The sequence below is a fragment of the Podarcis pityusensis genome (assembly GCF_964106645.2).
Source record: "Podarcis pityusensis genome assembly, chromosome: 3".
Taxonomy (NCBI): Eukaryota; Metazoa; Chordata; class Lepidosauria; order Squamata; family Lacertidae; genus Podarcis; species Podarcis pityusensis.
Genome location: NC_138026.1, coordinates 34,033,102 through 35,186,534, shown reverse-complemented (window position 1 = coordinate 35,186,534; position 1,153,433 = coordinate 34,033,102). Strand labels below are relative to the sequence as shown.

At 41.9% G+C, this 1,153,433-nt stretch overlaps 7 protein-coding genes and 4 long non-coding RNA genes across 21 annotated transcripts in view; 5 read left to right on the top strand and 6 right to left on the bottom strand.

The window, feature by feature from the left end:
- The first annotated feature begins 273,534 nt into the window (after nucleotides 1-273,534).
- On the top strand, nucleotides 273,535-276,874 carry LOC308472867. Its single transcript, XR_013983790.1, has 3 exons — nucleotides 273,535-273,607; nucleotides 275,135-275,296; nucleotides 276,738-276,874. It is a non-coding gene; the product is annotated as an uncharacterized lncRNA (long non-coding RNA).
- A 238,853-nt stretch (nucleotides 276,875-515,727) lies between these two features.
- EYS (eyes shut homolog) lies at nucleotides 515,728-1,015,902 on the top strand. 3 transcript variants are annotated; one of them, XM_080997889.1, is made up of 36 exons: nucleotides 515,728-515,856; nucleotides 519,739-519,843; nucleotides 531,590-531,712; nucleotides 538,162-538,275; nucleotides 540,453-540,566; nucleotides 542,295-542,408; nucleotides 557,211-557,408; nucleotides 562,024-562,145; nucleotides 591,532-591,653; nucleotides 613,504-613,763; nucleotides 623,292-623,388; nucleotides 623,716-623,823; nucleotides 624,695-624,840; nucleotides 663,843-664,014; nucleotides 664,720-664,798; nucleotides 675,850-676,049; nucleotides 725,116-725,240; nucleotides 727,237-727,361; nucleotides 729,818-730,049; nucleotides 801,482-801,672; nucleotides 803,772-803,863; nucleotides 815,342-815,492; nucleotides 830,772-830,884; nucleotides 860,045-860,265; nucleotides 895,439-895,600; nucleotides 904,308-904,461; nucleotides 941,894-942,002; nucleotides 942,602-942,822; nucleotides 986,001-986,173; nucleotides 987,716-987,898; nucleotides 990,134-990,300; nucleotides 991,049-991,193; nucleotides 993,537-993,711; nucleotides 996,773-996,945; nucleotides 1,007,490-1,007,651; nucleotides 1,010,090-1,015,902. In XM_080997889.1, the coding sequence occupies exons 1-36, from the start codon at nucleotides 515,853-515,855 to the stop codon at nucleotides 1,011,280-1,011,282; spliced, it is 6,345 nt and encodes a 2,114-aa protein (XP_080854015.1). In that variant the 5' UTR covers nucleotides 515,728-515,852; the 3' UTR covers nucleotides 1,011,283-1,015,902. The 3 variants fall into 3 exon arrangements, with proteins under 3 accessions (XP_080854015.1, XP_080854013.1, XP_080854014.1); XM_080997887.1 differs by lacking the exons at nucleotides 515,728-515,856; nucleotides 519,739-519,843 and adding exons at nucleotides 523,605-524,238; nucleotides 526,608-526,707; XM_080997888.1 differs by lacking the exons at nucleotides 515,728-515,856; nucleotides 519,739-519,843 and adding an exon at nucleotides 523,605-523,804.
- On the top strand, nucleotides 649,086-653,594 carry LOC308472805 (integrase/recombinase xerD homolog). Its single transcript, XM_080998027.1, has 2 exons — nucleotides 649,086-649,446; nucleotides 651,826-653,594. The coding sequence occupies exons 1-2, from the start codon at nucleotides 649,098-649,100 to the stop codon at nucleotides 652,803-652,805; spliced, it is 1,329 nt and encodes a 442-aa protein (XP_080854153.1). The 5' UTR covers nucleotides 649,086-649,097; the 3' UTR covers nucleotides 652,806-653,594.
- Nucleotides 756,173-764,263, top strand: LOC308472863. Its single transcript, XR_013983787.1, has 2 exons — nucleotides 756,173-757,884; nucleotides 763,515-764,263. It is a non-coding gene; the product is annotated as an uncharacterized lncRNA (long non-coding RNA).
- Nucleotides 784,127-787,547, bottom strand: LOC308472836. 2 transcript variants are annotated; one of them, XR_013983755.1, is made up of 2 exons: nucleotides 787,428-787,547; nucleotides 784,127-784,563 (listed from the first exon to the last, which is right to left on the bottom strand). It is a non-coding gene; the product is annotated as an uncharacterized lncRNA (long non-coding RNA). The 2 variants fall into 2 exon arrangements; XR_013983756.1 differs by having other exon boundaries at nucleotides 784,127-784,551; nucleotides 787,428-787,540.
- On the bottom strand, nucleotides 956,547-960,827 carry LOC308472837. Its single transcript, XR_013983757.1, has 3 exons — nucleotides 960,550-960,827; nucleotides 958,018-958,131; nucleotides 956,547-956,756 (listed from the first exon to the last, which is right to left on the bottom strand). It is a non-coding gene; the product is annotated as an uncharacterized lncRNA (long non-coding RNA).
- Nucleotides 1,015,903-1,017,026: 1,124 nt separating the features above from the next.
- On the bottom strand, nucleotides 1,017,027-1,061,071 carry PHF3 (PHD finger protein 3). Of its 7 annotated transcripts, none has more exons than XM_080997882.1 (16): nucleotides 1,060,997-1,061,071; nucleotides 1,043,545-1,043,615; nucleotides 1,043,126-1,043,196; nucleotides 1,040,860-1,042,669; nucleotides 1,030,421-1,030,736; nucleotides 1,029,411-1,029,597; nucleotides 1,028,608-1,028,761; nucleotides 1,028,350-1,028,506; nucleotides 1,027,084-1,027,200; nucleotides 1,025,359-1,025,490; nucleotides 1,024,861-1,024,996; nucleotides 1,022,791-1,022,989; nucleotides 1,022,208-1,022,358; nucleotides 1,021,563-1,021,652; nucleotides 1,020,186-1,020,381; nucleotides 1,017,027-1,019,480 (listed from the first exon to the last, which is right to left on the bottom strand). In XM_080997882.1, exons 1-16 carry the CDS (start codon nucleotides 1,061,048-1,061,050, stop codon nucleotides 1,017,358-1,017,360), a joined length of 5,964 nt encoding a protein of 1,987 aa, XP_080854008.1. In that variant the 5' UTR covers nucleotides 1,061,051-1,061,071; the 3' UTR covers nucleotides 1,017,027-1,017,357. The 7 variants fall into 7 exon arrangements, with proteins under 7 accessions (XP_080854008.1, XP_080854009.1, XP_080854011.1 ...); XM_080997883.1 differs by lacking the exon at nucleotides 1,060,997-1,061,071 and adding an exon at nucleotides 1,054,124-1,054,219 and having other exon boundaries at nucleotides 1,043,126-1,043,281; XM_080997885.1 differs by lacking the exon at nucleotides 1,060,997-1,061,071 and adding an exon at nucleotides 1,054,124-1,054,219.
- A 6,390-nt stretch (nucleotides 1,061,072-1,067,461) lies between these two features.
- Nucleotides 1,067,462-1,071,744, bottom strand: PTP4A1 (protein tyrosine phosphatase 4A1). The gene is made up of 5 exons (XM_080998073.1): nucleotides 1,071,605-1,071,744; nucleotides 1,070,523-1,070,615; nucleotides 1,070,146-1,070,276; nucleotides 1,069,600-1,069,674; nucleotides 1,067,462-1,068,774 (listed from the first exon to the last, which is right to left on the bottom strand). The coding sequence occupies exons 1-5, from the start codon at nucleotides 1,071,707-1,071,709 to the stop codon at nucleotides 1,068,657-1,068,659; spliced, it is 522 nt and encodes a 173-aa protein (XP_080854199.1). The 5' UTR covers nucleotides 1,071,710-1,071,744; the 3' UTR covers nucleotides 1,067,462-1,068,656.
- A 146-nt stretch (nucleotides 1,071,745-1,071,890) lies between these two features.
- On the bottom strand, nucleotides 1,071,891-1,080,882 carry LOC308472833 (uncharacterized protein). Its single transcript, XM_080998096.1, has 2 exons — nucleotides 1,080,589-1,080,882; nucleotides 1,071,891-1,072,158 (listed from the first exon to the last, which is right to left on the bottom strand). The coding sequence occupies exons 1-2, from the start codon at nucleotides 1,080,625-1,080,627 to the stop codon at nucleotides 1,072,063-1,072,065; spliced, it is 135 nt and encodes a 44-aa protein (XP_080854222.1). The 5' UTR covers nucleotides 1,080,628-1,080,882; the 3' UTR covers nucleotides 1,071,891-1,072,062.
- A 15,010-nt stretch (nucleotides 1,080,883-1,095,892) lies between these two features.
- LOC308472828 (uncharacterized protein) overlaps nucleotides 1,095,893-1,153,433 on the bottom strand; it is a 126,024-nt gene continuing 68,483 nt past the window's right edge. Inside the window, exons 1-6 of one of the 2 annotated variants that reach the window (XM_080998094.1) lie at nucleotides 1,124,469-1,124,667; nucleotides 1,123,966-1,124,052; nucleotides 1,114,324-1,114,503; nucleotides 1,100,190-1,100,299; nucleotides 1,098,556-1,098,661; nucleotides 1,095,893-1,095,994 (exon numbers count right to left, since the gene is read on the bottom strand). In XM_080998094.1, the coding sequence (XP_080854220.1) occupies nucleotides 1,100,258-1,100,299; nucleotides 1,114,324-1,114,503; nucleotides 1,123,966-1,124,052; nucleotides 1,124,469-1,124,582 (423 nt within the window). In that variant the 5' untranslated portion in view covers nucleotides 1,124,583-1,124,667 and the 3' untranslated portion in view covers nucleotides 1,095,893-1,095,994; nucleotides 1,098,556-1,098,661; nucleotides 1,100,190-1,100,257. Of the gene's footprint in view, nucleotides 1,095,995-1,098,555; nucleotides 1,098,662-1,100,189; nucleotides 1,100,300-1,114,323; nucleotides 1,114,504-1,123,965; nucleotides 1,124,053-1,124,468; nucleotides 1,124,668-1,153,433 lie in introns of those variants that run through there. The other variant, XR_013983740.1, reaches the window with a different exon arrangement.
- On the top strand, nucleotides 1,133,837-1,145,232 carry LGSN (lengsin, lens protein with glutamine synthetase domain). Its single transcript, XM_080998248.1, has 4 exons — nucleotides 1,133,837-1,133,878; nucleotides 1,136,877-1,137,822; nucleotides 1,139,764-1,139,930; nucleotides 1,142,982-1,145,232. Exons 1-4 carry the CDS (start codon nucleotides 1,133,852-1,133,854, stop codon nucleotides 1,144,179-1,144,181), a joined length of 2,340 nt encoding a protein of 779 aa, XP_080854374.1. The 5' UTR covers nucleotides 1,133,837-1,133,851; the 3' UTR covers nucleotides 1,144,182-1,145,232.

Here is a 1,153,433-nt window from a genome sequence, read left to right as displayed (position 1 = left end):
TACCTATATGGCTAGATAATATATAATATTATATTATTGTTATTTAGGGTATAGATGATGCTTATTATCTAAAGTATAACTTTAATCTGCATGTGTAATATCTTTTACACAAGCCTTCAAATGAATGCTGCAGTGGCCATCCAGCTACCCAATCATTTTCTGTTCACGACAACGTCAGAAACAGAAAATAGTGGGAAAGTTGGTTGGTTGGCTGGTTATTCATTCATTCATTCATTCATTTACATTGCCAGTGAAGGTCCTTGTGTCTGTGAGAGCTTCAAGTCCCAATCAGAACATCCATGTAGAAGAAGCTTTTGGACAAATGACTATGATGAATTTCAAAATGTATCTCTTTGAGCACTTATAACTACTTGACTGTTTTCTTTCACCCACATTAAGGAGCTTTGACTGCGCCATAGCTGAAGCTTCAAACATACGATTGAAACCATTTCCCCCCATAGTACTTAAGAAGGTAATTTTAATAGGCATTTGTCATGGGACATATTTACGTCACCCCACAAAATAGATATACTTGATCATGTTCAGACGATTTATATCCATGTGAAACCATGAACTTTGGAAGGTGAGTTTATTTTCTGTTGGGGATGGAGATGAGTGAAACAATACCTCTCCGGGGGCCATCAGATTTGCTTGCAATATATGTTGAGGGTGATAAAGAAAGAGCATCATAAAAGCCAGCTAAGCACAGTTCATTTTAATTAGCTGGCACCTAGCAGTGGCGTGTGATAATGCATATGAAAAGATCAGTTACACCTACAAGCTTTCTTTCGCACTGATTGAGGGTGGGGGTTTTTTTGTTCTATCTACGTGACTCCCAGGGGGGTGTATAATAAGTCCCTAGGTGAAGTTGTGCTATTTCTAAGAACTTTCATGTCTGTCTTATATGACTGCAACTTTGCACCCTGCATAATTTCATCTCTCTTAGAATTCACCTGTCATCTCTCTCTCCTTGCCACTCAGTTCTCCTTGGAGACAGTGTCTTTTTTAGTATGAAAACTGATGCTCTTAGGAAACCTTTTTTTTACTGCAAGTTATTTTCTTCTTCCAGTCCAACCCAGCCCAGCCCTTTCTGCTTTTAAATGCTTATGTTTTTATACGCACCCTCGAGTCAGAAAAGTAAATATTTTAATCCCATCCATTTTTGTGTGTCCTAAGTAAAGTTTGAATTTCCCAGAGAGGACAAAAATGAATAGAAATAGTTGTTTACCTGCTGCAGGCATCTATATCTCCATATTTTTTTAATTCTGAATGTCTATAACTAGAAAAGTAAACATTTCCTCTGAAAATTGGGTATCCTGTTCATTGTGGCTCAAATAATGCTTTCAAATGTCAAAGAAAACTCTTTCATTTTGATAGATGGAAGGCTTTTACTTTCATCAACAATGAAATGGACTCCCTTGAAAGGTGGTAGAATCTTCTTCATTTGAGATTTTTAAGCAGATGTTGAATGGCCACCTGACATGGATGCTTTAGTTCAGATTCCTGCATTTCAGGGAGTTGAACTATATGACCATCAGGGTCGCTTCCAACACTACAATTCTGTTGTAGGATCTACAGCTTCAGCAAAAACCCCACAACAACCCAATATCATGGGGGAATATGAAACAGGATTCCTGGTAAACCTACTGCCAGTAAGGTGCTCTTTCAGGTGTTGCTGACTCCAACTCCTATAATCCTTTTCTGTTGGCTATGCCAGGAAGGATTGATGAGGGCTGTTGATCAAACATCTTGAGGGCACCAGTTGTCTACCCCAGGTGTGGCATATTGACTGGCCTGTGAAAGATACAGTCCCTGGCTCAAATCTAATCTCTGCCGTGAATACGCTAAAACTCAGCTCTCTTATCTGTAGCTTTGTGATAATAATATTGACCAGGGATCTTATGAGCATTTGAAGAGCAGCGTATGAGCAAATATATCTCTTCAGTGCCCATAAGCACCAGTGGGGCAAATATCTCTGCTTACAGTCTAGCAGGGCCATGTTTACCATGGTACTGTGTCTCACTGCCCATGTCTCCTCCGTCTCCTGATTGAAGGCAAATAAACTTAACTTTGGACCGGTGAAGGGAAAGTAAGATGTGGTAGCTGCAGCTTTCCTCACTGAGCACTGGCACTAAAACAACACATCCCAGCATCCCCAGCAGGAATGTGAAACTCTATGAACAAGGGAATCTTTTTCTTGATGGCAACAGTGCACACAACATCATTTGCCAGAGATGCAGAGATTTGTAATCCTAAAGCCAGCCATCAGCAGGGAAAGGCATTCTAATAAGGGAGAAGGAAGCCGAATTAATCATAACTACCCCTCCTGCCTTTAACTTCAACAATCTGTAGGTAAGTTTCTTCATCTTAAACAAGGTGTGTTTTTTCTCTTTTGAACCAGTAATCAATATTGTCTTAGAATATTTTCCACCTGTGTGTAGATCCTGAAAATAAAGTATATAAAGCATCTAGAAACTTGAACAGTTTTGCTAAATACAGGCTATCACCCATGTTGCTTTCCCAGCTACGTTTGAGAAATGACCTGTACAAAGCACAAAAACAGCATGGTTGTTCATACTTTTTAAGTGAACTTGCAAACCCTGCTATTGACCACTCATATTCCTTTTGTTATCATATGCCTGTCCTTTGCCATTCTTGATGTCTGGGCCATACATAAAAAGAATGCTGGTGACATTTGCAAGTAAGTTTCCCCCCCAGCGTGGCTGTCAGTTGACACACAGCACAAAAATTGCTCCTTCACTACTCCATTCAAGCAGTACCGAAAAGCAATGCACAGCTCATCTGTATGAGAAATATCTGGTGTAGAATCAACAATAAGAGAAAAGGACTTTGCCTCTTCAATCTCCTGAATGGTTTTCCTATGAACCAATTCGTAATATGTATCTGCGAGGAAATGTCTGAAACATAACTCTTCATTTCATTTCCATGATTTTTCAAGTGCTGCTCAAGAAAAGGATCAAAGTCAGCAATGACTTACAATAATCTAAGGTAATTGACATTATGGTGTGATCCCAACATCTGGCTGCCACCATATAATGGAAGTCCTATCCCCCCCCCCCCCAAAAAAAAAGATAATAGCGGCACCAAAACGCTTCAGCATTCCTTTACAATATTTTATTTCTTGATGCATCTGCCTTTCTCCACTGTGTTTGTTTTGTTCTTTCTTAAAATGCAGGTCATAATACATAATAGTGTGGAATGCTGTTTCCATGCTTCTTGATTTATATTTCACATATTCCCACAAATTTGATAAACCTCCTTCCACAAAGGCAGTTTTTATCCCTCTAGATGAGTGAAACAGTTTGCAGGCAAAACAGAAAAAATATTTCATCTTGAGCAGAATATAACAACCACTTCTGATATTGTTCCTCCCCATTTTTCTAATACTCACACTTTAATTTTGAATAAACTTGTGCAGAAGTTTGAAATTCATACCTTCTGCTTTCAGGAATTTTGAATTTCTTCAGTAATTTCTGAAAACCATTAAGCAGGATCCCTGTTCACATAAGGAAAGGTGAAAGGGATTAGATGTTCTGCGGGTATGTTAGACTCAGGAATACTGTCTACTCTGGTTTTGGAATTTGTGAGTTCTGGGCCACCATGCTATGACTGATTTTGAGAGGAGGAGGATCCCTAAGGAAATGCATGTCTTCTCCAAAGCCTCTTGGTATTCTTTCTGTGACAGGATGCAAGAAACAGATAGGTAGCCGTGTTGGTCTGCCATAGTCAAAATAAAAAAATCCTTCCAGTAGCACCTTTAAGACCAACTAAGTTAGTTCTTGGTATGAGCTTTCGTGTGCAAGCACACTTCTTCAGATACACATCTGAAGTGTGTATCTGAAGAAGTGTGCTTGCACACGAAAGCTCATACCAAGAACTAACTTAGTTGGTCTTAAAGGTGCTACAGGATGCAAGAAAGAAACAGAGACAGAAAGATAGTGTGTTAGAGTGTTTGGTGTTTTTTCATTGCTTCTTCTGTAAGCCTCTTTGCCTTTCTTTTAGCAGATCCACTTTCAAATTATCTTAAAGACATGGGACTCAGTGGTGCCACCAGACAAATTTTCCGAGGGTGGCACTGAAGGGGCAAAGTGCATTATGGGCAGGCAAGATCTGCCCCATGTTAAATTTCTGAAAGAGAAATAACAGAAAGTTTCATATAATTTTCCCATGTCCTACCCTAAATATATTTTATCTGAAATATACCCTACTAACTGTGATTAAGTAAGTTTAGATGATTTAATTAATAATAAGTATGAATTATCTCAGCACACATCTACAGAGGGGGTGAGTAGTTAAATTCTATGTATGTCTTTAAAACAGAAGCTCCTGCTTTGAATGATTTGCACAGTTGCTTGGAATTTTCCCTATTCTCTATACCTTTCAGGGGAAATCCAATTATGCTTATGTATCCCTAATAGTGACCTATTTTACAGTAGTGTTTTTCAACCTCTTAGGTCAGGGATAGTTCCCTTAGGCCCAGGGGCCAATCGCCTTCTCAATCCGAACTGTGGACGGTCCAGGAATCAGCATGTTTTTACACGAGTAGAATGTGTCCTTTTATTTAAAATGCATCTCTGGGTTATTTGTGGGGCATAGGAATTCATTCATTTCCCCCCAAAAAATATAGACTGGCCCACCACATGGTCTGAGGGATGGTGGACCGGTCAACGGCTGAAAAAGGTTGCTGGCCCCTGTCTTGGGTGGTGTTGAACTACAACTCTTGTCAAACCTGACCATTGACTAAACTACCGGGAATGCTGGGAATTGTAGTCCAGCAATATACGGGGATACAAGGTTGGGAAATAATGCCATAAAGGGTTAGGATGTATGTGGAATACTTGAGTACTATAAGGATTTTTTTCAAGAGTGAGTGTTATTATTACTACTGTCTTGGCCAAAGCCTATTTTATTTACTTATTTAAACAATTTATATATTGCTTAGCCGCAATTGTCACTAGGTGGTTGAATAAATATTGAAAATGGTATAGGAATATTGCCAAAGAAAGCCTGAATGAAATCAGAGGAAGGAAACTGGCCTCCTGAAAGATGGGGAGTCACATTTTCACTATTGACCTGACAATGTAATTAGTGTACAAGAAAAGAAGTATTAGATTATCGAAGTTTGCTGTAAAATAAATAAATAACTGCTTGCAACTTGCTTTTGCGCCTTGGCTCTAATTAACTGATAAATAACTCATGCACCCCTATTTATCAATTAGAATCTAATTGTTCTTTGCTACAGGGTGGGACTATTATTAGCTCAGCGTTCTGTGTGTGAATGAATAGCTCTCTTTTAGTCCACAGAGACGTTGGCCTCGTTTTGACTAAAGCTGATCTACGCAAGACCAAGGAACGAAGCAAAACAAAACATAAAGCTGGAACAAGTACAAAACCTGAAGTGCACTTAGCCGTCTTGGATGGAGCAGCCTATACTTAGCAAGGAGCTTGTGAACTTGCAGACAACTGCAAAACCTCCAGAACCTTTTGTACACCTTCCAAAGACCAACAGGCTCGTCTGGTGCTCTCTCTGGGGAGCGAGATGGCTGCTGTTCTCCTAAGTGCTTATTATTTGGAAACAAATATTCCCCGCTCGCTAACAGAACAATTTATTTGAACAATTGCCCCCATTAGCCTCTTCTCGGGTGATCCATTTTAAATATCTCGAAGGAATGATTGTATGTCAGGGAATCTGCAGGGAAATAGCCTTGGTGTGCATCCAAAATTATTCAAGAGAATCCACCTCCATACAAAGCACCACCTTGTATTTATTTAACTTTTATCTGATTCTTTGTTCCTCAGAGCAGATTGCACACACCTCGCCCGTGCAGCCTCCCTGAATGAGCCAAGAGACCTGATTAGCTTTAACAATGCAGCCGCAGTATAAGTCTCTCTCTGTGCACCCCAGAACAAAATCTCGATTATTTATTTAATGCATTTGTAGGTGTCCCACCCAATTTTCTTCAAGGAACCCAAGGGGAGCAAATGACTCACATTCAGGTACTTACTGAATCTGTTCAGTTCAGAGAAGCATTTACATTAGTCACCTTCCAGCCACCTTCTGGGGCCTAGAGGTTGCCCATTTGCTAATAGTATTGTTATAGGTTTTCTGGGAAGGGATGTAAGTCAGTGACAGAACATCTACTTTGCATGCACAAGGTCCCAGGATCAATCCCTGACATCTCCAGGTAATGTAGGGAGAGATCTGAAACCATGGAGTTCTATTGCTGATCAGTGCAGGGATAGTCAATTTTGGTTTCTCTGCCATTTTTGACTTCTCATTTTCTCCACATTGCCACATCAGTTTGTCAGCATTTCAGTGCCACTTTCTCCTAATAGAAACATCTCCTACTACTGTTTCCAACAGCAGTTATCCAGAAGCACTACTGCCTCCAGAGGATAGCCATCATGCTTAGTAGACGTCCATAGTCTTATTCTCCAGAAATTCTGTCCAACCCTCTTTTAAATCCATCCAAGTTGGTGGCCATCGCTGCTTCCTGTGGCAGTGATACCCACAGTTTACCTGTGCTCAATGTTCAAGCATTATGAGAGAGACAGAGAGAGAGAGAGAGAGAGAGAGCATCTTTTCTCTACACAGTTTCTATATGCCATTCATAATTTTATAAACTTTTATCATGTCACCTCTTACTTGCCTTTTTTCTGAACTAAAAAGTTTCAAATGTTGCAACTTTTCCTCATAAGGAAGTCCCTCCATTGCCCTTGGTCATTTTGATTGCTTTTTTCCAACTCTACAATATCTTTTTGAGGTGTGGTGACCAGAACTCTACACAGCATTTCAAATGCTGCCGTGCCATGGATTTGTACAATGGCTTTGATTTATATAACAGCATTGTTCACAGCGGGTGGCGCTGTGGGTTAAACCACAGAGCCTAGGACTTGTCGATCAGAAGGTCAGCGGTTCGAATCCCCACAACGAGGTGAGCTCCCGTTGCTCGGTCCCTGCTCCTGCCAACCTAGCAGTTCAAAAGCACGTCAAAGTGCAAGTAGATAAATAGGTGGGAAGGTAAACGGTGTTTCCATGCGCTGCTCCGGTTCGCCAGAAGTGGCTTAGTCATGCTGGCCACATGACCTGGAAGCTGTATGCCGGCTCCCTCGGCCAATAAAGCGAGATGAGTGCCGCAACCCCAGAGTCGGCCACGACTGGACCTAATGGTCAGGGGTCCCTTAATTGTTCACATAATGCTTAAATATGTTTTGTTGTTATATCTGAACCAACCCCTAGAAACTTACCTCATTTATCTTAGCCAAAGAGATGTCACCTAGAGTCCATTTCCTACCTCACACATTGCATGCTTTACAGCAATTTCTAAATATCTCGGTTTGAGAGTGGCAGGGATTGCAGTTATTCCTTACTTATCGTTTCCCTCCTATAATTGCTTGAGGTCATCCTTGTCATACATATGGAACGCATCAGCTTTTCCATTGCCTTTCCGCCCCTCCCTCACACGGTTATTTTCTTATTTATGCCCAGTTAAATTGTGTAATTAAATTCCTCCATTACTGAAAAAGGAGTTGGAGGGGGAAATCATTCATATTCATTTGAAGTGTAATTAAGATTACTTAATTATTATTAAGCAGGCTTTTGTTTTGAGGAAATGTTGCATTTCATTTGCTGCATGAAAATTTCATGTTTCCTAAGTAAAGCAGACTTTTGGGGTGCTTTTGATCTACATTTGTTTTCTTTGAGAGTTTTAATAGTTTTTTATAGTTATCTTTTACACACACAAACCCATAAAAGATAGCGCACACACACACACACACACACACACACACACACACATTATTAAATTTCTTCATGATATGCAAACTGCCTTGGGAACATTTGCAATCAAAGCTGATATGGAAATGCACTTGGAACAACTGTTTATATAAAGAAATTATATGGGGGGGAGGGAGGGAGAGAGAAAGAGAGAGGGGGGGGATATAATGCAAGGTAGGAACTATCTTCTAGGGAACCTGGACTTCTTGACTCAGATTAGGGTCTGATTTCCACAGAGCTTACCATGGAGAGTGAGTCCATGTGTGCATGGCCCAGAAAGAATGGGATACTACCCAAGTAAGATTAGGAGTCCCGAGTTTCTGTCTTGACTCGTACCCCACTTTACACCGATTTCTTCGCTTATTAACTTGGAAATGTGAAAATGCTATCGTTAATTAATATCTGGATTTCTAGCTAAGCAACGAACGGTGAGCTTCTTTTTCACATTTTGCTGAAAGGTTGACTGAAAGGTAGAAGCAGATGCCACAGATTAAGTGCGCACGGTGCTAAATCAACAATTCCCTTTGTTTTGACACCTTTTTCTTCCCTTTGTCCTCTCACTATGGCTTGTCAAAAGATCTGTGACACAAAGATTTCCACATGAATATATTTCCAAGGTTTCCTCTTCAGGCCAGTTATTTAAGATAATCCCCCCCCCCCCCTGCAACCAGGATCAACCCTGTCTCACATCCCAGTGCCTCCTCCCTGTCTCCTTTGCTAGGCCATGGATGTCTTCATTATTTATTACTTTTCTGCATGACTTTCAAGGCTTCTAAACTCCTTTGGAATGAGAGATGACTGCAGACAGTGGCAATTAAGATTCTCAGCACGTTCCCTTCCTTTGGCCTGTTTGATATAATGCCGTGCGTTCCCCCTCCCCTTTGCATTTCTCACGGAATTCCTCCTATATTTCAGTTCACTAATTGTCAGGGCATGCTAGCATTGCAGAGTTTCCCTTTGACAGAAGGATAATATTTGGCACAGAGAGAAGCAAGGTAGGCAGGGAAATGCTGGGTCCTGAATGCAGCAGGCATTGTCTACTTTGACGCTCTCTAAGGCCTGGTGCAAATCCAGGCCATTGTAAAGATTACCCATCTAGAAACAAGCTAGTGAGGAAACAAAATTTCATTTCTAGTTTCTTAGCTCTTTACACAAAAGGATGACATGCACTTTTGCAAGCATCTGCCTTTGCTTGGTTAGGTAGCTGTTAACTCTGTGGCTTTAACTAAGCCTCTTTGATCTGACGGCTTCATAATATTGATTATATTAAAAACACACCTGTGAGAATCATTCACGCTTTCATGTGAATGGAATCAAAGAGCGAAGCAAAACAGTGGCACTATTCATTAAACTGAAAGGCGAAACGAAATTAGTGGATGGCCTTTCGCTATTGATAGCTTCTCCGTCTAGCTTTCATATGAAGGGGACAGTTTCGCTTTAATATCTGTCCTCTGATGTTTGAATTTCAGATTCATCTGCATTGATTCAAAAGTACATTGTCATACTTGCATACTTGCCTAATAAGACACAGGCCTTTGACAGATTCAGTTCATCCTTATGGGTTATAGTTCCCTGCTTGACAAAGTCATTTAAACAAATTATTGATAGGTTGAGTAAACCCAAATGACCACCTTCTCTGATCATGGGGAAGTGTGATCATCTTTATGAGAATGCTGCTTTCATTCTTTGGGCTGACGTATGCCTAGAGAATATTGGCTCTTTCTCCACCTGTGTAAATATATATGTATATTTATAAAGATAAAGATAGATATCATGGTGGCAACATCCCTTCTATGTATCTAATATGTCTATCACAGTTATAGCCCAATGAGTTCAAGGCAGCAGACTTGGTCCCCCCCCCCCCTTTTATCTTCATAGCATTCCTGAAAAGTAGAGTAGGCTGATAGATGGTAACTAACCCAATGTCTCTTCACTGCCTTTCATGAATGATCACAGATTGAAACCTAAGCCTTTGCATTCCCTACCCACTATGGCACATTGAACCTCTAATTATATCCACTGAAAAATTCAAGCACTAGTTGCTGGTAGTGACATGTATACCTATATCAGGCTTTCTGGGGTCTCTGGGTCCACGCTGATCCTGATTAGGGCACACGAAGATTGGAATCATTTTGGGAACTTCAGTTGAGGAGGAAGATTCACAAGAGATGACCTCTCAGGTAGAAAGCCTGGTGAAAAATATATGGAAATCCTTTAGCTATAGAATTCGCTGTGAATGCATCTAACTGTAAAATAATCAGTAACCTATCCAATTGCAAACGGAGAGCTATGGCTTATAAACATTCTTTAATATTGCCTGTCTTAGAATGATTTCTGTGCCCCAGTCCCACCGTATAGTATTCAGTTTATATTCTATGTGCTTCCATATGCCAGTTTCTGTAAATCTAGATTGCTAAATCAGTATATTGTATAAGTGTGGCTTCAAGCAGATCTTATGTCTCAATTGTGTTACATTGTAGGCAGGCCACAGATGCTAGTAATAGTGTAATTTCATTAGGCTATCCCAGGGACTATTCATTGTCCAGTACCTAAGGCTGCATGGAATTTAAAGATAAGGAACTGCTAAGCAAAGGAGAAGTGAGTGCTATTTGTATCTCATATCTTGATATTATTGTGGTAAAAATAAAAAAACCTCTGCTGCTTATTCTCATGTACAATGTAGCCCAAAGATGTCTACAGAAAAGTAAACCCAATTAAGTTTAAGGAAGTGTATTTAGTAGCACAGCCCTTTTAAAAAATATTTCACACCTTGCATGATCTTGTACAGAATTTAAAGTAAGCATCATACCAGACTGCTATTGTTCACCAGTCACATCTACATGACATTGATAAGAGGGCTAAACCAAAAGCTGTGTGTGTAGAGGGGAATCCTGGAAGAGGATTTTCCAAATATTTTCATCAAATGCAAGATCAGACATTTCAGGAACTATTTTGCCCTCTTAAGAAGCAAAACATTTGCTCTGAAAATGTTTCTGGGCAAAAATTTAGTGCTGCCCTGGTTTTGAAAGAGGCAATGTGCACCCAACATACCTACAGGTCCTATTCTCTAGGTCTGTACCCAGAAGAAAAAAAACTGTCCCTTAATTTCCCCACAACACTGTAGAATCCAGGTAGGTCATGCTGTCCCTATGTCCCCTCAAGCCACTCCCACCCCTCACTCATTCAAAATGGTCCTCAGGGGAGACTCCAGGGAACTTGAAGTGCTACCAATGGGAGAAGGAGACATGAAAGTCATCTTCTGCCCACACACCCTGAACCCAAGCCTTTTAAGTTTAGCATTTCTTCCAATATTGTTTAATCTACTGCTTTAGGTGTCTCGAGGTTCTTTCCACTATTCTCGAACCACGTGCAAGTTTATCAGATGCAATATATCCAAAGTATCTGGTATTATCTGATGAAGTAAATTATTTTAACCTGAGCATAGCATTTGCTTCCCCCCTCTCCTCTACAAGTCCTTCAGTTCCCTGATATGAAGTTAATGCCCAGCATTCATGACAGGTAACTATGGTTTATGTTGCCAAAGCACCCTTGGTTTCTTATAAAACAGGGATGGGAAACCTCTGGCTCTCCAGCTGTTGCTGGACTCCAACTCCTATCATCCCTGACCATCAGTCATGTCACTTGGGGCTCATAGGTGTTGGAATAGGGCCACAGGTTCCCCTATAGAAGGATGCTGCTACTGAATAATAGCTTCCTTTGTGAAAGGATTTTTTTATTTTTTTATACCTTATGAAACCTTGCAAGCAAGCTTGTGTCATAGCCTGTTTATCCCCAGGGTGTTGCAACCCATACTCTTCATGTTTGGTAATGAATGGAATCAGATGTGGAGCCAAATTTAATGAGTTGCTAGAAAGTGCACATCTACATGGGCTTGCAGAGCATAAAGCGTCAAGATACTATAAGTGTTCATGCATATCTCTCATCTCTAACAAGGGAAATTGTTAACACGCTCTGCAGATTTTACTTTTAAATTGCCAAACAGTAGAGAGAAAGTAATTAACTTGGCCTGAAGCATACACTTACCTTGGGAACTAGACTGGCAGAAAAAGAAACATTAACAGTGCAGTCTGATACATGACATAGAATCATAGAATTGTACAGCTGGAAGGGACCTTGAAGGTCATCTAGTCCAACCCCCTGCAATGCAGGAATCTGCTAAAGCATCCATGACAGATGACCATCCAACCTCTCCTTAAAAACTCCCAGTGAAGGAGGGTCCACCACCTTCTGAGAGAGTCCACTCCACTGTCGGACTTCCGGGTTGGTGCCTCTGCTTCTTTCACGGAGTGAAGCCGCATTGCTGTTGCCGGAGAGCGCTGACTTTTTCCCGTGGACAATTGGATTTTAAACAACTGGCCGTGAGTAGAACAGAAAATTGGATTAAGAAACTTTTTAATTTGGCACTGAAGCAGGAAGGTCTAAACAGGAAGTCCGCCTTCCGCTTTTGTAGATAGATTGAAGCAAAGACACGGCAAGCTAGAGTTTAGAAAGTCATCTGTAAAGGATCAAATTTTCATCATTTAAAATTACTGAACCCCCCTTGGAAGCAGGAGAAGAGGGGGGAACCTTTTTTAGACTGTTTAAACCTGCAGAAGAGAGAGTAAAGGAAGGTAATTTTCCACCGTCTTGAACCTGGGAGCGGGGTGTCAGGACAGACGTTTTGGGGAACTTCATTGACTATGGACAAACGTTTTTGACAGATAGTCAAAAGAAGATAAACATATTGATTCCATTGTTCCCCTTCGCATTTAAAAGGAACAAAATATTGACAAAATATCCGAAAAAGGAAAACTTTGTTGCTAGATCTGTTTTTTTTTTTTTTAAAGGATGGATACAAATAGAAATTGTTTCCCCTAGAGGGAGCTTGTGAAACTGTTATTAAAGCTGAACTGGGAGCTTTGCAGCTGTAATAGATGAAGATCGTGGGACCAGACTTCGACCTTGAACAAGAATGTGCTCGGAGGCTCTGGTGTTTGCCTTTTGCAAGACAAGTGCTTTATTGGAACAGTTACATGAGAAGATGGATTTGATGACTGTTGCAATCGGAAATTTTGGACAGGCAGTGGGTACCTATATAGAACCCACTCAGGAATTAATCCAGGAATGTGTTTTGACAGATCAGATGAGGGAGGAGGTTGTTGCTGGACCTCGGGTGGCAGAGATGGAGGGAGCTGTGGCCCAGCAGGAACATGAGTTGTTGGATTTGACGAACAACCCTGGAAAAAGTCAGATTTGGAGAGATGGAGTCCAGCTTGGCTTGGAGATGGGGGGCTGGATAGACCCCCCTATGCAGGGATGTTTTGACCCTTCAAATCTGGCTTTGGGCCGGGGGAAGCTCGGAGTTGTCGGGGCCTTCAACTTTGGAGGGACCTTGAAACATGCCTTTAAATATCACATAGATTTCAGTGTTGACTATGGGCTGACTTGTCGAGAAGGGACAAAAATATTGTCAAGCTGGAGTCTCCCCGAGTGAAAGGAGTAGAAGACAAAGTAAAGTACAGGTAAAAACATGAAGAAGACCTGCGGAAGGGACATGGAAAAGACTTAAGAGCCTCGGATATAAGGTTACCAGGTTGATGGACTAGATGGATGGGATAGAAAGGACTGACAAAACCCGAGACCAGGAAGAAGAGACGATGGATGAAGATTGGAAGAAAGTTTTTAAAATTTATTTAGAAAAGTATTGTAAAATTAATGAGTATTAAAAAAATGTTGGAATGAAATTATTTGGCTTTAGCAGAAATGTTAAAAAGAATTATGTAAGAATATGTTATGGTTAAGAGAATTTGGTATAAATAAGATTTAAGTTTTAAGTTTTAGGTTTTTTTATGGTAAGATAAGGTTAAAATAGATTAAGGTAATTTAATGACAGAATATTGTGAAAGATGGAAAGGATTTGCTGAGATAATTAACAACTAGAATACAAAAAAAGGGAGGTGTGAGGAGGTCAATGAAATAAGTTAATGACAGTTAAGGATCTGGAAATATTGGATTTGTTTTTAAATTTTTTGTTTATTTTTGCTTTTTGATTTTGATGTATTGTGTGTTTTTCTTTTTCTTTTTGACTTTGGTTTTTACTGATTTGTATTGCTTAATCATTACTTTTATTTACTTTTTTCCTTTTTTCTCTTTTTCTCGTTTTTTCCCTCTTTTTTCTTGGTAATCTTAAAATTCTCAATAAATATCATTTTTTTAAAAAAAGAGAGAGTCCACTCCACTGTCAAACAGCTCTTACAGTCAGAAAGCTATTCCTGATGTTTAGTTGGAATCTCCCTCTTATAACTTGAAGCCATTGGTTTAGGTCCTACCCTCTGGAGCAGGAGAAAAAAGTTTGCTCCATTTTCCATGTGACATCCCTTTAGATATTTGAAGGTGGTTATCATATCTCCTATGTGGAGATGGGTATCTACAACTCCCATCAGCCACAGTCACCATGGCCATTTATTATAGATGATGAGTTTTATAGTCCAATATATCTGGAAGGAAGAAGGTTAGCGATGTCCAACTTCTCTTGCTGCTAATCACCAAGTCATCAAAACTTTTCTGTTGGGAGTCACATGTAGAATGAAGTGGGCTCCAGACTTCCCCTCCATCTCTGCACATTTGTTACAATGACTGAACAGAACTAACAAGGAGAACATTGGAAGCTTCCTTGGACTGTTGGTCCATCTAGTTCATCATTATTTATGGTGACTGTCCAGGGACATTCCCAGCCCTACTTGGAAAAGCCAGGAATAGGACCTCGGATCTTCTGCATGCAAAGTAGATGTTCTACCATTGAGCTTTGGCACTCCATCAACTTCTGCATGTATAGCTAAGCACACCTGTGCAGCTATATAAACCACCCTATGATATTTGGATGAAGGGCAGTATAGAAATTAATAATAATAATAATAATAATAATAATAATAATAATAATAATATACAGCCAAGGCTTCCAGTTACATGGATATAACCCAGCACATCTGTGTACAGATCTCTTTGTGTGCTTTAAATATGGGGGGGCATTGCCATCTCACCCCATCCATATGCCTTTATTTGATGCATGAGTCACATCTGAAAAAGGCTCAAGTAGTGAACATATGCACCTGTGAGATGTTTCCAAATGCTGATGTACATGCCAAATAAAATGGCTCTCACCTGCACCCTGAAGAAAGTTCAAACTCTTAATAACTCCCGATTGATGAACTGAAGCTTAGATATATTCCAGCAACTCTGACCCAATGAATGGTGTGAATACGGAACCAATTTCAATAAACTGCTGTGCAGCTTGTGAGTGTTTGAGTGCCTGCTCTATCTTTCTAACTGTGAGCATCATATAGGGGAGAAATTGTACTGGTTACTTAAGAAACTCTCTATTACTGAACCGGTGCAAAATGATTTCCAGTCAGATAGAGGCTTCCTGGGTCTTGCACTCAAAAGAAAAGGAAAATCTATGTGTAGCTGGACTGAAAAACAGAAACAATCAACTATTCGTAAATATTTATGAACTATTGTTTTCTATATTCACTTCTTTCTGAAATGGTATAAGACATAAAACACCCCATGTTCATGAAATGGTAGAGTTTTAAAACAGATGTTTTGGTGCTACAAAGTTTTAACTTATTGTAGTTTCTCTTTCCCAGTTATTCTTAATTTAATTTGTTCAGATATTTTTGGCCTTCTCTCACACCCTGCAGTTTAATTTGTTTATATGTCTGAGCATCACCCCTCACTAAATTCCTCAACCCCCAGAAATATTCACATGAATGCAGAGTGGACAGAAAAGTATTCACTGTTATTTATTCATACAACTCATCAGTAGATGTTTTTCAGCATCAGTATCAAATATTTCACAACACCTGCCATTAAGTATTTGCCAGATGTCAACTATGTCTTCTGCCATGCAATTCTATTTGTGTTCACTCAGAAGTAGGTTCCACAGTGTTAAATCAGACTGTGCATAGGATCACTGCCTTTAAGTGCATATCTGGGATTTTAAGCAGCTCAGAGGGATATTTGTTAACTTCATTGAACATAGGATATTTATAACAAGTTCAGATTTGTCCCATTCTACTTTTGGTTATGTATTTCAAACATCTATACCCTGCCTTTCCATTGAAACACTAGGGTGACTTACAGCTCTAGCTAAAACAGAAGCACCCAACATAAAAATAAAAATAATTGAGAGAAAGAGTAGCAGGAAGAAGACAAATCCTTAACTGGGAAGCTTAAAACATCAGCAGTTGGACAGGCCAAATACCAGCTGACAGATAAAAGTAATGGTTAGCTGGTAGAAGTAGGGATGGGTTTCTCATTCCCCCCCCCCCCCCAATCTTAAATGCAGTTCTGCACATTCCCACATCAGTTTGCATTTTTTAAAGTCCTTATGGCATTTTATTGTGAATTTAGCCTTATCTGCTCATTTTGCATGCAACTTTGTCTAGCATGCATATTTTTGCAAAACATATTTTCCCTAATATTACAATTTTTTTTTTTTTGTTATTCTCACCACCCTGTGCATTTTTTGCACTCATTACCTTCGTATATGCATTTTTCCACAAATTGCTTGCAAAATGTGGAGAAGTGAAGTGGCTGTGTTTTGCTTTGCATGGTTCAGAGTGGTTTAACAGTCAGTCCCTCTTCCCAGGGAGCCCAAGGAATTCTAAATTTGTTGGTCTGTGTGGAGGGAAATAGGGGTCTCCTAACAACTCTCAGCACTCTTTACAGACCACAGTCCCCAGGATTTTTTGGAGGAAGCCATGACTGTTCAAAGTAGTATGAAACTGCTTCAATTGTTTAGTGCAGATGGGCCCCTGACCTTCACCCATTCACCCATCCCTACCTAGAGCTAGCCACAAAACTCAAAACTGTTTAGACAGGGAGCAATGGTATCAGGATCATGGTGAAGCATGAGTTAGTACCCTTGAAATATGTACTGGACTTTGGTGCTTGACTATGTTCTTTAAATGTGTATACATCCAGGTGGGTCCTGGGACAGACTTATGAATGGTTCTGACATTTACAGTGCATGACACCACTAGACAGCTGTTGTGATGCTGTAAGAAATAAATCAAGACATGTAAAGGGTTGAATACTACTTAGTAGCACAGGCACAGCAGGTAACAGATTGTGAAGGGTAACAGATTGTGCACTAAACTCCACTCCAGCAGAGCTTCTTTTTGCAAGTTACAACTGCCTAGCACTGTTCCAAAACACTATGACACTGGCTTTCTCCCCAAGGTTCCCAGGTCAGGCTAGGAGACAACTGGGGGGAAAACTTTCTGATGACTCGACTGAGGCATGCTACAAATGTGAAATTTGCAAAGAGGAGTTCCACTCTGATTTTATGGGATTTTGCCGGTTAGATACAGAACAGCCTTAAAAAAATAAAAATCTTTGATGCATTTCACTGTGTTTTCTTTAAGAAGTGGGTTTCAGCAATCACTAAAAGCAAGGGTTTAATATAACTCATGCATATTTAACTACAAGAACAAGAAATCAAAGAATGGGAACAAGATTTGTAGGTGCAAAAAGCGGGCAGGAAGAAAACATTATTCAAATGTCTGTTTCATTTCAAAGATTACCAGTGTACCCTGACAATCAAAAGAAATTAAGAGCTTAAAATGCTACTTTGGCAACCATTCAAAGTTAGAAAGTCAAGAGGTATCCTAACTGTACCTTTAATTGCTAGCATTGTTGACTTTTAAACTATCCCACTGTGACAATATTATAAAGTTTAAATGCTCTGAGTTCCCCCACCTCTTTTCCTCTGATGTTCTTTCTACCCAGATTCCCTTCGGTGATGTATTATTGTTAAAGTAATCTTAGACAGTCTAGAATGTTAAACATTTTATAAAATGCTACTGAGCAAATAACTAACTTGCATTGCTTTTTGAGATCTGCTTAAGAAAGGAGGGGGAGCTGTAAAAGGTTCCCCGAAGGGGATTTTCTCTTTTATCTGTGGAAGAATTTGTAAAATTAGATGCACAGGAAAGCAAATGATAATACACCTTTCATGAGCCAGGTGGATAGATTTTGGGGGAAATACAGTATAGCCATGTAAAAGTCAATGTTACTATTTTGGGTAGGGTACAGAAAAGGAGACTCCAGAATGAGATCAGGCACTTGCAGAGAGCCTGGAGGCAGCAGCAGTGTTTGAACAAAACAATGGTTTGTAGAAAGAAGATTTGCAAGCAGTTCACTGCTTCATCATGGTATTTCATACAGGAACGCTAATCAGAAAGTCTGATGCTCCCTGTTGCTGGCAAACCTGGGTTTCTTGCAGTGTAATATTGTTGGGAAATGAACATATTTTTAGGTGCCAGGCAAAAGCATTTCTCTTCTCCCAGGCCTTTGACTAATTAAACAATCTATGGCCTTTTAAACTGTGTATGTGTGGAGGTATTGTTTCTGTTGTTACTATGCTATGTACTTTTGCATTTTTATATTGTTAACCTTCCTGTGATCATCGCATGAAAGCCAGTATAGAAACAACAACAACAACAATGTGCTCTTAATTTGAAAGCCTTAATTAGGAGACACCCTGATTTTCCACCCCACCCCAATATGCAGTGCTTATATACAACTCCTTGATGCATTGCCTCTGGTGAGTTAACAATTTCATTTGGAGGTAATCCACTGCTTTAAAACATGCTGATTTACAGTTCCTTGCACTGCTGATATGTTGGCCTTTTATATGTCATAATTTGAGGGCGGGTAGACACCTGTGGTAAAGGGTTTTCTGTTAAAGATAATAAGCTTAATGTGCATTAAATGTAATGTTTCTATGTACTGAAGTTTTTTAAAAAACTCACATAAATGTTTGAATTTGATGAGAGGTTTGCATTAGACAGGAAGTTAAACTCTAGGGAAATGCAACAAGGAGAGGCTGCAGATTTCAGTTTTCAATGTACATGCTAAGTGATGGTTCATCCCTCAGAAACCTAAGAACTCAGAATCTTAAGTCCTTGGAGCCAGCAACTCAGTTCAACATAGTTCAACAAGCAAATTGCTTGGGAGCTCTCCCTGGGACTGTATTAAGGACTTAAAGAAGACTGGACCACATTGCTAGTTTGTTTAAGAGCAGTGTGTTACTTGGTATTTTGCAAAGTTTATTTTGTAACTAGTTTAGGAATGTTTACAGTAACCTTTGGAACTCTTTTCTTGTGGCGAAGTCCTTTTCTACTCTGCACAAAGCCCAAATCAGGGATTCCATTCACAGCAACTCTAACACTTTCCTCTCTCCTTCTTTCTGGTTCCCCTCCCAAGGGTTGGCACATCCTATGAATTATGCTTAATGTGCTGGAATAATATAATAATAATAATAATAATAATTTATTATTTATACCCCGCCCATCTGGCTGGGTTTCCCCAGCCACTCTGGGCGGCTTCCAAAAGAATATTAAAATACTATGATACATCAAACATTAAAAGCTTCCCTAAACAGGGCTGCCTTCAGATGTCTTCTAAAAGTCTGGTAGTTGTTGTTCTCTTTGACATCTGGTGGGAGGGCGTTCCACAGGGAGGGCGCCACTACCGAGAAGGCCCTCTGCCTGGTTCCCTGTAACTTGGCTTCTCGCAGTGAGGGAACCGCCAGAAGGCCCTCGGTGCTGGACCTCAGTGTCCGGGTAGAACGATGGAGGTGGAGACGCTCCTTCAGGTATACTGGACCGAGGCCGTTTAGGGCTTTAAAGGTCAGCACCAACACTTTGAATTGTGCTCGGAAACGTACTGGGAGCCAATGTAGGTCTTTCAAGACCGGTGTTATATGGTCTCGGCGGCTGTTCCCAGTCACCAGTCTGGCTGCTGCATTCTGGATTAGTTGTAGTTTCCGGGTCACCTTCAAAGGTAGCCCCACGTAGAGCGCATTGCAGTAGTCCAAGCGGGAGATAACCAGAGCATGCACCACTCTGGCGAGGCAGTCCGCGGGCAGATAGGGTCTCAACCTACGTACCAGATGGAGCTGGTACACAGCTGCCCTGGACACGGATTTAACCTGTGCCTCCATGGACAGCTGTGAGTCCAAAATGACTCCCAGGCTGCGCACCTGGTCCTTCAGGGGCACGGTTACCCCATTCAGGACCAGGGAATCCCCCACACCTGCCCGCCTCCTGTCCCCCAGAAACAGTACTTCTGTCTTGTCAGGATTCAACCTCAATCTGTTTGCCGCCATCCATCCTCCAACCGCCTCCAGACACTCACACAGGACCTTCACCGCCTTCACTGGTTCTGATTTAAAGGAGAGGTAGAGCTGGGTGTCATCTGCATACTGATGAACACCCAGTCCAAACCCCCTGATGATCTCTCCCAGCGGCTTCATATAGATATTAAAAAGCATGGGGGAGAGGACAGAACCCTGAGGCACCCCACAAGTGAGAGCCCAAGGGTCTGAACACTCATCCCCCACCACCACTTTCTGAACACGGCCCAGGAGGAAGGAGCGGAACCACTGTATGACAGTGCCCCCAGCTCCCAGCCCCTCAAGACGGTCCAGAAGGATGTTATGGTCGATGGTATCAAACGCCGCTGAGAGATCCAGCAGAACTAGGAAACAGCTCTCACCTTTGTCCCTAGCCCGCCGGAGATCATCAACCAGTGCGACCAAGGCAGTTTCAGTCCCGTGATGAGGCCTGAATCCCGATTGGAAGGGATCCAAATGGTCCGCTTCTTCCAGGCGTGCCTGGAGTTGTTCAGCAGGAAGTGGCTGCAGTTGGGGAGGAACTGGCAAAATCAGGGAATTCCTGATTTTGGGAATTTGTAAAAGCAGAGAGCAGTCCCCAGACCGCATCAGAGAACTCACTATTGTAGCCAAGAACGTTTTGCCAACCCAAAATGCAAAAAGCATCAGGCTATATATGTCAAATCTGTATTTTATACACGTTGCAGTGTTCTAGTTGGCCATCAGCTCGCAGTCCTGATAGAAGATAATGGACTTTCAATAATTTGTGAGACTAAGAAGATTAGGGGATTTGAAGCACAAGCTTTTGATTCTGAGCAACTGGGGACTAGACTGGTGAAGAAAAAGTGATTTATATGTGCTGTATATGTGATATAACATTGTGCCACCAGAAGGCGATGTGGAGTCCTGTTTTTCTTTCCCTGTTTTCCCTGTTTATAATGCTTTAAAGTGAAACACTTGTTTGATGTGCCTAGATCCAGCCTGGGTTAACAGTCTTGCCCCAGGTCAAAAGAGAAAACAAGTTTGATCGTCTGCAATTATTCCATCAGAACTATTTATCACAATCAGAACATTCCCTCCTACTCTAATTCTTTTCTTCTATGCAAAGATCAGGTTTGGTTGTTGCATGTAGGCAAAGCCCCTATGGGAAGTTCCCTTTGGCTTGTCTGAAATGAATAAATGATGCCAAACACTGGGATTACACCCAGATGCACAACTCTGCCTTGCTGATGAATCAGATGCTGCAGATGACAGATCTGCCTTGATCCAGCACACATGTACATGCCTAAATAATCCATTGATTTCGATAAATTTAAGTCTGTGTTGGATTACAGCCCTGGCATGGTGGGTATTAAAGACTGCAGTCATAAAACTAGAAATGGCTTCATGCTGCTCTTTCTTTAAAATATAATTGTGCTGGAAGAGCGAGTGGAAGAATGATTGACATTGCAGAAGTTGAAAGCTTGATGAGAAGGCAAGCTGTTTTTTTCATTTTAACTATTTCATTTTTTTTTTAATCTTGCATTTTTATCATGTGAACTACCCTGAGATCTTTTTATGAAGTGCTGTATATAAATCTTAATAATAATAATAATAATAATAATAATAGATGCTGGGCCCCTTACTTATATCTTTGATTATATTTTAACTGTGTTCTGGTCTGGATCCCAAGGTTAATATATCTCAGTTCTGTGTATTGTGTAAATGCACTTTCATAAGAAAATAAAGGCTCACAATAAGTGGTGGAAGAAGAAGAAGAAGAAGTTGTTTAACCTGGTATCCTTCAGATGTTTTGGACTACAAGTCACAATTGTCCCTAATTATTGGCCCTTCTGACTTTGGCAGATGGAAGTTTTACTCCAAAACATTTGAAGAACACCAGGTTCAGAAAGATTGATATATTTTGGCTCATAATGTTGCTCTGGGGTTGGGGTGTGTGTGTGTGTGTGTGTGTGTGTGTGTGTAGAATATAGGATATGCTTCCTTAGAAATGAGCTTAGGACCAGGGTGTTTGAGCTGCTTCACAAAATAATGCTGTAAATAAATCATAATTTGTGTGAATACCAGAAACCCACATGAGTGGCATCTCATAATATTCCCACCCACCCCCATGGGGAAATCCACCAGTCCTTGAAGTACAATCCATTCTCCTCCTAATCTGATTTATGTCATTGGATATTTCTTAGAGATCACAAGGACATGGAGTTGTCATAGACAACTGGGGGCAAATAAAGATCTATGCGTAACTTGCCTCCTCACAATATTTGTGGGGGATATGTGACCATTGTTTGGCCTGCCCATTAGGGATGAAAGAAAGAGCAAAGGTGTAAAATCACAGGGCAGTATATTTAGGTTAAATGTTTGGAACAGCTTCTTCTTAGTGCTGTTCAACAATAGTTCAGGAGATCACAGGAAACTGTGAAATCTCATTCAGTACAGATTTTCAGAAAAAAAGCTGGAGAAGATCCTATCATGATGGTTTACTTGAGGTAATGGAATGAACTGTATAGTATCATAGAATCATAGAGCTGGAAGAGACCACAAGGGCCATCGAGTCCAACCCCCTGCCAAGCAGGAAACACCATCAGAGCACTCCTGACATATGGTTGTCAAGCCTCTGCTTAAAGACCTCCAAAGAAGGAGACTCCACCACACTCCTTGGCAGCAAATTCCACTGTCGAACAGCTCTTACTGTCAGGAAGTTCTTCCTAATGTTTAGGTGGAATCTTCTTTCTTGTAGTTTGGATCCATTGCTCCGTGTCCGCTTCTCTGGAGCAGCAGAAAACAACCTTTCTCCCTCCTCTATGTGACATCCTTTTATATCTTTGAACATGGCTATCATATCACCCCTTAACCTCCTCTTCTCCAGGCTAAACATGCCCAGCTCCCTTAGCCGTTCCTCATAAGGCATCATTTCCAGGCCTTTGACCATTTTGGTTGCCCTCCTCTGGACACGTTCCAGTTTGTCAGTGTCCTTCTTGAACTGTGGTGCCCAGAACTGGACACAGTACTCCAGGTGAGGTCTGACCAGAGCAGAATACAGTGGCACTATTACTTCCCTTGATCTAGATGCTATACTCCTATTGATGCAGCCCAGAATTGCATTGGCTTTTTTAGCTGCCGCGTCACACTGTTGGCTCATGTCAAGTCTGTGGTCAACCAAGACTCCTAGATCCTTTTCACATGTACTGCTCTCAAGCCAGGTGTCACCCATCTTGTATTTGTGCCTCTCATTTTTTTTGCCCAAGTGCAATACTTTACATTTCTCCCTGTTAAAATTCATCTTGTTTGTTTTTGCCCAGTTCTCTAATCTGTCAAGGTCGTTTTGAAGTGTGATCCTGTCCTCTGGGGTGTTAGCCACCCCTCCCAGTCTGGTGTCATCTGCAAATTTGATCAGGATGCCCTTGAGTCCATCATCCAAGTCGTTGAGAAGGATGTTGAATAAGACCGGGCCCAAGACAGAACCCTGTGGCACCCCACTAGTCACTCTTCTCCAGGATGAAGAGGAACCATTGATGAGCACCCTTTGGGTTCGGTCAGCCAGCCAGTTACAAATCCACTGAGTGGTAGCGTAGTCAAGACCGCATTTTACCAGCTTCTTTACAAGAATATCGTGGGGCACCTTGTCAAATGCCTTGCTGAAATCAAGGTAGGCTACATCCACTGCGTTCCCTTTATCTACCAGGCTTGTAATTCTGTCAAAAAACGAGATCAGGTTATATTTGGGCCCTTCAAAGATACTGATTTTGTTATTCTACCCATGGGTGCACAGTAGCATCTGATTTTTACCTCTTAGTTGCAGTGCTGTTTCTACTGTACCTTGGGGGAGGGGGCACATTTTAAGGCTTAGTCTTAACATTATCATTGTTGTATGATGATTTTGTAATGCTCATTTGATACGCTCTATTCGTAGAAACATGAAATACTAATTGAACCGATAAAATAAATAAATAAATGAGTCAGGTAGTGATTCTGTTCATTTCAATCGCAAGAGACAAAAGAGATCTTCACCACTTTTATAATGCGGGCAATGTAATTTCAGCAAATAATTCTTTATTACATCCAGTAGCTTCTTGTTGAGTCAGTCTGTAACCTTTAAAAAGAATGAGGTAGCTTTCCTATGAAGCTGTCAGCTTGCGTTCCACACTGCAAAATATTATGGTGGCGGAAAAGCAGACTTTGAAAGTCAACAAACTTGACTTGTGCCTCAGTAATGAGCAGTTTCCTCAACTGAAGTACTTCTTAAAGAACTGCTTCTGCAAACTTGAGCTGGTCACCTTCACGAATATCTACAGGGAAGTGTGTGTGTGGAGTGGGGGAAACTACATTTAAATCTGATGATAAAACCCCAGTGAAATCCTAACTCTTGCAAATCAGTTCCTGCTATTTAGGAATGCAATAAAGTTCATTTAGGTTTTTGAAGAGCAGCCATCCATCAAGGTACTAAGTAGTATGATATCATACTGTGAGGTAAAAAGCTTATTGTATTGATATGGAGCTTTAGTATACTCTGGTGTTGCCTCTGATTCACAAAGCAATTAGCCAATAATGTTTAAAAGTTATGGCTAATTTAACTAATGGTTAATAGAGCTTAGTAAAACTGTCAGAGTTGATGAGCCCTGTGAGATTTTGTGCAAGAACACACATTAAACTTAGGATCCTCATCTCATTTTGGCAGTTTAATCGGCATCCTGAATGATAGCCTGTCTCATGATATGGAAAAAAAAATATGCTTTTTGAAAAATTATCTTTAATATTTGATTGCACGCAGTTACACAAGGTTTGTCTTTAGATGTAATAATCGAGGTTGTATCTAGGAGACAGGTCCCATATTACCTGGGCCCACTTTCTGCTGTACTAGAATCATCTGTTCTTCTAAACCAGGGATGAAGAAGCTGTGGCCCTCCTGATATTTGTTGAACTACAGCTCTCACCATTCTTGATTGAAGCTGATGGGAGCTAGGACTGGGCGATATCTGGTTTTCAATATCTGGTTTTCCCCAGAGTGGCTGGGGAAACTCAAACAGATGGGCGGGGTATAAATAATTTATTATTATTATTATTATTATTATTATTATTATTATTACAACATTCTTTAAAAAGAAAACAAAAAAACCCACCATGTTGCAAAACATTTTGGCTTCATAACAGTGTACCTTTGCTTCAACAAGTGAATCCCTTCTGAGCATCCCATCCTCAAATCTTTATAACTGCCACTTTGGAAACAGCATCATTTCATTTTTATCTGAGCAGCTGATGAAGGCCGAAGCCCAGAATGTTTTGGCACATTAATAAAAAATACTCCGTCTTGTTAATAACAGAGAAGAGAGCACATTTTTTAAAGGCTGTGCATGCTCTCCAATCCAATCCAGAGCCCAATGCAGCACCTTGGAAAGCCTCCCACAACCTGACCCAGATCCAGTCTCTGAACCAAACTGAGGGTTGTGTGTGCATGGTTTAATTAGGGTTTAACATTTAAATACATAATCCTTGATAGAAAATTATCGCAGGCTGTGCACGTGATCAACCAAAGGAGGTCAAGCACTATCACCCCCAGACAGACAGTCAACATCACTTCTTTCTGTGAATTCCATTTAATCCATTTAACAACAGCTTCCATACTGGGGTTTTTGTTTTGTTTTATAAATAGACATATGACCTTAGTATTTCTTCCTTTTTGGCTTCTTCCATAGAATGTCTGGGGCAAGCTCACTGCCATTCGAGGGACAGAGGGGCAGGATAATTTCACATGGAAACTTATACTCACGCATATAATACAACTCAAGCAGCTAAGCAGCCCAACATGATGTGTAAATGTTTAGGGCCTCAAATCTATAGCTTGAAGCACAGTAGTGTGAAGAATAAAACTGAGCACTCACATTGCCCTCAGACCAAGTGCTATCGAAACAATTTATTATTATATTCCGGAGCTCCTGAAACCATTTTTCTGCAATTGATCTTGATGCATTGCATCAACAACTGCGGGAGGATTTATTTCATAAATCGTTGGGAGACATAAAAACTCTCAAATGATTAAACAAAAGGGAATTGTGGGGAGGTAATCTGAGCCACATTTTCCACACAAAAAGCAATAACACGACAACTATAGCGTATGAACGGCATTTTGGAAGCCCCTTGTCTGGAGGAAACGAGCCTTCTTGAATGGGCTTCATGTTTTATTCATGCCGCATAGTGCGCTTTTACAAGCTGTTATGCCTTCCACAAGACTCATGTGACAGAACAGATTCCCTTACCTTCAGAAATCTCAGCACCCCACTGTGTGAAGTTCACTAGCTTCCAAGCATACAAATACACAGAACGCACCAGATAACTCCGGTTGCAGGACGCAAAAGTTTTCCGGTGGAACAACAACAGCAAAAATTCAAAACTGCAGGCAGAAAATAATCACTGCAGAAAATGTCGTGATTAGATAGAATAGGGAACTTTCAGGGCACAGGGGTTGAGGAAGACGAGCAACCAAACTCACATCTTCCCCTACCTGCTGGGATCCAGGATTCAGCCACTCTGCACACTTTCTTGCATTAAACAGGAATGGCAAGCAACAGTTATCAAAGAGATATATTGTGATACAGTGTAGATTCCTCCTCCTTAAAAAAATCAGAATATTTCATGCTACCAGGGCCTGTCTAAGACATTTTGCTTTCTGGGGTGAAGGTGAATATGGTGCCTCCACCCTGTTCCATGTGCAGAAGATGATAAGACTGGAAATTGAAGCATATGTTAATACTGGCAACAGGAGAGCATCCCCACTGCATTGTAGAACAGCAGATTAGCTTAGGTGGTACAGGAAAGACTAGTTTAGGTGGAGGGGGGTAGGGAAACAGTGGTGGGATCCTTTCCCTGCAGGATCTGACACCTGAGTCAGCTGCTTCACTCTTCTTAATCATAGGGCTGGCTCTGCATTCTGCCTTTGACAGTGTCATGCTTCCAGTTATGATCGACCTAGCAACATAATTCAGTCCCCTTTCAGTCTCCCCAATACTCAATCACAGGTCCGTTCTATCTTATTTTGTCTGGATTTTTTTTTAAAAAAGACTGTGTTAAAAGTCTGCACTTAATTTGCACACATTTTCCAGCCACACTGTACATAAAAGAGCACTTTTCGATGCTTCCCACCCACTGCATTTTTCTGTAAAACATTTTGATGTTTTTGATTTATTATATTTCTATGCCGTGTTTCATTCAAATGAACCCCAAAGTGGTTTACAGACAATAAATAATAATAACTTGATAGAACAGAATAGAACATCTCAAATACAGCATAAATCATATAAAATAATTAACAAATCATTGGTGAAACAATTACAACCTATCAAACACTGTTAACAAAGCAACAGCTAAAAAATAAGCTAAATAACACAATTAAAGCAAACGTCATGTTATATGATTAACAAAACAACGTAGCATTTTCATAATCTATAGAACAATATTAACAACACTAACAAAATAGCAACCAGAACATAAACTAAGCACTGGTTTGTACACAAACCAGATATTTTGCACACCAGAAGTGCAGTGCAAAATCTGGAGAAACCTGCAATCTGACTAGGAGTTGTGTTGTGACTCACAAGCAAATTCAGGAGCATTGAGTTGGGTTGGCCTTATGCAAAAGGGGGGGGGCATAACTAAATCCTACCCATCCCAATGACCCAGTAGGGTTTATGGCAGTTGAATGTACTTTTAAGAGATTGTTTTGGAGAAAAAAGGAAAGAGAGAAAGAATAATTAGATGTGCCATTATTATGTCCTATTGTTAGGAGCCCTGAATGGAGCTCACACAAACTATTTTGTTATAAATTTTGACACACAGTGCCCTTCCTAATTTGTCTAGAAGCTCTAAGGTTTTCTGCCTAAACACCCATCTCTGAAATGAAAGAAAGCATACCATGAGCAGATGGTGCTTGCAAAATAAACACAATAGTAAATGATGATTATTTGAATCCGACTGAAACCAAATTGCTTCCGATGAAGGCTGTATGTCAGGCAATAGACTCATTTCTCATTTTGTATTTTTTATCTTTGAAAAAAGAGGTCAGCTTTATTTTCTCACAACAGGAATTTGGTGATGACATTGGGACTAGATTAGCAGGGCTTCTTATCTTGGTATGGTCTGTAATGAAGAATGATAGAGGGAAATAAGAAGCAGTGGAACATCGCTTCCAATCAGAGGGAAAGTCATAGAAAGCTGAAAAGGCTTTATTGCTTCCTTGAAGAAACGGCATTTTGCACACTGTTGGGGACACATCAGTGACAAATGAAACAGAAACAAGACATGGGGAATTCCACACTCTTTAGATCATTCAGCAATTACCAGAGAGAGAGATTAGTAGCACAATCCCACCCAAATATGTTCAGAGGAACTTGGAGGCAGGTAACTGGTAAATCTGTGCATGCTTACTCAAAAGTCAGTCTTGATGTGTTTAATGGAGCTTACTCCCTGGTGAAAGTACAGATGGTTGCAACCGTCAATGTAGATTTTCCTTCTTTTTATCATTACATTAATTCCATTTTAGCTACATCACCCTGTTTGACTCTTCAGCAAATGCCAAAAAGCAAAAATTGTATGTGTTAGGGATGATGTGGTTAGTATGCATAACAACTGACCCGTGTGCAAATTAACCAGGCCTCGTCTGTCCATGAAGAGGGGATGTTGCACATTTCCTGGTCAATAAACATAATTGACCACTGTTATTGGGCTGTTGGAGGGCATGTTGTGGGCCATGTAAGATTGGTCAGTGGACCAGAAACAACCCAGGAGGCACAGATTGCACATTTTTGAACTAAAGATAGAGAAAAGGGGTGTATTTCTTGGAGACTATGCATATTCACTGGAGAATATGCATATTGACAGCATTCAGTAACTCAATATGTTTGCCTGTCACAGCTATTGTGTTTATAAAATAATTATCACAACTAATTAAGGCTGTAGTCCTATGCACTGGAGTAAGTCCTATTCAACTCATTGTACTTACACCATGCCAAACATATATATGTGCTCAGCTTTGGCTTTATCTTAATTGTGCTATTGATTGTGTACTGCTCAATGTGTAAATGGTACTGAAATGAGCAGCATATCTGTGGTATATTCAAAATGGAAATGTTAAGTGTAGCATTTTGCATACACCATAGCAAGTTAGCTATGCTCAGCCACTTCCAGTAACTCTGACCTCCCCTTGGAGAAATACACTGAAGTGTTTGTTTTGCTTTGCTCTTAGAGCTTGTATTGTTTTATGTTGTTAAAACTCTGACATGCTATTTTAAGGGATGAAAGCTGCAGTTTTATAGCAGACATTTCATATAAACAGTTTCCAGAACACCACTGAGTTTATCAATGCGGCCATCCCACAAAGCAATGAGTTACCACAGAGAAACTCCTAACAAATAAACTCTTCATGTGCAAACCTAGGGTGTGTGTGTGTGTGTGTGTGTGTGTGGATGTATATATGGATGTATGCATGTATGTATGTATATCCTACTGTTTTCTCTGACAGGGACTCAAGGTGGCTTACAGATTAGATAAAATAAGAAATAAGTGTCTCAATTGTTGAAATTGATCCCTGAAAGCCACAGATCACTTAGGGCCAGCAAACTTAACTTGAGGAGATCTGTGGGTGGGTGTACCCAACTCATCCAAGTTCTCTCAAAGATGCCCAATTTGGTTCGGTCCTCGTCATAATCTAGTGCACAGACCTAAGCTTTGTGTGTATGCAGACTTTAACCTAGTGATTTGTACCCTGCAAAAACAGAGTACACAGATATACATAACCTATGTACACCTGGACAAACATTTGGGACCTGTGGTGCTTTGGGGTGGAAGCAGGTGGGCACATTTCCAAGCCCCCGCCAATGTCCTATCCATAGTGTACCCATTCAGAATATTGGCACATGGCTAATATTAATTGAGCTCCCGTTGCTCGGTCCCTGCTCCTGCCAACCTAGCAGTTCGAAAGAACGTCAAAGGGCAAGTAGATAAATAGGTACCACTCCGGTGGGAAGGTAAACAGCGTTTCTGTGTGCTGCTCTGGTTCGCCAGAAGCGGCTTGGTCATGCTGGCCACATGCCGGCTCCCTCGGCCAATAAAGTGAGATGAGCACTGCAACCCCAGAGTTGGCCACGACTGGTCCTAATGGTCAGGGGTCCCTTTACCCTTTACCTTTAATATTAATCAGAGAGAGAAATAATCCAGTTCAGAATTCTGCAGTATGTGGCTTCATGAAAACTGTAATGAGAACTGAAAGGATGTCAAATTTGAGATGAGATGATCCAAATAATTTGAAGGGAGGGGGCAGTATTTCACTCACAAACAAATAAAGATCTTTCACTACAAAATATTTGATTTGGGAAAGGACTGTGAAAACAGGAATGAACCTTCTTCTGCTACAGCCACAATGGGCTTCTAACTGAGCCAACAGCTTAGCCCGGCTTCTGCTAGTATAGGGCAGCAGGAGAGGCGAGAGAGAGAAAGAGAAAAGCAGGGGGGAGATCAAATTATACAGTGTAGAGTTTACTTTTTTCCTCTCATTAAACAAGAAATGGGCAAACACAAGGCACACACCCCTTTGTTTACAGAAATCAGTCGGTAACATTTGCAGTTTGTGCGCAACGTAAGATGAATTAATTTATCACATACCTTTCCTCCCTAAAAATATTGCATATGTTCATCTTGTTTCTCTTGAATAGCTTTCCTATTAAAACACACACACATGGCAATCCAGCAGCTTGTTTAACTAACTTCAATAGGAGGTCGGCTAGAAAGCTCATTTGTAAATGGCCCCTTAATGAAAGATTTGCATGCCAGCTTTTGGGATACTTTGCCAAGGGTTTAATATTGAAATGGGTGATTGAGGATGCAGCTTTGTACAGTCCCTAATCGCCAGTAATATGCTGACTAAAGATTTTTCTTTCATTCTCTTGCTGTCTGTGCAGCTGCCATTGAAATGAATGATTTTATTAATTTCAGTAGGAGTTTCGGAATATTAAGATGGGGCACATGCATGATAGTCATGTTCCCAGCTTAGAAAACTGTTTTCGGTCCCAGAAGAGGCTAGGTGAAATGAAATATAGTTAATTCACTTTTATTCTCTCACTTTTTATTCATTGTTCCCATCCCAAATTGTTCCCATCCCAAATTGATTGCCACAAAAACCCCGTGACACAGGATATGACAGGTTTGAGGTTGCCCAGTGAATTTCATAGCTGAGTTAGAGGTTCAAACCCTAATATTCCTGGTCTAAGTTCAATACTCTGTCTACCATGTATAACACTGGCTCAATCCACATGTTTCTCCACTTCCCTCATATTATCAGGATTCAAATCAGTTACTTTTAAGACCTGCACATTTGAAATGGTTACCTTTCTGGAGACAGCCAAGTTTGAGCTTTCTAAAATAACAGTATTTTTGAGTGCTGACTATCTCTCTCTCTCTAGTGATCGGATGTGGAGTTTGGCTGTGTGTTGGGGTAATTAAGGTACATGATCCTCTACCTCAGGGGTCGGCAAGGTTCACCTTGCCTGGGCTGGTTCACTCCAGTGGAGATTCCTCCATGGGCTGGATTGCGCACACCCACCCATGTTTTCCGGCATCTGCGTCTGTGCAGACACGATTTCCAGCACCGCGGAAGCGAGTCCCCATGCTGCACTGCGCCGGTTTAGCGCAGTGCACGGCGACTTGCTGTCATGGTCCGGTTCACGGGCAGTCGGAGTCCTGGCTGGGGATGTTGGGACCGGGGGCAAGATGGCAGGGTGGGAGCAGGAACGGGAGTCCAGAAGCCAGGAAGCCAAGTGTGCGAGGGTCAGAGAGCTGGGAGTCATGAAGTCAGGGGTCTGAGGGTTAGGAAGCAAGGAGTCACAAAGTCAGGGGTCCGAGGAGCAAGGAGTCGAGGAGCCAAACGAAGCAGGGCAGGGAACGTGTTGCTGTGGCAAAGAGCCGAAGGAAAATGCTGACCTTATATCCCTTCCCGGCTCTTGCCACCAGGTGCTGTGAGTTACCAGTCGGCCTCACCTGTGTGGCTGTGCCTTGCCTCTTCAGAACAAACTTAGGAAGGCCCCAGTCCTGCAAAGTCCTATTGGTCACAGGGCCTGGCTCCTACATGCACACCTGACAGTTCGGGGGCGGCTCGGGGGCCGGTTAATGAAATGATTTTAGAATGTTGTACTATTTTATTGATGTTAGCCGCCCTGAGCCCGGCTTCGGCTGGGGAGGGCGGGATATAAATAAAATTTATTTATTATTATTATTGTGGCCCATGGGCCTTAGGTTGCCTACTCCTGCTCTACATAATCTCAACATGCATATTTGTAAATAAATGTTACAAAATGCCATGTGGATATAGTAACTTCAAAGGAAACTGTTCCACCCTGGAAATTCTCACCCCGTGGAGAAATGGTGTGTGTGTTTTGAGCATAACAATATTAAGACACTCTCACCACCATCAAATCAGATTCCATCAGATTCTCCTGTTGCCATTCACACACCAAGCAGTAATTCCCCACTGTCTCACCCCTCCCTTTCTCAGGAACCTGCAGTGATGCTCGGCGTTGGGAAGCCAGGAGAGCAATGCCGCCCTGCCTGTGCCATCCTGCCAACTGCTACAAGGTATGACTCAGTATCAGTCAGTTTCACAATTAGGCTCCAGAGTTAAGTTCTGATCATTTCAGTGTAGCTGCAATCTATTCAGAACAGGTTGTACTGCTCCCACTAGGATATTATTGCTCTGCAATCTACTCAAATTGCTGAAATTCACTAGAGGGTTTACCCCCACCAAAGGTCCACTGAAGAAAACCCTGCAGCTTCACTATTATAGATCGTTTAATTCAATATTAGTTAGCCTAATTGTGGTTCTGGTAAAATCTGGTTTTGTTCTTTCAGCTTTTATTGCAGTGCTGTCTACCTTGCCTCCACACAAATAAATGTTTTTGGGAGCTCATGATTTCATACAGAATTTCTCCCAACCCCTGGCTCTACAGCATCTAGATATCTGTGTCTCCTCTGTGCTTCTGAGAACCATCTCATGTATCAAGAATATTGATGCTATAACATCAATAAACTTCTGCACTCGTTGATTGCCATCTATTGCCTTCTCAGTTTAGTATGCTGCTGGAGCTGGCATCATTACATGTTTTGCTTCAGCTGCTCAGCCCCAGGTTCCTTACAAGATGAGAGTAGAGTCCCATTATGGGGCTAAGCAATCATAGGAGTAACCAATCATGATTGTACCTGATGTTGATCAGTTAGCTGACCGAGAAGTGCTGCTGAGCTGCCATGAAGACATGCAGTTTGAGTGGTATGGGGCAAAGTAGCAGGAAAGGAATACTCACCATAATGCAGTTTTAGGGGCTAGATAGAAAAGTAGTTCCAGACATCAAAAGAAAAGTAATTTTTATTGAAACAATCCAGTAGCTACTGGGGGGGGATGCATCTGACTTATTGTTGACCACAACCTGAATATCTTTTTAAGCAGAATAGAAGCAAACACTAGGTGTGGTTTTTGTGTGTGTGTTTTTTTAAGATGCAAACAGGGATGTTAAGAAATTAGCATGTGTAAAGTGGTATCAATTAATACTGCTCCTGGGAAGGCCAGCCCAATACATTTTGCTGCCTGAGGCACAGTACAAGATGGCACCAGCTCATTATTCAATGTACAGAACCCAACTAGACTGGTCATTGAATCTTAATATCAGTACTAGGGATAGGAAAGCATTTTCTACAGCACTGACGCCTTGCAGCACAAATAACTTTGTCTTCCAAGAGCAGGGAATGGCCCCATGGCTTAGGAGGAGGAGCCCCAGACTGAGCCTCATCCAGGCTTGGTGCAATGCCAGGGCCTCCAACTCATCTTTGGCTGAGACGTGACAATTGTCTCCTGACTATGAGAGGTTCTATTTTGGGGTGGGATATCAAACAAATGATACCTTTGAAAGGAAAAACATTGCTGTTTTTGGGGGGAAAGTTTGTTACCAGTCCTTAAGATCTCTTCAAGTGTGTGTGGTTATTTTTCATAAGATGGGGAAATTAATGAGTTTTCCCCCTTTCTTTTTTTGTTGGGTGTGGTGAAGAATATCCAAAAAGATCTGGTTGGTTTCCATGTCTGATGCTGGCCTGAACTGTGCCCCCCCCCAAATGTAGGCCACGGAGAGGTGGTGAACAGATATTTATCTAAACAAGGAGGTTGGTTCCCGTTTTTTAAAGGTAATGAATAATTAGATTCACATAAACTCCTGAGGCATTTATCTCAACTGAAAGGAGGAAAAGGCCTCCTCTCCTACTGGTGAGTGTATTTGTTCACCTTTTAAGATCTATACTCTCCCAGAAGATAAGTAGTATAAACTGACTTGAGACTCTGAGGATGGATATGTTGGAACTGATCTATTATGCAAGTGCCCGGTTGTGAATGAGCAGTTTTAGTCATTAACTTCTTCATGCTCAAATAACTTCATTTAATACAATCAGAGCTGAAAGGGATCTCAAGAGGTCATCTTGCTCAAACCTCAAACTCCCACACTGAGGCAGGATTAATTCTAACTAAACTATCCCTGACAGATGTTTATCTGATCTATTTTTAAATACTTCCAGCGTTGGGTGATCCCTGTGGCAATTTGTTCCGTTACCCAATCACACTTGAAACCAGAGCTCTTCATAATGTGTGGTTTTAATCAATCATTCTGCAGCTTAACACCGTTAAAAAAAACAAAAAGCTCTATCACAGTGAACATCAACTTCCAACACAGAATTCTGATTCTTTTCTTTTTTTTGTTAATGCTGATCAGCTAATAATTTTCATTTTTTAAATTATGTGTTCGTAAAATAAAAAAGTTATTTGTTTTTAACTCTCATATTATTGCCGAGGGTCTCTTTGATTCTCCCCTTCTTCATTATCTTAAAATATATTCAGCAAGTAAGGAGAGGATATAATTTACAATGTGAGGTAGGATTTAGTGTATTTATTGCACTTGTTTGGACCATCTTTTTGAGGAGGTGCAGAATGAAACCCATCCATTAGACCTTAGTGTATTGGAAACGACATGGATTCCTTACATTTTTATTTTCACAACATATGTCTCCTCTGTCTCCCTCCTGGCTAGCCTATATTAATAGCAAGAACATTTTTATTTCCTTCCTTCCCAGCTCTTCCTCAGTAAGCACGCACTTCAGATTTGTCCTTTTTTATTACTGTTTCTTCAATATTGGAATGGATGTCTGACCCTCTTCCGTAGCAGTAGCAAATGTCAGGCTGCTTAGCTGTTTGTTGTATCCAATTTGCTGTTAAGCATTTGATGTGGTACATATTTTATGGACATTCCTCTCTGTCTTGGCCCTGAATATAATGCTACTGCTTCTTACACTGTTGTTGCCCTTGGCGGGAAGACGTAGTCCTTTGTTTCTGTAGATGCAGTGTTTCCAGTTCCATATTTATGGCAGAAACCCGTTTTGGTATCAATAGATGCCCCAAGGTAAGTAACAACATCAGGGCGGCTGTGAGAATGGGCATGCTAGTTCCACACTTTGTCACTATTCTGGTAGCCCCCCAAGAAGCAGGAGGGCAAATTACTGAGGGAGGACACCTCCTGTTCTCATGGCCATCTCTCGCCACACCACATTTTAGAACCCTGAGATTTTGAAGTCAGTTCACGTAAACCAGGCATGTCTAAAGTCCGTTTCAAGGGCCTAATGTGGCAGTTTATTTCCTGGGGTAAAATCCTAAAAAAAACCCTAAACAACTTTGATGTAAAATCATACAAAAAGCTCAACAACTTCAATCCTAAAAAAAGGATAAATAACAACTTTGGTCAGCCCTTTGGTCGGCCCTCATGGCCCTTCACTTCATCAAATCTGGCCCTCTTTGAAAAAAGTTTGGACACCACTGACATTGTAAACCTTCTCTCTCTGTTTTTATGTTTGTATCTCTATATATCACACTTCGAAGTTCTAAACATTAAGTAATTTAGAAATGTTTTCAAATAAATAAATAAAACAGGCTTTTCCTTGCAGACATCCATTTGTATGGATGGGGAAGGAGGAAGCTATGCAACCTTCGAGATAGGCCAAAAGCATAGCTTCAGTACCCTATTTTTCACATGGATGCATTTAATGCATACAGGAGGCAACAATACTGATGCCATTGCTGCTCTTGGATAAATCCTGACCCCAGTGCTATTTTTCTAGGAAAAAGTAGTGCTGGAACTCACCATGAATGCCTCCCTTCATCTCTTATCATGGCAATGGTGCTATGTGAGAGGTGCCGGAACAGAGTTCTGCTGAGTTCCTGCTGGAGAAAAAAAGCCCTGCCTGACCCCAACCTTCTTTGGTAGAATGAGCTAGATTCTGACCTCCAGATTGCTTTAAAATCCTGGAATTTTTTTGCAGAGTTTATAAAGTGGTTGGGATACCTATCTTTCCACTGTCCACTGGCAAGCCCTCCCTAAGCCAAAAGATTTGTCACCCTCAGGAAATTGCTCCATATACCTATTGTTAGCTACGTTCTAAACTCGTGACATTGAAATATTCACCCTTGTATCATTTAAGTTGTGCAGAGACAGTCAATATGCTTTGTCCTATTACTTTGTGTTCAGAGCTGTAGTACTTTGTTAAACCGCCTGCTAATTAAACCCCATTTTATTCAACAACCCAGTTGCTGATTCATTAAAGCTATCACCTGGAGTGTCCATCACACACACTGCCTCTCAGTAATTTTGCAGTCTCTGTCCTAGTTTCCCTGCATGATCTGTACTTTAAGGTCAAGAGGAAGGTGGTAGTTCTTCAGTTTTGATATTATCTACTTGACATTGATTTATATGAAAAGCTTCAGTCTAAAATTAGACCATGTCATGCTGTTGGGACTTCACATTAACAGGTAGCAATGGCATATTACTTGCTGCCAATTTCAGGAGGGTTGAATTAGTACTTTATCATCCCCTGTTTGGGGAAGAGTTATAATGAATCCTTTTTTATAATGAATACTGGAAGTTTCCCGTGCATATGACAGAGTGGTTCTCCGTTGAATATTTTCTCATAATTTAAGCCAACAGTACATGCATACTTTTAATTCATGATTATCATCAATCTAACATATTTCTAAGGCAGGGGTTTATACCAGAACCATGAGGTCCAATAGCCTCTGGTAGGGATGCTTGATGAATTTGATCTTAATGAATAGGCCTGATCCACCTCTCCTGGACTAATATGGAGACTGAAACATTTCTCTGAAATTTACAATGCAGTTCCTGGCTTTAATAAACATTCCAAAATGTGAATTAAAAATAATAATCATATTTTAGGATAAAATAAATTTAGAAATTTGTATTTTGAATTAAAATTTTGTGAGAAATGCATGGCTTGTAAGAGAATACATAAAAATATGTATTTAATGCAATTTTGTGTGGGGTTTTTTCAAGCAGTAGATTTGGATGGAACAGGACAGGATGAATTTAGAAATGAACTATGTAAATATATAAACATGTAGAGTAAAAAAAAGAGACTGAGCTATCCCTCCCTCTCCTCTGATCAGTAGGTTCATGGGTAAGGGAGCTAGGTGTAAAATGGTGGCGCAAGGATAGAGCCAATTATCTGCTGCACTCCAAGTGCCATAGTCTGGGTCAGCCTGCATATACAGGTACTAATCTACATATACATGACTAGGGACCAGAGATTCCCATAGCCTAATTCAAAAGGAAGCCTTGTTGCTATAGCTGATCCCAGAGATCTGCTGCAAATCATTCCACAATCTACCAGTAAATTGCAATCTGCTTTCTGCTCAGGACAGTGATTTATTTTGTATAGTATGTACTGAGGAGGGGAAACAATCAAGATTTATTAATTGCCTTACAGATATTAAAAAACCACTTAATCAAAATTTCTAAGCAATGTACATAAATGTTCAGAAAAATGATAGGAACAATTAAAATCCATCATCAAAACAGAAAACTACCTTAAAATGCCTTCTCAAATAAAGAAGTATTTGTCATGTACCCAAAGGGGGCCTGTCTAATCTCATTTGGGAGGGAATGCCAAAGGCTTGGACCTATGACACTGAATGGTTGGCTTCTGGTAGTTATGAGCTGGGCAACTGAGCCATGGGGGATGACCAATACAAACTCACTCCAAGATATCGGTGCCTGTTGTCTCAGCTACAAAATTCCATCTATCCATCCAGGTGTCTGGAAGGAGCATATGTGCTCACAACTGTGAGTCCCTGATTGTGAAGAAAGAGTTGACACATATGCAATCATATGGGCAAGCTATGTATGTACAGATTCTGAAGCAACATATGTTAGTCTGAAGCAGAAACATTGCATTTGATCCTAATTCCTCCCTCTAGTCCACAACATTCACTAAGCATCTGCACAAACCTGTATATTTCATGGCTGTCATCAATGTCATAATCTTTGCCATAAACACTACCACCATCAGCAACACCACTGTCTGTTGGAAATTACTAAAAAAAATGCTTGTTTCACGGTAAAAAGTGTCAGTTTTTGTTCTTTCAATTCTTTCTTTGAAGTATGTTTTTGCACTAATCAAGCTTCTAATTAGCCATGATATATTTTTGCTGATTGAAACATTCATCTGTTTGTTATTTCTCAAGTACAAAACACAGTTGCAACAGCTTTTTATTATTATTCAAAAACTTTCCAAAGTTTATACTACTTTTAGCGAAGTACCCTGAATATCATTTTTAGAAGGTAATGTTTTTAGGTTATGTATTACTGAAGGCTGCAGATTTGAAAAATAATATGTATGCCTCAGTTCAATGAATTAGTTGAATTTGCCCCAGTGATTAGTAATATATTAATTTAAATGTAAAACGGAACATATATTTAATTATAATTTAAATAATCTCAAACCCTGATGACCAACAGGCTTTCATGTCACCAATTAACTATCAGGGACACCAGTTATGAGGTTTTTTCATCAAACATTGTTTGTAGTCATTTACTCCACCCATGGAGTCGTCTAATACTTTTACACAGACAGAAACTCATCTATGATTTTGGCACTTCCAAAAGTACGTTCCTAGATCACATTATTTACCATGCCTAAGGATAATTCAAACATTAGGCCACTGATGCAAAGCTCTTAGATAGACTCCTTACTGTATTGTCAGCGCTGGCAATTGCGGCCTGGTATGGGCAAAGGGGAGCTGAGGGGGTGGGTATCATCATCAAACCTTTTTTGGCATCACATACAAACATTCAGAATAAATAGGCCAGTGCGATCTCATCGCCATTTCAACTGTACAGTCATTTGCCAAAGGGAAGAAGAGGCGAGCAATGTATTTCATCTCTGTGGGTCTTCAGCAAGGGCAGGATCCTGTAGCGTACTTTGGCAGCAAAAAAATCAAATAGAGGAACTTAGCTACTGTCTTGGTGAGCTCCTGGTCTCTCCCCTGTAATAAGAAGCGTATAACCTCTGTCTCTGGTTTCCATATTGGAATACATAGATGGTCTAAAAATTGTTGGCGGAGATCATCATACATTTTACATTTAAGGGCCATGTGAGCTAGAGTTTCCACCAGGTGGGCATCACATGGGCAGATCCTATCTCCTTCTGCCATACCCGCGAACCTACCCCAAAGGAGGTTAGAAGGATTAGAATTGAACCTAGCCGGCAAAAAAGCCCTTCTTTCTTGGGGGTTAAACAAAAATTGTAAATAATTAAGGTTAAATCCCTGCACCCAAGAGAGTTGAAAATAAAGAGGGGGACATGTTTTTTCCACAGCTGAGATTAGTTCCTGGCGATCTATGTCCCACAGCCTAGTTTTTAATATTGCCTTGGCGATTGGGAAAGCCACAGCACCCAGGAGATCCTCTGAAAGCCTGAGTTGCTGTATCTTTGGGCAAAACAGTTGTAGCCCTGGGGAAGGGAAGAAGTCTAACAGAACCTCGCTAAGTAAAGTATCTTTGTCTGCTGAAAAACAAATGGTGGGTATCCTCTCCTGCACAACCACCAGCAACATCATTTAGCGTCAGTCGAACGTGGGGTCTTCTGGATCTTTGCACTGGAATTTCAAATTCAAAACAGCCAATCATGACCAGCCTAGGGGTCTCACTTGTGGTGATGGACCTCAGAGAGCCTGTCTACACTGAGGTCCACCTCCATACCTTTTATATTCCAGCTGTGCTGGGAGTGGGCAGCAATGGACATTCCATTGTATGTCTTGGCCCTGGCCAAAGGTAAGCAGGGAGCACACATGTTTGACCTTGCTGTGGAATTAATCAGTCACCTATTCAGGGCCAGGGAGGAATTTGCCTACAGATTTATTGGGCTGGTCTGGAGGCTTTGCCTACTTCATAGCAACTGCCACAACTTTCTGGCAGAAAAGAAATGGTGTTGGATCTTTAATTTAAATTGGAACAAATGTAAAGGGGGTCCCTTGGGGGGAAATTGTCAAAGGCTCACAGGGGGCTAACAAGCCAAAACGCTTTCCAAGTGACAGCCTGGTGAGTTTGCCCCATTTGATCTGCATTGGGGGCGGGGGAAGAGAAATCCTTAACCCAGGATCAACACTAATGGAGCAATCAGCCAGCAATCAGACTAGGCTGATTTAGGAACATACCCAATGCCTATGCCAAAGCCTACTTACATCTGTAATTAATAAAGTTGTGGCCATTTCAATCCCGAGCTGTTGCCATGTCATTAATGGTAATTTCATGCCACCTGCTCCCAGTGAACCCAAGGTTACTGTGCCTGAGCTCGCAAACTTCTGTGTAGCTACACACTATGAAGAAACTGTGATGTTCGCTAAGGTTCACCATTGCCAGAGTTCTATAGCCATCAGTGCTGGGGTGGGGACATGCAATACAATCAAGGCTATCCCAGTGGATAATGCCGTTTTAGCTGGGCTGGCCAAAATGGAAATTGAGTGCATGCCCTGCTTTTTGTTATTGTTCCCTAGAAAATAATACACATGCATACACATAGGTCCACATGGGGAGCCACTAGCAAATATTGGAGTTTCTCCATGGATCATTTTTACAAAGAAACATCTCTGGCAGCCTTCATGTAGGTGGAACAATATTTGAATCAGCCTTGTGATCCATGAATGCCTGGCCAGTGCATTACTATGCTCACCTCGGGGATAACTCTCACAACCAAAGGAAGCAGCTGAATGAGAATATTTGAGATTATTCTGCTCCTAGGACTAGGACCATGTCACTGGATGCTCTTTTCCCACTGGAGAGTTGATCTTAAATATGATCCTGGACACAGACAACACCTGGCCAATATAATATTACTTGTGTGATATTAACATCAATGGCCCACACCTGTGGTCTCTCTCTTAACCCAGTCATGACCTCCCAAGTCCTTCCTTCCATCCTAACTCATTTACTAGCTACTGTCCAGATGCAGTATCTGTTATGTACTGAAGTTCTCACCCTGGGCCAGCAGGGGAATACTGTAGATAGTTTTCACTCAGGTCCACATATGTAAATAAGGAATTGAAAGTGACGTTTTAAACTTTAATAAAAAATTATTATAAAAAAAAGAAGAAAGTGACGTTCAGTGATTGGATAGTTACAGAAAGTGTTACAGTTGTGTTGTAGTGGAGCTCTATATAAGCAGGCTGGCTGAACCCTTCCGTTCTGTTCTGTTCTGGGTCTTTGAATAAACAAGAGCTGTTTGAAGAATCGCTGTGTGGTCTGATATGTTCACCCACAACTTAACAGTATCCATTTTCCAGCTCCTAATTCCCCCTCCCCTTTTTTCTTTTTCTTTGATCCTTTGGCGTTTCAGTCCTGATTTTCTAAACAAGCTCCTTTCCCTCACAATAATTCTAGTTGGTCTTTTGATAGAAAGTTGACTCCAGTCTTTCTAGTTTGCCATCGTAGTGTCATTTCCTTTCCTCTTTTTCACAGAAGCACGGTGGGTTTTTCATTTTGAGGGTTATTTTGTTCTTACTTTTACATACTAAATTATAGAAGTGGGGGGGACGGGGACCAAACATCATCAGTGATTGATGGCTGAAATGGAACTCAAGCTCTTGCCTACATTAAATGCTTGAACCCAGCACAGATAAATGAGTTTGCTTTTTTCTAATCTAATCTCAAATCTATTTACCTTCAATAAAGATAAATGATATATTATAGGGCACAGCAACAACACTTTGAAGGCACTGACCTATTTTAACATGTGGCAAATTCCTTCTTAATACTCAACCTAGTGTTCTGTAATCAGTTGGACTTTGGGCATGAGCATAATCTACCCACAAAATATCCCTGATGACTTAGGATAATAAAAAAAGGTGTTGACTCTCACTTCCCTTGCTATTTGATAGAGGGAAAGCAACATTTTGGAATTTGCAGTCACATCCAGATTTTTGCAACTTTGGCATGCACACCAATGGGTGCCCATAGGCCCATTTCCAGCACAACCTTATGCATGTCAGTTCAGACCTAAAGTCCCATTGCATTCAGTTGTAAGTGGCTGTAGAACAGCAGCCTTAATCCCCTCCCACACACACTTTAAATTCAACAATGCAATGTATTTACATATGATACAAACTCATATTAATTTTCTACTAATTTAAAAATCCTGTGAATTGCTGTTTGGTGATGGGAAAAACTCTTAACCCCTGCCCCCTCTCTACTTTCAACTATATTTGTTTTTATTTCTTCTTTTTTTACCCTTATGTTTTCCATACATAAATGACAATAGGTGTTTTTTTCCAAGAGGATCTGTGCTCAAACTCCCTTAAGCTTTCTTTTCAACTCTTTCTTATGACAGAGAACTGTCACCAACAGAGGTTATTTAGTGAAACGAAATATTTTATTTATTGCGCTTTGCAGAAATGCTTTAAAAAGGCAACCTGTCCTACCAATAGCTACAGCAAGCATATTTTTTAAAGATCTCCAATACAGAAATCCATCTAATGACAAACAACACAATTGCAATATAGCTAACACCCTGAGACCTGCCTTAGAAAAATCCCTCCTCCTCGCATTCTTGGTTAGCTCGAATCAGGGAAGAGAAACTATTGTGAAAAACTAACATTAGTCTTCACTATAGGAGAAAGTGCTCAAAGGCTGGAGGGCATTTGCAGAATAGGCACTTCTTTATACTAGTAGTAGGAGTGAAATTTGAATGCTTTTGCTTATCTCAGCTATGACATTGTGACGTGGAAATATGTATTGTATACTAAATTCCTTCCTCGATATACTTCTGCATTCTGAATGCTAAAAAAAACACCTCCTGGAAAGTTGCTAATGGAGCGAAAGCATTCCTTGTCTCTAGGCTGCCCCAGAGGTATTTGGCATGGCAATGAGACCAGGTATTCCATTCCTTAAGCAACTGGGGGTGGTGGGATTTCTGTGAACCACGGAGCACCTTTTTGTTTCACAACAGAAAGCTAGTGGTCTCAGGGCGCAGCTTGTTTCTCTTTCTCTCCCCCCACACCTGGCTTGGACATAGACTTTAGGCAGCTATATGCACATAAAATACTTTCCCAAATCTTTTCATTCATACCATTAGTTTTCTTACTTAAGAGAAGCTCTGAAGTAGTGAAAATTCAATGGGAGAAAGAGATAAAAATGTTTCTTAGGGCTGGTAACAGTACCTTTCTCTCTTAGTCTCCTTCTATCTCCTGTGTTTGGGAAAAGCATCTTGCAAATTCAGTATCAGAGTCGGGGTTTTTTGCTCATTTAGGGCCTGTCACAAAGAATGCCTTCTCTTAGGCGACTGCCCCCTACCACAAACTCTGAGACTGCTTTTGCTGATCTTAACATCTGAGAAGATCTACAGACTCTTTTAATTTGGGACACTTCACAATAGTTTCATCTCACATAGCACAAAAAACCATGAAAGAAACTAAACCACACTATAAATAGTAGATATTTAACTCTCAGCAGCAGAAAAAATGATCTGATTTTTGTGCATGGAAAGGAGAACGTGGTTAAGAGATATAAATTTATTTTCTGGTGTCTTCGAGGTTTAGTCTGCTTCTAAGGGCTTAACAGTTTAGGAAAATGTGTTTTCAGTAGGTCTTATATCTTACCTTTCTGAAAATGTTCAATGCAGAGGAGACACAGGAATCTTCACCAATGTGACTAACAATTATCTAGCAGAACTATATTTGAAACCTTCAACTATCTTCTGTCACTGTTACAATTAACCTGATAACCTCTAATTTATGGTTTTGATCACGCTGTATCTTTCCCATTTCCCCCAGAAAAGCAACTCATATTCCTTGCTACATATGTGTGTAGGAGAGCTGCCAAAGGAAGAACAAAAAGAATGCCTAATTTTGCATAGTCAATTAAAAAATATTTTTTTTTAAAGTTGTCAAAGGGCCAAACTAGGTGAGATTAAAGAGACATGGAGCCAGTTTCCCATTATTTCTATTTTTACTGAGCAGCAATCATGGAGAGGGCTGAGAATTTGATCAGAGCAGTGAACGGAGCATGTGTGTGTGTGTGTGTGTGTGTGTGTGTTTGGTGAATGATTAATGAAAGAAAGACCTTCATAGAAGAAGGCTACAAACACCCTGGGATTCTTTGCCCTGAGAAACTGACTTGGCTCCTCCACCTCAAGATATCAGCTAAAAAAACAGAATGTTCAGATATGTATTTAGTCAGAATGCATCTTAATAACACATCATTGCCTTTTTCTACCTACTATGCTGATGCATTGTTCTAGATTTCACACTGTTTTTATTGACATGTATTTAAAGAGTGTTAGAAGCCCTGTGGGTCCTGTTATTTATAGTGGGTGGTGTGGTGGATCTGAGGTGCTCGCCTGAATTGTCAGCAGGTGTGGCAAGGTTTGCTCACAGGGAGGAGGGAAGGCAAGGCAGTGTGGTAGGCGATGCAGTGCAAATGAACCAGCAGAGCCAATCTGGTGCGCCTGCTGGTGCGTTTGCACCTCACCACCCTCCCTGTCAGCTCTGCCCCACCATGCTGTCCACTACTACCTTTTATTGGTTATAAATGAAAGATACAAGCATTAAAACAAAGGCTTTTTGCCTTTTGTATTGTTTTCCCTATCAATGCCCAGTGTTCACCACTAGTAATTTCATACCCGTGGGAGGAAATGCGTCAGGGAAGGGCCATAGCTCATGGGTAGAGCATCTGAATTGTACTCAAAAGGTCCCAACGTCAGTTCTGAGGATGTCCTGGTAGAGGAAGACTTCTGTGTGAAACCTTCAAAAGGTACTCCCACCTTGTTTAGATGATATTGAGTTAGATGAACCTATGGTCTCACATAGCATAAATATAGGAAGGGCTGAACATAGATCATTAAGTATTTCTCTCTCTCTGTTGTTCCAGAGGATGTAGCTTGTTAAGGGTGCAGAGAGTTGTTAGGAGAGACCCATTCCCCTCAAAGAACTACAACACCCAGAGTTCCCTGGGAACAGGGATTGACTGTTAAACCACCCTGGGAATTGTAGGTCTCTGTGAGGTATCAGAACCCTTAACAAAATATAGTTCCCATGATTCTTTGGGGGAAGCCATGATTGTTTGAAATGGTGTGATACTGCTCTGAATATATAGTGCAGATGGAGCCACAATAGTAGGAAGAACTTATTTACAGCACAAGTTGTTCAACAGCGGGACACACTACTCAAAAGCTACTGCACTTTCCTTCATTAGAATTTTAAAAACAGATCATGAATAGCCACCTGTCAGGGTTGCGTTATTTCTGAGTTTCCTGCATGAAGTTGAACTGGATGACCCTTGAGGTTCCTTCATATTCATTGAGTCTACGATATGGCATACTTCTCCAAAGCAGTCAATATGAAACCAACTACTGCAGTGATGCCTTACTAAATCAATTGTACCTTGCTCAGTGAACAGCTTGTATAATAATTGATTTTGAACTATTTGGCCACTCTCTAACAAAGTTAAATGCACTGAAGACCATTGGAATCAATCGGATTAGGCACACTTAACACTCTCAGTCGTGTGGCTCTTTGCATTGCAAATTTCTTCTTGGCACTAGGGAAAATTTAACATTACTGGTTTTTGTGGGACTGCCCTTTTCATCCATCAGGAGCACCTAGAAAACTACATTTCTCAGCTGTACCGGTGTCTGGCTTAGAGCTGTAGTAGCCCTAAGCATCAGTTGCCAGGGAGATGGAGGGAGGGACCCCTCTCCCTCTCTTCTGTTCCTGGTGTAAGCAGAAAAGCAGTGAAGTAAAGCAGGTAGCAGATAGGAAGGGTGCTAGTTGGAAACTTGGAAATGAGAGAAAGGGGGGAGAGAAAGGAAGAGCCATAGCTCAATGGCATAACAACTGCCTTTCATGCAGAAGACCTCAGGTTCAACCCCTGATATCTCCAGGTAGGGCTGAAACCCCAGAGAGCTGCCGCGAGCCATTACGGGTGATACTGAACAAGATGGATCAATGGTCTGATTCAGAATAAGGCAGCTTCCTATGCTCCTATGAGACTGAAATCTAAGCTGGAGAAAAACTCAGGGGTTTAATGATCACCTCCATTTGAAGGGAGCATTAAGAGTCAGCAAAGTTCATATTCTGATCTAGATGTGTCTCATTAACATAGTCAAGGATAAAATCCAATCTGGTTTTCTCTCAGTTGTGCAGTTCCTACATAGTCACTGAGCACATGAATTCATTTGCCACTACTGTGAACTGCTCAAATAGCTATGTTCAAAACAAGCAGTTTATTTAATTTTCTCTTCTTGGGGGGAAAACACAAAGAAAAACTAACCCTCTTAATACAGTGAAGAAAAATGGCACTTGGAAGTGAACTTTCTTTCCCTGCAATTGTACCAAAATTAATAAATGACCACTTTTAGCAATATTCAGACAGAAAGGAGAAATTGATATTTCTGGACTGGAAAAAAACAATTATGTAGGCATGATGAATTAAAATCAATTGGTGCTGACAAAATAGAACTCTGCAGAAAAAGAACAGAAAAGAAAACTTAAGCATTTCATACTGGGCTGTTTCAATTTTTAAATGATTGGTTAAAACAAGGGGGGTAATGTGCTGTTGGTTTCAATAATATTTCATTCATTGACTTTAATGGGATTTTGGAGAGCACAGTGTGATCAGTACAAGTCACAGTGATGGTATTCACAGAGCCACTCCTAAAGTGTAATGAGAATTAGGGCAGGGATAAATAGATATTTGAAGGCCCCTCTTTCAGGAGACCCCTCTTCTGTAACCGTTTCAATTGATTTTAAACCAAATTCATTATAGGTGACTTTAACTTAACATTTCTGTTGTATCTCAAATGGAATGAAAGCAAGGGTGTGCTGGGTTTTAACTATCTTTTTCAAAAGAATGACCCACCTCTGTGGAGAGAGCAAGTGTGCATATTTTGAGATGAATGAACATCACGTTGCTCCTCCATCCCACTTAACAACATAAGCATACTCCTTTCCTGTATGAAGACACAGGGCTTGGGCAAAGTGCTCATCAGGTTTTTGTTTCTGCACCACCATCACCATCACCATCACCACCATCACCTGATCTCTGTATATGTGCATATGATTGAATGCCCAAGAATTATACTGGTCCATTATGGGGAATGGGGGGGGGGGGCTGTATGCCTCTCAGATTCTTACACATCTCTCTCCTTTCTGATTGTCCAAGATCCTAAAGCAATAGAGCTAAGCCAACTTGACCCACTGGTGTGGGAAAGGTGGGGGTGAAGACAAGAGGAATGCCCAAGCCAGCTTATCACAAAGTTGCAAAATTCAAAAGCAAGCAGAATCCTCCATGCAGACTTCCACACTTTTTGACACTGGAATCCCAATCTAGAACCCAGGGCGTAGATCAGTTGACAAGCAAATTACATCCTGTGTGCACACATTTTTCAATCACGATGAACTTCTTTCTTTTCAACCAATTCATTGTGAATTCAACCAAACCCACGTTCCTTACTGAAGGCTATGTGTGTAGCAAGGATGAACTTTAGAAAGAAAATCATTTTTTAATTATTCAAGAGCTTGAAAGGCTTTGCTCTTGATGCCACAGACACATGACTCAGTGGAACGCTAACAACTTTCCCACAAAATAATTACTGATGAGTTAAGTACAAGCTTGAGAAATGTCACCAAAAGGGTAATTTTGAGAAAGTTGTAAGTGCTGAGGAAACTGTGGAGCAGCATGAAATTGTCTTCTCAGTCATAGTTCCACCGTCACCATAGCAATGTTATAATTATGCTTTGATTGAATCCAAAATCACAATGAAACGGAACCCTTTTTTTACTCCCACATGATCATCATGGATTCATGTTAATGCACATACTAATTCTAGTTGTATATTTGGCAAGAATGGCAGAGTCGTTTGGAAAATGCTACATCCCCTAATAGGAAACCTAATTAACAAGTGGCGCTCCATCATCTGAAGCAAACGTGACTGATGATGTCCAAAGCATGTTTAATGTAAACACTCATTACTGACTCCTTGCAGCAAAGAAAAAAAATGAGTTGTTAAAAATGAATAATTTGTCCTGCAGTGATACAGGACATTGATTTTCATCTAACAGTATTAATTTTTTATTTTTTATTTTAAAAAAAGATTGTTACTGAGTCTGATTGGCTTCCATCTGTCTCAGGAGACAATGGAAGAGTGTGCTTTTTGGAGTGAAGTCAAACCATTGGAGAGTTGCAGTGCCTGCTATGGTTGTTGAGACTGATGTGGGATAAACATGTTTTATTGCAGCTGGGATAGATGAATGTGTCCGGTTGTTCTGATGCAGGTATATCATGGCGTTTCTTCTTTCTACACTCCTCCTGGTGGCCATTTCTCCTCTGGTCACTGCTGTGGATACAGGACTTGACTGTCTGTCTCCAGGCACTACGGCTGTCCAGCCTTCATGACACATTTACAGACGTCTTTGTAGTGCAGAGTTGGCCTGCCAATGGGTCTGGTACCTGAAGCCAGCTCCCCATAGAGAAATATCCTTGGAGATCCTGCCACCTTCCATTCTTCAGATATGACCAAGCCAGCGTAGATGTCACTGAGACACGAATGCAAACATGCTGGGAATGTGAGCTTGGGATAGTTCTATGCATATTCTTGTGGAAGGAACCAATCATCTTCTGGAGCTGAGGTGGGTATCCTATCTTACTGAGCAGTGTGAAGAGTCTTTTTCAGCTGACCAGGTCAAAGGCCTTCATCAGGTCTCTGAAAGAGATGTACAATGGACACTTCTGCTTCTGGCATTTCTCCTGCAGCTGATGCAGTAAAAAAACATAATGTCGAATCCTTGACTCTGAACTCTCAAACCTCACTGTGATTCGAGATAGACTGAAGAACCAGATCAAAAAACTTCCTAAAATGATTTTCATCTGTTTTAATGCTGACACGGATGAGGATCATTTTGCCATGGGACATTTTACAAGGATCAGTTCCATAAACATATGTGCTGAAGGTTGGAAACCTTCATTTGATCTTAGATCTGGATTTATTATGACAATTTATTATGGTGGGATGTTCATTAATAAAGCCAACACACTCCCATTATAAATGATACTTAACAGAACAGTTTTGCATATGGTTGAACATACACTTAATCATTGAAATTACGACATTAATTATTGTGACGTATGCCCCACATTGTTTCACACACACATTGTATATTGTATGTCCCCAAGGAGTTCTCATGAACCTTATCGTGGATGAGGGGGCTAGAGGTGAAATAACTGTGTTTATGAACCAAAGTATCTCACTCTTACATCTGATCAAGTCCAGCTCACCATCTGCCATAGTCTCACAGTGGTTCCTGAGGATTTTAATGTGTTGTTTGGCGTGTTTCATGATTTATAAGGTACATCTAACAGTTACTAGACTGTTGCAAATATTATAAGGCAAAACAGCCTGAAATGAACAAGATATAATAAGTATGAGTTTGGAGAACAAAGGTGCTGGGTAAAATAACCTTTGCATCAAGATCACCAGCTCACTGCAAAATCAGGATTCAATTAATACGTATCACTGGTGTAAGGAAAATGGCAACCCTCAAATTTGGAGGTAGCTTTTTTTTAAAGTATTTCTTTTTAACCTGGTGAAGTTACTTCAGACAAAATTCAAAGCGATAGACTTCAGTTGGTGTACCATGGGATACAATACTGATCAGGAAGAAATTCAGTTCAGTTTGCATGTAAAGGTGAACCTACCTAATTCACACTTTTTGGGACATTACACAAACTGATACACAGCATGCTTTGAAATGTGCACCTCTCCAAATTCTGCAGTGTAGTTCTCCAGCCAAGTAATGTGTTCCAAAATGCAAATATTAAGGTAAAGTATGCATAAAAATGCAGATGCTAGTGAAGATAGCAAACAAAAATGCAATATCTGAGGAGAAATTACTTTGCAAAAATTTATATATTAGTCAAAACTACACACAACAGCAATAAAAAATGCATGTTGAGAGAAATTTGCACTTAACTGTTAATCGATTTTCATGAAAACTTAAACTTTCTTTCTCTTTGCAAACTGATATGGAAATCTGGAGAACTGAATTTAAGATCGGAAAATGAGAAATTAAATTGACAGATTTGATCATCCTTAACTTCCATATACTCTCACTGTATTTCATCTAGGCCTATCTTCACAATGCTGCTTAGCAGTTCAGAAATGTAGAACGCTCTGTGTTTCCATTGGCAATGCTTGCCTTCTGAAGGCTGAGAAAAATATTAATGCCTGTTTGAACTCATCACTTTGTCAAATTGATCATTCTTCACACACACACCCCAACTTCAGCTTTACTTTTCCCTTCCACCCCCATATGTGCTTTGTTGTTTTGTTTCTGTTTTCATTTGTAAACCTGAGGGCAAGTCCTGTGACTCATTTTTAAATTGATGTGTGCCACTTTGGAAGACAATATTCATTTGGAAAGTGGGATAAAAATATTTTACATATATATGTAAAATTTACCTTCATCCTTGCAGAAACCATGAGATAACTTGCCAAAATGTTGAATGTGAATTACTCTCCATAAGCTGGGCATGTATTTCTGGTACCCTTTGAAGAACTGATGAACCAGTGGAATGACCAAACAGAAATTGCCTGCACGGTACCTTTGAGGTAACCATACAATTCATTGGAAATGTTCTTTGTAGCATTGACCTGTGCTTTGGCAACTGGTTGAGTGAATGCCAGTTGTTTTAAATGATCCCAATACTTAAAGAAAATTACTTCAGTCATACAATGGGCAGGAAGGTTATGTTGTGCACAATACTCATTGCTACAACGTATAGAGCTTTTGTGCTCAAAGGCAGATATGGAACTCTTTCATTCATGGGATCTGCATGAATTTCAATGAAGGCACCAAATCCATACATGTAAAAGAATGCATGTACAGAAGTGATGAATGGGAAATGATTGGAGTTCCCATGCTTTCAACAGATTGCAATAGATTGCTACTTAAGCATTAAGTAAATCAGTGCATTTTTAAAAATTATTTTCTATTATTTATTAAATTCCTATACTGCCCTGTGATCCTCAGATCTATCTATCATCTGTCTATCTATCATCTATCTATCTATCTATCTATCTATCTATCTATCTATCTATCATCTATCTATCTATCTATCATCTATCATCTATCATCTATCATCTATCTATCCACATAAGCCCCACCACAACAAACAAATTTTGTAGCAAACAAAAACATTTTATAACAAACAAAGTATTATTTCTGATTTTCTCCTCCCCTTTATCATTGCAATGATAAATTCTAACACGTTAAGCCCCTTTCTTTCAGAATTGTCATATAACAAACTTCAGTCGTCTGTCTGTTGAGCTGTTCTTTTGCAAAGCTGGTACAACATCATTAAATGCTGTAAAAAATACTTAACGTAGATTAATTAGTAATTGGTTGTTTTTTTTAACGATAAAAGGCAGTATTTAGCAAAGTGAAATATGCAATTAATGCACACAAGCTAGATCTTCTTAACAATGGTAAATCTTAATTATCTGGCAGTATGTCATTTATATTCAACTTGTAACATCCAATCTTGTCATCACTGTACAGATGTCATGGGTGAATTTGTCGTTTGCATTCTTAAAGCATAGTTAAGCAACCTACAAAAGAGGAAATAAAATGTTTCATAAGTCATTCTAAAGGCTCTGTAGATTAAATAAGAATGCAAGCTTTCAGCGTTATTGAAGGGCTCCAGCTCTTTGACCCTGTTGCAGAACTGCTGAATGCAGCATTTAAAATTTGGCACAATATGTGCATATTTATTTCAATACAAGTGTGTTGATTTCCCCTCCCCACAATCCAAATCAGAATCTTTAGATGTATCCAACTGGTTTCTGTTTGCTGATGGACAGAAACCATTGGTGGGGCAAGAAGGAAGGCAATTTCCAGTCGTTCTGTAGCCAACGCACCAAGAAATGTAGCCTTATTGGAGTTCACCGATTGGGTCTGCGTTGCTCCGGGACAGGAGGAAGGAAGTCAAATGACACTGAGGTTGGTTCAAAGAAAGAGTTTATTCTGCTCTCCGGATAGCAGAAGGCACTTGCATGGTGAGTCCACAGCAAGTCCGAAGAAATCAGAGATTACATGCAGTATATATATCCTCCAGGCACCCTCTTCCTCCTTCCCCAGGACTCCAACCATGTCAGCCTATGTACGCAGGTTGACATCACATATGTTCTTGCTCTGGTATTCTTAACCATAAAAGGGTATTCCTTCCTGTACTTCTGACCATAAAAGGATCTTCCTCTTCCTACTTTTATCTTAGAGGAAGAGGTCGTCATCTTCGAGAACGCACTCTGGCTTTGTTCCCGGACTTAGGTCTGTGCGTCAGGGTTGTGGTAAGATAAGACCTAGAGTGTCATCCCTGTTCCATTTTAGAGTGGACAAGGTCATACTTATCATCACAGACTGATAAAGGAGAGAGCCTTGTTTATGCAGCTGTGTTCTTGTTATGCATTTGCTCAACAGCTCAAGTTAGAGCATTTTAGAAATGCTAAGAAGAAAAAGGGGGTGGGGTTGAGTCAGTTTTAAACTGACTGCACAGGAACCCATTCCTTCATTTCCTTCTCCCAAATGCAACTCCCTACACCCCTAAGCCAATTATTTTGTGGCTTTTCACCACAACAGTTACTAAGTCTAGGTCTCAGTAAAGCAAGAGATCTATAGAGGCAATGCCAATTTCACAATAGAGCAACCAGTCTGCTAGGAGAAACTTATGTCCCTGCTATGGTGGTTTTCCATCTACTCTGCTGCCTACAGAAGTATTTGATGGTCATTTAAAAAGAACTCAATTCCAGAATCCTTGAGAAGAGGAATTGATCACTAAACCACTCTGGGAATTGTAGCTCTCTGTGAGGAGTAAGGGTCTCTTAACAACTCTTAGCACTTTCGACTACAGTTCACAGGATTCATGGGTGTTTAAAGTGGCATGATACTATTTTAAATGTACAGTGTGAATGGGGCCAAAGTTGTGTGTGTTTTCTCCTGAATGACAGCTCTGATCATGCCATAAAGGGGTAGGAAAAAGGCATTGGGGGTCACAAACAATCTGATCTCTGCATTGAAACACATGCTTTTTTGCTGGAGACAGTATTTCTTACGCTCCATAATCATACTGTGTTTCAAATGGGATATTTTACAGTCATATTTTCCGCTCAGTGTTTTCTTTTCTCTGTCTGACTAACAAGACTACTGCAAAGTGATAGTGAAACAATGTTGTTCCTTAAAGAAATAATCATCTGGATGTCAATATCTTAACCTACTCACTCGTAGTGCAAAAAAAGCAAAAAAATATTGAAAGAAGAAGAAAAAATCATCAGATGGCAGAAAATTATATAGCAGAAACAAGATCATTTCCCGAGAAACATTATTTTGATATAGTGATAAAAGAAAATATAATATAAAAAGTGCTAAAGTATCACTTTCAGGGTTTTAAAAAAAGTCTTTGACAAAACTTGTCATTAGAAAAGCTTGTGATGAAAATATTCTCAATATGAGAAAACTGTCAATGACAACTGCACTAGCAAGGTAGAAAATAGACTTTGACACAGCACATATTTAAACTGTGACATATGCCGAACGATGTCTTCGGCGTTCTAGGTGAAATCTCCATTTGATGGAAGTCATCGGCAAATTCCTGACTAATTAATTCTCACTCATTAAGGGAAGCTCGACTTTACTACCAGGTTTCTAATGGTGCATAGACTAATGATGGGCCAAAACACACCTCTGCTTGCCTCAGATGCTAGTCATTTTCTTCTTCTTTTCAGTTTTCCTAGATGTTATTTTAAAAAGGCTATGGCAGCAACCCTCAGATCCTTGTGAGATGTTTCGTCCCAAAAATGTTCGGTGGGAAAACCACACAAATGTGTGAAGCAGCTCCCTAACCCCACTCCACCCCAATTCACAGGCAAAACAAAAAAAACCTAGAGAAGACGGAAAAGATGTTAGCACGAGTGGGGAGGGATTCCTACAGGCAAGAGAGAGTAAACACATCATGGTAGGGAGTATAAGATCTGTAGATTTACTTAGACTGAATCAGGAGGCAGAGCAAAGTACAAATAGCAAAGTGGGGGTACATTGCATTGCCTGTACAGTGGTACCTCGGGTTAAGTACTTAATTCGTTCTGGAGGTCTGTTCTTAACATGAAACTGTACTTAACTTGAAGCACCACTTTAGCTAATGGGGCCTCCTGCTGCTGCTGCGCCGCCAGAGCACGATTTCTGTTCTCATCCTGAAGCAAAGTTCTTAACCTGAGGTACTATTTCTGGGTTAGCAGAGTCTGTAACCAGAAGCGGATGTAACCTGAAGTGTATGTAACGCGAGGTACTACTGTATAGCTGAGCATCTCTGCACGAAATCTCGCAAGCAGAAATGTGGTGTTGGTCTGTTGCAAGCTGGCTGTGTCTTCACCAAGTATTATTGGTGTTGCTGTCATCACCATCATCATCATACCATCACTAGGTTTACGAATCAGCTTTTATACGTGTGTCAAAGTGATTATCAGACATATAATAAAAAAACAGCTAAAGCAGTGTTAAAAGCAGTACCCAGAAATCCCCCAAACAACAATACAGAATGAACACCTGTGTCAAAGACCTTTTCATCATGCTGGAAAAACTCGTCAAAACAGAAATATCTGCTGTTGCTTCCAAAAAGTACAGAGAGTGAGCACCTGTTGCATCTCAACGGGGATGCTGTTCCACAGAACCAGGGCAGCCACACTGGAAGCTTTGAGGTACTGTGGAGCAGGTTTCTGATATTTTAGGGACTTGAAAGAGAAAGTGACCTACTGAGTAAAAACACACACACAAAAACACAGTGAGCCCAGCAAGATGATTCAGAAATCCAGGGCACCTCCAGATTGTCAGGATTTTGCAGGAGGAATTCATCAACATATGAGGAAATTTAGGTTTGTGCAATTAAAATGCTCTGTTGCCTCAGTATAACAGATATAACACGTTTAAAACAATATGGACTTTCTGTGGTTAGGAAAGTGATGGGGAAATGCATTGAAAGTGTGGAATGAACAAACAATTCCCAGGAAAATGTATATATGCTCCACAAGCAAATCAGGATGAATGCTCACTGTAATACAACATTCCTGCAAACAAATGAGAATGGATGCTCAGTAAAGACCAGATATAATCCACGTTGGCTCTGCTCAAGCAAACTGGGATGAATGCGCAATAAATATGTCATCTGGAGAAGCCTTTACACAATCCATTACATTCAGAGATCTGACACCTTATAAAATGCAAATTATTATTGTTGCTGTTTTTTAAAAAGCCGCACAAAGTTATAGGAGATATCTCAAGCCAATATATTTCGTATGCTACCTGCAGGAGTTGGTAGTAACACAAAACGCTCCACAAAGATTGTAAGTTTCCAAGCTGTTAAGGTGATTCTTGAGAAATTTTTATTTTTCCAACTGTTCATTGCTCACCAGCATCTCAAGACATTATGGAACATCATTCAGATATCTTTCTTTACTTTGTCAAGCTGCAGATAATCCAGAAACTCCAGGAGCAGATGCTGTTCTCACACTTGGAAATACCAACCACCAGGACTCCCTTTAACTATTGCTTGACAAACTCCATTAAGTTGTGGCTGAGCTAACAATAGACTACGGATGTTGTTCTTTTTAATTAGACTGTACAGATATACGCAAGCTGTTGCAATAAGGAAAGCATTCAAATGACTTTGGAGTGAAACTGCTTAAAATGCTATACTGTCATCTTTAAAATCTTATATTTATAAGAAGGTGACACTGCCTGCCACCTGGGTGTTCAGCCTCTGGTTGGAGCTACTTGCTATTCTGAAATCACTCAGTCTCAACTTTTGGCGCTACTTCCTCCTTCTCGCTTCAGTCCTGGATTTAGCTTTCTTACCCACCTAAACCTTCCGGCATCTCAGATCTCTTCTGGCCCTGTTTCTGATGTACTATGACAGTTTGCCTCTCCCTATTCCGTAAATCTTCATCTGCAGTTTGTGATGAATTAATATGGGTGTCCATGTGGAGATACAGTGTAGTGTGGCAGTTGAGAGTCTGAACCATGACACAGATTTCTTTTCTCTGCTCAGTGATGAACTCAACGAGTTGCCACATTCAACCAGCATGTGAAAGGGCTGATGGGGAACCTGGTTGGGCCGGGGACCTCCTGTGCAAGGATAGGGCTCCTTGACATGCCAGCCAAATGCATGGTCAGCAGGTGAGCATGGTCACTAATAATGTTGGGGCCTAGGTACAGGGCTGGCTCATGTGCAACCCCCACCACACATTCTTTCAGCATATCTGAACCTCACAGGGTTATAGAGAGCGGATACATTTAATCATGTAGTTTTGCAAAATGTGCTATATAAATGCTCTTTGGTTGTAGAAGCCATAGTACTGACCATCACTAAGCTAAACAAGCTGACAACCTGGACCATAACTGAGATTTGCTGATCAGACTATTCATGAAAAAGTTCTCCAGACTCTGCTCCAGGAAACAAGCGAGCTTATTATAATTTTCAAGGAGCACATTGGCTTACTAGTTCAAACAGTAACCTCCACCTTTTTGAATCATATATCACATCCTGTGTGTGTAAAGTCCTAATTAAGTTTGATGATATCTGCTCAGTGCTTAGGAGATAATTTATATCACAGATTCTCGACATCTAACGGTTTGGCACAGTTAGCTTCTTTTGATTAGCAAAGGCTCAGAACTGAGACAGCATAAACAGTGAATTGTATCTCGTCCCTTAAGAGGGAGCCCTTTATGTTCAAAGCTTGGAGCTACTTGATGCAGTGATACAAACCATTTTCACTTGGCCTCACTAGGAACTTTAGGAGAACCATCTAAGGTGACTTGCCGTGTTTGTACTTTCTAATATCTTCTTTGTAGAATTATGTTGATCAGCCTCTCACTTGGCTACATTGAAGCATGGTAGAAAAGCTCAATTTAATGGTATTCAGATTATTTCTAATCCCTGCTGGGGGTTCTCCTGCAGAAGGAAGATGAAAGGATGAAAGAGGAGCATTGTCCCTAGACACAAAGAAATAATCATGTGGAGATGGAAGGTTAAATGCTGCAGCCAAACCAAATCATTCTATTCCAGCATCTCAAATTCAGCACAGTTCTTGTTGTCTATTACTAGCCTCTATGGAACTCGGCCACTCATCGCTTCTCAGCAAGTCAACTGCGGCACATTTATGCTTGTCAATATGCTATTAGGATCTAGTTCACAAAGGAAGGCTTCTACAAAGGATTTGCTTAACAAAGAAAATTTCTGTACACACTGTGTTCAATAAGCAACGCCATGCGCATAGGCTTTCTTGGTAAGGAATGCACAAGTATGCCTCATGTTCACCCCAAAAGAGTGCTCATCAGCATCCTGTGAGTACCTGACAGGCGGGGAGAGAGAGATGTGGAGGCATTGGTTCACAGAGGAGTAGCAAACATAATCTTGCTCATCTTCTTTGTAGAAGATTGAGCACAGAACTATGTTTGCCCTGACCCTGACCTCATGCAAGTGATTTTCCATTGCTCTCCTGCTTTCAAAACTCACCTTTTCTTTAAGGCCTGCCATCACGAATTCTGTAACATGCAACCTGCTTTGCATATAATTTTGTAAAGGCAGAGGGTATTTTCTTAAAAATGCAACCATGAATGGGTTTTATTTATTCAGATAGGAGATTGGAGGATGGGGTTTATTCATGACTTGCCAGCATGTGTACATATAACCTGAAACCTTTGAGCCCAAGCAGGTGCATTATGTGACCCATGAGAGCAGCAAAATAACCAGACTATATAATGGTGATGGGATGAAATCAGGCTAAATCTTTATTGACAGCAGCAGGCAGGGCAAGGATTGGCATGGCATTGGGTCCCAGGACCAGTTCATCATTCCACAAGCCCCATGTAGATGGAATGGATTTGCCAGGTTTGGACCACTCCAAAGCTGTTCCATGGGAGTTGGCCAGTGTGGAACCCTGTGGTGCTGCAAGCCAAGCAAGCAAGGTCCCACTGGGGGACCAGGGTGCAGATTCCAACCAGGCAGATACTGAACCCAAGCTTGGGTTTGCCATGGTCAATCCTCCCCCCAGGCCCCTTACAACCCCCATAACTATGTTGATCCTGCCCAATGCCATTTCTGCCCTCATATAAACAACATTTTTTAGCCTAACAAAGTGGGGGGGGGGACCCAACCAAGTGCCAATCAGGTTGTGAGAAAATAATTCATTTTCGGCCCTGTCAACCAACGACCCAAAATTGCTCAGTGAAGGCTCTAACATAAGGGTGGGCAGGTGGGAAATTCTCAAAGCAAAATGGCTCTGAGCTCTAGGAGAATAATAATAATAATAATAATAATAATAATAATAATAATAATAATAATATCTTTATTGTCATTGCCCCCTTCGGGGACAACGAAATTACTTGACTGCTCCATAAAAACACTAATTAATCAATACAGTATAATACAGCAAGGGAGATTAGATGACTTTCAAAGTCTGGGCTTCCCATTCAGGGCCGAGATCGCTCTGGAGAAGAAGCTGTTCTTAAGACGGCTCGTTCTTGTCTTCATCGTCCTGTATCTCCGTCCCGATGGCAAGAGCTCGAAGAGACAGTGACCAGGATGCGGTGGATCTTTTACTATGTCCAGTGCCTTCCTATGGCACCTTGTGGCATAAATCTGCTCTAAGGTGGAGAGTGGGCAGCCAACAATGCTCTCTGCTGCCTTAACAACCCTGCACAACCCCATCCTGTCCTGGGTAGTACAGCTTCCGTACCACACACAGAAGACTTCTATAGGCTTGCCTGGTATATTGCTGCAATCTATGGGCCACAGCACCACCAGGCAAAGGCATCCCACACTTAGGGGGCATAGAATGGGGCAAATGAAGAAAAAATCAAGATATCCTATGTAGAATTTTATAGTCATAGAATCATAGAATTGTAGTCTGTCCATTAGCCCTTATAACAAATTACTTTTGGTTTGCAGACTGATACTTTGGTGCTGGAAGCCACCTTCCAGTGTGAGATGGCACCTTGAGCACATTTTAAAATGATAATACAAGGCAAGTCATTCTCACTAGCTTATGAATACTCAGTTCTCAGCCCAACTTGCTAGTTGGTTTGGCCCTTGCTGAGCACATTATTGTCTACATTATCAGGCTGCAGTGCATCTGTGAAATTCACAAGTTTCTTCACACTCCTCTTAAGAGCTTTGGTTTCTTGGAAATTTCAGCCAAGTTTCCATTCATATTCTCTCAAAGGCAGGTTGAGTAACACACACACACACACACAGAGAGAGAGAGAGAGAGAGAGAGAGAGAGAGAGAGAGAGAGAGAGAACAATCATTTCAACTTAAGAGCCTCCCCCAATCTGATGATGGTTGTACCCACATCATAGTCAAATAATAATTTAAATTAAGTGGCAATTCTTTTTTTGCTCAAACCATTGTTGTTTCCCAAAGCATTGCTATACAAACAAATATTCTGACTTCCACCCTGAGCCCAACCCACCCTTGATCTTCTATTTTTAGAAAATGGTTTTGTGATTCTCTCCCAAGTACTAACAAGACCCCCCCCCCCCATCTTGCCACCTACCTGCTCTCAGGCCAAAAAAAGTTCAATAAAACAGCAGGAAGGTGTTTGAATCACACAGTTCCTGCAGTGCTGCCTGTAATGAAGCACCCCCCCCCCATGTTCCTACTGTATTTTTTAAATTTAAAAGGGGGGACTTCTAAGAGAATAAAAATGAACTCCCCTGACAAACAAGAAAGTCTGTATGCCTGGGAAGATTTTAACTCTTCAGAAAGTTCGGAATAGAAGCTAAAATTATCAAATGCTTAAGGAATTTCCGTTCAATATTTCACTGAATACCTCAAGGTAAAGATGTTAGTGAGAGCATCTTCACATAATGACTGCTTAATCAGGCAGATGTTTCCTTTTCAGAAGAAAAAACAATTCTATACTTTTTTTCCTAGCAGAACATGTTTACTACCTTTGTAGCCTGTCCCTCAAAAGAGTTTGGGGTTGAATTCATGGGATCTTCTCCCCCACATTTTATTGTCACAAGAACCCCATGTGATAGGTTAGGCTGAGATATCAGTTGTTGGGTTTCAGGGCTGAACAAACCAGAACTCTCTTAACATAACTCAGGGAAAAGGCACAAGAATTCTATGCAGGAAGTCCCAGGTTTAATCCTCAGCATCTTCAGGTAGGGCTAGGAAAAGACCCCTGCCAGGAATGCCAAAGAGCTGTCAGATGGACCAATGGTCTGACTCTCAGCACAAGCATCTTACTAGGTTCCTGTACTTTATCTGCTGTGCCAAAGGGCTCATTAGCATCTTGCAGAAATATCTCCAAAGAAGTGTTTTGTTTTGTTTTTTTGTCAGCACTGAAAACTGACATGCACACACATCACATAGAACAATGCCACTTTAAGTGGGACGTTCCGGAATTACAGAAGCCATCCCAGTTTCTGACTGGATCCTGGGATGTTCCATTTTGGCTCCCACAAGATCATGCCCCCCCAAGATGTGTGTTTTGGGGAGACACGTTGAGACAGCCATGGTGGTGGTGGCGGTGGTCAGGGCCCCCCTGGGCACTTCTTTGACCTGCAGCCCTCTCCTCATTCCCTTAAAAAGCCATACTTCTGAGTGTGATGGTCATTATGAATTTGCATTGAGGATATTATAAGAGATCATATTTGCTTGAATCTTTCGTAGCTTTTTTTTTTTTTTTAAGAATCCTCAATTTTGTAGAGTTCTTTTCTCCATCTGGCTTGCATGCTACTATAATGATATGTGACTCTGTGAAGGCAACGGGGGGTGGGGGGGGTGGGTGAGGCAGGCCAAGGACTGGACTGAAGTTGTTTTGTCACCCTCAACAGCTGTTTCATTGAGAGCATTATCTGCCTGCCTAGTGTGGCAAGCTGAGCACCAGCTTGTAATGCCCGATCTGTTTCTATGATCCGAAGCACAGAGAGAAGAAATGCTATGGTACATCTGCAGCAGCACAGCCGGATGCCTTCATCTGCCCCAGCTGCAACAAAACTTGTCTCTCCCACATCGAGCTCTATCTGTAGCTACAGCATGTGCTGCAACAGCTTGACCTCATTCCCAAAGGCACACTCCTTCATTGTCTCCCGAGACAGATGGATGCCAAAAACAATAGGGTAGATTATGCAAAACATCTACTTCTGCTTCATTGACTACACAAAAGCCTTTGACTGTGTTGACCACAGCAAACTATGGCAAGTTCTTAAAGAAATGGGAGTGCCTGATCACCTCATCTGTCTCCTGAGAAATCTCTATGTGGGACAAGAAGCTAGAGTTAGAACAGGATATGGAACAACTGATTGGTTCAAAATTGGGAAAGGAGTACGACAAGGCTGCATATTGTCTCCCTGCTTATTTAACTTATATGCATAATTCATCATGCGAAAGGCTGGACTGGATGAATCCCAAGCCAGAATTAAGATTGCCAGAAGAAATATCAACAACCTCAGATATGCAGATGACACAACTTTGATGGCAGAAAGTGAGGAGGAATTAAAGAACCTCTTAATGAGAATGAAAGAGGAGAGCACAAAATATGGTCTGAAGCTCAACATCAAAAAAACTAAGATCATGGCCACTGGTCCCATCACCTTCTGGCCAATAGAAGGGGAAGAAATGGAAGCAGTGAGAGATTTTACTTTCTTGGGCTCCATGATCACTGTAGATGGTAACAGCAGTCACGAAATTAAAAGATGCCTGCTTCTTGGGAGAAAAGTGATGACAAACCTAGACAGCATCTTAAAAAGCAGAGACATCAGCTTGCCAACAAAGGTCCATATAGTTAAACCTATGGTTTTTCCAGTAGTGATGTATGGAAGTGAGAGCTGGACCATAAAGAAGGCTGATCACTGAAGAATTGATGCTTTTGAATTATGGTGCTGGAGGAGACTCTTGAGAGTCCCATGGACTGCGAGAAGATCAAACCTCTCCATTCTGAAGGAAATCAGCCCTGAGTGCTCACTGGAAGGACAGATCCTGAAGCTTAGGCTCCAATACTTTGGCCACCTCATGAGAAGAGAAGACTCCCTGGAAAAGACCCTGATGTTGGGAAAGATCCTTGATGCACAAGGAGAAGGGGACAACAGAGGACAAGATGGTTGGACAGTGTTCTTGAAGCTAATAACATGAGTTTGACCAAACTGCGGGAGGCAGTGGAAGACAGGAGTGCCTGGCGTGCTCTGGTCCATGGGGTCATGAAGAGTTGGACACGACTAAACGACTAAACAACAACCACAAGATTATGCAAGACAGTATTCTGAAATCTGAAGACTGTCACATTGCTCTAGAAATCCAGAGATCTGTACGAGTGGTAGAGACAACCTCAGATTGAAACAGAAAGAAGAAAGGGGATGCAAGAATCAGACAAAAATGATGGTCTGGCTTCCCAGAAGAAAATTAGTTCTTTAAGCTTGAAGGAGCTGGAAATACCCTGGGGTCTGTTTATTTCTGCAGCAGTATTTACAGATGCAGGTGAAAATGGAATTGCTAGAAGTGAAATGACACTTTTCCATTCCTACAATGCATTCCACTTATAAAGCAATACCCTGCACAGCTATGGGGTTTGGGTTTCTCAAGCACTAGCACCATTGCTTGCATTTATGCACCCCACCTAAATTACCACAGCCTTAAAAAAAAGAAAAAAAGCATTCAGGTGAACTCTATGAAACTTCACTGTTCCAAAACAATGAATGGAATGTTTTGTATTAGATACATGTTCGCTGCAAGAGCTGATTCATGAATAGGTTTTCCTTTTTTGTCACTGATGGGAAAACTATGGGTTCATCCAGTAAACACCAGAGTGTGCTCGGGGTAACCGTCATGGATGGACAAATTTTCACAATCTCATCACAGCTGCCAGGAGAGCAGTATGAGCACATGCACACACGCATACAGCAGCAGCAGCAGCAGCAGCAGCAGCAGCATATGGAATGTCGCAATCGGATGCTGTGTTTCCCTCAAGTGAATTGACAGAAACTGAGTGTGGATCACAAGTCTAATTGCTATGATGGTGCTTTAATGTTGAGGAACACCCGCCCACATGTATTCAGCAAACAACTCATCAAGCTTATTGGCTCCCTATAAGAGCTATAACATTCACAACTTAATTTACAGTTCTCCAAAACACATACAGGATCAAAAAACAGCCATAAATCCAACTGTAAGAATAACAGTGTTTACAAAAACAGCCAACTTGCTGCCATTATTATTACTGTTGTTGTTGTTGTTACCACTACCAATCAATAGATGGAAATGTTGACATCTCCACCGTATCCACAAGCAAGCAGTCTTTGTAGTCAATAATTCCAAAATAACACAATAGACAAGGTAGAAAGAATAAAGTGAAACACGTCTCCTATTATTCTGGGGGATATCTGAACCACAGTCTGGCAAGCTGCTTTTGTGAATACTAGGGATATTCAGAATTCTGAGGATTAACCTGTTCAAAGGAAAGTGTGATGGTCACTGAGCACTTAGGAGGGAATCAGTCGTGCCTGTAATGTGTGAAGTGGCCCTAAATGTATCAGCATCAGGATGAAGGGAATGTTTCCACCACCTTAGAGAATATATATATATGAAGAAGGCATGCAGGAAAAGTATCAGAGGGCTCTTCCACTTGACCTGTTTATTGAGCATTCCTCCTGATTTATTTCCACAAAATATGTGTGGCAGTTATATGGTATCTCTGGTAATTGAGCGTTCATTCTGATTTGTTTGGGTGGAGGTTATATGGCATTGCGTGTCTTCGTTGTTATCCCACACTTTGCGACGTGTTTCCCCATCAGCTTCCTTGTTGTGCAAGAGTGCCAAATCTACTTAAACGGCTCAAGTTTAATTTGCAGGTACACAAGTGAATCATACCCACAAAATAGAGACCGGAAAGAAATGCCCCGAGAATGGCTATTCCACTCCTTTAGACTGCAACCCTATGCTCATATAGTTGGGAGCAGTTCCCACTGAACTCAATGAGGATTATTTCTGGGAGACGGACGGACATGTATGGGGTTGCAATGTTAGGGTGTTTGTTATTGTTGCTCTGACTATTTATTAATGTTGTTTCACGGATGTCAATGGTGCATTCCAGAGGAACTTAGCAAAAACAAACAAATAAATTAAAATGAACATGCCCCTTTGCTAAGGAAGGGCCATGGCTCAGTGTTGGAGAATTTGATTTGCATGCAGAAGGTCCCAGGTTCAATACCTGGCATCTGAAGGTGAGGCTGGGAAAGATTCCTGTCTAAAATGCTTGAGAGCCACTGCCAGTCATTGTAACAATAACAATAACAATAACAATAACAATAACAATAACAATAACAATAACAATAACAATAACAATAACAATTTATTATTTATACCCCACCCATCTGGCTGGGCTTCCCCAGCCACTCTGGGTGGCTTCCAACAAAATATTAAAATACTGTAATACATCAAACATTAAAAGCTTCCCTAAACAGGGCTGCCTTCAGATGTCTTCCAAAAGTCTGGTAGTTGTTCTCTTTGGCATCTGGTGGGAGGGTGTTCCACAGGGCGGGTGCCACTACCAAGAAGGCCCTCTGCCTGGTTCCCTGTAACTTGGCTTCTCGCAGCAAGGGAACTGCCAGAAGGCCCTCGGAGCTGGACCTCAGTGTCCGGGTAGAACGATGGGGGTGGAGACGCTCCTTCAGATATACCAGACCAAGGCAAAGTATTGTCTTGCAGACAATACTGAGCTGGATGGACCAATGGCCTGAATTGGCATAAGGCAGCTCCCTACATTCCTACTAGAGATTCATTTTCCAGTACCAATTTGAGGATTTGCTCTTTTGCTTTTGCATTGTTTTGTTTTGTCCTGAAGTGTTTGGGCTGTTGCATGCTGAGCAGCGAAAATACTTAGACCTTCCATGCTCGTATATGTGCCTGGATCTCTGACTCTAAGGATCTGGGGATCTAAATGTAAACATGGAAGAGAGGAGTGATGCATGCAAACAAGGGTTGAAAATAAGCAAATGAAACTGTATATCTGGATTTCATTTGCAGGTTACATTTAAACAGTCATAGAAGAGATTGAGCATGGCTGTACTATAGTATAGTATAGTATAGTATAGTATAGTATAGTATAGTGTATTTTAAAATGGGGTTTCAGAGTTTTTAGGGGTTTTTGAATGTTTTATGTAGTTTTTCATTTTTTTTTAAAGCAATTTATTAAGTTTTACAATAAAAATAAACATGATAAACAATGTAACATTGATCTTAACATATTTTCACATTTTCTTTGGACTTCCTCACATCTCCCGCTCCCATTTTCATCGTTAAAACATTTTGTCAGCAATTTATCATCTTATTTAAATTCTTATATCCCTTCTATATTTCCTAATCTTATAATTCTCAGAAGAAGCTAAATTTCACAGTCTTACTTATTTTCTTAAAAACTTCTAAATTTAGTGGTGCTCAGTTATTTTGATCTAGCATCTTATTTAACATTCACTCAAATTGCAATACTTTTGTAAATAGTTCTTAAATTTCTTCCAGTCCTCCTCAATCCTCTCTTCTCCCAGGTCACGGATTCTGCCGGTCATTTCAGCCAGTTCCATGTAGTCTATCAGTTGTATCTGCCATTCTTCCAGTGTGGGTAGATCTTGAGTTTTCCAATGTTTTGCGAGAAGTATCCTTGCTGCTGTTGTTGCATACATAAAAAATGTCTGGTCCTTCTTTGCCACCCCTTGGCCGACAATACCCAAAAGGAAAGCCTCTGGTTTCTTAGTGAAGGTATATTTAAATACCTTTTTCAGTTCATTATAAATCATTTCCCAGAACGCCTTCACTTTAGGGCAAGTCCACCAGAGGTGGAAGAACGTTCCCTCGCACTCTTTGCATTTCCAACACTTATTATCAGACAGGTGGTAAATTTTAGCAAGTTTGACTGGGGTCATATACCATCTATAAATCATTTTCATTACATTTTCTTTCAGGGCGTTACATGCAGTAAATTTCAATCCATTACTCCACAACCTCTCCCAGTCCTCAAACATGATATTATGCCCAATGTCCTGTGCCCACCTTATCATAGCCGATTTAACCGTTTCGTCTTGTGTATTCCATTTCAACAGCAAGTTATACATCCTTGAAAGTACCTTAATCTTTGGTTCTAACAATTCTGTTTCTAATTTCGATTTCTCCACCTGGAACCCTAGTTTCTTATCATTTTTAAAAACTTCTTTAATCTGAGCGTAATGTAACCAATCTCGCACTTTGTCTTTCATTTTCTCCAGACTCTGCAATTTCCAATTGTCTCCATCCTTTTCTAGTATTTCCCAATATTTTGGCCATTTAGCCTCCATATTGGGTCTTTTTCGGGCCTTGGCTTCCAAAGGTGAAAGCCACCTTGGTGTTTTATTTTCCAGCAAGTCTTTATATTTTGTCCAGACATTAAACAATGATTTTCTGACAATATGGTTCTTAAAGGCCTTATTTGCTTTAACCTTGTCATACCATAAATATGCATGCCATCCAAAGGTATTGTTGAACCCTTCCAAATCTAACACATCAGTGTCTTCAAGAAGTAGCCAGTCTTTTAGCCAGCAGAACGCTGCGGCTTCATAATACAACTTTAAGTCTGGCAGGGCAAAGCCCCCTCTTTGTTTTGCATCGGTTAATATCTTAAACTTAATTCTGGGCTTTTTGCCCTGCCAGACAAACTTAGAAATGTCTCTCTGCCACTTCTGAAAGCACTCCGTTTTGTCCAAAACCTGAAGTGTTTGAAATAAGAACAACATCCTTGGCAATACATTCATCTTGATAGCAGCAATTCGGCCTAACAAAGAAAGTTTCAATTTTGACCAACTATCTAAGTCTCTCTTAATTTCTGTCCAACATTTTTCATAATTGTCCTTAAATAGACTTAGATTTTTTGCTGTTATGTTTACCCCTAGGTATTTTACTTTTTTAACCACATTAAGTTCCGTCTCATTCTGAAACCGTTCTGACTCTGTATTAGTCAAGTTTTTCCCCAAAACCTTAGTTTTCTGTTTATTTAATTTAAATCCAGCCACCCGACCAAAGTCATTAATCAATTGTAATACTCTTTTCGTACTGGGCTCTGGCTTCTGCAAGGTCAAAACCAGGTCATCTGCGAAAGCTTTTAATTTATATTGTTTCTGACCGACCTGAATTCCTTCCACCAACCGATCCCTTCTAATCATGTTCAATAGCACTTCCAGAACCGAAATAAATAACAAAGGGGAGATAGGGCAACCTTGTCGTGTCCCTTTTTCAATTTTAAACTCTTCTGTAACCACATTATTAACTATCAGTTTAGCTTTCTGTTCTGAATATATCGCCTCAATCCCATTCTCAAAGCCCCGTCCCACTCCCATCTCTTTCAAATTTCCCATCATAAATTTCCAGGAGATATTGTCAAAGGCCTTCTCCGCATCTATAAAAATTAAAACTGCTTTTGTATTTATGTCTGTTTGCAAAAGTTCCAAAATGTCAATAATGTTCCTTGTATTAGCAAACAGATGTCTTCCTGGGAGAAAGCCAGCCTGGTCCTTATGAATTACTTCATTTAAAACTTTCTTAAATCTATTTGCCAAAATGTCTGCAAATATTTTGTAATCCACATTTAAAAGAGAGATGGGACGGTAGTTCTTAAGTTGTGTCTTTTCAGCTTCCGACTTTGGTATTAATGTGATAAACGCTTCCTTCCACGACTCCGGTGCCCTCCTCCCCTCCATAATTTCATTGCTGACCTCCATCAAAGGTTGTATCAAATAGTCTTTCAATGTCTTATAGTACTTGGAGGTCAGCCCATCTGGTCCTGGAGATTTGCCAAGTTGCATGTTCTGGATAGCTTGTTCGATCTCCTGTCGTGTTATTTTAGAATTCAGGGTTGTCCTATTTTCTTGTGACAATTTAGATAGTCCGTTTTTTGCCAAAAATTGTTTAATCTCAACCTCATCTTGCGGCCCTTGGGTGTATAGTTTTTTGAAGTATCTCTGGAAACACTTTCTAATGTCCACTGGATTCTGGATGTTTTTTCCATCAACCTCTAAGTTTGTAACAGTATTTAATCTTTGTCTTCTCTTCAACTGCCAAGCTAGCAGTTTTCCACATTTATTCGCCGACTCAAACGTTTTTTGTTTCATTAATTTAACCTTCCATTCAATTTCCTGATTTATCAATTTAGAATATTGTGTTTGATAAAGTTTAATTTCTCTCAGAGTTGGCTGTGACTTCGGATTCACTCTTAATTTCTTCTCTAATTCTTTTATTTTATCCAAAATCTTATCTTTTTTCTCATTTTGTGTTCTTTTCTTCACTGCATTCTGTTGTATCAAGAATCCCCTCATTACAGCTTTGCTTGCGTCCCAGATTATTCTTTTTTCCACCATATTATTCATGTTTATCTCAAAATAGTCCTTCAAAACTTTTTGGGCCTTCTTGGTAATTTCCTGATCTCTAAACAAATTGTCATTCATCTTTCATCTGAAGGATCCAGTTGGTAATAGTGTCATATCCATCTTTACTGCATTATGGTCGGAGCAGGTCTTTGGGCAGATTTCCACTTTTCTGACCTTAGGTGCCAGGCCTCTAGAAATCCATATTTGGTCGATTCTTGTCCAGGTCAGTTGGGCTTCAGAAAAGAATGTTCCCTCTCTTCCTAGTGGGTTCTTTGTCCTCCAAATGTCAATCAAATCCATATTGTCAATCATTTCAAAAAAGGTTTTAGGTAGTCTGCCGTCTTTTGTAACATTTTGACTTTGTGACTTGTCCATGTTAGTTGATACGACCCCATTCATATCTCCCATCATTATGATGTTGTTGTAGTCTAGATAGTCCAGCATTGTCTCCTGCAGCTTCTTGTAAAATTCCGATTTCCCTTCATTAGGTGCATAAATTCCTAATATCAGCAGTTTCTCTCCTTGATATTGTATCTCAATAGCCAAAATTCTTCCATGTTCATCTTTAAACAGGAATTTAGGTGACAGGCTCTCTTTTGCATATATCACCACGCCTCTCTTCTTAACTTTGTCCGAAGATACGAATTCCTGGCCCAATCTTTTATTTATTAACACTTTTCTGTGGAGCCTCGTCACATGTGTTTCTTGTAAACAAATAATGTCCAATTGTTCTTTTTTTAATATATGAAATATTTTCTTCCTTTTTTCCGGAATGTTACAACCATTAATATTCCAGCTCAACAGTTGCAGAGACATCCTGAACTATCTGGTTATTTTTCAAGGGGTGGTATCTTCTCAGGGTCTTCAGGTTCCACAGATGCTGATGTTGGTACTGGCGTTGCCTCAGGCCCAGAAGGTAGTTCAATTCTTTTTTGAAGGTCCTCTCCGTATGTAGACAGAAATTTGTCTCTCTCTTCAAGTGTTCTCACTTTGACCTTTCTCCCTCTAAAGGTAAAAGATAATCCTTGGGGAAATTCCCACCTGAATGGAATTGCGTTGCTCCTTAGTAGTTTAACAAGTTCAGAATAGGCGGCTCTAAGATCAAGCAGTAGTCTTGGGATATCTTTATAAATTTCAATTCTTCTATCCAACACCTCCAGTGATTTTACAAAGTGTAGTCCCAAAATCTTATCCCTTTCCTCCTTTGATCTCAATGTTATCAAACAGTCTCTGGGCCTCTCCTTCTTTATAAATCTTCCAAGTCTGAAAGCTGACACAATTTTAAAGTCCTTTTCTTCCAAGTTCCAGAACTTGGAGAATTCTTTGGTCAAAAACTCAGTTAGATGTCCTTCTTCTGCCTCTTGTAGTGATCTAATCCTTAAGTTGTTCTCACGGTTTCGCAGTTCTATCATCGAGAGATAAATCTGGTGTTCCCCGACTTGTTTAGTGAGTGGTCTTACCTCTTGCTCTAAATTTTCAAATCTTTGTCTGGTGTCCTCAGTCAATTTCCGATTTTCTGCTGAGGCCTCCGTTAACTGTCCAATTGCTTGTGCATTCTGTACCACTTGTGTGGTTAATTTATTTAGACATTCTGTGTTTTTATCAATCTTTGCTGATTGGGCATCTGCTTTCTTGTCCAAAGCTTCCAATTTTTCAAAAATTTTGTCTAGTACAGAAACAGATGCTCCTGAGGCCATATCTTCCAGTTGTAACTGCTCTGCTTCGCCCTCTCCCTCCACTTCTGAGGGCAAAGTAGGCACAGATGATCTGCGTGTCTGTGAGGCTGAGGTTAGAGTTGTTAGAGTTGTTTGTTTAGCTCTCCCTCTTTTTCTTGTGCCACTCATTCCAACGTTATCTGTCAGTCAAGGTCACACTGAGTTGTTCCCATGGGAATGGAAAGGTCCAGAGCAAGCAAACAGCAAGGGAATCGAAAGTAAAAAGTGTATGTAAAATCACTGTTATAATCCAATCCTCTAGAGGGAGCTTAATCTGTCTTTCAGAGTCTAATTTAATGTCCAAGAACCTTCAAATACAAATGTTTAGCAGAGTTTATAAATGGTCACTTTGTTGCAGACAGTGCTTATTTATCTCCAAAAAGAATGTTTCAAATTTAAAAGGTCTCAATACCCTCAGATTGTTTCAAGTTCCAATATACAGTATCCAAATCTGCAGTACTGACAGCTCCCTTAGTACTCAGGCAGCTCCTGATTCTGGGTTTCACCTTCTAGTTTGTAATCCAATAAGAGGAGGAAAGTCAAGTGCAAATAGAAATCCCAAATCTTTAGCTTAAAGTCTTTACTTTAAGATGCAAGTTCAAATAGATGCTTAGATCTGTAAAACTTAGAGTCTCTTTCTTTCAGCCTCCACTCCTCCAGCTGATTGCTTTTTTTTCAAGTTCAATGGCTGCGGAAGACGGACTTCCTGCTTCCACGTCTCTCCGCTCTCAGCCAAGTTCAAGCCAATTTAAATTTCCCTTTTAAAGTCTCAAATTCAAGTGATTCAGTCTTTTACTCACAAGTTAGTTGCTTTTTCGTCCGGATCCGTAATTTAGCAGGAAAAGGGATCAGCGCTCACCGACAGTAGCAGCGCGGCTTCGCTCCTCAGGCTGTGAAACAGCTCACAGCGCCGCAACCCCCCTCCGTGCTCCGGAGCCCCTTACGGGGTTCCTTCTGCACTTGGAGGGTCGCTCTAGGCGCCCGCCGAGCCTCAAGACCCCAGGCTCTTGCCGCCTGGGGTTTTCCAGAGTGGGTCTCCGCTTCGCCGTAGCGGACGACCCGTTGCCTGGGGAGCCTCCTCTCCCGTTCAGAAGAGGACCGCCATTGCCGTTCGCGCCGCCCCCGTAGTTTTCAATTTCATTGTTCTGTATGGGACAATGACAATAAAGATTTCGTATCGTATCATATCGTATGCTGCGCTGAAAGAAGACTTGACCATCCATCTCTAGATCAGGGGTACGGAACCTGTGGTCTTCAATATATTGTTGGATTCCAACTCCCATCAGCTCCAGTCAGCATGGTCCATGGTCAAGGATGGTGGCATTTTAGTCCTGCAACATCTGGAGGACCACAAGTTCCCCATCTGCACTCTGCAAGCATACCAGCTATTTTCAAGTAGCTATAATAAATGCTTTAAAATTCCACGAGAAGCCTTGCTTCCCATGCCCAAGTTTGAAGTGTTAATATTTGCTTTTAATTAATGAAAGGGCACATGAACACACCATAAATTGCATTTAATTCTAAGTACAATAGAAGAGAGCGGGAGTGGTGCTGGGTGGCATACAAATAAATCACAGCAATTTTCAGTGCAGAAAGTTTCATCTTCAACAGCAAATATAGGTCAGCAAAGGAAATGAGTCTATCACGCAGATATATTTGATACTGCAATGCAATTATTTAAGGTCTGATGTTCTGAAGTACTAAAGCATCCAGGGAAAAGATGAGCAACTTTGAAATTCCTATTAGCTTCGCTGGGAATTGAGGATTCTTTTCACATCCCAGGAGTCACTTAAGATCTAACAGGACCCAGTCCCTTGTGTCAACATGTCAAAATCAATTTCAATTATTCCGAACCCTTACGGGATTATTTAAATAAATGTTTGCAAACAATCATGACTTTGTGTGTGAACTCAGAAGATATAGTGTGAAATATGAGAGGCATAAGGTAAGATTCTTGGGCAACATTTCATAATATTCCCTTTGGGGGCAGGGTATTTGAGAGAGGGCGTGCCCAAGAGTGACATTCAGTTACTCTTGAGTGAAACTGATTTTCTGGATCCATTTCCATCTTGTTTTAGGGCTGTTTTTGGCACAGAAAATGCTTGGTCTTCCTAACAGATGACATATGCCAGGAAAAAGCCAGAAGAGTATGATCCTGCACACTCTCCTAAGCCTCTCTGTGGCTTTTGGTACCCTGGTATTCTTCTGGAGTAATTTCTATGCATTGGGGGTACTATGGGTGGGATTCACCTAATCAGGCCCATCAGCGAAAGCCCTGTGCTAGGACTTCTGATTGTGCAATGGGGTTTCCCCACTGCCTCGTCATTCGTTCATAGGGGTCAGGAGAACCCCTCGGAACAGTTCATGGGAGGAGGAGGAGCTGCGTCATTCCATCTGGAGGCTGAAATGCTTGGTCAGAAAGGATCGTTGGAAGAGTGAAACACTGAATTCCACCATGTGTTCAGTGGTCTCACTCTTTCTTAGGATGGTCAGTTCCTAAGGAGGTGCTAGAAGATAACTGTCCAACACTAGTTTTCCTGTGGAACCCATACACACTGACAGTTTGTTCCTGCCTGTCAGGAGTGTGTGCAGGAGACAGGCCCTGTGACCGGTAGGGCTTCACAGGACTGGGGCTTTCCTAAGTTTGTTCTGAAGAGGCAAGGCACAGCCGCACAGGTGAGGCCAATTGATGACTCACAGCACCTGGTGGCAAGAGCCGGGAAGGGATATAAGGTCAGCATTTCCCTTTGGCTCTTTGCCACAGCAACACTGTGCTGGTCCTGGGGGGAGGATACTGTGGGGCAAGGTCCAGGACCTGGGTCGAGGGTCTGTAGACTGTCCTCCACGGGTGAGGCGGGGTCCGAAGCGAGGAGCCGGGCAAGGACGGGAACTCTGGAGGAACAGGTCTGGGTGCTGGCCGAAACAGCTCTTCAACGACGTTGCTCCTGCAACCTGGGACCGGGCTGACTGTTCTTTATCTTCTCTGAGGCCAGGGGTGGTCCTGGCCCCCAGGTGACCCGCCTCTTCTGGCCTTAAGGCGAGCACTCCTCCTGGGAGAAACCAGTTCCCTCCGCCTCTCTGCCCTGAGCCTCTGCAGCTCAGGAGAGGCTGGAGGGTTACTGGACCCAGGGGGAGACTCGCCTTCCCCTGACAGGGCTGGGAGAGGTGCACCTGTAGGCAATGTGTCCTCAATCCCCTCCGGAGCCAGAGTAGATTCACCTGGTGCCTGCTCCTGAGGATCCAGCACAGGTGCAGGTGCCTCAGAGTCAAGGCCCTGCCCCAGTTCAGCTGGCCCTGGAGGCGGGGACTCCTGTGCAGGCTGGAGTTCCTCCAATTCGGCTTCTGAATCGGATTCCCAGGCCATCACAAACACGCTTCCTGCCTTGCTGCATTTGGCTTCTTGACTCCTTGCTTCCTGATCCTCGGACCCTTGGCTTCTTGACTCCCAGCTCTCGGACCCTCAACTTCCGGACTCCTGGATTCTGGACTCCCGTTCCTGCTCCCACCCCGCCATCTTGCCCCCGGTCCCAGCATCCACAGCCGGGACTTCGACCGCCCGTAAACTGGACGGTGACGATGCCTTTGTCCCTCCTCCTTAGATTAATTTCTTCAATCCTCTGCCTGGAAAGAACCATAAGAGGCAATGGGTAAAAAAATGAAATGTTGCTCTTTTCCACTTCTTTCTTCTACTCTATGGAGTTGATTGGCACCCAAGCTGCCAATTGACAGCCTGGAAAAGCCCAGAGGAGAGGAAGGAAATGGAAGCAGTGTCTCTCAAGACTGGCATTGGACAACCAAGCTCAGCCTAAAAAAAGACTACAGAAGTGAACACAGAAATTGAGAAAATCTTGCCCTGCTCCACTCTTTCTCCACTCCATAGCCAGTTTTTTGTTTGTTTTGTTTTTGGTGGGGTGGAGATACATTCAAGGAGAGATCACACATCAAGTGCAACTGCCCCACAGGCTTCCTACATGTGTCCATAAGAATCATGTTTCCATTTTGTGCGTGCTTATAGGAACAGCACTAGTGATATACACCTAAGTTCTGACTGACACATGCTGCATTTCACTGGCTGTGGCTTGGTTGCCAGCTGACCCTTCCTGGACAGTGAGAGCCAGACCATAGCTATCCATGCCCTGGCAATATTTCAATAGGACTGGTACAATGTATTGTACGTGGAGTTGCTTTCGAAAACTCAGAAATTCAGTATGTTGGCTGGATCTAGATAAGAACAGGTTTAAAATTAGCAAACAGCTCCTTATGCCAAAGACAATCCTCTTTTGGAACAGTATGTAATATTGCATAAGAATCAACTGTCCACTTAAAAGGGGGGGGGGGAGAAAGTTAAATGTATTTGCTTTGATCCAGGGGGGAAACATATCTTTAGTTGGGTCTAAGTTTAAGAGCACTTGCTGTTGCAACATTGTCTTATTTCAGCTTGATACTGCTGTAAAAAAGAACTCTTGCTTGGGTAGAGGAGTCCCCTGGGCATGCCTAGGACCCTAACAGAGATTTTCACCACTGCCTAAGTGTAAAAGTTCAAGCAACAGTTCCTGAGCCTGAAGAGGAACATGCACTTGCAGTATCCAGTAATGGTGTTTTCTAGTCAAATCTAGTAATATCTAAGGCAGTCGAAAAGGCTGCTGAAGTACAGAGATAATAAAGATAAAAGCATCCAACTACTCTATATTACAGCTTCTGATGTGAAAGCATAACTGCAACTGAGAGAAAAGGCAAAAAAGCTGAACAAAAATGGATGAGGTGACAAACAATTCATTTTAAATATAGGGGTATGAATTGTCAAGGGGTGGGGAGGAGGAAGGGTTGATAATGGAAGAGTTCTTCAGAACTGAGCACTCCTCCCACCTCAATACACAGCATCCAAATACAAACATTCTTTGAGATCTAAAAATCATATTGTTATAGCACAACACACATTGGCAACACTGAACCCTCTTGCTTTGCTCAGCATGGCAGATCCATTCTTTGTCCATCATTTTATGTCAGTAGCTATCTTTGCATTCATTTCATCATATCAGTGAATAATGCACTGGTGGCTCTTCATAGAATAGTAACAATAAAAAGCCCCCCCCCCCAATTTATCACCTTTCTTTGAAATCTGTTGTCCTTAACTGATGAGGCCTTCCATCTGACAGTTCAAAGATCTTGTGCAGTACTGGGTGGCAGGCAGCACAGAAATATTTAAACCCTTTTGTAAAGCAATGACCTGCCTATATTGGCTTTTTGTACAGTAAGCCCACAACTTACACACATTTGCCACCCAGAGTGGCTGGAGCAACCCAGCCAGAGACTGGGATACAGTAGGAATCAGCTAGCATGCCAGAATGTTTTGTTGTGTTTTAATATTCTGTTGGAAGCTACCCAGCTGGAAACCCAGCCAGATGGGCAGGGTATAAATAAATTGTTGTTGTTGTTAATTATTATTATTGCTGCAGGGGTGCATTTGGTTTGGAGGACAGGCCTAGAATCCTAGCGTTGTGTCTTGGGGCCCAGAGCTTCAGCAGACCACATATGACACCTACCATAGGCTTTCTACACTGGACAGCTCTTTCCTTAGTGTCACTCCAGGGCATTGTGGGAAATTAAAATGGCAAATTCTATCTGCTGCCATGACTAGTTCCAGGTAAGCATGAGAGGATCCAACAGTGTAAGAGAGACCCAGATTTATGCACCTTGTCCAGGATCCTCTCAAACCTAGAGCCAGCCCAGTTGGTGGGTCCCATATTATGACATAGGCTGTGCAACTGTTCAGATCCAGAAAGGAGGATATAAGAGTTAGGCAAGAGTGATTGGAAATACCTGTTCCCCACAATGTGGCCGTAGTACAGGAGCGATCCCTTGTGATGAAATGTTGTATGGTTTTCCTTGAACTCAGTGGTATTACTGTGGAGCAATCGTTCAGCAATGACACTTGGTAAAATATTTATTTGGTATAATTCTGTCTGGCAATATAAATGATTACAAGTTCCAGGATAAAATAAAATGCCAGCTCCTTGACATGAATGTAAAATTTGGGCAAGTCAATTAATGACACTCAAATCCTAAAGTTATAAGTAGTCACTGCAGCATGTGAAGTGGTTTGTGCCAATCTTAAATCCTGCCTCACCTCTTAAATCACCTCTACTTTGCACACAGTTTATAATCACTATTCCTACTATTTTTGTTATTATTACAGTTTATTAGTCTGACCTTCAACTTCTGAGATGGGATAAAGCATACAGAGCATTAACAGTTAATACAGCAGCTCACATAAAACAATAAAAACACACTATCCAAACAAATTAAAGCACTTAAAATAAGAGAACGTGTTAATCAATTGCCAGCTTAAAAAAGATTACAATGCCTCATCATTAATGTTACTGGAATGTGGGTTACCATGACAACATTATCCCTGTCCAGGAAGGGTCATTCTAAACCAGCCAAACCTTGTCAAAGGCTTTCTGTGCCACTAAGACCACCTGGGCCTCTAATGGCAGTACTGCATGCAAGAAAACCCCCAGTAGTCTGCTCCTTCAATGGATGTGTGATCCCATCTAGAAAAGGGCTGCATACCCAGTTCCCAGGCACCACTTACCCACAGCGCATCCATCTTGTGAGGGTTCAACCTCAGTTCATTGGCCCTCGTCCACTCCAATACTAAATCAAGCACTGGCCTAGCATTTGCACAGCCACCTTCTAAGTATGAGCTTTGAATGATGTGAATACAGTGGTACCTCGCGTTAAGTACTTAATTCGTTCCGGAGGTCCATTCTTAACCTGAAACTGTTCTTAACCTGAGGTACCACTTTAGCTAATGGGGCCTCCCACTGCTGCCGCGCCGCCGGAGCACAATTTCTGTTCTCATCCTGAAGCAAAGTTCTTAACCTGAGGTACTATTTCTGGGTTAGCGGAGTCTGTAACCTGAAGCGTATGTAACCTGAAGCGTATGTAACCTGAGGTACCACTGTATGTGACATCTGATAATACTAACTCTGGGCAGTGGAGTGACACTGAAACATTCCATTATATTGGCATGAGTAAGGTTGCAATGTGAGTGCAATGACACCGATTATGGCAATGAGTTTACTGCTCTATCATCACTGCTTCATTTGTAGTATTCAGGACACTGCATAGGACCAAAGCATTAACCCCCTCTATTAACCTGTGCCAAGAAACTTAGGATTACTGAGTAAGTAGACTGTGAAACACTCTGTATTGAAGTACATGAATGTGATTTAAAAAAAAATAAAATTGCATTTATATTTTCCAAGGAGCTCAAGCTGGCATATTTGGTCCTTCCTCTCCTAATTTAATCCCAACAACAAGCCTTTGAACTAGGTTAGTCTGAGAATCAGTGACTGGCCCAAGGTGATTTTCATGACTGAGTGGGGATTTCAACCCTGGACTCCCAGGTCCTAGTCAAACGAATCACACTGGTTTTCATATGAAATGCTTCTATGTGTGCATCATTGTGCATGTGAAATCATTTATTACTTCAGTGTGAACACTGCCCATTTCCCAAAATACACAACTTTTCTTTTAAAAAAAAGCCAATTTGTGTCCAAAAAGCGTTTGGGGGAGTTTGGCCAGAGGGGGCTGCTGAGATCCCAGGTGTACATATGAGTTTCTTTTCAACCGTAGCCCATAAGTTTAAAATTCAGTTTTGCGTGGTTAAGGATACTGTATAATTGAGGTCTAGCTTTATTTCCCACTACAGGCTAATGTTTGTTTGTTTATCTCTTTTACACTGCTATTGGGCCATTTTTCAAAAACTAATATTTTGAATTAATGTGGGGCAATGCAAATTTGTTGGAAGACTCAAAGGGTGAAAATTGCAAGCCAACCAACCTCCGTGAGATTGTGTTGCAGCTGATAGATAAACCCAAATAAGATTTCAAATATGAATGCATTCATAATAGAAATAACTATGTTTAGGATCCAAATGGGAACACAGTCTATTTTTAATGGTAAGAATAAAATAATATGCAGTTTATGCTCCAATCCCTACTATTTATTAGAAGGCTGTTGATTTACAATCCACACCTCCCTCGTTTCTTCCAGAAGTGGGAGCAGGGCATTAATACTATGCACTAATTACTGCAGTTAAATCAAGCAGAACTCTTTCTTTTTACACACGTTGGTTTATAAAAGTGCCAATTAGCTGAAACTAAATAAGACAAAGATAATTTGATTTGAAATTGCTATCTGTAGAAATGTGAGATGTATGCTTACTTATAATCAACTTTAATGGTGGCTATAAATGTTAATTTTGCTAATTCAGCTTCAAGATTAAGCGTTGTGGCAACCTTCTTATTAATTTACTAAGGATTAGCAAACAGTTTGGAGCATACTTGAAAGGGAATTTAATGCAGCAAGAATAATACAGACCCAGATAAAACCAGATGTTCCTTGCAAAATGAGCCAGGTGTTCTTGCATGTGCAGTGTTTTCTTTGCAGTTTAGGTATCTACTCTGTGGGTGATGCTCAAAAACCTGAAATGATTTTAGAATCAGTTTTAAATTAATCAATTTAAAGCCCGATGACAACATTTCTTTCTGTCATGCATACAAATCTTAAGTGCCACTTTCTGAGCCATGTGCATGCCTCTCTCTGTGTGTGCTGGGAACAAATTAGATATTTCAGATGATAGAATTCTAAGAAGTGATAAATTGTAGTTCATAATCCTAGTTCAAGCGCTTTACTTCAAGACAGCAGTGGGGAATCTCCAGCCTGCAGTCTGCATTAAAGCGACGGTCATAATTTAGCCTATGTGACCATTTCCTCCCCAAGCAAAACTTACCTATATGATAACAGGTGTGTAGGCCAGGTAAATATGCATCTCTCTGCTGAAAGCTGAGCTTCCACCTGCAATGCCTGTGCCTTTGTCCTCATGGTTTGATTTCAAACTTTAAGGGCAAAGGAAGCAGGATTTGCAGGTACCCACTCAGGATCGGATGACTGTTTGCAAAGCCCTGTGCCTTTGCTAATAATGCAGTTATTTAAGGAATAACAGCCTATTAACAGAGAGCTTGTGATCGCCTACCATTTCTTTCCACATCGTCTAAATATAAAGCCTATTACACCTACACTTGCGAAGCGAAGCTGTTTCACCCACAGAGGAGATGCACTTCTTGTCTCCAAAGAACCACAGACAATAAACATTATTGATGTTCCATAGAAAGACTAAACACACACAACTCAAATTTACAAAGTGCAACAAAAGCCTAGACAGCTACGCAGTAGACACTTTCTTAAAAAATAGAACCCAGTTTCTCTTTCGGAGATTCCTATCGTTGCTAAGCAGCTTCTTCTGCTTTCCTTTTGACTCATTTTGTTACAGAAGGGTTTACTACGCATTAAGAGGAGACTATGCATCCCTTTACTATGCATCCTTAAGGAGACAGCACAATCTACCTCTGTTCCTTCCAATTAACCCAAAGTTGGGTCCATGTGTTGGATTCAGTGGCCCAGCTCTGCTGGTTAAATGGCCTCCTATCTATTGTCAGCAATGGAGTGATGGGAATTCCACCACTGTAGAGCTCCCTCTTCTGCTCTAATCTACAGGTGGGTGGAAGTGCTGCCAGAGGGATCCCTCCCCCCAGAAATTACTTGATCAGCAGCTGAGGTTTAGGTTGCCCCCAACATTATCTGTCTGAGTAGGGTTGCTGAAAATAAAAAAAAGAACCTCCCAATACATTGCAGTGTGTGGCCTGGAAATCACCCAAAACTTTCCTGCAGGTAGAAATGGGAAATATACTTTTCAGGAAATCTTACTGATCATTGCCAATATTCTCACTGAGGAACCCCTGGGTCCCAAAGTACCTTAAAACACAGTTTGAAAGGCATGGTCATACCCATTGAAAGGCAAGGGACTCATAACAGAACTGGTGACGATCAGCATTCAAAAGAGAGGCGGCGGGGGAATGGAGATTCCTATAAAACGTTATCTGTATGAAACACAATCTTTTCTTCATCTTGTGGAAAAATTGATCTTAGCTCTCCCAACCATGCAGTCATTTAGCCAAACTAAGATGAACGCTAGCATAGTGACTTCTTCCCAGGGAGAATCCGCTCTTGGCAGAAAATCAATGGAAGTTATTTGAAATGGAGGAGTTATGTAATTAAGTTTCACAAAACAATTGGTTTAATATTACCGCAATATTTACTGAAAAGTGAAACTTTCACATCACCACAACATGCTCCTAGCAAGCAGTGGATAATGGCTGTGGTGATTCTGAGGGTAACCTTCGTATAAAAACTTCTTCTTTTTGTAGTATAGTGTCACCATATATTTAACAAGCTCTTTCTTATCTGTCCCTGGTCCAGAGCTCCCACATATATAAACTTATTTGTACACTGTGTTGCAAGGAGTAGCTCTGCCTTTGAAAGAGAAAACTGTTAGATGCGTTCCAGCATGCAGGTTTTGCGAATATTTGTCTTCTCTGTGAAATACTTTCCTATATGTATATGCATTTTGCTACACAGTCTAGTGACGTCTACTCAGAAGTAGGGGTATGGTTCACTGTTCTGTACCTGTTTGTCTTTTGATCACATTATTGTTACTCAAAATTGGACTGTAGAAGTTACATTTTTTTTTTAAAAAAGTTGGGTGATCTTACCCTGTTACAGCAGTTTGTGAAAATAATATTTTTTGTTTGCAGTTTCCTGATGGTGAAGTGGTCACCTCTTACATAACAGGTATCATTATATTCTAGTATTATTCAATATTTATAGTACTGCCACTGTTAATGACTGTCCACTATCAGTAATTGTTTGTGGTCAATTATATATGTTTAGCACTTAATAATTGCATTCAGGGCCAGCCAAGGTATTTTACAGTCTGAGGCAATGGACAAAATGCCCCTCAACCAGAATTGGGATTTCCATGCCACCTTCACTGTAGCCAGTCATTAATTCATTCTGTCCCATTTTCTGTGGATTTTTTTTAATTCATGAAAAATCCACATTTAAATTGTATGCATTTTTATGTGTACCATCCCCTAAAGTACAATTTTTCTACAAATCTCTCCCTAAAACACACATTTTTGTACATATTTTTCCTTGTGAGATAATATTTGGAATGCATTTTTGAACTGAAACTGCAGCACAGAATTCGGAATTCGGTACACTATGTGGTCCGATTATTCACTGTTTCATGATCTGTGTATAAGTCCAGGAACTGTGAATTACATCAGTTCACTTTAAAATGTAGAATGAATTGAATTCTGCTTCACCCTTAATACCAGGGGTTGGAAGCTTCAGTCCATGATGAGCCAATCTTGGCCCACTTGGCTTCCCCTTTTAGCCCTTGAGGCTGTATTAGGCAAGCCCTGCCCTGCCCCACATCCAACAACCATACAGTTGCCAGGAGCCTCTGAAGCCTTGGTCGGGGAAACTCCCAGAACAGCATTTGGGGGAAACAATCTAGTGTGATGTTGAATTCACCACCTACTTAGGATGTAAACTGAGAAAACAAGGCATGATGGTGAATACAATAACCTATTGAAGGGTAAGTCCCTAAGTGAAGCAATAAATCTGAGCAGTAGATTCCAGAGAGGCAAGGTTTTCAAGCCTGCACCCTCCATCTTTCTGTGTTGCTAAAAAACTATTTTTAAAAAAGGTCATTATCATCATCTCCTCATATATTTTTTTAAAAGATATTTATTGAAATTTTCAAAATGTTACAAAAAATAAAAAAATAAAATAGAAGCCGAAGAAAGTACAAAAAATAAAAATAGTTGACAAAGTAGGAAAAGAAACAAACAAACAAACCCCTTCCCATCATATGAGAAAAAATTCAAAATAAGAAAAAATGACAGAAAAAAAGAAAAATACAAAAGTCACAAACCTTTAAAAACATTTAAAAACAAATTCATTATTTTCAAATCCTTAACTGTCATTGCCTTCTTTCTTAGACCTCCTCCTCCTCCCTTTTTTTGTATCCTAGTTATTAATTATCCCAGCAAATCCTTCCCATGTTTCATAAAATTCTGTCACTGCATTGCCCTAAACTATTTTGATCTTATCTTTCTATAATAAAATAAACCTTAAAACTTAAAACTTAAATCTTATTTTTACCAACTTCTCATAACCATAATATTCTTTCATAATTCTTTAAACATCTTTGCTAAAGCCAAGTAATTTCATTCCAACATTTTTCTATCATTCATCACTTTTATAAAACAGTTCTAATGGTAGAAAAAAGAGGTACAAACAGATCCACTCTTCATCCAGCGTCCCTTCCTCCTGGTTCCGGGTTTTGTCAGTCCTTATTCCCGTCAATCTAGCCCATTAACCTGGCAACCTTATATCCGAGGCCCTCAAGTCTCTTCCATGTCCCTTCCGCGGCTCTTCTTCATATTTGTAACTGTATTTTCCCTTGTCTCCTGCTCGTGGTAACTCCAGCTTGACAATGTTTTTAGCCCTTCTCGACAAATCAGCCCCTTTTCCATGTTCAACACTAAATTCCATGTAGTATTTAAAAACCTGTTTCAAAGACCCTCCAAAATTGAGAGCCCCCACAGTCCCAAACATCTCACGACCTGTTGCCATATTTGAAAAGTCCAAACGTCCCAGCATAGGGGGGTCAATCCAGCCCCCCATTTCCAAACCAAGCGAAACTTTTCCTTTCCAAATCTGGCTTTTTCCAAGTTCATTTGTCAAATCCGAAAAATCATATTCCTCTTGGGCCTGTTCTGTCAAAACACACTCCTGATTTAATTCCTGAGTGGGCTCCACATATTTTCCCACTGTCTGTTCAAAATTTCCCACTGCCTGTTCAAAATTTCTAGTCGAAGTCGCCATCCAATTCACCTTCTCGTGTAATTGTTCCAGTAGGGCATTTGTTTTATAGAGAGCACACAACAAGGCTTCTGAATACATTGTCCTGCAAGGTCAGATGCCTGTTCCCACAGTTGTAATCTGTAACCGCTGCCGGCTCCCTGGAGTTAGTTACAGTTTCACAGTTACAGTTTCACAGACTCGCCCTAGGGGGAAGACTTCTATTTGTTCTTGCAACGAAGTTTCCTTTTTTAAGATACTTTGTCCGTATATATTCCTTTAAAATGCCAAAGGGAACAGTGGAATCACTAGGTTTCTCTTCTTTTAGCTATCTGTCAACGACACTTGTCTTTGATCAATGAACTTCAAACGTCAGTCCTGACACCCCGCTCCAGGATCAGGACGGAGGAAAGTTACTTCACTTTAAAGTCACTTTAAACAGTCCAAAAAGATCCCCCCCTTCTCCTGCTGTCGGAGGGGGGTTCCACAATTTTAAATGGTGAAATCCAATCTTTTAAAAACGATTTTCTGAGCTCTAGTTTCAATTGTCTTTGCTTTATTCTGTTTACAAAAGAACGGAAGGCTGACTTCCTGTTTAGACCTTCCCGTTCCGTACCAAATTAGAGTAAATTTTTAAAGTCCAATTCTTTCCTGCTCGCAAGTCCTTATTTGATGTCCAATTGTTCAAAGTCTAAGTACTCACGGGTGCTTATTTTAAAGTCCAAATTGTCCCAGGAAAAAGGCAGCGCTCTCCGGCAACGGCTATGCGGCTTCACTCCATGGAAATAGCAGTTGACTCACAGCACCGCGCCACTTCCCCCTCTTCACTTCGGAGCCCGTTAGTGGGTTCCTTAGCGGGTTGGGGGGGCGCTAAAGGTGCCCGCCGAGTCCCATGGTCACAGGCTTCATCCGCCTGTGATTTTTAAGAGGGTCCCCGCTTCGCCGTAGCGGAGAAGACCCGTTTTCCGAGGAGCTAGTCCCCCAGTTCAGAGGGAGTACGCCATTGCCGATGGCGCCACCCCGGAAGTCCCCCATCATCTCCTCATATATCAAAGAGAGAGTCCAGGTGGTTTACCAAAAATTCTCTCTCTCCTCTCGCCCTATACACAATTAACCCCCCCCAAAAAACTAAACAGCTACATTACCTTTTTTTTTAATGATATTTATTGAAAAATTTTTAAAATTACAAAAGAGAACAAAGCAGAAAAAGAGAAAGAAAAAACAAGGAAAAAACAAACCACATCAAACAATACAAATTCAAAAAACAAAAATACACCACAAACATGTTGGGATACTGCCAGGGAGATAAAGTCCATCATGGCCCCCAAGCCGTCTGCCGGACGATCCATCGACCTCCCGTAGGCACGCAGCGACATGAGTTTCTAGAAAATATCTTGTACACATTCCGGAGCTCATGCACACTCTATCAGCAATTAGCACAGCCAAAAGTTGCACTCAGGAGAGCATTATTTACAAGTTTATTCAGCGTTGATCAGAACACAGAAAAACATGACTGACTGCTTTTAGTGTCTGCGACACAGAGAGAAAACGAAAGCAACAGAAAACATAAACATCCTGTGAACAGGAAATACGCAGACTCTGACTCACAAAGCCTGCTCCCTTTTAAGGTGGAACGGAAATATCCTAACATCCTCCCCCTTTCCGTGTAACCTGTAGTACCTGTGGTTCAACCCAATTGCAACCTTTGTACGTAAACCTTAAGTTGTTCTCTGTTAACAACCTTAGACAACAGATCAGCAGGAATTTCATTTCCTGGCATGTAGGACACCTGAATGAGTCCTTTCTGAATACACTCCCTTGCACGATGTAGCTTAATCTGCAAGTACTTGGTCCTTTGCTTGCAACTCTCTGAGTTCAGCAAAGCCAAACAGGATCTATTGCCTTGATACACTTGTACAGGACATTTCACAGAAACTCCGATGTCCTTAAACAGTTGCATCAACCATTCACAATCCATGAGTGAAAATGACAGAGCATTGAGTTCTGCTTCACAGGAACTTAGGCTCACTGTCGTCTGCTTTTTGCACAACCAGTCAAACAGGCAGTGGTTGTACATGTAGCATACTCCAGAAGTGCTTGTACCATCCGTGGTGTCACTTCCAAAACTTGCATCTGCAAAGATTTCAAGACCTCCAGCCTGTAGTGCAAAGTCCCTTTCAAATAGCGGGCTATGCGCTTCAGAGCTTTCCAATCCTGAACAGTAGGATTGTTAGCATGTCTGCTAAGCAGGTTAGTGCTTACAGCTATGTCAGGTCTTGAGCATCTAGCAATGAAATTCAACTTGCCTAGAATGCATCTGTACAGCGTTGTGTCAGAAAACGCTTCAGCAGTACTATCTACCTGGTAACCTGTTACCATCTGTGTGTCTGCTGGGTTTGCATCAACCAAATTCAACCTGGTTAATACATCAGCAATTTTCTGTGTTTGGTGTACCAGAAAATTACCTGCTTGGTCCCTCTCCACCTGCAGAGAAAGATAGTTGGATACCTCACCAAGATCCTTCATGTCAAAGTGCTCCTTCAGCTGAGCTAGGGTGCTTTGGTAGAAAGCCTGATTCTTCCAAAACATCAGAAGATCATCAACAAAACATAAACAATACAGTTTGTTTTGCCCCTCCTCCTTGACAAACACACATGGATCAGCTTTGCCCTGGTGAAAACCTAGAGAAAGCAACGTCTCAGTGAGTTTTGTGTTCCAACACCTGGCACTCTGCTTGAGACCATATAAGGATTTCCGCAGTTTACAGACCATTCCCTTCTGTATCTGCATTCCATCAGGTGGAAGCATAAACAGCTCCTCCCCCAAAACCCCGTACAAAAAAGCTGTATTAATGTCATGATGGGAAACATGCAGTTTCTCCTCCGCAGCGATCTTGAGCATCAGCCGAATGCTCTCATACTTGACTGTGGGAGAGTAGGTCTCGTGGTAATCCTGTCCTGGTACCTGTGAAAAACCTCTGGCAACCAATCTGGCTTTGTGTCTGACAACCTTGCCATTCTGGTCTGTCTTGGCCTTGAAGACCCATTTGCTGCCAACCAGTCTCATTCCTGGGACTACCGGTACCAGTTCCCAAGTTTGGTTCCTATTCAAGGAATCAACTTCAGCCTTCATGGCATTAAGCCAAGGCTCAGCATCTTTAGAGGTTAACTCCTGAACCTCTTTGAAGCTTGAAGGTTCCCACACCTTCTCTGAGCTACTAAGAACAGCAGTTGCTGTCTTAGCAAACTCATCAGCAAATCTCTTTGGAGGTCTGCCCTTTGTGGCTCTTTCAGATCTGCGTACTAGACGCAAGTCTTCTGGACTCATCTCCTCCTTCTTAGGAGAAAAGTGACCAATGGTGAACAGTGGTTCTTCCAGTTCATTGTCAGACGCATCAGATGGTCTGACTGAGGCCTTTGTGCTCTTGTAGTCTGCTGTGTCATCACTGTCACTGACACCAGCAGCAGCGCCGCCCACTGAACTGGAATCCGAACTCTGATCATCATCGTCATCATCATCCTCAGCAGCTTCCTCAGCCTTAGCTGCTTCTTTGACATCACCTTCATCCTCCTCTGGGTAACTCTGGAAAATTCCCACATTTCCCCCCCACTTAGGATTGTACTCAACACTCTTTGTGAACTTAATGGACTTAGAGTTGGTCATCCATACCCTGTATGAACCTTTTTCGTACCCCATGAACAAACCATGTGCCCCACGCTTCCCAAGCTTGTTGCTCTGTGGGGTGTGTACCCACATGTCAGAACCAAAGATTCTCATGTGCTTGATGTTGGGTTTCTTACCAAACATCTTCTCATAGGGGGTACAACCAATAGGTGATGACAATCTGCGATTATAAGTGTAAGCAAAATTCGACAGAGCCTCCCCCCAAAACTTATCAGGGAGATTGGCATCATGCAACAATGTTTTCATTCCTTGCAGCAACGTTTGATTTGCTCGCTCCGCAAGCCCATTCATCCATGGTGATCTAGGCGTTGACAAGTCATGCTGGATTCCCTTCTCAGTCAGGAAAGCTTCAAACTGCTGAGAAGTGAACTCCCCGCCTCGATCAGTAAACAGACAGCCAATAGGTTTACCGTGAACATTCTCCAACCAAGCACAGAATGCCTTGAACTTGGGAAACGCTTGCGATTTCTGCTCGAGCATAAACACATGAATGTACCTGGAAAAAGAATCAATTAGAACCATGAAGTACCTTGCTCCACCCAAAGAGGGCGCAAGTGGACCAACCAGGTCTGCGTGCACTAGCTGGTAGGGTTTGGAAGCCTGCCTGCTAGACTCCTTGCCTTTTGGAGCAACCTTCACCTTGTTCTCTGCACAAGATACACATTTCATGTGAAACTTACAGGGTTTGATGTTCAAACCCTCAACCATCTCTGGCATCTTGGCCAGTGCCTTCCAAGAGAGGTGGCAAAACCTTCTGTGTGCACCGTGAATGCATCCTGCATGAAGAACTTTGTTAGTTTGTGCAACACAACAAGAATCAACATTAGACACAACAGCAGCACTGTCGTCATAAGTTATACAGAACAAGCCATCTATAAACTTTGCATGCAAAATGTCCTCTTTGCCTTTTCTGATGACACAGATGCTCCTCTTGAAGGAAATCTCAAAACCACGCCCAGTCAGCTGTGGGACACTGAGCAAATTGTCTGCAGCACCTGGAACATACAGTACATCTTTGATGGTAGTGTGCAGACTTGCCAGTTTCACAGTCCCTTCTCCTGCAACTCGCAACGTCTTTCCATCAGCCAGGTGGATCTCACCTTCTTGAGGTTTGAAGGAGATAAAGAGATGGCGGTCTTTTGAGACATGGCGGGTACAGCCTGAATCAACAACAAACCTGGCTTTGGCCTTTGGAGCAGTCTTTCTGGCAAGCAAAACCTTGTTTTCCACCGGCGTGGGCTTTTGCAGCTTGCCCCCCTGCTCCTGGTGATCAGACTTGCCTTTAGCCTTTGGTGAATCTGTGCCAGCAAACAAAACCTTGTTTTCCTCTGGCGTGGGCTCTTCACCCTCCCTCTGCTTCTGGCCACCTGCAGGCGTCTGCCTCTGTTTACCTTTGCCCTTCCGGCCTCTGCAAAGGCGATGACCTTGGCTCCCACGAGAAACAGAGCTCTCAGCTGCCGACTCCTTGGCTCCCCCTGGAGGCTGGAATGCTGCCTGGGATGACGTGACAGTCAGCTCCCCTGCAGCTTGCAACCGGTGCCCTCGGCATCCCTGCATTCACTCGCATTCTGGGAAACAGCCAGGACCTCCGATGCAGTCAAACTCTGGGCTGGGATGACTGGCAGATGGGCTACTTTCAAAGCATGCCACATCTTACGTGCAGTCACATTGCCAGCAAGCGTCTTAATTTCCTCCAGAGAGACGGACAAGACTAGTATGTCTATCGCCCTTAAATTCTCGGCCTTCCATCTATCTGTCAGAGGAACTGGAGGGGCTTCACACACAGTATGCCACACTCCAAACTGACGCAGCAAGCTCTCACACCACACAGCCCAGGTCCCATAATTGTGCCGATTTAGCTTTGGGCACTCAGCAGCCTCAGAAGCTTGGAAAAACTCCATTCCAGGTTTCTACTTGAGCCGTGAGCCTTTATGCCTTCAAAAATGTCTTATCTCGGCAGCCCATAAATCACGAAGCCTTTGGCACGGCTCCCAGATCCATTAGTCTGCCGGAGTTCAAAGGCCCTTGCCTCGGCAAACAGAAAAGCCTTACTTTCGCTTTTCCTCCACATACCTTTCAGCAGTCTGTCGCAGTCTTACTCTCCTGTAAGTGCTGTGAATCTGGGCCCATAACCTGTTGTTGGGATACTGCCAGGGAGATAAAGTCCATCATGGCCCCCAAGCCGTCTGCCGGACGATCCATCGACCTCCCGTAGGCACGCAGCGACATGAGTTTCTAGAAAATATCTTGTACACATTCCGGAGCTCATGCACACTCTATCAGCAATTAGCACAGCCAAAAGTTGCACTCAGGAGAGCATTATTTACAAGTTTATTCAGCGTTGATCAGAACACAGAAAAACATGACTGACTGCTTTTAGTGTCTGCGACACAGTGAGAAAACGAAAGCAACAGAAAACATAAACATCCTGTGAACAGGAAATACGCAGACTCTGACTCACAAAGCCTGCTCCCTTTTAAGGTGGAACGGAAATATCCTAACAAAACACTCAAAAACAAATCCATCATTCTCAAATCCTCAACTGTCATTACCTTCTTTCTTTGACCTCCTCCTCCTCCCTTTTTTTGTATCCTGGTTGTTAATTGTCGCAGCAAATCCTTTCCATATTTCATAATATTCTGTCATTACATTACCTTAATCTATTTTAATCTTATCTTACTATAAAGAACCTTAAAGCTTAAAACTTAAATCTTATTTTTACCAACTTCTCATAACCATAATATTCTTACATAATTCTTTAAACATTTTTGCTAAAGCCAAGTAATTTCGTTCCAACATTTTTCTAACATTCATCAATTTTATAAGACAATCCTAGTAATAAAAATAAATAAATAAAAACAATCCAATCTTCATCCAGAGTCCCTTCCTCCTGGTCCCAGGTTTTGTCAGTCCTTTTTATCCCATCAATCTAGCGCATTAACCTGGTAATCTTGTATCCGAGGCCCTTAAGTCTCTTCCATGTCCCTTCCGCGGCTCTTCTTCATATTTATAGCTGTATTTTCCTTTGTCTCCTGCTCCTTTCACTCGTGGGAACTCCAACTTAACAATGTTTTTGACCCTTCTCAACAAATCAGCCCCTTTTCCATAGTCTACACTAAACTCCATGTGGTATTTAAGAACATGTTTCAAAGCCCCTCCAAAATTAAGAGCCCCCACAACCCCAAACATCTCACGGCCCATTGCCAGACTTGAAAAGTCCAAACATCCCTGCATAGGGGGGGGGGGTCTATCCAACCCCCCATTTCCTAACCAGACCAAACTTTATCTTTCCAAATCTGGCTTTTCCCAAGTTCATTTGTCAAATCCAAAAGCTCATGATCCTGCTGGTCCACAGCTCCCTCCATCTCTGGCGCCCAAGATTCAGCAACATCCTCTTCCCTCATCTATTCTGTCAGGGCACACTCCTGATTTAATTCCTGGGTGGGCTCCATATAATTTCCCACTGCCTGTTCAAAATTTCTGATCGCATCAGTCATCAAGTCCATCTTCTCATGTAGCTGTTCCAGTAGGGCATTTGTTTTACAGAGAGCACACAACAGAGCTTCTGAATACATTGTCCTGCAAGGTCAGAAGTCTATTCCCACGATTGTAATCAGTAACAGCTGCAAGCTCCCCGGAATTGGTTACAGTTTCACAGTCTCCCTCTAGGGGGAAAACTTCTATTTGTTCTTTCTTTTAAAGACAAGTCTAACAACAAAGTTTCCTTTTTCAGATATTTTGTCAATATTTGTTCCTTTAAAATGCGAAGGGGAACAATGGAATCACTATGTTTCTCTTCTTTTAGCTATCTGTCAAAGACGTTTGTCTCTGGTCAATGAGCTTCAAAAAACATCAGTCATGACACCCTGCTCCAGGATCAAGACGGTGGAAAGTTACTTTATTTTGCACTCACTTCTGCAGGTTTAAACAGTCCGAAAAAAATCCCCCCTCTTCTCCTGCTTCCGAAGGGGGTTCAACAATTTTAAATGATGAAAGTTAATCTTTTACAAGCGATTTTCTGAGCTCTAGTTTGCTATGTCTTTGCTTTAATCTATCTACAAAGAAATGGAAGGCTGACTTCCTGTTTAGACCTTCCCGTTTCAGTGCTAAATTGAAGTAAACTTTTAAGTCCAATTTTCCTTTCTGCTCGCAAGTCCTTATTTAAAGTCCAATTGTCCGAGATTTAAGTACTCACGGGTGATTATTTTAGAAGCCAAATTGTCCCAGGAAAAAGGCAGCACTCTCCGGCAACGGCTGTGCGGCTTTGCTCCACGGAAGAAGCAGTTGACTCTCAGCACCGCGCCACTTCCCCCTCTTCGCTCCGGAGCCCGTTAGTGGGTTCCTTTGTGGGTTGGGGGGGCGCTAAAGGTGCCCGCCGAGTCCCATGGTCACAGGCTTCATCCGCCTGTGATTTTTGAAAGGGTCCCCGCTTCGCTGTAGCGGAAAAGACCCGTTTCGCGTGGAGCTAGTCCCTCCAGATCAGAGGGAGTCCGCCATTGCCGATGGCGCCACCCCGGAAGTCCCCAGCTACATTACCAAATAAAACAATACAAAAGCAAAACATAGCAGGACATTTTTACAACCTCTTAAAAGTCAAGGATCTCTCCCCTCTTCATCTTTGCTCTTGCCAAGACACATCTAGAATGACAAGATGCAAAATTCACACACACAAACAAACATACATACACAACATGCAGAGAGGTTCCATGTACTTCCCTATGTCATAAACACAAATCATCCACTATCATTCATCCCCTTCTATTCCCACACTTCACACAAATCCACCAGCCCACCCAATCACTCCAAAATTTCCCTCTCTGTCATTATACCACAATCACCAATCACTTTATCCACTCCACTAAAAATGTACTGGAAAAACCACCAGGAGGGAATGTAACCCCTCATTGACAGAACCATATAAGAGGGATGTCATCTTGACATTTTGAATTCTGGGGAGGCGCCTCCGGTAATGGTGGAATTCCTCTGACCGGGAGGAATCTGCTTCGTGGAAATCTGTGTCTGGCCGCCACGGCGAAGGCGGAGACCCGTTAAAATCACAGGCGGGAGAAGCCTGTGAGTGTGGGATTCGGCGGGCACCTTTTGCGCCTCCCCCACTCACAGGGAACCCCAGTTTTTGGGGCTCCAGAGCAACGTGGGGTGAGCGGCGTGGTGCATCGAATCGTCTGCTTCTTCCACAGAGCGAAGCCGCATAGCTGTTGCCAGAGAGCGCTGACCTTTTCCTGTGGACAATTTGACTTTAAAATAATTACCTGTGAGTAAAGCTGAAACGGAAGAATTGGATTTCTAAATGTTTAATTTGGTACTGTAACGGGGAGGTTCAAAACAGGAAGTCCGCCTTCCCCTTTTGTAAATATACTGAGGCAATGAAGTTGCAAGCTGGAGTCCTGGAAGGTCTTTTGTAAAAGATTAAATTTCCAACGGTAAAGAACATTAAACCCCCTCTTGGAGGCGGGAGAAGAGAGGGGGAAGTTGCGGATTGAATATGCCTGCGGGAGAGAGCGAAGAGACTTAAAAACCCCCGCCGGTCTGACCCTGGAAATGTGCTGCTAGCAGGACTGATGTCTTTTGGAATGTTCATTGACAGCGCTTAGAACATTCATTGACAGCTAGTCAAATAAGACAAATACATTGTTTCTACTGTTTCCGGCTGCTTTAAAAAGGAGTAAAAGTAACTGAAAATTGAAACTAATTTGAAACTAATCTTGGATTGTTTAAAAGAGGATACTATTGACTATTACAAATAGAAACTGTTTCCCCCTAGTGGAAGCCTTTGAAACCGGTTGCTTTACAAGAGCTGGGCTAGGGGAATTTCCAGTTGCAAGTTAAAAACCGTGAGACTCTGGGACTGACCTTGAATCTTTTAAGTGTTATGGTAAATGGAAGAGGAAAAACAGACCAGTCAACTGTTGACAAAACATTAAGGTCTGGGAGGACTTGGTAACAATCCAGGAGAGGTCTATCATTAGGCCCTCCTGTTCTTTCTGTTGTTGTCTCTGTATTAATATATTTAAAACCAAGAGGAATGTCAACAGAAGAGGCTTTAGTGGCTGCATTATACAAGATAAATGACTCATTTGATCAGCTTCACAGGAAAATGGACATGATAAATGCGAAAGTGGATGTTTCAATTACTAAAACTAACTTAAATACAGAAAGTATAAATAATACCAATACAGAAACCACCCTGAAATTGATACAAGAACCTATTTTGAGATGGCAAACTGTGGAGGAAATTAGGGAAAAAGCAGTTGCTGCTGAAGGTAAAGTAACACAACTGGAGAGAAAGAGAAAGAGAGCCCCAGCCCTACAGAGGCAATTTGATGAACATAAGTTGACGCTTGCTACAACTGAGCTTAAAGAATAACAGACGAATTTGAGGATTAGAGTTCACCTTTGGTGGACATGCCCAAGGATTAAGACACTCTGGGAGATGATTCATAACGAAATGAAAAAGGTATTTAAATATACCCTTTTGAAGAAACCAGAGGCCTTTCTCCTGGGCATGGTCGGCCAATTGGTGTTAAAGAAGGATAGAATTTTGTTCATGTATGCAACAATAGCAGCAAGAATACTCATTGTGAAGTACTGGAAGACACAAGATTTATCCATTCAGGAAGAATGGCAGATGAAGTTGATGGACTATATGGAATTGGCGGAAACGACTGGCAGAAATCCGAGACCAGGGAGAAGAGTCGGTGGAAGAAGACTGGAAAAAGTTTAAGACTGTTTATAGAAATACTGTAAAACAATGAATGTTAGAAAAATGTTGGAATGAAGTTATATGGCTTTAGTAGAAATGTTATAAGGAATCGAGTATAAATAGATTATTAGTGTATTAAAGGGAAAATAAGGCTAGAATATGTTAAGATAATTATAGGATAGAAAACAGAGGAAGATGGAAAGGAATTGCTGAAATAATTAACAGAAGTGGAAAACAAAAAGGGAGGTGTGAGGAGGTCGTGGAAATAAGGGAATGAAAAATAAGACATTGAAATTGTTTTGTGTTTGAAATGGTTTGTGTCTTGCTTTGTTAGTTTTATGTTTTTCTTTTTTCTCTTTTTTGTTTTTTTTTTGTCTTTCTGTTTTGTTGTGTTTAAACGGTTGAAAATTAATAAATATTATTTTTTAAAAAAATCTTGACATTTTGCATCGTGTGTAAAATGTCTGAAAGCTGACATTGTCCTATTTGAAGGAAAATGAGATAGAGTAGTAGCTAGACAGCTGTCCTTTGGCATTCTCCTTGACCATCCGCCAGCTTATGAAGATGAATAAAGTAGGAATTCATTCTATTCAGGTTAAAGGGTAAAATGAATCCTTAATTAAACATCCACGTATTTAAATAAATATACCGGGTGATGTTTTTTAGATGGTCAGGCAGCAATTCCTTCACTGATTGTCTCTCCTGTTTACTTCATCAGTTGCCCTGCTATTTATTTAACAACTTGCAAATTCATGTTAGAGTGGCAAATCAGAATCAATTATATTGCAGAGAATCATAGAAAATGGAAATGAACCTAACTCTTGGGTCAGTGAATCAATGTGTGAGATTTTTGTTTGCTTTCTCTTTCAAGTGCTAATGGGAAGCTTTGTATCTGTAGAGGCGCGCGCGCATGCGCGCACGCACACACACAGTGCAATGCAAAACACTATGTACTTCCTTATGGACTTCAGCTCCAATATAATTTGCAGGTGTGGACTTTGAATGGGAAAGCACACAGAGAATGGTACATTATTATGAGAGGTGCAAGATTTACAGATGATACATGTCCACATACATGCCAGTTCCCTCTTTTTCTGGGAGAAAGTAATAAAGCCGAGGATACTGAAGAATTTAGTGGTGCTCAAGTCAATGGGAGATGAAGTTTAGTAGCCCAAATTAAATTGCTTGAGTCAGCCCCACTGAAAATTGCACTGGAAGGAACTTGCTCAGTAGCAATCAAACCATATATCGAAATCCTAAGCCAAACTGATACACTTAAATAAGGTATTTACAGCTGTTGTTTTGAACGTCTAGAAATCCAATATCTTACGCTTTCTCCAGGGCACTCTTTTATGATCTGGAATGTTTAATCTTATGAATACTTAGATGGCATTCATCTCACATCCTAAAAAAATGTAGCATAATATTACTCCTCGTTCCATATTTCTTGTAGAAAATTCCAAATATATCTTTTGGTTTGTTTGCTTCATTTACCTATTGAGGAATAAACTCTGCTTACCTTATAATGACTGGTCTAAAACCTTACAATGGTTTTAGGGAGAGTAGCATTCTCATGGCAAGTTTCCATTCTCCCCTTGAACCATTTGAGGGGTTTTTTCTCCGGTATATAATTTTTAATGCTCACTGGAAGGACAGATCCTGAAGCCGAGGCTCCAATACTTTGGCCACCTCATGAGAAGAGAAGACTCCCCAGAAAAGACCCTGATGTTGGGCAAGATGGAGGGCACAAGGAGAAAGGGACGACAGAGGACGGGATGGTTGGACAGTGTTCTCGAAGCTACCAGCATGAGTTTTACCAAACTGCGGGAGGCAGTGGAAGACAGGAGTGCCTGGCGTGCTCTGCTCCATGGGGTCATGAAGAGTTGGACACGACTAAACGACTAAACAACAACAACTTGCTATGTGAGTTGGGGTGATCATAGTCGTGGTTGCTGCCTACAATTCACATCACTTGTCAATAGGAATGGGGGAACTAATGATGTGCTGGAACCAATCCCATTTTATATCAGTGTCTCATATCTCAAGATTAAATCAAAACTGCATTTAGCAAACCAATCCTAACCCAGCTTAGCAACATCTACATCTAAAGCTCCGCTGGCTCCTGCCTGTCAAGGCAGAGAGTATGCAGAAATGTTTGGAAGGGAAGAGGGTGATACACCACCAGGCCTGTACAGCAGAGGGGCCTGGAAAAGGAAATGAGCCACCTTTGGCTCCAGTGCATCCCTGGCCAACCCAACTCTACCTCATCCCACCCCTAATGGGAGGGTCAATGAAGGCAGCCTACCATTTGCTCAGGTGAAGGTTAGGCCCCTGCAGCAGGGCATCTTCACCACCAACATATCCACCTCCAGCATCTCTGCTGGCTGAGACTGCTGGAAAGCGGCTGACAATGCATCCTAACCTTTCCCAACCATCAGAAATGTGTAAGATTGCTACTTCAATTACTTAATATATTTACTCATCAGTACCTTTGTCACTCTGGAATCTGGAGATTCCCATTTTGTTTCTGACCAATTTTAACTTTCCTCAAGATATGAGGATCTACTTTCATGGTCATTTGATATGAGAACCATAGGAAAGGGTAAAGCCATGATAGTTTCGAGTTGCCATAGCCTGTACTGAACTGGCCATATGTGTGCCGTGCTATCTGCTGGCTTTGGGGATGCTAATGAAATCAACTCTAAATGATGTCTACGGTACCATGCATGGTACATAGGCACTTGACAGGCTTCTATTAGGTTTTTCTTTGACCTTAACAGCCCTTTCCCATGGGTCTCAAGAAAAGAACCTCTGCCGAAAAGTCTTCGCAATATTCTACTTATGAGAGCGCAATAATTCGTTTAGCTATCAATCTCAAAGAAAGCTCATCATTTGGAAAGAAAAATTAAATCCTCACTTTCTGGCTCTTACGGTTTCTTTTATACTTTGAAATGCTAGCTTATACGCCCTCCCAATTCTATCTCGCCTGGACCTGAAACAAATTTCCCCACATTCATTATAGTGTTGCTAGCAAGATCTTAATGGCTTCTTCAAAGTCATTGACATGATAAACCATAATGATTCTAGTGAATCCTGTCGATGTGTACTTCGAAGACATTTATTCTTCACCATCGCCACCAGAAGTAACTGTGTGCACTAAACCCCAAATGAAATTTTTGATAAAATGTAATTACTATGCTGACACTGTAGCTTATTTTCTAAGTTAAATAGCTTTCATTTCAACTTAGAGATGGGAAGAAAGCAATTCTTTTTTACTTTATATATATCTTACAAATGTCCAAATGAGGCTTTACCAAAAGTTTTAAAATAAACAGATTGTCTGTCATGTTCATTCGAAGACTGAAGTTCTGCCAAGTTTCAGTGAGAACAAATTTGAGACATAAAGCTTGCAAAAAGGAATTTAAAGGACATGCTTAACATTTTTTTAAGCGTCTTAATTTCTGAAGTTACTTTAGTTGGTTAAAGCAAGTTCACTGATTGTATTGCTATAACTAGAAGCTCCTCCTCCAAAATAAGTATTAGACATGCCATGCTATCAAAGGGGAATTCTGATACACCACTCGGGCAAACAGTGTCCCAAGTTAGAAAAGAATCCTGTGTCTGTCTACTGTATTTGGAAATAAGTCCCATAATGTTAAATGGGGCTTACACCTTTATAAGAGTGTTTAGGTTTGTAGCCTCGGTGTCCTTAAATGAAAAATGACAGAGAATGTACACATTATGTAGCTTCAGTCTGGGGATATTTGCATTTCGAATTGTATTATGAATGCTACCCCTCTAGTCTTGTGGCCCTGGTGCTTTTTTGTGGGATACAGATCACACACTGCACTCTTGAATGAGCCAGGGTTGGCCAGTGCTTGTGAATTCCCTGAAGGGAATAAACCCAAGTGGAGCTCACATTTGCTCATATTGTTTTGGAAAATACAAAGTTGATCATTCAGCTTTAAATGAGAATGGACCAAAAAAGTATTCCCCCTCATCCCTACTGACCTGAGGCCATGCTGGCTAAGAGAGATGGGTGTCCAACAACATCTGGAGGGCACCACATTGGCCAACCATTGTTTAAAAAGATGAGGCAAAGGTGTAAGATGCCCAAATGAATGCAAAGAAAGAGAAAGGGCCAATGGATAAAGAAAGGGGAGGAATATCACGAAGGAAGTTGCATGTTGCTCAGTGGCAATTATACTGATAGGTTCTTAATCAGTGTTTAACATGACAGAATGCCTGTATTTCTGCAAACACGGCAGAAAAAGAAAGCTCAATAAGAAAGCTCAGTAAGTGTTCATTTCATAGCTAGGGATGAATTAAAATGCCATTTGAAGAATCTTTATCTTTCACAGACTTCTTTTACTAAAACAGCTAATCAAGCATATCCAAACTCTTCCAGAAAGTTATAATATCTTTTTAATGCCGTAATAAATAGGGGTCCATAAAAATTGTTATTGGCAACAAAATGTTACAACGTAATTAAATTTAATAAAAATGGCTACATAAACGAGGTGTTTTGTGAACTCCAGCAATTATTAATAAGCTTTTTATCTTTTAATGATACACTTACGAAAACATTCTGCAACTCTGTGAACTGAGAAATGAATTATGATGGTGTCCGTTTAAGTAGTGCATTGAGGGGAAATTCTTTTATGCCCTGATCCTATGTTGTGGTGGTGCTTCACTGCCCGAGCACATCCAAGCAACTTGAATAGGTTCCTCCTTGGCCCGTGTTTTGGCACATCAACAGGTGTAGCAGCAATACAGACTTCCTGTCATTGTGAAATAAAAATATTGTGCTGGTGTATCTGTAAGGTAAAGAAGGGAAGCAGTGTAGCATCATAAGGGAAATCTTATCTTTATGTAGAATAAAGTTCCCACTGTTCTATCATACTCCGATCTAACTAAGAAATGGAGCTTTAGCAAAAGAAAGAAAGAAACCACCCATAGCTTCTCAATGCACCACAAGCAGCACATCACTGGAGAGTGTTCCTTCTAGCAAAACCCATGGACACAGAGAAACTCAGGAACTACAGAGAAATAGTACACAGAAAAGTACAGAGGAACACAAGGCTTTGTTGGGGGCCTGCTCTGACCTGAGGCATGCTGTTGACATAGTGGTTCAACCATAGAGGGTTAATAATGCTCGGAATCACAGATTTGCAGCATTATTTGGCCCCAGCACTTAGTGGCTGCACACCCCTATCAAATGGAGACTCTCTATAAGCATGGCTGGTGGGGTGGGTCCTGCTTCATGTCTCCCTTCCTGCTGCCACCAGATGGACTGGCTGCTACTTGCTACCTTGAGGAGCAATGTTGATTCTGACTCTGAGGCAGGGAACAGGTTTAGGTCCTACTCTAATGTCCTTGAAGGCATGCCTTTATTCAGTATAAGTGAATTGTTGCCATTAGGTTTTGTGGAAGAAACAGTGTTGCACTTAGCAGGGGGGGGGGAGATGAAATCAGAGGGTTAGGGGCATGTCATTACTAAATCAGTACACATACATGTGATAATATGTCTGGTGACCTGTTATTCCTCAGCAGCTTTCTGGAAGTGCTGCATGAAATTTAGTTGCAACTACATAATCTCTAACACTTTCAGAGTAAGTTTGTGCTGAAGAACAGCAAGCTTGCCAGTGGCTTCTTAGCAGAACAGGTGAAAGTTGAAACATGATCCACTGTGGTACTGAGGCGCAGTATAAGACGTTGCATGTGGTGGTGCTTTACATGCATCAGCACCAAGGTCCACAGCTGTGTTTCTCTAAAGGCATAGATCCAGTTAAACTTCATTGGATTCATGGCAGGATATTGTACAATAGACAGAGTCTGCTTTTGTGGTTCTAAAATGACATTGCAGATACCCGCTGAGTGTGCTTCACAACACATTACTCTCATTCCAAAGTGGATTCAGCCCAGAGATTTACAAAAGGGTTGTGGCACAATCTTCCCAGGAATGTACAACTTAAGAGTTGCTTGCAATTCAGAGGTGCACACTCAAATACTACGACACATTTAAATTGTGGCCTAAATGTAAAACATTGCATGTCATGGGAACGGATTGTTTCACTGCTCCATGAAATGCTAGTTTTCCACCTGCACTGGTTTTTTGTTAATCTGTTTGTTTTTGTGTGAGCGTGCATGCAATGCCTAACCTCATTATCCAAATGGAGGTAACTATAAGTTGGATTGGGGATACCACAAAGTTCTTGAAGGGCAGGAGATGTTGCTTGTTATGGAGAGTCCAGCAGAGAGTGCTTGTGAAGAGTTAGGGGAGGTAAAATAGAGAGACCCTGACAAAGGAACTCTCTCACTTGTGCCTTCTGCTGTCACTGGTATTGTGGCCTTGCAAACCCAAGGGGACAATGAGGCCCAAAGCAGTGTATGTGTAAGAGAGACATACAAAATGAACATTTCACATACTGAGTTGAGCTAACTACAGACTTCTTTGCAAGCTTCTATTTTTGGTTGCTTTGGGGCTTGGATCCTTGAGCTGCTATGGGCTAAAAATAAAAAATAAAAATGAATGGCCAGCTGAAGATTAGCTCACTTGGATGAAATTTATGTGTGAAGATTCTTCTGAGTCAATAGATTCCAAAGGAAGAAAGGCAACCAAGTTACGATATTAATTCTGTGTTTTCTTCTTTGCAAGTAGTACTATGCTGAGAACGATTTGAACAAATAGTTTGAAAATCTTGAAACATTTGAAACAAGTACAATGCTGCAGCTTAACAGTCCTATTGATGTCCACATAATTAACATCCCCCCTCTGAATAAATCCCCCCCTCCTTTGAAGCCCTAAATCCTTTTCAAATCAAAACACTTTGTTTTGTTGTGAAATGTTTATTGAGGTACAACTGACTTCATATGAAAAGGCTAAATTGAATTCCAATTCCAATCAGCAGAACCTTATTTCAAAGAAAATACAAAATAATGGTTGACTTTAACTTGTCCTCAAAATAAACATTATGTAGAAACAGGGCTGGGGAACCCACGGCCTTCCAGAGGTTGTTGGACTTCAGTTCCCATCAGCCTCAGCCAGCTGATGGTCAATGTTCAGGGGGTGATGGTAGTTGAAGTGAAATAGCAAGAAAGGAAATTCCATCTGTCAGGGTGTTCTTTCGCAGTGCATTGCAGGGGATTGGACTAGAGGACCCTTAGGGTCCCTTCCAAGTCTAATTTTACGATTCCATGATCTGCCACTGAGTGATTTCCTGTACCATTTTCATTGAGATGTATGGGAACCAGGTTAACACGTGGTCATTCTTCCTGAACCCTGTTAGTGGGGTACATGGGCTGCAGGGGAAGCAGGAACTGGCAATCATCATCATCAAACCTTTATTGGCATCACTTACAAACATTCAGAATAAATAGGCCAGTGCAATCTTGTCGCCATTTCAACAATACAGTCATTTGCCAAAGGGAAGAAGAGGAGGCAAGCACTCTATTTCACCTCTGTGGGTCTCCAGCAAGGGGAGGGTCCTGTAGCATACTTCAGCGCAAAAAAATCAAATAGAAGAACTTAGCTATAGTCTTGGTAAGCTCCTGATCTCTCCCCTGTAATAAGAGGTGTATGACCTCTGACTCTGGTTTCCATATTGGGATACATAGATGGTCTAAAAATTGTTGGCGGAGATCAATTATCACCTCCCTCCAGCCTGCTCGCAGAAGCATCTCATGATCAGAGTTCACTCAGAGGAACTTGGAATCCAAATCTATGTCTATAAACTGCAGGCAGCTTCCTCATATATCCCAAGAGGAAAATCCCCCCCACGGCAAGTTGCCCAGGCAATCAAGCAATAGGTTGGGAAGGAAGGGTTTTTATTTAAACCATTATACAGCCACTTATGTACCCTGAATATTTGATATGCAATATCTTCTGCCTGCAATACAAACAATATTTGATTAAAGCTGTGCTTCCCTGCATGCTTCAATGAATAAGAACGAGAGTCTATTTTATAAGTAATGTGCTGATGCATCAGTCCATACCCAAGAAGGAGATGACAACTCAGTTTCCAATAAGCAAATTAAGGGAAGAAGAGGAGCAAATTATAGAGAAAGTGTTTTCATTATATTGTACTTTTTCACAAGCAGAACAGGCGATCTTCTCATCTTCATGAAGTATGCACACTGTAATGGCCTTATTACCGTAGGAAAATAAAAGTAAATTGAGTTGTAAGTGAAATTGCTGTTCTCTTCCACATATGATTGGAAAATGAAATACTTCTACACCAGGATGACATTAGATCCAAATCAGAAATTTGCCTTGTTAAATTAAATATTAACATAGAGGCATTTTTTTTTAAGTAAGACTCCGACCCACAAAATCCGTACCTAGACGGCACAGACTGCAGTCGATTTGAGGTGGAAGAAGTGCAATCGGGTCAATCGGGTGGTGTGAAAGATTGTGCTATTTATAAAAGACACAGGGCGGGGCAGGGGAGATGCAATGGAGACGAGGAATTTCTTGTACTGAGGTAGCAACTGTTCTGTTTGGACTGATGGTCTTAGGAATAAAGAGCCAAGGCAAAGCCAGGGTCTTGCCAAGGAACCCTGGACAGCTCCATGTGGGGCTTTGGCTAGAAACTCCATAAGAGCTGATCTTAGAGGGAGTGCCAAGAGTGGAGAGTGGGTAATTTTGCCAGGGGGTATAGGATTAGTCAGCAATGTTCCCTAATGAGAGCAGGTAGCTCCAGGGGTCAGGAGCATGTAATTTTGCCCCACCTTGTAGTGTGAGCTTAATTTAGGCAGACATCCACAGACATGAGAATCCTATAAATAAAAGCTTGTATATTTGGTGGATGAGTTTGGTTGTCTCCTCTGCATTTTTCATTTTCTAGTTGCCACTATGGCTCCTGTGTGTTGGTTAGTAGTTGTTTTAGTGGTATACAGGTGCCTCCTTTTTTTACACACACACACATCCCAAAGCACTGTCATAACATGACTTTGGGAGTAAATGTGATGTCTTTAGGAATGCAAAAATAAACCACCATCTTATCTATCAGGGCAGTGCTTGGCACCATGTGTATAGGAGGGTTGGTGGAGGGTGGTGTTTTGTTTTGTTTTTGGCAACTCCAGTGAAAAGATGGAAATGGTGCTTCCCAAGCCATTTAAGGGAAGGGAGGATGCTCATTGTGCTATTGACAAGAAAATGGAGGCTCCTTTTAGAGTCTGAAGCATGAAATTCAAATTGTGTTTTAAAGAAGCACAGGGGAGATCATTATTTACCTAAACATTGCTGGCTATTTGCCTTGTACTCAGGTGCCTGGAAACTAGACAGAGCATATGCACTAGGACTGCCAGGCACACTTTTACAGCACTAAGCACAAGTCCTGGCAATGAACCCTTTACCCAAAGCCACCATCAAACGGCTATGCCAACTCTGCACAGCTGGCCAAGAGAGTGCACGGGAGAATGTACGTGTTCCTTTTCTTCTACAGTGACTCTGAGGAAGTGTAAAGTTTTGGAAAATTGCAGCCTTTGAGTGTTTTTTCTTGTCTTCATGCTAAGGAAATGTGTGTAGGGAAGCGACTGCAAAAAGAAGAAGAAAAGGTGTGAGTCTTTGTAATGCAAGAAAGGTCAGACATGAACATAAGGCATTTGCCTGGCAGAGCTCATCATTCATGCACCTAATACTTGCATCTCAGAAACTGATATGAGAAAGCTGAAAGTCTTCATCCCTTTTCTGCCAAATTGCCTGCACTGGAAGGTCACTGATAACATCAGAGCCAGTGACCTACATGAACAGGCAATTTGGCAGAATATAAATAAGCATTTATTTGTGCATTAAATTTAGAAAATCCCTTTATCCATCTTAAATATCACCCTTCATAGATAAGGCCCTAGGGTGATATACAAATAGATAGATGGATGGATAGGTAGATATTATAAAAATATTTTCAAAATAATTAAATATAATTAAAAACAATATTTTCAAAATTAAAAAATATTTTTAAAAACCCAAAATAATTAAATATAATTTAAAGCAATACCCTAACTCCGAACCACAATAGGAAAAGATTGTATTAGCTTGTTCACCAATTCCATATGAATCAAACTGTGGAATATTAACTAACAATTATTTAGCTTTAGAAATAAATGTTTCTTAATTTGCTTCCCAAAATATATAATGAAGGGGTTAGATGCACCTCAGTGGATTGGGGATTCCACAGGCATGGAGCCACTGCTTAAAAGGCCCTTCACTAAACCTTCATGCTGTGTGAGCCGTACCAGGAGGTCCTCGTTTGCAGATTTCAAAGTATAGGCAGGTACGTATTACAGCATACATTATCCCGCCTTTCTATGGTAAAATCAAACTCAAAGTGGCTTTCAAATAAAAAATGTATTGCAAGCAGAGCAGAAAACAAACGTAACGATCAAAACATTCAACTAGCTGAAAACCAAAAACAAAACAACCACATGAGCCAGACTGAAATACGTAAACCAAAGATTCAGCTGCAAAATGTCACCTGGAATAAAACAGCCTTTTAAAAACATGGGGCCTGGTGGGCTTCTCTTTGTTGGCTATTCTGCAGCTGAGGAGCTATGAAAATGGCCTCCTTCTCATTCCCAGCCATCACTTGTTTGTTGCCAATGGGACACTAAGGAGGGTCTGAGAAATTATGGACAGATCTTAGGCAGGATCATATGGGAGGAAGCCATTACTGAAATACACTGATCCCAGGCTATTTCTGCTTCAAACTTCTGGCATGTAAATCCATACGCCAGCATTTCATGGAATGTAAATATGGCAGTGTGGAGTTGAAAAACATTGTGTTTTGAGTTCACACGAGGTGGTTGGAAAGTGGTGATGGCTCAATCATGACATATTTATGTGCTATATAGACAATGCTGCTTGGATGTTTAGAAATGGGTCCTAGATTCAGCCGAATGATGCTTTAGAAAAAAGGAACTTGATCCAATCAGATCTCTCTCACACACCAAAATCCGGTCTCATGGATCAAGCAAAACTTGAGATTCTATGCAAAGTTCCTGAGTTGTGGTAGCAGGGTTTGGTTCATCACACCTAGTACCTGCCATCCTAGAAGCAGGTTTCTTTCATCAAAGTTTCCTAGGCATTTAACATGCTGATTCTCAGCTAGAGACAGAGTTCAGATACCCTGTCTGGAAAACTGTGCCTATAGATGAAACATCAGAATTTGGCAACAATACCTGCAAATGTAATTTTAAAATGTTAATGGAAAATGGTATAAGGAAGAACCATTTGTAGAGGAAGACAGTTAAAATGATTTACTTAACCAAAGGTATATAAAAAGAATAGAGTGAGCATCTCTCACAGAACTTGGATAAATTCACATTGTATACTTAAAACTTTCACTTCCTTCAGATATTCATCTCTATAGTTCCTGGCTAATGCAACTGACAACGTTTAAAGTTTAGCATAATTAGCATCTATCAATCATACGGTGAAGTTTATGGTGTCTGACTAGCTTTTAAAAAAGAAAAGGGGGGGGGGGAGAAGTCCTCCATCAAGCCAAAATTGCTTTCTTTCTTATGGCCCTATAAACCCTGTGTGTGCATCTAGTAAAGGTCAGGCAATTCCTATGGAAGGGAAAGCTACAAGACAGACTGGTAGAACTGCTTCATTAAACGTGTTTAATGCAGCAGTGCTTTCTATTTTGCGAGTATCAAACACACCTGTTTTAGATCAAGCCTTTCTCTCATCTCTCCATGTGAATTCCAAAGGGGAAGATTGCGGTGAATATCTTAAAGACAGTATAAGTAGTGTAGCTGCTCTCCTTTTCTCCTTCTCTCTTTCTCTGTGGTGAATTCTTCCAAAAATCAAAAGTCGAAATAAAAAGCTACCTTATGAAAATATATTATTGGATCATGTAAGGGGGGATAGGACTAAGGCCCACCCCTTCCAGGTAGACCAGGGATTCAGTCCCATTGCCTTCTCTGCCAGAAAGTTGTGACAGTTGCCATGAGGTAGGCAAAAACCTCAGGCAGACCCAATTTGTTTGCAGGCAAATTCCTCCCTTGCCCCCAAATAGGGTGAATGAATGATTTCATAGCAAGGTCCTCGAAACACCTTGACTGTGGCAACCACAGAAAAAAAGTGATGGGTGAGTGGAGATTCCAAAAACTGACTGCACTGCTGAGAGCAGGCGCAGCCCACCTTTATGCTTGAGCAGCAAACTTGACTAGAGACAACCAAGAGTGCTCTCCAGTGAGGTCAGCCGCCCCAGAACTCGCCCCTGAGGCAGCCCATGATTGGATAATTTAAATTTGAAATTTTGGCAATCTGCCACCGCAGCAGCCACATGTTGGCTGCACGGGAAGGTATGACAGGGTGTCCCCCTCACTGGCCCTCAGTACCATTCTCACAAGGGGACACGGGTGGCGCTGTGGTCTAACCCACTGAGCCACTTGGGCTTGCCAATCTGAAGGTCGGTGGTTCGAATCCCTGCAATGGGGTGAGCTTCTGTTGCCCTGTCCCAGCTCCTGCCAACCTAGCAGTTTGAAAGCATACCAGCGCTAGTAGATAAATAGGTACCGCTGTGGCGGGAAGATAAATGGCATTTCCATGCACTCTGGCTTCCATCACAGTGTCCTGTTGTGCCAGAAGCAGTTTATTCATGCTGGCCACATGACCCAGAAAGTTGTCTGTGGACAAATGCTGGCTCCCTCGGCCTGAAAAGCGAGATGAGCACCACACCCCATAGTCGCCTTTGACTGGACTTAACCATCCAGGGGTCCTTTACCTTTGTTTACCTTTAGCATTCTCACTTTTTACAGTTGGAATACAAGAGGGGGTGTTTGTTTGGGGTTTTTTAATAAAAAAATGCTTCTGCTAATACATAAAAATATAACTATACTATACAAAGCAACAGCTCTGGAATTTAAAATATTTAGGTGCAATCCACTAAATGCCAAATGAAAATGAAACAAAAAGTGTTTGGAATAGTTTCAAGGCAGGCATTACCATTTTTATTTTATAGAGATATAGGTTTTGCTTTTGCTTTTTTTTTTACAAAAAGCATTTTCTATAATTTCAGCTGTTGTCTTAATTGCTATGTTAAATCTGCATTGCCAAACATTGTAGCTAGTTTCATGAGCCAATGGCAGACATTTTCTAGCTTTTCAAGCCATTCTGCCAGGTATTTCTTGGCAAAAAGGGGGCATTGCTTAACATATGCCGTAAGGATGTGTGAAGCCCCTCTGACAATGTTTTGCTAGTCTTGTGTAAATTTGTTTGGCACCCTTTGAAATTATTCATATGTTCACCCCAAGTCTGCAGATTTGCTAGGTCAGTTGTATGAAATATAGTCAAGATTGCATAAACTGGCTTTATAGCCTATCCATAAACGGAAATTGAGGTACAGCTGTCCTATGGCTGCTAGTAAAGAAAATATACGATTTATATGAAGGTCTAATCTACATGAAAGTTAATGTTGCAGCAGTGGCAGCAGCTACCAGCTAATGCTATTTTACACATGCCCTGCTTAGACTAAAGGCATTTTATTTTAAACACTTAGTTTTAACAAATCCTTCTCTCACCCTCTGATGCTCATTCTCTCCTTATCTGTCTGATCTTTTTACATGCGTGCTTCTTGCTGTTTCATTTCCTCCTCCTTTTCTATAATTCTACCCTTTCTTTGCAGAATCTAAAACATCAAAGGCCTCAAAAGCTTAGAGAATTTTCTGTGTTCTTTTGCTACCTAGCTTTCCATACAACTGTTTCTTTCAGCCCCATTTTAACAACCACACATATTGATGCAACAGTGGCAGTGATGTCAATGTAGTGCAAACATGCCAGCAGTCGCACTGGATTAGTTCTGCCAAAGCAGTTCTGCAACCCTAGACTCCCCCTCCCACAATAGTCGTTCACTGCTCCAAGAGAGAGACTGCTTTTGGAAGGCTAGGACTACCCCCACCTCACCAGCCACTGCTGAAACTAATGCAGTACAGAACTTAAGAATACCTTATAAATGAGATTCCAAACCACATGGCCAAAAGTAGGAGAATGGGCACTTCTGAAACAACATAAAATTGGTTTGATAATTGTATACTGTACAGGATGCAGGGGTGTTGCATCAGAAATTAATTTAATTCCTTTGAGTGAACCATTTCACCCAACAGGAGATTTCACAGAGGCAAAGTCTGAATTTAGCCCTACACCATGGGAATTAGCTCATAGCAATCAGCCTGAACCTTGGTTGCTGAAATCCGAAACCCAGGATTAAGGTTATTGTTCTCAATCTTGTCTCCATATCAGCTTATTAATATCATCAATGCTAGGCAATTAAGTGAAATAATTAAACATTCTCATTGATGAAAGGTGATTGCGAGGGAACCTGAATGAAATGCATGTAAATGATTAACACCCCATACAGTAAATTCTGAGCTGGCAGGCGCTTCTCATAAAAGATAAAAGCTCTGCAGAAAGAAAGAAAAATGAGTGCCAAAAATAATCTTAAAAAGCAGGACTTAAGTAAGCACATCGCTGGTAGCAGTGAATTAAAAAGTAAACAAAAGAAGGTAAAGGGTAGAGAATTTTCCCCATTTTCTGTCTGCCCAGGCAAGGACATGTGCCAGTAAAGGCAGCTCTGAATCTGAAGGGTTGGAGGCAGGTGTGAAAACAAGTCAGGGAAGAACCAAAAGCCAACATTGCAAAGGAGAAGAAAAGAGAGCAGGAGCTTCACAAGATAGACCCAAATGAACAGAGGCAGTTTTAGGGTAGCACAACCACTTTGGCCACAGGGGGTGCCAAAGCAATGCTGTAGAATGGAGATATCCAATTTTAGTCTCACACAGGGTGCCACTGAAATTTGAGAGCCCAAAGTCCGCCGCTGATAACAAGGCTAGTTCTCAGGCCTTGATGTGCTAGGATTGGTCCTCGGGGATCAGCTGACTGGTGGTATTGCTCTCTACCAGCAACCTTGAAGCCCATGTCTCAGTCTTCAAGCCTCCTAACTGTGGTGCAGAAGGTACACCTATAGGCCCTGGTTGCCAGAAGCTTAGACCTCCAGGCACTTTAGACTGCAATCCTCTTCACACTTACCTGGGACGGACTTCTTCCTAGGCATGCATAGGACTGTGCTGTTAGAGTGACTGACAGGGCAATCTTAGGATGTCAAAAGCAAGTCTCACTTATAAAACACACACACATTTACCTCTGGAAAATACATGGCTATTCTTGATTTTTCAAATCCAAATATATTTTAAATGATGTTAAGAATTCTATAAGCAAGCTACTGTTTGTGTTTCTGTGACCACCTCTATCTCAAGAAAAATATTCAAAATGCAAGCAAGCATTTTTCATGCACAGCCCAGCCGGCTCTTCATCTTTCTCCCTCTTTTGTTCCAAATGTGCCTTCATTGCCAAGGGAGATCATGTAAATGGAGCAGGTGCATGTTCTAGGGCGGCAGGAGCACAACTCAAATTCACTTACTATTTGATTTCACTTGCAGCAGAGCCAATGCCTTGTAATGTTCTCGAGAGCACCACAATATTGGGAGCTATTTTTAAGCATTCGCCTTAGAAGTCCTGGAGCTCAGCTTTCTTTTACAATTCCTTTCTTCTAAAATAATTACGTGCGGGAGCAGGGAGGGTGGTGTGAAATCAGCCTAACTTTTATAAATGACAGAGAAAGATTTGGCCTAAATGTGCCCTAAAGTGTACAAAAATAAAAAAGACAAGTAAAAAGGCTCAAAAGCTAATGGGCTTGCAAAAGAGAGAAAATGTGATGCAACACAGACATCAGATGTTCAGATTTGGATGTTTTGGTGGGGGTGGCCATTTGGCCTACTTTATAGAGGACCGTCTTGCATTTGAAGGCATCCTCCTTCTGAAGGTATGACTGGCCTAAGTCTGGGTTAAAGAATCATGAAAGTAGCAGGGACTTTGAGGTTGCCCATCAACTGTTAGCTCATCAACTGGGCAGCAGAATCAGCTGCCCAGGTCACCCAATCATACTCTTCCCCACTTGGGTGAGAGGTATTGTGTTTCTATTTTAATTGCAGTGGTTACTTCAACATTTGCATATATACCTATAAATTAGTAGATCCAAATCTGTATCCTCCTTTGGTGGTGAATTTCCTTTTTCTTTATGTGTGTAGCCTTGTAGAAGTGGCCTCCATATATATTGGAGGGTCTTTTACAACTCGCAGGGCAGTGTAAAACTAAATAATTTTGCTAGAGCAAGGATTGACAATAGAACAACACGACCTCCCCCCTCTCTTCTCCTGCCATGTGCTATACCCAAATCTGCTCTGGATAGGGTTTTGGGTTTTTTTTAGAGGGGGGGGGGGACCCAGAATAGATTTAGTAAGTATGCAGGTGGAGAAGAGAGGAAGAATGATTTGATCAGTGCTACAGTAAGATTGAGGGCACAAGGAGAAGGGGATGACAGAGGACGAGATGGTTGGATAGTGTTCTCGAAGCTACCAGCATGAGTTTGACCAAACTGCAGGAGGCAGTGGAAGACAGGAGTGCCTGGCGTGCTCTGGTCCATGGGGTCATGAAGAGTCGGACACGACTAAACGACTAAACAACAACAACAGTAAGTACGATCCATACACCTGTGCCTTGTGCCTAACTTCAAGAGACTTCATTTGAGGGCAGGGAGTTGTGTGTGGGAGAGAGAGAAACGTAACAGAGCTCTGTAGACACAGAAGCTATGATAATAGCTTAGGGTAGAAAGTACTTAAGCGGCATTGTGGCCACAATGCAAATCCTATGATTTAAATGATGGTTGCTGGTTTTCAGAGTGAAAAATTAAAGAACTTTTATTAACTGATAATAGCCACACATGTGAACCGTTGAGTAAATATCAACCTAAAGGGTGGAGTCTGTACTTGCAACTAGGGATGCAGGGCTCCCAATTTGCATGCAGATGGCATGGTGGGGTGGCAGTGCTCACCCCACTTCCTGACTGCTGAGTTGCTGCTGCTTGGCAGGAAGGAGAGGAGGAGGGGCAAGGTGGCGGGAAGATTGGTAGAATGCAAACACAGCAGCAAAGCCAATCCAGCACTGTGCTGGTGCATTTGCACTATGCCAACTGCCTTGTCCCTCCCAGCTGCCGGGAGGCTACTGAGTGCTCCTGCTCCACCACACGACCCACTACTGACATACAGACAGCTTGACATGCATAAAGACAATTCTCACCTTCTCTGGCATGGATCCAGCAGGAGCAATCCCGTTCCAGAACAGCTTCTAAGGCCAGCTCAAAGTAACCTTGGCAACAGAATCATTGCTCAAAATGCCACACCGATTCTGTCGAGCCACATGTTGCTGCTTTAAAATTTGCAAGAAATGATTGGGCTCTTCAGCCTATTCATTATGTTGTTTCTTCAAACATCAGCAATATACTTCTATCAGGAGCCAGTGGAGCTATTGCAGAAAATATTATATAACTGTAAGAGGGACAACGCCAGCCTGGCAGGTGAGTAATGAGATTGGCGTAGACTACACTGTGGGATGCGGGCGGCGCTGTGGGTTAAAGCACAGAGCCTAGGACTTGCCGATCAGAAGGTCGGTGGTTCGAATCCCCACGATGGGGTGAGCTTCTGTTGCTCGGTCCCAGCTCCTGCCAACCTAGCAGTTCAAAAGCATGTCAAAGTGCAAGTAGATAAATAGGTACCGCTTCAGCGGGAAGGTAAATGGCGTTTCCGTGTGCTGCTCTGGTTCTCCACATGACCCGGTTGCTGGCCACATGACCCGGAAGCTGTACGCTGGCTCCCTCGGTCAATAAAGCGAGATGAGCGCCGCAACCCCAGAGCTGGCCACGACTGGAACTGATGGTCAGGGGTCCCTTTACCTTAGACTACACTGTAGAGGAAGCACAGCTAAGGTGACCTAGGACAATGATGACAAGCGAAAATGCAATTCAGCTTATGCTGTGGACTAGGCAAAGTTGTGATTTTCACTACATAAGCTCACAATCCAAGACCAATGCAAGCATGTTTAAGAACTTTGGTATCAATGGACTCAACAAAACTTTTGTTGTGTTAGATTGTGGACCCTGACTTTAGCTATTTCTTATATGGTTAATAGAAGGTGTTTAAATGCATCCTTGACTTCATCCCTGTATTCTTCAATGCTACTTTTTAAATAAAAAATAAAAATCAGTTACCTATACAGAATTTTTCAATAGGTCTGCAAGCTGTCGCACAGCAAAACATTTAAATGAAAACTTGTCTTCATAGAGATAATGGTTTTAAAAATCAAAAGTTAAGCTGAACAAAAAATTAAATGAAGAGGAAGTCCATTCGCCCACCCTTCTGGATATAGCCTGTTGCTAGTGAAGCAATAATAACCAATATGCATGTGTTTTATGAGGGATTAAAAATTGATTAGACAAAATGAAACAATGTTTCGTAACTGCAATGATTCCTGTTAAGACTGGAGCTCCTGGAAGCCGGGGGCTGATCAGGGCTGGGTATTGCAGAACTCTTTTAAAGCCTTGTTTCGAGCAAAAATAGCTGTGGTATAATCTGATCCAAATCCCTGCTCCTCTTCCAACTTTGCAACCAGGTGGCCTCTGGATTCTTTACAGAGCTGAGGACCTAACTGACAGAGGCAGCAGAATCTGAAAGAGTGTTAAGGCAGCTTGTGAAACAGAGAAAAATGGTGACAAATATGGATGGCATCAGCAGGAGGGCTGCAAAAGTATCAAGGAAAAAATCCTACAGGATTGAAAGCTGCTGCAAAATGTCTGTGTCCTTTGGCAGAGGAGGATTATTGATAAGACATAGATTCAAATGGGGAACATTTTTCTGAGAGTATTTCATGTCATTCTTTAGCATCATCTCCAGCCCTTTCCATTTGGAGAACCTAAATGTTTGAGTGACCCTGCCATTGACAAGAGAAGATAGAAATTAATCTGTAGAGCAGAGGTGGGGAACCTTCACCCTGTGGGCCAAATTAGACCCACTAGCCTGGCCTGCATAGTCCTTTTTGGCCAGCCATGTCCACCCATCATTTGCCTGATGTCGTAGATTGTCAGGTGCAGAACAGGGAAAAGCCACAGCTGCCAAGAAACTATCAAGAGTGCTTGAGATCCTTTGCAGTGGGGTTTGTATTTAGTAGTGTTTAAATTAAGCTCTGCTGGGATGTGTTCCACTTGAGAGGTTCTGATCAGAGCCAATCCCTCCTGAATGCAAACCTCAATGGAGGGTCTGTTCCACTCAGGAACTCCTGATTGGAGCTCTTAAACTGTGCCAATACCTGCTGCAATTGAAAACTCCCAAATGGAACCAATCCCAGTGGGGCTTGCATTCATGACCAAAGCAAAACAGCTTAGAGTGCACTCCCAGTTCTTCCCTGCTTCAGTGCTGGATGCAAGCCCACTGCTTTCAAATGGGCACAGATCCACCTGATGTCCTTTGACATCAAGCAACTGGCAGGTTGGTGAACTCAACCACCTGTCGAAAATGGCCTAGAGAGTGGACCCCACTTTCTTATTTAGCCTGCCAGACCAAAGCAGTTCTCCTCCCCTGTTCAGGAGTAACATTTTCCCCCAGGAATTAGCAGGATAGAGAAGAAATGGTGAGACTAAAGCCAAGTCTTGGTCATATCCAACATAACTAGAAATGCGAACAAGCCTTAAGTTTCATAGATGGACAACGAAAATGTCCCATTTATACTTCACAGGCTTGCAATCCATAAGCCATTTATCCTGCAGGGATCCTATTGTATTTAGCAGGTATGTCTTTCTGTGAGTTGTTCATTACTTTGGACTAGTTACTACTTGTCTGTTTGTCACAGAAGTTTCTGACACCACATTTCAAGGCCTCGTGTATCATGCAAGGTGCATCAGCTGACATATGTGACTAAACATGCTGACAACATTCTTTGAGCTCAGGCTTTGGAAATGAACTTTGGGGGCTCTTGAATCCTGTCTCGAAATGAGTGGCAAGCTTTAACAAGCCGTAAAATTCTTCTCTGGCTTAGATTAATATATGAGCCAGAGTAAAATTCCTGGTTTCCCACTCAAATCCCTGCTGCCATCTTGCATCCACAAAAGTCATCCCCATTGTTTCCCTTGAAACTAGGTGGAAGCAAGAACAGCTATGGGGAAAAGAGGAGAAACAGGAGGTAGGTTTCTTTCTTTCCTTACATACTTCTCTGTGTTGCTCTGTTGTGCTAGCCAATAGCATGTCAAGGAGGCTGTGAGCCAATCTGTTTTTCTAAGGGCATTTAATGACAGGGGAATGAAATAAAACACCTTTTCTTGCTTTCCCCCACACTCAACTGCCTACTCTTAAAGGTAAAGGGGGTAAAGGGACCCCTGACCATTAGGTCCAGTCGTGGCCGACTCTGGGGTTGCAGTGCTCATCTCACTTTATTGGCCAAGGGAGTCGGCGTACAGCTTCCAGGTCATGTGGCCAGCATGACTAAGCCGCTTCTGGCGAACCAGAGCAGCACACGGAAATGCCGTTTACCTTCCCGCCAGAGCGGTACCTATTTATCTACTTGCACTTTGATGTGCTTTTGAACTGCTAGGTTGGCAGGAGCAGGGACCGATCAACGGGAGCTCACCCCGTCGTGGGAATTTGAACCGCCAACCTTCTGATCAGCAAGCCCTAGGCTCTGTGGTTTAACCCACAGCGCCACCCGCGTCCCTTCTGCCTACTCTTACAGCTGCCCAAATTCAAGGGTAAAGAGATGAGAAAGGGGTGAGGGTTGGCTTTTTGCTGGTGGGCTGCCAGGCTTCTAACACTTCAATTGGCTCAAGGGTTCTGAGTTTTCTGGTTCCGTCCCCCCTGTGAAAGTCAGAATTTTTTGAAGTCAGGCCAAAGAGAATTTCAGATACCTTGCCCATTTCTATCTGTAAACTTACACATGAAGCATAGAATAGCCATGGAGATTGTGCACCAGAAGTGGCCCACTGAGTAGGATGTAACCATTGTGCTAGCTTCTCAGCAGGTGGGTTGCTGTTGCTTATAGGGGATGGTACAATGGTGGTGAGATCAGTGGGGTGCAAACAAACTGGCACTGAAAGGCTGAGTAGTGGTTCCTTCCACCGCTACCTCACATACCCCCAGCCGATTGCTTCTGATGAGGACTGAGTGCCAACTATTTTCTACACCCATGATTTGGCAGTTGCATCTCCCCCTACCCTCCAACTCTTGAGAAGCATGCCTCTCTAGCAGCCCTGGCCATGGTAGGAGAGTCTTCCCAGTTCTAATGAAGAGCTTGGCAGGGAGTTCCTTTTGAACTTCAAGGAGTTTAAAGAACAGTTGAGGGTGTCTTCTATAGGATAAGCTTCAAAGAACTGAAGTTCATGAGAAAGTAAGTAAAATAACACCAAACAATAAGAAGAAAGTAAAAAAAAAAAAAAAAACACCAAACACACATTGGCTCAGTTCAGATGTAATAAGATGGTTTCTGGTTACAAGAGCAAGACACAGGGAGTTTCAGGCTTGTGCAGTCCCCTCTTTTCTCTTGGCCCTCTGAGGAGAACCTTTCAATTCTGAGCCAATCACAGTTCCCTGAGATGTCTCAGGATGGCCTGTCAGGGGACACACATGCTGCTGGGGACTGAAGATGTAAAGCCAGGGATGTTTGACTCAGCTTAGTGTGCTGCCTGTGCTTTCTTTTCATTGGTGAGTTTCGTTCAAGCTGACAGGACTGACAATGCTGCTACTCGCAACTGGTTCTACAAATTAATGTCTGTTCTTCCCTCACGGTGAAAGCCAAAGTTTTGAAAAGAACTGCTCACAGCAGTAAGTCATTCCAAAGAGTGAAGTCACTTTCTGTGCATCTGTCCTTGGTTTTGGAAATGTTTCAGCAGTTGTGAGTTCTGGCAGTTCCATGCTGTTGCCAACAGTTTTGTACTTGGCCTTAAGTTCATCCCTGCTTTGCTGCTCTACGAAATCGCATTGAATGTTCTGTGCGGCATTGAGTGGCTAAACACCAAATGCCATTGTTGGGGGGATGCTCAGTTCAATTTCCTTCCATTTTAGGCCTTGAGCTTGAGAACTCTTTAAAGAAATTCTGGCTCTCCTGAGCATCTTCCGCTCTTGACTCTGGTTAACTGTCCCTGAAGTGTTAGGAAATGCTCCAGGTCACTAGTTTCTAGTTCCACTTGCCACATTTCCCTCAAATGCTCTTTTGGGGCCCGTACACTTGGAGGTTGAGTTCTGACTAATGTCAGTCACTAATGCCAGATCACATACACATTTGCGGTTTCTCAGCTCTGAAATCGGGTTTTTCCTTGATCTCTGTGGAAAGCTGCATTTCATCTCTCCCTTCATGAAAATGCCCCAGCGTAGTCCCTTAGCGCAGCCAGCCCACCTTAAAATAGAATCTCTTCTTCCCTGCTTCCCCATCTCTCCATCTGCTATAGACTGGAGGGATAGCTGCTGCTTCTCTGGTTCTTGCTAATCATAGTTTAAGCAATCCCACAAGTACAGATGTAATGGGGAAATGTGGTTAGTATATAGTGGAAGATATGTGTCTAGGGGCACAAAAGAGTAGAGGGAGAGGGAGTGTGTAAGTACCAAGGTCAATGCAACCCATTCTAAGAATGGGAAACCAAGGTTTCCTGTTACCTCTGAATCGAGTCTTTATATTACTTCCATTTGAAACTGATAAGAAATGCCAATTTGAAATATTTCAATAAGGACCCTTTCCATGTTGTTTTCCATTCTAAAACCTCTCTCCTTTTTATTAAATAACTCTAAGGGTAACAAGTTTCAACAGTGGTTAGTTAAAACCAGATGACAAATGCAACTAATATCCCTGACACCATTTCCTTTGCTTTCACTTGTAAGATGCTAGAATTGTTTCCGATTATTAGCATTATTCACGCTGTGTCGGGCTATAAGCTGGCTTCCTTCAGCTTCTTCTTGGTAGCTGAAATGCCATATACATAATCTCTATTCCTGACATCGCAGACACTCCAAGATAACAGACTGCAAGATCATAAACAAAGAATTATGACCCCTTAATGTGATAAAACAGCAGGAGGAGAAAGAGGATGAGGACAAAAGCATCTCTAATATGACATCTTTAAAAATTAGCAGTTTAGGGTGGAGGGGGTATGATAAAACAAGCTAATTGATGTGAGCATTTTCACAACCCATTTTAAAAGAATATTTACACTTCCTCTAAATCATCCTCAGCTCCTCAGGTTTTAACAGAGGCTACCACTATTTATGTGTTTGTGAGAGAGAAAGGCAGGGTATGATCCAGGCAAGATAAGCATTTAGTTGAGTACCTCACATCAAGCTCCCAATACCACCCACACCGAAGACTTGAGTCAAAGTATTGAGGGAAGGGTTGCATTTATTAAATATAACAACTTGGAGGAACTGCAAACCAAATTAACCAAATTCAAAAAGTCTAAGCAAGTAAGGAATTTACCTAAATTTGGTAGCGAAGCATCCATCCAGATCTCTGAGCATGTGTTGCAGCCACAGGAAGGGACTCCAAGGAGCAGATGGCAGCAGAGAGGATTCAACAGCAACAAGGGCATGTTGTAATAGGAAACTCCAGCAGTGGCAGCAGAGAGCTCTGTTCCAAGCCAATTGTGTTGTTGTTTAATCATGTCCGACTCTTCATGACCCCATGGACCAGAGCACACCAGGCACTATTGTCTTCCACTGTCTCCTGCAGTTTCGTCAAACTCATTTTGGTAGCTTCGAGAACACTGTCCAACCATCTCATCCTCTGTCGTCCCCTTCTCCTTGTGCCCTCCATCTTTCCCAACATCAGGGTCTTTTCCAGGGAGTCTTCTCTTCTCATGAGGTGGCCAAAGTATTGGAGCCTCAGCTTCAGGATCTGTCCTTCCAGTGAGCACTCAGGGCTGATTTCCTTCAGAACGGATAGGTTTGATCTTCTAGCAGTCCATGGGGCTCTCAAGAGTCTCCTCCAGCACCATAATTCAAAAGCATCAATTCTTCAGCGATCAGCCTTCTTTATGGTCCAGCTCTCACTGCCATACATCACTACTGGGGAAACCATAGCTTTAACTATATGGACCTTTGTCGGTAAGGTGATGTCTCTGCTTTTTAAGATGCTGTCTAGGTTTGTCATCGCTTTTCTCCCAAGAAGCAGGCATCTTTTAATTTCATGACTGCTGTCACCATCTGCAGTGATCATGGAGCCCAAGAAAGTGAAATCTCTCACTGCCAAGCCAATAGGAATTGCAAAGTCAGGTGTTGGGTAGCTTCCACTCTAGGTGGATTTCAGCAATTGTGATTCTAACCCATCGTGATTCAGCCACTAAAAATTATCAATCCCATAATAGAAGTATTCTGCAGGAGACCAGGTCAGCCCTTCCGTCTTCCCTCTTTCACAAAGAGAAAGTTATCTTCTCCCTAAGGAGCTCTGTGACTGCTGCTCTCCAGAGGTGACTAATGTTTGGGGTGAACAAGCATCTATACTCTTAACTGAGGGTAGCTAGCTGACAAGGAGGAGCAAGTGGCCTTTGCACCCTTCTGTTCATTAACTTATTGCAACAGTTACAAATAAATCACAGAGTGCAACACTATCCAACATGCAAGGCATCCTGGCTTTGGACACTACCCAGGGCATTTTCTGCTTCTACTGCTCAGGAGAATGTCTTCTTCTCTCTACAGTTGCAAATTTTGCTATTGGTTCCTGAGGTTTGGGGGACCCTTCACAACAGGATAGGATATGATGTGGAGGACTGTGGACAAGGGAAGTGGTGAAAACTGGGTGCTTTGACTTCCACAAGAAGTGCTTTCCGCTAAGGCAAAGCCATCATTGGATACAGTGAATTGTTTCCTTTCATTGGGGGCGGGGTTAGGAAGACTGTCAAAAACAGAGCTAGAGGGCAACTGCAGGAAAGTCAGAAAGAGAGAGAAAAGGAGAGAAGAGTGCAAAAACATGGGCCTTAGGACTGAAGGAGTTGAAAACTACTGCTTTACACAGCACCCACAAACATACACACAGCTGTGATAAAGTGGTGACTCTTCCAGTTTTCGAGAAATGAAATACAATGAAAGAAACTACCAAGCTGGTCAGACATCCTTCTTGCCCATCGTCTCAGCTTCACTTTCTTAGACTGGGGTTTTTTTTATTAAAAAATAATTAATATTCTATGTCACTTTCAAACAGATCATCAACCTGCCTTTTCTCTTCTTTGCATACTTGACATCTGACTTGTGCAGAGGCTTTTGTAATCCAGGGGAAAAAATCAGCATGAATAGGCTTATTCTCCTTCCAGAAACCTTAACAGGAATTGCCAATATCAGAGAGAGCTAGCAAGAGCTGCCTTGAGGTTACAACGGTAAACTTGTCCAGATTTAAACTTGTTTCAGATTCAGCTAGGCTTCTCAAAGCCCTGGTTATACATTCACTTAAGTCTGGTGTTGCGCTGTAATAATGTGATAGAACAGTGTGAATACTCTCTCTCTCACACACACCGCCACCACCACAACAACAAAATTATGGCCTAACATGCAGTGGGCGAGTTCCTTTCTTTCCTTCCCCTGCTTTTTTAGAGAGGTAATACTGTGAACTGGGACTCCAGGTAACTGGGCACTCACATAGCAAAAATGTCTTCACAGCAGGTTGTGTGATACTTGTGATGCATCACCAAGCTTTTGCAGTGCAGCCACAGAGTGAGTGTATGATCGAGGGCTCTAAGGGCACTTCCAGGCAGTTGCTATTTTTGTGTAGGATTCAATCACACACCAACAAACGCAAGTTTCACAATTAAAGCTGATTTGGCGTTCTTGCACAACAAACCTGCTCCCCCTGCCCTTTTTAAATGACTTTTTGCAATGAAGAAAGTGTTGGGGAAATGCGGGGTAACAATTGCTCAATGCAACTTTGTATAACTCCCCCACCAACAAATTTGAATGAACGCTCAATAAACAGCCGGCATTGTCCAACCTCCCTACAAACTGAATCCAGACAAATCAGAAAGCATACCTAGTCAACAGGTCATCTGCAAGTAACCCACATGTGATATTCTCATGGCAAAATAAAATAGAAGCTGGGAAATATTAGGCTAGAGGATTTACAGGCTTGATTGAATGTAGAAGGCATGTAGAATCAACACCACTTGGTAGGTGGCTTAATAAAATGTATACAGTAAAATCAGTATAAAACAGCAGGATCAAAGTAATAGTGATCCTCCATCATACATTGCTATGCAAATTACATTTCTTGCAGAGTAATGGCTTCCATATATCTCTGAATTAAAAGAGAAAGGGAAAGTGGCAAGAAGTTATGTGGCCACAATGCATTTTACTTACAAGTAACAGATAGTCAATGTTCCATAGTGCAATTCAAAGAAAGAAGGAAAAATTAACATTGAATCATTTGCAGCAGAACTGCTTACATTCGAACAATGGTTTAAAGTGTTTCTAACAGGAAATATACAATTCTATTTAGCCTGGGTCCTCAGAACCTTCCCCTCCTGCATAGTTTTATAGAGATTTATAGATTATAAGAGGCTTCCCCTAGAATGCACTGATTCCCCCCCCCACACACACACAGTGAGAGAGAGAGAGAGAGAGAGAGAGAGAGAGAACATGTTTAGGCATAGTAGAAAATCATTCATGCTCATGAAACATTTCCTTTCCACAAGAGAACACATAAATAAAAACCTAGGACAGATTTTTTTTTTTAAAAAAAGTTTCTGATAAACCAAAAATGCTCTAGAGAGCACTAGGTCACCTGTAATAAAGGATAGTCAAGTGCCCACTTCTTTAAAAAGGCACAGGTCATACACCTGCACCAGTCACAAAACTGAGCCCATATCCTAACTTGCTCAAAAGGAGTTTCTGCCACTTTGATTTATTAAGCATCTAAATATTCATAAAATCAATCATTTCTTAGAGGGTGTAGAAATTAGCTTCTTATTGATTATGCCTAGTTATCTGTTATGTTTGTGACAACATGAAAATGAGCACAAGCTCACTGCCATTGATTTGCTGTCCTATAAATAATTCCTGGTCATTCATTATTGATGGCAGAACTTCCATAATCATTTCACTTTCTCCCTCTTTACGTTGTCAGTGTCCACTTCGGAGTGAGAACAATTTGCCAATTGAATTTTCCCAGGTCATGTGATGTAGGCAGGATTCAGGAACGGAATAACACACTTTTGTATGGAAAGGTGTAGCCAAAACATCTCTTACCTTGAAAAAAGTTAGAGATGGGCTTAGGAACCTGCCTTATACTAAGTCAGAGCATTGGTCCATCTCACTCACTGCTATCTATTCTGACTGGTAGTGGCTTCCTAGGTTTCTGGCAGGGATATTTCACAGTCCTACCTGGAGATGTGCTGGGGGATTGAATCTAGAACCTTCTGTGTGAAAAGCAAATGCTCTATCACTGAGCTAAAAATGGAAATAATAATAATAATAATAATAATAATAATAATAATAATAATAATAATTTATACCCCACTCATCTGGCTGGGTTTCCCCAGCCACTCTGGGTGGCTTCCAACAAAATATTAAAATACAATAGTCCTTCATATATTAAAAGCTTCCCCAAACAGGGCTGCCTTCAGATGTCTCCTAAAAGTCTGGTACAGTGGTACCTCGGGTTAAGTACTTAATTCGTTCCGGAGGTCCGTTCTTAACCTGAAACTGTTCTTAACCTGAAGCTGTGGTGCTGCTGTTGCACCACCAGAGCACAATTTCTGTTCTTATCCTGAAGCAAAGTTATTAACCTGAAGCACTATTTCTGGGTTAGCGGAGTCTGTAAACTGAAGCGTCCGTAACCTGAAGTGTATGTAACCTGAGGTACCACTGTAGTTGTTTTTTCCTTAGACATCTGGTGGGAGGGTGTTCCACAAGGGTGGGCGCCACTACCACTAACTTGTAGAATGCACAAAAAAGTATACATTTCCTACAAAAGAGACACAAAACCTTTGCTTCCTGAGTATGCTAAAGCTATCCAATATTAGAAGCACCAGAGAAGGCAACAGTATTTTTTTTATCACAGGTTCCCCCCCCCCCCCAAAAAAATGTGACAGCTGTATTTACTCCCCGTTATTTAGCATGGTGCAATTTCAAGCAGATCTCCAAAAGGAGCTTTCTGAACTGAGGTGGTAGGAAAAGAGCATATCTAAGGTTCTAATCATACATTCACTTACCTGAGAGTAAGTCCCACTGAAATCAATGGAACTTCCTTTTGAGTAGCACTGCAAATGATGAAGTGTCACTGCTGGACCATTTTGTTGCCTGAAGCAGAGTCCAAAAGGCATTTTTAAAAGTCCTGTTACATCATTCAGATATCAATTCCTGCTTTCATCTGTTCCCCCTTACTGGTGATTCATGCTGTTTTAGATTGCTGCTAGTGCTCAGCCAAACTTGTTCTGTGTAAGTGTAAAGGGATGCACATTTGGAGAAGAAGAAGGAAAAACAAAACAAAAACAATCACACTGGCACCTTCAAATAAGACAGAGGTCTGCCCTGGCTTTTGCAGTGATTACTCAAGTAATACATCATGGTCATACTGGAGAGCTGAAAATTTCAGTTCAATGTAGTGCAGCAGTAAAACATATACGTAGCAAAATAAATTATTAGGAAAGGGATTGTTTTGAAAGAACAAGTAGGAAAAAGCCATTGCATGAAACTAGGTGCAGCCACATTCAGACAATGGTATATATTTCTTCTATCTCAAAATGCTTAATCCATCAGGACCTGAATGTACTGTGCAACGTCTAACAAAGTGAATGGTAATTCAAATCAAAACTTTATTGCAGTCCAAAGACCCACAAAATAATTTCAAAACTAGATACAGTTAAAACAACCAGACAGATGGAAGAAACCAAGGCAGTCATTTTGTTTTATCTAGGGCATAATGATCTTTGTTTCTTAAAGTCTCTGAAAGAAACTTTGCCACGGCCAGTGTAATATCATTTGACCTGTCTTCCAAAAGATATTTAATATGGGAGGGGATGGTAATTCATTTTATTTATTAAATTTGTATAATGCTCTTCAACTGTAGATCTCAGGGTGATTCACAACGTAAAAATACAATATAAAAGCACAATAAAACATAATAAAAGCAAGAACAAAAAACCCCTCTCCAATAAAAAAAACCCTTCCACCAGTCCAGTTTAGAATGCAGTTTGAGTAAAATAATTTCCAGAATAAATCTATTTACTCTGGAATAAATAGCAGTTTAGCTTGTGCCCGAACTTAATATTAATTTTGGCTTATGTTCATTCAAAAAATCTAGGCCCTATCACACTTCCAATGTGCTAAGAGGGAGCCTAATGTGACCTAAAGGACTCTACATGTCCAACCCCTTCTGTGAACCCCCTGCTGCCCACCAACTACTCATGCCCAAGATCACCTGATGGAGCAGGAGAGAGAACTCATGACAAGGCCTCGTAAGTCTTAGATGCTGCCACGGTCATACACAGCAGTGCATTTGAGCCTTCCTCTTTTTCATTGGAGGTTTGGAGACAGGGAGAAAAGTGAGGATTGCTTATAGTTCACAGTCATTTCCAGTAGGAGCCAAGTGGGCTTGGGCTCAGAAAAGTCTGGGCTATATTTGCTGCATGGTTCCCCCTCAGTGTTGCTCACCACAATTCCTAAGAGCCACAACCCAGCAAGAATATCTCCTGCGCACTCATAGAAGTGCATGGCAAAATGTTTCTTGTCATCGAGTCCCATGTAAATAGCAGGGGCATCCCTTGTCAATACAGGAGTTTTCAGTTCCATTTGGACACCATCGTAGTCTTAGCAAAATTTCTCACATCACATAGGCACAACTCTGTGCAAAGGAACATCGCTGCAGAACTGGGTCTATTGTGTAAGTAGTCAAAGTACATATATAAACAAAACCTGACTGAATCCCAGCAAGCAAATGAAGCCTAGGCGAGAATTTGCTTTGAGTAATTACCCTACAGTTCAGTAACAATGAGTAACTCCCATTCCAATTCCCACTGCCATATGGTACCAAACGTATTCTTATACCAGAAGCAAAAACAAACAAACTGTAGAGCAACGTTTAAAAATAACACTTTCGTAATTTGAAAAATATTATTACCATGAAATATCCTCTAATAAGTAACATCATAATTAAAAAGGAAGATTCAGAGTTCATTTTTCATTAGCACAACTACTGCAGCTTGCAGGGAATAAAGACAAAATATCTCCAGTTATGGTTAGAAGGAGAATGTTTTATCATGATTGTATAAAAGTTTTCATGGCAAGAGACACGACTGACTATTGGGAAGGAAAGGGAATTTTTGACCATTTTGTTTTTTGGTTTGGAGTATACTAAAGGTGGAGCCATTCCCAGTTCAACAGGGAATTATTCAATCTGTCAATCAGAAACGGTTGTAAAGTATACAGAGCATGAGAAAAGCAGGGTTCTAATCTACATTACTTGAATGGGACTTTGAAAGTGTGCCTGGATATAATCATTAGATTTCGTTGCCACCAGTAGATCTTATTGCAGAAAAGTGAAAAGTATAAATTAGCCCATAGCTTAATTTCACTTTTTGGTGCAAAGCTTATCTTCAAAGCAACAAATAAAGGATTCTCAGTGACTCCAAGGCAAATACAGCCTGTTAATAAGAAGGCTGCTACCACTGTGCAAGAAGCAATGAGGCAGACAGCACAGTTTGGATTCAAATTAAAGGACAGAACAGACACTAGTTCTTGAAAGCAGCCCAACACTGAATGCCTTCAAAACTGGCAGGATCACACAGCACTATTAAAGTCAAAAAGGAGATGAATGGATGCCTAGGAACTGGAAGAAATCAGAATAAATGTCAGGACAGCTGCATGACAATCTTAGAAAGCAAAAAATAAAATAAAAAATAGTGGCCCAGCTACAGCCAACAAAAAAACTTCAAATGCATAACAAATGCCAAAATGAGACAAGATTGCTGACAGGGAAATTTGATGAAGAATGGAAGATTCAACCAGATGGCCAAAGAAGAACTCCAGACAGTGAAAGTTAAGGGAAAACAAGGAGAGATGGTGAGAATCCATTGGGCTGTGTCTGCATGTCAATACAGCTGGCTGTACTGCTTCTTCTGTATACCAGATACAGAGCCCTCCCCAATGTGAGGGCCAAAGCAGATGAAAAAGTAGCACAGCCTGAGGAGCTGTGCCAAATTCCTATACAGTGGTACCTCGGGTTAGAGACGCTTCAGGTTACAGACTCCGCTAACCCAGAAATACTACCTCGGGTTAAGAACTTTGCTTCAGGATGAGAACAGAAATCGTGCGGCAGCAGCAGTGGGTTAACTCCCCCTACTGGTGGTTAGCCCTTGCTGGTCTTCTAGCAATCAGGCTGAAGCCGGTTAGTCAATAGGACCAATGCCTAAGCCAATACTGCTCGATTCCTGTAATCAATAAAGTTGTGGCCTAATTTTGCCCATAAACCTAAAATACTGGTGTCCTGTGTCTTTATTTCCTTGGGGGAGGCGGGAACTCACCACGCAATAAAGGTGTGGATGAAAGGATGAACTATCTTTAAGATAAGCTTGTCCATCATTACTGATCTTCTCATTGAATAACCCCTAAAATGCTGACAGGAGGTTGCCTGGGACAGAATTTGGAAATCACAGGTGTTGTCTAAGCTTTGCCGAAAGCCAATGCTGAGCAACAGTGCTTCATATAACATAAGCATTGTCAAGCAGTTATTGTACTGGAATATCTGTTAGAACTACCGCATGCCTGCTATGGAGATGGGTGATGGTAGTGGAGTCTCCTTTTTCCTCGTTCCACATTAGCCATTGGTGAATTTCCCATTAATTTCATTCATATGTATGCGAATGAATGAAAAAAGTGACAAATGATACGCACCATCCTACCAGTTAAAACTATTCATTCCAAAAAGAAGAGAGTCAAGTTACAGAAAGGAAGAGAGTTCACCTTTCCCTCCCCCACTTCTCTTGCCAACAATTGTCTGAAATTCCTATGGGTGACTATAGGCTGATTGCAGCTAACTCTTTCTGACAAGTCTGTCTCATTAGATTCCACCCTGAATAAACAAGAGGTATGAATTATATTCCATTCTTGTTCTAAAACTGTGGCGCCTGAGCAACCTTTTGGGAGAAGGAATTAGATCAGCAGTGAAGCATAAAAAGGCTAGGATTATTTCTCTTTAAAGTGAAAGTTTAAAGTACAACAGGATTAAAAAAATGATGTTCTGGAATTATCTGTGTTTTATTCAAACCGGGTAGTACAATGCCGACAACTCGCTATTGTTAAAGTCTAAACAATGGAAAGGAAACAAGCAGGACTGATGGTCTACCAGCTTAGTTGCATTAAAAGTAAAATCACTCTGTTTTCTACACAAGTGTTTCCTTCTTGTGATATATTTATGAATGTACAGCCTGATGGTCTCCTGCCATCAGCAACTAGACACATTTAAGTTCAAAAAAGACCCGTTCTTCTCCTATGTCAATGGTCAAAAGAAATATAAAGCTGTGTAAACAGTAGGGTGACGATTAGTCCACACAGATTTTCTTTTTCAGGAGGGAGAAATAATAATAATAATAATAATAATAATAATAATAATAATAATAATTTATTACTTATATCCCACCATCTGGCCAGGCCTCCCCAGCCCCTCTGGGTGGCTCCCAAAAGAATATTAAAAGCACAAGAAAACATCAAACACTGAATGTGGGAGAATTTGCTGGAATCAATTGCAGGTCCAAAAACTCATTTAGATCGTTGTGCCCCACTAGGACTGAATACATTTTAGTGACACCATTGACCCCCATTTGGTGAAGCTGTTCTACCCCAAAGTACCCTTAACACTTCTGCAATCCCCATACAGAAAGGAATGGCTTGTTGCATGCCACCCCTATCTCTCAGCAGTATGAGATTCCAGGGGTTCCAAGCACTTACCCGGGGTTCAGTTTCCATGGAATGAGGGACAACTCCATCTGTCAGCGCTGCCCCATGCTGCTTCCTTGAGTAGTTTCTAAAGTTGACACCTGACTCAGCACATGAGCAGATTGCTGCCGTTTCCAATGAATGCCTATAATTTCCCTGAAAAGTTTACCTACTTGCACAAGCCTTTAAAAAATAATAATACTGCACATACAGGATCCTTGATAAACAGTGCATAAATGTGCTTAAGCACATTGATAACTAGTGACGGTGGGAGGAGATACATGCTTATGTGCAGTGGTCTCAGAAATAAAAAGAGGAAGAATCTGAAATCACTGGAGCACTGGCAGTGCTCTGCCAGTAATTCAGATGTCCCAAAATCCAGCGAGAATTTTGTACCTTTAGTAAGCTGCGTTAGTAAGACTTTAGTAAGCTGCATTTAAGATATGATTAAATCTAATTATGTCTCTTGAACTTTTCACAGAAGCAGCTGAAAATACAATTAGTCAAGGGGGCAAAAATTGTTTACTTGATAGCACAGCATTTATACAGCTCTTGTGATCCACCACTACTTAATACTTCATATCTCAGTGCACTCATCAATAGTCACTTTTGCTTTGTATTGGAAAAGCTGGGCATCTGCAAATTGTTGAACGGCAAATCAGTGTAGGGGGAGGCGGTTAGACAATTTGCAAAGCTGTACTCTGATCTTCACTGTGGTCATAAGCACCTGCTACCAGGATGTCAGTTAATCCTATGCACACTTGATACTATAGAATATAAGCTGACAGTAGTAAGCTCCTTTGGCGATTTATTTTTAAAACATATTTTAGTCAGCAGGAAGTGGGGGAGCAAACACTGCTCATCACTTGAAAAACACACACCCAATTCTCAAAAGGTGAAGAATGCGTAAGTGCTTGGGACTGGGTATCAAAAAGGCCCAGCCTGAGGCCTCCTGTTCTTGTACACTTATGGAGTCAAGCCTTCTCCAGTGAGCAAAGGTATCTGGTTGTTTACAAAAGGTAAATCTTCAAGTAGCTTCAAGTTCTCCCTATCCCATCAGACAAAACAACAGTCATTATATTCCTCTTCTCTTCTAAACTTGCCATGATGCCATAAGCAAGATAACTAGGGAATTTATCAAACAAATGCATGGTAAAACATTTCTGCCTACCAAATCATTTTCAAATTTGAGAAATAAAAGCAGCCTTGGGAGATAAATACAGAGAATTGGAAAAAGAAATGCAAAAAAAATTCCCGAATAGCCCCCCACACAGCCCAAAGCAAGATGTAAATTAAGAAGCAATACACTCTAAGTGTAATGGAGCATGTACTTATAAGTTCATGGTTCCATTCATCTTATATAAACAGCTCATACTCTGTACCTCACAGGAATAATCACAGATAAAACTACAGTCTGACATTATAAATATGAAGACAGAAAAAAATATTTCTGTTAAGAAAGAAAGAAATTAATAAGCCTGGTAGAGCCTAAAAGAGGCTCGGTCTTAATTGCTATATTGCTTTCTAATTCCACTCGTACTAAAAGATGGAAAGTCAAAAGAATTGAAAAGGCTCTCAACTGAATGTAAAATGTTAACTAACCAGTTGGCATGGCAGCCGTTATCCATGCTGCTAAGCAAGCTGTTAGTATTCGGGACAGAGCAGAGGGCTCCTAGCATTTGAAATGTGCAGGACTCTATGAATTATACAAGGGGCATTTGATCTTCGTAGAGAACTAATGCAGACAAATAGACAAGTACAGCTCCAGCTACTACTTGCACCAAAAAACTGCCCCAACTGGCCTAATCTTCTCCTAAAAGCAAGGGGGAGGAAGGAAACATTAAGCTTGTTTTTTATGTATGAACAAATCAGGGCATATTGCAGTATATTCTGTTAGTTCAGGAAAGGGCTCTAGCAGAACGTCAGAGAATCCACTTGCATGCAGAAAGTCCCAGGTCTAATTCCTAGCATCTCCAAGTAGTGCTGGAAATAATCCAGTGATCCAGTGGCATCATGGTTCCGGGTTGCAGGAGCATCTCTACAAGGTCTCTTCTTCCAGTGTCCTAGTGCTGCTCCGTCAGCATGAAGGGTAGCTTTCTAGCACAGAAAATACATGTTCCATTTCAGGAGAATGGTGTGCAAGTTCTGTTATGTACAGTGGAATTTCACTGGAAACACAATTGAAATCATGCCTAGAGAGGATCTCGGAGCACTCCAAGTCATTTGCTCATGTATGTACACAGGTAACAGTAAGGTAAAGGGACCCCTGACCATTAGGTCCAGTCATGACCGACTCTGGGGTTGCGGCACTCATCTTGCTTTACTGGCCAAGGGAGCCGGCGTACAGCTTCCGGGTCATGTGGCCAGCATGACGAAGCCACTTCTGGAGAACCAGAGCAGCACACGGAAACACCGTTTACCTTCCCGCCGGAGCGGTACCTATTTATCTACTTGCACTCTGACGTGCTTTCGAAATGCTAGGTTGGCAGGAGCAGGGATCGAGCAACGGGAGCTCACCCCGTCGTGGGGATTCAAACAGCCGACCTTCTGATTGGCAAGTCCTAGGCTCTGTGGCTTAACCCATAGCACCACCCACATCCCTACAGGTAACAGTAGATCTAGCTAAAAGAGAACGTACTGAAATATGCACTGCTTGTTGCAATGCAACCCTAATCATGTTTATTATTATATAATTATGAAATTACTGCATACTCCACCCTGAGACCTATTATTGACTTAAGCTTAAATTGATTAATCTAGCAACTGAACCAGGTGAAGCTTACTGTGCTAGTATTAACTCTTTCTAAGGTTTATGCACCCACTCCCAAAAAAGGCATCAAGTTTGGAGTAATGAGCAGGTGCCCATTTGCGTTATAAATACTGAATGGGGGAAATATCCCTAACTCGACAATGCTTTCTGCTTGTTTTCGGTGAGCTGAGTCTCACTTAAATGATGACAATTCATTTCATGCTTGGATTTGGAGCGAAGTATTGACAATTATCAAACCACTCCCTTTGAGTTTTCTGGTGGAATTACACCTCTCTGAAGTCGACAGACATCCTTTTCTATCGATTAAGTTAATGACCAATTCTGCAGTTGAACCAACTTGAAAATTCTAACAGCTATTATATCTTGGGGAATACTACTTTCAAATTCAAACTAAAAAGTCATCCAACTCCCTTGTTATTATTATTTTCCCTGCTAGGCAAAACAAACAAACAAACAAACCTGCAAACTATTTTTATGATTATATGTTACATTAGAATAGATGGGCAAATTACAAAGCACAAACAACCATCTGTTATACTCTTTCCTTGAACTTTAACAGCTTACTCAGATGGAAACTTGCAATGTGTCTATTTGTCCAAGATACAGGGTTTCTATCCTTAAAAAAAAAAAATCTAATATGAGTTCAAGCTTCTTTTAAAAATGAACCATTTAAATCTTATATTGAAAATATTGATCTGCCAGATTCTATATAATCTCTCTGTACTCCTGCACCAAGTTTGCCTCTGCAGGCTCCGGGCACTCCAGCAGAAGGGTTCCATTGTATGGCTAGCTAATATGTGTCATTACACTGGATGGCAAAGGGCAAGGAGGTTATATAGATAAAGTAGTGGGTTCATTATTATAGTGGGGAAAATTACTGGTGTTTTGCAGGCTTCTGAAAGTATATCATTAGCACTGGAAATGAGTTTCAGAAATATCTGAAGCCAATGTATTATAGATTAATGCCTTAGATAAGTTTCAGAGGGGTGCCCATGTTAGGCTGAGGTAGCAAAAGCAGCAAGCAACACAGAGTCCTACCTTAGCTTATTAACAATTTTATTGAGGCATAAGCTTTTACGGGTTAGGACAGTCGCACTTTATCATACTCATGAAGTGTTATAACATATTGTATCTGTATCAGGAATGTTACCCCTGATGATATCATAGCACATCTGGCCATGGAGCTTTATCACTTTGTCCACATCCAAAATTAGCTCTCTGCTGATAGTCACAGAACATGCAGAGACCATGATCGTTACCCACACAGTGTAGCAGACTACAGCAGTTGGGGTGAAAATTCTGAATCAGCTGAAATATTTCACATGTACGCAGAGGCAGCCCAAATATAGCCGTATTTATATGTCCCCGATGCATTCTGAATCAACTGGCAGCACCTGTGCTTTGGAACTTCCTGCCAATTGACATTAGGCAAGCAGCCTCATTAAATTGTTTTAGACACCTGCTGAAATCCTTCCTGTTTCAGCAAGCCTATCCAGATACATTATTTAGTTCCTGTATTTGGGGTGTATCCAGTGAAGTCAGCCCATTGGTGCAAAGACTTCCACTCATACAATGGGAATTCCTTCCTCTCTCTCTCTCTCTCTCTCTCTCTCTCTCTCTCTCTCTCTCTCTCTCCCCCCACACCCAGCAAACGTTCTGGGATTCCCCCGACCCTTCAGAGCAGATGGGGCAGGGAGTGCCCATGGAGAAGAGAGGAAGAGGAATTTCTGTTGTGCAGGCAGACATCCTTGTGCTAATGGGACAATTTCATTTGTTTCTAAAGTTTTATTGATTTCAGTTTTGTTTTTCATGACAATGTTATAATACCACTGTATCATAAAAATATATCACAGCGGTTTACAGCGATATAATCACATAAAACTAGAGAATAAAATCATAAAAAGTTAAAAGCAAAAATAAATTAAAAACAAACCTCAGTAGATCATGATGGGGGGCCTGGCGAAATAGAAATGTTTTCAACAGGCATTAAGAATTTGGCACAGAAGGCAACTGATGAATCTGTGTTGGCTGGATGTTGCACAGGACTGGGCCAATGACACAAAGGGCTTGGTTTCTAAGCAGCATCCTTCATTGTCAAGAAACCTGGACTGTGAATTGTGACCAGTTTCCAGACATTTACCATCTTCTACATCCCAAAATGGCAGCGTGTGTCATTATTTTTTCTCTCTTCTTGTATCCCCAGAGGTAACTTATTAGACCATTATTGTTACTTCTCTGCCTCCAACAATGCATTATGGCCTCCATTAAAAGCAACTTAGAGATTGCCATACTCCATAAATAAGAGTAACCAAGACCTTATTTCACGAAAAAAATATTTTTTGATTATAAATAAGCGTATATCTTGCCTGTCAAGAGACTGGGGTGCAAAGACTGATTTCTTTCATAGGTATTCATTCACTTTCTACATCCCTTCATTCAGAGAATTGTCTATTTATTCCTGCTCTCTGTTTCCTGCTACTTAACCAAATCCTGATCCCGCGAATTTCGACCAGTACGAAATCTAGACAGATCCTTCAGTAAGCTACCCATGGGAATGGTTGCTTCTCATCAATGCAATGGTTCTAAAGGGCAAGAGAAGTGGGAAGTTGTCAAATAACTGGACATTTACAACAGTACAGTGGTACCTCGGGTTGCAGACGCTTCAGGTTACAGACGCTTCAGGTTACAGACTCCACTAACCCAGAAATTGTATCTCAGATTAAGAACTTTGCTTCAGGATGGGAACAGAAATTGTGCAGCGGCGGCAGTGGGAGGCCCCATTAGCTAAAGTGCTACCTCAGGTTAAGAACAGTTTCAGGTTAAGAACGGACCTCCGGAATGAATAAAGTTCTTAACCCAAGGTACCACTGTAGTCCTCTTCAACCAAAAATATATGTTCCCAAAAATCTTCATTTGAAGAAAAACAGCCCATGAAGTTTGAAAAACTATGGCCCAACATTAACATTAGATTCCAGGTTGTACATGCAGCAGTCTGCTTGTTCCAGTGCACTCATCTTGAGAAGTGCAATTCACTTGGAGTGATATCAATGGTATCCTAGGAAAAACTTCACATAACACAATAGTTATGCATAAACTGCGCCATCATTTATCATTATAAACAGGCAGCCTCATGGGCAAAAGTTCATATCCAACATACCCAAAATGCATCCTAACAATTTTTCCATCATGCTTTAATTAGTATTTATTAGTATTTATTTAATGTTTTCTGACCTTCATTGGCTCCCAGTACGTTTCCAAGCACAATTCAAAGTGTTGGTGCTGACCTTTAAAGCCCTAGACGGTGCCGGTCACGTATACCTGAAGGAGCGTCTCCACCCCCATCCTTCTACCCTGACACTGAGGTCCAGCGCCGAGGGACTCCTGGCGGTTCCCTCACTGTGAGAAGCCAACTTACAGGGAACCAGGCAGAGGGCCTTCTCGGTAGTGGCACCCGCCCTGTGGAACACTCTCCTGTTAGGTTGTGGGCGAACATATCAGACGACACAGCGATTCTTCCAAAGCAGCTCTTTATTTGTAAGCTGGAACAGAACTGAACTGAGGAGCTCAGTCAGCCTGCCTATATAGAGCTCCACTAGAATGCAACAGTAATCATTTTCTGTAACTAGCCAATCACTGAACGTCACTTTCGATCCTTCATTTGCATACAAACTATCCAAACACTGAATGTCACTTTCGATCCTTCATTTGCATAACTATCTACAGTATCCCCCTGCTGGCCCAGGGTGAGAACTTCAGTACATAACACCTCCCACCAGATGTCAAAGAGAACAACAACTACCAGACTTTTAGAAGACATCTGACGGCAGCCCTGTTTAGGGAAGATTTTAATGTTTGATGGATTACTGTATTTTAATGTTTTGTTGGAAGCCGCCCAGAGGGCTGGAGAAGTCCAGCCAGATGGGTGGGGTATAAATAATAAATCATTTGTAGTAGTAGTAGTAGTAGGCATTTTTCAACAGTTAAGTTTTGGGGAAGCAGAGCTCTTGATCGTCTCCTTTACAATACTAAAATAAGGTAGTAGAGTGTGCTAAAGAAGCCCTCAGTTAATTCTGCAATTTGTTTTTATAGTTTCGCTATTCATATGTCTCTACTTTCCATTTTCAGCATCTAATTAAAACCAAATAGGAATTATAGGAATTGTCACCAAGCGCTTCAAATTTCACACAGTGACATGTTTTTAAACACTGTGCACTTTAGTTTGGCACCAAGCAAAAAAAAATACCAGATTTTTCACTCAGCACTTTTATCTTTGTAAATAATCTGAAAATTAGATTGTTGCCTCTCTTTTCCATTTACACTTTTTTTAAAAAAATGTGCACACAAAGCATTCAATTACTAAATATCTCAATCAGGTTTTCGCTCTGGCTCGGCCACTTTTTAGTGTTAGCTAAGTAAAGGTTTCATGATTACATGATACAGCCTGTGTTTAGCAAGCTCCTCAATATGGGTTCCTGCAGCAGGGATATCTGACCAACTGTGATAAAGCAGAGGTTTTAAAACACATCTGAAAATATTATGTGTTAGAATATATGGTGCACAGCCAGGCTTGATGATGATAGCAATAATGCAACTGCCCTCCTCGCTTACCCTGTGCATTACCCCCTACGAAGTTTACCAGTCCCAGCTGCACAAGTTAGGGGAGATACATTACATCCATATATAGCCTATGCATATAAAATCGAAAGCACATGGGTCAAAAGTGCATAGTCAATCCCTCAAGGGAAGGAGAACCCCATTGTTAACTTATTGATTGTGTTTGGACATTGTGTTCCATCATGGGCACCTAGAGATTGCAGAGCTTGGTGGAGAATGCAGGCACACACTTGTACCCTCACTGGGCCTGACTGGGCATGCAGCATCATCCTGTTAAAATGTATGTGTCTGAACCCACATGTGTCTTCAGCACTCATGTGTATTCATACACACACTACCAAGAGGTTAAGGATACAGTGGTACCTTGGTTCTCAAACTTAATCCGTTCTGGAAGTCCGTTCCAAAACCAAAGCGTTCCGAAACCAAGGCATGCTTTCCCATAGAAAGTAATGCAAAATAGATTAATCCGTTCCAGATTTTTAAAAACAACCCCTAAAACAGCAATTTAACTCTCAAAACGGAAGTGTGGCACTCAAAATGGAAGAGTAACATTCAAAACAGAGCATGTTTGGCTTCCGAAAAAGGTTCGCAAACTGGAACACTTACTTCTGGGTTTACAGTATTTGGGTTCCAGGTTGTTTGAGTACCGAGGCGTTTGAGAACCAAGGTACCACTGTATTTTGCTAGAATTATGACGTGTGCTCGTTATGAATACGTGTTTATTCTTAACCATACCATGCACAAAATAACTAGAATCCACACACACCCCATTTTAAAGATTGCAGAGAAAATATGACTTATATTTTTATTTTTACCAAAAGAAATCCACCACCACCACCGTTTGATTTTGGGATTTGCCTTTATTTTCCCCCTCCCCTGTGGATTCCTTTGAATTTAACTATGATAGACTTCATATACATATGAAGCACAGATCCACTTCCTTTGTTCCCTTAGTAGCCCATTACCTAGGCTATCACTTCACCAGAAAGCTAGCCTGGCTTATATTTTAACACTCGCTGGATCCTGGCTTAAAAAGGGTCTCAGCATATGGTATACCAACACACACACCTACCTGCCATAACACTATCATCATGGAACTACCATGGAACACTGTGGCTTAGTTGGATTTTAGTTTTAAATGTATTATAATTTGAAGGAGGTGTTTTTCCAAATGAAATAAATATGTTAATCACTTCAAGGTGTCTTAACAATTGTTATTATAGTTGAGCATCTAAAATCATTTGTAAGAATGAATAACTTGTGGTGTACAGTGAGCAGGTATGCCCTTAAAACACCCACTAAAGTGGAAAAAGACCATAATCTTACCCCCGTTCTCCTTTCTGCCATTTATGAAAAGATATACTATATATACTCTGAAGCAAATTATTAAACATTGAAATCAGAAACCTTGCCCTGCCACTAATCAAAACTGACTCAAATTCTACATGCCGCATGGTTTATCACATACCAATTTGCAATATGATAAAGAAATTACTTTTGAAACTGCTCCACAGGACATATTTCTGCTTAGCTATTAGTTTCCAGATTTACTGCCTCATAACACCCTTTGTTGGAAGAGGTGCATGGAAATTCAATATATTTCTTGGAATTATTGGGGGGAAATGTGCCTCTGTTATGAATATTTGGCATGATTGGGAACCTGGAGCAAACCTTAATGTCACTGAAAAGATCTCATTGAGGCTACAATTCTATATACCTGAGAGTAAGCCCACGGCTACCTGTGAATATCATTAACAGAAGAGACAATTAGGTGGGATTTAATTAGGGTCATATTTTATTCTATACTGATTTCAGCAGAATCATTTGTGAGAGCAACCAAACTCAACAGAAACTGGGCAAGGCACCTTGTTCAGGGCAAAGGAACGACCTGATCATAACCACATACCCACGACCCACTCTTAAGGTAAGTAGGAAGTCTTCCAAGGTCACAAAATTCTTGAAGGGTGAGACTGGGCAGCTCCAAAGGCATTCCTATGCACTTCCTCGTCTCACATGGGCCTCTTCAAAAATGCTGCTCACCTTCAAAGACTCCTAAGGGTGCTCACCTGCTCAACTTAGCTAGTCTTCCATATCTCACACCTAACCTACTGGCCACAATAAGTGACAAATACATTATCATATTGCATGCTAGTTTAGTAGATCATGTGTTCAAAAGTTCCTGTGCAAGTCCTAATCCAATGACAAGGGTTCCACCACCACCACACTGTGTGCAGAAATAGGTTTCCTTGTTTTTAATAGTGCTTCTACTACACCCAGACTCTTGCCAACCAGACCCCCCATCTTCTGTGGAGGCCTAGGTCTTCAATCAAAGCTATCATCTATCTATCATCTATCTATTTATCATCTATCTATCTATATCATCTATCTTTATTTATTTAACAACAAATGTATATACTGCATAGCTACAATAGTCTCTAAGTAGTTTACAGAGATACAATCAAACAATTAATAAACTCTTGCAGATAGTTTACATGACAGAAGTGCTGTGCCAGTTCTCTCTGAGCACAAAAAAATGGAATTATATTTCGTTGTGCCCTGTAATGTGCAAAAAGGTCACCAATGATTCATCACAATTACTATGTAAAAGGTTGTAAATGAATCATCTACAAGCACACCTTTAAAGACAATTTTCACTAAGCAAATGATTCATGATATGAAATACGGTGTGTGTGTTTTAAGAAAGGCAGTTCTCAACTCACCGTAAATGAGATCCTTTGTTTAGTTGCTCGTTAAAATAGGAATGTCAAAAGGAAAATAAGCAAAGGGTGTTTGTTTGGAGATTGTTCTGGATCTCATTCCTATTTTCTCCCTGCTGTCCTGCTTAAATAGCATTAGTTTATAAATTCCACTGCTACGTCACAGAACATACAATCATATTCTGGTTTTTGGAGATTTTTTTAAAGCTTATTTCTAAATTAGAAATAAAGGCATCTAAAAGCCGCAGGTAGGTATGGTTTTAAAGTTCCATCAGTTTAGCTATTACTTGTTAATCCCAATATGTGTGATATTAGAGATATTTTGGTTATTGGTAGGCTCATCAGCTTGTTAATACAGAGCATGAAAATTAAGGAAATTGGATTTAAAAGTAAATGTCAACTGTCTAGTATAGAATTTTAAAACAGCCTTTTCAGTAATGCTGGAGAAGATGTTGGCTCTACATGGGTCTAAAAGCATGGCCTTACTAAACCAGACATGTGTAAGTACCTGATCATTGGGACAATGGTAATTTTCATGATCAAGTCTGCTAACCCTGTTTCAGTCCATATTTTTACTTTCCACAAAGCCATGTTAGTCCATCTTTCACTGTCTTCTTTCCTATTCAATGCCCCCCTGACAGCACAAAACATAGAAATGTCAGGAGAAGCAGAGACTTGTCATTTTCTCTTCCTCCTAAGGGATTTTTCTTTAAGGGAAATATTAAATCGTTATTAAAATTGGCCAAAGGAAGATTTCAGAAAAGAACCCTTCTCACATTTGCAGATGACCTGGATTGATTGACATATCCACAGGTTTGGTCATTTTATAACATCTCTGTTATGCATTGGATGAGTGGGAACATACCTATTTGAATCCCTCTAATATTTGCTAATAGCCCACCAGTTATTTAACTAAACAGAGAGGAAGGATATTTTGAAAACGTCAAGCCGTTTCGGCAGTAGAGCTGCATTTTCTCATATTTCATCCCAACCACATCTTTCTGCTATAATATGTACATACAGAGAATGGTACCATTCAGGGAGAACTTTATGAAGAGGACATTTCCTCTTCACGCCACCCAAAGGATTCTTCAGGCATAGTATATGGCTGTTCCTTAGGAGCATTGATATCTCTGGCAAGTTCTACAGCACTGTGTTCAGACAATTAGCTGCCATCAGATCAAGCCACCATTACTATGCTCGCTTAGGACACATCTCTATAAATCAGGGTGAGGAAACCGCTTCAGGTTAAGGACCATATTCCCTCATAAGCAACCACCTGGGGTCCACATGCCAGAGGCCAAAGTTGTTAGGGTAATGAAATATAGTAGGCTACATTCCATCCAAACAAAAATCAGAGGTTGCTTCACACACATCCATCCTCCATCCAGGTAGGCATTGTTACAGGTTATGGGCACATTCCAGCTAAGAGAAAACACTGGGGCAGGGGGAGTGGAGGAAGGGTCATGAGGGATATGGCTGGATGAGAGGGATCATGGTCAAGGTTGGGAGTAAAGCTCCAGGAGAATTCCATGGGCCAGATAGAGAGGACAAGAGAACTTCTCCTGATATTCTCCACCCCTGCATTACATGTTTAGGGGATAAATCTTTTCAGAACATAGAATCATAGAATCATAGAGCTGGAAGAGACCACAAGGGCCATCGAGTCCAACCCCCTGCCAAGCAGGAAACATAAATAACTGTAAAAGAAAGAAAAAATGCCAGTTCTGGTTGAACTTCTTTCTGCAGCCCCTGCTGTATTCTAATGAGCACATTTACCAAAATACACTGTAAACAACTAAAGTAGTGGAGTGCCCTTGTAAAGTACCCAGGAGAGAGTAACAGAGACAGTGACAGATCATTTTCAAAGAAGGGAGGCTCTATGGAAAATGTAAAAGAAAAGGCAAATTGTGAGATGAGCTACTGAAGACTAGCCTAGGAAAGAAGGGGGAGGCAGAGGACGGCAATCTGAAGAGAGGGAGAAAGAAGAGGCAACAAAAAGTGGAGAGCAGATGTGTAGTATTTTAAGGAATGCAGCTAAGGGGTTAATTCTCCATGAGTCAGCAGAGATTGCTCATTCCTCCACAATGCACACGCAGGCATCCTGTGTCCGTTACTGGGCATATTGTGTATAGAGGGGCTCAGGTTACATTATACTGTGTGGGTTGTGGTAGGTTATTGCAGTAATTGTTGAAGGGTATCTGTTGGAACTGTGGATTTGAGTGAATACTTTTTGAAGAGATCATCTAAGTTTAGAAGTTGGGAAATTGCCGAACTTCAGAACTTAGGCAAGTCCATCACGTGCAGGACTTTGCCAGCAATTGAACTAAAGACTTGGGTGTAGACTTTAACACAGCAAAGATTTTGAAGCAAATAACCCTCTCTGTGCTCAAAGAGAGACTACTTTTTGTAACATCTGCAAAAATAATCTGGATGATGATAATGATGATGATGGCAGGAAGAGCAGACATTCCTAGGGCTCTGCAAGGCTTTCTGAACAATGATTGCTGACTAATGGACTGGAAGATGGTCCATCAAAGCTGGAGGTTCCAAGAATATGTCTGTATGTAAACAAGATTGCTCTCCTAACATCATAGTGAATTCAAATGCCCAATGTGGTGGATCGGGCAGCAGAACGGGGTGCTTGTTTTTATAATTTTGAAGCAGGGTGATGCTTGACTCTAGGTGGGTGTATTTTAGTACTAATTGGATGATCATACAAGATGCAGTGCTTGAAATAGCTACCGTATATACTCGAGTATAAGCCGACCCGAATATAAGCCGAGGCACCTAATTTTCCCACAAAAAACTGGAAAAACTTATTGACTCGAGTATAAGCCTAGGGTGGGGAATGCTGACAGCGGCAAAGGTGGAGGAGGAGAAAGGAGCAGCCCGAAAGGGCTGCTTTCAGGCTGCTCGTTCCTCCGCCGCCGCCAACAGCCTCTGCCGCTCGCAAGGGCAGGCACAGGAGCCGCGCTTGGCAGAGCGATGGCAGCCCAAGAGGCAGCAGCAAACAGCAAGTGGGACCCTCACTTGAGTATAAGCCGAGGGGGGCTTTTTCAGCATAAAAAAAATGTGCTGAAAAAGTCGGCTTATACACGAGTGTATACAGTAAGTGATTTGGTGTGTCTTTATAGAATTAGGAACCAGATGAGATTTAACTTCAGCACTTTAAAAAGTTTCAAGGCCAGCAGAGAGAAGCTTTGGATACTTTATTTTCCATGTCTGTGTCAGATATTGATGGACTTTGCAAATGCACCCTGTCCTAATTTGTTAGCTATTTCTAGCTATCATTTCTGGAGAAAATGGAGACTTGGAGCCAAGGAAAGACACACACAAAAAATGGAAGCAGTAGGGTGCTCTCTAGTGACGTCATGTTTTCTGGGTGTCATTAAAGTACACTTTGCCATGAACCTGGAATGAAAGTTTGTTTGTTTGTTTTAAATCCTTTCTTGGTATGCAGGTGAAGGGAAGGGGAAAGCCTGTGAGCACAAGGATCGTTAAATGCTAAAACATGGAACTTTTTCTTAAATAAGCAATTAAATGGGATTATATGTGCTTTTAAAGGGTGCAGTATGATCTCAAAGTGGAAAGAGCTGTAACGTGTGAAACATTCATTGCAATTCTGGCAAGTCTGAGAAAACTCTTTATTTGAAGAGAAAGAATCCATTGACATGGACTTCAATATAGTGCTGAATCACAGACTCAGATACATTTAGAAGAAACAACAACTTTTCATGAAATTTTCACCACCCCCTTTCCATTTAAGATCTTGATTTCTTTTTTTCCTCCTTCCTTTTGGAAGGGAAAAAAAGCAACTTCACAAAAGCCAGTAAAAAGCATTTCACTCTTTTATTACTTGCAAACTGCCAGAACAGTTTCAGAGAAATAGCAATCATTGTTAAAGAGAATAGGAGATATATACAGATAAGGCTTTAGAAATGGCCCCATTACTCTTCCTCTTTCCATAGCACAGCTGAATGCATATTTGATAATGCAGGGACTGACGGTGGATAAACCACCAGGACCGTGGGCTGACTTTTTAAAAGCTATACCAGCAGGAACATATAGATTATGGAAACCAAGCCTTCCCTCTCCCCATCTGCAAAGGCGAAGAATGCTGCTTTCAAAACAGGCCATTTTGTTGTGCACATGCAGCAATTACTCCTGCTGTTCATAGAAGTAAAATTTACCACTACATAAAAAGTTGAGGACTTTTATCTCTCTCTCTTTTTTTGAAAAATGCAACATAGCTTGCATTTTCGTTCAATTCCATCATCAAAAGAAGGGGGGGGGAATCTCTGATCCCAAACAGAACCAAAGACACTTAAAGCCCTACTATGCTGCTTTTTACTCATTGGGAATTAATAAAGCACACAATCCTGAATGGGAGAAGCTAATAAATCATTACCCTTGCAACACCGTACAGTATGAGATGTAAAGATAAATGTGAGTATATGTTTAAGGGCAGAAAGCAGATTTAGGGTAGCACAACCGGTTCAGCCACACTGGGCGCTGAGCTGCAGGGACCCCACAAGGCGTTGCAACTCTGATGTAATGAATTGAGCAGAACAAAAGGCAAGAGGCAAGGGGGCTGAATTTAGGCCTCGCACAGGGAGCAGCTGAAATTTAAAAGACCAAAGACTACCTCTGAGGGCATCTCTTCAGGAGGTCAGAAAGCAGGGCTGCGGGCAAAGTGGGACAATAGCTAAAGGAGAGAAGACCCTTTGTGCATAGTTCTGTAATAACCTATTTATTGTTCAACTCCTCTGACCTGCTCATCATTTAAACAGAGAACAAGACAGCAAAGAGAATCCTTATTTACTCCAGTTGAAACATCAGAGGCATTCTTGGAGCCTACAATAAAATACACAGTAGATAATCCTAAACTCCATGACTTCAGTTTATCAGCTGTATATATGTGTTGTTGTTGTTTAGTCGTTTAGTCATGTCCGACTCTTCGTGACCCCATGGACCACAGCACGCCAGGCACTCCTGTCTTCCACTGCCTCCCACAGTTTGGTCAAACTCATGCTGGTAGCTTCGAGAACACTATCCAACCATCTCGTCCTCTGTCGTCCCCTTCTCCTTGTGCCCTCCATCTTTCCCAACATCAGGGTCTTTTCCAGGGAGTCTTCTCTTCTCATGAGGTGGCCAAAGTATTGGAGCCTCAGCTTTACGATCTGTCCTTCCAGTGAGCACTCAGGGCTGATTTCCTTAAGAATGGGTAGGTGTGCACAATTAGTGCTGACAAACAAATTCATCATTTTCCATTTATTGATTTTCTGCATTTTTTTAAAAAAAGATTAAATTTAAGTAAATGGCTGTATTAATCTAACATACTGAAAGAAGTCATAAGTCAAAGCTACCACCCTTTCCTTATTTTCTTTTATATCTCTTAGGATAGTAACATAACAATACCAAAAAAGCACACACACCCCACAGCCTATTATGGTTTTAACTCTCAGTCCTACAAGTTTAAGTTTGTTATAAGCTATGAACCAGCTCAGCACTGAGCATGGTGGAACCCAGGTAGACAAAATTGTCTAGCACCTCAAGTGCGGGGTCACCAGTGCTGATGCTTGGGGTACTGGCGATGTCCTGACCCAGGATGTTAGTCTTCTTCAGTCTGATAGTAAAGCCACACTCCCTGCAGGCTTGGGCAAAATGGTTGATGAGTCTCTGTAGAGCTTCCGCAGAGTGCACTGTCAAGTCTGCATCAAGGCTTCCGCAGAGTGCGCTGTCAAGGCTGATTAATCTACCAATTAAATTGAGGATAGCTTGTAGTTCTAGTTTTAGCATCTAGTTAACCAAGAGGCCTATATAAACACATAAAACCTTAACGTTTTTAGGAATTGCAGCAGCTGTTTGCCACCCTATGATTGTATTGTGACTGAATCTTACAAGCTCAGAATCCATATTGGGCAAGCATCCAGACTTCTAAGGAATGGTTCAGTGTCAAAACAAGTTCTCTAGCGTTAGAGACACCATAGGAGACATTGTTCTCTGAGCCAGCCCAGAACTAATGCCCCAACAGGGACTGTTGTAATTAAAGGAACAGCATTCTACATTTACTCTGAAACAGAGAGGAAAAAGGAGGTTGGCGGGAGTTCAATAGGTGAGCATTGGCCACTATAGATGCAGGCTAGATTTTTAAAACTGTCCTTTTTTAATAAATAAATAAATAAATCTTTCAGACGTGTGTTTTTTTAAAGGAAACACAGCTGAGATTACAAAAATTGTAACTATGCTGGAATAACAGAGCGTATCTCTCAGTGCTTTTGGCCACACATACATCCTTTATTTCCCTTATACCATATTTTGTGACCATCAGATGCAATATTTTAAAAGGGCTGTGGGTGACGCCGTGGTCTAAACCACTGAGCCTCTTGGGCTTGCTGATCGGAAGGTCAGCAGTTTGATTCACGTGACAGTGGTGAGCTCCCATTGCTCTGTCCCAGCTTCTGCCAACCTATCAGTTCGAAATCACACCAGTGCAAGTAGATAAATAGGTACTGCTGCAGCAGGAAGGTAGATTGTATTTCCATGCGCTCTGGCACTTGTCACGGTGTCCCATTGCACCATAAGAGATTTAGTGATGCTGGTCACATGACCCGGAAAGCTGTTTGTGGACAAACGCTGGTTCCCTCCACCTGAAAAGTGACACAAGCGCCACACCCCATAGTTGCCTTTGACTGGACTTAACCATCCAGGTCTCCTTTACATCATCATCATCATCATCATCATCATCATTATTATTATTATTTTAAAGAGCCAAATGTGGAGTTGAATGATCTCTTTTAAACTCAGGAATGAGAGAATTCTGATTTATCCTATATGCTAATAGTGATACTGAGGACAGAATTGCCTGGCGTGCTCTGGTCCATGGGGTCACGAAGAGTCGGACACAACTAAATGACTAAACAACAACAAAAAATAGTGATCTTCAATTCTCTGAGTGCAAATCCTTGTGTAGACAAAATGGCACAATTCATACAGACACAGGAGGTTCAGCTTCAGGTTTGGGACAACCCCGAGATTTGAAGACGTGCCACTTTATTGAGAAAAATCCTAAAGGGGTTAAGGCATCTCAAAACAGCTCAGTGAGGATCAAGCATCCTCAGAGAGCATGGGGTGCTGATGGGTGGTTGTAGGAGGGGAAAACTGATAATTAGATGTGAAGGAGGGGTCCTTGAAGGGGACATGGCTCACTGGCTGGACCCCTGAAAAACACGTTCACACTTCAGCACATTGGCACAAATCCCATTTGTAATGGTTTTATCATCTTTTGAGATTTAATATGTTGCTGATTATCAATAACTAGAGTTAAAACAAAACACTAGGCTCCACTAACTCTTTGCTTTCTTTTTGTCTTGTTGCATTTGACAGGTATCCCAAAAAGCTGAGAAAGAGAGAAAATCAATTGCTTCCTTAGGTGCTTGCTGCGTTAAGAACACTATATTTTTAATTGAGATGGCCATTTGCTAGGAGATAAGCTGCATCGCCCCACTGCCTATTCAAATGGTTGGCTCTGCTTTAGTAGGTTTTTTGGGGTTTTTTGAAGATGTAATCCTAGCAAATCTAACGGCTTCCTTTGGCACTTCCTCCTGCCACTTTCCATGTCACTAGGATTGCACATGGCCCACAGCAGCCAGGAAGGCCTTGGCTGATTGAAAAATATTGGGCGAGAGACTGCCAAGGCAGAGTGGACTAGGCGCAGGCGGTGATCTCTAGGATTTCCAGCATGTCTCGTGCAGATCTCCCATTCACTAATAGCTGCGTAGGGAACAGACACAGTGGTATCATTAGCATATGCTTTGGATTTGTACGAAGGGGAGCCTGCGTGTCATGAAGAAATATAGAAAGGCAGCCAAGGCTTTGGAAGGATCAGAACAAATCGGACCAAGCCAAGGAACTTCTGCTGCCAAGGGAAGTAAACAGGCTTGACATTTGAGTGCTGTTGACCGAGAGTGAGACTTTTGCTGTGGCAGTAATGTACCGTATTTAGGTCCCTGGACTGAAGTTTTGCAATAAATATCAAGGGTATGTAGGAAACAGATATTTCAGAAGCCAGCTGCTTCATTGCGTTTTCTATTCAGAAATGGTTCTACAGTTGCAGAGGCTGTTGCATAAGAAAAGGAGAGGGGAAAGACTAGCGGTTTCCAAAGGTCACATTCGCATCACACAATTAAGGCACGATACCACTTTAAAAGTCATGGCTTCTCCCAAAGAATTCTGGGAGATGTAGTCTGTTAAGAGTGCTGAAAGTTGTTAGGAGACCCCTATTCCCGTCACAGAGCTACAATTCTAAAAGTGGGGGAGAGGAATGTGCAGAATCTCACGTCACTTGTTCTCTTCTTTTTCAACTACAGTTTTCCATTCAGTTTAACACCATATTATGAAAGGACAGATATTATGAAGCACAGATTCGTTTTTGCAGTTAAAGATCCAACCCGGAAGCATGGACATGCTGGCAGATTGAGAAGATTTGCTATTGCAGTTTCCCATCTCCTTCTGTCCGTGTGCATCCATGCAAGAATAAAACTATCCATTTAAATCAGTTACAGGTAGGTAGCCGTGTTGGTCTGCTGTAGTCAAAACAAAATAAAAAAATTCCTTCCAGTAGCACCTTAGAGACCAGCTAAGTTAGTTATTGGTATGATAACTAACTTATGATATTGGTATTGGTATGATACATACCAATAACTAACTTAGTTGGTCTCTAAGGTGCTACTGGAAGGATTTTGTTAATTTTGTTTCATTTAAATCAGTGAGAGGCAGGCATAATTGGGACCAATACAGAGCAGGCCAGGAAGTAGACCAGAGACATAGCTAAGAGTTTGAATCTGTAGGAATCCACTGGTGCTCCTGTGCCTAGAATGTTGCTACCTGCAAAAAGAAGCAGCTTATCGGTGAGTTCAGGAGTGGGAGTTTGTTACAACGAACAGATGGAAGGTTGATTTCCATCTGCCATATGACTTCACACAAGGTGCACCCTAACCTACAGAGTGGGCACAGAGAATCTAGTGTTGTGTGGTTGCTGCAATGTATCCCCTAAAATGTGCAGAAGTAATCTGAATAAAATTCCAAATCTGTACAAAGCTCACCGACCTTCCCATGCTCTGCAGACAGGCAGGAAGAAAAGACAACGATGGAATATTTTTGCACTGATTCTGTGAAGAGACTTGCCCTCTTTGAAGCACAGCCATGGGTTGCATTTTGCCTGCATGCTGCATGGATGTAAAATATATGCCTTAAAATATATGTTGCCAGAGGAGAAGACAATGCAAACTGGAACGATGGAAACAGGCCTCCCAGTACTCTCCTCATTCCTGCTTGGCCCGATTCAGTTTGTGAAGAGGAGGTTGAGCAATTGCTATCATTTGGGCTGGAACCGCTCCAGGCTCTGGCACATTAAACTACAACAGAAGATGGAAGCAGGACTCTTGGAATCAATTTATAATCATTTCAGGCACTGTACTTCACGTGCAGAGCAGGAGCCAAGTTGGCTTGAGAAACTCTGCCACACACAGGCACCACATCTTTTCCCCTGACAATGCTCCTCCCCACACACATTTACAGTTGTGTTCTGAAGCAGAATTCAGTAGCCTGGGAGGTTTCTAGCGCAGACACAGAATCATTGTTTAGAATGCAGAGTGTATACATGGCACTCTTAGGGCCTATTAGGAGCTGTGGGGAGCTGCACTGGGACAAAAATGGTGGCTTATTATGACTTCTTCCTATGAAACTGTATTAGCGTGGTCACTACCTGACAACTGGTGATGAACCAGACGTCTCTTGGCAAACAAGAAATAACTAAAACCAGACAAAAGAAATTGTCAGGGGTGGGTGGGTGTGAAAGAGATAAAGATAAAGACAGAGAAAGAGAGACAGACTTAATTGCAATTAACAATAGACTTCAGAGAAGCAGGAAAACAAATATGTTTTTACTGAATTCCAATTGGGAGAAGTTCAGGTCAATTTTTTTAAACTACTGGGAAATAGCAGAATCACTAAATGTACAGTGTTGGTCACTTACTGAATGTGTTTTTGTGTATGTGATGTATTGGTTCATTCTTTTATCCTTATGTCTGTAAGTCTGGAACATGCAAGTCCTTTTTCCACACAGTCACTGAAACTCTGATTTACACATGCGTAGTCGTCTTCATGTATTCAAAAGATGGGTATAATGTGTGAAGGGAGAACAGGCGATTATATGGGTGCCTGATCTCACAAGGAGGCTTTTAAGGACATTCAACCATGCCCTGCACATATAGATGCACTAGGAGCAGGGCCAGTCCATGCAAACCCACTCTCCCTAAGCATTTTAAAAACTACACACTTCTTTTCGTTTTGATGGCATGCAGACCACTAATGATCACAGCTTCAAGAGGTGACTTGCATGTGTGATTGAATCTTCATAGGTCAAATCTCACAGACAGGATTTTCATATCTCCTCACATCTCCTCAAACAAAAAGAGTTTGAATGGAGCCAGTTCACACATTCAGATGCAAACCAACAAGGGTTGAGTAACTAAGAGGTGCACATTGTTGTGATGGCAATAACCCAAAATGGCTGTTAAAGGGATCAAATGGAGATCTGTCAATAAACAGTAACACAAATCACCATGAGTACAGCCTCAAATGTCTTCTGTACCTCTGATTACCAGATATTAGGATTCATACTTGTGTGAATAGAAGTCTTTTGCCATTGTTTGTGGACATCTCTAAGACTTCTGGGTTTGGGATTTTTTGGTTGTATTGGTTATATTTGTGGAGATGGTTTTGTAATTGCATGCTGCTTTATTTCATCTCTTGTAACCTGCTTGCAAAGTCACAGAGAAGGACAGGAATGCAAATAAAATAAAATTGCCTCATAAAGACAATTCAGCAACAGAGCACAGAATTCCAAACATCATCACCAGCATCTCCAATTAAAAGGATTTCAGATAACATGCCTGTGAAAATCCCTGTGGCTTTGAAGGGCTCCTGTCAGAATAAAGAATGTTGGGTCAGATGAATCAATAGCCTAACAGTATTTCATATGATGGACACGTTCCTGATCCAGCATCCAGATTCTTATGTAATGAAGCATCCAGATTCTTATGCAACTATGTCCATTGGCTATTGAGTGTATCAATATGATATATTGTGCAAATGGAGTTTAAGGTAGGGTTTTACTGTTTTTATAGCTCAGACACTGTTTAAGTACTCTGTCCTCTCATCTCTCTCTCTCTCTCTCTCTCTCGCTCTCTCTCTCTCTCTCTCTCTCTCTCTCTCATTTTTTCTTTGATTTTCAAGAATATATACATATAACAAAATCAATTCCGAATCCAAATATCGAGATGGCTCTGAATCTCTTGACTTCCCCCCATCCCTTACATGGGTCCTATAGATAGTATTTTCCACTGCATATCAATACTTCTCCAATTTTTTGTCTTTCTAAATTATCTGTACATTCTGTTACAATGCAGGTGTGTTTAAAATCCTGCCAATGTCTTATCCTGCTTACAATGATCTTGTATATAAATTATAAACTCTTCCCATTCTTTTTTAAAGTTCTTGTCTTCTTGGTTCCTGAGCTTCCGAATTAATTTCACCATTTCGGCAAAGCCCATCAGCTTGATTTGCCATTCTTCTCTGGCCTCTCTTCCTTCCATCTCTCCCTCATCTGTATATTAAATGTATTGCTGCATGCTTAAGATGTGTCTTGAGTGCTTGAAGGCCAAACCTTATCCAAATATTTCAAAAAAACATAATTGACTCATCAACATCTCTTCCATCAGTTATTTTTCAAGTGGAGAATTGTTAAATGCAGATGAGATTCCTCAGGGAAACCTTAAAACAGTTTGTTCTTGAGAATGCAAGAAGTTTGCTTATCCCCACCAATACAATGAAGCCAGTTTATTTCAACAGCACTTATCCTGGATAATGAAGAGAACATTTCCCCCCAACATTGGCCTCCAAGAAACTAATAAAGAATTGCTATTCTATTGTAAAGTTGTTGGAAATATTTTTTTCCCTTTCACAGAAAAGCCATCAAAGTATTCTGAGGGCAATATTGTGGCATTATGTTTATGGAAAAGCCAATAAACATATCCCAAAGTCAACAATTTTAGTGTTTAGGACTTATTTCCTTACTCAGACTGGATGGTATTTTATATTCATTCATGCTTTGATGAGTCCCATCACATAGCTACTTTATTAAAATTGCAGGTGAGCGAAATCATAAATTCCAACACGCTTCTGTTCTGAACAATCTATGGAGCACAAGATTGGAAGCATAAAATAAAGTAAGGAAAACCATGTTGCATTCCACTGGGAAACATATTTTATCCTTCAGAGGAATATTAGAAACACATGTTTTAGAAATTGAGGTGAGGCGCATTGGACCATCTTCCCAAGGGATATTTCTTTGCCTCCGGCACACTTTTTTCTTGTCAGTTATGTCACAGAAGCAGAAGTTCAATGCTTTAATCTGTGTAGCTTTTGCATAGCATTTTTCTTAATTCCAAAACATTTCCAATATACTAACAGGATTTCTTTTCGCAAACATTTTTAACACGTCGTGAAGATTTGCTACTCTCTTTCCCCAGGGGTTGCTTGAACTGCTGGGGTATTTTTCTTTCCACATCTGTTCACAGAGACACTCTCATTTGCTGTAACTTATGTCCAAGATGATAATTTCACTTTGCTATGCACTCAGTTTCTATCAAACGTGCTCACAACACAGTATGCGAAACGGTGGAAACACCTGTCATCGATGCAAATGACTCATGGTCCAGCCCTAAGATTCACTAAATTTGTATATTAGAGCTTAGAATGAGGCTTACCAACTGCTGAGCCTGCTAAGTGTCACAAGCAATGACAGTGTCCTTTATGAGAAGAGCTTGCTCATATTATGGGGAAATTTATTCTAAAAAGGAAAAAAAAATCAGCAAGTGATGAGATATGGAATAGAGATGTCACAGGAAATCCCTTGAGGCAGCTCTCATTTTTACATCAGGTAACTAAGCCCCATACTCTGTGAGATGTATATTGGCTTTAATTATGCAGAAATTGAAAACAAAAGCCCACAACCATTTTAAGCCGTTAATGCTCTGCTCTTCTTAGCTCCTAAACGTAAGCTGTAAAACAATGGCTGATTACATAATGAATCTTCAGCAAGAAGATGTAAATATTAAATGAGTTTTGAACTTAAATTATTAACCTGATTGTTAATGTAAGGGTTTTGATTTTCAAAGGAACTGCATATAGCAAGGGGTAGATTAAAGACTTTTATATAGATAAGGGCTGAGATGGGGGGGGATGGGTGCTTTTTGCATACATCTTAAGCATCATTTAAAAATATAAAAAAATCACCCCCACTCTGTTCAGGTACTGCATTTAAAGGGGGTGGTTGAAAGTTAGAATTAGACCAAGTGATAACCCAATTATCTGGGATCACTTATGTGACTGATACACTTCCAGTATGTACCATAGCCATATCTGCTTAGCTACCTAGTATAGCTATGGATGTCATCTCACTTACTAAATGATCTTTGACAACCCTTTGACACTCTCAGGGTATGAAAGTTGCAGAAGCTAGAAGCCTCTCCCCTCCTTCCCTTATTTAAGAGTTTCTTTCTGTGCATTCTTCCGGCATGATTCAGCTTTTGTTATCTGCTCTTTCCATTTTTCAGCTCTCCTTTCTTGTGCTGAGAAAGTGGGGGGAGAAGGGGCCAGAAGAGGACTGTCCTGCAACGTGGAAAATGCAGCCTCTACTCTCTCCCTATCAGGGTCTGTGTCCACACTGTGCCTTTCGCCCTCACCCCCACTCTCTGGCTCCAAGACTTCCCTGATGGTTCCCTCTCTTGAGTGCTCATCCCTGTCTCACCAGTCTGAATCAGGCTCAAAATCTCCCTCTTCCCCAGGGTCATTCTCTGGTGCTTCCTGGGCAACTGGCAGCTACCACTCCTCTCCATCTAGCCAGACCCTGACACGACACCATCATGTGTGAGTCTACATTTCTTTTGTAGATCCATGATGCCACCTAGCTCCTAGCTGCTCCTCACTGTGATTGGTCGAGCTACAGGGTGGAGCCAATTCATATTTCATTTTCTTCAGTCCATCTCCCATGTAGCTGTCCTAGCCATCTGCCTGAATCTAAGAGAATGAGGGAAGCACAGGAGCATTTATTTGACCTGCACCAGAACCAGGGGCAACCCCCAAACGAGCTAACTACAGCTTAACATAGCTCTTAGCACCTCTGCAGGCAGTGAACTTCTAGCTTCTAGCACCTCTGCAGGCGCTGTTGTCAAATTGGCATCTGTTCAGGGCTGCCCCAGGTCGCCCCATGACTTACTGTAAGAACTTCATGATGAGTTCTGGCTTCTCTTTTTCTTGAAAAAAAGCACTGATTTGAAGGATTTTTATAGTATGAAATCTATTCTGGTATGCTTATTGATATGTATTCTTTAAATCCAACTTTTTCACAGTCTTTGGTTTCACTTCCTTGAGGAGGATCGTTGACCTCCCACTCACATTTAATAATAATTGCAGTCTCACCAGAGCCTGTAGGAGCTTTGCCTTTAAGTTTCATTGGAGCATGATCTAACTCTTCCTAATTAATTGTGTGTGCATAGAAAAAGTCAAATTAAAAATTCCACAGGTAGTTTATTAAAAAATTAAAAGCAGCAGCTCCTTTGTTCACGAGAGTTGATTAACCTTTGTAGGTGGATGGCACAATTATAATGTTGTTTAATTACTAAATGACACTATAGATCACCAGCTTTATTAATCATCTGGACAACAATAACTTTCACACGGTTTTGTGAGCTACAAAATGAATATGCAGCTTCTGTGGGGAAGTTTGTTTTGTTTTTTCGAAATCAGTGTGCAGCCTGAACATAAATATACGTTGAAACCAGCCAAACAGAATATATACAATAAACACAAGATAATTGACCATATAAAACAAACAACAACTAGGGTACAACATCTGTTTATTTTTACATGCATACATTGACATGTAACAGTGATGGATGTGAGACTAATAGTGACTGGCAGAGCAAGCCACGCCCCTTTTACACTGAGATGGAGAGAACTGGATTGGTCAGAGGTGTCCCTTCACCAAGCCTGCTGATATCCATTCACATCCTGCTGGCTACTGCTCATGGAATAGTGCCTGCATCACTTTCCTAGACTGGAACTGACTAGCTGGTTAGAATCGCTACCGGTGGGTTCCCTACCACCAGCTGCTAGCAGAAAGCCCCGTTGTTCCTTAGCATTCATCAGCTCTGACATCTAATTTCAGACTTGTTCTATGAACCATTGAGAAATGGTGGGCTGCAATGATTAAATGCTGCAGGAAGGTGCAAACAATGTTGGAGGTTTGTAGGGCCTGAATAGTTAGATTGTATATACATCGTATATAATTGTATATAAACTTTGAATTCTTTTATTCTTTTAATTTTAGGGTTGTACTATTGTCACCCAGTGGCATGATGTGGGGGGGGGGTGCACAGAGGGGTTGCCCCAGGTGCAAAATTGTTAGGGGCACAAATTGTTAGGTGCTGCATCAATACAGCTGCATGCTGGGCTCTGTTGAAAATGGCTTCTCCATGCAAACCAGGAAGTGACCTCTCCAGACAATGGAACAACTCTTTCTTTCTTATCTCTGCAGCTGCAATCTCCTGGGCGATGTGGTCGCCGTTAGGCAGTTGAGTGCATATGTGTACTCTGTTTCCCTCGCTTCCCCCCTCCATGCAGCCCTGGAACGCTGGCAACCCACGCTACACCACTGTTGTAACCTACCCTGAGACCGTACAGTGAGTGATGGCTAAGAAACTCTATACATAAATAAATGCAATTTGAGGCCAAGGAAGGATTTCCAAACAGTAGAGAGCAAAGTTGAAGGGTTCTTAAGGGCCAAAAAGCCAAAAGAAGGAATCAAATCAAATCTTTATTTATTATTTATTTTTATTTATTGAATTTGTATACTGTCGTATACCCGCAGGTCTCAGGGCGATTCACAGGATTACAGTCGGACTGAGATTTGTGTAACATGCTCATACCATCTTGCTCCGAGGAACAAACTGGCCTCTGAATTCTGCAATAGCTGAAGTTTCCGAACCATCTTCAGAGGAAGCCCTACATATAACACATTGCAGTAATCTAACCTTGAGATTACCAAAGCATAGACAAACAGTAGTTAGGCTATCCCTGTCCAGATAGGAGAATAGCTGGGCCATCTGCCGAAGCTGATGGAAGGCACTCCATGCCACTGAGGCTACCTGAGCCTCAAGTGACAGCAAAGGATCCAGGAGTACCCCCAAGCTATGAACCTGCACCTTCAGAGGAAGTGTAACCCCATCAAGAATAGGCAGGAACAGGGGAATCTTATGTACATGGGGATGCAGCTGTAGAGCAGGGGTTGGGAACCTTGGGGTCCTCCAGTACAGCAGTTTAATCAAGTGTGTGTGTGTGTGTGTGTGTGTGTGTGTGTGTGTGTTAATGTTGTGATCTGTTGTGGAAGAACCCATTGCTGGTTGTGAAGGGGCTCCCATAACAGTTCAAGCTTCAAGGCCCCAAAATGTAGGTCCGCCACTGGTCATAGGCAATGCAGTATGGGATACTGGAGAAGGCATGAATGATTGTTGTGAAAGTAACTGAGTGACTACAAATTGAAGAGATTGAAGAACTGGGATCAAGCAAGGCTCTGAGATTGCCAGAGGTTGGAGCTGACTGGATGGAACAGCCTTGATTTTCTCCCTGATTTTTTTTTATTCTCAATAGTTGAATACAGTGGATTATTTATGAGCACAGAGGTAGCTCTTTAACCAAGCTTGCCAAAGGGGTAAACAACTGTCTACAGCTCTGATCTAACCCTTTATTTCATTTAGCAAGAAAATGCTGTGATGTTCCCACCTCCTGGGTTATTAATTTTAAACTCTATGTTTTAAACAAAGATTGGGCATTGGAATGGAACACAATAGACAGGAAGATGAGAGAAATCCAGCGATGCAGTGTGTGGCCATCAGGCAGCAATTTACTTGCAGCTTGAGTGGGGGCAAATTTGCCATACACACCCTCCTTCAGAAGCCTTGAATGGCTTCTCCCAATGGTACAGATAGTAAAGGCACATAGATTGTGGGAGAGGAATAGGTGCCTGGCTCTTTAAGCCAGAACTGCCCCTTGACTCCTCCTTTGGTTGTTCCGGTATAGCGTGACTGGGCGAGGCTTCCCCAAAATGGCCCAAATGGGGAGACCTGGTGGGCCAGCTTTGACCTACGGGCTGCAGGTGCCCCATCCCTGTTCTAAAGCTTATCAGCAAATAATATGATTCCAAAGAAAATGAAACATGCCACCGAAAAGTGTTCCAGTGGTTATTGTGTAATAATAACAATAAATTTATTATTTATACCCCACCCATCAGGCTGGGTTGCTCTGGCCACTCTGGGCAGCTTCTAACACTTATAAAAACACAATAAAACACCAAACATTAAAAACCTCCCAATACAAAACTGCTTTCAGATGCCTTCTGAAGGTGGGATAGTTCTTTATCTTCTTGACATCATAGGGGAAGGCATTTCGCAAGAAGGTTGCTACTGCCGAGAAGGCCCTCTGCCTGGCTCCCTGTAATTTCACTTCTTGCAGAGAGGGAACCACCAGAAGGCCCTCAGAGCTGGACCTCAGTGTATGGGCTGAATGATGGGGGTAGAGATGTTCCTTCAGGTATACTGGGCTGAGGCTGTTTGGGGCTTTAAAGGTCAGCACCAACACTTTGAATTGTGCTCTGAAACATACTGGGAGCCAATGTAGGTCTTTCAGGACCAGTGTTATGAGCATAGTTTTGACAAACTTAATTTTTGAATAGGCTGCATGTCTTGGTACACAGCACCTTCTTCTCAAGCTTCTAGTTACAGAGCACATGCATGGATAGTTTTCATTCATTCATTCATTCATTCATTCATTCGTTTTAACATATATAGCCCATCTTTCCTCCAAGGAGCTCAAGGTCTCCTCCTCCTCATTTTACCTTCACAACAATTCCATGAGGTAAGTTAGGCTGAGAGTGAGTGATGTCCAAAAGCCAGAGAAAGTAGCCAGATGATTGTTGAGTGCATTCCAGTCCTGGCACCCAAAGCATTGCCAGAACCCTGAATCATTAATAAAATAACTGCTTGAATATGTTGCCGTTCATAGGTTTTAACCTCAGCGTACCCAGGTAGCTAAACTGATTATGGAAGCTAACTCTGAAATTAATTCTGATGTAATCTCAATCCTTGTTAGGTGTTTTCTCATTGCAGCAGAGGAAAGGTGCTCTGTACTGAATCAAACCCATGGGCTCTCCATGGTTTCAGCCAGGGAACATCCCCAGCCCCACACAGAGATGTCCTCAGGGACTGAACAAACGACCTTTTTACATGCAAGGCAGCTGCTCTGTCACGGAGCTATTGCCCTCCTGTCACTTTAGCTTGCTATGTCAGATACATTCTCTAATGTCCTCTGAAATAGTCTGAACGCTCAGAACCCTTTGCTTTTAAGGAGGCCGCATGGGAGACATTTGCTGTATTTGCATGGGGCAAATTTAAGAAAATAAGTCATTAACTTTCTTTATCTGGGTTATTAATTAGGGGATGTGAATGGTGGCATTTATAACGATTAAAGAATTCAGAGGAGTGTTGTGACAATTAATTACTGCTTTCCGAGTGTTTCATAGATGTAAAGTCTTATATTACTATTAATAACATCAAGATTACGAAGCTTTAAGGGCATCAGATGTTGACCTCTCTTGTTTTACTACAGGGACCTCATTAATCCTGTTCCAGTTTATCACAGTGATGAATAAATAAAATTGCAGCCTTTTATATGCTTTTGGTGAAATGGCAATTTACCACATAACGTGCCCCACAAGGGACAGAGATATGCTATGAAGTAAACAGGAGTTGGAAAGCAGAGATTGTGAAACATAAAAGTGAACAATGGCTCAGGGAAAATAGTTATATGTGAAGAAGTTTACCAGCTTTTTATTATTTTTATTATTATTTTTACTTCTGTTCCTTTATAACGTTTGTGTAGCAGGAATGAATGTCATCTGTGTGTCCAACAAAGGCACATCTGCTATATTTCTTTTTTCCGTAGAGCTCTTTAAAAGCACAGGTGTCTTCCAGAAACAAGTTGGCTCCTCAGTTGCTGAAATTTCATATGAAATGACTCTCAGTGGCACCCTAGTAGATCCCGTGAAGTCACTTTACAAATATGTTTTATATGATTTAGTCAGATTTCCAACTTACCAGCCAGCCCTGTAGCAGGCTGAACCTTAATCGGCAACTTTCATCAACACCCGTCAACAGGTGATAAGATTTATCACCATGCAGTAAGATCTTCACCTTTTAATTCCTAAGTATCAAGCTGTTGACTGTTAAAGGTGCAGCTATGGGGGCCAATTGATCAGGTTTACCAGCTTTTCAAGCTCCTCACATTTGTTGTGAATTTTGCTCTCAGCCAAACTGAGTAGCAGTTCCATTGTCTTCTGCTTTTCCAGCTTGTGTGTTTGTGTGTGTGTGTGATGCTAAACTAAGATTCAGCACATTTGGTTTAGATCTGTGGTGCCTGCATATTTGGTCCTAATCTGAAATTTGTAAGGGAAAAATCCCATTCCTACCCTTGCTATGAAGGAAGTATGGGGACTGTGTTGTGTTCAGCCCTACATGAGGTGGAGATTACACGGGTTGCTGTTGTCGCAGCTGCAGCTGCTCCTGCTGCAGCAGCAACAACAACTATTATTAATTTGTTTTTTTAAGAAATCCAGAAATAGTGGAAAACATTATCCCAAGCAGTGATTTCAGTGCTGGCAGGAACAGAATGGCCACTGAAAACCTCTTTCACCAAATGTAATTAAGGATGTACCAGTATAGCCTAAATCTCTGGGTTGCAATCTGACATTCCAGATACTGTATTACATATAAAAAGGTTTTCATCATCAGTTTTCATTACCGTTAATTCTCTCATTGCCCTGGAATTTGTTGTATACCTTGTTCACGTATATCTGCAGAGGGAAAGTACATTTGAAGATTTGCACTTCTGGAATATCTGTTCCGATGCCTGTTTCCCCAATAAAAAGAATTCAGAAGCAATTCTTCGGTAAGGATTCTTATATGAAGAACTCCTGAGAAATCAAGAAGGGTACTAAACACAATGTCTACGTAAATATATGTAACAACATAAGAAGTGCCTTTTAAAATCACAGAATCCATGTTCCTCAAACTCCGCACTCTTCTTCTGACACTTCTCTTTTAATGCATGAAGCAAATTTGGCACACTGTCCATGCTCTGTTGACACTGTCGTTGTAAAAATTTCAATTTCCTGCTTGGTCAGTAGTGTGATTTTGAAGTGCTGGGATATTTTCAACTTGTCCATCATGAGCTCAACTGGGGGATTTTTAGGTTTTCAGCACAAATGATTTAAAGGAGGCATGACTTGAGAGGATTGTCCATCAGTTGTCTAATGATCAAGAATGTGACTGAAATCCAACGGGCTGGCACCAGTGGGAATTATCACAATGTGAAAAGTTAGCTACGTGTCTCTATATTTTCCATATTAGGTTCTAACCTGTGACTTCCATTTGACACTAGGTATTCTGAGCTGGTACTGAATTTATTGGGAAATGGACTAATGGTATTTATTTTTGTGCAGATAACATTTTGTGTGTGTGTGTGTGTGTGTGTGTGTGTGTGTGCATGTGCACACTCTGCTTTAGCAATGGTTTAAAACAAAGATATAGTGACAAAGGGAGATTTGTAACCCTTAGGTCAGAACCAACCATTGGGTCTGGGGTCTTTTCCTCTGTTCTGGCTTGAGCACTTTCCTCCCACAAACATACCAGAGATGTGGTCAGTCAACTATTTTTAGCCAGAACTAATAAAGAAAGGAACAGCATAAAGAAAACAATATATCCAACAAGTCAAAAAACTCTTCACTCCACCTTAAGTCTAGACATGCTGTGGAAGTCTATGTTGTTTTGTCAAACACATGGGAAATCTGGCGGTACAGTTATTTTACCTTTAAATAATTAAAGTTTGTGTGTGTGACCCTTATGGACTAAGTCTACCCTTGATGGTGATGAAAATATAAATATATAAAAATAGAATGCAATGATAGTTTTCTGTATACTTGGGTTTTTTAAAAAAAGCTTCAGGGTTTGCAGGTTGTAACACTGAATGATTATAAAGATTACAAAGAAAGGATGTATTCTTTTCTCACATAAGTATGTTACTTGACTGGTGCCTACCACATTTTTCCTGGTTCTTTTCAGAAGAGGTTCACCAAAAACTGCAGTAAAAGATAAAAAAGGTAAAGGACCCCTGGACCATTAAGTCCAGTCAAAGGCAACTATGGCGTGTGGCACTCATCTTGCTTTCAGGCCGAGGGACCTAGTGTTTGTCCACAGACAGCTTTCTGGGTCTTGTGGCCAGCATGACTAAACCGCTTCTGGTGCAACGGAACACTGTGACGGAAACCAGAGTGCACAGAAACACTGTTTACCGTCCCATCGCAGCGGTACCTATTTATCCACTTGTACTGGTGTGCTTTCAAACTGCTAGGTTGTCAGAAGCTGGGACAGAGCAATGGGAACTCACCCCGTCGCAAGGATTCGAACCGCTGACCTTCTAATCGGCAAGCCCAAGAGGCTCGGTGGTTTAGAGCACAGCGCCACCCTAACAATATTCTTTTTAGTCAAATATTTCCTGTGGTGGGAAAACCACATAACCCTAGAACCTGACATCTAAATGTCTCAAAACAGCTGCATGTGATCATGGCTCGGAGCATCTTACCCTTAATTGCTTGCTATTTTCTATTAACTATCGGAGCAGAATTCTAATACGTTATCATGTCCTTTATTCAAGTTCTAAGTTTCCAAATTTGGCAGGTGGGGAGGCAGAAGGAAGTTGCCTCTTTCGGGGTCACACAATTGGTCCATATATCTTAGTATTATCTACCCTACCTGGCCGCAGTTCTGCAGGATTTCTGCAGATGGCATCAGGGACTGAACCAGGGACCTTCTGCATACAAAGGAGATGGCTGAACTGTAGCCCTTCCCTGATCAAAAATATGTTTTAAAATGCAATCTGATCCTTTATAAGTCAATAGATCTTACTTTCGAGTAAGCTAGCATATGACTGCCACCTTAAGGAATTTTCTCTCTTTTATGCAACTGCAAAGCTTATCTAACAGAAAATTAGACATATTTTTATTTTAATGGAAATGTCACTGTGTTTAGCTGCATCAATCTGACATTGAGAGAGGGATAAAGCATGCTGCAATTTTCTGGATTCTAAAACATCCTTTCCCCTTATATTCTGTAGTTGATTACCTGGTATAAAATGGACGTATGGCCTGCATTGCAAAGAAAGTTATCCACTATACTTCAGGGACAGGAAACCTAATTCAGCAGGCATAGAAACTGGCCATATTTCCATATCTGTGGCTGATCAAACTGCCTTATATCCTCCTTTAAGAATTATGACTAGACCAAACAGAGAGAAGGGGAAACATCACTAAGATTTTATATTCTAGATTTTCCTTCCACCAGCTAAAAGCAGACTGTCCAAAAATCCACATAATGTAAAAATTACTTCTGGAGAGTTGAATGAGTTACTGTTTGGAGATGATGGCTTTATTGGGATCATTACGGAGAAGATACATGATGTTATTCTCAGTTTTTCAGTCCTGCAAAAAGCATTCAAATATCAGAGCAAAACAAGTAAATCACATCTCTTTTTTTCTAACTAGAGAATACTTAGTTACTAAAAAAATGGAGAGGCAAGGGATGTATGAGACTTCCTGGAGGCATTTTGCTAGTCTTAGGAAAATCCTTTGGATAGCACTCCAATTTTGTGAGTGGAACCCCCTGAATTCACTTTACGTTTAGCTTTTGGTGCTTGGCAGGGAATGTAGTTTGGTTGCAGAATACTGTACATTATTTGCCTGCAGAATGTACTGTTAAAACCATGACTGCTCAGTGCAGAAAGGGCTGCTGTAGAAGGTCTGACTCTGTCCTCATATAGGCATGGATAAATTCTTGCTTGCAGTCCAATTTAGGCCATCCAGGGATCCCAATTTGGGCCCCAAGGCCATTTACCCTCAGCCATGGCATCATCTGAAAGGTAGGGCAGTTAGATTAAATGAAGAACACCAACATAAAGTACAAGACAAGTAAACGACGCTGTCCTTTCTAAGATGGCTCCACATCAGAGTGGCTCTATTTAGGAGACAATGTGTATTTTAAGGCCCACTTTAAAATCTGTGGTATTGAGGCCATAAACACCTCAGAGGGGGAGTAATTCCAAAATTGGGGGGGGGGAGGCAACCATGGAATATGTTGTATCCCCAGTGCTGCCTGCTTCTTTCCCCTTATGTTCTCTACCAAGTGACATTTCTGGAACTTATTCACATAACACCTAGTACGTAAACATTGGTTTTCTTATAAGAAAAATAAGTTCCCCCAGAAAATCATGAAAGTGGGGAAACTCAAAGCACACTCGACGTCAGAACTATGTACAATTTCCAGTACCAGAGGCAGTATGCTGTGGATCAAAGCCATGAGCTATTGTGTATATCTTGCTTGTGGGCTTCCCGCAGGCACCTGGTTGGTCAACTATGGCTGATCCAGCCGTGTTCCTACATTCATATTTTGCCATGCATTAAGGTCAAGATACAAGGGACGCGGGTGGCGCTGTGGGTAAAAGCCTCAGCGCCTAGGGCTTGCCGATTGAAAGGTTGGCGGTTCGAATCCCCGTGGCGGGGTGCGCTCCCATTGCTCAGTCCCAGCGCCTGCCAACCTAGCAGTTCGAAAGCACCCTCGGGTGCAAGTAGATAAATAGGGACCACTTACTGGTGGGAAGGTAAACGGCATTTCCGTGTGCTGCGCTGGCTCGCCAGATGCAGCTTTGTCACACTGGCCACGTGACCCGGAAGTGTCTCCGGACAGCGCTGGCCCCTGGCCTCTTAAGTGAGATGGGCGCACAACCCTAGAGTCTGTCAAGACTGGCCCATACGGGCAGGGGTACCTTTACCTTTACTAAGGTCAAGATAAAGACTGTTCTTTTCAGTGGCAGCCATAGTTCTCTTAAAACTGTTTGTTCTGCCCACAGAACCCAATTGGATCTCTTCATGTTGCTTATGGTACTCTATAAGCTTGTTATTTTGATTGATTTCCTCCCTCCCTCTTGTAATAGCTGGCATTGCTGTTAGACTGATGGAGTAACTTCCAGAATGTGGCATAGTAGGGCATAGTAGTGCAGTGAAACAGTCTAAGTAAGAATGCTGTTCCATTGATGAAGACATTATGTTCAGAGAACAGCTGTTAAAAACCTTCATTGACTTAGGCATTACACTGAAAGAACCATCAACTTGTTGCTTCTCAACCATTTATTTTATGCATTTGTGTTGTCACTGGGACTATATTCGAGGTTACATCCTATAATCAATGACAAAATTCATTGACTTGGCCTAGGAAAAGATTGCTTAGAAGCCTAAATCTGAAAATCAAAATCCCAGGGACACATTAAGAGATGATTCACACAGCCTTTATGCAATTGACTGGGTTCCGTTTTTCAGCCTGGTTTAATCTGGGTTAATTTGTGCACATGCAAAGCTCTCTCTGCAGAAATTAGCATCCATGTATTTGATTCAAAGCATCAAAGGGGGGGGGGTAGAGAGAAATGGGGTCCTATGCATTGTCCCAGACTCCCATTTCACTGTTCCTACTGGTTCCACTTCTAGACCTTTTTGTATCAAGTGGAAAATCTGAAGGAGAAACCTATATATACCCAACTCAATGCATGTACTGTAGGCTCCTCCTTCCAATTTGAGCACCCAATCATGTAGAGTTCTCAAGCACATGTATACATTAATGGGTGCACATAGGTCACCCCTTTGAACCTTCCACCCAATGCATGAAGATATTGGGGTATGTTGTCTGGATGTGGGGAAGCTAAATCCCTGAAGTTGCCTAAGGTGGGGTCATTTTCTGAATTCACATCATGAGCATGAACTACGATTTTGCCTCTCAGCATGAACCTTTTTAAAGTAGATTAAATTAGTGATGTGAAAAGAGTCAACAGTGAGATTTATCCTCAGAATGAATTATTCAGACAACTCACTTGCCGTGTTTGGGATGCAATCTGTACTGAAAACTAAAAGGGCCAGTCATGTAACCTGACCCTAAAAATGTTACAAGAGAACTGTGTGCTGAAAGTGCATTGGTTGACAGATGCCCTTAAGATGCCCTAGAAGTGGTTTCTGGGAAAAGCCTTGACCCCCCTGAGAACACTATTATTATTAACCCCTCGTGGATGAGAGTCCCCAGCAAATCATTCTACGATTAGATAGCTGTTGTAATAGAAAGTCAGAGGTGTTTCCTGGCTTCCTGTAAGAACAGGCACAGCCACTTACTGCAAGAACTTAATCATTTATTTTAATATAAAGCACAATTGAGGCCTAGAGACTGAGGGCCAGAGAGCCTGCCATCACATACAACCACCAGAGGCTCTTCTTCCCATGTAGCCTCTGGAAGGCAGGTGGCCTCTCCTATAGTTATTAAATTTCACTTTCCACAGGAGTTTCCACAAATCCTTTTGCTGTTCTTCTGTTTGTGTGCACATGTACATGGATTCCCCTCGATCAATGGACAGCACAATGCAGCATGATGGCTATAACTTGAGCAACTGATGCCTTGGGGTGCAATCTCAAACCTAATGCCCTGCAAGGTTTAACATAGTGGTAGAACCACTGTAAATCCGCAGCCCTGCTGAGCATGATGGCCAAGGCAGAAGGTTGCAGCCTGGACTGAGGCCATGTGATGGCTGTAGCTTGGGATCCAACAGACCTTGGGTCGGCTCAGCCCAACTCACTCTTGGAACACCATATTTGGGGGGTTTCTGCTGGCTGCTGCTGGCAGGGATCACTCCAGCAGCACTTCCACTCAATCATTTGGTAGATGGAAAGGGAAGTTCCATGCTGGCAGAGTGATGCTGACACCACTAGACAGGCAGAAACCAGCAAAGGTCAACAGGGCTGTGTGAAAGGACACATTCACCCAATTAAGCCCACCCTACTCTGTCCAGTGCAAGGTGCTTTGCATTTCTACTAAAATCTGATCTAAATTAAGCCTGTTAGTTACAGACCATCTGACTCTAACTGTAGGAAACCTTCAATGATAAATAAGAAAATATTACGTCTGACACAAACGTCAGAAGTAGCACTTCTACTGCATCCTCCTTTTGACCATCAACACAAGCATCATCAGTAGTAGGAACAGTAGCAAATGTTTCATCCAATACCTGTGATCAGGGGTGCCAACTTGAATAAAATATGGGGGGGCAAGTAAGCCCTGCCTCCACATAATCAAGCACAAGGCGCTCCCCCCACAGAATTTGAATTAAAATGCCTATCAACTTGGGGAGGGGGGCTCTCAAATATTTGGGGGGGCGTAATGGACCTCAGCACCTAGGAGTTGGCTCCTATGCCTGTGATTGCATTCTTTATGTATTCAGGCACCTGATTCAGTCAGGATTCAAGGCTCTGATTCAGCCCTCTAAGAGTTTCAGTAACCTAAGCATTGCTGAATTATGAGAGAAACCCCACTGATGTGGGAGATTAGCCCAGGGAGTACAAAGTTGAAAGAAAGCAGCAATAAGGAACCCTAGACTCTAGAGCAAGAACAAGTATATTGGTCCTTAGGCTGGAGGTCCACAAAACAGATGCATGCTGTGGATATTACAAATAAATATTGTTCCTGGGATTCTGGCATCAATGGCTCTGGTAGTAATAGCTAAAACTCAGGAAGAATTGCAGTAAGAAATAAAATAAAATAGAAAGTAACAAGGGTCAAAGAAGCAAGGGTTTGTGTTTCATAATTCAGAGAGGGATGTTAGTGCACAGAGATGTGGTGAATGTGAAAAGAGAGAGGCCTCTTCGGATGCTCATTGATTTACTGAGAGCATTTGTAACCTGCTTTTCAGCCTTGAAGCTTCTCAGAGTGAATACAACCCTTGCTTACAGGCTTACAATCTAAATGACAAACTGAAAGTTGGGTGGGGAGGAAGTGAAAGGGGAAGCAAATTCGGACACCAGTTATTAAAGTTAAAAAGAAGTTCTCATAGGGACCAGCTGGAGTGGAAACTCTGGAAAACCAGGGTTCTAAAATTCACAGAAGGACTCCATGGGACACAAATGGCTCCCTGTTGGAGATATTCACCTTACACAATTTGGAATATGACAGGAAGGCTTGTTCTTGCTGCTCCACCTTACATATTTAATTAACAGTTGAGTATAATGCCAGGAGAGGGCACAAAGTTCCTGACCCATCCTTTTAGATTATTAAAATTGGAAGGTGCAATGTGCAAAGGTTATATCTTAAATCCATACATGAGCTAGTATAAAACAATCAACTCGCAGAACAATGCTTAGGGAATGTAAATAAGAAGCAAGCTTGCCGAGGGAAAAGTGAAAGCAATTCTGTACATAGTCCAGTGTTGACAGGGATGCTTTTTATTATTAATATAACGTAATTTACATATTAACAAGAAAATTCTTGCACTCCTCAGAAACAAATTAATGACAGGGACTCCAGATATTCAACTCATGGCCCCAGCCAGATTCTTTCAGCATCTGTGTATCTTTCAGAAACACAGAATCTTATTTCACAGAGAATAGCTAGTACTCATCAAGAGCAAACTTCTATGTCCAGGATATTTCTGGTTTTTTCCTACCAGAAATTTGTGTGTTTTCTCACACAGTCAATTCACCACCTCTGTGTAGGATGAACTCTTTTTCAGAAGTTCTGTGCTACTCTCCTGATAACAAGCAGTATCACAAGACAAAAAGTCGACTTGGGTGATAAGAAATAGCAATGAGGTTTCATCCATTTCTGGTGCTTTTCGATATGGAAAATGTTTCATTAGTTTTCCTGATAATAACTTTTTGCACTTCTGTCTCATTTTCTTATGCTCCTTCCACACTGCAGTACCTGTTGTGCTATGGAACTGTGGCTTTTTGACTGATGAGACTGCTAAATTTCATTCACACCAGTGGGAACAGTGCGACCTCACAACTAACGTCATTGAACAACTGTGCTGCTCCTCCACCTGAACTGCACATGCTTACTTCTGTTTCTCCAGGATCCAGCCATGAAAATGGCAGGAAACAATGGCATGCCAGTCTACCAGCTCAATTTTCATCACTTTGCTCCTATGATTTTCTGGGTTAATGGAGTTGCAAACAGATTTTTTTTTTCTGGAGCCAATTCACATGGAAATCAGCGCTAAGCTTCCCCTATATTCCAGTAGATTTCTGGTTGTTGCTTTTACATGTGAGAGCTCAAATCTAATGCAGAAATTAGCATGTGAATGCAACCCCCATTCAAGAAAGCTCCAGGTTTCATCTTCTCCTCAGTCTTTCCTGATGGGCTTTGGCTGGGTTTCGGCCAGGATGTGGGGCATTTAAATCAAATGGTCACAGGCCTTTTATATCAAATGTGGATATGAATCCATAACCACAGACAGCACATGGTTCTCAGCAGTCTTATCTGTAGCTCTGCTAGGAATGGTAGCAGAAACATTTTTATGCAGTTTCAGGGTTCTTGGCCATCTTTAGCTATCTGTCCTTGCTATCAACAGATGCTTAATAATACATGCTTATAAATATTCTATGCTGCAGATACCCCGCTAAACCTGCAGAAAGAATGCTAAATCTTGGAAACCAGTTAGTAAATTAATTCTGTTGAACAGGGACAGGGATATGATCTTCATATTTCTGGCTAATATATGTTGTGCACTGGCAAAGCAATGGCTGATTATTATGATTTTTTAAATAAGAAGGTGTAACAACATATTTAGATGCACACAGGTCTGTAAGCTGTGCTGGTTGGCTGTAGCTGCGCAGAGAGAGCATCCAAAAATAAAGTCCTGAGGGGAGGGGGAGGGATCAGTTATAAACACTCTTTAGCTGGATTCCGTAATAACTGCATTGCAGAGGGTTGGACTAGATGACCCCTGGTATTCCTTCCTGCTCTGCAAATCTATGATTCACTCATGACGCAGATGAAAACGCAATATTGCAAACCTAATCTGAATAGTCAGTAAAGGCTGAGGCAGTACGAATTCATGTTTTGAAGCTTTGTTTATGCACATTTCAGTGCTATGCAGTAACATTACAAACCACAGAATAAAATGTCAAGCAGAAAACAAGATATTAACTCGGGAGACCTCAGACCTGAGGTTTCGTTATGCCACAGCCTGTAATGAAATAGCAGAAGGAGAGCCATAATAGAAGACAGAAAGGGATGAGGGAAAGCCCAGAGTAAGAAATCTATACTAGCTACATTAACAAATGCCTAATTGCTTTATTTAACAGGAGCTTCAGAGTCTGCTTGTCGTACTGGAACTTGCTCCAGACATTGCCAGGTTCCTAGAGTGATGTGGGCAATACTTTGAATATCCCACCCAGTCGAAAACCTAAGCCTAAGCTCCGAGTCTAGTTGGAGGCTTTTCCTTCTGTAGCAGAATGAGAATTGGATTGAACACAGATTGTTCATATTTCTGAAATCCCATTTGACCTGAGCATCCTGTTCTGTAAACTCTTTAGAAGAAATAAATAAACAAATAAAACAGAAGCCTATTTTGGCATTAAATGGCATATAGATAACATAAATATGGTATCTTCGCTTTTACTGCATGAGGCAGAGAGGAACAGACCTTTGAAATGCTAACTGGTGAGACATCAAGCATCTGTTGACTCACTAAGAACACGGCATCTTATTATTGTGCCTTTATGAATATAGGCTTGAAACTGCTGTATGTCTGAGATGCTTACAAAAGCAACTGCAGGCAATCCTTGCTTCGCATGGGGGTTTCGTTCCGGATCCCCACGCGCACCAATGGAGTATATTTAAGCCTGCTCTGCCCCCACTCTATCCCTGCTCCACCCCTTCTACCTCTGACCCATTTTGTCCCTTTTCATGACGTATTTATGGCATTTGGGGGCTACTTTCAGGTTCAGTACCATCACTGGGATGCGCCTAAATGGGGAGTTGCCTGTATGCAGCTTCCACTCTGGAAACAGCAACTCATAAGCATAGCTTTGTGGAACACCTAACCTAGCCAAGGTGATGTTCACATCATACACTTACAGAGCTATGATAACACTTTAAAACAAGCAATATCTCTTCAATGTGAACTCTGTAGCTCTGTGAGAGGAATACTGGTCTCCTAACAATTCTCAGTACCCTTAGCAAACTACAGCTCCCAAGACAGACAAACATTTTACTTTTCTAAAAATATATATCAACAGTTGTCTTTATCAACATGAGCCTTGATAGATCAGAGATAGACCTTCCACAGAGATTCCTCAAAACAGCATGCCTCTCCTTCTTGATCAGTGTAGTCACACATTGCAGAAAGCATTATGAAAACCATCTTGTTGATTCCAGGTATGCTCCACAGAAGTCACAAGCTGCTTCACAATGCAGCGTGCAATGTGGAAAAAAGGGGATGTCAAAACAAGAGGTTTCCACCAATGTTCTGTCAAACTCCCTTTCCTCCTTTCTGTACATCTCTGTACAAGACAATATGGCTTGAGTGCTGCCTGCCTGGATCATACCATCACTGACATATTTTTTTAAAACACACACACACACACACACACACACACACACACACATTATTTTAAGGAAATGGAAAATAGATTAAGCTATGGGTGATATGACAAAGTGGTGCCATAAATGGACTGTTTCAGTTCATGTAAACATGCGAAACTTCCTGGCACGTGTAGGGGAAGGCATTGCAAACCTTTTCTAGCTGTATATTATGTGCGATGCATGAAGACTGATTGTGGACTGGATTGGGTGATGTTCCACCATTGTTGATTTGTGCCTTCCGAACATGGGTAATATGTTGCTCAAAGCAAATAATGCTGGATGTCTTATAGCAGAGCTTCCATGGATGCTATAGGAAGTGGTACTATGTTAGCTGCTGTGCTGTTGTTGCTGCTGTCGATGTTATCAGTACTAGCCTTAGTGTAGCTGCCACCAGATCTGAGAGAACCAGAGGACCATTCTACCCATAAATGACTTTCCCTTTGCTTTTGCCTCCACCCTCATATCTATCAGGAAAGGCTGAATGTTAGCATTGAGCAGCTGTGGGCAGAAGTGGAGTTAACCTCAAGTTAACTTACCCTTGTGTTACCTTTGCTGTAAAAATTAGCAAAAGCATTGCTTTGAGTTCCATTGAAGTATCTAGTGCTTAAATGTATGAGTATTACATTTGTCGGGAAGCTATAAATTCCTCAGATTGCACTGGAAAGTCATTGCCCAACTAACAGTTAATATTGCTGATTTGTCAGGCATCCTAGGTACCTACCTCATTATACCTCATTTTAAAAATCCATTTCCTTTAAAACCCTGGATATAAAAAGCTATGCTAATTGAAAGCCTGACTTAGTATTGTTTGTAGGTTAATGTGGGACCATTCATAATGTTTGCCACACTTCTGAAGGCCTTTTGATTCTCCTCTATCTTCCTTTTGTCACAGTTTGCTGTATTTGAAGCAGCTATTCTCTCCCTTGTCACAGCTTTGCTACTCCGAGCCCCCTTGATGTGTGACATCCTTAATGGATTGCCCCTGTATGAATTTTTGCTTACCATCTAATGTTCAGAGGCACCTTCAGAACTCCATTATCTCTTTTAATTCCAGTCTTCCTTGTCAGTGAAAACATAAAGATGCATATATATGAGAGGCCACCATGTAGGCAATGAGTATTTTAATTAAATTGACTCCTTGGGTCACTCTTACTTAGGTCTACATGGTGTTAGGGAAGAATAAATCATAGCACCCCTTTAGAAAATATTATCAAGTCAGAACCTACGTGTAAGGTTATCTTGAGAAAGCATGTAGTAGTAAGTGAAAGATTGTGAACCTGAAATAAAATCCTGCTCAAGGGCACACACACCATTGCTTCTAACGACAAAACAGACATTTCAGATAGTGATGGGTGAACATCAGAATGGACTCACTTCAAATGATTTTTAGGCCCAATTCAAATCAGTCGCCAAAATTATTTAAGTTCAGTCACAGTCCTAGCTAAGGTTCCACCAAACACTCAGTGATGTTATTGGGAGTGCACAGGGGGCTCCAACTCTCACTGTCACTCCCCTTTCCTTTTACCTTTAGTGACGTTCCTGGATGTTCCTGATGTTCATGGAAACTACATTTCCCATAGTTCCTGGCAGACTTGGATGCTGATGTTGCAGTTTCCAGCATATAACAGAAATTTCAAAACAAGCCTTTCTAATTGCCAGATAAGCAGCACCAATAGCAAGGAGGACTTGCAGTGGGGTGAGCACATTATAAACCAATTCTTAAGCCAAAAGCTGTCTGGACCCAATAATGGGCTAGCGAGGTGGAGGCAGGGGGACAAATTCAGCACTGTCTGCAGATTGTCGTAGATCCTCATGGCACAAGGTGTCCATGCCCTCTGCTGAAGCTCCTTTCCTGCTCCATCAGGCTGAAGGGACATAGCCTGAGTAAGCTGCTATTACATGCCCTCGAGTTATGCCAGGAAATGGGAGCTTGCCCCCAAGATTTCTTCAGTGGTGCAAGGTTCTTCCAGACAAGCTCCCATTTCCAGAAGGAAGGGGTGTTTCATGTGAGCAAAAGAGTGACTCTTCCACATTCCTTTTAGTCTCATCAGTGCAAAGCAATCCAAAGAACTTCTGGTGTTGATTTAACTTTATCTTCAGATGCTTCTGACTTCATAAACTATTCAGACTTGAAATATGAGGATGAAGGCATGCCATTAAAGGATGCCAGGGAGGGTGACACTGGAATGCAGGATAAGGAATTTCCCAAGGATTCATATCCGAATCTGGTTATGTTCATAACTTTGCTAAGGAACTAGATTTTAAACACATTTCTAGAACCCTGCATCATGTTGACCTTCATGAATAACACAAAAGAATTCTTGCAACCAATTAATAAACCTGCCTCCTGGTAGTATATGTGCTCTTGTGGTATTGTGAAAAATGCAACCTGAATTCTTAGCGGACTTTCCTCATTAGAATTTATGGACAGGCTTCTTCTTTTTTTACAGTTGGTTCAATCCATTCCACATAGGCTTATTCAGTGAAACATAATTCTATGTATGTTTGCGCAGAGGTAAATCCTACTACATTTAGTTGGACGCCTATAAAAAAAAACTACGTAAGATTGCAGCCTTAAACTGCTGAAAAGGTCCTCTTCTTGGTTCCCTGTAGTTTCACTTCTCGCAGTGAGGGAACTGCCAGAAGGCCCTCGGCAGTGGAGCTCAGTGTATTTGTATAATACACATGCACAATATATTTTGCAGTTCTTTAATAATACTGCTTTAAGCCAGAATATCTCTCTCTCTCTCTCTCTCTCTCTCTCTCTCTCTCTCTCTCCTTTACTGGTTGAGTACCAGTGATTTAAATCAATGAGGCTTATTTTACCTAGAACTTTGTGTTTGCACTTAACAGCAGCCATAAATAAACCGCAAACAACGCTCTTCATGGTTATGCATTTCTTTAACTACGATTGCTTAACATACCATTATTTGGGTAAGGTAAAACCATGGGGCGACACATCCTGTAGTATTTCAGCTTTTTAGTATAAATCACATTATGTCACCTTGAATCATAGAACCAACAGGAGGCTGAAAATGGGGAGGTGGACATTCCTATGGAGTAGGTTATTCATGGCTTTACCCCATTTTGCATTACAGGGCTTGGATTGGGACGTATATTTAAGATCTTTCAGAATCGTAAAATATAATGGATCAGTGTTTTAGGTACTCTTCATTAATTTCCAGAGGAGCTCTCCGGTGAATTTTTCTGCCAAGAAAATAAAAATATGCTGAGAAATGTAATTTCTCTTTCTGTATAATCATACTTGATGAAATGGACCTGTAACTATTAGATAAGAGTCATATAGAAAATCCTGTACTTGACTGATTCATGACTGCTGTTTTTGACCCTTTCTCTGCTCCAGATGGTATTGGACTTCTTTTTTAAAAAGAGAAAGTTTCTGTAGATAAGGCTGCCATCAGGCCACTATTTTGTACATCTGTTTGTTCAAAATATTTCATTGCTTTATAGCAGGCTTCTGTTGGACGAATGACTTTTCAGGAGGACTGAACACTGGTGATAAGATGCATGCTCTACCACACTTAGGGGTAGTAAGCTAGCTTTAGGGGGCTCCAATGAAAATAGGGACCTTCTAGTCAGTTGTTGTTGTTGTACCCTGCCCATCTGACTGGGTTGCCTCAGCCACTCTGGGCAGCTTCCAACAGATATAAAAAAAAATTAAAAAAAACATGAAACATTAAAAAAATCCCTATACAGGGCTGCCTACAGATGTCTTCTAAAGGTTGTATAGTCAATTATCTCCTTGGCCCAGGGGCCACATAACTCCATACCCTCCAACATTTCTCTGATGAAAAGAGGGACGTCATAAGCGAAAATGGGAAATTCCAGGATCAAATCAGGAACCAGAATGACTGCTATACACCCAGGACTGTCCCTGGAAAATAGGGACCCTTGGTGGGTCTTTGTGTGACATGCATAGACCTACTCTCCAGCACCTCACTGCCAATCCCTGAGTCACTTTGCCCAATGGTAGAGGTGAGTGTGAAGTCCAACAAATGATTCATGAACAAACATAGCCATGTGGTCAGCGAGACTATTGCATTCTACACGTTCTTAAGTGCATTTGCTAAACTGGGCCTGAAATCAATAGCTTTCTTCAACTTGTTCTTTAAAGGAGCTCGGAGCATATTTCAGAAAACTTTGAGAACCTCCGAGTTACAAAACCAGCACCTGATCAATACATCGTGAACTGCTTAATGAGAGTGGCTGAAGTCGGGGCCAGAAGATGAAGTTACTGAACAATAACTAATTAATCAACAGTGCAACCACTGGGGACAAAAATGCTAATTGAAGCAGAACCGAGACAAAGTTGTGATGAAATCACCCCGAAGTTAGACAGATCAACCACTGTGACAAAATCAGTTTAAATAGAATCTGTCTCTCGTGTACCTGGGCATGATTCTTGTTATTAATTATGTATTGAACAATCCCTTCTCTCAGAAGTTGTCTGCCCAGCCACCACGGCGGAGAGTACAACTTCTGGAGAGCTAACATCTGCTCATTCACAATTCAAAGCACTTCATCAAATACTTATAGCAACAGCACCATGATGAAAGAGGAACATGGGAAGACTACTGAGGGAGCCTGTGGAACTTCATATGCATAGATCCCACCAGTAATGTTGATCAGTTCAGCATCTCAGGATATAGAACAGTACAGATTTTTTTATATATTAAAAAAATCATACTCACAGCTGAACAAAAGCATTGCAAACCAGAGCTTGGCAAAAATGCTGTTTAGTATATTAAGTCACACGCTGTTTAACATTTTTTATTATTATTTCATAACACTGATGCGAAGTTTGATTGCAAAACAAAAACCTCACGCCAGTTTACAAAAAATAATAAAACAATAACATGATCAGTAAAAATGTAAAAACAACAATTTAAAAATAATTAAAGTGATTTAATTCTTAAAATGCACATCAACATTCTACATATCTAGGTATGCTCATCTAAACAAAAAATGTACTAAAAGAGTACAGTGGAGACACCAGCCTGGTGTCAATAGTGTTATAATCAGAAATCATGCAAACAAAAAGCAGAGTTAGGATCAGATATTGTGGCTCTGGTAATTGTGACAGATAAATGAATTTGTACATAGAATGTGGTGATTCTAACCTGATTTGAGCTTTGTGCCTCTTATATCAAATACTCACTTACAGAATCATAGAATTGTAGAGTTGGAAGGGACCTTGAGAGTCATCTAGTGTAACACCCAGAAATGCAAGAATTTCAGCTAAAGTGAACAGTTTGAGCTGCTTGTGCAGCTGGGTGTGTGTGTGTGTGTGTTTAAGGTTGGCTAATTAAATGCAAAATTATGTATATGTACAATATATAAAAAGAGTCAAGATGTATTTTTAAAAAAATAATTTTTATTAACAGGCCAATCAAATCACATTAATTCCAAATCACATTAGTTCCAAATTATACAGCCAAATTTTTAAAATTTTGTTGGGGGTACCCATACTTCGAGCTCCGAAAGGGATCCAAACATCACTCTTGCTGCTGCTTTAATTACACAGTTCTGTCCAGTTCTGTCCAGATAGTCTCTTTGTTATTTTCCTCATCTTCTTGTTGTTATCATATATTCCTTTCTTTGTGATCTCTGATAATCTTCACAAGGTGGTTGAAAACAAACATATCCTGTGTGGATTTTACACTCTCCAAGAGCCATATCACATAAAGGACAGGTGCCATTTCCATACCTCCGTAAATAACATTCCCACAGTCTGTCCGTTGATTTCCACAGGCCTGCTAATCTGTGTCTCAGGGGGCCCTGCCAGGTCAAATTCACATTCCGATAACCATACATTCACATTCCGATGACCATGGTCCTCCTCCCCCTCGTCCTCCTGTTGGCAGGCCTGTCTTAACGAATCTCCATTTGTAACTGTGTCACAAAGCTTTCTTTCCATTCCCAATGATTCCCACCAGTCCTCTCTTTGATCAGTAATTCATTTCCACACAGTTCTTAATCTCCTGCTTGTGATTAGTAATTTGCAGCAATTCTTTCTCTCTGGGGGGAGGGTTATTGGGTACTCACATAAGACAAAAAAAGAAAAGATTTTTCCTCCCCCCCTTTCCGTTTTGCTCCGACATACCGATCTTTTAATGATGAGTCTTCACTTAATTTATTGTCCAGCCCGTCGCTCCACATCACAGAGATCCCATTAATCAGCAGTCTTTACTCCCGATCTTCACTTGAAGTATGTGCATTTGCTTCTTTTTCCAATTATATATTTTGAGCTGATGCAAACCAGCGCGCGATCAGAGACAGCGTCCGGGAGAGCCAACCCCACCCGAGGGCTTCGTGCCTAGTGCTCTCACCCCCTTCTTTTGAATCTGGGGGTGAATTATGGGCACAACAGGCAAGGCAGTGCCCCCATTCCCTTGGGGGGCAAGGGAGGCTGCATACTCCCATATCAGCCTCTTAATTACCTCGTGTGGGTCAGAGAGATGTTATTGTCGGCCATCTTCCAATGCGCCCCCTGGTGGCCCCCCAAAAGAGTCAAGATGTATGCCGTAATATGAGTTGTATCCAACAAAACTGTCCCATTTGCACAAGGACATCTATGTGTGCAGCAAAAAAATCCCTCCTCCCCTTCCCTTCCCTTCCCTTCCCTCCCCTCCCCTCCCCTCGCCCCATTGCCCTGTTCTTGGGTTTTCCTCAGTCCACTGGAGCAGATCTGGGGAAGATACAAGGGGCGTGCAGGGAGGGGAGGAGAGGGGAGGGGAGCTCTGCTGCTCAGGTGGAAGTCCGCTTTTTCAACATTTCTGCATATTTTATATTTTTTAATGTTTTATTTGATTTTACATGTTCATTTGCAGAAATGATATTCTTGCAAATATTAAAATTTTACACAAGATTCTTTCAAATCCTAGGACTTCCCTCCTCCCCTCCGTGGGTTCTTTCGGTAACTTTTTCAACTGCATCTTATAAGTCCATCTAGTTTACAGTCCTCCATTATATCCAAAGTCTATGTATCATTGCAAGAGTTATTTAAAGCCTGCCAAAGAGTTCAAGGGTTTACAGTGGTCTTTTAAATACAATCTGTATTTGTCCCATTCTCTGTTGAAGTTTTGATCCTCCTGATTTCCGATTTTCTCAGTTAATCTTGCCATCTCTGCATAGTCCAATAATTTCATCTGCCAGTCTGCCCTTGTAGGTATCTTATCATCTTTCCAGCTCTGGGCAAGCAGCACGCTTGCAGCCGTTGTAGAGTACATTTTCTGCATATTTTTAAAATACTTTGCACATAGTATTTTAATTTTTTTTAAAAATGAACTCTCTCTCCTGTAATCTTATGGAATTCCCTGCATTGGGTTTTACATAATTCCAGTTTTCCAACTTTTGATCCACACTTCATTCCCGTCTGCTTTAGAGCAGCATAATGGAAGTCTCTCAAGCAGCTGCAGACTACCAGCGGGCCAGACTTGGACTGACTCCTTTTGATCCATATCGCCCTCTCAACTCCACTCCCCAAAGCTTCCTTTGCTGCATGTCTGTGAACCAGACTGGTCCGAAGTAATTGCGGGACATGGTTGCACTTTTTGAACCTTGAAAGATTCTTCTGTGGGCAAGGGAGTTTAGTGCAGAATAAAAAGAAAATAGGATGTACTAAGTTCATAACAGCACAATTGTCTGTTGATAACCTGAGGTGATCTGAGAACAAAGGAGGTGGTCTGGGTTGGCAGCTTTGATTCAATTACAAATCGCCTGGTTGCAACACAACATTGATGGCTCGTGTCTCAAAATACAAAGGCTGAAATGAAATGACACTAGAAAACACAACAGCACTTGGATATTTGCTTCTCAGCTGAGGCCCACAGAACACTTGTAAGTCACAGGAAAGGAAGAAAAGGAATTGTAGCAGAGTGCAGGTTCTTTGAAATCTATCTGGCACCAGTGAAATGTGGCAACATACTGGTATATTTTCTCCTAGCAGAAATGGGGAAGGAGTGCACCCTTCCACAGGGTTTTCTTCACACAGGAACCAACCATTCTCTGGTCAAATAAGTACACACCAGTCATAGCAATCTCACTAAAGAAATTAGCAGATCAGTATGTTAGTGGTTCAAGACCTATATGCATAGAGGTGGATACAAAGATGTCCTTTGTATACCTGAAGGAGCATCTCCACCCCCATTGTTCAGCCTGGTCACTGAGGTCCAGCTCTGAGGGCCTTCTGGCATTTCCTTTCCTGCGAGAAGTGAGGTTACAGGGAACCAGGCAGAGGGCCTTCTCAGTAGTGGCGCCTGCCCTGTGGAATGCCCTCCCGTCAGATGTCAAGGAAATAAACAGCTATCTGACTTTTAGAAGACTACTGAAGGCAGCCCTGTTAAGGGAAGCTTTTAATGTTTGATGTTTTATCATGTTTTAATATTCTGTTGGGAGCCACCCAGAGTGGCTGGGGAAACCCTGCCAGATGAGCAGGGTTTAAATAAATTATTATTATTATTATTATTATTTTAAACACTCTCTATATATTTTTGGATTCCCTACCAGGACAGACTTTGCTCATGTACCCAAGACATCGATTGTATAAAACATATTTTGCTGCACTGTGTGAAATACGAGCAAGCCAGGGCTGAACTGATATTACCCTTGCTGGTACCTTTCCCGGGAAAATCAGAGGCTCACTATGTCAGGTTCCTATTGTAAGACCAGACAAATGCTAGAACATTAGCACTGGCGAAGTTTTTATGAGTGGTTGCAAGAACCAATGATCCCTAACTTTAAGTCTGAACAAAATGCTTGTTTAACCTGGAGGTAAAGGTAAAAGGACCCCTGACCATTAGGTCTAGTCGTGGCCGACTCTGGGGTTGCTGCACTCATCTTGCTTTATTGGCCGAGGGAGCCGGCGTACAGCTTCCGGGTCATGTGGCCAGCAGGACTAAGCCGCTTCTGGCAAACCAGAGCAGCGCACAGAAACGCCGTTTACCTTCCCGCCGGAGCGGTACCTATTTATCTACTTGCACTTTGACATGCTTTCGAACTGCTAGGTTGGCAGGAGCTGGGACCGAGCAACAGGAGCCCACCTTGTTGTGGGGATTCGAACCGCCGACCTTCTGATTGGCAAGTCCTAAGCTCTGTGGTTTAACCCACAGCGCCACCCGAGTCTCATAACCTGGAGGTAGGCTGTCTGAATTGTGCATTGCTTTGTAACTATTTGTTGGGTAATCATAATAAAGATTGATTGATATATTTTTGGAAGGGCTCCTCTAATGAATGGAAGAGGTATGGAACTGGCAAATACCTTTGCAAATGGAAATGGGGTTGGGGGTTGGAAGCAATCCCCTCTGCAGCACCCCATGCTACTTTCCACAGTATTCTAGAGATTAAGGGTCCCCAGTCCTCCAGATCATATTTTCTGAGGATGTAGGGGAACATAGGAAACTGTTTTAGAATGAGGTACACCATTGGTTCATCTAACTCAGTACTTACTACACTAACTGGCAGTGTCTATCTAGGGTTTCAAAGAGGAAATTTCCAGCCCTACATGGTTGAACCAGGCACCTACTGCTGTTGAAACAGATACTCAATACCTAAAACCCTCTTCTGACTGATACAAAAATGAGCCCTGCCCCATTCATGGAACTCTGCATTCAACCCAAAGGGTAGGCATAAAATTAATAGTCACATTTCATGAATCTATGATAATTCTTCAGAAACATGCTACTATTTTGGAGGTACTTTCCCCACAATATTTATTTGCTACCCTTCATCAAAATGGTGTAGAACATACGTAAAAACATAACACAAAACAATAGCCCATATATCATAAAATAACAAACAACATTAAACAAGTCCTAGCATGATACATTTTGAAATACCATAAAAGCTGTGGCATATTGTCAGGGAACTGGCATCGGAAGGAAGGGAGGTGGAAGGGCTCACACAGGTTGGGAGAGACTCAGCAGCTGAAGAGGGAACCAGTAGGGGGAGAAGAGCTGAGCTGAGGGAAAGTGAGCAGGAGGGATGGCTCCGAGACACTTCCAGCGAAAACAGTGGGGAGGTTTCAGGACCTCCTGTAGGGACACCCACTCCTCGCCGGAAACTGTCACGCAGAGAGTCCAGAAGACGTGTTTCCGTTAAGGAGCTTTTATGTTGGAAGCGATTCCGAAAGCAACCACTGTCGGAATCTGCAAGCGACTGACAGAGCCATGTTTAAGGGGCTCCGTTACAGACAGAGGTTTGGAAACATGACCAAACTCTGAGGGACTTGGATTTTATGCACAAGCAGCTCATCGTCCCATCACAGCATTCCGACAGTCTCTGTGAGCTGTTTGTGCAGGAGAAGGCATCATGAGCAACCCAGCCGGAACCGGAGAAGCAGGAGCTGGAGCGGGTCCAAGCCTGGAGGAAAGGTACAGGGCGTTGGAGGTCCAGCTAGCGCTGCAGACGGCGAGGCTCGAGGAGAGGAGGGCTCAAGATGCAGAGAAGGGGAAAACCACCCCGCTCGCCAGAAAGTTGCCAGGATTGGTGCAGAAGTTTGGGGGGGAGGCCAAGGACTATCATGCCTTTAGGACAGAGATGCAATATGCCCTTAATCTGCAGTTTGATGACTTTCCCGACGAGGAATCGCGGGTGGCTTTTGTGATTGGGCACCTCGAAAAGGGGGCGAAAGACTGGGTGAGGCCCCTGATGGCAACAAACAATGACATCCTGAAGGATACAAGGAAGTTTTTTCGTGCAATGGATTTGATGTTTTCCAGCGATATTGAGCAGGGAGTGGTACGCAGACAGTTAATGGCGTGCAAACAGGGGAGCCGATCTGTGCGTGAGTACTGGACTGAGTTTACCATGTTGATCCATAAATTGGGGTGGGATCTATCGGCGGAACCCATTCAAATGCTCTTTGAAGAAGGGCTTTCTTCGGCTGTGAAAGACGAACTTTCCCGGGCGCCCAGGGCGGAGTCTATGGACCAGCTGACCAAATCAGCGCTGACCATAGGAGCGCGCCAAGAGGCGAGAGCCTTGGAGAGGCGGGAAGGGAAGGGGGAACGTTGGAGGGAGCTTCGCATTCCAGAGATTCCAGAGCCACCGTTCCCGCCGGGAGAGCCGATGGAAATTGGAACAGCGCGCGCGCGCGCAGTTTCAAAGCCCAGTGAAGAGCGGAAGAAGGAGGGAAAGGGCGCCAAGAAATGTTATCTCTGCCAACAGCCAGGTCATTTTGCCAGAGTCTGCCCCCAAAGAAAGGAATGGCAAGGAATGGCGGGAGCCGTTGGGGAGAGGGAGGAAAAGGTACCGGAGCAAGTAAAAGCCAACGCCTGGCTGCCACCGTCGGGGCACAGCAGCCAGGCCAAAGAGCAGTGAAAGTGCCCACGCCGGAACCTCCTAAACCCGCCCTAGTGATAGAGGTGTTACTAGAGCTGCCTAACGGACACCCACTAAAGATAAAGGCGCTATTGGACTCAGGCAGCTCCTGCAATTTCATGAGTAAGGAGTTTGCTGCTGAGCACCAGATACAGACTATCCCTTTAAGTAACCCTTTGCAGGTGACCACGATCGATGGAAGGGAGCTGCTGGGAGGAGAAGTCAGCCAGCAGACCGTCCCAATGATAATGAGGGTAGCAAGACACACTGAGCTAATAGCGTTTAATGTGGCTACCTTGGGAGGAGCTCCCATTATTTTGGGGATGAGCTGGCTAGCGTTACATGATCCGCTAGTGGGCTGGCATCAGAGAGTGGTCTCCTTTGGGTCAGCACATTGTCTAGAACACTGCAAAGAGCGGGAGGCTCAAGGAGGGGCCAGAGCCACTCTAGCAGGGACGGAAGTAACGGAGAAGGGGAAGGTTCCCCAACAATACGCCGACCTGAGCAACGTCTTCAGCGAGAGGGAGGCAGACAAACTACCCCCACATAGGCCCTTTGACTGTCAAATCAATTTACTCCCTGGGGCACAGCTCCCTGTAGGCAAGCTGTACGCCATGTCAGACAAAGAGATGCAGGAGCTAAGAGAGTTCATTGACAAGAACCTGAAGAGAGGGTTCATCAGAGAGTCCAGGGCGGTGGGGGGCAGCCCAGTGTTTTTTGTGGACAAAAAAAACACGGACAAACCCAGGCTTGTAGTGGACTTCAGGTCCTTAAATGCAGTGTCAGAACCAGTGACTTTCCCGATGCCCAGAATTGATGACATTTTGACAAGGGTCAGGAAGGGAAAGATTTTTACTAAACTGGACCTGAGGGGGGCGTACAACCTGATACGAATAAGGAAGGGGGATGAATGGAAAACCACCATGTTCACCCCTTTGGGGGCATTTGAATATTTAGTTATGCCCTTCGGCCTACAAGGAGGCTCCGCATGCTTTCAATCGTTTATGAACCACGTCCTGGGGCCTTTGCTTTACAAGAATTGTGTGGCCTTCTTAGATGACGTGTTAGTATATTCAGAGACTGAGGAGCAGCATGTAAAAGACGTCAGGGAAGTGTTGGGCAGACTGCAAGCCAATCAGCTGTGGGTGAAGCTAGAGAAGTGTCAGTTTCATGCCAAGGAGGTGGAATTCCTGGGGTACCGCTTGTCGGACAAGGGATTGGCCATGGATCCTGGCAAGGTCCAAGCGGTACTGGAATGGAAAACACCGAAAACAAGGAAGGATGTGCAAAGATTCCTTGGATTTGGAAACTTCTATCGGAAGTTCATCAGAAATTTTGCCCACTTGACGGCTCCCATTACGGACTGTCTCAGCAGTAAGAGGAAATTCGTTTGGACGGCGGAGGCAGAGCGAGCTTTTGAGGAGCTGAAAAGGGCGTTCGCTTCGGAAGAACAGCTCCTGCATGTGGATTTACAAAAACCGATGCGAGTGGAGACGGACGCATCAGACCGGGCTGTGGGGGCGGTGCTTCTGCAGCCTGGGAAGGAGGAGTCAGAGTGGAGACCGTGTGCCTTTTTTTCGCGAAAGCTGAACAAATCTGAGAGGAACTACACGGTGTATGACTGAGAACTACTTGCCATTCATGAAGCATTCAGGAGATGGAGGCATTTATTAATTGGGGCACAACATAAGGTGCAAGTGTGCACGGACCACAAGAACTTAGAGTATTGGAGAACGGCACGAGTGCTCAACCAACGGCAAGTGCGATGGGCCCAGGAGTTCTCCAAATTTCACTTTGAAATTTGTTATGTGCCAGGTCCAGAAAATGTTAGGGCGGACGCTCTCTCACGCAAACCTGAATATTTGGAAGGGGAGGGGGAACCCGAAGAGAGACATGTCATCCCAGAGGACCGCTGGGTGTGTGGGGCGGCATTGGTGGGGCAAAGAGAACTGGTAGAGGAAACAGAGAATGATGAATATGCCCAGAATAAGCTCAGAGGTCTTAGGGGTGAGGGAGAGGAACCAGGGGGTTTTGAGGAAAGAAATGGAGTGTTGTATTACAAAGGGGCACTGTATATCCCCGAAGGAGACTTAAGGGGGAGGGTACTCAAGCAGTTGCACGACAGCCCCACGGCGGGGCATTTTGGGCAACACAAAACCATGTGGTTGGTCACCAGGGAATTTTGGTGGCCTAAGGTGAGGGAAGATGTACGGGAGTATGTAAGAGGGTGTGAGCAATGCCAGCGAGCCAAAGGGGAGAGGCGGGCGCCGGCGGGGCTCTTAGAACCCTTACCAACCCCAGAACGACCTTGGGAGGCAGTGTCGATAGATTTTATGACTGATCTGCTGAAGTCCAAGGGGAAAACAGCCATCATGGTGGTGGTAGACCTACTAACAAAGATGTGCCACTTTGTAGCCTGTTCGCATGCAGTCACGGCGGAAGAGACAGCGAAGTTATTTGTAGAACACATTTTTAGGTTGCACGGGGTGCCATTGAGGGTGGTCTCAGACCGAGGAAAACAATTTACTTCCAGGTTCTGGAGGAAGCTCATGAGCTTACTGCAGGTGGAGGTCAACTTTTCGACTGCCCGGCACCCTGAAACCAACGGGCAGGCGGAAAGAGCAAACGGTGTCCTCCAGCAATACCTGAGGTGTTATGTCAATGACAGAGAGAATGACTGGGTAGAGAGGTTGGCGCTGGCGGAATTTGCCTACAACAATGCAGAGAATGTGTCCACAGGGATGAGCCCCTTCTTGGCTAATTATGGGTGTCATCCCAGGGCATTCCCAGGGGGAGGAGGGGAGAGATGGAGCGTCCCGGCAGCCGAGCATTTTGTAGAAGAAATGGAAGCAATCCATCGTCAGCTCCAACTCAACTTAGAAAGGGTAAAGGAAGAATACAAGAGGCAGGCAGACAAGAACCGAAGGGAAGGTGAAACCATAAGGGTGGGAGATCGGGTGTGGCTGTCAACCCAAGGGTTGCCGTTCAAAGGAGGTTGTAAGAAATTAAGACCCAGGAGGTTGGGTCCCTTTGAGGTCATTCAACAAGTCAACCCAGTGGCTTTCAGGCTCCGGTTACCCAACCACATGAAACTGCACCCAGTATTTCACAGGTCGTTACTGTCACCGTATGAGGGGGGACGAGAAGGGATGTCCACTCGGGGACCGATCATAGAAGAAAGGGAATGCAGCAGCCATGTGGCAGAAATCCTCGACGCCAGGTGGAAGGGGGATCAGGTGGAGTATTTGGTAGCGTGGGAAGGAGAACCGGAGTCAGAAAACACTTGGGTAATGGCAGAAGATATCAATGACGAGGTATTGATAGAAACGTTCCATCAAAGGTTCCCAAGGAAACCTCAGCCTGTGGAGAGGTTCCGGAGGGAATACTTTGGGACCACCGATGAGGAGGAGGAGTTGGAAGGATTCACGGATTCGGAAGGGGAAGGGGAGATGGACTCTGAGGAGGAGGAGTACTTCGAGACCAGGAACCGCGACAGGTGGAGAGAAGTGTTCGAGACATCGGAAGGTGAAGGAAGTTCCTTCCAGGGTTTTGCCTCCTCACCGCCCATAGAGGAGGGGGCGGGAGGGGGTGAAGGGGGCCCTGGAGGGGAGGTGGATGTCAGGGAACTGGCATCGGAAGGAAGGGAGGTGGAAGGGCTCACACAGGTTGGGAGAGACTCAGCAGCTGAAGAGGGAACCAGTAGGGAGAGAAGAGCTGAGCTGAGGGAAAGTGAGCAGGAGGGATGGCTCCGAGACACTTCCAGCGAAAACAGTGGGGAGGTTTCAGGACCTCCTGTAGGGACACCCACTCCTCGCCGGAAACTGTCACGCAGAGAGTCCAGAAGACATGTTTCCGTTAAGGAGCTTTTATGTTGGAAGCGATTCCGAAAGCAACCACTGTCGGAATCTGCAAGCGACTGACAGAGCCATGTTTAAGGGGCTCCGTTACAGACAGAGGTTTGGAAACATGACCAAACTCTGAGGGACTTGGATTTTACGCACAAGCAGCTCATCGTCCCATCACACATATACAATAAAATATTCAGTTAAAATCCATGGAAAATAGACATTTAAAAAAAAAAAATTAAAACAAATGTTTTAAAAATGTTTCTTTAAAACCTGATTTTATGGAGTCAGTTGTATATCTTTTTGAAGAGAATTCCCCAGACTAGGAGCCACCACCAAGAAGACTCTGACAAAAGGTTGGCTGCACACTTGGTGGATTCCTCGTTTAGGACTACATTATGCCTGGATAGAGTATAGAAAATAAAATGAGTGTTAACCTTATGCAGAAGATGAACCAATCTATATGACTTACATTAGACAGGCTGGAGGCAGAGAAGCGTCAGCTGGCTGATTCTGCAATGTAAACATGGCCAAAATGATGATAAGCAAAAATTATCTTTATAACAGTAGTATGACTAGCAATCAGTGGTCCATTATGCTGTTTGTCAAGGCTACAGATTGCATTTTGTTGTTTTTGTTGTCACAGATATGCTAATGCCTCATTAATATGTTGCCTTTCCTTTTTTCCAAAGTGAAAACACATATGCTAAGCCCTCAAATAAATGACTCAGTTTCTGAAATGCTGCCCAATACAAAGGCTGCCTTCTCCATCTCCAAGTGGAATGTTTATTGTATTCAGATGAAGCGTACACACAAACATCTGTGATTTCACATTATCCTAATCAAAAACAAATATTGGGATTACAAGAAATGTGCTAATAGGAATTGAGCAAAAATCTGGCAAAGTGCTTCCGCAGCATGTCTGCCATTTGTCACAATAATAGGCTGCTTGTGGTTGAAATATGGAGAAGATGTGTCATCCAGTTAAGCCAAGCAATCCTCTGGTCTCCACAAATCAGTGGCCAGTTTATGCTGGCATAAGACCAGTGTCACGTAGTCAAGACTCTTCTGAAAAGATGAGAAACAAACAGAAGCAGTCAAAAACACAGGCATGGCAACTCTGCTATCCACTACCTCAGCAGTGGCACAAACCAATCAGAGAGCAACGTGTTGATGATGCCCCCAACACTAGCCATGAATAAGGGGAGCCAATATATACCCCCAACGAAGCCTACACACACACACACACACACACACACACACACACACAAACACCCAGTACATTCATAGTACATTCCAGAGCAGCAGCCATTGTGGGAAAAGAGCAAGAGACAGGAAACTGAAAGGCTGCAATTATCTTCGAACAACAAGCTTGGATACCACTTGCACAGAATCCCCATGGACTCAAACCACTCTTTCAACTTGTGAGCAAGGCTGCACCTGACCTGAACTTCCTTTGACATCACATGTGCCCTGGCATCTGCGCATACAGTGCAAACATCCTCAGAAAGGCAGCCTTTGTGCATTTTGCTGTTCACATGAAGGTTCCCTCCCTGAAATAAAATAAAATAAAAATGACTAATGGATGCCAAGGGATGGTACTAGTTGCTTTGCATGGTGCTGGAGTGGGGCTAGTCAGGACTGCCTTGCTCCCAGCTCACAAACAGGCAGCACATGTGAGCTGTTCAAGCAAATAGGGATAGCGCAATTGCTGTAATAATAACTCTTTTGAATCACCAACACCAGGCATCCCCAAACTCGGCCCTCCAGATGTTTTGGGACTACAATTCCCATCATTCCTGACCACTGGTCCTGTTAGCTAGGGATGATGGGAGTTGTAGTCCATTTTGCACCTGAGACAACCCCACACTAAGGTACTGTGCCTTTGGCAGGAATCATATTGAGCCTAGATGGTCTCTGGAGACTTGTCAATGAACAAAGGAATAACAACAACAATAAAGGGGCAAATAAATAAACAATAAATAAATAAACAATAAAGGGGCCAATAAACAACAACAATAAAGGGGCAACAATAAAGGGGCAAGAGAGCCAGTGTGGTGTAGTGGTTAAGAGCGGTAGTCTCGTAGTCTGGGGAACTGGGTTCACGTCTCCGCTCCTCCACATGCAGCTGCTGGGTGACCTTGGGCTAGTCACACTTCTTTGAAGTCTCTCAGCCCCACTCACCTCACAGAGTGTTTGTTGTGGGGAAGGAAGGGAAAGGAGAATGTTAGCCGCTTTGAGACTCCTTCGGGTAGTGATAAAGCGGGATATCAAATCCAAAATATTAATATATGTTGTGGCAAAAGAGAAGCCAAAGAGAGAGAAGGAGGGCAAGAAGAAAGGAAATGACATTTTCTTTATGGCTTCTTCAATGTATGTGAAATTCATTTTCATGTCTGGCATAAATGATGAAACTACTTTGCAACCCTATTTGATTGTACACTAGCAGTCAGAGCCATGTATAGTTTCCTGTATACCAATAGACACATTATGAATAGTGAATAATGGTGGAAATGATGGTGCAGCCTGAAAGATGGTGACTTTCTAACACAAGGAATCAACATTTTCATGACTTAAAATAGTTTAGCTCCACGTATACTCCACATGAATGCTAAGCCAAAATAAATCAATTTATTTTCTTTTTCGGTAAAGGTGTGTTTACAGACGCACTCACGTGGGATTGAGTAACAACACACAAATCCTTTATTAAACAGAAATAGCAGCAATAGACAAATAGGCTTCTATCAAAATGATACATTTAATGGAAATTAACAACTCAGTGAATATGAATCAATAGTTTTTTGAAGTACCACTTGAAAATTATGAACCTTTCCTTTGGCAGCATTTAACTCCAGCCAACCATCCTATGAGTAAATTGGGCAAATAGTCTCTTTTTCTCTGTTTTTCAAAAGGCAACAGGAAGCTTTTAAATCTGGCTTTTTGTTTTTCTCACTAACCTCTGTCAGTTCTTCTCTCATGACTCACTTTCTTCAGCCACTCTTTGCAACAAATTCCTTCATCTTCCAGATGGGTAGAGATCACACAGGTAACTTTGTGGGAAGGACTCAGTCACTGTGACACCAAAGGAAGAGGGAGCTCTTCTTGACCCTACAACCTTTCCCCTCACTGTACATTCAGAAATAGATAGTCAAGAAGCCCTTAACATGCATGAGAATCACCACAGCTCAGCAGTAGAGAATCTGCCTTGCATCCAGAAGGTCCCAGGTTCAATCCCTGTCATCTCCAGGTAGGGCTGAGAGAGAGACTCTCTGACTGAAACCCTTGGGCACTGCTGCCAGTCCATGTACACAGTATTGAGGTAGCTGAACCAATAGTCCAACACAGTATAAGGCAGCTTCCTATGTTAACAGATGTAGGTCTGAGGGGGGTACAGTTTCTTCCTCCCAACATAAAGATTTTTTGTTGAAACAAGTACAAACTACCACCACCCCCGAACTTGAAACAGGCTTCCCGGTTCTTCCCAGGGAGCTCAGTTAAACAATCGGCTGGCATGAGCCAACTGCTTAAAAGTGAACTTTCAAAGCATCCCACTTCAAACTAACTTTCCGTAACAGCTGGGCAGCCGTTTTGAAGTAAAACACCTGAATTACCCGGAGGGCAAGATGAAATCATCTACTGCCAGAGATACTCTGCTTCTGCTGTCCTTAAAGAAGTGGTTTTGAAGACGTATGCTATGGGATCACTGAGGAGCCATTTTTGAAGACAGCAGCACAAGAATTGCAGCCCCTGCTGCTGAATTTCTGTCACAATCTTTTTCAGTTTCTACAGGAGAAGAAGAAGAAGAAGCCTGCTGAAACTCACATATTCCTCACATAGCTACAAGAAAATTTAGGCAAGCTCATATGCCCCTTGCTGAACAAGACAGTGTTATCCGTGGCACCAGATTATCAGATAGTCTAATCAGAGCTGTCCCAAAATGTATTTATGCCTGAGAAAGAGCAGAAAATGGTGCCAGTCAAGGTGCAGAGTACCCAAGGCCAGCCACACTATTTTGGCACCTGAGACAGAAAATCTCATAGGCACCTCCTGTATCTTGCCCTGGCAGTAAAAAAACAGTTGGTGGGAAGGGTCTACTTACCTGACTCCCATCACTTTGCTGTCCAAGGAGGGCAAGGTGGTCCGTGCGATGCAAACACACTGGTGGAGCCAATCTGCCACTCCTGCCTATGTGCCCAAACCATGCCAATTTCTTGTTCCTCCCCTCACTGTCCCAGTAGGAATGGCAGTGGTGGGAGGTTAGGGAAACAGTTCTGCCCTTCCAGCTGCTGGTGGTAAAAATTCAGTGGGTTGGATCCAGAGGAACAAGCACACAATGTTGTCCTTTCCTGCCTCTTCCAGGCCACCAATCGTGAAGCCTCCTGAAAAGGTTCCCACAAAGACCAGGGATCCCACCTGAATGGGGAAGAGTGTGATAGAGGTGGGCAGAGAGGGAAGGGAATGTGATCCTAGAAAATCAGACAGTGTCAACTTTTTGATGAGTTCTATTTGTGATATACAGTCAGGGTGCTCTTTCTCATCTTTTTTTAAAAGTTATTAATATTTTTAAAATGTACTGATGCACAGGTACTGTTTTTATATAAACTCAAGGTTTCCATTATATTTATGGGTACGTTTTAAAATAAGTAGATAAATATATAATGACAGGATAATACAGCTGTTTCAGTTGAAACTGTTCTAAAAGCAGTTACAATTAAAAACATTCTTTCATCTAGTGATCTCAGGGTTGCCAGGGTCACTATTTTGCAACCATGAATGCTGGGGAAAACATCAATGCTTTCAAATTCATCCTGAAAGTTAATAATTGACATTAAGACCCCATGAAACCTTTGTACCACTATAAAATAAGAGCAAAATCACATTGTAAAGAAAGAAAACATTGGGAAAGTCATGCTTTTGTTTGCTAATTATAATATTAAAAGAAAGATATGTTGAAATTGTTGGAGACTCTTCTTCTGCCTCATTAATTTTATACCATATGCCATTCCCCAAGGAAGTGCATATAAAATGCTCAAATGTAGGAGCAATTTGTTGTCCATCAATTTAACTTGTTCATCTGTCCAGTTCCACAGGTAATGGCTGTGCGCTTAAGTGTATTTATTCATGAAAAGTGTTATTGATTTCAGCGGTACTCACTCATTACCAAATGTGTTTAGGAATTAAGCTGATAGCTTCCATGTATTATGAAAATCCTATTATTGTGAGAAATGTAAAAGAAACAACCCATACCAAATGAAGGTTTTACAGAGCTGGAAAGGAGCAAGATAATATTTAAGTCACCAACTAGTCTTGAGAAAACAATAAATTGGTAAGTTTGCTTTCTTAAAAGTCAGGATTAAAACCTGAAATTGAAAGTTGCCACCAAGCTCAACTCAGTTTTCAAAGAAATCAGGGCTGGTGAGGGGCATTATCTGACAAGCTACACAAACTGTCCCATAAAGGATGACTGGTTATTCTAGGTCCTTCTGCTCACATACTCATGGACTCCAGTTTCCCTTCAGCCCCAGCCCCTTTGGTCAGAGGTTGTGGATGATAGAAATGATTCATGGTAACTAATGGGTAAAACATTTTTAATGTTGAAATGTCTGCTTTCAAATCACCTGTCCTCCCTCTGCACTATCCGTGCATAGGACGACCCCAAATGCTTAACATTATTTTATAAGAAGAAAACATTGTCTTATACATGGAAAAGTACGGTATATATTCCCATTTTCACATGTTCTTCTCTTGATAACGCTAGTTATATATTTTAAATCTTTTATTATTTCACTCTGTGACAAAGTAATATCTTCACTGACACTTTTGGCTTTAACCAGCTTTTCAGGCTCTACCTTATTATCCTCTTTAATCCTCTTTGTATTTTTTTGTTTCTCTCTCTCTCTCTCTATATATATATATAAATTCTTTTTTCTTCTCTTTTCATAGATCTTTTAATCACCTAAGTCAAATGTTATTTCTAAGCCGCCATACAATTAATTCTGGAACCTGAAATCTCCACCACCCCTTCTCTTTCCAGAGACAGAAAACTGACAGGCCTGAAGGCTGATATCTTCCATCTGCTTGAGAGAGATGACATGGAAATTGACAGTGTGAACTGCCCCACAACCAGATATAAACCACTTCAAATTAATAACTAGGGCTGTGTTCTAGATTTGGCCAGGTCCCAAGCCAAATCAGGCATATTTGGAGAGACATGGACATCAGATGAGTTGGGTACAGGCAGCCATGGATTGTTATATCCCAGAGCAATCGATGGCTGTCAGGGGAGATGGCATCAGACAGGAAGGAGAGGCAGGCGGGGAAATCCTGCAAAAAGAAAAAAAGCTGATACCTACTCTGGCGAGCGGCTGCAGACTAACCACCTGCAAGGGAGCACCACACAGGGTTGATGGTGCCACACCACAGCTGTTGTGTTGAGGAGGCAGCAATCTGGATTGGTGCAGGGTTCTTGTATGCAAGCGGCTTGTCTGCTTAATTAGGTAGGGCTTAATTGAACATTTGCCCTACCCCCTAACTAATTTGGGACCAGATCCAGGGCTGGTTGGTTTGTCCCCAGGTTGGTCCAGGTCAGGCTGACCTGATTTGGAGCCTGGATTAGGGCCACAGGGCAGATAGGGGGCTTGTGAATCACCCAACTTTCGAACTCTAATTTCAGAGCAGGGGTCATGCATCTTCCTCAGCCTCAGGGCCACATTCTTTCTTGAGGATATTCCTGGGCCAGTTGCCATTGGTGGGTAGGGCCAGAGTTAGATGTGGACAAAGGAATGAATGTTAATTTTATGTTTGTATGATAGGCTAGTTTATCCACACACTCACATACTTCTATCATTCATCCTTGTCTGTTTTTGGCCCCGGTTCATCCCTTTTGTATAACTTTCTGGGTTGTGTAAATAGAATCTTCTGCTGGAGAAACAGCATAACAGACCCTCCAAGTGTCCCTATTTTCCAGGGAGAGTCCTGGATTTACAAAGCTGTCCTGGTTTCTTATTTGATCCTGGAACGTCCCGCTTTTCCCTAGGATGTCCCTATTTTCATAGGAGAAATGTTGGAAGGTATGGGGTTATCTAACCCCTGAGCCATCTGACGGCAGCCCTGCATAGGGAAGTTTTTTAATGTTTAATACAATGAAATTATCATTATCATTATCATTATCATTATCATTATCATTATCATCATTATAGAATAGAACGTCTCTATTTTCATCAGAGAAATGCTGGAGGGTATGACATAGCCATAAGTCACACAAGCTAGCAGGTAGAGTCAAACTGTGTGTATACACAATTTGTTTCCTTTGCAACATTTCCTATGATTGAAACTGCTTCTCTCCCTACTCCACCCCACAGCCAACTACATCAGACTGAGCTGATGTTCTCAAAGTGTTTTCTGTTGTAAGGCCAGCATCTCTTTCCTGGGTGATAATCACAGTCAATGTGGGCCCTATTAGTGTGTTTTCCCAACATGCATCCCTTTTCTCACTTACTTAAATTGAGTCTCATCTGCTGTTCTTCCACTCAATTTTGAGCAGTCCTTGTGGAGTGCCTCATAATTTGACTGGGATTTCACCATCCTCAGTAATTGGGTGTCATCTACAAATTTGGCTGCTTGACGGTTCACTTCTGACTGGAATGGGAGTGCAATCAAATGGAGGCCGAATTCACATCTGCTGACAGACTGTCTGCAAAAATACCTTGGCCATGAAACCAGAATTAGAAATAGCATCCTTTGGGCCGTATAACAGTTTCCAAGTGGGCAGCCGTATTAGACTGCTGCAGCAAAAACAACAAAGTGTGGCATTTAAAGGGTCTTTGTTTAGTGGTTCCCAATGGCTGAGATGCATGGCTTACTTCAGCCAGAAGCCATGCATTTTGTAGCCCTGATTCTATAGACTTCTCTTTCAGCTGGGATTAGACAGGCTCCCTCCCTGTTGAACTTCAGGCATTTGATAAAGACCTGTCTATTTCAGCCAGCATTTCAAGGGAGTTTTCTGTTAACTGATCTTATCCACTGTGTGCTGTTTTTATTATTATTATGTACACAGCTTAGAAACTCTGGTAATTAAGTGGTTATGTAAATAGTGTAAATGAATGAATGCATAAAAGATTAGCAAATTCATGGACTGGAGCCCACTTCTTCAGGAATCATCCCCTCTATGCACATTCACTCTTCCACCTTCTGAGTGGGCATGGCCTGTGCTTTTTCTCCCTACAATATGAACATCGAATCTAGAGATCTATGGAGCCCCTCTAAGAAATGTCACCAACCTTATCAAAGCCCCTTTTCTTATGGTTGTTGCTTTCCTTACAGTTCCTCATTATCCTAAGAGCTGCCATGCTTTGTTCTGCTTGAATACTTCAAAATCCCTCAGCTGTTTTATCAAGCAGAACAGTCTCAATAGCCTTGGCATTTCCCTTTGGGTGACATTTGGTAACAACTCTGTCAGGGAAAGTGTTGGATGCTCTGAAGAAGACCCAAGGCTACTGCACAGGAGCACAATGTCAATAGTAGCAGCAGTAGCAACATGATCTAAAAAACCAAACACAACACAGAACCTCATACTTATTTCAGTGGGGTTTCCAATATGATTAATATCCTCTTCCAAAACTCTTTTCTATCAAGTTAATCATATGTAAAACACCCCCATGGCCTTTTATGAAAAGCCTTCCATTCCCTGCTAGTCATGAAAGCCATGTCCGTATGCTGCAAGACTACCATATCGATATGTGACTCTTACTTTCAGAATGCCCATTTGCTGAATCTGTTTTATTGTGATATCCCCAAAGCATCTGTTTATTTTATTCTAACTCCAATAATATGCTGTGCACAGTCATAGTTTTTTTGTTTTTTTTGTTTGTCTTGTTTGTACGTTGTTGTTTTTGAAACCTTAATGTATACACATATTTTTATAATAATAAAAAAAACTGTAGTGAGAAGAGCAAAGATTGCTGTCTTGCTGGTATGTGTGATAAGACTGAGAATACTCTATTTGTGCAACAGAACTTATTTTCTTTTTAAAAGACCCCAATAACTCAAAGCTTGAGAATCTAGATAAAGTCTGTATTTATGTAGTTGTTTTTGGCCCCTTTAAGAGATGTGATTTGAATCTTCCACGAGCAGGGGGAAAGAAAATAACCCAGCCTGTGATTCTAAAGAAAGAAATCCAGATATAATGTAAACCTTTGTGAGCCAGTCATCCTTCTTACGTGTGCTATATTGCATCCCAATGTACAAGCGGTGCTGGGGGAAGTTTGAATTTTAGGGGCCATTGAGCAATGGATTTTCCCCAATGCATCTCAATTATAGAAACACAAGTGCTAAATAACTTTGCACGGAGGTACTGTGAAAACACAAAGTGTTCAATAGCCCTCAAAATTTCTATTTGTTACCTGCAGTGTGTGAACTAATGGCTGTACATTGAGTGAGAATACAAAGGGATAAAGCATGTAAGGACATTTGTTCGAGACCTCTTAAAAGGTTTCCTTTTACTGCCTACTGTAGATAGCGCTGCTCTAGCATTAATGGGCAGTTCTCTATTGTGTAGCATCTCTCAAAGGGGAAAAAGATATCCATGTTTAAATTCTGCTTGCTTTAAACAATAATATAATTGACACAGGCTGGCCAAATCGAAGCACCTTCCGTTCCTTCTGTTAGGAAGCTGCCTCATACCAGCTCATAGTATTTGTTCATCCAGCCCAGTATCATCTACTCTGATTGGCAGTGGTTATTCCAGGTCTGAGAAAGAAGCCTTGCACATCACTTGATCCTGTATCTTTTAACTGGAGGTGCTAGGGGTTGCACCTTAGATCTTCTACATTCAAGACATACACACTGGCCTGAGCATCCTTCTTTGCTAGAGCATTGAAATCCATTGGACCCTGTTCAGTTTCATGTGAAGGGTGTACAGCTAAGCAATGTGTCCTATGCCACTACTCCATTTCATTTGAAATAGGATTGTTGTTCCATTCCAAAAGAGGGAAAGGGTCAAGCTGTCCCCACATCAGGACTCATGAAAGCTGAAACAGTAACAAGAAGAAGTTTGAAGGACTCTGTGTTTTGGAGAGCTTAGGTCTGTGTATAAAATCTTACATTTTCCCCAGGATCTGAGGAGAATCAAATGGCTTATCAGGAGTTTTTCTGGTTTTCTTTCATGCATGGTAAATACAGTTTCATATCCTTAAAAATTATCAAGATCTACTTTGCTGCCAACTTGAATCAAATATTTTATTGGGGGGCAGGTAAGCCCTGCTTGCATAATGCACACCATTTGAATGGCATTGCTTATCAACTTTTCAGGGGGAGCCTCCTCAAATATTTGATTAGGTCCCTTCAGCCCCTAGGAGTTGGCTCCTATGCTGCCTACCTATCCAAATCTGAAAGAAGATACCAAGTATTTCCCCTGATCTAGTATATGCTTCCCCCTTACCAACAAAGGCTGTAGTTTTCAACACTTGCAGTTTGGATACATAAGCACTCCCATGATGTATTAAAGGAAAATGATGGATCTTCTCAGATATGTGAAAGGAATCATGCCCTCTTTATAGATTGCATCTTATTATGTGGTATAAAAGGTAAAGGTAAAGGTAAATGACCCCTGGACGGTTGAGTCCAGTCAAAGGGGACTACGAGGTGCGGTGCTCATCTCGCTTCAGGCAAGGGAGCAGACGTTTGTCCACAGACAGCTTTTGAGGTCATTTGGCCAGCAGGACTAAACCGCTTCTGGTGCAATGGAACACCATGACGGAAGCCAGAGTGCACGGAAACGCCGTTTACCTTCCCACCACAACAGTACCTATTTATCTACTTGCACTAGTATGCTTTAGAACTGCTAGGTTGGCAGAAGCTGGGACAGAGCAATGGGAGTTCCATCACAGGGATTCAAACTGCTGACCTTCTGATCAGCAAGCCCAAGAAGCTCAGTGGTTTATACCACAGCACAACCCACGTCCTTTTACCATTATATGGTATATCCATGGAAGAATTGGACAAAACACTTACCTCTGCCTGAAATCCAATCTATGTCAGGATTCAAATTAAATAAGCAAAAATGTAATTTCCACTAACATTATCACAAGATTTCTGAGGGAACACATGACCAGTGTGGGACCATGACCAGTGGCCAGGGATTTTGGGAACTGTAGGGCAACAATGTCTAAAGGAGAACACATTGGCTATCCTGATGTATTCTATCACAAAGCACACATTTAAATATGTATTTTATCTCAATGTATTCATTTCCAACCCATTTTATAATAAAAAGGCAATTTTCCTGCATGTTAGTTTTTGTTAAATCATAAGCTGTAACACAAAATTTAGGGAAGTGCAAAACCTGATGGATAATTATGTTGCCATCTGTATATTAGTCAGGGAGGTGCAAATTAGGTTAGCTCGTTTAAGAACGCAAACCATGGAAAAGTCTTCCGCATCCCTGAAGAAAAATACACAAACATACCTTGATCTGTAGTTCTGAAGATTAATCCTTATTTACAGCCAAGAAATAAATTAACAGTCACCAGGTCAAGTACTTCTGTTTCTGAAGTAAACTATTAAAACAGCAGGTAAATGGCTCCTCTCTCTCTCTCTCTCTCTCTCTCTCACACACACACACACACACACACACACAGAGTGAGACTGAGACTGAGAGTGAGAGTGAGAGAGGACACATTTGTCAGGTGCTATTGCATTCCTTCTTAGGCCTCTATGAATTTCTTTGCAAGAAAAAAACCCACATGAATATCCTCAGATTTTGTTCATACCACTAAAGCAGAGATTGCAAAAACCAGCAGTATGAAGCCTCTGAGGTGACTGAGTCATGGAAGATTGGTAGGATTAAGAATGTGGCATCAAGGAGCGAAGTGTGGCTACATTCATTCTTAAGACACCAAAAATTGCTTTGCTTAGGAATCAGAGCACAAAATAGGATCAAATCCTATTCACTTTCAGCCATGTTCTAAAAGGTAAACTAGTTAGGTCCTATATAATATTGAGGGCTGAGGCACCTCAAAGGAGACATTGGGGTGGACTAATCAGTCTATTTTCAATCTGTGTTCCTTTTGCATTATTCATTCAAAAGCCCATTAAATTTGCTCAAAAATGTGCATTTAAATATATATTTTAAGAGTGCAAGCTATCTATTCAAATGTAAGCCCCAATGAGTGCAATGAGCCTTACTCCAAGGTAATTGAGTTTAGGATTGAAGCTTAAAAGTATTTGTTTTCAAAACACATGTTGTAAAATGCATTTCCCTTTGAGATATGCATTTAAAAAATAGTTTCTCTAAAAATACACATTTATGAAAGCCTGTTGATGTGCTTAGTCAGGTGAAAACTACAATGGAATATTCACGAGGTGCAAAAGCTAACTAAATTGCAATGCACAGGTTTATCCTGGAGGTGCAGATCAGGTCAATTTGAACTGAAGTTTGCAAAAACCATATTCCTCAGGCCTTAAAAAAAACAAAACCATAATGTGCCATCCATTTACAATACCATTCTCACCATTGGTGTTGTATGCAGTGTGAATACCATATATTCTAAACATTTCTCAATGTTGGGTCAGTGTCTTTTTTAGTACTGAACAGAGCCGAGATGAAAAGAATAATGGAAAAACGGTTTTACACACATATACATACAGCAGCAGTGGTTATCAGCCATGATATAACCTAGCGATATCTAATTTTAATCACCTATTAAATTTTTCATTAATCAAGAGCACAGGTGTAAACGTAGCTGTTGCCAAACCGCAGATTCAATGATGCTGAAAAAATGCTCACAAAAAACCTATAAATTATGGTGTTTGGGGGGGGGGGGGATGCAATATTTCTGCAATACAAGCCTACATTCAGCAGGTGCAACCAATTTAAACAAAGTAAGTCCAGGCCATGGTGCCTTGAGTCATCCAGCAGCCTAAGTGGGCTCTGTTGCTCAGTATCAGGGCTGGGGAATCTTTGTTGTTGCTAGACTCCAATTCCCATCAGACCCAGCTGGCACACCCAATGGGTAGGGATGATGGAAGCTGTAGTCCAACAACATCTGGAGAGCCGAAGGTTCCCCAGCTCCGCTCCATATTTTAATTTGGTTTAGTGTTTTAAAACTGTAATCCACCTGGGAAGCATCAGCAGAAAGTTGAGATATAAGTGGAATCAATCATTCAACCATGTTTGTACATAAGGTGCTCCTTAGGCAGCATAGCCACCTTCCTGTGCTGTCATGCGTGTTCATCTGTCTATGATTTTATATGGAGCATTTCCACTCTCCGCTTCACTGTAAATTGAAATCATGCTAATCTCTAACACAGCATATTTCCAGTAGGTTCAGAAGTGGGTGGTGGTAAACATCGCTGCTCCAGGCAAGGTGACAGGGATAATTACTTGCTATAATTCACACTTAATACCTGAACACCAGAGAGAAATCATATTACGTTCTTGATCCAAAATTCTCAGCTGTGTTACATCAACTTTCGTCAGGTCTTTTTGAATTGCCAGACTTTGTCCATGCCAAATAAAGCCACCCACAAAACATTTGCAAAATATACCCTTTTTTGCAGGTTCTTTACACTCTTGTAAAACCTTCTTTGTCAGGCAGAAGGTCTGTAGCAGAGAATTTATTTATCTCTTTGCTTGTCGAAGCAATTGGCATCTGAGGTTGGAGTTCTTGGCTTAGGCAATGGGACGAAGCATCTTCATGCTTTCAGTTTTATAATCTGGTTTACCCTTGAAGAGGATTTGTACTCGCGGCAGTTTATAAATGCTTAGGAGGCTATTCACCCACCATTTTAAAACAGGTTCAATCCTGCTGCAACGAGCAAGATAAATGAGTCACACCTGAAAACACATGAAGATACACATGAAAAATTGTGAAAGGCTCTTGTGGGCCGGGAAAAGATGTGATTTGTGAATGGGAAAAACAACAACTGGTGGCACTAAGTTATCATTTTCCAACAGTAACACTCAGCGTCTTGTCTCATATACCATAGATCAGCCTTCAGCAGCCTGGTGCCCTCTGGATGTGTCAAGCCACACTGAGTTATTTGTGGGATTGTCATATTATCTCTCAAAATGATTTAGTATTTGATTGTTATTGTAATGACATATTGATTTGCATTTTTGTTGCTGGGTTGTGAGCTGCTGCATGGAAAGGGGGCATATGTATGGGAATAATAAGTAAATAAATACATATGCCATCAATCCCGGCCGGCATGATCAATGGTTGGCAGTTACAGTTGGATGTCTGGAGAGCACCAGTGTCAGGAGCCGGAGTCAGGAGTAGATCAGCAATAAAAAAACACTGGTGTCAGTGAAGTTAACTCTTCGTTCAAAGAAACTAAAACAGTGCTATGATCACAGCAACTCTTTGCAGTAGGACTTGTCCCAGTTGCGAGGACTGAAGGTCCCCAGCTTCCCACATCTCTCTAAGGCTCCTCCCCCAGTTCTTTCACCAGTACCTAAGGCCTCATCCTCTTGCCTCTCATTGCTCTGCCCTCTTCATTTCTATGTGTGTTCTGGGAGACCAGGGGGAGCTGGTCACAGCAGGAGGGGGAGACTCCCTGGATTCTTCAGCAACCTGCCTCATCACTGTCTCCTGGCACACCTCCTCTCTTGCCTCTGAGTCTGGACTGCCCTCTGCCACAGCCTCTACCCGCTCACTAAGCCCTGATACCTCTTCAGCTTCCAATGCCTCCTCCTCCCAGTCTTCTCCTCCTTCTCTCTCTGACCACTCATTGTCATCCCACCACCAATCCCCAGGCTCTGAGCCTTCTTCCTTTGGGGGGGGGGTCTTCAGCTGGTGCCTCCCACCACTCCTCTGCATCCAGCCAGTCCATGATAACCAGGTGCTGAAAGGGTGTCCACTTCAACAGGGCAGGTGAAAAAAGTATTAGAACAGCAAATCTCACTCATTTATTTACATCATTTCTAAACTGTTTCCCCTTGCCAAAGGAATCTCAAGCAGAACGTTGCAATCTATCCAATGCTACAAACAAAAATCAGGTACAAATACAATAATGATTGACATTTAAAGCAACGTCATTAACAGAAAAGCAATATGCTGTTAAACATTTTAAAAGGAAAACATTGCACATAAAAATCAAATGCAATAAAGACAATAAAAGTTACTTATATAAAGATTATTAATGACTGGACAAAATAAATGAAATAGAAGTCACATACACACAGTTCTTCTCCACAAAAAGTCTCTGGTAGCATTAAGCATAATTTACACCTCCATCTAGTCACTCTACAGCAGGCATTCCCAAACTCGGTCCTCCAGATGTTTTGGGACTACAACTCCCATCATCCCTAGCTAACAGAACCAGTGGTCAGGGATGATGGGAATTGTAGTCCCAAAATAGCTGGAGGGCCAAGTTTGGGGGTGCCTGCTCTACAGCAACATAACCACTCCCTCCCTATCAACTTTCCAGGTAGGCTCTTTATACTGTCTCAGTCTCTCACAGCAAATGGTGTTAATCAACTTTAGAACACTCAAAAATGTTGCTACCCAGATTTTCATTCTGGGCAGCAAAAAGCAAACATGCCACATTTGAATGACTACCTAATAAGGCACCACTTGTTTCATCCAACCTGATAATAAGGTTAACAAAAACTAAACTAAAAGGGGTGGTGTCTTCTCCATCCACCACTATGTTCACACACACACTACTACTACCATGTAAGGGAAAGGGAAAGGTTTTTGGGGTGCTTATTATGAGGATTTGGGGGATGAGACAGAAACCAGTAATTCATTTCTAGCTCAGATTATGATCCAGATTGGATAAGAAGCTGGGGACATTCAAATATGTCCTCTCCTTTGAAGCATGTATTTCATAGTTATCTGAGCCTGAGCTTGGAGATATTTGCTGACATACAGTTCTGGAGAAGCCAAATCATAATGCTGGGTCCTGGATTGGTCTCCAACACCTCTGCCTCTGGTGCCAGTGGTCTGACAGAGCTGGCCAGCTCTCTTCTCATTGAAGTCTGGACTCAGGTTGCTGCTTATGTATCCTAACAAACATGCACACACGCACCACCTTGGATCATGAAATACTTTCTCTGTTGTCACTGAAGACAACAGAAAAGATGTTTTGCCTTAACAATTGACACGTTTATTTAAAAAGTGCAGATCTTTAGCTGCATCATTATGTCAATCAAAAACACCCAAAAAAAGAACAAAGAACTCCAAGATGATTCACTTTCTCAGATGAAAGATGGCTATGATTATTCACCGCTTCCTTACCTTGAGATGAAGCGTTCCCCTGCTCTGCACATAAAAATTAAAAGGGGATAATTAGAGGAGACCATAAGATAAAGCACATAGAAGACCTTTATAATTAAACATCCATTTTAGTGCATTAATCATCGTGTAATTGGTTATTTAATAGCAGCTGTCCAAAACTTTGGCAGGATATCTTTATGGGCCAATATTGTTCTTGTCATTTTCCAGGGTTTGTTTATTTTTAATTCTGTATATCAACATGCTTTAGATTCATTGGCCAGAGTCCAGCACAGTTATGTGCCCTTGAGCAACATTGAGCTTAAGTATTGTATTTGAAGGTTTAACTTACTGTGAGGTTGTTGTTTTCTCAAGTTAAATTTTATTTTCTTGCAAACCACTCTGAGCAAGGCACATGACTTTTTCATAAATACATAAATAAGTAGACTGCCAAGAGCTTAGGAGCAGCAAAATGTACCTTTGATTGTGGCCATTTTCCTGTACATTTCTATCATATGTATAGAAAAAAACTTTTAGCGCTCCTGGGAAATACACCCAATCAATCAAGCAGGCACCATGTGTATATATGTTGCTTTTCCTCACATGGCACACACTTGCACTGTTTGCCACAACATTGCATTAGAGCAGAGGTTTTCAACTTTTTTGGGTCTATGGCTCCCTTAACCAACTACATTCTTTCTGCGGCATCCCCTGTGGGGCTCAGGAGCCCAGTTATGTCACCCCTTGCCAACAGAGCCAGCAGTCCCTCACCCTTTTTCAAACACTCGTCCCTTGTGGAAAATTCCCTCAGCCTCCTCTCTCTCCCCCCCCCCTTTTCTTGGGAGTCCTCTGGGCAGCCGCTGCTGCCCCTGGAGTCTGAGACACAAGAAGGCGTCAAAGGGGCGAGGGAAGGAAAGAGGGACAGAGGCCAGTGTTGCCCGCAGGGTGCCACAGCACACTGGTTGAAAACCACTGCATTTGAGGATAGTGTTTTGTGTGATGCACAGCCTGGCCAGTGCTTTCTAAGCTAGCCTGCTGCCCTCAGATCCAGGTGGTGGCATTTAGGGGAGCACATATTCAGTCAGTGTCAGTTTCTCATGTGACCAACAGATAGCCAGTTCTGTCCTATTTCACACACTTGAGTGGAAATATTACATTTGACAAGGTGGTCAGAGGGGTTTCATTCATTCCAACATCTTTTACAGGTTAGAGCCATATGAGGCAGCTAGAAAGTGCAGGAGCGACTTGGAAAATCCTGCCAAATATGCCCCTTGGAGCAAAAGTACATATTGATGTGCTGGACCTTCCAGAGACATTGCAAGTGGTAGGCAGTGAGGAGAGATGGGGGCAGCTATTGCTTTCCTTACATGTGTGGGCTTTCCATGTCTTCCCTAACCACTCCATGCAGCTTTAACCCATATAAGAAAGGAGGAAAAGGTACAAATGCAGATCTCAATCCACCTTGTAGAATCTGCATGAGGTGAAGGTTCTGATGTATGCCACTTCTGATCCACAAATCGATTCAGGGCCTGTATATCGGAGGAGTTCACTTTGGAATGTGGGCTCCTCAAAGTCTGCAGTCATTTGCAAGGATCATGTTGCATTGCCTGTAATGAAATAATATCCAGCTGCCAGTCATTTGGCTTCTGTATGTGAAATGGGAGGGGAGGGCACCAAGTTGTCCTTTTGCCTCAGGTGAGATGTCATCACCTGGGTCAGTGGCGGTGCTTCATGCTCCAGCACCAGGGGGCAGAGAGCAGGCGGGGGCGGGGCTGGCACCCCACCGGGATCATGCTGCTGGGGGCGGTGTGCTACCCCCACACTCCTCTTCCTCCGCCAGTGACCTGGGTTCCTCTCACATGGAGTAGCAAAGGACTGAAACACATATCTCTACTGCAACCACTGTATCCCAAGAACTCAATGTTATTTGTTTTTAATGGCATCTTAAGAACTTTCTACCAATGTCTGAATCTCAGACAAATTGAAGACTGTGACAGGTTTCCCGCCCCCCCCCCCCCATTCTGTGTCTCTTAAATTAAGACACATTATCTCTCAAAGGGCTCTTTGTAATGATATGCTGGTATCTGATGTATGAAGCATCACTCCACAGTCCTTGATATTGTTGCTTGAGAAGTTTAAGAATGCTGGCATCAAGATTTTAAAATATTTATCAGCTTAAACCCTGTCGGTTTTCTCTGGAGACTGTCACCTAGAGAAGTGATGTGGATGTAATGGCTTTTATTGGTATTGTTCCTATTAAATCAATTGTAGCTGACAGGGCTTACTCTGAAAGCTATTGTGCCATTGGTATTCTGTGTGGAGAAGAATGACAATAATTATTGTTTTTGATGGGACCATTGGTTTCCAGTGGAATGTAACCAACAGCTCTAGGCTGGATGTTGCTTTTCTGCAAAACATTTCCCTTGAATACTTTTGCTTTAAAGAAAGTGCAGTCTCTTTTTTCTGTGAAGTTTTTCCAGATCACTCTTCAACTATTGTTTTATTGGGCTTCATTTCTGTCATTTCTGCTTGCTTCTTTGTTATGGTTTAGGTTCCAGAATAACAAAACTGATTTCCCTGCAGGAAACATGGTAAATTCTCAGTCAGATGCGTATTAATTTTGCTGTCCATGTTTTCCCTTGTTAACTAATCTTTAAATCTGCAGTTCACTTTCATTGTCAGATGTGTTCTTTCTTATTTGTTAAATGTGATATTTTTAAAAAGCAATATTGATATTCAGCAATAATATTTAACAGCAAAAAGTTGGTTCCAGTTTACATGAACAGCTTCTCAAACACAAGGGGATGATCAAAGAAGACATTAAAAACAAGTGCAATCTTACTTACCATGTTTACTCAGACGCTACCCTGAGTTCTATAGGACTACTTCCCGGGGCAGTATAGATAGGATTGCAGGCAAAGTACAGGGTGATTCAGAATAAATAGAAACTGTATACTTCATTCTGAATCACCCTGTATATGGATTTACATTAACAAGAAGTATTGCATTCACAACAAATTGCATTCAGGCAAAAGTATTGCATTCACCTTCCGCTAAACATTGCAAATTTCATTTTTAGGCACATTCCTAATTGCTACTTATCTATGAATCAAATATTTGTATATTCTGTGTCTGTTCATAAATATAAAAAAGCCCTGCTGGATCAGACCAAGGCCCATCTAAGTCTAGAATCCTGTTCTGACAGTGGCCAACAAGATGCCTATGGGAAGCCCACAAGCGGGAACTGAATGCAATAGCACTATCCTCTCCTGTGTTTTCCAGTAGCTGGTGTGGCTGGGGCTGATGGGTAGTCCACTCTTTCCCCCCGGGCATGGACTGATTGCACACCCAAAATTGAACTCCTCAAATATAGGCCCACACTAGAAGTTTATCCTTCTGTCATTCAGGTGATTATAGGTGAAAGTGCTCTTTGTCTTTTTTATCAGTAAATAATAAGTCTGATGGTTTGAGAAAGAGTCTTATCTGACATATTTACTTATGGTCCTATTCATTTCAGTTGACTCATTGTATCATAACAGCGCTTTCTAGTATTTCCCCATCAATTTATAATGTTTTTCCTATGACTCCTGCCACAGGTTCATTGTTATCCTGTCAAACACCACTCTATGTAAGCATTCTTTGTAAGAAAAGACTTGTTCTGTTTATCGATGCTGCTATCATTCACACCATCATCATTCTAAGAAGCCTCAGTCACATGCGTCTTACTTTAGCAGGCTTAGAATTCAAGCTTATGGTAGATGGGTAAGAATAATAATAATAATAATAAATTTTATTTATATCCCGCCCTCCCCAGCCGAAGCCGGGCTCAGGGCGGCTAACAACAATCAAATAATCAAAAAATCAAATAATCACACAATCTAAAAATATTTCATTATAAAAATTAATTAAATCAAATTGATGGCAACCAATTAAGCAAAGTTCTGTGCAGGTTGCCAGAGGAGGGAGTCAGGCTGCGCCCTGATCAAAGGCCTGGCGGAACAACTCTGTCTTGCAGGCCCTGCGGAAAGATGTCAAGTCCCGCAGGGCCCCAGTCTCTTGTGACAGAGCATTCCACCAGGTTGGAGCCGCAGCCGAAAAGGCCCTGGCTCTAGTTGAGGCCAGCCTAACCTCTCTGAGGCCTGGGACCTTGAGGATGTTATTATTTGCAGACCGTAGGTTTCTCTGTGGGGCATACCAGGAGAGGCGGTCCCATAGGTACGAGGGTCCTAGGCCGTATAGGGCTTTAAAGGTTAAAACCAGCACCTTAAACCTGATCCTGTACTCCACCGGGAGCCAGTGCAGCTGGTATAGTACCGGATGAATGTGATCTCGCAGCGAAGACCCCATAAGGAGTCTCGCCACGGCATTCTGCACCCGCTGGAGTTTCTGGGTCAGTCTCAAGGGCAGCCCCACGTAGAGCGAGTTACAATAATCCAGTCTGGAGGTGACCGTCGCATGGATCACAGTGGCTAGGTCAGGGCGAGAGAGATAAGGGGCCAACTGCTTAGCTTGGCGGAGATGAAAAAATGCCACCTTTGTTATAGCTGTAATCTGCGCCTCCATAGAAAGGGAGGTATCGAAGATTACACCCAAACTCTTAACGGACGGTGCTGGCACTAATTGCACCCCCGCAAGAGATGGGAGTTGCCCCCTCAATCCCATATCGTCCCGCCCCAGCCAGAGGACCTCTGTCTTCGAAGGATTTAACTTCAACCGGCTCCCACGTAACCATCCAGCCACAGCTTCCAGACATCTGGTCAGTGTGTCTGGGGCCGAGTCAGGATGGCCATCCATCAACAGATAGAGTTGGGTGTCATCAGCATACTGATGGCAACCCAGCCCAAAACTCCGGACAAGCTGGGCGAGGGGGCGCATAAAGATGTTAAAAAGCATCGGGGAGAGAATCGCACCCTGAGGCACTCCACACACCAAGGAGTGGCGCGATGACAATTCCCCCCCAAGCGCCACCCTCTGTCCCCGACCAGAGAGAAACGAGCACAGCCATTGAAGGACTGTGCCCTGGATCCCCACGTCGGCAAGGCGGTGGTCCAGGAGTTCGTGATCGACCATGTCAAAGGCTGCTGACAGGTCTAGAAGAATCAGCAGCCCCGACCCACCTCGATCCAGCTGCCTGCGGAGATCATCTGTTAGGGCGACCAGAGCCGTCTCGGTCCCATGACCAGCGCGGGAAAAGGTGCGGGAAGAGTCTCACAAAAAATCAGCTGCAACTTTGCAAAGCATAGTCCCCTGCAGCAACACAGCTCTTTGGGGAACTTGATCTGCTGGGGACAAAATTCTTCAGTCCCCTATGGCAGCTCCCAAGGGCCGCCAAAGGCCTGTGAGCCTGGTATCCTGCAAGAGGGTCACACAATGATATGATATCTCATCCCATCTAAAATTCCATACATTTCAGAGAGACAAATGCTGTGATGAAGTAAATGATGTGCCTGAATTGGGCCAATTTGTGGGGATCTGGAGTTGTGGGGAGACAGGTCAAGATAGCCACAGATTACTCTAGGATGGGCCAGGCCACCTCGAACAATCCAAGGCTGTCAGAGAAGGAAGTATTGGGTGCAAAAGTTGCAGGGGTCCAATTCGCTTGTGTGTTTCCTACAGAAAACATGCTGGAGAACCATACTTCAGCAAGATTGAATCTTCTGCTCACCAGCTGGAGAGTGGATGATTCAATCCTGTGGGCTGCAGAGTGCTCCTTCATAAGCACCTTCTCAGCTGGTGAGTGAGGCACTCGCAAGACACTTGCAAAGCAGCACCCAGCAGGATTGAACCCTCCTGATCTCATTTAGGAGGGGAGGAAGAAGAGGCACCATCTCTTTCTTCCACAACTCTATGTTTATGTTGGTGTTTCAGTAACCCTCATTAAACATTACCACCACACCCAGCCAAGACTGGGTGCTCCCCAGATTGGTCTGGCTGAGGTATACAGCCCTAGTGCTTAAGAATCAAATCAAATAAGCCACATAAACCTTCCAGAAACTGTCCACAACTCTGTGAGCTGGAAAAAAGCTTTGGTATTATAGAATTAGTGTCTGTCCTTCTGCTGGTGCAAGAGATGGGGTCAGGTTGCAGCCTGTTTGCTAATGGAGGAGCTGTCCATTGTGCTGACACTAAGAATTAGCTCATAGAACCAGTCATGAGAGCCTGAATATCTCTTTCTTTATTGCCCATAAGACTAGGGAGCACTTGAAGGAATAACAGAAAGATAGATGGTTATTCTTCCCTTAACTTTCATATAGATTGTGGAAGATGTTTTCCACTAAGACTCCAAGATTAATTCCAGTGCCAGATATTGAATATCTTTAGTATTTTGTTCAGTGCCCTAAAAGAAAGCATAATGATTGATGAAAAAGTTTGGAGATATGACAAAAATAAATAGAGAGGTAAATTATGATTGATGAGTGCAAGGCAGTTATATAAAATAATCTAGATGGTTTTCTTAGCCTGCACCCTATCTGAATTTTCTTTTCTAAAGTTAAGGGTCCTATCTCCCAAAGTGGAACCAGAAAAGGCCATAAAATGGAATCATTAAGGGCTATGGCACAGTGTGACAGCCAAAAATGACCTCTTCATGGTGAGCAATTTCCACCAAGGTCATAATGCTTACAATAGGCCTATGAAACATGTTTCCTACCCAGCCTAACACATCTCATCAGTCATATATGGCACCCTTCAGTGTCTTGATAAACTTTCTCATTTTAACAGCCAGAATGTGACTGGGAGAAAAGGAAAAAATGTGGGTTTGCCAAGCACCTAGCAGACCACAATATATTATGATTGGACTCTGTTAGGCTTAGCGGCTTACAATGTTACAAGCCTAATTGAGAATCACTTCTTGTGCTGAGTTGAATTACACAGTGTAGACATTCATGCTTCTTGAAAGCATGATGCATGGGTGTGGATATCTCACACAGGTAAGATCCACACCAAGCTCTCATAGCACATATAAGTAGCAAATTCCTGCTTCCTGTAATTGTTGCTTTTCTTTATTTTGAATGCCAGTCCTGAGATTGCTAGCTTGGTTTTTCAAGGGGCATGCAACCCTGTCCAGAATAGGCTGTTATGGTGATTGTTGATATTTTTATTAATAATTATTAATAAATAAAGTATTGTTAATATTTTTATTACTAATGTTCTCAGCAACTTGCTTCTAGACCACAGAGAAGCAGATCTTGTAAATCTTTGAAAGCAAATGTGATACCGATTTCATTATGTCTGAGTTCTTCTCTTCAGTGCATCCCACATTGCTCAAATGTTCACCTGTCAACCTCGTCCCTCTCCTGAGTAGAATAGATTACGTTTAGTGAACACTTATTTCAGTGGTAAAGCTGATATACTTTCACTGTATTGTGTACAGTGTAAATAATGGTGGACTTGTCTTTTTCCTGCAGCAGAGATGTTTTCTGAAAACAAAGAAGATTTGCCACATCCACAGCAGAAGAAAGAACAAAGTAGTTAGTGTTCTTAATGTGCACAGATAGACATACATAAGCATGAAGGAGATTAAGAGACAAGATGTAGAAATTTGAAGGAAGACTCTCAATTGCAAACAGCCTGGACTTCAAGTGAGACCTCATTAGAGCCCATTGCTAGTTGCAGCTGCTCATTCAGGAAAACGTTATTTGGAATCTGAAGCAGAAATATCTCCAGTGGCAGCAGAAAAATCCCACTGTAGACTGACTTTTCCTCCCTCCCTCCCTCTATATATATCCTGCATGCATAGATATCCACATATCCACACATTTTTCCATTTTAGCTTGTGAAGGTAAGCAAATAACATGGGAACTTTCTGCCACTGATGAAAATTCATTGAGGATATGGTCTGTCAACAACTGTGCTAACAACTCTGAGGCACATACATTAATCTAAATAGCTGGCTGAGGGCAGAGGGACGCAAGGCACTTACAAGACCGCAATTTTCCAACCCCTTTAGGTCTTTGGGAACTGAAGCTCGAATTGAGTTAGGAATAGGAAGCAATTAAGAGTACAGAGCTGACATGTTACCACATGTGATTTTAAATAGTATCTTGGGGAATAAATATTTTCTGATTTCCTTGTCACCAGTGATAGGTTTTTAATGACCCATTTATGAATAGTCTAAGAAGTTAGGTCGGTATATATGCTCCAGGGAGCCTTCACCACAGAAGACAGTGTCTAACAAGAGAAGGTATCACAGACCAGCCAGTGTATGGTCTTGAGGCCTAGTTACTCTGAGTTTTGCTTCATCCATTGTTAACTGCTTTTTGTTGAGTGGGTTTAGATAAACTTGTATTTCTCAACCCTCCACATTTCCTATCCCTTGGGGGGGGGGGGAATCTCGATACTACTTTGACTTTGCTAGTACTTTTTGGGTTGTGTGGAATAAAACAAGGCATTTTTCAAGACTAGTTATGAATAGAAACTGAATGTCGTTTTATGAAGAAAAGCCTCAAAAATATGTTTACTGTGCTAGCCGTGATCTTTGAGACATCCCTGGAAGCTGATATGTGACCTGCTTGCTCACCCACACAACATTTGTTAGTTTAGTTTGCTGTATTAGCTTTGTTAATTGCTTCTCAGTGGAAGTCCTGGAGCAATTTACAAAACAAAAAAGTAAAAAAAAAAAAAAACAAAAAATACAGACGATACACTATAAATTCAAAAATACATTTAATCAATGGAAATAATACAAATAGACTACTGTGTTTGTCCCAAAAGCTGTCCAAAAGCATAAACAACATTCCCCTCTGAAATATAAAGACAAATCAGAATATCTAGTTGAATGATACTTTGGGAATACAGCCTGGGACCAGAGGGAAAATTCTACCTTGATCCTTGGTAATGTGATCTGAAAAGCAGCAGAGAAGACAGACAGAGACTGTTTAAACCACACTGGCCTTAAATGGATGGTGACAACTTTAATTTTATGTTGCATTTGCTGAAGGACATGGCATGTAGCCTTTCCCTTGAAGATTGATATGGCATTTTTGCTTTATCTGTGAATATTTTTTGTTCAGTACATCTTTTTTTGGGGGGGGTGTCCCACACCATTTCTATTCAGAAGAAACAATGTCAAACAGGCACCAAAAGACAGGGCACTATGCTAATGTCGCCGCCTTGCACCAGAAAGATGTTAAAGTTGGTCCAGGAGAGAACATTTCACAACTGGAGGGGGCTACCACAGAAAAGGCCACTCACCCAAGCATCTTTCAGCAAGGGCACACAAAGAAGGTCCTTAGATGTTGATCTCAGGGTCCAGGTAGGTTTATATAGGGAAAGGGATGCATTTTAATTCTTTAATTAAAATCTGGATAACTCATATCCTATCATCTTCTTTCTCTCTCATTCTTCTCTTCTCAGTTTCTGCATATCTCCAAGTTACTTGAGCTGAAAATAGAAGGCCACATCAATAGCATCCTCCACATAGTGGTTTATGTTCATATCCTATAACCTTAGAAGAATGAGATCCCATATTGTATCTAGAAATGTACTGACCAAACAACAATTGCTTAGCTTTATATTTGTGTATTTGCCTCTATTTCGTTAATTTAACTGCAGAATTTTCATTTGTTTTTTTTTAAAAAAATATTTTAAAACTTCATTTAAAAACTTCAACCTTGGGTCCTTGATGTTGGTTTCCCCTTCTATGCTGTCCAGCGGTACCCATAAGGACAGACAGAATGGAAAAATGTCCAGCAATGGAAGTCAGTTTCTGCACATTATGCCACACTTGCCAGCACAGAACTTTGTGTTTATCACTATGCACCCTAAATTAAAACAAACTTCACAGGAAAAGCTGCATTTGTATTTGCAGAACCTTTTTAATGCTCTGAATGTGTATATATTAATGTGGAAGAAGAGGAAATTAATTTGACATAAATCAGATAACAAAACAAACAGCGATTTACCAAGTTCACAAGAAATCACATTATAATGATCTTTCAGTAAGCAAATTCTCACTTGGAAGTAATTACATGCAATCCTTATGTAGAATATTTAAATATATTAGTCAAACTTGAAATTAATCAGCTATATTTAATAGACACCATAGCTCTCTCCCTCCCCTCCTTTTTTTTTTACCGGCAAAGAACAGCATTAATTTTGCAGCTAATTATGATGCATCGTAACTCTAAAGCCTTACACTGAATTTTACTTTCCTTTTTACTAATTTTAATTAAGTAAGCAGCTTAGAATAGATCACAACTTTGTCGAAAGGGAACTTTAAAAGGTCTATGAAAAACTGCATCATGTGACATGATTAGCAAGGAAACCAGAATGCCTTTTGCCATGATGCATAAATACATCCTCTCTGCAGCCTAAATAAAGGTAAAGGTACCCCTGAGCATTAGGTCTAGTCGTGGACGACTCTGGGGTTGCAGCGTTCATCTCGCTCTATAGGCCGAGGGAGCCGACATTTGTCCGCAGACAGCTTTTGGGTCATGTGGCCAGCATGACTAAGCCGCTTCTGGCGAAACCAGAGCAGTGCATGGAAACACCGTTTACCTTCCCACCGGAGCGATACCTACATTTATCTACTTGTTACTTGACATGCTTTTGAACTGCTAGGTGAGCAGGAGCTGGGACCAAAACAACAGGCGCTCACCCGATCGTGGGAATTTGAACCGCCAACCTTCTGATCGACAAGCCCTAGGCTCTGTGGTTAAATACCTTGTGGTAAATATTCAGTAGATATGAGGAAAGGGTATGATGTAAAAATGAGGAGATCTATGCTAGATGGGAAAAGATATAAAATAGTATTTCTAAAATATTCGTTAAATATTCTTGGAATGAAATGTTTATCCTGGCCCAAATCCACAGTTGCTGGCGTTCTGAGTAGCCTTTGTAACACTCTAGCACAGCAATGCAGTAATAGAGGCAAATACACAAATATAAACCTATCTAATTGTTGTTTGGTCAGTACGTTTCTAGATACAATATGGGATCTCCTTGTTCTTCTAAGGTTATAGGATATGAACAGACATCATTATGTGGAGGATGCTGTTGACGTGGCCTTCTGTTTTCAACTCAAGTAACTTGGAGATGTGCAGAAATTGAAAAGAGAAGAATGAGAGAGAAAGAAGACGGTAGGAGAGGAGTTATCCAGATTTTAATTAAAGAATTAAAGTGTGGATCACTTTAGCACAGCAATGCAGAACCTGCCATCCTGCAGATGTTGTTGGACTCCATCTCTCATCAGTCTCAGCCAACATGGTCAATGGTCTTGATAATGGGTGGCCACAGGCTCTCCACCCCTGCTTTAGGAGCACAGAGAACCTCCATTTTGCATAATGGATGAGTACATCCTAGTATTTTGGCCCTGGAAGGGTCACTGGGAAAGCCATCTCTTGCCCTGCACTGCAAAAAGAGGAAGGTGGAGCATTCTGGTAGGAGAAACGTAATGTACGGGCTGTGATCTGTTAATAAAAAAGAGCTTGTGCAATTTGTCTCTCAAACTGGAAAGAGAACTTCTTAGGATTTAGGGTCAGTGTTCTCATATGCGGCACTTCTACTATGGCAGAATCAGAGGCACCAACTTGAGCAGGAGATTGGAGGGAGGCTGATGACGTGCACCTGATGTGCTCACGACACTGGGACACTGCAGGATGGAGCCAAAGGCGGCGGCAGCATGGCTTCAATGGCTGGTGGCTCCCCCTCTCCGGCACTTGGCCTTCTCCTCCTCCTACTGCCACCACTAGCCAGGGGCTGCTTCAGGCCTCCTTTCCCTTCACGGCAGGAGGAGGAGCCATGAAGGAGGAGCCACACCACAATCAGCTCCATGATCGGCCTCCTCTGTGGCTTGACTGTTGTCAACATTTGGGGACACCCCTCCACAAATATTTTAATGGGGAGATGAAGAAGCCTGGGCCCCTAAAGGTTGGTGCCTATGTGCAGAATAATCTGTTCTATAGCCAGGTGTGGTTTTTCTCCTGGAAGGAGAGCAACAATGCTGTCCAGGGTTGTAAAGACTGCGGAGAGAATAATTGGGTGCACTCTTCCCACCTTGGATCAAATCTATGCTTCCAGGTGTCATAAGAAAGCTGCAGAGATAGCGCAGGATAGTATGCACCCCGGAAATGATCTCTTTCAGCTTCTGCCTTCTGGAAGAAGATACAGGGTTATAAAGACTAGGACTAGCCGCCTGAGAAACAGTTTTTATCCAAATGTGATTTTGGTTTTAAACACAGTGTAAGGTAGTCTCTATGGGAATATATTGTATTTAATTATGGGGTATCAGAGTTTTTAGGGGGTTTTTAGGGGGTTAACCAGGCTGGGATAGCTGGGATAGCAGGCTTGTTGGTTTTTGAATGTCTGATGTATATTTTTTTCAATTTCATTGTTCTGTATGGGACAATGACAATAAAGATTATCGTATCAAATTGTTGGATCCAAGCACTACCACTTTTGTTTGTGTGTCTCTGTGAGCAGGTGACCTTTCCTGAACCTTTTTAGAAAGTTTCTGCAAACTCTCATATGCAGGTGAGTCCAAGAATCTTTCATGTCCTCTCTGTAACCCCCACAGCCTTCAGAGCATGTGTATCGTACGCTGAATTGCTTCGAGATTGTCAAGTCAGTCCTTTCCCTAATGAAGCTTACCTACGTTTCCAATTTGGAAATGGCTGATTTTTGCAAGTAGGCAGAAGTGCCATCAGCTGCAAATAAAATGTCTGTTCTTCTTGAAATGGTAGGCTTGGAATATATAAATATATATGAATTCTTCCTTCTCGTTCCCTCTCTTACATAGAGATATGATGAGAAAATAGCCTAGTCAGAAATAACACCAGCAGAAATATGACATGGGCTGAGGGGGGTAGCTTGGCATGTAAAATATCTAAAATGTGACTATTCCAAATCTGAATTCCACAAGACATCATTATACTCCTCATTTTATAGCTATCAAAGGACAAGTTAAGGGCAACGAGTTCAGCGGTTTTATTTTAGTCCATCTGTGCAGCTCTACCCAAAGGGATCTTTAAACTTTTCTTTAAAAGCTGTATTAAATCAGCCCCTGCAAGCATACCTGTAGGTAAGCATTAACCTGAATTTGCATACATTCTTTACAAAATAATCTGGGCATGATTAAACAGATGATAGAATTACTAGCTACTGACCAGAATTCAACTTGCAATGCCTGAATCTAAGTCAATGGCTTCCAATCCACATCTGTTACTCTCTTGAAAGCATTGTGCATGTGCAGCCTGGCATACCCAAATTGTGCTCAGGATTGCAACGATGTCTCCTGTGTGAGCAGCCCAAGTCACTGCAAAGCCCTGATGTGTGTAGAGATTTCTCCATGCACAAGAAGCTGAATTCACATCCTCATACTCTGCAATCTCGGAGTAATTTTGGCCCCCTTGATATCATGACTCGCATTAAAAGCCACACCTTGAATGATGCTACCTTTTGTAGAAGTGCTCTGTCTTGTGCGATGTTATTTGACATTATTTATACTGTCTTACTTCAAGTCATTCAAAGGACAGACAAGTTATCTCCTTGGCACTGTCTTGTCATCGTATACCACCATTTATAGCACTGTATAAGTGATTCATTACAGTTGTTAAACTATGAATTAAGAAAGCAATCACATACAAAAAGGTGTTCCATGTGTCAGTCAGCCTGCAATATTTCAGGAATAAATCTTGATTTCACAGGAAGATATGTGGCAGACACAAATTTCGGCTTCAGTGGAAATCTGGAGACCCACATTTTCCATTATGTTGTTGCCTCCTCCTCCTCCTGGTTTCTCGAAAGCTTCTTTTCTTGCACCTGAGATGCTTGTTCTTATTGTAGAACACAGAACTCTGAAATAAACTATTTACAACTGTGCATAAAAACAGGGGGAAGAGATCAACTCTGAGCTTTAAAAGTTGACTTGCCTGACACCAAAGAAGTGAGGCCTCCATTTTCACATTGGCTACTTTTCACAAACTTTGCTTTTTTGCCTACAAGGGTTTTACAAACTAAATTTATGATCCTGGCAAATGAATAAATCAGGTGTTACTTAGCCATACTAGGGGGGAAATGTAACATCTGTCCTGTGAAATAGAGAGATGAAAGCCTTTGGGAGTGATAACATGAAGTCAGAATTCTGCAGCTTAAAAGGAACATGCAATCCAGGCTCTAGTTTATGCTCTCAGGGAGAATGAAGGTGCACTTCTTACCACTGAGGAGATAGGTGAACTTTTCACTGAGTTCAAGCACATGAGTGTTCTCATTGTTCTATCAAAGCATTCCCACTAAAATGGGTAGCAGTCTGTTTTCCTGTGTCAAATGAAATGACCATTGAGGATCTGTAGAGGAAATTCCTGTTTGCTAGCACCTTAGATTAGATCCAGATAATTCAAGGGGTTGATGTCCTTTATGGATCATTTCCTGACAAAATATGTGGGTATAAGTAATTGTGTCAAGCAGGGATGCTGGCAGGTGGTGCATACACAAATACCTGATTAGATGTCTAAAAAATTAAATGAGGTGTGTATGCATGTCTGTCTGTGTGTGAGTGAGTGAGTGTGTAGGGACAATGCTGCAAACAGTGCACCATAGGAAATGATTCTGTGAACGCTTTAATTGTTTATGAAAGTCACCCTGCTTATGATTTCCCCCCCTTAGAGGTGTTGGAAACGATTCTTTCAGAGATGCTTTGTGACATGTGAGAAAAGCAATGAAATGTTTCCCCTGTCCAGGAAGCATTCTCTTGAAGGTGTATATTATTCCCCCATCACATCAATCCACTACAGGTTTGTTGATTGGCCAGCACCCCAAGCTGACTTCTCCCAGAAATGTTGAGCTCATTCCAATATGGCTTCACTTACCTTCCGTTGTGACATAGCCAAATCTGATTGGCTGAATTGCATTGATGTTACACTATGACGCCTAAGAAGATGGAAACACTACGAGATTGACAAAAAAAATCCTGAACAATGAGAAGGTGCAGAATCAGATAGAGCGAACAGGCCCGGAGATTGAATTTAGGCCTCCATTGCCTCTCTATATGACCCTTAAGCCTCTCCCCAGGCCATATGAGAGATACCCTATCTATAAAGACCACACCTTGCCCCCCTCCCTGCTCTGCACCCTGCTTGAGTGTGTTTGTATACCTAGAATGTGTCCTTGAAATATGGCAAGACCTACATGGAGGATAGAGTGTGAGTACAGAGGTAATGTTTACATGTGTTACTGCATGCGTATTTGCCTCTGGCCCTGCCAACCCTGTCATGTGACTCCCAGAAGCAAATATGGCCTCGGGCTGGAAAAGGTTTCTCCAGGCTAGATATAGAGAATAATACCGAGGAGAAAGTGAAGATTTAGGAGAGGAAATGACTCTTATCTTAAAGCACTATGATTAGCCTGATAAATGAATACAAATCATTGTGGACATTCTGGGCATCACTACTTGCAATTATTTGTCGCCATCCGTCTGTCTCAAGAGACAATGGAGTGTGCTTCCAGGGGTGAAGTCAAACCGCTGTGTTAACAGCACCAAAGTGACCTTCCTGGGGCACAAGCCTGGCCAAATCCGGTACACAGCCCTAGCAATCAATGCATTTCACCCCAATGGTTGGCTGCAATTTGGATTTCTTTTGGTATTTGCAGTATTCCATTGTATTAAAATGTTTTTAAAATTGAAATTGACTTAATTTTTAAATAATTTCATGGTGCACCAATTGTTCTGAACAATAATGTGGTACTAAAAAACAAACAAACCAAACCACACACCCATGGTGGAAGTAAACAACAGAAGAAAGCTTTATATATTTCTCTCACGACAGGAAATTCTAATTGCTTTCATGAGACACTAATTAAAAATGAACTCCCCCCGCCACCCCCCCGTATCAGATATGTGCTTGTAGTCTGCATGCTGGTAACACTGTAATGGATTACTGTTTGCTTCTAACTGTCCCCCCTTCACCTGACATTTAAAGCAGAAGCAATTTCCATTTATGCCAATTACCACTGTCAACCATGTGGGGATAAATTAGAAATCCTGTTATTATGGTGCAGATAGACTATGTTTGTGTTAATACTTCTGATCTGTGGTGCATTAGACTGCTGGCCTCTGCAAAGGCAGAGAGCAAGCTGGAGCCAGACTGACTGGGCAGGATCTTGGGGTGGAAGAAGTCAACGAGCAAGCATGTGTTTGATTCTATCTGTTAATGGCAACTGCATCCATATTCTGAAGAAAGACACAAGACTAGGATGGTTGGATAACTAGGGCCATGACTTTGTTTACATGTTCAAGCAAGGAGATCTGCAATACTCTTAGCTGTGCAGAAATGATGGCTGAGATGGGAGTCTAGCTCCCACTCTAATGTTAATCTGGACGGTTGAGTCCATCCTCCCTGGACTGCAGTGACTTTAGATGATGAGGGAGGCCCTTCCAACACACTAACTCCCCACTGCCAGCCCCACAGTTTTAGGTGCTTGAGTTAGCTATGTCTTGGAGGGGGTCCTTTCCCCAATTCCAGTCTCCATAGCCCTAAGGAGCTGGTCTTGTGTGGAAATGTAAAAGGAAAGAGAGTACTTTTTATCATATGTGGTGGTCATGTGGGGTGGTAAAAGCTGGGAAATGATATATAATGACCTGAAAAAAAATGTTTAAGATAACTTTTGTTAAAAAAAACAACAGAGGCCTTTTTGTTAGGTATTATAGGTGCGGAACTACCAAAATAAAATAAAAGACTGTGTATTTATGCAACAACAGCAGCAAGGATGCTTCTTGCCCAGAGATGGAAGAAAGAAGAAGTACAGTACTGACCAGAGAAGAGTGGCAGACCAAGCTGATGGAATATGCAGAAATGGCAAGACTGCTGGGAAAGATCAGAAACCAGGAAGACCAAGTATTCTTAAAAGACTGGAATAACTTTCTAATATATATGAGAGACCACTGTCAACAGTTGAAATCATTGGCAGTAATACACTGACACTTGTAGAGTAAAATGAATTTTGGATACTATGATTACAGTAAAAGATGCAGGAATAAAATTTAGAAATGGAACCCATGGAGGGAAGGAAGGAAGTCTGAAGTTTGACTGTTATGTTTGTTATGTACAGTGGTGCCTCGCAAGACGAAATTAATCCGTTCCGTGAGAGTCTTCGTCTAGCGGTTTTTTCGTCTTGCGAAGCAACCCTATTAGCGGCTTAACAGATTAGCGCTATTAGCGGTTTAGCGGCTATTAAAGGCTTAAAGGCTTAGGGGATTAGCTGCTAAAAGGCTATTAAAGGCTATTAAAGGCTTAGCAGATTAGATAAAGGGGGGGGGAAGCGAAAAAAAAATCTCAAGACTCGCAAGACATTTTCGTCTTGCGAAGCAAGCCCATAGGGGAATTCGTCCTGCGAAGCAACTCCAAAACGGAAAACCCTTTCGTCTAGCGGTTTTTCCGTCTCGCGAGGCATTCGTCTTGCGGGGCACCACTGTACAACTTTTATGTAAAAGAAAGGAAGGAAGGAAGGAAGGAAGGAAGGAAGGAAGGAAGGAAGGAGCTGGTCTTGTGAATCCCTCATCATTTTTGAAAAAAATCTATTTCTATTGCATTTGTTTTGTGGTGAATAATGAATGAAAGGAATGGCTACCATCCCATAATTTCATTTGAAACAAATGGACATGGCCACTCCAATGGGATCTCACTCTCCGATGTCAAATAGAACATCTGTCCTGTCCTTCCTGGGACAACTTTGGATGGAGCTCATATTTCACAGCAAGGAATCCATAGCAATTGAAGGAGGACCAAAATATCAGGAAGGGATGTGGATTAAATACCACACAATACCATATAAACAAACACTCTCAAATGCAAATCCAAGGAGAGAGATTATATAAACAAATACATTTATCATCAAGTTATTTTTGCAGGTTCAGAATGAACCTAGAAACTTACAGAAAGCATCTATTATATTACTATATTATAATGCCCTTCGGCAAAGCTTCCAGGACAGTTTACAAAAACAAGAAATAAAACATTTTAAAAATACCACAATACCAAGGAGTCCTGAGAGGGCATATAAATGAGCAGGAAGCTGGATAGCTTGAAGTGGAAAAACTGAAATCTATTCCCTTTCCTGTATTTCATTTTTCATTTCTTCAATTTGCGTAGACTAATTTGTTAAATCATTTGTGGGTCTGCTCATTATGTTTATTAATTGGGTATCTTAGAGAGATTGGTTTTGATTGTGGTTCTGTGAACAGAGTCTGCCAGCCATGGATCACAGCAAAGCCTCTCAACTACCCCCCCTTTTTTTCTTACACAAGATTCATTGAAATGAACAGCTAATATCTGAAATACTTTAATCAATTCAGCTCCAGAGTACACAAGAGAAGAAAACATTTCTCTCCTCGCAGCTCCTACTGGCTGTAGAGTGAGTCTCCTCCCAATTTCTGCCTGTAGAGAAATTTGATCCCATCGTGGTTGTTCTTCCATGTACCTCTCAAGCATTTTGATGAAGGCCAAACATTTTTTAAAGGCTAACAACATTTTTACCACACACCCAAGTCATCACTGCCTGTTACCTGTTTTGTCACATCACAGCTCTACTTGCACATAACAGTAGGCAACTGAATTAACCATTATTATTTTTGGGGCAAATATTACTGAGATGGTGTTATGAACAGGCTCTAAAGTTTCTGCCCCATTTGCAAGGTAAGACTGCTGGGAGATGCTCCATGTTAATTTTATGCATGAGTAATGCTGCCACCACCTGTATTTTAGCACCATATTCTGAACACAGGGAAGTTCAGAGCTGGGGTATATTAAAGGCGAGAGGGACAGGCTAATGTCAGCTATCCTCCTTGCAGTCAAGTAGATTTAGGAAGACTGCCCATAAAGGCACATTACTCAACTACAGCTTTTTCTTGTGTGTGTGCGTAAAATCAATGGGAAAAATACCGTATTGGCCCGAATATAAGCCGCACCGGAATATAAGCCGCATCTTTAAAATTTAAGGAGAAAAAAGAAGAAAAAGTCAATACCTGAATATAAGCCATTCCCTTCAAATTCTGCAGGCACTCACACCCATTCCATTTTACTGTATGTCTTTTTCAGCAGCGATATTGTAAAAGCCTATTTTGGAAGGTCACAAATTTAAGCCGCATTTTAACTTTTCATGGTTGGAATTTGGGGGGAAAGTGAGGCTTATATTCAGGCCAACATGGTTGTAGTTTCAGCAGTATTTTCAAACTAGGTCTTATTTTAGATCCTAAAATCAGTTTCAGGCAAGGGCATAGGATTCATTTGCATGCCAGTGACATGGGTTCTGTTCTGTCAGGAAACAGGCAAAGAACACCAATCGAACCTTCAAAACTAGCTATTGTGTTCCAGGAATGGGAAGAAGGCAAGGGAACAATTAGCTAGCGCCCTGGGCTTCCTCAATTTTTAGAATGCAGGAATCCCAGACTTAAAAGACATTGCTAAGCCATAGAAATAGCTTTCAGGAGGTGTAAAGGAAAGCTACTCCATCCTGGATTACTGTCAGTTGGGTTGAAATTAAAGGGGGAAATATATTTTTGTGCATAAGCCATGGGACACACATGCCAGAGGAAGATTTAGGGTACTGTGACTTTTTCAGCTGCACTGGGCACAAAGCTTTGGGGGCACCACAGGTGGTGCTGAAACTATGAGGAAGAATGGAAGATGAGAGGCGGGTGGGGGCACCAAATTGTGGCATTGTACAGGGTACTGCTGAAATTTGAGACCCCAAAATCTGCCACTGCACATGCTTCCCTTCCTCCAGTTATACCTGATGAAAGAGATTTTGACAGGAAACAGAAAGTTGGGTCTTTGCTGTGTGTGTGTGAAATTCTCCAGTAGCTCCCCCCCCCCTCAGAAAATTCTCTTCTGAGAAATTGGGGCTCACTCCCTAGTGAATAGAACTCTACTCTTAGTTCATACTAGGAGTGGTTGAGGAAGTAAGCAATGGGTTAAAATAATAGGACAGAGAAGAAAAGGAGTAAACCCATAGCTTCATTCTTCAGTACTGAAACTTCTGGTACCAGGACTCAAGCAGGTGTGAGAGGTGGCATTGAACAACCACTCCTTCCTGCACTTCAACCAAACACACACCGTAATGACATTCCTAGACAAATTGATTGGCCAGGAGCCCAGGTCTTGTTTTGTAAATGCGTTCCCATTTGAAGGTTCAGATCAATTCCTGCAATCAAGGATGGATTCATTCAATAGTGATAGACTAAAGTAATCAACTTCTCAGCATATGCTACTAGCTTTGGATGCCTGGTCTGATGAATGCTGACCACACAGGTGCAAACATGTTTCTAATATATCTCCATTTTAATTATGAATGAAGTTAAGACTTTCAAGCCAAGGAAGGATGATTTGCAGAACAGTACTGAATGGTGTGATTTCCCCTGCCAAAGTCTCTCCTGAGGCTCACGGGATGTTTCTGCCAATTGGTCTAAAATTCAGACTCAGAGGAGTGCATATGCTATTTCCCCTATTATCAAACATTGATGTGGCGCCAGTCTACTCCCCTTTCCCAGCTGAGTCAAAGGCAAGTTAACCAGGATGGTTAGTGAGTGTGCATGTCTGGGTGTGCAACCAATTTGTATGCTAAAGGAAGAGAGCATATTAAAGAAATGAACTGACAAATGCAAAGGATGTGTGTAGGGAAAAGAGTGTTCCTCCACCTCAGACTTAAATGGCATGGAAGATATGTTCACCACATTCCCTACACAATTAAACCAATGTTGCTGGCTGTTCCTTTTAGATTGGCCCTTTTTCCCCCACCCACCCACTCAACCCTCCCAAATTGTTCACCCTCATCATGCTCACACTGAGATGAATCACTGCTGTACACATAACAGGTTGAAATGAAGCAAACAGCTGTTTAATGAAGTTTGCTTTGCAGCATCTGTCACAGAAGCCTCAAAGTAAATGGCAAAATTGGCCTAATGGTTTTGTTTATCACCCATTTTTCAACTGTTTATACCTGTCTTGAAGATAATGAACTAACAACCAGCAACTGGGACTAGGTGGAATGGGAATCCAGCTACAAATGCATTAATTGTGGGGCTAAAACACTGACAGAATATGCCTTACATCCTTGGACAAAATGAGACAGCTCCACACAGTTTTACAGGGACTCGGTCACTTGTACAAACAAAAAAACACCCTCCTTTTTTGTTTTTTAAAAAAACAATTCTCCGTTGCATTTTTAAATTATAAATGTCAACTTTGGTTTCAGTTAAAGTTCAGGGGAAGACATGAGATGTTTTCTCCTATGGGGCATTTCTCTCACAGGGTATTTTCAGATCACTGTGGTGCCAGACCAGTGCCTGGGTGTGATGATAAGTTGTATGTGGGCCATTAAACTGAAGCTGAATCCCAAGAAGATGAAGGTTATTATGCATTTTGAGTTCTCAGTGCTGAGAGATGTTATTGGGAGGGCCATAACCTCATGAAAGGGACAGGTCTACAGTTGAAGGTACTCCTAGCAGCGGCATAGCTAGCCGCTCAGGTGCCTGGTGCGGGGACATGTCCATGGGGGCAGGACGATCCGCCCATGGGGCTGGGGCAAGCCTCTTCAATGCTTGGAGCCTCTCCATCGCCTCCCCCTCAGATGTAGGGCAGCTGAGGGAGAGGCAGTAGGCAGATGTAAGTCCTGCAGGCACCTAAGCCACCACGTCATTCCTAAAAGGTTTCGTGAGCCCAATTTTTAAAAAAACCATTTTGTCACACACATACACACCCTCAGTGAAGGCACCTGGGGCAAACATCACCCCTCTTCCTCCGCTACTGACTTCTGGATCCAACACTGTAGCTGAAGGCTCAGGTGGTTTCAGTGGCTAGGAGTGCCTCTTTCTAGCTATGACTGTTTTGCCAGCGACTGCCACTTTTGGATAGAGATGACTTGGCCACTGTACTCTACACTCTGGTGAATTATTGCAACCCATTCTATATGGGGCTGTGGGGAGAAGAGAGGGCATGAGTAAGGAGTTCATTCATTTAACACTAAATCATGGCTTGGTGTTTCATCTGAACTGACCAAGTCAAGGATAACTGACAAGTGGAAACAGGAGTGGAAAGAAGAACTTCTGCCACTATTATTATTATGATTTATTGTTATTTTTATTTTAATTTATATACCACCCTTTATTAAAAGATCCCAGGGCAGTGAACAACATTAGGAACACATTTTACAGGGTACAGTAATAAAATAACATAATAGAAAGCATAATGATAGACAGCATAATATTTAAATATTCATAATAACAGCCAGCCCACCCACCCACTGCGCTTTAACAGGACATAGATTATTTAATGGCCAAAGGCCTGGTTAAAGAGGAATGTTTTTGCAGGGAATACTGTGAATGCTAAATTACTTGGAGAAAGTTTTCAGTGCTATTGATTCCTGGTGTTCCTGCTACACCTGCATTTTCTTACAAGTGCTCTGACAGTAAGGAATATTATTCTGCACTGAGCCCAATTATGGGCTGCAGGAAAAACCTGCTTATAAAGAGCTTACCATGGGTACTTCAAAATCAGATTGTATTTAAAAAATTACTATGCAAACACTGGAGGGTGGGAAAGTCAATTATTTTCTTCCGAGGACTTGTTTTCTCTGCATTATGCAAAATCCTAATAAATTCTGTTGTAAAGAAGATTTAACCATACATTGAATGGATTGCCAGCTGATGGCCTTTAGGGTTAGGCAGAAGAAGTGTGATATTCTTGAGTTCCATCAGGGAAAAAGGCAGGGTATAAATAAATATCATCATCATCACAAGGTATTTTTATTCATCAATAGTTCTGAATAAAATATATACCCTTTAAGATCTAACTGGATCCTATTAAGACACTGAAGAATTAGATATATTATTATAAATACTAACGTTATCACATTTCTCCATTTTCATCATATTACTTTAGTCAAATAGTTCATAATTTCTATGCCCCATTTCCTACTTCTATTGTCTATTCCTCATTCGTTTCACTGGATCCCTTCCATCTGCTGCTCTTAGATTTAAGGGTCCTCCAAATCATCCTTGATTGCTTCACATTAAGTGCTTTGGGAATGAGCTCAGGCCATCCCTGGCACCCAGCAGGGCTGAGAACCGGTACAACCTACATGTGTCTCCTCTACATAGGACCATTCGGCAGACCTTTTTTTTGAGCCACCGTCTCCATGCAGATCACACACACACACAAATGGTGATTGGCTTGGGTGTGTGTGTGTGTGTGGCGGTTCCAGCTAATGCTCTCCTGCCCATATTCCTTCCTCACATGATGCTTTACCTGACTAGGCCTAGTATGTTATTCATTAATTTGGAATGTTGTTTATTATTCTTAATACACATGCAAAGGATATAATATTGTCGTTATATGATACTCATCCCCACTCTGCCCCACACAATTCTAATTGCAGAGTGGGGATGGAAGTAGAATGTCAGAAGAGGAACACCATAATTATTAAACCTCACTACTTTAGAGGTATATAGGGTTTTAGGGGAGGAGTAGTACTTCATGTAGGGGACATGCCATGCTCCTGGGGTAGTCTGTCCACCTTTGGTCCCTACCATACACTCAGCTCTCACCTGTAGCTCCTAGAAACTGTCAGCATGTGGCAGTGGCCACACCCTGGGAGCAGCTTTGACTAGCCAGCTAAACAAGGTGAGCGTAGCTAATGGGTCTCAAAGCATCTGTGAGTTAAGGACTTCCCCTGCACATGAAGACAAGTTCTGGCGGACTGAGTGAATGGGTCCAACTGTCAAGATGCTGTAAAGGGAAGTGGTTGGGCCTCGCACATGTTCACTTCATCAAATCATGCCTCAGCTCTCATGCTACCTGCTGCTGCTGCTGCTGCTGCTGCTGCTGCTGCATGTTGTAGTCTCCATCATTTGGGGCAAGAGGTTGACAAAGGCTGCTGTAGAGTCTCAGAAGTTGAAGCAGCCAAGGAAAGGAGATGCCAATAATAATGGAGAGCTTGTTCTTTGAAATTTGACCACAGTCACTGTTCTCTTCTGTCTCCTCAACACCTAAGTGTAAATGTAAGTTCAACCCAACAATTTCTGTGGGGAGCAATCCTAAAAAAATATCTCAACAACTTCTTCTTTTTTAAAAAAAGAAAGATTTTTTATTAGGATTTTCAATATAACAATTTATCAAAAATACCTCATCCTCATTCCCCCCCATTTTTCCCCTGCCCCCTCCCCACAAAGCAAATAACCTACCCACCCACCTCCCAGACTTTCCTCAGCTCCTCTCTCTGGTTTTTCAACACATGTTATTCTCTGCATGTTATAAAATTGTAAATATCCTTAATTTTTCTGTCTATATATTGCCAATACAAGATTTGTGAATGTTTATTCAAAGCCTGCCAAGGAGTCCAATTCAGTTTGTTGTTTCTTTAAGTACTTTGTAAAGGGTTCCCATTCTTCTTTAAAGTCACAGTTGTCCTTATCTCTTAATTTGTGTGTCAATTTCCACATAGTTCTACATAGTCCATAAATTTCTCTTGCCACAGTTCTTTAGTTGGGGTTTCTTCATTCTTCCATCCTTGTGCTATTAAGACTCTTGCCGCCGTCGCATACATGAAAACATTTTTCAGTTTCCTTGGCAGGTCTTTTCCTACAATCCCTAACAAAAATGTTTCAGGGTTTTTTTTTACAAATGTTAAATGGAACATTTTCTTCAACTGATTATGTATCATTTCCCCCCCTTTTTAATTTTGCTACAATCCCACCACATATGGTAAAAAGTCCCTTCTTTTTCCTTACATTTCCAACACATATTTGAACCAGTTTTATACATTCTTCGTATCTGCACTGGTGTTATATACCATCTGTACATCATTTTCATATAATTTTCTTTCAGTAGAGAACAATCTGTAAATGTTAAATCAATTTTCCACAATCTTTCCCAGTCTTCAAACATTATGTTATGGCCTATATCTTGTGCCCATTTAATCATAACTGATTTTACCTCTTCGTCTTTTGTTTCCCATTCTAGCAGAATACTATATGCACCTTTCAGCAGCTTCACCTTCCCTTCTACGACTTCTTTTTAGAATCTAGATGTTGTGTAACTAAACCCTTTCTTCTTATCATCTTTGTATATTTCATGTAATTGCTGATAGTGTAACCAACTCTGAAAATGGTATTTTATTTCCTCATAATCTCTTCCGTGGGCAACAATCCTAAAAAAAAGCTCAACACCTCAACAACTTTGGCCAACCCTCACGCATGTTCACTTCATCAAATCTGGCCCTCTTTGAAAAAAGTTTGGACACCGCTGCTGTAACCGCATGGAAGGGCTGGAGGGAGCCTCACAACCTCAGGGGTGCATGGCTAAACACCCTTCTGGAATCCATGTTGCAATGACTGTCAAATATCCAACAAATCCTTTGAACTGTCTGTTCAAAAAGCTGAACACTGCAAAGGGAAGCAGGTTTTTCCTCTCTAAGTAACAAGACAGCATCCATTGTGATTATCTCATATTTAGCACGCAGTTAAAGGTGGATAGAGATATCCCATCTAATGTCTTGTTAGCCAGGGAGAACAGAAACTGAGATAAGCAAATCACTGATCATGTAAATGGTAGCTGGCTCCTTTAGTTTCTCTGCCTCATGCTGTGGCGGTCACCTGTCATCTCATTTACTGCAATCATCTTGCCTCTGGCCATTCCTTATCACACCTCAGTACCCTCACCTCTGTCTGAAACTCAACTGCCAAATTAAATTACTAACTTTTGCCTCTGATATTCCATGTCTAGCTTCTCGTCAGTTACCTACACTAATTCCCCTGTCTCCTTCTACATCCTTGTTGTTACTTTAAAGGAATCTGTGACATTATCTTGCTCCTGTTATGATTCTTCTAATGTACCTACGTACAATTATTGGTCTTGCAACTCATCTTTTTCCCTCCTTCATTATTGCCCCTTGTGCCTCGAATTTTGTCTCAGAAAAATGAATGTCTGTCACTCCTTTCTTATCTTTTAAATCCCTTATCACAGTCTGCTTCTCTCACAGCCTCTCTTTGAATCTCTTCTCTCTACAACTCTGCTTAAATGCATAAGTATGATCTGCAATCAGAAATGCCCCCATAATCTTAACGTGTAGTCTTTGTTACTCATCTCCTTAGAGATATGCTTTACATATTATGAGGCAACCACAATACCAAAGTACTCTGCCAGTGTTTGTAAGTGTGTGAACAATGAAAGCCGGAATGTGGAGCTCCTAAGATACAATTCAGCCATTTTAAACTGATCATATGCTATTTCATTGTTTTATATCTGTTTTCATTGACTTGTGAGCCATGTTAGAAGCAGTAATACTGAAGTGTGGTGTACAAATATGCTAAATAAATACATAAATAAATGTCAGTGTGCTGCAGCTAGCTGCCACTACCTGGAGTATGCCTCTGAGGTTTGGAAGAAATGCAGGTCCCATCTACAGGTGGTTGTTGTTGTCGTTTTGCAATATTTATTGGTCATCCTAGAATACTTTAAGAGGTGTAAAAATAAAGAAGTAATATAAAAAAGCTTGAAAAGCAGAGACTAGGTATATTTCATAGGGCAAGACAAAGATGGGGGACCTGGGCTAAACTACGACTCCCATCATCCCAACCATTGGCCGTGCTGTCTGGAAGGTACTCACCCCAGGATAAGATTAAGGGTTTGCAGTTTGTGGCTCTCAGAAATGACTGGATTACAGCTGCCATCAGCCCTGACCATTGGCCATGAGAACTGGGGAGGACAGGAGTTGGAATCCATCAATATTGGAGGGCCACAGGTTCCCCATCCTTGCCTTAATGAAGATGTTTAATTTTTGAAAACCTGTACATGTTTATACTATAGTTAACATGGCATGATGCCATCATATAAATGGAAACCTTTAGCACGCAGCTGGAAAAAGAGCAGATAGCTCTCTCACTCAATTCTTGATAGTCCCACTGCCCACGACTAAGTTGAGGTCAGATTACTTCCCCCACCTCCCGCCGTTTGTTAAATTGATCATTGTGTCCAAGGGAAGACTTTTAAGTGCAGGAAATAATTGAATTTTACTCTCTGTAGATGCATTTAGCTCAAAGGCTACTTTGCTTATAGAAGATTTTACAAAAATAGCAGCTAGTGACAGGGCATATGACAATGTCTGAAGTATAACCTTCTAGTCAGACTAGCTGTCACTGTGTTCTTTTGTTCCCTTTCTTGCTGACATTTCAATGCATGCTGAACACCACCTACATCCAGTACTTTCTTTAAAGTCACAGAGGGGCAAAGTCTGCCTTTCCGCACACAATAAAACTCACAATGGCTTCAATGATGATTGCGTGGTGGGCTCATAGAGCAAAATGTAGCCATATGCCTTCATGCGGGGAATTCAACAATATTTTGTCGTTGACGGAAAACATCATTTCACTATAAAAAAAAATTAACACATTTTTTTCATTGAGTTCGTGCAGTTCAAATACGGTAATTAAGCATCTCTCACGCAAGAAAAAAAAATTGTCTAGAAAGCTAACAAAGCTATAAATATAAGGCCTGAACTAACCTGGCTATCACTTAACACACAAGTGGGGAATCTAAGTCCTGATGGCTGAATGTTTCTGTATCTAGCCCTCAGGACTCTCCCCTGGTTATCAACAAGCCACAGATTTCTTCCCAGGCTACAGCCCTCACCACCTTGTCCCACTTAGTTTGCACCATACACTTCTGCCATGCCTCATCTTCCTCTCCTTTCTCCAAAAGCTCCAAATGTAAGTCACAGAGAAGTTGCTGCATCTCCTCAGTTACTTCGGTTGCCCTTTTCTGGAAATTTTCCATCTCTACAATATCCTTTCTGAGATGAGTCTTCCCAGTTTTAGCCAAAGCATGCCTTCCCCCTGTAGGTTTCTAAAGATGGTGGGGGTAAAAGTAGAGTGTAGTGTTGTTCCATCACTATGAAGAAGGCACATAACTCTGTGGCCTCTGATTTCTCACTTCTGTTTGAGACAAGACCGGGAAATGCCTTCACCGCAGATATGACAGACCAGCATGGTGCTCCCTAAATTACATAGGTGCCAAGAACACAAGCACCTTGAACTGTGTCTGGAATATAATAGGAAGCCAATGCAGCCAAACAGGAAGGGGCAGAGAACCATCAATGAAGTTGATTCCAATCAGTGGGTGAAGTGCAGTATTATGTGGTGGGTGAAGCTTCTGAGCCATCTTCACAAAGACAAGCCTTATAGTTAACATGAGCATTGATCTGAGTACCACAAGAAAGATAGTTCACAACTCAGCTATTATTTATTAATATTATTATTATATTTCTGTACTGCCCTTCATCTGAGGATCATGGGGCAGTTCACTATATTACAAGGTGTGACGCACCTTGTTTACTTGAAAGCCAAATAGGCATGACGTTTCTCCCAATTTTCTGAGGGGAAGAGTTCTGCAAATTTTATACCTCCAAGTCTCTTACTGGAGCTTCCATGTTACATGAGCCATGCAAGCAGAGGGGGAGTTGGATCTGCAGAACCCCCTCTAAACATGTGGATTGAGATGCTGTCTTCTTCTACAGAGTGCCTGCTTCTCTCCTGATAGATCATAAAACTTCTTTGCGACGTATTGTGCCTAGCACAGTGCTGGTGCTAAACAGCAGGACTAGTGTGGGTGCAATTAGGCACCCAAATTGCTGTAGTTTGTTTAACTAGTTATGTTTTACAACCATTGGCTGGCTTCATACATCTCTTCCTCTGTTCCCATGAATGGATTTGGTACTTATGTTTAAAAATATAGTTGAAGAAGAAGAGAGACATGAGCAGCTGGTAGGGGAAATTATTCTAATCTACATGAATTTCCACTTTAATTTAAAACACACCACTGAAAATCAAATTGAATACATATTGCTTGTATATATATATTTTCCTGCCGAGAAACTAACTGTGTTCTTGAAAAAAATATTTATTGGTGCATTTCTCTTTATAAGCCCATTGTATAACATGATATTGTAACCCTGAGAATACTTTTTCAGAGGAAAGTGTGAAATATCCATACAGTTTCACGCTGTATATCATGAATGTAATTAACTTGGCCAAATCTGTTATTGTGTAGTTTAAATGAATTACAGTTAATAAATGCAGTGTAATCAGAATATCAATAATCTTCACCATTAAAAGCAAAGTGCAAAAATCTATACTGTTTTAGTCTGTAGCATTTGCTTTTGTTTGTATTCCAGGAAAGTGAAATGGAAAGTGCTTGCATGACAGCATAAAAGGGTGGAAAATGAATTCACTGGTGGCAGTAGTAAAGACTTCAGGCTTTCTGGCTCGCAGGAATATTGATGCACAGAAGACTGTTCAAGTGTTCTCTGTGTGTATTATTTTTTTTATAAAAATGGCTCCTAGCTAATTTAAGGGGTACAGCAGCAGGGACTTCATCCTGGCCTCCTCAGCCATCATGACAGCTCAATATTATTCTGTCCTTGCAAATTCAGTTGACATCTCAAAAGCCTTGGAGGCTATTCACGTCTTTCAATAGATGATACCACCAAACAAAGCTGATGTCAAATACTGTGTGTGTTTAGGAACTGCTACTATGAGTAAGTCAGAAAATTCAAACACCCGTTAGACGACTTTAAAAAAACCCACAGGTTTAAGGGTGGAAATGCAAATACTGAAACAACAGTGAAATGCATTGTAAATGGCTATCTGTTTATATTCTTAACACTACTATAAGCTTTGAGGCTAGAAATATGAGGGCTGGCAAATAACATCCCATGGGCTGTCATTTCCACGAAAAGCCACCAGTTAGATTCATAGGAATTGAAGGGAGTGAGGTGATGCTACCATACATTCCAGCGTCCCTAATTTCATGGCACTGCTCTCATTTGCCAGTTTCTCACAGGTAAATAATTGCCTCCATAATGTCCCCCTTTTGTGAGCAACAGTGCAAGTGAATCAGTCCCCATATAGTTTAGGTGTAATCCTCAACTTTGGCCAGCAGGGCTATTAAGTTGTGGGTGAACATATCAGACGACACACCGATTCTTCAAACAGCTCTTGTTTATTCACAGGCCAGAAGAGAACTGAACTGAAGGGTTCAGCCAGCCTGCTTATATAGAGCTCCACTACAACGCAACAGTAACCACTTTCTGTAACTATCCAATCACGTTACTTTCAATCCCTTATTTGCATATGTGAACCTGAGTGAAAACTATCTACGGTATCCCCCTGCTGGCCCAAGGTGAAAACTTCAGTACATAACAAGGGCCATGCAGGTGGGGCTGCATTGCTCACCTGTCTTTCAAACACTGTGCGTGACTGCCGGTTACCAAGAGGGAGAGGAAAAGGGGCAAGGCAGCTGGAAGGTTGGCAAGGCGTAGGCACAGCATTGGATTGGTTCCACTGCTGTGGCCACACAGTGCTAAGCTCCCACTGCCTTGCCTCTCTGCTCTCTGTGATTGGCAATGACGGGCAGCATCTGGAAGATGGGGGAACAATGCAGCCCCACCCACTGGCCACTACTAGTAGTACTGCGATTTCACAAAGCGAGGAGGAGGAGGATCCTGATAAAGGGTGTAGCCGGGACTGACACACACCAGGGAAAGCAGGGATGGGGGAGGAAGTACTCACAGAGTGACTGAGAATGGTGGAGGAGATAGGGACCAATGCACAGGAACCAGATCAGATCTCCCTGAATACAGTGGGCGTTGAGGTGTAGGGGCAGTGGGAGGAGACTGAGGCTGGCAAGGACCCACAGCCCAGCTTCCTAGCTAAGCTGACCAGGTGGGGCTTGTTAGCCTTGCAAGAAGGTGTGTGATTCCTCAGCTGGATCAGGCTTGAAACAGGTGAGGGTGACATGCCTCATTGAGCCCAGGTGCTGCCATCAGCATGCAAGGTAGAGAGGGGCAGCAGAGCTGAGGTGCGGTGTCTGCTTAGCTGCCCATGCTGATGGACCTTGACTGCTCCTGCACCTCTATGGGACTATGCTTCAGGCTTGACTGTCTCCTGACTGCTGGACTTCAGACTTAGTTACCTGCATTGACCCTGGACTGTATTTCCTGACCTTTGGATTTTGGACTTTGCTTGTGTGGATTGGCCCTGGGACTTTGAACTTTGGATCTGGCATACTGACTTGCTGCAAAGGTAGTGCCCAGTTTAAAATACTTTTCTTTATCTCCTATCTGTCCGTCCCACTTAAAACTGTTGTTGTCCTCTTCTACCCATAGTCTGACTGAAGGCTGTTCTACCTGGGAATGGATTTCAACCTTAGTTAAGAGGAAGTTATGGCAGTACTAGGCCAGAAATTTATTCTGCATTTTTTTTAGCCATTCTGTGTTAATTGGAAAAGGAATTGCATTTGAAAATTAGGGGAGAAAAAGAGTCAATGAAATTCTCATGGGTGAGACGCAATGTTTTTGTTGTGCTTATGTGACTTTTGAGATTTGCAAGTGTCCTTCCAGGCATTTTGCAATCATCCTCTCTAGCGGTTTGCAGTATGCATCCCTCCCAGGTGTCTGTACTTCCTAAAAAGCCCATGGCCTCCTCAGTGATGCTTTATAAGTGCAGAAAGTCAGGGAAGTTGTCTATAATACACCTAGCAGATGTTCATTGTTATTGTTAAAATATATTTTTCTTTAAAAGGTTTTTGTTTTTTTAAAATAATGTCTTCGGCTCCAAATAAAATTAATGAGTGCATTGTCTCAGGTGCTTGGTAGCCAGTCTCACCAGCGTTCTGGCCCTAGGGAAGTCATCATGAGAACTCGTTTCCTGGGGCTTTTTTAGATCAGGAAGTGTGGGCAGCTTGGGAGGCTGCAGAGCACTAGAGAAATATGCAATGGAAAGGGAAAACACACACACACACCCACACACACACCACTCCTGGCCACCTTGCAATGATAAACTCAATCTCACACAACCGAATTTACAAAAATAAAATAAAATCTAAAGCCTATTAGAAATAAAGCAGAAAAAAAGAAGCCTATTCTGTTGAGGAAGAAAACTTTCCAGAAATTGGAGGACACCGTTTCAGCACAGAACTAAAAAGAAACTGTTATTTAATTATTAAGCAAAATGGCTTTCAATGGCAGACATTCACCTTCAGCTAAAATTAACGTTATTTTGACACATAAGAACTTAAGCAACAGGGATGCGTCCCCAGGGTTTTCATTCAGTAGAAAAGCCAGGGCTGCAGGAGCTTGCCATATGGCAAGCCTGAATATACAAATTCTAAAACATTACAAAATACAGCTATTTCCTCAGGAAAAAAGGGAGATGCATATGTGGTCCCTAAATCCCCACATCAATTATCCTGTTTGTTCATTGCCATTAGCAAGTATTGCATATTGTGTAATTTCCATTTTAATCTATGTGCTGTAGGTTAGTTACTGCAGCATATATGAAAGATTGATAACGAGAAGCTTGCTAATGCAGATATTACTGTTAATGTTATCTTCCGTTTTGAGTCTTTTTTTCAATCAATTTGCAACATGCAATGCAAACAAAATTTCATGCAAATTCAGATACCTAATTTAAAAATTCAACTTAAGCAATGCTACTGTTTGCAGGAACCTTTTGCTACTCTGGCCTAAAACGTGCCATCAGTATTAAATCTAATACATATTGAATTTCAAATACATGCCGTTTGCAGAATAAGGCCACACAGTCTTGGCCAAAGCATCTTAAGTAAAAATTAGAACCTTTTGCACAAGAGGTGATCAGTATCTGAATTTAATTGCAAATGTTAAAAATGTATTTATTCTGAAAAGATATGGCCTATTAGACCAACAAACATATTTCAGATGATGGACTAAAGATGAAAGCTGCATATCCCTTCTGCATATAAAAGAAAGGCAGTATACATAGATCTTACTTTTTTGAAGCCCCCCCCCCTCCAAAAAGAAAGCCTGCTCCAGCCATAGTAAAGTCTTTTTGAAATTGTGTAGCATTTAGTCTTGGTGGGTTTTTATTTCAGTTTGTACTTTTAAGGAGACCTTGACAAATCCTATTTGCAAATGTCTGCTTTTTGTCAGCTGTGGAAGTTCCTTAGGCTGCTAGGATGGCTGCTACTTGATACTTTCAGGGGTTGATGATGAAACTGCAACTGGTAAGCTGCAAGTCCTTGTGGAGGGAATAATTGTCTTGCTTCTGAAAGGAGATTATTATCAGAAGCATGAATAAGTCTCTGTTTTCACAGCAGCTTGTTATTCAGGAAGCCTGCTTTGCTTAGACTCTGCCCATGTCGCTGCTTGCATTATTTAGAGTTATTCAGAATCATTGGTGCAGGTGTGCTGTTATATCGAGAAGAATAAATAAAAATGGGGTGAAATTCCTTGACTGGCCCCTGCTCCCCTCTGAAAAATTCATAGCACAATGAGAAGATTCTCAGTTGAAGAAGCTTCTTTTGCCCCAGAGGTTCTATTTCTTCTGCCTCATTACTTTGGGAGAATTCCTTCAAGAAGCAAGTTGGGGACATTGTAGCGGAAGCAGGAGTCAATCCTGCATATTCAAAGATTTAATATATCAAGGGAATTCTGAAGGGTTCTTCACTGGCAGATTGGATTTTCAGTTGTGATGATTTTTCATATTATGAAGGTGACCTCTCTAAACAATATTTCATTGCCAGGGGCTCCTTCAGAAGTGGACTATTTCATTTTGGGGATTCTGTCAAAGAGCCTTCAGACCAAATAAAGCAATATGTTTTTTCCCCCTCTGAAGAATTACTGATTGTTGGGATGGTATTCCATTAAGAAAGGCAGGTTTTTGTGGGACTTGTGCTCATGATCCCTCAAAACACCCATATATTTGCTGCTTTATCGAATGATTCTATGATACACCAGTCATTTTGGATTGGGGGGGGGGAGTGGGGGGCTGAGATTTGGAACCCTCTTATTTAACAGACATTCCAACTCCATTGTTAATATAATAATTATTGCAATAATTATTTGTAATCAACTGATGATCTTTGAGTATTTGATTTCTGTAAATTCCTGAGTAGGATTTTGCAGATCAGGTTTCATTTTCTTCAGCTTCGGAATGCAGGTGATTGTGGTGTTGCTGTTGTTGCTATGTGGTAGAACATCAGTCCAGATGTAGGGGGACCTGAATTGTTCTTTGCCAGTTCAGTTTAGAATCAGGTAGTCAACATTTTCCTGCAATTCACCATCCTGGGCTACAGGGAAGAGGTGGTGGAATGTTCCCCTCTGAACTTGGCACTATAAATGAACTTAGCATTTCCCTCTGATATGTTAATTATCTACATGCAAGGATTTTCCTTAGGTTTCAGTGGTGTCACCAATTCTGCCCGTTCCCTTTCTTCCATATAAATTAATGGGGTACCATTCAGTCCTATGTAGGAAAGGAAAGCAACAGAAAGAGAGGAAGCACATTTTCATTGTGCCTCATGATTTCCATAAAGGCACAAAACTACAGTGCCAGACACCGCAGCACACAAAGTAAACAGAAGAAACCCAGATGCTCTTGAGTACCTGCAAGTTGTATCTAAATATACATGAAATACACTCGGAGTTGAGAGTGGATTTCATGCTCTTTATTCAGCTCATAGTGGTGAGGAGGAATGGAGGTTCCCCCAGAATGTCTGCTTTATATACATTATTTACACAATGGGCCCCACTTGATTGGCTAATTCCGGGATTCACCTGTAGGCCAATCAGGTTGTGGATTAACTTCCACCTGGAGCTGGATTGGGTGGCTCCTGTGGACCAATCAAACTGCTGCATTCTGGACCCTATTGTTCTACGACCAATCAGACTGCTGCATTCTGAATCCTATTGTTCTAGGACCAATCAGACTGCTGCATTCTAAATCCTATTGTTCTAGGACCAATCAGACTGCTGCCTTTTGGATCCTATTCAACTCAGTACATAACAGTACATAATGACTGCAGCCAAGCAGGCACTAACTGCTAAAATCAGCCAGCTAGAATGTTTCTGCTTTTCTGTGCTCTCATTCTGACAACCATAAATTTCTAGCTGGATTTTAAAAATTCTAGTTGGGTAGCAACTGACTTCCATTGTCAGTCTTGTTGTGGGATGAAGTTCGTCACTCACTCAGAGTCCTTGCCATAAAGAGACAATATTCCACAAGTAAACAAAAGTCCAACTCACACTACTAGTAAAGTATTTTGCAGGAACTGTTCACCAGATGAGGAAGAGTCAGTATTTTAGCTTCCAGGCTTGTTGCTGCTTACCAGAAGGGAGAGGGGGTGAGGTGGCAAGGAGCATAACATGACGCAAACACCAGCAGGAGTCAGTCTGGTGCCTTCTGGTCATGTGGTTGTGCCTATGTGGTTAGCCGACCAGCACGTTTATTGTTTTCTCAATGAAACCCAGTGTAGCCCAGTTTATTGTATGCACATGGCGGGAGTCAGATCCATTGGACAAAAGCTGGAGAATCAATAGCCTGTTACTTTAAGAATCAAGCACATTTGGTAGAATGGCCTAGCTTCTCCATTACACAGGAAAGTTATTGCCATGCTTCAAGCATCCTCTATTCACAAAGACTGAAATTTTTCCCTGATGGAAGATTGAATATCTCACCCATCTCTCACATTTCACTTCCACCATCCTGAGATGTTAAAAGGTGCTAATGGCCCATCTCTCCAGGTGCTCCCTTACATATATGTTTGACATGCTATGTCCCAAATGTCAAAACTTTGCTTCTGGAGATGTGCCCAAGCCCTTGCAACCATATCTCATCTGCCTTCCCATCACCCCCTCCAGCCAATTTTACAAATGTCTAGAACTACATGGAATCCTGATCACTCATGCGTGCATCCTCCCCGCCCACACAACCCAGAGAATGGAAGTGGGAAGATTGTGACATAATATGCACTTGGAATAGATGGTTATTAAATAATTCAACTTGCAATATCCTTTGCAAATCATGGCATGTAAGGTAAGCACTTAAAGACAGGTAGATTTTAAAGATACTTTTCTATTTAATCAACCCTTTCACTTTCCACGAACTTCTATATACCTGAGAAAAATAAAAAGACCCTTTTATTATATACTACCTAGCTTTATTGCAACATATTCTAGCTAGATTTTTCCCTTTTGTGATGGGAAGGTTTTTGAATGAAGTGTCATTAACATATCTTGCTTTTTATTCCTCAAGGAGCGAACAGAAGCTGTACAAAATAAAATAAAAAAGCTTTTTTTCCCCATTCATAAGCTGCAATGGTATTTCATTATCCACACTGTGTAGACTTCAGGTTCCGTTAAATATATTTTGAAGGCAGCTTAAAAGGGGGGTGGGGTGTCATTGAAGTGAAAATTTACAATGTCCTATTGTCATTGTAACACTGTGCTTCTAGGAAGCTACAGAAATGTTAACGTACATTTTAATAAGATGATTAGCAAGTCTTTTGGGGCTTTCTCTTAATAGGAGGCCTTTTGTCTAAAGTGTGTGACAAAAGCAAGTTTAAAAATAGAGGTCCTAAATGTGAAATTTTAATATAAATGTGGAGGTGTGAGCACATGGTTGAATAACCCTTGGTTGAATCAGCAGGGGGTTGTTTTAGAAGGCATCTGTGAGAAAAATAATTGAATCTTTTTCTTCAGATCTGAGGAGAGGAAAAGTGAATATTTTAATAAACACTATGAAACATTTAACACAACCAAACCACAAAGCCAAAGTTATACTTAGCTTAGTCAAGGTTGGCCTAGTTATCAGAATATAGTTCTCTTCCCAGACCCTGCATCTAAATGTAATCTGAAACATGTGGATATATGGAAAGGGAGAAAGACTAACATTGAAATCAATGGCAGTATATTCATCCCTGATCATTTTATTAATCAATCTCCTTTATGGAACTTACTTTTTGAAATAAAAGGTGAGACTTTTTCAGCATAGAACACATCTGTTCAGAAATCTTTACTGGCTGAGAATTTCTTACCAGGCTAAGTTCAACATACTACTATTAGAATATAAGGTCCTTAACAGCTTTAAAAATCACCTTACTGAATATAGCCCAACTCAACTATTCCGATATGTGGAATTGGCACACTTGCAAATAACACATAATTTCTGTTCCACGTTTGTGTGGCAGCTCCTGCAGAACTCCCTGCCCATTGACATTAAGCCAGCACCTTCCATTTATTATTTTTGAAGCATGCTAAAAACCTTTCTGTATAGGTAAGTTTACCCAGATATGCAAAGCTGATACACATAGATTTTAATCTGTAATGCTAGTTTCTAAAATATATATTTTAACTGTTTTTATTCTTATATATTTTTCAACTAAAAACTTGTTTTTAACTTTGTTTTTGACAATTTTATTGCATATTTTATATTTTTTGGAAAGCAGGTTTTAGTTAAACCACAGAGCCTAGGACTTGCCGATCAGAAGGTCGGCGGTTTGAATCCCCACGACGGGGTGAGCTCCAGTTGCTTGGTCCCTGCTCCTGCCAACCTAGCAGTTTGAAAGCACGTCAAAGTGCAAGTAGATAAACAGGTACCTTTCTGTATAGGTAAGTTTACCCAGATATGCAAAGCTGATACACACAGATTTTAATCTGTAATGCTAGTTTCTAAAATACATATTTTAACTGTTTTTATTCTTATATATTTTTCTGGCAGGAAGGTAAACAGCGTTTCCGTGTGCTGCTCTGGTTCGCCAGAAACGGCTTAGTCATGCTGGCCACATGACCTGGAAGCTGTACGCCGGCTCCCTCAGCCAATAAAGCCAGATGAGCGCTGCAACCCCAGAGTTGGCCTCGACTGGACCTAATGGTCAGGGGTCCCTTTACCCTTTACCTTAAGCAGTAGATACATTCTGTAAAATACAGTAATGTGCCAAGCAAAAGATATGGGGTCCCACCTATAGAATTACCTTCCACCAGGAGGGAGGGTTCTTAGTATTTCTTTGTTTTATTTAAGCTATTTATAGACTTGATAAATTTCTCAGCAGTATAGATAAAGAGTTAAAAATAAACAACACCACACAACGGATATAATCAATTAAAATTAATCCTAATAGCAGAAAGTACATGAGAAAGACCTACACAGGTGTCCCACACCCAATATACTTAGTTCATTTATCTATTTGATAAATGTTGGGACCCTCTGCAGAGCAGCTCCCATTTGGTATTTAAAGAGCACCTTTGAAAATCCATTGATCCCCTTTCCTTGGATTATGTATATCCATTGACACATTGACAAATAAAGCAGCACACATCACTCGGTATTCCGCTCCACATTCATATTTTATATTCACCATGTTTGCCCACCAAGCAGATCTAAGCTTCTTTGGATAAAGGAAGCTAACCTTTGCAGGTGCATTTAAAAAAGAAAAGAAAAAGCAATGCTTTGCTCATCAGGTTATACGGTTCTTGATCTTTTCGTTTCCAAGCCTCAAAGCACTCCATTTAGAGTGTTGCTTGTTCATTTCTAATAGGGCATATACCAGAAGAGCATTCGCATTCTGAAAATTGGGCTGATCTCTCATCTTCTCATCACATGAATTAGGATCTTCTTCTTTTTCAAAAGTGCTGCTTTGGGGCCATGGGATTTTCCCTGTGCGTGTGAATTTCTATTGTAGCCACACATCTTAAAACCCACCTAACTTGTTTTGAGGATGAGAAGTCCTCTCGGCAATCAAACAGAGAGACAGATCCGTAGCAGTTCAGAGATAAAACATCCTAGGGCTAATCTTAGGTTGAGGTAAGACGGTTAGTTATTAGCAGAAAAGTCCTATGGGAGAAAAAAATATATCAGAAATGAATTACTCTGAACGAGTTCTATCTGCACACCCAGCAGCAGCAAGAATGGGGTCTGGAGAAGAGCAAAGCTGCTTTGCTCGGCCTCTTGGATTGTAGACAGTTTGGCATCTTGGATCGTAACTTCAGACTGAATGGAGGAATGAAGAGGAAAGATAATGACTTTCTTAAGGCCACCTAGAGAGATCAGAATTATGAAACACCAGGAGATAAGTCCAGCATGCTAGACGGCAGAAATAATTTAAACCCCAGAGTCTATGGTTAAAGGTCAGCCATGATTTTATCTCGGGCGTTAGGCCTGGAATACTCAGATAATGTGCTGCCCTTTTTATTCTTCTTCTAGCAGCTTTCTGCATATATACAACGCTGCAGAATGTGGGGATGGGGAAAGGGCTGTACTTCATAATGAATGTGATAAGTTTTGCCCAGTAATAGCCACTGCAATGTCTGCCTTGAGTTATGAAGAAGAAAACATTGCTACAATATATATATTTCACCAGTGGCTCCACACCCAAGGCTGCACACATTGCTCCTCTTCATTTTCAATTGCTTCCCAAGGTCTATTTTGTATCGTGTCTCTTATCTCGCATTTCGCTTCTCCACTGAGACTATAAATCCTTCAGGACAGATAAATGTTGAAGAGTTGCCACTGCTGGACAGGGGCATCGTTCAACACTTTGCCGTAGGAGGCTTGTACATCTTCTTTGGGGTGATAGAGAGAAAACACTCAAAAAGCTGCTTTCCCAAAAAGATCAGTGCAGCAGACAGAGTGAGCGGTTCATACAGAGAAGGAAGACACACAAGTGCCCAACAAACGTGCTGTTCAAACACTTCTCTGCCAGTCAGCCACATTCTGGATGTGAGTAGGAAGAAGAGGAAGACGTGGTCCTGCTGAGCTCTACATGTCAAGGGATCTGTGGTGGAACACAGACCTAGAGATTACAACACTGTGGTTTTGGATTTTCTTCCTGACAGAGCATCTCTGTTTGCACTGCCAGATGCTTAAGAGCTCAGGTCTTTGGAGCCTGCTCAACCATAACTCCAGCCAAGGGATTCCCCCCCCCCCCTTTGAACTATGAAATGTAACTCTACAAGAGGCCAGAAATGAAGCCATGGTTTCTCATTTTAGGGGCAATTTTATTGAGGAAGTCACACCAAGAAGGTGAAACGTATTTTCAGCAACATCTATCTATCAGTGTGGCTTTTCATTAGCGCCAACATCTAGCTTGTCAAAGCTGGTTGGGTCTACACATGAGAGAGAGACAATTAGACAGCATCACAAGGCCCTCCCATGCCATTTTCCTCATGTGTCTTTTTTTAATATATAGATTGTGAGTCTGAGAGCAGAGATCATTATGGAATCATAAAATTGGAAGGGATGCATATATTCACAATCATGGCTATATATTGAATACATGCTTTCTTAAAAGTTCATATGCTAAGATCTCTCACAATTAGAAATTGCAAATATGTTCTGTGAGCTCAGAAAACCTCTTTTCTGTCTGCTCTAATTAAATGCTTTGTTCAGCTCAAGCCTGGGGCAAACGTGCCTCACATGAACGAAAAAATGCCTTCGAGTAAAACCTTAAAGAGATAAAAACCGCCCCACAGCATGCTGGTGAGGGAACGATTATGAAATGAAGAAAGGAGAGGGGGAAAATAGCCTGTCAAAACTTTCTCTTTAATATTTGCTATATAATTTGAGGAACCAGCTATATAATCATGCCAGAAAACATTAGCAAAAATTCCAAAGGCAATGAGTGGAAAGTATGACTTTTATATACTGTCAACTTCAATACTTAGGCTCTCAATTTATTAAATTAGAAGTGTGATATATAATTTCACTTTCAGTTATACTGGTATCAAACCAGAACATGCTACTGAAATAAATGCTGTTTTCCTGACTTCACACTGATTTAATTTAGGGCCGTTCTCACATATCTCTGCTGTGTCATTTGTCCTTGATGATGCAAGGGCTGTGGGTCTTTGAGATGTGCTTTAAATGCTGTTCGCAAAGCAAGACAAAGTCAGTGGGGCTCCTAATTCAATTAAGCCAGTGCCAAAACTGCCCTGGATGCAACTGACTCTGATTTTCTCAGGTTAGCTGCCATTCTGATCTGCCAAGTATGCTCTTTGACATGTTACTATTAAATATTAATGGAAACATTAGCAAAATTTATTTATTCGTCCTTCAACAGTGTCACGTGATGAAAGTAAATAACATTTTCCACAGGGAATGTAACCACATTGCTTGATGACAATTCCCTGAAACCAGCACCAATCCTTTGTTGGTCCTTTATTGACATTGATAAATGTGTATAGCATTCAGCCTAAGCGGGAATGGACATAGTCCCATTGTGCTAACTGGGGCTTACTTTCAAGTAACCATGCAAATCCTGGGATGTTTCCTCTATTTGGGGCAGGGGAGGATAGCTTTGCCACTTAACAGCAATACTGTAATGTCAAGGAAGCATACTGCACAGTTAATAAGGTGCTAAGTCTGCAGTATATATAATGCACTATGTCTGCTTTCAATTATGTTTATACCTTAAACATGGATGCTACTTGCAAATGCGGCTGACCAGAGAGGAGGGACTGAGGAGGAATGGTGTGTCAAATGCAAGCGCACTGGGGGCCAGGTCCAATCTGGGTCAGCATGTGGTAAGTTTAGCATAGAAAGAGGGGAACTTTGGAAGCTGCTTAGAAGGGGATATTTTACAGGTCTAATAGCCTATATTTCCACACTCTACTTTGCTGCCTATATTATGATTCTTAATCTCTGCTGGGGTTTCGTTAACCAAACCAAAAACCAACAAGTATACATTAAAGCGTTTTCAACTTCATGTCAACCTAATGCACAATCTGTTAATGAAAGGCAGGGGTCAGCAAACTTTTTCAGCAGGGGCAGGTCCATAGCTGTCAAGTGTCCCTCATTTGAAGGGACAGTCCCTTATTCCAGCGCCATGTCCCGCTGCTGTCCCTTATTGATGGATGTCCCTTAAATGTCCCTTAAATTTCAAAGGAAGCTGCTCCTCTCCCTCCCTCCCTGGCGGCCAGGGAGGAGGGAGGTTCCAACTGTGTTGATTGGCTGTGTTGCTCACCCAATAAGAAGTCTAAGAACGACTGGGGGGTGGAGCTTGCATGCCTTGTGTGTGGCTAGTTAATGCAAGCTGGGGGGGGGGGGTTGAAGGCTGGACGCCATTTTGTTGCATGTGCTGCTGCAAACTTTGCAGTGCAGAGCCAGGCCGGGGAGACATCTTAAGTTGAGGCTGCATAGGCCTTGTGGTGCATGTGATTCAGATTCTATTCAGTTGAACCTATGGTTACAAAGTTGGTTGGACAGTGTTCTCAAAGCTACCAGCATGAGTTTGACCAGACTGCAGGAGGACAGGAAGACTGGAGTGCCTGGAACAGGTGAGGCTGCAGGTCCCTTATTTTGGCTGCTGGTCCCTTATTTTCAAGGCTGCTGGTCCCCTATTTTCAAATCTGTAAGTTGACAGCTATGGGCAGGTCACTGTCCCTCAGACCTTGTGGGGGGCTGGACTATTTTTTTTTGGGGGGGGGGAATAATGAACGATTTTTGCCCGCCTGGAAAGAGGCCTGACAATGCTTCACTTTACCTGTCCCAGTTGTTGTTCCAATAGCTGAAGTTGGGCTTCTCCAGCCAGCCAGGTGCCATGGCGGGGTAGGAGGCTGCGTTGGCCGGCGAAAACAGAAGCAGCAGCCCCAGTGGAGGAGCTGCAGATGGAGGTAGGGGAACCACCTGCTGCTGCTTCCCGAGAGGCACCGCAGAGAACAGAGCCGCCCACAAGCAGCGGCCGCGGCCACTGCAACAAACCACCTGAATGCCCTGGCGGAATGAAGGAGGCAGACAGGCAGTGAGGAAGAAAGCGCGCAAGGAAGTGGCGCAGAAAAGGGCCGTGGAGAAAGAAGGAAGGGCAGACTGAGGGAGAGGGAGGAGGAGCAGGAGGAATACTCAGCAGCAGCCAGCGTCACATGCCCCCTTCACAGCGCTGCCCTGATGAGCCGCCGTCGATGGCGACCAGTGTGGGACAAGATTGCTCCATCCCTGAGGAGAAAATTGCCGGCGTGTGAGGGAGAGGGAAAGGGAAAGACACACACACTGGTGATCCACTCGGCGATTCCCGGACTGTCCATGGGCCGGATCTAGAAGGTAATTGGGCCTGATCCATCCCGCGACCCTTAGTTTGCTGACCCATGATGAAAGGGATGTGCGTTATTATTGTGATAGTGTTACATAGTGTGTTTGTATGTGTAGAAGTCCGCAACAGAATCAGGATAGCAGTGTTAAGTTTCTGTTTATTGCCACTGTGCAGTGCTTGGAGTCACAAGACTCTGTTTACATTCCAGAGATTCCAGACTGTTGGAAGTCTCACGGGAGATGGGAGACGGATGTTGATATTACTGGTTTCCTGTTCCTTTGTTCCAGTTGCCTCTCTGCTTTCACAGAGAGAGGATATATATTGCTTTTCTGTCTGCGTAGTTAGAAATAAAACTCTTAGCCATGTAGCTCATTTTTCTCATCCTTTGCTGCTGCTTGAATACTCTGCGTAATGAGGGAACGTGTCTGGAGCCTCATCAAAGGCTCAGGTCGTTAATCAACGTCGGAGGGCTCAACCAGAGGAACAGCTTGGCCGAACGCAAGTTCTGACAAGCAGTTGGGAGACAACCTTTTATTTTCCCTCCCCGGTCATTGTTTTCTTTTTTTCTGACTATTTTCCCTCTGAGTGGCACTAATAAGAGAGAAAGTACCTCCTTCAACTCCAGCATGATGGCCCAATTCATCCAGGAGACTGGAATGAGGCAACCTTAGATCTGGTAGACCCAGGGCTGCCCTTCAATGTCTTGAATGTCTCGTGGATGTTTCAAGTCCTATTTCTGCTGATGACACATCTAGCAGCAAATCTAGCTGTGAGGTTTAGGATTTCTCTGTGATGTTACAAACTCTGAACATCAGCATTTTGAAATACATATGGAAAATGCATGCAAATTGTGTACAGTGGCATGCAGCTGCATGGAATGGCATAGAACAGACCTAATGCCAGGGAGCCCTAAATGGGATGGGGTTAGCTGCTTGGCCAGTCCCTAATGCTTAGCAATATGTTTTATTTTCAGAGAATCCTGTAACCATCAATCTTCGTTTTTTCTCATGCCTTCCCTATCCGAATGTAGGCTTCTTCACATGATTACAATTTGTAGGCATAATTGTGACTTCAAAGCCTCCAACTGGAATTGTAAAGGGCATTTCCATCCTTCTGCATGTAGCAAAATAACTAGCAATTATGATGAAATAAAGCCCTTTGTGGAGTTCTGCTGTCATTAACAGCCTACATTTGCTGGCTTTAACAGGGGGAAATGGTAAGTACTGCTTAGTGTAGCATCCCTACCCGCCCCCCCCCCCAAAAGAAACTCCCGGTTTTCATAGCACATGTGATTGTTTTGAAAATGGCAAACATACAAGTCAACCAAATGTATATTTGTTTTCTTAACATTTTGTGTGCTGTTCAGATAACACATCAAGGGCATATTTTTGTTTATGTTCTGTTTGGAAAAGTCTTCCACAAAAGGCTTGGAGACTACACAGCATAATGTCCCTATGACTGTTAAAACACTCAAACATTTGATGTGAGTTTGCTCAGCATTCTTCTATTGCCCCAACCTCAAAGAAAATAAGATGATCTGCCAGGTGCCCAGGTGAAGGGCTCTGCCATCTGCCCTGTTAAGTATATTTAGAGGAAAGTCTTACTTATTCTGCTGTGGATTTTCTTGAGCTCAGGTGCAGAAGATTAGAGGCACAAAATTGGCTTGCACAAACATGCCACTGCCCCTCTTCGCTGTTTAGGGAAGCTTTTAATGTTTGATGAATTACTGTATTTTAATATTTTGTTGGAAGCCACCCAGAGTGTCTGGGGAAGTCCAGCCAGAGGGGTGGGGTATAATTAATAAATTATTATTATTATTATTATTATTATTAGGCTGCCATTAGGTTCCTCCACTCCCAGAACTGCCTCCTTCAGTGACAACCATTTCAGCTGTTGCATTTGAGCCCCATTTATGGGCTTTTGAGAATCATATGGTTGGTCTCTGAGGGAAGCTAGGTGCTGCACAAGACTGACATTCAGTGTGACCCCAGTCAGGGCGCTCTCTCTGTGTGTGTGAAATTAAAACAAATACAAATAAAACACACAGGTGAAAAACATATAAAATGGCAGGTTATTTCCTTTTTAACTATATCTATAAAGCAATATATAAAAATGCAGGTGCCAGGGTGGGGGCAGTACCATACACTGAAAGAACCCTTTCTTTAAAAGCAGCCAGCTCCCAAAAACTTGCCAGAATAAAACAATCTTCCCCTGTTGGCAGAAAGGAGAGAGCCAGTCTAGATTCTCTTAAGAAGGGCTTTCCCAAACCTGGGAACTGCCACCCAGAAGCCCCTGTCCAGCATTCCCATCAAACATGAACGTGGCAGGACAGAGAAAAGGGCCTTCCCCCAAAGATATCAGAGTCTGACCAGGTTCATATGGTCAGATAGCCTGAACCTAAGCCATATAGGGCTTTATAGGTGATAAGCAGCTTTTTGAATTGAGCCTGGAAGCAGACCAGTAACCAGTGGAGCTGTTGCAGCAAGGGAACCATGTTCTTCCTATAACCTGTAACTCAGATACAGCCACTGAAATATGAAACGTGAGCGTATGTGTGTGTGAGAGAGACCAATACAGGTAAGAGACTTGTAAACCAGTCTCAATTTAGGGGAAGGGCAAGATTATCTTTTTTTATTTTGGAGGTATATCAGAACACTATTAATAAGGCGTTCAGTAAATGCAAACTTTTTTTCCACTGAAGCAAAGAGGTAATTTTTTAAAATGTGTGGAAGCTAAATTTAATTTTATTTTGAACCATTTATCTGAAGTATGTATACTGGGGGGAGCACTCCAAATGATAAATTTGTCCTGCTGCTAAAATAAACAAGCCAATAATTATTTTTTAAGAACTGCTTTGATCTGCCAGCTGACTTTGTTTCCCATTATTATAAGATATTTATCTGTTACTATTTTCAAATACACATTTTATCGGGGAAATAAAATGTACTTTATAAAACTATGCTTGGGGTGAATAATTCACCTGTTCTGTTAATATGCAGGGGACAAATAAAATAAAATACTACAAAAATGATCTAAGCCAGAGATAGGAAACCTGTGGCCCTCCAGATGTTGTTAGACTAAAATTCACATCATTCTTGACCACTGGCCATGATGGCTGAATCTGATGGAAGTCCAACAATATCCGGAGGGCCACAGGTTCATCATCCCTAGTCTAAGCATACAAATAGTAATTAAACCAATGCAGCTTCTATTGTACCTTACTCTTACTTATGGATGTGTGTGGTGCTGTGGTCTAAACCACTGAGCTTCTTGGGCTTGCCAATTGAAAGGTCGGCAGTTCAAATCCATGTGACAAGCATGAGCTCCCATTGCCCTGTCTCAGCTTCTTTCTTTTCTTGTGCGTGTAAATGGTTTTTATTAACTTTTACATCTTTTTTAACAAAATCACAATTAACAATATAAACACAAAATGAATTCTCAGTTACGACTCCCACCAACTTTCCTTCCTGGTTTCTTACACATTCATTTCTCTTGCTTATTTTATCCTCATTTTTCTATTTTCACTATTTATTTTGCTAATTGTAAGTGGTTAGTCAAACCCTGCAAGTGAATTCATTTCTTTACATTGTTTCTGTAAATATAACAAAAGGTTCCCAGTCTTTTTAAAAGTCTCTGTTGTCTTTATCTTTGAGTCTTCCAGTTAACTTCTCCATTTCAGCATACTCCATCAGTTTTTCTTGCCATTGTTCTTTCATCGCTTTTCCATCTTTGGGCTAGCAGAATTCTAGCTGCAGTTGTAGCATACATAGTTGTCTGATCTTTTGGGAGGTCTTCACCTGAAATGCCTAATAAGAAAGCTTCTGGTTTCTTACCAAAAGTTAACTTAAACATTTAGTTTTCATTTCATTATAAATCATTTCCCAATAATTTTTAATTATTTTACAATTCCAGCACATATGCCCTGTCTCAGCTTCTGTCAGCCTAGCAGTTCGAAAGCATACCAGCGCTAGTAGATAAATAGGTACCGCTGTGGCGGGAAGGTAAACAATGTTTCCATGTGCTCTGGTTTCCAACACGGTGTTCCGTTGAGCCAGAAGCAGTTTAGTCATGCTGGCCACATGACCCAGAAAGCTTTCTGTGGGCAAACGCCAGCTCCCTTGGCCTGAAAGCGAGATGAGTACCACACCCCATAGTCGCCTTTGACCGGACCTAACCAGCCAGGGATCCTTTACTCTTACTTAAGTTTATTATTCTTTCACTGGAGTTGCAGTCGTTTCCTATTTCCTTCATAATAATCCCTATTGTGATGGCCTGGGATTCCGATTCAGAGGATGAACCGGAGGAATCCCAGCCTGCACAGGAGTCCCCGCCTCCAGGGCCGGCTGAACTGGGGCAGGGCCTTGATTCTGAGGCGCCTACACCTGTGCCGGATCCTCAGGAGCAGGCACCAGGTGAATCCATTCTGGCTCCAGAGGTGGTTGAGGACTCAGTGCCTACAGGTGAGTCTCCCCCTGGGCCCAGTAACCCTTCAGCCTCTCCTGAACTGCAGAGGCTCAGGGCAGAGAGGCGAAGGGAACTGGTTTCTCCCAGGAGGAGTGCTCGCCTTAAGGCCAGGAGAGGCGGGTCTCCTGGGGGCCGGGACTGCCCCTGGCCTCAGAGAAGATAAAGGCCAGTCAGCCCGGTCCCAGGTTGCGGGAGCAACGTCGTCGTTGAGTACCTGCTCCTACCCGGACCCAGACCTGACCTTCCAGTGTTCCTGTCCCCGCCCGGCTTCCTGCTTCTGACCTTCCAGTGTTCCTGTCCCCGCCCGGCTTCCTGCTTCGGACCTAGCCTCGCTCCTTGTGAACTGTTTCCAGGCTAGTGACTCAGGACTGGACTTTGACTACGACAACGGTAACCTTCCCCCCGGCACTAGCACACCTATGTTCACTTAAACCCATTCCTGACAACCTAGCTTTAGAAACATCAGTACCCTCCTCCAGTCTTGTCAATAGGCACAAATGAATGCAGAACCAACCAATTCATCATTCCTCGATCTTAAGCAGTCTTCAAGTGCAAACTTAATATAAAATTATTACAGGGCAAACACTTTGGTTTTGTTCTCAGACTATGTGTCAATTACAAATCTCTTTTGGTTTTATGCTACTAGAGTTATTAATTTAACACTAACCATAAAAAATTTTCTGCAGCTGACAGCAAAGTGGGTGGGTGGGAGGGAGGAAGCAGACGGACAAGGACAATGGGTATGGGAAATGGTGAGTTTTTCCTACCATTAAACCATACAGCCTTTGCTCTGGGGAACTGCTGATTGGACTGATACCACTTCAGGCCAGGGGCGTACAAAGTGGGGGGCGGAGGGGGCGGTCCGCCCTGGGTGCCACTCTGGAGGGTGGTGACAAGATGGCCCCTGTTTCCTCCAGCTGTAGAGCGGCTGAGGGCGTACGCACTCTGTATGGATGTGGCGCGTGTGTCACCGGGAGGTTCGCCCCACCCCTCGGTGTCCCACGCCGGGTGTCGGAGAGGGTTCCTCCACCACTGCTTCAGTCCAGGACTTGCAGGAATATTACACCTACTTAAATCCATCCCTGCACCTGAACAATGTCCAAGTCTGGATGCTGCACCAGCAGTCTCTGTGTGGTGTATGGGGAGCAATTAGAAGATGTGAGCATATAGACTTGATGTGATGATCCCTTGTTCACTTCCATTAAGTATGCTCAGTAAAGGTGGCTACACGTCTACTTATTCCATTCCTCCTAACGTAATTCATTAATCATCCTGAAGTAGTAGTAACTGTTCCTGGAACAAAATATCCTAGCCAGATGAATTATCTTGCCTGCCACTTATAAGCTTCCCTTAGTGTTGTTACTTTTCTTTCTGTTGAATGCTTGAACATTTTTGTATTTTTCAAAAGGCTTGGGGGGGGGGTTGGCAGGGGGAGGAGAGGAAGTTGCTCAGGAACATTACTAGTAGCCTATAAATCTCTTTAATGTCAAAGATACTCGTGATCAAGTTCTAATTTGACAGGGAAATAGCCTTGTTAGAAAAAGAACTGTATCAAAGCCCTCATTTTCACCTTTAAGCATTACTGCGAAAAGTTGCTTTGATTTGATCATATCATAACCGTTTCAAAACTGTCCTCTCTGAATTTGAAATGCATTCTGAATATCTTTCCAAGTCAGTTGGAAACTAAGATATTAAGGAATCATAGTATTTTCAGGTAAAGTACCAAGGAAAATTATTAACCCATTCTGTTCAGCTAACATGTATTGAAGACTTAAAATAATGGTTTTACCACAGGGGTAGTCAACATGGTGCCCTTCAGGTGTTGGTGAACTACAACTTCCATGATCCCTGATTTTTGGCCCTGCTAGCTGCCTCTGATGAAAGTTAATCCACCACAGCTAGCAGGGTCAATGATCAGGGATGGTGGAAGTTTTAATCCAACAACACCTGGAGGTCCACGGGTCCCCCATTTTTGCTATAGTCCTGTGATCTCCCTGTTATACCACACTAGCCAGGAGTTCTAATCTTTCCAAGTAATGCATTTTACAATTTTCAGGGGGAAGCTGGCTCTTTTAAGATTAGATTTTCTGGTCAACATCTAACCATAGCTTTTCTAGGAAAACTGCTAATCCCTAAAACCTGATATTATGATTTTTCAAAAAAACCCAGTTACCCAAATCAACATTATTATATAGCACTCTGAAAAAGTTGAAAAACATGCCCATCCAAGGTCCATAAGGTAAGGCATTAAATTATTATTATTATTATTATTATTATTAGGTTCGAAAAATTCAACTATTACTCCTGAAGTTCTTCCCTCTTGTATGAAAGTCACAATACTTTTGATGGACCAGCTGTATTTGTCCCATCCTGATGTTTTCTGATGCTACTCACAATCTTCTCACAATATAGCCTAATGTCATTATACAAATCTTTGGTGCAATACCATTGAGAAGACTGTTCTGGTTCCCTCATCTCAAAAATGTTACTGTAGAGTAAGCAAAAGTTATGACATTTTCACATTTTCTGGAAAGTCCCTTTTCACTAAGTTATCTTGAGCAGTCTCACTGAATTCCAGTTTCACATTGATCAACTAACACGTACACAACGTTGATTCAGTGTTTCCAATAGGGATGGATGAGAGCTTAGTTCAGTCTGTATTTTTAAAAGAACTGACCCTAATTCACAGTCCCTGTGACTAATGCACAGATTGGAACTATGCACTATTATACTATGTTAATCAGTCTTTGCACCAACCCTGCAATGTACCAAAAGGATTCCTGGTAAGAGTATGGCAGCCTTTTCAGATGATCCAAATTTCAAATGTGTGTGTTTGACAACTTTTTTTCTGTATATAATTTTCCTCGGAGCCCCTTGTAGACAAGGACATGATACATGGATAATTTGCACATCTGTTTGGTCCACAGAGCTGGTTAAGCTGTCAATTAGATCTGAATTATCCAGAAAATTAAGCCATCTTGCCAGTTTGTGAGGGTTTTTTGGGTCATATTTTGAAACCCATCCTGTGGTGTGTTGTTGTTGTTTGACAAATCTCCATAGACATTCACTGAAACGTTCAATAACTTTTGTTATGGCGGTTTAGTAAAAATGCCTCCCCCCCCCCCCACTAACCATGGGGTGGAGATTAAAAAGAAAGGTAAAAATCAATTTGGCAAACTCAACTTTCATAGTATAAGCTGCTTCAGGTAGTTTCGTGGTACAGTCAACATCGGCATACTAGAAATTTATTTACTAGTGCAGTGTATATTAGGATTTAATATAGGAATCTGAGCCATGACACACTAACTCCGAAAGGATCCTATTAAAGTCAGCAGGGATGCTTCAAAAATAAATAGGATATAAACTACAACCGTAGTAGGTCACTTTTGTCTCTTCCTCCTGTTCTTGTGTTTGTCTCTCTTGGCTTAATAGAGGCAGTTGGTTCAGGATGTGAACACAATGACCCTTATAGGAAGTGAAAGCACACTTCATTATGAGCATTATAGGACCATCACTAAAATCCATCAGGCAGAGCCACATGCAAGAAATAGCATGTGAGCCAGTATGACCACCCGGAAATCATTCCTCACTACCCAGGCAGATGAAAACTTTGCTGCAATGATTGCATCTGTCAAAGTGGCTTCCCACCAGCTCATCTATTACTTCCCCCATGTAGTTCTGCTCTTCATGGAACATTTCAGAGCATATGAACTGGCCCATTATCTTGGTAGCTATCGGACTACATTTTGAGATAAATCTTACATACTTTTAAAAAGCAAGACAAGGATTAATCTGTGATCCTTTGTGATTATTATTTTTAATGAATGCATTTTTTTATTAAGTGTTTGAAAATGTGAGCAGGAAATAATTTTGTGAATCATCCATTATTAAATTCCTCTGTGCAGGGATTTAACATTATTACACTGTGTCCTATTAATCTCAGTCAGGAAGATGTGACCACAGGTCACATTGTTAAGTACTCCTTATTTCTGTGCGGACTGTTCTATACGACATTCATATTTAACATTTAGACAGTGTTTTTCGCTGCCAAAGTACTGTGCAAACATTAACTAATGAATCACAACTGCACAAAAACTGGTTTTCTTAATAGTGGCTGATATGCAACATATTCAAAATAATTTATTGCAAATTAGCATTGCTAGTCTTGGGGAAGAGAGAGGTAAAATTGGTGGCTATGCCTGCTTCCCCTTTGTGGCTATTTCTTTGGAATCCCCAGAAGTCTGTGAGGACAGTGTGCTAAAGGTGTTTGGTGACAGTGGGCACAGTTCGGTCCCCTAATCTGGCTATTGGGAAGGAATAGAAGGAATCCATTACAGGTACTAGACACACAGATCAGGAACAGAAGCAGTAAAATGCCTTTATGCTCTGCTGTTGGACTTCTGAGAGACAACAGGTTGGCCACTGGGAAACCAGTGGATACACTGCTTTTGGTGTATTATAGAAGGACCCCATATTGCTTTGTATGGGTTTTCCGCAACTTGATCTGCATTGATAGATAAGCTTAATATATTCAATAGAGATTGCTTCACACATTCCAGAAAGGCAATCAGTTAAGTCCTCATAAAAAATCATCAGTAGTTTAGTGTGATTTTCCCCTAATTTTGCCTAATAGACACATTTTTGGCAAAGCAGTTTTCATGGTTTTCTCTAATATGTTGTTTTCACTATTTTCATCTAGATTTAAAGCACCCTCTTGAAGGATGAGCTTGATTAATTCTCTTTTGAGAGAAACTACATTTTTGTGCTACAAATGGGTTAGTGTAGCACACAGTCTGTTGTAGGTGCTAAAGAACATCAGAGGTGTTGCTTATCAAAGACATGGGAATGCTGAGATCAAGAATTGTGCCTATTAGTTCACTTTTGGGGGTGGGATGGGGGAGGTCATTATAGTCATTTTTTCCGCTTTACCAGCATGAACTTTGGTTATAAAGATAATGTTTCAGAAAGACATGATAAAAATGCATTTCCCTGCCATCATTGTTATATATGAGAGAAAGCAGGCACAGATAAACAGATCACACTTGATTTAATTTTAAAGAAGGAAGAAGTTGAGATGCCATTAGGAACATAATTCATGTTGTGAAACAGATACATGCACAGAAATTATATACACTGCATAACAAAACACATTTGTTACAAAATGAAATGCATATATTTTAGAAGGAAACTATGGACAAAATGAAATATGTTCTCTAAAGCACACTTATTTAGAAGCATATCAGAGTGGAACAGGCCTGCAATCTGAGCTAGGCGTGCGAGTTCTAAATAAAATATGTGACTAAGTATGAAACTAGTATCTTCTTAAAACAAATAATATAATTCATTAAAACATAAATACACAAAAAACATGCTCTCTGCAGAACACACACACATGCACACAAAAATCTATCACCCAAAATCAGCCCATAATTGATATTGCCCTTGTCTGCAACACTTCTTTTCATGAGGGTGAAATGGAACTCTAAGCTGCTATATGTATTATTTCATAACTGTCTAGCAACACAGCCTCCCCTACTCCTATTCAGACTGCATAATCCATTCTACATAATGGCACCACAGAAGCTAGGTGCGCCATACTGAAATGAACATGGTAAGATGGAAAAAAACAAGTAGTTCCAGATGACTTAATAGAGCCAAGCCAGAAGCTGTAGGGGAAAGTGTTGGCAAAGTCACAAGGGGAGTACATGTTTATAGCATCAATTTAAGTAAATGAAGTGCTAGTACTTAACAAAACCAAAACAAATTCAGATTATACTGCAAGTTAAATGACAATGCACATCTGAAAGTTTTATATTACTTTGTTATTAATATTCAATCAGGGCAATTGAATATAACTTTATAACAAGACCCTGGAGTTTGATAGTAGAGAGCCTACTCTGTTCTCATAACATTTTCTGAAACAAACTTAAAGGAACATGTACTTCTCTCTCTCTCTCTCTCTCTCTCTCTCTCTCTCTCTCTCTCTCTCTCCAAAGACTGAAATTAAAATCTGTAGCCATTTGTAATGGTGCATGAAACTGATTTTCTGGTTTTTATAGATGTAATGTGTCTTGTATTTGTGACACTTTATTACGATACTTTACTGTCTTTAAAGTTTAAATGAAAGCTGGCAGAATAAAGAAAAGGAGGCTGTATGTACCACAGTGTTATGAAAAATAATTCCATAAGGCCTTCCCAGATAGCTCTGTTGGTAGAGCATGAGACTCTTAATCTCAGGGTCGTGGGTTCGGGCCACAAGTTGGCCCAAAAGATTCCTGCATTGCAGGGAGTTAGACTAGATGCAGTCTCTTCCATGGTCTCTTCCAACTCTACAGATCTATGATTTTATGAAATTTATTTTTTAACCAAAGGCATTGAGCAAGTCTCAAAAATAAAACCTTTCTCTGTTACTGACATTCATGTCTTGCTTGTGGGCTTACCAAAGGGATCTGGTTGACCACTATGAAAACAGAATGTTGGACTTGGAATTGTAGAGTTGGAAGGGACCCTGAGGCTAATATAGTCTAACCCCCTGCAATGCAGGAATACACAGCTGTCCCATATGGGAATCAAACCTGCAACCTTGGCGTTATCAGCACTATGGTCTACCCAGCTGAGCTATCTAGGCTCTTTAGTGTATACCCCATGCTAAAACCAGAACACAACGTGCTCGCTCTCTGAATTTTTTAAGAAGGTAAGTGGCACTCCCTGCCTCTACAAGATTTGGCTAGTAGTAACCAGTAACTTCCATCCTTATCAATCAAACTAACTGCTTTCCTACTTGAGTGCCTAAGTATTTATGCTATCCTAAAATTACACTGCATGTTACACAGAAACAGGGAAAGCAGAAATGCAGACTGCTGCTATAAAAGTGAATGATCTTTCCAAAATATTTAAATTACTCACATTTAACCAGTAGATTAATCAGTTAATATCATATTCCAACACTTCCACCAATGCATAATAAATATGCTGGAATAAATCATATCTCAACTAGAACTGCTTCTCAAGGTTGTTATGAGCATAAGGATGTTAAAACACCACTATTTTTGCCTATGAAAGTTTCTCCTTGGTGCCATGACTGAGCTGAATTGAGTGAGGATCTAGCATAAGTCCCCCATGCCCAGTCCTATCCTCATCACTCTACTGGAATGCCCTATTGGGAAGGCGTCCAACAGCATAAGATCCGCTGGTCTTGGCTCAGCCACTGGGTTCTGGCTGAGCCGGGATGAGGGAGTTATGTCAGTGTATGACCGACTAAGTAGGGATTTGGGGCTTAACGCTTGTGTAGCCTGGCAGTGCTGAGATTCAGCAGAGTGATCCAAGCTCACATGTCCTGGTGGATCTTGAGTTTGGATTGCTCTCTTAGTTCCACAGATCCCATTAAAATTGATGGGACTCAAGTAAATATCAATGGGACCTGCGAGTTTTATCATAGCCTGAATCCAACACATGGATTTATTTCATCCTTTTGTGAATATCAATGTTTGTGCTGAGGAGTGGGGGGCGGTATATTAATGAAAAATTATGCTCTTCTGATGCAGAAAATCCTGATAAAGGTCAGAAGTGACAAACCATTTATATAAATAAATGGTGAGTTGCCAGACAATTCTTCATTAGGAAATGGACTGAGATCTTATCTGTTACTCATGCTTAGCAGTAATCTCATTAATTTCCCTGGCAGTCCTGTTGAGCAGGATGTTATTCAACATGTGCAACACAGTGAGGTATGGCAACACCTTTTTTTATTATTAACAGTACTACAATGAATGTGAAAGTGACTGAAAGGTTAAAAACAACAACACATCATTCATAGAAGGAATGCATAAGTTATTGCACTGTATTTTTAGACATATTTCACTGACAAATGAGTTCAATGGAAAGCTCGAATGTCATTGCCTGACAAATTCTTACACTCACGCACACACCACTTCTGAAAGAAAAAGATTCTACAAAGTGGATTTTTGCTGCATGGTATGAAACAAGTGCTAGTAATGAGTAGAATTTCTTCAGCTCCATTCAGAATCAGTTTGGCAACTGAAAGCTTACTCAGGCAGCATTCCAGCAGGAGCAGCTTATTTGCCTCAGAGGATTTTCCCGTTCTCTAACAATGTTGGTTCCTACATGTAATATCTGGTGCCATTGTTCATCATATCACCTTCTAGGACTTGTAGTTTTCAGCACAAGCCATGCCTAAGAGCTGCTTGGAAATTCAGCCCTCCCCACCACACAAAAACCCAAGCCACATCAAGAAACAAGTGAGATAACTGACACAAATATAGAACTAAAATGAGGGTGCTTTCATGTGCCAATGTTAAAAATGCCATGAAAATCCTTTTAAAAATGGCCGATTTGTTCAAAGTGTTCAATTCACAGCGTTGGAACTAGAATGTTTCAAACTGGGGCTTGTTTCCTCCACAGATTTTATTTCCATAATTCTGTTTATTGTCCAGTTACCTGCGTTACTGGTGTTATTAAAGAATGGAATGGAAGTTTAGGAGAGAATACTGTGAATAAAATTACCGCACAGAACACTGATAAGTGTTCTATAACAGGGATAGCTCAAGAAGGATTAGCTTCTTGGCGCACTGAGCGACCACATTTCTATCACCTAGGTTATGCTGATATAAATGTATGTTAAATATGACTATATTCCCAATAAGAATGGGGACAGTATGGAACCTGCACCTATTCTGTTTCCCAAAAGGGCTTGGGTACACTCATTGGAAAACACTATTTGTTTGCCTTCCTCACCTGCACGCTCTTTCTCCATCCTCTTATATGCTTGCCAGCCTCCTCAGTCAGGGCACGGCCATCTGATAGTGTCACTAAACCCTTGGTGTCAGGTTTCCTTAGTGACCAGTGAGGCGCTCTCTCTCCCTGCGTAAACTGGCTGCATCTGAAATTCAGAATGAGAACAGTTAATTTGTCACCATCCCTGGGAAGACAAGACGACATGCTCTGCCTAGGAAATAAAATGGTAAGTTGCAACTGAAGTTTGAAATGATTAAATTATATGGCTGTATTTTACTTATGGTGAACACGAGGACCAGATGGTGGCCTGTCGTATTCATCCCTAGATTAGATGGATAAAGTCTCGGCCTTATGCTAGCCTGCACCTGTTCTTGTGTTTATTTACTGGCAAAGAGTAACAGGTGATATAATTTGGGCTGTTACAGGTTTGCTTTTAACTATATCTTAGATTTGACAGTAATGCTATCAGGACTGGTTTCCACAAGCTATTGCCGCTATAGCCAACAAATAATACTAAACACCGTCTCACAAACCATGTTTTAACTGAATATTCAGAGTAATAATAATAATCATTGTCCAGTTTGTATTAATAAAAGCAGCTGACCTTTGTAAAAGGAACAGAAAAATACAAAGCAAATTTTCCATAGCAGTTCTTTTTATTTCAGGTAATGACAATATTGTGTGCTGGGCTTTATATTGAAATCATGTAAGTTCATCCTATATATTTAGGAAAGCAAGTTCTTTTCTAAAACAATCTTATAAATAAATACCAGCTAAAATAGAATTTAAACTTCACTTGCTTTCTTAAAATAGAAAAAAGTGAAGGACATAATTTAAGAGACCATGTTTACCTGTTTTCCATAAATGAAAACAAAGTTCATATGTGCTTAAACTGAAATGAATAGCTAGAATTATTGTAATTTATTTTCTGACTTCCAAGCATGGTAGAAAATGCAGCCACACACCCTCCTATTCTTTTATTTCATACTGCTTTCTTAAGAAGTATCATGGACACCATTGTTATTCACCACATACGTTTCTCATATATTTTAGTAGGAAACTTATTTTCAAAAGGAGAGCTGGTGATGCTTGAAACTTTAGCGAAACACATTAATCAGGTTGCAGTCTCCATAACTTTTTTCCTTTTGTACATTCCCTCGTGATGATAGCTTTAGAGATTTCAGTTGTACACAGCCATTTCTCAGCAGATATTATATATGCTGCGTATCTTCCTTGCATTCAATTAACAGTGCAACCAGTAATTAGTCATAATTTCTAATTATATTTTTGAGTGATTTGTTTGTTGCTATTGTTAATTAGGATGAAGTTCTCAAGGATCTCGATACAGTCAGTATGTCCATTTAATTATAGGTTAAGACCCCATTCTAAAGTAATCAGTGTGAATTATCATAACTGTTGCTGTGGGGAATTCTACGAGTCATCGTCTGCTGACGACTTCTGGTGAAATGGTAACATGGCAAAGTTATAAATTGTGTCGTATAGTTTCCCATAGTTTAAAAGAAGCCCCCCCCCCCAAAAAATGTTGTGATACTGTTGAAAAGAGTCACTGCTTTGCTTGTTCATGTATTAGATTTTCACCCCACCCAAGAGGTTTTCTTCTTTCAAGAAACTCAGGACAACATACATTTCTCTCCTACCTATTTTACCCTGGGAACATCTCTGTGTACTCTGTTGATGGTGAATAAAAGGTTTAACTTGCTTTATGGAGCAGGGATTTGAATCCTTGTGCCTAAGTCTAATACGTGTGCACTACACTGCATTACATCTCCAAAATAATGCCACTTGCTCACCTTTATACACCTTTACCTACTGTAAATGATTTTCAGCTTTGTTTTGACTTGTGTCCCTCTATCCTTGCTCTTGCATCCCCCCCTTATATGTAATTCAAAAACTCCAAGTCTTTTTTTGAGTGCTCACCAAAAAGAAAGAAAGAAAAGTAAGTGATCTCCATAAACCCCATCCTCATAAACCAGGCAGTATGTACAGCAGTTAGGTCTCTCTCTTTCCATTTGCGCATCAAGGTCCCCAAGCCACTCCAATAACTCACACCACACACATCAATTTTTGTTTAAGGTTTTTGGCATGAATTTGGCCACAACTTTATTTAAATACACACACGTGAGTGGTTGCTTAGGCATTGGTTACGACTATCTGTCCTTGCCCCAGGGACAGAACTGACTTCCGGATTCCAGTGGAAGCCAGTCAGGGAAAACAATATTGGGGAGAAAAGAAGCTGGGCATCAGTCCCTCATTTCTCACCCTCATGCCCCCAGGGGCTTGCACGACCCATGTCCGATGCCAGGGACTAGGACGAAAGGATGGCAAGCCCTTGGATTCCTTTAACGAAATTCCCTATGCAGCACCACCATTGGAGGGGTAGGCTCCACCAACCAATTTTAACCAATGCCTAACCGCCAACCTTACAAGTCGTGACGATTTGCTACGCAGTAGGCAAAAAACCAAATGGCAACAGCCAATCAGCCAAATGGACAAAATTCCTACCAGGCCCCTGCCCCAAAAGCAGATGACCCCATGGCAGGCATAGCAAGGTTAGAGAGCAATGAACCCCCCCCCCCTTTTCAGGTGATCCGGTGCACGCAGCCCAAGAGAAAGCCCCAAGCTGTGTGCCCTGTATTTTACCCTCTGACCCCTCCCACCAATTTGCAACATAACAAACTCCCCAGCACTTTTGCCCAATCACAGCTTATGGCCTTTAACCAAACAACAGTGGGGTGGCTGCAGGCCCCCACCGCAACACGTGCTCTCTGTTATGGAGAACACGCTTTCCCCATCCCTCTCTCATTCTGCCTGGGTACCTGGAAGAAAAGTGCAGCAGCAGTGTCCCAAGCACAAAGAGCTTCCAAGTACAATGTTTCTGATGGGGCCTGGAACTCCTGGAATGGAAGGAGGAGAGAAAGAAAGAGGGATAGAGACTTTCATGCAACATTGCTTCCAGGTGATTTTGGAAGAGAATTCATGAAGGTGGAGAAGAAATGCCAGAAGGGCTAATGAATAGGCAGTGGTGGTGTGGTGGTGGTGGTGAACAGCAAACCCAATGCAGATAAAATGAAGCACAAGTCCAGACCTCAAAGGGTCTGAGCTCATACCCAGTGACAGTAAAACAATTCAAGCTGGATAAGTTTGTATTTCCATCTCTTTGAGTTGAAATTTATCCCATCACTCTTTATCATTGCGTTAACTTAAACTCAACAGTGTTAACATTCAATAAGATAATTTACCATTTTAAATTAAAAGCACTATCTGTTCCACTTTCTTTACTAGGAACAAAACACAATCTATATGTGGATGCGTCCTCATTAGCAGTGAATTGCAGGACTCATCTCTATTGGCACCTGGACTGTTTGGATGGATGTTGGTGCAGCAGAAGTTGAAAACAACACCCTTTGCAGATTCATGTAGACCTGTCTGGTACCAAAGGAAGAGAGACAGGACAGTGCCAGATTTAGGGTTGCTGAGCCAAAGGGGCAGTGCACTTGAGAGCATGTGCAGAATGAAAGGCAAGGGGGTGAAGGCACCAAATTTTGTCCTCATCCAGGGCGCCATATTACTGTACCAAAATCAAGACCTGGGTAGAATTGAGTCTGGAAGGTGGTTCTGGTGCTCAAGAAGCCAGCTGACAGTTAATCTTTGTGCATACTTAACCTTAGACTGATTAATGTATATCCTATTTGTAAAATATTCAATGCCATCACTGAGTGAAGCCTGCCACAGGAGCTAAGAAGGAAGTTTGCTACTTCTTTCCAGCCATGAACCTTGATTTGTAGATTCTGGAAACACTGTTTTCTAACATAACAATTGCCAGTCGGAAGAAATTTATTACATGGTATATATGCCATCATACACTCATTGTGACTTCAAGAGGCAAAGACATGATGATTTCATTTCTGCCATGATATATAGGGGTTGCTGCCTGTCGCAGATTTACTGCTCATGGTTCAATCTTCTTTTTCCATTCAGATTAGCTGTGTTAGGCCTCAGATGGTGGTAGTGTCCAGTTTGGCTTTGGCTCCAGAGAATGCAAAACAAGTACAACAACTGAAGAGTCTCTCTCTCTTTGGCTTTATCAATCCTAAACATTCAATAGGTTTGGGGGGGGGGCACTTATGACCAAAAAAAAGTAAAACACGTAATGACATTGTATATTACATTGTGAGCCTTCAGTCATTTTGTATAAAATCACTATTATAAGCTTAACAAATCAAATGGACAGATGATCAATGTCAGACCTATTGAGAAACTGCCTGTGCAAACGGAATACCAGATTAGCTTCAAAGTCTATCACTCAAGGCATTGATGTCCGTGTGTATATTAATGCATCACTTGGATATGGCTTGTTAAAGTCACCTTGATCTTAAGATGTATTTAACATGAATTTCACATTAAAGTGTGAAAGATATTTAAGGTTAATAAAAATTTCCTAGTACATGATGAAGAAGCTGTTAATAGCTATAAATACACCTTGAACATTGACTTTCTGTATTAGTCCAATTATTGCAGCAATTATAAATCATAATAATTATTTGTTAAATGTAAATTTGCTGGAAAAGGGAAGGACTCACTTTTCTGGTGGTTATGCTCATCAATGCAGACTTTGTGTTGTCAGAATAACCTATGTTGTGAATGTTCTGAACTCCAGATCCCATTAGCCCAAACCATAATGGTCAACGGTCAGGTCCCCACCCCTGCGTTCAGCTTGGCAGTTGCTCTTAAGCATGACTTATCTTCCCCCATCCCTTTTTTGGTGAGTGCTTTCTGATGGCGCTCCCTACACACATTGAAACTCCAATTTTATAAACATAACTTCTTGAAGAAGCTCCTTCAGGAATACAGGGCCAAAGCTGTTAAGGGCTTTAAATGGCAACACCAACACTTTGAATTGTGTTCAGAAATGTACTGGGAGCAAATGTAATTCTTTTAGGACAGGTGTTGTGTGGTTCAGATTTTGCATCTGAAGTAGGTCATTGACACTCCAGGGTTGAATGTATTTATTGCTGTGAAGATACTGCACAGTAGATGCTGTCATTATGATACTGCAAATGGCACAGCCATTAAAGAATCACATCTGCTTTTTTTCCAGTCCTACATCACATGGGTGGAACATAGTCAATGAGTACTTGATCAGGAAGGTCAAGTATCTTTTCTTTCTTTCTTACCTAATTAGTCCTTGATCTATAACTGAGCAAATGTAACCCTCTCCATTGAACTATCAGTTTTTCCCCAATGTTGTTTTGATGTCCTTACCAGTACTGATAATGCCTCTCAGCTTAATGTCCTCAGCCAATTTCATCCCTCACTCATAATTGCATCATCAAAGTAGGTCATCAAAATTCGATACCATGGTGGGCTCTTGAAGAGCATCACTCCTGGTATGCCCCACAGAGAAACTTATGGTCTTCAAATAAAAACATCTTGAAGGTCCCAGGCCACAGAGAAGTTAGGCTGGCCTCAACTAGAGCCAGGGCTTTTTCGGCCGTGGCTCCGATCTGGTGGAACACTCTGTCACAAGAGACCAGGGCCCTGCGGGACTTCACATCTTTCCGCAGGGCCTGCAAGACAGAGCTGTTCCACCAGGCCTTTGGCCAGGGCACAGCCTGACTCCCTCCCCCGGCAATCTTCGCGGAGCTCTGGCCCAATGGTTGCCAGTGGCTTGAATTAATTAATTTTATAATGAATGATTTTAGAGTGTTGTTTGTGCTGTACTTTTGTACTGTTTTATTGTTGTTAGCCGCCCTGAGCCCGGCTTCGGCTGGGGAGGGCGGGATATAAATAAAATTTATTATTATCATTATTATCATTATTATTATTATTATTTACCCAATCTACAACTTGAAATTTAAAAACAAAAGGCAAGGCATTGCTTTTCTTATGCTAGCTTAAATTCCTTGTTTGGGACCTCCTATTGTCTGGGGTGAATACAGCAACATTTATTTGCCTGACTGGAAAGTCAGCATGCAATATTTATTTTTTGTCATCTTCCCATAGCTAGTTCCTTTTCCATATTTCAAGATGAGGTCAGGGATATGAAGTGTGTGACATCGCCACTGTAGAGATCTTTGTAGTCTATCGTGCTATTTAGAGAAATGGTGAGTGGAACTCTTGAAGAAAAGTCAATTAAGAGAGTGGGGAGAATTGTCAAAGACACAGATTGCTATGATGTACTCTACTACCATATGTGCCTTTGAAAATATCCCTTTTGAGGGAACTTCAGAAGCACAGCTTGCACTAATCCATTGTGCTGAGTTCTTCTGAACAGCTGGCCAAAATGACACAATGGGAGCAGCTATGTACAATTGAAAAATCTTATCGTTGTTTTGGTACCTGCATGGGAACAGTTTTTTCTAGAAAGTTAGGAAGCATACTGTTTAGAAGAGAATGCATTAGCTTTTTCTCTGTTTTTGTTAAGAGAACTTTAGGTTTGACTGACTATCGTTATCAGACATGATTCAATTTATTTATTTTACTTCATCAGAATGCACTGCCATTAAGGATGGAATCTTCTGGAAATGTCAAGCTTATCTGCACAGATCCACCCCACCCCCAAATTCCCATTTCACTTCTTAATCTCATTAAGAAGAAAGTTTCGCTCCTTCCAGTTCTGCTAAAAATATAGACAATTATCATTCATGTTATTATACAAATTGTTATACACATACCGTTATATGGATATTACATGCATATACACTCTGGGTCTCCTAAAGTAACTAACACCAGAATATGTATTCAACAATGAATGCAACTGTATATAAATACATATGGATCAATATGCTTTCACAAAAAAGCATAGGGCTTGACTTTTACACATATTATACATATACAATCTCTCCCAATACATAGGCATTGGGTTTTCAGGAAATGTCACAACCAGACACACAGACAAATGTCCAAAATGTTTTGTTTTTTTAATAGCAAAAAGGAATTATTATTTAAAAAAAAAAAATCACAACCTTTCACAGCAAAAGCTTGCAAAGTAGGAAAACAGAGAACTCCACTGATCGAGGACTACACCCTGTCCAAATTTCAGGAGCACAGGATTTGCCTTGATTGTCCAAGGGATGGTATACCAAACAAAAGACTGAGTCCTACCTTGATATCTTCTTATCTCTCTTCCTATGAATGTTAATTTTAATTCTAGAAAATATTAAAATCTCCAGCACTATATCCTGTTTCCAATTACTCTGCACAAGCACAAAACCTATAACCTCTCTGACATATTTTCTTTACCACAGAACATTTTTTCAAGTATGATTTGAACTTGTTGTTAACCACATCAATTATCTATGTAATTGTTTTAACAACGGAATGTGCTGCTAGCTCGCCTGTCACAGGAAATTGACACTTATGATCATATTTTGTTTAAGATTTTATTTAAGAGTAATGTGTCATTTCCACTCAGGTCAAGTGTCCTGAACCAAAGTGGCCCCGAACATAAACTGATCTTATATGTATCTTACATGCCTACCAGATCTAATAAGGTTATATATAGGTATATTATCTTGGCCTAAAATTAATAAATTAACAAATCCTAACACCTTCACATCTGATGATATATACTTATTGGGGTTGGACTGTCAGTACTCTTGAATACAATAATATACTGGCAACAAACATACTCTCTCTTTTCCTGAGTACGTTTAGGAGAAATAATGTATGAAATAGCTCTGCATTACAGTGGTACCTCAGGTTAAGTACTTACCGGTAATTCGTTCCGGAGGTCCGTACTTAACCTGAAACTGTTCTTAACCTGAAGCACCACTTTAGCTAATGGGCCTCCTGCTTCCGCCGCGCCGCCAGAGCACGATTTCTGTTCTCATCCTGAAGCAAAGTTCTTAACCTGAAGCACTATTTCTGGGTTAGCGGAGTCTGTAACCTGAAGCGTATGTAACCTGAAGTGTATGTAATCTGAGGTACCACGTTATACCAATTATCAAGGGACACGGGTGGCGCTGTGGGTTAAACCACAGAGCCTAGGACTTGCCGATCAGAAGGTCGGTTCGAATCCCCATGACGGGGTGAGCTCCTGTTGCTCGGTCCCTGCTCCTGCCCACCTAGCAGTTCGAAAGCACGTCAAAGTGCAAGTAGATAAATAGGTACCGCTCCAGCGGGAAGGTAAACGGCGTTTCCGTGCGCTGCTCTGGTTTGCCAGAAGCGGCTTAGTCATGCTGGCCACATGACCCGGAAGCTGTACGCCGGCTCCCTCAGCCAATAAAGCGAGATGAGCGCCGCAACCCCAGAGTCGGTCATGACTGGACCTAATGGTCAGGGGTCCCTTTACCTTTATACCCATTATCGGGACAAGTTAACCTTTCTGGGAAAAAGTGCACATCAGTATTTCTTTTCTCTGCACGACAACATAGCAGCAGAAGACTAGCCTGCTGGATCAGGCCAATGACCCATCTAGTTCAGCAACCTGTTCTCACAGTGACCAACCAGACCCCCATGGGAAGCTTGCAAGCGGAATCTGTGAGTGCAACAGAACTCTGCCTACCTGCAATTCCCAGCTACTGGTTTTCAGAGGTATACTGCCTCTGGCAATGAAAGTAGAACATAGCCATCATAGCTAATAGCTGTTGACAGCCATCTCCTTCATGAATTTGACTAATCCTCTTTTTAACCCATCCAGGTTGGGGCCATCACTGTCTCCTGTGGGAGTGAGTTCCATAATTTAACTATGTGCTGCATGATAAATTGTTCTCTTTTATCTGTCCTTGATCTTCCAGCAGTACAATTTTTAACTTCCATGCTACATTTTGGCTTTTTATGTTGCATAAGCCCAGCAATTAATATTTCTGATTCTATATATCAGCAAGCTTCATCTTTCCCACTCTTTCTATATGCTGGTTATTTGTACTGTACTTCATGTAAAGAAAGGGACATTCTGGGCATCTCATCATTAAAATGTATATGTCCTTATCACTGTAAAACCACATGCATGAATCACTATTTTTCTTGACAGTATGCCCATACATTTCACGCCTGTGCCCTAGAAATAATTTATTTTTATTCAGATAGTCACATTTTGTATCTATGAGGATTGGATCAGTGCATTGAAAAGCACAGGCTGATTTATGACATGGAGGGTAGAAAAAGAAAGGGGTGTTGTGACCTTGGCCTAAATTAAATGAAGATTTGAAGGATTGGTCTGCAAGAGAAATCTACTTTTCCTTCTAAAGGCAGAAGAGTTAAGTCACGTGTCAGAACATTACAATATAAACATATTTTAAAATATATTCACACTCAACACCAAATCATTATTATTTCATTTTTAACAAACTGGAAAATTCTCCTAAACACTTTCCTAGCTCAACATTAGTTGTTTTTCTTCAGGCTGGCTCAGTGTACTGTTTTCATAATTCCAACACTGTATTTACTGATTGATTAGATGATTGATAGAAGGGAATTAGTATAGTGTTTGATAATGATAGTTGGTAATACTCCAGGGTTGAGTCAGATAAACTAGGCTTAAAATGGTTAAATTCATACCTTCAGTTACCAAGTTAAATTAGGAAAGGTTGTTATTATAACCTGTAATTATGAATAACCTCCTCCTAATTAATGTGTGTTTATAATCTGCATTTAGGTAATGTGATTTCATTGAAGTCAACTCATAATGCGCTGAAATTACATTAGTGCTATTTGTGACTGGACCCAGGGTTAAAGAGGTGAGATGCAAGTAATGGGTTGAACTGGGGCCATATTTTATCTAAAATATATCTGCAACAGAAATTACTTATTTCACAAAATGTATATACCACTTGATTGTAGAAAAAACTCTCAAAGCACTTTACAAATTAGAACAGCGGAAACCTAACTTAACTTCAACCGTTCAGCAAGCCAACCCCTAAATGACAAGGCATATCCCCAAAGTTTAGGTCCTACACTGTGGTCAGTAGAGAAGCCTTCCTGCCCCATCTCTCCAGGGCCACACAGTGCCAGGCAGCTGGGGCACGTGAGCCTCAAGAACACTCCAAATGTAGGCTTAAGGACCTCAGATCCCAGAACAGTGGCTTCCAGAAATGCCCTTCACCTTTCAAGGTGCCTAAGGGTGCTCTGCTATTTCCTTATCTAACCTTAACCTTTCCTGCCAACAACCTTTCCTGCCAACAACATGCCCAACTTAACCATGTAACCAAATTAGCCGAATAAACCTATTTAACAACACCAGCCCCTAAACACCAATACTTGTACATTGGTGAACCCTGCTTGCCCAATGTACATGCAAGCAAAAAATTCCAACTCAGCCTGAAGCAACTGGTGAACCTGTACTAAAATGGAGGGAGGGTAGTGTGAGAAACAGCCCCCAAAGACAAGGAAACATACAGACTACAGACGTTTTCCCCTCTTGATAAAGAAATGAGGATTTGCACCAAAAGTGTCATTGTCACCAATATATGCTTCTCATCTCCACTCCTACTTGATGGTTGGCTAAATTAAACAGCTTGATTTCTGTCCCCCTCCCCTTCTTACTCATGAATTAATTTACATAAGTAGCAGCCTTTATCACTTATAGTACAATCTCTATGTATGATAATTCACCAAGCTGAAGCGTAGATCCTCTGTGATTGATAAGAAATGTCCAAGCAGTCACTTCCCTTATGGCGGTTGAAGAGGACAGTGGATGACAATATCAAGATTATTAGGAGAGTAGGTTTAATTTTGTTCCCTGTCAAAGCCCTTGCTGTAATCTTCATCACAAGAAAGATTCATGTTGTACAATTTCCTTTTCTCATTATAGTCATTGTCATGAGAACGAGACTCAGAATTTAATTGGCTAGAGTAGTTTATGCAGTAGAACTGGGTAGTAAACGACCGTTACTTTATCAGCATTTTAGTCATCTTGTGAATATTTTAATCCTGACAATTCATCACTATATTGGAGAAGAAGCCAAAAATAACCAACCAGTAAAAAGACTGATGAGTTAAAAGATAATGGTTTTTCTGCAGTCAACTTTTAACACATTATGCATCGTTCGCAAGCGTGTGTGTGAATTTTTTGCCAGTTACAAATATTCTTTGAGCAAGACAAGGTTTGCATTTTCAAGGCCAATTAGCATTGACAACTGTTTGCAAGCCATTTTTGATGGAAGCCAGAAGTCTCTAAACTCTCCAGATGTTGGTGAACTACAACTCCCATCACCACTGTCTGGTTGGTGGTGGTGTTTGGGAGACCCAAACACCTTGCTGTTGGGGCAAGAAAAAACCAGTTTTTGCCCTCTTCTATATGACACCTTTTCAGGTAACTGATGAGTACATGATGTCCCCTTCCCCACTCTATCCTTCATGTTGAACATACCCAACTTTTTCTACCTTTTCCTCTTGGGCCTTGTGTTCCATACCAGTGACCATCTCTGTTTGTCTCCTGCGAATTTGTTCCACATTTGCCCACTTCTTTCTTAAATTGTGGTGCCCAGAAGCAGATACTGTAAGAAAAACACTGGGACCTAATTGGATTAGTAGAATGTCTGGCATCTGGTGGGTGGGTCTTTTGTGTTGTACTCTGGAATCAGCCCCTCCCCCCACAACAGATACTGAACTCCATGACTAGCCCCAACTCCATATATGCCTCCAGTTTGATGAGGAACCACAAGCATTCCTGCTAGGCCCATGAAAATGCTTAGGATCACCACTTAAGGCTGCAATCTGATGCACACTTACCTAGAAGTAAATCAATCATTGAATTCAATGGGACTTCCTTTGAGAACACAGGCATAGGATTGCCCTCTTAGTGAAGCAAGGAAAAAAATAGGGGGCGCGCGTAAGAATATATTTTTATTAAATTTAGTTTGGGTTTCTTGTGTATTTTTCCGACTTTTTACGTGCTAATATATGAATCAGCAATGCTATTGTTGTTATGAAATTCTGCTTTTGTGAAAACATATCACAACTGTGAGTTAATATAAAATATAATAATGATTTTGTATATTTTATCAACTTTTAAATATTTTTGCTTTCATTCATGTTTCCTTACCTGGCTAGAAAAGTAGCTCAAAAATTTTATAAATGCAGCAGAATTGATTTCCTGCACAGAAATGATCAGATAAGAGTGAGGATGGAAAACGGCACCATATTGTAGAGGCAGAGCAACTATATTGCGGCAGAAATTAGGATATATTGAACCTGTTTGGTTCACCCTTTGGGGAAATACAACTGAAATAGAACAAGAAACTTCAGAAGGAAAAGAAAGGTGGCTGAGGTTTGACTACTACGTAGCCTCAACTTTTAATATATTTGTTTGGATTCTGAGTTGCTCTTCTGTGAATAGAAGGGTGCCATCAAGGAAGGACCATCAATCAAGCACATGTTACTGAACATGTGGTTCCAAAGGGTCTCCCAAGCAGATTTTGGAGGCACAGGAGGCTTTGAGTGGAAGGCAAAATCAATGGAATTTTTCTGCCACTATTCAAACAGAAGCATCCTGTGTGTGAGTTCTGCTCATTGGAACTGAGGATCCAAACCATTGTTTAATCCCAGATGATTCCAGACAAATGGAAATCTCAGAGGAGAATGCCATGATGCAATGTCTTCCATGTGGCTTTCCAGAGAGTGCAAGAAGCCCAAGTTAAAATAATATGCATGTAAATATGGATTTGTGTTACTCTTCTGACAAATATATATGCTTCACATATCTATAATTAATCAAGTTAATATCTCTTCAGCAGCACTGTACAAGTCAGATATAGATATGCAATTGCTTTTTTAGTTGCCAATGGTTTTTCTAAATGCCTAAATAAGTATAATCCACTGACTGACTTTATAGTTCATTGGCTTCCTGCTATGAAAAGGAGCATGTCAATAAACAGCTTTATTCAGATACCACGGTCTGCCAGAAAGTACCAGGAGTTCAGCAACAGTATGTGCGTTTAAAATTAGCCTGTGGGCTAAGGGAGTACAAATAAAACTTAACTGTGTTTGCTCAAACAAGTAGGAATGGCTTTGACTAATTAATTAAATTCCACTACAAGAGGCTACTGCATGAGATGGTTCCGGTTCAGATCAAGTGGGAACGGTGGTTCTGTGGAGAAAACCTAAGCAATCGGCCCCCAACTATGTGAATGCAGGACTTTAGATGTCGCAGCAGTGCTTAGGATGAACCTTTTGAATAACAGCTGAGTTCTATGGATAGGTCCAGAATCAGATTCCTTGGCACACTTCTGCGTCCTCAGAATGACACCTTCTTTGGGGCCACTTTAAGCTATGCTCTGATTCAGTGAACGCTGGATTGCTAGGACTGGGATCCTTCGTTTTAATTTCCCACAGTGCCCTAGATGTATTGTCACTGACAATACATCTTTAAAATGGCAACTCCTCTCTGTGCATAGGGATGTTAGAGCTGCCATTCTTATTTCCAAAACTATATTACAGCCCCACTTAATAGGTACCAAAATAGGTAAAAGCCATCACGGGGTGGGTGTGGATTCCTCTGGACTCAAGTTCCAAAGTGGACGTGTCATCTGTAATGGTTGTGTATCAGAACATGGCTCTGCTTCCAAATATGCAGCCCAGTGGATTCCTTATGTGGTAGCCCAGGGGGTATTCCATTGCTTCTTCCAGGGTTCCACCCAAAATGTGGGGGTGGCGTATTTGTGCATGTGATGTCACAAGGTGAGAACCGGCCCAGTGCGCCCTCTGAAAGGCCCGGCAGGACCTAGTCAAAGCCGCAGGAGGGCCTGACGGAGCCCACTGCTACTACAGGAGGGCCCACCGGAGCCCAGGACAGCTGTGGTGGGGCCCAAAGAGGCTCACCTGGCTGTGGAATATTGAGGGGGTTCGGCCCCCTAATTGTATTGGGGGGGGCTCAGCCCCCATGCATAGATGGCATGCCTGGCTTCGTCTCTGTCAGTCTCGGGACAGTCCTGGCCCCCTTTCCTGAGAGCTACAGCCCATTACCCAGTCCTGTCCCTGCCAGGGGAACTAATGTTTAGATAAATATCCCCTCAAATATCTACAATGCTGTATATTGATTGCTGTTCCTTCACAGTTCCAGTTTGCACTGGCTTATCCTCGTGGACATTGAACATGGCCCTTTAAGCATACCCACATTATATTAGATGCCTGGATTGGACATCCACCCTCTCATTTGTTCTAACAAGAGAGATGTAAAGAGCAGCGTTGGCTGATGCAAGTATTTTTTTTTCACAATGATGGGGAGAAAGAAACAGATGCCCACACAATTTTCAGGTATTGTCTTTTTCCTGCTCTTTTGATTTAATGTATTTCTATACTGCTTTTCATTCAGATGAATCTCAAAGTGGCTTACAAACAAGAAATAACAGTAACATAACAAAACATAAGAGAACATCACAAATACAGCATAAATAATATAAAATCATTAACAAATCATCAGTAAAGCAATCACGATCTATAAAGAGCTATCAACAAAATGGCAATTACAAACAAGCTAAACATCACAACTGCAGCAAAAGTTATTGCTAACAAATCAATAAAGCATTTATAATCTATAAAACAGTATTCACATTAACAAATAGCAACTAAGAAAATAAGCTAAGCACTGTTAAATTCACACACACACTCCCTGCCCCCATGACTTCATTCTATTCAGTTCCTTAAAGTACACATAAAATACAGCTTTTATATGTGGCAGCCATTTTGTGTTGTGAAACACTCATTGTGTTATGCCATGTCCCCACAGCAGCCATTTTGTGGTTCCCACAGCACTTTCTCAAGATTCCACACATATGCCCGAGCCCCAATGTCTACCCAATAATAATTTAACAAAAACTATAAACTATCGTCCAAAAAAAATGGCAATAGCTCTAGTGTTGTTTCATTACCAGTGTCCCCTCAGTAACAATATGCTTCCTTCCAGGCACAGAAGTGCCAGTGAAGTGTGGACACCTTGTGTCCTGATGGAGAATTTATACTTTCCAGTCCTATTTGCATTTAGTAATTAACAACACAACAGGAAGGGCCAGCTTCACAGCTAATTTCAGCACTGGCTGGTCCAAAATTTAAAAGTGAGCATATAACCCAGACCTGACTGACAGAAAGGCCCAAAGAAAAATTCTACCTCAAAATTCTACCTCCCCCCCCCCCCCTCAGGATGAGGGCAGTCAGAAATCAACCACCTTGAGGGAGGAAAGCTATCTGGGATTGTTCTTATCAAGGTGATGAAAGCATGCTGATTTTAAAGCCTTGCAGCTTTCCACATCTTAAAGCTTAGCAAACTAAGATCAATGCAGAGTAGGGAAGAAATGTTTTTTCTTAGTTTTCTTTTGAATTTGCCTGTTGAAAGTTTTATATCTCTGTCAATTAAAAACAATACTTTGGGGGGGAGTTCTAAACTGCTTTGAACTGGAGTGGTTCTGAACTGAAGCATGTTCAATAATCCATGTGCCTAAACACTTGAACAACCTTATGTAGAATAGGTATTGAGATTGGAAACAGCTGCACATGGAGCAATGGGCTTGTGTTTCGCAGAAGAAGTAGGTGCTTCTAAGCAATTGATATAAAGGTGACCTAATGGGAGGAGAAAGCAATAGTTGAGAGGTGGAGGCTAGGTCCTGCATGTAGAACATTAAATCCCTGGCATCTCCATTTTAAAAAGGAGCAGAAAAGAACTGCTGGTTATCAAGCAAGACTCGACTAGATGGACAAATAGTTTGGCTTCTATAATGGTTTGGGAAGGATCATAGGTCAGTTGCAGAGTTGCATGTAGAAGGTTGCCAGAATCTAGGTAGGGCTAAGAGGGTCCTCAACATGAAACCCTGGAGCACTAGACAGAAAAGGTTTGACTTGGCATAAGGCAGCTTTTTATGCTCCTAATGCAGTTTCCTTTCCTATCGCTCTTTCTTTGGAAGAGAATTGCCAAACAGAGATCTGATGGCAGCAGATTTACTCAATGATAAAAGTAGCTGTGTTTGTTTATAGGGTTGGAATTAAATGAGCTGAACTGTGGCTCGCAGAAACTGAACTAAGATGTTCAACATACAACTAATATTTGCATCTTTCCTGACAGTCTAGCTAATGTTTTAACAACTGAACAAGCACCAGCTGACAATATCTAAACAAGCCATGATCAGCCCATCATTGAATGTTGATACATTGGTAAACTAACTTATAGTGTGGTCCTAGAAGAATTCTAGTGTCCAAGGTCACTTCCAATTCTATTTTTCTACATTTCCTGTTCATTCGCTTATTATACCCGTGGAGGGACTGCAGGGCAGTGAGCACCACCTTTGCCCCTGACCTTTCAGTGTTACATGGGAAGGGAAGGTCTAATGTGGTGTGTTTGATTGAATGAAATTACAGTCCTCCCCACAATCAGAACCATCAATGTATGCCTGGATGGAGAGAGCAGGAGTGGTTCCCTGTACAGACAGAATTAGTGAATGTCTGAATAAGGCTTATGATCACTCAGGAGCTTTGTTTACGTTTACTCAAGAACCTGGAAGGAGAATAGTAGTTACAGCCTGATTCCATGCCTGCTGAGTGGGAGTAGGGATGGGGCATGGGGGCAGAAATTCAATTCAGTTCACGTTCGAAGCCAAATCTATCAAAGTCACACTTGCCTAAACATTATGTGAACTGAAACACAGTGATCCTCTGAAGTTCTCTGAATATAATGTAATATGTGTATATGGAAGTAATATAATATGTGTATATTGGGGAAATGGAGAGATTTGTGAAATTAACATACAAAAGAAATGTTATTGGGGAAAGTGCTTGCAAGAATTTGTACATTAGTCAAACCTGCAGATAATGTGTTCATTAGGAGAATTTTCATGGAAATGCTGATGAAATTTCATAAGGGTTATATATATATATATATATATATATATGAATGAAAGAATGAATTTATTGGACTTAGCAGAACATTAGCTACCATGCAATGGATCTAAATGTATAAATCTGGTCACAATCTGAATAAAAGTTTGCAATGAATGCAGAGGTGTGAAATGCAGAACTCCGGGATTAAAAATGCAGAAATTAGAAGGGAAGACCTTGTCCCCAGAATCCCACACCTCAGTCAAGCCTGAAATTGCCCTTCGCATGTAACTCTTCATTAGAAATGAAGAACTTTAAAGGGAGGAAAAAATCCCCATATTACAAATGATCAAACACTTTAATTGGCATGGTTTGGGATAGAGCCAAAATGAATGTGCACTGGGGGAAAAATGCAGTAAATGATGCTGATAGCAGAGGAGGTGACCTTAGAAAAAATGTAGTGGCAATTTTGTTAATACTACCCAATTAATAGCAACATTGAAGATAACCTTGAATGACTAAACCAGAATAGTTCCTTGTCCATAATGAGATGAATAGCAAAATTAAATGACATCATTCTTCTGAAAAAGACTCCATGTACAAAAATCAGGAGCCATATGCCAGTTTGAATCGTTATTGTACAGGTGCACCAACAATTCTATTCATTTTTATTCAGAAGTAAAGCTGCAGTTCTAAACCCCAATCCATGGTGCTGAAGACAGTCAAAATTTAGTGCAGTCTTTGTCCAATAGTCTCTGCTGGCCTTGGCTAGTTGGTCGGTTGAGTTCTGCCACTGCAGAGAGCCTTGCTTCAGCTGCAAAAATGGGGCACAGGACATGCTATGGAAAATGCAACAGAAGAAATGAAACTTTGCAAGTCCAAAGAAGGACTAGCTATGGATCCATTGGAGCTTAGGCCAATTAGGAATGGGGGTGGAATTTGCAGGATATTGATCCAATCTGATGCTTCCAAACTTGCTAGAGGATTGGAACACAACTCCCAGATAGATTATGCATTTATCCAGATTTTGCAATGGATTTTCAGTGTGCGGGAAGTGCACACAAAACAGCATACTTAGTATATACAAGACATGCGCAAAACACATTTTTTTATGGATAAATGCCTGAAAAGCATTGGAAGGAAATGTGTATTTTATGGAAATTTTACTTTAAGAAGTATGAAAAAAAAGCAATGGGATGGAACAGCACACAGTGGTACATAATGGTACACAACAGGGTGGAACAGACGCATGATTGGACCTATGGTTGGGTCTGAAGGCCCAAGGTACCACCTTGCTGAAACTAAGCAGCTCTGCAGTAAGCAGGTCTGCAGTTGTTCAGTGTCTGGATGGGTGTCCACCTGGGAACCACATGTGGGTGAATTTGGATTCCATGATGGAAGAAAGGTGGGATATCAATGCAAGGAGATAAATAAATAAATAAAAATTTATGGCATTACTCACTCAGCTCATCCCTAAGGCCAATCCACTTTTTGGGAAAGCCTGGAACTGGTATAGTAGAAAAGAAAAGACTCCTTCCACCTTAACCAGCAGGAGCTTGTAGGATCTGCTGCTCTGCTCCTCACGTCTCCTGCCCCTCTTAGGATTGCTCTGCTGTTCACTCTTTGTTTACTAAAGGTAAAGGTAAAGGGACCCCTGACCATTAGGTCCAGTCGTGACCGACTCAGGTTGTGGCACTCATCTCGCTTTATTGGCTGAGGGAGCCAGCGTACAGTTTCCAGGTCATGTGGCCAGCATGACTAAGGTGCTTCTGGCGAACCAGAGCAGCGCACGGAAACGCCGTTTACCTTCCTGCCAGAGTGGTACCTATTTATCTACTTGCACTTTGACGTGCTTTCGAACTGCTAGGTTGGCAGGAGCAGGGATCAAGCAACGGGAGCTCACCCCGTCACGGGGATTTGAACTGCCGACCTTCTGATCAGCAAGTCCTAGGCTCTGTGGTTTAACCCACAGAGCCACCTGTGTCCCTTTGTTTACTAGGTCTCACCTAACTGTGAATAAGATTGCAGCCTAGTAGCAGAACCACTGGGAGTCAACTGCAATAAGCTCAATGGAACTTTCTTCTCAGGGTGAGGGGTAGGATTGCATTGCTAATCTCAGTCTGCAGGTATTTCTGGTTCTTTTCATTGCTTATCCTTTTGCAGATAATTCAAAAGCTACAAGTACTGTGATTCTGCACACTTATGCTTAGGGAAAATACACCCTTCTCAGCACTGTACCAATTTATAATAGCCAGCTCTGGCCTCAAGTGGTAGAGTGAAATTTTCAAAAGGATAAATGTTGTTTTTCAGGACAAAGTGTGTATTCAGTGTATGTTATGTGTTTATATAGCCTGCTAATTGGAAAGCTTTCAAATATTAAAAATAATTGTTAACAGCTCTAATAGCCTTTCATTTAGAGAAATGAGGGAGTTTTCGAAAAAATTAAATAAATCTCCAGTTGCCTACCTCAGTACTGTTGACATTAGCCATATTCTTTGTTTTAGTTTTTACCTCCTTAGACATATCCGGTTAATAGCTTTGTGGCACAAACACTTAGGACTTTGGGGATATTAATTAATAGCAAGCAAACCAAAGAATAAAATCAATTTATTCTCTCGATATATTAACATTCTTAAACGTTCCTCCATATTCTGCAGGTTGATCTATAACAAGCACATTTTCCTTGGCAATTGGAAAGTTTATAGAAAACACGTGTGTGGTTTTTCCTGTAACCAGTGGAGGCTGACCCATAAGGAGAATGGGGCCCTGCCCCATCACCCTCAACTAGCACGTACCTGGCAGACGGCACTGGCTTTCAACTTCCTACTCCTTGGTGTCAGTGTCACCCTTGCAGAACCCAGCAGGGAGAAAGAGGTACAAAACTACAATCAGTTGGTTCTGCCTATACTAACTGAATCTAGTGTCACCTACTGCAGCCTTCTGCCCTACCAGCCCCAATGAGCACCAGCCTATTTTTAAAAAGCCTAAGCAAATTAAAATGTAGCCACAGAAGACGTATTCTGAAGAATGAAGTGGGGTGAGAGGCTTCTGTCTCTACCCTCTCTTATTCAACAATTAAATGTAATCTATATAAACAATTATATCAGTAGTGACATGTGCTATGGCACAGAGATGTTGAGCCACCTTCCTGACACCAGTATTACTGCTGTTGACCCAGATGGGGCAGAACAGGGGGGCAGTGAGGCTGGGGAGCACAGGCACACTGGCATGGACCTCATCAACAAGGTAGTGCTCCCAGCGGTGCACCCAAATGTCATGGTCCTAGTGTATGGTGTGAGGACACATGAAGCCACCACCTTGCTAAAGTTAAGCAAGTCTGGCCAAGTTCACTGCTTGGATGGCTGACCACCAGAGAACCATATGGATGCTACCTTGGCTTTTCTGCAGAGTCTTACCATTGGAGGAGTGGAAATTTGTACTGTGCCCTGAAATATTAAATCTTAAGCATCTTAGCTCTTTCTAAGGAAAAACTCCGCTCCCCATGAATTGTAAATGGCAAAAAAAGAAGCTTCTTACTGTAGAAAGAGTGCACAACATGTTTACATAATTGTACTACGGTTCCTATTTTAATCATAGAAACATGACCATAAGTAGCCATTGTATTTCTTATAGAATGTGTTTTGTCGTTTCAGCCTTGGAAATGAGCTGAAAGTACACTGTTGCCAGCATTTATTTGGAACATTTATATTTTATATTCCCCTTTCTTCCATGATGGAATGAAAGTTCGCATGGGGTTGCCAAAGAGTCTCCAAACCAAATGCTAACAAGACCACAGACAGCTTAACTTCAACAAGGTAGCTTATTGCATGGCCTCAGACAATGACCTGGGACCTCTGTAGAGGTTGAGAAGCAAGGAACTCACAAAAGCATTCAGGGAGAAAATGAAAAATTCATGAATCATAATGCTATCAGTGGGAAGCGGGTGGCGCTGTGGGTTAAACCACAGAGCCTAGGACTTGCCGATCAGAAGGTTGGCAGTTCAAATCCCCGCGACGGAGTGAGCTCCCGTTGCTCAGTCCCAGCTCCTGCCAACCTAGCAGTTCGAAAGCACGTCAAAGTGCAAGTAGATAAATAGGTACCGCTCTGGCGGGAAGGTAAACGGCGTTTCCGTGCGCTGCTCTGGTTCGCCAGAAGCACCTTAGTCATGCTAGCCACATGACCCGGAAACTGTACGCTGGCTCCCTTGGCCAATAAAGCGAGATGAGTGCCACAACCCCAGAGTCGATCACGACTGGACCTAATGGTCAGGGGTCCCTTTACCTTTACCTTAACTCTATCAGTGTCTACTAGTCATAATGCCTATGCTGTGTCTCCATGGTCAGAAGCCATTGTATGCTTCCAGTTGATAGAAACCACATGGCAGGGGGAGTGTTCTTGTATTTAGCTCCTGCTTGTGGGTTTCCCACAGGGATCTGATTGGCCAGTATGAAAACCAGATGTTGGACTAGATGGGCTATAGCAGGCTTCCTCAACCTCGACCCTCCAGATGTTTTGAGACTACAGTTCCCATCATTCCTGACCACTGTTCCTGCTAGCTAGGGATCATGGGAGTTGTAGGCCAGAAACATCTGGAGGGCCGAGGTTGAGGAAGCCTGGGCTATAGGTTCTCCTTATGTTCTCCTTATGTTCTTAACTAACCTATAACTATTTAGTTTACACATGTCTAACTCCCTGTTGCTGCCATGCACAAAGGATTGCTCCAAGAATGTTTACAGTGTACTATGTACATTTCACTCTCTCTAGTGGAATATTTCCAGTTATCTTTATGTCACCTTTCTAGTACAAGTATTTGAAATTTCATGGAAAGGTTAAAATAACTAACATTTCACTTTTTAAGTACTCCGAATTTTTCTATCACATGGCAGAGTTTTGCAAATGGAAGATAAATGGCCATTTATTCTTCTAACGCACATAGTTCAGCACATCTTACTAAAAATGAAAAGAACTATTTTATTGCTGAGACTACACAATTCTCCTCTGTATTGTGGAAGCAATTTTCCAATGTTTTATCACTTGATCACATTGAAAACTCAAATTATTATTCATTTCTGCTCATGCAACTAAACCACAAATAGTATAGTTGGCCATTCATAGCCTAGGGAAGAAGAAAATATGATAAATCTTCAATTTATTTGTCATTATTTTTTTCTGGATCCTTTTCCCTATTTCAGCATAGATTATAGCAGCCACTGGGGACAAAACACTAACCAAATTGCACCATTATTTCTTGTGTAGGTCCTTGGATATTGTTTTCAAAAAGAGACCACTAAATTTATCTGGACTAGAGAGCTTGCTACATAAGATTGATCAGACTGAGAATGTGTTATCTGTACAGTGAAGCCTCCCACAAAATTCAGTACCTATTGTTTGAAGACAAGGGTGCTAAAAAGAGCTTGTGGTTTTTTAGAGATACACCAGCTACCAGCAAGTACTAGCAAATTATTCATGTGAGTACTGCTGATATCAGTTACAAGCCCTGGAATGCATGTCAGTAAATGTGTTGTGAGTAGAACAGGCATGTCCAAAGTCCGTTTGGGGGGCTTAATCTGACCAACAAGTCGGTTTAATCCAGCCCCCACAAGCAGTTCCTTCCCGTGGTTCTAAAAAAAGGTCAACCACTTTGGGGCAAAATCCTAAAAAAAGCTTAGCAACTTGAATCCTAAAAAAAAAAAGCTTTGAGGTCAAGTTGTAAAATTATTAGATTTATATACCATCCATCATCAAAAGATCCCAGAGTAATTCACAAGATAAAAACACAAGATAACACAAGATAAAAGCACAAATAAATAGTTAGGCAGGCAGACTGACATGAAAGCTAGGGAAGAATCCAAATTAGCACCGAGTTAAAGAAAGGGACGCAGGTGGCGCTGTGGGTTAAATCACAGAGCCTAGGACTTGCCGATCAGAAGGTCGGCAGTTTGAATCCCCGTGACGAGGTGAGCTCCCATTGCTCAGTCCCAGCTCCTGCCAACCTAGCAGTTTGAAAGCACATCAAAGTGCAAGTAGATAAATAGGTACCGCTCTGGCAGGAAGGTAAACGGCATTTCCGTGCGCTGCTCTGGTTCGCCACAAGCGGCTTAGTCATGCTGGCCACATGACCCGGAAACTGTAAGCCGGCTCCCTCAGCCAGTAAAGCGAGATGAGCGCCGCAACCCCAGAGTCGGTCACGGCTGGACCTAATGGTCAGGGGTCCCTTTACCTTCAAAGTCCCTTAGAAGTGTAATAGTTACACTAGTGGAATGGCTTGCACAAGAGAAGGTGCAGGAAGCCAGTGTGTTTCTCATGACTGGTTGCACCACAGATTGTTGAAGGCCCAATACTTCACATTGCGCAGCCTGCTGCACAACTGGTTGCACAACAAGCTTCCTCTGGATTTCATACTGGGCATCACTCTTATTCTCACTCTTACGCTGGTGCAACAACCCTTGCGCTGGAGGTCAGGGAACATTGAACCCCAGCCATATGCCATAGTGCCACATCTGATTGTTGGGATAAATGAGGCAGTCATGAACATACAAAGCATAAATAAAGGGAACTACATAACATCAATCAGGCTTCCATTTTCCCCAAACAAACAAGGCTTTTGATGGGGCCAGCAGAGAGCAAAGTGGGCTATGTTACAAGCTTTTACCAGGTACAGAGAAATAATTCTTGGGCACTGAAGACTTATGAAGAAATGTACCCATACTTTGGGAGCGCACATATACAGCTATAACCCCTGTTCCTTTGCAAAGATGCCTTTAAAACTGGTAGCTCAATGTTAAATATTCACAAGGTGAGTGACACCAGATCCATTATAATTAAATCATATTAGAATCACTGAACTGAATCATTTTATAGCTTTACAATTATCTTGCAGACAATGTACTCAGTAATTTTTGCTAAATGCTTAAGTATCCAATTTGACCTGAAGGGTGCTGTTTTCGACTTGCATGATGGCTAAATATATTAATGTCCCAGAAAACGTTTCATACTCCATTTATTGTAAAATATACCATTTTTAATAGGTGGCATTGTAAAACTTAATGCTAAGATGTATTCTGTTCTAATAGCATTTACAAAAGTTCAGGCAGTGGCTCCATCCAAAGTTTCATTCATATTTCTAATATTTCTAAAACTACATGTCCATTGAATTTCTTATGTACATGGATTTATTTTAAGCTATCAAACTTTTAGAGAGACAATAATTATTTTGATATCCGGTTATTATAGTTTCTTGCAAATACAATAGTATGGCTTTCGCAGAAGCTCATAGCACCATACCTCCTATACACTTAAGAAAAATAACTCTGTGATTTATCTAAGCACTTTAAATTTGATTATTATTGAGGGGGGTTCCAGAATGTTAAATAATAAAAAATAGAAGAAGAAAAAACAATTGTCACTGAGGGTTTTTTATTTATTATTTAAAGGGTTTCCTTATTTCAACAAGGGAGTGGCTGAGTTCTTCTCAGTGGTGTGGGCTAAGCTACTTCTGATTGAAAGTAGAAACACATTATAGAAGGCTATGATTATAGAAATATCCTTAATTAAGTTTTAATTGTTTTTATTACTTCAATCCATCTCAAATCATTATTATTTTAAGATTTTGGTTTTATTTCATTTTTATGTGTATTGTGATTTAGTATATATTATTTATAGTTTAATTCATTTAATATTATTTTATGATTTTGCATGGTATATTTGCCCAATACCAAATCAGTTATTCTGTATATTGTTGTTGTTTAGTTGTTTAGTCGTGTCCGACTCTTCGTGACCCCATGGAGCAGAGCACGCCAGGTACTCCTGTCTTCCACTGCCTCCCGCAGTTTGGTCAAACTCATGCTGGTAGCTTCGAGAACACTGTCCAACCATCTCGTCCTCTGTCGTCCCCTTCTCCTTGTGCCCTCAATCTTTCCCAACATCAGGGTCTTTTCCAGGGAGTCTTCTCTTCTCATGAGGTGGCCAAAGTACTGGAGTCTCAGCTTCAGGATCTGTCCTTCCAGTGAGCACTCGGGGCTGATTTCCTTCAGAATGGATAGGTTTGGTCTTCTTGCAGTCCACGGGACTCTCAAGAGTCTCCTCCAGCACCATAATTCTAAAGCATCAATTCTTCAGCTCTCACTTCCTTACATCACTACTGGGAAAACCATAGCTTTAATTATACGGACCTTTGTTGGCAAGGTGATGTCTCTGCTTTTTAAGATGATGTCTAGGTTTGTCATTGCATTCTGTATATTACTGCTATGGAAATTCTTGTTTTGGCATTTTACAACTTCTGTTTAGAAATACAATGTTTGCTGTTCCTGTTAATTAAAAAAGTAAAAATAGAAGTCCCCTTCATCTATCTATCTCTGAGTTTACTGTGCTAAGTAAAAGGTAGCATTTCTCCAGACCACCACTTCAGTGTTGGAGTAAGCTAGGCGAAAGTGCTGCCTTTTACTCTTAAAAGCACGCAGAGCCTTTTATTTCGGTTCTTGCCACTGCAGTGCTTAACATGAAGATTGGAGATAAAGATCTATCTGGCTGCTCTTTAGAGATCCAGCACTGGTGTGAAGAAACACTTTGTTTCACTCTTAAAGAGCAAGCAGAGTGCCTTATCTGAGATCTTTGTGCTACAGTGCTAAACAATGACCTGCAGGTTGGCAGGCTGGATCTGTGCCATGGTTTTGCCACCCCTTTCCTTATGTAGACATCTTGCTGTTAGTAAGTACAGTACAAGTGAATTCTTGCAAATGATTCACACTGCAAGAGGGGATAGGTGTGGAGTAGGGCAGAGGGAGAGAGATTTCCCTCCTCTCTTTCCCTGTTTGCACATTGACACAGTTGTGCATTCTCCTTCCTGTTATTTCTCGCATCCATTCATACTTGCATTGCTTCACATGCAAATGAATCCTCACTTTTTGCACATGTTCCATCATATGCACACAACCCTGAGATTAAGAGTTGCATGTTCTGCCATCCAAATACATTTTCTCTCCCATCCATATCTATACATACATTTTACCCACATGCCTATCTACACACATGTATGTTTTCTCTGACACACCTACACATGCACATAGCATGAACCCTTCTTCCCATCCCACTTCTATCTTCCTGCATCTTCTGCTCCGACATCTCTTCCTCCCTGCATCCACTTACTGGTATATATGGCAGTGGCAACTGCAGCTGCAACAGTGCCTACTCTGCCATCCTCAAAGCTTGGTATGGATAGATGTGCTGCATCAGATATCTAGATCTCAAGTTATTGTAGTGGAAATGCGGAAGAAAATTGTATTTCGAGGAGTTAGGTGGCATGTCCCTTTCCCTTTAACATCCCCAGTTTGAGGTCTGCTGGACTCTTGTGTTTCTTGGGTTCTTCTGTGTTGCAAGTGCTGGCTGGATGCTGGCTGCAGGTAGTGGGAGACTCTCAGCCGCTCTGTATTAATTCCATCTCAGGGTCCTGGTCTAAGGTAAAGGTAAAGGGACCCCTGACCATTAGGTTCAGTCGTGGCCAACTCTGGGGTTGCGGTGCTCATCTCGCTTTATTGGCCGAGGGAGCCAGCATACAGCTTCTGGGTCATGTGGCCAGCATGACTAAGCTGCTTCTGGCGAACCAGAGCAGTGCACGGAAACGCCGTTTACCTTCCCACTGGAGCGGTACCTATTTATCTACTTGCACTTTGACATGATTTCGAACTGCTAGGTTGGCAGGAGCAGGGACCGAGCAACGGGAGCTCACCCCAATGCGGGGATTCGAACCGCCAACCTTCTGATCGGCAAGTCCTAGGCTCTGTGGTTTAACCCACAGTGCCACCCGTGTCCCGGGTCCTGGGCTAATCATGAGTAATTCCAGGTGCACTTGATTACATCAAGGCAGGCTATAAAAGCCATAGGTGGGAGGGGCCCAGGAGAGCTTCTACCCAGATCAAAGGACCTGATACTGGGAGACTGATGGTCAGGGTCTTTCTCCTGCTGCTCTACCTGGGGCTCCGGGCAGCTGAAGGGGAGATTGGGTAGCCCCTGTCGGTTATGTTTTATTTTATGCTTTGCATGCCTGCTGTTTATTTGTTAATAAAACTGTTTTGGTTCCCCATCCACCTCCTCATTCCTTTTGTCCTGATATCTTTGGAAAGAACTGCTGTATTTGGCAGCACAGTTATTCAAGGCTTTTTGCATCAACACTTTAAATTGGGAATGGATAGGTAGCTGCTGCAGACCAAGCAAGCTAGGTGTTACATTGGAAGCTTGGGTTTCTGTTCCATATGATAGCAAGTTAAAAGGTGCATTTGGGTACAACTTTGGAGTGGGGACCAAACCTGTGCCCAGGAGCAGCTGGCACAGTGGGGCAGGGAATAGCTGCCTCTTACCAGGATTGGGCTGAGGCCGGTCAAGATGGCTGCACTGATTGGATAGCATTGTGTGGAAGTGTCCAATTGGCTGTCCTGGTGCCCTGACTTAATGTTGAGCTTGCCTGCCCTGCCCCCATCCCAGTAAGCAGCCACCGTTTCAATGCTGGGATGGCAGCTCTGTGCTCACCCCATGCCAGCCCGTCCTGCCTACTTCCTGCCCTTAGTGATGGCAACCATTGAGGGAAAAAAGTCTCTCACAATCATTATATAGCCTCATAATAGATCCAGGCTTCTGTTTCTTAGACATGTTATTGTTTAGTGTTTGGAACAGGGGTGTGTGTGTGTGTGTGTGTGTGTGTGGGTGGTTTCACTAGTTGTCTCACATTTTGATCTACACAATGGCTAGAGCTGCAAAACGGGGGTGAGAAGGCAGAGGGAATAAGGAACAAGACAGAAATATTTCTCAGACAATTGGTTTAATGACCATTCTTCTTGTCTTTTTGAAATGCCTTAATTGTTTTACATAACAAAGATAAGAATGCTTGCTAACGTGGCCATGTTTGAAGCAACATAGCAAGACATAAAGGGGGGGTGGGAATCTGTGATGAGTAACACAAAAGAATAGCAAGCACAGGATTTCAACCAACAGTTTATTATTATTAGAATAAGAAAACCAAAGCAATAGATAAGAAATACCTGTTACAAGCAGGCGCCAGGATAAAGAGGTAGAAGAAATGAGTTCTTGATTGTAAATTGCTAGCAACTCTGCTAATACAAGATTTGTTATAGAAAATTAAATGCACTGTTTCTATCCAATGCCCATTTCCCCAGCCAGGTAATTAACTGTCCACTTGGATGAGTTGGTACAACTTGCTAGTAATCAGTCTCCTCCCACTTAATTTGAAAATCTGGGTAACCCCACCCTAGCATTTTACAGCCTATACACGGCTCAAGATTGTTCCATTAATCATTCTGTTTTAGTTGCTCTCATCTGTTGTGTGGAATGGAATTTGTTGTGCAGCATTCTTTTAATCTGAGTTTTTTATGGTGCTGTTTTATCCTGTCCTGAAATCATTTGTTACAAAGAGTAGACTAGAAATATGTTGAATATTGAGTCACTGAGTCACCACTCCCCCAACCTTGGTGGGAGGGATGGGCAAGCAGCCTCCAGTTAGAGCCTTGGGCCACATCAGAGGGTGAATCTGTTCACTATTATCCCATAAGACTTTGCACTCTTGTACCAGAATTCTTATCCTTGCATCTCATGCTCTCCTGGACCCTGTAAAACTCTTGATATGTAAGCAGCTAAGCTTATTATTGTTTGTCCATCTCTTGTAATCATATGAAAAAGATGGGATAGCTTTTCATCTTTGCTTGATTCAGTCTCTGCCCTTTTTGACTTCATCTTTAGCTAAGCAGTCTTTCCATCAGTGTCAGAACATTTGCTCACACGCACCTATAGATCATTCTTAAACTCAGGGAAGAAACAGAATATGGTTCAGATACAAAATTCAGAAGAAATATGAATGATTGGCCAGTAAAGATAAATATGGTTAATATTTCTGCTGGTGAGATCTTTACCAACCATAATTTGTATTGGAATTGTTTTAAAGACTTTTAAAAATTATTTTAGCACTTGTTTTTTGCAGCCCTGGGTGCCTTTGGGAAGAAAAGTGGGATATAAATTTAATTAATAAATATATCTGTATATGCTTTTCAAATTTTAAGCAAATACCTAAATGAGAGTGACAGTGATAATCTCTGCATGATATCTGGCAGTGAGATCTGCAGTCTACTAAATCGTGTCCTCCAAATCATGGAGAGCCACGTGTTGCGGTGACATCACCCAACTGCCTTCTTGTTGCTGGGGTGGGCCCATTTGGATGACCTCCACACCTCATTGGTTGCCCCTTTGTTGCTGGGGAAAATTTTCTGTCAGTTGGGGTTTGATTGGCAACTAAGGGGCTACGTACAGTCATACCTCGGGTTGAAGTAGCTTCGGGATGAATATTTTCGGGTTGCGCTCCGCGGTGACCCGGAAGTAACGGAGCACATTACTTCCAGGTTTCGCCACTCGTGCATGCGCAGACACTCAAAATGACATGTGCATGCACGGAAGCGGCGAAATGCGACTTGCGCACGTGCAGACGCCTCTTACATTTACCTCAGGATGCGAATGGGGCTCCCGAATGGATCCCGTTCATATCCAGAGGTACCACTTTATTTAAGGGGCTGCACAAGGCGAAGTACTTTCTCTTTCACATCGTGCAGCGGATCTCCCTCCCTATAATTTAAGGTTGTGTTTTTGACCTTGCTATGCCTGTCTAGGGGTCGTCTGTTTTTGGAAATGGAAAGTCACGATTACTTTGGAATCATATGCAGGGCCCTTTTTATTTTCTTCTTGTTCTCTTTTCTTGTAAGGCACACAGATAGTAGCTGATGCACTAATTTGAACAATTGATTGTTTGTACCACAGTGATGAATAAGGGTTAATCATCTTACAGCTGTTGCATTGAAAGACACATAATTTATGAGTGTGGCTTGCCCTATGGTTTGTTCATTTTGTCAATTCAAAAGCCTACTGCTAAATGGTGTATTATACTACAGTACAATTAATTGAACAAGCATGTTTGAACATATATTGCTCCATAGGTACTATAAATCAGACTAATCTTAGTTTGCTAAGAGCGATTTTACTGCCTTAGATGTAGTTTTAATGAGTTTTTCAAATTCGCTAGATCAATTACTTTGAACTGCTTTGAACTGCAAACAAAATAAATCTGTATTTTCTTAAGTCTATTTTTCTTCTCTTTTTAGCATTTGTATTAGGGTTATGCATTATATCTAGTATCTCTCTCTCTCTCTCTCTATATATATATATATAAGGAAAAGAAAAGCATTCCTGTTAGAATTCCTGGCATGCCTAATACTCATTTACAAAGAATTAATGAAAGAATTTTGATGGCCAGTAACTGCTACACACCATTATGGCAATGTTGAATCGAAAATGCTTTGTGATGATGTATAATCTGAGCGCGTCTTATTTCCTTTGAGCAGCACCAATGAGTTCTGAATTACGACACTAGCCCAGGTTTTCCTATGTTAACCTACTTAGCCCTGGCCATGATTCAATGATATGCCATATATGTCAAATGGAATCTTTGTGTCTATTTTCTGTTCTGTGGCTTTAAACAAAAATTCAAGAGGGTAGATCACCCTGCATTTTGTAATGTTCAAAATCCAACTGCTAGCAAAACCTGTTTCTGCTCATTCTTTAATGACATAAGAAGCACCTTGCTGAGCCAGGCCAAAGAGCCATCTAGCCCAGCATACTTTTCTCACTGTGGCCAAGAAGATGGCTTTGGGGCAGTAGTGGGGCTAGTGGGGCTGTGTGGGTGCTGCTGCCTTGCTCTCCTGTCTTCTCAATGCAGCATGTTGCTGCTGCTTACAGAGAAGCGGAGGAGGAAGCTCAGTGTGGTGCAAGCACAACATGGATGCAGCGTCAGATTGGCTCTGCCACAGCATCCACAATGTGCCAGGCTCCCTCTCGCTTGCCCCTCCCCCTCTCAATAAGTGGCAGTGATGTGCCACATTTGGAAGACAGGAGAGCAACATCCCTGCCTGCACAGCACCATTTTGATGCCCATTCACCCAGTCTGGAGACAACCTCTTGGAGTTTCTCGCAAACTCTTCTCATTTTCACCACACCAGACAACCTGGTGTCAAAAACAAGCTTGATCACCTCACTGCTCACCCCTAAATCTGGGCCGTTTGTGAACAAGTTAAAATACAGAGGTTCCAACATCAAACCTTAGAAGAACCTACTTCTTTGTTTTCCCCCCATTTATTTCTGCTCTCTGCTTGCTTTTCTTTAAGCAGTTACTGTTCCATAAGAAACCAGTCCCCTTATCCCATGACTACAAAGCTTACTCAGTGCCTATTGGATCAACCCTATCTTACCATGCTTATTGACATTCTGAAAGAACCTTAAAAGGTTAATTAGATGGGGCTTTCCTTTGAGGAAGCCATGATGGTCCTTTAACTAAACCTGTATGATCAGTAGTGGGTGGTATTGGTTGGGAGGAGGCGCTTACCTGAATGCCCAGCAGTTGAGTTACTGCTGTTTTCTGGGAGGGAGAGCAGGGGCAAGGTGGTGTGGAGGAAAGTATGGTGCAAGTGCACCAGTTTGTTATTGATTTATTGGAAAGTGTGAACTAGGTGAGTTTGCCTCTTAATTGCTGCCCCATCCCTATATACCACATTTGATTTCTATTATCATTTTCCCAGGGCAAACGTAGAAGACATGAGGCTTGAAGCCAGGTATCTTTCATCCAGTTCAAACAATATATTCACTAGACCACACCTCCCCATTGTTTCTTGTAAGGGTTAAGGTTTTAAGAAACTGGCTCTTCACGGTAATGCTGAGGGAGACTATAGCTTTTCTGTTAAATGTAGCATGTAATGGAATTTCAGTGTCCATTTTAACTTGGCTTCTTAGTGAAGTAATGCTGATTTAACTTGGCAAATCGTTTGCACAGTAGATATTTGTGGTGTGTTCAGTGCCCACTAAACACTGCAGGAATGATCCAGCCAAACCTAAGCACTTTTAAGTCCCATTGTTTTCAATGTGAGTTAAGCATGTGCTTGTTTAACTCACCTACAGAATCCAGTGGAAATCAAAACTGCTTAACTGCTTTAGCTAGATTGTGATACATATACTGTTGAACTAACATACTGACTTAAGGATAGTGTTGCTACATCTTCTTGGTTAATATGTAAAACATCTCCACAATATGCCTATCCTATTCAAGTACTGAGGGCTTGGCAACTATAATCATGACCTTTCTTCCAGCGGCAGCCCAAGTCAGTGACTACATCCCCTCTAGAAGTAATAATGAGCCACCAAATACACAGAGACTTAAAACAAACTGAAAATATGAGCTATTTTACATGCTTTTAATTCAACTGCCACTGCCACCGCCCCCATTCACTTCTGCTATCAGGTTTACATTAATTTGCTCTCTAAGCTCACATTCCTTATCTGGTTAATTAAGGACCTTGCATTTTTCATTCCATTGCATTTTATATACCTTATGACAACTCTAACCTCTCAAATGCAGGTCTTCTCATGCCTTCTCCTCCCTTTTCTTCTGGTTCCTATTTCTAAATTCATTGGCTCCTCTGGACTTTGCTGTCCTCACCTTGATTATGATCACCCTGCTCCTCAACTTCCCTACATCCTTGTAGAGTCCTCAGCAATAAAATGTGCAACGCTTTTGGAGGACATGTAGCAATCTTAGAAGCTGAGATGTGAATAATCCTGGAAAACAGATAAGCTTTTAAAAAGAAAACATATGTATTCTGTGTCCAGGGCAGCTGTCTACCAGCTAGCTCCATCTGGTACGCGGCTGAGACCCTACTTGCCCACAGACTGTCTTGCCAGAGTGATGCATGCTCAGGTTATCTCCCACTTGGACTACCACAATGCACTCTGTGTGGGGCTACCTTTGAAGGTGACTTGGAAAGTACAACTAATACAGAATGTGGCAGCTAGACTGGTGACTGGGAGTGGCTGCTGGGACCATACAACACCGATCCTAAAGGATCTTCACTGGCTCGCAGTACATTTCTGGGTACAATTCAAATTACTGGTGCTGACTTTTAAAGCCTTAAACAGCCTTGGACCAGTATACCTGAAGGAGCATCTCCACTCTAATTATTCAGCCCGAACACTGAGGTCTTCCTCAGAGGGTCTTCTGGTGGCTCCCTCACTGTGAGAAGTGAAGTTACAAGGAACCAAGCAGAGGCCTTCTCAGCAGTGGTGCCCACCCTATGGGGTGTCCTCCCTTTGGAACGCCCTCCCTTCAGATGTCAAGTAGATAAAGAACTACACAACTTTTAGGAGACCTCTGAAGGCAGCCCTGTATTGGGAAGTTTTTAATGTTTGATGTTTTATTATGTTTTTATATATGCTGTAAGCCATCCAGAGTAGCTGGGGAAACCAATACAGATGGGCAGGGCATAAATAATAAAAGTATTATTATTATTAAGAAAACTCCTAATTTAAAAGCTGCTTCTGAATTAAAATGAAAGGGGATCACCCATCATTATTTCCAACCATATGTGTAAGTGATGAGATGTTATTGAAGGGTGATTGTGTGATCCCAATTCAGCCTGTGTTAACTTTCAGTATGCCACAGGGCACATGCCCCAACTGTACCAAATGCTGAGGAGAGCTAAAATATTTATCACATGCTCAGGGCTGTGCCTAAGATGAGGCAATATCTAAGTGATATTGTGATGTATACACATGCTGTCATCTTAGTAACTGTTTCACGCAGCATATCACATCGAGTTCATGAAAACAATATGCGCCTTAATGCTTTTCAGACTTTTTTTAAAAAAAATACATCAGCTTTTACTAATCTTGCTTTTTAGGCCTATATTACCTGTATAGATGAATCTCCCAAATATGTTTCCCGTATAACAACTTTCACTCATCAGTCTATCCATGTAATAATTGATTTGATAAATAATGCTCCCCAAGGCAGAGTGTAATTTGGAAGACATTATTTGTAGCAAGAGGTTTAACATGCCTTGCTTTTGTAATTAAAACAGGCTACTCTTTCACTTCAAAAATCCTTTAACCATTCCCGAGGAGGATAGGAAAGCTCTGTGATTTAGGAAATCAATATAGAGTTTTAACAGAGAAAACACAAATTGATACCGAGACAACTGGTTCCTTAGTGGTTTGGTGACCAAAGCTTGTGGCAATAAGGTTAATTTTTAATCTTGTATAAATTCTCTACTCCTGAACCTAAAGTACTGTATTAAAGGATTTGTGCTTGTGCAGATTTAATGACTCTTCTAAGCTGAAAGAATTGCTAATCAGCACCATTTAGTTTGCTCGGACTTGTTAAATCACTAATAGAATAGAACTGCACTTTTTAAAAGTGCTAAGAGATTATTAATATTGCTTATTTAACTGCTCAAGAGGTAAGAAAAGACTAGACCATAGTTGCAAAGCATATCTTAACCAAACATGCTATAAAAACAGACAAGTCACCCAACAAAATGTTCACTTTACGATGCCTTTTCACCTGAGATTCACTCCCATACTTTAGGTTCTGAGTGCGGTGGCTGAAAGTTGAATTCTCATTGCTTCCTCTGCAAAGCCATAAGTAAATAGTTGCCTTCCCATCCCTTTCCCCAGACAATGCCTCCCTGGATATTCCATTACACCACCACCATGAAATGATGTACAAAGATAGTTAAAGTATTTTGGTGGCAAATGTCGTTATCAAAGAATGGGTTAAAATGCCTAATAAATAATAACCTCATTAGAAAGCAACATCATGTAATTAGAAAGCAACATCATCTAATGAGGATACCTATTTACAACAACAAGTTTACAATAAATATGCAATTATTTGTTGTAAGGAAGGTTATCTCTGAAGCTGGTCAACAGAGATGTCTCTGCTCTTAAAATGAAGACCTAACTAAGCTTGACAGAAAATTAAATATAATCTGCTGCTCTGTCATAGTGAAAGAGCATATCTAAAGTACGCCAGACTTTCTTTTCTTCCTTTGCTCACAGCCATTTAATTGTCTCCAGCATGACTGGCCTTTCTCCTGGAGCTCAGACCTAATTAAGCTAGAGCTAGACACAAGGCCTGGAGCAACGATCTTCAGCTGCCTGGACCAGTGTTCTAAAAACATCCAGGGAGATAATGAAAATGCCTTTGGTTACCGAGATGCAGTTGAAGAAAATGTCCTTTTAAGACCACCTTTGTTCTAGCTTCCTCTAGCCATTATAGCTATGAACTTGATGTTTTTGAAATGCACTCCTTCGGGCTTATCATAGTAGCTGTAAACACAGTATCTGAACTGGTAATCTCATCTCTTTATTGCTGAAAATATCTGAGTGAGAGTGAGTGAGCAAGCAGGAGAAGTTGCCCTCTTCATTTAAATAGGGTTTGGAGAATTTGCATAAACAGCAATACTGGAGTTGAGGTTGCAGGTCAATTATCTGCAAGTGCAAAATGTTCCAACTCCTCTTGTTGTCTATCATCATTGGTAACAACTAGTCCCAATTCTGCAAAGAACTGGGTTTCCAGGCACAGGGCAGGGGACTTCCAGTGGTATAAATTTCAGCATGTATGACTGCTTCCTGAGGCCTGTCTGGTGGCTTCTGGCTCAGGTTAAGATTGCTTCCTAAATGTTTTAGATAAGTACTATAACATTCATCAACACATCTCAGTACTTTGCTGCACCTATTCCCCTGAAGTCTATGAGATCCAAATGCATGCTAAATAAATAAATTAAAATGAAACATTAGCATGATTTCCCCCTGCCTGGAAGTATGAGTTTTCATTGATTTGTTCATTGTTTTTATGCTTCTTAAAAATGAGGACAGAAAGAAGAGAACAATGCATGTTGTTGACAAAAAAACTGTGCTACTAGACTTATCAGCATCATCACTTTTCTTCTGTCGAATTGAAATTTAAGATAGGCCAGACAGGTGATTGGTATGTGATGCCTTGGTGGCATATGATTCACCGTCTATTATGCCTGCGATGACTTCCTTAACAAATTTAGCTTAACCTTTGGTATTACCAGATAACTAGATAATCTACACTAAAATCTACCAATGTTTGCATGCATACTCATCCCACCAACCAACAGAAGGCCTGCTATCCACATACAGAATCCAAAGACAGGCACAGTTCCTTTGAAACTAACAAGAGCCACTTCAATGCCGTTGATTTCATTTAGGGTCTGTTCTCACGTTACCCATTTTTACATTAGTGGAACAGTGCAGCCTCTGTGGCTTAATCCCAGTACTGCAGAAATCATAGGAATGGGCAAATGATACGGATTTTACCCAATCCACTGCCTGATCTTCAAGTGTAGTGCTAGCATAACAAAATGACATAGGCAGCTATTGGCCCACCCCATGAAATTTCCTCTATAACAACCATATCAGAATGGCACATATGAGATCCACAGGGAAGTAGCAAGATAGCCAATCCAGTACCTTAAGAAAAAAAATCACTGCAAATGCTTAACATTCCCAAGATGGCACATTATAACCTTTTTCATGCCATGATGACTTGACAGCTAGGCACTTCCCAATCAATGCTTGAAAGTTGTGATGCCATCTGTGTAGGCTATGTAGTGCTCTGTCAAAAGTGGGAAGGTAGCAAAAGAAAAAAGCAGAAATCTAGTGCCTGTGTCATTTTGACATGATAAAAGTGCCTTAACGGTGCTGTCACAGGAAGAGGAAGGATTAAATTCTTTTTGAATTCTGTCAACCTATCACACTTCAAGATTCCCTGCCAAAGAGTCACTCCATTGGTTTGCCCAAATATCATATAAGAATCAGATGAAAGTTTGTTTATTTTTGTCCTTCTGTGCTTCAGAACTAATGAAGAGCTTTAGTTTGCTATTGTGCTATAAACTTCAGTGCATCCTCCTTCCTTTTGTCTGTGGTAGGCATGGGGAACTTTGTTCCTCCAGATGTTGCTGAACTACAAGTCCCATCAGTCCATGTTTAGAGTCAAATTTACCTATTTCACACTTAGATAAACAATTCAGGAAATAAAACACAGTCATCCTATGAAATTTGCACTTCTCTGAATTTTGCAATGCAGTTCTTTGGACAAGTAATGGGTACAAAAATGCATACAGGGTACAAAGCTAAACCCTGCACAAAGATGCATATATTTTTGAAAATAATACGCCGATTGCATTATATAAGGGGAAAATGCTTTGCAAAAAATGTGTATATAAGGACAAATTTGCTAAAATGCTAGTTTTGATAAGGACTTTGTTTTATCACAAATTTATGTGGAAATTAAAATTTTGGGGGGGGGATGAGAAACTGAGAGAAACTGAAATGGACATATTTGCCTGTCCCTCCTGGGCAGACTAAGTGTTTTGTATGAAGAAAGTCCAAGGTTTAATCCATGGAATCTCTAGTGAAAAGAAGCTTTGGTAACAGGACCTAAGAATCTGCAGAAGTGTTGTCACTTCAGGTAGACAGTTCTAGGCTAGGTGAATCAATGGTTTCATTCAATATTAGAAGTCAGTTTCATATTCCATCACTTTAGTCTACTTGGCTGCATTTACTGCTATTCACCATGGCCCAATTCAGATAATGCTCTCATTTACCTTTTTTTAAAAAGAGCAGTGCAAAAGCGAGATTGAACATTTCTGCACAGCAGCTTGAGACACCTTGTCATGCCTCGGACAGCCCTAGATGATTTGTGAGTGTGTTTGATGTATGCAGTCATACCGCATAGCAATTTTACCCCCTTCTGTGTGTGTTCACCTTATGCCAATGTTATCCCCAAATGTTAACATCTGAGGGTGTCAGAGGCAGAACAAAAACACCTAGTGGCACCAAAGTATATGGAGAAAATATAGCAGTTTATCATCTCAGCTGAGCTGTTGATGCTGTACCTCCTAAAACCTTGGATGAATTTTTCATGGTCTTCTTGGCCTAATGACAGATCAGCTCTCAGCCAAGCCTAGCAACAATACAGATTTTCCACCTTTTGACCTTGTCTTGTCCTTCACTGCTACAGCTGAGTGCTTCAAGGGATACACAAACCTTTTAACTCATAGGGGCAATGCTAGATTTTTCTGTACTGTACTGAAAGCACACAGTGCCAAGTCTGCTGGGATGAAAAAGAGAAAGGTTTAGTGACATGGGATGAAAAACTATTTCACTTGGCTCTAGATTGGATCCTCGGTCATTTCCTTCTGTTTTACACTGTCTATTTTAGCCTTTGGGGTGTCATTTTTCTCCTGGAACCCATTTTAAGATTGCAGATCCGTTTTACACTGAACAGACCTTCCAAACTCACTAACATCTTAGCTTGGGTAGAAATCTTAACACCAGCTCCACGTTTGTTTCAAACAGAAGTACTCATAGAGGAGCTAGATTTGTTTTTTAAAGGACAATAATTGTTGCAATACAAAAGCAACACTGCAAAACGATAATATCCCAAATCACCAAGAAGAGAAGTGTTAGGATAGAAAAATGGGCAAATTCTAGGATGTGGAACCATAATGGCTGTTGTTTTCCTGTCTAAGCCCTTTATTGCTTTGTTAATTTGATAAATATTTCCCCGTGGAAATGAGAGGTCTATAAGTAAGGAAATCCAATAAGAGGAGAGACAATAAAAGTTTGCAGGAAGGTAACAGTAAACTGTGCACAAAATGTCAACAGTGTCTTACAAGCCAGGCAAGCCAATTCTCTTTTATACATTTTGTGCCTTAAATCTTTCATCATCTTTTTTTAAAGAAGTTCTCACTAAGTATCTAACAGTGACAACCCAATTTTCAGCAGAATAAAACCTTCCTCTTCGCATAGATATTCATTTAACAACAACAATAAATCTAATGCATTATTATGCTCTATCTAAAACATTCCTCTTCATGCATCCCTGCAACACAAGTTTGGCAAGTCTGTCCCCAGATTATTTTAGGTAATTGCAGCAGTGAGAGGTGTAGAAAATTAATAAGTCAAACTTAAGTCATTTGCCGGGTGGGTGGGGGTTGTGGCAGGCAGGGTTGAGAATATTTGAACAAACACCAAACAAGACCTTTACTAAATATAGATGATAAAGAAGAGGTAAAAACAGAGGTGTTTCATAAAAGCCTATGTGTGGAATGATGCATTCCTATAAAAGTAAAATATTGCAATAGCTTCCAACTGTTCAATAGGAAGAAAATTGAACAGCATATATAAGTTTTAAATTGGTCACTCTAGTGTGTTCTAGGGGTGTGCATCAGGTTCAGCTGAATGCTAAGGTGAAACTGAATGCCTCACAGGTATTTGGGGCTTGTTAGAAGCAAAGCAGGACCTCTGTGGGGCGGCATTAATTGAAGTGGGGGCCCTTGAAGCACTTTGTGGTACCCTGGTGATTCAGACATTTTAAAAAAAATTGCAGACAAATTATCTACTGGAATTAATGTCTCTAAGCTTGTCATCATGCCATAACTGCAGGGTAGGGTGATGGGGTCAGGAAGAGGGAGAACAGACACCAGGGTGGGGATGATGATGATAATAATAATAATAATAATAATAATAATAATAATAATAATAAAATAAATAAATTTGTACCCCGTCCATCTGGCTGGGTTTCCCCAGCCACTCTGGGTGGCTTCCAACAAAGATTTGGAACACATGTGAGAATGTGCATTGAGAGTAACGCTAATTCATATCTAAATACAAATTGCAGACAAAAAAAATTTATCATGTTCAGATTTTTATTTTGATGAGCATCCTTTTCTCAATGCACAAGTGTTTGAACATCCACATGCCAATTATTTCCCACTGCTTTCAGTAGGAATTAAGGCAGGCAGAACCATCCACACCAGCAGAACAATGCCCATATTGGAGGGTTGAGCAAGCCTGCCTATATGGATCCTTATTTGGGGGGCTTAATTCAGGGTTTATTTCCGTTTAGGAAGGAGGCAGAAATGTGATAGTGATTAACCACTGGAACAGATTGTCCCAGAAAATGGTAAATCAAGAACAGATTCCTTTCTATAATATGAGCCAAGTGATTTGATAAAGTTAACTTCAACAGCTTGTATTCTACAGAGAGCCTTTGCTTTTAGGATATTACAGTACTCAGGAATGAATGTGCGTCTTTGTTTTCACAGCCTTCAGGTCACATTGCCTCCTTCTGAGGAGTGGGTAAGTGACACGAATCCTTCAGCATTATGACTCAGATATCTCTGACTTGCAATATGTCCACAAAGCTATTAACTGAGGTTTCAAGAAATGGTTATGCAGGGGCAGGCTAATAACATAGGGATATTAGCTGGATTTCCAGCCCACTGTTTACTAAAGTGCTTCATAATATATCGCCATGACTCATGTTTGTAGGTAGCAGAGCAGAACAGGGCATGGTGAATCCCACTTCTAAAGCAGATTTGATTGACTAGACCTTTGCAGATATATTTATTTTTGCAGCCCTCAACTGGTTTAATTGCACTGTTCCTCCATCTCTCCGATGGAGGTGTGCTTGCTCCACCCCTGTTTAGGAGCAAGCCTCATGAGTGGTGCAGCAATAAAACTGCTAGAACATTGGCAAAACTAAGCAGGGTCCAGTATGGATTCAAACTGGAATGGGAGACCACTTGCTGAGATTCCTGCATTGTAGGAGGCTGGGCTAGATGACCCATGGGGTTCCATCCAACTCTACAACTCTGTGAGTCTATGTGTCATGAACTGGCAGGACAACATGGAAGAAGATCCTGGCGAGGGGTGTAGCTGGGACTGAGACACATCGGGGCAAGTAGGGGATGGGGAAGGAAGTACTCGCAGGGTGACGGAGGATGGCAAGGGGATGGGGGTTAATGCACAGGAACCAAAGCAGCAGGACCCATCACCAGAGTCAGAGGCCCTCTCTCCATGAACATGGTAGGCTCTGAGGTATAGGGAGCAGTGGGAAAAGCTGGGCTCCTCTCTTAGCTGGCCAGATGGAGCTCACTAGTTCTAAGAGAAAGTGCATGATTCCTCAGCTGGAGTAGGCTTGGAACAGGTAAGGGTCACATGCTTCATCAAGCCCAACATGCAAAGTACAAAAGGGTGGCAGAGCTGAGGTGCTGGGTCTGCTCAACTGCCCATGTTGATGGGCCTTGTCTTGGCTGCTCCTGCACCTCTCCAAGCCTGTGCTTTGGGCTTGACTCTGGACTGTATCCTGACTGCTGGAGTTAAGACTTGGCTACTTGGATTGACCCTGGACTGTGTTTCCTGACCTTTGGGTTTTGAACTTGTGTGGATTGACCGCTGCTCTTTGAACATTGGGCTTGGCATACTGGCTTGCGGCCAGGTAGGCCAGGGGTTCAGGACACTCTGAAAAAGAGAGGTGAGGGAATTTGGCAAGGTGGACACGTGGCTAATCAGAGGATCTGGGTGCTTGACCTGTTTATTAATCATTCATTGCAATTTGTTTGCACAGTGGTTCAGCTATATTTGGTCTTTGTCGAGCACTTATTCTGAGATTTTTGTTGGGCAGTTATATGCTAATGAACAGTCATCCTGATAGGCTTGACCATAGTTTGACCTGTACCTTGGTGTGCTTCTGTCACACCACCCGCTATAAGCTACGTAGGCAGAAAGTCTGTATTCCACATTAGTCTTCCTGTTTGTGTGCTCATCCTTGTTCTCTTCTCCTGCCTTCAATGTGACTTCAGGTTCTCCAAAGAACAACTAAATTCTCTCATGTATTTTCCCTTCCATTTTCCCCCCTTTCATGATTGGGAGCTCAAGATCCTCAAGAAGGACAACCACATTGTCAGGAAGGAATTTAAGCCCTTGTTTTAATTATGCTATGATGCCATACGTGTTTACCAAACAACCACCAAACAATTAACACCCTACTCTCATTCTCACTGTAGATGACATTGCTGGGAAATGCTGTAATATGTGGTGCTAGGTTCTGATTAGCTCTCACAAGTCACCAGCCAAGAGAGTCGCATTTGAACTGCCAAAGCTATAACAAGAACCAGAGAGATGTGGTTCATCTTTCTTGGGATTCATCTATGAGCTGGAGCTGCTTAATTAACTATCACAGCTTCTTAAGGCGTGACATTTTCTCTGGATGAGACAGGCATCCAACTAACTTAGGAGCTCAAGCACAGCTTGAACTAATATCCAAAACGTTGGAGAGATACTGTCAATTTGCATTACAATATATTTTATTTAAAAAGTAGCTCAGTTGCCTAATGGAATGCTTTGTTATTCTCCTTTATAGTAGGGACGGTGCTGATGTGAGAAATCATATGATGAACATAAATAGAAAATACTTCAAAGAAAACAATAAAAGAAGAAAGAAAGCAAAATAAAAGAAAGCAAAAGGGGTCACGATCTAGTCGAAGGAAAGTACTTTTAAATGCTCCCCAACAAGACAGTTAAGCATGAAATCTCTCCCACATAACTCAGTAAAATGCTTATTCTTAGCTCGGTTGTACCTGTGATATTTGTCCAAGTCCCAGAATCCAAAGGTTGATTAAAGGAAGTGTTGAAAAATCAAAAGATGTATATTGAAGAGGTGCACAGCAGCTCAGGGTGGAGGCCAAATTTTGAAAATCGGCATGATTCAGGCCCCCTCCAAGTTGAAGCATTGTGTAGGATGAGGGCTCTCTCTCACAAAGCAAGAGAGTGCCTGGTTGCCCTGTTTTTATGAATAGCTATATGATATTGTATATCTTCCTGTGCCCCCTACACACACTGAGGACAGCAGCACAAGAACAGGCCTTTTCAACAGTGGCTCCCCTTTTGTGGGATGCTCTCCTCTCCCTAGGGAGGCTCGCCTGGCACCTTCATTACATATCTTTAAGCGCCAGGAGGAACTTTCCTCTATAACCAGGCTTTTGACTGATTAAATATTCTTTGGCCTTCAAAATGTTTTTTTGGGGGGTATTTTTTTGTTTTAATTTTATTATGTGTTTGTGTTCTCAGTTTGTATTTTTATGTTGTGAACTGCTGTGCAGTATACAAATTTAATGAATAATAATATATCCCTAGATCCATGAGCTATGCAAGAAGTAGGTGCTATCCAAAATGTTGCCTGTAGAGCACTGAAGAGAGATGGCTATTCCTGTTGTTGTTCTTCTTGTTCTTCTTCTTCTTGTTGAAATGGGTGTGGTGCTAAAGCTGATGGGCAGTGGGGATTTGCCTTGTTCCAAGAGCTGGAAGTGGTTTTCACTGAAGCCACTTCTAAAATAGAAGCTAAGTGGCAAGGGTGCACCATGCTCCAACCAAATAAACCATTGGGAAATGACGAAAATTGGTTTTATTTCACCTGGGTCAAAGACCCAGTTTGGCACCCCCCACACACACATACATTTGTGTACACACACACTGGGGGGGGGGGGCTGGGAGCCTCAATGGTGGCCCTGTGGAGGCTTCACTCAGAGCAGAAAACCTGGCTAGCTCCCTGCCCCCTCCGACTATGGCACTGAATTGGGAGCTCACTTTCAGGTCCTTTGAAACTGCGTCTTTGCCTGGCTCACACCTGACATCAGGTGTGGGCTGGATCGGCATATTGGAAGCCCTGGTGAGCCAAGTTTTATTTCCCTCACAAATCCCCTGAACGCATTTGTCTGCAATTTGGCAGGCTTAATTCACTCTGCAGGGGCTCGTGTGACTGCCAATTTCATCATCTTTGGGCAAAATAGGAAACGTTATATCTGTTTTTAGATTACCCATATAGTGAATGTGGAAGCACAGAGCTTCCTTTTATTCAAAGTGATGCAGGAGCCAAATTAGAAGGGCAAAGTAGGAAGTAGAAAGTTCACAGAGAGACTCAGAAACAGATCAAATTTTTTAAAATGCTATTTTTAGATGCTATCCACACCCCTAATATTGCTATGTGTGAACTAGGCCAAGATTTAGATCCAATCCCAAGTACACTTACCAACTAATGCCTTGTAGTCAGGTACGCTTGGAATTTTAATCTACACCCTTACATCAAAGCACAAACTATTCCATTATATATCCTTGTGGTGAAGGATGGTATATAAATCTAATAAATAAAACCCTTGTTCCTGTGAAGTCTACTCTCTATATTAAGTATCTCTCTTGAAACATCCTATCACACATAATTCAGCTTCTACTTGGAAGCAAATTCTGTTGAAATAACTAGAACTTTCTTCTGAGAAAATACAATAGGATCAGCTTGTTAATTGTGTAATACAATCGTGTCCATCACAAAATCCATCTCACAGATTACACAATCATAATACCACCATCCCAGCTCCAAACAAATACAGGTACCAACAGCTTTAAATATGCACATCTGTCTTGATAAAGAAACATTTATTTATTTATTTTTGCAAAAAATGTGTGTTTATTTTCTCTCCTGTTTTAATTAACATTTTGGTACTTATTTACATTCTCAATTTAATTGATGATTATGCACTCTACATAAACATTTTAGAATGCCTTCTCTTGCGTTATTCAGTCTCCTATCTTACATTACTTCACTTGTTCTTCTGCAGAATTGTTACACACATTCAGGAGAATCAATGGAGCAGTTCCTTAATTCCTAAGCTCTTTTATGCTCTCATGCATGCAAATAAGTGAGGTTGTTTGTTTTGTTCTGGATACACTTTTAGAAATAATTGCATTTTGTCAGTGATGAATACATTAAAAGTAATTGCTCTAAAAGAGCTGTAGGTCTGGATAAGGTGGAAGATGATAGAATATAAATGATTTCTGTTCATCCATTCATGATTTCCCCCCTGTTGTGTTGTCTGTTATTCTAACAATCAGCTTAATTCTGTTGCTATTTAAACATATTCTAGAAAAATAGCCACATATGGAGGTGTATGTATATATACACACATAATCTACATAATATTTTAAAATGTTTTCTAAGCAGTTTCTTATTTATGAGGAAAGGAAGTAACAATCTTAAGGTGACAGGATATCATTTCCCTTCAAGTCTTATCAAAAAGATTGTTGTGAGAATATTTGTCTTTAATTTAAGTTAAATCGAATGGAGTCAAGTCAGGGCCAAAAGATAGGGAAAGTGGTAGAATACTTGACTACAAATATTTATTTTAAAAAAATTCCTTAAAACATTAGATATGTTTGTTGAATATGCATGGGACTGTGTTTGCTGGCTGTAAATCTTTTTTTGTGGGTGTTTTTTGTGTGTGTTTTTTGCATGTATATGAAAAGGGTCTTATGCTCATTTAGCTGCATGTCGATAAGGGTTCCCCTGCAATAAAGTATATTAATTGTGCAGGGTTCTTGTTCCCTTGGGAAACTCTACACATGTATAAGCTGTATGCACATAGGAGTCTTTTCATGGGTTCAGCTGAATGAATTCTCTGACTTCCTGTGTCACAAATTTGAAAGCCTCTTATCACCTTATTCACTTGTCAGAGGAAGGAAGGTTCTTCTGTTACCTTGGAAGTCCAGGAGGTGACTTCATCTCTCCTGTTCTTAAGCAAGTCCGGAGCTGGGCTCCCTTTGTTCTGCCTCCACAACACTACTAGCAGCCAGTGATAGGCCTATTCTTGCCTTCAAGCCATTGTCACTGCGTGAAAGGAGGGAAACAGCCCCACATCCACTGTGTCCACCCTAACTGTATTCATGTGGCAGACAGCAGTCCAGAGAGAGAAAACAAAGGAGCCTCAGGATGCTTGAGAAGGATCTAGGGGAGAAGGAGACTTAGGGGAACTGTGGAAACTTCAGCCCTCACAACTCAGCCCTCATTGGGGCATTTGGGAAGAGTTGCCATGTTCACTCGACCTGAGCTGTTTTTTGTTTCTTTGAACAAAGAGTTAAATTCACCGACACCTTGTGAGTTATTGCTGACCTGACCCCAACCCTCACCCTATGGTCGATAATGGATCACAAAGCGATGGTCGTTTTTGTGTAGGTTCAGGCCAGCTCAAATGCAAATTCAGTTTCTGGGAATATTTTAATAGATAAATCATGAAAGAGAGAATATAATTGGTATGCAATAGATTAGTTCTGCATTCCAAAGTTTGCAGGACCTTAGCAAACTGCACAGCTCTGGGTGTGCTAGAGGTGGATTTATATGAAGATTGTGTTCCTTGCATCTGCGATAGCTGCCACATGCCTTAAATTCAGTTCCGGTACAAGAATACAACACTATTGCATTTTATTTTAGGTAGATACCCAGTCAAATCCAGGCTGTCACTTTCATTCTCTGTGTCTCATTCTCCAAACCAATTATGTAGAAGCATATTGTATTTTAATGATAAGGACATACAGCAGCTAAGATGAGCTCAACAAATATGATTTCATTTGTGAACTAATGAGAATTTGAACTTGAGTCTCCAGAGGCAAGAGGCAATGATACTTGCCCCCTTGCTAATTTCTGCGTGAACAGTAGCATTCCCTAAAGCATTAGACAAAGATGTGTATAACAGTCATCTTTCCTCCATTCTCCATCCTTTTCAAAGTGGTTTTTTTAATGCTGAAAAAGAGGTATGAAATAAATCTCCCAGGTGGGTTTTATGGGGGGGTGGGAACCCAGCAATTTAACTTCTCATCAGTTCTCTGAAGTACAGTGGATCTTGGAAGTAGATCGTAAAGATCTTGTCCCTAGCTAGGAGCCAATGACTGTATATTTTTAGTTCTAGTGCTTTTGCAGAAGGTGACCTGGTGCTTCCCACACTACACCACTGCTTTGCAATAACCACCAAATTGATTGCCAAGTGCACTTTTCTCCAATAACACAAACACAAACATTTGGAAAATGGAGTTGGAAAAACTTAAACTATCCTCTGTCTAACACTCTAATCTTGATCCAATTCTGCTTCCGTATATCCCCAAAAGCAGAGATGGGGAGTATTTTGCTTCATGCCACAATTTGGCATAAACCTCCCATGCCTGCCTTCGACAGATCATACTTGATTAGAATGCAGGCATGTGGATTTGTCTTTCTAAACATGGTTCATTTCTGCTCATATTTTGCTTTTATGAGGTGGTCTAAGGGCTCTCTGGGACGCGGGTGGCGCTGTGGGTTAAACCACAGAGCCTAGGACTTGCCGATCAGAAGGTTGGCGGTTCGAATCCCCGCGATGGGGTGAGCTCCTGTTGCTGGGTCCCTGCTCCTGCCAACCTAGCAGTTCGAAAGCACATCAAAGTGCAAGTAGATAAATAGGTACCGCTCTGGTGGGAAGGTAAACAGCGTTTCCGTGCGCTGCTCTGGTTCTCCAGAAGCAGCTTAGTCATGCTGGCCACATGACCCAGAAGCTGTACACCGGCTCCCTCAGCCAATAAAGCGAGATGAGCGCCGCAACCCCAGAGTCGGTCACGATTGGACCTAATGGTCAGGGCTCTCTAGCTCAAAAACAAAACTAAACACCCCACATCTAGTGGCCTGGAGCAGCTAAAAAAAGTGCAGCGCTTGTCAGAGTTGCTGAAACAGTTTTGGCAAAAAGCCCTTATAAACAGCAATATGTTCTGGCATGCCACCACTTACTGGATAATTGTACAGCAAAAAAGATGACTGCCCCTATGTACCTATGATGGCAGCATATCTCTCTCTCCACCCCCACCCCACCCAGTCCAATGCCCTTGGTAGCTGCCATGACACCAGGGATGCAGCATTTGCCTGCAAATTGGCCTTAAAATCCACATGGGCATTTGACAGAATTGACTTACTGATCTGCTAGTGAGCAAGGGTCAGGAACTGGATTAAGACTATTCCGTTCATCTTGAATGACAAGTGGCTACTGACAGTGACACAGCCTTACCTGAAGATGCTGGAGATTGAAACATGATGCAAAGCATGTTCTAATGGCTCATGGGCTTTGCCTTAACAAGTTCACAAGTACTTTGTTGAAAATAGTGTTTCCTGTTACTAGAAATAGGAATTGGACCATTACTAGAAAAAGCCCACCCTGGACCCATTGGTGTATGACAACTACTGCCTGGTCAAAATACACACTTTGGGGGAAATATGGCCAAGAGGATTGTGGTGCAACACTTGAAAGTATTCTTGGATGAAACAGGTTACCTTGACTCATTTTAATCTTAGTTCAGGTTATGGGATTGAACCGGCCTTGGTCACCCTGATGGATGGCCTTTATTGGGAGAAGGACAGGGGGGGCATGTGATGCTACTATTCTTACTTTATCTCTCAGCCACTTTTGATACCATTGGCCATGGTATCCTTCTGAGCCAACTTAGTGGGATGGGTGTTGGAGACATTGTCCAGTCTCCAGGGTTGCTTTCAAATAATAGCTTTGGGTGATTGTCTCCTCTCCCCTAGCAGTTGTGCTGTGGGGAGCTTTTCCCCAGTGCTGTTTAATATCTATATGAAACCACTGGGAGCAGCTGACAACGGGAAAGCAATTGTCTGAAGCCCAAGAAAACTGCTAATCTTTGATATTACGTGTTCTGTTCATTCAGCCATACAATTTCACTGACCCCAAACATTGTCAGCTGTGGCTGCATTACACTTAGATTGTAGTGCAACTGGTTCTTGGGAGAAATTTTTAATCGTTAGAGCACTTTGACAACAGAATGTCCTCAGATCGGGACTATAGTATGTTATTTACAGCTGACACCACCTGACACACTGGCTGTTTCAATCACGCCATTATTCTTTGTCCCATCCTTTAGGCATTCTCAGAGGTTGCCATTTGCTGATCAATAGTTGCAGAGCTTTATCTGAGAAGTAATTCTGGTAACAAAATGGAAAACTTTTCCCCAGAGCTTGTAGGAGACTTTGAGGCTCTATGGGTACATATTTTGCAACTAGCCAATTTAATTACATTCTTCCCCACTTCATACAAGCAGTCATGCTACTTAACAATGAAGTACAGCTTTCAATAGCCTGTCTACAAAATAATAACCCAACGTTGTGTGATTCCTTGTAGCATGCTTCCTATTTTGTGCCATTTGCTCTTCAGTAGGGTTTCTGCTTTAATTTGGACAAGGAAAGAGGGTACAATATGTTCATGTAGAGATGTTAGAGAATTGCATAGTAAAAAAGAATAATAAGATGAATTGCGTTGGGTTTGATTTGAAGATGTTGAATCTGTCAGTTTATCTCCAGTTTATAAAAAAATTTGAACCATAGGAAGTAGGAAGTAGTATAATTCCAAATTATTGCTCCTACAGGCTTTCCATGTGACTTAGCACGCATTCTGATGTGAGGAATATTGTGTTCGTTTTCCTAATTATAGTGCTATATTCTGAACTGTTTTCCAATGTTCCTTTCACACTGCAGGATCTGTTGTGTTATGGAACTTTGGTTTTTTACCCACATACCGGCATGTCATGCTAATTTTCACTCACACCACTGGGCGTCTTGTGACACAACAGTGAATATAACTGGACAGCATCACTAGATCCCCATTCTTTCTGTACATGTGTTCCCCCATGAAAACAGCAGAAAAGCAGTACATGCCAGTATGCTGCCACAAATTTAGTCACTTTAGATGATTTTCTCAGCTAAGGGGGCTGCAAGCAGATTTTTCTTGAAGCAAATTACAGCGATACCTCTGGTTACGTACTTAATTCGTTCCGGAGGTCCGTTCTTAACCTGAAACTGTTCTTAACCTGAAGCACCACTTTAGCTAATGGGGCCTCCAGCTGCTGCAGCACAATTTCTGTTCTCATCCTGAAGCAAAGTTCTTAACCCAAGGTACTATTTCTGGGTTAGCGGAGTCTGTAACCTGAAGCATATGTAACCTGAAGCGTATGTAACTCGAGGTACCACTGTACATAGAAGTGAAAACTAAGCATGCACTGTATTCCACCAGTTTTCAGGAAGTGCTCTTTACTTCATGTGAATGCTGAAATATAATGTGGAAATTAACAGTTAGGGAAATGTAGGGAAATGGAATAAACAGCTATATGAATGCAGCCATGGTCACATTTGTGAGCACTCCTCCTCAAATGTTCATTAGTAGGTTCAGGGGGAGCAGATCCCTCTTCACAGCTGTTCCTTGGAAGAATGGTGCATGCAGTATCACTTTCCCTTTGCAGATTCTGGGACTGGTATGTTGGAATTCTGCCTGGGTCAGAGGAATGTGCCACAAGCGTAGGCACCGGCAGATATTCCTGTCGACCTCCCCGCGTCTCCCAACCTCTGCTGATAAGCAGGCGAGGTCCGGCGATTCTTCTCAGATGTATGAGAGGAACACACCGTTCTTCCTCTCTCCCCTTTGGTGTCCCCAGGGAGGGGAAAGAAGCAGACAGAAAACTATTTACATCATTTATTTCTGCCTCTTACATCAGTACAGAGAAACATGTCTGCACTCAACAACAGCAAGAAGAAAACTTCTCCCAAGTACATCCAGTACGGGTCATATGACACACACACACTGAGCTAACATCCGGTGCTCAGTACAGAATGGACTGCCCCTTTGTTCCCATGGCAACAGTCACAAACATCCTGTCTGGCTTTCCAGCCACAAGCAGCTGGCTGAGCTGCTGGAGCCTTTGCTTGCTGCAGCATTGGTGCTTTATGGTAACATACTCCCCCTAAAGTATCAATGTGTGCTGCGAGCAAAGCGTCATCCAGAGAAGAAAACAAACAGTTGTTATATTTATAACATTCCCCTGTTGTTTCAGTTCCACCCTTGGAACTACCCGCCACTGGTTTAACCAATGTACCTCTCTGGTTGTGTGACTTCGCATTACCTCGGTTAACAACTCTCTGTTGTGCCTTTGTCTCTGACTCAGACACAGCTTCAATCTGTCCTTGGTCGTTTACAATAGCAACATATGCAAGGTTAGCAAACTCCTTTGAATACCTCTTGGGTGGTACACCCTTCGTTGCTCTCTCAGACCTACGTAAAAGTTGCTGCTCTTCTCTGCTTTCTGGTTCAGCCTCTGAACTCTCTGAAGAACCAGTACTAAGCTTAATCAATGGTTCATCCTCCTCTTCTGAGGGTCTAGTCATTATGTGAGATTTCCTCTCAATGACTGTGACAACTGAGCTGTCTGAGCTATCGCTGTCATCATCAGTACTACTGAACTCAATAAGATCAAACTCATCATCATCATCATCATCTGAATCGTTTCCTGTGGGAAATGTGTGTTCTACAACCCGCTCTTGCTCTGGAGCACTCTCTAGGAACTTTGTGAGAATCACCTGACCAGATTCAGACAAAATTACTCTGTAGAGACCTTTTTCATAACCCACAAAAATGCCTCTGGCATTCTTTACTCCACCTGGAGCTTCTGTTCTCACATGAGACCCGAAAACCTTAAAGTAGGCAACAGAAGGTTTTCTATTGAACAGCTTCTCAAAAGGAGAACATCCCAACTCTGTTGAGACTTTTCTCAGCCACACATGAAGATAGGACGCTAGCGATTCGGCCCAATATTCATGTGACAAATGTGAACTCAGCAATTGCGCATTCATCCCCTTTTGCAATTCTTTGTTCACTTTTACACAGACCCCTCTGTTCCACGCTTCTTGCGAAACTGCCACTTTGTGGTCTATCCTTTTTCCATCCAGGAACTTCTGAAACTTCTGTAACAGAAAAATTTGCTTCTCATCTGTGAAAAGACAATCAATGTTAGCATCATGCATACTTTTAACCTTGTCACAAAACTCCTGAAACTTTTCTAAAGTTTCTTGCGGTTTCTCCATCATATAAACCCAAGAATAATTAGTGAAACAATCCACACACAAAAGGTAAAATCGTGCACCGCCTCTAGATGGTTCTAGAGGACCAATCACATCAGCATACACCCGCTGAAAAGCTCTGTCGACCTTGTTCGTCACCTTCCTGGTGCTCACACTGGTCATACCTGTAAGAGAGATTTCGTTATAATCAGAAGAATTACATTTCATGTAATCACTTTGATCAAAAGTCAACAAATACAGTCCATCTTTCTCTTTGGCAGTAAGAAACAGTTCTCCATCTTTGTAGATCTTGCAGCTTTTAGCATCATAGGACAGTTTCAGTCCTTTCTTTGCAATCTGCGACACGCTCAGCAGATTAAATCTCAGTTCTGGAACCAGGTAAACATCATTTATAGTCAAGTTCAGACTCTCAAGATACACAGTCCCAATTCCAGTTGCTTCCAGCTCTTGACCGTTGGCCTGTTTCACAGTGAAGCTTTGCTTCTTCAACGTCGAAAACAGTCCTCTGTGCGGGCACATGTGAACCGTTGCGCCCGTGTCAATTATGAACGAGTTCCCAACATCTGGCGTGGTTCCTTTCGCCATCATAGCCTTTGCAGGTTTCACCTGGCACTTGGTACGGCTTTTGCCTGACGCCTCAGGCTTCGTAGAGCTGCTCTTTGCTCCTCTTGACTGGCGCGGCTTCTTACAGTTTCGCTGTAGATGCCCAGTCTGTCCACAATTGTAGCATCGGACAGCACTCAATGCTACACCATGCTCTCCAGTAGCATCAGCAGTGGGGGAATTAGAACTCTGTTCTTCCCTCCCCCTGTCCTTTTCTTCCAGTGCAGCAAGTCTGTCGTGTTCATTCAGGACCACAGCACAAACTCTCTCCGCGGTCAGTTGCGCGGCCGGTAGGGAACCAAGCTGACTGGCAACAACCTTGTAGGTGCGGCTAAGGCTGTTTATCATCATGAAGCAAAACACTTCCTCCTGAAGACGGAAATTGCGTTCCACCATCTGTTGACGCAGAAACTTCATTTCTGTCAGGTGCGCTTGAACATCTCCATCAGGCGCAAGTCTCAGATTGGTCAATTTCTCAAAATACAGCAACGCTGAAGAACCAGCATCTCTCTGATGCGTTGTACGCAGCGTGTCCCATACCTCTTTCGCATTTTCTAAATGCTGAACATGCACCAACTGATCATCTGAGACACACAGAATTATAGCAGTCCTGGCCCTTACATTTTGTGATTCCCAACCTCCGGTTGGTGCTGCAGGGATGGGGTTTTCAATTACATCAAAAAGCCTCTGATTCTGCAGCAGGGCCTTCATCTTTACAGACCAAGATGAATAATTGTCATTGGTTAAGCAAGGAGGGCAAGGCAAAGCTCCTTTCTTGGCATCCATCTTGAAGCCAAGCCTCCAGCTCACTCTGTCAAACAAACTGTAAAATCCAACAGTTGTTTTTTCCTTTCTCACGCAGCAAAACTGCAAGTTGTTTGTGCTTTTTGCACCTGGCAGCTAAACTCAGGCTGCTATTGAAAAGTCCCTTCCAAGAGCTCGTAAACCTCGTAGCCAAAACATTCTCTGGTTTTGTTTCGCTTTCCCAGGCTTACACGCAGAGTCCAGCCCCTTTGCCAGTAACTTTCCAGGACCGTTGCCTAGCAACAATGCATTTCAGTAGGACTTCTTATCAACCACAAAAATTTGTGGAATGCAGGCATCAGCCTTCAAGCTGCAGGCCTCTTCCTCCGGAGCTTTTGTTTTCTTTGAAACGCAGCTCCGTGAACCAGGGAATTAATCTTCCTGCGTTCACACATTTAGCCCGAAATGCAGCATACCTTGAGCTCCGTTGCTTGGAAAACACCTCTTCTTTCCACCAGCTGTCTGTGGAGCCTCTGGCTTCTTTCAGACGCTTGCCTTCCTCCTTGGAGCAGAGGAGGACAATCCACCAGCCTCTCATGCAGATGTCCGATGAATCGCAACCATCCTCTGCTACCACTGTTGGAATTCTGCCTGGGTCAGAGGAATGTGCCACAAGCGTAGGCACCGGCAGATATTCCTGTCGACCTCCCCGCGTCTCCCAACCTCTGCTGATAAGCAGGCGAGGTCCGGCGATTCTTCTCAGATGTATGAGAGGAACACACCGTTCTTCCTCTCTCCCCTTTGGTGTCCCCAGGGAGGGGAAAGAAGCAGACAGAAAACTATTTACATCATTTATTTCTGCCTCTTACATCAGTACAGAGAAACATGTCTGCACTCAACAACAGCAAGAAGAAAACTTCTCCCAAGTACATCCAGTACGGGTCATATGACACACACACACTGAGCTAACATCCGGTGCTCAGTACAGAATGGACTGCCCCTTTGTTCCCATGGCAACAGTCACAAACATCCTGTCTGGCTTTCCAGCCACAAGCAGCTGGCTGAGCTGCTGGAGCCTTTGCTTGCTGCAGCATTGGTGCTTTATGGTAACATGGTAGTCCTAATGCCAGTGCCCAGTAGCAAAAGATGCTCAGGTTATACCACCTCTGCCACTGGCTGCCAACTCCAGATGAACACCCTTCCCCCACCCATCTCTCACTCAAGCAATCCTACCAATCACATCCATCCTCAACTTTTCTAGTCTGTCACACTGGAGAGAGCACACAATGACCTCTAGCTAGAGGGTCCTTCCACAAGCCATCCAAATGGCAGTGGGCACCCTCACCCTTTGGGAGACCTGGAGGTCCTGGAACTCTGCACTTCATTGGTTGTCACTGAAGCTGATAGCAGTTTCGTTCAACCTGCATTTTTGTTGTAAAGAATGGCAAATCTGTCTCCTTTCAGCTTATGCCACCTCTGCATGTTCCATCCATAATTCCATTCGGTTTCCACTTTAAATGGTAACTTTTAAAGACATCTGCCAAAATACGTCTGTTTTGAGACGTTTAAGCAGCAGACTATCGTCACAGTATTTAGAGAGATGCAAAATTCAGTGCATAGCCAGGTTCAAATTCTTGGCATGAGGCTGAGAAGTGTGGATCAGGTAATGTTGTGTAGAAACTCACAAAGATCGAACTCCTCCAGCTTCCCTATTCTTCACTTCAGTTAGAAGTAGAGGAAAGACTGTCACAACAAGAGAAAGGAGCATTTGTTTGAGTTATATCCAATATTCCATTAATGAGCTGCTTCTTTTTCTTAAAAAAAAAAATCAATTACCTAATTGCTGCATATTGTTATCTAACTCAGCAGGAGCTTGGCATGCTACGTCTTTCTTGTTAGTTGCATTTTTTAAAATTTCTGTTCTTACTTACTATACTATTCTGAGTGTTCAGCTGGTGAAAATTTGCAGCAGCTCCCTCAAACCAAAAAATGCTGTATTTCTTCTTTCTTCTAAAATGTGATGGCTCAGTACCTGTGAGATTACAACTTTTTTTAAAAAAAAAAGAAGAAGAAATAATCCACACTGGATCCATAAACCATACCACACTTAACAAAATGCAACCCTAAAAGCTTACACTCTCCATAGTTGTCACCCTATGACAACTTCGCCTTGCTAAGTTATGTGAATTGGGTTAAGATTTCCATATTTTTCCCAATGAGACTGTGGCTGCAACCTGCTTTGAAATGTGTAGTGGCTTTGATGAAGCTTGCTTCTGAATACATATGCTTATAACTGGGTGGTGTGTAGAAAGAGGGTTTGCTTTTGTTTATTGAGAAGAGTAGGAACTCACAGAAAACTAGAGTTGGGAGAATCTCAATTGTTGGTTCTCCTGGTTTCTAGTTTTTCAAACTTTTCTAGTTCTCCACATTTCTTCATCAGTTTTTGACTTTTAAAAAATGTTGTCAGGTGTGTGGTAGGAGTATGTGGTTTGGGTAAAACAGCCTCACAGGCCAAATTGGGAGCCATGTTGGGAAGCCAGGAGGGGACCCCTGCTTCATTGGGGCCAACCAAAATTGTGGCCAAAACATGACAAAAGTCTTGCAAGTTTTCATAAGCCTGCCATACTTTGGTGACATTTTGGTTGGTCCAAGTAAAGGTCTTGCCCAGCTGTGGATTGTGGAGTTTCTTTTCCTGTAGACTAAAATGGATACCTTTGCTTTTTATACACCGTAAGGTAAAACCATGAAAAAAGACCCATCCAATATCTTTGCCCTATTGCTAAGAAAGATCCTCATGTTCTCCATGTTAAATATGATTTAGCACTCATCCTTTGAAAATATGATGGCAAATGTGAAGCAATAATTCACACAGAAACTGACTTGATCCTCTAGTAATACATTTTCCTCCAACACCCAGGCCATTAGGCGACAGTTTAATGCACACTTGTTGAAATATTAATATCTTAATGTATGAGCAATAGTTCACAGTAACTTGTGTGACAAACAGGCCTAATAATTTTCAATAAGGTGTGCATAGTGTGTGACAACTTTTTTTAACCGACATAATTTGCTCTCTGGGCCTCCCTTTCAAGTTCTTATTTCACTCTCCCCCCCCCCCCCAACTATAACTTGATCTTGCCATAAAAAGGCATCAACACAATCTCTCTTGAGTGCCTTTCTAATGCTGCAGAGCTCAGGTGGCTCCCTGGAAGAGTAGTTCCATGAGGCAACTCAGGTGGTTGGAACTCAGGTGACATAACTGCAAAGACACCTTGGCATGTGCTAGAACCCCTGGTTGGGCCCATCGTGTAGTGGTGAAGGCAGCAAACAAAGGTTTTGTGCTCGCATCACATACTCAAGCAGCTGTCCAAATAAATTGTTTCATGTGGTTGGGGGGCTGATGACATTGACCCCGGCATCTGGGATGCTGGAACACCTCAGGCACCTGCTATGACAATTTAACTAGGTGTGTTAAGGATAAAATCACTCTTACGTGTGCTGACCTGGATGCCACAGTTGTAGCAAATCCTAATTAGGTGTCCAGTTTTGTGGCATCAGAATTAACTCTGAAGCATAAGGATGTGGACAAGATACTTGCAACTGGGCAACCCACTACATGCTCTCTTGAATCTTGGCTTTCATGGCTATTTTGAAGAAGCTGAATGGAACTGATTGAATAGATCTAGTGTGTGAATAGTGCATCTTTCCTTGTGTGAGGAGTGGGTCTATGGTGTCTTTAAGGGGACAGTTGTGCACACACTCAAGAAACCCACATGGGTCCAGGCTTGATTATGAGACAAAATTAGCCTTGTTCACCATGATGGGTGGCTTTTATCAGGAAAGAGATGGAGGGACTAACTTTTCCTCAGAGTACATTAATTGAAATTAATGGCTCTGAATAAGCCATCTCCAGTCCTTCATCTTTGACATACGTGTATGTGCAGTGTGATCAAATGCCAAGAACTTCTAGAGCTCTGTCTGACTTGCACATAAGTATAGTTTATAAGAAGGGGATATTTATTGAAAACCTCAGCATATACTGGGCCTTTGTTTTTTCCTATCATTGCTGCCTGGTCCCTTTAACTGGAGTTGCCAAGGTTTAGACCAGGGAACTTCTGAATACAAAGCATGTATATGACCAGTGAGCTGTGGTTCCTCCTCTTTTCATATTTGAAATGAAATACAGTGTTTGAGTTCAGATATTTTATGTAATCAGTCCTCAGTGAACCTATTCGTGCCTCATAATTTTGTTTTGTATATTCCATCATCTGAGGTCCCTCAGCATGTCCACCTCCAGAAGGCTATTTGTGCTAAGAGAATGAAACTTGACACTGAGTGCCTCCAGGTTTTGTTAAGCTAATGCATTACCTTACCTATCATTACCTTCATTAGTTTTATCCCTAGGACTTTTAGCCTAATTTGCCTCATTTTTTATTTTATTTTTACTAGAGCCTATAGGCTAGGGAGGGCTTATCAATCTTGGATTAGCACTGAATATATTGACTGGTCAAGTGGGGAAGAAAATACCCAGTGAAGATTCAAGTTAATCTTTTTTTCACTTCAGGCTATCTGAAAGAAGAGACCGCAATGGGATTTTGTCTACACTGTAAAGCGGTTAGGGTGGGGAGAATCTTGCACACTATTGCCAGTGCTTTTTATTCAGATACCTTTTTGAGCTGCTTCTTGCTGGAGTTTAAATTAACTCTTCCTGACCTGAATGGCATAGCGATCAAACCTGACAGTATTTTATTTAGTTTGGGATTAGAATTGGAGTCATGGAGAGCAAAGACTTTCCCAACGCAATTGTATTGTCTGTGATTTGGTCTGGACTTTGCAACCATCCCGTATTGATTTAATTCCTCACAATAAGTTGTGAAATCACTTATTAAACCTTTCCCAATGAAAAAGGGGGGGTTGGGGGGAGTGGATATATGGTGTAGCATACCCATGCGTGAAAAAGTAGTGACTTTTGTAGTATGAGGTGCAGCTCTGTTGTGAGGCAAACACACTTGCCAAACAGTGGTACCTCGGGTTACAGACGCTTCAGGTTACAGACGCTTCAGGTTACAGAGTCCGCTAACCCAGAAATAGTACCTCGGGTTAAGAACTTTTCTTCAGGATGAGAACAGAAATCGTCCTCCAGCGGCGCGGCAGCAGCAGGAGGCCCCATTAGCTAAAGTGGTACCTCGGGTTACGAACAGTTTCAGGTTAAGAACGGACCTCCAGAACGAATTAAGTACTTAACCCGAGGTACTACTGTACTCCCCAAAATATGTGCTGTGGATAATACCAGTCTGCCCCATCACTGTCTAACAAAAGAAAGGAAATCCTGCAGCTCTGTTGGATTTCAACTTCCATCACCTCCAGCCAGCATGACCAATGGGTGGTGAGAGTTGTAGCCAACCATTTGAATGGCCATAGTTCCCTTGGCACTTGTCAGGGATTGGACTCAAGAGGGCGAGATGGAGGAAGAGGAATGGTGGAGACTAATTACAGCAGGGCTTTGAGGCATTTGAGAGAAGTCACAGCTCAGAGATAGACGAACAGAAGAGTTGGGCAGTGTTAGAAGAAGGAGGAAAACTGCCACAGGGCACGCTGTCACTGGAGAATATTTCTGATCCCCCTTCTCCCAGAATGTGCTGTTTGTTAAGAGTGCAGGAACAAAGGAATCAGAGTGGCCACCGTAAGGGAGGGATGCTGTTGTTAGGGAAGGGGGAGGAGGAGCCCAGTTTGGAGCAACACCATTGTTAAGGCTGGCTATGTTCTTTTGTCTCTCGCTATTATGATTGAATATTATGATTGTTTGTTGTTAGCCGCCCTGAGCCTGGCTTTGGCTGGGGAGGGCGGGATATAAATAAAATTTATTATTATTATTATTATTATTATTATTATTATTATTATTAAACTTATTAAAAAGGACTCTACTTTGTTTTCTCTGCTCTTGCTGCCACTGGGGAAGGAATAGCTTCCGAAGCCTTGACAACACTGGTGTTACCAATCCCTCCCTCCCAGATGTATATTTAAAACCAAACAATACAAAATAGACAGGTCTGGCAGAGACCCGTCTATCCAGCTAGGAGGCCCTTTAGAACAAAAATGTATTCAATTGTTTCTGGAAAGTACAGAGAGTGGGCACATGCTCTATCTTAACTGGACTGCTATTCCAGAGAACAGGGACAGCCACATTAGAAGGCTTCTGGTCTATTTAGAACTTGCAGGAAAAGCTTTCCCATAGATTGCAGTGGTCTACTGGGTGTATAAGGGATAACACAGTATCTCAAGTCATGAGCTGTACAGGGCCTTATATGTTAGTACTAACACCTTGAAAATTGAGAAATAGAATGGAGAATAGCACAAATGAGTGCTGATTACTGTGTCATTTGCTTCCGGGGGAGGGGGGGAACTGTTTGCAAATGAGTGCTAAACTTGCGCTATATTCTGCTGTTTCTGGAAGTGGCTTTTACATTGTGTGAAAGCATAAATATAATGTGCAAATTAATAATTAGGGAAACATCAGGGATGCATTATGAACTGCTATGTGAATGTGGTCAAGGTCTGACAGCCATTTAGAGAGTGGAACTGTAATACAGAAATTATAAATAGTCCAAGAGAATTTGAGCAGGTCACTGAAAAATAAACTCTGTCTTTTGGACTATAGCCATAATTTGAAGAAAATCTATATTTATTTTTCATTCCAAGTAACCTTTGGAGAGAACACATTTGGGCTTTGTGGGAATTAAGTCTATTTCCCCAGGCATGTTACTGTTTCCTTTACCAGTAGAGCTGTAAATAGTGATCCCCTTGAGATCTTAGAAGTTCAGCTAAAGTGAGATGTATTATAGCATTCTTGTTCCAACATGATGCTTCTCAGTTCTCAGACTCTGGTGTCACATCTAATCAGTCTCAAACTATGAGAAGCATTTGATGCCTGCAGCTTTGATTTTATTTTCTTTGGACTATATCTTTAAGTAAAACATGGCAGCTTACTGTAGGGTAAAGTTGATGGGTACTTCAAGGACCCAACAGAAATTTCACTGGATGCATTCCAGACATTAAGCACGTGAGAGCTGTGTTTTCCTCTGTGACAACCATGGGTTTTAAATCCCTCTGAAATCAATGGGTCTTATAAGTGCATAACTTTGGCTCTATCAAGCCCATAATTAATACACTGTAATTCTGTATTAAGTATATGTTTTTTTAAACAGGCCATTGATCCTTAAAACATAACATAGTAGGCCAGGATGATCAGCAGATGCTTTCTATCATGGTTTGTTCACAAAATGTTAAATTGCATGATTACTGAATCTGAAAATGCCTAAGTCATGAAGTTATCAGGCATGACTACTTAAGTTCTGTCAAAGGCTAGCAAATTCTCTTACAATTATATCAATAGCTAAATAAAGGTCTGATCATTAAAGTACCATTTAGCATTATACTTCTCTCTGCTCACAGTTTGGATCCTACAAACTTCACAGCCTAGATTATGCTGGCAGCTAAGTTCTTGCTGTGAACCCAACCTTTGTGGGCACCTCTCTACACAGAGAATTGCTTAATTGAGTTAGACAGCCCCGTTGTCTGGTTGGTTTCAGCTAGTGCTGTGCCAAAATCTGTCATCTAGGTTCTCAAGCTTTCATTCTATTTAAAATAGTTTGGCATTTATCTGCCTCATTCTTGGGGCACTTGAGAATTTCAGATTTTGGTGGCTGTTGAGTCTTGAGCTTACATTATTATTGTGAAATTGCCAGATGGTGCATGTGCTTATCTCCAGCACTCTGCAGCCCCACTAACTGCCCATGCTTCCTAATCTAAAAAAGTCCCATGGGAGAAGTTACCTCATGATGCCTTCTCCTGGGCTTTAACTGAACCATGAGCACTCAGAAAGGCTACAGAGTGCAGGGGTCAGCAAACTTTTTTAGCAGGGGGCCGGTCCACTGTCCCTCAGACCTTGTGGGGAGCTGGACTATATTTTGAAAAAATAAAATAAAAATGAACGAATTCCTATGCCTCACAAATAACCCAGAGATGCATTTTAAATAAAAGCACACATTCTGCTCATGTAAAAACATGCTGATTCCTGGACCGTCTGCGGGCTGGATTTAGAAGGTGATTGGGCCGGATCCGCCCCCTGGGCCTTGATTTGCCTACCCATGGAGTATAGGCCTCTGGTGAGATGAATTTTTTGAATGAGAGAAAGGACAATCACAAACACCATAAGCTAAAAATGACCAATTTCACTGAACCTTTATCTTAAGGTTGCAACACTGTATCAACCTGAAATGAAAGATGGAAAGCACAAAGATTGTGAGCTGTACTTATTAAAACCCCTCCCACACAAGATTTCATTGACACTTCCTACTTTGAAGAAGCTTACACTGGAACAGGGGGAGGACCTGATGAAAATTGGGTTTTTGAAGCCGAAGTCAAAGTTGCTTCCTCCAGCTTGGCCACCAGGCATCTACCACCAACCTCTTCCCTGAGGCTGACAACATCAGATCTCTACTCTGTCCTCATTCTTCTGAGAACAGGATTGGATAAAGAGATCGGCTTCCCCTTTACATCTTCTCTGGGTGATGGCTCAGCTTGTAGGGAAATCAAGAAAGGAATATTCAGAGAAGGGTGCTTCATCACCCTTCCAATCTCTCTTCATATACCTGCATGAACCAAAAAATTGTTGTGAAACAGACTGAATATAACCACACTGGTCACCTAACGTTCTCTGTTGTAGCATGGAAAGAGCTCTGCCTGGACAAAGAATTAATAAGAAGATGGTGTGAACATCTTAATTATGCATTTTGCTGCTCCTTTGAATCTACTCTTGATCTTCCCAGTAAAGCAGGTCTTGCTTTAAAAAGCATGAAGCACACAAACTTCCCTGTTGAAATGAACTGTAAGGACATTTGTAAGAATCAATGTTAGTGCTCCAATTCAATTTCACACACTAGAACCAGACCTAAAACTTCTAAGAGATGTTGATTTTACTCCAGTTATAATCGCCTCTCAAGAAGATGAAAGAGTAATCAGGTTAGCAAACAAAGGTTTCCACCATGTAACATACCTGTCAGATTTTTAAAAGCCAAATATTGAGGTAGGAAAATTCAATTTCCAGTAGATAAGAAAAAGGGTTTTAGAACTGACCTGTCTAAAGAATTCATGATTCACAATAGGCTCAGGAACTTTAGAACGAAGAGAAATGCCGAATATAATCCTGCCACAAGTAAAGTTTGAGGCACTCAGGTCAGTCGAATATATGCATGAATTATGAGAATAGGAGTGCAAGTACACTAGAACAACCGTGAAGCAATGTCTCTTCACTCTTGCATTGAGTTACACTGAGGTATTAATTTTCTCTATTTTCTCGCCTTTTTAAAATAAACTTTTAAAACTATTATTGCTACACTATTTTTTCTTCTTTAAAGGAAGCCTTGAATTTGCTACATAATGACTCTGAACAATCACAGCTACCTGTAAATAGAAAAGAACCCTGAAAACATAGGGAGCAGGAAATATATTTAGATAGGTTGCAAATACCCTTTACCACACACACACACACACACACACACACACACACAGCAGAACCACAATAATAAAACCATCATTTTTTTGACTCTAGAAAGCATAAATCCAAAAACCAGACCGACAGAACTAAATTAGTTTGCCAGAAAGCTACTACTTCTATCCTATCCATTTTAATCTTTTTTTTTTAAAAAAAATGACCAAATGGAATGGCATATTTATCTGTACAAATGATTCAGGGTCTGGAGAGATCAAAAGGCCTTTGTTTACAACACTTTCATCCTTTTTCCAGTGCAAGGCAACACCACCAATAAAGCTGCACTTTTTGTTGATGTATGAAAGTAGGAAGCAATGCTTACTATTTGCCCCCTCCATCAATTATAAAGGCTTTTCAGGGCCATTTTATGTCACATTCATACAGAGTAATTTTCTCCCTCTAAAATATAAGAGGAAGCTACTCTGTATTGAGAGTTTTTGAATAGTTGCCCCCGATCTCCCAAGTCAAGGGATCTAAGCTCCCAGCGTAAGACCATAATAAACATTAACCTTATTAGACCATACTAAGATTGTACTTGTTTGTACTCACAAAGATAAATTTAGAAGCATGAACCTCAGTGTTCCATTTAGCTCTGATAGGCAACTGTTGTTGATAAAAGATTTCCTCATTCCTATCTCATTTTTCATTTGTCTGGTGACTATACAAATTTATCACTGCTTATAGGGCAAAAAAATTGACCTAAAATGAAATTTTGAAGCAAAATTTGGAGCTCTGGCTGAGGCAAAATATTTGAAAAATTTGGAAGACCGGGGAGTGGGGAGCTTAGCCCCATCCCTTAAAAATGTTAATTCCTACTAAAGAAAATAGCAGAAAACAGTTTCCCCAGTAGGTACTTTTAAGAAGTGTCTATAGCAAATACTGCCTAAAATTGGAAAAAAAACTGGATGTGTTTTGAACTGAAGCTCCTATTCCAAGTAAAGTGTTCGTTTTTTCTTCTTAACATTAAATGCCAAGTAATAAATTTCATATAAATGAGAGTTTGATAATGAAGCATGCAATTTTGGCTTCACTCTTTGAATGACAGTAGCAAATAGCATTCAAGACTCCTTTAAGAAGTCTCCAAATGGAATGTATATGCTCCTGTGTATTGTATGAAATGTCAGCAGCAGAAGAAGAAGAGTTTGGATTTGATATCCCGCCTTTCACTCCCCTTCAGGAGTCTCAAAGCGGCTAACATTCTCCTTTCCCTTCCTCCCCCACAACAAACACTCTGTGAGGTGAGTGGGGCTGAGAAACTTCAAAGAAGTGACTGGCCCAAGGTCACCCAGCAGCTGCATGTGGAGGAGCGGAGACGCGAACCCGGTTCCCCAGATTATGAGACTACCGCTCTTAACCACTACACCACACTGGCTCTCAGCAGTATATATATATCTACAAGTTTATTATTTAACACATTGCAAAGCACCATTTAGTATATCTGCGTGCAGAACATTGAAATAGCTTTTCTGTGTGGGTGGGTTCACTCAAGAATCCACTCAGGCTAAAAGTGGTAGGATTTTATTATGTTTGATGGGGCATCATTGATGTGCATCATCTTAAAGCCACCCACTGCTGCTTTAATTGCTTTGGCAGTCTTACTGAGCCAATTAACATCAAGTCTCTCCAAGATTCAAGCCTTCTGAATGCACTTCATGTAGTGCATTCTTGTAAACACATCACGATTTAGGCTTTATTGTTACCATTGGAAAACCTTGAAAATTCTCTGAAGATTATGGATCACATTTACATATTTTGTTCTTCTAGTGTTCGTCTTGTCATTTAATCCAGGAAGCTAATTAATCATAGCAATTTTTTTCTTAATTATTCATTTAAAAATATTATTTTTGCTGTACTTTGTTAGTGAGGAGAGTTTGGAAATCCACAGCACAATGCACTTCCTTACATGAATGAAATGGTTCTATCAGGCATGCTAGAGTAGGATGGCAAATTGTTCAGTCTGCAATTTGGGAGGCATTGCTTCAACTGCCCATAAACTCAAAGGCTGTTCCTGGCAAATTGTGATGGCTTCACCATTTGTCTCCATACCTTACTTTCCTTGGATGGAAAAACAGGCTCCATCTTCTTCCATGAGGTAACTTCATACCACATGCCCCATGGTTGTACAGGGTTGGCTTTCAACTACCTGCATTATATTGAGTCCTTCCCATTCTTACTTTGCAGTAGAGACAGGGATGTGGGATTTAATTTTATTATCCTGCCATCTACGTTAACTTTTAGTATGCCACACAAAGTACTCTTTTTATACAGAATAGGAGAGGAACTCAGAAAGAACAATCAGTGTTAGACCTTGAATTTATTACAATTATACTCCATCTAGGAGCTCAAAATGGTAAATAATAATAATAATAATAATAATAATAATAATAATAATAATATTTTCATTTGTACCACGCCCATCTGGCTGGGTTTCCCCACCCACTCTGGGCGGCTTCCAACAAAGATTAAAAATACATTAAAATATCACACATTAAAAATTTCCCTAAACAGGGCTGCCTTCAGATGTCTTCTAAATGTCAGGTCGTTGTTTATCTCTTTGACATCTGATAGGAGGGCATTCCACAGGGTGGGCGTCACTACTGAGAAGGCCCTCTGCCCGGTTCCCTGTAGCTTTGCTTCTTGCAGTGAGGGAACTGCCAGAAGGCCCTCGGCGCTGGACCTCAGTGTCCGGGCAGAATGATGGGGGTGGAGATGCTCCTTCAGGTATACTGAGCCGAGGCCGTTTAGGGCTTTAAAGGTCAGCACCAAAACTTTGAATTGTGCTCGGAAACGTATTGGGAGCCAATGTAGGTCTTTCAGGACCGGTGTTATACGGTCTCGACGGCTGCTCCCAGTCATCAGTCTAGCTGCCGCATTCTGGATTAGCTGTAGTTTCCAGGTCACCTTCAAAGGTAGCCCCACGTAGAGCACATTGCAGTAGTCCTAGCGAGACTTGGCTCTTTCCTCCCTTTGTATATTCACAACCCCTGTGAGATCGGTAAGACTGAGAGATTGGTGATTGGGTCATCTGCTGAGTTTCACAGCTGATTGGTTATTGGAACCTGGGTCTCCCCTGTCCTAACCCAACACTCTAACCCAGTGTTTCTCAAACTTGGGTCTCCAGCATTTTTGGACTACAACTCCTATCATCCCTAACCACTGGTCCTGCTAGTTAGAAATGATGGGAGTTATAGTCCAACAACCGCTGGAGACCCAAGTTTGAGAAACACTGCTTTAACCACTACACCATGTTGTCTCTCCTTTTCATTTAAAAAGCCAAGGCAGAACTGTGATGATAGCAGAGAAGGCACTGGGAAGCTGTTATGTACCGAGTTGAATAGGATTCAGAATGCAGCAGTCTGATTGGTCCTAGAACAATAGGATCCAGAATGCAGTAGTCTGATTGGTCCACAAGAGCCACCCAATCCAGCTCCAGGTGGAAGTGAATCCACAACCTGATTGGCCTACAAGTGAATCCTGGAATTAGCCAATCACATGGGGCCCATTGTGTAAATAATGTATATAAAGTAGACATTCTGGGGGAACTTCCATTCCTCCTCACCACTATGAGCTGAATAATGAGCATGAAATCCACTCTTGACTCCATGTATATTTCATTTTTTTTTTTTAAAGCAATTTATTAAATTTTACAATAAAAATAGACATAATAAACAATGTAACATCGGTCTTAACATATTTTCACATTTTCTTTGGACTTCCTCACACCTCCCGCTCCCATTTTCATCGTTAAAACATTTTGTCAGCAATTTATCATCTTGTTTAAATTCTTATATCCCTTCTATATTTCATAATCATATAATTCTCAAAAGGAGCTAATTTTTCACAGTCTTACTTATTTTCTTAAAAAAGCTTCTAAATTTAGTGGTGCTCAGTTGTTTTAGTCTAGCATCTTATTTAGCATTCACTCAAATTACAATACTTTTGTAAATAGTTCTTAAATTTCTTCCAGTCCTCCTCAATCCTCTCTTCTCCCAGGTCACGGATTCTGCCGGTCATTTCAGCCAGTTCCATGTAATCTATCAGTTGTATCTGCCATTCTTCCAGTGTGGGTAGATCTTGGGTTTTCCAATGTTTTGCGAGAAGTATCCTTGCTGCTGTTGTTGCATACATAAAGAATGTCTGGTCCTTCTTTGCCACCCCTTGGCCGACAATACCCAAAAGGAAAGCCTCTGGTTTCTTAGTGAAGGTATATTTAAATACCTTTTTCAGTTCATTATAGATCATTTCCCAGAACGCCTTCACTTTAGGGCAAGTCCACCAGAGGTGGAAGAACGTTCCCTCGCACTCTTTGCATTTCCAACACTTATTATCAGACAGGTGGTAAATTTTAGCAAGTTTGACTGGGGTCATGTACCATCTATAAATCATTTTCATTACATTTTCTTTCAGGGCGTTACATGCAGTAAATTTCAGTCCATTATTCCACAACCTCTCCCAGTCCTCAAACATGATATTATGCCCAATGTCCTGTGCCCACCTTATCATAGCCGATTTAACCGTTTCGTCTTGTGTATTCCATTTCAACAGCAAGTTGTACATCCTTGAAAGTACCTTAATCTTTGGTTCTAACAATTCTGTTTCTAGTTTCGATTTCTCCACCTGGAACCCTAATTTCTTATCATTTTTAAAAACTTCTTTGATCTGAGCGTAATGTAACCAGTCTCGCACTTTGTCTTTCATTTTCTCTAGACTCTGCAATTTCCATTTGTCTCCATCCTTTTCTAGTATTTCCCAATATTTTGGCCATTTAGCCTCCATATTGGGTCTTTTTCGGGCCTTGGCTTCCAAAGGTGAAAGCCACCTTGGTGTTTTATTTTCCAGCAAGTCTTTATATTTTGACCAGACATTAAACAATGATTTTCTGACAATATGGTTCTTAAAGGCCTTATTTGCTTTAACCTTGTCATACCATAAATATGCATGCCATCCAAAGGTATTGTTAAACCCCTCCAAATCCAACACATCAGTGTCTTCAAGAAGTAGCCAGTCTTTTAGCCAGCAGAACGCTGCGGCTTCGTAATACAACTTTAAGTCTGGCAGGGCAAAGCCCCCTCTTTGTTTTGCATCGGTTAATATCTTAAACTTAATTCTGGGCTTTTTGCCCTGCCAGACAAACTTGGAAATGTCTCTCTGCCACTTCTGAAAGCACTCCGTTTTGTCCAAAACCTGAAGTGTTTGAAATAAAAACAACATCCTTGGCAATACATTCATCTTAATAGCAGCAATTCGGCCTAACAAAGAAAGTTTCAATTTTGTCCAACTATCTAGGTCTCTCTTAATTTCTGTCCAACATTTTTCATAATTGTCCTTAAATAGACCTAGATTTTTTGCTGTTATGTTTACCCCTAGGTATTTCACTTTTTTCACCACATTAAGTTCCATCTCGTTCTGAAACCGTTCTGACTCTGTGTTAGTCAAATTTTTCCCCAAAACCTTAGTTTTCTGTTTATTTAATTTAAATCCAGCCACCCGACCAAAGTCATTAATCAGTTGTACTACTCTTTTCGTACTGGGCTCTGGCTTCTGCAAAGTCAAAACCAGGTCATCTGCAAAAGCTTTTAATTTATATTGTTTCTGACCGACCTGAATTCCTTCCACCAACTGATCCCTTCTAATCATGTTCAATAGCACTTCCAGAACCGAAATAAATAGCAAAGGGGAAATAGGGCAACCTTGTCGTGTCCCTTTTTCAATTTTAAACTCTTCCGTAACCACATTATTAACTATCAGTTTAGCTTTCTGTTCTGAATATATCGCCTCAATCCCATTTTCAAAACCCCGTCCCACTCCCATCTCTTTTAAATTTCCCATCATAAATTTCCAGGAAATATTGTCAAAGGCCTTCTCCGCATCTATAAAAATTAAAACTGCTTTTGTATTTATATCTGTTTGCAGAAGTTCCAAGATGTCAATAATGTTCCTTGTATTAGCAAACAGATGTCTTCCTGGGAGAAAGCCAGCCTGGTCCTTATGAATTACTTCATTTAAAACTTTTTTAAATCTATTTGCCAAAATGTCTGCAAATATTTTATAATCCACATTTAAGAGAGAGATGGGACGGTAGTTCTTAAGTTGTGTCTTTTCAGCTTCCGACTTTGGTATTAATGTGATAAATGCTTCCTTCCACGACTCCGGTGCCCTCCTCCCCTCCATAATTTCATTGCTGACCTCCATCAAAGGTTGTATCAAATAGTCTTTCAATGTCTTATAGTACTTGGAGGTCAGCCCATCTGGTCCTGGAGATTTGCCAAGTTGCATGTTCTGGATAGCTTGTTCGATCTCCTGTCGTGTTATTTTAGAATTCAGGATTGTCCTATTTTCTTGTGACAATTTAGATAATCCGTTTTTTGCCAAAAATTGTTTAATCTCAACATCATCTTGCGGCCCTTGGGTGTATAGTTTTTTGAAGTATCTCTGGAAACACTTTCTAATGTCCACCGGATTCTGGATGTTTTTTCCATCAACCTCCAAGTTTGTAACAGTATTTAATCTTTGTCTTCTCTTCAACTGCCAAGCTAGCAGTTTTCCACATTTATTCGCCGACTCAAACGTTTTTTGTTTCATTAATTTAACCTTCCATTCAATTTCCTGATTTATCAACTTGGAATATTGTGTTTGATAAAGTTTAATTTCTCTCAGAGTTGGCTGTGACTTCGGATTCACTCTTAATTTCTTCTCTAATTCTTTTATTTTATCCAAGATCTTATCTTTTTTCTCATTATATGTTCTTTTCTTCACTGCATTCTGTTGTATCAAGAATCCCCTCATTACAGCTTTGCTTGCGTCCCAGATTATTCTTTTTTCCACCATATTATTCATGTTTATCTCAAAATAGTCCTTCAAAACTTTTTGGGCCTTCTTGGTAATTTCCTGATCTCTAAACAAATTGTCATTCATCTTCCATCTAAAGGATCCAGTTGGTAATAGTGTCATATCCATCTTTACTGCATTGTGGTCAGAGCAGGTCTTTGGGCAGATTTCCACTTTTCTAACCTTAGGTGCCAGGCCTCTAGAAATCCATATTTGGTCGATTCTTGTCCAGGTCAGTTGGGCTTCAGAAAAGAATGTTCCCTCTCTTCCTAGTGGGTTCTTTGTCCTCCAAATGTCAATCAAGTCCATATTGTCAGTCATTTCAAAAAAAGTTTTAGGTAGTCTGCCGTCTTTTGTAACATTTTGACTTTGTGACTTGTCCATGTTAGTTGATACGACCCCGTTCATATCTCCCATCATTATGATGTTGTTGTAGTCTAGATAATCCAGCATTGTCTCCTGCAACTTCTTGTAAAATTCCGATTTCCCTTCATTAGGTGCATAAATTCCTAATATCAGCAGTTTCTCTCCTTGATATTGTATCTCAATGGCCAAAATTCTTCCATGTTCATCTTTAAATAGGAATTTAGGTGACAGGCTCTCTTTTGCATATATCACTACGCCTCTCTTCTTAACTTTGTCCGAAGATACAAATTCCTGGCCCAATCTTTTATTTATTAACACTTTTCTGTGGAGCCTCGTCACATGTGTTTCTTGTAAACAAATAATGTCCAATTGTTCTTTTTTTAATATATGAAATATTTTCTTCCTTTTTTCCGGAATGTTACAACCATTAATATTCCAGCTCAACAGTTGCAGAGACATCCTGAATTATCTGGTTATTTTTCAAGGGGTGGTATCTTCTCAGGGACTTCAGGTTCCACAGGTGCTGATGTTGGTGTTGGCGTTGCCTCAGGCCCAGCAGGTAGTTCAATTCTTTTTTGAAGGTCCTCTCCGTGTGTAGACAGGAATTTGTCTCTCTCTTCCAGTGTTCTAACTTTAACCTTTCTCCCTCTAAAGGTAAAAGATAATCCTTGAGGAAATTCCCACCTAAATGGAATTGCATTACTCCTTAGTAGTTTAACAAGTTCAGAATAGGCGGTTCTAAGGTCAAGCAGTAGTCTTGGGATATCTTTATAAATTTCAATTCTTCTATCCAACACCTCCAGTGATTTTACAAAGTGTAGTCCCAGAATCTTATCCCTTTCCTCCTTTGATCTCAATGTTATCAAACAGTCTCTGGGCCTCTCCTTCTTTATGAATCTTCCAAGTCTGAAAGCTGACACAATTTTAAAGTCCTTTTCTTCCAAGTTCCAGAACTTGGAGAATTCTTTAGTCAAAAACTCAGTTAGATTTCCTTCTTCTGCCTCTTGTAGTGATCTAATCCTTAAGTTATTCTCACGGTTTCGCAGTTCTATCATCGAGAGATAAATCTGGTGTTCCCCAACTTGTTTAGTGAGTGGTCTTACCTCTTGCTCTAAATTTTCAAATCTTTGTCTAGTGTCCTCAGTCAATTTCCGATTTTCTGCTGAGGCCTCAGTTAGCTGTCCAATTGCTTGTGCATTCTGTGTCACTTGTGTGGTTAATTTATTTAAACATTCTGTATTTTTATCAATCTTTGCTGATTGGGCATCTGCTTTCTTGTCCAAAGCTTCCAATTTTTCAAAGATTTTATCTAGTATAGAGGCAGATGCTCCTGAGGCCATATCTTCCAGTTATAACTGCTCTGCTTCGCCCTCACCCTCCACTTCTGAGGGCAAAGCAGGCACAGATGATCTGCGTGTCTGTAAGGCTGAGGTTAGAGTTGTTAGAGTTGTTTGTTTAGCTCTCCCTCTTTTTCTTGTGCCACTCATTCCAACGTTATCTATCAGTCAAGGTCACACTGAGTTGTTCCCATGGGAATGGAAAGGTCCAGAGCAAGCAAACAGCAAGGGAATCGAAAGTAAAAAGTGTATGTAAAATCACTGTTATAATCCAATCCTCTAGAGGGAGCTTGATCTATCTTTCAGAGTCTAAATTAATGTCCAAGAACCTTCAGATACAAATACTTAGCAGAGTTTATAGATGATTACCTTGTTGCAGACAGTGCTTATTTATTTCCAAAAAGAATGTTTCAAATTTAAAAGGTATCAATACCCTCAGATTGTTTCCAGTTCCAATATGCTGTATCCAAATCTGCAGTACTGACAGCTCCCTTAGTACTCAGGCAGCTCCTGACTCTGGGTTTCACCTTTAAATTTGTAATCCAATAAGAGGAGGAAAGTCAAGTACAAATAGAAATCCCAAATCTTTAACTTGAAGTCTTTACTTTAAAATGCAAGTTCAAATAGATGCTTAGATCTGTAAGACTTAGAGTCTCTTTCTTTCAGCCTCCACTCCTCCAGCTGATTGCTTTTTTTCAAGTTCAATGGCTGCGGAAGACGGACTTCCTGCTTCCACGTCTCTCCGCTCACAGCCAAGTTCAAGCCAATTTAAATTTCCCTTTTAAAAGTCTCAAATTTCGAGTGATTCAGTCTTTTACTCACAAATTAGTTGCTTTTTCGTCCGGATCCGTAATTTGGCAGGAAAAGGGATCAGCGCTCACCGACAGCAGCAGCGCGGCTTCGCTCCTCAGGCTGCGAAACAGCTCACAGCGCCGCAACCCCCCTCCGTGCTCCGGAGCCCCTTACGGGGTTCCTTCTGCACTTGGAGGGTCGCTCTAGGCGCCCACCGAGCCTCAAGACCCCAGGCTCTTGCCGCCTGGGGTTTTCCGATGTGGGTCTCCGCTTCGCCGTAGCGGACGACCCGTTGCCTGCGGAGCCTCCTCTCCCGTTCAGAAGAGGACCGCCATTGCCGTTCGCGCCGCCCCCGGAAGTGACTCCATGTATATTTCAGAAGCTGTGGTCAACATTGTCTGTTGTCCAAGCAAAGATCCAGGTCTGACTCAGGCCGAGGTAAAGCAATGGTGACACCTGGATGGATGGAGCTAAACTGGAATCTGGGAAGATAAAAGAACTCTGTCTTCTTCACCTTTGGGTAGATCACAAGTAGAGGTGATGGAGGACAGATCAAATGGCCCTTAGTTCTAGCCTTGGCTGCTACTGACACTTTGCTTCTGATTTACACTAAAGTTTCTCAAAAATGCTGAGGCAGGACTTTCTGGTGGAGCACTGAAGTCAGTGGGCCGGATTCAGCTAATTAGTCCCACTAACAGAAGCTTGCACAAGGACTTCTACTAATGCAAAGGGGCTTCTCCCCTGTGCACTCCCTGCACCCCCACAATTGGCTTGGGTTGTGCATGGAAGAAAACCCCGAACTATAGGGGAGGGGAGAACATTCAGTCAGTGCTTGTGCTGACAGAACTTTTGCTATCGGGTGATGTTGAATGTCTCTCAGAATCTTGAAAAGTGCAGCTTCTGGCCTCTACATCACCCTAGCACAATGGGGAAACATTGCTTCTAATAATTTCCATAAACTTGTCCTGCCGGTCATTAGTACTACAGTGACAATGCCTTTTTAAACATTACAATAAGCATGTAGCCTTTGTATTTCCTTTAACTGCCACAGACTTTGTTCTAAGTCCTTGGAGATAATATTTTCTCCATAAAGACTGAGGCATGAAAAAGCTTGCTCTTGCGTTATGAAAGTATAATATGTGGTGTTAAGCTGCCTTGTGACCCACTAACCCTTATTATTACTTTGGTTTGTTATTAAAATAAGTTTGTTATTAAAATAAGGGTAGGTTTTAAACAACCCGATCAGCACCTGCCAATTAAATTTCTTTGTTACTGTAAAACAAGTCAAAATGTGGCTACGTTGTGAGGTAAGGCACTCTTTTTCTACCTGGTACCTTCCAGCTGCTTTGGAGAAATCCCCACCAGGCCCACAATGGTTGGGGTAATGGGTGGTGCTCCAAAACACCTGAAGGGCACCAGGTTGAGGAAGGTTGGTGGAAATAATTGAGGGGCTTAGCCATCAGAATAGTGATTCGCAGTATTGTAGAGTTGGAAGGTACCCTCAAGCGTAATCTAGTCCAACCCCCTGCAATGCAGGAATCACAACTAAAGCATACCTGACAGATGACCATCCAACCTCTGTTTAAAAACCTCCAAGGAAGAAGAGTCCATCATCTTCTGAGGGAGTCTGTTCCACTGCTGAACAGCTTTTACTGTTCAGCTTTTACTTTTACAGTTCTTCCTAATGTTTAGTCAGAATCGCCTTTCCTGTAACTTGAATCCATTGCTTAAATGCCCTTCCAGTGTCTAGGTTTAATTTCATATGCATTGTGAAATACTGTTTCTGTAAAGTCCTCCCCCCCCCAACACAAAAAAAGACTGATCCTTTGTATAAGTGTTCCAGTTGGGAAATGCTAACATGCTAGCAAGGGCTTTGCGTGCTTGGCATTGGAATATCCAGAAAACATTTCCTTCCATCCCTCCATGTGTCCCAAGCACCTTCCCATCAAAGCCCACCTTGTGCCATGGGGAAGGCAGAGACTGTGGAAGTGGCCCATTCCTTGGAAGAGCGTTGAGTCCCACTGATGAGAAGGGCCCTGTGGGCCTCTTTCTCAATGGAAAACACTTTCCTGTGGTACTAAAGCACCCTCAGAACAATGGCTGCAACTCTCTGTGTGATTCCTGCTAAGGCAAATGCCCTGCAATATTTTACTGCACACTGATTACTTTGAGTGATCACAGAAAGGGCATTTTAGTTTTTTCTGTACCCCGCTGGAGGGGGTCGGTAGGTGGGGAGATGCAGTTTGATTAGGGTGGCTTTTCAAACCTTGAAAGGCAGGCCAAGTTTTATTGCTGTGTCTTAATATTGAAGATATTGATGCTTTTGAATTATGGTGTTGGAGGAGACTCTTGAGAGTCCCATGGACTGCAAGAAGATCAAACGCATCCATTCTTAAGGAAATTAGCCCTGAGTGCTCACTGGAAGGACAGATCCTGAAGCTGAGGCTCCAATACTTTGGCCACCTCATGAGAAGAGAAGACTCCCTGGAAAAGACCCTGATGTTGGGAAAGATTGAGGGCACAAGAAGAAGGGGACGACAGAGGACAAGATGGTTGGATAGTGTCATCGAAGCTACAAACATGAATCTGACCAAACTGCGGGAGGCAGTGGAAGACAGGAGTGCCTGGCGTGCTCTGGTCCATGGGGTCACGAAGAGTCGGACACGACTAAACGACTAAACAACTAAACAACAACAATATTGAAGAGGAGATATCCAATGAAGACCACATACATGAGCTTAATGGGGAGCTTCGCTTTTAGGGAATAAAATGAAGTCCACATAGTAATATGGATTTTCACATGACCATAACCACTTTCTTCCCGCTGGTTTTAAGAAGACTGCACAGAAGCTCACTGCTCTCTTGTTCACTTATTCTCATTTTTATGCACAGAAAATGTCAAGTAAGTTGAGGGTTGCTCTGTGAGTGGCAACTTTGTCAGAACGGTATCTTGTATTCAGGAGTGAAAGGGAAATGCACTGTCATGGATTGCCCACGAGGCAGCCCTGACATGAAGCTTCCTGCCTGAAGCAGATGCTTCAAGTTTTCCCAAGGAACAGAACTTGGAGACACAAAGGGAATATGCAGGTGCTGCCGCTACAGCACTACACATCGTCATTGCGCTATGCCTTCCCTCTCAATAAAACAAAACAGGGTTTAAGACACTGAAAGTTATTATTCATCCAATTACTTCTTTAGAGCTTTCCCCTGCACTTTTATGATGTGATTGGAATTAATCTAGCCATGAGACGACATAATCTGGTTAGTTTCCCTCTAAGGATTTTGAAATGCAAAGCTTTTGCTCATTAGTTCATAAACGAGAAAAGGAAAATACTCTGCACTGTCTCTTTTAAAAAGGACATAGTTTACTGGGAGCATTATTATTTAAGTTCACACAGGAGCGGTGTCGATTTCATCCATCCCTCATGTTTAGCTGAAATGAGAAATAAACTGACTTGAGGCAGATATTCAAAACATGAAAGTAAATAAACATACACACACACATATTAGTGAAGATGAGTACAATCCAGTCAAAGTTAGAAACCTAGGAATCTGCCTTGTACAGAGTTAGACCATTGGTCCATCTGGCACAATATAGTTCATAATGATTGGCAAGTTTCAGACAGGGGGTTTTCTTCCCAGTCCTACGATCCTCTGTATGGCTTTGAGGACCATGTGCAGACCATGTGCTCTGCCATTTAGCTACAACACTCCCTCACACTTTGGCTTTCCGCTGAATTAAATGGGAGAGTAAAGCACATCCCTAATTGTCCAGGTGTGTTCAGTAGAAATTTAAAGTGCATAAAAAAACCAGAAAAAATATTCTAAGAAAGGTTATTATTGGCCCCCTCTACACTGTACATTTAAAGCAGCATCACAGCACTTTAAACAGTCATGACTTTGAATCATAGAATTGTAAAATTGGAAGGGACCCCAAGGGTCATCTAGTCCAACCCCCTGCAATGCAGAAATCTTAGCTAAAGCATCCATGACAGATGGCCATCCAACCTGTGCTTAAAAACCTCCAAGGAAGTAGAGTCCACAACCTCCTGAGAGAGATTGTTCCACTGTCAAACAACTCTCACTGTCAGAAAGGTCCCCCCCCCCCGATGTTTAGTTGGAATCTCCTTTCTTGAAGTCATTTATTCAAGTCCTATCCTCCGGAGCAGGAGAAAACAAGCTTGCTGCATCTTCCACGTAACAGCCCCTTAGATATTTGAAGATGGCTATCATATCTCCTCTCAGTCTCCTCTTTTCCTGGCTAAGTACATCCAGCTCCTTCAAGCATTCCTCATAAGGCTTGCTTTCCAGAGCCTTGATCATCTTTGGCTTCTCCCAAAGAATCATGGGAACTGTAGTTTGTTAAGGGTGCTGAGAGTTATTAGGAGACTTCCTATTTGCTGCACTGAACTACAGTTCTCAGAGTCAATCTCTCTTACCAGGGAACTCTGGGCATTGTTGCTCACAACCATTAGCACCCTTAACAAAGAACATTTCAAGTTTTCTTTGATGGAAGCCATGACTGTTTAAAGTGGCATGATCCTGTTTTAACTGTTTTATGCAGATTGACCATTAAAAGAGGGGCAAAAATGATAGCTTTGCAGGATTATAGTATCTCATGATTTGTCTGGGTTCCACCAATACAGTATAAACTTTTTTTAAAAAAAGGAAGAAAAATAATTTTCCAATGAATTTTTGTTTTTATTAAATTTCTTTTCCTGAAGCTTCTCATTGCATTGCATCCTCAAATATTCTTGAAGTGGTAAGATAAAATATAGAGTAGACAAGAGTCTTCATGTTGATTATTTTCAACCACCTGATATTCTTCCTTCCTTTATAGACAGGGCAGCAGGCTCCCTATGGTGCCCCTGTGCTGCAACCGGACTCTTTTATCATGTTACACTAGGTTTTATTATTTAGAATTTAAAAAATGAGCCTCGGGCTCTGTAAGAGCACTGCTTCCATTTAATGGTTGAGCTGCAGGTACTCAGACACCATGCTGGGCAAAGTTCAGCATTAAAACTGTCCTCTGGTAAGTTAGATGTGTTGGGACGCCGTGGAAAAAGATTTACTGGGTGTATATATTCAATTTTGCTTCTCTTCAAAAGTAGGAGGGTTGTATCTTCTTATAGATATACAGGTCTAATCTCTTTTGTCAGGTGAGGAGTGCTAAATTTGCCTTCTAAATCGAAGCATCCAAGAATGTTGCTTACAGGGCTACCCAATGAACTTGAATACTGGAAGATTCAGGAAAGGCAAAATTATTCACTCAGCACTCAGTGTAACTGTGACATTTGCCACCATGGTCCATAGAAATGGCCACTGACTTGGGCAGCTTTAAAAAGGGGGTTAGAAAAATTCATGGAGTAATGGAATTGGCCAGTAATGGAATTGTCTTCTTCAGCAACTAGGCTACCTATGGATGCCAGTTGCTAAGCAACACAAGTGGGGCACGTGCCACTGAGCTCATGTCCTGTTTGTGTGCTTCCCATAAGTATCTGGTTGGTCACTGTGAAAACAGAAAGCTGGACTAGATGAGTCTTTGGTCTGTTGCATCAGGGCTCTTTTTATGTTTGTATGAGCTTCTAGATAGCATAAATAGAGGCTTTGGTCTAGAAATGTCTTGTGTGAGAAGAAGAGCCCTTCCACAAGACAGCTTCACTGAATTCTTCTGATTTCACTGTGCCATTCCACGCTTTTCAATATGGTCCATTGGTATCTGTGAAATGGAAAACCCCACTGATGTTCTGCTTTATCTTATGTGGGTTTAACCCAGCACATTTTTGTGAGAACATCTTGTAGGAGATGCCTACCACATAATTTACAAACAGGGTAAAATAACAGCATTCATTAGGTAATAGGTCCCCGTCACACCTAGGCAATGCAGGGGAAATGTTTGGATGTTTACATTTTGTCAAGTAAATATAAAGGTAAAGGACTGGTTAAGTCCAGTCAAATTTGACTATGGGGTGCAGCGCTCATCTCTGCTTTCAAGCTGAGGGAGCTGGTGTTTGCCTGCAAGCAACTTTTCTGGGTGATGTGGCCAGCATGACTAAACTGCTGTGGCACAACGAAACACCGTGACGGAAGCCAAAGCACACAGAAACATCATTTACCTTCCCACCACAGCAGTACCCATTTATCTACTTGCACTGGTGTGCTTTCGTACTGCTAGGTTGGCAGAAGCTGTGACAGAGCAACAAGAGCCCACTCCATCGCATGGATTTGAACAAGCCCAAGAGGCTCAGTGGTTTAGACCACAGCGCCACCCACATCCCTTTTTGTCAGGTGTACTACACAGAAATACCTTCTTGAACGGGAGAGCTACAGTGACTTTGCATAAATTAATTCCAACCTATGGGGGGGCAAGCAGAAAAGGGTAATGATTTAAAGTGAATGATTTTGAAATAGTGCTAGCTAAGTTCAGTTAGGCACAGAGAATTATTAAGGCTCTGGTGTTTTAATTCAAGATCAAATATCCTAACAAGCAAAAATGTTGTGCTTAAAATTGGATTTCACAGATGGAAAAATAGCTGTATTGCTACTGTGAGATGGAAGAATATAAAAGATCATTCATCCAAAAAGAAGTAATTGTGACTGTCTTAAGCTCATGTTTAAACTCCATAGAGGATTCTGCATATTGCTGTATATGATGCAAGGCAGCTGATGAAATGTGTTAAACAAAACCAGTCCATGAATAAAAAACCTGTACAAAAATATTTTAGTATATACATCTAGTGTTCCTACATAGAGGTGCAATGCAAAATTAGATTACGTGAAGTGATATCTTCAAACTTAGGAAATATTTCAATTTGATTCAAGGCCTGCCTTAGGGTTGTCATAGCAATGAACAAAAGACAGATGGGACTTACTTCCGAGTAGACGTTCATAGGATTTCTCTTAAAGAATATAATTCACCATTGAAATTGATGTATATTCACACTGATCCTGATCATTTCATGGGGACATTGGCATGATAAATTCATACACCCAAAGATTTTTAATATCTTGGTGCCATAGAAATCATAATCCATTAGCATCCTCTGCACCCTTTGCTAGTGACATAAAGTAAGGGAGGTAAGGAAGTGAAGCCAAGTCCTTAACTCATTCCAGAAACAATTCCTCCATCTGTATCCAACAAGTCCAATGAGGTGAAAGGGATTGTCACAGAAGATCTCAAGGAATAATGATTGACAGTGGGGGAAACTGAAATGACAATGGGGAAAACTGATTTCTGGGCAGAGGGAATGACTAGTAGAAAGTGTCAGAAAAATGGCAAAAGAAAGAATATAGGTTGAGAGATATATATCAGTATATAATAAAAGGAGTTAGGAAATCAGCTGGGGACACATTTGGCCACATTTGGATAAAGTATTGAAACTCTGATATATATATTCCAATTGTTTAATAATTAATTAAATATATGTTGCATTTAATGATCCATGCTCTGGTCTGAGTGGTTTCGAAAGCAAATATATCTCACCTGGTATGGAAAGGTCTCAGTGGTATATCATGATCAAGTAGCAGACATCAAATTCTGGTTCTTGCTCCACCGGTGATGGATGTTTTGTTTTGTGAGAATGTGATTATTGGTGCATTTGTTGTGTTGCATAAATGTCATTTGCCACTTTGAGAACTTTAGTTGAAAATCACAACATACATCTATTTTTTAAAAAAGAGAGAGGGAGGGAGGGAGGGGAGGGAGGGAGAGAGTCCTACGGCTCCCTCCAAATCTGTAGGTGGGAGTAGCCAGTATTTAAGTAAAGTCCAGACCCAGTAGCTGTAAGGGTCTACCACGATGGGCAACCTGGGAGCAGGCCTTCATCATTATTTAAAGAACAAGGGGCAACTCTCCACTCCTATCCCTCATTATGGGGGGAAATGAATCCCTTTTACTTTCCCCATGAAAATAAAAGGCCCCTGAAACCTGTTTATCGGCAATCTGATAAGTTTAATTCACTCTGGAGGGACTTCTGGGCCTGTAAATTCAACCCAATTTGGCCAAAAAGGAGGCAAAGTTATAGTTTTAGATTCTTAATTTGCTTCATTATAGTAAATGAAACACAGAACTTTATATGGAGAAGCTTGGAATCTGAAATGCAGACAGAAGCAGAGTGACCAGAGAACAACTCAGAAGAAGATAGGGTTTATTTTTTAAAAAACCAAACATGTCACAGATACAGATACAAGGTGAATCTTGGTTGGCTGTTTACATGACTGTCATATATGGATCTGCAGTCAGTGCCATGCAAAATTTATCTGGTTCTTATACAATTATGTAATACAGCCCCCGCCCGCCCTTCCTCCATGAATGGACTCTTGTAGCTTCTGTAGATCACCTTGTTTAAAGCAATTTTGTGCATTTATTCATGTTCAGGCAAAAATAAGTTTCTGTAAGCATTTCTAAGCCTGAGGTATAACATCTTTAAGTGGGATATATAATGTATACCTTTTGGATTTTTGTGATTATGCAGCCTATAAATGCAGTGAGCTTGCTGCCCAATCCTGGAGGTGGGGGAGGGGGAAAGTATAAGAAACAAACCCAAAAGTTTTTTATATAAAAGCAAGAGCAGCCCATCATTAAAACAAGTTTCCCCAAACAACACAAGACTAAGAGTCACATTAAATTAATTTAACTTATCAGCAGAGGCTTAAAGAAGAACTTCTAGCTTGTCATTTTACAGCATGTTGACTTGCTCCCAACCTAACAGGCTGATATAAGCTATAGCAGATTTCAGGTCAGCTGCCTGATGGGAACATGGGGATTTGGCTGAATTCTCTGTGGTGGGTATATCTTTCAGGTAAAACTACATGCAGCTGCCATATCCAGATTTCAAAGCGATGTGACCCGTGATTTGCATATTACGTTCATGTTTGCAAGTCACCATGCTTAAATTTGCATCACATCCAGTTTCTACATAGCGGGAATCAGTGCTTTCAAAGAGTTCTTTGGCTCATGATCAACCCAGCCTTTTCCCCAGACAAAATAAGTGAAATATTCACTGAAAGGAAGTTACTATATTATTCTGTTACAGTTCCTGTCTTGACAGACAAAAAATGTGGCTGCCTGATGTCTAGTGCCCCAAATTCAAACTTACAACGAAAAGCTGTTCTTTGTACTCCTGTAATGTAGGTGATAGGTGGGGAAATACAGACGCAGATCCTTTTTCTTAGGCATATGAAAGGAGCAATATCTTATTCCGAAATCACAGTGTATTTGCATTGAGTACGGCAAGCACTGTCCTGGAATTCTTAGATGTTCCAGCTTGAAAGCAAAGGCAACAGAAGCAGCAGAAGGCAAATCTAATGTGCATTGCTAAGTATTGTTTAATAATATAATGTGTTTCTGAATGGAATAATGAAATCAGCAAAACAAGTGATAACATTTGGACCACAGAGGAAAATATATTATCATAGAAATTGCTCAGAAGCAGTCACCACAGTGCCAGCACAGCAGCAGACCCAGCAGTTGGTTATAAGAACTGCACATGGAAGTTTCTGGGTCCCGTGTAGGCAACTCAGGATAGTGTGTGATAAGCAATTAATGTAAATAGCCTCTTTTTCCTGGGTTTCCCATTTACGTTGAGAATCCCTGTGTATTTTTTAATGCCCACATTATTTGAACGGCATGCATATATGGTTCTTCCAAGTGTGTTTACAATTAAATATAGACTCAAGAATTCTGCGCTGAATAGGTTGGCACAAGTGACTAAGTCTCAGGGAACAGTAAACAGCAATTATTCATTTGTTCTTTCCTCTGATCATAAATATGATTTCCTACCAAGAAACTCCCTGTTTGAAGAGATCCAGCCCATGATGCTTTCTTGAATACAGTTGTCCTTTGTCATAATCAGTATCCATCTGTGTCGGCTACCAGTGTGTGTTTCCAAACATGCTGTTATCAATAGCCTTTACAAAGGCAGTAAAGCACAAGGAAGCTTGGAAACACCAGAGATGCTTGAGGAATTAAGTGTTTGCAGATTGTGAAATGAACTGATTTATTCACACCTCGCAGATTTATGCGTGGATTGGGATTTCATTATGCACCAGCACTTGCCTCTCCCAAATGTTCTGATCCAGTTCTTGGCTCAAGGAACAGACTACCAAAAAAAGTATTTGAAAAAAGACACATCTGGAAATGCATACGTTAACAGTATATGCAGTTAGAAATAAGTATATTGAGAGAAAGGAAATGTTTTAAAAATGTACTTAAATGCATATTTAACAGCACATTCTGTGCAGCTTTAAGTAAATAAATGCATAGACACATGAACATAATCTAGCCAAGAAGTAAATTGGTTAGCCCATCCATGAAAATGAAGATGGATTGTGGTTTGTTTGGGCTAGTTCTGACAACATACTAGGTGGGTATGTTTATCTCTGAGGCCAACAGATTTGGTGTCTGGTTTCACCAATACACATTTGATATCCAACTCCATCATTTCTTCCTATCTAGAGACAGAGAAGATCTTGATATTCTGAGACTAGAAAACTGCCTTATATGGATTATTTTTTATTTAGAAGGCAGGTCTTACTACAACTTGCACACATCTTGGTTACACCCAGCTTAAATCATGTTTAGATGCTCTGTGTGGGACTGCCTTTGAAGTTGCCTCTTGAACCATCAGTTGGTACAGAATTCATTAACTAGGTTGCTTGTGGGAGCCTGCATTAATGATCACATGCAGAGGTGGGTTTAGGGCAAAGCAACCGGTTCTGCCGCACTGAGCCTAGGAGGTGCTGCAGGGCGTTGCAACTATGATGTAGTGAATTGAGTAGAACGGAAGGTGAGAGGTGGAGGGTGCCAAAATTTGGCCTTGCACAGGGTGCCACTGAAATTTGAAAAACACCAATATTATACTATCTCTCCAATTGAAAATTGTGGCTTTAACCTTTAAATGGCCTAAACTGTTTGGGTCTAGAGTAAACTGCATGCATTCAAACTGTAATTACTGGGGAAAGCCTTGTGCCATGTCTCATCTTCAACAGAGGCAAGTCGAGAGCACAGTTGAAGGCACTCTCATTGCATTTCTTCTTGTCTTCTACAGGGAAATGGAAGCATGGCATTTCAGAGGAGCTTTTGAGACTGCTTTAGCTTGGTTGCCACTGGATGTTTCTGTTGCTGTCCGAGTTTTCTTGCTGATGCTTATATTTTGTTGTATATAATAGCTGTGCAGGTGGAAGGGAGTCTGAACAACTGGGCATACTCTTCCGTGCTTTGTTGATGATGATGTTTGATCTTAGCACTGTGGTCTCAGTGCCAATATTTTACCCAAAGATATCACATTGTTCATGCATGCATATCTTTATCATTTCACAGATGATAGTGGAACATAAATGAAAGGGCTCCAACCGTGCAGCATTTGAAAGGATCACTCCTGTCTTCAAGAAGCACAGTTGTAATGAGGTGCGCCCATCTTTTCTCCTAATGAACAATGAAACTAAAGTCAATCATTGTTGTGATGGTTCATGTCTTTCAAGGTTGCATTGTTGATGGGCAGACTTCCTGCAAAAGGTCTTCAACTTCAGAATGGAAACTGCAGCCGACAGTACATATTGTGAAGTGGTCCCTGACCCAAAACATCTGTTCCAACTTCTACGCAGATTGCTGGAATACTGATGTGAATGCTGTAGAACATTCAGCTTTGAGTCACCCCCAGCTTTGTCCTCTACAGCTTCAGTTGGGAGATGCACTATTTGTTTCCTCCGAGCCCTCTTTTCAGTCGCATGGCATGAACTTGGCAAATGTTTCCTTGGAGGAATTCATCAGGTGTCCTCAACAAACTGATATCCCTCAGCTGCAGATGATTTTTGGTTGCAGGTTAAGTGGAATGCATCAGATAGACCCGCAATGGCTTGGAGTTGGAACGCATTATTTCACTGAAGTCCCGAGCCGTGGACCACCTTTATGTAATTTAGGGCTGAGGCTGAATGTGACAGTGAAACCACATCTTTGCCAGCAGTCTCGCAGTGCACCCTTTTGCTCTGGACGGGGCATATGTTTAAGTCACATCTGGGAGGAAGCCTACAATTGCCACTGTAACCAGCTGTATTCAGGACAATTCTGCCAAGAATTTGATGTGTGCTCCAGTAAGCCCTGCTACAACAACGCCTCCTGCATTAGAAAGGGAGTGAAAGGAGAACTTGATGCAGAGTCCTATGAATGTATATGCCCCCCAATGTTTGCAGGTAAGAACTAATGTGTTTCAGGACTTAACTAGACATGATATTTGTCATGTGACTTGGTCTAGCATGAAAAATTTATTTTTTTTCTTTTTAAATAGCTCACATAAATTGAGATCCTGGTGCAAGGGAAGAGGGCTGTAACTTTTTGTTCTTGTCATTGTCCTAATCAGAATTCCCCTCCTGGCTCTTTAGAATAGAAAAAATCCTCCCATAGAACAAAGAGAGACTTCCTTTCATTGTGAACAACAACCATAGGGGTGGGGGAATTCTGACCAAGACTCGAGTGGGCACAAAGGGTTAAGAATCCCTTCCCTCATGGTATGTTTCCAATCCACTTTGCAATCTATGCTTCATCTATCATCCATCTATCTCTCTATCTCTCTATCTATCTATCTATCTAATCTATCATCTATCAACTATCATACACATAAAATCAAACTATGTGAGAAGCGTAGTTGTTTTGGAAATAAACAATAAAAAGAATGTATTAAAATATACTATAGCAATGGATTAATGAACAATAGAAATGTGATACACCAGGGGTGTGAGTGGCTACTTTTAGCAAAAATAAACAAAATAAGAGGAATGTAGACACAATGGGCTTGTTCAAGTATAATGCCAGACCATGCTTTGACCATTTATGAGCACATTCATGAGCACAAGGCTCCAACCATGGTTTGGTCTTTACTTCTGGACCATTCTAAATTGTAAAAATAAGTAAAATATCTTCATGGTAACATATGAAAGTGTCCTGAAATCTACATGAAGATTATTAACAGCAGCAACAACAAAAAGAACCTGAGATAATTTCTCCTGTCACTAATCCCAAACACTCAAAGGTGGAAATAATTTTAGTTGCTATCTTGAGGATAATAAAGCATCCTTTATAAATAATTGTAGTATAATTAGAATGAAAGGCAATCTCCTCAGAAAAGTGACACAGGATTTCTTTTAGAATGAATTGAAAACATGTAGGCAGGCACAGTATGGATTCTTTCAGTGGCTGTTCCAAATGAACTCAATCTAAAAATTGAGCTTGACCCAGCTTCATTTAAAAGCCCAAAGAAGGATTCTCAATCACTTCAGTAAGAGCAGTACTGAAAATTTTAGGAACCAGCTGAGTCAGGCACAATGAGAGCTATTTAATAGACTGTAGTAGCATTATAGGCAAAACCTGAACAACCTTCGTGGGAAGAAAAGAAGGCAGTGAGATTAAAACATTTGATTTTGGGTTGTAGCTCACAGGTGTGAGCAAGAGAACAATGGTTCTCATACTTTTATTTTTTTGTTTTTCAAAAAAATCAATAATTGCTCAAGTGTGAATAACAGTATAGCAACAATTCAAATGACAAGCATAATTATACGGTATTTAGTCCCATATGCTGTAAAAGCACAAGCAATTTATGATCGGTAATTTCCAGTAAGCAGCATGTTTAAGCAGAATTCATCCTAAAACTGTCTGTATTTCCAGTCAGCTGTTAAATCATGCTGAAAAATAAATATTAGAAGATGTCTTATATTTAAATATTTGAAGGTTGTTTCCTGCTAAATTTAGAGCATTTACCTTATAAGCATCTTGTAAACAAGGATGAGGAACCTATGGCCCACTGAATATTGTTGGACCCTTGGTCATGCTATCTGGGACTGATGAGAGTTAGAGTCCAACAACATATGAAAGGCACCATGTTAGCTACTCCTAACAAGCATGCTGACTTGGGATTGCCCTATTGAATTTAGTGAGTCTGAGTAGACATGTTTTGGCTTGAACTGTTTGCTATAAAAATCTAAGAACTGACTTCCAGAATCTACCCGCTTTCTGTTTCCAAAAGTAGTCTTTGGAAGTATCCTATATGCCTATGAGCTGTTCACAAACATGGCATAATGGTAGTGGAAACCTTTTCCTATTGATCACTTCCAAGCATGTGGTAACAGAAAGTTCAATTTTATGTGTGGTGTTTCACTGCAAAACCTTTCTTCAGATTTATTTGGATTTGATTATGTTATGTACTGAAGTTCTCACCCTGGGCCAGCAGGGGGATACTGTAGATAGTTTTCACTCAGGTCCACATATGCAAATAAGGAATTGAAAGTGACGTTCAGTGATTGGATAGTTACAGAAAGTTGTTACTGTTGCGTTGTAGTGGAGCTCTATATAAGCAGGCTGGCTGAACCCTTCAGTTCAGTTCTGTTCTGTTCTGGCCTGTGAATAAATAAGAGCTGTCTGAAGAATTGCTGTGTCATCTGATATGTTCACCCACAATTTAACGGATTATTTGTATCTTTTCTGGAGCAGTGGCATGGCTGCAACTTCTTTTCCATGGCCAGGCCCACAGTGTTCTGATAGCATCTACATCTAATGCAAGATGGTTAGGGCAGATCATGTACAATGATGAAGCCTGGTTCTTTTGGAGGTGCATAACTGGTATGGTGTGCCAACAACTTGAGATCAGGATACCTGAAGAAACACGTTTCTGCCCTGCACAACCATTACGATCAACTATTGAGGCCCTCTTGGTAATGCCACAGCTTATGGAAGTATGGTTAGCGGCCACTGGAGGAAAGGACTTTTATGCTGAGGCACCCACACAATGGAATCATCTTCCCCATGTGTTTAAGCAAGCACTCACATTATTGATGTTTAGGCAATTTGTTCTCCCAGGCCTTTGCTGGTACTTGATCTCAGGACATTATGATGTTAACTCTGCCTTAGTATTCCCATTCTTTCTGTATTTTAATACTTTGATATGTATTGTAATATTCTTCTACACCACCTCGAGATTTGATTTAGGAGATGGCATAAACATGCTGTTAAGCAGTGATGATCAGGATATACTTAATTTATATATGGGAAGAACAGTATGGAAACAACCATGGAGGGCTCAGAAACCATGCTGCTTTTGGTAATGTTTAGTTGAAGGATTACTAATTATTCTCTGGATGAAGCATCTTTTTGGGGAAGGCGCGTCTTCTATTCATTTCTCTTCCCCCCCCCCTTTGTTTTCATAAGGAAAGAACTGCTCGGAAATCATTGGTGAGTGCCAGCCACATAGTTGCTACAGTGGCAGTTGCCACAGGGTTTCTTCAAATACTTACAGATGCCAGTGCAATAAATATGCTGCAGGTAAGGAACAGATTTACAGGTTTACACAAAAAGTTACATGTTTAGCCATTAGCCATTACAGGTTAGCCATTCAAAGTCAAACGGGACAAAGTCAAGCGGATTTCTACATTTTGTTACTCTTCATGTTTCCTGATCCATGACTTGGATCATGACTTGGGTCAGATCATGAGTCTGTTTTAGGCTGCTTTGAAATACGCAGTCCTGCTGATTGCAAGATGGTCTGAGGATGCCAATGCTGTATCTGTTGTTCTACATTTGTATTTCTGCATGGATTTTAAAGGAATGGAGATGCAATGGATGGACTTAGTCCTATCCTGATACAGAAAAGGGAACAGGGAATAACCTTACATAATGGGTTCATCCATCCCTAGCTGCTTAGCACAGGAGCATCAGCATAAAGATGGTTTATTTTAAATACAACCCAAGTATTTAATAAAAAGAGGAAAAACACAGGTAAATATTTTTTTACATCCCCCACCCCTTGGAAAAGAGGCTGCGACAGGGAAGCAAGAAAAGAAGAATTTCCTCAAATTGGTAAGGGGATTTCAGCACACTGCTAGACTCAAAATAACTTTATGTGGATTTTTTTTCTTTTTGACCTTAATTTAAACAAAACTTTTTGTGGCATAAACTGTACATTTTGTCAACACATTAAGTGTTCTGCTCAAGCTTCGTGTTAATTTCTGATGAGGTGCAGCAAGGATATACGGCTGCATTGCTCATCTGGGCTCTTTCACACTAAGGAAAATTGATCTACTGTTTGTGATTTGCCTCAGGCTTCAGTAGGATTCAATAACCGATTTACAGACTGCCAATCCAATACTTTACCCAGCTGATTAAAGCGTATCTCTAGTGGTTTGAGAGTCAGAGAATTGCCCCCATTTGTGACATCTTGCATTTAAAATTTAAGAGAAAAGCCTCGAAAGCTAGCAGGTTCCCTTCTAGGCATGAAAAAATATTCACCACATTGAATTGATTAAAAATAAGTCGTGCTAAATTGGCCATATCAAAAAGAAAGTTGTGATTGTGGCCAAGGGTTGGAATAAATACACAGAAACATGCAGTTGGGATGAACTAAGGACTACTTTTTATGTTATGACATTAAAACATACTAAAGAGAAGTGTTGGTGTGGGAACTAATAAATACAAGGCAAGTGCTAAGTGCTCTATGGTGGCCAGCCCATGCCAGGAAAAATAAAGCCCCACACTCACTCTGAAGGTGAGGAGGAAGGCTGTCCCACATCACAACCATCCAGGCTCCCCAAACTCTGGGTGGATGAGGTATATTGGACCCAAAGGCAGATCATATCCTGCTTTCAGGCCCTGAAACCCAGGCCTGCAGGCCTCAGGACTTGCCCCCCCAAAGGTGCCTAAGAGGTCACCAAGCTGACCTACTGTTTCCATTTCCACACCTTCATGCCAAAGTGACCAATTAAACCAGTTAAGCTATTTAACAACTGCTGTATCACCTAACACGGTAAGAAGTAGGTGGAAAGCCCAGCCTGAATGACTAGCTAACCAGCTGGCCAACTTTTCCTGTTTTCCCTCAAAGCAGCACCTTAGTCCCAGTATGGAAAAAGGGAGGGTGGGCAAGTGCAATGACAGAAAGAAGGAGCAGGCAGGAGCAGTCTACATATGTATGCTTGGCTGACTGTGTAGGCTTGGCCACTCTACCTAACATATTGCCATGCACAGCTGTGTGTGAGGACACCCGTTTACCACCGAGAAAGATTGTGGCTGGAGCTCCAGCATTAAAAGTGTGTTGTTTGTCAGTCAAATTTAAATCAATGCAACCCAAATGCTTATGTGCAAACAAATCGATTTCTAAATGCTGCTGCTGAACTCCACCTTGTGACAAAGAATGTTTTAAACTGATCAGCTACAAGGTACAGTAGTCATTTATTCTAACATTGAGAAATATTTCTGTTCTGCTGTATACAGTTATTGAATCGCCAGAGTAGACAGTAGACCTTGCTGGTTAGATCCAAAGAACTGTGAGAGGAATGAAAATAATCACCAGCACTGTATTGCAAATCCCTGTAAAAGAGTTCATGCAAACCTTGAATAGTAGTTCCTTTAATAGATCCATATGCAAACCTTTAATAGATCTATAGCAGTTCTTATCCATCCGTGTTCTAGGAATGAGTGGTCCGTCCTGTTTCACCACCTGAGGTGAAACGGAAAGGTGCCATCCCTGCCCCACCTCCCCGCCAAAGCCCCCTGCTTACTGGGATCAGCTCCGGAGAAGTAAAGAGAAGTGGTGACAGTGGTGAAATCTTGTGAGAACTCTCCAGAAGTCGCTGCCACCACTGGTCCACAACAAATTTGTTGTCTGCTTTTTTTCAGTTGATTTAGGATGAATCTGATGTGCTGAATCCAAAAATCACATTGGTTTTGCTCAATCAGGTCAAGTTTTTGAGCTATGGCCACATGTCATTTTTTTACGTTTTTGTTCACATGTACGCTTGTGTGGAGCATTTTAGAAGAAGTTGGTGGGGGTAAAATGCCATGTCGAATAATTGTTTTGATTGGAAATGATTATTTTAATGACAAGAAGTATTCAGGTCCTATAGTTCTGGGTGATTATGTCGAAAAGGGATCAGTTTGAAGTCATAAAACCTCGAAATCTTCCATAAATTGGTGCGGCAAAGCATAAAGTTGGGGGATCAAAACTAAGTAAATCCTGATCTTCAATCAGCACGTCGTCCTGTAGCTCATTGTGATGAAATTCCCGTGCCTATCTTCGGAGAACTTCCTGACATTAGTGACAAAAATGCCTCCAGTGTTGAAGGACATGAAGAAGAAGAAGTGGTTCTTGAAGATGATGCTCCACATCCATTTTCCCAAAAGGAGTTGAATGATCTAGTTCGCGACCTCAGCTTGTCAAAGGACTCTGCCGAACTGTTGGCATCCAGATTGAAGGAAAAAAACCTCCTCTCTGACAGTGCTCGCATCAGCTTCTTCCACAACAGGCATCAAGAGTACCTCCGTTTTTTCTCGGAAGCTTATTCTCCAGTGGTGGCAGAGGTGGGGCGCCTACAGAGCTGCCAACCCTTGGGATTCTGCCACCCAAGGTAGCTGTCTCAGTCTGCCTCATGGGTGGGCCAGCCCTGGTTCTAGTGCAGAGGTGGGGAACATTTTTCAGCCCAAGGGCCACATTTCCCTCTGCGACACCTTCTGAAGACCACATGCAAGTGCTGGGAAGGGCCAGAGTACATATTTTGATTTAGTTTCACTTTTCTAGTACAATGTGTAAAGCAGCCATGATGTGAACAGAAAGTCCCTTTTGCCTGCAAGAGGACACCTTTGGATCCAGGCTTACGGAATTTTACTTTGAAGTAAGGAAAGGGTCAATGTGAGGTATGGATCACAGATGACTAGACCTATTATAAGCCGAGCCTGACCTTTAAAAGAGTTTGCTCTTGGCTTATAATAATTTCAGAGTCACCACATTGGGATAATTTGCTTGATGTGATCACGTCCTAGTTTCATACTTTTCAAATAACCCCTACATACAAGTATTGCCCATTTTCTTATGCTACAATTACTATATGGTAGATCTGACTATGATATGCGGGGGGGGGGGGGGTTGGCAGAAAAAGGAATAGGGTATATTACTACAACAAGACATGTACAGATGTACAGATTAGAAGATTACCTGGATCTACATAGGATAAGGTTGCCCCAGTCGTTACATTCACTTCACAATTTCTTTTAAAATAAGGAAATTGGATACCTGACCATTATGATGCCTGTATATTAACGGTTGTGGATATCAGGTAATTTAGCTGCATATTTCCATTTTTATATTTTTTTTCCCTTGGAAATGATCTAATCCGCTTTGATCCTTCAAGTATAGAGCAAGTTGTAAATATAAATAATTAGCCCAGTTCTAAATGTTGTAGGTTACTACAGGGACCTTTTTAAGAAGCTGGTAGTCTCAGAAGAAAGAACATAAACATAATATTGTGCTTGCATTCCCATTTATACTTACACTGTAGTGGCAAGATGAAGGAAATGAAAAAGGAAGTAAATTACAGCTTGATGTAATAGTAGCAGAATATATATTACCAGAATATATATTACTAGAACTGCAACAAGCTGAAATTTCACATCAAACTAATTTTACCGTACAGTGATTTATTTTTCCGTACCTCCTACCTCTTTGATTGCCAAGACATTTGTGTGCAAATAAAAGCTTTCTTCCTCACAATCAGTGTTTTTCCTCAGTTCGAGGTTGTTTTGAATGCCAGTTATGTGTGGTGGGAGGCGGGGGGGGGGGAGATCACAATTGCAGAACCTTATTGCAGGAGCACTCTGATTGGTTTTTTAGGACTTGATTATAGCATCGTGATAGAAAAGCGATTAAAATGGCAAAAGTTTACATTCACATTTTTATAGGGCCGGCACTAATGCCTGTGAAGTGTAAATGAAAAGCATGCTTCTGATTGATCGCCGTGACTGTGCTGAGTCAATTTATAGATTATTGTGATAAGGAATTATTCCCTTTACGCCTCCTCAGTCCCCAAAGCAACATGCCATGCTGGCAGCAAATTACCGAAACTCAGCTTAGTTCACAAATGATTTGCACACGACGTTCTCTTCCTCACTACGAGGTGAGATCACCAATCTAACAGCTCCACTTTTTGCAGAACTGCGAAAGTGGCAAACAATGCTTATTCTCTCTTCATTCTGCATTTCTCTTTTTTTATAGTGGCTTTCTGCACATTCTTTGTTTCAACATTCTTCTTCAGAAATGTCGATTTGCGTAAAGAGAGAGAATGACCATAGCCAGTTGTTTGAAAACTTTACCTCTCCCAAGGCCAAGGCAGAAATAAAAGAGAGAAAATGGATCAGGCTGATGTCCATCTCTATTTTGGTGCTGAGGGAGATGCACTTAACAATTAACAAGCAAGGTGTTTGCCCTCAGGATTTGGCATTCAGGGGTATATTGCTTCTGAACTTGGAAGTTCAATTTATCTATTGTGGATAATAGCTGCTCACAGATTAATGGAGAATGTTGTTGTTGTTGTTTAGTCATCTAGTCGTGTCTGACTCTTCGTGACCCATGGACCAGAGCACGCCAGGCACTCCTGTCTTCCACTGCTTCCCGCAGTTTGGTCAAACTCATGCTGGTAGCTTCGAGAACACTATCCAGCCATCTCGTCCTCTGCCGTCCCCTTCTCCTTGTGCCCTCCATCTTTCCCAACATCAGGGTCTTTTCCAGGGAGTCCTCTCTTCTCATGAGGTGGCCAAAGTACTGGAGCCTCAGCTTCATGATCTGTCCTTCCAGTGAGCACTCAGGGCTGATTTCTTTCAGAATGGATCGGTTTAATCTTCTTGCAGTTCATGGGACTCTCAAGAGTCTCCTCCAGCACCATAATTCAAAAGCATCAATTCTTCAGCGATCAGCCAAATAGAAATGACTATTCTTTCAACTAATCCCCCTTTAAAGCAATCCAAACCCAAAACCATCAGCGTAGCTTAGAGGTTCTCCTGGGTCCTTATAGCCCAGCCAAATCACCAAGATAATCCAGATGAGCACTGGTATTTGTGTTCCCATGTTACAGAGGCCTGACTAGCCTCAACTAGAAGTCAGACATTTAGTGTCGCCGGCATCATGCTGTGGAACACTCTTCCAGTGGAGATTTGGCATGCATTCTTTTTTTTTTTTTTTTACTCTTAATGCTGACAGGACTATAGAATTGCTTACATTTTTCTTGAGTTGTCCGCCACTGTAATTATGGTTCAGTACTGCTTTTAATGGCTGTTTGTGTTTTTTATATTGCTATACTCTGTCCTTACATTTTATGAGAGGGTGGTATATAAATAAATTTCATAAATAAACACACACACCTGTGGCAGTGAATGTCATAAGTTAATTACACATTGCATCGAGCTACTCTTCTCTTTGGTTTTCTAAACACAAGGCCAGTCAATTGCAAATCAACATAGTATTGTGTTTATGGTACTGAAAAACATTGATTGGCTGATCCGGTGTGGTGACTCAGAATGCCTAGTTGCCCAGGGAAGAAATCAGTTTGTAGTGTGAGGGATGGGACAGTTGTCTATTTAGCTAATGTTACAACTTCACACAGACGCGGGTGGTGCTGTGGGTTAAACCACAGAGCCTAGAACTTGCCAATCAGAAGGTCAGCAGTTCGAATCCCCGCGACGGGGTGAGCTCCCATTGCTCGGTCCCAGCTCCTGCCAACCTAGCAGTTCGAAAGCACGTCAATGTGCAAGTAGATAAATAGGTACCGCTACGGTGGGAAGTTAAACAGCATTTCCGTGCTTCTCTGGTTCGCCAGAAGCGGCTTAGTCATGCTGGCCACATGACCTGGAAGCCGTACGTCAGCTCCCTCGGCCAATAAAGCGAGATGAGCACCGCAACCCCAGAGTCAGTCACAACTGGACCTAATGGTCAGGGGTCCCTTTACCCTTTACAATTTCACACAGGAGAGACTGAGGAATGGGCTGAAGACACAGGGTGTAGAGAAGATAAGGGGCAATCCAAAGGCAAGGCAGCTGAGGGAAGGGTGCAAAGTAAGGCTACAATCACATGACAATTTACTCCATTTTCATGACATCCCCGAACTGTTAATTTCCACATTATATTTGAACTTCCACACAACATAATAGCCGTTTCCAGTGGAACATACTGCAAGTTTAGCACTCATTTCCATATTGTTTTCACAGGTTAATTCTGGAAGCAAATAACACAGAAGTAAGCACTAAACTTGCACTATAGTTCGAGAAATGGCCTTTATATAACGTGAATGCTTAGATTGTGGAACTTAACAGTTAGGGAAAAGTAGAATAAACTACCATGTGAAGGCAGCCTAAGATGGCGCTGTCACTGCTGTCTGTAGAAGCCCTGTGTTAGCACAACTGCAGCTAAACTTTGGGGGTGGACAGTGAGTTAATACCACTCAAGTGACTACTTTTGTCCCATTTCATGGCTTGTTGCACATGAGTAAATAAATGCCTTCCTGAAGGCTCAGGTTGCAGTTCATTCTATGCTCAAGCATGACTTGGCAGCACTGGCAGAGAATCATCCTTGCTTATAAGGGGCTCACTTTCCAGTGGGAAGTCTGATTTGTAGTGGAAGATTGTTGTATTGCTTTGCAGGCTGAAAAAGAGCTCAAAGAGTGTATTTCTAATAAAATCGTAAGAGTGGTGGCATCAGGCTTCAGGGAACTTTGCTATGTGCCTTATGACAGGGTATTCTGGACTTACAATTAAATAGGCAAAAGACTGCAGCCTTAATACAATCTCACTTTGGCTGGATCTCTTGTGCCCAAGAAACTCATAATTGTGTGTGATGGTACAAGTCTGTACACTTAATAAAAACAACTCTGAGCCTGAGCCAGTCTTCACTCTAGTCAAAATATTTCCAATTATGCTGGCTGAGGTGAAATTGTAAACCACAGCCCCTTTCCCTGAATCTGTTTAGAAAAACAGAAAAACAAAGTAATGGAGTATTAGCTGATGTCTTTCCAGTCTGGTGCCTTAGCTTGTGAATGGATGTGAATCAGATGTAGTCAAGTGTAAAAACTATTTTCTTTTACAAAGAGGTGGGAAAGGATTTAATATACTTAATAAGGTCAGACACATTCATCATTTTGTGCTTTGAATAATCAAAAAGACTCATGCTTCTGGAATTTTTTCCCCTTTTGCTCTACTTTACCATCTTTCTATTATCTCTTTCCCTTTCCTTTTCTCACAAAGGCACATTAAAAATGCTGAAAGGGTTGTTTTGTTTGAAATGGATTATGTGCTTGCAGGATGAACTGCATATTTATAGCTTGGTTTTGAGGGTGGGGGCAGGAACCCCCACCCCACAATAATAGTAGTCCTGTTCATGTGGCTGCTGGTATCGAGGGCAGGATTTATCTCTAGCAACCAGTTCAGATGTTACAGAGAAGCTGACTAAGCATATGGGTTTGATTGGCAAGCTCCATTTTGTGCATTATCAAGGAAAGCGCAATTGGTTCACACTTCTGCTTTCCTGACTTGCTGTAGTTTCTGCAATTTTTGTAGTTTCACTCATGAACGGGAGGAACACACGATGCTGCCTTCTGCCAAGCCAGACCATTGGCCAGCTTAGTAGATACACTAACCGGCAGCTGCTCTCCAGAGCCTCGGGAAGAGGGGGCTCTCTCAGCCCTACTGGGTGATGCCAGGAATTGAACCTGTGACCTTCCGCATGCAAAGCAGATTCTCTACCACTGAGCTGCAGCCCTTTCCAATGGCATCTGTAGGAAATGTACTTTTGTCATCCAGATCCTTCCTGGTGCATGCATTTGTACAGGCATTACCTGGATCTCATATCAGAGCAGCAGCTACAGCACTTCCTCAGCCATGAAGCTCGGGGAAAGGCTTTGGATTTACCAGTAGTGGTCGTCACGACCTCAATGAAAGAAGCTTGATAGTCTGTAGGGCTCCAGCACATGTCACGCCAGCATTGGTAAACAAGCTTGTCCCATCAGGTTTGGCATTTCCATTGGATATTGGACCCCTTCAAGCAACTTAATCTACAAGATTCTCACCACATACTCAAAAGTGAATGCATATTTGCAGGGGCAGAGGATGCTTGAGATTATTCATTGAGTTGGTATGCTGGCTAAAACGTTTCATACTGCTCCAGGTATGTGTGTGAACAAAGTGCCCATCTGGTCATGAATTTTCGCCTGTTTCAAAGGGAGACACTGGTGCAGGTGTTGCCTTGCTAATTTGCATAGACCAGATATAGGAAACCATTGCTGGACACAATGGTTATTTACAAGGACCACAAAATTAATTTGTTCCTGTAAAATCTTACCTGGGAGGAAGCACCATTGTACTCAATGCACCTTCAGAGTAGATATGCATAGGACTGAGCTGTACAGGGTGACTAATCAGTAGGTTAATCTGAAAAGTGCCTAATCGGCAGTATTAGAACGGTTCATATGCATTTCATTAGTTTTGTTAAAAGCAGGGAATTAATCAACTAAATAATCCATTGGTTGACAGCCCTATTTGCTCCTGTGTTGCGTGATGTGGAAGTGTCCAAGCAAGCAAGTGACATGGAGTGGGGAGGGCAGGATCCCGCTGGATATAGCCTTTCTGAGCTGATTCAGATGTTCAAGGGAAGCCAAGATTTCCTAAACACTCAATTAATGCATTAACCTCCACCATGTCATCTCTAGGGAAGAGAGCCATGGAGTGGCATGAGTATAAACTTTCCATAATTAGGAGAAGAGCCAAGGTCACATTTACACTGGTCTCTTTTTCATCCTGTAGAACTTTATTCCAAAATTCTTAGTGTAAGGCCAGGGCATGCAGTGCATGAAGATAAACCAGATAAGTGGCAGGTTGTATAGACAGCGGCCTGAATTTATTGCTACTTAGCAGCACCACTCACTCTGCATTTGTGTAAGCAAGGTCTCCTTTACAAGAAATGATGGATTGAATATTGACAGGGACAGGGATATGACAGTCTCATCAAAACAAAAAGGCAGAGAGAAGCCTGCCTATATAAAGCTTCCTCTGAAAATTTGTTTACACTATCGGCCCATTTGTAGAAAGGCATACAGTTATTGTGTTCTTTTGAGAACTGACGTATAATAAATATGAAAGAGGGGGTGGAGAGAAATACAGAGTGACAAGAAAATGGAATGCAGAGGTGACTTACGGAAAGGTGACAGAACAAATGTGAAGAATTATAGGGATTCTGTAAAGAATACAAATATTGTAAGCAAGCTATAGTAAAACTGACACAGAAAATAAAGACACTCTCATAATGAATAACAGGCAACATAAAATTATAAGCATAAAAGCAGAGACCTGTTTTTAAAGAGCACTTGGGTGAACTATAAACCCACATTTTGCTCTATAGGAAAGACAAGGCAAATGGTCTTTGAGAGATGCTCCTGTAAACAGGTCATCTCAGTTTGTTTTCTGTTTGATATATTTTAAAAGCAAACAAACCTAGAATCAGAACTTACTACTTTGGTTGCCTTGAGCCAGTTCCTGGAAGCTAGAATTGCTCAATCTTTGTGATTTCATGTGCAAAATTATCTGCACCTCACAGACTAATGTCTTACAATCATAACCCCTTGCACACACAAATGGGAAACATCCAATGGAAATGGCAAAAAGGAGAACCATTCTCAAGATACTGAAGAAAGAGTACTGCTCATTCTTTTAATGCCTGACATGTTTTGGCAAGAAACAACAAAAAATGAAAACACCATAGGCAAAATTCATATGAGTAAGGCCTATTCTGGCCAAAACACATTGGTTACTAATAAAAAAAACACACTTCTTTCTTCAGCCAGCACAATGCTTATTTATTTCAATAAATGTCCAGTTTGGCCTTCAAGGATCATGTCCAGATTTTCTTGCCATCTAGCAGCTGGACGATGGTAAACACTACAAGGGCATTCTGACATCATGGATGCCACAGAAATACACTTTCAATAAAAGAGAGAGAGAGAGAAAAGTTAAGCAAAGCATACGGGGTATTGTAGCATACCTTGTAACCACCTGTTTTTACAAATGAGCACACACACACCCCACACAAGCACAAAGAAAAGGAATGACTTCCAGCTGTTCCTATCTTTTAAAGCTAATTTTGTTGCAGCTTGTACAAAAGAAGGAATGTCTGTTGCCATCTTTTTTCTTAATATTGCAACAGATGGGCAATAGCAGTAGCAACCGAGAACACATTAATGTGTAGATATTGAGAGCATAGAAGGCTGCTGTCAGGTATCGAGGATGCATATGAAAAGGCCAGCTAAAACTATGCCCAGGTTATGGTTATGAGAAGACTAATAACTATGACACAGTAACCAGTGTAGCTATTTGCATATGCACTCGCTCTCAGCCTTGTAACTAAACACCTGCACTCTTACATTCATCTTTTAATGAAGTCTCTCCTGGACATATTTGTATTGCAAAGCAGAAACAGATGCACATCCACATTTCAGCACTGTCAGTGACCTTGCAGTGATAGGGCATGCATTTTAGGAAATTCTAAAGTGCCCTATCCTATGAATGATGATGAAAAACAGAAGCTTCTCTTCACAGGAGAAGAAAATGTATAAGAAATTGGAGGGCAGATTTTGACAGAGCGCTTGTTGCAACAGTCAGCAGAATGCACTTGATAGACATGTCTCATCCTCAGCTAGTGTGACAATAAACCCTCAAGGATGTTGGCAGAAATATAGGCTCTAATCTAGCAGAGGATCCCGCAAGGGGAAGGGGAGGAGGCAATTTTTACCTGATTACCCCTGAAGTCTCCAATGCCTTTCAGAAAATATGTTCTGAAGGATTGGAGGCTCTCTGGAGGTGGTGCTGTGGGCTGTGGGGATGGCTGTGGTGGCAAAAATTGACTTTCCCCGCTTCCACTGACAGGAGTCTCCACTTGTTCAGAGCAATAATTCAGAATATTAGTAGTGAAACAAAGTTGGAAAGGAGCCTTACATTTAGATTGCAGAAATGGCTTATCAATCTTCGCCATGACTGCACTTACGGACATTCCATATACTTTACTATTACCAGTGGCCTTTAAAGCCAGTGGTTGCTCTGTGCAAAGATCTTTAATAGCATGTTGACAAGCGAGAAGTGATTCACCTACTTCCGAAAATGCCTTTTCTTTCCTGTGCACTAATAATGAAACAAATGTCAGAGCACTCCCTGAAAGCAGCTTTGCTTATGAAAGAGAGGGAGAGGGAGAAAAAGCTATTAATTTCACTCAGCTAAACTCCCAGTTTCAAATTTGGAAGTAGAGCATTAAAGGAATTTTGAACAAAGCGGGGTTCATCGCAATTAGAATTTATCATTTATAGAAGCACCTAATATGTACTAGGCACCATACAAAACTAGAAAAGCACAAGTCCCTGTCTTCAGGAACACCTTTTAAGAAAGATGGGACTAAAACTAAAAAGGAGTTGGTGGGAAAGGAGGAAACTTTGTGCTAGCTGGGAGACAGAGCACAGGCAAAAAAAAAAGGGGGAGGTGAAGAATTAACCTTGGAGTAGGAATGGATTCTGAATGCCAGTCAGAAAAAGAAGAGGGCAATGATTGAATGAAATGATGTGGGTGTTCTTTAATCGTTTCTTAAAGTGAGACAAATAGGAGGCAAGCTGAATATTTAGAAGGAGAGTCCCCTACAGGAGGAATATTAAAAAGCCATAGAGATGAGCAGTAGAGTAAGGAAGTGGAGTGTTTGTATTCAACAAAGTGGCCCTGCTCAGCTAAGGACTTCCAGTTGTACAATAAAATGTCCTCTTCCTGCCCCCCGCACCTATACTGGGTTTCCCCCCAACCCTCCAGAGCAGGTGGGGTGAGTTGGGGTGCACAAAAAAGAGGAAAGGGGAGTTTCTGTTGCACATGCAAAAGTTCTTTTGCAAACAGGATTACTTCATTGTATACAGCTGCATGTTATGCAGGCAGATTACTCTCTGGAACTGGAGGCACCAAGAGAGAGAACAGAGAGAAAGCAGTGAAGCTTGGTAAGAAAGGGCAAGACTAAAAAGAGGAAAAGTTTGTTTTAAAATATACAAAATAACAGCGCATGTCAGAAACAGGAAACACGTAGGCTTGTATCCAACTAAGTTAGACTTCAAGTGGACCCACTGATTTCAATGAATCTGTTCTGAGTGAAACTAACATTGGATTCAACCTATTAAGCATGACGATAGGAAAGTTAGGTGGGCAGCAATAGGGCTGAAAACCTAGAAACAGGGCGGCAAATAAGAGACATGTCAGAGAATCAGGGTTGGAATAAGGGGTTCTGTAAGAAGGAAAATGCTGTGAGTTGGAACATAAATAAGGGGAAGATAAATAAGTACAGAAGGGACACGGGTGGCGCTGTGGGTTAAACCACTGAGTCTAGGACTTGCCAATCAGAAGGTCGGTGGTTTGAATCCCCGTGACGGGGTGAGCTCCCGTTGCTCGGTCCCTGCTCCTGGCAACCTAGCAGTTCAAAAGCACGTCAAAGTGCAAGTAGATAAACAGGTACCACTCTGGCGGGAAGGTAAACGGCGTTTCCGTGTGCTGCTCTGGTTCTCCAGAAGCGGCTTAGTCATGCTGGCCACATGACCCGGAAGCTGTACGCCGGCTCCCTCGGCCAATAAAGTGAGATGAGCACCGCAATCCCAGAGTCGGCCACGACTGGACCTAATGGTCAGGGGTCCCTTTACCTTTACCTTAAATAAGTACAGAAAGGAACAATCATCTCGAATATGATTCCAGAAATTTCAACCAAGGCATCCTAAACAATTAAGAAGAGGAAGCTAATGAAGCAATTTTGTAATTTTATGGGGAGGGGTTGTGTCCAGCATCATTATATATTTAATGAGATGGTGATTTATAAATCCCATTTTGAAACAGAACTGCATAGCGCAGTTGCTTAGAGCATGGTGCTGATAACACCAAGGTTGCAGGTTCTATCCCCATATGGGACAGGTGCAGAGGCTGGACTAGGACTAGGTAATCCCCAGGGTCCCTTCCAATTCTATGATACTATGCATCTAAAACAAAACACAGGAGAGCAGACATCTCTGTATAGACAGTGGAACAAAGCAACTGTTGCAGGCACTGTGGGGATGTTTCTGGACACCATTATTATCACGGGGCCACTGGAATTTTCCCAATCAAATCAATAAGTGGTTTCAAGCAAAGTGCAGCAGCTAAATGATTACAATGGAAAGACTTTGTTCTATAGAAAATTCTGTCACCTTTGAAACTGTGGGAAGGAACCTAATGTGTTTAATTTCGTGGTAAAGTTTAGTAGCATTGGTGGAAATAGTTGTGAAATTTGTCGCTTTGCACATCACAGCTATGCCTAAAAATGCATTCATTGTTAAGCTTGCTAATACGCAGCGAACAAGCGTTAATAAGTATGAAAGGCTCAAAGCAAGGCGGGGGGGGGGGAAGATTAAAGAGGGAAGGAGGAAGAGATACTTATGAAACTTAAGGAGTGACGGTGATAAAGCCAGGTTGGAAAGAGATAATGAAAGCACGCAGACAAATTCTCAAGGTGCTGAAAAGAACTTGTATGTACTTGGAACGGGAAAGACCATCAAATTCTGAAACCAAGCACACAGGACAACCTGGGGAGGAGAGGGTGAATAAGCCTGAATTTCAATAGTCCTCAGCTGTTTTAGTGGGATTTTAATAACCTTTTACTTTCGTCTAAATATATTGGCAGAATTCTAATAGCTTGCAATTAAACTCCAAATAGAAACATCAGGGTTGAAGATGCACCTGCCGCTCTAGTTTGTTGGCACCACAATTCACTATAGCACATGCAAGTTTAATGAACTACTTTTTTTAAAAAAATCTTATCACAATCAGACAGTTGCTGACCTCAGGCTCTGTTAACATATGGAGCAAAATATACAGTAAGGATGGCAGGCCTTACCAAAGGCTAAAACACACGCATGTGCCGCTCAGAGTATTTGTTTAACAAATCTTGAAGGATAGAAACCAGCCACAGAATCAAGAAAGCTTCCTCTTCACTTTCCTCCTTCGCTTTAGGTGTGCAACTTAGGACCCACTGCATTTTACATTTTAAAAAGTATATTGTAGTTCTGTGTTGTTGGGTCTGGTTTCAAACCCTGAACTATCTTTGTAACAGAGAGCCAATGAATTGCAAGGACAGGGAGGATCCATGAATAGATCTTTATTTTACCTAAGTACATGTACAGAATGACCGCTCCCCGCTTAAAACGGGGGGGCGCCCTTTGCGTGGACGCGCGCAGACCCTAGATCTGGAGCGGCTCCAACAGCATAGGCTTGGTTTGCCTTCCCTCAGGTGGGATACCTGGAGGTCTCCGCCTACCTCAGTCAGTTGTCCAATCCCACCTGGGGGAAGCGTTGCCAAGGAGACCAGGCCAGGTAGGGGAGGGATTACCTGCCCACACAATAGAGGGAGGATCTTACCTGGGAATCCTCACTTGGCTCCAGAGCTTCTCCCACCCTACCCACCCTCAGTTAATGTCTTATTTGCAGGTTAACTTTTCTTCACAGGTATGCGGGCACTGCTACGTTAAGGTCGCTGTTAAAGGGCCGGAAAGGAATTTCCCTGCATTGGCAGGTTTCGCCTTTCCCATAGCAAAACGTCACAACTTTGGCGGTATCAGGCCTTGGGCGGAATCCTTTAGTCCATCTTCCTCTTTGTGGCGGCGATACCAGGGTTCCCCGTTAAAGGGGTTTCTGAAGGGAGGCTTTGACCGTACGCCGAAAGGTCGTCATTGCTCTCCCCTGCGGTGGCGGCGTAACGGGGGCGGCTATCTCTGCTTGAACATATGTTCTCCAGAGCCGGCCCACCCCCACACACACACTGGATAACCCTGATGCTCCCTAGGTCCCCGGCTGGGGGCTGGGGAGGGAGAACGCCCAATGCCTGAGCCAAGGTCTACCCACATTTGAAATTTAATAAAGTTGTGGCCAATTTAATCCCATAGCACGTTGTCATGAGTCATTATTCCACATGACGGGGGGGACCGCGCGGGATCTGGGGACTCCGCCTGTCCACGCAAAGAACAACCAGTCCCGGAGGACTCTTGGTAACACAGTGTCACCTAACAAAGTTCAGCACCCTTAATAAACTACAGTTCCAAGAATTCAATGGAGAAAACTGTTTAAAGTGGTTTGATACAGCTTTAAATGTATAGTGCAGATGGGGACTTCATCAAAAACTTGTTCTTTTGAACCGATTGCACACTGCCTAGGAGAGAATGAATTGGGTCCCTAATTTCCTGATTTGCACTGGTAAAGATCAGGGATAGCACCACACTGACTTTTTCTTAAGGACATCTGTCTTATGCACTTAGATGCAGAAAACAGAGCAGGATCAACTGGTTTGCCTTTCAGTGATTTGCAACAGATTCTTGCAAAAAACAACAGCATCAGTGAAATTAATTTTTCTCACCTGCTGAAATGAAGAAAGCTAACCAGTAGTGGACTTGACCTGGAAAGCCTAAAGCAGGCTTCCTCAACCTCGGCCCTCCAGATGTTTTGGGCCTACAACTCCCATGATCCCAAGCTAGCAGGACCAGCGGTCAGGGATGCTGGGACTTGTAGTCTCAAAACATCTGGAGGGCCGAGGTTGAGGAAGCCTGGCCTAAAGCCTGCCTGTATCTGATTCAGAATTCCCCATGCAAAGTTGGAGGGGTTTGCAACTGAAAATACGTAGATCAGTAGATATACTAGTCACATAATGTCCTAAGTGAAGGTGATCTAAGGAGGAAGCACTTTGTTCTAAAGGAGGGGGGATTTGTGTAGTGGTAATGTGTGTTATATGTATCATTTGAAGCAAACATTCAGATTTAAACTCTTCAGCTTTTAGTAACCAAGGTGGACTTCTTTTTCCGAAGTGGAAATTTATATTAGTTGCTCACTTCTAAAAATAAATCCAGCCTTCTTTATGAGCGTTATGGGTCACATAGTTCTTTAAGACACACTATAACCAATGTTTTCTGAGAAACCACAAAAGCTAAAAAGGTACCGTTAAAAAAACTTAAGCCCTCATTCTTGTTATTTTATCATATCACAGGATGTCAGATTTCTGGAAACCCTAAAAGTGGTGGAATTGGCAATTAAATCACAAAGGTTGGCACTGCTGACTGCTGTTGAATCTCTACCACTGCTTTTGCAAAGCTCTCAGTAGACGTGACATGAAACAAAAACACAAGAAAATGAATTTAGTTTAACGGCAATGGAAAGTGTGAAGGAAGCACAGTAAAATTCATAGAGCAATTTGTTAAAAAGAGAGAGCGAGTGAGTGAGCAAGAGAAGTTAGATGTGCTAAACTCCTGTACAGATTTCTGACAGGTAACAAGTCCCTGTTCTACAAATGACAGCAAAGGCAGGTGAAATAAACATATGTAAAAAGTCGATGGTTGCCTGTTTATTAGGTCTTATTATGCATTCACACTAAGGTAGGTGACATTTTTCATTTGTTAACATGTGCTTGATTTCTCTTTGTGTTCTAATATTAAGTGTCCTGAACACTGCATATCAGGGGTGCTAACTTGAATAAAATATGGGGAGGGGGGCAGATAAGCTCTGCCACACATAATTGATCACAAGACTTGGCACACAAACACTATTTGAATTGCAATGCCCATCAACTTTGGGGAGCCCGATAGGACCTCGGCCTCTAGAAGTTGGCTCCTATGCTGGATATACCTCTTGTTTTAGTTCCAGAGTGCTTAGGATTGAGTGTGGGGGTCTCAGTGTTGACCTTCTAGTCAGTGACAGTGGAAATGTCTTTCTTTCTTTCTTTCTTTCTTTCTTTCTTTCTTTCTTTCTTTCTTTCTTTCTTGTAAAACTGTTAGCACTTGAAGATGGGGCTTAAAAATGGCCAAAATGATTGTGGTTTTGTCCCCCCCCCCCCGTTGCTGGGGCAACACTTCCTGACTTCCCGAGTACAGCATGATTGCCTTGGCAAACAAAGCTCCGTCTTCAGTCAGGGGACTGTGTTTGGTGTTGGGGAGAATGGGTACCTGGCTCTGCCAGGGGCATTTTTGTCCCCTCAGTCATACCACAACAGACCAGGCTCCACTTCAAAGCAGTCACTGCTGCCAGATTCCTTTGGGGACTGGAGCAGGCCAAATGGTAAACTTTGGCCCTCTGGAGAAATGCATGCATTTGAATCATTTTTACCCATCAGCTGACAAGTTTCCCAGTGTATGTAAAATAATTAGTTATAAGACAGGCCCTCCACTTAGGCTTGCAACCTAGAAGGTATGACATAAAAAGAAGGGAAGGAGACAATCTCAGGCACCTGTTCTAAGCTGTGATGATCTTATTACGGGCAGCTGGAGTAGAAAGAGTTCAAAGGAAAAAAAGATCCACAAACTGCAGAACTTTCAGTTGAGTCAGTGGAAGGATCCTGCTTCTCGTCTCTCCCTCTTTTGTGGCTTGGTGGGATGGCTGCTCTTAGGTAGGAATGGACAAATCTGTCTTAATATCCAGTTCTCATTTTCCCCATTTTAAGTTGAGTTTGTCACTTTTGTGCATCAGCCAGCATTCTTTTAAAAAAGTTCTGAAAATTCATTTGATTTTCATGCAAATTTTTCCTTATATACATATCTTTGCAAAGCAATTGTACATAATATATGTATGGTATCTTCCCTAATATTTGCATTTTTATGCACACTTTCCTCTTATACCGACACACACACACACACACACACACACACACATTCTGTTACAAAATATAGAAACTTTGGGAAAGTGTGAATTTTGAAAAAAAGTTGTGGTTTGGTTTACCGAGTCAGTAAAATGCAAACCAAATTTAATTTCTCCCCTGCCCTTATTGCCAGGTAACAGCAGAGGGAGGGAGGAGCTTGATGGCAAAGTGACACTACTTTGATAATATTTCCACTGTGATTTCAATTATTGTAGTTGTTGCAAAAAGGGGCTTGCCTTGGGGATTGCCTTGGGGATTGCCTTTGCATGTATGAACCCAGTTCATTGTCCCCTTGTGAATCAGTTGCTTAGTCCAGATTCTTTAACTGAATTGTGGAGTACAGTTTTTATTTACTTTTGTAAATGTGTAGTTAAAGGTTCCTTGCTAGGAGACTTTGGTTCAAACTGCATTTTAAAATGAACTGACCAAATTTACAGTTTCTGGGTTTATACACAGATCAGAACATGGGCAAATTGCACACTTCTCTGAAATTCCAAATGTGTTACATATTTTAGGGGGAAGTGCTTGGAAAAGTGTGTATAATTTAAATGAGTGGGTGTATGTTTTAAATATCTGCAGAAAATAGGACAGAAAGACATTATGACTAAACATGAGTGAAACTGAGACAGAACAGAAAATAAGCTGATCCGTACATCTGTATTCTCTGCAGACAGTGATTTCACATTAGTTTGTTGTAGGTATCTATTATTTCTCTAGTTTAAGGCCAAAATGCATATATTCCCGTGTGTTGAAAAGACCTGACATATCAGGCAATAAAACATGCAACAAGTAACGTGACATTCATTTGACAACTAAACAGGAGTTCAAGATCATATCAAGCAGATGCAATCGAGGAGTACATTGCATTCTGGTCTCCTTTTGTTACTTCCCTCTGGCTTTTTCAGTTTTCTCCTGAGTTAATGGGTTCTCAACTCTGATACCTGATATCTTGTCTTGCCATTAATCACTCTGAAGTTAACAGCTAGTACACCTTTCAGCAAGATCTTGACTTTAACTCCATCCAAAAAGCAATGAATCAAAGTCATGGAAATATAGGGTAGTACCACTTGAAATAAAAACTACTTCCTCAACACCCGCCACTTCATAGGATTCGGTCTCACTAAAACAAAAACATACTCAATAGAATAGTGCATTTTTTAAAAAATCCTGACAATTGGACAACCTGTTTGTAAAAGCTAATGAGTGTTTTAAAGGAGAGGGAAAATACACAGTGTCCTTTTAGGTTGTGCATAACAAAAGAAAATATCATTCTGATACATACATTTTTACAGTTTTGGATTTCTGTGAAATTATTGAAAACCTGATTTCAAAAAGGCAACAAGAAAACTAAAAGGAAAACAAGACATGAGGAGGAAAGGATGGGAGTGAGCTTTTGTTTGTCAGCTAAGGAAATGGTTGAATTATGCTAGCTTCCTGGCAAGTATGTTGCTCTTGCTTACTGGTAGGAAGGGGTGAGGTAGAGAGGCTAATGCAATTAAAATGTATGTGCAGGAGTGCCAGATTGTTTGGTGTGTTTGCACCGCACCAGCCTCACAACTATCTCCCCGCTCTTCACTCCACTAAGCAACAGTGAACCACCTGCAGAGAAGCTAGCATAGCAGCTCTAGCCTACCTGGTGAGCCAGTTCTGATTATGAGGCCACATGTCATAGCAACTGGTGGTTTGAGGCATTGTTTTTGTAACTGTAGCACTTCAAAAAAGCATCCTATATTATTCCTTTGTCCTTCTGTCATTCTCTGCCTATTCTGTTTCTGCTACCCAGTCATCAGTGTCAGGTGGACAGCATAATTTTCAAGTGCAGAACAACTACTACTTAGCAGCTAGAAAGCACATTAAAACTCTGTCCACTGCATTTTGAACCATTTGAAGTTTCCAAACTATCTTTCATGCTAGCCCCCTGTCTAGCATTGCAGTTTCCCAATTTGGATGTTACACTAGACATTACAAGGTGGAAGAGGGCAAAGTGGATGTTTACCATTTTTGGAGCTAGGGGTTGTTTAAAATAACTTCAATTTTGGGTCCTCAGAACTATTTTGAGGTGCTTTTGAACTGCCCATCCTCAAGAAAAATTGCAAGATTGTGTTTTGAGAATGGAGAAAGAGGATATTGGTTTGGGTTTCGATGCTATGCATGCAATTTCGTTTAATAGTACTTATGCATTGTTTTATTTTCCACCATTTTCTATGCTTTTCTTACACTGTGTGTTGTTGTTTTTTGCATTCCTCTATTTACACCAACTGCACACTCCCATTTTCCTTGTGCTTCCTACCATCTTCCCCCTGGTCTTCTATCTTTATGATTTTATGACCCACATTTCTTACTTTTCCTTCTGGATGATGTGAGGGAAGTACTTTATGGTGAAGCAATCTGTAATAGATCAACAAGCTTCTTGTAAATGGTGGAGGGAAAATAGAAAAGCGATCTAATGCTCTGAGCTCAAATAAGCATTTTAGAGTTCCTATGATTTGGTATAAACTTTGTAGTCACCAAGCCTTATACAGAGAATATACACAAGCTTGTTGTCTTCCAAGCTCTATAGTATTCATAGAACAAATTTAATAAAAATTTCATGTTTGGCAGTGATCATGGGTTGAAGCATGGAATATAGCCTCCAATCCAGAATACTGTACTGCGCACATTTCCAGTGTTCACAATGGCAAACAACTTGAAACTATGCTTGCTGGAAGTCAGAAACTAGAGGATGTCTAGACAGGGGTGGCATAAAGCTGAGATCACATAGAGACAGTTAATTATTCTTTTACAGTGGTACCTCGGGTTAAGGACTTAATTCATTCTGGAAGTCTGTTCTTAACCTGAAACTGTTCTTAACCTGAAGCACCACTTTAGCTAAAGGGGCCTCCCACTGCCGCCGGGCCGCCAGAGCATGATTTCTGTTCTCATCCTGAAACAAAGTTCTTAACCTGAGGTACTATTTCTTGGTTAGCGGAGTCTGTAACCTGAAGCATCTGTAAACTGAAGTGTATGTAACCCAAGGTACCACTGTATTTTTATCCTGTCCTTTCTCTAAAGGGATTAGTGCAATGTGCAAGCTCCCTACTTTTAATGCTCAAAACAGCCCTGTGAGGGAGGTTATATTAAGAGAGAATGATTGCCCCAAGGTCACCTAGTGACCTCCATGGCTCAGCATGGATTTAAATTAGTCTCTTTTGTTCCCAGCCCCCATTGCTAGTCCAATGCTACACCACACAGGCTCCAATTCTCCATTACATCTCATTCCTTTTCTTCTACCCTGACATCTTTGCTCCTTTTCCCTGGATACCTGTTCCCCAGTAAATTTAAAATAAAATAAAAAGTATAACAAAAGTTTACATTCCCCATAGCAGCTGCAAATTAAGCAATCCAAATCTGGATTTTCTGCTCGTGGAATTTCTGATTGCTCAACAAAAAAATGTCACCTGCCTTGTCAATACTAGTATGAACTACATGTGATTCACATATAGCATGCTAAGATCAGGAATGGCTTTTTGAATTCTGATCTTTATTTGGGCTTAGAAGAAATAATGGACAAGCATCCATCTTTGTATTTATAACAGATTAAAAGGTCAGTGCTCCCAATGACAGACGCTGTGATTCTATTCAATCATGGTCAGAGATGGAGACATTGCTTTTTGAAAAATGAAAAGGATCTACTGTGTCAATGAAGGTCAAGTAGCATTATAGAGTCACTTCTAGTGCTCAGCTATTCAGTAAAAAGACAACAGCTGGGAAGCAAAGCTAGACAAATCTCTGTGACAAGGCTGCATTTTTAAATAAAACATATTAGCTAGCAGAATTTAGAAGATAAGGAATTTGAGATGTCATATTACTCAAGGCTCTGGGCTCTGCTAAAAATAGTTATGTTGAAATATAGCTACTTATTATTCCTGCAGTGCTTCCGTAACAATCTTAGTAAACTAGCTCAATTTAGGTGCATTTTCTTGTATTTATACCCCGATGCAACTTACTGGAATCTGCAGTGTTTATCTTAAGCAAGCAAAAAAAATCTTGTTTGAACAAATGTAATTTTGAAAATGACAATGGAATCTGGGAGGGTGGCCAGTTTTACCAGACAGAACGGTTAGATAAACTAACTTCTTTTCCTGTATACTATCTGACAGCAAGAGATGATGCTTTAGCTTTCTTCTGGCAGTAACCAATTTAGATTTCTCATGGTGTACAACCTGTAATAGAAAACACCGCAAATATTGTACACAAGCAGTGCAATCCTATGCATATTTACTTGGAAAGTAAGCCTGGCTGTGTTCAGCATGACTTACGCCATAGTAAGTGTATTTCAGATCACAGCCTAGAAGAGCCTGCTGCATGAGGCCAGTGACCCATCTAGTCCAGCATCCCGTTCTCACAGTGGCCAATCAGAACCTTCTCCAACTCTATAGTATGCATTTTGAGGTGAGCTTTGCTTAATGTTCCACTTGGCTGGAGCATGACAAAAGAAGCAGACTTTCAAGTATCAGGGAACATTTGGGGGAAACACCTGTCTGACATGTGTATCGCTAATGCTGGAAATGTGCCTTGCTGGAAATACGTTAAGTTCAGGGTGGTTTCGCTGCTGTTTCCAGTTGTTGAATTCTGCTAATAAAAGGAGCCTCGCCAGAGCTAGCCAGCAGCTTGCTTGGAGCTTGCTTGCTCCTGCACAGCTCACATGCATTCAACTCCTGTGCCGTCCTCTGTTATTTCTACATGAGGCGGCTGCCTCAGGCAGTGGAAGCCCTAAGGTGACACCCCCATGGGTGCCATGCCTGCTCTGCTGCCTCTGCCAGTGGCAGAGAAGTGGCGCTGGCATGAGCACCGATTTGGAGTGAGATCTCAGCAACTTCAGCCAAGATCTCACAGAGATCTCACCCACTGGTGCTGATGCCAGTGCTACTTCTCCACAAGTCGTGGAGGCGGCAGGATGGGTAGTGCAGGCAGTGGCGGCAGGTCAAGCGGTGCAGGTGGCAGTGGCAGGAGCAGGTATGATGGCATTAGTGCTGGTGGCGGCAGCGGCAGCAGCAGTAGGGCAGGGCGACACTTCCCATTTTGCCTCAAGCAGCAAAGTGGAATGCACCACCCCTGATTGCCCCATTTCAAAAAGGTGAAACTGTAGATATTATTTTGCTCTAGTAAAGAAACGAAACGAAACCAGGGACATTCCTGATCCTTGCTCCTGAAAACTGTGAGGTGGCAGGGAAGTCTGAGGTGACATATTGTCTTCTTGATCATGCAAAGTGAGACAGGGCAACACAATCTGCTTACCCCCAGGAGAGGAGCACGATAGTAAAAGTTCACCGGTTCACACTGTGCCCAGACAATATTTGTCAAGCTGTTTGCTGGACATGTATCTATGATTCTGACCTTGACCAGTGTGCTGCAGGAACTGTTCAGGGTGCCTGTGGCAATTAGTCTATCAGCATTACCAGCATCTATGCAAGACAGAAGGCTTCTACCTTGTCAGCAGGAAATAAAACGTTTGCTGTCAGACAGGGATTTCACAAGCTAGCTGCAGTTCTCTCTCTCTCTCTCTCTCTCTCTCTCTCTCTCTCTCTCTCTTTTGTCACTGATTGATTCACTTTTCTCAGGTCTGTTCTTGTCAGAAGGGAAATCTTGCCTGAACACAAACAGATATGGTTGCACAGTTGTATAAAATAATCAGATCCCTCTGTTTTCATAGGGCCCCTATTCATGGAAGGCAATAGTCATTCTATCTGTGTCAGATAAAGAAGCTCAGTGAGTTCTACTGCTCCCCAGTAAATCAGTTGTGGAATTGCTTTGGTTACATAGCTGGTAAATAGCTAAACGTGACATACGTGACTTTTTTGGGATCAGAAGCTCATGATACTCCTGGTGCACAGAAATAAGTTTGTGAAAGTCAGTCGGAATAGAGGATACAAATCCACATGCCTATGCCATTGTATATCTTGAAGACTCAGAGGAAGTAAAATTAATAATGCACCTATACATATGCCTTGAATTTATTTAATACTAGAAAATGTCATAAGATGAAATAGAGATAATTTTAATGTGAAGCTGGATGTGCATTCTCCCCACCATACAGAATAACCAGGGAAACGTTGTTAGAATACCTCTGCCAAAAGATTGACATTCACAGAAATGTGTAATATTGTACAAAGAAGCTCTACTGCTAAATTGAGGTGGATTTTATTAAATAAAATAATTAAAAGCGGTGAAAGAAAACTCTGCATCATTTTCATTCAGACTTCCAAGGCAAATTTCCTCTAGATTTTATCCTACAAGCTCATCAGTCATGAGAATCAAGAAACCTGGAGAAAACAGAACTGTTGAAATGCAACCTTTCTTTTCAAAGCGGGATACTGCATTTGGGTCTCATGCTGTATCACGTGAGCTATGTTACATTCCATTAATTTTCCAGAAGTGCCTTTGAAGTTGTGTGAAGATTCAGATATAATGCACAAAACAACAGTTAGGGAAACATCAGGAATGAACTGCCATGTGGATGCAGCCACACTCTAGCAGAGCCTCATTAGCATGGTATTTTATAGAATTAAGGGTGATTTGAAGAGCTCTAGACATTCATCACAAGGTCAGTATTAAGGGCTATCAGAAAAGCAGGGCTGCACCGCTGCACCCCCCCCCCCGGTGCTGCACATTTGCCCTCAAATCCGCACATTGAACATGAATGCCTGAGGAGGGGCAGTTTATATGCAAGGTCCTCTTGAAGTGGACTCAAGTGAATCTCAAATGGGCAACTGGAGCTCAAGAACTATGCAGACCATGATGCGCTTCCCCTCTAGGAAAGAGAAGGGATGGATCATACTATGGTACAGATTATCATCCTTCAGTTGTTCCTGACAACAGTTTATGGGAGGCAACCTGCATTGTCCGTGTATCAAGTATGTGAAGCACAGTTGATCCCTATCCTCCCCAGATGGGTGGGTTCCACTAAGCATAGGGATCCCCCCCTCCTTCCTGAAAATGATCATTCAAATAGGGGTGGGACTTTCATGAGGGATAAGCTGTTTTGCAAAAGGAGGCTCCCATTTCAGCCAATTCCCCAAACGCGTGCATTAAATGAAGTTCCAATATGTTTGTGAAATGTGCTTTTGTGGTGATTCTGGGGCTCATTTAATTTGTAGGTAATTAAAGGGCATACAGTGGTACCTCAGGTTACATACGCTTCAGGTTACATACGCTTCAGGTTAAACACTCCGCTAACCCAGAGATAGTGCTTCGGGTTAAGAACTTTGCTTCAGGATGAGAACAGAAATTGGGCTCTGGCGGCGCAGCAGCAGCAGGAGGCCCCATTAGCTAAAGTGATGCTTCAGGTTAAGAACAGTTTCAGGTTAAGTATGGACCTCCGGAACGAATTAAGTACTTAACCTGAGGCACCACTGTAGTTGCAAAACTGCTAAGCACAACTGGAATATTATTTGACTGGTGACACTGAGCATTCAATAGGTCAGAAGAACCTGCTTTCTCTAATAAATTAAATCTGCATTTGATTGCTTATTATTAAGCTTTGGACGATTTTAATCAAATAGAGAGCTGCAATATCAATTGCTTTGGAGAAGTCAGTTTTACAGTGTCATTGATATTTATTAATTAATGTAGCTATATAGACTTTATAAGCATTTAATGGTACTTAGTAACTTTAAAGGGAACTTCAGTATAGCTAAGAGTTTAGAAAGGCAGAACATTTAAAAAAAAAAATGAAACACAATTCTGACTGGGGAGAAGAAATATGAAAAATATTCTGTTCATGTGTCCATGCAGTCTGTGAATTGGGATGTATATATCTATATAGAAAATGTTACATTGCTTGTCCCCATCAATCCGCCCACCCACCCACCCCAAGAAATATGGCCTCTCTTGATGGTCTTATTATGAGGAATAGATGGAGAGACTGATTTGTATTCATATGGTAAATCTAAACCTATACATGATCATTTCGATCTATACAGTGCATTTAATATGTGGATACAAGTTTCCTCATGCAAACAAGCTGCACCAATCATTTACAGGAGGGCTGAGTTCTGTGTCCTTTGTTGCTGAACTCCAATTTATATCATCCTTGAACACTGGCTAAGTTGGCTGATGGGAGTTGGAGTTCAACAACATCCAGGGCACCACATAATAAAATTGTTTCTGGTTTCAATGGCATCATAGCTACATGTCATTTACTAACACCCAATTACTTCCCATGTCTTACCTGCACCACTTCAAATGGCCAGTTTGAATAAAACAAAATGTTGTAAGTTTTGTTCTCAGCAAGCACAGCCCCGTCAGACTCTTACTGTCTAGCAAAGTTACAATATGCTTTGGGCTTAACTTTCACTGCAATGATGAACTTGCCTCTGAGCAACATACTGTTTCAGACTTCAGGTGGGAACTCACTTGACATAATTCTTCTACATACAAAAACAAACCTTTTTGCATAGAAAGGGTGTTTTAATCTGTCACAGAACCAGCAAATGAACTTAAATGTAATAAGTTTATGATTATCTTCCTCACCTTGCAAATGTGAGGCTTGTCTAGTCATGAGGAAGCTCCTCTCCCACACCACCATCAGAATTTGCCAGGTTTGCTCCTCCCGTCCCACCACAACCAGGGCTCTTTTGTCAGTGGAAATCTCTCCAAAAGAAGATACATCAAATTGTTCCTATAAATGACCCATCATAAAAAAAACCATAAGAATATTTTTAATATCAATGCAACTTCAACACCTAGGCTGCTAGGATTTTCAGACTGGGGTGGGGAAGTACCGTATTTTTCACTCTATAACATGCACCCGACCATAACACGCACATAGTTTTTAGAGGAAAACAAGAAAAAAAATATTCTAAACGAAACAGTGGATGTATGATTTTTGTGGTTCATGCTGTGGCCACAGACATGTGATCTGACGGTGAGTTTGGGGTAGCCCAATGCAAAAATCCTGAGGATCCATGTGGATCCATGCTTTGTAACCACGTTTTTGCACCACTGCGGCCCCAGGCAACAGTGGGTGCGTGATTTTTTTGGTGCAAGCTGTAGCCATGGACATGCTATGTGATCTGATGGTGAATTTGGGGTGACCCAGTGCAAAAATCCTGAGGATCCATGTGGATCCGTGCTTTATAACCAGGCTCTCTGTCCCTCTCTTCTCCCCACTAAGCAGCTCTTCTCCCACTTTGTTGTTTCAAAGCAAGCAAAGCGAGCCACGGAGGAGGGAAGGAAGGGGAACCATGGATCCTCTGCTCATGACTGCAGCAGACCCCCCCCCCCGCCATCCGTAGGCATTCGCTCCATAACACGCACAGGCATTTCCCCTTACTTTCTAGGAGGAAAAAAATGAGTGTTATGGAGCAAAAAATACGGTAGTTTTGTTTACCGTATTTCCTAGTTAGTCTATTGTTTGTGATGGGACTTCATCCTTGCTTGCATCCTCTACAATTCTCTCATCCCCCGATCAGCTCCGGAGGGCTCCCCAACCTGCAGAAGCAAATTTTGGGAGAAATAGGGAGTTGCAGGAAGAGGAAAGGAATACTAGGACCTGTCTGAGCAAGCAGGAGTCCATTTCACAAGTAGTACATGACAATTGGATATTATCCAACATCCTATCCTTCTTGCTGTAAATATCCCTTTGTAAGTCTTAGATAATACTGGTGTCATTATGTTTCCCCCAGAAAGTTTAGAGATGTTGTAAAATCCTGCCCCCAACAATTAAAATGTATATTTATAATTGCAAAAAGCATTGTAAAAAGTATAGTATTTCACTGTTGCATCTAATCAAATTTATAATGTTTGATTTATTATGTTGATCAGTATTTTCCTGTATGTTTAAACCCCCCCTTTATAGTCAAATAAGACTCACTTATTTCAGAGTTAGTCCTATTGACCTTACTTCTGCATAAACATACATATGATTAGGTATCCTGTGATTGAGAGAAGGCTATTGCATTAGAGAAGTTTTGAAATATAAAAAACAGAAAGCATAATAAAGAAATGGAAGGTTATCTTAAGTCACCATAACCTTTAGAAATGTATTAGCTGGCATATGCTGCTGTGAGATTTTGAAGGTATAGAAATATATCATCATATTTGAATTATGTTTTCTTCTAAGGATCAGGACATCATTTGATTAGTTTTTTCCTTAACGGTAATAAGTCATTACAGAAATGTAGTCTATCTCCTCAGCTATAAAAGCAACCCACTGAAAAGGGTTATTTTTATCAATTAGTTTTCAAAGCCTGCTACAAAATGAATTTCTTTGCAGATAAATCCTGGGTAATATTATATTCTCATATTAGTTTGCTTCTATTTTCCTTGCTAACAAATATTCAGTTACTCTCCAGAAATATGTATCATGTATACAAGGCAATTGAAAGTTCTGCTTCAGTGGCCAGAATATATGTTAATATGAGAATATCAGTTATTCTACTTGAAAGCAGAGTATATAGTGAGAGTTAGAGTAAATGTGTACATATGAACATTTATTGAATTGTGTGTCGTGAGCCAGATTTCTGAAATGCTATCAGTATGCAGCATGTTGACTGCTGGAAGCAAATACACTCCTATACAAGCACTCTTTTTCCCAGTCTTAAATTTCATGGACTGATATGCATCCGGAAGAATTAAGGTGATAGGATAGGAAGCCTAACAAGGCTAGCCTACATTTTAGAGTCTTCATGTAGAGCAGGTGGCGGAAGGACCTCCAGAAGTTTTGGGACTCCCATCTCATATCAGCCCCAGTCAGTGTGACCAGTGATTGAGGATGATGAGAGTTGTAGTCCAACACCATGTGAAAGGCTACCCACTAGTGTATACAGTGCTTCAGCATTCAAATAAATGATGCATAGCAGTATTGTGACTCTCCATTGTATGGCTGTTCCATAGAATATCCACTACATAGTACACACTGTGGCAGGGCACGTTACACACTGACATAAATATAGTCTGCAAGCAGGTAGTGCAAATCTTGTGCCAATGAAAGCTGCATTCTGTGTCCTTAAAAAATATACCGGTATATGCAACATAAGTCAGTTTGCATTATTTCTCTTCCTTGCATAATTTAATCTTGTTTGCTTTGTTGGTGCAATTGGTGAGTGTAGGTGAAATTGCACTAACCTCTTGGTCTGTGTCTCAAGTTGCCCATCTCCCATGGGTAAGATGGCAGCTGCAGTTGATTGTTAGAGACAGCTGAAGTTTAGAGGCTGCTGGCATTACTCACCCACCCTTCCTTTTTTCTAAGGAATGTATGTATGTGCATTGGTGGGTATAAAGCCAAGGCCGCAGTCAGTGGTGGTTAGAGGCCCAGAACCTACTTGTATTACTATTACTGTTACTGAGCTGTACTGTATGCAGAACTGTAGATAGGACTGGGTTGAATATCTCTGTATTTTTGGATCTCTATCTCTAAGACCAGAGAACTGTAGTAAGTAGAATAGTTCAGGGTACACCAGCATCTTTTAAGTTTATGTAGATAGTGTGTCGGACTTGTCTTGTGTTTTGAGATAATAAACACTTTTGCATGGAACTGTGGGGGCAAGAAGTTTTTTTCAACTGCCAGCGTTGGTGTGAGTTGGAACAGAAATCTAGAATAGCCTGCTACGAACACAGAACTCATTTTCTTATGTTTTCAATGTTTTCTCTCTCACACACTATCCCTCTCCACTGTTTGTCATTTCATGCAGTCTATCCAAGCACTCCCAGCACCAACTGCAAATGCTGAAGTACACCACAGGAGATTTTTGTCCCATTGTCCATGACCCCGCCCCCTGCACCCTTGCTTATCCCCTGACAATTTTCAATGATATGGGGTGTGAGGGGTGAAATAAAATGTTGGCAATACCACTGGTATGTTGTTGTTTGCGGCATCCGTCTGTCTTGGGAGGCAATGAAAGAGTGTGTCTTCAGGGGTAAAGTCAACCAGTTGGAGTAAAAAAGTCAAACCACTGGTATGGCTCTCTCTAGAACAGGGTGTGAGCCACTGGCAGGTCGTGACCCTCGTGTGCTAGAAGATAAGACATTTCCCCCTATCTTTAGCGCAAATGTTGCTAAGCTGTTTTTGGGAGATGTCAGCTATATGATTTAGACTTTTACAGAGAAGTGCATCTGATATCAGTCCACAGATTGCATTGGGAAGATTAACATCTCCCATTTAATTAAGAGCTCTGTTTTCAGGTCAAATTGTGTCTTGCATCACAGGCCCATTCCCTCTAGATGTGCAGTTGAACGCTTACTGGATCTCACTAGAGAGCTGTTTATTTGGAAGGAATACAGTTTTATTTGCGTGTTTTATGTTTCCTTAGCAGAGCTTTCCATCTTAAAGGCTTCATTTTTGTCTTCTCCTTTATGGCTTAAAGTATTCACCTCCCCTCACCCTTCTATAAGCACATTGATCCTTTTTAAAAATAGTTTCTAATGTATACATGCATGGGAAATTCTCAGACTTCACCAGTATAAGTGGGTTCAAATAGCTAAAGTGCTTCCGCAATAATGGCTTGGCTTTGATGGATGTCACAGCATAGCTTGCCCCATAAAGAAATCAAAAGGGTGCAGAAGTTGGAAATAATGGAGTGGAGACATTTCTACAGCATGGAATGGAAAATGGTACAAATGGGAGATCATGATCAGACAAGGTGACTGCTGTAAAGAAAGCACTATCTCTTTAATAACTACAGAGTATGTGAGAATGTTAACCCTGAAAAAGTGTGAGACTGCATGGCAGTCAATGTGTAGGGCTGACTTTCATAGGAGAGGCAGAAAAAAAGAAAAACACCCCATAGCCAATGTCTGGGAAGGCTCACTAGAGACAGGAGATGGTTTAATTGGAAATTACAAATGAGAATCATGGGACTTGAACTTCCTTCTCTCACACATTTCAATTTAGCAGGCAGGGTAAACTACAAATCTCATGCTCCCTGGTAGGAAACGGTCTTCCTGAGCATGCTTAGAGCACATTTCCTAATTAAGGAGAGGGTTGGATGGTCTCTCCACTCTCTAACAAGTGTCTACATTTCTCAGTGTGGTCTACCCCCCTCCCTCCAGCACCGATGATGATGGCATGACATCTATTGTCCATGAGATAAAGTTCATGTTTGAAAGGAAAAGTTTCAGAAAAGACTCTCTCCATACTTTTGGCTGTTTCAGCAGTGTTTCTTACATTTATAGGATTTCCTTTAGACTGCAGTTTCCTTTCACGCTTCCCCAGAGAAATCAGCGCCATTTTACTGGTGCCCTAGTTAAGAAAATCTATTCTACCTGTTTTTGTATCAGCCTAAATTAGTGATTAGGAGACTATACTGCAAAGTATATCAGCTTATTACAGGAAAAGGTTAAGAGGCATTTGGCCTATGCTCTAGAGAGAGATCAAATTATCCTAATTTCCGAGAAAAAGCAACATTTCTTCACTTTAAGCTCAAAATGGGTTCTAAAGCTGTAATATTATGCTCAGGTCACAGCCATATGTAATAGACCTACAGCTGTCTTTGTTTTATTTTTGCATGAGAACAAATTTCTAAAGCTTTCCTGCTGCTAGGCGAGAAAACAAGACAAATAAAGGAACAGGAAATGCACAATATCACACTCTCAGAAGGATTTTTTTATTACTGAAACTAGGATGTAATTTTATGTTAATAGAACAAAATAGTATGGCAATGCTGATAGGGGCTTCTGGCTTTTTGTTCATGAGGAACAGGTATGCTGGGTTTGCTCCTGCCCTGTGTGTGTGTGTGTGTGTGTGTGTGTGTGTTGATATTTGTTTCATTGGCTAGCTAGGTGCTTTTTCCTATGCTTTTTACAACCTGTTTACAGTGTCTGTTGACCATTTGAGGGATGCAAGCATAGAAAGCTGACTTATGCAAGATCAGTTTGTCTATTGCATCCTGTATTAGCTACTCTGATAGGCACCAGCTCTCTGCAATCTTAAGCAGAGGTTCTTCACGTCACCTGCTACCTGCAGTGGCTTCCTGTGTGATATCAAAATTCAGTGCCCCTCCACCTCTCACACTCCATTGTAAATCATAGTTACATTCCTGAGGTTCTGCGCTCAGTGCAACTGAATCGGTTGTGCTACCCTAAATCTGTCTCTGCTACATGTCCTAGCTCCTGCCCCAAAGCCCAATACGGAGGCCCTTATGTGTGAGTAGGAAGAAATCTTAATTCAAGGCTAGCAATTGTATCGGTTAGGTGAATGCCAAAAGTGTGGCTAGAGAGTTCGATAACAATTTTAAGAGTCCGAGCCCGGATAAAAGCCACGAAGATTCAAACAGGTACACCCCTCCTCCTTGGTGAGGCCCAGCTTGCTCACTCACAAGACTCTACCTGTGAAACTGGTCCACCTGGAGGTTCAGACTTACCCAAGGGGCATGGGTCTGTTCCCAGTAGCAGAGGTGCTGCCACATTCTTGCAAAGGGACAGAGTTCAGCTCTGCAGGTTTCTCCTTCTCCAGCTGTCCAGCCCCACTTCATGGCTGGTCAACACTGTCGCCCATTGCTTGGGGACCTCTCTGCTCCATGGATGGGACTGGACAGGGAGCCAGTGTGACTGCCTCCCCAGCCTCTTTGACTGCTCCCGGTTGAGGGTGTCGTCTTTTTCCTGCCCTGACAGCTCGTCTGACAGCAACTGCCACCCTAGCCCTGAGACAGCTGAGATAGTGGGGTTTTTAACTGGAGACTCCAGGGATTAAATGTGGGACCTAATGCAAGTGACACATCCTACCACCTAGCGAAAACCCCTCACTTCGCTGACAGTTCCATGGATAACTGTTTTTGGCCAACTATTATCATCTAAGTCAGGCTTCTTCAACCTCGGCCCTCCAGATGTTTTGAGACTACAATTCCCATCATTCCTGACCACAGGTCCTGCTAGCTAGGGATCATGGGAGTTGTAGGCCAAAAACATCTGGAGGGCTGAGGTTGAGGAGGCCTGATCTAAGTGTAGAATCCTGAATGGGGTGGAATAAAAAGTGGCAGACCAACCACCAGCCTACGAGATATGCATGTGTCTGTGGATGGGTGTTCATTTTTGTGTGTGTTTAATTTCCCACTCATTGGTCCTTATCACCAGATCACGCCCTCCCACCAGATGTCAAAGAGAACAACAACTACCAGACTTTTAGAAGACATCTGAAGGCAGCCCTGTTTAGGGAAGCTTTTAATGTTTGATGTATCATAGTATTTTAATATTCTTTTGGAAGCCGCCCAGAGTGGCTGGGGAAACCCAGCCAGATGGGCGGGGTATAAATAATAAATTATTATTATTATTATTATCAGTGACAGTTAGTTATGACAGTTCCAGGCTAGCATAGAAAGAGCCCAATCTTGGATGGATGGACCTTGCATCAAGTGGATCTATGACTCACTCTATCCTGACTCTGCTCCAACCCCATAATACCCCATTTTGGGGCCTAATGCAAGCTACCATTGAGAAAAGAACTGTCAGCAGTAGGCCTGCATACATGGAGCCATCCCCTGTGTATATTGTTATGTATGGAAATCATGAACTGGTGTATTTCAACATGTTTACGAACACTGGGCTTTCCAATACATGTAGTTAGGAAGATGGATATGGGGGTTTGGCACGTGCTGCCACATGTGATTTTCTGTATATCTGTGGAGGGAAAACGTCATGGTAGAAACAGCCTGTATTTAAAGGAGTTTTAAAATCAGTTGCATAGTCCTCTTTCAATATATTAATGCAATACAGTGCAACAAGTATTTTTTCAAATGTGTATTAGCAAAAAAAAAAAAATCTCAAGAAGTTTTTTATGGGGGGGCTGCCACAGATCCACATTTAATGTTTAATGTAAATGTTCTCATTTACGTCAGCCCTGTACAATAGACATCAAGTATACTGCGCATGAATCCTTAAGATGCACGCAAACATCTATAATAAAGCCATAAAGCACATAAGGTCCCCTGTAAGTGGCTCCCTATGGAGACTGTCATCACTTGATAATCCATTATTCTGCTGTAAGAGTAAAAGCATTTTCTCAATGCTACTGCTGACCTAAAAAAATAAAGATTTGTACTGTGACAAGAGGAAAAGTCTTACAATTCTTATGACATTGCATATGAAGGCTGAGCACAGAGAAACCTTCCACAGGATGCCTTAATGTAAGAATGAGGACACTGTGGCCACCCAAATGTTAAGAGGCCACAGCCCCCATCAATCCCAGCCAGATGGGTCAAGTATGTGGGAAACATGTCCACCAATATCTGGAGGGTTCCTTGTTCTTCATCTCTGCTCTAAAATGTCATCAAGGCGATGGTCGACAGTGGGGACTAAAAGGTAAATTTGGCGATTAGATTTTGCTATAACTTTCCCTAGTAATTGGTGCTGAAGGAAGTTCTAAAGAATGCTGGCTATGAAGTCTGGAAATCTTGAACACAAAATATTTATCCTAGATAATTGGGGAAGCAGACATGAAAATAGAAACACGATGGTGTGTGCATGGAGATTAGAGTAACTTTGTTGATTTGTTGACTGAGCAATGCAGAAAGGGATTAGTGTGATTTCAAAAGCACATTTTACATAACTCACTGAGGCTACATCATTTACGGTATGCAGGAACCTTGGAATTATGTTTCATTTAAAAAAGCTAAGAAATAACAATGTACTGCTATTCACTGCTGATGAAGCGACTTATGATTTATCTTTTCAGCAGCAACTTCAGGTTCAGATCTGAATATGAAAATGAATAGAATGCCCTTATCCTCTGACTTTGTCTTGTTTGTTGCTTGCTGTGTATCATTCCTTCCTGAGCCCAGCTCCTAGCAACCAGCTAATGCAGTAAAATTAAGAGTAAATCAGTGTCCTACTTGATCATGCCTTGTGATGCTCACCCTTCAGCACAGTTCCTTTGTCCTTTTAATCATGTAGATTAAAGAAATTCATATGGATGTAACATATGCAGTGTCCTGAAGCACATTCCTTTATGCACAACTGCCTCAGAAATCTTAAAATTTCATTAGAGGCTGACAAAATAAATTTACTCAAGCGGTATTAAGACACAGTGGTTCAGATATGATCTCCATATTTTCTCATTTTTATGGAAAGATGTATCGGTACTAATGCAGAAGTGTGTTGTGGCTCAGTGTTCACTGCGCTTTCCAGGTCAGTCGCACAAAAATAGTTCTGTTTGTCTTCGCTACGCTGAGATACTTAAGAAAGTGTGAAAGATGTGACCTTACCTTGGTCTCTGCTAATGAGCCTAAGAATGTGTGTGTTACATGCAGTCTCCAGTATGAATGGGCAATCATTAACATCAAAGAGTGTATGGACAGTGGACTCAAAGCCTAATATTTATGTATGCTATAACAAGAAGAAACTGACCAGAATGGGAATGGGAGGAAAGAGACAACATGTTTTAATTTCTTTATTATAAGAGTCATTCCCTACGTCTTCTATACCCAATACAATTAGCAGTCTGCCATGTTGTAAAGCAGCAATAAAATAGAAACAGCAGCGGTGAGATAATAAGCAGCAGCCGGTATATCAAAAGCAGGCGGACATTTCATAAAACACACACTTCAACAAAATGGTCTAAAGCTGTATATGGAAATAAAATATCCCACAGTCCTCTGCATAATGACCTGAGGGACGAGACTAAGCCCCAGTCACCTCTCTCCTTTGTTATTGTGCATGAAGGAGTAAAGCATGTAGAAAGGGGAGACTTACAGCTCACCCTCAATGATGAGTGGTTCCCAACTTTACTATTATGGACTTCCCTGGGATCCTGGAGCCCTGGTTTTACATGTTTCCAAGATCCAGGGAAATCTATGCATGAAGACTTTTCTGCATCACACATCCATAATTATGCATAAGTGGTGGGGCTAGGAGGAGTTCATACACCTTCGAGGTGGGTCCAAAGGCATGGTGCTGTAGGTCCTTCCTATCCACGAAAAGGCCTATTGACAACAGTGGGATTCCTTCTGTCTCCTACATTCTTAAGGAAAAGTGTCAAAGTGGATTTGGAGGTTCCTGCTCAGATGAAGCATCCAAACCATTTCAAGAGAAGCAGAAGTGTTGGAGATCGGGGAAGGAGTCCTATTTGCATTAAATTGGGGAAACATACTAGAATTGTCCCTCTCCCAGTATCTTAATATCCTAATGTTCAGTATTTGGGTGCTTTTGGACAGAAGCTTGTTTTGAAAACTCAGCAGTGAGAAATCACAAATGGGTCATTTTGGCAAAAGTGTTTTGTTTTGCCTTGTTTACAAAGAGTAAATTCAGATTCAATTGAGAAAAAAGTACAGTATGGCTGTGAATGACTTTCGTGCAAAAGAAACACCAGTCCCACATAAACACCTGTCTAGAAGCACCCTGTGCTTTCACACACTGGTTCATGCATGTCTAAAAGGGAGAGTGACTGGGCAGTTGCCCTATTTTGGTAGGAAACTAGACAACCCCTTTCAGTATTTGACCTTGCCTCACTACAAAAAAATCCATGTGGAAGGCAGGCTAAAATGTAACCATGGATTTGTGTGTGTGTTTTTCCTAACAGACAGATTCCTATTTTTGTTTTCTGCATTCATTTCTTTTAAGGCCCATTTTGTGAAGAGCGTTTGGAACCATGTAGCTCCCAGCCATGTCAGAACAAAGCTGTATGTCACAATCGTCCTTCTGGCTATGTTTGCAACTGTCCTGCTGGATTCACAGGCTACGACTGTGAAACTGATATCAACGAATGCTTCTCAGATCCGTGTCAAAATGGAGCCACATGCACAGATTTGCCAAATGTAAGTGTAACTGCTATGTTGTAGTGAATTGCCTCTCCTGGCCTGCCATACCGGGAGGTGCCTGGGACAGCTTCCAGGCACGCGGCTTTTTGTTCTGGTACTGTAATCCAAGCAAAATCTGCTGTACAGCTTTCTTTGTAAGCCTGTTGTTAACATTCTAGTAGACAGCCTCTTTGTTGCCTCTTCTTCTTGAGATGATAGATAGATGATAGATAGATAGGTAGGTAGATAGGTAGATAGGTAGGTAGATAGGTAGATAGGTAGGTAGATAGGTAGATAGATAGATAGATAGATAGATAGATAGATAGATAGAATGCAAACTGGGTAGGTCAGGATATTTTTATCAGCAGCAAGGCATTTTTGCAATTGTACATTCATATACTAAAACCAATTTCCATAGTGCTCTCTGCATGTGACATTTATGTTGTTTGTAGTTTTGAGGATGACAATACAGGTGTTCTAGGCCTTGGGCAGAACCCTTTAGTCCATTTTCTGACCTCGAGGGTGAAGTGGTGACACACCCCCTTCCTGCAGTGGTGTTAACAGGGTACCCCATTAAACCAGTCTTGAGGGAAATCCATAGAGCTTCCATCAGCATTTGGGGTTGGGCCATCTGTGTAAACCTGTGTTTTGTGAGGGTCTCTTCCTCTCCGATGAGACCCTGTCATGCCACACATCCCCCGCCACGCAATGCTATCTTCATGTGACATTTATGTTGTTTACAGTTTTGATGATAACAATACAGGTGTTCTTTTCTTATTATTGTCTTGATTTGATCTCCAAGAAAAGAATGTTAGTGAATGTTAGAAATTAATGAAGGCAAGAATTTAGCTGATTTTTGGGAAGTGCTGAAGTTGCTAGGCCAGTGGAAAAACACAGACCAGGGTCTCACCTGGGGTTGAAGCAGCTAAGCATGACAAACGTTCCATTGCAGGAAAATCCTTGGGTCTGTGCCAATGGACGTTGCCAAGGTTATGCTGAGCGATGACATGGGTTACAGGAAAATTGTCACCTTTTAAAGCTAGGCCTGGAATAGTAGGGAGAAGTGGACAAGCATTGAAAAGGAGGGGGTGCTTGGCAAGGGGTTTTCTGGGAAGGAGAGGCAGGAGATAGGGAAAATCTAGATTTTAAATGTGTGCTAATAAACTATGGGACGCGGGTGGCACTGTGGGTTAAACCACAGAGCCTAGGACTTGCCGATCAGAAGGTCGGCAGTTCGAATCCCCGCAATGGGGTGAGTGCCCATTGCTCAGTCCCAGCTCCTGCCAACCTAGCAGTTCGAAAGCACAAAATGCAAGTAAATAAATAGGTACCGCTCTGGTGGGAAGGTAAACGGCGTTTCCGTGTGCTGCTCTGGTTCGCCAGAAGCGGCTTAGTCATGCTGGCCACATGACCCGGAAGCTGTACGCCGGCTCCCTCAGCCAATAAATTGAGATGAGCGCCGCAACCCCAGAGTCGGTCACGACTGGACCTAACAGTCAGGGGTCCCTTTACCTTTACCTTTAATAAACTATCATTTTTAAAGACACAACAGTCTCTGCCGCATCTTGATTCCCAAAGGAAACACGACCCTGACTAAGCACCTGGAGCCCCCTGGAATCTTGCTACTGCTCAGCAGAGATTGAAGGTGGAGTGCAACCTTTGTAACAATATATTATTTGGTTATTCCCCCCCCCCCCCATCACCTCTTAAAGGGGAAAAAAAGAGAGTCTTCTCAAAACACAATGCTTTTTTTACATCCCTCTTTATTAGTTATTGATTTCCTCCCGTTGTTGCTTTTGTTGTTGCTTAAACTAAAGTGCAAATTGAGGGGGACAGAGAAAAAATCTGATAGCAGAGTGATATCTTGAAAAGTATTCTCTCCTTCATCTTTCGTGTAATTTAAAAGGTTTAAATAACAAAGGAGTAAATACCTTAAAAGATAAACCCAGCTAATCATTGCCTCAAAGCACCAGAAGGAAGACATGAGATTTAAAAGGGAATTTAATTGGGTCACAACTTTATTCAGGATCCAGAAGGATAGGGACTGCAGTCAGCAATATCATTACAGACCTAACAAAACTGGTATGTAGAAAGTTCACGTTTTGTGTGGTCCCCTTCCCACCCACCCCCAATCACCATCCTCATTGCTTATTTGTATGCCACCTATCCATAAACCATGATCAAGACAGCTTATGACACAAAAAGATTTACTTAATTCCAAAAACAGTCATAAGCCATAAATAAAAGCATCTCAATAAATATGCAAGAAACATCAAATAGTCCCTACACAAGCCGTAATAAGGTCTAACAATAAAAATACAACACATTAACACCAATAATAGCAAAAATTAAGCATCTTCAGAATTAAAACTTGACCCCTACCAAAAAAACCAAACAAAGAAGATACTGAAATGAGATATCATCGCCACCTTCAAATATGTATCTCAAGGACTGCCACATGGAGGATGAAGCAAGCTTGTTTTCTCCTGTTCCAGAAGCTTGGATCTGAACTAATGGATTCAGTTACAAGAAAGGTGGTTCTGAGTAAACATCAGGAAGAACTTTCTGACAGTAAAAGCTGTTCAACAGTGGAATGGTCTCCCTTGGGAGTTGGTGGCGTCTCCTTCCTTGGAAGTTTTTAAGCAGAGGTTAGATGGACATTGTCATGTATGCTTTAGTTGAGATTCCTGCAGCATTGGACTATATTACCTTTAGTGTCCCTTCCAATTCTACAATTATATGATGCTATGATTCTATTACTTTGAGAGAGAAAAAACTTAGTAGGGTTATACCCAAATGGATCAGCCTCCAAGGTCTTACACAGATTTTATTTTTACAATCAATAAGACTAAGGAATAAACCATCTTTACTGGGAAGTTGGTCCCACTAAATCCAGTGAAACTTACAGTGTATATTACAGCCTTTACAATACAATTCTATACATATTTACTCAGAAGAAAGTCCCATTGTGCTCCCACAGATAAGGGTGCATTGCGTTACTGCCCTCATTTCTTAATGCTTACTTGATGGTATTTATCCACCAAAAGTTTCCATTGAAATGTTCAAGGCAACATATATTCCAAAATGTTCTAACAATATTCTGTGAACTGCCCTGAGTATAGGGCGGTATATAAATTCAATGAATTATTCCCCTCAGAAGTGTTAAATGGCAGGCTGAGAGGTATCAAAACAGGATCTGTGTATGCTCTCAGGACGTCGATTGCATGAGGCATATTTTATTGCATTGTGGACAATGTGATCAAGCTAGGGAACTATTGATTAAACCACTATTGGCAAATTGGCCGGGTCAGTCTGAAGCCTACTATACCAAATATCTTCTGGACAACAAGTCCAATGATATCACAGTGGCCATGGCAAAGTTTCTTTCAGTAGTCATACGAATCAAAGATAGACATACCCATGACTAAACAAATAACGCTTCAGTCTCCCTTCCCTGGGGGGTTGTCTGTATGAATCTGTATTTTATTCTGAATCCATGTTATGGGTCGTTGGACTGCAATAAAGATTATTATTATTATAAAGTCAATTAACAACAACAATTAAGGATAAAAAATTACTATTACAACAGATACAAAACAATAAAAATGGGTTTTTTTAATGATCATTATTAAAACATTACAGGCATGGCAAAGAAATAAAATATTGGTACAACCAGACCTTAAAGGGAGCATATGGTTCCTTAGATGCAACCACAGTGCATAACTTGAAAATGCAGTGTTTTTAAAAATGCTTACATTACAGATCAGTTACTTACTGCTACCACAATTCAGAAATAATCAAAGCAAACAGTAAAACAAGAAGGTTATTCTGAGTGCAATCCCTGAAACATTTTGCAATCCTCTGAGAAAAAAAAAGACACAATTGCTGAAGGCAGCTGCTTAAAAGATACAAATCACTTTTTCCTGTGGGCCAGTTTATTGGATTTACAAAAGGAGATTAAAATTACATCCTTAAAATTGAATAAAGGTAGAGCATATCCTACAAGCTACCTTCACTTGTAAGTTCTTAAATGAAAGGGGAAGGGAAACACTGTATTCATGGAAATGGCTGTTCTGTTAGTAGATGAATTAAGGAGACTTCCCTGCTTGAAGAAGACTGGCCCTGTCTGGTTGCGGATCACAGCTGGGAGTTCCTCCTCTATTAATGGAGGTTAAGATTATCAATGGCTGCTCGCCACAATGGGCGTGTTCTGCATTCACTCTTGGAGATTATGAGGGGAAATTAAAGACTGGTGTGAGGTAGGAACTTGGAAGAGAAGACAGGAGACTTTCAAAGGCTTTTACAAGCCTCCCCCTGCTTCCCTTTTATGATAGGAGGGAAAGGAATTTTGACAGATGGGTGGCCACATTTTCCTGTCAATTCTGGGGTGTCATAATGTCATGTGATGGGGGTGGCCTCGCCCACCTGTCAAATTTGGCCCACATGGCAGATTCAGTTTGGTGAAACTGCTGTCTAATAATAATAATTAATTTTCTACTATTTTTTAAATTATACCCCACCTTTGTGACTGTGTTGTCCCAGCCTCTCTGGACGGCTTCCAACAGAATATGAAACATCAAACACTAAAAACTTCCCAATACAGTGGTACCTCGGGTTAAGAATTTAATTCATTCTGGAGGTCTGTTCTTAACCTGAAACTATTCTTAACCTGAGGTACTACTTTAGCTAATGGGGCCTCCTGCTGCCGCCATGCCACCGCCACACAATTTCTGTTCTCATCCTGAAGCAAAGTTCTTAACCTGAGGTACTTTTTCTGGGTTAGCGGAGTTTGTAACCTGAAGCATCTGTAACCCAAGGTACCACTATACAGGGCTGCTTTCAGATGCCTAGGATCTTATAGGGCAAAACATTAAAGCAGGCCAACCAACCTATTCTCCTATACTTAAATTTAGCTATACCATATATTTGGTAGAGGCAGACCAAGTCAGGCCCAGTTACCATAGTTTACGAGGCCCATTAGCTAATGCATGCGACTCCTAGACATCCACATATTTTATTCTTTGTTTGCCTTGTACTAGATCCGATGACAGCAGATGAGACAAACCAGGAAACACCTTTCACTGTTAATTCACTTTTCCATTTAGGCACGCACAAAAAAGTCAAGCGCTTTTTCCTCAAGTTAACTATGATTTTGCCAAAACAGGAGTGACCTGAAAGAGGGGTGGCACCATCGCCCTAGCCTCCCAGCACTGAGTACTGGGACACCATAGGGATGGGACAGGGTGGCAAGGTTGAGGCTGAGAAGGCATGCCAGCGAGAATGCCAAATTGTCTCTGCCAATGAGCACATACCACCCCAAGCTCATCACTATCCTGCTCCACCCGCTCACTCTTCCAGTGTGTGACTGTGACATTCCTCTGGGTCACTCCTAAGCCAAGGTTAAATTCACATCATTTGCTCCCTAAAATGCTTAGTGTCAGAAGGGAAAATAAAATGAGCAGATGGTCTAACATAGAGGATACCTTTCTTAAGTTTATCAGTTCACCTAATAATAATAATAATAATAGAACATTTATAAGGAAATAGTAGCCAACTCTTCACATGGATGTGGCATAATAAAATTTGAATTCTTAGAGCCCAACATACATTTGAATTTACAATCCAAAGCATGCCCCCCTGAAACTTCCATTGGTACATGCCAAGCAAATTGGCAGAGAAGTAAATTAAATGCCTATATGAATTTTTTTGTCCACTGGTAACACATTTTCAGGATCTCTAAAGGTCAATGGAGTGTGTGTGCTGACAGTGGTAATTTCTGAATTTTAGCAAATAGATTTTAAGAAGTCTCTCTCTTTTGCAGGATGTGGCATGTAGTTGCTTGCCAATGTTTATAGGCAAGTTCTGTGAAAAGTTGGTGACAATCTGTGAGCCACCCCCCTGCCTGAATAATGGTTCTTGCGTAGCTGAAGTGGAAAGTTATCATTGCAGGTGAGTTGGTTTGAAAACTTCTTTGAATGTTCATGAAATATTATGAAATTGGATGTTAGAGGCAGGGATGAGGCAACTCTTTCATTTTTAACAAGGCCTGCCCATTTAGCAGTGATGTGGTATGTGAAACTGGCCTTTGTTTTAGGTGGTGGGGGAGATGAAAGACTAAAAGCTAAAGCCTGGAAGAAGCTTTTCATTGTTTCATCATGAATTTTGTAAGATAAAGCATATTGTTCTGACTCCAGATTCTAGCAGAAGGAGGTAGAATGCCAGGCATCCTGTTCCATGTGTGTATGAAAACAACTTTGAAAAGTGGATGTGGGGCTTTTTTTTCAGTGGGAACTCACCGGAACTGAGTTCCAGCACCTCTCAGGTGGGTGTCATTGTCATTATAGGAGGACAAGGGCAATGTTCATGGTGAGTTCCCTCTTCTTCTAGAAAATGAGCACTGGAAAGATGTAGGTACATATTCTTAATTCACAGGCCTATAAAAATAATTTACCATCTAATTCATCAAGCACCATGTTAAAAATAGTCCTGTGCATATATATACATACATATCTGAAGGAAACCAGGTATATGGTTAACTAATTCCATTTTTGTACAGATTTATAGGCTATTTCCTCACACCATTAAGAAGTACAATTTGTACTCTTCACACTTACTTGACTTTTATTTGGCTCCCTTAAAGTGGGTTCTGTGGTGCATTTTTCAACTGCAGTAAACAAACACCTTTTTAAGAGAATTAATGAAAGCAAAATATTAGGAATCTGTGGTTCTGAAAAGGATGGCAACACATATGAAGCCCAGGTGTTTGATGGATGTGGTTGTGTTGGATACAGCCCATAGTATGAACAGAATCCCAATGTGAAATGTTCATAATGCACATGGAGAAATAGCAAAGAGGATAAAAGCAACCTCAATCTCAAAGACCTCAATCTCAAAGAGTTTCCAGGTGTTCTTGCTGAACTGCTAACTCAGGGCAAAACTACACATTACCACGAAATTTTTTGTGTATCCAAAGTCGCGTTTAGGTATATAGGTAATGGAAGTATACTAAATCAGGTCTTTGTTTCATCTATCGTCAACCATGATGGACAGTAACCCTCCAGGGGTTCAGGCAGAAAAGCACTCTGAAAAGTATGGCTTTTAAAAAAAATGAAAAAATGTGTTAATATTATAATGTTTATGTTTGTAAATACACTGTAAGAAAAGAAAGCAAGGACACTTGATGCCTGATCTGAAAAAAAGGAGTCTAAAGCTGCAATTCAATGGAATTCTATTTTCCCTCCATTGATCATTGCCAGATTCAGATATTTTACCTTAACTTGTTTGGATAATTGTTTCATCCATGGATTTGGACATTAATTTGCAGCAGGCTATAATTATTATTTTCCCCCACCCAGAGTGTGCAGGGCCTGCCTATTGCTGAAAAAGCTTGTTGACATGCCGTTGGTTCTGCTTCAGGCATTCTTACAGCTTGTTTTTAACAGCCAGGAAGTTGCCTCAATGACATTTATTATTGCTTAAATATTCATTGCCAGAGTCATAATTCCTCTTCACAGCACATTTCTTTGTGATTGAACTTTAAATAGTTTTGGATTTAAAACAATTCACTGAAGAATTATAACAACTCAATAATGTTGGTGGTTGTCCTCCCCCCCAATAAATAAATAAATTGTTGCTCTCTCTTACACACACTTTTTTAAAAAAAAGTATTTATTACAGCTTGACTGCAAGTAGGGATATTTATGAAAATCTCCCTATTTGACTTTTGCCACAGTTGTTGGAGTTCTAAGTTCCCCTCATAATTACACCTTAAAATGAGGAACACTATTTTACTGGTTCCCATTTCACAGTGGTAACAAAGCAGCAACTCATTGCAGATCTCAGCTCTAGTTTATAGCTGCATTCTGGAATAAAAATCAAAAAAAAAAAAAAAAAAAGGAAGAAGTAGACCACAAGGATGTGCTGAACTAATAGCTGACCATTGAATCCTTCAACTTTACAGGTAATTGCAGCTGTCCAAGTGTAACCATGTTCAGAATTGGGCTGTTGAGGAAAAGCATATTGTTAACTGCCCTGTGATCTTCATCCTGTGATCTTCAGATGAAAGGCAGTATAAAAATTTAATAAATACTACTAATAATAGTGCCCAGTCAGATAGCCATCAGTAGCAGCAAACAGGCTGTTGAGAGTTGGCAGGGGATTGAATCCAGACTTCTGTTCACTCCTCCTACCCCTGGATTTGATGATTTGGCTGCTTGGTTCATGCATACTCAGCAGCTTACAGAAGGATATGTTTAGGACAGGCTTCCTCAAACTCGGCTCTCCAGATGTTTTGAGACTACAATTCCCATCATCCCTGACCACTGGTCCTGCTAGCTGGGGATCATGGGAGTGGTAGGCTAAAAACATCTGGAGGGCCAGGGATGAGGAAGCCTGGTTTAGGAACTTTGTGAGACACACCCTTGCTGCTCTATGTGTGCAAGCCCTAAGCAAGTTCAGGGAGAAAGTGTATACAAAGCCCAAAGAACAGTGTTACCTGCCTTACTGCCATTCCATATCAAGGGCACCATTTTCCATCTCTGTATACAGCGCATTCAAGGAGCCCTAAATCATAAAAGATTGCTCACATTTGCTTGGCATTGCTAAATGTGACACTGCAGTGTTTTGCATCATGCTTCTTTTCTTCTTCAAAACCCTACAAATTATAGCCTCGTTCATTTTGTTCCAGCTGTCTGGTTTTAGCAATAGCTGATCACTTACCAGTGCTCATTCTGAAGATATTTTGCTACCTATATCCATCACCCTATTGAGTTGCTATCAGCCTACTCTTGCTTGTCATTTGGAAACAGTCGTTTCCTATTCTAAACATAGAACCAAACAGATTCAATTTAATTTTCCCCACTTCAGCTGTGATGTATGACTAGTTTGTATCCAAATTTCATATTTTTGGTCTTTATATCATGTGCAGGCTTGAATTTAATATAGCATCCACCCTCCTGAATGCCAATGTTTTAGCGGGCGATGCAAACAGTTATGGGACTCAGCTAGAATGGTAAAGAAAAAGCAATTGATATGTGTTGTATATGTGATATAACCTATATGTGATATAGGTTATTAGACCTTTAAATATCCAATTTTGGATGCTTACAATGCACTCTGTTGCTCCCCTGTCTCTAACCGCTTCACAATGAATAGACTACAAACTTTAGTAAGTTTAAATACTTTCCTTACATAATCTGAGGTCTCATTCATGCTTTAGCCAATGCTACAGCAAAGTTAACACAGGTAAAAGCTTACTGAGTACAAAATACAAAGTTAATCTCTAAATGTGGAGTCTGGACTCGGAGCAAAGCCCAGGTATATTTGTCTGCTCACATGGCATGAAAGAGAGAGAAAGCAGGAAGAGAAAGCTTTACTTCCTGTCTCTCACTGACCCTACTCTAGCAATTTAGAACTCTGTGGACCTTAACTCCTTCACATACTAGCTAGCATTGTTGGGTTTGACTGCAAATCCTTCACAATAATGTCTGAAACCAGCAGGACAATTGAGAGAGGGAGGCATTACCTTCCTAACAGTGGGTATTGGCCACACCACAATGCCACAGATAAAAACAGCTGAATCATTTTCATAAATTGGACCTCATGAGCAACCAGAGAGCAAAATGTTATTTTCTTCTTAATAGAAAATATATCGCTATAATTAAGCAAATAAAACAATGGGTATGCCTTTATCCATTGCTGAAGCTTGCACTATTGTTTCCTCAAGTTATTGTGAGTCATTATTGACCACTGTTAGCATATCCATTGTTTAATGATCATTAGCTAACTGTTCTAAACCTCATTTGTCATTATTTCTCAGTAACAGAACCATCTGTTATAATAGCTTCTTAAAGCTGCTGTGCAGAGTTTGCTGTTGAATATCTGTGTAGCTCAAGGTTGATTTTATTCTTGAGCTTCCAGAAGGACTTCAATGGATAAAAAGACAAAACCCATCATTATTTACCAAAATGAAGCTAAACTGGCTAAGTGACTGCCGGTAGGTGGCATGAATGTGTTGTCATTTTTATTACATTTTGCACAAAAAATAGGAAACGTATTCTTGCTGGAAGGGCATTGTTTGGTGGATCTCTAGAAGCTAATTAAATGGAATTAGCAATTTGAAATTCTAGTCTTCTGAAATCTTCTGGTGTATTTACAGCTGCATGCCAGGATATACTGGAAGGAACTGTGAGGAAGTAATTGACTACTGCAGTCTGCTCAGCATCATCTGTCTGAATGAAGGATTGTGTCTCAATATAATTGGAGGATTCAGTGTAAGTAATTAAATATGGTAAATGAATTCAAAAATATAAAAACCTCAGCCAACCAGAGCCTTAGAAATATGTATTTCATCCCCTGAGAGTCAAGTGAGAGCAACACATTTATGTACTTTCTATATACTCGAGTCAATAATGCAAGAAGTATTAACTCTAGTAATATGGATTTTTTATTGCTTCCTTTCTGGGATTCTATTTTAAACTGTATCAAATAACTGGACAACAGTTTTTAGCCTTGCTAGAAGATATGGCTAATTTGTGGACCAATGCCAAATGCCCACTTAGATAGAAATCACATTTGTATCATAATATTCATTCCACTAAATACATTTGAATGGATTGTAGCATTATTACCGAAGAAAAGTCAGCAACTTTGTCAATCACTTAATCAAACAAATTGTAAGGAATTAAGCAGATTGCACAACAGCTTGACAATAAGTCTTTTTGGAACTTTTCTTTCCTGATGTGTGCTCAACTTTTAGAAATTAAAGAGTGGCAAAAACACAGGATAGGGATGGAATAAAACGGAGTGATTTTGGATCAGGTCTGTATTCTGGGTGATGGTGGTATCTGGGTCCTATCCAATGGTTTTGGCAGGAGATAAACCATTTGGATAGGACCTGGTGGGGGTCTGAGTCCCATTTTCAATTGTTGCCCCAATCCAGTTCTTCCTCTTTTCTTAAGAAAAAAATGGTGCCGGTACTCACCATGAAGTTGTTACAGTAAGTGTCACACTTTTAACATTTTTTTAAAAGGTGCCAGTACTGTGTACCCTTGAGTACCCCCAGAAAAGCACTCCCCCCAATCCCTGATTTCAAGTACAGACTGTGCCCATCCATCAACTTGGAACTGATGTTTCACTGTGACTTCTGAATCTGGAAGCTGAGCAGGCAGGCTATCCCATTGTATCTGCTTTTGCACTGCAAGAACACTGATGATTCAGAACCAACAATGTGATTGATTGAGAAACAGCGCTGTCATCCCCACTATTTTCTTCCAAGTGTTTTATTTTCACTCTCTTTCCGTCTGGTGAGCTTTTTAGGCCAGGGAAATCATCCAGTAGGTCCCGATGAAATGTGGCATCTGAAAAAAATCACTAAAAGTGAGATGCAAAATGATGCACATCTCAAAGCACTTTTAATGGAACACTCCCGTATTCAGACTTGGCTCTATCAGGGATCCAGGGTGGAGGGAACACAATTGAGTGGCAGAGCAGTTGTTTTGCACAAAGAAGGTTCCATGGCATCTCAAGTTAAAAGGAGCAGAGAGTATGTGATTGGAAAGACCACTTTCTGAGACCCTAGAAAACCACTGCCAGTCGAGACTAGACTAGATGGAGAAAAAACTGGGTGTGGTATAAGGCTGCAGTGTCCTATGTTCTCCTGTTCTTGGGATAAATCATGGCACGTCACAGGTTGGGATGGGCAAATATGTCAGTTTGTATTTCACTCACTTTCTTTTTTTCCCAATCTTCCATTCATGTATCCAGATTTCCACATCAATCTGTGAATTTTTGTTAAAGTCATCTTTTTTAAAAAAAATTAAAAAGTCCAGCATTTTAAGGTGAAGTTCTCATAATATACCCATTTCTGTGTAATTCAGCCAAATATATACACTTTGATCTTAAAATTAATATTTTTAGCTTGTTTGCTCTCACTTAGTGGAAAATGCTGAGAGGACAAATCTGGTGGTTTTGCCCATCTCCCCCCAGCCCTTTTCCATTTCTATTTCCTTTTCCTTTCTGATTATATTTTATCCTGTAGGGATGTTGTAACAATAGCAGCAAAACAGAGGCATATATTTTATCCCCCGCTTTCCTCAGTTGTTTATGTCCCAAGCCCTTTTGCATCAGACAATAAAATTAATTATGGTATGAGATATAGAAGGTATAAGTGGCTTAAATCATCTAGGTGAATGCCTGTCATCCAGCATGGTGCAAGAAGCATGCTGTTATCAGCATGCAAGTTAAGCACGCCCCAAGAAAGGCGAGAATGAAAATCACAACGGAAGCTTCTAACAAAAAGAAAGCAAAACATGTCCCAGAACTGAAGGCAAAACTCTTTTTAAAAAATGTGATGACCCTAGGCAATAAGGTTGCACGATGGGCGTTATCACTTTAAAAATAAAAACAGCCTCCAAAAGCATGCTCCTCAATTAGGACGTGAAAGATGTCGGCATAGAAACTTTCTGAAGAGATGCAGCTAAACATGCTGGCACAGAGAAGGCTGAGAGTTTCTTTGCCTGAGAGAATAGACTAGTGGGATACAATATATGCTTGGAAGCCAACATGACAGGCCTTTGGGGACTGACAAATAATGCCGGTCAGACAAAGTAGGAGAAGCATGAAGAAGAGGATTAAAGGACTTGGCACGAATTATCGGTGTTTTTGTTGAGGATGAATATTGTGCTGAAACACAGAGCACAAGGAGACACAAACAACCCAGGATTAAACTATCCCTGGTTCTTTTTTCTCTGTGACAGTCCCTGATGTGGCATCTTTATCTGGGGCTGTAGGCAGCTGCACTTGCCTTAATCCACCAACTTTAAGGATGTCTTTCTATGCCATTTATAAACGCTGCCCAGCTACCCTTTTCTTATTTCCTTTAGGTCCCCCCTTTGTTTTTAATCTCATTTCTTTTTTTCATCTGGAGGGTGCCTGGCTGCATATTTACATATAGCCCATGCACTGTGTGTTATAAAATGCATTCATGCAAGTGAAATAATTTCAGTGAATTGAAGGGTCGTGCTCACAGGCATACGTTTTAGTATACCTTGAAAAACATTTGCTCTCATTTTTACTGTTCTGATGTTAATTTTGTGAGTGCTGCCGTTTATGAAACCAAAATGGCACTACCCATACATGAGTGAGGTTTCAGCAGGCTCAGGGAAACCCCAAGGTTTGCAGAAGTACCAAAATAGAGCTGGACCATAAAGAAGGCTGATCGCCGAAGAACTGATGCTTTTGCATTATGGTGCTGGAGAAGACTCTTGAGAGCCCCATGGACTGCAAAAAGATCAAACCTCTCCATTCTGAAGGAAATCAGCCCTGAGTGCTCACTGGAAGGACAGATCGTGAAGCTGAGGCTCTAATACTTTGGCCACCTCATGAGAAAAAAAGACTCCATGGAAAAGACCCTGATGAAAGATTGAGGGCACAAGGAGAAGGGGATGACAGAGGACGAGATGGTTGGACAGTGTTCTCGAAGCTACCAGCATGAGTTTGACCAAACTGCGGGAGGCAGTGGAAGACAGGAGTGCCTGGTGTGCTCTGGTCATGAAGAGTCAGACACAACTAAATGACTAAACAACAACAATAGGAAGAAACATTAAGGAGGAGGGACTCAACAAGGGCTGAGCCTACTCTGTGGCCATGGAATGGAACTTTGAAGGTCAGCATGTTCACAACTAACAAACGCATGTACTTTGCCCTTAAGGCTTTTCTATGGACTGAAAAGTGGACAATATAACACCACCTTTTAAGAAGAGGTCCACAGATAGGAAATTATAGGTTAGTTACCTTAACATTTTTTTAATGGGAAACCCTGTGGAAAGCCTTATTCAGGACAGATCTACCAAGTATAGAAGAAAAGCGAGTACAGTGGTACCTCGGGTTAAGTTTCGGAGGTCTGTTCTTAACCTGAAACTGTTCTTAACCTGAGGCACCACTTTAGCTAATGGGGCCTCCTGCTGCCGCTGGGCCGCTGGAGCACGATTTCTGTTCTCATCCTGAAGCAAAGTTCTTAACCTGAAGCACTATTTCTGGGTTAGCAGAGTGTGTAACCTGAAGCGTATGTAACCCAAGGTACCACTGTATTGCTGAAGAATAATGGTGGCATATGGGGGTTGGGTGGAGAAGTAGTGGCACCCTCTGTGGGGCTGTCTTATTGGGTGGGGATTGGAGCAAGGTTAGGGGAGCTCCGTGGCTGTGGTGGCTTTTGCCGTACTATTGTCAAGAGATTGTTACTGCCTTCATTGCTTTATTCACCACTGCCAACCAGCATGGCTTCCTCAAAGGGAGGTCCTGTCTAATCCTCCTTTTATAGTTCTTTGAGAATGCTGATAGGCATATGGATAGATGAGTTGAAGCAGACATTGTGTATTTAGGCTTTCAAAAATATTTTGATAAAATCCATCACCAAAGATGGATAAAGAGTAAGCTTAACAGTTACAGGGTAAGAAGAAAGGTCCATTCATGTTAAGGAACAGACAACACAACACTGGAATAAATAGACAGTTCTTCCAGTGAAGGGACATAGAAAGTGGACCCCACAAGAATTGGTCTTGGAACCTATGCTTTTCACATGTTTGTGAACCTTAAGATGGAGATAGCAGTGGACAGTGAAGTTACCAAGTTTGCTGATTGCATCACATTATTCAAGTGGGGGGCAGGGATTGTGAAGAACTTGAAAATGATCTCTTCAAATTGGGTGAACAAGCATGAAAATGCTACAGCACGCAATACCTCTGTTACAACATCTGCAATGGCTGCCCATATGCAACCTGGTCAGATTTAAATATTAATGTACAAAGACCTGAACAGTTTGGGTCCAGGATATTTTAAAGATTACCCAAACCCTTATAACCCAGTTTGATCAAAAAGATCATCTAGATGAGTGCTGTTAGTTGCCCCCTATGTTTCAGAAGCCCAACTAATTTCAGCTAGAAGTCAGGCATTTGGTGTTGCTAGTCCCACGCTATGGGATGTTCTTCCAGTAGAGATTTGGCAGGCACACTTACTACTAACTTTCAGACGTCCCTTAAAGACCTTTTTATGCTGATAGACATATTCTGTTGTTCAAATTTTCTAAAGATGAGCCAGTTATTTTGCATTGTTCCTGTACACCAATGTTATATTTTATATGAATGGGTGGTTTATACATAAACAAAATAAAAGGAATTCAATTGATACAAATGTAAACTGGTGGTCTTCTTCTGGCAGTGGGACTGCCAGAAGAAGACCAAGTTGAAAGAAAGTTTGCTTGTGGTTTTGCTTAAGGAGTGAGGAGTTAAAACCTTAAATTGGCTGCTGCTTGGAAAATTAGATGTCCATTTGTTTTAACTAATCCTTGTTTTGAGAAACCGTGGGGGAAACACAGTCTTGATTGGACAGATGAACTACTTGATAAACAGAAGATAAAGCTAAAAGATCTTTCAGTTTCATGAAATCCTACTGTGTTAACTTCTACCAGTTGATATTGATTTACCAATTATTGCCAGAGAGCATGCTATCGATGAACTTCAGTATGCTTCTCAACAGCTGTAAAACTGGAAGTGCCTTGGCCTGTTGAGGATAATCACTGCTGAAATCCAAAAGGATGCTTAATCTTGTTTTACTTGCTTATCTCTTAAGTATATTTTGTGAGAAATACAGCTGTTGCTACCATGCCATGGGAAATTACACGTTACAAGAGAAAAGGCTTTCCTATTCCCTCCCAAGGGAAGTCTGTCTGTCCTTTTCTTTACCTTATAGTCTTCCAGTGGGAATTTAAAAATGGAGTATAATCACAGGCTCTGACTAAATTGCTTTCCACTGATACAGTTTTGTTTCATTTTTACTGATAATGGCTGTATGGGACTTTCCACGACAAGGCCTCTGAGTGTTCTCACTCCCCTCATACATTTGGAGACAGAGCACAGAGCTTTTCCTGGTCTCTGGCCTTGAACCTAGGGGCCCCATCTTACCACAGGGAGCGGTTGAAAACTCCTTTTTCTCTCACTGTTTCACGTTTCCCAGGTCAAGTTTATTTTTAATCTTAAATTCTGCCATTTAAGAAGTCTTCACAAGTTCATCAGTATTTTAGTGTGCAATTTTCCTGATGTACACATATTTGGTATGCAATATTTGGTTGGAGAACTGCATTGCAAAATTCAGAAAACTGCAGATTTTAAAGGACAGCTGCATTTCAGTTTACGTATTGTTTTAGGGGGATGCAGATTAAGCAGGTTTGCATTAAAATGGTGGACTCTTTGAAGGCTTAGGGTAATACATAAATGAACCTTTGGGGAAATTGCTTGCAAACTTAAGACTTTAGCTTGTTGTGTGTCGAGGTCCCCAGGGCCACCCCAAATACTCACACATCACACAGAAATTTTAAGGGTTTTGGCATAATTTTGGCCACAACTTTATTAAAATACAAAAATGTGAGTGGTTGCTTAGGCATTGGTTGCGACTATCTGCCCCCACCATGGGGGACAGACTGACATTCCACACGATGCGAAAGTCAGAAAAGGGGAATACACTTGGGGGCAGCGACGGAGCAGGGAACCTGCCCTCAGCCCTCCCCAAATGGAACCAGGGGCTCTTGCGTGGCCCTAGCCCCTTGAGAGGGTTGGACGAAAGCAATAGTGAGCCCCTGTATTCCTTTAACGGAATCCCTTGCAGCAGCAGCAGCATTAGAGGGGCAGGCACAGCCAATCCATGCCCCTCAACCAACCAAACCATAGAACCAGTGCCTAACCGCAACCTTACAAGTTGTGATGATTTGCTACGCAGTAGGCAAAAACCAAATGGCCCCAGCCAATCAGCCAGATGGACAAAATTCCTACCGGGCCCCTGCCCCAAAAGCAGATGACCACGACAGGCATAGCAAGGTCAAAGCAAACAACCCTAAATATAGGGAGGGGGGACAGGCAATCCGATGCACGGGGCGAAAAGAGGAAGCTCTACGCCTTGTGCAGGGAGTTTTAGCATTTCTGGCTGTCAATCAACAAATGGCAACATTAACTTCTTCCCAACAACAAGGGAAGCCCAATCGCATCAATGGCCAACAATCAATTAGCCTGCCCCACAACTTTGGAGTGTCCTGTCGGCCCCCACTGCAACACGTGCTCTCCATGAAGGAGAACACGCTTTCCCAGATCATTGTTCCCTCCACTTCTACAATAGATAGCAACCATCTAATAGGGTAGAGCTGGAGAAGTTATCTCCCCCAATGTCTGCAGGCAAAGTCTGACAGGTGGGTGGAGTCACCCACCTGCCAGTCACAGTGATGTTAGGTAGCTCTTTTTCCTTTGTCTGCACAGTTTGAAATCCAACTGAGCCACATCTTTATTTGCCCCACACTAGATATCATATATGATGTCAGGTGTGATGTGAATGACCATGGCTTGACCAAAAGCGCCTCACAGACCCCACTGCTGCAATGAAGCATAAGCCATGTCTGCATGACCTGAAAATCATGAAAACCTAATAAATAGGACTTTGTAAAAACTTGGAAAGTGGTTAATTGCCCTTTATTCCCAGAAATCTGGCTGAAACCATTGAGATAAAGCATTTCAATATAGTGGGTGGAAATCAGCTAATGAGTCCTATTAGTGGAAGCTGCCTCCAATGAGTTCTTCTTGTGCAATGGGTCTTCCTTCCCTTCCTTTCTGCAGTGTGCCCTGTGCCCCCAAAATTGGCTTTCAGTTCTGCTCCCAATGCTTTGAGGAACCTCTAGACAAGATTTAAGGGGCTGGCATTGGGAAGAGAGGTGGATAAATTTCCATTGCACAAGGAGAATTCCTTCCACTGACTGAACATTCACTGTAGCTGTACATTGCATACAACAGTGTGTGATTCTAAGGAGCTGTGGGTGCTGAGAAAACAGTAAATATCTTGCTGAGAAATCTATAACAAAACAAAAAAATCACATTCAAAGGAAACATCATCTGGCCTTAACAAAAGTTTCCTCTTTAAATGGCAGCAAATAAGGTGCTAGAATATTTGAATGCCATCTGTGCTTCTTCAGTCAAAATTTGTTTTCTAAGTATTAAAATAAACCCCAAATGAACAAATAATTGCTATATTTGGCATAATGCATCTTAAAGCAGTTGGCTAGAGTGAGAAAATTGTTATGAATATTTACAAACATCTCTACCAGCTAAGCAAGAAGCTCAACAATATTTTAGTGGTAGTGCTGGGCAAATCTGCTACTCTCAGTTGCCATTTTCATGTTGCTGGTTTCAAATACACAATTGAATTTATTTACTTTCAAAGCAGTTTTACAGTTCCTCCTGTTGCTATGTGCTTACTGACGGCACCAACAGTATGTATCTCTGAGGCCAGTTTGACACTGCCATTAATTTTGCCTGCTGCATTTATTTGAATTTGCTGATAGGATGAACTGGGGTGACAGTGAAAGCTCAAAGTCACTGCCAGTTTCGTTACCTGACATTAATTAGTCCCTTTTCTGTGACAAAATGTGGCTAACTGGCTCTGCAAGAATCGTTTAAACATTCTACAATTGTCTGTGCAACTTACCTCATCATCAGCTATTGTAGGAGTGGAGAACTGAATCTGGACAGCTGCCAAGATCCTTGTCTCTCTTACTGCTAGCGGGCCAAATAGGACAGGTTGCATAGGGCTAGCAAAGACCTATGCATGGTGCTTTGGAGTGCTGCCAGTCAGCTGATTACTTCAAAGTGCTGTGGAGGGCTTTGTGCAAGGAGCCATCCCTGGGGAACTTCATAGTGCAGCAGCACCCACCGAACTTGAATTTAGCACCTATCAGTAGATAGGTGCAGTCTTCACATTCCACCTTCTGCCAGGATTGGCTGTATTGTGGAGTTCCCTTTGATGAGCTCAATAGGATATCAGATCCCAGCAGACTCGCTGTCATCACCAATCAGCTGATTGCCGATGACAGCAAGCCTCCCTTGACAAAGCCCAATCAGGTGCCTTAAAGCTGCCTGGGATGTCAGGTGTAGGGCAGATGGGCGTGGTTTAAGGGAAACTGTCTTGTGGGCAAAATGAAACCTGGGCTGAGTCAAGTTATAAATATAGGAAGTGAACTGTTTCAAGTATGCAGTCTCTTCCTATGTGGAAATTGTTTCCAAATCTATTTGGTGACATGGGAAGGTTAAATTAATAGGAAGAATAGCTGGGTTGATTAAAATATTAGCAAGATTCCACCTCCCCACCCCCCATTGCTTTATCTGAAATTATCTGAAACCAGGATCAATACTCTTAACTTCTCTTTGAAACCTTCTATTATTACTTCTCATCCTCAGTGGGGCTTACTATATACCTTGAGTAGATAATAACAGGATGCAATTCATAGGTTGTTAAATCCTGCTTCCAGATAATTAAGAAAGATGATCATCAATATAGGAGCTGACATAAAGAGGATAAGATAAATAATTGATACACAAAGTTCCCAGAACCATCATGCTGATAATCATGGAGAGAAATCAATAGCAAGCCACACATTGCGAGTTCCTTTCATCTGCAGAGGAGAAAGATAAGGACACAGGACAGCTAGTTGAGAAGCCAGAAGAAAGGAGATTTGAAGCAAAACTTACAGAGCACAGCACCAAACAAAATAGTTGGGGAGACTAGAAGTGTGATTCACAGCTTATTTTTTCTTACCCACCCTTCTCTCTCACACACAATTTGCTGTGGACCAAGAATCAGTTGATAGGCAAGGGAAAGAATTTCAACTGGTATGCCTTCCTCATAACAAGCAATGTGTTGTCTTGTTGTTCACTAGAATTTGTTCTTATGTTGCTGCGTTTTGTCATAACACAACTGGCTCTGTCTCTTGTGCATCTGGCAAACATCCCAGTCAGAAGGTAAACACAGACAGAATGCTAAGGTGGCTCAGATGTATGAGCTCAAGGGCCAGCCCATCTACATGTTTGACTGGTGGAAGCTGGCAGAAGGGGCCATCAGTAGTACTGGTTCTTCTAAACTAGAGTTCCTCTCCAGAATGGCCTGCCTCATCCAACTGAATGGGCTGCCATTAATATTGGGGTCTCCACTCATTCGATACCAAATTCTCTGGGAACTATCAGCTATAAAAACTGTGGGCTGTTAACCCTGTCCATCCTCTTTCTACCCCCCTTTCCCAGCTGTGGGACACAAAGCTACACTATGTGGAACACTTTGTGGCAGTGATGTGTAGCAGGTAGCTATAGAACACTCCATGGGACTTATGGAGAGGTGTCAAAATATAGGAGTATGGCTGTTGTGAAACGTTCACAACGTCCAAAACGTTCAGGTGATCTGATGTTTGGCAAAGTCCTGCTTGTTTTCCAAATTTTGAGGAAGAGGGGGTGAGACCTTGTAGCATCAATATGAGGAAACTTTCCTATCTAAAAACACTGAGAATCTATTAAGTTGAAATCCGTGGTTTCACTGAGAGTGGATCTTTGAACTGTGCAAAAATCCGGTGAAGAAGATTATAGTAATTTCTTTTGCACTTCTTGTTGTGTTCCATGTTTTCTGGGGGGTTTTGTGTGTTGTTGTTTTTTGAGCAGGTGAATGGGCCACAGAATTCGTAGCATGCAGGTTTATATACCGTGGCACAACAATGCATTTTTTCATTTAGGTTTTCCATTGAAATGCTTCCCTTACATTGCCACCCTAATCATATTTACTTAGAAGTAAGTCCTATTGAATCCAGCGGGGCTTATTCCAAGGTAAGAAGCATTAGCATTGCAGCCTCAGTCATTTTGCAATGCACTCTTTTTTCTCGATTCCATTTGCTAACGAACTGATTTGGGCATTATGTAAAATCAATCAGCAAATTTTCTGTGTAATATGTTTGGACTCATGCAAAGTTTATTAATTGACTATAGACACCATAAATCAATTCATCTGTGCCTCTACTTTGCATGATAATGTCATATGCAATATTAGTCAAGCTTCCCTTCTTCTTTCTAGTGCCTCTGTGCTCCTGGATGGACAGGAGAATTTTGTCAATTTGTGGAAAATTCCTGCTTAATTTACCCAGACAATTGCTATGCTGGGGCTACTTGCGTTGATGTAAGCCAGACAAAGTTGCAGCCACAAATTAGGTGTGTGTGCCCACATGGCTTCACAGGTAAGAAAAAAAATGTCATTCATCTGGTGTGTGTTTTTAATGTACCCTGCTTTTTGAAGAATAGTGCTGTGCAGAGGTTGCCACAGTCCGGTGCTGTTCTGGGCCTCCTTCCCTTTGGGGCAACTATGCAAGCAGGATGCTGTCCCAGAGGAGCCACTGGCCTGATCCAGCTGCAGAGGTCCTCTGTTGCTCTGAACCTTTGGCATTCCTCAGAAAGACCTGTCCTGCCTCTTCCTGCCCTGTCTCCTGGATCTTTGCTCCTTCCAAATCTCCACTCCACAACTTTGATAGCAAAAACAGCTTTGAGGCTGCTTGTATAGGGAAGTTTTCAATGTGTGATGTTTGGTTATGCTTTTATATTTGTTGTAAGCTGCCCAGAGTGGCTGGGGATAAATAAAATAATGATAATAACAATTATAATGATGATGATGATGATGATGATGATGTCCCCAAAGCAGCTTAGAATCTTCAGTTTAAAAAAATCTCCAGCAGACAATAAAATATAAGAAATCCAAAATTTATTGTAAAAAGAAACCAACTTTAAAAGTGGAGTACACAAACAGAATATAAAACGTAATCCAGATCATAAAAGCAGTTTTAAGACATTAAAAAGACACTCCAACAGGAATGAATAACTGCATAAGTAAGATAAAATTGGGAAAACTTTGGAGACAAGTAACATTTTTCAACAAACATCAGCTGTAACGACGTCGGAGCAGCCTTCCTTTTAAGAGAAGAAAAATCCAGAACACTGGTGTGGTAATGCTAAAACGCAAGCGGTTGGGTCAAAGCATGGTTTGTCACAGGGGCATGTAAAACTACCTTTATCTATGTGAACAAGGTGGGATGTAGAGGGAGAGGCAGCTGTTCAGATACCCTGGTCCAGAACCGCATCAGGCTTTGTACTTAGTAGTAAAACTTTGAATCTAGTGCTGTAGATTCATATAACAGGAAAAGGTTTAGTCCCTTGCAAAACTAGCACTCTTAAAAATCAGAAAGAGGTCTGAGGTGCAGAAAATTCCCCCATTTTATATACGTATGCTGCTTTAATGCTCCAACTGGTTTGCATGAATTTTAGCATGTGTTGATTTGTGGCTGAAAGCTTATAACCCATTTTAGTATAAAAACCTAATGGTATATAGTTGGGTGGTAGTGTGTGTGTGTGTGTGTGTGTGTGTGTGTGTGTGTGTGTGTCAGGTCTCATTCATGACAGATAATAACATTCCACATTATGTGTGACCTCTTCAAGGTCACCCATTCCATATGTGTCTTGTACATTAATGATAGCAATTCCAATTTGGTTGGTTAAGTGCAGGATCAAAAATCCTATAATTATAGGGGTCTTTAAAAGGTGATCTATTCCATCTGCTTGCTCTTGGGCAAAGATAATTGTACCTAATTTTGTCCCTTGGATGTCATTTGCAATTTGTGTGTGTGGGAAAACAAACCTCAAGAGAAACCGAGTGCTATTTTCTCTTTGCTTATTTACTTCGCCACACTGCAAATCTCTTTCTCTCTCACACTGAGCACCTTTGATAAGAAGAAAATGCACTTTTATATTTTTTTTAGCCATGCTGCTGCATTCAGAAGGAATAATCCTGCCTATATAAATGTGCAGAAGCATGATCTGTTACTTGTGCTTGTAAAGATTATTGCATAAAACAAAATAGGCTGTTTTAGATTTTTTTTTGAGGAATACTTGACCAACTGCATTAAATATATATATATTTGAAGAAATTAATTAAATTGTTTTTAAATTTAAAAACAATGGTTTTGGAGTTCATAGGACACAAATGTCAAATGTGCTTTATAAACTGGGTCATGCATTAGAAGTTGCATCAGTCATAGACAGATCAACAGAAAGATGCCACTTAATAAAAGTCTGCATGTATTTGAATGCCATTGATGCCATTGGGACTTGCAGTGCAGTCCTATACATGAGTTTCCTCTCAGGCAAGAGGCTATATGATTGCAGCCTTTGGCCTATTTCTGAATACACATGACTAGGACTTCACTGCAAAGCTGTACCTGTACCAGTTCTCCATCTCACGTTTCTTGGGTTACTTTGCCCTTCTTTGAGGCAGGGTCAGCTTTTGAAATGGGATGATTTCCTGAGACTAATGTTTAACTTGTCTGATGCTGAAACTAGCAGTCAGAGTAAGTAGAAGAAGAGACTGCATAATTTGCTCCTCAAAGCCTTCCTTGAAAAATCACCCCCAGCCTATTTGGCTATGAGCATAAGGAATGCAAGTTTATTCAGATTTCAACAGGATTGATGAATGGTTTGGGGGCAGCTATCCAGTGGGGTGCTTTAAGGATCAATGCTAGTCCCAATGCTATTTAGCACCTTTATTGATGAATTGGAAGCATGGTTAAATAACACATAAATCACGTTCAGTTATTAACACCAAATTGGGAGTGTACTGGAAATACTTCTAACAAATATAGTGTTCAAAGATATGATAAATACTACACAGTTTTGTTTTGTTTTGGGGGGAAAATAAGATGTACGGTTTGTGTGACATATCTGAAATATGAAAACTTAATTTAAATGGCCATTAATAGCTGGCAGTAATTTCAAAAGTGAGCACTTTTCCCCTTAAGAAGCAAGCAGTGAATTCTATTGTGCAATCTAGATTTTTCAGTGATATCCAAGGACTCAGTAGCTTGAGGCATTCTGACTTCTGTGTTCTGGGCTGTGTGTGTATATGAGAGGAAACTTCAGTTTAAGTGTGTGATATATTTTAAAGAAGTAATGGTAAGCTTCAGAATACATCATAGAATCATAGTATTGGAGGAGACCACAAGATTCATCTAGTCTAACCCCTGCAATGCAGAAATCTTTTGCCCAATGAGGGGCTTGAACCCACAACCTTGCGATTAAGAGTCTCATGCTCTGCAGACTCATCTATTTGTATAGCTGTTCCTTGATCCTCCATGGCTTAATTGTGCATAGTGCGGAATGCTTTTCGGCACCATGAGGCCTGATCATGCAGCCTCAGGGGTATTCTTGGCAGCTGCCTGCTGCATCTTGTATCATTCTGAGGAGGCAACCAATACTATGACAGCTGTGAAGAGGCAGGCAAAATTAGTTCTGCTGCTGCCATCGCTGCAAACCCTTATAAAAACCTGTTCAAGAAAGAAACAACCAATGGGAGCAACAACATGAATTCAGTGATAAAAAAAGCCAGGTTAAAGCTCTCTCATATTGGCTCGAGCTCCACAAAGCCAGCAAACTAGAAGCTAAGGCTAATGCCTTAACATCTGTTAATGCCTTAACAAATGTGTCCCGTGATGAGGATTAATAGACCTGCAGTTTCGTTGAGCAATGTCGCAAATTGTGCTTGCTTACAACTTATCCTCTGTGTAAAAGATAAAGTACATTTTTTAAAAAGCACTTGAGGCTTTGTATTGTAGCCTCCTCATTTCCTTGTTCTCTCTGGCCCAAATCCAGATTGAAGGCCTGGGACTGGCAAAGGTGCTCTACATTGTCCTGGTCCTGTACAGTGGTACCTCAGGTTAAATACTTAATTCATTCCAGAGGTCTGTTCTTAACCTGAAACTGTTCATAACCTGAAGCACCACTTTAGCTAATGGGGCCTCCCGCTGCCACTGCGCCGCCAGAGCATGATTTCTGTTCTCATTCTGAAGCAAAGTTCTTAACCCAAGGTACTATTTCTGGGTTAGCAGAGTCTGTAACCTGAAGCGTATGTAACCTGAAGCATATGTAACCCGAGGTACCACTGTATTGCCCTAGGCAGCATTTGAGACTAACTGCTAGAGGAATTCCCTATTCCGTAGGTGGGGAATCTCCCACCCAAAGTCCAAATGCAACCCTACAGTCCTCTCTATCTGGCCTTGGGGACTCTCCTGAGGCCAGATTCCCTCACTGACCCTGCTCTGCATGTCCCTGAGCATATATGCCTCCCATATATCATTGGGGACTAATTCTGGCCTACATTACAGAGTTGTTGTTTGGATTGCTATGGCAATGCATGCAAAGCTGATTAAACACTCGGGAAACACACTATGTGGTGTGATTAGCATTATTTATTTATTTTTAAATGATATTTATTAAGGTTTCCAATAAAAAGAACACATCGATAAAAAAATTACGTAAAAATAAAAAAAAGAAATACACAATTCAAAAGTACACAATACATAATCCAGAAAAAAACAAAAAAACAAAAGACAAAAAAGAAAACAGTTAAAAACAATACCACCTTTTCATCTCCATTTTTAAATTTACTTATTTTCTGGACCTCCTCATACCTCCCTCTTTTGTATTCCAGTTCAAATTGTTTGTCCAGCAATTTCTTTCCCTCTTTTTTAATCCCAATCTTTAATCTTAATATAATATAACATTAAATTTTACCTCTTAAAAACCAAATTTCCATTTCCTTTAACTTTTTTAATCCTAATCCTTAATCTTGATCTATATATAGCTTTAAATCCTGTACAGCTGGAAGCCACTTATTTTCAATCCAACATCACTCTAACATTCTTTAATTTTGCAATATTTCTGCAGATAGTCTTTGAATTTCTTCCAATCTTCCTCCACCGACTCTTCTCCCTGGTCACGGATTCTGCCAGTCATTTCCGCCAGTTCCATATAGTCCATCAGTTTCATCTGCCATTCCTCCAGTGTGGGAAGCTCTTGTGTCTTCCAATACTTTGCGATGAGTATTCTTGCTGCTGTTGTTGCGTACATAAAGAAAGTTCTATCCTTTATTCTATCCATTATTATCACATTTCATTTTATCAGTTTGTAATATTTCCCACAGACTTTATTACTGAATACAAGATATACGACTTGTATTTAATACGGCCACAAGGATCGCACCACATTATTTATTTGTAACTGAAGAGCCAAGGAAATATATCGTAAATTTTGTCTGATACTGAGTTGTGAATCAGCCTTATTTTGTTTTGAGTTAATTCCAACTTTTGCATTGTTCCAACCAGGACAAATGTATTTTGCTGTATTACTATTGTTATTAAATGTAGCTCTGTTAGACACATTGACTATAGGGTTGTTATTATTATTGTGTGTCACAGCCTTTGCTTTATATGCAGGCAACATGCAGACCGAGTCTGAACTAGACCCCCCATGCACACAGCAAGACTCCCGTTCTCAAAGGGTTCTGTGGCTTCAAAACACCTCTGTGAACTAAAGCCTTTAGGGCAGAGCTCCTAGTAGAACAGAGGACTTTGTGAGTGGAATGGCTTCGTTAATTACCTGGTGCAAAGATATAAGTACCGCTACTAGCTAGTACAGAAAAACAGTCTGTGTCTGTACATGGACACAGATGTTATTGCTTGAAGGGCAGGAAAACTATCTGGGGGCTGTGGCCATGTTCTTTGTCACCTATTTGGCTGTTAAGCAGCTTTGGTGATGGTTCACATTAGGCATGTACTGTATAATCACCTGATTGCTCCATAATGTCTTGTAGCTGGTATTATAAAGTGATTAATGGTTACCAGTTAATGGGCATGTGTAAGTTGGTGCATATGTAACAGTCACATATTTGCAAAAAACATAGTTCAAAAAGCAACATGATCCTGGACCATACAGACTGGCTGCAGTTCTTTGTTGTGCCTTACTTGTGAATGTCTCAGCTATGCCTTTGTGTAATGTATGAAGTCACCCTAAGAATGCATGAAGATCAATATGGCTTTGTCAGAAGGTCATGCTGCAAAATGGACTTTTCACTTCTTTCCATTTCCAGTACTCTGTCATCCTACCAAATCTCTTTTTTTCCTCATCTTCATACTATTCTCCTTTCATGCCATTGCCTTTCCTTTAAACAACCTCACCCTGCTCCAGTTAAACTGCTGCTAGTTAAACTGCTGCTACAAGACAGAAATTAATTGTCATCAACCATAAATAACTTGCAACCTCCAGCATGGTCTGCTGATCCTTGTATATGAATTTTGGATGAAACTGCTTTCCTGTTTATACAGATGATATATGTAAACACACAAAGACCTCAGACTACAAAGAATTTTCGAATTTTATATAGCAGATAGGTCTTCTTTCTTTCTTTCTTTCTTTCTTTCTTTCTTTCTTTCTTTCTTTCTTTCTTTCTTTCTGCTATCCATGGGGAGGGGAGGAGCATTTATAGACAAATAATCCTGTCACCGCATTGGAGTACTCATTTACTCTGAAGTATGTTGTGGTAATTTGTTGCAGCATTTACTCTAGGAAAAGATCCAAAGACCTGAAGAGCATTCATTTGTTTTGTTTTGTGTGTATTTAAAACAACAACAACCCCCACCTGGGCTTGATTTCATTGAGTTTCTCTGACATTACAAGGTTGTGGTTCTTTATTCTGAGCAAAAATACCATTGAACCGGAACTCTGAATTCAAACTGATGAATTCTTACAGGGTGCAGTACATTTTAACATCAATTATATTATTTAAATTAACAGAATTTTCCACCTTTAAATCAAGTGTCTAATACACCCAATCAATTTCTGCCAATATGATCTCTCTGCATACAATGAAAGATAGTAATTAATTAAAAGAAATCTCTTCAAGGGCAATTGGTCAACTATGTAGTATGTGAGAAAGAGCTGACAGCGACTGTTCCCCCTCCCCTGTCCTCAATATCATAAAATAGTCGTCATCTTCTTTGGCGATCGCTCATGGCTGAGTAAGGTTGTCTTCCATGAACACAATCTTAATGATGTGTCCGTAGGTGACTGTGGAGGCCATTTCTGGATACATAAAATAGTATGTATAAAGTAACTCACAAGGCAGATGAGGAAAGGACATAGTTTCAAATAAAATATGTGTTCTAGAAAACTATATGTGCCACTGATATTTACTTTTTAAGCATGTGAATACTGATATATAATATAACCAAGATGCCAAATTGCTAGAGCACCTAGAAGGAAAAAAAGCAGAGAAGTGTCTTAGATAGAAAAGAACACAATATTGTTGACACAGCAGGCATTTGGGAAGGCTCCCAATGCCCCATCATACACAATTCTTACTATCAAATATGTGGCGGAAGGTAGTACAGTGTATGGATCAAATGCTGGACTTAGTCCAGTAGGAATAGGGTTCACATCTCTGCCCAGCTGTGAAACCCGTTTCCTCTTCATTTCCTATACAGTGGAACCTCGGGTTGCGAACGTGATCCGTGTGGGAGGCACGTTCGCAACCCACAGCGTTCGCAACCTGCAGCGCCGCGTCTGTGCACGTGCAGGTTGCAATTCAGTGTTTCTGCGCATGCACGAGCACTGAAACCCAGAAGTAACCCATTTCGGTACTTCTGGGTTCGGCATGGTGCGCAACCCGAAAACACGTAACCTGAAGCTTCTGTAACCCGAGGTACCACTGTACACAATGTCTTTGTACTATAAAATAGGAAAACCCCATCAAAGCCAGCCTGAATATTTTCCCCCCATCAATGTGAAAAACAAAACAAAACATATTTATTTTGCTAGTTGGTCCTTAAATGCTGCCAGGCTCAACAACTTGTCACCCAGAGTTCGCCAAGTTATGTGCAGCAGCAAATTCCACTTCATGCCATTCTTCTTGCTCCCCAAGCTGCACAACAATGGTGGTAACTTTTTCTCCAAGTTAATCTCTCAACATGTTTATGCTTAAATCAATACCCACAGAAATTGCAGTTGGGCTTAACCAGGAGATCAGTTTTTTGAGCAGAGATGATTCTTATGTGCTGTTATAGCAGAGGTGGTGATGTTATCTCCTCTGAGATATGGAGGATAGAGGATTGCGTTCTGACCAGATTCATGGCTTCTCTCCCACCCTCCTCCCCACTCACAACAAATCACTGCAAATCTAGGAGCAGTGATTTGTGGACAGTAAATTATGTTGAAACATTCCTGAAGTCAATTCACATTCAAAGACCATGAGAAGGCAGGTGGAACAGTGGACAAAATTTGATTTCAAGCTCTCTAATGGTCTACTGTGTGGTTCTAAAGAGGCACTTTCTTGCTCCTACCTTCCAGCATCAGGCAATAATAGCAGAAGGAGCTGGGCCACATAGTGCAGAAAGAATAAGCAAAAAGGACAGAGATATTAAAGGGGAGGGGTGAAAACAAGGGTATGTGATCTGGAGTAGGGTGAAACAGAGTTCAAGAACATTTCATGTTCCTAGTTTGGCAGTTGATCGCATATCATAATCTGTTGTTTTCCCTGCAACCATGGTTTGACTTCGCAAGCCATTGTTTGGTATAGGTGTAAGTTGCCCCACTGTTTGTCCCATGGTCTGAAATTTCAAATACGTTTATTAGTATCTCTAGGCTGCAATCCTAAGCATAGGGTTGGGAAGTGTGCCCATTGAACTTTCATAATTTTCTATTAGGATTGTTCATGTAGGAATATTTATTGTATGCAGATTCTAAGCAAGCTGAAGAGCGTGTTAAATTATAAGTATATTTTGAAACAAAACACTAACTATGTGTTGGAAGCATATCAGCCATTTAACAATATTTGTTTTCTGCTACTAACTTTTTAAAAAGTGTGGTCTTTATTTAGTTTTGAAAAAGTAAGCATCCCAATGCATTTTAAATTTGTTCAGTGTCAGATCCCATTTAAGTGTTGCCTAAATTTTGGTGCAGCTGTATTGTTTATAATTTATAAACACTCTGCCATTAAAAGCAATTAGATATTAAACTTTAATAACCCATGTTGTTGTGGATGTTCTATAAATCAGGTTGAGAGTGTTCAAGCTACAATTTACACTGCTTTTGTTTCTGAACTTCTTTGTAGTGTGAAGTAAATGTCAAAGCAAATTGGGTATCAGGGAAGCGAAAACCACCCAAATTTGGAAAGCATAGATAGTAATCTAGTGATTTGTGCCCATTTTTTTGCATTGTCTACAGAGGGAAGGAAGGAAGAGGGGAGGGACAGAAGAGGAAAGCAAATTGGAAAAGGCTGCTTTGCATTTATTTATTTATTTAGGTGTTGTTTTTTAAAAAAATAACAACCCCAAATCTGTCATCTAGAAAGCAGTGGAATTTAGGTAAAGTGTGTTCTCCATCACGGAGAGCACGTGTTGCGGTTGGGGATTCCAAGACACCTTGCTGTTTCTGGGCAGATGGTTTGGCCAACTCGTAAGCAGGGGCGGGCTGTTACTGGGGAAATTTAGATGTTGCCATTTAGTGATTGACAGCCCTATTTGTTAAATACAAGGCACGCAGCAACGGACATCCTCTTTCGCTGCGTGCTTCGGATCACCCGCCTTCCCTTCCCTAATGTTAGGCTGTTTGCTTGACCTTGCTATTGCCTGTCATGGGGTCGTCTGCTTTGGGGCAGGGGCCCGGTAGGAATTTTGCCATTTGGCTGATTAGTGTGTGCCACTTGGTTTTCGCCTACCACGTAGCAAATCGTCACAACTTGTAAGGTTTGCGGTTAGGCATTGGTCTGGAATTGGTTGCTGGAGGGGTATGGATTCGGCTGTGCCTGCCCCCCAAAATGCTGCTGCTGGTGGAGGGGTATGGATTCCAAAATGCTGCTGCTGCTGAAGGGTTTTACCATTAAAGGAACCCAGGGGCTCCCCCATGCTTTTGTCCGAAACCCCCTGGCAAGGGGCTAGGGCCACGCAAGCCTCTGGGAGCATGCTGGGGAGAGGTGAGGCATGGTTCCCAGTCCCGTCTCTCTCCCCAGGTGACTTACCCTTCCTGACTTCGCGGGGGGTGCGAATGTCAGAGCTGTCCCCGTGCGGGGGCAGTTAGTGCTACCAATGCCTAAGCAACCACTCACATTGCTGTATTTGAATAAAGTTGTGGCCAAAATTATGCCAAAAAAATTAAACAAAAATTAAGTGTCAATTGTGTTTTCCTTTGGGGTGTATTGGGGACCTCGACATGCAAACAACATTGCCATACACTCTGATTTCCGTCATGGTGTCCTGTTGTGCCAGAAGTGGTTTAGTCAAGCTGGCCACATGACCCAGAAAGCTGTCTGTGGACAAATGTCGGCTCCCTTGGCCTGAAAGCGAGTTGAGCGCTGCAATCCCATAGTCGCCTTTGACTGAACTTAACCATCCAGGGTCCTTTACCTTTGCCATCTCTCATTCCTGCCCTCTAAACATCTGGTCATAACTCTTGCTGTGCTCAATGAGGTTGTAACAGCACTATGAAGGAGATCTAGGTTAGTCATGGTTTATTGGTGAACAAGTGCCTCCACTAACTTGCCTAGCATGTTCATGTATATGAGCTCCAAGTAAGCTTCCTTAGAAGACTTGGGTAATCTGCAAAGGGTGGTCCATCCTGTATCCAAAATGCTACCCTCCTTTGTTGCTTTTCTACTACCTGAATTTACCTGGGATTAGGTGTTCTTAATACCCGAAAACACACTAGGCCATGTATGCTAACTTAATTTGTTTTACCAAGCACCCACTGTCTTGGGATACAGTTTCTTGATTCAAGGTATACAATGCTAAAAACAAAACAAAAGAAGATTAGCTGTGTATAGCCACGGACACTTAATTCAGTAAATAAAAAAGTAAAGCCATTTCAACCTATTTATTTTCTTCACAATCTGTCTCCCTTATGCTCAATCTACCTGTTAGAGCAAAATCACTCGCAGAAAGATGTCTTCTTTAATTGCATACATAAACATCCTATTTAAGTGTTTTTATTGTTGCCGTCCTCAATTATCCACCCCTCACTCAAGAACAAAGTGATAATTAGACATCAAAAGCCAAGCGGATTACTGTCAAGATCTCTCTTGACATCCATTTAACACTTAATCAGATCTTAATGCTATAAATTATGTGTTTCCAATCTGTATTAAAGGCTAAATAAAAGGTGTAAGAGTTCAGCATTAACTTGACTTCATCATAGGCAGAAAAGTTATAAATTTTTATTAGAAGAATCACCTAAAGTACAATTATTTTTGTTATTTTATATGTAATGCCTTTCATTTACTATGGCGGTTCACAAACAAAACAAAACAGCAAAATAGTGAGTATAAAACAATTATAAAAATATAGCTTCCCATAACTAAAATGCATAGTAAAATAACTTCATCAAACATTAGCTCATGCATAATGAATTTATTTATTTTTTTGCAAATCGTAATTTAGACTGTATATTTCTCCACCTTTACTAAACCCCACCCTAATACTATACCATTGTCATACCTCAGCTATATATTCTATGTGGGTTGCTTAGGAACATTTCTTTCTGACCATGTTCAATATGATTTTTCATTTTCTGAGGTTAACTTAGTTAAATGTATGTACATTTTATAAAGTAATTTACTTTAGATTACAACAGCTATTTATATGTGACATGATTCCTCCTGGGCAACAATAGCCTTGTGGATTTGGCACGCCTTGCTTGCCAGTAATATTCTTCTCTTCCTTAGGTAGACTTGGTTATAGATTACTCTCTGAGCTGATCTCAAGAGACCATTTTCATTGACTAGAAAGGTTAATAACTATCAAAATGGTACTCACAGTCACTTTGGAGGTTGCCAACATTTTGTGCTTAAGAACTATATACTGTGTTGAAATACACATGTAAAATACTGTCACTGGAACCAGGGCATAATCTAGCCCATCACTGGCATTAAAATGGAATCTCCTTTGAATATACTGTTACATGCCATTCCAATCTCCAAGTAGCATGAGAGTACAGGGTTACCAGGGTCTGTGCTTCCTTTTCGAACAAAGAGGCACTGCAGAGACTGTGATGGTATATGGTTTATTTACACATCTATACACCTGAATCCAATGGAGGGCTCTCCAGCATTACATTGCAAGAGGTTCTGGCCTCTCCTATAGCCACAGCATTGGATTCAAAGCAGACATCCTGCTCTTTTTTAATCTCTCTCCAGCCTACTGCTTAGTAACTCTGTTCCTTAACTCCTAACTGCTATTTTAAACTCTGTTGTTGTTTAGTCATTTAGTCGTGTCCGACTCTTCGTGACCCCATGGACCAGAGCACGCCAGGCACTCCTGTCTTCCACTGCCTCCCGCAGTTTGGTCAAACTCATGCTGGTAGCTTTGAGAACACTGTCCAACCATCTCATCCTCTGTTGTCACCTTCTCCTTGTGCCCTCCATCTTTCCCAACATCAGGGTCTTTTCCAGGGAGTCTTCTCTTCTCATGAGGTGGCCAAAGTTTTGGAGCCTCAGCTTCAGGATCTGTCCTTCCAGTGAGCACTCGGGGCTGATTTCCTTCAGAACGGATAAGTTTGATCTTCTTGCAGTCTATGGGACTCTCAAGAGTCTCCTCCAGCACCATAATTCAAAAGCATCAATTCTTCGGCGATCAGCCTTCTTTATGGTCCAGTTCTCACTTCCATACATCACTACTGGGAAAATTCTAAACTCTAACTCCCCCTAAAACAGTGGAATTGTCTTTCAAATTAAATACTCAACTGAGGGAGGGAGGAAACTCGAACATTTGCAAATGAGATTTGCCTTTTCATCCTTTGTGTTGCCTAAATGGCTCATCTCCAGGCTAGCACCTCAAAAGGAAATTACCTGAGTTAATTAGCTGTTACACTTGGATTAAGTATAGCACATGGCTTCAATACATGCTTGGTCTGACTTTCTGACTTAATACACATGAATGTGACACAAATCTTAAAACAAGCAAGTCTGAGATCCCATCTTAACATACATGTTCTAATTAAATCTCAACAATACTAAGACCAGGCATTTAGCCCAGATAGATCTATAACAATACTATTGCAGTCAAGTGTGCTACCAAAGGTATTTACTTTCAAATGCTTATTTGCAAGGATCCTAGCATGTTGGCAGATCCTCTGTAAGACAGTGATCACTCTTGGACCTTTAGGAATCAAAGAGCATCTAACCAGATTGTGTATGTGTGTGTGTTCTAATATGTATTTTATTACCTGTGACTTATATTTTACATATGGCATAGATTCTGAGTTAAAATGCTGAGCAATAGACTACTCAACACAAAGTATTATGATGATAAGCCTAGTATCTAACAATGAATAGAATTCTCTCTCTCATTTTTTTTGAAGGGGCATTTTGTGAGACAGATATCAATGAATGTGACTGCAATCCATGCAAAAATGGAGGTTCATGCAATGACTACATAGGCCATTTTAAGTGTCACTGCCCAGTGGGTAAGTTCTCCTAGATATCAGGTAATGCTGCATTCTATAACCTTGGGGATTAGGGTGGATACATCTGTCAATTTCAGTTTCTCTTTTTCCCCATCTTGAGTTTGTACATTTCTCCTAATATACACTTGATTACAGTTTTGCTTAACGTGCACATTTTGCAAGCAATTTCCCCAATACAGTGCATTTTATGTTACCTTCAGTGATATATGATTTTTTCCTGCACATTTCTGCCCAATATTTTGTTGCAGAAATTAATATTGTGCAGTTTTAAGTGACTGGATGCATAGAAACTGAGTCCTTTTGAAAATAAGGCCCATAAGACCCATAAGATTAATTAAAAATTTTACTGGCAGAACTTTCTTCAAAACTGAACATAAACATCAAACATACATCCAAATAATTCCATGCAATGTCTTGTGCTGTCCAGCAGAGGCTCAGCATCTTATAAGAATAACTTTAAACAGGATTGAGATCAAAACTCTGTCTCTCCCGCATCCCAGCCTCCATTCTAGCCTCAGGCTGTGTTCTCCTACAGAGCTTCATTTCCATCCTTACTCACACAGTGCTATTTTTCTAGAAAAAGAGGTGCCAGAACTCACCATGAATGCCTCCTTCTCTTATAATGTCAATTGTGCCCACCTGAGAGGTGCCAGAACTGAGTTCCGGTGAGTTCCGGCTGCATAAAAGCCCTGCTGTTACAGAGTCTGAAAACAAAGATCTCCAGCTACCACCCTTCCAAGATGGCGAATTTGCAATTCAATACCTCTCATGTGATAGAAGATTAAAACATCACATCAGAGCTAGCAGAAAACAACAATTGTTCATTATCAGCTCAGTTAAAGCTCAGAGTCCCTTAGAATACTGCAGTGAAATTTTCCAGTGTTGAACCCTTTCATCAATACATGCAGACATTCCCATTTCAGAGTGAATTAAACCAATTATACCTAACATAGATTCTGGTTTTTTGGTATACATTTTTGGGGTTGGAAACTGCATTGCAAATTTTTGTAGGCTAGCTGTATTAAGGTATTGCTTCTAGAAGTGTGTAGGTAGAATTTTATTAGAATGCAAAGTGAACCAGATTTTGCCACACAAACCAAACTCTGCAAGAATAAGCAAATTCTATATTATATCCTAACCATGGGCAAGTCTTCTATTGCACCTTGATTGAAAGTGTGTAGAACTATCAGGGGCTAGCTAAGATTGCTTCAGGGACCAGTTCCCACCATCAGGATATTTTCTTTCATGAATTTTAATTAAGCTAAGCAAGAAAAAAACCCATTGCAGGCAGCACAGTTAGGCAGACCCTCTTGGGGAAAGTCCCATTGAAATTAGTGAAATTTACTTCCAAGTAAAAGTTCATAGGTTCTGCCTGCGCACTGAACAATTCCATGTTCAAATATTGCTAAATGTTCCTTTGAAAGCCTCATCTTGATATATGTGATGTCCACAAGAGGTGCACGCTGCTAAATGACTGAGACTGTTGATGCTGCCAGGTTCAGTCTGCAGGCTTTTAATATTTTAATAGAATTTGGATTAACGCTGTTTTGTTTTTTGAAAAATCTCTGTGGCATAGGATTTGAAGGTCACCAGTGTGAAGTGGATATTGATGCCTGCTTATTTCACAATGTAAGCTGCAACCGTGGAACCCAGTGTGTGGACAAACCTTATGAACTTGCTTATATGTGTGGAACAGCATGCCAGGAAAACACAGAGGTAAGATTAGATAAATGCCTGAAGTGGCTCTAATAACTTTTTGAGAAATAAAATAAGGGCATAATCAGAACCTTCCAACCATAACAGCATGGCTTCACTGAGCGGTGGGGCTACTATCACATCCACAGCCCTGTTACTCAAGGTGACAAAGATGGAAGGTGGAAAGGGGCAGAATGATCGCCGTGCTGGCCTGGAGTTGCCACAGTGGTCAGGCACAATGTCATTGAGTGATTGCAGTGAAACTGGTTTGGGATCAAATGGACCCAGGGCCTCCATCCTCTCCCTGATTCCAGAATGCCCCATTTGAAGGCCTTAAGCTGCCTACTGCTGGTGGGGATCTCAATGAAGGCACTCCTGCCCACACATTAAGCAGGTAGAAGGTGGTGAGGAGCTGCACCGATTGAGAGACATTTGAGTCACTCTGTTGACAGTAGCTAGGAGGCTAGCTTAGTGGGCAAAGCTGGGCAGAAGGACCGTTTTGCACAATCTGAACCATGGGTTGGCAAACTAAGGCCCGGGGGCCGGATCCAGCCCAATCGCCTTCTAAATATGGCCTGCAGACGGTCTGGGAATCAGCGTGTGTCCTTTTATTTAAAATGTATCTCTGGGTTATTTGTGGGGCCTGCCTGGTGTTTTTACATGAGCAGAATGTGTGCTTTTGCATCTCTCTGTTATTTGTGGGGCATAGGAATTCATTGATTCCCCCCCCCAAAAAAAAATATAGCCCGGCCCCCCACAAGATCTGAGGGACAGTGGACCAGCCCCCTGCTGAAAAAGTTTGCTGACCCCTGATCTAAACCCTTCGCAGCACAGCATAATGGTTATTTATGTAATGTTCTGTCAGTCGGACTCTATTCCTAAATATGCTCTTACCTGTATTGTGGGAAACTTTAGACTTTTGTGCACAGTGGAGGAAAACTGCTCTTCCCTAAATCCCAGATTGAAAACCCTTGTTTGGCTATAACGTTCTTGTCCTCAAACCAGACACTAGGCAATAGGAGCTTGCAGGAGATTTAGATGAATCGTGAATCCCAAGCTACATCTGCCCAGAGAGGTTCTGGCTTTCTAGTGTGAATTAGGATGTGTAAGAGGCATCTTACACTGAAGTAGGGACTCCTGAATTGCTTTGTGGCACTTTGGCAATTTGGATGCCGAAAAGGATGCTGCCGACAATTTCTCTGCTAAAAGTAAAATATCTGTTCTCCTCTGCCATTAAAAGATGCCTTCAAAAACTTTTCTGTGAATGCAGGGGCACCAATTGGACACCCACCCAAAAAAGTTTATTATATATTAAAATCCAGTTGCAACCACATTTGAAACTGAATACAAAATGAACCCCCACACCATTTCAAATTTTAAAATGCAAATTGTCTTCTGTGTGTGGAAATTTTATTTCATTCTTCTTTTTTATTGCATAAATATCTGTTACACATGGCAACTCTGAAATGGTGCAATAATCATTATGGCCATTTAGGCTGTAAAGTGCTGATGTACTGAAGATTCTGATGGGAGCAACTAAAGCATTTTGGTGTAATATTTGTTAAAAGCTCTCAGACATGTTTAATTTATTCATACAATCACTATACAGATTATAATATTTCTGCTACTTGTACTCATATGTAGGTTTCTGGGCATTTAATCAGGTAAATTAGTTTGTTTTCCGAAGTAAATGAAAATAGAGGTTAATAGTACTTATGAGATATATTGGTCTTCTGATTTTCTATGGCACAAGGTTCAATAAATTAATAACATTTGCTTAATTAAATGAATAATTGCTAAAAATAACTCAGAATAGTGGTTGGCACCGTTTTGAATGCATTATGCTGCTGAAAGTTCTTGTAAGCACAATAAACCTCTTGCAGATTTCTGGTTATTTCTGTAGGTCCACCGCCGCATTGGGCTTTCTTAGACCTTTGAACTGGGGCAGGATTTCAGATTGGTCCAGCAGTTGACCTCCTTATGCCCCTAACCCACTGTGAAAAGCTGGGAGTCTGCTGTTGCCCTTCCTAATGTTCTGGCCTTTATTGCGTTATGGTACAACTTTAAACTTATTACTCATGCATGAAGTAAACATTTAAAATATGAAAACAAGTAGGTTGGTTCTGGCATTTTGAATATTTCCTGCATATTTTACGATGCGCCAATAGCATTCAGTGATCAAATGCTAGGCAAGAGAACGAGAAAGGATGACGCAGGAGAGGCAGAGACATAAGTGTAGGTTTTCACAAAGTGCAGAGAGGGCTTTCGCCTTCAAACAACAACACGCTTAAACTCCTTCAGTGGGGTTGAAGAAGCTCCCTCTGCCATTTTCTGCAGGTACAATCCAGGGGGAAAGTCACCCACTGGGTGATGTCCCATTGAATTCTTGTGTTCAACTGTAGTTGATCTCATGGGCACAGACTCCAAGGTTAAGTTATAGTTTTAAGACATTAGTACAGCAGGAAAAGAGCCAAAGAGACGTTTTGCTGCAGAATAGTGTGGAGCAATCCGAATGATTAATATACTGATAGAACTTAGGAGTTTTAGAAATAATAAGGTGCAGATATGGTTCAAAGGGCAAAAGACTTTGAGAATAGCAAAAAGGCACCTCCAGGGGTTTGTCTCATGAGGCAATTTACTAATAAAATTACACAAAATAAGTATAATAAACAAATAAATGTAGTGAGGAAGAGCCAAACAATGCGGGAAATTCAGTATGTCATCATATGTTTGTATAGATAAGAAGCAGTATGGGTAGTTTCAGTCAAGCTCAGGATCACCTGATTTGTTTAACCCTTTCCCTCCCCCTCCCCAAGTGCTACAAACAGTCCCCCAAACTAGGGCAGATAAGAGCTTCTGATGAGTTTTCTTTTTTGCCGGGACCACAGTGCAGGGGGGAAGATTGAGCTCCCTTTCATTCATGCCAGAGTCCAGTTCCCCTCAATCTCACCCACTGCCACTGCTATGTTAAAGAAAAGCTAGTGAGTCAAAACTGTCTGCTATAACATATTGTTCTGGACAAAATTTGCATAATGAATATTGTCGGGAAATGTCATATGTCTTTTCACATGCACGTTTACTTTTGTGCTGCATCATGCTGAGGCAGGTTATATGATACAGCCCAAGAGTTAGGGAAAGCGTGTTCTCCAATAAATGAGAGCACGTGTTGCGGTGTGGGCCGCCGGGCCAGGCCTCTTGTTGCCAGGCAGGTTAAGAGTTGTTGCCTGGCATTATGATTGGGTAACCGGGTTGCTGGGGCAAATTGTATGTTGCAAATTGGGTGGGTGGGACCATAGTCTTTAAATATTGGTGCACTCTGGTTTCTCTTTCTCTTTGCAGAGTGCAAAGAGTGCCCACCCGCCCTCTTTTCCGGTTGACCTTGCTTTGCCTGTCATGGGGTCGTCTGCTTTGGAGCAGGGGCCTAGTAGGAATTTTGCCATTTGGTGATTGGCTGTGCCATTTGGTTTTTGCCTACTACTCAGCAATTCGTCACAACTTGTAAGGTTGCGGTTAGGCATTGGTTATAATATGCTGGTGGTGGAGGGGTCAGGATAGGCTGTGCCTGCCCCTCCTATTGCGCTGAAGGGAATTCCATTAAAGGAATCCTGGGGCTTGCCACGATTTCGTCCAATCCCTGTCATGGGACCAGGGCCGCCCAATCCCTGTCATGGGAATCCCTGTCATGGGACCAGGGCCGGCAAGCTTTCGGGGAGCTGCTGGGGTGAGCGGCGTGGGTCCGACGCTTAGCTCAAATGACCCCCAAGTTTGACTTTCCCTTCTACTGGCTACCGATTGGACCTTGGGATGTCAGTTCTGTCCCAGGCGGGGGGACAGATAGTCATAACCAATGTCTAAACAACCACTCACTGATTTTGTATTTTAATAAAGTTGTGGCCAAAATAGTGCCCAAAAACCAAAACTAAAATTACGTGTTATGTGTGAAGTTATTTGAGGGGTGGCCTGGGGACCTACACAAGCAAATCCACACCCAGGGCTGGCCCTACCATCAGGCAGACTGAGGCAATTGCTTCAGGCAACTGATTTTGCATGTCTTGAAAATGGATTGTTATATTATTTATTAGACTTGTTCATTACTTATTACCCAAACAATGTTAAACATACAAATACAGCTATAACCACTTAAAGTCTTATTGAAGTATTATTATTCCCAGAGAGCAGTGCTTGTGAGATTTTCTGCCTCAGGTGCCAAAATATGTAACCTGACAGCCTTGGGGCCTATGTGTCTAGATGGGGGAGGGGAGGGTGACCATGATTCCTTGCTGTCTCTCAGGTAGCAAAATGTCTAGGGTCAGCATTGATGTTTCCCTCCATATCTGGGTGATTCCTTGGTGGGGGGGCAATAGGGGGAGCCCGTTAGATGCTTTGTTACCCTCAGTGTGCACTGACATATTATAGTTATCTCTGGAAAGGTCCATGAGTTGAGATCTTCTCCATTTTTATCCCTTCGCTTGGCTGCGTATAACAGATTTTCACAAGTACCCACTTTTCAGGACTGTGCAGACTAAAGAGCTCGCCACGAAACCCTTCAGTTACAGATGTATTTCTGTTCAATTTTATATATAAAGATTGTGTTGCTTTAGTCATACTAGTTTCCATAATTCTGTTATTATTATTTGTAGATTATTTAATTATTTTTTTAAAAAACAATTTATTGGGTTTTACAATAAAAATGAACATAATAGACAATGTAACATTTGTCTTAACATAATTTCACATTTTCTTTGGACTTCCTCACATCTCCCGCTCCCACTTTCATCGTTATAACATTTTGTCAGCAATTTATTATTAAGCGGACCATTTGGATCCCTTCCAATCGGGATTCAGGCCTCATCACGGGACTGAAACTGCCTTGGTCGCACTGGTTGATGATCTCCGGCGGGCTAGGGACAAAGGTGAGAGCTGTTTCCTAGTTCTGCTGGATCTCTCAGCGGCGTTTGATACCATCGACCATAACATCCTTCTGGACCGTCTTGAGGGGCTGGGAGCTGGGGGCACTGTCATACAGTGGTTCCGCTCCTTCCTCCTGGGCCGTGTTCAGAAAGTGGTGGTGGGGGATGAGTGTTCAGACCCCTGGGCTCTCACTTGTGGGGTGCCTCAGGGTTCTGTCCTCTCCCCCATGCTTTTCAACATCTACATGCAGCCGCTGGGAGAGATCATCAGGGGGTTTGGGCTGGGTGTTCATCAGTATGCGGATGATACCCAGCTCTACCTCTCTTTCAAATCAGAACCAGTGAAGGCGGTGACGGTCCTGTGTGAGTGTCTGGAGGCGGTTGGAGGATGGATGGCGGCAAACAGATTGAGATTGAATCCTGACAAGACAGAAGTACTGTTTCTGGGGGACAGGAGGCGGGCAGGTGTGGGGGATTCCCTGGTCCTGAATGGGGTAACCGTGCCCCTGAAGGACCAGGTGCGCAGCCTGGGAGTAATTTTGGACTCACAGCTGTCCATGGAGGCACAGGTTAAATCCGTGTCCAGGGCAGCTGTGTACCAGCTCCATCTGGTACGTAGGCTGAGACCCTATCTGCCCGCGGACTGCCTTGCCAGAGTGGTGCATGCTCTGGTTATCTCCCGCTTGGACTACTGCAATGCACTCTACGTGGGGCTACCTTTGAAGGTGACCCGGAAACTACAACTAATCCAGAATGCAGCAGCCAGACTGGTGACTGGGAACGGCCGCCGAGACCATATAACACCGGTCTTGAAAGACCTACATTGGCTCCCAGTACGTTTCCGAGCACAATTCAAAGTGTTGGTGCTGACCTTTAAAGCCCTAAACGGCCTCGGTCCAGTATACCTGAAGGAGCGTCTCCACCTCCATCGTTCTACCCGGACACTGAGGTCCAGCACCGAGGGCCTTCTGGCGGTTCCCTCACTACGAGAAGCCAAGTTACAGGGAACCAGGCAGAGGGCCTTCTCGGTAGTGGCGCCCTCCCTGTGGAACGCCCTCCCACCAGATGTCAAAGAGAACAACAACTACCAGACTTTTAGAAGACATCTGAAGGCAGCCCTGTTTAGGGAAGCTTTTAATGTTTGATGTATCATTGTATTTTAATATTCTTTTGGAAGCCGCCCAGAGTGGCTGGGGAAACCCAGCCAGATGGGCGGGGTATAAATAATAAATTATTATTATTATTATTATTATTATTATTTACATTCTTATATCCCTTCTATGTTTCATAATCTTCTAGTTCTCAAAAGGAGTTATATTTTCACAATCTTACTTATTTTCTTAAAATCCTCTAAATTTAGTGGTGCTCAGTTATTTTGATCTAGCATCCTGTTTAGCATTCACTCAAATTACAATATTTTTGTAAATAATTCTTAAATTTCTTCCAATCCTCCTCAATCCTCTCTTCTCCCAGGTCGCGAATTCTGCCGGTCATCTCAGCCAGTTCCATGTAGTCTATCAGTTGCATCTGCCATTCTTCCAGTGTGGGTAGATCTTGAGTTTTCCAGTGTTTTGCGAGAAGTATCCTTGCTGCTGTTGTTGCATACATAAAAAATGTCTGGTCCTTCTTTACCACCCCTTGGCCGACAATACCCAAAAGGAAAGCCTCTGGTTTCTTAGTGAAGGTATATTTAAATACCTTTTTCAATTCATTATAAATCATTTCCCAGAACGCCTTTGATAACATTGAGATCAAAGGAGGAAAGGGACAAGATTTTGGGCCTACACTACGGAAAGTCACTGGAGGTTTTGGACAGAAGAATTGAAATTTACAAAGATATTCCAAGACAACTGTTGGATCTTAGAGCCGCCTACTCTGAACTTGCCAAACTACTAAGGAGCAACGCAATTCCATTTAGGTGGGAATTTCCCCAAGGAATATCTTTTACCTTTAGAGGGAGAAAGGTCAAAATTAGAACATTGGAAGAGAGAGACAAATTTTTGTCTACACACGGAGAGGACCTTCAAAAAGGAATTGAACTACCTTCTGGGCCTGGGGCAACGCCAGCACCAACACCAGCACCTGGGGAACCTGAAGATCCAGAGAAGATACCACCCCTGGAGAAATAACCAGATCAATTCAGGATGTCTCTGCAATTGTTGAGTTGGAATATTAATGGTTGTAACATTCCGGAAAAAAGGAAGAAAATATTTCATATACTAAAAAAAGAACAATTGGACATTATTTGTTTACAAGAAACACATGTGACGAGGCTCCACAGAAAAGTGTTAATAAATAAAAGATTGGGCCAGGAATTTGTATTGTCGGATAAAGTTAAGAAGAGAGGCGTGGTGATATATGCAAAAGAGAGCCTGTCACCCAAATTCTTATTTAAAGATGAACATGGAAGAATTTTGGCTATTGAGATACAATATCAAGGAGAGAAACTGTTGATATTAGGAATCTATGCACCTAATGAAGGGAAATCGGAATTTTACAAGAAGCTGCAGGAGACAATGCTGGATTATCTGGACTACAACAACATCATAATGATGGGAGATATGAATGGGGTCGTATCAACTAACATGGACAAGTCACAAAGTCAAAATGTTACAAAAGACGGCAGACTACCTAAAACCTTTTTTGAAATGACAGACAATATGGATTTGATTGATGTTTGGAGGACAAAGAACCCACTAGGAAGAGAGGGAACATTCTTTTCTGAAGCCCAACTGACCTGGACAAGAATCGACCAAATATGGATTTCTAGAGGCCTGGCACCTAAGGTCAGAAAAGTGGAAATCTGCCCAAAGACCTGTTCCGACCATAATGCAGTAAAGATGGATATGACACTACTACCAACTGGATCCTTTAGATGGAAGATGAATGACAATTTGTTCAGAGATCAGGAAATTACTAAGAAGGCCCAAAAAGTTTTGAAGGATTATTTTGAGATAAATATGAATACTACGGTGGAAAAAAGAATCGTCTGGGACGCAAGTAAAGCTGTAATGAGGGGATTCTTGATACAACAGAATACAGTAAAGAAAAGAACACAAAATGAGAAAAAAGATAAGATTTTGGATAAAATAAAAGAATTAGAGAAGAAATTAAGAGTGAACCCGAAGTCACAGCCAACTCTGAGAGAAATTAAACTTTATCAAACACAATATTCTAAACTGATAAATCAGGAAATCGAATGGAAGGTTAAACTAATGAAACAAAAAACGTTTGAGTCGGCGAATAAATGTGGAAAACTGTAGATTATTTAATTTTATGTGGCAGTCCCTCTTGCCCCGTGAGTTTATGCTCCTGAGGGTGTAGGTGTTGTTTGTGTGTGTTCAAGGTTGCCTCCAGAAGGCAGAATCTGAAAAGCTCCTCTACAACTTCATAATACTTTGGATCTAAATCAAGCTCTCCATTGCTACTACTGGCTGAACTGTCCTTTAGAGACCTATCAGGAAAGTGACTGGTAATTAAAATTAAAATATGGAAAGGCTTTGGCCATCTTCCCCTCTGCAAGAAGGTTTCATTTTAACCCCTCTATTTTTTATCATTTTTTTCTTTTTTTAAACAGCCTGTTTTACCTGCTTTTAGATTGGAAACAATAATTTTAAAAATTGGCAGAGGAAGAATACTGCTATAGTTGCAAATAAGGGATTAATTTTTGCCAGCTTCGCTCAAGCTGACTAGTGGCTTTTTTTATGAGAAATGGCCCCAAGCATAATTTCAGAATTTAGCACTAATGACATAGCAAAAAGATCCAATTTTAAGGTCAATTTAAAACTTAATCAAAGACAAATTAAGATTGCAAATTTCTGCCAAGAGTTGTTGTTATTACACATCTCAGTAGCATTTTAAATAGGTTTAGTCTCAATCAAATTGAGGAAGTGGAAAGCTGGATGGCTGATTATCTCTCCCTGATTCACTCTTTTCTTCAATGCACATCTCATTGATTAGGGGAAACACACATTGTTTTTACATATAGAAATATCATGCATTGCTGGGATTTTTGTGGTCTCTGAAAAGCTAGAGAACAATATTTGCACTGGCCCTGCAAATTGGTTTTTATTTGTAGTGGATGAGTTTCATATCTAGCAGATCACACATAGCTGATGCCATTATTGTCAGGAAGATTTGGAGAAAATATCCAACTGGCTATGTACACACACAAAAAAAAAAACATTCAAAACCCTATTTTATTGTTGCTGTTGTCCTTCATATTTCCACTGTCCTATATTCCAAAGCTAATTGCTCTTTTCCTCTCTTCTCCTAGTTATTTGCTTTCTTAGGGCCTTTCCTCATGTCACAATCCCCTCTACTCTTCTACAAAACAGAAGCTAGAAAATGGCAAAGTAGGCACTTTGGAAATACTAAGTTACTTTAATGTGAGATGTGACTCTGAGTAATGCGCTCAGGGGATCAGCTACTGTATAAGATGATTTGCAGAGCATTTCAAACTCACGTCTGTCTACTTGACTGTTACAAAGGTGCCCATCTTCACCATTTCCCCTTCATACCTCCTAAGAATGAGGGGGTAAGGTGGGATTTATAGAGGCTTAGCTGCACAGTGGAGAGAGCACTGATAGAAATTATTCTCTCTCTTTTCAAACATTCTAACACTTAGAATGTACTATAGATGCTAACAGAATCCATCAGTACCATATCCCTCTCCAGATTTTGTGTTTATGTTTTCCAAATACATTTATTCTAGGAGAAGTCAAAAGCTTTGAATTCAGAATTCCAGTTCTTCTGGAGCTGCACTGCCAGAATTTTGCATGACATTACTACTAAGAAAGAATGGTTTTGTTGTTGTTGTTTTTAAAAAAGGAGGGTTAAATTATTGTTACAGTGCAAGGGCACATGCATATCTCTACCTGCAATTTCTATCAAAATAAAATGGAGCAATTCCTGCACTGCTGGGTTTGTGCTAGGTGACCTTTGGGTCCCGTCCAACTCTAAGATTCTATTATTCTAATTTGAGAACCTGCACCAAAATGCTGCATGCATCCTCATCTTTCCACCTAACAGGAGTGCTATTGTTGTGGATTCCAGCCAGTCATGTGCTCCAGGATACTCCTTTCCATTTCCCTTACCCAGATTTCTATTCCAACTGATTACTACTTTGCATGGCTACTAATATTCCTAGTCATCACTGGACTGCTGCTTATATTTTTGTCTTCTTAAAATTTACCTCCCGGACATCAGGGTTCACCCACAAGCAATATCATATCCCTATTTTCTTCTCAGTGGCCCCATCTTTGCTCCGGTCCTATTAGCACTCATCACATCAGTTTGGTATCAGAGGGAGTGATGGAAATCAACTGCAGTGTCAGAATAATAGGGGGAAGCAGAACCGAGGGGATCTGATCAGAACTTATGTACAGTAGGTTCAGGACCATCTGCTTATAGAATTAGTTGGCACAGTATGTAGTGATGATCAGTAGCTCACATGCCAGTTGTGAAACAAATTCTTCTAAGAAATACCTCTCAACAGCTGTATTTATACTTCTGCAGGCAACACACCTATGATTGCCAGATGCTAAGAGCAAAGAGTAGAATAGCTTGCGCTTTATAAGGGCATCTGGATGGCCACAGATGGAAACAGAGTGCAAAGCTAGGTGAACCTATGGCCTCAATCGGCAAGGCAATTCTCATGTCCTAAAAGCCAAAGTGTATTTGGAATCCATAGCAACAAAGCACACTGTTAGCAGTGAACCCTGTTGGACCATTACGTTCAGCAATAATTTTCCATATTGATTTTATCTTTCCATGAGAATGACTTTATTTGGCTACACCATCAATCCATTGCCTGCCAAGCATCTTTGGCCAGTTCTTTCGCTCCTTGCATTGAAATATATTAGCACAGGAACCTTGAAAGTGTGTCTCAAATTTGCATCAGTCATATTTGCATTTAGCTGTCTAATCTTTAGGGACACAGTGGAGAATAAACCCTGTCACAATTTACTGCCACATGTGTGCCTTCCTTGGAGATTATTATTAGAGTGTCAATGTAATGCAGAAGTTAGAATGAATGGCACATTGCCATTTGCTCTGGTTCTAATGTGCTCCCACCACTATTTTTTATGTTGCGTATGATGCAGAGCTCTTCTTCTTGTGAAATGCTGAGGATTATTGTGCCCCCCCCAAGCCAGCTTTGTTATGATTTGAAAATGTAAGCTATTGTTATGATTATGATTATTATCCATTTCATTTCTATACTGCTTTATATTTTAAGAAAAGAAAAATCTCAAAGCGGCTTGCAACCTACATTGAAACATCAAATGAAACAACCCATAATAAAACATTACTGACTACGTTCAAAGCAACATAATTAATAGGAAACTAAAATATTGTCTTAAATATTTCAAAATAAAACACTACAAAGGAAGTCAACTACAAAATGCATATTTAAAACAGCACAATTAGCAAGAGAATAAAATATTATCTTGAGCACTGAACATATAGTTTGCTGTTGCTGCCAATCCTGCCAATGGTGGTCCATGGCAGGAGGTAGCTGTGGAAGCTGATGCTTGATGACCTGGGTCTGCACTAGCATACAGCCAAGGTGATCTCTGTGCTCCTCAGCAGCCTCAGTTTTTGTAGCTGGAGTCAGTCAGGGCCCTGCCCTCTCAGGCCAGATGAGAAAAGGCTTGCAAGGCAGGGAGCTGGTCTTTCAGGACTCACAGCCAAGTTGGCTATTGGAAGACATCCACACCCCTTGCCCACCCATCGGTGTGGATAGACAGAAGGCAATGTGGAAACACATTGAAGTGTTCTAATGTGTACAGCCATGGGCAAATGTGAGTTGAAAGACTGTGGGGTGAGGGGAGAGCTCAGTATTGGCTGAGTATTAAGCCATTAATGTGTACATAACCTCAGGCTAGCATTTGGGCAACCAGGGTTCTAATCTCCACCCAGCCATGAGTTTAATGATGTGCCCTTGTGCCTGTCAACACCTCTCATCCTAACTAACCTCAAAGTGTCATTGTGAAGATAAAATGGGGTGGAGGAAAACCTGAACTGCTTGAGGAAAAGGTGGTATATAAAGGTAATAAAGAAACAAATAAAAGGTATCACTACTATTAATGATGTTCCTGTGATGAATGGTATTACCAATGAATTCTCAAATCCCAAGGAACTTTCTCTCCTCCGCTATCACTTGTTTTATAAATCTGTTTAACCCCAGGATATTGCAGAGGTGGAAATCTTTCCTTATATCTGAGTGTGTAATTCTCACTTCTAGTTGTGTGCAAATGGAGGACGGTGCTTCCACGATGAAGACAACCAGGGCTATCAATGCGTCTGTGTTCCTGGATGGACGGGACCGACATGCCTGGAAAATATTAATGACTGTGAAGTGAGCTGGTGCCAGAATGGAGGCACTTGTGAAGATGGAATCAATGAATACAGGTACTAACATGCCTCTCTTATGGCAGCTTTCTCCATAAACCTTTGGGACATTACAAGAGACGATTGAAATATTGCTTCTCTCCCGCTGCTTTCAACTGCTGTTAAAATGCCATTGCTGTTGCATTTATCGTCTTCACATTCTAGAATGTTATGGGCAGTCATTTGCAATAAACATGGCTTCTTAAGTAAACGGATTGATCACCTAAGTCATATTTCACAGAATAATAATAATAATAATAATAATAATAATAATAATGTATTGCTGCTAGAAGAAAGCGAGGAAACTGAGGTACAATCTAACAAATATACTGTCTTCTACTACAAAGTAAATGAAATTCACTTTAGGAACAAGAAGGGGTAAAATAGCAGGAGCTCTTCATATAAAGTATATATGAGAAAAATATCTGTAGGGATAATATCATGCTAACTTTAGCAGACGTTTAGTCAAAGTTGGTTAAATGATACTTACTTATTTTTTGTACGCTACAGCTCTCTGTATTCAATTCAGAACAGTAGGGTAGTCTAGAGGAGGGATAAACAACCTTTTTGCTCCTGAGGGCTACATGAGGCAGCGGGTACTCAGGAAGTGGAATGTCACTTGGCATGGTCATATGTGAGTATGGTCAGTGGGCAAAGTCATTGATGCACTCATACACACTCAGCAAGAGGGATGGGCAAATCTGACCATTTCAGTTTCTCATTTTTCCAAACTTAAATTCAGTTCTGTGTGTTTCTACATTGGTTCTTTATTTTGCGTGTTCAGACCCAGAGATCTCCTCCCTAAATAAAGAAACATTTGACTGAAAATTTAGTTTTGGTTTTTGTCAGAATTTAGGCCACAACTTTTTTGATTACAGAAAGTGAGTGGTTGCATAGGCTCTGGTTCAGCTAGCTCCCTACACCCTTGCAGGTAGCACTGACCCAGGGCTCCAGCATAGGTCAGCCAAGGGTGAACACCTGGGTAGGTGAAAAGCCAGGAACAGACTATGTTCACCCCCAGATGTCCCTCTGGACTCCGGCACGGACACAACCCCCTCCCAGGGGTTGACCAAACCAGTTGAGTCCCTGGATTCCTTTAACGGAATACCCTTCACATAGGGATGGCAAGACCATTCTCCCATCCCTGCCATCTCAACCAGTGTCTACCCGCCACACGAGCACCCACACTCACTGCCAACCACTCACATTCACTCCCCAAACCGGGAGCGCTCAGGGGCTAAAAGCCCCGTGGGGCCGAAGCCCGTCCAAAGGAAAAGGGAGGGGAAGGAGAAGGGATAAACTTAAAATGGGAACAGAGAAATTAAGGAAATGAATTAGTAAACAAAAGTAAGGGGATAATGGAATGATATCACCAAGACGATCGTTGAATCAAGTCTCTCAGCCGCACAGAAGACACGCTGTTAGCTGTTCCAAATGCACGAGCCAAAAGAGGAAGCTCTAGGTCACGTGCATGGGTATATATAGGTCCCTCTATCTGTTTGGACTGCACCCGTTGGCCGGATTAAACCCAACATCAAGGGACCTACCAATCGGGTGTTTTGGCTATCCAATCTTACCCACCCACAACACAGGAGGTCGGTCTCCAGGTCTCACCGCAACATGCCCTCTTTTAGTGAGGAGATTATTTATTACAGTACTTTATTTATACTCCACCTTTCAACCATTTCCGATGCATGGCTGAGTGGTGTTTGAGCCTTGATCTCCCAGGTCTTGGTCCAACACCCTAATCACTGCACCATGGGTTTGGTTTGGTTTGGTTTGGTTTTGCTGAGTTTTCAAAAAGGTCGTCCTGAAAATTCATCAGCATTTTACTGTGATTTTCTCTCATTATACATATATTTGTATACAATTTTGCCGAACGTACACAAGATGCCAATGGCACAGCAAGAGTGAAAAACTCAAAATGTGACAACCCTGTGTCACAAATTGAGTGCATCTGTCTATGAAAGGAAACCTACCATTAGAAAGCAGCCAGGGTATGGATAAGGTAATGCTTACCCTGGCATTAAACTGAAAGAAATTATGACGGAGGCAAGATGTATAAGAATACTGCTCTGTTATATACCTGATGATCCTCATTTCAAGGATTTTTAAATCTGTGTTTTATACTGGGTAAAGTAAAGTTAAAGGGACCCCTGACCATTACGTCCAGTTGTGACCCACTCTGGGGTTGCGGCGCTCATCTCGCTTTATTGGCCGAGGCAGCCTGCGTACAGCTTCTGGGTCATGTGGCCAGCATGACTAAGCCGCTTCTGGTGAACCACAGCAGCACACGGAAACGCCGTTTACCTTCCCGCTGGATTGGTATCTATGTATCTACTTGCACTTTGACGTGCTTTCAAACTGCTAGGTTGGCAGGAGCAGGGACCGAGCAACAGGAGCTCACCCCATCACGGGAATTCGAACCGCTGACCTTCTGATTGGCAAGTCCTAGGCTCTGTGGTTTAACCCACAGCGCCACCCACGTCCCTTTATACTAGGTAGCCTACAGCTAATGAAAGTGCTGCACTGACCCAAGCTCCATTTATAAAGTGAAAGGTGCTGTAATATATGTACCAATACTTAACATTCCTACTGATGCAGCATGTACCCAGGCCAAACACAGGGCGTTCAATGAATCAGTTCAAACTAAATTCAAGAAGAGTCCTACTAGAGCAGACCAGAGACCTGTCCAGTCCAGCATCTGATTTCTCCCAATGGCCAACCAGATGCCTATGAATGTCTACATACAGGATCTGAAGGCAACGGCCCTCTCCTACCAAGTGTCAGCAATTGGTATTCAGAGACATGCTGCTTCTAATCCTGCATGTAGTATATAGCCTTCATTGTGCAAGAGCAATACCATGTATGCACATGATATCAAGCTGTGATGCTGCATTGGTCGAGTAGAGGAATTCTCACAAAATGAAATATTGACAGATTGCAGCTAAAACAATTGGGAAAGAATCTGAACTCATTCTACTGCTTCAAACCCACCAAGCTCTTTTTTCAGCTGCCTTTCAGTGGAAGCAAGAATAGTGCTAATTTGTTTCGGATATACTGCATGTCAGCCACTTTTAAGAAAACCTGTTTGTGTACAATGGCTATTAATTACCCCATGGGAATCCCATGCAGGACCTGAGCTCAATAGCTCTTTCCTTCTTATGTTTCTCACCAATTGGTATTCAGAGTCATACTTGGCCTCTGACACAGGAGGTAATATATAGCTGTAATAACTATTGATAGCCTTACCCACAATTAATTGGTATAATCCTCTTTTAAGGCCATCAAAGTTGGTGGCCACCAACACTCCATAGTTTTTGTTATTAATATTAATATTAGTATTAATATTAATATTCTGCCTTATCGCCAGACTGGGACCCAGGGCAGCTTACAGATAAAAATGCAAAACACAGATAAAATAGAAAAAGCTCAAAGCATGAAAAGGTACAGCAATTAAGTACGAATATAATTAAAACAATATATTTTTTAAAATCTATTAAAATACACATAATAACAACAATAACAATAATAAATATTCGCTTTGTGGAGAAGTATTTCCTATTGTTTGTCCTGAATCTCCCACCATTCAGCTTCATTAGATAAACCAGATTTCTAGTACGGCAAGTGTGAGAGGAAAATGTATTGTTTTCTGCTCTTTTCACACCATGTCCCATCTTACATAACCTTTCCCCTCCACCTTAACTAAAAGATGTGGTGATCAGAACTGTTTACAGCATTCTAAGTGTTGTCACACCATAAATTTGTATAAAGGCTTTGTGAAACTAGCAGCCTTCATTTTAATTCTTGAGATCTTAGCAGAACTCTAACAGAAGCCATGGGCCTTTTTGCTAATTAAGATTGAACCACAATAACGTTTGGGCAGATCCCACTATTTATTAAGCTAACAGCCGATACAGAGAGAAGAGCTATTCTGTGGTGGCCCCTAGGATGAGGAATCCATTGCCATTGGAAGTTTGCTAGATTCAGGAACTCAGGCTTTGTAAATGGCACCAAACATTGTTTTGCAGAGGTGTCCTGTGACTTATGTGCTTCCACATAATTCTGTTGACTCCTGAACATTTCATTTGTTGCATCTGCTAGAGTGGTTTTATTGGCATTTCATTTCATTTCAATTATATTTTAACCCTTGTATCATTCAGAGTTTTAATTGCTGTTCCTCGTTTTGAGAATCTCTAATTGAAAGCCATGTTGTTAATTATCTAAATAAATAAAAACACCTGATAGAAATACTTAATTTGTGCAAGCAGCCAGCATTCCCCACCCAGCGGTTAACATGAAAAATCAGCTACATGCAGGAGACAAATTCTATGTGCCAGTCTAAATAGCTTGTGATGTTCTGTTCTATCACTTGCTAGCACAACGCACAAAAGTGAGCTGTCGGTCCTTCAGGTATTCTAAACTGTTTTGAGAGACTAGATGACTTCAGGTATAATTAGCTGGTAACACCACAAAAACCTACCAAGGCTCCTGTGCATTCCACTGGGGCTTGTATAGGACAAATTCTTGGTGGATTGTGCCTCAAAGCCTTTGACAACAAGATGATTAGAAACTAATTACTTCTGGTTCAGTCTTTAGAAGATGAAGATTGCTGCTCACTTAGTTTGTTTGGAAATGAATGCCCACATCACAGATAAAGCCCTGCATCCTCCATCTGTCAACTTTGGCTGATCCAAGAGCACTGTTCTTTTGAAGACAACCTAAACCATGAAGTTATATGTAGATTTTTCATGTTGACGAGTATCTATTCTACAGAGAGGGGGTCTGTATATGTGCCTAGGAAGCTTTAATATAACTGGTTGAAAATGAAAAAAAACTCTCCCAAAGGTGAATACATTTCCTATTAAATGTGTGAAATAATTGTCTGTACCCATCTACTCATAAATAAGGCCTGTTGAGTTCGGTGAGATTTATTCCCCACTAAAGTGATACAAGACTGAAGTCTAGGGCTTTGTTTAATTTCTCCCTTTGTTGCCGAGTCTAATTTCCCTCTTTGTCCTATTTTTGTCCTTGTCAGAAAAAGTTGCCCTAGACAGAATCAGGCATATCTGCTTGTATAAGTCATAATGAGCAATCCAAGAGCGTAAGCATATCCTGAGCATAAGTTCCACTGACTTCAATTGGATTTGTTCCCCAGTGCATGTCTATAGGAACTGCATAAAATCACAGTGCTTTCTGTTTTCTCTTTGGGTCAATCCACAAAGTACATATGAGTTGGGGCAGGATTAGCAAAGCTCTGACAAAAGTGGAGTTGGTCATTAGTTAAAACAGGAAAGAATGTGAGAAGGACATTGTGTGTGAAAAGCCCAAATCGAGGGGACCTCCTCTGTTTGTACACAAGCTTATTCTCAATACTTTTTTGTGGCTTATTTGGTACAAACCATGTTTTCCCCATTCACTGTTCTTTGTACTGCAACATAATCCTTGATGCATCACCACTGTCATGAACACATCTGCCCCAAGTAGAGAAACACAGCATGAGTCAGTAAGCAGTCCTCCTCCCCACCTATCTGGAACAGAATGGAATGATGATAAGGAGTCAGCAGAGAGTGGGAGGGTGAGAAGTCAGCTTGCGCAAAGCAGATGTAGAAAGCAGGCAAAGTAGCATTTCCTCACCGGAAGAGGAGGCAATTAATCATCTGAGCCCAAGGAGTCGTCGTATGGGAAAGGTATTAGGCAGCAAGCAAACCCAGAAACGTAAGGGTCATAGGTTCAGGATATTCTGCAGAACCAGGAAGCACTCCTCAGAAGGGTCAACTGACTCATAAGGCACGGACGCTTGGTTAGACATCCAAGGCTAATTGTTTGTATTGCAATAAATCTTCAAGCTAATTACGACTTGCCTGCTGTGTTATCAAGACAGCAGCCTGGGCTTCTGACAACCATGTTGCACTGCAGGGATAGGCACCATGTTGTAGACACCAGATGTTGTTGGACGACAACTCCCTTCATTGTTGTAGACACCAGATATTGTTGGATGACAACTCCCTTCATTTCTGACCATCAACCATGCTGCCAGGGGATGGCGGGAGCTGGAATCCAACAACATCTGAAAGGCACCACATTAGGTACTCCTGCTAGAAATCTTCTGCAAGAGTTCATGGCACATCACTAATGCATTTTCTCCTCCCACCCTTGTTCTTTGGGTCCAAGCCTATTATTCTATAGCTTGCAATGGTAGAGCAATTTTGAAAGTGTCACCATACTTTTTGTTTAAAAAACAAACTCTTATATCGTAGGTTTGTTAAAATTATTTTACGCTTCGTATAATTCCAGTGGGTATATGTTGAAACTCACACACTCGTTATCATTATTTTGCAATGGGAGTTGAACTATTACTCCTGTTACCTCATGTGCTAGTGTTATAGTAACACTTGTGCTTTACAATTATTACAGCTAAATTAAAATGATAGGCTTAAACACTGAAAATACTCATTCTGGAGTTGGAAAGAGGTCTCAGCTCAGCAGCAGAGCACATGCCTTATAGGCAGGAAGTCTCGACACTCTCTGAAACCCTGAAGAGCTGCTGTCCATCTGTGTAAACAATAGGGAGATCAACCATTGTTCCAACTTGGTAAGAAGCAGCTCCCTAAGTTGGGTTTCGAGGTATGTTCTCAGAAAGTAGTACAGGAAAGTTTTTCTCACTGAGGAAGATGGATTCTGTTTCTAACAAAGCGTGAATGTCCTACTCATTTCTCAGCTGGCTTGGCCTTTTCGATCGAACTTCTTATTCAGTATGTATAATTTAATTTCATCAGCAACCTGGAAAAAAAGAACATTCAATTATGTTAACACAGTTCTTAAAGTTACATATTTTGCTGTTTTAATGGGAAGAGGGATGCAAACAAAAACTCCAAACAATACATTTTTGCTACTATGGATAACCTTTCAGATTTTGCACCTTCCTGATTATATTTTTGACCTTGATAAGTACACCCTATTTCATTGTCACTTGATTAACTGAATGCCTGATTACTAAAATTGATTGCTCTGTCCAAAGTGTTAGGTGCTTTCCGCAGTCAGTGTTGCATGTTTCTGGAATGGCCCCACTCACAGTGCAATGAGCCAAACATAGAGCTTACCAGGATTTTGATCCTGCACAACTTATCAGCTCTGCTAAAACCACTGGCTTAGCTATATATGATCAGAGGAACCCCCAAAGCTCCCAAGTGTCCCAATCTTCCCATTTCTGGGCACAGATGTGACTTGGTGCTGCTACAGAGTTAATGGTTGTAGCATCACTGCTGTGCCTTGTATTTTGTTCATGTATCCATTGATTTATTATTTAGTTATTGCTTTTGATGTCCCTCTCTTCAACCCAGAACATTTTAAAATTACATTATATCCAACAATAGAGCCCGCTGCATCTTGATATTAAACTGGAATTAAAACTGACAGATCAAAAAGGCTTCGACAAATGTAAGGGACTTGGTACTGGAAAAGGTCAGACTCATTGCCAAGTAAGACTTGCTGGGGAGAAAATGCCAAAGCCAGGGTGCCATAGCCAAGAAGGCTCTTTCTCCTGTTGCCACCCTCTTCACTTCTTATGGTGAAAGGACTCTGAAAAGGGCTCTGAGGATTATCTTAATGCTTGGTCCAGGTTCCTGACATTCCAGGTTTGTGCAAAGCTTGCTAGCGTTTTGCTGCCTGTGCATCTGTTGGCATATGAGAGTGCATTAGAGCAGTGCAGCAGTGTTGTATATGGTACGCCTCCTGTTTCATTGCACATTCTTTCAGCAGCAGCAGTAATAGGAATAGGATTCTGCTGTGGGAGGGGGAAATCAACACATTTTTCTATGGATTTGGCAATTCACAGACATGTGATGCAATTTCTTGGATTTCTACTGCTAGTGAAAGAAGCAGATATTACCCCCTTATGTTATACTTTGAAGCCCTCTGCTGTTTTCAGGTACTGAGCCTTCTTGATGTGAACATCTTTTGTTGCCTTGCATTGTCAGCTGAAACACTATAATTTCACCCTTCTTAAATCTGGCCCAGATTTCCTTTGTGCACCGTTGCCAAGCTCTGTTTTTGTGCTGGGTCTACAAGTGAGATTTCCATTGCCATCCCATTAAGATGAGATAAATGTGTGCAGTAAGGCGTCAGTGCACAGAAGCCCTTAAATGCCAAAGCAAGGTCAAGCAGGATATGTTCCTGTTCTGATCCCCATTAACCTCCCATGGTAACAAAACAGGAGAAATCAAAACTGGCAAAGTTCCCCGAGACCACACTATCACTCTATGTTATAGATGAAGATGTTGACCTGGCCAGTGCTTTCTCAGTGTTTCAAACAATGGCTGTATTTTCTGTTGTCAGGCTCAGTGTACACAGTTTCTCAACAAAGCCTCTTGGTGGTCTTTGAGATAAAAAAAGCAAACTATATATATTTAGTTGGGTTGGAGTGCTATTTGTTTATTTGTTTGCTAAAGTCACAGATAGAAGTAAAAGAGTCGCATTTATCCATCTTGAATATTCAAATCAATGCCTGTGACAACCCAGTATTACTTTCATGATAGAAGACTTGGGGAAAACAGCATTATAGACTAGCTGGGTAAATGCAATCTATCATCGCTGGATGCAAGTATGTGAAATTGGAAAGGGGGGGGGGGAGTTTGGCATGCAACTTTCAAAAGCGACATTTTCATAATGTATAAGTAAATGAGTAAATAAAGTTCAGTTGGAAGAAAACATAAAGACCATGCTACAAATGTCAAGAGATTCCTCCTGCCCACCTAGTCCAGGACAGGTTTAGGAATGTAAACCGCTATCCAAGCAGAGATGGAAGGAGGTGGTTGGCATAAGATACAAACACAAGGAGCCACCAGTTGGACTCGCCCCCAGATTTGTTTGCCAGGTAAAGCCATGCTTTCTTTTCCCCCAGCAAAGAGATCAGTGATGAAAATCACACAATATCTATGAAACCCATTAAGTGTGAAAAATAGGGCGTATTTTTAGTGCATTCGAGGAACAATGGCTACACTTTAGGATGAGCTATTTGATGTGCTTCTATTCTTGCACAGGCAGTGCATAAACCAGACCGTGGGCATAGCCATAAGGTGTGTTTTATATATCCTTCTGGTGATCCATATTTAAAATAAAGCAGCTTGCCTTCTGACACATAAACATCAGCTAACACAAATGTTCACACAAACGACTGCCAAATGTGTTAGCAATGTAATCCAAGCTGTGATTTTGACCCAATTACCGATGCATGCCAGGAAAGGTGCAATGCAGTAATGAATGTGTTGTAATTCTCCCCCACACCTCTCTCTGCCACTTACATATTCCTCCACTGAAAACACCTTGCATGACAAAAATCTCAGGACTGTAAAGTATTTTTTCTATTCTTTCTCTTATTTTCTGTCCCATTTTTCATGCCAAATGAGGGCTATAGACAAGCATAATGTGTTAGGAAGTATCTGGTTGCCCTAGAAGTGACATTATTCATGGTGGCTTTGTGTAGTGGTTAGGTTTTTATTTATTATATATGTGTTAGGATTTGGATCAGGAGGAGTCTCCTTTGAGGCTTGTGGGAGCGTTGAGGGCTGGACACTTCAATGTTTTAGAAAAAGATAACTTCTCGAATCTTTTGTTGCTATTTTGAGGGGAAATTGGATAGAATCCTCTGAGGGCACAAGGCCTGACGAATTTCATATCAATAGCCACCCTAGTTTTTCCGCAAGGAGTTTTGAGATCTGCTTGGTTACCTCACCTTCACCGGTGAAATATTTTTAAAATGGCAGTTACTTCCCCTTTGACAGAAGTGAATAACATTTGCAGCTGGGGCCACCCCTTCTGAGGGCATGAACCCTGCCAAGTGATTTTTCTTGCAAGTGTTGTCATCACAATTTGGAGTGTGTAAAAAAAGTGGAGGGAGGGAAATTGCTGAATCTCCCATAGCATTTTGTGGATAATTGGTCTGAAAATTACAGACTTGAGAGCAGTATCCCTGAGTAACGAACCTTCCCAAATGCAGACGAATAGGACTTTCACGCTATGCACCTTTAAATTTGAAGTGAGTTATCCTATTCTGTTGCTGACTTAAATGATTGGCGGTGCCAACTTGAATAAAATATTGGGGGTGAGGGCAGGTAAGCCTCACCCCACATAGCTGATCACCTGGCATGGTGCACACACACACTATTTGAATGGCAATGTCCATCAATTTTGGGGGAGCACAGTCCCCTCAAATATTTTATGGGGGGCAGGAGTTGGCTCGTATGTAAATGCTGGATGTTAACTGCATTTATTTGTACTCTGATCCTCATTTGTATTTCATTTATTTTGATTTTATAATTTCTATAAACTGCTCAGGGATTTTTGCCAAAAAATATTAAGCAAAATGCTTCCCCCCAACTATTATTTTGCTAATTTGTTTGAATTAATCCCTCCTCCAAACAACTGATACAGCAATCTTCCCCTCAAAATGAAAGGAAGCTGCCCAGTCCCAAAGGACCTCCCTCGTTCCCTTTTTTCCACATGCTTCTCTTGTATATTGTAAATTTCATTTCTGAAAAGTGCCACCATTCTCTCACACTGCTCTGTGATGAGGGAGTGAGAAATTATTTTTTTTCTGGTATGGCACAGTATCATATATACTTCATGCAGATATTTTGTTGCTGTTGTTATGAAGTGCCTTGTAGCAGTCTGTATGGTTCCTGAGCCACCTTGTCACACCTTGTGGGAGCTTTGCTTCACTTTCGATGCACAGATTCTCCCCCATATCACCCCTGCTTCTGCTGCTGATTCAGGGTTCCTGCCCCATATTAGATATATGGCATTGTTCAAAAGAAAGAGGGAAAAGGGAGCTGCATTCAGATAGTAAAAGTAAAGGTAGAGGGACCCCTGACCATTAGGTCCAGTCGTGACCGACTCTGGGGTTGCGGCGCTCATCTCGCTTTATTGGCCAAGGGAGCTGGAGTACAGCTTCCGGGTCATGTGGCCAGCATGACTAAGCTGCTTCTGGCAAACCAGAGCAGTGCACGGAAACGCCATTTACCTTCCCGCAGGAGCAGTATCTATTTATCTACTTTCACTTTGACATGCTTTCGAACTGCTAGGTTGGCAGGAGCAGGGACCGAGCAATGGGAGTTCACCCCATCGTGGGGATTCGAACTGCTGATCTTCTGATAGGCAAGTCCTAGGCTCTGTGGTTTAACCCACAGCGCCACCTGTGTCCCTTGTATTCAGATAGTACTTTATGTCATTTATGATGTTTCCTACCTGATAATTTCTGTGTTTCATGTGCACCCAATGTAAGGGCCACTTCTGGAAATACAGTGGGACCTACTAGAAGTGGAGCACACATTTATGTGTCAATTGATTTTTTTGGGGGGGGGGGCGGGAGGAACCCACCTGTTTGTGACCCTGTTAACCCAGAATATCATGGAAGGTTTGTGCTGTAATTTTCCCACAAGATGATGCCACTGCGACCCATATGATTAAATCTGGGGTGATATTCTGGCATATGGTTATTTACCACTGTTTTCATGGGTGAATCAAGAGGGAGTGGATACATAAAGGGTCCTGACATGGCCTGTGATGTCCACTGTTGTGTCTTACCACACCACACCGGGACAGAAGCACTAGCATTGTAACCAGGAAAACTAACACAATAATCTCCATCTCTGAATGTACCCAAGGTATTAAAAAAGCATTATATATGTTTCAAGTGCCCTCAGTTTCTGTAGTGCCCCACCTTTCATTTCTTTACAGGCCTTGAGGTGGGCACTAAAGATGTATTTATTTCAGGTTCCGTTTTCAAAGTAAATGCTGTGGTCCTATAGATTTTTTACTAATGCCCTGGGTATCTAAATGGTAGTTTTAATTGGTTTTATGGCTTAGCTGGTCTTAAACGATATGATGATGCTTGATTCTTATGGTTGTATATTGAGGACAACATGCTGTTTTCTCAAAATGAGGGGAGGACTAGGATTGGGTGAAGAAGCCAGCCAAATTAACATGCCATAAATTGTGTTCGGAATTAGCTGTCTTGCCTTTCAAATGTACAAACACTTGGACCCCAATTTTAATGGACTAGGGGGCTGGTGGAGAAGGAGAAATCATAAAAGACTACCCTCCCACATAAATGTCAATCTGCAGGAGCCGCCTATGAATAGGCTTCCACACACCAGAACTTTGGTTCTAAGTCATTGGGACTGGGTGTACAGTACTTGTTAATCTGGAGTCCTATTTAAGATAATTGCAACAGGTCCATTGAAAAAAATAGGAGTGGGATTTGGGTTAACACTTTGAGGTTGCAAGAGATATACCTAAGGTCTATTTTTTGCCACATTGTTCCCCATTATTATCAAAGTTCATTTGCTGGCAAAGAGTTACTAGATCTTTAAACATGATGGCAGGGCATTTTTGAAAAGGGTTAAAACCTGATGAATATGCAGACTTCAAAAGTTGGATTTTGACAATTTCGCCTCAAGAAGTGACAATCAAGTTTTAGAATGAAAAGTGGATATCAAAGTCTATTCCCCCACCCCACCCCATCCCAAAATCTGAATTTGACAGATATTGAAATGTTGGGGAATTCTGTTTCTGCTCCAGAAGGCTTGTTGCACGTACATAACACTGTAACTCATAAGTATTGGATGGGTTAAAGTTGCCACGTAGAGAAACAAAACTGGGTAACTCGCATCCAAAATCTCTAAATCCATCTAAAGGGCAGGTGAACTATATCACTCTTGCTGAGAAATTCTACAATGGTATAATGATTTACTTAAATGAGTGAGCAAAATCAATATAACATTTACTAAACACTGTTGCAAGTCTGCTGCCAAATTCCAGATGCAACTGCATGTCAGCTGTCAGATAGTCAGATACTGTTTGCTGCACATCTGATACTGTCAACTGAGGACACCTGCCACTTGTCAGCTGTCAATGATTGTCAAATATTCACTGCTGTACGCCTGATACTGTCAGAAATGGATAGCTGCTGAATGCCAGCTGTATGGTACCATCAAATGTTGACAGGTACATGTTGGATAATGATGACTACTGCAAATGAGCTGTCAAATGTTGCTGGCTAGGTGTCAGCTAATGATAGCTATTACTACGTGTCAGCTGTCAGATACTGTCAGATATTGGTTGCTTCTGCGAAGTCTCCAGATGTCAAATGCCAATGCTGAATATGGAGTATTCCAAGAATATTAGCATATCCAGAGAATATTCATCATCAATATTTGCAAAGGAGATTCTTTTTGAAAAAGGCAAGTTCATCTCCTCTATAAAATCTTCCCCAAAAGCTTATTACTATGTGGAATGCCAGAATCATAGACCTGATAACAGAATGCTGTCTCTCTGGATATAGTACAGGGATATTTATTTAACAAAATGATAAATCCCTCCCCTCCTCCAGGAAGATATTATTCTAAAGAACCCTTTGAGGCAGATCCCTCTAAGAGATAATGGCTGGCCCAAAGTCATCTGGTTAATTATTTGCCTGAGTGGGACTTTAAGCCCATGTCTCTTCAGCCTAAGCACCAAACTCCGTTCATTAAAGCACACTGCTACTCTGGCTATTGTTAGGTAAAGCACAGCTATCCTATAACTAGCACTTCTAGAGAAAGCTTTATTTATTTTTTTATTTAAAAAGCCACAATTTATTTATTTTTAAACTCCTACTGGTGTTACTAAAATCTGTGAGAAGAGCTGTTTTTAGTTTAACCTTGCAGCAAAGTTGAATAGCAAATTAACCTGTGTCTCAAAGCTTTTAATAGTGCATTTAGTGTACTGCTGCTAGAAAGATTTAGGACATTAATGCAAGGTCATGTTCATTAGAGACCAACATGATTATTTCCCCTAGAAGAGCAGGCGTCTAATCACTTGATAGATATACATCTTTTACATAGAGTTAAAAATTGCTCAGCATCCTTCAAAGCAGTATTTAATAGAGGAATACTATTCAGGACTCAGGAAATAGCACAGTCAGAGCCAAGATTATTACCAGGGGTCCCTATTCCAGTTTGCTAAATGGAAATGAGGCCCCAGCTCAGAAGAGCCTGATTAATATGTTTGCCTCCCCAAGGGTCCCCTCCAATGGTGGTTACATACGTGTAGCTAGCTAAATAAGGTGGGTCAACACACTTGAGAGGCCATTCCAGGAGATGGGACACTGCTTAGGCAAATACAGTCAGATTGCAAGCAATATTGTGTTACTTATTATTGCGTATTTATCTTTATTATAAATGCATTCTGTATCACAACAGTAAAGACAAAGAGGCTAGCTAGCTAGAAAGGGAACATAACACTGAAGATAAGTCACAGTTAGATGCCTCAGTTACCTGGATAGAACTATAGATAATAACAAAAAGAACTTTGAAAATGTTGAATGTAGAACAATTTTTGAAAATCGTATATAGTCCCGACAGATACAAACTAAACCTTGGTTAAGATGAGAGTGAGTTGAAGACTTAGAAGATGAGCATTATGGTCCTGTTGTGAAGGGAGGTGAGCCCAGGGCACTTTGAGTAAGGATCTTGTTTATCCCAAAAGTTTTAGCTGAACGTAGGAAAGACTTGCTTGAGGGTCTACTTTGAGGGGGAAAAAAGGTTTCGGAGCAGGCAGCTTAGGCTTTCAAACATGGGTGGTCACTCCTCGAGGTCATGTCTCATTTTCCAGGTCTTGGGCGAAGAGAAGTGCCATTTGGGAATGGGTTGGAAAATTCACCAAAGATGTTGCATGAAAGCTGGCCCCAGGTTACGTGAGCCACAGGCTTGAATGCTATACTCAAGGCTATCCTTGAAAACTGAAAGTTTCAACTTGTGGAGAATTAAGAAACCCACTTCATCAATTCCCTGCTACTTCATGCTGACCACCTCCCCTCCCCCGATGATGTTTTCCCCCTTGGCGACAGGGACAGGGTAACAAGCAGTCGAGGGAACTGGGCCTTTCAAGCATTTTTTAACACACAAACACTTGCATTTTTCTATCTCTCTCTGTATCTGTGCATTTGAATTGAACACTTGAATGACCCAGTTCACTTTGAGGCGGCTCACTCAGCCGTATCCAAATCAGTATTCTAGGACATTGGTTTTCAACCTTTTCTTCGGTTCAGGGACACCTGGAATATCCTGCACTATTCCAACCCCCTCTATTTTTCCTACTACCTGTCTCGGTCTTCACCACCACTACAACATACAAAGTTATTTTTAAAGAAAAAAAAGAAAAAACGGCACTAAGTAGTTGAACTGGCAATAAGGAATGTGCTTAAGAATTAACAGAACGGTGTGGGAGATGCTCACAGAACCTTGAATGAAAACCGCTGATGAAGCAGTTTCCTATCTTCCTATCGGAGGCAAATTTGGAGGAGCATGACAGGTTTGGTCACACTGGGCACCAAGCCTTGTGGGTGCTGCAGCTATGATTGTGAAAGGCAGTGGACACTGAATTTTTCATAGCACAGGACTCTGCTGAAATTTGAGATCCCAAGGTCCACTAAGGTAAAGGGACCCCTGACCATTAGGTCCAGTCATGGGCGACTCTGGGGTTGTGGTGCTCATCTCGCTTTATTGGCTGAGGGAGATGGCGTACAGCTTCCGGGTCATGTGACCAGCATGACTAAGCAGCTTCTGGCGAACCAGAGCAGCGTACGGAAATGCTGTTTACCTTCCCACCGGAGCGGTACCTATTTATCTACTTGCACTGGCATGCTTTTGAACTGCTAGGTTGGCAGGAGCAGGGACCGAACAACGGGAGCTCACCCCATCACGGGGATTCGAACCATCGACCATCTGATCACCAAGTCCTAGGCTCTGTGGTTTAACCCACAGCGCCACCTGCGTCCACTAGTGTTCCTATAAAGCTTTAAATGAATTTGGGTGATTATATCTGCTCCTTCCTTTTGCTGGATGGTGGTCTTGGTACTCACTCAGCTTGCCTTCTTAAAGATCCCATCCATGAATCCAGTCATCAAGTAGACAAAGATAGGCGGCCTCAGTGGCTGCTCCCAAATTATGACATGTCTCTTATAGACATTTGAGTAAATATTATCCTTTCAGACATGAGATTAAGGCAGCAATCCTTTCCCCACTTACCTAGGAGTAAGCCACATTAAACCAAATTGGCCTTACATTAGAGTCAAAATGCATAGGACTCATCTGGGGAAATGGCTGGTAAATCTTAGTGTACAAAATGAAATTCTATTCTGTTTTGCTGATTTGTTGGCTTGTTATGGGAAAGAGCAAGCTGATTCTGTGGGATGGGGAAAGCTGTAAGTGCAAAGAAGCAAAAATTGGCTTTGGGTGCTTTTTGAGGATTGATGTAACTATAACAGGCCAAGGATATGCTCTATTGCCTTTCATATAGTTAGAAAAATAAATATTTGATTAGTCCATAAAACGGAATATATTCAGTTGAGGTAGGTTTGGCTCTGGAGAATTTTGCTCTGTTGTTGACAGGTGAAATACACAGAGAATAGATTTCATTATCAGGATAGTATTGTAGCATGAATTCATTAGCTGCAGATGCATGTCACTTAAAAGAAAATAAACATCCTTTTCCATCAGTGGGATTAAAAATTCCACTGTTTGCATTACTGTATGTGTGGATCAAGTACTCATTGAACAAAGACTGTTTCAGTACTATTAGATTGCAGATTATACACAGTAAATGTTAATTACAAGAGGGAACACATATATCAGCGATTTTCAGTCACATGTGGTACAGAGAACCTACTGTTTATAATGCTTTCTCCTAATCATGTTTTACATACAGGAAATAATTAGTAGCTAGTGCATATTTGACAAAGCAGTCATCTACATTTAACAGATTGGCTAAGCAAATGTTCAACAATCAAGGGGGATGAACAAGGCTCTTTCTTTCAAACCAATATTGTAAAATGGAGGGACTAACTGAGCTAAATGAAAGGAGGGCAGTAGACCTTCTGTAGTAAGCTGAAAGGTTTCCAATTATTATGATAACTCTGGGGAGAGCAAAGGCATCCATTTCTGATAGCAGCTTGACTTTCCTCCAGATTTCTGCAAGCACTCGTGAATTTAGAAATATGATACTTATAACAGGATTGATGTTTTTTTCTTTACTTTTGCAACCGGGGAGCACAAACCAAATGTCAAAAAACATTGTGGTCTTTAAACAAACTCTCCCAGGGATTATAAGGGCATAATTAAGAACTGCTGGCAATTAATTAAAAAAATCAAATCCTTAGGCAATCAAAAACAGTAGAATACATTAAGGGTATCAGGAAAAAAACTTGTTTGTCTGTGCTCTCCTTCGGGAATGAGCTTGACATGAGGAGGGACTGAGGGGTGGGATTTTCAACAAGAAAAACAAATGCCTATTCTTTGTCTGCTCCTCTTGCTGGAAGAGGTCCATGATTCAATAGAACTCCAAAACGTGCTGTTTGGCTACTTTCAAAAGGGCCATGTATTGTAGCATAACCACCATTTGTTTGCTCACTTTTTTATGGGTTATCTGCATGAAGCTATAAACAAAACATGTTAGTCCTTTTCAGACTCCATCCCTGCCCCCCCCCCCCCATCTTAGAAAACACTGGATTTTTCTACATTCAGTGATACAGCTGTTGGCCATTCGTCTGTCTTGGGAGACAATGGAAGAATGTGCCTTCAGGCGTGAAGTCAAACCATTGGTTTGCTGTGAGTGTGGAGACCAGTACGGGAGAGACATGTTTTGTTGCAGCTAGGTCAGATGAAGGTGCCCAGTTCCGTTGATGCAGGTCACCATGGTGTTTCTTCTTTCTGCATTCCTCCCAGCAGTCATTCCTCCTCTGGTCACTGCTATGGATACACAACCTAACTGACTGTTTCTATGCACTGTGGTGGCTGAGTAGATTGCTCTAGACATTTTCTAAGCTCTAGACTGGGTTGGAAGGGAATGGGGATCTTAGGCTGCTCATAGGTTTGTGGTGCTTGCGTTGAACATATTTCTCTATCCCTACTCTGGGCATTTTCTTCTATTTTGTCTTTTTCTCACTTCAAACCTTCCACTTTCAAATAGCATCGCCTTTGTATTTGTTCCTTGGCTCTCCTCCCCCAATTATTATGGTGGTGGCATCCAGAGATGGGGTGCGAACATTTAATCTTTTCCCACCACACACACACAACCCATGGTCTCAATGAAAATTGCCTTCTCTTCAATATTTTGTTCTGGTGAAAGGTAAACTGCCCACTTGGCAGCAGTTCCTTCTCTGGCAGGAATTGCTCTGTACACTATACCTTCCACTGCCACCTTGGTGTGTTCTGAGGTCTGCAACCTCTGGCTGAGAATCAGTATCCAAGGTGATCACCTGGAACCAATTTTGTAGCTCCAGAGACACAGCAGACTCCTGAGAATCCTGCTTTTCTATGTCACGTTTCCTCCAGGGATTCTCCTCCTCCATTGATAAGCAAGTTTATGTAATTCAGAAATACCACTACAAAGAAGTCAAGCGCTTGCAGCTGTAAGAGCCGACAAATCCACAGAGGGAAGATGCTGACATAAAAAGTCAGCCCCATACAAAGCCATTTCCCCTCATAAATTCTAGATGGTGCTGGTCCGATGTTCTCACTGTCTCTGGGTGTTTTAAATTAACGCGGGTGCCGCTGTGGGTTAAACCACAGAGCCTAGGACTTGCTGATCAGAAGGTCAGCAGTTCGAATCCCCACGACGGGATGAGCTCCCGTTGCTCGGTCCCTGCTCCTGCCAACCTAGCAGTTTGAAAGCACATCAAAGTGCAAGTAGGTAAATAGGTACCGCTCCGGCGGGAAGGTAAACGGGGTTTCCGTGCGCTGCTCTGGTTCACCAGAAGCGGTTTAGTCATGCTGGCTGTTAGGTGGTGGGTTGACATAGCAGCCGGCACAGCGATTTCTTCAAGTAGCTCTTTATTATGGTAAGCTGGAATAGAACTAACTGCGAACAGCTCAGCCGGCCTGTATTTATAGGCAGCCGGCTGTCAACATTGTAACCACAACAGCCCAGAGTTCCCGCCTAAAATAACTGCCGCGGACCTGAGTGAAAACTATCTACAGACCTGAGTGAAAACTATATACAGTATCCCCCTGTTGGCCCAGGGTGAAACTACACTACATAACACCCCTCCCCACCGAGATAAGGCGTTAGTTACAATCGTAATGGTTTCCTTATATACAGCACTACGCGTAATGGTTCAATTAAGCACAAAAGCATATCGGTTACATTTCCCATACTTAGACCAACAGTGATACCTGTCCAACAACATAGTCCTTTAAATAAGTTGGGCGCTTGGAAACTCTGCCAGACCGCCGGGGACTGGTAGCCAAGTCCGGAGGGCCACACAGTTCTCGCTGAGGCTGTGGTGCGACCCTAGGTGGCGTTGGAACCAACTCCCCTGGATCCGCTGCTGTGGGTGGAGCCTCCGCAAGTGGAGTGGTCTGAGTCTGTTCTGAAACGGCTTGGTTCGGCTCCACGCTGGCAGTTTGTGAGGGAGGTGTAGGTGGGGCCTCGCCATCTGTACGTGTCTCTTCTGGAGCCGCAAGCGCAGTTGGGGGCACCTCGGTAGTGTCCAAGTCCCCAACCCTGCGCCTAAGCTGGTCTATGTGCCGTCGCCACAAGCGTCCGTCTTCGAGTGCCACCTGGTACGAGCGAGGTCCAGTGACTCCCACTACTGTGGCTGGCACCCAAGGGATGTCCCCCACATAGTTCCGGGAAAAGACCTGGTTTCCTGGGACAAATGACCGTGGTGCGTTGGCACAGCCTGGGGGTTCAGCCACGGCAAAGTCTGGGTGTAGCCGGTCGAGCGGTGACCTGAGGCGGCGGCCCATAAGCAGTTCAGCAGGACTCCTCCCTGTGGCCGCATGAGGGGTGATGTGTTGCACGAACAAGTATTCGGCGACCCGCTCATGCCAGTCTCCCCGGTCCAGGCGCGCCAGTGCCTCTTTTGTCGAGCGCACCATTCTTTCCGCTTGCCCGTTGCTGGATGGATGAAAAGGTGCCGTTAGGGCATGGCGGATGCCCAGTCCCAAAAGATACCGCTCAAACGTGCCTGACGTGAACTGCGGTCCGTTGTCAGAGACAAGGACATCAGGACACCCATGCGTTGCAAACAGGCCTCGCAGCACCCGGATGACAGCTTCGGTAGTGGTGGAGGGCATCAGGGCGACCTCCAGCCATTTGGAATAGGCGTCCACCACTACCATAAAGGTCCGGCCGTGAAAGGGGCCAGCCAGATCGATGTGCACCCTCGACCAGGGTGTCTTTGGCGTCTCCCAGGTGTGTCCCTTAGCTGCCGGTGGTGCAGGCCTCGACTCCTGGCACGCTTGACAGGCGGACACCCAGGCAGTGATGGCATCGTCCATATTAGGCCACCAGACGTAACACCGAGCCAACGCCTTCATTTTGACAATTCCCGGGTGGCCAACGTGCAGAGCCTCCAGGACGCGCTGACGGAGTCCCTGGGGAATCACGACGCGGTCTCCCCACAGCAGGCAGCCACGATGAGCTGAGAGTTCATGTTGTCTGGTTGCGAAGGGCTGGAACTCCGATGCAAAAGGCCCTTGTGGCCACCCCCTCCACACCCAGTTGAGCACCCGGCTGATGGTGCGATCCTGGGCAGATGCGGAGGCCACAGTGGCAGCCGATACAGGCGCTGCCGGAAGATCCTCAATCAGAAGGAGCGATGAAGCTGGAGCCGGGTCTTCCACAAATGCTGGAAGAGGGCAACGGCTGAGGGCGTCGGCATGGCCCATCGATTTCCCCGGGCGATGGATGAGCCGGTAGTGGTAGGCAGCCAGGAAAACAGTCCATCGCAGCATGCGTGGTGAGAGGACCGGTGGAGTTGGACGATCACCGGCGAGGAGGCCCAGGAGTGGCTTGTGGTCAGTGATGAGGTCAAAAGTCCTGCCATAGAGGTATTCATGGAACCTCTTCACTCCAGCCACAAGTGCCAATGCCTCCTTGTCGAGCTGGCTGTAATTCCGTTCCGTCGGAGATAGTGTCCTGGAAAAGTAGGCGAGCGGTGCTTCTCTTCCATCTGGAAAACGGTGACTAAGGACAGCACCGATGCCAAAAGGTGAGGCGTCGCAGGCAAGGACCAGCGGCCTGGATTCACTGTACTGTACCAGCACACTGTCTGAAGAAAGGAGAGCCTTGACCGCGTTGAAGGCCGCCGTCTCCCGATGACCCCAGGCCCAAGGCGTCTTAGTGCTAAGGAGTCGGTGAAGAGGCTCAGCCACTGTGGCTTTGTGGGGCAGGAACATGTTATAAAAGTTCAGCAGCCCCAGGAATGCCTGCAACTCCGTTTTGTTCTTTGGGGTGGGGGCCTGCTGGATAGCGCGGATCTTGGATGTGGTTGGATGAAGACCGGAGGCATCGATAAGATAGCCCAGGAACTCTACCTGTGGAACGGCGATCTGGCACTTCTCCCTCTTTACCTTGAGCCCGGCCTCCTGGAACCTGGTCAGCACGGCACGGAGGCGCTCGAACAGCTGCTGGTGTGAGTCTGCAGACACCAAGACGTCATCAAAATATGGTACCACGCCCGGAAGCCCTTGCAGGAGACGCTCCATAAGGCTTTGGAAGATGCCAGGAGCCACACTCACCCCGAACTGCAACCGGCGGCAACGGAAAGCCCCCCGGTGGGTGACGATCGTCTGGGCTTCAGCAGTGGCATCATCGACTGGCAGTTGTTGATAGGCTTGGGCAAGGTCCAGCTTAGCGAAGACCTTACCCTCACCCAGGGAATGCAGCAGGTGTTGGACAACAGGAACCGGATAAGCGTGCTGCTGAAGTGCCTTGTTGATCGTGCACTTGTAGTCAGCGCAGATTCTCACCGACCCATCTGGCTTGACAGGCGTGACGATGGGGGTTTCCCACTTTGCGTGGTCAACCGGCTCCAAAACTCCTTGGGCGATCAGTTTGTCCAGTTGTTCATCCACCTTAGCCTTGAGAGCAAAGGGAACCCGGCGTGGCTTTAGCTTGATGGGGGCGACTTGTGGATCAAGGCTAAAGGAGATGGGCGTACCTGTATATTGGCCCAAGGTGCCGTCAAAAACCTCGGCAAAGTCTTTGACCAGACCCTCAGTCTCTGCGTTAGAGATGCAGTTGATGCCGGTGACTTCCAGGCCGAGGGCATCAAACCAGTCTAGCCCTAGGAGGCTTGGCCGCTGACCTTCGACCACCACCAACCGGAGCAGGCCCGAAAAATCCTTGAAGGCGATCCGGAACCGGCCAACGCCTACCACGGGAATGTCGTTTCCCTGGTAGTCTCTCAGGTGTACGCGGTGAGAGTCGAGTTGCCTTTTGGACACTCTGGGTACCAGTCTTTTGATGGTGCTCCATGACACGATGGACAGGGCAGACCCGGTGTCGATCTCCATGTCACATGGAGCTCCTTCAATGAGCACCGTGACGTTCAGCTTGCGTCGCGTAGGCGAGTCGGTTTGGCCAATCGTGGTTCCAGACGGGCAGCGGCAGTTGGTGAGAGCGAAACAACTTTCCTTGGCAGACTGGAGTGAAGACTTGGACTTGCGAATCGATGAAGGGGGGGTGTCAGACGGAGCCGATCGGCAGACCTTAGCGATGTGGCCCCTTCTGGAACACTTCCTACAGATGGCGTCTCTGAATCGACACTTGGCACGGGAATGGTTGCCTCCGCAGCCAGCACATTCCGGTTGGCCCTTGGACTTCTGTTGGAACTTCCTGCGCTCCCGCTTTGTCTGGTGCACGTCATCGTCTTCACTGGAGGATGCCTCCTCACTGCTGGCCTTTTCATGATGCACCGGAACTGGCTCCCTAGCAAGACGCGGGCTGCTGGACTTGCGGATCTCCTGGGCGGAGCGTTCAGCAGCTTCTGAGGCCACAGCCTCCTCAATGGCTTTCTGTAGCGTGAGGTCTGGCTTGGCTAGGAGGCGCCGTTGCAGATGGATGTCCCGGACCCCGCAGACGATTCGATCCATCAGGGCATCGTCTAAGTCTCGGAACTCACAGTGCATTGCAGCCTGTCGCAGGGCGGTGGTGTAGTTGTTGATTGACTCCCCCTCTGCCTGGTTCCGGTGGTAGAACGCATGGCGGGCAGCAATCTTGGACGGCTTTGGTGCGTAGTGGTTGCGGAGCTTCTCTTGGATCGTGTCCCATGGTGTTGCCTGGACTGCTTCAGGCGCAACCAACGCTCGGGCCGTCTCAAACACCTCAGGCCCACAGAGGCTGAGGAATAGGCCCCGCTTCCGCTCCTGTGATACTTCTGTCAGCTCGTTGGCTTGGAGGTAGCAGTCGAACCGAGCGAGGTAGGAGTCCCATGATTCAGAGGCTGGCGCAAACGGCGGTAGAGGCACAAGTGAAGCCATGATTCCGATGCCGGCGTGAAGGGCGATGGATGGAACACAGTGCTCTAGCCAGAACAGTCAGCTCTGAATTGGTTCTGCCCAGTGATTTCGCTCAGTGATTTCGCTCTGTGATTCAGCTCAGTGATTCAGCTCAGTTCAGAGGCTGGCCGCATCTGGCTGTGCTCTGATGTCCATCAATCCCATCCTCGTCGCCAGTGTTAGGTGGTGGGTTGACATAGCAGCCGGCACAGCGATTTCTTCAAGTAGCTCTTTATTATGGTAAGCTGGAATAGAACTAACTGCGAACAGCTCAGCCGGCCTGTATTTATAGGCAGCCGGCTGTCAACATTGTAACCACAACAGCCCAGAGTTCCCGCCTAAAATAACTGCCGCGGACCTGAGTGAAAACTATCTACAGACCTGAGTGAAAACTATATACAGTATCCCCCTGTTGGCCCAGGGTGAAACTACACTACATAACACTGGCCACATGACCCGGAAGCTGTACGCCGGCTCCCTTGGCCAGTAAAGCAAGATGAGCGCCGCAACCCCAGAGTCGGTCACGACTGGACCTAATGGTCAGGGGTCCCTTTACCTTTACCTTTAGCTGGAGAGCAGATGCTTATTAGAGATGGATCTGAAAAGTTAGCCTCTATGTTGCGTAGACCTGGAAGATACACTCGGCACACGTCTGAGCAGACATGCTCTACTTTCTCGATTCCATTCTGGCAGAAAGTTGTGACTGGTAGCATTGCTTTGGGGAACAGCCTGGATCAAACATTTATGGTTCCTATGTGGAATTAGGTGGATTGATGACTCTTTTTCTCTTTTTGTGTCTTTTCAGATGTGTGTGTCCTCCAGGTTATTCTGGGACATTTTGTGAACTCGGCTTAGACCCCTGCATTCAGAACCGCTGCTCAGACTATGGCTTTTGTCTGGCCAATTTGAATAATTACACCTGCCACTGCATGCTTGGCTATGAAGGACCATTCTGTGAAGTGAAGGCTAATGAATGCTCAAGTTCACCCTGCAAAAATGGGGCCACCTGTTTAGATTTAATTGGCCACTTCTCATGTCAGTGTGCCGCAGGCTTCAAAGGCAAGTTTCAATGTTCACCTTTTATTTGGCACATTTCATAGTCCATTTCTTCTTCACTTAAGCTCAGATTGTCATTATTTTTAATTAGGCATTTTTCTTAATTTGCCTCCGTGTGAGCTTTTCAATACCTATGAAAATGTAATGTTCACTCTAATGTCTTGTATATTTTTTCCTACCACCACAATTTTTTATTTTGGGTCTGCTTTAAGAAGTAAGATGAGGACTGGATTTTCAGGTACTGGGAAATATGCACAATAACAACAGAGGTGAACCTGCAGACACTGTTTTAAATGCCAGCATAAGAAGAGGTGAATCAGGCTAATAAATTGGTACAATATCTCAGACAAGTTACCATTCCCTCCTTTCTTTCCATTATCCAAAATAAATATCCTAAAACCTATTACCAGAGAACACATTTCTGCCACTGTGAACATGGTTTTGCTTTGTTTTCTTCAGGGAATGAATATCATAGAGTCTAGCTGCATTCCATTTTATGAGGTGAATTCATGCCTATCCAAACTTGTGTTAGGACATACCCACCTTAAGTGAAGCACATTTAAGTATATCTGCTTCATTCTATCCTCATGAAATAAATGGAATTTATGAGTGTTTAACTTCCTCTGAAATACAGGGCCTCACAAGATTCTTCATCATTTTTTGTTGCAAGTGAGGAAGACGGCCATCCTTTTGGTATTGATTCATACTGCTTAAAAACAGTAGTTCTAGAAATTGTTTTCTAAGGTGAGCAAAATATGCAGATTTTAACTAATTTCCCACTGTGTGGCTGCCTCTGATGCAAAGTACGTAGTTCCTGAATAGCAGTTATCAACCTGAGTACAGGATCTCACCTGGACTGAAGACTTCGCAGAGCTTGTCCAGTAAAGGAGAAAAACAACAACCCAACATTAATCCACAGGGCTTAAGCAAAATGTCATGTTTCACAACTCGCAGAGCTTAGCCAATTTCGCCTAAAATTTAGAAGTAGCTGTTAAGTGGCTGAGCAAAACCAAAGAGGGAAAATAATACCTCAGATATATGGCAAACAAACAGTACCAACATAATACATTTTCATTACACAGTTGGAACTTAAAACAATACATGATTTGATACACTTGGCTGCAATGTGATGGGATTTTATAGAGATGCTATATAAGTGCATGTGTGTGTTGTGGGGGTATCTTTACTACCCAGCAAGCACTGCATTGAAGCACAAAGTTCCCATGAAACAAATTGAAAGATACAAATAAATTGCATTGAGTTACCAGTGCTGCTTTTGTTATTATAATGTCAGATAATGTACAAAATATTGTGTTTCAGAGGAGTAACATTCTTATTGAAAGATTTTAATTAGTGCCTCGGTGGCAAAAGTAATTTGGTTTTGGTACAGCCCCCTGTGTGGCTTGTGATTCTGGGATATTTTCCAATGACTAGGCTTCTGAAGTTCAATTATATCTGTCTTTTTATGACCACAGGAGGAAAAAACAACAACCCCAAAATACCTTGAATCAAATGGTAGAATTTTTTTCTCTCTCCCCCCACCCTTTTCTTAGTTCAACATGACTAGTCTGTATGGAGTTTTTGAAAAGCAAATTTGCCCTTTCTTTTAGAGAAGGCAAGCTCATTCCTGCTTTTCTGGTGGCTCAGAAAAGGTAGAAGAAATAGAGTGTTGCCCACCGTTGTTAGATTGATTAACCTGTGCTATTTGAACATATTGAGCACTCATTGGGTCTCTTAGCAGTGATGGTACCTGCCTGACCTTCTAAGTCCCAGACATAAGACTAAAATTTCAGAGGCCCTTACACCATTAATGTTGTTCTAGTGTTTTCCATCTTTTGATGTTTTAAATATTTTATGCTTCATTCCCTGTCCCTCAAGCCACTTTGAAATATATAGTGAAAAGTCAGGTATAAATTCCTTAAATGAATAAAATGATGAATAAAAAAGGAGTTGTGAGGGTGAAAGGCCATAATTTGAAAATCTAGCTAGCTCTATACAGTGATAGCTCTAGTTACGAACTTAATTCGTTCTGGAGGTCCATTCTTAACCTGAAACTGTTCTTAACTAGAGGCGGGTTTTCGCTAATGGGGCCTCTTGCTGCTGCTGTGCTGCCGGCACACAATTTCCATTCTCATCCTGGGGCAAAGTTCTCAACTCGAGGCAACTCTTCCAGGTTAGCTGAGTTTGTAACCTGAAGCGTTTGTAACCTGAAGTGTTTGTAACTCGAGGTACCACTGTATTATTATTAGTTGGCATCCATCTGGAGATGATGGAGGAGTGCACTTTTGGGGGTCAAGTCAAACTATTATTAAAACATACCCTCTATCATTTCTCTAATGAAAATAGGTACATCCTATTCTATTATTATTATTATTATTTAACCCTAACCCCCACCCATCTGATTGGATTGCCCACTCTGGGTTTCCAACATATATAAAAACATAATAAAAATAAACATTGAACAGATTTCCTATACAAATGTTTACTAAAAATTGTATATTTACTTATCTCCTTGGCTTGGGGGTTGCATCACTCCATACCCTCCAACATTTCTCCAATGAAAACAGGGATGTTCTGAGGAAAAGTGGGACATTCCAGGATCAACTCAGAAACCGGGACGGCTTCTGTAAATCTGGGACTGTCCCTGGAAAACAGGGACACTGGAGGGTCTGCTGTTGTTGTTTTATGGTGGGGGTAGGGAAATGCAGCAGGCTGGATCTTTAGTGTGACCCAGATACAACTTCTTCATTCCAATGGCAATAAAGTAGTGAGTGCTCTTAAGCTAAATTTGACCTTAGTTAAGACCTTGCTCCCCTGTACTTGAGGATTATAACCTACATTTGTCTTCTTTTCTTTCTTTTGGGCGGACATGCTAGATTGAACTTACATTGCCGTCTTCAAATTATAGAACCTAACTGGTCATTAAGAAATCAAGTGGGCTCTTTGTCTCTAGTCCAGACCAGTGTGATTCTCTTTTCCCAAACTAGAATTGTTGGTAAATTTCAGTCACCCTGAAGGAAAACATTCCCTGCACATATGCAACTAAAGAAAATGGCTAGAATGCTAAATTGCTCCTCTGACCACATACAGGAGAGTGTTTTCTGCCAACTCCACACTTCATTTGAAGCCCACTTAGAAACATATTCCACACCACTTCAAAGATTTCCCAGACCTGGTTCTCAGATTTCACTGATGCATTGGGTAAGGGGAGGCATAAGTTTCATGAACTTATTCTTTGGTCTTTTCAGTTCACAGAAAGAAAGCTGGGATCCAAGTTAGTATCAGCAGATAATGTGCAGATATAATGTGAAAAGTCATTTAAAAAGGAAAAACGGACAGGACTGGAACTTGGCACATGTTATAAATATAAATAGAATGTAGCTCTTGATGCAATCTTGGCTGAAGTCAAAGGAAAATCTATTCTGAGCTATGCATGTGGACAGCTACGCTTTAGACTGAATTTAATTTTTTTTGCTATCTGCTACCTGCTTGCCCTAATGTTGTGATTATGTGATAATGCCAAGCATGAGTAGGATGTAATTTTCCATGTTACTTTTTCTCTTGTAAGAAGGGAATTATGTGCATCCCTTTATAAAGTAAAATAAAAAACACACTGCTTGGTTCCAAACATAGAAGTGCTGCATCCAGAGTTTTACTGGAAAAGTTGAAATCTACTTGTTCTCTGGCTGATGTTTTTATTTTGAAACTTCATTACTTTTTGCCAGTTGCTCTCACGAATAATCGAATGCTTTTTAAAACAGTGGTTTCAGTCATTTTTGCTACTTTTCAGTGGAAAAGAACAGCCTGTAGTTGCTATCATTTACTAACTCTACTAACATACAGGCAGAACAACAGTCAAAAGTGAATATGAATGCAGTTTAAAATTATGAAAGGGCTCCATATTTGTCAAACATTAGCTGCTTTTATTACTAGCTTTGGAAGTTGCATATCTGATGCATCTAAATAGATTATGAATACCAAAGATGAAACCTCACCTAGCTTCCCTTGACTCATTCAAAAGAATTGGCCAGGTCCTCACTGCATGGAGCCTCATGTTTAAGTTGATGATTCCACCACTTACTAGAGATGGTAGATTGGGTCGTTTATCTAGTTTTGGCTCATACATTACACTGGCTGCTATGTGGAAATCCATGTACTTACACAACTCAACATTGCACTCCTATGTGTGTTTCCTTGGAATTAAGTCCCACCGTGTTCAACGGGACTTGCAAGGAAGTGTGCATCAGTTTGCAATGTCAGTGGGTTTTTTTTTTTAATATAATTGCTTTCTTCTTTACTCTGCCCTGAGTGGTACGTGGAGCTAAACCACAACTGGAAGCAGAAAAGCTTCTGAATATAATTTGCTGGAACCACAGGAGGGGAGTGTGCCCTTGTCCTTGAATCTTACTTGCAGGTTTCCCACAGGCCACTGGTTGGCCACTGTAAGAACAGGATGCTGAACTAGATGGGTCAATGGCCTGATCCAGCAGGCTCTTCTTACGTTCTTATGAGCAAGAATGCAAAGCCATATAGCAATTTTGAAAAGAATCTGAGGTTTTTAATGCACTGTGTAAACAACATATTGATTCCTTCAAAATAACCAATATTATTTTCTTCATATTGTTCATAATTTCAGTGTGATGCCTCAAGGCTAGCTTTTTTAACCACCCAAGTAGTGGTTTTGTAATGCAAACATTGTTCTTTAACTTAAAAAAAAACAAAAAAAACACCACCATTCAATATGATGAATATTCCTTTCTGTACCTATATATTCAGGAGAAACATGCTCCATGGCTGTGGAAAGATGTACAGACAAGCCCTGCAAGAATGGAGGAACTTGTGAAGACGCTATGAGTGGCTTCATATGCAACTGTCCATCTGGTAAAGATTGCTACATTTTCATTATATCTTCTTATGCTGCTGTGGGATATGCTCTGGTCAGCAAGAATGATGTTTTTTATGTGCAAATAAGCAATGACAGAACATTTTCATATTACCAAATGTCACATCAACCTCAGACCTCCAGTCTCCTTCTACAACATTCCTGGGGTTGATCTAATCTATCCTTGGGCCCTGGGATGCCTTCAAAGGAACCAAAGGATTGCACCCCTAAATTGGTCATATTGATAACATATTATTCATCTTCCCTTCTTACTTTGCTTTGTACAATTAGAATTGAAACTGTCTGAAGCAAAAGTGCCTTGCCGCAGTGGCATAATGTGTGGGAGGGGGCAGGGGTGTGGTTGCCCCCGGCACAAAATTGTTAGGCACCAAATTTCAACACCGGGTGGTGCCTGAATACAGCTACACACTTCCGTCACTGGGCTCCATTGAAAACAGTTTTTCCATACAAATCAGGAAGTGACCCCTCCAGACAACAGAATGGCTCTTCTTTTCCATTCTCTGTGGCTGCAGTCTTCAGAGTGGTGTAGATGCTATTAGGCAGTTGAATGTGCATGCGAACTCCATCCATTTTCTTTTCTCCCATCAACCCCTCCATGCAGCCCTGGACACTGGCAACCCACGCTATGCCACTGCCTTGCCATATTTTGCCTAAAGTGAAGATACCTTGATATTACTCTTGTAGCACTTGTATAACACCAATACTATAAATCAGTCCTAATACCTTGCCATAGTATCAGTAACAGTGTATACAGTCTTAAGACAGCATGCTGAGTAAGTTGTCTTTCATTGACATTTTTAAAACATCCCTTGCTCCCCACCCACCCCAAATCCACATTCAAGATGTGATGAAGTATGATCAGCAAAGCAACAGCAGTCACATTATTGTTTGGTTCAGTCAACTTTTTCTGTCTTCCCAAAATAAACCCCCTGGATGAATGCACACATAGAGAAGAAACATTGAAGAAAACATTCTCATTTAGACACCAAGCAAAATGTCTTTTCATGTTTATGTTTGGGGAACTGCATCTTGAGTGATTCAGTTTAGTACAAATTGCATTGACATGAAATAGTTTAAATATCAAATTACAAAGCACAATTTGAGTCTCTGCATAATTAGTGGTATCTCTGCCTTGTCAAGCATGCATGAGATAAATTAAAATGGCTTCAAGGTGCATTTTTTTGTGGTTGAGAGGTTTGATGGCTTGTGTAAAGAAGAGAGAAATGTGTTGTTGTTTTTTACTTCTCCTTTTAAGTGCAGAATTGGTGTTCCAAAGCCTTCTGTTATCTTGTGAATTTCAGGTGATACTTTTTTTGGGGGGGGGGGGGACCTAGACCCTAGTCCTCATGTTTGTGGCCCAAAGCTGAGTTTTCTATGTGACTTAGGCTGCAATCATATATATACTTACTTGGTAGTAACTCTGATTGAACTCAGTGACAAGAGATGTATAGTATGTACTGACAAGCAGCTGGGAGGGAGAGTGTAATGTCTAGACAGGGTCCTTTCTTTAGGTATCTGGAATGGGGAGAGTGTTTGACCTATTAGATACTGTAATGTATCCTTCTGCTTGTCTGGCTTATTATTAAAGCAGCATTAGAAGGAGGGTTAGATACATGGCGGAAATGGGGAACCTGTGGCCCTCCGGGTGTTACTGAAATACAACTCACATCAGTCCTAATCACTGCCCATGTTGGAGGGCTTAAAATGCATGTTCATGGGAATATGATGGAAGGGTAGGGGGAGGACAACTTCCTTAGCTTTTGAATTATTAATATGTGATGCCCCTTCCTAAGATAGCTCATTCTTTGGGAATCCTTTTATATCAGATGATGGTGGAAGCATTAATCTGCCTTACGTTGTGTTTCAATCTGCATTTCTTTTGGGATGTGTTGCAATTTCATATATATATATCCACTTGAAGTCTTCTGTTTGAAAGCTTCATTTACTTTTCACACCCCTCTGATTTTCTGCACATGCTATTACATCTCAAATCGTTTCTCTTGGCCATCTATCTTTCATTGAATGTGTGATACACTTCATAGAAGATAAGGAGTCCTATTAATATTAATTTTCTCATCTTCCTTAGCGTAAGAGCAGGAAAAAGCAGGTGGAAATGGGATTCTGGCATATAGCTTTCATAGATTCTAGCACATAATGTTCATACTTTGCATATCAGGATCACTGTAATCCTATAGTGCTGGCCCAAGACATTTTGGCACCTGAGGTGAACCACAAAACGGTGCTCCCCTCCCTGCCAGGAGTTAGTGAAGTTCTACATCAAGAATAAGTGAGGAATAGAGATCTACACTGGGTTCTGGTACCCCTATGGATCCTGCCACACGAGGCAGTTGCCTCATCTTGCCTTGGGTGGGTGGCCGTGCCTATTACAAGACGCAGAGGGTAGAGCTGTAAGGATGGGGAAATCTGTCAATTTCCATTTGTCTCAGATTTCACTTTATATACTCCTTTCAGTTCACCACCTTTCCATATCAGTTTGTATAAAAAAAGTCTTAATGACAATTCAGCACAGATTTCTTCTAACACACGTGTTTTTATGCAGTTCTGCAAAGCAATTTCCCCATTTTGTACTGCATTTCCACCAACATATATAGAGAGATTTCTATGCACACTTCATTCTGATATATGCTGCTTCTTTTTTTAACACACATTACTTGGCCTGAGAAGTGCACTGCAAAATTTGGGGTGAATTGTGAACGGATGGCTGTTTGGGAAAGTGTGTATATGGTATAGCGTGTTCTCCTTCATGGAGAGCACGTGTTGCGGTGGGGTCTGACAGGCCACCCCCTCAGTTGCTGGGCGGGATCGTTTAGATAGCCATTGGCAGTGATTGGGCTGTTTGGGTTACTGGGCTAATTTTGATGTTGCCAATTTGTAGGATGGACCAAAGGTTTTATATGCAGGGCACGCAGCAATGAGCATTCTCTTGCTGCGTGCACCGGATCACCCGCCCACCCACCGTAATTTAGGGCTCTTGCATTTGACCTTGCTATGTCTGTCATGGGGTCGTCTGCTTTTGGGGCAATTTGTCTGCTTTTGTCCGTTTGGCTGATTGGCTGGGGCCATTTGGTTTTTGCCTACTGCAAAGCAAATCGTCACAACTTGTAAGGTTGTGGTTAGGCATTGGTTAATTTTTGGTTGGTGGAGGGGCATGTATTGGCTGTGCCTGCCCCTCCAATGCTGCCGCTGCAAGGGAATTCCATTAAAGGAATCCAGGGGCTCGCCATGCTTTCGTCCGAATCCCTGGTCTGGGACTTGGGCCGCGCAAGCCCCTGGAAGCATGCGGAGAGGGGTGAGGGTCTGGTGCCTGGCTCCATTTTCTCCCCAATATTGTTTTCCCTTACTGGCTTTCGCCTTAATTCGGAAGTCAGTTCTGTCCCTGGACGGGGACAGATAGTCGGAACCAGTGCCTAAGCAACCACTCACATTTATGTATTTTAATAAAGTTGTGGCCAAAATTATGCCAAAAACCTTAAACAAAAATTCTGTGTGATGTGTGAGTTATTTGGGGGTGGCTTGGGAACCTCGACACACAATTTGCATATTAATGTGAACTGAGCCAAATCTCTCCACCATCCCAAGCTTAAGCAAAGTGTTACCTTCAACTTTTAGGGAAAACTCTTCGCATTGACTTGTTTGGACTGCAACCCACAAGCATCTCCCACTGAACCTCTGAGCCCAGTGCCTTGGCCTCATTGTAAACTCATGTCCATTGCTGTGTGCTGATCAGATAACTTCCCTTGGTACTGTGCCTCCAAACTACAAACAAAGCCAAGTGGACAGCTTGATGAGTGTGGGGTAGCTTTACATCCTGCATTTGACCTCTCACCTCACAGCATCCTCAAATAGATCTTTCCTCCACACATAGAAACTGTTGGCTGCTGGGATTTTCCATTAAGTGAGTCACACTGAAGCCAGCTCTTACTTGCTCCCATTTATTCATTCACTCCTGCACACACACACATTGAGCCACACTGTGATTTGTCTGTAGCACTAGCAAGCTAGAGTTTCATGGAGGCATTCTGGTTCAGTTCAACATCTATAATCACTACTCATCTCAGGTCAGGGAACGGACCTCAGTAGTTGCTTCTCTCTAGCTTACCCAGAATTGGGCAGAGCATCTTTTATTCCAGTGTGGCGCTGCATTGCCTGTTTCCTCCAGGGTGCATGATGGATGCCATATTGTACTCCAGCTTTCCCCCAGGTCCGCTGTGTTCTGCAGATAGATGTAAGGCAGGAGAAGTTTACGGGCTGAATTTGTGTGTTTACAAAGGGAAGTGCCTTTCTCTGCTACAGTTTCTAGAGAGGGGGGGTGTTTATTCCCTAAATAAAATCTTATTTGCTTCCTCTCTCTTACAGCTTTCCTATGGTGCCTGCCTCTCTCTCTCTCTCTCTCTCTCTCTCTCTCTCTCTCTCTCTCTCTCTCAGAGCGGATCAGGAGGAGATGGCAGGCATACAGACTTTCAGACATCCCAGCCATTCTTATACAAGATTATGAATATTGGGGAATCCTTCCCCTTTCTCCTGACATTTCCTTTTCAATCCCTTTGTTTCTGAGGGTGCCTGTCAGAGCGTTTGTGCTGTTCTTGACACTTCAGACTGAACGCACTACTCCATGGAAGATTACTCGCAGGAAACCTTAGCTCATAGATGCCACTGGTTTGTCACTCTCCAGTGCATTTTGCTACTTATCTGCAGTCTGATCTGGAGCTCTGCTGCTGAGTTCTTGGGTGTTTATAACTTTCTTCACTATTGCATTGCTTACCGACGGGCATTTTCCCTTTACATGGCCAGCCCTTCCTTCCTTTCTGTTCACTTTCTTGCTTTGTCTATTACTGTAAGCCATTAGCTGAAGATGTAACTGGCATGGTTGCCCTTTCTATGCTGCTCCCATTGGTAGAAGAAAGTATCCTGTATTTCCCTCCCACCCCGCCAGAACACACACAAGTGATGGATCAGGAAAATATTATTTGTAAGGGAACTTGCTTGCCGTTGCTAATGCCACCCTGCCTATTCGTTCCACCCACCTACCCCCTGCTGTCTGACCTCATATCAGATATATAGCTTGATATGATTAGCCTTCAGCAGTTACATATAATGTAGGTTTATCTTTTAAAGCCAACTTGACGTGGTATTTGTAGCTGTTCTTTCCCACTGACCTTTTAAATTCTTCTGCATCCTGCAGGTGGAATGAATACATGCTGTATCTCCATTTCTTTTCATTCATTCTCATTGCAGATATGTGAATATAGATATTGGGAGAATGTAGAGTAAGAGCCCCTGTGGTGTGTGTGTGTGTGTGTGTGTGTGTGTGTGTGTGTGTTCCTTCGCTTCTTCAAGGCTGCTGCTGTTTTTTGTACATTTGCCCATGGAAAAATATGTTATTTATTTAGAACATGAACCCACAAGATTCTGAACGGACTATCTCAGTTTGAAGGCATGAAATGAAAATGCAATCTAGGAAAGGTTTTAGGGACGATTAATTTATTAAATCAGAAAAGCCTAGCAACATTATATATATATATTGCATAGGATGTTTCCATAGCAACTTTTCCTCCTTATTTTTAAAAATCACATCTTTTCATTTTCTTTAGTCTATGTTTGTACATAATTAACATTCATCATACACAATAGATGGTGCCTCCTTGATATTTACAGTTATCCTCAAAGTACCTAATAAGAAGGTGCATTAGGCATGGTTGTATATAGAGAGGAATAGATATAGCATAGAAGTGAAGGTAGAGCAGATCGAATGTTGTGAAAAGGTGTAAATTTGAGTCTTGTGGTTGTGTTCCTTAAAGATTAGGCAATGAATGTGAGTTACATGAGTCCACAGACAAAGTTCACATCAGACTTGGGATTGTAGTGTGTCTCCTGATTTTCCACTGCGCTAGCTTTAACCAGGATGTAGAGATGTCAGCTTTATCAACTTGTTGATAGGGGGTTACCATGTTCATGCCAGATGTGCTTGCTACTTCATACTAGGGATAGGGGAGAAATTTGCACCTTTCCAAAACAATGTGCAGAGCAAAACAGTCATCCATTGAAATCTGTACTTTTCTGGATATTGCAAGACAGTTTTCCTGCCAATTAATGGGTGCAAAATTGCATATGAATTGAAATGCTTTTATAGGTGGAAGTGGCATGCTAACATCCATTACTGTGAGGGAAACTGCTTTACACAATTAAATAGGCAAATTTCCATACCAAAAAACGTGTATGTTGTGAGAAATTCATGCTAAAATACTGATAAATTTTAATGAGGACTTAAAAAATAAAAATCACCAAATGATGTGGAAATATGGAGAATTGAACTTAAATGTGGAAAACTGAGGAACTGAGAGAAACCAAAATTGATGACCAATCCACTTTTGATAGTTTTCTGTTTATGTTGAGCTATGACCTGAGCTTGTGATGAAGCCAGCTTATAACTATTAGTGTTGCCACCTCACTATTTGCAACTGGAACATTATTTCCACAGAACCATCATAGCTCTGCCTTGACAGGATTTGACTTCAGTTTATTGGAATATTGAGCCTTTGTGTTCCAGCATACTTTCCTGACCAACTGAGGAGGTTTCAGCGTTAACAGAGCAATCCAGCTCACCCACCCCATGGGCTGGGCTGGAGTGGTGGTGGATTGGGTGGACCTCTGCCAGCTAAGCTGTTATTCTCAGCAGTCACTATAGGAGTAACATATCCAATTGTGCAGATATGCGAAAGTGCCACCTATGGGATGGCCTCCAGTGGCAGCTAGCTGAAGATCTGGGAATAGCTCAGGCTGTCATTGGTTTCTGAGCCACATGCTGTTACGTAATCACATTGGATGCTTGAGTTCTATCGCTGGTGCAGCAATTTTCACCCCCTACTTCTGCCCTGGCTGCTGAGTGCACACCATACATGGTATGTATGCAGTCCAAGGATCTACAGTTGCATTACTTCATTGCTTGCAGTGGCAATGGAAGAGGCAAAACAGATAATGTAATGAAGTAGGAGAAGCTCATGATGTAATCTCATTTAGAAAGAAACAGAAATAAGTTGGGGAGCAGTGTCTGGCAACAAATACTGAGAGCTTGGGTGGCAAGCACTGAAAACACAAAAACAACAGAATCTGCATCAAGCCGGGTGCAGCAAAACTGGAGAAGCCCCCCCCCCCGCCCCCCAAAAAATAGACTTTAGCTTTCTATCAACAATGGGTTCATTCAGACGTCCTTTTGTGCCACAACCTCCAGGAACAGATCTTATTTTGAAAGCTCTGTGTCCAACCATTGTCGTTGGCACTTTCCCTGGGAAAACCCACATTTTACCACTGAATTGGAATAAATGACAATCTGCAGAAAACCCCATTGTTGTTTGCTCTGATTCACTGGTAAAGCATGGGTTTTCCAAAACCCACTCAGAGATGCAACTTTCAAACCCAGACCTGTGCCTAGAAATGCAGCGCAAAGGAAGACGGAATGAGCCCTAGGTTTCCTTCTAGCAAAGCCAATGAAGTCAGGCTCAATCCTTACATGAAATGCACATTCAAAAATGAAAATGATGGCAACAAAAAAGCACTAAACAGCTATACAGCTATACAAATGGCAGAAGGGAAAATAAGGAATTCACGTCATTACATCAAGAAATAAAATCTCGTGGGAAGGACAGAGAGAAAATGGAGCTATAATCCCTGAGAAAATAGCTACAATTGGGGTTTTTTATAGACTTGCTTTAAAGGTTCGGTAACAGAAGCTAACACAAAGGCAGCTATACAGTTTTGGACATTTGAACAAGATTACCTGTCTATTCTTCAGAAGGATCTGGAACTAGAATAGCAGGACTATTCCTGGTTGTGACAGAGGTTACTTAGCAAATTTATTTTGGAGACGGCTTCACGGTCCTAGTATTCACTGTGCATTTCACTTGTCTGGAAAATAAAAAAAAAAGTTTTCCAGTCTATAGTATAGTGTTCTATTTTTTTAAAAAAATGGATTCACTTGGCTCCTCTTCTCAAAAAAAGAGTATCTGTACTTTTCACAGATTAGAACTCCAACGGAGTTTATTTGCTTTGATTCTTCAGTACTCCCATTCCTTCTTCCCTTCTCTGCTCATTCTACTGGGTAATATATTGGTGATAAACAAATTGTTTTCCTGCTTGCTTGCCTAAAAACCAAGCACCAGAATGAATTGCTTTCTCAAGGTTCAGGCAAATACTTTTTTAGGTTTCTGACAGGATGATGATAGATCAACAATTTGTCAAGACCCCTTTTGCCCCTTTGCTTTTGTGGGAGAATGACAGGGCTTGAATGCCTTTCATCTCCAAACACAGATCCATTTGAGTTACTTAGTGGTTTCTTGTAGCATCACATTGCATTTTCCCTCTCTGTCATTTTGTCTTAGAAGTTTGGCATGAACATAAAGCCATCTGGGAGTTCCAGCTGACTTGAACTGTTTAAAACCAGCTTTGTATGCATTTGAAATTAACTAAAAAAGGGAATTTGGGCAACTGTGTCTACCATAGTGGGTATTATTTGTGGGGAAAGAGGGATGAATTTTAAATATAAATATGCATTCTGGTGAATATTTGAGTGTAAATAATGTGTGAGTCAGTTGCATATTTGGTTAGCTACCCAAATGGCACTTGCTGATTGAAAACACACAGTTCCCACTTGCAATCCTATACAGTGGTACCTTGGGTTAAGAACTTAATTCGTTCTGGAGGTCCGTTCTTAACCTGAAACTGTTCTTAACCTGAGGTACCACTTTAGCTAATGGGGCCTCCCGCGCCGCCACCACGCGATTTCTGTTTTCATCCTGAAACAAAGTTCTTAACCCGAGGTACTACTTGCGGGTTAGCGGAGTCTATAACCTGAAGCATCTGTAACCCGAGGTACCACTGTACTCACTTCAGAGTAAGTGCCTTTGAATACAGGGGTTTTCATTCTAAGTACACACATAGGGTTTTACTGTACAATCAATCATGGAATGCACAGATGAGAATGACAATATTCAGCATTCTCTTAGAAAATCAGTTAGATTTTTTGTTTTATTTTGTGATATGTAGGAGAAAAAGGAGAGGAACAGGTCTCCGGCTTCAGTTTCTGTGGATGTGGAATAATTTTGAAATCCTGGAATCACATTGTTCTTTGTTGTGAACTGAACTTGGGGAGTGATACTTATGCTGGCATGATTTTTAAAATGGTCTTCGAAATGATATATGGCTTGCAGCGGGTGGGTAGTAGTACTTCATATTGGTCTGGTTGTAGGGGAAAAAAGGGAAATATGTTTAACACATATAAGATTGTTTAGATCTACTACAAAATAACAGGAGCTTTTCCTTGCAAGTTTCAATATATGTCTACTTAAGCATTTCTTACTCTTGAGGGAGAAAGCTCATGTTGATTATAGCCCCACAGTTGCAAGAGATGAAGAAGGAACTCATTAACTGGAAGAATAAGGGAGCCCTCTGGTGTTCAAAATAATAATGTTTTCAATTATATGTGAGAGTACATATCACAAAACCTAGTTAATAATCTGTATATTATACTTCAGTGAATTCAAATGCTATTAATATTTTACCCTAATAACACAGTTTGCAATTTATCTAAATGTGCGTGAACATTCAACAAAATGTGGTCTAATGGGATGAAGTCTTTCGATGATAGAGCAGCTCTTCTTGAAAAATCTGATTTTTAGAACCTAATCAATTCAAGCATTAAACACGCACATGCTTTCTTTGGTTTGGTTTTCTGCGCTTGTATATTTCCCTGTGTTTTTGTTCCTCACACAATTTTCCAACAAAGGTATAGATTTCTGTTTTCACAATTCAAGAACTGCACAAAAATATGAGGAAGAAAACTGACTTTGTATCTGCATATGCAGCATGGACTCCAGAAGTAATGAGGCAGGGCACTTTGAATCCACACAAGTAAAATTGTTGGTGAAGTTTGGAGAGAAGTATGGGGTAAAATTAAACATCATGCTATGATTAATGTTCCATCTATGAAAGCATTTCAGTTAGCCAGGTGGAATGATCCTTCTCCCCCCCCCCCCATGTTGTTTGTGGGTTTGCCCAACTCAAGCCAATTTTGGGGTGCAGGGGTGGGAAGCCCCATTGCACAAGCAGAAGTCTTTGTGCAGGGCTTCCACCGAACTGAATCCCACCCACTGTCTGCAGCCATCCACACCCCAGCCTTCTTTAACCCTGACTGCTTACCACACCATCTCCTACCTGTAACCACAAAAATATGAGCACCATTCCTTCCCTCTTCATCCTTACCAAGACACAGGCTGATTCACAATATACAGCACTCACTCCCACTAATACATGCATACCTCATGACAGTTATAATAATAATAATAATTTATTATTTATACCCCGCCCATCTGGCTGAGTTTCCCCAGCCACTCTGGGCGGCTCCCAATCGAGTGTTAAAAACAATACAGCATTAAATATTAAAAACTTCCCTAAACAGGGCTGCCTTCAGATGCCTTTTAAAGATAAGATAGCTACTTATTTCCTTCACATCTGAAGGGAGGGTGTTCGAAAAGGCCCTCAGTCTGGTTTCCTGTAACCTCACTTCTCGCAATGAGGGAACCGCCAGAAGGCCCTGGGCGCTGGATCTCAGTGTCCGGACTGAACGATGGGGGTGGAGATGCTCCTTCAGGTATACAGGACCGAGGCCATTTAGGGATCTAAATGGTAATACCAACACTTTGAATTGTGCTCGGAAACGTACTGGGAGCCAATGCAGATCTCTCAGGACCGGTGTTATGTGGTCTCGGTGGCCACTCCCAGTCACCAGTCTAGCTGCTGCGTTCTGGATTAATTGCAGTTTCCGGGTCACCTTCAAAGGTAGCCCCGCATAGAGCGCATTGCAGTAGTCCAAGCAGTTAAACCGCTGAGTCTTTTTCTACAGTGACTGAAATCCGCTCCCAAGATTTTCAGTCATGATCCCACTGCAGATGTCAGGAACTGAAGCTAAGATCTTGTGCATGCCTAACATGCCGATATAACCCTTTCCCTGCACATTAACACCAAAGGCAGACCTGAAATCAGGGTAAACAGTACTCCTAGCTGCTTCCTCTTTGCTTCTCAATGAAGCCAACCATCAGCTTCATGAATCAGCTTTAATGAATCAGTTGTTCTCCACCCCCATCCACTCATTAGCACTACTGCTGCCTCTTCTTCCTCCAACTGCACAAACTTAACCAACGTGCTTCACAAATGGGTGCCTGATAAAAGACAAAGCTGTACCATTTTTGTTTCAGGGAGCCAACTGTGGGGACACTAACTCTATCCAGGAGTAGTGATGGTGGAGGAAGGGAAGAAGCAGCAACAGCAAGGGGAAGTGTGACTGATGGCTTGAGCCAAATTTCAGTTTGGTAGGATGTTCATTTGTTCTCTTGTGAAAGCAAGCTTGCCGAGGAGATGAATAATATGCTGGGAGCCTCCTTGCTGTATCATGTTTGCATTCACCCTTGATTAAATTGAAATCTGTATTTCAAATGGGCTTCATAATCATATTTCTAAAATTTAATCAGATTTTTTTTTTTAAGAAAGGGTTGTTTGCTTTGGGTTATGGACACTGCAGTTTGCACAATCGACACTTTACAGGAAACCCCCCACCCTTTCCCCCTACCCACAATCCAAGAAATGAATCTACCCCAAACAAAACCAGCAATAGGAAAACTCAGCAGGCTTGAAAGCATAATCTTCTGTGCTTATATGATAAATTTCTCTCCTTATGCAGAAATTGGAAGCAAAAATAATGACCTGCAGAACTACAGGGACTATGAAAATGTCAGTAAAACATGGCTGTATGTTAAAATACAAAGTCCCAGAACACTAAACATTCTGTTGGCTAGAAGGTAAAATTTTAAGGGCTGGGATTTTGCATGCGGTAATGAGACATGTCATTTAAATAGATTTTATTGGTATTTGGAGCCACAAGCAATCTTGCATGAGGGGGCAGTTTTTTAAACTTAATAAAAGGAAGGTCTTTTAGCACTTACATGCTCAGCATTATATAAGGGATGCTGGTTCTCAGGAGAGATGCAATGGTGGCCTTTAAGAATATTTATACTATTGTCTCTTATGAAGTGTTGTTTATGCAGCATGTTCAGTGGTGTGGTGGGGACATCAAAAAAGTCAAGCTGGGTAGGCCAAAGGCCCATCTAGTCTAGCATCTCCTTCTCACAATAGCCAATCGGATGCCTGTGAGAAGCCCTCACGTGAGAACAGAGTGCAACAGAGTTCTTTCCCTTTATGATTCCAGTACTGTGTCAAGGTACATCTCCCTACAGTGCTTCCCTGAATAGTCAATTATGTGTAACCGGGGTAAGGAATTTCACAATGTAATGGCATCACAACAAAGGTTGGTCTTCGTAAAAGATTAGAGGGAGAGGGAGAGGTGTGTTCCAGTTCACTCTTCCATGTTGCTTTTCCTTGTTGAACCTGCAGTTGAAACCCCAGGAGGAAGTAGCTGGAAGGGAGGGAGCAATTGGATGCTGTGAATCAGGGGGCAGGAAATTTTCTTGGTATGTCGGTTTTCTTGGTATGTTGACTGCACAGCCCTTGGAAACACTTCACGGAAGTGGCTCATCTCTGCATCTTTCTGCACTGTAACATGTTGAAATGTTGGGGTAGAGAGAGAAATTCATCCGAGGTGAGAAGCTAAACAAGCCTGCAACTGTAGAAGGATAGCATACGTGCATACATAAAAAAGAAAACACAAACCCTCTATCTGTGATTGCTTATCAGGGGGCAGGAAAAGCGTTGAATGCTTGCTACCCCATTTCTCCCACTCCCAAGTCAACCCCTTGTAGAGTTGCTTCTTCTTTAAAAACAGAAAATGTGCAGTGCTGGAAGTTTGTTACACACATCTGCTTGTAAGAAGTAATTTCGTCCTTAGAAGGAGAGGAGTGGATTAATTATGCAGAGGCATATTGCATGTGTTCATATAACGGGCGGAGTTCAGCATCACGCTTCGCCACTTGTTTCGTTTGCGCAAATGTTCCTGCTTGCCAGATGGAACAATCTCCCCTCTTCCCTCCCCCTGCATGATGCTCCAGCGGTTCCCCAGCGCACCCCCTCCCACAATCAAATTTGAGGGATGAGGGGGAGGAAATCCCTTTTGCAGAAGTGGTTAGGGCACTGAGCCAATTTACATTATAATACCTGTTGTCTTCAGTGAAACTTACTACCATATAAGTGTTCATGGGATTGCACTCTTGCAATGGAGGAGAGAGAGAGAGAGAGAGAGAGAGAGAGAGATGTTAAACCATTTCCCTTCCTTTTTCCAACTATCTGGCCACTTCCTCTCCTCCCTGCAACCGTACAACACTTTCATCAACCTTGAGAATATTTCCACCTAAACAAGAGCGTTCAAAGCTGTGTGTGCCTGTTGTATTGTGTTGAAGGTGGTGAGGGGGGGACACACACCTACGGCAGGAAATGCAACAGGAATAGTCATTGCTCACATGGAATGAATGCAAGTCAAAAGGCATATTCTGCTAGCTAGAGAGCAGCACAGCACCTTGTGACTTTTCAGCGCACTTGGTTTTCTTTACCTCTTTTTGAAAAGAGCTATTGATATTTCTCTCGCCTGTGTCTATTGTTCCCATGGACTTGCTTCGCGTTTCATCAGCCCCTGAACTCTGTCCCCTCGGCTAGACCTACAGAAACAAATGTGGCCTCTTATCACAATATCCTCCTGCTGTTTTCTTGCTTCCATCTCTACTTGCCCCAAGAAATTCTTTCTCTGCCATCTCCTGCCTCCATCACAGTCATTCCGCTTTTTACAGATCTCCTTTGGTTTTAATCTCTCGTCTCAAATCTCTGAATCAAATGTGCTGGCTAAAGTCATGTTGTGTGCTACCCAAATATGCTGTACCATCAGCATTGAACTGTGCTCGTGAAATGGGCATTAGCTGCCCGTATAGATCTTCCATGCAAGTGAACTGTCAGTTGATCTATTTGTGCTTTAATAAGCAAAACAAATAATTTGAAATTAGAGGAAGTATTCTCCAAACAACAAGTGGTGCATACTTTGGAGTCTCGACTTGTACAAGTGACTAGTTTGCAAGTTTTAATCACATTGAATAAGAAAAGTATGTTGCAATGAAGACGGTGTTCTAAATTAGTGGGATTTATTTTAAATTCAACCCTAACTCCCAAATCCTGATGCTCACACCAACCAGAGGGGGGGCGGGCAGGATGTTTGACCATTATGCTGTCCTGACATTGCTTTGAGACTGGGGGTAGAGTGATGTTGGCTCCTTTTGGCTAGGAACTTGCCAGTATGCTTTTTTGGGGGGGAGGGGGTTCAGCTGAGTGAGGAGGGTTGGCTAGAGTGACACCTAATCCACACTCACACAGCACTCACTTCGCCCAGCCAGCCTGAATAAGGGGGTTTGAATTGTTATCTTGTTGTATTTTATTGTTTGTATTGTTGAGGTAGTCTGTCAAGTGCTTTGGGAAGAATTTTGTTTATGAAAATGTGCTATAAACATTAATTGAATGAATAAACTGAAGGAACATATAAATCAGAACCCTAGAAATCAGGAGTATATCATCCACATTATTCTGGGGCTACTTCTACATTTTTATAAATCGAGAAGACTGCATCATTATGATAAGAGTGGAAGATAATCCGTGTTATGATTTTATTGCAGTGTTTTGCTTTTCTCTGTTAACCTCCCTGTTCTCTCTGCACTTCCTAATCATACTTCTTTAATCTGAATATATAACAAGTCAGTAGCATGCAAAAAAAGAAAAGAAAAAGTCTGCATTCTGCCGCAAAGCTGAGTATTGCCCCAGTGGCATGAGATAGTTATGTAGATGTTAAAATAATTATTTTGGAATTTGGGGGTTGGGGGGATAAGGTTGGCTGAATCGAGTCTTGAGTGGATATGTAATTTCCATTATAGATATTACTAATTGCTATTTGGTTTCAGTGGAGAATATTGCTATCTCTTCTGACATCTGACACGCTACATCTTTTCAAATGTATTAAGTCACATTGAATAACTCTCTGTCATGCATATAACGTGATATGACATGAGTTAATAAAATGTTTCTGGAATTAATAACATAAGTGGGATTATTTTTTTGGTGGGTGGAGGGGGGTCAAGTCACAATGGAAACTGAAAGAATGCAAATTTCACCAAAATGTTCTGGTAATTAGTACATAATTCATTGGTTATGGCCTGAATATTTCACATTTTTTAATAGCTGGCTTTTTTTCTGTAGCACTATTAGCTTGGAATTTTCCAACAGGAATTGAATACTCCTTAGAATTATTGCTTTAAATCTGTTTCTTCTCTAACAGCAGTCCCATCTATTATTCATGACCAGCCCTGTAGTCTAAGTACTTTCTGAATCCCCTATGAGAAGTGTCTCCTGTAGAAGTGGACTGAGACTGGCAATACAGCTTCCTTTAATGTTTTCAGAAAGAAAACTTTACCTGGATAAAATGTCTTCTGCCAAATTAAGTCTGTCAGTTGAGGACTGGACACATAGGCCTGCCAAGTGAGGTGAAGAACTATGGCAGACATATGGGCTTGTTTTTCCATATCCAAAGCTGGAAGAAAGTCTTTAATAATGGAGATTCTGTGGTGACAACTTTTTGCAATGGATCATAAAAGTACGAGGGGGGGGGACCCTACCTAAGGAGGCTCAGGAAATTTCCATAGAATGCACAAATTATTCAAAGACACCCATATGTTATTGGCCTTGATTGAGCTAGGAGGCAGAATGCCATTTCTCCTCAACAGTGTACAGGAAACTGTTTATAACTAGGGGTGAACTGATTGAGTTTGTCTCAATTTATTTTCATTTTTTCAATCTTAAGTTCTGTTCTGCACATATCTGCATCTGTTTGCTATTTTTTTAATGGAAATATATTAGCATTGTAGTTCAAATTTATCCTTATATACATTTCTGCATGATATTTTGCCTGATGTACACATTTTTTACAAGCAATTTCCCCCTAATATAATGCATTTTAGATGCTATTTTCACTAAGGTAGGCATTTTATGCACACATTCTCCTAATATGTGCATTTTTGTGCACATTATTTCATTGGAGAATTGCATTATAAAATTTGAAGTATGAATTTCGAAGTACAGATAGGTTTTGGTACAGAATGTGTGATTTGGGTAGATCTGCATTATGATTTATCCCCATCCCTATCTATAACAGGAGCTGCTGGGGCCAGAACCAGTAGTCAACTTGGAGTGGGTAGTCAAAACAGGGGGGGAAACACTATAAATAATTCATAAATTTGATTGTTATAACAAAAGAAGAAAGGCCCTATGGAAAACTGTGTTTAAATATTTCCTACTCTCTGGCACCGTCTGGTCTTGCATGTTTATAGTGTATTCAAATCGTTGTTTCTTCACTAATGTATATGTGTCCCTGAAATGGGGGCAAACTAATTCTAGTTTGCTAGATTGTATAGACCCGTTTCATATGAGTACTTTTATAATGGCTCAGTTTACACATGGTGCTAAACCAAACTACAGTTTAGCATGAACAACCAAGCAACCACTTTTCTACTTCCCTGGACCTGCTGCCATCACAGTACCAAGAGCTAAGCTATGGTATGGCTTAAAGTCATGTGCAAATCCAGGCTCATGGCTTATCTTGCTCCAAACAAACCATGATCTACAACTAAGGTTTGCTCTTGATTTACTGTTCAGCCTGAGCTTCCATTAAATGTTAAGCCAAACGATGGCTTAGCTCTGGGTAATGCAGTAACAGTAAGACCAGGGCAGGAGTGAAGCAGCCACAATTTTGTAAATGGGCACTAGAGGTACATTTGCTTGTTCACACAAAATCATAGCTTGGCTACATGCAAACTAGGCCAATATATTATTTCTGCTCACTTGCCTAATACAGCAGAGAAAAGAAGAAGAAGAGTTTGGATGAGTTTGGATTTGATATCCCACTCTGTGAGGTGAGTGAGGCTGAGAGACTTCAGAAAAGTGTGACTAGCCCAAGGTCACCCAGCAGCTGCATGTGGAGGAGCAGGGAATCAAACCTGGTTCACCAGATTACGAGTCCACTGTTCTTAACCACTACACCACACTGGCTCTCGGTAAACATTATTTATTATATATCTCACCTATGCATTAATACAGCCTTGCCACAGTGAGGACACCTTTATCACTAAAGGTTTTCTGTGTAGGTATTAAGAGGACCTTTCAAAACCATGCAAGCCAACAGTAGGAATGGAAAAGATATGTGTTTAGTCTGCATTTTAAAGTCATCTGATCTAATTTGCTGGACCCAGATTTACTGCTGGATTAGAACACAGACTTCTTGACATTGTGCAATGCAGTTTCAGTTTGTTTTTTTTAATGCATATTTTATGGGGGATATTTGCATTTGAGAGGAAATGCATGGAAAAGCTTACAAAACTTAATATTTTAAGGGAAGCACACGTATAAAATGTGCACAGGTTAGATGCAAATTTTCTCTTTTTGTGTGTGTCTTAATCTACAAAACACAGGATGACATGAATCTTATGTTTGAACTGACACCGAACAGAAACAGTTTGATCTGTCAATCCCTTCCTGACACAATTCATGTTTATATGGAAGGAGACCCTCTTGTGTGTCATGGGGGCTTACTCCCAGATTAGGATGTGTAGGGCTGCAGCTTTGAGCATTGAGGGAGGAGGGAGGAAAGGGAGGAAATGCATGCTATGGATTCACTGATGTTTTCAGAATATTATGACCATCTAAAAAAATTGCTTGCTTGTGTATCACTAGGTGGTCCCACATAGATATCTTCTCTCTGTTTTCATCACTCTACTGTTCTGTATTTACAGGATGCCGGTGGGAACTGCCTCCCCCTCCCCCCAAATGTGAGATTTCATCTCATAATAGGGATAATGAAAGTCTCATTCCAGCTGTTCAGTTTTTCTTCCCTCTGAGAGAAATCACTTTGTTTACTAAAGATAAAAAGGTAGTGGAGATATTTTTAGAAACCAGCCATTGAAAATCATCTTTTAACTTAAAGCATTCATACCTTTTAGAGGAAAACTCTAAAGAGTGTGTTCAGCCCAGCGGTTGAAAAAATCAAAGGGTGGTTCTCCTCTCCCTATGAATAAAGATAGCCTATTTGAAATCCATTGTTTTATTTGAAGTATTCATTGATTCCCCCTCTTCTGGGAGACTATGTCAAATATGCAGGAGATTAGAATATGATACAATATATTAGATATTAGAAATATGAAGGAAACAGAGGAAGAGGTGTAAAGCCTGTCAAACATAGTATAGACTCTTTTTTTTTTTGAGCAGCCAATTAAAATGCATTATTTCTTTTTAAAACGATACATAGTGGGGTGCAAGCTGCCCTAGAATCTGTTCCCCTACTGCCCAAACAGGGCTGCCCAAACAGGGCTGGTACCAGATCATTGGGAAGGTTGCAGATGCTCATCTGATTTATGGATGTTATTAAAGGAAGCAACATTTTGATTGTTGAAGTTCATGAGTGTCCAACCTGTGGCATAAGCAGCAGAGATTTGTAGTACCCCTGGACAGGTGCCGAAAGGTACATTTTTAACCGTGAATTCCTATTTCCTTCTGTTGTACTTGGTAGAAAAGACTAGTGAAAATCTACAAGGGGCTGCATATATACGGTAGCCCAATGGTGAGGAACGTTTTTCAGCCTGAGAACTGCATTCTCTTCTTGACAACCTTCTGGTGGCCACATGTATTGCTTCAGGAAGTGTGAATTAGAAAGGTTCACACTGAAATGTTTTCCCTATCGCAAGGCTGGCTTTGACTAAGTCTCCTTTCCCAAGAGAGCGCTCTGTGGTATGGCGGTCACCATTGAGAAGCCAATGGGGCAGCACAACTATGCTGAATAAAACTAGTATCTATAGAATGTGATGTATTGAAAAATACGGACACCTGCAGATTCAGTCCTATGTTGTGATTCTCTCCCTCTCACTTGCTCTCTCTCACACCCTAGTCTTATGTATAGTTATTAACAGTAAATATTTCTACATTTTTATTATTTCAAATTCATAAGCAATCAGAAGCCAGACTATGAAATTCCAGTTATCTATGCAGAGTACAATCCTGGTCATATTCTGCTGTTTTAAAAACATTCAGGCATTATTGATACATCTAGGTTTAAATAGACCTAAATGTATTTATTATTTTTGCTAAGAGGCCACATGCAAGCTTATCAGTAGCCACATTTAACTTTCATTGATATCAGTGGGACTGCGCTACCCATAACTGAGCACTAGATTGTGGTGAAATAACACGTGGGCAAGTTCTGTATCTAGACAGTTGTTCTTATGGCTATCTCAATGATTAAGGATTGTCTCCGGCGTTATGCAAGTGGAATTCTGCTCACTCAGTGGGACTTGTGTTTCCTTCTGCACCCCTCCCCCCAAAAACCAATCTGCTTCAGAGTCCTCCAATCCTCTGGAGCTGATTTTGAAGGGCTGGTGTGGTCAAGAGAGGAGGAGCAAATTCCATTGTGCATACAGAAGTCTGTTGTGTGAGTGCAACTGCAATATTGAATGCAGCCCAAAGACCTTGAAGATATGGGTTATAGAGATCTGTGAATGTCTGCTCATGGGATATCCCCCCTGATGGGAGGTTGACTTTTGCTGATGCCCCCCTTCCCCTGGATAACTTAGCACCCCCTAAAAATCTGCTTCCAATGGTTGGGAGATCCTTTGGAACAGCACAGGCAGTGGCACAATGCAGGAATTTGTGGAAATTGTATCTGCTTCTACCGGAAAATAGGCCAATATATTTTGAGAATATATAGACTTTTGAGTTATTATCTTATTGGCAGCTTTTATCCTGATTGAGAAAGCATTCCAGGTAACTTGGAAGTTCACATACTATTGCAGTATGTTGGTTCAAAAAAGGCATCACCTTACCTATGATAGAGGGAAGGCTGATAGCATGAAACTAGAGATGTAACATTTCGGAAATTTTGAAGCCATTAGAAAAAAAATGTTTTTTCTCCTGTTTTTTTCTGGAAAAAATGAAAATTTTGGAAAAATTGAAAAAAAGTTCATTGTGGAGTAGTTTTACAAATTGTGTGAAATGCAGTGTATATAAAAGCATTATGTTTGCAATAAAAGAAGTAACCACCCCCCTTTCCCTCAAAAGCAACAAAAAAAGCAAGAAACCAACATCATAAAAAACAATCAGATTTGCCCCTTCACACCAACAGCAAATAAAGTTAAGGTCCACGTCAATATTTAAGCTCCATAGAAGGTCTACCCTTTGATTAGTGCTTAAACAACAACAACAAAAACCAGAAGACACAACATATATATGCAGTTGATTCTATCTCATTTTCTGAACTACTGCTATCATTTTCCATTTCTTCTTCCTCTTTGTCTTTTTTCTCATGGACTTCTAAAAAATGGCTTTGGAAAGAAACAGGGGAAAACCTGTCCCCCCCCCCCCAATTTTTCCGGGTTTTTTCCAGGCCTTCCCATCTCTACTTGAGGACAGCCAGGGCAAAGCATAAGGCAATTTTTTGCATGCCAGGCCCAGAAGTAACCAACATCCAGTTACTGAATAGTATGTTGCACTAAGGCTCAAACTCTGATTGAAAGGAAAAGGAGTGTGTGTGTTTTTTAAATTGAATTTGTTATTATATATTATAAACTGCATGATGGTAAGAGAGCTTTCTAAACAGTTTACAAAAATATACAACAGAACATTAAAATGATTGATAAAACACAGTTAAAAGCAGGTAGTTCAGAGTATTCAAAAGATAATTAAAGTCAACAGTGGTTAAAAGGAAGTAAATCGCATGCAGCTTCTCCGTGTTCAGATGAGCTGGCCATAACAAAAATGTTTTGAGCAGTTGCTGGAAAAAGTACAGTGAGAGCACCTGCCTGGTGTCAGTCAGCAGGGAGCTCCCAAATGTGGGTGCTGGAAGGCCTGGAAAAAAATGGAAAAATTTGGGGAGGAAACAGTTTTTCCAAAGCCATTATTTTCAGGGAAAATGGGGGCGGGGGATAGTGTGTGGAATATTCAAACTATATCAAACTTTTTTTCCCCTTTTTTTTCCCCGGGGAAAAAATGGCTTTGGAAAAAAACGGGGGGAAACCTAGTCCCCCCCCCCCATTTTTTCTGGTTTTTCCCCAGGCCTTCCCATCTCTACATGAAACTAAATTACTACGCTAGAAGTGCCAGAATAAAATCAGACTGCCTGAAGAGACAGATGCAAATGGCATTATTGCCTGCATATTGTTGTGTGTTTGTTTTGTAATCAGCTGGTTCAGAAATGTTAACAGCAGTATCTATGGGAAATTGTATGTGTTCAGTGATTAGAGCATCTTTCCTTGGCAACATACAACAAATTTCACACTGAGAATTGATCTTTTCATTTACTTAGGCAATCTGAAACACAAAACCATTATTATTATTATTATTATTATTATTATTATTATTATTATTATTATTTTCTTTAAAAACACATCCCTCTTTTATTAGACCCATAGATTATATCTAATCAGTCTGACCCTCAAAATGTGCAATTAAGAAATCCATTGATCCCACCCACTAAAATTATTGGTCCACTCTCATTATGTCCTGCATTGTCTACGTAATACTGTTTTATTTGTCTTTCCTGCCCCTTCTCTCAGACCTCTTAAGGATAGGTCTGTGCCTTACAACCTAACATTCAGCACAGGACAAACAACAGAGGAAGGAGCAGCTCAGTGGAGGCAGGCACAAACAGGGAAGCAATATGAGGTTGTTTTTAGCTGCCCATGCTTAGGTTAAGTTACAATAGGACATTTCATCATCTTTAATTCTTCAGGTTGCTTGATCAATTCCACTTGTCACTACAATAAAGTTATTGCTTTCTACATTGGCTCCCTTGCCACATACAATAAATTTCTATTAACTTTTAATTGTCTTTATCAGTAATTCTTACTAAGACGACTCGGAAACTTCAGCTGATCCAAAATGCAGCATCCAGATTGCTTTAGAACTTATATAACCCCTGTTTTAAAACAGCTGCATTGGTTGCCAGTTTGTTTCTGGCCCCAATTCCAGGAGATTGTGGACTCTGCTTCACTGGAGGTTTTTAGGCAGAGGTTGGATGTCTGCCATGGATGTTTTTCTTGCGATTCCTGCATTTCATGGGTTTGGACTAGACGACTCACAGGATGACTTTTGAGGGGCCTCCCAACCCTACAATTCTTTGATTCTATGCGAGTTCTCCAGAAGCAAGAGAACTTAGCAAATTAAAGAACACATCACACAACATTTTCCTTCATCCGTTTCTGTACATAAGGTTTTGTCATGACAGAATTTAGCTGTTACAGTGTAATCTTAATTATAAAGCTGCATCTCATCCCAGTCATGTTCAAGTTTCATTCTCATATCCTGTATCACATTGCACAAGAATAAGCAGTCACAATAAGCTGTTCAATCTTTCTGCATAAATGAGCACATAATATTCTGTTGTGGAGATTGACAAAGTGCACCACCAATAAAATGACAGTTAGTATATACATAGCCATTTCTTACTTTCATGTACAGTGGTACCTCGGGTTAAGTACTTAATTCGTTCCGGAGGTCCGTTCTTAACCTGAAACTGTTCTTAACCTGAAGCACCACTTTAGCTAATGGGGCCTCCTGCTGCCGCTGCACCACCGGAGCGCAATTTGTGTTCTCATCCTGAAGCAAAGTTCTTAACCTGGAGCACTATTTCTGGGTTGGCGGAGTCTGTAACCTGAAGCGTATGTAACCAGAGCTACCACTGTACATTAAACAAAATAATTGGAGCTTTGAGGGTTGTCGGTTTTCTTGGTATGTTGACTGCACAGCCCTTGGAAACACTTTATGGAAGTGGCTCACCTCTGCGTCTTTCTGCTCTGTAACATGTTGAAATGTTGGGGTAGAGAGAGAAATTCATCCGAGGTGAGAAGCTAAACCAGCCTGCCTCTGTTGAAGGACAGCTTACTTGCATACATAAAAAAGAAAACACAAACCCTCTATCTGTGATTGCTTATCTGTGGTGGTCATTTTCACAGCCAAACAATGCCATGTGACAAACGCAGCAATGTAATGCAGTCTGACTCTGTCAAGCAGCAAACTATTTTAAACAGACTCACTTCTGAAACCTGTTATGGAAAATCAAAGCTTTTAGAGCTACAAACGCCTGCCAACAGGAAAGCAGTTGACCATTGTCAGTCCTCCTATCTACTGGCCTTTAGTGTGACTTTTCACCTTTTTCTTGTATTCCCCCTTCTATGTTTCCAAAGCTAAATCTCCTGGATTGCAAATGAGCTGTTTCAAATCTGCATTTGTTTAAACAAATTAGTGTATGCTAATGCACAGTGGTCAGCTTTTCTTTTCTTTTGGGAAGGATCAGCCCTCCTAATCTTATTATGTTGCTTTTTCATTTCATTTTTCTCATAGTCCAATATTTGTTAATGAACCCACAAAAAAAGAAACAATTGCCACCTTACAGAATTTAGTCACACTCGGAAGAATAATTGGGCTGATTACAAAATCCCCTAATCCAAACTGCTAAATGCAAATTGGCTTAATAATATGGGGCCTCATAATCTAGAGGAAAAGCCATTGTGCTGCTGAAGAACACAGACATACAAACAGAAGGCAGTTTAATAGACCCTTTGAGACATTATACACTCTGCAAAAGTGAAACGGGGGGGAAAAAAGATCTCTTTAGATTCTGCATAAACTCCCAGTTCAGAGCTGCATATCTTTCATCATTAACCCAGCTCCCCACATAACTTGTTATGCGAACCCTACATAGCTTTTTACGCTGCTGGACTGAATGCTCTGGGGATCTTCAAGGCAGCGTGGCTGGTGCTCCTGTCAAGGCCCTAGTTTCACTAAGAAGTGATGAGGTGCTGAGGACCATCTAGCCAGAGTGTCTGGGAGGCTGCTTGGTTTTCTGAGGAACGCCGGACAATGAAGTAGGCCAGGCAGTGGCTCCAAATCTCTCCAAACAGAGGTATGAGTATACAGCAGTGTTGCTCATATGGCAGTTGCAGCAGCAAAGAGATCATACCTCTCAATCTGTATTGCGTCCTCACTCAGTAAATCACTTTCCAGAGCTGTACAGGGTGTTAAATCAGCCAGTGCAGACCAATGTTGTATCATTAAAAACCAGCCATACTGTAGCCTGCTGTGAGATATCTGTGAAGTACTTTGATGCCAAAATTCCTTGGATTTGTGCAAAACAAATGGTACAGACCCACTGAAGGTCCCTGGGGCACCATCAAGTTGCAGTGTGTGGCAGTTGGTGTGGTTGTAGCCTCCTGAAGCTATGGAAAGGATACTTGAGACTGACCACATGCCCTCTTGGTCCCTGCCCACCATGGCTGGAAAAATCTAGGAGGAGGGGATTGACTGGATGGGCCCAGGGAGTAGTTAATGCCTCTCTATGGATGGACTTATTCCCACTTCTTGAAAGAAGCAGTGGTGTGTGGCCCCTCTTGAAGATTCTCCCACCGGTGCTGCTGCCACAGAGCTCAGGGAGGAGGGTGAGCTAGTGCTTGTCCTGAGCTGAGGAAGTTGTGGTTGCAAGGGAGCCTCCAGTTGCCTCTACATGGCTGCTGTCACTAGCTTCCTGCCTGGGGCAGCTCATAGCGGCTATGATTCTGGAATGACTTGGATGTGGATGGAGACTCTTTGCAGGCACTCCACCCTCCCCATGTAGGCTTAGTTCTGAACGACGAATGAAAAGTATGGGTGCATGGAGGGTAAGTTGTAAGCAAGAACAAGTTATGCTTTTGCACAATACCTCGGCCAATCAGTAGGAACATCTCTTAAGGCATGAGCCATATCTGTCAGTTTCCCAATTTTTTGGAGCTTGAGCCCATATAAATCTTAACTCTGGGCGTGAACTGGCAATTGTTATTTAATCTTTGAATTCATGCAGTGTGTGAAGTGTTTTCCTTCCTTGGTCTTCAACCTACTATAAATTGATTTGTGTGAACCCCAAATTCTGGGATTAAAAGAGGGAGAGAGAAAAACTCTTATTTATCTCAAGCTTCTCTTTTGATCTAAATAAAATTCTTAGGATTCTGAATCCTGGCCAGTTTCTGCAGTTGCCCCCCTCTTTACCCACAATTCACTTACAGTTTATCGGTGTTTCAGCAATCAAAAGGTCAAAGAAATAAATTGGCTTCTAGTAATTTTGACTTACGCTGGCATGAGGCAACGCAACACAGAAAGTGGACTTTGATAATCAGGAGAGCTATGTAATTAATGGGAATTGTGTGCTATTTAAAAATCAAGCAACTGCACAGTGAAATAAGCAGAAATTTGTATTCTGCTTGATAACTAACCAGGAACTAGGACAAACCTCTGGACAGTTTTCATCAGCATCTTGGCAATCTTCTTTAATTTCAAATTACAAAGAGAGGAGAGACAGAGAAGTATCTTGCTGGATTGTCGGGAGAGTTAATATTTTTAGTCAAACATAACAGCAAGGATATCCATAAATAATGGGAGGACAAAAATATTCTGCATCTGTATGTGCCATGATAAGAAGTCATGGCTGCTTGATGGGTTTTAATTAAGACACAGTGTAGGTAATAGAAACTGAAGACAAAGAAACAGATAAATGGCTGTTCTTTTAACACAATATGCAGCACAGGAATGACACAAATGCCTTAGATTAAGGAGGAGGAGTCTGCCTCCAGTGTAATAAAGGCTTCCTGGCTGCAATGTGACATACACAAAAGCGGTACGTGAAGAACAAAGATGAAGAGTGGTTAAAAACAACAGGTGTTGCCAGCCTGAGAAGAGGGTTAGGTCTGCAGAGTGATGTGAAAGGAATTGCTGAATTGTGTTCAATTCGGGGCAAGGGGAAGGAACCATGATTAAAAATAATCTTTTAATTATTATGTGGTATTGTATATTTCATAAAGACTCAGCTGGTGCAAGAAAAGAGAAGCATTAGAGCAGGTTGTGCAAGTCTACCGATTAGTCAGTTTGATGTTGATACCAGGAAAGGTCCTTGGACAGATAATTAAACAATGGATCTCTGAGTGCTTAGAAGGTGACTAAGACCCAGCATGGGTTTCTCTTTTTTTAAAAAAATGATATTTATTAAGTTTCACATGAAAAGAAATACATCAATAATAATAAAAAAATTAAAAAAAATTAAAAAAATAAAAGAAAAAATACACAATACAAAATACAAAAAGAAAAAAGAAAAAACAGTTAAAAACAATTCCATCTTTTCATCACTGCTTTAAAATTTACTTATTTCCTGGACCTCCTCATACCTCCCTCTTTTGTATTCCAATTCAGTTTGTTTGTCCAGCAATTCCTTTCCCTCCTTTTTAATCCCAATCCTTAATCTTAATATAATATAACATTAAATTTTTACCTATTTAAAGCCAATTTTCCATTCTTTTAACCTTTTTAATCCTAATCCTTAATCTTGATCTATATATAACTTTAAAGCCTGTACAGCTAGAAGCCACTTAATTTCAATCCATCATCACTCTAACATTCTTTAATTTTGCAATATTTCTGTAAATAATCTTTAAATTTCTTCCAATCTTCTTCCACCGACTCTTCTCCCTGGTCACGGATTCTGCCAGTCATTTCCGCCAATTCCATATAGTCCATCAATTTCATCTGCCATTCTTCCAGTGTGGATAGCTCTTGTGTCTTCCAATACTTTGCGATGAGTATTCTTGCTGCTGTTGTTGCATACATAAAAACAAATCATGCTAGACAAATCTCATTTCTTTTTTCCTTTCGATAGAGCTACAAGCTTGGTGGATCAGGGAGATGCTGTGGACGTAGTGTAGTTTGATTTCAGTAAGGCTTTTGACAAAAGTCCCCCATTATATTTTTGTGAAGAAGCTGGCAAAATGTGGGCTGGAGGAGGTAACCGTTAGGTGGATTTGTAGCTGGTTGACTGACCAAACCAAAATCGTTCTCACTAATGGTTCCTCGTCATCCTGGGAAAAGTGGCAAGTGGGGTGCGTCAGGGTTTTGCCTGTTGTTCAATGGCTTTATAGATGGCTTTACATTACAAGAAATGAAATCCTGACTAAACAGCAGAAAGAACTTTATGACGGTAGGAGCTGTCAGAAATTCCTTGGAGGGTGGTGGACTCTCTTTCCTTGCAGATTTTTAAGCCAAGGTTGGGTGGCCATCTGCCATGGATGCTTTAGTGGAGATTCCTGCATTGCAGGGGGTTGGACTAGATGACCCACAGTGTCCCTTCCAATGCTACAATTCTGTGATTCTAAGCCTCTGGGTGGCAAACATTTCTTTATTAGAATTATTCTCAAACTCCTGCCAGGTACCTGTCTAGGTTCCTAGTTCCTTTCCCTGATACACCTTCTTGTTCTGTTTTTGCAGTGGATCCCAATGTCATGACAAGGACTCAGAAGGGTTTCTTCCTTTGGTTTGACCTCTGGTTATCTCAAGTGTAAGGAGAATAAATATACATATCGCCCTTTCAAAATTTGGTACCTGAAAGTAGAAAGCATGATCACCCAGTGAAAGTTCTCCATAAGGAGAACTGCCCTGAAGAATAGGAGAATATGCATACACTGCAGGGAGCACTTTGTGAACAAAAGTCTGAGTCCCCAGAGATCCAGGTATATGAGAAATCTGTTGCCTTAAAGGGCCAATTTTAAGTGTGGCTGCACAGAAACCATTGAGGTCTGCTGAAGCGAAGCAAAAGCAGCAGATGTAATAGATGCAATAGGTCAACTGGTATGTGAGGAATGTTCAAAAGAATGGGAGAACGGTTGAAATTCTGCCTGCCACACAACTGCTAAGGCACAATGACCCTGCTGTCCCAACAAGCAAAACCATGCAAAGAAGTTAGGTTTCATGAGTTGCAAACCAATAGGGTTAGTTTCTCATCAATTGAGCCTAAGTGGGCAACACATTCAGGCTGCATTCACACAGCAGTTTATTCTGTTTCTCCAACATTTATCTAACTGTTAATCTTCACGTTCTATTTGAACCACTTCCAGAAAGGCTTCCAAGAAAAAAAATCTGGTTGCAAATAAAACAGAAATCAGTGATAAACTTTATTTGTGTGCCTCCTCCTCAAGAGGTTTGGAGGGTGACAACATGAGAATGGGCCTTTAATGCAGTGGCTCCCCATTTCTGGAATGATCTCCCCAGATGCCCTTTTAAAATGTATTGGGGGTGGGTTATTAGGTTATTTTGTTTTTATTTTGATTGTGTATTTTGTGTTTTTATGTTGTGATTAATCCTGTGAAATTCAATAAATAATAGTAATAATAACAATAACAGCAACAATCATCATCATCTTGCACTATATTTCCTTATATTTTTTAAAAAATGGCTTTTACATTGCATGAAAGCTCAAAAATATAATGTAGGAGTTAATAGGAAAACATCATGAAAAAGGAATAAACTGCCTGAATGCATAAAAAAAAGTTTGAAGTACTTTTGAGTTCCATTCATTCCAGTGAGATGGTCCACATATATCCCTCTTATATTAAATGGTTTTAGGAGTGCTTAAATTTTGCTCAATCATACCTGACCATATATTTCTTATATATTGAAAAAGCAAAGATGAAACAAAAGGTTCCGACTTATTCCAACAAGGCCAGAGCTCAAGCGAAATTGTATGCAGCACAATTTCTCTCTGGATCTAAGGACTAAAATTATAACCAGGATAAGGATGTGGAGATGAAGATGTCACAGAGACAAAAAAATTATTCAAGCATTGATAAAAAATACTAATGACTAGAATTGAGAGAATGAAAAGTAACATTCTGAGTCATTCTTGAAATGTATTGAAATGTTCACCAGTATTCAATTTGCAAACATATAGTTTGTTACACTAAATGAATTTTGTTAGATTTCTGGATCTCTTCATATATTACTTATAAATATATATGAAGTGATCTAAATTTATAAATAGCCACATTTTTCTGATGCAAAGCATAGAAGCATTTTCATGGTGTCAAAAGCTGCACGTTGATTTTGCCAACAAACCATGATCTTTTCTGTACAAATGCTGTAATATGCTGTGCAGATGAACTTTAAAGTCGTCGTTCTAATATCCTGGTTTGTGCAAAGTATACCTGAAGGCACTCTGGCACTCTTCCTCACCCTAAATATCAGCACAGTGGGTAGAAGCAAGCTGTAGCAAGTTGACATTAAGGATAGCAAAAATGTGTCAGTAGAATGACACGTTTAGGTTGATTGGACTTTGCATGCAGTCAGTATAGGAAATTATGCATCTAATTATCTTTTTCAGGATGGTTTGTTTTGCAGCTTGTAATACTCAGTGTAGCTTGAAATAATGTCCCTTCCACTGTAGCCTGGGTGGATGATTTGCTGGCTGATGTTGCTCAAAGCTGGCCTCTGTGCTTGGTAATTTTTTATTCCAACCTTTAAGCCTGCAGGTATTCACACTGTGTGATTTATAATTTCAAGGTCTGTTTATGTACAGAGTTAAAACGCCTTTCTATAGAAGACAGTAATTTCTGTGCAGTGTTTAAAGCGATTGCATCTATATAGCTGTGTATGCATGAAGAGCCAACGCAGACGTATTTTGCTCAGCTGTGGACTTAGAGCACATGCCGTTTATCAGTGCATCAGAAAACACTAAAATATCCGCTCCTGTGGGCAATTGCAGTATAAGTGCAATGGGATTAGTGTTCAATCCATCTCTCCTTCATTCTCTCTCCTTTTCCTGTAAGTATGTACTGTGAATTTCATGTGGCTTTATTGATACCTCGTGCTCAGAGAAGCGTAACTCACCCACAAGTGTCCAGAGAACGATTCAAATAAGCTAGGTTCTTAATATAAAGTAGCAACTCTTCTAGGAATTATGTTTTTATGAACTTAGCACCATGTATTGAGTGTAGACTTGTTAGCAAAGACTGAATTTCAACATATAAATATACAAGCAATGCGTTTGATCAAACCATAATAACAGTGCAGTAACTGTTATCAATTCCTGAACACCATCCTATACATACATATCTACTCAGCCCTGCAGAGCTCAGGGGGATTTACTCCCAGGTAGGAGAATATAAAGCTGCAGTTTAAATCCTTATTAGGATTACCAGCATGTTTTTGTAACACCTAGATGTCTTTCCTTCCACCAACTCAAGATGAAACATCAAAATATTGTGGCAAAAGTGCCCACTTAGTGCCAACATACATAGCTGCAAATGTCAACATTATGCTTTACATGTTGAAACTTATCTGTACACACTTGCTAATGATCAAATTTTCTTTGGGACATGGATAATAAATGAACTAATTTTTATACACATGAATAAGCTGGGGAGAAGTGAAGCAACTAAGAATGAGGAAGTCTGTCACTTGGTTTTCCCCAGTTTCCAATTTTTCCACTCATAAGTTTGCGTCTCCACATTTTCACATCAGTTTGCATTTTTGTTAGTCCTCATGGAAATTTATTGGCAATTTAGTCTGAATTTCTCGTATTAGTGTGTATAGCTGGGGTTGTGAAATTTTGTTTTTGTTGAGGTCTGCATTCCCTTGGGAGTACTCATGTCAGAAAAGGGCCGGCCCACCCATGAGGTGGACTAAGGCAGACACCTTGGGCGGCAGAATCCAAGGGATTCCAATGTGGCTTCCGGCAGCTTCCGCCTTCTAGTGAGATATTGCAAGGGCCCTGTGCAATCTCACAGGGATCTCATGCTGGAAGCTGTTGCTGCAGATGTACAACTCTGGTAAGTGAGTTTTTGCCAGGGGTGGGGAGGCCTCAGGCAATGTTGAGTGGCTGTGTCTAGCCATCCTTTTAATTTCCCACAATGCCCCAGAGCTGACCCTAGGTCAGAGTCCTTGTGGAAAAATAAAATGGTGGCCACTTGGTGCTGATCAAAGTGCCATGTCAGGTAAAAAACACACACAAAGGTGGGCTCAAAGCAGGCATTGAAGCCCTGTCAGGGCATTAGAGCCCAGGCAGCTGAATAGAGAACCCTGGCAACAGAACTAGGGGATTCTTAAATTTATCAGTAGGCAACAGACACAGCATTTTGTTCTTTTTTTAGGGAGAATATAGATCAACTTTACAGGGCAGGCCTTTGCACATATGAGTAGCTAAATTAGCATAGTGTGCTCTAGGTATGGCAATGAAAAAAAGGAACTGTCAGAGTAAATCAGCCATGAAAGTATTTTGTTTTCAACGGTGGCATGTGAAGCAGTATAAAGATTCTCCTTATACGTTGCATAAATATTAAGTGCTGCTTTCCGTAACACCGCATGGTGAAAAAGACAGGAAATTCAGCTCTGGAACCTTGTCTTTAATGTGCAGCATTTTGAGGAAGAAAACATTTTATTTATCTTATTGAAAGTATTTGCTATTTAAAGATAAATAAAGCAAAAAGTCTTAAGGCGAGAACCAAAGTAGCATGTTTCTTTGGAGCAGATTTTGGGACGTTGTGAGAGCCTGGAGGGAGGAGAAGAAACACCAGAAGTCCTGTTGCACAAATGGATTTCTGTTGTACAAGCAGGTGTACGTCACTGGAGGATGTGCTTAGTAAAGTGTATAATATATAGAAACAGCTTTGATCTGCATTGAGGACTAAGAGACAAGCCAAACTCAGGAACAGCTGTGATGACTCAGACCAAGGGTTCTTCAAAACCTTCAGCATTCTAATTCCAGTTCAGTCTACTGATGGTTTGGAATAGGTATGCAGACCTTGGCAACCTGAGTGCAAGCTACCTGTCCACATTCTGATCTCCCTTGGGCTTGGTGAATCACAAGCTGTGAGGCCTGGTGTAGGACAGAGAACAAACTATTTTCTAACTAGGCATCCTTTTCCAGTTGTGAAGTTTCAGGCATCAATTTTTACAAATGTATATGATCCTCAAGGTCTAGTTTTCCCTGAGGTGGTAAGCTGTGTCTGTGAAAGTACCGGTTTAGCACGCAGGTGAGGATTCACATGAATGAATGCTCCTTTGTGCCAGGTTCTCTTGAAATGAAGAATGAAATCAAAGAGGCATCCAAAAGAGGACATGAGGTAGGAAAAGTTTACCTCAATTACCCTCTCACAGATTGGGGAAATGTGTTCTCGAGTCAAAACAAAAAGGCAAAATTTCAAGATAGCCTAAATCAGAGATTCTCAACCTTTTTGAGTCCACAGCTACATTCTTTCTGCGGCACCCCTGTGGGGCTCAGGAGCCCAGTTATGTCACCCCCTGCCTACAGAGCTGGCAGCCCCTCAGCCCTATTTCAAACACCCTGCATTGTGGAGTGTTCTCTCAGCTTCCTCCCTTCTCCTTGGGAGTCCTCTGGGCAGCTGCTGCTGCTGCCGCCGCCGCCCCTGATCTCTGAGCTGACACCACCCCGCTCCAAAGAGAGATGCTTCTTCACACTGTCCCACAGGGTTGTGGGACTTGTCTGTCCATTCCCAACAGCAAGGGCTGGCTGGCTGGGCTCCCTCGCCTGCTTGCTTGCTTGCCCCAGCTCCTGGCAACCAGGCACCATTCTCTTGGGGAGCTTGTAGCCAGGGTTGCTTCAACAAACAGCTGTGCAAGCCTTTGGGAGGCAGAGACATAAGAGGTCATCAGAGGAGGGAGGGAAGGAAGAGGGACAGAGGCCAGTGTTGCCCGCAGCACCCCTGACCATCATTCAAGGCACTCCAGGGTGCCACAGCACACTGGTTGAAAACCACTGGCATAAATGTTGGGCCCTAGACTAGTTAGCCATGGAACCAACCAGAGGGGTGGTAACCTTGGACTTATTCCTAAGTGACACCCAGGACCTGAGGTGAGATGTAAATGTTGATGACCCCATTGGGAACAGTGACTACGATGCTATAAAATTCAACATAGAATCATAGAATTGTAGAGTTGGCAGGGACCCTGAGCACCATCTAGTACAACCCCTTGCAATGCAGAAATACACAGCTGTCCCATACAGGGATCAAACCTGCAACCTTGGTGTTATCAGAACCACCCTCTAACCAACGGATCTATATGTAAGTGGGCAATTGCCAAGGAAGTTCAGCACAGCCACATTTAACTTGTGAGTGAGCACCCTGCAAGCTGCAGGATCACTGCCTCTGCCACCGGCTGTTGAGTGAAGGCATTGATCCTACAGGGTGCAGTGTTCTATAATGGTGTTTTATGTTTTATTGTATACATCTTGTTGTACGCCACATTGCTAAGATGGAGGCACATAAGATGGGGCCACTTTTAGAAATAGTGCTTTCCAAATGCACAACTGAATGCAAGACAGACAAAGACTCAGTACATAAGAAGAGCTTTTAGTTCTGTCTCAGCAAACAATATTGTGGAAAGGGAAGAGAGCAGTTTTAAAGAATAGTACTCTTCAGGGCATACCATCTGAGTGCTGTCATTTCAGTGTATAAAAGTTGTGAAAGTTACAGATGTAAAATGACAACCATTTTGTATTACGGAACTTATTTGAAATGATTAGAAAGCTTTTAATGAGCTGTCAGCAAATTGATTTTACAATGTTGCAGGGAGAGAAGGAGGAGCGGGGGAACGGGTCTTTCTTCATTATATCAATTGTCCCTTTTCAAGTCGGAGCTCCTCCAGAGATTTTTGTCCTCGTACTATCAGTGGTCCCACCTTGACAGCGGCAGAATACCCTGTGATAGTGAATTTATAGATTGGTTACACAGCAATTAAAACGAATATATTTCGTTGTGATTAACGACAGTAATTGCGTAGAAGGCTGAGTTCTGCTAATGTTAACTCGGGCTAAACTCAAAATTCAGTGTGGGCAATCACTAAACATGTGGCTTTTTTCATTTCTCTAGCTCACAGTTCCCCAGATTTTGTATAGTAAACAATTTTTTTGCTTTCCAAATCACTGCAGTTCTCACTTGAGACCAGTCTTTCACTGCAGAAATGAAGTTCCCAGACTCGGAGCCCATCCACACTTTCTTTGTCGAATGATTTCTAGTATTTTGTATCTTTATCATCACATGTCTGAGGGGTGCTTTTTTTCTCCTGCCGCTTTTCCCAGGAAAAGCCACTGTTTACTCCTGAAATACCCATGCATGGAATACCTGAAGAAAATTTTGTACCTCTTCTGAACTGGTCCTAAAATGACTCCTGAACAGGATTTCACATGCTTTCCTGGGAGCTCTGTTGGGGGGGGGGGTCTGCCCCCATCTCCTTTCTTTCTTTCCCCGCCTATCCCTGCAGGATAATTTACCCAGTTGTGTCTCCAGCTTCAAGCAGTGCACTTCTGGTTTTCTCAGCATTCTTAAATTTATTTATTTTACTTTTCCCTGTTTGGCGTTCATATAAGACATGTGGTCAAACAATTTATGTACAAAACTTGTGTGTGTTCTCAGTTGTTTGTTTTCAGTGGTTGTGATAATTCCAATCACAGCTTTATTTTCTGTCTTTAATAACAAGTAATACTTAATATGTATTGGAAGAGTCCCAGTTCCTTTTGTATATGTTGGATGATTCTCTCAGTTTCTGATTTATACAATTTTCTGATTACCTGGGTTTGTGATTCTCTGGGTAGCTAATTCTCTGGCTCTCTGCCATGAGGAGATGAAGGTGGAGACAACACAAAAAGCGAGCTACTGATTATAGGAAGAGTGTATGGGAAAACACATGGTTTCAGAGGTCTGAAGTAAAATCTGAGGCAAAAATCCTGGTAACCCAATCCTGGGAAAAAATTAAAATGGGGCAAAGAGGCACAAACTTAAGGGAAAGTGTGGCTGGGTCCTCACTTCTCCATGAGCTTCACTCCTACAGACATCCAAGAACCATTCAGTTGGTTTTAAGGAAATGGTAGGGATTTCATTCCTTTGCTGGGAGAGGGCAAAGAAATTGACATCTGGCACTTTCTTCCATGTTTTCTCAAGGACAACTCACTGGCATGCTGAGAACCACCCAAACTTTTGCACTGCACATATTAGATTTGCCATTATTGCTCTCTTTGACTGATTAGAATCGTACGCATTAGGAAAATGTAGTGTCTTTTTTTTCTTAGCAGAATGTTGTTTTGTTTGTTTCTCTTATTAACAGACCCAATCACTGCATCTTGGTGTTTTACTCTTATGTCACGCTGGGCTGATATTGTTATTGTGCTTCCATGACTCCTCCTAATTGCAGACTTTCATTTACTCATCTATGAAACTTGTATAATAATGTACTTATCTCCTTCACAGGAGCATTGTGAAACTTAATGAATTAATTCTGGAGAGTACTTGAGATCTCCAGATTATAGGTGTGCTGTCAGTGGAAGCAATTAATTTTTACTTTTATTCCGATTTTTGTGAAGATCCTGCACTCTGAGTCAGTCATTGTACTGAACACTGTGTTTGCTTTAGTTTTTCACCAAGAGATATTTGCATTTCAGCATGTGTGTACAGGAATTTTTTTGGGGGGGTGGGGGAGGGTTCTGAGTAGGACATTGTAGGTTGCCACTCTATAATTTAAATAGAAACACAGGCTATCTCACCATGCTGGAGAAGACTACAGGTGACCTTTTGGCTGTGCAGTCTGCTGACCTGATTTTGCTAAATTCTGGTGGGCAACTTCAAGGCTCTCGTGCTCTTGCCATTGTGATTTGAGGGGAAACTCATTTTCGACCCTCCAGACATGGCAAAATTCAATCGGCATCTAAAAAAATGTTTATAATTATGTATTTTGTGGTATGTGTTTTTTAAAATATATATATAGTGGTTTTCTGCGAACTGCCCTGAGATATAGGGTATAGGGCAGTATACGGGTATAGGGCAGTATACAAATTTAATAAATAAAATAATGAAATAAATAAACAAGAGAGCCTGGGCTTCAAGAGAGGCAAAACTGTTACTCTTTCCCCACCTTGCACATAATCTCTGTTAGAATTCCTGCTCCATGATTGCAGTCATGGGATATTTGTCTATCACATGACAGTGTATGTTTTCACTCCACAAAGTAGGAAGTGATGGAGACAGGATGTTTTTGTTACTGTGTTCCATGAAGTGGGACTATTGTCCTTTGTTTTTTCTCTTTGCTCTCTGATGCTAGAGAGAGAGGGAGCCATGTTGCAGTGCTCCGTGTGTGTTTATATGTAAATAAAGTAGATTAGCCCAAATGCTGAGTTGCTGAGGTCTGTCACGCAAGCTGCGAAGACTCTGCGGATCCCTAAGTGTGCCAGTGTCTGGTGGCATCAGTCGCTGTGATGTTCGGGCTGAAGAAAGCTTTTGAAGTTCCCAAACAATCGACCAGGAGGGAGAGAACATGCCAGTAGGGCATGTGTCTCTGCCAGGGTCCTACTCAAGTGTAGGACAAGCTCCTGACAACCTCAACTCACAAATTCTGGCGACTTCTATCAGATGTTGATGTGGTTGGGTTTGTAATGTCTTGTAACTACATTTCTTTTTTGATTTTCTCTTTAAAACACACACACACACACACACACACGTGTATGTGTGACATGTGGCGCTATCTACATGTCAGGCTCTACTATTAATTTATGCCCTGCTCTTCACCCCAAGGTCCCAAGGCGGGTTACAGCACTATGTAATATAATCAGTAGTAGCATATGTGGAGAGGCTGTAGCCTTATTGGAGTTCACCGATTGGGTCTGCGTTGCTCCCGGACAGGAGGAAGGAGGTCAAATGACACCAAGGGTTGGTTCAGAGAAAGAGTTCTTTATTTCTGCTCTCCGGAACAGCAGAAAGGCACCTGCGTGGTATGTCCACAGCAAGTCCAAAGAAATGAGAAATTTCATGCAGTATATATATCCTCCAGGAACCTTCTCCTCCCCTTCCCCAGGAATCCAGCCACGTCAGCTTGTTCACGCAGGTTGACATCACAGATGTTCCTGCTCCGGTACTCTTAACCATAAAAGGGCTTTCCTTCTTGTATTCCTGACCATAAAAGGGTATTCCTGTTCCTATATTCTTATCTTGGAACAAGAGGTCACCAACTCCAAGAACATACTCTGGCGCTGTTCCCAGACTAGGTCTGTGCATCAGAGTGTGGTCTTTGTGGTCAGGATGTAAGATAAGACCCAGACGCGTCATCCCTGCTCTACTGGAACTTGGCAAGGTCACTCATTGCCGTCATGGACTGATAAGGGAGAGAGCTTTGAGCACTTGTTTATACAGCTGGGTTTTGGCTCAAGAGCTCAAGTTAGAGCGTTTTAGAAATGCTCCCTTGGAGGAGGAAAAATGGGGATTTTGGGTCAGTTTCAAACTGATTGCACAGAAACCCATTCCTTCCCCCTTCAAGGCAAGGTTGCAGACTCACCTTTTCCACACGGCCATTGCTGGGGCTAGGCAGCAATGACATTGGGGTCACCTGGGTGCTTAGTGCATCTGCCTTCATTTACCTCACAGCCCGTCCAGCCCTGTCCAGGCAAGCAGCACTCACAGTGTTGTTGGGAGGGTGCCCCCACCCCACCTCAGGCATCATGACCGATTAATGTTGCTTTATAATTTGTGGTGTCTACAAAGTTTCTGATCCTCACACCTTGGAACTACAAATTCTAGTTTTATGCATCAATGTCCCGCGCCTCACTGTGGCTGTGTGCACATTACTGGCTTAAAATGCAGCTAGGTCATTCTTTTTCTCTATTCAGATCGAAGACGATTTAGGGGGGGGAGGCAACAAAACGTAGTATTTCATAGGAAAGGGCGGGCGAGATATAGACAGCGGCTAACATTGTGTGTACACCGCTTCCCCCACCAGCAGCAGGAGTGTGCACACAGCCAGAAAAAAACACACAGCAGCATAAAACAGTAGTTTCTTCACTCAATGCATCATCGTGGCTTAAAGGTCAAGGATTCTCTCATTTGTCTACAAGAGAATTCTCAGCGCCATGGTCAAATATTTCAAATGGGAGAAAGATAATTATTATTATTTTAAGATAATGAAAGCTGATAGGTACTTAATCGTTCTATTGTGATGATCTTTTTAATCACTCTTTCTGTTTGCTTCAAGGCCCCCACAAAAAACACCCGTAAGTTACCATTACTGATCATTATTCGGCATTTTGATCATTCAAGTGTGGAAATCTGCTTTACATAATATTATAAACTTTTTGATAAGTAACAAATCAATGATCTTGTGATACAAGTTCTATTAAGGGCGACACATTACAAAAATTAGAAAGGACACTAATTAGATTTAGGTTTATTACCTGCTGAGATGTTTTGAAACGAAATTTATTCTGTGCTATTTAGCATTCTTTATGCTAATGAAAGAGTTGTTGCTGCGTAGACCTTGAACTAATTCAGAAGATACTAGCTTATTACTGCAGAAACTGTTTTCACTTAACATATGTCCAAATGATGGATTTTCATTGATTTTCTATGTAAATGAAAGCAAAGTCTGATCAAATATGCCCATATTTCAAGGACAACAAAAATATATGGATAATTTCAAATGAAATACTTTTTTGAGTACTTTATTTAAATAGTGAAGGTTTTGTTGTTGTTGTTTCTAAAACTCTCACCCTCTCTTTTAAAGGGAACATTCTGTTTGCTCTCCAAAATTTTGGTGCTTGTTATGATTAGAAGGTAGGGATTGCAAGTGTATATATATTTCACATCCTCTCTACCTGAAAAATACTTTATAAGACAATATGAAGGAAAACAACAGGGGACTTTCACCAGTAGCCCAAATTCAAAGAGGAAAAACCCACAACTGATGTATCTATTTAACATAGATATGTCATTTAATATAATAATGATCTCTTATTGCTTTTAATAAAAGCAGTAAGAATATTCAGTATTTTCCCCCCTAAAAAACCATGTAATCTTTCTCTGTCTCTCTCATCTTTCAACAAGTGAGGAAGGAAGCCTTACTGCAGCAGTAACCGTAAAGTAACTTAGTTTTGTGATCTTCTTCATCACTGATTAAAATCTGAATTGAAGAAGAATTCAGAAAAAAATAAAGCTCACCTTCATATTGAAGGTGACATTTCAAGTTGGCAGGGTTTATATTCCAAACCAGAAATTACACTTTGGTAGCATCATTCGACTTTCCCCTGTGTGTCAAGCAGAAACATGCAAATGAGAATCCATTCTAATTTATGCTTCCTCTTACGTTTTAAACTTCCTCATCTCACCTCCCCATCTCTTTCCAGGTATTAACACACACACCCCTCCACACACACAAAACTCCCATCACCCTTTCATGTATATTGAGCAGAAGTCAGGAGAACGAAGAGCAACCATATGCTGGTGTTGTGGTTTGTTAATTTAATGCAAAACCATGCCTACAAAGCACATACGATACAGATCATCTCCTATCACTGAATAAATGCTTGAATGCAATGAGATAATTCTAAAAGACAATAAAAAGGGATGACATAAGCAGCAGAACTGATGAGTTTTTCTAGCCCTTTTTGGTTGTTGCTTTATTATTATTATTATTTTCATAGAATCATAGAATCATAGAGTTGGAAGAGACCACAAGGGCCATCGAGTCCAACCCCCTGCCAAGCAGGAAACACCATCAGAGCACTCCTGACATATGGTTGTCAAGCCTCTGCTTAAACACCTCCAAAGAAGGAGACTCCACCACACTCCTTGGCAGCAAATTCCACTGTCGAACAGCTCTTACTGTCAGGAAGTTCTTCCTAATGTTTAGGTGGAATCTTCTTTCTTGTAGTTTGGATCCATTGCTCCGTGTCCGCTTCTCTGGAGCAGCAGAAAACAACCTTTCTCCCTCCTCTATGTGACATCCTTTTATATATTTGAACATGGCTATCATATCACCCCTTAACCTCCTCTTCTCCAGGCTAAACATGCCCAGCTCCCTTAGCCGTTCCTCATAAGGCATCGTTTCCAGGCCTTTGACCATTTTGGTTGCCCTCCTCTGGACACGTTCCAGTTTGTCAGTGTCCTTCCTGAACTGTGGTGCCCAGAACTGGACACAGTACTCCAGGTGAGGTCTGACCAGAGCAGAATACAGTGGCACTATTACTTCCCTTGATCTAGATACTATACTCCTATTGATGCAGCCCAGAATTGCATTGGCTTTTTTAGCTGCCGCGTCACACTGTTGGCTCATGTCAAGTTTGTGGTCAACCAAGACTCCTATATCCTTTTCACATGTATTGCTCTCAAGCCAGGTGTCACCCATCTTGTATTTGTTCCTCTCATTTTTTTTGCCCAAGTGCAATACTTTACATTTCTCCCTGTTAAAATTCATCTTGTTTGTTTTTGCCTAGTTCTCTAATCTGTCAAGGTCGTTTTGAAGTGTAATCCTGTCCTCTGGGGTGTTAGCCACCCCTCCCAGTTTGGTGTCATCTGCAAATTTGATCAGGATGCCCTTGAGTCCATCATCCAAGTCGTTGATAAAGATGTTGAATAAGACCGGGCCCAAGACAGACCCCTGTGGCACCCCACTAGTCACTCTTCTCCAGGATGAAGAGGAACCATTGATGAGCACCCTTTGGGTTCGGTCAGCCAGCCAGTTACAAATCCACTGAGTGGTAGCATAGTCAAGACCGCATTTTACCAGCTTCTTTACAAGAATATCATGGGGCACCTTGCCAAATGCCTTGCTGAAATCAAGGTAGGCTACATCCACTGCGTTCCCTTCATCTACCAGGCTTGTAATTCTGTCAAAAAACGAGATCAGGTTAGTCTGACATGACTTATTTTTCAGAAATCCATGCTGACTATTGGTGATCACAGCATTCCTTTCTAGGTGCTCACAGACTGTTTGCTTAATGATCTGCTCCAGAATCTTCCCTGGTATTGATGTCAGACTGACTGGGCGGTAATTATTTGGGTCCTCTCTTTTCCCCTTTTTGAAAATAGGGACAACATTTGCCCTCCTCCAGTCTGCCGGGACTTCGCCTGTTCTCCAGGAATTCTCGAAGATAAAAAACCCTTTCTTTAAGGAGATGCATTACATTGCATTAACTTTTTTTCCCCCACACTGTGCATACATAAAGTTGGCCCTGATACTATATTGATTAAACAGCTCCTTCTCTTACTATTAAGGGCTTGAAAGTTTGCTACCTAATTTGCTAAATAATTGCAGCAGACATGCCATTAATCATCCTGTTGGCGTAATTAACATTATCAGCACACATTTTAAAAATGAATAATAAAAGCATTTAGAATATCGTGATTTCTAATTTGCTCATGGATCTTTAGCAGATCCTGCTTTAAATAGATTTATTATTTGGTCTTGTACAGTTTTCCAATTGTAGGGCTGCTAATCTGCATTAGGCATTTTGCCTTTCACCAACTCAAAAAACCCACAGGATGTGCCTGTTCATTAAAGGTTCCATTATAGAAGCAGGGGAATCTTAAGTTTTGCTTCTGCATATATTTTGATATGTTGCTGGCTGAAGCTTAGCAGGTATGGGACTGTTTGGTGCCTGACTTCCACAAAGCGCTTGGGTCCCATGGTAAAATAAAGGGTATAAATGTAGGAAGGTAAATAATAATTTTGCATGCCTTTTAGTTAGCAGAGTTTCCTTAACAGATTTCTAATATGCAGAAGAGGAAAACTATGGTCACCCTGATGGAGAGGTTTTCAGGCACTATACTGGGGGAACCCAGCAGGATAGTTAGTAGTGCATTGCCAAAAAGGAGGGTTTTGAAAACCAAAAAAGACTTAGACTGGGCAGCCCTCAAATAGAGGACACCTTCACACCCTCTTGATGGCCCATCTAAACAGAGGATTGGATAAAGTAGGGCACGTGGCCAATCTACAGCTCATCTGTTTCTTGGAAACTTCCCAGAGGTTCCAAAATGAGAACATTAGTCATGGTGGCCAGGTTCCTTGCCAGACCCTACCATGCCTAACACACCCAATATGTTTCTGACAGTGGACAGCTCCAACCAGCACACTCAGCTAACAGAAGGCAGTAGGCCTGAAATGATTGTGTGCCCTAGAACATGCCTCAGTGTCATTAAAAAGTGATTCCTCAGCAGACAAATATATGTGGAAATGGCTTTCTGAAGGCAGAAAATATGAAAACCACAGTTTGAAAATCCTTGGGTCAAACTTGACATCATACCATTAATTCTTAACCTTCCAAACAACAGAAGGTGATATAATCTGATAACCACACACACACACACACACACACACACAGAGATAGATACATGTTGTGATCAAATGAATATGTTAAGAACAATTTGAAGGAATTGAGATTAGTTAAATTACTTAAAGTCCTCTATTCTGAGCAAAACTTCTCACTGTTCAAAGTTTAGTCAGGTTCTCACATGGTTTTAATGAGTGATGCCTAGGGCACTTTTCCCCAGAAGTAGCTGAAGGCAGGATTCCCTTTGTTGAACTCTGGTCTCTGGACCTGTTTGGGGAACTTCTTAAATCAATGGAGAAGATCTCAGTTACTTCAAAGAGATTTGAATCAGGTACTCAGGAGTGTAGGCTTTATATAATAAATAGCAAATTTACCTAAAGCCATTCAGTATTTCTCAGAGTTTGGCAAGTCTGTTAAACCTTTTTCCTGCAGGACTGGCTAAGCCTAATCAAGACAACTGACACTATCTAAAGCTCACTGAATATGCCCCCTAGCAGGCTTTTAAAGAGCTGCGCTACCTAAATAGGAATGAGAAAGATTGATGTCAAAGCAAGCTAAAACCTCTGGGTTGGTAGTCCCTCAAGGTTAGGTACTAGTTATAATTTTGTCAAAATGAGAATATAATGCTTCTGTTTCTGTGACATCATATTGGCATCTTGGGGAGGAAAGGCAGGATACAAATTCAATAATAAATAAATCATAACATTTCTGTGTTTTCACACACAGGGGCATCCATGGGTCTATGGAGCACAACTAGAACAAAGAGAAAACTGTGAGCCTGATCTTACATGTCTCCAGAGCCCTCGTACATCCTTGCACAACCTTCCCAGACCTTGGAGAGCAAGAAGAGAGATGGGTGGGTTTAAAAGCTCTTTCCGTGCTGGGTTTTCCTGACACAGAAAGAGTTTTTAAGTCCACCATCTTGCTTACTAGCCTCTAGAAAGGTTATACGAGGGCTCTGGAAGATCCTGCAAGGCTTCCATAATCTTGCCCATTTAGCATACTGGTGTCAGACAGGTAGGGATGGTTGAGCAGGGAAGGTTGTGGTTCTGAGGGTCTTCTTGACTTTGCATGATTTTGCTTTTGCATGCAGACCCCCAAAATGTGACCCCCTCACAAGTTTCAGGTCTACTGTATAAGTTGCACAGTCATAGGCTCTGTATGGAGGTCCAGCTGATTGTGTAGCAGTCAGTAGCTGCCAGGATCCCACTCCCTTCTTTTTGCATTCAGTGTATCTGCTTTGCTGTGATGACATTCAGTTCTATTTTTCCATAGCTTTTGGATCAGGTCTGGCTGTGCAAGAGGTGTTATCACATTGCAGCCAGGCAAATACATTCGAAGAAAGCACAGAGCAGGGCTAGAGAGGCCTAGAGGGCTGTACTTGGCTCATGGGCCAGGGGTTCCACACCCTTTTCCTGAGCCTTAAATTTACCCAGGAAAATGACTGTTGAAAGCAGTGCTGCTTCACACAGATGCCTTATGCATTACATGCATTTTGCAAAGAAGGCTACCACCGAGATTTTAAGACTGACATCTTATCTTCCCAAAGCACACAAGCTACTGAAGGCAGAGGATGCAATTTACCTTCTACTGAGACTATTTATGTGCTTTTTAATTGGCTCAAAGTAGTTTTGTACAAGCAACCATTAAATCATTGTTGAAGAGAATGAGCATACTTGATGGGCAAGAACATCTGTGTTGGTAATTTCTAAATAAATAAATCACATCTACTTAACTGCTTGAAACACAATATGAAAGCACCATGTATGAATAGGCCAGTGACTGTATTAACGATCTCCAATTGTTTATAATCCTGATGATTAAGTAAGCATAGTTTTGGAGAGAGATTTAAAGAGACTTCTTATATTCTAGTCACCTCATGAAAAGTGCAGGCAACTTCCCTGCATATTGGGTGCTAATCTTGATGAAGCATTCCACGGAGACCAATTTCCAGCATAGATCTAAAATACCATTGGGAACATTTGATGCAGCTTGTGCCCAATTCAGACACTGAAAAATCATCCGTATTGATAATTTCCATGAGTACATCTTGGTGAGTAAAAATGGGAAGCTCATTATCATGCATCTGATAGGGGCTGTACCCACAGATCAGGCAAGATGATTTTATTATTCTAAGACCTCTGTGCTGGATTGGGGCCCTGCTGTTTCAATACAAGTACTGGCCGTCCATCTGTCTGCTTAGATAGCAAAATCCTGAAAATTCGAGAATGCCAGCTTTATAATTACACTAGCCTGAAACAAAAGACACAACCAATGTGTTACAATGCTATTCTGTCCTGGTATAACTCACAGCTTTTGTCATCTACATTAGCATATGTTGAAATTGGGGTGCTGTTTCTTAATGTTGATTTAGATCCAAAGAAATGTGTGTCTACTTCTGGCTTTTGTGTTTCTCGAAGTGCATCATCTCATGCATGCCACACAGCAATTTGCTTTGGAAACTGAGGAAATATTCTGATTCTGACATATCGGTTAAAAGAAAAAGTCAGACACCCTGCCCAAACCCTTGAACCAGCTCTTTCTATCGCAGCTTGCTTGCTTTTAAACAGCAGTTCAGAATGAAAGCTGTGAATGTGAAAGAATTGTCAACAGTGCATTTCCACACACGCATCTGATAGCAAGCCCCATTGGAATTAGTGGGACTATCTTCTGAGTAGACAGGTCCAGGATCATGCTATAAGGCTGCAATCCTTTGCACACTTACCTGGGAGTAAGCATCTTTGAACTAGTGGGACTTAAGTTAACTAGACATGTATAGGATTGCACATTGGTTTCAGTGTGTTTACGTGTAGTTAACTCTGTTGGATAGTGGCATTTTATGCAATCAAATATTATGCAATGTTTAAAAAATAAATGTGAAATCATTCTTAAATATTGTGTGGCATTGTAAAATACTCCAAAACAAAGAAATAGGAAAATTTGCAAAGGCTGTATATAATGTAGAGATGTAATGCTTAACTCGGCTATCACAACCATAAACCACCTCAGGCAGATATTTCTTTTTCACATGGGTACATACCATTATTTGAGTGCCTGTATTGATTTGGTCCCATTTTTCAAAAAGTTTGGCTGTCTTCTTTTATTGCTTTTTGCAAACATCTTCCATCTCAACAAGCTCTCACGTGCTACTGAATTCAGCTTTATTCAATATGCCCCTAATTTGAGCACCACTGTTCCAGTTTTTGGAATATTAGGTTGTACATTCATTGCCAAAGTCATATATTTCTGATTTATACCACCAGTCTATAGGGAATGGTTAAAAGTCTTCTTTAAAAATGTGTGGGGTTTTTTAGTCTATAGGGAAAGCTAAAATATATACAGTTATTCATATGACATAATTTATGAGGGACTTTTATCAACCAATAAGGGCCGGAATGAATACTGAGGCATCACTTTATGTCCTATATTTTTAGTAGTGTGGCATTCAAATTTAAGTTTAGGCTGCAGATTTCTGCATTTTATGCCAACGCTTCCAATTTCTGAGAAAGAAATCATGTCCTGGATACTTTGCTTATCGGGGCAGCTAATTTAAACAGGCTTGTAACTTCCTTTGAATCAAGGGAGATGTGGAATGTTAATTTTCTGTTGAATTATTTATAATAAATTAACAATAATTTATTTCCTCTGCGATGCGCATCTGCAGAACTGGCATTCTTGCTGTGTCCCTGCTAGGGGTGCAAGTGTACCAAAAGGAAATGCTCAAGAGTTTTAGCACATCAAGAGAAAATGATCTTTCCGACTCTACAATTTCAGTCTGGTGCTTCATAGGCTCATTTGTCAAGGCTGAATGTATGGGAATTTATTGCCTTTTAAAATGGATTGGATACATTCCGCTCTGTTGTACACTTGAACACTAAATACAGCAAAGTTATCAAATGATTCTGACAAGTTCTTTGAGAAGTGTAAGATTTTGTACTATCCAAGCAATTTTTGGATCATTGCTCAAAAGCCAAACTCAGGATGGCTGAGTCAGTAAAGCACAAGACTTTTAATCTCAGGGTTGTGAGTTCAAACCCCACAGTGGGCAAAAGATTCCTGCATTGCATGGGGTTGGACTAGATGACCCTCAGGACCACTTCCAACTCTACAATTCTATGTTTCTTTATAAACATAATCACTATGATCCAGTAGATCCTTCAGCAAGCAGGGTATCCTGTGTGCAAACAGAGCCATCATGTTTCATTAAATTACTTCTTAATTCATATAATTTAGTTCAGAATCATGTTAAAGTTTCTGAGCTACCTGTCATGGATGGGCTGGCCGAAGAGGAATGGTGGGAGGCACCAGCCGGGGAACCCCCAAGGGAGGAAGGCTCAGAGCCAGGGGATTGGTGTGGAACACTGAGGAGAGATCAGAGGCATAATATTATGATGGCTGACTGGGAACAGTTATGGACCACAGGTATGAAGTTTACGGCATGTAATGCCTTAAGAGAGAATATAATGAAAATGATCTACAGGTGGTACATGACACCAGTCAAGCTTGCAAAAATATATCACTTGCCCGATAATAAATGTTGGAAATGTAAAGAGACTGAAGGTACATTTTTTCACCTTTGGTGGACGTGCCCAAGGATTAAGACATTCTGGGAGATGATTTATAATGAAATGAAAAAGGTATTTAAATATACCTTCCTGAAGAAACCAGAGGCCTTTCTCCTGGGCATGGTTGGCCAATTGGTGCCAAAAAAGGATAGAACTCTCTTTATGTATGCCACAACAGCAGCAAGAATACTCATCGCGAAGTATTGGAAGACACAAGATCTACCCACCCGGGAAGAATGGCAGATGAAGGTGATGGACTACATGGAACTGGCGGAAATGACTGGCAGAATCCGAGACCAGGGAGAAGAGTCGGCGGAAGAAGATTGGAAGAAATTTAAAGTTTATTTACAGAAACATTGTAAAATTAAAGAATGTTAGAAGGATGTTGGAATGAAGTAATGTGGTTTTAGCAGAAATGCTATAAAGGATTAAGAAAAAACAGATTGTTAAATGGTGAAAGGAGGGAAAGTAAAGTTACATTATATTAAGATAAAATAGAGGACAAAAATTGGAAAGGATGGAAAGGACTTGCTGAAATAGCTAACTGAACTAGAATACAAAAAAGGGAGGTGTGAGTGAGGAGGTCAAGGAAACAAGCAAATGAAAGATAAGTTATGGGAAGATTCATTGTATTTTTTATTTTTTTATTTTTTATTTTTTCTTCTTTTTTCTTCTTTTCCTTATTGTGATGTGATGTTCTGCTTTTGCTTAATATGCTGTTTTCTATTTTTTCTTTTTGTAACCTTTCAAATCTTAATAAATATTATTTTTTTTAAAGAAAAAGAGATCAGAGGGAGAAGATTGGGAGGAGGTGCCGGATGCTGACGAGGCTACAAGTCTTAGTGAGCAGGAAGAGCCTGTGATATGGAGCAGTTGAGACTCTGAGGCTGAAGCAGAGGGGGGGGGTCAAGAGACTGCTGGAAGGGTCAAGAGGGGGGTCAAGAGACGGAATCCAGGGAGTCTCCTTCTCCTGCTGTGACAAGCTTCCCTTCTGCCTGATCTCCCAGACCTGGCAGAGTAATGAGAAGAGCAGAACAGAGGTCAGAGGTGCGCAGACACAGTTTGAGACCACTTGGGAAATATCTGGGAGATGAGAAGCCTTAAAAAGGGTGGAAGGCAGGGAGCTTCAGCCCTGGCAACTGCTCCATAGAGGCAAGATCTTCTGGGGAGTGTTGCTAAGGCCACTAGGCCGAGTTGGATGTTCGTTTCCTTGAATAAACAGTTAACACTGGCAATGGAGTTCTGCTTTCTTTATTGCTGACCTGCATCTGACTCTAGCCCTGACACTACCTTCTTCTTCTTTTTTACATTTTTGACCTTTCCGAATTTCCATAAACACATATTTTATGTCCTTCCATAAAAACAGACTAATTGGATCTTTTTAAACAATCTGTAGTTCTGACACATTTATGTTGATGTAAAATTATTATGTGCTAGTTGATCCCAATCATTTGTTTAAATATATTTACATTTTAACAATCAAGACTAAAATTATTCTGTTCCCAAAGGCAAATTGTTCCTTTCCAGATTGTCCTCATCCTAAGGACTCATCCCTGCAGTTTAATTGGCTAACAGTCAAAATCATGCAACAGTTTGCCTGAAGTTGGTGACCTTAACTGAGCACCTGAGGTAATGAAAATAAACGGTATGTCCTCTATTGTTCTGGCTGCTGTGCTTTCTCTTGACCAAGAACACTGGGGACATTTGAATGGCAGATCTCCAAGACTTACTTAGAAGTGTGGTTCATTTGATACTGTTGTGTTCTTCTCAGTGAAAAACAGCTCAAACATTTTCTGTTCTTGCCTTCTCCCTTCTGCAACCATTGTGTTAAATGTTGGGGAGGAAGGACAACATACACACGAGAGGGGGGAGGACTGCAGATGATGGATGAAAGAAAAATGTTTGCTTTGAGGCAAAGAACTTGGATGATTTCTAAGTACAAAGTTCCAAGTTGTATTTTCCGTTACCCTCTCATGAATACTGAGGAACAGTGAACTTGATAGGTAATAAATTTCCCCAAACTATCCAGTAAACTTCATCGACAGGAAGATTTGTTTCTGGGTTTTCCATGGTAAAAGACATAGTGGTAGGACTTTACCGAAGAACTATATATGACTGCAAGATAGTCTCATGGGAGTACAGGGCACTAACCAAATTTACAAATAAACAGATTTATACCATGGGATATGCCTATTCTGCTTCCTTAGAATTCTCCAAATCTTAAACAATGTTGGCTGTTTCTTTGTTGCATGCTTTAGTGTTCGTCTGTGCCTGCTAGTTAGATGGATTCTGTAGTCATTTCCATGTGTTCTTTGAAAGGGGTGGGCATATGTCTCTCTATGTGTAATTCAGACACTATAATCCCATGGAATGAGCCCTATATACATATAGTTTTATGTGTGTTCTTGGGTTCCGACTGCCCTGAGATCTTTGGATGAAGGGCGGTATACAAATTTAATGATGATGATGATGATGATGATGTAACCATGAGGAGATTGACGTGGGGACAGAATTGGTTGTTCCTTCAGATAGCTCAGTTGGTACAGCATGAGACTCTTAATCTTAGGGTCATGCGTTTGAGCCCCATGTTGGGTGAAAGATTCCTGCATTGCAAGGAATTGGACTAGATGATCCTTGTGGTCCCTTCCAAGTCTACAATGCTATGACTTTATGACATATTCAAAGAATGTCTGGGGTGGGGGAGAGACTTGTGTTACCATAGCTGCCTAAATGCCTGTGGGAAACACTCAAGCAAAACCGCTTCCTGTGATTTCAAGCAAAGTTCTATCGAGAAGCATTACTCTCTCCAACTGTGGAGGCAGAGCATAGCCATCATTGCTATTAGCCACTGATTGTCTCATCTGCCATGATTTTGTCTAATCCTCTTTGAGAGCCATCCAAGTTGTTGGGCATTGCAGCCTCCTATGGGGGCGACTTCCATAGTTTAGCAGCATGTTCATTGTGGTTCATGTTCACTACGGTCCATGTTCAGTCTCAAAGTTTGCTTTGTGCTCCTGAAGTTGTTGCTGCTTTTTACCTCTCACAAATAGTGGTCCTTTTGGGTTGCATTGTTTGTGCTGCACAGCAGGTAGGATTTTGAGTAATCTTGGCATTCTTGTGGATTTGAATGGCATTCTCGTAGATTTGAAATTAAAATTTGGAATTGAAAACAGAATTGAAATTTAAGCCTTGTACGATTGCCCCTCTTTGATCTGACTTGTATAATGAGGTTTATTAATAGGTTGGCGTAAGACTCTTAATCTCAGGAATATGGGTTCAAACCCCACGTTGGGCAAAAGATTCCTGCATTTGCAAAGGGTTGGATCTGATGAAGAAGAAGAGTTTGGATTTGATATCCCGCTTTATCACTACCCGAAAGTGTCTCAAAGCGGCTAACAATCTCCTTTTCCCTTCTTCTCCCACAACAAACACTCTGTGAGGTGAGTGAGGCTGAGAGACTTCAGAGAAGTGTGACTAGCCCTAGGTCACCCAGCAGCTGCATGTGAAGGAGCGGGGAATCAAACCCGGTTCACCAGATTACGAGTCCACTGCTCTTAACCACTACACCACACTGGCTCTTTGTGGCCCCTTCCAACTTTATAGTTCTGTGAATCTGTGAAATAATTGTGCTCCTCAAGTGGGCCTAAGACTTACATTCCACAAACTTGTTCCTCCAGTCTCCTAAACTGGTGCTGTATTACTTACTTCCAAAGCTTGGTGTGGCAGGGGAGGAAGGAGCAAAGCCTGCTAATCACAGAAAGGGACAATCCAGCCTAAGTTAAACACTTTGAAGGCCCATTGATTTTAAATGGGGATGATTTAAGCACTCTGCCACTGGAATCAATGAGACATAAATGTAGTTAAATTCTACCGCTTTATGCCGTGTATTCCCTTTGGCTAGAGGTGTCCCTGACCAGTTCAGCACTCCGAAAGAACATGCCAAATCACTATACACTGACATTAACTTTGGGGTTGTTTGTTTTTTTCTAGAGGGATTAATCTATATAATCCAACACTGGAGCTACCTGAGTGTGAGCTAACACCACACAATAAACCACTGAGCTCCTTCAAATTTATGTAAGTTAAACTATTTAACTTAAAACACAGATAGTGCATAGTGCAATTAAGCATTCCATTTTTAAGAATAGTCTTAAACTTATTCATTGATAAGAAATGAATTATTCTCTTTGCTCAATCCTATCCCATTAATACAGCAGTGGTTCCAAATTATACTTTAATGCTTTTAACAAATATTTTCTCTCACCCTTGTGTTGCTCAAACTGGTTGAGTGGAGGTTTGAAAACGATTTATGCGCATTCAAACATCATTAGTTGTATGCACAGCTTTTTATATTTATAGTTTAATACCCACAATCAGTTTTGTTGCTGAATTCTTGCTGCAATAAAAGCAGACCATTAATGCTTTTAAACATTAAATAGTGAGGATGCTGCATTTATTGAAATAAAGGAAATTATATTGCCTTGGTTTCTCTGCCTTCCTTTAAGATGAAGCATAAAGAGATCCCTGCTTTGCTTTGCTTTGCTTTAAACTTATGCTCTTCCACTACATTTAAGCTGCAATTTGATTTTGGAGCAGGAGGTGTCATTTGGCCGCATACAAATCAACCACGGATAAACACAATCAAGGAACATAGTGTTTATACAGACCGGGAATTGTCTACTTTTAGAGCATCACATTAAGATAAATACAAATTACTTTGCATTTAAATAGGGTTTTTTGTTGTTTTTTTAGCTTGAAGGGTAAATTCTCTTAAAGTTGTAGTGGGGAAAAAGAAATCTCCAAACTATATTATTTCCTGTTGAATTTTCTAAAGTGGAGGGAGAGGCAGTTAGCAGAAAGGGTGCAGTTTGAACTGGCTGAGCCTCTGAGTGTCAGTCTGCTTTCAAGAGTGAATAATGTTCTGTGTGCTGAATGTTGACATTGGTGGCATCACCATTACACATCAGCAGACTATGGAACCAGTGCACTGGTAAGAGAAGTGGCCGTGCATGTACCCAATGCCTGGTAGCAGATAATGGTGGGTGTGCACCATTCACTTGGCCCTCCTCTGCCCAAGTCACTGTTGCATACTGTTATGAGTTTGTGAGTGCTAGACATCCTAAATCCCTGAGTCCAGTAGGTGTTAGAATTTAATTAAGGCTTGAGGTGTTAAAACCAAGAAATAGCCCTGGAGGTGAGGTGAGGTGACCCTGCGTGTTTGGCTGTGTACTAGACTCTTCTAAATCCCCTGGAATCAGCTAATTAAGTCAGGCTAGCCTCCGGTGTGAAATGATAACCTGGGGAATTGCACCAATAGGACAACAGAGGATCAAACAAACTCTGTGTGAGATGGCAAAGGAGTGAGGCCTCTTTCACTCTGCAGATAAAGCCAAAGGTTAGAGAAGTGTGCGGGAAGCAATGTGAGCCAGAAGCTCAGAGTTGGAGCTTTGTGACCATGAGATGCAAAGTGGCAGGCAAGGCATGATCCCTGATGTCTGTTCGGATCCAGGGCTGAGCCTATGGACAAAGCAGGATGCTGGGAACCCCTCCATCATAGGCTCAGGCTGTATATATGTATAAATAAACCATATACCATGAAGACACGACAGTCTCCGCTGTGCCTCCTTTCCAAAAGGAAACAGAGTGCCTGGAACCCCCTGGAATCTCGCACCACTCAGATACTGGGGGTGGCATGCAACAATACCATGAAGGAAAGGGGGAGGAACAAGGCAGCAGCAAAGCTGGCACAGTGCAGACATGCCAGGGAAGCTGATCCAGTGGTTCTGCCCATGTGTTTGCACCACACTAACCTTGCTGCCATCTCCCCCTGCTCCTATCCATCATAGTATGCAGCAGTGGCCCAGCCAAAGGTAGACTGGGTAAGTACTGCAGCCCCACTGTGCCGTCTGCTACTGCAATTACCACACGGGAGAAAATGAGCCTGCTGCAGATATAGCCATGGTATGCCTGTAGAAGCCTTCAAGACTATCAGAAAGTGCATATTCCTATGCAGGGTTTGGTAGGCTTCAGATGACATGTGTTGGGTCTCTTCTTGCCAGTGCAGCTTCAATAACATGTACAGGCTCGCATCACTTATGAACCACCAAGCCAAATGCAGCTCACCATCCCTGCAGCTTTGCTCCGACGGCATCCCTGCTTTTGTGGTACCAGCCAGAAAGCAAAAGCGGGGAACTCTATCAAGTACCCTGGTGGGATGCCATAAATTGCTGGTGACATCAGGGGACCACCAGTTGTACGGATCTAGTATTAACTGATCCTAGAATAGACACATTCAATATATAATACTGTTTAACAAGGGTGGTTTCAAACAACCGTTTTTAAAATGGTGGGCACTAAAAAGAATAATAATAGCAAATATAGTGAAGTGGTAACTGCAATTGTGTGCTGGAATGGTTCTTTAAACCCTCTGGCTAATAGTTACATATGTAGTCAGACGACAATTGCCACATTTTCCTGCTTTCCCACCATGTACTGTCTTGTAGAGTTATACCCATGACATTCATATCCATCTCTTAGTTTCAGAAAAAGCATTAGTAAAAGGAAGAATTTCTATATCTGAAAAGTCCTGATGCCCGGATTTCTTTTTAACTATATAGCTTCTTTCACTTAGAACAGAAGATAATGGATCTTTTTCTTACCACCTTGAAGAAAGGGAAAGTGTAGGTCACCAGTCTTTTCTATAAATCCATGTTCTGACGGAAGGTGAATCACTTCTTTTCTCTGTTCTACTTCTGATGGCAACCTTTTGGGTTGGACTAGATTAACAGTCATGTGAAGTATGCTGTAGACTGAAGGCTTTTTATGCAGTACATTTATCTGAGAATTTGGGGTTTATAACATTGGTGCTGCACACCAAGTAGGACTTTGAACAATTTTCACATTCTCATTTCTTTGAATGGGAATCTGCTCTACATATTTCTCCAATTAAATTTTTGCTATATTAAACTGGGATTGAATTTTAAACCCATGTGACTGCCCCTCGTTAATTTGAAGTGTGTAATGAGGGTGGAAAAAAACGTGCTCATCAAGATATTAATTAATAATGTCCCATCTTTGAGAAACATGGCACACCACAAGTTAATCTTCCTTTTTTTCTCTCCTCATCTCTAAAAAGAGATCTTATAAAGTACTTGGTAAAGTGCTACAGAGTATATCCAACTAAGGCACACTCATCCTACTGAAATCAATGTACTTAAAACCAATAATCTAAGTATGACTAAAGTTAGATAACATCCTACGAAGAAAACATATTCCTCCCCCCCAAAAAAACAGGAGGGTCGGAAGCTCTATTCATCAGCCATATGACTCAGATGGGATTTATCTAGACAGCCACTCAATCAGATAATCAACCACAGTTGTGCAATGCAATCAGACACACAGATAAGAAACCTTAATATGATATTTGTGCTGTTAGAGAAGCCTGTTAGAAAACATGATCTCATTCTCATTTTGAGAACAAACTAGTCTCTGGGTTTTACAGCATCGGCTGGATCAGCTCGAAGAATTTATGTGACCAAACTGTAGCTCTTGACATAAAATGTGCATAGCACAAAGTGTTTGAGAATATTGGAATCCTAAATTGCCTATTTTGGGCAATACCTGTAAAAGACAAATAGTGGATCCATTAACTTTGTACTGTATCCATGCAAATATGTTACAGAAGCTATTTACATTATTATTATTAACAAGAAGAAGAAGAGGAAAAAGAAGAATTTATTATTTATACCCCACCCATCTGGCTGGGTTTCCCCAGCCACTGGGCGGCTCCCAACCAAATTTTAAAACACAATACAGCATTAAACATTAAAAACTTTCCTAAACAGAGGGATAAGTGAGCCAGGCCTGATTCTTGTGTTTGCATGGAAAAGAAGTTAATTTTCCCTGATCCAAATTTCCCTTAGATAATCGGAACTAGCCAGGGAAAAGGAGCTGGTAAGACACAACATAGCCCTGACTCTCCCAGTGTTCCATGAACTGGTCAGTAAATGTGTAAGGGTGCAAGTGTACAGTGTAAGGGTACTTGCTTGTGCCTGGATAAAAGTTTCAGGGGATCTCAGCACTCATCTTAAACAGGCAAATATTGCAAGTCCCAAATTCTTCTCCGTCCTGAATTAAAATCTGAGCTGATGAAGAATTCCTGGCTTCCCACTCTTTTCACTAGGCCTTAAACCCCAGGAATGACACCATGTGCAGCCCAGAGAATCCCTGCTAAGCCATGCAGAGCTTTAAGCTTCAATTCTCACAAGCTTCAAGCTAACCCAGTGGTGGTTGTTGATGATGATGCTTTCCTTACATTTATAAAGTTATAATAATTAAGCCAGCCATTGTTAGTTGGTTGTGTTCTGATAAAGCAAGAATTCCTTTCTCTCTCTGCCAATATCTAGCATCATCCCAAGGATGTAGCACACACCAGAGATTCCTTGGTGCAGCCCTCACTATAACTGACATTTGTAAAATATTCCTAGAAACAGCAGCCGTGCTTAATAACCCCTTGTCCTTGAGCCCTGACTGGGCAATGAGAGGTGGGTGGGAACACAGGACTCCCCCATGCTTGCAAGAAATATGCCTTCTCAGTTGTTCAGTGAGCTGTTAAAAAAATAAATACTATTAAGTCACATAAGAGTAAAGTATACCTCTAAAAGAAATCTGAGTGTGAGGACTATGCCCAGAATACGAGGATTTGGAGAACTACTGAGCTAATGCAGTTTTGTTTTTTTTACAAGATATGTGTCATCACCAGCTTCATAAAACATAGTTCTGTAGTTCATCTTGGGAGTCGTGCATTTTCGCAACAGCAAAATGTAGTTGTTGGCATTAACACAATATCTTGCCCTGTCTACTCCTGTCAATGATTTTTGATAGTTGAAAATAAGTAAAGTATGAGTGATAGTTGAAAATATGTAAAGTTAAGAACTATGTAAGTTTAAATGGGAGGAAAAAATCCAATGTTTTTAAATATATTTTTCTGCAGGTTTTTCAGGGCTTTTCTGTGAAAAGGAAGCCAAGCCATGTGACTCAGGGCCTTGCTTGAATGGTGCTGTCTGCGTGGATGATGTTGACGGGTATGGCTGTTTTTGCCCCGAAGGTAAGTTGTTTGACACAATGCATCTTTATTATAAGTGACAATTTGCCAAGATCGCCCGAAGATTGCAAGGTTGTCTTCGCGACGATCTTCAAAGCATTCAAAACATCCTTCCTATCAAAATAAGTTGTTCAGTCCTGAAGTTTCATTTGCATCTATGTCCATCAAGGCAGCCTATTCGTATGAAGGTTGCAAATAGTTATATCTAAAAGTGTGAATGTATGTCTGACACGCTGCCTGTGATTCTTAACTATGTTACAACAACAGTAGTAAAAAAAAAAAAATATCCACAAAAAACAACTCAAAGGCCAGTGAACTGGTCTGCCTGTTTCCTAAAAATATGTCCCCATAGGGTATAACAACCTGAGTAAAACAAATAGTAAACTAAGATTTAGGAAGCGGTGATACATTTTCAGCACAGCACGAAGCACAAAGCATTTCCTTTTTACTCAAGAGTATATTATTTCTTTATTTTTCCTATTGGTTATAAAATTAGGGACACACACTGTAGCTGATTTGTCACTGTGCCTTTAGTCAATTAATGCCTGTTTTAATTAAGCATGAGCATGTCTTATCACTGGAGCTGAGAGTTAAGGGCACAGTTTCGTTTTTGGAAACTGCAGTGTTACTGCAATGTGAAGCTTGGGGTGGAGAAGCAATATTAAATATCTTAATTTCTTGGAACAATGAAGAAGCTGTCGAACCACTTCCACCCTCCTTACCTTTGAAGGTAAACAATTTATCCAGACCCACCCCAGCCTCACTTTACTCTCCAACTGTCCTGTTCCATCTCCACCATACACTGCCAATCCTTAACCACATGCAACATCCTGGGATATTTCATACTATCATTTTAAAATGTATGGAATATGAATCTCTTCCCTACACTGGCACAGCACCCACACATAGAAAGAACCCTATAGGGCATAGTGGAGTCCACTTCCCTTCCTCAAGGGCATGACCAATTCTTCTTCTTTAGCCAAGAGCACATATCCACCCACCCTGTCCCTTCTGAAAGACCAGGAAATGGAATGGAAAGAGGCTCCATTGAGCCCTGTGGAGATTCTCTCTGAGGTAGTGACTGAGGGCAGCACTTATGGATGGGAATGGCCGGGACACATCCTCATCCAGTCCTCCACCATCTGCTCAGTCCAAGTGTGTGGGTGCTGAGCTCACTTTGCCTCCCGGTGCACCATAGGGCAGACTCCACTCTGCCCTATAGGGTTCTTTCTATGTGTGAATGCTGTGTCACTGTGGGGAAGGCAGTCGTGCTCCACATATGCAGGATTTTAAATCAAAAAACAAAAACAAAAAAACCTCAGGAAGTTGCATTGCAAAATATGATTTCCACTTATTGTCGTATAAAATTACAGTCATAGCTCAGGTTACAGACGCTTCAGGTTGCGTTTTTTCGGGTTACGGACACACCGAAACCCGGAAGTACCAGAATGGGTTTTGGCAGTCGCACATGCACAGAAGCGCCGATTTGCAACCCACGCATGTGCAGACGCAGCGCTGTGGGTTGCGAATGTGCCACCCACACGGATTACATTCGCAACCCGAGCGTCCATTGTATATCTGATCATTTCACCAGACTTCGTTTCGATTTGTGTCCAAAAATGGAAGCGTGTGATCTGAGGATGAAGTTCAGACAGGATAATGCAAGTGGGTTGCTCTCTTCCATCGCTGGACTCTGGGGGAAATAAAACTTGGTATTCACGGCGATAATTTTTGTGGATTGGTTGTTATCAGGAACAGAGACATGGGTCTGATTAAAGTCTGTATGTGAGTGAGATCTGTTACTGTATACATTATTAATGAACTCAGGGTAATTGTAAAGTTTTATGACTTAGGGATCAGTAGAAATTGGTTCCACGGTCATTTTGAGAAATTATGAGAATATGCCTTGCACTGTGGGCGCTGATAGCTTAGCATTAGTCATGGTCTTCCCGCAGCCATGGCCTGTGACAGCACTTAATGATAGTCATTTTGTAGCGTGACCATGCATTAGAATAGATTTACAAGAGCATAAAATGTCACATACCAAAGTGGAGAGTTCTTTGTCAGCTCTTAGAGCAAGACAAAAACCCTACACACCTGGGAGTGACGATTGTCTGCAACACGGGTGCAAGGCAAGCATTCAGCTGAAAGCAAGCCATAGAAAAATAAGAAAACCCGAGCGTGAAACTTTGTTGGCAGATTAGGCAGCAGAACTTATACAGGCTCTCTTGGTAGTTCTGCCACCATTCAAAAGTGTGAGGAATGGTTGCCTGGGGGTTGGGCTTTTCCTGTCGTGGCCCCTAAATTGCAGAACTCCCTCCCCCTCAGAGGTGCATCTAGCACCGTCATTGTACAATATTTTCCACATTCATTATTTATACATTTCCACCGACAGAAAGGATTCGTAGATGCTTCTGCCCGTCTCCTCTGGCTTAGCCAATCAAAATAATCCCTACTAGTGGGCCTCACCACTGTCTGCAGCAACTGTTTCCCCCCAGAAATGGCTTTGATGGGGCAGTGGATTCTTTTGTCCTTTCCCCTCCCCTTTCTCGTTAGCTGTACAAGAAACTGTGTGGGTGTGTCATGCAACCTGTCAATAAGCCCACCTTAAGCCAATCCAAACCATGCGTTCTTTTTGTGAGGGTGTTCACAAGCAAGTCAGAACCATACATTCTTTTGGAATCTGCAGAGAGGAATTTCCTTCCCAGAACACTCTGTGGAAGAAACAAACAAGCTAGCCAGCCATTCTTACTAATACTGTAATAGGTTAAGATCTGGTGAAGGACAATAACAACCTTGTAAAATACAGTGGTACCTCGGGTTACATACGCTTCAAGTTACAGACTCCGCTAACCCAGAAATAATACCTCGGGTTAAGAACTTTGCTTCAGGATGAGAACAGAAATCGTGCGGCGGCAGCGGGAGGCCCCATTAGCTAAAGTGGTGCTTCAGGTTAAGAACAGTTTCAGGTTAAGAACGGACCTCCGGAACGAATTAAGTACGTAACCAGAGCTACCACTGTATACAGTTTTGGGTGTGTCACCACCACCCCTTTGTTTTCCCTTCTGCATGGGTTTTGTTTCTCTTTGTCTCTTTCTCTTTTTTGTTTGTGTCTCACCATGTTTGGTGCACATACAGTTATGTACTTTTTGAACTTTCAATAAAGATGTTACTAGGTGGGAAAGCTAGCCAGCCTTGAAAAAGTAGCAGGCTTTTAAGCTTATTTTAGAGAGAGAGAGAGAGAGAGAGAAGGCAAGAAGAGAAGTGTGTGCTTTTGCTTTTACCTTGGTTTGCTGCTTCTTAGTGTCTGTATATTCCTCAAAAAAACAATAACCTGAAGTATACATTTAATGTTTTAAAATGTGTATTAATTGTGTTTTGATTTTAATTTACTGTTTTAACTGTTTTGTTATGCTTTGGGAGACTCTAGGATAACTCCTCTGTTTTAGGAGATGGTATAAATGCAGCTAATAGATTAGGTCCACTTAACTAGGAGTGAACGCTATTGAATGCAATATGTAGACACAGGGTGGCAGCCCAGGGTAGCCCCCAGACCCAATAGACTGATTTGTTCATGTGCTGCCTTCCCATGACCATCTATTTTGTGTTGAGTCAATTAAAAGAAGTGAGCCTGGTTTTCTTTCTTTTATCCTCACAACCCTTGGACATGCTGTTAAGTCATTACTATGCCTCTTTAGGGCTGTACCTGTATTTCTCTCCCTGTCACACTGGAACAGAAGGACTAGAATAGAAGTTAATGGTTATTGAGGTCTTTCTTAAACTAAAGCAACACTTCATGTCCTGAGCATGTTCCAAGACTCGGCTTCTTTTTTTGTACAGTAGACGCTTTAGCAACCTAGGTCGCTGAATAGTTGTAAAAATGAAAAAATCTAAGCAAGAAATATGCTATAGAAATGATAACCATATGGGTGATTGTTTTGCATACAGGGCTTGCCTGGTGTCATGTTCATGAAAACCCATTTGCGTAAAGGACTTCCTAAGTATTTACAAGTTGTGCTGCTCTGACACAGCTTTATGCTTGCTGCCCTTGTTCCTTTAAATGTGATCCTTCTTTAAGGACAAAGGGGGATAATTTACTAATGACAGATGAGGAGCAAGGCAGCTTTTAGAAGCGTTCACTGTGAGCCATAAAAAGAGAATTATTTCTGTTTTACAGAGTAATTTGATAAGGATTGATTTATTATTTACAAAAGAGAGGACTGAGAAAGGAGACACAGGTGTAGATAAAGAATATACTGCCCCCCTCTCTCTTTCTCCTCAACCAAGGATTTGAAGGCCTGAACTGTGAAATCAACTTTGATGACTGCTCCTACGGCTTCTGTAAAAACAATTCAACGTGCTTAGACCTGGTTGCAGACTACGCTTGTGTTTGTCCTCCAGGCTTCATGGGTAAGGTATAACCCAAGCCTTTAAATGAAACAATAAATATTTAAAGACTCCATTATATCTTGCAAAATTAAAAGTAAATAAGTGCCCATAATGACATTTTATACACTGCCACACTGCTAATAAAAACAGAATAAGTAACACATTGCAATAACTCCCGTCAATTATATTCCTTAATCCTCTGATCATAAGATGAAAGTTGGAAATGCTGATGTTAAAGTTTCCGAGTTAATTAACAGGGATGTTAAAGCATACTCATGATTTTTTCATCACTAACTCACCTGGTAGGGGGAAAAATAGTAACTAGTTCAAGTACACATTACACTCAGACAAGTAATGGACACTCCACACATTAAAAAGCAGTGTTTTTTTGCGATGGTGGTACTCTCTGGTACAGAGTACCACCACCTCTTATTTGTACTGCCCATGTCAACCGTTTTGTGCTGGCACCCATGGCACTTTTATCAAGATATGACTACTGGCACCTCATTTTTACCTCCTGCTCCAAAGAACTTTGAATATAATTATTAGCTTCCATGCCCCACTCAGGATTGGGGTACAAAAAATGTGTTGATAATTGTTTCTAAGAAGAGTTTTCTGTTTTCTTCATGGATACATACATACATACTGTATACATCAGCTGATTAGGAATTGCTGATTGGTAATGTAGAAGTCCAAACAGCATCTACACAATATCCTGGAAATCTGAAGGCAGAATCTATTAAAAATGCACAAATGAGGACTTCCAACTTAAGGCCCTGTGTTTCAAGGACCTTCGAGAGGCGTCATATACTAAACTAAACAGTTAATTTCTCTATAAAGGATAAAGAGTTGAGCTACCAGTGAGTTGCATAAAATTAAAGGGAAAATCAATTATGGTTCAACAGCACAATTTTCTCTCCCTGTTAGAAATTAACCAAAGTGCCTTGTTTACATGAAATCAGAGGCATAATTTGCTGAAAGTTTCTCATCTGCAAATAATTAGCATGATTTCTTTAATTAGAACCAAAGCTTAAGAGTTGAAATCATCTGGAGAAAATGTGTTCATTCATCAACTAAGAATAAAATGAGATGAAATGAGACTTGTTCTTCCTTTTTGTGGTTGGTGTTTAGGGAATGCTACCAAGCTTTCTTATTTTCACATTTCAGTTCATGTCCTTTATTTTGGAAACAAGAAAATGAAAACAATGTTTCCACTTGAGACATAGTTATAATTTAATGCATTAAGGATTTCTTTAATGTCTTTTCTGATCATGATTGAGATAGAGAAAGGTAATAATAACAACCACTGCTACAATCACAAATTTTGTCCTCAACTGAACAACAACAAAAACCCAGCCAAGTATTCTGGTTTTATGATTAAAACACAGGCTTAAAAGTCATTAAAACAGACTCATTTGGATTCATTCCTACTCTGGAGGGATCTATGAAGTCTATATTCACAAGTTAATCACATTCAGTTTCAATTCCCTCTATTTACTCACTCTGTAAAATGGGAATAATAGTGATTAGGCATTCAGGTCTTTTGCATATACATATAAGACTAAAGCATTTAAAACACCATAATTGTGTGATTTAGCCACTGTTATATGTCTTTTTTTTAAAAGACCTGTATAGTTGGTCTGTTACTCCCATTTTACAGATTAAAATTAAGATTGACTGCTAGTGACTTGCAAATAGTTGCTAGATCCATAGCTGAGGAGATTCTAGGACCCAAGAAACTAAGCCTGCCACATTTCAAGCAGGTTTGTTTAAGAGTTTTATACCATTAAGTTTCTTGTTTTAAAAGCAATGAAAAAAAAGTATTTTATGCCAGAACTAGATGCAATTTATAGGCATGGCGGTCCATTCTGAAGGGATGAAGGCTGCCAGCTTTCAGAATGATAGGTACAGTGATTCTCCCACAAGCAGTGTCAGATTTACGTATAAGCTAAACAAGCTATAGCTTAGGGCCCCACTTTCTTGGTGCCCCCCCCAAAAAAGGAAAAAAACCCTGGATGTACATTTCCAGTTGTATTTCAGTTCAACAATTACTTTGATAAAATACATATTTTGTTATGTGCAAATGGCTTTAGATACCTATTAGGTCCATAAATTACCATATAGCATATATTCAACACAAAAAACAGCAACAATTTGTTGTTGACAAAGGACAGCTGGACATATAAATGGCGCCATTAAATCCGGCCCTGCCCACAAGGGCAATATTTTGGGGTGGGTAAAATAAAGAACCACTTAACCTCTCTTAATAATTTGCTGGCAGTCAGTCTGAAAACTAGTGACATGAGGGAGGTGCCACTCAGTAAGTAGGTTGGCAATGAGTAGCACAACTGGCAGCTCCGTAACTTAAGGGGCAAGTAGGCTTAGTTGAGTGGGGAAGAAAATACCAGTCATAAAGGGGGTAATGAGTGACAGCTACCCTAAAATCTAAAAGAATATGGTAATGCTTTGAACAAGCAGACTAAAACCTAGAGGAGGAAAAAAAGCAAACAAATAGAATTGAATAATAACTGAAACACACATACAGCAGAAGCAGCAGGAGGGTGAACTCAAGAGAAGTTTGCACAGGGCTAAAGAAAAATAAGAGAAAACAAACAGGATGACTAAATAACTAAAATAGGAATTTGTTTATTGGAAAACAGAAAGTGATTGGAATAAAAAGGGACAAGTACATCATACATGAGATAATCCACAGCTGAAATGAGCGTGGCGGGTTTTGACCCCATACTAAGCTCTCTTCAAAGTTTGCAAACTGACGTGAGCTTGGGAGGGAGGAGAAAGAAAACCTGGCAGACTGAAAACAAATTGATTTAAGATTTTGCTTTTAACTGTATGTAATTGGTAAGGATGCCAGTAATCCAGCATTCTTCTAAATGCCCTGCTTTCCGTCAACATCCCTCCCACAAATCACTGTGATCGGAATGTCCTGGGGAAAGAATTCACTGTGATAACCTAGACCTGACCATCAAAACAAAACATTCCCCCTCTCCACCTCCCAAACTCACTGTTTTTGTAAACTTTGTCCTATGGAAAGACCTTAACCACAATTCCAGGTCTGGATGACATGGTAAGCCACACCTTACCTTGCCATGATGTATTGTGCCAAAAGGACTTGGGAGAAGCAAAGCAGGTATGAGCTCCTTCCCAGGAGTCAGAACATTTGTGTGGTCCTTGCTTGGCCATAGTTTGGCTCACCGTGATGTGCAAACCAGGCCAGTGTGGTTACTGTTACCTATCTCTGCAATGTAATTTGAAATCTTACGACTTTAATGTGGCTTCACTCATGCATTCTGGAGGGTAGGGTGGAGTTGTTAATGGGAAATGCTGAGATTAATGGCAAGCCGTAAACTGGCTATGGAGGCTGTAAGAATGGTTGTACCTGTGTTTTGAATTTTAGTACTTCAGGTTTGCTATTGAGCTGCTGCTGAGCAAGGCTAGGATACCACTTTCTACTTGGAGATGGTGCAGCTAGTGGCCCAGTGTCCGCCATTTTGATATGCCAATAAGATCAGGCTGTTACTTGGTCTTCACTGGGGTCCTTCATTGCTTGCCAATGTGTTTAAGTCCATAGAGACACGATACTAACTATAATTATATTGCAGCTAAAGGGATGTTATAATAACCACACAAAATATATTAGTAAATACTTTATTTGCTTCGTATAATCCTGCCTATAAAGATCTAATTTATTTAACTGCTGTCTGTGATCTATAAAAAAACCAAAAACCTCTTTCCTTTAAAGCTGTCAGGCAGACATAAAATACAATGTTCCCAACCAGGAAAAGTTAAATTATGTAGTTGTCACTTGGATTATGAAGTAGCCTTTTTGCTATCCCAAACCCTACATGATTTATAGTTTTAACGTTTCATTTTCTTTTCTGTCAGACAAAAACTGCTCAATGGACATTGATGAATGTCCCTTCAAGCCCTGCAAAAATGGAGCCAGTTGCCATAATTTGATTGGCGAATTTTACTGTAACTGCTTGCCAGGTAGGTGCTCAGGTGTTACGTGGGTGAAGAGTTAAGACAAATGTTTGGGACAGAAATAGAACTAATTTCTTCAGATGCATTATTTTAGATTCAAATTTGCTTTGTACATGCCCCCGCCACCCCCGCCCCCATCACCCACGCACAGAAGCTATACAAATGTTCCTGCAATGCACAGCACATTTATTATTAGGACAGCATCCTCTATTTTTATGAATTTGGTTGCAGACCATGTCGCTTGAATACCTATCTGAAAATGAGGTGTTGCATACTAATGAGGAGAGGTTATTTTATATGAAAATATCAACTGCATTCATAATAGATCCTGCAGGGTGTTCCAATTCTAAAACCTTTAAATATGATAATACACTGATTTGCAGGACACAATTGTAGAAGAATTCTGTTGTTGTGCATAGGCTGTGCTGAAAAAAACAACCATCCATGCCCCTTAGCCTTGCGGGGCTTAGAAGGTTTAGTATGATGAATAGTGTTTTCATTTCTGTAGCTTCTTGCTTTATTTATTTTTTTAATGCCAGAAATTTGGTACTTCAGATTGCTTTAACTTGTTAATCACAATACCCACGGCCTTCTCTCTCCTCCTTTCCTTCCTTTTTCATACATTGATAAAAGTTAATACCATGTTTTGTTTGGTCATGCTGTGTTTTTTATTAACTCCCAATATATGGCACAAACTGGAAACTAAGGCCCCAGTCCTAATTCTGCCATTGTGCAAGCGAATCAGGATGAATGCTCAGTAAATAGGTCATCTGGAACCCCCAGGTTTGCAGTGGTAAGTGGTAACAGATTCAGCACACCAAGCAAATTGCAAGCACATTTGCAAAGCTAGGCAGGGTCCAGTATGGTTTCAAACTGGATGGGAAACAGCTTGTTGAGATTCCTGCATTGCAGTGGGTTGGACTAGATGACCCTCACGGTCCCTTCCAATTCTATGATTCTATTCAGTTGGCAACTCAAGGTATCCAATCTGGGTCTGCTGCCAAATGTCTGATTCAAGCCTACTTTAAATCGCATCATACCATGAAATAAGGATACCAAAGATTTTTATACCTTGCCTATAACATACCCCTCAACTGTCCTTATTTGGCCAGGATGGCCAGAAAGAATTCATTAAGCTCCCACTGTGCCTGCCTTCATCCTGGGGCGTCCTGATTCTCCCTGCAGCGGCCTTGGGAAGGAAGCATGAGAGCTCCTTCCCAAAGCCTAGTTAGCGATTACTAGGCTTTGGAAAGAAGATGGGTGGACTCTGGGACACTGTCAGAGCCCTCAAGCCTATTGCCCAAAGCAAGACAAGCCCCTCCTCTTGCTGCTTTCTTCGGGTGAAGGAGAAGGGACTTGCCCAGCCGTCACAGCACCCCTCACCTGAGTATTTTAGAATTTTGTGTTGGACAAAATGCTTTTCGCTTGCAACTGTATGCGGTAGATGGGCAGTGGAGCTTTACTTAGATCTTTCAGGAAATTGATTGGAAGTCTTCTTGATTTTTCCAATTCTAACAGGAAAACATAATAGGAACTTCATAAAGTTTTATTTGTCCAGGATTTTTCCATTTCACTCCTTTACTGCCTCATTTGGGTTCCCTTCTCCTTTGGATATCCAGGACCATTAACTTTAAAACTCCTGAAAGAAAGTAGCGCTCTCATTCTTCTGCCACCAGCCTGGGCAGTTCCCAAGCTGCACAAGTTCTGTGCATTTCTCAAGCCTTGGGGCCGTTGCTTCAATAATGCGTGCTGCAGTGCAGGGTCATTCTAGAGGTGAACTCCTGCCCTGGAAAGACAACCTTCCTCCCCTCCCGCTGCATCCACTATGCAAGCAGGAAGCAGGTGTCTGCAAAAAAGTGCAAATTGCTCAGTGGACTCAAGCAAGTGAGCTACACCATAAATGTCCCCATTTCCATCTGAAAAAATGTTGGAAGGTATGCTATAAATGCCTTCAACATTCCAGGTTTATATTTTTTTTAAAGAACACCCATGTAAAGTATAATGTGAGATTATTATTTTTTAAAAGTTTCGCAACCAGTAAATAAGGAAAAAAAACTATGAAGTTATCTCCCACGAATCAGTTAATGTGTATATTCATGATCTAGACAAGGCAGCAAGCAGTGAAGTAGGATTTGCATATCCAACACAGCTCTTATAGGTTGTTTTGGCCTACAGAGGACTGACTGGTTTTCAGAAGTAAACAATGCTAGTGGAATGGGCAAATTGATTTCAAAGCTGACTAATGCAAAGTAACGCACATTGGGGAATTATCGCCCATCCCATAGTCAACAGTGCTTCAGTGACTTTCTCTTCTTTCTTTTTTTTCTTTTTGCTTCAAAACCAGAGTATTGTATTGCAAAGAACAAGGCTTGCACTATCCTCTAAGGTCTATCTTGCTGTTTCTCATTATCACTCTTCTCCAAGACTGCAATCCTGCACACAGTCCTGTACACTGACCTCATCGTGATATAAGAAGCCGAGCTGTGTGCAGAATTCCAAGCCGAGAGGCACAAAGCATTTATAACCTCAATACACATTTTGATACTGCTCAGCATTTCTTCTGCTTCTCCAAGCATTTCTCTGAACACCTTGGGCAGGATTCACCTAATGTCAGCAAAAGCCTTATTGCAAGGACTTGTGCGTGCAAAATGGGGATTTCCCCCACTCTCCTCCACCTGTGTGCCCACCTCCCGGGGTTGTCTGGAAAACATTAAGGGGGGAGGAAAGGGATGAATGTTCCATCTGGTGAGTTCCAATGTTTTGCACTGGCTTCACTTGGTTTAGCTATGTTCTACCTCAGGGATGAGGGACCTTTTGTACCTCCAGAGCCTCAATCATTCCTTTCTGAATATTCTTCCAAGGTCCACATGCCAGCCGTGGCTGGGGCTAGGAGCAAAAGTGGGTGGAACAATGAATTTACATGCTGCCTTTGTACAGTAGGAGGGACATGGGTGGCGCTGTGGTCTAAACCACAGAGCCTAGCGCTTGCCAATCAGAAGGTCGGCGGTTCGAATCCCCACAACAGGGTGAGCTCCCATTGCTCGGTCCCTGCTCCTGCCAACTTAGTAGTTTGAAAGCACATCAAAGTGTAAGTAGTTAAATAGGTACCACTCCGGCGGGAAGGTAAACATCATTTCCGTGCACTGCTCTGGTTCACCAGAAGTGGCTTAGTCATGCTGGCCACATGACCCAAAAGCTGTGCCAGCTCCCTCGGCCAGTAAAGCGAGATGAGCACCGCAACCCCAGAGTTGTCCGCGACTGGACCTAACGGTCAAGGGTCCCCTTTACCTTTTTGTACAGTAGGCAAGTTTCTGCAAACACTCGCACGCCTCTCCTTATCCTCCATTGAGGCAAACAAGGAATTGCCAGAGTTCAAGGACACATTCTAGCAAAGGCATGCAAGGAGGGTATAAAGCAGAGCGTGTGAGGAGGGTGGCTTTGGATGGTGTGTGGCCTGAGGTTCCACAACTCTGTTGTACACATTTCTCAATATAATTTTGGCTTTTAAAATTGGTATAAATTGCTTACACACATCATGGCAATAAATTACCAGCCACCAAAAGCTGGGCTTAAAAAGTCTTCATCAAATGTCTTAGAAAGTGTGCCCAAAATGGTACCATTCGAGTCTAGAGTAAACTATGCAATGCCTCATGTGCATTGAAATGAAGTTTCCTATCATCACTCAGCAGGACACATCACAGTGTAGGAGAGGCAAGTGTACCAGACTCTGACGACCATTTGGGGACCTGTGGAGCTTGTTGATGACCCATGATTGGAGATCAAGTTTGTTGTGGTGGTTAGAGAGTGAGATTAGGGACTTGGAGACTAGGATTCAAATTCACACTTGGCCATGAAGCTCACTAGGTGATATTGGGCCAGCCACTGTCTTTTAGCCTAACCTACTTCCTACAGTTGCTGTGAGGATTAAATAAGAATAATCATATGCCACCATGAGCTTGGAGGAAAGGTGGGATGTGAATGTAGTAATCAAAATAAAAATGATTATAGTGTATGGCCTTTGAACAGGGTGACCACAATCCAACATAGTTAAGTCGTCAGAAGTCAATGTTCTGCTAGCAGGGAGTAATTCTAAATGGCAGCCAACATCCAAATGTCAACAAAGATCACACCCTCCTCAGGGACCCTTGTGCCAAGTTTGGTAATACTTTGATACAAGTGGCATATAAACTTTATGAAACAAACAGACAGACATCTATAGACTGTATGCTTCCAGGACTGTATGCAGTCCTTCTCAGGAATCCTACATGTTTGCATAGAAACAAGTCCCATTGAGTTCAGAGAAGTTTATTCTTCATTAAGTGGGCATGAGATTGCAGCCCGAATGAATTTATTCACAGCTATTCCTTTCTTCAGCACACAGCACTTGTAGCAATTTTCCAGGTGTTCTGAAAATCAGTTGATAATGTTGTCTCAGCTCTTTTTATCCTTCAAAGTCATTTTTTTTGTACGAAACCTCATAATGTTTGTTTTCAGTGCCATTCTCCCAGAAAATGTGTAGTGTGGAATGGTTCATAAATCTAATTCATGGCACATTTTCAAAATGCATACAGCCCTATAAAAGCAGTTAAAATAGCAATAGTCTAGAAACAGGGGAATAGTATATGCTTGGTATTAGAGACCTGGATGTTCTAATGAAAATCTCTGTTAGTCACTCATGCAGTCATTTTATTGTTCAGAGTGGTTGGCAGACCTATTCCTATGCATCATCACAGCTGCCCCGTGAGACAAATCATTGCCCCCTTTACAGATAGGGAATGGAAGCTGAAAGTTCTTCAAGACCATCCTTTTTGTTTGTGGCTGAAATAGGGTATTGAGGGCAGTTCCCTCAGGGCAGATTTTCTTGCCAATGGAGTATCTTTCCTCCCACTTCTTCATATTTTATTAGACCATATGTGTCACACTGAATGAGGGACAGAGATTAAATAAATGTTTTAAATGTGTGCACATCAATAAAATAAACTAGTGATTGCCAACATTTTGGGGTCTGGGGCACATCTGGAAATTTGAAAATGGCTGCTGTCAGGAGTGTGGCCTGCCACAAAATGGCCGCCGCTTCCAAAAGAGCAGGAAAAGGAAAAGAGATGGGAACATAAAATAGTTCAAATATTGGCGGCGGCGGCGGCGGGGGGGGGGTCTATTCAATTTTGTTTGTTTGTTTGTTAACAAAAGATATTATTAAAATGTTCTACTTTTCCAGATTCTGTTAAGTCTTGGTTGTTATGCCACTGTTGCGGCTTTGCTGCTGTAGAATATATATATATATGAATGAATCCAGGAATCCAACTGAGACATGTCTTAAACAGGAAGGAAATCAAAACAGAACAGCAACCGGAGGATTCCTGCATTGCGTCCCTCACCTCCACGTTTTTTTCCAAAAAGTTTATCAAGCTGCCTATCAACTGTTCCATGCGGCTAGCTGGCAGCAAAACAAATGATTCCTGTGCTTCTTTTCCTACTGCAAAACACACATTTTTAAAAAAGCCTCTCAAGCAGCTGCCTGCTGGCTATACTATGTGGCTGGCAGGTAGCAAAACAAAACAAAAAAAGTAGCAAGTGGGTGGAGCTGAGGACTATTAAACAAAACAAAAGCAGGAAAAGTACAGTCTAGAGAAGCGAAAAACAGCAGCTCTTTAGGACCCCAGGGGCACCTACTGCCTGGCGTCTAAACAATCACAGCTTTGGCTTCACTCCTTGACTAGAAACACTGATAGGTGGGAGCAGCCAGGCTGGTTCTCCGTAACTTTTTTTTCGCCTAGGAGGGATAGATAAGTAGAAGAAAAATTCCTGAAAACAAGGTACAGGGATCAATCAGAGCTGCACAAAAAAAGTATGAGGAAAACTCAGTACATAGAAACCTAACCCATTGTAAAATTATTACCAAGTGGGAAAAAATGAAATCTTAAAGCAGGGTTTTCTTCTTTCTGTTTGGGTTCTGGAGAAGTTACAGCACAAAAAAGCACCGGAGCAGGAGCAATGAGAAGGTGGGGATGGGACTGCTTGTGTGAAACAGAGATGAAGCTAAGGTGGAGGCTACATTCATATGTAGTTTATTCCATTTCCCCCAGCCTTTCCCTAATTGTTAATTCCCACATTATACTTGAGCTTTCACATGACGTGAAAGCAACTTCCAGAAACATAGCAGAATATAATGCAAGTTCAGAGCTCATTTCCATATTACTGGCAAATTGATTTTCACACACACACACCCAAACACACACACCTGGCCAGATGACTGAACAATCTCTGAGATTTCTTTTTTAGCTAAGATATGCCTCTAGCTAGCCTAACAACTAAAGCCAGATTTTTTTTTTACTCACCTACTGGCAATTGCATTTTCTTTCCCTCTGATTCTTATTGGTTTTAGGCAAGAGGCAAAAGAATATTTTGTGTCCAGATAACTCACAGAACTAAATAATTGGAGAAGATCAACTTGGAAATGCCAGCTTTTAATATATAAGGTTTTCCAACGGAATGAAATTCCCGGTGAAGAAGAGCATCTGTATTGCATATTCTTTTAGTTGCATAAGGTTTGATACAAGACATGGAAATAGCACAGACAGAAAGCCTAGATGTAATGAGCTGGAGGATCTGGGGCAGGAGAAATGGTTTTACCAGTTTCAAGTCCTCTAGGCAAATATGCCATGTTGCATTGCTCTTATATCTGATGCAATGCAACATAAAATAATACAGTAAAAACAAAGCAGTTGTTTATTCCACTGCTATTCAACAATATATATTTATATTTGCAGTTAATGTACAGTTATCCTGTGTATTAAATACCCTGAATGAATTATCACAGAAATTAAAACTGCAAGTACTGTGTGACAAATTCACCCATTTTCGAACAAGGTAATCGCTCCCTCTTCCAGTGCATTCCACGATGACCTTTTCAAGAAGTAGTTATGAGCATCACTTTATGTGCCTACTGATAAGATAATAATTGATAGCTAGCATTAGGCTTTAGGGGCTCCAATCTTGGAGGTGTGACCCAGCATTAAAGCCTGTAAACCTGGATCAGTTCATAAATGACAATGAAAAGACAAGACATACTACAAGGAAACAAACACCTTTGGGATAAAGACGCATTTGGGTAGCCATTTATACTAGCTCAAGGTTATCAGGGGAAACCGTGTCTCTTTGGTTGTCTTCTATGCAGCCATAATTCAAAGATATCATATAATAACAATGTACTACTTTCTTTTGTTTTAGCAGATGCAGGCTTATTCCTTAATGCAAGGTTTCTCAAAGTGGTTGACACTGAGCCCCTGGAGTTTATGGGATTTTGCAGTGGGTGAATAAAAATGTAGGGGCAAAAAGGGGATCAAAAAGGACCGGTGGAGGAAAAGAAGTTTACAAATTATAGTGTGCAAAAAGTAATTAGGAACTATGAGCCTCAGAAATAAGAGAGGTACCACAACAGACCATGGTGCTTTATTGCTAAATATAGGTGAAGATTTTCACCTGTTAAATGTTAAATATATAGTGAAATTGGTTCAATTTACATTCCTTAGAACTTGGGTTGAGGTCAGTGTCAACTTTAGAAGCTCATTAAGGGGTCAATAAACTCAAAAGTTTGGGAAACCCTGGCTTAATGTGACACCTAACTACCAATTCTAGTTCCCTTTCAAATTAGGAGTGGGCTTCCACTGCTCTTAAATGGGAGCTAGATGGTTACTGGGCTAGATATGCTGCAATGGCAATAGCTTTTCAGTATTCATTAAATAAGTATAATTGACCCCTTTTGCTTGAAGTACTAGCAAGTGAAAGAGCGAAACATTGATTTCTGTGTGGCTATTACTACCATGCCAAGTTTAGTGTTCTTGCATTCATTTACAGAGCCCTAAACAACCTAGGTCCAGAGTACCTTAGGGATTGCCTTGACCCTTATATCCCAGCTCAGTCACTGAGACTCTCTGTAGGAGTGTCATTGGTGAGGCTCAGGCGACAACAAGAAATGAGCCTTTATTGTTATTCACTTACTGTTATGGAATACCCTGCCAACGGGTGCCATATACATAAAATATATGTGCAGGTCAGTAGTGAGGTTAGGGTGCCCCAGTGAGATCACCAGATTGACTCTTCCAGTGTGCCTGAACCACCCCAAATTCACTTTTGCACAGCCCTGCATCACTCCTGGCACCGTCCTGGGATACAGAAGAAGAAGAGTTTGGATTTGATATCCCGCCTTTCACTCCCCTTCAGGAGTCTCAAAGCGGCTAACATTCTCCTTTCCCTCCCTCCCCCACAACAAACACTCTGTGAGGTGAGTGGGGCTGAGAGACTTCAAAGAAGTGTGACTGGCCCAAGGTCACCCAGCAGCTGCATGTGGAGGAGCGGAGATGCGAACCCGGTTCCCCAGATTACGAGACTACCGCTCTTAACCACTACACCACACTGGCTCTACAGCAGGGTGCCACTGCTGGGAAGCCATGTTCACAGCACTGCCACTCCTCCTTGGTTGCTCCTGCCAAATAGTACTTAAGGAATTTCAACCATGCCAAACAGACAACATGACATCCTTCTAGGATGCTTCATGAAAGTCGGTTGTTGCTCCACAGATACGCCACTTGAAGGCATGTGTGACATCTGTCTCATGGGAACCTCCACTAGACTCCAGGGTTTTCTTTCATCTCTCCTTGTCCCTGGTGCTAGGAACGCCACTGTTAAAAGAATCACTTCTTTTCTTATAGGTTGCTGAATAATTAAATTCTTAATAATGCCATTTTAACCTTACAAGTAGGGCTTGCACTCTTGCTATTATAGATGTGAGCACAGTGTAATCAACAGGAAGCATTTGCCCATGTTGTAGAAAAATTCTTATCCTGAGGGTTTTGCTTATGCTTCAGAATGACCCCTTTGGGAATTCGTCAAATACTCTTATCCTGCTGAAAATGTTCCTGGGAGATTTTCTGAAAACCAAACCAAAGTTGAACCCTTCCTTCCCACTGATTATCAAGGGAATATTTAACTGTGACTTGCGCCAAGGAAACCACAAAATTTTCACAATGCCTGTGAAAGCTTTCTTTTTTGTGATGCGCAGTCAATTAAAAAAAATAAAAAAGGGAGTGGGTAGATGAATGCAGATCAAAATGGTTTGGTTTGGTTTGGTTTGGTTTTGGAGGGGAAAGCCTTTACTGTGATGGAGGCTTGTTGTTTAGTCGTGTCTGACTCTTCGTGACCCCATGGACCAGAGCACGCCAGGCACTCCTGTCTTCCACTGCCTCCCGCAGTTTGGTCAAACTCATGCTGGTAGCTTCGAGAACACTGTCCAACCATCTCGCCCTCTGTTGTCCCCTTCTCCTTGTGCCCTCAATATTTCCCAACATCAGGGTCTTTCCCAGGGAGTCTTCTCTTCTCATGAGGTGGCCAATGTATTGGAGTCTCAGCTTCAGGATCTGTCCTTCCAGTGGGCACTCAGGTCTGATTTCCTTCAGAATGGATAGGTTTGATCTTCTTGCAGTCCATGGGACTCTCAAGAGTCTCCTCCAGCACCATAATTCAAAAGCATCAATTCTTCGGCAATCAGCCTTTTTTATAGGGAATAGCGTTCTGTAATTCCAAAAAGTCATTGTGAAATTCTTCCATGGTTCAGTGTCTGTTTCTGTCTAGTACGAATTGCTACCCCATTAAAGATTGCCCCAGCTGTTGCATGAAGGACAAGTCACACCTCCCTGGAGTGGGGGGATGATTGGGGAAGGCTGATCTTTGCAAATTCATTGGTAGCCACTACATCCTCCCCTGGATTCTGAACAGGCAACTTGAAATCACCAATGGCTCATTGCACCAAAAATCAAAAGAAATTGCAGTACTGCCCTTTGGTCTTTCTCTGTGCTTCACAAGAATTTAGATTCTCAAAAGAAAAAGTTTATGCTACAGAGGACTCTGAGCATCTGCAGAATGCATTTCCCTCTCTGTTCTGTAAATACCACCACCTCTAATACATTAAGAATCTGGACCACTGATTTTCTTTAGGGATGAAGCCAAGTAGTTGTGGCCACAGTGAACTGCATTCTACAGACTTCCAGGCATAGGGGAGTTCTGCATTCCCCAATTTACAGTTTCTTGAATGTCTACTGCAAAGTAATTCTTGCTAGTTCAGTAGGACCTACTCCTAGGGAAGTGTGTATAGGATTGCAACCTTAATCAGGGAAGAAGGCGCAAAAAACCGTTTTGATGAATCTCCCCAGTCTTTCTGGAACCTGCAACATACAAGCTCGCCTCTCTTAATGAAAGGCATTTCTCTAGCATGTTCTTAATTTGTGTATCAAGAGTTCTTGCTTCAGCTGACTGTTTTAACTTACCACGTTAGCAAATGTGATAACAGCAGTTTGAGAACTGTTGGAGATAGTTAATAGAAAAATAAAATTGTCCCATTGCTAGAAAATAGCCAGCTTTACTATAATGCTAATTACTCACTTTTGATGTCATTCATATTGCACAAGCATTAAGCGGTTACTGGGCTGCCTTTAAAAGAAAGGTTGCTAGCATTATTAAATTATGACGTGTTGAGTTTAAAGGACACATGTCCACATACGGACACTTAAGGAACACAACAGAAATGGCTGCAGAGAAGTTCTTTCAACCAAGCTCATTGAATTGGTGCTGATAGGCACCTCTAATAGTCTCCCCTGGCATACTGATCACAACGTTTTGCTTTCACTCTCAATCTTGTTATTTGTGTTACTTGTATTGTTTAAAAATAAAGCGAAGAACAGAAATGACATTCAAGAGCAAGTATAAAATCACTGTTTTTGCTTGTGCTTACAGAATTGTAATGGACACTTATTTTCAAAGCTTTCGCATTCTTGTTCTGCTTACATCAACATTTCCTTCTTAAAACAGTAGCCCTGTAAATAAGATTCTTTACAGAAGTTGAAACGCTAATAAACTCCACTGCTGACAGTGGTGATGGTGTTGAGATTTTCCGGAATTCAAGGAATTGCATGCCTTTTGGCATCTAATGTTAGATTTCTTAACCCCGCTCCTCCCTCAGAAAACTATTCTGATGTGCCAGAATTGCTCAATAAGTTGTCGGCACATTTGCTTTGAAAATAATTAAAGCAAAATGTCAATGTTATGTTCACTTACCTGTGAATAAGTACCATAAAACTTGGTAGGGCTTACTTCTGAGTAGACACATACAGAACTGCACTGTTGGAAGTGTACATTTCAGATCTTTTATAAGGCTGTGCTAACTTGTCACATCGCTTCGGGATCTAGAGAAGGCACTGGTTCCCTCTCTGCAGTCCCTTGTTCTTCAAGGATTCTTGATTTAAATTGTGGAGCTTATTCGGTCCATTTGAACAAGCTACTTTTCTAACAATTGCTTTCTAGTAAATTAAAAAAAAAAGTCATCAAGCACCATAATACATGTTTTTATATCAAACAAAAAATGAAGATGTCAAGAATCCTTCTGCTGCCATCCCACTTACCTGGAAGTAACCCTCATTGAACTCAGAGGGGTTCGCTTCTAATTAGACATGTAGAAAATGGCAACATTAGTCACTAATATTGGGAGGGGGGCAGAAAAATGATGGGTATTACTTTGACATTTATTTTTCTTGAGTACCAACTTTGAAATGCTGTTAAAGTATTGCAACTAAAAACTTTGAGAAATAATGTTGATAGGTTTTTTTATTTACCTTGTGGAAAAGTTATATGTATACATATATAGTTACAAGACTTTTCTGCAGTAATCTTTGCTTATTCACTTTATTTCTCTGTTCAACAGGTTTTACTGGTAAGCTGTGTGAAACACCTATTGGTGGCTGTTTGTCACGACCTTGTGGCGCTTTCAGTCTCTGTGAAGATGGATTTGATGGTTATCGTTGTTTCTGTGCACCTGGTTTTATAGGTAGGTTTGGATCTAAAGATACTTTAAATTCATTAAGCAGACCCCTTCCCCCAAACTGCTGCATAGCAGCTAGTATTTTGTCTTTTTTATTTTTTTAAATGATATTTATTACTTTCCAACAATTTGAACATACATCGAAAAAGAAAATAAACAATACAATACAATACAAAAACAATACCTAACAATACCTGTTAGGTATTGCAGCTAGTATTTTGTCAGTTTGTTGTCTATCAGTCCTTTGTGGCTCACTTTATACGCCTGTGGTTCCTGCACGATCATTTATGGGAAGATGCGAGAATCTGCTGTTGGATTCCTAAACCAGCAGGGATTATGTGAAGGTGCTAACTGCATAAACACATATGTAGTGGGACTTAAATAAATATATAGTCACTACAATTTGTATGAGAAGGCCCTTTATGAAAGGGCCATATGAATTTCAAAAATAAAAATGGTGGCATCCCTTGGCTCATAGAGTTGGTTGGATGGATTGTAAGTGTTGCTCAGTCCAGCAGCCTTTTGGTTGAGAACTTGCTCGGCGTCTGAATTATATCCCTGTTACAGAGCTGGAATTTGTTCTCTAGTACCAAACCGCACATAGCACATCATGAGAGATTGGCTAAAATTATATGAGAATTTTAAAATAACCCATGGGATCTTAATGTGAACTGTCTATTCATCTATGCACTGATTAAGAGGGGTAGGTCGGACCATAGGAGGATAAGCTCAAACCAGCAGTTAATCAGGGCTTTGCTTGACCTGGATATTAGGAAGAGGAGACACAACAATATCTGCAGCAGAATTCTCCTTGTCTCCATTCTCCATCACTCTGCCTTCAGGATTATTTTTCGCAATTCCCTTGTAACTGGAAATGCATAATACTCATTCGTTTTCCTGTGTCAGTTTGCTATCCTGTCAATCAGAAGTCAAGGAGGAGGACCACATGACCTAGTATCCCTGGCCACTGGAGTTTTCTTTACACTGTCTACTTGTGCTTCAATATAATTGATTACTTCAAACTGTAAAGTGCTGCTGTGAAACCTAACATGCTTGCTGGATGTAGCTACTTGGAAATCAAAACTACTAGGGTGATTTTAACAGGACTCTGGTACCTCGGGTTAAGAACTTAGTTTTTTCTGGAGGTCCATTCTTAACCTGAAACTGTTCTTAACCTGAGGTACCACTTTAGCTAATGGGGCCTCCCGTTGCCACTGCACCTCCACCACACGATTTCTGTTCTCATCCTGAAGCAAAGTTCTTAATCCGAGGTACTATTTCTGGGTTAGCAGAGTCTGTAACCTGAAGCGTATGTAACCCGAGGTACCACTGTAGTTCGTGTTGAAAATTCAATATCGGAATTTTGGCAGAAAACCAATTATCCTGGCTTTTTTTAGATGTGGGGTCATTGTTCACCACTTCCAAATGAAATCATAATGACACCCAAAAGTGTACATTTAAAGTAGACAGCCAATGTGATTTTTTAATATATATTTATAGATTTTCTCTCTCTCTCACACACACACATATATATTTGTAGAAATAGTCACACAGGTCAGTTGGTTAAGCATCTGTGTTGTAACTGTAGTTGATGGTTTTGTTTTGCTTTTTAAGGCATTATTTATGGTAGTCTCAGTAACTTGTATTATTCAACACCAGATTTTGATGTTGTAAATCATGCTTCTACAGAAAAAGTCATCCCTTGGGAGGAAAAGGGTTTATCGTGCTCTACTAAAATAAATACTTGCTGAAACTCTAACACAACTTACCTGGGAGTAAGCCCCTATTGAATTCAGTAGTACTTTATTCTAAGTAAATATATATTAATACATTTATTAAATTTGTATCCCACCCTTCATCCAGAGATCTCAGGGCAGTTTGCAGCATAAAAATACAATATAAAAACACAAAATACATAATAAAAATAAGAATAATCCTCCCTTCCAGACACATTTAAAAGGGTATCAGGTGTTAATCAGGCACAGGCTGATTTTCTCCTGGGGTCTAAATGAATGAAGGCACCATCTGAACTTCCTAGGGGGAAAGCACTGCAGAAAAGGGCCATACTCATGTTGCCACCCTCTGGACCTCTCGTGGAGGGAGCACACAAAGAAGATTCATCTGATCTCAGGGTCTGGGTAGGTTCATATGGAGGGGTGAGTCCTTGAGGTATTGCAGTCCTGAAGTGTTAGAGTTATATAGTTAGACTACAGCAGGATTTACTCCCGAGTAAGTACATATTGAATGACATTGTTAGTCTTAAGCCTAATTTGAAAGTTAAGCACATGCTTCATTCTCTCTCATTAAAATTAGGGTTTAAAAGGCTTGACAATTGCTGAGCCATTCCCTTTGATTGCAGAGAAGTAAGCAGTCATGCCCACCATGATTACAACTCTTAGAGCTGACCTTAAATATCGTTTCAGATTGCTAAGGGGTGATTACTCCTTTTATCATTGACCAACATCTTTCTTTTAGAATATTAATTTCAGTGGGAAAGCTTTTATATTTTCAAATTCTAGGTTCTAAAAGAATTTCATTCTAAATAACTCTAATGGGTCTGCGTTTCCCCTTGAAAGAAACTGCTGAAAGCAAATGTTTTCTTGGCTCAATAAATCACTATGAACACCTCAAGAAACATACATCATTCCTCTGCTTTATTAAGGGGAACTTGAAAGGGGAAAAAAATGTGAAACAAAATAGACACAGTTAAGCTTCAGCACCACTCAGTCTAAACAGTATTATATCTAAATTATTTGTTTAATATATTTATATTTCACCTTCCTTCCATGTTGGGATTCAAGGCAGCTTACAACATAATAATAATAATAATAATAATAATAATAATATAATTTATTATTTGTACCCCACCCATCTGGCTGGGTTTCCCCACCCACTCTGGGCGGCTTCCAACAAAGATGAAAAATACACTAAAATGTCACATATTAAAAACTTCCCTGAACAGGGCTGCCTTCAGATGTCTTCTGAATGTCAGGTAGTTGTTTATCGCTTTGACTTCTGATGGGAGGGTGTTCCACAGGGCGGGCGCCACTACCGAGAAGGCCCTCTGCCTGGTTCCCTGTAACTTGGCCTCTTGCAGTGAGGGAACCGCCAGAAGGTCCTCGGAGCTGGACCTCAGTGTCCGGGCAGAACGATGGGGGTGGAGACGCTCCTTCAGATATACTGGACCGAGGCCGTTTAGGGCTTTAAAGGTCAGCACAAACACTTTGAATTGTGCTCGGAAACATACTGGGAGCCAATGTAGGCCTTTCAAGACCGGTGTTATATGGTCTCGGCGGCCGCTCCCAGTCACCAGTCTAGCTGCCGCATTCTGGATTAGTTGTAGTTTCCAGGTCACCTTCAAAGGTAGCCCCACGTAGAGCGCATTGCAGTAGTCCAAGCGGGAGATAACCAGAGCATGCACCACTCTGGCGAGACAGTCTGCAGACAGATAGGGTCTCAGCCTACGTACCAGATGGAGCTGGTAAACAGCTGCCCTGGATACAGATTTGACCTGTGCCTCCATGGACAGCTGTGAGTCCAAAATGACTCCCAGGCTGTGCACCTGGTCCTTCAGGGGCACAGTTACCCCATTCAGGACCAGGGAATCCTCCACACCTGCCCGCCTCCTGACCCCCCAAAATAGTACTTCTGTCTTGTCAGGATTCAACCTCAATCTGTTAGCCGTCATCCATCCTCCAATCGCCTCCAGACACTCACACAGGACCTTCACCTCCTTCACTGGTTCTGATTTAAAAGAGAGGTAGAGCTGGGTATCATCCGCATACTGATGAACACCCAGCCCAAACCTCCTGATGATCTCTCCCAGTGGCTGCATGTAAATGTTGAAAAGCATGGGGGAGAGGACAGAACCCTGAGGCACCCCACAAGTGAGAGCCCAGGGGTCTGAACACTCATCCCCCACCACCACTTTCTGAACACGACTCAGGAGGAAGGAGCGGATCCACTGTATGACAGTGCCCCCAGCTCCCAGCCCCTCAAGACGGTCCAGAAGGATGTTATGGTCAATGGTATCAAACGCCGCTGAGAGATCCAGCAGAACTGGGAAACAGCTCTCACCTTTGTCCCTAGCCCACCGGAGATCATCAACCAGTGCGACCAAGGCAGTTTCAGTCCCATGATGAGGCCTGAATCCCGACTGGAAGGGATCCAAATGGTCCGCTTCTTCCAGGTGTGCCTGGAGTTGTTCAGCAACCACCCGCTCATTTACCTTGCCCAAGAATGGAAGATTTGAGACTGGGCGATAATTGGCCATCGTGGCCGCATCTAAAGATGGTTTTTTAAGAAGCGATTTAATAACCGCCTCTTTCAGCGGGTCTGGGAAGGCTCCCTCACGGAGGGAAGCATTCACCACCCCACGAAGCCCATCGCCCAGTCCTTCCCAGCTAGCTTTGATAAGCCAGGATGGGCAAGGATCCAGGAGACAGGTGGTTGGCTTCACTCGTCCAAGCAGCCTGTCCACATCCTCGGAGGTAACAGGTTGGAATTGATCCCACACAACTTGACTAGACAGGACTCTAGCACTCTCCCGCCCTGGCCCTGCTCCCACGGTGGAGTCTACTTCCCGAATCTGAGCGATTTTATCTGCAAAAAAGGCATCCCCTACCACTCTCTGGAAACCATTTGGATCCATTAAGTGGCGGGGGCGGACCATCCGAATTGGTCCCACCTCCCTGCAGAGGGGATGGGTCGCAGAGAAGTCCAGTTGCACCAGGAAGTGATCTGACCATGGCACTTCTTTCGTTTCGCTTTTACTTAGTGTCAGATCACCAACATCCATAGAGGTAAACACCAGGTCCAAGGCATGTCCGCGGCTATGGGTTGGGCCAGACTTATTCAGGGACAGCCTCATGGAGGCCATGCTTTCCACGAATTCCCGAGCGGCCCCTTGTAAGGTCGTGTCGGCATGGATGTTAAAATCCCCTAGGACGACCAAGCTAGGTGTCTCCAGGAGAACATCCGCCACGACCTGAAGCAGCTCGGGCAGGGAATCCTTGGTGCAGCGGGGAGGTCGGTACACCAAAAGGAATCCTGTACTGCTCTTATTGCCCAACTTCCAGAACATGCACTCGGAAAACTGGGTCTTCCCAATAGGACGCCTGGTGCAAACTAATGACTTCCTAAAAATCACTGCAACCCCCCCCCTCCCCGCCCACATGACCTGGGTTGCTGTGCGTAAGAGAAACCTGGTGGACAAGCAGCGGCAAGGACAGGCCCATCTGCTTCATCCAACCAAGTCTCTGTTACACATGCCAGGTCAAGTCCTCCATCCATGATCAAGTCATGGATGGCAGTGGTCTTATGAATCATTGACCTGGCATTGCACAGCAGCACCTTCAGGTCATGTGGGTATCCCTTGCTGATTCTAGTATCCATCCGGTCAGGACCAGACCTGGAGGCAGGGATAGTCCTCAGACAACAACTAAACCTGCCTCCTCTGTAATGACTTGGTCTTAGCGTAACACCTCCTCCTACCCATGATCACTGAGATCGGTTGTCCCAGTGCATCACCCCCTGTGGAACATGCCCCAGCCATTTTGTTGGCTGGGACCCACTCCTCGGCAGCCCTGACCCCTCCCCTTAAGAACAAAATAACACCTTAAAAAAAAAACCCCAATAAAACAATACAAACAAAAAACAGTAAAAATTACAAAAACATAAAATCAAACAAATTTCCAGGCCCAATAAACATCCATCCGAACCCCACCCCACCCCCACTTACAAAAAATTCAAAAGAATTTTTTTAAAAACATTTTAAAAGCACTCTGCACCCTTCCAGCAGTAACAGCAAATGTCCTAGTGAGGCCCATCAGGCCCTGCCCTGGGCCAGGTGGTAAGTGGCAGGGAGGAACATTTAAAATTATAATTATATAATGCAGAGTAATAAAAGCAAACTAGTTAAAAACAGCAATTAAAATACTTAAGAACAGAATTAAAACTAGCAATCAAAACAGTAACACAATCTAGCCTTGTTCACCTTTGCAGCTTTGCTCTATGGACTTTTATCCGATAGGTGTAAAGAGCATTGCAGGTAAGAATGCACATGAGCTCTGTGTGAGAGTGAAGTATATGCTTAACTTTGGGTGGCTAAAGACTGGAACTTCAGCCTAATGTTAGATCAAGTTGATCGACCGGGGACTTCGACATACTGTTGGATCATTGTGGCAAACGCCCTTAGGGATGGCCAACTTCCTCAAATTGCCCTCAGGGAACTGAATACCAAAAGGAGTTGGAAATTTATAGCAATTTGTATGGAAAATGTGAGTGTCGTGTCTCCATGAGATAATGTTGCCTGATGTTGGTTACCTTTACATCAAAGGTAGGATCCTCTACATGGAAATTAAGACCCGTATTCACTTATACGTTTGATTTTGTTGTTTCCATTTGCGCTGCTGTATGAAGAATTTCTCAAAAATGTCCTCTTCACTTATTTCAAGGGAATAACTGTGAGACAGAAATGGATGAATGCCTAAGTGGCCCCTGCCGCAATGGTGCTACGTGTGTCGAACAGCTTAATGCCTTCAGCTGCCAGTGTTCTGATGGATTTCAAGGTAACCAGAAAATTATCAGCCTTTAAAATGCAGTGGATACAAATAATCATATCCAGGAGATTTATGCACATCCCAGTGCATGTTTAATTCAGAAGTAAATCCCTTTGTGTTTGCTCAAGTAAGTGGGAATAGGATTGTGCCATTAACTTCATCCAAAGCTAGAAATGTAGAATCGTTTCATCTATCTCAAATCCTAAAAATAACTGTATTCACAAATCATAACATATTACTGTAAAAATTAACAATAGCGGCTCTTTCAGTTACCTGGTTACTTCAGTTGAGTGCTTGGTTATCTCCTGCTGATAAATATGTGAAACAAATGCTAGCTTTATTTAAATATGGAAGGGTGTAGCTATTGGGCATGATCCCATTGCTTGCCTCGGGTCATGAGATGTATGAACACCTCTGTTCTTATGTCCCAGGACATAAGAGCACCAGGTTGATGGATTAGATAGACGAGAAAGGACTGACAAAACCCGAGACCAGGAAGAAGAGACGATGGATGAAGATTGGAAGAAAGTTTCAAAATTTATTTAGAAAAGTATTGTAAAATTAATGAGTATTAGAAAAATGTTGGAATGAAATTATTTGGCTTTAGCAGAAATGTCAAAAAGAATTATGAAAGAATATGTTATGGTTAAAAGAATTTGGTATATATAAGTTTTAAGTTTTAGGGTCTTTTAGGTAAGATAAGGTTAAAATAGATTAAGGTAATTTAAATGACAGAATATTGTGAAAGATGGAAAGGATTTGCTGAGATAATTAACAACTAGAATACAAAAAAGTGAGGTGTGAGGAGGTCGTTGAAATAAGTTAATGAAAGTTAAGGATTTGGGAATATTAGACTTGTTTTTTAATTGTTTGTTTATTTTTGTTTTTTGATCTAGATGTATTGTGTGTTTTGTTATTTATTTATTTTTTCTTTTTTGACTTTGGTTTTTATTGATCTGTATTGTTTAATTGTTATGTTTATCTACTTCTTTCTCTCTTTTTCTCCCTCTCTTGTCTTTTCTTTCTTCTTTCTTTGTAACTTTAAAATTCTCAATAAACATCATTAAAAAAAAAAAATGAACACCTCTGTTGTCACCCGTTTTCCTGTAGTGAGCTTGAGAATGAAGGAGAAGATATAGCAAAGGAATCAACAAATGATACTAATTGAAGGAAGAAATGCTACAGGGCCAGTGGAGGTGTCTATAGCACTGTCTCTTCCACCTATACTGAGTCAGTTTAGACTATGGCAGCCTGAGGAGACGGAGAATCTGTTTGAAGAAGTGTGGTCACCCGTCTGCCTCCTTGACCCTTGCCCATCCTGGCTTCTTAGAACTAGCCATTGGTGGGTTGACTGGATGGGACGAGAGAGTGATTGATGCTTCATTGGAGAGGAAGGAGGTACCAGAGGTTGAGAAGTGTTGAGGTGTATATTTTTAGAACTCACCTGCTTTTTGTAATTGTCAGTTTTTTTAAAAAAATGTTGTTAATATTGCATTGTATAATTTCATACAATGCAATAATAATAATAATAATAATAATAATAATAATAATAATGAGTTCTGTGTCCTAAAACGCACATCCAAAACAAGGCTGGGGGCTTTGGCCTGCCAGATGTTGCGGAACTACATCTTCTATCATCCCTGGTCATCAGCTGTGCTTTCTGGGGCTGCTGGGAGTTGTAGTCCAGCAACATTGGGAGGGCAAAATATTCCCCACCCATGCCTCAGCATATAATACCACAAACTCTCTCAGGTTCTTAACTAGTATAATGTGTTTTTCACGTTTGAAATTTCTCCTTTTACTTTGGCGAGCATTCATTCACTAGCTTATCAAGAACAGAAGGAAGATTTCCCTTCATGTCACGGCAAACGCAGTCTATTATATTTGTGTCATTTCTTTTCTCTTCCCTTTATATTGATACAAATTGATAAGGAAATTGCCTGCCATGAGTCTTGAGAATCAATTCAGTGTCAGTGAAGACTTTGTTCTTTGTGTGCCTTCTTAGTAAACCAGTGAAATATCTCGAATAATGCTTTAGAGCGACAGGTTGAAAGTATAATAACGTTACTGACAGAAAGTTCTGAGGAGTAAGTGGCTTTCCATAGAAATGCAAAACAAAATCGTAGTCATGATTAAACGTCTGGATGCTGCAAAATATTGTCTTCTTTCCTTCCACTACTTTATAGGCACACTTTGTGAAATCAACATAAATGAATGTCACTCAAACCCCTGTCTCCATAATGCAACTTGTACAGACCTTATTGGCGGATATGACTGTGTCTGCCTTTCCGGCTTCACAGGTGAGTGGCATCCATAATGGATCCTGTTTTCTATGGAAGAGTAGCCTTCAAGATATTCATTAAGACTAATTTGCTGCTGCTTCCTTCTTGTTTCTCTTTAACTTCTCCAACTTGCATTCATTTGCATTCCAGACGAACTGGATTGCCAGCCACATCTGTGAACTTTTCCAAAATAAAATGAGCAGGGCCATGCCTAGAATGGACCGTGACTACATCTATGCAAAGGGATGATAAATATGTGCTTGATAATTGTTGCCAGAGAGCACTAATCTGTCTCCTTTCTGTGTGTTTGTTCATGAGCACCTTGGCTCAAAAGGCTTCATTTTGACTGGAAAGGAAGGCTGGAAAGTTCTAGATAGCTAGGATAAAATCCACTTGAAGTTTCCCATAGAAGCTGTCTATTGAAAAGGACAAAGAAGTCTCTTCAGCCTCCATACTTCTTTGGGGCCTCCTGAGATAATTAACACACTGGATCCTGATAGAATAAAAGGAACACCATAGCCCTCTTTGGGCATTTTTAAGTTGTTTATTAGAATAATATTAAATGATTTAGTAAATGAATGGAGGGGGCTAAGGGGCCAAGGCATTGACTTCCACAAGTTTCCTGAGTTTCTCTAAAGCTCTCTGAGTCTTCCTCAACCTACCTGGACCTTCTAAGTCTCATTTGTTAGCAGACATGCCCTTCCAGATGGGTGCCAGTTCTTTACAGTATAGCCGCAAGTGATTCCAAAAGAAGATTCTTGCTATCATAGGCTCATCCTGCATCCAACTAAGTTTTAAGCAAAGTGTACCCATGAAAATTAATGGACCTAAATTTGCCATGCTTATTAATACCCATGGGCCTACTCTGAATAAGACTAACATTGGATCCAACCCTTAGTCTGGAATGCTGGCTTCAAAAACTGAAACAATCACACCATGTAACCTCTGTGGCCTGCAGCCATCTCACTCCATATCTCCCCTCCTTCCATTTATGGGACAGTTAGCCATCAAAATGCTATTTTTTATACTTTCAAAATTTAATAATAATAATAATCTTTTTATGAAAACCTCTCATCTTCATCTCTATTGCTCCCTGAGTACCTTACAAGGGCACTTTGCAACCTAGACTGAAATGAAACAAAGTTTTGCATGCTGTGCTCTTTATGTTTTTTTCCCCATAAGCATACATGGTTTGGGCCAGGCATAGGCAAACTCGGCCCTCCAGATGTTTTTGGCCTACAACTCCCATGATCCCTAGATAGCAGGACCAGTGGTCAGGGGTTATAGGAATTGTAGTCTCAAAACATCTGGAGGGCCGAGTTTGCCTGTGCCTGGTTTGGGCCATACTTAATGGCCAGACAGTGGTTTGTTCTCTGGCAGAATAGAGCCAGGGTTCACTATAAGAAGCAGCTTCACTACACATTTGAGCTAAATCCTCCCCATTCACAAGTCAAATGTGTTGCAGAAGGGCTTATTCCCAGAATACTGAGAAGTAATTTGCAGAGCTGTATAGAGGCACATGTCACCAAAAAGTAACATAATTCAAGGGGAGAATGTTAAGTCGTGAGAGTGTGAAGTAAATAGATTCTGACAATAATATACTGTGTGTAAGGTTCTTATTTGTTTGACTTCAAGGAGATTCTCAGCATGGAATGGATCTGGAATCTTGAGGTACAAATTGAACAATTATCAATTGACACCTGCCTGTCTTAGTAAATTGCTGCATCTTCAATTATCTTTTCAAAGGTATGCACTGTGAAACTGATATAGATGAATGTGCTTCGTTTCCTTGCAAGCATGGAGGCACCTGCATTGACCAACCTGGTAATTACTACTGCCAATGTGTGAGTCCATTTAAAGGTAATGAACACCGAGGGAGAAGGGAAAGTAAACATAATTAACTTTAGAAAGCATTTCTGTCACTTGTCTGAACTCATTTCACTCTTCCGAGCAGCATTATTAGGCCTTTATTTTCTCAGAGCGAGCTTCAAAAGTGACCAGCCAATTATCTCTGAGGCTGTGACTAATGTGAAATAAACTTTGTTTATTCATCTGCTGAAAGAGTTCAGTTATTTATTAGAAGAGATGCTAACAAACATAACAAACATAGGAGAGGATCTCGGTAGCACATGGCCTCTTGGAAGGAAGAAAGGTATGGGCCATTTAACTTACTGATGCGGTGCTCAGGAAAAGCACAGGAGAGGCTGGAGCAAAGCTGCTATCAGCCTCCCCTCTCAGGCTGCTTGCTTGGATTGAGTTAAGCAATCCTGTTTGTTGCAGTTCCTTATGTGTTGAAGTTAATAAAGTTGCGACTAGCATATTTTTGGCCTTGTGCCTTTCTGGAGTGTGGGGACACAACACCCGTTCTATAATAGCACCAGTTTCATCAATGTTATGCATAACAAAGACTAACCAACAAACTCCCGGTACTTTTAAAATACAATTAAAACTATGACATTAAATCAATTTAAAGTATCATATAAAATCAGCAGGCAGTAAAATAAACACAAGACGCTTACTTAAGGAGGTGACAAATGTCAACACCCTTCCGGATATTTACTCATGAGTAGGATGTTGCCCTGGCCATCAATCTGAACATGTGGAAATTCAGCCTTAAAGGGGAAAACATAGAACCATATCAGCTGGACCAAGTTGGATGGCTTTAAAAAAATCATTAGGCAAATTTGTGGAGGATAAAGCTATCAATGGCTACTAGCTTAAATTTAAACAGTCCTCAAAGAATTCTGGGAGTTGCAGTTTATTAAGGGTTAGGGGAGTTTTTAGGAGACACTTATTCCTCCCTCCAGAGTTCCCTGTGAAGAGGGATTGACTCTGGAAATTGTAGCTCTGTGGGGGGGGGGTAGGGACTTCTTAACAACTCTCAGCACCCTTCACAAACTACAGCTCCCAGAATTCTTTGGGAGGAAGTCATGACTGTTCAAAGTGCTTTAAATGTGTGATGTGAGTGTAGCCAATGCTGCATGCCCCATAACCTACTTGTACAACTGAGCTTTCCTTTCCCTCCTTTCCACTGCACTCATCTGTACCAACCAAACTCTCTTTAGGTTTTTTTTTGGGGGGGGCACTAAGGAAAGGCCTGGAATGGGACACCGAGGTTGGAGCAGGGGAAATCATTGGGGGATACCTTGCACAAATGAAAGTGCCTTTACAAGTTTCTTTGGGTGCAACACATAGCCCCTGTTGAGAGTTGGAGAACAAAGAACACCTAACCATAGATCAGGAGGTTGTACCCAGTGCTGTTTTTCTAGGAAAACAGGTGCTGGAACTCACCACAAACACTTCCCTTGTTCTCTTATAGTGGCAATGACTGAGTTCTGGCCGAAAAAAAGCCCTGGCTGTACCTATTTTTAGGGTCATACGTTGTACTATATAAAAGATCTTAACGTTCACCCATCTAAGCAGAATGCCATGGTTTGTAAATTTTAGAATCTTCATTGTCTAATTTTGTCTGGGCACTGCCATGCTTTCCCCTTCCTAAAGGAGATCTGTATAAACATAGTTTATCGTTTCTGTAGAAAGGACTAAGAAGATGTCCTTGAAAATGATGGGGTTATAAACCTGTCACCTTCTTTGGTCTTCTGAACAACAAGAAGAAAAGGAATAAGTACATTTTTTCCTACGCAATGGCTACCTAATTGAGCTGTGCACATTTTTCAGAACCTCCTTTGGGGGCAATTAGCCTCTCTCACTCTGGATATAAGCCACTCACCCTTGCTTCTACTTCTTTTTCTTCTCCTTCACGTTTGTTGCTTCTTTCTTTAAGGATATCTTGATGATATTTCCAGAGACCTTATTTTATAAATCTTCCATTATCTCAGTTTTCTTGTCTATGCATTGGTTTTCTGTCTGTCCACCTTCCCCCCAAACTCAAAATTGCTTCACTTTTTCTCCATTAGACAGAGCTCTCTTGATAACTAGCCTTTTCAAGTTGCACAGCACCAGTGTGTGCATAGTCCCCAGCATGTAATTTTTATATGTAGTGGGGCTCAGGAGTGAGCACTGAGCTCACTGCTCCACTCCATTGCATATTCAGCTTGAATTGGGGCCTACACAAACAAACCCCTCCAATGTCAGCCTAACTCGTGCAATCACGAGTTCGTATGCAAAACACGAATGCATTCAGGAGTATCTTAGTCCTAATGGCACAGAGATGTAAACACAATGCACCTTTTATCTCCAGAACACCTGGTGATCTTCAGCTAGTAATAGTGATAGGTTTTGAAGTCCTGAGCAACTAAAATGTGTCAAATGGCCAGGCTGTTCCTTTAAGGAAAAAAATAAGTATGAAAGGTGAATTCCTGGATGCCAAGATCCAGATTTGGGGCAAGTACTGTTTGGTGAGAGAACCCCCCACAGAGATTTAAAAACCACAAAATATGCAGCAAATAAAGTGTGGAAATATAGGCTTTTAAAGTTGCCCTTGTGAATTTCAAAACTTCCCTCTTCCCCCAGCATAAGAAAAGACCACACGTTTGGTAAGTTAAAAAATGGTTTACCTAAAAACTGTTCAAAGGTCAGGTTCATGCACTTTGCCATACACCCGTCAGAAAAGTTGTGCAGGCAGTAAAATTTGGCTTAGCTGTAAATTGGTGAAAGTGCTTAAATTATTTGTATAGAAACTCAAGACAGGCTTGTTAGAGCCATGCAGCTAAGCCTGAGCAACCAGCTTACCTCTTCACATGTTGAGCTTTTCAAGCAGACTGGGCGAGAACAATAGGCCTGATTACCTAGTTTCTCCAAAGGTGAGGGGAAGGAGGCATAGCTAAGCCTGGCAGGACAGCTTACTCTGTGGCACTATATGAGGCTGGCTATCCCACACAGGTATGGCAGCAAATGGCTACAAAGCCACAGTTGGGTTTAAGAAGAAGAATACAGCATCAAGTATGAAATGAAAAGTACATGACTAATGTATCAGCAAATCCAGTGTATCTGGGGTATGGTAAAATTGAGTAAAAATTGGTTTAAAAAATGGTTAAAAAAAAGTATAAATTTGCTCTATGTAAGGCACCTGGAACAATTTTTCTGTTCTATTAGCCATTTTGGTTGCTGAAAGGAGACAAAGATTCATAGCATGTTCATGTCTGAATACAGCCTAGTACAGTATTCTTTAACATTCAACAAGTGCAGAATGCTTGAGTGATTTGAGGTAATATTCTTTTAATTATTTCCATGATGTCAGACAAAGAAAACTGTTCTTTGATCCAAAATGTTTCATGACTCAGACATTTATTTATTTATTGCTGTGCTTCAATTAAAAGACAATGTGTTCCTGTTTGTTGCAGCCCCAATGGCATGTCCCCAAATATATACCAAATAAGATTAAAGCTGAAATTGTAATTGACCATTAAACATTTTGTAAAAAAAGGTAAGTCAACAAGAGCAGCTCAGAGGGGAAAATGGAGAATAACTAGAATAATAATAAGAGTTTTCAGTATAGGAGACTATTATGGGTGGTGGTAATTAGAAATTGGATTATAAGTAAAAGGTTTTTAAGTGCTCGTGACAGAGGCGAGACAGGAGAGTAAAGATAATGGACCAAATGAACAATTAGTTTTCAGTGATCACAGACTACACATTTTGTGATATGGCTCAATGGAGAGTTGCAGCTTTCATAACACAAATATCTCTCAGATCTGAGACTCTCCTGAAATATGAAAGCAATATCTCCCAATTTAAAACACTTTATCTCTGGTTGCTGCAGGTCTTGGTGCAGCATCACCAAATGATTCTGTTAAATCCATTTGGATGTTGAATAGCAGGCATAGGCAAACTCGGCCCTCCAGAGGTTTTTGGCCTACAACTCCCATCATCCCTAGGTAACAGGACCAGTGGTCAGGGATGATGGGAATTGTAGTCCCAAAACATCTGGAGGGCCGAGTTTGTCTATGTCTGTTGAATAGCCTTCAGGTCCTAAGCATGACCGCACTGCTGAAATTTGCCATGACCCAGGCCTGATTTGTCAGGAACAGACATGCCAAAATCTGTTCATGGGCATTTTGATTTCTTATTTGCCATCTTCGTAACCTTTGGGCTCTCACAAAGTACTTCAGCCAAGGTTGAAAGCGTGTAAAATTAGGGTGGTCATAAGGCTGAAGGACAACAGGGACCATGAGTTACAAGGAGGATCAAATATCCACACAGGGACTCCACTCCAATATTTTTATATAAAATTGGTCCATGCATGTTAATGTGAAATAAACCCTGGTTTTTAAGAAAAGTTAAGCTAAGATTCCCAGGTGGCTATATCCGCCTTGCCCTTCATACAGGATTTGTCGTCCATGAAGGTGGCTCTGATGTACCTTCAGTCAAAAAAAGATAGGAAAACATCAGCTGGTTATATCATTTAATTAACAAATGGCAGGCACAGAGAAGCCCTCCAGGTGTTGTTGGAGTACAGTTCCCATCAGTCCTAGTCAGTACTGCTGGGGATAGTGGCAGTTGTAGTCCAAAAACATCTGAAGGGCCACATACCCCCCCCCCATTTCTGGGAAAATGTGGCATAGTAATGATAATGAATTCAGTCCTCTCTCTCACCTTGATCACCAAGATGCTGTTCCATTAATCCAGCTAATGTTTCCTGAATGTATTGGGTTCCCTAGTTGATATTTGAGAGAATAGCAGTCAAACACCCCTACTGGGAGCTCCAAATTAATTCTAATAATGGCCAACATTTTTAAGGACCGACCTTTCAGGGCAGCGTAGCATAGTGAAACTATTAGGGCAAGTTAACAAGTGATGTAATAAGCTTATGGTGGGCCCAATATCATTTTATGATACTGGTGAAACAACAACAAAATGCCCGCTTTGGATGTTTCCAGAGGGGGGCTTAATATTTTAAATCGGTTGCAAACAGGTCATTGACAATAGTTTTTTAAAATAATAATAATAATAATCATCTAATTTTTGTTTCATCAGTTCAAGAATTTCTGCTTACACAGCATAACTCCCCCCTCCATATCTTGTGCATTCCCTGAAACCTATTATGGGTCTCCCTCCAACCCACTGGAGAATATTTATGGAGAGAATGGGGTGTGCCTGAAGAAAGGAGGGACACAAGTTCTGTTGTGCAAGTGAAGTTCCAGAACAAATCAGTTGCCAACCAGCCATAGGACTTTTCTTGGATTAAATTGGGAGATGGGGAGAATACAGACTGGCATTTTGATGAAAGCAACATTAAGTGAATTTTGCAAAGTGTGAATTATGCAAAGTGTTTGCATACATGAGAAGCGCCCACAGGGGAGAACCCTGTGATATCTTAACTATTAACAATATAATAATTATTAACAATATAGGCTGTTATCATAAGGTAGACTTCAGTGTAGATGTAGTTCTGAGGCATTTGCTCATCCAGTTTCTTAAAAGAAACTCCATGTTACAACAAATTGGATTACAAACCGGTACGTGTGTGAATACATATCAGTGCCATTTCTGCATTGATTCTAAATTCAAGCCATTATATATTTTAATGGCATCCTCAGAATAAACACACAATGTATTATATATATATCACAGCAACTCTTGAGATTTCTGCTTTCCTAATGAATTTATATGTGCATCTTCCAAATATTCATCAGTAAAGTCCAGTTCACAGTTTGATTGGGAGAAATGGCTATCCTGGATTAGTGACCATGGATTTTACAGGATGTGGGGCCTTGTAAGTTTATTCTTAATGATGGATGGTATCTGACCAAATCGTGCTCAGAGCGGACTCAGAGAACTCACCTGACATGACTAGCTTAAGTCCGTCTCTAAATATGTACGCTGTACTCTCAATTTGACCCAAACACTCTCATACTGTAAACTGTCTCTTAAAGAAACACTATGAAACATGAAATAATAAGCAAGTGGAGCAAACTTGCTTCATTATACAGAGAGAGAGAGAGGGTTTTTCTTCAGACATGTTTGTTTCTTGGAATAATCTGGTATTTCGCATCTGTTTTTCCCCCTCCCCCCCCCCCCAGAACTTTACGCAGGTATGGCATACAATTTCTGTTCTTTTTGCATGGTGTCAAAGAGTGTGTCCTGTTTGTATTTGGCATGACTGCATGGCCTTGTTAATGTTATTGATTTGTGACTCTCCAGGGTCTGTGCTGAAGGTGCTAAGAGCTGCTTTTTCCAACCACAGTTTTTTTGAGGGGAGAGAGGAAGGGAGCTCATGTTCCTCACTCATCTTGTGGAGGAAAACAATTCGCATAATTTGATATCCACCATGAAACATGGCAAAAATGCCCTTTCCATGGAATATTTTAGGGCTTCCCTGATTCCAAACATATTTTTATGGTGACTGGATATGCTTTGAAAAATTAATTACAAGGAGCCGTTTTTTGATCCAAAGCTCCTTCTGCTTACTTGAAGGAATGTGCACTCAACAATGGGCCCTGAATTAGGGGGTGACTGTTTACATTATAACATTACCCTCCTGTGCTGAGGAAACAGGAGTGAGGGTGTCCTAGTAGTGAGTGAATCTTTGGATAACTTGGTTTGTGATGTGCATGCAGACTGCCTTCCTGGTGCAATGATTGCAGATGTCACAAATAGTCTAGGCAGCCTGGTAGATAGCGCTGGAGAACAGTCTGTAGTTGAGGTGCATGCTGGCACCACTAACATGGGAACATATTGTCGTGTGGTTTGGGAAGTAAAATTTAAGTTACTAGTTAGGAGGTTGAAAACCATGAAAGGAAGATTTTTCTGAAATATTGTCTGTTTCAGGCAGGGCTGGCTAGACAGTCACAGCTGAGTGAATGAGAGGAGGAGGAGGAGGGGTTTGGGTTTGTTAGACACTGAGGAAATTTTGGTATAAGCGAGGCCTGTACAAAAAGGATAGGCTCCACCTGAACCAGGATGGAAACAGACTGTTGGCACTTAAAATAAAAAGGTGGCACAGCTGCTTTTAAACTGATTTGGGGGAGGAAAGCTGACAACAGTATCCAGACTAAATCACACCCACCCACCAAGGATGGGGGGAAGCGTTTATGATCATCCAAATCAAGGAGGGGAGAAATTAGGCACTAGAAGTGCAGGGGCACGTGATAAGAAAAGGCACGAAAGAAAACATTAAAGAAATTAGAGAATGGTTTTGGCACAGCACTAATAGAACAAATCATCCAATGGATGCAACTGATAGCAAGTTTAAAGCTGAATTTAGCCTTTGTCAAAGTCATCAGAAATCATTTTACAATATTCAGCCAAAGTTATAAAAAGCAAATCATAAGGGCTTTTTTCTAGTATTTAGTTTGAAAATTTCACATCAAAAGCAAATAAAATTCTACCTTACATGTTTGACTCTTATTTCCTAGAGTTCTCATGGGCATAGTATTAGTGATGCATTCCAGAAAACCCATTATTTAAAGCTACTAGGCTGAAATGGAGATTGATTAGAAATTATGATGTAGATTTCTTATATGCGGACAAATAGAAATAATTGTGGTCATTTGCTTTAGAGGTGCTAATAGCCCATCATTGGGAAAGTCAATGCTTTTCCTCACAAATCACAGCCCTGTCTTCAAGTAGTTACAAGTCTCAGCTGTGTGTGACATTAGTCAACATCTTTCAGTAGCATTGTAATAGGCAGAAAAAAATCCCACGCAATAATTTTCATTAGATTTCCCCCCCATAAAACCTTGAGGTGATTCACAGTAACCTTGAAAAACCTTTTAGCTTTGTTATTAGAAATGCAGTGACAGGAACAGAAAATGGGAGGTGTGGGGACACAACTATTGTGGTACCAGACATGATGGAGTGCAAACACGGAGAACATTTGGGAAATGGGGGAGGGGGAATGTTCCTTTGCTGAAGTTTGCTGCTATTTTTAAATTGTACAAAAATATGATTTATATTCCCTGCCACCCCACCCCAACCTTGGCCACTGGAGAAAATATAAATGGAAAGTGACTTTAAATGCCACTCTCCCTGAAGAAAAACTAAAAGAGCTTTTATGACAGTTAACACTTAAAAATAAAAAAGGCAACACTTCTGTTCAGTGACAGTTTTGCATAGCTTACTCTGTCATGCAAGCGGGAGTGTATCTGAAGTTGTGAAATTTCACACACATATTTGGTCAATGTATTCTGTTCCAGAAACGTTTCTTTTTATGACTGTCCTTGGACACCAAATTTCCTGATTTCTCATGAAGAGAAATGCCACATTGTGTGTGCTGGGACATACTTACAGATGCGTTTATGTATTTGTGTGTATGTGTGCTTGACATGTACACATAAAGGAGGGGGGGAAGTATTTAATTGAATCTGTGAAGTATTCCCAGTGTTATCTAGTGAAAATTCCCAGGGATAGCCAGTCCTTGTGCCATGTGTTAGTGCTGCTGGATTGATAAAGATAGTGCTTTAAAAACAAACAGTTGCAGGAGAAATTATAGCACTTGATGCAAGCAGAGTAAAGAGGGAAGTGACAGTGTCTGTCATTTTGGGTGCACTGCGGAAATTCCCTACAGAGACATAGTTCAGGGAGCGTCATATTTTTTAAAAGAAGCTCTGTGAAGCTGACTCATACAGGGTCACTGCACAGCAGGAAAGAGATCAGCTGTTTACCCTTCGCTCTTGATTGCTTTGGTGCTCAGATCTCTTTGGAAACAGCTGACACAGGGCCTTCCCAGCCCCACAAGACCCCCTGCCAAGGATTATGATTCCCACCCCCCTTGGCTCCATTTCAGAGAGCCAAAACCACACGCAGGAAGCTTTGCACTGACTACTGTGTTTGAAGCTCCAAAAAAGAAGAAGGAAGTTTTTCTGGGACTAGAAACCTGACACAACCCCAAGCAGTTCTCCAGCAGAGCACAAGCTAGAAGAAAAGGTGGACAGGTTATCACTGGCTGCCCAACTTCCTTTCCACTTTTACTCAATCGGGCCAGTACAGGAACGGCTGCTGGGCAGAGCTGAATGGCAACATCTTTTAGAAGGGGGAAAATTTAAAAAAGAACCAGCACTTGCATTCCCTTTTTGTATATTGGAGGTATGTATGCAGGATCTCAAGCCATGCTGAATGTTCCTGCATACAAGAAATATCCCTGTGCACAAAAACCAGTGTATCAGGAGAAACAGTCTAGAATGTTTCTCCCTAATACAGTGGTACCTCGGGTTACATATGCTTCAGGTTACATACGCTTCAGGTTACAGACTCCGCTAACCCAGAAATAGTACCTCGGGTTAAGAACTTTGCTTCAGGATGAGAACAGAAATCGTGCTCCGGTGGCACGGCCGCAGCGGGAGGCCCCATTAGCTAAAGTGGTGCTACAGGTTAAGAACAGTTTCAGGGTAAGAATGAACCTCTGGAACGAATTAAGTACTTAACCTGAGGTACCACTGTAAACTCATTTTTAAAGGCATATAGCGATGATGGGGCTGTATAGGGGAGCATCCCTTCATGTGACCCCCACCTAAAATCTAAAGTTGTACAGTGGTACCTCGGGTTACAAACACCTCAGGTTACAAACACCTCAGGTTACAGACTCTACTACACTGGAAGTAGTACCTCAGGTTAAGAACTTTACCTCAGGATGAGAACAGAAATCGCTCGGAGGCTCCATTAGCTAAAGTGGTACCTCAAGTTAAGAACGGTTTCAGGTTAAGAACAGACCTCCGGAATGAATTAAGTTTGTAACCAGAGGTACCACTGTATAGCCCAGGCAAAGGTTTACCATTTCAGTGAAAACTAAGCATTTATTATTGCTGTTTGTGGCAAATGTCATCTGGTTTCCTTAGAACAAGCATCTGCTTCCAGTTAAGACTGTACAGCAGCGGTTGATAGCAATTTGAGTCCTGCTGTTTTTGATACTTCACTAATTCAATCACCTAATAGCATCGGGGGTTTTCTCGTTCCCCAATACTATCACAGAACAGTCATTTGACCCCTGGATAATCTCTTACTCATATACATTACAAATAAAACAAAGTAGGTGTAATTAGGAACTGTGCGATGTATAATATTATTACACACAATAGAGGCAAAATCTGTTATTCTACTTTTTTGAAGAAGAAGAAGAAAGTTCTTAAGCTACCATTATTAACATAGCTCTATGCTACTTCATATTTCCCTCCCCTGAGGAGAATGAAATAAGCATGAAGGTCAGGGGGGAAATATAAATTACTATATGTGAGCCTTCAGAATAGTATGCGGTCTTCAGCTGTTGATTTTAAAAAGCTTAAGAGTTTGACAGTCTGATAAGACTGAAGATTAAAGGAGGCCAAGCAGCTTGTCAAAATCATAAGGCAAGGAACTGTGGGTGTGGGGAAATTGCAGTGCTGAACAAGCTTTGATTAAGTGGGGGAAAGGGGCAAAAACATTTAGATAGGCATATTAACTGCAAGCCTATAATGTAGAAAGCTGCAAGAGGATTTTAGAGGTTGGTCATAGCTGCACATGTTGGTCTCCATTCTGTTCCTTGAAGGCTATAATTTTTTTGGCTTATGTTATATGAGCATGAAGGTCTTGTTTTTTTCTATACAGGTAAAGTAGGATTATTCGGCTTCTACCACCAGGCCAGCACTGCCTCCTATACCCCATGTTGATTTTTTAAAGTCCTTCTGGACACTACAGTCCTATACACCAACAGTGGGGAACATCTTTGACCCTCCAGATGTTTTTGGACTCCCATCAGCTGCAGCCATCATGACCACAGTTGATAAGCACTATAGTTGAGGAACAGCTGGAGGGCCACATAGGTTCCCTACCTCTGCTGCATGAATTTACTAGGAAGTAGGTCTCATTGTCCTCAATGGGACTTACTTATGTTGTTGGCATGTATAGGGTTGTGGGGTTAATCTCTTAGTTCTGGAAGCTAATTGGATCCATCTATTTCCTTGGATGCAGGGGCACGGATGGCGCTGTGGGTTAAACCACAGAGCCTAGGGCTTGCCGATCAGAAGGTCGGCAGTTCGAATCCCCGCGACTGGGTGAGCTCCCATTGCTCGGTCCCAGTTCCTGCCAACCTAGCAGTTCGAAAGCACGTCAAAGTGCAAGTAGATAAATAGGTACTGCTCCGGCAGGAAGGTAAATGGCGTTTCCGTGCGCCGCTCTTGTTCACCAGAAGCGACTTAGTCATGCTGGCCACATGACCTGGAAGCTGTACGCCGGCTCCCTCGGCCAATAAAGCGAGATGAGCGCCGCAACCCCAGAGTCAGTCATGACTGGACCTAATGGTCAGGGGTCCCTTTATCTTTTTATTTCCTTGGATGGACAACATAATTGGTTTGTTGCCCCGCTGCCGTAACTGAGATGCAAGAAGCAGATCTTTCAGCCAGGTAATTATATATATCTATGGGATTTATATCTTGCACAAATGATCAGCAGGGCGGGTCACCAGTGCATAAAGTACAATAAAACGATAAAATTCAGTTAGAAATATATTGGCACATCCAGATACCATATAACGCCCAACATATTGAGAAGGCTTGTCTAAAGGCCTGGAGTCGTGGAAGGAGGGAACTGTGTGCTCCACAAGTGGGATGCCTTTGCAAAGAAAGCTCTTCAGCCTTCAACTCATAACAAATATAAACTCTCGACCTCTAATCTATAAGCAGGATACTGCATTCGGGGGAGGGGAGACCTATGTTATGTGAGAATGGTATATTTTCTTCAAAATATAGGGTTCAACAGTGGTATTTGTAGTGTTTTGGGAAGTGATTCCCTAGGGGAGGGGAGGAGAACACAGGTGACACTGGACTACAACTCCCATCATCCCTGTCCATTAGCCATACTTGTAGGGGCTGAATTCAACAGGTTCTCTACCTTTTCCCTGTAGCATGGATCTGCTAGGAACTTTAAAAGGTGTATGTATCATGAACCCCACCCTAAAAATCCTAAACATTGTATTTCTGTCGGGAGACATGAGGCTGCTAACAAGGAATCTAAGAAGTGCCATCATAAAACTACACGTCCCAGACTTCCTTGAGGGAAACCCGTGGCAATAATGCTAAAACACATTTAGTTTACAGTACAGATGGAGCCTTAAAAGTGATAAAAGGTAATAAAACAAGGGGGAAATGTCTCACAGAAGCATCATATGAGATAATATTGAACATGAAGATAATAGTATTCCGGTAATAAGTAGTACCTAGAGATTTGGCAGCATTAACTTTTTTCCCTATTAAAATTATTTTGCTAAATAATAACAGAGTTCACCAGGGAGTGTGTCAGCTTCTTTTTAATTAGGTTTTTATCCACCAGGAGTGCTTTGATTCTTCATTTTTTTTCTATTGCATTATGCCTTCTGACTAAAGTGAAAATCTAATTTACTTATTTCATGTAACTCATAAATCACAGAGATGCTGAGGATTCTTTTTTTAAAGATAGAAGTACAATAAAAAAGCTGCGGGAAAACTGAAGTTTTGAGACATATCTCATTAGAGCTTTTACTTTCATTTCCCTTGAAATATCAATCTTTATTGTAGTTCATGTCCTAGTGGGTACAACCATGTATCTCTAAATTCCTTTGTCTTGTGAGGCACGATGTTTCCATCTAACACTGAACTTGAGTGGCCTCAATTGTTTAAGTTTGGAACACAGAGGGGATATACAAAAATAATTCAATTGTGTCTGCATACTCAGGGGGACTCCACAGGTAGGCAGAACTATGTAGGTTTGTATATTAAAATATATTCAATATTGTCTGACTTACATAGTCACTAAAATCTGCATATTGCATCCTCAGGAAACTAGCTCATACACAATGTGGTGGCTAGGTTATTGACTGGTGACAGTGTCTGAGGACATAAAACACCATTGTTTAAAGGCAATGCTACTCTAAACAACTTGGGGCCAGATTATCTGAAGGAAAACCTTCTAAACAGATCTATGCAGTCAATAAGGTCATTAATGTAGGCCCTCCTGGTTGTGCCACACCTGGTTGTGCCCATCTGGTGATGTCCAGGAAAGGGGCCTTTTTTGTGGTAGCACCGACTCTCTAGAGTAGCCTTCCCCCAGAAATAAGGCATGTACCAAGATCAGTACAATTTCAGAAAAATGATGAAAACATTTCTATTCACGGTGGCTATTGGCATCTAACGCTATAAAAGATCAATACTTTTTTGACTACTTGGTAGTATTTGATTATTTTAATTGTATATTGTATTATAACTACCTTGAGATGCACTTGTTAAAGAAAAATGGTCCAGCTAAAAGGAAGGGTGAACATAGCTCTAGGAGAGGGTAAAATGAATTACAATGAATCTCTACAGATACGAAAATAGGCATTATAGGTGAATTAGCACTGAATGAAAGACATCTTGTTCATGATTATTCCATTGCGTGTTCAGACCCAGAGATCTCCCCCCTAAATAAAAACACATTTGACTCTAATTTTAGTTTTGGTTTTTTGCAGAATTTAGGCCACAACTTTATTGATTACAGAAAGTGAGTGGTTGCATAGGCTCTGGTTTGACTAGCTCCCTACACCCTTGCAGGTAGCGCTGACCCAGAGCTCCATCATAGGTCAGCCAAGGGTGAACACCTGAGGCAGGTGAAAAGCCTGGGAACAGACTCTGTTCACTCCCCAGATGCTCCCCTGGACTCAGGTACAGGCACAACCCCCTCTCGGGGGTTGACCAAACCAAGTTGAGTCCCTGGATTCCTTTAATGGAATACCTTTCACATAGGGATGGTGAGACCGTTCTCTCAATATTGTTGATAACCATAATATTTTAAGACACAGGCAAATACATGTTTCAGCAGGAAATTAATTTCAAGTACATAAACTCTATTTCAAGTACATAAACTCTACTCATAGGAAAACGTTGGAATTTGGCAAAGTATCTTTCTGAGCCAATCAGATTATTGGGTCCAAAAGCCACACACACAACCAATGGAGAAGGACGTACATCATTCCTGAGTTACAGACACTGCTCAGGCTATGTGACATATAGTGGTACCTTGGTTCTCAAATACCTTGCTAGTCAAAAGCCTTGGTTCTCAAATGCTGAAAACCCAGAAGTAAGTGTTCTGGTTTTTGAATGTTTTTCGGAAGTCAAACATCTGATACGGCTGTCGGCTATTGTTTCTGGGGCGCCTGCACCAATCAGAAGTCGTGCCTTGGTTTTCAAACATTTTGGAACGGGTTAAGTTCGAGAACCAAGGTACCACTGTATTTGGTGCTTTTGTTTTTGCATTTTTCTTTTTGAGGCTTTTTTGGTTAATTTGTTTTTGTGACTACAAACACTGTCTTATTTATTTTATAGTACATTACATTGATTATTGCTGTCATTTTATGGATCAATGGTCTTGTTAGATAGTAAAATTCATGTTAAATTGCTGTTTTAAGGGTTGTTTTTAAAAGTCTGGAACAAATTAATCTGTTTTGCATTACTTTCTATGGGAATGTGCGCCTTGGTTTGTGACACTGTTTAAATGTTTGTTTATCAGATTTAAAAAACAACAACCCGTACATCTTAGTTTTATATGCGTAGGCTACAGAGAAAAGAATTACTTTCTTGTTTCTAAAACTGAAGAGCAAAGAAATTTCTGGATTTGTATTTTATTTTATTTTTTGCATGAGGAGGGGGAGATAAAAGGATTAGAAAAGATTTTGTGCCAAGTGTCTTTAATTAGTTAACTTAGGATACAATACGGCACAGGATAGGTAACAACCAGTTTATTAGTTAAATGGTGCCAACTTTTGTTTTCTTTTCCTTCCAGGTTTTAATTGTGAATTCAGGCCCTGTGAGGGAGGGAATCCCTGTGAGAACGGAGCTGTGTGTCTGAAAGAGACGGACTTGGCTGCCTTTCCCCTTGGATTCCGGTGCCAGTGTCTGAAGGGCTTTGAAGGCCCACGCTGTGAGATCAACGTCAACGAGTGCAGCTCTAACCCTTGCTTCAATGGGTATTGCTACGATGGTGAGTTTGGCATTTGTTTCTCCTTTTTGTGCAACCCTCGCAGCTGCATTTGAGACATTTCAGGGAGATCAGCAGATAACGCTCTCCAGTACGTGTGCCCTGGAAACAACTTTGCATCCTATTTCTGAAAGAAGGGGACTTTGCCAAGATGTCTCATTTCCTGGCACAGAGGTTTATCTTTCCAGAGGTCACCATTGAAGCTAATGAGAAATTCTAATGAGATGATTTTTTTTTTTAAGTTGTCTCATCCGATGCTTCAATTAGCCCAAATGCCTTTTGTGCAATATATTTGATGTTGGGTAATTTTCAGGTGCTCAGAAACAGCTCCTCTGTGCAAGGAGGCACTGTTTGCAGTGAGTTTAACAAATAGGTTTGACTATTGCATTAAAATGAGATCAGGGCTGATGAAAAGCAGGGTGCTTGTCCAGTGGGGTGGGATATAGAGAGAAAAAGCCCTGTACCATGTTTACCAGAGTTTAAATCCCCGTGTGCATTTCAGCTCTCACGTTTTTTAAAGAAATGGAAGGATTATAAATATTACCATTAAATCTTTATTATGGGAACAAGCAAGGGAAAGCCAAATATGAAGGGCAGTATACTTTGTATATTTCACTTCATGAACCAATTGGAAATGGAAAAAAGTGTTCTGTTGAATAGAGTTTTACAATGCCCTGAAACACTTGCAACAGTAAGACACAAGTTCCCATTAGGTCTAAGTAGTAGAATTTTAGGATAATTTAGTGCCATCAAAATCAACAGAATTAAGGCAGTTTATTATACTGTAGTTGTTCAGCCAGAGGCAGACAGTGGACTAAGATGTTAGGTTACTGTTTAGAATTGCTTACTTTAAGGGGGAACAGCATGTCTGTATGTCCCCAGAATCTTCCAAAACCTTATCCCAAATAAATTATATTATAAGCAGTAATGTTGTCAGAAGCATCAGTCACTGCTCTGTAAACTCTAACCATAGATTCAAAGGTATCCATACTTTACATTCCCTGGGCTCCATAAATCTGCCCTTGGTCAGTAACTTAGCCATTGTTTCTCTTCCTCTATGGGTTTTAAATACTGTAGATGGAGTGCCAATTCTGTTGCAAATTCTGTGGGAAAAGAGTAAAGAGAACCACAGAAAAATTTGTAATGGTTAAACTCATGGCTGAGTCATCTGCCCATTTCTGACATGGTACAAACTGGGGTTGTCAGTGAACTAGGCCCGGAAAGCAATTCACAGGCACCAATCAAAGGGGATGTGAACTTCTAAATTCCCCAACTGCTTCTCTTGTTTGGATGGAAGAATTGTTGTCCCCCTTGCCTGATAAAGGCTTTGCCTTTGATGGTGGTGAAGTCCCCCCATCTGTAGAATTGGTCACTTCACTCCTCCATGACTGAATGTGTCTTAATTTTTTGGTGAAGAAGCTTTGCTAGTAGTATGATGTCATACCATCATTGTAGCAGAGCCACAACTGCTAATGGTCTTGTGGTTATAGGTTTAGAGTTTTTCTTTTGTAATTTCGCAATAGATGAGAAGAGTATTCAAGTTACTCAGTATCAAAGAAGGAGGGCCATAGCCCAGTGGTTAGAGCTTCTTGACTGAAGAGTTCCTTCTATTCCACTTCTCTCTGGGATTCTCACCTTCACCAAGCATACTGATTTGCCCCCAGTGTTGGGCTCAGTAACACCTTCTTACTTTTTTCTGAAATAAAATGCCCCAAATCTTACAACCTTCCCTCGTGAGAGAGTTGCTCCAGTTACTTGATCACTTTGACTTCCCCTTTCTGTCTGTCCAGGTGGATATTTGTCTGACATGGTCCATTTTCAAGTTATATATATTGAACCATTTTATTTAACTAGGAACATAGGAAACTGCCGTGTACTGCGTCAGACTAGTGTTCCATCTAGCTCCCTGTTGTCTACACCAGGGGTTGTCAACCTGGTCCCTACCACCCACTAGTGGGCATTTCAGGATTCTAGGTGGGCAGTAGGGGGTTGTACGGCACAAGCTGAATCTTCCTTCCATCAAGCACTGGTGGGCGGTAAGGAAATTTAACCATCAAGAAAGATGCATTATTGGGCGGTAGGTATAAAAAGGTTGACTACAGCGGGTCTACATTGACTGGCAGTAGCTTCTCCAAGGTTCTCTTCCGGCCCTACCTGGGCATGCTGGGGATGGAACCTGGAGTCTTTGCATGCAAAACAGCTGCTCAACCATTGAGCCCTTCCTCAAAAGCAGATTATTTATTTATCTAACAAAATGTATATACTGCTTGATTGTAAGAAAACCTCTAAGTGGTTTACAAATTAAACAAATTCATGGAGGATAAGAATGGAGCATAAGGGACGCGGGTGGCGCTGTGGGTTAAACCACAGAGCCTAGGACTTGCCGATCAGAAGGTTGGCGGTTCGAATCCCCGTGACGGGGTGAGCTCCCATTGCTCGGTCCCTGCTCCTGCCAACCTAGCAGTTCGAAAGCACGTCAAAGTGCAAGTAGATAAATAGGTACCGCTCCAGCGGGAAGGTAAATGGCATTTCTGTACGCTGCTCTGGTTCGCCAGAAGCGGCTTAGTCATGCTGGCCACATGACCCGGAAGCTGTCTGCGGACAAACGCCGGCTCCCTCGGCCCATAGAGCAAGATGAGCGCCGCAACCCCAGAGTCAGCCACGACTGGACCTAATGGTCAGGGGTACCTTTACCTTTACCTTTTTAAGAATAACAATGGTTACTAGCTGTGCAAAAAAGAAAAGAAGTTTAAATTTCCATAGAAGTGGATATTCAGCAAATATTTTTTTAAAAAAAAAATTACTTGAAAGCTTACCCTTCAGGTTCAGATCTGAGTATCCATGGAAGTAAATAACTATTGAGATTTGATAGACAAGTTAAAAAGGAGGTGAAGTGCTTTGCTTTAGCTCCATCTTAAAACTGTGAATTAAGAAAAATCCAAGCGTCTTGAAAAAAAAAAGTAGTATTGGAACAAAGGGCTCCAAGCATTTAATGAGAGTAATAGCAGTTACATGTGCTGAGACTGAGTGACAGCCTAGATTACATGGTAAATCTTAGAGATAATGAAGAACCCAGGGACCTGTGTGAGGCTATAATAAATCTATGCCTGTAAGAACTGCAATCATTGCTGTCACTGGGTCCCTTGTATAGATGTAACTCTCCAAAGATACTTTTCTCTTTACATCACTAATGATGAAAAAGAGGAAGGACTGATTGTTAGCTTGGGAGGGGGCAAGAATGAAACATGGAAACTCATGAGAGTAGCTGATCAAGGCTGTCAAACCTCAGCTCTTGAGCAGTTTCTTTTAAATAAAGTGGCACAGTGTGAAAATGGCACCTCCAGATAATAAATGTTTCTTTCCCTGTCTATTTCTTTTAAAAATAACAGATGCAAAATATCAAGGGCACAAGTTTTTTCTTTTCCCCAATAGAAGAAATGCACCTTGGGGGTGGGATTTTTAGTGTGTGTGGAGGGGAATACCTGGAAGGGAAAGATGGACACCTGCCATCTAGGAAAACATCCAGCAACTGAACATCATGCGCTGTAAAGCAGTTTGTATTAGCTTTATATTAGCACTGTGTTGAAATCTGCCCTGTTGTTAAGTCAGGTGGGGCCATGTAGGCACTGGCTACTGTGTTGGGTTCAGAACATCACGGTAGATGCACTCTGCTGTACTCTGTGATGTCCCAGTCAAAATACTAGATTCAGATAGATAGCTGTGTTGGTATGACGCAGTCAAAATAAAAAAATAAAATAAAAAGGGTGGGATTTCTATCAGAAGGGTAGTAGGAGATGGGTGATTGACTCAATGAGTATGGTAAACCTGTTGATGACTGCAATTAGTCCTACAGGGAAAAGCAAGAGAAAGTATGCTGATGACAGTCGTTAACATTTGTCTACAGGTTTATCATACCCATTGAGCCAATCACCCATCTCCTACTACCCTTCTGAGAAAAAACCCACCCCACCCTCCCACTATATATAAGGGTCTGGTGACTTCTGTTTCAATGTATCTGAAAAAGTGTGCATGCACACGAAATCTTATACCTAGAACAAACTTAGTTGGTCTCCAAGGTGCTACTGGACAATTTTTATTTTTTTTAATTTATCCAGTAAAGATAGTTTGGGATGGGGATCGCACCCAGTTTTCTTCGTAGGAATGGATAAGAGCAGTTAATTCATAAGGAGGGGGTGAGTAAAAGCAGAGAGCATTTGGGAACATAGCGGTGTGGAGCTAAATTGCTTTTATACCTGATGACATCAGCAGCCATTCATGACAATGAAGTAACCTACCTAATTTGTCATGAATGGCTGCTGATGTCATTCTCTCCTGTATCAGAAATCCAGTTTCCCCATGGTTACATTTCCTGCCTGTGTATGACACACCTTCTTTTCATTTCAGTGACGATTACACAATACTGTTTCATTTCCTTCCCCCTGCCTCTTGCTTGTTCTCTCTTTCCATTTCAATTGCCCTTTATATTTCTGGAGAAAATAGGACTACATCTCTAGGATTTATGTGCTATCTTTATTTAAGTGTTTTGCAGTTCCAGTTAAAATCTAACTTTGTACAAAATGTGATTGACCTGCTCCCCCCCCCCCTTCACACACTGCAGTTGTTGACGGCTTCTACTGCTTGTGCAACCCTGGGTACGCAGGACAAAAATGTGACCAAGATATTGATGACTGCCTCGTTAACGCATGCAAACACAATTCTACCTGTGTGGATCTCCATTTGGTTAGTACGCAGTAAGCATTTCATTTTTGCTTTTGGCGGAGGGGGGAGGAGTGTGCTATGGTGACCTGTTGTATGTGCATGTACTTAAAAACTAGACTTCCTTACTGCATAGCCTTTCAAGAGGACAGGAAACAAAACACTTTTCATTCTTGTACTTCGGGGTAGAGAACTTGTTTTCAGTGCGGTGGCCACATTCACTTCTGGGCAACTTTCTGGAGACAGGGATGAGGGGCACATTTCATTGGTGAGTGGGGTGAGTGGAGCAATTAATTTGGATTTTACCAATGTACAGTAGGTAAGTTTCTACACAAGCTCTCACACCCCTATTTTACATCCAAGAAAGACATACTCCAGCCAGGTTAAAACAGTCAAGAATGATGCGAAGCAGGTCTAGTGTGGTTGTGGATGGGGAGAGGGTGTAGCAGTTCGAAAGCACATCAAAGTGCAAGTAGATAAATAGGTACCACCCCAGCAGGAAGGTAAACGGCATTTCCGTGCGCTGCTCTGGTTTCACCAGAAGCGGATTAGTTATGCTGGCCACATGACCTGGAAAAACTGTCTGCGGACAAACGTCGGCTCCCTCAGCCAGTAAAGTGAGATGAGCACTGCAACCCCATAGTCGTCTGCGACTGGACTTAACTGCCAGGGATCCTTTACCTTTACCTTTTTACCACTTCCTTAATGCATCACCAAATGATGCTTACATGATTTATCTTTCTCCTCTCTTGGGAACAGTATCCCGGTGAGAATCTACAAAAAAACAAGAACAGGGGGGAATTACTTGCATGAATGGTGCTTACTTCTCCCTGTGCTTACAATCTCTGTTTTCTTCTACAGCTAAATCTTGCCATAAAAAGCCTAATTCACTTCCATTTACAGCATCATATCTTAGATTTGTTTTCTTCGTGTGTCCCGAGAGGCTTTTTGTTGTTGTTTTCTTACCATCACTCAAGTCTATCCATTCTCCTTCTACAGTAATATGTCATATTCCTCTGTCAAAAACATATACCATTTTGTTTTAAATGGACTGTGACATAGTTAGAAGATCAATAAAATCCCCACTGGGTCATCATTCCCGAGAAAGCTGGGCCAGAGGGGGGAGAGAGACATAAGAACACCCTCCCCTCAGAGCATTTTTTCAATATAGAAATAGAAACACACACACACAGGGTTCAGCTTTATTTGGAGTGTGCCATTTATGATGCTTTTGGTTGGCTTTTCACCTAATAATGCTGTTGTTTTTTCTTGTAGCAGAACATCATTGTGCACTATAATCACTTTAAAAATAACTGTTATGGACAAAGAACATTTAATTGTTTTCTTTTTGTCAGATATATCCTTTGTGGGGTATATGACTTTCCTAGATGTGCAATTCAATAATAATTATAAATGCAAATAAATATCAAGACAAAAGCCTTCTCCCAAATCTGGCATTTATAGTGCAATCCTATACATGTCTCCTGAGAAGTAAGTCCCTTTGAGTTCAGTGTTGTTTCCTTCTAAGTAAGTATAAGATCACATGCTTAAACACTAGAATGAATTGCATTGCTCATATTTGCTACCACTGCATACACCATAAAATCAGTAATGAACTAATGGAAGGTGAAAGGTTGTGATAAAAGGCAACCTTTCAATCTCTTCTTAGGGATTTTTTTGTAGGCTTGGTTTTGTTCAGTATTTTCTTTGGTGACCTTAGAGAAGGGTGGAAGAATGTGATAAAGAGAATAAATCTGAGAATGACAGACACTGCTAAGAGCATTAATAATGAGCAAGCCAACTAGGAAGCCATGCAGGATTAACAGCTTGACCTTACGAACTAAAGTAACAGATCTTAAATTCAAGAGTTCACAATATAAGGTCCTGGGCCTGGGGACCAATAATGGTCATTTTCACTGTTAGCCAGGCAACCTGACTGAAGGGAAATGGGGTGTCTTGGTACTGCTTAATCAATAATAAGCAGCCACCAATATGATGTTTCTGCCTTGAGGGCAAAAGGAACTATTGATTGTGTTATGTAAGGCATTTCTTGTTGGCATAGGGAAGTATATTCATACTTTTGTACAGGAGAAGGATGGGACCTCACCTGAAATGATATCACCCCACTGAGTGATTGGGAGTGAAGGCGACAATATTCTTCCTTTCTCATAACAGAAGAACTCAAGGTCTCTCAATAAAATTGATTGGTAATAAATTCAGGGCAGATAAAAGAAAGCTCTTCACACAGAGCATCATTAACTTATGAAATTTGCTGCCATAGATGTGGTGATAACTGCTGCCTTATATAGCTTTGAAAGTGGTTTAGGCAAGTTTTGCTGATCCATCAGGGTTCACATCCCAGTGTTGGAAACCCAATGTGCAAATAGGGCAGCACTCTTCACTGAGCACATATTAGCTGGGGAGTGCATCTGGTACACATAGCATTGCCAAGAGCACAAAACTTACACATGTTTTGTGGGAAACAAATTGATGTGGCATACAAATTGAAACAATCCTCTGGATTGAGCAACAGAGTGCTGGCGTGTTGTCTTGCAGTGAGGGGCTGTGCTTAATGCCTTTTGGCACAGTCCAGGTTTGTGATTGTAACAGTGGTGGTCCTCGGCTAACAAGATTTATCTGCTGCCATCTGCTATTTATAATACATAAGAGATAAAACAGAATGTGATGTTGGGGGAGTCCAGTAGTGCACTCTGCTGAGAAAGGGATGAGTTAATGCTCAGTTTATTTGTTTTGTATGCATAGGTTCCTTCCATGGGGGGGGGGGGAGAGGAAATATTTTGGAAATGCTCTCCTTGCCTTTCTCCTGTACATTGACATAAATGTAAAAAAATTTCAACAGATATGAAAATAAAAATTGTTTTCCAGCAACCAAATCCTTTGTACATTTACTCAAAGTAAGACAGGCTGTTCAACTAGTCTTGCTTCTAAAAGAGGGTTGTAGGATTATAGCTGAACCATTGTACTGGAATCATTCATCAAGGATATACATGGCCCATTGTCTTTATGCTCTGTAGGGATACTAAAACCTGACTGGAAGGAAGAAGATCGATGCCACCGAGATCAGTCTGCCCACCTGTGTTTCCTATAAAGGGGACAATGGTGAACCAGTGCAGTGGTGTTATTTTTGCAGCAGTAAGAACCATTTGTCTAATGCCTTTTAAAACAATTTATGGCATCTTGTATGTATGTGAAGTGCATGGTGTTCACTTGTACTGTCAATGTGATGGATTAAGGCAATGCCATAGCTGAAGTATGAGAGCAGATTAAAGGGATGTGGTACTTTCATCTGGAAAATAGAGGAGTGGTCACCAAAGCAAGCTACTACATCATCCTGTGACAAAACACTATATGACACAGGCTGACTTTGCTATGTTTATTAATATTCTCACTGAAAAAAGGATAGTAAGAAATTGCTGAGAGAGAAAATCCTGACTAGGTGAAGCAAAACCAAAAGGAGATAAGATGACCAAGTCAAGAGACCAGTTGATGGGGGAGAGCCAGTTTTCCTCCATCTTGTGGAGGGCAATAGGGATGAAAGAGTTTAGCCCCTCCCTACTTGCATGTTGATTTTACACATGGGTAGAATCCTTGAAGAGTCCTCATGTTAACTCCCTGTGGTGACCCATCCTTCTTGACCATCATTTCTTGCCAAAAGTAGGACAGAACATGACCAGGCTCTCAACTCCCTGCTCCTATACAGAGCTATGGGGAGAACTACCAAAGCCTCTGTTTGGCACACTGGTGGGAGAGACTTAAAGAGCCCTTTGCTCATGTATCAGCCTGCAGTACTGCTGCTTATGTGACATAATGACTGAACTATGCTCAGTCACTAATAGTGCTGTTTATTTATGGGAGTGAGATGGAAGGAGAATCCTTCTGGTGGTACAGATTCCTGTTGGTTTTTGAAAGAAGGCACATTGACTGAGATTGGGTAATCTTTACTCCTTCTCTAATAGGTCATCCTTAGCCAGCACTGAGATGACACCCTTTTTTCTGCCACATAAGTATCATGGTTTCAGTCCATGCTAGGACTTTGCAAAAGCAAAGTGGCTGGTCATGTGGCCAATAGAAACAAGGGATAATCATGCTTGGAAATAGCCACAGATTAGGATGTCTCACCTCCTAGTTGGCATCCTTCTTTTTGTTGTTGTTCTTTAGTCATTTAGTTGTGTCCAACTCTTCGCGACCCCATGGAGCAGAGCATGCCAGGCACTCCTGTCTTCCACTGCCTCCCGCAGTTTGGTCAAACTCATGTTAGTAGCTTCGAGAACACTGTCCAACCATCTCGTCCTCTGTCGTCCCCTTCTCCTTGTGCCCTCCATCTTTCCCAGCATCAGGGTCTTTTCCAGGGAGTCTTTTCTTTTCATGAGGTGGCCAAAGTATTGGAGTCTCAGCTTCAGGATCTGTCCTTCCAGTGAGCACTCAGGGCTGATTTCCTTAAGAATGGAGAGGTTTGATCTTCTTGCAGTCCATGGGACTCTCAAGAGTCTCCTCCAGCACCATAATTCAAATTCCTTCTTTTTAGTAAGAGTTAAAATTTTTGAAATAAGCAAGGTCAGTGGTACTGCCTCCATTCTGACTTCCACAGGCTGATACACAAGCAAAGGGCTCTTTCATTCTCCCTCACCAAAGACTTTGGTAGAGTTTTCCACTTATCTCTGTTGTGGAGTACAGAGTTGAAGAACCTTTTGCCTTGGTTTGTATGAGACTAAGTGACTGAAATGCTGAAACACTGTGCCAGACTGAGTGTCCAGCCTACCATTTACCTCACCCTAGTGTGAGCCACTGTGGGGTGGGATTATTGCTTAGACTGAGTATATATGTGATGGAAGCTCTTAAGTGACTGTTTTGTCATTGTAGCAAGGTCACAATATTTTTCTTCATTATTCCACTGAAATCACTTAGTGCTAAAAAAACACCAGTTACCAAGTTCCTAATTCCTAGCCTGCACTGCTTGCATCTGACATATTACATATATATGCTGCAAATGTTTTTTTTAAAAAAATGGTGTTCTGTTTCAGCCACGTGACTCCCAGAAATCCCTGAGAAATTGCACAGCTCTTTGAAATTTATCTCATGTAGTTCATTTTTGTAGCAAGAGCTGTTTTTGAAGACTTGGTGCTGGTGAGTTGTTGAATAGTAATGCCTCAAGGTGCCTTTATCTTACTCAGTACTATGGATTTATTTCACCCATCTAAACTGAAGCAAAAGGATCCATAGGCTCTTAAGACTAACATTGGAACACATTTTCTGTGACATCCAAAATAGTGTTTTTCTGATTTATTAGTTATAGTGATGATATTTTATTCTATAGCAAACTGTGCGATAAATGGAAAAAGAAATTGCATAAAATGCACATAGAAATCTAATAGATGACAGAATAACAGGGAAAATAAGAGGAAAATCAGATGGGAGCCTTGAAACTTTACCCTCTTCTCAAACTGCAGCATCCCATACATCAAATTGGTCATAAATAATAGAAGAGAAAATTCTACTCTCTTGGTGGTTTAGTCCAAGTTACTATCTCTGTTAAAACAGTCATACCTATTCAGCAATGTGGCATATTCTGGTGGACTGAAATATGTTTCCAGGGCAAAACGTAAACATGGACTGATGTGTTGTGAGGCTTCCTCTGCTGTGTGTCCTACAAGTCCTCAGAAACCCAACCTCTCTCAACACCAGAGCTAGTGAACTCTTCAGATTCTCCTGCTGGAATTTTTTCTCATCATTTTTGAGGGAAATGTTCTAGTAAAAGTTCTTTCTCATCATTGGACCTCTTGTCTATCACGTGGCTCTCCTTGTTTAGTCTATGGCCTGTCACGGGTGTAATGAACACTAGAGAGCCTTCAAACTCCTGCCTTTCTTTGTTCCTTTCACTGAGGAAGTCCAGGCCAACTAAAGCTTTGTTGCATAATGTTCTCTCCCTTCTGCTCCTTTCTTTGCCCAGCTTCTAACTCTCCTCTTTCTGTACCATCACCCAAACTCCCACTTTCTTAATAGAGTTCAGCCGGTAGGCCTGCATCTCTAACTTCCAGCCTTACTGGTCATTTCTGCCAGTGGCCCCTTACCCTCTTGCACATGCTTCTTAACTTCCTAGTTCTCAGTGCTTCAAAGCCCATACTGTGGCTGGGTCTGTGGTCTTTACCGCTTGTTACTTTCACTTTCCTCCAGCGTATCTCTCTCTCTCCTTCGCTATGAATTTGGAACCACCACTGCTGTCCTGCCTGTGGTTATTTTATCCTTACATGGCATGTCAATGAGCTGAAAGTTGTTTCCTTAACACTCAGCTTCCCAGCTGTGCTTCTCCTTTCCTAGGTCAATTAGCAGCATGCAATGGCAGCTTCTCTGTTACCGCCACTCCCACTCCTCACACAGGCAATGGGTGTGCTGGGCAAATATGAGGTTAGGTTGTTTTTTATTTATGTATTTATTTTTATCCTCAGTTGAAGCACCAGTATGCATTGTTCTAGGTTGAATACAAATTAGTTTGACTGAGAGCACAATAAAAACAAGTGTGAGAGAAGTAATTCTTTCATATATGGTGGCTGTGGCCTAAATTACAGAGATTTCAGAAGGATAGTTTAGATTTTTATTTTTGCTAACTCAACTAGATGTTGCAGTGTTTTAATAACATATACAAAATTGCATATACTAGGAGAGAGTGCACAAAAATGTATATATGAATAAAATAACAAAGAAAAATGCATTATATTGGTCAAGACTGCATTATAAAATGTCTACATTACAGGGGGGGGATGCAATGAAGTGTTGACAGATATACATGAGGGGAAAGTTCACAAACTGATGCAGACAGATGGAGAACTGGTAGGGTGGTGTGGGTGAGAATCCAAAACTGCTAGATTTCCCTATCCCCCATTGGAAGGACATTGTTCAGAACATTCTATGGCCGATGTGATTTTCCACTGACTTATCAGCAAGGAAAAATATCTGTTGCCAGCTTTCAGTCCAGAATAAAAAGCCATTTGCCTTCTCCTCATCATTTTCTAGTCCAAAGCTTTTATTCTGGTGAAACAACAGTGTGCATGTAAGCAAAAGGCTTTCACAGCCTGGTTCTGGCTTCACAACCTGCTCTGCAGGAGTCTCAAAGCCACATTCTTACTGCACCAATAAGGATTAACACATTGACAATACATCTGTTATGTACTGAGTTGAATAGGATCCAAAATGCAGCAGTCTGATTGGTCCTAGAACAATAGGATTCAGAATGTAGCAGTCTGATTGGTCCTAGAACCACCCAATCATGCTCCAGATAGAAGTGAATCCACAACCTGATTGGCTTACAGTAGAATTCCGGAATTAGCCAATCATGTGCAGCCCATTGTGTAAATAATGTATATAAAGCAGATACTTTGAGGGGACTTTCATTCATTCCTCCTCACTACTATGAGCTGAATAAAGAGCATGAAATCACTTTGCGACTCTGAGTATATTTCAACATCCTAACCAGATTTCTTTATAGGCTGGGGCGGGGGGGGGGGGCAACATTAAACTCATGTACCAGTTTTGACACTCGTGAAGCCACATGGCAATACTCCCAAAGCTTGCTTCCCCACCCCATCATCTCTCTCTGTCTCTCTCTCTTTGTCAAAATATGTTTGAATTCCAGATGTGTTATCTCTCCATGCAAGGAAAGACTGCAGAGAGGACTCACAAGGGATAGATTGTGAGCAGGAATCAATTTATGTGCGCTTTCTTTTTCTTACCTGGCAGAGGCACCCCAGTCCCCCTGAAGAACTAATTTGTAGAGAGTTTCATTTATTCTCAATTTCTTCCTCAGGAAGCAGCAAGCAGACAATGTGGTGTTGTCAAGCAGCCAATGTTTTGTTAAGCATCTCCCAGTCACTTGGCATCTTTTTCTCTGATTCTGTTAAATGGGCCAGTGATTTTTCAGTAGGCACCAACCCAGCTGAACATATGGAGAAAATTCTAGACCACTGGTATACCACCACAAAATCTGAACATCGAGACTGATTAATGAGGGAGGGAATTACAGCCAGCATATTCCACACTGGAGTAGGAATCATTCTTATCCATCCTGCGGGTTTTGGCCAGGATAACTAAAACAAAATAACAATTCTAAATCTAATTGGTCTATAGGCCATGGCCCTGTTTACATTTTAGAAAATGAAAATCTTAAGAGCTTGATGGATTTTTAAAATTATTTTCTTACCTACCAACCTACCAAATTTCCCTTGATTTTTGGAGAATGAAGTACTGTCAAATAGGACACACAGTTTGCACTGTGAGGTCTTGGTGTTTTTACTGAATTAACTTGTAATGATTACATCATCTGGTACCACCTGCCATATCTACTACAGCCAGCTGCATCTTTCCTGAGTGCCTGTTACATTGACCAAATAGGCATCTGTCTAGATGGTACTTATGATCCAAGTTCAATCATAAAGATCCAGAGCGAGAATAGATATCTAACATGATCTATCTAGTATCTGCACTTCTTAGACTTGTTCCATTCTGTCTCAGACACAGCTCTAACCAGAGGGGGTTCCCTGCCACCTCAACATGTTCTAGGTGGGTAGTGCACTAACCCTTTCCTTATCTTAACTCCCTGTTCTTGGCTTAGCACTCCCACCCCCCTGCCAGTTGCTTTCCCTTCTTTAAGGTTTCAGGTGTGTTGTTTGCAGACCGATCCTCTGCTTGTTGAGTCATAATAAACAATTGCTATTCCCTGAGCATATTAACCAAGTTTGCCTGTCTAGGTCATTTTTCTTTGCCCAAATTGCTCCCTGCTGCAGGGTTCCAGTTAGGCTGTTTGAACAGGTGAGCATGCACCTGGAACGTTGCTGGGAGTAGAGATTTGGGCGTAGAAAATGAATATTGACAGACCTCTGCTAATAGGCTCAGGGACTAACTATGGATCCACAGACAGAGGCATGTCCTATGAGGCAACATCAGAACCATCCTGCGCACAGCAAGCAAACCAGAATTGCTTTGCATCAGTGATAAAGCAACATCAATTTCTTTGGCATCATTCTCTGGAGTATCAAGTGAAGGTAACATTTCAGAGACTTCTTTCACACCCTTCGTCCAAATGGCAAAGAAAGCAACATGGGAGAGAGACCAGATTATATAACTGCTGACCTGATTGTCTCCAGAGAATTTCCTGTGGGAGCAAGCAAGTCCACTGGTGGGCTTGCAACCCAGACAGAATCAGCCAGTTGTTGAACTGGAACCTCCCTGTGGGAGAACGTGCATGCAGTGGTCAGAATTTCCACAAGATCCGCAAACCCCAAAAAGAGATGCCCCACCATTCATGCATTGATTCATCTCGCACCTGGAGGTGCTACCAGCTTACTGAACACAATCTTGGCTTTTTCATGACTCCACCTGCAAGCACACAAGAAAGGCTAAGTGTATAAGCCAGTATTGACCCATTTCAGTAAATTATTTTAGGCTGGAATGCCTCACGCTTGCTAAGGAGTAGCCTCCACTGAACAGTGGAACTTGTTTCCAAGTGGGCATGCATGGAACCGTGCTCTAGTGGTATCAGACAGCCATATTTGCTGACTATTAGCTCTATTCTGGAGTTGGCTACAATAATTTTATTGTTGTTGTTCTTTAGTCATTTAGTTGTGTCCAACTCTTCGTGACCCCATGGACCAGAGCAGGCCAGGCACTCCTGTCTTCCACTGCCTCCCGCAGTTTGGTCAAACTCCTGTTGGTAGCTTCGAGAACACTGTCCAACCATCTCGCCCTCTGTTGTCCCCTTCTCCTTGTGCCCTCCATCTTTCCCAACATCAGGGTCTTTTCCAGGGAGTCTTCTCTTCTCATGAGGTGGCCAAAGTATTGGAGTCTCAGCTTCAGGATCTGTCCTTCCAGTGGGCACTCAGGTCTGATTTCCTTCAGAATGGATAGGTTTGATCTTCTTGCAGTCCATGGGACTCTCAAGAGTCTCCTCCAGACCATAATTCAAAAGCATCAATTCTTCGGCGATCAGCCTTCTTTATGGTCCAGCTCTCACTTCCATACATCACTACTGGGAAAACCATAGCTTTAACTATACAGACAATAGGGCAAATTTACCTGGACAGCATTTTAGGTTTATGGCTCTATTACAGAATTCTGTTTCTTTTCTTGCTTTATTCAGTATGAAGAATGGGTTGTTTTTCTGTTAGTTTTGATAAAGGAATGCAATACTGGATACTTTTATTTTTGCTTAGAACTGAACTTTAGGCCACCTTTGACATTAGCATTGCTCCGGCAAAAATAAATAAATCACAACGTCAACAAAGTATCACTCCACCTAATACATCCACAAAGGATCTAAAGTGCAACCAACTGTGTACTAGCTTACATACACAGTTCACTACAAGGAGGGTAATACCGCAGCAGCTGGTTTTTTGTTTTTTTTAAGCAGTCACATCCTTATGTGGACAATAGAACTTTCCTAATGTCAAAACTTTGGATTTTGTACTCAATATATTTATATACATGAAACCACAAAGATGACCATTTGAGTTAGCGTTCAAACCAGCTTCATGGCAAGACCTGTTATATGCCGCCCAGAGTGGCTGAAGCAGCCCAGAGTGGCTGGGGAAGCCCAGCCAGATGGGCGGGTATAAATAATAAATTATTATTATTATTATTATTATGCTGGAAAAAATGGTTAATCTTAATTCTTTCTGAACTATTAAGCCTTATAGCCATTTAAGCCATTTTGAAAACATTAAGGGCATGGACAGAGCAATCTTAACCTCTGATCTGCACTGCTGGTGAAGATTAGTATTTGAAGGAATTGTCCCTCTGCTAGCGGCGTGGCTAGTGGGGGCCTCCCCTGCACCCATCAAATGAGACTCAGGGTGCATGCTACCACTGGTGACAGCTAACATGTGTTTGTTTAGTTGTTTAGTCATGTCCGACTCTTCGTGACCCCCTGGACCAGAGCACGCCAGGCACTCCTGTCTTCCACTGCCTCCCGCAGTTTGGTCAGACTCATGTTTGTAGCTTCGAGAACACTGTCCAACCATCTCGTCCTCTGTTGTCCCCTTCTCCTTGTGCCCTCCATCTTTCCCAACATCAGGGTCTTTTCCAGGGAGTCTTCTCTTCTCATGAGGTGGCCAAAGTATTGGAGCCTCAGCTTCACGATCTGTCCTTCCAGTGAGCACTCAGGGCTGATTTCCTTAAGAATGGAGAGGTTTGATTTTCTTGCAGTCCATGGGACTCTCAAGAGTCTCCTCCAGCACCATAATTCAAAAGCATCAATTCTTCGGCGATCAGCCTTCTTTATGGTCCAGCTCTCACTTCCATACATCACTACTGGGAAGACCATGGCTTTAACTATACAGACCTTTGTTGGTAAGGTAATGTCTCTGCTTTTTAAGATGCTGTCTAGGTTTGCCATTGCCTTTCTCCCAAGGAGCAGGCGTCTTTTAATTTCGTGACTGCTGTCACCATCTGCAGTGATCATGGAGCCCAAGAAGGTAAAATCTCTCATTGCCTCCATTTCTTCCCCTTCTATTTGCCAGGAGGTGATGGGACCAGTGGCCATGATCTTTGTTTTTTTGATGTTGAGCTTCAGACCATATTTTGCGCTCTCCTCTTTCACCCTCATTAAAAGGTTCTTTAATTCCTCCTCACTTTCTACCATCAAGGTTGCGTCATCTGCATATCTGAGGTTGTTGATATTTCTTCCGGCGATCTTAATTCCGGCTTCGGATTCATCCAGCCCAGCCTTTTGCATGATGAATTCTGCATATAAGTTAAATAAGCAGGGGGACAATATACAGCCTTGCCGTACTCCTTTCCCAATTTTGAACCAATCAGTTGTTCCATATCCAGTTCTAACTGTAGCTTCTTGTCCCACATAGAGATTTCTCAGGAGACAGATGAGGTGATCAGGCACTCCCATTTCTTTAAGAACTTGCCATAGTTTGCTGTGGTCGACACAGTCAAAGGCTTTTGCATAGTCAATGAAGCAGAAGTAGATGTCTTTCTGGAACTCTCTAGCTTTCTCCATAATCCAGCGCATGTTTGCAATTTGGTCCCTGGTTCCTCTGCCTCTTCTAAATCCAGCTTGCACTATTGGGAGTTCTCGGTCCACATACTGCTTAAGCCTGCCTTGTAGAATGTTAAGTATAACCTTGCTAGCGTGTGAAATGAGTGCAATTGTGCGGTAGTTGGAGCATTCTTTGGCACTGCCCTTCTTTGGCAGTGGGATGTAGACTGATCTTCTCCAATCCTCTGGCCACTGCTGAGTTTTCCAAATTTTCTGGCATATTGAGTGTAGCACCTTAACAGCATCATCTTTTAAAATTTTAAATAGTTCAGCTGGAATATCATCACTTCCACTGGCCTTGTTATTAGCAATGCTTTCTAAGGCCCATTTGACTTCACTCGCCAGGATGTCTGGCTGAAGGTCAGCAACCACACTACCTGGGGTATACGAGACATCCATTTCTTTTTGGTATAGTTCCTCTGTGTGTTCCTGCCACCTCTTCTTGATGTCTTCTGCTTCTGTTAGGTCCTTTCCACTTTTGTCTTTTATTATGGAAATCTTTGTACAAAATGTTCCTTTCATATCTTGAACAGATCTCTGGTTTTTCCCATTCTATTTTTTTCCTAACAATAGCTAACATAAGCTCACAAAATGGGGCACTTGGGAAGCAAAGCAGGGATAGGGATGGATCTGCTGAATCCTAAGTCAGTCAAGTTCCTGAAGAGTACTGTGGCAGCCTGGAGCTGGCACAACAACATAGGTAAAACAAAGCAACACACATTCTACCTTGGCAGGCAGGAGTGATCAGGGCTCTGAGCACAGTGTGGGAAAAATCTGGTCTGCCCCCCACCTCACCTCAATTAGGATTGTTTTCTAAGTGAATTACAACCAGTCACTAATCCTCTCTCCCCACTGCACCTCCCCCACCAATACTCCCAGAATATCCATTCCTGAGGATTTGATGTTCCTCTGGAACAGCATGGCATATGGCAGAGAGGGCTGCAGTAAGTAGGGGAAATCCACAAAGGACAGGAGCAGAGGCAAATTTAGGGGAGTGCATCTGATTCGGTTGCACTGGGTGTTGCGCCGCAGGGGGTGCCACAACTATGATGTAGAATGGAAGGCGAAAGGCAAGGGGCACTGAATTTTGACATCGCTACTGTCAGGAGCCTTGTCTTGTGTGAGCAGAAGCACTTTCCACTAGTGCAGAGGTCAGCAAACTTTTTCAGCAAGGACTGGTCCACTGTCCCTCAGACCTTGTGGAGGGCCAAACTATATTTTTGGGGGGAAATGAACAAATTCCCACAAATAACCCAGAGATGCATTTTAAATAAAAGCACACATTCTACTCATGTAAAAACACCAGGCAGGCCCCACAAATAACCCAGAGATACACTTTAAATAAAAAGGACACATTCAACTCATGTAAAAACACGCTGATTTCCAGACCATCTGTGGGCTGGATTTAGAAGGCGATTGGGCTGGATCTGGCCCCCGGGTCTTAGTTTGCCTACCCATGCACCAGTGCAAAGCCACCATGAGATGAAATCATTTACTAATAACTTCCATTATTCTTAATGCCTCTGTTCATATTCTTGCTTCTCTCTCTCTCTCTCTCTCTCTCATTCTCCACTCCCCCCCCCCCGTGTGTGTGTGTGTGTGTGTGTGTGTGTGTGTGTGTGTGGAGTGGGAAAGAACAATTAACAGATTATTGAATTTGGGTCTGGTTCATTTCCCTGAAATATCACTGTCATCTACTGGGCTTTATTTATTAATAAACCCAATAGATGATGGAAATCAGGAGCAATCCTGGCTTCACCATTCCCTGTTCTTATCTGCAAACAAATGGTCTCTCTTTGTGTGTTTAATAAAATATCAAAACAGCAAGATGCTTCAGTGCGCTCCATTATCTCATGACTTCTCTGCGTACAATATGCTGAAGAGTTTCTTCCTGTGTATTAGCTTTTTAAGAGACTGTACACACATTATGTATATTATGAGGTAAAGAGCGAGTACAGTACTTGAAAGCATTTTGTGCTATATAGGAAAAAATTGCTTCTTTTGAGCCTCGGCATACACTGCTCAGCAGCATTCCATTGATCAAAGGAAATATTATGCAGTCACAATAGCGCCTGTATAGTTGAAGTGGACCAACCTTCATTGTACCATTGTAAAGCATGAATGCTGCAAAACTTAACAGAATGGAGATGATTTCTCCAACTTCCCAAAATTTGGCATATAGTAGCTACACGTTGAGCATTATAAGCAACCAAATTTGAGACGGATCCATTAAGAAATAGCTCAATTTACCTTTTAGGACACAGAATGTACTTGCCATTTCCCCCTTGTTCATTTAGGACTCATCCAGACTTCCTTTTGTGCTGCATTTCTGGGCACAACTCTGGGCTTTAAAGCTGTATGTCCAAGCAGTTTGCTTTGTTTTGTTTTGTTTATTTTTACCACTGAATAGGAGCGAACGGCAACCAGGTTTTCTGCGGATTGCCATATGTTCCAATTTAGCACTAAAGAGCAGGCTTTTCAGGGGGAGGTGGTAGGGCAAAGGCAAAACCACTTGGACCCATGATTTCTAGGCACAGGACAAGCAGAAGGGTGAACAAGCTGTTAGTTATAGTCCTAGTGATATTAAATAAGAAGGGGAAATATTGCCACTCCTAAGTGCCCAGCTTCCCACTGCTGAAATGGGGAGGAGGCTTGTCACTGCTGTAGTGACCCTTTACCTTCCCTATTTACTTCCATACACTAACCACCAGATATCAATATACAGTATAACATCTGGGATGGGGAAGCAATGGAGCTCTATATGCATGCATATGTAGCTTACCTGCAAAGTCTTGAAATAAATGGCATGTATTAACCTCTGCAGAGGTGAGTTTCTTCAAAGTGAAGAATTCCTTGTAAGTGTAAGACATCTGGCAGTTCTTTGGAGAAGTTATTTTCAGCTCTGAAGAGGCATTAGTTTGTCAGAGCTCCTTTCATGCCAATCCTGCAGGTGTTTCAGTTAGCGCAGTATGGACTAATTTAGCTTGTATTTAAGCAAGGACATATGTTTTGCTACTGAATGAATTTGTTACCCAGGAACACTCTCTTGCTTGACAAACATCTCACTTTGCAGTGAAGGTTGATTTCCTTCCTCAGGTAATATCTTTGTTAGGAAGGGAGGGGAATTGATGTTTTATGTGTAATGCAGATACCTAGTAGTTATGCTTGAATTATATACAGTAACCAGGAACCAAGGAATTGTGAAACCAGTTACATGAGCCAAAGAGCACAGGGAAGTAAGTGTAAGCAGTTCTCCTACTTCACAGGAAAGGTCGGTTTACATCAGTTTGGATTGGCCCTAAGTTACTCAGTAAACTTCGTGAGGATTTGAGCAGATCAAGTTTGTAAGCCCTTGGACCTATGCAGTGGCGTAGCGTGGGGATGCAGGGGGGGCTGGCCGCACCGGGCACAACATCTGGGGAGGCGCGCTCGCACTCGCAGCTCTCTGCCCCTACCTGGCTCACTCACTCTCTCTCACTGCAGTGCTGGCTGTGCGAATCCGATCCGAGCCGCTGGGTCGCCGCCCACTGTGGAGGGGGTGGGTGCCAGGCGTGCGGTGCGGAGAGAGAGCGAGGGACTATCTGGGGGAGGGACAGTGCAGCGGCCGCCCAGCGCAGCACTGAGCGCGGGAGAGAACCACACCAGACCAGACCAGGCAGCAGCAAGAAGCTGGCAGCGGCGGCAGGTTAGGGGTTAGGGGGCGCAAATTACTTGCCTTGCCCCGGGTTAGGGGGCGCAAATTACTTGCCTTGCCCTGGGTGCTGACAACCCACGCTATGCCGCTGGACCTATGCATCTGAAATTTGGCAGGTTTCTTAGGCAGGCTCACCTTTCTTGGTATGTAGTTTTCATTCCGATGACCCACAAAAAACCAAGGGCAGGGGAGGGAAGTATTCCTATTTTACTCAGTCCAAAACTTCAGAGTCTGCCTTTTGCAGAAAAACTTCTGCAGCAAGTATGAAGAACTTCAACAATCCTCATCCCTCAGAAGTTGACCACGCTGGGAAATTTCATGCAATTAAGCAACATTTTAAAAAGATAACATTTTAGACGTGTCCAGAAAAAAAGGTCCCTGACATATTTAATTTGGCAGGCTTTATCTGCTCTGGAGGGCCTAGTATGCTTACAAATTTCATCCACTTCTGTCTAACATAAACATTAATAGCCTTTTTATTATTATTATTTCCCAATAGTGAATGGGAAAGCAGGGAAATGAAGCAGACTCAACACATGAGTTAAATTAGGCAATCTATGAAGCTCCTCAGACTGAGGCAGTCTCCTTTAGAATAGAGGCGGAGCTAGCTGCTCCGGCACCCAGAGTGGTGTATATACTGTGCACCCAGGGGCGGAGCTAGCTGCCCATGGGGGCGGGGCTAGCTGCCTGCAGGGTCGCCACCCATGGGGCGAGGGTCCCAGGGGGGTGCCGCCCGCGGCAAGAGTCCCAGGAGGGCAGGGCAGCGATGTCACACCCCCCCAGGGATGACACCCAGGATGGACTGCACCTACCGCACCCCCTTTCTCCGCCAGTGCTTTAGAAAGCACCAAATCAACTTTGAAACAGGATCACCCCTAGCCAACACACCAAGCTGGTTACCCCAGTACACTGCCTTGGTTGTCTGTGCCATATAGAATGTTGCTTTGGAAAGAGGGGAGACTCAAAAGCAGTTTGTGGAATTTACTCTGAAACCTTTCCAATGAAGATGACAGCTTTGGGGATTAGTATACCTCGTTGTTAAGCACAGCGATAATCTGCCTCCATAGAAAGGAGAAAGTTACGACCTTGAGCTGGGTGGGAAAGAAGGAGATGGGAAAGAGGGAGAGATCTATAAAATTCTGGCTTTCTAATTTGTGAACAAAGCTATCCCATGTAACTGCCTAAAAGGGCAGTGGGAAGAGAAAGTGAAAAAGTAACGATGCACATAATATTCGTGCCCAGAGAAAATGACAAGTTTAACGCTTGGACCATTTAGGAGTAGTTTATTGGTAGATGACCCGTCTTGTCAATTTCCTGCTGATGTTTCTGACATTTATTGGTGTGATTATGGTAGTTTAGAAGATGCATGGAACATCAGTGCAACGTAGTTGGTTTTTTTAAAAAAGAAAAGCACAGCCCATCTGACAAAGGAAGCGCAAACCGTATTTCAGAAACGGTAGGTATAACAGAAATAAATCAAAGAGGTTTGTGTACATGCCTGAAGCCAAGTTAAATGTGGTGAAGCAGCCGGATTTTTCCATTTAGCAGTCTGAGATTTCTTTCTTCAAACTTAATTGCAAAATAAGGGCCAAGTAGCTAGAAGGTTAAAGAGAGACATTGCAAATTTGAGAAAAGACCCCGGATAGCAGCAGTTATTTTTTGTGGGTATCATTGAGACCAAAAAATACAGTTCAAATTTAAACATATCCAATTACCAGAAAAGTCATTAAATTGCCTTCATTTGAGAAAGAGTGGGAAACCAAAGCAACCATTTTGGATAAAATAGTAAAACACATTAACTCCTGTAGTCCTGGAAGAAGAAAAAATACAGTCTATTTTCTTTTCTTTTTTAAAAAATTGTATCAATTACAATAAAACTGAATATGTATGTGTCTGGCTAGGGGACTTCACATTTTCATTTAATATATTATATCAGAGAAGATTAGATGGGTTTGGACATCTATTTATGGTCCTATTTCTAGTTAAGAAACATAATGCATTCCAGTATATGATTCGTTGCATTTTCTTTCATACTGGATGCCATGCCATTTATATGTTTGTGTATCACATTCTTCTAGCCATGTATAGGTTGATAGAAAACATCTTCTGCTCTAATTGTCCTGTCAGCTAAAATTACTGTTTCCTCCAAACATGAAAGTTTTCGCTGAAGTTTAAGAGTTCAGTCTTAGGGAATGGATCGTAGACAGGATTTCATCCTGTTTAAGTCTTGCTGGTGGTGCTCATCACAGGCCAATTCTGTTTCCTAATAGAATACACAAATCCATCATTAAATCGTACACATTCTGTAACATAACATCAAATATACACTTTTTGATGCACTGATCCATAAAACACACAGTTTGTGTGCATCTTTTACATAGAAGACACATTTCAGAGCACGTTTTGTGCACTGGAGCTGCATTGCAGAATCTGGAAAAGTGTGTGCCAAGCTGACTGGGGATTGTGATTCGATAAGCAAAGAAATTCAGGAGTGTCAGATTAGGCCGGAATAATTCCTCTTCCCTCCGTCCCTATTCACTCTACTTTAACCCCTTATGGAATGGACTCGAGACTGTCCGTACATGGTTCAGTCCATAGGATTACCTAGCTTCTGACATAGAGAGATGAAGCCTTCTGTCCGTCCGTCCCACCCCCCCCCCCCAAAAAAAAAAAATAGGTAGACTGCTGTTGCACCAAATCCATTCATTTCACAATTTTGGGGTGTATTTTGGAGTGCCAGAGTAACAAGTTAATGCCAGTATCAGCTGGTGCTGTGGAATAGGCTTGGGCTACCTGGCTGCCAAATATGGAAGTCACTGCCAATAACTGAGACTGGGAGAGTTGAGGTTAGTGCAGTGCAGGAGCAGGAGTAGGAATATCGGTTAGCTACAACGTTGCATCCGCACAATGCCTACCTCCCTGTTCACCTGTCCCTTGTAGTTACCAGCAGTCAACTCTGCTTTGGAAAGCTGGATAAGCAATGCTGCCCCACCCTATTCAGCCCCAGTGGTTAATACCTAATTTTAACCACCCATCCAGGGAGCCATGCTTCAGGGATCTACGGGTTTGAAGGTTTATCGCCATTGTTCTCAGAGTTCCGGCACTCCTTTTTATAGAAAAATAGTGCTGATTGTTCTGTATATTCTGAACTGTCATGGTATACTTCTAAATCTTTCTAGATTTAGAGTGATAAATGAATGGAAACTTAAGATTTGGTTTTAGATAGCTGCAAACAAGTTTAGAAGTTTCTCACAATTATTTGAAACGTGAATCCGATTGAAACACGTTCTGTAGGAAATGCTTGTTATTAAGATACAGCACATTCTCTTACATCTCCAGCCATGTTGATTTGTGTCTGATGTTTGAGGACTTGATATTAGTGTGTCCTGTAGATTGTTGTATGCAAAGGTTACCTGTAGGGGATATAGATATGTCTTCATGTTATAGATCTAATGGTTTCTATACCAGACATAAGAGTACTAAAGGAAAGGGACAAATGGAATGTGCCGTCAAACAAAAGAGCTTTTCTGGAACACTGCTTTCCTTTTAAATCACTGCCAGGGTCATAGATGTGGGAGCAAATTGAAAGGTTTGGGTGTCCTTGTACGGAGAAATGAATTCTTCTGCATTTGTGTTCAGCTGCTTATTTGTGTAGCTTATGACCTTTCACTATTCACTGAGCAATCGAGGTAAATGTCATATCAGATACACTGATCAAAGCCTCGATATTCTAAAGGTCCCTCAGAATCTGGATTGGTTATTTGGTTTATTTGAACAAATAGCTTGAGGTTATTGTTTTTATTTTGGTTTCTTTTGCTATGCAGGACCTGCCACCTTGAAGCCAACCTTCTTGACATGCTTGCTTTGCCCATCACTGAATGTGCAAAGGGACAAAAGTAAATAAATAAATAAATACTGAAACTCAAAAAACTTCCGTAAAACAATGCCTCAGCTGTAATATTTATGATCTGGAAATATGCTTCAAACTGTATTCAATTAATTAGTATACGTCAGACACCATTTTTAACATTTATTTTCTCAGAATAGGCCCCCAGCCTACCTATTGATCCTAAGAATGGTCCCTTTAAGAGAAATTGCTTTCCTAAAGAGCAAGCTTTAAATGGTCTCATTTCCTCAACAGTTATTTTTTATTATTGTTCTTAATTGTTTCCTGTGGTGTTTTTAATGCTTCTATTTGTCACAAGCTTAAAATGTTTATTACTGTAAACCTATTATGCCTTCTGAATGTCCTTACTTTAAGCTATCCCCCCCTTTAATTACTATTTTATTAATCCTATCTAAACGCAATGAAACTTAGCATATTCTACCTCTGCAGAAATGAAATCTGTAAATCTCTCCCTAAAGTCTTGTGTGGGTTGAATGTTTTATGTGAATTCTTTTCAGTATTTTTTTTAAGCCATATAGCTCTTCTTTCCAAATGAAATACATTTAAACATGGATTCTCTCCTCCCCAAACAAGGAAAATATTGTTAAAAAAAGAATATAATTGTTTCTTTCATCTTCTTTTATTAAATTCTTTCAATATACAACAACATTTATACAGATAAATAATGAAATATCACACCCTTACCTAGAAGCTGTTATTTAGACAATACATACATAATGGCCAAATACCACCAGTTCTTATCCCAAACTACTATTTGGACAATGCAATAATCAATTTAAGTTAACCAAAATGTTCTGTAATGTGAGAGAAGTCCTCCATTTTTGTTATTAGCCATTAAATTACAAAAGAGTCTTTGTGTTTCAGGCCTTGTGCCAATTTCATTTTATTATTTAATTTTTCCACAAGTGCTTTTTGCCATACTTTGCTGTGCCAATTTGTCAGAGAGGCACCTCCTAAATTATTCCAGTATCTCATTATTATGAGCTTGGCTGCTAGTAGAAAAGAACTTACTGGAGGTTTAAACTGCAGCTTAACATTGTCTCCCATGAAAAGATTTAGGTGAGCCCTCCCTGCACGTTTAGAGACATTTTGTCCAGTGATTGCTTTTATTTGGACAAATATTACCATTCACCCAAGAACCGAAGAATTCTGAAGCTCAGAGATAAATAATATTCAGTTTTGTAACCCAGAAATAATGTCCATTCAGTTCATAACATGCGTGTTCTTCCACCTATATAATATCCTTGATAAATTCCAGGAATCGTGTGACTCTTTCTCAAGGATAATTGAAATAATTTAGAAAGCTCTGTTCATCCCTTCAACTTCAACATGTATGAGTGTCATCTTGTGAAGATGGGTGCACTTCTGCATTGTACCTGATACATTAAGGGATCACGTGGGTGGACCAGAACTGTTTCCTATCTATGGGCAATCTTGATAGCTACAGCTATCTATTCTTAGCAGATTGTAATGCCTGAAAGGATCTGGATGTGATTGCATGTGGGTTCAGGACAAAGGCCCTTCACTTCACTGTAAATAATTTGCTGGCTCCTTGTCCAATCCAGATCTTATAATTAACAGTTCACCGCAACTAGCCGGTGCACTAAAGCACTCAAGCTGAATTATTTCGCCCTCTCTGTAAATGGATGATTGACAGATGATTGTAGAAACAGAATTACCATACATTTTGACGTACACACAACCACCAGTGTAGTTGTTGTTTTTTCTGTTCTCTACAAAACACATAGCACCCTTGGCAATACGTAATGTCAAGGTCACCATAACCCAAAGTGTTACTCCAAAATAAGGAAAAACAGAACATTTCTAGTAGACTCTTAAAATGAAAGCCCGGAGGCTCCTCATGAGGCCAGAGGAACATCGCATGGCTATAGTTTTATTGTTTTAATATGCTGTAAACTGCTTTGAGATTTTTATTAAAAATATAAAGCGGTATAGAAATTAAAGAAATAAATAAAATGTAGGGAGACATAGGTTTCAATTACAGTGCTCACAAACAACACCAGCCTCTACATTTGAGTCTTAATCCTGCCCATCTCTTATTTCTTCTATTCCAGTGCTTCCTTCTTGTGCTGCTGATTCTCCTTAATCTTCTTGATTGTCCTTCTTGCCTTGAACTCCCTTCTTAGGTGTAAATTGTGCTGCAAATTCTTATCTAAAGAAGTGTCGATTTGTCTAAGCTCAAATATATTCCGTGTCACACCTTTGTCATACTTGCATCCATATTTAAAACGTATTACTTCCACAAACTCTTCCCTTTCCTTCTGTTTCCTTCTGCAAATGGACGTTCAGACTGTGGTGTGCAAATGGTACGTGCTGTGTGGCACTCTTCGTGTGTCTCAATATAAACACGCATTGAGGCCATACGTTGGGGGGAGGGGTTTTTTTAAGTCTGTTTTCACCCTTTCTAATTGTTACGAACCCTACATAAAGTTTAGAACGCATTTGAAGGAGGAAACAAATAGGAAGAAAGACACTCTTCAGGTGATGCCAAATGGGGCTTCTGCAGGAGGTGTCAGAGGCCACATAAGATGTGGCAATGTAGACCGTTAGCCTGCCTGTTCAGTAGAGACTAGCATTTATTTCATCATTTCTGCCTCATCATGTTACAGCAAGTGTTCCAAATGCAGGGATATCCGTCAGCTAGGAATTGGTTTTAGATCATTGCGCCAAGGCTATATGGCAGGGTGCATTTTTCATTGCATAATATCTTGGAAAGGTAGGAGAGAATATTACAACTACCCAGTCATGTGAATTATCCAATTCTACTACTCAGTCCTGTGTGAATTATCCTGCCCCACTCACATAAGACTTTCAGCATGCAACATTCATCAATATGCAGTTCTACAGCATTCAGCAGCAAACTGATTACATGTGAAATTCAATGTATTTGGAAGTTCAGTGGTCTAAATGTGTAATGTCAGCCGAATAAAATGACTACACATTGTTCCACCTATGCCCCCATTTCTATTTAAGTGCATACATTTTATCCCTATAACTTTTGAGTGCCCATGAGACTGATGCGATAAATAAGTGTGTACGATTTTGGTGTGCTGACTGATGTTCTGGTGCTGTTTTTGGAAAGCATTACATCCTTCGGACAGTGTAGAATTGATGAGATAAACTGGAGATAAGAATGTTGGCCCAATCTGTGCTGCAATGTTCAGTTCCTTGAATTTTTAAGGCATCCTTAGATATGATCAATTAGCCTTTACGTGAACCAAAAATGAAACAAAAGAGCTTGTGTTCATGGAGCAGTCATCTTAAATAATGCATGCCATGGAAATAAGAGGAAAGTGTATTGACTGAAGCTTCATATTCTGACAGTGAAGGTGAAGAATATTCATCTGTACAGTAGAAGCCTACAGCCAAATAAGTTGCTGGTTTGTTCAAACCATTGTGTGAAATTTCGGGCATTCCACTGTTTCTTGGCTGCCTTTACCCCCTTAGCTTTGCCCAAACACCATGCCACAGTGTTAAAAGAAGAGCACAAGTTACTGAAAAAAATACAAACTTTATTTTCAAAATAGCCCTATGCATTTCAGCAAGTACGTATTTAAAGGCTATCCTTGGGGGTCGTAAAAGCAAAGGCAATACATTTACATGAGTCATAGATAAAGGTAAAGGTACCCCTGCCCGTACAGGCCAGTCTTGTCAGACTCTAGGGTTGTGCGCTCATCTCACTCTAGAGGCCAGGAGCTGGCGCCGTCCGCAGACACTTCCGGGTCACGTGGCCAGTGTGACATCGCTGCTCTGGCGAACCTGCACCAGCGCAGCACACGGAACGCCGTTTACCTTCCCGCTATAAAGCGGTACCTATTTATCTACTTGCACTTAAGGGTGATTTCGAACTGCTAGGTGGGCAGGAGCTGGGACCGAAAGACAGGAGCTCACCCCGCCGTGGGGATTCGAACCGCCGACCATACGATCGGCAAGTCCTAGGCACTGTGGTTTTACCCATAGTGCCACCCGCGTCCCATAGTCATAGATACACAGCATTTAAAAACAAACTAAATTGGTTGCATACACTTGGTGTGAGCAGAAGCCAGCCAACCACGACTATCAGAATTCCCTTCCTTTGCAACTCTTCATGGGTTTAGACTTCCAGCATTAACAAGCTGTCTGTCCCTGACATCCGTAGCTCCTTCCCAGTCCTCAGACAACCCCACAAAATGATGCTGTTAGGACCTGTGTAAGGTTTTAATCCTAGCTAAACTGACAGCTTTCACATCCCCAACTGAAGTGGCCTAAACTGCAGATCTGATGACACCTTCTTTTTTTGTGATGGCCAGTAGTTTCTGGCAAATATATTTGACTGACTTGCTGATGACACCTTTGTTGCCTGACAGTTGGAATGACTATGAACATTCTGTGCTGTCACTTAAGCTCAGTCAGTACCAGAGGCATTACTAGGTCTTTAAAAGACTTGGGGTGTAGGCCTGTGGCACAAATTGCTATATAAATTTGCATATGCTACTTTATGTTTAGAGGTGCAAATTTGGGTGCCAATTTTCAGAGGGAAAGCCACCAGGAAAGCAAAATATGTGGGTTTGTCTTTAGTTTTTTAAAAAAGAGAAAGGGCAGGAGATATGGGATCCTGTGCAAAAGAGCCAAGACTCAGGTCTCTGTGCCTTACCGCATCCATGGTCAGTAGATGCCTGAGGCTTCACTGCCACAGCTGCAATGCAATATAGACTAAGCTGTAAGCTTTCACTCTTCCTTGGCAGAAACCACCAGTCCCAAGCCAAGCCTTTCAAATTTTCAAGATATCTGGGGATGCCTCCTACAAGAAACTTTTTTAAGGTTCTCTAATGTCAATCACTTCAATTGTCATTCCAAACTGTTTTTGTTAGGTATGCAGTGGTTAAAATAAGAATAATAGTTGCATAACTCACTACTAATATGTATTATTCTGTATATCACGTTTTTGACAGTGTGAATTTCTGAACGAAGCTTCTTGTTACGACTTTGAAATGGAAATGATGAGGCCTCCTGGTATTTTAACTCATTTCAGAATGTATTGATTTCAGTGTCAGCTGTCTTAAGTGATGGAAATAATGGGGTTTGAACGTGACCTTTTCAATCACTTTATCAAGTTCGAGGCTTTGAATATTGCTGAAAGCAATGTGCAACTTAGGCACACCCATTGGAATTATGACACACCACAAATTGGCCAATGTTGCAAACTGAGTATGATGCTGAGTATTTAATATGATATATATAACACTCTTACATACACACACAGAGGGAGAGAGAGAGGTATAGCTATAATCTGCCTGGATCCAAGGGATCCTAGATGTGTGAAATAAGGTTGTGCGCAGCCCTACATCTGTCTCACAGTCCCAATCTATAGGTCCCTAATAAGGTCAACCTGCCCTGGGCCAATGTGGGGACCATCCACCCTACCTGGGATCTGATCCTGAATTAGTTGAGGGCAGAGCTAATGTTCAAATAGGTTGTTTTTTTTAAAAAAAACCACCTAATTAAACATACAGCTGGGAGGGGAAAGGGGAAGGTGACATTGTTAGGATATTTCCGTTCCACCTTAAAAGGGAGCAGGCTGTGAGTCACAGAGTCTGCGTATTTCCTGTTCACAGGATGTTTATGTTTTCTGTTGCTTTCGTTTTCTCTCTCTGTATCGTAGACACTAAAGCAGGCAGTCATGTTTTTCTGTGTTCTGATCAACGCTGAATAAACTTGTAAATAATGCTCTCCTGAGTGCAACTTTTGGCTGTGCATTATCTGCTGATAGAGTGTGCATGAGCTCTGGAATGTGGCAAGATATTTTCTAGAAACTCATGTCGCTAATTGTTGATACTGCGTGACTACGGGAGATTGATGGATCGTCCGGCAGCCGGCTTGGGGGCCATGATGGACTTTGTCTCCCTGGCAGTATCCCAACAGACATTGCATCTCTTTCTCTCCCACTCCCAACTGAGAGCAGGTGGGGTCAATTCTGTGGGGTGCTCCTTTGCTAATGTCTTCTCTTATGGAGCCATTGATGCTGCATGGTGCTGTTTCAAAGATGAGTCTCAGGCAGGCAGCATAGTCAGGCAGCGGGCTGCTACCTACTTCCAGGAAAACACAGCTGGTGGTCAGGATAACTGTTTGCCTCTTCTCAGGGTTTTCCTGCCAAGTGCCCACCTCAGATGCCCCACCCTCTGATCACTCTGAGCCATCAAACCCATCCAGGAGCAATCTGTGGCATTGGTCCAATGCCTGAGTCCCTCCAAATATGCCTCATTTGTCCTAATAGTTGGGCCTTGGCTGAATCCGGTGCATGGTCCTAGTTCAAAAGCATTGCCGTGTACCTGCCTAAAGAACACTTCAGAGCCTGCATTGAGGCACAGCCTGATGCTTTTCCTTCTTGCTTGCAGCTCCCTGTGCTTCATTGGCTATTATTCTGCAGGTCCTTCCCATACTTGCTTCTTCAAGAAGGCTCAGAAAAGACCAGCAGTAGTAATAGGGAACCTGAACATGCCTCATGTGTTCACAGCACTTTGGATCACAGAACGGTGTTCAATTTATTTTAAGGATCACCACCTGGGTTCTGCACAAGTCCTCCTAGTTTATATAATGCTGGATATATCATGTAGAACTGAAGCCCTTAGTAGTTTAGTGCTAAAGCCACGCTCCAGCCACACTTGCAAAGGATTAATCAGAAGATTTTGCATAATTGGGATGCAGACCACTTGTTGCCTGTGATGGATGCTTCGTACATTGCTCTGTTTGTTTGCCAGATGTTCCACAGCTATTCTCCAGTAGCATAACATAGTCTGAGACTTCAGAAATGATGAATCTTATGTCTGCAATGTGGTAAGAGTAAGAGGGATGCAAGTGCTTGGAAAATAAAGCTTTCCTAAATGCTCAAGCACTTAATTAGATGAAGATACACAGGTGTCCCTATGCCATCATATCTCTCTCTCTCCCTCTCTCTCTCTCTCTCTCTCGCTATCTCTCTCGGTGTGTGTGTCTGTGTGCCCACACCTCTTCAAATTGCTCTCAGTTTGACCTTTTCTACTGCAGATTAACACTTTTTCTTCAATATGAAGTAAAGAACTGCTGTTCTTATAATTGCAAAATTACTGCACCGGGCATCTTGCTCAGTAAAGGCTATATACTTGGCAAAATAACTTAGCTTTATTTTCTCCCCACCTGCTGCTCACAGCAATTATCTTGTTCCTTTAAGAATATTAAAAAATGCTGATTTGTTGGACCACATATCGTTATAAGTGTATTGAAGTTTGCAGTGAGTAGTAGGGCATTATTATCTTCCTTTGTTTATTTGCTCACAGTTTCAAAACAGAAAGCACATTCAATAATTCTATTTGGCCTGGATGCATGACTTCAGAGGCACTTTTTCCCAACTGTTTGCATGCTAGGTAACAGTGAGAACCGGGGTCAGTGTGACTCTTCTGCATGTCTGCAGCAGTTGTAAATACTGGATGCTTTTACAGGTACAACTCCCATCATCCCAGCTAGCAAGACCAGTGGCCAGGGATGACAGTACCTGTATTCCAAAAATACTGGTCCAAAGTGTCACATCCTGTGAGGTTGTCTTTGAGTCTTTGCTTCACTGCAAAGACCCAGGTTTCTCCCTCTGTGTCTCTCAGCACAATGAGGACAGACATGTCTTGCTCTGTTCTTTGGAGCAGAGGCAGACATTCTCTGGACTTTCCCCCCCATTTTGCTGCTCCTGCAAAAGAAAGTCAGGCTTCTAGAATGGAACGTGCAGTGGTGCATCTCTTTACATAAGTGATGAAAAGGTGTTGGAATTCCTGTGACAGGCATGTCTGTGTGTATAGTATGTATGCCAGGACATACAAGTGCTTAAGGGTTTGGGGAGGAGAGCGGTGGTCCTGTTAGGAGTCAAAGGTTGTGGTGAGGATGCACAAGGTTCAGTGTTTTGCAAGTTTCTGTTGTGATAGGTATGGCGTTGTGAAATGTGAGAAGATGAGTTTGTAAACCTTGTAAACCTTGACACATTTGTGATTTCTTGAGGGATTTGACATTTCTATTCCATAAGGACTAAGGATGAATAAGATTCAGACACACATGCCAGTTTATTACTCCCACATGCCAATATTGAATGAGGACTTGCTTGTGTGAAAACACCATTACATATTATATGCCATAGATGATATTTAGCTCCTAATGTTAGCATAGATACAAGCAAAATCTAGCTTCAGTTACTCTAGGCACTAGTTCTCACTAAATAAGACAGGCCTGTACCCCTTCATTGGAATTCATGTCCCCTCCATACAAAAATAAACATGCACATACAATCGTAATCTTGGAAATCTAGATTTCAGGGCCATAACCCTTCCCTATAACATGCGTTTTTTTATATGGAGGGATTTTTTTATATGGAGAAATCGTGATTTAGTAAAAACCAGAGAAAATTCAAAATGTGCAAGTCTATATAAGTACATCTAGCTTGTCCTATTGACCTCCTTGTTTATGAATCAATACTAACAAAAAGCATTGCTTTATTTCCCCTATACGACAGAGAGCAGAAAGCTGTTAAAAACATATACTACCTCTTTACAAAGACCTTCACAGTTCTTAATAAAGGATGAGCACAAGATCTCTAAAATCAATCTCTTTAGATACGTCTGTGAGTCTGAATGTTCTATCTTTATTTCAGAGTTTTACAGCAATTGCCTCTACTTGATTAACTGGTCCATACCATTTAACAATCTCATACAGAGTTGGAGTTCTTTCCTCTATAATCAGGACTTGCACATTTTGTTCTTTTCCATTTAAAAGGGCTGTTCAACATGACAGATACAAAGCATGATAGATTATTGCTACATAAAAGATCTTTTATTCCAAGAAGTAGAGTTTTGAGAAAGTTCAATTCTAGCCCACTGCCTATTTTGAGAGCAGTAATTCAGATGCTTTTAACCAAAACTCAAATTGGCAAACAATTTAAAGCAGAATTATTTGGCTACATTTTCTAGTGGGCAGTCATATTTCACCCCAACTTTTCTTCTTGCTGAAAGTGTTAGAATTAGAGCAAAAGGGAAATAGCTCAGCTCCATTTTTATACAGGAGAAGACAGGTCGTCTCTAACGGTTTTGGAGTTACTTCTGTTACTGGTACAGACTACATCTCTCTCCTTACATTTTTCATAAAGTGGTTTTGGATATTTCAGCAAAGACTGCAACAGCAACTCATAGTTCTGCATTTTTGTGCTTCTGATGTGATACCATGAATGGGACTAATTGTATAGGACCTTCAGCCATGGGGTGAGAAAGACACAATTGTCCTTTCCATGTGGTATCAGCCTTTCATACATTACTAGGGATGGAAGAAGCATCTCATTTAAATATATTTATACATGGAATTTGGTGGTTCCAGTTGAGGGGGGGGGACCTTGCTTTTTGTTGAGATCAAGGAATGAGATTGGATTGGGTCTGGGCAGAATCTGTGCAGATAAGCTCAACACCAAAACTATTAGAAAATCCCAGCCTTAAACATTGCTGTCATGATTCCTGTGCCACTGTGGCAGCTCATGAATAGGTCCTGTGCTGTTATTTGGTCAAATATTCTTAATAATCATATAATTTTTCCAGTTTTGCATCAGTCCAAGTGGATACTGGGGTTCAACATTTTCCAATGATTAATGGAACTAAAAAGCAATAAGGTCCCCCAAAGTTATATTGTTAATGCAGTCAACACTGAGATATTGACAAGGAGTTAATTAATGTGTCCCCCCCCTACTTCCTTTCAGGGCTACCAGTGTGTCTGCCTCCTTGGCTGGGAAGGACCATTTTGTGAATCTGAATCCAATGAGTGTGACTCTGCACCTTGTAAGAATAATGGCACTTGCATTGATCTCTTCAATGACTTCCGGTAAGGAGCATCTTCTCTACCATTAAATGATTTGGATGTTCCAGTGGTGACATTTTATTTGTACATTTGCTGGATTTCAAAATTGCTGCATAGCAAACAGCTTTTGATATAAACTGGAGCAGTGGCATTGTGAGGGTGGGGGTTAGGGAGATCCATGTTTTTCCAGGGCACATTTGTTGAAGAAGATCAAGAGACAGTGTGTTGCAGGTAAGTGTGCAAGTCTGGACATTTCTCCCAATTGTCAAGACACTAAGTGGCATGCAGGCTTCAGCATGCATATCTAGCTGAATGGGGGAACTGCATTCACAGTTATGAGCAGAATACGGAGTTGTTCTCTCCAGTTGAGGAAACAGAGATGTGTTAATGGATAGAGATAGGGAAGAAATGGTTTGAAAAAGTGTTTCTAATAAGCAAGCTTGCATACAAAAGCATATTTATTATCAGAAATGTGTATTGATATGTTGGCAGACGTTAATAAGCACTTTTTTAAAAAAAAGATTGCAGACGTTAATAAGCACTTTAAAAATAAAAAACATTGCAAACTGAATTTAAGATTGGAAAAGCGAGAAACCAAAATTGACGGATGAATTCTTTCCTATTCATGTAGTTATTTTTAAAAAGCTAAACCTCTGACCACTGGTTCTTTGGCAGGAGAAGAAACTGAATTCTATCTCCCTCTGCCCACTTTTTAGCTTAGCAATGTTTGGTAGGATTTTAGTATGTGCAACAAAACCCGCTCTCCACATCCTCAAAATGTGGGATCAGCACAACCAGTTCAAAAAGCCAGTCTTGGAGTGCTTGAATTACAGCTGGAATAGGTGTGTGCGTATGTCTTAATGAAACATCTTCCTAACTCAGTATTAAGCAAATCATCCCCCCACCCTCATGATAATGTAAAATAACACTACTTTAGACAACTAATAACCTCCTGAGCATTCATCATTGTTGCCATCAGTTTCACTGTTTTCTTTCCTTAAATATACTATTATCACACAAATGGTGTTACTTAAATGTATTCTGACCAAACTGCGGGAGGCAGTGGAAGACAGGAGTGCCTGGCGTGCTCTGGTCCATGGGGCACGAAGAGTCGGACACGACTAAACAACTAAACAACAACAAATGTATTCTATTACTTGGTGCCACTGAGCACAATAACAAAACAGATTTAAGTGCAATTTTTCTGAGTTCATGCATACTTAACTCTGGAGTGGGTTTGTGGTTGTTACGTTCAGTGATCACACAACTCATCAGATGTGTTGATATATTTTGCTGCCTGAAATGAAGATGCCAGTCAGGTGGGAAATGCTCACCTGGTTGCGATCCTTGTGCATTTCCCAAAGTTTACGCTATGGGAGGTAACTCTTGCAGTGCTGTAAGGGAGAAAGCAGTGCAGCTGTGTTAAAGAGTTCTCCTAATGATTTAATACCATCATCTTTTTTTCTTTTTCTTTTTGCTCCTAAGGACAAACAAAAAGGCCATTTATTGTACCATCTCTGAATGCTTTCTACTAATCAATACAAATGAGGTGTTTTGGTATCCTTGCTCTTTCAGTTTCCTTTCATTCGGTTTCTTCTCTAAGAAGGGGGATGCAACTGGATTCCTCTGTCCATTCCAAGGTTTTAAAAGCAATGCTTTTGGCTTCATCTTTGTGGTGTTGCAGATGATCACACCAACCCACAGTCCTAAAAGCTTCTGTATTTGTTTACAGCTCTTTGATAAGCAGTTGTAGGTCTTTTTGTGCCAAGCTTTTCAGTGTCAGAACGAAAGGATTCAAAAGCATTCCAAGAGCGAATCTTTCATTCCTCTCATTCTGTCGGTGCTGACATGAAATGATCCTGCTGGCAGGGAAAGGTCATCACGGACTACTTGACTGCACATTTTGGAGTAAGGCTGAATGCAAAAGCTTTGTAAGATTTAATAAGCTAACTCGAATCATCCTTATTTATTTAATTGCCCATCTATCACAAGTTGTTTGGTTTGCTGATGAAAAGTCTTCCCCCCCCCCTTTCCCATTTGAGTGTGTGGCCGGCTTTAAATGCATAAGATTTATTATTCCCTCTACAAGATTGGTTTATCTGATATGAAATAAATCTCATCATGAGTCCAATAGTGAGTTCAAGGATTATTTCAATGCCAATTACAGAAATTGACTCCGCCTCCTAGGAATGTCAATGGGTTTTATTACATTAGAGCTTAAAAGGTGTGCGACTGTGCATACAACTATGAAATGGCTTGTTTTCATGGAGGCAACAGAACCACTTCCTCAGTGCGGGCTTGAAGAAAAGCTAAGGTTTTTAACCTTTTCCAGGCATTTAGTTGTAAATGCTACTGGCAGAGTCTGGTCTGGAGCAGTGTTTCCTAGACTTGGGTCTCCAGCTGTTTTTGGACTACAACTCCCATCATCCTTAGCTAGCAAGACAAGTGGTCAAGGATGATGGGAATTGTAGTCCAAAGGCAAACTTGGAGACCCAAGTCTGCGAAACACCGGTCTGCAGGAATGCCTGAGCATAAGGCACATTCTGGAAATTTCCAGGGGCCTCCATATAGAAAGAGGGGAGAAGATTAGTGTATCTCTCCCATGATGTATTGGGAACAGGGTAGCAAGAACAGATTCCAGTACATTGTGACATGTCTTTTTAGGTCAGGGGGTGGGGAACTGGATCCAGCTGGTGGACTGGATCCTGAGTGCCCCCCAACTTCATCAGGCTACTTGGGTAAGGGGGCAGAGACCTAATCACCTGTCACTTGAAACAGGTATTGCATTAGCTGGCTGTTTCTTTTTACCTTTCTAGCATAGCAATCACTAAAAAAGAGAACCCAAGCCAATTCAGACTTCAAGTTGCTGCCTATCATTTGTTAGGCAACTGACTCCACACCTGCTTTCTGCAGAGAGCCTCTGCACAGGGTTTGGTCATGCAACTTAGCAGTCATAGCAAGCCTCCCTTGCCAAGCAGAAGTCCACTTTGAGGCTCCTCATTGCGTATTGGCAGCTGTGTCTCTACCTGTGCCACACCTGACATCCCATATGATGGCAGGTGTGGGCAGGTGGGCATGGCTTGTGGAAAACAGGCTAGCAGGCCAAATTGGGACTCATTATCGGCTAGTTAGGCCTGAAGGAAAGAGGTTCCACACACCTGTTTTTGATTATAACCCTGCAGGAAGGAACTGTCCTGTTTGATTTACTTGTATGCAAGCCACTCTGGGACCCTTTTCAGATAAAGAGTAGGTTCAAAATGCCCAGCTATTGTTTAAATAGAGTTGTTGTTTGTTTGTTTGTTTGTTTGTTTGTTTGTTTGTTTTTTAAAAAAACCCTATTTAAACCCCAAATTTAGATATACAGTGAGGAAGGAGGAGGCACCCCTTTTTCTCACACCCCATCTGGAAGCAAGAGGGTTCAGTTCCGCAGGGTACTGCTCATTTACAAGTATCTTCCCTTCAAGGAAGTCCCTCACAAAGAAGCAGAAACCTACGCTGTGCAGGATCAAATTCTCTGTTTACCAGTGTAGTGCTGCTTTAGGAGGCAGAGGAGAGGTTGGACGGGTAGGAAAGGTCAAGTGGGAAAGCCCACACTCCACATCCAAAGGCACTCCACCCATCCAGCTTCCCCCAGAAAGACACAGCTGGTAAGGTAGGTCTCTTTTTTGCATATTTTTTTCTTTTTCCTGTTTGATGCTTGGCTCTCCTTCATGCCTGACTCCCTGTCCCCTGACAACCTCAGATTGCTCTGGACCTCGCAGCCTAATGGGCAGCAGTCTGAGACTGTTTCAACCCAACACAAGTGATATCCAGTTCCCCACAACTGGTCCTGTTCAGTTTGGGCCTCCGTGCACAGCCCTATCTAATAGAAAAATAATTTTGCTATTGCATCTAATCCATTCAGAGGGTGACTTAAGTCCGTTGTTTTTAATTGTGAGTCTACTCTGAGTATGGCTATCATGGGATGTCACCCACAGGAAATAAGTGAAGAATACAATAATATATTGCACACTGGGAAATGGTGTCAAAAAATATTGTGTGTGTTCAGATTCTGCTGGATTTTGGCGGCTGTGCATAATGTAAGGAAAACTAATTTTCTAATTATTCTGAAAGGGAGTGATTGTTCAGATGATGATATAAGCTGCATTATTTGCATCTGTACTTTTGTAGCTTTGTATTATTGAGTTCTCAACCACCTGCATCCAATAGGGACCTATAGGTAACTTACGAGAGGCAGCTATACAAATATTTAAATGTGCTTTTCCAATTCTGGCAGCAAATATGCTCAACCTCTGCTCACCACAGCGACCATTTCCTTGACTCCTCCACCTGATGGGGAATAAAATAGGGCCTTTTTAACATTACTAGTTCTTCATGCAAGATACTAGGGGTACCTATTCTGCTTTATTGGCAGATATAAACGGAAACATTGGCTTGAATAATGTTTACCATGTTTTGATAGCAGGTTTTTCTGAGTTTTATGTTTCACTAGGGTTTTTCACTAGGGTACCTCTGTTCTGAGAAACAAGTGAAGAATGAACAAAAGTCTTCTCTCTGGGCAAGCAGCAATATAGCAGTTATTTAATAGGTCTCATTTTGCTTGGATGGGGAAGCCACAGTCTTTGTTCAGAGCAGGCAAAACCAGAGAGCTGAAGCATGTTACGAGGTATGCAAAATGCAGTGTGCAGTATTTGCAAGTTGTGCTGAATTTGTACAAGGACGCAACAGTCCATTACAAATTGAAAATGAAAAGTGAGTTGGACATACTGCACTTTTTATTTGGTCGAATGTTGGTGAAATTTTTGAATGATTTTAGGATGGTGGTTTGTGGGGTGGAAGGGATCTTTTGAAATGCGTGGAAGTTTGCCCAGCCACCCAGCCTGTGTGAAGTCATATATTAAACAATTAACTTATGATACAATCAGCATCAAATTCAAACTGTTCTCTTGCCATTAAAATGGTGACTCGTTTGCCCCTCTCTGAAGAGAAATAATACTGAGGGGTAGGGGGGCTACTTGATGTTTCCAGAGACAGATTGGTGTGTTCCACCGTTATTTGTTAATGCACTCCACATCCCACACTGCAGGGATAGAGTCACACCATGGCATCAACTGTGGACTGGGCTGGGTCGGACCTGAAGGAGAACTGCAATGCTTAACTCCGCCTCTGAGCCATTTATGAAGAAATAGGTCTGAATCTGCAGTTTGGTCATACAGTGATCTTTGTGCATCCTTATCTGTGGATCCACCTGCCCTTGATTTCATGTTTGTAATGCCACAGGTAAAAAATAAAATAAAATTGCTTTGATGAGGCAGTAAAGGAAAATGTCAGTTACTTGATGTAGTATTTCTACTGATACATGCTCACTGTTTTAACTAAATTATTTCCACTGCAGAGAGTGTAAGCTTTCTGATGTTTTAGGAACAGGGACTCAAGCATAAACAAGATATGTGATGAAGCACCCTCCCCAAATTTCAAGATGAACAGATAAAGGCAAGCAGCAGGGTCCTGGAACCCTCCACTTATCATTGTATTCTTCTGTGTTTGGCCTACTAACAGCCGTGCCCAGCTCCCTGCCTACAATATGGATGTTCTCATTATCTTGCTACCGATATAATGAAGTTTCAGCCTCATCCCTCCCTCCACCTTCCATTTCCACCATGGGCGTAACTTAAGGCCAGGCAGAAGTTTAACAGCCAAACTATAAAATGGTCTGAGAAGCAGCTCAGCACAAAACCCGAGGAAGAGCTGGACATGAAGTGCTGATAGATTGCCAGGGAAACAGCCAGATGCTGCTAGCAAGAAGTGTTCCAGAGCCTGGCATCTGGGACCAGTAAGCACTATACAGATTCTCCATCTGTGGCTGAAGCTGTTGACTGCTGCTGGGGAAGGTGCAGTCGAAAGCAGTAAGGCAACAGCAGTTTATAGCCTTGCCAGAAGTAGCAGAAGGCAAGCTGAACTCAGCATCTAAATTAACATTTATATTCCAATTTGCTTTTTCCAGCTCCATACCAATGTGGAAAAAAATCCAGTCATTTACAGAGATGCATGGTTTAGGCACACTAATTTGCAAGGGAGATGACCAACTCAAGGCATTACGTATGCAAAGCTGCAGCCATGCTTAACTTGCGCTTCTCTCAAGCCAGCCCTTTAACCGTAACTTGGGCGTAGTGGCAGTTGGAGTGACAAACACAAGCAAGAGACCACTTAACCATAAAAAAAGCATATTAAATCACTAAGATGGATGAAACAGAAATCTATGGCTTTCAATCTATGGCTTACAAGGTGGGATCAACTTATCTGCTTGCACTCACAGAAGGAGAATGTGCACTCATGGGAAAGGGTGCCATCCATTCATGGATGACTATGATGACCTGTTTATTCAGCATTCATCCTGGTTGGTTTGCATGGAGAATAGATGATCCTGGCTACTTAATGAGCATTCATTCTATTTGTTTACAGGGAGGTCAGATGCTATTCCACACTTTCCAGTGCATTCCCCTATCACAGGCATTCCCAAACTCTGCTCTCCAGATGTTTTGGGACTACAGTTCCCATCATCCCTGACCACTGGTCCTGTTAGCTAGGGATGATGGGAGTTGTAGTCCCAAAACATCTGGAGGGCCGAGTTTGGGGATGCCTGGCATGCCTGCCCCTATCACTTTCCACCTGATCTTTTCAGGAAGCAGATTTGTTGCTCAAGACACACCATTCAACTGAAATTCCACAATATAAATTTGCTGGCATGTGATTTGACTCCCAGTCAAAAGTAGTGACAGTCTAGAAGCATCCACAGTCATTTAGGAAAAAAATAAGTTGTTTAACAGTAAGTAAGGAACCAGATCCTACCAACAGTCTTTAGCAACAGCAGTATAAGTTGTTATTTGTGTTACTCCAGCTAAAGTCAAAGTCTGTAGGCTAACATAGGTTGAACTGGCTACAAGACCAGACCAAAATCCGTAGATATGTAAGATAGTGAGTAGAAGAACCTAGAATGAATATGACAAACACCCTGGTCACCTGTGCAAGCTATTGACATAGTGGTAACAGCAACAGGCTAAATTCTCTGTGAAAGAAAAATCAGACATGCTTGCTACCTATGGGAAATAGAATGAATCTCATTAAACAGCCACAAGGAAATTTTGATTCAGTAATGAAGAAAATATCATGTAACCTTTTATTATAAGAAGAACTATTTTTTTTTTAGACTTTCTTAGTCTGGCGGCAGGACACTTTGGCATAGTGACTGATATTACAGTGCTGGGATAACATTGAGTTGAAGTATGGTTATTTCCCTGTATGGGTGCTGGATGAATTAGATTTTAGTGAATTCCCACCGGATCCAGATGAATGCATTCCAGCATCAATTGCCCAGTGTGGAGGGACAGTGGTGTGGGAAGTATTCATGTGATCCAGCCTCCATTTTTCAAATTTTACTGGAGTCACAAAGGCAGGTTGCAGCTACACAATGTTAGGAAGACATGCATTGGGTCTGAGATACCCTCCATTGCAGAGGGCATGGTGGGGTTGTGCCATTTACCTAACTTTTGTCCGGCTGAGCCACTATAGCATACCAAAACCAAGAGGGGCAGGGATGCCAGATTGGCTCCACTAGTGCATTTGCACAATGCCAACCTCACCACTACCATGCCCTTCCCTGTCTCCATCCCTGTATGCTGCAGCAACTCAGTTGGACTGCAGTCAGGTTAGTAGCACAGCCCCACCATGCCACTTGTGGCTGAGAAAAGTTTAAATTGCAGGACGTATAAACAGAGAAAACTAAGAGAAGGTGCAAAAAAAAAAAAAAAAGAAACTTAGTGACCTCATTATTTCTAATCTAAACCCTTTGTAATACATGTCTGCTGCAGATGAGTCATAACAAAATCAATTTTGTTTGTTCTTTTGCCCTTGATTCAATGGTTTTCTGAAAGCACAGTGACATCTTTAGAGAAATCCTAGAAAAAATGAAGTTTAAACAAACAAATATAAAATGGTGCAGGCACTTTACAATGGCTCATTAGAAATGAAAGGAAAACCCATCCATCAGTGTTTGGTACAGATGAGATATTTCATGCATGGCCAATGTCTATGACATACACAAAGAAGCAAAATTTTGAAAGTATTATGGGAATTGCCACTAGCATTAAATCCCATTGAACCATGGAGAATGAGTAATAAGCAATTTCACATAAATGTACAATATGTAGAACCGCTGTAAAAGTCATACTTACTGTTTCACACAAAAAAATTAATAAAAACTTAAGGTTGTGTTTCTGGAAAAGGGTATGTTGTTTCTCAGGAGGGGTTGGCCACCAGTTTCCTGGGGCTTCTGCCCCCCCCCAAACAATTAGTTTTGGTCTCAGAGTGAAGGCACAATCCTAATGGGATCTGTTTAAGTTCCCTTGCACCCTAGTACCCAACATAAGCCTTTCCTGTTCTGCATTTCCCCAAACTTTCCAAAGTAGTGTATACACCTGTACAGTATATACCATATTGGCCTGAATAGGAGCCTCACTTTTTTTCCAAAGTCCAACCATAAAAAGTTAAAGTGCAGCTTAAATTCGCAACGTTACAAAAATTGGCTTTTGCGTGTTCAGACCCAATGACCTCCCCCCTAAATAAACACACATTTGACTCAAATTTTAGTTTTGGTTTTTGGAAGAATTTAGGCCACAACTTTATTGATTACAGAAAAGTGAGTGGTTGCATAGGCTCTGGTTCGACTAGCTCCCTGCACCCTTGCAGGTAGCACTGACCCAGGGCACCAGCATTGGTCAGCCAAGGGTGAACACCAAAGGTAGGTGAAAAGCCCGGGAACAGACTATGTTCACTCCCCAGATGCTCCCCTGGACTCAGGCACGGGCACAACCCCCTCTCGGGGGTTGACCAAACCAAGTTGAGTCCCTGGATTCCTTTAATGGAATACCTTTCACGTAGGGATGGCGAGACCGTTCTCCCATCCCTATCACTTGAACCAGAGCCTATCCGCAACCTTACAAGTTGTGACGATTTGCTACACAGTAGGCGAAAACCAAATGGCAACAGCCAATCAGCCAAGTGGGGGAAATTCCTGCCTTGCCCCTGTCCCAATGACACACAACGGCATAGCAAGGTCAATCGCAAAATGCCTTACATATAGGGAGAGGTGGGTGGGTTTTCTGATGCATGCGCCAAAAGAGGAAACTCGGTCACGTGCATAGGTATAAATAGGTCCCTCGACCCATTTAGACTGCACCCCATTGGCCAGATTCAACCTAGCAACGAGGGACCTACCAATTGGGTGTTGTTGCTGTCCAATATACCCACCCACAACCAAGAGGTCAGTCTCCAGGCCTCACCGCAACACATGCCCTCTTTTAGGGAGGACACAATTTACGATATTGCTGCTGAAACAGACATACGGTAAAACACAATGGGTGTGAGTGCCTGTGGAATTTTAAGGGAGTGGCTTATATTTGGGTATTGTCCCCCCCCCCTTGAATTTTAAAGGTGTGGCTTATATTCAGATGCGGCTTATATTCGGGCCAATACAGTATGCATGCCTGGAGATGTCTTACTTTGGTGACTCTGAGCATGCAGAAAAATGTCCAGAAACTATGAGGAACTATTTTTCCTATGCAGGCAACGCCCCATTTACGCGGGGGTTGCATTCTGGGTCATCGTGCATGTAAGCCTGCCTTTCTGTGTTCCACATTCTTTCAGTTCCACCAATGGCAATGGTAGTCTTAGGCAATTGTTTCCAGTTACTATGTCTGCTCAACATCAACAGCAATAGAGGGTGGACTTAAATGTTGCAGTAATGGGATTTTTCCACCAGCACAAGCATTTTTGCTTGCCAGATGGAAGAATCTTATCTCTCCCCTCCCTGCCCAGCCCACATGTGCACAGCTCTGGGGCTTCTCCCAATTCTCCAGGACCAATTTGGGGAAACATGGGGGGGGGGCATGGGGACAGGAGAGTAGGAAAAGCCCCATTGCACTAGCAGGAATAATTGCGCTGGCTGCTGCTAGCACAACTATTTCGTTGAATCCGGCCCATAATTAATAACAAAAGCTGCAATAATATAATATAATGTCACCTTTGACACCCTCCTCAGAAATATAAATAACAGATGTTATCAAAAGTAAGCTGATATGTCTTATTGCTTTGTGTCCAGCATATTCACCCACACTGATGTTTTATTTCACTAGCTAAAAGTCTACCATTAAAGTACCCTATTCAAAAATTATTTTGGCAGAGAAGAAAAACCGTGCATTTAGGAAATGACACATAACAATTGTATATCTTACTTTACTTTGGAAATTGCTTTTTTTTTAGGGGAACATGTTACTAATGTGAAATTCTTTCAGTATAAGTGATTTTTGAAAAATTCAGCATCCTTCCCCCCGCTTTCCCAGTTTTTACAGATAATTGAATTTTATTTTATAGCCATCTTGTTTCTGTGTGCAATTTAAATTCTTCTATTATGTTAGATCAATAAGTATTATAGAGAACGACTACTGCAAACAATGTCCTAGTACAGCTTTTTTATGAAAAAGAAGAGGCTCCTTTTTTACTAGGACAAAAGCGGGCACATTCAGAACACGTAATTATCACATTGGCCTCCATTAAATGCCTCTTTGGCTATGTAAAGAAGGTAATAAAAGTTTTTAAAAGGAGGACTTTATCTCCAAAGCTCATGAAGCAGAGAGAAAAATTTCACATGTAAAAAATGTACATCTGCATAAGAGTCATGGATGCCTCCCTCCCTCTCTACTTTAATATTTGGAAGGGACAGCAATAAAATATTTAGGGGATAGTTCTTCAGAAATTAGTCATAAAGTAAGCCCAAGTTTTAAAAAATGGGTCATTTCTATTGTGACAGGTAACAAAAAACAAAAAAAGGCTTAAGCTATAACTTGCACACGGAGAGTGACTGGATATGACAGTAAATGTTTTTCTTAGGTATTGTTCCTGCAAAAATAAAATAGCAATCAGCCTGGTGGAGGGGGGAATGTCGTCCTTCTCCCCCTTAGGCCACATCCACACTGTCAGATGGCAATGGTGGTTGCTCGTGAGTAACCCGTCAGGGCTCAGACCTGTCTTTTACAGGTTTTTATTTTGGTGCAAAACTATTTATAGTGCAGTACCACAAGTTCATGTCTGCCTCAATCGCTAGCAGAATCCAGGAGTGGTCGTTTCCGGGTCCTCCCCCAACATAATAGCTTAGTCACCCCCAGCCTTTTACTTCCTTCTTTGCGTTTTACACCTCTGCGCAGAGTGGGCGATGGCTCCTGACCGGCTTGGCTAGGAGCGGTGCTGAGGCTCCCAGCAGCATCCTTTGGTTCCTTCTTCTCTTCCCCACTGGAGGTGTGGCTTTCCCCACCACAGGAAGAGGAACTGCTTTGCAAGATTTTCGGAGGTTCCCTGTAACCCAACTGCCCCTCAGCTTCCCTTCCCTGTTCTGATGGCAGTCCCCTGACACACACCATATATTTAAAGAACTTTTAAATCACCTGGTTGTGACTTCCCGCAATGAATCCTGTAAACTGTAGTTTACCCCCTTACAGAGCTAGAATTTCCATCACCCTTAAACTATAGTTCCCAAGTTTCTTTGGAGGAAGCCATGACAGAGTGCTTTAAACATATAGTGTGGCTATGACTTTATTCTTTACCCTTGGGGTTGCAGGAATGCTGCCCCACCCAGGGGAAACAGTTTAATTTGAGTCTTCACAGTAACAAACTTTGTGAAATCTGCCTCATAACAGATGGGCTTATTAAAAAATATAAGCATTGCTCCCAGTTTTGAATTTCAGTATTGTTAACACTGTGCCACATATTACACAACACTAATGTGATTAAAAAAATAAAAGTGTTCATACTTATATCTTTTACCTACTGTTTTATATGACCTGCAGCAATATAGCTTTCCTTTTCGAACACTTCAGTTTGCTCAAATGGCAAATTTGCTCTTAAAATTTTAAGAATCTACGCAGGCTCGAAAAGCTTAATTAAATATGAAGTTTTGTAAATCTTGTTAATGGTTGAGCATAATCTTTACTGCACAGTGTGGAGAAAGATGTATTTTGACTTGAGCTTTTTAAAACGGGTTTGTTTGTTGCATCCACCTAAGTGATATTCAGAGAAGACCCATTGAAATCGATAGTTTATATTTAGTATCACTAATTTAAATATATTGATTTTAATTGATCTACTTGGAGTTGGGCTGCATTGCATACAGCCCTCTTTCTTTTAAGTGGTATCTTCAAAAGTTTAATAAGGTCTTTCTTGATAGACACTGCGGCAGATGCAACCTGTGCATCTTCCTAGTCTTCTCTCCCAGGATGTCTATCTTTGGCAAAAACCAAATGGCCCCAGCCAATCAGCCAGATGGACAAAATTCCTACCAGGCCCCCGCTCCAAAGCAGACGACCCCATGACAGGCATAGCAAGGTCAAAGCGAACAACCCTATTCTAGGGAGGGAGGGACGGGCAATCTGATGCACGGGCGAAAAGAGGAAGCCCTAGCCTCGTGCAAGGAGTTTTACTATTTCTGGCTGTCAATCAATAAATGGCAACATTAACTTCTTCCCAACAACAAGGGAAGCCCCAATCGCATCAGTGGCCAACGATCAATTAGCCCGCCCCCCAACTTTGGAGTGTCCTGGCGGCCCCCACCGCAACACGTGCTCTCCATGAAGGAGAACACGCTTTGTCTTACAACACCTGCATGTCAATTCTCACCCTTTCCGTTTGCAGTGCATGTTACGTCTACACACACATACACACAAAAATCTAGAACCTTTTCAGTGCCATTGAAACATGGAGCATAATGCTTTCAGTGTTAATATTCAATGTGCAGTGCTTTGTGAGATAAGATTAGGCTAAAGAGAGACGCTAGACAAGAAGAGAGAATGTGATATGCCTATATAGGATTTGGTGAGTTACTGTTTCTCTCTGTAGACAAGCAAAAGGAACAACTGTAATAATTTGAATGCCTGTAAAATAACCTCTGAGGGATCACAATCTATTTATTTGTGTATTTGAGACAATTCACCCATCCAAGATGGTATCTACTTCATTTTTAATGTTCTTCCCAATTCCCTGCTTTTCTGAGAACTATAAAACAGGCACAATATGCAATGTAATCATATATTGGCCTTTAAAACATTGTTAAAACTAACATTTCAGTAAAATATGTGACGTTTTTATCGCTGGGATTTATATTTAGTATGCAATTAAATGGAAGGGCAGTTGTTTCATGTCTAATTAATGTGGGCCTTTATGAGCTAGAGGCTGACCATTTCAGTTTCATTGTTATATTTGGATCCCTTTAAAGCCATTCAGCATGATGCAGTAGGGAGAGAGAGAATGCCCTAGATCAGCCTTCGCCAAACCAGTGCCCACCAGATGTTTCGGACTACAAATCCCATCATCCCTCACCATGGGCCATTCTGGCAGGGGCTGATGGGAGCTGCAGAACGTCCTATTTCCTTTCACTTACGTTTTCAAACAGCACTTTGACAGGGTTTTCTTACTTGATAACAAAGGGGAAATTGACCATGCATGCACTGCTGGATTTTGTTGGATTCACACAAGATTCCAGAAATCAAATTCTTATTCCACTGTCATTCTTTCATTGATCCAGGATGTATGTGTGTATGTTGGCTGGAATACAACCATATTAAATTGAAATCACAACAGTAATTTAGGAGCTGGGGGTGTCCCCTTTCCTTCATATGCCATTTCTTCCATAATATCTGGGGTGGGTGGGTGTCTTTCTTATCCTAAAACAATAAAGATGTGATTTTTTTAAATATTCCAGCTTCACAGTGGCTTTTTCTGGTGACTTTGTTTGCAACCTCCGATAGGATTTACTGGCATCCTGATACGCCTTAAATTGTAAGGCTGTGTAGACGTGTAATTCTGAAGAACTCTGAGGATTTGTTTTGCTTTTTTTTTTTTTTGTTAAAGCAGGGTAATGTAGAATTTCTTTTTAAAAATAACTTAAATGGAGGTTTTAACTTTTTTTATTTAAAAAAATCCTCCACCGCTGTGTTTAAACAAACGACAAATCAGATGTTTTGAGTGTTCCACAGACAACATTTTGGAAAGTCCATGGAGCTAGAGAAACATAGAGGTAGTATATACTAAAATCCACAGCAGTATTGACACAGTAAAGTAGAGGAACAGAACACTCTGTCAGGACCCTGATCCAGGAAGATTATTGACATTTCAGTTCATTTCCCATCACTTTCCTAACTGCAAAAAGTCCCTTTAAAAGGATTTGTTGCACTAGGATAACAGAACACTTTGACCACTTTAATTGAGCCAGTATGAGCCCAAATTCCTGCCACAAAATACCGTCAGTTTAGAGGCACCTTTAGATTGATTGATAAAATTCAGTAGATATGTGTGTGAAAGTGGCAATTCTAATAAATTTTAGTGAATATATTTTATTGACAGACTAACACGGGAGTGGCCTTCTAGATATTAACTGCACAATGTACAGCTTCTATGTATTTACTCCAGAGTTGTCCTTTAATACAGGAACTGGCTTGACTTGAAAATAAAAGTCTTTAAGCATCTTAGGCCAACATATTTATTGTTCCTCTCTTCGTCTTTAAGGTGCGGTAACACGCTTTATTATGTTTACTGCACCAAACCAATATGACTACCCTTCTAGAATTCATCTCTCTTTAAATGAGACTAATTAAGGATAAGTAGTTAGGAGATTCAAAGCTTAGGATGTGAACCAAAGCAAAGGGACACAGTACTTAAATCCATTCCTCAAACTATTCGTGACTAGCGTTTAAATTGAGATTTTTAATTCTGATCTTTCAAATATGATCACGCGTGCTCATCAGTTTAAAGGGTGATGAGGGAAAGGTAACATGCACATGAAGTGAAATAGAAATGCATAATAATCAATGTGCCTCTGTCTCAGATATTTTGTTCTTTGTGTGCTACGTCACTTGATACACAATGTATTAAAAATATGCTATTTTACTGCTATTATAAAAGAGATTATGAGTGGGGAGACTGTGATAAGAAATGCATAGAAATGGGGAAATGAATCATAGGAAATTAGAAAAGGAATGAGGCAAAAAGGGCTGAACCAATTAAATGGAAGGAATCAATTAGAATGGAAGGAACAATATATATATATAACTACATAAGCCCTCTAAGGTTTCCCTGTATAAGACTGCACATGCAAAGGCATATTCTTTCACTGTTATGATAATAATAGTCCCCTTCCTTTATCTCTCCCGCCAGCTTTCTCCTATCAAATGCCTTTCTTCCCCATATAGGGTCAATATCCTCTTTTATCTTCAGCTTTGCAAAGAAAGTGAAATGCTAGGGATACCTGTGTTTGGAGGAGTCTTCTTAAAAAAATAATTCTAAGGATTTTTGAGTGGACTTCAAAAGGGTTAATCCTTGAGAATTTTGGAACTTGAAGAAGGATAAGGGAGGTTTGAAAGGCTAGAAAGGAAATGTGAATATGCCCTTTTACCTTTAGTATGTGGCAAAGGTCCATTTTCAATATACAGGCATCAATTTTTGAAACTGTAGAATGAGTATCAAACCTATTCCAAGGGATACTCCAAACACAAAAGTACATTATAAAATATAAGCAACAGATAAATAATTTATACTGGGGCAAAGGCAGAAATAATTAATATTAGGCCAAAAGCACAGTCTAAGACTGGCGGTATAATGTTGGAAATGCCTTGTTGGGGCATAAAATGTGGGCATGTCCAGATTCTTTTTTGGTCTTAAATAGTCCATATCAATTTTGTACTATCAAAATATTTGATATTACAAGATGCCCATCCACTTTTGAATTAAGGGGATTAATGGCAGGACAATAAATGTGGATTTTGTGAGCTGTCAAAATCCTTATATTTTGACCACGGAAGAATAAACACCCACTTTCTACTACATAATGGTTTGAGGACCTCACCATCCTTCCTGTAATGTGTGAATTTTGAACTAAATATCTGGCACAGAACTATAGAACCCAGGAAGCCATCTCCTGGAGAGCTGGCTCAGTTGTGTGGCCTGACTAGAGAAGTTACTACTCTGGAGAGGCTCTGGCCTCATCAAGATTACATATTAATCTACCATTAACTTAGCTCACTGTAGTGTTTTCATACAAAAACAACAGAAGGCAGGAAACTTGATTCATTCGAACACATTTCTCTTTAATATTTTTCTTTGCTGAAGAAACAAACAAACAAATTAAATAAATAAATAAAAAACTGGGCCAAAAAGGTCTTACCCAGCTTGCAGGAGGGGGAATCAATGGCAGGGTGGTGGATAATGATGGGGCTGTTACAAATAAGATAGATTTGCTTATTTTTAGAACGTTTTTTTACCTAGCAGAACATGTGTGCCTTTATTTCAAATAGTGCTTGTTAGATTATTTAAGCAGGCTTCAGCCGCGTATAGTTCCGATAGCCGGCATCCTGGATTTGCCCAAAATGGTGGCTTGCAATGAAACTTGATAGCATGCGCAGGAAAGGAAATATACAGTGAATGGTTGTTGAATGAGCCCTTGACACAATTACTTTCAGCAGCTTTGTTGTCCCATGGAGGTGGTGAATGAATGGGTTGTTTTTCCTCATCTTCCCAATGCAGGCTTTTTGAAGTGCAGATTATGGAAGGATGAGGTGGTTGCAATTATAGGAGAACATTTTAGTGTATTCAACTTGGAGAGAGAAGTTTAACCCAGGTACCTACTTTCTGCACTTGGAATGTTTAAGAGCAGGCAGATTGGAGGTTGCATTCTAGCATTGCAGCCTTGAACAGTTTGTATTGTGGAAGGGCCTGTAGCTACGGCAAAAACAAGTGCTTTGATTGATCCTTCAGCAAGCCAACATGAGCCAACAGTGTGACGCGGCAGCTAAAAAAGCCAATGCAATTCTGGGCTGCATCAATAGGAGTATAGCATCTAGATCAAGGGAAGTAATAGTGCCACTGTATTCTGCTCTGGTCAGACCTCACCTGGAGTACTGTGTCCAGTTCTGGGCACCACAGTTCAAGAAGGACACTGACAAACTGGAACGTGTCCAGAGGAGGGCAACCAAAATGGTCAAAGGCCTGGAAACGATGCCTTATGAGGAACGGCTAAGGGAGCTGGGCATGTTTAGCCTGGAGAAGAGGAGGTTAAGGGGTGATATGATAGCCATGTTCAAATATATAAAAGGATGTCACATAGAGGAGGGAGAAAGGTTGTTTTCTGCTGCTCCAGAGAAGCGGACACGGAGCAATGGATCCAAACTACAAGAAAGAAGATTCCACCTAAACATTAGGAAGAACTTCCTGACAGTAAGAGCTGTTCGACAGTGGAATTTGCTGCCAAGGAGTGTGGTGGAGTCTCCTTCTTTGGAGGTGTTTAAGCAGAGGCTTGACAACCATATGTCAGGAGTGCTCTGATGGTGTTTCCTGCTTGGCAGGGGGTTGGACTCGATGGCCCTTGTGGTCTCTTCCAACTCTATGATTCTATGATTCTATGATTCTAAGCTTGGAAGAAACATCAAACTCGAAAAAGCCCATTAGCTTTTGTTTATCTCCCATCAGACAATGGGATGCAAGTCACTTTTGCAGAAGGACTTGGTACGGTCAGCTCTGCTGGCTACGCAAGGGCATTTTGTCAAAATCTGGCAACTTCTTTCTAATGTAAAACATCTTCTGTCGTTACCTGCAGCAGATTTTGTTTGGCAGGCAATTAACTGCATTTGCTTTTCAATCTGGGATTTATAAAAAAAAAGTGCTGAAAATTTCCAAGGTAATAAACACCTCGCAGCTCTTTGTCTCAGCAAATAGAAATATGACATTATTGCAAACAACAAGCCAATGATTCATTAAGCAGTTCCAGCAGCTCTGTGTAACGGTAAATTGTAGCCCCAGTGATCGAAAAGGGGAGAGACTGGCGTTACTTAGGAATAGGGAGGCGTGCAAAATGAAGTCACATGGGGATTCTGTTAGGAAGGAGATCAGGGCTGAAGGCATGCAACTAGCCTAACTAGCCCCTGCTCGTTTTCTTTCAGTCCCCAAACGATGCTGTGTATACGGCTGGTTTATTCATTTGTTAGAGCAGGTCCAGTGTTCTGTTTTGTATCCACGTTTTCAAGTCGTGCATTCAGATTGCAGCTGAAGATAGGAGTCTTCATTATGTCGCAGCTAGAAAAAGCAGTGGAGTGTTTCTTGTTGGCGCCCAGGGCAGGTGTGCTGGGGGGGGGGTGCACCACCAGAGCGACCCCCGCTCACTGGAGCCAGAAGGAGATCAGGTAAAGGGTGCAGACCCACTACACCATCCACTGCCGCTTATGATTTGTGTTTATTTGGGGGCATCCTACCCCCACAAGTTGATGGTGGCATTTATGGAGAAATAGTCCTTGCCAACTACTTAAATTGATGAACACATTTGGACTGTTCTGCTCACATGCACAGGCACCTAGGAGTTGAAAAGCAGTAACAACAGCAGCAGCAGCTTTTTAAAAACCATGCAGGGTGCACCCTAGGTCTCAGGCCTGTCTCATGCTTCACTTTGTGGCATCATTTGTGATGCTTCACATTGGCTGTGGGACAAAAGGGCAGCGTATAACTCCAACAGCATTGAGATAGGGAGAAGAAAGATGCTGTTTACTTCTTCCAATATGGGTGACACACATGACATTTTTAGTTGAGGGAAGTACAGAACAAAGAAAAAGGTCCTTTCCTTCCAAAAGGCATACATCAATATGTTTATTTTATTTTGGCACACCACACCGGCAACAAATGCTTCCAGATAGTTAGTGTTGATTAAAATTAAAAGAAGCCAAGTAGGGAAGTGCCATTATAAGCAGGGCCATGAGGGTTATTTGGAGAGGAAACACAGGTGCATCTCATTATCGTCATCTGCATCATTAACTGCAAGGCATCTTAGAGAAGGGCAGGCTTGGCAAAGCAAGTCCCCTCATTCCATGCTGAAAATGTAGATATTCTGTACTGTAACTTGGCCTTCCACACTCCTCCTTTTCCCTCCCAGTGCTCAAATGTGGAGAAACAGCAGCCTTCTAATATGTAGGAGTTTCTGATGTGTCAAGTTTCCATTCAAAATGCGCTGGAAATGTCAATGCATGTGGCGGCTGTCTAAAGTGCTGTGGCTGTCATCAGGACACTTAGAGAGCAGAAGTAATAAAGGTGTACACTGCACATTTGTGTCAATTAAATTAGGGCATTCAGTCTCACCAATGTTGCCTTTCACAGAACTTATTGTTGTTGTTTAGTCGTTTAGTCGTGTCCGACTCTTCGTGACCCCATGGACCAGAGCACGCCAGGCACTTCTGTCTTCCACTGCCTCCCACAGTTTAGTCAAACTCATGCTGGTAGCTTCAAGAACACTGTCCAACCATCTCGTCCTCTGTCATCCCCTTCTCCTTGTGCCCTCCATCTTTCCTAACATCAGGGTCTTTTCCAGGGAGTCTTCTCTTCTCATGAGGTGGCCAAAGTATTGGAGCCTCAGCTTCAGGATCTGTCCTTCCAGTGAGCACTCAGGGCTGATTTCCTTCAGAATGGAGAGGTTTGATCTTCTTGCAGTCCACGGGACTCTCAAGAGTCTCCTCCAGCACCATAATTCAAAAGTATCAATTCTTCGGCAATCAGCCTCCATAGAACTTAGGGAAACTTATAGTTCAGAAACCAGGCTACGTATACTCTGCTCTAGACGCTCACATGCAGGGGTAGGTGTGTTTGAGAGTGAAAGAGAGATTGAAGGGGCTGGGGAACCTCTCAGGGCCATATCCAGTGCTGCAGCTCTGCTGGCACAAGGGACTTCCATTTGTGCAATGCAGTTTCCTTTTCCTCTCCTGTCCCTTATGGCCCATCGGGCACCAGCCAAATCAGCTATTGGGGGGGGGGGAACCATCTAGAGCAGACTCTGAGGGGCATGTGGGGGGCAGAAGAGGAAACTGAAGTCCCATTGCACTAATAGAATCCTTTTGGCACAGCATTGGGTACAACTCACAGGGGATGCTAGGTCTGCTCACAGCCGGCTCATTGAAATGAATGGACGTGACTAAGGACTCAACTAGACTTCCACTTTTTCCTCTGCTTTCCCCCAGGGAAACGTGATCTTTACCGCTGAATTGGAGTAAACGTCAAACAGGTTTCCCGCAGATTGTTGTTGGATCTGATTCAGCGCTAAATAGCAGATTTTGCCAAGGAAAGTGTCAGGGCAAAAGGAAAACCGCTTGGACAAGTGTGAGTGTAGATGAGCCGTAACTTAGGTTCATTCATTTCAGTGGGTAGCAGTCAACGTTGCACTATGATGAATGCTCTGTATCCGCAAGCATTTCAGCTTAGCAGACAGAACAGTCTCCCTCCTTGTGCTGTTATTCTCCTGACCCCCAACAGAACCAATTGTTGGGGGGTTGGGGAGGGAAGTGTGGGGTAAAGCCCCATTGTGCAAGTGGAAGTCCTTGCATAGGGCTTCCGCCGATGGAGCTTGTTAGGTGAATCCCACCCAGCTGGTCAGTTCTTAGTTGGATACATCTAACGATGAGAGAAAATGCAAACAGAAGGGTTTTTTTTGGGGGGGGGTCACACACTCAGATTTAGGGCCATACCCTTTGGCTCAATCTTTCCCATCACTTACTCTGGCAGTCCTGTCACCTTCCTATCTTCCAAGATTTGGGGTAAACGTCTGTACAGAAAAGCCTCTGTGTACAAACAGACCCTCCTTATAACTGGGAACCCTGCACAATCAGGGTTCCCATTAGCAGACAGAGCCTGTGCACATTGGATTCCCCTTTACAGGTGTTTGCCCCTATGTGTGGCTGGCAGAGAACAACAAGGCAGGCTCAGTAGGTGCAAGTTTTCTGCTTTTTGTGTGAGTGCCTGAAAACAACTCGCATCTTCCCTGAATTAGGCTCAAGTGGAAAAATAGCTGAACTTGGTAAAATCTGTGTTCAAATCCCACCTTTCTCTCAGACCACCTTTACAATCTAATCTCAGCACCATGAGGATGTGCAAGAAATATACATTGGCTTCCTAGGTAGCTTCTTGCGAAATTAATGAAACTACACAAATACTTTTCTTTCTTTCTTTCAAAATAAAAAAATCAGGAGGCTACAATTCCCAGAATTCTCTGAGATGGATTGATTGTTAATCAACTCAAAGAATTGTAGCTATGTGAGGGGAATAGGACTCTCCTAATAACTTTTAGCAATCTCTTAGCAAACTTCAGTTCCAAGGATTCGTTTAAAGTGGTATGATACCGTTGTGCAGATATGGCCTATGATGGAACGTTCTCTCCAAGCACATTTGCCTTGCACCATCATTGCTATATTTCATCTGACATGCTAAGCCTAATGGCCTTTAATGGCAGAAAATATTCATATACCGGTACTCTTAGCTACTGCCTATTTATTTTCTTTAAGACTGTGCTGCTATAATTAATTTCTTGTTCTATTTGACTGATTATTGGTATTTTTATACTGTTCTAAATTGCATTTGCAACTGTGAGTCATTGTGGGGTCCTAAATGATGGGAAAGCAAACTATGCACATTTTACATACTTATATATTTGTGTGGCCATTTCTGCATGTGGAAGTCAGTTAACACTAAGCGTGATGATGGGGCAGCTATTTTATTTATATGTCACATTGTTCCCTGTACTTTTAAGCACTTTCTCCTTCTCTTTCTCAGATATGAATTCCTTTGTTCTATGTAGCAGGGTTTATTTTTACTTGTTGAGGAAAAAGACCCTGGGGAAACTGTAATTCAGTACTGAAAACACAGATCAAAGCAATGGGGCAGATATAGGAGGCTGTTGCAAGTGTTTATATTTTTTGTTGTTTAAAAAGATTGCTTTCACCTCTTTTCATTATCCTCTCTCTTCCCCCTTTAGTTGTTTGTGTGCAGCAGGCTGGACAGGGCAGCAATGCAGTGAAGATATAAATGAATGCGATTCTGAACCATGCCTGAATGGAGCCACCTGCCACGAGTCCACTGTATATGGGCAATTTCTATGTGTTTGTCCTCCATTTTATATTGGAAGGACTTGCCAGTATCGCTACAACCCATGTGATGCCCCCTACAACCCATGTATCAACAACTCTACTTGTTTGGCGCAAGTCAATGGGAAGCCATTGTGCATCTGTCAAAAAGGTAAAGGGCACTACTTATCAAACGGTTGCATGCAAGTCACACTGTGGAATGCTGTCGATTTTGTAGCCTTCTGAATTACTGTTTTAAACAGTGTAAGCATAAAATTTGGCGCAAGACATTTCCCAGTCCTACCAACACTTGGTGGTGTGTACTTTAGGCAGGCAGTGCCAAATGAGCTGCATTCTATTCTGAGCCTTCATCCGGCATCCAAAATAGTCAATGATCAATCAGGATAATAGTGGGGACTGGCCAGAGGCTTCAGACTGGTAAGGGGGAAGCTGCTAACCCAGGGATCAGCAAACCTTTTCAGCAGGGGGCCGGTCCACTGTCCCTCAGACCTTGTGGAGGGCCGGACTATATTGGGGGGGGGGGAATGAACAAATTCCTATGCCCCACAAATAACCCAGAGATGCATTTTAAATAAAAGGACACATTCTACTCATGTAAAAACACGCTGATTCCCAGACCGTCCGCAGGCCAGATTTAGAAGGCGATTGGGCCGGATCTGGCCCCCGGGTCTTAGTTCACCTACCCATGTGCTAACCTGAGTGACAAGAACAGCATGGTTTGATTGCTGTGTGCTTTCATTGCATGTGACTACATGGCTAGAAGATTCTGTGGTTCCATTGCAAATGTCCCCCCTCCCCAGGCTTTGGCAGTAATATGGAGCACAGGGATCATGGTGTAATGATTATAAAGGCCTTTTTGAATATAGCAGCTTGCTCCTCTGAGGAGTCCTGATCCGGCCAGGTAGAGCATTTCAGCCATGGCAGAAGGGGAGCTGAGCATGACCTCCAGGGAAGCCGGCAGTCCAAGTGAAGACCACCAGCAAGAAAAGGGACAGAGAGAGGGTGTGTCTGAGGAGTGAGAAGGAGGCTGATGGTGCTATTGGGTGGGTGGGTGAAACAGAACATCACCTTAATGTGCCATTCTGGGTCAGAAAATGGAGCAGCAGCAGTTTTGAAGGGGGAGATGGAGGCAGTGTCAGCTTAGGCTTTCTTCTGCGCATGTGGACAAGTTCTTCTGCGCCATCTGCAATGAAGGCAATTGGATGCAAACCAGAAGGGAATGCTGCTACTGCTGTGAGACAAAAAATGGCCCTGCCTGGAAGCCAAAGCAGCTTCAGTCACATCTTTGAAATTCTAGACTTGCTGCAAGTGGCAAAAAGAAAAGGTGTAAAGAGAAGAGCAGAACAAAGTAGGGCATGCCAAGGCGCTACTGTCTGACACTTTTCTTCAAAAAATACTATGAGCACAAGGAAATGAAAGGAAGGAGCCTATGAGCATGTGCAGGTAGCATTAGCCATGCTAAGGGTTGCCAGGTCAGATGGCATGAATTCCAGGGAGCCTCATTTGAATGCTATGAGATGTTTGGAAAGCAGCCTTCCCCCAATGTGGCAACCTCTGTTGTTGGACTACAATTCCCATCATCCCTGACCATTGGGCATGCTGGATGGGGTGATGGGAATTGTAGTCCAACAACATATGGAGGGGGGACTTCCGGGGTGGCGCCATCGATAATGGCGGACTCCCTCTGATCCGGAGGGACTAGCTCTATGGAAATCGGGTCTGTTCCGCTACGGCGAAGCGGGGACCCTTTAAAAAATCACAGGTCTGTGAAGTCTGTGACCGTGGGACTCGGCGGGCACCTTTCGCGCGCCCCCCCCAATTTGTAAAAGAACCCAATTACGGGCTCTGGAGTGAAGCGGGGCAAGCGGTGCGGTGCTGAGAGTCAACTGCTTCTTCCGTGGAGCGAAGCCACACAGCCGTTACCGGAGAGCACTACCTTTTTCCTGTGACAATCTGGCTACAAAAATAACTACCCGTGAGTAGGTTAAATTTGGACAATTGGACTCTAAACAACGACCCGTGAGTAGAACGGAAAATTGGACTAAGAAATTCCTTTTAATTTGGTACTGAAGCGGGAAGGTCTAAACAGGAAGTCAGCCTTCCGCTTTTTGTAGAAAGATTAAAGCAAAGACATGGCAAGCTAGAGTTTAGAAAATCATTTGTAAAGGATCAACTTTCATCACTTAAAATTACTGAACCCCCTTTGGAAGCAGGAGGAGAGGGGGGATTTTTTCTGGACTGTTTAAACTTGCAGAAGAGAGTCTAAAGAAAAGCAATTTTCCACCGTCCTGAACCTGGAAGCGGGGTGTCAGGACAGACGTTTTCGGGAAGTTCATTGACTATAGACAAACGTTTTTGACAGATAGTTAAAAGAAGAGAAACATAGTGATTCCATTGTTCTCCTTCGCAGCTAAAAGGAACAAAATATTGACAAAATATCTGAAAAAGGAAACTTTGTTGTTAGATCTGCTAAAAAAAAAAGAGAGAAAGAGAGATGGATACAAATAGAAGTTCTTCCCCTAGAGGGAGCTTGTGAAACTGTTATTAATCTGAACTGGGGAGCTTTGCAGCTGCAATAGATTAAGATCGTGGGATTAGACTTTGACCTTGCACAACAATGTACTCGGAGGCTCTGGTGCGTGCTTTCTGCAAAACAAGTGCTTTATTGGAACAGTTACATGAGAAGATGGATTTGATGACTGATGCGATCAGAAATTTTGGACAGGTAGTGGGTATCTATATTCCCACTCAGGAATTAATTCAGGAGTGTGCTCTGACAGATCAGATGAGGGAGGAGGTTGTGGCTGGACCTCGGGAGGCAGAGATGGAGGGAACTGTGGCCCAGCAGGAACATGAGTTGTTGGATCTGATGAATGAACCTGGAAAAAGCCAGATTTGGAGAGATAGAGTCTTGTTCGGCTTGGAGATGGGGGGCTGGATAGACCCCCCCTATGCAAGGATGTTTTGAATTTTCAAATCTGGCGTTGGGCCGGGAGGAGTTTGGACTTGTGGGGGTCCTCAACCTTGGAGGGACTTTGAAACATGCTTTTAAATACCACATGGAGCTCAGTGTGGACTATGGAAAAGGGGCTGATCTGTCGAGAAGGGACAAAAATATTGTCAAGCTGGAGTCTCCACGAGTGAAAGGAGCAGAAGACAAAGTAAAGTACAGGTATAAATATGAAGAAGATCTGCGGAAGGGACATGGAAGAGACTTAAGGGCCTCGGACATAAGGTTACCAGGTTAATGAACTAGATGGATGGGATAGAAAGGACTGACAAAACCCGAGACCAGGAGGAAGAGACGCTGGATGAAAATTGGAAGAAAGTTTTTAAAATTCTATTTAGGAATGTTTTGTAAAAGTAATGAGTATTAGAAAAATGTTGGAACGAAATTATTTGTCTTTAGCAGAAATGTTAAAAAGAACTATGTAAGAATATGCTATGGTAATGAGAAATTGGTATAAATAAGATTTAAGTTTTAAGTTCTAGAGTTTTTTATGGTAAGATAAGGCTAAAATAGATTAAGGTAATTTAATGACAGAATATTATGAAAAATGGAAAGGATTTGCTGAGACAATTAACAACTAGAATACAAAAAAGGGAGGCGTGAGGAGGTCGATGAAATAAGGTAATGACAGTTAAGGATTTGAGAATACTGGATCTGCTTTTAATTTTTTGTTTTGTTTAATTCTGCTTTTTGATTTTGATGTATTATGTGTTTTGCCTTTGCTTTTTGATTTTGACTTTTATCAACTGGAAAGGGGCCCTCGTAATTTGAAAATGGCAGCTATCCTTTGCTGCTAGTCATCATGGTAATAAATTACTGCCAGTATCCAAGGTAGTATGCCCTTGAACACCAGTTAATGGGAAGCACGAGCAGGAGAGTCCAGTGGGACAGATCTCTTGTGGGCTTCTCACACACATCTTGCTGACTAACAAGACTCTGGGCCTTTGGTTCAGCAGAACTCAACTTGGGTCCTTTGGCAATTGATTAATACTGCATTGCTGTAAAAGGAAGGCATCAAGATTGATTTGCAGTGCTCCTGGTGGGGAATATCCCATTTTAACATCAGGAATAAAACTCTAGGTACTTCAAGAGGTATTTGGGGCTTTTCTCTGAGAAATGCAGTATGCGATAACATGAGTCGTATTTTGTCTTCTGCCAATGCTTTGCAAGCAGTAACCTGCTATTTATTGTTTGCTATTGATTAGGTAAATATTTACATGCAGCGGTTCACAAGGTTGGTGTAAATTCAGTAGGCAGTTCCTGTTTACTCACAGAAAAGGCTGCAAGGTCAAACCATCAGAAACGCCAGACTGAAAATATCCCAGAGTTTCCTCTGAGCGATATGCGACTTTGCTGGGAAATGTGAAAAAGCCACCTTGTGTAAATAAATAAAAAAAGAAGTGTTGTTCTCCAGGGCTGTATCAGATCATTTCCATGCACTATTGATTTATAATTTGTATCCCTAGCTAGACTGATTTGCATGACCACCAGCAGCAAGCAGTTGCATTTAAATGTGCCTATTATTCTAGTACACATGCTACTAAATATCATTACCATAGCAATACATTAGCACTAAATGTATATTTGTTAGGTGCCCAATTAATATGCCAATTTACAAAACAGCTTGCTGAAAAATAAAAATCATTCTGTTTTATAACTTAAATGAGTGAACTTTCTTTCTAGCCCAATACATGAACGAGCGTTTACATTATGATGCTTTTTGAAGATTTACTTTGTGCAAATACTTTGAAAGCTGCAAATTGATTGCAGTTGATGATGTTAATTTGTAATAATGTTGCTAACATTTTAAAAATGTGTTAAACGGCTTTAAGTAGCAGATAGAGACTTTTTTGAAAAGAGAGAAAATGCCCAGTCAGTTCTCATTTCTTTTTGCTAGATCACATTAAATTAACCTGAAACTTGGCTCTAGCTGGCTGGCCTCTTCCTAATTTCTGTATTCACCCAAGCGATCAGTAGTATTTTCCTTTAGGAATCTAAGGTCGCTTCCAGATTACCTGTTTATGAAGCGTTCATCTTGATTTGTTTGCTCAAAGTTTACAGGGAATGTTGATGACTGTTGAACATTCATTCTGATATGTTTTGAGGAGGTTATATGATGTTGCATCAAGCAGTTGTTACTGTACATTTGCCAGTGCATTTTCCTGTCACTTTCCTTGTTGCAAAAAGTCCAATTTTGGAAGGAAGTGGGGTTTGTTGCCCAGAAGTGCCAAATCAACTTTAGTTGTATAATCTAAACTTGCCAGCAGGACAGTGAATCCCACCTGGAAAGAGTGATAGTCTGGAAGTGTCGTAAGGGTCTTTTTTGATGTTGTGTTGAACCCATACAGGTACTTCTATGATTCTGTGAACTAGGCCACAGTCAGTGGCATGGGTCATCTCACAGTTTATTTACTTGAACCCATCATGGGGATCTTCCAGAATATGGGTCAAATCCGTCCCTGGCACTCTCTACAGACCCCTCTCCTTAGACCACTGTAGAAATAACAGAGGATGGCACAGGAGTTGAATGCATGCGAACTGTGCAGGAGCAAGCAAGCAAGCATGCTCCAAGCAAGCTGCCGGCTAGCTCTGCCGAGGCTCCTTTTATTAGCAGAAGTCAACAATTGGAAACAGCAGTGGAACTACCCTGAACTTAACGTATTTCCAGCAAGGCAAATTTGCAGCATTAGCAAATACACATGGCAGACAGGTGTTTCCCCCAAATGTTCCCCTGATACCCAAAAGTCTGCGTCATTTGACATGCTCCAGCCAAGTGGAACATTAAGCAAAGCTTTCTGCGAGAGAGGCAAAGGTCAGAGAGTGGCCATGGCAGCTAGACCCGCTCTGGCGTGTCTTATGCTGAGGTGGAGGTGTGCCCCCACGCTGCATCCGCATCCCCGCAGTCCACACCCTATTTCACCTCGCTGGCTCATTGCTGTCATTCCACTCCTTCCACAGTTGGCCCAGCCACCATGGTCACTTGCCCCTGACTACTTTTCCCAGAGCAAATCCAGCCCTTGCTGGAGGGGCAAGCACTCCCCAACCTTGTTCTCATTCATCCAGAAATCTGAGGAGGGACAATCACTGTCTTTTCCAGCACTGAGAACTGGATGCTGTGGATTAAAGGAAACACTCTTAGAGAACAGTTCATTGTAAGTGTCCTCAGGGTAGCTTGGCGTGACTCAGTCTCTCTATGGTACAATGATACTGGAAAGTGGGGCTGCATTCCCTTAAGCCTTTTCATATTTGTTTGTTTTCTTCTTTTTCTTTCTAAAAAAACCTCATTGAAGTAAATAGGAAAATAACATACCATTGAGATTTGCATCCTGATTTCTGATGCCTGAGTTCAAGTCTTCATTCTGTGGGGCCCAGAGATGGAGCAGTAAATGTAACAAGTGCCTTTGTCTAAAGAGGAATGTGTGCCATGGGTTGCTGATAAAATAGCAAGAAGTAAATCTGCCATATTTTCCAAAGTTGCGGAGAACGAAATCTATTAGATAATATATATTGCTTTTCTCTGTGTGTGTTTGTATCAGAGATTGCATGCCTCCATGATAAGAATGGCATTACTTAGTTTTATATTGTTCAGAAATAGATTTTAGAAGGCCCACTTTAGATGAAAAGAACCTGAAGGAATGTCATTTCATGCTGAAGTACTGACTTAGTACTGGAGATTATCTCCCTATGTTTGCTACTTAGTAACAATAAAGCACACTACCCTGAACTTTGAATGCTCTTTTGTCAATATGTTTTAGCTTCTCTTGCCCAGTCTCAGCTCTTTTTTTAGTTAGACCAGCATCTTCCAAGATAAATTATTAGATCTCCAGCAGCTTTTTATGCTGCTGGAACTGATTCAGATAACTCTGAAAATGGCAGAGTAGCAGCAAGAATGTGATTGCATGGAATGGGTATCACAGGACTTCACTAGTTGTTAGAGCAGTGATGGGGAACCTCTGACCCTCCAGATGTTGTTGCACCCGACTACAGCGATGGGAACTGTAGTTCAACAACATCTGGAGGCCACAAGTTCCTCCTGCCTGGTCTAGAGCTGTTTTAATGAATGAGGTATCCAACATTAATGTCAAGTTTAATTAACTGCTGGACTTACTATTTGGCACCTTATCAAACCACTAGTGTGGCAAAAGAAATTGCAGGATCTTCTTTTAAAAATGCAAGAGCCACTGCATAAATGCAATTAATATCACAGCAAAAGGGCTCCACTTGGTGTTGTATTATTGATGAATCACATGGTCAGGTGACAGAACTCAGTATCCTCAGTACATATTGTAAAAGCCATGCTTTACATTTCCTTTAAATAATCAAAGTGAGATCTAATGAAACTCTTTTAGCTTGCTCCCAGATAAGTCCGAATGACTGATTACTACTACAGCATAGCTAGGTCCCATGTTTTCCCCCCAGTAATGTCAATAATAATAATAATAATAAATAATAATAATAATTTATTATTTGTACCCCACCCATGTGGCCGGGTTTCCCCAGCCACTCTGGGTGTCTTCCAACAAAATATTAAAATAACATACTGCATCAAACATTAAAAGCTTTCATAAACAGGGCTGCCTTCAGATGTCTTCTAAAAGTCTGGTAGTTGTTGTTCTCTTTGACATCTGGTGGGAGGGCATTCCACAGGGTGGGTGCCACTAGCAAGAAGGCCCTCTGCCTGGTTCCCTGTAACTTGGCTTCTCACAGTGAGGGAACCGCCAGAAGGCCCTCTGAGGTGGACCTCAGTGTCCTGGTAGAGCGATGGGGGTGGAGACGCTCCTTCAGATATACTGGACCGAGGCCGTTTAGGGCTTTAAAGGTCTAGAAAGAAGAACCTTGCGGTTCCTTCTCATCCCAGTTTTCTGGGGCTAGCGAAACTGGCAGTGGAAGCATTTCCCCAGCCCAAGCCATGATTACTCTTTGCAGATGTTGCTGGAGTGGCATAGGATCCAGGAATCGAAAACAGGTCCCCCACTTCTCCAGTAATGTGTAGTGGTAGAGAGAATATGTGATGGGACTTGTCACATAGCAGCACCTAAACAGAGCAGAAGTTGTAAGAAAAACATTCCTCTAGAGTGGATGCAGCAAAGCCCAACAGTGTATATAGGCTGAAGCCCTTCTCCAAGTTGCAACAATGGAGAGAGCTTTCTGGGTGGTTGTGGAATGCCCTCTCTAAAGTGGTGTGTGTGGTTCAAACATTCCATTTCCCCACACATTGTAATTTATTTGGTGCCTTAGCCTAGTGTATGTTTTTATTTGTTGTCTTATATTACTGCTAGCTGTTGGCATCCATCTGTCTCAAAGAGATGATGGAGTGTGCCTGCGGGAGTGAATTCAAACTGCTGTGTTAGCAGCACCAAAGTGACCTCAGCAAGGTGCAAGCCTGGGCTGTGTGTATGGAGGTCTTGGGCTGCCCAGCCAACAAGACCTCCCTGCTGGCCTTGCAATATGTTTGGCACCAGCTTGGCTACAGGAGTTGCTAGAAGTATGGCATATAAAGTGCCATCCTACCGTCTTGGGGACTTCACTTCAGATTTGTGTCGGGTTTGCTCCCTGTGTAGGCTTTGCTCCTTAGCCCTATGTTCTCCTGAAGATATCCTGCAAGGCAGTGGAGGTTTAAGATCAGATTTTTCCTTCTTCTAGATGGACTACCCTCCCAGGTTGACAAGCCCCATTTCCCCCTCACTTCCTTCTACAGCACACGCAGAAACCAACACCTTGACTGTTGGACCCAATACTGGTCTTGTCTGCTCTATCCGCCAGAGCCTGTCTTCACATGCAAGGGAAGTCCTTAAGTCACTGAGGGTTTGAGACCCATCATCTATCCTCACCTGGTTTAGCTGGTCAGTCAAGGCTGTTTACTGGGATGTGGCTGCTGCCGCATGCTGACAGCTTTTAGGAACCACAGGTGAGAGCTAAGTGCAGTGTGGGGACCAAAGGTTGACAAGCTACCCCAGAAGGAGCACAACATGTCCCCCCACCAGAGGTGCTACTCCTCCCCTAACACCCCATACACCCAATTATTGCTAATATTATGGTTTTATTGTGTATCTTAATATTTCATGATATGTATTTATTATTTATACTTAACACCTACTCTGGAATTATATTGTATGAGGGGTGGTATACCAATGTTCTGAATATATAAATGTTTTGACTAGGTAAATATAAATCCCGAGCCTTCTGAAGATGAATGTGTCATCTATTAAAAGCTTATGGCATCCATTTCAAGCCACTGTCCCTTCTGATGTTTAAGAGGAAATGGGTTATGGAGCGGAGAAAGAGAAATTTTGTTTGGTCACTACTGAAATGATAGATTAAAACTTGTCATGCAGTGGATTTGCCTTGCATTTTGAGATAGTATAGCATCCCTCTTTTTGATGAAGCATTTCCAAGCTTTTAAACCAGGCTCAATTCCCCAGTAGAGTTAACCAGATGCTCATTTCTTGCATTCAGTCCTATTTGTGCCTCTGTGCTCAAGCATTATTAGATGTGCCGGTATTCTTCGAGGGGAAGCATTGCCCATTAGGTTTGAAGGATAAAAAATGCTTCGAGTGTTTTCAAGTTCCATTTGGAAGGCATTCACCTGGGCCTTTGTTATCACTGATCCTGACATTCAAACTGACTAGCCGAAATCACTGATCCATACCTGTTTCATCTATCTTTCAGGATTTGAAGGTGCTTACTGTGAAATTGACAACAATGAATGCATCTCCAGCCCGTGTAAGAATCAAGGTCACTGTGTGGATGGGGTTAACGGTTACAGGTGAGGAAAAACAGCCCAAGGGAATGACGTTGCTAGATTTGACTTGGGAACGCTTTCAGACAGAGACAATGGATTGTAGCTCATGTGATTTTAGGTGATTTGTGGATAATGTTGTTGCCGCTGAATTATCCAGTGCATGACTGTGATCATTATAATCAAGTGTTCTGCCACAAGACCTTCCCAACTTGTCTATTTTCTAAAATAGTGCGCCAACCATGGAAATGTGAACAAATATTACGCTTCCCCACACACACCCATTTCATTCTCTTTCTTTATTTGGATGTTAAAGATTCTTTGTAGCTCACTAGATGTCATTCTTCTCTCCAGGTGCTTCTGCAGAGATGGCTTTTCTGGGACATTGTGTGAAGTGGAGATTAATGAGTGTGCCTCAAATCCCTGTGCAAACAGTGGAACATGCATAGATCTTATAAACAGGTTTGTGAGTGAATCAAGTTTTTTAAAAATAGAATAAAAATTGTCCTGCTTTTCAATTGACTGTTGATGTAGAACTGCATGAACAAAAATAGGTAGGAAGCTAGATTCACCTTTCACTACATACTTAAACTCTGGCTTTATAAAGGGATTGTAGTAAGAGGTGTACAATCTCTGGTGCTAGGCAGCCCTTAAATTTCCAAAGTGCTCTGCAAGTAAGAATGGAAGGAGAATCAGGTTTAAATGGATTTATTCATGGAATTGGGCAGGTCCAATCCAAGAGATCTTTTCCCACATTGGAATATCTGAGCTGCCTGTGAATGATGGAAATTTATATTGAAAAGTATGTATATCATATGTATAATATGCATAAGAGTCAAGCTCTCTGTGTTACTTATTTAAATTATATTCTGTATGTAGCATAATTTTATAAGTATTAATACAAAATTAATACCAAAGTTGTAGACATCTTTTTATGTTGTTACTTTAGGACATCTAGAATCTATATTCCTATAATATGCATGCTATATTAATCACATAATGGTGCATATAATACTAGTAAGAACTGTTACAATCAGCCCAGGACAGAACAGCACAGATACTTCATGCATTCCTTTTCAGGACCATACTCACTACCTAGCAATGTGTTATCTAAATATTATAGCTCCTATGAATATTGGGTGTGGAGTGTTTTTAGAAATGAATTCTGTGGTGGTGGTGGGGAATCAAAAATGGGGGCGGGATATCATTGTGATTATTTTGATGTGGATGTGGTACGCATGACACTTAGATATAATGGGCAGCTTGATCTAGTCTAAAAGTGATATTGTTCATTGCTCTCCACTGAAGTTATTTCTCATCCGCATCATAATAGGTTCCTTTGCCACTGCCCAACTGGTTACTATGGGTCGCTTTGTGAGCTGGATGTGGATGAATGTGAAATTATTCCTTGCTTGCATGGAGGAAGCTGCTTCAACAAGCCTGGCGGCTATCAATGTCTCTGTGCTCCTGGTTTCACAGGTATAGTGCATTTGGAGAACGCTGTGGAAGCAAAGCAAAACCGCACTGTAACATCTTGAGAGTTGTATTGGCGTAAACAAGGTTTGCCACTACATCAAGGATGAGCAAAAGAGGTCACAAGCATATTGGAATACAAATCAATGTTTACCCTAGTGATTGTTGGATCTGCATCTTCTTAAGTACCTCTGGACCTTATTTACGTCATTTCTGATTTATTGGTTCCTTACCAATCCAGATATTTAGCTGAATTACATTAAAAGAGAGGTTAGACAGAGCAGAGCAAAAATCAATATTGTGTGAATTCAGCCAAGAAAAAATAATTATTAGTATAGCTACTGAATAAGTTTTGCAAATACATATATCACAGCCTCCTTTTCAGTTGTGTCGGTTTTTATCACAGTCCCAGTTCAGATACCTAGTGAATCAACATAAAGCCTGGCATATGTAAAATAAATAATTCAGAATCTAGCATTTAAAAACAACAATATTCCTTTACATTGGAATTGCTAATTACTGAACATTTGACTTCCTTAAAATGGACTATTGAAAATTTTGATTGGATAGTGATGAGAGCCAGTGTGGTGTAGTGGTTAAGAGCGGTAGTCTCATAATCTGGGGAACCGGGTTTGAGTCTCCACTCCTCCACATGCAGCTGCTGGGTGACCTTGGGCCAGTCACACTTCTTTGAAGTCTCTCAGCCCCACTCACCTCACAGAGTGTTTGTTGTGGGGGAGGAAGGGAAAGGAGAATGTTAGCCACTTTGAGACTCCTTAAAGGGAGTGAAAGGCGGGATATCAAATCCAAACTCTTCTTCTTCTTCTTTAAATTTACACCCAGAATTAATGAATTATTTACTGAGATTCACAAATGCATCATAGTCATAACTTAAGTGTTCATATATAATGGATCGTATATAATTGATGGTTTAGAAATAATTACTACAAATGCATATAAAATAGTGCAGTTAATATACAAGGAAAATAGTACAAGTTAAATCTTGCCTCTACCATTAACTCACCACAAGGCCTTCAACAAGCTACTTAGATCTTCCACCTCTTGTCTGAGTCCCAAGGGGTTCTTCCCATGTTGACCAGAGCTTTACAAACACTGTGCCTGGGCTTGACTCCAGTGAAGCTCCGACTTCAGACTCAAGTCTCTTCTCACAGGTCTGAAGTCATAATGAACGCGCTTGGAGAGAGAGCAGACCAAGGGCTGCTCACCCTCAGGAGCAAAGGGGAGGATGTCCTTTCTACACCCAGCCAGTGCAGACTATGTGCTGGTCTTCATCAGTGCCCTCTTCACTTTAATATTCTCAATGTTACCTGCATTGCATGGAGGCTGGCAAACGGCACAGGGGGAATTGTGAGGAAACTGGTGCAGAGATAGTATTTGCATTCAAAAGGCCCCAGTTCAATATTTGACATTTCCAGGTAGGCCTTGGAAATACTTCCTACCTGAAACCCCTGAGAGCTGCTGCTAGTCTGTGTAGACAATGCTGAGTTAGATGGGCCAATGGTTTGGCTCAGTACTGTCAGGGAGAGGCAAACGGGGAAAGATGAAAGGACAGAAACCAGCAGTTATAGAGAGCCTAAAGAGATTATCAGCAGCTTCTCGTCTGACAGTGGGTCTGACGTAGAGGGGGAGGAGGATGAGCCTGGAACAAGTCATTCTGTACACAGAGAAAGTAAGGGGAGGAGTTTTCGCAGACTTGCATGCTGGGTGCGGAAAAGGAAGAAGAAAGATTAGAGGCAGCAACTGCGCACAAGGGGAAGGACGCTAATTGAAACGCTGGAGATGTACGTTTGAACTTTGTCAATAAATCAAATGGTTTAGAACTGGCTGGGAGCCCGGAGTCTTATCTCTGCCAGCTGGACAGCTTTAAGCCTCTGACAAATACTGTGTGATGCAGCTTCCTATGTTCCCCTGTGTGGAGAATTGTTGTTGTTGTTGTTGTCGTCATCGTCGTCGTCGTTGTCATGGTGAATGGAACTGGAGAGCCAAAGTAGGTTAGGCAAGGCTGGTTGGGACCAAAGAAAGCAGACTGAGCTAGGTTCAGAATTTGACCACGTGGGTTCAGGTCAGGATCTAGGCCTTAGTTTTCATGCTTGCACCAGGACATAGTATTGAGGGAGTGTTCTAACTCTCTCAATTGAAAATACACATTTCTGTTACACGTACAGAATTTACCAAGCTGTACATCCATTGATCCACACACAGCCCACCCGCCATTGTGCAGCCTTAATCAGCACAAAGGCAATTATTATTATCATCATTATCATCATTATCGCATCCATCTGACAGGGTTGCTCCAGCCACTCTGGGTGGCTTCCAACATATATAAAAATATAATAAAATGCAACACATTAAAAAATGTCCCTATATCAGATGTCAAGGAGCTAAGTAATTATGCAACATTTAGATGTCTCCTTGACATCTGATGGGAGGGCATTCCACAGGGCGGGTGCCACTACCAAGAAGGCCCTCTGCCTGGTTCCCTGTAACTTACTTTTTGTCATGAGGGAACTGCCAGAAGGTCCTCAGTGCTTGATCTCAGTTTCTGGGCTGAATGACGGGGGTGGAGACGCTGCTTCAGGTATCGTACCTCCTATTGGGTTTGGTATATGGCAGTTAGTATATAAGTTAAAGAATGTGGTATTCAGCTTAGTGGGTCTATTCAGAACTGTTCTAATTGCATGTGTACTAACTATTAATCATAAGACAGAGGCATATGTGATTTCTTTGTGTTTGAATTCATTTTTGGTTCTGTTAACCATATTGTTTTGATAAGGTTTCTAGCCAGTTCCCTTTTTGATTGCCGCTGTAAGTATTCGTTCCTAAACAGCAGTTGATGTTGTTATTGAGTTCTAGTTTTTATTGCTTGTAACAAATTATGTAAAGCTTGTTATACCCAGAATGCAAAATGTTCTCATTTGCCTGCCTGAAAAAAAGAAAAGAAAAACTATTTGAAGTAAGTTATAAGCTATCAGCCTGCGAGCAGAGGTGAGTTCACAATTCCCATCATGCAGCAGGCTGACGTTTGGCATTGGATACAATTTATCGACCGCTTGAAAATTTGAGAAACATGTATTTTTAGAAATGTACTATATAGCTATGATGATACATGACTACTTTCTGTGTTTTATTGGCTTTATGTCACCTAATTCATAGGAAACGAAAACATATTGTTTGCGAGAGTGCCAACCTTCTCCGTTTTGGATAATGAAAAAGACAATTTAAAAAGTCAATATGTCAGCAGTTTAAAGGCACTGAATTTATGGGGATATAACCAGGCAATATATTTAGCTGATTAAAAAGCAAATACATTTCCAACTGCCTTGTCCCATATAGTGTGTGTGTGTGTGTGTGTGTGTGTGTGTGTGTGAAGTGTTACATGTTGCCATAAAACCATAAACAATTCAGGACAGTCGTTTCTACCCTTGCTTTGCATGCCTGTTGGCTAGCATGCCTCATTCAACGTGCGTGCAAAGCCCTGAATCTTCCTCGATGCAGGAGCATTGGGGGCGGGCCTGATGGGGGTGGGCCTGCTCCCCTCTACGCACACTCATTCCTCATTTCCTGAAGGAGTCTCTGGATACATTCCTTGTGGCCAGTTCTTTTGCTGCATAGAGTCATGGGGGAAAGACAGCACACCCTCTTTGAATTCTGTGGTTTTTACATATGAAGACATAATAACAATCATCTGTTCCTTAGCAGGTCTTAAAATAAGGTAAATACAACCTCAGATGAACAGTAACACATGATATATTACACTGTGTCATGATTTATTTAGCAGAAATAAAGCCAAAATGGAAAAACCATGTGTGAAAAACTAAGTACACCTTCTGATCCAATAGCTTGTAGAACCAGCTTTAGCAGCAATAGCATGAAGCAATTGTTTCCTGTAGGACTTTATCCATCTCTCACATCGTTGTAGATGAATTTGAGCCCACTCTTTTTTGTAACGTTGCTTCAGTTCATTGAGATTTGCTGGCATTTGTTTATGCACAGCTCTCTTAAGGTCCCGCACAGCATTTCAATTGGGTTGAGGTCTGGATTTTGACTGGGCCATTGCAACACCTTGATTTTGTTTTTTGTCGTCTGCCCCAGCCATTCTGTTGTAGATTTGCTGGTGTGCTTGGGATCCTTGTCCTGTTGCATGACCCAATTTTAGTCAAGCTTCAGCTGTTGGGCAGATGACCACACATTTGACTGATTGGTCACATTGGCACACATTTGATTGGTATACAGAGGAGTCCGTGGTTGAATCAATGACCACCAGGTCCCCAGGTCCTGTGGCTGCAAAACAAGCCCAAATCATCACCCTTCCACCACTGTACTTGACAGCTGGTATGAGGTGCTTGTGCTGATATGCTGTGTTTGGTTTTTGCGAAACGTGGCGCTGTGCATTATGGCCAAACATTTCCACTTTGGTCTCATCTGTCCAAAGGACACTGTTCCAGAAGTCTCGTGGTTTGTTCAGGTGCAACTTTGCAAACCAAAGCCATGCTGCCATGTTCTTTTTAGAGAGACAAGGCTTTCTCCTGGAATCCCTTCCAAACAAACCATATTTGTTCAGTCTTTTTTCTAATTGTACTGTCATGAACTTTAACATTTAACATGTTAACTGAGGCCTGTAGAGCCTGAAGTGTAACCCTTGGGGTTTTGTTGCAGTTTCTCTGAGCATTGCATGGTCTGACCTTGGGGTGAATTTTCTGGGACATCTACTCCTGAGAAGATTGGCAACTGTCTTGAATGTTTTCCATTTTTAAATCATCTTTCTCACTGTAGAATGATGGACTTAAAATTGGTTGGAGATAGCCTTAGAACCCAGTTTCATGGGCAGCAGCACTTGCTTCTCTAAAAGCACTGTCGTCTTTCCTCCTTGGCATTGTGTTAAAACACACCTGAATTCTCCAGTCCAGCAAACTGCTAAAACTCAGCTTTTATAGAGGTGGGCACACTTGCTGATTATCAGTTAAGCAAGGGCATTTGATTAGCAGCCCCTGTCTGTTACTTACCCTCTTAATTTCTATGGAACAACTAAGGGTGTAGTTAGTTTTTCACATATGACTTCTCCATCCTGGCTTTATTTCTGTTAAATAAATCATGACATGGTGTAATATGTCATGTGGTGGTGTTCATTTACCTAATTTTAAGGCCTGCTAAGGAACAAATGATTACTATTATGTCCTGATATGTAAAACCACAGAATTCAAACAGGGTGCATTTTATTTTTGTCATGAATGTACATTGCTAAAGTTGATGGTGCAAAAGTTGCAATTAGTAAATTAGTTGCAATTAGTAAATTAGTTGCAATTAGTAAAGATGCACCTTGTTAGTAAAGATGACAACTAGACTGCCTTTCTTTAAATGTTACTATCTGTAAAAGCTTTAAAGCAAGAAAAGTGCATATCTATGCCCTTTCAGAAGGGAAAGGGCATATTGTTTACTATCCATACCCATAATTAAGACAGTCATCTATGATTGTTTTGTCAAGTGTGCTTTGGTTACCTGCCAAGACTAATCAAATACATTGAAAGTGATTAAGACTCTAACTTAAATCCACAAACCCACATAAAGTTTTGTGATGGAGATTAATCCTACAGTGCATAGTCACAGTGGGGAGTCATTCTTGATGTGAAAAAGTTTCTTCCCGGTGCACGTAGGTATCCAAAGTATAATCCTTATCTGCATTTTTCCATATTTCTGGAGCTCAAAAGAGACACAGTGTCTTTAAGTGTGCATTGCAGAGCTTATTTCCCTTATCAACTCATCATAATGATTTCACAGTGGTTATATGCTAATGGTTTTCTCCAGCTTATTGTGGGCTGTTATATTCCAGGACAGGAAAACTATTTGACAAAGGAGGGAAGTGACAACAAGAATGAGCAGAAGTTTCAGAGAAAAGTCAGATTTAGAGTAATGAGTCAAAAATTGGAAGTACAATTTAGACAAAGTCATTTCCTTCATTGCTGGATATCAGTGCACATGTGGGTCTAGCTCTTTTAAATGAGGATGTGTTCCATGAAAAACTACTTAACAGTCTCGGTAACCAAGACTGGAGTGCCTGGCGTGCTCTGGTCCATGGGGTCACAACGAGTCGGACATGACTAAATGACTAAACAACAACAAATCAAGCTTTCACATACTACAATAATACGAACATAGTATTAGAAGAGCTTTACTGGGGCTGAGCAAAGTCTGTCTAACAGTCCAGCCTACCTCCAGGGTTGGCCAAGCAGATGCATCTGGGTCACCTTCAAGTAGGACAGGGATGGGGAGCCTGTAGCCTTCCAGTTGCTGATGGACTATAGCTCCCACCATTCCTTACTATGAGCCATGCTGGCTGGGGCTGATGGGAGTTGGAGTTCAACAGGATGACAGGCTTCCCATAGCAGAAGTAGAACAGAAAGGCAACAGGACTCCCCTGTTCTTTGTCCCCAGCACCTAGAGCACAAACTGGACATAAAGACTGTGCTCTTGCAATGCGGTTCTGCATATGCAAGTGGATTCCTTATTGTCAGCCACAGAGAAGACAATACTGTTGCATTCTAATGCTATTATTCCATCTATTGTGCCTATACTGTATCCATGTGGCTCAGGATAGTTTTCATGGAGTATAATGAAATATGACTGAAAGGCAAAAGTCATGCCAGGAACAGGGGATAAACTGTTTTTAAGTGGTGTTTTAGTATAAGCAAAATGTTAATGATATACCCAAAGACCATTTTGTTAATTGAAGTTGCTGTTTCTTAGGGTTATATCTCAGCTTGTTTTTTGTCTTTCTCAAGGAAAGTTACTTTTTCTTACTGGCTCGTTATCAGTCTATATACTAATTGATATAAATTCATATTCAGTGTGGTCAGGTAGAATAAGTTGCTCTTGTGCTGTCTGGCAAATACAGGGGGATGAATGTCATGTTAATAATATGCTGTTCTATTCCATTCAAAAACGTAGGACCAAATTTATTCAGAAACTGATACACACAAAATTTTATTATGTATTTGTACTGCACTGCACTGGATTTGTTCATTATTGATGCAGTTTTAACACTCAGGGAAGTGAACACAGGAACTTGGCGGAATTGCTTCTGAGCCTACATTGGACATCAAGAATTGGGCTGCTGTAATGCAATCAGGCAAAGGAGGCCACACACCTGATCACCAGTATTGTAATATCATGTTTCACAGGACACTGATGACTTCTGACAACCTAGGAATAATGTAAACCTTAAGAGAGCATGCATTGTTTCTTTGGAATGCTGCTGTTTTAGGAGGATATTATGAAGAATAGATGAACAGTTTTAGCAGGGCATGTACTGCTGACGTGACGTTGGGTACCTATTGACCACTTTGCCAGTTGGCCTATGTAATGTTCTGCTACTGTCCAAAGAAATAGACCCTGAGGTCTGTCCCAGGAAAGTGTTATTGCAGAATGATGAAATTCCTTTTAGATATTAATCATACCTGCAGTGTAATATCTTTCATTCCATAGATCACAGTAATTTCTATTCCCTGTCATGGATCAAACCTGATTCTATTTTGTCTTTGTCACTGAACAAGAGATTGAATTGCAGTCTTTATTTTCCCATTTCTTCTGTCCATAAACCACCCTCTTGGCTTATTACTCCATCATGATCTCTGAATTTTTAGAAACCTTGCACGACTGTCTCCAGAATTTGACTCAACTGTCGCAGGAGCTGTCTCTAAATCAACTCGCTGGAAGGTGTTAAACTGCAGTGGCATCACAAATAATGCCTTGGTGTGCTTGGATGTGCTTCTAGTAACTGCACTAAATTTGCCTTCATTTGCCACCTGTGGGGCCCTGAAGCCTCCAAACTAGCTCAAAAGAAGAAGGCTTTTCAGTTGCATTTATCTGGGTCCTGACATACCGTATATCTGTTTTCATACGTTGACAAAATGGAGATGGGGTTGCTGAAATTCACTTCAGCAAATCAATGTCGACCGTATTTTGGACATTTAGTATAACCTATATAAATCCCTTTATTTAAAATGGGTCACTATTCTGTAACTTACGTTCTTAAAGTACAGTAATTATTGCCATTCAGCCTTGAACACATCCAGTCTGGGTATTGCTTTTTCCAAATGAAATTTCTTTGCCATTCTTTGTTTTCCCCTGTGAATGTTGCTCCTAGACTACTCACTCACCCTCATGTCACTGTGCTAATCATTCACGACATCTTCTGCTTTAGGCTCACCTGCTTTCCTTTCAGTCAGCTGGAGCTAAATCTCTTCCCCAACCCGATTTAGCACACAAAAGACGACAACGAGGCTTTTATTATGGCAGTTGCATCTCACTCCTGGCTGTACGTGAGGGTTCCGGTTACGCTATGGAAAGCACGCAGACATAAGACTAGTCATTGTGAAACGGATAACACCGTCAAATCTCAGTGCCTGGTATCTGTAAGCAGAAGTGTGCTTCTCTTCTGAATTTCTAATTGTGAGGCTTGCTTCTTGGGGCTTGACAAGGTTATTTTTGACACTCTGGTGATTCACCATTTCCAGCAGACTGAGTAACCACCACTAGAAGTGTGGGCCTGGTTATACATTGTGACTAACAAGAAAGGCATGAATTCATGTAACACCAAATTAGACATGAAATACTGTAATGCTGACAACCTGTAACCTTTACAGAGTGCCAGCTGTCATGCCGTTTAGAGCATGGCTTGTTCAGAAGGAACATCTCGCCCCTCTTGTCAAATTTTATCCTCTTTCCCCCACCCCTCTTAATATTTAAGAGGGTGGGCATAACTAGCTCACAGTGTTTCTCATTATATGTGGCATTTTCACTGAGGGAAGGAATGTATGCTACAGTGCTGATACCAATGTGTGGCTATTGTTTTTAACACTTGATTGGAAGCCGCCCAGAGTGGCTGGGGAAACTCAGGCAGATGGGTGGGGTATAAATAATAAATTATTATTATTATCATTATAATGTGGGTTTGCAGTTTGCTGCAATCCATCCATAATGGCATGCCTAATCAGTGCCCTAGCGGGAAATGTGGACCCGCCCAGCCACCCATCATGCAAGGCAACTGCGTCGCTCTTATCACAACAAATGAGCCCTTGTTTCCCTTTTTTGCACCAAGCTCAGTGACAAAATGTTCTGTTGACAAATTCTTCTGGCATTTCTGAAGTTTGGTCTCCTGCTATCAGTGGGCTATTGTCAGGAGTGCGTGCAGGAGCCAGGCCCTGTGACCGGTAGGGCTTCACAGGACTGGGGTTTTCCTAAGTTTGTTCTGAAGAGGCAAGGCGAGGCCGCACAGGTGAGGCCAATTGGTAACTCACAGCACCTGGTGGCAAGAGCTGGGAAGGGATATAAGGTCAGCATTTCCCTTTGGCTCTTTGCCACCACAACACATTTCCTGCCTTCCTGCATTTGGCTTCTTGACTCCTGGTTTTCTGACCCTCGGACCCTTTGCTTCCTGACTCCTGGCTTCCAGACTCTCGTTCCTGCTTGCACCCTGCCGTCTTGCCCCCGGTCCTGATGTCCTCTGCCAGGACTTTGACCTCCTGTAAACCAGACCATGACAGCTATATATATAGTAACAAAGTTTGGACACTCCTGATACCATATTCTTATGTTAGCTTCATTGTCACATCCTCCCATCTGCAATAATCTCTTTACTTGCAAAATGCCTGTCATAATGACAGTGGGAGAAAGGCCCGTGATATGCCACGTAAAGCACATTGCAGTAATCCAGTCTAGATGTTACAGGAGCATGGAGTGTATTGGTGAAGCAGTTTGTGTCCAAAAAGGGCCATGGGTGGCAAACCTGTTGGAGGTGGGAAAAGACGCTCCTAGCCACCAAATCTACCTGAGGGTCCAGTGACAAGGTTGGATTCAGAGGTTACCCTCCCCTGCCATGCTGTGGACCTGCTCCTTCCAGGGGAATGTATTGTCCATGACAGGTCATATCCCTACCTTCTGGGCCTGAGAATTCAGAACACTTGGCACCTCTGTTTTTTCTGCATTCAGCCTCAATTTATTGCCCTACATCCAGTTCATCAACACCTCCAAGCATTGGTCTAACACCTCAAGCACCTCTCCCGATTTTGATGGGACAGAGCAATAGAACTTTATGACATCCACATATCAAGGGCATTTCCCTCCCAATCTGGTGACAGCTTACAGAGGCTTCATATAGATGTTAAATAGTACAGGGGACAAAATGGAACCCTGTGGGATACCAAAGTGGTGCCCCATAGCTATTTTCAGGAAATGACCTTGGAATTAGGACTGGAACCACTGGAACACAATGCCCCCAACCTCCACCTCCTTGAAGATGCTCCAGAAGGATACCATGGTCAAGAGTATTAAAAGCCACTGAGAAAGCAAGGAAGATAAGCAGGGCCACACGGTCCTTCTCTTTCTCCTGATAAATATAATCCACTAGGGTGACTAAGGTAGTTTTAGTGCTGTGGCCAGACCTGAAGGCAAACTGGAATGGATCTATTTAATGAGCTTCTTCCAAGCATGCCTGAAGCTGGACAGCCACAAGCTTCTTGAACACCATGTCCCACTAGACTACCCTGTCCCACCCCCCTGGTCACCCAGGCATAGGTATACCATTCAAATATACACATAAAACTCATTGCTCATTGAATAGACCCAATGGCATAATGGCACTGTGATCCAAACCCTAGCCAGCAAAATGAAAGGCTTAAGAGAGAATTTGCAGCCCTGACACTCATGCAAGGTGAGGAGGAAGGGAGGAGCTGGAAAACTTCTGACCCAGCCTAGGTCTAGTGCAGCGCCGGTTGTGGTCTCATCAAGTGGTAGCAATGGAGTCAGCTCAGGGCTTCTTGCCGACTGCCTTGAAGGGGTAGGGAGAGGATCACACCTGCAGGTGAAATAATGTTCTGTACTAGACTCCACAGGTGGATGCTGGGCTGGGTGGAGGAATGACTACAGCCTAGCATGAAGGGGAGTTGGCTAGCAGCCTCAGTTTTCAGATTTTGAGAGGAAATTGAATTGGCACAGATTTTGTGCCAATTGAATTTATCATATAGCCATTGTGGATTGTCTAGGGGTGCAACAGGCACATTCAGTAGTTGGAGCAGGAAGATGTCATCTTACTTCCACCCTGATATGTAGGAAGAAGTTAGAGGAGAGTATTGCCTAAACCACTAGGTGGACAAGTTCAGTAGCTCTCGTTAGTTGATTATAACAGTTTATTTAAAAAATGGTTCAGCTGCTTTCTTTAGCATAGCAGTGCCTCTAAACCTCCAGAACTTCCATGCAAAAGTTGCTAAAAGAGAATCTTCCTATAGTTCTTCTGTAACATCCTATTACAAAATAGGTAAACAACACTGAGATGTATTTTTATTTTGCTGCAAAATGAGCATATTCTAGCGAATAAGTAAATTGGATGTAATTTAGTATAATGATCAGTTTTCTGAAGATCATTTCCCTGATTGCTGAGTTAATCATGTCCCTTTTCATAATCTTAGTAAACTGGGGTGGCGAGATTTTGGTGAAAACACCTGGGCATCTCTCACTTAAAATGTATGTATTCCTATGGGGGAAAAACTCCTATAGCAAGAACAATGTATATTGATGATGTATAAAGGGGGGGGGGGGGACACACACTCAGCTATTCCTGTCATCGTCATTGTCATCATTTATTAGAAAAGAAAAGTTTTTAAAAGTGATTTGACAAGATAAAAACAGAGCGAACAAAAACATTTTTAAACCAGTTTTTTTTTATAAAAATGATCATTTCAAAATACACAAAATGCTCATCCTGTGGCATTTCCAATTAGGAAATGTCTAAAAAGGGTAAAGGGACCCCTACAGTAAAGTTCAGTTGCAGACGACTCTGGCGTTGCGATGCTCATCTCGCTTTACAGGCCGAGGGAGCCAGCATTTGTCTGCAGTTTTTCCAGGTCATGTGGCCAGCATGACTAAGCCACTTCTGGTGCAATGGAACACCGAAACCAGAGCAGTGCACGGAAACGCCATTTTCCTTCCCGCTGGAGTGGTACCAATTTATCTACTTTTTGTCTCCCACCCCCTTAAAGATGAGCACCACAGTGGGAGGCAACTTGATTACCAAAGCCCGAGTAGACTAAAAGGTCTTAGCCTGGCACTTAAAGATTGACAATGGCACCAAGAACATCTCCCTTGAGAGACCACTTCACAGACAAGGAGCAACCACTGAAGAGACCCGTTCTTGTGTGGTCAACCTCCACACCTCCCTCGGGTGGGGCACATTATATGATTCAGGTGGATTTGTTGAACACTGTTGTTGTTTTCCTGTTTTCGTTACTTAGCAAGTATGAGAGCACATCTACATGCTGCTGCATCAGCAAAAGAGCACACAGAACACATGTGGCAGCAAGAAATATTAGGAAAGCAAATGTTGAGGCAGGAGAAGAACAAAGGTGAAGGCAGGTTTCCTGCTAATGACGGAAAGTAATCATCTTACATGATTGCCAAAGGAATGCTGTGCTTTCATTTGTATAACAGACCTCCAATGGAACTCCCCCTCTTCCTCTCCTGCCACCTGATGGCCCCCTGTGCAAATAGCCTCGAAATTTGTTCCAACAGGGTTAGGAAACCCTCCGGAGCAGATTTTGGGGCATGCATGGGCTAAGGGGAAGGGGGAGTCCAATCAAATGAGTGGAAATCTGCTTGTGCAATGTTGGTTACAGTCCTGTGTCTTTTAGTGTGCGGCTTTAACTAAAAAGATTTTTAAAAATTGACAAACCTACTTAATTTTGCCCACTTTTGCAATGGACCTTTTCAACCAAAAGTGACTTTGAAATAAATGCACCCCCCCCCAAAAAAAAGTGCATAAAAGGCATATACTAGTGAATATAGTATTTTTAAAGCATGTATTATGGTTTTTTAGCTGTGGTAAAATGTACTGCCAAGTAAATGTGCTTAGAGTTGTGCTGTGCTTTTTAAATAATAATAATAATAATAATAATAATAATAATAATAATGCATGATTCCCCCAACATATGGCTTGTGCATATGATATCTAATAAATTAGATAAAGTTGATGAAAAACAAGCAATGAACATGCCGTATAATTGCTATAGTATAAATTGTAAGGTCAAGTTCTGGCTCCCTCAGATTAAGTAAAGGTAAAGGTAAAGGGACCCCTGACCATTAGGTCCAGTCGTGGCCGACTCTGGGGTTGCGGCACTCATCTCGCTTTATTGGCCAAGGGACAGCTTCCGGGTCATGTGACCAGCATGACTAAGCTGCTTCTGGCGAACCAGAGCAGTGCACGGAAATACCGTTTACCTTCCCACCAGAGCAGTACCTATTTATCTACTTGCACTTTGACATGCTTTCGAACTGCTAGGTTGGCAGGAGCAGGGACCGAGCAACAGGAGCTCACCCCGTCGCGGGGATTTGAACCGCCGACCTTCTGATCGGCAAGTCCTTGGCTCTGTGGTTTAACCCACAGCGCCACCCGCATCCCCTCTCAGATTAAGTAAGTGACATCAAATCTAAAACTCACTGGCTTAAACTCTTAAAGAGGCCAAGTGTTTAATTCATTAGCCAATTAGTAAAGGCCAGGGAAAAGTCAAGTATTTGTACATCAAATATGTGTATTCTGCACCGTAGGCAACCAACAGACATCTCAAACAACTAATCAGGAGTGTACCTTTCAGCTCCCCCTGCTGAAGTGGAGTGATTACATTTTCTGCCAAATTAGGCCTCTGATGTGTCTTCAGATGACACTAAGTATGCTTATGAACTTGTATGCTGAAGTAGTTACCAGCGCATAGGGAACCCAAATCTGTTGCTCAGTCCATTGCTTCTGCTCTGGATATTAAAGAAAAGACTACCTTTAATGCTAAAGCAGATTGCAGCAGCTGAGCATGAAGTTATATCAGTAAATTCTCATGAAAACGTAATGCACATTGTTCTGGATGCACAGCTATTAGGAGACAAGGAACAAAATGAGCATTGATTGTATGCCACCACGAAAGTCCTCTGTTTATCATCCATACACTTCCCACTGCTTAGGAAATTATTCTGAAAATGTCAATCTGTGTAGTCAAGGTTACCACCTAAAGGCTAAAGCATAATGCTATGCATGTGCAGGAAATAAAAGGAGGCTAATTGTTTCCAAGGGCCTCTAAACACAACAGAGCACATAAGTCGGTTAGGCCTATTCTGTCTCTGGGAGATTGTCAGCACTCCGTGGTTAAGTGATTATATGCTAGTGGTCAAGCAACTGACCCTTAAAAGCAGATCAAAGAAGAAATGAGCAAGCCCATTCACTATCATTTCAGGACAACGACTTACATTAAAGACAAAACAAACCATGTTGCATTTTTTGTGGGAGGTTATCCTTGAATCTGGGGCAGGCACGCGGGTGGCGCTGTGGGTTAAACCACAGAGCCTAGGACTTGCCAATCAGAAGGTCGGCGGTTCGAATCCCTGCGACGGGGTGAGCTCCCATTGCTCGGTCCCTGCTCCTGCCAACCTAGCAGTTCGAAAGCACGTCAAAGTGCAAGTAGATAAATAGGTACTACTCCGGCGGGAAGGTAAATGGCGTTTCCGTGCACTGCTCTGGTTCACCAGAAGCGGCTTAGTCATGCTGGCCACATGACCCGGAAGCTGTCTGTGGACAAACGCCGGCTCCCTCGGCCTATAGAGCGAGATGAGCGCCGCAACCCCAGAGTCGGTCACGACTGGACCTAATGGTCAGGGATCCCTTTACCTTTTTATCCTTGAATCTGAGAGCTGTGCACAAATGTAGCATGTTCAGTATGTTGCTCTGCTTGTTACTGTATAGTTTTCAAAAGAAAAAAACCCACATGCAGACAAGCAATTCTATCAGTATTGTTAATTTCTTGGTCTTCTTCGCTTAGTGAGCCCAACAATGTTGCCTGAGGCTTACTAGATGCATTTAAGACATATGCCTGGTTCAGCAAATGGCATTGCCATGTGTTCTGGCACTCGTTGCAGTGTCCCGTTGCACCAGAAGCAGTTTCATCATTCTGGCCACATGACTCAGAAAGCTTTCTATGGACAAACGGCTGGCTCCCTCAGCCTGAAGTGAGATGAGCGTTGCACCTCATAGTCACCTTTGACTGGACGTAACCATTCAGGGGTCCTTTATCTTTACCTAAAAATTACAGTTGCTGTGGCCAGGCATGCCAACTCTAGTGAGCTGATGTGTCTCCAACCCCCGCAGTCTTTGTTGGAAAGGGGCTAGGCCCCCTCAATGTTGAGGGGGCCCAGCCCACATATGCAACATCACGCGTGGTGAGTGTTGCATGTGCAGCTGGCTCCTCCAGAGCGCTCAGCCTTCTCCGGACAACACAATGTCATTTGTGTGACATCACACATGCCACACGCTGGGTCCCCTCAATCTGGCACCTCTGACTGAAGCTCTAGGCAATGTCTATCAAGGTGGGCTGTGTTGTTTAAGTTTTTTACTGTCAGTAGCTCCATACAAACCTTGCCAGGTCACAAACTTCCTGACAGCCTGCATACACTCGTAATGCAATTTTACGGAGGCTACAGAGTGATTGATGAACTGAACCTCTATGCTCCATTATCACCCAAGACATGGTGATATTAAAAGCCCAACATCTATGTTGCCATATGTCCAAGGGGATATTGAGTCACCGGTGAAGAATTTCAGATGTGAGGCTTAGCAGTTATATGACAGACCAGTATTTTGTTTTTGAGAATATGCTGAGAGAGATATTACTGAGCTCTTGTCTGTTGAATCAACAAACAAACAAAAAAAGGGCTTTGGGAAGTATACTTATCGTCATCCTTGTGAGCCTTTAATTGTGCAGACTTTATGATAATACTAACAAATGCCACTTTGTACAAGATGACATTTCATACAGAGAAGTAATTTCTTTGTTGGTGTTTGCATAAATCTGGCATGTAAAATCTTGTGTAACAAATGCACAAAAGTCTATTTCGCAATTTGCGGGATAACCTCACTCTCCTGGTATTTTAAGCACAGGTGCAAATATAATCCAACCATAATTCAGTACCTTCTTACTTTGTAAGTCCTGGTGAATTTCAGTGGAACATTTACAGTGGAAGAGTTTGGAGCACATCTGTGGGAGTTTGCTGATCTTTGTCTGGGTTGTGCCATTTCGTAGTTTCCACTCAGCCTTGTGTAAAAAGAGGTGAGGGACAACCAAAGAACTTGACTAATAGTTCTTACCCACCAAATACAAATATCTAGATAATCTTGACATATTAGAGATATCCTCTTTTATTTTAATGCTGCACACCATGGGTGCTGGAAATAAAAGTTTGCAAGAGAATACATCAAAAAGTTTCTTGAAGTGATAAGGATCACATTGTTCATACCACCACTTTTCAGATTAAAGGACAAATCTAGCCCTAAGATGCTCCATAGGCAGTATTTGACATTTAACTTAAATCAATGTTTAAAAAATTATCACCCTACGTGAACCGAACTGTGTTGAATGCAAATATTTCTAGACTTTTTGTCCCCATTTCTAGCAAAGTTAGTCACTTTTTCATCTTGTTGCTGCAAGGCAAAGTTGTGACCTGTGAAGTATTGTGCTGTGTAAAAACAGGGCAAATATATTTACCTCCAAGCTGACCTCGCACTTCAAATTTCACCCCTCCATACAGCGGCCATTTAATTTGATTTAATATCACTAAGCTAAAATAATTCCTTGCAATAAATTTGTAAATGACCCCAAAATACAAATTCAAAGCCTTTAGAGTTGGCCATTAACCTGTAATAAATCTTTCAAAGATGAAATCAATAGCATATTAGGTTCAACAACCTTATCAGCCGGGTTTTATTCAACACGTATATGAGAAAGGAAGTTAAAAACTTGCTGCCACTAATATAGTGAGGCACATGGCGATGGAGTGCTGGAGCTGGAATAAAAGGTACACTAGTTTTAAAGGGAAATCTACCCTCCCTGTTAAGAGGGAGGGAACAGACACCTAGAAGAGGCTGCGCAAGGAGCTAGTCCCAACCCTTTGGGGTGTCGTGGAGTCTTTGTGCCTGTAAATATGACCACTTTTAAGCTTCAGATGAGTTGGATTGGTTGGTATGAATGAATTTAAATTAGGACAGTCAGACAGGATCTGAATGGTCTGGCACCTACAGAGGGTCCAGGAAGGGGGGGAACATACACAAGTTCCCTGGACCCATTTCTTCTCCTCTTGGTCGAAACCATCTTATTCACCCTCTCATTTTCTCCCAGAAAATGGTGGTGGTGATAAGGAGAAGTGCTAGATGCAGCTGCCCAATTGCTTATCGGCTCTGTGCATCACAAACAACCAGGCTGTTGCACTGAAGAACTGGGAAAAGGAGCAGCTGGTGATAATGGCAGTGAGGACAGGTCACAGAATCCCTGAAGGAAAGAGAGAGTGTTGACCGAGGGCCTTCCACACCTGCAGCTGGTATTGAACTCAGTGCTCCCCTTCAGTCAGGAAGTGGGGATTGACCACCCCTTCGTTTTTCACAGAGAGCAAAAACTAGGGATTTTATCATGTTTGGCTTGGTGGATCACAACTTGTGTACACCTAAATGAGATCAACATTCTGGTTGCTGCTTAAGGTTAAGTGCATGATGCAATGAATTAACTGATTATTGTTTAGTCATTTAGTCGTGTCCGACTCTTCGTGACCCCATGAACCAGAGCACGCCAGGCGCTCCTGTCTTCCACTGCCTCCCACAGTTTGTGAGGAGATTTCACCCCTCCCATACACAAGAATCTCCTGATCATCTCCTGATGGTCTCTGCTGACTCTCCAGAGAGAAGGAGGCGTGTCCTGCCTATCTACTTATTCTGCCCAGCAACATATCTGTGTGTGTGTGAGAGAGAGAGTCAGTCAGTCAGTGTATCGGAGAGAGTGAGAGTGTGAGAGATCCTAGAGATAAGATTGCTGCTAAGAGCAGCTGCAGACTCTCAGTGTAGCATTGATTTATGCTTAGAATATTCAGCTCTGTATATAGCTTTGTATCATAGTTGTAGTTATAGAATAATAGGAAGATATTTTACAGAGCTGCTCTCCGAGTGGTTTATACTCTGCAAGACTCTGCAAAACTCTGCTGCGCAACGACTGTATTATTGAGACAGTGAATCCGGTGCTCTCAGCTCTAAGCTGTGAGTCCACAGCACTGTGACCTGTTCCTGTGGGAAAAGGAGGTCTCTGGCGGTGCTACCCAGCTCGCCTAGCCCAGTCGGGGTTGAGGTGCATGAGTCCAGTTGGCGCACTGGCTCTAGGGCGATGCTGACATCGGTTATGGGCCCAGTCGTTGTTCCAGTCGTCTGACCTGGCGTTGTTCCAGTCATCCCAGGCGTCCCAGTCGCCAGAGGTTTCTGTTGCTGATTGCCGGACGGTGGAACGGACGCTACATGCTGGACTGATTTGCGGTGCCCAGAAGCAGAGCTGTTTTGGAGCAGAGTGTTCAAGCTGCCGCTGTTGCTCTTGCTGCTGCTTGATTTATGGAGGTATGTTGCTGACTGCCAAAGGAAGAAGATAGCATCCCTGTTTGCCTGTTAATTGCGCTCTGAGTGGGAGAGAGAGTGGCTGAAGGAGTCAAGGCTTTATCTGTGTTGCACGAGGGAAGTGTCTTGCTCTAAGTAATAGCAGACATGGCCTGTGCACATTCTGGCCAGATGGCTCTGTCCTTTCCTCTCCTCACGCCTGAAACCTATGCAGTTTGGCAAGTAAAGATGAAAGCGCTTTTACAGAGGGAAAAGCTATTTCACACGATAGAAGATGACCCTCCAGATAAGGATGATGATGATTGGGCTGAGTGGCATGCTGCAGATATGAAAGCCCGAGGGACAATTATTTTGAGTGTTTCAGACCACTTGCTGGTGAACTTAGAGGGTCAAGAGACTGCACAAGCTGTTTGGCATAAGTTGAGAGATATGCATCTTAGACAAAATGCTGGTTCCAGTGTGATTTTCTTTAAGAAGCTGTGCAGGCTGCAGTTGGAGAAAGGTGGTGATTTGCCTAGCCATCTATCTCTATTAAAGCGTCTCAGACAGGACCTTGTTCAGCGAGACCTGGCTATTTCAGAGGCTGTGTTTGCAATGCTGATGATCAATAGCCTAGATGAGTCTTATGATGGAGTGGCTGCCCAGATTTCCACAATGCCTTCTGACCGGCTAACAGAAGATTATGTGTCTAGCGTGCTCTTGAATGAGTGGGATCGCAGACAGGCTGTTAAAGAAAGCCGGGACTGTGCTGTTAAAAATATGCTTGAAAATGTGCCTGAGTCTTCAGCAGGGGAAAGTGAAAGTGAAACTGCTGCTGTTAAAGCTTTGAAATTGAAGCGGTGCTTTTCGTGTGGAGCACAAGGCCATTTGAGTTTCCAGTGTAAGAAGTCTTCAAAGAAGAAGGGAAACTTCAGAGGCAGAGGGGGAGGAGGACGAAATCCCCATGCACCTGCTACTTCAAAGGCCTTGATCTCTCGCTGTTCCAGTCAACGTGGGCGGAGTTTCTTCGTGGTCGACTCTGGCTGTTCAAACCACGTGGCCAAAGATAAGAATCTCTTTGTTCAGCTTGAGAAGCAAGAGAAAGAAATTCATCAAGCAGATGGGACAGTTCTCACGAGTGTGGCTCAGGGAACTGTGTTCTTAAAGAGCCTGAATGCAACTATTAAGAACGTCCTGTATGCGCCTGATATTCAGGACAATTTGTTGAGTGTTTCCCAGCTTGATCGTCAAGGGTTTAAGGTGGTGTTTGCTAAATCTCGCTGTGAAATTCTTAGAGATGGCAAGCTCATTCTGTATGCAAAATGTGTAAATGGATTGTACCAATTGCCTTTTGTTTCAGGTACAGGCACTGCAGAAGCTACTGAGAAAAAGTGTTGCAATTTAACTGTAGATAAGAATGAGAAGTTGCATGACCAATGTATTCATTATTACCATCGCGTTTATGGTCATTTGAATTTCCAGGCTGTGGCAAAAATGCCTGATATGGTTCAGGGTATGAAGTTGAAAGAATGTCCCTACCACATGAAATGTGTTTCTTGTGCAGAGAGTAAGGCAAGGCAAGCTCCCAAAGGTACAGAGTCTGGGAGAGAGGCCAAGAAACCATATGAAGTCATTCATGCAGACTTAGTGGGGCCTCTAGCGCTCTCTAGAGGCAATTCAAGGTTTTTCATGGTTCTGATAGACTCCTATTCGAAATATGTTTGGGTCTATATGCTGCAGAAAAAGTCTGAAGCCTTTACCAAGTTTCGCCAGTTTTGTAAATGGCTCAGAAATGTACATAATGAGAATGTACGTTGTCTTTTCACAGACAGGGGTGGAGAGTTTTGTTCAGAAGAGTTTGAGAGTTTTCTTTCTGAACAGGGCATTGAGCATAGGACGGCCACGCCCAGATCACCCTGGCAGAATGGTTTATGTGAGAGAGTAAACCAGACCCTGCAGCAAGGAATCAGAACACTGTTACATGATTCGGGGTTACCCAATCCCTATTGGGCTGAAGCTCTTTCATTTTTCTGTCATGTGTATAACAGGAGGTACCAGTCTAGTGTAAATTGCACCCCATATGAGATGCTTCACGGAAGAAAGCCATGTGTAAAGCATTTTAAAATTTTTGGTTCGGAGGTTTGGGTGCACACCTCGCAGGGTGACAAACTGAGCAAGCGTGGAGAACATGGTGTTTTCCTAGGATATGAGAAAGGGTCTTATCGTGTTCTGATCACAGACACGAAAACCATAAGGCTGACCAGGAGTATTGATGACAATCCACAATGGGACAGAGTTGGCGTTTTTCAGTGCCATCCCATTTGTGATGATGGTGCAAAAGGGGCAAAGAAAGTTAAGAGGGAGGCAAGTGTTGTTGGTGATGATAATCCTGATGCCAATGTAGTTCCAGATGATGGCACAGATTATCAGAGCCCAAAAGCCTCAGGTGAGTCTGACCCTGACTCAGACTTAGCAGCTTCATATACTTTAGCTCCCCATTCTCCCAAAGAGGAGGAAGCACCAGAACAAGAGGATCAAAGAGTTCTGCACAGGTCCGAGAGAACAACCAAGGGTGTACCACCGAAAAGGTTTTCTGAAGAGTTTGCAAAGACTGCGGTCACGAGCAACTCTGGTGGGGTTTTCAAACCTAGCATGAAGTGTGCTGAGAGTAGTAGCACAAAACGCTTTATTTATTTCCTTACCTGATATTTGAAGGAAAGCGTGTATTTGAGTTCTGAAAAATGGTTTGTTCAAATCTGCCTAATTAGAAATGTCAATTTGTATCTGAGAGGAAGAAATGTGTGTGAAGATTTTTCCAGAAGCTGCTTATTCATTTGTATTGTAAAAGTGTTATATGCCGGGAAAAGAGATACCTGCAGATATGTTAACCAAGGTTGTAAGCAGAGAACAACTTTTGGAGTGTATGTGCAAATTGCAGTTATGTTAAAGATTCTTGAAATGGTCGGATGAAATGGGGGAGGATGAGGAGATTTCACCCCTCCCATACACAAGAATCTCCTGATCATCTCCTGATGGTCTCTGCTGACTCTCCAGAGAGAAGGAGGCGTGTCCTGCCTATCTACTTATTCTGCCCAGCAACATATCTGTGTGTGTGTGTGAGAGAGAGTCAGTCAGTCAGTGTATCGGAGAGAGTGAGAGTGTGAGAGATCCTAGAGATAAGATTGCTGCTAAGAGCAGCTGCAGACTCTCAGTGTAGCATTGATTTATGCTTAGAATATTCAGCTCTGTATATAGCTTTGTATCATAGTTGTAGTTATAGAATAAAAGGAAGATATTTTACAGAGCTGCTCTCCGAGTGGTTTATACTCTGCAAGACTCTGCAAGACTCTGCAAAACTCTGCTGCGCAACGACTGTATTCTTGAGACAGTGAATCCGGTGCTCTCAGCTCTAAGCTGTGAGTCCACAGCACTGTGACCTGTTCCTGTGGGAAAAGGAGGTCTCTGGCGGTGCTACCCAGCTCGCCTAGCTCAGTCGGGGTTGAGGTGCATGAGTCCAGTTGGCGCACTGGCTCTAGGGCGATGCTGACAGTTTGGTCAGACTCATGCTGGTAGCTTCGAGAACACTATCCAACCATCTCGTCCTCTGTCGTCCCCTTCTCCTTGTGCCCTCCATCTTTCCCAACATCAGGGTCTTTTCCAGGGAGTCTTCTCTTCTCATGAGGTGGCCAGAGTATTAGAGTCTCAGCTTCAGGATCTGTCCTTCCAGTGAGCACTCAGGGCTGATTTCCTTCAGAATGGAGAGGTTTGATCTTCTTGCAGTCCATGGGACTCTCAAGAGTCTCCTCCAGCACCATAATTCAAAAGCATCAATTCTTCGGCGATAACTGATTACAATCCAGTTACTGACAAATCCCCTTTTGCCAGCCCTTCAGAGGATGGAGCTTTCCTTGCGCTGATGATGCCCCTTTCCCGTCAGAATTCTCTATGAATCTCATGGAGTGCCAGGGAGAAGGAGGCACCTGTCTGATCACACAGTATGCCAGTCCATATGCACCCTCGCTGTGTTTTATAGGCAAATATACATGGCTAGCAAGGTCCAAGCACACAACAAGCTCATTTGTATGGTAATTCTCTTGTCTTGAGGACATTTTTGAGACTTGGCTGATAAAGCGTGTTCTCATTAAGGGAGAGCACGTGTTGCGGCTGGGGCCAGGCAAAGCACCCTTTAGTTGCCAGGCAGAATTGAAGGACCAGGATTGGTTGTTGGTGTTGCTGGGGAAAATTGTATGTTGCCAATTTGGGGGTGGAGATCAGAGAATATTTAAGCAAGGCCCACGGAAAGTTGCTTTCTCTTTCGCTGTGGGCATCGGATCGAACACAGTGAAGGACTGGTTGTATAAAAAACTTTGACTCTCTTCCTATTTTCTTCTTTTATTTCTTGATCTCTTGTAGTTAGGACTCTCTACCCCCCCTCCTTTTATTTCTTTCTTCGTTCTTTGTTTGTTTATTTCATTTGTACCCCCTTTTATTTCATTGTTTGATTTGTCCGTAAATTTAATTTATACCTCTGTCACAGCTTCCCTGGGGCTTTAGGCCCTGTGGGTCGCTGGGGGTGGCCGCGGGGGGTGGGCAGCGGACCCCAGGCTTACGGCCCGGTTCACGGCCGAAGCACAGCGGAGGGGTCGGTGCTTTGGGCCTGGCTACTGCCGGCTGGCACCAAATTTAATTGCGGGCCATCGGGGGCCAGGCTCCCCCCCCCACTTTGTTTTCTTTACTTACCGGTGAGCGCGGGAGCCTGGGGAGAGGGTGCCGGTGTCCGCGGTCTTTCCCTTCGCTCCCCCGGCGGCGGCCTTTTCGCGCGCTCCGGCGCGCCCTACACGGCTGAGGCAGGCCGAGTTGGGAGGAGGCGCCGCGCAGGCGCCCCTGCGAGCTGCCGATTCGCGTCTGCACTCTCGGCAGCCTTAGGCCTGTTAGGCCAGTTTGGGAGAGGCCTGGTTTCCTCCCTCTTCCCTTGCTGGTGGCCCGGAGCGGCCGGGGAGCCGGCGGTGGGTCGCGGGGCGGCTTATTTTGGGCCGTAGGAGCCTCCGCGGCCCCCCCTTTTTTCGCACCCGCCGTTGGTGTTCTGGCGCGCTACTGCGCGCGCAGCGGGCCAAAGTAGGGCCATTTTAGGCCGGGGCTGCCTAGCGCGCCCAGCAGTTTGGCCCAATTTTAGGCCTGCATCCGGCCTAATTCAGGCCTTTGGGGTGGGCCGACTAGCTGAAGGCTGTAAGAGCCTCCATTTTGGAGTCTGGCGGGAGCGCCATTTTCTCCTGCCTTCCTTTCTTGTGTGCTGGCCTCTAGTGGCTGTTCATAGCAAGTGCGGCCTATAATTGGCCTTGACGACCGCTGGCGCCACCTGCTGGTGAGCTCTATAACTGCAACTGCCGGGAATAAAAGCAGAATTCTTTGCTGTTTGGGATAATTTTATTGTTGAGTAGGCTACATTGATAATTTTGATTGCATCTAATTATAAATTTGTATTCTCCTGGTAGCAGGTATGGCTCCAAAGAAGAAGGTGGCGCAGAGGCCTGGACTCGCGTCCTCAGCGAAGCGGCCCATAAAAGGCCCGTCCCAGGCTCTGCGTTCTCCTGAGCCAAGCCAATCGCTGAGACGCCTCCAATCTATGGTCACAGGTCTGGCTGGTGACCCGGTGGCATTGGCACATGTTGAGGCTGAGGTGGATGGCTTGCTTCAGCGCTGCTCGACTCCGACGACCTCTGCTGCACCCCCAGCTCCGCCTGTTGGCGCACCTCCTTCGGTGTCATCTTCTTTTGAAGATGAGGGAGAGGATTTGTCAGCCGGGGGTCTTTTGCATACTATGCGATCGTCCCAGTCTCCGGTCTTACCTGCCTCCCAGGCTGCAGTGCCAAGGGTACGGGGCGGCCCCAGGGGGGCATCCAGGCGGAGGGCATCCGCCCGGATTCGGGCGGCTCGGGGTGCAGCTGTGCAGTCCTCATCAGCGGTGAGGTCTGTTCCTGGTTATTCACCTGTAGTCTCTTTTCAGTCAGTTTCAGGTGAGGTGCTGCAAGGCGATGGATCTGAGTCTTCTGTGGAGGACAGCCTCCCTCCACCTCCAAAGTCTTCTTCCGGTGGGCTTCGTCGCCGAAAGAAGAGTTCTAAGAGGCGTGCCAAGAGGAGACGGAGAGACACTTCATCCTCTTCTGCAGGTACTTCGTCTCAAACCTCCAGTAGCGATGAGGAATCTTCGCTTAAGCTGTACTGGGGCTTTGGGGAGACCTCGGGCCTCCCAAAATGGGCTTGGGAGCGGAGGGCGAACTCTCACAGGGCAAAGTATGGGGCGGTGCAGGACTGTCTGGAAGGGGTCCTCATGCCTGACGTGAAGGTCTCTACTAATTCAGCTAGGGACATTATACCCGGTGCCCACTTGCCTACTAAACTGCGATCCAGGATTCTGGACGGCCGTTACATTGATATTTTTAGCTTGGCACCCCCTCAGGAGAGTCAGGACTCGCAGGATAGGGGTTTGGCAGCCACAAAAAGAAGGGTGGTCTTGCCGAAAGTGGAAAGGACCTTCGATAGATGGTTGGATAGTTTCCAAGTGTTCGCTGGAGTGGTGGCAGCGGCTTACCCACGGAGGTCCATGCACCTATGGGTTTATTTGTCCATAGTCCGTTCAGCATTTACGATGGCTGGACCGTCTGCTGCAATTTCTTATGATGAGAATTTTAGACGCAGGGCTGCCAAGATCCCCACTGCCCGCTGGGATCGTAAGGATTTAGATGTCTGGACCACTTATGTGGCTCCACATATCAACAATAAGGTCCCTGAATCGCAGAAACCTAAGAATGTGCCAGCTAAGACAGGTCGCAAGTTCTTTTGTTGGGATTTTAACAAGGGTACCTGTCAGCGCCAGTTCTGCAGATATTCTCATAGTTGTGAGAGGTGTTCAGGGAACCATCCAGCATCTACTTGTGCAGGGGTTCGACGGCCCTTTCGGAAAGGGGGGGCTCTCAGCAGCCCCCAAAGGCCGCTCCCCAGGCTACAGTCGCCGGAGCAGGGAAATAGTGTGCTTTCCGCTTTAGCTTATACTCCGGTTAAGCTACAGCCGTTGTTGTCATTGTTACAGTTATACCCTCTTCAGGAGGCAGCGTCTTATTAGCGTGACGGCTTTTCTTTGGGTTTTAGAATCCCAGTGGCGTCAACTCCAGTAGCCAGGAACCCTTCAAACCAGAAGTCTGTGAGGGATATGCCTGAGGTCGCGCGTAAGAAAATTGGGAAAGAACTGGCTTTACGACGTATGGCCGGCCCTTTTGCTGTTCCCCCCTTTCCCAATCTACATGTTTCACCATTAGGTATAGTTCCTAAGAAGGCTCCGGGGGAATTTCGCCTAATTCACAACCTTTCTCACCCCAGGGGCACATCAGTAAATGATGTTATTCCCCCGGAGCTTTGTTCCGTGAAGTATGCCTCGCTTGATCAAGCGATCAAAATGATAAGGAAATTTGGGCAGGGTGCCCTGCTGGCCAAATGCGACATTGAGTCGGCATTTCGGCTGCTTCCAATTCATCCCGATGACTTCTGGCTGCTGGGATTTCAGTTTGATGGGGAATTTTACTTTGACAAGGCCATGCCCATGGGCTGCTCAGTAGCCTGTGCGGCTTTTGAGTGTTTTAGTTCCTTTTTGGACTGGGCTCTGCGCAAAAGAACTGGTTTGGGCGGAGTCACTCATTATCTCGATGATTTTTTTAGTGGCCTCAGCTAGTGATACGGGAAACTGCGTGGTGTTGTTGCAGGCCTTCGCGGCCTTGACTGAGGAGCTGGGGGTGCCATTAGCCGCGGAGAAGACTGAGGGTCCTTCTACGCAGCTGACTTACCTGGGTATTTTGTTGGATACGGTGGCACAAACTTCCAGTTTGCCGGCGGATAAGATTCTCACCTTAAAAGGCGTCATTTCTGACCTCATTCCCTTGAGAAAGGCTACTCTGCGACAACTGCAGTCGTTGCTAGGCCACCTAAATTTTGCTTGTAGGGTGATCGCTCCGGGGCGGCCTTTCTGTTCCTGCTTGGCCAGACTTATGTCTGGTCTGAGGTCCCCGAGGCATAGAGTGCGCTTGTCAGCCCAGGTGCGTGCTGATCTTCGTATTTGGTTGGAATTCCTGGAGGAATACAACGGGGTGTCACTTTGGCAGGACACCTTAAACCTTTGTAATGATTTTCAGGTGCACTCAGATGCTGCAGGATCATTGGGTTTTGGTTTGTATTGGGATGGCAGGTGGTGTGCTGAGCGTTGGCCTCTGGCTTGGCGTGGGGAAGCTATAACTCGGGACCTAACTTTTCTTGAGTTTTTTCCCATTGTAGTGGCCGTCCATTTGTGGGTCGAGCAATTCAGGGACCGGCGTGTATGTTTTTGGACAGATAACCTGGCGGTGGTGAACGTGCTTGCCAAGCAGTCTTCACGTTCACCTAGGGTATCAGCCCTGCTAAGGGTTTTTGTTTTACATTGCTTGCGTTTTAACATCATATTTTCTGCTCGTTTTGTTCCTGGAGTGTCTAACGAGATCGCTGATGCTCTGTCCCGTTTTCAGATGCGGCGGTTCAGGTCCCTGGCGCCAGTGGCTCGAGACCGTCCGGAATTTTTCCCGGATCATCTCTGGAACCTTGGCAGCACTTAGTTTTACAGGGAGTAGCTGCATCTATTGCCCCCTCCACGTTGCGGTCCTACAAGAAGGCTTGGACTGATTTTTTGTATTTTACTGGGCGGTCAGTGGTAGGGGGAATGGGCACACCTCATTCTACCGCACAGGTGCTCCGATATTTGGCCCATCTGTTTCAGATGCGGCGGGCAGCCAGGACCCTGAGATTGCATTCAGCTGCAATTTCCTTCTTTAGCAAGGTTTATTTTAATAAGGATCCTTGTGGGAAGTTCGTGGTGCGCAAGGCACTGGAGGGATGGGGACGTCTCTGCCCGTCCAGACCTGCTACGAGGAGGCCTATAACGTTTGAATTGCTGACCGAGATGCGAAGTAAATTGAAGGGCATCTGTTGGTCTAGGTTTGAGGCTCGGTTATTTTCCGCAGCCTATTCGTTAACCTTTTTTGGGGCCCTGAGAGTTGGGGAGGTGGTGTTTGAACCTAAGCAGGATGGAGGTTCTAGAGGTTTGTTGCTGCAGGACGTGAGCCTGTCTCAGTCGGAACTGCAGGTCCATGTCAGGAGTTCCAAAACTGATCAGCTGGGTAGGGGAGCAGTTATTCGGCTCCCAGCAACTGGGCTCGGGGGCCCTTGCCCAGTTAAGGATCTCCAAAAATATATGGCTTTGCGGCCTACGGGAGAGGGGCCCCTGTTCATTCATGAAGATGGGCGCCCATTGGCGCGTCATCAGTTCACCGGTGTCTTGCGCAAAGTCATTGCTGCTTGTGGCCATGTAGCCTCTGAATTTGCTCCGCATTCCTTCAGGATTGGGGCTGCAACGACAGCTGCTCATTGGGGCTTGTCGGTTAAGAGGATTAAAGACCTGGGCCGTTGGAAGTCGGGCGCATACAGGGGTTATGTGCGGAAACGATGTTGATTTCATGTACTCACATCTGTTGTTTTACCCTAGGTCTACCCACTATCCGGGTCTGGATAGTGGGGCACAGTATTGTGCATTGGGCTGCTTGCAGAGCTCGGCAATCCGAATTGGGAGCTGGCCTTGGCTTTCCTCAGCACGTGCAGGTGTCCTGGATCGCCAGAAGGGGGATGCTGTGGAAGGAATTCTTACCGCTCATGCAGAGGCGTGTTCTGCTGGAGGGCCCCCCCACGGCGATTGTGGTGCAGCTCGGGGAAAATGATATGGTTTCCTCCTCTTGTTATGTTTTACGTGCTATTATTTTGCAGGATTTGAGGGACTTGGCGGCCTTGGTGCCCGCTACTAAGATAATTTGGTCCCAGTTGCTTCAGCGTTGCATCTGGAGGGGTAGTCCCTGCCCTGCGGCCACCGAAAGGGTGCGAAAGCGTATCAATTCGGCTGCGAGCAAGCTGGTGTCTGATCTGGGTGGGCTTGTGATTCCCCACCCAGATATTAATGTTAAAGCCACTGATTGCTACAGGTTGGATGGGGTTCATCTCACCTCAGTTGGGAATGATGTATGGTTGAGGTCAGTGGTGGCTAAGTTGAGGGTGTGTTTAAGTTTGTGAGTGGTTGGCGGCGAGCGTAAGGGCTCGGGTGGCGGTTAGGCATTGGTTTAAATTGGTTGGTGGAGGGGTATGGATTGGCTGTGCCTGCCCCTCAGGTGATGCTGCTGCACGGGAATTCCGTTAAAGGAATTCAGGGGCTTACCATCCTTTCGTCCAAACCCCTGGAATCGGGTTTGGGCCGCGTAAGCCTCTAGGAGCATGTGGGGAGAAGCTGAGGGTCTGTGTCGCAGCTCCAGTTATCCCGGAACTTGTTCCTCCACACTGGCTTCCGCTGGAATCCGGAAGGCAGTGCTGTCCCCAAGGCGGGGGGACAGATAGTCTTAACCAATGCCTAAGCAACCACTCACAATTATGTATGATAATAAAGTTGTGGCCAAAAAATTATGCCAAAAACCTTAAACAAAAATTACGTGTGAAGTGTGAGTTATTTGGGGTAGGGTGTTTTGGGGGACCTCAGCACGCAAAGCGTGTTCTCATTAAGGGAGAGCACGTGTTGCGGCTGGGGCCAGGCAAAGCACCCTTTAGTTGCCAGGCAGAATTGAAGGACCAGGATTGGTTGTTGGTGTTGCTGGGGAAAATTGTATGTTGCCAATTTGGGGGTGGAGATCAGAGAATATTTAAGCAAGGCCCACGGAAAGTTGCTTTCTCTTTCGCTGTGGGCATCGGATCACCCGCCCGCCCTCCCTTGTTTGGGCTTCCGCTTTGACCTTGCTATGCCTGTCATGGGGTCGTTCGCATTGATGCGGGGGCCTGGTAGGAATTTTGCCATCTGGCTGATTAGTGCGTGCCATTTGGTTTTTTGCCTACTGCGTAGCAAATCGTCACAACTTGTAAGGTTGGCGGTTAGGCATTGGTTTAAATTGGTTGGTGGAGGGGTATGGATTGGCTGTGCCTGCCCCTCAGGTGATGCTGCTGCACGGGAATTCCGTTAAAGGAATTCAGGGGCTTACCATCCTTTCGTCCAAACCCCTGGAATCGGGTTTGGGCCGCGTAAGCCTCTAGGAGCATGTGGGGAGAAGCTGAGGGTCTGTGTCGCAGCTCCAGTTATCCCGGAACTTGTTCCTCCACACTGGCTTCCGCTGGAATCCGGAAGGCAGTGCTGTCCCCAAGGCGGGGGGACAGATAGTCTTAACCAATGCCTAAGCAACCACTCACAATTATGTATGATAATAAAGTTGTGGCCAAAAAATTATGCCAAAAACCTTAAACAAAAATTACGTGTGAAGTGTGAGTTATTTGGGGTAGGGTGTTTTGGGGGACCTCAGCACGCAAAATGAACACAGCAAGACAGCTCCCTTCAGGCACGACTTCTATTAACTATTGTTTAACTGTTTCCTGGGGGTTTAGTCTGTTGCAGCAAAAAGAACAAAGTGCCTTGTGGCGCCTTGAAAGACTCAAGACCTCAGCCCCATAATACATTTAAAGCACTATTATACCACTATAATAGGCATGGTTTCCCCCCAAAGAATCCTGTGAACTGTGGTTCGTTAAGGGTGCTGAGAGTTGTTAGAAGACATCCCCATTCCCCTCACTAAGCTACAATCCCCAGAGTTCCCTGAGAAGAGGGATTGTTAAGCGACCCTGCTTCCATTTGGGCACCAGGTTAAAACCTGGTTATTAGTGTTTAATGATAGCCTCACTTTGTAATGACTGCAGCTTGTGCTTTAAAAATATTTATTGCCCACCCCCATCCCCCACTACTGAACTGTAGTTGGATTTGTACCCAGCCCTGAAAATCTTTGGCTAGGGGGTGGGATATATAGTATAAACAAATACATATGCATGCCACCCAGTAATATTGCATTCTTTCTGATTATTGATTTAAAGGGCTGTCTTTCATTCATTTTCTAACTTTTCTTTGTTGTCCTTGCTGCACTGAGGTGATTTTCTGTCCTCTCTCATTTGCCGGCTCACTTTGATGCTAAATGTTTGCTGTTTCTTGAAGAAGTTTCTGTGGAATGAAAGAATTCCAATTAAATGTCTTTTGGAGCATTTTCCTCTCCATCCCAATCACCCACCCTGATGCTTGCGCTATTTCTTCCAGCTCTAACTTTAATGAACATAGTGGACCTAATGGCGTTGTAATCAGTTGATGCTACTACTTAACTCAGTTTGAAGCCCTGAAATGGTGAAAGGGGGAAAAACATGTTTGTTTTCTTTGCAGGGTTTGCAATAAGGTAGTTGTCTACTCGGAGACTTGCAGGAGGTGTGGTTGTAGTATAATGCAATAAAATAAAACCAACTTTGTTCTTATAAGACCCGTCTATAAATTTTAAGTAATTGCACTATTAATATAGTAACTTTCCCTCCTTAAGTTTCTTATACCCATGAAGAGCAGAAAGTATTTTATGATTATTATTGATCTGTAGGAATTAAGATGGTTCATTAGGATGTTTTCATAATTTTTCAGTGCACATTACTACGTTATGTACAAGTTTATTGCAAATTTATTTGCAGCAATATTTTGACATTTTTGGAAAAATAAATGTACAAAGGGAACAGATGACATAAGAGGGAGAGCTTGGTGGCAGAGCTGATTTGATACTCCTGCCACTATGCAGCGCACTGAGCTCCCTACACTCCCCCCTCACCTTCTCGGTAAGCAGCAGCAACTTGCTGTGTTAGGAAGCCAGGAGAGCAATGGAGCCCACCAGCATTACCTCACCAGCCCCTACTGGTGGCACTTCTGCTGATAAGGTCCTGCGGTGCATGTTGTGCATGATTTAACTATAGGCTCTTTCACACATTACGTGGAACAGAGGCGCAATCTGCTTCTACACATGTGCAAGTGTTTGTGCAAAAGACGGTTTACAGACTGCACACCTGTTGAATGTAACATGTGAACTATATGTAGGCTTGTTCACATTTTGAACACAGGTGCAAGCTCTCTCTTCACATGCATAAATGTTTCTGTGAAAGAGTGTATACTTGTTCATTCGGTTATTTGATGCCTAGGTACACAGACTGCACTTATTTACCATTATATGTGAATTACTGTACATGTGTATATCTCAACTATTTGTGTAAACAGGTACATATACACTTGCTGAATGTAACATGTGGACATTTCTTAATACCATAGAGTGATTTGATCTCAGAAATAATGTATGGGCAGGTCCTGCTCTCCGAAAATTCCCTGATCCAAAAATAAGGACTTATACCAAAACTACACTACAAACATGGCTGATTCTGATATCTGAACAGCTGGAGTTTCCTCACTTTCGTACTTGTTTCTGCTTTGCTGGTCAATGGCCACCATTTTTGGACAGAGACCATGGAGAGAGGGAGGTGTGAGAAAGACTGGACAAACCAGAGAGCAGGGGAGATCAGACAAATCAGTTTTTTCCTTTGTCTCTGTTTTGCTGGTTTGCTGCAGCCATTTTAGGAAGAAATCATGACAGGGGGTGGGATCATGAACTGGAAATGTTCCCATAGGAAGTAATGCAAATTGTCAGCTCATTATGTGAATGCTCACCTAATAAACAATTTCCTGGGAACACACTGTGTTTGGTAAGCAGGATCTGCAAGTGAATATCCTTTTTGGATAGCCTTTTCTTCATGGGAAGGCAGGCTGCTCCATTCTGCAGTGCTTAAAGTCCCTATATTTTTCTTTCATTTACTCTCACAACATCAGTGAGAGCCTAGCTGCTATCGATGCACATTTCGCAAAGCCTGGCATGTTACCCCACATAAGTGATTTTAGTTTTCTGATGTGCTAGATTGAATAGAAGGCAATTCTTGTTAGTCTAGGTACTTCAGAGTTCAGGATTAATAGCAACTCTGTAAATTCAGAGTTTCTCAAATGACCAGAGGCCAAATGTGTTAGATCAGGATCTTTAACTATATTGTCAGAGTGTTTTTCCCTTCCCATCAACACCACTTCAGGTCCCCCCTGCTTTTCTTAAAGCTGGCTGCTCTCTCTCAAATACAAATTTACTTCAGGCATTGTGACAACTTAGTGACAGTATTGATTGTGGCTTCCAAAACTCCCCTAGGAGGTTTCTTCCAGACATTGAAGAATAAGGACCTTATAAGTGAGGGAATTGAAAGACCAAAGGCAGCTCTGAACCAAAATAGTTGCAGCGCTGCTGCTGTGTCTTGCTCTGTCTGTGCTTTGAAAGCATGTAAGCAGCAGTGCTTTCATCAAATGTGGCGTGATTTATACCAGGATGGGGAGCTTAATCCTGACATCCCAGTCATATTCTCAGCTCTTGCTATCAGCCAGCCAGCCAAGGGTGCTGGAAGTGAGGCTCTGGCACCTTAAATGGCCAAAGAGTGTGGCCTCTTTGCATGCATGGTTATGGGTACTGGTCATATCACTGGCATATTCAGGTAGGTCTGCAGTGACCCCTCCTCCCAGTTCTGAAACCTGGAGAACCACAACCAACCAGTGTTGACAGTACTGAGCTAGATGGACCAATGGTATGACTCGGTATAAGAACAGCTTCCTATGTTCATATGTACTAATGTCATTGGAAGCACAGAGAGGAGGGCAAGGCGTGCTGCCAAACTGGATAGATTTAAAGTAGCAACAGCTCATTTGCAAGGGCTAGTAGTAACAAGCCTTGACTTGGACAATCTCACCCATGCTGATGACAGTTCTGCCCAGTGCAGCTGAGCTAGTAGGAGGGCTGGTGTAGGCCTCTCTCTCTTTCCTCTTTAATATATAGTATGAGTTTTCATGTCTTCAAACTAAGGTATTAAAACACGGATGATGGCAGTACTACCTGTGTGTACACCAAAAGGCATCTCTTAGCGATCGCACCTCACAAGGGATACAGATGTTGGAGAGCCTGTTTGCAACACACATCAACAGTAATGCAGTGCCACTGGGCAATACCGCTGTCAGGACAAAACGCTGGAAGGGATTTCAGAAGCTGGAATGGCTTCTGCAATTCATCGTCAGCCTACACCAAGAAACTTAACTTGGCTCTGCATAACTGCAGAAAGCTCCCTGATCCAGTGAGAGAAAAGTGTTTCCACTGTTGGTTGGGTTAGGTGCTTTCTCAACTTTGCAGAGAGTTTTACATGACCTACACTCTAATCTTTCCTTGTTGCCTTGCTAAAACTTTGAGTAAAATCCTACTTTGTTACTTAGGGCTTGCTTGTTTGGTTTGGTTTTTTTGGCAGGGTGGCATTGGAATTGGTCTAAGGTCTTGTTATTCACTCCATGCCTAAGGGTCATACCAATATACCTACCATAGACAGCAGATTGAGACAATTTAAAGTCCAAAGCTTTAGGAACAGTGCTTTTGTTCCAGGGGGTACTCAAAGGTATGCAGTTACCAGCACCTCTTTTTTGTTACAGATAGGTAGCCGTGTTGGTCTGCCATAGTCAAAATAAAAAAAAAATCCTTCCAGTAGCACCTTTAAGACCAACTAAGTTAGTTCTTGGTATGAGCTTTCGTGTGCAAGCACACTTCTTCAGATACACTGAAACAGAAGTTGCCAGATCCTTCTATATAGTGAGAAGGTGGGGAGGGGTATTACTCAGAAGGGTGGTGGGAATGGGAGATTGGCAGATAGCTGAGATGAGCCTGCTGACGACTCTTAACGACTGTAATAGGTCTTACAGGAAAAGGCAAGGGGTGAGAAGGTGAGAAATGGCTTAGTCATGTATAATGGGATAAGAATCCAATGTCTTTGTTCAAACCAGGTCTCTCCATGGTTTTAAGTTTGGTAATGAGTTGCAATTCAGCAGCTTCTCTTTCCAGTCTATTTCTGAAATTCCTTTGTAGTAAAACAGCTACTTTGAGATCTTGTATAGAATGTCCTGGGAGATTGAAGTGTTCTCCTACTGGTTTCTCTGTTTTGTGAATCTAATCAAGGAATTTCAGAAATAGACTGGAAAGAGAAGCTGCTGAATTGCAACTCATTACCAAACTTAAAACCATGGAGAGTCCTGGTTTGAACAAAGACATTGGATTCTTATCCCATTATACATGACTAAGCCATTTCTCACCTTCTCACCCCTTGCCTTTTCCTGTAAGACCTATTACAGTCGTTAAGAGTCGTCAGCAGGCTCATCTCAGCTATCTGCCAATCTCCCATTCCCACCACCCTTCTGAGTAATACCCCTCCCCACCTTCTCACTATATAGAAGGATCTGGCAACTTCTCTTTTTTGTTGTTGTTGTTTAAAAGTGTGGCACTTACTGTAACAACTTCATGGTGAGTACTGGCACCTATTTTTCTAGAGAAAAAGCACTGGTTGAGGCAGCTAAGGGAGGAATCCACTTGGTGGTTGTGGTGATAACAAAGTGAAAGAGTTGATTGCTTTGTTTTCCTCTCTTCTCCCTCAATGGTACAGATTATAGCCCATGCCATCACAGGTGGTCAAAGCATTTATTTATTTGAATAGTATGGCTTTCCTGTTGCTCCTTACAAGTGACTAGGGCTATGCCAGCGAATTCCTCCAACGAAGCTTGTAAACGCGGTAGAAAAAATGCTTTGCTGATTATGTTTGTTTGTTTTGTGCCAGGGCTGACTTTCAGCTCCCATTCCCAATGTGTAAACACCGTGTACCTGGCTGGCTATACTGTTGCCAACCTGTTTAGGTGGAATGTTGCCTGCTCACAAGCGAGCCGGATATATGGCCTGGAGCTTGATTGCCAGAGAAGAATGAAGCAAAAAGGCAGCCGAGCTATGAAAGTATAACAACAGTTTGTGTCAGATTTGTGACTGCTGCCCCACCTCAACAGAGACAGTTTTATTTCTTAAGTAAGGTATGACCAGTGCTCTTTTCTAGACCAAAAGGTGCTGGGACGCTCCTCCCTCAGAAGAACTACTCCAGAGCCCAAAGAGGATATCTTTGGGCTTGGGGGGGAGGTGTCTCCTCATGAGTCAGAGGCAACCTGTGTCAGGTTCTGTTCGCACGGCTGCCACATGGGCGGGCAGGAAGTAGGCAGGCTACTCCTTCTCCCAGGAGGAAGAGGCAGTCTGTGTGCGCCCCCTGCTTATGCAGAGGCAGCTGAGGCATGGGTGGACGGCTTCTTTATACTGCTTCACTGAGGGGCATACGGTTGTCTGCTGGTGGCAGGGGGAGTAAGGAACAATGGCAGTTTCACTCACGATATACCAACAGGTGACGCCGCCATTATGCTGTGGCCCTCATACTGGGGATGTATCGCCCAGGCCAATTGCTGAGAGTGCTCAGCTGAGGCAAAGAGGGGCTTCTGCACCTCAGCTGAGCAGCTTAACAAGCTCCCACCCACCCACCCATCTCTCCTGCTCACCAGAGCAGCAGCAGCTGGGAGCTTGCTCAGCTGAGGCGCAGCTTTCCCACACATCAGCTGTTAGCTGGGAGACTGAAGAGCCTCAGCAAAGCACCGCTGCTGCCTGAATAACCTTCCTCCCTCCAATTCAAATGAATTGTTGTGTTTCAGGATTATAATTGGTATGGGCAACAATTAACTTACTTCCATGTTAAATGCAAATCCCACAGGGGTTGATAAGAATTTAGCAACCCAACTCTGCATAGTTTCTGTTTTGGTCTTTCCTTCATTTGCAAATTATTTGTCATTTCCAAATAACCATGTTAATATATGATATATTGACTGTATCTTGATATATGTATAAATGTGTACACACACCCACACCCACACACCCCACAATTAGGAACATAAAGTTTAGAAGTGACTCCCATCCAGGATGACAAGAACTTGTTTTAAGGCGAGATGTTGCAGAGGCCAGTTATTCCTTTTAAAAATTAAGCTGTGAATAGTAATGCTACCCAAGTTTTTGGGAAAGTAATTTTCAACATTTTTTTTTTCATTTTGTTATATTCTTTTATCTTTTTACATGTCCACCACATATGAAAAAAAGTTCCCTTCATTTCTTTACATTTCCAACACAAGTCTGATTCTACTTTATACATCTTTACTAACCTACTCGGAGTTAAATACCATCTATGAATCATTTTCAAATAGCTCTCTTTCAGTGAATAACACACAGTAAATTTTAGGTCATTTTCCCAGAGTTTCTCCCATTGGTTTAGATCTTTAACTAGCTCATCTTTTGTTTCCCATTCTAATAAAAAGTTATACATTTTAGACAAAAGTTTATCCTTATTCTGTAATAATTCCTTTTCCAATTGTGAGCTTTGGTCCAAGAATGCATTTTCTTTAAAAAATCTAACTTAAACCTGCCATATGAGTGGTGGTATTGTAACTAATCTGTGACTTGACTCCTTAAGTCTTCCAATCAAGTGCAATTCATATTGTGTAGTGGCCTCTAAAAGATCAGTTATGAGCTCACAATTTTTTTGCTAAAAAAAAATTCAGGGTAATTTAAAGTAGCAGGTTAGTGCAAGCCCAGCACTGAGCATGATAATGATTAATGATACTACAAAAATTATGCTTAACAAGAGTAAATTAGTAGATTTGAACTCACCACCCCCAATTCTCAATACACAGACCTCCACCTTGTACACGAGATGCTCCATTAGCTGGGCTAATGTGAAAGGAAGAAATTGTGTCTCTGCAAGACTCTATAGTAAGGGAACTTTATTTTTTTTCCCCATGATAGATCTAATCAGATATATTCATGATTTCCTTAATTATGGCAGTTTATTCCAATTCATTTAGTGTTTTTTGTAAGGGCTGCACTTGTTGAATTGCAGAGAGAGAAAGTTGTAGCATGTGAGAGATCATGTACACAATTCCTAAAACAATTCTTAATTAATATTAGCACTGCAACTAATTATAAACTATGAGATATATATGCAAGTGTGACAAATCAAAAGTCCAATTAAAAAGAATATATATATGGGAAGAGAGTGCCATTATGACCTCATCAAAGCACAAGAAGTAGGAGGAAAATTGTTTGCCTTAGGTTTGGAGCGTATATGCAGTGGGATAGCCAAAGACCAGAGAGATAGAGTAACTGTTCTTTTGAAGTCCCATCCTCTGCAAGCTTGACACTATAGAAGGATTTTCAACCCTCTGATGTACAGAAGTGAATGACTTCAAAAGAAAGTATTTGGAGTTTATGCAGGTGAAGCAGATGCTCAAAGGGAGAGTATTGTGGAGCTCGACTTCTTTGTCTGTATCCTAACAACATTTTATCACCTCTTCTTTACAACAGCAGATCAAGAAAACCTCCTACTGGAATTTGATTTATATATGTAGAATATCTTCCTATTGCTGGCCTGTGGGGGAGAAAGTAGCTAGTTTGGCACACAAGAGAGCATACAGATATGTTTTCTATACAGTAAGCCCACAATTTATGCCCAGTTAACTTGTGCACATTCAGCTTTACATGTGTGGCAAATCAATAAATAAATATAAAGGGGTGGAAAGTGGGCAGAGTTCCAGGAAAAATGGTTTGGTAATCCCACCCACCATTGAACCCAATGGGTTTTGACTATACACAATTTTTGCTTTAGGTGCAATCCCTGGCATGTAACCCCCACCTGAGTTATAGGCTTACTGTACATCATACATAAGGTGTTTTTTCCCTCTGTTGTGTGGGATGCTATATGAAGCACATTGTGTTCATACATACAGAAATATGTATAAAATCAACAACACTGGGTTTATTTACATGTTGTCTGATAGGATTTAGCAATGTGTTAATGAGATAACTTGAAGAATTTTCCCAGTGAATAATACCGGGAAGGAAGAAATCTGCTTACCAGCAACTCAGTAAAATACATGGAAATTTTTGGAATCCTGCTGATTCTGTACATCTAGTTTACTGTCATGTGTCATGGAATCATAGGGCAGGATTCAATTCATGAGTGCTGTTAGCAGTGGTAGTGCTATAAGGATGGTATTTTGCTTCAGCCAGGCTCTACTACATGGTCCAAATTCAGGGTGTGCTTTTGGATGGTAGGAGTTAAGTTAGAGATGAGAAAATTATCTGCATGTTTGGGGTTCTGCTGTCATTATGCAAAGTGAATGTGGCATGTGAGCAAAGGATACACATCACACAAACTAAAATTGTCTTTTTCTGTGTGTTTAAGTCCTTGCTTAGCACGCTGCCCAGGAAATGTGGGAGTTAATACTGGAGTTAAAGCACTTGCAGGGATGCTGAAAAGACAAGTGAGGCTGAACTCCATGGTGACAACAGGGCCCAATTCATATATTCCCAGATTAGTGTACTATGGCTTCCCAGTGTCTGGATCCCACACTGCTCTAGAAATTATCTCTGAAGTTAGGTGTCTTAAATTGCTACAGGGGGAACATTAGAATATGAGTAGTTTGCATCACTGCAGCCTTCTCATATTCTAGTGTTGCTTCCATGGTATTTTTGCACTTAAGAAACTCTGCTATGCTGCTGTAGCTTAATTATATACATCTAGGCTAGAGCTGCAGGCTTAAATGCATACAATGTCTGCCCCCACCATATATAAATAAATAAATGGATATATTTTTAAGTACATAGTGTTTTGATTGTACTGTTGTCTTTATGTGTGTCCCCCGCCCCAGGCAACCAGTGCGAAGTAGATATAGATGAATGCGTTTCAACACCTTGTCTCAACAATGGAAGCTGCGTCGATGGCATCAGCTACTATAAGTGCTACTGCCGAAGTGGTTTTATTGGAATAAACTGTGAAACAAATGCTGATGAATGTTTGTCAGCGCCTTGTCTTCATGGAAGGTGGCTATTTTCATCTTTTACTATTATTACCCATAAGAAAAGAAGGGGAAGGGGAAGAAGAACTAGCAACATTTAAGATTTAATGTCAGGGAAGGTTGCTGAAGATACTTCTAATTATGCTGTTCCATAAAGTAAAAGTACAGCCACAGTTAAAGGATGACAGATGTTGCCAGTTTAAGCTAATGCAATATAGTGGGTACATTATCTCATTTCTTCTTTCATTCGAGTGCAATAACATAAAGTAATTTTCAATAACTGTGCATTAATTAGACTTTAATATACTTGCAAGGAGTTCTTCAGCCTTTGCATGCGAGCAGGTTGAAAGAGGATTCTTCTTTGGAGTGCAAGCATATGTGTGGAGGTTTAAAATACTTAGGAACAAAGAACATAAGAAGCTTCATTTTTCCAAGTTGGACTATTTGTCTAGCCAACTCAGTATTTTCTGCAAGGACTGGCAATGGTACTCCAGGGTTCCAGCCGTACCTGCAGATACCAGGGATTGAACCTGAGATCTTTTGCATGCAAAGCAGATGCTGTACTAAAGGGTCTTTGGTCATGACACAATACAGTTATAGGGGCAACTTCTATTACGTCGAGTGGAGTACGTACAGGATTAGCCTGAGATTTGTGTATGAATACAACGGATTAATGTGAATGGTGCTGTGTTGTGCAAGTGTGGCAAGTGACCTTGATGTTCTTTTTCAGATGCATTGACCTCATTGATGGGTATCGGTGCAACTGCGAAGCGGGGTGGACCAGTTCAAGATGTGAAATTGACGTTAACGTAAGTCTTCTCATTAAAGCAGAGGCCATTTGCACACACGAACCCATAAAATAGCAAAGCTTTTTACAAAAGAAGTACTCCCTGGGTTCTCAACACCGAGGAGGTGGCAAGGGTACAAAAGTTTCAGTAGTCTGGTCATCAGAGGCAACCATATTATTAGAGCCAGTGCCTCAAGGGGAGAAAGGCTGCAGTGTTTTCCCTCCATTCACTACAAAGTGCAGGAAAAGCATTAATACTCAAAGGACTGATGTGCAGTGATGGTGCCTAAAGGGAACAAACTGCATGTTCCAGGTCCTTTCACAGTAGCTGCCTTCAGCATAAGGGTCACATCCACACAATGCATTTAAAGTTCACGACCAAAGAATCCTAGTTCACCCCTCACTGAGCACCCTTAAGGCTGAGCTCCCATGATTCTTGGGGGGGGGGGGGGGAGCCATGTGCTTTCAATGTAAGGTGTGGTTGTGACCAGAATGTGTCACTGAATACAAGTTGCTGTTCACTAGCAGTGGATGAGGACTGCTGATTTCAAGTCCTTCTTTTGAGCTTCTTTGAGCCGCATGGTTAGCCACAATAGGAAACAGGATCCTGGCTTAATGGATTGTTTCTGTTTCCTGTTTAAAGCATTAATTGACTCAATATGTAGCACATTTGTGCTAGAAAACCTTTTGTTATAATTGTTCGTAGGGATATCGTAGTGCTTGCTATATGAAACCATTCAGTAATTTGATAGGTCACTGGGGATTTACATTCATACTCTATTTACTACCTGCAGTCAGAGCTCTGTATTCTTTTGAACTTTTCCTATTGCTTTGGATGTTCAGTAAGCATGTCAGTGAGTCGACCATGTCACCAGAGCATAATATGAACTAATTAGCTGTTTTAATTCATCATATTCCTGATGTCATGCGTGTTGTAGCATACCACAAGTTCAACATTTAGATCTTGAAAACAAACATTGTTCCTAGACTCTTTTTGAGATGCTATTAGCAAAGTGAAACATATCAGTAGTGGCTGGTTGTAACTGGGGCTGGTGGCACACAGGGCAAGGCAGCTTACTAGTAAACAGAACCAGGATAAACCATAGGCAATAATGAACACTGCATTGCTGCTATCCTACTGTGTGTCTTCTTGCACTTGTGGTCTGAACACAGTAGCTTGACCAGGTTTGACAGGTAAAATCAAGTTTCTTTTCTCCATGACAGCTCCTAATAATGAATTTAAGAAGTGCTCCCTTTTCTTTGTTATTGTTGTGGCTTTTAGTTTACTGTGCCCCACCCCCAGATTTACATTTTAATTGTTTATATTCTTTTTTTTTTGTAAACTTCCCTGGGAATATCACTGAAGAGTGGTATAAAAATGCATGTTAAATATTCATACTGGCCCAAGTGGTTTCACCGCATTCCGTCTCAGAAGGTAGCAAGTTATATGAGGGAGGATGGAAGGACTCAGGAATCTTTAAGTGGTGTGACTCATCCCGGAAATGACAGTCATCTGCACAAGTTCTTCCACCTTGGCTTTTTTGTTACTCTTCAGAAATGTGTCCCTGTGTAATTATCTCCGGTTAATGTTTGTGACTTTTCTTTAGGGAGCCTGACTTATTTGATTTTCCATTCTCATTTGTTCCAAAAGAGGCATTAAATTTTCTGCAGACCTTGTAACTTAATTCATTAAGGAACAGATGCTGATTCCTTCTGTAGTACTAGCAGAACTGCTTTATGTTTGTGTTGTTTCCCAAATTAATGGTGCTACATTTGGGGAGCAGGGAGAAGATATTTAGATTTTCAAAAGAAAAGAGAATTTTCAAATGCAGTCTATGTTGCCTTTGAGCACAAGTTTTTTTCTAAAATTGCCAGTGCAGGAAACCTGATCCAGATCGCAATCCAGACTTGGTGGAATAGAAGAGCTTCCAGCCCTTTGCTCCAGCTGTAGTAGTCTAGAATGGGCTAGAAGAATCAGGAGTAGCTGAACTGGGAGAACCTAGGCTGGAGGAGGACCTCCCCTTTCCACCCCAACTTCAGTCACTTTGGAAAGGCAGCAGGGATAGTGGATCTTTCTTCCAATCTTCCTGCAGACCTGGAAGCCCCAGCAGAGGCTGTGGAGGGCTTTGATCAGACATGGGAGGAATCTAGGTGAATCTAGTTACTGAACAGGAGTCTAAGCAGGAGAGTGCAGTCTTGTTGCTTATAACTTGACACAACCTTCACAGATGGAAGGAGACCCACCCATCCCAACAGGAGTATATGCTTCCAAATATGATATTCCCACAAGGCAAAAGCTTGGCAGGAGGGGTGGGGAATTTGTTGGGACGTCTTTATTGCGTCTGTCAAGTTCTGAACTTCTTGCCATGCTCCTGAACTCCAGGATTGGGGCTCCTGAACTCCAGGATTTGGACTCCTGAGTACTACATCCACTCCTGAGCCTTACTTGACTAAGTAAAGATCTCTCTCTTACTTCCAAGTAAGGGCCTTTGTCTGTGAGTGTTGGGTGGAAGCAGCTGCCCACACTTCCTGATGTGAAAAAGCCCCATGGGAAGAGTTATCTCATGATACCTTTCCACAGGGCTTTAATTAAAGTGCATGAAGTCTAGCTACCAAGTGCCTGAAATTGGTGCGCTTGCAGATTTTGTTCTTAAAGGAAGTTCTTCCTTTTAACTCCTGTTCCCCTTTCCTCCCAAAAAGTATTTCTGCACTGGTTTCTTTAAAAGCAAAAATGGCTACACTTAAAACAACCACAATTAACAGCTGCTAGAAGCTTCTGTCGAAAGCCCAGCAAAGTGTGTCATAGGGTCTTCAGGAATTGCTGACATCTGAAAAGGCTGCAGGGTACAGACCAGTAGAACGGTTATTTGTACAAGGAAGGAAAGGACACTCACAAACACCCCTTGTCCACCAAAAGCTCATCAAAAGCTCCACATCTCACATATGAGAATTTGGCTTGCATTTTCCTTGCTTTTTGATAATTTTCAAATACATTTTCTCTTTTTGTGAATTAACGGGGAATAGGTTTTTTAAAAAAACAAAACCATGGAAGAAATGTTGGGCACAACCCTAATAAAATTTTCAATAATTTGACGTTTGATAAGAAAACAGCACCTTGTGCCTGTTTTTATTCTCAGCTTCTTTTTCAAGTTTGATACTTCCTGATGATTTTTATGCTTTCTCCAATGAACTATTATTTTAGGTTGATTTGTTCTCCATAAATTTTGTAAAGAGCATATAAGAGAACAAAGCTGAAGGAACAGTTTGAAATGCTAACAAGCTACAGGGAATGCATGGACAGAAATAAAAAGCAGTCCTCTATTTTTGGCTAGCAAGCACAGAACACCTCTTAATTTCAAACAGCAGACTGTTCTTTTCTTTTCTTTTTAATGACTTTGAGTTTCCCATTAAGTATTTTCATTAATTTAGTGAAAGACTAATGTTCAAACTATAGGTTCAAATTCTTTGGCAGTATACAAAGTTTCCCATCCTTCCTATGGGATGTATAATTCAATTACTTTATGTAATGCTTTCTAATAAATCATCCTATACATCCCAGCTGGTTTGCTGATAGGAAAAGCATGTTGTTTTCACACCAGTGCCCTTGGGTTCAGGTATTTGCATTTAGGTAAAAGTAATGAGTATATCGGAAAAGGAAATCTACTTATCCTTGCTCTTGGTAAGCTGAAAAGTGTTCACTAGTTTGGAGAAGTTAGCAATAACCCTCCGCCCTACCCCTTCAAAAATGAAGAACTGTACTTTCAGGTGACTTGTGTTGATTATCTCAAAAGCCTGGATGACAGCAATTAACAAACCTTATTGAAGATGAATGCATTCGTCAATCGGGGAGTGGAGGAATTCTGATTCATTTTGGCAATTACACTAATTGTGCTTTCCTGTAGTTTTGACGCAGTAAAAGTTAATTTGCCACAAGGTTATGTTATGTAAATGTGACAAGGTTTTCCATTGGATTAGGACAAAGTATTTGTCACTATATTTATGTTATTATTTGAATAAGGATCAGTACGTTTGCTCTTACACGTTTTTTTAAACTTTAACTTTTCAAAGCAATTGTAAAGAATTGCCCTCATCCAGTTTTCCATGTGAGGGGAGATCCATGTGAGGGGAGCACTGCATGCTCACACAGCCCAGTTGCTTCTAGCGTTATTCATTAAATGCATATCCTACCTTCTCTCCCAGGAGCTGAAGGCAGCATACAACATTCTTCTCCCTCCTCCATGTAAGGTAGGTTAGAGAAGGGGGAGCCCAGTGTCACCCAGTGAGCTTCACAGCTGAGTGAGGATTTTAACTTTTGTGGTTGTTGTTTAGTCGTTTAGTCGTGTCCAACTCTTCGTGACCCCATGGACCAGAGCACGCCAGGCTGTCTTCCACTGCCTCCCGCAGTTTGGTCAGACTCATGTTTGTAGCTTCGAGAACACTATCCAACCATCTCGTCCTCTGTCGTCCCCTTCTCCTTGTGCCTTCCATCTTTCCCAACATCAGGGTCTTTTCCAGGGACTCTTCTCTTCTCATGAGGTGGCCAAAGTATTGGAGCCTCAGCTTCAGGATCTGTCCTTCCAGTGAGCACTCAGGGCTGATTTCCTTCAGAATGGAGAGGTTTGATCTTCTTGCAGTCCATGGGACTCTCAAGAGTCTCCTCCAGCACCATAATTTAAAAGCATCAGTTCTTCGGCGATCAGCCTTCTTTATGGTCCAGCTCTCACTTCCATACATCACTACTGAGAAAACCATGGCTTTAACTATACGGACCTTTGTTGGCAAGGTGATGTCTCTGCTTTTTAAGATGCTGTCTAGGTTTGCCATCGCCTTTCTCCCAAGGAGCAGGCGTCTTTTAATTTTGTGACTGCTGTCACCATCTGCAGTGATCGTGGAGCCCAAGAAAGTAAAATCTCTCACTGCCTCCATTTCTTCCCCTTCTATTTCCCAGGAGGTGATGGGCCAGGTGGCCATGATCTTCGTTTTTTTGATGTTGAGCTTCAGACCATATTTTGTGCTCTCCTCTTTCACCCTCATTAAAAGGTTCTTTAATTCCACCTCACTTTCTGCCATCAAGGTTGTGTCATCTGCATATCTGAGGTTGTTGATATTTCTTCCAGCAATCTTAATTCCGGCTAGGGATTCATCCAGCCCAGCCTTTTGCATGATGAATTCTGCATATAAGTTAAATAAGCAGGGAGACAATATACAGCCTTGCCGTATTCCTTTCCCAATTTTGAACCAATCAGTTGTTCCATATCCAGTTCTAACTGTAGCTTCTTGTCCCACATAGAGATTTCTCAGGAGACAGATGAGGTGATCAGGCACTCCCATTTCTTTAAGAACTTGCCATAGTTTGCCGTGGTCGACACAGTCAAAGGCTTTTGCATAGTCAATGAAGCAGAAGTAGATGTCTTTCTGGAACTCTCTAGCTTTCTCCATAATCCAGCGCATGTTTGCAATTTGGTCTCTGGTTCCTCTGCCCCTTCGAAATTCAGCTTGCACTTCTGGGAGTTCTCAGTCCACATACTGCTTAAGCCTGCCTTGTAGAATTTTAAGCATAACCTTGCTAGCGTGTGAAATGAGTGCAATTGTGCAGTAGTTGGAGCATTCTTTGGCACTGCCCTTCTTTGGGATTGGGATGTAGACTGATCTTCTCCAATCCTCTGGCCACTGCTGAGTTTTCCAAATTTGCTGGCATATTGAGTGTAGCACCTTGACAGCATCATCGTTTAAAATTTTAAATAGTTCAGCTGGAATATCATCACTTCCACTGGCCTTGTTATTAGCAGTGCTTTCTAAGGCCCTTTTGACTTCACTCTCCAGGATGTCTGGCTCAAGGTCGGCAACCACACTACCTGGTGTGTACGAGCCATCCATATCTTTCTTGTATAGTTCCTCTGTGTATTCTTGCCACCTCTTCTTGATGTCTTCTGCTTCTGTTAGGTCCTTTCCACTTTTGTCTTTTATTATGGTAATCTTTGTACAAAATGTTCCTTTCATATCTCCAATTTTCTTGAACAGATCTCTGGTTCTTCCCATTCTATTGTTTTCCTCTATTTCTTTGCATTGCTCGTTTAAGAAGGCCTTCTTGTCTCTCCTTGCTATTTTTTTGAAATCTGCATTCAATTTCCTGTATCTTTCACTATCTCCCTCGCATTTTGCTTGCCTTCTCTCCCCCGCTATTTGTAAGGCCTCGTTGGACAGCCACTTTGCTTTCTTGCATTTCCTTTTCTTTGGGATGGTTTTAATTGCTGCCTCCTGTATAATGTTACGAGCCTCCATCCATAGTTCTTCAGGCACTCTGTCCACCAAATCTAAATCCTTAAACCTGTTCCTCACTTCCACTGTGTATTCATAAGGGATTTGACTTAGATTGTATCTTACCGGCCCAGTGGTTTTTCCTACTTTCTTCAGTTTAAGCTTGAATTTTGCTATAAGAAGCTGATGATCTGAGCCACAGTCAGCTCCAGGTCTTGTTTTTGCTGACTGTATAGAGCTTCTCCATCTTTGGCTGCAGAGAATATAATCAATCTGATTTCGATGCTGCCCATCTGGTGATGTCCATGTGTAGAGTCATCTCTTGTGTTGTTGGAAAAGAGTGTTTGTGATGACCAGCTTGTTCTCTTGGCAGAACTCTATTAGCCTTTGCCCTGCTTCGTTTTGAATTCCAAGGCCAAACTTGCCAGTTGTTCCTTTTATCTCTTGACTCCCTACTTTAGCATTCCAATCCCCTATAATGAGAAGAACATCCTTCTTTGGTGTCATTTCTATAAGGTGTTGTAAGTCTTCATAGAATTGGTCAATTTCAGTTTCTTCAGCACCAGTGGTTGGTGCATAAACTTGGATTACTGTGATGTTAAAAGGTCTGCCTTGGATTCGTATCGAGATCATTCTATCATTTTTGAGATTGCATCCCAGTACAGCTCTTTTGTTGACTATGATGGCCACTCCATTTCTTTTGTGGGTTTCTTGCCCACAGTAGTAGATATGATGGTCATCCGAACTGAATTCGCCCATTCCCGTCCATTTTAGTTCACTGATGCCCAGGATGTCAATATTTATTCTTGCCATCTCACTTTTGACCACATCCAACTTACCCAGGTTCATGGTTCTTACATTCCAGGTTCCTATGCAATATTTTTCTTTACAGCATTGGACTTTCCTTTCGCTTCCAGGCATATCCACAACTGAGCGTCCTTTCGGCTTTGGCCCAGCCGCTTTATCAGCTCTGGATCTACTTGTACTTGTCCTCCGCTCTTCCCCAGTAGCATGTTGGACGCCTTCCGACCTGAGGGGCTCATCTTCCAGCGTCATAACTTTTATATGCCTGTTGTCTTTGTCCATGGAGTTTTCTTGGCAGGGATACTGGAGTGGCTTGCCGGTTCCTGCTCCAGGTGGATCACGTTTGGTCAAAACTCTCCACTATGACCTGTCCATCTTGGGTGGCCCTGCATGGCATAGCTCATAGCTTCTCTGAGTTATTCAAGCCCCTTCGCCACGGCAAGGCAGTGATCCATGAAGGATTTTAACTAGAATCTTCAAAGTCCTCATCTGGCACTCTAACCACTATACAACACAGCCTTTCAGTGGGAGAGCACTTGCGAAGTTGATGTTGCTTTGGTGCCCCCACCATGCATCTTCTGAGTGAGACTGTAGGTGCTGGCTGCCTTCTTCTCCTTCCCCAGAGGCTATTAAGAGGACAGGAGGAAGTCCCTCAGAGTGCTGCAGCAGACACTGACCTCTTTATAGTTTCCTGGGCTCTGTTGCTACAAACTTTCTTGGACTAGGTCCAATGGGCTGGATCATGCTAAAGGAAGCTCCCGTAAGGACTTTTGCTGCAGCAAAGGGGCTTTCCCACTTTTCCTCCATTCATACTCCCAGAATTGTTTGATGGAATGTTTATTATGTCACAATGTTGAATTCTTTCCAATTTTTTATATGTATACAGTCATACCCTAGAAGTCAAATAGAATCTGTTCCAGAAGTCCGTTCAACTTCCAAAACGTTCAGAACCCAAGGTGCAACTTCTGATTGGCTGCAGGAAGCTCCTGCAACCAATCGGAAGCTGCATCGGACATTCGGGTTCCAAAGAACATTTGCAAACCAGAACACTCACTTCTGGGTTTGCAGCATTCAGGAGCTAAAATGTTCAACTCGCAAGACATACCGTATTTTTCGCCCCATAGGACACACTTTTTCCCCTCCAAAAATGAAGGGGAAATGTGTGTGCATCCTATGGGGTGAATGTAGGTTTTCGCTGAAGCCTGGAGAGCAAGAGGCATCAGTGCGCACCGACCCCTCTCACACTCCAGGCTTCAGGAAGCTATCCGCAAGCCTTGCAAGCCCTGCGGGAGTTCCCGCGGGCTCACAAGGCTTGCGGGTAGCAGCCTGCAGCCCGAAGCACAGGGAGCCCTCCGGAGGGCTCCCCGTGCTTCGGGCGAGTGTCCGCAAGGACTTGGGGCGGCAGCCGCGGCTGGGGGGGGAATAAATATTTTTTATTCATTTCCCCCCCCCCCAAAAAAACAAGGTGCGTCCTATGGGCCGGTGCGCCCTATAGGATGAAAAATACGGTACCTCAACTTCCGAGGTATGACCGTGTGTGCATGTGTGTTTGTACCAAGATGTGACAATCAAGAAATAGCTAAACATGTCATATACTCTTGCACTATTGACCATTGCTTCTGCTGCCTTGCCTTTTTCTTCAAACACTCCTAGTTCTCAGATACTGCACATTTAAATATTGTAGTAGATAATAATTTTATTGAGCAGCTTGACTAATATTCTTAGGAAAATGCAACAAAAATTCTTTTTGGGTTTTTGTTGTTGTTGTTGTTTTGCCACCATTGATCAGTGGGTATTGGCTACTAATGCAGAAACTATTTTTTTATTCGCCATTAAATATTCTAGTGTGATATATGAAATATTAAAATGTGTAGCATTTGTTACACAGTTGTTTTCAACTTTGTTAAAATTTCTCTCATCCGATCTCAGCATTATACCCCACAGTATCCTCTGTACTATGTAACAATAACCCCGCCACAAGCTGTAAAATAGTAGCATATAATTAACAGCATATAATTAACACTGCATTTATGAAGTGAGTAAGAGATCACATATAAAGACATAAATGATGCATGCGGAACTTTAGTCTCCCTACCCCCAAAATGCTATTTGGAACAGACTGACAGTCCCCACTGGGCATGCATAAGCCATTCTGCATGCCATACAGAGCTCTTTGGATTGTGTCTGCTGAATGAATAAATGAGTAAATATAAGCTCAAGGGAAGAAAAATCTATACGGCTCCTCAGATGGGACGTTAATTTTGAAATCTTACCATATCTAGGTGATTAGAGTTGCTGATACCCTTTTAATCTCTGTTGTTTTGTTAACTCTTGCCCTGATTTAGCAAAGGAGATCTGTTTGTGGTGTGGTTTCGGTCTTCCACAGCGAAATCTGCTGCCGAGACTGGAAAATGGCAATCACAGCTAGCCTGAGGCATTTTGCTCCCCAGGTGAAGGGCAGGATGGAACCCCCCCCCCCCCATTCCATGCACAGAAGCTGACTGGGGTGGCAGTTGACTCTTAAACTCTTGTAATAGGCCACCACAATTCTACACTATGTCTGTAGGATGGAAGGAGAAGAAATGGAAAGTCCCATTGTACTAACAGAACTAGATGCTTGGAGCATTACAGTTAAACTTCACCATGTTACCATTGCTTTGAATAAGAACACTTACACTATGATTACCATCACTTGGAATGGCATAGCCAATACAATACATGGTTTCTGTTACTTTAATAGTATAGTTATCTGGATTTCAGCTCCTCTCCCTATTGAAGCCTAAAGCCAGTTTTCCTGTAGCACATCCATCCATTTAACACTCAACTAGGCACTGAAGACTAGACTTGCAGTTTTCCTCCTCTCTCCAGATTCAGGCTTCACTCAGGACTTCTGCAGCAGTCTTTCCTCTGGTCCAGCAACCACTGTTGCCTCAGGTTCTTGACAATCCTGCCGGTGCTCAGCTGAAGAACTTGGCTGAGGGCTGCTTCTAGAGTCACAACTCTTCCTTGCACCTTCTCAGCTCTAGCCAGTAATGCCAGCTCTCGGTCACTCTCAGGCTTCCTGAGCCTCTCTGAACCACTTATTAAGTCTGCTGTCTGACTCCAGTGTCCAGCTTTTCCTTCAGCTTAACCAATAGCCTCTCTCAGCAATTCCCTCCCCTTGACCAGAGACTAAGCTCTTTGTTCTCTCTAGCTGGCCAGTCAGCCACTGCCATCTTCGCTAGCCAGTCATTTCAGCTTGGGTAGGATTCTGCCCCCTCATCGGCATATAACTGACCCATTTGGATGAGGTAAAATGTCCACCAACTGAACAATCGGATCTCACCAGTTTCTGATGCTGTATAAAATGACAAAAAGAGGGTATATGACATAGTTTTACATCCAACTATGTAGAAATCTTTTATACTTTTTTTTAAAGTTGCCTCTGAAACAAGATGGATTTTCACAATGCCGCTCCTCACACCCTCCTCACATCTGTGGCTTAAGATGGCTGCCTCACTGTGCCTAATTGTAAGGTGCTGGCATGAGAATCCTTTGCCTAATTTTTGTTCTCAGCAACTGGGGCTGCATTTAACACCCAGCACATGTGAAATTTGAATGCTCATATGGCATTCACAAGACGTAATTCTCATCAGTATATCCGTCTTTTGGTGCAGATGGGTGTCTCTGTGTTTTTGTGTGTAGCTTTCTGCTATCAGGAGCCACTGCACAGAGTTATCACTTGTGACTAGCTATATGTAGGGCTTTGCTGATGCATGTGAAGGTCACTAGATCTTTATTTCGAGTGGCTAGAAATCTTCCACACTTGCCAACATCTGTATAATCACAGGAATTTATAACTACTCATAAGCATATGCTTAACCTGTGATCAGGGCATTACAGTTAACCACCAAGAGATTTACTGATGAAGACCAGGACCCTGAGTCCATTGTTGTGCAGATACCCCTTTACAGGAAACAATCTTATGCTGCTAAGGCTCTGAAATCAATTTATTGTCATTTATCTCCTCAGGAATGTGAATCGGCTCCCTGTCTTAATGGAGGTTCTTGTCAAGATTTGGTCAATGCCTTTGAGTGCATTTGCTTGAGTGGATACACTGGTGAATTTTGTGAAGTGGATATTGATGTTTGCGCTGAACCTCTTCTGAACTCATCCCTCTGTTTCAATGGAGGCAAATGTGTTGATGGCCCAGGAAGAACTTTTTATTGCAGGTCAGTAGTCTGCTTACCTATAACATGAGCAATCAATATACATCAAGTTGTTAAGAAATCTGGAGGGGGTTATGTTATAGGGTCTTTTCTAAACCAACATGAATGTTGTGATGTTTTTAAAAGGACCATTGGAATCTGAAAAGGTTTAGCAATATAAGAGTTAACCTTTGTGATCTGTTTTGAGTTCCGCCTGATAGCAAAAAAAGGGGGGTATGTTATTATTTTAAGTAAACAACTACCGGTAACTGAACATCTGAAATACCTCCTCCTTCCCTACTGGGGTGCTGAGATTGGCCTGCAGAGGTTTGAGGGGGGACAGCCAAGGCGAGGGTATTCTCTGTGGTGGCCCCTAAATGGTGGAACTCCCTCCACACAGAGGTGCATCTGGCACCCTCATTTCACAGCTTCTGGTGACTGCTGAAGACACACTTCTTTACTCCAGTTTTTGACGCTTGAGGTGTATCTTTTCAGAACTCTCCTTATTTTTGTGTTTGTGTTAAACTGTTTTTAATATTGTATTTTAATGTTGTAACCCACCATGGGCCATAGGCTAAAGTGTGGGGTGTTGTTGTTGGTGTTGTTGGTGTTGTTAAGAAACAAAATCACTCAATCCAATTGGGCCCTTGGTGTCATTTGCCCTTGGTGTCTTGATTCAGACACTGAGTCAGAGGCTACAGTGTCACCAGCTAAGAATTGGACTTTTCCACTCTCTCATCCCCTTGTGCATTCCCTTAAACTGTTCTTGGGGTTTTCCCTATCCTCCAGAGCAGATTTAGGGGGTGCAGGGGACACGGGAAGGAAAGGAGGGAAAGTCCCATTCCACGGGCAGACCTTGTTCTGTGCATGCAGCAACTTGGTTGAATCCTGCTCAATTGTTCTGTGGTCAGTGATGCATGATGTTGCAATGAATATCTTGAGGGCAAAATATGTGTAACACTCTCTGAAGTCACACTTTTTAATGTGCAAAAATCATATATAGTTATGAGATCTCACCCAAAATTACATGGTGCGTTTCAGTAGATGTTGAGACAATTACAATTTTTAAGGGGACAAGTTCACCCATCCCATTTGTTCAGAAAATAAAAATCAGGCTGAGGTTTGTGATCTTGCCTTCTTCATTAACCATAGTCTAACTCAACCACAGCAGATCAAGAACTATTTTTAAGTGCATTCGTAATATGGCGTAGTAGTCGTATCGGGACTATACCTGCTCAGTTTCGCCCAAGAAGCCATTTAATTGAAATTATATTCACAGGAAAGTTAGGGTACTTCCTATGACAGAGTACTTGTAAACAAGTCTTCTCTCTGGTTTGGTAAGTTTTACAGAATTGCTGCTATTTTGCCCTATTCACACAAAAGGCTGGTGAAGAGATGGGAAGAGGAAAAGGACAGAAAAATCCAAATTCATGATGTTACAGTGGTACCTCTGGTTGCGAACGGGATCAGTTCTGGAGGCCTGTTCGCAACATGAAAAGAGCGCAACCTGAAGTGCCGTATCTGCGCAGGTGCGTGGCACGATTTGGTGCTTGTGCGCATGCGAGAAGCGTGATCTAGCACTTCTGTGCATGCGCAAGCGGCAAAACCCGGAAGTAACCCTTTCCGGTACTTCCGGGTCGCTGCAGGACGTAACCTGAAAGAACGTAACATGAAGCAAACGTAACATGAGGTATGACTGTATATGAAAATGGATATATTCAAACATATTAGACTTTTTAATAAGAAATATTTAATGGGATCTGTGAAGATATATATATATATATATAGGTTGTAAAAACATGACTTTTTTCAACTGAAATGACAGCAAATATTATTTAAATGTATGCCTTACCTGAGACTCCTGCATTGCAGGGGGTTGGACTAGCCTTGGGGGCCCTTCCAACTCCACAATTCCGTGATTCTATTATTCTATGATTCTATGCTGAAGAAGGCACTGAATAGTGACTAGAATTTGCAGAGAGATTCAGCATAATGTGAGTTCTGGTAATGATTTAATTAATTCTTTGCAGGAATAAAAACTTAGATATACACAAAGCTTTCAACATTCTCTAGGCTGTTTTAAGGTGCATTTATCAAATTCTCTTTGTATTAGAAATAATACTCAGACTTCCACTTTGACTTACTCATCTATTGAAAAGCTTGATAAAAAGGAATTCTAATCCTTTGTGACAATTTTCTGTGTGAAATACTAATATAGTCTCGAAAGCGTACATTTCAAGATATCATTGTATGTTTTGTAGTTGGTGGTCTGAAGCAAAGCTGAAAGAAGTTTATTAAGCATAATTATTAGAATATAATGCCAACCATATAATAGTGGATTGTAACTTTTAACTATGTGGGGTAATAGGTTTGCAGCACAATCCTATATTTCTGCTTAGAAGTAAATCCCACTGAGGTTTATGAGGCTGACCCCCAAGTAAGTGGGTTAAGATTCCACCCTGAAAACAACAAATAACAATGAAATTAATGAATAACTGTTTATGTGCATCTCAAAAATGATGCAAAGTGAACATCTAAGGAAAATACATTTTCAGCTAGCTGTGAAAGCTTCTTGGGACAGAACATTTCTTTAGTTATTTCCAGAAAGTACAATAATGGGCACCTGTTGAATGTCAACAGGATCACTGTTCCACAGAACAGGGGCAGCCACACTGAAAGCCCTGCTCTTGGTTACTGAGGATCAGACTTCTGATATTTTAGGGACTTGAAGGAGAAACTCTTCTGCAGTGTGCAGAGACCTACTTGGCATAAGATTATCTCTTAAGTAGCTTGTACTTGAGCTGTATAGGGCCTTAGTACCAAAGTCTCATACCAGTAGCAGATTGGAGCCAGTTTTGTGTGCAAAACACACAAACAAGGTGTGATATGCTGGTAGTAGTGTGTCCCCATAACCTAACCACCATGTTCTCTGTTAACTGCAGCCTCTGGCCCAGCCTCAAGGGCAGCCCCACATAGAGTTAATTGCAGTAATCAACATATGAGGTTACCAATTCATGGACAACTGTGGCCTAGCTAACCTGATTCAGAGATGGACATTACTGTCCTACCGCCAAGGCTGATAAGAGGCACTCCTAGTCAATAAGCACACCTGTGTCTCTAGTAGCACAGCTAGGGCTAGGAGCATCTCCTGGCTACACACCTGCTCCTCCAGGGAGAGTCTGACCCCATCCAGAGCAGGTTATTTACTGGCTTCCCACACTCAGGAACTGCTCACCTGCAAGAGCCTCTATCTTGCCAGGATTCAGACTTGGTATATTAGCTCTCATCTGGCCCACCACTACATCCTGACACTGCTTGCTCATCCATTCCTGAGTTAGTTATTACAAAAACATGGAGTTCGATGTCATCAGTCCACTCCAAATCTCCTAATGACCACACCCAGCAGATTTATGTAGATGTTAAACAGCATTGGAGGCAATATAGTGCCCTGAGGCACCTCATAGCTCAAGAGCCAAGGGACCAAGAAGCACATCCCATGTTATCTTCTGGAACCATTCCAGAACCGTTCCGGAACAGTGACCTCAATACCCAACTCCCCAAGATAGTACAAGAAGATACGTTGGTTGATGGTATCAACAGCTGATGAAAGACCAAGCAAGAACAGCACACTTCATCTTAAAACAAAACATACAGCACAAATCTGTAGATATGGTTGCATGAATATTGGGGGGAAGGAATCAATCAATTATTATTTTCTTTAAAAAATAATGCTGAGTCCAAAGCCATTCATATTGTTCTGATGTTTTTTTTCTGAGGCATGTGCTTCTCCTTTGGCCTCTTAAGGCCTTGGCTTTATTAACCCACCCTACTATTCCATTCTCTTGGCTATGGTGATCTATGTGATTTTGTTGATGGCATCTGATATGATATAAAGAATATGAGCCAGACCCAGTGGGTTGCCTCACAGTCAATCAAATTAAGCAGCAGTGTGGGAAACAAGGGTGAAGACAGTGAGATCAAAGATAGTAGTGGCAAAAAGAAGAAGAAGCCGCCGCCAAAGGAACAAACAGGTGCTGAACAGTATTGAAATAATGTGGATATTCTGCAAGATGAATAACACCCCCCCTCCATGTGTTCAGTCACAATAAGTGTGCCTATCAAGAAAACATTGAAATCAGAGAAAATTTGATGAAATCCTAATTTAATCTCGCAGGCACCACTCGTACATGGTGGATTTGTACTTCTATGGTGTAGAATTTGGAATTATGCATTGTTAGAGCTGGTATTGGATCCTTGAATAACATTTTGCATTCTAGCCCCAACTGTGTCTTCTCAGACTGTACACAAACTGCAAAACAAAACAGTTCCTTACTCTTTATTGTCGGTAGAATTATCATGCTCGTGTCAATGAATATAAAGAAATGTATTTGTAACAGAGAAGGCAAAGCTGTGTGAGGCATCTTTGATTCAGACATAGCAAAATTGGCCACGAATCAACCCAAGCCTGCAGGCAAAATTGTATCATAAATATGGAGCTAAAGAGTGAGCATGTGGTGAGCTATAGATCTTCTCAGATGCTAAGAGCTCAGTGTTTCAGCTCTTAACTTATTATACCATATAAATTTGCCCTTATCCTTGTGCCCCATTGCACACAAGTCCCAAAGTACTTTATGCAAGGTCACAAACAGCTGGCGTTAATGTCGAAAGCTATTAAGCAAATCTTTTCCTTCAGAATGTGGAGAGAACTATATTGGGGTTTTTACAAAAAAAAAATCAGAGGAACTGAATGTAAGAAAAGAATGATATCCCCTACACAAGCATTCACACCCAGTAAGACATTGATCATTGCAGTTTACATGACATTTGTATACCGGTAACCAGCAAGTTAAATTACAGAAGAATGTTCTGTGTTTGACCTCTATGGAAGCATGAATTCCTTGCCTGGGGCATCTCATAGCTGTAAGCAAGCAGGTGCTGTGACAATTTTTACTTTTTTTTTTTAATGATATAAGTATATGCAAAAGTAGCACCTGGATTCCTAGCAAGCTGAATCAGCAGGTCTGTTGTACATGGGTGTAGAATATCTTTTTGGTCTGTTGCATTTTTCAAATTTATACTGAAGTTCACAAAAGGCTAACCTTTAATGCATTCATCATTCTCTCATACTCTCATACCTTCACCATTAAAAGTCATCCACACCTGTTCAAAATCATTTTGAGTCATTGGACGCTGGGGAGATTAAGGGCCCTGGTGTTGAGTGAACAGTCCCAGTCTGACAGACATGTTTGTTAGCTTATGTCACAGCAAGAAAAATGCAAACAATTGGTTGGACTCAGTGCTATTTTTCTAGAAAAAGAGGTGCCGGAACTCACAACGAACACCTCCCTCATTCTCTTAGTATGGCAATGGCGCCCACCTGGCAGGTGCTGGAACTGAGTTCTGGTGAGTTCCAGCTGGAAAAAAGCCCTGATTGAATCTTAAGCACTTCTACATAACATGGTGAGGAGAAAAAACCAAGAGGAATAACTCAATTATTATTATTTTTTTTTAAAAAAAGATTATGCTTAAACGTTGTTTTGGAGGTGGGGAGAGAGAAAGCTGATAGGGATTTTCACAGCATGCTTTTTCTATAGAGCGAAGAAGTTATTTTATACCACAGACATGGCCTTGAAGGGAGGGAAAGTGTGTGTGAGAGAGAGAATCTTTGCCTTGTACACGCTCTAGCATTGCATTATGTCTTAAACTCTGGTATAAATTTCAGCTCACACTCTACGGAGACATGTCTAGGGAGCTGTAATTCACTGCCATCCTGGGCAGATTGCCACTGGAAGGAAGCTTCAGGAAACAGACTCCCAGCTGAAGCCCACCTACCTTGTTTTGTATTCTAATCTCTTTAATTAAAGCAACTCGCTGCCGTAATGAGAAGCGCTACACAAATTAGCAAATTAATACTAAAAACATCCTCAGTGCCAAGGGGGTCTCCTGAATGCAGGTCAGTATGAAATGTAGATACAGATATCATAAAAGTAAGTTGACCCAAGCCCTCAGGACCACAAAAAAGAGACAAAATTGCTTTTTAGAAGACACTCATTTTAAAAAAGACAAGCACAGCACATTGGGTAAAGTGGAGACAAACTGGGAAGTGATAAAGTGAACCCACCCCCAGTATATTTTCAGCTCAAATATTTGAAAAGTGATGAAAGTCATACATATATATATATGGCTAAAATGTAGTTTTATACCAGGAGCCAGCAAACATGTAGAATTTTTCATGCCTTGGGTGGTGATAAATATTGATAAGAGAGGAAGTTGGTAACTTTATGTACAATGCTTACCTCTGTGGAAGAGCACATTTCACCATCAGCAATAGCCAGAGTTTGCCCTTAGTATGTTTATACACTTTGTTCTTACATATGCTAATAACATATATTAAAGTTGGATTGCTCTGGTTAAATATGTGTGTGTATAAAGGTGTGTGTTTCCTTTATTTGATATATGTGCACTTCCATAACCATGGACACCATCTCGCCCTCAGGACTGTGGATGCCCAATGCCGCAAAGTGGATGTGTGACATCACACAAACATGCATGCATATAGCGTGTGGGACGTCACACACTCGCATTGCGGTGGCAGCAGCTCCTCTTCCTCCTCTCCGCAGTCAGCAAGGCACCCTTTTTCTGTGGCCTCCACATCCGATCCCCACCCCCTAGAAAAATATGCCTCACTGGCTGGCTATAGAGGGCAGAGCCAATGCCGCCTACCGGCTTTTCTCATTGACTTTGTGGGTGCCCAGCCTCCACACTTAAATTATTGTGGGTGCCCAAGCATCCACGCCCACCTGGAGTTGGCTCCTATGTCCGTAACTCAGAGATTTCAGGTTGTAGCCAACAAAGTTCCACTTTTAGTGCAAGAACATGTGCAACAGAAATTTTCCTCTTTCTCCTCCCCCTCCCAATATGTTCTGGGGAGTCCCTAACTCTGAAGTAGATTGGGGGCAGTGGTTATACAAGAAGTATAGAATCATAGAATTGTAGAGTTGGAAGGGTCCATTTAAATATGACCAGCACAAAAAATCCTAGACCTATTTTGCTCGAAATGTGGCAGGCTTAAATCATTCTGGTGTTGCTAGTATGCCTGCAAATTTCATTCATTTCTGTAAAAGGAAAAAAAGGTATAAGCATTTTATTTATTTTTCTTTAGTGAGAGAGATAGGAATGAATCAATCTTGGATATATTTAAGCTTACTTAAGCATCCTACAGAAGCATCTTGGACAAAAGTGGGCTGTTTTCCAAAGCACCAAATTGGGGTCCAAACTGAATGTGATTCATGCACACCTGTACTGTATATACAGTTTGGAAATTTATTTTATTCAACACAAAAGAGGAACTGACTGAAAATGCTAGATGGGTATAGGAGTTGCAGGAGCTATGTTGATATGAAAGCAGGCAAAAGCATGACCCAAATTTATAAGCCAAACATTTTTTGATTCTGTATGATTCTTGCAAGTATTTTCTGTATATTCACTGGGAGGGAAGGGACCATGCAGAGTGCTCTGACGGAAGGCCTACTGAGATTTGTTGGAGAAGGGAGAATACTTGCATTACTGCTAGAATTTATGCCTTGACATCAGAGCTGTCAGCATAGTGTCAAACAAGCACAAAGGAAAATATCAAGCAGAGCATTCTATTGACAGTGCAGCAAGAGTGGGAGAACTTTCAAGTTCATGCTACCATCCCAGTATATCAAGATAGCATCAGTTACTTTAGTCTGTGGACCATAATCACACATTTCAATATGAAATGGAGCAGGGCTGGTCCAACTCAGTTTGCTGCTTGAGATGGGGGAGCCAAGGCCCTTTTCCCATTTCAAGTATGAAAGGATTTACTGAAATTGATGGTGCAGTGAAAATTTACAGAGTTTGAAAAACAAAATCGGGCTGACCACCCTGCAAAACTCCTCTTATCACAATATTTGCTCCCTGGTTCCCCTCCCCTTTCTATGCTAGTGTTTTAAAAGGGGGGTGCCTAGATTCCAGCCTCAGGCATTGTACATTTTCACCTCTTAAAACTCCCCCTACCCCTAGACACATTGCTACAGGATTGCCACCAGCAACACACTTGTGTGGCACTTCTGCCACTACTTCGTGCCTCCAGCGGGCACTGGTAAAGACCCTTCGCTTCAAGGCCATGCAGAAACACTGGCGATTTACTGCTCTCCCTTCCATTTCTCTGACTGTTCCTGCTTTTCTCTCTCTCTCTCTGTTGAAATAAGTTGGGGAAATTGCTTGTGTTGGTGCAGGAGGAGCAGGTGAGAATGGGCAGAACCACAATCTGACCTCCCAGCTTAGGTGCTGTTGCCGTATATTGAACGGGGACAGGACAGGGCAGTGCTAAGGATGGGATGGTGTGAGCTTTCCAGCAGGAGGCTCTGAGTCGGATCCTCCAAAGGACCACCCTAAATGGTTGCTCCTCCTTTGTCAGCTGCTGCAGTCATTTTCATCATGGTTGCCTTTATGGTCATAGTATCTGAGCAGGGGTGCAAGTCCATTTGTAAAAGCCACTGGGAGCACAGGTGAAGTTGTTGCATCCATGGAAACATTCACTGCTGCTGCTGCTGCTGCTCATGTTCACTCCTCAAGGCTGTTCCTTCTTCACTCAGGCACCCTTCCATTTCTGCAAAGTGTTCTGAAAGCAGGTTTGTAGATTAAATGAGGGCAAGCCTCTTCTTCTGACTCATCTTTCTTCACTGGCTCAGTGAAGGTGGATGGAAATGTACAAAGGGGTTTTTTTGTACAATTTGTGCAGAAACAACCCCACTTCACAGAGCCCTCTTGTAGATGCTGCAGACAACTCTCATGATGTATTCATTACCTGTTGTACTGTCCTCTGCGTTCTCTGAAGATCTTTCCCTGCAGAAATTTCTAAGGCTGTTTGAATTGTGATAGGAAGTGCAATATGACTGCTTTTATTCAGTGTTGTTCTCAGTTTTGCTCATCAGCTTAAAGTATGGGCTTAAATGTGTCCACTGAACACTTAGTGTAGGTGCCCACTGTTCAGTGGAGGCAAATGGATGGTTCACTAGGGCAAATGGACCAGTTCACCATCAATCTCAGTCTGCCTTCTTACAACCAGCCTAGGGAATAGAACTGCCTGGCAGCTTCCTCCTCCTCCTTAGTCTTCAGGTTGCCCTTGTAGAACCCTGCAGGGAAGAGGATGGGGACAAAACTAGGATTAGTTGGCTCTGCCTTCCAGATTCAACGGGCACCAGCCACCACTGCCACTTTTCTATATACTGCATTGTTACATACCACCCCAATCTCTGAGTGGTGTGAGATTCCAAGGAGTTTCTAGATGCTTACCCAGGGTTCGTGTTTCTTTTTGGGAATAAGGCACAGTGAAGACTGTGGTGTCTTTATGATATATGGTTTATTTACACACACACACACACACACACACACACAACCTGAGCCTACGATGGAGGAGTTGGCAGCACTAACACCCCAAAAGAGTCTTGTTTCTCCCAGAGCCACAGCCTTAGACTCAAACAGAAATCAACCATCGCTCTGAGTCTCTGGTTTTCCAACTTGCTGCTTTGCTCCTAGGTGACAACACTGCAGGCTCAATTCTAAACTCTGGCTTTGTCCTTCTAACTAAATACAAGCTTGGGGAAGGTCCCCACCCATTTGCTGTCTGGCAGACACCCCCCTTTCCATTGTTCTTTTAATCACCTAGTTGATCACAACACAGGAAGCTAGCCTGGCTTATGTTTTAACACTTGCTCAGTCCAGGCATTAGAAGGGTCTCAACTCCCTGCCCCAAACTCAAAACTACACACACACACACACACACACACACACTGCATTTGACATATAGTTTCAGCCTGAGCCCTTCCTCTTTCTTTTAATTTTTATTCCCAGGCGAGTTTGAAAATAGTATGTCATTTATTACCCAGGAGTGCCACCCTTCTATGCACCAATAAAGGCAACACATATATAATGAGCTGGCAACCTCTTGGCATACGAGAGAGTGGGTCAGAAATCAAACCCACACCTCCCACATGAGCAGTACAGAGCACTAGGACCGTGCTCTTTTTATCATAAAATTTTCACTGCAGGTTGAACTACTACATTTATTCACATTTTTACAAATCCTGTTCATTGTACTCTATGCCCCGGTGTGACATAATACTTACACTTTTAGAATTTAGCCAAAGTCTCCTGTAATGCATATATTAATGCAGCCAAGACATAAAACATCCTTGCTCTCAGTGGCATTAGCTAAGATAGTTCATTCTTGAAGAAGCCTTCGTGCTGAAACACTGAAACTACAGCAGCCGAGGGTAATGGTAAAGGTCACTTTCCACTCTATGAGATTTCTGATCCACTACAGGACGAATTAATGCATTTATCTTGGAACTAATCCCACTGGGATATCTCTTTTTCTCTGCTGATGATATAGTGGTGGGGTACACCGAGTAAAAGCACTTGATTTGCACAGCGGAGAGTGTGTGCAACTTCCATTCTTTGCAATCCTTAAGACTAAAATCAATTTGCTTCCATCTAAATCTATGGCATTCTGCGGCCACAGTCCAAAGCAACTTTATACACATTTTAAAGAGCTGTCATAAGCAAAATGCCCAAGTCGGCCTATTTGCTATCAGTAAATTTGCATTATAACTCTTGTATGCATGTATGTGCATATGCAACCCTCTTCACCCCTTAATGCAAAAGTTCTCCCTCTCTCTTCCTGGTTGTGTAACCATATGACCATATGGCTTGGTTGTAGCTGTGGCCGCAAGTGATGTTTTCCACCAATAAACCCTGCCTTGCTGACTTCCAGAGTCCCCTTCCAATTCTTCTATGTGGATCATACTGGTTGCTTGCCAGGTACTTCTAACGAATGGTACCTTCAGTTGCAGAGACTCTGTGTTTCTATTCCAGCGATGAGGCAAGTCTAAGACCACTAACAACCACCCTACTGAAACATAGTGGTGAAGCTAAAAGTAACCACAGGATAGGAAACTATACCATATCAACTTGCCGTAAATAACATGTCTGTTAAAGGTGTGGCTCATTGGAGCTTGTCTGAGCATGGAAAGCTCTTAACACAAGTTAAACGGAAAGGTTTTCAAGGGTGTTTGTTGTTGCTGTTAATTCAATGCTACATATGTACATGTATTTGGTTGACTAAATGACTCCTACTGCTACAATTTAATGTTTAGTACTGGAGAGAATTTATTTTCATATTTTTGCATGTAGTTTCACTATTGTGTGCATTTTGTACAGATAGGGTTCTTGGATAACTTGTTTATTTGGTTTTTATGCATGTGAACCATTTAAAAGCCTATTTTGCAATTAAGCAATATATATATATATGTTAATTAAATAATAATAATTGCAAAATTCAGAGAAGTATGAATTTCAAAGGAGAGCTGTGTTTCTAGTTGCTTATTGGCTTGGGGAAATGCGAATTTGGTAGGCTTGCATTAAACTGAGAAGCATTTCTCCCCCATCCATACTGTCAACTTCTTCCAACTTCCTTTCTTGTTCTGGACCTTTGATTCTCCCAGCCAGAACCCTTCAACTGATCATGTTAGTCTGGAAGACTGATTGTCCATTGGCATTTAATCAAGAGGCAATGAGAGTAGATAAAATGTTTACTTCTGAACCAATCGGTGTTTGACATTTTCCCCCCTTTGTGATTCACCTGTCTAGTAAAAAAGCAGGAATGTCTAATATGGCAATGATATACAGTGGTACCTCTGGTTACGTACTTAATTCGTTCCGGAGGTCCGTTCTTAACCTGAAACTGTTCTTAATCTGAAGCGCCACTTTAGCTAATGGGGCCTCCCGTTGCTGTTGTGCTACCGTGCGATTTCTGTTCTTATCCTGAAGCAAAGTTCTTAACCCGAGGTACTATTTCTTGGTTAGCGGAGCCTGTAACCTGAAGTGTATGTAACCTGAAGTGTATGTAACCCAAGGTACCACTGTAACTGTAAACCATTTGAGTAACAGACACTTCCTTTTATATAGCAAATGATTCTTTCTCTTTCTTTCTTTCTTTCTTTCTTTCTTTCTTTCTTTCTCAGGCTGCTAACTGAAACCCACACATACAACACATCTTTACCATTCAGGTTAGAGACGAAGTGCCAACTTTTAAATCTCATATTTGAATTATTTACATATCAAATGATCATATGTCACAACAAACATTTTCAATTATTGGGTGTGTTGTCTCCTCCCCCCCCCCCCCCCGCCGGAATACTCTCTGCCATTTTTACCTCATATTTTTTCAGTTCTCCACAAGTACCAGCAGGTTGCCTCCATGTGGGAAAAGCTGTGAACTGATCATGGTTATATTTTCTGAACTAGATAAATAGATAGTCAATGTGACTACACTTTCTTGGTGGTATGAATATGAGATTCCGGTCCTGAGGTAGATTCAGTTGACACATGTTTTGTGTACTTCAGTATAATACCTATTTTTTCATGCCGCTAATGTCTGAAAAGCAAGTGGCTCATTTTTAAGCACAGGCAACAGCTAAACCAGATAGCCTTTCGTCAAGATAACAATAGCCCCTTGAAAGTTTTTTATGTTAGTACCAGTAGTGCTTAAACAAAAGCCTCGTCTACTATAAATAGAAAAAGCCAAGTACCAGATCTAGTTCAGGCTTGTTATTTTAGACCCTGCATGTTGCTGAATATTTTAGGCGCTGCATCCCTTTCTGGTATAATAGGAAGACTGTCTGCATAAATTTTAGTTGTTTTAAGTCTTAAAAATTGGCCTGTATGAGCAAAAAGAAGTTCTCTTTGAAGCTCTGTAAAATCTAGGATTGGTGGGTGTTTATTTCAGTTTGTACTTTTAAGGAGACCTTGACAAATCCTATTTGCAAATGTCTTATTTTCGTTAGCTGTGGAAGTTCCTTAGGCTGCCAGGATGCTACTTGATATTTTCAGTAAAGGATGTGGCTGACAGAAACATGTAAATAAGGAGCAAACAGACAACTTCAGCTCAGTGAAAAATACATAGCATTCTGTCAAATGCTCTTTTATCAGATCTAATTACAATATCTATCCTCAGAGTATAGTCTGGCTGTTCAGTTTATTTTGGTCTCATAAATATATTGCTTTGTTTCTGGATGCTTTGCCTGTTATAAGATTACAGACTATGGAGACAGAACGGCCTCATCACAATACTTAGTTCCAATTCCACATAGCATTTGTTTCTTTGAATCAACTAGCAATGACTCAGAGCGCATCCCACAATACATTTAAAGCAGTACCATACCACTTTAAACAGTTTGGGCTTCCCCCAAAGAATTCTGGTAACTGCAGTCTGCTAAGGGCACAGAGAATTGTTAGGAGACCCCTCACAGAGCAATTCTCAGCACCCTTAATAAACTACAGTTGCCAGGGAGAACCATGCCAGTTAAAGTTGTGTAAGAGAGCCTTAAATGTAAGGGGTTGCTGTAGTCCAAGTCTGATCGCTTTGAATGCTCTTGCATGCCTCACCTTATCATGTATATGACACTTTTAGTGTTCCTATGGACATTTATAATTATTAAACTTATCAAAAATAATAATATAGAGCTCCTTTGCCTGCAAATTTCATTTACTTCTGTGAAGAGGGGGAAAGGTTGTAGCCATTGGGGGAAACAGAGCTTTGGATTTTACAGATTTGATTTGGACCCAGATAACTTGTTGAATTGGAAAAGACACAGAGCAGGTCAGAAACAGATAGGGTTGCTTCCAAATGCTACAGATACAGGCGGCTCGTAACTTACATTCCAGGGTTAGTCCACAAAGCCATAATCGTGCCTGCTGAAAGCTGAGGTGAAGAAGCCCCGTGTGGGGAAGCACTGGAGTCAGAAAGAGGAATTAAAAACCTGGTTCCCTCAAGTTGGAAGGGAGCAGAAAGGCAGACAGAGAAAGAGGCAGGCAGAAGTTGTGGCTCCATTCCAGTGCCATTCCGGCATTTGTCATTTGCGTGCAGCTCTCTCCTCCCTTCTGCAGCCAGAAACCTGCTATTTCTTCTTCCTCCTTCTGCCTGTAGAGTAGTTTTTAAACTAAACTAAGGGGAAATGTTGTCAAGTGATGAGGTGTATCCAATTTGTAAAGGCTTCTCTTTTAGGGACAAAATGGACTTAACTTATGGAACTTTTTAGCACAAGTTAAATCAGTTTCTCACTGACACTTCTACATGCTCCAAGATGCAGTTATAGTAGATGATATTAAAATGTAAGACATTTCTGTATGATCTTAGAGGAACAGTAATACTGGATCCATGTGGATGGTCTATATAACTCCTCTAATATCGCTACTTTTTCTGTGTCAGAGCTCCTCAGACGGTTCTATAATAGGCTCAAAATGAAGCTTTTTCCTAGTGGGTTAATGATATGAAGTGCTGGGGGAAGCTTCAGGAGTTGAATTCTCCCTTTCCTTCAATTGCTAAAGGTGAAAACATGAAGGTAGCAATCCTGATATCTGATCAGGGCTAGACTGATCTTCAACAAGGTTTTAACAGTGTAAATGAGAATACAATGAATTTATTCCTCTGCAGTTTCCATTTAAAACACTTGGGACAACCCATGATTGAATGGATGCAGTGAGCATCCTTCAGTCATACTTGAGAATGTGATGAGGACTCTGCAAGGTAAAATGGAACAGCAGTTTACTTCTTCTCTGAAAGATAGATTTTTAGAAATGAATGATTCTGCATGAGAACACTGGATGACAGACAGATCAAAATTTATTTAAACTGCAGAGATAAAGCTGTAATGCCAATCTTACTTTCTCAGCTGTGACCATGGTAAACCAATTACTTATATTAAGTAAAAAGAGCAATTGGTTATATGGAAAATTTTATCATTGAATTTCGTCTTTATTAAATATCTTCTGCAGCCACCTTCTTAAATAAAGTCAAACTGAGATAGCAAAGGAATTATCTCTGAGCACACATTAAAATCACTGGATTTTGCACAGATCTCCCAATTTTTGGAAATTCATGAAGTAGTTGGCAAGCTACATTGCTTGCATTACTGCCAAGAAATACTATTTTGATACACATGATAACCAAGATTTATAAAATTTATTTTTGTTATCAGAGTTGTTTGCAGAGATCATTTAATAATTTTTGAGCTGTTCTATGTAATATGTTGTTGTTGCAGCTTTAGAATGGAAACAAACTTAAGTGTGTTGCTATACTAAGTGGGACAAATATTTTGATTTTAAATGAAAGAAAGTAATAAAGATTGTGGTGCAGTGTTATATACCACTTACTTAATAAATGTACAAGAAACAGGAATACTACCATAGTGCAGCCATTACTAAGACAGATCAGTAGAGTTGATTACCAGATGTCATTTATTGCTTTAGGAAACCTAAAGACCACACCTTCATCCAAGCATGGATTCTAAGGCAATATATATATAAATTCAAAATGTCAATACAATATTGACAACACAAATCAAAACAGCATAATAAAATCTGATAACAAACCAAAACTATCGAACCATCTAAAATAATACACTAAATTTAGTGCAACCCAGTCAGATGGGCAGGTTACAATTATTATTATTATTATTATTATTATTATTATTATTAAGCCTGGGCAAATTAAAAATGTTTTAACCTAGCACCAAAAAGGTAAATGTTGGTACCAGTCTTACATCCTTCATGGGGGGTATTTGAAAGCTGGGATGCCCAATGCTACTATCTTGCAGCTGGTACTCAGAGAAGCCCCCCATCTAAGCCTTTTATTAAGGATAGCTAGAAATGGAGATGTGACGTCTGCACTTACAATGTGTTGTTTGTTTCACTTATCCCCTTGCAGTTGCAGTTGGGGAGAGGGGTGGACTTACCCCAGCTCTCTCCCCTACATTTGTATGGCATGCACATTCACACAAGCAGGTACAACAATGCATTTAAACACATTTAACTATGTTGGATTATGGCCAATACAGTTGCAGCACAGACATTAATGGCACTTAACTACTAATCCATGTACCTGTGCTGTTCATTTCCCCTGGATTTGCCCTGGTTGCTCTCAGTCTGTTGGATCACATAGAATGGCCATCTAGTCCATGATCCTGTTTTCAGAGTGGCCAAACAGATGCCTATAGGAGCCCCACAAGTGCTCTCCCCACCAGCAACTCTCAGCAACTTCCAACACTGGAAATACTACACAGCTATTGTGGTCAGTAGTCATTGATAGCCTTCTCATCTATGAATCTAAGACCCCTTTAAAGCTATCCAAATTGGTGTCCACCACTACATCTTACAGCGGCAAACCCCTTAGCTTCACAGTGCACTGTGTGAAGAACCACTGTGTGGTTTTATCAGCCTTTCCATCCTAGCTCCTCCTGATTTTCCAGCATGCTCTTTCCTAACTTCATAGGCTGAGATCAGGCTAATGCTTGCCAGCACCCACCATGCTGGAAACAACAGTAAACAACAGATACTATAAATTTGCAAACCATCCCTGACAGCTGTTGTTTTCTTCTGGAAGTGGTTTCAAAGTTGGTACATACTGAGGTTATTGTTTTGCCTATAGATAAATTGGGTGCTTTTCTTTGGATGTTTGCTTTTACACTTATATGTAAAAGCAAACATAGTTCAAGCCACTCTTTGGTGGGGGTGGGGGGAGCTGTACTTGTGGAGTGCCATTTGTGCTGTTCATCCTCTAGCATCTTATAAATAGAAGTGCTAAAAGCAAACAGCTCAGATAATTGAATGTGAAAGGTTGTAGAAATATAAACTCGGTCCATGTTTTTTTTATTTTCTTTTTTGTTGTCTGCCACCATAGTACTTTGCTTTCTTTCTTAAGAAAGCAAGTGAAATGAACTACTTTTGATTTACAGCCTGTTGCCATTTGTGATATTTTAGCCATATAGAAAAGTTTCTCAAATATTTCTTTAGTTGTGAGGCTAATCACACACACCTCACAGATAAGTCTGGGTCTGTCTGGAAGGGCGGGGGGAGGCATTCTGAAGTTTGATACCTTCTGATACTCTTATTGTTTTTTGCCATGCACCTCTTACTTAAAATACAGGACCACAGAAATTCCTCCATTAAGTGAATTAAGGAAATGATGCACACAAGATGTGCAACTTTGTCACTGCGTACATTTAATTTACCTATCCTGACCTAGGATCAGAGGCAACATGCCTCTGAATACCAGTCACTGGGGAACTACAGTGGGGGAGAGCTATTGTGCTCATGTCCTGCTTGTGGGATTTCCATAGGCATCTAGTGAGCTCCTGTGAGAAGCTAGATGATGGGCTTGATAAGCCTTTGGTCTGATCAGGGGGACTCTTCTTCCGCTCTTATATTCCTATTCACCAGGGCACCTGTTCCTGGTATCCTCATGCCAGTACACACCCACATGGTTTCCTACCCAAAGATAGTGATAGTTGTGGCAATGGAACACACTGGTACTAATTTTGGTGGTTCAAGGCGCATCACCCCCATCACCTTCTGAGTGGTCCACTTGTAGAAGTAATTGCTGACCAGGGGACAAAATGAATTATACAAAATACTGCCAAGATTTTGGCAGTATTCTTCTTTCTACAGGAGCTCAGGGATTCCTCCTTTCCATCTCTTCTCCAAAGGGTTGAATGACTGGGACCAGTGACTGAGCTTGTTCATATTCTGATTTGCTCCATAACGTTTTGCCTGCATTATCTGATATAATGAATTCTCCCAAACACAGCGGGTACAGCACAACTTGATGACTTCTTCCCAGTAAACATACAGGGATGTGTCTTAAGCTATGTCCCTTTCTCAAAATTTAAGGTGACCTGTGATTCCAGATGCATTAATATTGGATGGAACCAGTATGTTGTTTATGCAAACTGCTATTGCCTGCTGATCTTTGAGTGAGAGAAGATTTTGTATGCTGGTTTGTCTAAATGAGGCTCTGTGAAGCCGCTACGGTATATTGAGTTTAAATAACAAAAAATACTTTATCTGTTTGTCCATTTCAAATCCTCTCTTTCCTAATGGCTTTTGACAATGTCCTATAAAAGTGAGAGAAGTATAAATGGAGGGGGGTGTAAAAAAAATAAATCAATATTTCCTGTCAGAAAAACCTATTGGATAAGCACAATGGAGAGATTTCTAGATAAAATGTCACAGCGCATGTATGTGTCTGTGTCTGTTTGGGAATGATCAGTATGTGCCTTTAGGCTGGCAAAGTATAGGCTCTGAATATCATACTAAGCTTGGACTATGTCTTGTGGATATAATACTGAAAGCGAAAGATGCCCTCTCATCTGTTAAGTCCTTATTTTCTGACTTTTATTTAGCTTACTCAGGAGATGACAAAGGTTTAGTTTTCTGCGAGGAGCTGAGCCTGTGAAGAGGGGCAGGGGGAAGATGTGCTGTTGTTCCAACAAGCAGTTGAAACTTCCAGTCAGGGTGGTTGCAATGGGTGTACAGAATGAGGCGCTGAGGAAAGAGGAAGGCAGGCCCAGACCACTAATGAGATAAGTACCCTAAGGGATGCTACCAATACAAGCCTTTTCCAGAGACCTGAAGCAATGTGTGAGGTGCATATTGCAGAGATTATTTGAAAATGGAGTGCAAAGCTTGAATGTGTGACTGGCATTCAAATGAGGATGCAGCCGGCTGCTGATAACTCTGCATGCTGCTTCTTTTAGGTTTGGAGTCGATTGCTTCAAGACATACACACAAAAGGGAGAGAGAGAGAGAGAGAGCTCACACATTCACAACACAGGGTGGCAACTATTGTTGGCAGTGGATAGAAAGATATTCTTCCACTTTTATCGTAACGCTCTTCCGCATGATGAAACTTGACTGTGTTTTCTCTCAAATCTCTTTTGGACGCTGTTGTTGGAAAAGAATGCAAATAAATCTACTTGGGTGCATGCTGTTGCACTTTCGTAGTCAGGGCTGAAACTGACACACAGTCTGTCAAAAATGAATCAACAGGGGCCATTTTTAGGCATCTATTGCCCAATTACAATGAATGTGTAAAAAGGTCAGCCTGACCTCTCCTCTGAATCTAAGTGTCTTAATCCAAATGCCTTAACTGAGCCTTCTGCACATACAGCTCTCACAGCAGTTTGAACGTGTGTTCATTCGACATGGTGAATCAATAAGTGGAAGGGCTGAGAATGAATAACTGAAAGGGGTTAGGGTCTTTGACTTATCTAAATGCATTTTTTTAGTCTGTATGGCCAAAAAAAAGGGGGATCTTTCTATCAACATTCTAGTCCATAGGATAATGCACTCTAGCGTAACGGTACAAGAAACAAAGGTGCCTACAGTTTAAAAATAAATGAATGAATCTTCTTCTTAAAAACCTCATTATATGTAAATTTGATGAGCAACCACATTTCACATATCATTCAATAATCAAATTTAGGTAGCAATAACATAACGTAATTTTCTAGAAAGGAAAATACTGACATATTTCCAAAGGAAGAATGACTTTGAGAGATTCTGGATCTGGCGCAACAAGTGAGTAAAAGCTCTAAACTGAGAATCCCCTGAAGGGCTAGTTTACATAATCAGATACAGTGGTACCTTGGTTGCGTGGCGAGTTCCCGCCTCCCACCAGTAGAAATAAAGACACAAGACACCATTATTTAGTTTAATGGGCTAAAATTGGCCACAACTTTATTGGTTACAGGTGATGAGCGGTATTGGCTTAGGCATTGGTCCTAATCGACTATCTGGCTTCAGTCTGTCTGCCTGAAGGCTGGGAAGGGTTAACACCAGCAGGGGGAGCCCTGCTGATGCACATTAACTAGGCACTCCCCCAGGGTCACCGCTCAGGGGCATGCCTTGGGCCCTGGGCTCCATAGGCTTCGGACGGGGCCATGCCCCCCGGAATGCTTTACCGGACTACCCTTCAGTAACCGGGGGAGGTGATGGCGCTCCTCCCCCCCATTGATCTACATAACAATACCCCAACCAGTGCCTAACCGCCACTCAAGCAAAGCTCGCCACCAATACCCTCAGACCTGCAACCAATCCCTAATCCCTGCAGATATGTCAGCCAGCCAAACATCGTTCCCCTCATTGGAAAGATGCACGCCATCCCCACGGTAGAGGCCCCAGCTGATCGGCGGCAACGAGAACGCTCCTCTGCCGCGCTTGCCTTAAATGCGGCAAGCCACACCCCCTGAGCCAGCCAATTGGCTGGCCAGGGGGATGATGCGGCATAGGATTCCCCTGATCGCGCGGGGCTGGGGGCATGAAGCCCGCAACACCACCTCCTCCCAAGGTTGGAAGTGGCTTTCTCAAACGCCTTGGTACTCAAACAGCTTGGAACCCAAACACTGCAAACCCAGAAGTAAGTGTTCCAGTTTGCGAACTGTTTTCGGAAGCCGATAAAAGCCAAAAAGAGATTTTTTGGAAGCTCTGTTTTGTGTGTTCCGATTTGAGTGTCACACTTCCGTTTTGAGCGCCACACTTCCGTTTTGAGTATTACGCTGAGGTCTGTCTGTTTTTGCGACTTTTTTGTTTTGTTTTTGTGACCGTGTGGAACCCAGTTCAGCGACTGATTGATTGATTGTATGACTACAGTACATTGTTTATTGCTTTCATTTTATGGATCAATAGTCCTGTTAGATAGTAAAATTCATGTTAAATTGCTGCTAAGGGGTTGTTTTTAAAAGTCTGGAATGGATTAATCCATTTTGCATTACTTCCTATGGGAAAGCACACCTTGGTTTTGGAACGCTTTGGTTTTGGAATGGACTTCCAGAACAGATTAAGTTTGAGAACCAAGGTACCACTGTATGCCTAGCAAAGCTGAATTAACAAGGGGCCAGCAAGGGGCCCCAGACTTTGAGTTCTTTTGTTTAAGTAACTCTTGACCTCCTAGAAAGAATGTTAGGAAGCAAAAATAGCAGGCTGCTCCCATCTTTCTGTGTTTTTAGTCAATGAGTAAAGTCAGAGCTGTGATTGATGAATGAGTTGTTTCAACACTAGGAGATAGGAATCCCAGGTCCTAAAGAGCTGAAGAAAGCAGTCATGTCATTAAAAAAATGATAAATGCAAATGATCAATGACCCACATGGAATACAGATAAAAGACATAATGAGTCCACTTGATTTTTGACTGGATTGGTAATGCTCAGATAAATCATTCATCCCCAGATTTGATTGTTTTTCATGTAACCGCAGGATCACAATACTTTTTATGTAAAAAGTTAACTGAAATGCAGAAAGATATAATAAATGGAGTTGCAATGTTAATCACTTATGTTACTAGAAACCACTTTCTGAAAAATGTAATGGTTAAGCTGTACTAAAAGCCTTAAATGATACATCCCTTGATTCTCGTGTTCCCTATACTCTAGGGAACTGTAGCAGAGAAGCCATAGTGCTTTGATTTTGCTTAGAGAAGAGCTTCATTTCACGGATTTCTCTCCTCTGTTTCCTGAGACGACTGGCATATTTTCTCAGGTAACAGAGCTCGAAGTGGTAATTAAACTCACATTAGTTCTACTCTGAGTTTTACAATAGCTTCCAAACAATATGCTGAGGAACAAATAAGCACCTATCAGCTTCCTAATGAGAAAGTCAGGCTGCCTTAAAATGTTTTTTAAAATGCTATTTAAGTTGAATTGTGGATGAACACATTCAACTTTCAGAGTCATTCATATAAGTGAGAGGAAGCATAAACGACACTCAAGTGGGGTACACTGCCAATATAACTTCTGCTGAGCATTAGGAAAGGAAGGGATAAGTTAGGGATACTTTGGTGATTTTCGGTAACATACCTCAGCTTCAAATGCGCTGATTTGTAAGCTATTCTACAAGACAACTCATGTGTATCACCAAACTCATATCTGTAAGGAAAACTCATGTCACTGTAATTTGTTAGGTCAGGGGCCACCAACCTTTGGAGGCCTGTGGTTATATGTGCAAACTGAAGAAAGTGTCCTGGGGACACACACACACACACACACACACACACACACACACCCCACAACCTATTCTGATAGCTACAACAGAATGGCTCTTCCAGACCACTGCCATCATAGGAATATTCTCAACCCACATGGAAGTAAAAGAGCTCATGAATTAAAAATTGCAAGAAACCACTTACCTGTGAACAATCATATACTGTTGTCATGTGAATGCTAGGCACACAGAGACTAGCACATAAGAATAGCACTTTAAAATATGCCTGGTCTCACTGAACCTCATACAGGAAAGTGCTCATGTAAATCAGCTTGTGTTTTTGTATTCTGTAGTTGTTCCAGTCACTCATATAAAGGGTTCCTTTTAGACAAACTATCGATGTTCCTTTTAGATAAGTACCTATGACTGAGGGAGATGAAAGTTGTTATATTCTCTCTTTCCATTCATTTCCTATCTGTCCAAGTAACTTTATTATATATATATATATAGAAATAGTATATAACTCCAATACATCCTCTTCCCACTTTCTGTCTAGAAGTGAACTTTTCATTTAAGTGCAATTTAATCTTTACATTATGTAGATTTAGAGATTTAATAAGATGCCGAGAGAAAATGGCAAACTTCACGAACTGCCTCTTTCACATATGAGTGTATTCCTTTTTAACATTTTTATACCTTGAGGTAGAAAAGCTTATTCATCTTTTCACCAGATATCTGAATACCAACATCTCATTATGTCCTTGGGGTATCCAACCATTTCTGATAAAGCTTCACAATTCCTGTCCTCCTATGTAAAGACAGTCAGCGCATAATTCGTTTCCTCATATCTGAAGAAAGGTGCAAAGGAAGTTATTTTGGTGCTAAGGTCAGCATTGGCTCTGAAGCAGCCAATCCTGTACTTCTTTGAGAGGTGTTGTTTGCATAATATACATATACATAGAAACACCATGGTGCTTGCAAACCAGGAACAACTATCTAACTTTCCAGTAATTGGCAAGCAGAACCTTTTAGTACAGGAACATCAATTGACCAAATAAATAAACAAAAGATGCAGCCACAGGACCTCACAGATGAATGGGTTCCTTTCAGTGAGGCCATTGTCAGCCCATCTGCTTATAGGCTGTACTGGGGGCAGGGGAAAGAACAATCTCAGCAGAGCTTGGCTGTTGAAGTTAAGGTCATAGCCCTAGGCAGGCACAAATGCAACCATGTCTTCAGAATTCTTAATGATGGGGTTGGGGTCAGTTTTCCTACTTTTTCCTTCCATGCTTTAAGCATGAACTGTATTGACCTGTTTAGCATTGTGGGAATTTTCCTTAGTTTGCTTAGTTTGTTATGGAGGAATGGGTCTGCTGTAGTGAGGTTGTTTCCATTGGTATCTAACTCCATGTGCACCCATTGTTTCGTTTTGTCTTCTAGGATAAATGAGATTATGTGGAACACTCCTTGGTTGGCAAAGTAGTATAGTTATATGTTGGGAATTCACTCTGGTGTCACTCTCCTCTATACAGCACAACAAAATGACCTATCCCCCCCAAACAGCTTATGAATCAATATGGCTAATCTGACTCAATAACTGACTCCTCTCCCGTACATACAAACAGTACTGCAACCAAAAAGCTGCAACCAACCAAGCTCTAGCCCCTCCAGTCTCTCACAATGCCAACAAAAATGAATACTCTATAAATAAAGGACCTACCCATGTGATACTGATAGGATGGTGCCATAAGGCTGTGATTCTAGGCCCCCATTTTCAGGAGTATTTTCAATTGAAAACAGGGACTTGCTTTCAAATAGCTCTTATTAATAGCAAGTACAACTGTGTACGGACGCGGGTGGCACTGTGGGTTAAACCACAGAGCCTAGGACTTGCCGATCAGAAGGTTGGCGGTTCGAATCCCCGCAACGGGGTGAGCTCCCATTGCTCAGTCCCTGCTCCTGCCAACCTAGCAGTTTGAAAGCACATCAAAGTGCAAGTAGATAAATAGGTACCGCTCCGGCGGGAAGGTAAACGGCATTTCCGTGCGCTGCTCTGGTTCGCCAGAAGCGGCTTAGTCATGCTGGCCACATGACCCGGAAGCTGTACGCCCGCTCCCTCGGCCAATAAAGCGAGATGAGCGCTGCAACCCCAGAGTCGGCCACGACTGGACCTAATGGTCAGGGGTCCCTTTACCTTTACCTTTACATCTGTGTACAGTGGTACCTCTGGTTACGAACTTAATTCATTCTGGAGGTCCGTTCTTAAGCTGAAACTGTTCTTATCTTGAGGTGTGCTTTGCTAATGGGGCCTCCCACTGCACGCGCGCCTCTGATGCATGATTTCCGTTCGCATCCTGGGGCAAAGTTTGCAGCCAGGAGCAGCTACTTCCGGGTTAGCGGAGTTCGTAACCCAAAGCTTTTGTAACCAGAAGCGTTCATAACCAGAGATACCACTGTACAAGCAATGTGTTCTGCACAAGCATTGTCCAGCAGTGTCGTGCATCGCTGGCACTTACTAAAAGGGAGAGGGATAAGGCACTAAAGAGCTCAGCATGGTACAGGTACAGACACAACCAGTCTGAAGCTCCTGTTGCAGTTCTGGCACCATGCTGAGCTCTCTGGTGCCTTGCCCCTTGCCATCTCCATCTTGATAAGTGGCAGCAGGTCAGGAAGCCAGGAGAGCGATACAGCACCTTCCTCACTGCCCTGCCAGCCACATGCACTATTCCTTTAGACAGTATCTGCTCATAAGAAAAGCTCATACTACTAACCTGTGATGCAGGCCAACCCATTCAGCACTCCTCTTAAAACAGTCATGTCATGTGGCTGCCGGAGAATAATCTAATGATGCTGTATAACAAAATCAATTTACACTGAGGTTCTTCATTTTCTGAGAAAAGCCAGTGCAAATAAATCACATGGTTTATTTTCTTCTCTGACCCTGTTAGCACATTTTAAAGCTCTGTGGGTAGTTCAGGTGTTGGTGAATTTATCCTGAGTAATTCTTAAATTACAATTCCTACTCACTACGCCCATGGAGAATAAAGAATTGGTTTAATGCTGTGGTGCTGCATGTATTTGTACAAAAGAGACCACACATAAGAAATGTGGGCAGAACGGTAGCTTAAGCGGAATGAAATTGGTTTGCGTGGATGTTGCTGAAGTTGCTTTGCTATCAGTAAGATTGGCAGGGAAGTAACTATTGATTAAACAGAAAATGTTGAAATATTGGTGTAAAAGGTAAAGGTACCCCTGCCCGTACGGGCCAGTCTTGCCAGACTCTAGGGTTGTGCGCTCATCTCACTCTAAAGGCTGGGAGCCAGCGCTGTCCGAAGACACTTCCAGGTCACGTGGCCAGCGTGACAAGCTGCATCTGGCGAGCCAGCGCAGCAGACGGAACGCCGTTTACCTTCCCGCTGGTAAGCGGTCCCTATTTATCTACTTGCACCCGAGGGTGCTTTCGAACTGCTAGGTTGGCAGGCACTGGGACCGAACGACGGGAGCGCACCCCGCCGTGGGGATTCAAACCGCCAACCTTTCGATCGGCAAGTCCTAGGTGCTGAGGCTTTAACCCACAGCGCCACCCGCGCTGAGGCTGCTGAGGCTTTAACCCACAGCGCCACCCGTGTCCTAATATTGGTGTGGTATTCTACTAAGCTTTACTCAGAATAGAGCTGTTGAAGCTAATGGGCTTAACTCAGTCATGTTCATGAATTTCTGTGAGTCTATTCTGAGTTAAGCTTAGTTGCCGGGCTGCCAACTTGAATAAGCCCTGTCCCACATAATTGATCACAAGATGTGGCACACACACACCATTTGAATGGCAGTGTCCATCAACTTGGGCAGGGGCTGCCAGAACTAACTGAAATCTCCCCTCACTGTAGTTATCAACTCTTCAGGAATGAAGTAAAAATGGTTCAAGATAAAAAAAATAAGTAAATTAGTGCCCTTTAGAAGATGACCCTATGAGGAGTGCAGTGTGATATGAGAGAGAGAGAGAGAATACCCCTGCAATGAAAGTATTATTGTCCTTTCTGGCATAGGTTATTAAAAGTGGTTATAACAATGTTCATGCGAGTCTACAGAAAACGAAGAGCAAATTCTGGGATGGCATTAGCTTGTGTTGACATGTGGCTAAAGGATTTCAACAGCTGGAATTCAATTAGCTACATGGGGAAATGCCTGCTTTCTGGCTGCCTAAAATGCCGAAATGCACCAGTCCTGCTGTGTGATTAGTGCTTTAGTTTTATTCATTCACATTTAAGTAGTCTCCTTCTGTGTGGAATAGCCAGTAACCACTTTGTTTCATGGCAACATAAGACCAAAATAATAATAAATAAATAAATGCCCCCTATCTTGTTAATGCTTGTTTTTGTTAAGGCGAAAGATTATGCATCCTCTGTAGGTAAGATTATGATCCTAAGGACATTTAGTTGTTGGATGTAAGTTCCAGTGAAATGCGTGGAACTCTCTTCCAAATGTGTGTGGAAAGGATTAGGCTGCAGAACTTTTCATCCAGCTTGGAAAGGAGGTTAACCAAAGGTTAATATCCTTAGAAGTGGAATTGATATTAAGGACTTATGACTACTACAGGAATCATTGGACATTTTAAAGTGTCTCTATTGCACTAGAAAATATCATTTTATAAATACACATCTATTTTATGAGTACATCGATTTTATGAGCACACTTTGTCCAAAAAAAAAAAAAAAAGGCCAGGAGAGTATCAAAGTTTTTACAGGTTATGACTTGTTGTTTTTATCATTGCCCACAATACCATTTATTTGATTACGTATCCATGGTTAACCTTGGCACTTACATCATATATTCTCTTGCATTTATACCAAAAGCAAACAGAGATCACGAGACCTGAGAAAATGGTAGTGGGCAAACTGGGGACTATCAAAGTTCACCAGCTCCTTGTCAGAACAATTTGTCAAGCAATCACTCCTCATGAATCCCTTGCAGGTGCTACTTTAATGTAACCTTCCAAAGGCAAACAACGAAAACATGTATTTTGCGGGGTTGGGGGTATGGAGACAGGTTTAAGCTGAGACAGGTTTAAGTTGAGTAGCCAGTCCCTTTAATGATTATTTGTATTGTTTTTAATAGCGTTTTAAACTTGTTCATCGCCCTGATATTTTATGATATGGCAGTATAGAAATACTTCCATAAATAATCAATCAATATAAGTTTATTGTTCTAGCCAAAGCCATGACAAACCTTCCGTGACAGTACCAAAGAAACAATACTGATCATACACCCATAATATGAGCCAACGTCTGTGCTGTAAGAAAGAGGTTGCCAGAGGCTCCAACAAGCTCAAGTCCAGCTTGATTTCAAATTAAACCTCCAACTCACCACAACAGTTTATAGAAATTTTATCAATCTCCATTTTCCTGTCTTCCTCTTGTTGTTGTTTCTTTTGCAGCCAGTGCATAGAGGGACACACTCTGTGTTACAAATATATTATTGTCACTCAAAAGAAACTGGAAACATTTCTGTTGGGATGTACACACTTGTTTGTGTGAACAAAGGTTTCAGAGATCTCCTGGGTGTCTCTATATAAGACACAGGCTAACAGACAATGAGTGATGTCTCCCACCTGAGGTTGACCACAAATACAAAATCTTTCTGTGTACAGAACCTTGTTGTACTGGCCATCCAAGACTGCACTGGGCATCATTTGGAAACACAGCTCAAAAAAGGCATTGCTTAAGGAAACTGGTAAGGGTTTGGTCTGATAACTAGCCCAAAAATGTTCTGTTCTCAAGAGTGGATACCAAGGGGGAAATCTGGTGTTTCTGATTAGTTGCAAGTCCTTTCTGGATTTTTATCCAGAATCCCTTAGTTGACACTTTTTCAAAGTCAAAGGTGGAAAATTATGGTAGACTAAAACATATTGGCAAGCTGCTTTCTAGAGTTTATCACCTAATTCCATATAGCACAAAGCAGGAAAATGCTCAATAACAAAAGCTGGTATTCCAAATCTCTTGATTCTGGACCCTCATTTTGAAATTCTATACCTCTTCCTGGGAGATCCTCAAATTAAGGCTGGTAAGGTCCTGAAACTTCCAAATCAAACTCTGAGACCTTCTAACACAATTTGCAAATGTCGTAATGATAGGTAAATGCATTATGTTGCTTAACATTCTCAACTAACGTTGAAAGCAGTGTGTTTCTTATGCTGAGTTTTTGATAATTCACTTCAGGTTCACAAGTAGTTTGCATTTTATCAAGTGTACTTGGTGTCAGCAAGTCTGTTTATAGCTCTGAAAATGAAACAAATTTGCCTGACGTTTTATCACCAATCCCTTGGAGATTAGACAAAGCGAAGTAGTAAGGTATCATTGTGGAACATTCAAAAATGAACAAAGGCTTCGGCAGGCACCCTAAATAATTGCTCTCTCAAAGATTAAACGTTGCTGTGAATTTCAACCATATTTTCCACAGCTGATCATGCAGCTAGAGTGCCATATACTAATACTTAGTATTTCTAAATCTGGACTGCAATCATAAACCCGTTTACTTGGAATTAACCCCATTGAACTCAATGGGACATACTTCTGAGTAGGCTTGCATACAATGGTGCTGTTAGGAAGCTAGTTCCTGTGCAGTGTCTCAGGAAACTTGGCAACAACCCTGTAAAAAAAGGTGAATGGTGCCTCCCCTCCCCCCCCCCCGTGTTACTTGGAATGAAGCTATGTCTGACAAAGCATCATTTCAGGGCTGTAGGACACTGTAGGAGTGTCAGTAAACTTCATCCATTCCAAAATCCTCCCCACCTCCCAAGTCAGAAGAGAAAATGCTGTTTCAAACTTTCCCTCTTTTGCCCCAGGATCCCATCAAATTTTGGTTGAACTTTTGGATATCTGAAAGTGAAACCCAATACTGTTTTTTCTTCTTCTCATCATATTGCAAATGAGAGGCTGAGACTGAAATAGTGCCCTAGTTGCCTTAGTTGTCAGTCACACTTACGTTTCACATTTGGAATATTATTTCTAATCCACCATGCTGTACCCTTTTTGTTGCCTGTGTTGATGATAGATGGATGTAGCTTTTCCCAGGGACTTAAAATGCTGTGCCCCCCTCCCCTTGTAAAGACACTTTGTGTGGTTCCTCCAGAAAATAAGGTATGCCAGCAAGTGCCAGCACAGCAGATGCAATAAGTGCTGCTGTTGTTGGGCCAGGACAGCGGAAAGCTCCTCTTACATGAGTACTGGGAGTCTTGCACCTATTTATTGTAATGCAACATCGAAACAGGTTTTTGCAATATTTTATTTTGTGATAGCATCAGATGCAATCTCAAGTCAACCAACATCCATCCAATCTGACTGGTTTCTCCTTGCTTTGTTCACATGTTCAGAAAATCTCTGTTGATGTTATTGGAGGATTTGTGTTGTTTCTATAAATTCTTCATGAGACCCATTTGGTTTCTTGCTCTGACATGCACATGTGTAAAATATATTGATTCTAGTTTCAGTTTATGAGTTAATTAGCATTCAAATGCTCGTGAAGAACAAGGCATATTATAGTATACTTCCAAGAATATTGAAATAATTTTTAATAATTGCTATTGTCATAGAAGCTGATACGGTGGATGACATGGAAGTATAAATTGATAATGCTGAAATAGGATATAATTGTTTTTATTTGTATACATACCATCATTATATTGTTTGAAGCAAATGAGTTGTGCCCATTATTAGTTCTACTCCGAGTAAATCCACTGAAATTAATGGATGAGAATTAGGCTTGCTGGGGGTTGGGTGAAGGTGTAGATTGGATTGGTAAGCAACATGAGTAGGTGCAAAGCCCCTAGTATAAACAATGGTCCATCTAGTTCAGCACCCTGTGGGAAGTCTGAAATCAAGACCTGAGCACAACAACCTCCTCTCCCTCCTGTGATTTCCAGAAACTTTTATTCAGAAGCATATTGCCTCCCACCATGGAGGAAAAAAATAGCCATGGAAGCTAGTAGCTATTGGTCCATAGCTACTGGTGAGTAATGTGCAATATATGGTATTATCATACCTGATCGCAGCAAGTGATAAAGGATTAGGGAAATTAAGTAATAAGTCAAAGCTAAGGAAACCACTGGTGTGTGAGACACCTCATGACAAAAGAGAATAAGTAGCGGAGGGCTTGTTGATGTTGCTATCATAATCAATAATAAGGCTAGTTAATTTTTTACCTTTCTAAGAGCCTGAAACCACATATTTGGTATATAGTTGTGGAGTGCTTTGAAAGGTAAGGTGGGGGCCTGGTCTTTAGCTGCTCCACATTCCCACAGACTTTTCATTATACACTCATATATACTCTTTCAGTACGCGAAATGTGACATTTCTCAAGTGTTATTGAGTGTCATGTTGGGGAAAATGCATTTTGTCAAACTTGCATGCAAAGTCAACATTTCTGCTCCTAAGCCACATACCCTTTGAGTAAGAGGCTTTCTGTGTTGCACAGGGCAGAGTCGAGGTGCTGCCTTGACCTGCACATTTTCAGGACACACTCAAAGTGCTTTTTTCTTCCTTTTTTTCCTGTAGAGAGAAATGGCCTCATTTTCTTTCTTTCTTTAGATAAATACTAACTTTCTTGTGAATAGAGAAAAATGGTACTAGTAAACAGATTTGCAAGCATAAATACACTGTTGACTAAAACTACTAATCGCTCCTCTTTGAGTTGAAACTCTGTGAAGTGTGTAAAGGTGAACATTTCCACACTCTTCAGTTCTTTACACATGTTCCTTGCATGTGTCATTGATGTATGGACTTTTCTGATAGTACATGCATGAGCAGCATCAGTTGGTTGACCAGTCCTTGCCTGTTTCAAGCACGGATAGTAAAGCACATTCCTTTTACCCATTGAGCCAGACTGGAGAGAAGAGTATAATACCAAATGAGCGAAGCTGACTTTGGCCATCAGTGAGCTCTAGGTTTCGCAAATGTCTTACTAGTTCACCAGGCAGCCAATTTTCATAAGGATTCACTCCACCTAACATTTTGGGATAAAAGGGCCCAGTTAAAAAGTAGCTGTGATTGATGAGTAATCCCACAATAGGCTGAATAGGCTATGGGTAGAATCGACATTAGCATTCAACTCCTTTAAAAAAAAAAGTTTAAATGGATGCACTGTGATGTCATTGTAGATAATAAGAACACTTTATATAGGGACTGGAAAACAACTTTCTAGGAGATGTTTTCTTCTAGGGGGCAACTTGTTTAGATTGTAAATAGATTTTTGTTCCTGTTCAAAAGCAGAGAACCTCATTACAATGTCTGAATATTGTTCCAAATACCTGAGGGGAGTTTCAAGTGGTTCATCTTCAACTTTTGCTTGTCACCTGCGGTCATACACTTCATTTGTTTTTTTGTGAAAATAAGGCATACTTAATTCTCTGTGCTTTTGTGCACAGTGAAAGAACTAGGAAGCAGTGTTTTATCACAAAACACAAGTAGGTTTGCTGTTTCCTGTAATGGGTAGATAACATTTCTGTTATTCAGTTTGGCTTGTTTTAGATGTGCTACTTAATTGTGTGTCTCTGTATGCTTTGTACAATGTATTCTTGCTATATTCCCAGGTGAAATATTTCACTTAATTTGTTTTAAATGCATCCATTTGTTAATGTGTTAGGAATGCTCTAGTATAAAGGGAGAAACTAAGCATAAGACACAGGCCTGTGTACTATTGATTTGAAGCTCCTTTTTAGACAGGAAAAGCTTCTTGCAGAGAGGGAGCTACAATTGAAACACTGTGGGCAGAAAAAAATTATGGGTGGGTGGATAATTTGGGTAAGGGAAGAAACTGGCAAGGAGAGAGGTATGTGTGTGTGGAGAGAGAGAGAGAGAGAGAGAGAGAGAGAGACCTTACTGCTGCAGTTGCATCTCTAATCCCAACTGCCCCCTGGGAAGTGACTTTCTCCCTCTTACATGGTAGTTCAACTAATGCTACACTTATTTGTATTCATCTAGTGGAGCCCCAGGTCTGCCACCCCCACCCTAGAACAGTTCTATTGCTTCTTTTGACACTTTGTTGTTCTAGATCAATGGGATGCAGAATATTAAGGATGCATCAACATAACACACTCCCAGTTATCTTCCTTTGACTGTGTGTTGCTGGGGTTCTGATTTGGAAATCTTCAGATAAATCCTTTTTTCTTGTCAAAATATATTTTGACTTTATTGCATGCTGCCCAAATATCTGTCAAAATGACAATATTAATATGTCCTGCTTCTTTCAGACTGTCCCAATTGGTTTTTGTTTTGTTTTGTTTTTTTTAAAAAATGACTTTTCTGCTTAAGCTTTCTATTTAGAAATAAATCAAGCGCTGCAGAGAAGGAACTAGTGTTTGTTTTGATTTCATTTCCTATCTCCCATGTTGATAAAATCATTAGAACCAGAGTGACATGTGTCTTCACCCTAAACCAATGCCTTGCTTCAAAAAGAATCATCTTCCACTGAAATTCTGTAAAGTTCGTATAATCCAACATTGCTCAAAGCTTTATTATGTTGTATTACTGGTAGCGGGCATGATGCTGATAGTGTTGCATCGTATATAGGAAGCTGTCATTCATTTGGGTCAGACCATTACAGCAATGAGTTCTCTTGAAGCTAATCTGCCAGCGGTGGGTGGGGCAATAAACGGTAGTACTTGGGACCAGAGAGATACTTCACACTGCTGGGGAGTGCAGGCATAGATTGCATACTCCTGAACTTAGATTTTAAAAAAGGAAAGTTCCTAGGAGATTATGTATAAAGATTGAAGAATGTGTATATTAGCTGGGGAATGTACAAAATGCAGTACAGATGTGCACAATCCCATAAGCCTGTTGAGCCTTACGTTTATTAGCCAAAGAATGTACAGAATTCAGTTGAACGATGCACATTCCCCAAAGCCCCTTGAAGATTATGCCCAGTGGCTGAATAATATATAAAACATAGTCAGTATATGCACATTCCTCAAGGCTCTTTGGAGATGGTGTATATTGGCTGCGAAATGTGCACAATTCCATCTTCATGCAAGGGTTATGTGCACATTCTCCATGAGAACTGGTGGACATGCACAATGGACAGTTGTTGCACACATTAGCCACATTAACACATACAGTTTAGGGCATTTGCATAAGAGTCATATGGGGTACCAGAGAGATTCATATTTCTCAAGGCCTGTTGGGGGTTATGCATAACAGTTGGAGAATGTACAAAATTCAGACAAGATGTGCACATTCCCCAAGGCCTTTTAGAGAGTACAGTGGTACCTCGGGTTACAGACGCTTCAGGTTACAGACTCCGCTAACCCAGAAATAGTACCTCGGGTTAAGAACTTTGCTTCAGGATGAAAACAGAAATAGCACAGCGGCAGCGGGAGGCCCCATTAGCTAAAGTGGTGCTTCAAGTTAAGAACAGTTTCAGGTTAAGAACGGACCTCCAGAATGAATTAAGTTCTTAACCTGAGGTACCACTGTATGTATATTGACTGGAAAATGTACATAACTCTCTCTTTTTCATGGAAGGATTACATACACATTCTCTTGAGGCCTGGAGAATGTGCACAATGGCTGGTTGTTATGCATGTTAGCTGCTAAATTTACATATTTATTTACACAGAGAGTAGTTGTAAGTCTCTGTTCACCTTTAAATAATTCTTGAAGGACAACCTCAACCCCACAATATTTATGTGTTTGTGTCTGTGGGAGCGTACTCCTATAAAGTCTGTATGTGTTATACTTGTCTGCACACCAATCTGAAGATACAGCCTTCAAATATAAATTCATTCTTTCTGAAGAATTAATCTGATTGAATGGTGTGGGGTTTTTTCCTGGGGAGCGCCAAGCCAACCTTTACAGAATATCTACAGAGCAGTATCTTGCACATAGGCTAAGATACCTGATGAAACACTTTAGAAGAAGTTTTTGATATCTCTCCCTGTTGAAGGGCTGATCTTTTGCCTGTCACCCTCAAAGGAACCATTGACACTCGTTATTAAAGATAAGGCATTTGAAATGATGCCCTCTCTACATTTTCATGCTTTTTAAAGATCAGTTCACAGAAAAGCTCATTGAGTCAACTGAAGTTCAATGTGCTCTCTCTCTCCCCCACCCCTTTTTTAATCCTTATTTGCAGTTCCCTAATCCAAGGTTGAATGGATAACTTGTTTTCCTTTGAAAGAGCTGGTCTTGGGCACTGGCTGGCACGATCACAGATTTCGAGTAAAGTATCACACTCCATAATGTTTATCTCAATTGAATCAGTTTCAGTCTCAGAACCACTTGATGATATTCAGACTTCTATATATCTCCAGTCACTGCAATGCTTTGCTGCCTGGGATTCTTTTTCATGGGTTATCTGCAAAAGGTACTTAAAATAATATCACTATCTCCCCACCACCAGTGCCCGCCCTGAGTTTATGAGTCTTTATGATATGCTTCAGGATAACATTTCATATTCCAGGATATTTAGGGCATGACATTTAACTTCACATATACTTGTATTTGGAGGCTAACAATTACTCTAGTTTTTTTTAAAAAAATAAATTGTAAATTTCCATGTGTTTTGACGTTAGCAATTTGCTCTTTTTCCTGCTCAGTTATAAGGGAAATAGTTTGACCTACTCTTGCAGAGTATGTTTCATCTTTCTGAGCAGTATAACCATGTTAAAGGTGACTTAATCCTTAGCATACTTACTTGGAAGTAAATTCATTTGAAATCAGCTCCTCTTTCTTCCAAGTAAATGTATCTGGGACTGGAATATAAGTAGAGATGCTTGAGGAATTTTATATTAGTGAATTCCAGTGCAACTGACATTATCTGTACCTGTTGGACTAATGTATAGATGATTAATTAGTTATCCACCAGCTTTTGAACATCACAGTTTTTGGCTCAAATAATGCATGGATGTTGTTTGGGGGGAAATACATTTGAAATACGTGTTTAAATGGGGGAAAAATGCTGCAGATTTTTTAAAATGCAGAAATGGAATGTGATGGCCTTATGAGTGAACACATGTGAAAGAGGAGCAGACTAGAAATAGATAGATAGATGATAGATAGATAAATTCATTCATTCATTCATCCCTTAATATAACATAGCTCTCCTAAACCCCATTATATGGATAACAGTTCTGCTGAAATTTATAATACATTTCAGTTACATTATAGCCTTTTAAACTTAGGATAAATGCCAGGATATATGATGGCAATTCTTCTTCATGTGATGTGTACCTGAACATGAGTGCAGTTGGCTGTCCATTGCAAATCATGCCCCTGATTACTGTTCCATTTTTGTCAATCATCTTCTTGCAGTTCCAGCCAGGTAGTACAAGCAAGACATTTCTGTAGGCCCTTGTGGGTGCCATAAAAGTGGTATATCACAGATTATGTAGCCTGGTCTAACTACTTTGTTTTACTTAGTGTAGAGGGATATTGCACATCAAAATCTTAATTCCTTTAGAACTAAAAAATCAACAACCAACAACACTCCAGAAGATCAGTGAAGGTTGTCAGGCAGAATACTTGGATGTGAAAAAAAACTCCCCAAAAGTAACAGAATGGAATGAGGAAGATCTGATCACCTCTTCTTCAAAGCTCCAAGGCTCAGAGAGATTTGAAAAGTCTGGGCTGAGCTGAGGCTTGTGTAGTAGAACCCTCAAAACAACCAAGGGCATGCCATTGACAGTGAACTTTTGAGTGTGTTCTGGAAAAGAAAGAACGAACAGAAGCACTCAAGACCCAGACCTGACACTCATTGCTAGCAGTTCACGCTGGGGTTGACAGATTGACATGATCCGCTGTACAAAAAGCTACACACCAAAGGTCCAAGCATACCAGGAGGCAGGAGTTGCCTCCATCAACTTCTAGGAATATATATGTAATATATATTCCACCAGGACTACTGAAGCTGCTTCAGTTCAGAAGCCTATGTTGTACTGCAGGCATGAGTAGAGTGCTCAAATAGACACATGCCTTCACACCATGGAGAACTCGCTCAAGCAAGTGTGTGCAACGGCCCGTAACAAATACATTGTTACCTAAGGCACAGGAGAATTCTTGCATTGTTCAAATCGTCTTGCGGGTGCCCTTAACTGCCCCTCAATGACACCAATTGTGCAAAGGACAACTAGATAGTTGGTTGTTGTATATCTGCTTACCTGGCTTCACCATGATGTCTAAAACCACTGCCTGCTTCACCGCTTGGTGATGGATTATAAGTAGGTTGACCTATAATTTATGCATAGACATTCTTGAGGTACTTACTGCTGAATGATCATTCAAACACCAGTGTTGTAATGAAGTTTGCTGGGTTTAGTTCAACTGAAATATAGGCTAATGCAACGTCAAACCAAAGCATATTTACAAAATCAAAACAAAAAAAATCCTTTTGATGAATTGCTGGAAAAGGAAAAACAATGAAAATGTCATCAGAAGCTCTCCTTATGCTAATAACTGATAATTCATAAATGATTATGCTGGAAAATTACACTGGAGAGCCTGTCATCAATGTGAAATAGTATAGATTTCAGTAAGAATTACGACTTGCTATTTACAAGTTTCTCCATGGCAATTTGTCATACTTGTCATTCAAGTAGATAGCAACACAGGCTTTATTGGAATGTGGAAGAGGAATGTGCAAAATGATATGTATTCAGTTTGACTTCTATTAGCTTATAAGAAAAGCTAGATTCAGACTTTTTCCTCTCTTTTTTTACCACAGAGCTAACAAGTGCTGGAGCTTTTGCATGCAGTGTGTGTGTGAATGTGTATTTGCGGCATGCATTTAAAATATTTATAGTCTGCACTTTATTATTATCAAAAAGGCATCCCAGCTTCAATCGTAAAATTACTAAAACACTAACTTAATAAGAGAAAATAAAGATAAACACCAAGAAGAGCAGTAAATATATATATATATATATATATATATATATATATATATCTCAGAGCATGTTGCATGGACAACAAATCATTCAGAGGCAAATCACAATAGTGTCAGCTTTATTTGGTAGGGAAGTTTTGATAAGTAGAAAAATTCACAACATGGACCATCTACTGCTAGGGGTGGGTTGGGGAATCCTCTGGCCTGTAGGCCTAATTAGACTTTTCCACAAGGCCATTTCACCCAAGTCACATCCACCTGCTTCATCCCTGGCATTGTGCATAATGTCAGGTGTGAGGCAGGTAAGGGAAGGGCTTGGTGAAAAGGGTATTTGTAGGAAGTAGCTGTCATTTGATTGGTGGTGCTTGCAAAGTCCATTTCAAAATGCAGGGCAGCGTGATGTTTTGAGAGGGGAGTCTCAAGACATCTGCAGAAGTCCCACTTAGAGTTCTCTACCTTAGCCTGAATTATCAGTGGGGGTTCTGAAGATCCAACAATCATCCAAAGAGCTGACAATCAGCGTTGAAAGCACTGCACAAAATGGTGCTTTGAAAGGGGCTTTTGAACACCCCTATGATGTTGGGTGATTGACAGGTGAGCAGCTCCAACCCCCTGTCAAACTGGACCTGGGTGGGGTGAGGGAGATAACAATCCAGCCCACCAGGCTAGTAGGGTTCTGCATCCTTGATCTATGGAGACACCAGAGGATCAGTTTGCTACAAAGCATGCAAACTGCCCCTCTGTCTCAAAGGTCAAGTCTTTCACAAGAACTTTTGTTGCTGTTATTTTCTGAGCAGTGACACAGATGGATTGTTTCCTGCTGCCAGTGGAAGTAGGTTCTAAATATTAACTGGGAGTTCTTAGCCAGCTATGCAACTTTTACATTCTGACTGCACAAGTCAGAAATGCCACCCAGTCAAGGGGTTTTTCCTCACAGAAAAAAATAGCTTCCCTTTCCAGGCAGGCTTTTCTTTTTGGCAATGATAAAAGAGGGGAAAGGATCTCTGAAAATAACTGCTGATAATTATGCCAACTGGGTTTTTACTCCTGTGCCAATTGCTAGAGTGCCCATTAAAACTGACAAAACAAAGCAAAACTTTTGGGGGAAGGGGAGGCAGATGTTTGTATTTATTCAGCTGTAACTTGTTTTCTAATGTTGATTAATGACATGCATTGTTTGTCAAATGTGCTTTAAGGCACTGATGTGAGACGTACAGTGTTAGGCCTAGTAACAAATATCAAGATTAATGAGTTATGAATTATTACCTCTGATTGCCTCTGCATTTATGTCAGTTAGGATCACATCAAGTATATATCCCTGCCACGTGACGGTGGAAAGAGCCTCTGCATACCACAATGTTGTGTTTTCTTAGTTCTCATTATTTCGGAATTCGTGCTATTTAAAATAATCCAGGATTATTTTAAACTGGTGGGAGAAAATTGGGTAGTAGCTGGGTTTCGTTTTTTTCCCCTCCAGTGATTTTTCTCTTTTAAAAAGAAAATTAAAAAACTTGTAGACAGACAGCAGTAGGAGCTGCAAGACCAAAACACAGTAACATGGCCTCAACTTTTTTTATCTTAACATCAAATCACAATGCTACAGTTCCTATACAGATATAATAATTAACCACAGTGAGCTTTTAACTCACAATACAGTGGTACCTCAGGTTACAGACGCTTCAGGTTACAGAGGCTTCAGGTTACAGACTCCGCTAACCCAGAAATAGTACCTTGGGTTAAGAACTTTGCTTCAGGATGAGAAGAGAAATCGAGCAGTGGCAGCGCGGTGGCAGCAGGAAGCCCCATTAGCTAAAGTGGTGCTTCAGGTTAAGAACAGTTTCAGGTTAAGAACAGACCTCCAGAACGAATTAAGTTCTTAACCCGAGGTACCACTGTATTTTAAAAGGTCTCTTAATACCTAAACAAATTAGTTAACTCATTTCCTATAACTCAGCTGTATGAGTTAAACAGCGTGAGTTAAATAAATAATTAAAGATGGTGTTACATTCAGTATTGGATTTATTTCAGTCAACTTAACACCAGATTTGTTTACCATCTCTGATTCTTTGAATGCCAACCCTATCCGAAGTCCATAGAAAAAGTTTCATATGAATAAAGCCTAGAATTTTTCTGTCCAAAACACTAGTTAATGTTCTTCATGGGGGGAGAAGTGAGAGAGACTGAAGTATTCAAAACCAGGCATAAAATTCAAATGGGAGCAACTGGAACCTCTGAAAAGTTGGTTCTTTGAAGAGTAAACATGGATTTCAGTTTTATAAGTTTGCAGACATGAAGGAAGCCTTCCATACCTCCCTTCAAGGTAGATTCTTCCCCTGCAAAGGAATTGGTATTTTACCCAGTGGAGGGGATGTTTGTAGTTCATCTGAGTTAATACTTGGTGGGAATTAATTACAGAAGGCTTTCAGAAGGAACAAAGATAGATGACACTGCTGTTTCAGACTACTGAGACAAAAAGTAAGCTTTTTATTGAATAAAAAAGAGCAAGTGTGTTTTTATTTGTCTGGAAAAAAGGCGATACTTGAAAGCCTAATCAAACACTTTCATAAACTAAGGATTGCATGACAACAATAAAGAAAGGGATACAGGAGCAATAGAAATTGTGTGTGGAGAGAGCGGGATTTGTGAAGACAATAAGAATTTGATGCTAGAAAATATATTGGTCCTCATGAGTCCCCAAATATAAGATGTTTGGTGATCAGGGCCAACACAAGACAATACTGTGCTCCCAAATGGTTTCTCTGAGAGCGATAGCATATCATCTTCTGTGACAATGTATAATATACTCTGACACACACTACTGCACTTCATTGGCATGAATGAAAATATTGGGTTGGAGCATCACTAACTTTATTCCTACTTATTTCAACAGGATAAAATGTGACCATTATGGTATGAATCCAGTCCAGGTGATCACCTGCATTATTTTTGCATTTGGGATACCTTGCTGCTGCTGCTTCTGCTACCTATTTCACATAGTCAAGAAATGATTTAAAGGCTTGCTCACAGGTTTTCTCACTTCAGTTCAGGGGAGGAAGTGTGTGTGGACTTGCTATTTCTACTGGGGCATACAGAGTAAGGGCTCGTCCACACTTCTGCTTCTCCCATGCTTAGAAAGCATGGGTCCAAGCAGTTTTCTCCTTGCCCCACTCCTTTTCCAGGGAAAATCTGCTCTTCAGTTCTAAGTTGGAACAAACTGCAGTCCACAGAAAACCTGATTGTCGTTTGCTCCAGTTGAGCACTAAAGAGCAGTTTCCCCCTGGCGAATATAGATGGCTGTCCACATAGTTGGCTCTCTCCTCCACTGTGCACACTGGTGACATATCCCCTTGAAGTATAGTCACACACCACATGGGTTAGCAGAGAAACTTTGGGCAACTGCACTAGTAAAATACCCTATTGAAGTCACCTGGATCTGTTCAGTGTCTTCTTATTCAGGGCATGAGATATTGTCCAATAAAACATCTGTGATATTTCTATCATCTCAGTTTGTGTTGAGATCTCATAGAATTGCTAATTCCAAATGATCATTCGACTTTTCAAGGCATATTTATACTCCTTTGGAAGCATGTAGAAGCCTCTCATTGGAAATCTTAGGGAATCTCCCTCGACATCTTAGGAAACTGTTGCGTAAATCACATCATATGGCATCCAAGTCAACCAAGTAATGGATTCTGGTCTGCCTGGGGCTTGATTAATCTTGTACTGCTGCTTCCTGCTGTGGATTGTACAAAAAAGAGAGTTTTCAAGTATTCCATAAGCCACAATACATGGACACCAAGCTGTGTTTTCCTTGGTGGCTCACCAGCTATAGGGGGTTATCCTAAGATCTCTTGTCAACCAAACCTCTTCCTTAGTCCATTGTTATGCTGGTCTTTGACTGTAATTAAGATGTGATTGATTAGTCCTTTGCTTTAGTGAATGGCAGTAATTATGAGAACTATGATAAAATTACACTGCATATTAACATCAACCTAGCATGTCAATACAGAAATTGGGACTTAAGCGTGGGAGAGAGGAACCCAGGCTGTTAGAAACCAGCACAAGTTGTGAAGTTAAGGGTAAGAACCCTAAGGAAAGCACTTCACATAATCTTTTTTTTTCTTCAAATTGTCAGCAAGCTCCCAGGCATCCTTCCACTTGGTTCATTTGGCTGAGAAGGTGAAGGCTGGCAGCAGGCTAAGGTTTACATTTCCCCAAATGTCAACCTTATATAACGTGTCAAATTATTGGCCATGTTTCAGGGTTGTACTTTGAGAATTAGATCTCCTCAGCTCCTTGTACTTCAAAGGACAATTTTATTGTGATGATTATCATTTTAAGAGTGTCGTTAGAATAAATACTTGGGGCAGATACTTGCCCTTCTAGTGTATGTTCTGTTGGAAGCAAATGGTAATGGAAAACGTCGTGAATGAATTCACATAATCTTGCACCATGTACCAGGGATTGTTCAGAAGACCCAATTGCCTCTTTTTTGAACCACTCAGTAGAATTGCAATGGGAAGTAACATGCCCTGTAAATATATATAAGAATATATGCAATAATCTTGCAAAGCAGGCATGGAATGGAAGCAACAGACAACAGGCTTAAATTCCTTGCGCGAGATGCTATTAGACTAAGTCTTTGAGGTTCCTTGCAATATGGAAAGCTTTGTACATCCTGATAAAAGGACTACTCCTTTATAATGGAGCTCACAATCTGATTTCTATATTAAAAGGAAGTTGGCAATTAGTCTGTGGCTGGATATAAAGAATAATAAGAGAATAAAAAGGTAACAAAAAAAATTAGGCAGGTTTGAAAGAAATCAAAAGCACTGAAAGAAAACCCCAGACTTGAAACATTTCCGTGAAACTGCTGAAAGCATGAAAGAGCTTTCAGCTTGTCAGATGCATGTTTGATGGAGCTGGGATTTCAAACATCTACTGCATTTTTATATTCGAGAACAATGCTCCTTTTTATTATTTAGCTAAGGAAAAAGCACTTGTTTCATTTATTTTGCCTGCTAGTAGTGCAATTCTTTGAACAGCCAACCTATTTCTACCAGCTACAACTTGTCTCTGTACTGCTGTTTTGTGTGTGTGTGTGTGTGTGTGTGTGTGTGCGCGCGCGCGCAAAAGATTGTTATATTTGTACATTAATTTAGCACTATAGCTTGATACTTTGGTGATATAATGGAAGTGTTCATAGGATGGGATTGCAGTATCACTCTCAATTATGAAGTCTACTCCCCTCCCCCTTTTAAAAAGAAATACATCAAGATTTGTTCTCTCTCTTTGGTGTAGTTCAGCCAGTGGCCTTCATATAATAATGGTCACACTTTGCACTGAATGTGGCTCAGATAGTTAATGTGATCCCTTTGAATAGCCGGACCGGCATGGTGGATTTCTACCAGCTGTGTCATGCCTCTGAACTGCAAAAAATGAAGAAGAAGAAAATGCTTCTTATTAGAAAAATGTGATTATATTTGTACATTAATTTGGCACACTAGATTTATATTTGGTGATATAACAGAGGTGATTGTAGGATGGGATTGCAGTATCACTCTCAGCGCACCCACATTTCCCCCTCCTCTAATAAGAAATGAATCAAGATTTGCCCTCTCTCTTTAGTATAGTTCAGCCAGTGGCATTCATGTAATAGTGGTCACACATTGCACTGAATTGTCCTGCAGGTGCTAGAATTATCAGCTAACCTTGCTCTACTTCTTTAAGCCTGCATGTGAGCATTGATTAAACGAACGATAAGGTCTGTGATAGATCGATTTTTTTCCCACATTTTTAATTTAGGAGGTAAAACATTCTATCACTGCCGAGGCTGAAAATTATGGCTGAGATAATAGAGGTCTGACTCCAGTTGAAGTTAAAAAGGAAAAAGTTGCCCCTCAAATGTCAAGGCACCTCGTGGTCCAAGATGATTAAAACTAAACTGTTTGCAATATGAATCCCAAGGTGCTGCTATATCTCAGCTGCCATGACATTTTGCCTGTGACTTTTCATAGCTTGTTAATAATGTATAGCCACCCCAATATAAATTTCCAGTGACAGAACTGGCCTGTTAGAGTGGAGTAGTTAGCAAGATTTATTCTGCACAGAAAATGCAGATTTGAATGGGGAGGAAATCAGGACGAATGTCAAAAGAACTTTTCACTGGGCTATCTTATTTCACGGGAACTCGGAAGCAACGTCTTTCATTTTGATTTGTTACTCTCTTCGGAGCCCTAATTATTAGAGGGAGAAAAAATATTCTTCCAACCATTTTCTTACTCTTGAGGATTAAGATGCATTCAGACAAATAGGAATCCCAAGCAAATGTAGTAATAGGTCCCTGCCCATTTATCTAGACAGAACGTGCCTAGAAAACAGGTAAACATTTTGGTGCAGGCGTGGTCTCAATAACTTCAATTGCTGTTAATTGCTCCTGAATAACCTCAGCAAACTCCGCGTTTGAGGAAGAGTGTTTTTGAGATGGTAGCCTTCAACCTGGCAGTTATACAAATTATTCATAAGCTGTGAAATGTCACCAGAGAGATGAAAGGAGATGAGAAAAGGGTACAGGTGAGAAACAGAGACAAAGAACAATGGGCTACAGCAGGATATGGATTAGAATTGGATCGGGGGGAGGTAGTTTGACATTTGGAGAGTCGCAGGCCCAATATAAGACTGAAGGGAGTTGTTCAACCAGAAGACAGGTAAGCTTTGTCGATAACCTCTGGATATATGAACATATGAAGCTGCCCTACAGCTGGGGAAGAGACTCTTTGCTTTCATTCTCAGCCTGATTTGGGGAGCAAATAACGGCTATGGCCATAAGATCTATAGCTTTCAGGTTGGTGTTTTATCAGTAGAGATGCAAACTTATGTTACAAGCACATTATTGACTAAAAAAAGACTTTGGAAATAAACTTAAAATCTGTCGCCGTGTTCCCTGTTAAATCTGCTGTTTTGTGGGATTTCTTCAAAGATGCCTGTACTTTGAATCACCGACCTTCTTCAACTACTCTGGCAGGAGTGTTCTTGCTATAGTACATGCTAAGGTCAATTAAATGCACACTTGCATTTCCTTTCATTTTTTAATGATCATTCTGAACTCACTGGCAATGCAACTGTTAGAGCGGCAATTTCATCTGGCAGTGTTCCAAAGCAAATATACTCGGAAGCTGAATTCCTACCTACCTCTTATATTGGACACCAGGCACTGCCCTTTAGAACCTCCAACTGTGAGTGTACCTGGATTTGCTGAAAAAAGAAAGATCAGAGGGATTCTTATGGCATCTCACTGCAAATAAATGGATGGTTTTTCCAAGTTTCATATAAATATTAAACACTGTGAGTTGGACAGTGCAATCTGGTGAGCCCCACACAGCACATCTCCTGGGAAGAAGCAGAAGCAATGGCATTTCTGGCAGGGGCAGCCCAATCCCGTTTTGCCATCTGAGGTGAAATAGGAAGGTGCTGCCCCGCTGTTGCCAAAGCCCTGCCCCCCAAGCCTCCTTTACCTGGATCATGCCACAGTACCCACAAAACAGCAATGGTGGGCTACAACAAGATACCATGAGATCTCTTTTTTAAAAAAAATGATATTTATTAAAATTTCAGAAAAAAGAGTTACATAAAAAACAAGAAAAGCAAAAACAAAAGGCAGAAATAAAAATACAAGAAAAATACAAAATACAAAATACAGAATAAAAGAATAAAAAACACTTAAAAAAAATAGATCAATCTTTCCATGCCTTACATTCATATCCTTGTTTCCCTGACCTCCTCGTACCTCCCTTTTTTGTATTCCAATTCAATTAGTTAATTCAGCAATTTCTTTCCCTCTTTATTTTCTCTTAATCCTTTAACTTAATATACTATAACTTTAAATTTTCACCTGTTATCAATCCATTTTTACATACACCTTTATAGCATTACCGCTTAAACCACCTAACTTCATTTAAACATCATTCATTAATTTTGCAATATTTCTGTAGATAGTCTTTAAATTTCTTCCAATCTTCTTCCACCAACTCTTCTCCCTGGTCTCGGATTCTGCCAGTCATTTCCGCCAATTCCATGTAGTCCATCACCTTCATCTGCCATTCTTCCAGAGTGGGTAGTTCTTGTGTCTTCCAATACTTTGCAATAAGTATTCTTGCTACTGTTGTGGCATACATAAAGAAAGTTCTATCCTTCTTTAACACCAATTGGCCCACTATGCCCAGGAGAAAGGCCTCTGGTTTCTTCAAGAAGGTATATTTAAATACCCTTTTCATTTCATTATAAATCATCTCCCAGAAATATCTCTCTGCCACTTCTTGAAACAGTCCATTTTGTCCACAATTTGCAATGTTTGAAACAAAAACAACATTCTAGGCAATACATTCATTTTTATCGCAGCAATACGACCCAGCAGGGAAAGCTTCAAATTTGACCAAATTTCTAAATCTTTTTTCACTTCGGCCCAGCATTTTTCATACTTGTCTTTAAATAAATTCCCATTTTTTGCTGTCATGCTAATCCCCAGGTATTTCACTTTCTTAACCACTGTTAAGCCTGTCTCATTCTGAAACCTCTCTCTCTCTCAATCGGTGTTAAATTTTTCTCTAAAACCTTGGTTTTTAACTTATTCAGTTTGAATCCTGCAACCTGACCAAATTCTTGAATCAGTTCTAAAACCCTTTTGGTACTAGATTCTGGCTCCTGTAACGTCAATACTAAGTCATCTGCAAATGCTCTCAATTTGTACTGTTTGGCTCCGACTTGTATACCTTTAACCAACTGGTCCCTTCTAATCATATTCAGCAAAACCTCCAGGACCGATATAAAAAGCAATGGGGAGATTGGGCAACCTTGTCGTGTCCCTTTTTCTATCTTAAATTCTTCCATCACCACCTTATTTACAATTAGTTTAGCCTTTTGTTCTGAATAAATTGCACTTATACCGTTTTCAAAGCCTTGGCCTACCCCCATCCCCTGTAGGTTCTTCTTCATAAAGCTCCAGGAAATATTGTCAAAAGCTTTCTCCGCGTCCACAAATATCAAAACTGCTTTAGTATTTATGTTCACTTGTAATTTTTCTAAAATGTTAATTATGTTTCTCACATTATCCGATAAGTGTCTACCCGGGAGAAAGCCTGCTTGGTCTTTATGAATCTCTTCCACTAACACTTTTTTTAGTCTTTTAGCCAGAATGTCTGCAAAAATTTTATAATCCACATTAAGCAATGAGATGGGACGGTAGTTCTTAAGTTGTGTCTTTTCAGTCTCTGTTTTTGGTACAAGTGTAATATACGCTTCTTTCCACGACTCTGGTGCCCTTTTCCCATCCATTATTTTGTTACAGACTTCCTTCAAAGGTTGTACCAACCATTCTTTTAAGGATCTGTAATATTTAGAGGTCAGTCCATCCGGTCCCGGAGATTTACCTAGTTGCATATTCTGAATGGCACCTTCTATCTCCTGTTCAGTTATTTTATAGTTCAACATTGATTTACTTTCCTGAGAGATTTTTTGTAATCCATTTGTTTTCAAAAATCGATCTAGATCAATTTCTTTCTGTGGTCCTTGTGTATATAGTTGTTTGAAGTACCTCTGGAAACAATTTCTAATCTCGGCTGGGTTCTGTATATTCCTTCATTCCACTTCTAAATTTGTAACTGTATTTAATTTTTGTCTTTTTTTCATTTGCCAAGCCAACAATTTCCCACATTTATTAGCCGACTCAAATGTTTTTTGTCTCATTTGTTTAATTTTCCATTCTATCTCCTGATTGATCATTTTCATATATTGTACTTGATATAATTTTATTTCTCTCAAAATCTCTTGCAACTTAGGTTTTGTTCTCAATTTCTTTTCACCTTCTTTTATTTTCTCCAAAATTTTATCCTTCTTCTCATTTTGAATTCTCTTCTTTAATGCGTTCTGTTGTATCAAGAACCCTCTCATAACAGCTTTGCTAGCGTCCCAGATTACTCTTTTTTCCACATTGGTGTTCATATTTATCTCAAAATAGTCTCTCAAGGTTTTTTGGGCCTTTTTATACACTTCTTCATCTCTGAATAAGGTGTCATTCATCCTCCATCTGAAGGAACCAGTTGGTGTTAGCTTCATCTCCATCTTTACAGCATTATGGTCGGAGCAGGTTTTTGGGCAGATTTCCACTTTTCTTTTCTTTGGTGCCATTCCTCTAGTTACCCATATTTGGTCAATTCTTGTCCATGTCAGTTTGGCTTCAGAGAAGAAGGTTCCCTCTCTGGTCAAGGGATTCTTTGTTCTCCAAATATCAACTAAGTCCAAGTTGTCTGTCATCTCAAAAAAAGTTTTCGGTAATCTGCCGTCCTTAGTGACTACCTGTCTTTGTGCCTTATCCATATGTGTAGATACCACTCCATTCATGTCTCCCATCAAAATCACATTATAGTCCAAATAGTCCATCAAGGTCTCATGCAACTTTTTGAAAAATTCAGATTTCCCCTCATTTGGTGCATAAACTCCTACTATCAAAAATTTCTCTCCTTGTGTTTGAATTTCAATTGCCACGAATCTTCCTTGGTCATCTTTAAAGATAAATTTCGGTAATAGTCTCTCCTTTGCATAAATCACTACCCCTCTTTTTTTAACCTTGTCCGAAGAAATAAACTCCTGACCCAGTCTTTTATTAATCAGTACTTTCCTGTGTAGCCTTGTTACATGTGTTTCCTGTAAACAAATCAAGTCCAATTGTTCCTTTTTTAATAAATGAAACACAGATTTCCTTTTCTGAGGGGAGTTCAAACCATTACAATTCCAGCTTAATAGTTGCAGAGCCATGATGTAGTTACTTTGCTTCTCCTCCAACTGCACCCAGTGCCTGTTCCTGATCTGTCGGTGGTATCACCTTCTCCAGGCGGTCTTTTAGTTCAGGAGGTAATCTTGGTATGTCTAAAGTTTCACTTACTAGTGCTCTTAACTCTTCTGCAGCTTCCTTCTGCAAGTCTTCTCCGTGGTCTCTCCAAAATCTATCTTTGTCGTCCTCTGATCTTATTTTTATCTTCTTCCCTTTGTAACTAAAGGATAGGCCTTGGGGGAATTCCCACCTAAAAATGATTCTGTTGCTTCTCAACAGGGCGACCAAATCTCTATAGTTGGACCTAAGGTCCAAAAGATATTTCGGAATGTCCTTAAATATCTCTACTTTTGACTGATGAATTTCCAAAGTCTTCTGGAAATGCAGACTCAAGATTTTGTCTCTCCCCTCTTTTGTTTGGAGGGTGATCAAACAGTCTCTCACCCTGTTCTTCTTCCCTCCTCTTCCAAGCCTAAAAGCACTCACTATCTTGAAGTTGTCCTTCTCCAAATCTGGGTTCCAAAAGTCTGCAAATTCCTGCGTAAGAAAATCAATCAAGTTGTCTTTCTCAAGTTCAGGTACAGCCCTGATTCTTAAATTGGTTTGCTTCTCCTTCAGCTCAATCATAGACAATATTGACCTGTGATCTTCAAGTTGCTTTGGCTCAGGCACTTGGTAAAATTAACGAATCTTTGGGGGGGAAAGTAAACAAGTAGCCGAAGCATCGGGCAAAATTGACCAAAATACCACAAGTATTAATAATTTGGGACAGAAGGTAAATACCAACACAGAAACTATTCAGAAATTACTACAGGAATCTACCTCGACACGAAAAACAGCTGAAGAGGCAAAGGATATAGCAACTGCTGTAGAAGAGAAGATACCACCGATACACAAACAACTTGAAGATACCATGAGATCTCAGTGGGCAGGGTTCCTGTGAAGGTGCCTCCTCTTGGGGTTCTGCCGCCTGAGGAAGCTGCCTCTGCCTGCCTCATGTGTGGGCCACCTGGCCATGATCTCTGCCTACTGAACATACCCTATCTCATCTCACGGAAGTGGAACCATCACAAAGTGATGCCCTGAATCCATCAAGATATCCCAGAAGCACTTGATGCCTGAAAACATGGAATGCGGTTGAGAAGTCCCACAAAATCAATAGTCCAGCAAAAAAACAACAACACCCCATCAACCCATAGGTTACAATAATTTGTGTAGGCCGTCAGATTGTTTTCTGCCACAATGCTGTGTTGTAAAGTAGACTGAAATGGATCTTAAAAGCAAGTGTCATGTGGTCATGAAAGAGGAAGAGGTTTTCCTCAGTGCAACTTGGCAGCCCATAAGAGTGGTTTCTGGGCCAAGGTTGGTCCTCTCTAGGATGAACAATGTGAATGTACAAATAACATCATAGGTGGTGGTTATCTAACAAAAAGTAGTCTAAACTAAGATTGAATGTGTCAAAAATATATAAATAAAACATTTATTCAAGAAAAAAACCTACTGTACTATACTGCACTATGTTTATATTGTACTATGGAATTTATTAAATCTTTAGATGCCTGGATGGATTCTCTGGTCAGTTTTGTGAAGCAGACATCAATGAGTGCATCTCATCACCTTGCCAGCATGGCGCCGTCTGTGAAGACCTTATTAATGGATACTTCTGCAGATGTCAGGAAGGTAACCACTGAAATGATATTTTGAATTAAAGCATTTTCATGTCATAAAGGATTTAATTCCTAAAGGACTTTTGAATGCAAAGAACATTCTTTTTTTACATACTAAGATAAAGCAGCACATACTGGAAATTAAGGTCTGGAGCTAATGCTTTTCTGTAAACAGAAAGTAATGCATTGCGATTGTCTTGCTTCCAGAGTGATTCTGAGGTGCAAATTGATGTAACCTCTTGATCAAAATAGACACTTTTCAAGGGAAGCCACTGAATGCACTTAAAATATTGTCTGAAGTCCAAAGGTTGAATGGGGTGTTTTAATTTGCATTTTAAAGTGGTTAATTGTGCCATGGTTTAAACAGAATGATTAAACATTACTGTGAAAGAAAATGGTGGAACAAATTGTTTGCACTTTGAGTTAAGACAGTTCTTGGAATTGGACACATCTAATGGGATCATTTCAGACAGTCTTCTGGCCCTCAAACATATCATCAGGTGGGGGGGGGGGAGAAGTGGCTTTCTGAAAATAAATGCAACTAAATAAAAATGTGCCTAGAGATTAATACCCTTGTTTAGAGCATCCCTGGCATCATGTGCTTCCTCTCTCCCTTCACTTCCTTGTGTCTTCAGCTTGGCTGGAATGCAAACAACCACACAATTAGTTCTGCCAATTCAAAGGGCTTCTGAACCGCTGTAATGCAAGCAACTTACAAAACTGAGGGGGGCTTTCAATAGCATATTGAAATAGCACAAGGGACCTGCAGATCAAAAGTCATGTCTAAGGCAGTTCCTTGGATTCTGGCCTTCCGTGGCCGTATGCCTATTGGCAGCAATTGACCCTTATTTATGCAGCACACTTGGGATGTGAGGAATCTGTAACCAGGTATGTCAGGGGTGCCAACTTGAATAAAATATTGGGGGGAGGACAGGTAAACCCCACCCCACATAATCGATCACCTGGTGCAGTGCACACACACCATTTGAATGGAACTGCCCCTAGGAGTCGACTCCTTTGAGATATGTCAACATTTTCATTTTCATCTTAAAGCAGGCTGTAGCAGCTTTAGATATTGAGATTGGAAATATAGCATTGAGGGGAGGGGATCCAGTTTCTTCAGAGTCACTGTTCTGATCAAAATGGGAGCTTCCAGTGGCTGCTTTAGAAATGACAGTGTTGATAGTTTGCCTCCCTGTTGCTAGATGCTTAATGGGCACCACTGAGCCAGCATTAAGCACTTGGAAAGATTAAGAGAAGAGAGATTTAGACACATATGATTAATACTCTTCCATTGAAATCAGTTAGATGGGGGTGTGTGTATGTGTATTATATAAATATATCTCACATATTGCATGTATGATATATTTGAGGTGCATGCTATAGTATTTTTTTTTTCTATCTTGGCTTTCTGTTCTTAGGGAAACATGCATTTTTTAAAAAAAAAATTAGGACTGCATACAGTCCTAAAAATACAGCAAACAAGAGTTTTTTGTAGGACATTACTGGTGCTGTTTAGGTTCCGCATGAACAGGAAACCTCCCCACATGTAGTCAGCATAAAGCTACACATGCCGGCCCTAGGCTCCCCACATCTTCCTCCCTGCCCTCCGTCCCGCCTCCCCAGTCCTTGACCTTCCTGTGTTGAGCAGAGGTCTGAAGTTTTTGTTTTGTTTGCTCACATTCACTTGAATACCAGCAGAATCCTCTGCGTTGACCAGGGATCACTGTAACTTTGGGTTCTCAGTCAGATGGGGCAGAAGGCAAATGTGAGTACAAACTCCCTTCACTTCTCCCTGCTCAACACAGGACCAAGCAGGCATGGTGATGCACACTAGGGACCTGGAAAATAGGGACACTTGGTCCGTGTTTTATTTTTTACTATTTTGTTTGAATGGGGCAGGGGAGACATATCAAGAGATTTGGATGTGTACACACAGAGAGAGAGACTTTTAACATGGTTTTTACAATAGCAAAGGTCAATGAGATACACTTTTTTCATTCTAACAGGCTGGGAAGGCTTCCGTTGTGAAGAGGATATCAATGAATGTGCATCAAATCCCTGCATGCATGGGATTTGCATCCAGAATGAACCAGGCTTTGGCTACACCTGTTACTGCAAACCTGGATTTGTGGTATGCTATTGAAAATCTTGCTAGATGTGTTATGATTGCACATACCCACAGTCCTCTCTGTGCATGGAAAACTAAGTATCAGGGAAGAAGGATTTTGCCTGCTTCTCCTTCTTGTGTTGCTCTTTTTGAGTCCTCATCTGTTGTGTGAAGTGGTGCAGTCACACAGGTGTCCACCTCTTTATCTATTATTTATGGGAAGATGCTGAATGTTTCCCTGGCAGGGGTATATCTGGATTCTTCCATGTAGTTTGTCAAAGTTAAATTTGGAGTTTTAGGTTTATATAATCCCCAATGGAAAATTACCTTTGTGCTATAAACTGGCTGTAACAGCACCAGTCAAGTGTCTAGTGCTGCTTAGGTTTGCTGAGTCACTCTTGAGCTGTGACACACACACACCCTGACACCACAACTCTATGGCTGTGTTGTTAAAAAAAAAAAGCAACTGTAGAAGAGGGGAAAGCACCCTGCCTCCATAATCCAATCAAGGTGCAGAATATTCTGTTTCCTAAGGGTGCTCTGTTTAAATCCACCCTTCCCACTTCATTAACCTTTTTTTACACTTGAGCCAGGAATTGTGTCCATGTATACAAACCTGTTTCTTTGCCGTAGTGATTTTATCCTGCCTGTTCTACTCGCACCAGATCTTATCCTGTTACCTTGCGCAGATTGCTCTTGCTGAATTTGGATTTCTGGCTAATAATGCACAACAAATTTCCTGTTCAGTAGATATGCATTATTTATTTGTCAGCTTTACAATAAATCTCCCAAGATATGCAAGCAGTTATTCAGATGAATCCCATTCTTTTCCTACTGTTGCGGGTGTGGGGGGAGAGACACGAATAGGGAAAAAACTGCTGTTTGAAGAAGAAGAAAACGGTTAAGATCAAAGTGATTTACGTCCGTGGTTTATTTAGTATCACTCCCCAATAGTTTAATTATATAATACATCAATTTGAAATCTCAAAGAGCTGAACAACTGCATTATTTCATCTCTGTCAACACACAACTTGGACTTTTTTAATAGAAAAAGATGCTTTGGATAAATAAAAACAAAAGGAAGGGCCGGCTGGAATTATTTTGCCTGATAGTTCTCATTTGAAGCTTCAGACTGGGGCTTTCAGGGGACATTAGCCACTTATTTTTGAGAAAAGATAAGCAAGGAGAAGGGGAACTTTTACAGAGCAGGATATTCATGTTGGCACAAGGTTTTCTGGACCAAACACTATATCACCGGACATGTGGGCTATATGGGTGGAATCCAATTGTTCCATTCCATGAGTAGAAGGACTTTTAACCCAGCAAATCCCTCCACTAGTGGATGGAGGGGAAAAGATACTTATCTGTTCCTGCTCCCCCATGCATTCCCTTTCTGCCCCTTCCAGACAATCTGATCTGAATGGTTGAGGAACCCTCTGAAAGGTGGCACAAACCTGCGTGGAGGAGGAGAAATCTGAATATCCCCTCCCTTCCTCTTCCATTATTGGACGCCTTCACTAGTTCAAAGACTCTTCCACAAATGGAAGGAGTCTTTCTATTTGCATAAAGGCACAACTGAGCAGAAGCACACAAACACACATACCTTGAACACAGAGAGAAGAAAAGGTCAGACAGGTCTAGTGCTAACTGTGTGTCGAGACCAAGATGCAAGGTAGGAATTGTAAAAAAATAAATCTGCGTGCACAATGTTGATATTGATATTTTCAGAAAATTCCATCCCTAGCCATGATAGTATTTGCAACTCTTGCAATGGTGCTGTGACTAGTAGGCAGGCTTTGCAAAGAGTGCATACTCAATGGAAAGAAAGGAAAGATCGGCATGCCATAGCAAACACCATCCTGTGGCTCCTTAGACAGGCAACACATTTCTTGATCCCCCAAGAGATAATTCAATTTCACTGTATTGCAACCTGCTTTGTAAGGATGTGGCATCCTCATGCTGCACAAATCAAGTTAAAGTGTGGAATAAACTGTGTACTTTTCAGACAGTACAACATAAAGTAATTATAGCATCAGAACATATTTTTTGTTTACACCCTTGTATATCACTTTGGTTCAATCTCCGAGAAGCATATTGTTAACTTTAAAAGGCAGACAACTTGGGAACAAAACTGTTTTAGGATATAGAATGTGATAGGGACTGTGAGATGGAATCTTTATTTTAATACCGGTAGTTTGCTCTTTGAACTGATTGGAAGTCAAAATGCCATAATTAAATTGCAATTGAAAAGCCTGGGTCTCTGTCATGAAATCAATAAAGGGAAAAATCTCAGTGGGCTTAAATTAATTTTGGGAAGTGCAGTCTGCCCAGCTGAAATAAGACAGTATCTCTTTCTTTTCTCTTTGGGTGGGGGGGGGGGAGGGAGGCGGAATCAAAAGAAAGCAATAATTTGAACCATTTAATGTGACAAGGAAATGGAAATGGCCTTCATAATGACTTTTTAAAAACTTCTCCTCTAGGGCCGAAGCTGTGAGCTTAATTACGACGATTGCTTAATACGTACCTGCCCTGCTGGGTTTCTCTGTGTGGATGGAATAAACAATATCACCTGTTTACCTGCAGTCCCCCAAAGGGGACAAACCATCATCAAAATGGAAGGAGTGCCCCCTAGTGAGCCATTACAGAGAGGCCTTGCATCAGCCCATCCAAGCCTCTCGCCTTCTGACCTTTATATTTTTCAAACTTCCACAGGTAAGAAAGTACAAGTATTATGAATAAAAGACTGAGAGGTTGTACATGCAACCCTGCCCTTTCAGTGTGTGCAGTTTTAAATTATTTTTATAAGGATTAATGTCTTCTGTATTCTGTGTTTCTCGTCTGTATTCTTTCAGGGTCCCCCTCCCCAAACTCTGAATTCTGTTCTCTTTAACTAAGCACCTGTCTTGTCTCTCTCAATTTGAATGCCATTCTTTGTTTATTAGAACTCCTGGTGGACTGAGTGCAAAAGCACTCAGGGACAATATCCCCCTCTCCACTCCAGCTGTTGGCCTACACTGTATAGAGAATTGCATTTTTCCACAACTTGTTTAGCTTTTCATTTGAGCTTGGCTAATATGTGTGACTTCGTATGCTCCCTAATACGTCTCTGCCCCCTCTGTTAGTGCAATCCTCTTCAGACTGGAAGGCAGATGACGGCGCTTTGAGAAACTTGCCTTTCCTTTCCCTGGCACGTATCTTTCTTGTGTGTATCTTTTCCCAACCTCTTGATGTTTTCATACATAAGAATGCCTGTAACAAGCTCCTCCGGGTTTTGCACATTTCCACTTTTTTTCTCACTCCTTTGTGCTTCAAATTCAGAAAGGAAAAGAATCTGCTAGCATGGAAACCATTAAAAATGGAATAGTATCTTAAATGCAGTGGCCTATTTTGAGTGTCATGTGTCTGAGCCTATTCATTCAACTAACTACAGCTCTTCTAAACACTGTGCTATTCAATAGCGAACTTCAAAATGCATGCTTCGTTCCCTCTTTTGGCCTGATCTTTTTGCTGTTTTTCTTTCCTTTTTAAAAAAAATCTAAGTAATATTTCTTCTTGATGTAGATAAGCAAATTAAATGCGACCCAATTTGTAAATATAATTATCTTTGTAACTTTTCCAGCTTATCGTGGCAGCCCCTCAAATTCTCAATGGTACAGATCTGTAATTTATCCTTTTTATATTGATTCTCAGGGAAAAAATTGATTTAGCAAATTTAATACATCTCTTCCAAGCAATGCTATTTGTTCTGTTCTCACCATGTGAATAATGTGAGGCTTTGCATTTAGTCAGCTCTTGAGGTCACTAAAATTTTTCTTACACTTTTATTAAGAATATGATTTACGGAGTTGTATTTGTCTGCTCTGGGGTGCCTGGGTGAGAATTAATGGTTTTCAGGTAGCAATGCAATTTGCTGCCGATCCAGCCTAGGGCCAAAGTTGTTCATTTTTTATTTTCTTCTAACTGCCCCCCTTACTTTTTATCCTCTAAAGATCTGCAAAAGACAGACTTTCTCAACCATGGGATTCTTGCAACCTCTAGCATGGCTAAATTAATGTCCAGCATACCACTTGAAGGCACGGGACTAGGATCATTAACCACCAATAGTGAGTCTTCAGCAGCCTTCTTGCTCACTTCCTCAGCAGACATTCCCACCTCACAGTTGTTGGGATTTTCAGGTCCGTTTGCAACAAGAATAACGTCCGACATAACAACTGAGCCATGGGCAATGATTGATAGTTCAGGAGATTTAACACTAGTCTCACTCTCACAAGATGAGTATGATATAACCTCATTTATCACAGACTCCTTAATGACAGTTCCAGTTCCCTCTGTGCAAAGTTTGTCAGTAGGGAACCATAAGGCTCTTGCTTTATCTGCTACAGACGTGAGCTCAGTAATTAGTAGCATACCAGAGACCGTGATTGAATTAAATAGTCACTCATTACTCTCCCCCAGATTCCAGCCTGCCACTCTGGCAATTGCATTTTCAGTTCTCTCCATGTTGCCTCAAGAGGATACTAGAGAGCAATCGGCTGCTTCCCTAATATCGATAGGCAAAGACTGGATTTTACCAAAGCCCTCTGTGATACCTGTTTTCCCTCTTGAAGCAGCCATTTCAGAAAAGGTAGGCGGCTTTAGCTCATCAGTTATGCAGCAATCCAAAAAGCAAACATCCTTTGACCTCAACTGGCAAACTGCAGGTTCTTTAAGCAAATTAAACCAAACATGTGCAACAGGTTCTTCAGCTGACATGAAACTCTCCAATGAATTCTCAGATCGGGTTCTGCATAGCAAAGAGCCTCTCCTTCATGAGGCGTTCTGGATGAATTTGGTCTTATTAAGCAGCTGCTCCACATTAATGAGATCTACTGCCGGTACTTCTGGGCATTCATTTGTTTCAGCATGGGGAACGGCATCTTCGGCAAAATTCACAGAAGTATCTTCCTTGCATCCTACTGAACAAAGCAGATATAAATTCACTACAGGAGGGTATTTTCAAACTAGGCCCTTGGAGGAACCAAGCACTGAATTCTCATGTGTCTATTTGGACTGCGTAGCAACTGTTCTTTTACAAACTGTCCAATTAGAGCCATCGTTTCCGACCATCTCAGCTTCTCAAAGATCAAACATGTATTTGAGTAGGAAATTAACTGGCGTGGAACAGCTAAACTTCACATCACATGATCCAATTATGGAGATGTCTCAGTCATTGACTCAGGATACATTGTTAGCATTTTATCTGAGCAATGCTCTTCAAGAAGAAAATGGCGCCCATGTTGCATCTCATTCCAATAAGTCCACATCACATGAACCAAGAAGTTCAGAGAGGATTTTTGATTTGCACCTTGAGCATGCAGGCATTTCAGAAAGAAGCTCAGGGGTTGCTTTACTTCACGGGCATTTATCAGCCTTTTCTGATATGGCATCCTCTTCAGTACTAGCCCACCAGCCACTCCCTACACAAATGTACTTTGCGAAAATCTCAGCGACACAGTACCTTTCATTTTCTGATGAAAATCAGGCTTTAACTGTAATAGATGGTACTTCACAGCAGTATTTGAAGTGGACTGATAGTACAGATGAAGAACATACGGCAAGTTCAGACATCCCCTTATCACAGTCACACAGCATGTCAATAGTAGCTTCAACTGTTACCCCTTACCAGCTGACATTGTCTGGTGAGTTGTTGCTTCTTCTTCTTCTTTTAACTTCTATTTGGTAGACCTGAAATATCTGGTCATGTTTAAAATATTGGGTATTTTATATGTCACAAACAGTTGTTATTTTAGAGCTGCCATTTAAACCTCATTCTCATTTGGAGTAGATGAGGTAGAAAACCAGTGTTTGGACTGTACCAATTTATACTTCAAGTGAGGGTTCATATGCTCCTACATAATTAGAAAACTATACCTCAGACTGATGAATCAGTGGCAAAATATGCTAGAGCTGGTTGGTAGTTTACTACTAGTGGGAGTGGATTAACCTGGGTTGAGCACAAACTACTCTTATTGAAAACAGTTTTTAAAATGCTAGAAAAGGACTCCCTTTGCAGTGATATTTTCCCCCAGTATGTTTTGCAAATATATACACTTGATTGCTTAACCTTCTTCGATGTAAAGCAACAACACTTGCAATAAGTTATATATGAACCAGCCGCGGCGTGGGGATAGGAAGACAACCTAGTCTCCCCCAGCGATTCCTACCTTAGAGTAAATACGTTTTTGTAAAATAGATTACTTTCTTTCGGGTTTTGGATTTCCTCCTGTTTCCTCTCCAAGTTTGTTAGTCCACATATGAGCTGGTGTGTGCTAATGCCTCATTTTGTCAAGCCTGTACTCAGAATGGCCTGGTTTGCCATAACTGATAAACTTTAATTTTTCTTTATTCTTCCAACCAGCAGACTTCCTAGACGTTTTCTTTCTATGCATCACTGTGATATATTTACCAAATGCCAACAAAACCGACTTCACTTCCCATCACTTCCCAATCATTATGTGTCCATTCCTGAGTGGCTGAATCTCATTGTAATGCAATCCCATCCAGTACATTATCCCTAAATATGTGGGATCTTCCAGGCAACAGTCAGAGTAATAACAATATGGTAAAACAGTGGCTTCCAGGGAAAACAATACCCCTTGTTCAGACTACATGTAAATTTATTACTCAGTTGGGTGGCCACCTCACTGGTTCTATGCAGAAAGTGGATATGGTTGTCAGAAATTAAATGAGTTTGTGAAATAAATAGTGAAATATTTATTTATGTCTGCATTTTTAGGTGGGAGATTTTCACCTGCGCTTGCATTTTTATTTTTATTTTATTAGCAATTTAAACTTCAGTAGATCCAAATGTGAACCTTTAGATTTTGCTGCAAAGTTTACACAGATGGTGAAATGAGCAATAAGCAACCTGCTTAGTTCATCATCTAATAGCTGAGCTGGGCACTATATTACATGCAACAGTTTTCAGCAAGAATAGCAATACTGACTCTTGGTGACATTGCCCACTCCAGGTTTTTGGGCTCCCCAGCCCCCAAAGCAAAGCATTTTCAGAGTAACTGCCACCACTGCTGCTGATTTAGCTCAATCCCTACCAATGACATCCGAAGGGAGCAGGCAAAGTAAATGAGCAGCAACGTCTGCTCCACATTCTCACTGCTATCACTGAGCAAAGGTGAATGTGCAGTAATGGCAGTGAGGAGGATAAAGGCTTTGGCCTCTATCTGCTCTTTCTCTTGTCAACTTCTGGCTCTGTTGCTTCAAGAGGGCCAGTAGATGGCAAAGGAAGGCAGAGGAGGAAGGCCAAAGGGCTTGGGCAGTGGACCAACAGCATAAGTGTGGGTCTTGGCCAGTGCCCACAGGTCAACCCCTAGTGCAGGACCTCATTGAGGTTGGTTAGTGTACCATTTAAACTGCCTCATCTTACCCTCTCAAAGGACAATGTGTCACTTTGCTTGTGTTTATCTTTTCTAGCACAGTATGGATGCTGTGTGTGTGTGTGTGTGTGTGTGTGTGTGTGTGTGTGTCAGTGTGTGTCAGAGTAAAGTTAGTACCTCTTTTACCTAATCCAAAACATTCACTTAAATCAAACATTTGCAGCACCCTTGTGGCCCCAGATGTCCTTCAACTACCATCATTTTCACCCAGCACGGTCAGTGGGCAGGAATTATGGGCGGTTTGGTCCAACAACACAAGGGGACCTCAGCTTGGGGAAGGCTGCTTTGAAGCAAATATGTGATTTCTGGAATGTAAGCATTGTAGATACTTTGCAAACGTATAAATAACAGAAAACGTCACCACTCCCCCCATTCCTTTTGTTGTTTCTAACTGCGGATACAGTTTCAGCTTTTCATTTCTTCATGTACAAGTAATGTATGTAAAATATTCTGGGCAGAGATTTATAAGGGATATTTTCGCTTCAGTGACACCTTTGCCTTCTAATGCTGGTTTATCGCATGCTTTGTGGGTGTCAGCTTCTTTCACTACAGCTGCTATCACACTCGTTAGTCATTTAAGCCTTGTCTTTATCAGTTCTGCCAGGTATGTCATTATTATTCATCTCATATTTAATTTTGTCTCCAGGAGCCATGGCCAGGTGCTTATTTTAAAGCGAGCCTTGTGTTACCTATGCTACACTGGCATTTAAATTCATTAATTGCCAGGATCAGCAGACAGTGTTTGCCTACACAAGTGATCACTCTTTTCCCCCGCCCCCACCCCCGCCCCTGTCTCTGTCTCTCTGAGCTTGGCTTGGGCTTCTGGATTTCAACTTTGTAAGTTAGGTCATGGCCTCAATGTAGTAGGTTTACAGACCTCACTTGGAGCAGCCAACCTCCTCCGTGATATAGTGAACAGCTGCCACAGCAAAGAATAAAGCGCTAGCCTAGCATGCTTTTACTTTGATTTAGGGAAGAACCGCTGCCCCAAAAGGCTTTTTGATGGGTTGTGACTTTGAAGCACCACATCGCACTTCCACTGCTTCATCCTTAGTCTCTCTCAGTTTTACAAAGGACGCAAGTGTGGAAAACCATCTGATGTCCTTTGTTAACTATGGCCATTACACTAAAAATAGGACACTTCTGCTGTTTTCAAATTTGAATACAGCCTGGCCTCACTTATGAGGGGAAACACTCTTCCACTTAGGGCCCCTCCAGGCTGGTGGGGTTTTTTTTGGGGGGGGGGTATTATGTAGCATTGCATTGATATAAGAATAGTGCATTAGTGGTGGCCATATACTGGACGCTCCACAAATCCTGCAGCTTTATTTGCCGATTTGAGGTGCATTCCCAGTATTACTGCAATGTTATTGTAATCTGGAAGGGCACTCTTGTGCCAAAGTGCAACAAAAGCAGGACAAAGAAACTCAGAACATTTGCATTACAAAAGCTTAAAAGATTTCAACCGGTTACAGGACATGCATCGATTGGAAATGAAGCAGTATGTCCACCCTGAAATATTTGCAGGTGGAAACAGTATTGGAAGCGGGACTGCATATAACTGTCCCAATACTATCATGAGCACAAACATCATGAATGTACAGTGGAAAAGATGTTTAGAGGGTTCCTTAGTTGAACTGTGTCTTCCTGCCAAACAGGCTTTGATACATTCAGAATTCAAGATCAGAGAGGCTTTATAACCACAAAAGAAATGTAGCTGAGCTTCTCCTTAGCCAAATGTGTTTGAACATTTCATAGGTCATGTGTATGTGCACAATTTTTAAAGAGTGTGAATTTTATATGGAATGTAGGTTTCACATGACTGTTACACACCCAAGTACCTTGTTTGGTTGATTTCATTAACTTATATTATTCTGTTTCTCCATGTTGCATGTGGACTGACATTTGGTTGTGCTTGGAAAATATGCATGTAGTTAAATAGATATCCCCCCTCACATACAAAATGGATCAGATTTTCCCACTGCTGTCATTTATATGTCTAAAACATATCATTGCTCAAAGACCATTCAGCACGTTGCAAAATCAATCTTCTGTTTTTACAGATTTTTTTTAAAAAAAACATGAAATATACAGAGTTCTTCTTTCTTTCTTTTGAGATCTATTTTTCATTACCAGTGCTCTAGCCAACTACACAGAAATCTAGCTCACCACTTTTCCACAAGCCTATACTGCATACAAAATATTGTCTCACAACAAATGTAATTGATCTGTAGAAAACCGGAAAAAGAGACAACTCATGTGCTTCTTTAAAACACAAGAATCTTTAATAATTTATGTTTTTAAAGCCGAAACTTTGATTAGAGATGCTACTGAGTTCTACCACAAACAGAATTAGTGGCAAAACTTGGGTCATTCTGTTACAGTTCTGCAATTAATTACACTTTGCCACCTATATGCAAAGGCCCTGTGTACAAAAGTGGTGTCATCTGTTCTTGCATGAGTTCCGCAGTTGTCATGTTGGCTCCTGGTTTTGAGATTTGAGGTGAGAAGCATAAGCATGAATTTTTTTGGACTGGTTCCAGTATTTTAAAAAATATAGACTGACTAGGCACATAAGTAGTGAGTTCATCAAGAGCATTACAAGAAGTAAACTCAACAGCTAGATTGATCTATCAATACCTCAAAAACCTAATTAGGCACACCAGGTCTCCCCATTAGTCTGGCCAAGTCATGCCCATCCACCCAACACCTGATGTCAGATGCGGGACAAGTAGATATGTGGCTGAGCCAAAAAGTGGTTTGCTCAGGACTGGCATAGTGCTATATGTAGTGCTTTGAAGCCCTGGCAACCAGCTGGTCAATAGGATGTCAAAGAACAGTGCATGTCTATTTGGAAGCTCTGATGATCAGCTGATTGTTGGATTGCTCAGCAATGCTTGTGGTGCCAAGTAATCATCAAGCGCGCAGCTTGTCAAACATGGACTGTGGGGAGTGCAGGAAATACTGGCTGGATCCACTTCCATACTCCTTACCTATAAGAACTAAGAAGAGAAAACTCAACAAATAAAATGATGTATCTCACTTCCCCCTACCCGATTGTCGTAACATTCTCTTTGGTTTTATTATTTTATTTTAATCAGCCTGCGTGAGAGTATGCTATGTTCTTCAGTAAAATTAGGTCACTTTACCTTCACATCAGAAAAATATGCTTCTCTGGTTCTTTTTTTATATATTTCATTGAACAGAACAAAGAGCAAAGCACATCCAAATGGCACAGAATCATGAAAAGATTCCATCCACCACATCTCTAGTATCTGTTCAAATATTTAAAGTGCTTATTTGGATTGTTTCTCTCTCTGCACCTCTCGGGTGCTGGAGTTACATTAAATATTTCCTTCTGTTCAAGGTTAACAAGGGAGTTATTCAACAATGTTCATCACCAGCAAGAGCATGTGAATGTAGAAATATTTATTATATTAATTTTCTTGCGGATGGTGACTCATGGATAGTCATGTGCATGTGTTTTCCCCAAAAGAAAGATAATGGATTGCTACTAATGACAAATGAGGCATTTTCTGGCATAAAGGGAGAGAAATTTAGACTTTACAAGGAATGATAAAGTCTATAAACAATTGTGAGCACAATCCATCTAAAAACAGGAACATACAAATCCTATGAATGCTATGATCAGTCTTTTCTGATCTTGGAGTACTGTCCCCATGCAGGGATAGGTCATGTGCTAAATTTGCCAGGACACTGCATCCTGCAGGCCTTTCACTCTATTCTTCACCTTGGCTTTTATCCTTTCATTCATTCATCTTCTGGTTGCCTTCCTTTCCCTTTCCCTTAGCTCCGTTCACCTCCTTGTTCCCCCTTTCCCCTTCATCTCACCCTTTTTATCTTTTCACTGCTCTTTCCTCCCTCTCTGCCCTTCCCTTTTCCCTCTTTCCACCTTTCCTCACTTTCCCCTCTTCTTTCCAGCCACCATCCTTTCCCTCTGTGTACACACTTCCTCTTCTCTTCCAACCAACAAAACAATGCCAGAGCCGACTGTCCTCTCCCACTTCCCCAATAAAGTATGTGTATTTACATTATTTTAGATTTCTTCCTCAAAGGGAGACCCACATTGTGAACGTCTAGTCCTTTTTCTGATCTTTGTAAGCAACTCTGGAGGGGGGGGGGAAGGCAGAAGAGAGAGTGTACAAAATGTAGTTTAGGCCGGCTGGGGATCATGCATAATGACTACTAGAGACTGTACAAAATTCAGCTGATATATGCACATTTCCCAAGGTCTGTTGGAGATTAAGGATATTGACCAGAAAATGTGCACAATTCCCTCTTCATGGAAACATGATGTGCACATTCTCCATGAGGCCTGGTAAATGTGCACAATGGTTGGTTGTTAGGCACATTAACTACTCAACTTATTCCCCATATACATATACATGCAGGGGGATGTATATGTGCATACACACATAAAGAGAGAGGTATATTCCTATGGTTGTAATTCTGTGAATGTTTACTTAGGAGTAAGTCCCACTGAAATCAGTGGCACTTGTTTCTGGGTAAAAATACATAGTTTTAGGCACACCCATGCAGTACTAGTCTGAGGAGGGACTCTTAGAATAAAGTTATAAACTCGAAGCTGGGATGTGGTGGGCTCTGAGGCCTGGGCAAGTGTACCCAGCTGCCTCCCCCACAGGTCTGGGTTTAGGTGATACATTTCATTTATCCTACTATTGTATTTTAAGGCATTATGTGCCAAAAATTCTATTCCAGACTTCAAGCTTCTTTCAATCTCGACAGAAAATAATAAGATAAAGCGAAAATATATTACCAGTGTCCCACGGGCATTTTTCAGGCTAGTCTTATAAGTTCTTTGAATATCCCCCCTCTTAACAATACAGTACTTCAATTATGTGTAAATAAGTGGAAACAAATGTGAACCTTTTGTGCTTGAGTTAGAATATTATCTCCGTAATAAGGGAAATTGTCAAAACAAGAAGCAGCATTGGATCGTTTCTAAACTTTAATATTTCAGCGATACACGATCATTTACAATAAAGTCTTTGGGTAAATAATTTATGAGGAGAGCTTAACTTTACACCATTAATATTAATAATTACTTATACAGCAGCAAGCAAACAACCAGACTTCAAAGCAAATGTGTTGTTCCTCTCCATTTTCAGCTGAGATCTGACCTAGATTGTAGGTTAGAGAATGCTGTCAACATTAATACAAAACTAGGATTCCAATTTCTACAAAGCAGCATGATGATCTACCATCTCGCTTGAAAGTCTGAAATAGAATACTCCAAGTGATGCAGAACCAGAAGGCAGTCTGTGGCTTATTATTACTACTATACAGGAAAGGGCCTGAAATATTTATTGCTTCAGCTGGACCACCAAAGTTTTCATCTAATGGTATGTAAGCAGCTCTCTGGATCTTTCAGTGCATGGAACCTGGGGTGGTGCATCCCGTTTTGCTGCCTGAGGCAAAATAGGAATGTGTTTTGCCGCTGCTGAAATCTCTCTTACCTGGGTTGTGTGGCAGCACCTGCATAGCAACAATGGTGAAAGTGGGTTCTGCCAAGATGTCATGTGCTGTGCAAGATTTCAGTGACATCTTGCCAAAAGCTGCTTCCAACATTGCTTCGCCACCAGTGGTGGAGGAGACGGGGGTGCCACTCCTGGAGCTCCCACTGCCCAAGGCCTCACCCCACTTCTTTGGCATGAAGCTTCCACTTATGCAGAGGCCTTTCAATTCACTGCACTATTAAGTCACCATCCAGCCTGCTTCAGTGCCTGAGCTCTTTGGTGAAACATGGACCCAAGTGCACAGCGTAAGAGGGCAACAGGCATTGGGTTCTCGGGGGGGGGGGACAGCCTGGAACCCAAAGAGCCTTTGCCATTCATTGAAGGCATTTCTGAGTGTCAGGAGTGCATGCAGGAGCCAGGCCCTGTGACCAGTAGGGCTTCGCAGGACTGGGGCCTTCCTACGTTTGTTCTGGAGAGGCAAGGAGTGGCCACACAGGTGAGGCCACTTGGTTACTCACAGCACCTGGAGACAAGAGCCGGGAAGGGATATAAGGTCAGCATTTCCCTTTGGCTCTTTGCCACAGCAACATGTTTCCAGAGCCAGTGTGGTGTAGTGGTTAAGAGCGGTGGACTCGCAATCTGGTGAACCGGGTTCGCTTCCCTGCTCCTCCACATGCAGCTGCTGGGTGACCTTGGGCTAGTCACACTTCTCTGAAGTCTCTCAGCCCCACTCACCTCACAGAGTGTTTGTTGTGGGGGAGGAAGGGAAAGGAGAATGTTAGCTGCTTTGAGACTCCTTCAGGTAGTGATAAAGTGGGATATCAAATCCCACTTTGGGATTAGAGGATAGAGAGGAAAGCATGAATGTGAAGAACCAGGCTACTTTGTAATGACAAAGTGCCCCTTTGATGCTCTGCTCACTTTTGCCTCTGACCATGGCCTTGTTTGCCTCTGGCCTAAAATGCCAGGGCCATGTGGCCCCTGAAAGGTTAGCCAGGAGCGAATGTGGCCCATAGGCTAGGAAATCTTACCCGTTCTGGTAGAGTTGGTGGGCTGATTTTGACAGCCCCTTGGCACTCCTTGGATTGAGAACACACATACTCACTTTCATGCAAGTCTTCCCTTTAAAGTGTATACATGGAATAAAAACAGATTGCACTAACCATCCCTCTCATGCATGCAGCTCAAAGAACTATGAATGCAGGCACGGTTGGAGTATGACCAAATTCTGTGGAATGATTGCTAGGGTAGTAATGTAGGTTTTTTTAAATATACTAATTTCAGCCAAACAAAACAAACATACAAACCCGTCAGTATATGAAAGCTAATGGAGTTCTTTTCCACCCTACGTAGAGCATGGATAAAATTTCAAATTACCAAACCAAAACAGACTATTTTGGTTAAAAAATAGACAACAGGGACATTCATATAATTCCTTTCCAATAGGTTGGCTATGTTTACTGCATGTTATGGAGAAAATGGTGTATTGACTCAATGTAACATTTTCTTTTTAAAAAAGGTATGTTATTACGTTGTATAAAATCAGCAAAGATAATTTAGTTAAAATCCAGATTTTTGGTAACTTATTTATTTCTGGAGTTGTTTTAAAAATGAGAAGCAAAGTAAGTAGTAAAGCCTGTGTACAATCAGGATGGTTAGAATCCAATTTTCACTTTTTACAGGTGTAGGAATATTTTTTCTTGGAGACAACAGCAGCTTTATGGTTCTACAGCGCACTATTTTCAGCACTTGGTAGAAATAATTTACAAACTCAGTAGGAAGTCGACAAGGTGATCCGCCCCAATCAGTCCATTCATAGATGCATAGGTGAATCTCTGAGTCTGCAATTCTATATGCACTTAACTAGAATGTCCCATTCTATATACACTTACCTAGAATATTCCATTGACATCAATGAGGCTTCATTCTACATGTCATCTCAAACCAATGTTGCATAGGGAGACTAGTTTCCACTCACTCCTATCTGCTTCCAAGAGAAATAGCTATACAATCTAACTGCCGAGTAATGGTTTTGCAGGGCAGCATGTGTGTGCATGTGATACCATGGTGTGGGGCTAGTTGATCCTCAGCCCGCTTTTAATGACATGCAATCAGCTATTCCTGGCTAAATTCTGAAAGCTGGTTTATAGTTATACATTAATAGGCATGTACCCAAATTGTTTGAAATGAGAACGTTGGTGATTCATAGGTATCAACATGTTGTATATCACTTGATGCAGCTCAAAGGAAAACATGCTGATTTTAGTAGCAAATAATATTTCCCTAATGTCAGAGGGGACCTTTTTTATGAGAATTGTGCTGATTACTTAATACACTTCAAATGATTAGATCTGATTAGCTATAGGTTGTTCTTTTCTCTCTCCTGTACATCTTCATCCTTCTGGGTTTTAGATTCCCTGATTTCATGTTCTTTTAATAATGTATCTTTGAAGGAAGGAAGGAAACTATACTTGGTATCACATGTGTTAGACACAAAAGTGTAACTTATTAAGGGATGGCTCTGCTGTGTACTTTCACATTGCCAGACAAAACAAGCAAGACCCCAGTGATTCCTGTTCCAAACCAAGGTCATGCTAAATTGATTTTACAGTCTGGGGAGGGGAGAGGGGAACCGTTGACTATCATCTTATGATTGGTAACTCAGATCAACATCTGTGATCAAAGGTCTGACTATTGCGAGCCCATGTGCAGGGGGCCCCAAGGAAAGTGGGGGAGGGGTGCTGACAGGGGGAACAACTCACACAACAAACTTTTGGAATTGGAAATAGCCACAACTTTATTGATTATAGATGGTGGTAGGCTTTGGCTCAGGCATTGGGCATGTATCCTGAATCAGCCACCTGTCAGAGGGGGATGATGTTGAACAGAGTCGTGCCTGGGATATGGGTCATCCTAAGATGCAGGCCAGCTGAGCTGACCCCGATCCCAGGCCACCACTGGGAAGATCTGTGGCCTGTCTACTGTTAGAATCATTGGCCCCAATCCAGTACAGATAAGTAGTAAGCAAGGTCTCCTTTTATATTAATTGAAACTTTACCAACTGAAACCTAAGGAACAGGGTGTTACAGTTTGAGTGCAGAGACGCAGGTGGCACTGTGGTCTAAACCACTGAGCCTCTTGTGCTTGCTGATTGGAAGGTCGGCAGTTCGAATCCATGTGATGGCGTGAGCTCCCGTTGCTCTGTCCCAGCTTCTGCCAACCTAGCATACTAGTGCAAGTACATAAATAGGTACTGCTGTGGCTCTGTGCGCTCTGGCTTCCATCACGGTGTTCCATTGCACCAGTAGCTGTTTAGTCATGCTGGCCACATGACCCGGACAAACACCAGTTCCCTTGGCCTGAAAAGCTAGATGAGTGCCTCACCCAATAGTCACCTTTGACTAAACTTAACCATCCAGGGATCCTTTACCTTTTACCTTTTACCTTTTTCTTTTCTTTTCAGTTTGAGTCATGATCTGATGTGCAAGAAAATATCCTTTTGGATTTTCCAGCAGTTTGAGTCTGGAAAGGCACATTTCTATTCAAAGAGATAGGAGAAATCTATAAGGCAAGAGGTTTTCCCCATGCATTTCTGAATGAAATTGTCCAGCTATCACAGTATGTGGGCAGATCCAATGGTCTAATGTGTGCGTGCATGGGGCAGAGGGGGAGAGAGAACATTAATGACTGCTACATCTCTTAGATTTATGGAGTTTTAAATACTGTGCCATTTCATTCTAGTTTAAGACTTCTCTGTGCCTTGGCTTACTTACATCGCTATTTCATTTCTCAGTCCTTTCAATGACTCTTATATAACTAAAATAGATCCCTTGCATCCGTTTGACTTCTAGCTTCTCATTTTCCACCTTGCAATAAAGATATGTGTAGAAATAGGTCATGGGCCATTGAACGCATGCTAATTAGACCTTTGCATGCCCTTTTACACTCTTAAGTCAATCCCTTATTGTTATGAGTCATAGTAGTGGAAATGAAACAATCAAAGAATGGCTATAATGTGCAGACTAAGTTGCAGGCTACACCTAATATTTTCATCACTGAAAGGCATTTTAACCTGTCAAGCCAGTGTTCATTATTTCCCCTCTCCTGTTTGTTTTGTTTTGAAGAAGAGAACACTCATTGTCTGGATCATGTTCCTTTTGAGGACAGCTCTATACTTTCTGTATACTATCTAGAACACCAGAAATCATACTGGTCTGGGGGGTAATTCACAGGGAAGAATCTGCAGGCGGAGGAATTATGCTTAACCTTTCTTCTGCTCTTACCTCTAGCCAAGGTCCTGTTTGATCCAACAATGGAGGGAAAGCATGTTGGGGAATGGTTGCAAATGAAAATCAGGAGGGAGGTGAGGGTTAGGCCAATTAGCCTGAATGAGCTGCTCACTTAAACACAATATGACCTGTATGGAATACAGGGAAGGTTGTAGATCCATGATTAGAACATATTCCAGTTTTGGGTTTTTTTAAAAAAAGATGTTCAAATTATTGGTCTGCTTCCTCATCAGATGCTACAGTGCTCATGCAACTACATCACTCTTTGTATAGATAAGCCATATGAGCAGACTGTGTGTGTGTGTATAAAATAATACACCGCTTATTATGGATCCATTACATGATAAAAAAGATGTGATGGATCTGGCCAGTGCTGGCCATGATTATTCATATCTTGCTAGCTTGACATAACTGGCTTCCATTTTAAGTGCTAAATAGCTTGTTCTCCTTAAGATTCTTATTTGTTGCCTGTTGCATAGGAAGCAACACATAACTCCATATATACATAACCCTTTCAATATATCACCTTTAACTATCTGTAAATGGTCTGAAGGAACTAGTTTGCCTATCCCAGGAAGGTGCAAATTTATTAGACATTCTCTTCTTCTTGGACTAATGATTCAACATTTGCACAGCTTCAATGGAACCAGCTTTCATTAACACAACCAGTGGAAAATTCATGTTACAATAAGCTTCCCTGCTGATGAGCTTTTCCCAAGCACTGCCTCTTGCAGTCTCAATTATGTTTTGTTTTTTTAAAAAAATGATCTTTGATTATATACTTGCATAACTTCTAAAACTGAAGTACAAAGGAAAAGAGAAAATATTCATATACAGTTTCCAAGCGTGAGGGGAGGAAGTAAGAAAGAAAAATACTTTCAATGAAAAGTTTATGATGCTCTGACAAAACCCTTTCCTATCAAATATTAAGGATTACTTACCCCATATTATTATAGAAGGGGAGATCTTTACAGTTTTAAAGATTTGCTATGCATTTATTAACCAGTCTTCCATCATAAGGTAACTGTCCTTTTCCTAAAACATTGGGCCCATTTGCCCTACATATTTAAAGTTGTACTATACCATTTTGAACAGCCATGGCTTCCTCCAAAGAAAAGGGTGCTGAGAGTAGTTAGGAGGCTCAAGGAGGGATTAACAATCCCTCTTCCCAGGGAACTCTAGGAATTGCAGCTCTGTGAGAGGGACAGAGGTCTCCTAACCACCCTCAGAATTCTTAACAAACTACAGGTCCCAGGATTTGGGGGAGGAAGGTATGACTCTTTAAAGTGGTATAATACTCCTTAAAATGTATGGTGCAGATGGGGTCATTGGCGCTAAAATATAAAAAAATTAATATAGCATTGATCATTTTAAAAAAATATATTGTTGTTGTTGTTGTAGTAATGTTATGTTTCAGTGACATTCTTATTTCCATAATATCCTTACTTCTTTTGCAGTCTGACGAGAAAAATGTGTTTAGGATCAATGGTGAATGGTTACCTGCCTCCTAATCTCTAAATTAATTAATGCCCAGCTTTGGAAACTAACATTTTAGAAGCTGGCTAACTAATAGTACAAAGTTGTTGTGCTTTTAGAAATGTGTAGATAGATGTTTCTTTTTCTAGGAGTATTGCAATTTATTTAATAGTAACTTGATTTCAATTAAACTTTTTAAAAAACAAATAATTATGCTTAGGACTATGGCCTAAATGGTAAGGCTAGCTTTTGGGTAGCCCATTCAGTTGCTTATTGTTTTGTTTAAATAATAATAATTCAGAACTCAACAGTAGACAACGGAACATATTAAGCCTCATTTTATATGAATTCGTGTATGGAACTGAAGTGCAGGACTGGAGTGTGCAATTACAATCCTGTTCGATTGTTCCAAAAGTCCCCTTCTTGTGCTGTTTGCAATAACTTCTAAACATTATGATGGTTTTACCAACATCAAATTCATATTTCATGAAATCACAAAAACTTAAACACAAAACAGCTTCTTTCCCTTGTAGTACACAAAGACTGCTATTAATTTCACTTGACTATAGATAAATCATAAGTGAAGTAGAATTAAATATGATTCTAATGTTTGGGAGGTTTTTTTATAAAAATAATAATAATCCACATTTGATTCTCTCATTCTTGGTTATGAATGAAGACATTAGAAACAATTAAATATACTTACTATCAGGGTGGCCATTGTTTTCCTCTAGATATACAGCTATCACCACAAAACACCCATGCTTTCTCTTCCTGTCTTCATAGAAATGGTTTCTATGGCAATCTTCATACCTAATGTATGCATTTTTTTATTCATGTAGTGTTCCATCTGAAGAGGAGGTACTGAAAAGTGTACCAGTGTCTTTGCATTCTCCTCTTTAGAAACGCAGGAAAATGAGATATATTGTGTGTGAGGGATGGGCTGTAGTTCAGTAGTAGTGTGTCTGGTCTACATGGACAAGGTCCCAGATTCAGTCCCTGGAATCTCCAGGCAGGAGTAGGAGGAATCCCTGCCTGAAAACCTGGAGAGCTACTGCCAGTCAGTGTGGACAACACAGCTAGATGGACCTATAGATCCAACTCAGTATAAGGCAGCTTCCTGTGTCTTATGTTCTACGAAACCTTGAGCAAGCCTGTTGGTAAGCTTGCTCACTTAGAGAAGGTTCAGTTCAGTTTATGTCTGTTGTACATATGTGAGTGTTTGCTTGTTCATATCTATTCTAAGTCACTGCACTGAATCTGGAACTTCATGTTAAAATACAACACATGGTGCCACATTGTGTGAAGGTGCTATGGAATATTTGAGGGCTCTATATCCTTTATCTCTCTCATATGAGGCAGCTGAGGGAGAGAAGATGGAGAGGTTTGAGTATAGCGAGAAGGGAAGGACATTGACATATTCCTCTTCCTTTCCCCCAATACCCCCTCTCGCTTCTCCACAGCATGGCAGATGCCCCCTTTAACTCCATCTTGTTTCACCTGCCACTCCCCAATTGCTCCTCCTCTCCAGCTTTCTTCCCCACAGTCATCTGAGCTCTAATACTGTCTCTCTTATGCACACCTCAGTTATGTCTGTCAAGAAAATCTTTCTGCCTGTAAAATATTGTGACAAATAGGGTCATACCCAATAGTGTCCAGTGCAGGCTTCTATCAGTGAAGGAGAAGGCAGGTGACCCATGTGAGTTGCATGCAACACTGTTTCTGTTCTGCTGCATTTCGGCTTTCAACAAATACTATATCATTTGCTTTGCTGTCCACTGTGGCAGAAAAATTACATTATTATGTAACTGCATTACTTTTATGATATTCTATATCATTCCTTTTAATGCAAAAGAAGCACAATGCAAAGGGGGGGGGGTTTACATCAATTAGGTAGCATTTGTGCACTGAAATTTCGTAACAGAAAATACCCATGTTATTTGCTGGATTGGTTTCCATTACAGATATGGGATGAAGAGGTGAACACCAGCAATTTCCGCTTCCTTTTCAATCAGAGATCTCTAGACTCAATTATGCCCCATGTTACAGTTAAACACAATATGCCCTGCCACATGGACACAAAAGAAAAGTGGTGGGAAAACTCCTTTCTTGTGTTACCCAACACATATAGGCTTTACTTCAGCACCTGCCACTTTCCCTTAGATTTAGACTGAGCAATTGCAAAACGGTCTTCTTCCTTACAAGAATTCTCCATTAGGGACCAAATTGCTATTGAAGCTTCATTGCAATACATACGGTTAACTGTGAATACTTGAAATGATTTCAACAAAGGTACCTTTTTTCCTATTTAAGAGTAATTACTAGGTTGTTGCTATAGGGATTGCTAAATGTATTATGCACCATTTGCAGTGTAACTGACTGTGGGTACCATACAAATGATACAGATGTTCTTGTGCCTAATTTGAAAAAAGAAAAGAAAAAAAAGCCCTGCTAAAGCACCGATTCCACTGACAATTTTAGGATATAAAGTGTATATTTTATATATGGAGGGTGTGTGATTAACATTTAATCTGCTCTATTGGTAATGGGAGAGTAATCAGAAGTTTCCTTACCTTCCCAAACTCCAATAGCATAATTTGAGAGAGAGCAAGATAATGTAGTTAAGGGCACAGTGGTTTTGAAAGAAAGACAAGGAGAGAGAATGAATTGTCAAACATCACCTCCCTCCCCTTTCCACTGACAGAACCCTCTTCTGGATCAAAGAGCCTTCCATCACTGCAAATGATACCAATGAATGCAACCCATAGCCCACATCTCTACTGCCCTGTTGCCACCTCTCACACTGTTCTGAAGATCCCCTACCACTCCGGAGCAGATTTTGGGGTGCACTGAAGCTGCAAAGGGAGAGGAACCAGCAGAAACCATCTACTTACATGTTCCAGTGACAAAGGTTCCCTGTCAGTACAAGTGGACACCACTGGATACAACTAAGATTAGGGAGGAATCTGGTCCGCTCTGTGTTTTGGAGCGAACTTTCCCATTTCACCCCAATTGGAGCTATGCATGGATTGGAACAAAGTTTGGTAAATTAAGCGACTTAGAGCCCTGCTAGATCAGCAAGTGGCCTATCTAGTCCAGCACCCTGTTCTCACAGTCACCATCCAGATGCTTGTGGGAAGTTCACAAGCAGGACACAGGAACAACAGCACTCTCTCCTATTGCAGTTTCCAGCAGTTGATATTCAGAGCAGGGGCGGGCTTTGGTAATATGGCGCCCTGAGCAAGGACAAAATTTGGCGCCATTCCCCTAAATATTTATTATTTTCACAAGGAGCGTCTCCACCCCCATCGTTCTGCCCGGACACTGAGGTCCAGCTCCGAGGGCCTTCTGGTGGTTCCCTCACTGCAAGAGGCCAAGTTACAGGGAACCAGGCAGAGGGCCTTCTCGGTAGTGGCGCCCGCCCTGTGGAACGCCCTCCCATCAGATGTCAAAGTGATAAACAACTACCTGACATTCAGAAGACATCTGAAGGCAGCCCTGTTCATGGAAGTTTTTAATATGTGACATTTTAGTGTATTTTTCATCTTTGTTGCAAGCCGCCCAGAGTGGCTTGGGAAACCCAGCCAGATGGGCGGGGTACAAATAATAAATTATTATTATTATTATTATTAATTATTATCCCTTTTGGTACAGTTGCTTTTTAAATGGATCTTCTCAATAGGGCCAGCTTTGAGTTGGTACCTGTATAAATACAGTGGTACCTCGGGTTAAGAACTTAATTCATTCCGGAGGTCCGTTCTTAACCTGAAACTGTTCTTAACCTCAGGTACCACTTTAGCTAATGGGCCTCCCGCTGCCGCTGCACCGTCGTTGTGCGATTTCTGTTCTCATCCTGAAGCAAAGTTCTTAACCCGAGGTACTATTTCTGGGTTAGCGAAGTCTGTAACCTGAAGCGCCTGTAACCTGAAGCGCCTGTAACCTGAAGCATCTGTAACCCGATGTACCACTGTATAGGTGTTTGCTGTTGTTGTTATGTACCCCCACAGTTGGCACCCTGTATGGAAAAACTGCCTGCATCACCCTAAGTCTGGCACTGTTAAGAGGCATACATAATGAATTGCACATGCATACACACAGATACACATATAAAAAGATTGCTGATTGTATGTAAAATTCTCAGGTAGCTTAAATTTTATTTCTTTTTATTTCTTTTTCTAATATCCCTGGGAAGGAGGTTTAGGATTAAAAAAAAGAACTGGCATGGGACAGAAATGTGCCAATCTGTCCATTCCTAGCAAGCCACAGCCAGTAGCTCTATGGGGGGGGGGGCGGTGGTTGTAAAGTAGTCTGGACTAACCTGAAAGCTTAGATCTCTCTTGTGCCTGCCTCAAAATTCTCAAGGTGTAGATTGCATGTGACTTAACAGCTAATGTCTTGGGCAACCCTCTCTAGCTTTCTTCAGCATTACGCCTTTTATAAAGCTTAGTCCAGGCATCCCCAAACTCGGCCCTCCAGATGTTTTGGGACTACAACTCCCATCATCCCTAGCTAACAGCACCAGTGGTCAATGATGATGGTTTGGGGATGCCTGCCTTAGTCCCTCCACTTCCTGTAAGGCTCTTCCCACTTCCAGCATTATGTGAGCAGCCAGCCAGCAGTGAACCAATCCCTTTTAAGGCTCTCCTATGTCACAAATATATTACAAGACGTGAACATGAACATGACAATACTGAAGACACTGGTGGCTCTTCAGAAGCTGTCAAATTTATACTTACACACTGGGGGCATTACTACACTAAGTGGATTTTTTTTTTGGGGGGGGGGGCTTAATTATCCTGCTGTTTCCCCACTCAGCAGATCTTATTTAATTCAGAGTACTACATAAAGGTGGCAGGGGGAGCATCCTTAATAATTCTGTGTTTGACACTTTTCATTTAAAAGCACTTGATGGCTAACACTTAGCATTGTCTTCAGGGATTTCAGTGAGCTTCTGGGTTGGCCTTAGGTAGAAGCAATGCAAATAATAGCTTTTAGGGACTTGTTATTTCCATGGTAACACACTGGGAGCATTGACATTTCTTTTTAAGCAACGGGGTGCTCCCATTGCCATGGCGATGATGGATGTATACATTACCTGGAGAGATCAATATACATATTCACCCAAACTCCCTACGAGCAATAGGGGTGGAAGGTGAGGCAGTTCTTAGAGCCTCATTTCCCAGAGCCCTAAAGGCCTGGGAATGATGATGCTGGCCACAAATGCACAAACCTATTTTTTTCTGGATGCCAGTTTGCAAGGCTGCTCACCTCAGGCATTCAGACTCTTGTGCCCTGAGTAAATCAAGCACAAGTTTGACCGTCCTAAATCATTGAAATACACACTGAGAAGGTAGAAGGAGAAAAACTAGTCTTTTAAAAGCTTGCTTTCTTGCACTTTCAAGACTTCAGAAGTACAGGCATGTTTATATGTGTGGGCCTTGCTCAGAACTCATGACAGTTCTGACAGTTCTTTGAAAAGTTTGCAAAACTGCCTGTAACTTGACCAATGCAAGTGGAAGGTCTCTTTCCATTCACCGAGAGAACTGGGATCCAGCAGAAATGCATAAGGTATCCTCATTCTGGATCTGAAGTGCAGCAATCTTGCCCCGCTGAATGCCGTACCCGTACACTATAATGGTTGGAATATCAGACTAGGACCTGTGTTTCTATCCTCATGTTAATCCCCTTTAATTGTACTTTAATCTGGTCACACACTTGAATTCCTCCTACAAAATACTGACAGTCTGGAGGTGACCATGATGGTAAGATGCTCAAACTGAGTCAAGGCGCTCCCTTATTCATTCCAATGGGGAAGAACGGAGAGCTCATTTCAGTACCACACCCTACTTCTCCAAACATTGCTGACCATTCATTGTGTGTTGTGCATATAGTTCCTATCTGGTACTAAGAAGAATAAAGTACTAAATAATTGGATTCAAAGAATGTTATTTTCACAGTTTCCAATCCAGCAGTGTTTGTCTTCATAGAAGCCTGCTGCTGTATCAAACCTGGACAACTGGGACAAAAAATGTGCTGCTTAGGACCATAGCCTAGTTATCTCAAGTTGGAATACTCAAAGCCCAGTTTAACAGAAGCAGACTATGTGTTTCATTTGCATATTAAAACAAAGTTATGGTAAGTTAATTATATGTTCAACTTGATTGTTTAAAGCTGGGTTTTAATGGATATGCAGATTATAAAACCTGGCTTCTATACAGGACAATTATGTGAAAATTTCTTTTATTATCGATGTAAATTACATTGTTATTAGTACATAAAATTTGCAGTATTTTTAATGTACTTAGAGAGGATATTTAGCCATTTAATTGGTATAAAGCATTATTATAGTTATAGTTAACTTGTGCTATCAAATTCTAATTCTATTAATTTATTTATTGTATGCTCGGTAGTGTTATTAGCAATTTATTTAATTAGCTTGTTACAAGTATCCTGCTAAATCCCAGTTAAATATCTGAACATTCCACAGAGATTAGATGTCTTTTCGGGAATGTAATTACATTGTTAATTTACTGCTTACGTAACTTTGGGGTAATTAATTGGGAAGTCAGTTCTTTCTTATATTTATCTAATAAAACCTTAAGCAGTAACATCCCTTCATATACAACAATGTTAATATCCGAGTTTGAGGCCTTTGATAACACTCATCAAAAGTTGGGTATACTTGCCCAAGTGTTCTATCACTTTGAAGTGTAATGTGAAATCTGTCATAGTTTACAGTTGCTTGGAAAAAGGGGAGACAGACATAAAGCGTTATTCCCAAAGTTTCCCGTCTTCCAATAGAAAGTTCTTCCTCCAGCAGAAGGGGAAGTTTAAATATAACCATACACACACACACACACACACACACAGTCACAGTATTGCAAGCGCATCTTTGCAGGTGACCTGACAGATAAGAATACCAAGCTTTCAGCATTTCCCCACCTTGCTTCCTCACACCCTTAACTGCCGTGACCACCTTCACCACCAGCAATAGCTCTGGCTTGAACAAGTTAATTAAAAACAGGCCCACACAACAGTAGAGCCCTTTAGCTTTCCAGCCAAAGGGGGAACAGGGAGGAGGAGGAACAAACTGAATCAAAGGCAGGTGAGAAAGAGGCACGACTACTCCTTTGAACCAGTGTTTGAGTCCCTGGTATGCTTGTATTTCAGTTTAATTGTAAAGATGGACTGAAGAATGCATTGATAGCTCTATTTTGATATTACATCTCCTCTTCCTCAGTCCTGGGTGGCACTCGGCTCTTTGCATTTACCCAGCTAAGAGTGTATCAGTTGTCATTATAGGAGCTTGGGTCCTGATTTTTCCCCCTCATACAACTTTAGAGAATGTAAGTTTATAGAGGTAATCTTACATTTTGCTCAGGGCCGTCTTTACCTGGGGGTGGAAGGGGTGTGGGGCACCCGGGTGCCAGATTCTAGGGGGCGCCCACTGCTGAAGCCACCTAAGCTCTTAACTATCTACCTGTTATGAAATTTTGATCAAGCTAGAAAAACAAAATACATATATACCTAGGTATTACCGAAATACGGCAGCACTTGTCATTCACAATGGCTGCGCTTGACTCAACGACGGCACTTGTCATTCTCAATGGCGCCGTCATGCGAAATTAACTCTTACATCATAAGAGTTAATTTCAATCATGATAAAAGTTAATTTGGGGGCTAAGCTAAATTTGGGGGCGCTGGGTGGATCTTTGCACCGCGGCGGCGCATATGCTAAAGACTGTGCTGATTTTGCTACATCTGTTATGTAAGATCTGATTCCTAGTACAACTTGGCTTAGGTGAACGAAAACACATAGAACATTTTGCATACAGTGGTACCTTGAGTTACAGACACTTCAGGTTACAGACTCTTTAGATTACAGACTCTGCTAACCCAGAAATAGTACCTCGGGTTAAGAACTTTGCTTCAGGATGAGAACAGAAATTGCGGCGCGGCGGCAGCAGGAGGCCCCATTAGCTAAAGTGGTACCTCAGGTTAAGAACAGTTTCAGGTTAAGAACGGACCTACAGAACGAATTAAATTCGTAACCAGAGGTACCACTGTATTTTAGAAATGCAGTTCAGTGAAATCCCAAAGGAAATCCATCCCCTAACCCAACATAATTTATCCATTTTTTTAATATAAAAAATAGATACAAGGGGAGTAGGGGGTCTTGGACCTGGTGTAGACCTTCAGTTTGTATAAATATTTTATGGATGTACTTTTCCCTGGGACCACTAAGATGAACAAGCTAAAAATGCTCTAAATAAATGACATATAAATACCAGCAAAGATTTTTCAAAAATATCCTATAGCTTAAGCTGCAGCAACTGATTTTGGTGTTCCTTTCCTTGCCTGCTTTTCAGGAAGACAATATTAGACTTAATGAGGTGGGGATAACCCATATTCAGTTCTTTCAAAGTTTTCATTTGTCAGACTTTTTTTAAAGGAGGTAAACAATCTGTAGATGTTTCGAATGTGGCAGTATAAAAAGATTTGGGGGGTTTTGTGTGCAAAAAAGCAGCAGAATGCTTTCCCTGAGCTTTAATGCACTCCTGAAAGAGCATGGAAATACTGTGTTCTATACCAACTCAAAAGCTCAGCTCAGTCCCAGGAGGAATTGAGTCTCTGTTGGCTCACATTGTGCTACGTTCCACTCTGTGTAAACACAAGAGCACAGAAATAGACGGACAAACTTAACAGCTTCTGGTGACAGGGTGAACAAAACATTCCAAAACCTCTAGCCTAGAGGTTTCTGCTATGGCATCTTCATCCCAAAGTGCAACTAAGTATCTTCAGAAACGGATAGTGAACAGCACTACCTTGGCTCTTTGCGGATACGGGATCCTTTTACTTCTAGTTGCCATGCCGCTGCGTTTGCTAGCTGAGCTCTTGCTTTGTTTAGAGAAACCAGGGTTTACATGCAAGGAAGTTCTCAGAATAGGACTCAGAATGCCACATTCTCCAGCATTCCCCAACATTCTTATTTCATGCAATTTTGTAATTGAGAAGTAGAACTTGGTGCAAGCAGGAAGAGCTGAGATTTCAACTTAGGGCAGTGTTTCTCACCCTGTGGGTCCCCAGATGTTGTTGGACTAAACTCCCATCATTCCTAGCCAGCATGACCAGTGGTCAGGGACGATGGGAGTTGTAGTCCAACAACATCTGGGGACCCACAGGTTCAGAACCACTGGATTAAGGGCACTGTTGGGCATTGCTGGGCACTTGAACAAGGACCCTCCCACTGCATGGTCATCATACTGTGAGTTATTGCTGCTTGGCATCACCACCTGTTTGCTCATCCAGCTTTTTCCTTCAGTGATAGAGGGAGCAAGCAAGTTGGACAAGGGAGAACATTTGTTGTCATCTGCTCATTCACTTATTGCCTGTTGCCTGGACAGGTGAGTAGGCAATGGTGGTTGGAGAGCAACAGAACGAGGGGATGGACATATAATCAATCTATACCCAACCTGAAATACTGTAATTTATTGAAAGTTTTGGGGGGGGCATATGTCAAAGAGTTCTCTCCTTCCCACTTATAACAATGTATAAGGATCCTCAGGGGAAAGGTTGAGATCCCTTGTCTGAGGAAATGAAGTTAAAATCAGGGTTTGGCGAAGAGGGGTTGGAGTCAGGATAGGCAAGAGGAAGAGAATCATGGTCGGGGCAGAGTTTGGCAGGATTTGACAGGGTGTGTACAGATTACTAGGAGCTCCAGGGTCAGTCACAAAACAATAGATACTACTTTGTGAAATGGACCACCTCTCCCAATAAGAACTGACCTGGACCCTGCAAGTATCATCTAAGGCCCTTCTTTGTGTGCCTCCTACATGACAAGTCCAGAGGGTGACCAACAAGAGAACTGGCCTTTTCCACAGTGGCTCCCCACTTGTGAAATGATCTCCTCAGGAAGTCTTACCTAGGTGCCTTTGCTTCATCTTTAGGTGACGGGCAAAAATGTTTGGCTGATTAACATTTCATGGCCTTTTTAATATGTTAAAGATTCAGCACAGATGGTACCTCACCCCCTCAAGACTATCGAAAATGTATAAAAAATTAGCAAATACTTGTTGGAGCTGTGGTGGGAGTAATGGCAACATGCATCTTATGTGGTGCTCATGTAGGAAGATCAAAGTGTTCTGGGGCTTAATTTACGAGGAGCTGAAAAAAATGTTTGGAATAACTTTTTTAAAAAGACCAGAGGCATTTCTGTTAAGCATTGTTGGCAGGGACATCCTGAAGGCCTTTAGGGAGGTATTCTTATATGCAACGGCTGCAGCTCGGACTTTGGTGGCAAAGGGGTGAAAGGAACAAGAAGCCCCAACAATAACAGACTGGCATGACAAGCTACAAGAATTTTCTGAAATGGCGCAGTTAACAAATACCCTGAAAGGCAATTCAAAACAAAAAATTATGGAAAAGTGGGAGAGATATAAAACATACGTTCAAAAATACAGTAAAAGTTCTCTATCTATGCTAGCATTTGATTGACATTAGAGTGAGACTGAGCTGAGAAATAAGACTAAGAGAACATATTGATATAGGAATGTATTAGATAAAATGTAACGAAATATACAATAATAAGAATATATTAATTTGTAAAAAAGGAATATACAACGGGATAGACAGGAAGTCTAGTGTGTTGGTATGTATATGATTTGGGGGGGGGGATTTGTTTTTGTTTTTTCTTTGTTCTTTCTTTTTTTTTGTTTCATTTTCTTTCTAGGTATATAAAATTTGTATATAATTTTTGTATACATGTTGGAAATTATATTATAGTAAGTCCTGTAATGTAATATGACAACGTTTACCGATGTAATATAAGAATGTTAACAAATAAATAAAATGCAAATTCAAAAAGGAAAGGAAAAAAAGAAAAGTGATGCTGCATAAATCTAACAGGACCCAGTACAGAATACAAACCTAGAATTACAGAATCGTGGAACTGGGGGCCACACCAAGGCCATCTAGCCCAACCCCCTGCAATGCAGGAATCACAGTTGAAGAGTCCCTGACAGATGCCCCCCAACTTGCTCTGCTTCAGGACCCTTTGCCTATTGCTTCATTACAGAGGCCAGAATTTTGCTTCCTCTCATATTCAAGATTTTTTTACTTGCATTATTGTATATAAAACAGGGACTTTCCGTATTGTCTTCTAAACGGATAAATTGATTGTTGGTCCTGTGGAGAAGTTAGCTTGCTTGTCTTCAGGGTAAATGACTTAAGAGGAATATTCATAGGAAACTGCCTTGGACAGAGTCAGACATTGACCCATCCACCTCAGCATCGTCTAAACTGACCGGGTTTCAGACCGGGGACATTCCCTGCCCCAGCTGGAGATGTAATCCAGGATTATCTATGAGGATGATGATAATGCAAAGCAGATTGTCTAATCCTGTACTATGGACACCCCTAGACTTGGGAGTCTTTTACTGCATTTCAAGGGATGTTGGGATTGTCTCCCTTTGGAAATGGGGCTGAATGAAGAATGATCCAATATAGAAACATGAACTCCAAAGGAGAAGATTCGCCTGCTGACGGAACAGCAGGCGCTTGAAAGTTCTGAAGAAACATGGGGGGGAGGGCAAGTTGGGCCCAGGGTCAAGGTGGGTAGGTTGCCATGGTAACAATGGCCTGCCGTCCTTTGTGACATCTCCTGCTTTTCCCTTAAAAGCCACCAACTACAGGTGTCCATTGTGGGTTAGTGAGGAGAGACAGAGACAGGTGTGTAGGTGCGGTAAGAGAGAAAGCAGAGGATTTGGATTTTCTTCTGATTTTGACTGCTTAAAGAGGAGGCGGAGCCAGCATCAATCATGCGGTCCGTTCCAGACCTTCAGGAAGAAGGAAGGTTCAGCGGACTACTTCTTCGTGGAACAGAGTGCTCACCTCCAGGCCAGGAGAGGCGAGTCACCAGAGGATCGTGGCCGCCCTATGCCTCGGGGCAGATAAAAGCTGGCCAGCCCCAGTCCCAAGTTGTGGGAGCAACATTGCTGGTTGCTAGTTCCTGCCTGAACCTGTCCTGCTTTCCTGCCTGAGCTCCTGACCCGCCCTGGTTCCCTGCTTGCAAGCCTGTTCCTGACTTCACCCGACTCCCTGCCCTGCACCCGGACTTGCACCTCGCCTCTCGGGTAACCCACGGGACCAACACAACGAGGAAGGAGGGAGAAAGGATTGAAGAGAAGTGAAAATGGCGGGGACAAAAGGCTGACTGCTGACTCACCCTTACTGTCCGAGGAAGAAACCAGAAACAATGGAAAAAAATTAGGCCCTTTGGGGGATGATGTCTATTTCTTTTTGTGTATCTTGTTGGTGCGTAAGCATAAATAAAGCAAAAACAATATGTTTGTCGGGCTGTTGGTTTTTTGTTGTTGTTGTTTTTGTATTCTCATTTTATATTGTTACGTTGTGAACCGCCCTGTGATCTTTGGATGAAGGGCGGTATAGAAATTTAACAATGAATGAATGAATGAATGAATGCTCTCCCCAGGGAAATATTTATGGCACCCACACTGTCAGCCTCAGACACCAGGCTGAGAAACATGTTTAGGTAGGCTTTTGGTGAATTGACTGTGATTGCATGAAGTCTGTTTTCCATTTCTCTTAGCTGAGAGGGTTAGGCTGTGTACATTTTACAACATTGCTGGATGGGCACCTCCTAGATGAAATCTGTTTGTTTGTTTGTTTGTTTTTATTGTAATTTTTGATGTGTTTGCTTTTGAATATTTGTAAGCTTTTTGTGTATTATAAAAAAAGCTTTGAGACTTCTTGTGAGGAAAACCACAAGTGAAATTAATAATAACTATACTATTAATAATATTTGTAAGATGGCATCTAAAGATGGCAACCTTTTCTTCTCTCTTGACACCTTTTTCTGTGTGTGATTTGCTTTACTAGGTTGAAAGCCTGCTTGTAGGGCCAGGTCTGCTTTCATTTTTGGATGTTCAGGACAGTGCACTGGGTAATGATGGTGTTGCTTTTCAGTCCCTAGTATGGGCTACCTGCCAGAATGTGGTTTTTATTAGTCAAAATAACAGAAGAATAGCCAGTGAGTGATCCTCTGGCCTTTCTCCCTACACCAGTTTGAAATTGTAACTGCACTGTTGTGCTCTGAGACTATTGAAATTCTATCTCATATTGCAACTTCTGCAAGAAAACAAAATATTAAACATTCTCTCAAGTGTACAGCTAGACAAAATATGTGTTAAATCTTCATACAAATTGGCAGGTGGGCGCAGTTTTAAATTACACAAATTAAGCAAAAAGTTTAGGTTCCCCTGCCCCCCTCCGTGCTTTCTGAAGACTGCAGATTACAGCATAAGTTTCGCAAAATAATACATCAGAAATAATACGTGATAATACTGCCTTCTTTTTGGAGTGTGCTTTCCTTGAAGGCACTTTTGAGTCGGTGTCACAATGCTTCCAGGAGAGCATAACAGGTTAGTGTGTAAAATCCTCAAGACAGTGCTTCATCACAGTTCCTTTCAGCTAAATGTTTGTGCAGTTAAAGTAGCAAATACCAGTATCTTCAGTATACAATGGTCATAGTGGGCAAAGTAAATTACTTAATCGTCTTAACTGTATCCTACTGGTTTTCATCTTAACCTGAGATACCACTTTAGTTAATGGGGCCTCCTGCTGCCACCACACTGCTGCCAATCGATTTCTGTTCTCATCCTGAAGCAAAGTTCTTAACCTGAGGTACTATTTCTGGGTTAGCGGAGCCTGTAACCTGAAGCGTCTCTAACCCAAGGTACCACTGTAAATAATAATATCTGTACATGGTACAAATTTCAAGAGTTTACAGCACTTGCTGCTTTCTTAAGAATACAGCTGTTCCATACACTTCCAGAGCAACGACGTGTAGCCCATCAGGGATGCTCAGATCTTATGAAATAAACTCCATACCTGGCAAAGGTATTGCAGAATTAACATACTCTTCTGATGCCTAAGACCATCCTTCCCTGCCCCAGTGTTGATGGTTGGAGAGGGGTTTAGGATGCAGTATTGTTGCCTCTGCCAGCCTCCATTGACTGAGATTAGCGCTGGTGATATGGGAGCTCCACTGTGGCAATAATCTTCCACTTGCAATAGTCAGTGGAAAGCTCCAAAAGGAAGCATTCAAGGACAGGGCACCAGTATGTGCCTTGGCCAGCAGTGATAGCAGTTTGAAAAAACTGTATGTGCCAGATATATGTAACATTGCGATGGGCTCATGTTTCCAATACTGTTTTCTCACTTCCCCAATCAAACTGAAGAATACATGTTTGTTGTTGCAAGCAAGAGAAAATGACATAGATAACATACATGGTTGAAGAATATTGATAAAGAGCTACTGTGTGTGCTGGTTTCAAGGCCTTGTAGAAACCACAATGGGGATGTTTCAGATATCTGAAACTTGCAAATGTCCTTTCTGTAGAACTGCCTGTACTGAGTTTGTATCCTTTGTTACACACTGAAAAAGCCTTGTACATTCATTGTTTTGTTCCCTTTGGTCTTAACAGTAGTAAGTCGAGGCCTAGGCAAACAGTTTTTCTGAAACCACTAAACGAAAATACAGTTCAAATGAACCCAAGCTGGCCTTGGATATTATTTTTTTAAAGCCTTTGTTCTAATGCATGGTAATAAATATCACTAATTGATATTAGATTAATATCTGCTATGATGGTTTATTTTGTTCAATTAACTAGCACAAAATCTAGAATCTAATGTTAATTTTCTTCTTAACTATAAGGATTTTGGTCAATATATTGAAAAATTGCACAGTGCTAAAACAGACCAGTACATGACCAGTACTAATTAACTGATCAGGAATAGGTCTGAATAGCCTATGTTCTGGTATTTGCAGCCAATCTGGACGTTATGTTGAATATATTTAAAAAAATAAAAAAATGACCAGTAGCACCTTAGAGACCAACTAAGTTTGTTCTTGGTTTGAGCTTTCGTGTGCATGCACACACAGAAGCTCATACCAAGAACAAACTTAAAGGTAAAGGGACCCCTGACCATTAGGTCCAGCTGTGGCCGACTCTGGGGTTGCGGCGCTCATCTCGCTTTATTGGACGAGGGAGCCGGCGTACAGCTTCCGGGTCATGTGGCCAGCATGACTAAGCTGCTTCTGGCGAGCCAGAGCAGCACACGGAAACGCCGTTTACCTTCCTGCTGGAGCGGTACCTATTTATCTACTTGCACTTTGACGTGCTTTCGAACTGCTAGGTTGGCAGGAGCAAGGACCAAGCAACGGGAGCTCACCCCGTCGCGGGGATTCGAACTGCCGACCTTCTGATCGGCAAGTCCTAGGCTCTGTGGTTTAACCCACAGCGCCACCTGCGTCCTGTCTCTAAGGTGCTACTGGACATTTTATATACATATATATATATATATATATATATATATATATGTATGTATTTCTACTGCATCAGGCCAACACGGTTACCTACCTGAATCTAGAATTATGTTAAATGCATGCTTTCAAAAATGCACATGGTATCTACTAGGGGAAGAGGCTAATAATTATCATGATCACAGTAGGCAGGAACAGAAGATGTAACCCATTTCTCCTGTGCTGTGGTACTGAAGAAAATGATTTCTACTGCAGCAGTTAGGTTGCGTTAGAAGGTAAACGAATATTGGCACCACTGGATGATTTCCTCTCGGTTAAAACAGCAGCTTCAGGGAATGAATTTCCCTCAGAATTGCAGCAGAGGAGGAAAAGATCAGTTTCCCCCTTTGAATGAAACATTCATTTTTTAAAGCATGCACGTTAAATACAAAGTAGAAGCATGCACATTTAAATACATGTGAAATGTAGTTTGGCCCTTAGTGTCTTGGCTGATTTAAACTCAGGCAGTCCTCTCTTAAGATTGGTCTTTTTTTCCTTTAGAAACTGACTGCCATCTTTAAGGAAATGTAAAGCGCTGGGAATAGCACAATGGAAAACAATGCAACCCGTTTCCAGTACTTAACAAATCTTTAAAGATTGTTGTTTCTAATAACAGAAGCAACTTAAGTCTATGAGAAAAGTATCTGAGCTTCCGTCTGCCATTTTGTTTCTAATAACAGAAGCGACTTAAGTTTATGAGAAAAGTATCTGAGCTTCCGTCTGCCATTTTGTTTCTAATAACAGAAGCGACTTAAGTTTATGAGAAAAGTATCTGAGCTTCCGTCTGCCATTTCCAACATATGGAAGCATTGGTCCCTAATCCTAGATGTGTTGGAGTTGACTATATTCAGTGAGTGAGATGCACTGTGATATGCCCAGAGGCACTCTTTATTATTCAGATATGTATTTCAGTGCTGAATCCTCACATAAGAAAAAAAACCCTCTAGGTTTGAACCCAAACACAAGCCTTGATTAAAGACTATTTCTAAGTTTGTTTTTAAAAGGTGAGACACACCAGGGATTTAATTTGACAAGTGAATGCAATTAATCCAGGAAATGTTGAAATGGAATTATTCAGACTCAATTGCAGCGAATCTTCAGCTATCTATAAATTTTGAACACACTTTTTTTTCATTCTGACATTATTTCATAATAGGAGAAGTCAAAAATGTACCAATGGAAAAGGAAAATAAAATAAGATATGTACATATTATATCAGAAAAACCTAATGTTCTGGTTCATAGAAATGTAACTTCTAAAGCGTCTTGTCATTGTTAATTTATCAAGTAGCTGTTGCACCAGCATGCAAATAAGTTACTATTCTATAGTGCAGGTATATTCATATTTCCATCTGAATTTTCTTTGCTCATTGTGAAGCCATTATCTCAATTCAGCTAGATGCCTTTTAGGGCTATTTCTGCTAATTGTCCAGGGCTGTTAGCTTCCTGTTGCTCTCATTAATTTCTTAAGGAATCAATGAAAATCGGTATTTTCATTCTTATGTGGAGAAAACAAGGATGTATCCTACATACATTTATTGCCCAGGCCTAATGTCTAACCATGAGTTTTAGTATTGATTCAAAATACAGTAGTCAATGTGCCATTACTGAACATCTGAATTATAATAAAATATTGAGTAATCTTGAATATAACCATCAGATTGGAGACTTGGGAGTCTTCTACTGCATTTCAAGGGATGTTGGGATTGTCTCCCTTTGGAAATGGGGCTGCATGAAGAATGATCCAATATAGAAACATGAACTCCAAAAGATAAGATTCACCTGCAGACAGAAGAGCAGGTGCTTCAAAGTTCTGAAGAAACATTGGGGAGGGCAAGTTGGGCCCAGGATCAAGGTGGGTGGGTTGCCATGGTAACAAAGGCCTGCCCTCCTCTGTGACATCTCCTGCTTCTCCCTTAAAAGCCACCAACTACAGGTGTCCATTGTGGGTTAGTGAGGAGAGACAAAGAGAGGTGTGTAGGTGCGGTAAGAGAGAAAGCAGATGATTTGGATTTTCTTCTGATTTTGACTACTTAAAGAGGAGGCGGAGCCAGCATCAAACATGCGGTCAGTTCCAGACCTTCAGGAAGAAGAAGGAAGGTTCAGCAGACTTGTACTTCGCGGAACAGAGTGGCTCAGACGACTGAGAAGCGCAATGCAGCTCAAAAAGAGCAACAAAGTGGCCCCGCTCCAGCCCAAGGAGCAGCCTCCTGTGGCACCACTTGTGACAAAGCTCTTCAAGAGCTTTCCAGAGCTCGAGAAGGCAATAGCCCGAAACCGGGCCCGTATCAGACCAGCACCTGAAGAGGACATAATTGTAGAAGATCTGGAATGAGTGTCCGGCGTGACGGGTCAAGGGAAGGTGCTCTGTTTTGGAAGAGTTAAAAGGGAGTAAGGGAAGAATGAGGGTGATGAGATCGAGGTAACCCTCCAGCCTCTCCTGAGCTGCAGAGGCTCAGGGCAGAGAGGCGGAAGGAACTAAGTTCCCGCAGGAGGAGTGCTTGTCTCCAGACCAGGAGAGGCAAGTCACCAGAGGATCGTGGCCACCCTATGCCTCAGGGCAGATAAAAGCCGGCCAGCCCCAGTCCCAAGTTGTGGGAGCAACATTGTTGGGTGCCAGTTCCTGCCTGAACCTGTCCTGATTTCCTGCCTGAGCTCCTGACCCGCCCTGGTTCCCTGCTTGCAAGCCTGTTCCTGACTTCACCCGACTCCCTGCCCTGCACCCAGCTTCAGCTGCTACGGACTGCCTCCACGTTGCACCTTTGACCACTTGGACTTAGCTGATTCCCCCCCCCCTTAATGGAACACCATATTTTCTGAAACCCAAATAAAAATTTAAATTGGTTAAATTACTCTTTTCAACTTTCCCTTACGGTACTTGTTGACTATCGGTCTCGTGCCGGTATTTAGCCTTAGATGGAGTTTACCACCCGCTTTGGGCTGCATTCCCAAGCAACCCGACTCCGAGAAGACCCGGTCCCGGCGTGCCGGGGGCCTCTACCGGCCTCACACCGTCCACGGGCTTGAACTCTCTCTTCAAAGTTCTTTTCAACTTTCCCTTACGGTACTTGTTGTTTCCTTGAAAGACGCACCCAACCCATCCCAGAGCCTTAAAATTGTCTCCTGGAATGTTAACGGCTGGGCGACAAAGCAAATGGATCCTGAAGCAATGAATTTCATCTCTTCTTTCGACATTGTGTGCCTCCAAGAGACCTGGTCCCAACAAAGTATCGTTCTCCCAAATTATTGCTCCTTTAGCTCCTGTGCTCGTAAACTAACCAACAGGGGTCGCCCCCAAGTTGGCCTCGCCTGTCTTATTTCAACCAGCTTATCCTTCACTATTTGCGAGGAAATTAAATCTTCCCCTTACTTTCTCACCATAAAGATCCATCTCCCAAAGACCAAAAGCCCATGGTTGATAACTACAGTATATCTGCCCCCAGCAATTAATGATTTCGACCGCAATGAAAGGTGGTCTGAACTTTCGTCTTGGCTCCATGATCTTCAAACAACTAACCCAGGACTCCCTCAAATCCTCTTAGGCGACTTTAATGCAAGAATAGGTCCCAACGACGATGATATAATATCTCCCGCAGCACTCCTGGACAATCCCCTGCAGCCCCCCTGGGGAAACAGATGCTCTCTTGATCCTATAACAAATGCGTCGGGGAGGCTGATGGCCGAACTGGCCATGGAAAACGATCTCTGCATCGCAAATGGTAACATTACTCCCTTGTCCTCGCAGCAATTAACGTGCATCACTTCCCGGGGAACCAGTGTTGTCGACTACATTTTATTGACGCCGGAGCTATTCTCAATTTCTACAAAAATGGAAGTGGCTGAATATTTTGGTGGTGACCACCTTCCATTGACTCTAATGTTAAACCTAATAGAGCCACTTCCAGTCCCCTCAAACTATAGAACCATGGTACAAAGCCACCCTGTATACAAAACAAAGAAATGGACAAGCCTCAGCTCCTCTCTTGCCCTGGACATACAAAAATCATTTGATATGTCTGCAGTTCCCTCTGATCCAATCCTGCCCGCTGACCAATACCGGAAATTACTTGATGCTTTCTCAACAACTTACATAACCACCACCTCGCCTACTTACCAACGCCTCTTCTCTGAATCGCCCTGGTTTGACAAGGAATGTAAAGCCCTAAGAAGGCGAATTAGGAAAATGGTCAGAATCATCAAATTTTCCAACGACCCCCAAACCCGTGCAAAGCTCATAGATATTAAAAGGACATATAGAAACATGATTAATTGCAAGAAACAGCAGCACATCCTTGAGGCTTGGTCCACTCTTCGTTCGGCTGTAGAGAGGCATGACTCCCGCTCCTTCTGGCGCCTAGTTAGACCTTCGGCACCATTCAATTCAGCTACCCAGATTTCCGCTGATGAATGGATTGCCTATTATTCAACCAGTTTCGCTTCTCCAAACCATCTTACAGATCTCCTTCAATCCCCGTCGGACCTCAGTTCCTGCTCTCTTAGTCCCACTTCTTCAATAAACTTTACCTCAACTCGCATTTTCAACATCATAATGTCAATGCGAAGGAATAAGGCCCCCGGCCCAGACATGGTCCCGTTGGACCTTTTCCTGACTGATCCTCTTTGGTGGAGCGAACACCTGACTCCTGTATTCACCGCTATCTCCTCCGCCCTAGACATCCCCGACTCCTGGAGAGAAGCTATAATAGTTCCGATCTTCCAAGGCGGCCAGCCAAACATCCCTAGGAACTATCGCCCCATCAGCTTATTATCCATCCCGGGGAAAATATTTGCCGCTGTTTTACTGGAGGAACTTCTCTCATGGGTCCAGGAGAGGAACATTCTACCGCTAGAACAGATTGGTTTCCGAAAGTCAGCGTCAACCATGGACCACTGTTTAACTCTCTATCACCTTGCCAGTAAATACACTGCTCCAAGGCAAGGCCACCTATTTGCCGCTTTCATGGACCTGGAGGCCGCCTTTGATTCCATTCCTAGGCAGAGATTATGGTCCAAACTTGCCCATCTGGGAATTGATCCGCACCTCCTCTCCCTAATTATCTCCCTTTATTCAAACACCACAGCTCGCGTCCGAACTGGTCCTAACGGCTCCCTCACTACTCCATTTCCAACGGCCAAGGGCGTCCGACAAGGTTGTCTCTTGGCCCCTTTACTGTTTAATCTCTATCTTCATGATGCAATTTCCACTTTGAAGCTAGCATCTAAGTATCCTCCTCACTTAGTAGGCCACCCCGTTGCTTCCCTTTTCTATGCTGATGATGCCGTCATCTTATCCAGAACAGCTGCGGACCTAGCAAATGCAGTTAATGCATTTATCGCCTATTGTAAGGCGGAAGCTCTTAATATTAATTATAAAAAATCGAAAGTCCTCCACTTCACTCGTTCCCGCAAACTCAAGTTGGAGCCGCTTAAGATCACAGGTGGCTACTTAGAAAAGGTAAAAGCCTTTAAATATCTAGGCTTAATATTCACTTATAATCTCTCCTGGACCACCCATCTACAATCTGCCTTTCTCGCTGCAACCACGACCTCTAACGCCATTGTCCGATTTTACCACCAGAAGGGCGGCAAACACCTTCCAGCAGCAATTCAAATATTTAATGCCAAAGTTGTCCATAAATTATTATATGGATGCGAAGTATGGACTACAGCAATATCAGGTAACTTGGATCGCCCACTTCATATGTTTCTGAGATCTCTTTCCGGCGTCCCGAGATGTGTCTCAGGTGCAGCCCTACGACTCGAGTTCGCCCAGCCTTCAATTGTTAGACGAGCATGGAGTCGAGCCATTTCCTACACCTTCCACCTATTAGCATCGGATGCTCGAATTAGAGGTGGTTTTTCCAATCTGATCCTAAGAGATATTCATAATTCCCCTTGGAAAACTACAATTAACCTCAAATTCCGCTCTCTTCTCAATTTGAATTGTAAAACTGTTCTTAACTTAGAGTGTATCAGCCCGGTGGCCCTACCCCCAATTAAAAAGAAACTACAGCAACTTGACTTCTCTAACACAGCTTCTTGTGCAAGAGGACCGTGTTCAGGCTTAGCCCTAGCTATTCCACCCCCTGAAGGGATCCCTCTATACTGCTTCACAATTTCTTCGGAGGCTAAGCGAAGGGCCTTTACCTGTGCCCGTCTCAACTGTTTTCCTACAGCAGTTCTGTCGGGTCGTTATTCCAGAGTTCCCATCGCAAACAGAACATGCTCCTGTAATGACACGGCCCTGGAGACTATGGAACATGTAATGCTCTTCTGTCCCAACTGGACAGATGAAAGATCTCGGTTTTTAACTCCCCTCGTGAATAAGTTCCATCTCCCAATCCAGCCTTGGATAGTGTCCCTCTTTTTGCAGGATTCTGATTGTTGGATTACCGAGATGACAGCTAACTTCCTGCTTAGTGTGATGAAGAGGAAAGCGGCACTAACTTCTTCCTTAACACCACAGCTGCAGTCGATACGCCGCACAACCGAACGAAGTTCCAAGTAGCCTTATTGTACAAGGACAATCGAGTTAGGACTAATCTGAGGAGCTGAAGGACCCTTCAACGGTCCTCCTCCAGCCTCAGCAGTTTTTGTTTTTGTTTTCTCCTCTCTTTCTTTAAGTATTCGCCCAGGACGATATCTACCTCTACCTCCCCACCCCCATTTTATGTTGTTATTTCAATGTATATCATGCTATGGCCACTCGGCTAATGCAATAAATCTATTATTTTTTAAATTACTCAGCTCAGTGGAAGAACACCTTCTTTGCATTCTCTGGTAGGTTTTGGCAATATTCTTGGGGAACTGCTGCTAATTAGTGTCAGCAACACCATTGAGCTGCTTGGGATTTGGTGGATTTCTAGGTCCATAGGTATGTTGTGTTTCAGTGCTGGGGTTTTTTCTGTGGGCGCTCAGCGGAATTAGCTTTGAATTCATTCAACATTTGCATGTTAAGGCCGCAGAACACCCCTCCCCCCCCCAGAATAATAAAGACACATTGACACAAATATTTTAGTTTAAATGTTAATGGGCAAATTTAGGTCACAACTTTATTGAATACAGAATGTGAGTGGTATTGGCTTAGGCACTGGCAAATCTATATCTGACTCCTGCCCACCTCGCAGGGAGTCTGGAAGGGTAAACCACCAAAAGAGTGAGCTCCGTCGATGGCAACCAACTGAAGCTCACCCTGGGGTTCCCGGTGGGTCCCGGCATTCCCCTAGCTCCTCAAGCAGACTTTGGACGAGATCCAGACCCATGGATTCCTTTAACAGAATACCCTTGTACCTGGAGGGGCAGGTAAGGGCTGCACCTCCCCTCCCCCACATCTCACTAAGCCATTGCCTAACTGCCAAACCTTACAAAGTTGTGATGATTGCTAAGAGGTAGGCGAAAACCAAATGGCCAGTGTCAATCTGCCAAGTGGAAAAAATTCCTATCTGCCCCCTGTTCCAAAACGGGGGACCAACCAAAGTCCAGAGCAAGGCCAAAGCAAAACCTAAGAAAGGCTGGGTGGGCGGGTGTTCGGCGGCGCAAAGCCAGGTAAGGCCCCAACAACACGCCGCCACTTATATAGCCACCCCCCCCCATCACACCACCTCTCCCCTCAATTTGAAGATAAGCAAAGGTTATTTGCTTGACAAAGAGGCCAGCTTATGTGGCTCATTTCTCTAAAATGTAGTAGAGTAGCACGGGACTGGGCCATAAGCAAAAAGCTGCCATGCGGCCCTGGTGATGGAACAATTGGGTCTGGGAAGACAGGAATTAAGCTTAATTGTTACATCAGCATATACACACTAAGCTGGGACTAAGTTCCATTGAACATAGTGGGGCTCAGTTCTGAATAAACGTACATAGGACTACTTACCTTTTCCGTTCTAAGACATGTTTACATGCTTCACTGTTATACAGCACACTAAGTTTGGCTCTTTATCATGCAGACATCATTAAAAATGTGAAATGAGAAAAAAAATAATTATTCTGTGCTCTAACACTTAAACTCCAGAGATGACCTGGCTGGAAAACAGATGTGGAATGGCTACAAAGTGAAGCATTTGACATTTTCTGCACTATTATCGAGCAGTTTTCAAAGTATTTCTGTTTTCGTGTTGAAAATGTCATCTCTTCAAGGTTGACATTTCTGACATTAACACTTAGGAAGAAACTGTGTACTTTTAATTTTTCAAACAACAATATCTGCTGATCACAGCCACTTTAAACATTTAGCTTTGTATAATTATCCCAGTCTGTGCTACCTGATTGTGAACATTTGCCCCACTTAACCCGCCTCCAGTGCCACCATTATGTTTTTTTGTTGTTGTGTTTTTTTAAATAATTTTTTATTAAGTCAGTGCCACCATTATGACCCCTGCAGAGTCATGGCTGTCATGCTGGTATCGCTGTTGAGGATGGTCTATTCGGGAGAAGATAGTTTTGTGAAATAAAAATAAGAAGTAAAATAACAGACCATATCTGAAGTTTTCGTATATTGTCGTAGCAAATCTTATAGTTAGACCGATGGCACTGATCAGGAACTTCCCAGCTTCTGCCCACCTAGCAGTTCGAAAACACATCAAAGTGCAAGTAGATAAATAGGTACCACTCCGGTGGGAAGGTAAACGGCGTTTCCATGCACTGCTCTGGTTCGCCAGAGGCGGCTTAGGCATGCTGGCCACATGACCCGGAAGCTGTATGCCGGCTCCCTCGGCCTATAGAGCGAGATGAGTGCCACAACCCCAGAGTTGTCCACAACTGGACCTAATGGTCAGGGGTACCTTTACCTATGTTTCATTACTGGATTAGATTGTCCTGCCCCCTTCTCTTAAAACCATCATCTATTTTAAGCCAGTCTTAATTGCTTTAAGAACAAAGGAAAAGTGTTAGTGGACTACTCCAAGTGTTTCATGCTGCTCCAACACAGCCAACTTTCTATATGTCACACTAGGTCACCTCATGCAATCTCAGATGTGGCAGATTCAGTGGAGGTTAACTTGCCGCCTCAGTAAACAGGAACCTGGCTTGGAGGTCCCCAAGGGATGGAAACTGTAGATAGCCCAGTTAGGAGAAAGGAGATTGATAACCATCTCATGCATGGCCTGTGTTGCAACAACAGCCTGCATTTCCTATATCTGATTGCTCCTAAGCCTAATACAGTGAACCCAAACTAACAAACCTAGTAGCATTCTGCCACACGCTGGAGACTTGTGGGGCATATAGACACTGTTTGCAGCTTTGCCCTGCTTTGCCGTTCACTAAATCTGATGTATTATCGATCTCTTCACATTCATACAAAGACTGTTTTCTGGTCTGAAAATCTCAGTGGGAAGCTGATGAGAGAGACTCAGGCAATTGTAAGTGGAAGTAGAACTTTTTTTTAAGTTCTAAAGCACCTCTTAAAGTGAAAATAAGGTTTGCAGCAGCCCCCTCCCCAAAATTTCAGAGATCCACGCCCGCCCACTCAAATCTTTTGGGGAGGAGGTGTCATTTTGTCACCACCCATACAATTAACATTCAAAAAAAGACTTCTTCTTTTTTTGCAACTTTCATCTCACCAAAGTCTGCTCAGAGTGGAGAGACTTAACTGGATGCAACCCAGCAGTCTTTATTGCCTTGTTAACTAATACAGCACCTTTCTTGCTCTAACTTCAGCAACTCTTGAGTGCTCCAGAGAATTTAATTCTTTATCAAGTTTCTTGACTGAGAGCAAGGTACACATTCCTACTGAGTGGCTATATATCATTTAGTCCTCTCAGTGAAAAACAGCCATTTCGGCAAGATTTAAAATTAAAGAAGTCATGGATTCAGGAACTTTGTAGGCCTCCCCTTTGTCCATAATGGATAAGAAAAAATGACTTTCTGATGGAAGCACTAAAAATAGTGCTTTGTGCAATGGAAATTGTATAGTTATATATCTCCTTCCTCTGACTGACACATTCAATTAGCTTGTCAGTTCTTGGTAGTAGATAATTCATCGATGAAAGCTTTATATTGGCCATGAGACTTTTTTTCTTTTCTTTTGCTTTTGTGTACCTGTAAAAATATTAATAGTTTCCAGACCAATTAATATGTTCAAGTGCAAGATACACACATACATATCCTGTGGAACAAAAAACCGAAACTGCGCCATTGGAAGAATATAGCTACCAGTATAATAATATTGAAACATAATTATTCCTAACAAGGTAGTTGATAGTGATGTTGCATGCAATATAAAAATGAGTAAAGATGTGCCACACTATTCATCTGCCTAGATCTGAATCAAGGACTGCAGTGATGAAAAATACTTTCAGAATCTCATTCGGTTCTTAAGTTCCCTTCCCGAATTTCTTGTGAGCATTTATTTCTTTGCTGCAGATGGATATGTTTCAGCAGGGTGTAGGATTTATGGGGCTGCATTCTTGGGCTGTATTAATAAGGACCTTTGAGAAATCTGCAAAGTATTTGAAAAATAACAGTTCTATTTCAACTTTCGATGTTCATTAACTTGGAGTGCTTCCATCATATAGAAAATGGCATCAGAACTAATGTATAATAAGAGAGGAGTCCCCCCCCCCCCCCAGGATACTTGTCATCATGTTATTCGTTAGCTGCCTTTTTACAGAAGTTGCATGTACTCTACATGCTGCACTAAACAAAAGGGGTATTAAAAAGCAATTAAATAGGGCAATCTTAGGTTTTAGAACTCCATTTTTTTAAACTCTTCTCACTGTTCCAACAATTGGAAACATTTTAAGTTAGAATTTAATGTGTACTTAGTACGTGGTTATAACTACAGCAACTAAACAGGGTTTAAAAAACAAAATAAATAAAGCATAGGGTGAAGGGGTCCAAAGATGGTTAAAAATCCTTGACCAAAACCCTATCAGATCCTTTTTAGAAGGATTGGACTGAGAGTGGAGGAGAGCTCTTGCACCCTTCCTTCCTTCCTTCCTTCCTTCCTTCCTTCCTTCCTTTTTTACAAAATTCATCCCATCGGACACGTGTTGGAACATAGGAAGAGTCTTGTTGGACTCTGCCAAAAGCACGTATGTTCTAGCACTTTGTTCTCACAGGGGCCAACCAGATGCCTATGAGAAGTCCCCAAGCAGAACCTGAACACAACAGCACTCTGTGTATGAAGATAGGCTTGGAAACATTCATAAATTCCAGATGAAACTTCAAAAGCAAGGGGCTCAGTGAGACTTAGTTGTCAGGAGGAAGAGCTTCTGTCCTTTGCTTTTCCCCATGACTAACAGCATCATAATAAATTGTAATTAATGCCAATTATGGTAGTCAGCTTTCTTTGGTGTGTATATATATATACAGGGTGAGTCCTTTAAAAGAGGCCCCGTGGATACAGAGTGCACATGTTCCATGGGGCCTCTTTTAAAAGACTCACCATGTGTGTGTGTGGGACTGGTTAGCAGCACATAAATATATTAAAACATGTCCTTACTACTCATCAGCCATTACTATCCTGATTGAGCCTTTGACAAAAAAAATGCATATAATGTCCCAAATATGGGTAGAACTGACCTAAATTTAAGAAACAGTAGAGTTAGCCACCATATATATCTCAAACAAATTACTGAACTGAGTTGCATAGTAAAAGCAAAAGCAGAAGAACTCTAGTCAATGTTCTTGAATTCATCAATATTGTCTAGGAGTTATTGCTACATTGCAGACCACATTCCTTTAAACTGATCTGCAGTCTCTCTCTCTCCCCTTCTAAGTATTCTCACACTTACTCAACTGTAAGAACTGTTGCCTTACACCTTTTTGTACGGTACTCAAAGAGTTAACAAGAAACCGAACATCTGTACTTTTTTGATCTATGGATTTTCTTAGATGAATTGCTGTATCTACAAAGATTGACATTCAGCATGCAAGCTGTGATGGATAAAGGAAATCTGTAGTTTCACATTACATCTCTAAATAATTCTCCATCCTAAGCACTACAGAACATTGGCACACATGATTGTTGAAACAAATCAGGGATTAGCTTAGAAGAAAAGCATCTGAGACTCATTTTATCCTCAGCAGTGCAGATCAGACAAAAAAAGGTTTGGGGTTTTTCAATCAGAACTCCTGCCTCTATTACCTCATGGTAACTCTTTGCATAATTCTGAGCAATATAGATTCCTCTTCACTGCACTCTCATTTTCCTTCCTTTGACCAATATGAACATCAACCAGCTTTGTGGTTTAAAAGTTGAATTCAATATGATCATGTTATTATGTGCTCATAGAACATGAAATAATATGATAATCTTACTATGTTTTTGATCAAAAAATTGTCCCTGTAAACTAGCAGGTCAAAACCAGTGTCAGAGGTTAGCATCATCAGGCATCTGCTGAGGCCAACACCTTAGCAGGACCTCAGAGATGACCTTCAAACCCAGCCCCCACCCTCAATACCCAACATGTAAATGTAATGTACCTGTTTACACTACAGAGAAGAACGAAGTGATGACTTGTAAGGCCATTACCAGTCAGAGAAAGGATAATGATCACTGCCGTCCTTCTGCTTTGTGGGAGGAGACGATGGTTCAACATTCAATTCTCCTCCAATTTCATACCATTTGAAGGGTTGTGAAAAGTAGGGGGAATTGTCAATGGAGCTCAGTGCTAGCCAGTATTGACTCTTCTGCTTGCATTTTAGTGCATGGGTGCTGTTGTAGTTTTTTGTAATGGACAGACGTCCAATTAATTGAACAGTTTCCTACGGTCTGAAGAAGTACAGCACAAGCACAGGTTTATCATCTCAATGAGAACAGAAGCCTTCACATCTGAGGCCTTTTTGTGTGTGTAAAGAACATTGGATTCTCATGATGCCCTTGAAAATGACAAATATTCTGCCTGACACGTTCTGAAAGACAGGCTTGGCTCTAAGATTGTTCTTTAAAATGGCATGAAGCCTCTTTGGGATTATAGGAAAATATCACTGATTTTGGTGGGTTTAGCTGACATCTTCAGTGGGTATAGAAGCAAAAGTTAAATGTCAGCTCTATTTCTGAGCTGCTGTTTGAACCTTCGTGGTTTCTCAATGTTCCTGCAAAATGTATAAATTCTAGCTGACAAATCACAAGCAAACTGCAACAGTGAAGGTAATGCACTGCCTCGTGCAGCTGCAAGGCTTTGCAAATAGTGGGCTGGATGTTGTGGTCACGATCCTGAACTGCAGTGTGCAAAGCTCCTTAAAGAAACTTAACTAATGCAATTCTGTTTACATTTAAATAAGAAGTGACCTAATTCACACTTCTCAAACCAATGCAGAAACCGAAACCCAACTATCCTTCGAAATTTGCACTTAATCCTAGTGTTGCAATACAGTTCTCCAATAAAACAGCATGTACAAAAATGCATATCTTTGGGGGCGGGATGTGCATAAATTTGCCTATATTAGTTAAAATTAACATACAGAAATATGTTATATTCCAAATGGCGAGATCGATGTTTGAAGGCAGAACGGCTGATGGAACGGAGGCATGGGTACAACAGCAATGATCAATATATTGGAAATAAAACTTGTATTTTCTGCTACAGCATTTGTCCTCAAGAGGGGCAAATCAACAATGTTTCATTTTGATCATCTTTTGTTTCCCAACACATTGCCAGGCAATTGAAATTAAGATCATAACAATCAGTTAGCAATTAGATGCAACCATGGATATAAAACATCTAAACCTAATTAATCAAAATTGTAGTTCATCTGGGAGAGTTCAAGGTTTATACAAGACGGAAAAGTAGCTTCTGTGCTAAGGAAATTAACAAGGCAGATAGATGAGATAAAACATACAGTGGTACCTCGGGTTAAGTACTTAATTCGTTCCGGGGGTCCGTTCTTGACCTGAAACTGTTCTTAACCTGAAGCACCACTTTAACTAATGGGGCCTCCCACTGCCGCCACGCCACCGGAGCACGATTTCTGTTCTTAACTTGAAGCAAAGTTCTTAACCCGAGGTAATATTTCTGGGTTAGCAGAGTCTGTAACCTGAAGCGTATGTAACCTGAAGTGTATGTAACCCTAGGTACTGTAATCTGAATTGGATTTAGTTCATGTCAAACTGGCCATCCATTTCCCCATCCCACCTCCAAAGCAACCAAGGAAAAGTTAATCACTTTCAGGTTCTCTGAGCAACTGACCAAACACTTTTAGTTTTCTCATGTCAATGGAAGAGAGCATGTATGGAGGCCAGACTGAACCCTGCATTTATTTCTTTAAGTACACTTCATATGCAAAAAAGCTTCATAAAATCACTTCGGCATGAATGTAGGGAACATCTGATTGTCTTCTGTATTTCCATACTGCTCCTCATTTGCAAAAATAATAATAATTATTTCATATTATTGGATAAAAAATTGTCCTTATTTCATGAATTCCAAATGGATTTATCCATCATGACTTTCTGTTCAAAGCTTGCTTCTGTCCTTATTTCTCTTGTACACATTACAAATTTTTCATGCCACTCTAACCTTTTTCTCAGATTCTTAAAAAAAAAAGTTTCTGAAATGTAGCTCTATGCTTTTCAAAATCATTTTTATTATGCAGGGCAGCTAAAAGTGCTCAACTCAAAGCACCTGGGTTTTCTGAATAATACAGCCACATCAAATCTGTTTCTATGCCTGGCTGGCAGTAGGGAAGAAAGGGGAAGAAAGGAACTGGCAGGTTCTTAGCTATACAGCTGGAAAGTTATCCCTATTAAGATTAGTTCATTTCGCAAACACTAGGGATGGATGAATTTGTCAATTTTTGCTCTCTCAGTTTCTCATTTTTTCCAATCTTAAATTCGGTTCTCCACGTTTCTGGAGGTGGGGGGACGACACACATGTATAGTGCTACCTCAGGTACATACGCTTCAGGTTACATACGCTTCAGGTTACAGACTCCGCTACCCAGAAATAGTACCTTGGGTTAAGAACTTTGCTTCAGGATGAGAACAGAAATCGTGCTCCGGTGGCGCGGTGGGAGGAGGCCCCATTAGCTAAAGTGGTGCTTCAGGTTAAAAACAGTTTCAGGTTAAGTACGGACCTCCGGTACGAATTAAGTACTTAACCCAAGGTAACACTGTAATTTCCTCAGCGTATTAGTGTAATTTTTTCCCTAACAAATTATTTTTCTATGCAACTTTTCCTAATATACACAATTTTGCAAAGATGTTTACCCAATACAATTCTTTTCCATATGCCATTTTCACAGATTTTATGCACACTTTACCCTACTTTATGCATTTTTTTTACTGGGCTGGGGAAATTAGGAGAAATGTGAATTTCAAAGGACAGCTGTGTGTCATTTCATGTATTCTTTTAGAAATCATGAATTTGGTAGGTTCACCTTTAAATGCAAACTTAATTTAATTTCTCTACCCCGCCCCTGCCATCTTTGTCAAATATTTAAACAGATTGTTTGCTACTTCATATTGTTTGTCCTAAATTTACTGACTAGAGAAACTTGCATGTGAAATGTTATCCCATATCGTAAATAAAATCCCATATAGTATGGGATAAATACATTAAATAAATAAATAAAATCATTTGCAGGGTTTTGAGACACAAAAGAAAGAGCCAAAGCTATTCCCTCCCCCCCCCCTTTATTTGGGATGGGGGTGTCTGATGCCACACAAAGACCTTTTTATTTTCACTGGCTTTTAAAATCTTATGCTTGTTTAGCTCTGTTGCTTTATCTTTTGCTTTAAAAAAAAAATCTTTCAAATCTTAACCCAGAGTTGTTTCAAAGCAGTGTTATGTGTATTCACAAAGAAGCCATCAACAAGCCAAATGGAAATAAAACCCAGTCCAACATCAAAGAAAGGAAAACAAGCAGAGCCAAACTAGTCCAAGGAAAAGTACTGGCCACTAGGAAACCTTCCTTAAAGGGAAAGAGCCCAATGCACAAGAAGAAGCCGAAGAATGTGAAAATGGGTCGAAAGGCTAAGCTGCCCTCTCGGACTGGGAAAGTGAATTTCTCAAAGTTATTCAAGATTCTGGAGAACTCAAGCACAAAGAACCCCAACATAACAACGCCAAATAAGAGCCAAAGCCCAAACATTTTAAATAAACATCAGGTGGCTAGCCCTCCAAGGCTAGCAAAACAATCGCTGCCCTCTAGTGGAAAATTAAAGAAAACTCCAGACCCAAAGCAAGAAACTCCCCAGAAGGGAGTACAAAAGAGCCAGAACTTAATTTTAATTAAACATAAATTAGTCCTCCTCCCTCTCTTCAAGCATGGAGGCCTTTCCACGCTTGCACAACAGAGAATTTATTTACTTAAGAAAACTGACTTAGTCATCAGAGGCCTTATACCAGCAGGAAATATTGTCAGCGTAAAATTTCTTCCTTTTGATAAGGCCCAAAACAGAGTTGTGGTGACCTTTAAGGACTGGTCGGTAACTAAACAAATCTTGGACAAGAGGGACAGGCTCCAGAGGGCTGGCCTGTTGGTGACCCGCCTTTTTGAAGAGTCCGGCGTTCCACCATCCCTCTTAGGAACACGCAAGCCTACTAGTCTGCGCACAGAATTGGAAATGGCTTCTGAAAACTGCAAACAAGGTCAACCGGAGGCAGTCAAAATTTCCAAACAGAAGGCTAAGCTCCAAAAAACTTTACTCCCTTCCAATGAACCCAAAAAAGATATCTTAAATGAAAAGGAGATGCTCTTTTTAGCCTCCCTTGAGCAGATTCAACAGTCCCAGGATGCGTTAATAGCTAGGTTACAAACCATTAAAAAATCCTTACTCCGCCAAGGTTTTTCTGCTCCTTTGGAATTTAATTTTGCTACTAACACAACAAAGCCCTTATCCAACGAAGACTGGATGCAGTGCCGGTTCCTGTCCCCCGAAGAAGTGGGTTCTCCCACACAACCCTTAATACCTCAAACAACAATACACCAGGTAGACCTTGCCATGCCGATGAGTAGGAACGGTTCAATCTTTGTGGATGCCTCAGGATCCTTAGATGGCATTCAGGTGGAGGATTGAAAGACAGATACAGCGAGGGGACACCACGCCAGGGAAACAAAACTCACTAGGTTAGTACCTACCACAAATGATCTCAACAGCTCACTCCACCTCTACAAAAACATTCATTCCATCATCCTAAAGAACAAACAGAGGAGTCTACCTTTGTTCCCCTCACCACCATATTTTCACATCTTATCGTGGAATGTGGCGGGCTGGCTGTCTAAGCAGGGCGATGCTGATTTCCTGGATTTTCTCTCAAAATTCCAGATTATTTGTCTACAAGAGACCTGGTGCCTAGACTCTCATCCCCCTTACTTACAGGGTTATGCGGCTTTTGCTACCCCTGCGAAAAAACTAAATAACCGTGGCCGACCTAGCGGCGGTTTGGTCACTTTTATTCCTATAGAGCAAGGGTACAGGGTGCGACAACTGCAGTGGATGAAGAACAACAATTTTCAGATTTTACTTATCTCCAATAACACAGGAGGAGATCTTCTATGTTTCAACGTTTATATTCCCCCCGTGTGTACTTCCTCTCAGACAGTACAAATCTGGGAAGATTTGGAGTCATGCTTGGAGAAGGCCAAAATAGAATTTCCTGACTGGAACATCCTGCTGGCAGGTGACTTTAATGCCAGGATAGGCAGCGACATCAATTCGTATGGCTCCAAAACCCAGTTTTCACCAGAGGCAGACTGGTTTATCCCTTGGAGTTCTGATGAAAAGGTCTTGAATAAGGCAGGTATTACATTACTGGAGATTGCTTTTAAGCATAATTTGTACAACCTGCATGGTACTTACATGGATAGGTCAGGAGGTTTCTTCTCTTTTATCGGCCCTCGTGGTGCAAGTGTGATTGACCATATCCTGGTCTCTCCAACAATTTTGGAGAGGGCACAGGGTCTCAGCACTTTTAACAGAACTGAGAGCGACCATCTTCCTAGAGCAATCTCACTAACTCCCCTCGAATCAGGGGGATTACAACATCTACATTGTGCAGCCCCTCCTCAAGCACCGGCCCCACGCAGGCGTAAATGGAACAGCGAGCTGGAGCTTAAAATCAATCAACACCTGCACTCTCCAGATTTATTGGTTCTGAGAGACCAGTGTCCTTTACCTAACTTTGATCCTTTTTCACTATATCAGCGGGTCTCAGAGTCCCTTTTCCCATTTCTTATAAACACCAGGCCTCCCAAACAACATAACAAATCGGGGGTCTGGTTTGACAAAGACTGCCGGAAGCTAAGATCCCTGCTTAGGAAACAACAAAATAAGGTAAAACAGGAGAGGACTTTGTCATCTATGGTAAATTTCCACAGATGGCGCTCTCACTATAAAAACACCTTAAAACTCAAGAAATCCCTTTACAGGAAGGAACAATGGGAGGCACTTGATAAGGCGATTAAATCGCGAGACGATAGAAAATTCTGGGCAATAGTAGCACAGGGAGTCTCATCCAAAGGAAAAATTGTAAACAGCAGTATTCCATCCGATGTGTGGTATCAACACTTTCTCAAGCTATACACACTCTCAAATACTGCTAATTTGAGTCCGTTCCTCCCATTGAAGAATGAGCATCTAGCTAGTTGGGATCCTGTTACGGAATCAGAGTGCCTACAGCTAATTAAAACTTTAAAAAATGGCAAAGCTCCTGGTGAGGACATGATCCCCCCTGAGGTTTTTAAATCAAATGCCCAATGGTGGGCCATCTTTTTGGCCAAACTTTTTACGGCAATAAACAACACATGTAAAATCCCAGCAAACTGGAAACTAAGTGTGGTAGTCCCCATCTATAAGAAGGGAGACATTCAAGATCCAGCAAACTACCGCCCTATAAGCCTTCTGGACATCGCATACAAACTTTATACCCGGTACTTATTAAACAAGCTGGTAGATTGGGCGGACCATTCTAACCTGTTCAACCAGGAACAGGCAGGATTTAGAAAGGGCCACAATACGATAGGTCACTGCATGGCACTACAGACCCTGGTAGCTAAATATGCAAAAGCGTATAAGAGCAGACTCTTTGTGGCCTTCGTTGACTTGACATCTGCCTTCGACTCAATCTGTAGAGATAGACTATGGAAAAAATTATATGAAACGGACATTGACAGACGACTTTTAAAAATTCTCAGAGAGTTACATACAGACATTACAGTCAAAATCAGAACTGGGTCATCGGGAACTCTTACGGACCCACTGCCATTGGGGAAAGGGGTCAAACAGGGATGCCTGCTAGCCCCATTTCTTTTTAACTTTTATATAAACGACATTGTTCAGTACATGGCAAAGTACAAGTCATCGGCTCCAGCCCTTGAAGGTAAACGCCTGAATATTTTGCTATATGCCGATGACATGGTTTTAATGGCACTCACCCGAAGAGGCTTACGCAGCATGCTGGAGGGGATCGCAGCCTACTGTTCCCATAATTCACTAAAGATAAACCATGACAAAACAAAAATTGTGGTGTTCACTAGAGCTCGCCACACCTTTAGATGGTCTTTAGATGAACATGTGATTGAACAGTGCCCTTTTTTTAAATATCTGGGTGTTACATTCCAGGCTACATCTAGCTGGCTAGCCCACTTTAAGGCTGTAACCATCCTAACACGAAGAACAATTGGTGTTTTGCTTAGTTTCTTCCATACCAGGGGAGGACAATTGGTGATCCCGGCATTAAGAGCTTTTGTTGGGAAAGCTATTCCCCAGATGTTATATGGGATAGAACTCTGGGGGTGGAACCAGAGGCTGTTGGAACGGCTTGAAATTTTGCAAAACTACTATCTCAAGAGGATTCTAGGCCTTCCGCAAGGAACCCCAGCAGCTCTCTTGAGGGTGGAGGTTGGTTTACCCTCTGTATCTGCCAGGGCCCACTTAAGATTCCTACGATTTTACATCAACCTTGCAAACACTTCAAACACCTTATTGGCCAAACAAGCCTTTGTATCTTTTCAAAAGAACACCACTTGGCGCCAAAACTTAACTGAGATCCTGGTCAGATACACCCTACCGGAGTTTAATATCCTCAAACGGTGGAGCCCGGACAAACTCCGGAAATGCATCCTGGAGAGAGACGCTCTGTTAGATACCACAAAAATACAGATCCCAGGGTCCTCCCACTGGTTTCCCCGACTGAAAGCAGTCAAAATCTGCGCCAATTACTTGGCGAATATCACCAATCCCACTCTTCGGAGAGCCTTTACTATGGCCCGTTTTCAAACCATTCCTACGGCCTATCTGTCAGGCAGATATGCAAAAATCCCAGTAGAGCAGCGGATATGTCCTTGTTATATGAGAACCAAAGAGGATCTCATACATTACATGTTGTATTGTCCCATCTATTCGGCCTTCAGGGATGCGATGTTACAAACTATTCCCAAATCAATAGTCAACTCTGAGGACCAAGTAAAGTTTTTACTGGTGGACGCTGATCCACGGATTTCTCACGTGGTAGCGGTCTTTGTGGTGAAGGCTATGAAAACTAGGGTATGGTTCCTGGATGAAACGGTGAGGTCCCTCCCATTGCTCTCCTAACCTGTTGTTGTATCTTCTTCCCTGAATGGTGGGGTTTATTGGGTAGTTTCCTTGCTGGGACAGCATGGCATGAATTTTAGCTTACTTTTATAATCTTTTTGTTTATCTTTTAATAATGTTTTATGGTATTTTGTGTAAAGGCATGGACCTCACAAATTTAATAAATTTGTTGTTGTTGTTGTTGTATTGTTTTATGCATTTGGTGGTTGTTTTAAATTGTTTTTATTTTGTGAGCCACTCTGAGAACTCTTTTGTTATAGGAAGGCAAATGAGTCATGTATGCAAGTAAGTTTAGAAAAGAAAAAATCAGTTCAGATTGTCTCAGATGACAGGGGAGATCTAAAACACTCATTGAAGCAGCTTCCCAAGCCTGACATCCTAATCACATCTACCATGGAGTAAGTCTCATTAAACTCAGTGGGAATTACTTCTGAGTAGAGGTTCTTGGAAACTGAGCCTTAAGCCCTGTCACATATTTGGAGAATCCCTTGATAAACCTTCTTTTAACTTTGGTTCTGTGAATTTTGGCTTTGAACTTCACAGCAGCCATGTATGTTCATCCATTATTTCAACCAGAGAGTGATTCAGATTCTGTCTGATTAGGCCTGGTCTGGGGCTATGGCAGGAAGCGCACATTCGCGCCCACACATTCAACTGCATATCGTTGAACAATATGGTGATTTATATCCACCAAGATATCAGTTGAGTTATGCTGCACCAGGCTGGATTGTTGCAATATGCTTTTGTAGTGCTACCTTTGATTTTGGAAACACATGCACCTGATGCTTGTATTAGAGTAAACAAGGAATCTTTAGTAGCATACATGTACCATGGGCACATGTGGGCACGTACAGAAGTGCATTTTCTGAAACCCTGGAGAGCTGCTAAAAGTCAGATAAAACTGAGCAGACAATACTGAGCTAAATGAACCAATGAACTTAGTATAAGGCAGCTTTCTACACCCCTGTGGCCCCACACCAGTGCAATGCATTACTGGCCGTAAGCAGCATTTAGTTGTGAGTCAAGGACCTGTCACCCGCTTAGGGATAAATAAGACTCAAGGACACATGTATTTTAGGTTAATGGGCCAAAGAAGGCCACAACTTTATTTGTTACAGTATGTGAATGGTATTGGCATAAGCATTGGATCAAACAAGGTATATTTGACTCCACCCCGCTCAGCGGGGAGTCACCTGAAGCTTAACAGCCAATGGGAGGAGCTTGTTGATGCAAATACAATTGGAAGCTTCCCCTGATGTCACCAGGGGTCGTGCCATGGCCCTAGCCACCAGCAGGGCATCGGACAGGATCCACGACCACAGGATTCCTTTAACGGAATACCCAACAAGGGGAGGGGTAGGTGATGGCCACAACCTGCCCTCCAACACACGACACATATTCCAATGCCTAACCGCCAATACCCAATTTGCTACGAGGTAGGCGAAAAACCAAGAGGCTGTTGCCAATTTGCCAAATGGATAAAAAATTCCTACCAGGCCCTCTGGGCAACCGGGGCAACCAACCAAAGTCCATAGCAAGGTCAAAAGCATAAATATGACCTAAAGGGAGGGTGGGCAGGTGATCCGACTGTTATGTACTGAAGTTCTCATCCTGGGCCAGCAGGGGGATACTGTAGATAGTTATGCAAATAAGGGATCGAAAGTGACGTTCAGTGATTGGATAGTTTTAGAAAATTGTTACAGTTACGTTGTACTGGAGCTCTATATAAGCAGGCTGACTGAATCCTTCAGTTCAGTTCTGTTCTGGCCTGTGAATAAACAAGAGCTGTTTGAAGAATCACGGTGTCATCTGATATGTTCACCCACAACTTAACAGCGACTACTCCAGGCAGCAGCATGTGGGCACGGTTGGCTGGCTGATGGGCACGGCACAGCAGCCGGTAAACTGACGCAGGGGGCCGAGTATGCCCTCTGCCAACATGGGAACCGGCTCCCGCTCACAACTCCTCCCCTCTGGTAGGAGGAGAGGCTTTATTATTCCGAAAAAGAAAAGTATTCTGTCTCCTCCTTTCTTCTGTGTGCCAAGGCAAAGCAGGAGGTCTCTGTTCCTGGTGATATAATACCACAAAGTTCTACTACGTGTCTTCAAGTACTGCGTGGCCTTTTGATGCTCAGTGGAATTTTTTTAGGACACGGTTTTGATTTAACACTATATTGTAACAGTTAAATTAACTTGTAGAGAATGAACAAAGATAAACAGACAGGTGGACAAATGGGAATAACTACCAGTGAATCTCTTTATTTTATGTTCTCTGATTTGTGTTCTGAGTAATGCTTTTGTAGCGTTCTGGGCCTTGGAGGAGCATTTGGATGCTTCTAGAAGTTAATAAATTTTATTGCTTGTTTAAACAGCACCCTTGCCATTATGAGACCTGCTCCTGTAAACTACACTGAGGAAATCCATTAAAGAAAATCCATTCAAGTGCAGATTGTAAATAAACTCTAATTTTCTCTTGAATCAAACGCCACAATCTTATTCCCTTTAGAGTCTTCATTTTCAAGTTGGTGATCACTGGACAACGCTCTTTTCTTTCACTGCAAGCTGAAAGAGAACAGATGCTGGGAATATGCCGCTCCCACTCTAGAGTGGGGCTGAATTTGCCACACACACACCCCTCCTGGGTCAGGCCTTGTGCAGTTTATCCTGGAACAGAAGCTGTTATGAGAGACATGGGTTTTAGTATCCAACTGGGAATGGGTGGCTGCCCTCCAGCTGCTGCTTCTCTTCTATTCTGGCAGCACCTTCCCTCCCTATATAGTATAGGCTTTGCTAGTCATTGTTTATGGGGCAGAGTAGGAATTTTTTGGGGAAGCCACTGATTGGCCTTTGGAACACCTCTTTTTTTGCCTGCATCACACTGTAGGGTAATTCTAATTGGCTTGGAGTGGCTTAAGTTGGCATGAGCATGTGAGGACATTTTGATTGGTTATACCCAAGGCATTATTGGGTTAAGGGCCCTCTTTGATCACCTCCCACAGCCTTTGGCTTAAGTATTCCTTGGGGGTGCCCTTTAGGCATGTACTGGACTGTGCTGTAAAACAAATGCCTTGGACTGAATCCCGAAACAAAAATATAAGAAGTGAAGCTGGCATGAAATAGTTATAATATTACCTGTCTTGGTTTGTACCAGACAGTAGCCACCTAGCTGCTGCATTCTTGATAAATTTGATGTTTTATTTTCTCCTTTAAAAAAATAAATACACCTTAAACATGGCACACAGTTAGGTGTGGTGTATATTATAGAAAAAGGCAAGTAGCTTTATTTTGCAAAGCCCACATGCTTACCATGGGGAGCCAACCACAAACATGGAATGCCTGCACTGGTGTGGACTTGTGAAAAACCAGCAGAGACTAAAGCTGCAATCCTATACCCACTTCCCTGGGAGTAAATGTATGGAACTCAATGGGTTTGTTGAACTCATTGAAGTGCTATACGTAGGCTTGCACTGTCAGGCTGCAATTCTGTGCATATGACCTGGAAGTCAGTGAGATGTACTTTTGAGTAGACACTGTATTGCATCTGCCCTTTTCTTCTATAGGGATTAGATTTGTGGAAATGGCACACAAACCTCCTTAACTAGAATTGCCTAGAAGTTGCTTTGCACACTGATATTGCATCTCTGCACTGACATCTCTTTCTGCAGTGTCGGCATAATGCTGTTATCTTTTGTGATGTCGTGTCAGCACAGGCGTCTGTACTCTATCTTTTATACATATATATTCAATCCTAGGTGCAGAAAAGGGTATCTAACTTCTTTATGGTACTTCCTTTGGTCTAGTTAGTTCAAGTGCTCTGGCACAGTCAACAGAGCAAATGACACACTTCTGTGTCACTAGATTTGTGCATTCAATTAATGGAATTCCTCAAGATAAATTGTTCTAATTATATTTGAAGTAGGAGTCTATTCCAGTTGGCTTATTTGTATTTTGTGTGTATCTTGAAAGGCATATTGCAATATTGCATCCTGGGTGGTATTGGTGAATAGTCTACCTTAAACTAAGGATGTGTACAAATTACTGTTTACTCTGACTTCAGCGCACTCCTACATGTACACATTACATTACCCACAATCTAAAGGTACTCTGTAGTTTCTTGTGAAATATTGCTGTTTAATGTGCTCCCTACCCCCACCACCAGCTTTCATCTAACTTGAAAATTGTAGCCATGTTGAATTTGTAGTAAAGCACAGGTGTGTACATTTGAGAAACTGACCTATCCTTCCAGTAGATGATGTGTTCAACGTTGTGTCCACCCAGCTACTGGCATCCCCACCCTAGCTGTAATCCATGTCACCCCTTCGACTCTGTCAGTGACAGAACCCTGATGTTGGTTGGGCTAAGGTTTCAGAGGATCGAGAAGTGACAGGGCTGGTGGTTAATATCCAACACTGGATTTTGATCTCTGAGCTCCATCCCTGATGTCAGAGGATAAGTGATTATAGAATTGCAGCCTCAATCACCATGATAATTATGAGAGGAGTAGGAAGGGGAAGGGGAAGGGGAAGGGGAAGAAAGAGGTGGAATTGCCACACTTTCCTTTTCCCTGATGTCAGAGATGGAGATCCCATCTGCACTATGGCCCTCAAGATGCTTTTCCAAGGACTATTGGATGACACCTTAAATTTCCAATTAAACTCAGACAGAATTCTGTGTATGGTTTTCCATAAATTTCAGTGGTAACCCATCATTTCTTCATGTATTGGTTATTCCTCTTTTCCACGGCAGTTAGAAACAATAATAATAATAAAAAAATATAAAAAACCAACCCAAAGCATAAGGTGGCATTTTGCATAGCAGGACAACAAAATGCACAAGCGCCTTTTGTCTTTGTTTGGCTATTTAAAGCTGACATTCCTGACCATGGGAAGTTTAGGTTGAAAACAGCCATTGCTTAGTTTGTATAAACAACCCTCTAGAAATGCTTGCGCATTTAAATGGTCTAGGAGTAATGCTGAGCTGCAAAAAAACTAAATAGCAAATAAAAAAGCAATAAGGCTTTAAAATCTAGTTTGGGGCCACCCTCTGAGCTGCAGACAGTACAATATTAAGGCCAAACTACATATTATGTGCGAGATCTCTGATCTCCCAACAAATGTATTTTCACTAAGCAGCCGCCTCGGAGGCCCCAAAATTGGATTGAAGCATCAGTGCTGGGGGAAAGGGATTTAACCCTGTCCTATGTGCTGTCAAAATCCCCCTCAGCTGCTGTGTAGCCCACTGTGGGAAAATACAGGCACCTGCATTTTTCTCCCCGAGGGGGCGAAATTTAAATTCAGAAAATGGCGGGGAGGAAAGGTTGTCCTTCCTTCCCCCTGTAGTGCTGCTCTAATCCAATTCACACAAAAACCTGCGCATACCCACGCCTACCCAGCAACACACCACCAGCACGACTGTGCTAGCTTTTAAGTGAAAATGACACTTTGGGAGATCAGTCAAAGATATCCTGCATAATGTGAAGTTTAGTGCCTTCCAGTGACGTGAATGAATTAGGATACGTGGGGAAAGTTAGTGTATCTCACCTTTCTGGGTCAGTTTTCGGTGTAGATTCCTTTAAGCTTTCTGCCCAGCCTGGCAATGTGAAAGCATCTAACCCTTCCTAATCTTGCCGCGGCTTTCTGTTTCTCACACAAAGTCGGCTGGTGGTTGCTAGGCAACCGGAACTGCCAAGTTTCATATGGAGGCTAGATATTAATGGCCATTACACACTTCCCTCACATCAAAATTAATAGGGAAGAAAATGTTACAGCAAGGTTGGGTTTGTGTGTGTGTGTGTGTGTGTGTGTGTGTGTATTAGAGAACTTGTGAACAGGACAACAACAATAATATAGGCAAAGGGGTTAATCCTGGCAAGAATGTTCCTAGTTTTGTGTGTGCACAAGCCTGTGCCACTAAGAAACATTGGGGAAAGATAAACAGCATTAGGTCAGCATGGGAAAGATTTTATTTATTAGTCCTACATATCTATATTGATTATTGGACTGCTTTTGCTGCCTGTCAAGAGATGACTGAAAAAATTGCATAAAAACATGTTGTTTATAATAATAGTAGCAGCAGTAGCAGTAGTGGTGATGCTATCATTTCTATAATTTTGCTTAATGTTCCTGCCTGTTTTCAAGAACTAAATGTATGGGAATGAAAACATATTTCAGCACTGTGGAATAGACACTTTCACTAAGGCTCCATTACCAGACCAGATAATCTGGTAAAGCAGTTAGATAACTCTTAACTAGCGAGAGGTGAACTGAGTTGAGATTTCCTTGCCTCTCTAACAAAAGATGAAGTTGTTCTGTCTCTGTAATGCAGTTTCAGAGGAACCAAATCTCATTAAAGCAGGGATGGTGAATCTCAGGGTCAGGGGCCATATACTGTCCTCAGGACTTCCCTATTTGACTCTCAGATGGCTCTCCCTAGTCCACACATCCACTGCACTGCCTACTTTTGCATTGGGACCTAGAAGTTGCTCCTGATGGAACTGGGACTGAAAAAAGGTCCCCACCAGTGTATTAGGGTTTTGCTCCCAAGCAGTCGGGAGTACAAGAAAGCTGTCCTATTTTGAAAGTTCTACCACTGTATGCTCTTTCTGACCTAACCCATTGGCTTTTCCCACTTAAAGAGTGGTGCTGAACTCTGACTTTTTGGCCTAGTTCAATTTACACATGCCATCAGTAGTTGGCACCATTGGAGACTTCCCAAGGCCCAGCCTCAAGCAGAAGACGCACTAACTGCAGGTGATTACAGAAGTCTATCTACTGCAGTGATAAAAACAAATGAAGTTCTACTGCAAAATGACTTTGCTAGGAAACGAAACGTAGATGGCTTTGTAGATAGTGATGAACTCCCCGCATTTTGTAGTGTTTACAGTCCCAATTGTACAAACAGAACCTAATATAGCAAGCTTGCAAAAAAAAACCTGTGGCAATGTTACAGGAGACAGATCTTTGGTTGTATTAAACTTAACTTACCAATATTCACATGTCCCTCTGTCGCATGGAAGAAGGGATGTGCAATCCTTTTACCAGTCAAAGACAACAACAAAGAAAAATCAATGCTGCCAACACCAGTTATATTTTTTTTTTAAAGCAATTTATTAAATTTTACAGTAAAAATAAACATAATAAACAATGTAACATTCATCTTAACATATTTTCACATTTTCTTTGGACTTCCTCACATCTCCCGCTCCCACTTTCCTGGTTATAACATTTTGTCAGCAATTTATCATCTTATTTAAATTCTTATATCTCTTCTATATTTCATAATCTTATAATTCTCAGAAGGAGCTAAATTTCACAGTCTTACTTATTTTCTTAAAAACTTCTAAATTTAGTGGTGCTCAGTTATTTTGATCTAGCGTCTTGTTTAGTATTCACTCAAGTTACAATACTTTTGTAAATAGTTCTTAAATTTCTTCCAGTCCTCCTCAATCCTCTCTTCTCCCAGGTCACGGATTCTGCCGGTCATTTCAGCCAGTTCCATGTAGTCTATCAGTTGTATCTGCCATTCTTCCAGTGTGGGTAGATCTTGAGTTTTCCAATGTTTTGCGAGAAGTATCCTTGCTGCTGTTGTTGCATACATAAAGAATGTCTGGTCCTTCTTTGCCACCCCTTGGCCGACAATACCCAAAAGGAAAGCCTCTGGTTTCTTAGTGAAGGTATATTTAAATACCTTTTTCAATTCATTATAAATCATTTCCCAGAACGCCTTCACTTTAGGGCAAGTCCACCAGAGGTGGAAGAACGTTCCCTCACACTCTTTGCATTTCCAACACTTATTATCAGACAGGTGGTAAATTTTGGCAAGTTTGACTGGGGTCATATACCATCTATAAATCATTTTCATTACATTTTCTTTCAGAGCGTTACATGCAGTAAATTTCAATCCATTACTCCACAACCTCTCCCAGTCCTCAAACATGATATTATGCCCAATGTCCTGTGCCCACCTTATCATAGCCGATTTAACCGTTTCATCTTGTGTATTCCATTTCAACAGCAAGTTATACATCCTAGAAAGTACCTTAATCTTTGGTTCTAACAATTCTGTTTCTAATTTCGATTTCTCCCCCTGGAACCCTAGTTTCTTATCATTTTTAAAAACTTCTTTAATCTGAGCGTAATGTAACCAATCTCGCACTTTGTCTTTCATTTTCTCCAAACTCTGCAATTTCCAATTGTCTCCATCTTTTTCTAGTATTTCCCAATATTTTGGCCATTTAGCCTCCATATTGGGTCTTTTTCGGGCCTTGGCTTCCAAAGGTGAAAGCCACCTTGGTGTTTTATTTTCCAGCAAGTCTTTATATTTTGTCCAGACATTAAACAATGATTTTCTGACAATATGGTTCTTAAAGGCCTTATTTGCTTTAACCTTGTCATACCATAAATATGCATGCCATCCAAAAGCATTGTTAAACCCTTCCAGATCCAACACATCAGTGTCCTCAAGAAGTAGCCAGTCTTTTAGCCAGCAGAACGCTGCGGCTTCATAATACAACTTTAAGTCTGGCAGGGCAAAGCCCCCTCTTTGTTTTGCATCAGTTAATATCTTAAACTTAATTCTGGGCTTTTTGCCCTGCCAGACAAACTTAGAAATGTCTCTCTGCCACTTCTGAAAGCACCCCGTTTTGTCCAAGACCTGAAGTGTTTGAAATAAAAACAACATCCTTGGCAATACATTCATCTTGATAGCAGCAATTCGGCCTAACAAAGAAAGTTTCAATTTTGACCAACTATCTAGGTCTCTCTTAATTTCTGTCCAGCATTTTTCATAATTGTCCTTAAATAGACTTAGATTTTTTGCTGTTATGTTTACCCCTAGGTATTTTACTTTTTTAACCACATTAAGTTCCGTCTCATTCTGAAACCGTTCTGACTCTGTATCAGTCAAATTTTTCCCCAAAACCTTAGTTTTCTGTTTATTTAGTTTAAATCCAGCCACCCGACCAAAATCATTAATCAGTTGTAATACTCTTTTCGTACTGGGCTCTGGCTTCTGCAGGGTCAAAACCAGGTCATCTGCAAAAGCTTTTAATTTATATTGTTTCTGACCTGCCAACACCAGTTATAATCGGTAGTTGCAAAACTTCATTACTGCTGGGAAGTTCATTGTAGGCAATACAGCAATATATGTGTACATATATTTGAAATTGTCTTGATTACTTTTTGGAAATGTTTGTACCCCCAGGATTGTATCCTCCTTAATCATGGATTATTTTCAAATGCTTGTACTGAAGAATTAAGCCAGAAGCTATACTTAGAATGGGAGCTATTAGACAATAAGTTGATAGAGAATTGTCTTAGACACTTTAATTTCTATATTGTTCAATTAACCAAATAATTTCAAGGTGTTTTGCATCCACTTATGCAAATATTGCAATTACCATATGTAACAGCAGAGCCCCAAACCTTCCTCTGCCTTAAATATTTCTTATCTATTGATATATTTATTTTTCTTTCACCCAGCAAAGTATGGAAGGATCTTCTCATCAATGATTCAGTTGATAGGTGGTAGGATCTGCCAGTTTCAGTACCCTCAGTTTCTCATTTTCCCAGTCTTAAATTCAGCTCTTCATTGTGCAGCAATATGCATTTAAAAAATAAATCCTTAAGGGCTAAGGAGCCGGACTTTTTCTTTGATAGCAACCACTCCACAGAATCAACAGCTAAGGGGAAACATTTGTCTTCTTTCACCAACCAGTGAAAATCTACCTCTTTCTTCAAGCTTTTCCAATATCAGTTTGATTTTTAAATTATTATTACAGTTGGTATTTGCTGAGTTGTTCGTTTTATCTATTTTTTTAAAAAAATGTATTTCATTTGCTGCTTTATTGTATCTTTTTCTTTGTGTGACTATATATTATTATTTTTCCTGCACAAAAGCAAACAACACATTCAATCAATAATAGTGAAAATATTATTTTTCAGAAATATTATAGGAATGTAGCAGTAATGGATGACAGAATTTTCTTCTGTGTTTGTGAGCCTAGAGACAATCTGTTTCTATTTTGGTAAAGCATGATGTGAAAGAAATATTATGTTGCTATAAAAGAAAAAGAAAAACGTAAAGCATCATTTCAGGTTTTGGTTCTTTTTGCATGCTGCTTTGTCCATTTTTATATCTCGTGAAAGCATTCTGGTTATCCTTGCTATGCAATATTTAAGAAGGGACTAGGATTTTGATTTTATTTCCCCTCCAGTAATCTTCATTTGAACACAACAGAGATAAAGAGTTTCCGTGGCTTACTTTCTCTGAGTGTTTCATGCAGACTCTTTTTCTTTTTGAAATCCAAAAATAAGAGTTAGTAGTTGAGGGGCTCTGTTTAATAGCTATTTCAACATAAATTAATCTACATCACTATCAGCCAGTACCACAACACAATTAAGCCAAACCATTTCACTTAAGTCTAATTTAATCCTATTAAATCCAACAGAAACACAGCATTTTAAATCTACATCTCCACCAACATCCAAACTGAATGTTCAAAAAGAAAACCAGTTAACGGAAACAGTTTACCAACCCCCCTTCCAGTGCAGCCCCCTTCATTTAAACAGCCTGTGCAGCCTATTCCACAGTGACATTTTGCTGCATGGTTGTGGAGCTGGAAGGAGAAGCTGGAAGGGAATCAGCCTCAGACTCCAGCAGTGATGGTAGACCACAGTAGTCCATGTATTGGTAACCCCCAGGCTGCCCTTGGACTTGGTCTGGAAGCTCCAGCTGGTGAAGAGTGTGTCAGCAAAACTTCTAATGGTGCTACATAACTGCCAACATGGGACACCACTGTTAAAACAGTTGCACTGGTTGACCATCTACAACTGAGCCAGATTCAAGGTCCTTGCATTTATTTACAAGACAACTTAGGTCCAGGATAACTTAGGGACGGCTTGAACCCTTCTATCCCACCTCAGTCACTGAGATCATCTGTAGGAGCATGGCTGGTTGTTCCATGAATTGATCAGGCTCATGTGACATCAACATGAAACCAAGCTTTCAGGGTTATGGGGGATGTTCCTCCAATAGAGATTCAGCAGGCACCGGCTGTATTGACTTTCAAGTGTTTGTTGCCATGCTTAAGCAGACAATTAAGAATAAAGCTTTTCCATAATAGTCAGCTGGTAATGATTTTTTATTTTATTTCTTTGCTTTAGTCTTATTGCATTTTAATGGTTGTGAACCACATTGATTTTTTAAAAAAATGAAATTGTGGTATAGAAATATTTTTTTAATATAAATAAATAAAACAAGAACCACATCTGCAGGCTGGCACAATGCAGAAGTGCTATATGTGAGGGCTCATTCTCAAGTGGGGCAACTGGTGCATCAACTGAATCAGAGTCCTGCTCAGTCGGACACTGGGCCCCTCAGGCAGATGGCATGTCAGAAATGGCCTAAGCTGTCTTTGCATATTTTATTTTATTTTATTTATTTTATTTTATTTTATTTTATTTTATTTTATTTTATTTTATTTTATTAAAAAAAAAACAAATCAAATTGTTTCAGCATTCCTTTGTTTGGTTTTTTTCTTCTTCTTACTAACAGCAAGTTGTAAACGGAGCCTTCATCAGCATATATATGGCACTGAAGCCTATTGAGTGTAATCATGACTCTTATTGTTCTTCTCGAAGAGAAAAGGGATAGGGCTCCACATGAGTTTTTAAAATGCAGAGGTTCTTGCAAGGCGAATAAGACATGTTTGTTCCATGGCAGATATTTGCATGGGTAGAAAGGCACTGTGTTGCACAAGGCAGTGCTTTTTTCTGGGGGTACTCAAGGGTATGCAGTACCAGCACCTTTTTTCAAATGTTAAAAGTGAGCACCTTTTCTTTCTTTCTTTCTTTCTTTCTTTCTTTCTTTCAGAAATGGCACAAGGTAATAACAACATCCTCAGTGCCTTAGCACTCTGCCATCTCCCAAAGTCTTTGGGCTGCTCTCAGTTATGACAAAGTGAGTTCTAAAGAGGGTTTATTCATAACTGTTGCTTTTCTTTGCCCAAGAGCCCCTTATGGGCTCCACTGAAAGTAGTTCTGGGTGTTAACCACACTTTATTGTTGGCATAGCATGCCACATTAGAGGACATTTCAACTTTGTGAGGATAAACACAGCCATAACTCTCAGCACGTCATGCAGCACAGACTTCTCTGACAGAATAAAACATAGGTTCCTTGTAATTCTGGGTTCTTGCATGGAACCAAAGGTGAGGAGTATTATATCCAAATAGCACTGTGTTTGGAAACATAGCAACTAAGGATCATTCCAGTACTTTTATTCCAGCTAGCTGAGCCAGCATGACTATAAGTACATTGTGTTCTAAAGCAAGAGGCTATGCGGAAAGCAACCTAAGAATTCAAGCCATAAATAAAGGGGGAAAGGGGGCATGTTCCAAATTGATTTGTGTGGACTTCTGAAAAGTGGAGCCACAAAAACCATACTTTTCACCAATGGTTGTTTGAGCAGTTGTGAAATATGTATTTTCAATGCCCATCTGAGAATGTTAGAAAGAATGTGGATTTCTTTGCACTTTTTTGGCATTTTGTGTCTCTTTAAATTTATTTGTATGTGTGTGTGTGAGAAAGAAAGAGAGACAGAGATCTGTATTTTTGCGATCTGGAGATGGAATAGCTGGTTCTTTGCTCAAGTGCTGCATTCATCTTTATGTGGCTCCCTTTACAGCTACAACTAGCCTAAAAGGTGGGGGGTGGGATATTGATGCTGCAGCATTTAGTGTGCAATCCTGTGCATGTCTACTCAGATGCAGCCCAACTGACTTAAATGGGACTTACTCCCAGATAAGAGACTTTCAGATCTAGTCAACCAGTTAGAATAATCAGTGTGACAGTCTTTGATCAATCAAAAAGTGCCTCCAGTCTTATTTTTTAGTGCTGATTCTTTTAATGCATAATACTTAGAAAAAGCACCATATTAGAAGAGGTATTTCACACATGGGAGAATTGTTTCACTCAAATGCAAATATTTTTCAGTGTAGGCTGCTATCCTATGCTTACTCACCTGAAATCACATCCAGGAGGACTCACTTCTGCGTAAACTTGCATAGGGTTATACTGCTCATGGATTCACTGTGCAGGAGTAAGTCCTGTTGAGTTCAATAGAGCCTACTTACTCTATAGTAAGTGTGCTGAGGTCCGCACTGCACAGCATGCAATTAACTGAATAAGATTTCCTTTACCATCTGAGAGCCCTAAAGCCACTCTGGAATACTATGAAAGTTTGAGGAAAATATGGGTTGTATTCAACATAGCACGAAGGATATTATTCCTTCATTGCAAGCATTTATGCTTTCCTGACAGAAGAATCTCCCCTCTCCCTTCCCTGTGAGCTGTTCTGTAGGGTCTCCCAAACCTCTGGAGAAGGTACTGGGGGGTTGTTGTTGTTTTTTGGGGGGGGAGTCCAGTTTCCCTAGTGGTAATAATTATGCTGACTAGAGCAACATTTTATTCAAATGCAGTCCTTTGCTTCTTTCAGTCATGTATCCATAAAAAAGCAATAATGGCATGTGGTCACAGCTACAGGTATTATATTCATTGGTAACACTAGGATTACAAAGAAAGAGATGATATGTAAATGTGATCAGAAATGCTTCTATGGTCTAATTGAAAAAGTCTTGATAAAGCACTTCAGGAAAAGAGGTGTTAAAACATTTAAAAGTAGAATTCTGTGATCTGATAAGAGGGTGGATGTTATATATCACTGTAGACCTATTTTGGTTTTATTTCTGTATATTTATTTTTTTATTCAGACATTTTGCTTAATAATATCAAAGGCAACAAATATTTCTGTGGCATTCTATAGTACTTCTTTATCCTGGGAGCTATTTACTTCCCTGGACTTTGATGAACAGTTTAAAGTGCAGATGAAAAGCTTTGATGAACCTGTTGTACCATTATGAACCCGTCCTTTCCCAGGACCTCTTCTGCTCTGAAATAATAATATTCATAAGCATGTTTGCAGCTACTACTCAATCAAACTGGTTCAGAAGCTAGTTAAAATGATCGAGAGAAAAGCACTTGTTTAGTACACATAGGCCCCACTCCCTATTTGCATATGATCTGCAAAGAGACTGCAAAAATTATGAATTGTTTACTAAAGACTGATTGCTGACTTGGCACATGTAGACTATTTCCTGCCCTTGTTTGTGTTGTGTGATTGCTCAAGTCATCTCATTAACATGGTGGCCTTTCTCTTCCATCACTGAAAACATGGATGAAACGTCTACAGATTTGAAGGGGGAAGAGGGTAGCCAAAGGCACTTAACAAATGGAGCATGGTAACACTTGCAGCACAAGCCTCTCCCTAAACATGTCCATAAGGATATTCTTCATGCTGCCCAACATAAATATGTTGGAGATGTCACTGAGGATTTTTTGTTTTGTTTTGTTTTGTTTTGTTTGCCTGAAGCATTGTAATATTTTGTGGCATTTTACCTTCTTCAGAACCACTAAAATCTTGCTTTTGTGTAAACAGAAACTGATCTGTGCTTTGCCTCTGGTTCTATGTAGAACCAAAATTTGTTTGTGCACAACCATGGTTTTACTGCTGAGGCTTAGATCCACAGGCTTCCACTGAAGGAGTGCGATAGAGAGTTGTACAATATAACTCAAGACAGGTTGAGGTTGTTATTTAAGCAACAACAGCAACCAATCATTGGTAGTTTACATTTTATTTTCACTTCTTAAAGGTCTTAGTAAAAGGGAATATTTGATTTAATGTCAGTCATTCGAATTTAAAGTGTGCACACAAACACAAAGTCTTTTGTGAAGCCATTCTATTTTGCATCATACTCCTTTTCCCTCTAAAATTTAGTATAATCTGACATACACTGTGGGCCCACCAAGCAGAAGACACATATTACCAGCCACATATTTCTAGCCTGCTGCGAACATCACAATCTCTTCCACCTTCCCTCATTTTTGTAGTCCAGGAAAGAACAAAAACAGTACCATTGTGATGGAGTCTAGTGAGCTTGAGAGTTTAACTTTTAGTGTAGATCTCATGAATGCCAACATAGTATGCCAGCACTGTATATAGTGCTATCTGCAGGTTAGGAACACAGCAACACCCCTTCCCTTGGTTCATTTAGCTGAGTCTCACTGGCAGCAGCTCTCCAGGGTTTTCGGGTAGGGATTTTTCTCATTCCTACCTGGAGATGCCAAGGATTTAACCTGAGACATTCTGCAGGCAAGGCTGGTGGTCTGCCATGGATCTATGGCCCTTTTTCACAGGTGGAGAGGGCCCATGAGCCTGGTGTCTCTGGTGGGCTCTTTGCTGCTGCTGCTAACACCAAATTCAGCATTTCTTTGCCTTTGGCCCCACTCCACACCATCGCCCAGTGTGAGAGGGTATGGTGGGCAGATGCTGCTCCTTCTCCTTGCTTTAGTAGGGCAGGAGAACAGGCAGTAGTAGCAAGGAAGAAGGGGATCAGGAAACTCCGGAGGCCTATGGTGCATCCCTTGTCTCCGCACATTACCAATGATGCCTACCTGTGATGTTGCTTTGACTATAGCCTCCTGACCTCTAGGACATTTAGGCATGGCAACTAGGTATGGCACCAAAGTCAAGGAGCCCTGCATGGCTAAGTTTCCCCTCCCCAAGCTGTGCCTTCTTCAGACAGTGGCAGTCACTGCTACCAGCTATGTTGATGACCACCAGTTAATGGTGATTAGATGATTAAAAGATAAATTCATGATGATTAGATAAATTCATGGTTAAGTTTTTTTGTTTTTTTTATTCCAGTGATTTTATTAGACCTTTCAGTGGCAGCCAATCCAGGTTGTTTTTAGATCAGCCTGGGAGCCGGCTGTTTCCATGGCTTCCACAGTGTTTAGTATCAGATTTTCTGTAGGTGTGTTGAAAATGGGTAGGGTGTTTAGTTTGAATTTCTGCATGTAGGAGTTCCAAAATGCCCAACTGGCTTTATTTTGTTAAGTCAGCTTTTTATTCAGTTTCTATCCAGTTTCTTAATGACAACTGGGAGTAAGAGTTAATAATAGTTTTTTAAAAAAAACAAAACTCCACTGAATAATAAAAACAAAACGTGTGAACCAGCTAAGATAAAAACTCTCCTGCTAAAAAGATGAGGGCAGGCTTATAGGGCTACTCCTATATTTGTAGTTTTTGTGTTCTCTGGTTTTAAGCAAAGTGCTATTTTCTCTTCTGTTTCCATTTGTAATCTACTCAAGTAGAAGCAGCCAGATTTTTGAACATTTAATGTACTGTGAAATTCTGCTCAGTGCTACTTGGGTGACTACAATCCATATATGCTTTTATCAAGCACCTTTTGTGTCCTCCTGTGATATGGGGTGCAGGGAAATTAAAATGTCAAAATAAAAAATTCGTTGTTCAAATAGTCATGAAGCGTGAGCCAGAAAGCCACTACTTCACATCTCATATCAGTCATAAACTCAGAAGGTGGTTTTAGGCAAATCCGGCTTCTGCAGCCATTTGCAATCATAAAAATGAACTACCTTACAGGCCTGTTGTAAGTATTACTTAAATAAAGTATGTGAAAAAACTTGTATAGTATAATACCAACAATAAAAGCAATGAAATTTCATGTTGGAAAAGTCACACAAAATATTCACCTCATGTAAAATCTTTTCAAGGGTTTAAGTTTTCAAAACAATTGTCCACAAACACTAAAGGAGATTACTTCTTTCTTTCTTTTTACATATTCGAAAACTGTAGCAGTTGATCGCATAGAAAAACCACGTAGCTATCCTTCTGAAATTTGGGGAGATTGATGCCCTCAGAAGAGGCAACATTGCATGAAATCTTCCTCCAATTCCACCCCCAAATTTTAAGAAGTTATGGACATTTCGTTTTAAAAAAGAACATCCATGTCTGCACATTTCATCAAAAGAAAGAAGACTCTAGCTAATTTTCATTAATTCCCAGTAGTGGAGAAATGAAGCAGCCTTGCATGAACCCTTAGCTGAATTAGGCAGCCTATGAAGCACCTCAAACCAAGTCAAACTGCTTCCCAATATACCAAATCAGGGTCCAAACAATATATTGAAGTCTGTGCACGCCTCTATTTCTGACATAAGTCAATATTGTCCTGGGCAAATGGACTTATCCATGCACCATTTAGCTGTTTTCCAGTGTTCCAATTGCTTTGTTCCAGATATTTGTTTTCCTTGCTCCAAGCTACCAACTGAGAGTGCTACGTAAAAGGTTAGAGGAAATGCTAAGGGTTTTGATATGTAGAACAATAAACTCAAGGGCTTGTTGAGGACAATTTAGAGAGCGATTAGATGCTACTAGAGGGCAGGGCTTGTCAACCTTAGACGCTGTGCAGAAGGAGAAATTGCAGCAGGTGAAGCTTGTAATTGCATAGTCCTACAGGGCTGAGAAAACCTACTGAAATTCCCTCTTCTGAACAACTATTATGGCACAGAAGCCTTTGAACTTATTGGAGCTCTTTTCTTCTTGCTTTGATGCTTGAGGGGAGCTGAGACTGCCATTTGATTCCAATGTATACATTGGGTGATGGCTTCAATGATGTGAGTTCTGAAAGCACAAGGATGTGTCACTTACTTTTGGTTGGTTTGTTAAATGCCAGAAATACTTTCATTGTGAAATAAGGGGGCAATTGTTCCATTTGTGAAATAAATAGTGCCTTTTTTAACATGAAATGTGCCAAGGGGGCCATGCTGAAATAGAGTGGCATGCAAAACAGTGGCAGTAATTGAGTGCAGAGAAATTTCTTGCAAGAATGTCTGGCACCCCATGTTTTGAGCTATAGCTCTTCACCGGGGTACTGCTCCAACAAAAGATAGTGTGTGAATCTCAAAGCATGAGAATCACAAATACAGAACACAATATAGAGCAATTGTTCAAAAGAACTAAAGTATCATTCATTATCTTCTCAGATCTATAGGAAGAATAAAATAGACCTTCAGTAGGTGCATTTTGTAGTGTGGGTGACAAAGTGTTGTATGTAGCTCAAAACCTCTTTTGGTTTTATATATTCTTGTAATAAACCTGCCTTTGCATGTACCGTAAATATCAGCTATGGGCTGGATCCAGAGTAATCCAGTTGTGGACAAGCTAAAAACAGCCTCACCATTTCATTGCGGTTTTCACAGCTGGTGAGCTGGGACTCAGAGAACAGCTGTGAAGGCACAACTTAGTAGTGAGCAGTAAAGGTAGCATCTACACTGTTTAGGGATCATAGCAGCCAACTCTCAAGGGCCAATGTCCCTTCGGCCCCCACAATAAAATATTAGAGGGGTCCAGTCCCCACACCAAGTTGATGGCATAGCCATTCAAATAGTGTGTGTGTGTGACTGATCATCTTGTGATTGATTATGTGGGGTGGGGCTTACCTGCTCCTCCCCGTTTGTTCGAGTTACCACCCCTGCTAGGGATTGCAGTTGTAGACGAGTTGCAGAAAGTGAAGGAAAGTTGTTGTCCACAATTTCTACATTAGTATTTTCCCCATCACATTTTGGCTAGCTCTGAAAGCATAAATAGTTTCCCTATCTGTCCTTAGGTATTTTCGCTAAGTTTGTCCTCAGTTTGCCCTTACATGGGGCCTTATAAAGTTCTCTGGTTGGAGAACAGGGAGTGGTATTTAAACCATAATGCTTCGTTATTGAATTTGGAACGAAAAGGAATTTGCCTCTGTGTTGCCTTGCTCTTGGCATTGCTGCTATAAAAATTGCCATCAGTGCTCATGGTAGAACCAAAGGTGCTGAAATCTGTGAACTCCTTTGAAGCCTGAAAGTAAGACATGCCCTCAAAAGGCAGTCATATTGAAAAGGATTCAGTTAAATTCAGGGAAAAAAATTATTTATGCATATGTATACATCATACATAGTGGGATTTTCAAAGATCATAGGAATGAAATGTATGAGGAAATGCATTGATACATATTTTCAGAAACAAGAAATGTTCTTTCTATTTTGTTATCTTTCAGCATCCCTTGAACATTCTTTGTGAAAAGATCTAAATAATTCTAATTCTATGTAGTTCTTCTTGTGAAATGAGAATATTTCTCTGCTTGAATAAACTGTTAAAACGATCATGACTGGCCCATTGACCAACTGATACTCAGTTGTTTAACTCAGTGGTGTCAGGTCTGAAGATGTGCCTATCTATGTGGCCAGGTCAGTGGTTTCACTGGTGTTATCAATTTGACATTTTACAAAAAGAAAAAGGAAACATTTAATACTACGGATGCTCACATTGGTCAATATCTGCAGTTGCTCAGTTTTCTTGCATGTGATTAATAGAGAATTCAGTACCAAAGGAACCCTATTGCGTTCACCTATTGTGTGCAAACACCAGGAACAGGCAGCTCAGGACAGGTAGTCCAAGGATGTTACAAAGAGTGCTGTCATCACTGCTGCATAATAGGCAGTAATCAGAAGGTACCATTCTTCCACATCATTGAATCTCTCTGCTTGTAAAACAATCCACTTGCTGATTTCTGCCTGTTTTTCAGCACTGAATGCACAGGAACTCTGCCAACAAAACCTTCAGAGTCCTAGATTCTATTTCTTTGCCTCAGTGGTAGGTAATCAACTAATGTGCATTCTTAATTCTCCCCCCTCCCCAATAGATTCTAGCTATATCCAATACCAAGGGAATTCTTACATGGAATTTGAGGGTTTTCGTTTGCAACCACAAAACAACATCAGTTTAGAATTCCAGACCTTCAGCTTCGAAGGAACCATTCTTTATATTGAACAGAACCCAAGAACAGTGGGACATTTCGTTATTCAACTTTCTGTCAAACATGGGACCTTACAGGTAATGTTTCAAATTATTGTTTAAAGTACAGTTTGAGCTTCCCCACACCACACCACCAGCAGCTAATACATTTGGGTACCCATGGATGTAATTAAGTGTTTAGAAACAGTTCTTTTAAAATGATGGTGGTGGTGGTAATGATGTCACTGTTTATATTGCCCCCTTTCCGAATCCTGTTATAAGTGGTAATTATGACACCTGGGGATAATATTCATGCATGATAAGGGAGGGAAGCTGTGTGGGCATTGATAACAACAGTTCACATGAAAAATGTACAGGAATAGAATGTGGCAGAAGAATGTGGCCCTGCTTCATGATCGGTAGTTCATGGACTCTCAGATGAAAACAAAATACCAGTAATATACTGAGTTAACCTATTAGGTACATCATAAATATATTAAAGTCCTCAATATCCCAGTTATTCAAAGGTTTAATAAAAAGTACATCCACCTGGTTCTAATGACCCCCCCCCCCCAAAGCCCATCTTGAGTGCCTTAATGGAACTATCATTTCCCGGACTCCCTTATAGGGGAACCAAGATGGACAAACTGGTTTCCATTTCTAGTGTGGACTTGCCTATGACTGTCTGGCATTACCCAATCTGGTGCTCTCTAGGACATGTTAGATTACACCTGGATGGCACCAGTTTGGCCTAATTGATCTTGTAATAAAGGGGTTTTTTGAATTTTGGCAGAACACAGAAATGTACACTTTTGTCATATCATATACACATTTATTTCTTCCTGCACATAATCCACTAAAGGGACTTGCTTTAAAATTATCTTGCTGTGCAGCAGTAGCTATAGCAGTATTTATTTGCAGTATATTTTTATTGCACAGTAAATGGGTAGAATTTCCAGTTTTCCTGGATTGAGACTAAAAATTATGTCTTCTGATATGTATAAGAACTGCTCATTGTCTTTACATTTATAATGAAAAGATTAATAAAGAAATAAGCCCATATAGTTGCGGAGATGTGGCTGTTCCAGAAAATTTTGAATTGAGGAAAATTTTGTATCAGAAAACTTTCAGATGCCACAGCAAAGAAAGCAAAATACTTCGACACTGCTAAGCTCGCCTGATATTGAAGTTGTCATCCATTCATTGTAACCCATGAAGTTATTCCTATAGGAAAATAAACCCCTAGAAAAATGTCTGCCTCGTGTCACTGCGCGGATGTTAAAAAAGGAGTTTGCAGTACTGAAAAACACATAAAACCTACGGGAAGCTCCCGGTGTTATTTGTGTCTGTATGAGAAGAATCATGGCTTCCACAAGCATTGTGTGAAGGAAGAGCCTTCAGTCCCCAGATCCTATTTCAGAGCGCTTGTGATTTACTTATTGGCACACAGACAAATAGATCAGCTCCTGCTTTTCATTAATTCACATTAATGGATACCACAGAGTGCAATTAAAGACATGATTCTACACAGCACGCATTGCCCAATGATGCTTTCCCATTTGCACAATGGGGCTTCTGCTTTCTCCTTTCCCAACCAACTGGAGCAGATTTCGAGGGCATGCAGTGGGAGCTGCAGGGGGGAGGAAAAGGAGAAGGCAGATGCCCACTTGTGCTATGTTTGCTCTCACCCAGTATATACAAATTAGCTAAACACCACACAGGTATGTAAAGTGTGGATTAGCAAGGACGCTGACTTTCAGCGCTGTTAATGCTGAAGGTAATAGTCTACGAAAGGATCATCAGAAAATGAAGTTGATTTACTCATTCCTAATCTTATTTGCAGCAAAGGAACATGGATTTCCTATTCAGTTACTGGCTTAGACATCTAATAGCAATATTTATGTTTTGATCAAAGTTTTTTGGTGCTAGCTGGCTTGGCCCCGAGTTGCATAAGCACAGGAATTGTCCTTCTCTGTCCGTTAAAAATGTGAACTTCAGTGTGCATACAAGCATCTGCCACTGAATGTACTGTGTGGTTTTAGATGAACAAAAGAAACCCCTGCATGCATATCTGCCATGGGGAAGGGAAGCATTTCCTCTTGTGTCCTGATTTCACTCATTTGTGTTTCAGCTTTTAAAAATTACTGATGCTTTGCAATTACAATAAATTATCTCCCCTCCCCGCTTCCTTTATTCAGTACCAATTTGTATGCGACAGCGTAGGAGAAATTAGAAACATCAGTACTAATGTGAGAGTGGATGATGGACAGAAATACAGAGTGCGCGTTAGGTAAGTCTATTCACTTATTTCTTTGTTTTGCCATTCACAGTGTCTGAGTTTGTCATAGAGGATAATGGGCCAATTGATCAGTTCAGTCTGCAAGGTTATCCTGGTTCACACCCTGAGATGCAGACCTAACATTAATGAAGTCAATTGAAACTTGACCTCGACTTCAGCGAAGTGCAATACCAATTATCATGGGAACGATGTAATTAATTAAGATTTGTGACTTGTTCCCATCCCAGAAGGATCACAGCAAGAAACAGTTATTTTCAAAGAAACAATATCCAGCTTGTAGGCTTTTTATAACCTTCAGAGGCCACTGGCTGTTCCAAATAAATGGGCAGTTGATTTGCAAGAGTTTAACAGCCCTAACTAGGATCTCCATCCAAACCAGCTGTGGGGAACCTGTGGCCTTTCAGATGGCGTTGGACTCCAACCCCCAAGTGCTGCAGCCAGCATGACCAAAGTTCAGGGGTGATGGGAATCACAGCCCAGGAATATCTGGAGGGACACAGGTTCCCCACACCAAATCTAAACTATTGTGTGAAACCAATAGTTTTACTTATCATTAACCGTTGTTCAAGTTGATGCAGAACACTGAACTGGGGTTAAAGTATAAAGCCAACAATGGAAGAAAGGGACAATGTGCTACACAGAGGGGAACAGAGGAGCAGAGGAAGTGAATGTTGCTGGCTCCTGATGCACTAGCATTATGCTTGCACCAGACCACAGTGTTGAAGTCCTGCTGACAGCTTGATGCCCCTTTCCCCACAATCAAGCACATGGTGTCATCTTATTTATTAACCTGGGACAGTATGGTACAGTGAATTCCAATGGAGCAGAATACTTAAAAATTCAATAAGCAAGTTAACTGAGCAATAAGATGTGGCAGGAGCATATTGTTCATTTTAAAAAATGGCAGTTTTGCTGCCTTAAGACTGAGACCGTAAGGCCAGGTGCCTTTCTCCACCACTGCTTATCATTAGTAGACACTATCACACACCATGAAGTTTCTTATTGGAATTATAAAATGTTAATTTTGAGAGAAAGCATGCAGGGCAGATAGAGCTAACAGCTTTTAAAGGTAGGACATGAACTCTGTCTGGTTAGATTAAAGCCATCTCTACTAGTTTCAAAATGCTAATGTTGATACTAATGGGTTCCGTTCAAAAGAATGAAAAAAGCTTATGCTTTTCTTTAGAAATTTGCTGCTTGCGTACTAATGCACATCTCATCCTTGTGGTTGCAATGGCATTTAACACTCTGTTTAGGGGCAAATCTCACTTTCTACTTATGTGCCCCCAAACCATGGCTCCTCCTCATACAACCTGGCACCAGGTAAAGGCAACTCTCTTCCTCCAGGCCTTTGAGTAGGCTTAGTGACTATTTGAGAAAGCAACAACAGACAGATGAGTCAATGCTATGTGTTAATTGTGGTTTGTTTTTTTCTGCATTATTGCTACCCACCCCAGGATCACTTGTGAAGACAGGTGAAATATAAGTGTTACACAGTTTCTAAAGAATAAAAAGGATATAAGTGAATGGTTATCTCTGACAATACTGGTCAGTCAGACATTCAGTCCTCCCAAATATCAAAAATGTGTTTCCCAGCTAACTGAAATGGATGGGATGACATAGGTTTGCCAACTGAAAATGGTAGCCTTCACATGCTTACAATGTGTAGCTATGGAAACATGGGGGGGGGCAGAGGTGGCCCTTCCATGAGGTAGGGAAGAAGCAGGTGCCTCAGGCGGCAGACGTGCAAGAGACAGCTCTCTGCCTGCCCGTCCCTCCACTCCTGCTACTGGTGAAATGCCCCCTTTTACCGGGAGTGTTCCGGCAGGCTACTTTGCCGCTCGTCTTTAATGCCCCTGGGATGGAGAAGGTGAAAAAGCCATGGTCCAACTGGTTTCATACATCTGAACATGGAAAAACAGTTTAAAACTTGTAGACCGTACTTGATGCTCAGGAAACATATATATACAGCACTTCAAATTGTTCAGAATGTTCCACTTGCGTTGTCTGGGTAATGTTTTTAACAGCACAGTAAGGGAGGTCCGTATTTTTTCATTCACACCATGCAGATGGGACAGGGAGGGAGAGAGAGAGGTTTGCCTGAAGCCAACTGGTTAGGTTGTGACAGAGCTGAGATTTGAACAGGGGCACTCCAGATCTGCAGCTCACTCACTTAGTCACTATGCTAGAGTCTCATGACATCCATGTAATGCAGTGGATTGATGCATAATTAGACTGATAAGTGTAATTAATTTGGAGTCTTTCTCTAATTAAGCAATGGTTTAAATGGATTGACGTAGAAGGTAAATAAATGAAAGCTAATATATTCTGGGTGTGCATCAAGATCAAATGGGAGCAATCAAGGAAGACGGTTAACTGGCTTTTAAAAAAAGAAAGAAAGAAAGAAAGACTGCTCAGAGCAGCTGGTTCTTTCAGATTATAGTACAAGAAGAAAACTTCTGCTACAAGGTATTGCTTTTATGGCACACAGGAAAATTATGGCATTATGGCACATTATTCAATTTGATGTGGCATTATTCAATTTGATGTGGCATTATCATGTATGACAATTAAGCTGCAATATTATCTGGGCATTAAACATGCTAATACCAAAAAGAAATTGCCGTGAAAGGGCCTTCAGAAAATCATGATAACCAAGTCACTTTATTCCCAGTATATCTATTTCTATATTTTCAATTGACTTGATTAACCTGTGGAGTAAATTTTGGGAGTGTTATTTTGATCTTAGTCTTTTTTTCACAGATGAATGGATTAGCAGATGGGCTAATAACCTCACTTCCTGGGGGTAATGTCACACATTAGTAAATGTCATAAATACTTCATCCTCCAAGAATAGTTTCAAGTATCTTTTTATTGGGGGTTGGTGGTGAGTGTACGCAATAAAGGAATTGGATTTAATGGCACAAAACCCTCAAGCAAAGCCGTCATTTCACATTATGCTGATTTCCTGAAACTACCCAGTCCTTTTTTTTAGAAGTCTTGACAACACACCAGCAACAATGAATTCAGGATTAAAGGTAAAGGTAAAGGGACCCCTGACATTAGGTCCAGTCACGGGCGACTCTGGGGTTGCAGCGCTCATCTCGCTTTATTGGCCGAGGGAGCGGGCGTACAGCTTCCGGGTCATGTGGCCAGCATGACTAAGCCTCTTCTGGCGAACCAGAGCAGCACACAGAAACGCCGTTTACCTTCCCGCCGGAGGGATACCTATTTATCTACTTGCACTTTGACGTGCTTTAGAAGTGCTAGGTTGGCAGGAGCTGGGACCAAGCAATGGGAGCTCACCCCGTTGTGGGGATTTGAACCGCCGCCCTTTTGATCGGCAAGCCCTAGGCTCTGTGGTTTAACCAGCAACAATGAATTCAGGGTTACCAGAGTCAAATAACCATACAGATTGATTTGGGAAACAATGTAAATTCCCTCACCCTGTCATGGTGATTATCAAAATAATGTTACCTGATGTATGGCTCACAAATCTTGATGCTCCTGGGAACATTTTTCCACTGCCAATTACATGGCACATACATCCCAGTCCAGGTTGGCAGGCTATGCTGACACAGTTCCTTCAGTTCTCAGATTTACAGAATATATGAGCCCCATTCAAACTTGCTTCCAGCACTGTCAAAGAGTTTACTTCCTTGGGATGTCTTCCTATGGCACTCCTCTAAGCATTTTGAGACAGGAATCATATTAGTGGGGTCAGGAGTGTGGTACTTTCAGAGTTCATCCTTGCCGGGTCGTGAAAGGGACACCGCTGATCACTGAGTATCTGTAAATTCATTCTATGATATATGTATTTATCTTAAGCCTTTTCTTAGTACATATCTTTGTGTATGTATACATGCATTTTAAAATCTCCACTATACAGTGGAACCTTGGTTCTCAAATGGCTTAGTTGACAAACAGATTGGCTCCCGAATGCCAAAAACCCAGAAGTAAGATATAAGATATGATGATAGCCTTGATGCTTGAGAACAGTGACAAATTGCACACCCAATACAGTATGTGAGGATCTCCCTGACTGACCAGAAGTTCAGTGGTTATCGCCTTTGACAGTGCTCATCTTACATGATAGATTATGTAGAGGCTTGTGAGGGGAGCAGAATACAGTTTTATCCTACTAAGCCTGATTCAGAGTAGACTGATTGAAATTAATGAACCTAAGTTAACCTGTCTATTAATTTAAATGGGTCTATTCTCAGTAGGTAAAGATAAAGGACCTCTGGACAGTTGCGGAGCTTCATGCTCTGGCACCGGGGGGTGGAGAGCAGGCAAGGGCGGGGCTGGCGTGCATCCCGGGGGCATGGCATGCCGCCCACAGGGGCGTGGCCTGCATCCTAGGTGAGTGGCATGCCGCCTGCAGGGGCAGCCACAATGGCACCCCACCGGGGTCGTGCTGCCTGGGGCGGTGCACTCCCCCCACACTCCTCTTCCTCTGCCAGTGCCCCTGGAGGGTTAAGTCTTGTTGTTTGTTGTTGTTTAGTCGTTTAGTCATGTCTGACTCTTCGTGACCACATGGACCAGAGCACGCCCTTAACTATGGTGTGCAGTGCTCATTTAGCTTCAGGCTGGGGGAGCTAGCATTTGTCCGCAAACAGCTTTTGGGGCCATGTGGCCAGCATGACTAAACTGCTTCTAGTGCAATGGGACACCATGAAAAGTGTCAGAGCGCATGGAAACACTGTTTACCTTCCCACCGCAGTAGTACCTATTTACAGTGGTGCCCCGCAAGACGAATGCCTCGCAAGACGGAAAACCCGCTAGACGAAAGGGTTTTCCGTTTTTCAATGCGCTTCGCAGGACGAATTTCCATATGGGCTTGCTTCGCAATACGAAAATGTCTTGCGAGTCTTGAGATTTTTTTTCCGCTTCCCCCCCCCTTTTTCTAAGCCGCTAAGCCTTTAATAGCCTTTTAGCAGCTAAGCCACTAAGCCTTTAATAGCCGCTAAACCGCTAATAGCGCTAATCCGCTAAGCTGCTAATAGGGTTGCTTTGCAAGACGAAAAAACCGCTAGACGAAGAGACTCGCGGAATGGATTAATTTCGTCTTGCGAGGCACCACTGTATCTGCTTGTTCTGGTATGCTTTTGAACTGCTGGGTTGGCAGTAAGAACACCACTGGCTACAACCTCAAACACACTTGACACCAGACAAATTTGAGGACTGGTCAGATCAATACTGTGGCCCCTGGGACACCTTCCCCGGACCCAGGCCTTAAAAATAAAGCATCTTAGTATTATTCAGTTCCACACTTTCTGTCCAGCAACTCCCACACCCTTGTTTTCTTATACTATATGGTTCCAAAAATAGTCTTTATAAAGAGTTGTAGGGATTCATTAGAAGAAACCCCTGTGCGTGGGGTGCTTTTTATTATCATTATAATATCCCATAGGTAATTATTGGGAAAGTTCATTTGAGTTGAGGAAGAACAAGCAATTGCTATTTCTACAAACTTAATTGAACAAGATGTAGGTAATTACATTTAATTGATCATAATGGAGTTAATAACAACCTAATAATGCCAATTAGTTGATACTATCCATTGTTTTATCGCCTTTCGAAGATAAAAGCTTAATGAGGCTATTATGCTATATTTTGACACAAATCACGTAATAGATCTTTTACAAATTGGGAGCATCAAAAGAGGAGTTTAGGCCTGAAGATTCAATATCATCATCAGAACAAATCTTTAGGCTAGCATATATATTTTTTCTGGTTCAGGAATTATCATTGAGAATTAACTCACTTCTGGAATATTTCTGTCATAGTTTCAAACTTTACTTTGTATCAAGGATCAATAATTCATTTCTATTATAATTAAAATTCTGCCACTACTAATAATGATGAATATGCAAAATTCTGAAATTTTTATTTCATTCAAGAATTTCAGTTACAGATTTATCTCTGCAAATGTTCATCTTCAATTAGGTTTCATTTTGTCATTCATAGGAAATTACACTACCTTGGATCAGAATGCACAGTAATGTCACTTCTTTGTTTTCTCAAAGTTCTTTTTAATGGACAAAATAGTATTGTCAGTATCCTGTATATTAACAGCAAGGACTCAGTTACATTAGTAAAGAAAAAGCATTTAATATGCATTACACCGCTGTGACACCAGATGGCGCTGTGGAGTTCCATCTTTTCCCACTTTCCCACTTTGAGGTTTACAACACGTTTTCCTGAAACACTTTTTTGATGTGTCAAGATCCAGCCTAAGTATGGATCCTTTTTTGCATTTACATCCCATTGAAATGAATGGGGCACTGCTACCTTAAACATAATAATAGTAAATTATTATTATTATTATTATTATTATTATTATTATTATTTATTTCAATGTCACTTTAAGTGCAAATAGCTTCATTTGGATTGGGGCAACACTGTGTACTGGATAGTACTTCAAGAACATTAAGCTAACTTTGGTGACAATAAATACTTGCTCTATTTGCCCATAGGCATATTTGAGAATGCAAATGACCAAGAAAAGTGAGAAATAGTTGAACACAGGACCAGTTTGGTGGATCATTGGTTTCCTTTTTATGGAGTCCAAATGATACTCTATTCCCAGCATGAGTAACATTTAACAAGCTTGGCAGTAAACGAGATCTGTTTGTTTCATTACCTTTTAAGCTATTTTGCCAGGCGATCCAAAAGATGTTTTCAGTCATTGCTGACAAATGTCACTCAACAAGAGAAAGACACCACATGCAACAGTTTGGGGACACTTGCAAATGTACAAACGTTATTGTCGTGTTAAGTCACCCTTTATCCCTGTGGTTCATCAACTGATTGTCTGACCTTTCCATCCATCCAAATTTGAATGGCTTTGGGCACCAAATCCAGTTCTACACAGACTGAGCTCATCATCCAGGTTGCAATTAGCCAGCCAGTTTTTAATGATTATACTTGTGGAAGCACAAAGGATAAAATGACACAATTGCTACTGGGTTGGGCTGGGACATAATTACCAGCAGCTTAACCACCAGGGGCACTTGAATGATTGTGCATGCATTCTACATTTACAATTATGCAAAAATGGCAGGAGGAGGCAGAGAGAGAGAGAGAGAGAGAGAGGGAAAACCTGTCTTCTCACTTGACCTTTAAAACACCCTATGTGCTGATTGTAGAAAAAAGCATTTAGAAACCTTGATGGAATATTTATACAGTATATGTACTATCAGGCAATTGTGTTAGCGGCAAATGTTAAACAATAATATCTTAAGGTTGATATTTTAATTTAGCCAGTCCCTGGAAGATTCAATCAAGCACAATCAAATGGTGCACTCTTAACAAGCACAAGGTGAAAGCTGCTCACCAGCATGCTGAATTGCTAGCAACTTGTCCTGCAAACATAAAACACCAGGAAGCTATTCCAGAATATTATTAGCTCATCGGCAAATGCATATATAACAGCTGTTATGGTGGGAAGTTATCATGCCAATGGCTGTGTCTTATATCAATTGGACGCCTGCAGCCGATGTCTGGCTGTCGATCCCAACCCTCCTAACACCGCGAAGCACATAATCAGTAGGATCTCTCTCCACTGAATATTCACTCTTTCACCCCCACATCGCCGTTTCCCTCCCTCTGTTTCTTATGGGTTGCTGCATACATACTGTGCATTTGTCTCGCAAATTTCTCATCCCTTTCCCTGCCTCTTTTTCCCAGCCATTTATTTCTCTGTATTTTTTTGTGTCACTCTCCCTTCTCTCTGTCCATTCCTCTTCCCAGGCTGACCATGTACTGTTTGTGGACTGGGTTCAAGCAGCATAAAATGGCAATACCGATATGTTGAGGGTTATCAGTGCAACTTTAAGTCCTTCAAACATTAAAATGCCAGAAGCTGGGGAAGAGCTTCTTGGGAGGATTGGTGCCTTATATCTCCTGATTCAAGGTGACTTCAGCCAACTCGCATCTCTCTCTTTCTCCCCTTCCCTCCTGCCACAGCCAACTTGTTTCTCCGACCCTCTCTTCCCAAAACTTCTATTTTTCAAGCACACCTGCCCACTTCCTCTAGCTTCTCCAAGCTCTGATGGCTGTGTCTTTGAAAACACTGAAAAGACAGGGTGAGGCATCAAGAAACAATCATTTTGTGTTTTAGGAAGGAAGAAGAAAGGAATCACGATTCTGCTTTGTTTCAACAGTTTTATATTTCATAGCTACATTATTTTTTCTCTCTTTTTTAACAATATCCACAGCAAGCACTGTCTTTCCTTCCTATTAGCCCACAAAAGATCAAACAGATGTTGGACTAGAATGCACTTTATTAATCCATTCATTCAATCAGCAGCGTCCATGTGCAGGACACTTAACAGAGACCAATTCTCTGGGTTAAGGGGCTTACAATTTGGCAAGGGAGCTGGAGCTCTGTGCCAGAGGGTTCATGGAAAAGGCAGACTTTGAGTAGGAATTCAGCGGAGGACATGGAGGTGGCATGTGGGACAACAGGATGGAAAAGGTGCAGTCTTTCAAGGGAGAAGGATGCCTTTGGATGAAAGAGGATAGTGCAGCTCAAAGAACAACACTTTCTGTGTTTCTATGATACACAGAAAGTAAAGCAGTAACTTCAGATCACACACATACTTAAATAATTGGAAAATCTAAGGCTGTGCCTGCAGGACTAGACTTACCATGTGCTTTGCTGAGCCGTGTGGATGAAGGGATGGATGGGAAGGTGAAGAGGATTGTACTCCCATACACTGCCCACCAGCCCACCCTCCCAGCCAGTAGTTTGGCTGGTCATCATTGCCACCACAGCTTCCCTTCTGCTGCCCACCCATTGCTTCTGCTGCTGATCTCCCTCCAGGCCAGTTGGAGATTCCTGGCTGCTGACAAAGCCGTTGACGCACTAGGCACTCCCTCGTTTTGAGGTATTGTGGGTGAGGCCTGTGCTGCTGATAAAATACTTTTTCAAACAACACTTTAAACTATAATAGTCTAAAGTTTTCTTTCTTTCTTTTTTAAAAAAGAAGAAGTAATTTGCACCTTCATGGCAAAATGGTGGCAACACAGGCTTTCTCTGGGTGACTTTTCTCACTCTGAGAAAGGACCCCTTCCTCTGGGCAAGGGAGAACATGCTTTGTCAGCAGTGAAAAGCAGCCAGGTGGGGAAGACAAAGATAAGTGGGCAGGTAGGCAGGAAGGAAGGGCAAAGCCACTTCATTTGCCAAACTGAGGTGCCATATTGTCTTGAGCCAGCCCTGCCTATTTAAGAGGAAATCAGTTGTGCTTCAATGAGGGTGAGGATTGTGGACAGGAGGCGACACAATGGAATTTAAACTCCTCTCATGGGTTGACGTGGGCAACCAGCTAGGGTTATATCCACACTATGTATTTAAAGCACTCATACCACTTTAACAGTTGTGGAGGATCCTAGGAAGTGTAGTGTGTTAAGGGTGCTAAGCTCACAGAGCAACAGCTCCCAGCACCTTTAACAAACTACACTTCCCAGGATTCTCAGCAGTATGAGAGGGCTTTCAATGTGTGGTATGGACCAAGTGGAAACTCTGCTGTCCAAAGGCGACTGAATTCACATTTTATTTGCTCACAACAGCCTTGGTTACATGGCAGGGCCTTGTTTCCCCTCAATAATTTTATTTTACTTCATTTTGGTTACTGCTTTTACTTAGACATCCTGTTGCCGCCAAAGCGTAAGAGTCTGAATCTTTTTTAATCATCCAACTGATCAAGCTTTAGTGATTTGACCTTGCTCTTAAGCAGCCCTCTGCTTTCTTGCTGTGCAGGAAAAAGGATAACTATAATGAAACACCAAACAGAGAGGCTGTTGCTTGATTTTCATGGGTCCTCACTGTGCTTCCTTTGATTAAGGGAGAACATTTCATGCAAGCTGGCTCAAGGAACATGAATTAGAGTTGTATTATAAAAGGAAAGAATAAAAATCACATCATTTGCCTTGTGCCAAGCGTTTTCAGTGAAGAGTGTTTGTATGTTTGCCCCTTAGATTTAAGCTGGAGCATCACACACACTGTTCTCAGATAGACATACTAAACAACTGCATATTAAAGTTAAATGTGAAGTTAAGAAAAATGGTTTCCAGAACGGATGGAAAATATCCAGGAGTTTTGTTGTACCACCCATCATCAAAAAGATGTCAGGGCAGCATACAACATATTCATATTCTATTATTCTATGTCTAGTGTGGGTTGCCAGTGCCTGGGGCCACACGAATGGGTGGGTGAGAAAGAGGGAAATGGACTGCATCCGCATCACCCAGGAGATTGCAGCTGCAGAGATAAGAAAATAAGAGTTGTTCCATTGTCTGGAGAGGTCACTTCCTGGTTCACATGCAGAAGCCGTTGTCAACAGATCACAGTGACGGAAGCGTGCAGCTGTTTTGAGGCAGCAGCGGGTGGTGAAATTTTGCACCCCTAACAATTTTGGACCCGGGGCAACTACCCCACACCCCGCCACGCTATGCCATTGTTCTGCATGTCTCTTCATTTTCTATTTACAGTCACTCTATTCCATTCCTCCTCCCAATGAAAGTCAGTTTTTATATTTATTTATTTAGGAATATTCACACCCTTACTACTGACCAACGTTCTTGAGGCAGCTTGCAATATGAAATAGACAATACTGCAATACTCACTACAGAAGTTCCCCACTGCACCCGCCTTTGTTCTCAGCATACAGTAGAACTGACGGTTGAAGTGGCTAGATGTTAGTCTCACAAAGGCCAGGACTTCTTCACTGGGTGGCTTCTTCTTCTTCTGTGGCCTCATCCAAACTCCCGTTTGCCCCACAATTTCTTCTGTTTGTTCCATGTTTTCTAGTCACGGATCTGAGAGTTATTCCTTTTGCCCCACCGCTTTCCCCAGGAAAACTCATGGTTTACCGCTGAATCAGAACAAATGTCAATCTGCAGAAAACCCGGTTGATTCAGTGGTAAACCATGGATTTCCCCAGAGAAAGTGGTAGGGTGAAAGAAAAACCTATCAGACCCATGCAGAGAAACCACAGGGCAAACACAAATGTGCATAAGCCCTCACAGATGCTCCACAACTGAACTGCAGCCCACCCCCTAACAGAGACCCTTAATCTCCAATATGAAAATATACATTCTAATGGTATATTAATATTTCATTTAGACACATTTACCAAGGAACAGCTACATAAGCATTTTATTTAGAAATATTTATTTAAAGAATGACTTTGAGTCGTTCCCTCTTGCAACCGTTAAGGAGCTATTCTGCACTTCTCTTTTCACACAGTGATTTCATTGTAATTACAATTGCACCCCAAAGACATGCCAGCTTACAGCCTGATCATCAAATAGTTTATGTTTATGGGGTTCAATATAAGATGAGCTGCTTGCCTCCTTTTCATTCCTCCTTGACTTGGCAGCACTCCAGTTTGTTTGCCTGAGAAGCGTTTATGCAATGCATGGCTCATCTGCAAAACTTTCCCTCTTTCTATATTTACGCAGGCAAGACTTGGCAATGTGCGAGGCTGAAGTGACTATCCTGGGAGTAGCTACAAAAGCAAGCATGTCCAGCAACCATTGGTCGACTTTCATTTGGGATGCAACAGGACCAATATTTGTTGGTGGTTTACCGCATCCTTATGCAACAAAGCAGGTACAACATTATACATCTTGCTGTTTCAACACAGTCTCTGGGCTTCCTAGCTCAATTCGTCTAGGGGTGAGTTTCCGCACTTCAGCACAGCACTCACCTAGAGTTCCCTGTGAAAAGGAGAATTAGACCGTTAAGTTACTCTGCAAATTGTAGCTCTGAGAGTGGGACTAGGGCAGTGGTTCCCAACCTTTCTTTGGCCTTGCCCGACCTAAGCATCCCTAAAATCCTGATGCCCCCCTCCCCACCCCATGACATATAATTATTATTATTCAAAAGTGAACTCGTATTCACGTGGAAGAAGCCTAAAAGGCCATTAAGTGGTCTAAACAAGCTTCCAAATTGCTTCCCTTAAAAATCAAATTGCCCTCCTGTAGGGCATGGGGCATGTGCCTCACATTGGGAGCCATGGGACTAGGGTCTCCTAACAATGCTTAGCACCCTTAACAAACTACAGCTCCCAGAATTCTTTGGGGGGAAGTCATGACTGCTTAAAGTGGTATCATGGTGTTTCTACATGTATGGTGTGAATGTGGTCTAAATGAGAGCATTCTACACAGGCCTCACTTGTTAGGAATTCATTTCAGAAAAAAGGGAATTGTTTGCCCCTCTTATTACTGAATCATATCAGGGAAGATAATAGTTTTGATTTATATTAATTTTGATTTTTTTAAAAACACACCTGAACAGACCTACCTATTGAATATTATGGTTTTGGTTTTGCTAAAGTTGTATGTGAATGCCTCTCCATCTGTTCAGCAACTCATTTGCATTCCCCACCGCTCTGATGTAAGCCAAACATCTCATGCACAACTTGCTGGCTTTCGGGATGTATTCCCACTTCTCCCTCACATCTCCACCAAGGCCCTCAAGGACAGAGCCATGTACAGGAAGCTGGCATGCCAGTCTGCTGAGGCAAAATGAAAGGGGCCACCTTCATATAATTATTTATCCTCAAGGATGATCTGCGTATGTGCAGCCAAAGGTATACCTTCCTATCCTGCCAAAGGGGTTACTGATGTACTCTTAATGGGTTTAATTTGGCATAGTAGAGGCAGCCGCAGTACTGGCAAGCCAAACATTACATTAGATGCAACAGCAACTTGTTTCCAAAGCCTTCACCCAAGTCTAACTCACGTCATTTGTGTGGCCAGTGTCCCTGATTCAACTACAAATGCAAATCTGGAAGGAAACTTTTCAAATTGATGAGGCTCCTTTGACAGTAACAAAAAAACCCAAGCTCTTCAGTGTCAGCAGTCCAGTCCTGTGCAATACGCTGCCATCAGAGATTCAGCAGGTGCCTTCCTTTTCAACCTTCAATCACCTGTTGAAAATCGTTCTAAGCTGCCAAGATTTATGCTGGCAGTTAAGAAAATATCCTTCTGCAATAGTTAGTTGAGTTCTGATTTTATTTTATTTTTATTGTATGGTTTTATGTATGATTGTTAAAAACGGCTCTGATGTTTTAAATATATAAATAAATGGCTTAATTTGCTCAATGATCCCTTGCAGGACAGGAGCCAAATGAAGTTCATAAGATCCATAGTATAGCATGCCAAAACCAGGTCACATATAACCCTGTCAGTCCTTTGGGGAGATTTCTTCTGTACCACTTTCTAAATATGTTTGTTGCTTTTGGTGGCTCTAGATGTATATCGAAGCCCTGAGAGGGATACATTTGTTTTGGAAAATGAATCTTCATGGAATGCTGGGTTGGTGGCATGGACTGTTCTGAGTAAAGGGGCGAATTTGATATTGTTTGCACCAATTTAACTTTGCTGCTCCTTACACAGTACATCACACTGAACTGCATTGATGTGTGCCAGCAAATAAACACAGGGGATAATCTTTGACAAAGCATATGTGTTAGCCCATTAAAACAACAAGACATCTCCTCCAGAAAACAAAAATCCTTAGTAATTTGATATTTTGTGACAGTAGAGTTCTTCATTAGTGCAACTACAATGCTGCATAGAACTATAACAGGTCAATAGTGCAGTCATGGTGGCCAAAATCATATTTCTGATGCCCTCGCAGTATTCTCACCCTGTATCCAGTTTATAGGAAAAAAATGAATCCTACTCAAGCCATCCCACATATGAAAATAAGAATTGTAAGAGTGAGAGGCTGGGTCTAGCCCTACCCCCATGTCTCTGTAAACTGTCTGCCCTACGAGTTGGCCCATGATGTCGAACCCTAACCATACAGTGTTCTATTTTTCTAGAAAAAGAGGTGCCAAAACTCACTGTGAATGCCTCCCTTGTTATCTTAGAATGACAATGGCGCCCACCTGAGAGGTGCCAGAAATGAGCTCCGGTGAGTTCTGGCTGGAAAAAAACAAACACCCTGCTTCTGCATCTTGGGAGAGGGGCCTACATGGATAGAGCAGACTCTGCTCTACAGACTTGCACCCTCAAATGTGGACAGTGGGAGGACAGGGCTGATGGAGACATGATGACTGGATACAGGCCATGAGTGCATCAATCACACAAAGAAGACTACCTGAACGGGCTTTTCCGCTTCTCAATATCTAGATTTGAAAAACATCTGAGAGATATCTTGCTGTCCACCGTGGACAGAGCAAGTAACCCACATTAGCAGTGTTTCCTCAGCACTGTTCTTTCAGCAGTAACAATGGGTGTCGGTGTCGGCATAAATATTTTCAATGGCTATGATTTATAGTTAGTGTTGAACAGTAAAAGTGGTTTCGTGCAATGCAGGAAAGTAGTGGTGAGCTGTAGGAATGCAGGACAAGGAATAGTAGCTGTGTGGAACATACTCAGGCCACACAGCTTGACAATTCCAAATCCTAACCCTCCCCTGCTCAACTGAGATTTTTCACTTCCACACCCCTCTCAGCTGTTGAAATGTCTGAAAGGTTTATCATGAGAAGTTGAAATCATAGCATGTTGGATCTCCAGAAGACAGAAACAGCAATTGCATAGAATGCATGCAAGTCTAGTGTCCTGGTTTTATGAGCAATGCTCTCTAAAGCAAGCTTTTTTCCCTTTTCATTTGAGTTTTATGAGAGTTTGACATAGCAAATGCATTTGTTTATTGGAATGGAAAATAAATTAGCCATTGGAGTCATTACAATTTTAAAGAAATCTACTCATGCTAGCATCCAAGGAAACACGGGGGTGGACAACATTGTGGTCAAGGGCACCTACAAAGTCTCCTAAACTACATTATTGTAGATGCACAATATTTGCTTTTTCTGCTGCCCAGAGTATCTAAAGCAATAACAAGGGCAAGAGGGCTATGGCTGCTCCTTGAGACAGAACCTCATTTGTTGTTGTTGTTCCATTTGAGACATGTGAGTTTCATTTAATGCATGGAAATGTTACTTCTGTTCTGCAGAAGCTGACTTAAGCTTGTGGTAGCCTGCAGTTATGGTGGTCTCAAAAAAATCGACCACAAGTTATGATGCCAGAGGTCTGGTTTATTGTGTTTCCTTTTGTGAGGGAGACTTATTAAAATTTATTCATATTACATCATTGGGCATGCTATAGGCACGATTACTGTGCCCTCTCCAGGCTGGCAGAGCAATGTGCTTGCCACCTTTTCCACCTTAGGGTTGCGAATCCTCATTCTTGTTAAAGGTAGAGCATGGAGTTGAGATAGAAAGAAATATGGGCAAATGTGTCTAGCAACAAATAATACGGGGAGAGGCAACAGGGTAAGTGGTTCTAATCCTGTGGGAATGGAGCCATAGAGGATAGGAGACATTGGCTTCTCGTTAATACTGTATCAGAATGCCATATATTTGCTGCACCTTTCATTATTACACTAAGCTTCTCTGTTGGTAAATAATGTAAATTCTCTGTAGCTTAGTTTCCTGGTCTGTAAAATGGGGAGAAGAAACACTACCCTCCCACACCTCACAGTGATGTTGAAAATACCTGAAGATGTTTTAATATTGCTTGGTGATGAAATGAGTTGTGCAACAGCAATAATTTCTAGCTTGACTAGAAGGCAAACACCCACGCTACCTTTAGCATCACATGTTTCTCATTTCATCTTACCCCCTCACTTTCAGCAGAAAATTACTACTGCAGCACCTGAGTTTTCTTTTCCTATGAAAGATTACGTGTTTGGTTTCATTACAAAGTTTAATTGTGCCGAGGAGTGGAAGGGTATGCAATAACGACAGTTAACATCTTCAATGCTGTAATAATAAGAAGCCTAGACATATAAATTACTGCAGCAATTACAGCAGCACAAATAACGCTATTAATGCAATCAACTGTTAGTGTGAGTATTTGACAACAACCTTTAATCTTCCTGAAGGTGCAGCTATTTTACATTCTCTGCACCAGAATGAAACCTAATTAAACAATTAATGGTACTTTAGTTAGCTTGAAGGTGCTGCACTGGAATTTCAGAATTCAGAAATAAGACATTGCATGCTTTAAGCTGGTATTCAAAAGAACATTTCTCTTTGTGTCTGTTCATTTGCACCCACAGAATATTGAATGTGTGTTCATGTACATACATTTAAAGGGGGGGGAATCAAAGGTTGTTAAATAGTTTGAGGATGTGTTGCCAGGCAAAAGTAATAAAAATTGCTTCAGATACCAGAGGTAAGAAGAGCTGGTTAGATCAGGTCAAAGGCCCACCACAAAGGCCAACCACATGCCCATGAGAAGCCCACAATCAGAACCTGAGCACAACAGAAGTTGTGATTACTAGGAGTGGGGAGCCTTCCACCTTCACAGTTCCTCTGAGCTAGGAGGCATTAGCAAGCTGTTTCCTGCATAGCTTGAGCAGATCACAAAGACATCTTCCAAATCATTGACAGCCCAAGGCCACATCTTGGAACCATTATCTAAAATGACCCACAAGGCCAGAGACCGCTGGTTCCATGTCAGATAATGCTTTAAAGTTGTGATAGTAGCAGTAAGGATGTCATGTGGTGCACTTTACAGAGGACAGTCCTCTATTTGAAAAGCTGTCCAGTCCAAGTCTGGCTTAAAGTTGCAGAACCCAAAAACGGGTCTTGAAGTTACCATCCTTCTCCTGATTGCAAATGTTGCCACACACCCCAAACGATTGCCAACCTTCTGCCATATTTCAATCAGTTTCCTTTTCAGCATTGAAATGCCTTCTCCCAGCACCTGAAAAAATTGAGACAGGAGCCTTGTAGTTTTGCTGAGCAGCTCCAGATTCCCATTATGTGGAAATCAGTCCCACTGATTTCAGTGGAATTCAGTCAGTTGAAGTATCTGTGCTTAGGACATAGCCAGAACTGCATCAATTTGCATGTACATTGAAGAGGTCCAGGCTCATTTCAAAGAAATACGCTTACATCAAAGTAAACCAGACCAGTAGGATATCAGATGGCTCCTTAGAATGCTGAAATTAAGTAATGGAAGAGAAATCATTTGGAAGGATCTTTGGCAGTCATCAACTCTTCGCTGCACTTCAGACAGCTTTTTAAAATGTAGGCAGAGTAGTCAATCGAAAATTATTCCATAACTTGTGTCTTTCATTTCTGGAAATCACTTTGGATTAAGCAATCAAAGTGAGAGTGGCTGGAAGAAATGAAGCTGGACAGAAATGGGCATAGCCCTGAACTCACTCAAATTCTCCTTCATTTAATTAATCAGTATGGATGTATGAATGTAGACATTTTTGTTTCTGTGTGTGGTTTTGTTTTGCCTTTTGTGACAATGAAGAGAGATTGAGGCTATTTCCAGCCATGTTATTGCTGGTTATTTTGGTGGCTTCCTCGGTTGGGTGGGAGAGAGGTTTTCAAACTCTGCTCCAGGGAACTCTGGGGTCTTTTCAGGGATTCCTCAATAAGATCAATAATGGTGAGCAGCTTATCCTCTACTACCTATTTCCTCCTACCAAAAGCTTGACCCACCTGAAGCCCTCCAAATGTTTTGGACTGCAATTCCCAGCAGCCCCAGAGTTCCCCTGAACACAGTTTGAAAGTCCCTGACCTGTATGTTGAGGAAGTAACCATGACCAGAACATCCAGGATTGTGGATTGCATTGTGGGATACTGAACTAAATGACCCCTGGTGTGCCTTCCAGCTCTATAATTCTATGGTTCTAGGAGTCTGGAAGGTGCCAGGCTAGCTAAGGCTGCCCTGCAGTGTACAGTCATATGGGGGGGGGGGTGAGGGTGTTCTAGGTTGCCCTCTCAGGGTTAAGACAGATGTAACATAAAAGCACATTGCCCTGGGTTCTTCACCACCTGCATGATACGATGCCAATTTCACGATGTATATTGCAGAAACAATCACATGCTGGTTCGGTCCATAAGTCACCAAGTCACCAACACTGTAGCATCTCGTTCTCGGTTGAACATGGCTATATGCACAATTCTTCATAATGTTTCTGACCCACATATGGTCACTTTCAGCTGGGAGCCAGAAATGTCACTACAGCTTTGTTTGTTTTTTTAGTATGTAACTCATTGTGCAAAATCACTGTGGGAATTGGTTGGAAGGGGATTGTGGCTGCCTCTAGACAACCAGTGCTGCCCATGGCCAACTTCTGCTGCTCATTTCTTCAGAGCTTGACAGTAGTGCGAGATACACACTTAGAAACTGAGGGCAATTGTTCAGTGGCAGAGCACACAAAAAGTTTCCAACTTCAATCTACCAGTCTCTTAGGTAAGAAGCTTTCATTACCTGAAACCCTAGTTAGCTGCTGTCAGTCACCAGAGATCATGCAGAATTAGACCATTTAAAAATCAAATGGACAAATGACTTTAAAGTAAATGTTCATGCTATTTATGGACACAAAGATTTTTTTTAAGTGTTTAAATGTCATTTGTTTATAATGGTCACAATTAGGAATTCAGTTCTTTCTATTTTCCCAACAACTGCCCTTTTAATCAGCCCTGGGTAGCTGCTTTACATTGGAGGTTGTGCCCTAAACAGAACTCCCAGGGGACAGTCCATAGGGCATTGAAGATGACCACTGCAGAACATCAGTGGACAAACCAGAATTACCTGCTGCAGCAGAGATTCATTTTGGATTTTTATTTCACAATCAATACAGGCACAGGAAATTAATAGTGATTCAACCTACCTTCTCCCTCAGCCCACCCCCCACAACTGCCGTGGCCCCCACCAGCCAATTTTGGTATCCATGCTGGCGCAAACACAAACTCTTTCAGGTGATACTTGTTAGCTGTATTCCTACAGTTTGCTGTGTGGGAGATGACTTTGTTTGATGCAAGCAGCTGCGGGACAAGCACATAATGAATGCAATAAATGTTGTAATGAATCAAAATATTTCCAGGGTTCTTCCTTCCTAAAGAGCTGGCAAAAGGCACTGCAGTAAAATGGCACACAACTGTTAGCTAATTGGACATCTAAGAAAGAGGTGATTATTCATGGGATGGGGGAATGAACAAATCCCATCAAGATCCATGATTCTGTGTTAGAAAAAGAGAAACTAACGTATGTCAATCTTTTTTTTTTTTTTTTTAAGCAATGAAATCCTATACATACCTGCTCAGAAACCCTATGCACAGTGGGGCTTACTCTCAAGTAGGTAGGTTTAGGATTGAAGCCTATGAGTAGAATAGCCTACAGAAGGGATGTGAAACCCGTGGCCCTCCAGATGTTTGTGGATTCTATCCAGCTTAGCCAATGGTTAGGGATAATGGGAGCTGTAGTACAACATCTGGAAGGCCACAGGTTCCCCAACAATGGCCTACAGAATTAGTTGGTTAATGGAACAATCTTATATTGGGCCTTGAAAGGACTGAAGTGGCAATGTGATTGCTGTACACAAAAACCTGCCAGCTTGTGCCAGCCAGGATGGAAAGTGTGGGAATCTGGTCTCATTCTCTCTCTCTCTCTCTCTCTCTCTCTCTCTCTCTCTCTCTTCTTTCTTTCTTTCTTTCCTTTGCCAACTCCAAGCTGGCATACCAGAGCCTTCCCCTCCTCCCCAAAACAGCCATCTCTTTGGATCCAAGGGACTTTGGCTCAAAAGTTACAGTGTCCTGCTGCCACCTTTCCTCCGAAACACCCTGTTTGGGGCATTTCTGTATTGAAGAGCAGGTGGTAGCTTACCACCTGCCTGGGCATAGCTCCAGTCCTCAGGTGAAACAGAGCTACCCCCACCAGTAATGCTTCTCCCTGCCAGCAGAGACCAATGGGAAGGAATCTTACTCATACTGTACTCCCAGCCATTGGCTTGTCATGGATGGTGGTAGTAGGATTGTGCTTATATATAAACAAATATATATAAACAGATGGTGGCAAATGCCAAATTTGTTGCGTTTGCTGCAAAGCAGGATAAGGATCAGCTGCAGAAAATCTCTGATTCTATGGTAAAATGATCTCTGGATTTGGAAAAACAAGTGTCCAGCACCCTGCATGGAAAATCCTGGCCAAGAGCTGTCAGAATGAATAAGAACTTTTACCTAAATGAAAATGGTGCTTGAAACCCAGAATGGAGTCACTGGCTGCAAGCTAGAGTTTCCCCAGTGTGAGCTGTGCCTGTCACCTGCTTCTGGTTGACAGGAATCCCAGCACTGGGCACTTTCTGTCAGTGACTGCATTTAACTTGTGTAGAGACATCTAGCGAGTGTTTCTGGAAACAATTCTTAACAGGTTTAAATAAGGAAGAAGTCAAGCTGCTGCTGCTTTCAAACCCCAGGCTTGAGGCAAAAAAACCTGCCGAGTCCCCCTGCTGACCAGAAATCATTCTGATTGCCACTGTCCGAACGTAATCTTTGCAGTAAGGGTTTCATTGCAGTATTTTACGCAACAGGGTTTTAATTGCTTCATACTTTACAAATGCAGGGGCAATTGGGTGTTTGGGCTAGGTACCTGAGGCGATCAGTAACTCTTCTTTTCTAGAGCAATATGGAGCTGAGAATCATTTCTAAAGGGGAACACTATAGCCATTATTTTTTACATGACAGCCATTTTTTGAAGAAAAAAATGCAGAATTGATAAAGGAATACAAGGGAAACAATACTTTCATTAGGCATTCACATAGTGAGAAGAGGCAGTGTGCTGTGCTGTGCTATAGCAGAAAGAGTGCTGGATTTTTACCTGGAGGATCTGAGTTCAAAGCAAAGAGAGTGATTTTTGAGCATATATTGCCAGCCCCAACTACCTCATTTTTTTAAGTCTTCAGTAAGTCACATTTCCACATCACTTTTCATGTGCATTTCTTCCTCCCTCTACACATGTCTTTGCAAAGAAATTTCCCTGATATAATGCATTTTTGTATGTGATGTTCACTAATATGTGCGTTTTAATCTGCACTTCCTTCTAATCTATGTATTTTATTTCTTGGGGTCAGAGAACTGCATCACTAACTTCAGAGAAGGGTACATTTCAAAGACTGGTGTCTTTTGGTTTACGCATTGTTTTGGGAAGGGTGGATTGTACAGATTCACAGCAAAACCAATCCCCATGCAGGGTTAGCCAATCTTTCCCTTCAGATGGTGGGAAGTACAGCTACCATGATCACTGATCATTAGCTTATGCTGATGGGAGTTGCAGTCTACAACTGGAGGGCAGCACATTGGCTACCCTTTGACTGAAAAAGAATTCCATTAAAACCTTTTTATCCAGGCCCATTACCCAATGGAATTTAATCTATTAACAGCAACAACCTTTATCTTTGGGGGGAAACTGGAGGAACGCAAAGACTCTTGCCTGTAAAGACTGGATAAAAAAGGTTTGGTAGTTAGCTCAGGTCTTAAAGAAATGAGTAAACAAGTAAGATTACAGGATAGCAGACAGAGTAACAAGGGTAGTATATTTTTTAACCAATATGGTAAAATAAATCATTGCATTCATATATTTTATTACATCACAGTTAATGATTTAATACTTGATTTTGTGTGTGATTCTGGAAGTGAAAAGTGTAAATGTTATATAGATGCAGATTATTGAGTTGTTTTAGTTGGGTTCTTTGATCCAGTCGAGGTTTCCATTGATAGAGTAGGGAAGGAAGCAATTTTTGCCAACAGTCCCTGCAACCCACTTCTGGTGTGACTTTCTGCGTTGTTCTGAACAACCTCTGGAGCATATTTTATTTTTACAAGTTAAAGCTACTGACAGACCAGTCCTAAATAAGGGGTCAACACACCACTTTCCCCTGGGAAAACCTACTTTTTACCACTGAATTGGAGCAAACGTCAGTGGGTTTTCCGCAGATTGACGTTTGCTCTGATTCAGTAGTAAAGAGTGGATTTCCCCGGGGGAAAGTGGTGGGTTGGACCTATACTTTTTATTTTTAAAAAAAATAATAATTAATTTTCCAAAAAAAATTAGACAAACAAACAAACAAATATCTCAACCTTATTTGAACCAATCCTAATAACATTGTTAAGTGACTTCCTCTTATCCCCCTGGTTGATGTATATCATGTTAACCGTTTTCCAAAACCAATATTCTTATAAAATTAACTTAATCACTTAACATCTTTCTTTCAAATTTGGCATTAAACATAATAATTCGTCACATTGCATAATTAAATCTTAAGCCTATCGGATATTTGCAAGCTATTCCAATTATGGACCTATACTTTCTAGGTATGGGACAAGTTCAGTGTGGATGAGCCATAACTGTGACAACATATCTGCCTCTGATACTAGCATAGTATCATGTTTTTGTCCTAATGGGCAGAGTTAGAGATTACAGTAAAGTCATACCTTGGATCCCAAATGCTCTGGAACTCGGACGTTTTGGCTCCCGAACTCCGCAAACCCGGAAGTGATTGTTCCGGTTTACGAACATTCTTTCAGAACCCAAACATCTGACAGGGCTTCCATGGCTTCTGATTGGTTGCAAGAGCTTCCTGCAGCCAATCAAAAGCCAAGATTTGGTTTTTGAACATTTTAGAAGTGAAACGGACCTCTGGAACAGATTCTGTACGACTGTATTATTCCCAGGAACAAATGTAAAAGGTTGTCCATTAGTTGTTGGGTTTCCCCATATCTCGGACCCTCTTCCCAGTTCCCAGTCTGTCATTGTGTGAGTTTTTCCTCTCAGCCAAACCGACAACTTACCCACCCTCACAAAAGCTGAGCTAAAAACTTATTGTGTCCTCAAACACTTGAACATTCCCTGTCTCTCCTCCATGTCAGCCAGGACGTGGCAGTTTATTAGACTATATGTAGGAAAGGTTCATAAGCTACTGCAAACACATGTTGCAAAGATTTTCTAGTTTTGGTTCATGCAATAATAATAATCATAATAATAATTCTACTATGCCCATCTGACTAGGTTGCCCTAGACACTCTGAGTGACTGTACTAATAGCAATGTACTTAAATTTTGGGGGGAAAGAAGTACCTGGCTCCAAACCAAGATTTGGAAAGAGAGAAAACCTGAGTGAAGCCCAGAGTTAGCACAAAAACATTAGCACAATTTCCAAAGGAAAAGACATTACATGTGATCCGTTTTGAGGCCTACAACCCATCTGCCCAAGGAATGAGAAAAAGCAGGATGTAGGAACATCAGCAAGACTTCAAGTGGGCTGGTCAACAGAAACCAGATACTGAGTGAGTAGTGGGGTTAAGGAGGAAGAGACCAAAAAACACATTTGAAAGAGGACAACCATTAATGTGTTAGTATTTTTAAGGAATTGTAGCAACATGCTGATTAGCATTGTCCTCTAAAGACTGCTCCAGATATTATTATTTTTTGTTTGAGAATGTACCTTTTCAGCATCTCTGTAGAATAAATTAAATTGGAATAATTGACACCTTCTTATGTAGCTGAAGCCATCACTTAACACAGGGACCTTCTCAAAACTGCATCACAAGACACTCGGTTACACTTTCACATGCTTTATCTACCCTAATTATGTGAATAAGGCTGTGATAAATGTGCACAAATCAGCTTTACATGATCTTGAGCGTTGCCCTAAAGTGCAGTTTTAAAAGGGAGGATTTATTCCACACTTCCAAAGCCTTTAGCATGAATGTTCTCACAGCATGACATTAATAAGTCAGTCGTTCACATACACAGCCTTGGGAACTTTTCAGATACATTGCTGTGTGTGAAATACCAAGTTGTGACTGTATCAAGGTGTGCACACACTTCGTTTGTGCTGTCTGGTAAGAGCTCCACATCATTATTTGCTTTGGATGTAGACTGCCATTGGTTATTCATGCTTTGGCCCGTGATTAAAATACTGCAGTGTGCTTCAGACAGGGCTATGTCTTGATGACTGGAGACAGGAAAAGATGTCCCTCACAAGTATCAAGCTCGCAGCAAGAGAGAAGTGTTCATAGATTAATCACTACCCTCTTGAAACATATGCACCCAATCCTATGCATGCCTACTCAAAAGTGAGATCCATTTAATAAGGGATCCATTTTCCTTTTTACTTCTGGTGAAAAAGGATGGTGAGTGCATTTTTTTGTCTTAGTGTCCAGCAATATATACTTGAGTAACATGCTCAAGCATGCTTTTCCTTGCACCACCACCAGATAAGATGGTTTTCTAAATCAAGGAAGAAACAAAGCTACAGTGCTTTGCTTTGCTTTGCTTTGCTTTGCTTTGCTTTGCTTTGCTTTGCTTTGCTTTGCTTTGCTTTGCTTTGCTTTGCTTTGCTTTGCTTTCTTTTAAACATAAGATAAAAATCTTAAGATGTGGCTCTTAGGAACCGGCTGTTGAGAAGTTAGAATATGGTGCAAGGGTCTGATAGTGGCCCCTGCCATTTTATGCACTCCAAAGTTAGAGCAGAGTCAGTACTGCAAATATGGGGAGAAATTACATTGTCTTTTAGGTTTGGCTGGGTTAAAAGAAGTTGTGCTACTGGTATGGATACCTGTTAAGAGGGGGTTTCCTGTCACCTCAAAGGCAATGTTTTCTGGTGGCATTCATTCATACGTTCATGTGCTAGCTGACAAAACTTTAAAGAACTTGAGAATGAAAACATAGTTGACAATGACTAATCATATGTATTGTATGTGTATGCATTTTGGAATGAAATGTGACTCATCTGGCTACCTTTTTTATGGAGAGAGAGAGAGAGACATTCTTGGAGGATAAATTATTAACACTAATTCTGAAAGTTTTCAATGGAATAAGTACTTCTGTATGTCTATGTACACCACTAACAACCTTCCATAAAAGCACTGATGAAGCCCTTAGCTCAGTTGGTTAGAGTGTGGTCTGATAACACCAAGGTTGCAGGTTCAATTCCCACATGGGACAGCTGCATATTCCTGCATTTCAAGGGGATAGGTTAGATGATCCTCATTGTCCCTTCCAGTTCTACAATTCTATGTTTCTGTGGGCTGTATAACACTCCTGTGGCGCTTCCGTAGCTATCTTTCCCCCAGGAGGTCAAAAAGCATCCACTCTATTCCCTCCCCTCCCTCATATTAGCTGGCCTTATTCATAAACATCTTCTGAAATACGTGTTTGTTCTGCAGTTCATTTAGCCTAGCGCTCACCATGTGGGTGGGTGTTGTTTGACAGGGATGCTTGTGAGACAGTGGTGCTCAGGGCAAGAAGGCAAGGCTCATAATTATTTTATTTTTATCTGAGAGGAAGAACATTATGTCTGAAATAGACTGATCACAAATCCAGAGGAAGTGACCAGGGACTCAGTTGGCGGTTTTCTGTCTTCTGGCAGTCATGATATAACATAAAATATTCACTAAAAATACAATTTTCAAGAGAATGCAGATTACTTTTCCTCCCCCTCCCCCCCTTTTTATATTCCCAAACTGCATTGTTAATTTGCACGTCAGTGTGCAATATAGATTTCAGGTTGCTATGGTGATGGTTTTGCCCACACTAACTTGACATTAGCAATGCTGAAAAGAGCTCCGATGAAGACAGCAGCTGATATAAAGGCTGTAATGATGCAGCTTTTGACCTTTGACTGTTTTATCAGCAGCTATTGTTTTCCTTCTTAGGCTAACAAAAACAAGGATTTGATTTTAAATATTAGCACTTGTGTGATGTCGAAACAAGGACGGTAAAAAAAAATTCATAAAGCCACACAGAAGGTTAAGGCACAACTTCTCGAAGAAACCCAGTTATATCACAGGGAGTGATAAATCATTTGGCAGCTTTATTTGCGTCAGGAATCAATGAATAATTTCTTGCAAGGTCCGTGTCAACATTACACCTCTGATAGGATTACAATATAAGGTGAAGCCTGTCTCTCTGTGTTAAAATTTAAGAATAATTTTTGACCCTGGTCCAGAGGCTGTCATTCACATTGATAGGTTGCATAGATGCTGTTATGCACAAATATCTCTACCAAAAAGACAGTGCCTGTGCTTTGCTGGTGCTGATCACCTCCCAGGGTTAGTGGTGTTCCTATAAGCTGATATCACCAACCATCCTGGGATCAGTTTATTAAAGGGATTGCCTTACCCATTCCTTGCCTGCTCATTAACTTCAATCCGCAGAACATGCCACACATTTTTTCTTCTACATTTGTGAAGAGTGTGACAGTACCTGCACTCTACATCTCCCTGCCTATTGACATTAAGCAGGCACCTTCACTATTTTGTTTTATTTCATTTATTTTCTGTTTCAGTATGCCGATCCAGACATAGGATTTGTTTAAAATATTATTGGTTTTAATTATGGTTTGATGCACATTTGTTTTTGACTGGTCTGCATATTTTAGTCATGTTTTATACGTAATTGGACTGCTTGGAGATCTTTTCTTGAGCAATGGTTTATAAGTTTACTAAAAGGGGGGACTGGTGCATTGTGCGTGGTTCAGGAATATTTTGAGTGCTGAGTGGTGTTCCTACCATCCCCACATCGCCATCAGAATATTCGCTTGCAAACCTAGATCATACTAAGAAGGGAAAACTATGCATGGAACACCATTTTTATTACATAAATGGCCCTTGCTTATATTGGGACCCGTTATTCTAGTTCTCAAAAGATTGAAGTCTGGGAATGCTGCGGAATACTGAAGCTGACACTATATGGTTGTTAACGTTGCTAAATAAACCATACCGAAGTCTCAGGTCGAAACGGGTTCATGATTACCAACAGACCAACTCTCTGTGTTTGTGAGGAGAAGACAAAAGAAACAGAACTGGTTATGATGGTTCCTAATAATCTTGATTCTGCATTTGTACAGAGAAAACATGTTCAACACTAATTTGTCATATTGGAAACCATCTTTCCTTGGGTCATTAACATGATTTTAAGTAAATAAATAGCTGTATAATCTGATTCGAGATCAGGTTATATCATGAATCAGGCCAAACTCCACACCGCAGGGAAATGTGTGGTTTCAGAACTGAGTCTGCCTTGCATTCCAACACTGAGAGACGCCCAACTCTTGATTTTTCCACTTTCAGGTGACTGAACCCACCTACAATTTTACCGGCTGTATTGAAGTTACAGAAATCAATAACTTGGGACCCTTCACCTTTGCTAATGCTGTGAACAAAAACAATATTGACAGCTGCAGGTAAATCACATTCTGTTTCTTTTCCAATCAAGAGCAACTGATTCTCTAAGACTGTTGTAGCTTGAGATACAGTTTCTCATTTTCAGACTGGTCTAAAATACATTGGGGGGGGGGGAGTATGTGTGCATTTCTCTTGATATACCATTTCTCCCCTTCTATATGTGGGAACAAAGGGGGGGTGCAGAATAGTCCAATTAAGCCTGACAGCTTACATATTCTGGGCTTAGTGAACAACAGAATGCAAGATAAAAATCAAGGTGGAGGGAAAGAGGTATACATAATGGGTTTCTCCTCACTGTATTAGAATTTCCATCAGTGTGTGTGAAAGGCAGGAAAACTGGTGTTGTATGTAAAGGAGGCCACCAATCATTAAAAAATAATATTGGGGTGGGGGGAGTATTTCTGTTGCTAGCTATTTAGTAGGGTATTCATTTGGAAGTGGGACAGTAAAGAAGGTCCTTTCATGAAAGCTTCCTTCTACCATGGCTTTGTGGATGAAAATTAGCTGGACCATGTTTGCTATCCAAACCTATTTATTATCTCTCATGCAAAAGGTAAACTTGTAACACCCAGTGTGTAATTCATGATGTCATATCGCTTCACTTGTTTCCTTCAAATTATTCAGCCCAGCCCATTTTGCAACTCGTTCTCTTTTGTAATTTTGATGCTGTTTTTAAAGATTTCATAACTTGTTTTTGAGAATTTCATTGTGTGTCTTGGTTTACATAATTTTTACTACAGACCTATGATAAATGTGTATCAGGAAAGGAGATTGCTTGCATAAAGTGGGGCTTAATGTAGCAGGATTTGTCATTACAAAAGAAGTCTTTTGAAATGATTATTTCAAAAATAATATGGTCCAGGCCGTCGCAATCCCACGAACACTCATGGACTTTCACTCAGTTTGCACTCACTTCAATGGGGGCATGAAATACCGGATTACGTGGTATTTTGTAAGCAATTATGAAAATAATTAAGCAAACTTTGCTCACTTCTTAAGTGTGGCTCTGCACAAGCAACAGCACAGGCCTTGGAGCTTTTATTATGAAATTGCCATCCCAATACCAGTAGATTGTACATTGGCACCAGGCTCATCCACAATCCCATTGCAGGACAGCCCAGTGATGGGGCAGGGCAGGGTGGTTGTGAAGATGAGGAATGAACCAAGTTAGCAGTTGTAGTATATGCAGATGCATGTGTGGTTACACACACCATCATTCCAGTGTTTTCCCCACCCTTGCCAGCCCACCTAACCTGCTGCTGTTGCTGTTGCCTGCTCAGTCTGAAAGGGATAGAACCTGCAATGGGCTTCCAACACTCTGCCAGAAGTGGACTGCCACTCTGAAAATAAATTAGTGGGTCTACATAGACATTGAGCAAGCTTGGGTATCTGAATTTGATAAAGCTGGGCAGCATCAAAGATCTAAAGTAGCAACGTCAACGTGTCTATAATAAGATGAAACACATGAAAGGCATTCAAAGTCTGATGTACTTTCAAAATGTTCATAGTTCGTTTGAACATTGTCAGGTATGATATGTGAACTGGTTGCAATTCTCACCCAGTCCACTTGTCACATATCTTAGGTCTGAACAACTTCTGTACTACCAAAGCTAAGCGTTGCTCACCAGCCATGCATCTGTGGCCTGATGGAGGTTTTGACGTTCTCCTGGTTTTTGCAGTTCCGGAAATGTACATACGGGCCTTTACTTCTTGTAACGTTTGGTGTCTAACAGTAAACAAAAATAGATAGAACATAATGTAGAAGTAACACTCGCTAAATTTCTCTCCCAATGCAATGTGATGCAACTGTCAAGTAACTTTTATGTGCGTATGATATGAAGGCAAAAATTAATGTCATTATCTTTGCAGTCATTTTATTATTCATAATATGTGTGTGCGTGTGGTACAGATAGATTGTGTTCTCTGAACCTTGTCTTACAATGCAGTCTTCTTGTATTGCATTGCGATACATTTTCTATCGTATGGTCATTATTTTATTTTTAAGAAAGACATTTCATCAAGTACTGTCATATTGCCTCGAATGTACTAGGTGGCAACCCCCCCCCCCCCCAAGCTCAACTCTGTTGAGACCTTGGATAGTTTAATGGAAATTCTAAAACTGTTTCAGAAGTGTCAGCAATTTATTTATTTAAAGAAAAAGAAAAATACCAAGAGGAATGTTGCTCAGCATTCAGCAGGCGAGGCCTTTTATACTCCTCAATTCTAATATCCTCTCCTTTTATGGTGCCAACTTTATCACCAGTGAAATTGGGTCTGCCTGATTCAACATTAACTGTCTTTTGTAGGTTTAAACCTATGTAAGCAAGCATCTTGTATTATGGTGTTAATTTTTGGTTGAGATGGAATGGAAGCTGGATGTGGTTGTTGGCTTTTGCAGTCGTGTATGACTTTTAGCCTGCAATAGATAGATAAACAAAAAATTAAAATGACATTTTCAGATTTAATGGAATAGAGACAAGTAATTTACATTCTGGAAGCCTCTGGAAGTCTATAATAGTTTGTTTTTACAAAAAAAAAAGAAGTGTAGTTCCGTTTTTGTAGTAGTGTTTCTGTGTGTGTTTTTAACTACTGTATTAGCATTAAATAATTTAACTAGTGAAGATTTTCTCAACACTTTGTGTGGCATTCAACTAAACTGTACTCAAAAGTTGACCTACTGAAATGGGCCCAACTAAATCATATTTGTGCTTGGGAGCTGATTCAAATGCCCAGGGTGGCTATAGAGTAGTTTTTCATGTGACTAGCACCACTTCAGTATGGACATGAGGGGTTGCTCATAAGAATCTTTCCACATCCTCACATAGCAAGGAGAAGACTTCCCCATGTATGGATAGATAGATTGACATATGGGGCTACTTTCAAATAACTGCTCCCTAATGGGCATTCTGGCAGGGTACAATCACATGAGTAAGCGTTTCACACATCTGCTCAAACATTGCCTACAGATGACTAGGTATGTAAATTCTTTTTTAATAGAAGATTTTAAAGAAATAGAGAACAATAACATGAATAAACAACAACACAGTCCCCATAAGCATGCAAAGGGATTATTGCAATACAGCATCCCATTGAATTTTACTCTGGCAGGGAAGCTGGCAAGAAGATGTCCCTCCAAAAAGACAAATTGTGATTGGGGTGCATATCTTTCCACTCCTCCCTCAGTGGCACAGCAGATAAATGGATGCCACATTTTGATAAATTTATCTGTCGGGAGTTACCCCATAGGCTTTTTGCATTCTTGGGCAGGTTTATCATCAAAGCACCAATAGCCAAAGCCTAGTGTACCTTTAAACAAAAAACAAAAGAAAACAGAGGAGTTGTCCACCCACTTCCAGTTTTGTTTCACTTCTCATCTGGCCACTACCAAGCAATTTAGTCATCTTTTCCATCCATTTCCGTAGGAGTCATGTGTAACTAACTTGGCTCAGTGTCAACTCTTATTTTGAGAGCTGCCCAGGATGATGGCACATCCATAGGGCTCCCCAGGAAGATATGAAAACAAAGAATATTTCATGTACAGTTTCTAACAAACACTTGGGTTTTTGCAGCTGACAAATTCTTAAATCCTGCCAAACAATTCAGATGTTGTGGCCAAGGCAGGCCCACAGAGAGGTCAGTCCCTCCACACTGACAGCCTAGGCATCTGTCCACGATGGAGATACTCAAGTTCCTCTTGGCTGCTTTGCACACTACAAAAGTGCTGCTTGTAACATGTGAATTGCGAGAACTGAAGCTTTACTTCATTTGTTCTTTCTTTCTTTACTTGTGATCAATGGCCTATATAGAACAAAAGCTTTCTACAGCAGTATTTCAGAATGCAATACCAAATCTGTGTTAGCTCGTAAAAGCATTTTAGTATGTGGGGAGGGAATAGTGTGCAATGGTTGTTTTTTTATTATTAAAAAAATGAGTTCTTTTTTAAAAAAACATTCCACACTATTCCTACAAAACTTTGTGCAAACTTATCCCACAATCACACCGACCTTATCTTCTGCCTGTGATTCCTCTAACAAGTTTCCCCAACACTGTGATGAGCTCCAGCTATCTAATCATTCTTTTAATGTGAATGAAAGCAAGTCCACATTCATGAACACCCCCTTTTTAAGGCACAGGTTTGTGAGTATATTTTAAACTTATGAATATTTAAGCAGTTTGGAATTTACTCAAAGATGTTCTGCCATTTCTATAACTAGATCTGTTTGGATTTCAAAATACCAGAATGAAAGCTAAGGCGTGTGCAGAATTTAGTGAGCTTTTGAAAACAAACTCGATATGGGAGTTCATTAACCTTTTGAAGACTGTTTGCTTTCCTTCTTTAAAACAGTTCTGCTCAAGAGACAGCACATGCTATAACTAAATTTCAGGGGAAATGCCTGCAGCTATAAGGGCAACCAGACCTTGCTGGGATAAAGGAAGACAATTTCTTCTTCTCCCAACCACAGCCTCACCCTGGAGCTGATAAAGGAGGCTTTGCTGTATCGCTCCCTTGGGACCCAAAACTGTGAGCGGATGAGGCAAGTTGGCCTCAAAGGTGGCCTGTATCCTGACCCTGGACCTTGTAACCCTGAGCTGCAAGCCTTGGGAGCCACCCATCGCCCTCAAAAGTGCCTAAGGGGATCACCAAGCTGACCTAACTGTTTCCCTTCCTGCACCTACCTGCCAAAGTAATCATTTAAACCAGTCTATTTAACACACTACCATCTCGCCCCACATAGTGCAGAGTAGCAAAAAGACCAGTGTGCCAAGCCAAATAGCTTGCCGGCCAGAAATTCCTACTGTGCCCAGAGGCAACCACCATAGCCACACTATGAAAGATTTAAGATCAAAAGCCCCAGTTCTTGGTACATAGTTCCACATATTTGTACATAGGGTTGCTGTGCATATCTGTGGTTTTTGTGCCTCATGAAGTAAAAAATTTATGTTCCCACTTGTGGACAAGAGTTCAGCACAAAACAACATGTTCTGACGGATCTAAGAGAGTGAGGAAGAGCAGTAAGATATTGCAATATTAAGCTAAATTGTACAAAATTAAATTAACTGTACAAATTGGGAAGAGGTGAAATACAGTGGTACCTCAGGTTACATACGCTTCAGGTTACATACGCTTCAGGTTACACACTCCGCTAACCCAGAAATAGTGCTTCAGGTTAAGAACTTTGCTTCAGGATGAGAACAGAAATCGTGCTCCGGCGGGGCGGTGGCACCAGGAGGCCCCATTATCTAAAGTGGTGCTTCAGGTTACGAACAGTTTCATGTTAAGAACAGACCTCCGGAACGAATTAAATACTTAACCTGAGGTACCACTGTAGTGTGGTTTGTTCTTCTGAATGATGCTGACACTTTCAAAGAGGGGCACAAGTACAATAACCAGTTTGGCCTTTCAGATGACGTACAGTTCAACCAGATCTACACTTTTTAATGGAAACCTATGTGAAATTATCCACTCTTCAGACCTGGGGCTAGTCTCCCAACAATTGGGAAGCTAATTATGTTGTTGGTGTATTTGTGATTTCCTGCATCTTAAAATAAGAGGACAGTGCAGTTATACTGGGATGCAAAATCACATCCGCAACATGACTGCAAAATAACAATTTGTGAATTGGTTACCCTTGTGAATATTGCATATATCTCCGCATACTGTATTCTCTGGCGGAGGAAGAGGAGTGCAGGGAGAGCGCACCGCCCCCAGCAGCGTGATCTTGGTGGGGTGCCATCGCGGCTGCCCCCATACCCACGCTGGGCGCCACACCCTTGCTGGTGGTGTGCCACACCCCCAGGATGCACACCAGCCCTGCCCCCACCTGCTCTCCGCCCTCCAGTGCTGGAGCATGAAGCTCCACCACTGACTGTATTGGGTTTTCTTTTAACTGCTGTGTCCTTTCTTGCCAGTTGATGAAGCTCTGTAATGTGTTCCTATGCTTAGAATGCTTATTATCTTCATTGCCAGTCTTCTCCTAGGTTTTTCTTTTTAGCAGCAAACATTGGTCAGATGACCATTTATTTCCACACAACAAATTAGACACCCTCTTCAACCCTATCAGCATCATTACTGAATAATTGATTCCCATCACAAGCTAATGCTAGACAGATACATTAAAATTTACAGTTGCACCTGCTTCAGCTGTTTATTGAAATGCATACCAGCATTTGCATTTTTGAGGGGCTTCAGTGGGTGGCAATCCTCTCATAATTATCCTAGTCTTTCAGCAATGAGACCATCTGAGGGAGTAATGGAAATGTTGACATTTTCAAGGTAAAGTTAGAAATACATCTGTTAAGGGTGGTATATGCTAGGTCAATGAATAGTTCTAAAGGAGGGCCACTTAGAGGATGATTTGGAGACATGCCCCCTGCTTCTGCAAATATGAGTTCAGATTTGTACACAGCTTGATCAAGCAATTTCTAAATCTTCTAAATAAATAAATAAATCACATTGCCCACAGCTACCACTCCTTCCACACAACTCACTTGCCTGGCTCTCAGCTGTCCACTAAGAGGCTAGCTGTTACACCCTGGTTATAACTGGACTGAATTTGAGGTGACCAGTTGCTGATCACAGCAAAGCTCATCCAGCCTTAACTCAGGGATTTAAATTAAATAACTTCTTAAAATGTTTGTCTGCAAATTAGGTGGTGCTATGTTGCAGAGGCTACATGCCATTACATATACAGGAAAGTTTTCCGTGCAAGAAAAATAAAACATGTGCAACAGCCCTTGAGCGTCCTTCTTTGAACATTTTGCTAAGCTCTGTTCTATTCCTGTGATTGTCCCTTGTTCACTTTCTAATGCCTGAGATATTTTTTTCCAGTTGTATCCTCTGTGTTTGACTTGCCCTCTTTGATTTTCCTCATCTTTTTTATTACATTTGTTTTCAGTGTGCTCTTTTCTGCGCAGCTCCTTTTCTCCTGTGCAGTTTCCTTTCTGCCTTTGTGCACATCCCCCTCCTCCTGCCCCTTATTATCCTTTTCTCTTTGGTGTTCCTGTTGAAATGATGCATTGCAATGATAATGTTAGAAAAGGTGGCAGGCATAATCCTGCCTTGTATTTTTAAATGTTCAGAACCATTGTAAACGATTTAAGTCTACGGTGCTGTCTTTTATGAAGGGAATTGGTGACTTGGTTTGGATACTAAGCAAATCCTTTTGAAATATAGACACACACACACACACACACACACACACACACACGTAGGCACATGCAGACCTTGTCTGAGGCCTGGGGTGGGAGACTTGTCCATGAGGCACGCCACTGCAATGGCACTGCCTAATCTGATTTAATGCTACATGCTAGTATGCCGTAATACTATCAAAGCCTTAAAGTGCATGAGGACAGGCATGGACGTTTTGCCCATGACCTTCCCTGGTTGGCTGGGAAGCATGGGGCGTTCTTGGCATGACAGCACTAAGTCTAATAGGCCCCTGGCAGGGCCCTGCAGCCAGCTTAGTCCTCCGAGACCCAAAGCACGTGTACCCGGCTGTCCCCAACCCCACCCCCGCATGGGCATGTATATATGAATATGTGACTTTGTGTGCTTACAAATACAATTTCCAGCTCATTTATGAGCAGCTTTCCTTGGTCAGCATGCCATGAGCAAAGGCCCGTCTCCCTCTCTTGCTTGTTTTTCTGGAACCATAGGATTATTATTTGTAGCAGCTACATGGTTTCGTACTTTAAGCAGTGCAGACCAAAAAGATTGCATAATTCCTATTTTGGTCTCCTTAATTATTCTTGACTCACTGTTAGCATGTCGTTGGCTGTGCAAGAGTTCACAATTTCTGTGGGAATAAATGAACCAGACAGGCTTTGTGCTGGAGGCTTTAGAAGTGCAGTCAGTTACATAGGATTCCGCTAAAATGTCAGATTCTGAAGTCTTTAAAATATACGTTTATGCATGCAGCTTTCACCAGTTTAATGATGTCAGTTCAAGTTTTCCCCACCATAGAGTTGGTAAAGTATGAAAACCAGATGTACATTGATTCAAGGGGACGGGAAGAGAGGAGTGAATTCTTGTTTTTTAAAGAATCCTTTTAAAAAATTGGATGTCCCTGCACTATTTCTGCTCCTGAATCATTTTGCATCCAGTAATGGTTTTTATCTGAGCCAAGGTCCAGCTCAACTCAGCTCCAGGATCTGGTGGATCAGCTTCAGAATGCAAGATTATTCAAGGCTGGTGACATGATCACAATCTGTAGGATGCATCAAGGGACCATTTCATTAAGGACTAAGTTAGGAACCTTTTTGAAATTACCTTCACAACACTGGAACTATCAAAGTATGAATCCCATGCCAGCTGCCCTGGTCAAAGTTGCATGGAAGTACTTTCAAAATCATTCAAAGGAACTGGAGAAATGCCGGTTTGGGAAGGAGCCAGTGTCAAAGGGCTAACATCCAATGGGGGCTCTAAATATTCACAGTTTACTTTTACATTCATTTAAGAGTCAGGGGCTAAAGTGGCTATAAGATCAGTTTGAGTCATGGCTTCCTTAATCTCTAGCATTTAGGAATGAATGAGTATTTCACTCATTAGGTGTGCTGCAAATGATATGGACCAAATTATAATACAGTCATACCTTGGTTGTTGAACGCCTTGGTACTCGTACGTATTGGCTCCCAAATGATTGAATTCAGAAGCGAGTGTTCTGGTTTTGGAACTTTTTTTGGAAGCCAAACGTCCAATGCGGCTTCTGCTGTTGTTTCCCATGCACATGCGCAATTGGAAGCCAATTGGAAGCCGTGCCTTGGTTTCCAGATTTTTCAGAAATCAAACGGACTTGGTGAGATGAAAATATTTGGCCCAAATTAGCACATTCTGATAGCAGTGACTAAGGCATGCAATTGGCTTCTAAATGTGATGGAAAGTTATCCTTCCTCTCCCTCCTCTCTGCCCGATGCAAATCATGCTAATAGTTTTCATAGGCACAGCTCATGCCCTAGTCATACTCTAGAGCAACGTTTCTCAGCCATGGCTCCCTAGATGTTTTTGGACTACAATTCCCACCATCCCTGATCGCTGGTCCTGCAAGCTAAGGATGATGGGAGATGTAGTCCAAAAACAGCTGGAGACCCAAGGTTGGAAAACACTGCTCTAGAGTACACGCTTTGGATAAATGACTAGCTTTTGGTGATAAATCTGGCTACCATAATGGGGCCTGTTCCACAAAGAAACTCACATATTGCATGCAGTTGGGTTTAAGGGATAAGTGGCATGAATGAATGTGGCACATTAAGTGAATGAAGTGGCAAAAATGCCTGTGGCCACAATCCTGTACACACTTGCAGCATGGGATGGTCTAATCCAGGCATGGCCAAACTTGGCCTTCCAGATGTTTGGGGACTACAATTCCCATCATGCCTGACCACTGGTCCTGTTAGCTAGGGGTGATGGCAGCTGTAGTCTCAAAACCTCTGGAGGGCCAAGTTTGGCCATGCCTGGTCTAATCTGTCTGTTTCAGTTTTTCCTCTGTTTCTCATTTTTCCAGTGTTAAGTTTTGGTTTCCCTATGTCTGCACTGATTTGTGTTGGTTTTTTTACTTAAAATGGGGGGGGGCTCTAAAAAAGGGACTCTGTGGGCACCAGGAAAAGCCTGAATGCGCATCTATATAATTTCATTGTGTGAGAGGGAACCAGTTCCCCTTTAAGAGCTTGTTAGGGGTAATCAAGAAAATCAATGGGTTGGCTTGAGTATCTGGGATGGTCTTCTAGTCATGTAGAAATCTCAAGAGTTGAGATTGTGATTAAAATTCATCAGTGAAGAACATTCTGGAATCAAGCTATAAGCTTTTCTCCAGGAACCACTAAATGGGCAGAATGAATGGAGTAAGTGATTTTCTTTCTTTCTTTCTTTCTTTCTTTCTTTCTTTCTTTCTTTCTTTCATCGACTATTGTGAGTAGGATAGAGAAGGATGTCTCTCCTTTTAGCCTTTGTAAAGCATGAAATTGTTGTTCTAGTGTTATGCAATTATGACCATGATATCAGCACAAGTGTTTTTGCTTGCCAGATGAACCTTTCTCCTCCCTCTATGTGCTTTTTAGGGGCTCTCCCAACCCCCCAGAGCCAATTGGGTGGGCCTAAAGAAATTATAACCTGGGGAGTGGCTCTAGAAATCTACATGCCACCCTTCTTCCCAAAGGAGCCTAGAGTGGGAAACTTATCCATTGTTTAAGAAATCACAATTAAAACTTCTAAAAGCATTTTGAAACTTCTAGTACTAGTTGTACACCTAAGGATTGGTATGCATGTGTTTTGCACTAAAGGTGTTTTCCTTATTTTTGAGCTGACTCTGGCATTGCCATGAATGAACATTGCACAAACTGTGGATGACAGAATACACAGAAGCTGAAGGGTGCTTGGTCTATTGGCTCATTTCTGAGTGGAAATGCATATGTGTGGGGGAGATCAGTCAAATATTTGTCTTGGGGAAATAAAACATGTTTTGGAATAAGTCAGATTTTTGTTTTGCTTTGCTTTACGTGTGTGTGTTTTTAAGCAGAAGTCCGAAGAAAGGGCTGACCAGCACAGGATTGTTTACAATATTTAAAGTGGATGCTATGTTCCTTGTAAATAAGAAAAAAAATGTATTGTTCCATGTTAGTATGGAATATATTTTTTGTGTTGCCACTTAGCTATTTGCAAGTGAACAAGAACACTCAAGAGAATTACTCAGATGTGTAGAGGAACCTTTTTTTCTCATTATTACAGGATTCAGCTAGCAAAATATTAGCAGGAAAGAACCAGTGAAGTCAAATACACAAATTACATCCTCCCTACCCCCACCTCAAAGTAACTGTTAAAGAAAAATGGTGGTAGATGTTTTCCTTCCTCGATGTATCTGATTCCGCTGAGATTTGAAGGCTACAATCTGATGCCTTACCAATTACAAAAACATGTAAATAAAGGGAAATTGTTTTGTTATGCATTCATAAATAATTAAGAACTTCACAGCAGGCTTCCACCATCTCCATGTTATCTGCTGGGAATGTCTCGTAATGGAGATATAGTTGCCATTGTTACCGCAGCAGATTGCATTGCTATAAAGCAGAGCACATTAAAGAAAATGGCTAAGAATGCTAAACATACTGAAAGGAGAAATGTGTCTTCTGGGCGTTTTACTGTATGGTTTTCCCCATTGGTGTGAAATGTTCATAATTTCACACACACAAAGAACACAAATGCAAGACTTGCTGCAACCTCAAATGTTGATCAAGAAGTCTGAGAATTCATTTTGTATTTTCTGCTTCTGTGTCTTAAATCTCATCCTTTATAGAGCTTTAACAAAATATTTACAACACTGTATTGTGTTTAATTGTCAGGGGTAATCATTATACCTCTGTATGATCCCCTCTGGTTATCTCAGTTAGGGAAATACACTTTATGGCAAGATTTTTAATATAAGGAATTTTTTTGATTGAACCAAGTATGACACCGAAATCGTCTCACTCGGAAAAAAATTAACATTAATGTTCAGAGCTGATCTCCCGGAAACTTCAAACTACTGCTCATATAATCTTTCTCACTAATCAACCTAGTTGACATACATTAGTGAGATTATGTCACTTTTTGGTACTTGCGTAATTCTGTTCGGTATTATTCTTCCAGTGGGAGTTGGGGTGGTGGTGGTAGAGATGACGAAAACAGACAAGAGCAGGGGTAGCCAGTACGGTGCCTTCCAGATGTTCTAGACTCCAACTTCCATCAGCCCCACCCAGCATAGCCAATGGTTGGGGATGATGGGAGTTGTAGTCCACCACATCCGGAGGACACTAGATTTCCTACCAATGGGTTAGGCCGTCAGTGCAAAACCTTTCCTGAGGATGGATGTTCTGCACATCAATTCACAAACTAGCTAGAAATCCTCTGAAACAAGGACTCCCATACAAATCTCCTATGAAAGGTGTTTGCCTAAATGAAATAATTGCTCAACGCTAGAAGGCTAAGATTTTTAATGGTTTCTGATTTGTATATCAGAGGACCATCCATGTTCTTCTCTTGATCTAGAATGCCCCGAGACTTTTAAAGCTCTCTCTGACTTTCCTAGGATGGATTCATCGGCCCATTTAAAATACAACTACGCAACCAAAATGCAGGCAGCGTAGTTGCATGATATTACACATGATGCTGCGCTTATTTCCCAGTGGTCTAAATGAGCAGGAATCATAAGGTTATTCCCACTGTATCATCATTGCAAACAGATACCTTTTGCCACAACTCCCTTCCAAACAGAAGTACAAGAGCAACACAGTCACTGGAGCCTTGTACAACCGCCACAGATCATTTGCTTTCTGATGCAGCAAATACAATGAATCATAGGCCATGAGTGGGTTGCACAGTTTGCCGATGATGATGGATTTGAGGAAGGTTGTACCTTAAAAGAAAATCCTTGCACTTGGTAAAGGAATTGCAAATAATGAGCTGATATAGAGGTCCTTATACATGTCATGTGTATTGCATCAGGTGTGTGTTGTTTTTTAAAGCATTTGGTTTAACTAGGGCTGAAAATTGAAAATCACTTACCTAAGAGTAAGTCCCATTGAACTAAATGGGACTTACTTTTGAGTAGACAGGTATACGATTGCACCGTTCATAATTCTGCTCTATAGCTATACATGTCCCATATTATTATCGGTTTAATTATAACTTAACTCATATGTTAACTCATACAGCCTAGGACCCTCGTACCTACGGGACCACCTCTCCCAGTATGCCCCATGGAGGACCTTAAGGTCCATAAATAGCAACACCCTAGAGGTCCCTGGCCCTAAGGAAGTTAGATTAGCCTCAACCAGAGCCAGGGCCTTTTCCACACTGGCTCCGGCTTGGTGGAACGCTCTGTCTCATGAGACCAGGGCCCTGCAGGATCTGATTTCTTTCCGCAGGGCCTGTAAGATAGAGTTGTTCCACCTGGCCTTTGGCTTGAAGTCAATTTGGTTCCCTCCCCCTCTTTTTCCTTTCTCCTCCTGTGATGAAGCTGCATTTTAATGTTTTAATGTTGTATTTTAATCTTGTTTTTTAAATTGCATTTCAATCAACTTGTTTTTTATTGGTTGTTAGCCGCCCTGAGCCTGGTCTTGCTTAGGGAGGGCAGGGTATAAATAAAATTATTGTTATTATTATTATTTTACTCGAGCAGCTTGGGGGCCACTTTCACATGGCTGGATCACACTCTAGAAATGTGGGAAGCTCTCTTATCCTGAATCAGACCCACTGGTCCCTCTATAGCTCAGTATTGTCTACCCTGACTGGCAGTGGCTATTGGAGGGGGTTTCAGACAAGTCATCTTCACCAGCCCTGTCTGGAGATGCTGGGGATTGAACCTGAGACCTTCTACATGCAAGGCAGATGCTCTACCCCTGAGCTATTGTCCTTCCCCACCCTGCTTGAACAATGGAGGTAAAGATCAAATGACACAGTTTTCTAATAGCAACAGTGCAAGCTCCACAGAGGGTTGATTCCAAGGGAAAAGGAAACATAAAGTACCTGATCCACATAGATCCTTTTTTTAAGACTTTGCTGGAACAGCTTGAGCTCCAGCTGTACAGCAATGACTCCTGCAACATTCCAGGGATTGGAAATCTGTGGTCCTTTCGATGTTGATGAACTGCAACCTCCATCATTATTGGCCACTGGCCATGTTGGGTGGGATGGGTGGGAGCCCAATAGTCTCTGGAGGGTCATAGGTTCCCCACCCATAGTATATGTGATGAAGATCAGAGCAGGTAGATTTGTGTGGCACGTTGCTTTCTAAGATGTCTATCGCATAGCCTGCAGAAATTTCCCTATTTCTCTCTGGGACAAGTGATTTTCACAAAGGAAATACAACTGGCAACAGGAAGATTTAATCAAATTGTAATTCAAATCAGGAGACGAAAGCCAGTATAAGGTTTTCTATTTTGTTCTATAAAAATCGGTGTAAAGTGTGATGCCTATTGAAGAGCTTGAGTGGCTGTGCTATTCTGGTAGCTAACAGGGTACATTTCTGAGGTTGATTGGCTTGGGCATGGAGCCTCTTCATGCAACATATAGAAAATGGCTTTCACGTTGCCACATTCAGACATGCTTTGGAGGCCTTGATTTAGCTCCTGAAGTGTATAAAAGCAGTCCTAGGTGAGATCATTTGGGGATATATTTAACAAAGTCGCCTATGATAGGGGAGAGTGGTTGTTTGGTGGAACTGAGTAATGCATTAATCTAAAAACAGGGTGACCTTTAGGGGACCTTGATTGCAAAAAAAAAGTTAAGAAAACAGGTCTGCCCTCTCACACTTGCATAATGCAGCAAGCAAACAAGCACATTTTGTAATAACAATGGAATTGTATTCTGAAAAGATTGGAGGAGAACATTGGATATAAATATTTTGCCTTAATTTCTCAAACTTTAAATTGATTTTTAAATAGTTTATGTGCTTTCCCCTACTGTATCTGTAACCCACAGGACTCCAAGTCAAATTATGCCTTAAGTATGACACAACTGCAATTTAGATACACAGTGTACCAGTGCCCCCTGCAGCTTGGATATGTTAATTATTTGTGAAGAGCAAATGCTCTTGTTTGGGTTTGTTTTTTTTAATCTGCCCATCAAGAAACATATGATGATGTAAATGCATTTGGATCTGCATGTCTAGCTATAAACCAAATGATTTGAAAGTATTGGACTTTTGGTTGTTACCTCATTATTTAAAATGTAAAAGAGCAGAAATAAGGTGGACAGTGATTTTTCTTTTTCTTTTAAAAAAAAAAAAAAAGCAGACGTTTCTTATAGGCTGATTTATTGGGGCATGAGGTTTTTGCAAACAGTTAGCCACTTCATCTGCAGTGGACTAAGACTATGTATGAAGAGAGATGGTAATTCAGTAACAGATCTACATGCCTTGCTTACAGAACATCCTTGGCGTCCCTAGTTAAAAGTGATAGCAGTACAAGGAGCAAACAACTGCAGAGTATATAAGGGGTGGGACAACTTTAGGTTTGCAGATCTGATTTATCTTTTACTATAACCTCAGATCTTTCTGGTGCAAAATAGTGGCTCAGGAGGGATGGCATAAATAAACTAAGAATTAAGGACAGGGTGTCTCTGAGCACACACTCAAACTAGGACAGAAATCACCTTCCAACCTCCTTTCCACACACACAAACACCCCAAAAACCCCAGCAACCTAATTTAGGATGCAGGGAGCCTTTAAGTTATTGATGTTGGCAGAGTGTGACCATAGAAAGCAGGGATGGAGAAATCTGTGAACTGCCAGGTGCTATTGGACTACAGCTCCCATCATCCCTAACCGTTGGCTATGCCAGCTGTAGCTCATGGGAACCGGAGTCCATAAACACATGAAACCCCTGATATAGAGAGAGTCGCCAATGCAGAAAATGCATTTTCCTCTCATGAAATATATCAGCATGCCCCCCCCCCCAGGTACTAGAACGTATGGTGCTTTTGCAGAAAAGGTTTCCTTTAACAATACAAAATGGGAACAAATCTTCACAATACCAGAAAAATATATGAAACTTTAAATTACATCTTCATTCAGTCTCAGAGTATTGAGAATTTTAAGCAATCTCAGAATGGGGACATGAACTTGGATGACTCAGAGACATTTTTAAAAAGTATTGTGTGCCCATCCTTTTCAAGACTTCAGCAGTATGTGATGTCCCAAACAATCTGAGTCAGTGACTACACATTGTATTTCTATCCCTAATTTGTCCCAGAGGGAAGAAAAGCAATCTATAGTACCATTATGAAGAATTGCCAAAAGGATATAAGATCCTTGTAAGAATGGGATGCAAAATGATATCATATAATAACTGTCCATGTACCTTCAACTTCTAAAACTGCCTTGCTTTTATTAATAAGAGATGACAAGCGGTGACTCAGGCAAATACAGCTCACCTTGGGTGGTAGTATATGGAATGAGGAGAGAGGCCAGCTAACATTAAATGCAGCACCAATTGATCACTTGGCAGGTGGCCTGAAAAAAGGAACTATCTGAAGCGGGTTGTTAGAATTAAGCAATTTAAAATAATTGTCTCTGTAAATAGATCTGTTCAATTTCTGTGCATTATTAACACTGGAGTTATTTTATTATAATTTATTCTGAAGTTGTAAGTTAAATTTGCCTTTCTGAATCTGATTTTAAATATGGGAAATTGTTGAATCAGAGTGGTTCAGAAAGTTGTGTTGAGAGAAGGTGCTACTAACAATAAAACATGCATTTTATTTGCAGAAGAGAAAGACCTGGATGGAACAGTTCAAAGCTGTCCCAGATTTTGAAATTAAATGTTACCCAACTAATTCAGGAAAGGCAAATATAGATTGCTATCTACTCAGCTATGAATTGGCCAGTGGACTAATCAAATTGGAGTTATTGCAGTTGTTATGTACTGAACTTCTCACCCTGGGCCAGCAGGGGGATACTGTAGATAGTTATGCAAATAAGGGATCGAAAGTGACGTTCAGTGATTGAATAGTTTTAGAAAATTGTTACAGTTACATTGTACTGGAGCTCTATATAAGCAGGCTGACTGAACCCTTCAGTTCAGTTCTGTCCTGGCCTGTGAATAAACAAGAGCTGTTTGAAGAATTGCTGTGTCGTCTGATATGTTCACCCACAACTTAACAGCAGCAATCTGTAAAAGGGGTGAAAGAACTACAGTATATGACTTATCCATTTCTGTCTAAATAGATCTATATTTAGTTAAAGAGATGGTGGAAATGGAAACACTGCCCTCTGATACAGAAATGTTTCCTGTGCATTTATAATTATTTATTTAAAACATGTGGAGTGGAGTGTTATGTGAGGGGAGACTGTGTTAAGGGAAATGCTCAGAGGCACATTTATCAGTTCCTGTTTCTTCTTCTGTATGTTCTGGGGATGAGACCTGGCACTGAAAACAGAAGTATTGGCTGAGTTTTGTTGAGTTCTGGCACACATTCTGTTCTAATAGTTAATGACTTAGTCTGAAATCTTCCTTTCCCAAATGCAGAACACCTCCAGCAACAAGTGTGATTTTCCCCACCTCCTCACTATCTAGGATTGCATAACTAACAGTCCTTACATGCAATGTATTTGAAAGCATAATGTATAAAATACCTGTTGTTGATATTATTCGAGCAGTAAATGAATTGGTCAGTACTTTTTGCTTAATGTACCAAAAATCAGCACTCGTCACCAGGGCATCCTAGACTGTGTGGAAGTTCTTTGTGAGGCCTGACTAACTAGCTTTATTGAGTAGGGCTGTGCAAACGCTTCATCTGAATATTGGGGCAAGGCAGGCGTATTCAGACCGAAGTGGGGCCCCTCCAAAGCGAAGCTCACACACCAAAGTACAGTGGTACCTCGAGTTACAAACGCCTCAGGTTACAAATGCTTCAGGTTACAAACTTCACTAACCTGGAAGAGTTACCTCGAGTTGAGAACTTTGCCCCAGGATGAGAACGGAAATTGTGTGCCGGTGGCGCAGCGGCAGCAAGAGGCCCCATTAGTGAAAGCAAGCCTCTAGTTAAGAACAGTTTCAGGTTAAGAACAGACCTCCAGAACGAATTAAGTTCGTAATTAGAGGTACCACTGTAATCCAAAGTGATTCGGGTCATGCAGGATTTTTGGAGATATTTAAAAAATGGTAATCTAAGTCATACAGTCAGTAGCCAAAATGGTGGAGGGGGTTGAAATGTAAATATATAAAGGAAATGTCAGGGTGGGGAGAGGGGGAATCGGGAAGCTGGCATTCATTCACTGAGAGGTCTTGTCTTCCAAGCCATCACTGGAAACTTCCCCAACATTCTCCAGGCACAGGGCTTGTGGGGTGGGATGTTGATTCTATAAAACCAAGTGGACAAGGTGATTTGAGAGGAAGGTGGGCAGCTTTCTGCAGTTATGCCTGAAGAAAGCAGACTATCAAGACCCATTCCAGTCTGGTTCCAGACCTGGATTTGTCAGCAAAACAGACTTGGGCACCCTGACTGATGACCTTTATTGGGAGAGAGGCAGGGGGAGTACAACCTGTTGGTTCTCCTTGACCTCTCAGCAGCTTTTTAAACTATGGACAATTATAACTGTCTGGAGTGACTCAAGGAAGTGGGTTTGGCATTACAGTATTACTGTGGTTCCATTCCTACCTGCAAGAGTCAATACCAGAAAGTAGTACTAGAAGACTGTTGCGCAGCCCCAGCTTTTGAGTTGTGGTGTCCCAGAAAGGTCTATTCCAGGATTACCCAATATTGGGTCTCCAGTTGTTTTTGGACTACAACTTCCCATCATCCCTGGCTAGCAGGGCCAGTGGTCATGGATGATGGGAATTGTAGTCCAAAAACAGCTGGACACCAAAGTTTGGGAAATCCTGGTCTATTCTGCCTTCTGTGCTGTATGAAACCATTGGGAGATGTCATCCAGAGATTTGGAGCACTGTGCCATCAGTATTCTGTTGACACACAGCTCTGACTCTCCATTCCATTGCAACCAGGAGAGGCTGTGAAGGTATTGTACCAGTGTCTGGAAGCAGTGGTGGGCTGGATGGGGGGCTATAGGCAACTGCCTCCCCATTCAGTTAAAGCTGCCACATACTAAGTTTTCATATAGCTACTTTGTGGCTCCTGATTGTACCCCAAAATTCAATGTTGCCATTGGAGACAACATTCCAGTCAGCATGACTAGCCAGAACAATCTGAGCAAACACCCACACTTTCTCTAGATAGCACCAGGCAACCAAAAAAAAAATATGAATTGTTCTGTTCCCTACTGATCACTGTATTTAGCAAACACATTAAAATGTCCTTTAAATATGTGGGCAGAAAAACAATGTATTGGCTCAGAATCTCCAGGTGGGAATAAGCCAATGGAATACAGTCATACCTCGGGTTGCGAACCCTGCGGGTTGTGCGTTTTCAGGTTACGGACTGCGCCGAACCCAGAAGTACGAGAACGGGTCACTTTGAGGTTTTGGCGAATGTGCAGAAGCGCCGAGTCGCACTTTGCGCATGTGCAGAAGCGCCAAATCGCATCACGTGCGTGCACAGACGCGGCGCTGCGGGTTGCGAATGCTGCGGGTTGTGAACGTGCCTCCCGCACAGATCACATTCGCAACCTGAGGTATGACTGTAGAAAAAAAATGATTTGTCTATATAATCACACCACAATGCATCTGGAACCTTTGTTATTCAGCTTTCACCTTTGCTGAAGAGGCCCCTCTTCATCCTGTCCTTTGACATTTGAGATATATATTTTAAGGACCCACTCTAGTTGTGATTGAAATTTGTTTTAAACTATTTTAATGTTGCATTTTGCATTGTTATGCCTTACCTTCATGGTGAAGGGGCCTCATCAATGAAAAACTTTTCATTGCAGAATTGTGTCCCACCTTGCCTTTCCAATTTTCTTCTCTTTTTCCGGCTAAAAAAAGCATTTCCCATTCAATAAAAACCCATCCAAGTCTTCCACAATCTTCATCCCTGTTGCTTTCTTTGAAGGGAAGCATCCAATTTCATTTTACTTTTCCAGTGGTTACGGTATTGTATTTCTCTTTCCAGTTTGCCAAATCACTTTCAACACAAAAGGATGGCCACCTGGTATTCATTGGGTGTGTTCAGGTGATGTCTGCCCCAAGTCTCATCCTTTCTCCTTCCCTATGGTGGTTTATTGTTGGCTGAGGTTCCCCCTTTCACTGGAGGAGTGGCATGTAACTGAGGAGAAGTATGAGTATTGTTTGGAGCAAATGGGTTGTTAAAAGCACTGCTCGAGTGAAAAAGTATTTGGAACAGCTCTTGCCCTATTCCAGACAGGACAAAGAGAATTACAAATCGAGCTATACTTGCCCTATGGGGGCCACACTTATATGGCTCATTAGCTGAATGAAGGATTCTGACAATTATTACTCTCTGCGGATAGGCAGAGTTATCAGGCACAAATGGCTGTAAAAGAAGGCTTTTCCTCACCATAAGCTTTAATTAAAATTGCACAGAAACTTCCACTATGGAACTGAAGTTACAAATGTGAAATGTCAGCCCAACCAGAAGTCAATGGGGCTTATTCCCTGATAAGCATGCATAAGGACTGCAACCTAAAGCAGATTTTTTAAAAAATGCATATGCTTATAAAAATGCATAATGATGCTTAACCATTCATGATGACTGCTCATCAGTTCCTGTATTAAATGCAAAACATAAACAGGCGGATCTGCCTGTTTGATTTTTCAGAACTGTATCAAGTTCTTTGCACTAGTAGATACTTATTACATTGACACAGGTGAAGTATGGTGAGTGGTATAGATGCAGTTTTTGTGGACACGACCAAGTTTCCAGAAGTACTGTCTTGTTGCTGTTCTCACCCAATTGCAACAGGCATGGGAATATCCAATTTTCACAACTCTGCTTCAATTCTCCTTGCTGGCTTGACTCCAAGAAATCTTAAACTGTACAAAGACAAGTACAAATCCTCCAGGCTAAGCATAATTTCCCCCTGGGCAGAGGTGGCCTTGGAATGCCAGCTCCATTTTGTGGAATCTTATACGCTATGCAGAATTAGATCAGAGGGGCAATGCATGATGTTTCCCCATCTAAAAACAAATTCACAGTATATAAACTAGCCTATCGAGGAGAAGACTCGCTGTTGAGACTTTTCCACTTGCAGGGGAAGTTTGTCCATTTTTTAAATATCAAAGAGTATTATGAATGCAGTCATACACCTGTATGCTGAAGAGGTACCATCCAATAATTCTGCTTGCTCTCTTGACTACTATAGTGGATCCAACCACTCACCTCCAATTAATAATACAGTAGACTCACCCCGCTAACTGCCCCCTATTAAATATAGTGCACACTGTACCCCAATTACACAGAGTTTTACAATTCACCAGAGGTTGTCTTGTGGAGGACTTGTGAGAGTGAAAACTTAGATTTAAATCTCAGGCAGGAGTGGAACAAACAAGAAAAGTTTATTTTCAAGAAAAGAAGTTGTGGAAACAAAGTTGTGTCAGGAATTGCATACTTTCAGTTAGAAGCTAAGTTATTTACTTTAACTAACTATAATATGTCTCCGGCTTAAACACAGTGTTACAGTCACAGCTTCTCTTAACCTCGCTTTACTCAAAATCAGTTGTTATACTTCATTTCTGTTACTTACTTATGGCAGGTAGTTCAGTTAAATATCTCTTAACCTGAACCTTATCTCTCAACTCAGTTCCACCCCTAGCTCTTAGCCTGAACCCTGTCTAACATCTCGAATCAAGCCCTATCTCTTAACCTGAACCTTAGCCCTATCTAACTCTCTCCCTCATAAACTGCTCCTTTTTTTCTCCCTCTCCCAAAGTGCTACTCCTCCCTGCTCTGTGACTAGCTGACTTTGTAGCCAATCAGTGAGAGGCTGCAGCACTCTGCTGGAATTTCTGGGGGGTCTGCATTGCCAGACTAAAGTCTGGCTCAGCAGTCAGTCACAACTATGTTGTTCTGCTTAACTTTAAGAATGGTTCTCAGTTTCCCTAGAATAGAGATGCAGAGTGTGGAGAAATCTTTTTATTTAGGTAAAATTTTGATTTTAAAACATAAATGCCTTTATCTACAACATAATTTGGAAAGTGGTTTGTCCATCTGTTCTCTATCCGTTCAAACACATCTAGATATATTGTTGCCAAACTGGGCATAATGGTTCCCAAGATGGAGGCGCCAGTTTTCCTCTCTGTTTGGATACCACTGGATGCCATTTTGCATCAAGATGGTGGATCAGAATGTTCCAAACTGTACATTCTTACTTAAAGTAACTATTTTAAATAAAATATTAAATTTTGGTTTTACTTTATATTTGTATCTCTGAGCTATTATTATCCTGTGCTTAACCATAGCTACTGGTATATACCTGAGGAAGAAAACTGTATTTTATTCTGTGGAAGAATAAGTAATAAGTCACAGCAAGAAAAAACTAAAAGTGTGAGATACCCCCTTAATAATAATGGTGAAGAGTCTCCACATAGAGTTGTGACAGTTCACTTGTCAAGCATACAAGGGAACTGCCAGAAATCCTAAATTGGAGACCCAGCACACCATCTTCACTGTGCATCAGTTTAATTTATTTAATCTCCATAGCTCGGGAAAGTGTGTGCAATTTGGACTTGAATAAGTATATTTTGAGAGATCTGTTTCAAGCATCTTTCTTAACTGTGTCTGTAAGAAGAGTGATGTAGTTGCCTGTTCAGAGGTCTCGAGAGTTACATCTGCCCTCAATTTTCTGCATGGAATACATGAGGGAGCACTTTGTTGTTAGGGACATGTAAACATGAAGGTATGAGGACACTATACTGTAGCAGAACAGCGGTGTTAGTAACATTGGTAGATTGGCTATGATTGATGAACTTGCTGTAATCTAGCTACCTGAACAAAAAAAGGGGGTTAGTATGCATTAATTTTCCTCCCAATAGCTGTAGGACTAAGTGCCAGATTTTCTTACATAAATTTTATGCTGGTTACAGAAGCCAAATTTCCATCAGCTACAAACACAGATTACAAGCATCTGTTCATGTGATTACAAACTTGATATAAAGTGACGTTTCTCATTCTGTAAGCAATTCCTAGACAGGCACTGCAGAATGCCAAAACTCTGCTTTTCTCTCTGGTACAGCTGTTGTTAGGAAATGGGAAGATGTTATCACTGGTGTAAACAGTCATCAGCTATTTTAAATTCCCAAGGGCCTAATTTTTGGTTTTGGATCATTTGATGCTACCCACTGTGTCTTAAACTACACAAAATCCCATGTGTCTGAAATTACAGTGATCAAGCCAAAGAAGGGAATTGTAAGCCTATTTAAAAGACTAGTAGCATATATGTCTTTGATTCTTAAAGATCCAGCAGTCACCTGAGATATGTTCTGTAATGAATCTGCTAAACTAGCCAGATATTTGCATAGCTACTACTGTATGAACTGGCCAAACCTTTCAGATTTACATCTGCCTCCCCCACTTGAAAACCTTGTCTACTGTATAAAAAGCCCTTTCAATGTGGTTGTGCTTCATGTTCGAAATAGCTTTGTTGTTTAGTCGTTTAGTCGTGTCCGACTCTTCGTTACCCCATAGACCAGAGCACGCCAGGCACTCCTGTCTTCGACTGCCTCCCGCAGTTTGGTCAGACTCATGTCTGACCAAACATGAGTTCGAAATAGCATCCTATGGCAAATCCAGGAAACAGCCTTCACTGATGTTTTATTAGGTGGGAAACACATAGTTCAGGGCTTTTCAGTATAAGGAAGACAGTGGTAGGGTGACTCCAATAGGTGGCAGTTCATGTCCTATGGGTCACCTAAAACATGCACACCCAGGGCTGCAGTGGGTTGAGTGATGGATTGCTCCACTTGCCTCTTCACAATTCTGTTAAGGAGCAGTGCAGCAAGGCAATTTTAGACCCTGAACTTGGTACCCCACCCTGGTTGTCATCTCTCTCTCTCTCTCTGTATGTGTGTGTGTCCTGGATTTGCAAGATGTTGAGGGGCGAGGGGAGCAAAAGAGAAGGGGGTGGATTTAGGGAACACAAAGGAAACTGATGGTTTTAAACAACAGCAGAGGTTTGAATAAAACAGGAATGGAGTTAAAACAGAGGTTTAAAGTGGTGATTTTAAACAATGACAAAGGTTTAAGTAGAGTTAGCAGGGGGTAACACTGGGCAGAGTGGCACTTTAAACAAGATCTGAGAATAGAGTGTTGGGCAAGTCTCTCCTGTGTTAGCTTTTTTGGTGCTAGCTTTTCTTTCTTGTCTATCTCTGCGGTTTCTCCTTTCTAAAATTGTTTCATTTGTGTTTTGTTTTTGTTTTTTAAAAGCAAGCCCCAGTGTCACTCCATCCCTGCTTTACTCAAACCTCTGCCATTGTTTAAAACCACAATTTCCATCTCAGTCTCCCTCCACCCACCCTCCTTACTCAGACTTCTGAAATTGTTTGAGAACAGTAAGAAGGGAGGGATACTAAAAGGGATAGGGGTGGGGGAAATGGCTGTTTTGAATTATCCCTATTCCATTCCACTGAGAGATAAAGCCTATGGAGTCCTCAGATACTCCATAGTACTTTCCCACAAAATAGTTTATTCCTGGTAAGGTGTTGTTTTCAACATGAAGTTCCATGTTATGTACTGAGCTGAATCCTAGAACAATAGGATCCAGAATGCAGCAGTCTGATTGGCCTGCAGGAGCAGCCAATCAAGCTTCTGGAGGAAGTGAATCCGCAACCTGATTGGCCTACAGGAGCAGCCCAGAATTAGCCAATCACGTGGGGCCCATTGTGTAAATAATGTATATATAGCTAGACGTTTTGGGGAAAGTTTCATTCATTGCTACTACAAGATGAATAAAGAGCATGGAATTCACATTCAACTCCGAGTATATTTCATTCCAGATTCAACCTATTAGTTTAGAAGAGCTATTTTATTAACAACCCATATATGTACAGCATCCATCAAGTGACCTTCACCTTCTCTACTTGAGCATGCTAGATGACAGGCTTACTCTTGAAATTCTATTTGCTTAAAGATACAGTGACATATCTCCATGGGGGGGTGTGCAAAGGGGGGTGCATAATGAGAGAGAGTACGGGGCATGGAAATGAGAGGTGGACTGTGGGCAAGGGAGAGTTGAAAAAAGGAGGAAGGAAGTGATAGGGAAAGGGGGTGAAAGTGATAATTGTGCGTGTGTGCGTGCCACAGAAACTTTAGGATAGTGGAAAAGGCATGTAAATGGGGGTGATCTGTGTGCGAGGGAGAGTTGTGAAACGAAAGAAAGGGTAGAGGAAAAACTACCAGCTGAGCTCCTGCAGTGTGAATCTAAAAGGGAAATTTGTTTCGCATTAAAGTCATTAAAGATCTGGGCACAATTTAATTGCAATTCTTCCCTTCCTGCTACATTTTATGCCAGCAATAAGCTTGAGCTTCTAGGGTATGCGATCCTAAAGACCAACCTTGTATGTTCAACAGACCACATTTCCCTTTTCGCCCATTCTTGTGCATATTTACTGGGCTGCGATTTTTTTGTCTGAAGTAAGTGTGCATAGCATAATAGCCTTAATTCTTAATTGAGTTATTTCAATTTTTTTAATAATAAAAAAATAACACAGTTGCACATCAGCCTAAACATTAACCTATAGCAGCACTAAAGTTGGCTGAATAGCATCATTTCAGTATTGCAGAATAGAGAGGAATAATGGGAGGAGGAAGGAAAATCAGTGTTGTCCATTTTGTGCGTTTTTGCTGTGCACTGCTGAAGCTTCCAACACCTAAATGCCTTTTAAATGCTTCCTAGCTCTTTATTCAAATAAGCATTTTAGTTAAACCGTTTGGAGTCAGGAGTATTACTTATTCATAGCAATTGGAATGAATTCTGAAAGCAGTTGCAGATATTTGCTCTGTTAATGACCTTGCACAGGCATTTTCCCATGAAACCAAAAGGAGGTCTGGGAGAAACATTGTTACATTAACAATTGGGCACCTTTTAAAAGAAAGATTCTGAGAGCAATAGATCCCTATCTGGCTATTTGGGGAAATCAACAAAACCAGGCAGGAGCAGAATCCTGTTGTTGTCTTCTTCAAGGTAGTCTCCTTTAGACTCTCAGTAAGGGAACTGGAAAACTATACAAGTAAGATGGAGATGATTGTGGGAGTGGGGTCTATCTGCTTTGCAGTCTGTGAGGAACACTGAACCCATCCTTGCTTCTGAAATTGCAGTTGGTGCCCGTTGCCAGGAGTGCCTGAGTGGTGTAGGTGCATTTGAGCTGGCTCTCTTATTGTTTATTTTAATTGATATTCTTAATTATTTTACGATGTCTCAGAGCTGTGGCCCTCCAGATGTTGTTGGACTACAACTTCCATCGTTCTTGACCGGGTGGGATTGATGGAAGTTGGAGTCCAACAACATCTGGAGGCTCACAGCTCCCTCGTTCCTCTCTTAGGATGTAAGCCACTTCAAATTTGTCAGCATGGCAGAGCACAAGTTTCTAAAATAAATATGCCAATTTTGCGCACACTTGCTTGCAAGTAATTTCTGTTGCGCTCAGCAGGCTGTGCTTCCAAGAAAACATGCATAACAATGATCTATGGAAAATAATTCCAGTTCTACACCCATATAAGCACCCACGTTGGCTGGTTCCAGAGACAATTAATAATCAATTAAAATGATTACAATGGGATTAAAAGGTATCTTTGTAGTATGTGACATGGCCAGATTTACAAACCAAACTAGTAGATCACTTCCCTCCATTTCCTATCTTGACTGATGTCTTTTATAAAAAAAAAAAAAAGTTTAATTGCCTAGATGCTTATAAATTAGATGAACAAGTTGTGCTCACAGTGAATGTTGTTTTTAACACTGATACATTTAGTGTTTAGGAAAGTTTTACTGTGCTTAATGTGTTTCATTTGTTGGAAGCCGCCCAATGGCTGGGGCAACCAAGTCAGATGGGCGGCATATAAATAATAAAAATTATTATAGTATTGCTCAGATGTGAACCAGACATATTTTCATATCAATATAATTTAGGTGTTATTAATGTCTATGTAACATATATTTATTAATTTATTTTGCTAGATTCATATGCTGCCCTTCATCAAAAGATCTCAGGGTGGCTCACAAGATAACCTCTATCCAGATATGCTTCTTAAAATAGCAGTTGTTTTTATTTGATGTAGTTTTATTAGATCTTGCTAAAATTATTTGGTTTTGATGATGTATAACCAAATTACTGCAGAACTTACAATGTATCTTGACATAAAAAGGTAAGGGTAAAGGACCCTTGACAGTTAAGTCCAGTCGCAAACAACTCTGGGGTTGCGGCGCTCTGGAGTTGCAACCGAGGGAGCCGGCATTTGTCCGCAGACAGTTTTTCCGGGTCACGTGGCCAGCATGACTAAGCCGCTTCTGGTGCAACGTAACACCAAAACCAAACCAGCACATGGAAATGCCATTTACCTCCCCACTGGAGCGGTACCTATTTATCTACTTGCACTTTCTGGCATGCTTTTGAACTGCTAGGTTGGCAGAAGCTGGGACCGAGCAATGGGAGCTCATCCCGTCACGAGGATTCAAACCGCCAGCCTTCTGATTGGCAAGCCCAAGAGGCTCAGTGGTTTAGACCACAGCGCCACCCGCATCCGTTGACATACAATACATCAAATTCTTTCATGAATTTGAATATTTTGCTGAATATAGCCTTATTTAAAGTTATGGGGGGAGAGAATAGTATAAATATCCCTTCCTTTTAGTATTTGTCCCTCTTTCCTGTAGAGGCCCATATCACCTTTTTACTACTGTTCTAAATATTATTATTATTATTATTATTATTATTATTATTATTAATTTATATACTGCCCTATACCCAGAGGTCTTAGGGTGGTTCACAAAACAGATAGACTTGCTGAATCAGGTAGTTCTGATTAAATAAGGGTCTCTTGGCTCTGTGTCAATACTTTAGAACTGTGGTGTTAGCTTGTATTTTATATGTTTTTAACCTTATTAATCTTTTCTGTAATGCTTAAGTCCTTCTGAGTAAAGGAAATATATTGGCAAAACCTAAGTGCCTAAAGGCCTATCCTTGAATCCTAACTTTTCTGTACACTTATATGGAGGAGGGCTAGCATCCCCCTTTAACATGGAATCTGTTTCAAAGAAAACTGGAGTGATAAACTCAACTTTCAGACCCAGTGTAGAAATCAGACTTAGTTCTCCCTTTGAACAGAGCAATTTGTCACAGAGCTAGCTATGCAGAGGGCATTATTTTAGTGTCTGTAATAGAGGCTCAGTATTTTGTGAATTGACCACTGATTCTTTAGCAAACAAAGCATTCCTCACGTACCAAATGGATGCGATACCCCTATCTATAATGCAAATAATACTTTTTTTCACTGGGTGGTTTTTTAAAGGCCTGAATCTCCTGAAGACATCTGGCTTTATGTTAAGTGTTCCATGTGTTTTGCTTCGATAAGGGTATCTTGGTGTTTTTGTATTTCTTGCTAGCTATCCTGCATGACATTTGTTCTTTGCTCATAATCAGCCACAGATTATTTTGCATGCTGAGAGTCTGGCAGTTACGCTGGAGCAGATTTACAACTTCGGCTTTCAAATATGATTGGAATACTGGGGCTGCTATTCAAGAACCACCAGTGCTGTTTCCAGGGACTCTGAGAGAAAGCTTAAAAAATATCTGTCCAACATCCAGTTGTGCAGCTAGGACTGGAACTTGGGGCTGAAGTCCAGGCCCCACGGCTCAGAATTTTGAATCCATAGTGCTGTTTGTCGGAGCAATACAATATATGTAATAATCTTCCTAGGAGGATGGGCTTGTGTGTATTTGTGTGTGTGCACTCTTTATGCTAGCCTGCTTGAAAGGAAGAGTGAAGATCTTCTTTCTGGTGGAGACTGAGTTACTGCAATGTGTTCATAAGAAGAGCCCAGCTGGATCAGACCAAAGATACACCCAGTTCAGAATCCTGTTTTTCACAGTTTTGTGTGGCTGCCCTGTGCCCTCTGAGCTAGTCTGCTGTCCTCAGGTGCAATGGGAGGTGCTGTCCCATTTTTAGTGCTGAGGTAAGATCTGACCAGGGAAGCGGGTGGCGCTGTGGGTTACACCACAGAGCCGAGGGCTTGCCGATCAGAAGGTTGGTGGTTCGAATCCCCGTGACGGGGTGAGCTCCCGTTGTTTGGTCCCTGCTCCTGCCAACCTAGCAGTTCGAAGCATGTCAAAGTGCAAGTAGATAAATAGGTACCGCTCCGGCGGGAAGGTAAATGGTGTTTCCGTGCGCTGCTCTGGTTCGCCAGAAGTGGCTTAGTCATGCTGGCCACATGACCCAGAAGCTGTACGCCGGCTCCCTCAGCCAATAAAGCGAGATGAGCGCCGCAACCCCAGACTCAGTCATGACTGGACCTAATGGTCAGGGGTCCCTTTACCTTTAAGATCTGACCAGCTTTTATATGTGCAATATGTACACTATATTGTAATTCACCTCAGGCAGGAAGATGTCTTGAGCCTACCTTTCACCATGGCCAGCTAGGTGCCTGTGCTAAGCTCTTCAACCTGGTATGACAGCAATAGTCACCCTCCTGACAGCTGACACCCAGCAGACCACTGCCTCTGAAGCTGGTGGGGGACTTGTTGAACAAGTCACAAATATTTCAAATAAAATTAATATTGTCTCACAGATTTCCTCTATCTGAAGAAACACCGATGGATGTCTCTGGCACTGTTTCCGAAGCACTCAAGTCAGCTTTGCCCTCACCTGCTCGCCCAGTCTCATTGTCAGTCTGCCAAGAGAATTTGTGTCGTAATGGAGGGACATGCCATCCCATCAATCTTCCTGATGGCGTCAACTCGTTTCAATGTGACTGCCGTCTGCATTTTACTGGACGCTTCTGTGAAAAAGGTAATTGTGCTTCACACTTTTCAGCTGAGAGAGGGATATTTTCCTGGCTCTGTTACCATCCCTCCCTGGAATGTGTGGAGTAAGTTCACTGGCATTTGAGGCAATATGGTTGTGTAGAATCACAGCCTGACTTGGATCAGGGATGCACCAGCTTCTGCCGTTGAATTGTTCGTGCTGGTTTCATCCTTGTATAACTGTGACTATAGATGCCTAACCTGTAGTACTGGTGTTTTGTCATTGTACTGAAATTAAATCTTAAACAGGGTTATGTCCATAAATATATTCCAGTCACAGAAACTTTTGTCTCCCTTTAAAGGTGGAAAGGATTATTTATTTATATCCTCCGTAAAGGCCCAAATAGGGTCTATGTATTTACACATACAAAATCAATTATAAAATCCATACATGATTAAAATACTCAATAAACAATTCCATCAAAGCATTAAAAAAATCTATAATTTAAAAGTGCAGTAAAGCAAGCCAGTTAAGAAGCATAACAAACTAGAAAGCAAAATGATTAGACCACAAGTTCTAAGTTCAAGGGAATGCTTTCCTAAACAGGTGTGTCTTCTAGAAGTGATGGAATGCCAATACTGATGGGGCTTCTCAGCTGGGAGGACATTCCACAGTGCTTAGTGCCACCAGTGAAAAAGCCCACATGTGTGCTACTACAAGCCAAAAATAATGGGCTGTAATCAGGCTTTGAAGTGTGGACAAATGCAGGGCATCTGTTAAAAATAAACAAAAAAACCTTCTGGCATGCAAGTGGCTACTGATCTGATTCAACCTTGAAACTGTGCCAATGGACAGAACACAAGTTAGAGGATGCTGAGGTTTCCTAAATCTCATTGATTTGAACAGGGCTTGGGTACATTTTTTCTTTAATCAGTGGATATACTCATTGTTCTTATTTGCAGAGTAAGCAAGTTCTGCTGATGCTTAGCTACTGCAGGGTGCTTCACATACAGGTGATATTTCTTGCACAGGTGCTGTACATGCACTTAGGTGAAAACTGCTTGTGTAAAAGGTAAAGGACCCCTGGACAGTTAAGTCCATTCAAAGGCAACTATGGGGTGCAGCCCTCATCTTGCTTTTCAGGCTGAGGGAGCCGGCGTTTGTCCACAGACAGCTTTTCAGGTCATGCGGCCCACGTGACTAAACTGCTTCTGGTGCAATGGGACACTGTGACAAGTGCCAGAGCGCACTGAAATGCCGTTTATTTTCCTGCTGCAGTAGTACCTATTTATCTACTTGCACTGGTGTGCTTCTGAACTGCTAGGTTGGCAGAAGCTGTGACAGAGCAATGGGAGCTCACCCGTTGTGGGGATTTGAACCACCAACCTTCTGATCGGCAAGCCCAAGAGACTCAGTGGTTTAAACCACAGCCTCAAATGAGGAAAGTGCTTGTTCCACAAGTTTGGAATCCCATGTTCCCCTGCATCATATGACTGTGTACTGGGTAGATAAAATCCTTGTGCACTTTTCACATGTGACACTGTTCATCTTGTACCTCTCTGCAGTCATGTACACTACCTAGGTGGGGGCAGGGGGGATGTTTAATGTAAAGCAACTCTTACTAAGATCCAGGGGAGTAGTTTGAGGGGCTTTACCTGATCTTGGTAGCTTTTCCCAGCTCAGGATAAGCAGTCTGTCTGATCTCTATTGATGGAATGCCAGGGAACAGAGCTCTTCTCAGTCCCCTTCAGAAAGCATCGAGAGAGGGGGAGTGGGCTGGAGATAGTAGAGACATTCTGCCTTACTTGTTTCCATTGCACAGTTGATAAAGTGCCACAAATCTCTCTCATTTATTATTGCAGCAGCAGCAGCAAGCAGACCAGTCTAACATAGCTATGCTTCTATACTGAGACACACTAGTGGCTGGTGATGGGTGTTGTAGCTCTGGGAACATGCTGCAGCTCTGGAAATCCCACCTCTTGCACTGCACCTCAACAAAGTCAACTGCAGCAATGGGGAAATCAAAGGGAACATTCTGCTGGCCCCTCCTGAATAACAGATTACTCCAAGATAATATGGATTAGAATGATCCAGCCAGAATATTTGGCTTCTTGCTGGTTTCTATGGGAAGGCATCGGGGGAGAGGAAGCCTTCATTGCAGAGTCAGAATGGAAGGACATTGTGTTGAAAGTCTTCCGTTCCTTGCACCTATTCTAGACAGGCCAGTAGCAGAGGGGAAATGAATAAGCAAATGCAGAATGACTATGAATACATGTGAGTTAAGAACCCTGCCCCCATCATAAACACCATAAGCACATTTCTCATTTATGTGGCAGAATAAGTTTGATCCGCTTGGCCCTTGTTTATCTCAAGCAGATGAAGCAAATGTGTCATCTCCTTTATCACTGTGATATCAAAAGTGACACTGGATGCAATTATGTATGTTTAGACGGACGATGGCTAGCACCCCCAAATATTAGGGGGGACAACTTAATAATATAATAAAGCAATACTAATCCATGCTGAATACTGCCTGAGGTGGGTGCGGTAGGTTAAAATTGTTCTTTTGCTGGTAGAGGGGAGCTCTGCTGGCAGGGAGATATACCCAGGCTGATATACACATGAAAAACTCTGTGGTCATGGCACTACTGCCAGCAATGTTTCTGCAGAACTGCAGAGATACTGCCAGAATAGCATCCCTTGCATCCAAAGCTCCCTCATCCCCCTGACCAACCAGTGGATTGGGCTTGGCAGTCTGTGCCACCTTGGAGCTGGGGAATGCGTTTTTCCTCCTATTGGTGTCAGTGGGAGGGGAAATGGTACATAGCAATAATTGCCAGGGAGATTTGAAAAGAGAGGGAGCTGGAGCAAGCTGGCAGGGCTTTGGCTCTAGGGTTGGCTCTGTCGCAGATCTCTGCTCATGCAGAACAATCCTAAGGGTCAGGAAAGCAAGAGGAACATTCCTTTAAAAAATACCAAAACTATTCAAAGGTGCACACATGCCACTCTCCTCTTGATCCAGCTTTTGACTTCAGCAGTTTGCATTCTCTTTTTCAATTATATTTAATTACACTGCCCGTCTAAGATCCCTGTTCACTTTTAGTTACTATCAGGAATAATTTAATTTTGAAGTTAAAGTAAATTAAATATTGGGGAGATTTGGGGGGGTGTAGGTTTTCCGTGTGTTTTTTAAGTCAATATCTATTGCTTCTCTGTCTTGTCATTCAACTGTCTTTTATTCACCAGTACTTCCCAGAATCTTCATCTCTCTGATATGTTTGGTTCTTTGGCTGTTAGCATCTAAGGCACATTCTTTTGTTGACACTGGATAATTTCCATTAGCGTTATTGGGAATTACTAGTGTGTAGCAAAATGAAAGAGTGCCCATATTATAATTAAAGCTCTAATATCCTTCTAATAGACTTTCTATTGTATGAAATAAGTACAGGGAAGCCAGAGCCAAAAACGCACTTGCCAGATTGTCAATTTATCTGAAAGGAATGGAAACCCAGCTCACAACACTGACTGAAAGTGGGTCATTATACTGTATGTGAATCCAATAAATGACTGGGCTCAACACTATGAGTCTTAGTTAATGATGCCTCAGATGTCAGTATCTATTGGGTTTTTTTAAACCCCTTTTCCCATGCTTGTTGTAAACTACACAGCATTTGTGTGGTTTAAATTGCCCCTGGTACTAAGACAATCTGCAGGAATTCATCTTATACATTTGTGTGAAGAATGTACTGAAGTTAGGGAAACTTTCTGCAGAAAGTGTGCAACTGGGAACACATTGCAAAGAGAGGAAAAAGTGTACTTCATTGCTCGCTCAGCAACTATTTTTCCTTCAAGGTCAGACATCTCCTTCTTTAGATCCCCAGGATCCTCAGAACCCAATATGGCCTCTTAGGCTCAGAGATTGCCTAGAGTGGGATCCTTACTGCTGGGTCACCAATTGCAGCCAGTCCAGTTTTCTTCCTGCCTTTGCTGTCTTGTCATTTTCTCACAGCATCTGTTCCCCTCTAAAGTTCCTCGGGCCTCTCTCTCAACCTTCCCCCATCATACCTTTCACAAAGCTTCTCTGGGCATCTGATTAATGTTCCACAACTGCTGCCATGGAGCTGCCCCTCAACCAGCTCACCTGCATTTTCATGTGAATGAGCTGAGAAGAGGAATGTCATGGGAAGCAACTCCTTTGTCCTCTGGTTGGTGAGGAAGCAACTTGTAGGTGCTGGACCAGCATCCCAGTTCCCCCTCTCCAAAATACCCTGTCCTGCTGCCATGATACCATCAAGGTGGGGACCAAGCAACATTCTTGAGGGGAACTGGACAATTCCCCCCTGCTCTACATGCAGTGATAGGAATGGATGCAACTGTTGCATTTCTGCTTCACATATTCAAAGCAGAAGTCAAAATCTTTGTCAGGGGGAAAAAAGACCATTCTTGCAAATTCTTGTGTGGAACAGCTGGTCACTGAAATCCGTCAACCACCAACAAACTTCCAATCAGGGCTTTTTTTCAGCCAGAAGTCAGTTCCAGTACCTCTCAGGTGGGCACCATTGCCATTCTAAAAGAATGAGGGCTGCGTTCATAGTGAGTTCTGGCACCTCATTTCTAGAAAAATAGCACTGCTTCCAATATTATGTAGAAGCTTCTCTTTTATGTACTTGAGCGCATGCTGGAAAGAAAACAAAGTGCAGGTTCCTCACAGTTGCCAAGTCAATTTTTTCTAAGCTTTAAAAGCAGTGCTATTTTTTTCTAGAAAAAAAAGAAGTGCCGGAACTCACTACAGACACCTCCTTTGTTCTCTTATAATGGCAATGGTGTCCACCTGAGAGGTGACACAACTGACTTCTAGTGAGACCAGACTGAAAAAAAGCACTGGTTAAGGCTCTTCAAAAGTGATGTCCAAAAGTTTCATAATGGCTAAACAATACAAGGGCACCTCGTTTGATCAACCTTCATTTTGAAAGTAAAGCTTTGCTGCTTTTGAGAACGTGGGAAAGATGCAATTGATTTTGTTCCATTTCCCCCTCTCCTTTAAAGCACAACACGGTATCTCTGGTTCCTACCTTTCATCCAGTGCCATCACTAAAAATGAATAAATAAATGCTCGGGACATTTTTTAAAAAACTGACTTTGTGCCCTTATAGCAGAGGCTGAATAAAGCAATTCTCTTAACAATCTCCTCCTCATCAGTGTTAAATGATTTGGAATTAAGTACTACCCTTGGCTTTTTGTTTATTGTCTTTCATGCTGCAACAGATTGTCCAATCCCTAAAGAAAAAAAGATCTCTGGTCTAAACTGTAATACAAATATATATTTGCATGTGCAAAACATCCCCCCCCACCCTGATCTGTTGCTTCTTCTTTTTCTTTAAGCCACGGGGAATAGCAGATGGTATGGGTAGGGCTGAGCAGAAGGTGTGTATATTTATTGCAAATGATAAAAAAGGTCCAAAAACATCAAGCCATCTATATAATACCTTTGCATTTGCATATCAGAGAGAGAAAGTGCATCCAAACCTTCACCCTCATGCATGTGGTAACCATTGTATTTAAAAGGCCATCTTAAGCTTTCAGTTGGCTCTGAGCAAAGCCTGTGGCTCCGTTAGTGGAAACTGCAGGCACCTGTGGTCACTTTCTTTTACTACAGAGAAGTCCACATTTGGCCCTGCTTAGTGAATTAGTGAGACTGGCGGCAAGAAGCCTTTTTGAAACAATTTCACCCTTGAAATATATGTCAAGGTCTACAAGTAAATTTATTGCTGTTGTAGGCAGCAGCTGCCCCACCTTGAACAGAAATCTCCAACCAGGTAATACGTGAGGGATATTCATAATCTATGCAGTGACATGGTGTATCTTTCGCTGGGGTTGTACCATTTCAGAATGCATGTTTGCTTGTGTTTTATTTGAATTTTGTTCCAGATTTTGTGTGTGTGTGTGTGTGTGTGTGTGTGTACATACAGATTTCATTTAGCCTAGCTTTCTGTCTGATATGCTGGTTTTCTATGTATAGGATTTTATATTTTATAAATAAATGATAGTCTAAGATGTTATAGCTCAGCCCAAAGGTTAAGGTAGCCATTACATCTGTAGAGCAGCGAGGATGGTTTAGAAGCATATTTTCTCCTGAAATACAACCAAATACATATTTTCTCTCTAAGGGTAAGTCTTTAACTAAGATACATAGTCTGCATCCAATTCTGGCTAATGTAAATATGGTGACTAAGCCTAAAACTGGCTACTTATGCAGCTTTCTATGTGGCTATCTTAATGCCCTTGACCCCTCTAGTCATTCAGTTTTAATATGTCTGGGGTAGACCCTTCCAGGCCACAGATTCACACCTTGCTAATACCACACAGTCATACAAGACAACTTGGTTTTAACCAAAGCATCTGCCAAGTGAAGCGCTGGACAGGTGAGCAGTTTTGAGCCCCCATTCACATTCACACATGAGCTTTGTTGAGTTGAATATGGAATTGGCTTTTCCACTCTGCAACTTTCCTACATTTATGCCCCCTTACTTTGTCTCATTTCTCCAGTGAAGGAAGCATAAGGGCATGCAGACTTACTTTTTATATGATGTATGTATGCAGATGGTTGTCTGCTACTCTAAAGTTCAGCATGACAGATTTAGATTATCGGTGCTTGTTGCTGCAAGGGAAAGCATACGTCTGTGATTATTAATTGTGAGATTAACATTTTTAAACTGGCTCAAAGTTGTAATGATGTTATACACTTTTCCTCTAATAAATAGTGCAGTGAAGCGGTATCTAAATATTGTGCCGTACAACTCAGATGAAGCTTTTGTTTTAATATGCTATGTTATCTGTGTATGTTTTTACCTGGCTAAAGTTCAGTGGCTTGCTCTAAACCCTGAATGCAGCGGTAAGTGCTTCAGGTTACAGACTCTGCTAACCCAGAAATAGTTCTTCAGGTTAAGAACTTTGCTTCAGGATGAGAACAGAAATCGTGCTCCGGTGGTGCAGCGGCAGCAGGAGGCCCCATTAGCTAAAGTGGTGCTTCAGGTTAAGAACAGTTTCAGGTTAAGAACGGACCTCCGGAACGAATTAAGTACTTAACCCGAGGTACCACTGTATTTGTTCTAGGCATTTGAGAGCAATTGAGCAGTATTTTTAAGTATATGTAGATTGTTCAGGTTTAAACTGTACAAATATGTATGAGTTTAAACATTCTAAAATGTTCATACAAATATGTATGAGCTTGAATATTCTAAAATGGTTGAAGGTAATTAGGGTTTATTATCTTGTAAGTAACTTCAGGATTGCAGCCATAATAGACTCATTACTAGTATGGGCTGAGTTCTATGCACACTTCCTTGGGAATAATTCCTACTCAAATCATTGAGACTCCCTTCTGATAGACATAATTAAGTGTTAGATAGGGCTGCAAAAGCTGTCTGGTGGTGTAAGGTATATAGCTATTTTTGTTTTTTGTTTGTTTGACACTTTTCTTAGCATCTTGCATATTGCCATCATTATTTGCATTTTCTTTGGGGTACTTTCTGAAGTATTAAAAAATGGTGTCAGGCCTGATCCACTTATCAGGCATTATATATATAATGCCCTATACCAATTTATATTCTCACATATTTTTGTCACTCTAAGACAGGGATAGAGCATATGTGGTCCTCCAGATGTTACTGGGTTCCCATCTCCCTTCAGCTCCAGTCAGTATGGTCAAAGGCCAGGGATGATGCAACCTGAAGTCCAACCACATCTGGAAGGACATAGGTTCCCTATCCCTGCTTTAAAAAAACCCAAAAACTTGCAGAGATTGGTAGTGAGGAATAGAAAGAGAGAGTTGTGTCCTACTATAGAGCCCTATACAATGCATTCAGTAAGGATATCTTATTATCTGAAGCAACTGTAAGCCTCTGAGCTGTTCTTTCCAAGCTACAGTAGGTGAAATGTAATACTAACAAAGCAACGGAAATGAAAAGCAAGCAAAAAAGATAGTGATGATCAAGACTGCTGTAGAACAGTAAAAAAACCAGATATATAAACTGTCAGTATGGATGTAAGTAGGAGTCATTTTCTGTTCCACCCTGTATTCATTGCATACAGCACTGTTTCCGTTCCACTGCAATTCATCCTCTTCCAAAAAGCTACATTATTCATCTGGCTGTCCACTGTGGTGAAATTATGTAACTTACATAAATGGTGTTGTCAGTATGTTATTCCACCCCATTCATTCATTGCAAAGGAAACAAAATGCAAATGAAGGGGGACATAATTACATATTGTTTGTGGTCTGAAAGCAAGAGCAGCAGCATATACCAATAATATTTTCTGGATTGAGTTCCGTTCTGGACATGGGACAAATATGCTTACGATAGCAATTTCTGCTCCTGTTTCTCTTTCTGTCTGATTCTCTGACATCACTGCCAGTGTGTCTTTTCCAGTTCTAAAATGGCTGCTCAGCGTCTGCCAATGTTCCCTTAATTTGAAGTGTGTCCAATTGATGCTATAGATATAGAGACTGTAAATCTTAGTTGGTGTTGCTGGCGATACCAGGAATATGGTTTCACTGTTGCAATATGCAGGTGAAGGTATTTATGATAAGTCTGACACACCACCAAATGCAAGGGACTTCCAGGTAGCTTCAGAGATTATTTTAATTCTACACACACAACTAACACAGACAGCAAACTAAAACAATTCTTTGGATGGAAGACACTGACAATACAATTGCTTTTAAATGCAGAAACGTTCTAGATGAAGCAACCTTTCTGGATCCCTGCAGGTGTGTCTTTCACTTCAAGCTGATAGTAACCTTAATAGTTGAAACACTTGGAAAGGGAAAGGGAGAAATCAAATAGCAAGTGTGCAGCCAAGCCACACTACACATTATAGCAGGCTTCCTCAAACTTGGCCCTCCAGATGTTTTTGGCCTACAACTCCCATGATCCCTAGCTAGCAGGACCAGTGGTCAGGAATGATGGGAATTGTAGTCTCAAAACATCTGGAGGGCTGAGTTTGAGGAAGCCCGCATTATAGCATAAGCTGTATTAATTTTCAACAGAAACATTTGGACCTACCGTAGTTATCAAAATGCTCCTTTCAAACACAGAATGGGTTTGACTTCACAAGCGACAAGGTGAAGTTAAAAACAAAACTCTTTACAGATAGAAAACACAATGCCCAAGTGACTTGATCCTATTGAAGCAAAAAGAGAAAGAGAAATTGTCTACTCTTTTCAAAGCAAATCTAATGCTAACCCTTTTCAGCTGTGCTGCTGGCACTCTGAAATGTGCTCCCTGGAGAGATCTACATGGCCTTATCACTGTGTGCCTTCTAGCGCCTAGAGAGGACCTGGATGTTTGAAAGTCTTTGCTGTTAGCATGATAAAATATCAGTACAGTAATGGGGTTTACTATATGCTCGTACATGCTGCTCAGAAATTCCCATAGCACTTCTTCCCTGCTCCTACTGCTGCCATGCCATGACTGAAACAAGCCAGAGTCTGGTTTATTTTTTTTGTCTAAGCTTGGGCTCATGGTTTGTTTGGGATGTGGGGTAATGTGTGTTGTGTTTGTGCAAATATATTCATTTATTAATTTATACACAACCTTTAAAAATGAAAGCCATTCGTTGTTGTTTTTTTAGGCTTTGGGAAAGCAATAAGGCCAGATGATAGAATTGCTTCTTACCAGTTACTGAACAATCTCAGCTCTTTGTAGGATGGCTTATTCTGTGTTCAGAACAAATTAGGGCATAGCTATAAATTATATATCTGGGTGTTCACATTCTGGCTATTTTTACTCCTGCTGCTGTTCTAGCAGTTTTACAAGTAGTACACAGGGAACACTTAAATATTCTAGCAAAGCTTATTTGATATTATGTGACTCAACAAAAAAATGTGGTGTTTGCTTTTATTTGCTTTTATCCACAATCTAAACAGTTTAAGATTCTTGACTCCACTTTCATGGCCTACGTCCGAAATTCTTGGTGCTTGTTTAAATCCCTATCAGTAAAACTTCTTTAGTGTGCTATGTAGCCGAGAACTTGCAATGGAGAGTACTGAAAATGGCGGGAGGGGGTGTTACCTCAGACTTAGAATAGACGTTTTGTCAGCCAGCTAACTCCACACAATAATGACTTGTGCCTAACAATAATATTTACAGCAATCAGAAACTGCAGCCATGATTGCTACACACTGGGGGTGTGGAAGTCTCCACTTATAGAAGGAACCATGTTGGCTTCAGGGATTATTCTTAGCAAACTTTATACTGCTTAAATGAGCAATAGAGTGGGGCAGCACCATGAGCACAAACTTAAGTAAACATGGGCAGACCCACAAGCACAGCTTTCAATCAGAGTCTCTGTGTCTTTCCACACTTTCAAGTTAGATATCCATCTCATGGTATGAAGATGGCCTTATGCTCCACCTCATTCAGTGAGGTCTTCTGGGGATGAACTTTTGATGGTCCCGAATGCCTCTGAAGTTTAGCTGGCCTTTACCAGGAGCTGAGCTGGCAGGCCCTGCCCTGTGAAATTCCTTGCCAATAGAGGTTTGGCAGACACAATCTCTGCTCTCTTTGAGACTTCATTTAAATGCTGTGTTATTCAGACAGGCTTCTGGAACATGAGATTCTTTGCCAGCCAGATTTTTCTGATGCGTTTGACATCTCAACAATGTTATTACTGTGTGTTTTTAGGGTTGCTTACCATCTTGTGATGTTTTGTACGAGAGTGCAGTTTATAAATGTTTAAATAAATAATTATTGTTTGACTGTGGTTTTTCCTCCCAGTTGAGTGCTTCAGATGCTGTAAAGCTGGAAAGAAAAGGAATCTGTCTTAGGAACTATAAATTGGCAAAGGCAAACCATAAAAGTAGCACGCTGAAGGCCACCACCTTGAAAATACCATTCACGTATTCTCTGGATTGAACTATACCCAGCTTTGAAAAATGTTGTCTCACTTCCTGAGAAGCAATATACATAGCTGCAGAGGTCACATCATTAATAATGTGGCAGTAATGCTTTAGTGTTTCCTAAGCCCTTCATGTGCATTGTGTCAGGAATGGTTGCAACTTCTACAGCAGGCCTGTGTTGCTATTCTCATATTCCAAGAAGGACATCTGAGAACAAGGGAGTTGTGGCCTTCCTTAAAATAGCACAGGGAGTTTCTGGCTGGCATGAGATACGAACTGGCCCACACATTCTCTTAGTCACTATGCTACACACCACACCATGTACAGAAATCTCTATATGGATATTATGATTAGAAATCAAATAATGCAGCAACTTCAATTTATTCATGTATTTAAATAAAATGCTGTAATAGTTAATACAGGGCAAGTTGAAGCTAAAACCAAATCGCTTTCTCTGGTGCTTAAAGCCAATCTCTATCTTTTCCCAATTTTCAATTTCTACCATTTTAACAACTCCCTCCCCCCCCCCCAATCCATTTGAAAAGCTCCATGCAGCCTGATTTTATTGATAAGAGACTTTAAAAATATTACACCAGGGTGGGGGGTTGACTCTTCTAGCTCTATTCTCTCTTTTCAACACATAATCTGATTTTTTTTTGGACTGCCTCGGGTCCCAGCCTTTGCTTTGCTTATGTGCAAAGAACAAACTCAGCTCTGTGGCTTTCTTGGAGAAACAGGAAAGGGGTGGGTGGATGGAACCACAGGTGGAGCATAAATAGGGTTGCCCAGCATTTACCCCTTCACTGCAACTATAATTCCATCCTTTGGTTTCACTCAGCCATAACTGAGTACAATTTTCATTTTGTAAAACACAGATATTGCCATTGAAGGGAGGGCATGGGCATATTTGCAGACGAGGGAAATGGTTCTGAGCACCACTAGTTCCCTGCAACCAAGCACATGCTGCAACCTCTTCTGTTGGCTGCAATAGAATGCTTTTTTCCAACCTAATTTCAGTCGAGGGGAAGGTGGGAGTTGAGGTTCCTGTGGGTACCAGAGAAGACGTCTGCAGGTACATCCAACATGCAACACATTGACAACTCCTGATTTTATATTCTTGGTTCTTGCCTGGGTATTTGCCTTCTGAAAGGAGTGGCTTAAATGAAAATGACTGTTAGGTCCATTCATTTAAATGGTTCTGCTCTGAGTAAAACTTAGTTGAACACCACCCTAAGTGCAGCTCAGGTGCACCAACTCCTGGGGTCGAGGCAGTTCCCCCCCCCCAAAAAAAGTATTTTTTGAGGTGTCTGAGTCCCCTCAATATTCAGGGGGCATTCAGCTCTGCCTCCTGGTGTCACATGATGTTGTGTGCATGACGTTATGACGCTGTTGCTCATGGCCCCCCTCAATGCTCATAAGAAGATGGCGCCTTTGGTGTGCCACTCATACAAGGATACATTCAAACCACCGGCATCTAGTTACATTCTTGCCAATTGGTATTATTGAGAACATGGTGAGACCTGTAGCTCAGAACAGAGCTGAGTTTGAAATGAGCTAATTTAGGCCTGATTCAATTTGACACTATATTTAATTTGTTTTAGATAAACTACTTCTGAATTAATTCCAGGTAAATTCACCCAGCACTAATCCTCAGTGCTGAAATTTATGTTGGAGATTATAGGATTTGTTCCCAATGGCAATTCCCTAATAAGTTAATATTACCCTGTTTTAGGTGCTCACCGGGCTGCTTTCAAATATTTTGCTTGCCTGATACCGTTTTTCACAGAAGAATAAATTAGTCTACTGATCTGTTAGCTCTTTATGTCATTTTGGACATCCCCAACACGATGTACCACCAGGAGGAGGGTAGGGAATCTCTGGTCCTACTGATGTTGCTGGACTCCAACTCCCATCACCCATGACCACAGCCCATGCTGTGTAGAGTTGATGGGAACTAGAGTTCAACAACATTTGGAGGGCCATGGGTTTCCCACCCCTGTTTTAGGATCTGGAGGGGTGGGTCTTTGGAACTGCTCTTTAGTCATCCCATTTGTTCTTAGAGAGGGGTGCTATGCCCCATTCCATCTTTTCCTTACTCTTGTTCAATATGCATGCAGATTGATACTTTTCTATTTTTCTATCCTCCCCATCCACTTTATGATAGAATATTTTATATTTGCATTCTAAATGTTTTTTTTTATTATTGCTTACTAAATTAGAACTTGCTAGTCCAAAGGAAAATACAGCTTTTCCTAGTAAGAATTATTCCAGTCCTAATTTCCATGTTTTGTAGGATGCTGAGAACATTCACCAGTTATGATCACTCCACGCTTGTAGCTAGATTGCAGTATGTTTTGTAATGTTTTTTTCTAAAATTCTGGAGTGAAAATTTATAGTTTCTTATGTTGCTCTTGAAACTTTAGCCACGTGGTTGACTATATATGGGGTTTGTGTAGCTTGGCCTCATGCAGAATATTAATTATACATTGATGTGAGCTTTCAAATGTACTATGAGAGATATTTCACAAAGGAATTTGCTACATAACAATGAGCAATTAGTTATTAGAAACCCAGCTGAGAAAGCAGAGGCATTAAATGATCGCTTTAAGGGAACTTTGGAACTATGAGACTTTTAATAGTCTGCTGGCAATGTCAATATAACTCTAGCTTATTTCTTAATTACATCTACAATGACAGATATTCTGGATACTTTTTTAAAAAAAAAAAGGGAGCGTAAAATGTCTGGTTTTCCCTGGAACTGAGATGCTGAGCCATACACTTGTCCATACACTTCTGAGGAGGGTAGAACGCCAGGCGAGTGCCTGGTGCCTGGTAGTAAAAGCCTTGAAAATGCTGGTAGGAATGGAGATAGTCTTTTAGATATTTGCGACTAGCAAAACTAATGTGAGCACCTTGAATTGGGTCCAGAAAGGAGTTGTCAATTGGTGTAGCTATTTTAAAATGGGGGTTATAAGAGTTCAAAATGAAACCCCAGCCAGTAAGCTGGCTGCTTCATTTTGGACCAATCAAAGTTTCCATGTCATCTTCAAAAGTTGCTCCACCTGCACCACATTGCAATAGTTCAGTCCGGAGGTTGAAGCTTTCGTACAACTTCAAGCATTTTCAGGTGGGTAGGCATGTGCGAAGATACAAATGTTATTGCAGAAAGACAGTAACTAATGGTACATTATCTACCCTTGCGGTAAACATAAAATGATGGTGCTGAGCTAGAATTGAGACACTATTGTAGATATACTATCTCTTTACGAGCTTGCAAAGATAGCGGCTACATTCACAGATGATCACAGATATCAGTACATCAAGTTAATATTCTAAGTTTGGGATACTCAAATCTATTGTGATTTCCAGGGGCAGCATCAGCACCTAACATCCTTGGACAGCTCCCAGGACTCCCCACCGATGCATCTCCTAGACCAGGCATAGGCAAACTTCAGCCCTCCAGATGTTTGGGACTACAATTCCCATCATCCCTGACCACTGGTCCTGTTAGTAAGGGATGATGGGAATTGTAGTCCCAAACATCTGGAGGGCCGGAGTTTGCCTATCCCTGTCCTAGAACCTCCTTTTAAAAAAGTAGTGTCAAGTGCCTGCCATTTTCCCCACAACAATACACTAGGCAGGGGGTCAATTTCAAAAGCAACTCAGCTTCCCCCATGCCTATTTTCTGTTACATTTCATCTGGAAAATTGAATGGGCAAGCTATAATTTGAGCACACCTTCCACACTGAGATTACAAACCAAGATCAAACTGTGGCTTATCCCAAATTTTCAAATATTGCACACTCACAAAGAAATAGTACAGCTACAGTCCTGTCCTACCTCCTAGCTTATCATGTCAGGGATGTTCTCAGTGTAGGCAAATCTCGGGGAGTCACTGTTAGCAGATCCCATTTGAAAGTGAGGAAATCACAATGGGGAAAACGTCTCTTAAAAATAATTGAATGCACTCATAACAGAGAAACATACACGTTGCTGTTCAGGTTCTTGCATAAGCCCAAGTGCCTACCAGAGTTTCTGCTTTACCATAGTGGAACTTTGATGTTTTATAGCACCAGATATAAAATGTAGGGTCATGAAGAAAAGAGAAAATGAAGAATATAGGGAAGCAGCTGAGTCGCAAGTTGTTATAGAATAGTATTAAAAAGCTGCTTGAAGGCAAGCAGTTTGCTGCAGCTGCTTCTGGATTCATTCATTCATTTATTTTTTAAAATGAAGATCTCCTTCCTCAAGTTCTGCTTGAAGATCTGCTAGAATTAGAACGTCAGCATGTGAGGTGACGATTACCAGTTCCTTGGTAATCACAGAGTGTTGTGCCTGGTTAAATTGCGCCAGCACATACTGCCTTAAATGGGAATGAATACTTGAAGTCAAAATTTTCCTAAGGAAAAGTGGGACATTCCAGGATCAAATCAGAAGCAGAGACAGCTTCTCTAAATCAGGGACATTCCTGGAAAATAGGGACATTTGGAGGGTCTGAGATTTATACTCCCCAATCATTTCTTAGGAGGTTAGTTGAGTTGGTTGAGGGAGTTACTTGCTTTCATTCACTAAGTAAGCATGTTATGGTATGTGTTGTTGTTTTTTTAAAAAAATGCTTGTTTGCAAAATCAGTGACCAACACTTTGAGCAATTTGCCATTTAAAGCACGCTGGTCTCTGTAGCCTTTGCTCTAAAAGTGGCAAATACATACCAAGCTGTGTGTCTCTCTCTATCTCAAACACACGTACAGAGAGAGAGAGTGTTGCTTTATAGCATTTTCCGAGAAAAATAGGCCCTTTCAGACTGCTTAATATCCTACCGTTTTTTCTGCTGTTGGAACTAATTTGATGATAATGAAGTCATCTGCAGAAATGTTATATGTGTCCGCTGGCTATATGACAATACAATCACTATCTTTGTTTCTGAGCTTGGCTCATTTGCATGCCTCTGTAGCAAATAACACATAATAAGTCGGGTCAGGTATATTAAATAACCTTTGAGCTTTCTTATATAGCCTGTAACAAAATGACACTACTGGTCTGATTCTCTTTTACAGCATAGAATAAATACTAGTGGGCAATCAGTTTTCTGTCTGTCCACTGCCATAAATATATGGTCTACATTTTTATATTGATGATGTGGAACACTGAGTGGGTAGAAGAAAAGGGCATGATGGGGACCACATACAAGGAAGGTGTGGGGAAACTTTGGTGCTCTAGATATAGTTGAACTACAAGTCCCATCAGCCCTTACAAACATGGCCAATAGCTGGGGTGATGAAACTTGTGGTTCAGCAACATCTGGAAGGACAAACGTTCCCCACATCTGCTTTAGGGTATTCAGTAGCTATACAACAGGCTTGTTTTCATGTGATGCTTTTATATATCTGTGGTGCTTTGACCAAGCATGACTTTTAAAATAATTGTGGGGAACGTTAAACCATCCTGTCAGGTCTGGGTCAGGCCTAGGTAAAGGATAAAGGGACCCCTGACCATTAGGTCCAGTCGTGACCAACTCTGGGGTTGCGGCGCTCATCTCGCTTTATTGGCTGAGGCAGCCGGCATACAGCTTCCGGGTCATGTGGCCAGCATGACTAAGCCACTTCTGGCAAACCAGAACAGTGCACACAAATGCCGTTTACCTTCCCGCCGGAGCGGTACCTATTTATCTACTTGCACTTTGACATGCTTTCGAACTGCGAGGTTGGCAGGAGCAGGGACCGAGCAACGGGAGCTCACCCCGTCATGAGGATTCGAACCGCCGACCTTCTGATCCGCAAGTCCTAGGCTCTGTGGTTTAACCCACAGCGCCACCCGCGTCCCTGGGTCAGGCCTATTGAAGCCTAAATCTGGACTTGGAAGTTGCTTTCTCCAGCAAAAGGTCCCTGGAATAAATCAGTTGGAGTCTGACATACAGCATTTGGGGGGACGGACTACTGCTGTGTAGCAGAAGGCCAAATCCCCAGGCCTGGTCAATCTGGAGGCTGTATACTGCTTGCCAGTTGCAGGGACCACTGTTCAATTCTGTAATGAAGAGAAATTTAACTCATGATGTCAAGCCTTGACACTGCTGATAATAGGCCCATGCATTTCCTGCTATGAAATGGTATAGTCAAAAAAGATCTGCTGCATATGATTCTGCTGATTGTGTAGCTCAGCTCTAGAGACTCAATGGCACAACCTGGTACAATGTTAAATAGAAAGAATGCTTTCAGCATTGAAGAATGGAAATTCATGGCATTCTTTTTTGAAAAAAGCAAAGCATCCTAAAAATATGTTTTTGATATATATTTTTTCAAAAAGATATCTACTGTTTTCTAATGATTATATTCCAAATTGTTATTAGAAATACTTGTGAAGATATTCAAAGTCTCTTGATAGCAACTGGAAATAATCCAAACCTGAGAAATGTTACATCAGGGATACTGTGTACATACAATGTCTGAAGTGTCAGCCTTCAGAATAGAGCTGATTTTCCAACTGGACAGCTAGAAAATAGTTTTGGTCTTTATTCTCCCATTGGAACAGAATAGGTCTAATATGCTTGCTTGAGAATTGTACTGATTCTGTTTTCTGAAGAGAAAACAAAACAAAATGTTTTTCCAGACTGGAACATACTTTCTTACTCCATTGGCCTTTTTTCTATAAGAGTGTTTGGGCAACCCTCTCAGTTCACTGTACTCAGGTGAACAAATGTTTTCAGCTACTTATTACATCAAACCTGACATCAAGCATGAACCACATTATGTGAAAGCTCCAAGTGCTTACTGTGAAAAGTCTGAGAGGTGATACAAGAATCGTAAAAAGCTTTTCCATAAATGCAGCAGTAGAAACCCTTCTGACTGAATAGGGTTGCAGATGCTACCTTAAGAACTTACTTATCCTGATGCAACAAGAATGATCTACGCATAGATGACTTTGTTGGGTGCGGTCCCTGCACACAAAATGAAACCCAGACCTAGTCCCTACACTCAGCAGCTGGGTGTCACAGGGTCCATTACCTTTAACCTGTGAAGTACACTTAACTCTGTTGGGTCTGCAAGTCCCCTGTCTGACAGCTGTCAGTTTGACAGTTCTAATTGCTTGTTGGATGGTTGCGGGGGGAAAGAAACCAAAGATCTGCTATAGTGCTGCCCCAAATCTGACAGCACTAATGCTTGTTCAGCAACCATTCTCAAATGCAACAGTGTGTAAGCAACTTGTTCTTAAGCAAAAGGTTATGGGGCTAGGGGCCAATTCCTGTGAAACTAAATAATCTACAAATGTGAAATTTGTCTTTGTAATGATACTTCAAAGGGCTTTCATTTCTAAGTACTTTTCAATACCTAGCTTACGTTGGACTGTGCCAGTGGCACCAGCTGTTACGTGAAGGATGAATTGTTGCAAAGAGCTCATCTCTGCATTTTCCTGTGTTGCATAAATAAGAAAGAGATATCCATTGCAACCCTATGTTTATGCAGAAGTAAATTCCACTCTGTTTACTCTCAGGTAAGAGTGCACAGGATTGCAACCCAAAGCACATGGTATATCTGAGCCATGCACCCAAAGAAGAGGGAGTCTTCAGGAATAGCCTGAGCATCTGAACTCGCTTTGCATTCTGAGTTTGGGTGGGGATAAGAGAGGAGTCAGAGTCAGTTGCTTGTTCTCTGTCCTCATGAAAAGAACAGGGATCTGGAACTTACACTTACAGCGGCTATTGCACTATATTTGTTCTGCCATTCTTGTAGCTTGTACTTCCTGTTCTGCCTCTTGGATCTGTAAGCATTCTGTCAGGCCCAGATTCCCTGCAGCTTTTTGCCATCACATCTTTGATTATCAGATCATTCCAAGCATCCACCACCCAGGCCTTGGCTCAGCTGTATGCACCCGTCATATTAAATCTTCAAATAACAGTGCAATGGGGACAGAGCAATGTTAATAGAAGTTTCAAAGAGGAGCAGTAAATGTAGGCAGCAAGCATTGCAGGAATTGCAAGAGGCAGCGAGCGAGGGGGTTCTGATTATGAAAATGGTTGCCCAAAGCAGTGTGTGCTATTTTTAGCTTGGAATCTTAGGGTAGTATTTCATCCATGGGTAACCAGATGAACTCTTGGACTGGTGCTGATGGTGATTTGTTCAGATCACCCTGTTGTAATGCAGCCCTTCAGTCAGCATCAGAATTGGATTTGACAAGGTGCGGCAGGTAGATGGAGGGAGGCTAAAGGGAGGAAGCATGGCAAGCTATGCCCAGTGCTTGATAATTTACGATCCACATGAGAAATATGTCCTGTAAAGGTACCTTTTTGTGGAATCAGCTTTTGTGATGGGAGCTTCTCTTCGGAAGTGCTTTGTGGTGTCGGTATATAATACGCTGCTCATCACCACACACAATGTCCAATTTAATAAAAAGGAAAGAAAAAAGCTGGCACACAATAGAAGAGGATAAAGATGGCTGTGGGAAATCAAAGTGAGTTGCTGGCTCTTCCCAAGTGCTGAGTGCATTTTTGGGCAGGGGGAGAAAATGCAATTCAGTTCCTGCAGCAATGTGACCTATCTCGTGCTCCAAGTACAATAATTTTGCCGAGAAGAGCTTCTCGGATAAAATAGGACAAGTGTCAGGGGGCATAACAGGCCAACCACATACACAAATGAGTGACTGATTTTCCCATTGTGTTTCTTTGACACAGCTTCCAACTCAGACACCCCACTACTACCTCATAGTAACAGCCTGTGACAATGTCACTGTGCGCTGCAGTTGATATGGCTTTGTGTAGCAGACAGGGTGCATTCTGTCATCAATTTATTTTGTATGAAGCTCCTGTCTGTCAGGCAGTACCTCTGCCAGTGACTTTTTAAAAAATAAAATAAAATGTGAACAGCCCAGAGCCTACTTAATGTTTATGTCTGTCAAACAGTTGAGAGAAATTGCATAAACTCATCCAGTGCCTTGCACTAGCAAGATACGAGTTAAACTCCCAACCAGATGTGTCCCCAATATCATATGCCTCTGGGCTTTGTTTAGCTCACCACTTTTATAACCTTATGACTGATCAATCAGCTATTTAAAAGTGGGGTGGTGGTGGGGAAATAGGTACAGTCTTCTCAGTACTATAATATTTCAGAATCTCAGAGAGATTCGCCAAATGCCAAATCTTTCACCCCAGAGATACTGACATGGAAAGCTAGCTTATTTATTAGAGGTAATGATTCTGGCCTTTTCCCTCTCCTTTATGGGCTAACTTTCTACGTACTGGGGAAATTTCACAGGGTGGAAGAGAGAATTCTCACCAGATGCTGTTTCTGAACTATTGAATGGGTTCTGAGGCTCATCCTGCTTGCAAATAAATGCTTAAAGGTAAAGGGACCCCTGACCATTAGGTCCAGTCGTGACCAACTCTGGGGTTGCGGCACTCATCTCGCTTTACTGGCCGAGGGAGCCGGTGTACAGCTTCCGGGTCATGTGGCCAGCATGACTAAGCTGCTTCTCGTGAACCAGAGCAGCGCACGGAAACGCCGTTTACCTTTCCGCCGGAGCGGTACCTATTTATCTACTTGCACTTTGACGTGCTTTCGAACTGCTAGGTTGGCAGGAGCAGGGACCGAGCAACGAGAGCTCACCCCGTCATGAGGATTCGAACCGCCGACCTTCTGATCAGCAAGACCTAGGCTCTGTGGTTTAACCCACAGCGCCACCCGCATCCCTAAATAAATGCTTAGGATGCAGTAAACCATTGAACGGCTGTCCCAGCACTAACACAAAATAACTTTAGAATTACAGGTAGGTGTGTCATGATACCAGAACAAATTTGAGGTTGTGGTATGATTCTGACACATTGATATAAGAGTAGCCCTGCTGGATGAGGCCAGTGGCCCATCTAGCCTAGCATCCTGGTCTCGCAGTAGCCAACCAAATGTCTATTGGAAGCTTGCAAGCAGGACAACAGCACTCTTCCCATGTGTGCTTTTTAGCAACTGTATTCAGAGGCACACTTCCTCTGATAGTAAAGGTAGAACACAGCCTTTGTGGCTGGCAACTATGGTGATGTAATAGCTAGTAGACTTGGTGTTGAATATGCAGTTGAGAATGTACTGAAAGTAATATGGGAAATTCGCCATAGGGAGCACATACTCAGTATATTCCATTGATGCCATTGAAGTTGGATAAGTCCTGGCTTGAAATGCAAATGTATTTTAAGGCAAGGTCCATTACCTTAGAAAATAGTCTTTTGTTCACAATATGAACTGAGACTATTGCCAGCATGTGTGTTTTCGTTTTTGTATATACAGTATCCAGGCATTGCAAGGCACATTGAGAGGATCTCTTTGTGTACCTATTGCATCTGGAAGAAAAGGCCTTTTTGTTTTTATATCTTGCAGAGGTGCACTCATAGGTTGTTGGGTTTTTCCTCGGGAAAATAAAGGAAAGTATACAGATAGTCAAGGGTTGGGTTTTTTTGCCAGCTCTTGCCCACTTGAACAAAACACCATTTAAGGTGTAATACAAGAGGTGTAATAGGAAAGGTATGAATCACTGTATTTAAATAAGATTTGAAATGGAATTGCAAATGCCTTTGTTTTAAGACTATTGATAGTTTCTTCCTTAAATGCTCTATTAGCTGCCAATAATGAATCATTTGTAAACACTTCAGGGAACGGAGGTTGATTGCTTGACTATATAAAATTGGCAGGTTAGTAGTTTACACAGACCAGCAGGGTAGCGAAACTTAGTTACTTGTTTCCACCTTTCTTGTACAACTGCCTCTTTGCAGTCTGCCTCTGCCCCATTCTAGGAATTATACTATTGACTGAGCTCTGAAAGTTTTGGGTGTGATTTGTGTGCATTTGATTTAAAAGTGGGGTTTTTCAGGGAACACCAACTTTCCATCCCTGCTTAAATGAAGCTGTGCACATTTCTTAACATCCTCTTCTATAAGAGAACAGAAAGGTCTATTCTGAGTATGTCTAATGTTGGATACCACTCTAAGACCTTATTAATGACAGCGCAAGATGTATCAGCCCTTTAATGACCTTCATTCCTCTTACTATTTATGAATAACAAAGTGTAACATGGGATAAGGTTCAAGTGTCTTCTGGAAGGATCACCTCTCCCAGCTGCTGTCATCATTAGAAGCTCTGTTGTTTGTCCCATCAGCAAGGAAAGCATGGTTGACAGTGACACAGGCAGGGTTTTCTGATTGTAGAACTCTTTTCCAAGGGAAGTTCACCTTGCCCCATCTATGACTGGTGTTTGGCAGACAGTCAATGCGTATATATTTTTATTCCACCAAGCTTTACATGGTAGGTTACAACCTTTCCATTTCTAATTCCACAGTTTAGGGTGTGGACATAACCCTAAACTATGGTTAATCAAAAACAAGAAGCAAGAACTTCCCATCGCCTCGTTGCAGCAGTTCTGGAGGAGAAGGGAGGCGTGCACGTCCAAGGCTCACTGCAGCTTGATTCCATTGGGATAAACCATGGTTTATCATGACCTGAATGGAATGCTTAGCAAACCTTCATGACACATACATTCTCTTTTATATTGTTTCAAAAAAGTAAATGAAAAGCTATTTGAGCCGTGCCACTTTCTGAATGCTAAACTGACTTATCTCCATGGATGAATTCCAGAGGGATGTGTTCTGCAAAATCAGTCTAAAAGAGAAACATTTTTCTTATTATTGTCAGCCAATATAATTGGATGGGAAAGTGTATTAGCTGTGCCAGTAGATCAAACTGACCTTGTACTGTGCCACTTACCCCATTGTCAGATTCCAAATGAGTCCCATTTTTGTGAGGTGGGTGGATGCTTCTCATGGTTCTGTATCTCAGAATGCATGAGACAGTAATAAACCATTTTATAGGCAGTTTTAGAAATCCTGTATTAAAGTAACTCTGAAACATTTTGTGCCTGATATTGCCATGTACTGATGTAGTGCTCTCGTACAAAAACTCATACTTGCATCTGTTTTATATATATATAGCCAGATTGCTGTATTTAGAACAAAGTAGTGTATTTATAGCTGTCCATCTTATCATACACAGCATTTCAGTTCTACATGCATGATGACCATTTACAAGCAGACATATGTAAACAAAGATGCCTTATTGCAACTCCTCCTGTGGCTGTTACTTAATGGGAGATCCCCCCCCCCCAAAATGCAAATTGCTGTACAGAGAAGGATTTGTTTGTTTTTTCAAGATAGTGACTGAGGAAGGAAGGCTTAAACCTCCCCTCCCCACATGTTGTAGTCCAAATCATGGTCCTCCCACCTGCTGGACACATTGTATTGATTTTTCTTTTAAACAAGGCATGAATCCTAATCACAATAATTCAACCACCACCAAGACCCACACACATATAAAATGTGTGTATTAAATTATCATTACATGTGGACTGCACCCAGTTGCAATGGATTTTTGCCATTACTCTGTTCTCCCTGCAAACCAAGCATAGTGGACAATCAATATGCTTTTTCTCCCTTTCTCATAACACTAAGACTTATGGACATTCAATGAAGCTGAATGTTGGAAGATTTGGGATGGATATAAGAAAGTACTTCTTCATGGGGTATATAGTTAAACTATGTCACTTGCTCCCATAGGAGGTGGTGGTGGCCACCAACTTGGTTGGCTTTAAAAGAGGAATGGACAAATTTATGGAGGATAAGGGTATCAGGGCCTACCAGCCATGACGGCTGTGCTCTGCCTTCGCAGTCAGAGGCAACAACGCTTCTGAATACCAGTTGCTGGAAACAACAGGAGGGGAAAGTGCTGTTGTGCTTGGCTCTTGCTTGTGGGTTTCCTGCTGGCATCTTGTTGTTGGCCATTGTGAGAACAGGAAACTGGACTAGGTGAGCCATTGGCCTGATCCAGCAAGCTCTTCTTTTGTTCTTAATATATGCTCATCTGGAAGTGTCCTCAGTCCAGGGTTGGTTGGTTAGTTGGTTGGTCAGTCTTTAACTCTTCTCTCTCTTGGTTTTGCTGGTTTGCTTTTGGTTTCTGCATCATTAGCCACCCATTTTTTGAGCAGGAAGAAATGGGCATAAGCTTTCTATTGATAAAACAGTAGCCTTGTTTGAGGAATTATCCTCCATGCCATCATAATACTGTACTGTGAATAGAGATAATAAGTCTCTCATCTTGTATCTTGCAAAGCTGGCAAGGCTTGATTCCTTGAGTCATCTAGATTTGTTAGAAATGCTCATCCCTTTTGCCTTTGGGTGCAATGCACTTTACTATGCATCCCCCCCAATATGTTGCTCAAACTGAGAAAGCAATGATGTAAGGTGCCTGTAACCTGTTGCCAGGTTATCTGGATCTAACCCCTTAGGGCCCTCCACTTAGACTCCCAACATGTTACAGTAGTTGTGGAGTGTGGGGTCCACTTGCCTGAAGGCAGATGCCTCTTTCCTTCCTGTGGCACAACAGCCATAGGATGAAATAGAATTCATACCCCACCTTTCTTCCATCATGGTACCCGGGACAGCATACTTGGTTCCCCAGTGGTCCCCTATCCAGGCACTTGCCAAACCTAAACCTGCTTAGCTTTAGCAAGGTGGTGGCCTCATACACTTTCAGATGACATTCTAAGTATCAGAGGACAAAGTTACTACTGTTTATGTCTCGGTCTAGCTATTCCTGTTTCATTGTTTTTGTAGCACAGCAGCAACAGCACACATACTCTTTCTATACATATATGTTTTATTAGCTTGGCTTTGAAAAGGAACTTCAGTATATGTGCCCTCTACTGACAGTGTTCGAAAAGCACTAAAGTGTGACATTTAAGATAATGCCAATTAAAGGTTGTGTGTGGAGCAGAGACAGCAATATGTTGGCTCTTTTGTATGACATAAATCAGGTCATTCTCTACCAACTGCATGCTGATGGCATTGTTTTTATTGGAAAATGTGTTCCATCACTAGGGCACTCGACCATAACATATCATAAGGGGGGGGGGGATTATGACCTCCCATTTTTCATTCTGAATACTGACAAATTCTGCCCACTTCTTTTCTTGTATTCTGAGCTGTGCACATACAAAACAAACACACAATATATCATGTGCAGGAATATTCTCAAACCACATTTTTATTCAGCCAAGAAATTTGGTAGGTAACATATGTAAATAGTATTTGAGCACAGATTTGTGAGCATTAATTGTGCTTGCTATTGTAAGACCTCGTTCATATAGAGTACTAATTTAAAGTGGCTTAGAACTGCTGCATGCCAAAGAAGATTGTTCCTTTTATTTTGAAATAATCATAAATTGGCAGGTTTTAGAGACTCGTAACAATGAAGTTGTTAGGAAGAAAATTATTCCCATACACACAAAACTACTGAATTGTACTTTGGTTTGTCACCTGCCTATTAAAATTCCAAAAGCATTGTCTCATGGATACTTTTGTAGAATACAAGGGAAACAGGAGTCCATTTGTTCTGGGGCTACTAATTGTAAGGAGAAATGGAGTCTACAGATTAAAAAAAAACATACATTATCTTCTTTTCAGGAGTATGAGAAAAGGTTTGATGAAAGCTAGGAAGCTTGGGTTGACATTTCTTCCTTTTTAAAAAAAGATCTATTCCTTTTTTATAAAAAAAGTGCCTCAGTTTTAGGGACTTAGGAAGCTGCCTTATGCTGAGTCAAACCTCAGGTAAGTGGAATAAACTGCCATGTGAATGCAGTCCTAGAGTCCCTCCCCTCCGTTCCTAGAACGATTTCCCACTCTATTCCCACTCTACCACTAGAAGACGTTGAGAAGGACATGTATAATGACTTGAGTCCTGAGCAGCTCCTTCAATTCTTAGAGGGCTGATGATCCATTGGGGGCTGTTGTTGTTTACAAAAATAGGAAAGGAGGTGATTTTTGCCAAGTCCTCTATGCCAGATTACCTCCACCACTGCAATTTACAAAGTCATTTTCTACATGGACATAAAATGTAAAATGTTATTGATACTGAACTTTCCTTCCTGTTGCTTTCTCCCTAAAACAATGCAAAGTTCCTTTTATAAACAGCTGGTGCTCATGAATTGAACGCTGCACTGTAATAAGGCTTTTAGTATGGGTTGTTCGTCTGTATAAAATTTTGCCAAGAGAAAACATTAACAAGGCTGTGGTAATGTGGCTCCAAAACCCGGCAGGGTGGAGCAGAGGTGGTGGTGGGTAGAGAAAACCAGTTCTCAAAAGCTGAGGTTATTTGCATAGATAACTTGCTTACTAGCAGTGATTATCATACTCAGCTCACTGCTTTGCAAATCAAATTCATGGCTTCAGACTAATATCCTGTATCTAATATCGAGAAGAAATGTAAAGTGGCAGCAAAACCAAGTAGCTGATTTCATATTTTTTTTAATTGACATGAATAAATTTAAATCAACTGAAACGAAGCTGCCCATTTCGTTTCTGACTCTGTTAGACATTGGGAACAAAAAAACAACAACCATGTAGCTCACACGCTTCTTGGTTTGTTTGCTGCCTGAAGCAAGCTGTGCTAGCTTTTCCAATGAAACAGCATGAAGCAAGACCATTTGTGGTTTCTGAGTGTTAAGCAAAGGTCATGGGATAACTAGGGATGGGGGAGAAATTTGATTCTATTCACATTTAAAGGTGAACCTACCATTGCGCTAAATGGAACTTACTTCCAAATAGGGCTGCAGCCCAAGTGACATAACTGTTCAGGGCCGCAGCCTTAGGAAACCGATCAAATCATTTTGCATGTACATGTGGGGATTCCTGTGTCATCCTGTTTTCCCCGACTTCTGACTTTGAATGCAAATGAAACACCAGAGATGGACCGGATCATCTCTTAATTTGCTAAGCCAGCCTGAACATACCACAGTACCAGTTGCACTGAATTCAACAGCATTGCTGAAATCTTATGCATAAGATTTTGGTATGTATTCACAATTTCTGAATCCCATTAGATTCAGTAGCATCATCTTCAGACTATCGGTAGTTTGCAAGGGAGCATTCAACTGCTTACCGGGAAGTTAAGGTTGCACAACTGAAGTGGATTAAATCTGCTTAAATCTTTTTTTAAAAAAATAAAAAATAAATAGACCTTTTGCAGTTAGGATAGTGATGGGAAGTGCACTGAGTGTGGGATGAATGGAAAGGCATAAAAACACCCTACAAGCAATTCTGTGTGGATGCTCATTTGTGGTCTAAAAGGTAAAGGTAAAGGGACCCCTGACCATTAGGTCCAGTCGTGACAGATTCTGGGGTTGCGGTGCTCATCTCGCTTTATTGGCTGAGGGAGCTGGCGTACAGCTTCCGGGTCATGTGGCCAGCATGAATAAGCCGCTTCTGGCGAACCAGAGCAGTGCACGGAAACGCCGTTTACCTTCCCGCCGGAGCGGTACCTATTTATCTACTTGCACTTTGACATCCTTTCGAACTGCTAGGTTGGCAGGAGCAGGGACAGAGCAACAGGATCTCACCCCGTCACAGGGATTCGAACCACCGACCTTCTGATCGGCAAGTCCTAGGCTCTGTGGTTTAACCCACAGCACCACCCGCAAACCAATCAGAATGCATGTTCAATAAAGACCATGAAGGCTCTGTGCAAGCAAATCTGTGTGAATGCTCAATAAGTGGGTCATTTGGAGCAACCCTAGAGTTACTAAGTAAACATAGGCATGGGTTGCCTGTTAAATTCAAAGTGACTGTTTCCTTGCCTTTGCTATATCCAGTATGCTCTTTCTTTAGTGGGCATATTAGCTAAGTATGTCACACAGAAAATGCAGAAAGGAAATTTGCAGGCAATAGAGCTCATTCGGAGATCACTTGAGGTATGGCTTAGCAAAATCTGCCAAACAAAAGCAGAGCAGATGGAAGTGCAACACTAAAGGAACTTTTGTTTAATAAATAGCTCTCTGAAGCTCAAAGGGGCAGCTGTGCCTTTTCCTGGGGCGTATTCTACTGAGCATATTTTTGATATTATCTTCCTTGCAGCGGCCTGTCAGTGTGTGCTCTCACTTGGGAAAAAATATGCATAACCAGAAGAGAGCTCTGAAAGCCTGCCTAGCTCCTGTAAGTGTTAACTCACTTAAGGGTAATGGGACCTCCCTCTTCCCCCGTCATGGTTATTTGTTTTGTAGCAAGTCAGAGCTATCTGTAGAATTCGGCAGGTCATTCTAAATAAACTTTTAAGCAGAGTTGTGGGGAAGATGCATTCGGATTCGGTAGGCGATATCCCATTATTTTTTGAATTTTCTTCCTGGCTTTGTTGCTGTGTGCATTCTTGGGGGTGATAACGTCCTACGTTGATCAAGGAGAGATGTGACATTGCTGCAAGGTTGCTTTCAACAATTTGCTGTGGGGGGATATGAATACATCAGCATCACTTTAAAAAGAAATTGATAATATTACTCGGGAACCTACAAACTTTGCCTGGTAGCCAATCTTTTTTTCTAGTCAGCAGCAAGGCTGACAATGTATGTTCAGAGGAACCCACCATTAGGCAGAGTGAGGTGACTGCCTCTGTCAGTGGATGCTGGAGGCAGCGGGGAGGGGCAAGTCATTAATATTATCAGTATGAATGTACCAAACCAATTTTCTCCTCCCTTTGCCTATTCCTCTGATGAGAACAGGGAAGGGGGTGACATAGCCAGACCAAAGGAACTTTCTGTGGCGGTTGGGTGGCAGTTGCCACTACTGATGTCTCTTACTATTCCTTTGATGAGTTATGAAGAAGCAAGAAGTTGTATACAGTGGTACCTCGGGTTATATACGCTTCAGGTTACGGACTCCGCTAACCCAGAAATAGTACCTCGGGTTAAGAGCTTTGCTTCAGGATGAGAACAGAAATTGTGCGGCAGCGGGAGATCCCATTAGCTAAAGTGGTGCTTCAGGTTAAGAACAGTTTCAGGTTAAGAATGGACCTCCGGAACGAATTAAGTACTTAACCCGAGGTACCACTGTATATTGATATAGACTAGTGGTAGCTGCTACTAGGAAAATCCAGGCAGAGTGTCAGTATAGAGGACTTGGGAAAGGTGGCGTACCTATTACAGTGGTACCTTGGGTTAAGAACTTAATTCGTTCTGGAGGTCTGTTCTTAACCTGAAACTGTTCTTAACCTGAAGCACCACCTTAGCTAATGGGGCCTCCCACTGCTGCCGCGCCGTGGTTGCACGATTTCTGTTCTCATCCTGAAGCAAAGTTCTTAACCTGAGGTACTATTTCTGGGTTAACAGAGTCTGTAACCTGACGTGTCTGTAACCCGAAGTGTCTGTAACCCGAGGTACCACTGTATTAGCAGGATATGGGGTGAAGAGGAAAAAATGGCTTGTGGCGGCAGGGCTTTAAAGAGAAGCCTTATGTATTTGTGTGTTTTGTTACAAGCTGCCTTATTAATGCCCACATGCTAAATACTGGGATAGGAAACTGGAAGTTGCTCATGTGAGCATCTTGTATCGTGTACATGTAATTAAATGTTGAATGTGCATTAACAGAAGATATCCTATCCTGTTCAAAAAGAGGGAATTCCATGAGCCCCATAGCACAAAATCTGTTTTTGAAAATTGAGGTTAACAGTTTTTTGTGGGGGCTGCAAGTCGTTAGCCTTGTCTAGGGCACAAAATAGTCTGGCACCAACACTAAGGACAGGCAATCCTTGTATACAATGTGGTTCAACTAGATTCTGCTCTTAAAAGAAAAAAGAAAAATGCCTGATAGCAAAGTCTTGAAAACAGAGCAAGAAATCAAGGTGGAGGCAAATGCCATTCAAATGTTTCCATTAGCCAGATCAGTCATAGACCATTATTTGAGCCAAGTTTGACTTTGCGAAAACGGAAGAAAATCCAGATGTCGTTACAAATTCACATTTCAGTTTTCTAGTACCCATCAGCAATTTTTTTGAAATGGATCTAGTAATCTCTCTGCTTGCCGCTTGATTGGTTGCATCCATGCAATTTATCAATGTTTTCCTCTCTGCCTTGACCAGCAAAATATGTAGGTTGCTGACAGTTGATAGTTAAGAAAAGTACTTTCCAGATTTCCCGAATCAGCATATTTGATATATGCGCAATTGCAAACTACTGTAATACACTACTTTGCCAGCACAACGACCTCAGGTTTTACAGACACCTCCTGTACTTGTGGGACTCTGTATTTATTTTGGTGGAAGGGAACCATCATGCACACACGTGACAATCCAAAACCGATGGCTGGTAAATAGGAATTCTCAAAGCAGAATAGCTCAGTAGTCGAATACTGTCATCAGATGCAAGTGACTGCATGTTAGTGGCAAGGAAGGGAGGTGAAGGTGATAAGTTAGACTTTGAAAGCTAATGCCCTGTTATCCCAAATAAACAAAACATAATGTTATTTTGACCTTCAGCATTTCCCACATAATCTATAAGTACCCACGCTGTCTACTATATGCTGGTGAGGCACTGATATATTCTTCCAATGTTTCTCAAAGCCTTTTTATTTTATTTTTTAAAAAATCTATTATCTTCTAAACACAGACTGCAGAAATTGATTCTACTCGTTTCCAGCTTTCTTTACAATACATAACAAATTTGACATAGACTTACTGGTTATGTTTAAGATCAATAAAAATGTAGATTATGATGAATTTTAATGCACTACTGGCTTTTAAAATCTTTTTGAAGCTTCCCTATTAGTGTTTTGTAAAATATTGCGGTATGTCTGGCTGTAAATACATTTGATCCAAATATACTGGAGTTAAGGAAGGAGAAGGAGTTGTCAAATCTACTTTTACTTTTGATAAAAGGTGCTTTTCAAAAATACTCAGCATATTTAGATAGTCATATTTATGAGACAAGTGCCATAGAAAACGAGGAAATCCTTAGTAGGTCACATAAATACATTACATATTGTGTGCTCTTAAGCTGTATTTACACATATTTGGTTAATGCATTTCTGGTGGTTATTATTTATTGATATATTGTTTATCGCTGTACTTTAGCACCAAATTCCCACTAGTGCCAAGCTGAACTGGCAGAATTCTCAACAGCAGATGTGGCAATTATGGGCAGAAAAAGTGAGGCGGAAGTCTGGTCAATATGAGTTTTAGGGAGCATAGCATCCTAAGCTGAGCTCCCAGGGGAGGGCAGTTGAAGAGCCACAGGGGGCCATGGACCACCCTCTCTGCTGCCCCATCTTCCATGAGCTGGCAGAGTTTAGAAAGTGACGGTTTCTCCATTCATCCCAGGATCTCCCTCTGCCAGGACTACGCAAAGCCAGCAAATGTTGGTTCATAACTTGGGGAGAGAGGGAATTAGGTAGCAAAATGTGGTCTGGCTGAATGCAGCTTGTGTTTCCCTTCAGGTCTCATGGTCATAAGAGTTGCCTTGCTTGAGCAAACCAAGACCTGGCTCAACTTTCTCCTTCTGACAATAGCTAACCCATCAAGTAGTTACGTGATTGCTTTCTGAGTAGAGCGAGTTTAATATGTTCCCGAGTAGTAACGGAGCAGCTGCAGGTTAACAGTGGTACCTCGGGTTAAGTACTTAATTCGTTCCGGAGGTCCATTCTTAACCTGAAACTGTTCTTAACCTAAAGCACCACTCTAGCTAATGGGGCCTCCTGCTGCCGCTGCGCTGCGCTGCCAGAGCACAATTTCTGTTCTCATCCTGAAGCAAAGTTCTTAACCCGAGGTACTATTTCTGGGTTAGCGGAGTCTGTAACCTGAAGCGTATGTAACCCGAGGTACCACTGTACTCTTAAATGCACTAAATTCGTGGATTAAATTCTACAGGACATTATGGGTAGCCCACAGTGCTGATTTCAATACCCAACAATACTAATATTGTTTAAAGTGAATGCAAAAAAGTAAGGACACTGTTTTTTAAATTCCAAAGAACCACGAGAGCCCTATTGAATTCATGTATTTTTTAAAGAAAGAAAATGTAGTTTATTAGCAGTCGTTCTGGTCACGTGTATAAGGCAAGCAGATGGATATGGGGAGGGGGATTTTGCTCCATAGGAATTCCACCTGAAAGTACAGCAAAATACTGCTTCATCAGCTATGCAGGCATTTAAACTGAGCTGTCAACCACATTTCTAATCTATGAATTTGTTTCATTAAAGTATCTGGTACAATTAATCATTTTGATGGGCAATATGTGGCAACAAAGAGTAGCTTTTTCAGACATTGAGATTCTTTTATTATTCCAGCAGCTGTACCTCTATGGAATAAGAGTGCTCTGCTGCTGAGGCTGTCTTTGGATGGCGGTTCTGTCTTTACATATAGCCATTTTATAGTTTTGACTACATCCCACCATCACAATATATGCAGATAATATGCTAATTTATCTTTATGGCAGCTCTCAAGGGTCATTACCAAGGCGTAGTAAAATATACTGAGGACATTAATAATGATCGTAATAAAACTGGCTTTGGAAAGCATTAAGAACAACATAATGATGCTTGCAGAGCTGCAAATATCTTGGTGAAAGGATGAATGTGCATTAAATGGACTTTCATTTTGGTAGCATTCATTTTGATTCAGATGAGTGTATAAAACAAGTTAATTTACCATTTGCCAAGAACCGGTTAAAGATTTAATCATGGAAAGTGCATTTACTTTGAATGTGTTATTACTGCCAAACTTGCACCTTTGCAAATTGGATTGCTTTTTGCTGGAAGGTGCTTGCAGATTAAGAAATGGAAGGGCTACTGACCCAGCTGCTATGAGATCTGATTACTAGAGTTTAAAAGCAGGGGGTGGATTTGTATATAGAAATTGGTATTTAAAAAAGATGCATATTTATTTATTTTAAAAAACACAAGTCAGAAGATACCGAGCCAAATTCATCAGCAACATGCTTGAACGCTGTATATTCTATGGATGGAATAGTTCTCCATAAGATTTGAGTCTCAATTTCAACCTCCTAGAGGCAGGTTGTTGTTGTTGTTGTTGTTGTTGTTGTTGTATTTCTATACTACCCTTCACCCAAAGATCACAGATTGGTTCACAATATAAAAATAACAAAGAAGAACAATAACCCTCCCTAAGACTTGTGGCTGGGCCCAAGAAGAAAAGCACAACCAACAATGTTTTCAGTGAGCCTGGAAGCCTCTGTATAGGGCACCATGTAGCTAAGGAGCACACACATGCTTCCTTTCATTCATTCATTATTAAATTTCTATACCGCCCTTCATCCAAAGATCACAGGGTGGTTCACAAAGCAACAATATAAAATGAGAATACAAAAAACATAATAAAACAAAAACCAGCAACTCCACAGACATATTGTTTTTGCTTTATTTATGCTTACGCACCAACAAGATACACAAAAAGAAATAGACATCATCCCTAAAAGGCCTAATTTTTTTCATTGTTTCTGGTTTCTTCCTCGCACGGTAAGGGTAAGTCAGCAGTCAGCCTTTTGTCCCCACCATTTTCATCTCTCTTCAATCCTTTCTCCCTCCTTCCTCGTTGTGCTGGTCCCATGGGTTACCTGAGAGGCAAGGTCCAAGTCCGGTCCGTAGTCAAAGGTGCAACGTGGAGGCAGTCCGTGGAAGTTGAAGCTGGGTGCAGGGCAGGGAGTCAGGTGAAATCAGGAACAGGCTTGCAAGCAAGGAGCCATGGCGGGTCAGAAGCTCAGGCAGGAAAGCAGAACAGGGTTCAGGCAGGAAAGCAGAACAGGGTTCAGGCAGGAACTAGCAACCAACAATGTTGCTCCCGCAACTTGGGACTGGGGCTGGCCGGCTTTTATCTGCCCCAAGGGATAGGGCGGCCACGATCCTCTGGTGACTCACCTCTCCTGGCCTGGAGGCAAGCACTCCTCCTGCGGGAACTCAGTTCCCTCCGCCTCTCTGCCCTGAGCCTCTGCAGCTCAGGAGAGGCTGGAGAGTTACCTCGATCTCATTGCCCTTGTTCTTCCCTTACTCCCTTTTAACTCTTCCAAAGCGGAGCGCCTTCCTGTCACACCTGATGCTCATTCCAGATCTTCTACAATTAGGTCCTCTTCTTCGGGTGCTGGCCTAATACGGGCCCAGTGTCGGGCTATTGCCTTCTCAAGCTCTGGAAAACCTTTGAAGAGCTTTGTCACAACTGGTGCCACAGGAGGCTGCTCCTTGTGCTGGAGCGGGACCACCTTGTTGCTCTTTTTGAGCTGCATTGCGCTTCTCAGTCATCTGAGCCACTCTGTTCCGTGAAGGAGAAGTCCACTGAACCTTCCTTCTTCCTGAAGGTCTGGAACTGACCGCATGATTGATGCTGGCTCCGCCTCCTCTTTAAGCAGTCAAAATCAGAAGAAAATCCAAATCCTCTGCTTTCTCTCTTACCGCACCTACACACCTCTCTCTGTCTCTCCTCACTAACCCACAATGGACACCTGTAGTTGGTGGCTTTTAAGGGAGAAGCAGGAGATGTCACAAAGGAGGGTAGGCCATTGTTACCATGGCAACCCACCCACCTTCCTGCTAATATGTTAGACAAAGTTACAGAATGGAGTGTAGATCTATCAGCACAGGAGCAGCCAATCAAAGTTACTGGAGGATGGTCACATGAGCGTTTTAGATAAGGCAGAGACTCCATCACCCCCTGCCAACATGCCTAGTGGTCAGGGATGGTGGGAATTGTAGTCCAGCAATATCTGGAGGCCTGCAGGTTCCACTCCCTTGCTGCACAGGTTAGGCCACTTGCCAGTTTTCCAAACACCAAGCCAAAATCAGACTAATTTTCACAGCCTTTTCTTTTTGAATGCGTGTCTGTAATATTAACCAAGTGAAATGTTAGTCCGTGGCCCAGTTCTGAGGAATGTGACCCACATGCTTGGAAGCTAGTGTAGCAGCTTCTTGATTGATTGATTGATTGATTGATTGATTGAATTTATATACCGCCCTATACATGGAAGTCTCAGGACAGTTCACACAACAAAATCAAAATATAAAACCACAAAATATATAATCAAAATAAAAACCCACCCAGAAATCTGCTTCTGGTTCTTAGTAATACCTGTACTTTTGATATGATTTTAAATGAGGGTGGGCAACTTTCTGGCTTGTTGGATCTGGGATATAGAGATCTATCTATCAACTATAAGTACAACTAGTATATAGGATTGCAGCCGGTATACATACTGGGGAAGAATACAAACCAGACAGCCAGAAATATAATGAACTTAAACAAGAGGAAGCAAAAGAAGCTCAAGGATACTAATCAAACTTCCCATTTTTGAACACCAGTTTGTCCTTCCTTGCCAACCATCCTAACCAGGCAAGGTATCCTGGGGAAAAGGTTGGCCTTACAAGTTTTTCTTTGACTCGGAGTAATTATGCTTAGGCAGTGATGACATGGAGACGTTCTGCTGATGAAACTTCATTTAATTTTATACTGACTGCCCTTTTAATGTTTTGTTCTAGATACAACCCTATTTTTCCCATCGTTCGCCGTCAATTCATATTTGGAACTACCTTCTGTAACATCTCTGTCTAAGGACAGACATGCATCAGGACCACAGTGGAACCGAATGATGATCCACTTGACAGTGAAGACTACTGCTTTGAATGGCACCCTCCTTTACAGTGAGTAGCCTAGGGTTTTGTTTTTGCTTTTGTTGCACAAATTGCTTCATAATTATTATTTCATTTCACTCTCACAGCAACCCTGAGCAACTTTATTGAACAGGGGAGAATGAGCATGACTTAAACGAATTACTGTTTTATCTCTGTTACATATATTTAAGCACTTTTTTAAAAAGTTGATTATAAAGAGAACAGTACATTAAAAAGAGAAGACAAATCCTTCCAGGTAGGTTAGGCTGATACTTTGACACTTTGGGTGACGTAATTATGTGAGCAGAACAACTTCCACTCGTGCACCTGTACTTTTCTCCTGTATGCCCCCTGCTTTCTCCCCAGATCAGGGGTCAGCAAACCTTTTCAGCAGGGGGCCAGTCCACTGTCCCTCAGAACTTGTGGGGGGCCGGACTATATTTTGAAAAAGAAAACGAACGAATTCCTATGCCCCTCAAATAGCCCAGAGATGCATTTTAAATAAAAGGACACATTCTATTCATGTAAAAACACACTGAATACCGGACCGTCCGCGGGCCAGATTTAGAAGGCGATTGGGCCGGATCTGACCCCCGGGCCTTAGTTTGCCTACCCATGCCCCAGATCTTTCTCATAAAGTTGGGGAAATCCCTAGAATCGATTTAAGGAACACATGCGGTAAGGGGAGGAGAATGTTCCATTATGCAAGGAAAAATCCTTGTGTTGACTGACATTTACCTTAGAACTGCATTGAATACAACCCTTAATGCTGATGTATGGTTTGGCATTAAAGGGATGAGTCTTGGGCTGCTACACTCCTCCTCCTTCCTTTCCCCACATGCTTTGGTTTCCGCCTGCCTTTCCTGCTTTGTGCCCCAACATAGCTAGTCATTGCATTCAAACCAGACAAGTTATGAGAAGGAGAAATCAGTGAAAAACACTTCTTTCTTTGTGCCCCACCCCAATCTCTCTACAAGTGGGAGAATCCTGTGACTGGATTCTGCTCTCAAAAGCTCTGAATCCAAGCCCCTCTCTCTCTCTCTCTCTCTCTCTCTCTCTCTCTCTCTCTCTCTCTTTTCTTTTTTCTTTTTTTGCAAATTCTAGTTAAAAGGCAAAGAACTCTAGTTAGAGTGAAAACATCAACTTAACATTTGGGTCACTTGATTATATATGAATAAAATGTAACGTCTGCAACTGTGTAAATGAAATATAGCATATATAAACAAAAAGAGGTGATGAGATACTAGATGTAAAGAAACAGGAAGTCTAGAAAGAAAAACAAAGGAAGTTTGGAAAGCATTTCCCCCTACCCTGCATGCTTGGATTGCTACATTTCTCTCCTAATTAGGATGAGAGGAAAAATTGATTCAGTATGCATTCAAAGCCCAATCTATCAAATTTACACTTTCTAAAACAGTATAGAGCTATACTTCAGAATTTGCCCTTACCTGAAAACTTGTGATGCAGTTCTCCAACCAATGCTTACAAAAATGCATATACAGTGGTGCCTCGCAAGACGAAATTAATCCGTTCCGCGAGTGTCTTCGTCTAGCGGTTTTTTCGTCTTGCGAAGCAACCCTATTAGCAGCTTAGCGGATTAGCGCTATTAGCGGTTTAGCGGCTATTAAAGGCTTAGCGGCTTAGCTGCTAAAAGGCTATTAGCAGCTTAGCAGCTTAGAAAAAGGGGGGGGAGCGAAAAAAAATCTCAAGACTCGCAATACATTTTCGTCTTGCGAAGCAAGCCCATAGGGAAATTCGTCCTGCGAAGCAACTCAAAAACAGAAAACCCTTTCATCTAGCGGGTTTTCCGTCTTGCGAGGCATTCGTCTTGCGGGGCACCACTGTATTAGGAGAAAGTGTGTGTTCAAAGCTTTTCATGAAAATAGCATGCAAAAATTCATTCTGTCAAGATAGAATTGCTTGCAGAAATGTGTGCCTTAGTCAAAACTGCGTGTAGAATTGTGTTTATTAGAAGGAATTCACACTAGATTGATTTTTGTGAGCATTTTTTAAAAAAGCACAAAATGTAGAGAACTGAATTTAAGATTAGAAAAATGAGAAACTGAGAGCATTGAAACTGACAGGCCGTTCCATCCCTATTCCTGACATTTGACAGCATCACAACTTAAAATCAGCTTGCACGTGTTCATAAGTAACAACAAAAATGTGCAGTTTAAAATTTTGTATTTACTACCTGCCTTTGGCCAGTCACTAACTCTCAGCTTGATCTACCTCATATGGTTGTTGGGAAGATATACAAGGAGGTGTAAAATAGCTGCAAAATGGGGACTCCCAGGTAAATAGGGTTATGCTGCAATCCTTACTGCATTTATTTTGGGAGTAAGCCCCACTGAATTTAAAAGGACTTATTTCTGATTAGACATAGTTAGGATTACACCATAGCATAGGCATCAAATTTAGGTCCCTCTAACCAAAGTGATGCATCTTTGTACTATAAATGACAATGTTTGTCTGCCCCCAAATTGGTACAACTCCAAGATTTCAGCCAACCATAATCTGACTTGATTATTTTGTGTTTACTTAAGATGCTTAAATCCCAATCATGTACAGTTGAACTTACATCCAGGCTAGTGTGCACAGGGGAACAATTCCCAAAAGGAGTTCTCTTAGGCCTGTAACCCCTGAGGGTGGGGAACTGTGGAAAGCAATGTGGTCTGCTTTTATTTTTGAAATGGTTTATTTATTTGCTTAGCTGTTCAGTAAAGAAATAAAACATACTTCCTTTTTCCCACTGCTCTGTTCCAATAGCAGAACCACTGAGGATTTTAAAATGTTATGAGTTTTTTAAACATTAATAATTTAAATGCGTTTAAAATATTTCATATCATAACCTTCCTTCATAACATAGTTTTAAAACTGTATTTAAATTATGTTCTGCGTTGAAAGTGACCCTTTTGGCCCTTACAAGAAAGCCAAGGCTGCAATCCTATACCCATTTACCCAGGATTAAGTCCAAGGGTGAAGAGAGATAAGAGGACAATGTAGAACTTTAAACTAGAGATTCAAAGTGTAAGAAAATCACACTGGAGCAGGTAGGGAGTTCATTTAGTGAGAAGAGGGAATGGCAGCTACTTAAGACCCTAGGGATTCCTGCTGCCTGTTAACCAAACCACTGACTTGTCATTCACAGTTCTGATGTTATGCCTTGGCTAAAAACGCTGAAAAGCATCCAGGCCAGCTCATCTCAAGGAAATCACTTAGAAATTTGCTTGCACGTTTTCCTTCATATCTTCCCTTCCATGAGGCCTAGTGACTTACTTTTTATTGAAAAAGAGAAAGCTCAAAGAATCCAGGCTGCCTGGTGGCTGTGGGCCTGGTACCTCAGCATTTATTTATTTATTTTATTTTATTGTTTACTCGGCAGACATGCACATAACTAAGCAGCGACAGAGGAGAAACTGGAAAGATTAGACAAACCATAATGACACCAGTGCCTATTTGGGAGTAAATTGAATGGACCAGTGCATACAGCAGCAGGAAATGAGGCACTGCCATGCACTCATGTGAAATGACGTTTACCCAGCAGTGAAATCTGATTCATATAGTATTGGCATGGAATACCATGGTATTGTGCCACATAGTACAATTTGTGTAAACATTACTGGAGTACCACAAGACCACCATGGAGGTGGGTCTAATTACAGGGGTCAGTAAACGTTTTCAGCAGGGGGCCAGTCCACTGTCCTTCAGACCTTGTGGGGGGCCGGACTATATTTTGGGGGTGAAATGAACGAATTCCTATGCCCCACTAATAACCCAGAAATGCATTTTAAATAAAAGCACACATTCTACTCACGTAAAAACACCAGGCAGGCCCCACAAATAACCCAGAAATGCATTTTAAATAAAAGCACACATTCTACTCATGTAAAAACACACTGGTTCCTGGACCATCCGCGGGCCGGATTTAGAAGGCGATTGGGCCTGGTTGAGGTTGGGTCCACTATAAATAGATTGGGCAGAAAAGCTTTTATGGTACTGTCATTCTGTGATTTGATCACTACATTCTCTGAAATGATCTAATTCCATGCAGGAGCAGCCATTCATGCCTGCTGAAAAATTACAGTGCCCAGATCAAGGGGGGGGGGCACTCTGTGAGGCACAAGAAGCTACCACTTGAAGGAGAAAATGTGTGGGCACTTTCTGCTTGTGCAGGGGGGAAGATCTGGATTGCACCCCATAAAGCTCTCTTTTAATTTAGGATTTGCTTCAAATGAAATAATATTGTTTGTCCTCGAATATTTGTTCTGGACTGGGACAAATATATATATTCTTCTAGCTATAAGGGGAGTGGGGAAAAATAGTCACAAATGGATACAACAATGGTTTTGAAATGTGAGTAGACAGCTTAAATTCTATATAATTTCAAAATAGGAGAGTGAACGGTGGTATATATAAATATTTTAAATAAATAAAATAGTGCCAGGCCAGCAAAGAGTAAAACAGGGGAAACCTCATCATTTAATTTTGTGCCATTTCCCTCCTGGGATATAATAACTCCAGCTGGAGAAGACAGGCAACCCACCTAAAATAATTTTTCTTCCATTGGTTTCTTGATTATAAAAAGAGCAAAGAGTCTTACAGCACCTTAAAGATGAACAGGTATGCTGTAGTGTAGTAGAAGCTTTTTGCTTCTTTTGATGCAGTCTTGCAAGACTTTGTTTTTGCCATGGCAGACTAACATGGCTAGAAGTTGTTGGCTGTAGATTGCGCACATTCATGAGATATAAAGAAGCATCAGGAATTAACAGTGGGGATGGATTCTAAATTGCTGCATTGGAAGGCAGTACAGTACCACAAACTGCAGTGCCTTGTGTACAGTGACTTCCTTTGTTATTTCACTCCACTGTGCCATATGCCTCTGGACTAGTGGGCCATCTCCCCATGGAGCCTTGACTCTCATGTGCATTGCTATCTTGTATCCAGCTGTTCCCTGTGGAGCTGTCAGCCTGCAGCCCCTAGGCAAAGCCATAACAGCTGTCGGCTCTGCAGGGATCCTGCATTTCTCAGGACGACTCCACAGCACCAGTAGAGTACTAAAAAAAAGCACAGTAGAGCCAGATGATGATTTCACAAACTGCTAAAGATTACACAAGGTGGTTTCTGAGTTTTTTCAGCAAACGCTTCCTTATAGGTGAAACATTCACGTGACACTCTCCCATTATGCACTTCGTCATGAGAATTATTGTGGGGACCATTGTGTAATTTAGAAAGCAGGTAATGTGGGAGAGTCTTCCTTGCAAATGTTCACTTGGAAATAGGTGCTGCAAAAATCAGTGGGGCTTACACCAAAACACGAGCATAGGATTTCAGCCTAAGAGCATGATTCTGTACTGAGTTATTTGCTATTTATTAGCAGCATTATTTGTCTTGGCTCCATTGGGTGAAGTCTCTGACACTCAATAGCTGAGCTGGTGTGGGGGCATGGAATGTTCATTTGCAGCGGAAACCACCGGTGTTTGCAACTGCAGACCATATCCATGTGGGAAGGGGCAGTTGTCAGCATGGCTGGGATGAAATGCTCACATTGAGGCAGGCTGAGGTACAGAAGTGGCCTTGAAGTCACGGGAGTGGGGGGACTAAAGGCAGCAAGGCAGGAGAAAGGGGCAGAATGTCTTGAGATATTGTTGGACTCCGACTGCCATCCACCCCTGCCAACATTGATGGTGGGCATTGTAGTCCAACTACATCTGGAGGGCACCAAGTTAGCCACTCAGAGGTATGCTATGAAAAGTGAGGGAAGAAGATAGGAATGCTGCAGAGGCTGATCAAGAGACAAGACAGCCAGAGGAAGTAGGTACTAGATCTGGAGTTTGGAGCATTGAAGGGGAATCTTTCCAGTTGTTGCTTTCCTTTGTATGTTTCTGGTTTATATCATCAAAATATATCATCTTAACCTGAAGCACCACTTTAGCTAATGGGGCCTCCCGCTGCCGCTGCGCCCCTGCCACACGATTTCTGTTCTCATCCTGAAGCAAAGTTCTTAACCCGAGGTACTATTTCTGGGTTAGCGGAGTCTGTAACCTGAAGCGTATGTAATCTGAAGTGTATGTAACCCGTGGTACCACTGTAAATAAATAAATATTCCAAAACACATAGTTCAACCAAAAATTGTAACCTTTTATGTATTGCATAACAAATCCCTTTGATCCTGATTAGTCATTGGTTTTTGCTTTAAAAGAGCTATATTTTCCTATAAAATAGTTATGGGGGTGGGGGGAGAGAATAGGGACACAGATAAAGTGGAGAATGAAAGAAAAATATACCTTATTAGAAGAATCAACAGAGGAGGGGAAAGATAAGATAAAGAATGTGTCAAGTGGTGTGCATGTTACCTTTTTTTTTTTTTAATCTGCTTCCTTAAAGTAACACCAGTTGAAAGGTTTTTGCCATGGGAAGTAGAACCGCGGAACAAACGTTTAACTTTTTGTGTGTTTCCTTTGGAAAAGAACTGAGGCTCTGCCAGAAAGCACACACAATAAAGATTTTGGAGCAGACATTTGACCCCATCCCAGGTGGTGAACAATACCCACTCCTTTAAGAAATGGTGGTTCAGTGACAGCCTTTTCTGCTGATGGAAATGCCTCATAGCTGGGATCAGAAACTAGAATATCAGAAGCAAACATCCTCACCTTCTACTTTTTATGGCCATGAAAAGCAGGTGTGGCTGAGCTGGATGACCAATTTAAAACAGCCAAGTAATTTTTTCCTATCCATGTCCCTGCACCATAAGTCATATTTCTGCATATATTATTTTTAATGGGTTTATACCATGCCTTTTCCAAAACTATGCAGCGTGGCAAAACACAAAATGTAATGTAAATGTGTGTGTCTGTTTATGTATTATATTTTTACACTGGGGTGCAGGATGATCCAAATATTTCTAATGGAATTGTTATTTAGATCCCAGCTCCTGAATTATTATATTTAGGGCTCCGCTGAGTCTCAATGCTGGTGCCAGGTTTTGGGAAGTCTCTCAGTAGACCGCTCTTCCCACTTCTCCTGCAGAAATGTTGTACAGCTCTGTAAGTGTAAGAAGATTCTAATTTAATGGCTTGTAAATTGGCCTTTCATTGCAATTTCTCTGGAAACACAAGTCCAGGCAGTTAAAGCTTTATCAGCTGGCCAGCTAGCACCTCTTTCTGTTTCTGAAGTCTGTGTCTAAAAAGTATCACTTTTCCTTTAGAGCAATTGACTGTGAGCTTTTCCTGTGAAGGCTAAAAACTAACTTATCTTGATTTTGATCACCACCCAAATGGCACTGCAATGGCCCACTTGGCCTAGGCCATTTAAACTATTACTCCATTCTGCTCAAAGCACAAGCTCAGCAGGAGTGGAACACGCTGAATAGATTTGACTGATTGGTTTAGCACTTCAATTTTCAGTTGTTGGTGTAAAATTTTACAAGTGTATATATAAAAGTAAATGACTTCAAAAACGTGTCACTTTTACTGACATGGTAGACAAAAGCCTTCTCAGCTAAATAATCATTGTTTTAAAGGAGACCATTATTGACTGTGGGCAGATTATCACAACAATAAATTGAACTGTGCCACTTAACTCAGCAGCTCCAAATCATTGTTGAGAAGCACTTCTTTATATATCTGAAGGCTTTATTAAGATCGAGCTGGTTGATCAGTTACACAATATGAGGAGCCTTAAATGATGGTTGTTTATAGACATTTATACTAACTGCCAGCAAAATGGACTATTTAAAAAAATAAATAAATAAGGGTGGAGAGGATAGAATTAGAGGTATACAATTCATAGAAAATTAATTTGGAGCCTAGAAGCTAACAAGAAGCTAACTTTAACAAGAACAGCTGGCACAACTACTCCAGTAGACTTATCACCAGGTACTTTCTAAAATGCAAGGACATAATTTTTTGTTGTTTAGTCGTTTAGTGGTGTCCGACTCTTTGTGACCCCATGGGCCAGGGCACGCCAGGCACTCCTGTCTTCCACTGCCTCCCGCAGTTTGGTCAAACACATGCTAGTAGCTTCGAGAACACTGTCCAACCATCTCATCCTGTCGTCCTTTTCTCCTTGTGCCCTCAATCTTTCCCAGCATCAGGGTCTTTTCCAGGGAGTCTTCTCTTCTCATGAGGTGGCCAAAGTATTGGAGCCTCAACTTCAGGATCTGTCCTTCCAGTGAGCACTCAGGGCTGATTTCCTTCAGAATGGATAGGTTTGATCTTCTTGCAGTCCATGGGACTCTCAAGAGTCTCCTCCAGCACCATAATTCAAAAGCATAGGACAAAAATACCTTGATTCAATTATTTATTCATAAGACTTTCCCCTCCCAGTAATGTGTTTATTTGTACTTACATTTATATCATGCCTTTTTTTCATCATGGAATGCAAAGCAATGTATGCATGGTTTCCAGGCAAATACCTTTCATATGGGCAGAACCATCAATTCTATAATAATAGTACGTGCTGGGGGCTTTCTAATGTACAAGCAGCATTAGTTTGTTTTCCTGTCATTACTGCATAATCATCATGCCTGATAGCAGAAGTGTCCAAAGAGAATAGTGTTTGCTGAGCATCGTGGAGCTCTCACTGAAAACATATAATTAGCAACCTGTGTGCATAATTTGATCTTTCAGAAATTACTTTTTTTGCTGTTTGGCTCCTCCATCTTTCTTTCCTTTCCTCCTTTTGCTTTCAGCTATTTATGCTTTTTTCCCCTAAATTATTTTGTTGTATTTTAAAGCCGGTGATGAGCATGCCAGAGGACATTTTCTTCACCTTTACCTTGAAGATGGCAGACCAACAGCTCAGCTTGGCTGTAGCACTTCACGGGACATTCTGACGGCAACTGTCAATCACTCCATTAGCAGAGATGCCCTTGTGCCGATCACAGTCAGGTATGGATTTCCTATGCTTTGTTGAAGTGAGACTTGCACAGTATAACTGTGTTTATTTGTTGCTGAGAAACCAAAAAACGTTAAATATGAAAACCAAGCATGCTTCTAAATAGAAAAAAAACCTTATTTGGATTGGGATCGTAAGGATCAGTGGTAGACATGTTACTTTGAATGCAATAGTTTCCTGGTTCCACCCCTGGCCTCTCAAGTTAAAGGAATGAGTAGCAGATAATGTGAAAGGCTCCTTGCCTGAGATTCTAGAGTAGAGGAAGGGAACCAGCAGCCTTCTAGATGTCATTCAATTCCAATTCAACTCCAACTAGCCCGGCAGATGCTGTTGGACTCCAACTCCCATAAGCCCCAGCCACCTTTGCCAATGATCAAGGATTATGGAAGTTGTGGTCTGACAAACCTATGGAAGGCCATGGGTTCCCCATCGGTCAGAACAGACAAATGGGCATGTGGTCTGACCTGGTATAAAGTGGCTTCCTTTGATAGATATCACAGTCAGGGTGATGGCGTAGGGGTACACATGGGCAAGCTATCTCCAAGTTTGAGAATGTTATTCTGTGGTTATATTATAATTTCCTTGCCGAAACGTGCCCAGGCAGATAATGTAACTTGAAAGTCATGAAAATGAACAGCTTTGAAGTAGAGACTAGACTGCCTTCAAAGTAGACCACAATGAGGAGAAACTCTCTTTCCTCAGCCCTCTCTTTTCACCTTAGAAATCATACCCTGCAAGCCACTATTGCTTCGGGATGCATGGCTACAGGTTTTTCAAAAGATACATTTAAAAATCAGCTTCTTTTACTATTTTATTGTGTATTAGGCTAATCGGTTCACAGGTTTCCAGTACAGCTTTCTCAACCACCTCTTAAATCTGTAGGAAAGCTTTTCTCAACCACCTCTTAAATCTGTAGGAAAGCTTATATCTGGCGCTGTGTTGCTTTGTGTGAATATTATGGTGGTGTCCCAGATAGCTGTATTGGAGCAGAACTGCACAGGGCAGGTACAAAATTTGTCTCCATCACACACACACACACACACACACACACACACACACACCTGACACCAGATAATATGTTTAGCTAGGCAATGTTGAAATTGCATGGTCTCCATGATTGTTGGGGTTGTGTCAGTCACTCTGCTCCATTGCACCAATAGTCTCTAATGAGCAGGGCACTTGATGTGATTGTCTGTTAGCAGGAAGATACAGTTCTCTTGATTCTTCCAGGTTTGTTTGATGGAGAAAATCAGGCCCTGGGAATCGGGCACCCACACCTGATCAGTAGAGTCTATCTGCACAGTAAACTGTATAGCTTTGCACTGCTACTCTACCGCCATATTTCATCCCCATTAAGTGCATGAACCAGAGTGAACAAAGGACATAGTGTGCAACTGAGAACATTATAAGGCCTTCAGCGGATTAGCTGAGCTAGTAAGTGTTTCCCACACTCCCATCAGCATGGTTTGTTAGAGGAATTTGGTTGTGCTCTGATCTAAGGACTAGCCAGAAAGTTTTAAGGATCAAAGTGTGGGAAAGATCTGCCCTTTCATTTTTAGATCACAAGGAGAGCATTCCAAGCAGAGGACCAAATACACTCAGAATGTATTTTTTGAGCCCTGTTTTGTCAAGTATCACTTCTTCCCAAGGTGTCACAGTGCTGAAGTCTATTTGGGAGTATTGCTGTCTTCCAGTTAATACCATTTTTAAAGTATGAAGGCCAGAAATAACTGAAACATAGTCCCAAGCAGGATTCCATAACATCTGGACTATCATAATAATAATATAATAATTTATTATTTATACCCCAGCCATTTGGCTAGGTTTCCCCAGCTACTCTATATTAAAAACACAATACAGCATTAAACATTAAAAACTTCCCTAAACAGGGCTGCCTTCAGATGTCTTTTAAAAGGAGGATAGTTGCTTATTTCCTTGACATCTGATGAGGGGCGTTCCACAGGGCAGGTGCCACGTTCGAGAAGGCCCTCTGCCCTAACCCTAGCCCTAACTTCTCACAGTGAGGGAACCGCCAGAAGGCCCTCGGCACTGGATCTCAGTTTCCAGGCTGAACGATAGGGGTGGAGACACTCCTTCAGGTATACAGGACAGAATTCTTAGTTTCCCATTGTGAAAAGGAAAGAAAATGGTCCATGGTTCTCCAAGATGTGTATGTGGCCATTTAACAGCATTTTATCTGTTGTCCCAACAGCAAATGTTTCCTGCAACAAAAGCCGAATAGTACCAGTGTATCCATGCCAAACATAGTTGCTGCATATAGATTGTTGAGCTTCTCTAATTTTGCCAGTAAACCTAAATCGAATAAAAGCAAAGAATGGGTGCTTTAAACAAACTCAAAAAATACATAGAGGTGTCTATACTTTTTTTTTGTCATTTTTGTCTTGGTTTCTTACTTTAAATTCAGTACATAATTCACGGATACTTCCCCCTGGTTATGTTGCCTCTTCAAACACTTGGCTTGGATTAAGTATAAGAACAGTCTTCCACCTCCTTTAAGATGATCTATCAAAGATAAGAAAGCAATTGCTGCAACTATTCAAGCTCATTAAACAAGTACTTGAGGAGCAGATGTCTTCATTACAATACCCTTCATGCTCTGGAAAAGGATTGGTCTTCTCACTCTAACTGTCCTCCTAAAGGAGCCTTAGCAAATGCTTATCCAGCGTTTCCAAAAATATCCCTTTAACAGAGTCGCAGAGTGGTGGGGGGCTGAGGGGGTTGTTGCCTCTGGTGCATTTTAGAAGTGTACTATCACAAATATCAATGTGTCTGTGTGAACCTTTCACCTTGGCACATTGTGTGTCAAGATTATGGTTTGGCACCTTCAATAAAAATGTATTTTTTAATTATTTTTAAATGAATTTTCAAAGTGTTCTTGGCCTTGCTTGGGATGGGAGGAGGGACAGACAGTCCCTGCAGAAGCATCTGGTAGTTCTTCATGCAGAGCTGTAATGAGATCTTCAGATGTATCTTCTTCATCTCACATTTCCAGGTCACAAAAATGACTAAGATTGGAAGGCAGCCCACAGATCCAGACACGTACTGCACATGCAATCCTGTAGCATGGATGTATTCTAGGCTGCTGTGGCAAATGTTCTCCATAGTGCAGTCTGAGGATCGTATCTAAAGAGATACGGCTTGACATCCTTGTGTACACATTTGGGATTGAAGTTGCCAACCTTTGACTCAGGGATAGAGCAATGGGTGCTATCTGCTTCAGGGTAGCAAAACCCCTCAATACAATTAAGACTGACATGGCTATTCAGTGGTCCATTCTTTGACTGCCATTTCCTGCCTTCTGTAGCAAACATTACTGCAGTTTTTGGTTTTTAGAAGTAGATCACTATAGTACTAAAATGGGAGTCACTATTTCACCTTTCCAAGGTTTTGCTTTCCCAAAGCTGTTAATGCAAGAGACACTATGTATCTGGGACAAGAGCTAATAACCCTACTTGTGATGTACTGTTTGACATTTTTGCTTCTGTAAGCAGGCCTAGAGCAGGGGTAGCCAATGTGTGGTCCACTCTAAATGCTGGACTGCAATTCCCATCAACCTCAGCCAGTGTGGCTTTTGGTCGGGGTAATGGGAATTGTAGGGACGCAGGTGGCACTGTGGGTTAAACCACAGAGCCTAGGACTTGCCGATCAGAAGGTCGGCGGTTCGAATCCCCGCAATGGGGTGAGCTCCTGTTGCTCGGTCCCTGCTCCTGCCAACCTAGCAGTTCGAAAACACGTCAGAGTGCAAGTAGATAAATAGGTACCACTCTGGCGGGAAGGTAAACGGCGTTTCCGTGCACTGCTCTGGTTCGCCAGAAGCGGCTTCGTCATGCTGGCCACATGACCCGGAAGCTGTACACCGATTCCCTTGGCCAGTAAAGCGAGATGAGCGCCGCAGCCCCAGAGTTGGCCACGACTGAACCTAGTGGTCAGGGGTCCCTTTACCTTTACCTTTAATGTCGTCCAACAAATGGAGGGCACCATATTGGTTACTGCCCCCCAACGTAGAGGTAGAACCAAGGATACTCCAACACATTTTGTTGGCAGAAAAACTATGTGGCATCCCTCTTGGTGCTAAAACTGCACTTATAAACACAAGAAAATTCTCAGGCAGGCTAGTGCACTCTACCTAATAACATAAAACAAAAATTATATTCATGAGAAATAATGGCTTGAAGACCTAAAATAAAACCATGTTGCTTACAATTAATTTTTGTGCAGCCTGTAGACCCATCTTATTTAACTGTACATTCACTTACTGGTTGCTGCAGATATCTGCAGTACCGTTAAAACCGAATACAGCTTTTTATTAAATTAATCTATATTATCATATTCTTTCAATTTAAACAGTTTCAGTAATGAGTAGCATTGGCTGGAGTGGTTTTGTTTTATAATCATGTGTACAGTCCTATAGCTAAGCAGCCACATGCAAAGCAGGATATTGTGTGCAATAATTAAAATCTCAATTTAATTAACAGAACAGACAAGGAGGAAATGCTAGATTTTAATGCAGACAACAAACCAGAAAACCTTTTATTCTAATGTAATAATTTTTATTTTTTATTTTTTTAAAAAAACCATGTACCATATCATAGTGTTGTAAATCAGCAGACAGATGTATCATTTGAGTTTATATGACTGACACCAAAAGCAATGTTCTGAAGATGACAATTTATTTAGAGGGCAATATTTACATAACATATGTCCTGGAAATATTTCATTACACCAGTGTCTTTCACATTGTGCCATGTGTTCTGAGACAGTGTGACTTCAAGGAGAAGATAAAGTTCAGCTTGCTGACAGCAATCCCTCCTTGCATGATAATGACATCTTAAGACAATGACATTCCAAGAACAGTATTTATCCTTCTGAAATAATCAGCCATGCCACCAAGAGCAGAACACAGTATTTTGATGATGCGTGTCAAGTATTCTACAAGAAAGTAAGTAGAAGCGCTTTTATGTAGGTGGCCCAGCTATTTTCATCAGTGTCTATTAAATTTTTCAGAGCAACAGAAGATCTCTGTTCCAAGGATCTCGCAGTATAAATGTAGATTGTGGGCTGGGAGTGCACAAAAAGGGGAGGGGATCCTCACTTCAGGTCTTTACCCTCAGACCCTCATGGAGGTCTCCAAAGTGTGAGCACATGATGCGTCAGAGAGTGCAGGGCTTGGCAGCACACACACACCACTCACCTTCACACATTTGCAACTGACACCCAAGAAGATCTCTTGTATGGCTGTAGATGACTGTTGATACCACAAATCTGTCTCATGTGTGTATGTATGTATGTATGTATGTATGTATGAAAAAAACACCCCAACTTTACCATTTGACAGGATGATACGGGTTATCGAGTTATCCCACAGTAAACATAGAGCAATTCTGATCATTAGAAAGGCTCAGTGAATATTCAGGGGATTCTGGTATCTGTTGTCTCAAGTTGAGATAGCCGTGGATTGCTGCTCAATAGCTTGGGTGGCCCAGAGTGATCCTTGGCTGTCAGCATATTAGGCATGAAGGAGAGGCAGGCACTGGGTGGGAAAGCCTGTAAAAAGGCCAGAGGGCTACCTGATTGCCAGTTGCATCTTCCCAGGAGAAGGTAGGAACCTGACACCCCCGACTTTCCATCTTGCCTGACACCCCATCCCTGAAGCAGCACCTAGCAGGGTCAATGGCTCCGCTGAACAGGAGGCTTGGCTTGGTCCTGCATGGTGCAGCATTCTCCTTTGCAAGAGGCTTCCCCACAGAAAAGGTGCTTGCAAAGCAGCACCCAGTAGAATCAATAACTCTTCTTAACAAGTGCTGTGCAAATGTATCAATCCTACATGGCACAGAGTGTTCTTTTGCATGCAGCTTCCAAAGAAGCACCGAGAATTGACCCCTCATCCTGCACACAAGCATGCTTCCAGTCAGGAGGGGAGTAACTGCAAAGTCTCGTTCCCCCATCTCCTCCCAGTATAAGGGGGTCTCCCCACCACCACCACCCGCTGTGCCTAAACACAACAAAGAGAAGCTGGGAATCCACCTTCCCCCGGCCCACTGCATGGAAGTTGTTGCTGCTCTTCCCTTTTCAAGCCCCTCCTGGTTCTAGGAGACTGTAGGGTGGGCAAAGGTGGGGAATCTACTGATCCATGCCTGAACCATCCCTCCTTCCTCTACTACATACAGGGCACCCTCCTCTGCCTCAGACTGCCCTGACTCTCCCGCCTCCCCTGACTCCTGTCTTGCAGGTGGTGTGACACTCCATAAATCACTGGTCCCCTTTCCTGGGTCACTCCCCTGGTCCCCTGCCTCTGCAACACACTCTTTGGAGTTGTGCCAGTCCTTGACACCACAGGGGCAAATTAGACATTACATTAATGTGGTGTGTGAATTCCATTCTCAAGATCTGCATTTTTCAAAAGTAGCTTCGTGAGGACAATTGTGTAAGAGGAGTTGGGACAATTGTGTAAGAGGGGAGGCAAAGTTTTATTTTTCCTCCTCCCATTCCACTTCCCCCAGGCTGTTATTTGCAGTTTCAGGTGCAAATAGCTGCATTGCTGGGTGGCTACCATTTGTTTAAAGAACAAGCTATAGGTAGGGAAGCCAAAGCATGCGATTTAACTCTGTCGTTAAAGTAGCATCTAGTTTGACCCAGAAAGTCTCAGTTAAAATCTGGAGACCATGACACATAGCAAAGATGTCCTGTGGTCATGTTTTAATGCAAGTGTTTTGCAGAAACCCAGTTTCAAAGCACTAGGTTTGAGAGGTTCTCCCTTTTTCCTTCTGTCTGGAGAGAATGCATGCTCATTCCGTACATGTTGAGAGATAATGACACAGGTAGGCTCATTCGTAACCTTCTGTCACTCTCCATATTAAACTCTTATCTTAAAAACAAGAGAGAAAGATTAGTCTTGCCCAGTATATTGTAAAGATGATTGAGTAACTAGCAGATGATGGAGGAAGCATTGTAAAGTATTTTGGCACTCATCTGTTGTTTTTACCTTCCATGTTCAAAGTAATGGAACTAATTAAATATATTTATAAGCCTTGTCATATCAATATATATATATATATTTAAACAACAAGGGCAAATGAGAAATGACCATTATACATCCTTATATATAATCAATATTACATCATTAATCTTCAAAACGTATAAACAGGAGGTAATTACGCCTAGGATGATCTTACCAATTTGTCATAAGCTGCAGCCTTCCCAAAGCATTTATTTAAGGGAGTGCTCAACTCTGCCTGCAATTCAGAACAAATATTGTTTGAAGGCATAATGAATGTAAACTGTGTGAACAAATTATATGCACAGTAAATAGCAACCAATAAATTCATTTTGGAGAAGAAAAGGAAACTTGTAAAATAATACATCAGCAGGAAACTAGGTGTAGCATTGAAACATCTTGGATATTTGTTCGTTTGTTTTACCTATATTAAAACATAAGAAACGGAATAGTCTTTATTTAAGCTGTTCAGTGTCATATAAAAATATCATGATCAATGCCTTAATATATATATAAAAGAGAAGAGGGCATAAATGATCTATCGAAAATATCTACATGTTTCATTCAGTCTCCATCAATATGACCATATACATAAGACTATCCAAGGCATGGATAGCCAAATGGCAGCTCATGGGCCAGCAGTTTTATTTGGCCTGATAGTTACGGTATATCAAATGTTCCCACTCTTGTCTACTCAGAGTAACCTGCAATGGAGCTTACTTTCAGGTACAACATAGGAAGGTAGAAAGCTGCCTTGTCCTGAGTGAGACCTTTTGTCTGTCTAGCTCAGCAGCTGTTAGTGACCCTCTGGGGTTTCAGACATGGAACGTTCCTACTTGGAGGTGCCAGGTATGGCACTTGGGACCTTCTTCATGCAGCCATATTCAACTTAGGTAAAGGTAAAGGGACCCCTGACCATTAGGTCCAGTCGTGGCCGACTCTGGGGTTGCAGTTCTTATCTCGCTTTATTGGCTGAGGGAGCCGGCGTACAGCTTCCGGGTCATGTGGCCAGCATGACTAAGCCGCTTCTGGCGAACCAGAGTAGCGCACGGAAACACTGTTTACTTTCCCGCTGGAGCGGTATCTATTTATCTACTTGCACTTTGACGTGTTTTCGAACTGCTAGGTGGGCAGGAGCTGTGACCGAGCAATGGGAGCTCACCCCGTTGCGGGGATTCGAACCGCCGACCTTGTGATTGGCAAGCCCTAGGCTCTGTGGTTTAACCCACAGCGCCACCCGTGTCCCCTAAAGGCTTAAATCCAGGGCTCGGCAACCTGCAGCCCATGGGCCACAAGCAGCCAACAGGGGTTGTTTAAACGGCCCATGAGCTGCCCACTGACCGAGCTGACCGCTTGGTGAGTCCCCGCACACCGCGCTAAAGCAGCGCGGAGCGGGGACTCACTTTCGCGGCGCCAAAAATTGCATCTGTGCAGACACAGGAAATCATGTCTGCGCATGTGCAGATGCCAAAAATCACATCTGCGCAGACGCGATCTGGCCCACGGAACGATCTCTGTGGGAGTGAACCAGCCCAGGCGAGGTAAACCTTGCCGACCCCTGGCTTAAATCCAACACAGGAATTAGGCTCACTGATTCCATTCTGTTTTCCATTGCAGGTAAATGTATTTAGGATTGCAGCTTTAGTGTTGTATGTATGTTTGCTTAAGGACTTCCCCTTCCCCTTCCCCTTCCCCTTCCCCTTCCCCTTCCCCTTCCCCTTCCCCTTCCCCTTCCCCTTCCCCTTCCCCTTCCCCTTCCTTACCCCACCCCTGCTCCAAATCTGCTCCAGAACAGAACTGCTAGTGCCTGCGGGGAGAAGTTCCGTTGTGCAAGTGGAAGTCCTTGCGTGAATGGAACAACCTCATTGGGAACGATCCTTCGTTTTCATTTGCACAGGAGACCACTGGACACCTGTGGAGCTTTTTTAGAATGAAAAGATATTCCTAGTGCACAAGTAATGTATAAGGAAACAGTGAAAAGCCCAGATAGGCAGCAGCAGTCTGCCAAGTGACAGAAATTCCCCATGAGCAACCTGTGTGCTTTTGTTTGCCTGTAACGTGGTTCTTTCTTGCAAGCCAGCTGCAAACATTCTGGCCTGTATATCACCTATTAGTTTCATTCTGACTCATACTGCTCCTCCAGCTACATGCACACACTGGCAGAATGCTGATCTCAGACCAGAAGGTAGAGTGCCTTTTGTGGAAACTTACCTGGCTGTTAGCTAAACAAAAGGATACAGCAGGGATGGGGAATGTGTTACCCTGCAGAGGCTGCTCGACTACAATTCTCATTATCCTTGACCATTTGCCATACTGGCTGCTGCTAATGGGCCTCCACTTCCCCATCCTTGTGCTACAATGTTTCTTTTTATTACATCTATTCCCCACCATTCCTTCTAGGTGTTCAGTGCGGTGGACATTAATCCTGACCTTGGAGGTGAGAGAGGCTCAGAATGAGTAATTGGCTCTAGGTCACCCAGAGAGCATCATGACTGAGGGAGTAGTTAGATCTGGGTCTAGTGACCCTTGCCCAACACTCAGTCCACTACATTTATTCCTTTGTTTACTAAATTTATATAGGCGGCTCAATAGTAGAGGTTCTCAGGGCAACTCACAAGGACAGACTACAATATTAAAATACAAAGGCGGGCGGAACCAAACAAGAATAAGCATTAAATACATGTTAACTCTGAGAAAGTCAAAACTTGTTTAGCAATGCAGTCACACAGTAAATTGCACCTTGGATATTAACCGTGCAATCTTTTATATGTATCTACTATAGGGTTGGGACGCGAGTGGCGCTGTGGGTTAAACCACAGAGCCTAGGACTTGCCGATCAGAAGGTCGGCGGTTTGAATCCCCGCTACGGGGTGAGCTCCCGTTGCTCGGTCCCTGTTCCTGCCCACCTAGCAGTTCGAAAGCACGTCAAAGTGCAAGTAGATAAATAGGTACTGCTCCGGCGGGAAGGTAAACGGCGTTTCCGTGCGCTGCTCTGGTTCGCCAGAAGCAGCTTAGTCATGCTGGCCACATGACCCAGAAGCTGTACGCTGGCTCCCTTGGCCAGTAAAGCGAGATGAGCGCCGCAACCCCAGAGTCAGCCATGACTGGACCTAATGGTCAGGGGTCCCTTTACCTTTTACTATAGGGTTGCCATGTTTCAAAAAATGAAAATCATAGCACAAAGGTTGTTGAGCTTTTTTGCCAGATTTTTAGGGTTTCCCCCATATGTCCAGATTCCCCCCCCAAAAAAAAATTAAGCGATTTCCGGCAATCCAGGATGTACGGCAACCCATATCTACTCAGATACAAGCCCCGGTGAGTTCAGTGGAGCTTACTTCCAGATAAGTGGATATTGGATTGCAGCACAATAGCTGAGATTGGAAGAAAAATTATTTCAAAGGCCTGTGTGAATAAAAAGGTATTCATGAGGTGCCAAAAACACACTCAAAGAAGGAACTAGATGAGCCCCATTTGGGAAGCAGATTCCTGGTGAGGATGCCACCACCAAAATGGCCCTGTCATTGGTGTCCACCTGCCTTACTTCACTTGGCAGGGCACACAGGCTTTTGAAGAGGGTATGATGTTTTGACTGGGTATATGCAGGAGATTAGCAATATTATATTGGCTTTCCCAGTAACATTCTCTCTTTATGCTTCAAGCACATTTCCCACCCCAGGCACATGACACTTCTCCTCTCTTAACCCCTTCCACTTTCCATATTCTGTACTATGCTTTCTTTGGGCTGTGACAAGACAAGCAATAGCGCAAAAGCAATGACCTCACCATTCTACCAGTACATTCTACTTGTTCGCTTGTACAACAAGCAATATATTAATTTGATTTATTTCTGTCTTCATTGCTTTTTCAGTAGCTCTGAGTTGAGGCAGGATGGGAGCTTATTATGAGCTTAAAGGTGGAAAGGAACCTGAAATGTCTTTTCTCCCTACCTTGCACCCCTCACACATCCATCCTTGCCTTTAATCCTTTCAAAAGCTTTGGCTTTTTGGTGCCTCCATTCATTGTGGAGAGCTGAAGACCAGAATTTCAACCTTCCCTCCTACTGCATATACTGCACAATGAGGTGACCATGCGCACACATGTGCCCTGAGAAGCCCTCCCTGGCACCCATGGGGTCCCGTCCCTTCCCCACTAAAGTTAGGCTTGGTAGTATTAACTCTGGCCTTCCCAGCTGCATTCTCCAGGAAGATCACCACCCCCGGCACACACACATTTTGTACCCTAAATGCTGGCAGAAAGGGGGAAAATGAGTGTGCATGCATGCACAGAATTGCAGAACATGGGTGCACAACTGCAGCATCCGTATGGTGCCCACAACATTGTCTCTCTTTTACAAATGAGCCCAAGAAAGTCAGTGGTCCCTGGCATAATACTGTTTGTACTGCCCTTCTCTTCTGTGTTGTGTGACACCCAAGTTGTAAGAGAAAGGAGCAGGAAGAAGAAGGAGAGGAGTTTGGATTTGATACCCCGCTTTATCACTACCCGAAGGGGTCTCAAAGCAGCTGACATTCTCCTTTTCCTTCCTCGCCCACAACAAACACTCTGTGAGGTGAGTGGGGCTGAGAGACTTCAAAGAAGTGTGACTAGCCCAAGGTCACCCAGCAGCTGCATGTGGAGGAGCAGAGACGCGAACCCAGTTCACCAGATTACGAGTCTACCACTGTTAACCACTACACCACACACTCTTCTAAGGAAATGCTGAAGGGTGTTGAAAATGCTTCTACCCAGATTTGTCTGGGTCTTTTGTTGAACATAAAATTCTAACAATGTTTCCCCTAGTTTATTTGCTATACAGCCCTATTTAGTGCTAACCCTATTTTGCCTTTAGTGCTAACCTTTGTGTGTTTGCCTAAGAAAAAAAGGAGTGAGCCAGCTGGTTATTTTAATCAGCAGCCAGATACAGGCAACCCTGATTTTCTACTTTATCAAATACTTTTGTCTGCCAATGGCAAAGCATTAAATATTTTACTTAATATTTACTTACTTTAATATGGGGTACTGTAGTAGCAGGAGACAATTGAAAAATGGAACAGTGGACTTTCTGTAGGCTGGCTGTAAATTAAGGCAAACAGAATAGAAAGCAAAGCCAATAATGGTTTGGGATCTGACTAACAATACACATTGCCACTCACAAAAAGCAGCAGTCATAGTGCCTTATGTATAGCCTGTAAATCCTGGGATCCTGAACTAAAGAGTAATGAACCAACTGAATGGTTTTCCTTAATAATGAACATAAACAATAATAATTCAATACAGAATTTATTTAGTTTCAGTCCAGGTTAACGAGACTGAAGTAGAGGGCTCTTACAGAGACTCAGGAAACACTCAAGAAAAATATTTTTTTGTGTTAATGCTTTCTTGGAAATTCACTGTATTATTATTTTTAGACAGTTAGAATTATTTGCCAGGGCTTTCTGCATCCTGAATGTCAACTTGTCCTCATTATCTTTTGCTCTTTAGTTGAGTCACATCACTGACAAGGCACTGTGCCAAGATGTAAACATTGCCTTTAGGACTTCTTTAATTTCTCACCTTTTTCTGCCACTTGTCTTCTTTTTTTCTTTTTCTTTTTCGGTCATATTGGCGCCTTGAGCCTTTTCTCTCAGTGTTTACTAGAATCATTGGTCCCCCTCTGCAAGTAGTAGGTAAGCCCCGGGAGAACGCCAACTTTGATTTCTGTGCTGCCACTGTTTTAATGGTATAATGATTGAAAGCCAGCACAGAACATGAGTCTTAAAAAGATGGAAAGAAAAAGAGGATCAGTTCCAACAACATTTTAGTGGACTGCTTGAACACGCACACACCAAACAGCAACCCTTGTTCATATGAAGGGTCTGTTTGTATTAGCAGTAAAACATTAGAACTGGGTGGTTCTACTTCTGCAAAAAGGAAAACTGCAAGATGTGGATTTTCTTTTTACAGAAAAGAGGCTGTGATCTTGTATGAGTTTACAGTGCCAAGGTTGCACTTCTCGTATGAGTAGACCTGCTCCTTGTATTGCTGAGACTGAGCCATTATGCTTCCATTTTGGGGAGGAACAAAAGAAACACTTCAGATTTTTGAAAAAAGGGCATGAAAGGCATGTTGTACTAGTTATTTTATCAACTCAGTGCAAAAAGATATGAATTATTAATATTTCTTACCTGCCCTTCAACATTAGGTCCAAGGGCAAGCTACAGTTTAAAAAAGGCAACATTAATAACAGTTGATACGGACTGCAATCAAGAGAATAAGGCGAGTCCTAAGATATAAATTCAGTTGTCAAAGGCCAGACTTGAGAAGTACATTATTAGCATACAACAGAAACTTTATGATGCATCTCTGTGTGGAAGGAATTGCAGAGCTTCGGGTCTGCCACAGAAAATGCCATCTCCCAAGATTCCCTCCACCTGCTTATGAATGACCCTCTTGTAAGTTATTTAAAGTTGTGCTATCTTGGAAGATATAGGATCACCCTGGGCCACTCTCTGTAGATAGTGCTTTTCATATCAGGTCCTTTGATTACCAATATGTCTAATCCTGTAATTTGCTGCAGTGTGCTTGTTGTTCGACTGCAGATCAAATAATCGAGTCTAGACTTAGAGTCAGTGTTCAGTCTTTAGCGTATCTTTGTAATGGATCTTAAGGATCAAGGCTAGGGGAAAACCCCTGCATGAAACATTGAAAGCTGCTGTGCTAATCCACGGAGAACCAAGCAAAGATGGGCCATTGGTCCAGCAACTTACATTTGGTCCATGCCATATCCTGTAGTATTGCTGATCATCTTTTACAGCATAACCTCTTCTTTTAACTTTGGCTCTGGTTCTTACATAGAACACAGCCGTGAAAAAAGCTTGGCCGACTAATGATCCACAGTGTAATGAAATGGAACTATTTGGATTTCAGATGTTTAGTCTTTAGGTACATAGTATGAAACAGTAAATCTGGCTTCACTGGGTTGTTGTAGTTTCAAACTGTAGATCCCTTGCCCTTATTGTCTAAGGGAGAGTTTTCCAAACTTTTCATGCTGGTGACACACTTTTTAAACATGGATCATTTCACGACACAGTAATTCAGTTTTACTAGCAAACCCAGAGGTTAAACTAACCCCTTTCAGCCCTGAGAGCAGCATGGGGAGCATTTGTGCGACGCACCTACACATTGCAGCCGACACACTAATGTGTCGCGACACAAAGTTTGGAAAGCTCTAGTCTAGAGTCTGAAAACCTCCCCATACAACTAGTTCCATATGCACCATGGGACTTTGGGCTTCTGCGTTTTGAACACTCACCCTCTGTGGCACATGACACGTCGCTTTGTTTCCTAGTCACATACAAATACACGGTGTCTTTGTTTTATACGATTTCATTTTAATGGGATAAAACCAACACAGAAAATTCCACGAAGGCAGGCAGAGCTGCGAAACGTTGCCCTCTTTCCCTCACTGACTTGACTGAAATAGGAAGAATCTTCAATAACCTGAAGGTTGTATTGCGAATGCGGAAGACCAAAGGGTCAAGGCACCTTTACAGCTACATTAGGTAGTAAATGGAGCTGCACCGAATTGCTCAGCTCAAATTCAAGCTGAGCTGCACAAAGCCAATGCACCTCATCTCACCTCACACACGTTCTTGAGCTACAATTTGAACTAACATTTTATCGCCGACAAGTTTCACAGTGCTTTGCCGCCGCATCCAGCATCTTATTATTTTGTCTTAGCAGACACGGGCAAAAGTTGAGAAACTCATTTTGAAATTGCTTCAGGTAACTGGGTAATGTCACCTGAATGTTACCTGGACAGAGTATAGAGTATATGTTTTATAATGCTCAAACATAGCTATGATGGTGTGATCTAGGAAAAGGGCCAAGGTTAGATAGAAGTTTTGAAACCGACAAATGAATGCGAAACTGACATAACCCCAATTTCCCCCCACTGCTTCTGTTGTTTTATACAATGTTGTGTAGATTGGTTTTTTTGTTTTTATTTATTTATATTATTATTATTGCTAGTTGTTCCTAATATGAATACTCTCTCACACACATACATACACTTAGAGTTGTTGATTTATGTTGTGAGCCACTTTGAGCACAATTTTATGGGAAAGTGGCACCAGGTTGGCTACTCTTGGGAGTCAAAAGCCAAAAGGGCTTTGGCTTGATCTAGCAAGGCAATTATTATATCCCAGCAAAAGAAACACATCTTCTGGAAAAGCTCTGGGATCTACTTCTGTCACTACATTTGCTCCTTCACAGCATCTCATTTTGTGCTTGCATTGAAATAATAATAATAATAAATCACCACAAACATACAGTGGTATCTCTGGTTACAAACTAAATTTGTTCCGGAGGTCTGTTCTTAACCTGAAACCGTTCTTAACTTGAGGCACCACTTTAGCTAATGGGGCCTCCTGGTGCTGCCACTGTGCTGCTGCCACACGATTTCTATTCTCATCCTGAGGTAAATTTCTTAACCCAAGGTTCTACTTCCAGTTAAGAGAGTCTGTAACCCGAAGTGTTTGTAACCCGAGATACCACTGTACATCTGTATAATATCCAAACAATCATATGCACGTCTGAAATGCATGAATGGTCAAGAAATGCAGGAATGGGAAATGAAGGGTCCAGGAGCTTCACTAGCCACATACAGTGGTACCTCGGGTTAAGTACTTAATTCGTTCCAGAGGTCCGTTCTTAACCTGAAACTGTTCTTAACCTGAAGCACCACTTTAGCTAATAGGGCCTCCAGCTGCCACCACGCCGCCGGAGCACGATTTCTGCTCTCATCCTGAAGCAAGGTTCTTAACCTGAGGTACTATTTATGGGTTAGTGGAGCCTGTAACCTGAAGCGTATGTAACCTGAAGCGTATGTAACCCGAGGTACCACTGTATTTATTTATTTACATTTCTTAGCAGCTAAGTATATGCCGCCCTTCACCTAAAGGCCGCAGGGTGGTTTACAAGAAAATTAACAGCCTAGCAACTGTGCAATGCAAAAATATAAAAACCACTACCTCAATTTAACTCATAATGAAGTAGCAGTGTCAAACTCTCAATAAATTCATTCCATCACAGTTACTTCCTCCCCAAAAAAGCCTGTGCAATGAGGTATGTCTTCACCTGTTTCCTAAAATACAACAATATACCATGATCACAAGACAGTGCAGAATCTCAAACAAAGATGTGCTCTCCCAAGCCCACTGTTTCAGCGACATCAGATGGAAAAATGGCAGGATTCCCAAGGGCACACTCTATGGGGAACTGGCTTCAGGCACCAGGCCTGTTGGCAGACCAACTCAGCTTTTCAAAGATGTCTGAAAACATGGCATGAATGCTGGCAACATTAACCCTGTCGTGTGAGACGACTGCAGCGCCTGGAGACAATCAGTCAGGTTGTGTGTCCATAGCAGTGACCACTAGGAGGAGGAGGAGGAGGAGTTTGGATTTGATAACCCGCTTTATCACTACCCGAAGTCTCAAAGCGGCTAACATTCTCCTTTCCCTTCCTCCCTCACAACAAACACTCTGTGAGGTGAATGGGGCTGAGAGACTTCAAAGAAGTGTGACTAGCCCAAGGTCACCCAGCAGCTGCATGTGGAGGAGCAGAGACGCGAACCCGGTTCCCCAGATTACAAGTCTACTGCTCTTAACCACTACACCACACTGGCTCAGAAAGAGCTCAGAAAGAAGAAACACCAATGGTTTGACTTCACCCCTGAAGGCGCACTCTTCCATTGTCTCCTGAGGCAGACAGATGCCAACTCCAGTGATGCAGCTTGGTGCACTTCAGTGTGGGGAGTGTTTTAAAGATACTGAACCACAACCCAAAAGACTGCATGTCTAGACTAACAGATGGACAGAAAAATGAGAGGGAGGGGAAACATGGAAGTCACAAAAAAGAGAGTTGGAGTACTCTAAAATGTGTATTTCATACCCCCCCCCCCCGAGTCACTACATGAATGGAGGACTACATCCACTGTGAAATGAATCCTGTAAGACGCAGAGAATAAACCACACTGGAGCAAGAACACTTACTCTTCTAGGAGGGAGAGGGAGGTGGAAAAATCACCTTTATGGTATTTTTTAAAAAGGACGTTGGATCTAGAAACAGAACTCAGGTTCTGTGAATTGTAGAAGGAATTTAGCTACACACTGTTTCTCAGATCTGCAGTCCTGAATAGCATTCACATCAGAGAAGAGTGAAGGGGACCAACATGTGCATGTGTGCCTTGGGCCAAAAGTGATGGTGAAGAAAGGTGGGTACCACGTCCATTATCTGGATGGGGCCTGGGGTGCACCTGTAGTCACTATCCGCCGAAAATGAATGAACTCGCTCATGTGTGTTTGGGTAAAGATTGCCACATATATCACTATTTTTTAATGTACTACCTACCAGCAGAATGTTCTGAAAGCTGTACACCTTCCTTTCATTGGTAAATCCATGCCACTAAGGCATTTTCATTAAGGACAAAAATTTATGGGTGCTTACCTGGCGGCAAGTGCCATGAAAATGTTACTTCTAAGTCAACATAGATGCATCTGGGCTGTACTTCTAGAACTGAAGTAGTGGAACAGTCAGCCTTCTTTATTACACTTCGTGCTTCTTTGTATTAAGATGGCAATACGTTGATGTTCACAGTCTGCTTTGTAGCGGCAAATCACTACAGCCTGCTTGATGCTATGCTAGGCTTTTTGTTTCCAACTTTACCATTATGCTATTATAGATTTGTGAAAAGAACTGTACCACACAATCGTCTTCACATATATCTAATTATATACCAAAAAAATGGAATATGCTATATAAATTGTTCACTTTAAAGGTAAATAAAATCAAGCCAAGTGCGATTTAGCTTTGCTGTGAAAAACAAATCCAGACTAATTCATGCTAGCAGGCAGGGAGTCAGTGATTCCACATTATTAAATAGAAGCAGAAAAGTTAAATTGACTCTGATTAAACTTCTGCATCTAGTCCAAACACAGTTGCAAATCAGAAAGAGGCAGTTTAATCTGAAATGAATTTTTTTGTCAGTTAGAAATATTTATTCAGATAAATTGAAACCTTGCTCAGGGTACTGCATTGTGCTTAAAGTATCTACATGATTAATGTCCCCTAAGCATCCTCGGGAAATGAAATATAGCATCTCAACTATTTTCTCTTTAGTGAAATATTCTCCAATAAATCCAGCTGTTAACATACATGGTACAACAACCATAATATTACAGAGAAAACTGAAAATTAATTTCATCTAAAACTCTGAAAATGTGAAACCTGGGGATTCTAGTCAGTGTGAGCACGGTATGTGATTTAGCAACTGGAATCCTAACTCCATATACTTGAGAATAAGCCCCTTTTAATTCAGTAGGATTTACTTCTGAGTAAACATGGGTAGGATTACAGCCTTCCTTGGTGAGCACGTAACAGTAAGCCAGTACCCTGTTTGCTTTTTGTTTTCTTTACACTTTAAAAGAATTATATACTTAAAATAATGTTAATTTAAGATTGTGGGAAGAAGGTTGTTTGGTGCACAATTTCACATCCTCATTAAGAAATATATTGCATTTCAAATAGCATAAAGGTGACATAAACAGTGCTTTTATTTTAACAAACCTAATATCTCCTGCTTAGAAGGGGAGCATTCCAGACAAAACTATGCATGTACATTTAGTGATCCATGTTAAATGTGTTACATATTTTTCTTCCATCTATCAATATTCATGAACCTTCTGTACTGTTTTTCCCCTGTGCGTTTTGTTCAGCTATTTGTTTGGATGACATGTTTTTAGAGGATGACCTGCTGTACTTACATTGTACATACATAGGCAAACAGAGAATCTGGATTCCTACAGGAAGGTGTGTTTTATCTCCATCTTAGAGAAAAGCAAAGCATAATGAGACTCATTTATATGAATTTATTATTAATAATAATATAAAGTTAGCAGTAACATATTTCTCAAGAATGTGGGAATCGTATGCTCTCTAAAACTGCAGAAAATAAATTTCTGGAACGATGAACTGGTGCACAGATTCACTTCAGTCCAATGGTTTGTATGCATGCCCATTCAGTCCAGTGGGGACCACAGATCCTCTTATGCAACAGAATCTGTGCACACATCAGAATCTTCCACTTGAAATGTAAGGAGACCCATCACAGGCAAGGGAACTCCCAAATGCACATTCAAACCTCCTGCACCCATCAGAAATCAACCAAGTAGACAAATCATATTCTGTGATGGGGTTGGTCTTTCAAAAAGCAACTGAGTTTACTTTGTATCATGCTCCCTCAATATGGTGCTCTTCAGATGTTGATGGTCAACTGCAACTCCTCTCATCCCTGATCACTGGCCATTCTGGCTGGGGTGATGGGAGTTGGGAGTCGACATCTGGGTGACACTAGGTTGGGGGAGGTTGTTCAGGACTAATAGTCATCCAGTAGAGGTAAGTTAGATGCTTCCAGGGATCACTGCAGCATTTCTCTAATTTAATATGGGCAAGGAGAGCAACTAGACCACTTAAATGACTGTTGAGTGAATGTTGCAAAATTGTAGGCTGTGTGATCAAAAATAGAAACCAAGGAGTCACGTTGAGCATTATTCTTGTACAGTACAGCAAAAGTTTGTTTAAACTGCTTCTGAGAGCTAACTAAGATGTTCATAGAGTGAAAACAGGAAGTTGTGGCATATCAAGGCTATGGAACAGGTTATCTGCCATATATGGGAGATCCGGAATCAAGAGAAGCCAGAGACATTTTATTCAACCTGGTATGATTTTATTAGATAGAATCAGAGAGCTGTAGAGATGGAAGGGACATATGTGTTCACCAGGAATGTCCAATCGGTCAATTGCGGAGTGTTCCTGGTTGATCCTGGTTGATCGTGTGATCCTTATAGATCATTCAAAAAAGAAAAAAAGCTCAACAACTTTGTTCAATCCATTGGGTAGATCACTGCCAGTGGTTTTATAGTGGGAGTAGATAGCAGTCTCTTGGGAGTTGTACATTCCTGCAATACACAAATAACAAGAGAAGTCCTTTCATGATATAAGCTGTTTTAGAACACACTGTAAGTCTACCTTTCTTTCCTAGATTCAATACTACCCCCCACCCCATGCTCTGATTATCTTCAAGAAGTAGTAATTCACATAGTAGTTTCATCATTTGGGTGTTGCTTGGACCACTGCTATTTCAATTAGGCCAGTGACCCAATCTAATGAACTTGCTACCATTGTTTTGTATTTTGTTACATTTTCCATACAAATAACAACAACAACAAAATTGCTCCAGAAGCAGTGGCCTGAAATGCAATCAAATGCAGGAAGCAACCAGACTCAACACATCTTGGACACACCCAGGGTTTCCTGGCAGCCATTTTCCTCATCGGGATAGCGCATTTCAGCTTCTGGGCTTCTATGAATGACTGCTGGAAAATGCCCCCCTCCTTTTTTCTTTTCTTTTCTTTTTTTTAAACAAAGCTTGAACAGAAAAACCAGAATTTCTGGACAGTATTGTTTCATTAAGTGTGCATTAAGATTTCTACATATTGCTTTTATGGGCTTCTAGAGTTTTTGTCCTATAACCACATAAAAAGGAACTGAAAATATCTATTCCTTTTATGTGCAGACACACAAAATCCATGAATTAAAAATCCTCAATAAATGTTTGTAAGTGAATTTCGCCAAATTGACAGCTACAAAAGAAAATTCAACATCTTATTTCTTGAGGACACTCTTTTCTGTGGAATACATTGATCCATTTTCTTCTAGTTTTTAGAAGGCCAATGACATCATTTTTGTCATCATCAATGAGTGCTAGTAATGAAGAGTCAGGGCAAAGTTCTGGATGGATTATGATAGATTTTGAACATATTTTTGGACAAAATTTCAATCTAAGTAATCCATTACAGATAGGTTTTGCTGTATTATCTTTGATATACCAAATATTGGATGATTTTTGTTTTTATGATTTGTTTTAGCAACTGATTTGCCAGCAAATCAGCACAATTAGTTAAGTACCACAGTATCTAGGAAATATGCTGGCATTTAGCTGTTTGTATTATTTATTTATTTTGCACACTCTAGGTCTGATTGTTTTTATCTCACTCCGTTAGATGGGTTTTTTATCTATAGACTACGGAAGAGTGTGTGTGCATGCTATTGTGAAAAAAAAATTGGTAATCAAGATGTGAAATACTAGCAATCTGATGCATAAATAGAATATTGTCTTCAATTGCCATGCAACCTGAGCTGTTTAGCATATGAAAAGAGGGATTAGTCTGGAGGAATTTGACAAGGGCCTGTATTCAGAGAAATGCAGCCTGCTGCTTGCTCTATTACAGTTCTCAGCTTGGGTCAAGGATATAATGCATACTGCAGTTGCTGAAAGTGTGGTTGAAAAAGGCAGTGGCTGTAAGTTCAAAGGCTGAGTGCAGACCGTCACAATGGTAGTTTCATTCACTCAGATTGGATTAGTAATAAGAAAGAAACACTTTTTTTTAATTAAAAGACTTATATATCACTTTTCACAGAAGTCCCAAAGTGGTGTACAAAATATTAACCACATCAAAACTACATAAATTTATTAGAAAAGAAAAAATGCTTGGATAAACAAAAATGTTTTTAGTTGCTGGCGAAAGCATCACCCTCAAGATACTTTCTGTGTCTCTTGGGGCAGACTGCTCCAAATTGTAGACAATACCATTGAGAATGCCTCATTCCTAATTGCCTCCAGATAGACTAGTGGTCTAGTTCACTCGTCAGCGTTGTCTCACTTGGCCTGTAGTCCACCTATTCTATTCTGAGCCACATGGTGAACCTGGGACTTTGGTCACTATAACAAGTGAGCAGACAAAAAGATCTGTTGAACGAAAGGGCAGGACAATTTGTGGCTGCTCCCAGGTCCCTTGGTAATATTTGAGTCTAGCATCAATTTCTGGGTTGCAAGTTGGCCGCTTAGTGCACAAAAATGATAGAAGTGACAGAGGCTGCAATTTAATCCATCTTACCGATGTTTTCCTAACTGTTATTTTGTGCATTATATTTGCACTTTCACACAATGTAGAAACCACTTCCAGAAAACAAATGGAATGGAATGTAGTGCAAGTTTAGTGCTCATTGATGCACTATTTGATTGCAGGGAGATGAAAAAACTGTAGTCCTCTGAACCTGTAAAATCATATTTTGTGTGGCAATTTCCCCACTTTTTTTACTGGTTTATACTGCAACCACTCAAGAGGCAAGTTGTGAGTTGTGCACTGCACTCCCTGCCCATTTTAAGGGTCACTCTTTTTCCTTTCCTTTCCTTTCCTTTCCTTTCCTTTTTCTTTTTTGCTTCTCAAGAAAGCATGCCAGTAAAACCTAGAAGAATGGCTGAATGTAGAAGGAGAGAGAGACAGCATGGAGGAATGACATGTGTGAATGACAACATGGCAGTATAGCGGTCAAGATGTAATGGAATGGGCTTGTGGAGTGTGAAAGGAAAGTTACAATATGGGGCAGACGCTCTAGGCTTCTGATAAGTTAAACTTAAACAACAAACCCCATATGTGAATGCAGCCTAATACCTTTGAAATCATCTTTGGAGGCCCCTTTCTAGGTGTTTCTACCTTTAGAGGTTGAGCAGGTAGCATCCAGTTATACAGTGGTGTCCCAGTTATGATACATTCTCCCGGGGGGGAGGGGTGTTTGCCTGGCTTGGTCTTGTTGAGTTTCAGGTGCCAGGTCTGAACATTTCATTTGCCTGGAAATAGATTTGTTATGGTTAGCGATTTTTACTGCTGCTACTAAATTGTATTCCTGTGCAGGGTTTATGGTAATTTTGTACCTCTTTTCTGCTGCTTTCTGTTCTGTTGCTTATATTGACTGTTTGAAGCTGTATTAAAAACACACACACACACACAAAAAACTGGAAGGCCAGGATATAGATGTTGTGAAGCAAGCAAACATATAAATACAATATTCCAGGACCTGTTTCTGTTGGAAATCTGATGTGCCTGGAATCGTATGGAACTGGTTGAAAGCTGGAAGATACAGCCTGTCTCTCTAGGCCACCATTCAATGCTTTAATTATTATTATCATTATTATTATTTTAAAAATAATTCTGAACATTAAGTTGAAGTGAATGAAACATAGTTGTCTTTTCTTAACATTGTTATTAGAAACCTGACCTTGCTGCGTACAAAGCACTTAATGTCAAAGCCATGATGAAAGGGAAAGAGCTGATTGCCCAAAACAATTTTTTTAAAAGGAAGGTCTGCGTTAGATGCTAAAAATAAGCATCGCTGCTAGTTCAGTTATCAGGAATGGTGAGTTTCTCATGGCAGGTCCATCAGTCTCTTGCTGGTATAAATCCACAGAAGTCTCATATATTCCCTATCCTCATAATTAAGAAACCATTTCCCCTCAAACCCAACACATAGCATCTGGTGTTAAGGAGAGCTCCAGCCAACTGTCAGTCTCAAATTGTAGGTGGCAATTATTTTATTAGTGTAGTGTAAGTGAAGTATAATGATGAGCACTAAGTTAGCTACACAGGTCTGTGCGGGCATTAACAATTAATGTTTACAATGTCACAACACTGAGATAATTACCATTTCCTCTGCCCCCATCCTCCTCCACAGCACACCTGTTCATTTTTCCTGGTGGGGAACTGAGTCAGAGTGCATTCTGTTCTCGGGTGATCCAGCAGAGATGTTAAGAAATGTGCGAGTGGGTAATGGTAGAGCTAAGAAAAGAACTGTTTTACTATCCATTGGAGCAGTTCTTACAAAAGCCTTCCTTATGTCCGTAAGAATAAGAACAGAGTTACGTAGGCAACATAAGCAAGTGCCTGTTCCCAAGGAGCTCCCAGTATAAAGTGTGTAGCAATCCTATACAGGCAACTCCCCATTTACACACATTCAAGGCATGCACATCACTGTCAACCCAGATGTGGCATGAAAAGGAGCAAAAACTGCCCTAAAAGAGCACAAGAACAAAAATAGTGTGAAAACAGCCTCTAGCAATCCCACGAGCCTTTGCAAGTGCAATCCCAGGAGCCCTTGCACCCAACTTTGATGCCTGTGGAGAGTTGGTGTTTGAGCAAGGAGGTTTGGAGAGTGTCTGCAGGCTTTTTCAATGGGTGTTCCCAATATATGTGATTTCACATAAATGTGTGTTGCCTCAGAATGCAACCCCTGCATAAATGAGGTATTGTCTATCTATATGTACCTAGGAGTGAGCCCCAATGAACTCAGTAGGGCTAATAGATATGCACAGGATTGTGTTGATAGCACAGAAACAAGGGCAGAGTGTGAAGGATACAGGCAAATGTCTGTAAGGTTGTTGTAGAGGTGTTATAAGTATAAGCTGTATAAGGCGCAGTAAGGAGGAGTGTAGAGAATACAATTTTCCCAACTGTGTATTCAGCAGACCACACAGTGTCATTGAGAGCCAGTGTAGCATAGTTATTAGAGTGCCAGACTAAGACCAGGTTTCAGGTTAAAATCCTTGTTCAGCCTTGAAACCCATTGGTTGATCTTGGGGAAGTCTCTTTCTATTGCCTCCTCCACCACCACCACCTACCTCACAGGATTAAGACAATAAAATGGCTGAGGAAAGGGGGGGGGTATTCCATAATGCTTGTAACTCCTTGGAAGAAGATTGTCTGCTCCAGGAGATAAAGCCCATCACAGCCAGATAGGATTCCAGTTACAGATGGGTAGCCGTGTTGGTCTGCCATAGTCGAAATAGAAAAATTCCTTCCTGTAGCACCTTAAAGACCAACTAAGTTAGTTCTTGGTATAAGCTTTCGTGTCTGAAGAAGTGTGCTTGCACACGAAAGCTTATACCAAGAACTAACTTAGTTGGTCTTTAAGGTGCTACAGATAGGATTCCAGTCAGCACCCTGGATAGCTCCAAAAGGAGCTCAGACTGGAGAATTTCATACGCAGTACGCTGAACCCATGGCAGGATAAAAATGTACTTTGGGAAAAGTAAAATAAATGCCTGCATGTGGTAAGGAAACAAAAAAAATAGAACAAATGACTCTTTGCCTTCCATTCCTTATGAAGAGATTGTCACCACAGAAAGGTATCACTTCTCTTATTATTTTTAATGGAGCCAACTAGGGTGTGATACCTCCAAGAACTCATTAATACAAGAAAACAAAGAGAAACAAGTGAGTAGACATACACTAGATTATTATGAAACTGGCACAGTGTATAAATTGCAAGTTTACACTGACAGCTGAAGTATTTTTTTACCATAACAGTCCAAAGCAGTGGAAGAGGAAGGTGCATCTTGGCTAATCACAAGATGATAATGATGATAATCACCTTCCACATGAATGTCTCAAGGTGATGCACAGAGAATGATAAAAAAGCTAGGGTGAAAACAGCAATTAAAACCAGCACAGAAAAGAACAGCAAAACAATAAGACGAGATACCCATGCAGAGACCTGCTCATCCAGGACAAAAATGTCCTCCATTGTTTCTGGAAAGTGCACATGGCAAGGAGCTGCTGTAGCATAACAAGAATGCTGTCCCAGGGCAGCCACACTAAAATCCCTGCTCTGAGTTATTGCAGAGCAGGCTCCTGATATCTTTGGAACCTTTAGGAGAAACTCTTCCATAAGGCAGCTTCTCAAGTAACCTGTTCCTCAGCTTCATAGGGCCATGATTACTATGATTATGATTACTGTGTCATGGGCTTTGAAATCACTTGAACTCAGGACACAAGGGAGAAACATGTTAAGAGGAAGACACGCTTGGCAAATCCACACCGTGAACAACACCTACCAGGAACCCAATGTCCCCACTGTGGAAGGACGTGTGGATCCAGAATTGGCCTCCACAGTCACTTACAGGCTCATTGTTAAAACCATGTTTATGGAAGACAATCTTACTTGGCTACGAGTGATTGCCAAAGAAGAAGATTACTCTGAAATGCCATGCCAATAAGGAAATATCAGTACCATTGTGCAAGGCATTGTTAAGACAACATCTAGATGACACTGTTTCATTTGACCATCCATATTCAGGAAGGTTGGCTCTAGACCAGAATGGGTACAAAGGAAGGACATTGCTAGAATGATTACTAGCAATATATATATTCACTACGAAACACATTGGTCCTCTAATTACATTGGCAAATTAAGCCCCACAGCCTTGTTTTTTTCATTGTTGTTAGAAAGTATGAAAGGTCAAGACAACAACACAGAAAAGAAGATTTAAAAAAATTAATATAATGATCTACACCTCAGGCCACTCTTCAGTGATTGTTAGCTAATTAACTATCTCTGCGTATTTCAGACAAAAGAGCAAAAGAATGTCATGGGAAAGGAAGAATGAAATAACTTAAAGGGGCCGGCAATGCAGTATTTAAAATGAGTAATATAGGTAAACCATAAGAAGAAATATCCCCCCAAAATACAGTCACAAACAATGCATATGAACTTTGGTTAAAACCTGAAGACAAGTAGGCAACTTACTGCATAGACTCCTGGGGCATTTTCACAAGAAGCAATAAGCTGCACATTTGTCACTTGCATTAATTTTGTGTGGTTTATACAGCACTATCAGTGTATAGAACAGTAACAAAAATGGGAGGCGGGGACCATTGTGACTTTCACTGCCGCATGAGGGTCTAGCTTGAGGACCTGTCCTGATAAACTTTCCTGTTTCAATTCAAACGAAAGGTTTATCTATTTGTTTGAATTTAATTTGCATTTCTGTCTTTAAGGGATGATACAACAGCCTTACTATCTTCCTAGATGTTGAGCTCACCAAGTGGAAAGTATGCAAATAGTTGTTTGTGAGTAGACTCATTACACATTGCATGAAGTTAGGGATGGAGAGCAGTTTTGTTCAGTCCACATTTTAAAGCAAGCCATGCCAGTTCACACCTCCCAGACTAAGAAGGCAGCCCAAAGTCCTATCCAGCAGCGATAGACCTTTGGCCAGCTACTACCTTTGGCCAGCACAGGAGGAGGGAGGCAGCAACAAATGTACATTCACAGCACCAGCTCCCAGACAGCACAGCAGAGAAGCCCAAATCAGACCCATTGCTGTCTTGTGACAGCAGCAGGGTTGGCACAGAATCCACCCAAAATGCTAGCATTCTGCCCTCCAGGACAACAGCAGAACTCCATGGCAGCGGAGGCCAGCAGTGAAAGGCAGGGCTGGGTGGAGGGATTCAAATTGCTTCCAACATGGCAGATCAGAGGCTTAGATTGCTGCTTCAGTTTTCTGGTTATAATGCTAGCTCTGCTGTCCTGGTTTCTAACATTTGTTTTACACTGCATTTACCTGTGGAACTGTGTGGCTTTTTGATTAACAGACTGCCATGTAGCACTAAATTTCATTCACACTGGCGGGCACAGTATGACAGAACAGTGGACATTGGACATATTGCCACATTGCTCATGTGTGTGTCTGTTCCCCCATGACCCATCCCCCCCTTATGAAAATTGGCAGAGAATAAATGTATGCCAGAATATAACCCAGCACTGTGGTGCAATGGGTCAGTGTATCTGGCCTGTTGGTAGTTCACGTTGAGATTTCCATTCCACCTTAAGGAGCAGACATGGAACCGTTGCGTGTCACATGTCTGTTTACATACCAGCACAGTATGCTGGGACCTTCCGTTGTGTGTGTAGCTTTTGCTTTTCTCTGTCTCTCTGAGAAGACAGAGAAAGAGACGGCATGTTTCTTTGTCCTGATTTATGATTAATAAATCCGCAGTTCTAGTATGCTTCCACAAGCCTCATGCCTATTCAGTGTGCGCAGTTCACTCTGCTGAAATAGTGTGCCCTGGCTTTGAAGTCCGGGTCACTGATTTACGTCGGACCAGAGGCCGATGGGTCTTCGCAGCGGGACGGCTGGAAGGAGACGGCCCAGCTGGGGCTAGCCAGCTGGCCTTGCGGCCCTCTGCATGCCAACAGTTCAAACCCACCCAGGGCTGTTCTTGAACTGCAGGGGTTGGACTAGATGACCCTGGAGGTCCCTTCCCACTCTACATTTCTATCAGGAAAACTACAATGCAACACTCTTGTGATTTTCCTGCTTAACAGGGTTTCCCCACCTACACCCCCTGCCAGAAGTGATTAACACAGAAATGAGTGCTAAACTTCCATTAGATTCTGCTACATTTCCAGAAGTGGGTTTTATGTCATGTGGAAGATCATATAAAACACATACGTTATCAAGTAAAGAAATGCAGAGAAAGCAGAATTAAGTGCTGTCTGAATGTACACTTTGACCAGAATGGAAAGACCACCATGCTGGTCTAAGCATAACCTAGTGAAGAAAGGAAGGTAGGCTATGAACCAGGCAGTTTTTCCTCCCCAACAGCTATACCACCAGAGCACTGATCTGAGGTGGAAAGGAGACCTAGACCACATTGTTCTTCATCGTTTTGGTTAACTGCTCATTTTAATGTATCTGTCAAGCTATGTAGTTATAGATAAGCCCTCTGCATTGCCTTCCTCCTAACTTGGTTCCAAAAGGGTTTGGTTGTCAAACTTCTGCAGATTTCTCAGCTGCCTTGAAGGTGGAGGCAGTTCTGTGCACACAACTCCAGTGTGAACCTGAAGCTGACACTGAGATTACTTAGTCCGCCTGCTCACGTATCATATCCACATGAAACAGGGCATGGCTCTAACCCTACATGCCCACACAATAGCTTCCTTTTGCATATTGCAGATTTTTAAGATCCTGGGAACTTTGCGAAACGCATTTTGCCACTTAAAGAAAATGCCAGCCATAAAAAGAACACTTTTCTTTTAATGGCTTAGCTTTTGTATAATACTTGAAGCTGCCATAATATGCTGCTAAGGGGGCTTGCCAACACCGCCAAAAAGACAAGGAAAGAGAATGATGGTTAGGGCTGGCAAAAATAGTGCATTTGTAAATAATAATAATAATAATAATAATAATAATAATAATAATAATAAACAAAGCCCATCCCACCATTCCTCAAACCATCAGGGAGGTGCTGTTTTTATTTGGAGTGGGGGCTAATGTGAAGTCACTGTTTTTAATCATCATGGCTCTAGAGATTCAAGGGGGAAAGCCAAGAGGTTGTTATATCTGAAAAACGTGCCTTAGATCCTTATACTCCTGAACTGGATGCGTGCGCTCAATAGAAAAATTGTAGTTCTCGAGAAATCTTGCATATTACTTGACAGCTGGTTAGATGTACCCCTTGACAACTGCTTTGGCTAATCAAGGGTGTAAATGAAGCTACTGCTTCGGTGTTCCACGGCAGTCATTTCAAATTCTCCCCTTAATATCAACACTTTACAGGTAAAACCATCTTGATTTTTGAGCCCCCAAGTGATACATTAAGCAGATAGAGGTTGTTTGTCACGCAAGAGTGGAAAATTAGTGTGCGAGTCTTACATTTAGAATGCCTGAGCCTTCTGATTCAAATGGCAGAGATACTTGTAAGCAGTGTGTGTTCGTATTATTATTTGTCGAAAGGCTGGATGCCTTTATTTTATATATATATATGGTCTAGCTGGCTGCCAGTGTGAAATCCCTCTTGGTGCTCAGCGCAAGATCATCCTGCATCTGTTCTGCCTTCGCAAGGTCAGAGCCTTCCACCGCCAAGCATGTGCTTGACTTCTTACGCTCCCTGATTTGACATTTTAATTTTGTTGGGTCTGCGCAGCAATCCCCAGGAAATATGGCTGTGGTGATAGCATTGTATAAAAATTGTAATTGATGTAAACAAAATTTCCCTAAGTATGTTTGCACAAGCACGAGTGCGCTGGTGGTGGTGGGTTTTTTTGTTTTCTGTTGTTGTTTTTTTACATGATTACATTAAGGTAATTATAATGCATGAGTGCAGTTAGGAAAATCGTATGTCTCAGGACCTATCCTCATCCATATTGTCAAAAGTGTAATCAGTTTAAAATACTTTGCCATGTTTCCCTTGATATAAGCAGGAAGCTGAAGCAATCATGCTGTCAATTAGGGCTTAAGTTAGACTTTTCAATGACTAGAGAGATTTGGCAAGGGTGGTGGTAGGAGAGCCAAGAAAGGTGTTTTGCATTTCCCTTTTTTGCCATGTGTCTTTACTGCCACCTGGTGGTTTTGGGAGGACAGAAAAACGCCCTCGCAGAGAGCCATCCGTCGCTCACTGTTGTCGTTGCAAGCTGAGCAGCATTCCGAGAGCTAGCATTTGAGTTTAAAGATGCATTTATATGAGTTGGCTTAAGCAGATTCTGTTTAATAGCAGCTGTAAGCCGATGGTAATCCATTACATCTCAATAAATACCTACAGTTGGTGACAAATGAGGCTGCGAGGTGGGGGGCGGTGGGCGGTGAGTGGGCAATTGTGTTAGGTAAATATTAGGAGTGCTCATTATTTAGGAGCTCAAATATGAAGTGGGAAAGTGATTAATCAGGAGGTAACCTGAAATGAAATTAATCAGAAAGCAATTCTTGGTTTACCTTTCATGTACTTGAGAAGGTCAGAGATTTGGCAAAGACGTAAAACTTGCAGGGCTTACTTAGCAGAGTAGTTCTGGTTCTTATATAGGACCCAGAGCACAGCAGTGCTGTTGTAAATATTGGAAGTACAAGCACTCGTCGTGACAAACCCCTGTGGCGACACCCCCTACGGAGAGTCCATAGCCATGCCAGCCATATTGATCAGTGCAGTCAGGCTAGAATCAGTGCAATGTGCTCAGACTGTCTGATGCCAGTTAGTAATCTGGCCACTGCACTAGCTGTCATTTCTGAAATGTTTTCAAAGGAAGCCTAACACATTGCACAGGGAGTGAAGGAAAGATGCCGGCTCCATAGGAAATGCCCACTCTGTGGAATAATATACAGAATGTGGGTTGCTCCCCCCCCCGACACTGTGGGGGGGGGGAGAAGGACCCCAAACACTCTCTCGATTAATGTGAATTCTGTGAATTCAGAGCTGATTTGATGGGAGTGCATATTCTGATGTTAATTATATTCCGCGTTGATTCAGTGTGATACATAGAAGACATAAAGCGATGTGATTCATAATGTAAGGCTGCAGAAACATAAGAAGAGCCTTGCTGGACCAGAGATACCAATGATCCATTTGTCCAGCATCCTGCTTCCTATAGTGACCAATCAGATGCCTCCAAGATACCCTGCCAGCTAGATAAGTTGGCAGTAGCTATCTCCCCCAGGCAAGTGGCATTCAGTGGTGTTCTGTCTCTGTATAAGATTCCATATGGCCATCATGGCCAGTACACCTATCCCAGTGTTCTTCAACTGAGTCACCAGATGTTGCTGGACTGTAACTCCCATCATCCCCTGCTAGCTTAGCCAATAGCCAGGGATGGGATGGGAGCTGTAATCCTGCAACATCTGAGGACCCAATGCTGAAGAACAACTCAGTGAATTTGTCTAATTCCCTTTTAAAGTCATCTAAGCAGATAAGGCTCCTGCCAACCTAGCAGTTCGAAAGCATGTCAAAGTGCAAGTAGATAAATAGGTACCACTCCGGCGGGAAGGTAAACGGCGTTTCCGTGTGCTGCTCTGGTTCGCCAGAAGCGGCTTAGTCATGTTGGCCACATGACCTGGAAGCTGTACGCCGGCTCCCTCGGCCAATAAAGCAAGATGAGCACCGCAACCCCAGAGTTGGTCACGACTGGACCTAATGGTCAGGGGTCCCTTTTCCTTTACCTAAGTGGATAAGAAGTGTGTTCTGACAATTCACAGCTTGAAAGCTATGACAATATATTTCTTTTGGGTGGGAGAGGAGGCAGGAGACGCTTGTTTTGGTGGATAGAACACCCACACCACAATTATTTTAATTTGTTTGTAATTTTTCATTCGTTGCATAAAGTAGGTTCTGTACTTGACCCATAAGTCCCAGTTTAGAAATCACATCATGTGCCTTTTTATGGTTATCCCTGGAGGGGTGAATGGCAGGACGCTGCTGAGTGTGGACCAGGAAAAGGGGGGCTGGAATCTGACTCAGGACAGGAGGGCAGTAGTTTCTGGGGACCTGTACCAGCCAGGAGGCAGGAACCAGAGGCAGGGGAAGCTTCAGAGCTGGAGGGGGCTGGAGCACAGGATGGGTCAGAGGAAGAGGGTGAAGAGGCAGGTCAGGCAAGAGAAGGGCCATGTGCTTCCCCACCCTCTCCTGCACTACTTTCTCCCTGAACCAGAAGGGAATTGAAAAGGGGTGAGCAGAGGATGTTTCTGCACAGGTGCAGTCTCCAGCTGCATGCACACAGCCCATTGGGGGGAGGTATATAAACTATAGCAGAGAGAGAGTGGTCCCCTGCTGCTGCAACTGCTCCATAGAACTCACACCTGGGAATGCTGCCTAGCTGTTAGATTGGTGTGCATAAATATCCAGAGCTGCATAAGTGACTTTTTAAGTGTTATCTTTGACTATCATTACTTCGTTATCTGCCGTGTGCATTCCTTTGGCCGGGAAGCAACCTTGACAGGGAAGGAGGAATGCTGGACTTCAAATACAGTTGAAATTTCTAGCATAGGTATGTGGCAGAGTAACAGAAGAAATGCTTCCATCAAACATCAAAACAAGCCAACAGGGTAAAAGCTATTGTTTGCTGCGAAGTAGGCGATTAGGCATTGCCATCACTGTTTATAGCATAAGGGCAGGTTGGTATCATACGGTATGAGGTTAATTATGAAAAATACAGCTTAAAAACATCTTGAGGCTGCACCGCTGGATTCATCATTGGTCTTTCTGATGTGATCTGCTAGGCTTCTGGTTACAAAAAAAGCCGGAATGCATCAGTCTCTCTGCTGAGTTAATAGGCAGGAACCCAGCCCAATTTTTAAGTTGTAAATAAAATGTTTCCATATCAGTTTCAGGCATCACATGCACAAATATTTATATGCTGTAAAATGCAAGCTTCTCTGTACAAGTGCAACAAGTCCCATTATACCAAACTTCATATATCTGTAGTCAGGGCAGGGGGAAGAGGCTGCATTCATAGACATTGCTAATCAAAGAAAATATAAAAATGTGTAGCTAGTAGCCACATGCCTGCTCTAGAGATTCTGTCTGTAGGAAGTGGTGGATCTGCAGAACAGTTCATGTATTTTTGATTAAATCTGTGTCATGCTTACCAGTTGCCTAAGGATACCTTGGCCTAGTGTGTTGCCTTCTCGTGTGGGTGGTAGCAAAAGAAAGACCATTCTGTGCAGCTTCTCAAGACAGTGCTACCCTTGCTGCCCCATGGTCTCCCACCCTGCCTTCTCTGAATTTGTTAAAGTAACAAGTGAGGCCACAGAAAGCCAGGTAGAAGAAAGTAGACTCTGCCCAGGAGTATGGAGAGTTGAAATTGGAGTGGCAGTGAAGGCATTATCCCCACAGTGGAGTCATTGTTCAAATGGCTACCTCACCCCCTTCCCCCCAAGACACCACAATCTAGGCTGCAAGGGTTACGGGAGTCTGTGGGTTGAGATTATTTACTTCCTTATACAGCAGATATACGTACTTCAGGCTTTGCAAGATCTGGGTGTCCCTGCCCTCCAGTCTGAACTGAGGCCTTGACAACCTTGAGCTGTTTAAAGAGTACCATTAGATCCATTCCAGCCATAGCATGGCCATCAATCAGCAGCCATTTTTACCACTTATAAGATAGCTGGTTGCACCTAAAAGATACACCCAGTTATTCACATTGTGTAAAGGAGAGGGGAATGACCTCTGCCACAGAGGAGTTAAGTGTCAGGCTCTAGAGAGAGTTCATGAGTAGAAAATGGGAAAATGAAGAAACTACATAGTTGCACTAGTAGGAGGCAGGACAATGAGTCTCACTAGAAAAAACAGGGCTACAGACTTGGAGATAGCAGGGGAGGAGAAGGGAGATGGTTCCATCAGGCAAGCTTGATGCTTTGTGCTGACGTAGCCATCTCTGTAATGATGCTTTGAATTCCACCCAAAGGCAAGAAGCCTGGAAACAAGGATGTCCAGAGCCATTAAGTGCTAGCATGGTGGTTGATAGCATCAAGTACTGGAGAGATTGCTCTAATGAGGGCACTTCCTAGACATAGATACAGTGGTTTGGTCTCATATGAAGAGCACTACTGGATAAGACAAAGGCCTATCTAGTTCAGTATCCCATTCTCACAGTAGTCAACCAGAAGGGCCAGCCCTCCCATGAGGCAAGATGTGGCAACTGCTTTGGGTGGCATGATCCATAGGGGCAGCAGATTCGGGCTAGAAGGAACACTCTGCATGTAGATCTTCACTCCTCTGCCTTGTTCCTGATGTAGAGCTTCACTCCCCGCTTCTTCCCTGGCAAGGAACCACCATGTTGTGTGTGGTTTGACTCAGGTGCCCAAATGTCAACCAGATGCCCATGGGAAGCCCACAAGTGGGACATGTGTGCTACAGTGCTCTCCCCATTTGTATTTCTCAAAAAAAAAAACACAAAAAAAAACAACCCCTTGTGGCAATCACACAGGGTCCCCGGATGTTTCACCGTCTATTGATCCCTGTGCCACCACTTTATTTCTCACTGCCACTACCCAGGCCCTACCTGGTACAATACTGAGTCCAGTCAGGGTCAAATTGGAACATAAACTTCTGTTTATTTATTGCAGTTTAACAAGCATGTGGTTTCATAAACTGTATCGGTCAATTACAATCATGGGGTGCCTATCCAGACCTATAACTTCCACTACCTGCTCTTACTCACTAAACCACCTCTCAGATATTTACTTGTCTGCCTAGCCCCAACTGTTCCTTATTTTGCTACACTAACTCAACCTACCCACAGACTCTATTCCAATTCACTCCCACTCCAACCAACCACCCAACTTCCAACAAACTCCTCCCTTTGCCCCCCCCACAGCTGGTTTTATAGTCCCTCTGACTCTACCCCCTGGGTTCTGATTGGGTAACCTGTTAAACTATTTCACCTCCAGCACTCTCATTTGTTAATGTCACAACCCTCACTGTGCAATCCTGCAAACTCCACCCACTTTAGCCTATGGCTCAAGCCTCCATGGGCCCCCAATGTTTCCCATGGGTGACTGGTCCTACAGCAAAAAGAATTTTCCTCACTCTTGGCTTGAAACTTATTCCACGGGCAGAGCAGCCTCTTCCTGAACGTTCTGCAAAAGTCCATAGATAAGATTCAGCACTGATATTTGCTATCAAGGATACTGATGCATCTGTTCCAAATGCAGGAAGTTCAAAAAGATTATGGCTCCCTTTATCTTTGGAGCTTTTCTGTATTACAGCATGGTAATAGATGGATGCTCAGTGCCTTCTGTTTCTCCTACAGACTAGCCCTCTTTACTGGGTTGAGCAGGGACCCCCAGCACATGCAACAGATTTCTGCCTGCCTCTCAGCGCCAGTGGATGCCTTGATTGGGGTGCGAGTGTTGACATTAGGTTGCCAGGCGCAAATGTTAAGTGGAAATTCAAAATGAAGCATGGGGAGAAAGGATGCTTTCACCAAATTGAGTGCTCATTTTAATTAAGCGCTTTCCCATTATGTTCTCACATTTGACAACCGCTGAAATAATAATTAGCACTCATAGAGGGTTTTTTTTTTCCCCACCCTCACAAAATAATAATTTAAAAACAATTATGTGAAAGCTATCCTTTGGGAATGGGTTTTTTATTGCTGATAATGTACATGACGTTCTCCCCTCAGATTTGATCACATTGGAAAAAAGCCCCAAAGAGTTCTCAGTAGCTTATTTGACATCCCTTGCATTTATTTTACAAATTCCCTTAACCTTGTGTCCTGCTTTATCTCCAAAACTCAGTACCAGTGTATACATTAATAGCATCCTTTGTGAGTTGTGATAACTCTTATCGCAGTGTAATCTTGATGCTCGTAGGTACAGCCCTTCCTTTTCCAAAGCGTTTTTATTTCCCCCGTAGACCAGCAGAAAGGAAAACGTCTGTCTAGAGAGTTCACTATCATTCAGCACTGATGTTACTTGTTCAACAATCACCTACACCAGGGAAAGTATATGTCAACCACAGTTAGTAGAATTTATCAGTATCTATAGTGCTTACACATGTAAAAAGCTTCCCCCTGCCTTCACTCTCTTTTTTCTGTGTACATTTCAGATTCTCAAACAATAGGCATTAGGGGAGTAATAAAAAAGGGATACCTTAAAAAAGAAAAAAGAAATGAACTTAGAACTTTGGTCTGCTTTTGAAAGTCTATATAACATGCCTACTTTCCATATATCTCTTTCCGAGTTCATACACATGGATACCACCCCTTATAATCTCGGTGTGTGTGTGTGTGTGTGTGTGTGAGAGAGAGAGAGAGAGAGAGAGAGAGAGAGAGAGAGAGAGAGAGACCAATGGAGGTACTGGCTTTATTATTTATCCATTTAAATAATGTTTAGGGACATAGTAAGGGACGCAGATGGCGCTGTGGGTTAAACCACAGAGCCTAGGACTTCCCAATCAGAAGATCGGCGATTCAAATCCCCACAACGGGCTGAGCTCCCATTGCTCAGTCCCTGCTCCTGCCAACCTCGCAGTTCAAAAGCACATCAAAGTACAAGTAGATAAATAGGTACCACTCCGGCGGGAATGTAAACAGCATTTCCGTGCACTGCTCTGGTTCGCCAGAAGCGGCTTAGTCATGCTGGCCACATGACCCGGAAGCTGTACGCCGGCTCCCTCGGCGAGACGAGCACTGCAACCCCAGAGTTGGCCACGACTAGACCTAATAGTCAGGGGTCCCTTTACCCTTTACCTTTAAGGTGCCTTACTATTGGTCAGACTATTGATCTATTTACCTCAATATTGTTTACACTGACTGACAGCAGCTCTCCAGGGTTTCAGGCAGGAATCTCTCTTAGCCCTACCTGGGATTGAACATGGAACCTTCTGCATGCAAAGTAGATGCTCTACCACTGAGTCACGACCCTCCCTTATTCAACTTTTCAGCCAAAAAAAAAAAAAAATACTCCCAAAAAGCTGCAGATCACACAAAAGACAGCCTGTGTCCTCAAGTTTTGCATTCTAAAAGGACATGACACAAAAGGAAAATGAATTCATAGGGATGAGGAAATAAACAAACTTGGGGGCAAAGTTCTTGGCTGCAATGACCAGCTGGGGTGGAATAGCTCAAGGAGAAGAGGAGCCAAAAGTTGCTCCTTGCTGGAGCAACCCTGCATCATTTCTCTTCCCTTGTCTGCTGCAGTCTGATGGTTCTTTATAAATCAGCACTTCCCTGCTTGGCCTATACATGTAGCCACCACAAGTTGTGGTGGCCACATGTGTTGGACCCAAGTGTTGGTGCTGGTTCAAAACAAGCGGTTTGTCCACTCATTTTCCTTCTGCGGCCATGCACTCTTTCACATACGTTCATCTGGGGGCTGTCACATATAGGAACCAGGCCCATGCCAGATTTAACTCTCACACTAGCAATCCATTTTCATAACAATTCCTGTTTCCCATCCCAAACAATGAGTTCTTCTGCTTCCTTCCAGCTATATGTTGCCTTCTGACAGTCCTGAAGGCTATTGCCTGCTTGAAATGACTGCAGATGAAAATTCTCCTGTACGTCGGGGGCTCTTTCTGCCACATCGGTTGACTCAGGTGAACTTGCAAATCGCAGCCCAAAGTCACACCATAACCCAACTATTTCCATTTATCTCCCAAGTCATTGGAAGCATGATTTATTAACTTCCCTTTTTATTATTAGATGGAGCAAACCTTGTTTCATGCAATCCTTTGGGTATGCTGCACATCCAATAGAAATTAGAGATAATACTCGTGTACAACTTCAGTTTATGTCAATGGGACTTGTGTTAGTGAACTGGTAGTTGTCTGAAGCAGCCTTATGTCACCCATACAGTCTCTGGATTACTTACATCAGCAGTAATCAACATGGCGGTGCCCTCCAGGTATTGTTGGACTACAAATCCCATCAGCCACAGCCAGCATGGCCCCATGGCCAAGCATAATGGGACATGGAGTTCAGCAATATCTGGAGATCACCAAGCTGTCATGAAGTTAGAATCCCAGGCACACCCATGGATGAAGCAGGAAACATTTGTACGCTTATGAGTACAAGATGAACCACGTTTCTGTGTCCTACTCCCTCAGTTTCCTTCATGAATAGAGTCTATAGGCAGTTGCAGTAAGGGCTGATTTATTTTTGTGTGTATACGCTTATTTATTGTGATCCTTTTCAGGTTACCTTTGGGCCAATATTCCTTGGGAATGTCCCAGATCACATTAAGATTCATCCGAGTTCTGGGTGGATTTATGGCTTCAGAGGCTGCATTAGGGAGTTCCAGGTGAACAACAAAGAACTCTTCATCATAGACGAAGCCTTGGGAGGAAGGAACATCGAGAACTGCAATGTCCCTGTTTGTGACTATCATCCATGCCGCAATGGTGGCACTTGCACCAGGTAGGCATCAGGTCCTTATCTTTTATTTTTAAATTCCTTCGCTGCCTGATTAGCTTCCCTCATTAAATCATTGCGCTGTGTGTGTGTTTGTGTGCATAGTTTGTTTGTTTATTTGAGGCATTTTTAATCTGCTCTTCAATTAATTTACTACAAATGTTGTTTTTCTTCCATGTTTTTAATAGCCCTTGTGGGAGTAGAACTTGTCCCTTCTGGAAAAACAATTATATTGTTTGTTTGTTGATTTATCTAAAGCATTTTTAGCCCACTCTTCAGCTAGAAAGGCTCCCAGAGCAGCTTGCATGAGTTCAATAAAAGCAAAATAACTTCCACATACAAGACTTTGTCCTTTAAAAGACAAGGCACAAAAGGAAAAATGGGATGGGGAGGGAAGAGGAAAACAAGAAAACTCAGGCACCACTTAGTAGTTACATTGTTGTTCTGATAATGGAAAGGAAGCCATTCAGGAATAGGAGGAGCCAAGTGCAGCTGGTTTCTTAGTGGAGCCAAAGGACTGATCCTGCTTCCAATTTCTCCCTCTGCCACAGCCAGGCGACAGTTGAGGGAGGGAGGAGCCTAGAAGGGCTGGTGCCTCGGTAGGGCAGAGCCCTGCGTCCAACTTCTCCCTCTGCTTCTATATGGGAGAAAAGACAATATTTCAAAAACAAAACAAAGACACCTACAACTGAAGCATGGAATACGAGGATTTCACATATTCCCAATGGAACTGAAATCAGGGAGTTGACTAAGGTGCTTCTCCCTTTAATGAATAGGAACTATTCTTTGATTCACATAGGCAGTGATAAAGTCACTTCCTGTGAGATTAGTGATAATCCCAGTCCAAACTATTCCATCGGGGAGTTGCGGAAGGCAGCGATCAGAGCAAAACTATGCAATGAACTTGAATGCAATCTATCCACCTCATTCAGAATTCAATTTTTAAAAAAGAAAATGCATTTTAAAATAGTTGAGGGTTTTTAAAGGTTTTTGTTGATGAAGACCATAAAACATGTCAAGATGCTGATTTATTACAGCAGCAGCAGCAAAACAACACCACAACTTAGAGCCTTGTTTAACAATCATGCTTGCCACATAAAGCAATTAAATAACCATTTTGACTCTGTATACAAAACTGAAATAGTTCACAGTCATCTAAAATGCTGCCAGTCTTTTAACTTAAGCTGGTTTAATAGCAGTTACAAATATCTTTCTCTTCATTGCTTGGTGTTACCGGAACATCGGAAAAGCCTTCCTAGAGATTTCATCTCTGAAAAACCACAGGCTGTTAAATAAGCAATTAAACCACAAGCTAGAAACTCAGATCTCGATTCCATAGTTTATGATAAGACTACTGGGAGATAAAGCCGAGTGCTGAAAGCTCTAATATTTTGCTTCACTGCAGGCGGAGGGCATTGAAGGCTAAGCCTCTTAGCACCAATATAGAAACATAGTGGCTGTGAATGACCGAAAGTTTGAGTTTCCAAGTTGCCTTCAAAGTACAGCGCAGGAATCCCATTCAAGAGCTCCCCCATGCAGGATCTCAGTTTCCATTAGTGCACATTCCCAATAGGAAAGAACAAACCTGAGAAAGCAACTGATTGTTTAAAGTGAGGGAATGAGATAATGCAGGGAATTCTCAAGTTTTCTTCTAAAGCGGGATTGACCAATTTGTCTCGTACCAAGGGCTGCTTTAGGGACGCGGGTGGCACTGTGGGTTAAACCACAGAGCCTAGGACTTGCTGATCAGAAGGTCAGCGGTTTGAATCCCCACGACGGGGTGAGCTCCCATTGCTCGGTCCCTGCTCCTGCCAACCTAGCAGTTCGAAAGCACGTCAAAGTGCAAGTAGAGAAATAGGTACAGCTCCAGCGGGAAGGTAAACGGCGTTTCCGTGCGCCAGAAGCGGCTTAGTCATGCTGGCCACATGACCCGGAAGCTGTATGCCTGATCCATTGGCCAGTAAAGCGAGATAAGCGCACAACCCCAGAGTCGGCCACGACTGGACCTAATGGTCAGGGATTCCTTTACTCTTTACCTAAGGGCTGCTTTAGAGCCTAATAAATACTGGGTGATAGCTGACTTCAATGGAACCGGTGTACTGATCTGTATGCTACAGCAGAGATGGAGGTGGCCCTCTCAGTGTTGCTGGACTGCAACTCCCATCCCCCCTGACCACTGGCCAAACTGGCTTGGACTGATGGGAGTTGCAGTCCAACAGCAGCGGGAAGGCCACAGGTTCTCCCATCCCCGTGTTAGTTTTCCCCTCCCTGTGCATATCAGGTTTTATTGCCACTTCCCTGTGATGGGTTTCTGTGTCCTGTGTCTGTTGGCACTCCCAATGACACAACAAGTTGCTGGAAGTGGCAGGAGGAAAGAGTGCTCTTGTGCTTGTGTCCCGCTTGCATGTTCCCCACAGGCAACCGGTTAGACGAGATGCTGGATGAGATGGGCTGTTGGCCTGATCCTGCAGGCTCTTCTTGGGTCCTGTGTAGCATTTCCATTCCAGCATGGAACTTCTCCATGTCATCCAGCAGTTAGCATGTGGCAAGGTGTATTCCCACATTGCATCAAGTTACAGAGGGTCATTGTAAAGAGGAGCTTTCTATGTGAGTAATGAAGGGACTGCAGTGGGTAGAGTATTGACTTTGGATAGGAAACCCAGGCTGAAATCTTTGCTCGGGCTTAAAGCTCACCTGGGTTGAATGAGTAGCGAACTCTCAGATGAACCTGCCTCACAGCATCATGATGAGGATAAAATGTGGAGTGCCTTGAATGGTCAGGAAGAGTAGGATATGAATGTGGTAGGTGAGTAAGTGAAATTACCTTCCAGCTCTGTGAATCTATTCACATATATCACTCTCCCTCCTCCCCTTAGTGCATGCCACTACATCAGTGATTTCCTCATTTGTGGCAAGCCATGGTTTGTTGTTACATCCGTATAGGCAAACTGTGATTTGCACTTGCCACCCAAACCAGAATTACAAACTAGAAGGCATAAACATGTCAGTGACTCTCGAGTACAATCCGGATCTGTTAAAATTTGTAGGGTTGAAATGCTCTCAAGATGCATTCTGTGCCTAGAGTAAGAATTTTAGCTCAGAGAAACTGTGTTTAGTCTGCCAGTTGAGCGGTCAAATCTCTTCAGACTCCTATGGTGCAGAAGGTTCTTTTTTTAAAAGCAGAGAAGATAATGTGCCGCATTTTCATCAGGGTTTGGCAGGAATTAAAAGGCTGTAGTGTTGTGGAAACAGCTCATAGAATTCCCATATCAATGATCGTGTCAAAAACACATTGGTAGTGGTTGATGAATAAATGTATTTCTGGCTGCTTAAAAGCTTGTCAAAATGTAAACATACATGAGCTTAGTTTTCATAGTGCTGAGCAAAACCAGAAAGTTAATTACACTCATACACGAGTGTGCTTTCAACGTCCTGAACTATTCTCATAAGCAATTATTCTTACTGTTGTTGTTCGGCAAGTATTGGAACAGCAGATGGCTCCATTAATGTTAATCAATTAATTAAGCCCGGAAAATCAAAGCCAATTAACAATAAATTTCAATAGAGAGTAGCTTATCTTCAGACTTCAGAACACTGCAAACAGTGTAATTATCAAAATCTCCGAGAAGACTGGTTTCCCAAGGATGAACTAGTGACCTTTCAAGTATAGCTTTCTTACAAAACAAATACCAATTTTTGTTCAAGAAGGAAGGTGATAACGGAAAAAATACATTCCTTGCATTTGAAGAAAATGCTGCAGCTGTAAGGACATCCCGCACCCCACCCCACGTGCTATTTGTAAATATGAAGGTATTGCAAAGCCACTATACAAAGTCTCTAGTACTCTTTCCTTCCAAGAGAAAACTGACCTTGTAGCAGCTGCTGTTAGAAGTTCTCACTTGCTCAGGGACAATGTGAAACAGTGGGATGACATTTTTCCAGCACTCAAATCACACTGACATCTGTGGGCTCAAATTGGAATGTTGTTTTTTTTTATTTCAATAAGTTAATTTAGGCACACTCCAGATTAGGCCTGAATAAACTCACAGAAGTTCAGCTTGATTCATATCCAGCCTAGGGGAGCTTCCAGCCCTACCTTCTGCCCATGAGACAAATGTCAGAGGCAACCAGGGGAGCTTGTGGGTGGCGATGGGGCTTCCATTAGCCCGTAAAAATGTTTGGGGTCATCAGGGACTGCATTCTGCCATGGCACTGGGAATGGGGGAGAAACTTGATTATGTTCACATTTAAAGGTGAATCGGCCATATTTGAACTTTCTGAAATAAAATGTGAACACCACTATCTTCGGAATGCACATGTCTCTCAATCTTGCAATGCAGCTCACCAGCCAAGTAAGGTGCACAAAAATGTATACACTAGGGTAATATGTATGTAAAAATGTGTATATTCCTGACAATAACATGCCAAAAATGAATTATATTAGGGAAAGTTGCTTTGCAAAGTGGTGTTTATTGGGCAAAATTGCATACAAAAATACTAAAGCGCTGATGAATTTTCACAAGGGGTTGTTTTTGTTTTGTTGTTTTGGAGGGGGATGCAAATTGCTACAGAGATTTGGAGAACTGAATTTAATACGGGGGGGATGAAAAACTGAGAGAACCAAAATTGACAGGTCCTTCCATCCCTGCCAGGCCCAACCTAAATGCTCCCAAGTTCACTAGGAACTCCAGGATATGGCTGTAGAAAGTACAAGTAGTGGTTAAATTTCCTGTAGTTTCTGGCAACCCTAGATGTTGTGTACCATTGTTTTGTTTGTTTAGTCGTTTAGTCGTGTCCGACTCTTCGTGACCCCATGGACCAGAGCACGCCAGGCACTTCTGTCTTCCACTGCCTCCCGCAGTTTGGTCAGACTCATGTTTGTAGCTTCGATGACACTATCCAACCATCTCGTCCTCTGTCGTCCCCTTCTCCTTGTGCCCTCCATCTTTCCCAACATCAGGGTCTTTTCCAGGGAGTCTTCTCTTCTCATGAGGTGGCCAAAGTATTGGAGCCTCAGCTTCACGATCTGTCCTTCCAGTGAGCACTCAGGGCTGATTTCCATAAGAATGGATAGGTTTGATCTTCTTGCAGTCCATGGGACTCTCAAGAGTCTCCTCCATCACCATAATTCAAAAGCATCAATTCTTCAGCGATCAGTCTTCTTTATGGTCCAGCTCTCACTTCCATACATCACTACTGGGAAAACCATAGCTTTTACTATACGAACCTTTGTTGGCAAGGTGATGTCTCTACTTTTTAAGATGCTGTCTAGGTTTGTCATTGCTTTCCTCCCAAGAAGCAGGCGTCTCTTAATTTCGTGGCTGCTGTCACCACCTGCAGTGATCATGGAGCCCAAGAAAGTAAAATTTCTCACTGCCTCCTGTCAGGGAACTGACATCGGAGCTAGAGGCGGAGGGGAGGCTCTCAAATGATGCTGGAGAAGGGCCCAGCAGGGAGAGAGGCAGCTCAGCAGATGGGGAGGCAAATCAGCGCAACACCAGAGATAAAGGGGGGCAGATGGGGGAATCAGCGAGAGGGCTCCAGGACTCTTCACCGGACACCAGCGGGGAGAGCACAGGTCCTCCGCTACCCACGCCCTCCCTGCGCAGAAGGCTTCCGCGCAGGGAGAGTAGGAGGAGAATTGGCGTCAAACAACTTTTATGTTGGAAAAGGTTTAAGAAACGCCCACTGACGGATTCTGCTAGCGACTGAGGCAGCCACGAAGTGAAGGGCTGTCCAGACAGAAAGGTTTAAACAAGGCAACATAGCCAGGAGAGGCGGCAACTTACGCACGAGCAACCCATACTCATTACACCTCCATTTCTTCCCCTTCTATTTCCAGGAGGTGATGGGACCAGTTGCCATGATCTTCGTTTTTTTGATGTTGAGCTTCAGACCATATTTTGCGCTCTCCTCTTTCACCCTCAATAAAAGGTTCTTTAATTCCTCCTCACTTTCTGCCATCAAGGTTGTGTCATCTGCATATCTGAGGTTGTTGATATTTCTTCCAGCAATCTTAATTCCGGCTAGGGATTCATCCAGCCCAGCCTTTCGCATGATGAATTCTGCATATAAGTTAAATAAACAGGGAGACAAAATACAGCCTTGTCGTACTCCTTTCCCAATTTTGAACCAATCAGTTGTTCCATATCCAGTTCTAACTGTAGCTTCTTGTCCCACATAGTGATTTCTCAGGAGACAGATGAGGTGATCAGGCACTCCCATTTCTTTAAGAACTTGCCATAGTTTGCTGTGGTCGATACAGTCAAAGGCTTTTGCATAGTCAATGAAGCAGAAGTAGATGTCTTTCTGGAACTCTCTAGCTTTCTCCATAATCCAGTGCATGTTTGCAATTTGGTCTCTGGTTCCTCTGCCTCTTCTAAATCCAACTTGCACTTCTGGGAGTTCTCGGTCCACATACTGCTTGAGCCTTCCTTGTAGAATTTTAAGCATAACCTTGCTAGCATGTGAAATGAGTGCAATTGTGTGGTAGTTGGAGCATTCTTTAGCACTGCCCTTCTTTGGGATTGGGATGTAGACTGATCTTCTCCAGTCCTCTGGCCACTGCTGAGTTTTCCAAACTTGCTGGCATATTGAGTGTAGCGCCTTAACAGCATCATCTTTTAAAATTTTAAATAGTTCAGCTGGAATACCATCACTTCCACTGGCCTTGTTATTTGCAGTGCTTTCTAAGGCCCATTTGACTTCGCTCTCCAGGCTGCTGGCTCAAGGTCAGCAACCACACTACCTGGGGTGTACGAGACATCCATATCTTTCTGGTATAGTTCCTCTGTGTATTCTTGCCACCTCTTCTTGATGTCTTCTGCTTCTGTTAGGTCCTTACCACTTTTGTCCTATATTATGGTAATCTTTGAACGAAATGTTCCTTTCATATCTCCAATTTACTTGAACAGATCTCTGGTTCTTCCCATTCTGTTGTTTTCCTCTATTTCTTTGCATTGCTCGTTTAAGAAGGCCTTCTTGTCTCTCCTTGCTATTTTTTGGAAATCTGCATTCAATTTCCTGTCTCTTTCACTATCTCCCTCGCATTTTGCTTGCCTTCTCTCCCCCGCTATTTGTAAGGCCTCATTGGACAGCCACTTTGCTTTCTTGCATTTCCTTTTCATTGGGATGGTTTTTGTTGCTGCCTCCTGTATAATGTTGCGAGCCTCCATCCATAGTTCTTCAGGCACTCTGTCCAGCAAATCTAAATCCTTAAACCTGTTCCTCACTTCCACTGTGTATTCATAAGGGATTTGATTTAGATTGTATCTTACTGGCCCAGTGGTTTTTCCTACTTTCTTCAGTTTAAGCTTGAATTTTGCTATAAGAAGCTGATGATCTGAGCCACAGTCAGCTCCAGGTCTTGTTTTTGCTGACTGTATAGAGCTTCTCCATCTTTGGCTGCAGAGAATATAATCAATCTGATTTCGATGCTGCCCATCTGGTGATGTCCACGTGTAGAGTCGTCTCTTGTGTTGTTGGAAAAGCGTGTTTGTGATGACCAGCTTGTTCTCTTGACAGAACTCTATTAGCCTTTGCCCTGCTTCGTTTTGCTCTCCAAGGCCAAACTTGCCAGTTGTTCCTTTTATCTCTTGATTCCCTACTTTAGCATTCCAGTCCCCTATAATGAGAAGAACATCCTTCTTTGGTGTCACTTCAATAAGGTGTTGTAAGTCTTCATAGAATTGGTCAATTTCAGTTTCTTCAGCACCAGTAGTTGGTGCATAAACTTGGATTACTGTTATGTTAAAAGGTCTGCCTTGGATTTGTATCGAGATCATTCTGTCATTTTTGAGATTGCATCCCAGTACAGCTTTTGCCACTCTTTTGTTGACTATGATGCCCACTCCATTTCTTTTGTGGGTTTCTTGCCCACAGTAGTAGATATGATGGTCATCCGAACTGAATTCGCCCATTCCCGTCCATTTTAGTTCACTGATGCCCAGGATGTCAATATTTATTCTTGCCATCTCACTTTTGACCACATCCAACTTACCCAGGTTCATGGTTCTTACATTCCAGGTTCCTATGCAATATTTTTCTTTACAGCATTGGACTTTCCTTTCGCTTCCAGGCATATCCACAACTGAGCGTCCTTTCGGCTTTGGCCCAGCCGCTTTATCAGCTCTGGATCTACTTGTACTTGTCCTCCGCTCTTCCTCAGTAGCATGTTGGACGCCTTCCGACCTGAGGGGCTCATCTTCCAGCGTCATAACTTTTATATGCCTGTTGTCTTTGTCCATGGAGTTTTCTTGGCAGGGATACTGGAGTGGCTTGCCGGTTCCTCCTCCAGGTGGATCACGTTTGGTCAAAACGCTCCACTATGACCTGTTCATCTTGGGTGCCCTGCTCGGCATAGTTCATAGCTTCTATGAGTTCTTCAAGCCCCTTCGCCATGGCAAGGCAGTGATCCATGAAGGGGTGTGTACCATTATATAGGCCCTAATGGAATCTCCAACCACCATCCATGATACCTCCATGCCACTGCAACAAAGCATGTTTAGGTGGAAAGGAATGAGGCAACGGGAAACAGGATTTGTGGCAGACTGAGCCTATTGCAAGCTGAGACAGAATTATGCATGGGGTTGGGCTTGTAATGCTTTTTTAAGCTCCCTTTTCTGAACTTTAGCAGCAGCATTAATTACTATATAATATTGCTGAGTTCATACAGTTCTTCCCCAGCAAGTAGAGCTGTTGTGATTTGGAATGCTATCTGGATCATGATGGCACAAGTGTGACGGGCACCTATTGGAACGCCAGCACCATTGCTGATGGTGAGGGACACAAATCACATACCCATAGCATGTTATGTGCCAGAGCTTAGCTGGCGAAGAGGAGTTTTGCACCAGTGCCAAAGCAAACTGTGAGGAAAGCCTGAGCAGTTTTAGCAGTGACGTTGCGTCTTTAGACTTTGCCTTGACACTGTCTGCTGATGTGAAAGCACTGAGGAGCTTCTGAAGACTCTGCCTTGATAAAAATCCATTTCAGCTTCTCTGGGAGTCTCTTCTTTGAGGAATAAGCACTCCCCACACACACATGCACATGAACACTCGTCAACCAGCCCACAAAAAGATAGTGAGGGCAAAAGCTAAAGCTATTCTCCCCACCCAAGGAGACTCCCTCCCCACCTATCACATGTAGAGTAGCTTCTGCCCTATCATATTTGGTTAGGGCTTGTAAGACAATTCTGCAAAGGCCGTACTCTGGCACCAGAGGAATGCTTTGAATTGATTGTTTGTATAAGCCTTGATCTGAATTGATTGTCTTGCCTTTCCATTTCTACAAAGACATTTTTTGCAGGTTAGCTAGCAGAGTTAACCTTTGCAATATTTACAGAGGTGGGAAATAAATAAATTGACTGTAACTGATGGAAGTACCTTGCATTGCAATCCTAAGCATATTTTCCAGGACAGAAACCTCACTGATCTCAGTGACGCTTTATTAATGAATAAACGTCTACAGGACTGGACGGCACATGACACATTTGTACAGGCAGATTAAAACCCCACATTTTGCATAGGTCTAGGGAACAGAGCAAAGGACAACCCCCCCCTCCCTGCACTTCTTATTTCTGTAGGATTCCTCTGTCAAGTTGAGCTTGTCCTATCTACAGCAATCATGAAAAGGAAGACATATTGTGTTCATTAAAACAAACTGCCGAAACCCTTCTAGGACATAAAAGTATACAAATAAAGTTCTAGCCTGCCTACATACCACCTTTGGGATTTTAATATTACAGTCCAAGGCATGTTTACTCACAAGTAAGTCCCATTGTATTCTATGCTAGTGTGCACCTAAATCACTTATCCCTCACTTAAAGGCACAAGGGCTACCATTATGGCATGTTGTTTGGTCTTCCCTTAAATGAGATAAGGAAATGACCTGATTCTTCAAGGTCACCTCCATACTGTCACTATTTGGTAGAAGGGATTTGGCATACTAGACATGATGCATCCTGTTCATGCAAACACTCTCATTGGCACAATGAAACTTCCCCTTCCGTTCTTCTCTCCACCATCCCCCTCACACACAAAATCTGTTCTGGGGATTTTCCTAACCTTCTGGAGCAGATTTCTGGTGATGGTGAGAGGATCATTGAGAGGGGAGATGGATGGGAGGTTCTATTGCACAAGCAGGACAACTTCATTGTTTACAACCCAATGTGGGTTAAAGTGTTCCCTTGGTCTGATACAACAAACCTACTTTTTCTCTCATCTTTTAAAATGACCTTTTGCAGTAAGGAAAGTGACAGGGAAATACACTAAAAAAGAGTAGGATTATGATTGCACAAACAAATCAGGATGGAGATTTCATAAACAGGTCATCCAGTGGGTCCTAACGGTTAAGCGGTTCAAATGTAAGCCAGGATTTAGTTTAGCTTCTAGGTACATTTGGGAATTTCTGAGTTTCTAACACTATGCTACCAACAGAGCACCTCTGCTTTCCTTTGGTCTTAATTGAGCTTGCTAAGCACAGTAAGGAAAAAGGCTTCCAATTAGGAAGGAAAAGTACCAACACTGTATATACTGCGATGCCTGAGAGATCTCTTTTCATGAGAATGAGGATCACTTTTGGAGTAGAACATATTTCAGTGGGGATAGAGAGCACAAATATTCTCCAAAGATGAGTCTTTATCCATTATTATTTGCCCAATTATCAACACTAATATTGCGTTCTCTGCTTTTACAACCTTCGGAAATTCGCTTTGGGAGTCAAACTCTTTTAGAATGCTTGCTCTGCAGAGGAGAGGGTGGCAAGCACTACAGGCCTTTAAGCTCTTCAGGCAGCAAATCAGATCTTTGCAAAATGCATAATTCTTCCCAATGTGTATGGCAATGGGGCCTTGGTGTAGTCAAAGAGCCACTTACATTGTTTTTCTAACAGATTTCATTACCAATGCCCTTGCCAGTTGGCACATGTGAGCGATTAGCTTGGAATGTGAAGAATCCTTTTGGACCTTCTGGGAGCCTCTTTATACAAATGAGATTTCTTCTTCAGTGAGTTGCGGGAAAGTCACCTAACTGTCATACAATTGCAGCGCCAGATTGGGAAGGGGTGGGGGGTGGGGAAGAAATATTAATATTATTGAATGTTGTCCAAGGAGTAGTTTGCAAAGGAGTCTGAGAACTGTAATGAAATTAAAATGACTGGATTGGTAAAGAGCCCATTGCAGGCAGTCTTTGCATCACACCTTTGCAGCAAGGTCAAACAAGCTGGTGTGCGGAGAAGAGAGAAGAGGCCCGTCTCCATCTGCCTCTCGCTTGACACAGATGCAAGTCATTTGCCCTGATCGATCCTTCTAGGCACATGAGACCATTTTAACTTACATTCTATCTTCCCACCAAGGCTCTTCAAGGAAAAAGTGGCATTTTTAGCAGCACAGGTATCTTTGGAAACTCTTACACACACAAAAACCTAATCTGACATTCTTTGGCTGGAGTACTGAATGGCAATTGCTGTAAGCATTCCAGTTACTTACCGTAATTTTCGCTCCAAAACACGCACTTTTTTGCTCCTAGAAAGTAAGGAAAAATGCCTGTGCGTGTTACGGAGCGAATGCACTCATGGCTGCCGTCAGTCAAGCAAAGCGGGAGCCGCTTGCAGGGCTTCTGTCCCGCTCTAGCTTTGCTTGCTTTACAGCCAGGAGGAGGGGGAGGAGCCGGGGAGGAGGGAGGGAAGGAGAGCCATGGCAGCAAAGTGGGCAGCAGCCGCTTACACGGGAGAAGGGACAGACGGGAGCCATAGCGAGCCGGAAAAAGCGCCACGTAGCCAGCAACAGCTGCTGCAGCCTCAGCCAGCAAAGGTCCGTGCGCTCTCTTAATGGAGCAATGAGGCTGCAGAGGGACGGCAGGGCACAGGAGGGCTCTGAGCCACGAGCACAGTGAAAACCAGTAAAAAGGCTGCTGGGGACAGGAGGGCACGGGATGAGGGAGAGGGGGAAATTACGATTCTCCCAGCGTCTCAGCTGATCCGCTGAGCAGGACTTGGGTTGCAGGGGATTCGCCATTAGCTGCGTAAAGCAGCAAAGAGGGAGAGAAGGAGCAAAGCGGGAGAGGAAAGGAGCTGTTTACACTGCTGTAAGTGGCTGCTGTCTGGTTGGCTCCTTTAAAGCAACAGTGCTCTTTCCCTCCCCCCTCCCCGCTCAGCTCACCGAAAAGCTCCTTTTCCACACACCCCACGCGAGCTCCTTCTCCCCTTAAACCCCTCTCCTGCATCATTAGCAGCATCCTTCTCCACACACCCCATGCGTGTTCCTTCTCCCCTTAGACCCCTCGCCTGCATTATTAGCCGCATCCTTCTCCACACACCCCATGCGTGTTCCTTCTCCCCTTAGACCCCTCGCCTGCATTATTAGCCACATCCTTCTCCACACACACCCCTTAAACCCCTCTTCTGCATTATTAGCAGCATCCTTCTCCACACACCCCATGTGTGCTCCTTGTCCCTTGAATGCTTTTCCTTCCCTCCCCACTTAAAACGTGGTTACAAAGCACGGATCCACATGGATCCTCAGGATTTTTGCACTGGGTCATCCCAAGTTCACCATCAGATCACATAGCATATCCATGGCTACAGCCTGCACCAAAAAACACACACGCACCCACTGTTTCATGGGGCTGCAATGGCGCAAAAACGTGGTTACAAAGCATGGATCCACATGGATCCTCAGGATTTTTGCATTGGGCTACCCCAAACTCACTGTCAGATCATGTCTGTGGCCACAGCATGAACCACAAAAATCATATATCCACTGTTTCGTTTAGAATATTTTTTTCTTGTTTTCATCCTCTAAAAACTACGTGCATGTTATGGTCAGGTGCGTGTTATAGAGTGAAAAATATGGTATCCATAAAGGTTCAGGGCAGGCAGCAATGTAAAGAGCCCATTCCTGACATTCTGTTTCTCCTGGGAGTACACAGTAGACATGGCTACATGAGCCAAATGATATTGCCAGTGATTTTGAGGGAGTCACTGCCTACCAAACCTTTCACCACTAATGGGAGCTACCAGAACAGTGTGGTTCTTGCACCATTTGTAACACGTGCAACATCCTTTGACATGGAGAAGGTTGATGGCGTTAGGGCTCATTTGGTCATTCCCAAGAGATCAGAAGCTGATATCGGGTCCCAAGCACAAAAATGTTCCTTTTTTCCCCTGCCCTCAACATTAGAAAATAGGAGGTTCTAAGAATGCATGTATTTTCCTCTTCAGTGATTTACTTCTGCCTGCAGTAGGGGAAGCATGTGAGGATCTTTCATTTATAGAGAGAGGACAATAGAGAGGATTGATTTGGTACATTAATTACACAATTGCCACTTTCCCCAGCTTGGCAGCTTCCATATATTTTGGACTCCAGCTGTCATCAGTTCCAGCCAGCTTGGCCCGTGGTCAGGGATTATGGGAAATGTAGTCCAGAATACTGGAGGCCCCAAGGTTGAGGAAGTCTGCACTGTCATAGAGGCAAATATTATTGGTTATATTGTGCCATGACATCATCAGTTTCCCAAGTGATTCCTGACTGGCTGCAGTCACAGCGAAGAACTCTGTTAAAACTCTTTTTTTTTTTTAAAGTAGGAGTGAAAGTAAAATGAAATTGGTGCCAAAATACATCAAATTGAGGAACAATGACTGTGAACAGGTGCAAAAGCAGTATATATTTGTAAACCTTTTCACCTCCACCTCCAATATAGCAACTTTTGAATTGAAAACAGGGTTGAAAAGCCAGCAGAACATTATCACAGCCAGTATCCAATAGATGACCCTGCCATACATTTCAATATTTCACAGATGGAAATAGGTACCGTTGTAAATTTGCAGCATTTATTCCCATGCCATGCGTCACCAGCTGAGTCCTCTTCTCCCATCACAGATTGCTGATGACTCTTCTCCACTTGCTGTGTGTTGCATTCATTTACTCTGCAATAACCTGTCCCTCACTCGTTTTTGTACCAGGATGATGAGAACAAGAGAGAAAAGAGAATATTTTAATAGAATGTACACTCTCCCAATGGATCTGAAAATACTTTTTTATAAAGCAGTTGCAACACAAACACATTCATCAGTATTTTCAATCTGGCTAGAAAGGTACAAAGGTGGAGGGAAAGGAAGAAATATACAGTGGTACCTCAGGTTAAGTACTTAATTCGTTCCGGAAGTCCATTCTTAACCTGAAAATGTTCTTAACCTGAAGCACCACTTTAGCTAACGGGACCTCCTGCTGCCGCTGCGCTACCGGAGCACGATTTCTGTTCTCATCCTGAAGCAAAGTTCTTAACCTGAAGCACTATTTCTGGGTTAGCGGAGTCTGTAACCTGAAGCATATGTAACCTGAAGCGTATGTAACCCAAGGTACCACTGTACTGGCATTCTGTGTGCATACACATTCATTTTACACATGTACATGGGAGATCTCTATCCTTTACACTACCCCAATATTTTGAAACCTATCGTACACACATAAATATTGCTTTCAGCTCTGTCTTGCCTTGTTTGACCCTGTACAACAGGGTGGAGAACTTGTGACCTTTCAGGTGTTGTTAATGCTGTAGCTCCCATTATGCCTAATCATTGGCTAGGCTGGATGTGGCTAATGTACCCCAACGATATCTGGAGGGCCACAGGTTCCCTACTCCTGCTGGATGATAAGTTCTTGGGAGCAAGGTCCTGTATCATGATTCACACAGCACTGTTCAGATTAGGCTTGATGTGGCAGGCTCAGATGCAGGAGGAGGAAGTGGATGAAACACAGGGGGAGGAGGGATCTGAGTTGGAGGAGGGGAAACTCTCCTGTCCACCTCAGCTTCAGTCACATGGGAAGAGAGAGCAGGGGTGCCAGCCCCAACTTTCCTGTGGAATGGAGAGCCTCAATGGAGGCTGGGGAGGGCTTAGAGCAGTCAGCCGGGAGAAGCAGAACTGGAGGTGGCAACAACAACAACTGAGGAGGAGGCTGCAGTCTTGTTGCATGACACGAGGCATCACCTTCCCAGATAGGAACAGAACCACCCACCTTCATGGAGTGCATATTTGCAATTCCAACATTCTCACAAGGCAAGCAAGTCTTGTGAGTGAGCATACCAGGTGGGGTGTGGAAACTTGTTGGGACATCTTCATTGCTTCCATCCCATTCTGAACTTCTTGTGCTGCTCTTTAACTCCTGAAACATGACCCATGAGCCTTGCATCTGCTGCTGAGCCTTACCATCATGTGCCTGAATAAGGGTGTTTTTTGGTCAAAGTAAGAACCACAGCTTGCATGCCTTGGAGCCAGAGTCAGGACAGCCCGTCTCAGTACTTTAAATATCTGAATACTTCCCTGAGAGGTAGGAGAGAACATGAATGTAATTAACAATAACAACAGGCATCCAAATGATTTCTACCAGCTTTTCATGAGGATCACTAAAAATGTATTTTGTCTGGGGAATTCTGAATTGTCATTTTCAGTGTATATGACCCAGAGAGAGAAAGAAAAGGCTATGAGAACCAGTTGGAGAAAGTAGGACATCTGCATGCACATACTATAATGGCAAAGCCTCTATCCTCCATTTTGTAAGTTTTGATATTAATATTGTCTTCCTTTCAAGTAAAGCTATCATATTTTTCACGTTTTAAATGGATGGGTTATCAAGTCTTAATGATGTCAGGCTTTAATTGCTTTGCGGTTGCATCCTCTTAGTGAGCTAATGCAATAAATAATATTGAAATCTAATTTTAGAAATAATGTTTTGTGAAATGGAAGAATGCAAAGCGATAAATTTTTGTTTTATTTCTTTTATGAGCTTTGTATGTCGGTATATAGATCTATAGCGCCATGGTTTATGCCAGTTCGAGACTCCAAGCTAAATTATAAAGTCTGCTTTCAGCTCCAACAAATCTTCCCAGGACTGTGCTGCATTTTACTTAATATCAAGGACAAGTGGATTCTGTGTGTACAATAGCATGATTTGTTTATCGTGCACAGCTAAAGACAAGGCACGGACTGAGCAATATTTTTTACCTAAAAGCAGTTTTCCTATAAAACCAAACTCCTCCAAAAGACGAAGCTTGTCAAAATTTCCTGACTATGATTTAGGTCAAAACAGTGCTTTAAAACGCTCTGAATTGACGCAGGAGGGTAGTTGTCCTTGAACAGTTATTTGATCTGCTTCCTATGCACAGAGATGAAAGTGCAGTATCGTGATTTGATAGAAACAAGTGTAGCATCCTCAAGGCATGAACTCATCTTGCTAAGTACAACTGGAAAGTGTAAAACAGGCAAGCTGTGGATGAGATTGTGACTTGGAAGGATGGAGGAGCCTAGTTTGCAGTGTCATAGTGGGGTTAACCTTGGACTTTAACAAAAGGAGATGGATGAGTAGCTGGCTGAGCTGGTGGGCTCCATAAACAGGGGTGCTGAAGGAAGTCCTGCATTTGAAGCAAACCAAATCCAGTGGCACCTCAGGTTAAGTAATTAATTCATTCTGGAGGTCTATTCTTAACCTGAAACTGTTCTTAACCTGAAGCACCACTTTAGCTAATGGGGCCTCCTGCTGCCACTGCACCGCCGGAGCATGATTTCTGTTCTCATCCCGAGGGAAAGTTCTTAACCTGAGGTACTATTTCTGGGTTAGCAGAGTCTGTAACCTGAAGCGTATGTAACCTGAAGCATCTGTAACCCAAGGTACTACTGTACTGGCTTGTTAAAGGGGTTGTAGAGATTGCTGAGCCTATTATGGGCTATGCTGTTGAACCATATTTAATCATTTTAGTATTTTTTTTCTTATTTTTACCCCACCCAATAAGATTGTGAGCCATCATTGCAAACATAATTTTTATCACCAGTTCTGAACTCTGCATTTTATCCAGGACTGATGCCAGCCTTCTATTACCAGCTTAGTCTTTCTCCTGCTCCTCCACCTCCTGCTTCCCTGCTTGCCAGAATCATATCAAGCATTAAAGGAGGGCTCAGGTAAACAAGAGGAGAGAGAGAAGCAGAATGAAGATTCTGCTTGGCAGATGTGTCAAGGCAAGCACTCTATAGATGCTCCCACTGGTGGAAGTGGGGAGGCTTTTCCTCTGCAGCCATCTATACACACACCCAAAGGAAAATATGTTACAAGGGATTGCTGGACCCTCTAGGACAGGGTTTCCCAAATGTGGGTCTCTAGCTGATTTTGGACTACAATTCCCATCATCCCTGACCACTGGTCCTGCTAGCTAGGGATGATGGGAGTTGTAGTCCCAAAAAAGCTGGAGATCCAAGTTTGGGAAACTCCGCTCTAGAAAAAGTTGGTTGGTAGAGATGTTTAATACCCACCCCCTTTTCTTCCAGTGCAGCCTAAATTTTAATGACACCTGTAGTTTATGACTGGCACAGTGGGGGAGCCTGTAGCCTAGGTTTATTTTATTGATTCCTTGGAATTTTGTGAGAAAACACTGCATCTCTGAAGAGCAGCCTTTGAACGCTTGGCTGGTAAAAAGCTTTAGAAAGTGGAGCTGGCATGAAAGTCCTTTTGCCACAGAACAGGACACCTCCATGATTAATTTGGGCAAAGAGGTTGCCATCATTTTATGATATTTAAATAAAAATAGCATTGTCGATAAAATAATCCCCCCCTCTCCGAGTGCGTTTTCCACATAAAACTGGTTTCAGAATGTCAGAAACACTGCAAAGTTTAAATTCCTTAGGTGAGCAAGGAACAGTCTGCAGATCATCTGTATTTCAGGCTGGCATCTGAAATAATTCAAGGCTTACCAGAGGAAAACTCCTGCTGTGCCGTGGGCTGTTTGGCCGCTTGGCACCTATTTGAGAGGGCTCCGGGTATTTCTGGTTTCCTCTGCCTGTCTATCCAAAGAGTCTGTACCACAGGACTTCAGAAGGAAGGAGGGAAATCAGAAAAAAACTATTTTCAGTAAAGCCTTTTGGGAATTGGAATAATCATGCCTACCAGCATTCTCCTGCCAATGCTTCTCCACCCCACTCCCATTATCTTTGCTACTCACTGCATTTATTTAAAAGATCTTTTTGTTCCCAGAACATACATAATTGTTTAAATAATGGTTCCTATTTGGTGCTGCTTTTTTCAGCAGAGACTGTCATTAGAGCTCCCCCCCCCACACACAAAAAAGGTAAATCTCATATTCTGTAAGCTCCCCCCCCCCCCATTTTCTTTTAACACCAACTTTCACGGTGCTTTACCACGTCTTTTTCACGTGCCCTTCCGATTCTTTTTTCTGTGAAACAGAGGGAAGAGGTTTGAGGGATAGCTCAGTCAGTAGAGCATGAGAGTTTTAATCTCAGGATTGTGGGTTCAAGCCCCACATTGGGCAAAAGATTCTTAGATTTTCCAGGTTGTTGGACTAGATGAGCCTCACGGTCACTTCTAACTCTATGATTCTATTGTTCTATCCATGCCAATTAAATTGGGTTATGCCACTCCCCCAATATTAACTGCCAGAGCTTCAGGTAGCTACAGCAGGGAAGACTCCTCTTTAAAAATAGAGGGGTAGAGGTTCAGTTCAGAGGAGGATGTTCATCTTTAGAAAAATTGGGCTTATTCAAGGGTAAGGAACAATTGCATTAAAGATAGATTCAAAGGACTTGTTCAGCTGCTGCTTTTTAAATGGTGAAAGCAAATGGGAGATATATGAAAATCAATTGTGTGGTTGAAGTCTCTAAGCATGCATCTCTTCCCAAGGTTTTGAAGCCCCCACCTGATTGTAAGCAGCAGCAACCATCTCCGTTGAAAAGCATTACCTTGACCATTGTACATCCTAGCAACCCTTTGATGACAGAGTCACAATCGATGAGCACACTTGCATGTAGCAACTGCAAGTCTGCAAGTCTGCACGTCCTTTGAGAATGTTCCTAGATTCTGGATCTAGATACTAGATTCAAGCCTGTAATCTATTTACCTGGGAGCAAGCCCCCCCCCCCCCTGAATTCAGTGGTACTTACTTCAGAGTGAACATGGAAATCTGTTTGCTTGGCTTCTCTGGACTGGCAGAATACATATGGAAAAAAACTTGACTATAAAATAAGGAGCTTTTTTATTTTATTTAGAAAAACTTAATGTATCTTTCATACCAGGGCTTAGAATGTTATTTGTATGGTATTCCTCATAATTTGTGCCAATAAAACTGACGTCACGTTTAAGCCCAAAGCTGTATAGACTGAGCATCTCTTGGGTAGAATTGAGATGACAGAACTATGCAGATTGCAGCATAAGGGAGAGATATCTCGCAAATCGTGCCAAGTTGATTTGAAGCACAGGATCATTTAGAAGGTAACAAATGTTATTAGGCTGGTCTTTGTTTCCTTAATTCTCTTTTTTCTTAAGGCAGGCTTTTTCTTGAGCTACCTGCAAACAGCCTGCAGCCAAAGAGACATGCAGGGGAATAACTTGAATTTGTAAGACAGAAGGAATCGCCTCACTTTTTACTCCATTACTTCATTTCAGAGGGGATGAAGGTCCAGATTTAGGAGAGAGTAGGAAGCAAAAGAAGGTCACGGGCCAGAATTAAGGGGCAGGGAAGCAGAAGAAGCACAATATACCATTATATTCACTCCAAGCTGTTGGATCAATGGTTCTGTTTGAAGGCAACTGTAATGAGTTCACCTTCTTGCTGTTACCAGCAGGTGTCCCTATGGCTGATGGTACCCCTAAAAGAAAGAATATCTATTTGTTTCACATTTAAGGAAGATAGACCTCTGGAGGTGTACAGTACCTGTGGTCTAGTCATGTACAGCACTCAAAGAGGGGAAAGTGAGTAGAAAAGAAAATGTCTTTCTCATCTTGAAGTAATTTAGCAGACAAACTCAAGTCCATCCTTACAGTCTACTGTGGTTAAAAGAAAATCAGATTTTGGATTTAAAAAAAAGATCATGGGATGCTGTGTTTATTTAAGTTCTTCCTTTAAACAGCATTTACTCTTAATGAAGTTTGTGCCTAGTTACTCATGCATAATGACTGTGGAAATCAATAAGATTTGTTTAAACACAAGTGGCAGTAGGATTCTGCCCTAAGGGTTAATTCAATATGTCATTTATTGGGATGGTGCTGTATTGAGCTCTGAGTGTTTTGATATCCTATTACTACCCTTTACCACCCCAAGTAGGCCACTTCCAGACTGTCACTGTTTCACAGGTGGAATTCAGTTGTATTCCAGCAAATTCAGGATGTGCGGCTAAGGTGGATACAGTGCACTTGAGGAACAAACCCACTGACACACACATCCCCAAAAACCCAGGCTTCTTATGGTAAGGAAAATATGGCAGGAAAATTCACTGGCAAGTGTGAGATATCAACTCTTTGATGTGACGTCATATAACTCTGCTCCCCACAAACGAATGAGAATGAATTCTCAAAAAACAGCAGATGTTGTGTTGGTTCCTTGCAAATGTTTTTATCAGTGCGAATAAGAAAGAATGATTGGTCAACACGTCATCTGGAAGCAATCAGTGGCTTCTCCACATTTCCGCAATTTACTTATGTTTTAAATCAGTAAATGTGAATTTCTCCTAATAGACACATTTTTATATTCAGTTTTTCCCAGTATGCACATTTTGCAAAGCAACTGCCCCTACAGTTCTCAAAATGTCTTTGTGTTTACTGGCATTAATTTTTTCCTGGATGGAATCACTGGATGGAATCACTGGATGTTTTGAATAAGTGGCAGCAATTGCAATGAGATCAGATGCCATTTACCTGGTGTGGCGTTGAGGTCACATTCAAACACTAGAGGCCGTTCAGAATTTTATCTTGTCACCTCAGGGGTTTGCCAGCACCCAGAAACAAAAGGCACGATCATATATTTCTCATCTATAGCGATCAGATTTTCCAGGCATAGCAAGAGTATTTCGCCAAAATCTAATTAAGCACTAATGCATATGTACACGGTTCATTATTAAGAACTTAACAATGATTTGGTGAACTGAGAACGGCTAAGGCCCACTGAAACATGATCTTCATTTAGCGAGCATATTCGTCTTATCTATTGATTTGTGCTCAGATGCCATTACCTTTATATAAGGCTGAAAAGGCTGAATAATTCTTCAGCATGGATTTAATTTCCAGCAAAGCAGAATGCCGTCACAATTCATTCTCAATAATCTAATGATTAATAATAATACTCTCTCTTTTTCTTCCTTTGTATCAATTTTATTCTCAGAAATACAGCCTTTTGGAAAGATTTTTTAAAATATTAATATTAATTTAATTTATTATTTATACCCCGCCCATCTGGCGTATGCAGAGGGTGGGGGGAACCCAATGTAATCAAGAAGGAAGATTGCATAGCTCTATACCAGGGCTTCCCCAACTTAGGTCTCCAGCTGGTTTTGGACTACAATTCCCATCATCCCTGACCACTGGTCCTGCTAGCTAGGGATGATGGGAGTTGTAGTCTCAAAAAACAGTTGGGAAACCAAGTTTGGGAAACCCTGCCTTGATAGAGCCTTTCAACCTAGCTCAGCAACATTTATTTATTATATTATTTGGGAAATATTCTGAAAAATAGAGATGCAGAAGTAGGCTTTCATGTAAATAACAGTTGCCATAAGGGTGTGATAACACTGGGTATGGGACCAACAGCAATGGAGCAATATGTGGTCACTATGTACTCCGTGTGGATTTCTGTGCAGAAGCTTGCGGCTAGTAGCTCTCCTGGCTAGGGCCAATGAGAGTTGTAGTTGTGGTCCATTTTTATGTAGTTGCAGGGAGCCAAGTGGAGTTTCCAACATACACTACCCGTAACCACAATATAGCTTAGCCACTGAATGGAGCTTACTCAGCAGATGAGATCAGGCAGGGAGCTTCCTTAGCTTTCTGTTGCTGTATCTTACTCATGAGCATATTACTGTAATGGAGCAATTGCTACCACTGAATCATTTATCCTTGTTTGGCTCCCACAATGTGCAAGTGTTTGCCTGTGTGGTTTGGCTGCACAGTGTGGCTGTAGCCAAGCAACTGCCACACTTCCCAGTGGGTAGAAGTTGGTTGCAAAAACACCATGCAGCAGTTAGGTTGGTTGGCATCCGTCTAGGCTTGTGTCAATTGGTGAGTCTCTAACCGAGTAGTTTAAATGAGGGGAAACAGGCTCCATTGGTTCGGCTGCTCACATTTATATAGCCTTTGCCTTTGCGTTGGGAACCTTGCAGTATTTAGAGCAAAGGCCCATCTGGCCATCACAGACTCTCCAAGTGTCCCTATTTTCCAGGGACGGCTCTGGTTTCGAGAAGCCACCCTGGTTTCTGATTTGACCCTGGAATGTCCCACTTTTCCTTAAGATGTTTCATTGGAGAAACATTGGAGGGTATGGAGTTATCCAACCCACGAGTCGTCTGAAAGCAATCTTGTATAGGGAAGTCTTTTAATGTTTAATTTTTTATATATATGTTGGAAGCTGCCCAGAGTGCTGGGGCAACCCAATAAGATGTGTGGGGTATAAATAATGAAATTATTATTATGAAATAGGACGTCCCTATTTCCATCGGAGAAATTTTGCAGGGTATGCCATCATCCTCTTATCACTGATGCTTATACAAAGCCTCCAGGAAGAACTTGAGTGGAACAGCATTCCCTCTGCCAAAGATTCCCTTCCACCAATATTTAGAGGCCTACTGCATCTGACATTAGAGGCAGAGCCTAACCATAGCTATTATTCTTATCATTTATTAAACTGGTATACCACCCATCATCCGTAGATCTGTAGATCTTGGAACAGTTCCCTCTGCAATTTAGCCCTTCCTCCATTCTTCATCAACTGCGGCTCAATAGTTCAGATTTCAAACTGCTCTCTTAGAAAGGGGCAAGTTTGCCTACTTTTCAGACATTGCACAATAAAAAGAGAACAAGTCAGACCCTTAGTAGGAGTCCTAGAATCATAGAGTTGGAAGATGACCACGAGGATCATCTAGTCCAATCCCCTGCAATGCAGAATTTCTTGCCCAGTCTGGGGCTCGAACCCACAACCCTGAGATTAAGAGTCATGCTCTACCAACTACCATTTCTGGGCTCTTACCTTCTCCTGCATGTCCTTCCCCACCCATAGAGCACATGGTCACTGATGCTTCGTAGTTGAGTCAGCTTCCAGCCACTAACAAGTCCCTCAATTTTGTGACTGCTATTAACTTTGACCCAAGATCTTCTTGTTTACTGCCAATAAGGAATGCTGGTTGTGTGGTACCATCTGGTGAGAGACTGCAGCTGAATAAGAAAGGACCGAAAACATATATGCTAGATGACAAGTTCTAACTGGAGGTGCGATTCCAGCTACTGCACAGAGGGAAGGACAGTCAATTTTTATTAGTTGCTGATTCCTCCTGAGGACACAGTAGCTCTGGCGTGTTAGCAATCAAACGTTACAGAAAGTTAGCGCTTGACTTGAGGCCCTGCAGATGGCAGCTTCTTACAGTCTGTTGATCACTGCTTATGTGAGTGAGTGCGTGCATGTTTGTGTTTTTATCATTTTGATTGCGGAGGCTATATTGTCTGAGAGTAAAGCTTGCCCAAAAAATAATAATGTGAAAATCAGATTAGAAGCAGCTCACTTCCTCCGATTCCATTTTCACTACAACATTTTAAATAACTCACTGGCCCTGTACTTGAAGGCAACACGCTGATCCCATTCTGACCTGTCGAGTTTGACTGTGCACTTGCGTACTTGGGGTGCTGGGGGGGGGATGCAACTTTTTTATTTTAATGAGAAACTGCCCGATTCGCACTTCTTGAACGGATATGCGAAGCAAAACACAGCTAACCTTCAAATTCTGCAGTTCTCCAGATTTTATGATGCAAAATTTCAGCATACAAATCAATATGGCTAACTTGACCCAACAATCCTTCCCCCCACAAACAAATCTTATCAATGAAAGACAATCAACCATGCTCTGCCCCCACCAATTTCTCTCACTGCCAAGTAATACTGATGCAAAAACCCCACACAGTATGTAAGGTTCACCCTCTCCCCCTTTCATCTCCCCCAACCTTATACTGTATACAAAATTAATGTCCCACATTGAATGTAACTGATCAGTAGAAATGATTCCATGACCTGGAAAAAAAGACAATGCACATAGTTTTGTAACCCATGAAAATCTTTAATAAAAATTATTAAAAGGTAATATTTGGCTCTTTGGAGAAATTCATACTAAAATGATGATGTGGGGTTTTTTGAGGGGGGGTGATAGGATGCTAATTGCTGCAGAAATGTGGAAAGCTGCATTTAAGATTGGAAAACTGAGAGAAACAGAAACAGGTAGCTTAATCCATCCCTACTAAGAACCATGATTTTGTAGGATAAGCAGTCTCATGTAACCAGCATGCTTAAGTCTAATTAGTGCACAAAGGAGTTAAAAACATAGAGTAAGATGTCCTGCTAGGCTTAACTAGGTCACTTCCTCTTAACTTGAGAGGAAATAGGTAATCAAGTTTATTGTTCACCCCCAGTCTTTCTGAGAAACTCAGCATATGAAGAGGTTTGAGCTGATCGCTCCAGCTCAACAGCACGGCTTTTATCAGCCACTCTTGAGTTCCTATACCAATAATCTAGGAGCTTTTATCACTTTGTAACTAAGCTAAGTTTTAGTGCCTTTGCAACTTTTCTGACTAACGTATGGGAAAGCACATGAATCTGACCTTTGAAGAGTTTGTAAGTAAACCATTTTTTAACTTACCATATGTGTAGCCTTTTTTCTATACTGGGGAAAGAAGATAACTTTGGAAATTAACCTTTTAAGGAGACATTTATGGTCTAATAGCCTATATTAATGTTGCTAAATACATTTGCTTCTTATACATATTATAGAATAAGCTATATCCTGAGTAGGCATCATAAATTTAATAAATTATCCATGTGTGCCATGTGTCAAAATTCATGGAGAAATCATTTGCTTCAAGTTCACCTTATGAGTTGAATCATGACAGGAAATAATTATTTCCTTGATGCACATTGTTTGTCCTAAAAAGTTTGTGCATGGGGTGTTTTTTTGGGGGGGGGGATCATGCAGTTATTTGTTATTTCTCAATAGAGAAAAACTCGGGACTATGAGAAAAAGTAATACTCTATTAAAGAGGCCTTGGAATATCATCGCAATGGGGAAACACAAAGCCTTATTTCATATAAGAAGAGGTTTGTGAGTGATAGTTCATTTTTAAGAGGGGCATGCTATTGAACATCAGATATAAATATTTTTGCCAGCAGCACTTCAAGTATATTCCATTTTCACTGAATTAAGACGGTGATAGTGGAGGAGAATGCAAACACTTGAAAGGTGGTGCGGGCATTGCCAAAACTCTTATTGAAATAGGACAGGGTTCCTGGAGTGTATATGATTATGGATGCAGTGGGGGGAGGCAAGATACACAGCTTGAAGTAACTGAAGTTAATTCTTTATTAGAAAAATCAGGATCTGCTCAGGAATGTCAAGCCTAATGAGCACCACAACTCTTCGTCAATAGGTCTTGCCCCTATGAGGCAGTTGCAGAGACAGAAGGTCCCTGCCTTCCCACAGCTGCCTAAGTTTCCTGCTCACCCAGGTCTTTCCCAAGCAATCTGAGACTACGCTTGCGTGGCTGCCTTTGCTCTTCCCACTTCATACCTCTCTTGGTCCTGGGGGAGGAGAGCTTGTCACAGCAGGAGGACATCTTGACTTCTTCACCTCTGCCTTTTGGCCTCCTCTCCTGCTTCTGCTTCTGCAATTCTCTCTGCCACAGACTCTCCCTTTTCACTTCTCACTAAACCCTGTTACCTCTTCAGCTTCCAACACCACCACCTCCAAATCTTCTCCTTCTTCTTCCTGTAACCACTCATTGCCCCACCACCAATCCTCAGGCCCTGAGCCTTCTTGCCCCAGCAGTTCCTCAGCTAGTTTCCCCCACGACTCCTCTGTGTCCAGCCAGTCTGTGACATCACCCTTCCCAAGGCATTTAGGGTGGCATACAGTGTTGCCTCCCCTCAGCTTCAGGCTTCTTCTTGTGACAATTATTTTTCTTGTAATTCACTTTTTATCAGCTTTTTTGTGAAGAACTATCAGAGAAAACTCGGGGGGGGGGGTTGCTGCTGCTGCTGCTTTCCAGCTAAGAAAATTCCGCCTAGGAAGGCTTCTCTGCCAGTACTAACCTTCCCAAATGCCAGCTTTCCTCATCCCCTTCCCCACATTTTCCCCATAGATTGTCTGAAATGAAGGCCCCTTGCTTAAACTTCAAGCCTCTGTAGCCAACAGGAACTCTGTAGCCAACAGGGAATTTAGTTTTCTTCTTCCTCAAGAAATGAGCACAGAGAAACTAAGGTTCCCAAGGTTTGTTTTGGTAGTGTTGGTTCTGAGCCTGTACTGCAGGCATGAATGGTCAGAGTTCTGGCAAAAACACCCAAGAGATAGTCCTCTCTTGCTCATCTTCCACCACTGTCTAACAACTTGGTAAGTATGTTAGAAGGGAAGGCAAAGCAAGGAAGACTGGCACCAATGCAAAGCCATTGCAGATCAAATCTCAGAAGTGGGTTCAGATCATCTTGGGATGCCTTGGGGATTTACAAGCTGGGGAAACAGGTATTCTGGAATCCTTCTTGGTGTCTCAAGCAGCAGATAGTGAGCTCAAAGCCTCCCAGCTACTTTTATCATTCCAGACATGCATTCATACAGTTACAGACAGCTTTGCTGTTTTCATATAGCAATCATTCCACTCCCACACTCCAAAGGGCAAGCTCCTTAGCTTAGCAGGGTCCATTATCTCCCAGACTCAGCTATGTGTCCACAGTGAATCTGGAGGAATGGAATCAGCTTAAACTGAAGAAGAATTGTAGAGAGGCATGGCCCATTCCTTTAATAAGAAGTTCTGCAATAATAAGCCTGGCTTGAGGATTTTTATTGGTATTTAAGAGGTAATGAGAATTCTTTGTCCCCCATGAGTAATTTTACACCACTTGGGAAATTTTAGTAAAAACCAGCTCTTGTTCTTATGGTTCATTACTTCAGTGGTACATTTCCATTGCTTGTCTAACATTCAGGTTTTCTGTTTGACACACACACAAAAAGGTGATTCATTTCAATGTACTTCAGTCACATATGGGGAGCCAAAGGAAAACTCTGGAAATGGATAGCACGACTTCATCTCCAATGTCCTTGCCTCTCTGTCTAGCTCAATGAGAGCAGTTCAACTCCTCATTAGCCCTGTCCTTAATCCATTAGCTTCATTTATGCTTGAAATTAGGCCATATGAATGAAATCAAGAGATTATTCAGCTGTATGCCAACTTTTGATTCATGCCATTCCAGGACTATGGCAACTGCCTTGGTGAGCTCAAGGTTTCTGTTCTCAACCTTCCTTCCTTCCTTCCTTCCTTCCTTCCTTCCTTCCTTCCTTCCTTCCTTCCTTCCTTTCACAGTCCACAATTTAACTGAAGGAAATATGGGAAACGGAGAGATTTCTCATCTTCATATTCAAACATCAATGCAGAATTCTGCCCTATTCATATGAATAGCATGTCATGCAGAATAAGAATCGATGGATTAATTGGGTTACAAAATGCTTTTCTTTATTGCTGCCATCATTTAATCTCCTGTCAAATGGCATGTATAGGTGGCAATTTTGTTTTATGGACAGATGCACATTCAGGGGACATCCGTTCCCCCCTAGTTCATATCACCTGGCTCCATCTCTGACCCCTACCTATTCATGGGGCAGGCTGTGTCACATGTTGGGGCAGTGTGGACTGGGTGGTTCACAAAGCTGCATTAGCATAAGAAGCCTGGCAGGAATACGGTCACACTCTTCAGGACCGTGGAAGGCAGGAAGGTGGAGGCTACAAATGAGGGAGACGGTCTAAGTCACTAAGCTTAGACCTACCAGCTGTCCGAGGGAGCAGGGACAGTGGAGAGCCTGAGGCAAGCTCAGCGTCCACAAGATCATCTTTGATAGCTTTTCACCATCAGCTCTTGGCCACGCCAGACCAGAAGGACAGCTGGGGAATCTGCTTCAAATGCATTCATTGCACTACCCTAAGGCAGTCTTGATTATGTTTTCTTGTATCCTACTCTCACATCTGTTCACTCGACATAAAACCCTGTCAAGTGACTTCAAGAGGAAAAAAACACTTTTTAGTGCCATTAGTGGCGTTATTGCATTTCCCCCCACTGATCCTGAGAGCTTTCATGAGTTAGGAAAAGAAACTACATTTGATTCCCTCTGCCCCTGCAATTACACCTAAGCTATCAGAGGAGATACTGGAGCAATCCAGGCCTGGTGGCAGGCTGCCGTGGAAATATTTCCCTAGAATAATTGGCAGGCTCCACATTTAAAAGAAAAAGGGGGGAGACTTTTTCCCCAACCACCACAATGTAAACGGAAGAACAGAATTTTATGTCACTGAGTTTTTCTTCCCACATAGTCCCACAGATCTGTCAAACAAAATCTCCATCTGTGCTTTAACTTGATGGTTGAAGGTATATGTGGGTTTTGCTGCCATCTAGTGCACTTTGGTATAAATGCCAGTCACTATGGGAATCTGATCAATAGCAAGAGGCCAACAGGGAAATCAGATGGAATGTGTATCTGAAAAAGGAAAGGAACACCAGTCTGCCAGCTAGAATACACTGGATCATACCACTCCTCTTTTTCTGCCCAGTTTTATGTCCAAGCTTTTCCAAAGATAGGTAAGCCCCTTCTAAAGCCTCCTTCATTCATGGTGAACAGGTCCAGGCCTCTTCTCTAGCTAAGGATGGCAGCAAAATGTGGTTTGGTTTGAGCCTACCTAATATGAGCCTACGTAATTCATACTTCCTTTGAAATTCACGCTGCTCATTTTGTGTGGCATTCTTCCAACCAAATGTGTACATTATATTAGGGGAAAGTGTCCAAATAATAATAATACAGTAAAAACACATTATATTGCAGAAAAATTGCTAGTAAAAATGTGTAAATTAGGCAAAACATCTTGGATAGAGATTGACAGGTGTTTACTAAAATGCTGGTGGGTTTTTTTTTGGGGGGGGGGGACTTTAAAAAGAAATTGACCTTCCCCCTGACACACATACTATACTACAGTGGCACCTCTAGTTATGAACTTAATTCGTTCCGGAGGTCCGTTCTTAACCTGAACCTGTTCTTAACATGAGGCACGCTTTCGCTAATGGGGCCTCTCACTGCTGCCGTGCCACCAGCACACAATTTCCACTCACATCCCAGGGCAAAGTCTGCAAGTAGGGGCATCTACTTCCAGGTTAGTGGAGCTCGTTACCCGAAGCATTCGTAAGGAGGACAGTACATAACCCGAGGTTCCACTGTATATGAAAACAAGTTTTGCACCTCTCCTCAGATTTAAAAAATGATATGTCGTGATGGAGTCGGAGGGGCGTGCTGTGTTAGAAACGCAGGTCTGTAGCAGCTTGGATGCTGCTTTGAGGATCTCTTAAGAACTGACACCTGTATTTTCTTTTGTAGACAGCTCTTATTCTTGGGATTGTACTACATTAAGAGGCATGTCTATTCTGAATCCAATATTTTTCCTCACTGGTCGCTGGTTTTCCAAACAGCAAAATATTAATAGGAATCATTTTCTTCAGTCCATCTGGGGGTGGTGCTGTCCAAGGTTCTGGCTGCCTCTAGTGGCAAGACATTGATTTTAGGTTATCTCTTGCACTGTCTGAGAGGGAGTGGATGCTTTCAGAAAGCTAGCAGTTTCGCTTCTCGTCTATGCAGCATAAATCAAACAGCAATGGGCACTGGATTCCAATTCATGGGGTAAGTATTTTTTTAGGAGTAAGCCTTATAATGCTTGGATATTACACCTAAAACTGTAAATGTGAATGTGGCAATAGTGCTTGAAACCACATGTCATACTAATGTGCTTGCCAGGAAGCTTTGGCTGAGGCTCCCCTTTGAGGGTAATCTTGGTGGCAAAACTGGACTGTTTTGCTGCATGAAAAGGTGCTTGAATCTGAGTTCTAAAGTAAAGCAGAAGTTTTTCAACTGAGTTATTTATTCCATTAATATCTGTACCTTTCCTCCAATGAGCTCATTGTGGCAGACATATTCTGCTCCTCATTTTATCCTCATAGCAACCATGTGAGTTAGGTTTGGTCAAGAGAAATTGACTGCCTCAGAGTCACCCATCGACTTTTATTATTGAATGGGGACTTGAACCCATGTCTCCAAGGTCCTAATCCAAGTCATTAACCACTCCACTACTCTGGCTCAGAGCAAAGCTTCAGCTAGCTCTTAATGTATACTGCAGGAGGAAAAATCATATTAAAAAGAGATTGTCATGCAGAGCCATTATCCTTGGTCACTACTTATGTAAAGAATAAACTCTGCATTGAAAATAAATAATAAACTGGTACTTCATTACATCTGTGGTCAGTGTGTAAGAGAGAGGGAGAATGCTCAGATTTTTACATTATTATTCTATTGCCCTGGCAGAGAACTGTTTGGATGATATAATATAATAAGAAGAAAAACAAACCAGGCAATTTACCGTATAATAGTAGTATAATGTTAAGATCCTGCAGATTATTATGTTGCTTCTAACTTACATTACACCTTTGTTTTAAAGCATATACAGTAATACTGTATAATATTATTTCAATAAAGCCTTTGAGCTTGTGTTAAAAATCAACAATACGTTATTGCAAATGTACAGTGGCTTATTGCAGTAGAGTCCATTAAGATATCTTTAAATGAAAGGAGCAAAAATCTAAGAGCTAAACTCCATGTGTAGTTTTGATTTACTGTATAAGTGCGAGGGCATTATTTTATCCTTATGGCTACAGCGTTTACATTAGAGGCAGTTGCCAGAACCATAAACATTACAAATTGTCATAAAACAATTTTGAAACCTGATGGATGAAGCCACTTGACTAGGCTGCCTAGAACTTTAACATTTGCTTCGTCTACTGATAGCAAAACTCGAAGTAGCTCAATGCACCCTTATAACAAACAGCACTCACTAGACATTTGTAATATGCTCTGCACGCTTTGAGTTCTTACAACCGTTCTGTAAATAGGACTTAGGGAGCAATTTGTAGGCTGTAGTGTAGCTGCAATGCCTTTTGTTGGAACAATTCCTTCCCTAGAATATTTTTAACCCTGAGGAAACAATTTATTGTTCCAAAGAAAAGTCACCTCATTTTTTAGCACACAAACGTCTTGGGTCTGCATTTCTTGTACTATGACCCCATGTATGCCTTCCTGCCTTATAATGAGATCCTTGTGAGGAGGCTCTGTTTTGCCAGTATGAGAAACCTTTGGTCCTTCTAATCTGGTCTTCTTACCTAGGCTTCTTCCATAGGTGAAAATGTTCCATATTTTCCTTTCAGTGCTTTCCTTTCCTCTATCCTTCCCTTTCTGAATGTTCTCTTATTTCTTGAGGCCTGGTCTATACCAGGTCTATCTCCAATGGCCTTCTGACAGGGTTCCCTTACTGCAAGAAGTGAAGTTACAAGGAACCAGGCAGAGGGTCTTCTCAGTCTGTGGAACACCTTTCTATCAGATGTCAAAGAGACAACCAATTACATGACTCTCTGAAGACATCTGAAGGCAGCCCTCTATCAGGAAGTTTTTAATGCTTGATGTTTAGTTGTGTTTTTACATTATGCTGGAAGCAGCCCAGAGTGGCTGAGGCAACCCAGTCAGATGGGTGGGGCATAAATTGTTGTTGTTGTTGTTACACAACCGATTGATGTCACACAGTTCTGAGATGATGAATTAAAAAGGTAAAGGTAAAGGACCCCTGACAGTTAAGTCCAGTCACAGACGACTCTGGGGTTGCGGCTCTCATCTCGCTTTACAGGGCGAGGGAGCCGGCATTTGTCTGCAGACAGTTTTTCCAGTTCATGTGGCCAGCATGACTAAGCTGCTTCTGGCGCAATGGAACACCAAAACCAGAGCACCTAATTTTGCCATAGAGATAACTAGGCCTTGGATATCCCAGGGTATCCGTCACATTGGTGTGATTTCTCAGCATCCAAACACTTAAGGCCCTCTTACACCTCTGGTGCAACCAATGGGATTTTCATTCCCTTCAGTGTTCTTACAGAGGATGGTGGTGGTGGTGGTGTTGATGATAGCTGAAAAAACATTGAAAGCATTGTATACAGCTCACTGGACTGTTATTATTGTATATGCAAAGCTACGTACCTGACTACCACGTACACCACTGCAGCTATAAATATGCCCTAGAAATCCAGCACATGAAGTCTCCCACCCAAGCACTGGATCTTCTTCTGGCAGAAAAATTGGGAGCTGTGGTACATTAATATGGCATTTAGGTTCAAAAAGTTTGGATGAGAGACTGGACTTAAATCAGGCCTGTACAACTTGTAACACACCCAAGCCCACCAGCCATGGTGCAGTGGCAGGTAAAATAACAGCCTGCTGGGACTGTAAAAAGGAGATGGGTGTTGTACTTGGTAGGTCAAAATATATGGCTGGTGAGCTATGTATAGCTTGGAGAGCCAAAAGTTGTGCAGGCCTAACTTAAGTGAAAACCTGTCTTTGTGTACTTTGACTTTTTACAGTTCAGTTATATAATTCTATTTCAGTTCTAGTTATCCTTTTAATGTGGATTTATTGGACATCAGTAATCAAGCCATTAGCAACATGAAACTGACTATAATTAATCTTAGGGGTGGTTATATATTTTATTCACTACATTTATATTCTGCCTTTCCTCCAAGGAAATGGCTGAGTATAGATGTAAACCTCAGTCTCTCTGGTCCCAATCCAGAACTCTAACCACTACACTTCAATATCACTAGAGGGAAAAATGCACTATTAACCAATTTGAGATCCTTCGGCTATAACTGGGATTTTAACACTGGCCTAGATTTGAAAACCCAAGAGATTGCTTTTTTCCCCCCTCCCAACGCCTGAATGTTAATATGTTGTGCAATCCAAGTAGCTATAAACATCACTCCTTCTGCAAAGAACAAAATAAGAACTAGCACATATTCCAATTTTCATATTCTTTCGAAATCATGTTGCCTTTAGAACAGAATTACATATCGCTGAACTTTTGTCAAACTGAAATGAGTCTAACGTAAGAAAGCTAAACTGGCATACTGAGCAAGACTTCACATGTTTTGGTGGCGGGCTTCGTTTGTCTTTCAGCTTTGCTATTTGGAAATGTAATGGCAGATATTTATCTCAAAGAATAATGCATTTCACAGTCTTGAAAGCAGCAGCTATTTACACCTCCAATTTTAACACTGAATCTAAAACCCTGGTGTTGCTACTGACACTTAAGGGAAGAAAACAGGAGGGCTCTTCTAGATGTTTATCAACTTAATCTGCTAATGGATGTGATTAAACTGATTCTTGTGAGAATTGCCATGATAGAGAACAACACCATCTAGCAACAAAGCTAAGCAGAAACACTTGATTTTAAAAACTGGATTCTGCTGAATTTGGCACCACTGAAATTAATGGCACTTAGTAATTCCCTGGGTGGCAAGCTGCTCAGGTAGAGAAGGTGCGAAGAAGCAAGAGGAACAACCCAAGGTCTGCCTGTGGAAATAGCAACTGGTGTCCCCACTCCCCCAATTCAAGATGCATATGATTCAAGACTGCATAGTTCTGTTTGCATAAAAAGGTCTGAAGGCTCAAAGCATCTTGACTGGAAGAGTGTTCCACAGCATGGGACCAGTGACACTAAATACTCAACGTCAGGGAGGTGATGTCATTCGGGCCTTCGTAACACAACTAACAACACTCCTCTGGATGCTCTAAGTGATCAAGCTGGGATGTAAGGGCCCAAGCTGTTCAGGGCTTTGTGTAACAACACAAGACCTTTAAACCTATCCTGGTAGTATATGGGCAGCTAGTGCAGAGGTCTTACAGGCTACTGGCTGTTTGCTCCCAAGTCCAGCCACTGCATTCTGCACCAGCTGGAGATTCCGTATCAGGGCCAAGGGCAGTCTCCCATAGAGCACAGTGCAGCAATCTAGTCTCAAGGGTTACCAATGTATGGACTACAGTGGCTAAGTGAACATGACAAGATGTGCAGGAAAACCAACTTACTGTTGCTGTTGTCCTTTTTTAAAAAAAGGAAAGCATGTTAAGTTTCCTTGCTTGTTCTTTAGGAAAGTTTGTGTGCCTTTGTATTTTGTTCTGGCAGGGATCTTCGTAAAATGATTAAAGCTGACCCTGAGTAAAGGTTATTGGATATATATTAGCTTGAACTCCCCCCCCCTCTTGGTTTTTCCTATGTGTGCACTCGCAGGCTCCCTGAAGGTACGCCTTGTGCAGATTAAGGTATCTTCTAATTGGGATTCATTTTGACAGTCACCTCTTGGCCCTGTGTGAAGGTAGTAGCAAGGAAGCGTTTGAACTAGTTGAGCTTTCCATCCCTGATAAGCACAAGCGACATGTACAAAGAATGAAAACACTCCATATATTAAGGAGAAAGCAGGCCAAATCTGTGATCCCATCAGTCCAGCAGCTTCCGTTTCAAATATTATTGACTCCTGTCTGTAGGGTGCATAGCTATAGCTGAGAGGAGAGCTTGGCTCATTAGCTGTATTGTTGTTACCAAGATCTGGGTGCAGCAAGAAGAACAGGATTACAGCCAAGTCCTCAAAAAACAGAGCTGGCTTTCATTTTAACACTACGGACAACATATCTTATGAGCTCCATCTTTTCCCTCTTTTAAACTGATTCCAATTTAAAAAATAAAAGAAGACCTAGGGTTTTAAGATGAGCCTTGATGAATTGGAGCAAAGGTTTACTATGGCCAAACTGCCCACAGGTAAAAGCAGGTTTTAATAACATAAAAAGGAAATGGGAAGAGACACTGTCTATTTATTACTTCTTTAAAAACCATTTATAAACCATTTACCATTTAAAAATATCTCTTAAGTGGCGTACAACATATAAACAATCATTGAAGTTTCATTGAAACAAAAATACAACATGAAACCAGTAAAGTGTTAAAAATGAACAAGAACAGGAATTCAAACCAAAAAAAATCAGAATCTGACCTTATGGGTCAGGGAAAGCCTGGGCAAAAAGATATGTCTGAAGCAACTGATGGTCACTGCAGACTGAGATAAGGTGCAAGAGTCAGGACTATGAAAATATTCTGTATTTAGTTCAATATGTGGGATATTATGAAAACCTGAAAAACAATATACTGAGGAGGGCAAGTCCATGAGAAAATCATGAAAGCAACAGCTCTCTTCTGCTATTGCTCTCCAGCAACTTATATCAAGTGCTCTCATGAAGGTTCCTTACAGCTTCCATGAGTGATGGCCATTGACTAGTGCGAATCACGACAAAATCTTGCATTGCAAAGTACTCTGGTTCAGAGTTCCAGCCACCCACTGTGTCCTCCTTCCCCAGTTTTCTGCTTCTTTCCTGCTAACAAACACTTGTAATTCCATGGCCACTTACAACACCCAGTCCTTACATTCATCCGAAGTGTTTATAAGCCACATTTCAGGAGCAAGCCCTCACAATGCAAAGTACCTAGAACAAATGCTACATGATACATTAGGGTGGCCCTGTTAGTGGCTTCCTCTGCTTTTTAAAAATTCTGCAAACTTTGGGGTTCCCCTAAGTTTGCTCATGCCCCCCCCCCCATTGTGTGTGACAAGTGCTCTTTGGGCTTCAAAAGGATTGGCACGCGCCTCCAAATGTCGCTAACAGAGGGAAAGAAAAGCCTCTCCATTCCCATGAGTCACCTTGCAGCAGCAAATTCCACAAATTAATTACGCATCTTGTGAAGAAGCACTTGCAAACTAGGCCAAGATGTTTCCTTTTAAAAACAATTAAACCAACGAAACCTGTTTTCCATTTCTTTCAACAGGTCCTTTCATGATTTTGATTACGTTTCCCCCTCTATTTTTTTGTCAGACAAATTTGAAAAGATTACACATAAGAGATGAATTTGAAGTCCCTTGTTGACTTTTCTGCTGGTTAAAAAGAAAAGATAATTGCACTGATCCATCACTCCGTACATGGTGCCTGTAAATAATTATACCTGCCTTCGAAATGGGCTGTGTGCAAGTTTCCACATGGCTAAAGATTAACTTGCCCTACTCAGTGTGGAGCTGCGGGTTTTCTCCTGTATTGCCACCAGCTTAGTATGCTGGTCCCTGCGCATGACATTCCACGCACCCTTTTCTACACATGCAGTCTTATTTCTGTGCAAAGAACAGCTTCTTTGGATGGCTGCCAGTGTAAGCAGAAGGGACAAATTGCAGGCCCAGGAAACTCCGCAATGATAAAGCTGCAGGCACCTGTTCAGTATGCAATGCATGATATTAATTACTTCCACTTACAAACCTATCAGAGCATATTCTCTGTGCTTCTGGGGAGGAAAACAAATTAATAAGGTCTAGTAAACAACACTCTTCTTCCCCCCCCCACCCCCACAATCCTACCTGTCCTTAGACATTTATACAAGCAAATAGTGCTCCTTCTGCGGCACGCTATGCTAATCCACAAATAAACCATCCATGATATTAATATAAAAAATACACCCTGCACTTGGCCCTAGTCAATCTTATAGCTGACAGCTGCTTTAACCAGGAAACGGTTAATTTTCCTGGCCAATGTGCTGTTGTGTTTTACCTAGATCTAATGCATTGGTCTGTGCTAGAGGCAGAGAATAGTATTTTTAGTATTTGAAGAAGGCATGAGAGAGACTATCATTGCCCAGGACAGATACATTCATCCCACTCTGATCTCTTTCTAGAGATGACCATAGGAAAAAAGAAATGTATATGTGCGAAAAAGAGACCACAGCTCAGTGGTAGAGCACATACAGATCTCAGGTTCAATCCTGGCATCTCCAGTTTAAAGAATGGACCATATAGGAGGGAAGGGCTGCACTGCCAGTCAGAGTAGATCATGTTGGGCTAGATGGACGAATAGTCTGGTATAAGACAGGCTCCTACATTCTAACAGTACAGTACCTCTGTCTTGCTTCTTTGCTAGCTATCAGCACTGTGTAAGGTTAGCAAATGCATGCTGTGTGTTTTTGCATGAGTTCATTCTTTCAGAAACTTCCTCTGTTCCCATATATGGCCTTCTCTTGGTCCAAGCAAAGGCAAACTCGGCCCTCCAGATGTTTTAGGACTACAATTCCCATCATCCCTGACCACTGGTCCTGTTAGTTAGGGATGATGGGAGTTGTAGTCCCAAAACAGCTGGAGGTCCAAGTTTGCCTATGCCTGTCTTAGTCCATTGCTCCAGGTATTTGTTGTGTCTGTTGCCAACTCATGTAAGAGCCCTATTGGACCAGACCAATGACACATCTAGTCCTTCCTTTGCTAACTCACAGTGGCCAACCAGATGCCCATGGAAAGTCCACGGGCAGGAGATGAGCACAGCAGCACTCTCCCACTAGTGCTCCCCAGAGGCTAGTATTCAGAGCCATCTCATAGGGATCCATTTGGCCACTGTGAGAACAGAATGCTGGAGGAGGTAAGTCTTTAGCCTGATTCAGCAGAGCTCTTCTTACCTTCTCATGCCTGTTCCTGGAGGTAACAAGAAAGGAAATTACAACTAAGCACAGGAAGAACTTTCTGACTGTAAGAGCTGTTCAATAGTGGAACGGACTCCCTCAGGAGTTTGTGAACTCTCCTTCCTTGGAGGTTTTTAACCAGGGGTTGGATGGCCATTTGTCATGGATGCTTTAGCTGAGATTCCTGCATTACAGGGGGTTGGACTAGATGATCCTTGGGGGTGCCTTGCAACTCTACCGTTTTATCATTATATGAAATGTGTGTGTCATTTTAGCCTAGTGAGCTCTTCTTCCTAAATATGCACCCTCTGATAAAATCCAAGTTTAACATGTCTTACAGAGATGATCTCATCAAGTAAGGTCATATTCTGAAGAATCTTTCACCATGTTATGATGAGAGAGCAAGCTCCTATTTAATCTAATGTCTTAAATGCCTAATCTAACAAAGTCTAGTCCCATAGGGTCTCTTTAACCCCAGCCCATTTGGAAAAATGGAGAGCAAGTGACCTTTTGTATCAACGGTAAAGGTCAGGCTTTTCTCCCCCTGTTAACACTGTGAATCCATTTCATCTGGCATATCATCTGGTTAGGTTAATTTCCAGTGCTTCCAAACCCTCAAAATCACACTTACTGCCTTTTGAAAAATGTCAGCATTGAGTTTTATAGCATTAGATTTCACACTTTTAGGGGCTTTTTATAACTTTCATAATTTATAGTCATCACCGAGGAAATACACAAAATGCAGAGCTGAATCATCAAGGAAAGTAAAAGGTCAGCCTACAAGACTGGACAGCCCAAATAACAGAGAAGGATTATGAACAGAAAAGGGAAAATATGAAGGGACAGGGTAATTGCTTTCTTCTGCATCTGTAGCAGCATGACCTCCAACTACTGCTTAGTACTCTGCCTTCAGTTTCAAACAGTAGTGCATGCATCAGTCAAGAACTTTTGCAATGTGCTATTAATTGACCATCCGCTTTCTCATATGTCCCCATGTATTTATGTTCAGAATGCTGCAACTTGCTTAATTTTTCTTGGTGTATGCTACAGTCACAGACTTCCATGCATGCTTCCCGGCCCTCCAGTTCAGTAGTAAAGGTAAAGGGACCCCTGACCATTAGGTCCAGTCGTGGCCGACTCTGGGGTTGCAACGCTCATCTTGCTTTATTGGCCGAGGGAGGCAGCATACAGCTTCCAGGTCATGTGGCCAGCATGACTAAGCCACTTCTGGCAAACCAGAGCAGCACACGGAAACGCCGTTTACCTTCCCGCCAGAGCGGTACCAATTTATCTACTTGCACTTTGATGTGCTTTCGAACTGCTAGGTGGGCAGGAGCAGGGACCGAGCAATGGGAGCTCACCCCGTCACAGGGATTTGAACCGCCGACCTTCTGATCAGCAAGCCCTAGGCTCAGTGGTTTAACCCACAGTGCCACCCACTTCCCAGTAGTACTGATTCCTAATTCCAGCCAGTAGTGGGTAGCAGGGCGGCACAGGCAGGGCATTGCTCCTGACCAGCGAGGGGAAGACAGGCCAGGTGCAGGGAGCGTGATGTAGTTCTGGTGCCAACTGATGCTCCTTTCGCGATGCCCACACTCCCCCCTCGCCTCTCCCTCCTTCAGTAACTGGCAGTAACACTTGGCACGTCCGATTATGACAGACTAAGGGAAATAATAAAAATAAAACCAAAACCATCAGGGGGAAATAACTAAGGAGCCCCAGCACGGCGTCCTGTGAAAAGAAAGCAAAGGAATATTTGAACTGCAAGTGTTTGTTTTTGAGAGGGAATAGCTATTTCCCCAAGCGCTCACAACTTAACTTTCAAATGCAGAAATAAATATTTGCAGCCTAATCCCATGAATGATTTATCAGATGCAATGCCCTCTTAGTTCAAAGGGGCTTACTTCCCCCCACTTGCAATGCTTTGAACAGAAGCCATTGAGAAGTTTCCCACCAGAAGCCCCATTAAAATGAGTGGGAGCTGTGCAAAAACACCGCGCCATCCCATTCAGCGGGGATAGTGCCAATGAATTTCTGAGATCGTGCGCTTAATGACTAGCCATTGAGAGACTGGTGCCCATGTGATCAGATGAGTGGCATGCCACAGTTATCAAAATGATTGAAAAGACAGGGTGTTCGGTGGTACATACCCATTTACATTCCTCTTTCTGGCTCTCCTCTCCAGCGGTACCTCTATACACACAAAAGGCTATTCATAAGAAATGTATTATTGCAGCTGATAGCCATTTCTCTTTTAAAAGCTGTCTGGAGGCATTATTCAAGCGGATTCATTCTGGAAGGCTTCCCAGCTGAGATTCTCTGCGCCTTGAAACTGTGGGTGGGCTCCTTTGAAATACACTAATGAACTGTTAGGCACAAGGAGTGTCAGGAAGGGGTACTCATTTTCTCTTGCTAATAAATACAGCTTCCATGGCTCTGGAGCTTTTTCTCCTTATTATCTGATTAGGCGTTTTGTTTCATTGTCTATGTAGCAGACTCTCTTTAAGACTCTCTTCCTTAGCTTTTATCAGCTAAACCAGGGGCTGCCAACGTGGTGCCCTCCAGGTGTTGCTGAATGACAACTCCCATTAGTCCTACCTAGGAGGCCAAAGGTATTTGGATTTGGAGGAAAAAAACCACATCTGGAAAGCACCATATAACTTACTCCTGATCTGTTACCTTGATTCAGGCCCCACCCCTCAAGTCAACCCACGCAGGGCTAAAATAGACCTAAAAACAGGACTTTTTTCAGCCAGAATTCACTGGAACTCTGTTCCAGCACCTCTCAGGTGGGTGCCATTGTCATTATAAGAGAACAAGGGAGGTGTTCATGGTGAGTTCCAGCACCTCTTTTTCTAGAAAAAATGGCACTTCTTAAAGGTGGTTTAGAAAGTATAAAAAATTCACAAACATTAAAATATAAACATCTATTATTAAAATATACAATAGAGCAATACCATTGAAGTAATTAAACACAATTAAAAACAGGAGACTCGGGTCAAGAGATCATGCCTTGACGTGGCTTCAAAAGCTGGGGGAATGCCAATGAAGATGGGATTTATTGTATTTTAGCAGTGTGTGTTCTGTGGCATTGGTGCTTCTAGTGAAACAGCCTGCCACTAAGCTAGCACAAGCTGATAATCATCAGGCTGGGACAAGACTAAGTGGGTTCTATTTTATTTTTTTTAGTGGTCATTATCAGGGCATTGTTGGGATGCGGGTGGCGCTGTGGGTTAAACCACAGAGCCTAGGACTTGCAGAAGGTCGGCGGTTCAAATCCCCGTGACGGGGTGAGCTCCCGTTGCTCGGTCCCTGCTCCTGCCAACCTAGCAGTTCGAAAGCATGGCAAAGTGCAAGTAGATAAATAGGTACCGCTCCGGCGGGAAGGTAAACGGCGTTTCTGTGCACTGCTCTGGTTCGCCAGAAGCGGCTTAGTCATGCTGGCCACATGACCCAGAAGCTGTACGCCGGCTCCCTCGGCCAATAAAGCTAGATGAGCGCCGCAACCCCAGAGTTGGCCACGACTGGACCCAATGGTCAGGGGTCCTTTTTATCAGGGCATTAAAAGGAGAAGGGGAGGGAGTCAGTCTTTCAGGTAACCTGATCCAGAGTTGTAAGTAGCAGGACCTTAAAACTAGATCGAAGTCTAATAGGCAGCTAGTGTTGGTCCCTCAACAGAAGTACTATACATATAGTGCCTTTCACTGTTTCCCAGAGCCAGTGTGAGAGCTCATCGTTATCCATTTTCAGAAGTAATCTGTCTTTTAGGTGCCAAATGCTAGGGAACAGAAAATGGCCATGACCTTCACTTCTCTCACTCGTGTAAGTCATAGCACTAGTGCGGTTAGAATGTCAGACAAGGACCAAGAAGACCAAGGTTCGAATACCCACTCAGTAATGAAGCTCACTATGTGGTATTTGGCAGGCACCAGACTAGCTTATCTTAGGGTGAGCAGAGAGGACTTAAAACTCTAGCAAAGCCCCATGCCTGCTTGCAACAGTGCTGTGCTCTTTGAAGAGTGTCTTCCAGACTGGGGTTGCTTTCTGCTTTGATTATGTGGCCACACAATGTTGCTACAAAGCTAGCATTGGGCTTTTCCAATAGTTTTAAGTGAAAAGAAATATGCACCAGACCCTTCAACTACTGTAGTAAAGTGGTTAGTGCAACCCTCCTGTCTGTGCCCTGTTTCTATGCATGCTCACTTTCCTCCCCATCTTGCTTCATATAGTCAACAAAAAGTAAAATAAAAAATGAAGGTTCTGCACAGCACTGGTTTGTACTAATCAGAGTTTCTCCAAGTTTGGTTGTAACAGGAAACTCTGGTTGGTTTAAAAGCAGAAGCAAATGTTTCTGACATTCTCATTGGCACACCAGAGGAAGAAAGGAGAGGGTGCAGGCCCCAGTCTCTGGTTTCCGTATTGCTGTGGCCAACGTGTGATGAGACATCATTGCATTGTGAGTTTCTCTGTCCCCACAACAGAGTGACAAGTGGTGTGGGTGTCAGATATTGTAGCATAGGAGAAAGTAGGAAAGACTTGTGTGGCTGCTTCTGAAAACACCAGGTTGCCATAATATCTGGTTACATCAGATGGTGTAACAGGGAGAATGTTGACTGCTGTGATTCAATTTCCAGAGGGACAGCAGTGTTATTCTGTGGCATCAAAAACAAGAGCCCTCTAGTATCTTAAACGCTTACCGTAAGTAATTTTATTGTCGAGTAAGTGTTCCACAGAACTAGCACCATCATCCACACTCTGCATTTATAGCACATGGCTCCCCCCCCCAAAAAAACCACAAGAAATAATAATCCTGGGAACTGTAGCTTATCCCCTAACCAAGCAACAAATCCCAGCACAGTTTTGAAACTACACTTTGCAGAAGTAATGTTCTTTAAATGTATGGGGTGTTTGCAACTCCTTTGGACGCTCCAGTTCAGAATCACTTCCTTTACGGCTGATATGCAACTGAAGATGTAGCTATAGAAACATTCCCCTCTTCTCCCTCACACTTGCTTTTGGCCTTGAAGGCACAGCAGTTGTTTCATGCATTTTGCTGAGACAACACAACGAATATTTGACCAGAAGCCCTCAGAGGATTACACACACTGCGGAAATGAACAGCATGGAAAAGCTGGGAATATTTTTCAAGGGTTTGAATCTTATTAACTGAATTGTATGAAACATAAAGCAGGGACTTGTGCTTAAGAACAAGGGGTTCAGGTTTAGGAATAAATCTGAACCAGAAGCAAACAACCAGGTTTGACAGACATATTCTGCAATATAAGGTAGAAAGGTGGGTAAGATTTTCACCTCCCCTTTTCAGAGGCTGATTCTGGTGGAAATGGAAACGGGTGCAGAAATTGCTGATAATTCGCTTATTTGTTTCCGTATCTGGAACAGAAATTAATCCAGCCAGTATTCACTGTGTTGTTGTTTTCACTCTGCAAACTGTACATAATTTATCACTTCCCCTCCCCATTTGTGTTGTGTTTCTGTTGCATTGAAATTAATGGTGTGGAACAACATAATGATAATGGGATCGATCACACAATTAATTATGCAAAATTCCTCCACAGAGAATAAATGAGTTGATTAATGTAGTCTTTGCTGGACGCTGAACTGCAGCCAAATGGAAATGGTTCTGCATGCGATGAACACTGGCTGGAATGGGCATTGATACCTTCTTACATCCCTCTTCTTAACAAATGCTATTTGGTAACCTTTCTCTTCTTTTAAATTTTAACAGTGATACAGAGAACTGGTTCTGTGAATGCTCTACTCTCTACTCTGGGAAATTATGTCAGCTTTCAACCTGTGAGGAGAACCCATGTGGAAACGGAGCAACATGTTTTCCAAAATCCAGCCAAGACACCGTGTGCCTCTGTCCCTATGGAAGGACTGGAATCCTTTGTAATGATGGTAAGAGAAAAATGCAGAACTTAGCAAGTCAAATGCAGTGAGAGAGAGAGAGAACAGAGAGAGATAGACTGAAGTTTATTTGTGTTAAATGACCAAAAAAGCCTTTTTGTTGCCGGGCAAATTGACTTCATCACTTCTCTCTGCTTCCTACTTTTCAGAACATAACAGTTTAGTACACTGGATCTATAATCCTCAGTATGCCTCTGTATTGGAATTGTTGTTTTTTAGATGTTTTAATTGGTTTACAGTTTGTGCCTTTTCCATCCTGTGCCCCTGTCAGAGGATGTGGGGGCATTGTATATTTAATAAACAAACAAATAATCAATGCAAACATTCCCTCCGGTTCATTCAGTTGAATTGGATTCATTTAGAATGTTTGAAGTTGCATCCAGTTTTAAATGGGACCCATTTAAGTCAGCCTGGAGCCCTCCTGCCAGACCCCTAACCTACTGAGAGCCCCACTTCTTTCCCTACACTTACAAGGATGGTGGAGAGGGACTCCTTGCAGTGTCAGGCATCAACCAGGAGATGCTGCTTCACCCGTGTGTACCTGCACCCAGGGTGATGTGGTTCCCATGGTTTTTGATGTTCCTGAATGCGGCCATGCCCAAAATGGCTGAGAACCAAAAGGCAGGTAGCTCCCGTGAATCCTTGTCTTTCTGGACATTGCTTATAAGCAATTCTCCCTTGCCTTGGTTAAGTGTGGAAGAGAGAGAGGATGAGGCAGACACCAGGGCAAGGGTAGTGAGTTAAAGTTAGTACAGACCTGGAGTTTACATTGGACCTGGAGAGGCAACCCTCTTCAAAATTGGTTTCAGCCAGACACAAGAGATGTATAGGTATGGAAAGAAAGAGGAGCATGTCAACTATGGGCAGTGGATGTTGGTCCATTAGGGCAAATGCAGCCCTGCCCCACCAACTTCAGACTGCCCTTAATCCACCCTCATTTGCCTGCTTCCTTACATGCTACCAGGAGTGGCACATTGGCTAGCAGCTTTCTCCTTTATTTCAGTGTTGCCCTTGTGGAACTCGGTAGGGAGAAGGATGGGGTCAGAGCTAGAATTAGTTGACAATAGCTGTGCCTCTCCCTGCCATTGGCTCTAGCACCCCCTACTGTTGGTCTCCTGGCCTTCTGCACCGCCAGTGTCAGTGGTCATCAGCCACCACTGATTATGGGGGAGAAGTTTAAAGCAGGGGTCAGAGGGTTAACGCTCCCACCTGCCATACAAGGGTCTGGGTTTGTGTAATGTCATCAATTTGGCCCTTAACCTATAGTTCCCTGTTATGTGCCAAATGGGGAACTGTGGTTTAATTTCAGTTTACTAACCAGGATATCAAAACACAGGGAGTGGTAGCTTAAGCTAATCAGGGGCAGTTGATATGCTGAAACTGGCTTGCAAAACAAAGGAGAAATGTGTGGAGAACCCAGTCCTAGCTCTCAATTCTGGATGCTAAGAAATTGTATATATGAACTAGGCCATTGCTTGCTGTCCACCTGTGCTTCCCCCAACGGCATTTTCCTTTTCTGTGTTTTTCAAACAGTTATTAATATTACCTATCCTAACTTCAGTGGGACAGATAGCTTTGGCTATACCTCATTCCTAGCCTATTCAGCGATTCCAAACATCAGCCTCTACTATGAATTCCAACTGAAATTTCAATTAGCAAACCACAACTCTTCACTGCAAGACAACCTGATATTTTTCACTGGTCAGAAGGGTCAAGGTAAGTTATTTGTGTTTCTCTGGGGAGGGAGTGTTATTCAAATGGCTAAGACAAAGTAAATGGGGGAATATAGATATATGGATTCCGATTTCTGGGCACCTCAAGAACCATTAACAGAAGTGCACATAGCATTTGTTATATTTTTATTACATAGAAAATAATGTTTATTTTGAGATCTTGACCGGTAAATTCCTTATAGTCACTTTTTAATTTCAGAAAAGGCAGATATTCTGTCTCAAAGGCACACCTGTACAACCCTGGATGCTGGTCACCCTGGAGAACTTCTACCAGTTAGAAACCAGTTAGAGTAGCCTCTATCTAGACCAGCCTTTATCAACCTTGAATCCCCAGAGATGGTTGGACTACAACTCCCATCATCCCTGGCTAGCAGGACAAGCAATCAGGAATGATGGAAGTTGTAGTCTAACAACAACTGGGGACCCAAGGTTGAAAAAGGCTGGTCACTCTAGACAGTACAGAGCAGGATGGATAAATGGCTTGACCTAGTATAAAGCAGCCTCCTGTGTAACTGTGGAAAGGGGTTTGCGTAGGGTATCCTGCAAATGATAAAATGTGATTGTTGGGTACGGAACTAAAGTAGAGAAAATGTCTTAGCGCTTTCATCTGTATACTAATCTATGTAAAGCCACCAGGGGGCATCAGAACACTAGATGGAAGAAACATGAGAAAGTTTAGGAAGACCAGTTTGCTTTGCACTGTGACAATTGGCTGCACATTCCTATATATGTGTACTCAGAAGTAATCCCCACCTTAGTGTGTGTGTGTGTGTGTGAGAGAGAGAGAGAGAGAGAGAGAGAGAGAGAGAGAGAGAAAGAGAGAGAGAGAGAGAGAGAGAGAGAGAGAGAGAGAGAGAGAGAGACATACCTGCTATCCTTTGATTCTCAGCTGTGAGGAAAGAAGAAAATTAGTCCTCTAAGGTTTCCTGGAACAAAATCTATTCCCACATTGTTGTTGTTATTGTTGTTGTTGTTTATAAAAAACAACAGTCAGCAAGCTTTGTGGCTGAGAATTTGAGGCCAAGACATGGTTAGATTAAGCAAAGCTTGGAACTTAATAGATACGCCTTCCAAATAATAATAATAATAATAATAATAATAATAATAATAATGCAGAAGTGGGGAGATGTGTGTGTGTGTGTGTGATCACATACAGATAATTACAATAAAAAAAGCACAGCACCAGCCCTTTCCTCAAAAACAGCTGTTTCTGTTGGAACAAGAAAGTTATTACCTGCTGGCAGAAGGACAGCAAGGAGGGAGCCAGTCTAGCTTCTTTCAGGAGAGATTTCCAAAGGCTGGGAGCTGCCACCAAGAAGGCCCTGTGAGGGTGGCAGGACTGAGAGAAGGGCCTCCCCTGAAGATCTCAGAGCCTGGGCAGTTTCACATGAGGAAATAGTCTTTTCAGATAGCCTGGACCTAAGCTGTATAGGGCTTTATAGGTAGCCAGTGTGGGAGCTGCTCTAGCAAGCGGGTTGTATGTTCCCAGTCAACAATCTGTCTGCAGCTCTTGGAGCCAGTTGGAGTTTCTGAGCACTTTTCAAATGAACTTTTAATTAAAAATGCAAATGATTTGGGAAAGCAGTGTTACTGCGTCATCTGCCAGCATGAAGTAGGAAATCCATCAAAGGAAAGAAGTATCCAGCCTCTGTTTGTGTTTTGCAGAGGTTCTGATTTCCTCTGTGCTAATCAACGAACTGGTAAAACTTGAAAGCCCCGTTCACTAGCCAACATCATTCACTAGCCAGAACAAGAAGGACCTGTCAGTTACCCTGGTCCTCCAGCTGATTGTACCATCACCCCTTCTCTGGAAGGGGGGAAAAATAGACCATGAATCTTGTTTCCAATTTCCTGTTTCACTATGCCACTGGACTAGTTTTTGAGTGGGATTAAGCATAAGGGCAACGTAGAAACAGAGATGCTATCTGCTTTTCTGGAGAGATCTGAAGTGGAAGCAGTGGACTTTGGATGCCTGTCGGACCTCTGTTCAAACTGCATGTTAATAACTAAACTAAAACATTACAAAATGCCATAAGCCTGCAATGACCTCCTTGCAAAAGAAGCCGAACTCTGGTCCTGTTTACTCTGCACATGGTGTTAGCCGCAATCCCTCTCTGGTATCTAGGCTATCATTTCTTACATTCTGTCATTTTGTTTTGGTAATGTAACCCAAGACTCACTCCCTTAATGTATCCCCTTGTGGTTATTCTTACTCCAGGTCTTAATGGCAATGATTTCTTAGTGCTAGGCCTGCGCCATGGCCGCCTGGTGTACAGCTACAACCTAGGATCTGGAACAGCCACTATCATTAGTGAGCTGCTAGATCTGACAAGGCATATTCACGTGGTCAGTCTTGGCAGATTTCTTCAGGATGGCTGGATGAAGGTAACGCTTCCTTTGGAAGAGATGCTTAGAAAACTCTTCTTTGCATCCACAAAGCTCACTGGGGGTGGGGTGGTTGGCGGTGGCTTCAGCCTGGTCCCTGCCTCCCAGCCCAACCTACCTCACAAGGTTGCTGTGAGGATAAAAGTAGAAGAACCCACATATGAGCTCCTTTGGTGCAAGAGGAAGGATACTATATATAACCTTTATTAAGCTTGTCATACAAACAAAACTTTAAATATATAGTCTTGAATCCTAAGAGTTAAATATATTTATGTACTGTGTCCTGAAGACTTCATACAACAAGGTTGTTGAATGCCCCTCTCCATTTTCAAAAGCAGTTCTCCCACCCACCACACACACACACACACACACACACACACACACTGCCCCTTACGAATTGCTCTTGAAATTCTAGACCACTCTGGGAAAGAATACATAAGACTGCTGGAGTGGAAAATGGGGGTGGGAGGGGTACAACTTGCTACATTAGCAGACATACTTGCACACCTCTAAAAGCCCTTTGAATGACCACCCTGGAAATTTAAAGACCTTATTTATATATTTACTATTCAATTGCAGCAGTGCCTTCTACCCTTCATTTATTTGAAGCTTAGACTGTAATACAAAACACGTTAATGGTGGTTCTCCATGTTTGGAAGCTTGTGGGGACGTAAGGATGAGATAAGAGATCTACTCAATTTGCTCCACAAATAACAGGTTTTGGTTTTGTTCCGCTTTTGTCTGAAAGGTGGATGACCATGAAAACAAAACCATCACATCTCCAGGGACTTTGGTTGGGCTCAATGTCTTCAGCCAGTTCTACGTAGGAGGTTACATTGAATACATCCCAGAACTCTTACCAAATGGATCCAATTTTAAGAACGGCTTTCAAGGTAACTAACAATTTTACTTCCATTGCATTTGATTTACTCTGAGCATGGCTGATGTTGGATGCAACTCTTCACATTTACATTAAACGTATTATCACACACACCCCATACCTCTAACTGCCCAATTGTCGGTTGTTCCCCTGTGTCTGTTTTAAATTGTAAGCTTATTGGAGTAGGAGCCAGCCTTGCCTGTTCTTTGTGAAGCACTAATAATAATAATAATAATTAGCTGGGCTCAGGGTGGCTAACACCAGTAAATCACAGTAAAAACATAAGGGGGGGGGACCAATTTAAAATACAGGTTAAAAGTCACCCATAGATCAAAACCATAAGGGGAGGGAAACATAAGGGTCAGACTGAGTCCAAACCAAAGGCCAGGCGGAACAGCTCTGTTTTGCAGGCCTTGTGGAAAGATGTCAAGTCCCACAGGACCCTAGTCTCTTGTGATAGAGCATTCTACCAAGTCGGGGCCAGGGCTGAAAAGGCCCTGGCCCTAGTTGAGACCAATCTAACCACCTTGCGACCTGGGACCTCCAAAATGTTGTCATTTGTGGACCTTAAGGTACTCCACGGGGCATACCAGGAGAGGCAGTCCCGTAGGTACGTGGGTCCTAGGCCACATAGGGCTTTAAAGGTCAAAACCAGCAAAAGAAAAAAACATATACATAGATGGCATTATAGAATTAATGTGATGTAGAAGAGTTGGGCAGGTGTGGCTTCAGCAGACTGGGGCTGATGGGACTTGGACTCCAGCAATATCTGGAATGCCAAAGGTTCCCCAGTCCTGAGCTATAGGAATGGGTGAAGTCATTGGGATAAATTCTACGGTTGGGAGGTGGTTTCCCACAGAATTTCCAGCTCTTCATCTGCATTAGGTTTGAACCTGGGTTGGGTAATCAGGAGACAACCTACTGGTTCTGGGAATAACCTAGTATCCTCAGGACTTGCCATGTATACAGCAAGACACTCCTCCCATATCACGCTCCCTTTTGCTTCTTAAAACTGAAACCTGCGTATGTTTGCAGTGCAATTCTAATTATGTCTGCTCAGGAGTAGGGATGTCAGAGAACGCCAACAACAACAGAAGCTGGAGTGAAAATGGCCAGTGTTCATTTATTCCTTCCATGTTTGGAGCGGAACTCAATCCAGTGAATAAGATCAGTCTTCACCGTTGTTGCTTTCAATCCACAAATTATATGTAATTGATTTCTACCACTCCCCATTTTCGTTGTGTTTCCTTTCCACTGAAATGAATGAGGTCCAGCAACACAATGGCAAAGTAACTTACGTAAGCTAGATAATTTTGCACAGTGGACAGTGAGACAAATAGTGTAGTTTTTGATGGAAGATGAACTGCTGCAGAATGTAAACAATGCTGCATCCAATGAATATGGGGCAGAATGGAAAGGCCCTCTTGCCTTCCTACTCAGGAGCAAGTCTCATAGAGTCCAGTGAATCTTGCATCTCCATATGTGGGCTCAGGATTGCAAACCCAATTTTTGAAAGCCAGGTGCTCCCCCTTTCTAGTAATGGAACCTACAGTGCCTCTGATTTAGAACGGGAAACAAACAGCAAATAGGAGAATACCAGTTTTTTCCAAACCAAAATAATTGGTGGGGATGGGGGTAAAGTGAGTCTGAATCCATAGCTATAGTTTTAGGGCATGTGTTTGCAGTTGCAACATGTACACAGTACCCATGACAGTTTGTTGGGTTTGCAAATGTGCCCATTGGCCCCAAAAGGTTGGTAACCTCAGCCGTATACAGTGGTACCTCGGGTTACATACAATTCAGGTTACATACGCTTCAGGTTACAGACTCCGCTAACCCAGTAATAGTACCTCGGGTTAAGAACTTTGCTTCAGGATGAGAACAGAAATTGTGCTCCGGCGGCACGGCAGCAGCAGGAGGCCCCATTAGCTAAAGTGGTGCTTCAGGTTAAGAACAGTTTCAGGTTAAGAACGGACCTCCGGAACGAATTAAGTACTTAACCCGAGGTACCACTGTACAGACATCCGCCACTTTTGCAGCATGTTTAAATTAAGCTCTTTCTGGAGCCTTACAGAACCACCCATGACTAAATGAGATTAAGACTGAGGCTGTGTACTGTCTTTTCCCTCCTAATTTCATAGAAATATATTTATATGAATACCTTTAACTAAGTTAGCTATACATAGCATTGTGGCAAATAAATTCCTCCTGAGCGGCGAAAATCAAACACATCCGTTCATCTTTTCTTTCCTTTCTTCCATAAGCTTCTTGCTGAAATGCATCACCAGATGGGTGCCGGGTGATATTATTATTATTATTATTATTATTATTATTATTATTATTTATTTCTTTTGAGGTTGCATTTTTGACATACGAGTTCGGACCGGGAGGGACCAGCCATTTAAAGCCCCAGGAATCCCAGAAGGCCACCCGAATGCTGGTCGCAGCGTAGGACAGTGTGACGAGTCTCCGTGCCGCTTCATAAAATGCGGAAATGGGGGGACGTGCGTGGAAAGCGGCTCTACCGTTTAGTAAGTGCAAATGGGTTTGGGTGAATGATTATTGCATGGGAAATTCATCAAGCCCGTGCTGCCTTAACACCGTGGTTCTCATGGGCATTAGTCAAATGTAAACCAAGACGGGGTAAGCTGCCTTATATTGGGGCAGGCCATTGGTCCATCTAACTCAGTATTGTCTACACTGACTGGCAGCACCTCTCCAGGATTTCCAACAGGGTTCTCTCCCAGCAACTCCCCGGAGATGCCAGGGACTGAACCTGGGACTTTCTGCATGCAAAGCAGATTCTTTACCACTGAGCTATGGCCCTTAACCAGACTTTAGATGCACAGCCAAATCTTCTACTAACCCTGGCATGCCCCGTTCTACCTACAACTACCATATCTGGGTTTGAAAGGGGGTAAAGTTGCACATCGAGCATGTGCTGTACATCAGGGGTGTAGAAACCTGTGGCTGTCCAAGGATACACATCGGGATCTGCTGCTCCTGTGGATCCTGCCGCCCGAGGCAGTCACCCCACCTTGGCTCATGAGTGCTCCGGCCCTGTCCTTCATATGTTTTTGATCTCCATCTACCATCCTCCCCAACCAGCATGGTCAGGGATTATGGGAGTTGTAGTCCAACAACATCTGGTGGCTCGCAGGTTCCCCTTTTCTTCTTTACGTGCAGCATGGCTACAAAAACACTTCCTCCTCCTTTTGCTGCTGATGTTAAAAAGCTCTGTTCCTCAGAGAGCCTGGGTTTGTTTTCAGACATCATATTGGCTCCTAGGAATCATTTCCTCCTAGGGGCTTTTCACTTTTTGAGAAATTGCTTCAATGTGTCAGAGAACCTCCGTTTTGACATGATGTGCAATGCATTTAAATTGGAGAGCCTGTTGCTATGGGGACAATGCTGCTGATTTAAATAGGTACAGCAATGCACACCATTTCCTGTAGTTTTTTTTTTTTTTTTTTTAGGGTAAACTTTGCATTTGGCTTCTCGGCTGGGCAAGCCCCTATTCTTCATCTAGGTAGAAATACAGTATTTGAAATGCGTTCCAACAGGCATGCAAAACCTCTGGTAATAAGTTTCTAGGACCAGCCGCCCTTGATGTGGAAAAATAGAAAATAGGTTTCTGCTGGGCAATAACTATTTGGGTATCTATCTAACGCTTGAGTTGAAAATAATATGCACACGCTCCTGGCATTTGGTGATTCTTTTGAATTGATTAGAAACTGGCGCATTGCTGTGCAGTCAGAGGTGCCTGCAATAAAGCCAAAATAGTATTCTACTCAGTGGGACGCGGGTGGCACTGTGGGTTAAACCACAGCGCCTAGGACTTGCCGATCGCATGGTCGGCAGTTCGAATCCCCGAGCCGGGGTGCGTTCCCGTTGCTCGGTCCCAGCGCCTGCCAACCTAGCAGTTCGAAAGCACCCCCAGGTGCAAGTAGATAAATAGGGACCGCTTACTAGCGGGAAGGTAAACGGTGTTTCTGTGTGCAGCTCTGGCTCGCCAGAGCAGCTTCGTCACGCTGGCCACGTGACCCGGAAGTGTCTGCGGACAGCGCTGGCTCCCGGCCTCTAGAGTGAGATGAGCGCACAACCCTAGAGTCTGTCAAGACTGGCCCGTACGGGCAGGGGTACCTTTACCTTTACCTAGTATTCTACTCACAGGAACATATGCTAAGTCAGACCACCAGTCTTTCTTAGATCATTATTGTTTAGATTGATTGGCAGCAGGTCTCCAGGGTCTCAGGCAGGGACTTAATCCTACCTGGGGATTAAATCTGGAACCTTCTGCATGCAGAGCAGGTGTCCTGTCACTGCACTCCAGCCCTCCCCACCAGGTGGCACTGATCTGTTCTTGCTCAACCAAACTAGAATACATCCTTATGAAATCCTTGCTTATAAACGGCAATGCACAGGGCATCTGTGAATGCAGTCCGTGAACCAAATAAGCTTCTATACAGAGATCAGATTTTCCAAGCACCTGAATGGCAGTTGGGCATAGTGGTGGTGAGGGATCATAAATCCATTAGCCGGTGGTACACATTATTCAGCACAGCAGTCCAGGTGCACTATCTTGGTACCCCCCTCCTACAGCGAGGAGGAAAGTGGGCTTCATGGTGTTCACCTTAGTGTCTAAAGCGGAAGGGGCCCTCTTGGTAGTTCCTCTGCCCTCGAATATTCAGAGGGTGGCCAAAAAGGAGAAGGCATTCTCTGTGGCAGTCCCTAAGAATTTGAATTCTCTCCCCAACAGAAGTGTGTCTGGCACCTTCATTGTGAAATTTCCATTATATGCAGAAGACACACCTCTTCCCCCTGACCTTTGATGCCTGAGATAAATATTTTTAGGGCCTACCCTGTTTTTTTGTTTTTGTTTTTATGAGAAAAGCAGTTTTGGGTGGGGGAAGATTGGAGCAGAGAAGCAGCAGGGGGAGCTTCCCTTAACCCTTCCCCACCTCCCTCTGCTCCCTATCACCTCCCACATGGTTTTCACAACATGTGCTTGCAAGAGGAAGTAAGTGCCTTGCATTCTGCATCAGGAAAACCATCTGGAAGGATTAATTGCAGAGGCTGGGAAAGGGTTCAGCTCATTGTTTCCCTTCTTCAAATTCCCCACTGCCAAGATAGGTAAAGGTAAAGGAACCCCTGACCATTAGGTCCAATCGTGGCCGACTCTGGGGTTGCGGTGCTCATCTTGTTTTATTGGCCGAGGGAGCCAGCATACAGCTTCCGGGTCATGTGGCCAGCATGACTAAGCCGCTTCTGGCGAACCAGAGCAGCGCACGGAAACACCGTTTACCTGTACCTATTTGTCTGCTTGCACTTTGACGTGCTTTCAAACTGCTAGGTTGGCAGGAGCAGGGACCTAGCAACAGGAGCTCACCCCATCATGGGGATTCAAACTGCCGACCTTCTGATCGGCAAGCCCTAGGCTCTGTGGTTTAACCCACAGCGCCACCCGCGTCCCTATTGCCAAGATACTTTTCCTTAAAAAAAGAAAAGGGCACAGGGACTCTCTTATACACAGTGGCTTGTAACATGCAGCTAGCCCTGTATTGATAATATCCTATGGTTTTCTCTTCTTAGCTGCCATTGCCCCGCTGGCTGGAAAGGAGCATTCTGCATGGAGACAGTTTCTGTGTGTGATCCCGAGCACAAGCCACCCCACAGGTGCAGGCAAGATTCCACCTGTGCCCCATTGCCTGACGGCTACACCTGCCACTGCCCACTAGGAACCACTGGCATCTACTGTGAACAAGGTAAGGCAAAGATCTCCAATATAGAACTCGAATAATGGCATTACCAAGGAGTTTTCCTTTTACCCGCTTTTCTTAATTTGGGTATGACAGTTCAGGGAATATGATGGAGACAATGGTGGTGATTGATGATGCAGGATTCAACTGATAAGTCTTATTAATGAAAGGACTTCCACCTCTCACTCCACATACCCCACCACCACCCCACCACCACCCCCAAAAAATTGAGTGGGTTGGGGGGAACAGACAGGATTTCTGTTGTAGACCGCCTCTTTCTGTGATGTATGTATGATGTTTTTGGGAGTGGTCTTGAGTTACAGGGTGGGCAGTTTCAGAAGTCTATATAAGGGCTTGCACACCATTGTTCTGGGTTCCTTCTCCCTCCTGCATGTGGTGAGTGAGGACCCTGCTGCAAGAGTTTAACAAAGATCAGGCTTACTAGCTGCTTTGCTTCTCAATATTCTCTGGTTGGCCTCTGTTATTTTCTCCTCCCGATAGGGAACCCACTTAAGGACTCTATATGGGCTCTTGGATACCCCATAAGGTAAAAGGAGCAGGTTTTTTTCTACATCACTCACATCAAATAACATGGATATCGTCTTTGCATAGCCCCAACGTGGAGGGAGACAGTGGGTTGCGCTCAGTCCTACTCAGAGTAGACCCACTAAAATAATAGACACAACTAACTTAAGGTTAGACCCAGGCTGTGACTTAGGACTTCCCAAAAAACAGAAGGGGAAGCAAGATCTGTCAGGATGTTAATTCTGTGAGCCCTTCCATCGTATGCTCGGGTTGTGTAGATGTGTAAATATGTATATCCTAAAGACACTACAGTCTCCACTGACCTTCATTCCAAGGCTACCAAACCCTGTAAGTGCAGGAACCCCTTGCATCTCTTGCTGCTCTGAGATTGAATGTGTGCAACTGTATTGAGATTTCCTGAGGATAGCGGTATTGCTTTTTTATATAGAACTTTTTTCCTCAAGTGCTTAAAGTGCTGATGTATGTTAGCTCAATCATCCTTAGAACAATTTTGTAAAGTAGACCAGTATTAGGGACAAACTATACAGGGTGGTGAGAGACATCACTTTTGGTATGGGGTCTCTCCTAATGTAGTATAAAGGTGAAGAAGGATTCGATTTTTTAAAGCAAAAAAGGGAATGGCCGTGGGATTGCTGAACCCTCTCTGTGCTCTCCACTTGCCTCTCCACAGCCCCCCACCCACCATTTTTCTCCCTGACTGGCTTACTTCTGGTATTTAAATCCAGTTCATGAAAAATGCTATAGGGAAGTAAGCCATACTCCCTCTGTTTTATACATGCTTGTTGCGCAGCCAGTTTTAAAAAGAGACGGGTTTGCCAGAGACACGTCTACTTTGGTTCTTTTTATCCCTACATTACATGTGCAGGGTTGTGGTACCTTCTGCAAGACCACACAATACGTTCATTATTCCAGCTGGAAATAATCCTGTCTCATAGCTCATGCCATAAATGCCCATTATTCAGCTGAAATCAGCTACTACAATTACTTGCCCTGACATCATGCCCCACATATTTCTTTCTCATTGGTGTTTTCACCGTTGTAATGCCCTCCTGGCATGAACTGAGAATCAACAGCCCTTCACACACTAGTAAAAAAAACCAAATTGGCATGGGGCATCTTTAATTAGTGGCGATCCATCCCCCTCATGTGATGTGCCGCGAGTTCAAATTACTTGAACCAGACCCCTGAGAACAGGCAAGGAATCACTGTCCTTGCAGTAAACCCCAACAGTAAATAACTCCCAGAGGGGCATCAGAACAAAAGAAGTGGAGACTTCACCATGAAAAAGCCTACTGTGTTCTGCCTTAAAATCCTTGACCTCCATTTCCCCTTCTGTTGGCAGCATAATGAATCGTCATGAGATTTTTGCAAAGTACAATTTTCCTTTTCTTTTCTGGTAAGTGAGCCGCAGCCTGTAAACAAGCAACTATTTATCCCCCCACCCCACCCCAAACATCCTTCCGTCTCTGGATTGATGGCAGGCATAGAAGCAGAAGAAAGAGTAGCCCAGGAGAGTAGGAAACAAAGGGGAGAGGGGTCGTCAAGAGTAGTAACTATTCAGGAAGGAGATATGTCAAAGAATACTTGAGACACAAAAGGACCTTCGAGAGATAACAAGCAGTAGGGATACCAATCAAATTTTGCCAGCAACCCAAGGGCAGCAAACAGAACGAAATGTCCTCAGGGATGTGGAAGAACAAACCAAACTTAGGTTGTCCTAGGCTGATTAGGAAAAAAACAATCTCCCTGTATTTGAGCAAACAGTTCAATATTTAGCTTAGCTGGAATGACTCATGGCCCAAAATAATTATATGCCCAAGCATTTAAGAAAGCAGGAGTCATTATTATTTTTCAGATGAGTGGTGTAGCATGGGGGGGGGGGGCATAAGGGCAGTTGAACCAGGAGGCCAGACAATGGAACGACTCGTCTTTTCTTAGCTCTGTGGCTGCAATCTCCTGGGTGATGCAGTAGCCGTTGAATGTGGATGTGTACTCCAACCATTTCCCTCCCTCCAACCCACCCCCCCCCCCTATGCGCTTCCCTGGGCACTGGCAATCCATGCTATGCCACTGTTTCAGATTCCACAGCAGTATTTGGATGAAGCAGTTTTACTCAGCCATGTTGAGGGCACCATAGTTCCATATGGGGCTGCTATAGATGAACTCCACCAGCACACATGAGGATCCTCTTTTACGGCAACTTCCCATTCCTGACAAGCCATATATGGGAAGCAGGTACCATGAATGAAGTCTGATAGTTTTGCATCCCAAACACACCTGGTGTTAGGTGCTCTGTGCTTTGTCAGCACATGTTTGTGGATGAAAATCAATCCATGTGTTCATTCACAGATATATCTGGCCTTACAGCTTTTATTTTTTTAAAAAAAAGTTGTTTTCCTTTTGGCTGAGAGAGGAAGGGAAAGCATCCACAGTCAATCAGCATACAGAAGTTGCTTTGTTGCTTAGTGGTCTGACAATGCAAGGATAAAGTAAAAGGCCATTTAAAACAATAGGTCCATGAAGAACGTGGGCACGACCTTCGCACTTGCTGTTTGTAGGATCCAATAACCGCCAGAGTTGATTGATACCGGATAATACACAAACCTGCTAAATCATGGATTTCAGATAACTACTGGCTCCTGAGAGATGAAAACCGCAATCAGAATCAAAATGAAATGGGCATTTTGGATTGGATCCAAAAGTCCCCTTCTTCTGGCAGAAGGAGTCTTCCTTTGATAGAAGCTCTTCCATCAAATAAAAGCAGCTTTTGGATCTAATCTAGTATTCGATAGCATATAAAACAGTGTTTAGGAGGTGCAAATTAACTAGTGTGTGAATAGCAAATCTGGGTTAGCTTGTTGATGGCAACAGGAGTGACAAATTGGATCTTATGAGACTGAAGTATTTTCTTAATATTGTTAACATAGTCCTTATGCTTCCTCTCCTAGTTAAGGTTGTTATGGCTCAAATGTCAACAGATCCTTTCTTCATCCAGTGGCTGCAAAGGTCATGGCTTTCTCCATAGCAACAAAATATTCCAGCCCCACTTCTAGAACACAACAGGAGCCAACCTAGCACTGTGGAAAATCTCCATTAAAAGGGAGAGAGAAATCAGCCTAGGAATATGAAAAAGGCATTATGTAAACCCAAAAACAAAATCAAATAGACTGTGCATGTTGAAAGTGACTCTTTCCGTATAAAACAAATGAACAAACTAGGCATAGTCAGCAAATATTGATGATATTTCAAGAGCAAGGAAGTGAAATTGCATGGGGGGGCAAAGCTCAGTACTAGCTTGGCTGTTACATGTTGTGTTTGGACACTCAGTTCAGAGAACTGCAAGAACTACGACTACATTTGTATTTTGTAACACTACAGTGGTACCTCGGTTTTTGAACAGTTTAGTTCTCCAACTACTTGGAAGCTGAACGCTTCAAACTCAGAAATGAGTGTTCCGGTTTTTGAACTGTTTTGGGAATCCGAACATGCTCCAATTTGAGTGCACACTTCCATTTTGAACGAGCGGCTTGGCCCCATCAGTGACTGCCGCTGCTTCCTTCCCTCTGCTGCGAAGCGCCTCTTTCCTCGTACAAAGTGGAGTTGGCCGGCTCCTCGGAATAGAAGTGACTCTAGAGTAGGGAGATTTGGAAGTTGTCGACTCTCCCCCAGCGCGCAGAGAGGCTGTGGTGGGGAAACTATGCTGGGCAGGTTGACCTTCCCGCCCCCTCGCCTTCCCTCCCTCCCCCACCCCCTCCCAAGCCCGACCCCAAGTCAAGTCCAGGCGAGGCAGCGCAGGCTCCCCATTCCCAAGCGGGGGATCGGGGCGCTCGCACTGCTTGCAGGCTCCAGCCCACCCGGCTCAGCATCCAGCGGCTAGGAGCGCAGCCGAGAGCAGCCACCGCCGCCTCCTCTCCGCGCTGCGGTGCTGCTGCCGCGTCCCGGTGCCGCCGTGCCAGGGACGGGCAGGCGGCATCGCCCCGACCGGCTCACAGCTGCCGCCTTGTCATGCTGCCCAAAGTGCAAACAGAAGCCCTGGGACTCGGCCGGGCGAATGAGGAGCCTGGGCAGATGCCGGAAAACATGCAGGGGAGAGAGAGAGAGAGGGAGGGAGATGGCTTGGGTGGGAGGCAGAAAACTTTTGCCTCCCTTTCCTCCCCCCCCCCCACTTAAAAGCCCCTCTCCTGCGTCTAGCTAGCCACCCCTTCCCCACACACACCCCATGCGCGCTCCTCCTCCTTCCAGTTTGAGTGTTTCCATCCCCCCCCCCCATTTAAACTCCCCCATCCCGTCTCGTCCCTCCAATGGCAATGGGTAGATCGCTGCAGTTTTTGATACTGGGTGGTAGATTGCAGCCTGGTTTATTGCTTTCATTTTATGGGTCAATGGTCTCATTAGATAGTAAAATTCATGTCGAATAGCTGTTTTAGGGGTTGTTTTTAATTGTCTGGAATGGATTAATCCATTTTGCATTACTTTCTATGGGAAAGCGTACCTTGGTTTTGGAATGGACTTCCGGGATGGATTAAGTTTGAGAACCAAGGTAATAGTGCCATAACGGAATGCATTCCCTAGATGGCAGCATAGGACAGTAATTTCTATGAGTAAAAGCACCGATTAAACTGTGTAGCTGTTCTCCCTATACTTATAAACAGACACTTGAGCTGTGTGCATGAAATGCATTTAAATCACATTGCTTCCCTCAAAAGAATCCTGGGAATTGTAGTTTGTTCAGAGTTCTAGGAATTGTAGCTTGGTGAGGAATAAACAATAGTCCCTGGGACTCTTTTGGGGGAAGAAGCCATGTGCTCTAAGCATGCTTCATAGGTATGGTGTGTGCACAGCCTTCATGAAAGTACTGCTTATTATACCATTCAGCACGTGAGCAATAAAATAACCTGGCTAGAGATGTTTAACAAAACAGGTAACTTCAGAGGAGCCCTGCTGGATCTGGCCAAGGGCCTAGCTAGTCAGGCATCCTGCTTCCCACAGTGACCAACCATGTGCCCATGGGAAGCTCATAAGATGGACTTGAGGGCAAATAGCCCTCCTCTGCTGTTACTCTCTAGTCATGCTGTTTTGATCCTCAAGTTAGCACACAGCTATCCTCACGCATAGCCATTTAAGCCTTACCCTATGAATTTTACCTTTTAAAGCCTTCTAAATTGCTGGCGCTCACCACATTGTGGCAGTGAAATTCCACATTTTAACTATTGCATCACGGGAAGAAGTAAATGCTTTGGTTCTGCCCCGAATCTCTCACCATTCAGCTGCATTGGATAACCCCAGATCTAAGCATTATTTGAGAATGAAAGGTCTGGCATCATAAGCCTGTAATTGCTAGGTTTACTTATAAGGGACTTCATCAAAAGCTTTTTGAAAGTTCAAGTGGGGCTGGTCCTACCATGAGGCAGAGTGAGGCAGCTGCCTCAAGCAGAAAATTCTGAGAAGTGGAAAGTGGCTAGAAAAGTATGCTATGTTTTCTGCTTTGCAGCGCCTAAGCTCTCTTGCTGCCCTAGCACAGCCAGTGCACCAATGAGGCAACCTGTGTCAGATGGCATGCTCCTTCCACCCCACCAGGGTATGGGCCCAGATCGGGGTGGTGGGGGTAGGAAAAAGTGTCAGTAACACATCTTGCCTCAGGCACCAAAAGCCCCGAGCCCAAATAAACAATAATTGTTGGATCACCCCTAGCCACGCGCTTTTTTATACTTTCAAAGAATTCTAAAGTGTTTCTGAAATAGTACTTACCCTTGTGGAAGCCATTTTGATTCTTCAGCAAGATTTCTATAAGCTTAGTAATTTTATCTTTAAGAAACCTTTCCTGGAACAGAAGTTAAGCTAACTTACCTGCAATTCCCTGGATCCCTTTTTAAAAAACTGGTGCCACGTTGATGGCTCTCCGGGTTTTTTGTTCAGAGGCCAATCTTAGCGACGAGGTATGTGTTCTTGTCAGAAAACCAGTGATTTCACATTTGAGCTCTTTAAGGACTCTCAGGTGGATACCATCTGAGGCCAGAGATTTGTTGATTTTTAATTTGTCAATGAGGCCTAGAACTTTGCCTCTTGTTGCACTATTTCTAATTTCTTCAGAGTTCCTGATGGAAGGTAGCTCAGGTTTAATTGTTATGTAACTGAAGTTTGTGCACTGAGGTCGGTGGGGTTACTCCACAAACCTTACTGTACTCCATTCACACTGATTGCTATTATTTTGTTTTACAATTTCTTCTAAGCCATGTAAGGTGCCACATATTTGATGAAACTGGGAGAGATAGAACTCAGTTCTGCTATGCTCAGCTAATATTTTGACAATTGAAATGAAATAAACCATAGGGACTTATTTGCCAGGTTTTTGAAATGCTGCAAATACTGTGTATCTCGTAGGAGCATGCCCTTAGGAAGAATTGAATCCCTTTCTCCTGCAAATAATATAGAAAACACTGAACAAATACCTTTCTGTTGTTGCTATAGTGATTCTGTTTGCTAAGAGCAAACTATATTTTTACTCTCGAGTACAAGGAGAAAACATGTAAACTTTCAATTCAACATAAATCAACACTGCATATTGGGAATATGCAAAAGGATGCCACGAAGGGCTCTTGCTTACACAAATTACACACCATACTGGAGTAAAGCAGGGGAACAACAAAACCCATCAGCCCTAACCATTGGCCATGCTGGCTGGGGCTGATGGGGCTTGAAACCCAGTAACCTTTGGAGGGCCACACGTTCCCTCATCCCTGGTGCAATGCATGACTCTAAGAAGCACTGCATTTAGCAGGGATCTGGCTAAAGGCACATTATGCTTTTGCTGAGAACCTTTTCCTATAGATTTGCACTAAATTAATGGCAATGCCAAGAGACATTTTGAAGTAAGATAACATGGTTTCACAGAAGGTGAAGGAACTCTAAATGGTGTCTGGAATACTTTCAGAACTGCCCGTTACAAACGGAAAGGCAAGTAAACTCAAGGGCCTAGTGCGAGACACCCCTAGATAACAAGGCAACAAATTATGTGCAGTTATAGCTTTACAGGGCACTCAGCCTGTGCACAAAGATAAACTCAGTATAGAGTAACTGCCAGGGTAGTCAAGCCAGGGAGCAGGGTTCAAGTCCTCACTCAGCCATGAAGCTCACTAGATAATTCCACATAACCTACCTCTCAGGGATGTTGCGAGGATAAAATTAGGTGGACTTATGTATAAACTCCTTGGAGAAAGGCAAGTTACAATGGAACAAAGAAGTAAAATAAATTGCAGTCGGACAGGAAGCAAGTATTAAGAGTATTTGGGATTCATGCAGAGAAGGCTACTAAGGAGCATCTTCCAAGCTGTTCCTTGGCCTTGCAGTCAGCAGCAGTGCCAGACTCAGCAGCCTGCTAGAAATGTGTTGCTTGGGTTTTGTGTTGAGCTTTTTGAAGTGTTAATGAGCACAACTTTTCAGACTCTGCTGATCCTGGGATCAGGCTGCCAATCATACTGTCTACAGTATAGTGATGAAAACATATAGAATCAAGTACAGGTATGCAGATCCCAGAGTCAGCTGATGCTTTCGACTGCGTTGTTATTTGTTGATAGAAAAGAATCTTTTGACTTCTAACACAATCTTGTCATCAGGCTGCATGGGGATAGGTGACTCATTCTCATCCAGATCTGCTGCTAATGCTTCCTGGCAGTTATATAGATGCTGCTCACCATTCTTAGTAACTTGAACAAAGTTGCATGCTCTTTCCCATTAGACAAATGACAGACAGAGCTGGAAAGCCAGTGTTATTAAAAGCTGGAATTGAAAGAAGCTGTGGGGCTGCTAATTTGAAATGGGAGGGATGTTTAACCCCATATATTTCCCCAATCTTAAAACCATTGCCTTGAGACTGCTAATACGGCTATCTTGTACGTTGTGTAGTTTTGTCCCTGCTGTATAGCTTCAGTAATCTTGGGGGGGGGGGGGAGCCTGGTGGTCACAAGTTGTCAAGAGCATCTCTAGTAATGAAGCTGAACACAAAGAACACTGGGAACACAAAGAAGCCATGTGGGACTTGTGGAGAGCATGAAAAGAATTGCCTAGAGAGGTGTGGTGGGGCATCCATGACAACAGCAGCAGATAGGCTAGGGAGGCAATGTTAAGGCTGGTGAACTGGGCTGTGTTCTATGGCACCTAGCAGAAAACATAATGAGTGCAAGAGGGAAAGAGGAATGTATTTCAGCAACAGAACTTGCAAAGACAACATGGTCCCATGACTTTAATTGGTCCAGGGGGATTTACACTTTTAAAGTCTTCTTAGGTTTAGCAAGATGGTGGGATCTTTGTATTTGGTTGTTGTTTTTAGCGCACGCTCCATTATTTTGAAACGGGGGCAAAAGGAGGGTGTTCCTTAAAAATCTACCGCAGTGCATCAAATCTCTTGCAACGTTTGCAAGATACACACTTTGTGGTACAACAAAAAGAAAAGCATTGCTATGACTAATGTTTACAGTCAATGGCATTTTTAAATTATTAGATTGCCATTATTAGTGTTTCCTGTGCCTGGCCTCAGAGCATTCTGCCAGCTAACGCTCCTTTCGATTTGTTAAAAAGGGTAGAGAAAAATGAAGTTCATAAATGCAAAAGTTGTTTTCAAAAGAGGGCTGGCATCCCTTTATAAAGTATTCAGATGAACACCCTGATGACTGGTACCCACCAACAACACATATAGATTTATGGGGAAACTGGCTGTATTAGTAATCTTCTGGGGGAGTGGGAAAATCAAATTGTTTTGATAAAGTTATGCTTATATCCTGTTTCTTGAAAGTAAAAAAGAAAATAAATATATTTTTGTTTTGTTTTTTTAAAAAACACACAGTGGGCTGGATCCAGATTGAGTCATGCTTTGAAGAAGCCTATGAGATCACTAGTCATGACAAACTTAAAGCCCACTGATTTCACTCTTCCACCGATTTCAATCGATTTACTTTAAACATGACTCAATCTGGATCCAACCCAGTGTGTTCACTAACCACTGATCTGGATTTTGCTTTCAGGCAGGGATTGCTCACAGGGAGATGATTCATTCTCCTGAATCCAACTAATTAAGTAACATAGTGTGGGAACACATCTTTTGAATTGTTCCTATTCTGGGCATTATCAGCATGGATTCAGAAAAGTGAATGGTTTTGTGTATGGTTCCAGCTTGTGTAGCCTCCAAATCGACCAAAAGATAGCAGAACCATCTTTAATTTTTATTCATTCTTCCCTTTTCTAACTTCACCCTGATCCAGTAAGGGACTTTCCTGCATGGAAGCTGCTTTCTGCACCCAGCAAGTGTCCATCTGTCTTGTAATGCTCATCTGCCCTTCATTTAACAGGCTAGATGCAATCACATCTGGGGCACCAGATGCTGCATGGAACTAGCTGCCCTTAGGCTGCTCTGTTCAATGTAATTTACCCAATAGCCTATTTGGAACATGGTATTCCCTTCTCTTAAACTAAAATTAAAGTTCACCATTTAGGAACCCTGCTCTGTAATTATTTAGGGGTGAGTGGGTAGAGGGATCTTGACTAGTTTGCAGAAGGGGCATGTGATTGCATTCCATTTTAAAAACTGCCTTTTTCACGATGATAATTTTATGTATGGCTTTTTCACCCAACCACCTGGGTACATGGTGGCTGCACAGAAGTCTGTGTGTGCCAGCAGTTGTCTCAGGGCAAAGCAGTTGTATGCACAGAACCACCACCACATACAGCAGCTTTCAAGCATTTCCAGTTTCATACCAAAAGCCAGATCCTGTCAGTGGTGGTGACAGGTACACAAAACTAGCTTAGCATGGGCTTGTAAGAGAAAGAGAGAGCAAGCAAATGTGTTGATTGCAAAAAAACAAACAAACAAACCCTCAATTCAGATTTGTATTCAACATGAAGTTTTAGATTTATGATGAAGTATTGCCCAACATATCACTAGTGCTAAAGTAACGATCTGTCACCATCTACTAGAGAGATGAGATTACTTCCTTGTTTGTTTTGTTTTGTAGCCCTAACCATAAGCGATGCATCTTTCAGTAGCAACAAATCTTCTTGGATGTCATTTGACTCCTTCAGCATCCGACGCCATGTTCATATTCAGTTGCAATTCCAAGCCCTTTCAGCAAACGGCATCCTATTCTACACTGCTCAACACCTGAGCCCACGATCAGGTAAGGAGAGGGTCTGCATTATACTCTTTTATTATATGGACAAAGGAAAATAACCAATGCAGACATACATAGGTTCGTTAGAGTGTCTCGTGTTTCAGCATTAGTTGATCAGATCAAGCTAATCCTTTTTTTAAAAAAAGTTATGTAGTGTCTTGGACTGACTAAAATGGCTGCATTGCGCTCTTGACAAAAAATGCACTTAGATCAGCTGGATTGTGTTTGTCACAGGCAGTGCAGCACTGAGGTTTAGGAAAACCCATTGCTCTTCCACTGTAAGTTTTAAATGGAATTTTGATTGACCTCCCACACTTTGTAGGTATAACAGTCTTCCCCCCATTTTTGTGAGGTGCATCTATGTTCCAATCACTCAGTTGACATGATACAGCTATGCAGAAAGCATTTGTCCCTTCTCCTTTCACACCCCTGGTAGCTTTAACTCTGAAGCCACTGCTTTGTTTTCTGAAGTTTTTTCTTCAAAGCCATAAGGGAAGGCAGCAGTCGAAACTGGCAAGCTGTGTGTCAGTTTTGCCTCGCTCCCTCCTGTAGCATCCACAGCTTTTGTTAATTCACTCTCCTCTCACTCACACCCTCTCCCCAGATTTTGAAGCTGCTGCTTCAGTTACTGTTTCCTCTTTCTCTAAGCTCACAGCCATTTTAATGCTGGGGTGGGAGGCTTTTGGAGCTGTGTTTTGTTTTGAAGTAGCACAAATAGCCTTACATATCTCTTAAAAAGAAATACATACTTGCACTGAAATCCAGCAATTTAAACAATAACACTGGAGTGCCTGCAGCAGGCACTCAGTATGTGCATGTTTGGACAAATTACCTGGTTGAGGAACTGCCTTGCAAAACTCAGAGAAGTGCAAATTTCAAATGACACTTGTGCTTTGGTTATCTTATTGTGTAGAGGGTGGGAAACAGAATATTTGCTTAATCATGAGCCCTTCCCCCAACCACCTGCCCTACACCTAGCATCATATATGACATCTCGTGTGCGGCAGGTAAAGACATGGCCCGGGTCCCAGTGGATAGCCCTGTCTGTTTGCAAACCCTGTCAATCAGCTCCATACAAACGCCTGCACATCTTTCTGTCTTGCATGCACACTCTTTGAAAAATGAGAAAGGATACTAGCACAGATTATGCCCAAGATTGTGATCTTAGGTGTAGTTACTTGTAACTAAGTGCTATTTAACACATTGGAGCTTACCTCCAATTGTATTAAAACAAGGGTATGTTGATAACAGGATGCGAAAGAGCCATTTACCTACTGCCACAAGCATTCATTTCAATCACACCTTCTCCCCTCTAAGTAACAAGTCTCTGTCAGTGGAGTACTCTGCTTAACTTATAACATTCATATTACCTATTTCAACCACACTGTCATGGAAGGGTGGGTCACTGAGGACTGAGTCTTGCATCTGCTGTTTGCCTTCCAGTGAGCCTGTCAAAGCAAACTCAGAGTGCAGGGAGGTCCTGGAGTATTCTCCTAGCAGCCGCCAAAAGAAATGAAAGGGGTTTCTGTTGCTTAAGTTTGCAAAGCACCTTATGTAAAGCTTTTCCTTTAGCCAGTGTTACATAAGCCTTAACAATCGCTTTTGCTAGTTATGAAAACCTTAACAAACATTGCTCACGCCTAACAGCCAATTGGCACTGGATTTTCACATTGCTAGGTCATAGTAATACCTTTACCTTTACCTAATAGTGCTGGTCAATTTGCTACAAAGATTAAAAAACCACATCAATTTTGAACTGAAGTAATGCATTCTATTTAAATTTATGTATGTCATTGACCAAAAGAGAGATACCATAGCCTCCCTTGCCATTTTACAAAAACTATCTGCCTCCAAAAAAACCCTATTGGATTCTAAAAAACTGGCGCCTTGTTGGGCAAGGTGGTCAAGGAAGTAGGGGTACAGAATGTGCCATCCCAACCTTCCCACTTTTGAGGTCCAAAGGGAGCTTCCAAGCCTGTTTGGATGAACCCATTTTCTTGCCTCCATGCAGTCAGAAATCCTGATAAGGCAGATAAGCCTTGATCAGATGGAGACTTCCAATCACATTCCCCTGTGCAACCCCTGTGGCCACCTTCACAAACTTGCATTGAATGCTTGTAGCTCATCTTCATATTTTCTACTACACCTTCTCAACCTTTCACACACCAAGCCGAATGCAGCCTCTTAGCCAGGCATGGTGCAACAACAGGGTTTTGCTAAATCTGTTCTTGTTCCCTTCCCTTGAACTGCAAAACAAGGTGGTTGTTGAGCACCTGCCAAAATGGTGTGCATGGCTGGCTGCTGCATTTGGCTTGGTGAGTCACAAGTTGTGCAATGAAGGCGTGTTCTGCAGAGTGTCATGGCTGCTGCCAAAAAGCTTAGCCAAAAATATGTGCTATCAGCTCATGGAATGTTGAAGCATCTTTCTTTCTCTTTCTCCATAGGCGATTTCCTAAGCATCTCTTTAGTAAACTGGTATGTACAGCTGCGCTACAACCTTGGTGACAGAACGGTAATTCTGCAGACTTTCCAAAATGTACACAGCACAAGCGGTACGTGGTATTTAATTAAAGCAGGGAGAGTTGGCAATGAAGGCTACCTCGACCTCAATGGCATCAATATAACCAGGGAAGCTAGTAGTGGCATGACTGCCTTAGATACACGCACAGACTTCTACGTAGGTGGAGTCTCTTCTTTAAATCTGGTTAATCCCATGGCAATCAAGAATGAACCCATCGGCTTTACAGGCTGCATTCGAGAGGTTCTTGTCAACGGCAGAGAGCTAAAACTGACTGAGAAAGGAGCTAAAGGTGGCGCCAATGTAGGCGACTGCGATGGAACTCCTTGTGGGTATACAGTGTGTAGAAATAATGGAGAGTGCAAAATCGAACCATCGGGTTTCTATTGCTTGTGCCCCAAGCATTGGATGGGGAAGACATGTGAGCAGTCTGCTTATTGTTCACATAGTAAATGTCTGCATGGAGGCATTTGTATACCTACCCCAGCTTTACTTTCATATACATGTGCATGTAGACTTGGCTGGTCAGGCCTCCGTTGTGAAAAAAAGATCTCTTTTTTTACTGCAAAATTTACAGGCAATTCATACCTCAAATACACAGATTCCAGCTATAAAAGAAGGGACCTCAGATTTACTAGGATATCTTTCAATTTCACCGCTGATCATGAGGATGGTTTACTTGTATGGTTAGGGAAGGCTGAAAATGAAGACAATGATTTCCTGGCAGCTGGACTTGCTAGTGGAATGCTGAAAGTCATGGTGAACCTCGGAGAAAGCATTGCTGTCCCTCTTGTTCTGCAGAGCAAGTCTCTGTGTTGCAAAAAATGGTATTTTGTCACCATTGCACAGAACAAGACTCTCATCAAAGTGTACCTTGATGAGGAATTAGTTCTCTTTGAAGATCTAGATCCACAAAGAAAATATACTGCTCTCAATTATGGAGGGACTTGCTATTTTGGAGGATTTGGGCTTAATAGGAGAGTGAACACTGTCACCGCAGGGCTGTTCAATCAGGAATTAGTTGGCAAAATTAAAGACGTTGTCCTGTTTCAAGATTCTAAAAAGATCCTGCTGATTAAGGCAGAAGGCTATAATGTTTATAGTGGAGATAAGGATTAACTGCTGAATAAGAACCTTTTTATGTAAGTAGAAAATATGAATCTTTACTTACACTGCATGATGCATTTTAGGAAACCTTTCCTTCAGGCTCCTTGGCTCTTGGACTCCCTTTGCAGTCCCCAGCTCCCTTGGTTGTCTCTGAGTGAGGTTTGAATCCTAGCCAAACTCTTTTCCCTTCTCTCTGAGAAGCTGGACTTCAGAAATGTTTAAATTCCCCAATTAACTAATAGCTGAAAAAAGGCAATTCTTTTGTGTTAATTTAGGTGTTTCAAAACAGACGATCATTTTATTTTCTATATCATAGGTAGCTTTTGTATATGAAATGAGACTAATGTATATTCAATATAGAATTATATTAATTTTCTGTTAGCTTTTTCTCATAGAACTTCCATACAGTATTCAGAAAATAAATGCCAAATGAGATAGAAACACAGTGGTAAAAGTATTTTTTTAAATACCAAATGTGTTTACAGTTCCACTACAAAAGCCAACTGGGTACTTCCACCATTGCTGACAAGCAACATTTTCTTGATTGTATGTCTGTGTATAACACACACAGCTTTTGCCGGAACTCCTCCAGAAGTGTGGGGAAAGACCTGACCAGCCTCAGCAAAGCCCCACTGTGCCTCCGACACAGGAGGAGATCCTCAGTGGCTCCCGGCCATTCATCTACAGGCTCTGGAGAGGCACAGGTGAACCTGTGCTTTGCTGGGGCTCTTCAACCTCCTAGCTAACAGCTGACACACAGGAAAGCTGCACCTCAGCTGAACAAGCCCCCCAACACTGCTCCAGCTCACCTAAGCCAGAGGGGGGGGATCTTGCTCAGCTGAGCAGCCTCAACAACAGGTCTGGTTGACATATCAATATCGCCCAGGAATGGTATGAGGGTCAGAGCACGATGGTGCCATCACTCAGCGGTATACCGCATGTGAAACTGCTGCCGCTCCTCAGTCCCAATGCCCAGTGGAGCCATGGCGGTTTCACTTGCGATATACCGCTGGGGAAGCTGCCCATCTCTGCCTCAGCAGCCTTCACACGAGGTGGGTGGGGGGAGGCAAGTTGCCTCTCTGCCAGTAGGAAGAGGCAGCCTGCCCACCCACCCATGGCAAGGGCAGTCAGGCTCTGTTCATGAAGCTACCTCAGCCCCCACTTTAACATGGATGGGCTGCCTCTTCCTCCAGGGAAAAAGAGGTGGCCTGCCAACTCCACTGCCTGTGTGGTGGCAGCTGAGGCAGCCCCACAAACAAGAGCCTGTCAGAGGTTGGCTCTAGCTTGCGAAGAGAACACACACCCTGAAGATGGGCTCTGGGGTGGGTCTTCTGAGGGAGGTGTGTTCCGGCACCTATTGGTTCAGGAAAAAAAGCACTGTATACTATAACAATGGCACTAGGAAGTGAGGGGGGGGCGGGGAAGGAGCAGATGATGACAGAAGTACTTGTATTATGATTGCTAGAAAATACCATTCACATCTCATACCTGTGTAGCATCCGGCTGCTAAGCTGTTTGGAAAAGTGCTCAACCATAATTTCTTTTGTCATTAACCTCCATATTTCCTGATGTTAAAAATGGAAAACACAATCCAAACTGCCACCTCCTGCCATGGGGCTTTGCAAAGAGGCAGAGCCCCCACAATCACAATCACAATCACAATCGTGGCAGCTGCTGGGATGGGACCGTTGCAGTCACACAATGGCAATGAGTTCAGGCACCAGCAGATCCCAGGTCAGCACAAGCCCACCACTCTCCCTGGGAATGCACTGTTTGGTGGCTTTCCTCTGGCTCCAGCCAGCAGGCCTCCCAACCAGCCATATACTAGGTGGAAGGGGGAGCCTGGCTGAGCCAAAGGGAAGGACACACCACCTAATCCAACTGTCCAACCCCAGCCCAGTGTCAAGTGCATGGGGAACTGGTCTGCCTTGTTTTCCTCAAGTGAAACACAAAAATTTCCAAGAAAATGGTAAGGAATGTGTTATGCTAATAACAGCTTTGTCATGCTGACAAAGTTAGCAACATGTAGCAAACATGTTACCTTCATAAACATTTTTCAACTTTCCCCTGACCTTAGAAAGATTAATGTAGAAGCTGTCATCATTTACCTTTGAAAAGCACTCAGGATTGCAGCCTCTGAGGAGCTGGTGTTTTAAGCAGCAGTCAATCCTCTGGAATAAATGTGGGCTTGCCCTATTTTTGTTGAGACACTGCTTTGTAATAAATGAAAAATGCAACACTTCAAAACATGTACCTATATAATGATATATAAAAACTATATTTGTTCCATAGCCTTCAAATAAAATTCTCACTAAAACCATCAGTGTCTCCTTTTGCTTCTTGTTCTTACTAATAAAATGTTTACATCAAATGCACACTCACACCCCAAAGAGCTGATACTCTCAGCAGCCAAGAGCGTCAGAGCTAAACACTGGAGGACCTGTCAGGAGTGAACATGGACCACTGGTACCCAACTGTGTGGGAAACAGCCCTACTAGAAAAGCTAACCTAACCAACAGACTGAAACTGACATGGGGACAAATAAAAGAGGATGCTTTCTCCCCGGTGTGGCTCCCCTTTATTACACACACAGCCCAACAAGACAACAAGAACCACCCAACAACAGCATGTGAATCAATATGGTTAACTTGACCCAACAACCCCTCTCTTTCACACACACAAACAAAACCCACTGCAGTCAACTAAAGGCAACCAACCATGCCCTAGGCCCCCAACCTCTCTCACTGTCAATGAAAACTACTGTATTTACTTGAATGTAATGCACACCTTTTTAGATAGGATGGTGTATTAGATTCACATAAATAGAAATGAATAAATGAATAGAATAAATGAATAGAAAGAGAACCTACCCATGTGACGCTGACACAAAAATCTCGCACATACACTATGTAAAAGAATGAAAGTTTACTTTCCCCTTCTCTCCCTCCGCTCTCTCACCCCACCCTTCTTCTCCCCCAACCTTACTCTGTATACAACTTTAAAGTCTCACATTGAATATAACTAATCTGTAAAAAGGACTTATCTGAAAATAGAGACAATATATGTACTTCTGTAAGGGAAACATACCTAAACACGAACACCAGCAACTTGCAAGTACTTTCCCACACAATTTTCTCTCACAAGTCAGATGTAGAATTGGCATGCCAGTGTTTGAATCCACAAGAAGACTGGGGGGGGATCACACAATTTGAAACTCACTAGAAGGGTACATCTTCTAGTTCTAAAACTGTGAAAAATGACTGTCTTCCATATGGAGAATCAACTTAGAATTTCCAAGGAACCTACTGTTTTTCAGTTTCTGCAAGACTTCATCTGTTTACACACTAGTGAACATCTCACTGTGAAACAACTTTCCAATCCTTGCTTGCTCTCAACTTGCAAAATGGTGATTTAACCCAGAAGTAGCATTTCACTGATTGCCATGTCAAGGGCCTTAAAACAGTGCAAGACCTTTGCTATCTATGCAAGTTCTTTGACTGCATTCTCTTTCCCTCCCCAGGAAACCAAAACATTATTACAATACTGTGATTAAGATTCTGTGTTTATGTACTGCCCTTCCTTCCAAAAGCATCCAAAGTGCTACCAAATACAACTAGAAAAGAAAATCAGAAGCAAAATACAACAAGCACGTCTTCGGTTGATAGATACCAAGGCAAATTCATGTCCCAAAAGCAAAGCAAGCAACATGCCTCTAGCTGATACGTAAAAGGCAGTAGGGTGGGAGCCAACCACACTTCCGTAGGGAAGGAATTCCATCACCAAGAAAGCCCTTAGGTCGCCATAATCATGGGCCACCATATTCTCACATTGGCAGGATCAAAAGCAGGACCTCCCTTGCTGATTTCAGAGCACAGGTTGGTAGGTATTCAGACACAGTTACTACTACTACATTAAATATTAGTAGCTGTACACATGCAACTCTGATAACTGCTTGCCCAGAATTTCAAAGGAAAATTCTTCACATAGCCATCAGTACTACAATACCACCCACCAGTTAACCTACCAGACTTTATTCTAAGCCCACAAGAATACACAGAGAATAAAAGGCATGAACAGGTCAGGTCACTGCTGTGAAACACAGGCATAAGAGGAAACAAAAAAGAGAAATCTGCTCCATTTGTACAAAGTTAACACAAACTCTACCTGAGACACGAGAGCACGAATGTAGGGCTACACAATAAACATGACTGGTTCTCCTTTGCAGATTGCTCAAGGAAGTCAGATTCTCACCATACAAATTCTGAACAATCCCCAACCTGAGAACTATTAGAAATCAGCACACTTGGAATATTCATTAATAAACCTATCTGTGCTTCTTCCACTCACAGCCTTCATTAATGGTTATGTTAAATCTAAGATGATCTGCTCCTATGTTGAATAAGCTTCTTTTCTACTTTCTGTTGGGTGGGGGGGATAGAAAGACAGCAGGATTCCCAGCTGGTCTTGGAAGACAAACTAGCTGAGAAGTCCTGCTGACCAGAGTGTATTCACAAGTGCCGGGGAAACAAACAAAGCTCAGTTGCGGGATTGAGGGTGATACCTTGGTCACAGAAGGTGACATTCTACATTCACTTAGACAACTGTGCTGGACATAGTTGCAAATATTCCCTCCTTCCCCAGCAATAATTTACATCAGAATTACCATGATCTTGAATTTCTATTTAACATATACATTGTGCTAAAAAAAAAAAAAAAGTGTTTCTTAAAAGCCAACAATCTGGATAGTCACATCTTTAAATAAAAGCTACCATCAAGCATTGTACTGTATAGCATTTTTAATTTGACTATATAAAGCCATGTGCAAGTTTTGCAAACCGGCTGTTATATTTAAATAGGATTTTAAAATAGCCTAACGATTTGCTTTAGTCACATATTATTGGAAGGAAGTTTATTTTGATACCAAAGTGCAAAAAATTTATGTTCATAGGTAAGGCGATCTTACTCAAGAAGGTTCTTTATCCACAATGCTCTTAATTTTACTAAATACTTCAAAACAGGATGTTGAACAGAATAGTGCAATGGTATCCAACAGAAACAGCAATATACTATAATTTTCCACAGAAAATCACAAAATTTTACTGATCTATTTATTAAAAGCCCTAGGGTTGTTAAAAATTACCAGTCAAGCCACATTTATACATCTTTCTGTTATATCAGTTTAGCCTATTGCTTCACATCTATTAAAACCAATCAAACAACAGCTGTGAGAAGGCTTTATCATTTGTAGAATCAAAATATCCCTTAAAATATTTACATTTTACAATATAAAGGATAGTAAAACACAATGTCATGTACAAGCTTAGGTATTCAAGTTTTTGAAGCGAGAGAAATGGTTGGGAAATTAATACAAATTATAGCATAAAGGCTCAAAGGTGGGGGGGGAACCTTATTAAAATGTGTACCCTAAAAGCAATAAACTTTGGACCATGCAGCCTTCTAATTTCTGCTCAAAAACTGTTTCAGATGCATAGGGGTGGAAATATGATGATAAATACTGCTCTTTTTTCATTTTGCTTGTCTTCTGAAAGTCTTCAACACCATTCAAGTATGCTGTATACTGCATTCAAACTTGGGTTTCTGTGTGTCATAGTCTTTTCTTTTCTTTTCAAGTCACTGTAATCTAAGAAGAGTGAATGATACAAAATTCTCCTTTATATTTACTGGAGCATCTTCAAACAGCGAGCACAAATCACCAAAGGCTGCAAATATGTCAACTGAAGCCAAATCGAACAAAGAACCTTTATGCACTTTTTATTGCATATCAAAGGAAAACCCTTAAATTATTGTCTATACAAGCAACGTAAAATTTTGAACAATTCAACCTCTGCTCCTAGGGCGGCTGAATGTAAAAGTAAATGAGCAAGCGGTACACTGGTTGGTACCCAACAAGACTTGTCTCTACAAAACATTAAACACTGGATATTTTTTTAAAAAAGAAAGAACTGATGGCACAACTGATACCCAAGCATATCTTTTTACAGAGTTTTAGGACATATTTAAAACAGATTATTTCCTGTTTATTATAAACTTTAGAAGATAGGCTGTGGACCCCCTTCCCCGCTACTTTTACCTCTTGGTTTTCCCCCGGTCACTGTGGTCCCTGTCTTTTTGATGTCTATCTCGGGGCTTGTCGCTCTCTCGCTCTCTGTGCCTCTCCCTACTTTTCTCTCTCTCTTTCTCCTCCTGAGCACGCTCTTCACTTTTAGGAGCTTCCTTCTTGTCAAGATTCCTACTGTCTCTGGATTTGCCTTCAGAGTCTTTGTCGCTATGTGAAAGCCGCGACCTCTCTTTGTCCCGATGCCCTTCCTCCCTGCTTTTCCTCTCTCTCTCTTTCTCCTGGTTTCTATCTCTATGCCTATTTCTTTCGGAATCCGGCTCCCATTCATGCCTGCCCTTTTTCTGGTGGTGGGTCTCGCTGTAAAACCTCTGCCTGTGCTGGTCGCTTTTCCTCCTACCAAATGCCCTCTCCACATGGGGACCCTGGCGACCCCAAGGATCACTGTGACGCCTCTCTGTCCTCCGGGTGTCTCTACCCTGATAAAAGTGTTCTGGCCCCGAGAATCTCAGCTGTTTCTGAGCCAGGGCTGGCACTGGCGTAACTGGTCCAACAAAATGTGGGGGCTGACCTGACAGGTGCAAAACGGGGGGCCAAGGCATCAGAGGGTTCTGAGCAAAGCCAAAGCCTGGAGGAGGGAGGAGCGGAGGGGGCAGATGAGGAGGAAAGCCAAACACAGGATTGTTTTGGGGAGGGAAATTAGGGGCAACAGCCCCTTGAAACTGAGAGCCAGGCGGAGAAGTTTTGGTGTGCTGAAAATTTGGCTGCGGAGTCCTGATTAGTGAAAAGCTTCCACTTGCAACAGGGCTGGGCATTTTGGTACTGAATTCAGAACCGCTGGCATTATCTGCTTCAAACTGAGATGATGACGGCGGTGTCAATAATCCTCTTCTAATGGGATGTACTGCCTCAGTGCTTTGCATCAGTGCTTCTTCACACAACGGATTTGTATTTTCCGGCTGTGAGGAGCACACACTGTCTGCTGTAGATGCAGCTGAAACCAACAACTTCTTGCACTCTTGACTATCGCTCCGATCTGAAGCTAGGTCATTTCCTGACAGTTGCTTATTATCTACTTTAGCCTGTTCGGTTTCTAAAGTGTCCGGTTGTTGACTATTCTGCATTTCTTCATACTTAATACTGTCCCCATCATTTTCTGAAGCATTGTTCTGTAGGCCTCGTCCTGCTGCTTGCCTTGGATCCCTTTTAAGATTGATGAACTGTGAACTATTCACAGTCATACTATCAACAGATGCTACGCCGCCATTATTGCTCCCAATTCCTTTCCCTGTGCTCGCCGAGACGGGAAAATCTGTGGTCCTTTCCTGAGAAACATTAGCACCGTCACCCAACCTTAGATTGCTTTCAGGAGTCTCTTTGGTTTCCTTGTTCTGTGACAGAATATTTAGGTTTGCTAAAAATGCTTCTGTAGAAACATCTGGTGGTTTGCCCTTAAGACTTATGCTTGTCAGATTTTCTGACGAGCATGAGACATCGGCTACTGGTGTATCAGCTGCAGAGAAATTATCAATTGGTTCTTTTGAACTGTCCTTTCTCCCCTTCGTTTCTTCAGTTCCAGCAGTTACTATAGGAATGTCCCTTAGTTCTTCTTTTATGCTGGCCTTTTTATCTAATAAAGGCAGATCTTCACTAGCAAGCTGGCTGACTGCTGGCTGGATATGTTCAGACATCTGCCCCGTAGTGCCCAAAAGACTTTGAAGAATATCATCAACTGGCAGTGGCTTACTTGCTAGTTCAAGAGCAGATTGCTGATTTTCCCATCCAACCAAAACTCCGGGAAGGAACCGCAGAGGCTTTGGTGGTTCAAGTTTGATGCTTTCCACAGCAGGCTCACTCACAGTTGTTTCTTCGGTATTCGATAGCTGCGACTTGATCCTTTGTTTGTGCAATACAGCTGTGAAGGAGTTGAAGAAGTCGTTCTCGTCTTCTTTTTCCACCGATTCAGAATGAAGGACTTCAGGTTTGCTCAGTTTGCTCTTCTTTTCTGGGGGCAAATTCTCAGGACTCTCTTCGGCAGGGCTAGGGTTCGTACTGGTGGCAGAACTGGCCTGCCTTTTCAGCTTCTGACGAATTATCAAACCCAGCAACAAATTGGGTCGGTGCACTTCAATACCTGCATTTGGAAGGCAGGGAACCACAGTGGTATAATTAATAAGATACACATACACTTCAGGAGAGAAAAAAACCTATTTCTACCAAAAAGCTTATCTATGCCTCTGCAATCTCAGAAAACTCAGCTGGTCCAAGTGGTCAGATTTCCCCATGTCTCTCTCAAGAGCTGCTCCCTGTAAGTAGGATTCCTATACACTCTAAAATAATTAGTTCCTGTTAAATAAAGATAAGTTTGCTTTATTCATGAGCACTAATGCATGCTTGTTGAGGGGAAAAACTGAAAGGCGAGGTTTCTCAATGAGGGTGACTTCCCACATTTGCAAGCTTCATGCACACTCTCAAAATAGTCATACATTGGGATGAATACGCATCAGCTTAAATATTTTCAGGTTGCAATCTGCAGCGACCTGGAAGTAACAGAGCGTTGTTACTTCCAGGTTTTGCCTCTCACGCAGACACTCAAAATGATGTCACGCGCAAGCGCGGAAGCTGCAAAACGCGACCCGCGCACGCGCAGACGCATCTTACATTTGCTTCAGGATGCAAACGGGGCTCCGGAACGGATCCTGTTCGCATCCAGAGGTACCACTGTAAAAGCTTCAAGCTATCCAGTTTTGGGGATAATCAAAATGCACCTCAACAGTATAAATGTCAAAAACAAGGTCTCCATCACTAACATGTGAAATGGCCAACTTTTGTTACCTACCAGGACCATCAAAAGGCACCAGCTGATGTGGAATTTTATCAGAGGCACCTAAAGGGATGATATATAAATCTTTGATTTGCTTCATGTTATTTGCAGCTACACCGTAACGCTTTCTGCTGCTGAAGTACGCAAACAGCAAAGTGTATGAAATCTGATCCTCTTCTGTCACGGGGGTAAAACGAACCACACAGATTTCCTATGGAGAAGGGAGGGGCACAAATTAACTTACAATTTGTCAGCTAGTTCTCTAAAGCAGAATTCAGCACTTGGTGGCAGGGCAGGAGAGGAGAGGGGAAAGTCAGCAATCATCATCTTACTTTCAGGTACTTACTGCACCTGAAAGAGTTGGTTTTTCACGCAAGGAGAATTTGACACTGCAGAGACTTCAGTTCCAGGTAAAGAAGGGTAGTCTTGGTTATTACAAGCTGCAGCCAAGAAAAGGAGGCCTCTCCACAGATTTTGGCAAAGCTTTTGAAGGATTTCTCAGCAAGTGGCCAGCCCAGCAAGCCACTTGTGGGTGTGAAGCAATCTTAAAACAACAGTACTTATGAAGGAGGGAACTTCAGCCATTTGATCCAACTTATACAGGTATTTTTGGAGGTGTGCAGCCTGCCTTTTGAATAAAGCAGCCCTGAAATATATACACTGTATGAAGTCTGTGCTTCTTATAGATAAATTAAATCCGATCCAATCAGTAGACTAAGCTGAAGTTCTCTGTGCAGAAAACTTTCAGAAATTACACATGCAGAATCTTGTAATATCTTTAGTAAAAAAAAATAATAACTCCCCACTCCAGCACTATGGAAATATTACTTGCAGAGACGCATTTGGATCTGCAAAATATTTTTAGGACTATGAATATTTCTGCATGACTGTCCATGCTTCGTAGCCAGCGTGCCTTCTACTACCACTTCCCTCCAGTCATGTGGTCTTCATATCATAGGAAAAGATGCTGAAAATGTGCTAAACATCCACCTCTACTCATTTATCACTGAATAGAGAGCAGTTTTGTTAGGCTTTATCATTCGGAAGGACTAGGTGTTTCCATAAGAAGAGCCTGGTCCATCTAGACCAAGGTTTCCCAACCTTGGGTTTCCACCTGTTTTTGGACTACAACTCCCATCATCCCCCAGCTAACAGGACCAGTGGTCAGGGATGATGGGAATTGTAGTTCAAAAGCAGCAGGCGATCCATGTTTGAGAATCCCTGATCCAGTCCATGTTCTGTGCTGCATCCTGCACAAATGGCAGTAGTGAACTTATGCCAAACAGTAGCAGCAGCAGCAGCAAACTGTGCCTTTAAAAACATTTAAACTGAGTGGGGACAGGGGACTATTAACACCATACATTTCCAGGACCAGAACAAATTTGGTTTTACCTTTGTACCCATGGCTTTTATTTTTTCAACATATTCCCAAACAGTCTGGGGTGATATCCTGCCACCAATTTGGATGCTATCTGGCAAATCCTATGGGAGGGGAAAACAATTATGCAGTATTTATAACATTGTAAAATAATAGCTACTCTTCAAATACTTACTATATTTTTAAAACATCTTAAAGAAGTTACCTTAGAGAAGTACTGCTATGAAAGTACAGCTAAATGAGAAAAATCAGTATCACTCATGATTCATAAAAGAAGGCACATTATTTCAAATGATGAGTGAAGGGAGGAAGTAAAAATTCTACTGCCTTTTGAGTGCATAGAAATGAATTTATAGAAAGCCAATATGTAAAAAAGCTAGCTAGAAAGTGTACATGCTGGAGATCTTCATTTAAGTCGCTGATACACCTTTTGACGTATTACCACAAGAAGAGTGGGCATGAGGGATGGAAGTATCTGTTAAACAAAGTGCTATGACCGAAACCCTTCCTAAAATAAGAGAGAATGAACAACATCTCTTGGTGTTTTTAAATACTCTGCATTCACAATGCCACATTCAAATTTTAGTTGTTCGCAATGAAAAGAAAATTTGGAAAAGTTTCCAAGGAAAGTGACAACACAACATTAAGTGTATACATACTACCTCTGTTAAACTTTCAAAAGAGCCAGAGATGGGGTAAGCCTTGATAACAAACTTTGCGACAGATGGCATGTTGATAAAGCCTTTCCAAATGAAGTTCAGGCGAGCCAGAAATAGTGCTTCACTTTCAACCATGCCAGGCATTTCTGATCTGTAGGACAAAAGTGTGGAAAAAATAATAAATGCAAAACAGTCTAGACTACTGCAAGGGCGGTGGGGGGAGGATGGCAGCAGGGACACTGGCTGGGGCAGCAACATTAACAGAGAGAAATATGGGCAAGACTAGTAATAATCTCAACCTGTTTTCTTCCATTTTTGCTACAAATATAACAGCAAGACCACCAAGACAGTTGGTAACAAAGAAAACGCAAAGACCAATATTTAAAAACAATCGCATTACATTTATATATTTTAAAAACTTATAACAAGCACCTGTTTTTCAATGCCTTTACTTTGTGTACTTGGAATACACACAGGTGGGCCAGTAAGCTTCTTTAAAAGTACACATGAAGGCTGCTTTTGTTTCTTTGTGTACAGTGGGGTTCCGTGCAGTAGTTTCCAGTTACAACCACAAAATTATTACCTAGAGCCTGAAGCAGAGGCAAGTGCTGGATTTGGCAATTCTGTATCTTCCTCTAATAATTCTGAAGCCAAAATGTTTGTTGTTGAAGAAAGTGCATCCGCTATGCTTTCAGCTTCATTGTCTGATGGTTTACGGGCAACTCCAACAGACACTTTCACATTTTTCCCAGAAAGGTCATCACTAGGTGGTGCCATTCGACCTTGAAAAGGCAAGTTAGAAAGCTTCGCTGTTTAAACCATACCAGATTAGAAAAAACCCCTAATCTTAACACTAACTTACAATTCTTACTATAATGCTCAAAATCTTGCTAACTGAAATTAAACCCAGAGGCTTTGTACATTTCTCTAATTTGCCCAACTGTCCAACCATTTTTAGATAATTATTATTGAAAATACATATTTCCTAAAGAAATACAAAGTATTTGGATGCAACACTAAACCATGGTTTAGCATTATGAGAACAAGTCACAGGAAGCCTAGGACTTGCACTTGCCCTGTCTCTATCTGGTACAGCTGTGTGGAAAAGTTCACAAGCGCTGGCTTACATCTTAAATAACCTTCTTGTGTCATTTGAACCTAGACAGGCTGCAGTTATTCTTAATTGCAGTTAATTTGCTTCAACGAACTTCCAACGAACTTTTGGCTCGATTCAACTAGCTACACTTAAGATTAACCAAAGTTTAGAATTCAGACTAAACTGAAGTTAATATAAAACAGAAGTTTCTGATCTCTTCCCTCCAGCCACATCAAGACCATAGGGAGGTTGGAGGAACACGCAAAACAAAGACTCACTGAGGTGCAGTCTTCTAACCATAGTTTAGCGCATTATGCCAAACTGCACCAATGTGATAAAGCTAATGGTAGAGAAAAAGGAACTGATGGTCCCCAGTCAGAAGCAGGATGAATTTCCAATATAATAATAATAATATTTTTTTATTTATACCCCGCCCTCCCCAGCCAAGGCCAGGCTCAGAGCGGCTTACAAGCAATAATAAAAACAAGATGAATGATTACAACTTAAAAACAAAAATAAAATACAACATTAAAATAATGGAACATTAAAATATTAAAATGTAGCCTCATTGCAGGAGGAGAAGGAAAAGAAAAAAGAAAGAGGGAGGGAGGGAATCAAATTGGCTCCAAGCCAAAGGCCAGGCGGAACAACTCTGTATTACAGGCCCTGCGGAAAGAAATCAGATCCTGCAGGGCCCTGGTCTCATGAAGCAGAGCGTTCCACCAGGCCGGAGCCAGAGTTGAAAAGGCCCTGGCTCCGGTTGAAGCCAATCTAACTTCCTTAGGGCCTGGGACCACTAGGGTGTTGTTATTTATGGACCTTGAGGCTCTCCGTGGGGCATATCACACTGCATGCTGCAAAAAAAGCATAGGTACCCGAGTGGTATATTAGTTAACATGCCTGAGTAGAACAAGGGTAAAGGTAAAGGGACCTCTGACCATTAGGTCCAGTCATGACTGACTCTGGGGTTGCGGCGCTCATCTCGCTTTATTGGCCAAGGGAGCCAGCGTACAGCTTCCGGGTCATGTGGCCAGCATGACTAAGCCACTTCTGGCGAACCAGAGCAGCGCACGGAAACGCCGTTTACCTTCCCGCCGGAGCGGTACCTATTTATCTACTTTGATCTGCTTTCGAACTGCTAGGTTGGCAGGAGCTGGGACAGAGCAACGGGAACTCATCCCGTCGCAGGGAATCGAACCGCCGACCTTCTGATCAGCAAGTCCTAGGCTCTGTGGTTTAACCCACAGCGCCACCCGCGTCCCTAGAACAAGGGAGACCAGTTCAAATTCCCACTCAGCCATGGAAACTCACCAAGTGACCTAGGACGAGTCACTGTCTTTCAGCCTAACACTGGGCTGTTATAAGGATACAATGAGGGGCTGATAGCAAATAAATGGACAGTTTATCAGACTGTGCCACTCCCATTGCTACTCTCACTGAAATTAAGAGCTAGCTATCCATAACGGGAGCTATGGGGAACCTGTGGCTCTGCAGATGTTCAAGTTCTGCAGCCCCAACTTCTCAACTGGTTTTTAAGCATGCAAAAGTTAATACTACCTATGCAAATTTTACAGTTGAGGTCAAACAGATGGTTCTTATGTTGACTTGTTGTATCAGGAGTGGCGGATTCATCCACTTCTTTATCTTTTTCAATCTGTTCCGTTTTCTCCACAATCTTAACTGGAGGGGTTTCCTAAACAAGGAGAGACAGACAATTTGTTAATACAATTTTATTTTATATAGAATAAAAATACAACTTTATGATCAGAGTCACAACATACAGAGGTCCAGCTCACAGGCAATGCTAAGCCAAACCATAGCTTAATGCAAATGAGTAGGTGCCCAGATTGCAATTGCTACACTCCTCCCCCAGTCCTGCTGCTGCAGTGCTTCTTGGGGCTAAGACATGGTTTGGCTTGTGTTACACCCAAACCCAAGGTTATGGTTTGTCTCAGCCCAGACACTTTATCTATCTTAACAGAACCAATGCATTGTTCGTTTTAAACAAATAACGCAACTTATTTTGTTAAAAAAACAATATTTTTGCTGTGATACCTGAATTTCCATTGGTGCTTCTTGCTCTTTTACCGGTGCCTCGCTCTCAATTTCGATTTCTCCTTTATGAGTAATTTTTGTGATTGGTCTCCTTTCGACTTCCCTCTGCTCTTTTTCAATCATCTCAATTGTCTATCAAGAAACAACAAAGAACAGAACAGATACACAGTGTAAAAACCTATGAAAACATCACCAGATGCAGCCCCAAAATATGGGTGGAAAGGTTGCTTAATTGCAACTCCCATAATAATCCCTGAACACTGTACATGCTGGGTTAGGATGATGGGAAATGAAACCTAAGAGAAGATAGTTGTCCGAGAGATGAAAACTAAAGTCCTCCTCCTTCATTGGATGTTTAGCATGAAGAATATGTAGAAGATCTAGAGAGAGCAACAGATGGTGGATACAATTATTCCATGTTTGCTTCACAGCCAGAGGCATGAGCCTGGCTGTAAAGCTGAACTATAGTTGAGCATTACATGCAGAAGACTTGAGCTCATGCACTCTCCCTTCCCCTCCCCTTCAACTGGAAGCTCCCATTTCCATTTCCAATTAATTTCACATTATGCCTGCATCCTAAATTGTACTTAATTATGCGTTATTGAAACAGGACAACTTCTTGTCACCGTTTGAAGTCGGTATGTGTTTGGGGCATAATGCAGTTAGCTAAAAACAGAAGCGAAAGCTTTCAGTCTCCCACCCTGCTCTCACAGCCATACCAGAAAAGGAGAGAGGTAAAGGAAGATGACAAGCCTGAGGCTTGCTCTCTGCTAAACCACAGCAAACTGTCTAAATTCAGCCGTTATCTCCCAATTTCCTCAGCTTCCAAGGATGGAATGGCTAAACTTCTGGAAGGATGACTCTTGTATTCAGTAGAAAGCTGGTCACTGGATCAAGGATGAACTATTTCAAAACTATGCACTGATAAGCAATTTCCAAACGAATAATAAGAGCCACACTGAATAGGCTTTAAGCAGCATCAATGGGAGGTTTGGAGCATGCTGCCACCAAAGATTTTGGTTTTATTTTTGTAGGTATTCACTTCTTTGGAAGAAAGCAAAGGCTACGATAGCGCCCGAGGTGCAATAGGGCCTACCCAACACATCACATTCTTGTAAAATGCATCCCTTTATTTTCCCCTGGAAAATATTTACTTCTGTAGGACTAATTAAAGGGATGTATTTGGCAACACAGTTGGGGGTGAGGAAGCAATCTGCCCCAGGCTCAGACACAAGTTGGTCTAGCCTCCACAAAGAGAGAACCTATCAGGTGGGAAGGAATGTACAATAACTGTATGAACAGAGAACACATGTATCTATCACATCAATTTTTTGCAGGGATTCTGGAAATCTACAGGTCTGCTTGTAATTTAGGAACAGTAAAATATTTTCCCTTTGCCACTTTGTACCAGTCCCACAGATCAACATTTTTTGATCAATTAAGCTCATGTTTTACAAAAAATTTAGTGCTTCTTCTTGTTGTTGTTCTATTTTCAAAAGCATTTTAGCTGTAAGTGATTTAAACAAGCCCTTGTAAATTCACACTGCAGTTACAACACAATCAACCACCTAAAATTCACTGCAGTTGCTCATTGGAGAAAGAAGCCATTAGACTTCAGATGGTGAACGGGAAACACAGAAGACAAGTGGAAAGTTTTGAAATTTGTATTGATTAGCACTAGGAAACAGGTGTTCCATTAAATAAATAACTGTAGATTAAGCGTACATGTCTGTTTTCTCTTTTCCTCCATGCAGCTAGTTCTTTGGAAGCCAGCTCTTCCGGACTCATTCTTATGAGATGATCTGGAGTTACTTCACCTTTCAGTACTCTTTTGAACAGTATCTGGGGAAACAATCAGTAATTAGTTATAGCTAACAATTAAAAAATAATAATCTACAGGCTTCTAATTCAATTTCAACCAGAAAAGAAAATTGAGTTTTTTCAGTCTCACCTGTACATCATTTTTAAAAACTGCCCTCTCTACACAGAGATACAAATAGTTGTACATTAATGTCCTTAATGGATCCACCATTTCACAAAGTGAAGTCAGATTCTTTAAAAATCCTTAGCACGTTTTAATGGTTTTTAAATAAATAAATAAATAAATAAATAATGATCTCTTTGCTAGCCTGAAGGACACATCTCGAAAAATGAAACTCGGGTGAGTTTTCAGTGGCTGATTTTTCAAACAATAGTTATTGAAAAATGAAATTCTCACCAAGGAAAAAGATTTGAAGAGGTGCTGGTAGTTTAAATTAGGTGAACAAAGAAATAGACATATGGGTCCTTTGTAGAATTTTGTATAGTTAAACATAACAAGAAACATTAGAATGCAGGAATGGAAACCTCCCAGAACACACAGAAAGTTGGAGTTTTATCAGACAACTTATTTCATTGGCAGACTTGATCTGCAGGCATATCTATGTACCTTTCAGCAATACTTTAGTTTTACAGACGTCAACAGAGAACAACAATAGCAAGGAATCATAAAGAAGTGAGCTTATAGATTGGGCTGACCCACATTTTTTCAGGTGGAATCCAATGCTGCTGTTCCACTCACGTAACAGTTTTTGACCCACAAATTTCCTTCACTAACACAAGAAAAGAAGAAATATTTTTAGAAGTTTCCCCCTCCCATTGCAGCCCCTTCCCCACCCACAACCACCAGATTTTAATAGAGAGCGATACCACAGAGGATTGCAAGAGGAGGGAGGATATAAGCTCCACTTCTCTATTACATTAGTGGAGATGCCTGCTGAAACAAGTTATTCCATGGGTCAACAGTGGGACTAGACTCTACCCATCGTCAGTCACAAACATTATTCAATATGGATATGCTACCAAAATAACTGAAAGACAACACTGCTAGCACTTGGGGGGGGGGAGAGAACCATAAGCAGGTTATATTTTATCACACTGACCCCGTTAAGAAAGTCAAGTACTAACGGAAAGATTTCAGAATGTGTATCAAACATAGATAACATCACCTACATTGTTTTTGGGATCTTTCAGATTGAATATCAAGCTCCTGTACTTATTCTTATACTTGGAATCAGTATCTCGAAAAAAAGAAAATAGTTCTTTTTCAATTTTAGTTGCAACTTTTGCTGCTCTTTCTTCAGGAATCTTCAGTGTTGAGTCTGCAAGCCTGAAAAATACACACATCATATGTTTTTGGTTTGGTTTGGTTTCCACCAGGAAACAATAACAATCGAGACATTAACAATTTGTTTAGCTCGTCGGCCGCACCTTTTCTCCAGGATTTCTTTAAGAGACTGCCGAACACTTTGCCTTATTTGATCAGTGGAAGGTTTGGATGCAGGGGCAGGAGCTGGGTGTACATTACTGGTTGCTCCCCCTTTCTCCGTTTTCTTTTTCTTTACTTCCTGTTTATCCTGAACACCTGCATTAAAATATAAATGTCACATCATGGGATAGCTTTAATAACTTGAATTTGAAATTTCACAAGGTTGAAGGGAAGGCGTTGTTACATTTGAAAGAACATACAATTACGTAATTTTGGATCTACACAACTGATTATCCTGTTGGGATTAGTACAAAACAATATTAGGCATTGTCTTACTAAAAAAAACAACAACCTGTAAACCAAGTCCATCTCTATTAGAAATTACGGGACAGACAGCAAATTACTCAACTGATCCTAAATACTTTCCATTAAAAGTCAGCCTTCTTTAATGAAATTTATGTTAAGGAATCCAAATTGTAGACCATAGCTTTGTATGCTTTATTAAAGACCTGGTTTGTAGGATCCTAAAGCCTGCATGAGGAAGCAACTTGCCTTCTCTTGTCACTATAGGCACCCAAGTCCAGTGAGCCCTTAGTGGCTGTCCCCCTTCACAATATTTATTTCCAGCAATGAAAGCAATATTTTAGGAGTCCAAGTCTTCCATTGTCAGGTTAAGCTGCAACCCACACAGCAGTATTTAAAATGAGCACTTATATATTTCATTCCATGTACCGTATTAAAATTATATTTTAAATGTGATTTTGTTTTTGTTTTAAAAAAAAGCAACTTCAAAATTTTTAATTACCGGTTTTTGTTGTGCTTTCACTTGAACAAGAGACATTGAGATTGTCTTTATTCATTCTTTCGTGTTTGTCTTCCGATGATCGCTGAGGACATGCAACCATTTGTCCTGTTTTCCTAACAGGAATTTGCTGCCTTTTTTTCATTTCAGAATCTCTGCATTCCGATACTGGTTTTCCATCACCAGATTCCTGCAACAAGTGTTAAGAAATCTTAGAAAGCATTTGGACTGCAGTCCTTTCTAACAGAATGATCAGTTTTATACCTATACATTTACATGTGTGTGTGTGTGTTGATTAGATGTAGATTAAAAAACAGAGGAAATTATGCACACTGAAGTTTCGTTTAAATGAACATAAATTTCTGGCATCTCTGCCTATGAAGCCCAGCAAAAGGCCCCAAAACAGAATATTAACACCTAATGCACTAAAACATGAGGCCACAAGTTTATTTATTCATAAAAATATTTATATACCACTATTCATGAAAGCCTCACCAGAGCAGAGAACCTTCTGTGAGGTTCACATTCACACCATACATTCCTCAATGAATTCGGAGAGCTGTCATTCGTTACTTTTCTCTACGTTGGGAGTGCAGATAGGCAGAATATATATTTTTATGTTAGGGGTAATGCAAGTTGAGTTGTTAAAGTACATAATCACCAGACATTCTGCACATTCACCAGGGTTCAGGGTGCATGTGCTCATAATCCATTCATGAGGATGGAATGATGCACGTTTCCCAGTCAATATACATAATCTCCAATGAGCCTTGTTCAAAAATTGTACAGAATTCAGTCAATATATGCAAATTCCTTAAACCGTGTTAAGAGATTATGTATCCCCTTGTCTTATAAATCACATAAAAAATTACAGGAGCCTACAAAAGTTACTGTTGTTGTGGTTGTTGTTGTTATTGTTGTTGTTGTTATTATTATTATTATTATTATTATTATTATTATCATCATCATCATCATCATTATTATTATATAGCAACTACAATAGCATTTCTTACCCTTTTAAAAATTTTGACCTTGTGCTTCATAGTCTCTTCTCCCTGCTTTGTTTTACTTTGTGGACACATGGAGATTTGTTTTGCTATTCCAGGCTTTTCGCACTCCATCATTCTACCTTCTTGTGTTGTTTCCGGTTTCACTTGTGCATCCGGTATAGTTTGATTGACAGGGTCGGGTTTTTTGTCTTCTGCAGCACAACATTTTACACATACGTATTCTTTGTCTTCTTCTCCCATTTGCTGTGCTTGAGAAAGACTCAGACCAACACAGTCACCATGAAACCAATCATCACACCTGCCACAGCCTACCATAAACCTGAAACAAGAAAAAACAAATGACTTAATGTGCTTAAGACTTTACATTTCCTCGACTGTAAAAACATCACATCTTAAAGGGAGTATATTGCAGCACTGGCTCCACTCAGCTTGTTGGAGATTGCATCCACTGCTCCAGCCTTACAACATGGTAGGAGTTGCCAAGGTGACACCAAAATTGGATCTTGTCACACTAATTTAGAAATGTAGCAAAGAATCAAAGAATTCTTTGGCTATCAAATAGACCCGGAAAAGAAACTGATTAAGTTGCTTATACACCTTTAAAAGTATATGTGCCCCTCCAAATATGCTACGCCTCTCATAGTACAAAATGATGCAGCACAACAGAAAAATATAATCAAATTATCATACATCACCAAAATATTAGCAAAAGAGGACCTAAGCTGGCCAACTGGGCATCACATGACATTTTATATCCTTGCATTATTCAAAATGCAGCTTTATCTAGATCATTAAACAAGCATGGCTGCAACTGCCACAAACTAACAAAGTTAGTGAAGCAGAAGTTCACAATTCCAGTGCAAGAAACAATTTCATTCCTAAATAGAATAAAAGTTGGTCTTTTCATAGATCTATTCTATTTTGCAATTAATCTCCTAATAGATATTTGTCCTAAAGGGCACCTTACATTTTTCATAATATTGAAACTTAAGATAACCCAAACCGAGAAATAATCTTAACTTCCCCTTGCACTCATCAGTAGTCTTTACTTTCTCTATTTTCTAGGGAGGGAGAAGGGTGTACCATTTTATGGACATCCAATCTCTTGCATTTTGAATTTCTCCTTAAAATGATATAGAAAACAAGGTGGAGTTGAAACAGTTGAGGGAAACTTAAGGGCAGCCTTCTGGTGGATATGAATTTCTATCTTTCAAGCATTTGGCAAAGACAGGAATCCAGAAAATTATGGATGGTATTCAACTAAGTTGTTGCATGCAGAGATTGCTCATGCAACAGGACTTTTCACACTGCTTCTCTGCACCACCTAAATCTGCCCTGGAGGGTTGCAGAAACCACCAGAACCGGTGGGGGGCACAGCTGTAAGGAGTGAGCCAAAACTCACTGCACAAGCAGCCTTCGTTCCCCCTGCCCCCAAACACCTCAATTAACACGTTAAATTCCCTCCTCATGTTTATAAGAAGAAGACTGAAGTACTCACTAGAGAGCAGAAATCAATGTTAAAAGTGCTCCCTAACAGCTTGGGTAACTTTCCCCCCACAAATTTACTTGTTATAGAATTTAAATTATTCACAAAGATTTGTAAGTTCTAGTGTTAAGATCTTATCAGGAAGATGCAAACACGGACAACCTTTTTGTCAAGATTCACTAAGGCAATTCCTAACAAGCCTGCCATTACATGGTACGAGTCCGGCCAATAGTTTGTTGCTCCAAGTAACTGAAAGCAACCATTCTAATGAAGTGGCCCAATAACCTTAGTATCTGTCTTGTACTACACTGCTAACCCACATTCCTCTAATAACAATAACAGTTATAATAGACCTGCCTGATACTCGATAAATCCTGGGGTTTTTTTGGGGGGGGTGTCCTGCTGAGGTACACAATACATAGCCAGAATGCTATAGAGCATGGGATCCTAGAGTATGACTGGCCTTTTCTAAACTATGTCAAGTAAGAAACAAGTAAGAACAGTGTACTTCACTTCTTCTTGCACCACTAAAGACAGCTCAAGCTCAGAGGGGTGAAATAACTCCAAGTACAGATTCACATTCATAGTTACTTGGACTAGAATTTTACCATACGGGTTTCCAGCCAATACTTACATATGTGACTATTTGGCTTCTAACAATCAGAGGGGGGTGGGGGTGTAGTGTTCCATTAACAATTTCTTTATGCTTCATTCAGGCATAAGAAACAAATCTCAGCTGTCAGCTCATACATAAAACTTATAAAGTATTTCAGATTATCTTCTAGGCTTTTTTAGTCTAGCCTATTACTAAACATATTACCTGATAATAAGCACTAGTGGTTTCAACCAAATTTTCTGTCAGGTAACTGTGTCCGTAATTTGAGCCTATCACAATTTCCAAGATGGCCATAAAAACTAGCATATTTGAAAACCAGGAACTGATTTTGCTTTGTTTTCTATGGCAGGGGAATCATGACATTTTCCATCACAACCAAAACATTCTAGAATGTCATGTTCCAGTTTAAGGATCCCAAAACTTATTGCAAATCTCATTATGACAATATGAAGTTATGTCTGATAAATCCATATTCAAGTTATATTGTGTAGATTCAATCTGCTGAAAGCTGAACTAGCTATGTGGAGGACTAAATATTCAGATTTAGTGTGAAAATAATTGTATTTCTTTGCTTTAAAAATCTGATAGAAATTGAATGTCTAAATGTAGCGATAAGGGAATGAAATAAAAGTAAGAAAAAGTGCTCCTCCTCATAGAAATGTGGAAAAGATAAGGAATTGGCAGAAAAATAGACCTGGCCAGAGTAGCCAATATGGTGCCCTTGGGATGTTTGTGATTACAACTTCCACCAACCCTAATCAGCAAGGCCAACTGTCAGGGATGATGAGTTATAGTCCTCCTGTCCTCCCTCCCTGCCAGGCATCACACTGCCTATCCCCAGACTAGTGAAAGCCCTTTCAGGCTTTATGATCTTGCATCTCTGGTGTGCATAAAGAAGACTGCATTTGTAATGTAGGGAGACCATATAGAAATAGAAAAGTGTTCCCTTCACCCCATGCCCGAAAAGGTTATGGGGAACTCCTGCCCGTTTTGGGTTACGGACATTATGTTTGGAATCAGAATTAATTTCATACTTTTGAAATACTAGCAGCGACTATTCCAATTAAGAAAGAAATGGTCAATATGGGAAAGTGTTCAGAACAGCAATAAGGGGGTATTGTACTTTCAATAGCAGTCACTCACTCAGATGCTAAGCACACTCAAGAGAGGAGAAAAGTGTTCTAAAACAACTAGTGAGCACATAAACATAACTGTTGATCAATCACAGCAGTGCTCCCAGTGTCCTGAACAAAAGACAGCAGCTGCCACAATCATTCATGAAGCAGCTGCAATTATGTTTAGGTAAATTAAAATGAATCTATATTTTCTGATTTTTTTTTAAAGGGCAAGCCTGCTTCTGAATATGTTGTTTCAGCAAGAGCATTACAGTAGAAAAGCAAAGAAACAAGATAACACCAAGGTGGACTCCTTATGGCTCAGTTATTCATTGACTGGGATGGGGGGCAACAAACGAGGAGCAGGCTATCAAGATGGCTCCCAAATTATCAGATCTGTACATCGCTTTTGTCAAGTGACTAAACTCAGTTAAACACCAACTGAAATAAATCTTTATGAACACAGGCTTAAACTATGTACACACATCTGACTCTTTGTTATGTAATTTCTGTTCCAATTTAACTCTCATTTTTTCAGACTTAAGAGTTAATGTCATACAACCTGTAAGCATGTTTTTTGTGTTGAATTCTGAATCAGTACATATTTGTATTTAAAAAATTCCAGTCTGGAATAATGACCATTTGTGTCAATCCCAATTTATACGACTGTTACTAACTCTTAATGAGCTCTTTCAGAACTTTATTTACAAGTTAAATGTATACTGTGATCCTACCCATAAACAGAAATTTGATTTGACAAATACATCAATTTATGGCTTGGTTTGCTATAGGAAAATTCAAGCCTATAGAACAAACATGGGAATAGTTAACAGATGATAATGATAATTTATTATTTATACCCCTGCCCATCTGGCTGGGTTTCCCCAGCCACTCTGGGCGGCTTAAGCTAGCTGGCTAGCTATATTCTGTATCAGCTTACAAAGCTCTAATTTAGTTCTACAAATACAAAATAAAGGTATTTAATTTACTCTCCAAACACAATGGGCATTTCCTTGTCTTTTCTTTTCATCACTTTGATAAAGAGAATATGAACGTGGCAGGGATAGACATGCCAGCCAAAAACGAAAGTTTACAAAAATGAAAGCCAGCATTTTCCAAGTAAACATCAGACCCCAATTTGCTGTTCTGAATTCATTTAAAAATTTTGTCCATTAGAGACTGAATTTTAGTACTGGCACTAGGAATACTGTGTATATGTAGGATAGCTAACAAGCATGTAGCAAAGTTAGTAAGAGAGAGTGGGGAACCTGCAGTCCTCCAGAGATTGCTGGACTTCAACTAGCCATGATGATTAGGGTGGATGAGAGTCCAACAGTATCTGCAGGACCACAAGACTCCACCCCCCTTGCTACCTCTGTAATAAGGAATCTCACTTGTCAAGGGGCAAGGGAGATGCCCCAAATGTCTAAAAGGAGAGAATCATTTATGAAGAGCTGAAGACGGCTTTAAAGGCCAAACAATTTCTTTTTCCGTGGCTTTTGAAGGTGTGTGTAACTGTAGCTAATACTAAAAATTCTGGCTGCAGACAGCTTCACAGTTTGATGTCCAAGCGCTACTCATGTTGTAAGGCTGAATTAGCAGGTGTGTAACTGCAACAGAAAGAAAGAAAAAATCATTTAAAAATATTAATAATGGGGTGGTATTCAAAGTGTTTCAATAAGCTTTACATTAAAACCAACATGCTGCAAAAATTTAAGAAAACAAAATGAAGTACTGGTTGTACACAGTTCACTTAAGCACCAATTTTTAAAACAGATGTTCTGATTGCAACAATGTACTGCCTTCTGCAAACAGAGTAAAGCAATAAATGTATCTGAACCATGGTTTTGTTACTGTAAATACAGAGTCTCTTAAAATATACTAATGCAACGTCCAGACTATCTTTTTCAAATAAGCAGTCACCCAAGTGGAATGTGGACATTCAAAATAATTTTGTTGGGTTCAAAAGCAAGTTTTTAAAAAATGATACACCAACTCAAAATTAGCTTTATTTAAAATACATAGCACAGATTGCTCTTGTAAACAAATCGAGCAGCATATTCAGGAACTAGAAATTTATGTTAGTAAATGCAAAAAGTCATTCTTCACTCCTTTCCATTCTTCGATGTGAAGCAAGATCATGTAGGGTGAAACAAATACTGTCAACTGTATTTTTAGTAACTACTCTGTTGAAAAACATTTTAAGATTTCTTGGTATGGCTATACAAAATACATGATTTCAATATAGCATATATAGCCATTTAGCATTTTTTAAATTATACCCTTATCTAGCATTTAGGGGGGAAACCACTCTTTGTTTTTACAGACACAAAGAAGGGAAGCTAATTCTTAAAACTTTACAGGAATAAAGTATAACAAATGTACCACTATTTAAGAAGTATATGTAGCTAACTACATAAATTGTTAATCCACTGTAAACACAGATGAACTGGAGTAGGTATTGTAGATTGGCAAACATGGAAGACCCTGATTCTACAACAAATTCCACACTGAGGGCATAACTGTAAAAAATTTCTCATGTCAAGGACAATCTGATCTTCAAATGCTAAAGAAGAACTTAAGCAGGGGCAAGGGGATGAAAAAGAGAATTACCCTCCAAAAAAGTAAAATGTTTAAGTGTTGGACAGAGATGGGGAACCTGTGGGAGGGCAGTGATTTTTGGTAATACCCCCTCCACCTGCAACCCCACCCCCATGCCCTTCAAAAATATGGTAGCCCCAAAATCCTATGAAGCAGATTTAAGGAGGGGCAAGATGGACAAGGAATCACTGAAAATTTCCTCCCACCCCAATTCCTCTGATGAATGCCTTCTGTCAGTAGAGAGGTCAGCTCTGGATTCCACCCTTGGGCTGCAAACATGATACATACATGCATTGGAGGACACATTCATATGATTATTTTGTTAGTATTGATCCAATCCACCGTTTAATGTGCACATCTGTACTGCAGCAATATATTCCTATGCAGTTTTTAATGACGTAGTATGACCTCTGTTCACATCATTCTTCTGAAAAGATACTTCAAACATTTCTCAGTAAGATACTCATAATTCTCAGTAGGATATTCGTAATTCTAAGAGAAACAAGCCCCTTTCACACATGATCACACATGATCCAAGTGAACAGGCTACACACAATTAAGAGTGGTTGGCCATGGACATTTCACCCGCTTGCCTCGCTCCACTTCCACCTCTGAGCATCGAGCAAAGGTTTGAAGGGGAAAGCCAGCTATATTTCTCAAGGTTTTTCTACATGATCAAAAGGCCCAAAGTACAAGCTGGCAATCAAATGGAAGGAGACTCTACAAGTGCAACTGCCTACCCGCATCAGGCATTTGTTCAAATGCAGAGATAAGAAGTGGAGCTGGGTGAGTGGACCAGCAGTGTGGCCTCCCTGTGGTTTCATCATGTGGATCCACTTTACAGAATGTGAAGGGTGCTACAGTTTTAAACCACTGCCGAGAGCCCCGGTACAAAAAGCAATGTTTCAAGTTAGAATTGAGCCTGAAAGGAAACCTAATGTAACTGGATTAAAAAGAAAATAGTAGTATCATTGCAAGTGCGGACCACTAGATGCACTTTTCCAAAAACATAAAAAAATATTATTTTACCATGTGAAGCAGGTTATTAATGAACTAACTTAATTATCAAGTGGCAAACAGTACACCATAAGTGAAAGTGACTCTATTCCAAATGTAAAAAAAGAACCAAACTATAGAAAGTACAGTGGTAAGCATACTTCAGAAAGTATGTTTTTATATATGTTTCCCTTTACACTTATATTTTCAGCAAGCAGAAGATCCCCAGACTACACATTTAAATTCATTTAAAATACAACGTATTACACTGTTTAACCAAACTCAGCATTAGTTTTAACAACCAAAATGAACACATATTTCTGTGTAAATGTTATTTTAATTATTCCCTGCTGCACACATGCAACACTACCCAATATCAATAAGAATAAGGCAAACTCCTGAATGCAAAATTTATGCATGCCCATTAGGGCTGCTGGGATACAGCTTTATTCACCATGCTGAAAATGCCAGCTTAACTTTCCTATACTCCATAATTTCTACTTATCAGAACCCGTATTATTTGGAGGAAGAGGTCATCAAATTATGCTTATAATGGCAGGGACTAATTTTACATTGTTCTAAAGTCAGGCATCATTTATTCTGTCAGCTGCACACTATAAAGCATAATAAAAAAGCTACTAAAATTTAGGCAATGAAGACCCAATGACTTTTTTCCCACTTGAATTCTACTGAGTGCATGGTTAGATAATCTTCCAAAACAGTATGGAAGGTAGTAAATGGAGGACTTGCCCCTTTCTCTAACAGAAAGACCCTACTGCATCCCAGATCCTAGGATGAATGGAAACAGCCCTTCAATTTACGCAGGGACAAGTCTGGGTCCAATGCATTATGTTGCCACCAGTACCAACAACCTGAACGAGACCATCAATTTAATATGCAGTAGGCAACTGATATCTTAAAAACCACATGTTGGATCCAACTAAATAATTGCATAATGTCTTCCACAAGTGCAACAGAACTTTTCCTTCCTCTCCTTCCTCCACATTCCAGAGGGCAGATTTGTGGGCACACAAGGGAAGAAAATTTGTTCCACACATGCAATTATTTTAGTTGAATACAACTCCACAATTTTAAACAATACCCACAAAGAAAGGTGGTAAACGTTTTCAACAGAAGAATGAGATACCACTGTTACCAACAGTTAGGTATCTATTAAATTACAGAAACCTTTTTTTTTAAAAAAGGAAATTCAAATTTCTATGCACAGAATTTCTCAGTTCAGACATCATGTTAAACCACAATTTAGCATAAAAAGAACAAGCTACAGTGAGGTTTAGGTTCACACTCTCTAGCCCCTCCTCCTGTGTGGCCATAAAAGAGTTCAGAAACTCTTGCTTCCATTGTTGCTTTTCTATCACTTGCCATGTTGTCCAAACCAACTGTAATGGTTCTGGGGGTTGCTCGTGCGTAAGCAGGTGCCTGTCTCCCCGGCTGGGTGCAAACACCTGGCTGGGTTGCCAAAGTGAACCTTTTCTGTCCGGACAGCCACTCACCCGTGGCTGACTCAATCGCTGGCAGAATCCGTCAGTGGGCGTTTCTTAAACTTCTTCCAGCAAAGAAGCTCTTTGACGCCTAGTCTCCTCCTACTCTCTCTGCGCGAAAGCCTTCTGCGCAAGGAGGGCGTAGGCAGCGGAGGACCTCTACTCTCCCCGCTGGTCCCAGGCAAGGAGTCATGGGACCGCCTCGCCGCTTCCCCCATCTGCCCCCCTTCTCCACTGGTGCTACGCTGATTCTCTTCCCCAGAAGACGGGCTGCTTCTCCCAATCCCTGGATGCTCTCTGGAATCCCTCTGGCTTTTGCTTTCTCCCTCCGGCACTGATGGCAGTTCCCTGACACCAACAAACTGATTAAGGTCTATTATGCTTGTTGGTCAACTTCAAAAATGGGATATGAAGATATTTGTTTAAATGAACTAGTTAACTTCATCACAGTTTAGGGTTATGACAACACACTAAACTGTGATTAACAGGAACCAGAAGTGAATAAGTTTCCAATCTCCTCAGAGCTACACCAGGTTTTTATCGCATTATACTATGATTTGCATGATGTCCAAACAAAGCCAATCAATGTTTCCAGATGCCAGCACTGATGTGATAAATCCATTTCTTAAAATCCATTCTTTTCATAAAATGTGTAACACAATAAAAAGCTAAAATACCAGGCAAAATGGGCAGTTTCAAAGTGTTAATTATTATTTTAGATGATTACCAGTAAGAAGGGGAATACAGAATTCTTTGGGCCTATGAAAATAATATCTTTAAAGGTTTTTGTTTTCCAACTTATTTTTTTTTAATAGGCTCATGCTGTTTTTATCATGTGACACAATTAGTGATGAGAAATACAACTCCCCAATTCTTTAACTTTTAAATAATGTCAGGGAAGCATAAGCCATTAAGTCATCCTGTTTAAATTTTTACAACTTCAATACAGTGGTACCTTGGTTTAAGAACAGTCCGGTTTAAGAACGATTTGGTTTACAAACTCAGCAAAACTGGAAATAGTGTCTTGGTTTGAGAACTTTACCTCAGTCTAAGAACAGAATCCGAACGGCAGAAGGGCACTGGCGGCGAGAGGCCTCATTAGGGAAGGCGCGCCTTGGTTTAAGAACGGTTTTGGTTTAAGAACGGACCTCTAGAACAGATCATGTTCATAAACTGAGGTACCACTGTACTTGTAAAGTGTGCCATTTTAAAAACACATTAAGTGAGCTTGATTTCCTAATCAAACATAAGTGAAGCAATTTTATTTCATGATTATATATTTCAGTTCAACTACTTTTCACTACTGGGGGTAAAACTTTTTTGAGATATTTAAATACCATGTAAAATTATTATTGTATACTTTTGGTTAGTTTTGTTTACTAAATATTGTTGTTAGCCGCCCTGAGCCCGGCTTCGGCTGGGGAGGGCAGGATATAAATAAAAATTTATTTTTATTATTATTAAATATAAACCAAATATATTCATCAGAACCCAATTATTGGAACATCAGAAAAAAAGCCAACTGCATTCTTCCAAAGAACACACGTCAGTGGATAGTATCAGGAAGCTAACAACATATCCCAGAGAAAATTACATACCTCCATCTAGCAAACATCACTTTTACTATTCCCCATACCAAAAAATTATGCATCGTGTTTATGCAGCATGTTAGCTATTCAACCAGTTGGAGCTATCATTTTTTTTACTGCAGCTCCCACAGAAGTTGTTCAAAGTTGACCAGCAGATTGCCTTGTCTGCTGTGAGAGGGGCAGCAGGAAATGCTCCAGAGAAACCTCTTCTGCATATCTATGTTGCAATGTTGTGACATGAAGCACATTTACTATGCCACAGACGGTACAGAACACAGCAACTATTTATTTCGGTGTAAACATGAATAGACTCAAACTATTACGCTGGGTAATCACAGCTCATCACTATTTTGTTTACCCTACTTTCTTAAGAAAGTGTAGCTCAAGAGTCTATAATGTTAGAAAGTTGACAGGGTGCTTTGTGGTTAATTTAAAAAAGATAGTCTGGGTGCTAGACTCCAGGACATGAGTAGCAGGTATCTGATTACTGAAACATCTGAACAACAAAAACATATACCTACACACACAAACACACACCTGTTGCCATGCGGTTTTCTGCAAAACCCACACTGCTTACTAGGTACCCAGAGACTTTTGCTCTCAGTGGGAGATAGGTGATCCGAGCTCTCTCGTTTTATAGTAGAGATATTATCTGGAATGAACAACGGAGGCTCATCTACTGAAAGGCTTCTACTGCTTCTCCTCTGTCGAGGCTGAAGGTTCCTCTCTAACTTTCTGAGTTTCAGTTTCTCTTTTTCATCCTCTTTCAAATTATCCAGAGGCACACCTGCCGAATCTCTTTTCCCTCCTTCTTCTTTAACACAATTATTGGCTTTAAGAATGGGGTGTTTCAGTAACTGCTTCTGGTTGTGGTGGGCTAATTGCCCCTGTTTAGGATGTGCTGGTCCCGACACTGTGTGTGATATTTCTTTTGAACCCGAATGATGGCTGGAAGACTTGTCACTTGCTCTCTCTGCGGACATCTTCCGTACCTGTGGTGGGATTTGGCCCCGTGGAATGTTTTTCCCTAACAACTGCAGCGGCTTCTTTAAGGCCATTCCAGATTCGCAGCCCTGGGCCTTCACATCTTTATCTGCATGTTTTTTCTTAACTTTCACTGGCTTATGAAAATGCTGGAGATCCCCATGCTCCTCGACTTGCTGCTTCAGACTTACTGAAGACTGGCTGCGAACAGCTGACACAGTATGTGTTTTGCCATGCAGTTCTTGGTTTACGGAAGCTGTTTTCTGCTGGGCAGCTGCAGTTTTATTTTGTTTAGACTTGGGGTGCTTGGGCTTCAAATTTTTTACACATTTTGATGAAATGCCAGTATGCCCATCTTCCTGCAAGCCTGGTGACTCATGAACTCCCATTTTTACACTGTCAGCCTCTTGATGTATAGCTTGGACTGGAATGTACTGAGCAATACCATCTTCTAAAGTATTTGTTTCTGATTTGGCAGAAGTGGTATTGACACCTTTTGAATCAATCTGGTCAAGTTCCATGCTACCTAAAGGAAGATCTTTCAACCCAGCCTTTCTAGAGTCATCTGAGGGCTCTTTTCTGTCATCTGGCAAGCTGATCTGATGAGCTGGCAAGCTTGAGGCACAGGCAGGCTTTCCATCCACAAAACTGGGCTGAACTGAAGGGGTTTCCTGAATTTCACTTGCATTCTCATAAGCTGTTGTAACAAAAGGAGTATCGGCCTTCCCTGTTTCCTTGCTTTCCTCATCCATTTTAGTTTCATTCAGCTCCTCAGTTTTAATGTTTGCCTTTTCATCTGAAGGCATTTCAGAAGTGAATTTATTAACCATGGTCTCATTCCCTTCATTTTTAACTAGACTGTTATTTTGTATTTTATTAGTTTCTGTAAAGGCAGGTGCTTCCAAGCCTACTCCACCACTACCATAGGGCAGCACAACTTTTGTCACGCTTTCAGTTTCTTTAGTTGGGGAACTGGTCCCTGGTAAGTGAGAAAAATTCCCTACTTCATTAGCTGCTTCCTCTAGTTTTGCCTGATTAGGACTTTTATGTCCACTATCTGCTTTCACTTCATCTGAAGTTGCACAACACGCAACCAATTCTGCATTGCTAGAAAGTGGTGGTGGTGGTGGTGGTGATACTTCCAGTGCCTCTTGTTCTTGGCAGGATTCATTACGACTGTGCTCAGTATCTCTTGAATGCTCTTTGGCACTACTATTTTCCCATTTAGTCTGCCCTTTATCCTGCTGTTTCAGTCCTCCCTTTTGAGCAGATCCAGACTTCACAGCTGATTTTTTGGGGTTAACAGATGGTGACGCATTTGAACGTTTGGCTAGTGTGCTCTGCCGCAGACTTCGTACTGGTTCTATTAAAAAAGGCAAATGAAGTGTTTAGTATTTTTATCTATCTGCCAAATAACAGACAAAAGGAACAATTCTGTACCTGCTTACCTGGAATGAGCACAACTGAACTCAATGGGACTTACTACAAAGTAGACATGCAGAAGATTGCATCGTAAACTAAAAATAAGCTTATTCGTATAACTTAACATTGTGATCATAAGTTTATCTTAACACGTTAACAATTTCTCATTATCTCTGGGAAGACTGTTGATGGCAAATAATGTACTTCCACTTAAAATATAAATCTGATGCATTTATAAGTGATAAAACACAAGAAGAAAGAATATATATAACTACATTTAGGTATCTGAATGTGTTCACTCAGCAGTGAACCAAGACTCCAACACACTGATCAGCCCACACTAAATCAAATGCAGAGATTTGCTGTCTAAAAATGTGAACTTCCTCAGAAGACCTACCTTGTGTCATTAGACGTGGAGATTTTCTTGGCGATTTGACTGACGTTCCATCCATTTGGTCCCTCAAATTCCTGTTAGGTGAAAGATCATCTTCATCAATGGTACGGCAGGCAGTTTCCTTAACTCCTTCATCCATAATATCATCAAGTCCAACAACTAAAAATAGAAATAAAAATCCTAAACCTTAAAAGTATCTATTAGGGCTGCAGTCTCATGAAAGTAGCTGGGAGACTTAGACTAACTAAAGGGAAATGATGCATGGGGAGGGGGCGCAGAGAGAAATAAGACTGAAGGGATAATTAGGAAGCATGATATACAAACTATCCCACTGGGCAGGTAAAATAAGTAGTCATCCAGAGCAGTATATTTCTCATACATGGTCCTTGAGAAAGAGTCATAGCCAATTTTAAAGGACTCACATTTTATTGATTTGCCACAGGAAGTTCTCAGTCCTTAAATGATCAGCTGTCCCCTCACTGTCCCTTCCCACCTAAGAGAAAGAGAATTTAACAATGGAAAGAGCTGATCCAAAAGTGACAATCTCCTTTACCTTTTTAATTTTAGAGAGTTGCTTTTAGATTTTTAAAATCCAGAACATGTTAGTCTGCATCATGAGAACTATTAATAGATGACTCACCTGCTAAGCTCCCAGTCAGAGACTGAGAACCATAGCCTAGGGCTGCAGCCCTCTGCACACTTAACTGGAATATGCCCCACTGAACTCAGTGGGATTTATTTCCATGTAAAAATGCACAGAATCAACGTTAAATGCCATATTCCTACCCCCTTACTAAGGCCAGTTCACACATGAAGAGTGCAAGTCAGGCCTGCACAACTTCTGTTTGGCCAAGCTAAACAGCTCTCCAGTTATGAGAGCTGCAAGATACTCATCAATCAATTCATTTCTAGGATTGAACCCTCAAGCTCATCCATGGAGTGACTAGACCCACTCTGTTCCCTGTAGTGAATGCACTGGCGAAGCAGACCCCTCCCCCAGGAGTCAACTTTAACAAGTGGGCTGGATTGCCCATGAGGCAGGTGGTGGGAGATAAAGGTCTGTGTTAGACAGATGCTCCGAGAGTCCATCAAAAAGTTCCTTTACTATCCTGGGATGCAATTCATCCAACCCTGATGACATAAACTCATTCAAAAGTAGCTGGTGCTTTTGTCCTTATGTTTCTTTTTCCTCCTGGCTTGTTATTTCTAGATAGCCTAACAACATAATCTACAAAATAAAAGTCCTGTAAAAAAAAGTAGAAGGAAAAAACATACCCCCAAACAACAAACTAAAGGAGACATCAGAATATCACACTTTCAAATATGATTACAACTGCCAATTATTCACAATGCCCTAAGAAACTTTTAATTCTAATCCTTCTCCAACTTTTCTTCCCCTACATGCGACAAAGCTGTAGGAGGTAGTGTGAACATTTCCATTAGCACCCATACAAAAATCTGTTTCACTTTGGCATCTTCCTACCTACACTAGGATTCACAATTTTATTTAAGAAAGTCATAACAGCTTTTGCAGGCAAAGCTAATCACTCAGTATCTCCTTAATTTGTTTATCTGAATTATTTATATACTGCATTTAATGGGTGATATCCAACCCAGTCATCCCATTTCCCCCCTTCCCTCCCCAAATCTGCTTTGAAGTGGTAGGGAAAACCCCAGAACACATCTGGGGGCAAGCGGGGGGTGGTGGCAGGGGGAAGTCCTTTTGTGCTAGTAGAAATCATTGTGCTTACAGGGCAGTTCCTTAGCACTACACTGGATGCAAGCCTTGTACACAAGACAGTGTATACAAATACATTAAAACTCATTCAACTTCAGGCCAAAATAAATATATTAAGTTATAGTGAAATATGCCAAAAATCTATACTTCTCTACAAAACTGCCACTTTAAGAATAGTTTCAGCATGTGTATCTATCCAGTTATCTTGACACCTGCAGTCATACTCCATCAATGTCATATCTACCCTAGGAATCAGCAACTGAGAAGCCCTATGTTAAAACTGGCCGCTTAAGAGATGCCCCTGCTCATACTTCTATTCACTTTGACCTGCATTTTTAAAAGAACTACCCACAAGGATAAAAGGAAAGGAAGGAGAACAGCATATTAAAGCGGCGGCAGGGGGCATGGAAGGATCTTCCACATACAACCCTTTCTGTCTCCCTTCACTTTCATCTTTACCAATCTGAAGACTCAGAAAGAAGAGGTAGACTTTGTAACAAGGCAGCAGAGAAAAATACTTCTGCAAGCCTCCACTATCCAACAAGGAAGGGTGAATGGAGTTCTCCCCACCCTGCCCTACTGTTTCATATACTGTGAAGTAAGCGGGTGAATAGACTTGTCCCCAGGCATCCTACATTCCTCACTATAATCTCCATTTTCATTCACAGGAACATCAGCTGCTATCTAATGTTCTGCACATTTTTGTAAAAAAATCAAAAAGATACAGGACAAAAAAAATCAAAAGCAACTGTTCTGAGACACCAGAACAAATGCCTCCTAACTGCAAAATCCCGCACACGACAGCAACTTTTAAAGAAAAGAGGATTTTCATAATTTCAAGGCCTTTTCAGATGCAACAAGACAGAAAAACATAATGGGTAAGAAGCACTTGCCGTCATTATCTTCTAGAATAAATGAACAACAAAATGATTAGGACAATAAAGTAAATTAGTTGGATTAGGAATCACCACATCCATAATGTGGAAATATTTAAAATACAGTACAGTAGTACCTCGCAAGACGAATGCCTCGCAAGACGAAAAACTCGCAAGACGAAAGAGTTTTTCGTTTTTTGAGTTGCTTCGCAAGACGAAAAACGAAAACGTCTTGCACGTTTGCTTCCTTTTTCTTAAAACCGTTAATACCCAGGGCATTCCTATGGGAAATCGTGCTTCGCAAGACGAAAAATTCGCAAGACGAAAAAACTTGCAGAACGAATTAATTTCGTCTTGCGAGGCACCACTGTATCTTCCTAATTAAGGAAGTAGACAGTGAACATGATATTTCATCAGCTCTGCTGAGAGACCAGCTCCACTGAGCTGCTCCTCTCCCTCAGTTATTTCCATTCCAGGGGGTCTTATAGGAACTACTATGTAACTTTAAAAATTGGTCCTAAGCTTACTTGTTTTCTCCCCCATACCGCAATCCATTTTATATCATGTCTTTTAAGTGTAAACCTACTGGCAATGACTATTGTATTTTTATTTGATGTCATGTAAGCCACTATAGGAGGGGACGTGGGTGGTGCTGTGGTGTAAACCACTGAGCTTTGGGCTTGCCGGTTGGAAGGTCGCGGTTTGAATCCCCATGGCGGAGTGAGCTCCCGTTGTTCGGTCCCAGCTCCGGCCAACCTAGCAGTTTGAAAGCACGTCAAAGTACAAGTAGATAAATAGGTACCACTGCGGCAGGAAGGTAAATGGCATTTCCATGCACTGCTCTGGTTTTGCCATCATGCTGGCCACATGACCCGGAAAAACTATCTGTGGACAAACGCCGTGAACCCCATAGTCATTTGTGACTGGACTTAACTGTCAGGGGTCCTTTACCTTTACCTTTAAGCCACTACAGGAGCTTTTTGAGCTGAATAAAAATGCTTTAAATAAACATACATGCACACAAACGCCAGAAAAAAAGTAATATACCAAACTCCAAAGGAAAGGAATGCAACATGCACTGGAAATGAAGCAACAAGGGATGAATTTCAACTACCAGAAATCTGACAACATAAAAGAAAATGTAGTGATAACAAAGAGTCAAGTTTCTACAAGTACTAAATGATTATGCTTTGGAAGAACTAAACGTGGAACCAGTAGGGAGGCATTTCTAGTCAGTAATCCATATCCTTTAATAGCCTAATCCTCATGGGACATTTAGACAGGTGGGTGGGACTGCCCACCTACCAATTTCCAAACATCAGATGACACATTTTGCTTTGCCTCTGAAATTTTAACACCTGGGTAAAGAAAGGCACATATCCATTTGGCTCTGCCAGTATTATGCATTAGCAAGTAATATTTGAAAAGACTGGAGAATACCATTAAATACAATTTTACATTTTGCTATTAGCAAAGCTATTGTACAAAGCAAGTGGATAAGGCATGTGTCCTAGAAATAACTGCTATAACACAATCCCTAAAGTTCTAAAGTTCTTTGTTTTGTTTTTGCTGGCCTGGTGGTAGTATAATGTGTATTTTGTATGTATACAATTTCAAGTTGGGGCTACATTTGAAGGTGACCCGGAAACTACAGCTAATCCAGAATGCGGCAGCTAGATTGGTGACTGGGAGTGGCCGTTGAGACCACATGACACCGGTCTTGAAAGACCTACATTGGCTCGTGGTACATTTCCGAGCACAATTCAAAGTGTTGGTGCTGACCTTTAAAGCCCTAAAGGGCCTCAGCCCAGTACACCTGAAGGAGCGTCTCCACCCCCATCGTTGTAACTGGACACTCAGTTCCAGTGCCGAGGGCCTTCTGGCAGTTCCCTCACTGTGAGAAGTCAAGTTACAGGGAACCAGGCAGAGGGCCTTCTCGGTAGTTGCGCCCGTCCTGTGGAACACCCTCCCACCAGATGTCAAAGAGAACAACTACCAGACTTTTAGAAGACATCTGAAGGCAGCCCTGTTTAGGGAAGCTTTTAATGTTTGATGTATTACGGCATTTTAATATTTTGTTGGAAGCCGCCCAGAGTGGCTGGGGAAGCCCAGCCAGATGGGCAGGGTATAAATAATAAATTATTATTATATGTTAAATCCCTAGCATCTATTTAAAGGAGTTAAGGATTCTTCTAGATGTTTGCTCTTAAGACATGGGACTGTATGCTGCTCCAAGGTGTTCAAAATTAGCCAGATGCTTTTTGCTACTGGCGCATGTCCAATTGCAATTACACTGAGCTTTCTGGGCGCCATGTTGGCAACTACAGTTTAAAAAGCTCTATCCTACTCCATAATTCATACCATTTTCATTTCCACTGTGCATGTTTCTCCTTCTTGCATACTGGGCAAGTGAACTGTTATAAGAGCAAGTTATAGAGATCATAGAATCATAGAATTGTAGCATTAGAAGGGGTCCCAAGGGCCATTTCATCCAACCCCTAGCGAACAGACATTCCGTTGTGGCAACCGCAACCTAAGATTCAAGGTGCCATTTGGCGACCACCTTATATACCAGAATTTCTAGCACTGGGTTCCGCCTCCTTGTACTGTTTCAGAAGCAACTTGCACCTATATAAAAATGTAACAGGGGGCCCTGGATCCCATGCCACCTGGATATTGCCCTGCCTGTAAGTTTGGATATGCCATGTCAGAAAGCTTCTCCTCCATGCACCTGCGTCCAGAGGTTGCTCTACGCAGAGAAATGTCAAGTAGCCAAACCAGTCCCAAGAGAAGTATAAAGGTAAATGCCTCTAACAATGCTCACCATTTGTCATTAGCTTGATTAGGTAGACTGATGGAAGAGAGGGATCCATTCGGGTCTTCCTTGCATTTTAAGCAAGAGAGCCAAGGGAAACAGAAAACCTGCCAGACAGCTTCACCACACTACGAAACAATGGTCAGTATCTAAAGAAACCCAAGAACTTTCACCCAGTGGATTTTAATAAATTCAATAAAGTTTATTTAAAAATTATTTCTGACTTCAATAAACTTTCACGCTTCGGAAAGTCTCCTGAGTTTGCCATGCAGCAAACAAGTCAAAGCCCCAGTGGGCGCACAGAATTAGTTGCATGAAACTATGGATCCTAGCCAAAAAGCATAGAAGCATATGCTAACTAGCATATGCTAACTAGTATTACACTAGCTAGGGGATGAGGGGAAGGGAGAAAGACATGGAACAAGATGTCAGATTGTAAACACCCTTTAGGAGTATATCAAAGCAAATACAAAAAAAAAAAAGTTCCATTTGCTATTATATCATTAGGAGGATAGCTCAGAGAACAAAGGTCTTAGAATATTAAAAGCTATATTTTTAGAAATGCAATGGTAGGTCTGTAAGAACTGTCAACCACCAGCGCAAACTACTAGAGGCAAATATTAGGGTAAGGAGAAAAAAGGCATCAATGTTTATATATAGAGCAGGGTTACCATATTTCAAAAAGTAAAAATCCAGACAAAAAAGTTGTTGAGCTTCTTATTTTGAGCCAAAGTTGAGCTTTTTTTGCAAAACTGCAAAGAAATAAGACATTTTCGAGCTATTTCTAAGGAAAATCAGCAACAATGACCCAGCCAACATGGGCTGCCATACGTCCAGATCTTCCAAGACATTTAGTCGATTTCTGCTCAGACGCTGCTTGCAGCTGCAGTTTTCTCGATATGACCGGGAAAATTCAAACGTGTGGCAATCCTAATATATAGGATGCCTTTATATTATGCTTCTGTACAAGCTAATTTAAAAAATGGGGCTGCGGAATTGAAAGGCAGCACACACTGCTCTGAACGATCAGCCAGGTTATCAAGGGCCAGTGGGAAGGTGTTCCTCTAGCATCCCAGGAAGAACATCATGTTAAGGAGGAGACCAGCCTCATCCCATCCATTGAGAATAGAAGGGGCAGCTCAAGGGTAAATGCTTTCCCCACACCTGCCAAAAGAATTGTCAGCTCCAGCTACCAATTGCCCCAAGACTGCAGAAGGAAGGGAAAACAGAAACTCAGACCTCATCCACTGGCCAAAGGAAAAAGAACCGCCATCTGCTATTCAACCAAGAACACCAGCAAGATAAGATCAGGCAGGCCCAAACTGGAAACAGATGCTTATAGCTAAGCAGAAAATAGATTTATGAAATCTACATGTACAAATGCCTCAGTGTCTTTCAGATCAAATACCCTGCACTATACCCTAGGATACTCAACTATCTATTAGATTTTGCCCACTGAAAATTCAGAAAAATGTAAGCGGACAATGGAAACTATCAATGCCACCTGCTAAGTTATAACGTAATGCATGTCAGGTTCTTAAAAGAATTTTGTTAAATCCAATAGTGTCCCTCACACTAATCAAAGACTGTTTGATCCAGCAGGTGCTTTTATCAGTGGAATGGGAAAGGAAATTATTTTTGCTGATTCCCCCTCCACTATGCACACCCCCAAAACTCTGTTCCAAAGGACTGAAAGACCTTTTACAATAGCATGGGACATGGAGTGGGGTGGCTGCAGGGGGAGCAGGATTACCTCCCTCATCCCTACTGACTGAAAATCTATGCTGGGGTTTTTTTAAAAAAAAACCACCACACATTTCAGCATGTAGGACACATTGCTACATCAAATCTAAACTGTGAAGTGCCCCAGCTGCTTTGGAAACTTCTATAAACTGTATCTCCCTAACCCCAGCATTCCAGGGAGCTAGATATCATGCATTCAACAAGGTACAGTATGTTCAAAGGGAGATCTAAAGGAGCATAAATGGTGCAGTCACACTGGGCACGGAGCTTATGGGGCAACTATGAGGCACCACAACTATGACATCCAATAGAAGGTGAGAGACGGGGAGGGGGGATTGGGGTGCAGATTTTGGTGTCACACAGGGTGCCACTGAAATTTGGAACACCAAGGTTTGCCACTGTTATGTTGGTTACCGCCAACCTATTTCTGGCTAGGACTGTGACTTTTCTGACTAGACATCCTACGCTTGCTCAGCATGCACAACTTAATGGGGAAGAGATGGAAGTATAAGCCAAATTGCTAGTACTGTAAAATGTTTGATCAATTCCCTTTCTACAAAATCTGCCAAAGTTAGTGATCAAAAGAGAAAAGTCAACACAGCTACTACTATTTTCCAACAATATTTGCAAGAAATTGTCAGTGTCTACCAAAATAATAATAATGGGGGGTTGCTTTTTCTGCATCTCTGCATAACTGTTCTGTCCCCAACCAAATCCCGAGTATAAAAATACCATTATTAGGAGCCCACCGTGGCCATAGCAGGAATCCTGGACTGGAAAAGTACTCAGTAATTTTCTACTAAGGCCATTCAGTGTAAGGTTCATTGATTAAAAGATGATAAAAGCATAGTTAAAGACTGGTTTCTTAAACTGTTTCTTCAAAACAACAGCATTTGCTACACTGTGACCCATGAAAACAAATAAACAGTAGTGTGGCACCATAAAGATTAACACATGTATTATGGTATAAAGTTTTGTGGACTACAGTCAATTTCATCAGAAGCCAAGTTAGTCTTAAAATGGTACAAAACTGTTGCTGCAACAGACTAACAGAGAGATCCTATACAATCTTACTCAGAAATAAGTCCTACTGAGTTGAATGGGCCCCATTCATTCCCAAGTAAGCAACTACAGAATTGTTGCCTAAGGTGGTTAGCCCTCTGGAAAGCATTACATCTGACCAATGTTTCTTTTAAGAGTTTTAAACACATTGCCTTCGGATGGAAGTTCAATTTTCATCAGTAGCCACTTTTAATGCTCAATGATATGCAAAACATTTTTTCCTCTCCCAGGCTTTTTAAATTCCTTGCTTTTAGTTATTAAAGCTATCTTGTATACTCCTTGCTAATTTTTAAGTGTTGCTTACTGATTTTACATTGCTGTGTGGGTTTACACTTTTTATTAACCCTGCACTGTGTTGTTTTTTAATTGTTTGCATTAGTATATTAAATTAACCAGTATAGAAATGGTTAAATAATAAATAAATAAATGCCATGAAATTCCTCCTATTCTTTTCCACACTAATATTCAAGGAGGAGTTGGGTGAACAGGAGCTGGGCGCAACAATAACATGGGAAAAGCAGGATGTTAGGATCGTGTGGTGGCTAAACACTTGCTTAGAAGGGAGACCGAATGATTGCATGGGTTTGAAAAAGATGTGTAATTATTTGCAAAAAGACATATAGATTCCAGCATGAGTTTGACCGAACTGCAGGAGGCAGTGGAAGACAGGAGTGCCTGGTGTGCTCTGGTCCATGGGGTCACGAAGAGTCAGACACGACTAAACGACTAAACAACAACAACAACAACTTTGAAAGTCATCTAATCTCCCTTGCTGTATTATACTGTATTGATTAATTAGTGTTTTTATGGAGCAGTCAAGTAATTTCATTGTCCCCGAAGGGGGGCAATGACAATAAAGATATTATTATTATTATTGTTATTATTATTATTATTATTATTATTATTATTATTAAAAATATAGATTCCAATATGTCAGTAGCCTATATAAGCTACAATCTCTGATCTGCCCCGTTGAAGGAAGTTAAGATACAGCAGAGGTGTTCCTTTGCGGGAAGGGCTGCAACTCATTGGCAGAACATCTGCTTCCCATATATAAAGTCCCAAATTCAATTCCAGGCATCTCCAGGTAGGACTAAGAAAGACTCCCGCTACTGCCAGTCAGTGTAGACCAGGATGTCCAACAGGTTGCAGTCAATCGCTGTCTCATTTTCCTTTGCCCTGCCTCACTCCCTCTCCCCTCCCTGCATTTTCTCCTGATCTCTGGAATGGAAGAGGGAGTTTTTGGTGTGAGGCAAATTGCTTCCACAGTGATCATTTGTTGAGTGACTAATCCCCTCCCTCCTTCTATTTTCCCAGCCCCCCCAAACTGGAACCCCAATAAAACGGTGCAATTCCCCTCTCTAAAAAAACGCTCAACAACTTTGACCTGAACCCTTTAAAAAGGGTGGTAGATCACTGCCATATTGTATAGACAATACTGAGCTAGATGGACCAATAATCTCACTCAGTATAAGACAGCCTGATAACGGTGCAGTGGAAAATAGCATTTCCACTGTACCTCCTACCTCCAATCCTGACCACTGGAAGCAGAAGGGCCCAGTGGCTCTGTGCTCCATTCAACCCCATTGTTCGTGGCTGGCAGTCAACTTGCTCCATAAGGTACTATCATTTATGATGACATTACACAGGGAACCACCATGGAATGATCAAATTTTAACATTAAAAATACGTAACATAGTAGGCACCCCAAACAAGAGAACCATTTTATAGTAAATACCCTATAAGTCATCTAAAGGAAACATTCTGCATTGAAACATCATCTACCTGATGAATGCATATCCAATCTGCTCTGTAAACCCTTTAATGACGATTTGCTGCCACTGTGAGGAGCCTTCATAAGAGAGATGTTTCCAAATAAAGAACTGTGAGGGGAGAGAGAGCTTGTGCTGGCCATCAGGCAATGGCTTTTTCCACCTGCCTTGCCCCACCCTGCAGCCCTAGGAGTATTTCCCAGACAATGACTTTGAGAAGAGCAGAAACAGCTGGGAAAAGAAAAGAAGAGTTCAGGGCTTCTTTTTTTTAGTAGTTTTGTAAGTTGTGTGTCCTTGTTTCTCAATTTGATCCTTTTACATGGTGCTGTATGCTTTGTGGTATTTTATGCACGGTAATTTGCCATCAATTTTATTGATTATAGTTTAGTAATTATTTATTGCAATTGTTAAGTGCAAACTATTTAACTATTATTTGCTGATATTTAATTTTATTATTTACTATTATATTCTAATGGATTATTGAACACCACTTTACTCAATGCAAGTTGTTTATTTTAAAGTTATGCTTTTATCATGACTTTTTTGTATTGGATCAGATTGTTAGGTGTGTGATCTTTGCTGTCTATTTTGTTGAATTCTTCAGCTTGCAAACTGCCTTGTGTATAGGAATATAGAAAGGCGGTATACAAATTAAAAGTTAAATGAAATGAAAGTACCTCAGTCAAATCAAGAGGTACGCTTTCTGAAACGAGTGCAACCTAAAACTGCAATGCTATGCAAACCAAATCCCTATTTTAGTAAGATAAACACTATCTGAAAATAATCCTAAGTATTCCTCTCCACAACTTATTTTAAAGCTCCTCAATAAATATAATGGTTACCTCAAGTGAAGTGAAGGAAAGCTAGTGGCTTAACCTTAGGCTCCAAGCCATGAAGCAGAGCGGGGGGAAAGGATTCATGTTTTCAGAGCAAAATGGAACAACACCAGCTTCTGCTCTATTCAAAAGTGTATACTTGAAAAATATTAAGATTTACCTGTTGAACAAGGCATCTGGAAATTGGGATCAGTGCTATCCAAAACAGGCAAACAGAACTGAGCACTTGCAGATCCTAGCATAGGGTCCTTATCACTGAGCATGTTCTTCAGCGAATCCTCTAAGACATTTTGACTTGTACTAAAATCCTCACAGACTTCATTCTCCACGTTGGATCCTAGAAATAGGGCATCATCTAAGTGTTCAGTAGGAATTAAATGATTAAATGTATCAACTATATCCATGAAGACTCCTGTGTGTCTTTAATCCCTATAGAAAGACAAGAAAAATACCATAAGAAAAATAAGCTATGAATTATAAAATTACCTAAAAATTAATAATAAATTTGAGCTGGCTTTTTACTATTTTGAATACCTCTTCAAAAATAGTTTCTTTCTCTTTTTATTAAAAAATTGTATTTGCTTTATTTAAAATAATTTTCAACAACAAAAAACTTAGCAATTTAATTTTAGGTTTGGTAAACTTTATATATGGGTCAAATGCACACATGGTAACCCGAGCCACGGAGGGGGCCATATTTACAGAACAAAAGCACTGTAGTTTCTCCCCACTTGCTAACTTTGCAAACTTTTTTTGAGAAGCCTGAAGTAAAATAATTGTAAAGGGTCTCAGAACATACCCTTGTCCACTGCTTTTCCCCTGAAACCCCCTCCTGCACCTCTTTTTCTCTCAGTAAAGTTTCCCAGGTATGGGGTCTCCCACATAAAATGAGAAAAAACAGTGGAGAAAAGAATTGTGATGTGAGCAAAAGCAGCAAGGGAAGAATTAAGTACCTCACACCCACCTGCTTCTATTCCCCTAGAAACTGAAACCCCACCCCTATCTAGCTGCAAGGATCAGTCAAGCTTTGCAGACCCATATTTGCCACCAGAAGTGTACATCAGCCCTAGGTTTACATTAAAAAGTAAAGCATTCAAATCTGGATGATTCTTATTTGATCATCTTGTCAAATAGGCCGCTAATCTTTTTAAATCCCCACTGAAGTTGACTAAGTTGTATATTAACTCTGAAAAACTGTAATCTGAAGGGAGAATCAGTATCTCAGATATGTCAAAATCTGCCATCATAATGTGACAGCCATCTTTCAATCCAAAACAAGTTGAGATATGTATTCCTATATTAATTCAATTTAATACATGAAAAATAATATTAAGCCTTATTATAAAAGTTAGAATAATTTTTATAAAGCTCTTATCCAAGATAAAACAGTATCAGCACTAACATATCTCTCCAGACATAAGTTGTTGCATTAAAACCAGCCTCAATTCAAAAGACCCTTTTAATATGAAGAGCATATAAAACTCTACCATTTACTCTACCAAGGCAACTGCAACAAGTCTAAGGAGAGCTGAATTTTAGCAGAGTTTTATGTCTGCATACAGAAAACAGTAAATCCTATGGAAATGTACAGGGGATGGATGAACTTCCCCTTATAAGCTTCAATTTCAACAGTCAAACCTTCAATTGTTGGGCAAGTTTTTAGAATCTCTGCAAACTAGTTTAGCTGAAAGACTCAAAAGCATCATGGCCACCACACTTTTGGCAAAGCTTCTAAAGCATTGCCTACTGAAAGAAAGCCATTTTCTAATTAGGTAAATGTGATTACTTCAGGTAATTGTTGCTTTTCAATTTGATTATGCAGAAGTCATAACACTAACTGCATTGTCATAGAACTGCTTGACTGAAGCCACCAACTGTCAGGATTCAATTCAAGTTTAATGAGAGTTTGTTGTGCTTGAGGTATGCCACAAAAACCTTTGGCAGTAATTATGATATACCACAAGGTACACTGTTGTTTCCTATTATAAGGACGCTAGGAAGCTGTTTCTGTTCCTGTTCACAAGACATTTACAACTTTAAAGGGCTACATCCACAAGGCATCACCTGTAAAGGACTCTTATCTGAAACAATGCATCACTGTAAAAATCTTGAAGTCTCTGAATGCTCTAATGAGCATTTGTCTAAGCAGCAGCTTTGTATCTATCTTATATCAGCTCTTGTCTCTGTAGAAACTGGGTCATTTTTCAAATAGAAGCATTCTGTGTAGTTAGCTGATGTCTGCAAATGGGAGTCTTTGGCAAAAGACACCCCATTTCCCTTATGCTCTCTCTGCCACCAGTATCCATCACTCAACACTCATGGCTAACTCCTAGGAGGAATGGTAACTTCTAGTTGGTAAAATATCAAAGCAATCTTCCAAACTCAAAGAGTGACCAGTCCCTACATTTTTTTATACTGTGCACTACATTTTGTGCATTGCAACTGCTATCAATATAAGGAATATTACAGAGAATGAAAAACAAAAATATTATTCTCCACTCAATTTAACACTAGTTAGGTGTCCCAGATCATCTGCAGTCCAGGAGATTCTTAAAGATATGCAAAAGCCTTACGAGGTCCATAATCTTCAAGGTACCATTTGCAAGTTATAGACCCACTATTGGAGGAGACCCAAGCAGCCCAAGCTCATATGAAGAAGCTATCTCTCAACAATCCTCAGGAAAATCACAACAATTCTAGATAATTTCTGCTGTTTTTAAGTGCCTTAAGAACACAAGAATAGTACTGCTGAATCAGACCAAAGGCCTATCTCCAGTGTTCGAAATTAACAAGGTACCAGGCACATTTTGTGACTGGCATGGGTCCAATTGCAACCACAATCCACTACCCATATCTCTAGATGCCAGGACAGAGCCAGAACACAGCAGAAATGGAACTGCAGTGATGAATATACTTATGCCTCAGTTAATTCTCAATTGCTTAAAAAAAAAGATGTTGCCTTCTCTTTGATTAGAGTGTCTAAGGATTAAAAATACATTTCAAAATGTCAAGGATGAATTGTGAACATTAAATAAGAACCCAACCACGAGTGTGATTCAAAATATTTAAGCCAATATCTGATTTCAAAATCCACCTTTACAGATTCCAAAGTGGAATTTGAATGCCATATTGATTTCAATCTCACTAAAGGTGTCTTGTGCCTTCCAAACCCCAGACAATTTCACTCAAAGGGTGCTTAAGCAAAACCACAAGTAGTAGGTCACATTTTCATAACTTCAGTCAGTACCCATGATTTGTGGAGGACTGCACTATGAGTAAGATTTGCCTATGCAGATAATACAGAATATTATCAATGTTGTATCACAATGTATTTCAAGTCAACAAGTTTAATTTCCAAAATTAAGGAAACAACACTTCCAAGCTAAAGTTTCTTCACTTGTTCAGCTGTACTTTAAAACAATACTAGATTGCTCTGCCACTTCCCTTTTAAAAAAGCACACACATAAACACACTGCAACCATAGTTGAAATTTCAGTAACCTCAACCAAAGTAAGTCAGGCTCTTTCATATGGGGCAGTTTCCTTTGATCCTTAGCACACTTACTTGAAGTAAGTACCAGAGAAATAAATTGAATTTCTATGTAAAGAATTCATGCTTTGTCCATTGCTCATGCACAACTGAATTGTCTACACTTCCAAAAATTGAGGGTAATCTACCTAATCAGAACAACCTTTAAGGAGCTATGTCCCAACTATGGTATATCCTCCTATGTTGCTTAGGGGTGCAAAAAACAACATGTTTATAAGCCTTCCAGCAGGCTGTAATGTAGGGCCACCAAGTTTGGCATGCCTTCCTGAAAGGCTAAAAGAAGCCATGGTGATCATATGAAACACTTCATCAGTCATCAACATAATCAAGCAGGAAATCAAAAGCTGGAATACAAGGATCTATGGCTAGAACAATTCAGTCAGGTGTGCAGTTTCATTTTGTCCTCTTCCAAGCTAGCCCAGACAAATGTGTCATACAACCAGGATACGTCTTCCAAACACAGAATGAACTGTTTTCATCTCAAAATGCCTAAAAGCATGCCAACTAGTATGCAGTTTTATAGACTGGGGTAGTGCACATTTTCATTTATTTCAATCAATTTCTATCTCATTCATTATCTAGATCTCAACACACATATTGGTGATTTGAAAGTATGACACCGTGAACCCATCAGAATAAAATAACCATGTTTTTAGAAGTACTGTAAAAAGAACATCTGCTTAAACCATATCCAGTCTGATAGTGTATCCAAGAAACACAGAGACTTGAACCACAATGTAACTCTAAGGAAAATGAATTCCAAGACTGCAAAGCAGCTACTAAAGACCTCTCTTCAAACCTTTAGGGCATCGATTTGGCATACAGATGATACAGTCCAAAAGAGCACTCTTCGTCTACTCTAAAATGTGTATGTTGGGGCAGGAGGGGAGAAATCTTTGAAGTTCTACAGTGAGAAGGGTGCTCCACATGAAAACATGCAAGGTCACAGCACTTAACAGTACAGGGGAAAACAGGAACAAGTTGTTATGGCTGGGGTAGAGAGATGCAACGGAAGTGAAACAGGTAACACAGTAGTGGTACCAAGAACAGTAAGAATTCCTTACTTTATTTACAAACCAAAGTAGTTTAAAAGGAAACACCAGTTAAAGTCAACCTGAAAATTATCTGTAAATTAATACAATTAATATTTCAGATCAATTTAACTGTCATGACCTGCATCCCTTTCTGTTGCTTATTTTGTACATAATTTCAGTGGCATGGCTATATTGTGACAACACTTTCCAATACTTTTTTTTTTCCTGAATCAAAGTACTTTCTCCATCTTAGTCCATTATACACACTACAGAATAAGCAACCAATGCACTGAGACTGTAATTAATATATATATATATCACACACACACACACCTACTGGCTACTGAGAGATCACAAAACACCACAAGTGCTATGGATGCACTCAGCAAAATGTGCAGCAGTAACATTTCTCATACCCAACTATAATTACTTCATCCTTGTGCTTTAATTCTTGAGAAGTTTCCCCTTCTGGCCACAGATCACACAAGACATAAAATTACCATTTACAACGTGGAACTACGGCTTCTGTAAATTCCCCCCCAAAATCGGTAGGGCTCCTCAATAAACACAACTGGTCTGGGCTGTTTAAGACCTGAACATGTGATAGCTATAACTGCATGATAACAAATTATCTGTAGCATTTGATCACAGAGGAAGTTGATGAGGAACAAGATGGAAAGTTGAGGGGCAGGGGGCTCTGCAGCCTTTTCACAGCATGTCTGAATGCTGCAACCAAACCAATTATTATTAGATGGATCAGAGTATGTTTCAGGCATCCCTAAAAACCTTGCTCTTAAAGTAACCATAAACCAGCAACATTAAAACACATAATACATCAATTAAGAACTACACCATGAACAAGTGCTAAAAGTTATTGTAAAGCAAGTCTGAAAAACTGAAAGAAGTCAGATTAGCCTCAACCAGGGCCAGGGCCTTTCCGGCCTGGTGGATCGCTCTCTCATGAGGCCAGGGCCCTGCGGAATCTGCTTTCTTGCCTGTAAGACAAAGTTGTTCAACCTGGCCTTTGGCTTGGAACCAGCCTGATTCCCTCCCCCTCTTTCCTTTTCCTTCTGTGATGGAATCCCTATTTGGGGACTTCCCTGGCTTTTCTGGCCCATGTAGGACCTGTCTAGATAGTTGGCCTTGATGAAGATTTGACGTTTTCTCCCCCAAAACAGTTTTTGATCTGGGCTTCCACTGAAATGAGGCTGCATTTTAAGTGAATTTAAGTGCATTTTAAGTAGTATTTTAATCTTGTTTTTAAGTTGTATTTTAATCAATTGTTTTTATACCTGATGTTAGCCGCCCTGAGCCCGGTCTTGGCCAGGGAGGGTGGGGTATAAATAAAGTTAAATAAATAAAATAAATAAATAAAAAATAAAAATGTTATACTATAAAAGCGTATCTTACATTTGGTGAAAAATTTTTAAGTGGCTGAGCAATTATCAAACTTACACTTTATAAGTATAAAAATCTAATCATTCTTGATAAGGTTCTAAATATGCACATTTCAAGTTGAAAGGCCAGAAATGCTTAGGATGCAATCAGTAAGAAATATCAGTGAAAACATCCAAGGTTTGTTAGAGAAGCTAATCTGCAAATGATTAAGAAAAAGACATCAAAGTATAGACCACGCTACTGTAGCAAATTCAAAAACCACCAGGAACGAGCATATGAGCAGCTAATCAGTGTGAGTGGGAGGGTGAAGATAGGCTTGAGTAATGTAATAAAAAGTCAGGTGATACTACTGGCTGAACACTCTGAACACTTGGGAATGTGCAGAGTGTTTTGGAGCAAGGCAAAGGTAAGGGTGTATACGCAAGAACATTTGTTGCCAATTAGTTATTCACCAACCCTTATTTTCTCTACCTTTTCAATGCATGCTTAGGTGTAAAGTGTGATAATGCAAGTCCAAGTGGTCCTGAAGAACAGTAGTTATTCTGGACCAACACACACACTGCACAAGCATGTTGATAAATAACCATCACCAGAGGAATGAAATCTGCAAGGTGGACACAGAGATGGAGATACACCAGATTTGGAGAATCTGTGTCCCTCCGAATGTTACTACACTACAATTCCCTTCATCCCTGGCCTCGACATCTGACCATGTTTGCTAGGGCCGATGGGGGCTAGAGTCAGACAACATCCAAGGAAGCACAGCTTCTCCATCCCTACACATGAGTTAAGTTCTATGGAGCTCAAGGGGGCTTACTTCTTCTGACTTACAGCACTTTTCAGTGTGACAACATTTTAGTTGTCTGATCTGCCCTGCTGCATTTTAAAGCTATTATGACTGGGTCTTATGCTTGCATGACCACTGGGAACCACCACCCCTTCTCCCTCAACCCCCAAGCACAATATAGCTAACTAATGAAAGGCAGTTTAACAGATACTTTAATAAACAATTCTACACTAAAAAAAAAAGGCCGAAATCCTAAAACACTTACCAAGGAGGAAGTCTCATTGGACTCGCTTGGCCTTACTGCTGAGTAAACCACCATGGCTTAAAAAATGGCTAGCTAACACTGTTAAACTGGGGGGACGAATTAGCAGCCCCCAAAGGGAGCAGCGAAGTGGGATTCGGAACAGAAGGGAAAGGGATGGGGAAGCTGTGCCACAGGCCCTCCAAGGGGAGCACGAGGGGCCCTTGCTCCTGGGGGAAGCCTGACAGGGGGCGCACGAGGAAGGGGCGGGGTCAGGAGCCCCCGGCGTGGGGGGGGGGGAAGGCGGTGGTTAAAACAGAGGAGGCTACGAAGACCCGGATGACGGGGGGTTCGGGCGGAGGCTCGTTCGTGGTGGGGGGGGGCGTTAGTGCTGCACGCGCGAGGCCGGATCCGTTCACTACGAATAGTAACCCCCACCCTCAGCCGCGCGACGCTTCCCAACTAGGCCGCGCTCCTGACCCCCCGCCGCCGCCGCCGCCCAGAGATTACATTTACCTGCCTCGGCTAGGGGCACGCGCTCCCTCTCTTGGCCGGCTACTGGTGTTTTTTTCTTTCTCCTCTCCCCCCCCCCGCTCCTTTTTCTCCCCTCCCCCTCCCTTCTCTTACGTTTCTCTTCTTGCTCCGCAGCCCCAGGCCGGGGAGGAGGGATGAGGGGGGGAGGAGGAGGAGGAGGGAAGGAAGGAAGGAAGGCTGGCTGGCTGGCTGCTGTGCGGAAGTGGAAAGGGCACGCGGAGGGGGTGGGAGTTGGAAGTGGGCGGAGACAAGAACGGACGGACGGGACTGCTTCGGCTGGCTAAAGGGGGAAAGAAATACAGTACTACTCCCCACCCCCTACTCCAGTCCAGCAGGTGGTCTCTCCCACTCGTGGGCCGGCTGGCCGCGTGCCGATGCTGGAGGCCCCGCGTGCCTCACTTGAAAGCGTCGGGTAGTGAGAGCCGGAGGCCGAGGTCACGTGACGGCGCTGTTTTACCCTGCGCGTGGCTTTGCGCGTGCGCTTTGACGCTTACCTTCCATCTACCGTAATAAATAAACATATTTCGAGTTTTCTGAGCGTGGGACGGTTAATTTGTCTTGTTTCTTCTCCTCCTCTTGCGTACAGACCTGTGCTGCTGACTGCTGTTGCTGAATAATATCTTCCTCTCGTGCGACCCTCTCCCCCGGGTTTCACTTTTCTTAACGTTTACGGTGCACCACCTAACGCACGTTTTACTCGGAAGTAAACCCTATTGAGCTCAATGGGGCTTGCTTCCCGGCAAATGCCTGCGGGGTGGCAGCCTGAAGAGCCTTGCGCTATGACATGGAGCTTGTGTACGCAAAAGGTCTAAGGAAATTCATTTGTGTGCCGCCTCCACCCCTACCCCCCTCCTTTTATGTATTTTAAATACATAAGTTTGAAAGACAATGTTATAACCATCGAAATAGGGGCACAGCTGTACTTCTCTGTGTGCTACTAGCTTTAAGATGGCTTATCACATAGTTTGAAGGTGCTTGCTGAAATGCAGGATTTTTTTTTTAAAGAGATAAATTTAAAATAGAGGTGCTAAGGCTCAAATAGTGCACAGAAAGTCACACGCTTAGCTCTCCCTAAGTCCCAGAGGCCTGCGGGGACTGCTGTTACTAATGGTGCAATTCAAAACATGTTTACTCAGAAGTAAATTCCTCTGAGGCCTACTTAACAACAAAACACACATCTGGGTGAGATGATAAAATTGCCCCTGCACTGCATAACTATAAGTGAGGGAGTGCATGGAAAAGAAAAAAAAAATCAATTCAAGTACAAAGATCATATCGGGCAGACAGCTAACCTAATACCGATGATCTCCCTAGTATCTAGTTTTCTATTTGCATGGACTTTTAATTTTACAATACAGCTACATTCCATCATGTAGTCAGGTGCTGTGATCCAAAAACAAATTTCAGGGAGGTATTTTGCCGCACAAAGCTTGGTGATACCTTAAAGACTTAACATATGTGGCATAAGGCCTTTATGGACCAGAGCATCTGACAAAGTGGGCTGTGGCCCCCAAAAATCTAATCCAGGAGCAGTTTTACCAATTTGTGGGCAAATTCATTGGCTGATTGTGAACTAGTGCCTGAGTCTTCTAGGAATTATTCCCCCATGAAAGAATAGCTTCTGATGTAATGGTGTCACATGGGGAACGTCTGTAACATCCAAAAAGAAACTTTTACAGTGGTACCTTGAGTTAAGTACTTAATTCGTTCCGGAGGTCCGTACTTAACCTGAAACTGTTCTTAACCTGAAGCACCACTTTAGCTAATGGGGCCTCCTGCTGCTGCCGCACTGCCGGAGCACAATTTCTGTTCTCATCCTGAAGCAGAGTTCTTAACCTGAAGCAATATTTCTGGGTTAGCGGAGTCTGTAACTTGAAGCATATGTAACCTGAAGCGTATGTAACCCGAGGTACCACTGTACATCTGTTCAGCAAAGTTACAGAGGCTTTGTTTTGTGGGTGGCAAAGATGCATAGAGACTGAGAATTGTAGGTTTTCTACTCTTCTGATACTGTTTTATGGTGATATTTATGTCTTTGTTATATCTGTACATTATTATTAGTTTGAGGGCGACAGGACCCCCCCCCCCCCGCCCGCAATAATCTCTACATTTGTGAAGGGTTAGAATTTGAGCAAACACATACATTTGTGAAGCTGTAAACCAGTGAGGGCCTTTCCATATATACATGACAGTGAGGGTAATGTGGAAGGGCAAAACTTTATTGTAAAAGATGGATTCTCATTTATATCCATCATTTGTTCAAGTCAATGCATTCTATAAGAAATGAATAACCACAAGCAACATACTGTTGGGGCACTTACTACTTGTCAGTAAGTCAAGTCCACAAGAATTCATACAACTCAGTCTTGCAGTTTAGTCAGACATTGATCCCAGGTAAGCAAGCATAGGCCTTCAACTATACATTTCAGTAAACAAACAATTTGATAGTGATTGATGTAATTTGTGTCCTTGTTTCTGTGATTATTCCAGTAGCTGTTTTCTCTTATATCCACATTAGTAACAAGAGCAGGGGTTGAAATTGCACATGAGAGAAACTTTTAACACAATTCTTTGCATATTTTCTATGAAGTGAGTTCCATTGTTTCCAGTGGGGCTTGCTGCAAGGTAAACATGTATAGGATTGCATCCTAAATTATGATGACAGTTCTAACTTCCACTGCCAGATTAAGAATTTGAGGATCAAAGGACAGCCTTCAACAGGAACTTTCTAATACAAAATTGAGCTCGGGACATAGCAGGAAAAATCATTTGCACATGTTACCAAATAAGAACCAAGCTGGAAATATTTGCAACAGATTTACTCAGGATTTCCCCAGTAAGGAGAATGCAACAGTCTGGCTTCTGAACTGTGCCTGTTTAAAAGCCCCAGTATCTCAGAATACAGTCATTGTTTCCTTATCACAAGATACAAATTGGAGAAATGTTCACAGTTGAAGGACTTCACTGTGTGTGCTCTGTTAGTACTTTGTCCATTAACATGGCAATCCCCACAAATGACATACTTTTTTACTGTTTTGAATACATACATAAGTCATACATATACAGTCATACCTCGCATTGAAGTAGCTTCCGGATAAGTATTTTTGGGTTGCATGCTGCGGCAACCCAGAAGTAACAGAGCGCGTTACTTCCGGGTTTTGCCACTCACACATGCGCAGACAGTCAAAATGACGACACGTGCATGTGCAGAAGCGGCGAATCGCAACCCGCAGACACAGGTTGCGTTCACTTCTGGATGCGAAGAGGGCTCCAGAACAGATCCCATTCACATCCAGAGGTACCACTGTATAAGCTTAATTGTAGGCCACCCTTCCATAGTTGAAACCATGCTGAAAAAATTACATAATTACAAACATAGCAAAAGTAGTCATACACAATAAATAAAATACATCAAAAAGCATACAACCAAAAAGAAAATACCCTGGTACCTCCAGTTGCAGACAGGATCCGTTGTGGAAGTCTAGTCGGATCCCGAGATTTCTGCAACCTGAGGTTCGCTTCTGTGTCTGGGCTGAGCGATGGGGGTAGAGACGCTCCTTCAGATATACTAGACCGACACTGTTTAGGGCTTTAAAGGTCAGCACCAACACTTTGAATTGTGCTCGGAAACGTACTAGGAGCCAGTGAAGATCCTTTAGGACAGGTGTTATATAGTCCCAGTGCCCAGTCACCAGTCTAGCTGCCGCATTCTGGAATAGTTGTAGTTTCTGAGTCACCTTCAAAGGTATCACCACAGAGAGTGCATTGCAGTAGTCCATGTGGGAGATAACCAGGGCATGCACCACTCCAGCAAGACAGTCTGCAGACAGGTAGGGTCTTGGCCTGCATACCAGATGGAGCTGGTAGACAGCTGCCCTAGACACCGAATTGACCTGAGCCTCCATGACAAGTAAGAGTCCAAAATGACTCCCAGGTTGCGCATCTGGTCTTTTAAGGGGCAATTGTAACGTACTGTGCTAGATGCCGTATGGTTTTTAATTGTATTTTATAACTTCTTTTTTTCTTATATATTTTATTGCATTACAATTTGAATTCCATAGAATGCGTGACAGCCATTTAGATATTTGAAGATGGCTATTGTATCTCCTCAGTCTCCTACTGTCCAGGCTAAATGTACCCAGCTCCTTCAACTGTTCCTCATAAAGCTTTGTTTCCAGACCCTCCTTTGTAGCCATTCCAGCTTGTCAATATCCTCCTCAAATTGTGGCGTCCAGAACTGAGCACAATACTCCAGGTAGGGGCTGACCAAAGCAGAATAGAGGTCTCTTGATTCTTCATCGTGTTATGATCTTTTTGCTGATGCAGCCTAGAATACCACAGCTGCTTTTTCTGCCGCTGCATCATACTGTTGACTGATGTTAAGCTTGTAGTCTACTAAGACGCCTAGATCCTTTTCACACACACTACTGGCAAGCCAGGTGTCCCCCATCTTATATTTGGGCAGCTGAATATTTCTGCCTAAGTGCAGAACCTTACATTTGTCATTTTGTTAGTTCTGGCCCAGTTCTCCAATCTGTTATGGTCATATTGAATCCTGAGTCTATCTTCTGTGGCATTAGCTATTCCGCTCAGTTTGGTGTCATCTGAAAATCTGATGAGCATCTCTGCACTTCCTTCATCTAAGTCATCTGTAAAGACATAGAACAAGGGGCCCTGGATAGAACCCTGTGGCACCCCACTTGTCACTTTTTTCCAGGATGATGAGAAACCGTAAGTCAGCACTCTTTGGGTTTGGTCAGTCATCTTCCTCTTCTCCCCCTTGCTATCTGAGCACATGGCTGGGCATAGGTAGGTACTGCAAAACTACAATCATTGGCTTTTGGCTACTGCAGGCATATAATCAGCCCAGCACACCACATGGCTCAGCTGCCTCCTTTGCTGTGCTTCTGCAGGTAAGCAGTACCCTCATAGTTTCCTCTTCTATAGGGCCAGGGCTTTTTTTCTTTTCTTTGTTCATCCATAAAGTGCATTGCCTGCCCTTTTTGCCAGGTCCATTTATTGTACAATAAAACATAAATCGCTTCAATCATTCCATCGTCACCACTGTCACCAGCAGCTGGGTAAACAATCATTGAAACATTCCCAAAGGATTGTGTATGTTTCTAAGGAACACTCCCCCCCGCCCCCCGTTTGCACAAGTCACATATCTAAAGGTAGAGACTTCCTAACAATGGGAGACCTTCAAGGGTGGTGCAATTGCTAACAAGACCTCCTCTGCAGTTCTTAACTCTCAAACTTGTCTGTATAAGAAGAGGCAATCTTTTAAGTATTTGGGAGTCAGTTAATGTAGGGCTTTCTATGCCAAAGTCAAAACTTTGAATTACACACAGAACTGGTGGGTTTCCTAAGGATGTTTGGTCCTTGGATTCAACATGTCGCTAAAGAACTTGCTCAAAGTATACAGTATGTTAAGTTGCTTCAAATGCATTTGTCCCAATAAAATAGTGTTGCTGCCTTGTGTGTCTTGGGAGAAATACTGTGGATATACGGAAATAGATGGTAAAATGTTACTTGCACATTCATGATCCAAGCAGCAAGCGCTGAAGAATGGTGTGTACCATATACAGTTAAATTACTGGTTTTTAAAAATACAGTGTTGCTTTGTAGAACAATATAAATTATTAAGTAAAAATAATCCAATTTTATGTTACAAATGTAACAAATTTACTGAAAAACGCTTAATGCTTCTGTGTTTTTCTGAACCATGTTACTAAGAACAAATTCAGTTACACCACACACACACACACACACAGAGAGAGAGAGAGAGAGAGAGAGAGAGAGAGAGAACGAACACCCAACATGTATTTACCACAGGGAAATTAATATGATTCTTGAACTGTGATTTCCACTTCAAAATATATTCATCTAAGCTGTAAATCAGAGTGCTTCCCTACCCTCCCTTGCCCCAAAGAGAAAATTCCGGGTACACTGCAATGCAGTTTTGAGTTTATTTAGATGAGCTCTCACACTAGATTTTACAAGCTGGTGAACACTGGCAAATTATTTCTCCCACAGTACTATAACCACACATTCCCAAAACAGTATAAATATATGGTTTAACATTAATACACACCACCATTTTATCAATTACATAACAAATTATCAAGTATCCAAATATTAAGTTACGCAGGTCAAAAGGCATACAAAATATTACAGAGGTCTGCCAAATTCATGGCAGAAACTCAAGAAAAAACAAAACAAAATCACTTCTAACAAAGCAATAGTTGGTAAACAACTTTCAAGAAGTACAATAAAATAAATTACAAGATCTTCAAGAAATGTATGATTAAGAGTGTTCAGCTACAATAAAGCATTTCTACATTAAAAAATCATTTACTAAAGTAAAGGGCATATTCTATACTTCCTGCACAAGACAAAAGGCAACATTTTACTAGAAATATTTATTAGTCCCCTCTCATCCTTTCACAGGCCCTCTGCTAAGTTGCACATTTAGTGCCAATATTTATTTAACTGTAAGGCTTTTTTGTCTGGAGACATTAAAGACTTGTGTGCTTCTGTACAGCGTGAAGGATTATTTTCTATGAGTTAACCAGAGAATGTAGGTGAATGAAGAGGGTTAAATAACAAAAGTCTAGGGTACCAGAAGTAATTGACAGTTAATTGTGTGCAAATCCTGATACTCATTCTAGTGTGATTGTGAGAGACAAAATATAGTGAATAGGCAGATTATTCTATGAAGCCCTATCCACAAAACAGAAGACAGCTGCTAATGGGCAATGGTGCAGATAGCTGTAGTTACTAAGAACTACACTGTGGTATACAGAAATAGTGTGCTGGGCTTTTGGCACCTAATCTCTACACATGTCATGGTAGATTTGACTACTGGGACTGCGATGGAAAAAAAACCCCTGAAATGCATGATTAAGGATAGTTTAATGATACAAATTACTAATAAGACATTTTGAAAGGCCAAGTATATTTCATGTTCTAAAAAAGATCATAATCACCATAATCTAAATGAAGTTGCTCTCCTGCCAACATTGTGGCCTACACCTATAGAAGCTTCATGTAACTTGGTTTAAGACATACATGTAGTTTTTCATGTAACCTGCCCAATTATAGATTTCATCTTCTACTTCCAAAGCCAGAAACATAGGCAGCTTGGTTTTTACTGAACACAACAGTTGTTACGGTGACCATTTGAATCTTTAAAACGCAGTCGCATTTTCGGACGATATTTCTCCAAATAGAGAAGCTGCTTGCTGTTAAAGGCTCCACGGCGCTTCCTACAAAACATTCAAATATTGAACATGTTAATTATGAGTGCTGAAAGTAACACTACTTCACTTGTGACCAAGTATCATATGCTTAAGATAGGTTTTGTTTCTTATAAGAATCCCCACCCTCATTGAAAAACAATTTTTCACTTTGTACTGAAAGCCTGCCTTCTGTCATTCATCTGAACTTTAAAAATGCTCTTCCAAGGACCTGCGCTTGCTGAATGAAGTGAGCCAAGCAACTGCCAGGGAGAGAGTCTTTCCAGTAGTACCCAGTTATGGAATAGCCTTTCCAAGGAGGCATGCCAAGTTGCCATCTTTGCAATCTTCTGTGGCACCGGGTAAATACTTCACTCAAGCTTTAAAAATAATTTAGGTAATCTGAGACTCTTTGAACTATTTTTAAATGGGGTGTGTGTGTAGAGTTCCATTTTGTTATTTATGTTAACTTCTCTTGCCTTTAATGGCTTTGTTTTACTGTTTTTTTCAGCTGTTCACTAATTTGTTATAGAGATACATACAGATGTACAAGTCACACCTACAATTCCACTTCTACTGTAGCTTCAGCCTTCGCATTTCTTCTTTTTGCTTTCTCTTGTACAATCCACTATTAGACTAGAACTTTAAAATCTCTCCTGGCACTGGCCGATTCGCAGGGACACAGCATTCATACAGTGGAAGAGGGGCTAAAGAAGTATTAAAAATAGCCAGATGCTTAGGCCTTGTGCTGCATGTGGTCCTAGCAATAAAAAGCAACACTTTTTGAAGTATGGAATTCAATATTTTCCTAACTGTCATTGGCAGGTATGTACAAGGCAGATGCTTAATACTTACTGTCTTATGAACTGCACTGCATCCTCATACTTCATTCCACATTCAATGAGTGCAAGGGCAACTAATACAGGTGCTCTGGTGGAGGGGAAAGAACACAAGTTGCAGAATGTTTCCCAATAGTCATTTTCTCCCATTTTGTAGACCCAAACAACTATTTCATAGTACACTTATACTTTGGCCCTGCAAAAATCTGATGGATATAGTGAATTTTATTAATTGCATATGCAAACTGTATCTTATTACCCAACATCATAAACTGGCACTTGAGGAACACAAAAGCTGTCATTCACTGTTACAAATACTGATCTCCTTGCTCAGATTAGTGCAAATTTACAGGTTCCCTGTTAACACTCTGTTCAAGAGCTAATTCACTAGATATATGGGCTGCAATCTCTCATTAGTCAAAGCTTCACTGATTTGAAAAGACAATAATACACATACAGCTGTAACTTGCTACAAGCCATTCCCCACCTCGGTAAGACTAGCTAATGGAATCGGTGTTTGGTAGAGAAGTCAGAGCAGATAGCCTTTTGGAGTTCTGCTTACCTTCCAAGACCAGCAACACAGTGTACAGCAATGCAACAACCAGGCTCTTCACGGAATTTAACTTTTAGGAGGTTTAGCCAATCATCAACAATCTGGATAGATGGTGGTGCTCCGTCATCAAAGGGCCAATCCTGGAATGCATGAAGTGAATAATTTTTTACCTAAACTTCCACATACCCTAGAATAGTACTTCTTAATTTGTATTACAGTTAGCAAATCACTGCCTGATTTGCGTTTCTTCTCTCGCTTTAAAACATCCATAGAAATCTGAAGGCCAGATTACCACAACCTGCATTATTTCCCCCATGTTCACTCACTTGCACCATAGAAATTAAAAAATCCTATGGCTAATGTTATCTTTTTAATAAGCTACTCACCAAAACCTGAATGCCTTCTTTCTCTACTGGAGCAGTATCATAAGTGGCTTCACATACTCTTACTACTGTAGTAACTCCATACTTCTTAAGTTCCTAAGGGGAGAGAGAGTGATACATATCTTAATGATACCGTGTTGATGTTCATGCCCAGACTATTGCAATTTTGTGAACGATTTCAAATACAGAGGCTGTTCAGAAGACCTATAATTATTGCATTTCACCTCTTCAAGCAGAACTACTTAACAAATATCTAAAAAGACCTAAAGTATAGCAGAGGAATTCAAGCGGGCAGGACTATCTTTAAGAACAAAAGAACCACCTGCTGGATGAGGCCACAGGTCCATCTAGTCTAACATGTTCTCACAGTGGCCAACCAGATGCCCATAAGCAGGACCTGAGCTCAAGAGCACTCTCTTCTCTTGAAGTTTCCAGCAAGTGGTATTCACAAATTACCTCTGAAAGTAGAGCTCTATCCACTTGATCATTCTGGTTGCCCTCTTCTGCCCTGTAACATTAGTTTAACACTTTCAATGGTTTAACGTGCTTCATTTGCATTATCTGTTTGTAATCCTTATCATAATCCTGTAATGTAATCTAGTTCCTCCCATCCTCATATGCAAGATAGATCTGAGATAATACTGACATCTGAATGTGTAGGGCATATTTATGGTGATCTAGAGTTCATGGGAGAGCAGAGGTTTGAGCTAAAAACTGACTCACAGCTCAATCTCTTAGTCACTATACTATACCAGCTCAGAGCTTCACCTACATGTAGCATGGTGCAATTGTACCACACTAAGCAAAGCTGAACACCCCCCTGCAGTCATCACAAGCGAAAACCCAAATGCAGTTTTGAGGAATTATTGAACATGCAACTACTATGCAATAAGGAAATCTGTATTGGGAATGACTGAATGGTGGTGTAAAAGAAATAAGGTTAAATTAACTCTTAACAGACCATCATGTTGGTAGTCAAGGCAAATTTCAGTAATACTGTCTAAGGCAAATTTCAGTAATACTGTTATATCAAACTTTTCAACATTACAAAAATTAATATAAGCCTCCCACTCAAGAACCCTTACCTCTATGAACTTGTTTAAGGTTGCATTGGTTGGATTGTGAGTGATAAGGAATCTCATATTCTTGTAAGTGATTTCCACAGGAGCTGGGCGGTTCATTCGGGCCATGTTAATTTAGTTAAAACGTCCAACAAGACCAATACTATTTTTAAAAAACAAAAAACCTAGCAGAATTGATTGGGAGAAACCGAAGTCTACTCCACTAAAAGCCACTTGAAGTTTCCCGTGCTGACAAGCATGAAGTTGGGAGCAATGGGAAATGAAATGAACCTCCTAAACAAGAAGCAGCAATTCTTCAATCCTGTAATACTGAGGCAAAGAGAAAGGCAGTGCAGCAAGGCTACCCCATCCAGGTCTGAACTCCTTTGTAAAATTCTCTGCCAATTTCAACTCAACACGTCTTATTCTGGTAACCACTCTTAAGGGGGCTTCTTGGTGGAGTAGTAATCAATTTCTATAGTTCACTTGTCTGCATAGAGGCCGTGCTGTGCCTGGCAGTAGTCCCCACTGCCCTTCAGAAACTCCATAAATGTGTGACCAAGAACACCACAGAACTGCTGCAAAGAGAGAAAAAAAGAAGAGCACATTTGTCAGTGACTGAGCAGGTATCTTTGCAAATAGCTTATTCTTGGGTAAAGGTAACAAAGGAATGAACCACCAGTATTGAGAATGTCCTTAATTTAGACTAGACATAGGCAAAGTATGGCCCTCCAGATGTTTGGGACTACAATTACCAGCATCCCTAGCTAACAGGACCAGTGGTCAGGGATGATGGGAATTGTAGTCCCAAACATCTGGAGGGCCAGGGTTTGCCTATGTCTGATTTAGACAAACTTGTTTCTTCTAAAATAAGAAAACCTAATTTACTGTATTGCAGATATTTTGATCATCCTTGCAATTCCTCAGGTTAATTTAAAAACCAGCATTCAGGAAGACTCGATAGCTCTCTCTGTCTCCCAATAAGTGGCAAACTCAAGTGATTAGTATCAAGAACAGACCTTTGTTCTAGATCACTTTTCATTCTGCAGAAGGTGCAGGAAGTTTTCCTTCCAAACTTAAAGAGTGTAGAGATCTAAAGATGCCTGTCACATGGCCTCCCAAATGAAACCCTGTTTATCACAACATGTATACATTACACAAATTCTAAATGACTTGGAGGCAACATTTGTGGTGTTTTATGATTTATTACCAATCCTGTGAATAAGGTGTATGGTCATCCATTTAACCCTATGGTAACCCACAATCCCACAGATAACCAGAACTGAACTCTGGCCACTGTAGCCCCAGGTGAGCATTACACTGGCTATTTAAGACAGGAACAATCCTTTACAGGTTATAGTTCCTTTGCATAGGAGAAGGCAGCTGCTGCATAGCATTTGCCAAGTTTTCAGAGAAGGGAGGAGGTGAGTGAAACAGGATGGATGACCATCCCATGAAATATTATTTGTAAGAGTGGCATTAATAAGGTTTAAAAACAAAACAAAATACAAACTGGAATGTGATATGCAACCTACTTTTCTAAGTAAACCAGCATTAAACCTGACTCAAACTTAATTCAGAAGACAGTTATTAAAATGATGTAGTGCTTAATAGAGGAAAAATGCCAATGAACTCAATTTACTTAGGTTGGGAATCAGCAGCTTGTATCAAGAGTTTGGATGCTGAAGGAGGACACTTCAATAATACATATTTAATGGCAAGAAAAGAACTAGATGGTGCATCTACTAATGAGAACCTTCTCTTCGGGGTCCTGCCTATGGGTCTTAAAGGGCTTATCAAAATCACTTCTAAGCACTTTCATGCTTAGAAGAAAGCCACCTACAGGAATTTCAGTGTGATTATAACTGTTCATGATACAACTGTTACCATTCAGGGGGTTTCATGGCCACTGGCAGTTAAGCCAGTAAATGGCAAGTTCCAAGTAGCCTCCTTGTTCAAGATGAGGAAAGCAGTTTTACTAAAGCAATGTTCATTATTGGGAGAATTACCGAATTTTTCAGTGTATAACACAGCCCCTATTTTGGGGGACTCAAATTTATGAAAATAGGGGAAGATGGCCCCCGTGTATAAGACAACCCCCTTTTTAAACATTATTTTAGAGGGGAAAACCTAGTCTTATAAAAGGAAAAGTATGGTAAATCTTTCCTGCAACAACTACAATTATAGCACAGAGGTTGAAATCAAAGAACTCCAAGTAAACAAGTTTTCCCGCTGCAGACACACACACTGGGATGGTTAACCAGGGATTGCAAGTTAGCAGCATACTACTGTGGGGAGAAATGAGGCATGCTCCAAGGCATACCATACTTTTCAGCGTATAAGACTAGGCTTTTTTACTTTAAAATAATGTTAAAAGGGGGGTAGTCTTATACACGGGGGAAATCTCCCCCGCCCCATTTTCTTAATTTTGAGTCCCCCAAAATAGGGGATGTCTTATACACGGGAGGGGGGTGTTATACATGGAAAAATACAGTAATCTGATTGCTTCATGTAAGTTTTTACAGAAGTTTTAAAGCTTGATTAAATTAAGCAAGTTCCATTAACACATGCACCTAAAGAATTATAAGCTATACAGGTCACTCACAACATACACAATTTCAACTTTACATGGTTGAAGGCCATTCAGTTGAAATAAAAAAAATTAAACACAAGAACTTGCAAAAAAACCTCCCAGACTCATGTAAGCAAGGCAGAGAACTTTAAAATCCTCCGCCTTGCTTTGTGGGGGGAATGGGGGGATACCCGTATGGCATATTAGCTGTGGAAGGTAAGATTACTTGTGAGGCTGGTTCAAGTATACACGTTGTTGCATATATAGTATGCACCATCTGTGAATGGGTGCAAACTCAGTTTAAATACAAGGAGTCCTGTCAAATGCCGCAGCTGAAGTGTAAGAACTGAGGTCTGGCAAGTTTAGGGGAGGGGCTTATTCAGCCAATGTTTTGATACATACCCATTGCTTGTTGGTACAGTGGTACCTCGGGTTAAGTACTTAATTCGTTCCGGAGGTCTGTTCTTAACCTGAAACTGTTCTTAACCTGAAGCACCACTTTAGCTAATGGGGCCTCCCGCTGCCGCTGCACCGCCGCTGCATGATTTCTGTTCTCATCTTGAAGCAAAGTTCTTAACCCAATGTAATATTTCTGCGTTAGCAGAGTCTGTAACCTGAAGTGTACGTAACCCAAGGTACCACTGTAATTTAACATTAAAAATGATAAACCAGATGTGATCTGGATTCTATAGATACAAGGAAGAGGATAGCAAGCAGGGGGCATTTGAAGTTGAAATCACTAAATGAGAATCAATTAGGACTGGTAGATCCAAGAGCTATGGAGAAAAGAAATGGAATGGCCATTTTACAGTTTACACAGGGCCGGTGCAATTATTACTGAGGAAAGGCTATGTAACAGCATTAGTGAATACATTCAACCAGAGTGACATTCCACTAGCGCAGCTATAACACCGTGCAGGTAATCCTGCAGTCTCTACACAATTACAATCAGTGTGATAGTGGACAGTGGACTTTAAACCAAAACCAACTATGATCCTAATTCAGAATTTACTAAAAAGCTGATCTTCAGTCAGCCAATAAACTCTGAGCCAAATATGCCTCACAAGTTTGTTATGAGGACAAGATAGGTTTATGCTACTTTTCTACCATACTACCGCAGCTGAAATTATGAATCAAAATTGTTCAACAAATATATAGCAGCTTCCTTAACCTGGTGCCCTTCAGAGGTTGTTGAACTATAACATCCCTGATCATGCTAGTAGAAGCCAATGCAAGTTATACTCCAGCAACATCTGGAGGGCACTGTATTGGGGAAGGATGCTTTAGACTGCTTCATTTTCAAACTGCATCTTATTCATGAAGTGTGATTATTTCCCCCCCACACACCCATTTAATAAAACAGTTGTAATAAGACACCAATGCCTCCATTTACTTATGTCAATTCTGAGCCACAAGGTAGGGCTTATCTGAAAGGAGGTAAGGTGAAAGGGGTGCAGATAAAGAATTTAATATGAGCCAACACCAAAGAAATATTTAGCTGCCCCCAAACAGCTGTACCCACAGATGCTCTTAAAGATAACTCTTTTTCAGACCAAGGCAGCCGAGTTGTCATAGTTATAGTAACAAACCCAAGAGAGGCATTGAATTCTCATCAGTATGCCAACTTTATTTTGATGAAACTCAAGAATGGTAAGTTTCCATATATCATGAAACTTCTGAAACACCTTGCCTTGTACGTAGAAACAAAAGACACTACATTTTTAAAAATACTGTCAAGCCTGAGATATTTCTACAACAGAAGAGTAAATAATCTGCACATGAGCTGCCCATCATCTAACACCATCCAAACCACATTCTTCGCTTTTGAATGTGGTTCAAAGAGAGACACAGAAAGAAGGAATCTTTCCAATTAAGATACTCATGTTGATCAGTTAATCCAAGAGATCAAATTTTGTCTTCTCTAGTAATGCCATCTACAGGCAATTCTCAACTCACAGAGCAAATTTTATACACTTTGACGTACTGTGTGCTTGAAAACTTTATGTTCTGATATGGGGTGTGGATCTAGAACTAGTACAGTCTGCTTCTGTGTTTTAATTTGAACATCTTGCTACTTACATATTTTTTCCAAGGAACAAACTGATTCAGATAAGACATATACACTCCTTGGAATCACAGCAATTGTGAAACACCAAAAGTTGTTGCATTTGTCTGTTGAGAAATGATCTTAGAACTGACAGTCTCTCCCATCCTGAAATGCTCACTGGCCTGCAATGTTTAGGCTCACCAGTTTGATTAAAGACTTAATGAACAAGAAAGGAGATTCTTAATCAGATTTGTTTAAAGTAGTGTTCAGAAAAACTTCAGGAAGTATTCCCCCATTCTCAGATATAGGAAGGAATGGTCCCAAGATGCAGTTTTTTAAATGGCATCCATGCCTGTCTTCTATGTGTATGCCTCTTGTTTAAGATTTTATTTATTGCATGTGTTGCCACCTCATTACAATGGCTCTCTGGGCAATGTTATGATTGCACACTGTAAGCAATATAAAGCAGCCAGTTCATATAATAATTAACAACAATTAACAATAATGGTGTACAATTAACGATAATGGTGAGATCCAGTAATTAACGATAATGGTGAGATCCAGTAATTAACGATAATGGTGAGATCCAGAGACGCCCAGGGCAGAGTTCTGCACACTGAAGTTTGGGAGCAATGCATTTTTTGCCTACTCCCCAAATATGCTCTCGAGAGTAGGAGGATCCTCTGGAACAGTATGAGAACCTCCACAGAAGGAACCTCATTGTAGCCAATACAGTCCTTCTGTTCACTGGTGGCTTTGATTCAGCATAAATTCCTGCCCCTTAAATGCAATGGTGAAAGTGGTGCTTCTTGCTGATGATCCTCCCCTTTCCTCTGGAGTTCCTGTCCCAAACTACTCCAGAGGTGGTGTGTGTGTGTGGCTTTAGGTGGTGAGGAGTGCTGCACAAGAGCAAGGGTTAAACCACTTAAATCACCAGAACCATCTGTTCATGGAAAGACAGCCCTGGAGACAACCCAGTACTTTTAAATATAAGAACTTCTTAAATGTACAGTTAAGATAAAAGGACAGCACATAAACCTAACAGAACAACTTTTAAAAGACCACTGTAGCAATAGAAGACAAAGAAAAGGAGAGAAGAAATTGAAGGCTATGAAGCTAAAATAGAAATTTGACCACAGCAAAATTTATCTATTTATCCTGTAATCTGAGAATTCACTTATTATAGTCAACACGTTTTAAACTTAGTACTAGTTCATTCCTCTTTGCACAAGATGCTCTCTTTTCAAGACAAATTAATCTGATCTGGATGACTGGGGAACTGTCAGAACTAAGGGTCGCACAGGTAAGCTCCACTGTGTATCAAAAGTTATTGCACTATCAGAACTGTTTATTACATAGTTTCAGCTCACAGTTGTAAATTAATAGTGGTTGTCTCTGACAAGCAAACTGACCACTACAAACAGTTGTCACTGAAACAGAAGAATATATTGTGGCTTAATTAGTAATTTCATATGTGCCTACCCTGCATGGTATTTGCCTACCTGAACTACATGTTCCAAGTATTATTGCAACAGGGAATCTGTTACAAACAAGTCTGCTCAAAGTCCTACTGTAACTAAAGTTGCTATTTTATTTAGACAAATGACAACAACTTTGGGCTTCGTGCAGATTTTTGAAGGTAAAAAAGCTTCTGCCATGTTGCGAAGAGTCCTAAAGTCTTTCAAACTAAATAGCATATGCATTTATTGAACTCAGCCACTTTAGGTTCTTCCTGTTTCCTCCCCACATCCTACACTAGCAACCACACTCAAAGCATCAGGACAAGCAAGTGAGCTGTAGAGCATGACATGGCTGGAAAGCCATTGGAAACTGCCTAGAACCATAGGAGGAAACCAAGATTAGAATGCTAGCCCTGAGAACTGCAGAAAAGTAGCTTGATTAGAAGTGTGTGGGAAGGTGCAAGAAGTAGATGAAATGGGAAAAGTGACAAATGACAAGAAGGAGGAATAACAGAAGGAACTTCTGAGGAGGTGGAAGCTCTGGAATTTAGATGGGGCAGGTGTCTGAATCAATGAGCAGGCATGGTAGCCATTTCATGATACATGAATAATTGCCTCCTCCAGTTAAAAATTCAGGCTACAGCAAAAGACAGCCAGCAGTAGAAACTCCTCCAGACTCAAAGGATATTTTAGATTTAAGAACTGTTCAATGTGTCTTTACAAATCCCCACTGATTTTGATCAGGTTCTAATTTCTGATTACGAAATGAATCTGGATTATGGTACAACCTGTTTCATGAAAAAAGATCATTATCGCTGCCTTTAGCCAATTATAGCTTTTACAATTTTTCTTAAGTAGCCAAAACATTTGTATGGAGTCTCAAAAACAATCAAGGAATGTGGACATCTTAACTACAGTAATTCAAAAATTTATTGGTTATTGACTTTAGAAATTACTTTGAAAAATATGCAAACCAACCATTCCCCAAGTGTTTAGAAAATAACTTGATTTTTTGGGGGAAGATACCTTCATAAATTGGGGGGGGGGTTTGAAGTCCTCTTAGACTTACAGCACATCATGGCCTCATATAAACAAACTTACCAAGATGTTCCAAATTACAGTAAATACAATCCTGTGGCTCAGCCGAAAGATTGACTGCCTTGTTAACTCAAAACCTATAAACCACATCACCTTTCTTGACACTTAATATGCTTCTCACATGACACACAAGTACATGCTTCCTCAGCCCAAGTGACAGGGTCTCCCTAGCAAAGCAGACACGAGGTCGTGTTCCAGACTGTCGCTCTCTTCCCACCCTAGCAACCGACTGCGCAGGAAACCTGGCAAAAAAATCTTTTTGCCCCGATCGCGTCCTTTTTGCGGTTCTCCCCTTCTTCCGGCGTGTGACTGCAGCGTGAGCGGGAAGCAGCGTGCTCGTCATCTGCATGCAGACAGCAGAGAGACGGGAAAGCCACGTTGACCCAGCCCCGCCAGATGTCCTCTCCACTCTCCCTTCACCCCCTCCCCGCACGCCCCAGTGGTGAGTCACACTCGGAAGCGCAATAGCCCCGCCGTGGCCAGGTAGCGGCCGGGACATGTCTCGACTTGTTTCCTTTCCTCACCTCAACGAACCGAGCCACGCAGCAAGGGGTGGAGAGAAACGCCCCCGCTTCCTTTCCCAGAATCACGACTCACAGCGAAGCCCATTGATACAATTCGGGTGTGTGGGGGGGGGGGGGGAATCTGGCGTGTTTCATTCGCGCTGCCTAGGATCGGGTGCATCTCTTGGGCAGAGGTAGGCACCAAGGGCGGACTGGCCTTTTCTAACGGAGCTGCAGTCACCCAGAGTATGGGGAGAGGCGGCTAATGACTACTGTACTCAATAAGAACTGTCCCAAATCTTTCTGCACGCGGCGTCCTTTCTGAACCCGCATTAAGACAAGCGGAGGCGGAATCCGAATTGTTGAGGCTGGCGTTTGCGATTGAATACACTTGTTTCCCTATTTTAAACACGCACGATTTCACCAACGTACGTGTGTGTGTGTGTGTTCGTATCCTGCTTCTCCCCCACCCGCCACCGGCAATCCTTGCTCTGTTCCCTTGGTTGCATCCTTCGCCTCCCAACTGGCGGGGGCTTTCAGGGGATACACGCGGGCCGGTGCCCCCCCCCAAAAGCCGCGCGGCTCCACCGGTGTAAAAAAAGGGGGCATCGGGCAAATGACACGTCGTCGCGACAGGGTTTAAAGGTCGAGGGACACGCCGCAGAGACAACCCCCGATGGGCCTGGCACGGATTGAAAGGAAGCGGGGGGCACATGGCGCGCGCGGCAGGGCCCTGTAAACCCCCACCCCATGCAGCATGGCGGTGGGGCTTGCAGGCTAACCGACGCCCTCCCCCCTCCACAAACATCGAGGAGATGCTTGTTGCTGCTGCTTCGCTCCCTCCATCCGCGCGGCTCCTACTTCTCTCCCCCCCCCCCACCCCGCCGCTTCCAGACAGTGGCGACGCCGCCGCCTCCCGCCCATACGCCTCCTTCGGAAAGGGCGTCGAAGCCCCCTTTTCTCACTCTATGCCTCCCCTCCATGGCCAAGTCGAGTCAGGACGCGGCCATCTGCCGCCGCCGCTTTCACAGCGACGTGGGGAAAGGAGCCCAGAGAAAGAAGAACAGGTTGAGGGAGCGGCGTCCTCCTCCCTTTTCTAGAAGAGAATGGAGGCTTTGTGTGCCGCCGCCGCCGCCGCCTCGCCTGAGAGGACGGCGCCTCAGCTGGGAAGGGGGGGGCGCTTCCACTACATGCCCGCCCGCCTGATGGAAACGCCGTCGCGGCCCAAGAAACAAAGAAACGAACATGGAGGGAGAGAAAGAGAGACGGGGGGGGGAGAGGGGAAAAAACGGTGATTAGAGGCGGCGAGAGGGTCGCCCGTTACTCACAGGAATATGGTTACTCATTGAAGACTGTAGCCTGATCATACAGCCTGGGTGCTGAGGGCGCCACCGCCGAGGGCAGGAGGAGCTGAGCCTGAGGGAAGCGGAGGCGGCCGCGGAGGTGGTGGTGCCGGAGCAGGGCGGCGGCGATGGACCATGCAGGGCGGAGGAGGAGCCGGAGGGGGAGAGAAAGAGAGAGAGAGACGGGGGGGGGGAGAGACCGAAGAGGGGGGCGCGCGCGCGGACACGAGGAGGAGGAGGAGCTCCTCTTGCTCTTGCTGCTGCTGCTTCTGGTAGCGGCGGCGGTGTTGCTAACGCGGCTCTGACGGCAGAAAGGAAAAGCGGCAGGGCGTGGGAGGGGCTCGGGGAGGAGCTGCGGCGGGGCCTCTGCTCGCGCGCTCTTCTGCGCAAGGCAAGCAGAAAAGCGGGGAGGGCGGAGCTGTCATTAAGCGCCGCCCCGCTCTCCGGCGCGCGCGTGTCATGCGACGCCCCGCCCCGTTCCTCTCCAACCCTCCTAACCCGTTGCCTTTACGAAAAGCCGGGGGGGGGGGGGAGCTCGGAAGCTTTGCCGCGTCACAAACGCCTTCCGCGAGGGGCGGCGCCCGGCCAATCGGAGGCGTCGGAAGGGCGCGCGCGCGGCCACGGTCAGGCGTGTGGCGGTGGGCGGGGATTTAGAAGGGGAGGGGGGAGGAGGAGGAAAGGGCGGGGAAAAGGAAGAGGCTAAAGGCGGAGGGAGCCGGCGAGAACCGGTTTGGTAGAAAGTCGGCCTGCGAGCAAGCAAGCGGTGGCCGCGGGCGGGGAGGTGGCGCCAGCATAAGGGCGGGGCGAGGCAAGCGCCGGCCCTGATTGGTGTCCTCGCTGCGAGCCTCCCTTGCGCTGTTTGCCTTTGAAAGGCGAGAGCCGGAATTCTTCGGATAAGCGCCTGCCTTGAGAGGCGGGTGCTTCTGACTGTATTGAGTCCCTCTGAGAAGAGAAACCACCTCAGCTTTGCAGTAGAGCGCGCACGCGCACACGCCCCACCTGCTCAGAAATAAATAATGTTGCAGTCCCTCACAAGTTTAACAGGTGTGGTGTATTGCTGCGGCATAAACTCCCTGCAGGTTGAGAAGTTTCCATTTCATGAACTGCCTTCCTCGGGGGCAAATCCCTGAGTCGCACATAAAGACGTTAGGGGTGACGGCTGCCGTCAGTCGCCGCTCCCCGGCAGCAGAGCCAGTGGTCGGGAACGGTGAAAGCAGCAGCGCGTCGACGTCTGGGTCTGTAGAAAGGCATCTGTTGGGGTTATCCCTGAAATAAGTTTTCTGGCACCATAACAGATTCATTGTGGTCCTCTTCTGAGAAGGTTGTTTTGTGTGCTTGTGTCAAGAGGTAAAAGGCCCTACGAGACTTTGCAAAGTTTTTGTTGAATTGAAGCAGTGTAAATTTGCACTGCCATGTTGACAGCGGTGACCTTAAACAGCTGCTTGCTATGTGGTTTGTACAAGAAGAGTTGCAGCTTAAACGCACTCCGGAGCAAGTCCTGTTGAGATCTATGAAACTTAACATGCACAAAACCAGAGCTATAAGGATTGCAGCCTGAGGGGAAAAACATTTCAGGTCTATCCACAACCTGGACTGCTTTGTAGCAACTTTGTTTCAACTGCAGTATACTTCTGGAAGCATGAGCATAGCCGGAGGGGAGGCAGAAGGGCAGCTGCTAACTGACCAATCACATCGATTATGCTCCCCCTAACAAAAATCCTGGCTATGCCCATGTCCGGAAGTACTGTATTGCTGAAATTCTAAAATGGGAGATGCCTCGGGCTCACACCCTCTTCACAGGAAACGTTGGGTTGCACTGGGTGGCAAATCTAGGGGGTGCTGCAGGGAACTGCAACTATGACATAGTGGATTGAGCAGAACAGAAGGAAAGGCAGGAGGGGCGTGTGCTGAATTTTGGCCTCACACAGGTCGCTGCTGAAATTTGAAAGACCAAATTCCACCCTTGTTCCAGGTCAACAATACATTCATACTATGACTTCCCTTGTTCCAAAATTGCTCACTGGCATTGAAATGGAGACCAGCACTAACTCCTGGTGAACTTTTACACAGTTGATTTAGCTTCCTCTATGGAATTTATATTTCTTTTAATTGGAAGGAAGTGATCCTAGCAGTAGCTCTAGCACTATACAATAGGACAGCTAAAACAGTTTATAGATGCAGATTAACTACTTATTTTTTCGAGACTGAAACAACTAGATTCCAGAGCATAGCTGTCAACCTTCCCTTTTTTTGGTGGGAAATTCCCTTATTCCTGCGCCGTTTCCCGCTGCTATCCTGGATTGTTAGATATCCTGTAGACTGTCCCCGGGATAGGCGAGGCTGCTGATCCCTTATTTTCAAGTCTGAAAGTTGACAGCTATGTTCCAGAGCATTGGTCTTCATCTGGTGGATCTGCATCCACTGGTGGATTTAGGTGGCCGGACCTAAGTTGTGGGTCTCTCACTTACAAATATATAGTGTAAAACTGAAAAATGGATTCTTAGATGCATGTCTGGACTAAAAGTGGGTCCTTGGTCTGAAAAGGTTGAGAACTATTGCTATAGAGCAGGTACTGGGAACCTTTGGCTCTTCAGATACCACTGCACAACGATTCCTATCAACCCCAGGAAGTATGCCTAGTGGCAAAGGGTCCCCACACCTGCTCCACAGTGACCTTTGCCAATGCAACAATCATCCCATCACTCCCTGTCTTTCATTCCTTACTTTGTGTTAAATGCATATTGATTGCAAACAATGGTGGTTATTCCTGAAGTTCCCATAAGAATAAAACTAGGAGGGAGAGAAATGGTTGCCGTAGAAAGTCTGATACTCAGTTTAGGATTCAAGAGAGGATAACCTTTCGTTTCCAAAACGATCAACAAAATGTAGATGAGGAATAGACTTTGAAAGGGATTTTGCCGCAGAACTGAAAGGTGGCATTAAAAATACTTAAATAAACAAAACTGATGGATAAACTGCACGTTGTTAATTTGGGGAAAGGGGGGGGGAGTACAAAAGTGCTGCCACAAGCTAGATAAATTTTGTTCACATTTAAAACAAGAAAGAGTTTTCCAAATCCACCCACAGCATCACCCCCAAGATGCTATTCAATGCCAGACAATTTCTTTTAAAATACATTTCTATTGATATCAGGCCAGAATAACTGCAGTTCTGTGAACATGAGACCAAAATCACTTTGCATTTCAACATCTTCAGATTAGAAAGCACCTCAAATCATCTTTAGAAATGTGTTTGTTGGGTTGCCTCTGAGATCCTTTTACAACCTCCAGGCAGGCATCCATTTTACAGATAGAATCTGACTGTAGGAAAACGTGTTTGGCATTACAGAAAAGAAGGTGCAATGGAACTTGTAGCTGTTTACAGGAAACATACTGACCTACCTGTTTGTGCATCAGCCCCACCTATTAAGACAAACCCTTTTGAGTTTTGTGGTTATAAACCAGGTATGTCCTGGTTTAAAATCCAATATGCAGGTTTTATCTGCTTATGCCTATACAATCCTTTGCACCCTTCTTAATGCTTTATTCATATAAATTAGAGCTATATTGAGATATGACTTTTAAAAAAGTTTTTATTTAATTAACTCTCACCCTGAAGTTGCACCAGTCAACATTTTCTGAGCACACTACTATTAGAAAAGATTACTAGGACCTGATTTTCTGTCTTATATTTATGTTGGCTCTGATCCATAACAGGAAGTGGCTGCAGGGCTCAAAGTGTAAAGAGAAAACATGTGGGACAGGTTGGTTTCAGATTAGGAGAGGCACAGTTATCTATGTAAAAGAAGTGGGATGATTTTTAGTTCATCTGAGAAAGTGGTGTATCATTCCACCTTACTTTGAGCATTGCTTTAGGGCAAGCATGGCCAAACTTTGCCCTCCAGATGTTTGGGGACTACAATTCCCATCATCCCTGACCACTGGTCCTGTTAGCTAGGGATGATGGGAGTTGTAGTCCCAAAACATCTGGAGGGCCTAGTTTGGCCATGCCTGCTTTAGGGGGACACACACTACCATCCTTAACCAACAAAGAGGAGATGGGTCAAAATATGGTGGCAGACAAGTCAGTAGCAGAATGCTACGGAGAGTCCCCAGATTGCATAATCACTTGGAACAAAATCAAACTTCTGGTTGTCATTAAGCACATTTCCAAAGAATTGGTCCCATTGCACAAGGAAAGTGAAAGGGGGGGGTTCAGGAAGACTTCATTTGTTTTGCTTTGTTTTGTTTTTTTTAAAAAAATGTACCAGGACTGTAAGAATAGTCCTGTATTGAAAATACAAAATGCTGTGTTGAAAATACAAAATGCTCCCCCAATAGCTGATATTAACTGCAGAGAGGAAACAAACATACACTCAGATTGTGCTGGTTCATCATTGCTTCTGTGGTAAATAGCAGTTTGGGAAGATCTACACTGATATGCTAGGGATCTGCCTTGAAGAACTGGCATGCGTCAAAGAGTGAACTCCTTTCTCCACACAAACTGGGAGTATATCAAACTGCATCCCACACAGCTCCTTCCTCTCCCCCAACAACAAAACTTTGGGAAATCAAATCACATTTAATCCCAGTCTTCTCTGCCACAGAGAGGTAATAATTAAGGACATATACTATATATGAAGTGCTTTCGGTATTTTAAAAAACTATACGTGAAGTAGACTAGAGCATCATGCCAGAACTGTGTTCTCATTCAAACAAAAAATCTCTTGAATCACCCACCAGTGCTTGGTTCAGGACTGGTATAGATTGGGTAAACTAATGGTACAGAACATAGACAGCTTTAATTAAATTATGAGATGCTTTGAATTGCATCACTTTATTGTTATTATTATTATTATTACTATATTATTATTGAATAAGCAGATGTGCTCGTAGATAATCCCCACAAAACCCACAAAGGATTGTATTTGTTAACACCTGATTGTTAACAGTTCAGTGTACTGGATGAAGCAAAGATCACCAGTGTTGAAGCAATGATTCTTCAACATCAACTTCGTTGGACTGGTCATGTTGTGCGGATGCCTGACTATCGTCTTCCACAGCAACTACTCTATTCCGAACTTAAAAATGGAAAGCATAATGCTAGTGGTCAACAAAAGAGGTTTAAAGACTGTCTCATGGCAAATCTTTAAAAATGTAGTATAAACACCGACAACTGGGAAACATTGGCCTGCTAGCACTCCAGTTGGAGAACAGCCTTTACCAAACGTGTCATGGACTTTGAAGACACGCGAACTCAGAACGCAAGGGAGAAACGTGCTAAGAGGAAGGCACGCTTGGCAAATCTACACCGTGATCAACTCCCACCCGGGAACCAATGTCCCCACTGTGGAAGGAGGTGTGGGTCCAGAATTGGTCTCCACAGTCACTTATGGACTCATTGTTAAAACCGGGTTTATGGAAGACAATCTTACTCGGCTATGAGTGATCGTCAAAGAAGAAGTAGTTCTGGAAACAATGGAGGGTTTTGGCAAGGAAAGTTCGTTAATTTGATTACACATTTTACTTAGCATTGCAAAGAAATGGCTTCAGGCTCCAATGACCAAAAAAAAAAACACCTTTAGGATCTAGAGATGAAAGGAGCTAAGGCTACAGAGTAACAATGGTGTCATTTTCAGTTTCATTTTAGATATAAGAGAGGCATTTATATCAGTGGTTATTCTAATGGAAAACATAAGAAATTCTTACAGATAATCAACAGTGCTGGATTTCCCTCCCTCTATAATGACTGCTGCAGAGACATTCCATAAAATTTAACCTGGGAGTTGAAATAGGGCAGAACTGATATAATCTATCAAAAAGTATCCTTTGAACTATAATTATTTGCAGTGGATTGTCTAACTGTTTTGAAAAACAATTATTGCTTGTTCATACTGATAAGCGTTTGTGACACTTCATAATCACTCCAGCATTTGCCCATCCCCATTCTTAAGATCAGAATCTTCAGATTTAATTTGGATCAGATATCATATAAAACAATCATTATACAGAAACACAAAGAATCCCTTGCTTTTTTAAATTGTGTAGGGCTTTTGCAGTTACAACCACTCCTGCAATTTTTAAATGTATACCATTTATTGGTTTTTGTATCTATTTACATAACAATACAGTTAATAAATAAGAGCAATAAAAATAAAGGTCAATAAAGGATCGTAGCAATTTGTAGTGCATTTCTATATATTTAAAGGGAATGTAAACAGAATAGAACATAAAGACATAAGAAGAGCCTGCTAGATGAGGCCAATGGCCCATCTAGTCCAGCATCCTGTTCTCACAGATGCTTGCATGCAGGACCTGACTGCAGCAGCATTCCCTCCACAGCAGCTGCCTTCAACAGTGGAGGCAGAGCAGGCTTCCTCAACCTCGGCCCTCCAGATGTTTTGAGACTACAATTCCCATCCTCCCTGACCACTGGTCCTGCTAGCTAGGGATCATAGGAGTTGTAGGCCAAAAACGTCTGGAGGGCTGAGGTTGAGGAAGCCTGAGGTAGAGCATAGTCATTGTGCTCATGTGATTGGAAATGGGTGTCCTACTGTGTGCTTGCATGCTCATTCCTCCTTCCTTCGCTGCAGGAAAAATTTAAGGAATAACCCAGGGAGATCTTGCATTTATTTCCCTCCCTTGACTTTACAAGGCACAATCTTCTTAATTGCCACATGCAATAGTTAATGAACAAGCTGACAGTGAGGTACTTTTTGCCACATAGGTGAGTAGACCTGTGACAAAATTGAAAAGAGCCCTGAAGAATTTCAAGGATCCTGTGGCAATCCAGTTGTTGCTGGACTACAACTCCCATCAGCTCTGACCAACATGATCAATGGTCAAGGATGATGGGAGCTGGAATCCACCTCTGATATATCTAGTCTAGCACCATGCTCCTCACCATGACATTCTGCTTCTGAGCTTGGAGACTGCATATTGCCATCATGAGTAACAGATATATATCAAGAGGCCTATGCTACATTAATTCATCTTTCCCAACCATGTGCTCTCTAGATATTCTGGACTACAACTCCCATCATACCTAGTCAGCACAACACCTGGAGGGCACCAGGTTGGGAAAGGTTTGTCTGAAGCAAAACTGGCCTGGCTATCTTTTTAAGACCAGGATATGCCCATTGACTCATGCCTTATTTCCTGTTGTTTAACAGGTTTAACTCTAAAAACTAATACAGTGGTACCTCAGGTTACATACGCTTCAGGTTACAGACTCCGCTAACCCAGAAATAGTACCTCGGATTAAGAACTTTGCTTCAGGATGAGAACAGAAATTGTGCTCCGGCTGTGCGGCGGCAGCGGGAGGCCCCATTAGCTAAAGTGGTGGTTCAGGTTAAGAACAGTTTCAGGTTAAGAACAGACCTCCGGAACGAATTAAGTACTTAACCCGAGGTACCACTGTAATCCATAAGAGAGGCTCATCCTACTGCTTCAAGATGAAGGTGTACTAATTCTGTTCAGGTTGTATATTAAGGTTCTTAATAAGGAATTTAGAAATTCCAACATTATATACAACGTAGAAATGAAAGAGTGAGATTTTCCAATAAAACAAATCTTAAAAACCTTTCCTACTCCTACAGAAGCTAAAGGGAAGAAAGTTCTCAAGAGAAAATAGATACAGAACATTTTACACAACAACACACTTAAATATTAGACTGTAAGTAGTTTGTAACCTATAAAACATTAAAAAGATACATATTTGGAAATGACATTAGAATTCAGCCTAATTCAAAATTGCCACTTACCTGGGTGTAAATCTCATCAAATCCCAAAGGACTTACTTCTGAGTAGGCATGGATTGGATTGCACTGTTGTACTAACTTCTAAAAAGCTTGTTATACCTGGAAGGTTTTGTTGTTTTGGGTTTTAAAAAATGTTTTTATACTGTATCCATTCCTGCATGACAGAACTTAAATGATTAGTTAAACTTTCAAAAGTACCATACCATTATACATGAATAACGTTGGGTGCAGTAAGTAATTGGCAAGATCATATTCAAAACAACCAGGAGATCCATACAAACAAGCTCTTCCTTGAGAACAACATGCATTACAAACCTGGATTTCAGACACAGCATATCAGTGTTAGCAAGCTGAAGCAAGGCATGAACCTTGTGGTACTCTGTGTTGATGCTCCCATTAAAAACCCTCACGAGGCATATAATTTGTGGAGGCTCTTGCACTAGCCTTGCCAGTTCACCTTCCATCAGAAGCTACCAGAGTTTGTTTTTATATAAACAAAAGGTACAACAAGCCACCTCCAGTTCAAATAAAGCATAGGTCAGAAATCCCTCTGTAGTAAACAATGCTCTTGTTTGTGGAACTTGCCACAAATACGGCTTTGTGTTTTCATGGGTTCAGAATACAATTATTCTCTCATTAACAGTGCTATCTTCCTATCATGCCCCCAAATCATCTTTTTCCGTTTTTGTTTTTATTAAAGCCAAATGAATTCCTAAAGTTCTTCAACTACATTTGATCACCACACTGTGAATGTGATTGGATGGGAGCCGAATGCCCTGTAAAACTGTACCTGGTTAACATTCATTTACTTTCTTTCTCTAGTATATTTCTATCCCACCTTTCCTCCAAGAATCTCAAGGTGACTTACACAGTTCTCTCCTCATTTTTTCCTCATGACAGCCCTGTGAGGTGGGTTAGGTTGAGAGCGAGCGATTGGCCCAAAGTCACCCTCTGAGTTTCATGACTGAGGATTTGTACTCTGGTCTTCCAGACCTTGGACTGACACTCATTTAGAGTGAAGCTTTGAAAACTATTTTTGATGGTGTTGAGGAGGATTTCAGTACCCAAGATAGCTGAGCCTTATTTCCTGTATTGCCATCTGAGGCCCTTCTCTATGTCCCTCATCCTAGAGAGGTTCGAAGGGTGGCAACAAGAGAACAGGCCTTTTCTGTGGTGGTTTCCCCACTGTGGAATACTCTCCCAGAAAGGCTCTCCTGGTGCCATCATTACATGTCTTTAGGCGCCAGGAAAAAATATTCCTCTTTACCCTGGCCTATGGCTATGAAATAATCTATGGCCTGTGAAAGTATAGGGCTAAAGATTGTAATAACTACCGTATTTTTCGCTCTATAACACGCACCAGACCATAACACGCACGTAGTTTTTAGAGGAGGAAAACAAGAAAAAAAATATTCTAAATGAAATAGTGGATATATGATTTTTGTGGTTCATGCTGTGGCCACAGACATGTGATCTGACAGTGAGTTTGGAGTAGCCCAATGCAAAAATCCTGAGGATCCATGTGGATCCATGCTTTGTAACCACGGAGGAGGGAAGGAAGGGGAACCATGGATCCTCTGCTCACAACTGCAGCAGATCCCCCCCCCCGCCACCCGCAGGTATTTGCTCCATAACACGCACAGACATTTACCCTTACTTTCTAGGAGGAAAAAAGTGAGTGTTATGGTGCAAAAAATACGGTATTTTATTATTTGTCTGCCTGTTAGTGTGCTTTTTTATTATGTTTTTATTATTGTTCTATAATGTGTTTTTAATGTTGTTGTACACCGCCCTGGGGTCTTTTGATAAAGGGTGGTGTATAAATTGAAATATTGTTGTTGTTGTTGTTAATACAATGCTACACACTCAACATTTATTTCAGGTGTCGCTACATGTTTTATGTGAACAGGGAGTCACAAAAGGAGAATTCCCTACCTTACTGGAGCATCCACTGGATTAGGATGAATTAGCTCACTGCATCAATTGGCCTATGTGCCTTCCATGGATGTTTAAAGTTTCAAAAGGGGAAGGTAGCATTAGCCCAAGCTAATTGTAGTGGCTAATCTGATTACAAACATATTGCTCATACTATCTATTTACATGAGAGTAGCAGGGAGAGGTGGGTCTGCTTTTTCTTTATAATTCAGATGAAACTCAGTAGAAAGGGGTTTCTGCAAACTTTACAGGGCTTGAACTAAGGACTGTAAACTTTGGGTGGGAGAAGGATCGGCTATATTTAAAAGGTCAAATATTGAATTAAATAAGGTTCAGTTCAGACACAGAGCACGGTGAGAAATTCTCCCCCACTTTTCAGTTTTCCTTAACACAGGTTCCTAAAAACTCATTGTCTTCTTTTCACTGCCATATTTCCCCCACAATCTACTTTTCTCATTAAAGGCAGTGGCATAACTGATATTTATTAATTCAGTGGAATTGATGCCGTATAAAAAAAATCCCACCTCTTCATAGTGGCTCACATGTGTGTCTTATACCTTAACAAAAAGATTTCTGGCACTTTAAAAATAAACTGGGATTTTTTGGGTGTCAAACCAGTTGTAAAAACAGATTTCCACATGATTCACATAGACAGCCTACATAATAGTTTTGCAGAAGGAAGTGATGCTGGTGCCGCCTTAGAGGGACTTCCCACAGGTAGAATTTATTTTATGGCCAATGATTTTCCACAATTAAAATTATTGTTCCAAACAGCTATTAATAAAACCTGAAAGAGCCATCCCCCTGGCCAAGATGCTTCTATAATGCTTCAGTTCAATAAAAGTTATATTTAAACAAAATCCTCTGCAATTTTAATTAGAAACTTCCACCTTCTGCCTCCAATTGCTTCCTGTTCAACATTACTGCAGGATTACTGATCCTTGGCATGCTCTCTCCCAGTAAGATTCTTCTAGTACCATCTTTAATATTCATGTGATGCCAGGTGAATTTGAGGGCTTCTTGATTTTAATTCTGGTCTTGTTTTATTCTGTTTAATATATGCTCTGCTGTTTTAAATATTATCCATGAGTTTTATGCATTGTCTTGTTTAATCATTCCCTTTTAGCTATTGCCAGTTACTATGGCAACCACTTTGGGGTTGAAGAGTGGAGTAGAAATGTACAAATACGGATGAGTTGCTCCTTATTGCCCTTAAGTACTTAGGTAGTTCCTGTTCCTTCAGGGGATTCACTTTAAAAAAAACAACAACAACAAGTGGATAAAGTTTAGCAATTCCAGACTAAGGCTGCAATCTTAACCCTAATAATCCAGATGTAAACCCCACTGAATTCAATATGACATGCCTTTGAGCAGATGTTGTTAGTACAGTGCTGTAAATTAGTAATAGCATGTGGAAACCAGATTTCAACCAGATGTTGCAGGTGCTGAATGGAGAACCACCATGGGGGAACAATGTCCCTACAGCCTTCATGTGGGTACCATAATATATGAAATGCCCTGCAGAGACTGTCGTTATTAGTTTGCCATTTGGAAAATGAGCAGGTGCTGCAAATATAGTTCAGCTGAAATGACCCGTGGCATCATTATGACTATTGTTATTGCCTTTTCCTTATAGACTACCATTTCTGAATCCATGGGGATAACATTTATTAGGTCTACAGTCTTTGATTGCTAGGTTAACAATTTGCAGCTGGTGACTGTGTACAAATTATGCATTTAAAGCACATTTAAAGCATATTTCCCCCCTCAAAGAATTATGGGCATTGTAGTTTGTTAAGAGTTGCTTTGAGTTGTAACTCTGTGTGGGGTTGACTACAGTGCCTAGAATTCTTTGAGTGGAAATAAGTTGCTTCGAATGTGCTTTAAAGGTATAGTGTGTACACCATCTTAGTTAATTAATTGTTGGAAGCTGAAAGGGCATACTTGTTTATTGTTTTTGACTGGTTTGGTTCATTATGCTTTGTAATAGGGAATAAAAAAGAAAATATTTAAAATATGGCTGCCAACCCTCCAGCAGTTAAGGATACCCTTTGTTAAATAGTACAACAATTTCAGTATTCCAAAAGGCACTTACGCTGTCATTTTGATAATATTAATGTGTTTAATTTAAAATAATTTGTTTAAAGGTGACTGCGCAACTTGTTGTCGGCATCCATCTGTCTTGAAAGATCATGGAGTTCATCTCTGGGATGAAGTCAAACTGCTGCGTTAGGAACACCAAAGTGACCTCCCCGGGGTATAAGCCTGGGTGGTATTTATAGAAGTCCTGGACTACCCAGATGACAAGAGCCCCCTCTTGGCCTTGCTAATATTGTCCAAAGGAAAGCAGAGCAATATGTTTGGCGCCAGCTTGACTGCAGGAGTTGCCAGAAGGAGACATACAAGGCACCATCCAACTGTTTTAGGGACACCCCTCTGGATTTGTGTAGGGTTTACTCTTCCTTTCCTTCTCCTGAAAAGATCCCTCAAGGCAGCGGAAGTTTAGGATCATTGTTCTCCAAATGGGCTACTTTACTAGGTTAATGAGCCCCATCTGCTCCTCACTTCCCTCTACAGCATGTGAAAAAACCACCTTCCTGACCATTGGACCCATTATTGGTCTCATCTGCTCAGTCCACCAGAGCTTGTCTTTGCATGCAGGAAGAATTCCCTAACTTTCCGAGGGTTTGAGACCCATTGGCTACCCTCACCTGGTGTAGTCAGCCATTGAAGCCTTTCCCAGGGTGTGGCAGCTGCCTCGTGTCAACAGCTTCTAGGAGCCACAGATGAGAACTGAGTGCAGAGTGGGGACCAAAGCTGGACAAACCACCCCAGAAGGTGCACAATGTGTCCCCCACCAGAGGTACTACCCCTCCCCTAATGCCACCCACCCACCCCAATATGCAACTAAGACATCTTTCATTGGTTGACAGTGCTACTATTTAGTGATGCTTTTAGTAATGTACATTTTTGGATTTATATTTGGAAGTAAACCTAACATTTTAAGACTTGGGCTCTAAATTGTTGGCAGGTGCATTTCAACCCTGGGATATCAAATGTTAATAGACAAGTAAAATGTTGAATTTTAAATTCTCTTAACTAAGCAGTTCATCACCATGGCAAGTAGGCTTAAATCATTTATTTGCAGAATTGCAAGGGCAGTGATAGGGTAGCTTCCATATAACTTCTGGGGTGACCTAAATAAGAACAATGGTTCATTTTGTGCTCTACCCTTTAACCTATATTGAGCATAGGTGCTTGATGGAGTTAACAAGGAGAAAACAAAGGTCTTTAAGAGTTCCAGCACAGTTCCATTGATGCTTCCTGACTCAGGTCTAAGCATGATAGTTCTTGCCTCTAACCTTTCCTGTAAATTACAGTTTCTCTTGCTTTTTCATCCTTTGGATAGATGGGAAATGTGTCCAGGTGCTGTTCTTGAAAGGGCAGCAAGGACAGGGCATGGAAGACATTAAATGGAAGTGACAATGTTGCCATAGAGAATGAGACAGATGAATCCAGGAGGAAAGGACCCCACTATGGAAAAGGGCACATACATAGAGCCATTGGCCACTTTCATATGATCACATCTTGCCTTAATAAGCTGAGATATGTACAAGCTTCATTCAGCCACAGAAATCCCATTTTCTCCTCTCTTTCCATGAGAAAGTGCACAAGACCAGAAGCTATACCCTGAGACCTCCGGGTATAAGGCGGTATATAAATAAAATAAATAAGTAACGCTTCCCATTATATCCAAACCAGGGGTTTCGTACTCTGGGTAGTTTGAAAGCCTTTAACTACAGTTTTCTGGTTCGAATGTTGACTGTGGTTCCTGTCTTGCTCCACTGCTCAGATGAAGGGAGGAGCAAATCAACTGCATGCCGGAGTTGAAGCTCATGCATATCTTGACTGTGTGAACACAGCGGTTGACTGAGCCAAGCCCTGCCTATACTTCCCTTTCTATGTAATGCGCGGGGTCCTTATAACATGCCCATCAGCAGTAAGCTGATATGGCCAGTACTGCCTAGTGTCCCCCAAAGCACAGATGAATAAAAAGAAAGAAGATGAAAGCTTGCCTGATTATACCATTTCTCCTTCCCTTCCCTGCATAAGATGTACAGTGGTACCTCGGGTTACATACGCTTCAGGTTACAGACTCCGCTAACCCAGAAATAGTGCTTCAGGTTAAGAACTTTGCTTCAGGATGAGAACAGAGATCGTGCTCTGGCGGCGCAGCGGCAGCGGGAGGTCCCATTAGCTAAAGTGGTGCTTCAAGTTAAGAACAGTTTCAGGTTAAGAACGGACCTCCGGAACAAATTAAGTACTTAACCCGAGGTACCACTGTATTTTTCACTATAAAAAGGTAAAGGGTCCCCTGACCATTAGGTCCAGTCATGGCCGACTCTGGGGTTGCGATGCTCATCTCGCTTTATTGGCCGAGGGAGCCGGCGTACAGCTTCTGGGTCATGTGGCCAGCATGACCAAGCTGCTTCTGGCGAACCAGAGCAGCGCATGGAAATGCCGTTTACCTTCCCGCCGGAGCAGAACCTATTTATCTACTTGCACTTTGATGTGCTTTCAAACTACTAGGTTGGCAGGAGCAGGGACTGAGCAACAGGAGCTCACCCCGTCGTGGGGATTCAAACCGCGACCTTCCGATCGGCAAGTCCTAGGCTCTGTGGTTTAACCCACAGCGCCACCCGCATCCCTATTTTTCACTATAATGGGACTCTTAAAAGACTTACACCACTGAACAGTCATACTGCGGTGTGCATACAAACAGCGGCATACTTTGGGGTTGGTCAGGTTGGTTCCTGCCAAGGGCACAGGCCAAAGGCTGGGTAGGGGGAATTGCACCTCTCCACTCTGGCCTGGAGTGGCCAGGAGTCAATCTGCCTGTTTGCACACTCCCCTGGCCGCTCCTCCACTGCCGCAGCTCCTCTAGTCACCTCAGCAGACAAATCCAGTTTCTGGCGTGGGCTGTCACGGCAGCCCTGTGGGGCCCCCTCCCCAGTCGATGAAAAGCAGACTTTTTGGTCTATGGTCTCTCCTGGCCTCAGAGGCGCCAATACCTCTCCTTGCCAAGGGGGCAAGGAATGGGGCAGGGGCAAAACAACAGCTTGCCAAAGGAGCAAGGGACAGGGTGTGTGTGCCCATAGAGCTCCTTGTCAAGAGCACAAGTTAGCCTAGATACACACAATAAGAGAAAATGAAACCAAGTTATTGTGAAATGCACAGGGCTGTTAACAGATCCTAATCTGACCTCCTGCTAATCAGTAGAAAGTCAGCCTTGAGAGTTAAGACCTGATTGTCCAGAACTGACTTTGGAAGAAGAAGCTAGCTTTACCAGTCACATTTAAAAAACAACAACAACAAAAAACCTTACATCAAGGATGAATGGGTGATACAAGGGTGTGGATGGAATGCTTCCATCTGATTCTAAATTTATTTTAACCAGCATGTAGCACTGGCACAACATCCTAAATCAGCTGTTTAAAGAAAACAGTGTTTAAATCCATGCACTGTAAGAGCCAGGGCAGCATAAACTATCATTAGCAACCATACATCTCTGTAATCACCAGCGCCATAATGGTTACTTTAAGGACTCCTATCTGTTTGAGGCAAGTGTTATGAAAAGTATATGGTAACAGAACAGGAAGCTGAGTGATGTGAAGTAGAGTTCTCTGTCTTCCACATCTAATGATAGAAAAGCAATGTAGTTAGGGAACCATGAATATATCATTTTAAAAGAACCTACCTTCATCTACTGAACATGGCACTGGATATCTTAGGAAACATACTGCCCTACTCTTAGCTTCTTCGGTTCTGTAATTTCTTCTTCCTGCCTTTCTAGGACAACTTTCTCCAGGGCCGGCCCTACCATTAAGCAGAGTAAGGTGGCCACCTCAGGCAGCTTACCGTATTTTTCGCCCTATAGGACGCACCTTTTCCCCTCCAAAAATTAAGGGGAAATGTGTGTGCGTCCTATGGGGCGAATGTAGGCTTTCGCTGAAGCCTGGAGAGCGAGAGGGGTCGGTGCGCACCGACCCCTCTCGCTCTCCAGGCCTCAGGAAGCTATCTGCAAGCCTGGGGAGCCCGCGGGAGTTCCCACCGGGCTCCTCCGGCTTGCGCAGAGCTGCCTCTTATCCCGAAGCCCCGTCGTGCTGAGCAGTCGCGCCGGGGCTTCGGGTACCTCTGCGCAAGCCGCGGGAGCCCTCCCCTGGCTTGCGCAGAGCTGCCTGCACCCCGAAGCCCTGTCTTGCTGAGCAGTCGCGCCAGGGCTTCGGGTAGCTCTGCGCAAGCCACGGGAGCCTTCCCCCAGCTTGCGGAGAGTAGCCTGTTCCGGGGGCTGGGGTCGGGGGAAGCTCGGGCTTCCCCTGCCCCAGCCTCGCGCCTGGGGGGGGAATAATATTTTTTCCCCTTTATTCCCCCCCCCCAAAAAACTAGGTGCGCCTTATGGGCCGGTGCGCCCTATGGGGCGAAAAGTACGGTATTTTATGGGGCCTCCCAACATCTTTTTATTGTCCATTCACGATTATTTGTGCTTGTGATGGTTTCAGGGCAGTTATGCTTTCAATATTGTTGGCACCTGCAAAAGTTTTGGGTCAGATATACTGCTTTTCCACTGGGCTCATGTTCTGCAGTTTCCTGCTGGAAGGGAAGGGAATAGGGCTTTCTGAACAACTCTCAGCCCCTTTTTAAAAAACTATGGTTTCCAGGATTGTTTAAAGTGGTGTCAAAGTAGCAGATGGGGGCCACATCACTGAGCTTGGGGGGGGGGGAATCAGTCATAGGGTACTTACATATGGAGAACAGGAAACAGGATCCTCCCCCCCCCCGCAGAAGCTATCACTCCAATTTGTTGGATATGATAGTCATAGCAGGTGGTGAGGCTGAGATAGTGCATTCACCCTTGCTCTTCCCTGTTACAAAATTAAATCTCCCCAACATCAACAATTAGCCACTCCTGCCTCCAGCAGTGGTGCACATTGTTCCATAACTAGTCATGTTTATGTGATGCATACTGGTATTGTTTTCATTTTTCTAATCTTAAATTCAATTCTCCACATTTCTGCAGCAATTTGCAATTTTAAAAACGGGGGGGGGGGGGGGAATCCTCATGAAAGTTCTTGAGCATTTTAGTGTGAATTTCTTCCAATAAACACATTTTTTTCTGTGTAATTTTGAATAATGAATTTCCGTATGCTCTTTTCAGTAATATATTCATTTTTATGCACATTTCCTAATAATTTATGCATTTTTCTAAAAAAATTGTTTCAGAAAATGTGAATTTGATTGATTGATTCAGCTTTCAGAGCAAACTAAACTGAATTTCTCCCCCATTCAATGAGTAAACGTGCATAGAATTTCACTATAAGTGTGGCTATGTGGGCATCATTTTAAATTTCTTGAGGAATAATAAATGCTACTCTTCCTGCATATTTTAATACATTCAGTCCTGAGGCATGATTCAGTTAGGTGATTAACCTCTTTAAGTGTCTGTAAAAAGGGAAATATGTGCAAAATAACAACAACAATAACAACAACAACAATAATAGATGCATGGATGTCAATGCATTCCCCCCCCTCCCCATTTTCTTTTTCAATTATAGTTAAGAATTCGAGTATCATCAAGTATCATCATTGTCAAGGATATCAGAAAGATGATTTCCAAACAGGGTTTGACTAGCATCTGCAATAAAAAAAGGCAGCCATACGTGTGTGTATTTTACAATTCCAGGCTTGGGGCTGCTTTTAGAAAGCTGATTTTCGGTTCCGTCAAATGGACAATGAATTAACTAGAAACAGTCAAAGGGGCAGAATGTCTAAACATGAAAGAGTTGGCTGTGGCAGATCTTAAGCAATAAAGACTGCTTTGGGGAAAGGATAATTGAGGGCTAGATTGTTACTATGCCGTCTGTTCTGTAAACACATATTTCATAAGTTTCTTTTTGTTTAAAAGTACAAGACCAATGGTTCCCAAAGTATAACAATAAGGGCAGTTACAGTGAGCTTGGAGTGACTGGAGAAGTTGAAAACAAAGCTTTCCCCTTATACGAAATAAAAAAATTCCTTCCTGTAGCACCTTAAAGACCAACTAAGTTAGTTCTTGTTCGTAGTGAGGCCTGATTCAAACATTGCAGCTTCCCCACTGAAGACCACTGTCTTTAAACATTTTAATGTGTTGACATCACCTGAGCACAGCAACTTTTGCAAGCTGCATACCACATGGATCACTCCAGTGCCCATGTAATTACCTGTTTTCATATAATATGTTCGTTATCAGGATGCCAGATTTCCTTAGGATACAATATTCATTCAAATATATCCCTCTTTGGAGTTGGCAGAGTGTTCCATTTCTCTCTGTTTAAATGACAGTGACAGTGACAGTGTGAGACTAGGATATGTTTTATATATTTAAAAATGGTGCACTTTTTTCAGTGTGTTGCTATTTGGACTGTAAGTGGGGGAAATCCCCTGGAAAGTATTTCTGTTAAGTATAACTAGATGCCAAGAGACGTCTTGTGGAGGGGGCACACAAAGAAGAGCTTCAGATGATGATAGCAGGGTCTGGGACGCTGGACCAGAAGGGACTTTGCTTTAATCCAGCAAGGCTCTTCTTAAATCCATTAATCTTTTGTTTGTAATTGTTGGGTTGCATCTAATGAGACCATCCCAGTCACACAAGGACTTCTGCTTGCACAACAGAGTTTTCCCTCCCTCTCCTTTCCCTGTGCACCTCAAGAATCTGCTCTGGAAGGTTGGCGAAAACCCCAGAACAGATTTAGGGTGCATGTGGAGAGACGAGAAGGAGGGAGGGTTCCACCTGTATATCCTTGTTTTTGACGGGCTTTGTTACAAACTGTCCTTTCTGCCTCCTATACAGTATGACACACTTGGATTTGTTGGAGTGATTCAGACCTGACCTACCTTGTTGATTTACCATCATTATCACTGTAGTCCTCAACTGCATAGAACCATCATGTCACCCACTATGCTGCTGATAAACAAGACCATTGTATTTCAAAGGATGATTTTATTGGACCTGATATGGACCCAGTGGTATATGATGCTCCTTCTTATCACCAGAATGAAGATTGGGAAGGTTAATTCCCTTTGCATTTCACTCATTTTTCTTTTCAAAGCTCTTTCGGTGAGAACTCGGAAAAGGCTGTAAACCTTCTGTTCATCTATGATATGAGCAAACTTTATTCCATCTCATAGTAGATGATACATGCAGTGCTGGAATAATCTGGTATAAAAGGCTCTCTGCATACAGCTTTGGCATCTTGTTTGCAGTAAGCATTTTCAGCCTGACTGCAGAGGTACCTACCGGCTGTGCATGCTGAAGGCCGCTCCCTAGAAGGCCCTTTCCACCTGGCCTACGGGGGAAGGACCCAGGCTCACCCTGCCCTACTTCAGTGATTCCTGGGGGACTGGAGGGACACCTACCGGCTGTGAGTGCTGAAGGCTGCTACCTGGAAGGCCCTTTCCATCTGGCTGTGGGGGCTGGGCAGGCTCACCCTGCCCTACTTCAATGACTCCTGGGGGACTGCAGAGGCACCTACCGGCTGTGAGTGCTGAAGGCCCTTTCCATCTGACCTATGGGGGAAGGACCCAGGCTCGCCCTGCCCTACTTCAGTGATTCCTGGGGGACTGGAGGGACACCTACCGGCTGTGAGTGCTGAAGGCTGCTACCTGGAAGGCCCTTTCCATCTGGCTGTGGGGGCTGGGCAGGCTCACCCTGCCCTACTTCAATGACTCCTGGGGGACTGCAGAGGCACCTACCGGCTGTGAGTGCTGAAGGCCCTTTCCATCTGACCTATGGGGGAAGGACCCAGGCTCGCCCTCCCTACTTCAGTGATTCCTGGGGGACTGGAGGGACACCTACCGGCTGTGAGTGCTGAAGGCCGCTCCCTGGAAGGCCCTTTCCATTTGGCCTGAATGTTACGGAAAAATCTAGGTGCGAGGCTGCTCAGTCACCCAGCTCGTCGGGCAGAGCTGTGGAATAAAGGAAGGAGTCCAGTCACCAACCGGAGCAAACAGCTGTAGACCAGAGTTTATTGCGCAACAGGTTCAAAGAGGAATTTTGAACCCCAAAGAGGGGGTGACAAGGACTTTTTAAAGTTTCTATCTTATCCCAGCATACAGTTCATTGAGCATCATCACTACATCATTGCTACATCATTGCTTCATCAGAAAAGGGGAGGATTAACATAGGAGGAATGTGTTAGGGCAACAGGCTGATACAGAATATGTATTGGGAAGTACATTCTTAGCACCTACTACAGTGGGGCAATAGAACTTTGGTTTGCATAGTCTGCCACCTGGGCAAGACCTATAAGTACGTGACCTCCTGCTTGACCGAGTGGTTTCCAAGTCCTTGAGCAATGAAGCAAATTGGTGGTGGAATGAAGGAAACTGGCAAAAGAGTTAGTTTTATATGATTTTTACAGCTGGGTAACTTCCCTGAGTTGTCAAATTGAAAGGATACATTTATGCATAATACTTGTAACATTTAACAACTTTAAAGATGTGCCCCCCCCCCCGTAATTTCCATAACACCTGGGTGGGGGGCAGGCTTACCATGCCCTACTTCAGTGAATGCTTTAAAATGTTTTTAACTAGTTTTAATTTGCGGTGTTTTAAATTTTGGTTTATGGTTTGGTTTTTGCTGTGTTGGGGGTGGGATTAATGTCTAGTTGGGGCTGGGGGGTAAGTTTCCGTTGCCCTGTCCCAGCTCCTGCTAACCTAGCAGTTTGAAAGCACACGAGTGCAAGTAGATAAATAGGTTCCACTGTGGCGGGAAGGTAAATGGCGTTTCCGTGCAATCTGGTTTCTGTCATGGTGTTCTGTTGTGCCAGAAGCGGTTTAGTCATGCTGGCCACATGACCCGGAAAGCTATCTGTGGACAAACACCAGCTCCCTTGGCCTGAAAGCGAGATGAGCACCGCAACCCCATAGTTGCCTTTGACTGGACCTAACTGTCACGGGGTCCTTTACCTTTTACCTTTATCTATTGTTTCATATAGTTTGTATTTGGTTCTTAAGGGGAGAGTGTCAGGGCTGCTGGGGAGTGAGCCCCAGCCAACAGAATGGCTGGGGCAGGTTCCATGGGGGTGGGGTGGGATGCACTGAGACACCCAATCTCAGTGATCACGGGTCGTAGAAGGAGTTATGTTAAGACCAGACCATGTCATTACCGAGGAGGCAGGTTTAGTTGTTATTTGAAGACTATCCTTGCCTCCAGGTCTGGTCTTGACCAGATGGATACTGGAATCAACAGGGGAGACCCACATGAGATGAAGGTGCTGCTGTGTAATGCCAGGTCAATGATTCATAAGACCACTGCCATCCACGACTTGATCGTGGATAGAGGACTTGACCTGGCATGTTTGACAGAGACTTGGTTGGATGAAGCAAATGGGCCTGTCCTTGCCGCTGCTTGTCCACCAGGTTTCTCGTACGCACAGCAATGCAGGTTATATGGGCGGCGGGGTGGTGGGGTTGCAGTGATTTTTAGGAAGTCACTAGTTTACACTGGGCGTCCTATTGGGAAGACCCAGTTCTCTGAGTGCATGTTTTGGAAGCTGGGCAATAAGAAGAGTACAGGATTCCTTTTGGTGTACCGACCTCCCCGCTGCACCAAGGATTCCCTGGCCGAGCTGCTTCAGGTCGTGGCGGATGTGCTCCTGGAGACACCTAGCTTGGTTGTCCTAGGGGATTTTAACATCCACGCCGACATGACCTTACAAGGGGCCGCTAGGGACTTCGTGGAAAGCATGTCCTCCATGGGGCTGTCCCTGAATAAGTTTGGCCCAACTCATTGCCGGGGACATGCCTTGGACCTGGTGTTCACATCTATGGATGTTGCTGAACTGACATTAAGTAAAAGTGAAACAAAAGAAGTGCCATGGTCAGATCACTTCCTGGTGCAACTGGACTTCTCCACAACCCTTCCCCTCTGCAGGGAGGTGGGACCAATTCGGATGGTCCGCCCCCGCCACTTAATGGATCCAAATGGTTTCCAGAGAGTGATAGGGGATGCTTTATCCCATGTTGATGGCCTTTCAGCTGATTCCCTGGTGGCCTGCTGGAATGCGGAGTTAACCAGGGCTATCGACTGTCTGGCTCCGAAGCGCCCACTCCAGTTGCATGAAGCCCGGACAGCCCCGTGGTTCTCCCCGGAGCTGAGGGCAATGAAACAGTCGCTGAGACGGCTAGAGCGCCAGTGGCGGAAAACTCATTTTGAATCGGCCCTGACACGGGTTAGAGCTCAACGTCGAGCCTACCAAGTGGCAATAGCGACGGCGAAGAGGACTTTCTTCACCGCCTCTATTGCATCTGCAGAAAATAGCAGCAGGAGACTCTTTCAGGTGGTTCGCAATTTAACAGAACCACCTTTGTCATCGGGGCCTGGTAAAGACCCCAAGATCTCCTGCCACGATTTTGCAAAGTTTTTTGCAGATAAAGTTGCTCAGATTCGGAAAGAGGTAGACTCCACCATGGGAGCAGGGCCGAGGCGAGAGAGTGCTAGAGTCCTGTCTAATCAAGTTGCATGGAATCAATTCCAATCTGTTACCTCCGAGGATGTGTACAGGCTGCTGGGACGAGTGAAGCCAACCACCTGTCTCCTGGATCCTTGCCCATCCTGGCTAATAAAAGCAAGCTGGGAAGGGCTGGCCGATGGGCTCTGCGGGTTGGTGAATGCTTCGCTCTGTGAGGGAGCCTTCCCAGACCCGCTGAAAGAGGCAGTTATTAAACCGCTTCTTAAAAAAACATCTTTAGACCCAGCCAATATGGCCAACTATTGCCCAGTCTCAAATCTTCCATTCTTGGGCAGGGTGATTGAGCGGGTGGTTGCTGAACAACTCCAAGCACGCCTGGAGGATGTGGGCCATTTGGATCCCTTCCAGTCGGGATTCAGCCCTCATCATGGGACTGAAACTGCCTTGGTCACACTGGTCAATGATCTCCGGCAGGCTAGGGACAAAGGTAAGAGCTGTTTCCTAGTTCTGCTGGATCTCTCAGCAGCCTTTGATACCATCGACCATGATATCCTTCTGGACCGTCTAGAGAAGCTGGGAGCTGGGGGCACTGTTATACAGTGGTTCCACTCCTTCCTCCTGGGCCGTGTCCAGAAAGTGGTATGGGGGGATGAGTGTTCGGACCCCTGGGCTCTCACTTGTGGGGTACCTCAGGGTTCCGTCCTCTCCCCCATGCTTTTCAACATCTACATGAAGCCGCTGGGAGAGATCATCAGGGGGTTTGGGCTGGGTGTTCATCAGTGTGCGGATGATACCCAGCTCTACCTCTCTTTTAAATCAGAACCAGTGAAGGCGGTGAAGGTCCTGTGTGAGTGTCTGGAGGCGGTTGGAGGATGGATGGCGGCTAACAGATTGAGGTTGAATCCTGACAAGACAGAAGTACTTTTTTTGGGGAACAGGGGGTGGGCAGGTGTGGAGGATTCCCTGGTCCTGAATGGGGTAACTGTGCCCCTGAAGGAACAGGTGTGCAGCCTGGGAGTCATTTTGGACTCACAGCTGTCCATGGAGGCACAGGTCAATTCTGTGTCCAGGGCAGCTGTCTACCAGCTCCATCTGGTACGCAGGCTGAGACCCTACCTGCCTGTGGACTGTCTCGCAAGAGTGGTGCATGCGCTGGTTATCTCCCGCTTGGACTACTGCAATGTGCTCTGCGTGGGGCTACCTTTGAAGGTGACCCGGAAACTACAGCTAATCCAGAATGCGGCAGCTAGATTGGTGACTGGGAGCGGCTGCCAAGACCACATAACACTGGTCTTGAAAGACCCACATTGGCTCCCAATACGTTTCTAAGCACAATTCATAGTGTTGGTGCTGACCTTTAAAGCCCTAAAGGGCCTCAGCCCAGTACACCTGAAGGAGCGTCTCCACCCCCATCGTTCAGCCCAAACACTGAGGTCCAACGCCGAGGGCCTTCTGGTGGTTCCCTCACTGCAAGAAGCAAAGTTACAGGGAACCAGGCAGAGGGCCTTCTCGGTAGTGGCGCCCACCCTGTGGAACGCCCTCCCATCAGATGTCAAGGAAACAAACAACTATCTGACTTTTAGAAGACATCTAGAGGCATCTGTTTAGGGAAGTTTTTAATGACTGATGTGTTAATGTATTTTAACATTTAATGTATTTTTAACATTTTGTTTGAAGCTAGAGAAATCCAGCCAGTTGGGCGGTGTATAAATAGTATTATTATTATTATCATCATCATTATTTTATTATTATTATTATTATTATGAATGCATCTGTATTTGCATCAGCCATTGACCATAGCAATAAAACAACTATACAATATACAAAGAATAGAAATAAAAAGTGAATTATATAAAATACATTTTAGGGTTTTGAATCAGTAGTCAAATAGTGGATCTTATTCTGATTGCCTCAGCTAAAAACCTTGCAACCTTTGCTGTCACCTACTCTTATTGATCTGTCAAGAGAAAGTACACTGTGGCAGTGGTTGGGCAACCCGGAATGGACAATAAAAGAGGGGTGATAATCTCATTCCTTGAGTCTTTATAAAGAGGACAAGCCAGAAGGGGATGTGCCACCGATTCGGTACTGTTGTTGTTGTTGTTGTTGTTGTTGTTGTTGTTATTATGACAAGGCACAAAGTCTCTGCAGCAACTTGGGAAATCTCCTAGGATTTTACTAATAAACATGCTAGCCATACAGGACTCAGCAGCACCAAAACACAGATTATCAAAAGAAGGTCAAGTATAGCTGTGAGATGTTAAAGCGAACTTGAGTCACAGTACTGAAGATAATATATCATATATTTCAAAAGTGTTGGCTATTTTCAGTATAGTAGCGCTGCAGAGAGCTTGCTGGGGAGACCATGCATTAAAAAGTGACTCAAAAATAACTTAAACAAGGTTTTAATTTCAAAAACAAAAACTCCTTATACACCAAATACATCAACAACAAACCAGACCCAACCACCAACCCATCCCCCAGGGTAATGGGAGAGCTAGGTGCTGCTCCTTATATACTATACCCAATTGCCAACACAGCTTAATCAGTACAACTCAGCAGCACCTGCTATGTTTCACAGCTGTAAAGCTGGGTCTCGTTATCTTGCTCTGGCCCTTGCTCTGGCCCCTTAAAGACATACACATCGGGTGGAACAGTGATGAACCTTTACATTTAAAGAAACCATTCAACAGTATAATCAGACTCTCTCAGGATCAGTGTGAATGAGTTAAGGGTGCTGACTAAGAGTCTTGTGGCACTATACAGACTAACAAAATTTATTATGGCATAAACTTCCACGTACTAGAATTCTCTTCATCTGAAGTATGAAGTATAATTCTCACTTGTACACATGGTGATAAGGGGAGGGGATTGTAAGCAGTCAGGCCAGAGGCACATTAAATACGAAAACTCCAGATAGTGACAATTCAACCAGAGCTAGAATATATGCAAGATAAGCACAGTGACACCTTGCAACAGCAGTGATAAGACATAAAACAATCAACTTTGTAATACTGAATACTGTAAATTAACACCTGTAGTTGCAAAGAAAAGCATTGCCTCTGTTCAGACACAAATGAATAAAGTTGAACTTCTTAATGCTGGAGCCTTTCTTTGAAACTCCTTTCTTAAAGGCTGGTCACCTTAAGACCAATAGCAGAGCAACACCCCTCTGGAAATTGTTAGTACAGTGGTACCTCGGGTTACATACACTTCAGGTGACAGACGCTTCAGGTTACAGACTCCGCTAACCCAGAAATAGTACCTCAGGTTAAGAACTTTGCTTCAGGATGAGAACAGAAATCGTGCTCCAGTGGCGCAACGGCAGCGGGAGGCCCCATTAGGATAAGAACATTTTCAGCTTAAGAACGGACCTCCGGAACGAATTAAGTTCTTAACCCGAGGTACCACTGTATGTGATTCTCAGTAACAGAAATGGAGCACATTCTATGTAATATTATTGCACAAAACAGAGAATGTCTCACGGTGAATAAATATATGTTATGTACTGAGTTGAATAGGATCCAAAATGCAGCAGTCTGATTGGTCCTAGAAAAATGCAGCAGTATGATTGGTCGGCAGGAGCCACCCAATCCAGCTTCAGGTGGAAGTGAATCCGCAACCTGATTGGCCTACAGGAGAATCCCTGAATTACGGTAGCCAATCATGTGCGACCCATTGTGTAAAAAATGTATATAAAGCAGATATCTGGGGGGAACTTTCATTCCTCACTACCATGAGCTGAATAAAAAGCATGAAATCCACACTCGACTCCAAGTATATTTCAATATACTTTAAAAAGCCTAAGAATGTACATATGGCAGCTGTAACTCCCAAGCATGTACGTATGACAGCCTACTTCTGACAAGCAGCAATGAGTAGTTATGGGTAACCTCTCTGGACTACACCACAGCAGGTATGGGTGCCCATGTCAGGATACTCATGAGGAAGAACAGAAGTAGGATAGGACCTTTAACCATGACAACTAGCATTCTATGAGCAAAAACAATTTGTCTTTTCTTCTTTTTCGGAGGGAGGGGAATTCTATCATGAGAGCCCCCATTTGCATTGCAAAGCGGTGCAGTTCAAGCACAGGTTTACCACCTCATTTACTGTCAACCTGAAGTAGTCCTCTGTTGGCCATGGGTAGGCAAACTAAGGCCCAGGGGCCTGATCCAGCCCAATCACCTACTAAATTCGGCCAGCGGACTGTCCAGGAATCAGCATGTTTTTTACATGAGTAGAATGTGTGTTTTTATTTAAAATGCATCTCTGGGTTCTTCGCCCTGCCAGACCTGAAATTGTATTATGAAGCATCATGCCTCTGTTGGTTGAAGGAGTGGATGAGATTAGAAAATGGAGAATTGTTAGACTTGGAAGGATTTGATAACAGATTTGGTTGGCACGCATATTTATGGTGTGATAAGAAAAAAATTCATAAAGGTTTTGAAAACCACATCTTCAGAAGATCTCTTATAGAAGTTTGTGATAGGTATAAAAACCTACTAGAACCAAGGATACCACACTGGTTGTCTCCATTAGAGGTGATTAGTGTATATATTTTTTTTAAGATAATATTTATTAAAGTTTCAAAAACAGAAGATTACATAGATAAAAAGAAAAGAAACAAAAGAAAAAATAAAAAAGAGAAAAAATACAAAATATAAAATACAGAGAAAAGATAAAAAAAACACTTAAAAACAAATCAATCTTTCCGTACCTTACATTTCATTTCCTTGTTTCCCTGACCTCCTCTCACCTCCCTTTTTTGTATTCCAGTTCAATTGGTTAATTCAGCAATTCCTTTCCCTCTTTGTTTTTGTCTTAATCCTTTAATTTAATACATTATAGCTTTAGATTCTCACCTATTAACAATCCATTTTTACATACACCTTTATAACATTACTGCTAAAACCACTTAACTTCATTCTGACATCATTCTAACATTCATTAATTTTGCAGTATTTCTGTAAATAGTCTTTAAATTTCTTCCAATCTTCTTCCACCGACTCTTCTCCCTGGTCTCGGATTCTGCCAGTCATTTCCGCCAGTTCCATATAGTCCATCACCTTCATCTGCCATTCTTCCAGAGTGGGTAGATCTTGTGTCTTCCAATATTTTGCAATAAGTATTCTTGCTGCTGTTGTAGCATACATAAAGAAAGTTCTGTCCTTCTTTGGCACCAATTGGCCGACTATGCCCAGGAGGAAGGCCTCTGGTTTCTTCAAGAAGGTATATTTAAATACCTTTTTCATTTCATTATAAATCATCTCCCAGAAAGCCTTAATCCTTGGGTACGTCCACCAAAGGTGAAAGAATGTACCTTCAGTTTCTTTACATTTCCAACATTTGTTATCGGGCAAATGATAGATTTTTGCAAGCTTGACTGGTGTCATGTACCACCTATATCGTTTTCATAATATTCTCTCTTAAGGCATTACATGCCGTAAACTTCATACCTGTGGTCCATAACTGTTCCCAGTCAGCCATCATTATGTTATGTCCAACATCTTGTGCCCATTTAATCATAGCAGATTTCACCGTTTCATCCTGAGTATTCCTTTTTTTTTTTTTAAAGCAATTTATTGGGTTTTACAATAAAAATAAACATAATAAACAATATAACATTTATCTTAACATATTTTCACATTTTCTTTGGACTTCCTCACATCTCCCGCTCCCACTTTCATCGTTGTAACATTTTGTCAGCAATTTATCATCTTATTTAAATTCTTATATCCCTTCTATATTTCATAATCTTATAATTCTCGGAAGGAGCTAAATTTTCACAGTCTTACTTATTTTCTTAAAAACTTCTAAATTTAGTGGTGCTCAGTTATTTTAATCTAGCATCTTATTTAGCATTCACTCAAATTACAATACTTTTGTAAATAGTTCTTAAATTTCTTCCAGTCCTCCTCAATCCTCTCTTCTCCCAGGTCTCGGATTCTGCCGGTCATTTCAGCCAGTTCCATGTAGTCTATCAGTTGTATCTGCCATTCTTCCAGTGTGGGTAAATCTTGAGTTTTCCAATGTTTGGCGAGAAGTATCCTTGCTGCTGTTGTTGCATACATAAAAAATGTCTGGTCCTTCTTTGCCACCCCTTGGCCGACAATACCCAAAAGGAAAGCCTCTGGTTTCTTAGTGAAGGTATATTTAAATACCTTTTTCAATTCATTATAAATCATTTCCCAGAACGCCTTCACTTTAGGGCAAGTCCACCAGAGGTGGAAGAACGTTCCCTCACACTCTCTACATTTCCAACACTTATTATCAGACAGGTGGTAAATTTTGGCAAGTTTGACTGGGGTCATATACCATCTATAAATCATTTTCATTACATTTTCTTTCAGAGCGTTACATGCAGTAAATTTCAATCCATTACTCCACAACCTCTCCCAGTCCTCACATCCTGAGTATTCCATTTCAACAGCAAGTTATACATCTTTGACAAAATCTGTTGGTTGAAGGAGTGGATGAGATTAGAAAATGGAGAATTGTTAGACTTGGAAGGATTTCATAACAGATTTGGTTGGCACGCATATTTATGGTGTGATAAGAAAAAAATTCATAAAGGTTTTGAAAACCACATCTTCAGAAGATCTCTTATAGAAGTTTGTGATAGGTATAAAAACCTACTAGAACCAAGGATACCACACTGGTTGTCTCCATTAGAGGTGATTAGTGTAAAGAAGATCAATGAGGGGGAATTGGGTAACATGGGAATCTGATTGTTAAAGAAGGAGGTAAATGAAAATTGAAACCCTATGAGGAAGTTAAAGAATATGTTAATGATTGTTTGCATTACTATCAGGTTAACGAAATGTCTAAAAAAGAACTAAAAGAGAAAGGTTATGTTGAAAAAGAATCGAAATTTCAAATAGAGATATTGAATAATGACTTTAAAATTCTATCTAAGATGTATAAATTGCTGCTGGAATGGTATACCAAAGATGAAGAAATTAAATCGGTTATGATCCATTTGGCTAGAGATTTTGGATATAATATACAGTTATGTGGATAGATAAAACTATGGAATGAAAGGTTAAAATTCATGGCCTGTACTGCGCTAAAAGAAAATGTTATGAAAATGGTATATAGATGGTATATAACACCAGTGAAGTTAGCAAGAATGTACAAAATGTGTAATAAATGTTGGAAATGTAAAGACAAAGAAGGGACTTTTTATCATATGTGGTGGGAATGTAAGAAGGTGAAAAGCTTCTGGGAAATGATATATAATGAATTTTTAAAAATGTTGAAATATACATTTGTCAAGAAACCAGAGGCATTTTTGTTAGGAATGGTAGGAAATGAAATAAACAGAAAAGATTATAAGCTTTTTTTATACGCAGTTACAGCGGCAAGAATACTTCTAGCCCAAAAATGGAAACAAGAAGAACTACTGTCAATGGAAGAATGGAGAATGAAGTTAATGGAATACGCAGAACTTGATAAATTAACAGGAAGGATCCGAGGCCTACGAGACCACAGATTCACTGAAGACTGGAGTAAATTTGTAGACTATTTGAAAAGTATATGCGATGAACAAATAACGTTTGTAGGTTTGCAAGAGGCTCTGTGAAAAAAGTATTAGAAATATTGTAAAAAAGGGAATAAGAGAGAGGAGGTTTTTAATAAAAGGCAATATTAAATTAAGAAATGCAGAAGAAGGATTAAAACGGAGGATTTGCTGAGGGAAGTCCAAAAAAATGTATTTGTGAAAAACTTTGTTATGTGTTTTTATATTTTTGTATTGTAAAATGAATAAAAATATTTTTTTTAAAATGCATATCTGGGTTATTTGTGGTGCATAGGAATTCGTTCATTCCCCCTCCCCCAATATAGTCTGCCCCCCCACAAGGTCTGAGGGACAGTGGACCGGCCCCCTGCTGAAAATGTTTGCTGACCCCTGCCATAGGCACCAAGTATAAGGCTGATCGCCGAAGAATTGATGCTTTTGAATTATGGTGCTGGAGGAGACTTTTGAGAGTCCCATGGACTGCAAGAAGATCAAACGTATCCATTCTTAAGGAAATTAGCCCTGAGTGCTCACTGGAAGGACAGATCGTGAAGCTGAGGCTCCAATACTTTGGCCACCTCATGAGAAGAGAAGACTCCCTAGAAAAGACCCTGGGTGTGATGGCCTGGGAATCCGATTCAGAGGCTGAACCGGAGGAATCCCAGCCTGCACAGGAGTCCCCGCCTCCAGGGCCGGCTGAACTGGGGCAGGGCCTTGATTCTGAAGTGCCTGCACCTGTGCCGGATCCTCAGGAGCAGGCACCAGGTGAATCCACTCTGGCTCTGGAGGTGGTTGAAGACTCAGTGCCTACAGGTGAGTCTCCCCCTGGGTCCAGTAACCCTTCAGCCTCTCCTGAACTGCAGAGGCTCAGGGCAGAGAGGCGAAGGGAACTGGTTTCTCCCAGGAGGAGTGCTCGCCAGGAGAGGCGGGTCTCCTGGGGGCCGGGACCGCCCCTGGCCTCAGAGAAGATAAAGGCCAGTCAGCCCGGTCCCAGGTTGTGGGAGCAACGTCGTTGAAGAGCTGTTTCAGCCAGCATCCAGTCCTGTTACCCCAGAGTTCCTGTCCTTGCCCGGCTTCTCGCTGTGGACCCCGCTTCGCCCAAGGAGGACTGTCTGCCGACCCTCAACTCAGGTCCTGGACCTCGCCCCACGGTAACCTCCCCCCTGGACCAGCACACGGATGTTGGGAAAGATTGAGGGCACAAGGAGAAGGGGACGACAGAGGACGAGATGGTTGGACAGTGTTCTCGAAGCTACAAACATGAGTCTGACCAAACTGCGGGAGGCAGTGAAAGACAGGAGTGCCTGGCGTTCTCTGGTCCATGGGGTCACGAAGAGTCGGACACGACTAAACGACTAAACAACAACAACATAAGGGGCCCAGGTCCCTTTGTTCTCCTCCAATGTTGAGAACAATCTGTTGTGGAGGAGGCTGAGAGTGGAGCTGAGGGGAAGGAGGGGGGAAGCAGCTCTTGGCCAGTGACAGCAGCAGGAGGAGGAAGAGGCCAAATGCAGTATGACTTCACAGTGACTGGCAGCTCCTCCTCCTCATGCTGCAGAGGGGAATGAGGGTGGAAGCAGTCCCCAGCCGGTGGAGGCGAGAGGAGGAGGAGGTGGCCGAATGCCAGAGAAGAGGAGCCACCAGCCATTGAAGTCACACTGTCACCACATTTAGCACCACCCCTGGCTCCTCCTGTCGTCATGCGCACATCATGGCATGTGTCATCGGCCCCCTCAATCTTCTGCTCAAGTTGGCACCTCTACACAAGACCAATTTTCTGCGCCCAAGGGGTTTGTGGCAGAGGAGCCCTCTGAAGCCTTGACTCTCAGGGCTACCTCCATCCCTCACATCAATGCATTCCACAGCAAGATCTCAGGAGGCCTTGAAAGCCTCTTCACAAGAAGCTTCCCGATGGTGGAGACAATGCTGCTGAAAACAGCAAGGCCACAGACAAAGTGGGCAAGGCCATCACACACAGTCCTGCACATCAAACACAATTACATCTTAATCGCACTTGAAAAGGGCTTATGCTGAATGGCAACCCTCTTTTACAACTGAAGGGAATTTGTATATTTGTAATACAGCTTGTGAGGGGCGGGGTCTGGGTTTCAAAGGGAAAAAGACAAAATATCCTACTGGCTGAGAGCTTGGGAGTCTCTAAAACTGTTCATTGGATGGCCACCATTTTTATTTTTATTTGGAGCAGCACACCAAACATCTACACAATTCTATCTCCACCATGGGAGACAGTGTGTCTCTGAATACCAGTTGCTGATAATTACTAGTGAGGAGAGCACTGCTGCACCCATGTCCTGCTTGCAGGCTTCTCACAGGCATCTGGTCCCCCCCCCCCATAACAACTGTTGAGTGGATGGGACAGTGCGATAGGAACATTAGAAATCTGGACAGAAGTGTTATGTACTGAAGTTCTTACCCTGGGCCAGCAGGGGGATACTGTAGATAGTTATGCAAATGAAGGATTGAAAGTGACGTTCAGTGACTGGATAGTTTTAGAAAGTTGCTACAGTTACATTGTTCTGGAGCTCTATATAAGTAGGCTGACTGAGCTCTTCAGTTCAGTTCTGTTGTGGCCTCTGAATAAAGAAGAGCTGTTTGAAGTATCGCTATGTTGTCTGATATGTTCACCCACAACTTAACAAGAAGCACTGCCACAAGAATCCCTAAAGCTAATGCTTTAAATACCATGTCTGAATGCAGCCTAATATACTGCTATGTCATTCACAGAGTGGGGGAGGGGAGAGGGGGCAGCCTATTTCACTGGAGAAGAAAATACAGAATTAGAATAAACCCTACAACAGAATAACATAAACACTGTCTCCACAGGGAAAGCAAACAGCAAGAACACTACTAGGACTCTTTGGTCCCACAGGCCTGTGTTGCCATAGCAACACCCAAACACAACACACCAACCTTGATATCCTGGGAAGCACATGATGCAGCAACTAGTAAAAGAGGAATGAGTAAGGGCATAGCCCCTTAGCACTGGCATAACACTGCATGCCTTTTCATATGAAAAATCTAAAGGAGGAAAGTGTTTTGACCTACGCAAAGTACAGATAGCAAAGAGGCAGGAAATGGCACTGGCAGGCAAAACCAAGAAAACATAGAAGCCCAGACCCCCGTTTCCTTAGTTGGGCACAAGAGGTGATATGGAACACAGAACATTCTTCATCCCCATTTGCAGGAAAGCTATTTATACCTCGGCTTAATTTCTAGGGAAAAGAGGCATCTCCCAGGAGCGACCTGTTTATTAAGTATTTTCTTGCACCATTGATCATGTTCCTGATCATGTCGTACAGATTGGAATGTATGATCTATAAACAGTGGGCATTGCTTACAAACAAAATCAGGATGAATGCTCAAAAAGAACAGGCTGTCTGAAAATGACCTAAGGCCTGTTTGTGCAGGCCAGGCTTGAAAGTATTTGGAAGTGTACATCTTTATGCACATCTGAATCCTGCAGCATTCACACATGTGCTGAAGGAATGGGTTTCCAAAATCTAAAATCTGATTGCGCAGGCAGTCTGAAACGGGCCCCAAAATCCTCATTTTTCCTTCTCCAAGGGTGCATTAGCTAAAACCCATTAACTTGAGCACTTGAGCAAATGCGTAACAAGAACACAACTGTATAAACAAAGCTCTCTCCTTTATCAGTTTGTGACGCCTAATGAATGGCCTTGTCAGTTCCAAAGTGGAGAGACCAGGGATGACACATCTGGGTATCATATTCCTTATCTTGTAAGGGTAAGAAGGTCACCAACTCTAAGAGTACTCCTGGCGCCATTCCCGGGGGGCTGACAAGGTCTGTGCGTCAGTGTAGTCAGGGGGTAAGATAAGACCCAGATGTGTCATCCCTGCGCAGTCAGATTTTAGATTTTGGAAACCCATTCCTTCAGTGCAAGCGTGCGTGCACACATGCACACACAGTGCGGTGCAAGTACTACAAATAACCTGAACACTCACATGTACCTCACCTTTGTCTGACTATTCTGAGGCTCTAGAACTATAGAAGGAGAAGTTGCCAGGCAGATGCTTCCTTCTCCTAAGCAGAGGCTACCGCAGGATTTGTGTTGCAATGCAGGTAGAAGTGAAACAGGCTTCAGACGGAATAATAATCTTGGCCTCCTCAGGCCTGGTGATGATACTGCTGACAGCTGGAGGAGGAGAAGCAGAAACAGATTAAGAGGTTAGTGCTGTAGGTGAAGCTATTTGAGGTTATAAAATCAGCAGGAGGACTGCAGTGCACAAGTAGGAGCCAGGATGATGTCTGGTATTGCACAGCACACCTGGAGACAAGCAGGAACTTTGTAAGTTCTTTGTAAACGAAAGTCTGACTGCTCAAGGTATACGTACACATCACACATTAAACCACATTTAAAACACTTTCCCCTACTTTAACCCTTACTAAACTACAATTCCCATCAACCTTAACAAACTACAGTTCCTGGGATTCTTAGGAGTGGGGAAAATGTGTTTTAAATGTATAGTGTGCATACAGCCTTGCTAAACATGCCCTCTGGGCTCCTTTGAACAAGAGAAACCAAGAGCATTTATTTTTGCGCATTCCTGACATGCATGACAATTTCTCTGTTGCCACACCCTGCCGCTCCTTAATCCCAGTTTCAATGGCTGTGTTCTGGAATGATGCTTTTGATGTTTGTTTCCCCGTTACCTTGCTTATAAAAGACAATGGAAAGATAACCAGTAAAGGCCAGCATGATATTATGCTTTATGGGGATGGCAGGAGAGGTGGTGGACATAGAAACAAAGCCCTAAAGAAGAAAGATGTAAGGCACTTTAAAAAAAAGAAGAGTTTCTAATGTTAACAACAGCTGCAGAACTGAAAAGAAATCTCCATTGCTAGAGATGGATGTAAGAACTCGTTTCTGATTACACAATAACTAGTTATTAATTTATTAGTTATTTTGCATTTATTTATTTAATATATATCCCACCATGTTCTCCAAGGAACTCAAAGTAGCATGTAGAAGACGACGACTTTGGATTTGATATCCCACTTTATCACTACCCGAAGGAGTCTAAAAATGGCTAACATTCTCCTTTCCTTCCTCCCCCACAACAAACACTCTGTGCGGTGAGTGGGGCTGAGACTTCAGAGAAGTGTGACTGGCCCAAGGTCACCCAGCAGCTGCATGTGGAGGAGCGGAGACGCGAACCCGGTTCACCAGATTACGAGACTACCGCTCTTAACCACTGCACCACACTAGCTCTCCCTCTCATTGAATCCCCACAACAACCCTGTGAGGTAGGTTAGGTTGAGAGACTGCCCAAGGCAGTAGGAGTTATGTGAAATTAGGCTTCAGCTTTTGAACAGTTAGCTTCTTGTGGATAGTGGTCATGAATCGTATTATTTTGAATTAGAACAGGCTTGAGAAAGGTGTGGGGGGTAGAGGGTTGTGTGGTTTTCTTTCTCTCTTTAAACTACTGCTGGGAGACTCTGGCCTGCTTCAGACATAATGATAAATCATAATGCTCTTCCATTAGAAAGAGTGAGACTCCTGCCTCGTGTGGCAATGCTGGGGGTAGGAAGCAGTGGTGAGATGTCAGGATGACAGAACTGGCCATGCCATGTGGCCTGCCTTTCCTGCATGCCTTACCTAACTTGCTGTCTCCAGAGAATGCCCTTTGCCAGTGTGGAAGTAAGATTCATTTGTCAGCCTAGTAAGCTTCTGTACATGGAATGGGAGAGGAACGTTGCCTTAGGAAGCCAGAGGCCTTAGGTTGGTCCTGACCATTGTTGAACATTGCAAGGAGAAGCCACGGCAAGCCTTTGCACATGAAGGGAGGTGATTGGAAGTTTTCCCTTTCAGATTTGACAAACCAACGTTACTTGTTAACATCTAGGGAAACGGTGGTTTATTCTATCTGTGGTTAGGCGGGAAAACTGGAAGCATATACTTATCCTAGTGTCTATGAGCTAGCTAGAGTTACATCAAACTGCAGTTTTGCCAGTTCTGAGGTAATGGAAAACAGTGATTTCTTCAAAACCAAAAGTAGAAGTTTTTTATCTCCTTGCTTTGCACATGAAGGAGCAGAGGGAAAGGACCGTGTGCCTCAAACTCAAGGTCAGGGGTGGGGAACTGGATCTAGCTGGTGGGCTACATTCTTATCTCACTGATCCCTGTGGGCCAACTTTGATATGTAGGCAGAGCCTCCCACCTGTCAAACACCTCACATCATTATCAGCTGGCTAGCAATTATAACAAGCCCCTTTGAAGTCCATTTTCAGGCATGGCAAGCTGTCTGCAGAAGAAACAAGCCTGTCTGAAAGCACAATCTGAATCCAATCCGCCCCTGCAGATGGACAAAGCTGGGATTAAGAAGCCATGCTTTCAGCATCAGTTGGCACTGACAGCAAGCCCCAGTTGCAAAGGAACAGTTGGGAGCTCAGTTTAATCCTCCCAATGTTCCTTGGGAGCCATGGCATGACCAGCCCCTCATGTGATATCAGGCAGGTGGGCATGTTACGGTGAAACTGTCTTGTGGACCAAACTGGGACCTGAATCGGGCCTAATTAGGTTTGGAGGGTGGAGATTCTTCACCCTTGCTCTAGGGCGTTAGCGTTGTGTCTAAACTGGGCTCTTTTTTAACATTATGTGCATAATTCACCTAATGAACCCTGTCAGCAGAAGCCCTCTCTTCCCCCCATATCCCCCAAAGAACCCCCAGAAAAGTGCATGGGCGAAAGAGAGGAGGATTGTACTATTTTATGTGCTTGCGCAGATGGAACATGTGTAATGGTGTGACACTGAGTTCCACCATGTGCCTAAAGCAAGCTCTTAAACTCAGCTGTATGTTCAAAGTGGGCCTCCATCTACGCTCTTCTGTGTTAATTCTGGGAACATGATGTACTGGCCTCCTTTCTTTCTCTGCACCTGGAAGCTGTTGAAATACTCTGCAGTTGGTTATCTGGTTATTCTTGTCTTGTTATCAGCCTCAAATGGCGAGGGCTCAGTTCAGCTTTAAAATTTATGCCACAGTTCAGCTTTAGAAGTTTACCATATAATTGACAAAAACATTAAAGCACAAGCCTTGACATTTTAGCCTAAATTTTCATTGCGCTGAACACACATTTTGCATATCTCTAAATCAAGCAATAAAGATGAAGAGTCTCTGTGAATGCGATGCACCTTTTATTTATTCAATCAGAATTGTATTATCTGCTTGTGATTCAGTTCATTATCTTTTTCAAAACGTGGGGGTGGGGATGTGTATTTTGTATGCTTGCAAATGCCAAGAGGCAATAAGGGGTAGAGTTTGGCACCAGCCCTCAAACATTCCATATCTTCATTTGCTTCTAAAGGACAATAGCTGCTGCAAGAGAACCTTATCTCATTGATTGGCTCCATCTCCCACAGTTTTTGCTGCATAGAGAAAAGTCAAGACTCCTATTGATTTGTGTTTACGCCAAAAGCAGAATAATCTGGAGAGGGCTGGAGAAGAGACATGGGTCTCAGGACATGACTTCTCAGGGCATGGTCTTTTCAATTCTGGGAAGTGACATTGATGGACGGTATGGTTGCCAATGGGCTAAGAACAGTAGCATGTCCAACTCCCTAAATGTTTTGGGAGGAGGTTCACCAGCCCCCAGAAATTGTGTGTTTAAGATGGTGAAATTTGACCTTGTTGATATATATATAAAAGGCAGTGTGAAAACAACTTGCAACATATTACCTGGTCGACCTGCCTGATTTGTGTAGCTCACACTTGTGCACTAAGCAACAAGGTTCTTAAGCTTGTGCTGAGTGTGCCATTGTCGCACATGCTGCTATATATGAAATAACACAGTCCCTCCATAGTTACTTGCGCAGGTTCTTTTGAGCAGAGTTAAACAAGACAATAAAAAGCCAAAAGTAGGAAGTGACAGTGGCAATGCCAGTGGGGGATTGCTATCTAACATGCTCCCTTGCGCAAGTCTGTGTTGGGATTCTGCCAGGGAGATAAAGTCCATCAAGGCCCCCAAGCCGTCTGCTGGACGATCCATCGACCTCCCGTAGGCACGCAGCGACATGAGTTTCTAGAAAATATCTTGCCACATTCCAGAGCTCATGCACGCTCTATCAGCAGATAATGCACAGCCAAAAGTTGCACTCAGGAGAGCATTATTTACAAGTTTATTCAGCGTTGATCAGAACACAGAAAAACATGACTGCCTGCTTTAGTGTCTACGACACAGAGAGAGAAAACAAAAGCAACAGAAAAACATAAACATCCTGTGAACAGGAAATACGCAGACTCTGTGACTCACAGCCTGCTCCCTTTTAAGGTGGAACGGAAATATCCCAACAGTCTGCTGGGCCACTTGTGGGTGAACTAGACATTATAAGAAGCACAGAGCCTGCTGTTGCTCCACCTCTCTTTACACTCTCTGACTGACTTTAGGTTCTCAGGAATAGCTCTGCAGCAAGCATTCAGGGCAAAGCCTTGGAATGTAGAGTAAGACCAGGTAGAACCTATTATGGCTTAAACAAGTTTAGCTTGTAGCAGTGGCGTAGCGTGGGGGGTGCAGGGGGGGCGCAACATCTGGGGGGGCGCGCTCGCACTCGCAGCTCTCTGCCCCTACCTGGCTCACTCACTCTCTCTCACTGCAGTGCTGGCTGTGCGAATCCGATCCGAGCCGCTGGGTCGCCGCCCACTGTGGAGGGGGTGGGTGCCAGGCGTGCGGTGCGGAGAGAGAGCGAGGGACTATCTGGGGGAGGGACTGTGCAGCAGCTGCCCAGCGCAGCGCTGAGCGTGGGAGAGAACCACACCAGACCAGACCAGGCAGCAGCAAGAAGAAGCTGGCAGCGGCGGCAGGTTAGGGGTTAGGGGGCGCAAATTACTTGCCTTGCGCCGCTGGCTTGTAGTGAGAGAACCTGACTGAAACCCAGATTGGAACTACTCCAGGTTAGGGGTGGATAAATCAGTCTTTTCCTGGTTCATGTCATCTTTGTATGGGTGCACCCATAAATGTATTCCATCCCATTTCTATGTTAATCTGCATTTTAAAAGAATCCACATGAAATTTTGCATTTCAATACTGTATGGTTTCAATACAAACATGGTTTCTCTTAAAATATGCATTTTTGAACATATTTTGAACATCTCTTAAAAATCAAGAATGGCACTGGCACATATGGGAAATGTGAAAAGCTGCCAAAACCTAATAACTTAATCCTATACACTTCTACTCAGAAGTGAGTCCCTTTGCGTTTAATGGAGCTTATTCTTAGGTTAGTAGGTATGAGATTTCAGCCTAACATTTCAGCCTTAAATTGGCCCCCCCATTATGTTTTTATTGTAATTTTACTGGTGTTAGCTGCCCTGAGCCCGGCTCTGGCCGGGGAGGGCGGGTATAAATAAAATTAATTTATTATTATTATTATTATTATTATTAACAGTGTAATCTGTGTATGTCTACCCAGAAATAAGTTCCACAAAGTTCAGTGGAACTTATTCCCAAGTAAGTGTGTCTAGGATTATAGCCTAAATTCCTATACGTCCAGGAGGTGCAGCTCAGAACTGTTCATACAGGATTTTGCAAATACCAAATTCCTTAAGAATCCCTGCTCCAGATTCTGATGTGCCAGAACTACTAGAAAAACATGAAGTGAACTTCTGAACATTACAGTGTTCTTTATCACACTGTGTGTTTCTTTACCCATGTTCCTTGCCAACCAATGATGTTGAGGCAGGGACAGTAAATTGCACAGCACAAATCATGTATTGTTTGAATTAGATTCTACAAGGGGTGCAAATAAGTGGCAGCCCTGTGTCTCCTAAAACATCTAGACTGGTCCTTCCTGTACTTTACTAGGGTACTCAGCTGTGAAAATCAAAACGGTTGCATAGTTTTGTTTTTAATATCAAAAGCCCCCCACTTCACACCTCCACTACTCCTGCCAGTTCAGGAAGGAAACAAACCATAGGCTGGCTTCATGTTATGTGCAAACTAGGACTCATGGTTTGTTTGTTTCCAAACAAAACCATGCTCTTAACTTACCTCTCATGATTTGGTTTTGGGGGGAAAGCACCTGTGCAGGTTTGCATGTAATGCTAATCCTTCCTCTGGTTTGTTTCCTGAGTGGAAGAGTTAAGTAAACCCAAGTTGATTTTTAACTATGGTTAGCGAGATATGTGAACAGGGCCAATGTTAACCGAGTTTTCATACATGAAGCTTAAAATTACCAGTTAAGCTTCTTGCAGGGCTAACAACCAGTTGTTATTTATGAGCAAGGGAGGCATTTGTAATTAAAATAAGCATTCTAACCAATATAGGTTTCACATTTGCAATACAAAGCCCCTTCCTTGAATGAAGAGCCACCAGTTCATGAAATTGTTAACCCAGATGTTTGCTTTTGAAAACCACTAAGTAAAAATAGTATTTCTTACTTCCCTCCCCGCTTTCTCCTTCAGGAAGTAAGTAGAAGTAACTTTCTATTTTATCAGTTTTCCATTACACATTTTAAATTCATTTGCTCCCTCCCCTTCTTCACAGTTTTGTGAAAAGTCTCCCTTTCACTGTTCCCCCATGTCTCCATCTGATAACAGCATGAGAAAATATCTGCCTCAGCAGATGATAGGTCTGACTCAATGTCCCCATTATATTATGCCTCCATGACACCATTGCCAAATATAACTGCCCCCCCCCCGGTTATTTTCAATCATCTGCTTGTATGAAATGATGTTGTTTCACCCACCACCCACAAGCCCTAGAGAGCAGATAATACTGTAATAGATGGACCAAGAACTTAGCTTAGCAACTTCATGTGTTCATGGGAAAGGACAGCTTGAGAGGCAATTCTACAGGTAATGGGAAACTTGCATATGGGAAACTTTCATAAACTTCGGCCAGTGGGGAATCCAAAGTGGTCTAGGCAATCAATTTATCTTAGACAAGTTACCAGCTTCTTTGTCCAAGGGCAAACCTGCTCTAGCTACTTTTCCTAATAATCAGTACGAAGTAAAACGTTGCATACTTTAGTAAATAATACAAAATAGATATGAGTACTGCAGGAGCATCATACAATAGAAACATTATGTAAAGTACTTGACCATGGTAAGTAAATATGCTTATAGAAAATACTGTCAGGAGTGCGTGCAGGAGCCAGGCCCTGTGACCGGTAGGGCTTTCCTAAGTTTGTTCTGAAGAGGCAAGGGGCGGCCGCACAGGTGAGGCTGATTGGTAACTCACAGCACCTGGTGGCAAGAGCCGGGAAGGGATATAAGGTCAGCATTTCCTTTTGGCTCTTTGCCACAGCAACACGCTTCCTGCCTTTGGATTTTTGACTCCTTGCTTCCTGATCCTCGGACCCTTGGCTTTTTGACTCCCGGCTCTCCGACCCTCAGCTTCCTGACTCCCATTCCTGCTCCCACCCCACCATCTTGCCCCCGGTCCCGACGTCCTCAGCTGGGACTTCGACTGCCCAAAAACCGGACCGTGACAAATACACACATAGAGCAAGTAACAAAAGAGAAGCACAAATAAAGGTTGCTCAATATTTTAACGAATGACATTTGAACAATTTGAATGGAACGAGACAAAGGCCTGATTTGTACAAAAAATATATTAAAAAACCCAAAGGGTAGATGCCACAGTACTACAGGCCCAATTCCTGCTTTGTGTGGGATGGACCTTCTGGTAAGACGGCATCTTCAGGACACCCTCACCTGCAGAGCTTAGTGATCCGTTGGATATGTAAAGGATGATATGATCTTTCAGGTACCCTGGTTCCAAGTTGTATAGGGTTTTATACAACCAGAACCTTGAGCTTAGTCCTGTAGCTTACTGGCTTTAGTATACTACCTAGAGAAGTTATGAAGTTACAGATATAAATAATGTAAGGATAGTTGAGGTTTTAAAACTTAATTTAACTAAAGTAAATTTGACATGACTAAACATTTCCCTTCAGCTAAGTACCCTCAGTTTCTGCCACAAGCACATCCAGTTCTTTTGACAAATACTTTAGTTGTAAAACTGTGCTTAGGCAATCAAAATATCTGAGGACTAACAGACTTGTTTTGACAATGTCTTTGCCTCTGCCCCCCTTGCCTTTTGGTGTAAGGGGTTACTGGGGCAAGACTTCTCTGTGGTGGTTAATCACAACAGATATTGTTAACAGACCACTGGCTGTCCTTTCATTGATCTTTAGCTATAATTAGCAACATGAGTCATATGGAAACTTTTGGCTGCCTTCCTCAAACTATTTATTTCAGTCGTCCTATTGATTTTAATGGCTGCTCTGTGGGATTTCACAACTCAACAAGGCTCCTGAACCATCTATGCAATCTGAACCAAAGCCATGTGAGAATGGAAGTGACCGGCAACTTACTCTTCCTCTCAGTTGATGTTTAACTCAATCAAGGACCATGCTTCTTCCATGCTCCAGCACTGCAGTCAGTTGACATCTTAACACAGAACCTTGACATCTTGCAGAAAGTCTTAGAGAACAAGGATGTGACAAGGCTGAAGGACACTCATGTAGAGACTGACATGCATACATATAAAAACTATTTAACATGTGCTTTTGAAAAAGAAAAAAACAGGCACCTTTTTACACTCCTGCTGTGCTTTGGATCCCTCACCCACAGATATCTCCTTCCTGGTCCTCTGCTACCTGAAACTTTGGCAAAACATGGAAGCTGGGGAAAAGGGGAAGTATTTGGGATTATGGCTGACAACTAAGAACCACAATCTATTCCAATATAATTATGTTCAAGCATGAAAAGAAGTTAAAAAGGACTTGGATATATGAGGGAAATGACATTGTCCACGTTGGGAAGGATTTTTGCCATAAATATGAATGTTTTACCTAAGATGTTGTTTTTATTTCAAACAGCTCCAATAATTAACAATACAGGCTGCTTTAAAGAATGGCAGAAAGATATGTCTAGGTTTATCTGGCAAGGGAAGAAACCCACAATACAATATAAAATATTAATAGATGCTAATGAGAGAGGGGGCTTCACATGGTCAGATTTCCATTTATAGTATGAACCAGCATGTTTATGTTGGTTAAAAGAGTGGATAACGTTGGAAAACACTCAGTTACTAGATTTGGAAGGCACGCTCTAGGAGGCTAAGGCAGGCAAGAACCCACAGCCCAGGTGGGGCTCGCTACCTCGGGGAGGAGGTGAAGGTCACATGCCTTGTCAAGCCCAGATGCTGCAATCAACATCCAAGGCATAAGTGGAAGCAAATTTGGCTAGGCCATTTGCCCAGGCGTCAATTACTCAGTTTGGGTGGCAGCACAGAAAGCCGGGTTTGCGGCACAAAATGGCACAAAACCAACACACCACTTTGGCACTGGTTTGGAGCCAATTGGGCAAGGTTAGATTTTTTGGCATTAAGTTGTGATCCAGATTTGCCTTGCCAGTTACTTGGTTTGAGGGGTGGCAGGGCAGCACAAAACGTGGAGTTCACAGTGCAAAATGGCACAAAACTAGCTCAAAACTTTGGCATCAGTTTGGTGGTATCCGGAATTTCGGGGTCACATGTTAATGAAGCTCAAACCCTGGCTGAAATGTATGAGAACTATGCAAAGTGCTGTAGCAATATTGCTTGTGCAGCTTATGACAAAAGTGTTGACTAATAGCTCTTTCCACATGAATCTTACCTTTTGCTGGTAGCTTTCCATTTCAAACTCTCTCATCCCCAATAACAAGCAAAGAGGTAAAGCGGCATTCCATCTACCCTGAGAGAACTGTAAAATAATGACACTTTTAATTTTACTCTACAATCATTAAGACAGCATTCCTATATACACTTATCTAGATGTCCCATTAAACTTAGGGGAACTTACTTCTAAATAGACATATTTAAGGTTGTGCAGCATAAAAAATATTTATCTATATTTTAGAAGATTGATAATGCTGTTTAATAACATTAAAAATTCATAAGAAAACGGCAATAAAATCATCACACTTTAAAAACATGTACACATAGTAAAAATAAACAAAATATAGGAAAAAAAATCAATCGTTTTCAAAACAAAGGATTATGTGTTTGAGTAGACTTATCTAAAAAAAAAAAAGTTTTTAGTAGGCATTAATAGCATTAAAAGCTGCCCAGGAAAACTCCCCTGAGTGGGTGCCTGAGGGCCCTGCTCTTGACACTTACCATCTGGCCTGGGGCGGGGCATGAAGCCTCACAAGGACTGCTTGCTGCTTGCTGCCCAGGAGGACTCCCCTGAGTGAGTGCCTGAGGGCCCTGCTCCTTCCTGCCACTTACCATCTGGCCTGGGGCGGGGCCTGAAGCCTCACAAGGACTGCTTGCTGCCTGCTGCCCAGGAGGACCCCCCTGAGTGAGTGCCTGAGGGCCCTGCTCCTGCCACTTACCACCTGGCCCAGGGCGGGGCCTGACAGGCTTCACTAGGACAGTTGCTGTTACTGCCGGAGGGGCACAGAGTGTTTTTAAAATGTTTTTAAAAATTTCTTTTGGATTTTTTGTATGTGGGGGGTGGGGGTGGGATGGATGTTTGGTTGGGCTTGGGGAATTTCTTTGATTTTGATGTTTTTGTAATTTTTACAGTTTTTTGTTTGTATTGCTTTATTGTTTTTGTTTGTTTGTTTGTTTGTTTAAGGTGTTATTTTGTTCTTAAGGGGAGGGGTCAGGGCTGCCGGGGAGTGGGCCCCAGCCCACAAAATGGCTGCGGCATGTTCCACAGGGGGGGATGCACTGGGACAACCGATCTCAGTGATCACGGGTAGGAGGAGGAGTTACGCTAAGACTAGACCATGTCATTACAGAGGAGGCAGGTTTAGTCGTTGTCTGAGGACGATTCCTGCCTCCGGGTCTGGTCCTGACCGGACGGATACTAGAATCAGCAAGGGATACCCACATGACCTGAAGGTGCTGCTGTGCAATGCCAGGTCAATGATTCATAAGACCACTGCCATCCATGACTTGATCATGGATGGAGGATTTGACCTGGCATGTGTAACAGAGACTTGGTTGGATAAAGCAGATGGGCCTGTCCTTGCCACTGCTTGTCCACCAGGTTTCTCTTACGCACAGCAACCCAGGTCATGTGGGCGGGGAGGGGGGGTTGCAGTGATTTTTAGGAAGTCATTAGTTTGCACCAGGCGTCCTATTGGGAAGACCCAGTTTTCCGAGTGCATGTTCTGGAAGTTGGGCAATAGGGGCAGTACAGGATTCCTTTTGGTGTACCGACCTCCCCGCTGCACCAAGGATTCCCTGCCCGAGCTGCTTCAGGTTCTGGCGGATGTTCTCCTGGAGACACCTAGCTTGGTCGTCCTAGGGGATTTTAACATCCATGCCGACACGACATTACAAGGGGCCGCTCGGGACTTCGTGGAAAGCATGGCCTCCATGGGGCTGTCCCTGAATAAGTCTGGCCCAACCCATAGCCGCGGACATGCCTTGGACCTGGTGTTTACCTCTATGGATGTTGGTGATCTGACACTAAGTAAAAGCGAAACGAAAGAAGTGCCATGGTCAGATCACCTCCTGGTGTAACTGGACTTCTCTGCGACCCATCCCCTCTGCAGGGAGGTGGGACCAATTCAGATGGTCCGCCCCCGCCACTTAATGGATCCAAATGGTTTCCAGAGAGTGGTAGGGGATGCTTTATCCCATGTTGATGGCCTTTCAGCTGATTCCCTGGTGGCCCGCTGGAATGTGGAGTTAACCAGGGCTATTGACTGTTTGGCTCCGAAGCGCCCTCTCCGATTGCATGGAGTCCGGACAGCCCCGTGGTTTTCCACGGATCTGAGGGCAATGAAACAATCGTTGAGACGGCTAGAGCGCCGGTGGCAGATAACTCATTCTGAATCTGACCGGACATAGGTTAGAGCTCAACGTCGAGCCTACCAAGTGGCGATAGCGACGGCGAATAAGAATTTCTTCACCGCCTCTACTGCATCTGCAGAAAACAGCAGCAGGAGACTTTTTCAGGTGGTTCACAATTTAGCGGAACCACCTGCAACATCGGGGCCCAGTACGGGCCACATGTTCTCCTGCAATGATTTTGCAAAGTTTTTTGCAGATAAAATCGCTCAGATTCGGGAAGAAGTAGACTCCACCGTGGGAGCAGGGCCGGGGCGGGAGAGTGCTAGAGTTTTGTCTAGTAAAGTTGAGTGGGATCAATTCCAATCTGTTACCTCCACGGATGTGGACAGGCTGCTTGGACGAGTGAAACCAACCACCTGTCTCCTGGATCCTTGCCCATCCTGGCTTATAAAAGCTAGCTGGGAAGGACTGGGCGATGGGCTTCGTGGGGTGGTGAATGCTTCCCTCTGTGAGGGAGCCTTCCCAGACCCGCTGAAAGAGGCAGTTATTAAACCGCTTCTTAAAAAAACATCTTTAGATGCGGCCACAATGGCCAACTATCGCCCTGTCTCAGATCTTCCATTCTTGGGCAAGGTGATTGAGCGAGCGGTTGCTGAACAACTCCAGGCACGCCTGGAAGAAGCGGACCATTTGGATGCCTTCCAGTCGGGATTCAGGCCTCATCATGGGACTGAAACTGCCTTGGTCGCACTGGTTGATGATCTCCGGCGGGCTAGGGACAAAGGTGAGAGCTGTTTCCTAGTTCTGCTGGATCTCTCAGCGGCGTTTGATACCATCGACCATAACATCCTTCTGGACCGTCTTGAGGGGCTGGGAGCTGGGGGCACTGTCATACAGTGGTTCCGCTCCTTCCTCCTGGGCCGTGTTCAGAAAGTGGTGTGGGGGATGAGTGTTCAGACCCCTGGGCTCTCACTTGTGGGGTGCCTCAGGGTTCTGTCCTCTCCCCCATGCTTTTCAACATTTACATGCAGCCTCTGGGAGAGATCATCAGGAGGTTTGGGCTGGGTGTTCATCAGTATGCGGATGATACCCAGCTCTACCTCTCTTTTAAATCAGAACCAGTGAAGGCGGTGAAGGTCCTGTGTGAGTGTCTGGAGGCGGTTGGAGGATGGATGGCGGCTAACAGATTGAGGTTGAATCCTGACAAGACAGAAGTACTGTTTTTGGGGGACAGGAGGCGGGCAGGTGTGGAGGATTCCCTGGTCCTGAATGGGGTAACTGTGCCCCTGAAGGACCAGGTGCGCAGCCTGGGAGTCATTTTGGACTCACAGCTGTCCATGGAGGCACAGGTCAAATCTGTGTCCAGGGCAGCTGTTTACCAGCTCCATCTGGTACGTAGGCTGAGACCCTATCTGCCTGCGGACTGTCTCGCCAGAGTGGTGCATGCTCTGGTTATCTCCTGCTTGGACTACTGCAATGCACTCTACGTGGGGCTACCTTTGAAGGTGACTCGGAAACTACAACTAATCCAGAATGCGGCAGCTAGACTGGTGACTGGGGGCTGCCGCCGAGACCATATAACACTGGTCTTGAAAGACCTACATTGGCTCCCAGTACGTTTCCGAGCACAATTCAAAGTTTTGGTGCTGACCTTTAAAGCCCTAAACGGCCTCGGTCCAGTATACCTGAAGGAGCGTCTCCATCCCCATCGTTCTGCCCGGACGCTGAGGTCCAGCACCGAGGGCCTTCTGGCGGTTCCCTCATTGCGAGAAGCAAAGCTACAGGGAACCAGGCAGAGGGCCTTCTCGGTACTGGTGCCCGCCCTGTGGAATGCCCTTCCAGCAGATGTCAAAGCGATAAACAACTACCTGACATTCAGAAGACATCTTAAGGCAGCCCTGTTCAGGGAAGTTTTTAACGTGTGATATTTTACTGTATTTTTGGTTTCTATGGAAGCCGCCCAGAGTGGCTGGGGAGGCCCAGCCAGATGGGCGGGGTATAAATAATAAATTATTATTATTATTATTATTATTATTATTAGCCTAATCTAAACAGGCAAGAATAGGGGCTGCCACACTAAAGGATCCTCGCAAGTGCAAAATGAACATGATGTGTCACTTGCAAAAGTGCCAGTTCTTCAGACTGAAGCTTGTGGAAGCAATTCCTTTGGAGTAAGGTGAAGGTAGAAGTAAAGGACCCCTGGACTGTTAAGTCCAGTCAAAGGTGGCTGTGGGGTGCGGCGCTCATCTCACTTTTCAGACCACTTGCGTTGGTAGTGTGCATTTAGGGGCAAGAGAGAAACACAGGAAGAGATGCCCTGTTGAATTGTGTGAAGTGGTGCATATTCCCTCTTAAGCTATTTCTTCTCTTGCATGTTGCTGTGCCCATCTATGTTGGTATGACAATGCAGGAATGAGTGGGAGGGATTGTGGTTGTCTGTGCATTTGTGAATGTTAATGAGAATAAAGGATTACTATGAAAATGGTTCACTTTTTTTTTAAAGGTAGACAACACCATTGTTAATATTAACTTTCTCTAGGGGGGAAATCATAATCTTCATATTATATTATAAAGTTAATAATTTAGCAAAAAGATTGTATGGTTGTGACAAATAATCGCACCGATAACAGCATGGATATCTATTCTGTAAGAACTGTAATTATTATTGTTGTAATTATTATAATAGAATATTGGTGTGGGGGGGAACTTACAGTTGGCTCAAGAGCAGTATACATTTAAAGCACAGTTAAGGCACATCACGGGACATGGGTGACACTGTGGTCTAAACCACAGACCCTAAGGCTTGCCTATCAGAAGGTCGGCAGTTTGAATCCCCGCAATGGGGTGAGCTCCCATTGCTTGGTCCCAGCTCCTGCCAACCTAGCAGTTTGAAAGTACGTCAAAGTGCAAGTAGATAAATAGGTACTGCTGTGGCGGGAAGGTAAACAGCATTTCCATGTGCTACTCTGGTTTCGCCAGAAGTGGCTTAGTCATGCTGGCCACATGACCCGGAATAACTGTCTGCGGACAAACGCCATCTCCCTCAGCTGGTAAAGCGAGATGTGAGCTGCAACCCCAGAGTCTTTCGCAACTGGACTTAACTGTCAGGGGTCCTTTACCTTTACCTTAAGGCACATCACTCCACCCCCGCAAGAATCCAGAGAACTGTGGCTTATTAAAAGTTCTGGGAATTGTAGCTCTGTGTGTGGAGTAAACCACACTACCCAGAATTATACAAGGGAAGCCATGTGCTTTAAATATATGGAAGCACCCTCAGTGGTCTATGCCTTTGTTAGAGCAGGCTTTTTCTGAGGCTGTTTATGATGAAACCCATCTGATCACTTTTAGCTTATAGTTTCAGACTTTTTCCTAAGGAGCTAGGATGCACCTGTGACATTCATTTTAGTCCAGAAGCACATCATTTTATCTCATGGAGCTGCGTCAGTTGTCCAGGGGAAAAAAAAGAGTCAAGGTGCAATTATGAGAGGCCACCATGAACCTGATCATTATGTGAATCATAAAAGATTCCTTGCTTTTGCTTTAAAGTGCAAAATCCAAACATTTTGGATGTGAACATTTAAGCTGTGCAAATGGTGCCACCTACTGTATTGCAAAGCACACAACACATTATTATTTTGTACAGGAGAGGGTTCTTTTGTTCAGTTTGTTAGCATGCATTCCGTTGGTATTCCTCAAACCTCATAAATACATACAGTGGTACCTTGGTTTTCGAATGTAATCTGTTCCGGAAGATCGTTCGATTTCTGAAACGTTCGAAAACCGAGGACCAAAGGGCTGCTGGCAATTTCAATGGGGAAAAATGAGAAATGTGCCTTGGAAGCTGTTCGAGTTCCAAAAAACATTCGAAAACAGAAGCATTCACTTCCAGGTTTTTGGTGTTCGTCTTCCGAAATGTTTGGCAGCTGAGACGTTCGAAAACTGAGGTTCCACTGTACTTTACTGGCAATGAAACCTGGCTTCAGATCAGTCCGCAGTTCGATGCTACCCGCTTCTTTATTGTGCTTTTAACAACAGCTTCATATACAGATGTTATCAGTTAATTGTGCTTTAGCACCACACCTTCAAATGCTTCCCCTGCTGATTCCTTTATATCAAGATTCTTCAAATGCACAGAAGGCTAGACCAGGTCACCCCCCTGGCTTGTTGGAAACCCAAATTCTGAGGTGTAAATTCACTTAGAAAGAAGATGCCTGGAGTATGTGAGGGACTGAACTTTGCTGTGGAAAGTTCAACATTCCCCCCCCCCCCAATTTATTTTATTGGTTTTCACAACATTATAAACAAACAAACACATAGAACAAACAAACATGAATCATAGCCTTATTAAAAATTACACTTATTAATATTGTTAAGTGACTTCCTCGCTTCCCCTTGGTTGAATTTCACTGCATGTCCTTTTAACGGTTTTCCAAATCACAGTTCTTAAAAAAATTTAACTTAAACATTAACATCCTTAGCTCTTCACATTATGAAATTAAACATATTAATTCATCACTTAACTTAAATAAAATCCTAAGCCAATTAAGTATCTGCAAGCTGTTTTCAGTTAATTTAACTTAACATATTTAACTAAGTAATCATTAAATTTGATGCAGTCTTCCTGATACTCCTCCTACAGTATCAGTATCTGGAAAGTTCATCATTAGCTCAGTCACCTCCCCACTGTTCCGTGCCCTGTATTTTCTGGGTAAGGGAAACACCAGCCCTTATAAATCCTTATAGTTAACAGCAGTGTTCTCTGGGTGCACACACACACACATTTCCCATGTTCCCAGTTCAGCCCTTTTACACTAAAGTGGAAAGTGGCACCAATGTTTTTGAGTTATCAATTTTTTTACAGTCTGGGGGCTTCCAGATGACCTGTTTATTGAGTACTCATCCTGATTTGTTTTGTAGGGGGTTTAGATGAAGCTCGCTATTTAATGAGCTTTCATTCTGATTGGTTTCTAGGGAGGTTACGTGGCAGTTGCATCAAAACCAATGTCTTGTTACCGCACACTTTCCAGTGCTTTCTCCCCTAACCTCACTTTCCTTATTGCTGAAATCCAGGTCTTTAAGGAAGCAGGTTTGTTGCGCAAGACCTCCCAAACAACTATAATTGTGCAACCTTAATTTTCTGGTGTACGACTGAACGTCCCCCCATCCCCACCCAAAGAAGTGACACACTGGAAGCACCCTCAGTGATTTAAAGTTTGCACGGCAAGCAGGAGTGCATTCCATGAAGCCTTTAGCAGGATCAGGATGCAATGCTGCAGAAACCTACACTTGTCCACATGCAGGTAGAAGAGGCCAAGGCTGCGTACACATCATAAAGTTAAAACACAGCTAGGTTGTTCTTTTTCCCTCAATTTGGATCAAAACTAGTTGAGGGAAAGAGGGGGAACCCATCAATATGCAGTATTTTATAAGAAACAGCAGGTTATAGAGTGGATATGGATTGTGGCAAATGTCATGTGTACATTCCTTTCCCAAACCATTGGTGGGAGTGCAATGGATGAAGAATAAATGGGAATTTGTACAGAACATGGGGCCTTCTGAATGCAATGAGTGTTTTCTAAGTTTTAATATCCACTTTCTACCAGTGCTTCTGACTTCCCTGCGATTGCTAAAGGCTCCTGCTGTTGATTTTGGAGCTACCGTCTGCCCCTCTAAAAGGCACCTGAACTGAAAGTTTGAGGATATGCCAATGTATTTGAATTAATCAGTTTCCATCTTAATATACTGCTTTAGTAATCAAGATTGGCAACATATTTAAATGCAATCAATAATTAGATGGAACATGATTAAACAACTCAATGTTCTTTCATTTGTTTGACAAACAAACCCAATGTTCATCCTAGCTCCATCCCTAAAACACTCTAGAGAAGTAATCTCTCTCTCCTCCTCTCCCCCTCATCTTTTTAAATGCATTCTGAAGTGATGCACAATAATTTAAAAAGCTGTAGATTATAATACAAGAAAGCTGCATTGCCCATAAGTTCTAATGAATTCACCAGCTCATTGAAACAAATGTGTTTAAGCCTGCCTCTGCATGGGGCTGCGGCTAGGAGTATGAATTTACACTTTTGCAAGCAGCCTGCATATGGACATGAAGGATCTAAACACTGGTTTTCAGATCCTTGCTTGCAGTGCTGTCAAAGTTGGCAGCACCAACCATTACTTTGGCTCGAGTCTCTTTGAACTGAGCCATCCATGGGGCCTGCACTCACTGTCTGAACTCCTAATTGGGAGGAATGGACAGCAGAAACTGAAAAATAAAACAAAATCCTGTTTCTTGGTATTGGGATAGGTTGCAACATATTAAATATATTAAATATAATTGATTCCAACCAATGGAATCTCACACTATCTGCATACATACTTTTATCTACCCTTTTCCAAGACTATAAGGGTTAATTCACATATCCGTGTTAGCTTGAATATGTAGACGTTGAAAAGTGTGTCGTTATGAGTGTTATTAGGTGATGTAAAATATTGTTCAGCATCTGATCAGATGTAGCAGTTGATATTGCAGCCCTGAACAAATGGGTTCTGGAATAACTTCTAATTTTAATAATTGGAAATTAGCTACCAGATTTTGAGCATTTTCTAGAAAGGCCTGTTGCGTTCCTGCAGGAGAATGAGGTGGTTGAATCAAGGGTGCTGAGAGACTCACAATTCCCCTCCCAATGCTACAATTTCTACAGTCATCCCTCTTCATGGGGAAATCTGGGAATTTTAGGTCTGTGGGAGGTCTTCTACCAACTCAGCATTCTTAACAAACTACAGTTCCCAGAATTCTTTGGGGCAAGCCACGAGTGCTTAAAGTATCATTGTAGTGCTTTAAATACATGGTGCGAATGTGGCCTATGGATCATTAATTTCAGGGGGAATATTCTGAGTGTGACTTAACTGGATATAACTGGATATAACCCCAAATCCTTAGATGGTTCTGTTCTCATGCCTTATCCAACCCACACTCTAAAATTTTATATGTTAACACAGGGCTTTCCCACTTGCAACTGCAATGACTGTAGAGCTAACAGAAACCAGTGTTAGCCCCCAAAGGGTTGTGCTAGGCTGTTCAGCTTTGTCTCTTGTCCTGCTGAGTCAGTTTAATGAAACATGCAGAACCCAAATGCCCATTTAGCAACATGCTTTCTATCCCTTCCCATCCTGACCTACAACAATGCAGGCAAAGGCATGTACAATACGAATTTGTTCATTCAGCAAGATTCTGAACCCTTTTCACAAAGAGCCGAGCGAAACAATGGCCACCAACATCTAGCAAGGGACACACAAGGCTGATTCTATTTGGTGCTGCGCCCTTTCTTGCTGTGTTGGGTTCAACAGCACTTTGCTATTGGAATGGCCCTAAGAACTGCATCAATAGGTTGGGTTTCAGAATAGCAACAAAATAATTACATCATACAAAACAAAAGAAAAAGCTTGTGGAAAAAATAGTTGAACAAAACTGTTTTATGCTTTCTTTGTCTTGTGTTTCCTGGCAGCTGGTTGGCTACAAACATACATTTTCTCTCTAAACTATTCCAGCAAAGCACCCTCCTGGTTGCAACCCTTTCTATGGCTTCTTTCCCCCAGTTGATCATTGGCCCAGAAGAGAGGAGCTTCTGGAAATTCTGTGCTAGCTCATGTTTGTTGCAGATAGGTCCATTGTAGACACCTCCATAAATACTGGGTGCATTTCCTTAGCCATATTGAATGAGAGCTGGAACCAAAATGTGCAGGAGATGGACAAAGAAGATGCCAATGGCCAGGTAAAACATATGTGTGTTGTGAATGATGTAAACAAAACTTGCTAGGTGCATGCTTTGCTTATGAATGGTGGTGAGGAAAAAGAATCTCCATTGCACTGTTTGGTGAAAAATAGTGCATTGAAAATATTGGGAAGTAACCTTAATAAGTTGGCAAGCAAACAAACAAGCAAGCAAGCAAGCAAGCAAACAAACAAACAAACAAATAAACAAGCAGAAGACTGATTTCAAGAAATTAGACTGAGCATGCAGTGTTAGGTAATAACTTAATCAGTCCCAAACATCATCGCTTTATGTCTTGGATCTGGAACTGCTAGACAGGCAAAGTTTGGGGTGTTTGATGCACTGTGTGCTTAGCAAGCAGCAGCATTTTCCCTTTGAAGTTAGATGTTGAGCTAAAAGCCTCCAAAGTCAGCTAGTTGTCTGTGCTAAGCTGAAAGGTTAACTATTTGTGTGCAGTACACATGTCAGGAAGGGAATTCAATTAAATCAGCGCTGTCTGTGCTTCAGTGGACAAATCTAAGGCATAAGCCATCAGCAGGGCTGTCTTAAGCATATCCGGTGCCATGGTGCAAAGCTCCGTCCGGTGCACCCCCCATTTCCCAGAGTTCTTTAGGGAGGACAGCACTGCTGGTGGGGCTGGAGGAGGCAGGCAGCGGCTGGAGGGCGGCTCCTCCGGTGGGGAAGAGGCAGAGGCTGGACGCGGCGCCTCCCAGCTCAGCTGGTCGCTTTGTGCCGCTGTGGCCACAGCAGACGGAGGCTCCGGGTGCGGCGCTGCTTCGGCGCAGCATGGCAGAGGTGGGCGAGGGTGGCAAGCTGATGCTGGGAGGTGCTGCGTCCAGCCTCCAGAGCTTGGCACCCCGGCGCCCCGCGCCACTAGCCTCTATGGGTAAGACGCTCCTGGCCATCAACTTCTAATGATCTGAGTGGGAGAGAGATGAAGCAGTTGCTAAACTTTTCTACGGGGCCTTAAAATGCTGGATTGTACCCCCAACTTGTGCTGTATTAGAAAAAAAAATTTCAGCAACAATTAAGATTGCCATCCACACAGACAATCTGTGTGGATCTGTCATGGAATTCTACTCAATATTGAGCCAGAGCAGAACTCCAATGTATAGCTAGCAGAGTAAAAACTTAAACACGTTGCAGGATTCCCCCAAAATAGACCAGAGGCAATTGTATTTCATCCAGCAGAGCTTTACTGCTACTGAAGGCAAATGAGCATAATAGTCACAAATCCAACGCATTCAGGATTGACACTGTCCATAAGAAATCCAGTTGCAGCAGACTTAACTTAAATTTGCAATAACTTAACCCACACTTTTGTGTATTGCATACAAAAAATAAAAATGCTAAAACTGAAACTTGGTTTTAAAAAAAGAAAATGTGTGGTGTGTTAGAGTCCTAAGGGAAGATTGGGTACGTGGGACACAGCTTAGCCACCCCAGTCTTCCACCACAGAACTTTGGCACCACAATCTGCTGCCCTGTGGAGCAGCTTAGCATCAGATCATTCTAAACTCTCTGAAACACACACACCTCTCTCAAACCATACATTGTTAAGGCCCAGTATTCCCATCTCTTAAATCCTTTGCTTTCCAGTGTTTTTAGAGAAGGTAAAACTATCTTTCTTGTAACTCTTCTCTCTTTCTCTTGCTTTCTTTTCCTGAAGATCTCACTGGGGAGAGATGAAATATTGATGAATGTTTTCCATTCATACTTTGTATAATTTAGTTTTTTGTTCATTCCCCGCTGTGGGAACTCCACTTCCTTTCTGATAGGAAGAACTTAATTGAGACTTTGGGATGGAGTGAACAATTAGCTGTTTGGTATACAGAATGCAGGATTACTTAAAGACTCAAGAAGACAATGTTTTTAAGAAAATACCTTTTGGACAAGCAAACTTTCCAAGCAGACCTCCTTTATCAAGAAATGATTGGAGACTTAATTATAATAAGAGGAAGCCTTCCATCAGCTTTGGCTGGTGGCCCAGCTGCGCCCTTATCTGGACAGGGATAGCCTAACTATGGTTGTTGTTGCTCTGGTAACCTCTAGGTTAGATTACTCCAATGCATCATATGTAGGGCTGCCTCTGAAGACGGTTCGGAAACTTCAGCTGGTGCAGAATTCAGCAGCCAGGTTGCTTACTGGGACAAGACAGTTTGAGCAAATTACACCGACCCTGGCCTGCCAATTAGTTTCTGGGCCTAATTCAAAGTGCTGGTTTTGACCTATAAAGCCTTAAATGGCTCAGGACCACAGTACCTCAAGGACCGCCTCTCTCCATATGAATCTACCTGGACCCTGAAATTGTCCTCTGAGACCCTTCTATGTGTGCCTCCTCCATGAGAGGTCTGGAGGGTGGCAATAGGAGAACGGGTGCTTTCTGCAGTGGCTCCCTCTTTGTGGAATGCTCTCCCCTGGGAGGTTTGGCTGGCGCCTTCATGATACATCTTTAGATGCCAGGTGAAAACGTTCCTTTTTAACCAGGCCTTTGGTTGATTGACATCCAATGTCCTTTTAAATGTGTTGTGGAATGGGGATTATTGGTTTGTTTCTGTTCTTATTTTTGTTATGTATTTTGTGGTTTTTTAATATTGTAATTTTATGTTGTGAACTGCCCTGAGATCTATGGGTATAGAGCAGTATACAAATAGTAATAATAATAAAAATAATAACAATAATAATTAAGGCAGGTCCCTGGATGTCCTGCTTTCTTGTCTGACTGGTGCTAGATTGTCCATAATCTGTCAGATTAAGGATAAGAAAACAAGATGAGATATCTATATATTGGATTCTATTAAACATTTAACAGAAGAGCGAGCTTTGATTAGGTTGTGGTCTAAATCCCCTTGCAGTGTGGATGTTACAATGTGCATTGGGCCTGGGTTTATGGAATGTATCAATTCCGTAAGTATGTCAAATGTATAAAGTGTGAATTAAAGAGGGCTGCATATTTTATTTGAACAGAGCATATTGTTTATATTTGCTGATGATTGCAGAGCACTGCCGGAAATGAAACTGAGGAAGTTGATGGCAACTGCATGTGTGGATTAAGAAGAAAAAGAGGAGTCAAAGTCACTGGGAAGCAGAACCTTACAGCAGGATGTGAAACTATGGACACTTCTCACCCTGGAAACACTTCTGATTCTCTCTCTCATCGAAGAAAGCTTGCTCACCTCAAGCTATGTACAGACGAACTTCTTCAGAAACCACCAGGCTTCCCAGCAATGCAGGAAGCAGATGAGAGCCCTCCCAAATATTGTCATACAACAGAAGACCCACAGCAGGGCAGAGAGGAACCTCACAAAAGCAGCCCAGAAGCTCATGGGGCAATAGAAAATTTCGGCAATGAAGACCATGCACCGAAAACAGATTTAGATGGCAAAGAAGAGAAAGTTGTGTGTCTAAATACAGCAAGAATCAGGGAGAATACAAAAACACCAGGAAATGATAAAGAGAAACCTGACACAGCAGAGAAGGAGTGGAAGTTCCACATGACTGAGAAAAAGGACATGGACCATCATGCAGCAACCCAGGAAAAAGATGAAAGCAAAGTCTCTTTAGCTTTGGGCTCTGGAATTTCCAAAGAAACTTTGCAAGAGTTGAAAAACCTGTTGAGAGAAAGCCCAGTGCTGAGTACCAGGGTTAGGAACAGTGGCAAGCCCAGAAGTCCCTCTTCCCATACACTTCCGCTGAAGTCTAGTGATAATCAAAGGAGCTACATGGAAATGTTTCACCCTCATTTAAGAGGAGGTGATCAGAAAGTCCTCTCTGGGCGCAAGCCAGGAGCAGGGCTAGCAGGGAAGCCACCCCTGCTGCACAGCTCTGCTGGGTTGGATAAGCAGCCATCCGAAAGCGAAGATATGGATCATTCTCCTGGGAGGCAACAGACACATTCCCCCAATGCAGGCAGTGCTTCAGAAGCTAAATTTGAGCCCACATCTGGTAAGGAAGTTAAGACTTTGCCTGCAGCACACCATATAGGGATGGGAGTCTTCCCAGTTAAACAGAAGTGTTGCCTTGTCTTCTTTTTATTGATAACACAGACTTGTGTGGTTTATGGTATACAAGGACATTGTGCATCAAAAAGGTGTGTGCGTGTGTGTATAAATGCCACAAGTGGGAGGGCCAGAGGAGCCCATTCAAACTCAGTAATTAGGGCTCGGCAGGGGAGAAGAAGGTGGGTGCCTGTGTTGTGTCATTATCAGTGCCTCCCCCCCGATGATTTTTGCCAAAAGATAAATGCTTGCTTCCACTCCACCCCCCACAGCAAAAAAATGTCATTTTTGGTAGCTCCAATAAGGAGAGCAGCCAGAAGTATCATGAAAGCATGAACTCTGAGGGGGGAAAGCTGCAGGATAGCTCTTGAAAAACACGGGCACCATGGAGATATCCCCTACTCCAGGCATAGGCAAACTCGGCTCTCCAGATGTTTTTGGCCTACAACTCCCATGATCCCCAGCTAGCAGGACCAGTGGTCAGGGATGATGGGAATCCTTTGATTACTAGTCCAAAACATCTGGAGGGCCGAGTTTGCCTATGCCTGCTCTGCTCTAATGGGAGGGGGCACAGGAAGGCTCCAACCCAGATTGTCCCCAGTGAGCTTCATGGCTGAGTGAGAAATTGAACCCAAGCCTCTCAGGTCCTGGCCCAGCTCTCTAACCACTATACCACACTGGAATGAGCAGAACTTTCCTGAGCAGAACTTTTTAAAGCTAATTTTAATGAAATGCATGTAGAAGTTTTCCCTGAACAGGCTCCTTCAGATTCATCCAATCCATTGCTTTCTGCCTTGGGTGTTCCATGCAGAAAGTGAGGGCTATAAACTGTAATAATAAATACATCATTTAATAGAGAACCAGGGCTGTGTCAAGCTCTTCACCTGCACGTCACCTGGCTAACATTATTGAAACTTAATAAAGGCCCATGAAATTCATAAAGAAATATTGCCTGAGCAGGAACCCTGCAAATTCACTTTGGATTGCATGTGGATTAAGCAAAATTTGGAGACAGTTTTAATTGGCTCCAAAGTAGCACGTATCAATCATGCGGAACTAATCTGAATAAATGAGTCCAACAAATGATTGAATCTGTGGCCACCCAGAATCCAGAAAGCTAGATTTTTGCATCTTATCAAAACTATATCATAATTAGACCCCTTCAGACAACTGGTTGCATTTGCTTCCGGCAGTTTAGTGACTACAACTGTTAATAATGAGTGAAAAACCAGCTGTCTGAGAGCAGCAGAGGCCTGTTTGAAATCTGTGGGGCTCTGGCGGGGGGTGCATTCAGCTAGATTTTTCTCAGGGTAGCTCCATTAAAATGAATGAACGTGACTAAGCTAGGTCCATTAATTTCAATAGGCTTACTCTGAGTAAACTTCAGTTGATTACCACCTAAAATGTTTCACCATTTATACGTTGCATATACACAGATGTTATCTAGGTGTATTGCTAAGTTATTATTTGCAAAGTGTATCTTGTTGAGCCTTAAGACATGCTGCACCAGAGGCTTTTCTGCTTCACACCATTAGAATCAAGATGCTTACGTGTACAGTCGTACCTCTGGTTACGAACGCTTCCGGTTACGAACGCTTCAGGTTACAAGCTCCGCTAACCCGGAAGTAGCTGCTCCTGGATGCGAACGGAAATCGCTCGCTGGAGGCGCACGCGCAGAGGGAGACCCTATTAGCGAAAGCACGCCTCAGGATAAGAACAGTTTCAGCTTAAGAACGGACCTCTGAAACGAATTAAGTTCGTAACCAGAGGTACCACTGTACTGATCTTTGTGTGGGATCGCGTACTGCATTGAAAAGATATACCAGTGTGGACATGTTGATGGCAAATATTTAAATTTTGACCTGATCAAGTGTATTTTCATTTTTAGAACACAGCAGAGATCCCAGTGTAAAGAGCATTCCCCTTCACTTGGTCTCTGAGATTGAGCGCATTAAAGAACAGATGTCCAGAGACAATATACGTTTTGTCAGGTTTGAAGCAGCCGACCTTCATGGCGTGTCAAGATCAAAGAGCATCCCGTCTCGTTTTTTCCGGGTACGTTTATCCATCCCCTGTAGCAAGTCTTCTTCTGTGTTCTCAGGCCATGAAGAGACAACTTGCTATACCACAGACCTTTGCCATGTACAATACAATTCCAGTTTACACAACATATATTTCCTCCTTTGTTCATTGGTACCCCATAAGGCTTATTTCATCTCCTCCCTGCTGCCCCCCTGCCAAAGCGGTCATTCCTCAGCCCTGAAGAAATGCAAATCTAATTAAGAGAACTTGTCAGTGTTGATTCTTTACACACCCAAGACTCGCCTTCCCCCAGATTTATCTTTCTTTTTCTAAACATTTGCAACATGCACAACGATCCTGTTTTATTTGACATCGGCAAATTGCAGGAGGAGGCCAAGAGCAAATTACAAAAGGCACTGAAGTGATAGCATGGGAATCATTCTAGTTTGGAAGTATTCCCTTTTCAGCGATTAAATCAGATAAGAAAATACTGTTGTATGCATGACGGCTTAATAATAATATTAGTGATGCTGGTGTTCTAATAAATATGAGTCATATTATGAAGCATTTGGTAGCAGCTGTATAGAAAGTAGTGACCTCTAAGGGCCTTTTGGTGTATTGTTTATGTGATACTCAGCATGGATGGTTTATATGCTGCATTTTAGCTATAACCGTGTCATGAATATTTCAGGTTCCATTGAGTGAAAATATATACTGGCATTACTGGAAATCTAGTAAAACCTTGCTTTCATTCTAAACTTCTTTGAAGCCCCAAAGGCAATTTTCTCTTAATTTTGTCCTTACATCTTGCTGTAGTTTTGAAGCTATGGGCTCAGATCCAATTTTCTTTCACTGATGCCATTTAGGCATTAGCAGAAATGAACTCTCTTCCAGGGAATTTAATGCTCTTGAAAGGCGATGGGGTAATGGGACCATCTTTTCACCCATCACTCAATTCAAAGTGCAGGGAGCCAGGCTCACCCTTTTCAAATTAACCTGAACTTGTCTGATATATCCCCAACCCAAGCTCAAATTAAAGTAGAAGTGAAAGTGTAAATCATCTGATGTTCTTCAAAATAAAATAAAAAATAAGTTGGAATGTAAGATGAGCACAAGTGTGCAGGACTAGGTCTAACCACATGTACAATATTACAGGTTACTGACATAGGATGCTGTTGGATTCTTGGAAGGAGCTTTTGATCCATCGTATGCCTCTGCTAATAGAGAGAGGAGGCAGTTATTAGGAATTCTATTCCCCCTTTGCAGAACCAAAGGACTAGTTGATTGCCTGCCTCCCATCCAGGTGGTTCTGTTTCTACCTGCACATTTCTATACTTGATCGTTGGACTGCTGCACGTCTTCTTATCTTTCTGCCTTCATTTATTGTCACATTGGCAAGTTGTTTGGTTTGGGGTGATTTTCGAACATGTTTCAATTCCCCCCTCTTTCAGGTTATGACCTCTTTCATTCCCCTCAAGTGTTGGGGGACCTCCCAGAACAGGGTGGAATGTGGGGTGGGGGCCTGTAAAGGGAATAACAATTAAGATAAATCACCTCCCCTCTTCTCCCATTTGTGAAGGTGTCTGCAGGATCGCAAGCCCTTCCCTGAAACCAAGGGCACCAGTAGGATTCCACCTATTGTCGGGTTGGCCAATGTCACCTGTTAACAAATTTGTTGGATTATTTTGTTCTAATTACCTGTTGAAACCCTTTGGGTATGCAGGGCAAACTAGTATTAAGAGAGTGAACCTTGGAGCAGATGTTTTCTGTTGCAATCACACACTTGTATGTAAGGAAACTAACCTTGTAGATATGGAAAAGAGATACTTGGATAGAAAAGTTCCCAGTTCTAGTCTAGCTAACTAGTCTATAGTAGAACAAGGAAGCCATGAGGTCCAAGAGGGAAGTGTGAGAAGTAGGAGGAAGTTGTAAACAGGGTGCAACCTGAGACGCAGCTGGTTGCTAACCTTTCACAGAGGAAGTTCACTGAAGAGTTAGTGAACTATACCACAATCCAGAGAACCACACAACCAAAATGCTCCCTGGGCCTTTTTATTTCCCAACCCTATTGGCAACCTCCAATGTACTCTGTGTGTGCCTGTTCAAAGAAAAGATGCTAGAGGTCCCACTGGACACTTAGAAATCTTTGGATATATCTCTTCTGAGATACAGTGCATAACTCCCTTATGGAACAAGTTGCTGACATCCCTGCTTTTGAAGTGTGGCCCCTTTTTTGTTGTTTAGTCGTTTAGTCGTGTCCGACTCTTCGTGACCCCATGGACCAGAGCACACCAGGCACTCCTGTCTTCCACTGCCTCCCACAGTTTGGTCAGACTCATGTTTGTAGCTTCAAGAACACTGTCCAATCATCTCGTCCTCTGTCGTCCCCTTCTCCTTGTGCCCTCCATCTTTCCCAACATCAGGGTCTTTTCCAGGGAGTCTTCTCTTCTCATGAGGTGGCCAAAGTATTGGAGCCTCAGCTTCATGATCTGTCCTTCCAGTGAGCACTCAGGGCTGATTTCCTTAAGAATGGATAGGTTTGATCTTCTTGCAGTCCATGGGACTCTCAAGAGTCTCCTCCAGCACCATAATTCAAAAGCATCAATTCTTCAGCGATCAGCCTTCTTTATGACCCCTTACATATAACCAAGAAAGAGGAAGTCCATCATCAGAATTAAAAGGGCAAAAGAAGATGCATATTAGCATAAAATTTGCATGTGTTAATTTATATGTATAGATTCAAATTTAGAAATATACTATAGCTGAACTAGAAATAATCTCAGTTTAATGGAAAAGATTCTGTGTCTGCTCAGTCTGCTGTCCTGGTGCTTTTAATTGTTGGTGGCTGCTTCAGGGCTCCTGCTCTCCCTTCTTAGGGTTCTGTATCTTTGAAATGGTCTTGCACCGGACAGCCCTTCAGATAAAGGACTGTCCTCTGTAAAATCAGACACACAGCTACCCTTCCGCAGAATTTGAACTCATACAGGCATAGCATTTCTCACTGTTGTAATCATAATTGTACCTTATAATTGCAGTGTCAAAGTGACTACAGCAAAATCCTAAAAGTTTCTTCCCTCTGTTTAGGCCAAAGCAATCCATGGTGTTGCCATGCCCAGAGGTTACCTTGAACTGACTCTGAATCCCAAGGATAATGAAATAAACCATATAAGCGCCAGCAATTTCAACTGTGACATAATCCTGAGTCCTGAATTATCAACGTTTCGGGTTTTGCCATGGACTGAAGACACTGCTAGAGTGATCTGCGATTCCTTCGCTGTAACTGGCAACCCTTTATTGACTTCCCCCAGGCACATTGCCAAACAACAGCTGGGGCAACTCCAAGACCACGGCTTTGCCCTGCGTTCTGCCTTCACTTACGAGTTCTGCATTTATGGCATTGCCGAAATCATCAATTCAAAGACGATCACTTTCCCCACTACAACCATGCTCAATAACCAAGACCAGTGTTTCATTCAGGAACTCATTGATGGGATGTATCACGCCGGGGCGAACATTGAGAGTTTCTCGTCTTCCACAGGACCTGGCCAAATGGAGATCTCTTTTCAGCCAGAGTTTGGCCTCAGTGCAGCCGACAGTGCCTTCACCTTCCGCACCGGCATTAAAGAAGTGGCCAAAAAGTACAATTACATTGCCAGCTTTTTCACCGAGAATGGATTTTGCAACTCAGGCATCCTCTCCCATAGCCTTTGGGATATCACTGGGGAGAATAATTTGTTTTCTTCTGGTTCCGGAGCCCCCGAGTTCACCGACATAGGGAAGAACTGGCTTGCTGGGTTATTGGTGCATTCTGCAGCTCTGAGCTGCTTGATGGCTCCAACCACCGGCTGCCGTAAACGCTACAATGTGTACCGCAAGGATTCCAAGGAGATGGTGTCTGTGAAGTGGGCATGGAATGATAACAGCTGTGCATTTAACGTCAAAAGTCACGGCGAGAAAGGAACTCGGATTGAAAGCAGGCTAGGTTCAGCAATGGCAAACCCTTACTTGGTTCTGTCTGCTACTATCGCTGCTGGTCTGGATGGCATAAGGAGAGGACTCAGTTTCCAGGAGGCATCAGAGGAGATCCAGAGCACTGCTCAGTTCAAAGTTGCAACAATCCCGCTGAAATTGGAAGATGCTCTCATTGCACTTCAGGAAGATGAGTGCATCCGGGAAGCCCTAGGTAACACCTTTGTCCGGTATTTCGTCGCTATGAAACAGTATGAGATGGAAAATGAAGAGATGGACGTGGAAAGGAATAAATTTTTAGAATATTTTATCTAGCACAAGTGCATGGCATTTTGAGAGCCACTGTAGTGTTATGGCTAAGAGCCTGAGCTATGGATCAAGAAGTTTCCAGTTTGAATCCCATCTCTGCCATGAACTCACGGGGCAGTCTTAAGCAAACTGCTCTCTCTCAGCCTCAGTCCTCTCATCTGCAGCATGGGAAATAATAAAATTGACCTACCTTACAGAGTTGTTGTAAGGATCACACCCAGATAATGCGAATGCATTACTCTGAACACTTGTTAAATGCTATACAGAGTATTAGAATTGTTTATTGGTAGAAAGATTGGTTTCCATAGCTTTGTAGTAAATATAGATGCTCTTGAATAAGGCTTTTTCAGTTTCAAAAGCTGGCATATAGAGCACCCTGATTCCTTTGCCCCAGAGTTCTCTATATGTTTGGCATACTGAAAAAAACAAAGCTGGCTAGTGAAATCCTGTGCTGTATTGTACACACTTATTTCCTCGATTGTTTCCTTCAGTACCAGTTTTGCAGTAAAGTGCTGAACTGAAGTTGTGAAAAGCTCCAGCATGAAGATCAGTCACCAATAAAAAAGGTTGTAAATAATTCCAATGCTGTTTTCTTCAGCTTTGTATACAGCAACTGGGAACCATTCACATATAAGATAAAGTCTATTCAAGTGTAGCTCTGTCCATCAGGGAGTGGTTTTATTTTAAGTTAAGTTCTAAAAGTTTTATACTTCTTAGAAGAATAATTGCTGAACTATGGCTTGGATCCTGAGTTCCATTTGGCAAACAGAAGGACTCATTCTAGACACACGGTGACACAATCCAGTGAAGGATGTCACTGGTGGATGTGAGTCTTGCCACCCCCACCCTAGAGTTGAAAGGTACCCTAACCATCCGAAGTAGATTTTGGGGGTGGGCTTCACTGGGAAGGGGGAAACTGAAAAAAGCTGTATCCTTTTTCCAGCAGTGGGGTATGAATGAACCTTTGCTCACAGAATGCTCCCGCATGTAGGGATTCAGAGAATTCTACTGGAAACACAATTGGAAATGGAAATTGCCGTAATTTGCATGCTCATCCAAGGTCAGGAACAGAAATTGTGCAATTATCTATGCAGTGTTCACAGAGATAGATGATAGATAGATAGATAGATAGATAGATAGATGATAGACAGACAGATAGATAGATAGATAGATAGATAGATAGATAGAGGTAAAGGGACCCCTGACCGTTAGGTCCAGTCATGGCTGACTCTGGGGTTGCAGCGCTCATCTCGCTTTACTGGCCGTGGGAGCCGGCGTTTGTCGGCAGACAGCTTCTGGGTCATGTGTCCAGCATGACAAAGCCACTTCTGGCAAACCAGAGCAGCGCACAGAAACACCGTTTACCTTCCCACTGGAGCGGTACCTATTTATCTATTTGCACTTGACGTGCTTTCGAACTGCTAGGTTGGCAGGAGCAGGGACCGAGCAACGGCAGCTCACCCTGTCGCGGGGATTCAAACCACTGACCTTCTGATCAGCAAGCCCTAGGCTCTGTGGTTTAGACCACAGCGCCACCCGTGTCCCCTAGATAGAAAGCTAGATCAACCCACTCATATTCACTATATTTTTAAAGTCTGTGAATGTTACATAAATATTTCATTTTCTGCATTGTTGTTGATGTTTCCCTTCTGTAGAAATGAACCAAAGTTCATTGTTTCATTATGTAATCAATTGATTACATAATTGATTATGTTAGTTTCAGCCACTGGGGAGCATGAGGAGAATAATGTAGGTTTTAGCAGAAGCTGAGCTGTAGCAGAACAGAAGTGGAGCTGATTGCGATGAACACAGGACAGGGCGGAAATCACTGCCTCCAGGCCTTTGTATCAAAGAAGGAGAATACTGATGTGATCAATAACCCAAAAGCAAGCATGGAAGATGGGTGGATGCATGCCTTGGTTACTAGATAACTTCCCTCTCATTCCTCATCAGACATGCTGCGGGAAAGTTTCCATTGTGTGACGCTAATGGTTTTTTGTTATTGAAAAATATTAATATTTTATGGCGCTGAATTGGTTTAAATTCAAAGTGTGAAGTTGGTCTGTTAGGTTTTGTAGGAGGTCATTGGAGATACCACAAGGGATGAATGAAGCTGCATTTATTATTTAAGCTGCAAAACAATATCCATTGTAGCATGACCTGCTAGAAGCTGCATCTTCTGGAACTGATACTTTTCTTAGGAACTGGCCAAACCAACTCTGCCTTGAAACATCACATGTGAATTCGGCTCTGTCTGTTAGCTTATCTCATTAAATGCAGTAAAGCCCTTTGTACAAGTGCACCTCTCATTTCACCTGCAACCTACACATCTTTCCCTTGAACATGGCATAAAATAACAGCTTTTAATCGTAGCGCTCTAAGGAAGAAATCTGTGGAGGAATCTGCACAGCAGGGTGGATTGCTTCATTAGGTAGTTCAGAATTCTGATGGATGCCACGACGCTCTTCTCCATTAGCTTGCATCTGCTGTAGTTTAGCAACATTTTTTTTTTTTAATGTTCCTTTCAGTAACTCTGTTAAATTCTGCAGTCACACAATGCGGACAAAATGAAACAAACACCAAGAAACTAAAAATATTTTTTTTAGACTTGTTGATTGCTTGTTACCCAAAGTTCTCCAAGTGACATACAACACATTTAAAACAAAACAAAACACAGACACATTATACCATTGACAGATTCCTACAAAAAACCCACAATTCATTAAAAGATATATTTGCTTTATTATATATTGTTGGGGGGGGTCACATTTCTGAAGGCTCCTCTGTGTAGGTTAGAACCAATACCTCATATATCTTAGATTTTATATAGGTGCAGGAATTTATGAGTAATGTTATCCTCCATCTCAAGTGGTCCTCCTTCATGTATGGTTTAGGCTTAAAACTGAGTTATTCAAGTATTGCATTCTTTCATCGATCCATATATTTTAAATTGGAACATGCTACCTAAGTCTTTAAAGCACAACTTTTAGTATCATCTGTATGCATAATGAAGAATATAAAAATTCTCATCGTTATGGAAGAGAAAATCACTTCTGCTAGATAACATAAATGGACCGTTTTTCGTAAGATTTTATTTTTAAAAAAGTGACATGCTGAAACAAATTATGCTTGTGATCTTAATTAGCATGTATCTATATGACATTTGTTGGTTTCAACACTATTTATGAAAAGTGTGTTTGCAACAGGGTCAGAAATGTATTGTTTTGCTGAGTATAAATATGGACTGATTTGGGGCTATTGGGTTTGATTTTCAAATAAAACTTAGTTCCCTGGAGTGTATTTTGTTGCATGACCCCCCAAAATAAAAGCAACAAAAGAATATTAATTCCATATCCTTTGTCCATTTTGTTGGTTGGTTGGCATCCGTCGGTCTTGGGGGACAATGGAGGAGTGTGCCTTTGTCCATTTTGTACAGTGTATTTAAAAGTGTGATACTTGATTATTCACATGCCTCTTCCATGAGCATAAAACAAACAGCTCTTCCCCAATGAAATAATTTTTGGTGTCTTTATATGTGTAACTCATGAACCCAATTCCACATGCTTTTAAAATATAACAAAAATGCACAGCGCTTCCTCCCCCCCCCCCCAGAAAACAATACATGTATAAGTGCTTATGTCTATAACATGTGCCCACACTTAAAAAGCTTAATCAGCCATTGTCCTCTTGTCAGGAGGTTATTTCTGAAATCTGTTCATGTTGAGTTCTTCTTAAATCGTTCTAAATTAAGATTCCAGAATCAATGGACGTTTTTGTTGCACTGAGAGATAAACACTGTGTGTGCTTTTCGTGGAGGTGCCTGGCAGCTGTGCCACACCACTCATGCATCCGGCATGTATGAGAAAGGGCACATGTGTACAGATCCTCCACACACGGGAGATCCATGTTCATATGTAAGAGCACCTTCCCTGGTGTGCCAGCTGGATGATGGAGGGTGTGGCACCCAGGCATGCAACAATTTAAATGAAGGGGGAAGAGGACAACGGGAAGAAGGAACAAGGAGAAGAGAATAAATATGGAAACGAAAAGGTGAAAGCAACTGGCGAAAACTAGAGTTAAGAACAGAGATGTCAAGTAGCAAGATGCAAGGACATGCTGCAGTAGTGTTGAATGACTCTGTTATGACTGCACAGGCAAGTCTTCAGTTGCACAGTGAACAATAATGATACCTTGCACCTGCTTATTACGCCTGGGTAGATATTATTTTGAGATACGGTAAGACAGTCCTATATAGATAGACGGATAGACAGATACAGAGCTCAGCATTACTCACAGTCCCATGTGTCTAATGACAGCTTTAGATTCCTGAGTTATGAAAATGGGATTTGATTTGTAAAGAATGGCTCCTGATGCTGTTTGTCATGAACACCACGAGCAGGAGGAGCAGTTCTTCTCCAGACTCAAGGCAGAGGGCAGCAGCACGCCACAGAACTGACGCTTGTCTCTGCTTCCACCAGAAATCACTGTAGGTTTTCAGCCCAGAAAAATACCACATATCTTTTTTTTTAAGGGTAACACAAATGCCCACAGCTACTATGCATCTTTCCCCCTTGACGTTTGATTAATTTGTTGTTTAGTTTTTGTAACCTTTTCATGCTCTGCAGGATGCAGAGTAATATATAAGGTTCCCACGGCATTAGTATAATTATTTGGAACAAAGGTGTGAGATATAAATTAAAGTTGGGGACCTGCATCCCCAGGAGAAAAGGCACGGGCTTGTGGTGGCTTCCATTTTCCAGAGTGCTATGGGGTAGCCTGGAGGGGGAGAGCAAGTGACAGTCATGATTTTGGCTGATTCACTTTTCTAAAAGAAAAGCCACCCTGGTATTACAGATGTTAAAATCATAGAATTGTAGAGTTGGAAGCAGAGCCGTAGCTAGGTGATCTTGCGCCCCTGGCAGAAGCATCCAGATTGTGCCCCCCAGCCACAGACCAATTATCTCTTCTTTCCGCCTCTTTTCCAACCCCTCCCCGTTCCACCCATTCAATTCACTCTCTATTTAAAACCATTTCTTATTAGGCAATAATCAAGATTTATGGACATATTTTTAGGTGATTTTGCGCCCCCCCGTCACCTGCACCCCTAGCGGGGGCCCACCTCACCACCCCCTAGCTACGGCCCTGGTTGGAAGGGACCACGAGGGTCATCTAGTTCCACCCCCTGCAATGCAGGAATCTTTTGCCCAATGTGGCACTCAAACCCATGACCTTGAGATTAACAGTCTCATGCTGTACCGACTGAGCTGCCCAGGGAAGCACCTGCCAGTATGGCAATGGTCAGCAATGATGGGAGTTGCATTCTGAGAAGATCTGAAGAGCCACAGGTTCCCCGTCCCTGTATTAAGAGGAAGATGCTTGTAACTTTGCTGGTCAGGCAGAGTGTGAGCTAAAGGTACTGTATAGACTCATTTTTTGTATCTGCCACTTGTTTCAGTTAGCAAGGACATTGGGGGGCTCATTGGTTTGAGTTCTAAACCTGTGAGGCTGCTTCCATCTGCATAATAATAGCAGCTTGAAGAAGGAGTTCTGCGACCTTGCAGAACATAACAGATCTAGGCATTTTGAGGAGGTGTTGGTTCATGAGACAGCTGGCTTAATGCAACCTCTGCTGGGTTACCAGCCTGAAAGCTACCCCTGTGTGTGCTTGTAAATGATTGTTGCAAACAATCCAAAGAAGGCCACAACAAGCAAATTATATATTTTAATGTGCAAACAGATTTTGGTCCATGTATACCAGTGGTGGGGAGCCACTGGCCCCAGGACTAATTTGGTCCATTAGGCTTCCCACATTTGGCCCACAAGGGTATTTTGTTTCAAAGCCATGCACACCTTCCCTACACCTGAAGTCATGTATGGTGTCAGGTATGGGGCAGGGACAGAGGGCGGTTGTATATTGTTAAGGGTGTTTTGAGTATACTTGGGTACTCTGATTTGAGAATGAGTGAGGAGAGAGCAGAAGGCTATGGACTGGCTCACACAGCCATTTCTTGTGGCAGTGTGAGTCATGTGGTTCTTCACTGCCTTTAGCCACTTTGACATTATCTATGCTTAGTCCAAGATTTACTATTCTTTTGATCCTTTTTTAAAAAAAGTAATAACTTATCTGTTAGAAGCTTGTGCATAGTAATCTTAACACACCGAGATGGGTAGATTTTGAGGAGGTAGAGGGACATATAAATTGTCAACAATAATTTCATGGTTTTAACACCGGGTGTGATTAATGGTTCAAGATTTCGGCTGTCATCATAGACTCAGTTACCAGCTTAAATTCCATTGAAGTAAATTGGATTTAAGCAATTCAGCTGTATGTAGGATGGTAGCCCTGAAAAGAATGAGTAAGAAATAACTGTCGAGATTCTAATGGTACCACCTTTCATGTCTTATTTTGCATGACAACTGTAATTAAGTATGTGTACTCTACATATACTCAATATTTTGGGGTGGGTGGGTGGGTGGAGCAGTGGAATCTTCAGGTGTTAGCAAAGAATTGGTTTTCTTTTTCCTAGAAGCATTCAACAAAATCTTGATGCAGGTCTTCCACTTTCTTATAACACTGCTGGAAATCAACCAACAATTTGCTGGAGTTTCTTTGCATAGCAAAATGTTGTTTGTGACATCATCATCCCACCCATGCCTGCTCACGTGGCTTAAATGAACTCGTAAAATATATCACAGAGGCTGCAATTCTCTGGTCCCTGGGAGAGCATCCTAAAGGCTATTGGATGCTTGGAATGTAGCAAACTGCCTGACTCTGAGTCAGACAATTGGTCCATTTTGCTCAGTGTTATCTATTATTTAAAAACAGGGAAGTTTTTCTTTTGTTTGCAGAGGAAGCAGTTTGCATTCCAAGCACTGATAGAAGTGCTTTGAATCCATGCTGCTTGCTGCAGCCCACTTGGCTGCTCTAAAGGGTTCAGGAACGAGAAATTCCCTGAAGTCAGTGCTTCAGCTGTGCATGGGGCTCTCTTCAAGCCCCAACAACTAGCCACTTGTTGCTTCTTGTAGAGAGCCCTGCACTGTGCTTTGAAGCTTTGGCAATCAGCTGACAGTTCCAAGTGCCTTTCAAAGGACTTAAGTGCTGCTGATCAGCTCCTTTCGGCCCTTCTGGGATTTTATCTGCCCCACAACTGACATCACATATGACCTCAGTTTTGGGGCAGGTGGGTGTGGCTTGAGCAGAATGGTTTGGTGGGCCAAATGGGAATGGCTGGCAGGTCTAATTAGGTCCATAAGATGGAGGTTCTCCACCTCTGCTCTGCACAGACTGGCAGCTGCTATCCAGGATTTCAGACACTATGTTTTCCTAGGTCTACCTGGAGATGCCAGGAATTGAACCTGAGGTCTTCTGCAATAAAAAGCTCTACACCACTTCCCACTGCTAAAGATATCAACAGATGCTTCTTCTGACTGGGGCCCTACAGTGAAACCCTGGGACTCTCAAACAAGAAGTATATTTTGCACATATGTAAGCAAATTTGAGGTGGCTCCATGCCTCAATGTGACCTCCGCATGTAAATTCTGCAATTGCTTATATTTGTAAGAAATATGACTACAATGATGCCATGGGGATCAGATCCAGCTCATGCTCATTCAGCTGAGCAGATTACTGAAGTCCAAAATATAAGTGTTTATAAAAAGCTCCTGGATGAATTACGGCATTTAAAAACCTTGTCCATGAATATTGGGAGAATTGGTAATAAATATGGCAAAAATGTGGCCGGACAATGTGCTCAGGAAGTTTTCATGTAGATACTTCATTGCTGCCACTTGGGAAGAATGGTTTGCTTCCATCAGCAGGCTGTTAAAGCCAACCCAGAGGACTTGCTGAGAGCGCCACAGTAAATTAGAGAGTCCAGAATTGCACAGTGTAATACCCCCTCCCCCTGGTGCTCCTTACTAAATCAGAGTGTTTCATGGCAAAGTTACGTGGTCCAGTTTCATGGCCTTGTAAGTGAAAGTCTTGCTACAAAGCTGTAGTATAATCTTTGGTACATTTTTACAGTAAATCAGTAGGATGCGCACAACAGAATTATACAGCATACTCCTTGGCACGGTACGATAAATCAGTGGAGGCTCACAATAAGGCTCACTGTGTGATAAGTCATCAAATGACTGGAGCAAGTGGCTTCCTTTGTTTGGAATAATGTGGATTTTATGGCTTTGAAAACATGAGCAGCACATGTCAGTTGTTTATAATACTAAGAAATGGGCCAAGGAGGCCAAAGGGGCTGTCTTGGATTCCCAACAATCAAGGATCTTTATGGTTTAGAAGTTCTTGAACAACCATCATGGTTTATTTCTCCACACGGGCGTATGAATGATGAGTAGCTCACTGCCCACTTTGTGGAGGGCAATGGGAGCTGTAGCAGGGGTGTAGCCTTGCATGGTCATCCCCACTCATGTGTTGGTTTCACACAGAAATAGAAAGCCTGAGGAGAGCTGTAGAAAGTGCCTGAAAAGTCTTTTTCATCATTATTCTCTCTTCCCCACTAAGCTTGGACAAGTGGTTTGTGAACCTCAAAAGTCTCCATTTTCTCCCTCTAACTTTCAGACACAGTGACAAAGGTTTCCTTTGGGCCTCTCAGCATCACGCCATCCTAGGAATGTCAGCAGCAAATAAGGACAAATGGCAAAGAACTGTGTCAATTTAGGCCCAGCTGCTAAAGTATTTCTAACCTAGCTTCCTCCAAATGACCCAGGAATGGTTGTCAGCAGGCTGCCATTCTACTGAGCAGTAATAGGGAGAGGGAGATTACAGGAAATAGCTACTGCCTTGCAAAACATTGAAGCTAAACAGCTATGAAATATTGTTAGAGGTGCTCTCAAGCTGTGGAGTCACCAGTTTAGAGGCCTTCAAGTCATTTTTTCACCATCCACAATGTGTAGACCCATTTACAAGGTAACAGCGACAAAAATCTACAGCACAAAACTTAATTTGGGGTGCACCACCCCAGTTTTTAATATATTATTTTCTCTATATTTTGCCTTGAAAGTGTGTTACACCAAAATAGAGTATTAAGCTGGACACAATTCACTGTTATCTCAAAGAGGACACTCTGGAGATGTGGATATGCACCCTGCGATTAGCTTTGGACCACCATCTTGGCATCTAAGGGTCATCACACATCACTGAGCATTGCCCATTGTGCATTATTTAACACTGGCTTTGATTGGATTGTGGCTCTTGAAGGAGTTAGCCCCCCACTTCAGTTATGGAGATATAGGATATGGGGTTGT

Coding starts and splice junctions, on each gene's coding strand:
- PHF3 (XM_080997880.1), bottom strand. CDS start 1,054,367: ATGGATATAGTTGATACATTTAATCATTTAATTCCTACTGAACACTTA. Junction 1,043,282..1,054,123: donor CCAGATGCCTTGTTCAACAG/GTAAATCTTAAT, acceptor TTCTATTTTTAG/TTGTTGGACTTGATGATATT. Junction 1,022,990..1,024,860: donor CAACTGTAAAATTTGCATAG/GTAGTATTAACT, acceptor TGCCTTTTCAAG/GTCGAATGGCACCACCTAGT.
- PTP4A1 (XM_080998073.1), bottom strand. CDS start 1,071,709: ATGGCCCGAATGAACCGCCCAGCTCCTGTGGAAATCACTTACAAGAAT. Junction 1,070,277..1,070,522: donor AAGAAGGCATTCAGGTTTTG/GTGAGTAGCTTA, acceptor CATGCATTCCAG/GATTGGCCCTTTGATGACGG. Junction 1,069,675..1,070,145: donor TGTGTTGCTGGTCTTGGAAG/GTAAGCAGAACT, acceptor CCCCTCCACCAG/AGCACCTGTATTAGTTGCCC.
- EYS (XM_080997889.1), top strand. Junction 613,764..623,291: donor ATTGTGCATCTGTCAAAAAG/GTAAAGGGCACT, acceptor TCTATCTTTCAG/GATTTGAAGGTGCTTACTGT. Junction 623,824..624,694: donor TGCATAGATCTTATAAACAG/GTTTGTGAGTGA, acceptor GCATCATAATAG/GTTCCTTTGCCACTGCCCAA.
- LGSN (XM_080998248.1), top strand. CDS start 1,133,852: ATGGACAAAGAAGATGCCAATGGCCAG. Junction 1,133,879..1,136,876: donor AAGAAGATGCCAATGGCCAG/GTAAAACATATG, acceptor TGATGATTGCAG/AGCACTGCCGGAAATGAAAC. Junction 1,137,823..1,139,763: donor TAAATTTGAGCCCACATCTG/GTAAGGAAGTTA, acceptor TTTCATTTTTAG/AACACAGCAGAGATCCCAGT.
- LOC308472805 (XM_080998027.1), top strand. CDS start 649,098: ATGCGATCGTCCCAGTCTCCGGTCTTACCTGCCTCCCAGGCTGCAGTG. Junction 649,447..651,825: donor CACTTCATCCTCTTCTGCAG/GTACTTCGTCTC, acceptor TCCCGTTTTCAG/ATGCGGCGGTTCAGGTCCCT.
- LOC308472833 (XM_080998096.1), bottom strand. CDS start 1,080,627: ATGATCAGGCTACAGTCTTCAATGAGTAACCATATTCCT. Junction 1,072,159..1,080,588: donor CAATGAGTAACCATATTCCT/GTGAGTAACGGG, acceptor CTCTCTTTGCAG/CAGTTCTGTGGTGTTCTTGG.